We start from the raw sequence: 1153433 nt of genomic DNA on the forward strand, positions 1-1153433 counted from the left end.
CTGATTTTTTTAGAAGTTTTATAATTTCACTGTTCAATTTCTAAATATTAGTAATCAATTTGAGCAGATTCAGATGTGTCCTAAAAGAAAATCTGTAAGCATTAATAAGCAAAAAGTTATAAATGTGCATATAAAATTGCTCCTTTTAAAACACAAACTGTGATCAAATATACATTCCCCTACAACCTGCTTTTAAAAAAAGGTTACTAATTTTCAATATCAGGTTAGAAAAAATAACTCTTTGGTTTTTTATTATGGGTACCTAGACTTTTACATTGATGTATCATAATCTGTTTACCAGCTCACTCTTATTAAGAATTTAGTTGTTTGCAGTCATTGCTGTTTAAGCCATTGCTATAATAAACAACCTTGCACTTACTTCATCTTACATTTCTCCCAAGCCCCTCAGTTTTATTCGTATATCATGCTACCTCTTTGAGGACCCACATCAATCTTCTTGGCAATTATAATTCTGAGATTTTTAAATTTTTTAAGTAAGAGCATTTTGAAATATGCCAGTCTCTCACTGTTGCATTTCCTACTAGACAAAGAGGTTAAACTTGAATGCTCACTTCAGAGCATTTGTTAAACCAACAGAATAAATGGGGATGAAGTTAAAAAAAAAAAAGATGAACAGAGTTTTAGGAAACTGAAGGGTGATAATCAAGACCATACATAAAGAGATTTCTTTTTCCCCCAAAGAATGAATCTCCTGGTGCTTTAGGAAAAACTACAGTGCTATTCTTTGAAACTGCTGCTGCTGTTGCTGCTGCTAAGTCGCTTCAGTCATGTCTGACTCTGTGCGACTCCATAGACAACAGCCCACCAGGCTCCCCTGTTCCTGGGATTCTCCAGGCAAGAACACTGGAGTGGGTTGCCATTTCCTTCTCCAATGCATGAAACTGAAAAGTGAAAGGGAAGTCGCTCAGTCGTGTCCGACTCTGTGCGACCCCATAGACAGCAGCCCACCAAGTTCCTCCATCCATGGGATTTTCCAGGCAAGAGTACTGGAGTAGGGTGCCATTGCCTTCTCCGTCTTTGAAACTAACCTCCCATAAATGAATAACCAGCTAATATACTGCTAATATCGGAGTTTCACTCAATAAAGTCTTTTTTTATTTTGGTCTATTTGCATGGCTTGTGAGATTTTAGTTCCCGGACCGTGGACTGAAATCTAGCCCATGGCAGTGAGAGCTCAGACCCCTAACCACTGAACAACTAAGGAATTCCCAGTAAGGTATTTATAATCATTGAATTGAGAGTAAAAGCTAGATATAGCTTAGTCTGTCTGAGAAATGTTTTAATTATATCATTTGTATGTCATGAAGATCTCTGCTGCTGCCGCTAAGTCACTTCAGTCGTGTCTGACTCTGTGCGACCCCATAGACGGCAGCCCACCAGGCTCCCCCATCCCTGGGATTCTCTAGGCAAGAACACTGGAGTGGGTTGCCATTTCCTTCTCCAATGCATGAAAGTGAAAAGTGAAAGGATAAAAGAGCAGAACTAAAAGAGGGTGAACACAGAAAATCTTTATCTTCCTCAAGAAAACAGTATCATTCAATTATGAACTCATTATTCAAACATTTATTGTGGGCCTACTTCGTGCCAGGTACTAGGACAGGAGTTGATGGTATATAAAGATAAAGCATGATCCATGTTTCTGTCTAGTAGGAAACATGTATATTAAAAATTAATATTATGGAACAGTACAGATATAATAATAATAATTTTCAAAACTGATAGCCAGAATGTGCTCGCTTCGGCAGCACATATACTAAAATTGGAACGATACAGAGAAGATTAGCATGGCCCCTGCGCAAGGATGACACGAAAATTCGTGAAGCGTTCCATATTTTTCTCTATGATCCACCTCCCAGAATTCTGGAAATAAAAGCAAAAATAAACAAATGGGATCTAATTAAAATTAAAAGCTTCTGCACAACAAAGAAAAATATAAGCAAGGTGAAAAGACAGCCTTCTGAATGGGAGAAAATAATAACAAATGAAACAACTGACAAACAACTAATCTCAAAAATATACAAGCAACTTATGCAATTCAATTCCAGAAAAATAAACGACCCAATCAAAAAATGGGCCAAAGAACTAAATAGACATTTCTCCAAAGAAGACATACGGATGGCTAACAAACACATGAGAAGATGCTCAACATCACTTATTATTAGAGAAATGCAAATCAAAACCACAATGAGGTACCACTTCACACCAGTCAGAATGCCTGCGATCCAAAAATCTGCAAGCAATAAATGCTGGAGAGAGTGTGGAGAAAAGGGAACCCTCCTACACTGTTGGTGGGAATGCAAACTAGTACAGCCACTATGGAAAACAGTGTGGAGATTCCTTAAAAAATTGCAAATAGAATTGCCATATGACCCAGCAATCCCACTGCTGGGCATACACACTGAGGAAACCAGAATTGAAAGAGACACATGTACCCCAATGTTCATCGCAGCACTGTTTATAATAGCCAGGACATGGAAACAACCTAGATGTCCATCAGCAAATGAATGGATAAGAAAGCTGTGGTACATATACACAATGGAGTATTACTCAGCCTTTAAAAAGAATACATTTGAATCAGTTCTGTTGAGATGGATGACACTGGAGCCGATTATACAGAGTGAAGTAAGCCAGAAAGAAAAACACCAATACAGTATACTAACACATATATATGGAATTTAGAAAGATGGCAATGATGACCCTGTATGCAAGACAGCAAAAAAGGCACAGATGTGCATAGTGGACATTTGGACTCAGAGGGAGAGGGAGAGGGTGGGATGATTTGGGAGAATGGCATTGAAACATGTATACTATCATATAAGAATCGAATCACCAGTCTATGTCTGATGCAGGATACAGCATGCTTGGGGCTGGTGCACGGGGATGACCCAGAGGGATGTTGTGGGGAGGGAGGTGGGAGGGGGTTCATGTTTGGGATCGCATGTATACCTGTGGTGGATTCACGTCAATGTATGGCAAAACCAATACAGTAGTGTAAAGTAAAATAAAGTAAAAATAAAAATTAAAAAAAACAAAACAAACAAAAAAACCCTGATAGCCAGAATGGCCAACATGTTTCTTTTTATCCTCCAAACCTCAGAGGTAGGTGATAGCTTTGAGAGCACAGTTTAGAAGGGTTTGGAACTGAGTAAAAAATGTGATCAATTGGTTATGATTGCCGTAGATATGGGATGGAGAAGGTCCACCTGCATGTTGTCTATTTTCTCTCTTTACTCTGTGGTGTAGATTGGGTTTACACAGAGAAGGGTGGTGCTCTGATGTTTTAGAAAAGAGTTGACATCTGTAAAAGCCTTGAAAATTGGACCTCAATATGGCAAAGGTGGTTAAGGTCAGTCAAAGAAGAGGAAAACTGTGAAGAAAGGCAAAAGTTGTCAAACAGCCTCAGTGTTAAAGTTAGCACTCTCCAGGACTAGCAAGTAGGTTGGAAAGGAAGCAGGGTGAGTGACAGACTAGGGAGTCCAATAGGAGTCAACCACAGATTCCATTTTGTGTATGCTGAGGAGTTGGAACATAATCCCATAGGACAGTGTGCTTGGAAGATGTAGTCCATAGAACACTGACTAGTATCAGAATTATCTGAGATGTTTGCTGAAGCAACCAAATCAGCTGAGAATCATCATTTTGCACAAGCTTTCTAGGTTATTAATAGTTGGAAGCCCACAGTAGGAAACTATTAACAGCGTGAGACCAATACTCTTTAGGAAATGTTCATGCTGAGCAGCTAACTCATGTGTTCACAAATATTTCCCACCTAGAAATGGGCCAGGCTGCTGTTCACTATGAGCACCTGTGTTCATACCCCTTCAGCATGCCCTTTACAAGCCAAGCTACAGCAGCATTTCCAGCTCATTAATTTTATTGTAGTTAGTAAGAACTCTTAGTCTAGCAGGCGAATTATAACACTAGAATTTAATTGTAATTGGAAATATGTACCCAATCTAATTTGAGCATTTTGGGGGAAATTGGAGCAAAAGGAGATATTTCATCCTAGTCAGAAACATATTTTCAGCACTGGTGATAAAACGCTTTAGCAAGAGAATAATTCGCTGCCATCAGGATTGTCCAGATTACAGCTGGGTTTGCAGGAGTCACCTACTTTCACTTGCAGACATTTTCTGGTTCATTATAGAAAGCATAGGGAAAAAAACCGCTATGTAATGAATTCCCCTAGTTCAGTAAAAGCACGTTCCTAGTAAATAGTCCACAACAAATGAAGATTAATTTCCTGTTTACATATACATATAGCAGATCACCCAATTTTTCTTTTATTTTTTCATTTTCCATTTTTTTTTCTTTTATGCAGGTTTGTAAAATGCAACTTGATATCTTGAGTAGAAAAGAAAAGAAAATGCTGAGAGTTGGGATTTAACTCTATAAAAAATATTATTTTTCTTATTGTTTTAGCTTAAATGTTTATTCTCTTCATAACATTTATCAACACTGATTCACCTATTTGCTCATTTATTCTAAGAATAGTTATTGCCTCCTTGAAAGGTATTGGGGACAATATGGTGGGCAAGAAAAAACTGGTTTTCTGTCCTTGTGGAACTCTGTATCCAAAAGAGGGGAGAGCTATTAATCAAATAACCAAACAACTATGAGTCTAATTTTAACTATAATAAATGCTTTGCAGGAAATTCACATAATGTCATGGGAATATCAAACAGGGGAAACAAAACACATTTTTAGGGTTATGGAAAAAAGTCCCTAGAGAGTGACAGTTGATTTTGAGTTGTGAACTATGTGTCAATAATTACAAATTTGGGGCATAGGAGTGAATTCTAAGAAAGCTCAGTTCAGTTCAGTCGCTCAGTCATGTCCGACACTTTGCGGCCCCATGAATTGCAGCACGCCAGGCCTCCCTGTCCACCACCAACTCCCGAAGTTCACTCAAACTCACGTCCATCAAGTCGGTGATGCCATCCAGCCATCTCAACTTCTGTCGTCCCCTTCTCCTCCTGCCCTCAATCCCTCCCAGCTTCAGAGTCCTTTCTAATGAGTCAACTCTTTGCATGAGGTGGCCAAAGTACTGGAGTTTCAGCTTTAGCATCATTCCTTCCAAAGAACACCCAGGACCAGTCTCCTTTAGAATGGACTGGTTGGATTTTCTTGCAGTCCAAGGGACTCTCAAGAATCTTCTCTAACACCACAGTTCAAAAACATCAATTCTCCGGCGCTCAGCTTTCTTTACAGTCCAACTCTCACATCCATACATGACCACTGGAAAAAAAGGGCAGTTTATATTTGCAGGCTAGGAAGACAATAATTTGAAGGAACAATAAATGTGAGTGAGGGAGGAGAAGAGCTTGTATAAATTGAGGATGTAGAGCCATGTAGAGACTGGGCAGTCCAAAGTCTTTATAGCCATGTAAAGTATTTAACTGTTTTATTCACACACAGAATTAAATCACTTAGAAGAAAAGTGCATTTGCTTTCACATATTTTTACATAAAACTTCCTTAATCCTTTACTGAGCTTCCCTTTAAAATTCCTGATATGATCAATCATTAATTTCCCTAAAGCTTGGTTAGGTGAGGTTTCAATGTTACATGAAAAAGAATTTCAGTAGTATTGTATATTTTAGTAGAGGATTGAACCAAAAGACAAATGACTGGTAATAATAAGTAATAGAATAATAGATAAATTAAAAATCAGTTTTATTTAAAAAGTTATTTTTATTGATGCAGTGTGCCAAAGATTTTCATTATCACATTAAGTTTCATGTCCATATGCTCATAGTCCCAGAAAGGCATGTGTTTGAAATACATACATATATGATAATTGCATATAGATCTGCAGATACAGGAACAAAAGTGAAAATAAAACAACACAGCTATTCATATTTAATTTAAAAAATACAGATGGTTGAGTCATTTATGTGTTAATTTAAAAAATACGCTTATCTGGACTTCCAGTTTTATTTCTCCCTCTTGCATTTCAGAATTTAGAACATACATACATAGAGGGAAACAACATAACCATGCTTTGGCATTACTCAAAGTATTTAATTAGTTAAAGGATAAACATTGTCATTTACTTTTTCAGCCCCGTAGGCAAAGTTTGCATTATTTAAGGAAAAGAGAATGAATTGCTGAGCAATAAGTGGGTGATTCAGAGCTGTATAAATAGACCTCCTGGAGTATTCAAATTCTTATCCTTCATCAAACTCAAGATTGAGAGTCAGAATTATATGGACCATTTCCCCATCTTGCCACTTTGCCATCTGTCCTAAAATAATGATTATTTTCTACAACAATTGCATTGTGGAATGTTCATTAAGAAACAAACCACTACTTGGAACAATTAGGCTGGCATTGAGGCTGTTGGCCCAACAAAGTGCATTATTCACAAATCCCACATGCGCCACATATGTTGGTTCCACTGCAGAAAGAAGGAGTCTGTAGTTTTACCCTAGACTTGAAAGCTTAGAATTAAGACCAGTAACTTAAGTAAAGCAAGCCAAACATCAATTTTCATTAAGAAGCAAAAGTCAAGATCTTAAAATCTCCTTAATCGTGGCAGCAACTGGAGAATTAGAAACTTTCACTTTACTGATGTGTTCATTGACCATCAGTTCAGTTCAGTTCAGTCAATAAGTCCTGTCTGACTCTGCAACCCCATGGACTGCAGTACACCAGGCTTCTCCATCCATCACCAACTCCCAGAGCTTGCTTAAACTCATGTTCATCAAGTCAGTGATGACATCCATCCATTTCATCCTCTGTCATCTCCCTTTCCTCCCTCCTTCAATCTGTCCCAGAATCAGGGTCTTTTCAAGTGAGTCATTTTGCATCTGTCAGCCAAAGTACTGGAGCTTCAGCTTCAGCATCAGTCTTTCCAATGAATATTCAGGACTGATTTCCTTTAGGATTGACTGATTTGATCTCCTTGCAGTCCAAAGGACTCTCAAGAGTCTTCTCCAACACCACAGTTCAAAAGCATCAATTCATCAGTGCTTAGCTTTCTGTATGGCCCAATTTTCACATCCATACATGACTATTGGAAAAACCATAGCTTTGACTATACAGACCATTGTCGGCAAAGTAGTGTCTAGATTTGTCACAACTTTTCCTCCAAAGAACAAGTGTTTTTTAATTTCATGGCTGCAGCCACCATTTGCAGTGATTTTGGAGCCCCCTCAAAATAAACTCTCTCACTGTTTCCATTGTTTTCCCATCTATATGTCATGAAGTGACAGGACCAGAAGCCATGATCTTAGTTTTCTGAATGTTGAGGTTTAAGCCAGCTTTTCACTCTCCTCTTTCACTTTCATTAAGAGGCTCTTTAGTTCTTCTTTGCTTTCTGCCATAAGGGTGGTGTCATCTGCGTATCTGAGGTTATTGATATTTCTCCTGGCAATCTCAATTCCGGCTTGTGTTTCATCCAACTCAGGATTTTGCATGATATATTCTGCATATAAGTTAAATAAGAAAGGTGACAACATACAGCCTTGACTTACTCCTCTTTCAATTTGGAAAGAGTTTGTTGTTCAATATCCAGCTCTAACTGTTGCTTCTTGACTGGCCTACAGATTTCTCAGGAGGCAGGCAAGATGAAATGTTATTCCCATCTCTTTAAGAATTTACCACAGTTTGTTGTGATCCACACGGTCAATATCTATATTGATGGTAGACCATTATATCTACTAGTGTGGGCAGGAATCCCTTAGAAGTAATGGAGTAGCCATCATAGTCAACAAAAGAGTCCGAAATGCAGTATTTGGATGCAATTTCAAAAACAACAGAATGAACTCTGCTAATTTCCAAGGCAAACCATTCAATATCATGGTAATCCAAATCTATGCCCAGAGCAGTAATGCTGAAGAAGCTGAAGTTGAATGGTTCTATGAAGACCTACAAGACCTTTTTAGGACTAACAGCCAAAAGAGATGCCCTTTTCATTATAGGGGTGTGGAATGCAAAAGTAGGAATCAAGAAACTCCTGGAGTGACAGGCAAATTTGGCCTTGAAGTACAGAATGAAGCAGGGCAAAGGCTAATAGAGTTTTGCCAAGAGAATTCACTGGTACAGCAAACAGCCTCCTCCAACAACACAAGAGAAGACTCTACACATGGATATCACCAGATGGTCAACACCGAAATCAGATTGATTAGATTCTTTGTAGCCAAAGATGGAGACACTTTATACAGTCAGCAAAAACAAGACTGGGAGCGGACTGTGACTCAGATCATGAACTCCTTATTTTCAAATTCAGACTTAAGTTGAAGAAAGTGGGGAAAACCATTAGACCCTTCAGGTATGAGCTAAATCAAATCCCTTACAATTATACAGTGGAAGTGTGAAATGGATTTAAGGGACTAGATATGATAGACAGATTGCCTGATGAACTATGGATGAAGGTGCATGACATTGTACAGGAGACATGGATTAAGACCATCCCAAAGAAAAAGAAATGCAAAAAAAGCAAAATGGCTGTCTGAGTGAAAAACAGCAGTGAAAAGAAGAGAAGTGAAAAGCAAAGGATAAAAGGAAAGATATATCAATTTGAATGCAGAGTTCCAAAGAATAGCAAGGAGAGATAAGAAAGCCTTCTTCAGGAATCAATGCAAAGAAATAGAGGAAAACAGTTGAATGGGAAAGACTAGAGATCTCTTCAAGATAATTAGTGATACCGAGGGAACATTTTATGAAAAGATGGGCTCAGCAAAGGACAGAAATGGTATGAACCTAAAAGAAGCAGAAGATATTAAGAAAAGGTGGCAAGAGCACACAGAAGAACTGTACAAAAAAGATCTTCATGACCCAGATAATCACAATGGTGTGATCACTTACCTAGAGCCTGACATCCTGGAATGTGAAGTCAAGTGGGCCTTAGGAAGCATCACTATGAACCAAGCTAGTGGAGGTGATGGAATTCCAGTTGAGCTATTTCAAATCCTGAAAGATGACACTGTGAAAGTGCTGCACTCAGTATGCCAGCAAATTTGGAAAACTCAGCAGTGGCCAGAGGACTGGAAAAAGGTGAATTTTCACTCCAACCCAAAGAAAGGCAATGCCAAAGAATGCTCAAACTACCACAGAATTGCCCTCATCTCACATGCTAGTAAAGTAATGCTCAAAATTCTCCAAGCCAGGCTTCAACAGTACGTGAACTGTGAACTTCCAGGTATTCAAGCTGGTTTTAGAAAAAGCAGAGGAACTAGAGACCAAATTGCCAACATCTGCTGGATCGTGGAAAAAGCAAGAGAGTTCCAGAAAAACATCTATTTCTGCTTTATTGACTATGCCAAAGCCTTTGACTGTGTGGATCACAATAAACTGTGGAAAATTCTGAAAGGGATGGGAATACCAGACCACCTGACCTGCCTCTTAAGAAATCTGTATGCTGGTCAGGAAGTTACAGTTAGAACTGGACATGGAACAAGAGACTGGTTCCAAATAGGAAAAGGAGTACGTCAACGCTGTATATTGTCACCCTGCTTATGTAACTTATATGCAGAGTATGTCATGAGAAATGCTGGGCTGGATGAACTACAAGCTAGAATCAAGATTACCAGGAGAAATATCAATAATCTCAGATATGCAGATGACACCACCCTTATGGCAGAAAGTGAAGAGGAGCTAAAAAGCCTCTTGATGAAAGTGAAAGAGGAGAGGGAAAACCTTGGCTTAAAGTCCAATGTTCAGAGAACTAAGATCACGGCATCCAGTCCCATCACTTCATGGGAAATCGATGGGGAAACAGTGGAAACAGTGTCAGACTTTTTTTGGGGCTCCAAAATCACTGCAGATGGTGATTGCAGCCATGAAATTAAAAGACACTTACTCCTTGGAAGGAAAGTTATGACCAACCTAGACAGCATATGAAAAAGCAGAGACATTACTTTGTCACCAAAGGTCCATCTAGTCAAGGCCATGGTTTTTCCAGTATGGGTGTGAAAGTTGGACTATAAAGAAAGCTGAGTACTGAAGAATTGATACTTTTCAATTGTTGAGAGTCCCTTGGACTGCAAGGAGATCCAATGAATCCATCCTAAAGGAGACAGTCCCGGGTGTTCATTGGAAGGACTGATGCTAAAGCTGAAACTCCAATACTTTGGCCACCTGATGTGAAGAGCTACTCATCTGAAAAGACCCTGATGCTGGGAAAGGTTGAAGGCAGGAAGTAGAAGGGGATGACAGAGGATGACATGGTTGGATGGCATCACCAGCTCAACGGACATGAGTTTGGGTAAACCCCAGGAGGTGGTGATGGACAGGGAGGCCTGGCGTGCTGCAGTTCATGGGGTCACAAAGAGTCGGACACGACTGAGCAACTGAACTGAACTGAACACAGTCAAAAGCTTTGGTGTTTTCAATAAAGCAGAAGTAGATGTCTTTCTTGAATTGTTTTGCTTTTTTCATTATCCCATGGATATTGGCAATTTGATCTCTGTTTCCTCTGCCTTTTTAGAATCCTGCCTGAACATCTGGAAGTTCTCGGTTCATGTGAAGCCTTGCTTGGAGAATTTTCAGCGTTACTTTGCTAGCATGTGAGATGAGTGCAATTGTGCAATTGTATGAATTTTTGGCATTGCCTTTCTTTGGTATTGGAATGAAAACTGACCATTTCCAGTCCTGTGGCCACTGCTGAGATTTACAAGTTTTCTGGCATATTGAATGCACCACTTTAACAGCATCATCTTTTAGGATTTGAAATAGCTCAAGTGTTATTCCTTGGAGAAGGCAATGGCAACCCACTCTAGTACCCTTGCCTGGAAAATCTCATGGATGGAGGAGCCTGGTAGAATGCAGTCCATGGGGTCATTAAGAGTTGGACACGACTGAACGACTTCACTTTCATTTTTCACTTTCATGCATTGGAGAAGGAAATGGCAACCCACTCCAGTGTTTTTGCCTGGAGAATCCCAGGGACGGTGGAGCATGGTGGGCTGCCATCTATGGGGTTGCACAGAGTCAGACACGTCTGAAGCGACTTAGCAGCAGCACCAGCAGCAACTGTTATTCCATCACCTCCACTAGCTTGGTTTACTCTGATGCTCCCTAAGGCCCCCCCGCGCCGCCCCCCGCCCACCCCCCCCCCCCCCACGCTGGCTTCGCATTCCAGGATGTCTGGCTCTACGTGAGTGATCACCACCTCATGATTACCTGTGTCATGATGAACTTTTTTGTATAGTTCTTCTGTGTATTCTTGCCACCGTTCTTAATATCTTCTGCTTCTGTTAGGTCCATTATCATTTCTGTCCTTAATTGTGCCCATCTTTACATGAACTATTCCCTTGGAGTCTGTAATTTTCTTGAAGAGATCTGTAGTCTTTCCCATTCTGTTGTTTTCCTCTATTTCTTTGCACTGACCACTGAGAAAGGCTTTCTTATCTCTTCTTGCTATTCTTTGGAACTCTGCATTCAAATAGGTATATCTTTCCTTCTCTCCTTTGCCTTTCCCTTCTCTTCTTTTCACAGCTATTTGTAAGGCCTCCTCAGATAGCCATTTTGCCTTTTTGCATTTCTTTTTCTTGGGGAAGATCTTGATCACTGCCTCCTGTACAATGTCACAAACCTTCATCCATAGTTCTTCAGGCACTCTCTATCAGATTTAATCCCTTCAATCTGTTTGTCACTTCCACTGTATAATCGTAAGGGATTTGCTTTAGGTCATATCTGAATGGTCTAGTGGTTTTCCCTATTTTTTTCAATGAATCTGAATTTTACAATAAGGAGTTTATGATCTGACCTTGGTCAGCTCCTGGTCTTGTTTTTGCTGATTGTATAGAGTTTCTCTATCTTGGGCTGCAGGGAATGTAATGAGTCTGGTTTCGGTATTGACCATCAGTGATGTCCATGTTTAGAGTCTTCTCTTGTGTTGTTGGAGCAGGGTCTTTGCTATGACCAGTGTGTTCTCTTGGCAAAACTCTATTAGCCTGTGCCCTGCTTCATTTTGTTCTCCAAGGCCAAGCTTGCATGTTACTCCAGGTATCTCTTGACTTCCTACTTTTGCATTCCAGTCCCCTGTGATTAAAATTACATCTCTTTCTGGTGTTAGTTCTACATAGTCTTGTAGGTCATCATAGAACCATCAACCTCATCTTTTTCAGCATTAGTGTTGGGGCATAGACTTGGATTACTGTGATGTTGAATGGTTTGCCTTGGAAATGAACAGAGATCATTCTGTCGCTTTTGAGATTGCACCCAAGTACTGCACTTCAGACTCTTTTGTTGACTATGAGGGCTATTCCATTTCTTCTCAGGGATTCTTGCCCACAGTAGTAGATATAATGGTCATCTGAGTTAAATTCACCTATTTCAGTCCCTTTTAGTTCACTGACTCCTAAAATGTTGATGTTCACTCTTGCCATCTTCTGTGTGACCACTTCCATCTTACGTTAATTCGTAGACATAACATTCCAGATTCCTATGTAACATTAAAATTTACTTCCATCACCAGTCACATCCAAAACTGGACATTGTTTTCACTCTGGCTCCATCTCTTCATTCTTTCTGGCATTATTTCTCCACTCTTCTGCATTAACATACTGGGCATGTACCGACCTGGGGAATACATCTTTCAGTGTCATATCTTTTTGCCTTTTCATACTGTTCATGGGGTTCTCAAGGCAAGAATACTAAAGTGGTTTGCCATTCCCTTCTTCAGTAGACCACGTTTTGTCAGAACTCTTCACCATGACCTATCTGTCTTGGGTGGCCCTGCACGGCATGGTTCATAGTCTCATTGAGTTAGACAAGGCTCTGATCCATGTGATCAGTTTGGTTAGTTTTCTGTGACTGTGGTTTTCATTCTATCTGGCGTCTGATGGATAAGGATAGTTCTATTTAAAGCTTCCTATTTGACTCTTACTCTTTTTCTTTGTACTCTGCTGTCAGCAATTGCAGGTGTCTTTTGGAGTGGCTTATAATCACTGAAATAAGTGAGAGATTTTATGTGTTTGGCAATCTAATAATGTCACACTGTCCTACTTCTCCCTAAGAATTGATATACATCTAAATGACATAAGTATTAGCTAAATGTATTAGATTAATGTTCTCTTTACTCCTTTGTTCAGTAGTATGCAGTCAATACCTGCATAGCATATAGGCTTATCATGACCGGCCTTGAAAAGAAAGGGATGCTTAAGTAACTGGGAGATGATTGTGCTTCTGTATTGTTAAGTGATAATAGAGAGAAACAAAATAGATTTCATCAAGCTTATTGTTTTATTTTCTCGTGTATTATTTATTTCTTTTGCTTACATTCTGTTTGCTGCTGTTTGGCAGTGAACATGTAATAAACAAAATATTTCCTGTACCTAAATTTTTCTGTGAATTCTTTTTGTTTAAAGATTTAAATTATTTAATTATAAATTTTCATGTTTCTAATCACTAAGAGAAGTAGCTGTGATATTTTTGGTCAACTCAAGAGTACAGAACACAAGGTCAGTATGGAAACAACGGTGGATTGACATATTTTATCCTTTGCAAATCCTTTTTTTGTCTTTGCAAAAATTTAGTGTTCTTCTAAATCCAATATAATATTTTAATGGAAAGTATAAAGAATTAAGAAGAATTCTTAATTCTTTTCATAATATGGGCTTCCCTGGTGGCTTGGATGGTAAAGAATATGCCTGCAATGTGGGAGACCTGGGTTCGATCCTTGGGGTAGGAAGTTCCCTTGGAGTAGAGTATGGCAACCCACTCCAGTATTCTTGCCTGGAGAATCTCCATGGACATAGGAATCTGATGGGCTGCAGTCCATGAGGTTACAAAGAGTTGGGCATGACTGAACAACACATACACACAGGGAAATGCAAATCTACTTCTCTCTTGCAATGAATAGTAATTAGGAACTTCATTTTCCAGAAATAATCTACAAGATTATTATTTTATAAATAGCAGTTGTTCTTTCTTGAAATGGAAACAAAAACGAACATGTCTAATAATCATGCTTTTTCAACTTTAAATTAAAAATACCATCAAGAGAACTCTAAGATGGGGGCATAGGAAGACCCTGAGCTTACCTCTCCCACAGACACATTGAATCTATACCTACATATACAGCAATTTCTGTTAAAGACTTGAGGGATGATAAAACATCATCTAAAGGGTATTATGTTAACTGAAATAAGTTAGACAGAGAAAAGCAAGTACTACATGACTTCACTTATATGTGGTATCTAAACAGCAAAGGAGACACAGATGTATAGAACAGTCTCTTGGACTCTGTGGGAGTAGGCGAGGGCGGGATGATTTGAGAGAATAACATTGAAACATGCATATTATCATATGTGAAACAGATCCCTAGTCCAGGTTCGATACATGACACAATGTGCTCAGGGCTGGGGCACTAGGATGACCCTGAGGGATGGGATGAGGAAGGAGGTGGAAGGGGGTTTCAGGATGGAGAACACATGTACACCCATGGCTGATTCATATCAATGTATGGCAAAACCCACTACAATATTGTAAAGTAATTAGCTCCAATTAAAATAAATAAATAAATAAAAACACACAACAAAGGAACAAACTAAAGAGAAACAGACTCATAGATAGAATCATAGAAACAGAAACTGGTGGTTTTCAGACAAAAGGTGATGGAGGAATGGACAAAATAAGCAAAGTGAGTTAAGAGGTTCAAACTTCCAACCTTAAAATATGTAAGTCAGGGGATGTAATATAAACATAGAGAATATAGTCAATAGTATTGCAACAGCTTTGCATGGTGATGAATGGTAACTTTTTATTGCAGTGATCATTTCATAATATACAAATATATCAAATTGCTATGTTGTACATCTAAACCTAATGTAGTTAGTATGTGTGCTAATTATAACTCAATGAAAATGCAGTCAAATGTAAGTGAAATAAAGTTTTACCCATTAAGATAGTTATTATAAAAATAGAAAATAAGTGTTAGAAGAAAATTGGAACTCTTGAGCACTGGTAGCATGAATGTAAAATGGTACATATACTTTGGAAAATGGTACAGCCACCCAACAAAAATTGAAAACAGAATTATCATGTTATCCAGCAATTCCACTTCTGGGTATATATATTCAAAAGAACTGAAAGCATGGACTAGACCCAGGTTCACAGCAGCATTAGCCACAATAGCTGAAAGGTGAAAGCAACTTAAATGCCCATGAATGGATGAATGGATAAACAAAACGTGGTCTATACATACAAAGGAATGTAATTCAGCCTCCAAAATGAAGGATAGTCTGAAAAATGCTACAGCATGGATGAAACTTGAAAACATGCTGATAAGTGAAACAAGCTAGTCACAAAGGGTCAAGTAATGTATATTCCACTTACATGAGGTACCTAAAGTAGTCAAATTCATAGAGACAGAAAATGAAACGGTGGTGGTCAAGGATAGGAGGGAAGATGGATGGAGAGTTACCGAAAAGTATTTTATATTTGCAGGATAAATTGAGTTTCAGGGATGGATGATGGTAATGGATGCACAGCAGTGTAAATGTACTGAAAAGCACTGAGCTGTACACTTGAAAATGGCCAAAATAGTAAAAATGTTTATATATATTTTACCACAATTTTAAAATAAAAATGAAAAATTTTTAAATGGTGAAATAAGATTAAAATACTTGTTCTTTCTTATAAAGTTCATGTATGAACTCAAATGTGATTGAGTTTTCTGGCTATTTTAATATGTAATATGTATTTTGGGCTTCCCAGGTGACACTACTGGTAAATAATCTACTTGCCAAAGCAGTTTGATTACTGGGAAGATCCCCCAGAGTAAGAAATAGCAGCCCACTCCAGTATTCTTGCCTGGAGAATCCTCATTGACAGAGAAGCTGGGCAGGTTATAGTCCATGGGGTTGCAAAGAGTTGGACACACCTGAAGTGACTTAACAGGCACATTTACAGATAAAACAACAGAACTGAAAATCTAGTCACCTTGCTTCTACTGGTTAACTCCTTTGTGCTCTCTCTGATCCACCTGCCTGACTTTTCTCAGAGTTCATCCAGCTACTGAGAACTATATGGACATAACCAGAATAAGAAATTTTGAGCGTCCATGATGAGTGGCTTCCTTGGAAGAGCCTGTGCTTGATCAGGTGAAGCAGCAGGAAGCCACAGATTACTGAAAATGGAGAAATAGAATGCTATTAAAAATTAAAAATTAGAGAAACCAATCCATTTGCAAACATGATAGTGACTGTGTTATATACCTGGAAATACAGAACAAAATGTTAATAAGAGCTATTCATTTTTGTTCTTTTTAATTATGTATATTTTCAATTCTGTACATAATGAGCATTCTGTAATAAAAAATTGAAAGGAGGAAAAAGCAGAAGAAGAAGAAGAAAAAAATAAAACGTAGTGGGTTTTAACATTGTGTGATGCTAATAGCCTGATAAATAGGGATTGTTTGGGAGTCATATCTCAGGCACTTTATGACCTTATTTCTAACTGAAAGGGTCCTTTTCACACAAATGTTGTCCTCTATCAAAAGTTAACAGTGAGCTATATTTAGTACCATCTGCAGATTTAATGATTGTGTGTTTTCTATCTTTTTTGGATGATTAATATAAGATGTGATAAATATGCTGCTGCTGCTGCTGCTAAGTCACTTCAGTTGTGTTCGACTCTGTGCAACCCCATAGATGGCAGTCCATCAGGCTCCCCCATCCCTGGGATTCTCCAGGCAAGAACACTGGAGTGGGTTGCCATTTCCTTCTCCAGTGCATGAAAGTGAAAAGTGAAAGTGAAGTCGCTCAGTCGTGTCTGACTCTTTGCGATCCCATGGACTACAGACTACCAGGCTACATCATCCATGTGATTTTCCAGGCAAGAGTACTGGAGTGGGGTGCCATTGCCTTCTCTGGTGGTAAATATGAGGTCTCACCAATCTCTTTAGCATCCCACTTGAGAGTTCCCCTTTATCCATTAAGAATGGTCATTACATCTAATATTCTCTTGATCACTTCAGTCAGTCAATTCAGTCGCTCAGTCGTGTCTGACTCTTTGCAACCCCATGAATCACAGCACGCCAGGCCTCCCTGTCCATCACCAACTCCCAGAGTTCACTCAAACTCATGTCCATTGAGTCATCCAGTGATGCATCCAGCCATCTTATCTTCTGTCATCCCCTTCTCCTGCCCCCAATCCCTCCCAGCATCAGGGTCTTTTTCAATGAGTCTTGGAAACTCAAGAGACTCAACTCTTCCCATGAGGTGGCCAAAGTATTGGAGTTTCAGCTTTAGCATCAGTCCTTCCAAGGAACCCCTGGGACTGATCTCCTTTAGGATGGACTGGACTGGTTGGATCTCCTTGCAGTCCAAGGGACTCTCAAGAATCTTCCCCAACACCACAGTTCAAAGGTATCAATTCTTTGGCACTCAGCTTTCTTCACAGTCCAACTCTCACATCCATACATGACCACTGGAAAAACCATAGCCTTGACTAGACGGACCTTAGTCGGCAAAGTAATGTCTCTGCTTTTGAATATACTATCTAGGTTGGTCATAACTTTTCTTCCAAGGAGTAAGCATCTTTTAATTTCATGGCTGCAATCACCATCTGCAGTGATTTTGGAGCCCCCCAAAATAAAGTCTGACACTGTTTCCACTGTTTCCCCATCTATTTCCCATGAAGTGTTGGTACCAGTTGCCATGATCTTCGTTTTCTGAATGTTGCGCTTTAAGCCAACTTTGTCACTCTCCTCTTTCACTTTCATCAAGAGGCTTTTTAGCTCCTCTTCACTTTCTGCCATAAGGGTGGTGTCATCTGCATATCTGAGATTATTGATATTTCTCCCGGCAGTCTTGATTCCAGCTTGTGTTTCTTCCAGCCCAGCGTTTCTCATGATGTACTCTGCATATAAGTTAAATAAGCAGGGTGACAATATACAGCCTTGACGTACTCCTTTTCCTATTTGGAACCAGTCTGTTGGTCCATGTCCAGTTCTAATTGTTGCTTCCTGACCTGCATACAGGTTTCTCAAGAGGCAGGTCAGGTGGTCTGGTATTCCCATCTCTTTCAGAATTTTCCACAGTTTATTGTGATCCACACAGTCAAAGGCTGTGGCACAGTCAATAAAGCAGAAATAGATGTTTTTCTGGAACTCTTTTGCTTTTTCCATGATCCAGCAGATGTTGGCAATTTGATCTCTGGTTCCTCTGCCTTTTCTAAAACCAGCTTGAACATCAGGGAGTGCACGGTTCACGTATTGCTGAAGCCTGGCTTGGAGAACTTTGAGCAGTACTTTACTAGCATGTGAGACGAGTGCAATTGTGCGGTAGTTTGAGCATTCTTTTGCATTGCCTTTCTTTGGAATTGGAATGAAAATGTAGGCTATAAAATAGGCTATTTTTTAGCATGGATATAAATCGACAATTGATTCCCTGGAGGAGGAAATGGCAACCCACTCCAGTATTCTTGCCTGGGGAATCCCCATGGACAGGGGAGTCTGGTGGGCTACAGTCCACCGGGTCACAAAGAGTCAGACACGACTGAGTGACTCAGCACAGTACAGCACCGTATATAAACAATAAGACCCAATAGTTTGAGTGTTTCTTTGTGCAGGTACTATGCTAACCATTTGCATGTGTTGTCTTATTTAATCATTAAAATAACTCTATGAGGTAGGTACTACTATTATTAAAATACAGATTGAATGCGGAGACTGAGAAGCTTCATAATTTATCTCAATTCACAGAGCTGTTACATGGAAGAGCTGGGAATTAAACTCAAACCTGTTGGATGTCTGACCATAATCATCTTCTATAAAGGCTGAAGGGCTTATGGCATTTTGTTTGCTTTGGTAAGCATGCGATCCTCAGTTCAATTCAGTTGATCAGTTATGTCTGACTTTTTGTGACCCAATGGATGGCAGCACACCAGGCTTCCCTGTCCATCACCAACTCCTAGAGCTTGCTCAAACTCATGTTATAAAGTCAGTCATGACATCAACCACCTCATTCTCTGTCATCACCTTCTCCTCCTGCCCTCAATCTTTCCCAGCATCAGGGTCTTTTCAAATGAGTCAGTTCTTCACATCAGGTGGCCAAAGTATTGAAGTTTCAGCTTCAGTATCAGTTCTTCCAGTGAAAATTCAGGACTGATTTCCTTTAGAAGGACTGGTTGAATCTCCTTGCAGTCCAAGGGACTCTCAAGAATCTTCTCCATACCATAGGTCAAAAGCATCAGTTCTTTAGCATTCAGCTTTCTTTATAGTCCAACTCTCACATCCATACATGACTACTGGAAAAACCATAGCTTTGAGTAGACAGACCTTTGTTGACAAAATAATGTCTCTGCTTTTCAATATGCTGTCTAGGTTGGTCATAATTTTCCTTCCAAGGAGCAAGTTTTTTTAAAATTTGTTGGCTGCAGTCACCATCTGCAGTGATTTTGGAGCCCCCCAAAATAAAGTCTGTCACTGTTTCCATCGTTTCCCCATCTATTTGCCATGAAGTGGTGGGACCAATGCCCCGATGTTGGTTTTCTGAAGGTTGAGCTTTAAGACAACTTTTTTACTCTCCTCTTTACCTTTCATTACGAGGCTCTTTAGTTCTTCCTTGTTTTCTGCCATAGGGTGCTGTTATCTGCATATCTGAGCTTATTGATATTTCTCTTGGCAGTCTTGATTCCAGCTTGTGCTTCGTCCAGCCAGGCATTTTGCATGATATATTCTGCATATAAGTTAAATAAACAGGCTGACAATATACAGCCTTGACATACTCTTTTCCTGATTTGGAACCAGTCTGTTGTTTCATGTCCAGTTCTAACTGTTGTTTCTTAACTGGCATACAGATTTCTCAGGAGGCAGACTAGGTGGTCGGGTATTCCCATCTCTTTAAGAATTTTCCACAGTTTGCTGTGATCCAGTCAAAGGCTTTGGCATAGTCAATAAAGCAGAAGTAGACATTTTTCTGGAACTCGCTTGCTTTTTTGATGATCTGACAGATGCAGGCAATTTGATCTCTGGTTCCTCTGCCTTTTCTAAACCCAGCTTGAACATCTGGAAGTTCAGGTTCATGTACTGTTGAAACATTTTCAGCATTACCTTACTAGTGTGTGAGATGAGTGCAGCTGTGCTGTTGTTTGAACCTTCTTTGACATTGCCTTTCTTTGGAATTGGAAAGAAAGCAGACCATTTCCAGTCCTGTGGCCACTGCTGAGTTTTTCAAATTTTCTGGCATATTGAGTGCATCACTTTAATGACATTATCTTTTAGGATTTGAAATAGCTCAATTGTTATTCCATCACTTCCACTAGCTTCATTCATTGTGATGCTTTCTAAAGCCCACTTGACCTCTCATTCCAGGGTGTCTGGCTCTATGTGAGTGATCACCACCTTGTGGTTATCTGGGTCATGGAGATCTTTTTTGTATAGTTCTGTGTATTCTTATCATATCTTCTTAATATCTTCTGCTTCTGTTAGGTCCATATCATTTCTGTCCTTAATTGTGCCCTTCTTTGCATGAAAATTTCCTTTGGTATCTCTAATTTTATTGAAGAGATCTCTAGTCTTTCCCATTCTGTTGTTTTCCTCTATTTCTTTGCACTGTTCACTGAGGAAGGCTTTCTTATCTCTCCTTGCTATTCTTTGTTACTCTGCATTCAGATGGGTATATCTTTCCTTTTCTCCTTTGCCTTTTGCTTCTCTTCTTTTCACAGCTATTTGCAAATCCTCCTCAGACAACCATTTTGCCTTTTTGCATTTCTTTTTCTTGAGGATGGTCTTGATCACTGCCCTCTGTACAATGTCATGAACCTCTGTCCATCGTTCTTCAGGTACTCTATCAGATCTAATCCCTTGAATCTATTTATCACTTCCACTGTATAATCATAAGAGATTTGATTTAGGTCATATCTAAATGGTCTAGTGGTTTTCCCTACTTTCTTCAATTTAAGTCTGAATTTGGTAATAAGGAGTTCATGATCTGAGCCACAGTCAGCTCCTGGTCTTGTTTTTTTTTTTTTTGACTGTATAGAGTTTCTCCATCTTTGGTTACAAAGAATATAATCAATCTGATTTCCACATTGACCATATGGTGATGTTCATGTGTAGAGTCTTCTCTTGTGTTGTTGGAAGAGGGTGTTTTCTATGACTAGTGCGTTCTCCTGGCAAAACTCTGTTAGCCTTTGACCTGCTTCTTTTTGTAATCCAAGGCCAAATTTGCTTGTTTCTCCACATATCTCTTGACTTCCTACTTTTGCATTCCACACCCCTATAATGAAAAGGACATTTTTTGAGGGGTGTTAGTTCTAGAAGGTCTTATAGGTCTTTATAGAACCATTCAACTTCAGCTTCTTCAGCATTACTGTTCAGAGCATAGACTTGGATTACTGTAATATTGAATGGTTTGCCTTGGAAATGAGCAAAGTTCACTCTGTCATTTTTGAGATTGCATCCAAGTACTGTATTTCAGAATCTTGTTGACTATGATGGCTACTTCATTTCTTCAAAGGGATTCTTGCCCACAGTAGTAGATATAATGGTAATCTGAGTTAAATTCACCCATTCCAATATAATGATCCTGATGGGTCATTATACCGAGTACTGGTGGTATTTGCTTCATCAGGTGGAAATTTTCAAGAGCAGCATTTAACCACCCTAAGTGGGTGAACAAAACTCAAAGTCTCATAAATCAAAGAAGAAATGATAGGCACCCATGAACTTCTCTGATATATAACACTGATTTATATATAATATTTATATATAGTATTTTATAAAGACTTTTTCTCCAGGATCAATTCAGCACTATTGTTAACTCTGAAAATTAGGTATTTGGAGAGTTAATTTTGTCTTTTCCCTACTTTCCACATTACCTTCTTGGTGGATTCAAGAGCAAAAATTCAGATACTAGGAATTTCCAAATAAAGTGGTAAGTAATCCTACTGGCCTTTTCAAAGAAGTAGTACTAGAGAAACATTTGAATATCTGGGATAGGTAGGAATGACAATTTTTGAACAAAGAATAACTGGCAAATATATATGTGACAGTATGAAATGGATAATTGCCAGAGAGAGATTTCAAAATGTTTATTCTTAATATGGAAATTTCTCTTTCTTATATAAAACTAATAGAATAGGCTCATTTAAATAATAAAGAAGTGTTTACAACAGAAAATGAACCCCTCCCACCTCGTTCTTACAATTTCAGTTTCCAGAAACTATCATTGTTAAACTAGATGATTAGTCTTCAGAGGGCTATTTATCTCCACATCTAACTCCTTACCTCTTTATACCATTAATTTTGTCTAATTGAGATTATATTAAGCACTGCGCTTTATAGCATGCAGTCTTCTACTTACAATAAATTGTGAACATATCTTAGTGTCAGTATATGTAGATTTATGCCATTATCTTAATGGCTGCAGGTAATCCATTGTGTGGATGATCCTTTTTTTAAAAAAAAAATCAAATTTCTATGGGTATTTATTTCATGCCACTTTGTTACACAATGACTGTGGTTCAAAAAGTATCCTAGTTCTATATCATTGTGTACTCATGTGTTAGTGTGAATATCTTTAAGAATAGTTTACTTGATGTATATTTAAGGATACTTTAAGAATACTTGAACATTACCAAATTGCTCATTTTTATTAAGTGGCATCAGTTGACACTTCCATCCTCAGTGTATGAACATTCATATTGGCTACTATCAGACTTTTAAAAGATTTTACAAATGTGACAGCTAAAAAGTTGTATCCAATTGATATTTTAATTATTTATTTGTTAACAAAATAGAATAATTTCATATCATTATTGACCACTTATATTTCAATTTGTATGTTTCTAATGTAATTATTTTGCCTATTTTACATTTGAATGTTCATACCATTTTTTGTAGGATTTATTATACATTGTGAGGGTTAATCATTTTCTCTAAAATAAGTTATACATGCTTACCAAGCTTATAATTTAATCAGTTTTTATTAAATATTTAAGTATTATATAAGTATCTCATACAAATAATTTAACATTTTAGAAAATAAAATCTATAAATATTTTACTCACACTATCTTAAAACCCAATTTATCACATGCTACAATCCATTTTCATTTCTGGAAAATATACATGTGTTTATCAACCAAAGACCAGAACTTACTACATGAAAGCCCTTCAAGAAATTTTTGGTCATCCTGAGTGAGTGCAGCTGACAAAGCTTTTATTTATTTAAGTCTGTCCATTCTTTACTGGTTTTTAGGTCATATTAAACACAATAATTTCTCAATTATTTTTATTGGAAGTCATTTGGAATGGAAAGTCTCTTTATCATAATCTTATTAAGACCTCAGAGTGTAAAGTAAATGAAATGCCCTTGCATTCAGAGACTGCTAATCTGGAGTTCAGAGAAGGCAATGGCAACCCACTCTGGTCCTCTTGCCTGGAAAATCCCATGGACAGAGGAGCCTGGTAGGCTGCAGTCCATGGGGTAGCGAAGAGTCGGACATGACTGAGTGACTTCACTTTCACTTTTCATTTTCACGCATTGGAGAAGGAAATGGCAACCCACTCCAGTGTTCTTGACTGGAGAATCCCAGGGACGACAGAGCCTGGTGGGCTGCGGTCTATGGAGTTGCACAGAGTTGGACACGACTGAAGCGACTTAGCAGCAGCAGCAGTCTGGAGTTCACACTTTACTGTTCTGGTCTTTGAACCCTAATAATTGTGATAGATCACTACTAAGGAAGTTTATTCTTTTAAATAAACACTGAGATTCAGATATAAAATTACATGTAGCTCTTGTGAGAAGAATCTTGTGCCAGGCAAATCTGCTAAATCAACCATGATAATTAGTGGAATGGCAGATATTGTAGTCCTATTGCCTTGCCTATTTATAGAGAACACCTTCCAAGGATAAGATAGAGTCAGAGAATTTTGAAATATTTGCATTCAAAGATACATCAGTTGTTATCTATTCCCAAAGTCTCACACTAAAATTAATTAAGTTACCTAAAATTAGACAATTCTATTAGAAATGTAGTTTCTAGAAATAGCAATCAGAGATAAGAAAGTGTTGTAAGATAGTAGGAATCACAGTTTCTGGTCAGGATATGTTAATAAAAATTAAATCTCGCATAGTTTTAGAAATAGAGTATTTCCCCAGTGGTCCTAGAGCATAGAAGAGACCCACAACGTCTCTCTGAAGATAGGGAGGATGGCAGAGGGTGGACAGTGGACATTGTATGCATCACCTGTGCAGGACAGGTCAATGTAGAACCAAATAACAATCCTCTCCAGAAGCAGAACTTAAGAATTTCCAACTGCCTGCTCCCTTGAAAAGACCATCAGGATAACATTTTGATCAAGCAAAGCAAAGCTTATTACAGTTATTTCAAAAAAAGGTGAACAACATGTTGACAGTCTTAATAAGATCTAAGAAGTGGGAGATCAGATAAAGATATTTATAGGGCTGTGGGTTTCATCCCAGTAGTTTAATTCAGACTTAATTAAATTTTTATTTGATAAGTTAGCTGTTTGTTCAGGTGAGACAATTATTTGCCTGAACAAATTGATTTTGGGGAATTTTCTGGTTATTTATAATTTGATAGCATTATTTTCCTGGGTAAGAATTTCCTGGAAAAAGTGCTTAAGTTGACACAGGTGATCTCATGTCCAAATCCTGAAAATTAAAATCTGGATGCAGTTGGTCTCAGTTCTGACTTCTGAAAAGATTATCTGCGAACAAATTATTTCTACCTTGTATTTCCTTGACAATCCTTATATCACAGTCATCCTAATCTTTAACAAGATCCTTATTAATTGCTATAGGATGATTCCAGCCCCCTAATTATTCTTGAGTCAACATTTCCAATTAGAAAGGCTTGAAATGGCAACCCATTGCAGTACTCTTGCCTGGAAAATCCCATGGACAGAGGAGCTTGGTGCAGGCTACTGTCCAATTGGGGTCACAAAGAGTCAGGCACGACTGAGGGACTTCACTTTTAAAAGACAAAGGGCTCATTGAGATAAGGCATTGGCTGAAACTCCTTAAGATGAATGGGTTATCAGCTTGTAAATGGACAAGTTTAAAAAGATGTCCCAAATGCCAACTTGGTTTTCAAAGAATAAAGAGATAAGAAAGAGAGCAAAAGCATTAAAAAAATTTTTTTTTATTAAATTTTTATTTTTACTTTATTTTACTTTACAGTACTGTATTGGTTTTGCCATACACTGACATGAATCCACCATGGGTGTACATGAGTTCCCAAATATGAACCCCCCTCCCACCTCCCACCCCACATCATCTCTCTGGATCATGTCCGTGCACCAGCCCCAAGTATCCTGCATCCTGCATCAGACATAGACTGGCGATTCATTTCTTACATGATAGTATACATGTTTCAATGCCATTCTCCCAAATCATCCCACCGTCTACCTCTCTCTCAGAGTCCAAAAGTCCGCTCTACACATCTGTGTCTCTTTTGCTGTCTCGCATACAGGGTCATCATTGCCATCTTTCTAAATTCCATATATATGTGTTAGTATACTGTATTGGTGTTTTTCTTTCTGGCTTACTTCACTCTGTATAATAGGCTCCAGTTTCATCCACCTCATTAGAACTGATTCAAATGTATTCTTTTTAATGGCTGAGTAATACTCCATTGTGTATATGTACCACAGCTTTCTTATCCATTCATTTGCTGATGGACATCTAGGTTGTTTCTATGTCCTGGCTATTATAAACAGTGCTGCGATGAACATTGGGGTACATGTGTCTCTTTCAATTCTGATTTCCTTGGTGTGTATGCCCAGCAGTGGGATTGCTGGGTCATAAGGGAGTTCTATTTGCAATTTTTTAAGGAATCTCCACACTGTTCTCCATAGTGGCTGTACTAGTTTGCATTCCCACCAACAGTGCAAGAGGGTTCCCCTTTCTCCACACTCTCTCCAGCATTTATTGCTTGCAGACTTTTGGATCGCAGCCATTCTGACTGGTGTGAAGTGGTACCTCATTGTGGTCTTGATTTGCATTTCTCTCATAATGAGTGATGCTGAGCATCTTTTCCTGTGTTTGTTAGCCATCCATACGTCTTCTTTGGAGAAATGTCTATTTAGTTCTTTGGCCCATGTTTTGATTGGGTCGTTTATTTTTCTGGAATTGAGCTGCAGGGGTTGCTTGTATATTTTTGAGATTAGTTGTTTGTCAGTTGCTTCATTTGCTATTATTTTCTCCCATTCAGAAGGCTGTCTTTTCACCTTGCTTATATTTTCCTTTGTTGTGCAGAAGCTTTTAATTTTAATTAGATCTCATTTGTTTATTTTTGCTTTTATTTCCAGTATTCTGGGAGGTGGATCATAGAGGATCCTGCTGTGATTTTTGTCAGAGAGTGTTTTGCCTATGTTCTCCTCTAGGAGTTTTATAGTTTCTGGTCTTACGTTTAGATCTTTAATCCATTTTGAGTTTATTTTTGTGTGTGGTGTTAGAAAGTGATCTAGTTTCATTCTTTTACAAGCGGTTGACCAGTTTTCCCAGCACCACTTGTTAAAGAGATTGTCTTTACTCCATTGTATATTCTTGCCTCCTTTGTCAAAGATAAGGTGTCCATATGTGTGTGAATTTATCTCTGAGCTTTCTATTTTGTTCCATTGATCTATATTTCTGTCTTTGTGCCAGTACCATACTGTCTTGATGACTGTGGCTTTGTAGTAGAGCCTGAAGCCAGGCAAGTTGATTCCTCCAGTTCCATTCTTCTTTCTCAAGATTGCTTTGGCTATTTGAGGTTTTTTGTATTTCCATACAAATCTTGAAATTATTTTTTCTAGTTCTGTGAAAAATATTGCTGGTAGCTTGATAGGGATTGCTTTGGGTAGTATACTCATTTTCACTATATTGATTCTTCCGATCCATGAACATGATATATGTCTCCATCTATTAGTGTCCTCTTTGATTTCTTTCATCAGTGTTTTATAGTTTTCTATATATAGGTCTTTAGTTTCTTTAGGTAGATATATTCCTAAGTATTTTATTCTTTTCGTTGCAATGGTGAATGGAATTGTTTCCTTAATTTCTTTTTCTACTTTCTCATTATTAGTGTATAGGAATGCAAGGGATTTCTGTGTGTTGATTTTATATCCTGCAACTTTACTATATTCATTAATTAGCTCTAGTAATTTTCTGGTGGAGTCTTTAGGGTTTTCTATGTAGAGGATCATGTCATCTGCAAACAGTGAGAGTTTTACTTCTTCTTTTCCAATTTGGATTCCTTTTATTTCTTTTCTGCTAGTAGCGGTGAAAGTGGGCACCCTTGTCTTGTTCCTGACTTTAGGGGAAATGCTTTCAATTTTTCACCATTGAGGATAATGTTTGCCGTTGGTTTGTCATATATAGAGCTTTTATTATGTTGAGGTATGTTCCTTCTATTCCTGCTTTCTGGAGAGTTTTTATCATAATTGGATGTTGAATTTTGTCAAAGGCCTTCTCTGCATCTATTGAGATAATCATATGGCTTTTATTTTTCAATTTGTTAATGTGGTGAATTACATTGATTGATTTGCGGATATTGAAGAATCCTTGCATCCCTGGGATAAAGCCCACTTGGTCATGGTGTATGATCTTTTTATGTGTTGTTGGATTCTGATTGCTAGAATTTTGTTGAGGATTTTTGCATCTATGTTCATCAGTGATATTGGCCTGTAGTTTTCTTTTTTTGTAGCATCTTTGTCACGTTTTGGTATTAGGGTGATGGTGGCCTCATAGAATGAGTTTGGAAGTTTACCTTCCTCTGCAATTTTCTGGAAGAGTTTGAGTAGGATAGGTGTTAGCTCATCTCGAAATTTTTGGTAGAATTCAGCTGTGAAGGCGTCTGGACCTGGACTTTAGTTTGCTGGAAAATTTCTGATTACAGTTTCAATTACCGTGCTTGTGATGGGTCTGTTAAGATTTTCTATTTCTTCCTGGTTCAGTTTTGGAAAGCTGTACTTGTCTAAGAATTTGTCCATTTCTTCCACGTTGTCCATTTTATTGGCATATAATTGCTGATAGTAGTCTCTTATGATCCTTCATATTTCTGTGTTGTCTGTTCTGATCTCCCCATTTTCATTTCTAACTTTATTGATTTGATTTTTCTCTTTGTTTCTTGATGAGTCTGGCTAATGGTTTGTCAATTTTATTTATCCTTTCAAAGAACCAGCTTTTGGCTTTGTTGATTTTTGCTATGGTCTCTTTTGTTTCTTTTGCATTTATTTGTGCCCTAATTTTTAAGATTTCCTTCCTTCTACTAACTCTGGTGTTCTCCATTTCTTCCTTTTCTAGTTGCTTTAAGTGTAGAGTTAGGTTATTTATTTGACTTTTTTCTTGTTTCTTGAGGTATGCCTGTATTGCTATGAACTTTCCTCTTAGCACTGCTTTTATAGTGTCCCACAGGTTTTGGGTTGTTGTGTTTTCATTTTCATTTGCTTCTATGCATATTTTGATTTCTTTTTTGATTTCTTCTGTGATTTGTTGGTTATTCAGAAGCGTGTTGTTCAGCCTCCATATGTTGGAATTTTTAATAGTTTTTCTCCTGTAATTGAGATCTAATCTTAATACATTATGGTCAGAAAAGACGCTTGGAATGATTTCATTTTTTTAAAAAATTTATCAAGGTTAGATTTATGGACCAGGATGTGATCTATCCTGGAGAAGGTTCCATGAGCACTTGAGAAAAAGGTGAAATTCATTATTTTGGGGTGAAATGTCCTCTAGATATCAATTAGGTCTAACTGGTTTATTGTATCATTTAAAGTTTGCGTTTCTTTGTTAATTTTCTGTTTAGTTGATCTGTCCATAGGTGTGAGTGGGGTATTAAAGTCTCCCACTATTATTGTGTTATTGTTGATTTCCCCTTTCATACTTGTTAGCATTTGTCTTACATATTGCGGTGCTCCTATATTGGGTGCATATATATTTATAATTGTTATATCTTCTTCTTGGATTGATCCTTTGATCATTATGTAGTGGCCTTCTTTGTCTCTTTTCACAGCCTTTGTTTTAAAGTCTATTTTATCAGATATGAGTATTGCCACTCCTGTTTTCTTTTGGCCTCTATTTGCGTGATATATCTTTTTCCAGCCCTTCACATTCAGTCTGTATGTGTCCCTTGTTTTGAGGTGGGTCTCTTGTAGGCAGCATATATAGGGGTCTTGTTTTTGTATCCATTCAGCGAGTCTTTGCCTTTTGGTTGGGGCATTCAACCCATTTAGGTCTGAGGTAATTATTGATAAGTATGATCCCATTGCCATTTACTTTATTGTTTTGGGTTCGGGTTTATACACCCTTTTTGTGTTTCCTGTCTAGAGAATATCCTTTAGCATTTGTTGGAGTGCTGGTTTGGTGGTGCTGAATTCTCTCAGCTTTTGCTTGTCTGTAAAGCTTTTGATTTCTCCTTCATATTTGAATGAGATCCTTGCTGGGTACAGTAATCTGGGCTGTAGGTTATTTTCTTTCATCACTTTAAGTATGTCTTGCCATTCCCTCCTGGCCTGAAGAGTTTCTATTGAAAGATCAGCTGTTATCCTTATGGGAATCCCCTTGTGTGTTATTTGTTGGTTTTCCCTTGCTGCTTTTAATATTTGTTCCTTGTGTTTGATATTTGTTAATTTGATCAATATGTGTCTTGGGGTGTTTCGCCTTGGGTTTATCCTATTTGGAACTCTCTGGGTTTCTTGGACTTGGGTGATTATTTCCTTCCCCATTTTAGGGAAGTTTTCAACTATTATCTCCTCAGGGATTTTCTCATGGTCTTTCTTTTTGTCTTCTTCTTCTGGGACTCCTAAAATTCGAATGTTGGAGTGTTTCATATTATCCTGGAGGTCTCTGAGATTGTCCTCATTTCTTTTAATTCATTTTTCTTTTTTTTCTCTGATTCATTTATTTCTACCATTCTATCTTTTATTTCACTAATCCTATCTTCTGCCTCCGTTATTCTACTATTTGTTGCCTCCAGAGTGTTTCTGATCTCATTTATTGTGTTATTCATTATATATTGACTCTTTTTTATTTCTCCTAGGTCCTTGTTAAACCTTTCTTGCATCTTCTCAATCCTTGTCTCCAGGCTACTTATCTGTGATTCCATTTTAATTTCAAGATTTTGGATCATTTTCACTATCAATATTCGGAATTCTTTCTCAGGTAGATTCTCTATCTCTTCCTCTTTTGTTTGGTTTGGTGGGCATTTCTCCTCTTCCTTTACCTGCTGAGTATTCCTCTGTTTCTTCATCTTGGTTATATTGCTGCGTTTGGGGTGGCCTTTCTATATTCTGGGAATTTGTGGAGTTCTCTTTATTATGGAGCTTCCTCACTGTGAGTGGGGTTGTATCTGTGGCTTGTCAAGGTTTCTTGGTTAGGGAGGCTTGTGTTGGAGTTCTGGTGGGTGGAGCTGGATTTCTTCTCTCTGGAGTGCAATGGAGTGACCAGTAATGGGTTATGAGACGTCAATTGTTTTGGAGTAATTTTGAGCTGCCTGTATATTGAAGCTCAGGGGTGTGTTCCTATGTTGCTTGAGAATTTGCGTGGTATGTCTTGCTCTGGAACTTGTTGGCCCTTGGATGGTGCTTGGTTTCAGTGTAGGTATTGAGGCATTTGATGAGCTCCTATTGATTAATGTTCCCTGGATTCAGGAGTTCTCTGATGTTCTCAGGATTTGGACTTAAGCCTCCTGCTTCTGGTTTTCAGTTTTATTTTTACAGTATCCTCAAGACTTCTCTATCTATACAGCACCGATGATAAAACATCTAGGTTAAAGATCAAAAGTTTCTCCACATTGAGGGACACCCAGAGAGGTTCACTGAGTTACATGGAGAAGAGAAGAGGGAGAGAAGTAGTTAGAGGTGACTGGAATGAGATGAGGTATGATCAAAAGAGGAGAGAGCAAGCTAGCTAGTAATCACTTCCTTATATGCACTCCTCAGTCTGGACCGCTCAGAGGTATTCACGAAGTTATACAGGGAAGAGGAGAGGGAGGAAGTCGACAGACGTGGCCAGGAGGATAAAAGAGGGAAATGAAAAGGAGAGAGACAGATCCAGCCAGTAACCAGTTCCTTAGGTGTTCTCCACCGTCTGGAACACACAGAGATTCCCAGAGTTGGGTAGAGAAGAGAAGGGGGAGGGAAGAGACAGAGGCCACCTGGTGGAGAAAAAGGAGAGTCCAAAGGAGGAGAGAGTGGTCAAGGTAGTAATCTCACTCTCAGGTAAAATTGGGTAGTGAAGTTTGGGTTTTTAAATGTACAAAATTGACAACAAAAACCAAAAAGCAAAGATTAAAAATCAAGAGTAGAGGTTGGATTTTCAAAAATACAGTACTATAGAAAAGAAGAAGAAGAAGAAGAAAAAAAACCAAAGCCACAAGAATTATTAAACAACAACAACAGCAACCACACATAGACTATATATGGCGTTTGCTTTGAAAAATGGGGTCTTTTTTTTTTTGAAAAGTAATAGTAGATTATAGAAATAAAAATTAAAGGAGAAATAGAGGACTTAACAATTTTTAAAAGTTAGAAAAAGAAAAGAAGAAGAAGAAATAACAACCACACAACATCAACAAAAAACAAAAGAACAAAAATTTAAAAAAAAAGAAAAAGAAAAAAAAAGAATGATCGTAAAAATAGTAAAGATATATCTGGCCCTTTCTCTGGTGTTGTGGGCAGTGTGGGGTCACTTCCAAGGCAGTTTCCTCTGTGTAACTTCTGTATGCTGGTCTCTTCAGTGTCTGATTTCCATCCTGACACGGCGGGGGTGGGGGGGGGGGGCGGGGTGGTGGTGGACACTTTTTTTTTTTTTTAGGCTCACTTGTTCAGTCATGCTGTGGGGAGGGAGGGATGCTGCAAACAAATAATACTGTCATGTGCATGCAGTGTCTCAGCCCCGCTGGGCCTACCCCTGCTTGCGGCGCACAAACCACTCAGGCTCTACGTTGCTCCACCAGGGACCGTCTGAGGCCAGCCCTAGGCTGCATACACCTCCCTGGTCTAAGCCACTCAGGTTCCATGCTCAGGTAGCCCTCAGAGGCGCAGATTCGGTTGGGACAGCGTTTTGTGCCCTTCCCAGGTCCGAGTAGCTCAGGTGTTTGGCGAGCATGGTCGCTGCGACTTATCGCCTTTCCCGTCTCTGCTGATCAGTTTTCTGGGTGTACCGCTGGCACCCCTTGTGAGGCAGATGGTGACTGTCCAGAACCCCCAGAAGTCTTAGCAAAGAAGCCTGCTTGCAGTTTGGTAGGTAAAGTCTCTCTGGGGCTGCGATTGCCCCCTTCCAGCCCTTACGGCTCTGGCTGCCTGTCCCTGGTTGGGGATGGTCTGCAGCCGGCTATTTCCGTTCCGTCCGTGGTTCTGTGTGCAGTCCTGGCAGTGTCTTATGTTCGAGATTTTCACATGGTAGCTATCCCACAGTCTGGTTTGCTAGCCCAAGTTAGTTCATTCTGGTTACTCGCAGGTCGTTCCTGCCCGATTCTTAAAAAGCACTGCAGGCCGTGCCTCCCGCGCCTCCCTGCCCTGTCCCCACTTGCTAGTGGTGGATGCAGGCATCTGCGCTGCTTTTCTGCTGGGGGAGTTACTGTTGGCCTTGTAATCTCTTGGTTTTAATTATTTATTTATTTTTCCTTCCTGTTATGTTGCCCTCTGTGCTTCCAAGGCTCGCCACAGACTCGGCAGGGAGAGTGTTTCCTGGTGTTTGGAAACCTCTCTTCTTAAGATTCCCTTCCAGGGATGGGATTCCCTTCCCGGGACGGAGCTCCCTCCCCACCTCCTTTGTCTCTTTTTTCATCTTTTATATTTTTCCCTACCTGTTTTTGAAGACAATGATCTGCTTTTCTGGTTGCCTGATGTCCTCTGCCAGCATTCAGAAGTTGTTTTGTGGAGTTTGCTCAGCGTTGAAATGTTCTTTTGATGAATTTGTGATGGAGAAAGTGGTCTTACCATCTTATTCCTCCACCATCTTAGGACTGCCCTCTGCAAAAGCATTTTAGCAGCTAAAATGTGAAATGGAAGAGAAGATGGACAATAAGAAGTAAAAGATGCATATACAACAAATGAAGACTAGAGGGTTAAGTATTTGGTTTAGCTATTGTGAAGGTGTGAAAATATTAGTTCCTCAGTCCTGCTTGACTCTGTGACCCCATGGACTATAGACCACTAAGTTCCTTTATCTATGGAATTCTTCAGACAAGAATACTGCTTCATGGGGAATTTGACAAATTACATCCATACATGAACAATCTAATTATTTTAAAACACAGGTTTAATTACCATTTACAAACTTCCAAAAATAAACTAAATCCTCAAGCTTCTGATTTTCAAGTTTTTAAAGAAAGCATTTTATATGATTGAGTCAAATTTTACCTAACTGTTCATTGGCCAAGTCATTAAAAATACTACATTTTTAGGGTATTTGACCCAATTCTGAAACCAGATATAAACTATTTATCACCATATGTAACATCATTTGCAATGTCTTGCCTGATTTTTTTTTGTTTGCTTGTTTTATATATGAAGAAATTAAAACACTCCTTGTATGGGGTCAGAGCTACCAGGTGTTAATATCATGTAACTTTATTTGCCAAGAGTATAATAAAAGAAATATGCTGTTTAGGTATAGTTTATTTAGCATATGTTTTATCCTTCTAGCATTACTTCTCTGACAAGTTGCCTCCTAAGAATACAGAATGACAGTTTCTCAGTAACTAAGCTATAAACATTTCTTTCAGGACTAGCAATGAAAGTAAACAAGTCACAGTATCTACATTAAAATTTCTGAAGAATATCAGACAAAATTTTAACTAGTATATAAAAGTGATCTTAAGTATTGTTTTTTTCTATGTATAATTAAGGCAGGACAACTCTTTTGTTATGATGTATTTACAAACAAATATTTTAAAATAAGCATTCTATTTTTGTTAGTTCAATTGATTAAATATGTATATACATTAATCATTTTTCCAATCATAGATACACCCCTCTGGTATATTAAATTCACATGGAAAGTTTCTGGTCATAGCACATGAAAAGGATAGGAAAATGGATATTCTTCTTTACAATAATGGTTATCAACTTTAATATCAACTCCCATTATTTCATGGTTTTTGGAAAGCCATACCCAGAGTAAGCAAAATTATAATAATAGTTTTAACTTTGAAGATAAGAACTCCACAGACTGGGATTATTCTGAAAATTAAATCAATGGATTTATTCTGTTTTTTTTTTTTTATTAAAGATACACATGCTAGCCAAATTAGGAATTATTACAGTACATCTCTTCCCATAATCATTACTTTCCTTTCATCTTATATTCTTGACAAGAAAAACCATCACCTACCTAATAATCTTTACATGATATTCTGGCTTACAGAATGCTAAGACATGATTTCTTTTTCAAAAAATGAAATAATAAAAATAATAAAAGAGGTACAGTTGCATCCCTTCATGACCAGAACCTAAAAGTTACACGGATGGATACTTTCTTTTTTCCTGCTAAGTTCTTTAAACAAACTTTAGTCTTTTTAATAGGACCTCTAAAACAAGACTTTCTGTTTGGAATTTCTGGATAAATAAACTAAGGACAAACTATACCAAAGGGTCCTCACTTTCTAAAGCAGTGAGAGACACCAGCCCTCTCTCCACTTCAAGACAATGGAAAGGAAGGTTGAGGAACATCAGGAGGAAGAATGCTGCCTGAAACTTCCTTGTGAATATGGTCGTAGAGTTACGTTTCCCTCCCTGCCCACCTGTTCAGATAAAGGACAGATTTTCCTTTTCTGCAATCAAGTTGTCAGAGCTCAAGAGACCCCTCCCGCCCCTTGGAAGCCCCACCCCTTCGGTTTCCTCTTAGCAGCTTTGTGCTGCGCTGCGGGCAGCAAGATGGTAGCGCCGCTGCAGGGCTGAGGTCAGAGCGAAGGCAACCTCCTGGGCCATTTCGAGTGCTCGGTGTACTTAGAGGTGTCCGAGAAGCCAGGGCAGGTGCCCTGCAAACGCATCTTTTGCCCTGAATTCCTGAAGGAATGTCTGAAGCCGAAGAAACCTCTCTCTGCCCTGTGTTGCAACGCTCTGGCACAGGAGTCCCAGCGTGGGGATGGGAGGATGGTCACGCAGCCAATGGAGAGCATGAAGACTTCCTGCCAGGGCTGCTGTAAACATTTCAAGAAGCCCTTGGGGAACTTGACATGTGTCCCTTGAAGTTGGGTGGCCACAACAACTTATGTATGTCTCATACGTAAACAACTAATCGAAGCCTAGCTGGAGCTGCTCCTATAAAAAGAGAAACAACAACTCTGCAGTAACAATGAGTCACTCTTCTACCAGGGGCGGCCAGAGGTGCTTGTTTTTCGAGAGTCCACTGTGGCCCCTGCAGAACAGAACTGGAACTGAGTTCTCTTAAAAGGAAGCCCACATGCGAGGCCGAAATGGACCGTCAACATCAACTCTAGAGAAGCCAGGAGCTGAGGGAGGAGCCAGCCCGGAGGAAGTTGTCACCTAGGAGGAGAAAGTCGACTGTGGGAGGGCACGGGTGAGTGGATCTTCTAGAAAGTCACAGCCACTCCACGAGAAAAGTGGCATTTGGTCATGTTACAGAGGATTCCAAAGACAAATTAGAACCATTAAAGTTAGAATTGGTCAACGCAGTGCTTGCAGCTGTGGAGTTATAGGACAGGGAACTGGCAGGTGGAAAAGATGATTCAGATTAACAGTGATTAAAGGTAACCTTTCATTACCCTAATATAGCTGAGGTTTGGTCTCTCTATTCCGGTACCAAATTGAATCTTGGAGACAGACTTTTTGGTGAAGTAGAGAAGATTTGCTTGATTGCTTTGCCTTGCAAAGGGGGCGCTGCAGTAGGGTTAATCGTCTGGAAGCTGTGTGTCCTGATCTGGAGAGGGCAGTGAGGAGTTCTATAGCAGTGGCTCAAAGAATGCAGTGATCAGCTGGTGGACTTTCTTCTGTTTGGTTGGGGGTGAGTTAAATGGGAGTCAGCATCATTAACCTTCTGGTTCCAACCAGTCTGGGGCCTATGTGCTTGTGGATAGCACACAGTTAACTTCTCTCACCTGGTAGGGGTTTCAGTAACTGCATGTGTGTTAAGTAGCTTCAGTTGTGTCTGACTCCTTGCCATCCTGTGACCCTTAACCCGCCAGGCTCCACTGTCCATTGGCTTCCCCAGGCAAGAATACTGGGGTGGGTTGCCATTTCCTTCTCCAGGAGATCTTCTGGACCCAGGGATCAAACCAGCATCTCTTAAGTCTTCTGCATTGAGGCAGTTTTTTTTTTTTTTTTCCTAACCACTAGCACCACATGGGAAACAGTAAGTACAAAACAGCTCAGATATTCTTATGTACATTGCTTGAGAGGGAGCCTGTACCCTGCCCTATTGTTTCCTGCACTATTGTTTCCTGACTGCTCCTCCCTTGTCTCCCAGTCCCCTCTCTACCCTGATTAGCAACTGTTTGAATCTCCCTTTTGTAATTTTAGGGCTTTCCTTGTGGCTCAGCTGGTAAAGAATCCGCCAGCAATGAGGGAGACCTGGGTTCGATTCCTGGGTTGGGAAGATCCCCTGGAGAAGGGAAAGGCTACCCACTCTAGTATTCTGGCTTAGAGAATTCTATGGTCTGTATAGTCCATGGGGTCTCAAAGAGTCGGACAGGACTGAACGACTTACACTTTCACTTTCACAATTTAGGGAAGATTCTGGAGGCTGAATTAAGCCTATTTCCTGCTAACAAGAAAATGGGGGACACAGAAAAATTTTTGTGCCCAGGTACCCCACAGGGTCCTGCTTGGTTTCAGTTGCCTTGCTGGCTTCCATGCCCTCCAGGCCTGAAGTGTGAGGGGGAGGAGCAGGGTTTCAGTCAAATAACAATTGAAATTTTACTTAAACTAATAGTTTTACACCTTGAAAAATTAATTCCTGAAATATTTAAGGCATCTAAGAGATAACATTCAGAAAAGAGAAAAAGGATTTGACAAATGCTTTTGAAAATAGTCATGGAAGAAAATAAATCCATTTTCTAATGTGCTCATACTGCATTTCCTTACATTGATACATTGGTAAATTGGTTTTGCAGTTTACACTATTTATGTTATGCGTATTTCAGTTTCTAATGTGTTTTATGGAGTTATCACTTTCGATCATCACCAAAAACCTGCAGATGCCAGAATAGATATCGTTGCTGTCCTGAGGTAAAGAAACTAGGTTTAAAAAATGTCAGTTGTCTTTCTCAAAGCTGAATAAGTGGTACTGGCAAAGGCAAGACTTTACATAGCACTTTGCTCTCAAATGGAATCTATCATGAAGGAGTATATTTGGGATTTATTCCATTTATTCAGTCCGTGGACTTCCCCAGGTGGCTCAGTAGTAAAGAATCCTCCTGCCAATGCAGGAGATGTGGGTTCGATCTCTGGGTTGAGAAGATCTCCTGGAGAAGGAAATGGAAACCCACTCCAATATGCTTGCTGGGGAAATCCAATGGATAGAGGAGCCCGAGGGCTACAGTTTGTGGGGTTGCAAAAAATCGGACATGACTGAGTGAGCATGCCCATGCATTTATTCACTTACGGACTGCCAACTAGCCTATTCCTCTTCATGTTTCAGTTTAAAAAAAAATTTTTAAGGTAAGTGTATTGCTGCTGGCTCAGATATTTGAGTGGAAACTTAGTTAACTGCACATATAGAACTTGGGCCAAGATCTAACTGATTTTTAAAAATAGTTAAGTTTTTAATTTACATAGAATAAATGGTACACATTCACGTATGCAATTTGCTATTTTGACATATGTATATATCTAAAGAATTATTCGCATGAATATAAATTAACATATCAATGAATCCCAAAATTTTCTCAGTGACCGAAGCCTCCCTCCTGCCTATCCTGACCTTCTATCCTGTCTAGTTGGGTCCTGCTAAGTTGTACCCTGCTTTGGTCATGTCTGACTCTGTGCGACCCTATGGACTGTAGCCCACAAGGCTCTTCTGTCCGTGGGATTCTCCAGGTAAGAATAATGGAGTGGGTTGCCATGCCCTTCTCCAGGGGATCTTCTTGACCCAGGGATAGAACTTGTGTCTCTTACTTCTACTGCATTGGCAGGCAGGTTCTTTAGCACTAGCGCCACCTGGGAAGCCCCAGACCTTCTCCCCAGGCAGCCACTAATCTGGTTTCAGTCTTGGTAAGTTAATTTGGCAGGTTAGGAACTAAAAAGCCTCTTGATGAAAGTGAAAGAGGAGAGTGAAAAAGTTGGCTTAAAACTCAACATTCAGAAAACAAAGATCATGGCATCCGGTCCCATCACTTCATGTGAAATAGATGGGGAAACAGTGGAAACAGTGTCAGACTTTATTTTTGGGGGCTCCAAAATCACTGCAGATGGTGACTGCAGCCATGAAATTAAAAGACGCTTACTCCTTGGAAGAAAAGTTATGACCAACCTAGATAGTATATTCAAAAGCAGAGACATTACTCTGCCGGCTAAGGTCCGTCTAGTCAAGGCCATGGTTTTTCCAGTGGTCATGTATGGATGTGAGAGTTGGACTGTGAAGAATGCTGAGCACCAAAGAATTGATGCTTTTGAACTGTGGTGTTGGAGAAAACTCTTGAGAGTCCCTTGGACTGCAAGGAGATCCAACCAATCCATTCTGAAGGAGATCAACCCTGGGATTTCTTTGGAAGGAATGATGCTAAAGCTGAAACTCCAGTACTTTGGCCAGCTGATGCGAAGAGTTGACTCATTGGAAAAGACTCTGATGCTGGGAGGGATTGGGGGCAGGAGGAGAAGGGGACGACAGAGGATGAGATGGCTGGATGGCATCACTGACTCAATGGACGTGAGTCTGAGTGAACTCCAGGAGATGGTGATGGACAGGGAGGCCTGGCATGCTGCGATTCATGGGGTCACAAGAGTCGGACATGACTGAGCAACTGAACTGAAGTTAATTTGTATTTTATATGAAAGGATTCATATGGTATATAATCTTATTTTCTGCTTCCTTCTGCATTACATGATTGGGATATTCGTCCACCATTAGGTATTTATCAATATGTATTGCTGAGTAATATTTCATTGTATAGATATAGAGAAAATTGTTCTCCAGTTCTTCTGTTGAATGTTTGGATTTTATCTAGTTTAGATTTTTACAAATAATGCTTCTCTGAACATTTTGCTCAAATCTTTGTATAAATATATATTTAAATTTTTCTTTAAGTACTTAGGAATGGAATGGCTAGATAAATAAGGTGGGTGTATTTTTTTCTAGAAACTTCCAAACTGTTTTCCAAAGTGGTTGTACTACCTTACATTGCCAGTAGTGGTACATAAGAGTTTTAGTTCCTTCATCTGTTCAATGCAGTCACATTGTCATGTCCAACTCTGCAACCCCATGAACTGCAGCACACCAGCTTTCCCTGTCCATCACCAACTCCCAGAGCTTGCTCAAACTCATGTTCATTGAGTCAGTGATGCCATCCAGCCATCTCATCCTCTGTCGTCCCCTTCTCCTCCTGCCTTCAATCTTCCCCAGCATCAAGGTCTTTTCTAATGAGTCAGTTCTTCACATCAGGTGGCCAAAGTATTGGAGCTTCAGCATTAGTCCTTCCAGTGAATATTCAGGACTGGTTTCCTTTAGGATAGACTGGTTGGATCTTCTTGCAGTCCAAGGGACTTTCAAGAGTGTTCTCCAACACCACAGTTCAAAAGCATCGATTCTTTGGCACTCAGCTTTGTTTATAGTCCAACTCTCACATCCATACATGACTACTGGAAAACCATAGCTTTGACTAGACTGACCTTTGTTGGGAGAGTAATGTTTCTGCTTTTTAATATGCTGTCTAGGTTTGATAGCTTTTCTTCCAAGGAGCAAGCATCTTTTAATTTCATGGCTGCAGTCACCATCTGCAGTGCTTTTGGAACCCCCCCCCCCCCCCGAAATAATCTGTCCCTGTTTCCATTGTTTCTCCATCTATTTGCCATGAAGTGATCGAACTGGATGCCATGGTCTGAGTTTTCTGAATGTTGAGTTTTAAGCCTACTTTTTCACTCTCCTCTTTCACTTTCATCAAGAGGCTCTTTAGTTCCTCCTTGCTTTCTGCCTTAAGGGTGGTGTCATCTACATTTCTGAGGTTATTGATATTTCTCCCAGCTATCTTGATTTCAGCTTGTGCTTTATCCAGCGTGGCATTTTGCATGATGTACTCTCCATATAAATTAAACAGGCTGATGATATACAGCCTTGACATACTCCTTTGCCAATTTGGAACCAGTCTGTTGTTCCATATCCAGTTCTAACTGTTGCTTCTTGACCTGCATATAGATTTCTTAGGAGGCAGGCAAGGTGTCTGGTATTCCCATCTCTTTAAGAATTTTCCACAGTTTGTTGTGATCCATACAGTCAGAGTCTTTGGCATAGTCAATAAAGCAGAAGTAGATGTTTTTCTGGAACTCTCTTGCTCTTTTTGATGATCCAACAGATGTTGGCAATTTGATCTCTGGTTCCTCTGCCTTTTCTAAAACCAGCTTGAACATCTGGTAGCTTGCATCCTGTTGAAGCCTGGCTTGGAGACTTTTGAGCATTACTTCACGAGCATGTGAGATGAGTGCAATTGTGCAGTTGTTTGAACATTCTTTGGCATTGCCTTTCTTTGGGATTGGAGTGAAAACTGACCATTTCCAGTCCTGTGGCCACTGCTGAGTTTTCCAGATTTGCTGGCATATTGAGTATAGCACTTTCACAGCAGCTGCTGCTGCTGCTGCTGCTGCTGAGTTGCTTCAGTCGTGTCTGACTCTCTGCGACCCCACAGACAGCAGCCCACCAGGCTCCCCCATCCCTGGGATTCTCCAGGCAAGAACACTGGAGTGGGTTGCCATTTCCTTCTCCAATGCATGAAAGTGAAAAGGGAAAGTGAAGTCGCTCAATCATGCCCGACTCAGCGACCCCATGGACTGCAGCCTACCAGGCTCCTCCATCCTTAGTATTTGAAATAGCTCAACTGGAATTCCATCACCTCCACGAACCTTGTTTGTAGTGATGTTTCCTAAGGCCTACTTGACTTCACATCCAGGATGTCTGGCTCAAGGTGAGTTCCTCCATATCCTCGCCAAAACTTGGTAAAGCCAATCTTTTTCATATTAATCATTATAGTATGTTCCTAGGGGGTATTACTGAATAGCTTTAAAATGAATTTCTTTAATAATTGAGCTTTGCTCTCCATATATCTTCTCTGGTGAAGTGTCTGTTCAAATTTTTTTGCCTATTTTGTCAGGGTTTTTGTTTTCTTATAGTGAATTTAACAGTTCTGTATTCTGGATGTAATTCCTTTATCAGATTTATAACTTGAAAATATTTTCTTCTGTTTTCTTGCTTGTCTCTTGCTTCTATGTTTGTCATAGACCAGCATCTTTAATTTTGGTTGAAATAGGATTATCTTTTCTTATATGGATTTTTTTTTCAGTATCATGTAAGTACCATCTTTCTTTTTTTTTAAGCTATGCTTGCTTTATTTCAAAGATTTCTGAATAGTAAAGGTGTATTAATGGGACATACAGTACTATAAACATTTCAAAGTCCCTTGAGTTTATCACTGAGGTGAGATTCCAAATGTGGCCAGACAAGCAGCTGCTGAGACCAGAGTCACAGTGGAAGGTGGGGAGAGGATCACCCCTGAGGACAAGCACAATATTGAAACTGCATTAACCTCTGTTGTTGTTTAGTGGCTGTCGTGTCTGACTCTGTAGCTCCAAGGACTGCAGCATGCCAGGCTTCCCTGTCCTTCGCTATCTCCCAGACCTTGCTCAAACTCATGTCCATTGAGTTGATGATGCCATGCAACTGTCTCATCTTCTCATGTCCCCTTCTCCTGCCTTCAATCTTTCCCAGCATCAGGGCCTTTTTCAGTGAGTTGGTTCTTTGCATCAGGTGGCCAAAGTATTGACATTAACCTCTGCTTGATACTTCGTTATTAATTTTGGATTCCAAATCACAGAGTGCTTATTTCTTTGAATTTTTTTTTAACAAAAGAAGAAAACACAAATAATTACAATTTTAAAGGAGCCTTATAAAAAAAAAACCCACACTAAAAAAGGCATTTTTTTTTCATTTTGAAATTATCATTTATAACTCATAGAGCAAGTACAATGCTTATTAATTCTGGATAGGTGAAAAGTTTGCATGTTATCTTAAAGATGTTTTTTAACAATCAAAAGAAAATGTGTTTTAAAAAGGGAAAAAAAGAGTTCTCCTTTTTTAGACTTCAGAGAGTTAACGAGGATATGACATTAAAGTGAAACTGAAGGTAACAGCCATCAGAAGATGGAGGAAGTGTGAATGGGTTACCTTATAAACACCTGTGGGATAGAACACGGGGCTTTTCTCTCTGACCCAGGACAAATGCAATGCTGATGGTTAAACTGTTTCTTGTTTCTAAATATAACTAAAAGATGTCTAAGCAAGACCTAAATTAGAAATCTCTTTTATTAAGTTAAAAAAAAAAAAAACTTAAAAATAACCACCTTAAAAACCAGGATGTGCATAATAACTACTTGGTAGCCCCCATCAGAATTAAAAACAGCATTGGGGGAAGAGTTATATATAGGTGGGTGCATGTCACTAGGGGCACTAGTTAGTATTCTTCCAGTACAAATGGTGTGCCAACACAGTGCTGCCACAACCAGGACTTTCTGGAAGAGTCTGCACTGTAAGTCCAGCCCACAGCAAAACCTGTGTCCTCTATAGGGTGGAAGTCACGTGTATGTGTGTTCAGTCATGTCCCACTCTTTGCAACCACATGGGCTGTAACCTGCCAGACTCCTCTGTCCATGGGATTCTCCAGGCAAGAATACTGGAGTAGGTTGCTGTTTCCTTTTCCAGGGAATCTTCCAGACCTAGGGATCGAACCCACGTCTTCTGCATCACAGGCGAATTCTTTATCACTGAGACACAAGGGAAGCCATGGGGTCGAAGTCATTGTTCAGTAAAAATGTGATGTAATTAATGAGAAGGTATTCTTGCCAAGAGTACACGAAGCAAGAAACAGCATTTTAGACTGATTCATGGTAGAAATAAGCAGACAGGTTTGCTTAAGAGCTAAAGACTTTTTTAACTGCCCCATATTTTCTGCTGCTCTGACTTGCATTCCCATTATGATTAAAAAAGAAAAGTAGTTGCAGGATTCCAGTGGAGTAGAAATAATGTCCACAGGTTTCTTTGCCTCAGAAGGAGCTGGTGCTTTTGGTTTGCTGGATTTTCCATCGCCTCAAATGGCTGTTTGCCTAAAAAATTACTATTGGTCAAAAGTGGGTTTCAATTTTACCAATGAAAGAAGTCTGGAACTAAGAGATCTCTCACTGTCATAAAAAAGGGCTCCACTTTGGTTTTAAGAATAAAATTTGTCAAAGATATAAGAATAGAATAATGTAATTTAAACCATAGGGCCTATTCTGCAAGCATGTTATTATTGCTGTTTTAATGGCAGAAATTAGACACCCAGGCATGTATAGAAAATACAATGACCTTACTTTTTTGTGGCAGATTTTAAATATTTCAGCTAAGATGCAACTGCAAAAGAGAGTTTCTGATAGCAGTACCAGAACATTCTTCTATGCTTTCCTTTAAAAAGGTAGTGACTTGATAAATACTGTTTTTAATGCAAAAAAAGCAACACCTGACAACAGGCTGTAAAGAAGCTAGCACTAAGCAGGCAGGATTATGCAGAAACAAAGAACTAAACTGTATGGATTCCTAGCTTGAAAAATTCAAATTAAGGTTTCTGAGTGGAGAGCCGGTGGTTGCTCTTTGTGTCTCATCTAGGTTTTATTTTCCTAGGTTTATTTTCCTCATGACCCAGGTGGTCTTCTGACATCTAGCTCAGTGCAAGGCTAGATGCAAAGATTTTATGAACAATGAAGGGCTTCCTATCAGAATTTTATTCAGCTTAAAGACAAAGTGTTTGTTTTCTGGTATTAAGGCAGAATGCAAGGGTTTGAGTGGCATAGAAAGGAATGTGGGGACAGTACCAAGAGGAGTCAAGAGGAAGGACCTTCACCTCCATGGTTAAGTGCCAGCACTTGATCTGGCTGGTGCACAGGAGCCCCAAATCTGCCTCTTGTCTGGGAGTTGTTGGAAAGTATGATTGGGCCTTTAACACAGTCTTGTGTGTACCATGTCTGCTAACAGCCTGATGATTGTTTACTAATATTCTGGCTTGTATTCCTTCACAGTGATTGCTCCCTGCTATGGTGTTGAAATTACATTCAGAGATGTAAAAAAAAAAAAAATATATATATATATATATAGAGAGAGAGAGAGAGAGAGCAATATTTTCCCACTAAATTAAGGGAAAATATTTGTAACAAATAACAATAGTAGTGAGAAATATTTGACATAGTAGTGCAAAAATGCATCACAGTTTACAAAGGCTTAAAACATTTCCAAAATATCCCTAAGCTTTTACACTGTGAACCTTAGAATCTTACTCATTTTTCTTTGCACTTAAACATGGGTGTTTGTCTAAACAATGGTAACATGCAAGTCTGATGACCTCTAGACCATCAAATATTCTCTCCTGCAGCACAGAGGTGATGGTGATTATAAAATATCACTGGACAAACTGTACAAATAGATGAGCAGGTACATTGCAGTACTGAGCAGGGTCCAGTACAGTAGGAGAACAATTTGACCACAAGGACCCTGGGCTCAGACTTGCAAGCTGGAATGGCAGTCTGTCTCATAAAGTTAAATGTCTTTTCTCCTTAATAGAAGGAGCACAGCTTCTCTTCTTTCTCCTCCCACCATTTTTGGCACCAGAGCTGGAGGTCCTCCTTGGACGTGGGGAGGATATCCATTGGGTATCAGTGGACGTGGAAGTGGATTTCCTTGAGAGAGTCCCTGAGGAGGAGGCGCCTCTCTGAAGAATGTTGTGAGGATATGTCGCCTTGATGTCACGGGCAGCATCCAGGTTCTTAGATGGTCTACTACAAAAGTAAAGCTGTAGCTTTTGGATATAAGACATATTCATATTTCTGAAGTCCATTCTTTTCAACAAATTTATTATTTCAAGCCATGCTATTTTCTATGAGATCAGTCCCTTCTGGGAATATGAGGAGCTGAAGTGGTTCACCGATATCACAAAAATAATCATGTCTTAGAATAACTCTTGCCATCCTTCCATTTCCTCTGAATGAAGATATAGGCACCATCCTGCATGGCCCAACCAAATCCAGGGACACATTTGAGACTGGCTTTGAGGTAAATTTTCTCTAATCTGAAATAGCTATATCTCATCAGACAATTCCACAGGAATATCCAGTCCACTTTTGCCCAGTGATTCATGATAATAAAACGTCTTTCTCCAGGAACAAATCCATTACCTGTTATAAAAGTGGTTATAACAGGTGATGCATTTAACAAATGCATTACCTCCAGCAATGCCACAGGTAGTGTGAGCCAAGTTGCCACAAGGCAGTTGTTGATCCAGCAATACCATGATGGGTTTATAAACATCAAAGGTGAACAAGGATCCAGCATGAAAATGCTTCCAAAAAACCTTCCCCCAAATAGAGCGACTATAAAATAAATCCCTCTCCATGACACCATGATTATTCTGAAGTGAGTCCTTAATCAGACAGATGAATTGTAAACTTCTTCCAGTCTGTGTTTTGCCTTTCAGGCTCTCTGTGGTGCCTTAGGTGATTCTTCCCTTGGAGTGGCTTTCCTCCACTGGGCTTCCTTTATACTAGACTTTGTTGACTTTGATATAATTAAGTTTTCTGTAGTAGCAGAAATCAGAAAACTAGAGGCTTCTGTTAAGCCTGGTGCTATTATACCTTATTTGACCCAATAGTTCTCAAAGGGTTTAAAATTCTCCCCAAACTCAGTAACAAAGTACTCACTACTCTCTTATTTTTCCTAAATTAATAAACAGTATCCCTGGGTCTGGAAGTCCCCTGGAGAAGGGTATGGCAACCCACTCCTTATTCTTGCCTGGAGAATCCCATGGATGGAGGAGCCTGGCAGGCTATAGTCCATAGGGTTGCAAAGAGTCAGACATGACTGAAGCGACCCAGCATACACGCACATCTCCATTCATATAGTTACCAAAAAGCCAAAACAAACAAATGAAACACCTTCGTATTCTCTTTACTTGCTCAGTAGGTGCTCCCCTCCTCTAACCCATTATTCTTCACATCCAGTCAATCTTCCATTCTGCCTTCAACATGTGTGGTGGACTGTGAACTGTACTTCATCACAGTTAATGACCTGGCTTACTCCCTCGCCATCTCTCATGCCATCTCTTGTCTGGAGCATGGAAACTGCCCTTAACTGGTCTCTTCCTTACATTCTGTCTTTGACCCTGTCACCGACAAAGTCCCCTCTTCAGGATATGAAGTTGATCGTGTTACTCACCTGATTAAGATCCTTCTATAGGTCCCATTGCCCACAGGATAAAGACACTCTTTTAGCTGAGAATTCACAATCTGGCCCTAACCTTTCCTGTCTTCTCTCTCAGCAACATCTGCAAAACTCTGGTCTGAGCCCGATGAGTGCCCTCTCACTCATCCTAACTTCGCACTGCTTTCTTTTTTGGCTTGAAGCCCTTTCTCCCTTTATCCCACCGACAGTTCCCTTCCTTTCTTTCAGAGGACCACCCCAGCAGAAGCAGCTGTTCCCTTGTATGTGTTCATCTAAGTTTCATGTTCATATAATCAAAGAAGTCTTTGCCAAACTCAGGTAACAAATATTTGTATTCTTTGTTTCCCTCTAGAAATTTCTTTTTTTTTAGTTTCCACACTTATTAAATATTTGATTAATTTTTTGTAAACAATGTGAACTATGGATTGAAGCTCTTTTTTCTCTTCTTTGTCTTCATCTTCTTTATCGTGTTCATACAAAACTATATTTGTTGCCTCATTATTTAAAAAAATCCTTTGTCTATCGAGTTATCTCTGAACCTGGTCAAAAATCAGTTGTCTGAATATATATGGATTTATTTCTGGGTTCCCTGCTCTCTGATACCAGTACCACACTCCCTAAATTACTGTCATTTAAGAATTTAAGTCTTAACATCCACTAATATTAATCCTCCAACTTTTTATTCTTTTTCAAAGATGTTTTGTCCTTTGATTTTCCTTAGAAATATTAGAATCTACACGTCAATTTCTAAAACAACTTTTTTTCTTGGATTTTGATTAAGATGGTATTGAATCTGTATATTTATTTGGAGGGAACTGTTAATAACATCTTAACAGTATTGAGTCTTTCAACTAGTTAAAGATCATTTTTAAAGCTCATTTAAATTTCTCCCAGCAATATTTTGTAGATTTCAGTATGTATACAGATCTTGGCTGTTTTTTTCAGATTTATCCTTATCTGGTTAAAAGACCGCATGAAAGTGAAAACTAGTTTTCTGAGACATGAGAACTATAGGCTTGACCTTATAGTAAAAGCAAGGAGCCACACTTCAGCACACTACAGACAGTGGTATATAAAATAAGACAGTAGAGTCTTCTGAAAAATGACTGTGGTTCATGTTGATAGAATTGCCAAGAGTAGGCTGGATGGGTGGTGGCAGGCTTATGATTGGAATCAGTCTTCTTAAGGATTTACAATGAGACTGGTCAAAAGTGAATAAAGTCTAGGAATCTGTTCTGCATGGACTGTTAATTTTTTTTTTTTTTTTTTTTAGTGATAACGTTAAAACTTTTAGGCTGGTCTGAAATGACTCCTCATGTCTCCTTGATACTTTCAGATAGATACACTGTTTATTTCAGTATCATAGAGTTTAGCAGATGAAATGAGATAGCTACTTTATTCTATCACTGATTAACACCAGATCAGGTTCTGTTCAATGATAGTGAAATCCCCATGTCTGGCAACCTTTAGAAATTGAATAGCTAATAATCTGTGATGGATGGTGCAGACACTGACCTCCTGAGAGTCAAAGGCTACATGACTATAAAACCTCCGAAGACACCTTAGAGCTCTATGTACAATTAAATAATAATAATGTTAAATGAGAGTTATTTAACTTTAACAAAGGACACCGCTTGAGTTTATGTCACAATAAGTGGATTTCCTTCTACCCTTGAATCCTTCTAGGCAGGGAAGATATTTGCTATTGAAATGCTTTGCAGCTAAGTCATTTGAGTGGCAGTTGACAGTTCTGAAAGGCTGTGGTCTTGGAAGCTGATGCATCCACTACCCATCCTGAATTCCAAATAGAGTTATTTTTAACTCCATTATCAGTGCATATGACTGTCCTTGCTGGGAAAGTGAGCTAAACTGATGTGATGTTTCTGTTGCTGAGGTGAAAGAGCGAGAGGGGCAGCCAGTTGTTTCACATGCTCCTAGTAGACAACATTGAAAAAAGAATCACAATCCAAATAAATAAAATAACCATTTCAGTGAACTAATGAGGAATACCAAATGTTTATCACTGAAGCAAATGACAAGTTTCAAGGATTTTCTAGTGTGATTATTCTACCTCAGCTTAATAATTCAAGTGCTGATGGGATCATGGTGATGGTACAAAGACCATATTCAGAAGATCTCTTCACATTCATTTCATAGAGTGCTTTTGAAGGCATGTTCAATCCTCCTGACATTTTTATCTCTCTGGAGAACCTCTTTCAACTCTCACACATTATCCCATTCTTCATAAATCACTCAGTTACAGACTTCAAACTTCAGTTCACTCAATTCGACACTTACTGAGTTAGCACGTGCAAAGCATTACATTAGAGCTGGAGGGGATTCCAAGAGAGATATAACATAGCCTTCACCTTCTAGGGGATCACAGTCTAATGGGGAAGAGAGATACATACATCAGTAATTTTAAAACAAGGGAATCTCTGATATGTGTTTCTGCTATGTTGTGGAAAGAGAGAGGAATCATGGTTGTGTGCAAAGTTGTAGAAATAGTACTTTTCTTGTACCGATGACTTCTTCAATCTCTTCCTAAGTCTGGTTTTGCTCATCATCTTATGACGAATCATGTAGAATACTTGCAGTTGCAAGTACAATAATAATTAACACTGGCTTAGTGAGAAAAAGAAATCTTATACAAAGTAATCTGGAAGTAGGTACTTACTTCCCATACAGTCACATAGTATCATTAAGAACTTGGACTCTTTATTTACCTCTCCACTCTACCATCTTCAGTAGTGAATTTTCATCATTTAGCTTGATGCTTCCTGGTTGCAGCAGGGCTGCTTCAGCTCTAATTGTCACTTGCTATGCAATTCACCTAAAATGAGAAGAAAAGATTTCTCACTCTTTATATCAGGGAGAAAAGTCCTGCTCAGGAGAAACCCAGGACAATTTCTCTTACATCTCATTTGCGAGCACTAGGTCATGTTTGCTCCTTAGCAAAGGGGTAACTCTTAGCTTACTTATCTTTGATCAGTCATATTTCATTTCCTGAATCTGTGGTTGGGTGAGAGTTCTGCTTTCCCTGAGAATGTTACTGCCCAAACACAGCTGAGAATATAGAAACCAAAAAGAGGAGGGAAGGAGAGTTAGCTACCAACAGCATCTGCAAGAATACATCCATTTATCTGAGCACTCAGAGCTTATGTTACTGGAAGGGAGATCCCTTCTAGGACCCAAGAGTGAGCTAACACTCGGAAATGTCTGAGGAGACACACTTACTGACAAAGCAAAGACTTGATTGGGATGCAAAAGACTTCCCACCTGGGAAGGGATGGCACTCATCTTTCTTTTGCCATATTTGGGTCCTTCCTGGTGTTATGCGCATGACTTAGCCAAGATGGATTCCAGTGGAAAGGTTTCTGGGAGGTTGTCAGGATATATTATGAGCTAGTGTCTCTTCCATTTCTTTGGCCCCTCCTTAATGCTTTTGGAAAAGACCCTGGTGCTGGGAGGGATTGGGGGCACGAGGAAAAGGGGATGACAGAGGATGAGATGGCTGCATGGCATCACTGACTTGATGCACATGAGTTTGAGTGAACTCCGGGAGTTGGTGATGGACAAGGAGGCCTGGTGTGCTGCGATTCATGGGGTTGCAAAGAGTCGGACACGATTGAGCGACTGAACTGAACTGCTTTTGACTGGTGGTAGTTTGTCATTTCCATGTTCCTTATAGGGACCTCCCATAAGGAGGTCTCTTCTGTAACTACTTCTTGTTTAGAGTGGGCACTATCCTGGCTAGTAGAGTAGAAGTGTCTCTCTGCCTGATCTAAATCAAGATATTCTATGTCTGAAATTGGCTTCCACTCTTGTTTAGTGACTAAGTCATGTCTGACGCTCTTGGGACCCCATGGACTGTAACACACCAGGTTCCTCTAACCATGGAATTTTCCAGACAGGAATACTGGAGTGGATTTCCATTCCCCTTTCCAAGGAATCTTTCTGACCCAGGGATTGAACCCACGTGCCCTGCATTAGCAGGCAGATTTTTTACTTCCAAGCTACCAGGGAAGCCACACTTTAGTAACATCAGTCTAGTCTGAAGCTGTTGGAGCCTGCTAAACTTTGTGAGAAGTTGAAACAGAAAGGGCCCAAACCGGAGGCCTAACAAGATACCATAAAATGGCAGGAGCCAATGGAGGAAGGAGAGAAAGTGCCAAGTGCCTGTCGTGACCAAATCTCGTTTTTTTTGTGGCCTGTTCTAAGAGCCCCTCAGTGTCTTCTTGGACCTTCCCAGAATGGTTATAATAAAAAAACAAAATTCTTCCTTCAGATAGACAGGCGCTTCCCTGTCCTGAGGTCAGTATAGGGCCTGGTGATTTTGTAGGATCATAGTGGCTAAGTAATCTTGTTGGGATTATAGACATCAGAGGGTCCTTGCAGTCTTGTTTGTGGTTACAGCAGTGTTACTAGAAAGCCGCTGAAACTTATGTAGAGAGGTCCCTTTGGGGGCAGCTCTCCTACCAAACCTTGAGGTTAATCCCAGGGCCAGAAACAAGAGGGTAAACACCACTATGCAGTATATCCTCTGGTGGTGATACACTGATTGAGGCAAGGAGGCATCACTCCAGGCCAGATCTGTGTGTAGTGTGACTTACCCTAGAGAACAGGTCCCTGATCAAAAAGGGGGAAGAGGTAAGTAAGCTCTATTCCTGCATATGGTGCAGACACCATGACTGGGTTCAAGCTGGGTGACAAAATGGTTTTGCCAAATGGAGGTAGAACTTCTCTCTTACAAGTGGAACACAGCATAATGGGATGGGGCAGAGCTTCTGGGTGGAAATTGTCACCCTGCTTGCCCCAACGCCAGGAGCAATAAGAGTGTTTGGAAAGGGACTCAAGTGCTGAGAGGCCTCTTGTTATGTGTCCTCAAGGTAGAGAGTGTTACATGTGGATTGCCACCATAGGGCTTGGTTCTCAGGGATGAGGACCCTACAAGGGAATAATAACAGTCAAAGGTGCCCATCTGATTTAGAAGTCAGGGTGATTTCGAAATTGAGACATGTTGGTTGTCCCGAACAGAATATGGATTTTCAAGACGGGATGATGGCATTTAAGGAGGGCCTCAAACCTGGGGATAGGTATAGTGTGTCTTTTTTTTTTAACTTCCAATTTCTAGGCTTTGGGCTAAATCATATTACTGCAGAGCAATTGCTGGATCCTGGTTTTTCTTGTCAGTTCCAATGCTGAAGGTTACTCTACACTGTGAACTGTCCAGGTGTCCCACAGACTCTCCTGTTAGAGACACTGCTGTTTTTTTTTTTTTTTTTTAAGAAAATAGGGAATGCCACTCAGGGGATGTTGGTCAAGAGAGAAATTAAGGATTCAAGTGGCATTACAGATGTCACTGTGGGAGTAAATATAGCCAGGTATTGCTGGTACCAGGGCATAAAGCTATTTCCCCCTTTTATCTGAAAGGCTATGCCATGGCCAAGATGAGTGCATGGAGTGGTAGCATACAGGTGGCCCTAGACATAGTTTAACTAGGGCTCTTTTAAGAATCTGGTTGGCATGCTCTACCTTCCCTAAAGTTTGGGGCCACCAGGATGTTGTTATTGTTGTTCAATCATTCAGTCATATCTGCTGACTCTTTGCCACCCCATGAACTGCAACATGCCAGGCTTCCCTGCTTCCCTATTTCCCAGAGTTTGCTCAAATTCATGTCTGTTGAGTCGATGATGCCATCCAACCATCTTATCCTGTGTTGCCCCTTTTTCCCCGTGCCCTCAATCATTCCCAGGATCAGGGTCTTTTCCAATGAGTCAGCTCTTTGCATCAGGTGGCCAGAGTATTGAAGCTTCAGCATCAGTCCTTCCAATGAATGTTCAGGATTGATTTCCTTTAGGATTGACTGGTTTGACCTACTTGCAGTCCAAAGGACTCTCAAGAGTCTTCTTCATCACCACAGTTCAAAATCATTAATTCTTCAGTGCTCAGCCTTCTTTATGGTCCAACTCTCATATCCATACATTACTACTGGAAAAACCATAGCTTTGACTATACAGACCTTTGTTGGCAAAGACATGTCTTTGCTTTCTAATACACTGTCTAGGTTTGTCATAGCTTTTCTTCCAAGGAGCAAGCGTCTTTTAATTTCATGGCTGCAGTCACTATCCACAGTGATTTTGAAGCCCAAGAAAATAGTCTGCCGCTGTTTCCATTTTTTCCCCATCTATTTTTCATGAAGTGACGGGACCAAATGCCATGATCTTAGTTTTTTGAATGTTGAGTTTAAGCTAGATTTTTCACTCACCTCTTTCACCTTCATCACAGGCTCTTTAGTTCCTTTTGGCTTTCTGCCACTAAAGTGGTACCATCTGCATATCAGAGATTATTGATATTTCTTCCAACAGTCTTGATTCCAGTTTATGAGTTATCCAGGCTGGTCTTTCACATGATGTAATCTGCATGTAATTTAAATAAACAGAGTGACAATATACAGCCTTGATGCATTCCTTTCCCAATTTTGAGCCAGTCCATTGTTCCATGTCCAGTTCTAAATGTTGCTTCCTGACCTGCATACAGGTTTCTCAGGAGACAAGCGTAGTGGTCTAGTATTCCTGTCTCTTAAGAATTTTCCACAGTTTGTTGTGATCTACACAGTCAAAGGCTTTAGCATAGTCAATGAAGCTGATGCTCTTTTGGAATTCCCTTGCTTTTTCTATGTTGCAATGTATGTTGGCAAGTGGATCTCCGGTTCCTCTGCCTTTTCTAAATCCAGCTTGTACAACTGGAAGTTCTGAGTTCACATACTGTTGAAGCCTAGCTTGAAGGATTTAGAGCATACTCTTGCTAGCACTTGAAATGAGTGTGACTGTATGGTAATTGGAACATTTTTTTTGGCATTGCTTTTCTTTGGGATTAGAATGAAAACTGACCTTTTCCAGTCTTGTGGCCACTGTGCTTTTTAAATTTGCTGGCACATTGTGTGCAGGACTTCAATAGAATCATCTTTTAGGATTTGAAATAGCTCAGCTGGAATTCCCTCATCTCCACTAGCTTTGTTGGTAGTAATGCTTCCTAAAGCCCACTTGACTTCACACTCCAGGGTGTTTGGCTCTAGGTGAGTGACCACATCATCATGGTTATCTGGGTCATTAAAACCTTTTTTGTACAGTTCATCTGTGTATTCTAGCCACCTCTTCTTAATCCTTTCTGCTTCTGTTAGGTCTTTACCATTCTGATGTTTATTGTGCCCATCTTTGCATGAAATGTTCATTTGGTATCTCCAATTTCTTTGAAGAGATCTTCAGTCTTTCCCATTCTATTTTTTCCTCTATTTCTTTGCGTTGTTCACTTAAGAAGGCTATTAATAGCTTCTTTCTATTCTCTAGAACTGTGAATTCAGTTGGGTATATCTTTCTCTATTTTCTTCACCTTTTGCTTCTCTTGTCAGCTATTTGTAAGGCCTCCTCAGACACCACTTTGCTGTCTTGCATTTCTTTTTTTTTGGGGGGGGGGGGATGGTTTTGGTCACCACCTCCTGTACAGTGTTTTGAATATCTGTCCGTAGTTCTTCAGGCACTCTGTCTCCCAGATCTAATCCCTTGAATCTGCTTGTTGTCTCCACTGTATAATCATAAGGTATTTTATTTTGGTTATACCTAAAATGGCCTAGTTGTTTTCCTTGCTGTCTTCAATTTGTGCATGAATTTTGCAATAAGGAGGTGATGATCTGAGACACTGTCAGCTCAAGGTCTTGTTTTTGCCTACTGTGTATAGTTTCACCATATTTGACTGCAAAAATTTAATCAATCTGATTTCTATATTGACCATTTGGTGATGTCCATGTGTAGAGTTGTCTCTTGTGTTGTTGGAAGAGGGTGTTTGCTATAACCAGTGCATTCTCTTTGCAAAATTCTGTTAGCCTTTGCCCTGCTTCATTTTGTACTCCAGGATCAAACTTTGCTCCAGATACGTGGATTATCTTTTGAATTCCTACTTTTGCATTCCTGTCCCTTTTGATGAAGAGCACATCTTCTTTTGATGATAGTTCTAGAAGGTCTTGTAGGTCTTCATAGCACCACTCAACTTCAGTTTATTCAGCTTTAGTGGTTGGGGCACAGACTTGGATTGCTGTGAGGTTGAACAGTTTGCGTTGGAAACAAACCAAAATTATTCTGTTGTGTTTGAGATTGCATCCAAGTTCTCATTTTGGACTCTTTTGTTGATTATGAGTGTTGATTGACTGTGAGGGCTACTCCATTTTTCTGAGGGAATCTTGTCCACAATACTAGGTAAAATGGTCATCTGAATTAAATTCACCCATTCCTGTCCATGTTGGTTCACTGATTCCTAAGATATTGATGTTCACTCTTGCCATCTCCTGCTTGACCATGTCCAGTTTACCTTGCTTCATGAATCTAATATTTCAGGTTCCTATGCAGTATTGTTCTTTACAGCATCAGACTTTACTTTTACTGTTTGATGCATCCACCACTGAGTGACATTTCTGCTTTAGCCCAACCTCTTCATTCTTTCTGGAGCTGTTTCTCCTCAGTCTATATTGGACACCAACTGACGTGGGGGCTCATGTTCTGAGGAGTGAAAGTGATATTTGATTCCTAAACATGAGGCCCAGTTTTGGGATATCATGACTGTAAATAAGGTTCGTTTGTCACTCTGGAGTGATTGGGGCAGCCCAAACCTAGGCGCTGTCTCTTTAATAAAGCTTTACAGACTTTTGTAACTCTGTTCTACTAGGGAATACTTCAATCCATCCTGTAAATATCAACAAAAACTAGTAAATGATACCCTTGCAATTCCAGCATAGCTGTAAAATCCTCCTGCCAGTCTTCTCCTGAGTGACCCCTGATATTAGACAGGTTTCATTAGGGGAGCTGGCAGAAGTCTGGGTTTTGCATTATTTCTTAGATGGGTATCACAACTCTGTGTGATTTGCCTAGTTCACTTCAGTTCAGTCGCTCAGTCATGTCCAACTCTTTGCGACCCCATGAATCACAGCATGCCAGGCCTCCCTGTCCATCACCATCTCCCGGAGTTCACTCAGACTCACATCCATCAAGTCAGTGATGCCATCCAGCCATCTCATCCTCAGTCGTCCCCTTCTCCTCCTGCCCCCAATATGTCCCAGCATCAGAGTCTTTTCCAATGAGTCAACTCTTCACATGAGGTGGCCAAAGTATTGGAGTTTCAGCTTAAGCATCATTCCTTCCAAAGAACATCCAGGGCTGATCTCTTTCAGAATGGACTGGTTGGATCTCCTTGCAGTCCAAGGGACTCTCAAGAGTCTTCTCCAACACCACAGTTCAAAAGCATCAATTCTTCAGCACTCAGCCTTCTTCACAGTCCAACTCTCACATCCATACATGACCACTGGAAAAACCATAGCCTTGACTAGACGGACCTTAGTTGGCAAAGTAATGTCTCTGCTTTTGAATATGCTGTCTAGGTTGGTCATAACTTTCCTTCCAAAGAGTAAGCGTCTTTTAATTTCATGGCTGCAGTCACCATCTGCAGTGATTTTGGAGCCCCCAAAATAAAGTCTGACAATGTTTCCGCTGTTTCCCCATCTATTTCCCATGAAGTGATGGGACCAGATGCCATGATCTTCGTTTTCTGAATGTTGAGATTTAAGCCAACTTTTTCGCTCTCCTCTTTCACTTTCATCAAGAGGCTTTTGAGTTCCTCTTCACTTTCTGCCATAAGGGTGGTGTCATCTGCATATCTGAGGTTATTGATATTCTCCTGGCAATCTTGATTCCAGCTTGTGTTTCTTCCAGTCCGGCGTTTCTCATGATGTACTCTGCATATAAGTTAAATAAGCAGAGTGACAATATATAGCCTTGATGTACTCCTTTTCCTATTTGGAATCAGTCTGTTGTTCCATGTCAAGTTCTAACTGTTGCTTCCTGACCTGCATACAGATTTCTCAAGAGGCATGTCAGGTGGTCTGGTTCCCATCTCTTTCAGAATTTTCCACAGTTGATTGTGATCCACACAGTCAAAGGCTTTGGCATAGTCAAGAAAGCAGAAATAGATGTTTTTCTGGAACTCTCTTGCTTTTTCCATGATCCAGCGGATGTTGGCAATTTGATCTCTGGTTCCTCTGCCTTTTCTAAAACCAGCTTGAACATCAGGGAGTTCACGGTTCACATATTGCTGAAGCCTGGCTTGGAGAATTTTGAGCATTACTTTACTAGCATGTGAGATGAGTGCAATTGTGTGGTAGTTTGAGCATTCTTTGGCATTGCCTTTCTTTGGGATTGGAATGAAAACTGACTGTTTCCAGTCCTGTGGCCACTGCTGAGTTTTCCATGTTTGCTGGCATATTGAGTGCAGCACTTTCACAGCATCATCTTTCTGGATTTGAAATAACTGGAATTCCATCACCTCCACTAGCTTTGTTCATAGCGATGCTTTCAAAGGCCCACTTGACTTCCCATTCCAGGATGTCTGGCTCTAGATGAGTGATCACACCATTGTGATTGTCTGGGTTGTGAAGATCTTTTTTGTACAGTTCTTCTGTTTTCTTGCCACCTCTTCTTAATATCTTCTGCTTCTGTTAGGTCCATACCATTTCTGTCCTTTATCGAGCCCATCTTTGCAAGAAATGTTCCCTTGGTATCTCTAATTTTCTTGAAGAGATCTCTAGTCTTTCCCATTCTGTTGTTTTCCTCTATTTCTTTGCATTGATTGCTGAAGAAGGCTTTCTTATCTCTTCTTGCTCTTTGGAACTCTGCATTCAGATGCTTATATCTTTCCTTTTCTCCTTTGCTTTTCACTTCTCTTCTTTTCTCAGCTGTTTGTAAGGCCTTCCCAGACAGCCATTTTGCTTTTTTTCATTTCTTTTCCATGGTGATGGTCTTGATCCCTGTCTCCTGTACAGTGTCATGAACCTCATTCCATAGTTCATCAGGCACTCTCTCTATGAGATCTAGGGCCTTAAATCTATTTCTCACTTTCACTGTATAATCATAAGGGATTTGATTTAGGTCATACCTGAATGGTCTAGCGGTTTTCCCTACTTTCTTCAATTTGAGTCTGAATTTGGTAATAAGGAGTTCATGATCTGAGCCACAGTCAGCTCCCCATCTTGTTTTTGTTGACTGTATAGAGCTTCTCCATTTGGCTGCATAGAATATAATCAGTCTGATTTCATTGTTGACCATCTGGTGTTGTCCATGTGTAGAGTCTTCTCTTGTGTTGTTGGAAGAGGATGTTTGCTATGACCAGTGCATTTTCTTGGCAAAATTCTATTAGTGTTTGCCTAGTAACCGTAGCCAAATATGAGGATGTTAGAGAAATGGGCTTATGCAAAGTTTCCAGGTTATCTCTTCTAAAATGGGTGTTTCATGTAAAGAGTTAAAAATTTTCTAGACTTTGGAGTGGGAAGGGATAGTATTATTTGAACCTGGTCAGTCTGCAACCACTTATGTGACTTGATCTCCCAAGTCTGCTTAGCATATTGGGAATGTTCTGGGGAAAAAAGAGGGAAGATAGCAGTGTTGGGTGGGAGATCTGCCTTGGCAGGTCTTTTGGCCTCCTGATCCAATTCCCTATTCCCCTAGGTCTCCCCCCTGGGTCTCCTTTTCTTCTCCCTTTTGTTAACCCTTGCAGTAGATGACAGCTAATTTAGCAAGAAAATCGACTACCTCAAGAAGCCTGACAATGAGTTTTTCTGTGTGTTTAATAGTCTCTGATACTGCTTGTACCTGGTGGAGCACCCACCACAGTGAGTCCACTGTGGACCATTTAGAGGTTTTTTTAACCATAAAAATGTGGCTACTACTCCTGGAGGCAAGCAGTCCAACCTTTGGCTACCTCATCTAATTGTTTCAAGGGATAGGCCACAGGCTGTAATATAGCCCTCTCCATTTGTCCCAACATCCTGAGTGGGTCCCACCTGTTCAGAGACCTACAGCCTAAAAGGTTTTCCTGGATTTGGGAGGTCCAAAGCAGGGGCCAAGTGACAGCCTCTTTCAGAGTGTTAAAGGCCACCTTACAGGTCTCATCCCAGTCAAATGGCCCTTCTTCTTGTTTAGTTCTTCATATAGGAGTTGGGCTAGATTCCCATAACCAGGAGTCCAGATCTGGCAAACTCCAGTTATCCCCAAAAACTGTTTCCTAGTTCGGGGACAGTGGTTATTCAAGATAATTTCCTCTGACAGCTGACATTCTTTTTCCTTCTGTAACATCCTTTTTCCTTCTGAACCCAAGGTATTTTACTTAGATTAAGCTTATAGTACTCTCACCTGGAAAAATCCCAGGAGGAGGAGCCTGGTAGGCTGCAGTCCGTGGGGTCGCTAAGAGTCGGACATGACTGAGCAACTTCAGTTTCACTTTTCACTTTCATGCATTAGAGAAGGAAATGGCAACCCACTCCAGTGTTCTTGCCTGGAGAATCCCAGGGACAAGGGAGCCTTGTGGGCTGCCATCTATGGGGTCGCACAGAGTCAGACACGACTGAAGCGACTTAGCAGCAGCAGCAGCACGCTTGTATGAGCTTTCTTAGGGGGACAGTTGGCTATCCCTTTTCATAAAGAAAATTTAAGGTCTTATTAGTATCCATTTAAGAGCTAGTAAAGTCTGGGCTTGCTATGAGCAAATCACCTACATATTGTATTAGGCTATTCTTGGTATGGTTAATTCTCTTAGTTCTCTCTCCAGGGAAGTCCCAAATATATGGGGACTGTCTCTGAAACCCTGGTGTATGGCTTACCTTGTTTCTGGATCTTGCCACTCAAAGGCAAAACCTTTTGGGACTCAGGATGGAGGGGAACACAAAAGAAAGCATCATTAAATCCAGGACTGAAAAGTACTTAGTGGTTCCCAAGACTTGTGTTAGAAGGGTATATGGGTTTAGGACTGTGGAGTGGGTGGGAACCACGGTCTCACTGACCACTCTTAGATCCTGGATGACTTGATAAGATCCGTTTTGTTTTAACAGTCAGAACTGAGGTGTTTCAGGGAGACTCATAGGTGATCAGGATTCTGACATCCCAGTATTTGTTAACTAGTGGTCTAAGGCCCTCAGAGCTTTTGATTTCAAGGGGTCTCTTCCAGGTGCAGGGAGTATTTGGCTTCAGGAGGATCTTTCCTGGTGAGATATTTATAGCTAGTACCAAGCTGGAGACATATCATACCTGGGGATTGACTTTATCTGAGAAATGGAAAGCGTTGTCCTTTCCTGTGTCTGACTGCAAATGTTCAGACAGGTACTAGACAAAGTTATTGGTTTCTAGCTTTCCCTAAGTCACTCTGGTCTACAGGTGGCAAAGGAGGTCCCTCCCTAGTAGAGGAACAGAGCAACTGAAGATATATAAGGGTCCCTTGCCAATTGCCCACCTTATATGGAGGGGCTTAGTCAAATTTCAGTTTGGGGGTTTTCCATCTACCCCCATCACTGTTTTAGTCAGGGAGTTTAAAGGTCCATGTTGGAAAGGAAAAACAGAGAAGGCAGCCCCTGTATCCAAACTGGGCTTTCCTCTTGCCCTCATGTCCTCCTCCTCCTGGTCCCTAATTAGAAACACTTTTTTTTTTTTTTTTGGCCTTCTCTGCTAGTTCAGAGGTGGGGTCTCTGGTCTTTTTTCTAGTTTTTGTAATTTTCTCTGTATGTCAGGATTGCCTGGGGTTAGGAAGGGATGGACCAGCAGGACTCTACCTTCAATACTTTCTAGATTCAAGTGGATAAAATTTTTGAGTGCCTCCATGAGCCTTCCCCAAATCAGGACCAGATTTCCTCTCTCTTCCTGGGCAACTTCTTTTATTATAATTAATGGCCTTCTGGACCCACTGGGTCATTCCCTGCAGGAGGCAAATAATGATGTATCTTAGGGATTCCATCTCTGCTTTTGTGTTGGGGTCCCAGTCAGGCTTTGCAGAGGAGATTGCCTCTTCTGCAGGGGCTAGGTCAGCATCCACCCACTGCAGTTCATCAGCCTGATCTAGGATTTTAGATCCTTTTCTGGCCTGATCTAGGATTATAGCTTTTTCTTTATCCCTGCAATACCAGTTGAGGATGACTATCACATCTCTCCAAGTGAGGGCTTAAGGCACCTACATTCACCTAAATTTGGGGGATTTTCAGAATATGAAACCCATTTTTTCCCAAACATCTCATTGACTGATATTTTGCATGGAAAAGGAACATGACCGTACATGGTTCTCCCTTCCCCATCTGGTACCTCTCTTTGGGGACACATTTTGCCTAAGGGAGACCTTTCTTCATGTGGAAGGTAAAGCTTATTTCCTGATCAAAATTGCATGAAGGAAGGGGCATAAGGAGGTGGACCTGAGGCAGTGGTAAGGACTTTCTCCCAGGTCTTGTGGTCTGGAGGGCAGCCACAACTTCCCTTGCCCTCCCTGCCTGCTTTGGAAGAATCAGGAGAACATTGAGGGCATCTTCCATCCCAACCTTTGCCAAAAGAACTTTGAAGGATCATTTATCAGAGTCTCTGAGCTTACATTTTCTCATTTTGGGGGGATCTTGGTAGAGGTACATAAAGACTTGGACATAGGGTAATTCATTGTTTTTACCCTTGTATTAAATGGTGCTAAATCCATTTCCCAATGAGTAGATAAGCCAATCCTGGGTGCGGTATCTGATAAGAATTTTCATTTTTAGTGCATCCAGCCAGTATTTCTCCCAGACAACTCAGTGGTGTGTCTGAAGGGAATCTGAGCTTGTTTCCCATTTTGATGGCAATATAGTTTGTACCAGTGCTAGGGTAGGTGTCCCGATTTCTCATTCTATAGAGATTGTAAGTTCTCTCTTGGTCCCAAAGCACCTGATTGTATATATGCATCAAAAGAAATGCTTAGTGGTAAGTGCAGTTGCAGGGGCTGTAGGGCTGCTCCCAATAGATTTAAGTTAACCTGTAGATATATGTCTAAGGTTCATCCAAGACCAGGTGCAACTGTACAGAACCCTGTCAACCACTTCCACCTGGAAGCATTCAGTCCATTGGACAGTGAAATGACTGAATTTATAGAAACAGGATGTCTGACTGAGGTCTTCTATCTGCTAGTTAACCCCCCAGGAACAGAGAGCACAACTGACAGGGAGGAAAGATTGTAATGTCTGACAAATCTCTTTCAAAGACTCAAAACTTCAGATCCAAGTACTGCAAATAGAGTAAACAGAAATACCTTGGGTCTTCAAAGATTCCAAAGGGAGGAAAAGGGGCCAGTTTGAAGGAAGAGAGGAAGAAGGAGGGGCAGTATTTGTCCTTTGGTGGCTGGCTTATTTGTTTAAACTCATATACTCAAGCTTCATCCATGTTGCAACATGTTACACGATGTCATTCTCTTTTAAGCTAGAATAATGTTTTATGTATAAACCACATTTTCTAATGTGTTACAGTTTCAATCATGCAAGATATAAAAATTGTAGGAATCTGTTCAATAACTTGCATAGAGTTAACAATTCTGTATTGTATACTTCAGAGTTTTTAAGAAGGTAGATTTCATGGTGTGGGTTCTCTATCAAAATACAATTTACATTTTGATGCCCAAGTCACTGAAGATACAGATTTTCAGATTTCATTGGTCTGGGTTGGGATCTAGGAATTTCTTGGTTTGGATTTTGTTGGTTGGTTGGTTTTACACTTCCTGTGGCAATTCTGAGTTGTAGCTGACCAAGACAGTTTTTTTTTTTTTTTTTAAATTTTAAAATCTTTAATTCTTACATGTGTTCCCAAACATGAACCCCCCTCCCACCTCCCTCCCCATAACATCTCTGTGGGTCATCCCCAAGACAGTTTTAACATTCTCCTCAGCTTGATTAAACAATTTTTTTCTTGATCACAGGGCCCTGCCCTCTCTTTTCATTGAGCATTTGTTGTTGTTCAGGTGCTCTGCAGTGTCCCACTCTTTGTGCTCCTATGAATAGCAGCATGCCAGGCTTCCCTTCATTATCTCCAAGAGTTTGCTCAAAACTCCGTTTCCCCATTTTCCTCCTGCCCTCAATCTATGCCAGCATCAGGGTCTTTTCCAGTGAGTTGGCTCTTCACATCAGGTGGCCAAAGTATTGGAGCTTTAGCATCAGCCCTTCCAATGAATATTCAGAGTTTATTTCCTTTAGGATTGACTGGTTTGATCTACATGCTGTCCAAGGGACACACAAAAGTCTTGTCCAGCAACACAGTTGTAAGCATCAATTCTTCAGTGCTTGGCCTTCTTTATGGTCCAACTCTCACATCTGTACATGATGACTGGAAATATCATAGCTTTGACTATACAGACCTTTGTTGGCAAACAGATGTCTCTGCTTTTTAATACACTGTCTAGGTTTGTCATAGCTTTTTTCCCAAGGAGCAAGTGTCTTTTAATTTCATAGCTGCAGTCAGCATCCACAGTGATTTTTGGATCCCAAGAAAATAGTCTGCCACTGTTTCCATTTTTTCCCCATGTGTTTGCCATGAAATGACGGGACTGGATGCCATGATCTTTGTTTTTTGAATGCTGAGTTTTAAGCAAGAGGCTCTTTAGTTCCTCTTTGTTTTCTGTCATTAGGGTGGTGTCATCTGCATAGCTGAGGTTATTGATATTTCTCCTGGCCATCTTGATTCCAGCTTGTGAGTCATCTAGCCCAGCATTTTGCATGATATTCTATGCATATAAGCTAAATAAGCAGAGTGACAGTATACAGCCTTGATGTAGTCCTTTCCCACATTTTGAACCAGTTTGTTGTTTCTTGTTTGGTTCTAACTGCTGCTTCTTGCGGAGAAGGTGATGGCACCCCACTCCAGCACTCTTGCCTGGAAAATCCCATGGACGGCGGAGCCTGGTAGGCTGCAGTCCATGGGGTCGCTAAGAGTCGGACATGACTGAGTGACTTCCCTTTCATTTTTCACTTTCATGCATTAGAGAAGGAAATAGCAACCCACTCCAGTATTCTTGCCTGGAGAATCCCAGGGACGGGGGAGCCTGGTGGGCTTCCGTCTATGGGGTCACACAGAGTCGGACACTATTGAAGCGACTTAGCAGCAGCAGCAGCTGCTTCTTGACCAGCATACAGTTCTCAGGAGGCAGGTAAGGTGGTTCAGTATTCCCCTCTCTTTAAGAATTCTCCACAGTTTGTTGTGAGCCTTACAGCCGAAGGCTTTAGCATAGTCAATGAAGCAGAATGGATGTTTTTCTGGAATTCCCTTCCTTTTTCTATGATCTATTGGATGCTGGCAATTGATCTCTGGTTCCTCTGCCTTTTCTAAATCCAGCTTGCACATTTGGAAGTTCTTGGTTCGTGTATTGTTCAAGCCTAGCTTGGAGGATTTTGAGTATTACCATGCTAGCCTGTGAAATAAGTGCAATTGTGTGGTAATTTGAACATTTATTGGCATTACTTTTCTTTGGGATTGGAATGAAAACTGACCTTTTCCAGTCCTGTGGCCACTGCTGAGTTTTCCAAATTTGCTGGCATATTGAGTGTAGCACTTTCACAACACCATCTTTTAGCATTTGAACTAGCTCAACTGGAATTCTATCACCTCCACTAGCTTTGTTTGTAGTGATGCTTCCTAAGGCCCACTTGACTTCACATTCCAGGATGTCGGGCTCTAGGTGAGTGATCACACCATCGTGGTTATCTAGGTCATGAAAATATTTTTTGTATAGTTTTTCTGTGTATTCTTGCCACCTCTTCTTAATATATTCTCCTTCTGTTAGGTCCATACCATTTCTGTCCTTTACTGTGCCCATCTTTGAGTGAAACTTTCCCTTGGTATCTGTAATTTTCTTAAAGAGATCTGTAGTCTTTCCCATTCTGTTGTTTTCTTCTATTTCTTTGCATTGTTCACTTAAGAAGGATTTCTTATCTCTCCTTGTTCTTTGGAACTCTGCATACAGATGGCTATATCTGTCCTTTTCTCCTTTGCCTTTCACTTCTTCTCTTGGCTATTTTCTAAACTAAATGTTTAAAAAAACTGTGATTGTGCATTTTTTCTCTATTCCTTTGAAATGTATGTAGTTCTTTCCCCAGCCTCTTTCTTTGGAAGGGTAAGAAATGACATGAAACTGTTGGGTTGGCCAAAAAGTTTGTTTGGATTTTTCCATTAAATTATACAAAAAACCTTAATGAACTTTCTGGCCAACTCAATATTAGGGTGGCCAGAAAGAAACAGGGGGCCAATGTGTAGGTATTGAACTGCTTTTCATTTCCACAGAGAAAAAGTTGAGATCAGAGACAGAGAAGAGAGGGTGACAAAGCTAATATTAATTTCCAGATTGCCCGTGAAAACTCTTCTTATCTGTACTACTACCTAGGTAATCATGTCTGACTCTTGATGTGACCCCGTGGACTACTCAGTCCATGGAATTCTCCAGGCCAGAATACTGGAGTGGGTAGCCTTTCCCTTCTCCAGGGGATCTTCCCAACCCAGGGATCGAACCCAGGTCTCCCACACTGCGGGCAGATTGTTTACCAGCTGAGCCACAAGGGAAGCCCAAGAAAACATTAAGACTAGCTAAATCACCCTTATGTAAGTCCTAATTTTCTCCATTCAAATTCTACCCTCTTTGTAGCAGGAAGGTTTGGGGAGTAGGAAAGCAACTGATAGGAACCTGCATCAATTTCCCTCCTCAGTGTCAGTTTAGGTCAGTGTATTTAGCATGTAATTTTCATAGAATTGGTTATATGTGGATGAGGATTATGACCGGATCTGTGGGAACAATTCCGTGGAGAGTTTGTGAAAGTTCAATTCCCAGATCAGAAGTTAGGTCTGTTACCAAATTAGATGTGAGAGGCCCCCCTCTTGGGGCCCTAGCTGAACCAAAGCCCCACCCCTTCCCAGTCAGGGAGTTCTTTCCTGCTCTGGTTCACCCTGCCAATGAGGAAACTGAGTTTGGTGCAAGCCAAACAGGCTTTCATTCAATCTCACAGAATGGAGAAAGGGAGCTCAGGTTCTAAAGATAACTTCTCTCTGAAGGGTGAGAAGGGTAGGGGGGCTTTTAAAGGGTAAGAGGCAAGTGCAGGATCAGAAATGGGGGGAAAGGGTGGAGATTTCCAGGAATAGCTTGTTAAGTCCCTCAGCATATGGCACATCTTGCCTAAAAGGGGACAAGTCCCCCCATTGGGCAAAGATCTTAGTGTGGTAATGAAGCAAAGGCAAGGTTCTGACACCTCCACGTTTTGTCTGCACACACACATTCCTCTGGTCAAGTCAGATCCAGTTGAGGCCGTTGACCACTGAGTATGTCTCAAAGTATAGCTGCAAAATATCTTTGCCCAATACCAGGTAATTTGGAAACAGAGTTAAATCAGGGCAAGGAAAGTTGTGACCTTTAGCCTACTTTGCCTGATATCTTAAATCTAGGAGGTTCATTCTGGAGGTTTTGTTGGGGGCCTTTGTGTCATCCTATTGAGAAAACACAAACAACCTGTATGGTTAAAAACAGTTTCTGCAACTAGAGTCCAGTGACATGGAGCATTAGTGACATGTCTAGAAGTTGGAGAGAACCTTCCTCCTGCATGGAACTCAGCACTGTTTCCACAGTTAAATTTCTGGTACACAGAAAGGGAGAGACAGTGTCTCTTGGCATTGGGTATGGGCATTCCCATGTATGCCATGGAAATTGCAGAATTTTTCCAACTGTATTAGACAAGACTCAAGGGGGAGTCAAAACAGGATGGGAGGAAGCCACACTAGTACTAAAGCTAACAAAAAGGTTTGAAAGTCCAATGGAGACATCCCTTTATAATGCCTAAAGAATACTGGGGAGTTCCTGGTATGCTCTCTAAGTCCTGAGTGAGGGGTTATGAATCAGCAAACTTTTGGGTTAAAGTTGTATTTAAATTATCAAAATTAACTAACAAAAATGAAAACATTCAAGAGCTAGTTTTTCTTAGGAAAGGCACAGGCTAGTAAATCCTATGCCAGTTGCTACTCCCTCTCATATATCCGTGCCTTTATCAGTCAGCAAGTTTGCTGTGAAGTTGACCTCAGAGTGATAAGGACCAGCCTGTCCATGCTGGTCTTACATACAGAACTCCTGAGACAACTCCAGATATGACAGAAAGTTTTCACCAAAACTTCAGAACCAGTCACCAACCTGACACTTGAATTTATCTGCTTATCCACCATAAATGCAAACTCAGTGACTCCTTCTAACCCCAAATGAAAAAATCTATTTTTGGATAAAAACCTAAAGGTGTCATTAATCAGAAGTTTCATGAAAACTAAAATTTAGAACTGTTGATACTACTTTCAGATAAATCTTTTATCCAGAAATGAGCAGGGGGTAAAGTTTTTATGACAAGCCAAGAAACCATTTCTCCACTTAATTCAAAACAAGTGTTCAGTCACCACATGTTTGTTGGATGTCACTTGGTGCCCAGCACTATAATCGACTGGGGAGTTACTGTTGAGTAAAGAAAACATGGTCTCTACTCTGGCTGAAACTGCAATTTAGTGCAGAAAGTTGAGCATTAATGAAATAAACTCAGTAACAAACACGAATTACTAAGAGAAAAGTGCCCTTCATGAAAAAAAAGAGCCTAGCTTGCACTTACAACCTAGTTACCTGCTTTCAACTGAAACTCAGGCAAGGACACCCTGAGGAAGTGACATGATGAGAGAGAGTGAAAGATATAGAAGTTAACCAGGTAAGAGTAACTCAGGTGTATTTAAAACTGAAGTGACTAGACAACACACCAGAACCTCTACAGTTTGAATAAAATATCCTTAGAGAGAATCTTCATGAGCACATGCAGTATGAACGATCACCTTTATAAGGAGAAGTAAAATGCACTTTAAGTGGTAGACACAATCTTAGAATGTAGCTTATAGTCAAACTTTTAATATTATATGCTTGTTTCCCTCAGGTGAGATCTGTCAGGTATACTGGCTAAGCCTGGGCTCTGTGCATTCAACCCTGGTCTGGCTCACATCCTTGTGGTTTCTGAAGAGCAGTAACTACCACTATGTCATTTGTGTTGTCATTACTGTGTGATGACAGATACTACCTGCTAAGCATGTAGTAAAGTTTAAAATATTATTATTGTTTTTGCCACACTGTACAACTTGTGGGATCTTGGTTCCTCAACCAGGAATTGAACCCAGGCCCTCACTAGTGAAAGTGCAGAGTCCTAACCACTGGACCACAAGGGAATTCCCTAAAATAGTCTCAAAATTTCTTAGTATTTTTAATGTGCTACTGTCAAGTAGTAGAAAGAACAATGTAAAAACAGAAAAGCCTGAAAAAGACCCAGACTTGACGTTGGGTATTTAACACTCACGAGGCTTTGATTTCTATCTGCAACTAATCATTCTATGATCTTGAGAAAGTCACTTATTCTAGTCAACTGAATATCCCCATCGATAGTAACAGGAGGGGGTTATTATTTTACTCTCCCTATACTTTTTAAGGGTAGAATAACTCAACCTTGAGTGTACTGAGGCAAGAAAACCTTCCTTCTATACTCTGCTCTTCCTAATTTTTATTATTTTTTAATGAAGCATTTATGTCCTTTGTTGGTTTCATGAAATCTTACTGTCCAGAACTCTGAGGCTACTACTTATTTTGTAGCTATCTGAAGAAATTTAAGATCACAAATGTAAAATAATTTTTGAGTACTTCTGTACCAAATCTTCTGTTATTAGTAAATATAGATGATCTCATTCAGCTATCAAGACAACTATATGAAGTAGATATTATTACTTCCTCTGTTTTACACATTAAACAAAAAATGAAGGATTAAAGAGACTAACTTCCCAAGGTGGTAATTTTAGAAAGTGTTAGAGTTGGTTTTTTATCTTGAGTCTGAATTCTGAATTGTCTCCTTGCCTAGAACAAATTATGTAACTCTTTATAGCTGCAATAAAAAAAGAAAAAATTTAGCAGAAAAATTCTCAGTGTACTTGTTTTTTTATTTCTATTTATAAACTCAAGTGTTTACATCAGGAAACTTCCCAGGTTGCATCCTCCTAGGCCCTTACCTTCCAGGTATCATGGGGTAATTCATGTAACAAATCCATATACCTGCTCCATAGGTTTTTGTGCAGGCCCACTGTATTAGAATCTCTAGGTGGGTATTCATACAATTCTTGAGGACTCTGACATGTTTCACATTTTCCCCAGAAATTCAATTCAGTAGCCTCTGAGTATGAAAACATAAATAAACCACAGAGAAATTAATTAATAGTGCCATCCTTTCCACCACTTCTTTGTTGTGAAACCAAAGAGAATTTCCAGGAAGGAATAAAAATAGACCAAAGTTCACACTCACCTCTCTGGCTATGTAATAAATTTCCTCAAGGGCATTTGAAATCATAGTTTCAGCTTGTTGGGGGAAACAGTAAGAAACCCATGAGAATGTTCTGAGAATTAAAATGCATTCTATTCTCTTTTTTGTTTTTTAAAGACTGTGTTTCATGATCTTGTGTAACTTTGGAACTTGCAGAACTTGGTTTCTGAGTCTGAAGATTCAAACCCCCAGTTATTTAAAGGGCAGAGCATGAGAAAACACTTTTCTAATTTGATCTTTAATAAGTCACTCCTCTATGGCTAGACTTGCAGATCCTGTTCACCAAATCTCTTCAGTTGACATGAAAATAGTGAGTAGAAGCAACAGTTCAGCTAATTTAGGGCAAAGGGTAGTAAGGGCTGAAAGGATATTCTAGTGGTACTAGGTCAGTGATACAAATCAATCAAAATATTTTAAAGATCAGTATGTTAAATGTGTTACTCATTCACTAACAAATTTCTAAGGCATAAGTTAGGGGAGCTCTTGTGAGCTAGGCACACTACTAATATAGTTTCTTTTGCTCTGACTTCTGCAAGAGTATTGGTGCTTATTATACATTTTTTCTCTGTCATGAGTTTTCAGAGTAGAATAAAAAGAAAGGAAATGGGCTTCTAGTTTACTTTCTAGTTTAGTTTCTTGACAGAAAACAAAGTAGTTAACCAGAGCTTCATTTACCCAACTGTTACAACAGAAAATAACATCCACTTTTAGTTATAAGTATTAATGTGCATCACATAGAGTGGGTGCCTTCTCTCTATATTTCTTTGATCTTTTGTAATGCTTAAAATACAGAGGGTAGTGGAATTATTTGCTGCCAACCATTTTTTTCCCCCTGAGGATTGTTAAATCTTCCTTTCTGATCATTGTTAGTGTTGTACGATAGTAATAATTCGTAACTGACACAATTCCCATTTATATAATAAAAATACCAGAGTTGCCCCCTGATGGTTTCAATAGATAAGGTCCACACACATAATTTTCTAATCTTAGGACCTTCTTTCGAAGGTGCTGCATTGGAGAGTTGGTTTTCGAAACTTTCTCCTCCAGGTTTGTAGGCCTGTGAATCACCTCCAGGTGCTCCACTTAACGTTTATCTGTCTCTCTAAGGATCCAATCTGCTCTACTTAAAAAAGGGCCCTGATATCAGTTACCTCTAATCTTGTTTTGATAGGGTTCTTCTGAAATTTGGGGCAAAAGGGGTTCATCTATTCATTCAAGAAATATTTGCAATGCCTGCCATATATTGTTGCTAAATGTGAAAGTATTATGCATGACCCCAGGCTGTGTTGCTTTTTTTTTTTTCCTTTTGGTATTAAAGCCCTCCCCAAATCAAATAAATCATGGCAAATAATTCCATTACCCTTAAGAATGGCTCAATCCAAAATGATTGTAAGGAAGAGGAAACATTTAAGTTTCTCAATTATTTAGATGCTGAGATTTTCTCTTTTCAGATTTTCATTTAATATTGGAATATAGTTCTTTTCCACTATTGTGTTAATTTCAGGTGCATAGCAAAGTGATTCAGTTTGTTGTTGTTCAGTTGCTAAGTCGTGTCTGACTCTGTGCAGCCCTATAGACTGCAGCATGCTGGGCTCCCCTGTCCTTCACTGTCTCCCAGAGTTGGCTCAAATTCATGTCCATTGAGTCCGTGATGCTGTCTAACCATTGTATCCTCTCCTGCCCCCTTCTCCTTTTCAATCTTCCCCAGCATCAGGGTCTTATACAATGAGTCGGCTCTTCACATCAGGTGACCCAAAATACTGGAGCTTCAGGATTCAGTCCTTTCAATGAATATCCATGGTTCATTTCCTTTAGGATTGACTGGTTTGATCTCCTTGCAGTCCAAAGGACTCTCAGGAGTCTTTTCCATCACAATTCAGTATCAATTCTTTGGTGCTCAGCTTGTTTTATGGTCCAACTCTCACATCTGTATGTGACTACCTAAAAACCATAGCTTTCACTATATGGACCTTTGTCAGCAAAGTGATGTCTCTGCTTTTTAATATACTGTCTAGATTTGTCATAGCTTTACTTCCAAGGAGCAAGCATCACACACATACACACTTCCCCAAACTTTAAACATTTTTATTTTGTATCAGGGTATAGCCAGTTAACAATGTTGTGGTAGTTTCAGGTGAACAGTGAAGGGACTCAACCATGCATATTCATTCATGTATCTATTCTTCCCTAAACCCCTCTCCCATCCAGGCTGGCATATAACATTGAGCAGAGATCCATGTGCTACACAATTGATCCTTGCTGGTTATCCATTTTAAATATAGCAGTGTGTACATGACATACATGACCTTCCCAAAGTCCCTAACTATCCTTTCCCCCTGGCAACCATAAGTTTATTTTCTAAGTCTATGAGTCTCTTTTGTAAGTAAGTTCATTTGTATCATTTCTTTTAAGATCCCACATATAAGGCGTGCCATACAATATTTCTCCTTCTCTGTATGACTTACTTCACTTAGTATGACATTCAATAGGTCCATCTGTGTTGCTGCAAATGACATTATTTCATTCTTTTTTAAAATAGAAAATGGCTCAGTAATATTCCATAGTGTATTCTACACAACATCTTTATCCATTCCTCTGTCAGTGGACATTTAGGTTGCTTCCATGTTTTGGCTGTTGTAAACAGTACTGCAATGAACACTGGGGTGCACGTATCCTTTTGGATCATGTTTTTCTCTGGATATATGCCCAGGAGTAGGATTGCAGGGTCATATGGTAGCTCTATTTTTTTTTTTTTTAAGGAACTTACATACTGTTCTCCATACTGGCTGTACTGATTTAAATTCCCACCATCAGTGTAGGGGTGGTTCCCTACCCTACATCCTCTCCAGCATTTATTGCTTGTGGATTTTTTGATGATAGCCATTCTGGCTGGTGTGATGTGACATGCTGTTATAGTTTTGATTTCCATTTTTCTAATAATTAGTTATTATTTCATGTACCTCTTGGCAATCTGTATGTCTTTTTTGGAGAAATGTCTTATTTAGGTCTTCTGCCCATTTGTTGATTTGGTTGTTTTTGTTGATGCTTTAAGCATCATGAGCTATTTGTAAATTTTTGAGACTAGTCCTTTCAGTCACATCATTTGCAAATATTTTATCCCATTCTATGGATTGTCTTTTCGTGTTGTTTCCTTTGCTGTGCAAAAGCTTTTGAGTTTAAGCAGGTCCCATTTTTTTCTTTTTGTTTTTATTTCCATTATTCTGGGAGAGGAATAGAAAAAGATATTGCTGCAATTTATGAGTGTTCTGCCTAAGTTTTCCTCTAGGTATAAATTCATTGGTGATCCCTAGTAGCTTTTTGGTAGCATTTTTAGGATGTTCTATGTGTAATATCATGTAATCTACAAACAGTAATGGTTTTCTTTCTTTTCCAATTTGAATTACTTTTATTTCTTTTTCTTTTCTGATGGTCATGGCTAGGACTTCCAAACTGTATTGAATGAAAGTGGTGAGAGTGGACATCCTTCTTGTTCCTGATTTTGGTGGAAATGCTTTTAGTTTTTCACTATTGAGAATGATGTTTCCTGTGGGTTTGTCATATACAGCACTTACAATGTTGAGGTAGGTTTCCTCTTTGCCAACATTCTGAGGAATTTTTATCATAAATGAGTGTTGAATTTTTTCAGTAGCTTTTTCTGCATCTGTTGAGAAGCATATATGATTTTCATTCTCCAGTTTGTAGTATGATATATCACGTTGATTTTGCGTATGTCAATGTGATGTATCATACATGCATCCCTATGATAAATCCCATTTGATCATGGTATAAGATCCTTTTAATGTGTTTTTGGATTCAGTTGGCTAGTATTTTGTTGAATATTTTTGAATCTATTTTTGCTGAATGATATTGGCCTGTAATTTTCTTTTTCCTTTTTCTTTTTTGGTATCTTTGTCTAGTTTTTGGTATCAGGGTGATGGTAGCCTCATAGAATTGAGTTTGGGAATGTTGCTTCCTCAGCAGGTTTTGGGAAGAATTTCAGAAGGAAGTTGTTAACTCTTCTCTAAATGACTGATAGAATTGGCCTGGGAAGCTATTTGCTTGAGGACTTTTGTTTGGAAGATTTTTAATCAGGTTCAGTTTCAGTACTTGTGATTGTTCTGTTTATATTTTCTATTTCTTCCTAATTCAATCTTTGTAGGGTTTTTGTCCATTTGTAAGGTTGTACCTTTGTAAGTATTTGTGCATTTCTTCATTTACCCATTTCGTTGGCATATAGTTGCTTGTGATGGTCTCTTGAAGTGAAGTCGCTCAGTCGTGTCCAACTCTTTGCGACCTCATGAACTCTAGCCGACCAGGATCCTCCATCCATGGGATTTTCCAGGTAAGAGTACTGGAGTGGGTTGCCATTTCCTTCTCCAGAGGATCTTCCCCACCCAGGGATCGAACCCAGGTCTCCTGCATTATAGGCAGACACTTTACTGTCTGAGCCACCAGGGAAGTCTTATGATCCTTCATATTTCTATGGCATCATGTTTAACTTCCTTTTCATTTCCAGTTTTACTGATTTGAGTCCTCACCATTTTTTTCTTGGTGAGTCTGGCTAAAAAGTTTTTAACAATTTTGTTTATCTCTTCAAAGAATCAACTTTTACTCTTTTGATCTTTGCTATTGTTGTTTTTGTCTCTATTTGATTTATTTCTGCTCTGATCTTTTAAATTTCTTTCTACTAACTTTGGGTTTTGTTTTTTTCTTTCTCTAGTTGTTTTAGGTGTGAAGTTAGGTTCTTTATTTGATATTTTTCTTATTTCCTGAGTTAAGATTGTATTCCTATAAACTTCCCTCTTAGATCTTGTTTTGCTGTGTCTTATATATGGGTTTTGGATTGTTGTTTTCATTTATCTCTTAGTATTTTTAAAATTTCTTCTTTGATTTTTTTTCAGTGATCCATTGGTATTTTAGTAACATATGCTTTAGCCTCTATGTATCTGTGTTTTTTGTAGTTTTTCCCCATAATTGATTTCTAATCTTATAGCATTGTAGTCAAAAATATGCTTGATATGATTTCAATTTTTAAAAATTTACTGAGGTTTGGTTTGTGACCCAAGATGTGATCTATCCTGGAGAATGTTCCATGTGCACTTCAGAAGAAAGTACATTCTGCTGCTTTTAGATGGAATGTCCTATAAATATCAATTAAGACTGTCTAGGATAACATATCATTTAATTTTCTATCTGGTTTATTTGTGCATTGATGAAATTGGTGTGTTAAAGTCCCTCACTGTTACTGTGTTAATATCAGTTTCCCCTTTTATTGATGTTACTGCTACTAAGTCACTTCAGTCGTGTCTGACTCTGTGCAACCCCATAGACGACAGCCCACCAGGTTCCACCATCCCTGGGGTTCTCCAGGCAAGAACACTGGAGTGGGTTGCCATTTCCTTCTCCAATGCATGAAAGTGAAGTCACTGAGTCATGTCCAACTCTCAGAGACCCCATGGACTGCAGCCTACCAGGCTCCCCTTTCCATGGGATTTTCCAGGCAAGAGTACTGGAGTGGAGTGCCAGTACTCTTGCCTGGGAAATCCCATGGATGGAGGAGCCTGGTAGAGCATTTGCTTTATATGTTGACATGCTCATATATTGGGTGCATACATACCATTATATCTTCTTGGATTGATCCTTTGATTGTTGCATGCATGTGTACTGACTCGCTTCAGTTGTGTCCAACTCTGTGTGACCCATTAGACTGTAGTCCGCCAGACTCCTCTGTCCAAGGGATTCTTTAGGCAAGAATACCAGAGTGGGTCGCCATACCCTCCTCCAGGATCTTCCTGACCCAGGGTTCGAACCTGCATCTCTTTTGTCTCCTGCATTGGCAGGCAGGTTCCTTAACACTAGTGCCACCTGGTCTTTACTTGTCTTTTGTAACAGTCTATTTTAGCATCTGTTTTGTCTTATATGAGTATTACTCCAATGTTCTTTTGATGTCAGTTTTCATGGAATATCTTTTTGGATCCTGTCGCTTTCAGTGTGTTGTTCAACTATTTGTGACCCCATGGACTGCAGCATGCCAGGCTTCCCTGTCCTTCACTATCTCCCAGAGTTTGCTCAGACTCACGTCCATTGAGTTGGTATTGCCATCCAACCGTCTTGTCTTCTGTTGCCCCCTTCTCCTGCCCTCAGTCTTTCCCAGCATCAGAGTCTTTTCCAGTGAGTCGGCTCCTCACACAGGTGGCCAAAGTATTGGAACTTCAGCTTTAGCATCAGTCATTCCAATGAATATTCAGGGTTGATTTCCTTTAGGATTGACTGGTTTTATCTCCTTTCTGTCCAAGGGACTCTCAAGAGTCTTCTCCAGCAGTTTGAAAGCATCAGTTCTGCTGTGCTCAACCTTCTTTATTGGAGAAGGCAATGGCACCCCACTCCAACACTCTTGCCTGGAAAAATCCCATGGACAGAGGAGCCTGGTGGCCTGCAGTCCACGGGGTCGCTAAGAGTCAGACACGACTAAGCGACTTCACTTTCACTTTTCACTTTCATGCATTGGAGAAGGAAATGGCAACCCACTCCAGTGTTCTTGCCTGGAGAATCCCAGGGACGGGAGAGCCTAGTGGGCTTCCGTCTATGGGGTCATACAGAGTCGAACACGACTGAAGTGACTTAGCAGCAGTAACCTTCTTTATGGCCCAACTCTCACATCCGTATGTGACTACTAGAAAACCCAAGGCTTTGACTATGTGGCCTTTGTGGGCAAAGTATGTCTCTGCTTTTTAACATGCTGTCTAGGTTTGTCATAGCTTTACTTCCAAGGAGCAAGTGTCTTTTAATTTTATGGCTGCAGTCACCATCCACATTGATTTTGGAGTCCAAGAAAATAAAGTCTGTCACTGTTTCCATTGTTTTCCCATCTATTTGCCATAAAGTGATGGGACCAGATTCCATGATCTTTGTTTTTTAAATATTGAGTTTTGAGCCAGCTTTTTCACTGTACTCTTTAACCTCCATCAAGAGGCTCTTTAGTTCCTCTTTGTTTTCTGCCATTAGCATGGTATCATCTGCATGTCTGAGGTTATTGATATTTCTCCTGGCAGTCTTGATCCCAGCTTGTACTTCATCCAGCCTGGCATTTCACATGATGTACTCTGCATGTAAGTTAAATAAGCAGAGTGATGATGTACAGCTTTGATGTACTCCTATCCTAATTTTGAACCAGTCCATTGTTCCATGTCCAGTTCTATTTGTTGTTTCTTGACCTGCATACAGGTTTCTCAGGAGACAGGTAAGGTGATCTGATCTTCCCATCTCTTTAAGAATTTTCCACATTTTGTTGTGATCTACATAGTCAAAGGCTTTAGCATAGTCAATGAAGCAGAAGTAAATGTTTTTCTGGATTTCTCTCACTTTTTCTGTACTCTAATGGCTTTTGGCCTCTGCCTTTTCTAAATCCAGCTTGTGCTGCTGGAAGTTCTCAGTTCACATACTGTTGAAACCTAGCTTGAAGGATTTTGAGCATTATCTAGTTAGCACAGGAATGAACGCAGCTGTGTGGTAGTTTGAACATTCACTGGCTTTGCCCTTCTTTGGGATTGGAATGAAAGCTGACTTTTTTCAGTCCTGTTGTCACTGCTGAATTTTCTAAATTTGCTGGCATATTGAGTGCAGCACTTTCACAGCATCATCTTTTAGGATTTGAAGTAGTTCAGCTGGAATTCCATCACCTCCACTAGCTGTGTTCGTAGTAATGCTTCCTCAGTCCCACTTGACTTCACACTCCAGGATGTCTTGTCTAGGTGAGTGACCATACCATAGTGGTTATCCAGGTCATTAATATCTTTTTTGTTTAGTTCTTCTGTGTATTCATGCAACCTCTTCTTAATCTCTTTTGCTTCTGTTAGGTCCATACTGTTTCTGTCCTTTATTGTGCCCATCTTTGCATGAAAGGATCCCTCGGACTCTGATTTTCTTGAGATCTCTAAGCTTTCCTATTTTATTTTTTCCCTCCTTTTCTTTGAATTGTTTATTTAAGAATGCCTTCTTATCTCTCCTTGCTATTCTTTGGAACTCTGCATTCAGATGGGTATGTCTTTCCTTTTCTCCTTTGCCTTTCACTGCTCTTCTTTTTTCAGCTATTTGTAATGCATCCTCAGACAACCTTTTTGCCTTATTGCATTTTTTTTTCTTAAATTTATTTTGTTGTAATTGGAGGCTAATTACTTAACAATATTGTGGTGGTTTATGCCATACATTGGCGTGAATCAGCCATGGGTGTGCATGTATCCCCTATCCTGAACCCCCTTCCCATCTCCCTCCCATGCCGTCTCTCTGGGTTGTCCCAGTGCACTGACTTTGAGTGCCCTGTTTCATGCATCGTTGTTGGAGTGGTCATCTATTTCACATATGGTAATATACGTCTCAATGCTATTCTCTCAAATCATCCCACCCTTGCCTTCTGCCTCAGAGTCCAAAAGTCTGTTCTTTATATCTATGTCTTTTGCTGTCTTGATATAGGGTCATCATTACCATCTTTCTAAATTCCATGTATATGTGTTAATATACTGTATTGGTGCTTTTCTTTCTGACTTACTTCACTCTGTATAATAGGCTCCAGTTTCTTCCACCTCATTAGAACTGATTCAAATGCTTTCTTTTTAATAGCTGAGTAATATTACATTGTGTATACGTACCATAACTTTCTTATCCATTTGTCTGCTGATGGACATCTAGGTTGCTTCCATGTCCTAGCTATTGTAAACAGTGCTGCGATGAACACTGGGGGTACACGTGTCTCTTTCAGTTCTGGTTTCCTCGATGTGTATGCCCAGCAGTGGGATTGCTGGGTCATAAGGCGAACTATTTCCAGTTTTTTAAGGAATCTCCACACTGTTCTCCATAGTGGCTGTACTAGTTTGCATTCCCACCAACAGTATAAGAGGGTTCCCTTTTCTCCATACCCTCTTCAGCATTTATTGTTTGTAGACTTTTTGATGGCAGCCATTCTGACTGGCATGAGATTGTACCTCATTGTGATTCTGATTTGTGTTTCTCTGATAATGAGTGATGTTGAGCATCTTTTCATATGTTTATTAGCTGTCTGTATGTCATCTTCGGAGAAATGTCTGTTTAGTTCTTTGGCCCGTTTTTTTGATTGGGTCATTTATTTTTCTGGAATTGAGCTGCATGAGCTGCTTGTATATTTTTGAGATTAATTCTTTTTCCGTTGCTTGGTTTGCTGTTGTTTTCTCCTCTCCTGAAGGCTGTCTTTTCACCTTAGTTTCCTTCATTGTGCAAAGGCTTTTAAATTTAATTAGGTCCCATTTATTTAGTTTTGCTTTTATTTCCATTACTCTGGGAGGTGGGTCATAGAGGATGTTGCTGTGATTTAGGTCAGAGAGTGTTTTGCCTATGTTTTCCTATAGGAGTCTTAGAGTTTCTGGTCTTACGTTTAGATCTTGAGTTTTTTGAGTTTATTTTTGTATATGGTGTTAGAAAGTGATCTAGTTTCATTCTTTTACAAGTGGTTGACCAGTTATCCCAGCACCACTTGTTAAAGAGATTGTCTTTTCTCCATTTTATATTCTTGCCTCCTTTATCAAAGATAAGGTGTCCATAGGTGCATGGATTTATCTCTGGGCTTTCTATTTTGTTCCATTGATCTATGTTTCTGTCTTTGTGCCATACTGTCTTGATGACTGTAGCTTTGTAGTAAAGTCTGAAGTCAGGCAGGTTGATGCCTCCAGTTCCATTCTTCTTTCTCAAGATTGCTTTGGCTATTCAAGGTTTTTTGTATTTCCATACAAATTGTGAAATTATTTGTTTTAGTTCTGTGAAAAATACTGTTGATAGCTTGATACGGATTGCATTGAATCTATAGATTGCTTTGGGTAGTATACTCATTTTCACTATATTGATTCTTCTGATCCATGAACATGTTATATTTCTCCATCTCTTTGTGTAATCTTTTATTTCTTTCATCAGTATTTTATAGTTTTCTATGTATAGGTCTCTTGTTTCTTCATTTTATTCTTTTCATTGCAATGGTGAATGGGATTGTTTCCTTGATTTCTCTTTCCGTTTTCTCATTGTTAGTGTATAGAAATGCAAGGGATTTCTGCATATTAATTTTATATCTTGCAACTTGACTATATTCATTGATTAGTTATAGTAATTTTCTGGTGGTTTCTTTAGGGTGTTCAATGTAAAGGATCAAGTCATCTGCAGACAGTGAGAGTTTTACTTCTTCTTTTCCAATCTGGATTCCTTTTATTTCTTTTTCTTTTCTAATTGCTCTGGCTAAAACTTCAAACCTATGTTTAGTAGAAGTGGTGAGGGTGGGCACCCTTATTTTGTTCCTGACTTTAGGGGAAATATTTTCAGTTTTTTGCCATTAAGGATAATGTTTGCTGTGGTTTTATCATATATGGCTTTTATTATGTTGAGGTATGTTCTTTCTATGCCTGCTTTCTGGAGAGCTTTTATCATAAATGGATGTTGAATTTTGTCAGAGGCTTTCTCTGCATCTGTTGAGTTAATCATATGGTTTTTATCTTTAAATTTGTTAATGTGGTGTATCACATTGATTGATTTGTAAATATTGCATCTCTGGGATAAAGCCCACTTGGTTATGATGTATAATCTTTTTAATATGCTGTAGGATTCTGTTTGCTAGAATTTTGGTGAGTATTTTTGCATCTGTGTTCATCAGTGATATTGACCTGTAGTTTTCTTTCTTTGTGGCATCTTTGTCTGGTTTTGGTATTAGAGTGATGGTGTCCTCATAGAATGAGTTTGGGAGTTTACCTTCCTCTTCAATTTTCTGGAAGAGCTTGAGTAGGATAGATGTTAGCTCTTCTCTAAATTTTTGGTAGAATTCAGCTGTGAAGCTGTCTGGTCCTGGGCTTTCGTTTGTTGAAAGATTTTTTATTACAGTTTTGATTTTCATGTTTGTGATGGGTCAGTTAGGATATCCTATTTCTTCCTGGTTCAGTTTTGGAAGGTTATACTTTTTCTAAGAATTTGTCTATTTCTTCCAAGTTGTCCATTTTATTGACATATAGTTGCTGATGGTAGTCTCTTATGATCATTTGTATTTCTGTGTTTTATGTTGTGATTTCTCCATTTTCATTTCTAATTTTGTTGATTTGATTCTTCTCCTTTTTTTTCTTGATAAGTCTGGCTAATTGGTTTGTCTATTTTATTTATCTTCTCAAAGATCCAGCTTTAATTTTGTTGATTTTTGCTATAGTCTTCTTTACTTCTTTATCATTTATTTCTTTCCAAATTTTTATGATTTCTTTCCTTCTTCTAACCCTTGGGTTCTTCATTTCTTCTTTTTCTATTCACTTTAGGTGTAAAGCTAGGTTATTTATTTGATTTTTCTCTTGTTTCTTGAGGTAAGCTTGTATTGCTATGAACCTTCCCCTTAGTACTGCTTTTACTGAATCCCATCGGTTTTGGGTTGTCATGTTTTCATTTTCATCTGTTTCTGTGCATGTTTTGATTTCCTTTTTGATTTCTTCCTTCATTTGTTGGTTTTTCAGAAGCATGTTGTTTAGCGTCCATATGTTTGTATTTTTAATAGTGTTTTTTTTTTTCCTGTAGTTGACATCTAATCTTATTGCACTGTGATCAGAAAAGATGCTTGAAATGCTTTCTTTTTTTTTGAACTTACCAAACTGTAAAATCTGCTAGATTTATGGCCCAGGATGTGATCTATCCTGGAGAATGTGCTGTGTGCACTTGAGAAAAAAGTTAATTGTTCTGTGGTGAAATGTCCTCCGTTCAGTTCAGTTTAGTAGCTCAGTCGTATCTGACTCTTTGTGACCCCATGAACTGCAGCACACCAGGCCTCCTTGTCCATCACCAGCTCCCAGAGTTTACCCAAACTCATGTCCATTGAGTGATGAGTGATGTCATCCAACCATGTCATCCTCTGTCATCCCCTTCTCTGCCTGCCCTCAATCTTTCCCAGCATCAGGGTCTTTTCAGATGACTCAGATCTTTGCATCAGGTGGCCAAAGTATTGGCATTTCAGCTTCAACATCAGTCCATCCAATGAACACCCAGGAATTATCTCCTTTAGGATGGACTGGTTGGATCTCCTTGCCGTCCAAGGGACTCTCAAGATCTTCTCCAACACCACAGTTCAAAAACATCAATTCTTCAGCACTCAGCTTTCTTCACAGTCCAACTCTCACGTCCATACATGACCACTGGAAAAACCATAGCCTTGACTAGACGGACCTTTGATGGCAAAGTAATGTCTCTGCTTTTGAATATGCTGTCTAGGTTGGTCATAACTTTTCTTCCAAGGAGTAAGCGTTTTTTAATTTCATGGCTGCAGTCACCATCTGCAGTGATTTTGAAGCCCTAAAAAATAAAGTCTGACACTGTTTCCACTGTTTCCCCATCTATTTCCCATGAAGTTATGGGACCAGATGCCATGATCTTCATTTTCTGAACGTTGAGCTTTAAGCCAACTTTTTCACTCTCCACTTTCACTTTCATCAAGAGGCTTTTTAGTTCACTTTCTGCCATAGGGTGGTGTTATCTGCATATCTGAGGTTATTGATATTTCTCCCGGCAATCTTGATTCCAGCCTGTGCTTCTTCCAGGCCAGCATTTCTCATGATGTACTCTGCATATAAGTTAAATAAGCAGGGTGACAATATACAGCCTTGACGTACTCCTTTTCCTATTTGGGACCAGTCTGTTGTTCCATGTCCAGTTCTAACTGTTGCTTCCTGACCTGCATACAGGTTTCTCAAGAGGCAGGCCAGGTGGTCTGGTATTCCCATCTCTTTCAGGATTTTCCACATTTTATTGTGACCCACACAGTCAAAGGCTTTGGCATAGTCAATAAGGCAAAAATAGATGTTTTTCTGGGACTCTCTTGCTTTTCCAGTGATCCAGCGGATGTTGGCAATTTGATCTCTTGTTCCTCTGCCTTTTCTAAAACCAGCTTGAACAACTGGAAGTTCACGGTTCACGTATTGCTCAATATGTCTTATAGATACTAATTAGGTCTAATTGGTCCATTGTATCATTTAAAGTTTGAGATTCCTTGTTAATTTTCTGTTTGGTTGATCTATCCATAGGTGTGAGTGGGGTATTAAAGTCTCCCACTATTATTGTGTTACTGTTAATTTCCCCTTTCATACTTGCTAGCATTTGCCTTATGTATTGAGGTACTCCTATGTTGGGTTCATATATATTTATAATTTTTATATCTCCTTGGATTGATCCTTTGATCATTATGTAGTGTCCTTCTTTGTCTCTTTTCATGGTCTTTATGTCAAAGTCTATTTTATCTGATATGAGTATTGCCACTTCTGCTTTCTTTTGGTCTCCATTTGCATGAAATATCTTTTTCTAGTCCTTCACTTTCCATCTGTATGTGTCCCTTGGTTTGAGGTGGGTCTCTTGTACACAACATATATAGGGGTCTTGTTTTTGTATCCATTCAGCCAGTCTTTGTCTTTTGGTTGGGGCATTCAACCCATTTACATTTAATGTAATTATTGGTAATAAGTATGATCCTGGTGCCGTATACTTTGTTGTTTTGGATTAGAGTTTATGAGCCTTTTCTGTGTTTTCTGTCTGAGAAGATCCTTTGTCATTTGTTGAAGAGCTAGTTTGGTGGTGCCAAATTCTCTCAGCCTTTGCTTGTCTGTAAAGCTTTTGATTTCTGCTTCATATCTGAATGAGATCCTTGCTGGGTATAGTAATCTGGGTTGTAGGTTTTTTCTCTCTCATCACTTAAACTATGTCCTGCCATTCCCTTCTGGCCTGGGGAGTTTCTGTTGAAAGATCAGCAGTTATCCTTCCGTGGGGATCCTCTTGTGCATTATTTGTTGCTTTTCCCTTGCTGCTTTTAATATTTGTGTTTGATCTTCGTTAGTTTGATTAATATGTCTCTTCGGGTGTTTCATCTTGGATTTATCCTGTTTGGGACTCTCTGTGTTTCTTGGACTTGGGTGGCTCTTTCCTTCCCCATTTTAGGGAAGTTTTCAACTATTACCTCCTAAAGTATTTTCTCATGCCCTTTCTTTTTGTCTTCTTCTTTTGGGACTCTAATGATTCAAATGTTGGGGCATTTAACATTGTCCCAAAGGTCTCTGAGGTTGTCCTCATTTTTTTTTTACATTCTTTTTTCTTCCCTGCTTCATTTATTTCTACCATTCTATCTTCCACCTCACTTATCCTATCTTCTGCTTCAGTTATTCTACTGTTGATTCCCTCCAGAGTGCTTTTGATCTCATTCATTGCATTATTCGTTGTTGATTGACTTCTTTATTTCTTCTAGGTCCTTGTTAAACATTTCTTACATCTTTTGAAATCTTGTCTCTAGTCTATTTATCTGTAACTCCATTTTGTTTTCAAGATTTTGGATCATTTGTACTATCATTATTCTGAATTCTTTTTCAGGTAGACTCCCTTTCTCCTCCTCTTTTGTTTGGTTTGCTGAGCATTTATCATGTTCCCTTACCTGCTGAATATTTTTCTGCCTTTTCATCATCTTTAGATTGCTGTGTTTGGGGTGCCCTTTCTCTTGGCTAGAAGTTCATAGTTCCTCTTTATTGTGGAGCCTGCTTCCTGTGGGTGGACTAGTGTCTTGTCAGGGTTTCCTGGTTAGGGGAGCTTGTGTCTGTGTTCTGGTGAGTGGAGCTGGATCTCTTCTCTATGGAGTGAAATGAAGTGTCCAGTAGTGAGTTTTGGAGTGTCTATGGGTTTGGCATGGCTTTGGACAGCCTGTCTTTTAATGTTCAGGGCTGTGTTCCTGCTTTGCTGGAGAATTAGCATGATATGTCTTGTTCTGGAACTTGTTGACTCTTGTTGGCTTGGTTTTATTGTACGTATGAAGGCTTTTGGATGAGCTCTTGTCTATTAATGTTCCCTGGAAGCAGGAGTTGTTTGATTTTCTCAAGTTTTGGAGTCAGTTTTGGCTTTCAGTCTTATTCTTACAGTAGCCTCAAGACTTCTCCATCCATACAGTACAGATGATAAACATCTAGGTTAATGGTCACAGTCAGGGACACCCAGATAGGTTCACAAAGTTACATGGAGAAGGGAAGAGGGAGATAGAGGTGACCAGGAGGGAGAAGAGGGGGAATCAAAAGGGGCGAGAGCAGTCTAGTCAGTAATCAATTCCCCATGTGCTCTCCCCAATCTGGAACACCCAGAGAGATTCACAGAGTTAAGTAGAGAAGAGAAAGAGGAGGGAGGAGATAGAGGTGACCTGGGGGAGAAAAGGGAGAGTCAAAAGGGGAGAGAGCAGTCTAGCCTATAATCAAACCCCTAAATGAAAATGGATACTGAAGATTAGCTCTTTAAAGGTACAAAATTGACAACAAATACCAAAAAGAAAAGATTGAAAATCTAGAGTAGAGGTTAGAGTCTCAAAAAAATAAAAAAAATAAAAATACAAAACAAAATTATTCACAAAAGTATAATATATATATATATGAAATTTGCTTTAAAAATGGGGTCTGTTTTGCAAGGTAATAGTAGGTTTTAAAAATGAAAATTAAAGGAGTAATAAAGGACTTTAAAACTTTTAAAAATGATAATAGTAAGAATGTTATTTAGGAATTTCTCTGGAGCTGTTGTAGGCAGTGTGGAGTCAGTTAAGTTTCAGATAGTTCCTTGTTTCAGCTTGTACTTGTTCTCAGGGTCTATAGGCCCCCTCCAATGCTTAGTCAATACAGGGTTTTATTACAGGGTTTTACCCTGTTGCACCTGTCACTTCCAGAGTGGTTCCGTCTTTGTTTATTTTGGCTTCTTCTGTTTGCGAGTCTCTTCAGTGTCTAATTTCCACCCTGATGCAAGGGGGCAAAGGTAGTCACTTACTTAGGCTCACTTCAGTTGTGTTGTGGAGAGGGAGGGACATTGCAAACAAATATTGCTGGCGTGTGTGTGGAGTGCCTGCAGTGTATGGAGCACATTGGGTTTGCCCCAGCTCAAGGCAGCATGTGCTTCCTGGGTCTACACTGCTCAGTCTCCAGGGTGCTAGGGTCACTGTCCAAAGCGGGCCCTGCATTTCATGCACTTCCAAGGTCTAAGCCACTTAGGTTCTCGGGTACTCCACAAGGACACAGTCTCTGTTGGGTGTACATTTTTGTGCCTTTCCCAGGTCTGAGCAGCTCAGGCGACCAGGTGTTTGGCAAGTGGACTGTCCCAGGTGGGCTGTGCATCTTAATCACCTCCCCAGTCCCGGCCACTCAGTTTCCCGGATGTGCTGTGTGTCTCCTCTGGGGAGCTGATCTCAGGCTGCAACCCTCCTGGCAGATGTCAACCATCCAGGATCCCAGGGAAACGTGGTTAGCAACTGGGAACCTGATCACAGTTTGGTGGAGGATGGCAATTTCTGGGGCCAAGATTGGAGCAGCCCCTTGCCATCTGGCTCTGGCTGTGCATGCCTGCCTCTCTGACTCCACTGGTGGGGAGGGGCCTGTACGCAGCTGGCTAGCTCTCCTTTGCTATTAGCGCAATCCTTTTTTCTGTGAGCAGGCCAGGCTGCATATTAGAGCCTTTTTCAGGCAAGTTTTTTTCTTTTTTCCTTTGGTGATCCCACAGTTTGGGTTGCTATCTTACATTAGCTCCCTCAGATTGTCCTAAGGGCATTCAGGCCCGGTCCTTACCCTAAGCACTGATTATGCAGCCTGCACTTCTCTATCCAGCCTGCATTCGCTAGTGGGGACTGCAAGTGTCTGGGCTACTTCTCTGCTGGCAGTTGCGCTGGCAGTTGCAGCTTGTATTCTGTGTATGTGTTTTTTGTTTGTTTGTTTTTTTCTTCTGGTTATTTTGCACTCTGAGATTCCAAAACTCCCCACAGACTGGCCTGTGAGAGGGTTTCCTACTGTTTGGAAACTTCTCTTCCTTCATGACTCCCTCTCCAGGATGGGTCTGCATCTCTAACTCATTTGTCTCTCTTTTTGTCTTTTATATTTTGTCTTACCTCCTTTCCTTTCGAAGAGAATGGGCTGCCTTTCTGGGTGCCTGGTGTTCCTCTGCCAGCGTTCAGAAGGTTTGTGGAAGTTGCTCAGCATTCAAATGATCTTTGGATAAATTTGTGGGAGAGAAATTGGTCTCCCCATCCTATTCCTCTGCCATCTTGGGACCATGTCCCTCCTGCCCCGCCCCGCCCCAACCCCCTCACACACACACACACACACACACACACACGCACACACACACACACATTTCTTTTTCTTGGGGATGGTTTTGGTCACTGCCTCCTGTACAATGTTATGAATCTCTGTCCGTAGTTATTCACATACTCTATCAGGTCTAATCCCTTGAATCTATTTGTCACTTCCACTGCATAATCATAAGTGATTTGATTTAGGTCATACCTGAATGGCCTACTTTCTTATATTTAAGTCTGAATTTTGAAATAAGCTCATGATCTAAGCCACAGTCAGCTCCTGGTCTTGTTTTTGCTTACTGTATAGAGCTTCTCAATCTTCAGCTGCTAAGAATATAATTAGTCTGACTTCATTATTGATCCTCTGGTGATGTCCATGTATACAGTCATCTCTTGTGTTGTTGGATGAAGATTTTTTTTGTGTGACCAATGTGTTCTCTTGGCAAAACTCTGTTAGCCTTTGTCCTGCTTCATTTTGTACTCCAAGGCAAAACTTGCCTGTTACCCCTGGTATCTCTTGATTTCCTACTTTTGCATTCCAGTCTCCAGTGATGCAAAGGGATCTTTTTTGGTTGTTAGTTCTAGAAGAGAAGGTCTTATAAATCTTCAGAGCACCATTCAAGTTCAACTTCTTTGGCGTTAGTGGTTGGGGCATACACCCTTTGAGACCCTGCGGACAGTAGCTCGCCAGGCTTCTCTGTCCGTGGAACTCTTCAGACAAGAAGACTGGGGTGGATTGCCATTGCCTTTTCCAGGGGATCTTCCCAATCCAAGCTCTTGTATCGCAGGCTGATTCTTTACCAATTGAGCTACTGACTTGCTGCATTTTCATTTCAGCATGTATGTGTCAGTTGATCTGAAGGGGGCCTCTTGGGGATAGCATCATTTTGGGGTATTCTTTTTGTATCCATTCAGGCATCCTATGTCTTTTGGTTGGAACATTTAACCCATTTACATTTATGCTGGAGTCCTGCCCCGGTGAGTCCAGGGTAATTCGAAGAAGGGATGGCATGGTGAGGAAAAACTTATTTATTTAGAAATATAAAGAGAGATTAGGAAGGAATAGTATAATAGGAAAATTTAGTGGAGAAAAGAGGCTGAAAAACTTGGTTTATGTAGAAAACCAATAAAGTTCCAAGACAAGGAACTTGCACCATCTATGTTAGGCCACCAGCGTCCTCTTGAATAGCGGGGGGTGCCCCGCCTTGGGCTCCCTCTCTCGTGGATCTTAGAAGCCAGGGCAAGTAAGTAGACATGGCAAGCCTCCACGCCCCAGATGGGAATTCAGCCAGAAAATAGAGTAAGAAAAGACACGCGGGAAACCAGTCCAGTGACTGGCCCATCCTCTGTTGTCCGAAAACGCCTTATATACTTTTTGGTTGTACATAGAGATCAATGGATAATACAAAATTATGCAGCGTCAGCAGCCCTGACTTATCGAGACCAGGCTTTCTCTCTACTTACCTGGTTGTGTACATAAGTCTTAGGTGATTTACATCATCTTCTGGCCAGAAGGCCAATTAACATTTTACGGCCCTTTTCTGATAAAGGTCTGTCAACCAGAGAACTTATTTGTGTTGTTCTTCCCAAAGTCTGGTGACACTCTCAAAAAGCACTAAATAAAGTTACATTCTTACATAGCAAGGATACAGCAATTTATAACAATGAAAGAAGTACAGTGATTTATAACAAAGAAAAATAATTAATTCAAAAGTCTAGTGTTGCTAACATCAAAAACTACTATATTCCTTTATATCCCAATTACATTGATTAATATCCTTCAGGTGCCTAAAAGATAAAGAATATGGAGGCCTGGCAGCAGTCATTGACTCAACAGTGAAACCCATCACCGATATAATTTTTAGCTCTTTAGAAAAGGCTCTGTATCTTTAAGATGCTTTAAGCTTTGTGCCTCTCGCGGTTGGGGGTCTGTAAACAATTCACAGGTTGTAAAAAGTCTGGGCAGACTGGTTAGGTAAGTTAGAAAGCCATCAAAGGAGTTTAAACTGAGACCTTCTTTTTATATGCAGGAGACTGTTAACTGGAGCTCTGAATTAACTCTTTTCAGAGAAAAGGTGGTAATGTCAGCAGAGTATAGTATAGCAGACAGTAAACAGACAGATTTTGGTTTCGGGGTAGATGCTCAGACAGAGGACCCCTTGAGACCTGACTCGCCTTGCCCATCAGGCCTCTCCGCATGACCTTGTCATGGGTGGGATCTCCCGTGGTGGCTCCCGGGACATTTAATTATCAATGCATGTGATTATGGACATTTTGTTCATTGTTTTAGTTTCTTTAGGTCTTTTTTCTTCCCTTCTGCTTTTGTTTTCTTGTGATTGATTCTTTGTGTGTGTGTGTGTGTGTGTGTATCTAATTCAGATTTTTAATTTGCAGTTACCATGAGGTTTTGAAATAGCAGTCCAATATATGTACATATTATATATATATAATAAATTGTCTTCAGTTGCTGTTCTCTTAATTTTAAATTCATGTCCAATATCCTGCATTTATAATGTCCTTTTCTCATGGTTGCTGGTTTTGATATGACACTGTGTGTGGATGATTTCCTACCTTTACCACATCTTGCTTTTACCAGTTCAGTTCAGTCACTCAGTCGTGTCAAACTCTTTGTGACCCCATGAACCACAGCACACCAGGCCTCCCTGTCCATCACCAACTCCCAGAGTCCACCCAAACCCATGTCCATTGAGTCGGTGATGCCATCCAACCATCTCATCCTCTGTTGTCCCCTTCTCTTCCTGTGAACTTTCTTATTTATAAATTTGTTGGTTGTAGTTATGGCCTTTTCTTTTTTGCTTAGAGAATTTCCTTTAGTATCAGTTGTAAAGCTAGTTTGATGGTGCTGAATTCTTAGTTTTTACTTGCATATAACACTTTGGTTTTCTCTATCGAATCTGAACAAGAACTTTGCAGGGTATTCTTGGTTGTAGATCTTCACTTTGATCACTTCAATTATATCATGGCTCTCCCTGCTGGTCTGCAGAGTTTCTGCTGAAAAATCAACAGGTGTTTCTCCAGGTGTTTGCCTAGGAGTGAGATTGCTATGTGATATGGTAGCTCCATTTTTAGTTTTTAGTGAATTTCCTGACTGTTTCAGTAAAGAACAGTAGTGATTTACTTTCCCACAAACAGCAGAGGAAGATTCCCTTTTCTCCCCACCTTCTCCAGCATCTATTGTTTATAGATTTTTAGATAAGGATCTTTCTGACTGCTCTCAGGTGATAATCTCATTGTAGTTTAGATTTGCTTTTCTCTAGTAATTAGTGCTGTCCAGCATCTTTTCAGAGCTTCCCTGATAGCTCAGTTGATAAAGAATCTGCCTGCAGTGCAAGAGACCCCAGTTTGATTCCCGGGTCAGCAAGATTTGCTGGAGAAGGGATAGGCTACCCAGTCCAGTATTCTTGGGCTTCCCTTGTGTCTCAGCTGGTAAAGAATCCGCCTGCAATGTGGGAGATCTGGGTTCAATCCGTGGGTTTGGAACATCTGCTGGAGAAGGGAAGGATACCCACTTCAGTATTCTGGCCTGGAGAATTCATGGACTGTGTAGTCCATGGGGTTGCAAAGAGTCGGACACGACTGAGTGACTTTCAGTTCCACTTTCAGCATCTTTTCATGTAACTCTTGCTCATCTGTGTATCTTCTTTGGAGAAATGACTCCTCTGATCTTCTGCCTGGTTTTTTTTTTTTTTTTTTCTTTTTTTTTTTAATTGAGCCACATAAGCCATTTGTAAATTTTGGAGACTAATCCCTTGTCAGTTGCATTATTTGTAAATATCTTCTTCAATTCTGTGGGTTTTCTTTTTGTCTAAGCTCCTGGGAAAGCTTTTAAATTTAATTAGGTAACATTTGTTTATTTTTATTTCCATTACTATGGAAATGGCTCAAAAAAGATCTTGCTGTGATTTATATCGAAAGGTACTCTATATTTTTTTCTTAGAGATTTATAGTGTCTGGTCTTACATTTAGGTCTTAATCCTTTTAAAATTTATTTTGTGTATTGTGTTAAAGAATGTTTTAATTTCATCTTCTACAATTAGCTGTCTAGTTTTCCCAGCACCGTTCATTGAAGAAACTATCTGTCCTCCAATGTATAGTCTTGTCTCCTTGGTTGACTGTAGGTGTATTAGTTAATTTCTGGGCTTTCTGTACTGTTACATTGACTTACATTTCTATTTTCATACTATTTTCATATTATTTGATTGTAACTTTGTAAAGTAGTGTGAAGTCAGGGAGCCTGATTCCTTCAGCTCCTTTTTGTCCCCTCAAGATTACTTTGGATATTTAAAGTCTTTTGTGTCCATAAAAGTTTAAGACTTTTTGTTTTAATTCCGTGAAAAGTGCCATTGGCAATTTGACAGAGATTGGAATCTTCCAGTCCAAGAACATGGTGTATCTCTCTCTGTGTCATTTGATTTCTTTCATCAGTGTCTTATGGTTTTTGAGGTACAAATATTTTGTCTCCTAAGGTAGGTTTATTCCCTGATATTGTATTCTTTTTGATGAGATGGTAAACAGTATTGTTTCCTTAATTTCTCACCCTGATTTTTTATTGTTAGTGTATAGAAGTGTAACAGATTGCTGTGTGTTAATCTTGTAAACTGCAGCCTTACCAAATTTGTTTATAATCTGATAGTTTTCTAGTAGCAGCTTTTGTATTTTCCAAGTATAATACCATGTCTTCTGCAAACAAGGACAGCTTTATTTTTTCTTTTCTAATTTGGTGCCACTTCTTTCTTTTTCTTTTCTAATTTCTATGGCTAGGACTTCCAAAACTACGTTGAGTAAAAGTGGCAAGAATGGACATCCTTGTCTTATTCCTGATTTCTTAGAGGAAGCGCTTTTAGCTTTTCATTGTTGAGTATGCTGTTAGCTCTAGGTTTGTCATTTTTCAGTTGTTGCTGTTCAGTTGCTAAATTGTGTTGACCCTTTGCAACCCTATGGACTGTAGCCCACTGGGCTCCTCTGTCCATGGGATTCTCCAGGCAGGAATACTGGAGAGTGTTGCCATTTCCTTCTCCAGGAGATCTTCCTGGACCAGGGATTGGACCCACATCTCCTGCATGGGCCAGCATATTCTTTACCACTGAGCCTCCAGGGAAGTCCAGGTTTATCCTATGTGACCTTTATTATGTTGAGGTGAACATGAGTGAGCAAACTCAAGGAGATAGTGGAGGATTGGATATCCTAGTGTGCTAAAGCCAATGGGGTCACAAAGAGCCGGATATGACTGAGCAACTGAACAACACATGTTTCCTATATGCCAACTTTCTGGAGTCTTTTTTTCATAAATGGATATTGAATTTTATTAAAATGTGTTTCTTCATCTATTGAGATGATCATATGGTTTTATTCTTCAATTTGCTGGTGTGGTATATGACGCTGATTCATTTGTAGATATTGAAGAATACTTGCATCCCTGTGATAAATAATCCCACTAAATATCAGTGTATGGTCTTCTTAATGTGTTGTTGGATTCAGATTGCTAGTTTTTGTTGAGAACTTTTCTATCTGTGTGGTTTGTCACACTGATTGACTTGCAGATACTGAAAAATTTTTGCACCCATGGGATAATACTACTTGACCATGGTGTGTATGATCCTTTTAACATGCTTTTACGTTCTGTTTCCTGGTATGTTGTTGAGAATTTTTCATCTATGTTCATCAGTGAAATTGACCTTTATTTTCAATGTTTGTAAGAATTTGTCCATTTCTTCTTGTCCATTTTATTGGCATGTACTATAGTTTCTTGGAGTACTATCCTATGATCCTTCCCCCGCCCCCCTGTCCATTGTAATTTCTTTTCATTTCTGTTTCCATTGTAATTTCTCCTTTTCCATTTCTAATTTTATTGATTTGAGCTCTCTTTTTTTCTGATGAGTCAAAGTTTATTTACCTTTTTTTATCTTTTCAGAGAATCAGCTTTTAGTGTAATTTTCTTTTCTCTTGTTTTGTTCACTTATATTTCATTTACTTCTGCTCTGATCTTTATGATTTCTTTCCTTTTGCTAACTTTAGGTTTTGTTTGTTCTTCTTTCTCTGATTGGTTAGGTAAAGGCTAGGAAGTTTATTTGTGATTATTTTTGTTTCTTAAGATAGTATTGCTATAAACTGCCCTCTGAAAATTGATTTTGCTGTGTCCCATAGATTTTGGATTGCTGTAGTTTGATTTTCATTTATTTCAGGTAATTTTTACTTTCTCTTTGATTTATTTGATTCATTGGTTGTTTAATATGGTATTGTTTATCTTCTACACGTTTGTGTTTTTTACTTTTTTTTTTTGTAGGCTATTGCTGTTCTCTTAGTATATGGTCAGAAAAGATTCTTACTATGATTTCAGTTTTTTAAATTTTATCAATATTTGCTTCTTGGCCCAATATGTAGTCAATCCTGGAGAAAATTCAATATACACTTGAAAAGGATGTGTATTCTACTGCTTTTGGATGGAATTTTCTATAGATATTGATTAAGTCTATCAGGTTTAATGTGTCATTTAAGATATGATTTTTCTTACTGATTTTTCTGTGTTGGATGACGTGTCTGATGATGAAAATGGGATGTTAAAGTGACCCACCATTACTGTGTTACTGTTTATTTCTCCTTTATGGCTATTAGTATTTGCCTTTTGTATTTGAGTACTCCTATGTTGGGTGCATATATATTTACAACTTTTATATTTTCTCTTGGATTGATCCTTTGATTCTCATATGGTGTCCTTCTTTGTCTCTGGTAGTATCTTTATTTTACAGTTTATTTGTCTTGTATGAGTGTTTATGCTTTCTTTCTATTTCTATTTGCATCAAATACATTTTTTCCATTTTCTCACTTTCAGTCTGTGTGTGTCCCTAGATCTGATGTGGGTTTTTTGTAGACAGCATATTCATGGGTCTTGTTTTTGAATCCATTCAGCCAGTCTGTGTCCTTTTGTTGGTGCATTTAGTCCATTTATAGTTAAAGTAATTATCAGTATGTAAATAGCAATCCACTCCAATGTTCTTGCCTGGAGAATCCTGCAGACTGAGGAGCTGGACAGGCTACAGTCCATGTGGTTGAAAGAGACAGGACTGAGTGACTAACACTTTTACTTACTTTCATGTTCATGTTGCCTTCTTTAAAAGTGATTTTAATTTCTTTTTATAGTTCTTTTTTCCCCTTCTTCCTCTTTTGATCTCTTCTTCTTGTTAAGTTGCTCAGTTGTGTCCAGTGCTTTGCAATCCCATGGACTGCAGCATATCAGGTTTCCCTGTCCTTCACCATGTCCTGAAGTTTGCTCAAACTCATGAGTTGATGATGCCATTCAACCATCTCTTCCTCTGTCACCCCTGTCTTCTCCTGCCCCTAATCTTACCCAGCATCAGGGTCTTTTCCAGTGAGTTGGCTCTTCACATCAGGTGACCAAAAGATTGGAGCTTCAGCAGTAGTCCTTCCACTGAATATTCAGGGTTGATTTCCTTTAGGATTGATTGATTTGATCTTCTTTCTGTCCAAGAAACTCTCAAGAGTGTTCTCCAGTACCATAGTTTGGAAGCATCTCTTTTCATGGGATGTAATTAATAACTTTATTGCTGGGTTTGGATTCCTTTTGTGTGTGTGTATTGTAGATTTTTAGTTTTTGGTTAGTATGAGGATTTGATATGACATTCTATATATAAACAAGATTGTTTTAAGTTGCTGGTCATTTAATTTCAAATGTATTTTTTATATTCTGTTTTGTGCTTTCCTCACAATTGCTGGTTTTGATATATTGTTGTGCAGATGATTTCCTACCTTTACTTTATATTTGGATCTATCAGTGAGATTTTTTATTTGGAAATGTGTTGTTTCTAGTAGTGTCTTTTCTGCTTAGAGTAGTTACTTTAGCATTTGATGCAAAGCTGGTTAGGTGCTACTGCATTCTCTTTAGCTTGTCTGTAAAGCTTTTGAATTACTTTAGAATCTGAATGCGAGCCTTGTTGGGCAGACTATTTTTGGTTGTAGGTCCTGCCTTTCCATCACTTTAAGTATATTGTGCCACTCCCTTTTGGCCTGCAGAGTTTCTGCTAAGGAGTCAGCTTATAAACTTAAGGAAGTTCCCTTGTACATTGTTTGTTGCTTTTTTCATATTGCTTTTAGTATTTTTTCCTTTACCTTTTGTGAATTTTATTTTTGTATATTTTGCTGTGTTACTCCTTTGGTTTATCCTGCCTGGGATTCTCTGCCCTCTTGGGCTTCAGCGATTGTTTCCTTTCCCATGTTAAGGAAGTTTTCAGCAATTATATCATCAAATATTTTCTTAGGCATCTTTGCTATTCTTTTCTGATACCCCTATAATACAAATGTTAGTACTTTTAATGTTGTCCTAGAGGTCTCTTACTCTGTTCTCATTTCTTTTCATTATCTTTTAAAATTTTGTTTGATGGCAATGATTTACACCTTTCTTCCTTCCAGCCTGCTTACCTATTCGTCTGCCTCATTTGTTCTGCTATTGATTCTTTATGGTGTATTTTTCATTTCAGTTATTTTGTTTTTTAAAGATTTTCTTAATGTGGAGCTTTTTTTAAAAGTCTTTGTTGAATTTTTTATTGCTTCTGTTGATTGTGTTCTGGTATGTTGGTCATGAGGCAGGTTGGATCTTAGCTCCCTGACCAGGGATTGACCCCACACCTCCTGCAATGGAAGGTGAAGTCTTAACCACTGGATTGCAGGGAAGTCCCATTTTCAGTTATTTTGTTGTTCTTCTCTCATTGTTTGTTCTTTGGATCTTACAGCTCTTTGTTAAACATTTTTTGTATCTTCTCATTCTGTGCCTTCATTCTTTTTCTGAGATCTTGGTTCATCCTTACTGTTATTACTCTGAATTCTCTTTTGGGTAGATTGCAATTCTTTTTTGGTTAGATTGCCTATCACCACTTAGTTTTTCTTTTGGGGTTTTATCTTCTTCCTTCATTTGGAACATACTTCTTTGCTGCCTATCACCACTTAGTTTCTCTTCTGGGGTTTTATCTTATTCCTTCATTTGGAACATACTTCTTTGCTGTCTCATTTTGTCTAATCTACGTTTGCCAACTCTGTTCTATAGGCTTCAGGGTTGTCATTCCTCTTGTTTCTGATGTCCACCCCCCATCCTGTGGAATTTCTGTCATCAAGCACTACTGGCTTTCAAAGCCAAATGCTCTGGGGGCTCGTCCTTCCAATGCCAGATCTCCAGGATAGGGAGCCTGACATGGGACTCAGAACTCTCACTCCTGTGGGATAACTTCTGTGATATAATTATTTTTCACTTTGTTGCCCCCCCCCCCCCCCCCACCGCCACCTGACAGGTATGGGATTTGTATTGCATTTTTTACTCTCCCGCTATCTTGTGTTGTCTTCTTTATCTTTGTAGTAGAATATAATTTTTGGTCAGTTCCAGTGGGGTTTTTTTTTATGATTATTCACACTTAGTTGATGATTTTGGTATTTTCATGAGAGGAAGTGAGCTCATGTCTTGTACTTCTCCTTCCTGTCTCTCTCCTGTAATTCTGTGATTGCATTGTCAAGTACTCAGGTACAATCTGTATTGCTCTGAATTTTCACTCACAAAAAATTCAAGCCCTGAGGAAGTAGAGAGTAAAGCTTGTGGGAACATCAGAATAGGAAAGCTCTGCTGTTATTTAGGAAGCCAGTGTCCTGGATAAGAGTTGGCATAGCCCCTTCTCAGATACTGGAGCCCAGACAGAAGCTCCCTTTTCCCTCAGGTGTGGCCACACACAAGCCCTTGTCCTGAAGCCACTGTGGTGCCTCCTCAACCAGTTATGAGGAAAATAATATCTCTTGACCTCAGGAAAGAATGACCATCATATCTTGGTGCTGAGATTGAAAGCAGTTGGCAGAGACTAGAGAGGATGGCTTTTTCTCCTACAGCTTCATACTGAAGCAAAGACATATTTGCATATGAGTCACCCTCTTTCGCAAGCTTTAGTTTCAGAACTAATTATATGTGTGGTCTAGAATAGCATGGAGAGAATTAACCTGGGAATTTTTTAAAATCTAAGACTAATGTGTAAATGTAGACAGACACAAACATTTTGTAAGAAAATAGTTCAGAAATGCTCAAATTTATATGAATATTACATGGAACATGTTTACCTCTAATTTTGATGAAGGGGAAGTACACTGTGTTAGAAGAATGTGATAAATAAGTCAGTGCCAAGTTCATAGTTGTTTCACATTGTAAGGTTAATTAGCTGTTTCATTTTCCCCTTCTATTACTGTTATTTATCTTGGGAGGGGGAAAGACTAAAGTACATTCTATATTGTATGTTCTGGATGGTCTAACTATCTGTTAATTTTGTTGTCATTCCTGAACAAACATGAAAGAAACTTCTCTTATGTAATATAAAGCTGAGGTTTAAAAAATTTTTTTCCTCATTTTTTCACTCTTTGTTCAGGGAAGAATAAGAAATAAAAATGGATGAGAATTTTTCTTGAGAGCTAAAGAGAAAGATATTCTTTCTTTCCTCACTGTTCCAGTGAAATATCTTTCAGGAAGGTTATACCTTCAAAAGAGAGTTTGGTCTTTCATCTACTCTAATTAATATTGGAACGAAAACTGATGTTTTCCAGTCCTGTGGCCACTGCTGAGTTTTCCAAATTTGCTGGCATATGGAGTGCAGCACTTTCACAGCATCATCTTTTAGGATTTGAAATAGCTCAACTGGAATTCCATTACCTCCATTAGCTTTATTCATTGTGATTCTTCCTAAGGCCCACTTGTCTTCACATTCTAAGATGTCTGGCTCTAGGTGAGTGATCACATCATCATGGTTATCTGGGTCATTGAGACCTTCTTTGTATAGTTCTTCTGTGTATTCTTGCCACCTCTTCTTAATATCTTCTGCTTCTGTTAGGTCCATACCATTTCTGTCCTTTATTGTGCCCATCTTTGCATGAAAGTTCCCTTGGTATCTCTAATTTTCTTGAAGAGATCTCTAGTCTTTCCCATTTTATTGTTTTCCTCTATTTCTTTGGATTGATCATTGAGGAAGGCTTTCTTATCTCTCCTTGCTATTCTTTGGAATTCTGCATTCAAATGGTTATATCATTTTTTCTCATTTGCCTTTAGCTTCTCTTCTTTTTCCAGCTATTTGTAAGGCCTCTTCAGACAACCATTTTGCCTTTTTGCATTACTTTTTCTTGGGGATGGTCTTGATTCCTGCTTCCTGTATGATGTCATGAACCTCCATCCATAATTCTTGAGGCACTCTGTCTATCAGATCTAATCCTTTACCTGTTTGTCACTTCCACTGTATAATCATAAGGGATTTGATTTAGATCATACCTGATTGGTCTAGTGGTTTTCCCTACTTTCTTCAGTTTCATTCTGAATTTGGCAATAAGGAGCTCATGGTCTGAGCCACAGTCAGCTCCCAGTCTTGTTTTTGCTGACTGTATAGAGCATCTCCATCTTTGGCTGCAAAGAATATAATCAATCTGATTTCAGCATTGACCATCTGGTGATGTCCATGTGTAGAGTCTTTTGTGTTGATGGAAGAGGATGTTTGCTATGACCAGTGCATTCTCTTGGCAAAACTCTATTAGCCTTTGCCCTGCTTTGTTTTGTACTCCAAGACCAAATTTGCCTGTTACTCCAGGTATCTCTTGACTTCCTACTTTGCATTCCAGTCCCCTATAAGGAAAACGATATCTTTTTTGGGTGTTAGTTCTAGAAGGTCTTGTAGGTCTTTATAGAAGCATTCAGCATCAGCTTCTTCAGCATTAGTGGTTGGGGCATAGACTTGGATTACTGTGATATTGAATGGTTTGCCTTGGAAATGAACAGAGATCTGTTTTTGAGATTGCATCCAAGATTGTAGCCTGGTGAGCTACAGTCCATGGGGTCACAAAGAGTCGGACATGACTAACTGAACTGAACTGAAACAATATGGGAGAATAGAGTTCTTTGATGCCAACTGTTTTCAGTACTCAATATTTCTAAAAAAAAAAAAAAAAGAGTTTTTCTTCTTCTGGGTGATGTCTAGTGTTCTTCTTTCTAATCATCAAGTTACCATCTCTTCTACTTTTTAAAGAGAGTTCATAAAGCATTTTAAGGAAGAAGAAAATTGGAGAAGGAAATGGCAACCCACTCCAGGGTTCTTGCCTGGAGAATCCCAGGGACAGGGGAGCCTGGTGGGCTGCCGTCTATGGCATCGCACAGAGTCGGACACGACTGAAGCGACTCAGCAACAGCAAAGCATTTTAAAGTCTGACACAGATAGGCAATATATTATTGTATTCTTAATTCTCATTGTTTCTTTATCAAACAAATTATCTTCGTTACATCTCTCTTCAGTTTAATTCAGTTTAGTTGCTCAGTCACGTCCAACTCTTTGAGACCCCATGGACTGCAGCACATCAGGCCTCCCTGTCCATCACCAATTCCTGGAGTCTACCCAAACTCATGTCCATTGAGTTGATGATGTCATCCAACCATGTCATCCTCTGTCATCCCCTTCTCTACCTGCCCTCAATCTTTCCCAGCATCAGGGTCTTTTCAAATGAGTCAGCTGTTTGCATCAGGTGGCCAAAGTGTTGCAGTTTCAGCTTCAGCATTAGTCCTTCCAATGAACACCCAGGACTGATCTCCTTTAGGATGGACTGGTTGGATCTCCTTGCCGTCCAAGGGACTCTGAAGAGTCTTCTCCAACACCACAGTTCAAAAGCATCAATTCTTCAGCGCTCAGCCTTCTTCACAGTCCAACTCTCACATCCATACATGACTACTGCATAAACCATAGCCTTGACAAGACGGACCTTTGATGGCAAAGTAATGTCTCTGCTTTTTAATATGCTGTCTATGTTGGTCATGACTTCCTTGTCAAGGAGTAAGCGTCTTTTAATTTCATGGCTGCAATCACCATCTGCAGTGATTTTGAAGCCCCCAAAAATAAAGTCTGACACTGTTTCCACTGTTTCCCCATCTATTTGCCGTTAAGTCATGGGACTGGATGCCATGTTCTTAGCTTTCTGATTGTTGAGCTTTAAGCCTACTTTTTTACTCTCTTCTTTCACTTTCATCAAGAGGCTCTTTAGTTCTACTTCAGTTTCTGCCATAAGGGTGGTGTCATCTCCATATCTGAGGTATTGATATTTCTCCCAGCAATCTTGATTCCATCTTGTGCTTCCTCCAGCCCAGCATTTCTCATGATGTACTCTGCATATAAGTTAAATAAGCAGGGTGACAATATACAGCCTTGACATACTCCTTTTCCTATTTGGAATCAGTCTGTTGTTCCATGTCCAGTTCTAACTGTTGCTTCCTGACCTGCATACAGATTTCTCAAGAGGCAAGCCAGGTGGTCTGGTATTCCCATCTCTTTCAGAATTTTCCATAGTTTTATTGTGATCCACACAGTCAAAGGCTTTGGCATAGTCAATAAAGCAGAAATAGATGTTTTTTTCTGGAACTCTTGTTGTTTCAATGATCCAGCAGATGTTGGCAATTTGATCTCTGGTTCCTCTGCCTTTTCTAAAACCAGCTTAAACATCTCTCCTACTTCCTATTATATGTCCATACCTGATGCCTGATATGCAAAACAGGCACTATTTTTTGTATAGATTGATGTATTCAGTTCCTATAGGAATCACCTCCTGTCCCCAAGACAAAGGAACTAAAAATCCTGTCAAGTATTAGTCATTCCTTATGAGTTGTGATAAAACCCATGCTTCTTAAAGTTGAGCTTATTAACCAAAATGAAACTTAAATTAATTGAATATATTCTTTAATTTAAACTTGGTATCATTTTCATATCTAACATAGAATAGTTGTTAGGAACAGTGTCTAGATTCATATGGTTTGGACTGAAATTCTGGCCTCACTGTTGCTTATGATTTGGGTTAATCACTTGAAATGTTTTGTGCTTTGCTTTTGTCATGTGTGATAACCAACTCTGGAAGGCAGGCAGCTTAAATGAGATTATTCATATTTAGGGTTTTGAATCAGTGTTTGATCCTTAGGAAGCCACTATCTGTTTATATCTATTTCATCTTATCCTGATAGGGAGTGGCCTTTGTTGTCCAGGAACCTCCTAGGTGGATATAGAAAAATCAGAGTTTATTGTGAGTTCAGAAAGAATGGCTCCACCCTAATTTAATTAGTCACTGCAGATCTAAATGCTACTTTCCCTGACTTGTTTTTACCATACACTTGGAAATGGCATAAAGAATAAATATACAGAAGAAAGACTGTAAATCAGAGAGGGGAGTACTGGACACCAAGAGGGTAGTGATGCCTGTTGATCTTATTGCTTTCCTGCTTCCCTGATTTGTAGATAAGCGTGGTTTAAGTTCTGAGCCCAGCACTGGCACTAATTGCTGTGGGCAACAACAAAAAACAAAGTAGAACACCAAAAATTCAGTTTTTGAGCCTCTTGCTTCCTTCTGTGAAAAAGTAAGAAATTATATGAAATAATCTCAGTTCATTTCAACTGTAAAACTGCATGATTCTATGTCTTCCTCCCACACTCTTCCAAATAGAATACTTTGACATTATTTTAATGAATGTCAAAATTAAGCAAAATTTTTATTTTTGCTAACAACTACAATATTATACAGTAAACATTTCCCGCTAATTTATAAGCAGAAATACTAACTTATTTGCAAGTAAATATACTTCTCAAATGGAAGCATATTAATTCTGACCATTATGATTATTTTAATCAATATTATCATTTCTAATGCCATTAGAACTGAAAAGTGTTGGTTGCAAAGGATTTTATATTAAATGGTAATTCTTTTTTGGGGGGAAAAATAAGACATGTGTTTAAGAATTTTAACACTGGGTAAATCACCTTTACATTTCTGAGGATTTTGATTCTCTGAGTTTTAGTAACTCTTTTCTAATTATTGAAAATTACTTGTGGCCGGGATGAAGTTATGTTTTTGTAAATATGTAAACTGTTTTGGGAGAAGGAAATGGCAACCCACTCCAGTGTTCTTGCCTGGAGAATCCCGTGGAGAGAGGAACATGGCAGGCTACAGTCTGTGAGGTTGCTAGAGTCAGACACACCTTAGCAACTAAACTACTACTGCTAAAATTCTCATTGGAGAAGGAAATGGCAACTCACTCCACTATTCTTGCTTGGAGAATTCCATGGACAGAAGAGCCTGATGGGCTGCAGTCCATGGGGTCACAGAGTCGGACACAACTGAGTGACTATCACACACACAAACTGTTTTGGGGATAGATGTCTAGCAACATATGTCTTAAGAGCTTCAGCGCTGATTATACTGAAGGAAGGTATGTTCTTACCTTTGGAAGAGAGCATCTCTGTGGGAAAGGAAGGCTTTCTTGATAATGACACAAACATAGGCTTGTTACAGTTTCACCTAACAATTTGAAAGGAATATTTTAATATTTCCAGCTGTCTCATTATTTTCTTAGTTTCAAGAAGATTCCAAATGACCTTTAGAAACATTTTGTGAAATATTCCCTGATGCAAACTTTAGAGGAAAAAAGCGCCATGTGCAACTGGACACAGCATGCTACTATTTGTCTGCCATTCATATACCATACAGATCTACAGCAGGAGGCAGAAGCCTAGAGGATATATTTTCCAAACATTTGCAGGGTGAAAGCTGCCCTACTCGGATGGGTATATTTGTTCAGCTGCAGCTGCCTTGGAAAACATCCCCTGATGGGGCTGTGGTGAGCAGCTCTTCCCTTTTTCAGCACCTCTTTAACTATTAATTGGTTAACCTCTCAGAGCTTGTCTGGGTATTCTGATCTCTAATTTCTCCTACTTGGTTCATTGATAAATTGCCCATCTGTTAACCATAATGTTTCTGGGCAAATCACAAAGGCACAATGACTGTCCTTTTAAGGAGAGAGTCATCAAGGTACATTTTCTTTAGAGAAAAATGGGTTTGCAAATACCCTTGGCTAGTTACTGCTTTATTTGAAAGCTTGCTCCTGGCCACTTGTTACCTCTTACAAGGAAACTGGGAACTTAAAATTCTAGGGTAGATTTTTCCAAACTTATTTAACCTTATAATTATGCCAGTGTTATATCATATCCCTACAAGTCTGAGCTCATGAGATAAAACTCACTAATTGATTTAAAATGACACACACTTTAACAAACTGACCACTAGAAAACATTATCAAAAGGAGGAAATAAAAACCTGAACTTTGGAACCAAACAAAATTAATAGTAGTGACACCTGTTAAGTATTTTTTTAACCAGTAAAATTTTTTTAAGGTTTAAAAAAGCAGAAGTCTATCAGTTTTATAGTTTTGTTACAAAACATGAATTTGAAAACATTTTAAAACCAGAAGAGTGTTTTTGTTTCTTTTTAATAAATCACATGTTGAATAAATATTAGAAATATGGCCAAGTTTCTCACTTCAAGTGCAACACTGAGTTATAATATTTTGTTTTCATTAGAGTTATATATATATATATATATATATATGCACACACACACATACCATTCTTTATAAAATGTATACACACCATTCTTTGTAAAATGATAGAGAAGGAGAAAGTGTATGAATCATACAATTTGCAGATTTTCAAAGGGTCTTAAATTAAGCTGCTCCTTAAAACATTTCTTCACCAATAAAACACATAGAAATAAAGAGAATAATAAGATAAACTTCCAAGTTCCTATAACCAAGGTTCAACAATAAGTTTTCTCCTCTATTTCATCAATAATTTCCTTTATTTTCTGTGAATCGATCACTAGATCTAGTTTTTTAACATCCTCTTGTATGCCAGCAAGAGACACATTGTATGTGTTTGTCTAAATTTATTATAGAGGTTAATCAATAGGTTCCTATAATGCCATCTCTCTCATATATATCAAATTTTTACCCAAGGTTTTTAGCATATATTAATGGTATTGCCTAGATACATTATTTCATTAGATATTGCAAAATAGTATCTTTGTAGTTTTAGCATTATCCTTATATTTATTAGCTTTGATTCTTACATAAAGAAGATCTTTATATTCAATTTTATGACTTTGAAAGTCCACTGAAGACAGTTAGACAGATGTTCAATTCTTCTTCCTTGCCAGTTCTCAAAATTATGATGTAGTGCCATTGTAAACTCTAAAGAACACCAATAATTTGTGCTCTGTTTTGTCATTTTTATTTTTGTTTTGTTTTCAGAACTCATGGATTTCAGAACTCATATCGATGTTTTATGATTTCAGTCCATCACAGACATTATTTTTTTTGATGCTCAAACTATCCTGTCGGTGCCAGAGGCGTTAGGCTCCTCTTTCTTTGATTGATTTCTTGCCTTTTTCTAGGTAAAAATGTATATTTCAGGTTTTTACATTTCACTCCCTTGACTCTGAATCAGCCATTTGTCCAAGGAGTCCTGGTTCCTGTCATTAGAAAGTTGCAGTAAGAGATGACAGCATGAGCATTAGGGATGCTTTTTGCTTCCAGGACTTTTCACAGCTCAGAGCTAAAAAATATAGAAACTTTAAGAAAACAATAAATCTTGAATTCATACTGATATTTGGAATTGGCGTTACAGAGTTTTACTTAATGTGTAAAACAATTTTAAAAATATGTATATCTTTCCCCTTTCTGAAAATTTTAGAGACTAATGTAACAATATTTGTTTTATGATATGTATGTATATAAAATATTTTGTGTATACATAAAGTTATAGTTACCTCTATTATCAGTAAAAATTGCCCGCTGAAACCGTTTTAAAATCTGTGTGGTTCTTTTCAGGCCTTAGAGTATGTAAGTTTACACCTTTTTATTCAAAGTATTGTGTTTTGGGGAAATTCTCCAGTGGCTCAGTATGAGGATTCAGTACTTTCTCTGTCGTGGCCGTGGTTCAGCTCCTGATCAGGGAAACTAAAATCCCTTAAGCCATGCAGTTCAGCCGAAAAAAAAAAAAAAGTATTTGAAAAAAATCATTTGACATAACCCTTACGTTATCTGTTTATTCCACTAAACTTATATACTTTTCTGTTTATTCCACTAAACATATACTTTTCACTTTATTTTTATCATTTTAATTTTAAAGGATTGCTTTGGTTTTGGGTTTATTTAATTTTAGCTTTTAAATCAAGAAAAAATATTGACACGATTCCAAAGTCAAAACTATGAACCAAAATAGTTAGGTTCCCAACTTCACCCTCTCCCCTTCTCACTCTTTCTTTCTGACAAAGTAACCATTTTGATTGCTTTGCAGATTATCTTTCTACTTTTAAAAATTGAAATAAGTTCACATACAGTATGTTAGTGTCAGATAAAAGCATAGTATATTTACATACATTACAAAATAATCACCGCAATGAGTCTAGTAACAATCTGTCCCCATACAAAGTTATTACGATATTATTGACCATATCCTTTATGCTTTATGTTATATCTCTGTAACACTTATTTTATTAAAAAAGGAAATGGCAACCCACTCCAGTATTTTTGCCTGGAAATTCCCATGGTTACAGGAGCCTGGTGGGTGATAGCCCCCCGGGTCACAAAGAGTCAGACATGAATTTGTTGTTCAGTCACTCATTCATGTCCGACTATTTGTGACTCCATGGACTGTAGCCAATAACTGAAGCACTCCAGGATTCCCTGTCCTTCACCATCTCCCAGAGTTTTCTCAAACTCATGTCCACTGAGTTGATGATGCCATCCAACCATCTTAACGTGTGTTGCTCCCTTCTCCCTGTGCCCTCAATCAGTCCCAGCATCAGGCTATTTTCCACTGAGTTGGCTCTTCGCATCAAGTGGCCAGAGTATTGGAGCTTCACCTTCAGTCCTTCCAATGAATATTCAGGACTGATTTCCTTTAGGATGGACTGGCTTGATCTCCTTGAAATCCAAGGGACTCTCAAGAGTCTTCTCCAGGATCACAGTTCAAAAGCACCAATTCTTTGGCTCTCAGCCTTCTTTATGGTCCAACTCTCACATCAGTACTTGATTATTGGAAAAAGCATAGTTTTGACTTTGCGGACTTTTGTTGGCAAAGTGACGTCTCTGCTTTTTAACATGCTGTCTAGGTTTGTCATAGCTTTTCTTCGAAGGAGCATGTGTCTTTGGCAGCAGTCACTGTCCGCGGTGATTTTGGAGGCCAAGAAAATAAAGTCTGTCACTGTTTTCATTGTTTTCCCATCTATTTGCCATGAAGTGATGGGACCAGATGCCATGATCTTCGTTTTTTAAATGTTGAATTTTAAGCCAGCTTTTTCACTGTCCTCTTTCACCTTCATCAGGAGGCTCTTTAGGGCCTCTTCCCTTTCTGCCATTAGGGTGGTGTTATCTGCATGTCTGAGGTTATTGATATTTCTCCCAGCAATCTTGATTCCAGCTTGAGTATCATCCAGTCCAGCATTTCAAATGTTGTACTCTGCATATAAGTTAAAAAAGTAGGCTGAGAGTATACAGCCTTGATGTATTCCTTTCCCAATTCTGAACCAGTTCATTGTTCTATATCCAGTTCTAACTGTTGCTTCTTGATCTACATGTAGGTTTCTCAGGAAGCAAGTAAAATGGTCTGGAATTCTCATCTCTTTAAAATTTTTCCACAGTTTATTGTGATCCACACATCAAAAGCTTTAAGTGTAGTCAATGAATCGGAAGTAGATGTTTTTCTGGAATTCTCTTGCTTTTTTATGATCCAACAGATGTTGGCAATTTTATCTTTTGTTCCTCTATCTTTTTAAAATCTAGCTTATACATCTGGAAGTTCTCAGTTCACATATTATTGAAGCTCAGCTTGAAGGATTTTGAGCATTACATTGCTAGCATGTGAAATGAGCACAGTTATACAGTAATTTGAGCATTCTTGGCTTTGCCCTTCTTTTGGAATGAAAAATGACCTTTTACAGTCCTGTAGCCACTGCTGAGTTTTCCAAATTTGCTGGTGTATTGAGTGTAGCACTTTAACAGCCTCATCATCTGTTAGGATTTGAAATAGCTCAGCTGGAATTTCATCACCTCCATTAACTTTGTTTGTGGTAATTCTTCCTAAGGTCTCATTGACTTCACACCCAGGGTGTCAGGCTCTAGGTGAGTGACCATACCATCATGGTTATCCGGGTCATTGAGACCTTTTTTTCTGTAGTTCTTCTGTGTATTCTTGCCACATTTTCTTAATATCTTCAGCTTCTGTTAGATCTGTATCATTTCTGCCCTTATTGTGCCCATCTTTGCATGGAATGTTCCCTTGGTATCTCTGCTTTTGTTGAAGAGACCTCTAGTCTTTCTCAATCTATTGTTTTCCTGTATTTCTTTGCAGTGTTCACTTAAGAAGGCTTTCTTATCTCTTCTTTGGAACTGTGCATTCAGTTGGGTATATCTTTCCTTTTCCCCTTTGCCTTTCTCTTCTCTTCTTTTCTCAACTATTTGTAAGGCCTTTTCAGACAACCATTTTACCTTCTTGCATTTTTTTTTTTTTCCCTTGGGGATGGTTTTGATCACTCTCTTTTGTACAGTATTTGAATCTCCTTCCCTAGTTCTTCTGGTAGTCTGTCTATCAGATCTACTCCCTTGAATCTGTTTGTCACTTCCATTGTATAATCTTAAGGGGTTTGATTTAGATCATACATGAATTGCCTAGTTGTTTCTGCTACTGCTGCTACTGCTAAGTCGCTTCAGTCATGTCCGACTCTGTGTGACCCCAGAGATGGCAGCCCACCAGGCTCCCCCATCCCTGGGATTCTCCAGGTAAGAACACTGAAGTGGGTTGCCATTCCCTTCTCCAATGGATGAAAGTGAAAAGTGAAAGTGAAGTCGGTCAGTCATGTCTGACCCTCAGTGACCCCATGGACTGCAGCCTTCCAGGCTCCTCCATCCATGGGATTTTCCAGGCAAGAGTACTGGAGTGGGGTGCCATTGCCTTCTCTGGTTGTTTCTACTACTTGCTTCAATTTAAGTCTGAATTTTGCAATAGGGAGTTCATGATCTGAGCCATAGTCAGCTCCCGGTCTTGTTTCCTGACTGTATAGAGTTTCTACACCATCTTTGCCTGCAAAGAATATAATCAATCTAATTTTGGTATTGACCATCATGAATATTAAAGTGTCTGTCACTCAGTCTGACTCTTTGCGGTCCAATGGACTGTAGCCTACCAGGCTCCTCTGTCCATGGGATTCTCCAAGCAAGAATACTTGAGTGGTTGCCATTCCCTTCTCCAGCAGCTCTTTCCAACCCAGGGATCAAACCTGGGTCTTCCAAATTACAAGCAGATTCTTTACCATTTGAGCCACCAGAGAAGCAAGTATTGACTGTCATACGTTTTTCAAATTCATGTTCTTATTTGCTTTGAGTAAATACTCAGAAGTGAAGCTGTTCATTCATATGGTGCTTCTATTTTATTGCTTTTTGAAGAACCTCCATAGTGGTGCAATGATTTACAATCTCATCAACAGTTTATGAGGGTTTATTTTCCTACACACGGTCACCAATAAATAACTTTATTTGTTGTCTTTTTTGCTGATAGCAATTTTGACATGTTTCAAGTGATATCTCTATCTCATTATAGTTTTGATTTACATTTCCCTCATAATTAGTGCCTATTGGGAATCTGTTTGTCTACTTTTGAAAAAATACTATTTAGGTCTTCTGCCCATTTTTAACTGTATTTTCTTAAGTATTTAATTGTATGAATTCTTTATATATTTTAGATATTAACCCCTTCTCAGACATATTATTTGCAAATATCTTCTCCTGTTTAGTAAACTGCTTTTTTGTTTTACTGGTAGTTTCCCTCACTGTGTTCTTCTACTTTCTCTCTCTAGAAAAAAGAAAAACATGATATTTGAGCTCTTCCTGAATCTGTTAGGGTTTAGTTAATGAAGCAGAACCACTCTGAGTGATATAAAGGTTTTATTGTAAGGATTAGACAAATTATAGAATCTGATTTAGCTGTCTCTGTAAACCTAGTACCCCTGGATCTGGTCTGGACTTGAAGTCAACAGAAGTAGCAGTCAGGAAGGAATGGTTCATGTAAAGTTAAGAGAAGAGGGATGGGTAGGTAGGGAATGCAAATCAGAACCTATTAAGATGCAATACTAAGATTCACATCGATCTCTTATCTGAATCAGCAGTGGTTCAGATCTCAAGATCACAGAATCTTTTCCAAGCCCTCAACTTTGATGATGTGGGCAACCTGCAACAGACTGGAACACTTTGCTACAACATTAGCACCCACATGTGTTCAGAGAAGTTGAAAGAGGAGAGCTAAGGAAAGTTGGAGGAGCTGCCTTTCAAACAGCTGCCTTGTGCACATCCACCACAGTGTCATAAACTGAGTTGCAGCAGTTCCTGACCTCACACTGATGTGAGTGAACCTAGCAGCTAATTCTGACCAGTCTTCCATCCTTTGCCAGTTTTGCTTGTGGCCAACCCTAAACTAGAACTTTGCATAGAAGAGAACACTGGGAAACTTGCTTCCAGCTAAACTGAGTTGAAACAAAACAAAGACATTACAGTCCATCTTTTGTCAACTTGTCATCCAATATATATCTCTCTTCCATTAATCTACCATTCCCCCTTGTCCTTGGCTAACACCTTGATGAATGATGCTGCTTTGCCTGGACCTAAATCATTATTTTTGAAAACATGGGCATTCTCAGCATTATCCTAGTGGATCTGCTGAATTAAGTTATCCTCTTCCTTAGCCTCATTGTGTAGTAGCAACCCAACTTTCTCTTGATATTCTGGATCAGTCTATGCAGCAAGCTCAATAAATCAGTCTCTTTCTAGCCTACTAATTTAATTGTTCATTGCTGTATGCATTGAAGGTGGAAGTCCCCTTTGGTAATCATAAATTTGTTTAAGTCTGTGAGTCTGTGGCTGTTTGAAGTTCAGTTATATCATTTTTTTGGATTCCACATAGAAGCAATATCATGTGATATTTGTCATTCTCTGCCTGACTAAATTCACTTAGTGTGATAATCTCTAGGTCCATCCATGTTGCTACAAATGACATTATTTCATTCTTTTTGTGGCTCAGTAATATTCCATTGTATACATATACCACATCTTGTTTACCCAGTTCTCTGTCAGTGGACATTTAGGTTGCTTCAATGTCCTAGCTATTATGAATATTGTTGCTATGAACATTAGGTACATGTATCTTTTTAAATTAGGGTGTTTTCTGGATATATGCCCAGGAGTGGGATTGCTGAATCATATTTTTAGTTTTTTAAGGAATGTCTACACTGTTCTCCATAGAGACTGAACCAGTTTATATTCCCACCTACAGTGTTGGAGGGCTCTCTTTTCTCCACACCCTCTGCAGGAGTTATTGTGTGTAGACTTTTTGATGATGTCCATTCTGAGTGGTGCTTAGTGATACCTCATTGTGGTTTTGATTTTCATTTCTCTGATTAGTGATGTTGAGCATCTTTTCATGTGCCTCTTGGCCATCTGTATGCCTTCTTTGGAGAAACATCTACTTAGATTTTCTGCACATTTTTCAATTGGGTTTGTTTTTTTTTGTTGAATTCTACAAGGTATTTGTTCATTTTGGAGGTAAATTCCTGTAGGTCAGTTTGTTTCCAATGTTTTCTTCCATTCTGTGTGTTCTTTTTTTTTATGTGCATTGTCTTTTTGTTTACAATTTCTTTGCTGTGCAAAAGATTTTAAGTTTAATTAGGTTGCATTAGTTTATTTTTTTTAATTTTCATTACTCAAGAAGATAGTTCAAAAAAGGTACTGGTGAGAATTATGTCAAAAAGTGTTCTGCTTATGTTTTCCTCTGGATGTTTAATAGTTTCCAGCCTTATATTTAGGTTTTCAATTCATTTCGAGTTTTTTTTTTTCTTCTATATGGTGTTAAAGAATGTTCTAATTTCATTCTTTTATATGTAGCTGTCCAGTTTTCCAAGTACCACTTGTTGAAGAGGCTTTTCTACATTGTCTATTCTTGCCTCCTTTCTTGTAGATTAATTGACCATAGGTGCATTGGTTATTTCTGGACTTTCTATCCTGTTCTGTTGATCTGTGTGTATCAGTGTGTGTGTGTGTGTGTGTGTGTGTGTGTGTGTGTGTGTGTGTGTGTGTGTATAATGCCAGTACCATACTGTTTTGTTGTCTCTCTATTTGTTAGAGTACAGATTGGTAATTTGATAGGGATTGCATTGTACCTGTAGATTGCCTTAGGTAATACAGTCGTTTTGACAATATTGAGTCTTCCAGTCCAAGAGCATGGTTTAGGTTTCCATCTCTCTGTGTCAACTTTGATTTCTTTCATTAGTATCTTATAGTTTTCAGAGTACAGGTCTTTTGTCTCCTTAGGTAGGCTGGGTATTTTCTTCTTTCTGAGGCAATGATAAATGGGATTGTTTCTTTAATTTCACTTTCTGATCCTTTGTTGTTAGTGTATAGAAACGCAACAGATTTCCGTGTATTAATTTTGTAACCTGCAACTTTACCAGATTCATTGAGCTCTAGTAGTTTCTGGGTAGCAACTTTAGGATTTTTTATGTATAGCACCATCTCACCTGCAAACAGTGACGCTAAGGTCTTTTCCAACTTGGATTCCTTACTTTTTTCTTCTCTGATTGGCAAGGCTAGGTCTTCCAAAACTATGTTGAACAGAAGAGGTTAGAGTGGATATCCTTGTCTTGTTCTGATCTTAGAGGTAATGTTTTCACCAATGAGTACAATGTTAGCTGTAGTTTGTCATATATGACCTTCATTACATTGAGGAATGTTTCCACTATGCCTACTTTCTGGAAAGTTTTTTTAAAAATCATAAGTGGGTGCTGAATTTTGTTGAAAGTTTTTTTCTGCATCTTGAGATGATCATACCATTTTTATTCAGTTTGTTGACTTGGTGTTTCACACTGATTGATTTGCAGGTATTGAAAAATCCTTGTATCCCTGGGATAAATCCCAATTGATTATGGTGTATGATCCTTTTTATGTATTGTTGGATTCAGATTACTAGTATTTTGTTGAGAATTTCTGTGTCTGTGTTTGTCAGTGTTATTGGCCTAACAATGATGGAGTCCTCAGAGAATGAGTTTGGAAGTATTCCTTCCTCTATACTTTTTCGGAGGTGTTCCAGGATAAATGTTACATCTTCTCAAAATATTTGATAGAATTTTCCTGTGAAGCCATCTGGTCCTGGACTTTTATTTGTTGGGATTTTTTCTTTTCCTAAGTAGAAGTTTCACTTTCAGTACTTGTGGTTGTTCTGTTCATATTTCCTATTTCTTCCTGGTTAGGTTGAGAGAGCTTGTATGTTTCTAAGAATTTTTCCCTTTCTTCCAAGTTGTCCATTGTTGGTATACAGTTGGTTGTGGTAGTCTCTTATGATCCTTTGTAATTCTTTGGTGTTCTGTTGTAACTTTTCCTTTTTCTAATTTTACTCATTTGTGTCCTTGTCCCCTTTTTTTTTTCTTTTTGAGTCTGACTAAAGGCTTATCAATTTTACCATCTTAGAGAATCAACTTTTACTTTCATTGATCTTTGCTACTGTTCTCTTTGTCTCTATTTCCTTTATTTCAGCACTGATCTTTATGACTCCTCTCCTATAAACTTTAGGTTTTGCTTGTTCTTCTTTCTCTGGTTGCTTTATGTGTAAGGTTAGGTTGTTTATTTGGAATTTTTCTTGTTCTCTGAGGTAAGATTGTATTGATCTAAATTTCCCTTTTAGAACTTCTTTTGCTGCATCACATATGTTTTGTATCATTGTGCTTTTGTTTTCATTTGCCTCTAGGTAGTTTTGATTTTGATTTTGTCCTTGATTTCCTCCTTGTTTAATAGCATATGTTTAGCCTCCACCTGTTTGTGTGTGTGTGTGTGTGTGTGTGTGTGTGTGTGTTTCTTTTAACAGTTTCTTTTCTTTTTCTTATTGATTTCTAACCACATAGTACTGTGGTCAGCAAAGATGCTTGATATGAGTTCAGTTTACTTAAACTTACTGAGGCTTGCTTCATGGCCCAAGATGTGATCAATCCTCGAGAATATACCATATGTACTGACAAGTTATATTTTGCTGCTTTTAGACAGAATACTCCATAAATATCTGTTAAATCCATCTCATCTGCTCTGTTATTTAAGACTTGTGTTTCCTTATTAATTTTCTTTCTGAACGATCTGTCTATTGATGTAAGTAGGGTGTCATAGCCCTCTAATATTGTGTTACTGTTGATTTCTCGCTTTATGGCTTTTAGTATTTGCCTTGTATATTGAGGTGCTCCTGTGTTAGGTGTGTTGTTCATTGTTGCTGTTCAGTCACTAAGTTGTGTCTGTCTCTTTGTGACCCCATGGACTGCAGAACGATAGGCTTCCGTGTCATTCACTATCTCCTGGAGTTTGATCAAACTCATTTCCATTGAGTCATTAATGCCATCCAGCCATCTCATCCTCTGTCATCCCCTTCTCCTCCTGCCCTCAATGTTTCCCAGAATCACGGTCTTTTCCAATGAGTCAGCTCTTTGCCTCAGGTGGCCAGAGTATTGGAGCTTCAGCATCAGTCCTTCCAATGAATATTCAGACAGATTTTCTTTAATATTGACTAGTTTGATCTCCTTGGTGTTCCAGGGACTTTCAAGGATCTTCTCCAGTAACACAGTTTGGAAGCATCAATTCTTCAGTGCTCAGCATTCTTTATGGTCCAACTGTCATATCCAAATATGATTACTGGAAAAACAATAGCTTTGACTATACGAACCTTGTCAGTAAAATGATGTCTCTGCTTTTTAATACACTGTCTAGATTTGTCATAGCTTTTCTTCCAAGTAGCAAGCGTCTTTCAATTTCAAGGCTGCAGTCATCATCTGCACTGATTTTGGAACCAAGAAAATAGTCACTATTCCCATTTTTTCCCCCATCTATTTGTCATGATGGGACATGATGCCATGATCTTTGTTTTTTGAATGTTGAGTTGTAAGCCAGCTTTTCGCTGTCCTCTTCCACTTTCATCAAGAGGCTCTTTAGTTCCTCTTTGTTTTCTACCTTTAGGGCAGTATCATCTACATAGCTGAGGTTATTGATATTTCTCCCAGCAATCTTAATTCTAGTGTGTGATTCATCCAGCCTTGTATTTCAGATCATGTACTCTGCATAGAAGCTAAATAAGCAAGGTAACAATATAAAGTCTTGACGTACTCCTATTCCAATTTTGAACCCATCCATTGTTTTGTGTTCAGTTCTAAATATTGGTTTTTGACTGCCATACAAGTTTCTCAGGAGGAAGGGAAGGTTGTCTGGTATTCCCATCTCTTCAAGAATTTTCCACAGTTTGTTGTAATCTGCAAAGATTTGTAGTGTGCTTCCGCAGTTTGTTGTAATCTGCACAGTAGTAATATTCAAGGTTTTGTAGTGTGCTTAGTTGCTCGGTCATGTCCAACTCTCTGTAACCCCAAGGACTGCATAGTCTGCCAGACCCCTCTCTCCATGGGGATTCTCCAGGCAAGAATACTGGAGTGGGCTGCCATGCTTTAGTCAAAGGCTTTAGAAGTAGAGATTTTTCTGGAATTCTCTTGCTTTCTCTGTCATCCAGTGGATGTTGGCAATTTTATCTCTGGTTCTTCTACCTTTTCTAAATCCAGCTTGTACAACTGGAAGTTCTTAGTTCACATACTATTGAAGCCTAGCTTGAAGGATTTTGAACTTTAACTTGCTAGCATGTGAAATGTCGCAGTTGTGCAGTAGTTTGAACATTCTTTGGCATTGGAATGAAAACTGACCTTTTCCAGTCCTGTGGCCACTGCAGAATTTTCCAAATTTGTTGGCATATTACTGCAGCACTTTAATAGCATTATCTTTTAGGATTTGAAATTGCAGCTGGAATTTCATCACCTCCACTAGCTTAGTTCCTAGTAATGCTTCCTAAGGCCCACTTGACTTCACCCTCCAGGATGTCTGGCTCTAGGTGAATGATCACACCATCGTGGTTTTCCGGGTCATTGAGTCTTTTTTTGTATAGTTCTGTGTATTCTTGTCACCTCTTCTTAATATCTTCTGTAAGGTCCTTGCCATTTCTGTCCTTTATTGTGCCCATCTTTGCATGAAATGTTTCCTTGGTGTCTCCAATTTTCTTGAAATGACCTCTAGTCTTTTCCATTCTATTGTTTTCCAGTATTTCTTTGTATTGTTCACTTAGCAAGGCTTTCTGAAGTCTCCTTGCTCTTCTTTGAAACTCCACATTCAGTTGGATCTATCTTTCCCTTTCTGCTTTTTATATTTACAGTTGTTACATCTTCTTGGATTTATCCTTTGATCATTATTTGGTGTCCTTCTTTGTGTATTACAGCATTATTTGAAAGTTTATTTTGTCTAATATGAGCGTTGCTATTCCATATTTCTTTTGATTTTCCTTTGCATGGAATACCTTTTTCCAGCCTCTTGTTACATCTTCTTGGATTTATCCTTTGATCATTATTTGGTGTCCTTCTTTGTGTATTACAGCATTATTTCAAAGTTTATTTTGTCTAATATGAGTGTTGCTATTCCATATTTCTTTTGATTTTCCTTTGCATGGAATACCTTTTTCCAGCCTCTGATTTTCAGTCTATATGTGTCCCTAGATCTGAAGTTGATCTCCTGTAGGCATCGTATGTATGGTCTGGTTTTTGTATCCATTCAGCTAGTCTGTGTCTTTTGGTTTGAGCACTTATCTGTTTATGTTTAAGTAATTATTGATTTGTATGTTCTAATTATTGCCATTTTCTTAACTGCCTTGGATTTGTTTTTGTAGGCCCTTTTTACTTCTCTTGATCTTTTGGTTCTCATCTTGTGACACTAATTTTAGTGTTAGTTGGTTTCCTTTTTCATTATTGTGTGTATATCTACTACAGACTTTTGCTTTGTGGTTACTATGAGGTTTTGATACAGCAGTCTGTGTATAAACATGATTATTTTCATTTGCTGCTCTTTTAATTTCAAATGCAATTTCAATATCCTGTATTTGTTCTCTCCTTACAAATTCTAGTTTTGATAAAATATTTGTATGTGGATAATTTTATACCCCTACTATATCTTTGCCATTACTGCTGAGCTTTTCCATTCATAATTTTTTTTTTTCTAGTTGTAGTCTTTTCTTTTCCATTTAGAGAATTTACTTTAGCTTGTTGCAAAGCTGATCTGGTGGTGCTGAATTCTCTTCGCTTTTGCTTGTCTGTAAAGCTTTCGATTTCTTTCTTAAATTTGAATGAGAGCCTTATTGGGTAGAGTATTCTTGGTTATTCTCTTTCATTACTTTAACTGTATCATGCCACTGCCTTCTGGTCTGCATAATTTCTGCTGAGAAATCAACTGATAAGCTTTAGGAATTCCCTTGTATGTCACTTTTCCCTCATTGCCTTTATTAATGTTTTTGTCTTTAATTTTTGTCCATGTAATTATTGTGTGTCTTGTTGCATTCCTCCTTGGGTTTATCTTGTCTGGCACTCTGTGTGCTTTCCAAACTTGTGTCACTGTTTCCTTTTCCATTTTAGGGGAGTTTTCAGCGATTATCTCTTCAAATAGTCTCTAAGATCCTTCCGCTTTTTCCTCTCCTTTTTTTTTTAATTTTTATTTTTACTTTATTTTACTTTACAATACTGTATTGGTTTTGCCATACATTGACATGCATCTGCCACGAGTGTACATGAGTTCCCAAACATGAACCCCCCTCCCACCCCATAACATCTCTTTGCATCATCCCCTTGCACCAGCCCCAAGCATCCTGCATCCTGCATCGAACATAGACTGGCGATTCATTTCTTACATGATAGTATACATGTTTCAATGCCATTCTCCCAAATCCTCACCCCCTCCCTCTCCCTCAGAGTCCAAAAGTCCGCTCTACACATCTGTGTCTCTTTTGCTGTCTTGCATACAGGGTCATCATTACCATCTTTCTCAATTCCGTATATATATATGTTAGTATACTGTATTGGTGTTTTTCTTTCTGGCTTACTTCACTCTGTATAATTGGCTGTAGTTTCATCCATCTCATTAGAACTGATTCAAATGTATTCTTTTTCATGGCTGAGTAATACTCCATTGTGTATATGTACCACAGCTTTCTTATCCATTCGTCTGATGATGGACATCTAGGTTGTTTCCATGTCCTGGCTATTATAAACAGTGCTGCGATGAACATTGGGGTACATGTGTCTCTTTCAATTCTGGTTTCCTCGGTGTGTATGCCCAGCAGTGGGATTGCTGGGTCATAAGGCAGTTCTATTTGCAATTTTGTAAGGAATCTCCACGCTGTTCTCCATAGTGGCTGTACTAGTTTGCATTCCCACCAACAGTGTAAGAGGGTTCCCTTTTCTCCACACCCTCTCCAGCATTTATTGCTTGTGGACTTTTGGATCACAGCCATTCTGACTGGTGTGAAGTGGTACCTCATTGTGGTCTTGATTTGCACTTCTCTGATAATGAGTGATGTTGAGCATCTTTTCCTGTGTTTGTAAGCCATCCGTATGTCTTCTTTGGTGAAATGTCTATTTAGTTCTTTGGCCCATTTTTTGATTGGGTCGTTTATTTTTCTGGAATTGAGCTACATAAGTTGCTTGTATATTTTTGAGGTTAGTTGTTTGTCAGTTGCTTCATTTGCTATTATTTTCTCCCATTCAGAAGGCTGTCTTTTCACCTTGCTTATAGTTTCCTTTGTTGTGCAGAAGCTTTTAATTTTAATTAGATCCCATTTGTTTATTTTTACTTTTATTTCCACTATTCTGGGAGGTGGATCATAGAGGATCCTGCTGTGATTTATGTCGGAGAGTGAGAGTGTTTTGCCTATATTCTCCTCTAGGAGTTTTATATTTCCTCTCGTTTTTGTTCTTGTTGTTCAATTGCTCAATTCTGTCAGACTCTTTGTGATCTCATGGACTGCAGTATGCCAGGCTTCCCTGTTTGTCGCCTTCTCCCAGTTTTCTCAAACTCATGTCCTTTGAGTCAGTGATACCTTCCAACCATCTTGTCCTCTGTTGCCTCCCTCTCCTACCTTCAGTCTTTCCCAGCATCAGGGTCTTTTCTAATGAGTTGGCTCTTCGCATCAGGTGGCCAAACTTTGGAGCTTCAGTTTCAGTCCTCTCCTTTTGGGACCTCTGTACTGTGAATTTTGGCATGTTTCATGTTGTACCAGAGGTCTCTTAGATTGTCTCCATTTACTTTATTATTTTTTCTTTCTTCTGTTCCATGAAAATGATTTCCAGTATTTTGTCATCCGGGTCACTTATCCATTCTTCTGTTCCTTGAAATCAATATTCTGCTATTGATTTCTTCTAATGTATTTTCCATTACAGTTGTATTCCTCTGCCATCTTAGTTGCTTCAGCTTTCTGTGATTGTAGTTTCCTTTTAGCAGATTGCAGGGCTGTAGCTCTTCTTGCTTTTACTGTCTGCTTTCTGGTGGATGAGGATGTCTATAAGGTTTGTTCAGGCTTCTTGATGAGAGTTGCTGATGCCTGCTCACTGATGTGTGGAGGTGGGTCTGTCCTCACTCTGCTAGGCAGGACCACAGTAAGGGAGACCTTGAATTACTTGCCTGCTGATGGGTTGGCCTGTTGGTCGCTTGGCCTCAAGCATCCCAGGAGTGGAGCCTACAGACTATTGTGTGAGGCTTGGTCTTACAAGGGAAATAGTGACCTCTTGGAGGCTCACACTAAGGAGTACTACCCAAGACTGCTGTTGCCAGTGTCTTTGTCCCCACAGTGAGCCACAGCTGCCTGTGCCCCCACAGGAGACCCTCCAATACTAGCAGATAGGTCTGGCCCAGTATCTTATGGAGTCACTGCTTTTTTCCCCCTGGGTCATGGGGCACACAAAACTATTGTACCCTCCAAAATGGGAATTTCTGTTTCCCTTGGTCCATTGGAAGTCTTGTGACAAAATCCCACTGGTATTCAAAGCCAGTTTCTCTGGGGACTCCTCCTTTTGCTCTGGGCATCCTGGCTGGGAAGTCCAATGTGGAACTCTGAACCTTTACTCCTATGAGGTAACTTCTGTGTTATAATTGTTTTCCAGTTACTATTATATTATTATATATTATTATATATTACTGTTATATTATTACTACTATTATATTGTTACATATGTTTTCCAGTTATGATTATATTATTACATATTACATTATTATTATTATTACTATTATATTCTTACATAGTAATACATTATTACTATTAATATTACATAAATATTAATATATTACAATATATATAATTGTGGGTTGCCCACCTGGCCAACTTGGGTTTCATTTTATTTCCATTGCACCCCTCCTGCCATCTTGTTTAGCTTCTTTGTCTTTGGACATAGGGTATGCATCCAGTGTGTTTACTAGGATCCAGTGTTTTTACTAGGATCCAGCATTTTTTGGTCAATTGTTGTTTAGCAGTTAGTTGTTATTCTGGTTATTTTGTAGAGAAGAAGGTAAGCTCACATCCTTCTATTCTGCCATCTTAAGCTTATCTCTCCATAAAAAAAATTGTTCTAGTTCTATGAAAAATGCCATTAGTAATTTGAAAGTGATTGCAATGAATCTGTAGACTGCCTTGGGTCCTGTCGTCATTTTGACTGTATTAATTCTTCCAATTCGAGAACATGGTATATATTTTTCCATCTCTTGGTGTCATCTTCAGTTTCTTCTGTCAGCATACAGGTTTTGGGCTATAGATCTTTTGTCCCTTTAGGTTTATTCCTAGGTGTTTTATTCTCATTTTGATGCAATGGTAAATGGGATTTTTTCTTTACTTTTTCTTTCTGATCTTTCATTGCTAATGTATGAAATATAAGAGATCTCTATATGTTAATTTCTTAGATTTATTTATTTTTTACTGAAGGATAATTGCTTTACATAATTTTGCTCTTTTCTGTCAAACCTCAATATGAATCAGCCATAGGGATACATATATTCTGTCCCTTTAGAAGCATCCTCCCATCTCCCTCCCCCATCTCTCTCCCCATCCCACCCTTCTCAGTTGATACAGAGCCCCTGTTTGAGTTTCCTGAGCCATACAGCAAATTCCAATTGGCTATCTATTTTACATATGGTAATGTAAGTAATGTAAGACTCTACACATGGACATCACCAGATGGTCAACACCAAAATCAGATTGATTATATTCTTTGCAGCCAAAGATGGAGAAGCTCTATACAGTCAGCAAAAACTAGACCAGGAGCTGACTGTGGCTCAGATCATAAACTTCTTATTACCAAATTCAGACTCAAATTGAAGAAAATAGGGAAAACCGCTATATCATTCAGGTATGACCTAAATCAAATCCCTTATGATTATACAGTGGAAGTGAGAAATAGATTTAAGGGCCTAGATCTGATAGATAGAGTGCCTGATGAACTATGGAATGAGGTTCGTGACACTGTACAGGAGACAGGGATCAAGACCATCCCCATGGAAAAAGAAATGCAAAAAAGCAAAATGGCTATCTGGGGAGGCCTTACAAATAGCTTTGAAAACAAGAGAGGCAAAAAGCAAAGGAGAAAAGAAAAGATATAAGAATCTGAATGCAGAGTTCCAAAGAATAGCAAGAAGAGATAAGAAAGCCTTCTTTAGCCATCAATGCAAAGAAATAGAGGAAAACAACAGAATGGGAAAGACTAGAGGTCTCTTCAAGAAAATTAGAGATACCAAGGGAACATTTCATGCAAAGATGGGCTTGATAAAGGACAGAAATGGTATGGACCTAACAAAAGTAGAAGATATTAAGAAGAGGTGGCAAGAATACACGGAAGAACTGTACAAAAAAGATCTTCACGACCCAGAAAATCATGATGATGTGATCACTAATCTAGAGCCAGACATCCTGGAATGTGAAGTCAAGTGGGCCTTAGAAAGCATCACTATGAACAAAGCTAGTGGAGGTGATGGAATTCCAGTTGAGCTGTTTCAAATCCTGAAAGATGATGCTGTGAAAGCGCTGCACTCAATATACCAGCCAATTTGGAAAACTCAGCAGTGGCCACAGGACTGGAAAAGGTCAGTTTTCATTCCAATTCCAAAGAAAGGCAATGCCAAAGAATGCTCAAACTACCGCACAATTGCACTCATCTCACATACTAGTAAAGTAATGCTCAAAATTCTCTAAGCCAGGCTTCAGCAATATGTGAACCGTGAACTCCCTGATGTTCAAGCTGGTTTTAGAAAAGGCTGAGGAACCAGAGATCAAATTGCCAACATCTGCTGGATCATGGAAAAAGCAAGAGAGTTCCAGAAAAACTTCTATTTCTGCTTTATTGACTATGCCAAAGCCTTTGACTCTGTGGACCACAATACACTGTGGAAAATTCTGAAAGAGATGGGAATACCAGACCACCTGATCTGCCTCTCGAGAAACCTGTATGCAGGTCAGGAAGCAACAGTTAGAACTGGACATGGAACAACAGACTGGTTCCAAATAGGAAAAGGAGTACATCAAGGCTGTATATTGTCACCCTGCTTATTTAACTTATATGCAGAGTACATCATGAGAAACGTCGAGCTGGAAGAAACACAAGCTGGAATCAAGATTGCCAGGAGAAATATCAATAACCTCAGATATGCAGATGGCACCACCCTTATGGCAGAAAGTGAAGAGGAACTAAAAAGCCTCTTGATGAAAGTGAAAATGGAGAGCAAAAAAGTTGGCTTAAAGCTCAACATTCAGAAAATGAAGATCATGGCATCTGGTCCCATCACTTCATGGGAAATAGATGGGGAAACAGTGGAAACAGTGTCAGACTTAATTTTGGGGGGCTCCAAAATCACTGCAGATGGTGACTGCAGCCATGAAATTAAAAGATGCTTGCTCCTTGGAAGAAAGGTTATGACCAACCTAGATAGTATATTCAAAAGCAGAGACGTTACTTTGCCCACTAAGGTCTGTCTAGTCAAGGCTGTTTTTCCAGTGGTCATGTATGAGTGTGAGAGTTGGGCTGTGAAGAAGGCTGAGCACTGAAGAATTGATGCTTTTGAACCATGGTATTGGAGAAGACTCTTGAGAGTCCCTTGGACTGCAAGGAGATCCAACCAGTCCATTCTGAAGGAGATCAGCCCTGGGATTTCTTTGGAAGGAATGATGCTAAAGTTGAAGCTCCAGTACTTTGGCCACCTCATGCGAACAGTTGACTCACTGGAAAAGCCTCTGATGCTGGGAGGGATTGGGGGCAGAAGGAGAAGGGGATGACTGAGGATGAGATGGCTGGATGGCATCATGGACTCAATGGACGTGAGTCTGAGTGAACTCCAGGAGATGGTGATGGACAGGGAGGCCTGGCGTGGTGCGATTCATGGAGTCGCAAAGAGTCGGACATGACTGAGCGACTGAACTGACCTGAATGTAAGTTTCCATGTTACTCCTTCCATCCATCTCACCCTCTCCTCCCCTCTCCTAATGTCCATAAGTCTATTTTCTATGTCTGTTTCTCCATTATTGCCCTGTAAATAAATTCTTCAGTACCGTTTTTCTAGATTCCATATATATGCATTAGAATATGGTATTTATCTTTCTCTTTTTGAGTCACTTCACTCTGTATAACAGGTTGTAGGTTCATTCACCTCATTAGAACTGACTCAAATGCATACCTTTTTATGGCTGAGTAATACTCCATTGTGTATATGTACCACAACTTCTTTATCCATTCATCTGTTGATGGACATCTGGGTTGCTTCCATGTTCTAGCTATTGTAAATAGTGTTGCATTGAACAGTGGGAAACATGTATCTCTTTCAATTTTGGCTTCCTCAGGGTATATGCCTAGGAGTGGGATTGCTGGGTCATATGGTAGTTTTATTCCTATATTTTGAAGGAATCGCCATACTGTCTTCCATAGTGACTATATCAGTTTACATTCCTACCAATAGTGCAGGAGTGTTCCCTTTTCTCCACACCCTTTCCAGCATTTAATATTTGTAGACTTTTGATAATGGCCATTCTGACAGGAGTGAGGTGACATTGTAGTTTTAATTTGCATTTCTCTAATAATGAGCGGTGTTGAGCATCTTTCATGTGTTTTTTAGCCATCTGTATGTCTTCTTTGGAGAAATGTCTGTTTATGTCTTTTTCCTACTTTTTGATTGGGTTGTTTGTTTTTCTGGTATTGAGTTGTATGAGCTGCTTCTATGGGTTTTAGAAATTAATCCTTTGTCCGTTTTTCATTTGCTAATATTTTCTCCCATTCTGAGGGTTGTGTTTTCACCTTGCTTATAGTTTCTTTTGCTGTTCCAAAGCTTTTGAGTTTAATCAGGTCCCTCTTGTTTACTTTTGTTTTTATTTCCATTACTTTAAGAGGTGGGTCATAAAGGATCTTGATTTGATATGTCATCAAGCGTTCTGCCTATGTTTTACTCTAAGAGTTTTATAGTTTCTGGTCTTACATTTAGGTCTTTAATCAATTTTGAGTTTATCTCTGTGTATGGTGTTGGGAAGTGTTCTAATTTCATTCTTTTACATGTAGCTCTCCAGTTTTCCCGTCACCATTATTGAAGAGGCTGTCTTTGCCCCATTGTATATTCTTGCCTCTTTTGTCAAAAATAAGGTACCCATAGGTGCATGGGTTTATTTCTGGGCTTTCAATCTTGTTCCATTGGTCTATATTTCTGTTTTTGTGCCAGTACCATACTGTCTTGATGACTGTAGCTTTGAAGTAAAATCTGAAGTTAGTAAGGTTGATTCCTCAGCTCCATTCTTCTTTCTCAAGACTGCTTTGGCTATTGGGATCTTTTGTGTTTCCATATGAATTGTGAAATTTTTTGTTCTAGTTCTGTGAAAAATGCCATTGGTAATTCAAAGGGATTGCATTGAATCTGTAGATTGTGTTTGGAAGTATTGTCATTTTCACAATCTTGATTCTCCAGGAACATGGAATATCTCTCCATCTGTTTATGTCATCTTTGATTTCTTTCATCAGTGTCTTATAATTTTCTATGCACAGTTCTTTTGTCTCCTTAGGTAAGTTTATTCCTAGATATTTAATTCTTTTTGTTGCAATGGTAAATGGGGTTGATTGCTTAATTTCTTTTTCTGATTTTTCATTGTTAGTATATAGAAATCCAAGTGATTTCTGTGTATTGATTTTGTATCCTTCAACCTTGCTAAATTCACTGATTAGCTCTAGTAATTTTCTGACACTGTCTTTAGGGTTTTCTGTGTACACTATCATGTCATCTGCAATCAGTGAGAGCTTTACTTCTTTTCCAATCTCTATTCCTTTTATTTCTTTTTCTTCTCAGGTTGCTGTAGCCAGGACTTCCAGAACTATATGGAATAATAGTGGCGAAAGTGGACACCTTTGTCTTGTTCCTGATCTTAGAGGGAATGCTTTCAGTGTTTCACCATTGAGAATAATGTTTGCTGTATGCTTATCATATATGGCCTTTACTATGTTGGCTAGGTCCCTTCTGTGCCCATTTTTTGAAGAGTTTTCATCATAAATGGGTGCTGAATTCTGTAAAAGGCTTTTCCTGCATCTATTGAGATTATAATTTTTGTCTTTCAGTTTGTTATGGTGTATCACATTGATTGATTTGCATATATTGAAAAATCCTTGCATTCCTAGAATAAACCCAACTTGATCATGGTGTATGACCTTTTTGATGTGTTGCAGAATTCTGTTTGCTAAAATTTTGTTGAGGATTTTTGCATCTATGTTCATCAGTGATAGTGGCCTATAGTTTTCTTTTTTGTGTTGTCTTTGTCTGGTTTTGGTATCAGGGTGATGATGGCCTTGTAGAATGAGTTTGGAAATGTTCCTATCTCTGGAATTTTTTGAAAGAGTTTTAGAAGGATAGGCATTAGTTCTTCTCTAAATGTTTGATAGAATTCTCCTGTGAAGCCATCTGGTCCTGGGATTTTGTTTTTTCAAACATTTTTGATCATAGCTTCAATTTCAGTGCTTGCAATTGGGTTGTTCATAATTTCTGTTTCTTCCTGGTTCAGTGTTAGAGGATTGAGCTTTTATAAGAATCTGTCCATTTCTTCCACGTTATCCATTTTATCGCCATATAGTTGTTCATGATAGTCTTTTATATTCCTTTGTATTTCTTCATTGTCTGTTGTAATCTCTCCTTTTTCATTTCTAATTTTGTTGATATTCTTCTCTTTTTCTTGATGAGTCTGGCTAAAGGTTTGTCAATTTTGTTTATATTCTCAAAGAACCAGCTTTTAGTTTTATGAATTTTTACTATTGTTTCTTTCATATCTTTTTCACTTATTTATGCTCATATCTTTATGATTTCTTTCCTCGTACTAATTTTGGAGTTTTTTTGTTCTTTTTTCTGTTGTTTTAGGTGTAAAGTTAGGTTGTCTATTTGATGCTTTTCTTGTTTCTTGAGGTAGGGTTGTATTGCTATAAACTTCCCTCTTAGAACTGTTTTGCTACATCACATGGGTTTTGAGTTGCTGTGTTTTGTCATTTATTTCTAGAAATTTTTGGATTTCCCTCTTGATTTCAACCTGTTGGTTATTTATAAATGTGTTGTTTAATCTCCATGTGTTTGTGTTTCTTACAGTTTTTTTCTTGTAATTGGTATCTAGTCTCATAGCATTGTGGTCGGAGAAGATGCTTGATATGATTTTAATTTTCTTAAATTTACTAAGGTTTGATTTGTGACCCAAGATGTCGTCTACCCTGGAGAATGTTCCATGTGCACTTGAGAGGGTGTATTCTTCTGCATTTGGATGAAATGTCCTGAAGATATCAATAAGATCCATCTCATCTAATGTATATTTAAGACTTGTGCTTCCTTATTAATTTTCTATTTTGATGATCTGCCCATTGGTGTGAGTAGGGTGTTAAAGTCTCCTACTATTACTGTGTTAATGTCAATTTCTCCTTTTATGTCTGTTAGTGTTTGTCTTATGTATTGAGGTGCTCCTACGTTGGGTGCATAAAGTGAAGTCACTCAGTTGTGTCCGACTCTTTGTTACCCAATGGTAACAAATGGTCCTCTGTTCATGGGATTTTCCAGGCAATAGTACTAGAGTGGGTTGCCATTTCCTTCTCCAGTGTTGGGTTCAGAGATACTTAAAATTGTTATGTCTTCCTCTTGGATTGATTCTTTGATCATTATTTAGTGTCCTTCCTTATTTCTTGTAATCTTCTTTATTTTAAGCCCTATTTTTTCTGAAAAGAGGATGGCTACTCCAACTTTCTTTTCCTTCCCATTTGCATGGAACATATTTTTCCATCCTCTCACTTTCAGACTATATGTGTCTTGAGGTCTGAAGTGGTTTCTTGTAGACAGCATATTTATGGGTCTTGTTTTTATATCCATTCAGCCAGGCTGTGTCTTTTGGTTGGAGCATTTAATCCATTTACATTTAAAGTAATTATTGATATATATGTTCTTGTTGCCATTTTCTTAATTGTTTGGGGTTGATTTTGTAGATTTTTTTCTTCTCTTGTATTTCTTGACTATATAAATCCCTTTAACATTTGTTGTAAAGCTTGTTTGGTGGTACTGAATTCTCTTTAACTTTTGCTTGTCTGAAAAGCTTTTTATTCCTCCATCAATTTTGAATGACATCCTTTCCAGGTACAGTAAACTTGGTTGTAGATTTTTCGCTTTCAGTACTTTAAATATATCCTGCCTTTCCCTTCTGGCCTGCAGAGTTTCTGCTGAAAGATCCGCAGTTCAGTGTATGGGGTTACCCTTGTATGTTACTTGTTGCTTCTCCCTTGCTGCATTTAATATTCTTGCTTTGTGTTTAGTCTTTGTTAGTTTGATTAGTATATATCTTGGTGTGTTTCTCCTTGGGTTTGTCTTGTATGGGACTCTTTGTGCCTCTTGGACTTGATTGTCTATTTCCTTTTCCATGTTGGGGAAATTTTCAACTATAATCTCTTCAAAATTTTTCTCATGCCCTTTTTTTTTCTCTTCTTTTACTGGAACCCCGATAATTTGAATGTTGGTGTGTTTAATATGGTCCCAGACGTCTCTCAGACTTTCCTCAGTTCTTTTCATTCTTTTTATTCTGCTCTTCAGAAGTTATTTCCACCATTTTGTCTTCCAGCTCACTGACCTGTTCCTCTGCTTCAGATATTCTGCTATTGATTCCTTCTAGAGTATTTTTAATTTCAGTATTGTGTTGTTTGTCTCTGTATGTTTATTCTTTAATCTTTCTAGATCTTTATTTGATTCTTGCATTTTCTTCATTTTTGTCATCTTTACTGTCATTACTCTGAATTCTTTTTCAGGTAGTTTGCCTATTTCCTATTCATTTAATTGGACTTCTATGTTTCTAGTTTATTCCTTCATTTGCTCAGTATTTCTCTGCCTTTTCATTATATTTTTAAACTCACTGTGTTTGAAATCTCCTTTCCCTAGGCTTCAAGTAAAGTTGAATTCTTTCTTCCTTTTGGTTTCCAGCCTCCTAAGGTTGGTCCAGTCCTTTGTGTGACCTTTGTATAGGGTGAGATTTGTGCTGAGTTTTTGTTTGTTTTTCCTCTTATGGATAAGGCTGAGTGAGGTGGTAATCCTGTCTGGTGATGATTGGGTTTGTATTTTTGTTTTGTTTGTTTAGATGAGACATTCTGCACAGAGTGCTACTGGCGGTTGGGTGATGCCGGGTTTTGTATTCAAGTGGTTTCCTTTGTGTGAGTTCTCACTATTTGATACTCCCTAGAGTTACTTCTCTGATACTCTAGGGTCTTGGAATCAGTGTTCCCACTCCAAAGGGTCCAGGCTTGATCTTTGAGTCATGTGTTATATCCAACTGAAGATGTGAAGTGTTGGGGTTTCCTGAGGACCACTGCCCTTGAACCTGGTGTAGAAGCTCCATCAGTCATCAGGACACTGATCCTCAGAACCTGTCTCCAGACACCTGACATGAGCAAGGCTACTGGCCTGAGGGCTATGAAATGGCAGGGCACCAAGACTCAAAGTGGCAAAGTGGTGACTTGAGTGTGGATCCCTTTGTCTCCCCACACCCCAGGGCGGTCCAGCACCCACTGCAGGAACTCACTCTCCCAACTCAGTTCCAAACACCTAAAGGTGAAACCTGATCTCCTCTATGTATTAATTTGGTACCTGCAACTTTTACTGAATTCTTTGACCTCTAGTAGTTTTCTGGTAGCATCATTACAATTTTCTATGTATAGTATCATGTCACCTATAAACAGTGACAGGTTTACTTCTTTTTTGATTTGTATTCCTTTTATTTTTTTTTCTGTGATTGCTATGGCTAGGACTTCCAAAACTATGTTGAATAACAATGACAAGAATGGACATCCTTGTCTTGTTTCTGGTCTTATAGTTAATGCTTTCAGATTATCACAGTTTAGAATGATGTTAGCTGGAGGTTTATCATGTAGGTGCGCTAAGTTGTTTAAGTTGTGTTTGACTCTGTGATGCTATGGACTGTAGCCTGCCAGGCTCCTCTGTCCATGAGACTTTCCAGGCAAGAATGCTGGAGTGGATATTCATGCCCCTTCCAGGGATCTTCCCAACCTAGAGATTGAACCTGCATCTCTTATGTCTGCTGTGTTGGCAGACAGGTTCTTTATCACCAGTGCCACCTTCATGGCCTTTATTTTGTTGAGGTAGTTTCCCTCTGGGCTTCCCTGGTGTCTCAGTTGGTAAAGAATCTGCCCTCACTGCAAGGGATCAGGATTTGAGTGGTGGGTACTTGATGGGACTGGAGGGTGGAGAGAAGGAAGCAATAAGGACATGAATATTATAGGCAATAAATAAGTAAATTTTACTTATTATTTTTAAAGAATAAGTAAATTTTATATTTTTCTAAAAAAATTCAGTGGAGTACAGTAGATTTATAATGTTGTGTTTGTTTCTGGTATACAGCAAAGTAAATCACTTATTATAAGTGTGTATATATATATATATTTTAAACACTATTTTGTAGCTTCTTTTCCTGTGTGTGTGTGTGTGCTTAGTTGCTTCAGTCGTGTCTGTTTTTATTTGTGACCCTATGAATCATAGCCTCCCAGGCTATCTGCCCATGGGATTCTGCAGGCAAGAATACTGGAGTGGGTTGCCACACCTCCTCCAGGGGATCTTCTGAACCCAGAGATCGAACTCATGTCTCTTACATCTGCTTTACCACTAGTGTCACCTGGGGATCCCATATAGGACTTCAAAAAGTATTGAGTAGAGTTCCCTTTGCTATACAGTAGATTCTTACTAGTTATCTCTTTTATATATGGTAGGGTATATATCTCAATCCCAATCTTCCAATTTATCCCTACCCTCCCTAACCCTCTGGTAACCATAGATTTGTTTTCTGCATCTGTAACTCTGTTTCTGTTTTGTAGATAAGTTCATTTGTTCTCTCCCCCCATTTTTTAGAGTTTACATATAAGCACTATCATATAATATTTGTCTATCTGCCTTCACTTAGTATAATGATCTCTAGGTCCATCTGTGTTCCTGCAGATGGCATTATTTTATTCTTATTTATGGCTGAGTAATATTCCACTGCGTGTGTGTGTGTGTGTGTATGTTTGTGTGCACGTGTTCAGTCATGTCTGACTCTTTGCGACCCTGTGGAATGTAGCCCTCCAAGCTTTTCTGTCTAAGGAATTTTCCAGGCAAGAATACTTGAGTGGGTTGCCATTTCCTCCTTCAAGGGAGGATTGTGTGTGTGTGTGTGTGTGTGTGTGTGTGTGTGTGTGTGTTGCCATTTCCTCCTTCAAGGGGTGTGTATGTGCACGTGTGCATGCATGCTACAACTCTATCCATTCCTCTATTGATAGACATTTTTGTTGCTTCTGTGTCTTAGTTATTGTGAATGGTGCTTCAGTGAACATTGGGGTGCATGTATCTTTTCAAAGTATGGTTTTCTCCAGATATATGCACAGGAGTGGGACTGCTGGATCTTATGGTAGTTGTGTTTTTAGTTTTTAAATGAACTTTCATACTGTTCTCCATAGTGGCTGTACCTGTTTATATTCCCAACAACACTTCAAGAGGGTTCCCTTTCCTTCACATCCTCTTCAGCAATTATTGTTTGTAGAGTTTTTGATTATGGCCATTCTGATTGGTGTGAGGTGATAATCCATTGTAGTTTTAGTATTCATTTCTCTAATAATTAGTGATGAGCATCTTTTCATTTGCTTTTTGGCCATCTGCATATTTTCATTGGAGAAATGTCTATTAGAACTTCTGCCCATTTTTTGATTGGGTTGATTTTTTTATATTGAGTTGCAGGAGCTGTTTGTGTATTGTGGTGATGAATATGTTGTTGGTTGCTTTGTTTGCAACTGACAACATTTTCTCCCTTTCTGAGAGTTGTCTTTTAATTTTTCTTATGGTTTTGTTTTTTGCACAGTGTTTTAATTTTAATTAGGTCAGAAATCTCTTGTATTCCTATACACTAACAATAAAAGATCAGAATGAGAAATCAAGGAAACAGTCTCATTTACCATCATATCAAGAATTATAAAACACCTTGGAATAAACCTTCATAAGGAGGCAAAATACCTGTACTCAGAAAACTCTAAGATAGGAAAGAAATCAAAGATGATACAAACAGATGGAGAAATATATCATGATTCTTGGATTAGAAGAATCAATATAATCAAGATAACTGTACTACCCAACACAGTGTACAGATTCAGTGCAAGCTCTATCAGATTACCAATGGCGTTTTTTTTTCACAGAATTAGGACAAAAATTGTACAATTTGTGTGGAAACACAAAAGACCACAAATAGCCAAAGCAATCTTGAAAAAGAAAAATGGAGCTGGAGGAATCGGGCTCCTTGCCTTCAGGCTCGACTACAAAGCTACAGTCATCCAAACTGTATGGTACTGCCACAAAAACAAATATAGATCAATGGAACAGGATAAAAGTCCAGAAATAATGACACTCACCTATGGTCATATCATGTATGACAAAATATTCAAGAATACACATTGGAGGAAAGACAGTTTGTTTAATAAGTGGTGCTGGGAAAACTAGATAGCTACATGTAAAATAATGAATTAGAGTACTCTCTTACAGCATGCACAAAAATAAGGTCAAAAATGGATTGGAGATCTAAATGGAGATCTAAAGGCTAGATATTATAAAACTCTTGGAGGAAAATAAAGGCGGAACACTCTGACATAAATTGCAGCAAGATCTTTTTAAGTCCTCCTCCTGGAGTAATGGAAATAAAAACAAAAATAAACAAACAGGACCTGATTAAACTTAAATGTATTTGCATAGTAAAGGAAACCATAAATAAATAAGTAAATTTTATAATACAGTAACAGGTGATAAGGGCTATGGGATGAAGAAATTGAAGCAGGGTTATGGATTGGCATTTCTTGATGAGAGATGAAAGGTAGGCTCTAGCGTTTAAAATGGTGCATGGGAAATCCAATTGAGAATATAAGCTATGGCTCAGCTGATAAAGAATCTGCCTGCAATGCGGAAGACCTGAGTTCAATCCCTGGTTGGGAATCTCCCCTGTAGAAAGGGAATGGCTACCCACTCCAGTATTCTGGCCTGGAGAATTCCTTTGACTGTATAGTCCATGGAGTCACAAAGAGTCGGACACCACTGAGCAACTTTCACTTCACTTCGAGGTGAGGGAGTTGGCATGTGGATATCTAGAAACAAATATTCCAGGGAGAGATTCTAAATCAAGAGCACACCTAACTTATTCAAAGAAATGGCAAGGAGAGTGATTAGGATGAACTGAACAAGGGGACAGCTTATATGAAAGGAGGTTAGGGATTTAACAGGGAGTAGATCATGCAGATCCTTTTAGGCTTTTACTCTGTACAAAATAAGCCACTGGAGGGTTTTGAGCAGAGGAAGGACATATCTAGGTTACATTTTATATCATTATTCTGGTTCCTTGAGAGAATAGATGTGGAAGAGACAAGGTTGTAACCAATTAGAAGACTACTGCAATAATTCAGATGATGACTTGTACCAGGGTGGTAGCAGTGGGGGTGTTAAGAAGTGATTGGACTCAGGAAATACTGTGAAGTTGGAATCAACATGATTTTCTAATAAAGGATTCAAGGACACCAAGATTTTTAGATGTTGAGCAAGTGGAAGAATAGAGTTGTCATCCATTGAGACAGGAAAATCTCTTTGGATTGAACAGATTTGTAGAATGAAGTTAGGAGATCAGACTTGGATATCCTAAGTTTGAGATAGCTATTAGTCATCCAGTTGGAGATGCTGAAGCAGGTTATGACCAGGGAAGAGACATTTCATTGTGAGCAGCATAAAGTGAAGTGAAAGTCATTCAGTCGTGTCTGACTCTTTGTGACCCCATGGAATATACAGTTCTTGGAATTCTCCAGGCCAGAATACTGGAGTGGGCAGCCTTTCCCTTCTCCTGGGGATCTTCCCAACCCAGGGATCAAACCCAGGTCTCCCACATTGCAGGCAGATTCTTTACCAGCTGAGCCACAGGGGAAGCCCGAGCAACATAAAAGAGTTATCCAAATTCATGTTTCTGCATTAGATCACCAAGGGAGTGAAGGTAAATAGAGAAGATGACCAAGATTGCACCTTGAAGCATTCCAGAATTAAGAGATGGGAGAAAGAAGCAAGTCTAGAAAGGACACTGAAATCAGTTGACCAGTGAGTAGGAGTAAAACCAAGAAATGAAGAAAATATATATTAAAGGGAGAGATGGTGATCTGCTGAGTCAAATGTTGCCAGTTCTGCTAATGGAAACCAGAGTTTTCAAAAGCTCAGTGCGTGAGAAAAATGGATTCACCCACCATTCAGTTTGGGTCATATAATTAGAGAGAAGAACTTTGAAATGCTTTTACATATGTTGTGTAGCTCCATGTCATCTTTAGAAGGCCTCAAGTATACACAGAGAAATCAAGCTGAGAGCTCAGGAGCTAAACAAGCACAGGTGTCATTCTTCTTTGTGAGGGCTATTTTCAGTTCTGACCTCAGTCATCTAGGTGGTGTTGATGCCTGAGGTTCTGTTTATATAAGTTATCACATGGTAGATGAGTATGGCTTGCTGCACTAAGTTCGTGTGTCTCAGTGACAGAAAACTGTGAAACAGATTCTTGCATGTTTATCAAGGTTTTCACTGCTGTTGAGATTTGTCAGCAGAAATTCAGTCAACTATGTACCAACTGCCGACTCTTTCTGAGAGTCAAAACTGAGCTTGGTAATTAATATCCTCTGACATGTGGAAAAAAAATCACCATTGTGTTAGAAAGCGTGAGATATTAGAGAAATGAATAGTGTCTGAGGAGTAGTTACTGAGAAGGAGGCAGGAGAGTGCCATTGTTGAGCTTTCAATTTCCTTCTGTTTCTGCCAGGTGCTAAAGAAAAGCAAAACATGGTGAGTTACAACAACTACTGAAACCTAAGGTTAACATGGTTTGTACTTGAAAGATGAGGTTTTTCTCTTAGACAAGAGTAACAGAAAGTAACATAGCAGATAGAAGATAGGTATAATGTGGAATCCCATCAGATTACAGAAAGCCAAGAAGGGCCTTTTTGGATTTAATATATAAAGTCTAGGCTATATTAACACTTACTGACAGTTGTAGAAAAAGTACTGGAACTTCAGAATCACAGTATTTTAGGTGTTTTTTTTCCAGAATAAAGTTATAAAAATAGATAATATTAGAGTCCTTCCTCTCTCCTTTCCTCCCTTCTTTCACCATAGCAAATGATACTTTGTTATTTCTCCCTTGATTCTGTGTGTGGCTAGGAATGTAGGGTTGATCCTGGGAAATCGCACTTCACTGTAGTGTGGGTAGCCTCCGTCCTCCCCTCCAAACTCTGACAGACTGTCTTTCAGGACTCCAGCACAGGAGTCAAGGAATTGGGTATAATACATCAGTTCAGTTCAGTCGCTCAGTCGTGTCCGACTCTTTGAGACCCCGTGAACTGCAACACGCCAGGCCTCCCTGTCTATCACCAACTCCCGGGGCCTACCCAAATTCATGTCCATTGAGTTGGTGATGCCATCCAACCATCTCATCCTTTGTCATTCTCTTCTCCTGCCCTCAATCTTTCCCAGCATCAGGGTCTTTTCAAATGAGGCAGCTCTTTGCATCAGGTGGCCAAAGTATTGGAGTTTCAGCTTCAGCATCAGTCCTTCCAATGAACACCCAGGACTGATCTCCTTTAGGATGGACTGGTTGGATCTCCTTGCAGTCCAAGGGACTCTCGAGAGTCTTCTCCAATACCACAGTTCAAAAGCATCAATTCTGCTCTCAGCTTTCTTTATAGTCCAACTCTCACATCCATACATGACTACTGGAAAAATCATAGCCTTGACTAGATGGACCTTTGTTGGTAAAATAATGTCTGCTTTTTAACATGCTGTCTAGGTTGGTCATAACTTTCCTTCCAAGGAGCAAGCGTCTTTTACTTTCCTGGCTGCAGTTGCCATCTGCAGTGATTTTGGAGCCCTCCAAAACTAAAGTCTGTCACTGTTTCCACTGTTTCCCCATCTATTTCCCATGAAGTTATGGGACCAGATGCTATGATCTTCGTTTTCTGAATGTTGAGCTTTAAGCCAACTTTTTCACTCTCCTCTTTCACTTTCATCAAGAGGCTCTTTTAGTTCTTCTTCACTTTCTGCTGTAAAGGTGTCATCTGCATATCTGAGTTTATTGATATTTGCCCTGGCAATCTTGATTCCATCTTGTGCTTCCTCCAGCCCAGCATTTCTCATGATGTACTCTGCATATAAGTTAAATAATCAGGTGACAATATACAGCCTTGATGTACTCCTTTTCCTATTTGGAACCAGTCTGTTGTTCCATGTCCAGTTCTAACTGTTGCTTCCTGACCTTCATACAGGTATCTCAAGATGCAGGTCAGGTGGTCTGGTATTCCCATCTCTTTCAGAATTTTCCACAGTTTATTGTGATCCACAAAGTCAAAGGCTTTGGCATAGTTAATAAAACAGAAATAGATGTTTTTCTGGAACTCATACTGAAAAAATAATTTTCATAATAGCAAACATTTTAACTTTTCTGTTTCAAGTCATCTTTATAAAACAGAACTAGTTTAAAATAAAATTAAAAATTAAAAAATCATACATATTTTAATGTTTATATTTTATATATTTTTGGTATCAGAATTGTTTTGGGACTGCAGTATTTTCTTACTGCCAAGAGATATCTATGTTATGTGTGTGTTATTTATTTAAATAATCTACAAAATGGAACATAAGCTTAAAATACTGAGATTATTTGTCTACTTTAAATGCTAACAAAACTTTTTTAAAAACAGTATATAGCAAAGGAAAACTAAATTGGTATATTTTAATTCTACAAAAATGTATGAATGTTGAAAGTTATAGCAAAGGAACAAGTATACCTTTTATTAATGCTACAGTGTTTGAAATATATAATTCTTTTGTTTATTATTGAAATGTGCAATTCTTGATGCACAGCCTCCTTTTGTAAATGTTAAAGAACTGTGTGACAACCATATATCTAAAACAGTTTTGAAATTATTTCTCTTTCGCTCTGGCTACACCTACTGAGAAAGCAAAAGCTCCACAAATCTCATCAAGTCCTTTTTCCCCACTTGTGCTATTTTTAGCTGAAAGTACAACAGAAACACAGCTTACATTCACTTTTACCCCAAATTAAAAGCATGAGGAACATCTCATTTTTTAACCATTATTGATACAGCCTTAGTCATCTAATTTCCCACCCTTTTTCATACTCATTAAAAACCTAATATTAAGTGATTTGTTCTACCTAGCTAAAAACAAAAGCAAAATTTAACTTTATATAATGATGAAATAAATATCATAGAAATTGTCTTTATCTTAAAAGATAGTTAGCAGAGAAGCTGTCCTGCATCACTAGTATTTCAGAAGGATTTTTTTTAAACAAATACAATTAAAATTGCCTTTAGAATTTATTGAATAATATAAAGGAAAAGTTGGGCACAAATATAGACAAACTATTTAAAACACATTGCTGGTGTTCATTCAGTAGCTTAAATTCATGCCTTATACCTAGTAGTAGTTTAAACATAGTGTGTGTCACACCAGATGTGTTTGTGTGCTTTACAGAATAATAGCTGACTTTATCGGTTCCATATTTTGACGTGTAGAGGAAAAATGGGAAAAAATGGTGGGGAGTGGCTGAATCCTGAAACATAGTTTTAACTGAATTTCTGCTGCCCAACCGATTGGAAATTATTCAAGATTTGTAGATATCAGCTATGCATAATAACAGATTGCGGATGATGATCCATCCACTAAGATCTTGAATTTCCTAAATTCCTCGTATTTATTAAGTCAGCATGCTTTATATCTTAGGAATGCATACAAATTTTGCCTCCTCTGAGACTAGATTTAGCATTTGTAAATCAGTTGCAAATAAAATGGTTGTGATCAGATCATCATTTCACAAGTCATGAAAACAGTGTAGGGGATAGCCAAAATGTTTAGTTTTTTGGGACCAATCTTAGCCTCCCACCAAAAGATTTAAAAAAAGTGAAATCTTTCCTGTTGTTTTTTTTGTTGTATTATTTTCTCTCTTACTTTTCCCCTTTATTTATTATTAGGTTATTTCTAAGCACCGTGGCAAAATCGAAATTGTGGGTTGTGTTTACTACAGTCCACAGAACTCCTACTGGGATGCTTATAAGTTTCTGGTGATTACACTGCAGTCTTTCAAGCTGTGTAACCTAGAACCTACTCCAGTGGTCCCTCTAATAGATGGTCTAATTCTATGTGAGCTGTAAGCCAATCTTACTTTCACCTTGAATGTAATTATAAGGAAAATAGAAGTGAGGGGGGAGGATTCTTTTTTAGTTACTGTAGAAGCGGTGTTATTGTCCAATAATACTAGAATGTTCTCTAATAATGCTGTTTCCTGTTAATCTCTTTATTTTTCCTGCATGCCTATATGTGGCCATTAGTTATTGTTTACAGCAATATTTTACAAAACTAATCTTATTTGTACTCATCTCACATGCTAGTAAAGTAATGCTCAAAATTCTCCAAGCCAGGCTTCAGCAATACGTGAACCATGAACTTCCAGATGTTCAAGCTGGTTTTAGAAAAGGCAGAGGAACCAGAGATCTAATTGCCAACATCTGCTGGATCATGGAAAAAGAAAGTTCCAGAAAAACATCTATTTCTGCTTTATTGACTATGCCAAAGCCTTTGACTGTGTGGATCACAATAAACTGTAGAAAATTCTGAAAGAGATGGGAATACCAGACCACCTGACATGCCTCTTGAGAAACCTGTATGCAGGTCAGGAAGCAACAGTTAGAACTGGACATGGAACAACAGACTGGTTCCAAATAGGAAAAGGAGTACGTCAAGGCTGTATATTGTCACCTTGCTTATTTAACTTATATGCAGAGTACATCATGAGAAACGCTGGGCTGGAAGAAGCACAAGCTGGAATCAAGATTGCTGGGGGAAATATCAATAAACCCACATATGCAGATGACACCACCCTTATGGCAGAAAGTGAAGAGAAACTAAAAGAGCCTCTTGATGAAAGTGAAAGAGGAGAGCGAAAAAGTTGGCTTAAAGCTCAACATTCAGAAAACGAAGATCATGGCATCTGTTCCCAGCACTTCATGGGAAATAGATGGGGAAACAGTGGAAACAGTACCAGACTTTATTTTTGGGGGCTCCAAAATCACTGCAGATGGTGACTGCAGCCGTGAAATTAAAAGAAGCTTACTCCTTGGAAGAAAAGTTATGACCAACCTAGAAGGCATATTGAAAAGCAGAGACATTGCTTTGCCAACAAAGGTCCGTCTAGTCAAGGCTATGGTTTTTCCAGTGGTCATGTATGGATGTGAGAGTTGGACTGTGAAGACAGCTGAGTGCTGAAGAATTGATGCTTTTGAACTGTGGTGTTGGAGAAGACTCTTGAGAGTCCCTTGGACTGCAAGGAGATCCAACCTGTCCATTCTAAAGATCAGCCCTGGGATTTCTTTGGAGGGAATGATGCTGAAGCTGAAACTCCAGTACTTGGCCACCTCATGTGAACAGCTGACTCACTGGAAAAGACCCTGATGCTGGGAGGGATTGGGGGCTGGAGGAGAAGGGGACGACAGAGGATGAGATGGCTGGATGGCATCACTGACTCGATGGACGTGAGTCTGAGTGAACTCCGGGAGTCAGTGATGGACAGGGAGTCCTGGCATGCTGAGATTCATGGGGTCCCAAAGAGTCGGACATGACTGAGCGACTGAACTGAACTGAATCTTATTTAAGTATGAAAGGTAGTATTTATGTATCTAAAGAATCAGTGTACTTATGACAAAATGTTAAACAAAGACATTTTTCTCTTTATTGTGCCTTCTTTTCCTGAGTGCTTTTAAATTGAAGACAGTATTCTAGGTTATGTTAACAATGATGAGCCCTGAAACACTGCTTATAGCTATATCATCTTTGGACAAATCACATTTACACATCTGTGTCTCAGGTTTATTACCTGTCAATGGTAAACTAAGAATAGATAATCTGTAAAGTCCTTTCAGAGTTTCTCTAACTGTGTTTTGTTCATAGACTTGCCCATAGAAAATAATTGCTCCTGTGAAATCATGAAAATACATATTTTTAAGAGAATTATAAGAACTATGAGAGATTCTTACAAGTATTATGTCTTCCCTCTATAAATAAAAAAATCTATGCTTTCAAATGGCCATTGAACACAATAAAAATACAAATTATTTTATATTAATAGAGAAACTTATAGCAGTATGTTTATAAAATGTCATATTTCATTTCCATAAGGCAGGGTATTTGTTCATAGAAAACAAAATATAGTCCATACATGAATATGAAGAATGTTAGGATGAAAATTATATTTAGAGACAGTTATAGAAATCCTGTCTAAATATATTACTAGACTTTAATACTTAAAATAATATGCAAAAAATATGATACAGTAGCACCTAGCAACCTTAACACACATTCTTCAATTCATTAATTCAGTACATGCTTAAAGAATATTTACTATGTGCCAAGAACTCTACCCAGGATATCACAGTGAAGAGGAATATCATCCATGAAGGACCCTAAGGACCACTGTAAGAAGTTTGGTTGAAGAAACATGAAGTCATAGGGGGGTTGTGAGCAGAGAAGTGAAACAATCAAATTTATGTTTAACGGAATGACTATGGCTGTCGTGGACTTCCCTGGTGGCTCAGCTGGTAAAGAATCTACCTGCAAGGCAGTTAAATCCCTGAGTTCTATCCCTGGGATCCCTGGGTTGGGAAGATCCCCTTGAGGAGGGAAGGACTAGCCAGTCCAGTATTCTGGCCTGGAGAATTCCATGAACTGTATAGTCTATGGGGTCGGAAAGAGTCAGGCACGACTGAGAGACTTTCACTTCACTATGACCGTTGTATTGAAAAAAAAAGACTATTGGGACAAGGATTGGGAAATTCGGGAACAAAATATATGCATACTGCAATTTTGAAGGTTAGAGTTAGTGATACAGTGGATATGGTGACAATTCATTGGTTATGTTTCAAGTAAAAAATCAAGGAAATTTGCTGAATCAAAGTTGAGAGAGAAATAGAGGAGTCAAAAGTGACTCTAGGTTTTTGATCTGAATATCTGGAAGCCTGGAAAGTGAGGTGAAAATGTTAAATGCTCAGTCGTGTCTGACTCTGTACGACTCCATGGACAGTAGCCTGCTAGGCTTCTCTGTCCACTGGAATACTGGAGTTGACATTAACTTCAATGCACAAGACCTCAGATGAGGAAAATTAAAATAATTTGAAATAGATATTAGTCTGGTTCCATAGACAAAGAGTATATTAGATTAATGCACTGTGAATCCACTCCTGATTTTAATTTTCTGTATTGAATACAATAAATATTTTGGAAAAGAAAATTTAATTAGTCATTGGTTTTTGGTGGTTTGTGATATTTTGTATTATTTTTTTGTTTGTTAGATACTCCAGTAGCATGTGCTAAAACCATCTGAGGATTCTTTGAAATTTCTTCTTTGGCATTCAAGCTCAGGCGGTTTTCATATTTCCTGTATTTTTGCTAGGACCATAATGAACTTTGAGATACTTTAGATGCTTCTGAAGTATGTCAAATTCAGTTTCAGTGACATAGCTGTATTTTTGAAAACCTGTCATTGACTGTTTGAGAGATAACATATGCTTTTTTATTGACAAATCCATAATAAGGGAAACAAATTTTATAAGAGTCTCCTTGAGTGTTTAAGCTTTTTAAGTCTGAGTAGGAATGCTGTGCAGGGACATTTTATCATATTTTACTCAGGGCAAGAGGAAAACAAGAGAAGTTAAAATGGAACATGTGATTGTTAAGTCAGATCTCAGTTGACTTGTGAGGTCACTATCATATCAATTTAAGTCAGTGTTTAGCTAGCTCTTAGGAGTCCCAACTTCCTTAGAAGTTTGCTGTAAGCAGTCGATTCACTCACCAGAAAAAAATGCCCCAACATTAAAATTTTACTTATAATTTATAATTAAATAAATTTAAAGTTTGGTAGAACCAACACAACACTGTAAAGCAATTGTTCTTCAATTAAAAATAAATTTAAAAAATAAATTGAAAACTTAGCACAAATTTCATGGATTTTTCTTCCTTTTAGTATCTTCTTCTCATGTATTTTGAACACAAAGGGTCTTAAAGATGGGAAAAAAAATTTAGATATTTCCAGAGTCTTCCAGATAAGGGATGTCTATACTTTAAAGAGTAAACCTGAAATGCTCTTGGTAAAATTCTTAGAATTTTAGCAGTTTAAAGCCAAAAGATAAGAAATGTTGGCTAAGAAAATCCTACATGATTTTACTAGCCTTTAGAAACTGTACTCCTTGTCATTATAAAGCAGTGCTTGTTTGTGTATTTGTGTGTGGGGTGGGGGGCGGGGGGGTGATGGGTGGGGGGAGTCAACCTTTAGTCAACCTGATCAAACTGATTAATATTTTCTGTTAGAGCTTTTTAAGAAGTGATGAGAGTCAAAGATGTGACATCCTCTACTCTAGAGGTCACTTCTTCCTTTCCCCCTACAACCCCCAAATTTCTCTTAGCTGCTGAGTACATTTACAGTAAATAAAATACATATGTAGAGCAACTTTATGGGTGTTTTAAATGGTGTCAAATGGTGTCACAGATTTTTCTTTTTCTTATCTTCTGCTTATGTATTTTGAATACAAAGTGTTTTAAGATGGAAAAATAACATGTGAAGGTAGATTAATTATGATTGTGCTCCTTGAGACATAATTTATGGCCTTTCAATTAAAAGTTTAATTGGTATATATTGAGTTCATTCTCCCAGTGATTAAAACTTTAGATATTCTGGCACAGCAATGAAATTCTGATAAATGCATTTATTTTTTAATATAAAATAAATTGATCTTAGTAATGTAACTAAAATCCTAAATGCCTAAGAATTAAATATTAAGGCTAATATTCTACCCTTCACCTACAATTCTCCGTAGCCCAGGTGACAAGTCACAGTGTCTGAAGAGAAAAAGAACAATGCAGTTTATGAGACGGAGTGGTTAAAGACTGAGTTTCCCACATCAGTTCTGGGACCAAGCTGATTATTACACTTAGCCTGCCTTAGAAGTGATTGCAACCCAAAAGAGTATCTTTTCAAACGTTTCAGCTATTGCCTTTTAACTTCATTTTGCTCCTCTGAATGCCTAGAAGACTCTTGAGAGTCCCTTGGACTGCAAGGAGATCCAACCCGTCCATTCTGAAGGAGATCAACCCTGGGATTTTTTTGGAGGGAATGATGCTGAAGCTGAAACTCCAATACTTTGGCCACCTCATGCGAAGTATTGACTCATTGGAAAAGACTCTGATGCTGGGAGGGATTGAGGGCAGTAGGAGAAGGGGATGACAGAGGATGAGATGGCTGGATGGCATCACTGGCTCGATGGACGTGAGTCTGAGTGAACTCCGGGAGTTGGTGATGGACAGGGAGGCCCGGCGTGCTGCGATTCATGGGGTCGCAAAGAGTCGGACATGACCGAGCAACTGAACTGAACTGATTGCCTAGCTGGTTTCTTCTGATTTCATGTACTTTAAATTGAATTTTCATATTCTCCTCCTCTTTTTTGTTTAAATGTGATGTTTTAATAAGACCTTATGAGGTGTCAATATCTAATTTTTTTTCCTGGTACAAAATTTAGAACTGATTTTTGTACAGTGAATTTTCATTGCTCAGAAATAATTCAGTGTATGTACTTGATGCTGACAGAAATTCAGCATGTTTTTGTGAAGGTCCAGTAGAAACAGAGTTTATAAAATTTCATAATGAATTTACCTTATAAGGCATTTACATTGTCTCTCTCGCCACACTATGACAAGAAAAAAAATAAAAACCCCACCCCAAACTAATTCTGTGACATCATGGCAATTTTTTTTTTAAAGCAAACACAATTTGTTTTTCACATTGTTCTGATGTTTAATAACAGTTGGCTGTTATTTATTCTTTTTATGTGCTTTTTAATCAGATACAAATTTTAGTAGGGAAGTAAGCAAACATTCCTATAAATGAATTATAAACAACTGTTTTAGAATACTAAAAGGATTTTAAAATTTTCAATTCAACAAAGTTAATATTTTTCCCTAATTGAAATAATGGAAAAACATAAGTGTAGACACTTTCATGGCTTAGGGGAAATGGTCTTCAGGCCCCCAGAGTCATGTTCCTCAGCAGCCATTGTTGAGATCTGGTTCCACTACAGTCCTGCATGGTAGGCACCATTTTGTCTTCTTCAGAAGGTTCATCTAGACATTGATTACTGTTAACATGTCTCAAGGTGAGTCTCTGTAAAAGATAACCAATAATCAGTGCAACATGTTTTATGTTAAATTGCACTAGCTCATCAGATTAAATCTACTCTTTAAAATATCCTTTATGACTTTTTGGTGTAAACATTGTGATGATGTAAAAGGAACAGTGCACAGGTGGCTCTGAGTTAATTATTATACAACTTTCATTGTTATGATTTCATCATTGTCTAATACACCTTTATTTGCAGATGGTTAAAGAAATCGGCTGATATTTATCATGCACTGCCAAGAATTCAGACTCCTTTGCAAAAAACCTATTTGTGAGTTCAGAGTTCAGTTGAAGAGTGCTAATATTATCAATCTTTTCACAATCTTAGTTTTCTTAGGCATGTGTTATTTAGTAACCATTTGGCAAACATGCAAAGAGATGTCACTACTGGGACTCAAAAAAAACTTCAGGAGATATTCCCATTTCAAAATATTTTATAAGCCATAGTATCTGTGATTGTGAGACATCCATTATAGGAGAGTAATTATCATGGCAACAAAGATCTGTCTTACTTGATAGTGTGATCATATTTAGTTTGCCTTTTTAGGGATCTTATATACCAACATCAAATAAAAATGTGATGGACATATATTTTAAAATATTATATCTATATATTTTCATAATATTTATTAATAAGCACCTTCTCAGTACCCAAATGCTAAAATGTAATTCCAATAATTTCATCATGTTAACCAGTCATTGCATCTCTTTTGAGTTCATATTTACATTGGTCTAGAACCATACTATATGAAAAACTCCCCAGCCAGAAGAGGTATGTTTGAATATGGAAGGTGATATGGAAATATATCTTGAAAAAAACATGCCGTATACTTTTGTTGCAAATTGCCAAAATTAAAGGGAGACAAACACTTTTTTTGGCGGGGGGAGGGGTGGACTCTTGATGGGCTTCCCAGTGGTGCTAGTGGTAAACTGGTAAAGTGTCAATGCAGGAGACATACGATACGTGGGTTCAATCCCTGGGTCAGGAAGATCCCCTTGAAGAGGGCACGGCAGCCCACTCCAGTATTCTTGCCCTGAGAATCCCATGGACAGAGGAGCCTGGTAGGCTATAGTCCATAGGGTCACATAGTCAGACACAACTGAAGCAACTTAGTATGGGCTCTTTATATTATATTGAAAGTTGGAAGATAAAAAATGCAGGGGTCATGCGCACACACACACACACACACACAAAAGTGGGAGAGAAACACTGCCTAGACAATTACAAATTGTTTTGGATTAGGACTACAAACACCCTGGACTGCACTGTCCTGAGAAAATATAGAATGGAAAATAAGCTTGTGGTAAAGGATGCTTAATAGACAACAAGCAGGAAATTAAAAGAGCAAGGCTATTAGATGTGAAGAAGATTTGAAAACTTTGGCCTTTGTTGTTGCTCTTTGCAATACATGAAGGCCATTTATACTTAAAAACATAAAGAAGAAATGGCCAAAGATAGGCAAGAAGATAGCTGATTTATGCTTATAATGCCAGAAATTATGTTGGTGGTTTATGAACCAACAGCCAGATTGAAAAAAGATATAAAACAAAAGCATTGTTTTTAGAAAATTCTAGTTAAAAATCAACAAAATATTTTTCATTTTTGTTACATACCTGAGGTCCTTTGTGTATATATATCCTTTTCCAAAAAAGCCACTTACCATTGTATGCTTCTATTAGATCTTTTAAAAAACATGTATATGACTTTAGGATTAGATTGAATATGTATTGTCAACTACACATATAATGATAATTTTTAAAACATTAGTATTCTTTAAAAAATTTTTTTGAAGGAATTCATTAGTAGTCAAAAGCCACTGCTGTTGAGATAACAACCAGCCAAGGGAAGTATTCTCCTTTTCAGTGTAGTGGGGTAGAAAGAGCAGTCATTTTAGGTTATGTGGCTATAAATGTGAATTTCCGCTCCCGAAGTTACTAGCTATGAAGATTTGGGCAAGCTACTAAATCATTCTGAAGACTTAGATTCCTTCAGATGCTTAGTTATACTTACTATATATATATATAATTATATATATATATATAATTATACTTATTATCAGTTCATTCAGTTCAGTCAAATGCTGTTTTCCCTACTGCTTAAAAAATCTGACCTTTAGTCAACTATGTGTGATCTCCTGCCAACCTGATAAGGGTAAAATTGTTAACTATAAATATGTTTAAAGGCATAGTTATTGTAAACATGACCTTTGATTGATTTTCTGCATCTTCATTTGATAAACTGCATTATAATACCTGACAGGAAGCCAAGTAGCAGGCTTTTCTAAGTGCAAAGTGTACTTTTGCATATTCCCTTAGGTTTCAGGCAGCTGTTAGAGATATTGTCTCCTTTGAGGCATAGGCTATTACACCAGGGTAGTTTTCCACGACTGCTTGATGTGACTCTCATGCCCTTGCTCAGGACTATTACCTGTGGAGAAACTTGCTCTCATAAGAGTATATAAACTACTGTGGAACTTTTGCAGAGTCTGAGAAGCAAGTAGTGGTTTCTGCCCTTGCATTCTGTAAGTTGACTTGTGAGACTAAATAGTTAAATCTGAGAAGACCACTTGATGGGCATTGCACTTTCCATTGTTTCTTTGAAAACAAAAGAAGATAATCGATGCAAATTGCCTTGTATACAAGTTCTCTTTGTGCAAAAAGTCCAGACTTTTCCAGCTTTCCAGTGCATGTTTGGAATGCCCTGTCTCAAGTGTAAGCCTAATCTAAACAACACCCCTTCTTTCTCCTCCTCTCCTCTCCATGCTTCCGTTTCCAATCTTGTCACAAATATTCCAAGCTCAGTTGTGTCTTCTACTATCAACCTTTTATTATTAATCTGAATCAGGCCAACTGCCTGACTTCCTGTATGTTCTCATAGGGAAGAATTGGACATTATGATAGCTTTTATTTACAGTACAATAATCCCCTTAAAATCAAGAACCAGGACAGGTATATATTTGTACTCCTTACAAGAATGCCATACCAGTTTTTTGACGTAAACTGAATAATGGTTTATATTATTGCCTACTGTGAAGATATTCACAATCACACAAGTCAGAAATGGAAGTACAGTTCTTAAAAGTTTTTATTATTATATCACTTAAGTAACCACAGAAAGTGCTTAGAAATAATTTACTTCATAAAGTTTTTGAAAATTAGTCTTCAATAATGCATTTAAGTTTCCAGTTAAAATAGTAAACTTTAGAAAGGATATGTTGTATTTTCACATAACATATCTAAATAAAAATTAACAAAATTTAATAATTTCAGCCTTCTAAAAACAATTTTTGGCTATGTTAGTTTTTTATTGTTTTTTTTTTTTTTGGCTGTAATACAAAATCTCTTGTCATGTAGACATGGGTATAGTTAGTCTAAAAAGAGCTTATATGCCATAATGTAATTCCATCACGTATGCTTATATATATTTGAAATATGGAAAAAACTGGAAAATACCTATTGGTAATAAGCAAATGCGACTTAATATATGCAGCCTCCAAAGTAATGAGCACCTAAAGATGAAAAATAGCTCCATGGAGAAATAGCACATAAAAAAATTTAATATACATTTTAAAGAAGTAAGTTTAGATTTCAATACAGAGCATAACAAAAACACTAAAATTTTATGAAGTCTACAATACAAACCTCCAAAATTATTTGAGAAAGTAATCAGTAGAATTCTTAAAAATATTTCTAAAAATTTCCATTCTTGTATAGTTTCTTAGAAGCCATTTTTGCAAAGGGCTATCATTACATATTTCCACAGCGGGCTGTTGGGAGCCATCAGCTACTTTGCTTACTGAGAGACAGGACTGGGTGATTATGTGAAGAAGAGTGTGGGTCTGTTTGACAAAGAAAATAATAATGACAAAATCAAGTACAAAGGCAGTAGTAAATCAGTCATTCTCAGCAATATATAATTTCTACTGGGTAAGCACAGAAAGCACACATCACACTAATTGGATTCATGGAACTTTAAGCTACATCCCTTCAGTAGGAGTAACTGAGATAAGACTGAGAATATGGAGAAAAGCCTGAGATCAAATGGTGAAACATTTGAGACAAAAGTTTATTTTGGATAGAAAATGTTATATGCTTAGTGTTCATCCCAGCAATAAAATGCTCTTAGCATTAAGTGAATTGTTTTTCTCTAGGTACTTCAGAAAAAACCTTAACCAGAGGAAATTTGAAATCTGAAATAATCCTTTTGAGATAAGTTAGTTTTCATTAAAAAAAAATACATAAAACATTCAGTGCCTTCATTTGTTTGAAAAAACAAGTTTTTTTTTTCTTAGTATTCTGTATAGAAGAGATACCAATTGTTAATATTTTTTCTAGTAATTTTAATCACTTTTATGTAATTGAGCTCATCTAGTTAAATAGACCTCACTTTATATTCTGGGTATCATTTTAAAAATTAAATATTCTAAAAACCTAAAAAATAATTTCTACAAAGCATCTTGCCAAAAATCATTTAACTCTCCACTGGGGATATGCAATTTGGAGCTACTAGGAGGAATGCCGGGATAAACATCTCTGAACATCTCCTTTCCACGTGTATCTCATTTCTTTAGGGATGATTCTTAGAAGTGAAATCCCAAGATCAAAAGGTATGAACATTTTAATATGTATTAGCAAAATAAAAATTCTATTAAACATCTATAATAATTACTTTGTAATAATAGCAGCAGCAGCTTTATTGTGCTTGCTGCTGCTGTTGCTGCTAAGTCACTTCAGTCGTGTCCGACTCTGTGCGACCCCATAGACAGGGGCCCACTCTCTCTGGGATTCTCCAGGCAAGAACACTGGAGTGGGTTGCCATTTCCTTCTCCAATGCATGAAAGTGAAAAGCAAAAGTGAAGTCGCTCAGTCGTGCCCGACTCTTAGCGATCCCATGGACTGCAGCCTACCAGGCTCCTCCATCCATGGGACTATATGTCATAATACTGTATTTGTGTCGGTTTCACTGAATCTGCATCAGTACTGTGTGTTGCCACTATAAACATTTATTGACATATGGCCAGGATAAAGAATGATATGGATAAAAGAAAACATGTGAAATGACTTTTTATAGTTATTTAATGGTTTTTCATATTTATTTAAAATAACTTCTTTTTCATTGGTTAATTTCTATTTTTCCTATGTTCTTTATACAGGACTGTAGATATTTTTATATTGGGTGTACATTTTTTCTTTTAAATACTCCTTTTAAGCATACCATCCCTTATTTATAACAAATACCTCTGACAACTTTAGGAAGCTGTCATATTAACTCAGTTTTGAAGGCAATATGACATACAGGCTGACAAGCAGCATACTGCCAAATATCATTTTGCATGGCATTATTTAAAATATTCACTAGAACAAGGAAATATGAACCCTAAGAATATTGTTTTTTGTTTATAATATAGTATTATTCTTTACTGAAGTATGGAAAATTATTTCCTAAAATTTACAAAATTTCAGTCATACTATTTTAAGATACATAAGAAAAGTAATAATTCTTGTCTTTAAACATAATTTTGCTATTTAAGACAAGGTGTGTCATGGAGTATTTCCAACTTCACCCTTTAAAGATACAATTAGAGCTGAAAGCCAACTAGAATCAGGCTAGGGAAACAATTTTGGTGACAAAATATGAATCATAAAATTATAAAATTAGTTAATACCTTTGGATTAAAAAGCACCTAGTAAATTTGATATTTTAATGCACAAATAGAAGTGACTGCATGGTTCATTGAAAACCAACCATACAGGTGTCAGTTTAAAATATGCCATATTAAAATTTGAAATGAAAATAATTATTGCTATATATAATGATAAAGTAAGAATAAACTTGGACTATTATAGGTATTTAATTTAATAGCAAATGCAATAGGATTTCCCCTATTGATTAAGTACAGAATAAAGATTATTTAAATATTAATATAGTAAAGTTCTTATTCAAAATATTAAGTATGATCTCCCAATAAGGTGATCTGTGCACTTGTTAGAATATGAGTATTAAACAAGTCTGTAAGGGTAAGTATTTAACAAGCAAGAACTAAAAACAATACTAAATTACTGAAATTCCTATTCACTAATTTTTTCTAATAATACATAAATCACAGCTATGGGTCAGTAGAACTATGGAAATATAAAACTTGTCTGATATACACAGCCTTCAAAAAGTAAATCAAGCCACTATTTTTATTAGGAATGCTACTCAGGGAATTGGCTGGGTTGTCAAATATAAATGACTTACCTTGAAATTATATTCCCATTTACCTGCTTTCTGATAAAGGTAGATAAAAGAGGAGTTGTTAAAAATCTAAATATAAGCTTCTGTGATTTCAGTAAATATAATCCCACATATTTAACCTACTGAAGAAAATTCCTGATATTGTGACTCTGAGAGACATTTGATACAGATGGACATCAAATTCATAACAAGTGTTTTCTCAGTCAATTTGTTCAGTCACATGAGACACAGACTTATTTTTAGCTTCATATTTTGTTTCCTTTTTTTCTTTGTTGCACAGTGTTTGTGGAACATAAGTGTTCTGTTCTAAAATTAGATTCTCACACTGTATGTAGCAGCCTGGATGTTCAAAAAGAAATGTTACTATGTGCACTTATTGCAGTAAAATGTAAATTTCAAATGGATTGGAACACAATTGCAACAAAATAGGATAATATAAGAAAACCTGAATAAGAAAATGGATGGATGACAGACCTTTATAACAGTAATCTTTAAAATATTTCAGGGAGATGAAATTTAGTCTTTTTTCTTTTAACTTTGTGTCAGTGGGCTTTTATTACACCAAAGTGTTCAAGTAATTTATTCAAGAGTTCTGGACCAGGTGGGGATCTCTCAGTTATGCTGATGATGCTTCGGTTGCCTCCAAAATGAACACATCTGGCCAGGTATAAAGTGGTACTGAATTAATTTCATGGTTGTGCTGTTTAAGAAATACTTAGTTAAGAAAGTGGGAAACTCTGTATTTCAAATCAAAGTTGGCCAAAGATATGTATTTATTACCAACATGTGCTTTAGTTTCACTCAGATAAAAGGTGAAACAATTAGATATTAATTATATTATGAATATGTATGGCTAAAATTTGTAACAGACCATATTGACAAAGTAGTCTTATGACTTACCATTTATCTAAACAGACAATATTTACTGCAGTACGTCTTTCCCATTATTTAGGAAAGAAGGAATTTTGTGTGAATACAATTTGGTACCAAAATAATTGATGATATTTTACCATTTCTTTCCTTTGTAATACTGTACAGTTAGCTTATCAGATCCAGACATGCTGGGACCTGGGACCATTTGCTGCAGTGCTTGCACCTGGACAAACATTTCCTTGAGCTACAAGATTGCTGCTGCTGCTGCTAAGTCGTGTCAGTCATGCCCAACTCTGTGCGACCCCATAGACGGCAGCCTACCAGGCTCCTCCATCCCTGGGATTCTCCAGGCAAGAACACTGGAGTGGGTTGCCATTTCCTTCTCCAATGCAGGAAAGTGAAAAGTGAAAGTGAAGTTGCTCAGTTGTGTCCGACTCAGCGACCTCATGGACTGCAGCCTACCAGGCTCCTCTGTCCATGGGATTTTCCATAGCTACAGATTAAGGAACTAAAAATAGAACCGCATACATGCACAGCTGGGGTAAATTATGAACAAAAAGATACAAAAAGACTTAAAAACAGGGAGCAAAAGCAGGGTACTACGAATGCCCCCTGCCAACCAAAGGGATGGGCAAAACACCTAAGCCACCCCTCTAGCCTAACCCTTGGACACACCCCTATCTTCATCTCATACAAAGATCCCCCACCAGAGAGCAAGAAAGGAAAACAGTTACTTGTTTTCACTCTCTTCTGTGACCTCCTGGGGGATAGGGGTGAGCCTTTTCCTTACATGGGATAAGGGTAAAAGTGTGCTTTGTTCCAGGCGGTTCAGAGGTGGCCGTTGGGTTTGTGGTCCATAATTTGCCCCAACTATGAATGCATGCAGTTGTTTCTAGTCCCTTACAGTTTCTTTGTAATTTGTAGTTGGAGGAGACATTTGTCTAGGTGCAAGTATATCACTGCAGCAAAGGGTCTCAGGTCCCGGCCTGTGTCAGGAACATCAATCAGGGAGCAGTTTAGTGTAGTGGAAAAGACTGCTGAATTTAGTGCTAGAAACTTGGGCTGTACACATTTAGGTAAGGAATTTAAACCACACTAAGCTTTGTTTTATTGATATGAAAAATACAAATAATAATAATATTATCTTATAGGACTATTGTAAGAATTGCGTGAGACAATAGATAAAATTAGACACTCAGAAAAACTTTTCTTCTCTGTCTTCCCCCCCAGTCACTTAAGAAGTAAACAAACCAAAGCAGCTGGATACACTCAATGTTTTGAGGCTTTATGATACCGTTTCAGTTTTTCTCTGTATATCTGAACAATTCTCCTATTTGTGACTTGCTTTTTTAAGATTGAAATGACTATGGAAGATAAGGTGATGGAATAGTTCGGTGGTTTACACTGTGAGATTCACAGTTGTGCTGATAACTAGCTTTCTTTGATTTTGCTCTGCTGTGCTTAGTTGCTCACTCATGTCTGACTCTTTGCGACCCCATGGACCATAGCCCTTCAGGGTCCTCTGTTCATGGAGATTCTCCAGGCAAGAATACTGGAACAGGTTCCCATGCACTCCTCCAGGGGATCGTCTCAGCCCAGGGATTGAACCTATGTCTCCCACGTTGCAGGAAGATTCTTTACCATTTGAGCCACCAGGGAAGCCCTTTGATTACTTTATTAGGACCTAAATCTGCTGGTGGTATAATTTTTCTGCTTTAGCTTTCTTCTGATAAGGGCTAGAAGGAGAGAACATTAAGGTATATTTCAACTCTATAATTGTGAACTCCATCAAGCTTTATTGTGCTTTGAAAGTGCACCACCTCAGAGGTTTGTCAATAAATTTGCCCATCATAGCCATTGCTAAAGAATTAGAGAAATAGCAGGGGCACTTAACCACTTTCCACTGGTTGAAAGCCTTGTCATTTTCTAAAATGTATTTATTTATGGTTTTTCCTAGTTTTGCAATATTTTTCAGTAGTGCATATAAAAAGACTAAGAAAGATAAGCAGATATTTGGCCACTGTCTAGACTTGACCTTCTCAAACTCTTTAACATCTCCGCAAATGACTTGGGGATTTAGTTAAAATATAGACTCTGATATAGGGTATCTAGAGTGATGTCTCAGATACCTAATTTCTAACAGGTTCCCAGGTGATGTTAGTAGTCCTGGAATTACACTTTGGCTAGCAATGGTTGAGACTATTTTGTAGACTAAAGTGATCATAAACCTAAAACTTAAAAGGTAATTATAAAAATTAAATATTGTAGTTCAGTTTCATTTACAAAAATCATGTTTTTGCTGACTCCTACACAAATAGGTGTTTTCTTTCAAAGCTGAAATTCAGAAAGGCAGTGCATTATTTCTATCAGTCAGTTCATCAGTTCAGTCGTTCAGTCATGTCCGACTCTTTGCGACTCATGAACTGCAGCACGCCAGGTCTCCCTGTCCATCACCAACTGCCGGAGTCCACCCAAACCCATGTCCATTGAGTCGGTGATGCCATCCAACCATCTTATTCTCTGTTGTCCCCTTCTTCTGCCCTCAATCTTTTCCAGCATCAGGGGCTTTTCAAATGAGTGAGCTCTTCGCATCAGGTGTCCAAAGTATTGGAGTTTCAGCTTCAACGTCAGTCCTTCCAATGAACACCCAGGACTGACCTCCTTTAGGATAGACTGGTTGGATCTCCTTGCAGTCCAAGGAACTCTCAAGAGTCTTCTCCTACACCACTGTTCAAAAGCATCAATTCTTTGACTCTCATCTTTCTTTATAGTCCAGCTCTCATATGCATACATAACTACTGGAAAAACCATAGCCTTGACTAGACAGACCTTTGTTGGCAAAGTAATGTCTCTGCTTTTGAATATGCTGTCTAGGTTGGTCATAACTTTCCTTCCAAGGAGTAAGCATCTTAATTTCATGGCTGCAATCACCATCTGCAGTGATTTTGGAGCCCCCAAAAATAAAGTCAGTCACTGTTTCCCCATCTATTTGCCATGAAGTGATGGGACCAGATGCCATGATCTTAGTTTTCTGAGTGTTGAGTTTTCAGCCAGCTTTTTCACTCTCCTCTTTCACTTTCATCAGGAAGCTCTTTAGTTCTTCTTCACTTTCTGCCATAAGGGTGGTGTTATCTGCATATCTGAGGTTATTGATATTTATCCCAGCAATCTTGATTCCAGCTTGTGCTTCTTCCAGCCCAGCGTTTCTCATTATATACTCTGCATATAAGTTAAATAAGCAGGGTGACAATATACAGCCTTGACTTACTTCTTTTCCTATTTGAAACCAGTCTGTTGTCCCATGTCCAGTTCTAACCGTTGCTTCCTGACCTGCATACAGGTTTCTCAAGAGGCAGGTCTGGTATTCCCATCTCTTTCAGAAGTTTCCACAGTCTATTGTGATCCACACAGTCAAAGGCTTTGGCATAGTCAATAAAGCAGAAATAGATGTTTTCCTTGCTTTTTCCATGATCCAGCAGATGTTGGCAATTTGATCTCTGGTTCCTCTGCCTTTTCTAAAACCAGCTTGAACATCAGGAAGTTCATGGTTCATGTATTGCTCAAGCCTGGCTTGCAAAGTTTTGGGCATTACTTTACTAGCGTGTGAGATGAATGCAATTGTGCAGTAGTTTGTGCATTCTTTGGCATTGCCTTTCTTTGGTATTGGAATGAAAACTGACCTTTTCCAGTCCTGTGGCCACTGCCGAATTTTCCAAATTTGCTGGCATATTGAGTGCAACACTTTCATAGCATCATCTTTCAGGATTTGAAATAGTTCAACTGGAATTCCACTAGCTTTGTTCATAGTGATGGTTTCTAAGGCCCACTTGACTTCACATTCCAGGATGTTTGGCCCTAGGTGAGTGTTAGTGATCACACCATCATGATTATCTGGGTCGTAAAACTCTTTTTTGTACAGTTCTGTGTATTTTTGCCACTGCTTCTTAATATCTTCTGCTTCTGTAGGTCCGTACCATTTCTGTCCTTTATTTAGACCATCTATGTATGAATGTTCCCTTGGTATCTTAGGTATCTCTAGTCTTTCCCATTTCATTGTTTTTCTCTATTTCTTCACATTGATTTCTGAGGAAGGCTTTCTTATCTCTCCTTGCTGTTCTTTGGAGCTCTGCATTCAAATGGGTATATCTTTCCTTTTTTCCTTTGCTTTTTGCTTCTCTTCTTTTCACAGCTATTTGTAAGGCCTCCTCAGACAGCGTTTTTGCTTTTTTTGCATTTCTTTCTCTTGGGGATTATCTTGATTCCTGTCTCCTATACAATGTCATGAACCTCCGTCAATAGTTTATCAGGCACTCTGTCTATCAGATCTAGTCCCTTTAATCTATTTCTCACTTCAACTGTATAATCATAAGGGATTTGATTTAGGTCATACTTGAATGGTTTAGTGATTTTTCCCACTTTCTTCAATTTAAGTCTGAATTTGGCAATAAGGAGTCATGATCTGAGCCACAGTCCACTCCAGGTCTTGTTTTTGCTGACTGTATAGAGCATTTCCATCTTTTGCTGCAAAGAATACAATCAGTCTGATTTTGGTGTTGACCATCTGGTGATATTCATGTCTAGAGTCTTCTCTTGTGTTTTGGAAGAGGGTATTTGGTATAACCAGTGCATTCTCTTGGCAGAACTCGATTAGCCTTTGCCCTGCTTCATTCTGTATTCCAAGGCCAAATTTGCCTGTTACTCCAGGTGTTTCTTCACTTCCTACTTTTGCATTCCAGTCCCCTATAATGAAAAGGATATCTTTTGGGGGTGTTAGTTCTAGGTGGTCTTGTAGGTCTTCATAGAACCGTTCAACTTCAGCTTCTTCAGCATTACTGATTGGGGCATAGACTTGGATTACTGTGATATTGAATGGTTTGCCTTGGAGACGAACAGAGATCATTTTGCCGTTTTTGAGATTGCATCCAAGTACTGCATTTTGGACTCTTTTGTTGACCATTATGGCTACTCCATTTCTTCTAAGGGATTCCTGCACACAGTAGTAGATATAATGGTCATCTGAGTTAAATTCACCCATTCCAGTCCATTTTAGTTCGCTGATTCCTAGAATGTCAACGTTCATCCTTGCCATCGCCTGTTTGACCACTTCCAATTTGCCTTGATTCATAGACCTGACATTCCAGGTTCCTATGCAATATTGCTCTTTACAGCATCTGACCTTGCTTCTATCACCAGTCACATCCACATCTGGGTATTGTTTTTGCTTTGGCTCCATCCCTTCATTCTTTCTGGAGTTATTCCTCCACTGATCTCCAGTAGCATATTGGGCACCTACCAACCTGGGGAGTTCATCTGAAAGATGAACTGAAAGTGTCCTATCATTTTGCCTTTTCATACTGTTCATGGGGTTCTCAAGGCAAGAATACTGAAGTGGTTTGCCATTCCCTTCTCCAGTGGACCATATTATTTCTGTAATTATTTTATTTTCATGTGTCTTCTCTACATAATGATTTCTACATTTTTTAATTTGGTGAAAGAATTTGTATTATTTAAAATTTTACATTTAGACAAGTTGAACATCATAATTTTGAAAACTACCAGAGTAAATTAAGCTATGAATATAATTACTAAGATGAATGAATTACATTTCACAATACTTATGGCATATTATAAGCTTTATCATGTGTCTTTCATATTACAGTGCTCTAAAAATACTACAGTAGAATTACTGTATATTGTGTACTACAGTAGAATAACCAGTAGTTATTCAAAATTTATAAGAAAACTATATCTTAGCTGAAGCTACCTATTTTTTTTGTTTGACCTTTCCTTCAAAATCCTTAAATACCTCAATAATCTTGCTACTGGCTGATAAAAATATAAACAAGTATACACAATTATAAACAATAGTTATTTTTAATATGAAGGAATTTGAATTATGACTTTAGAAGCCTTGTCACTCAAAAATTATAGAAAGTTTAAAGATGTGATGTGGTATTGTGAAATTCTATACTCATTCATCTTACAAAAAATATATACATTCATTTCCCCCTTAATATATGCTAGAAGTTTGTTTTTTAGCACAAACCCCATAAAATCCTAGTTTCCTAGTGAAAACTAAGGAACAACAAAAGTTTTTTTATTTTAAAACTTGCAGCATTTCTCCTTTATTTGTACTTTTATCTGTATTTTTCCTATTGAAGAGGTTAGAGGCTCAAGGTCCAGAATTGTCCACATGTATTATTGGAGTAGATACCATCAATCCCCACCCAATTTTAAAGGTTGGTGATGGGTGATAACAGTTGAAGAGAAAAACTTGGTGGTCAGACAGAGAAGATGAATAACATATTAGGAAGAGAAAAGAATCCAAATGGAACACACTTGTGAAAGATAGGAAGGATTCAAGGTGTCTGTCTTTAACAATGTTCCAGAAGAAAAATATTTGATGTCTAAGGAGCTTGATAATTTAGTATAAATTTTAGAGCCTAATATCAAACCTACATAACTAGCTTCAAATCACATTAGAATTCATTGTTTTCCTGATATTCCACTTAAGAAACTACAACATCTTGCAAATTAAATTGTCATTCAAAAAGTGTTTAAAAAGAAGACCTTGTTAAAATATCAACAATACCAACAACTCTGTAGTTTGCTTTTTAAAATGTTACTCCTGCAGAGCAGTACAGGCTTGCATAGAACACTTCATTTGTGAAATTCATTCCCCTCTATTGTATTATTTATCTTGTAAGAATAAAATTTACTTATCTTTAAATAAGTCACCAACCATTTAATGATGTGGGAAATGTAGCAGAGATAACCAGTTAATATTGCCAAGCAAAGAGAACTGAAAGAAACGCAGCTGTTTCCATTCCAGCTTCTTTATGCAGAGGAAAATATTTCTTTTTTATTAGCTCCATCTGATGGTTGATCTGATTTTTACACACTGCCTGGCTATAAATTCCCAACAGTAATTTTATTGTTTTCTGTCCCTCTCTTCTATTGTAAAAATGTGCTATATTGTAAAGATACTCCTTAGCTGAGGATGTACATAATTAATTCATTGAATTCTGCAAATATTTACTAATATAAAGAATATTCATGCTAATCTTGTAGCTTTTTTCTTTTTCCTTTGGGGAGCATAAATATCACAGATTACAGTAGTGTAAAAGTTAACATTTGAAAATATTATTGATATTGTCCTGTATGCACATCTTCATAGAGGACACATAAACAAACCTCTTAGAGGGGCATGGCCCATCCGTTACCTAATTTATGTTGAGCATGTTTGTGGTGATAACAAATTTTAAGCACATAAAAATGGCTATTTTCCTCATTCATATTTTATACTAATGGCGTAGTTCTGTAAAAACCTATTTGTGTGATATACCATCCTAATGTTTTCAGCTGTGAGCATGAGTGCTTTAAAGTGCAGTTCTTTCAATGCAGAGAAAGTTAGCTTGAAGGATCAATATTTGAAATACATGACTGAGTCTAGCATTAAATAAGAAGTTAAGAAAATACTATACCTCAGCATCATACTCCCATAATTGATTTCCTCTCATATGGTGGCATTTTAACATGATCACAGGTCCATTGAGTCTAGAAACATCTAAGCACAAGTCATCGGTTCGGATTTCTTTGTCAGCAGTGTAAGAAAATACCTGCAAATATAAAAGGCAGCTAATAAAATAATATCTTCTTTTAAAAAATGTTGCATTATAGCAGATTTATCTGTGGAAGCTTTCATATCATGTAAAGTTGTGTTTTCAAATGATCTCTGTTATGTGATCTTGAGAAAGCTAGTCCATCTCTCTCTGTTCTTTTCCTCAAATACAAAATAGGTACCATGTCATATGCTTTTTAAGGTTTTTATGAACTCTCAGTTTCAAGAAACTAAACTATTATTGTTATTTTTGTAATTCTAACTTGTTTTATGTTTTTCCTTTTATTTTTGTAAAATTGAATAGTTGGTTTACAATGTTGTGTTAGTTTCAGGTGTACAGCACAGTGGTGTGTGTGTGTGTATTCTTTCCCATTATAGGTTATGACATATTGAGTATTATTCCCTGGGTTATACAGTAGGTCTGTCTTGATTATCTCTTTTGTATATAGTGTATATGTTAACCCAGACTCCTAATTTATCCCTACCCACCCCATCTCTTTCGTCTTTGTTAACTACAAGTTTGTTTTCTGTGTCTGTGAGTCTGTTTTTCTTTTGGTCATTTGTATCATGTCTTAGATTCCACGTATAAGTGATATATGTTAATTGTTTGTCTGGCTTCCTTTGTGGCTCAGCTGGTAAGAATCCGCCCGCAACGCAGGAGACCTGGATTCGATTCCTGGGTTGGGAAGATCCCCTGGAGGAAGGAAAGGCTACCCACTCCAGTATTCTGGCCTGGAGAATTCCATGGACTGTGTATAGACCATGGGGTCACAAAAAATCAGACACGACTGAGCGACTTTCATTTTTGTCTGACTTACTTCACTTAGTATGATGATCTCTGGGTCCATCCATGTTGCTGCAAATGACATTATTTCACTCTGTTTTATGACCGAGTCATTCCTCTGTATATATTCACATATTGCATCCTCTTTATCCATTCCTCTGTCAGTGGACATTTAGGCGGCTTCCAAGTCTTGGCTGTTGTAATAGTGCTGCAGTGAACAATGGGGCGCATGTATCTTTTCCAGTAGAGTTTTCATCTTTTCTGGATATGTGTCCAGGAGTAGGACTACTGGATCATGTGATAGCTCTACTTTTAGGTTTTAAAGGAGCTTCCATACTGTTCTCCATTGTGGTAGTATCCGTTTACATTCCCATCAACAGTGTATGAGGGTTCCTTTATCTCCACCCTCTCTCCAGCACTTACTTTTCAAAAACTTTTCAAGTTTTTGATGATGGCCGTTCTGACTAGTATAAGGTGATAGACCTCATTGTAGTTTTGATTTGCATTCGTCTCATGATTATGTTGAGCATCTTTTCATGTGCCCTTCGGCCATCGGAATGTCTTCTTTGAAGAAATATCTATTTAGATCTTCTACCCATTTTTTGATTGGACTGTTTCTTTTTTTGATATTGAGCTATAAGAACTGTTTACATATTTAAGAAATTAATCTCTTGTTGGTCTCATTGTATGCAAATATTTTCTCCCATTCTGTAGGTTGTCTTTTTGTTTTATGATTTCCTTTGATGTGCAAAAGTTTTTAAGTTTAACTAGGTCCCATTTGTTTATGGATTCGAAAAGGTATTGCTGTGATTTATGTGCTCTGCCTACGTTTTCCTCTAGAGTTTTATAGTACCCAGTTTTACATTTCGGTGTTTAATCCATTTTGAGTTTAATTTTGTGTGTGGTGTTAGACAGTGTTAACTATACCTTATTATTTGTTTGCATTTGTTTTCCTGGACTGTGTTTGCCTTATAAAGCTTATACAACAGGCTCAATAAAGTAAAGTTTATAAACTACATGGAGCTCCATAAAGGGCAGTCCTTTTTCCCATTACCATATGACCAATTCCCAAAGTCTAGAGACAATGATGTTTTTTCATCAATTTCCTTTCCATAACTGAAGTACATCACATATATGTATGTGTTTAGTCACCGAGTCATGTCCAACTCTATGTGACCCCATGGACTTCACAATACATACACTTCCCTGTATATCACATACATTTTATTAAGTATTGTCAGTGGATTTCTGAAGGTTGTAGAATTAACTCTAGAGATTTCTGTAAAGGCAGGGTCTATGTTTATGTTTCTCACGTGGTTTTGGCTGGGCTTGACTATAATTCTTCTCAAAAATATCTAAGAAATGTCAAGGCAGATGGTAGACTCATTGTTAGCTAATTGAAAATGATATTATAATAGTGTATATTATTTTGTTCCTAGTGTGAACTATTATAACATTGATTATTAAAGTTTCACAAGGGTTATTAAGTACATAATTATAAAAGTTTTCTTCTGTTATGATAAGCATGCTTCAGTATTCTGTGGGTATTTATTTATTTATTTATTTGCAAAGAGGGAGTATGAGGAGGAAGTTCATTTCAAGGTCTTTTCATTTCCCAAAGCAATGTGATGAAATCTAAGGAAGTCAGCTCTACAGATCACTTATAAACTGAGTCCTAGTCTGTAAGTTGACTAAGTTAGTCTTGAAATGGTTACCTCTACAGAACTGCTACTCAAGGCTTCTAGGAAAGTCACAAGTACTGATAAGAGGAAGATGTAAAGTCAGTGATGGAACCCAAGTACCGCCTTAAATAAGCCAACATCTTAAAAGGAGAATTTTCACAAAGATTATACATTCTGTTTAACAATATAAAGACTTGGGACATATATACAGTTCATTTACTTGTACAATATAAATTATATTGTAGATTTTATGTATTAAATTCAGAAAAAATTCCTGTCTTTGAAGTGTCATGTATATGTGTATACTTTTTAATGTTTATCCTTTTCATGGGAAAATAAACAGCTAAAAGAACAAATGAAACACACATGGGAGAAGTATTTGTATCTTTCCCAAATATGATTAGTATTTTTACTATAGTTACAAACATATTTAATTAAATAAATGAGTCTGGTAGTAGACATTTCTAGAGGGTAATTTTTAGAGAAATATCTTTTGCCCACTACAGGGTTATTTCAATGCAAAGGATAATTTTCCACTTTGAAGCTGCTTTATTTTAGTTGTATACAGATGGTAATGTAAATGGAAACACCAAAGCATCCATATTCACCATGAATTTTGCATAATGAGCATAATCACAGCCTGAGGAGCAATTCTCCTTGGGTCTCTCATGATAGTTTGGAAATTTTATTGAAAGTTCTAGAGAGAAATCTGAAAAATACTCTTTGTTCCTTGATTCTAATTTTGATTCATTTTGGTCAATTAATAGATATGTAATTTACATTACAATTAAGAAATATATCTGTAGAATACTATCTGACCGTGTATGATAAATTATCTTTCTTTGGATTTGCAATTGAAAAAAAATAATTAACTGATGCATGTACAAGCCACTGCAATTGCTGGCAAACACTGCAAGTTAGAAACAGCAAGTAATGATTCTCCCTTACAGGTTTCAGAAAGAATATGCCCCTTCTGGCACCTTGATTTGAGATTCCAAACCTCGAACACTGTGAATCAATGAATTTTTGTTGTTTAAGCCATCTAGTTTGTGATGGTTTGCTATAGCAGTTTGAGGAAACTGATATACTTCCTAATTCCTAATGCTAGTGGAAGTCTTTAAAAGTAACGTGATTAGTTTTCCAAAATTTCATTGCAAATTTTGGATAGGAAAGTTAGACTTTAGATTTCAAATCTATTGTATCTTGATTTCTAGGTTTATAATTGTAATATCCAGTTATACTTTCAAAAAGCATGAGAGCATTTTCATAATTATTTTTCTACTTAAATATTATCTTTGTAAAGTAGTTCTTTACTGTGATTAGATGATTTTCTTGCTTTTATGTATACTTTATTGAGGTTAGATTGATTTATGTCTTTGAATTGATGCACTCAAATGAGTTCAGAAATAACTCCCAACATATAAAAGATGATATAGCAAAGTCCATTCTTAGTTCCTTTTAATCTTAGTATTTTTCCAGAAAAGGTAAACCTTTTCATTATATCACACATGCAGTTTGCATGCAGTTTGTTCTGGATTGTTCTTTTTGGAAAGTATGATCAAAGGCATTTTATGATTCTTCAAATATCTAAAATTATAACAACATTTAAACAGTTTTTTAAGGATTGTATAAGAATTGCCTAAAATAGTCTGCAGTAAATTAGTTTTAGTTCGCACAATGTAAAGAATGTTTATATATATATTTAAAATTATATCTTGCCTAAAACTCTAGTGCTGTATAGCTACTTCTTTCAAACAACTCATTTCTTTATCCCTTTGAAAGACTGTAAATAGCATAAGCAGCCTTTCACAAAACGTTGTGGAGCAGTCCAAGTTGCAAGCCAAGGACACTGTGTTCTGTGTTACTGGGACCTGGACCACTTCTTCAGCAAGAGGTTTGGGGACTAAGCGCCCTCTGCTGGCTCTATCTTGGCATAGGGTTTCTTTCCCTTAATCCTTAAAGAAACATTTGGCCAAAAAACACGTGTTTATCAAAAGGCTCACATGGGTATTTGATTGAGATTTATTAAATATACTGGCTGTGATTTTCCTAGATTTAGTTTTGAATTTATAAAATACTTTTCCAGATGAGTTCCTCAGGACAACATTTACTGTAAAAGTTCACAGTTTAAAGAGACTCTGTCACACTATGCTAACTACTTCACTTTCTATGTGAAGAAACTGAGGTCTAATAAGGAGCTTCCCTGGTAGCTCAGCTGGTAAAGAATCCGTCTGCAATGCAGGAGATCATGGCTTGATTCCTGGGTCTGGAGGATCACCTGGAGAAGGCATAAGCTACCCACTCCAGTATTCTTGGACTTCCCCGGTGGCCCAGTCAGTAAAGAATCTGCCTGCAGTGCAGGAGACCTAAGTTTGATCCCTGGGTTGGGAAGATCCCCTGGAGGAGGGCATGGCAACTGACTCCAGTATTCTTGCCTGGAGAATCCCCATGGACAGAGGAGCCTGGCGGGCTGCAGTCCATGGGGTCACAAAGAGTTGAACACAACTGAGTGACTGAACACACACACACACACACAGGAAGTCAATAAAGTTACAGGGTTTGCACAATTTGCCAAAGCTTCTTAGTGACAGAGGTCTCTCTCGACCCCAGGCTTATTGCTGCCATTCTTTTACTTGACTATACTGCTTTACATACCAATTTTAGCACTTTGGGGCCTCTGGGAATCTATTTAGGTATTTGAAATACAGACAATTCGAGGAATCTGTTAACAGCTATCCAGAAGGGCAAATTATAAGAAAGTAAACATAGTTCCCCCCTTCTCTCATTCTGTAAAAACGTAGCCCAGGAAATAACAAAAGAAAATTGTTTAGCAATAAAAATTTGACATTTAACAATGTGTGTGTGTTTAAGATTTTTTTGATGTGATCCATTTTAAAGTCTTTATTGAATTTGCCACATTATTGGTTCTGTTTTATGGTTTTGTTTTGTTTTGTTTTTGGCTGTGAGGCATGTGGGATCTTAGCTTGCCAACCAGGATCGAATCACATGCCCTGCAATGTAAGGCGAAACGCTGGACTACCTGGGAAGTCCCTAGTAGTGTGGTTTATTTTTTAACATGTTCTCTCTTACTGCATGTCACATCTTCCTGATACTAGCATGGAGAATGTATAGGTGGAATTGAATTTATCAATGGAGATGCCAAGCAAAGAGGCTTTTGCTTTCAGATGAAAGATTTTTTCTGTCTTAATTTCAGATTCTATTTATAGCCTGCTAGCTCAGTGATTTGTGCAGAGGAGGTTAAGGAGATGTAGTAGCTTCTAGCTGTGTACTCTTATCTTACATGCCTACATGATATTTATGGTCCTTTACAGTTTTAATGCTCTAAAAACTACTGTTAAAAACATGAGGTGGGTGTGTCTCTCCTCAATTCTGAAGACTTAACTCTTTCCTCGTTGACTTCAATATAACTGTATATAACAATTTGGTAGTTGCTTATTTGTGCTCAGCAAGTCACCTCATTCTTCCATTCCTGACCTGGTATATGCTGATTGTATTATTGGACTATCCATTCCACTTTTCCAGGAAAAGACCGCCCCCTTAAAATCTTAGTACATTCTTCACTTTCTTAATATAGCAGGACAGCATAACACCGTGGTCTTTAGAAAATGACAAAGACCTGAGTTTGACCTTCCTCCATATTCTTCAAGAAAATTAGACATACCAAAGGAATATTTTGTGCAAAGGTGGATACAATAAAGGAGAGACGGTATGAACTGAACAGAAGCAAGTGATAGTAAGAACAGGTGGCAAGAATAGACAGAAGAACTATACAAAAAATATCGTAATGACCCAGATAACCACAGTGGTGTGGTCACTCACCTAGAGCTAGACATCCAGGAATGCAAAATCAAGTGGACCTTAGAAAGTATTACTATTGACAAAGCTAGTGGATGTGAGGGAATTCCAGTTGAGCTATTTCAAACCCTAAAAGCTATTAAAGTGCTGCACTCAGTGTACCAGCAAATTTGGAAAACTCAGCAGTGGCTACAGGACTAGAAAAGATCAGTTTTCATGCCAGTGCAAAGAAAGGCAATGCCAAAGAATGTTCAAACTACTGCACAGTTGTACTCATATCACATGCCAGAAAAATAATGCTCAAAATCCTTCAAGCTACACATCAACAGTATGTGAACCGAAAACTTTCAGATTTATAAGATGGATTTAGATAAGGCAGAGGAACCAGAAATCAAATTGCCAACATCCATTGGATCATAGAAAAAGCAAGAGAATTACAGAAAAATACCTACATCTGTTTCACTAACTACTCTATCAACTTTGAGTGGATCACAACAAACTGTGGAAAATTCTTAAAGAGAAAGGAATACCAGACGACCTTAGCTGCCTCCTGAGAAACCTGTATGCTCGTCAAGAAGCAACAGTTAGAACCAGACATGGAACAACAGAATGGTTCCAAACTGAGAAAGGAGTACATCAAGGCTGTATATTGTCAACTGGCTTATTTAACTTACATGCAATGTACATCATGCAAAATGCTGGGCTGGATGAATCACAAGCTGGATTCAAGATTGCCAGGAGAAATATCAATAAGCTCAGATATGCAGATGACACCACCCTTATGGCAGAAAGTGAAGAGGAACTTTTCATATCAAGTCAAAGAGTCTCTTGATGAAGGTGAAAAAGGAGAGAGATAAATCTGGCTCAAAACGCAACATTCAAAAAACTAAGATCATGGCATCTGGTTCCATCACTTTATGGCAAATAGATGAGGAATAAATGGAAACAGTGACAGACTTTATTTTCTTGGGCTCCAAAATCACTGTGGATGGTGACTGCAGCCATGAAATTAAAAGATGGTTGTTCCTTGGGAGAAAAGCTGTGACAAACCTAAACAGCATATTAAAAAGCAGAAACATTGTTGCTTTGCTGACAAAGGTCCATATAGGCAAAGCTATGGTCTTTCCAGTAGTCATGGATGTGAGAGTTGGACCATAAAGAAAGCTAAGCACTGAAGAATTGATGCTTTTGAATTGTGGTGTTGGAGAAGACTCTTTGAGAGTCCCTTGGACTACAAGATCAAATCAGTCAGCCCTAAAGAAATCAACCCTGAATATTCATTGGAAGGACTGATGCTGAAGCTGAAGCTCCAACACTTTGGCCACCTGATGTGAAGAACTGACTCAACAGCAAAGACCCTGATGCTGGGAGAGATTGAAAGCAAGAGGAGAAGGGGACGACAGAGTACAAGATGGTTGGATGGCATCATCAACTAAATGGACATGATTTTGAGCAAACTCCAGGATATGGTGAACAACAGGGAAGCTTCGTGTTCTGCAGACCATGGAGTAGCAAAGAATTGGACAGAACTGAGCAGCTGAATAACAACAACAACAAAGAATTACTGTGAAACTTTGACAAAATCTTAGCTTCCTTATCTGGAAAAAGGGATAAAAAAGGGCTATTTCTTGGGCTTTTTCAGAGGTTGAGTGAAGTTATTCATCTAAACTCTAAATACAGTACTAAACCCAGGTGATATCTCAGTATTAGTTATTATCTGTGCAAAATCCAGGCATATTATTTACATTTGATTACATCTGTCTCATCTTTAAACCTTGCTTTCCGAATAGTAATACTAGAGATATATTTTGAATACCTGCGGAAATCTAGAGAAGAGTATGTGTACAGTAATTACTTGCTGAATAAATGAAAGCAATTTGTCTTTAGAGTTCTCTAGTCCACTCTGTGGAACACAGAGCAAGAGATTAAGGTAATATAATAAGCAGAATGCACTAACAATAAGAAAATGTGACTGATGTTTCTGTTTGCTTTCTGCTTCATTGTTTCCTGGTGTTAAATTTTATGTATGTTTAGTACTTTACTCTGCCTTGAAGGGTTTTTTTGTTTTGTTTTTTTTTTTGGGGGGGGGGGCTTTTTTTTTTTAATTTTAATTTTTACTTTATTTTACTTTACAATACTATATTGGTTTTGCTATACATTGACATGAATCCAGCACGGGTGTATATGCATTAAAGGACATCTACAATCAGGATTCTATTCTCAAATATTATCCAAATATTTACTCATATTCTATTATTGTAATGTTGAATACAAATTGCAAATTTAAGCCTAAGAGGAATCCTTCCAAAATATACAATAGATAATACTTCAGTGCAGATACTGTTTTCTATATGACTATGATAGATTCTTATCCCATGGTATACATGCCCTGTATAACAACCTTTCCTTAAATGTCAGTGAGACGTGATTATGATAGGAAAGTCACTTCATAATAACATAAGACTTTGTCTTTGCAGTCTGACAAAGATGAGATCTCAGACCTCGAACTTCAAGGAACTGAAATCTGCCAGTTATCAGGAATCTTAGAAGAGGAACTGGAGCCTTCAGTAAGATCACTGCTCCGGCCAACACCTTTAGTTCAGTCTTATGAAACTCTCAGCAGAGAACCCAGCCATGCTGCACCTGAATTTCTGTCCTGTGGCACTGTGAGGTAATACTTTAGTGCTGTTGTAATCCACTTAATTTGTAGTAATTTGTTATGCAACAATAGAATATGAAGAGAGTGACCATCAAGGTAAAGGGAAAAACTAAGTCACTATCACCATGAGAAACACTTTTCTCCTGTGCTATGTCTGTATTATTTATCCATTCAGTAAGTCATCCATCCACTTATTCAACTAATACTTTTGAGAATGTTAAAGGTTTCAGGCTTTATCCGAATCATACAGGCCCTTCATGAAACTTTGAATTTGATGTACAGACATACAGGTGAGAGCCAAGATTTCTTTAAGTTTCCTCCACTCTTCCTACCTACTTGAACTCTGTTCTTGGTGTTCTCATTGTATTTTCTGTAACAAATTAGCTGTCTCTTGATGATATTCTTTCCTGTGTTCTCCCTCATTGAATTATTCGTTAACTTTTTTTTTTTCCTGAAGAATTAGCTTTCACATATATGAATTGCAAAGTAAGTAAAGTGAATTCTTGGATGGGATATTATTCAGTTATGGGCAGTTTAATACATACTTTGCCTTTATGAGGGCTTCCCTGATAGCTCAGATGGTAAAAGAATCCACCCGCAGTGCAGGAGACCCCAGTTTGATTCCTGGGTTGGGAAGATCCGCTGGAGAAGGGATAGGCTACCCACTCCAGTATTCTTGGGCTTCCCTTGTGGCTCAGGTGGTAAAGAATCTGCCTGCAATGTGGGAGACCTGGGTTCGATCCCTAGATTGGAAAGATCCCCTGGAGAAGAGAAAGGCTACCTATTCCAGTACTCTGGCCTAGAGAATTCCATGGACTGTTTAGTCCGTGGGGTCACAAAGAGTCGGATACAACTGAGTGACTTTCACTTCACTTTGCCTTTATGACTGTATCACTAGTTGGAATGGTGGAGCATCAAGCTAGCTAGTCTTTGAGGTTCTTACTCATTTATGCCTGTGAATGTAAATAAACACAGCAGCAATAATATGTCATTCACATCACACACACATACACACAAACATATATAGAGATTATATATTCATTTTAGTATTCGTTTTATTAGCCCCAAATTAATGATAAGGGATTTTGTGATATCATCTATGAATACATTTTTACTGATATTTAATATAATTTCAAGGCCTTTTCACATACATTGTGTTATTTAGATACTTCCTATAACTCTGGTAACAGGATACTCTGGATACTTTCTGTAACTCACATAATTAGAGAAAAATTATTAAGTATATTAAAATGTCTCAAAAGGCAAATTATAATGTCCTTAAGATAGCACAAAGATAGTTTTATTGGGTATCTGCTATAACTGCTTCTTACCCACACAGGTAGAACTACCTTTAGTTTAAATTAGACATAATTTAAAAAAAAATTCACCTCCATATTATTGCTAGAACATTTGCACTGAATCAAATAATACTGAATTTTTCTAGGTGGTTTTAAGCTTAAAGAAATCCTACTTATGACAGTTCATCATTGCTACCAACTAAGATCAGTTTGGCTAAATTAAGACGTAGTTTGGCTTCCTCCAAAAGCTGATGTTGAACAAGGATTCAAGTGCAAGTAATTTACTACATAGATGTTCCCAAGAAATATCGGTTGGAATGCAGGGAAGGCACAGCAGCCAATAAAGGGTACATTACAAATTATTTACACTATAGGTAGCTGGAACTTAATCCTGGGAAATTCTGGCAACCAGATAAAACAAGCCTCAGATTCAGTTCTCTGGAAGAGTGAAGAAGCTGAGATAATTATACCACCTGCCCTCCGTTTTTGCCTGAGGTATATTTCCAGGGAGTAGAGATGATTAATTCCCCAGGTGTGACAAGGTGGGCAGAGCAGCCTCTGGCAGAGAAAACTATGAGGCAGGGGGGCAGATTCTGGCCTTTTGAATGTCAGCCTAGAAGCAGGCAGAAGGAGAGAAAGCAGACATTTCAGGATAACCTGCCATGTATGTGGCAAGATAGCAGTCATATTAAATATTAGTATATTATGTATGATATGGGCTTCTACCTGGAGCACTGGTAAAGAATCTACCTTCCAGTGCAGAAGACACAGACTCGATCCCTGGTCAGGAAGATCCTGTGGAGTAGGAAATGGCAACCCACTCCAGTATTCTTGCCTGGAAAATTCCATGAACAGAGGAGCCTGGTGGGCTACAGTCCATGGGATAGCAAAGAGGCTGACATGACTGAGCGACTAAGCATAAAGACACATAAATATGATATGGCACATATTATAAATTATATGTTTCTTTAATAAATTTTCAGGGTTAGTATTATAATTTCACTTTTTCAAACAAGGAATATGAGGTTTGAAAAGGTTAGGTAAATTCCAAGTCATTCATTTTGCAAGTGGGAGAATGTGTCTTTGAACTGTGGTCTATCAGACCTCATATATCCCATGTTCTTTCCACATAGTTAACATTTTGCTTCTGGGATATTTTAAAAATTAAACTCCAATCTTTATTCAGCTTTCACAGGGTTTTCCTTAAAGTTCCCATATGATCCCATGCTCGCTTTTCCAGCACCCAATCCAGGATACACATTACATGTTGTCATCATATCTCCTTAGCCAGCTCTGACGGCTGCTGAGACTTTAACCTATTTGATGACTGACAGTTATGAGGAGCACTAGTTAGGTGTTTTGTGGAGTGCACCTCAGTTTGTGTTTGTCTATTGTTCACCTCATGATTAGATCGGGGTTATAGGTTTTTTGGGGAAGATCACAAAAGTGAAATGCCATTCTCCTCAGATCTTATCAAGGGCTCTTGGTATTAACATGACTCACAGCCTAGAACCTTGATTACTAACCTAAGGTAGCATTTGGCATGTTTCTCCACTGGAAAGTCAGTACCAACCCCTTCCGTATTCTACTCTTTAAAAGCAAATCATTAAGCACAACGCACACACAACTGGGGAGGAGAGATAAATCCCATATTCTGGAGCAGGGATTGTCTCCATAAACTATTTGGAACTCTTTTTAGGAGATCTTAGAGATCAATATTAACATGTCTCTAAAAACGTCAGTCTAAAACCAGGGCTATGTCTTTAAATTAGATTTATATGTAAAGCATTAAGAGTCTCATAGTAAAAAATATATCCAGCTTATGGGCTCCTTGTTTCACTCACTGAATGAACAGAAGACCTCTGTAGTGGCAAATTGTAATGTGATAATCTCCACCACTTAGAAATGGCACTTGGTCTCATCAGCATGTAAGATGTGAATTGAACATTGGTCCTTGGGACCTCCAGATACCACTTTGATCCTTCTTTGGTGTCACAACAGCCAAGTAATGCACCTCTGAATTGGCAGGCTGCTGTGTTTTTGGAGGAGGCAGAGGGAAGTGTCTCTCAAACAATTTCTGCATATCTCAGCCAGATAAACACATTTTACTTCTTTTAAATAGTAATTTAAAAAAACACCTCAAAATCTATTTAGAAAGTTAACAACTAGAGAGAGAGAGTAGAAATATATCTGGTAGGTTTTCATTAGAAGACTAGGATTCTTTACTAGAAATTGGAATAGACTCTAGGTTGTTTCCATGGTAACCTGCCAAAGCCTTTCTTCCTTTAATGAAAAGGTATCATTTCTCTGCATACCACATGTAGCTTCCCGCTCAGTATTGGATCAAGTCCTTTCACAACAGAATATAATAAATGAACTGACAAAAAGTTCTACAGTGTGGCCCTGCTTGTGGTGAAATTATTCTTGGTACTAAATAACAAGAAAAAAAGCCCTTTTCATTTTGGCCACATTCACCATGCCATTTTTAATAACAAAAGTGGATGTGCAAGTATTTCATGAGGTTGTATTAGAAATAGGCTACAAGCTATCCTTTGGCAACCTTTGCAGTCTGAAAGATTATTGCTCTTTTTGTCCCCTCAAGTCAAAATTTCCTTGCTTGACATTTACATTCTCTTATGAGCTTAGCTCTACTACTTATAAAGCTTAATTTTCCACTCTGCCTTGTCCAGGCCTTCGACTCCATTAAGGCCAGTATCCTTGCTGTCCTTGCACACACTCCATTTTCTGTGCTCCCTGACAGCTTTGTGAAGCCTTTTAGACTCATCCCTGTCGTTATCAGATCTTTTTTTCTCTGAATGCCTTCTGTGTAACAGTACAAATCTTCTTTGTTTCAAGAATTATTTTTTTGTATTCCCATTGGTATTGAGGGTTGAGATTCTGTGCCTATTTACTTATTTATGTTTAATCTCACTGAAAAGTGGAAGTAGATTTAAACAGGATTTTACATACATATATATACATACATATATTAATACATATAGAGAGATAAGAGACAACATTCCACCTACATAAAAATATAATTAAAAAATACAGATATCACATTTTTTTCTAAAATAAAGTCCAGCTTCTGCTTTGAAAGTAGAGGTGGCACTGCCAAACAAGAGAATAATTATTACCTAGTTATATATTGAACAGCTATTGTTTATGAAGCCTTGATGTAGTCACATTATTTTCCATTGATTCTTGAACATTTTCTTGTAAATCAGATTAAACAAAGAAACCAAATACAGTATAACTACATAGTATTTTAATTGGTGTAATTGTTACCTCTTTTAACAGTTTATTTTTCTCTCTTTTATTAGACTGCATTCCTCAGATTTTACTACTATGAAAAAGCACAAATTTCAGATGCTTTTAACAATGAAAGTTAATTTATTGCTCAAGTTCCATCCTGCATGCATGCATGCTAAATTGCTTCAGTCATGTCTGACACTGTGCGACCCTATGGACTGTAGCCTGCCAGTCTCCTCTGTCCATGGAATTCTCCAGGCAAGAATACTGGAGTGGGTTGCCATGTTCTCCTCCTGGGGATATTCTCAACCCAAGGATCGAACCCAAGTCTCAAATCTCCTGCATTGGCAGGCAGGTTCTTTACCGCTAGCACCACTGGGGAGTCCTCATGAAGAGCTTAAATAATACTAATAACTAAACCAACTTGTACTGATGATATATACTTCAATTTAATCTTAGAAAAATAAAGTTAATCTTAGAAAAATAAAGAAAAAAATTATCTCATGGAAAGGTATACTTCCATAGATATAAAACCAATAGTTTCTAAAGATGAGATTAGATTGTTAACTAGGAGAAATACCTAATAAAAATTAGAAATATTTGTTCTTCATAATTTATAGAGAAAAGTGATGATAATTCCATGATATCTCAGATGTAACTGCTTTTTATTTGAAACAAAGTGTATATATTGGGACCATTATATGATTGAGGCCAATAATTAGTGCCATTAAAATGTGGAAGATAATTTGTTGCTATCCTGTCACTATTGTTATATCTACATTTCTAACAACAAGGCAAAATATATATGGGATATATAGTTAATCATGAACAAATGAAATATTTAAAACATTTTCTTTTCAGCCCTTTAAGTTCATAAGCTTGCATTTGATTAGCCTGTTTGAGTTGTATGCAATAAAATATTATATATGATGGCTTCTTTAAAAAATTCATGAGTATTAAACAAAAAATGCCTTTAAATATTGGTGAGTATTAAGCAAAGAATGCCTTAAAAATCTTGGTGCTGTTATACTTGATAATATATTACTGGATATTTTATTTGACTTGCACATTTGTCAACTTTTTTCCCCTTTCCTGAACTTTCTCTTCCTTGCATTGATTAGTTAGATATTTGAACATAAACTTCTCATCCAGTTTTATGTTATCTAAGCTTACTTGTGTTACCTTTTCTTTCCCCAAAAAACAAGTTTTCATATTTGAAAGAAAAAAAAATAACCCTGGGAATACCCTTACCCATTACTTTGTTCCAATACTGTAAGATTTAATTAACTAGGATATAATTGGGAAATACAGTAAGATAAAGAATATCTTAGGTATAAGAAACCAAATAATCTTGAGTATAGGTTTTTCTGGTGAATATGAAACTGGCCAACACTGTTAATTTAGAAACTACGGACATTATTATTTACCTTACTTAGAAACTAATAAAGTGGCCTTTTGTACTAGAGTAAGCCAAGATAAAATTATTTTATCTATTACAGATTGCTTCAAATGGTAATTTAAAATAATTACTTTTATCTTCAGTAAAATTTAGGCATGTGCACTCTTTGAGGGAGAAGAGGTGATTATTCAAAGAACCTTAATATTCTTCATATAAAGTAGATTCGTGCATTTAATCTATTACATTTTTTTAATAAATAAACTAAAATTTTGGCAGGAAAATGACTTGAACAAGGAAGCTCAGGTTAATGATTAAGACAAGGGTGTTAGATCAAGAATTAGGTATAAGTCAGGATAAAAAACATTTGAAGACAAAATAGAGAAAGGGATGAGGTTCAGAAGATTGGAAAAAAGTACAGAGGAGAACGGTTCTGCTGGAACTAAATTGTTTAACGGAGACAGTCCTAGCAGAAAGTTAGCAGAAAATCTGTAGTCCATCTCTAAGTAACAGGAGCTTCAGAAGAAATGCATAGTGCACTAAGGGAGCAGACTGATACTGCTAGTAGCAAAATACTTTTCTTTCAGTAGGTATTTCAACTAACAGTATACCCTTGCCAGTAAGAAAAGCTCTATTGGTGGTATGCAATAAGAGAAGTATATATGCATGTGTATGTGTGTATATTTTTGGTATGTGTGCATTTTGTAAGACCATAGTAGTATTAAATTTTTTACTTTATGAAAATGTGTGACAGTTCACTTTTTAAAGGACACTTTTCAAAATATTCTGTAAATGTCATTAATAAAATAGATACAAATTTATGTGAATTCTCCCAAAGATCTTAAGGCACTTTAATATTTAAATTTTATAGAAATTTAATTTTAAGCACCTTAAAGCATGAGCTGATATTGATCAACTTTAATTGATTAATAGATTATTTCTTTGTCCTTCTGTGTGCACAGACATACTTTGACACCCATCGTCATTTCCTTATATGCCTTCCTAAGGACCGTTGTCTCCTCCAAGTTTAGTCCACTATCTCTCCAGAATCAGGGTAGACGGTTTTATCGTCTCAACACCAGAAATAATTGAACCTTTTGGATGCTGATTTGTTTTTATATTATTGACTCAACCCTCATATAACCAGTGTTGTACTTACAGCTAGAAGGCTTGGAGCCAAAGTAGTTGCTTATTTAAAGGAATGAAAGATTTGAGGTATTAATTTTAAGCACATTACAGTAAGACAGTAAAAGTGCTTTCTACATTGACTTGCATTGCCACGATAGCTTTTAAAAAAGTGTCATATGTGATAGATGTTATTAACTCTCATTAAGTAGAAATACATAAAATTAGACTATACAACACTTAGAAGAAAAAGCTTTATCTAAGAAATAGATATTATTAGTGCTCATTTTTTTGAGAATATTAAGAAAACAATCTCACAAGCTTTGAGTAACTCCTACTGGGGAAGAAAAGGATTGAACACAACAGATTTGACATTTATTTCTATGCCAGGAAACATTCTGGATAGGCAGAACTAGGTAAAATAAGATGATAAGTTTAAGTTCCTCTAAGTTTTAATCAACTCCAAGCTTAATAGATGTTTGTTTAATATTAATACAAAAATAAATATAATTTTTTTGGATTAAGAAAATGTTACTTTTTGATTGCTCAGTTCTTGAATTAAGATTTGAAAAAAAAGTTATGAGACTTATGCAGAATTTATTAACTATTAATGGAAAAGGATATAATTCAATATGTATTCATTTTTTATATTTGAAAAACTTTATTAATATAGAGCTATTGACAATTTTATTTATTACTACAATTGCACTAAAATAGAACAGATACAAACTCAGGTTAAAATGGAATATCCAAACCCAAATTTTGATAATTAAAATATTCTAAAAATGTAATTTAGAGCCATTCTTTGTACCTACCACTTGATTGCTTGAAACAGCAATATAGAGTAATATATGCCTATAACTTTGAGGAAGGTTTCTTATCTTAAATCTCTTCTCTGAAGGAATGGATTGCTTAAGAACACTGAGCTTGAGAGTTCCTGAAGTTCTGTTTGTAAGGACCTACGTTTATTCCCCAGGTCGGTAGGGGCCCAATATGCTACTGGAGATCGGTGGAGAAACAACTCCAGAAAAAATGAAGGGATGGAGCCAAAGCAAAAACAATACCCAGCTGTGGATGTGACTGGCAATAGAAGCAAGGTCCAATGCTGTAAAGAGCAATATTGCATAGGAACCTGGAATATTAGATCAACAAATCAAGACAAATTGGAAGTGGTCAAACAGGAGATGGCAAGAGTAAACGTCGACATTCTACAAATCAGCGAACTAAAATGGACTGGAATGGGTGAATTTAACACAGATGACTGTTACATCTACTACTGTGGGCAAGAATGCATTAGCAGAAATGGAGCAGCCATCATAGTCAACAAAAGAGTAAGAAATGCAGTACTTGGTGCAATCTCAAAAATGACAGAATGATCTTTGTTCATTTCCAAGGCAAACCATTCAATATCACAGTAATCCAAGCCTATGCCCTAACCAGTAACACTGAAAAAGCTGAAGTTGAATGGTTCTATGAAGACCTACCAGACCTTTTAAAACTAACAGCCAAAAAAGATGTCCTTTTCATTATAAGAGACTGGAATGCAAAAGTAGGAAGTCAAGAAACACCTGGAGTAACAGGCAAATTTGGCCTTGGAGTATGGAATGAAGCAGGGCAAAGGCTAATAGAATCTTGCCAAGAGAATGCACTGGTCATAGCAAAAACCCTCTTCCAAAACACAAGAGAAGACTCTACACATGGACATCACCAGATGGTCAACACCTAAATCAGACTGATTATATTCTTTGCAGCCAAAGATGGAGAAGCTCTATACAGTTAGCAAAAACAGACTGGGAGATGACTGTGGCTCAGATCATGAACTTATTATTGCCAAATTCAGACTGAAGTTGAAGAAAGCAGGGAAAACGACTAGACCATTCTGGTATGACCTAAATCAAATCCCTTGTGATTATACAGTTGAAGTGAGAAATAGATTTAAGGGACTAGATCTGATAGAGAGAGTGCCTGATGAACTATGGACAGAGGTTCATGACATTGTACAGGAGACAGGGATCAAGACCATCCCCATGGAAAAGAAATGAAAAAAAGCAAAATGGCTGTCTGGGGAGGCCTTACAAATAGCTGTGAAAAGAAGAGAAGCAAAAAGCAAAGGAGAAAGGGAAAGATATTCCCATTTGAATGCAGAGTTCCAAAGAATAGCAAGAAGAGATAAGAAAGCCTTCCTCAGTGATCAATGCAAAGAAATAGAGGAAAACAACAGAATGGGAAAGACTAGAGGTCTCTTCAACAAAATTAGAGATACCAAGGGAACATTTCATGCAAAGACGGGCTCGATAAAGGACAGAAATGGTATGCACCTAACAAAAGCAGAAGATATTAAGAAGAGGTGGCAAGAATACACAGAAGAGCTGTACAAAAATGATCTTCATGACCCAGATAATCACGATGGTGTGATCACTCACCTAGAGCCAGACACCCTGGAATGTGAAGTCAAGTGGGCCTTAGGAAGCATCACTACGAACAAAGCTAGTGGAGGTGATGGAATTCCAGTTGAGCTATTTCAAATCCTGAAGAATGATGCTGTGAAAGTGCCGCACTCAGTATGCCAGCAAATTTGGAAAACTCAGCAGTGGCCACAGATATGGAAAAGGTCAGTTTTCATTCCAATCCCAAAGAAAGGCAATGCCAAAGACTGCTCAAACTACTGCACAATTGCACTCATCTCACACGCTAGTAAAGTAATGCTCAAAATTCTCCAAGCCAGGCTTCAGCAATATATGAACCGTGAACTTCCAGATGTTCAAGCTGGTTTTAGAAAAGGCAGAGGAACCAGAGATCAAATTGCCAACATCCACTGGATCATGGAAAAAGCAAGAGAGTTCCAGAAAAACATCTATTTCTGCTTTATTGACTATGCCAAAGCCTTTGACTATGTGGATCACAATAAACTGTGGAAAATTCTATAAGAGATGGGAATACCAAACCACCTGACATGCCTCTTGAGAAACCTATATGCAGGTCAGGAAGCAACAGTTAGAACTGGATATGGAAGAACAGACTGGTTCCAAATAGGAAAAGGGGTACGTCAAGGCTGTCTATTGTCACCCTGCTTATTTAACTTATATGCAGAGTACATCATGAGAAACGCTGAGCTGGAAGAAACACAAGCTGGAATCAAGATTGCTGGGTGAAATATCAATAACCTCAGATATGCAGATGACACCACCCTTATGGCAGAAAGTGAAGAGTAACTAAAAAGCCTCTTTATGAAAGTGAAAGAGGAGAGTGGAAAAGTTGGCTTAAAGCTCAACATTCAGAAAATGAAGATCATGGCATCTGTTCCTATTTCATGGGAAATAGATGAGGAAACAGTGGAAACAATGTCAGACTTTATGGGCTCCAAAATCACTGCAGATGGTGATTGCAGCCATGAAATAAAAGACACTTACTCCTTGGAAGGAATGTTGTGACCAACCTAGATAGCATATGAAAAAGCAGAGACATTACTTTGCCAACAAAGGTCCGTCTAGTCAAGTCTATGGTTTTTCCAGTGGTCATGTATGGATGTGAGAGGTGGACTGTGAAGAAAGGTGAGTGCTGAAGAATTAATGCTTTTTAACTGTGGTGTTGGAGAAGACTCCTGCGAGTCCCTTGGACTGCAAGGATATCCAACCAGTCCATTCTAAAGGAGATCAGTCCTGGGTGTTCACTGGGAAGGACTGATGCTAAAGCTGAAACTCCAATACTTTGGCTACCTCATGCAAAGTGTTGACTCATTGGAAAAGACCCTGATTTTAGGAGGGACTGTGGGTAGGAGGAGAAGGGGACGACAGAGGATGAGATGTCTGGATGGCATCATCGACTCAATGGACATGAGTTTGAGTAAACTCTGGGAGTTGGTGATGGACAGGGAGGCCTGGCGTGCTGCGATTCATGGGGTCACAAAGAGTTGGACACGACTGAGCAACTGAACTGAACAGAAGGTTATTTTCATGTGGCTGAAACAAATTACCACAAACTTAATGACTTAAAATAACGGTGATTTATTCCCTCACTGTTCTGGAGGTCAGGCATTTGAATCGGTTTCACTAGTTTGTGTTATGGTGCCAGCAAGGCAGTGCTTCCTCTGGAGGCGCTAGGGTAGCATCTGTACTTTGCCTCTTGTAGTTTCTGGCAACAGCTTAGCTTTTCTTTGCTTGTGGCTACATCACTCCTATCTGTGCCTCTTTGGTCACATTTCCTTCTCCTCATCTGCGTGTCAAATTCCCCTCTGCCCTCCTCGCATACACATACATGTGGTTGCACTGAGTGCCAACCACATAATTGAGACAGTCTCCCTATATCATGATGCTTAATTTAATCACATCTGCAGGGTCTTCTGCCATATAACATTCACAAGTTCCAAGGCTTAGGATGTGGATACCTTTGGAAGTCCTTTTTCAGCCTACTACAGCCTCAGATCTAGGCATTTTCATAAGAGCAGTTTCATCTGCCAGGAAGACTTTCCTTTATGTGCTTCTCCCAAATTTTGAAGTTATTTCTATGTTAATAGCAGGTCTTTGAGTAACTTTAAAATTTTTGTATGAATTTTTTTACCCATTCACTCTTTCAGTAAGCATTTATTACTATAGAAAGATTAAGAAAAGGAAATTAACTAATATTTGCTTCAAGAATAATTTACCATTTGCTTTTGGAGGTGAGAACAAACACACATAATTGAATGAAAATATAAGAGCTAAAAGTAAGAGAAACATTGAGATATTGTATATGAATAATTAAAACTGAGAAAAAGTTTAAAATATTGTGAGTTCAGAGAAAGGAAATACCAGTGTGTATTGAAAATCAGAAAAGATAAATTACTACATGGAGGATGGTGAAGTGGAACTAGATGAAGGATATAAACTAGGAAATTATGTAAACTAGAATTTATGTAGTTAGAAAAAAATGGAGAAAGGTGATATCAGATGGGTAAAAGAAAAGGCAAAGTAATCAACCTCCAATTAAAATAAATAAAATTATGTTAAAAAAAAGAAAAGACAAAGATATGATTTTTAAAAATGGATAATGGTAACAATTTTTAAAATGTCTGTTCTGGCTGTACTCAATAGAGATGATAAAGTTGAAAGTCTGTATGGGTGAACAACAGGAGATAATTTCAAAGGTAAGAAGGGATCAGACTATAGAGCTTTGACTGGTAAAGAATGTTAATTTTATCTTGTAATAACTGGGGATATTAAAGATTTTTGTTTTTCCATTTGGCAATGATATTTTTAAAGGAGTCTCACTTCATTAGCGAATGAGATGGAGTAAATATGAGAAAAAGCTGGAGCTTTGCTAAAACTATTGTAATAAATCAAATAGGCAATAAAGGCCCAGATTTGGAAAGCAGAATTATTAATAAAGGAATAGGTAAGAAGGACAAGTAGAGAACATTCATAAGGCTTAGTGCTTAGTTTGAGAAGAGCAGGATATGAAAAGAGAGAAAAGAAGAAAATGTAAAAGACAGATGAATACAAAGACTGAAGAAAAAGGGCTTTGGATGAAAGGTGATTAGTCCTAGACATACTGAGTTTGAGGTTACAGTTGGTCATTTAAATAGAAATGTGTATCAGTCAGTTTTAAGCAGTGGGTGTAAGCTTAGGAATTGGTATGACTTTGGAGCTTCCATGAAGGTAAATCTAAGAAGATTAATTTCCTGGGAAAATAGAATGAAAAGAATCAAGAATAACCAGAGTAGCATAGAAATAATGCTATTTCTCACTGACTTGTATATGTATCCTAAAGTTTTTTGTTTTTTTTTTTTTAAATACCAGACCGATCCCCTGATAGAAGGCCCTGCTGAGACTTACTTGGAAGGAAACTTACTCTTGTATTGATGGACTTGATGAACAGTATAGATACTGCATGACCCACTGAAAAATGAGGTCAGTGTGAGATGTTTGTATATATTTTCTCCTACTAACATCATATACTAACCTCACCTAGAGTATCTGTTACAGACTGGCACAACCACCTTTGTTGAATGAGTGATGAGCCAATTTGCCATTCCAGCCTCAGTATCTTTTAGTCCTCTGATAGGAGACTGAGCCTACCAGACACAAGACAGGTTCTCCCAGCCAAGCATTAATGAGATTGAGAGGCTCTTGGAATAATCCCTAGTTCTACAGAAATTATAATAACTCTGCTCTCCTCTGGCTCACATGTATCCAACTCATTTTAACATTTAATGGCCATTGTGGGATTTTACTTTGTGAAATCCCTGGCAAGTTTTAATTCTAGTATTCAGGTTACTAAAAGGGGACCAAATTATAGAAATGCAATTATAGGATATAAACTTTGCTTATAAAAATCTAATATTTAAAATGAATACATATCTCTTGAATGACTATATCCATTACAATTCATGAGTACATTAGAAAGCATTACTAAAATAATTAAGTTTCTCTAGGAGAGGGTTTGTAATAAGGAGAGAATGTATTTGTTTACTATAAAAATTTGTAATGCACCTGTCATAATTTGGATTCTTCTTAAGTATAAATAACAGAATTTTAGAGGAAGAGGAGACATTTGTATGAAAGTATGGATAATACCTAATGTTCTCTTTATCTTAGCAGACAATATGGTTTTAATAAATGGCTATCATAAGCTTCTCTAGACTTGCTACCTTGAAAAATGACTGAATCAAGTACTGCAATAAATTACACAGACTGTTTCCATGTGCTTTCTAGCTTTCTCCAAATGAGTGGCTCCAGGGAGAAAGAAAAACATTATAAATGCATCTGCTAAAATGTGAGTGTTTTTCCATCACTTTATGTTCTTTGTCTTTAAAAGGAATAAGTACAGTGTTTACAAAGGCTGCTTTTCTCCCTATCTTTGATTAAAGATATATTTTCAAAAATTTTATATTGCTATTTTATAAATATTAATCTACTTTGACTCACTTATATAAATTTATATAAATTTTACTTAAAATTGTCACTAAAAATTAGTGTCAGTCCTTGAGTAGATGTAGTATATATCCAGTGAGGCTAAGACCTATTTACTGTTGGCTCCTGTAAGATGATCTTAAATGTCATGTAAAAGCACCTCATTAGAAAAGCATAGTATTTTGACATCAAAAAGAGAAAACATAAAGGCAAATATTGATTGGGATAAACTATTTAAAAGTCTGTATATGAAAACACAATGTGAACAAACTGTCAAGTCAGAAATATATATTTAATGTGTATAACAGAAGATAATAAAGTGTTTTTATAAGTAGTGAACAAAGAGCCATCTCAAACTCCAATGAAAACATAAGCAAAGGCATGGTTATGAAATTCGTAAAGTACTAATGCTATCTTTAAAAATGCTTACATGCATTGATTTTGTTAGATATATGATTTAAAGCAAGATAAAATGTTTCTCCCAAACTATATTGGCAAAGAAAAAAAACAAGAAAGATACACCGTTAGAGTTGGTCTCTGTGATCACAGCGCTGGGAGAGTGTGGCTGGGAGTCAGTGCAGATGCAGTGAATATAAAACTGGTGTGGAGTCGGCCAGATTTTGGTTCAAACTGGCTTTACCACCTCAATCACATTATTAATCTCAAGGTTTCCATTAAACTCGGGAGGAGTTTAAAAATTAGAATAACACTAGGCACTTCATAGATTATTGTAAAAATCAAAAAGAATAATGCATGTTAAGTATCTATTGCAGTGCCTCTTCCTATTTTAGCTGTTTGTCCTATTTAATTGGTGAAATATTAAAGAGGACAATCTGTCACTATATATTAAAAGCCTTATAACGATGTATAACTTTTGATCTAGCAAACTTAACTTCTAGACATTTCTAAAGAAGTAAATATGGATGGAAGCTCACCAGGTTTTAGCTACAAGAGTACCAATGAGCCTGGACTATAACAGTGAAAAGTTATAAATAACATCTTAAACAGTAAAGGTTTGATTGAATCTAAATTATAGTTTATCCATTAAAATATGTCCTGTTTAGTTTAAGAAGTTGTTAGCCAAAAGGTAGCAGAAAAGAAGCTAAATTATTTGGCTTTTAAACAGTGAGTATGTCTTAAGCTTGTGAGTGGAGCCATATTTGGCCAATAGGGCAAATAGAACAGTGCAGAGACATAAGAATACACAGAGTATTCAGGGAATAAAGGCATATCCCTGGTGGCTCTGAGGTTAAAGCGTCTGCCTGCAATGTGGGAGACCTGGGTCCAATCCCTGGGTCGGAAGATCCCCTGGAGAAGGAAATGGCAACCCACTCCAGTATTCTTGCCTGGAGAATCCCATGGACTGAGGAGCCTGTTGGTCTATAGTCCACAGGGTCGCAAAGAGTCGGATACAACTGAGTGACTTCACCTTCACCTTTACCTTCAAACATGTCTAGAGCACAAGGACCTATTAGAACATCCAGGGACACTGCTGAAAAGCCATATGGGGATGAAATTATGAGGTGCTTTGAATGTCATAACTACAGAATTTTTACTTTATTTTTGGACAGTGAAGAATTACTGGAGTGTTTAATCTGATTTAATGTAACACGTATGGGATGTATTTATGGAATTCCCTATGATATATGGAAATAAGAGTTGGTTTTTTTTTTTTTTTTTTAACCACACAGGTGAAAGAAGATGTAGGCCAGGACAAAGACAAAAATCCTGGTTTTAAAAGGACTTACAGGTAGGAGTCAAGGGGTATTCTTTTCATAGAAATAGGGACTTTGGGGACTGATGAAATTTCAGGAGTGTCTATGTCAGATTTTGATTTTGTATGGTTGTGTGAAGGGGAAGAAAATGAGTACAGTTTGGAAAGCTTCGATTTTGAGATGCCTGTAGAGAATCCCAGTTATTAATTAGAAACAGATTCCAGAGCTCAGGAGAGAGTGAGGGTGAAGATATAAATCTGAGTCATCAGTAACATGAAACTACTTCTAGGAATCCACATCATCTTTTCAAAAGCATAAAGAAGATAATTCCGTAACTTCTAGTAACACATTTTCTACCAGTAAATTGTAAGTTCTTTCTTTCACTTGCAAAATGTTATATTCAAGTTTTAATCATATTCTTATTTATTTTCATTCTTTGGAAGTAATGATCATTTTGATATGGTTTGCTAAAGAAAGCATTTCAAGAACAGATAGGAATTAATAGAGTATCAAATTTTGTTATTAGGGCTAGAAGACTTGGATTACTAAAGTTTTAAAGAGAGCACCTCAAGATGATCAAGTGTTGATTTCAATAATAATTCTTCACTTGCTACCCTGTTTCACAGTATTCCTGATAAAAAACATCCACGCATTCTTTCATCTATTTACCTGACTAATTTTTATTAGGTGCCTACAATATCCCAAGCACTGTGCCCAGTGCTAGGAATGACGAGAGAAGGAGTATGCTGGATACTTCCAAGAACTACTGAGAAGTAAGTTTCTTTGAGATATCTCCAAAATTTCACAAAAACCAAACTACCAAAACATCCATGCAAGGAGAAATGGTGAAAGGTATAACTGTCCTGAAATATAAAGTCCCTTGATTTAGAAAAGTAAATGAGCAAAAAAAAAAAAGAAAAAACAACATTTGTTTTGACTTTTATGTAAAAAGCAGGAGAAAGAAATTTGAATATTTTTAGGGGTTGGGGCTACTTTTAAAAATTCAAAGCTAAATAACCGTAAAAATAAATGTTGTTTCCATGGTAACACAAAAGAATAGCAATAAAAACAGGGAGGTAGCTCTGAGAATAAAATCCTGAGATCTGTTCTTTTTAAAAGTCAGTCAAATTTTAAATCATGCAGTATTAATACTGCTAGAAACAGTGAATTCCATCAAAAAGACACCAGAATAGCATTTATGTAATGCGTTAATATTTTTCATAATACTTATTTGTTAGAATAATAGGAGAAGCGGTTCTTTTTACTGACCTTAACAATACCATAAAGTGTCTTGTGCTTTTCACTTACCTCTGGCATTAGGCACTGAAAATTTTTTACTTTTAGAAGTAAAGACTGAGATAATGGAGAACACAAATGGAAATAATAAAGAGAATAATTAATAGCAGTAGAGCAAAATGTGCTCTCTAGTATATGCTATGCTAGTTATTTGTTTTATAAAGTTTACTAGTCTTTAGAGAAAAAAATTGAGGGAAAATTTGTATGCATTTTATAGATAAAACACTGAAGCTCAAAAATATTAAGTAACGTACAAGGTATGCAATTTATCAGATCAGAATAGTATTATAAAATGATATTTTTTTATTTCAGCAGTTCAATTTCTCCATTTTTATTTTTAGTTATGACAGTTATATATATATATGTATATACACACACAGGAAAATGTGGGGTAAAAAGAAAAATTTCCTAATCCAGCTTAATCCTCTCTCCAGTGGCAATTTATATTCCAAATAGATATCTATATATTTCTAATAAGTTGCATAGCATTTATATATGGCTATTACAGATACTATTAATAGATAGAGAAAAAATGTTCACAGACATTTTCCACAAACGAGATCATTCAAATTCAAAGTAAGTTGTACTTTGTTATTTTCCCCTTTTCAGTTTTTGATGACAATACATTTAGACCTCTCAGTCATTTTGGTGGCTAAGTAGTAATCTGTACTATGGATATACTATGATTTATTTAAACATTCTCCTCTTGGTAAATATTTGTTTCCATTATTTGTGTTATGACAAAATGGGCTTCAGTAAGCATTCTCATATTTGTAGACATGAATAAGTATTCATATAGATGAAAAATATTGGTTTTAAAGTTTATCTTGTCATTAACTAGATAATGTAGAGACATTAGAAAATGTGTAGTTATGGGGTTTATTTATTTTTTATTTGTTCCCTATATTTATGAATCCCTGAGATTATTATCTTTCTATAATTTTGGTTACTATGACAATAACATTTTTGGCAGTGTTTATATAGTACTAGGGTATAAATCCATTATTCTGACCATGAATTCTTCCATCTATTTATTTGACTAGTATTTATTAAGTACATTAAGTGCCTACCATATCCTAGGTACCAGGTACTGGGGATGAAGAGTGGAGTAAAATATCAGTTCAGTTCAATTCAGTTGCTCAGTCATGTTCAACTCTTTGCGACCCCATGAATTGCAGCACGCCAGGCCTCCCTGTCCATCACCAACTCCTGGAGTTCACTCAGACTCAGGTCTATTGAGTCAGTGATGCCATCCAGCCGTCTTATCCTCTGTCGTCCCCTTCTCCTCCTGCCCCCAATCCCTCCCAGCATCAGGGTCTTTTCTAATGAGTCAGCTCTTCACATGAGGTGGCCAGAATATTGGAGTTTCAGCTTTAGCATCATTCCTTCCAAAGAACACCCAGGACTCATCTTTAGAATGGACTGGCCCTCCCAATAGGAAGTCTACAGTAGAGTGGCATAGTTTACTTCTGGACATATGAAAGTGAAACTGAAGTCACTCAGTCATGTCCGACTCTTTGAGACCCCATGGACTGCAGCCCACCAGGCTCCTCTGTCCATGGGATTCTCCAGGCAAGAATACTGGAGTGGGTTGCCATTTCCTTCTCCAGGGGATCTTCCCAACCCAGGGATCGAACCCAGGTCTCCTGAATTGCAGGCAGACGCTTTAAATATTTTAAGCATTTATGATCTAAGTTTTGTGTCATTTAGAAAAATTTAAGCATATGACTGGATATCCTTTTGAACAGGAACCATAGCAACAGTTAGAACTGGACAAGGAACAGCAGACTGGTTCCAAATAGGAAAAGGAGTACGTCAAGGCTGTATATTGTCACCCAGCTTATTTAACTTATATGCAGAGCACATCATGAGAAATGCTGGGCTGGAGGAAGCACAAGCTGGAATCAAGATTGCTGGGAGAAACATCAATAACCTCAGATATGCAGATAACACCACCCTTAGGGCAGAAAGTGAAGAAGAACTAAAGAGCCTCTTGATGAAATTGAAAGAGGAGAGTGAAAAAGTTGACTTAAAGCTCAACATTCAGAAAACTAAGATCATGGCATCCGGTCCCATCACTTCATGGCAAATAGATGAGGAAACAATAACAGTGTCAGACTTTATTTTGGGGGACTCCAAAATCACTGCTGGAGAAGGCAGTGGCACCCCACTCCAGTACTCTTGCCTGGAAAATCCCATGGATGGAGGAGCCTGGTAGGCTGCAGTCTATGCTAAGCGTCAGACACGACTGAGCGACTTCCCTTTCACTTTTCACTTTCATGCATTGGAGAAGGAAATGGCTACCCACTCCAGTGTTCTTGCCTGGAGAATCCCAGGGACGGGGGAACCTGGTGGGCTGCCGTCTATGGGGTCACACAGAGTCAGACACGACTGAAGTGACTTAGCAGCTAAATCACTGCAGATGCTGATTGCAGCCATGAAATTAAAAAGATGCTTACACCTTGGAAGGAAAATTATGACCAACCTAGATGGCATATTAAAAAGCAGAGACATTACTTTGTCAAGAAAAATCCATCTAGTCAAGGCTATGGTTTTTCCAGTAGTCATGTATGGTTGTGAGAGTTGGACTATAAAGAAAGGTGAGTGCTGAAGAACTGATGCTTTTGAACTGTGGTGTTGGAGAAGACTCTTGAGAGTCCCTTGGACTGCAAGGAGATCCAACCAGTCCCTCCTAAAGATCAGTCCTGAGTGTTCATTGGAAGGACTAATGCTGAAGCTGAAACTCCAATACTTTGGCCACCTGATGCGAAGAGCTGACTCATTTGCAAAGCCCTTGATGCTGGGAAAGATTGAAGGCAGGAGGAGAAGGGGACAGTAGAGGATGAGATGGTTGGATCGCATCACCGACTCAATGGACATGAGTTTGGGTAAACTCCGGGAGTTGGTGATGAACAGGGAGGGCTGGCATGCTGCAGTCCATGGAGTTGGAAAGAGTTAGACGTGACTGAGCTACTGAACTGAACTGAACTGATGGCATCTTAATGAATTCATGAGGATAATTCACCTGACGGCTCTTCCTCCCTCATTTTCATCTATATTTGAATCAGAGTGATCTCATAAATAATGTTTTCTTTTAGAATTCTGCATGTCATCGTGGTACAAATGATGAGTTGCTTTTTTCATAAGCTGTTGAAATCGTTATGGGAGACACTTCCAAATGTCTACTCAATGCCATGGTAAATAAACTCTGAGGAAAAGCTATGTGTGAGAGTGAGATGATGTATTTAGTGTATTTGTGCCATGAGGTGTCAAAATTAGACTTTTGTGGCCAGAGAGTCATACATAGAGGTGTGTTGAGCCTCTAGAAAGGCATCTGCTTTGCTTAATAGAAGGACAGGTATGGCTGTTTCAATCTTCTCTATTCCCACTTCTTCCTGCTTTGAATGTACACATGATGTCTGGAGTTTTAGCAGCCCTCTTGTGACCAGCTGATGCTAAAACTTAACTATAAGAATGGAAAGATAGAAAGTATCTGGTTTCTTGGTGGAATTATTGAGGACCTGAACAAGTTATCAACAACTGATTACTTTCAGATTTCATGCTGTATGAAAAAGTAAAGCACTGTGTATTTAGTCCCATGATAGCTTTTGCCACTTGGGGCGGAATTCACCGTGACTTTGGTAATAGAAACCTCGGACACTCACCATGAATCAGTATAATAAGCTGGCCCGTTTTTGAATGCTCTGTTATTGTTCTGACTACGTGGTTGTTTCCATCATCTCTCACATAGTCATTTCCCCATGCTGTAATTTAGAAGGTTTGACTCACATACTTTCTTGTTTAAACTTAAACTGCGAGGTACTAATTAGGATTTTAATAATTAAGTTGTCTTTGTTTAGTTGTAGGGAGAAGCATCATTTTACTGTTTTCCATTGAATTGTACAAAAGTCCGATTTGAAGTATGGTGCCAAAACTCAACAGGGCCATTTATTTCATTTTGGCTTTTTCTCTATGGATCCTTTTTTTTTTTTCCTTTAAATCTTATAGTTGAGTTACATGTTGTGTTAGTTTCAGGTATACAGCAGTGATTTACTTATACATATATTTATTCTTTTTCAGATTCTTCTCCCATATAGGTTATTGCAGAATACTGAGTAGAGTACTCTGTGCTATACAGTAGGTCTCTGGTGATTATTTGTTTTATGTATAGTAGTGTGTTTATGTTAATCCCAAACTCCTAATTTATCCTTCCACCCCACATCTTCCCTTTGGTAACTAGAAATTTGTTACGAGTCTGTTTCTGTATTATATGTAAGTTCATTGGTATCATCTTTTGTATTCCACATTAAGCAATAGTATATGATATTTGTCTTTCTCTGACTTTCTTCATTTATGATAATCTCTAGGTCCATTCACATTACTGGAAATGACATTATTTCATTCTCTTTTATGGCTTCACTGTATATGTGTACAACATCTTGTTTATCCATTCCTCTATTGATGGACATTCTGGTTGCTTCCATGTTTTGGCTTCTGTAAATAGTGCTGCAGTGAACACTGGGGTGTATGCATCATTTGAGTAAGATTTTTTCCAGATATATGCCCAGGAGTGGGATTGCTGGATCATGTAAGGGGGTACTGTCACTATGGAGAACAATATGAGGGTTTCTTAACTAAAATATAACTATTTTTAGTTTTTAAAGAAACCCCCATATTGTTTGCCATAGTGGCTATACCCATTTACATTCCTACCAACAGTGTAGGAGGGTTCCCTTTTCTCCACACCTTCTCCAGCATTTAGTGATTATAGACTTTGATGATGGGTGTTCTACCACTTGCCCAGTATGAGGTTAAACCTCATTGTAGTTCTGATTTGCATTTCTCTCTTAATTTGTGATGTTGATCATCTTCCCAAACTATGTTGAATGAGAGTGGACATCCTTGTCTTGTTCCTGATCTTAGGGGAAATGCTTTCAGTTTTTCACAGTTGAGAGTGATGGTAGCTCTGGCTTTGTCATATACGGCATTTATTATGCTGAGGAAGCGTCCCTCTATGATGACTCTGGGGAGTTTCCATCATAAATTGGTGCTGATTTTTGTCAAAACCTCTTTCTGTGTCTTTTCAGATGGTCATTTAGTTTTTATTCTTCAGTTTGTTGATGTGGTATATATACTGACTGACTGGCAGATATTGAAGAATGCTTGCCCCTCCTCCTGGGTTTCCTCCTGGGCAGCCAGAGCACTCCCAGGGCAGCAGGGGCAGTCATTGGAGACTGCTTCTGGGTGGGCTAGTGGCAGTGTTCGCTTGTGCCCATCACTGGAGCTCATGTAGGTGGTGTCTTGTTACCTAAGAGTGCACAGGGAAAGAAGCTCCTATGGCGGTCCCACCCCTCTCCTCCTGTATCTCCGAAACATTGGCACCTTGCCTCTCTGGCATCCCCAAGCTTCTTCCAAGTACATCTTTGGTTGCCACTCCGGCAGGGTGTCTCTGCACAGCCGATTCCTGTCCTCTACCTGAGTCTGACCTCTGTAGCCCAAGCTTCAGCACCCAGCCCCTGTCCGTACTGACAGACAAGCATCTCAGGCTGGGGAGCACAAGGCAGTCTTACTGATCTGTCTGTGCAGGTTACTCTTCATCTTGCCTCACTCAGGCTGGTTGCTGCCCTCTCCTCCCTGGCTCCAAAGCTTCCTCTCCATCAGCTGGGAGATCCCAGCTGATCTTCCTACCGTAGAAGGGACTTTCCTGGGTGCAGAAGCTTTCTTCCTTCATAGCTTCCTCCCTGGGGTGCAGTTCCCATTTTGACTACTTTATTTTTCCTTTATTCTTTTGTCCTATCCAGTTATGGGAGGGGTTCTTGCCCTTTCAGAAGTCTGAGGTCTTTTGCCAGTGTTCAGTAGATATATTCAGATGTGAATCGTTACAGTTATAGATGTATTTCTGATGTATTTATGGGAGTAGGTGAGCAGACATCTTGATCCTGAAGATCTTTTTATGGATTCTTGATACATTCCGCTATTACAAATAATCACCATCATGTTGTGATGAACAGAATCATTTCTGCCTCCTCAGTTCACTCTAAAACGCTAAACAGCTCACTCATGTGCTTCACCTTGACCCTTTTAGACAACTTGTCTACCAAGGAGCAGCTATCTCTTAACTGTGCTTTGTTATAAGTTCCCATGAATGTCAAATTAAACCTCTGAAGGTGGCTGTGGCAGCAAGACTCACAGCCAAGCAGCTTTTACTTTTTCCAGCTTGCAGTGCTGCTTTTCGTTGCTTACAGAAAACACAAGAATCCTTGTTATAGTCTGGTAAGGTTCTGATAATTAATTGGACCATCACACACAAAACAGGTGTCCTAGAATTTTAGTTAAGTATAAATCTTGTTTAAATAATACATATTTACCCGATCTGAAGGGCATCTTCAGATAGCCAAAGCAAAGTTGTTGACAAACATGCTTATCTATGCACTTAAAATTTTATTAAACAACCAAAAGTCATAGAAAACATGATAGACAAGAAACATTTGAAAAAGAAATTCAGGGTAAGCACCATTTGGAAACCATAATTGTTGAGTGATTATTTTTTATGATTGAGTTAACAATAAAATGCAGTCCTCACCTTCTCATACATGGTAATAGGAAATAGGTCTGAAACATCTGGCTGCCCTCATTCACTCTAGGCTAATTAAAGATGTTGCCCTGCTTATTAAATTCTTCAGTGTTTTCTTACAGTACTTGGAATAATAACATAGTTTTTATATGTTAAGGACATAAATTAAGTCTTGATTAGAATGCTTGTCAATTTACTAAGACACTGTTATTGGCAGTGAGCCATAATCTACCTGGATAGTTTACACAATATCTTCCCCCACAAATATGAAGCTGATAAAAAATGAAGTTTACCTGATTTCCTCCCATACCATGACAGTTGAATATACCCACTTTTTCATTTTCCTTGCGGCCCATGTTGTCTAAACATTGATTTGTTTCAACATTTCTTATCTAAAGGAAACACAAAAATGTAAGTCAGAAAATCTTTGGTATTTTCAAATTGCTTATTGATAGCAAAATAATATTTTTGTAAGGAGATTTCTCCAAGGAAAAGACAAAGCTTTAAATATTTATTTTTCTCTGTCTATTATGATATCTGTATAACATTCTAAACTCCCATTCAAGTAAACTTGAATAGCACTGGCATTGTCATTAGCATCCAGTCAAGAGGCACTCTTTGTTTATAGTGTAGTATTAGAGAAGAAGAAAACATCTACATATTACAAATTAGGAGTTCTTCCCAAATCTTCTGAAAATTAGGACAGTCTCAAAATTCCACCCAAATAATTGTAGTGTATTTGTGAAGTCCTTAAGTCCTACAGTGCCATATGCAAAGTAATGGAAACAAATTGGTCAAATATGCAAATTTATGTATTTTTCGTTGCTTCATTACTGGATGCTCCATTCTGTACATTTATAAAGATTAATTACACTGATAATTTTTAACTAAAACATGAATCTTTTTGCATTCCTAATACCAAACAGTGGAAAGCAGTTGACCCTAAGAAAAACTATTACAAGGATAAATGGTGATTTCACAGGAAAAATTTTTCAAAACCAAGATTAAATTGCCAACTGCAAACATAAGATTCATGGTTTACACTCAGACACTGCATTAGTCTCATAATTAATATGTTAATATATATTTGTGCCAAATGTAATTTTACAAAAGCCATTTATTGACTTTAAAGATACCCAAATTACTAAGTCAAGTACAAGTGAATGTAAAAAAGAAGAAAAACTTTTCTAATAGAATGTTTTACATTTTTTTCCTTTAGTCTCAACCCAAAGTAGTAGGTTTTACACTTGTCCACTCTGCTTCCAAAAAGTTCTTCTCTCTGGCTCCTGTTAGGACACCTATTTTACTGTTCACTCACTCATTACTTGGATATATTTAGTTATCTATGCTTCAGGTGCCTGTTTCTCCCTCTTGGCAAATGAGTATGATTAGAAACTTCTGTAGATGCTGGATTAGGTTTCTACAATTCAACTTTTTTGTATGGTACAGAACCCCATGGTCAGGTAATGGTTGCCGGAGTTTGGGGAAAATGGTGTGATTTGCAGTAAAGCCCCAGTCAGCAATTGAAATTCACACTTGGAAACGGGTTGGGCCTTTCTTTGGGATTAGAGTGAAAACTGACCTTTTCCAGTCCTGTGGCCACTGCTGAGTTTTCCAAATTTGCTGGCATATTGAATGCGCACTTTCACAGCATCATGTTTCATGGATTTGAAATAGCTCAACTGGAATTCCATCACCTCCACTAGCTTTGTTCACAGTGATGTTTTCTAAGGCCCACTTGACTTCACATTCTAGGATGTCTGGCTCTAGGTGAGTGATCACACCATCCTGATTATCTTGGTTGTGAAGATACTTTTTGTACAGTTCTTCTGTGTATTCTTGCCACCTCTTCTTAATATCTTCTGCTTCTGTTAGGCCATACCATTTCTGTCCTTTATCGAGCCCATCTTTGCATGAAATATTCCCTTGGTATCTCTAATTTTCTTGAAGAGATCTCTAGTCTTTCCCATTCTGTTGTTTTCCTCTATTTCTTTGCATCAATGGCTGGAGAAAGCTTTCTTATCTCTTCTTGCTCTTCTTTGGAACTCTGCATTCAGATGCTTATATCTTTCCTTTTCTCCTTTGCTTTTCACTTCTTTTGTTTTCACAGCTATTTGTAAGGCCTCCCCAGACAGCCATTTTGCTTTTTTGCATTTCTTATCCATGAGAATGGTCTTGATCCCTGTCTCCTGTACAATGTCATGAACCTCCATCCATAGTTCATCAGGCACTCTGTCTATCAGATCTAGTCCCTTAAATCTATTTCTCACTTCCACTGTATAATCATAAGGGATTTGATTCAGCAATATGTGAACCGTGAACTTCCAGATGTTCAAGCTGGTTTTAGAAAAGGCAGAGGAAACAGAGATCAAATTGCCAACATCCGCTGGATCATGGAAAAAGCAAGAGAGTTCCAGAAGAACATCTATTTCTGCCTTATTGACTGTGCCAAAGCCTTTGACTGTGTGGATTACAATCAACTGTGGAAAATTCTGAAAGAGATGGAAATACCAGAACACCTGACCTGCCTCTTGAGAAACCTGTATGCAGGTCAGGAAGTAACAGTTAGAACTGGATATGGAACAACAGACTGGTTCCAAATAGGAAAAGGAGAACATCAAGGCTGTATATTGTCACCCTGCTTATTTAACATATGCAGAGTACATCATGAGAAACGCTGGACTGGAAGAAACACAAGCTGGAATCAAGATTGCCAGGAGAAATATCAATAACCTCAGATAGGCGGATGACAATCTGCAAATGACCCTTATGGCAGAAAGTGAAGAGGAACTGAAAAGCCTCTTGATGAAAGTGAAAATGGAGAGTGAAAAGGTTGGCTTAAAGCTCAACATTCAGAAAATGAAGATCATGGCATCTGGTCCCATCACTTCATGGCAAATAGATGGGGAAACAGTGAAAACAGTGTCAGACTTTATTTTTTTGAGCTCCAAAATCACTGCAGATGGTGATTGCAGCCATGAAATTAAAAGATGCTTACTCCTTGAAAGGAAAGTTATGACCAACTTAGATAGCAAATTCAAAAGCAGAGACATTACTTTGGCGACTAAGATCCGTCTAGTCAAGGCTATGGTTTGTCCTGTGGTCATGTACTGTGAAGAAGGCTGAGCTCCGAAGAATGATGCTTTTGAACTGTGGTGTTGGAGAAGACTCTTGCGAGTCCCTTGGACTGCAAGGAGATCCAACCAATCTATTCTGAAGGAGATCAGCCCTGGGATTTCTTTGGAAGGAATGATGCTAAAGCTGAAACTCCAGTACTTTGGCCCCCTCATGGGAAGACTTGACTCATTGGAAAAGCCTCTGATGCTGGGAAGGATTTGGGGCAGAAGGAGAAGGGGATAACAGAGGATGAGATGGCTGGATGGCATCACTGACTCGATGGATGCGAGTCTGAGTGAACTCCGGGAGTCGGTGATGGACAGGGAGGCCTGGCGTGCTACGATTCATGGGGTTGCAAAGAGTCAGACATGACTGAGCGACTGAACTGAACTCAACTGATGGTCATGAAGTTTACAAGTCATATTTTAGGACTGGTGAGAATACCTTGTCGTCTAATTTTATTGTTAAATTTGTCCATCACTTTTTGTTTTTGCTAACCTGGATGCTCTCTCTGATTCAATTGAGGAATTCAAAAAGATTGAAACTATGTCACTGCTGCTATTTTTTCAGAATTACAGAATAGATTCATTTTGGGGAGTGCATGGAAAGGAGTTTGTTCTCTTCATGACAGGTTCTAACCTTCCTGAAAATTGGTTTGACAGTTTCTAGACATGTAACATTAATTGTCCCTTAGAAAGTAGCGGGTACTAAGAGGATATAGTATAGGAACTCAAGTCAAATCTGGTGAGGCTAACTGGACACGAGTTCTGGGAGACTGGAAACAGATAGGAGTCAGTGGCTTAGGAAAGCTGTCAGAATGAGACAGGGAAGACAATCACCACAGTAAAATTGAATAATTGAAGTTGTATGTGCCATGAACTGTTCCAAGCACTTATGTGTAATAACTAATTAAAAACCAACCTATTACCCTAATTTTATATATGAAAACATTAAGATACAAAGAGGCTAAGTAGTTTGCTCAAATAAGTAATCGAAAGTTACAGTGAGGTTGGAAATTGCCTAGTCCTGACATCTAGACTGGTAGGCAGTATTTTTCAGAAAGGGGGTGAAAAGAGCAAGGGAGGATTCAGTTCCAGTTGAATAAAGGTGAAGGTAAATGACAGGTCATCCAGACAGTGCCAAAGACACATGGAACAGGGAAGTGGCCTAAGATCAGACCTGAGAACCAGGTCAAAAAGTCTAGAAGCAAAGTGGTTTCCATGCTGAGTGCCAAACTGTTGGGTCCAGGTCATGAAAATTATTTCTGTCTATTGTCAAGATGACACTGGATACAAATATGATAGAGAATGAAGTGTCAGGGAACAGGGCTCTCAATATCCACTTTAAAAAATTGAGAAGAACATACCATCTGGATAGAGACAATGTCTGAGAGGTTTTTGCAGCAGTCCTATGATATCTAGATTTCTTTTTTTTTTTTTTTAATGTATGAACACCTATAAGGCAGCATGGTGTGCATCAGGGTATTCTCAAGTAAATGAGTCTAACATTGGAAATCTAATATTTTCTTCAAACATAAAAATGGTTACTAGTGTCTTCTGACAGTCCTCAATGATCTAATCTTAATGTATAATAGAAGATACTAGCATACAGAAAAAAATATATGTATGTATTCCCAAAGAATGCTATTTAAGCAACAAAATGAAATATCAGGAAAGATCCTGAGCTTGTCACTGGTATTATATTACCTGACAAGACCAATTGCTTGATTATGCCATTCATTAATCCTAAGAAAAATCTAGGCAGACAAACATGGAGGAACTTCATCTACAGAAACTCGTTACAGAATCCAACCTGAATCAACATAAGTAGAGCATATGGGTAGTTCTGCATTCTGGGAAAGTCTTGTGACTCATCCCTTGTGTTATTTTATAGCTTTGAGTACCTGGTGTAGGACCAACAGAGTTTTAACTTTGTTGTCTACTTTGACATTTCTTTGTTTACACATAATCTTTTATTGCCTGAGGAATAGTCTTTAATGACATAAACTTGGGAGTATTTTTCCCACTAGTGTCTTGATGTTAGAAATCAGCAAGTCTTTTTCTAAAAGTTTCTACTCATTGGCAGGATCATGGGTAATGTTACCACTTACACTATTCATTAGCTTTTGCTCCCTCTGCCGGATGGTAACAGAAAGCAAAAGTGGGAACTCCAGTTCTAACAGAGAGGCATAAACTCTCACCCCCACCACCTTTGAATTTCAAAACTAATATGTAAAATGCATTCTAAAATTAGACTAAACTTAGGTTTTTTTTTTTTTTTTTTGGCTTTAGTTACTCCAATACATGCTTATCCTTCAACTGTATATTATGTTACTCATTATCATTATTTTAAATATGTCAACTTCATTTGTTTTCTCTTTACTTTGTAAAGGAAATACATTTGCAGTGAATTCAAGTTTAATGTTAATATTTCCATATTACAATTGCTGTAGCGAATATGCATTTCTCTTTACCAAATTGGGAATAAATCAGAAGGATGGTTTTATATAGATTTGCAAAATCTATATAATTAACAAATCCAAGCTGACTTCTCTTACGTAAACCTGGGTTTCCAATGACCTGACTGTGAGATTTAAAAACACAGAGTATGTGATATCTTAACCTCCTTCAACAAAACAGTAAATACAGAATACTGGACAATTTCACATATTTTGGTGGATAACAAAATCAATCCTAGGAGAATTCATAAATCCTCTAACTGGAATATAGTTTGTTGTAGTTGTTTATGCCAATGAATGTTTAAATAATAAAATCAGAAATGGTTCTAATGTATTTATCAGTAGTGTAAAGCCAGAAAACAAACAAACAAACAAACTTTCCAGTAGTAAACTCACTAATTTCATCCATAGGTGGGTTACCCAGGTCAGCATTCTTTAGGATTAACATGTGATGGAGAGCAATATATTTTGCCTGTGTATTAGTTACACTGGAATAAAAATCAGTTACTGGGTCCCAAAGAGTTTTGCGAATATGATCATGGGCAGAGAGAATGCCCCATTTGTGCATGTTTTAAAATATGAGGCATCTTTTTTTTTTTTTACTGGTTATCTTATTAAAAGATCAAGAAGATGGTGAATTTATAAATAGATCTGATTACCAACAGACACATAACACTCTCAGGGTTTTAGCCTCTGGATTTGGCAGTAACTGATTTTATCCTTAATCCCTGCAGCCTAGCAGCTTCAATAGATGTCTATTTTTAGTTACTGAAATTTGTTCTTTAACAGTGTTTAAGGAATACAGTGTCAATGTGTGCGAGGATCTTAACTAGTTGATAAGGTTAAAGAATACAAGAGAAAAAGGAAGTGCTAAGGCGTCAAGTAGGCAGTAAAAAATTCAGAGACTACTGTCAAAATGTCTTCCAAGCAGCATGCAAATACGGATATTAAGCCCTAAGAGTTAAGTCAATTGGCTCCAGAATTCCTCTTCTCTTCCCTCTTGCCCTCTGTATTCCTGTGTTCCACATAGCTTACAAAACATTTTTTTCCCCAAGATGCTGGCCTGTCCAAGGCCAAAAATTTAGGGTAAAGCTTTATTACTTTAGAAAGCCAATTTTCAATCTTATAGTTGAATTAGCTTTTATATTTATAAGATCAGGAGCTGACATGCTAAATACACATAAGCTAGTGTTAGTTAAGAGAGAATTTAATGCTGCAGGAAGCTCTTCTTCCTTATTCCATTATGATCTGCTTACTAAGTCTAAAAGGCATATGCTTCATTAAGCTACCTAAAGGTTTTAGTTCAAAGCAATTCAGCTTTTAACTTCCCATTGGAAATTGCATGTAATTCATGGGCTGGGTGAAGTAATATTTCAATTACCTGCATAAAATTCAAATGTAAGAAATTACAACAGTTGTCTGATATCAAATACTGATGATTATTTTGGCGACAATATACACTGATAGAAACTGAATATCAATCATGTTTACTTCTATCTTCTAATATAACAAGGAAAGCTATAAAGAGAAATTGACGTGAAAATACTTATTTGCACCAGTGCACTGCAATATTAAACATCTGGGCTTTGAAAAACATTGAAACTTAAAGAACTTGTAAATTGTTAGATTCTAACAATTTCACTTGAAATTGAGTACATGTGAATTACTTCAAAGAAATAACTTTGTGCCCTAGATAAGTAGCTTTGGACACCTGGTTCCACTTTGAGACTATCTGAGAGACAGTGCCTTCATACATAATGACAGTAAGAAAGAAAAAGATTTAAATGACTGTCATCCAATATAGTCCATTAATAGTTTATCTCAAACTCATTATCAAAGTGTTTATGACTACACATGACTGTGCAAAATTGAATTGGAAAGCAGTGCTTGGTGAATTTGTCCTTCTTGTTTTCAAGGAAATTGTTGCAGGACTGCATCTCTTGAAGGGTGGTTTTAAAATGGAAAACTGTGGTACATTAATATCCCAGAAAGTTCAAAACCAGATATATCTCATAGATTTTTTAATTTATTGAGTTTTTTAAATACCTCATAGGACAGTTTTAATTCAACTGAATTTCTTACCTGTTTGATTATCTCTTGCTTTTTCCCTCACCCCCATTTCAGTAGAATGGCTTAAGAGTACAGGTCTTTCTTGTTGACTTTTCATCCTTAGCATATAGCACAGGTTACAGCTTAAGCTCTTAATTAATAAAAGTATTTTGAATGAATAACATATAGTGATATCCATTTTCTCCTTCTAGTTAAAAGGAAAAGTGAACATTATTGTCAGACTAAAATGTATTTGAATCCTGACTTCAATATTTAGCTAGCTCTAGGACCATTAGGTCAATCATGTGAATTTTCTGCACAAAGGTTTCCATATTTAATTGGGGATAATAACAAAACCTGCCAAGAAATTGTGATTTTTTAAAAATACAATTTTTAAGCATCTAGCGTAATGTTTGACATAGTAAGAAAACAATAGTAGCTATAAGAATTACAATAACTGTCACTACTGGTGCTGCTACTCCTCTGCTAGGTGGTGTTAAAGATGCTCTGTATCCTCAATCGTCACTGTCACCTGTATGATAACCTTCCTTCTACTGCTAGGTACCAGAGAGAGACCTAGTGCTACTTGAGTCCTAAAATGGGAGGTCAGGATTTAGACCCTCCTCTGCTTGACTCCAAAGTCTGAAATTCTTTCAGTACACCATGTTGCCTCTCCTGGATATGTTTCAAAAACCCTAAAGGTATATTTCTATCTTCAAAAGTTTTTCAAATTATTTCTATAAATTAAAATAAAGCCACCTGATCCATTAAAGAAGATAGCTACTTTAAAATCAGTAGGTTGTATAAAGGAATTTTCTCACACTTCATTTTCATTTTTTCAGAAAGTCAATTAATTAGATTTCTCAATGTGTAGTGCAGGAGAGTATGAAACTGAATTTTTAAATTGGAAGTAGATATCTACATTCTATTTCAGAGTCCTGAGTCTTTCTCAGGAGTCACCCTGATGGCCTTAGATAATTTCCAAAAACTCCTCTTAACTCATATCTGTCTTGTTAACAGGTCTTGGTCATAACTTCTTTTAGAAAAAGTGATCAGCGTTTACTCACTACCTGGGTGCACTGACTACCATGGGAGGAATACCCTACTACAAGAATAGAAAAACTCCCTCTTCTAAAGATACAAATTCACAATTGGCCCAACAAACTTTTCCATAAAAGAAATGAGTATTAGATACTTTATTGGAGATCTTTAGTAGAACTAGATTATAATAAGTAGCATGCACATAGAGCTCTAGTTTTAAAAACACTCTTCTATTTTATGTATTAAATGTAAATAAATCCTGTGACTTACTGCTAACACGGGAATACTGAATATTTAAAAACAATAGCAATAACACTCCCATCCCAATGAAAACAAATAATTAAAAAAAAAAAAAAAGGCCAGAGGCACAGGACTAAAGTTACACCTAGAAAGTGGTAATATTCAGTGTTATTACACATGAACCTTTGCACTACAGAATTCAGATTAATGTTAAATAGATATTTGACAGTGTATGGATAAGGCACACACAAAAAAGTCTTTCAAAACAATTCAGCTGGAAATGAATTGTCTGTTTTTATTTTCTAGTGAATCAATATCTTGGCAAATGAACCAAAAAATATTAGACTGAATTTTCAGATATTCGGCTGTTATGACCTATAAAAATGGCAGATTCAAATAATATTTTCCAAATGCATTGTATTATTGATATTAAAATGTTTTAATGTAACAAATACTAAATTAGTTTTCTCAAATGTAATTCCTATTAAGTGGGAAATTACCAATATGAAGCATATAATTCATAAAGGGATAACTCTTATTTTGAGCAATTAAATATGTATTACGACCATATGCTTGTACAGTTATGATGAAGCTAACTTTTTAATCTCTAAAGATATGGTACCCAAAGCAACTTACAGATTCAAGCAATTGCTATGAAATTACCAATGGTAATTTTTAACAGAGCAAATAATTTTATAATTTGTATGGAAACACAAAAGACCCTGAATAGCTGAAGCAATCTTGAGAAAGCAAAAATGGAGCTGGATGAATCAAACTGCCTGATTTCAGACTAGAGTACAAAGCTACAGTCATCAAGACAGTATGGTATTGGTACAAAAACAGAAATATAGACCAATGGAACAAGATAGAAATCCCTGAAAGAAACCCACACATCTGTGGCCCCCTAATCTACAACAAAGGAGGCAGGAATATACAATGGATAAAACTGAATAAGTGGTGCTGGGAGAAATGGACAGCTAAGTGTAAAAAAAAAAAAAAAGTAGAACGCTCCCTAGCAAGATACACAAAAATAAACTCCACTTCCTAGAGTAATGAAAATTAAAACAAAACACCAAATGGGGTCTAATTAAACTTAAAAGCTTTTGCACAGCAAAGGAAACCATAAACAAAATGAAAAGACAACCCAGAGAATGGGAGAAAATATTTACAAATGAAGTGACTGAAAAGGAGTCAATCTCTAAAATATACAGTTTATGCAACTCAATATCCAAAACCAAACAACACAAACAAAAAATGGGCAGAAGATCTAAATGTATGTTTCTCTAAAGAAGACATACAAATGCCCAAAAAGCACATGAAAAGATGCTCAACATCACTAATTATTGGAGAAATGCAAATCAAATGTATAATGAGACACATCTTATACTGGTCAGAATGGTCATCATAAAAAAATCTACAAACAATGAATGCTGTAGAAAAGGGACTCCTTCTACACTTCTGGTGGGAATATAAATTGGTGCAGCCACTATGAACAACAGTATGGAGATTCCCTAAGAAAAACTACAAATAGAGCTTCCATATTATCCAGCAATCCCACTCCTGGGCATGTTATCTAGAGAAGACTCTTGATTTAAAAAGATACATGCACCCCAGTGTTTAATGAAGCAATACTTACAGTAGCCAGGACATGCAAGCAACTTAAATGTTCATGTACAGAGTAATGGATAAAGAAGATGTGGTACATATGTATAATGAAATATGACTCAGCCACAAAGAAGAATGAAATGATTCCATTTGCAGCAACATGAATGGACCTAGAAATTGTTGTACTGAGTGAAGTAAGAAAGCAAAATAAATAATGCTTTTATGTGGAATCCAAAAAACAAAGTACAAATGAACTTATTTACAAAACAGAAGTATATTTGATGTAAAAACAAACTTATGGTTACCAGGGTGGTGGGAAGGGGAGTATAAATTGGCAGATTGGGATTGATATATACACAATATAAAATAGATAACTAATAAGAAACTGCTGTATATAGCACAGGGAACTCTACTCAATGCTCTGTAGTAGCCTATATGGGAAAAGAATCTAAGGAATAGAGATATATATATATGTATAAATGAATACATACATATATATATATGTATAAATGAATCACTTTGTAGTACATCTGACACTAACACAACATTATAAATGAGCTATACTCCAATAAAAATTTAAAAAGTCACAGAGGAAGAGAAAATAACAAAAATGCATTGTTTTCTTCTGAATACAATAAAGTTACGGCAGGTTTATCCTCTGAATTGTATATGGTTATTAGAAAAAGTAGATTTCTGGATGAGTGAGAGTGAAAACTTTGTAAGAAGTGAAAATATTTATTAAAAAAGATAATATTTTGAGAAAGTATAGAACAGATCAGGGGTTCTCCAAGTGTCCACAAAGTCAGTATGATTTTGATAATAGTATTATGATAATACCCTTTCACCCTCACTTCTCATGAATGTATAGGGAATCTTCAGTTGGTTTACCTGGTGTGCTATATTATAATAGACTGAATATCAAAGCAGATACAAGAATCCAGCTACCTCTTTTTGGCCAGTTCTTGATGCAATTTATAAAAAATGTAGATTAACCTAATCTTCTTACTATTTTATTTTGCTTTATAAAGTTTACTTTTCTAAAAATATGTTACTTATATTAGTAAATTAATAAATTTAAAGTTTCCAGTTTCTTTTCCCACAGTAAATATTAACACTTATAGCCTACATAAAAAAAACAAAATTTTCTGTAAACCTCAAAGACTCTAAATTCCATATGATTAAAAAGTTTTAGAACTATTTATGAAGAAACAAAATACTATTTATTCTACCTTAAACTGTGTTTTTTAATAAATCCCAATGATATAGACCTTTATGGTCCTTGTAATTTACGAGAAGTCTTTTATAATAGATCTGTTTAAAAACCGTTAAAGCATTGTATTCATAACATAAAAATATTGAGCTCCTTAGCAATTGCTCTTTTGCAAAATATATTTATAACTTAACCAAAATAAATAATTCATACCTCTCCAAGTGAGTAATAACGTCTTGGGATCTGGGAGTCCGGATAGATGTTTTCAAGGTACCAAGAAAAGGGCTTACACTTCAGATTTTCTCTTAGTGTTTTTCTGACTGATACATCTCCGTAATCCACTTTGACAACACCTGGAATTTTTCAGAGAAACATTGAAATCTGTTTATGCTATTTTCATTTTAGCACTGTTTCACTCTGCTTTGCTATCAGTTTTTTCTCTATAATTAAAATTTCATCAAATTGAATTGCATGTGCAGCTGCTACTACACTGATTTCTTGCTAACATCCAGTTAGAACATTAAATGGATATAAAAAGTTTTTCCATTGGTTATGACTTAAAATGTAAATATTTATCACCAAGTACTGGTACTTCTGAAATTGAATAATTAAGTATAAGTTGGTATTAATTTATCATCTCATAATGAAAGCTTAATTGAGCTATGTGATAATGTGGTTTCTTTTTAATGAAAGTTTCAGTGGCTTCACTATTTGTATTCCTCATATTTTTCCTTTAGTGTCATTAATTCACTACTTGTGCATTTAATGAGAAATATACATAAATATGACCCTCACAATGGATGACACATTTGTTTTCCTTCACATAAGTTTTCCTTCTTGAATTTTTATTTTATCTAGGTTTAGGACCTAACCTTTTCTTTACTAATTTTTCCCTGTTTTACAAGTTAGTGTAAACCACTTCAAATCCTTGAGTAAGTTAGTAAATAAATAAGAAACCACAAGAAAATGAAATATACTCACATGTGTATTATTAAAATTGCTTAATTGTACTTCATTTAATAGCAGAATATGTGAATTTAAAATGAATTTTCCATTGAGGATCATAATAGAGTGATTTTTAGTTGAGAAATAAAAATAACACCACTAATTTTAGTGACATGAATTGCTCATTACTAATATTAAATTGACATTTAATTGAAGTGGCTAAATAACTGTTATAAGACGACAATTAATTCTTAGATTTCGAAAAGGTGCCTGTTGAACGTGTTTAAGAGCAGTAAGCAACCACACTTTGGCACAGGAAAAAAGTGGTCCAGTCTTGATATGCTATCCCAACCAAGCAGCAAATCTATTAGTCATGCGTAATAAAGGAACAGTTGTTTAGACAGTCTATATGTCTGTAACTAATACCATTATTTAGGTTACTATTTTCAAATGAGGCTGCACCCTTGAGGCTTATCACCTGCCAGTCCTTCCCACTCCTCACCACCCATTTGGTTTTTTTTCAGAATTTTGTTTTTTCTTCCAAATGTTTGAGCAGCCAAACCATTTCCTTCTACAATAAAATATTGATTTTTCTTGCTAGTGTTTGGATGAAAATAAAAAGATATTTGGGCTTTGTAGACAAATACTTCCTTTCAAAATAATTGTATCCAGAACCTCCAGTCTTGATGTAGCCTTCAAAAGAGATTCAATAACACTTACAAAATAGATTACTAAAAGAATTTCTTTTTGTTTAGTGGCTTTGAAAATCTTACTTAAAAATTCTATTGGACCCAGGAAAAAAGGCAGTGCTGCTTCAAAGGATTTAATTCAGTAGTTTTGCATCTTAAATTTAACATTCCAAAAAGGTCCTCTTGATTTTCCACATGACCCATCTTCAAGATTCTCTATTTCAGTAACTGGCAATAGTGTCCACCCATTTTCTCAAGGCAAAAACATATGAATATTTCTTTTATCTCACACAGACATTCAATTCATTAACAATCCACAATATGGATCGTTCTACGTACAGAGGGGTTACATCCTGAGAAACCCATCATAAGTTAAAAAAAAATGCATTCAATAGACCTAACCTACCAAACATTGCAGCTGAGCCAAGCCTACATCAAATGTGCTCAGAACATTTGCATTAGGCTACAACTGGCAAAAATCATCTAATATTAATCCAATTTTATAAAAAATTGTTGAATATCTCACATACTTTATTGAATATTATGCTGAAAGTGAAAAACAGGGCGACTGAATGGATAGAGAATGGTTTTAAGTGTATTGGTTGTTTTCACCCTCCTGATCACATGGCTGATTGGGTGCTGGGGCAGCCCCGCTTCTCAAGAGAGTATTATGGTGTATGTTGCTAGCCTGGAAAAATATCAAATTCTAAAGTTTCACAAGTACAGTTTTTACTGAATACCTATTGCTTTCACACCATAATAAAGTTGAAAACTTTAGTCAAATCATCATGAGTCAAGGACTGTCTATAGATTCCGAGCCCCTCTATCATCCCCATTACCATCCTGGTCTCTCTCTCATCTCTTGCCTAAGACTAAGCATGCCTAAGCATGCCATCACCTCCTAACTAGTCTCCCTGACATCTTACATTTCTCCACTTATCCTTTATTTACTATTGCCTGCTCCCTAGACAGTATATTTGAAATATAAAATCATGTGTTCCCTTGCTCCTGAGCTTCCAACAATTTTCCATTGTGCTAGAAATAATTGACAATATCATAATCATTGCCAGAGTTTCTTTATGAAATGACCCTTGGTTGTCTCTCTGAATTAATCACCTGTATTCACTTAATTGTAGCAAAACTGGCTTACCCACTCTTTCTTGCTTTCTTTCTCTTTCTCCAAATCTCTAATCAAAATTTATTTCCTCATGCTCACCCTGACTTTCCTCTCTAAACTGATCACCCCTTCCATCATCTTGGTAATGCTCTATCCCTCCATTCTTTATTCTCCAGCATACTTGTTAGTACTTGATATTCTATCACATGTTAATTCTCTTTGCCTCCCCAGTAAGAACTTTGGACAAATAATTTAATCTCTTGATTCCTAAGGTATCTTGTGTGTGGTGTATAATAATTCAGTTCCATTCAGTCGCTCAGTTGTGTCCGACTCTTTGCAACACCATGAATTGCAGGCCTCCCTGTCCATCACCAACTCCCGGAGTTTACCCAAACTCATGTCCATCGAGTCGGTGACGCCATTAAACATCTCATCCTCTGTCGTCCCCTTCTCCTCTTGTCCCCAGTCCCTCCCAGCATCAGGGTCGTTCCAGTGAGTCAGCTCTTCACATGAGGTGGCCAAAGTATTGTAGTTTCATCTTCAGCATCAGTCCTTCCAGTGAACACCCAGGACTGATCTCCTTTAGGATGGACTGCTGAATACATATTGCATATGGTAATGGACACCTGCTGCTTTTGACTGCCTGGCATCCATTTTGCATATTGGTAAGAGCATTGAAGTTTTCTTTGGGCAACCGTCACACTCTCACTTGTGTGACTTGCTGACCTCGTCCCCCTTCCTGTCTTTCCAGCTCCAACTAGCATCACAGAATAAAGGCATATCACTTGTGAATCCTGTTAAAAATTCACATTTTGATTCAGGTGGTCTATACTGAGGCCTGAGAGTCTACATAGTTACCAAGCTCCCAGGGGATGCTGCTGTTCCTCAGGTCAAATTCTGTAGCCCCGAAGACAATCAAAGCAACCCATTTCTCATTGTTACTTATAACCTATCATAATGACTGGCTTAGGACTGGGCATGTGATAAAAGTATAAATAAATAAAAGTATACTCTGACAACTTTCTAGGACTATTAGAAATTCTCTTTCCTTTGGAATTGCTAGCTAGCTGTAAAGATGACTAAAGCCTGGAGCTTCTGAGGCTACCATATAGAGAATGCCTTCTAAGATAATGAAGCAAATACAGGAATAAGATAAACAAATGGAAAGAGAAACAGGCAAAGATAGCATAAGCCAAGCCAACATTTAAATCAGCAGATATTTATCATGTTCCAGCCTTTATACAGAGCATGTATTCTAAGCACTTTGGATATGTCAATGAACAAAAAAATGTATCTTCCTCAATGGAATTTACCTTGTAGGGGAAGGAGACATAAGTAAACAGTAATACATTAGAAGGTGATACATGCTATGACAAAAATAGGGTGAGGGTAGAAGTTTGCAATAGAAGGAATCTTAATGCATTATGGTTTTTTTTTTTCAAAAGCAGCTTATAGGAGTTATAAGTTTTTAATGTAAATCTTTCAATGGAACTTGAACAAATGCTAGAGAAGCTCTGGCATTTAGAGTTTCATGATGAATTAGAATAAAGAAGTACTTTAACTCTACATTTGCAGGTTTGATTAATAGGTAAATGATAACATTTATGGGCAGTTACTTTATTTAATAACCTGTTATTTATTCATGTTAAAATCTATTTCATGGTAGTATTAATCTAGATAATCTAGATATATAGAAGAATTGTGTTTCAATTCTTTAATAGAAGATCATAATCTCAAATAAGTTCCTCCCAAGTAGATACCTAATAAGCCTAACAGTTTTGATTACCTATAAACAAGGTAACTGAAACAAGGTGCCTGATGAGAGAATACCTGCTTTTAGACTAAAGATCTTGTTTTGTGCATAAAAATACATATTGTAGCATAAAGTGGTAAAAAGAGGAAATAATTTCTTTCAATAAGGGATTTTTAAGTAAATCAATGGTATAGCTAATTGACAAAATATGACTGCGGTATTGAAATGTCTATAAAATATGGGAAATGGAAAAAAAGTACAAATAATTTTTTACACTATCATTGTAACTGAGTAAATCTGTGGAACAAAAATAACTGAAAAATAAAAGCAGTGCCTTCTCTTTGCTACTAAAAGAAGAGAAAGAAAAAAAAAAAACCTTTAAAAATCTACTTTATCCTTAAGTATAAAAATTAAAACTGTGAAGCTAATCAATTTTCTATATACAATTATATATTAACAGTATGCTTGCATATTAAATGAGTATAGTTTTAGCTAAGAATTTTTTATATTTTCAAAATTCCTCTTAAAGAGAAAATTATCTTTGTTATTTACTTAAAATACTTGTCATAAGGGCTATTCGAATAAGAATCTACATTTCTTCTCAAGCATAATAAAAGGATCATTTTTAGGCCAACTAGGGGTTACTGCATTCTAGAGTATCTAAGTACTATATGTATAAGACGTTTAACAGAGTAGTCGGAATTTTTTAAAATTTAAAACTACTCTTATCCTGCCTTTTAAATTTTTAGTCATTCTTAATATGCACAGAAATTACCCAGGCTCATAACTGCTCATGAGGAAGTCAATGGTTAGAACTATATTAAGCGGCTGATGACCCATGCCGGCCAATAAGACACAGTGATTATCTGTTGAACTCCTCATTTACTATTATCACTTCAGTTTTATTTTAATGGAATAAAAATGAGATAATGAATTGTACAAAGATCATAGCTTCTGTTGAGAACAGTATCACATAGAAGAAGTGAATATCAGAAAACTTCTCAATTTATTTATATCAATCTGATCTTTATCATCAAAAGTCTGGGCAGGTCAGAAGGTGACATAAATGGTGGAGTAAGAGGACCCTGAACTCATCTCCCAAAGACAAACCAAAATTACAACTATTTGCATAACAACTATCTATCTATGGGAAGGACCAGAAGACTAGCAAAAAATATTTATTCCAACTAAAGACATAAAGGAACTAAATAGTATGATTCACAGACTTAGAGTGAAAAAAATTATAGTTAACTGAGTAGGGAAGAGGAATAGATTGGGAGTTTGGGGTTAACATGTACACATAATTATATTAATATTTTAAATGGATAACCAACAAGAACCTACTGTATAGCACAGGGAACTCTCTACTCAATATTCTGTAATAACCTAGATAGGAAAATAATTTGAAAAAGAATAGATACATGTATGTGTATACCTAATCACTTTGCTGTACATATGAAGCACAATATTGTTAATCAGCTGTGCTCCAATATACAATAAAAATTTAAAAACAAGAAACCACAATAAGATGAGTAGAAATGGTGGAGACAGTATAGTTAGTACCCAAATTTTCAGGGTTGGTAACCCACAAATGGGAGGGATATCACAATGATAGAAGTTTTCTGCAAGGTGTGAGAGGTCTGAGCCTCACGTTGAGCTACCTAGCCCAGGGATCCTGCACCAGGAACATGAGCCCCTAGAATGTCTGGCTTTGAAAACCAGCAGGGCTTATGTTCAGAAAAGTGGGAGGGCTATAGGAAACAGAGACTTTTCTGTTAAAGGGTTTGTGCAATATCTCACACAATCTGAATCAGCATAGAAGCAGTAGTTTGAAAGAAGCCTGGGTCAGACCCATTTGCTAATCCTGGAGAGCCTTCTGGGGATGAAGAAGGACACAGTCACTGGAGGCATCTAGTTTGGAGAGCTCATTTTCCTGCTGTATTACTGTTGCTGGCAAGTGACATTTTGAAATCCTACCTCCACCCTTAAAGTGCCAGGGACTTACCTGCCCACCTGTCCACTGGTCTACCAGTGGACCAGTATCAGTCCTGACTTCCCAGGGCATGCAGATATCTGAGTGGGGACTGGGCCATGCAAACCGGCAGGCCAGCACCAGTCCCATGACCCACCAGGCCTCACAGTCAGCCATGTTGGTACCTAGTCTGGACCTTCAGTGGGCTAGATCCAAACCTGGCATCCTTGGGCGCCAGCCAGTCACTTCAACACCTGGCATTGCCCACCAGCAGGCAAGAACCAGCCCTGCACCCCACTGGGCTCTGTAGCTTTCCATGCCCTGTCCACTAGTGGGCCAATAGCAACCACACCAAGCAAGGCCTGGCAGTTAACATGGCCAGGGACCAGCCCTGCCTAAGAGCAAGCAAACAGCTGTTGGCTGTCAAAACAGAAGGAAACGGGCTAGGGCATAAAGAGCACAAAGCTCTAGTGAACAGAGGAGTGGATGCTCTGGGCCCCAGGGGAATTCACCTAAATGAGGCCACATCTCAAAGAGTGTAAGACATAACCTCTTTAATACCTAGAAATAAACACGGAAAATTAAGTAAGATGAGGCAAGAGAGGAATATGGTCCAAATGAAGGAATGAGACAAAATCATAGGAAAATGAAGATAAGTAACCTCCCTGACAGAGACGTCAAGGTAATAATCATAAAGATGTTCAACAAACTTGGGAAAATAATGACTGAATATAGTGCAAATTTTAATAAAGAGTTAGAAAATATAAAGATTCAAAATGAGCTGAGATTGCACTAACTGAAATAAAATATATACTTGAAGGAATCAACTGTAAATCAGATGATACAGAGGATTAAATATGCTCAAGCTTGCTTAGAAAATATCAGGAGAGGATTAGAAGTCATTCACATCCATCTAATATCATAGTCCAAGCCCTTGCCCATTCTACTAGATTTAAAAAAAGAAAAAAACTGGAGAAATTTTGAAACCTGTATAGAGATATCTTTCCGTGGAACACAACATGGTAATTATCATTCCTTGAAGGGCAGATTCCACTTGGCAAATTCTCCCAGTCCTAACAGATCAACATGATCCAAGATCCAGGATGAACTTGAATTCATAGAAATAAATGATCAGTAATGACATAATTGGGAGTTAGTTTATTGACTTGACAATTAAATACAAGCCAGAAGGTTTCAGAGTGCAATTGAATGATCAACTAAAATATTTCCATAAAATGCTACCCAGACTTTATACTATCAGTCCCTCATTCTGCAGGATGCTGGATATAATTATTTCTTCAGTTTCATGACACATATAATATTATTATTATTATACCTTCTCTGAAGTAGTGAGTTTTTTTTTTTTTTTTTTTAATACTAAATGGGATCTTACAATTGCTTGAGGGGAGAAGACATTGTATTGCAGCTGACACTACTTGGACATGTACAAACTTGTTTTTCTCATTGTAGCCAATTACAGGTTTAGTAATTAATGTAAATTTTAAATCAATAAGCATTTAAATACATCCTGATTATTGTCTAAAAACTTTAATACTTCTGGTAAGATCAAGAAAGTACTAAGATGAAAATTTAGTGAATGATTTTAGGGACGTCAAGGAAAATCCCAGGAATAATAATGTTTTAAGAAACCTACATTATCAGTCATCTTGATGGTACTGAGAATGACAGTGGATGGCAAGCACATAGCAGTAAGTCTTCATTGAAAAGTGATTCTAAAGAGTCATATTGCAAATGTGAAAAACTTGCTTGACCAATTTATTTTGCTTATTTAAAACAAGTTCTGTGTAGTACAAGAATGACATGATCAAAAAGCTATCTGAACAGTTTATGTCTGAAAGAATTCCTGAAATAGGGACAAAATAATTTTAAGTGAAAAGGAAGTGATACATTATAAAGTGGAGACTTTATCTTAGTGGCATGTAAGAAAATGATCTTTAAATGATGAGAGCTTACATTAGATGAAATATATTAAACATTTGGAGGAGGAAATGGCAACCCACTCCAGTATTCTTGCCTGGAGAATCCCATGGACAGAGGAGCCTGGAGGGCTACGGTGCATAGGGGCACAGAGTTAGACATGACTGAAGCGATGTAGCATATATTAAACATTTGTTAGCTTGTCATGTTTTAATAGAAACAATGAGTTCAAAGTCAAACAAGTATCTTTACTACAAGACTTCTCATAACCTTTACTGTGTTACAGTGCATTTTGGAATTGTAAAGTGATATTTCCCAAATTTAACTGTCCTTTCCCCCAGATTTTGTGATAAGAATACTCCATGGAAAACATTTTAAGAAATATGACTATATTGTATTTCCTATAAGCAAAAATACTAGTCATTCACAGGACATAAATTGATCCTCTTAGAGAAAAACTTTCATGGGGGAAATACTATATGCTTTTCAATTTTTTTCATTAGCAAGTTTCCATTGCAAGTTTGTTATTAAACCAAGATAGTGATAGTCAGTACAACACATATATTTGTTGATGAGTGTATTTATGTTCAGTTTCTAGAACAGTACCTAGTGCCAATAGTCAATCTTTAAATATGAATTATATGATCTCTGCCATATGCTGTCTCTTCCCTCATGTTCATTCCCTATCATTCTCTCTCACTTTCTCCTGTGTAGGAAGTATGTCTTGAGAACTCTCTTACACTGCTGGTGGGAATGTAAAGTGATACAGACATTATGGAGAACAGCACAGAGTTTCCTTAAACTAAAAATAGAACCCTCACATGACCCAGCAATCCCACTTCTGGGCATTTAACCAGAGAAAACCATGATTTGAAAAGATACAGGCATCCTAATGTTCATTGAGCACTATTTACAATAGCCAGGACATGAAAGCAACCTAAATGTCCATTAACAGAGGAATGGATAAACAAGATGTGGTAGATATGTACAATGGAACATTACTCAGCCATAAAAAGAACAAAATATTGTCATTTGCAGCAACATGGATGGACCTAGAGATTGTCATAGTGACCTAAGTCCAACAGCAAAAGACAAAGGTACAGATGAACTTATTTACAGAAGAGAAGTCGAGTCATGGATGTAGAAAACAAACTTACGGTTACCAGGGCGTAAGGGGTGGAGGGATAAATTGGGAGATTCAGATTGACATATACACACTACTATATATAAAACAGATAACTAATTAGAACCTGCTTTACAGTACTAGAAACTCTACTCAGTACTTTGTAATGGCCTACTGGGAAAAGAACCTAAAAAAAAAGAAAAGAGTAGATACATGTATATCTATAACTGGTTCACTTTGCTGTACACCTGAAACTAACACAACATTGTAAATCAACTATACTCCAATAGAAATTTTAAAAAGAAGTACTTCTCTATTTAAGAAGTAAATAGTAAGTAGGATATCTCTATTTACTTTCATGACATAAAATTACTGCTTTACAGGGGCTTCCCTGATGGCTCAGTGGTAAAGAATCCACCTGCCAATGCTGGAGACACAGGTTCCACCTCTGGTCTGGGAAGATCCCATGTGCCGTGGAGCAGCTAAGCCACACAGCTGAGCACCACAACTATTGAGCCTGTGCTCTAGAGCACGAGAGCTACTTAAGGAATAGAAACTTAAAGCGGTCCATTTTCAAGGACAACTAGCCTAGAATGATGGCCTGCTGATGTTATAGCTCTTAAGATACTTGTGCCGGAAAATCCAGACAAAAGGGAGAGTAATAAATCCAGGTGACTTCCTCTGGAAGATTGTTAACCTCATAGTACTCAGCCAGTGAGGAACTGGGGGAGGGACTTGCATGCCAATAGGCTAAAACCCCCATTGCAACAACTCTGGTGTGCCTTCCCACCAGACAGCCAATTTTGCAAGACTGTCATTAAAGCCTTGCTTCTTGGTGCACCTCATGTCTCCAGGTCCATTCCTTGAGTTTGGGCTGGTGAGCTTTATCTCCCACAGCTGCAAGTACTGAGCCTATGTACCACAACTACTGAAGCCTGCGTGCCCTAGAGCCGGCGCTCTGCACCAAGAGAAGCCTCCAAAGCCACTGCAGTGAGAAGCCCATGCACCACTAGGAACAGTAGCCCCTGCTCACTGCAACTAGAAAAAAGCCTGTGCAGCCCCAAAGATCTAGCACAGCCAAAAATAAATAAATAAAAGTTTTTTAAGACTACTACTTAACACTTATTAAAAGAATTGAGACAGAAAGAGACAGAAAAAGATATAATTGCATGCAATATTTGGCTCCAGAGTGTTTCATTAACAAAGAACATCATTAACAATTTTAAATATTTAGGAGCATTTCCCTAGTTTGTATTTTGTCAGCCTTGTCTGCAAAGCTAATTGGAAATGTAATTATGTTTTTGGATTGTGAGTTATTGTGGAAAAAAAAGCAAAATTTTACTAACATGGCTCAGGAAGACTAGTGTGAATTGGTTAGTACATTTCATAAACTAAAGCAATACCTGAGATTACATTGTCCAGCACATTTCAAACAAATATTAAGTATTCATAGTCAATTCTTAATTATTTAGGCTAAAAAATGTAAGCCTACTATGTGTGTGTGTGTATATATATGTATGTGTATATATATATGACTTCTATACCTTTTAAATATTTATTCAGCAAAGGAATATAATTCTGACTATATAAAAATATGATTAAAGGAGATTAAGAGCACAGTGGTTTACTTAGAGACTGATTCTCACTTCCTGGGTTTGAATTCTGCTCTGCAGTATACTAGATATGTGATATTGAGCTATATATGTAACCTCGTAGGCCTAGTTTTTTTCCTTATTTGGTGGGCATTATGCCCATCTTCCTCAGTGTGTTAATGTGATTATTAAATGAGCTAACATGTAAAACACTTACACAGTTCATGATACATAGTGTTTCACAAGTGTTACCTATTATGTTTATGGTTGTTTTACTGTGGATCTGTACCTCAAGCGGTACATCACCCCCACATAGAAGACCAGGCTAGTTATTTCTGAGCCTATGCACTTCTATTGTATATTAGATGAACGGTGTGGGAAATCAACAGCTTAACTATGACCCTGATGCCCTTTCAGTGAGAAGCATAGCTTACATCACTTCCAAGACTTCTCAGAATAGTACTCCTGCGGGTATCATTTAAGACCTCTATCCAAGCATTTTTCTAACCCCAAAGTACTAGGAAAATGAAGCTGAAGCTCCACACATCTCTGCACTTTACATTTTCTTCTCAGGTTTGTACATTATGGTGATTTTGACACATATGTCATACAAGAAAACCCACAAATTCCATAATTATGGTTTTTCACTTAAGAAGATACACTAATAATAACAGCAGGAATTCAGATTAAAAGGAGAAAAATTGTTCTAAGAGATGTCTATTTCTGTTTTGAAATAAAAATTATAAAAATATTCTCAACTTCCACTGTCAACAAATTTCCCTCTTCTGTTTTGAACTACTATAAATGAGTGAGCTGAAAAGGCTACAGGAGAATCATTCGTTACCTCTGGGACACTGTGCACTCTTACTGTGGAGCAACCCAAGACAAAAATTTCAGTAAGCATGAGTTTGACTTATGATTCGGGTGAAAGGTAGAGTAACATATTGCTCCTGGATTTCCCATGCAGTATTTATCTTCTTCTAGCACCAGCCATGTCAAAGACTTGACAGTGAAAGCAAACCAAAGTTTATTGCCTACATAGGATATAGTTCACAAACCAGACTTAACACTGCTTAATAGGAGAATTTCTCAGCAGTTATGGAGGAAGGGCAACATTCAGTAATGATGAAAACAGGCCAAGTGTGTCAGCTGTACTACTGTGATTTTAAAATATTCGTCTACATTATAGTCTAGTACTCTATGACACAGAGAATTCTAACATGCCTCTCTTTTTCAGAATTCTGTATTTTTCTTAGGATGTCATCGGTCTGAGTCTATACTACCATTTAATTCAACAAACCCTCTGGGACCGTAATGGGACCAGTAGGGCAGCTGAGGCAGAATGCCAAAATCTTGAAAGAAATAGCATGTGTTTAGTGTAGTTATTTCCTGGTGAGGGTTTGATTTTTCTAGGGGAAAGAAAAGCATTTTGAATCATACCATAGCTATGGTATTCAAATATACAAACTGAAGAATATCAGGAGTGTTTCTTAAGTTATAAATAAACTTGCAAATGTTTATTTAAGCATCTCACATTATTTCTCCTGTCCTCTGCCTTTGCTTGTTGCGAGAAGGTTAAAACATCAAAAATCATTGATCAAAAAATAAAGGTGGTAGTTACTGAAAACTCTGGGGAAAAAAAATTAAAAATGCAACAAAAACTTTTTGATTTACGATTGTATGAAACCACAAAGCACGACTGAAAGTTGCTCAGTCGTGTCTGACTCTGCGACCCCATGATCTATATGATCCATGGAATTCTCCAGGCCAGAATCCTGGAGTGGGTAGCCTTTCCCTTCTCCAGGGGATCTTCCCAACCCAGGGATTGAACCTAGGTCTCCCACATTGCAGGCAGATTCTTTGCCAGCTGAGCCAGAAGGGAAGCCCATAAAACCATAAGATTGCATCAAAATTATAACAGGTAGAATTGACCTTTCATTGACCTTTCCAGAAAGCTATCTGGACTCATGTGAAGTAGCACAGCTGATAAATGAAAGAGCTCACATTGGACTATGTCTCTTCCAGTTCAGTGCTTTTTTTTTTTTTTCCCCTCACCCAGTATGTTTTCATTGTTTCTCTCTCTGTGTTATATACTGTACTGGGTGATAGAAATAAAGTGTTGAACAAAAACTATATCACAGTTTCTTCCCTGATAACTTAGTCAGTAGTTAATCAAGTAACCTACACAAATAAAAATTACTAAATGTAAATTACAAATGTTCTCAGAGACGGTCAAGGTATAAAAACACAGAATAGGCAGCTGATCCACTGGTATAAAGAAGAGAGGGAAGGAGGCTTCTCCAAGGAAGAGAGCATTGAGCTAAAATGTTAATGAATTATGGATAAGATGAGACAGTGAATTGGGTTGGTGTTACACAAAATGCCATCTGGTTTTATTTTTTAGGAACACTTAGGGAAAAAAATTGTTTTTCTTTGGCTACTACCAAGGGTGAGCCATTTCTTTATTTAATAATTATTTTCCGGGACAAACATACTTTGAGATGGCCCTGACTGTCCATACTTCCTGTAATTCAGGCCACTGTGTGGTCCCTCTTCCTTGAGCGTGGGAAGAATCTGTGATTTGCTTCTAACCAAGAGAATAGGCAAAGGTGAAGGGATTTCACTAAGGTGATGGTGTTACATTAAGATTGTAACTTAACATCTTGCTACCATGTTTCCTATTGTCTCTGTCCCTATTGGCTTTGGTAAATTAAGCTGCCTTGTAAGCTACAACATGCACTCTCTAGATGGAGAAGACCACATGGCATGAAACTGCTGGCAAAACCAGCAAGGAACTGCACCTCTGTTTCTGACCATCTGCCAGGAATTAAATTCTGACAATCATGTGAACTTGGAGGCAGATCCTTCCCTGCTTAGGCCTTGAGATGAGACAGAACCCTGATTTGTTAACTGTAGCCATGAGTAGGGGACCCCATTAGGCCTTACCCAGACTGTTGACCCACAGGATATGTGAGATAATAAAATATGTATGATTTTAAGCCACTAGGTTTGTGGTAATTTATTTCACATCAATAGATAACTAGTCTATTGCCCTTTTGAGTCGTTTCAGACTATTTGAAGTATCTTCTTTTTGATATGACATTAAGTCCTCTAATATTTTATAAAAATTTCCTAGAAGACTAAATATTTTGAAATTATTTAGATTTGCTTCTTAATATATACTGTCAAAAAGTCTTTTAAAGTTGAAAATTTGGAAGTATTAATACATGATCCATTTAGGAATTATATAAAGGAAGATATCCTACCACTATTTTTCTGTAATGTCATACTGTAGTCTAAAAAGTATTAGGTTGAAAACTAGACCAATAGAGATTTAAATTACCAATTTCAGTATTGAATGTGTTAATGATCCACCTGAGTATGAATTCCAGTCTGTCACATACTAGCCATATGAACTTGAATAAACTAGTTGTGTAAGGTTCTGTGGAAATAATATTTGTAACTTCACCAAATTACTGTGAAAAAAAATGAGGTATTGTATGCAAAGTACACTGGCACAAAGTGAGAGTTCAAATATTTTAACTATTGTCAAAAAATTATAAATGCCTTTTGTTCATTTATATAAACTATGCAGTCAAGTATTTCATAATCTAATAACAGATTACAGTCTCATTTCATTTTTTGAAATTTTAGATAAGAGGGAGAAATATTCTAAAATATAATTACATCTTTCTGCTGGCTTAAAAAAAATTTAGAGCAATTTTCAGTGATTTGAATCATGGATTAAGATATTTGTTACTTCAGATAACAGTCATTAGGACTGGGCTCACCAGTCTTAATCCATTTAATCATTTTTATGTAGTCCTCAATCTTGTATTTTTTCCTTCTTACCTAGTGTTTTTACTGAGTTAAGAAGTACTCTGCAAGGCAGTATTACCAAATTCATCACAAGTTTTTAAGAACATTAAAATTGTATGTTTATTATATGGTATAATTATAGACTTCTGTTTGACAATAAACCAAGCTATTTCCAACATTTACAGAATAAAGATACTACAGGACTTGAGTAATAGTAGGTAATTAGATACTATTTAGTAATTATTAACATGCTTTCACATTTAATATCTATTTCAAGTTTCTTTCAGAAATATGAGAATCCAACAGCTTTCTAAGGGACTGAAAAGTGGGAGAATATTGGCAATGTTAATAGACTAAAGATAAATTACTTTAAAATTATTTGCACTAAAGCAATGTTTTAACTTCACTCACAGCTTCATAACTCATGTTTCTACCCTTAAAGATGGCTAATAGTAACATCAAAAAAAAGTTAAGAACATGTGCTCAAACCTTGCTAATAAAAATCCAATTTAAAGCTTTTTTAAAAAGGAGGAAAAGCTACATGGTATTTTGAATGGTGGGTTTATTTCATTAGGACATTCTGTTAGTCCTTAGCCAATACAGCATATGTTTTATTATCATACATAAATACAATTTTTTTCAACTGTCCTACTAAGATGGGCAAATGACTAAAACGTAGGTGGTTTTCAAAGAAAAATATTGCTGATTTAGTTTTGTTTTCTGCTTTAAAAGAGCTAGGTATCATCTATTAAATATATATTATATATTTCCAGCCACATACCACATGCTCTCTGAAATTACTGCTGCTATTATAGTCCCATTTTACATAGCATAATACATCTTCAAAAAACTGGGCATTTATCATTCCTTTAAAAATCAAAATTTATCAAATTTTAAGAGCAGAGAGAAGATTCTTCATTATGTAAGACAGTGTAAAGATATGAAAGAATGGTACATATCAATGGTTAATCACAGAAAAATTTAAAGGAAATGCAAAAGAATGCTCAAACTACAGCACAATTGCACTCATCTCACATGCTAGTAAAATAATGCTCAAAATTCTCCAAGCCAGGCTTCAGCAATACATGAACCATGCACTTCCTGATGCTCAAGCTGGTTTTAGAAAAGGCAGAGGAACCAGAGATCAAATTGCCAACATCCGCTGGATCATGGAAAAAGCAAGAGAGTTCCAGAAAAATATCTATTTCTGCTTTATTGACTATGCCAAAGCCTTTGACTGTGTGGATCACAATCAACTGTGGAAAATTCTGAAAGAGATGGGAATACCAGACCACCTGACCTGCCTCTTGAGAAATCTGTATGCAAGTCAGGAAGCAAGAGTAAGAACTGGATATGGAACAACAGACTGGTTCCAAATAGGAAAAGGAGTATGTCAAGGCTGTATATTGTCACCCTGCTTATTTAACTTATATGCAGAGTACATCAAGAGAAATGCAGGACTGGAAGAAACACAAGCTGGAATCAAGATTGCCGGGAGAAATATCAATAACCTCATATGCAGATGATACCAACCTTACGGCAAAAAGTGAAGAGGAGTTAAAAAGCCTCTTGATGAAAGTGAGAGAGGAGAGTGAAAAAGTTGGCTTAAAGCTCAACATTCAGAAAATGAAGATCATGGCATCCAGTCCCATCACTCCATGGGAAATAGATGGGGAAAGAGGAGAAACAGTGTCAGACTTTATTTTTTTGGGCACCAAAATGACTACAGCTGGTGACTGCAGCCATGAAATTAAAAGACTCTTACTCCATGGAAGAAAAGTTATGACCAACCTAGATAGTATATTCAAAAGCAGAGACATTACTGTGCCAACTAAGATCCGTCTGGTCAAGGCTATGGTTTTTCCAGTGGTCATGTATCGATGTGAGAGTTGGACTGTGAATAAGGCTGAGCGCTGAAGAATTGATGCTTTTGAACTGTGGGGTTGGAGAAGACTCTTGAGAGTCTCTTGGACTGCAAGGAGATCCAACCAGTCCATTCTGAAGGAGATCAGCCCTGGGATTTCTTTGGAAGGAATGATGCTAAAGCTGAAACTCCAGTACTTTGGCAACCTCATGCAAAGAGTTGACTCATTGGAAAAGACTCTGATGCTGGGAGGGATTGGGGACAGGAGGAGAAGGGGATGACCGAGGATGAGATGGCTGGATGGCATCACTGACTCGATGGACATGAGTCTGAGGGAACTCCGGGAGATGGTGATGAACAGGGAGGCCCGGCGTGCTGCGATTCATGGGGTTGCAAAGAGTCGGACACGACTGAGCGACTGAACTGAACTGAACTGAACAGATAAGAAAGCCTTCTTCAGCGATCAATGCAAAGAAATAGAGGAAAACAACAGAATGGGAAAGACTAGAGATCTCTTCAAGAAAATTAGAGATACCAAGGGAACATTTCACGCAAAGATGGGCTCGATAAAGGACAGAAATGGTATGGACCTAACAGAAGCAGAAGATATTAAGAAGAGGTGGCAAGAATACATGGTAGAACTGTACAAAAAGGATCTTCATGACCCGGATAATCACGATGGTGTGATCACTCATCTATAACCAGAAATCTTGGAATGTGAAGTCAAGTGGGCCTTAGAAAGCGTCACTATGAACAAAGCTAGTGGAGGTGATGGAATTTCAGTTGAGCTATTTCAAATCCTGAAAGATGATGCTGTGAAAGTGCTGCACTCAATATGCCAGCAAATTTGGAAAACTCAGCAGTGGCCACAGGACTGGAAAAGGTCAGTTTTCATTCCAATCCCAAAGAAAGGCAATGCCAAAGAATGCTCAAACTACCACACAATTGCACTCATCTCACATGCTAGTAAAATAATGCTCAAAATTCTCCAAGCCAGGCTTCAGCAATATGTGAACCGTGAACTTCCTGATGTTCAAGCTGGTTTTAGAAAAGGCAGAGGAACCAGAGATCAAATTGCCAACATCCGCTGGATCATGGAAAAAGCAAGAGAGTTCCAGAAGAACATCTATTTCTGCTTTATTGACTATGCCAAAGCCTTTGACTGTGTGGATCACAATCAACTGTGGAAAATTCTGAAAGAGATGGGAATACCAGACCACCTGACCTGCCTCTTGAGAAATCTGTATGCAGGTCAGGAAGCAACAGTTAGAACTGGACATGGAAGAACAGACCGGTTTCAAATAGGAAAAGGAGTACATAAAGGCTGTATATTGTCACCCTGCTTAATTAACTTATATCAGAGTACATCATGAGAAACGCTGGACTGGAAGAAACACAAGCTGGAATCAAGATTGCCGGGAGAAATATCAATAATCTCAGATATGCAGATGACACTGCCCTTATGGCAGAAAGTGAAGAGGAGCTAAAAAGCCTCTTGATGAAAGTGAAAATGGAGAGTGAAAAAGTTGGCTTAAAGCTCAACATTCAGAAAATGAAGATCGTGGCATCCGGTCATATCACTCCATGGAAATGGATGGAGAAACAGTGGAAACAGTGTCAGACTTTATTTTTCTGGGCTCCAAAATGACTGCAGATGGTGATTGCAGCCATGAAATTAAAAGATGCTACTCCTTGGAAGAAAAGACATGACCAACCTAGATAGCATGTTGAAAAGCAGAGACATTACTTTGCCAACAAAGGTCCATCTTGTCAAGGCTATGGTTTTTCCAGTGGTCATGTATGGATGTGAGAGTTGGACTGTGAAGAAAGCTGAGTGCCAAAGAATTGATGCTTTTGAACTGTGGTATTGGAGAAGACTCTTGAGAGTCCCTTGGACTGCAAGGAGATCCAACCAGTCCATTCTGAAGGACATCAGCCCTGGGATTTCTTTGGAAGGACTGATGCTAAAGCTGAAACTCCAGTACTTTGGCCACCTCGTGTGAAGAGTTGACTCATTGGAAAAGACTCTGATGCTGGGAGGGATTGGGGACAGGTTGAGAAGGGGACGACCGAGGATGAGATGGCTGGATGGCATCAGGGACTCGATGGACATGAGTCTGAGTGAACTCCGGGAGTTGGTGATGGACAGGGAGGCCTGGCGTGCTGCGATTCATGGGGTCACAAAGAATCGGACACGACTGAGCAACTGAACTGTACTGAATACAAGAAATCATTGCAACCAACCTGCCCCTTGCATTGTTTTACATAAAAAAGGAAATACAATTTTCATGCATGTATAAACTATATTAGATTTGGAACCTACAAAAGAGAAGCTGAATGATAGTTTTGAAGTACTGAATATGTTAATGGTCCACCTGAGTATGAATTCCAATCCATCAGATACTAGCCATATGAGCTTGAATAAACTACTTTAATTGTGTTAATTTCAGTGGAAATAATAATTGTAACTAATTCATAGAATTATTGTGAAAAAATGAGATATTGTCTACAAAGTAGAGGTTTGAGTTAGTGTCAGGCTCTCATTAGAAGGAAGTTCATGAAGAAGCCATTCTCTGTAACAAAATATTAGTTATATATACACTTCTATATTATCTCAAGAGAAGACATGTCTCAGATCATTCATAATATAGCCCCAGGAGAGTACAGTATCATTTGGGACAAATAATTTTAATCTGAATATTGAGCAGGTATAGCAGAGAAACCTCCTATTTTGATCTTTGTGAGCCTCTTGGACAGGGGTAGTATTCTCTTACAGAGAATTGGTATTCCCTGTTTCAGTTCCCTGGACCGGAAACTGGAGGTGAGATGGTCATTGGATCTGAAATTTGAATAGTCTACTTGGGTTCAAGGGTACTCCCAGATTATGGGGTTCATGTGCACCTGGTCACAAGGAGGTAGGTCAGCTATAAAGGGATGTTGAAAGGCTGACATGTCCTCAGAGACCCCTGAGCTTTGTTCCAGCAAGAGGCCACTGTGCCAGATGCTCATATCACTACAGTTTCTCTGTGAGGCCTGTCTTGACTACCCTATCTAAAAGAGCATGACCATTCCACCTAGTTCCCTTTCATTATCTACTGATATCTTCAGCTGCTATCATAATCACACATACTACTTATGTATCTCATTTATTATTTGCCTTCAGGCTGCAAGGTAAGCTCATAAAAATAAAATTTTTGTCTATTTCATGTGCATCGACATCCCCAGGACCTAGAAGAAAGCCTGGTGTATATTAAATAATGAATGTTATGTGAATGCGTGAATGAACTATTACTTTTAAGTCAGATGAACTACTTCTATTTGACCTTTTATTTCCTTTGTAAGGTTTCCTTTAAATAATTTAAGGCTAATATATAGACTAAAGTTGTAAAGTGATTCTTCCTTTATTGTTAAATTTAGAGGATCTGGACTTGATTTTTTAGTGGACTGACTGCAAAGAAATGACCTCTCAATCAAATGCCAAGAAATTTTCTACTTTAAAAAGTAAAAAAATTCCCAACATCAATCAACATTTGAGTGACAGATATATGAAAAGGTTGGCCACAGAAAGAGATAATGAACAGAACCCAGAAAACTCACAATGAGGAAAATACACAAAGGTAAAACAGATCCTTACTAAAGAGGAACTCTCATCACATCATTTTATAATTTAATATCTGTTACATATACTTAACAAGCTAACATGTGATGTAAACATAAACTGTTTACATCACCTGTTATTCCCAGCAAATCATTGCACTGTCATCAAAAGTCCTACTTTAGGGAATCTTGCAGGTACACTTAATAACTTCATATCTTGATTGGTTAGGTCCTCACATTCTAGTATAGTCCAGACTGTAGTGCTAAGAGTTTTCAAAATGAAGTCTATCACAACCCTAACAGAATTCTACTTTACCAAAATATATTTTTTCTAGGTGTGAAATTATATTCACTAATTTAGACAGGAAGGAGTTAGTTAAAACCATAGAGAATCCATCTGGGAATTCTTAGACATTTGTTGTAGCTTAGCAGACACATCTTAAGATTTTTCTGCTTTATTTCTTCAATTTAGCCTCATGCAATGACAAAAACCCCACAGATCTATCTTAGATATCTCTGAGTTTGAAGTAAAAAAAATTATCATGATTTAAAAATTTTGTTTTACATGTAATGGCCACAGTTATATACAGATATTCACCTGCCAACTCTTGCTCACTTTCATTCATTGTAAAAGATCTTCAGTATGATTGTGACATAAGACCAGACACCCCAGAGTTATGCTGCACCCACATCTGCATTCTATTAATTTATTTTAAATAAAAGCTTTAAACACTTATATTCTTTTTAAGAATCCAACTTTACTGAGGAAAAAATGATCTTGACCTCTTGGTACTGAGTGAAAGACTACAGAAAAGAAGTAGTACATAAATTATCTTAAACTATATATATATATCCTCTAGTGTGCTTCAAAGTAGGCCCCCAAAAGAACCCTGCTATTTTCTAACTGGGTAATGCAACATATGAGCAAGATAATATGTCATTAAATAGCATTAGCCGAACTCAGAGTAGGGGCACTTTAATGAAGATGAGATTTGCTCGTGAAAAGATGATTTTTAGAAATGAAGAAAAGTGAAGTGACTACCTGTATAAAAGCACACCTCATTTTTTATAATCATCTTGACATTGCAGGAAAAGTTATTTTATAATGTAGTTTCTCAGTAAATAAAACTTTTGTTGAATATACTACTGCTCTATATCACTTTTTCCAAATGAAAAGCAAGGCAAGTTATATATTTCTTTTGATTCCTTTGTGGGACATAAAAGTGGGGTTTATGTTTTGTAAAATCTGAATGTGTTCATTAACCAATAGATTCTTGAAATAAAATGCCATTTAAAAGAATTATGAAACCTCTAAGCAGACATGTCAGGTTATGCATTACCAACACCAAAAGAAAATCTACTGTGAACTCTCAAACTATTACTCAAAGAATCCAGTAGATGGAAGCCTTTCCCTTTTAAAACTCAAACTGCTTCCAGAGCATGCAGTTGGATTTGCTATTCCTGCTGAAAGAGTAGCTGGAAATAGCTGGGAAAAAAAGCTCTCCTGAGAGCATATCAAAAAGACCACAATTTACCTGTTTTGTAAGTGGTTTGAAAATTGCATTATCAAAGTCAAGTTGTTTTGACCCTATGAGGTGAACGAGAAAGGAAAGAATAAATAAATTGTTGACTCCTGAAGCCAGGCTCTCGGTGGTTGCAATTTTGTTTGTCTTCCTGCATTACTGTCCACATTCTTGCTGCCCTTTCTCAGTGACACATTCCTTAGGCTAGTGGTTACATCTGTTTCCATACATTAGAGTTCTTCGGAGTAATCCAGATAAGCAGAAAAAGACATTCTGAATTAGGCTCTCAGGAATGAGCAAAGGATTCTCCTGAAGGGTGAGGCTCACGTGCATGGCCGCCCTCTTTGTCCCTCTTTCTTTCCCTTGTGTTTAAGATGGTAAAGAATCTGCCTGCAATGCAGGAGACCTGGATTCAATTCCTGGGTTGGGAAGGTCCCATGGAGAAGGGAATGGCTACCCACTCCTGTATTCCTGCCTGGAAAATCCCATGGACAGAGGAACCTGGTGGGCTACAGTTCATGGGGTCACAAAGAATCGGACATGACTGAGTGACTAACACTTTCACTTTTCTGCCTCTCAAACGTTGGTCACCTCTGCCCTCTTTCCAGATTCCTAAGCATTATCTCTGAGAACATCCATAGATTATCCTTACAGTTGACTGTCCAGGGAATGAATGATTATATTCTAAAGAACTGATCAGATTTAATCATTAGGTGAATTACATCAAGATTAGTCTATTAGATTGGTTATTTAGTTCTCTGTCTCTTTGAAAGATGGGCTTCCCAGGTGGCTTAGTGGTAAAAGAATCTGCCTGCCTATGCAGGAGCCACAGGAGATGGGGGTTTGATCCCTGGAGGAGGAAATGGCAACCCACTCCAGTATTCTTGCCAATAATCCCATGGACAGGAGAGCCTGGCAGGCTACAGTCCACAGGGTCTCAAAGACTCAGATGTGACTGAGCATGCACATCCGCTCTTTGAAAGAGAATAAAAGCCAGGGTAGTTTAAAAAATATGGGTTTAGGGCATTCCCATGTATAGTCTGAGTATTTTTTTACAGTTCAAATCTCAATATGGAATTTACACTTTGGCATAAAAAAAACACACACACACACACACACACTTTAATTCTAAAAGACGCAATGGGATGATGGTGTTCTCATTTTTATAAATTGAAGCAATGAAACTGTGGCAATCTGTGCAAGGGCAGCCAGAATATTGAAATCAACACCACCCTGTGTTCACTGAATTGCATTACGATTAAGTACTGGCTCCTCCACTTGTGTTTGTTAACTCAGTTTTGACATTTACAGTTAAGCTTTAATTTAGTGCCTTATCTTTGGTAATGGCTTCTATCAGCTTTAACTGCTCATCACTTTTCCTTGTACTAATAAGCAAGAGTCATCAGTTCATGTCTCACTGAAAACTGATTGAACTATCTCCTATTATACATTTAAGGACAAAAAAGCAATATACTGAATTAAGACTTGAAAAGCAACAACTATAACAACTTCCCTGTGTTAACAGTATGTAAGTGTTCTTTCTTTAGCAGGAAGACATCTGGGTAAACTAGTTGTTGCTTGCCCAATACTGGAGCTTCACCGTGTATCTAGATGGTTCATGACAATACAGTTAAATAATATTCCAATTTGCAAAATGGAGGATTTCATCTAGCAGAGCCCAAATTTCTGTACTGCACAAGAACTAAGGAAGAAGGAAAGAGGAAAAGTGGGGAGAAGACCAGAAATGAAGATGATACTCTGATATAATTGGTGAACTGTCTCAGCCGACAAGTTGGGAGGAGCAACTCACAAAAAATTTTGAGGAGCTATAGCTTAAGTAGACACTGCTATTGCCCCACTACTTAAGAGACCAAAAATGGCACTCGGGTATATGAAATTTGCCTTAAACAAAACAACTGATACATACACCACACAGGGCTCTGAATATCTTTGTTCTTACTCACACTCCATTTATAAATCCTTAAAAGTCATCAAAACAATGCTCCTACCACACTTGTAAACCACTATTACAAGGCCAAAGTGAGATTTATACCTAATTGGAAAAGCATTTGATGTTACCACTCTGTGTTCAAAACTAATTTTGTGTCTTTGACTCAGCTATTTTATAAGACAAAGCAAGCTTTAAAAAATTAAATTGAAAAATTTAAACATAGGATGCTTATTTATTTTACATGCAGGTATTTCTTGTCTTTTTGATGGCAGTCTTTCTGACAGGTGTGAGACAATATCTCATTGTGATTTTGATTTGTATTTCCCTGATGATTAGTCATGTTGAATCTTTTCATGTGCCTGTTGGCCATATCTGTATGTCTTCTCTGGGGAAATGTCTATCTAGGTCTTCTGCTCATATTTTGATAGGGTTATTTATTTTTTGATATTAAGCTGTATGAGCTATTTGTATGTTTTAGAAGTTAAGCTTTTGTTGGTCACACTATTTGCAAATATTTTCTCCCAGTCTGTAGACTGTCTTTTTGTTCACCGTTTCCATTGCTGTGCAAAAGCTTCTAACTTTAATGAGATCCCATTTGTTTATTTTTCCTTTTGCTGCCCTTCCTTGAGGATACAGACTATAAAATTATTGCTAAGACAGATGTCAAAGAGCATACTGCTTATGTTTTCTTCTAGATGTTTTACGGTTTCTTACACTTGTCTTTAATCCATTTTGATTTCATGTATGTATACAGTATAAGAAAATGTTCTAGTTTCATTCTTTTACATGTAGCTGTCCAGTTTCCGCAACACTAATCACTGAAGAGACTCTTTTCCCCATTGTATATTATTGAATCCTTTGTCATAGACTAATCAACCACATATGTAGGCTTATTTCTGGACTCTCTGTTTTGTTCCACCAATCTATGTGTCTGCTTTCATGCCAATATAATACTTTTTTTTTTTTTTAATTTTTATTTTTACTTTATTTTACTTTACAATACTATATTGGTTTGGCCATACATTGACATGAATCCACCACGGGTGTACATGCGTTCCCAAATATGAACCCCCCTCCCACCTCCCTCCCCATAACATCTCTCTGGGTCATCCCTGTGCACCAGCCCCAAGCATGCTGTATCCTGCATCGGACATAGACTGGCGATTTGTTTCTTACATGATAGTATACATGTTTCAATGCCATTCTCCCAAATCATCCCACCCTCTCCCTCTCCCTCTGAGTCCAAAAGTCCGCTCTACACCTCTGTTGTCTCTTTTGTCTTGCATACAGGGTCATCATTGCCATCTTTCTAAATTCCATGTATATGTGTTAGTATACTGTATTGGTGTTTTTCTTTCTGGCTTACTTCACTCTGTATAATCGGCTCTAGTTTCATCCATCTCATTAGAACTGATTCAAATGTATTCTTTTTAAAGGCTGAGTAATACTCCATTGTGTATATGTACCACAACTTTCTTATCCATTCATCTGCTGATGGACATCTAGGTTGTTTCCATGTCCTGGCTATTATAAACCGTGCTGCGATGAACATTGGGGTACATGTGTCTCTTTCAATTCTGGTTTCCTCGGTGTGTATGCCCAGCAGTGGGATTGCTGGGTCATAAGGCAGTTCTATTTGCAATTTTTTAAGGAATCTCCACACTGTGATTACTGTAACTTGAACCATAGTACACTGGGAATGTAAATTGTGCAGACACTATGGAAATCAGTATGAAGGATTCTCAAAAAATTAAAACTAGAATTATCACATGATCCAGGAATTCTACCTCTGGGTATTTATCTGAAGAAAATGAAAACACTAATATGAAAAAATATGCACCCCCATATTCACTGCAGCATTATTTACAACAGCCATAATATGGAAGAAACCTAAGTGCCCACTGACAGATGAATATATAAGGAAGATGTGGTGTGTGTATACACACACACACATACACACACACACACACACACACATACACAATGGAATACTACTCAGCCATAAAAAAAGAATGAAATCTTGCCATTTGTGACAACATGGAAAGAACTGAAGGGTATCATGCCTAGTGAAATAGGTCAGACATAGAAAGGAAAATACCATGCATTTTCACTTACATGTGGAAAATAAAAAACAAAACAAAAAATAAAACAGAAAGAGACTCAGATACAGAGAACAAACTAATAGTTATCAGAGGAAAAAGAGGTGGGAAGAAGCACAAAATAAATGAAAAGGATTAAGAGGTACAGAATACCAGTTATAAATAAGCAATAGGATATAATATACCATACAGGGGATACAGTCAATATTTTATAATAACTTTGTATGTTTTCTATAAAAATATCAAATCACTACATTGTATACCTGAAACTAACAACATAATATTGTAAGTCAACTGTACTTCAATAAATAAAATACGAAATAGGTATTGTTTTTATATAAGATTTTGAAGAAAAATAAATCTAATGAGGGAGCTCTGTTCTATCTCTTATTATCTTTGTGATCTTCAACAAGGAATATGACTTTTGGGACATTATTTTTTAATAAATTGGGAGGAGGGAACTGGATTAAATGATTTTTATAATACCATTTAGGCTTTGAATTACACAGATGATTAGATAGAATCAAGTTTACCCATCCATCTCCCTTCCCCCGTCCCCCCACTTGCTCTGGTCATAGCCGTGCTGTGGTCCACAGTGTGTGTGCCCTTAGTCGGGTCTGTGTTTTGTCTGCAGGTCTCATTAAATGGTGTTTTTCCCCCATAGCAGTAAGTTGAATTGGTGTATCACTATGCAGTTACAGGAGAAGGCAATGGCAACCCACTCCAGTACTCTTGCCTGGAAAATCCCATGGACGGAGTCCACGGGGTCGCAGAGTCGGACACGACTGAAGCGACTTAGCAGCAGCAGCAGCAGATAGCATCAAATAAAGGGGCAGAAATATTCTGGTGTTATTCAGATTCAAGTCTCAATTTAAATTGTGAGGACTTACATATAATACAACTTCAATTTTGTCATGTCATTCCTGTGTTTAGTTTGACTACTAAAATTGCTAATTCAATGATTTTTTTCCTTTTTAATTAGTATGTTTTCTCACATATTATGCCAGATGTCTTAGTCTCAGCACTAGCATCTGGTAATAAATTATAACTGGTGAAGCTCTATTATAAACTGAGGAATTCTTTTTGCACAGTATTCATTTTTCATAATGTTTTCATGACACTAATTGATTTTGGCATTAAAATACTTTTTAAAAATAAATGTTTTGATTTTTTAAAACTAAAATTCAATTTTAGTTTATCTTAGTTCCTAGAAATAGTATTCTTTAAAAAAAGCTCTAAGATATTTTTAGACATATATTAATGTTTATATGAAAGATAGAATCTTTTATTTTAACACATTGAAAAGGAATAAAAAGTGTGACTCTTTATAACATTTTTATGATTTGATTCCACTTATAAAAGTCATTACCTTTTTTTAACATGGAGAAATGTATATTCATTGTGCAAAGTTTCAGTGGAATCTATGGAAAGAAAGGATATTAAGAAAATATACAGAAAAGAAAGAATGAAGTCATAATAATCAAGAATCCCACTACCCAAAGTGAACAAAATGAGAAATATTTTATATTTCTTTTTAGTATTTATCATCTATATACTTTTCATCTATCTGGAAGTCTACAGTATTTTGCATTTTTGGTTTTATTTTATTTTGTTTCCAAAGAAATTTCCTAATACACTGTAAATATTTCAACGTCTGCATGATAATCTATCAAATATAACATCATTTAGATACTCAGATCCCTACTGTTGTCAGATCTTATCTTGAACATTATTACAAATGACACTGTGAAAGACACATTTGTGAATAGATATTTGCATGAATTTTGCAATAAGCTCTTCTTAATAGGATTTCTTTGGAAGGAATGATGCTAAAACTCCAGTACTTTGGCCACCTCATGCAAAGAGTTGACTCACTGGAAAAGACTCTGATACTGGGAGGGATTGAGGGCAGGAGGAGAAGGGGACGATAGAGGATGAGACAGCTGGATGGCATCACTGACTCGATGGACGTGGGTCTGAGTGAACTCCGGGAGTTAGTGATGGACAGGAAGGCCTGGCGTGCTGCGATTCATGGGGTCACAAAGAGTCGGACACGACTGAGCGACTGAACTGAACTGAAATAGGGCTTCAGAGGAGATGGTGGATTCTTCCATACCCTAAGATCTTGAGATGAAATTTCAAGATTATTAGTTTGAGCAAATTCTATTCTCCTCCCTAAACAAACCAAGTTATTGTAACAATAAAGCCTCACTCTATTTGATGACTCTTGGAAATTTTGAATCAAACCATCCAGTTTATATAAATTCAAGTAATTTTTTTATAAACTGAAAAAAGGCTTTTTTGTTTTTTATAAAGCCATTAATCTTTAGAATCTTTACAAAGATGTCTGGACCAAAAAGTAGCCTATTGTATCTGCCAATTTTGATGAAAGCACCTCTTCTTTTCTAATTTATCAAATTTGATTTTAGCAAATGGATTTTCATTCTTGTTTTATGTGTTTGTCTGGGTGAAGTATAAGCTCAAGTGTATGCGCTTAAACTCTGAAAAACTTTGTACTGAAAAAATTGTTTGGTCCTTTTTAACTAAGTATGGGATAGATGAATGTTTCTGTTTTATACCCAGGCTCTTGATCATAAAGACCCCAAAAGACTAATGTTTCTATGGTAAATTAATATTTATCCAAAGAACTAACATGTATGAAAGCTATATTTTAAAATTATTTTTTAAAGATATTGAAATTTGAGACAGCTTTTAAAATTGCTTTTGAGAAAGCATTTTGTTTTTTAAACTAAGGACTTGTTTCATACCTTTTCCCCACTCAGGATCAGACTAGAGCTACAAATCGGGCAAATGTATTCCTCCAGTGATAGGAATAAAAATATTTATTTCTGCTAAGAGAAGATAAGATGCTTGAAATTATACAAATCCTGTCCCCTCTGGCCTCCTCAAGGACTTTCCTCTTGCTATTATTTGTCTTTACCCTGAATCATCAATTTGTCCCTCTTTACTAGATCTTCTCATGAATACTTAAATATCCTCCAGTATTTCTGATTAAAAAAATAGTCAAAACTACAATAATAACAAAAACAAATACTTTCTTGCCACACTGTCACGTTTCTGCTCTCTCACACACACAAAAGAACAACTCCAAAAACATTTTTTGATAAAGGTAATTCACAACGCTGGCAGCATATTAGAATTACCTGGGAATTCTTTAAAAATACTCACAACTCCTAAAAATGCTACCAAGGTCCTCCATCTCCCTCCCAGAGGCTCTTTTATGATTGATTTGAGATTAGTCTGGTCTGAGATCAGGTACTGGAAATTTCTGGAGTTCAACAGGTGATTCTAAGGTGACTCGGTTTGCAATATGGGTCTAGATTCTGTTTGCAATCCCACACTTCGCATTCCGTCTTCAGTCTTCTGAGAAGACTTCCTACAATAGCACTCCACTGAAACTAAGCAAGGTTATTTGCCCACTTGCCTACTACCAAATATAATAGTCACTATTTTATCCTCACTTTATGATCTCAGCAGCATTCCAGGCATTATTATTCTCTTTCTGCCAGCTGATCTTTTCTTCAGTTCAGTCGCTCAGTCATATCCGACTCTTTGTGACCCCATGAATCGCAGCACGCCAGGCCTCCCTGTCCATCACCAACTCCCGGAGTTCACTCAGACTCACGTCCATCGAGTCCGTGATTCCATCCAGCCATCTCATCCTCGGTTGTCCCCTTCTCCTCCTGCCCCCAATCCCTCCCAGCATCAGAGTTTTTTGCCAATGAGTCAACTCTTCGCATGAGGTGGCCAAAGTACTAGAGTTTCAGCTTTAGCATCATTCCTTCCAAAGAAATCCCAGGGCTACAAACCACACTTTTCTGGCCTTGTTTCTATCTCAACAACCACCCTAGATTCTCTTTGGTGCCTCCTCTTAGGCTTGCCTTCAACACATTGCTGTGTCCTGAGATTCAATTCTGAGACTCTCTTTGTTTTAATCTAAACTTTCTCATAAGTAATCTCATTGAGTGCAATGGGTTTAAACACTATACATATGCAGATGACACTCAAAGTGTTAACATTAATCTTAATAATTTGAGTCCAGCTGTCTATTTGATACCTACACTTGAATACCTAGGAGGGACCTCAACAATTCCAAGACAAAACTCCAGATTCAGCCCTACTGAACCTGAAACTGATCTTCCAATCTCTCCTTCTTAGCAAATGGCACCTCCAACCACCCAGTAGATCATAACTAAATTAATATAGAAAACTTTACTTCCATTTCTCCTACTGCTCTTCTCCATCCAGTTAGCAAACCCTGTTGACTACCCCTGTGACATATATTAATTCAGATCACTTACACCCTCCTTCTTCTTACTGTGCCAGTTGAAGCTACCATCAGTTCTTCTTTTGAATGTGAAAGTAGCCTTCACACTGATTTTCTCAGTTATTCTCTTTCCCCCTTACTTTCAATATTCTACAGAGCCACCACAGTAATTTTTCAAAAATGTCAGTCAGACTTTAATATGCTTTACAAATCCTCCAATGAGTTCCCATCACTTAGGATAAAAGCAAACTTCTCAGAATAATCTAGAAGGCCCTGCATGACCAAGTCCCTTTCTACTTCTACACCTATATGTTATATCAATCCCTCCTTCACTAATTATGCCTCACTAGCTGCTACTGGCTGATGACTCCCCCAATTCATAAGTTCACACTCTAACCTCAAATATGACTATTCTAAAGATGTCTGTGTTAGTCACTCAGTCATATCTGACTCATTGCGACCCCATGGACTGTAGCTTGCCAAGTTCCTCTGTCCGTGGGATTCTCCAGGCCAGAGTACTGGAGTGGGCTGCCATTCCCTTCTCCAGGGGATATTTCTGACCCAGGGATCAAACCTGGGTCTTTTGCATTGCAAGCAGATTCTTTACCAACTGAGGTACCAGGGAAGCCTGTTCTGAAGATACAGCCTTTAGAATGTCATTAATGTTTGGCAGGTCATTAATGTGGGGTCCTAATCCAATAGGGATTATAATCTTACAGATTTTATAAGAAGAGGAAGAGAGAGACAGAGGGAGAGATCTCACCAGGCACCCACAAAGAGGTTTAGAGCACATGGCAAGGTGGCTGCTGCCTACCAGCTGAGAGAAAAGGCCTCAGAATGGAAGCTATCTTGCTGACACCTTATCTTGGACCACTCAGCCTCTAGAACTGTGAGAAAATAAATTTCTGGTGTTTAAACCACCCAGTCTATAGTTTTCTGCTATGGCAGACTGAGAAGACTAAGACAAATTCTATTATTTTTCCTCAGAAATATCAAGCTCATCCTTATCTAAGGGTTTTGCACTTTGTCTCCTCCCATAAACATTCTCTCCCAGATTGCTATATGGTAGCACCTATTCATTAGTTAAATGCCACTTTCACTGAGAAGTCTTCTTGAACCATTCAACCAAAAGCAGCTATCTCCTCTAATTGCTCTTACATTATTTTCTCAACAGCACTTTGTCTTCGAAACTGTTCTATTTATTTTCTTACTTGTAAATTATTCATCTACTCCAGTAAATTTGAACTCTCTGAAAGCTGAAACTGTGTCTAGCCTGTTCACTATGGCATCACTAGCATTTAGAACAATGTCTAGTATATAGTAGTAGCTTAATAGATGGTTGTCAGATGAGTAAATATCTGGAGCACAAACCAAAAATTAATAAAGCCAAAAGGTCTTGTTCAAAAAGAGACAAATTCCATGATCTGGAAAATATTCAAGTGATCTGAAAGAGCTATCTGAGGTATTGATACAGTGTTGGCAAATATGTGATAATTACACAGAGGTCATTGACTTTCTTTCCTGAGAGATGGCACTTACTGGATAAAAATTTTGTATAGTCCTTATATACCTGCTTTTTAAATAATTTTCACAAATTGCAGGCATATATGTATTATGAATTCCTTTTACTTAAGGAAACTGAAACTCTTTTCAGTGAACCTTAACCTAAATTACTAGTAAGGAAGCAGGATTTAGCGCGGTCTGTTTAATAAGTGTGTGCTCTCTGAACAGTGCCAGGTCACCTCGCTCAAAGTCCCTTTTCAATACAACTAGACACAATATTGTCTAAAATAAACTCGGTCTCAAGCACTTAGGGTTCCCCAAGGAAACATTTGCCTTGGATAAATTAAATACAACTCTCAAGAAAGTAAACTTGTGGCCTTTTAAAGTCTTCTCCAGATATTCTACAATCGTAGAACACAATGGAACATTCACCTGATCAATTGAGTACTGATTGCAAACAGCAAGATCTGCCCTTAAATGGAAGTGAAAGAAAATGGTACCCCTGTAGCATCTTGTTGCCCTCATCTTTTACTAGCTTCCAGAAAGTTGTGGAGAATTTCCTGGATGTTACACTGAAGTTATAAAGAAAACAGGCAACATTTATTGAGCATTTCTTCTGTCCCAAGCCCTGTTGCTATAATTGTATCATGTAACTGTTACCTCTATTTTAGTAATGAGAAAACTGAGGTTCGGAGAAATCAACTGTGAACCATCCAACAACAAAGGAATGAGGGAAACAGGAGTCAAGATGACAAATCTGACTTCAGAGTTCTGGCTCCTGTAGCCTCCACTTCAGGCCAACTCAGTCCATCTCCTTGACTCTGATTAGCAGAATACTGCAAAGTTAAAACTCAGTAAGTTTTTACTCCACAATGAAAACATGAAGTATTGTAACGTCAGGGAAATATCTGACTGAATGTCCTTCACAGAAGAACTTTTTCACCCCACAGGAGCAGCACCCATGATTCCTTAAGAGAAAGATAGGTCTGCACTGGTTAGCCACTCACCCAGGGAGGGCTTTGCTAGTTTCTCAGTGTTGGCAGGGATTTCTATGTTGTGACCAGCTTTTCTGAGCAATACTGGCTTTTTTTTTTTTATCATCTAAACTCCTATGGAAACAAGCTCTTATCAAAAATATCAGAAAAAAAATTCATGTAGGCGTCTTATTATCAAGAAGTAATAACATGCTGTAGTAGCAAATGTGTGAGATTTTTCATCAGAGCCAGAAATATTTTGTCAAACGTGTTATACAACTTATTACCCATTGCATTTTCTTGTAATCAAAGTGAATTCATAAGAGATAGACACAAATAGTTCATTCTAGGAGGGAAAAAACCCCCAAACATCCACATTTTAAAATTCATTCTTTCCCCAAACTCACTCTTCCCTATCTGTATTACTGGCCTATTGACTATTACAAGCTACTATTTCTGATTTTTTATTCAACCACATTTCCGAAAATATTATGAGAAACTCTATTATAAATTTTCATGCTTTACTATTCAACTTTCTTTTTATCCCTCAGTATTTCCATTTCCCATGACAGATATTTTCATCCTTAAATGCTTTTGTTCCATAATTATTCTACTTTGAGCAATTTTTTATCCATACTTATCATTTAAAAATGTTTCTGGATCACCTCTACCCTTTCTGCTCTTGCTTTATCAATAGAGAAAATGACAAGGTCCTAAAAATTCAGCCTTATTTTTTCGTTAAGATAGAAGTTATAGCCTCTAGATTGTTTTGTAGTCAGGACTGGCATTATTCATGTGTGCAATAGAAATCAGGAAAACTTTAGTTTTCAAACTATGCACATTGGAAAAACAGTTAATTTCGTTGTTATTTTTTACTCTTGAAATTATAAATAATGGAATTGCATATCAGGTTAAAAAAACAATGCTGACCTTTGGGTTCAGAGAGTAAACCTTCTTCACAATCTGCTGGTAACCAGCTAGTGTTATCAGGAAAGCTTACTAACTCCTTGGTTGAGAACACAAGGGACCAGCTGTGTGTAACTAGTGGCTAACAGATTCATGCTTTCTGTTGTATGACTCATTTCTGGACCTTTTGTCTACATTATTCATTCCTTTCCTTTACTTTCTTTTAATTTCTTAAGATTTTCCTCCTTTTTTTTTTTTTTTTTTGGTTGTTCAGCCTGTGGGATATTAGTTCCTCAGCCAGATATTGAACCTGAGCCTTTAGCAGTAAGCACAGAGTCCTAACTACTGGGCCACCAGGGACTTTCTGCTATTTTTCTGTTTCCAGGAACCACACTCAGATTCTGGGTGGAGAGGTTTGATGTGGTTAATTTCCCTTTCTTTGCATCTATGAAGGTTCTTAAAGTCTTGAACTCCTTTGTTGCCTGCCAGTAAGCAGAATGCTCTTGCTTAGATTGGCATCACTGGTGTTTTATCTCTTCATTCATTTAAACCTTCCTTGTTTCAAAACCATGAACTTTCCAAACTATATAAAGCAAATTCTATTTCTACCCCATTATGGAAATTTCAATTAAAAAACAAAGTTCATTTCTTCATTTTAATTGCCTTCAAACACTTTCTTTGATTGATATGTTTCTCTTTGAACTGCAACATGTCGCCTTCCATTCTTTCAGGATTCTATCTTTCTGTCTTTAATTTTCTTAATGTGTATTTTTAATGGTAATCTCTAAAACCAGAGGTTACACCACTAATAAATAACAACAGCAGCAATAATTTATTGGGATTTCACTATGTTTCAAGCTTTGTGGTGAAATCACCTTATATATATATATGTGTGTGTGTATATATATATACTGGTTCATTTAATCTTTCAAATCTTTGCAATAACATTTTCTTCATTTTATATATAAAAAAGCTGAATATGAAAAGGCAATATTTCCTTCTGAAAGTAATATAACTAATAACTGACTGGAGTCTGAATCTAAAGGTAGATGTTCTTGATCTGTACTCTTCACTACTTTACTTTGAGTCCTCCAAAAATATAGTCATAAATTCTATGTGCAGACCAAATCAACTTTGGATTCTATTATGTAATTTGGTTATGGATACCCAGAATTTAAGAAAGATGCCACAGTACCTGTGGTACCTAGATAACTGAAGCTAAAAGATAGTGGCAATGAAATTCTTTCTTCTCTGTTTCCAACCAGAAATCAGGGAAAGAAGACTCGACACAATTTCTTTATTTACATCACCCATAATCCAAACTAATCAGTCCCCACATGCTTATTTTCAATATTTGACCCAGTTTAGGGTGGGAGAAGGCAATGGCAGCCCACTCCAGTACTCTTGCCTGGAAAATCCCATGGACGGAGGAGCTTGGTAGGCTGCAGTCCGAGGGGTCACTAGGAGTCGGACACGACTGAGCGACTTCACTTTCACTTTTCACTTTCATGCATTGGAGAAGGAAATGCAACCCACTCCAGTGTTCTTGCCTGGAGAATCCCAGGGACGGGGGAGCCTGGTGGGCTGCTGTCGTCTCTGGGGTCGCACAGAGTCGGACGGGACTGAAGCGACTTAGCAGCAGCAGCACGTTTAATGACTTCTAGGAAGTGACTCATATATGACTATTTGACCTCAATTTGGCCTTCCTTTTCTTGTGTAACTATTCTCTCCTTCTTTCCTCCCTGGTAACTTCCTTTCACACACTGGTCATTGTTCACCCCAGTCTTTCTATCTCCCGTTGTTTGCTATGTCCTATGTCCTTTAGAGATCACCGCGAATTGCCCCTGATAATTTTCACTTGATTAACCCTGCTCAGAAATCTTGATATTATGTAACAAATTTTGAAAATTAGTGTTGATTTGGAGCAGATTTGAATTTGTTTTAACAGCTTAATTCATTGTACTTGTCATCCTATTAGCCAAAAAGAAGAGATGTCATTTGGTTTACCCAGTCTTCCTACAAGGTTCTGGTGGTCAGAATCTCATAACTGTTTTTAGTATATGAACCTAGTATGACTTTTGTCTGAAGCTATGTGTATGACAAGCATGAGGTTCATGACTGAATTCTGTTATTTATATATATATAATCTGTATATATATTTATATGTATAGAGACAGGCACACACATATATATACAAATTATTATGCAGTACTTTCTAAACTTATGTATTTTAGACAGACACAATTTTTGAAAAACAAATTTTTTTTGAAGAAGGTAGGAGCCATACTTTCAAAAAAATATCATATTAGTTCATTCTTGGTAACTGGGACACTTTTTGATGGTAGGGAAGAAAAAAATAAAGGACTAACCTTGGCTGTGATATGCTGCAAAATTCTTCCTAATGGCTTTGGCATAAATTAATGTTAAATGACGTATGCGCATAGCACACAATCAGGAAATATTTCATGTATTATTAATTAAGGTTAATCACAGGAACACATCAACAGACTTTAGTTCTTATTGATGATATTTGTTTCTTAAGTACTCTAGTAGAAAGGATAAAAGCATTTATTGACTGTCTGTAGCGTTGGCTTTACAATAATGGACAGGGGTCTAGATCTCTTCACCAAGACTATATTAGATTAGTTTTCTCTAGAGAAAAATACTCATTCTTTTCATTGAAGACTTCCTTCGGAAGATTTGGGTACAAAAGGGGTTCCTTTTTATAGAGATAGTTCCCTCAGTGCAGTAAATAAGACTGTTTTGCCAGCCAGTCAATCTAATTACACATACTGCCTATCTCACAGGAAAGAACACAGGTGATGGAATCCTAGGTCTATGGCTATTCCTACCTGTTCAGAGTAAAACCAGTGAGAATGTCAAGTCTTGGTCCATTTATAGGATGATCTTGTCATAGTAGTCCACATCACTTATGAAACTGATTTTTGTAACCTCAACCTTAACTTTATTAGGAAAACTTATCCTTTCAAGTTATTTGGTATGAGAGTCTTTATAGTGCACAAATGAGCCTGAAGGGACTTGGTGTGATACACATAGCACTTTCCAACACAAGTTTAACATTTTTTTATTCTCTTTTCTAAACATTTTAAGCTTATACACTGAACAATTTTTTTTTCTATTTTTTAATAATGTATAGTTGTGTTTTTTGGTTTAAATTGAAGGTTATGGGGAAATGACTATATGAAAACTATTTCTTTATATCCAACAATTGATCGGATTATGTAAAGAACATGCCCATTCTTGTATTTCCAGATCCTAATATAATAACAGACTTGACAAAGGCATTTAGTAAATGGAGTAAATGGATAAATAGAGCTTCGATGAGTTTCCTGATTTTACCCACTCAAGAAGAAGAAAGCAGTAGACTAGGACAATCACCCCAGCTGAATGGGGTAAGCGGGATTGAATTAAATAATCTAGGAGCTACAAAATTGCCACTTATATTTTTGCAGAAAATATAAAAATGCAAATGTACATAAAAAAGATAAGGTAACAATCCTTATAGTCAGAGGAAAATGGATTAAAAGTTAATTTCTAAAACACATCATGAGAAAACATTTTAGGTGAGATCTGATTTCATTGGGCCCAAGGTAGTCTTTCTAGGATATTACTTTGCTGTACTTTCTAATTGCTATCACACTATTCACATAGCCTTGGTGGAATTACTGGAAATGTTATGTTATCCCTTGAACCTTTAAGGCCACTCCTCCTTAATCATCACATTTTGCTGATTTCCCACAGGAGAAGTGATATTGAACAATATGTTAATGAATTATACAGTCAGGTTAAATGTCTTCTTGCTAACAAAGAGATTATATTATTAATGCTATCAGAACTGAGGTTAATTGAAAATTTATATTTTACTCCATGAGATAAAAATTTTAAATTACCTTTCTATAATTATGATTTACAAATTATTTGTTTGTCTCTCAATGGAATATTGCTTGCTTACAAATAGGGGTTCTGTTACCATTTGAATTCTGTAAAGACAGGAAACAGTTTCACACCTCTATTTGCTCAATGTACTTTTCATTGTACTCCATTCAATACATAACCTGTGTGATTTTTAGCTTACGCTATTTGCAGCTCAAGGATAGTGAATTTTAAATGCTTTTCACATCAAAAAATAATTATTGAAAGGTAAATGACTGAGACTATTTCACTTTTTAGACCCCCAGTTAGTTTTCTCTGAGGGTTATAAAGGGATTGAAACTTTTATAGCAACCCACTGAGCAGTGCTCAAATATGATTCCTTTGTAGATGGGATAAAGCATCCAGGTGATATTTTCAGATGAATAAAGACATTGACTTAAAAACACAATTGCATAAACATGATGTGGAAGCACAGGTCTGCAGAGTCAATTCAACACTTCTATTTAACTGTAGTCTTTATCTTTTATATTTATTCTAAAAGGGTTTCACATAAAAACTCCCTACAGACAAAGAATTTGTGCAACATTTAAATTTCAGGCTATAGACATAACCATTTCATTTCATCATGCTGCTCTTAGTTTGTTTTTTTTTTTCATATTTCAGAGTGCAATTTAATTTCTTTCATTATTATAATGGGTCAGAGTGTGCAGAACAGTGATGGCAGTGAAATTGCATTTTTAAGGAAAGGTCGTACAATTAGCTGATGGATGAGTAGAGATAACTATGGCTGGCAGAATCCTCACTAGGTCCATCACAGAAATCCATAGAATAAATGATCATTTACCCCCCACAAAAGATAAAACAAATGCCATAGACATAATTCAGAGCACCACTCCACAAAAGCTGGAGGCAAGGCAAAGTCTGAGAACATCTAAAGCATAACGGGAAGACAGGGGTGAGGAAATAGTAGTGATTCAAAATGGGCTGACCAGGTTGGACAAGCACACATCTGGCTTAGTAAGACTACTGGGTTTTGACACAAAAGTATGACACAGCTAGAGAGTGTCAGAAGAAGAAAAATTGGATTTAGAAAACAGATCCATAGTACTTGGTGAGAAAACAAACACATATAACAGAGAAACAAGCTTTGAATTCAGTTAAGCCTAGAAAATAGGGTTAAAGTAAGTCAGACATGAAAATGAATACTGGACAATGACACTTTAAAAAGCTGCATAATGGAATTTGGTATGCCATAAAACACACCCAAATTTTGTGATTTACATTTGTTACTGTGCTCCTAACACCCAACCCCACAGGTGGTACAAGGAAGGACAATAAAGTTCTTATTTAGAGGTTGGAGATGGAATACAACAGGGGTGGAGGGAGGAGACTGTCAGGAAAAACAGCACAAAACCCAGAGCGGGAAGTAGAGTTTAAATCCTGCTAGCTCATGATCTCCCAGCTTGATATTCCCAAACGGGGCCAATACACAACTATTGCCATCTAGCCAGCAATCTCCTATGGGGAAAAATCTGTTATAGAGAAACCTCAATTAATGCATTTAACATTTTTTAAGGACTTGAAAGGTTGACCAAAGCTAATTACTGTGCCAATAGTCTCCTCAGTCATGAAAATGAATATGGGGACAAGGAATGGAATCTCTCTTTGAATGCAAAAGCTAGTTGGCTGCTGGTGGAGGATGTCTGAGATGTGATTCATGCATTGCTAAGTGTAGCGGTTAGTTTTTGCTCCAGCACAAATCATCCTGAAATTAGTGCCTAAACCAGTAACCGATTGCTTGGCTCACAACTGTGAATCGGTTAGTAATCTCACTGGGTTTAGCTGGGCTTTTCCCCTTCCTTTCCTTTTAGGTTCAAGTTCCCTCTTGCATTTGTGAGGAGCTGCTAGGTTGGTGGGGGCTGCTGGCTTATGATGATTTTGACTGTGGAGGCAGGGGGATAATAAGGCATCTCTCTATGTGTCTTTCAGAGAATCCAATGGGCTAGAACTGGCTCCTCCTTATGTGGCAAGCCTTCTCTTTTTCTGGAGGGAGAGATGAAGTATTCAATTCTCCTTAATTCTAGGCTCACAACTTACTCTATGTCACTTATGCCACAAAGGCAAAGTTATAAGACCAGTCTAGATTCAAGAGGTGGGAAATTAGATTCACTTTTGATGGAAAGGGGAAGAATTTATGGTCATTTTTTTTCCATCTCTCACAATGTATGTCAGAGTAGAAACTTCTAAGGACCACGCCAATCTTTTGTTTCTGTGAAAATAATGTGTCAAGTTTCTCTGTGGTCACCCAATTGTTTACCCATCCTCACTGCCTACTTCACTGCTTCTTTCCCGTGTCTGAAGTGATAGCCTAGTCAGTGTCAATTCCACCTGACTGGGCTTAATAGTGGTGGCACCTTTTACCTTGAACTGCAAACAACTACATGGAATTTGGCAGTTAAGGAAAAGTAACCATAAGAAACGGATCTAATTAGTTTTCCAAAAATAAATGGAGCCTTAGGGGGAGTACCAAAAGCTAAACTGTGAAGTCCTACGAAAATGAGAACTAAACTCAAGCCTGAGGTGTCACTACCCAAGGCTGAGGTGAGTAATGTTGATAAAGAGGCAGGTTTCAGGCTAAGAAATTAAGTGGATGTTGTTATTTTACTAATCAATACAGTATCATAATAATAATAAAGTACATTTGTTAAGCAGTCACTCTGTGGCAGAAAGTAATCCAAATACTTTATATTCATTCTGAAGGCAATCTTGAAAGAAGGCACTTAAAAAAAATTTTTTTTTAATGTTTTTAATTAGTCAATTTATTTTAATTGGAGGATAATTTCTTTACAATATTGTGGTGGTTTTTGCCATACATCTACATGAAGCATCCTCGGGTGCACATATGTCTCCCCATACTGAGACATATGTGGTCCCCTCCCACCTCCCTTCTCATTCCCTCCCTCTAGTTGTCCCAGAGGACCAGCTTTGAGTGCCCTGCTCATGCATCAAACTTGCACTGGGTGATCTATTTTACATATGGTAATATACATGTTTCAATGCTATTCTCAAATCATCCCACCCTCCCCTTCTCCCACATAGTCCAAAGGCTCCTCTTTATATCTGTGTCTCTTTTGCTGCTTTGCATTTAGGATCATCGTTACCATTTTTCTAAATTCCATATGTAGACACTTTTTAAATCCTATTTTATACAAAAGAAATTTGAAAATCAGAGAGTGCCTGATACTATAGCAAAATAAAAACATTAACATAGCTGGGAAGCATCAGAGCTAGGATTTGAACCCAAGACAGTCTGACTTGAAGTATTCTATTCTGAGCCAAATTTTTGAAATAAGTATTAGAGACCATCTAAATACATTGCAACTGGACAACTCACAAGCTGGAATCAAGATTGCTGGGATAAATATCAATAACCTCAGATATGCAGATGACACCACCTTAATGGCAGCGCGAAGAGGAACTAAAGAGCCTCTTGATGAGGGTGAAAGAGGAGAGTCAAAAAGCTGACTTAAAAGACAGCATTCAAAAATGAAGATCATGGCATCTGGACCCATCGCTTCATGGCAAATTGATGGGGAAACAATGGAAACAGTGACAGACTTTATTTTCTTGGGCTCCAAAATCACTGCAGATGGTGCCTGCAGCCATGAAATTAAAAAAGACGCTTACTCCTTGGAAGAAAAGCTATTATGAATCTAGCCAAGTAAGCCTAGTGGCTTAGTGGTAAAGAATCTAATTGTAATGTAGGAGACTATGGTTTGATCCCTGGGTCAGGAAGATCCCAGGGAGAAAGAAATGGGTACCCACTTCAGTATTCTTGCCTGGGAAATCCCATGGACAGAGGAGTCTGGAGGGCTGTAGTCCATGGTGTCATAGAGAGTTGGACTCAACTGAATGCAGTATGCAGCACCATGCTCCTTGGAAGAAAGGCAATGACAAACCTAGACAGTGAATTAAAAAGCAGAGACATTACTTGTCAACAAAGGTCCATATAGACAAAGCTATGGTTTCTCTGTGTACAGATGTGAGAATTGGACCATAAAGAAAGCTGAGCACTGAAGAATTTATGCTTTCAAACTGTGGTGCTAGAGAAGACTCTTGAGAGTCCCCTGGACAACAAGGAGACCAAGGCAGTCAATCCTAAAGGAAATCAACCCTGAATATTCATTGGAAGGACTGGTACTGAAGCTGAAGCTCCAATACTTTGGCCACCTGATGCAAAAACCTGATCACTGGAAAAGACCCTGATGCTGGGAAAGATTGAAGGCAGGAAGAGACGAGGGCAACAGAGGATGAGATGGTTGGACAGCATCATTGCCTCAATGGACATGAGTTTGAGCAAACTCCAGGAGATAGGAAAGGACCGGGAAGCCTGGCAAGCTGCAGTCCATGGGGTTGCACAGAGTCGAACATGACTGAACAACTAAACAACAGTTACATTCCAAAGGGGTAAACAACTTAAGCAAAAATTACTTACTTGACCAGTGTCAGATACGGAAGTATAATCTAATTAAGCTTACACACATATCAACTTGGAAAGGAATGTTTATACAATCAGTCAGTTCAGTTCAGTCACTCAGTCGTGTCCGACTCTTTGTGACCCCATGAATTGCAGCACGCAAGGCCTCCCTGTCTATCACCAATTCCCGGAGTTCACTCAGACTCGCGTCCATCGAGTCAGTGATGCCATCCAGCTATCTCATCCTCTGCCGTCCCCTTCTCCTCCTGCCCCCAATCCCTCCCAGCATCAGAGTCTTTTCCAATGAGTTAACTCTTCGCATGAAGTGGCCAAAGTACTGGAGTTTCAGCTTCAGCAGCATTCCCTCCAAAGAAATCCCAGGGCTGATCTTCAGAATGGACTGGTTGGATCTCCTTGCAGTCCAAGGGACTCTCAAGAGTCTTCTCCAACACCACAGTTCAAAAGCATCAATTCTTCGGCACTCAGCTTTCTTCACAGTCCAACTCTCACATCATTAGATCACCACTGGTAAAACCATAGCCTTGACTAGACGGACCTTTTTTGGCAAAGTAATGTCTCTGCTTTTTAATATGCTATCTATAAATATATGTAAACTGTATATAAATATATTGTTAAGTCTATGGATCTACAAATATGCTTACTCTTTGTTATACCTGGCAGTGTTGATCATATTCTGCTCAATAAAATATTCCTCAAAATTAACTAACCAGAGATATATAAATAACTTTCAGGTTTTAGCCTGAAAAATATACAGGGAAACAGGTTATCTATTCAAGAATCCTCTAGCCTTCTTTTCCCATGAATCATTCTATATTCTAATTACTTATATAACCCACCCTTCCAAATTTTGCATTATATACTTTTTGAATTTCCTAGCTTTTCACCAATCTCATCTTCACCCTGCTATACCAGTCCTCCAAAGTATGATTCATCTTTATGACCCAACTTAAATGCTATGACCCTCCTTGGCTGGGTTAATATCACACCTTCTGAGTTCTTCGGAAATTGTATTCACACATCTTGCAAAGAGTTTATATGGCTTAATCGTTATGACCCCACACTAAAGTGTGGGTTCCTCTGCTTATTGTTTCTTTAAATCCTGGATGTGCAGCATACTACACTACTACTTTTCTAAGTATATATTTTGTACCAAGTAGTGTGTTTTATTGAGCTTACTAAATATATACTCAATAAAGACTTATTGAGAAGTCTCATTTATGAAAATGGACTTTGGTAGGGAACATCTTTCCACACATAGGTACACTGTTGCAAATCATTCTCAAATGGACATGGGCTCATAAGCACAGCTCATCTGATGAGCACATCAGGTAGAAAACCAAAAGCTCACAATCATTTTAGAATGTATTTCGCTTCTGTGTCAAAGCAGTCCACTATACTGGGCTATAAACCCTGTCTACTGCACACCCTCTAACACCTTCCTCCCCTGCATATCCTTTCCAAACCTCCAAGATTTATTTAGAAAAAGACTTGGACAAAGAATAGTTTATTCCCATAATATCAAGAGCTATACCTTTTTCATGTGAAAGGAAAGAAGTCGCCTGAATAGGGAGCCAATGGACTATACACAGATTATCATTTTCTTTACATTGTAAGCAATAGCAGTAAACAAGGACATAAACGTTAATGGTTTTCCTTTAACCAAAGCCATCCAGTCAGCACTTCTGCATTCAGAACAGTACAATGATTAAACTACTGTAACATATGTATATGTGAATATTTGCAAATACCCAATCTAGGAAGAAAAACAGTTGATGTAATACCATATAATGTAATAGAACATGATCATCTTTCTTTTGTACAAGATTTATTGCCAAGCATTTTTTTTTCCTGAGATTTGCTGAAATTCATTAACTACACTTTCAGAGACACAATATGGTCCTTTCATCAGATATGTATATCTCTGCTCATTAAATCACACGTTTCTTCTGCAATGCTGACTCTTAAGATCAAGGGCTACATTTTGAGTCAGTCCACCTTAACAGATTGCCTTAGACAGCATTCTATCACATTATGTTTAAGAAAATAGCCATTCTAACTTATAATCTATTTTACTGGGGAGCAGCAATCTAATTCACATTGATTTTGAGTAAACCTTTACATACCCACCTGCTCCATTTTAAGTTGGGCTTGTACAAATCAATGCATCTATGCCATCAACATGCACTCAGTAATCAATGGGTAGGGAAAATCATTATTCACTGCTCAGTAATTGTGTTTACATTCAAATATAATAAAATGTGCAAGGTCAATTTGGAGAAAGAACAAGTGACCCATGAATCACAAGCAGATTGTCTTCCTTTAGTCTGTCAAATGAAGCAGAATAGCTGAACAATTTTATCAGAAAAGCCAGGGGAAAGTCCTGTCTCACTTTTGCCTAGTTTTAATCCTCAAGTACTGAGGCAGTTGTCAACAGTTTCATGATCTTTTAATCCTAGGAACCCTCCAGTTCGAAAATAGTAGTTCTAGCTACCATGGATCCAGGCAGCAATCCTCTTTGCTGCATTATGACAAGCTTCAGGGCTGATCTGGTCTCTGCCCACCTGCTCACTCTTGGCTCTCAACCCTTGCTTTCATTATCCCTCTTGTCACTAGGAGTATATAGTTGGTCTCTCCAGGGTTTGAATCACAATTGTCCCTAGTGGATTAGAGCTGGATCCATCCCACTAATGATTTGTGGTCAGGGCCATCTTGAACAGGATACCTGGTTTAGTTCCACTCCATTTGAACTCTCATCTCCAGTATCACCAGCTACCTGCCTTAGCACTGCTGTGAAGGGAGGGGAAGGGGAGTCAACCAACAGTGATAGGAGTGGAAATAAATGAACTATGTTGTTCTGATTCTCTACACTTTAGTAAGGCAGCCTTACAAGCAGCAGGACAGATAAGCCCAGGTTTCTGCCTCACAGCATAACCGAACAGATGGGCTGAGATGAAATTGCCCATCAAAATTTGTTTTGTCCTATTTTATTACAGTTATTCAGGCAAGGAACGCAGATTGAAGTAAGGAATGGCTAAAAATAGGTTCTGTTTTTAGTGAATTTCATTGAGCTAAAAAAAAAAAAAAATTCATAGTACCATGAATGCAGCCCATGAATTTCTTTCATTGTAGCTTCTTGCAGACTTAAAAATGCTGAAGACTGCACTTGGCAAGCATCTAAGTACTATACTTAGATGTATAAAAATTGGAACAATGTAAAGAAAATGAGCAGGTCCTTTGTGAAAAGATCATACACATTTGTGAATCAAATCAGCAAATGAGGAACTATTCTGAAAAATGGTAAGATTCATTTTTTTTTAATTCTAAAAAGAAATAAAAAGGAAACAAGTAACAAATAAAATCAAAACAGCACCAATTAAGGTTCTTACTCTTTTAGTCTTGTGTAACCTTTTCCCAATTTTTACAGTAAGTTCTTATATTGCATGGAAATATCAAATTAAGTGATTTTGAACCTAGACATTTTTAATGTAAAATTTTACATAATAATGAAGATAGTCCTATGGATGCTTACAGAAACATCTTAGTATTTTAAGTGATCTCTCAGTTTGCTGATCTGTAACTGAGGCATCTTGTTAAAGAAACAATTCTCAGTGGGAGGAGAGGGAGGGATGATTTGAGAAGATAGCATTGAAATGTACATTACCATATGTAAAATAGATAGCCAGTGGGAATTTGCTGTATGACACAGAGAACCCAAAGCCAGTGTTCTGCAACAACCTGGAGGGAGGGGTGGAGTGGGGAGGGAAGTGGAGGAGGGTTTGGGAGTGAGGGGGCACATGTTTGCATATGGCTGATTCATGGTGATGTATGACAAAAACAATCATGTTACTGTAAATATCCTCCAATTAAAATTAATTAATTAAGGAGACGGTGGGATGCACGGAGAGAAACATGGAAACTTATATTATATCTAAAGTAGACAGCCAATGGGAATTTGCTGTATGCCTCAGGGAACTCAAACCAGGGATCTATAACAACCTGGGTGAGGATAGGGAGGAAGGTGGGAGGGAGGGTCAAGAGGCAGGGGACATATGTATACCTATGGCTGATTGATGTTGATGTTTGACGGAAATCAACAGAATTCTGTAAAGCAATTATCCTTCAATTAAAAAAAAATTAAAATTAATTTAAAAAAGAAACAGCTCTGAGTTCATATAATGAAAAGTAGAAAAAACAACTTCTTTGAAATACCACAATTCACCTGAAATAAATCACCTTATGAAAACAATGACAGATTTTTCTAAATAATTTTTTCAAATAACTAAGAGGGAGGAAAAATAATATCAAAGATAACTGGATCACTCTTCTATGGTAACAAAACTTGCTCTTTGGAAAAGCAGCATTCTTGCTTTTAATATGTATATTTAGAGCACCATGTAACTTGTGTCAGGGCAAAGCAAATCAGAGGATGATTTTCAAAAGTCAGGTATTCCTTAAGCAATATGGAAAAATATTCACACTCTACAGAAATGTTTACAGTTTGCAAGGGCATAGTCTACTTAAAACTCATATATACGCAAAATTTAGTGATGTGAGTAAGCTGGAACCTCACTACAGAGGACCAAAGAAAAATGAGTAAATTTAAATAAAAAGAGACGTTAAAATATAAAATATTTTTAACTTTTCTTAGTCATTTAATTAGCAGTCTCCTTTATAAGGCCCATTTGAACACAACAGAGGTGCACATTGTCATTCTTTATCATTTATATGGCGCACACCTAAAGACCAATGATGTCTACCTACCACAGCCATCACTCCATGTGAATGTCAAACATAAGTGACATTGTGGTGTTAACAGAGTGTCCTGATCATCCCCACTGAATGATCCACTCTTCCTTGACTGACACTCTGATGGCAGTTTTAATAAATGTAGCTTTGTTACATGTGAGAATATGCAAGACTGGAGTACTTGAGTAGCTTACCCAATGTTACAAAGAATATCTAAGTCAAGTCTTTCTCCAACTGTTTTCTGCCAAAGCACAGTGCCTCATCAATGCCCCCTGGGAGTGACTCAAATCAGCTAACTAAAGAATTTGCATTCCTTAAATATCAGAAGCACCCTATGATCTACACCAAACATGTAGCCAAATGAGAAACCAAGAATAGACTTGTGATCCCAAGTGAACGCTAATGAGGTTATAAGAACTCAGATGGATTATTAAAGAGTACTAGAGTACTACTTTCTTTGTAGTACGCTTATCAGTACTACAAAAAAATAGTAATAGTAATGCAACTTTAAAAATGCATTGCGAAAAATACAGCACTCATTTTTCAAGAGTGCCATAAAGCATTTTTGACTCTCCTAGAAAGTTAAAAGCTAGACAGGATCTTAAAGATTATCTTAGTTAATCTCTACTTTTAATGTAGAGATGCAACAATTGATTTGGCCTCAGAAAAAATATGTACTCAAAATCATATTGCAAAAAAGAGATACAGAGGCAATTAGAAGGTAGATCTAATTTATCTAATTTCCAATATAATATTATTTTCAACATACTGCCTGAGTATCCACATCTTTATTTTCAATCAATCATCAGGTTAATACATCCAGGTACTGTCAAATATATGAATTTATATAAAGCACATAAGACAACTATAAGCTCTTCTTAAACAGAGATACCTGTACCACTAGTGGAAAAAAGGATGACTTTTAGGTAGTATATGGATATCATTTTATATCCTGATAGTTAAGTATTTACTTAATATGTATTAACCTATATTTTCATAGTTTAAGGCTCAGTTAAATGGTGAGGATATTTAAAATCAATTTGTGTTAAAAGCAAATATATATTAGGATATGTGGAAAATTCTTAGAAATAGGAATACCACACCACCTTACCTGTCTCTTGAGAAAACTGTATGTGTGTCAAGAAGTAACAGAACATTACATGGAATAGCTGACTGGTTCAAATTGGGAAAGGAGTACAATGAGGCTATATATTGTCAGCCTGCTTATTTAACTGATATGTAGGGTATATCATGCGAAATACCAGGCTGGATGAATCACAAGATGGAATCAAGACTGCTAGGAGAAATAGCAACAATCTCAGATACGCAGATGATGCCACTCTAATGGCAGAAAGTGAAGAGGAACTAAAGAGCATCTTGATAAGGGTGAAAGAGGAGAATGGAAAAGCTGGCTTAAAATTTAACATTCAAAAAACTAAGATAATGGCATCCTTGGAGTCCCAACACTTCAAGGCAAATAGAAGGGGAGAAAGTAGAAACAGTGACAGATTTTATTTTCTTGGCAGAAAGCTAATAGGAAAATCTGTATATAACTTTGTCAAAAATAAAGCAAACTGGTTTTAAACCAACACTGAGAGACTTCGCTCACAAATAATAGAGTGGTAATCAAAAAGAAGTCATTAGAAATTGTGTTTAGTAGAGGTTTAGTGAACAATATCAGGCCTAACTGAAGTCCAATAGAGATGCTTGGAACCATTTTAATTTCAAAGGGAATGTGGTGACAAACAAGAAATTCTGTTCAACTGGAGACTAAACAAACTGGCCAGCAGAAAGGCAGAATGCTGAGACTCTAATCAGCAAAATTTTAAATCCTCTCCTTGATCTGCTGGTAGCAAAAAGAAAACGTGACCTCACAGCCCATTATCAAAAACAATTTAACCTCAGAACATAGTGTCTAACATACTAGAACATTTTGAAGTAGATAATATTGCTGAGGAAAGTACTCTTTTTATGCAGTCTCTCAAAATAAAGCTGTCTTGTGGATGCTGTGAGATTTTATCATTACATTTATAAATAAACTCTGGGATTATCAGAGTTTATTTATCATGAAGCATATCAGCAATTATGAAAATGAACAACTTATGTTTCACTGTTCTATAATAAACTTTTGTGTTATTGTACATATGTTTTATGTTTATGTTTCATATACATGATTTCAGAGATGATTTTAAAAGGCAGATTGCACTGTAATATGTAACATATATTCTGAGCTTTCATCCATCAAAATCTGAAATATATTTTCTAAAGACAAATTTAAAACAGTGGTAACCAGAGTTGCAATTTATCTTACATGGCTTAAGGAAAACTGCACTTGCCTAAAGAGACAATAACCGTATTATCTAAAATAGTGAGAAATCAATCTGTAAATATCTGCAGTAGTGATGAAGGTTCAAGGAATTTAACACTTTCATCAGTAGTACCTTGAGCACATCCCAAATACCTGTTAGGTTCCTAGAAAGAATAGGTCTCATTAAAAACTTCGGGTTTTCCAATCAATTTCATTAAGAATACATAGCATCTTCTTTTAGACTCAATAGTGAAAATAATTTATAAGGCCAATAAATTAGGTCCATGAACAACTGCTAGTTATCTTAGGAGTTGCAATAGTACAGAGATGAATAAGAAATAGATGAAATACATGAACATTTCAAGAACTGGCATTACATTTACATAATCAGAAGTCTCTTGTATCCATTCCTATACCAAAGTCATGTTACTTTTCAAACTTTGAGAAGCTTTTCATGTTTTATTACTTTAAATTGTGTTTAAATAATTGAATGGTATCTTATTAGAAACTTTAAAAAAATCCCTACTTTCTAGGGAAATATTTGAAGCATTACATTTTTCTAAGACGACCAATCCATTAATGAGAAAACTCTAATTTTTAGATATATGTGCATGGGTGCTAAGTTGCTTCAGTAGTGTCCAACTTATTGAGACCCCATGGACTGTAGCCCACCAGGCTCCTCAGTCCATCGGATTCTCCAGCAAGAATACTGGAATGGGTTGCCATTGCCCTCCTCCAGGGGAATCTTCCCAAGCCAGGGATCGAAACTGAGTCTGTCTCCTGCATTGGCAGGAGGGTTCTTTACCATTAGCGCCACCCGGGAAGCCCTTTAGATATACAGACACTTAGAAACAAAAATCAAAAGGTATTCATATAAAGTGAATATTCGTATAAAGTGAATATTCTTTGTCAGTACCTGCTATATCTCCAAACAGTGTAAAAGGCCAATTATTATTTTTGTGCATGCTAGGTCACTTCAGTCATGTCCGACTGTTTGTGACCCCATGGACTGTAGCCCATCAGGCACTTGTGTCCATGGGATTCTCCAGGCAAGAATATTAGAGTGGGTTGCTATTTCCTTCTCCAAATTATTATTTTTAAATGGACTATTAAAATGACAGGACATACTCTACCCAACATAATCTTTAAAAAGCAGCAGTTTTGAGGATTTTAACTACCTGATTTCAAGACTTGTAAAGCTATAGTAATCAAAGTAGTGTGGTATAAGCAAAATCAAAGACACACAGGTGTGTGAAACACTGAGGAGTCTAGAAATAGTCATATATTTAAACAGCTGTTCAATTTTCAACTAAAGTGCCAAACCAACAAGATGAAAAAATAAAATTTCAAAAATGGTGCTTAAATAACTAACTGTACAGACAAAATGAAGCAAAATACTCAAATCTTACCTTATACTACAGTTAAAAAAATAAGATTGGTCACAGATTTAAATGTAAAAGCTAAGCCCATACAGTTTTTAGAAGTAAGCATGGGAAAATAACTTTGTGACATGGTTATAGGGAAAAAAAATTCTTACATATCACCAGATAACTTTGATAAATTAGGTTTTGCCAACATTTTAAAAATTCTGCTCATCAAAAGACACAAAAAATAGATTAAAAAACCCAAATAGAAAATACTTCTGAAACATATCTGATAAAGGATTGATATACAAGATACATAAGGCCCTCCTATAAATCAATAATATAAAAAGACAGCTGTATTAAAACTAGAAAATATCTAAACAGAGATATTTCAAATAAAGGCACTCCAATGGCCAATAAATATACAAGTACTCAATATCATTAGGTATGAGGCAATTAAAATTAAAATCACAAAGAGATACCACCATACATACCCCAGAATGGTGAAACAGAAATAACTCAAGTGTCATCAGCTACCTGATTGCTGCCTTGGCACTGCTTGTTCATAAATATTCATAGCATTTTGATTCATAATGGCAAAACAAAACAAAACAGAATGGGAAACTACCCAGACATTCATTAGAAAGAGAATGGATAAACAAACTCTAGTAATGGCATTTGACTCAGCGATAGAAAGAGAGCGCTGAGACATGCAGTATCATAGATATGTCTAAAAAAGTGCACAATAAAAGAGGCTTTCAGGGACTTCCCTGGCCATCCAGGGATTAAGACTCTGTGCTTGCAATGCAGGAGTTATGAGTTCAGTTTCTGGTTGGGGAACTAAGATCCCACATGCCTTATGGCATGGCCAAAATTTTTCTTAAAAAAGGAGTCTTTACTATATGACTTCATTCTAGACCAGGTAAAACTAATCCATGGCTCAAAAACATCAGAGCCGTGGCTGACTGGGAAGATGGACTGACAAGTAAGGGGCCCAGGAGAATTTTCTGCGTGATGTTAATGTACTATAATATGAACAGAGTTTTGGTTTATACAATTGTATATTTTCAAGACTCAGATATATGCACTTAAAATATTTATATTCCACTGTATGTAAATTTCACCTCAAGAAAACCTCTAGACAAATATTGACTTTAGTTGATATTTAAATATTTAGTAATTTTAAAGTATTGAAGTGTTTAATATTAAATATTTAGTATCTACATAAAGTATTAATTTTAAGTATTTATGGGCAGTGTATTGATGTCTTCAGTTTACTTTGAAGTTGATTAAAAACAGGAGGGATTATTAAAGAAACCTTGGTAGATGGCTATGTGATAAAGGAAGTAATCAGTAAAATGTTAATAGCAGATTATCGCTGGTTGAATATACCATTGTTCTCTGCAAAGTTCTGTCAACTTAGTTGTGTGTTTGAAAATTTGCAAAAAATTTTGAGGAAAAAATATATTATTTTATCTGCAATATAATAGTAAACAGGTAAAAGCACTGCTAGGACACTAAAAATATACTGGATAACACAAAACACAATTTATGGTGCTCTACCTCAATATGGAGAATATACAGGCAGTGATAACATTCATTAAATTTGGCTTGATAAAAACATACTAAAAACTTCTATTTTCCTCATTAAACACCACACTCACCAATAAGATTTTACTTCTTTTTCTTTCTTTTTTTAAAATTCCAGAAATCATTTAAATTCTGTAATAACATCCTCAGGAGAAGGTAGGAGGCACTCAGTGTCTTCTATAAACTAAAGCATGAACAGTATTTTTGTATTTCTTGTCCATGCATCTTTCATCACAACTTCAGTGAAAGGGTGTTCATATGAAAACTACCTTTGCTTTTGATTTTAAATGCAAGCTTTGAATTTAATTAGAATATAATCATAGTTATTATTTGCATTTAGAGAAAAAAACCTATGAGACCCTCAAGAATATTGTTCAGTAGTGCTAAGAAGTTCTTATAAAATAAATAAAAACACAAATGCTTTTAAGTAAAGTGCTTACAGCACAATGTTGAATTGATGCATGTTATCATTATACACACATGATGTATGTTTCTCTACCTTGAGAAAATTAATGTTTTGGTCACTTGATTTAGCTAATATCATACAAGAGGATATCTCAGGACAAATATATTTCAGAAATCATTTACTTTGAGGTCCTATTTTTAACCACAGAATAGATATAAAACTATTTTATATAATAAAAATTTAATATAGTACTCATTAAGTTTACATGATTAAGTTATTTTATTTAATCTGTTTATCAATTCATTCACAAAGATTAATTTAGCAGTTACAACATGTCAGTTAACTGTGCTAAGAAGGATATATTATTAATAATATGTTTTATAGGTTTACGCAAAGATTACCAGTTCTTCTCACATTAAACACTTAACAGAGAACCATTAAAGGATATAAGTCTAGTAAAGAACATCTAGACAACCTTCCAAGTATGACCAGGAATTTAGCTTCCTGAATTCTACAAGAGAAGTGATAAGCTGAAGAGGGTTTCATATTATGCCAATTGAAGACATTAAGATGGAATCTATCCCTTGGAATCTTATGTTTTGTGCCAAAGAAGAAAATTAACGATGGCTTCTCCCATTTCAGTGTGGCAAATACCATAAGAATGAAGTGTGGCATTTACATGCACCTATGCTGATGCACTTCCAGATCTACAAAAAGAACTCACATTCTGCATGTTTAGGAAGGTGTTAGACTGAAACATCCCCTTCATGGACCACAGTCTCCTCATGGTAAAGGGACTTGCATAACTCAATGGTGCTATGAGCCAGGCTGTGCAGAGCCACCCAAGGTGGATGGGTCGTAGTGAAGAGTTCTGACAAAATGTGGTCTACTGGAGGAGGAAATGGCAACCTACTCCAGTAGTATTGCCTCAAGAATCCCATGAACAGTATGAAAAGGCAAAATGATATGACACCAGAAGATGAGCACTGCCTCTTACAGTTGGAAGGTGTCCAGTATCCTACGGGGGAAGAGTAGAGGGCAATTACTAATAACTTGAGAAAGAACGAAGCAGTTGGACCAAAGCAGAAATGATGCTCAGTTGTGGATGTGTCTGGTGGGGAAAGTAAAGTCTCATGCTGTGAAGAACAGTATTGCATAGGAATATGGAATATTAGGCCCACGAGTCAAGGTAAACTGGACATGGTCAAGCAGGAGACGGTAAGAGTGAACACTGACATCTGAGGAATCAGTGAAATAAGATGGACGGGAATGAGCAGATTTAATTCAGATGACCATTATATCTACTACTGTGAGCAAGAATCCCTTAGAAGAAATGGAGTAGCCCTCATAGTCAACAAAAGAGTTAAAAATGCAGTACTTGGGTGCAGTCTCAGAAATGACAGAATTATTTCAGTTTGTTTCTAAGGTAAATGATTCAACATCATAGTAATCCAAGTCTATGCCCCAGCCACTGATGCCAAAGAAGCTGAAGCTGACTGGTTCAGTGAAGATCTACAACACCTTTTAGAACTAATGCCAAAAAAAGAAAAAGCCTTTTTCATCATAGGAGATTGGAATGTAAAGATAGTAAGTCATGAGATATCTGGAATAACAGGCAAGTTTGGCCAGGGAGTACAAAATGAAGCAGGGCAAAGGTGACCAGAATTTTGTCAAGAGAACACACTGGTTATAGCAAACACACTTTTCTGAAAACATAAGAGACGACTCTACATATGGACATCACCATATGGTCAATACAAAATTCAGATTGTTTATGTTCTTTGCAGCCCAAAATGGAGAAGCTCTATATGGTCAGTAAAAATAAGACCTGGAGCTGACTGTGGCTCAGATAATGAGCTCCTTACTGCAAAATTTAGGCTTAAATTCAAGACAGTAGGGAAAACCACTAGGCCATTCAGATATGACCTAATCAAATCCTATACAAAAAGGGAAAGTGGTTGTCTGAGGAGGCTTTACAAATGGCTGAGGAAAGAAGTGAAGAGAAATGCAAAGGAGAAAGGGAGAGAGAAAGATAAACCTAACTCAATTAAAGTTTGAGAGAATAGCCAGGAGACATAAGAAGGCCTCGTTAAATGAACAATGCAAAGAAATAAAGGAAAACAATAAAAAGCTTAAGACTAGAGATCTCATCAAGAAAATTGGAGGTATAAAGGGAATATTTCATGCAGGGGTGGGCAAAATAAAGGACAGAATCAGTAAGGATCTAATAGAAGAGATTAAGAGGAGGTGGCAGAGAACAAGATGGCAGAGGAGTAGATAGATGTGGAGAACATCTCTCTCCATGGATATATCAGGAATACACCTTCAGACACAGAAGTGCATGCAGAACACCAGCTGAGAGCAGACAAGAGTACCTGACCAGTGGGAAAAAAATATATAGAACCATACAAAACTCGGTAGGACAAAGGAACTAGGGGGAAAACCAGGAGTGCTAGTAGGACTACACCTGCCCTCAGCCTGTGGGGGAACTGAAGCAAGGGTCCAATCCCCACAGTGGAGCACTTGTCTGAGTCAGAGGAGAAACATTTAAGGCTGGGAGTGAAACAGTTGATCTGTGGCAGCCTAAATGGAATGAGAATCAGATAGTCCTTGCCGCAGCCATACATACCCCAGAGAGGGACACAGGTCCCCTGAAAGGCACAACAGCTGGGAGCTGGAGTTTAGCCCTCCCAGGGTGAGGGCTGCTGTTGACTGTGGAGAGACTGATGGAGGGGATATGAAGGAGGAGATTGTGGTGGGAAATGCCTGTGGAGGAAAGCTGGGCAGCCATGGAAGCAAGGCGATACTGCTGAGTCAAGCATAGGGGGTGGAGCCATCACCATAGCCTTTCTCTCCCCACATGCCAGCATAGGCAGCTGAACAATAATAGGCTAGCCTATCAAACGCCTGATGCACTGAACTACAGAGTAGGACCCCACCCAGGCTGCCCCTTAAGTCCCTGACACACCTATCTACAGAATAGGACCCCAGCCAGAGGGGCCCCTCCATGTGCCTGACACCCGAACAACAGAGAAGGACCCCAGGCAAGGGAGCCCTCTAAGTGCCTGAATGGCACAGCTATGGAGAAAGACTGGCCAAAGAGGCCTTCTGATCTCCAGCTACAAGAGACTCAAAAAAAGACTCTGATAGGGCCATAACTCCTGCAGTGGAGGCAGTCTGTGTCCCTGCACCCTTGGTGCCACCAGATTCCATGCAAGCCAAGCAGCTGTGCCACCTTCATGCTCAACTCTCACCAGGGCAGAGCTGCCACAGGCAAAAAAAAGTCTTGTGTCTATGCATGCAGAGTCACTTCAGTCTTGTCCAACTCTGTGACTCTGTAGACTGTGACCTGCCAGGTTTCTCTGTCAGGGAGGGGGGTTCACCAGGCAAGAATACTGGAGTGTATTGCCCAATACTGATTGCCATACCCTTCTGGAGCACTGTATTTCCTGCTGCCCTATCTGCCAGCCCCCCTGAGTACCTGGTGCTGCCAGAACTTCTGCGACTCCATCAGCTGTACTGCCTCTACACCTGGCCCTCACAGGACAAACCCCAGTGGATGACCCACATACAGAAGTGGAAATAAAACCACAATTGAAACCCAGGGCAGTATGGCTAAGGAAGAGGAACCAAAACCTTCCCACCAGCTGTACAAGCTGCAGATTAAATCTACACGATCAACTAGGTAGACTCTGTGTCTACGGAATATATAAAAGGTCCTTGAGAGCTCCCACAAAAGAAAACTCACTAGTTCTGATAGCTCTGGAATTGGAGGCAAGAACATACAGGAGTAGGACCAGATTAGAATCTGAGCTGCCCCCACAGCAGGTCCAGAGATCAGACAAGTGTTGGAGGGCATCCTAGGGAGGTGAGGTGGACTATGACTCCCAGCGAGGGAAAGGACAGCAATGACTCAAGACAAACATTTATTATTCTTATGTTTTGACTTGTTCTGTAGATACTTCTGGATTTTTTTTTTTCCTTTATCCACCCCCACCCCCATTGAAGTTGTCAGTTTTATTGGCACTATGAAATCTAATTAAGCTTTTGAGCTTTTTTTCCCTCAGTCACATTTTTTATTGTTGTTATAAACCTCTGCTTCTACATTCGGTTTTTGCAGTTTTGTGGAGCTTTCCTTTTTATTCTTTTTTCTTTTCTCTTTTTTAAATTTTTTAAACCTATTATTATTTTTTCTACATTTATTCCTTTGTTTTCTTTTCCTACTGGTCTTTTCCCCTTGCAATTAATCTTAATGTATATGAATCTTCATCTACTTCTATTTAACTTTGCATATCTATTATCTGTTTCTTTTCTTTCTTTCGTTTCCTCTCAATATATTTTTTAATTTTATTTTTCATTGCTTTATTCCCCAATTGGCATCTTTGTTTTCCAGTTTGTGCTTTTGTTAGTTTTGTTCTGGTAGGTATAATTTTTGGTTTCCTTTGTTTGCTGGGTCAATTTATTGTATTTTTTGTAGTTGTTGGACTGTTTTGATTTTGCTTATGGGTGTATATGTGTATATTCACACTTTTTGTTGTTGTTATAAACCTGTGCCTATAAATTGGGCTTTTGCAGTTCTTTGGAGTTTTCCTTTATTTTTTTTTTTCTCTTTTTTCTTTCTTCTTTCATTTCTTTTCTCTTTTCTCTTTTTTGTAACTTTAATTTTTTTAACTTATTATATTTTATCTACAATTTATTCCCTTGTTTGTCTTTCCTACTGTTCTTTCCCCCTTGCATTTAATCTTTAATGTATATAAATCTTCTTAATCTACCTCTATTAAACTTTGCATGTCTATTCTTTCTCTCTTTTCTTTCTTTCCTTTCCTCTCAATATATTTCTTAGTTTTGTTTTAATTGCTTTATTTCCCACTTGGCAACTTGCTTTAGTTTTGTTTTCCAGTTTCTGCTTTAGTTTTGTTCTTAACTGGCAAATATAATTTTTTATTTCCTTTGTTCACTGGGTCAGTCTGTTGTACCTTATTTTTGTTGGACTGTTTTCACTTTGCTCATGGGTATTGTGTATATTCCATTATTTTAATTATTAATTGCCTGATTTTGTTACTGCCATTTGTCTGGTGTTCATCTTTGGTTTCTCGTTTTTGCATATTTGTTTTAATTTGTTTTAATTACTGCCATAACAAACCACTTGTAGAATCTTCATTCCTGACCAGAGATCAAGCCCTGAGCCTTTGGAGTGTGAGCCCTGACTCCAAGACCATAGACCACCAGAGAACTAACACTAGGGAGTATCAGATAGTGAGAACTCACACGAAGGAAGCCACTGGAATACAAGACCTGGCATCACCCAACCACCAGTAGCACCCTGTGCAGGATGCCTCATCTAAACAACAAACAAAACATAAAATCATCAGCAGATAGGATTACCATCTCACTCAGCATTGCCCATCAGAGGAAAAACAAACAAACAAACAAAAACTCACACAAATCTCACCCTATATGAAGCTTACACAAAGGGATGGACAAACCTTAGGAGGGCAGAAACCAAAAGGAAGAAAGAATTAGACCTTGAAACCTGGGCAAAGGTGACTTCAAACACAGTAAGTTAAAAAATAATAATAATGAAATGGCAGGGAAATACTACACAAATGAAGGAAAGAATAGAAACACAGAAGTCCAAATAAATGAAGAGGAAAGAGGCACACTATCTGAAAAATAATTCAGAATAATGATAGCGAAGATGATCAAAAACCTTGAAAACAAAATGGAGACAATGCAGGAATTAATTAACAAAGACCTAGAAGAATAAAAGAATAAACATACAGAGAAAAACAACACAATTACTGAAATTAAAAATACTCTTGAAGGAATCAATAGCAGAATATCTGAAGCAGAACGAATCAGTGAGTGCAACACAAAATGGTGGAAATAACTTCTGAAGAGCAGAATAAAGTAAAAAGAATGAAAAGAGCTGAGGATACTCTCAGATACCTCTGGAACCATATCAAATGCACCAACATTTAAGTAATTGGGACTTCCCTGGTGGCTCAGAAGGTAAAGCATCTGTCTGCAGTGCAGGAGACCCAGTTTTGATCCCTGGGTTTGGAAGATCAGCTGGAGAAGGAAATGACAGTCCACTCCAGTATTCTTGCCTTGAAAATCCCATGGATGGAGGAGCCATGGTGTTGCAAAGAGTTGGACATGACTAAGCGACTTCACTTTCAGAAGAAGAAGAGAAAAAAAAGGGTATGAGAAAATTCTTGAAGAAATTATAGTTGAAAATTTCCTCAACATGGAAAAGGAAATAGTCAATCAAGTCCAAGAGGCACAAGGAGTCCCATAAAAGAAAAACTCAAGGTGAAACAAGCCAAGACACACACTAATCAAACTAACAAAGACTAAACAAAAAGAAACAATATGAAAAGCAGCAAGGGAGAAGCAACAAGTAAGTAACATACAAGGGAAACCCCATATGCTTAACAGCTGATCTTTCAGCAGAAACTCTGCAGGCCAGAAGGGAATGACAGGATATATTTAGGGTATATATTTAAAGTATGAAAGAGACAAATCTAAACCAAGATTGCTGTACCCTGCAAGGATCTCATTCAAAATTGATGGAGAAATAAAAAAACTTTTCAGATAAGCAAAAGTTAAGAGGATTCAGTACCACCAAACCAGCTTTACAACAAATGTTGAAGGGACTTATATAGTCAAGAAATACAAGAGAAGAAAAAAAAATCTACAAAATCAACCTCAAACAATTAAGAAAATGGAATAGGAAAATATATATTGATAATTACTTTAAATGTTAATGGATTAAATGCTCCAACCAAAAAAGGACAGAGACTGGCTGAACGGATACAGAAATAAGACCCATACATTTTCTGTCTATAAGAAACCCACTTCAGACCTCAAGACACATATAGTCTCAAAGTGAGAGGATAGAAAAATGTATTCCATGCAAATGGGAAGCATAAGAAAGCTGGAGTAGCAATCCTCATATCAGACAAAATAGAACTTAAAGAAGATTATAAGAGATAAGGAACAACACTACATAATGATCAAGGAATCAATCCAAGAGGAAGAGATAACAATTGTAAGTATCTATGCACCCAACATGGGGGCACCTCAATAATAAGACAAATACTAAGAAACATAAAAGGAGAAATTGACAGTAACACGATAATAGTAGGAGACTTTAACATCCCACTCAACCAATGGATAGATCATCAACACAGAAAATTAATAAGGAAACACAAGTCTTAAATGATACATTAGATGAGATGGATCTCATTGATATCTTCAGGACATTCGATCCAAATGCAGAAAAATATACCTTCTTCTCAAGTGCACATAGAATATTCTCAAGGTCAGACCACATCTTGGGTCAAATCAAATCAAACCTCAGTAAATTTAAGAAAATTGAAATTGTATCAAGCATCTTCTCTGAAGATATCAATTGCAAGAAAAAAAACTGTAAGAAACACAAACACATGAGAGCTTAAACACACATTTCTAAATAACCAACAGATTATTGAATAAATCAAAAGGGAAATCAAAAGATTTCTAGAAACAAATGTCAAAACACAACAACTCAAAACCTATGGGATGCAGCAAAAGCAATTGCAAGAGGGAAGTTTATAGAAATACAATCCTACCTAAAGAAGCATGAGAAACATCAAATAGACTACCTAACTTTACACCTAAAACAACTGGAAAAAGAACAAAAAAACCCCAAAATTAAAAGAAGGAAAGAAATCCAAAAGGTCTGAGCAGAAATAAGTGAAAAAGAAATGAAAGAAACAACATTAAAGATTAATGAAGCTAAAGCTGTTTCTTTGAAAAGATAAACAAAATTGACAAACCTTTTGCAAGACTCATCAAGAAAAAAAGAGAAGAATCAAATTAACAAAACTAGAACTGAAAAAGGACAGGTTACAACAGACAATACAGCAATACAAAGAATTATAAGATACTATTATGAACAACTATATGGCAATAAAATAGGTAATCTGGAAGAAATGGACAGATTCTTAGAAAAATTCAATCTTCTAAAACTGAACCAGGAAGAAATAGAAATTATGAACATCCCAATTACAAGCACTAAAATTGAAGCTGTGATCAAAAATCTCCCAAAAAACAAAAGCCCAGGACCAAATGGCTTCACAGGATAATTCTATTAAACATTTAGAGGAGAGCTAATACCCAAAACTCTTTCAAAAAACTGCAGAAGTAATACTTCCAAACTTATTCTATGAGGCCACCATCACCCTGATACCAAAACCAGACAAAGACAACACACAAAGAAAACTATAGGCCATTATCACTGATGAACATAGATGCAAAAATCCTCAATAAAATTTTAGCAAACAGAATTCAGCAATACATCAAAAAGCTCACACACCATGATCAAGTTGGGTTTATTCTAGGAATGCAAGGATTCTTCAACATATGCAAATCAATCAATGTGATACATGTTAACAAATTGAAAAATAAAAACCATACGATAATAATAGACACAGAAAAGGCCCATATATGATGAAAACTCTTAAAAAACTGGGCACAGAATAACCTACCTCAACATAGTAAAGGCCATATATGATAAGCTTACAGTAAACTTTATTCTTAATGGGGAAAAACTGAAAGCACTCCCCCTAAGATGAGGAACAAGAAAAAGGTGTCCTCTTTCACCACTGCTAATCAACATAATTTTGGAAGTCCTAGCTATAACCATCAGAGAAGAAAAAGTAATAAAGGGAATCCAGATCAGAAAAGAAGAAGCAAAGTTCTCACTTTTTGCAGATTACATGATAGTGTACATAGAAAACCCTAAAGAGAGTATCAGAAAATTACTAGAGCTAATCAGTGAATTTAGCAAAGTTGCAGGATACAAAACCAATACACAGAAATTACTTGCATTTCTATATACTAACAATGAACAATCAGAAAGAGAAAATAAGGAATCAATCCCATTCACCACTGCAACAGAAAGAATTAAATATCTCAGAATAAACTTAACTAAGGAGACGAAAGAATTGTACATAGAAAATTATAAGACACTAATGAAAGAAATCAAAGACAATATAAACAGATGGAGAGATATTCCACATTCCTGAATAGGAAGAATCAATATTGTGAAAATGACTATACTATTAAAAGCAATCTACAGATTCAGTGAAATCCTTATCAAAGTACCAATGGCATTTTTCACAGAATTAGAACAAAAAATTTCACAATTCATACGAAACACAAAAGACCCTAAATAGCAAAAGCAGTCTTAAGTTGGAAGAATGGGGCTGGAGGAATCAACATTCCTGACTTTAGAATATATATACTACAAAGCTACAGTCATCAAGACAGTATGGTACTGGCGCAAAAACAGAAATATAGACCAATGAGATAAGATTAAAAGCCCAGAAAAAATGTCATGCACCTATGGGTAAATTATTTTTGACAAATGAGGCAAGAACATACAATAGGGCAAGGATAGCTTCTTTCAATAAATGTTGCTGGGAAAAATGGACAGCTACATTTAAAAGGATGAAATTAGAATACTTCCCAATGCTGTACACAAAGATAAACTCAAAATGGATTAAAGACCTAAATGTAAGACTAGAAGCTATAAAACTCTTAGAGGAAAACATAGGCAGAACACTTGATAACATAAAACAAGGTCCTCTATGACCCACCTCCTAGAGTAATGCAAATAAAAACAAAAGTAAACAAGTGGGATCTGATTAAACTTAAAAGCTTTGGCATAGCAAAGGAAACTATAAGCAAGTGGAAAAGACAACCCTCAGAATGGGAGACAATAATAGCAAATGAACAACTGACAAAGGATTAATTTCCAAAACATAGAAGCAGCTCATACAACTCAATACCAGAAAAACAACAAGCAAAGAAAACAATCAAAAAGTAGGAAAAAGACCTAAACAGACATTTCTCCAAAGAAGACATACAGATGGCTAACAAACACTGAAAAGATACTCAACATCACTCATTATTAGAGAAATGCAAATCAAAACCACAATGAGATATGACCTCACACCAGTCAGAATGGCCATCATCAAAATCTACAAACAATAAATGCTGGAGAGGGTGTGGAGAAAAGGGAACACTCTTGCACTATTGCTGAGAATGTAAATTCATACAGCCACTACAGAAGACGGTATGGAGATTCCTTAGAAAAATAGGAATAAAACCACCATATGACTCAGCAATCCCACTCCTAGACATACACCCTGAGAAAACCAAAATTGAAAAACATACACGTACCCCATTGTGATCATTGCAGACAAATAGAGGAAAGCAACAGAATGGGAAAGACTAGAGATCTATTCAAGAAAATTAGAGATACCAAGGGAACATTTCATGCAAATATGGGCTTGATAAAGGACAGAAATGGTATGGACCTAAGAGAGGCATAATATATTAATTAAACATGGCAAGAATACACAGAATTATACAAAAAAAGATCTTAGTGACCCAGATAACAACAATGGTTTGGCCATTCATCTAGAGCTAGACATCCTGGAATGTGAAGTCAAGTGGGCCTTAGGAAGCGTCACTACGAACAAAGCTAATGGAGGTGATGGAATTCCAGTTGAGCTATTTCAAATCCTAAAAGATGATGCTGTGAAAGTGCTGCACTCTATATGCCAGCAAATTTGGAAAACTCAGCAGTGGCCACAGGACTGGAAAAGGTCAGTGTTCATTCCCAACCCAAAGAAAGGCAATGCCAGAGTGTTCAAACTACCGCACAATTATGCTCATCTCACATGCTAGTAAAGTAATGCTTAAAAATCTCCTAGCCAGGCTTCAGAAATATGTGAACCATGAACTTCCAGATGTTCAAGCTGGTTTTAGGAAAGGCAGACGAACCAGAGATCAAATTGCCAACGTCTGCTGGATCATCAAAAAAGCAAGAGAATTCCAGAAAAACATCTATTTCAGCTTAATTGAAGATGCCACAGCCTTTGACTCTTTGGATCACAATAAACTGAGGAAAGTTCTTCAAGAGATAGGAATACTAGGCCACCTGACCTGCCTCTTGTGAAATCTGTATGCAGGTCAGGAAGCAACAGTTAGAACTGGACATGGAACAACAGACTGGTTCCAAATTGGGAAAGGAGTATGTCAAGGCTATATATTGTCATCCTGCTTATTTAACTTATATGCACAGTACATCATGAGAAATGCTGGGCTGGAAGAAACACAAGCTGGAATCAAGATTGCCGAGAAGAGTATCAATAACCTCAGATATGCATGACACCACCGTTTTGGCAGAAAGTGAATAAGAACTAAAGAACCTCTTGATGAAAGTGAAAGTGGAGAGTGAAAAAGTTGGCTTAAAGCTCAACATTCAGAAAACTAAGATCATGGCATCTGGCCCCATCACTTCATGAAAATAGATGGAGAAACAGTGGAAACAGTGGCTGACTTGATTTTTGGGGGCTCCAAAATCACTGCAGATGGTGACTGCAGCCATGAAATCAAAAGATGCTTACCCCTTGGAAGAAAAGTTATGACCAACCTAGACAGCATATTCAAAAGCAGAGACATTACTTTGCCGACTAAGGTCCGTCTAGTCAAGGCTATGGTTTTTCCTGTGGTCATGTATGGACATGTGAGTTGGACTGTGAAGAAGGCTGAACGCCGAAGAATTGATGCTTTTGAACTGTGGTGTTGGAGAAGACTCTTGAGAGTCCCTTGGACTGCAAGGAGATCCAACCAGTCCATTCTGAAGGACATCAGCCCTGGGATTTCTTTGGAAGGAATGATGCTAAAGCTGAAACTCCAGTACTTTGGCCACCTCATGCGAAGAGTTGACTCATTGGAAAAGGCTCTGATGCTGGGAGGGATTGGGGGCAGGAGGAGAAGGGGATGACAGAGGATGAGATGGCTGGATGGCATCACTGACTCAATGGATGTGAGTCTGAGTGAACTCCAAGAGTTGGTGATAGACAGGGAGGCCTGGAGTGCTGTGATTCATGGGGTTGCAAAGAGTCGGAGTCAACTGAGCGACTGAACTGAGGAGTTATTGTTGTTGTTCAGTTGTTCAGTTGCTCAGTTGTGTCTGACTCTTTGTGACCCCATAGACTGCAGCACAACAGGTATCACTGTCCTTCACCATCTCCTGGAGTTGACTCAAACTCCATTGAGTCAGTGATGTCATCCAACCATCTCATCCTCTGTTGTCCACTTCTACCTTCAATCTTTCCCAGCATTAGGGTCTTCTCTAATGAATCAGTGCTGTGCATTAGGTGACCAAAGTATTAGAGCTTCAGCTTCAGCATCAGTCCTTTCAATGAATATTTACAGTTGATTTCTTTTAGGATTGACTCATTGTATCTCCTTGCAGTCCAAGGGACTCTCAAGTCTTCTCCAACACCACATTTTAAAAACATCAGTTATTCAGTGCTCAGCCTGCTTTATGGTACAAGTCTCACATCCATACATGACTACTGGAAAAACTATAGCCTTGACCATCTGGATCTCTGTCCACAAAGTATTGTCTCTGCTTTTTATATATAGAGTACATCATGTGAAATGCAGACTGGATAAATCACAAGCTGGAATTAAGTTTGCTGGGATAAATATCAACAACCTCAGATATGCAAAAAATGGCAGAAAGTGAAGAATATCTAAAGAGTCTCTTGACCCTTGCTGCTTGGAAGGAAAGCTATGACAAACCTAGACAGCATATTAAAAAGTACAGGCATTACTTCACTGAGAAAGGTCTGTCTAGACAAAGCTATTGTTTTAGCTGTAGTCATGTATGAATATGAGATTTGGACCTTGCAGAAGACTAAGAGGTGAATAATTGATTCTTTCTAAATTGTGGTGCTAGAGAAGACTCTTGAGAGTCCCTTGGACTGCATGATCAAACCAGTCAATCCTAAAGGAAATCAACCCTGAATATTAATTGTAAGGACTGGTGCTAAAACTCCAGTACTTTCACCATTTGATGTAAAGAGCCAATTCACTGGAAAAGACCCTGATGCTGGAAAACATTGATGGCAAAAGGATAAGGGGGTGGCAGAGGATGAGATCATTAGATAGCATCACCAATTCAATGGACATGAATGTGAGCAAACTCCAGGAGATATTGGAGGACAGAGAGCTTGGCATGCTCCAGTCCATGGGGTTGCAAAGAGTTGGACATGACTTGGCAACTGAGAAACAAGATTGAGTCATAAGAAATTGTTTGGGTAGGTCAAAAATGTCTACATATCAGCAATTTCATATGGTTTTATGCAATATTGTTTTAAAAATGCAAGTCTCTATTTCTTCCTTTGACCCACTACACATTCTCAAGTGACTTACTGAAAGAATCAAATGATACGGTGAATCCAAAAGGACTTAGTACAGTATAAACATATCTATAGGCAATATAGCCTCAGCTTGGAAGAGGCAAGACATGGGGCTCAGTATGGGTGCAAGCCTGGGGTACATTATTTTACTGGCAGGTGAGTAGGGACTAAAGATTAAAAGTTGTTTATAAATTCAAATCAGTTCCCAGACATTAGGACTTATATGATTATTATTAGATTCCAACTATAATTTTAGTCTGGGAAGGATTATAGCAGAGATCCAAACAGATTATAGCAGAGATCCAATTGGTATCACAGAAACAAAGGGAATGTCCCAGGCATAGAAACACTATTATTCAAGTAGAGGAACCTAGGCATGACAGAGCTGGAATAGAAAGGAGAGAACTGGTAAGGCTCTAGGGTTAAGAAATTTGATAACAAGAAGGGCTTATTGAAGGCTAACTATATAGGAGGCACTTTGCTAATGTCATTTATATCCATTATTTAATTTGAATTGACAATAAGCCTGATGTCATATGTATTACAATATCTATTATACAGCTGGTAAAGTTAAGCTCAAGAGTTTAAATCACTTGCTGAAAGTTGCACAACTACTAAAAGGCTGAGTTGATGTTTGAAACTGTGTCTTTGTAATTCAAAACTCATGATCTTTCCATAATACAAGAAAATTACCTGTTCACCAGAGAAAAAGGCCAGCACTCACTCCTAAGTAGTTGTCATTGAAAGTTCATATCTAGTTGCCAGGAAACCACAGCAACAGATAAGTAAAGATACCACCAGTAAGACTAACTGGGTGCTACCCAAGAAAGATGCACCCAGTTAGGCTCTGCACTTTTAAGTCCTCAGAGTGCCTGGGGAGGCTAAATAAGTTAGCTTATATCCTAAATGTACAGACACTGATAATTGGTGGCCATTCAGGCCCAAAATGCAACATAAAATGGATCCAGCGTTAACTTTGAGTTTTGCACATGATTGCAGAGCACAATGAGGCTGCATGAAAAGTAGGAGGAGGATTGTGTCAGTTGAAAAGACTGGAGAAGAACAAATGGAGACACTGAGAAGGAGGGATGCTGAAGATTACTATGCTAGTGGCTGCAAGAAGGCACATAAGGAGGGGGCTGAGAATTATTTCTCGTATCGGTGGCCATGGACAAGAACCTGGGGGTCAGACTGATTTGAGGGCTTCCCTGGTGGCTCAGATGGTAAAGCATCTGCCCGCAATGCGGGAGACCCAGGTTCGATCTCCGGGTCGGGAAGTTCCCCTGGAGAAGGAAATGACAACCCACTCCAGTACGCTTGCCTGGAAAGTCCCATGGATGGAGGAGCCTGGTAGGCTACAGTCCATGGGGTCACAAACAGTCAGACACAACTGAGCAACTTCACTTCACTTCACTTCACTTCAAGCTTTGCACTACAATGCCCTATGTGGCAGATGGTCAGAAGTTTACCTCCTGATACTCCACAATTTCTCATTTGTAAAGTGAGAAAAATAAGAGGGTCTACCTCATGGGTTATCAGCCTTAAGTGAAATAACACATGGATAGTGCTTAGAACTATGTCCCACAGTATTAACAAGCACTTAATAAATAGCAGCATTTGTTGACTAAAGGTGCCACAGTTTACTTTTCAGACAATGTGCAAAGATAAACACCTGTTTCATTTACCTGAGAATCAGAGCCAAGTTTTAGGGAAACCAAAGTTGGCAATGAGTTAGATAGCTAGTGGCCCAAAAGAGGAGCAGGTTGGGTAGAGCTGCAGCTGGGCAGTTACAATGATACATCCACAGTTCACATTATTGGTTATTAGAGCACAGGGGGTGTCAACTGACTTACATGGAGTTGAGATAGGTATAGCAAGTGATAGAGTGAGTCTCTGTTCCTCCAGGAGCCTCAGTTCACTCCTTTATTAGAACAGGTAGTGATACTTATTTCATAGCATAAGACTTAAAACCAAGTAAAACTGTATACATGTACTTAAAAATGTGATCTAGCTTTGTTTATTATTATTATTGTCAAACACCACAGAAAAAAGTATTAAATTATCCTCATGGAACTAGAATGTAGAAAAATTTCACATGAAATAGACTTCTTGAAAGAGGGTACACTTAGTAAATAGTTTGTTTCAAGGAAAAAAGAACATTATGATAGTTTTTATGGTGTCTATGGTTGACTAATATGGGTATTTTATTTTCCTTTTTATATGCTTATATAAAATTACTTGTTTTATTGATCAAAGTGTTTAGAATCTATATTTTCCTTGTGATAGAGATGCATGGATCAATACGATCTTATAAGAGATTTATTTGTATACTAAGGACTGAGTGATCTCATAAAGTAGAACTCTAGTCTTTATTGGATTTGGACTTTTTTCCAACTCAGCTCTAAAGCTCACAATTGCAAACTTCTACAAGATGCAAAAAATATTACAATGCTAACTCATGTTTCCAAATGAAATTTGTTCAGTTTTATCAAATCTGAGATCTTTCCAAAAAAATAATGTCATGTTTACATCATTTGCAAAAGATATAGCATGACTTTGCCTTTAATGCTTAGACTGACTCAGAATGAAAACTGTGCTAAGGCATTCCTGCACTTAAAAGTCCTTCAGTGCCTATGTTCTTCATGATAGAAACTAGAGCTCTCCACGTGGAATACATGGATCTTCACAAAACTGTAAGCTTCCTTTCTCTTCAGCTTCCAATTTTGCATCCCCAGCTGCAGTTCACCCATTTCACATACACACGTCTTAATCTTCAGTAATAGCAAAGTATTTACTATAAAGCAATCTTCCCTGGTGGCTCAGACAGTAAAGATTCTGCCTGCAATGTGGTAGACCCAGGTTCAATCCCTGAGTCAGGAAGATTCCCTGAAGATGGGAATGGAAACCCACTCCAGTATTCTTGCCTTGGAAATTCCATGGACAGAAAAGCCTCATGGGTTACAGTCCATGAGATCCCAAAGAGTCAGACATGACTGAGAGACTAACATTTTTTACTTTTATTTCAAGCTTTTTACACACACACACACACACACACACACACACACACACACACACACACTCTTCCTCTGTCTTGAAACATGATGCAAGTGTGACATTCTCTGTGAAGCCATTGCCTCGACCCCACATGCTCTGTGCCGCCGGCCACACAATGCTACTTCCGGCCTGTTTGCCCATATGCCTCCTAATTAGAATATGAGCATATAGGAACTATTGAGCCTTTTATTTCTACATTACTGAAACCAGTATTTTCATTTGTCCATAGTAAGGAATTCATGAATATTGTTGAACAAATGAATAAATAAATATCATCCTTACTGCTATTCTAACTTTGAATTAATGGTCTATTTTTAATAGAGTTGTTTCCATTTACTCTTTTGTTCTTGAATCTCTGAGGCTTGAGGTTATTGTCTCTCCCTTGCTCTTAGTAACAACAAAGAGTATTGTCATTTCTTTCTGAAATGCACAGTCTAATGAGCAGAGCTCTGGTGCTTCAAGCAGACTCCAGTGGCATGGTCCTCTTTCTGCTTTTCATCCAGCCTCATTATGTTCTGCAATCATTGCAAGAATTAAAGCTGACTTAACACTGGACCCATTTTATATTGCCTTTGGGCCTGGATGGCCACCTATTGGGGTTTCCCAGGCGGCTCAGCGGTAAAGAATATGCCTGCCAATGCAGGATACTCAGGAGATGTGCCTTCAACCCCTCAGTTGGGAAGATTCCCCAGAGGAGGAAATGGCAACCCACTCCAGTGTTCTTGCTTAGAGAATCCCATGGACAGAGGAGTCTGATGGGCTATAGTCCATGGGGTTGAAGGAAGTCGGACATAACTTTACGAATGAGCATGCACACGTGCATGGCCACTTATTATTAGTGTCCACAGACTTAGGACATTAAGTCTGTTTGCTAGATTGGACACCTTGAGCATTAGTTTCTGGGTATGTCCATCTCCTTCCCTCCTGGCTTCTTTTTCTGCACCTGTATCATCTTAGGGTTTGGACTGATATCAGTCCTCAGGTCTCTACCAATCTGAATGATTTCACAGTAAACTGAGCCAAGATCAGCTACATCCTAAAATGTGACTTGTAACAGTTTTAATATTGGATCTAACACAGTGTTGTGAATAATTCTACTTTATGCAAAGAACATTTTGATTTCTTCCATCTTCTAAGGGAAATATTTACAGTTAAAACTTTTTATCATGTTCATCTGTGTTTTGTCCAAGGAGGAGAAAAACCTAGAAGTGAATCCCTTTTGTTAAAAGTGCTTTAAATTATTTTACATGGTACTTTACATGATCCTTGCAATAGTTCTGTAAGCAAGAGAAAATATTTTTATTTTGTCCACATTTCATAGATAGAAAATTACAACAGTATAAACCAGTGATGTGTTCCCTCATTTATGTGTTTAATTTTGATGATAATTAAGTGGAGATACTTTGATTTCTGCTTTATGGTTCTTTCCTTGGATTATACAAATCAGTTTATTGATTATTGTTCACACGAACATTCTTTGTATTCTCCAGAATGGCATTTGATAGAGCAAGTTTAATTTTTTATGATATTTTAAAATATTATGATACTTTTAAATAATTTGGTATCTAAAGTATTTTAGTGAATGCCCAACAGTGGTCAACTTTGAAATTGCAGTATTTATTTCTAGAAATTTAGTGGAAGATAGAGAAAAGCAGAATTATTAGAATGAATCCACTAGTCTTTTCATTTCCATGACCCCTTTAAACAGTTCTAGAAAGGCTCTGTTTGATTCCAACTATGCTCTTTCATCCTTAATGCTCACCTCTGAATAACGTGCAGACTCCAGAGAGCCAGATATTTAAGTGCATTTCCAAGACCTTGCAGAATAAAGGTGTCAGGGATTGCTTTGTGAACGTTTTGCTACTGTCTAGTATAAAATAGTATTGGGACTTCCTCAAATAGATTCCCCTACAGGGACACACAGTTGGGGGGCAACTCATAGCACATCAGAGACAGGCCAGGACCAAACATGAAACAGATGCCGTGGCTTTGTTATGAATATGACAGACTTCAGGGTCAGCACTCCTGTGAGGAGGGAATGCATACTGTTTTTCAAAGGAGCTCCAGGACATGCTAGGAAACCTAACACTTGTGTGGGTGTTTTTCCCTCCCGACTGTTAATTCCACTGGTAAAAAATGCTTAAAAACAAACAAACAAACAAAGAAAGCACATTTTAACCCTGTGAAACTGTTAAGTACTACTTACACTATTAATCTGGCAGTGAATATATTCAGAGTGCCTAATCAAACAAATGTGCTAAAAAATCATTTGGGCAACTATTCATAAGAGTAGATATTTCTACTCTCAAAGCTATTTAAAGTATGAGATAAGAATCAAGAACAGAATTGGTACAAAGCAAGAATATTCAATGGTTAAGGGCCAGGAGTTAAGAACAAGACCATGATAATAAACCTCTAATATTTCATAACTCTATAACCTTCAGCATCCATTTCCTCATTTTAAAAATAGACATATAATAGCACTCTATATTACTGTGGTCAGTATCAAATAAAGCATGCCAAGGTTTGAGCAAAATACTTGCTTCCTAGGAAGGTCAATAATTATTAGCTATTTCTTAATCATTATTATTAACATGCACATACTAGATAAACAGAAAGTCCTGGTAAAGTAGGAGATACCATAGAAACAAATGCCAGCGTGGTGAAGAGAATACTGACTTTGGGCCAACTGGATCTGGATTAGGGAACCAGCTCCACTGAGTTCTGGCTATATGATTTTACCACTGTGCTTAGCCTCTCATAGCCTCAGTTGTTTCCTCTGTAAAAATAATAATAATAATGATACCTACTTTGGAGAGCTGTGGTGAATACGAAATGAGGTCACACATGCCATGCACCTGGTACCTGGCTGATCTCCTTTGCCTTCATTGGAAATCTGTTGCTATCATCTTTGTCCTTCATTTCAGTTGGGCAGAGGTGATAAGACTGGATATTCTTCCATGACCCTTGTCTGACAATAACACCTCTTAATGCTACTAGCTTTAATATCAGTGGCAAAAACAAAGTTAAGAACAAACAAAATACGTGGTGACTGATTTGTTATGGAGAGACTAGGTTTAATAATAATTGGTTAAACCACTGAAGGATGAATGATTTATAAAACTGAGAAGACATAGAAAAAAAAATACAGAGAAGAATAATTACAGGTTTGAATACATATAAATTTTAAAAATCAGATCTTCAAAATATCTGTTACCAAAGTAAGAACAAAAAAGGCATTTTGAGTAAAAAAACAAAAATTTACAACAAACCTGATAGATCAAAGAGATCTTTTATATATTATGTGCTCATATAAATGATAATACACTAATACCCTTATAAATAGGGAAAAGGAGAGACTACAAAAGAGAAAATGTAACTATTAAAAACATAAAGCAAAATATTCAGAATTTTTATTAATCAAAGGATACAAACTAAAATATTGAGATAGGATTAATCACCTGTTATTTAAAATTTAAATTGATAATTACTGCTGGTGACGATGCCTAATAAAACTTTCTAACACTGAATTTCCCCTTTCAAATTTTCTGAATGAGGTTATAGTATTCTTAACTTGAACTTTTATAATAAATAATTGGATAATAGATGAACAGATTTGGAGTAGTGGACAATTGCCATGCCAAAATGAGACCATGGCATGCACAGTTGGTTGCTGTGTACAGTGATTATGTATCATATTTTTTGAGAATATTTCTGAAAACTACATTGCACACATATTTGATCAGAGTCTAAGAGAGAATCTATGCATTAAGCAGTAAATGCATGGTATCATATTTTAAAATACGTTTAAAAATAACGTGTGCTGTGAATATAAGTTATAAGGGATCAAAAGAAGGGGGAAGTCTGTGAGAAAGTAGATTACTGACAAAGTAATTGTAATATTTGAGATTTTCCTAGTATTCTATTTATTTTTTGGAAAACACTACCATATATATTTCTCTCATTTAATCTCTTTACTGTTTCTCTCTCTCTCTCTCTCTCTCTCTCTCTCACACACACACACACACACACACACACACACACACTTTCAGTGATACAGACAAGGGTATTGAGTATGAAAGAGGTTAAATAATTCCCTACCCCAACCTCAGAAGCCTGTAGGACTACAGCTAGCAAGGGCTTCCACCTAAGTCTCCCAGATGAAGGTCTTCTGCTTCCCACTCTGTTGACTTGGATATAAAAAGTATTGATATATGAATTTCAGTGATAAAGAACAAAGTCTTACTGCAGACTATCATAGAGATTTTGGAAAGAGGATGGGGATAAATCAAGGGAAAGTGAATGTCTATAAATGAAGTTTTCTTAAGCTTTTGCTGTTTCAACAACATTAAAAGTAGTATGCTTGGAGCCCATAAAATATCCCCTCATGGTCCTAAAGCCCATCACTGATCCAAGTGAACCTTCCCAAGCTTAAAACTTATCCTGCCTCTTCTATGCCTCCACTGGCCAACAAAATATATTTTTCTAGATTTCTGTTCTCTCCAGCTGATTGCATTAACTACTTCTTGTCTGTATTCAGTTCAGTTTAGTTCAGTTGCTCAGTTGTGTCTGACTCTTTGCGACCCCATGAAACACAGCACGCCAGGCCACCCTGTTCATCACCAACTCCCAGGGTCCACCCAAACCTATGTCCATTGTATCGGTGATGCCATCCAATCATCTCATCCTCTGTCGTCCCCTTCTCCTCCTGCCCTCAATCTTACCCAGCATCAGGGTCTTTTCAAAAGAGTCAGCTCTTTGCATCAGGTGGCCAAAGTATTGGAGTTTCAGCTTCAACATCAGTCCCTCCAATGAACACCCAGGACTGATCTCCTTTAGGATGGACTGGTTGGATCTCCTTGCAGTCCAAGGGACTCTCAAGAGTCTTCTTTAACACCACAGTTCAAAAGCATCAATTCTTTGGCATGCAGCTTTCTTTATAGTCCAACTACGTAAAGATTAATGGCAATTGCATAATGAGAACACTCTAGAAACAAAAGTACTTGGATTTTCTGGTGTGGGCAGTAGTATTCCAAGACTCTATCTTTTTTTTTTTTTTTTTTTTTTAGTTTCCCAGGCAGGGATCAAATTTGGGCCCCCTCTGGGTGAAAGCACGAAGCCTTGGACTGCCAGGAAATTCCCCAAGACTATACCATTGCAAAAAAGGAGTAAGAAAATCTGAGTTTGGTTGTCCCTCCCTGATCTTTGATTACAGAGCCACAGGTATAGTATTTAACTATCTTGAGTTGCATTCTTCGTGTGAAAAATGGAAATGATAATAATTATAACATATGGTTTTTGTGAAGATTAAATGGGATAATGGATTTGGATATAATCCATTCTAACAATCTTTCCCCATGATGTCAAGGTAGTATCTTTGCCAGTTTTTTTTTTTTTTTTTTTTTAATGCTTTTGTGAAAGCATTGATGTCAGCTCAAGGCTGTTTTTTGCAGAAAAAATTCAGATGTCCTTTAACACTGTCTGAATGCTATTAGTTAGTTTGAAGATGAAAGGATGACAACAACAGCAACATAATGGCATGTTAAAAGTCTTTGTCAGGCCAGTCAACAAGCAAGAACCTCTTCTATTTGCAGCTGTGTAGTATGAGCTAATTTATTTTAAATTGTATATATTTACACCATGTCATTACACAGTTCAGAAACAAAGTCTTTGTGTCTTAAAAGCAGACAGTTTTAGATGCGAGGTTAATGTCACTGCCTAGTAAAGAATTTGTAAAGATCATAGAGACAGGATGTATACAACCTCTTCTTTAGAAACATATTCTATCACATAAAGGGTCATCAGGCTCTCAAAAGGAAAATGAAATAGTGTATATTTGGAGCAGTATTCATATTTCCAAGCCACTAAGGTGCCACTCAAAATGCTGAAATATATTCTTTCTATAAACAGACAAGTGGCAGAATCACATGTTTTCTCAAAATGAAAAATGTTCTTCTCAGGGGTTCAATTAGGTGCAGTAACATCAGTAAGTACAGCCACCTTCCTGAGCTTCACTAGCTCACAAAATATTTTTTTTAAAATATTTTCATAATCTACTATCTCATTTCAAATGACCAAAAACCTATAGGAGGACTCCTGTCTCTTTCTAATTAAACCAATAATAAGTACATTTCTACTGAGCATGATGTTGTAGCCACAATTTAGAATAGCACATTCATGATTACCTAGGACTTCAGGACACTATCATATTTAAGGTTCACTCAAGACAGAATTCCATGTCATAGATGCCACAAAAGGCATGCTGGAAAGGGTATGGCCATAGTTTGTTGATTGAATTCTTGTACAGTTCAAGGGTTAGGGATGAATATCTAAATATACTTAAAAAAACTGAAATGTCTCACATTTTAATGCATCAGGCCTATGAGATCACTAATTATTTGTTCCTTATTCATAATAGAGTTGCCTGCTTCTCAGTTTACTGGTTTGGAAATTTCTTGGTGTCAAGGAACATATCACTTACCTTTTTATCTTTAGATTCCAGGAAACTGACTAGTACAATATATTAAAACCCCTTTCTTAAAAGGAATGAATTCTGTCATTGTTCAGCTGCTCAGTCATGTCCAACTCTTTGTGACCCCTTGGACTGCAGCACGTCAGGATTCCCTGTCCTTCACTATCTCCCAGAGTTTGCTCAAACTCATGTTTATTGAGTCAATGATGCCATTCAACCATCTTATCTTCTGTCGCCCCTTTCTCCTCCTGCCCTCAATCTTTCCCAGCATCAGGATCTTTTCCAGTGAGTCAACTATGCATAAGGTGGCCAAAGTACTGGAGGTTCAGCTTCAGCAACAGTTCTTCCAATGAATATTCAGGGTTGATTTCCTGTAGGATTAACTGGTTTGATCTCGTTGCTGCCCACAGGAATCTCAGGTCTTCTCCAGCACCACTATTTGAAAGCATCAGTTCTTTGGCACTCAGTCTTCTTTATGGTCCAACTCTCACATCCGTACATGACTACATGGCTTTGACTAGACAGACATTTGTCAGCAAAGTGATATCTCTGCTTTTTAATACATTGTCTAGGAATGAACTTAAGAATGAGTAAATGTATGTATTTACTGATATCACTCAAAACACGTAGTTCTCAATCTTCTGAGTCAGGCAACAACTTGTTAATATTGACATGTTAAAAACATGTCTCACTTTTCTCCAAGTTTCTGAATATTCTCCAAATCTCTGGATTCCCTTTGCGAGTACCTGGACCTGCATACAGTATATCAGGTGCTAACACCCTATGTACTTAGCTCCACGTGGCAGTGGAGCTTTCCCCGTGGCTCAGAGGTGAAGAATCTTCCTGCAATGTAGGAGATACAGGAGACCCGGGTTTGATCCCTGGGTCAGGAAGAGCCCCTGGAGGAGGGCATAGGAACACACTCCAGTATTCTCACGTGGAGAATCTCATGTATAAAGAACCCCGGTTCGCTATAGTCCATGCGGTCTCAAAGAGTCAGACATGACTGAAGCAACTTAGCATGCCACATGGCAGGGTTGTGGTAGGGCAAAAGAGATTCTAGCCTTAAAGCCCATATAAGCCTGGATTTGTATTCTGATAACTTATTCAGCCTCTCTGATCCTCAACTTTCTTGTGTGTGAAATATATAGCAAATTCATGCTAAAGGAGATAACTTAAAGGAGTACTTGGGATATACCAGGTGCTCAAGACATGACCATAAGAGCAGAGAGCTTAACTCAGCTGAATTACATGTATGTTCATCATAAAAGAAAAATATTTTAAATGTCTTTAAAACACTGAAGACATATTTTACATATATAAGTATATACTTTTAATTATATAATGCATTTTACTGAACATACATACATACAAATGTATCGAATTGTGTAAGCCAGGCCTTATTCTGTAAAGGGTCAAAAGCAAATATTTCAGATTTTGTGAGACATATAGTCTCTGTTGCAGCTATTCAGCTTTGCTCTTGAGGTATTAAAGGAGACCTAAATAACGCATTAAAAAATGAGCATGGCTATTTTATGACAAAATGCTATTTACAGACACTGAAATATGAATTGTATAGAATTTTCATGTGTCATAAAATATTATTATTTTGATTTTTCCCATTTAGAAATGTAAAAACCATTCTTAACTTTCATTAAAAAAAAAAAATAGACTTAGTTTGTCCCATGGCCACAGTTTGCCAATCTCTGGCATAAACCAAGCCATGTATACTGAAATTGGTGGGTGATAAAGTCTTCCCTGGTGGCTCAGAGGATAAAGAGTCTGCCTGCAAAGCAGGAGACCCAGGTTCGATCCCTGGTTTGGGAAGATCCCTTGGAGAAGGAAATGGCAACCCACTCCAGTATTCTTGCCTGGAGAATCTTGCCTGGAGAATCCCATGGACAGAGGAGCCTAGCGGGCTACAGTCCACAGGGTCGCAAAGAGTTGGACACAACTGAGCGACTTCACACACAAAGTGGATTTTTAAGATTAATGTTTACTATACACTTTTCCTTCCTTATATGATGATTTAATAACTCAATCACCTTTTGAGACATGAATTACCTCTTTTATTATTAGTGTCTTTGAATTGACTTAGTACTCATCTCTTACTAGATATTGTTTTCTCTACACCTACTCCTGGTGAACTCATCCAGGGTTCTAACCTGAAAATCATCTACAAGGTGATGGAGCCCTAATTTATATATACCTGAACTTTTCTTTCTAAACCCTATACTCATAGTTTGAAAACCCTACTTAACATCTCCATAGTTCATTTAAACTTAAGTTCATTTCAAACTTAACATGGCCAAAGCTAAACTCATTATCTTAAGTTCATTTCAAACTTAACATGGCCAAAGCTAAACTCATTATCTTTCCCCTTAAACTTGTTTCTCTCACAGTTGTTTTATGCCAATTTTTGGCAACCCTTCTATTTCTTCAGGCCAAAACCTGAGTCTATCCTTGATTCATTTTATTTTTTTGTAGCACACATCCTTCCACCTGCAAATACTCTTGGTTCTAACTTCAAAGTATATCTGGAATACAGTCATTTCATGTCATCTCTACTGTTACTATTATCACCATTTCCAACTTGAATTATTGCAATAGACTCCTAATTGGAGCCACTATATTCCCACCCCCACCCCTCAGACAGCTACAGTCTATTCTCAAGATAAGATTCAGAGTGATCTGTTATAATCTAAGCTAGATCGTGTCACTCATGTATTCAAAATGTCCCAATGGATCTATTTCATTCAGAGAAAATGCCAGAATCCTTGCTGTGTCCTATATAATTTACCTACAATCCTCATGACCTCTACTCATCTTCCTCAGTCCCTGCTGCTGCTCACTGTGCTACAGCATGACAGCCACACATTTATCTGGAATACCGTATCTAATGTTTGGAAACAGGTTTCTGCTCAATGCTAATTTATCAGTGAGGCGTTTCTTGATTAGTGATTGATTTCACACGACACACCGTATCTCCAGTGCCAACACCTTCCTGCTTTCCTATTTCTCTCCATGACATTCTCACCATTTGAAAAATACTACATCTTTTACTTACTTAAATCACCCTACTAGCATGTAACCTTCCTGCCAGCACAAATCTTTATTTGTTTCTTTTACTGTAGTTCTCCCTAGCAGAGCAGAACAGTACCGAGCATAGTAAGAATTCAAAATGTATTTGTTGAATAATTGAGCATTGTTTCATGATGGGATTGTGGGCAATCTTGGTATCTTTTCTTTGTGCATACCTATATATCTTACTAAAAAGAAAAAAAGTAGGGTAGATTTTTAGATCAAGAGACACATGTATTGGGCTCTAGTCTTGAATATGCCACTTTACATCTGTGTGCATTTCAGTAAGTTCAAAAGTCTATAGCTTTAGGTTTTATCTGTATGACTAAAACTTATCTGTTATATGTACAGATATATACTTATATATAGACATGTATACACACATACACACATATATATTTATACAATACAATTAAAAGATATTCTTTAACTGCCTAACATATTACTCTTATGATAAAATACAACATGATTTAAAAATATTTTATAAGCTATAAGAAGCTGTTCAACATGGGATCAATATAAAGAGAGGTTACTATATATTTTTCTACTAATCATTTTATGATAAACATCTGACTCAATTACATTCACATATTTCTTTCTGTCTTATGGTCTCTGTAATCTGAATTAAATGAAGGACTAGTTTTCTGTATAAATTCAAGGTGATGGTATAGTGATTTTTCTCCAGATGTGGAAGAGGCAAAGGAAGAAGTATCTTGAAAAATTCAGTTTCACCATCAACATCACAGTACATCAGGTGACACAGGGTACAGGTGTATGAAATAAATCAATATTTAAAAAAACAAACAACCCAATCAAAAATGGGTAGAAGAACTAAATAGACATCCTCCAAAGAAGATATACAAATGGTTGGAAAGCACATAAAAGGATGCTCAATGTCACTAATTATTTTGCAAATCAAAACTACAATAAGATATCACCTCACGCTAATTAGAATGGACACCATCAAAAAAATCTAGAAACAATAAATGCTGAAGTGGGTGTGAAGAAAAGAGAACCCTTATAGTACTGTTGGTGGGAATGTAAACTGATACAGCCACTACAGAGAACAGTATAGAAGTTTCTTAAAAAACTAAAAGTAGAGCTACCTTATGATCCAGCAACCCCACTTCTGGACATATATTCAGAGAAAATGATAATTCAAAAGATACATGCACCCCAATGTTCACTGAAGTACTATTTACAGTAACCGGGGCATGGAAACAGTTTAAATGCCCGTCAACAAAGGAGTGGATAATGAAGATGTGATATACAATGGATATTACTCAGCCATTGAAAAACGAACAAAATAACATTGTTGTAGCAACACAGATGGATTAGATTGTCATACTGAGTGAAGTCAGTCAGTCAGAGAAAGACAAGTATCCTCTGATATTGCTTATATATGGAATCTTAAAAAAAGTACAAGTGAACTTATCTACAAAACAGAAATAGAATTACAGATGTAGAAAACAAACTTATGACTACCAAGGGTTAAGGGTGGGGATAGGGATAAATTGGAAGACTGAGACTGACATACATACACCATTATATATAAAGTAGAAAACTCATAAAGACTTGCTGTTTAGCACAGGGAACTCAACTCAATATTCTGTAATGGCCTATATGGGGAAAGAATCTAAAAAGAAGAGTGGCTATATATGTATATGTATAACTGATTCACTCTGCTGTTCACCTGAAACTAACATGACATTTTAAACCAACTATACTCTAAAAAAATTAGTAAAAAAATTAATGAAATCATTAAGGAAACAGTTGAGAAAAGAAGAGAGGCAAAAGGGAAAGGAGAAAAGGAAAAATATACTCATCTAAATGCAGAGTTCCAAAGAAAAGCAAGGAGAAACAAGAAAGCCTTTCCAAGTGAACAATGCAAAGAAACAGAGGGAAACAATAGAAAGGAGAAAACTAGAGATCTCTTCAAGAAAATTAGAGATACCAAGGGACCATTTCATGCCAAGACAGGCACAATAAAGGACAGAAATGGTATGGACCTGACAGAAGCAGAAGATATTAAGAGAGGTGGCAAGAATACACAGAAGAACTAGACAAAAAAGGTCTTCATGATGCAGGTAACCACGATGGTGATGGTGTGATCACTCACATAAAAGCCAGATATCTTGTAGTGCAAAATCAAGTGGGCCTCACTATGAACAAAGCTAGTGGAGGTGAAGGAATTCCAGCTGAGCTATTTCAAATCCTAAAAGATGATGGTGTTAAAGTGCTGCACTCAATATGCCAGCAAATATGGAAAACTCAGCAGTGGCCACAGGACTGGAAAAGATCTGTTTTCATTCCAGTCCCAAAGAAGGGCAATGCCAAAGAATGATCAAACTACCAGATAATTTGCCCTCATTTTACATGTTAGCAAAGTAATGCTCAAAATTCTCCAAGGCTTCAACTGTATGTGAACTGAGAACTTCCAGATGTACAAGCTGGATTTAGAAAAGGCAGAGGAACCAGAGATTAAATTGCCAACATCCATTACATTATTTAAAAAAAAAAAAAAAAAGCAAGAGAATTCCAGAAAAACATCTACTTTTGCTTTATTGACTATGTTAAAATTTTGACTGTGTGAATTACAATAATTTGTGGAAAATTCTTAAAGAGATGGGAATAACAGACCACCTTACCTGCCTCCTGAGAAAACTGCATGTAGGTCAAGAAACAACTAATAGAACCTGACATGGAACAACATATTGGTTCCAAATGGAAAAGGAGTATGTCAAGGCTGTATATGATCATGGCTTCTGGTTCCATCACTTCATGGCAAATAGATGAGGAAACAGTGGAAACAGTGACAGACTTTATTTTCTTGAGCTCCAAAATCACTGCAGATGATGACTACAGCCACACATTAAAAGACACTTGCTCCTTGGAAGAAAAGCCATGACTAACCTAGATAGTATATTAAAAAGCAGAGCCATTACTTTGCCAACAAAGGTCCATCTAGTCAGAGCTATGGTTTTTCCAGTAGTCATGTATGGATGTGAGAGTTGGACTATAAAGAAAGCTGAGTGCCCAAGATTTGATGCTTTTGAACTGTGGTGTTGGAGAAGACTCTTGAGAGTCCCTTGGACTGCAAGGAGATCTAACCAGTCCATCCTAAAGGAGATCAGTCCTGGGTGTTCCCTGGAAGGGCTGATGCTGAAGCTGAAATTCCAATACTTTGGCCAACTGATGCAAAAAACTGACTCATTTGAAAAGACCCTGATGCTGGGAAAGATTGAAAGCAGGAGAAGGGGATAACAGAGGGTGAGATGGTTGGATGGCATCACAAACTCAATGGACATGAGTTTGAGCAAGCTCAGGGAGAATGTGAAGGACAGGGAATCCTGGCGTGCTGCAGTCCATGGGTTTGCAGAGAGTTGGACATGACCTAGTGACTAAACAACAACAAAGAAAACGGTGTCCAGCGGCATTAAGTCAAATTCTTTTCATGTACTGCATTGAAGAATATATGTGTACTATTCAGATGGGGCAGGATGAAATGGGATGAAATGGTTCAAGGACATTAGGTTCAAGGACAATGTTTCAGGGACATAAGGAGGCCATGTTTCCTTCATTCCCCACCTTCTGCTTAGAAGGAACCATAGCCTGCTAATCAAGTTAGAAAGTTGGGGCAATAGAGATCTGCCATTAGCCAGGCAATGGGAATAAAACAATTCTATGATGGCTGGCTTGGATAGTGTCTCTCGTGTTCGACTATTCTCAAAGTCACAAACAACATTTAGATTCTTTCACTGTCTATTATTTAAAAACAGAAATAGGAGGGCTGCTTTTAAAATCAGTTCATATAATATCACCTAATTTACATGCAAAATATTCCTGTGGCAAACAAACATGAAATATGTTTATAAAACACATATTATAACTGAAAGTGTATTTTATCCAACAATAAAGTTCTAGTAGATTAAACATAAAAATCCCTTCTAGTAATTGGGAAATAAGCCATCAATCCGAAAAACTGTTGTATACACAGAGAGAGAAGGCTTGGGTACCAAAACTAATGATCAAAATAGAATTTTCACTACCAAACAGGGTTCAAATCATTCCTAGGGAAACAGAATTTAAATCACTAATTGGAAAAACCTAATCATTTAATACCCAACATCATTAAAGTGGATATCGATTTTTGCATATGAATTGAATACCATTCAAAACTAAAACTCTCCCTAAAAGCTCAAAGCACATGTTAACCCTTATGTTCATTATTTCCAGTCAAATGTGTCTGTGTAAGAACATCTATATTAGGAGAAAAATCTCTGTAGTTTCATTCTAAGTATAATGGAATACTAGCCTAAAATATGTTTATTAGTTTATGGAGTCACTGCAAAATAAGCTTCAAATTATCTACAATTCCTCCAAATTTTAATCAATAGATTATAAACAGCATTATCTCCATTAAAGAGTAAGCAAACCTGAAAAAAATAAAAGTCATATACAGAGGATATAGAAGACAACAGAAGACGTACGAACTCCATGTTACTTACTCTTGGTTTTGAAACATCTTCTATTAGTATAATCTATGAAAAAACTACTCCAGTACAATGTATTTGAAAATGAAGCTTAGAGTATAAGTTGAATGAAAGGAGAGCCTATATCTGGTTTTGCCCATGACTGAATGCTTAATATGTAAAATAACTACTTAATACATGAACAAATACTTTTCACAACCACCTTATCTCTGGTCTTGTTCTCTATTCCCCAATGCATTATGCATGCCTGCTCATTCTTTAAAAGCACTGCATTTAATACTAATTTGTGTTAACCATGCTTTCTTATTTTCTGTATTTGATACATTGACATCTGAGACCTTGCTGATCCTGGATGGACTGTCCTTCCCAGGTTTAGTCAATTTCTATACATACACAACCTGGCAGGCTCAGGCAGTGTGTCTGTCCAATGCAAACCAACCAGTACAGAATCCACACCCCAACCGCCTCCTCTAAGGGCTCTCATACTCCAGGGTCACCATCCGCTTGCTCCAGTCATTCCACAGCCAGGTACCAGACAACAAGGGGCAGTCCATATATATTGATTTTGTTGTCATGTTGCTTAGTCACTAAGTTGTGTCCAACTCTTATGGGACCCCATGAACTGTAGCCTACCAGGCTTCTCTGTCCATGTGTTTCCCAGGCAAGAATACTGGAGTAGGTTGCTGTTTCCTTATTCAGGGTATCTTGCAACCCTGAGATTGAATCAGTGTATTTCTGCATTAAAGGTGGATTCTTTACCCTTCAGCCACCAGTGAAGCCCCTATAATATTAGAGCCTAATGAGAATATTCATTCAGTTCACTTCAGTTCAGTTGCTCAGTCATGTCCAACTCTTTGCAACCCCATGAATCACAGCACGCCAGGCCTCCCTGTCCATCACCAACTCCTGGAGTTTACCCAAACTCATGTCCATTGAGTTTGTGATGCCATCCAACTATCTTGTCCTCTGTTATCCCCTTCTCCTGTCCTCAATGTTTCCCAGCATCAGGGTTTTTTCAAATAAGTCACTTCTTTGCATCAGGTGGCCAAAGTATTGGAATTTCAGCTTTAGCATCAGCCCTTCCAATGAACACCCAGGACTGATCTCCTTTAGGATGGACTGGTTAGATCTCCTTGCAGTCCAAGGGACTGTCAAGAGTCTTCTCCAACACCACAGTTCAAAAGCGTCAATTCTTCAGCACTCAGCTTACTTTATAGTCCAACTCTCACATCCATACAAGATCGCTGGAGAAACTATAGCCTTGACTAGATGGACCTTTGTTGGCAAAGTAATGTCTCTGCTTTTTAATATGTTGTCTAGGTTGGTCATAACTTTCCTTCCAAGGAGCAAGCATCTTTTAATTTCATGGCTGCAGTCACCATCTGCAGTGATTTTGGAGCCCCAAAAAATATAGTCTGACACTGTTTCCCCATCTATTTCCCATGAAGTGATGGGACCAGATGCCATGATCTTCGTTTTCTGAATGTTGAGCTTTAAGCCAACTTGTTCACTCTCCTCTCTCACTTTCATCAAGAGGCTCTTCAGTTCCTTTTCACTTTCTGCCATAAGGGTGGTGTCATCTGCATATCTGAGGTTATTGATATTTCTCCCAGTAATCTTGATTCCAGCTTGTGCTTCCTCCAGCCCAGCATTTCCCATGATATACTCTGTGTATAAGTTAAATAAGCAAGGTGACAATATACAGCCTTGACGCACTCCTTTTCCTATTTGGAACCAGTCTGTTGTTCCATGTCCAGTTATAACTGTTGCCTCCTGACCTGCATATAGTTTCTCAAGAGGCAGGTCAGGTGGTCTGGTATTCCCATCTCTTTCAGAATATTCATTAGCCAATCCTAAATCAGCTCACCCTGCCTTCCTGTGGAAATCACAGGTGAGGCTCCTGTCCACGTTTTTCTCATTTCCTCTGCCTCCTGAGTAATTCTGACTGATTCTGTCCCTTTTCCATGTTGCCCCTCATATGGGATGCCAAGCCTCCTGTTTCTAGGGATCTGTGAGTATAACAAACTTCTTTCATGACAGTCATCTCCATGTCCACATTTTTTTATCATACCTGATTAAAATAAACACTGGTACCCTTAAAATACAATTTATATGAGACAATATTTTCATTGAAACTTTGGGCAATTGAAGCAAACTCCACACTTGGGGAAAAAATTGATTTCATATGAAATCAATGAGAGATTTTTCACCTATGAAATTGGCAAAGGTTTTTAAACTTATCATTCTGAGTATTGTTGTTCTTGAGTTGCTCAGTCATGTCTGACTCTTTTGCGACCTCGTGGACTGTAGCCTGCCAGTCTTCTTTGTCCATGAGATTTTCCAGACAAGAATACTGGAGTGGGCTGCCATTTCCTCCTCCAAGGGATCTTCCCAACCCAGCGGTCAAACCTGCATTTGCCACATTGGCAAGCTGATTCTTTACCACTGAGCCACAAGGGAAGCCCCATTCGGAGGATGAGTTCAGTTCAGTTCAGTTGCTCAGTCGTGTCCGACTCTTTGTGACCCCATGAATCGCAGCACGCCAGGCCTCCCTGTCCATCACCAACTCCTGGAGTTCACTCAGACTCACGTCCATTGAGTCAGTGATGCCATCCAGCCATCTCATCCTCTGTCGTCCCCTTCTCCTCCTGCCCCCAATCCCTCCCAGCATCAGAGTCTTTTCCAATGAGTCAACTCTTCCCATGAGGTGACCAAAGTACTGGAGTTTCAGCTTTAGCAGCATTCCTTCCAAAGAAATCCCAGGGCTGATCTCCTTCAGAGTGGACTGGTTGGATCTCCTTGCAGTCCAAGGGACTCTCAAGAGTCTTCTCCAACACCACAGTTCAAAAGCATCAATTCTTCGGTGCTCAGCTTTCTTCACAGTCCAACTCTCACATCCATACATGACCACTGGAAAAACCATAGCCTTGAATGGACAGACCTTTGTTGGCAAAGTAATGTCTCTGCTTTTGAATATGCTATCTAGGTTGGTCATAACTTTTCTTCCAAGGAGTAAGTGTCTTTTAATTTCATGGCTGCAGTCACCATCTGCAGTGATTTGAGGACAGTTGTGTGCAAATGTCCTAAGGCCCAGGGATTGAACCCGGATATTTAGCATTATAGGTGGATTCTTTACTATCTGAGCAATCAGCGAAGCCCAAAAGACATTTTGGAAGTACTTAAATGAATACGGCAACAATTAACTCAATTTGTGATAGAAAAACAATAACTAAAATGCCTAATGGAATAAAGTGATAAAAAATTTTATCTATTTAGACATATATCCATATATGATATATAATATGTAATATATAGTGTCAGGAAGCATTTAACAGGAGGCTTCCTGTGTGCTGTTTTGGATGTCAGGGATTCTCTGTTCCTTATTCATTCCTGAATACTCAGGAATTAAGAGGAGAGGCAAGCCTCTCCCTGGACTGAGGAGTCCAGGCATTTCCTTAATTAGTTTTTCTATACAGTGACAAGTACCCTCTTCCTTCTTGTGTACCCGGTAAAAGTGATTGTTTACAACTCTCTCTCTGTTTAATATGGATCGCCTATGTTTTGTAAATCTGGAATTTTAATCTTTATCTTTGCTGAGAATAACCACCTTGTAAGACAGTATATATGCCCACACCATGTTGAGTAAAACACCTTTGCTCCATCAGAGCTCTGGTCCCCGTGTCTTTTTTTTTCTCTCTCTCTTTCCTGTCTCTCTTTTTCAGGCTGATTCCCTGGAGTACCGAGGCTCTCTGAGTTCACTTTCCTGCCCGGGCTTCTAAGATACTCTCTGCACCTTCACCCCATGGAGAGGGCGCCTGAGGCCTTCGTGAACAGAGCAATCCCCATGCATGGGCTTTATTGGCTTTTGCATAAACCAAGGAACATCAGCCTCTTTCTCTCTCCTTTACTTTCTTACCACTCGACTCTGGACCACCAGGTTCCGGTCCATTAAAGGACCTCAATAATATAGAAGCATTAATATAATACAATGGTCAAACAAAGATATAAAAAGCTACAGTCCGCATTTACAACAGAATGTGTATTTGGTTATTCCTACATCAAAGACTAGAAGGCTAAACACTAAAATACTGAGTGAATATCACTATGTGGTGAGTTTATGGGTGCTTTAAAATGTCTTCTATTATGTTTTTAATTTTAATATTAAAAAATAGATAAATTAAACTATTTAACCACAACCTAGGCTTACCATGTTAGATTCAGATATCTTAAAAAAATAATAAAACATTACAAATACAGCTAAAAGCCCCCTTGTTCCTTTTCTTTCCTCTCTATAATTTACCTATAATGCCATTATCATCCATTTATATTAAAAAATGTCTTTGGTGAATATATATTACTTTGCAATTAAGAAAACCATATTGAATATACCTGGTATGGCATTTTAATGAACTGATGTTCATCATACTGAATTGACGCTAATTTGCCTCATTACTTTATCTTTTAAATGGTAGCATTTCCGCTTAAACCTTAGCCCTAATGTGGAATGCTTAACATATGGGACATGAAATTCCACCAGAGGCTACCAGGCATATCAAGGATTCTTTGATGGAAATGTATACATAAGCCATTACAATGAAATATTTAACCATTTAAGATTCATGTTCATTTATTAATAATTAGAGATAGTATATTTGCAAAATTACTGATTACAACTATTTTTGCTTAGATAATGTTTAGAGCATGAAAGCAGAAAAGAACATTACATTTATTTATTTACTTACCAAAATACAGTTGACATATAATATCATGTTAGTCTCAGGTGTACTATATAATGATTTGACATTTGTACTATTGCGAAATGATCACGTCTAATAACCATATGTTTCCACACAAAGTTATTATAATACAGATCATATTCATAATGCTGTACATTATATCCCAGTGACTTATTTAGAATATAATTGGAGTTTTAAATTCTTCATCCTCTTCTTCCATTTCATCCACCTCTCCACCTGCTCCGTTCTGGCAACCAGTCTTTTGTTTTCTATATCTATGAGTCTGCTTTCACTTTGTTTTACTTTTTTAGATTCCACATATAAATGAGATAATGTGGTATTTGCCTTTCTCCAATTTATTCTATCCAAAGAATATTATGGCAATGACAAGAGTTGTAACAAATGACAAGAGTTCATTTTCAACAGCTGAGTAATATTCCATTGTATATATACCACATTATCTGAATCTGTTAGGTACCGATAAACACTCCAGTTGTTTCAATAACTTTGGAGAGAACCTTAGAAATTGTGATTATCCTCCTGCTTGTGGGTCATCTACCTGGGGGCGTGAGTCTTGGCCATCCTATCACTCTGCCCCTCCTACCCTATATCTTTAGATGTGGAAAATCTTTTCTTCTAGTCTCTAGGTTGTTCTTATAAATAGTTGTCTATAAATAGTTGTAATTTGGGTGTGCCCTTGGGAGGAGGTGAGCTTAGGGTCTTCCTACTCTGCCACTGTGGTCATATTCCTAGAAAAGAACTTTAATATCCTGAACTAATTAGAACTCTTGCACCAGGGATTTACACAGTAAGGTAGATCAAAAGTTTCTTGTAGTAGGAAATCCCACTGCAGAGCAATAGTTAATTTCACCATAGCGTTCCTTATTAATAAATATTGGGACATTAAAATTCTAAACTAGATGCCAAGTTATAATTACAACCAAGGGCTTTTAATCAGAAAAAGAATCTGACCATTTTCAAACTAATGTTATAATTATATTTAAAAGATCGTGGTTTTATTAGTTTGCTTAGACAAAAGAAACTGTCCATGATTTCTGCATTCTAAATTGAATTCTAAAAGCACCATTTAAATATAATCACACTTCAAATGAAATGTTATGGCTAAAGAATGACTTTACACTCCTTTAGTGCTTAACAGAAAAGGTTCTACAAATGAAATGACCTCAACTGAAGATCTGAAATTTAAATTGACCCCTGTGGTCTCACAAATGAGCTGGAAGCCAAGAATATCCTTGATTAGAGTGCAGGAGTTATCATCCATGTGCACATTGTCTAATTGCCTAGGTTGGCAAAGCTTTCTGGTATCCCTGATGGTCTTTGTGTTGGCCAGGTGAAGGCCACTTTCAAAAGAAAATCAGAAGTCTGTGACTATTGACTATGCAAACTGTACGTCTAATTTAAAATATTTCTACCACTAACCATTCCAGCCTCGCAGTCTGTTCTTTCAGTCCTAAACATAGCAGGATCACTGAATCAGAATTCTAGGTGTGCTTTTTCACTTTGGTACTTATATATGCAGGTGGCACTCAGTTCTTTCTCGGAGCCACTATTCATGCTATTCTGCCCTTTGGTATTATTGTGTATTTGTCATTCATTCTGATAGACATTTGCTTCTTTATAACCATTGTTGTTGTTGTTGTTTAGTGGCTAAGTTGTGTCCAACTCTTTGTGACCTCATGGACTACAGCATACCAGGCTTCCTTGCCTTTATAGCCATTATCTATACATTATTCATCTTAGAATTCCTAAGGTTTCCTATCAAAGTACCAAGTAGAAACTTAATGAATAGATACAAAAAGACATAAATATAGACTTAAAGCAGATGAGGCAGATAAAGAAAGCTATCAGATCATGAGGAAATTTGAATATTTTACTAATTATTCCAAAATTTTCATTTCTAATAATTTATACTAAGGTTAGGTAAAGATTTAAATACAAAAAAAGTTGACTGCTATACAATTTATAACTTATTTTAAATGACCAAGAATCCTGGTAATTAGGGCTTGAGTGAATAATTTTAATTAAGCCATATAATTTAAAATAATACAGTCATGATGAAGTGTAAATATAATTTCTGAATGGGAAGATGTTCAGGATATGTAAATTACTTGCTTTTGTTTCTTGTTTTCTGTCTGGATATTACAAGAATATATACAAAAATGTTCACAGTGACTATCACTGGCATTAGATTTATCATTATCATTGCCTTAAAAATATTTTTTTATTTCTACTTTTCTTGTATAGACATATTCTTCTTGTAACAGAAATATGAATTCTTAAAATGATTAAATTAAATGGTTTGATGATTAAAGTGATTCTTTAGTTGCTCCAGTAATGCAGTAAAGAAAAGGCTTTAAGTAAAATGCTTGATTCTTTGAATGTAAGAAATACAATTGTATAATTGGGTTCAAAATAATAATGTTTAGCATTTGCTACTTGTTGAATAAAGTCATTAAAAGAAGCAAATAATTTTACAAATCTTTAATTGTGCAGACACTTATTTCCTGTAACACTGCCTTATTTTCCTCTGATATTTCATATTATAATATTAATTTTGAATTCATTTAAAATAGCAGTGAATTCTTTATATCTTTTATATTTACAAAAGCAATGCAAAAAAATGTTTCAAAATATCAGTGTTGAATAATGACTAACTTATAAATGAATAGTTCTTGCTATTGCACAGGCAATTAGCAGCTTATCCCTTCTCGACAAATTAAAATGATGAACATTTCATCCTGTTAAAGGAAAAAGTGGTTCTCCAACTGAATCTGAAAATGGCAGCTGATGCTTTGTTTGAAACTAGGCTTTTGTTTTAACAAATGAAACTCATCTAGTGTATTTGCTTGGATACTAATCATGGAGGATAATATCATAGAGCCTTTATCTACAATTGTAGTAACTTACAAAGCTTCACAGACAGCTGAGTTCATTATGTTGGAGCTGCCAATCACATAGCCAGTCATTTATACAGCTTTTGAACTCTCATTGTCATGTTTCCTCATGGACATTTCTTTTTTCATCTCTTTCATAAGATGTTTAAACATTCCATTCTGTCTCCTTACAAATGACACTCTAGAAGATCCCCATCAAGATTTTCTTTGCCAAGAAAACTAAGACATTTTTTCATTCCACTACTGTTCAAGATATGATCCTTCAAGCTAATCTCAAATTAAAAAATAAAATTCCCTATTGAGATTTTTTTTTCTGCCTGCACTTTGAAACACTATAGGATATCATAGCATCCACTACACTCCAAGTTCAATATGGATTCCTTCAACATATGCCAATATAACTCATTGATGTCTAAGAAATCAATAATCAATATTTAAACTCAATCAGAACTAGAAGTATTCTAAGCACTTGAGAAATTTGAACTGTAAATATGGCACAATAGAAAAATGTTGAGTCACTGATGTGGATTTTCAGTCCTTGTCATCCAAACCCTATAGCCACTACCACAGAACTTTATCCTGGGGTCCCCATTCAAACAAAGGCAGTAACTATCCATCTGGCTATCTACTTCAGAAAACCTGCCACCATCTTTGACTTCTCTCTCTCTTAAAAATTTCAAGTATTCACTACATTTTGTTTCTTCTACTTCACAGTATTCTTGAACTTTCTGTACAACTCTCCATTCTCACTACTATACAGATTTAGGCTGTCAACATTTTCCACATGGTTTAGAATATATCCTTCAACCTTCAGCCTTTTCCCACTCCAACTCCTTTGCCATATAACAGTCAAGAGTGATCTCTCAAAATAATTCATTTTCCACTTATGTGTTTCAATGACACCCTTGTCCCTTTGAAATAAATTTCATGCTGTTACTTAACTATTTCAATCATATTAAATTTCTCATTTTTGGTTCCTGGAAAGTATCATGCTCTCTGTTAATTCTCTGAAGTGATAAATTTTGATTCTTTTGTCAGGAAAAATCCATTTTTCCCACTGTCTCCTTATCACTGGTTAACTTCTGCATATCATTTTTGCTTTGGCTTAGAAATGGCTTCACACAGAAAGACTGCTCGGGCCTCCTAAAGCTATTTTTAGAAGACTTTCTAAACATTCTGTTGTGCATTTCTCCATCTCCCATCCTACTTTTAAAACTGCATCCTAACTCCTTATTTACTTGTCTTCATTCACCTCCATGTGGTAACACTAATAAGAATTGGGATTTTTAATTCAACATTTCTTCAAGAAAAAAAAATGGACTCAAGATGCCAAAGCAAAAATTATTCATATATGTTTCATTACAACTCAAATTTGTTGCCAAATAAGTAGAACTATCTAATTTTCTTCCAGCTTAGGGCTTGGAATTCCTTAGCTCTATCCTAAGCATCTAAAATAATATCATTCCAAAGGCATTATACTTCTTTTATACTGTTCCAAGGTTGTTTTTTTTTCCCCCCTCTCTCCTTTCAAAGGCTGGGGACTTTTCTGCTTTCTGTAGAAATAAAATCCATTTTTCTCATTGGCATGTTTCCTGTTTGTTCCACAGCTGAGTCCCTATAGTGCCAGAACACCAAGGATATTAAGCTTAATAACAGACTCCTAGGACCTTTCTCTGTAATGGTCTTTGTTGGAGTGTCTCTTTCTTTCCTATGCCCCCTCCATAAGTGCATCCACATGAATAGAGAGCATAGTTTCAACAAGTGAAAAACCTTATTCGCTCTGACAAATTTGAAGCAGCTATACAGTCTTCTCTTATTATCAAGGTTTTTGAAAAATAAAGTTTTGTGATTCTTCTTTCCCCAAACCTCTCCATTTTCTACCATGCATTCAAGCTCTCTTCTATCCTTGCCTTTTTCAGAACATACTAAAGGGCCTGAAGGAAAAGATTAAAGATGTCCATTATTTTTCAAGAGTCAGTGTTTCCTGAGGCCTTCCTGATTCCCAGGTGCAGAGCTAGGTGGGCTCTGGTCTTACAAAGAGAAAAAGACAGACTTTCTAAAAAACTTCCCTGTTTGTGGAAAAGACAGACTCATAAACAGATAATTTCAAACACATTTCAGTGTGACATTTCAAATCTAAGGTTTGAGCATTTCTACAAAAGCACTGAAAATGAAGTGACTAATTCTTTTTGGAAAGAATTAGGAAAAGGAGATGTGAGATGCAGAAAAGCTTTCAACAGGAGGCAGCACACACCTCTGTGTTTTTTGTTTTTTTAATTTTCCTACAACAAAATATCTCAACATCAGAAAACATATATGAATAAATAGATTTATAGTCCATTCATTTTCTTTTACAGTCAGATAAAACAAATGAATTTTCTTCATTTGACTTTAGGCTTGAATATAATTTCATAAATTTGCTGGATCTCCATTAGATACCTTCCCAGTCATCTGGCTCTGGGAGGAGAGAAGCATAGGTTGTAGCTATGTCAAGCCTGAGCACAGGGAGCCCCACCCACTCTGCCACAGGAAGACCTATTCACCTTCTGGTGATACTTCTATGACTGGGCGAGCAACTAGGAGAGGTAGGTATGTTACTGTAAGGAGACTCCTCCACTTGTTTGTCTGAACTCTCACCATCCAGAGTATTGGGCCCAGCAAAGACTCTTACTTGAAAAAAGAGAGAGACAGATAGAGCTATTTCTGTTGCAAACCATGAAACAGAGCTTCATAGGCCACTTACCATTTCCTTTTAAAATCTCCTTTGGTTAGATACTCAGAGTTTCTTTGTGAGGTAGCTAGGACAGAATTTATTATTTCCACTTTCGAGATGAGTTACTGAGACCCATTAAGATTCAAGGATTTATTGTAACTAGACAATATAAAACCAAGCCTTGAATCATCTGGCTACAAAGTCAGAGTTTATGTTCCTTATTTCTAGATTTGGCTGATGTAGGCTTCCCTGGTGGTTCAGACGGTAAAGAATCCGCCTGCAATGTGGGAGACCTGGGTTTGATCCCTAGGTTGGGAAGATCCCCTAGAGAAGGAAATGGCAACCCACTCCAGTATTCTTGCCTGGAGAATCCCCATGGACAGAGAAGAGCCTGGTAGGCTACAGTCCATGGGATCGCAAAGAGTTGGACACAACTGAGTGACTAAGCACAGCACACAGAAAACAGTATCTCTTTGTCTTATGCAACATTCATAGTCATATACAAATACAACATTCATATTCTCGCACACTTAATGACAGCCTCAATTCTTCTGTCTTTAATACCATCAAACCCTTCTATAGTTCATAATGTCTGAAGCAACTTATATACTGGACAATATTGGGTAATTAGACAAATTATAAATACATCATGTTCAAATATGTTTGAAAACATAAATACAACTGTTGTTCATTTGTTCAATCATTTACCACTTCCCATTCTCCTATGTATTCTCCTATAGGAGAGAATTTGCTCCAGATACTGGGCAGAGACACATGAATAAATCAAAGTCTGTACCCTTGAGGAGCTGCCATTTGAGTTAAAGATATAAATAAAAATATTATGTTTTTATAAATGCAATTTTAGGAATCCAGATAAAGTTCCATGGGTTAAGACTAAGCAAAAAGACAACCAGTAAATAGGATCTTAAGGGCATTTTTCAGATGAATAAAGATAAGGGCATTCTGGAATGAAATAAGAGGGTGTCTAGTGGATCACAATAAACTGTGGAAAATTCTATAAGAGATGGGAATACCAGACCACCTGATCTGCCTCTTGAGAAATCTGTATGCAGGTCAGCAAGCAACAGTTAGAACTTGACATGGAACAACAGACTGGCTCCAAATAGGAAAAGGAGTACGTCAAGGCTGTTTATTGTCACCCTGCTTATTTAATTTATATGCAGAGTACATCATGAGAAATGCTGGGCTGGAAGAAGCACAAGCTGGAATCAAGATTTCCAGGAGAAATATCAATAACCTCAGATATGCAGATGACACCACCCTTATGGCAGAAAGTGAAGAGGAACTAAAAAGCCTCTTGATGAAAGTGAAAGTGGAGAGCGAGAAAGTTGGCTTAAAGCTCAACATTCAGAAAACTAAGATCATGGCATCTGGTCCCATCACTTCATGGAAATAGATGGGGAATCAGTGGAAACAGTGTCAGACTTTATTTTGGGGGGCTCCAAAATCACTGCAGATGGGGACTGCAACCATGAAATTAAAAGATGCTTACTCCTTGGAAGAAAAGTTATGACCAACCTAGATAGCACATTCAAAAGCAGAGACATTACTTTGCCGACTAAGGTCTGTCTAGGCAAGGCTATGTTTTGTCCTGTGGTCATGTATGGATGTGAGAGTTGGACTGTGAAGAAAGCTGAGCGCTGAAGAATTGATGCTTTTGAACTGGGTATTGGAGAAGACTCTTGAGAGTCCCTTGGACTGCAAGGAGATCCAACCAGTCCATTCTGAAGGAGATCAGCTCTGGGATTTCTTTGGAAGGAATGCTGCTAAAGCTGAAACTCCAGTACTTTGGCCACCTCATGCGAAGAGTTGACTCATTGGAAAAGACTCTGATGCTGGGAGGGATTTGGGGCAGGAGAAGGGGACGACCGAGGATGAGATGGCTGGATGGCATCACTGATTCGATGGATATGAGTCTGAGTGAACTCCGGGAGTTGGTGATGGACAAGAAGGCCTAGCGTGCTGCGATTCATGGTGTCGCAAAGAGTCGGACATGACTGAGCGACTGAACTGAACTGAAAGATACAGAGGTTAAGTGTGTGGATTGCTCACCAGGTGTGAAAAGCATGGTATTTTGAATGCTGATTCCAAGAGATTGTAACATCACATATTTTCCATAAGATAAAATAAATTATATAACCCACAACTGCATTCAAGCCTAAAACAGATAGCATTAATGACAGCAGGTATCATCTGTTGAAATTTTTCAAATTAGTCAAATGAATTTCTTTCTTAATGAAGATTGCCTTGGGCATTTGCCTCCAGAACTTTTGTCTCTTTCACCACTCTAAGACAGAAGCCCATATATTAAGATTTCCTGGTTGTTGATAAAGCCTGACATCTTTCAGAATATAGAAAACAGTACATATATGTTACTTTGTCAAATTAGATTCAATTGTCACTTTTCTCTGAACTAACTTCCTAGAAATTTATTTTCATTAAAATTCTAGTGGAATTTTTATTTGTATGAAAAGAGTATTTCTCAGTAGACACACTGGGAAATTTATAAGCAAGAAAATGTGGTTACTTAGTAGAATTTTTAATGATAGTTGATTTCAAGAGACAATCTTATCAAATTGTTGCCACATACATTTCTCTCCATTTTCAAAAGCTTGCATTATTTTTGTTTCATGTATAGCCAATGCCTTGATTAAAGTTTTATTGTACATTACATTTTAATAAGGAAAAGAAATAGTGTTATAAAGATAATATTTATGATGACCTCTAAGTTTTTCTTTAAGTTCTCATAATGCTTATAATGATGAAATACAGTGTCTCGGCATAGGAATTACCTAACTCAGCTCTTCTCATATGATCTTTTGTCCTTGTCACCCTTCTGGCTGAGACAAGGGAAAAAATAAATTGTGAGAAAAAAATATTCGTAGTGTAATCCCTTTAAATATACATTATTACAAAAGGACTGGGGTTTAAAAGTACTCAATAGGAACTAATGGGAAGGACAGATTATATGTGTTAAATTTAGGTCATACTTTATTTTGTTACTTGAACCCATACCTTTTCATGTGAGTATACTGGCCAACACAACTGAATCTAATGTAAAATAGGTGTTAGAATAAGATGTGAATTTTTGATCCATGGTATGGTGTGGTTAGAGTAAAAACTGATGCCTTATTGACATCCATTTTTAATGGAGATTTTACAGAAAATCTCCATTTTACAGAGATTTCTGGAATGAAGACATGAATACCCAAAACCTTGATTCCTGGATGCAAGAGAAGCAGCATTATGAAGCTGGGAATCAGATTAGCTTCTCTCTCAATTGACCAGAGTTCAATGGTTTAGTAGAGATAAAAGAAGACAGAGGTATATATGTATGAGGGGAATGAGGTGATTACTGTCTCCCGCATTTTACCACAGTAGCTTTGTCCAAGTGATAATTTTATATTCATTCAATTGCCCTTGTTGCCCGCCAGGCTCTTCTGTCCATGAGATTTCCCAGGCAAGAATACTGAAGTGGGTTGCCATTTCCTTCTCCAGGGCATCTGCCTGTTCCAGGGATCAAACCCGGGTCTCCTTTATTGCAGACAGATTTTTTATTGACTGAGCTACCAGATAGGCATTGCTAATTTGATTGGGCTCAGCTATATATAAACATTCACTGAACATATATACTAATGGATAGGTTTCTTAGACCCCAGAGCAGAGATAGGAGCTCTAGACTCTCGAGAAGTTCTTGTTTCCTTGTGGTGAGTGAACGTGTGCTGGTCAGTCTCTATATTTAAAGTGTGTGTATGTGTTAATTCGGAGAAGGCAATGGCACCCCACTCCAGTACTCTTGCCTGGAAAATCCCATGGATGGAGGAGCCTGGTAGGCTGCAGTGCATGGGGTCACTAAAAGTAAGACACGACTGAGAGACTTCACTTTCACTTTTCACTTTCATGCATTGGAGAAGGAAATGGCAACCCACTCCAGTGTTCTTGCCTGGAGAATCCCAGGGATGGGGGAGCCTGGTGGGCTTCCGTCTATGGGGTCACACAGAGTCGGACACGACTGAAGTGACTTAGCAGCAGGAGCAGCAGCAGCATGTGTTAATTTCCTGTACCTGGGGTGCTAGTAAGACTGTGTTTGCTTTGGAATCTCAGTTTGAATATGGAATGCATATCATCTGCCTGGCTATGATGTAATATTGGTTTCCCATCTGGCTATTTTTTTTCCCTCTCTGTACAATTTTACCACCTGGAACTCACTAGTTATGATATAAAGGGGGTGAATTAGGGTATGGGAACTTCACTATGTCTTATCTTTTCAAAAATGTAAAGAATTAGATACCCAGAGGAACTAAACTGGCAAAGCACAGAAGCACAGACACAAGCCTGCATATATACACTGATAAACACCCCGACTACCATTATAAAAATTGGTCATTATTATTAAAAATAAGAACTTCAGTTAATTAACAACCTCATAAAGAAATTAAAATCACAAGGCCCAAACTGTGTGAAAATACTTTCAACATCTATTAATCAACAAAAGAAGAGTGTACAGAATACATAAAGAATACCATAATATCAATAAGGAAATGATAACATGAATAAATGAACAAAATTATGAACAAGCTTTTAAGAGAAGAAATATTGATTGCCAACAAGTAATTAAAGTTCAACCTCATTATCAAAATGACTACATAGAAGATTGATATGTAAACATCATTGCTATTAGTTCAGTTCAGTTGCTCAGTCTAGTCCAACTCTTTGTGACCCCATGGACTGCGGCATGCCAGGCTTCCATGTCCAACACCAACCCAGAGCCTGCTCAAACTCATGTCCCTCGAGTCGGTGATACCATGCAACCATCTCATCCTCTGTCGTCCCCTTCTCCTCCTGCCTTCAATCTTTCCCAGCATCAGAGTCTTTTCAAATGAGTCAGTTCTTTGTATCAGGTGGCCAAAGTATTGGAGTTTCAGCTTCAGCATCAGTCTTTCCAATGAATATTTGGGACTGATTTCCTTTAGGATTGAGTTTCAGCTTCAGGATCAGTCCTTCCAATGAATATTTGGAACTGGATCTCCTTCCTGTCCAAGGGACTCTCAAGAATCTTCTGCAACACCACAGTTCAAAAGCAACAATTCTTCGGTGCTCAGCTTTCTTTATGGTCCAACTCTCACATCCAGGATTTGTGTACAAAGATGTTTACTTTGATAGTATTCTTTCAACTTTACTTTATCACATGAATGCCCATTTTCATCATAAAAACACACAAAATCTTCTACACTATGTCTTTAAAATAAAGATAATATAAATTAACATAGGGCTTCCCCGGTGGCTCAGTCAGTAAAGAATCTGCCTGTAATGCGGGAGACCTAGGTTCCGTCCCTGGGTTGGGAAGATGCCCTGGAGGAGGACTTGGCAACCCACTCCAGTATTCTTGCCTGGAGAATCCCTATGGACAAAGGAGCCTGGTGTGTTACAGTCCATGGGGTCACAAAGAGTCGGACATGACTGAGCAGCTAAGCACACACACATAAATTAATGAAAATATTATGTAAATGTAATAGAAAAGGGGGAAATGAGGTTAACAAGAAGCTAAAAAGTGAAAATTTCAAAATATGTGGGACCGGGCTACTCTGGTAGCTTAGTGATAAAGAATCTGCCTGCCAATGCAGGAGACACAGGTTCGATCCCTGATCTGGGAAGATCCTACATGCTAATATCAAGCAACTAATCCTGTATGCCACAACTACTGAGCCTGTGTTCTAGAGCTCAGGAGGTGCAACTACTGAATCCTGCGTGCCTAGAGGCTGTGCTCTGCAACAAGAGAAGCCATGGCAATGGGCAATGAGACACCCTTGCACCAGAGCTAGAGTAGCCCCTGCTTGCTGCAACTAGAGAAAAATCCTCACAGCAACGAAGACAAGACCTAGCACAGCCAAAAATAAATGAATAAAATTAAAAATTAAATGCACAGGACTGTTTCTGAAACAACAGTTGATAAACTTTGAAGGCAAAATCTAAAAAGAGAATTCAGAAGAGGTCATTCTGCCAGTGATATGATTACATTTACAGCACTCTGATGTTCTAATTTGATCCATAAATAGACCTTAAACATACAGAGGAGTGCATTGTTAGCAGCATATTCCTTAAATTATCTTCTATGAGACTTGGGTAGAAACTACAAATTATACATCAATAGTACTCCTGTAGTCAGAGTTTAAATTGCAGTAATAATATTGCTGATTAAGGTCATTTATCTAAGTTCTGGAAATCTGGCGAGCAAGGACAGACTTTGCATTATTGAAATTAAAGTGTGCTCTCATCCAGTAGTCTCATGGAAATAAAAGTGCAGTTTATCTTTGCATATAGTTTGGCCAAACCAAAGTCAGCCAGTAAAAGATTTCCTCAAGAAAGTGTCTTAGTTACCAGCCCCCAGGACCAATCCTGTATTCAACTGCAAATTCTCAACACAGATTATAGCAGAGACAATTTTGACCTAAAGAAAAACCCACTCAAAGCAGGTGTTACCAACTATCTTCCAAGACTAGAGGAAACTTTAGCAGTGATCCAGCAGAGAGAGTATCACATCTAAAGCAAGAAGCTTTCCTGACGGGCAAGCCAGAATGACTCAGTTGTATAATGTGTCCTTGGCACTTGATTTAATCTACTGCAGAGTTAGTTAATATTGATATTTTATGTTGGGGAATATTTTCAAAACAGATTTTTTCTTTTCTTTCCACAGTTAATTTTGAGTGCTTTCTTCTGACAAGTGTTAGAAAGTAGAGTGTTTTATATCTCAGAGTCAGTTCCCGTTTAAGATAATATGTCTCTGTTCAATGACATCTTCTGTAGGTATACAAAAGCATATAGATGCTGGCTTGATAGAGGGCAGAGACTAGGATTTCAACTTTTGTCTCTTCAAAAAGGAAGTGAAAACCTTATATAAAAAGATATAGCTGCTTTATCAAATATTCATATTGATGCTGGCAGAAATTACTAGTTATACAAGGGGTAATTTTGTTACTGTAGATAGAGTTCCCAGATGCAGAAAATAAAAATACAAGTTGTCCATTTAAATTTGCATTTCATATTATCAACAATTAATTACTTGGCATAAATATGATCCAAGAATCAAGTATTACTCAGGACATTAAAATATTATTTGTTGTTGGACTGACATTCACATTTAACATGGAGTCTTATGTTGGGGGATAGGGGGCTGGAATCCCTTCATAAATGGAGAAATCATATAAAAAGCTTAGTTATTTGGTCTTAGCTTTAAGAGGCTCAATGTTGCCAAATACTTATGCATCTATTAGAGGGGCCAGGGAAGAACAAGAGAGCCAACCAGAGATAAAAATGAGACCAAATGCTTCTCTCAAACTTTAACATGAACATGAATCACTGAAGATCTTGTTAAAATGTCTAATAAAGTGCTGTTTTGAATAACTGCATCTCACACTGGGGGCAGGAGTAAAGCTTTCTGTTCTGAGAAGGCCAGGAGTTCCTAGGTGGTAGTGGTAACCCTGCTCTCCTGAGAAGGTGGCATGGATCATTTTCAGGTTCAGGGATGAGGATGTTCCTATTCGAACTGGCCAGGCCCTCTAGCCTGGTGACTTCCTCACCCAACCATTTCTACAAGGCGCTAAGATACCCCAGGGTTTAGCCTTGTAGAGATGAGGTGGTGGAAATTCCAACCACAGTGGGCCAATACCAGCAGGCTCAAGACCTCAGGGAGGAATGCTTGCTAGGTCTCCCATAAAGAGACAGAAAAGAAAGTGAGGCAAACACTTTTACCAGGGTGAAACATCTCACAAATAATGCAGAGTCTCTTCATTGGAAATCACCTACTGTTTCTGGAGGCCATGTCCAGGGGACTGTGATGGGGCTGAATAATCCCGCCTACTATTCCCATTTGCCAGTCCCAGATGATCACACTACTGCTGAGGGCACCAGCCCCAGGAGCTCTCAGTTACAGTGAGCGGCCTCATCTCTATTTTGTGCACCAGAGTCATTGTGCCCTCTCCCACATTTTCTGATTCACAGTCAGAGAAGCCTACTGATCCTCCCTACTTTCTCTGCAATTTACTTTCCTTCTTGTGGTCACGCCTTAAATGTGGAACTTGAAAAAGGATTGGTTCCTGCCCTTTAGGAAAACCATGGGCCCCTCAGGCAAATCAATCTGCCTTATCTCTACAGCCCAGAGCTATAAAAACAGATGCTGATGTAGCATTTGCCAAGTTATTTGCAAATGTGTCATTTAAAAACAGCACAATATAAAAATAAAAATCTTTATGCATTGTGCTGCTCAATAACCTCCAGAGGACAAAGATCAGATTCAATGGATGAAAAAATTAGTAAAGTAAAATTGTACCCTTTGCACATAATTTTAAAGTTAGTAAGATCAAGACATAATTGGGAATATTTAAGATAAGATATCTCATACTAATAAGATGATAAAGAATGAAAATGTTAAAGAAAAGAATTTTTAAAAATACAAGAAAATGTTTTCTAAAAATCTTCAAGAGCATAAACCAAAAGACACAAAGCAAACACAATAAATCTAGGTTACATAAAAATCAAGGATTTCTCATTGGAATGATGCAAAAGAAATTAAGACAAAGCATGGAAGAGGAATGGGATGGGTGGAAATGGGTTGGATCAAGATTTTCTCCACATTAACTTGTTTTCTATTATTTTCATTTTTGAACTATGTGAATTTATTACATATTCAAAATGGAATAATCATTTAAAAATTGAAAAAAAAAAACCGCCTTGCTTAATGAAAAAATCATGGACAAAGTTAATGGAAACCTGCAATGAGATACATGCTAGAATTCTGAAAATCATCTGACAAAACTCTATGACTCATAAATTTTAATCCTAGGCATAAATCCTCTTCCCCATTCTTATATAAATTCATAAAACATGTATGTTGTTAGTACTTAGACATGTATGTCACACAGTTAATATTATTTGATATTATTTATTGAAGAAAGTGAAATTAATGGTGGCAGGGAACTGGAACTACTTTGAGTAACCATCATTTTGTTGTTGTTCTTTAGTCACAAGTCATGTCTGACTCTGCGACCCCTCGGACTGCAGCCTGCCAGGCTCCTCTGTCCCTGGGATTTTCCAGGCAAAAATACTGGAGGAGGTTGCTATTTCCTTCTCCAGGGAATCTTCCTGACCCAGGGATTGAACCCATGTCTCCTGCATTGGCAGGTGCATTCTTTACTGCTGAACCACCAGGGAAGATTCCAACCATCATTAAGAGGATAAATAGTTAAAATGCAGTGGATTTCCGTGACTGAGTGCTTTGTAGCGTATAGATGTGTGCTTAAAACCTAGAATGGGGGTTAAAATGATAATATTTGTGATAAAAAGGAAAGAAAAATAATGAAATATAATTAAATGCCATTTATACTAATTAAAAATAAATTAACCACAAACAAAACAGTTTTCAAGAAAACATTCACATAAAAACTCCCAAAAGTATAATTATAAAGAAAAATATATACATATTAAACAAAATGTAATGTTATCTATAATGAGGGTGAAAGGAAGAAAAAAGAGGAAGAGGAGGGGGAAATGGAGGGAGGAACAAGACAAAGGAAGGGAGGAAAGAAAAGAAAGAAAAAAGAAAGGAAATCATAGCCATGAAGCAAAAAGTATGATTAACTGAATCCTCTTTATTCAAAGTTTAGGGGGAAAATCTGATAGATAAACATGGTCACAGATACTTGGCTATTCCTTCCTTTGAGATAGATATAAAGTCTAAACTCTTTCTCCTTGATTCTGTTTGCTTTAATGACTTCCTAAACTAACAGAATGTAGCTGAAGGGACATTCTGGGATTCTTAAGCCTCTCATGAGAATCCTTGCACCTCTGCCCAGGCCCCTTGAAACATTTACTCAAAGGGAAGTCAGCTTCTTTGACAGTTATCTGAGTACCTTTAGACTATTATACTGGAAAGGCCACTGATAAGCTTCAGCTGAAGCTCTAATACTTTGGTCGCTTGATGTGAAGGGAGACTCATTAGAAAAGACCCTCATGCTGGAAAAGACTGAGGGAAGGATAAAAGGGGGGCAACAGAGGATGAGTTGGTTGGATGGCATCACTGGCTCAATAGACATGAGTTTGAGCAAACTCTGGAAGATGGTTAAGGACAGGGTGTATACAGTCCATGGGGTTTCAAAAGTGTTGGGCATGGTTGAGCGACTGAACAACAACAAGCACCTCAGTTGACCGTCGTACTCAGACCAGCCTTTTAGCCATCATAGCAAGGTGCCAGATATGCAGGAAAAGCCATCATGGACTCCCCAGACCAACCTGCATTACAGTTGAATACTACTGAGTAACTTCAGTCAATGCCACATGGAGCAGAGGAATCACCCTGTTGAGTCCTGCCTGCACTTGTGATCCACAGAATCATGAGATATAATAAAATATTCTGTTTTAAGCTATTAAGTTTTTGGATAATTTGCAATGCAGTAACATAAAGCAAGAATCAGCACAAACAAACTAATAATAAAAACTGACTACCATCTTTCTAAATTCCATATATATGTGTTAGTATACTGTACTGGTGTTTTTCTTTCTGGCTTACTTCACTCTGTATAATCTGCTCCAGTTTCATCCATCTCAACAGAACTGATTCAAATGTATTCTTTTTAATGGCTGAGTAATACTCCACTGTGTATATGTACCACAGCTTTCTTATCCATTCATCTGCTGATGGACATCTAGGTTGTTTCCATGTCCTGGCTATTATAAACAGTGCTGCGATGAACATTGGGGTACATGTGTCTCTTTCAGTTCTGGTTTCCTCGGTGTGTATGCCCAGCAGTGGGATTGCTGGGTCCAATCTATGTCTGATACAGGATACAGCATGCTTGGGGCTGGTGCACGGGGATGACCCAGAGGGATGTTGTGGGGAGGGAGGTGGGAACGGGGTTCATGTTTGGGATCACATGTACACCCGTGGTGGATTCATGTCAATGTATGGCAAAACCAATACAGTATTGTAAAGTAAAATAAAGTAAAAATAAAAATTAAAATTAAAAAAAAAATAAAAAGCATTTCAAAGTTAAAAAAAAAAAAACAACAACTGACTACCAATTTTGGCTTCCCAAGTAATGCAGTGGTAAAGAATCTGCCTGCCAATGCAGGAGACACAGGAGATGTGAGCTCAATCCCTGGGTTGGGAAGACCTCCTGACGTAGAAAATGGCAACTCAGTATTCCTGACCGGAAAATCCTATGGACAGTGGAGCCTGGTGGGCTGCATTCCATGGGGTCCCAAAAGGTTGGACATGGCTGAGTACACATGCACACCACCAATTAAAGTCTAGGTCTCAAGAATAAAATTATGATGGCTGAAAGACAAAGATAAACAAAATACTATTAAAAATTCTGAAACTGCCTCCTACCCCGAGTCAGAGCTCTTCCAAACTAAGGCTGCCACAATATCCAGTTACATGCCTACTTAATTTTTTCCTAGTTTTAGAGCAAGGTTCTAATCCTCTCTATTTTTGGCTCTTGCCCCCTGATTCTTGCCCTAATTTAAAAGACCCGAGTCAGTGGAATGTATCTCTCCTTAGTGAGTACTTCTGAATCATCCTGTTTATATCAACATAATCAGGGAGCAGAAAATGGTCTCATATTTCAAAAGAAGTAGGGAAGCTCGTTGTTTCAGAATAATATAGAAAGTTAGAATTGAACTTAGAGATTATCATTTTCAGCTACTAATTTAAATAAAAATATTCAATACCTGAGAAACTGTCACTTTCCCAACATAAAAACAAATCTACATGTTTAGATATTAAATTAAAATTCAAGGTTTCTAATTTGCCTTTAAAGCGAGAGTCCTAGACCTGAGGTCCTAGAATCCTACATGCCCTTGAAATCCATAAGTAGGAATCAAAGCTTCCATGAATTCCAAACCTGTATGAATAAAGTTGTATATTTATGTATCCAACTGGGAATAGTTTTATAGACTTCACAAATTCTCCAAGCAGTCTGTGATCTCTGCCCAGAAATGTATGTTATATAAAAGAAAGTGTCATTTTATTATATAAATACTTTGTCACATATATGTTATTTATCAATAATATTTTAAGTAATAACCTTTTCATAAATAACAGAGTACACACATATTTATATATAAAATACTTTACCCTTGTCCAGTGCATCCTTTTATTATTTTCTTCAGATATTTATTATTTATAATTTGTTAAGTCCTTAGTATGCTTCAGATACAGTTCAATATCTATATATAATGTATCTCATTATTGCTCACAAAAATGGAATATGTGAGATAAATGAGATGTCAAAATGAGATTCTGTGTGGTAAATATTATAAAATTCCCACTTTATAGTTGCAGAAGCTGAGGGATAAAGAGATCATATGACTAGTAAAGTTACAAGTTGTGTAAGCTTACATAGCTACTTCTGGAATATGACTTACTTCTGTATACCTGTTTGCATTGTTTGATCAAAATATTGAAATATTTTCTCTATTAATGTTTTAATTTATAGAGAAATTGAAAGAATAAGAAGAAATAGAATTTATTGGTTATATTTAACTAAAAAAAATTAAGAGATGGTAGAATAAAAGAAGCTGGAAGCAAGTATGGGAAAATAGGGGTCACTTGGCAAGGATCATGGATTAGGAGAAAGGAAGAAAGGCTGACAATGGAAAATATCACCTAAGCTCCACCAGTGGGAAATAGCTACTATTGTTTCAAGTCTGTCTTATCCAGATTTGGTACCCCTCATCATGATGTAGCCAAGCTGGCTCCTGAGTTACAACCCTAGGGTGTCCTCCTTCTCTTCCATTTCCACTCCTCCCTGGCCTAAAATCACCTACTTTAGACCCCAGCATTCCCTCTCATCTTACATTACCTGGGCAAATCTTAAGCAAAATACATTTATGACGCTAGTGGCTAATACCTTTTCCCTAAGATAGTTCTCCACTTACTGTCTTTCCCACCTACATAATAAGGATTTTCCTAAGAGAGACCAAAAAATACCAGAAGAAAATGGGAAACCAAAACATCAAGTGACTGGAAAATATTCTACAGGTAAAAACCATCCTTTCAATGTTATTGCCCCTAGCAGTCTGATTTGGGATGAAGCTAGTAATCAAATTTAGAATCTTGGATGACACAGGATTGTGCAGAGAAATATCTGGGTTTCAGTACCAGAGTGAGATGACATCTAGAAGTAGAAGTAAAGAAAGAGCCTTCTTCAACCTCTCTGGTCTATACCTAGGGAAAGACAGCTGTGGAGATAGAGTGAAGAAGGTTTACCATTGGGAACACTAGTATTTTTACAAATAAAATGCAGTTTTTATGGTATGACTTGTATTAGACCATGCATTTTTAGTTTTTCCCACATACCCACCAACCGTCTCTATTACTCTTTACTGACATCCATGATGAAAAAGACTTCTGTGAGCACATTATGGCATCTGACACAAACATTTACAGACAACGTCCCTATGGTACAAGTAGTTGGAAGCCTGCCAAGAAGCCCATCCCTCACTGCTTTCCTTCTTGTTCACTGCTTTGTTAATAAAATACAGTGATTCTAAACATGAGAAAGTCAAATGAAAGAAAACAGAGCCGAGTAGATGCTAGAGTAGAGCTTTCCACGAAGTGCTTCTGAACCAGTCAGTTATCAATATGGCAGCCACATTCTCTTAGGCATTGACAATCCACATCAACAGTGACTACACCACATAAGGACCTTCCTGGTGGCTGGGAGGTACAAACTATGCCTTCCAATGCAGGAGACACGGGTTCAATTGTTGGGTCAGGAAGATCCCCTGGAAAAGGAAATGGCAACCCATTCCAGGAATACTCCCGTATTCTTGCCTGGGAAATCCCACGAACAGAGGAGCCTGGTGAGCTAAGGTCCATGGGGTCGCAAAATAATTGGACACGACTTAGCGGCTAAACAACTACTACTACTACTGTACCATAGTAATGCTGCTTCTGATAAAATTATGCAAAAAGCCTATTTGTTAAACAGGTATCCTGCCTTTTCAGAAATCGTTTCCCCTTTTCTTTGGAAAGCCCTCCGCACGTCTCCTTTTCATCCTGGCCGGTATCCATTGTTCAGCATTCATTCTTTTCAACAAATTGATGCAAAGCTCTCTTCACTCAAACCACAATTCAATTCAGTTCAGTCACTCAGTCATGTATGACTCTTTGTGACCCCATGGGGCACAGCATGACAGGCTTTCCTGTCCATCACCAACTCCTGGGGTTTACTCAAAATCATGTCCATTGACACAGTGATGCCATCCAATCATCTCATCCTCTGTCTTCCCCTTCTCTTCCCACCTTTAAACTTTCCCAGCATCAGGGTCTTTCCAAATGAGTCAGTTCTTAGCATCAGGTGGCCAAAGTACTGGAGTTTCAGCTTCAGTTCTTCCACTGAATCTTCAGGACTGATTTCCTTTAGTATGGACTGGTTGGATCTCCTTGCCGTTGAAGGGACTCTCAAGAGTCTTCTCCAAAACCACAGTTCAAAAGCACCAGTTCTTTGATGCTTAGCTTTCTTTATAGTCCAACTCTCACATCCATACATGACCACTGGAAAAACCATAGGTTTGATTAGATGGACCTTTCTTGGCAAAGTAATGTCTCTGCTTTTTAATATGCTATCTAGGTTGGTCATAGCTTTCCTTCCAAGGAGCAAGTGTCTTTAAATTTCATGGCAGCAGTCACCATACCCAGGGATTTTGGAGCCCAAAAAAATAGTCTGTCATTATTTCCACTGTTTCCCCATCTATTTGCCATGAAGTGATGGGAACAGATGCCATGATATTAGTTTTCTGATAGTTGAATTTTAAGACAACTTCACTTTCCTTTTTCACCTTCATCGAGAGGCTCTTTAGTTTTCTTCACTTTCTGCCATAAATGTGGTGTTATCTGCATATCTGAGGTTATTGATATTCCTACCAGCAATCTTGATTCCAGCTTTGCTTCATCCAGCCTGGCATTCCGCGTGATGAACTCTGCACGTAAGTTAAATAAACTGGGTGACAATATACAGCCTTGGCGTACTCCTTTTCCTATTTGGAACCAGTCTGTTGTTCCATGTCCAGTTCTAACTGTTGCTTTTTGACTTGCATTTCTCAGATTTCTCAAGAGGCAGGTCAGGTGGTCTGGTATTCCCATCTCTTTCAGAATTTTCCACAGTTGATTGTGATCCACACAGTCAAAGGCTTTGGCATAGTTAATAAAGCAGAAGTAAAGCACAGTTTTTCTGGAACTCATGCCTTTTTGATGATCTAACAGTTGTTGGCAATTTGTTCTCTGGTTCCTTGCCTTTTCTAAAACAAGCTTGAACATCTGGAAGCTCACAGTTCACATTCTGTTGAAGCCTGGCTTGGAAAATTTTGAGCATTACTTTAGTGGCATGTGAGATGAGTGCAATTGTGTGGTAGTCTGAGCATTTTTAGGCATTGCCTTTCTTTGGGATTGGAATGAAAACTGACCTTTTCCAGTCCTGTGGCCACTGGTGAGTTTTCCAAATTTGCTGGCCTATTGAGTGCAGCACTTTCACAGCATCATCTTTAAGGATTTGAAATAGCTCAACTGGAATTCCATCAGCACCACTAGCTTTGTTCATAGTGATGCTCCCTAAGGCCCACTTGACCTCACATTCTAGTATGTCTGGCTTTAGATGAGTGATCACACCATTGTGGTTATCACGGTCATGAAGATATTTTTGTATAGTTCTTCTGTGTATTCTTGCCACCTCTTCTTAATATCTTCTGCTTCTGTTAGGTCCATACTATTTCTGTCCTTTAATGAGCCCATCTTTGCATGAAATGTTCCCTTGGTATCTCTAATTTTCTTGAAGTGATCTCTAGTCTTTCCCATTCTGTTCTTTTCCTCTATTTCTTTGCATTGATCACTGAGGAACCCTTTCTTATCTCTCCTTGCTATTCTTTGGAACTCTGCATTCAAATGGGCATATCTTTCCTTTTCTCATTTGTCTTTCACTTCTCTTCTTTTCACAGCTATTTGTAAGGCCTCCTCAGATAACCATTTTGCCTTTTTGCATTTCCTTTTCTTGGGGATGTTCTTGATACTGCCTCCTGTACAATGTCAAGAACCTCTGTCCGTAGTTCTGAGTTCTTCAGTAACTCTACCAGATCTAATCCCTTGAATTTATTTGTCACTTCCACTGTATAATCTTGAGGGATTTGATTTAGGTCATACCTGAAAAGTCTAGTGGCTTCCCCTACTTTCTTCAATTTAAGTCTGAATTTGGCAATAATTGACAATAATAATTGGCAGTAATAATAATGAATTGGCATTAATAATAATGATCTGAGCCACAGTCAGCTCCTGGTCTTGTTTCTGCTGACTGTATAGAGTGTCTCTATGTTTGGCTGCAAAGAATATAATCAATCTGATTTCAGTATTGACCATCTGGTGATGTCCATGTGTAGAGTCTTCTCTTGTGTTGTTGGAAGATGGTGTTTGTTATGACCAGTGTGTTCTCTTGACAAAACTCTATTAGCCTTTGTCCTGCTTCATTCTGTACTCCCAGGCCAAATTTGCCTGTTACTCCAGGTTATTTCTTGACTTTCTACTTTTAAATTCCAGTCCCCTATAATGAAAAGGACATTTTTGGGGGGGGCGGGGGTGTTAGTTCTAGAAGGTCTTGTAGGTCTTCATAGAACTGTTCAACTAAGCTTCTTCAGCATTGCTAGTAGGAACATATTCTTGGATACTGTGATATTGAATGGTTTGCCTTGAAAATAAAGCACACTGGATAAAAACAATTGCTAAAAGTAAAACTCTTATTTTCTAGACAATTTGTGTGCTATGGTAAAGAAGATCTACTTTCAAGGGCATTGGATTGTAAATTATTAGGACGCTAAACTAATCTGACATTAAAGTTGAATATTTGATAGGCAAGTATGTGGCTATGATTTTTCTTTGTTGTTTTTTGTTTTATTTTTGCAAGGAACTGTTCAAAGACCCCTAACTGAGCACATCTGGAAAGTTTAAACTACATGATAGATCATTATTGGATCTAGGAAAGACTGTATTTCCTTTCTAATTCTCTAAAATTATCCTTCACTACTCACTTTCAAAATATTATATTTAACTAGGTAACTACAGAATTAAACTCATATTTTATGTAACATAGCAAAAGATGATGATAACATAGGAATTAGGCAAAGATGACCCTCCAGAACACTTAATCCAGGGGCCTTAGCCTGAGAGTATTAGAAATAAAAAATCTTCAATATGTAACCACGTGACAACCAATCTATTTATGACGTGACTATTGCTGACTGTTGGAGTGATTCCCTCAATTCAGTTAAGAATCGGAATTGAAATGAGATGTAACTGACTATATAATTTTTAAGGTGTTCAGTTTTAAGTTAAAATAATGAAGTTAGGGAACTCTGAAGATGACAAGATGAAAGTAGGTATGATAAAATCTCTGTATGCACCTGAATCATATTTGATTCATATTTAATGTTTTTACATCAAACAAAAACTCTCAGCCAACTCCTGACAGTAAAAACCCACATGTCTTACACAAGGGTTCTTGACCATTTGTACCAGTTTAAAAACACTGAAATTTTTTACTTTGACTGTTGGAACAAGTCATAAGGATACGAATATTAATCATGATCCATCCAATCCTGCTGGGGTAGAATTTTCTAATTGGAAACTTCAGAATAATGAATTGGTTGCATACAAACACACACCCATTAGACAACGGCTATATGACACTTAGTTGGAGCAGGGAGCAAAAACTAATGCCTGAATAATTTTGGTATCTAAACCCTAGAAGGTAGTGACTATTCTGTGAACAGATCTTCACTAGAACTTGCTACATTTATTCACTCTAGAAATACTTTGAACTTGCCTAGTTTTGATAATAATAAAATTATTTAAGGGGTTAGTTATCTGAAATAGTTGTAAATTGCTAATCAAAGATTCTGAAATACAATGATCCATGCTTACTGTTCAAACTCAATATTTTGGTAAGATTCAACAAACATTATTTAATCACCTGTTTATTAATTTTATGAACCATGAATACAATTCAAGACACTTGGCAAGAATTACTGTATTGGGAACTGATATAATCATATTAATAGCTTTAAAATCAGAAATTTTACGGTTGATACCTTTATTTATGCCCCATGGATAAAGATGATAATATTTTACATAATGAGAGTTATCTTATCTGGCATTTCTGCTCATGTTTATTGCCCAGAGAAATCACTGACCACTTTAAAAAAAAAAAAAAAAAAACATGCATTTTACTCAACTCAAACCTAAATCATTCAACAAATATTTATGGGGCACTTAAAATGTATTAGGCTTGGGAGAGACTGTTTTCACACACGCACACACACACACACACACACACACACACAAAATACCATAAATGCCATAAAGACTAAGGTAAACAGAATTTACATAAACAAATTCTTTTAAAAAATGTTTTTAAAGTATCTTTTTGTATATCAATTGAATTAAAGCATATGTAGTAGTTTGGGAGAAAACCCTTGCCATGTATATAACAGACAGAAGATTAATCACCAGAATACTTACCTAAAAAGAACCATAGATGTCCACAAAAGTAAAATGAACAAGACGTATAGAATGGAAAGAGGAATCCAAATAACAAAAAATGGCCATAGACTTTCATTCCTTGTAAAAGTGCGGGAAGAGAAATTGCATATATATGAAAATATATATCCAAATATAAATAAATGTAGGTATATATGTAGACTTAGATAAATATACATGAAAGAAAGAAGGATTGAGAATCTGGAATGTTGATAGCATAGTATAAGTGCTCAAGCACTGTTGGTGAAAGTGATAGTCGCTTCAGTCTTTTTGGATGGAAGTTTTGAAAATATCTACCAAAATATAAATGTACATATCCATTGACCCAATAAATCTACTTCTATGAATATATCTAGTCAATAATAACAGAAATATCTAACACTAAATGATATCTAATACTAGTTGCCAGCTAAATGTGTGCTAAATGATTTATATATCTTTTTTCATTTAGTTTCAAAAATCTCTGAAGATGGCCATATTATTATAAATCCCATTCGACAGTAAGGAGAGTAAGTACAAAGAGCTTAAGTAAATACAGTGGGGTTACATGGAACCAAGATTTGAACTAACCCAAGCAGTCTGCTTCCAGGACTCTCTTAATGCTGCTACATTTTTCAGAATTAACCTCCCAAGTTCATGAAAATGTTACTTCAGTAATGTTTTTGGAATTTTTATAACAGCAAACAACTGATAATGCTGTATATTCCTATGAATAGATAAACTTTGATACACCTATATATTATAATACAATTTAGCTGCAGAATCAAATGATACAATCTTTTGTGAATTAAACATAAAATACTGAAGAACATATTCAGTTAAAAAAAATGAAAATAGTATTCATTATATGATCTTATTTACTTATATATGTGTGTATATGCATGTATATTCATGCAAATGCATAGGAAAAGGATTTGAAGGAAGGCTGACAGGGGTGGTGATGAAAGCATTTTATTTGCATCTGATATATGTAATACAATTTTTAAAAATATGAGCTTAATGAACGCTACATAAAAATGGAACCAAACAAACACATTAAAAAAATAACAGATACAGTTCCTATATAGCCTAGTGGAGGGGAAAAAAAGTACTTTAAAAATACATAAATGCTACAAAAGGGGAAGTACATGGAACCATTGGAGCTCCTGGGGGGAAATTATATCAAACTTGATTCATGGATGATGATGGTATTTTAGGTGGAGGTGGCAGCATTCATTCATTCATTAAATACTGTTTTAGACATATGCAAAAACCTAAAAGTGGCAGGAAGCGTGTTGAGCTTTGGGTCTGAATAGGGTTCTACGTGATTGGTATGTGGACTGCTAGGGTTGAAAGTATAGGGTGAAAAGTTAACTAAATCACACAGGGCCTTGTTGGCCATGTTCTAAACTTTTGACTTTGTGTTAAGGTGAGTGAGAGGTCAAAGTTTATGAAAGTTCTCTAGCAGCACTGTAGGAGTGAGTTCAATGTGGGCAAGGTTTGAGGCAGGGAGAACCATCAGGACAATCAAGAAGTTATCAGGATGCAGGATGCATGAGAAAATGAAGATAACTGATGGACTAGAGAGAACTTAGTAAGTAGAATAGAAAGAACTTGAAGATTCATTTGACTTTGAAGTTTCTGAGTGAGGAGTAGGAAACTAGGAAAATGTAAACAGTTTTTATAAGTATCCCCTTCAATTCTTGTCTGTATGTTCCTCATGTACTAAGTACTTAATAGTATTTTCCATTTAAACTAATTAACTGTGATGATCTAGGCAGTTCATTGTTTAAAGGCAAAGACAATATTTTTTCCATGCTTGTGTCCCTGTTCCTGGCACAGTGCAAATCAAGAACTTAATAATTCTCATCAGATGAACACAGAAGCAAAGCAGGATCATTATTATAAAAATATAAATAAATACCCATGAAATACTAGTAACAATACCAACAATAAAAACTGACCAGTGATTGACTACAGTGAGGAAAAGCAGTTGTCTGTCCATTACACCAACAATATTGAATACAAGTGTCATCATTTACTTCAACATTAAGCATTTCAAGGGATCGCAGAGGCATATAAATTATGTGTTGTTACAATACAGCATATCAATATGATTGAGAATTTCTTCTTCATAATATCATATTCACTCAGTGATACCATGGTTGATACTGATGAAAAAGCATTTATTAAGTAACAAAAATTCAAAATTCATAGGTACAAATGTGTTTTCAGAAGTGCCATACGCTTTTCAGATGTATTTGTGTTAACTCAACCCAAAACTGATATACACGGATTATTAAAAAAAAAACAAAACCTGCATGCTGCACATTTTGCTGGAAACATCAAAACCTGTGCTTATGATATCAGCCAGAAACTACATTTTTATGACTTATGAAAGAAATTAAGCCCTACACTCAAAGGGCTTGTTATTAAATATTGTTATCTTTTAAACAAATCAGCATGCTGAAAACATTTGTATTTTCAGATACAAATTTCAATAGAAATTAATGTGGACTTTAAACATTAATAAAAGATCCAAAGATGCTATTAACAAAGATTACCTTTGATGAGCTGATTTTTCTAAAGTATTTTTAAAATGTTAGCACTAGAGAGTTAACTTTCAAAATAAGTTCAACAAACCTTTTTTAAATATGTGGTTTCTGTTTACATGGAATACTGATGAAAATACTATAATAACATCAAGGAAAATAAGTTGTTTTCCCAGTTACATATAAATACTTTGTTTGGGAGTCTTTACCATTTTATTTTCAATTTGTGCTCAAAACAAGAGCACAGCAGCCCATTAAGAAATGGAAGAAGAACAACTGGAGGTTATATAAGGACAGCTGCTTCTAATCATCATGTCAATTGATACACAGTTAGAAATCTACCTCTCCAAAGAAAGAAAATCAATATTTATAGAATAGCCAGCATGTCAAATATACAGTCAGTGCTGTGACTCCACTCTATTAAAGTTCTTAAGCTTTTTACCTGTGACCAATAGGAAAAAAAAAATGTTGCCATTTATAATGAGATGTTCTGCGTAGAGTGGTTTCTGCTTATATCACATCACTTCAAAGGATTTGCTAGGACAATCAGATTGGCTCAAGCTGAAACAGCCCAATTACTAGTAAGAACCGCCTCAGGCTTTAAAAGCCTACAGGGCTTTAAAAATCGATGATGCTATGGTATTTGCATCCTTAAAAAGACAGCTAAAAAGCAAACTAAACAAATGCTGAAAATGCATACCTCAACACTATTTCAAAGTATTGCTTCTCTTCATTCATATATCCATTTAGGAGACATAATTAGACATTGCTATCAATATTGCCAAAGGGTAACGGGCATACAGAAGACAGTCAGGACATATAGTAAATAGTTTGCAAAAAGCAAGTAAAAGTAATTCACACATGAATCTATTTATATGTCTCCTTTTAACATTAAATTATTGGGGGTCATGAGAAAACACAAATCGACATGTGTAAAAGTAATCGTCTTAAGTTTATGAGCTCTTATGCTGCTTTATTAGAAAACGTTATTGTCCTCTTAAATTGTGCTTATTAGACATTTATATTAGTCCTGGAAGATACAAACATATGACTGTGTGTGCCAATAATTATGGTAGAATCATATAACCTAAAGCACACAGGTAAGCCAATGGAACCTTCTTTTCTGGTGGCAGAGTCAGAGGAATGAGAATGCAGGTATATGAAAACTATGTTTCACCTCTCTTTTATCAGTGGATCTGCTATCAAGGGTTGGAATAGAGAGCTGGGAAAAAGTGTTCTGATTTGCTGCGATTATTATGAAGGGATTCCTTGATACAGAGCAGACATCCTTAGAGAATTCCATAGAAAAGAAGAAACAAAGAGAGCCCCTTTAAAAATTCACTCATTCATTCAGTCATTCACTTATTATTCTAATTATTCAACACATATATTTTTCAAGGACTGTAAAGTGACAAGAAGGTTTCTATGCACTGTAACACAAGTCTCTGAACTATTTTGGCTATAGAGATAGGTAATAAAAATAAAACAATATAGCACACAGTAAGAATTGATTGGCCATTGTATCAAAACTGCAGGAAATACACTTTTGAGAGAGAAAGAGTACCCATTTAGTTCAAGACAGAACTGAAGCATCCTTAAACCAATCAATAAAGTAGAAAGGTAGTATTTTATAGAGTATATTGGAAGGAAGCAAAATTGTCAAAATTCAATCACAAAGACTCAGTACTTAAAGATCACATTTTGAACAACTGCTTAAGCGGAGAATAAGATTTTGTACTGGAAGCCCTGGTATAAAAAATGGGAGTCTCCTTATAAAATATCTTGGAAAAATGAACAGATACACAGAGGTAATTCTAAAAAGAACTGTAACATTTTCCTTAGCCAGATTTTTATGGAGTTTCTGGAGACTTAAAATTCAGTATAAACTTTTTAGATTTTTTCATAAACATGTGTTTGTGTGTGTGTGTGTGTGTTTATGTACACCATAGAAAAGGATATAATTCTAAGTGTAAATGCACATGAATGTATCCCTCCGATCTACCCCCATACCAACTTCTCTTCATGAAAACTTAAGTGAAAAACAGAAACCCCATGATTTTAGATGATAGCAAAGAAATTTATGATTTGAAGAGTCACAGAAACCATCAGTAATGACAAAAATAGTTACCCATTCAAAAAAGGCTTTCCATCATACAAATAACAGATTCCTGACTTCCTCAGTACAACCTATTTTATCTGTTTTTGCATGATCTGAAACCTGCCTAGGGCTAGAATTGTTTATAGGCATCCAACTCTAGTTTCCAGCTTACTTCCCATCTTCCTTTTCCACTGAGAAGCAATTTATTGTTTCAGATTTGTGATTTTCTCTCTTTGCCCAGATAGAGCAGGCAGGTTCCACACTCAGCAATGCTGTCTCTGAGACATACAAAAGCATAAATGCCCCTAAGAAAATTCCCAGATATTTTTCAGCATATAACTCAAAAGTCCTTTTATTGCTTTCCAAAGTACCTTTCTGGGCTTAAATGAGCCAATTTTATAAGAATAAACCTTCCAAATGATATTTATTGTAATGAAAAAACTACATTTTCCAGAATATACAAACAGTCCCTGTTGAGCAGCAAGTCATTAGTTCCAGATAGCAGGCATTCTTTTTCACCTTTAAACTCTGAAGCTTGTCATTTCACTACATTATGAGAAATGGTTCTACCATTTATCTGCCTTTTTCATTCAATGTGAAATTATACAAAAGACTAACACCTGGCTTCACAAATAATATTCATGAGTAAGTATAATACACATAGTTACAATTATTTGCAATTACTTATATTCCTGAATGTATATTGTATATAATCACACATAAATTTCTTTCTTCCATTACTTCTTTTTTCATGTTTGAGCTTACATATCTCTCAAGTAATGATTTGAATTCAAAAAGTATATCATCAAAAGAAAATGAAAGGTTATATAAATGTCACTGCTTTGCTGCGAATTTATATGCTCTCTCTTTGTGAGAGAGCTCAACTTTGTGAACATCTGGACTGGGTTTCTATTATTAACAAGAAACACATCTATATGAGAAATAGTGTTCCTGTCAATAGCTTCTTGACACAGGGGAGGATTAAAAACGTGTGAAGAAAGTCCTTCTCCTAATCACACATTTACACATGCACTGCCCCAATTTTTCTTTTCTACAGAGTAATACTGGCTCTTAACAAGAAAGCTCATACTGCTCATTCTCTTCTTCATCTATGAAAGAAGGATTTTCACAGCTTCATATCTACTTTCAGAACCTGAGCATGTCAATTAGAACCCACACTGACTTTTCTAAACTTGTGACGGATGATAATGTAGAAAAGAGGTTGTGGGCATGGGTTTTTGTTGCTGTTCTTGCAGGCTACATAATAATGGCACTGATGACATAAGTCCTATCATAAACTATCAAAAATAGAACACAACAAATTATTTTACCAGTACAGCTGAATTCCTATTATATAATTTATGATTTGTTTTCTTTGTCTAGATTGGAGATCTTAAAGGCAACCCTGTCTTCCTCTTATTTGTATCTTCTCATAATGTTTCATTTTTTTTTACTTAAAAACAATGTGATATCTCAGAGTTGTTTTTTTTTTTTAATAAAATATGGCTGTTGGAGATATTCTAGAAAATTTTAAAGAATGAAATCACTCATAATATCATCCAGTAATGCAATTTTCTCACAATGATTTATCTTTTTCTCTTTTAACAGGTTTTCAATTTTTCTCTTAATATTTTAATTATTTTTCTTTTAAAATTTGTTTTCAATCAATTTTGAAAAGTAAATATTATATATTATAAAGAAAATTTATAATATATAGAAATGGATAAATAATATAATGTTATATTATAATTAATATAATAATAATTAAAGAAATAATGAAATTACTCATAACCTCACTACCCAGTGATATCCTACATTTACTTCTATTTCCACATCTATCCTACTCTGTAACTAAGGTAGGATGCTATATTATTGTCACATATTATTGCTTTTTCACGTATATAGATGAGTAATTTACTGTTATTAATTATTCTTTAAAGTAGTTCTTATATCTGTGTACTTTTCCATCTTGTTCCTGTGGGAAATCACTCATTCTCTCCCTACTCAGGTATCTAAGAAAATAACGCAGAAAAAAAATCTCTGTAACAACATCAAAAACAAACAAAAATATTAAAAACATTTCTTACCAACCCAGTCAGCATTATGTGTGAAATATAGAAATAAAGACTTCTCTTAAATTTTTTTTCTTAAATTGAACTGATACATGTTAATTAAATTTGGATCTCCCTGTATACTGCTTGCTTGTTTTTTTTTTTTTGTTGTTTTTTTTTTTAAGCATAATACTTGTACTCATAAAGAAACAAACGAAAAAAGAATGTTCAGGCATTTGCGACAACACTAGACTCTCTCATTTTAGATCAAAATTCACCTCACAGGACAACTTTTCAAACACAATCTTCTACAATATTACAGTGATAAACAATACCTTATTTAAAGGAGTGGAATAACAGCAATAATGAAACATATAACCAGCATTCTTAAAACTTAGTTTTCCCCTGCAGAAGAAGAAAGATGTCAGAATGCCTTACCTGGGGATATGATATAGAAGAAATCTTTAAATTCATCCATCCAGACTTCTGCCAGTCTCCTGTTGTTCTTGTTGATGACATGACCAGTGCCACCAGGGAATGTGTAGGGAGTTGCCTTCCGAAAAACGTGACCAACGTGGGAACAAGTCACAATCTCCAATGAGCCTCCACACTGCCAAATCTAGAAAAGAGAGCAATCGCATAATAATCATTGTAGATAATGCAATAATACCATCTGAGAAGCAACTGAGACTAACTAAGTTAAGGCCAAATCTTCAGATTTTATGTGGTTGAAACAAGCACATGAATATAAGATGTAGAACTAGAACACTTCAGTTTGGAAAAGGCTTCTAATTTGGAAGATTTGATATATTTCAATATTTTAGTATTGGAATTGAGGAAGTAAGATGGAATTATTTTCACATGCCTTTATTAGACTACCAAATTTTTAGTTTGGTATTAGAGTTAACCTAATTTCTATTTAATACATATTTAATACTCAAAATTATCTAATAAGTGAATTAGTACATGATGAATGCCATGCTCAGTAACTGAATTTGATTTGGAGAAAATCAATTTATTGTACCCAACCACCTGGAATTCTAAATAACTATTTATTTTCAGCTGTCCATATCCCCTGTATCTTTGACTAAGTTTTTGTTAAAACATGTAAGTATCCTTTATATCAGTTCAACATGTATGCAACCTTTAAAGTCCAGTCCTAAGATCATTTCTTTTAGGAAGCTCTGTGGGGATACTTAGTATTGTGTGACTTTCGTAATTTAAACACACTTGTATTAAGAATGTATTATAATGTATTTTAAACAACTGTTTACTTCACTATTGCTTCATTAAAACTACAAACTGTTGAAAGACATATACCATATATTTCTTGGTATCCTGGATTTACTTTTCAGTTGAGGCTAGGTATTAAGTATACATAAAACCATTCTTTCTTTGTTGTCAAAGTGTCTAATGGTTTATGATGTTTATCTTTTTTGTGAATTGTACCTTTTATCATTAAAAATTTGTATTTGTTTAATTTAAAATAAATTTAAAAACATTTATTTCTATAAAATTATATAGCCATAGATTACAATAGTATGTTTGTTACATATATTCATATATATATATAGATATATATGCACATAGTCATTTATTCATCCCAATAAATAAAACTCATAATTATTGATATTTTGAATTGGAAAGACTTGATTTTATGCTGTAAATAACATTATTCTTATTTTGAAAGAAAAAGTTTTCTCCTATAGATCCCTCAAATAATATTCATCTTAGAAGAGGGTGGCTATTGGTCTTGGGTATCAGTAGAAGACATTTAATATTTCTAGAAAAAAAGATAATTAAATCATTCTAATCAATAATTGCACATTACATGCACAATCTATTTTTCTCATTTTTTAATTGTTTAAGCAGGAAAACAACAGAATGGGGAAAACTAGAGATCTCTTCAAGAAAAGTAGAGATACTAAGGGAACATTTCATGCAAAGATTGGCTCGATAAAGGACAGAAATGGTATGGGCCTGACAGAAGCAGAAATATTAAGAAGAGGTGGCAAGAATACACAGAAGAACTGTACAAATAAGATCTTCATGACCAAGATAATCAATCACAATGGTATGATCACTCACCTAGAGCCAGACATCCTGGAATGTGAAGTCAAGTGGGCCTTAGAAAGCATCACTACGAACAAAGCTAGTGGAAGTGATGGAATTCCAGTTGAGCTATTTCAAATCCTGAAAAGATCATGCTGTGAAAGTGCTGCACTCAATATGCCAGCAAATTTGGAAAACCCAGCAGTGGCCACAGGACTGGAAAAAGTCAGTTTTCATTCCAATCCCCAAAAAAAGGCAAAGCCAAAGAATGCTCAAACTACCACACAATTGCACTCATCTCACACACTAGTAAAGTAATTCTCCAAGCCAGGCTTCAGCAATACATGAACCGTGAACTTCCAGATATTCAAGCTGGTTTTAGAAAAGGCAGCGGAACCAGAGATCAAATTGCCAACATCCACTGGATCATAGAAAAAGCAAGAGAGTTCCAGAAAAACATCTATTTCTGCTTTACTGACCATGCCAAAGCCTTTGACTGTGTGGATCACAATCAACTGTGGAAAATTCTATAAGAGATGGGAATACCAGACCACCTGACCTGCCTCTTGAGAAACCTATATGCAGGTCAGGAGGCAACAGTTAGAACTGGACATGGAACAACCGACTGGTTCCAAATAGGAAAAGGAGTATGTCAAGGCTGTATATTGTCACCCTGCTTATTTAACTTATATGCAGAGTACATCATGAGAAATGCTGGGCTGGAAGAAGCACAAGCTGGAATCAAGATTGCCGGGAGAAATATCAATAACCTCAGATGTGCAGATGGCACCACCCTTATGGCAGAAAGTGAAGAGGAACTAAAAAGCTTCTTGATGAAAGTGAAAGAGGAGAGTGAAAAAGTTGGTTTAAAGCTCAACATTCAGAAAACGAAGATCATGGCATCCGGTCCCATCATTTCATGGGAAATAGATGGGGAAACAGTGGAAACAGTGTCAGACTTTATTTTTTGGGGCTCCAAAATCACTGCAGATGGTGACTGTAGCCATGAAATTAAAAGACGCTTACTCCTTGGAAGAAAAGTTATGACCAACCTAGATGGCATATTCAAAAGCAGAGACATTACATTGCCAACAAAGGTCCATCTAGTCAAGACTGTGGTTTTTCCTGTGGTCATGTATGGATGTGAGAGTTGGACTGTGAAGAAGGCTGAGCACCAAAGAATTGATGCTTTTGAACTGTGGTGTTGGAGAAGACTCCTGAGAGTCCCTTGGACTGCAAGGAGATCCAACCAGTCCATTCTGAAGGAGATCAGCCCTGGGTGTTCTTTGGAAGGAATGATGCTAAAGCTGAAACTCTAGTACTTTGGCCCCCTCATGCAAAGAGTTGACTCATTGGAAAAGACTTTGATGCTGGGAGGGATTGGGGGCAGGAGGAGAAGGGGACGACAGAGGATGAGATGGTTAGCTGGCATCACCGACTCAATGGACATGAGTTTGAGTGAAGTCAGGGTGTTGATGATGGACAGGAAGGCCTGGCATTCGGCGATTCATGGGGTCACAAAGAGTTGGCTGCGACTGAACTAAACTGAAGCAGTGTCTTGCTAATAGAAAATATGTTCCAACCCAACACTGAAATGATGGGCAGTATTAAAGAGGAATGGAGTTCACCATTCTCCTAGAAAGACAGGATAGTTCTTTCTTAAATAATCAAATTACTTAATTGATCAGAAACCTCATCTTTCTAGCAAAAAGTCTATATACTTTCTTTTAATTACACATACCTCTTTATATTCTTCCTTTCTCCTAAAATGGAGAAGCTTGATTCCTCTCCTATCAAAGACAAATCAATACTTGTATGTCAGTCTAGGGCATATCCTTTAAGTCTGTCTTAACTACTGGTTTAGTCCTCCCTTTGATTTTCTCCTGAAATATCAATTACTATCCTCATTATTAGATTATGCCTACCCTTGTGTAGTATCTTCTAAAACCTATCTTTCAAGTAGATTTAAAAGAGATAAACAAACTAAAAATTATAAAACACAACAAGAATTCACCCCTTTATATTCCATTCCAGCATATCTTTTTTTTTGTTTCCCTTCACTGTAATTAATATAAAAATTTTATAGATATATATTATATCCTTTTTGATTTTCATCCATTTTCCTACTCATTTTTGAAATGCTGTTTATCTCTGTAGTTCCACAAAATTGCCATAATGAAACTCACAATTTTTTCCTTTGACGAATACTTAGCAGCCTCCTTTCTTGCATTCTCTTGCTTTCCATCCTACTATGTCACTATTTATACATTTTTACTCTAACTTTCTATTTAAATGTTGGCATTACTCTTTATTTGCTATCTCAGTGGTCTTATTTGTTATTACTTTATGTATGATCTGAATACTCAAAACCTGAACAGTAACATCTTAGCCCAAACTTATCTTGTGCAATCCAGACTTGTGTATCCAAACATCTACTTGATACCTCCTTTTGCAAGACTCAGAGCCATCCAATTAAATGTATCTGAAGTGGAATTGTTGATATATCTCTACCTGTCAACCAGGTCTTATTTTCTTTCAGTTTTTTTGTTTCTTTAAACCATCAATAAATGGAGCCACTATTCACCAGGTAGTCAATCAAAAATAAAAAATAAAAAAAGACAGCACAACTGCCCTTCTCTCCTTCCCCCACCCCCCAAAATATCCCTAGAAGTCATCACTGATTTCTTTTTTTTCTTTCATCACTTATGTTTCATTCATTAACAAATTCTGGTGGTGTTATCTATAAAATAATTCTCAACATATCCATCTCTGTCTCTACTGCCATCCTGCTTGTCCTAATCATAAACAAGTCTTGTCAGTCAACTGTAATAGACTTGTCTTTCCTCTTTCACTATTGCTGTTCCATAATTTTCTTTGTGTTGAGAAATCAGTGGTCTTTAAAAACTTTAATCTTGTCATTTTATTCCCCTGCTTTAATCCTTCAATGTTTTTTCATTGCACTGTGAATTAAATCAAAGCTTTAAGCTGAACATTACTAGTATTTTTAATAACTGAAAGTGACCAGAAATATATAGAATCTGTTCTAAATGACATCAGATTAGACAGGAATATTCTTCAGAGCATGATGCAACAATTGGAGAAAAAAATAACATTTTAAGTTTGTATACTCACTAAAATTCAGACTATGCATTAAACTGTTGCAAACAAACCAGAGATTTACAGCTATCCTCAGGGTTCCCAATTTCTCTTTTTGCAAATATTGGATTAGCAGTGTGGTTGTGTGAGGGCACTTATTTCTACTCTGCCACTTCTTGGTCTTACCGTGGTTCTGTAGGATTATAGTTTCTATGCCCTGAGCATGCACACAGAGAGGGAAAACATCTAGTCTGAAATCCTTTAGAAGTAGATTTCCAGGGTTCTCACTCATAACATGAAAGTGCTCATTTTAGGTGATCCTCTAACTTGCAATAAGACTTCGTGTGTCCATGTATAGGCATAACGCAGTAATGCCAAAGCTGAAACTCCAATACTTTGGCCACCTGATGCAAAGAGTTGACTCATTGGAAAAGATCCTGATGCTGGGAAAGATTGAAGGCAGAAGAAGAGGAAGACAGAGAATGAGACAGTTGGATACCATCACCAACTCAATGGTTTGAGTAACATGAGTTTGAGTAAACTCCAGGAGAGGGAGGCCTGGCAGGCTGCAGTCCACGGGGTCACAAAGAGTCTGACACAACTGAGCCACTGAACTGAACTAAATGCAGTAATGACTGTTGATTTACAAGACAGAAGGAAAACTTGTCCCTGATGTGGATTCTCACAAATGGAGGCAGCTTTCTGTAGTATATTTAAGAGAGACAAGAGAAGTAGAAGTAACTGTTCCATACTCAGTGAATATTGGCCTGTTTTGCTTGTGGGTCATACTCTACTGACTCCTGGAATAAAGTGCATACTTTTCCCATTGCCATCTGTGCTCAAAGAATGTGTAGATAAGTATTAATATTGCAATTCCTAAGTATAAAGCATCTCTCCCATACTTGCATGTAAATAAAAAGATCAAGGTAGAAAAGCATAACATCATGCATTAGTTAAGCTGATATCTGAGCATGGTAATCCCCAGTTAGTTTACATAAAAACAAAATATTTAACTGACCAGTTACCAAGTACTTAGTAGACATTTGGGTAATATGAAATAATTAAAAAAAAAGTTTCCAGAAAACTATATGATTAAAAATTAAAGTGGAGAAAATTCCAGCTGAGTGGAGTCCTTAATGACTATGATAATTTCCCTTAGTGCATCTTCAATAAATATTTGGGAAGGATGGAAGAAAGAAAAGAAAGAAGAAAAAACAAAGAAAGAGTGTGACACAGTCATTAAGAACTTGGACTTAGAAATAAGCAAAAATAATTTTCTAGTGGCTGTCTTACTATCTGTGTACACTTCTGAAGATTATTTATGTCTTCAAGACTTTAATGTTCCCATTAGAAAATAGGGATAATAATAACTACTTCCTAAGACCTCAATGAGATTATGCTTATTAAGCACCATACCTGATACTTCATATGGAAAAAAATAAACTGTTATTTGTATAGTACTTAACTTTCATTGTTGTTGCTATCAAGCAAAACCAAAATCTGTAGATTAGCTGATTCTTTCTTCTTAAAAAAATTAAATTTTGGTGAATTTTGCCTCTTTTTAGAACTGTACTATCAATGTTTAGGGGTTTAGGTGAGGAGTTTAAAAGAATAGCCAATTAGTTTCCAATTAGAATACTGAATTTTGTTCTCTGAAATTATTTACAACATCTAAACAAACAATTTAAACTAAATAAAACATGATGTATCATCCACACAAATATGTGATGCATGAATTGTTTTGTACCATTGAACATATCTGATTGTCATTTCCTCAGCTTCCAAAAGATTAATATTTGTACATTACCTATCTCAAAGAAATTTGACCATGTGTAAAACACAAACTGTCCTTTTATGCACAGAGGATTGAAGCTAGCTGGTTACTTACCTTCATTCCAAATTTTTTTTATGAGATTCTGATGATGGGGAAGGTTATTAATCAAAATGTATAATACCCATTGCTCATTTGATAGTGTACTTGATTTTCTTCCCCTAGATAGAAGACAGTTAACTAACATACATTACTCTTTTCATGTTTTTTGGCACCTACATCAGTGACATTTTAATTAAGGTTCATAAACTTCACAAGCTCCAATTTAGCAATCACAGTTCTAGTGCTACTATTGTTTCTAATTTTACAGGCTGTTGTGCCAAATTCATGCAGCTGCTTGTTTTTATACAATCTTTATCCCCCCTACCCCTCAACCCACACATATACTATCTATCACTGGTACAAAGTCATTGTTTCATATGGACTTAATAACAACCACCACAACATACATGAAGGACACACAGCACAATGGTTAGGAGTGTGTAGGCTCTAGTTCCCGATATTGTATCCCAGCTCTGACATCCACTAGCTGGGTGAAGTCATCTTTTTGTGCTTTGATTTCAGGTAATAAAATGAAACTTGAAGAATCTACCCCAGAGTATGTTGTGAGGAGCAAGGGAAGCAGCACATATAACAATACTAAACTATTATGTGAAAATGAATTTGAATAAAGCAAAAGGGGAGATTTATAAAGGGATTATTATAATCATCTAGAAAAGAGATGAGAATGACTTGGACCAGAGTGATGATGGCAAGGGAAACAGAGAGATTCAATAATCTGACATAATTTGGGGGATTAAAATTAAGAATTAATGTATGTGCTTTCTCTTATGTATCACGTCCTCTCTAATAAACTTATTTCATATATATTTTCTTCCAGTAAACAGTTCTTAACTATGCTATCGTTCATTGATCTCCATTTTCACTGATTTATAACATTTACTACTTATATCATCCCACTCTGCCTCATTAGCTCTTCTGTATACTTTTGCACCTTGATAAATATTTGTGTATGTGTGTGCATGTATATTTCAGTGTATGTATATTGATATAAATGCATTATATATATATATACATACATACACACACACACATACATGGTGGCTCAGCTGGTAAAGAATCTGCCCACAATGCAGGAGACCCCAGTTCGATTCCTGGGTTGGGAAGATCCACTGGAGAAAGGATAGGCTACTCACTCCAGTTTTCTTGGGCTTCCCTGGTGACTCAGCTGGTAAAGAATCCAACTGCAATGTGGGAGACCTAGGTTCGATCCCTGGCTTGGTAAGATCCCCTGGAGAAGGGAATGGCTATCCACGCCAGTATTCTGGCCTGGAGAATTCCATGGAAGGTACAGTCCATAGGGTCGCAAAAGGTCAGATACAACTGAGAGACTTTCACTTTCATATATATATATATATATACATATATACATATGAAATATATATAGCTTTCCTTGTGGCTCAGATGGGAAAGAATCTGCCTGTAATACAGAAGACCTAGGTTCAATCTCTGGGTTGGGAAGATCCCCTGGAGGAGGGCATGGCAACCCACTCCAGTATTGCTGCCTGTAGAATCCCCATGGACAGAGAAGCCTGGTGGGTTATAGCCCATGGGGTCACAAAGAGTTGAATACGACTGAGAAACTAAGCACAGCATATATATAAACACACATACATATACATATATATAACTATATTATATATATAATATATATATTAATCTTATCTCCCAACCATATAATTATCTCTTTGATAAAAAAAACCACACATTTCACTTTATGAAACTGAACTTCAGCATCACATGAAAGTACTTTATGAAAATATCATCATCACGTTTCACTTTATGTAAATCAGTGTTTTGCAAAGTTTAAAAATGCTTAAAATATTGGTTCTCAATATATATGTTCACTGATATATATATATTTAAGCTTCCTTTGTGGCTCAGATGGGAAAGAATTGGCCTGCAATGTGGGAGACCTAGGTTCGATCCCTGGATTGGGGAGGTCCTATGGAGAAGGGCATGGCAACCCACTCTAGTGTTCCTGCCTGGGGAATCCCCATGGACAGAGGAGCCTGGCAGTGGGTTACAGTCCATGGGGTCACAAAGAGTCAGACACAACTAAGCGACTAAGCAAAATATATATATTTACATGTATATATACAAAATATATATATTAATCTTATCTCCCCAACCACATAATTATCTCTTTGAGAAAAAAATCACACATTTCACTTAATGAAACTGAACTTAAGCATCACATGAAAGTTATTTTATGAAATTGAGTATCATCATCACATACTTCACTTTATGTAAATGGTATAATTCACATGGTTGGAAAAAAATCACAACTTAAATATACTGCTATATCGGTGTTTTACAAAGTTTAAAAATGCTTAAAATATTGGTTCTCAATATATATTAACTGATAGATTAATATTGATATAGGGAAACCTGGAAAATTACATAGTATACACAAATGTGTGTCTATTATAAAGTGGATTTAGGGACACAAGTTCTTATTTTCTTACTTCTGGCAAAAGGACAATTGAAACAAGATATTATGACTCAGTTTTCACCTATCACTCTATAGTCATTGTTTGTATCAAATAATCCCTGTCAGCACTTCAACCCTCTACTTTGTTTATTCATATTCAAGTAGACTGATGACAAATCCTTTCATTTTTATAATTGAAGCAAAGTCTAAAAGAGCTTTCAGTAAGATCCTGAAGGCACTGTGATCCTTGATAAGTTTGCATAAACACAAGAGGCATGCAAGTCATTATTCAAAAGGGGCAGACAGAAGGGGCTCTGTAAGCATTTTCTATTTCATTCATGACAAGAAACTTGTAAGCTATTCTTCATAGTTATTTTGATTTGGATAAATGTCTCATTTAATTGGTTGGTTTGTCTCTTAACCTAGTTTTCAGTTCACAGTTTATGGTCTGGAAGAGGTTTCCAGAGCTCAAGTCACATCCTGATATTATCATCATATCTCAAGATGAAGACTTGTATATCAAGCTGCTGTGGCCTTTAAAGTATTCACTTGAGTTGCCAGAGATCACAGATTCAACATGTCTAATGCATCTATCAGAATCATTTTTATGAAAAAGAAAGCATCAGATTTAAAACTGTAAAGCCAGATTCTGAACTTAAACAAAAACTGATTGTAGAATGTGAAACAAGTCAATCTTGATAGTCCTCGGAAAATTCACGTGTAAAAGAAGAGGAAGAGAGGTTGATAATGACTAAGTTTTCTTTTGGAGTTATAGGATTCAGACCATCTCCTTATATGGAGCAAATGACACTTTTAGAGACTAGATTTTTAGATGGGAAGGATAAAACTATCATTTTCCTCTTTAGGGTGAGCTTACTTTACCTTAGCTGTCTTAGAAGTATATGGTAAAGACACTTTTCTCAGGATAGCAGAAAGTCTGAGTTTATAAAACTTATTATGAGGCAATCAACGTGTTTTCTCCTCTCAAATTTGATAGTTCTATTTTAGAAATGTCACAGATGTTATAAAGACAAAGAAAACCACCAAATCAGTTTCAATCTCCAGAGGGTTTCAAGAAATATCCAAATATTAGAGCAATTTGTTTGAAGATTTTATTTTCACCTTGGTATGAGATGTAGAAAATTCTAATCTGAACCTATACTATTTCATGGAGAAGGCAATGGTAGCCCACTCCAGTACTCTTGCCTAGAAAATCCCATGGACAGAGGAACCTGGTAGGCTGCAGTCCATGGGGTCGCTAAGAGTCGGACATGACTAAGTGACTTCACTTTCACTTTTCACTTTCATGAATTAGAGAAGGAAATGGCAATCCACTCCAGTGTTCTTGCCTGGAGAATCCCAGGGATGGGGGAGCCTGGTGGGCTGCTGTCTATGGGGTTGCACAGAGATGGACACGACTGAAGTGACTTAGCAGTAGCAACATACTATTTCATATTGGTTCTAAAACAATCTATTTATCAACTACTTTCCTTTATATTTTGTATCTTAAATTAGAACTGAAATTCCTGAAAGTCCCAAATTCAAAATGGACCTCGTATACCTACTCACTTGATACAGGACATAACACATTAATCCTGAAATGACTTTCCTAAAGGGAAATCTCCCAAACTAGTTTATCTTTTTCCTTTGCCAAAGACTTAGCAAGTGACTCTTGGGGGCTAAGGGGCAGGGGATGAGGCACAAGGAAGGGAGAGAAGAAAAATAGAGCAGAAGCTTGAAAAGGTGTGCTTATCCTGGGTATGACTAGAAGTGGAGGAACTGTTCTGAAAAGGAACTAGGCAGTCTATGTATGAACCACTGTGTATCACAAGTATAATGAGGTAGCTGTGGTCATAGTTGGAGTCCTTTTAACCTTGTCTCCCATTCTTCACAAACACAAGCACCCATTCTCAGCAGTTAACATGAAGAGTGACAATACCTTTAAAGCACACATGCCAACACTTTGTAACATAAATTCTACTATTACTTCTTGCCTCTCAACAACTTTCTTCACCTCAGAGCATTCTGACCTTCAGAATTACACATCATGGCCGCTGAACTTTCTGACATTAGGAGAACTGTTACTTGTCATTATTCCACATCCTATCGGGATTGCTGATATTACAGAAATTCTTAATTCTCCTTTAGATCAACAGAGCAACACACTGTCTTAATTATGCTATAGCAAATCTTCTAATTGCTGCTCAAATGACTTGTGAATACAGCAGGCAAGAAATGAAGAACATCAAGTAGCCTACCAGATATTAAAAATCTTATGTAATATAAGGTGGTTTTGCTTAAGAAAATTAGTACCAAACTTCATATTTACAAAAAAAGTATTGCTTTTCTATTAGCATAGATGGTTGCAAGCAGAAAATTCATGAGAAAAAAAGAGCATAAGAGATCTGTGATACAGTGATACTTTTTCATCTTTAATCAATAATCTTAAAGTTTGATAATAATGGAGGTTATGTAATATTTAGTGCTTTGAAGGGGACTAAGAAAAATCTAGAATTATTGGAATTTATGCTTTTCTCATGGTATAATTAATCCTACAAATAAATTTCAACTGTGAAAAATTGCATATAGATGAGATTTTTAAGTACTAGATGGAAAGGTCTGTGATTATTAAATGAGGTTTGGGTCATATATTCTACATTTTACATTGCTGTCCTCCCATGTCTGATGATCTGACTGCCTGTCAGTTATCAGTAACATCTGCTGCTAGCAGTCACAGAGCAGCTCATGACAGCTGTGTGATCCTGCCCTAGAATTCATGCCAGAACAGTCACCTCTGAATATCAGTAGACCACCTGGGCATCCAGCTACAGTGTGTAACAACATCTCCTGCTCTTTCATGAATGCCAGAGATACAGAAAAAGAACTTGGATGTGGAAGGCAAAGAAAACCTGGTACCTCCAAAAAGAGTCATCTCTCAGTTACTGAATTTCTACATCTGTAAACCATCCGCCTCCCCTGACTGCAGTTATAACATTTTAGTTTAAATGAACCTCCTATATAACTTTCAAAGTGGTCAAGCTTTTTCAAATGGAAGGCCTGTGATCAGTATGAGGCAAGGGAATGACCTCTCAATTCTCAAGCTGTTTCCCTCAGCACTTGGCTGGCATCTGCTGAGCAAATATTTACTAGCCATTGACTTTGTGTCAAGCACCATGCTGGACTCTTGGGCATGAAGAAAGAATAATAAAACATGGTTCTTTATCTTCAAATAGTTCACTGGCCAGTCTAGTTTTCTGAGTGTAAGAACCAGGCATATTAAGGTCCAGTCATCAGCTTGCATTTGACAGTTGAAGAGCAGTCTCCCATGCCAACAAGAAAAGGATTGTCTTAAGAGGTACTCCCTCTAACCATAATCCCTTCATGGACAGAATTTTCTTTTCCTGGTCTTTAATCATCTGGAGACATTCTGTTTCATATTAAGGACCTGAGACATTTTCAGACAGTTATAAGTTCTGCTGCAGATAAAGAAGCAGAATGTGTCCCTTTTCCTAGGGAACACCTATAAAACTCTAATGCCATGAATGGAAAACTATGATTCTCTTACATAAATCACCTTACAGATATCTTTTTATTTGTTGTAAAATTTTTAGTCAGATAAATGTGAAACATATAAAAATATTCATATAAAATAAAATATGAAGCACTCATTACAAATACAAAACCCACTGTGATGGGAAGTCATACTCTACTTTGACAGTTTTTGATTTTTTAAAAATAAATTGGTAGTGGGCGACGTAGGTTACATTATACTTTAGAAGACGAATTAAGAAGGAAACATGAAATAGCAACCCTTAGACTATTACTTGGCTTACTTATTAGTCTCAAACCAGAAGAAGATGGCACATGGTTTATTTCTCCAGATCTGATGCTGAAAGCACAGTGAAGATAATTTCCTCATCTCTATTTCATTAAAATTGCAACATGTCATTCTTGTGACATTTAAAGGTTGTTTCATAGAGAACATCAATGCTCATTCAGGTGCTTGCTGAAGAAGCTGTGTTTAATCCCAAATTTTCTCCTCTTACCAAGCTTCCAATATCAACCCCATCCTCTCTGTAGATAATCTTTTGCTTTCCACTCTTCTTGAGCTCAAAGAAGCTGACCCAACTTACTATTCATTTCTACCTTGAAATATCTCATATAGCCTTAGTTGTTTCTTTCTATTTTAGGAGGGAGAGTCAACTTTCCAAAGCTAAATCCTGCCCTTAAGACCTTGAACTCAAATAGAGGAACACTAGACTGGGAGCAAAAGGTGTGGGTATGATGCTCAGCCTTGACAAGTTCTAGCTGCATGACCTACTTTCTTTGCAACTCAAAATCTTTAATTATAGAAAAACACAACAATACTCATTCACAGTGTTTTGGTAAGAACACAGCGAAACAATAAGCATAAAACTGTGTTGTAAACTAAAAAGTGGTACTTTACCATATTTAGAATATTCTTCCAATATCTGTAGGCATTAATCTGATCAGTTGTTCCTTCCTCTTACTTCTTCACTATATCCTAGATTTTTAAATCCTATCAGCTTACATCTTACTTTATCTATGACAAAATAAGAATAACAAATATAAACTAATTACTTTGATCATATTTACCCTTTAAGTTACTATGCATTTTCTTCCCTAATTACTGCGAATCTTCTTTAAAAAGTTTTTCTTTTCTCTATGTATCTTTACAATTCAATATTCTTGACATCTTATATTCTAATATTTTTCTTGATCCTATCATCTAAATTTGCACATGAAGCTTTTTATGAGCTTTCATAATTCTTTCTCACTTCTCTGCAACATTTGACACTGCTGACAATCACCATTACATTCTGTTCTTCTGATATATTTTTCTTCTTTCCTGACAGCTTTGATTTTGCATTCACTTTCTCTTTTTTTCTCTCACCCCTAAATGTATGTGCTACCTAAGGACATGCTTTGCTATTCTGCCCTCTGTATTCACTTTTTTGGCAAATATCCATGCTCAAATACTTATTTAATTATAAGTTCTGTAAACCTAACTTTCAAATATGTCACCTTTCTTACACAATAATTAGCCTTTACTCTGCAGCACATTTTCAATTTCCTCAGATATACCTTTAACTTTCTATGACCTTAGAGTCATAGAGTCTGTTCCTCAAAACTAAAAAGAAAGCTTGTAGGTCCTGGGGTCTTCTCTTGCAAAGTCAGAGAAATGCTCAAGGAGCACTAGATTTTCATCAGGTCTAATTATCACTCATCATTCCACTGTTAGAGTGGACTGTTTTCTATATTCCTATCTTATTTCAGAAATTCCAAAAGTTCAGATAATTTCTCAAACCCAAATAAAAGAATAGAATATAAAGTTGTTTTACCAATTAAGGTGCAGAATGTAAAATCATAAGTAAAACTATAAGGCCCTACAGTCCAGTATAGGAAACTATATTCAATATCCTATGATAAACCATGATGGAAAAACATATAAAAAATGAATGTCTAATGTGTATAACTGAGTCACTATGCTGTACAACAGAGATTGATTATAACATTGGAAATCAACTATACTTCAATAAAAAATAAAATTAAAAAACAAATAAAATATAGGTTGACCAAATAAAATGGAGAAAATATGTAAGACCAAGACTGCATATTGCTGAACTATGGAAAAACAAAATGAGTAGAAAAGCATAATAAAATCTTTGACAATGGAGGAACTCATGTAGAAACATGTTTTAGTATCCCGGCACATCATGGTGGCAACAGAGAAATGCTACACCACAATATTTATTTCAATTTTTGCATAGTTCTAGTATAAACCAGTGGTTAGTTTGATAATAAAATATTTTAAGAGTTTGTAATCAATCAAGTTCAAATTCCTGCAGATATAATGAAATCTATTAAGATGAATATATTTTTACAGGTAATTTAAAAATCTATTAAAAATCTCCAACTACCTTTTCAATGGCACTTAAAACTCAATCTTATTGATACTTAATATTCAAATTCTGAACAGTTGTATCAATCTTCCCTCAATATTATTTCACACCCTCAAAAGAATCATTGCTGGTATCTAGAACCAGTTAGTGCCGAAATCATTCAGCCTTATTTAAATAAATCTCATAATTGGTTTCCTTTTAAATCTACATTTCTGGTTGACTAGAACAACAGTGAAATGATTGGTAGTCATGCACTTAAGACAGACATCACCAACAGTGACAGTATAATCATAGCTTAAGACATTGCACATTTACTTCAGTAGATACCATAGAGACTTAAATTTGGCTCTTTAATACAAAGTACATGAATTTCATTTTGAATGCATTCATTTTGGTTAGCAAGGTGCACCAGCTTTCCTAGTTGAATGCACATATATAGGCACAACAATTTTGGAATTTTGTCCCAGAAATCTTAAGGGATCAAACATGCTGTTGCTGCTGCTGCTAAGTTGCTTCAGCCGTTTCCAACTCTGTGTGACCCCATAGATGGCAGCCCACCAGGCTCCCCGTCCCTGGGATTCTCCAGGCAAGAACACTGGAGTGGGTTGCCATTTCCTTCTCCAATGCATGAAAGTGAAAAGTGAAAGTGAAGTCGCTCAGTCATGTCCGACTCTTAGTGTCCCCATGGACTGCAGCCTGCCAGGCGCCTCCATCCATGGGATTTTCCAGGCAAGAGTACTGGAGTGGGGTGCCATTGCCTTCTCCAAAGGATCAAACATAGGTATATTTTAAATATATATATATATATATATATATATATATATATATATATATATATTCAGTTCATGGAGTTTTTAATGGGTACTTCATTACTTCACATTTGAAGCCTAGTTTGGCAAATATATATATATATATATATATATATATATATATATATATATTTAATGATTTAAGTTCAGTTCAGTCTCTCAGTCCTGTCTGACTCTGCAGTCCCATGAATCGCAGCACACCAGGCCTCCCTGTACATCACCAACTCCCGGAGTTCACTCAAACTCAGGTCCATAGGGTCGGTGATGCCATCCAGCCATCTCATCCTCTGTCGTTCCCTTTTTCTCCTGCCCCTAATCCCTCAGGTAGTGATATTTTATTAAAGTAATTTTCAAGAGGGAAAACAGAAGGTAGGGGAACCAGATATTCTAGCCCAAACTTAGGTGTGGTTCAAAGCACAAAGAAGGAATGTACTGGGAGCCAGCGTGAGGAATCCCACCCATGAAAAGGTCATGTGGCAGAGGCCTGATGGGCAAGGCGAGTCAAGCCTCAGGTTTTCCCCCTGGTATTTCCTGAGCATGTACCCCCCAAATAAAAATCTGCCTGCCTTGTACTTTTCCACTCTTCTGACACACTCTGGAAAAAGTTAACTCAGGGCGTTTGAAAGGGTGTTTCAATCTAAAAACCCTCTGATGACTTTCTAGCCTGCCTGCAGGACTCATACAGCTGCGCATGTGATTGTCTGCGGCCTCCAGACCTTGGGAGGCAAGGAAGCTTAAAACATCCTAGGAATGTAGGGGCTTCCGAGGAGTCAAAATCATTAGAATAGGACTGATTAAAGGTTTCATTTGTTGAGCCAATACTTGCTGCCAAATTTTCATATCTTTTATTTGTAGATATAGTTGGTATATAGAAAAACAGGCAGTAGACCTGGTATTAGCAACATTAGATCTTTGAGTTAAGTGCTTTGTTTGTTATAACCCACTGCACCTTTGTTCTACAGGAATGTAACTTTATTTAGTACTTTGAGGGTGATGCAGAGTAAAGAAGAAACACTTCAAGGGAAAAGGAGTTTTCTGGTTGATAGACAATTATCCAGGAAGAGAGCCATAAAAATGTTAACAGGCCTCTTGGCCATAAGATAATGTAAACCACCTGAGACCTTATGAGATATGCAAAAAGAAAGCCTAGTCTCAATGAGGGTCAGGACTGCTGCCCCTGCATAACTCTGCATATTCCATTATTTCTTTATGTACAACTTGGGGTATATAAGCTGATTTTGAAAATAAAGTCTTGAGTCTTGCACCGATGCTGGGCTCCCCATGTCATTCTTTTCTCCCCTTTTTCGGCTGAATTCCCATCTGGAGCGGGGAGGCTCACCACGTCTGCTTACTTGCCCTGGCTTCTAAGACCCATGCGAAAGGGAGCCTAAGGCGGGGCACCCTTTGATATTCAATTGGGCGCAGGTGGCCTAACGTAGATGGTGCAAACCTCTTGTCTCGAGGTTTTATTGGTTTCCCCCATAAACCAAGTTATTCAGCATCTTTTTCTCCACCTAAATTTCCTACTATACTATTTCTTCCTAATCTAATCGTATATTTCTAAATAAATAAGTTTTCCTCACCTTTCTGTCTCCCCTTCGAATCACCCTGGATCCACTGGCGCTGGACCCCGGCAGGAATGAACATAGTAGCAAAGTTCTGAGATTTCACTGATTTCAGGTCCCTGCTCCTCTCCTGCCCTCCTGCATATAAGACTTGAAATTTTAATTTATAAATTCTTCCCTGGTTATCTTAGATCATAGAAAATTTTCCTTTGAACTTAATGAGCTTTATATTTGCACCTTGAAATGATCCTAAACTATATTATACTCTCCAAACCGTCAATAAATTTAGGAGTGATCTATCTACAGATATACCATTCACAGTGTCTAGTGCAGGTCTAGGTATATAATTATTTATATTGATTGATGGGTAAAATGGGAGTAGATTGATACATAAGCATATAAAGGTAATCTAAAGTATAATGCAAACATTATTGGTGCATTAAAATTAAAACCAAACACATGGGAGAAAGAACCTTCTGATATCCATTACGATAATATATGTAAAATAATTCTATAAAGCACTATTCAAATGTAAAGCCTCATCAAAAAATAAACTCCCAGAGGAGTTTTGTTCATTTGAGGAACTATTGTTCTGAGAGAATAAACTGTTCCTAACTCTGAAATAGGAAAGCTTTCCTTTTCCCAAAGCATTAGGATATTTGTGCTCTTACAGACTTGGCATGAGAGACGTGATACTCTTGCATTATGTTCCACAGTGAATGTGCTCTTTGCAAACCCTTGCAAAGCTGGATCCTTCCTGTCACTTTGGTCTCAGCTAAAATGCTTCCTTAGAATGGGCTTCCTCGACCACTCCAAAATAATGCAATGCTCCACCTCTCACTGGATTTTCTTCAAAGCTCACCTTTATTTCAAATTAACAGACTACTTTTAATTTTTTTTCTGTTTATTCATTTATCATATATCTCCCTCTGGCACAAGATCTATGAGACTATGGACTGATCTACAGGTCTCTATGTCCAATTACAAGAAATATTTATAAATTAAATAATAAAATTCTCTAAAGTAAATTTACTTATAAACTTCACTTGAATTTAATGGCAGGTTTATTTCATTTCCTCAAACCCAGGATATATAATTTAAATGATCCTTAAAATTTCAAAACTCGAAATAGTTTTGGAAGTTATTTAACTCTCCCTTTCCATTAAGGGAAAAAAAAAAATGGGACCTTAATTTATAAAATAAATAGTTCAAAGTCAATTCACTGAGCACATATTTAGATACAAAAAGGATGTTAAACATTTCATTATCAAAATATCTTAGGTGCACTTTAAATGTAAATCAGCAGCATAATTGACTTAATTATCAGTGCCATTTCGTATGATTAAGTACACTTAATGGGAAGCTTTAGTAAAATATGGCCATGACAGGAAGTGTCAGACTTTTCCATGCAATAATTCTGAGCACATTAAACTCTTCAGAAAGTTCTTTTTATTGCCATAAATTCAAATAGTTAAATTGAGGTTCTTCATATTTAGAATCATAAAGATTTTTATAGTTAATGTGAATATACATTATAGTTAATGTGAATATAGTTTATATTTCTTCCCTGCACATTATCAGAGAAGAATTAAAAAAAGTCAGGATTAGTGTATTTTACAAAAGAGACATTTCAGATATTTGTCCCTAATGAAGGTTGTTGGTTTCTTAATGTGCTAAAATTCAGTAAAAACCTAAGTGAATCTGGTTTATTGCCATTGCCTGCTACAAGGAAATTCTGCATAGTATCTTTGAAACGTACCTGCATTTGTTAAAGAAAAACATGTCCAAAATGTTTTTATCAAGTTTTAGAAATCAAAGATTCTCTTTTCTGTATTTTTGCTTCCATTTAATGGTTTAATTCAAGAAAACAGCACCAAAATTTAGAGTAATCTTAAATTTATCCCAGTGAGTATTTCTGAATAAATCCCATAAAGAATTATTCAACTCTGGTTTATATATTAATGGAAATAAAATGCAGATTTTACAGATTACTATTTTCATATAATATTAACTCCATTTTCCCCATTTTATGCATTTCATACATATCCATCTTCAAACTTTCATTATTCCTGAATTTTCTTAATTATCTAACACCTTCTGGATGTCTGGTGAGTCTTCTGCACTGCAGGCAGATTCTTCACCATCTGAGCCACCTGATAAGCATACCTCTCAACACTCATTTGCAATAGATATTATATTATAAACTTTAAAAAATAAATATATTTATTATTATACTATCTACTTTATATTAACTACAACTAACATATCTGGGTCTTCATGAATATTTAAATATTTGCACTCAGACTCACATATACATAAATTTATACAAGTAGATAGATGATAGATGGATAAAATAAACAGAGCAAACAGAATAAGTGAATTTCAGATGCCTATATATGCAGGCTGACAAATACAGTGTACATTTACATTATCAGAGAAACACTCTCATGATAAGAATTCAGGTCACAAAAAAGAAGCAGTGAATGTCATCAGTTCAAGAAGGCACTAAACTGTGAGTGGTACTATTACCTCCAAAAAATTTTTTTTTATAAAAAAATCACTTTTAGAGATAACTAAGTGACTATAAAAGGGAAAAGTCAGCCAAAGTCGCTCAGTAGTGTCCGACTCTTTGTGACCCCAAGGACTATACAGTTCATGGAATTCTCCAGACCAGGATACTGGGGTGGGTGGCCTTTCCCTTCTCCAGGGGATCTTCCCAACCCATGAATTGAACCCAAGTCTCCTGCATTGCAGGCGGGTTCTTTACTAGCTGAGCCACAAGGGAAGCCCTATAAAAGAGAACCAGAGATTAATATCAAATTCTAGTGTACCTAAGTCCCCTACAATGATTTATATTTCTAAAACAAAGTACATCTCAATGTAGCATATGTTTCTGAGGTTAAACATTACATGGATGACTATCCAATATAATATCTATTCTCATATTTTGCTTTTGTGAACTAGAAAGTTCAAATGAAGAATTATAGTTATCAAAATGACCAAGCCTTAGGGTATTATAACTTTAAAAGCAAAACAAGTTCTGCTAACATTTTCTAACATTATCCTAAAGTTTCTCTTTTGCTGTCTCGCATACAGGGTTATCATTACCATCTTTCTAAATTCCATATATATCTAATTTTCCTGTGGTTCACTTGTGTTTTCTAAAGGAGCAAGGAAATCAAGTATGCATTATGGCTAACATTCAAAATAAAATTCTAACACATTTATTTTAGAAAATAGAGTTTTCTATATGTATCTAAATTAAATATTGTATCATCCTATTGACCCAATGTTCTGAAATATATATAATAGATGTAATACAGTCTCTAGAAACAATGTCTTAGCTACCCCTTACCTAAAAGTATCTTTTCTATAATTTCAATTAAACAAACAATAAAGAGACTGAAGAGATATGTTCAAACAACTGTTTAAGTTAGAATGGTGGCCAAAATGCCAGAAAATCTCATAAGCACAGAAGTAAAAATTGTAAGCCATCTGCAGCATGTTTAAGGTTTATCCTGCACCAGAAAGATAACTTTAGAGTAGTTTTCTGGACTAAATAATTGCTAGTGGTTTATATTCTTTATGGAGGTATACATGAACAAAATCTTTTAGACTTTTATGTCTGTTTATGACCACTTAGACTTTAAAAGAGGCTAATAATATACAAACCTTCAATTATAAGTTCTAACATCTAATGTACAAGTTTGGTGACTATAGTTAATAATTCTCTGTTACATACCTGATATTTGTTAATAGTAGATCTTAACTATGTGAGGTTATGAATATGTTAGTTAGCTTGATTGTGTTAATCATTTCCCACATCATGTATGTATAGCATCATGTTGTAAAACTCAAATAGATACAATTTTTGCCAATATATCCGGGGTAGGGAAAGAGGTTAAGAAGTTTCTATGTTAATATTAAGGCAGTACTTTATAATGTTTAAATAAAAGTGTTCTACAAAACCATCTTCACCAAAATTGGTGATAACACATGAACTTAGATTAAGTTAATTTAGTTAAAAGATTTCTATTATAGTCTGGTTTCTATGACTAGCCAAATAAAACAAAAACAGTCAAGTTTTACATACTGACAGACAATCCAATATGCTCAAATTTACATGAATTAAATTTAAATAAAGCAAACGGTTCTAACAGATATAACTCAACTAGACTTTTGTCAAAATTTATTTCTATTTAATAAATTATTATGATTGACATTTTCAGTTGTAAAAATTATATTTGCATGGATTTTTTAAGAAAATTCATTACTTTGAATAATATCACAAACCTTAGTACTACAATCCCCAAAATGTTTACAAACTTTTCACCTCATTTACCAAGCTATTCTGTTCAATAAGAACCTCTGCCTTTCATTTTTCCATTATATATTATGTCAACTCAAGTTTCTTTTCTACTTCATTGCTTGTGAAATTTTGATATAAATGGACTTCACATCATGAAACATGTTCTTCAGATAAATATATTGCTACTTTTATAGTGATCTAGAAGAAAAGAAAATTGGGGCATTTGAAGTAAATCCCATTCTGTTAATTAAACTACTGATTGTTGTCAAAAGAGCTTATTTTTAAGGGTAGTGATAATAATAAAATGAAAATTTCCATAGTATCATACAGTTCATAAAAAATTCAATAAGTATTGTCTTATTTAACCTACATAGTTGTCCTGAGAGGTAGATGGTTAGAATCATACTTAGGGTATGTAAAAAGAAACTAGGCTAAGATACAATGAGAATCCCAGCTAGACTGTAGAAGTCTATAGCTGACTGGATATCATCAGTTACATTTTTTCTTCATTTGTTTCTCTTTGGAAGATGTTTCTCTTTTTCTCTGTGTGTGTGTGTGTGTTTGTGTGTGTGTGCACATGTGCATGCTTTAATACTTATCAACTTTACTGAAGTATATTTAACATACACTGGACTTGTCAACTACAAATTGGAACTTGCCATGGGTACCCACTTGTCAATGCAGGAAACGTTAAGAGACGCAGGTTCAATCCCTAGGTTGGGAAGATCCCTTGGAGTAGGAAATGGCAACCCACTCCAGTACTCTTACTGGGAGAATTCCCATGGACAGAGGAGCCTGGTGAGCTACAGTGCCATGTGGCTGTAAGAGTTGGACATGACTGAAGCAACTTAGCACACACATGGGCACTTGCCATCTTCCTCTACAAGGATTAAATTATGTGCTGCTGCAATTGCCGATCTCCAACATCTCCTGAAGGAGTTCAGGGTGGAGAGCAAAAATGAGACACTTTGTGCTCCAGGAAAACTAGCAGGTCAGGTCTTTAGATATGTATTTTTAGGTCGATTTTATATGCCCATTTTTTTATCTCCTCATATCTAGAAAAGAACTAAAATCCTTAATGGTAATAGCTGTTTCTTGTGACTAGCAGAAGCTTCACAAGATCAGTAGAAAGTTTCTAGAAAAATATGTATTTGATTCCATGTATTCCCCCTTTACCAAAAGCACATATATACCGACTGACCTTTCCCCCCTGCCTCTTTGGAACAGTTTCTCAAAGCTATCTGAGGTGCTGTCTCCCATGCTCAGTCCTCATTTTGTCCCAAATAAAACTTAACTCACAACTCTCATGTTGTGCATATTTTTAAGTTGACAAATTAAGTGATGCTGACTAGTGTCATGAGTTGTTCAAAACCACACAGCATAGACCATTAAAACAATAACACCTGCCACCTATGACACAATTTATGTGTGACAAATGGGGGTGATCAGCACTATGTACACCATCGCATTTAATAGTCCCCTGCTGCTGCTGCTGCTAAGTCGCTTCAGTCGTGTTCGACTCTGTGAGACCCCATAGATGGCAGCCCACCAGGCTCCTCCAACCCTGGGATTCTCCAGGCAAGAACACTGGAGTGGGTTGCCATTTCCTTCTCCAATGCATGAAAGTGAAAAGTGAAAGTGAAGTCACTCAGTCGCGTCTGACCCTCAGTGACCCCATGGACTGCAGCCTTCCAGGCTCCTCCGTCCATGGGATTTTCTAGGCAAGAGTACTGGAGTGGGCTAGAACAAATCAAAAAAGTGATGTAATCTTTCTTACATATATGGACAAACTAGAGCTTAGGAGACCTGATGCCTTACCCTCACACAGATAATAGGTGCTAGAGCCTTGGTCTTGAACCCGCAATGCCTCCTTCCAGACCATACTGGTAACCTTCCCTTGTAGCTCAGTTGGTAAAGAATCTGCCTGCAATGCAGGAGACGTGGATTCAATTCCTAGCTTGAGAAGATCCCCTGGAGGAGGAAATGGCAACCCACTCCACTATTCTTGCCTAGAAAAATCCCATGGACAGAGGAGCCTGGCAGGCTACAGTCCATGGGGTCATAAGAGTCAGACCTGACTTAGCGACTAAACCACAACCACCACATTTCAGGGCAGGGGGACACTCTTCTGAGTCCTTTGCTGCCTTCTGACTTTTTACAATTCAATTGGTTCTACAATGCAGATTATCTCATATATTGTGTGCTTTTAGAAATACTGCCCTTGTGCTAGTGCCTCATGCAAGGCAAGGACTTTTGGTGGTGATGCTTTTTGGATGGTACTGATGCTGCCATCAGGGATATTATTTAAAGATAGATGACACCTTTGATAATAAATTCATATTATACTAGGTTAATTTAGTCATAAACTATTTTACATGGATATTCATTTCTGAGTTCCTCCTATCTAGAATTTCAACCACTAAGAATTTCCAACATCTGCTGCTTCATATGCCTCTTCCCTTCCTTAGTTTTTTTCTCTTAAACACTATCACTAACATTGTAACATTTTTTATTTCTCTTGTTCACTGTCTGTATCCTTCCCTAAAATATAAGTTCCATAGGACACACATTTTTGTCTATTTTATTCACAACTCTATGCCCTGCACCTATTGAGCAGGAAATAAATATCAGTAAAAAATCAACATTTATATTTTAGGACTTTTATTTTGATGATTGTTGTGTAATGAAATGGAAAATAGTATCTGAGACTAATTTTTCACGAGCACTTGGATCTGCTTGTACGTATTTTCACTGGACGTGTATTATGCATAGGAGGCTACAGCCTATTAGATAAAGATTAAATCACTAGATGAGGCCACTTTCTCAGAATTCTGGAAGAAGATTGCATTTATATATTAACTTCTCCTCTTTCTCCTGATGATACCACTGTTTGGGGCATTGTCATGTTATGGAGGGATGAATCTGATTAGGGACAATAGTGCTATAGAAATCAGCAGCACAGTCACTGGTCTCAGAATTCTGGGGTTCAATTTTCAACTATTCTACTTACTAGTTCCATACATATTAGAAGTCACTATTATTTTATGGCAAGAACTTTTATCCAGAGACTTCAAGTGTTTTTTCCAATGCTTTGAAACTGTATTTAAACCTATGGTTACAGGAGACTAGATGCTTCTTTCTTGGAAGGTCTATCATTTTGATCAGATATTCAAAGTCTGTCAGTATTTACAATACTTTGGGCATCAAAGATCAAGTGATACTGTTATAAATAAATCCCCTAAAGGATATACCTTTGGATTGACTTAAATATCTATAAATCAGCCAGAATAAAAATATTTTGCAGGCATTTAATACTTCTTGGTTTTTCATCCTCAAGTCTACATAGACCAGAGCTTTATAAGACAACTATATCTTTCAGTTCAGTTCAGTTGTTCAGTCATGTCCAACTCTTTGGACCCCATGAACCACAGCATGCCAGGACTCCCTGTCCATCACCAACTCCTGGAGTTGACCCAAACTCATGTCCTTTGAGTTGGTGATGCCATCCAGCCATCTCATCCTCTGTCGTCCCCTCCTGCTCCTGCCCTCAATCTTTCCCAGCATCAGGGTCTTTTCAAATGAGTCAGCACTTTACATCAGGTGGCCAAAGTATTGAAGTTTCAGCTTCAACATCAGTCCTTCCAATGAACACCCAGAACTGATCTCCTTTAGGGTGGACTGGTTGGATCTCCTTGCAATTCAAGGGACTCTCAAGAGTCTACTCCAACACCACAGTTCAAAAGCATCAATTCTTTGGCGCTCAGCTTTCTTTATAGTCAAACTCTCACATCCGTACATGAATACTGGAAAAACCATAGCCTTGACTAGATGGACCTTTGTTGACAAAGTAATGTCTCTGCTTTTTAATATGCCGTCTAGGTTGGTTATAACTTTCCTTCTAAGGAATAAGCGTCTTTTAATTTCACGGCTGCAGTCACCATCTGCAGTGATTTTGGAGCCCAAAAAATAGAGTCAGCCACTGTTTCCCCATCTATTTCCCATGAAGTGATGGGACCAGATGCCATGATCTTCGTTTTCTGAATGTTGAGCTTTAAGCCAACTTTTTCACTCTCCTCTTTCAATTTCATCAAGAGGCTCTTTGGTTCTTCTTCACTTTTTCCATCTTTACTATTATTATAATCACCTTTTCACAGTTGATATTAAATAATTGTCTATATATGGCCTCCACAGGTGGTTTAATGGTAAAGAACTTGCCTGCAATGCAGGAGACAGGAATTTGATCCCTGGGTCAGGAAGATCCCCTGGAGAAGGAAATGACAACTCCAGTATTCCTGTCTGGGAAATCCCATGGACAGAGGAGTCTGACGGACTCCAGTCCATGGGGTTGCGAAGATTTAGACATGAATTGATGCTTTTGAACTGTGGTGTTGGAGAAGACTCTTGAGAGTCCCTTGGACTGCTAGGAGATCCAACCAGACCATTCAAAAGGAGATCAGCCCTGGGTGTTCTTTGGAAGGAATGATGCTGAAGCTGAAACTCCAGTACTTTGGCCACCTCATGCAAAAAGTTGACTCATTGGAAAAGACTCTGATGCTGGGAGGGATTGGGGGCAGGAGGAAAAGGGGATGACAGAGGATGAGATGGCTGGATGGCATCAATGACTCGATGGATGTGAGTGTGAGTGAACTCCGGGAATTGGTGATGGACAGGGAGGCCTGGTGTCCTGCGATTCATGGGATCACAGAGTCGACACAACTGAGAGACTGAACTGAATTGAAGTGACTACACAAAAAAATTTTTCCTATACTAACAAGACAGTGACAAGAAAACCTTATGTATAAAACAAAAATCTACTACATTTTACTGACAATAATGCCTATGTATTGCTTCTTTGAGAGTAAAAGTGTGTTATCTTGCTTCAGTTGTGTCTGACTCTTTGCAGCCCCATGGACTGTAGCCTGCCAGGCAAGAATACTGGAGTGGTTGTCCATGCCCTTCTCCAGGGGATCTTCCTGACACAGGGACTGAACCTAAGTCTCATGTCTCCTGCACTGGCAGATGGGTTGAACCATCTGGAAAGGCCTATGAGAGTAAAAGCACCAGGCCTTATTCATTTTTGCAGCCTCAGTATCTGTAAAGTGTAGTAAATATACTACATGTTCTGTATGTTTGCTGTATAATAATTAAACTGGATATTAGACACAGATCTTCTGAATATGAATCCCTAACATATTCTCATTTCATTAAGTCACACATCTTTTTATAAAATTAATCTAAAGGAGAGTGTCATCCCTTTGCTAATATATTGTTCTAGCATTTTCTCTTATTCAACATCTTCCTCAGCCACGGTACCAACTATTAAATAAACACACATCCATGTCACACAAAGAAAAGTAAAACACAAATCAAGAGATTAATAAAGAGCAAAATACACACTTTGTTTCTGCTGATAATATACGGAAACTAAAGACAATGAATGTTTTAAACATTCAAAGAACATTCGCTTATGAGTACTTCATTTATTACAAAGAAGATGTATCATATTATTCCACTAAATTCTTTCCTAAGTAGTTTCTTCCCTAACGCATCTTTCAATCAGTTAGGTAAAGATCGCCCATCCATTTCTGAGAGCTCTGTGATGAAGGTAAGGAGAGTCTATTGACAGAGAATCAAGCTTAACAGGTGAGCAGAAAGAAGGTGAATAAGATGGGTAGAAAAGAAGGGGAAAAAGATGAGCAACAGGATCACTAGATATTACTAATGTTGCTATGTTGGTTTTTTTCCTTATGAATTTCAACCACAGCATTCAAGAATATTGGTTAATTAATGTTCAAAATACTCTCTTCATTAAGTCTAAGGATATGAGAAAACTGTTTTTAATCTTTTGAATATACTTTCTTTCCTTTCTAACTCCCTTCCTTCCATCTATTTTCCTCTTTCTTTTTTAACTGTTAGCTTTTACATTCTGTACTTTGAGAACTACACTGAGTAAAAAATTCGGGTCTCCAAATGTTCCAAAGGTTGTGCAAAGATGAATCACATACTTGACAGGAAGAAGACATTCCTAAGTATGCTATTAAGCCTTGTGGGGCAAGTTCCACTGGACTATAAATATATAAACAAATATAGAAAGAATAAAATTCCATTAACTAATGATCTCAGACACTGGACTGTAAGGAAGATTTATCAGCAAAAAGTTGTATAACAAAGACATCCTAGTGCTTCTAAAATAATCCATATTATTCAAGATCCATTGAATTTCACATTTTATAAACTCAAACTAATACTTATTCTCAGATTTTGACATTTGCTTACATAACATCAAATATATTTATATTTGTGAATGAGAAAGCTTACTTTCTAAATGAGAAATTAAAAGGCATAACTCTTGAACTTCATAGATAAATATATCTAAACTAATAATTTTGTTGTACAAATAATGCAGCAAAACAATAGTGTTTCAAATAACATGTCAAATTATAGAAAGGAAAAAACAACAGTATTACTAATTTAACTAATTTTTAAATGATATTGAATGTGGTTTGAAGAAAAAAACAGTATGTTATTCCTCATGATTTCTTAGTAAGAAGGAACACTTATGCGTTTGTATTTAAAATTTTCAAATGCAACATTAAAATTATTAATATATTTCCTAGTATCAGATATATGATGGATTAATTCTTAATTTTTGTTTACTTGGAAGGCCATTTAAAAAGTACATTTGCATACAACTCATTCATCAAACAATAATGTCTATGATTGTGAAAAGTCATGCTACTTGAATTATCCAGAATGCCTTTGAACACAGGTTACTCTTAAAGGTATTTGAGAATAACCTCAAGCAGCACTTATAAATACATATTTCATAACACTTTCAAGTTTCAGTTCAAAAACACCAAGTGATCTTTAGGGTAATGTTTTATTTCAAAAATAAAGCCCTTCTTTAATTAAAAAACTAAAAGCGCTAATACCTTTGAACTATGTATACAAGAATTACTTTGAAAATTTTAAAAATGCCTCTAATTTCCCATTTAATGGTAAATATTGCATGCAAAAAGACTCTAGCTTCTAAACAAGTATTAAAATGACCAACTGATCAGTAATTTGTATCACTTCACAAAAAAGATCTGACAGTAAATTATGCATGCTACAGCATAGTATGTTCAGAGTCAAAAAGTAAAGTAAAATGAAATTACCCTAAAAGACATTTCAAGATTCTCTCCACCCCAGATATCCATTCCTGCATCGTAAGTTCCTATCTCTTCAAAGTAGTTTCTGTCAATAGAAAATAGGCCACCAGCCATAGTTGGGGTCCTAGTTGAAAAAAAACAAAAACAAAAGAATATCTTTTGAAAACAATATGTGGACTTTAATGAGACCATAGCAAGTATTTCTAAAACATTTTAAATAAAAAGCAGTATACTTAAAAATTTCAAACTGGAAACATAAAGCCAAATTATAAGAGGTTTTAAAATTAATAAACAGCATTTTATTTCACATTTTCTGTAAAACTAAACTTAGATTAGCCTATAGTTTTTCTTATGGGTGATCAAATAGATATAAGGAACACTGGCCATTTAAGACAGGGGCATATACATACTGTGTGAAAGGCATAGTGAAGAGAAATCTGTGTTCTTATCACTATCCTTAAAGAGCTGAACTAGTCATGAAACTTCTAGTTGTGATCCTGTCACCTAATTATAAATTATTTTAATATGAACTCCAGAAACTTATGGAAATGGTTTCTCTATGAAAAGATCTACAATCTATTTGAATAGGAAAAATAAGTGCTGTGAAATATTTATAGGCATTAAGTATCTAATAATAGTTACATAAGTATCATAATAGCTTCACATCTAATTGTCTACAGCTAATTGTTTTACCTAATTAAAATGATAAAATGAATCATATAACCCTATAGACAAACAAATCCTGTATACTGTTCATGGGTTTAGAAGGACATTTGGCATAGATCCAAAGCTTTTTACTAGGAATAAATGATTTTGGTTCTCACATTCAAACTTTCTCTGTAGAAACTAAGAAAGCAGGTGCTAACTTTCACAAGGAATAATTATTGATCTTAAAAGATTAATTAAAATCAGTGACCTACACAATGTCTTTCTGTAAAAGCAGTATACATTGAAACTGAAAAAGAAAGTTCTAGTTCACAAATGAATCTATTTATAAACCAATGATTATTTCTGAATAGAGATTTTCAAGCTTCATAGCACATTAGCAGCACTTGACACACCCTGAAAAAACTACACTTCCATGTTTGAGTAATCCTCTCAGGTTTAGATTTAATTGGCCGGGAATGGGTCCAGATCTTCAATACTGTGTAAAGGTCCTAAGTGATTCTACTGTGCTGCTAAATTTACTAGATCGGAAACACTGATCTAGTAACTTAGATTTAGGATGTTCATTCAGGTACACTTGACACTTGAACAATGTGGGTTTGAACTGCTTGGGTCCACTTATATGCAAATATTTTAAACAGTAAATGCCACACTTCTACACAATCCAGTGTTGGGTGAGTCATCTGATGTGGAGGAACCTTGGATACCAAGGGCCTGGTATAAAGTATACTCAGATTAACCTCTGTGTTATTCAATGGCAGTTTGAGATTGTTAGAAAACTCAGTTTTTTCTCAAAATTATGTCCTCTTCTGCCACAGGATGTGCTCATGTCCTCTAACTGAACAGTGTATTTCATTGAAAAACCTCAATATAATATTGTACTTGGATACCTACCATATCACAGAGTTCTCTGTTTCTCCCAGTGCTATCACTGTTTTACACTCAGGCAACTAACTGTCCCTCAGTTGCAGCAGCAGAGCCTCACTTGGTCTGACCTGTTTTATTGCTTCTAGTCTTGCTGGGTTCCTATCACGAACAGTGTCATTGACCTACTGAGTTGTAATGAGAAACAGTAACAAAGCTAAGCAGATGCCAATTATGAAGTAGCCATGACCCTCACATGACTGGGGTTTTTGAAGCCCGTGGAAATAACTATGTAAGGTACCGCACTGCTGAATAGTCTATTTAATGAAATGAGGAACAGAAATTGCTGCAATTATCCTATTATAATGTAACTAAGTGCTTAAGAATGTTAAATGGTGCATTTTTAATGATCAGTTCAGAGTGCCCATTCACTTGTATATTTACTAGTAAAGAACAAATGCATTTAACTTAAATACATGTATTGAATTTCATCTTATAGTTGGTGATGATTCCTACAAATATGTGAGAAATATATAATAAATGGCAACAATAAATTACATTTTAACCATAAGAATGGCTCAAAAAAGTTTCACTTTTAAAGTAACAAAATCTTTTAAAAATTTGCAATTGCTCAAAAAAAAAATCTTGTATTTTCTGAAGATGGATCCTACTAGGACTTTTTTTTTTCTGTGTATTTGAAATAGCAGTTAGCTCTCTCAAACAGTTCAGAGATATTATTCTGCCTTAAATAATATCTACAGCCATAGCCAGTGCTATGTAGCATGTTCTATTCTAAGTTAACTGCTCTGTAATGTCGCCCATGAACTATTTACATACACCTGTGCAGACCTTAAGTGTTCAGGGTATTTAGAAAATATAAAACCTTGATTATAGTTGAGTTAGCTAAGATGATCTTTTTAAGCATCTCTACAATGTCACACCAAACAATTCAATCAATTATATTGGGGGGGAAAGTAATCAGCCAAATGGCTGTGAATATTACCTACCACACAGCAAGTAGGTGAAGATGAACTGAGTAAATAGAACTAAAGTACTTAACATAGTGTCTGGCACATTATAAATAGTTAATAAGGATTGGTAATAAATCTTTATAGTGGCTAATGTTAATCATTCTAACAAAAGTCTTAAGTGTCCTTCAATTAATTTTGGCTCCCCATATACATGCTCTCATTTTGGATTGCAAAATCATCTAAAAACACTTCAGATCCAAGATGCTGAACTTTGAAATCTGCTGCACTAAATACAAGCTTCAATTTTTTAATGCTTCCTATTTAAATCCTATGGAAGTCCCTTTGATGATATGGTTCTTTAGCTACTCCATATTCTCACAGACTATCTCCCTTTACAAATCATATACTTCCCTCCTCCCACCCACTCTCCGAGATCCTACTATGTCAGTAAACACCTAGCTGAGCACACTAGGTTCTCTCTCCTTGCCTGACTACATTCTTTTTATAAATATTCATATTATACAGACAAAGGTCTGTATAGTCAAAGCTATGGTTTTTCCAGTAGTCATCTATGGATGTGAGAGTTGGACCATAAAGAAGGCTGAGCACTGAAGAACTGATGTTTTTGAATTATGGTGTTGGTGAAGACTCTTGAGAGTCCCTTGGACTGCAAGATCAAACCAGTCAATCCTAAAGGGAAGCAGTCCTGAATATTCATTGGAAGGACTGATGCTGAAGCGGAAGCTCCAATACTTTGGCCACTTGATGAGAAGAGCTGACTGATTAGAAAAGACCCTGATGCTGGGAAAGATAGAAGGTGGGAGGAGAAGGGGATGACAGAGGACGAGATGGTTGGATGGCATCACTGACTCAATGGACTTGAGTTTAAGCAAACTCCGGGAGATGGTGAAGGACAGGGAAGTCTGGCCTGCTGCAGTCCATGGGGTCAGAAGGAGTCATTCAGGACCGAGTGCCTGAACAACAACAAGAAATATTAGTTCTTGGGTAAACTTACCATTCCTCATCCATTTCTGTTCCTAAAACCTCGAGAATCATTGAAATAGCAATAGGCTGAGGTCATCTGGTCATGATAAAATCCATGTTATTGACTGTCTGCTCAGGCCATGAATGGCTAACAATCCTTTTATCTGTTTACTTATTTACTTTGTCTCATCTTATATGCATCTTCCACAAAAGTTTCAGACTCTTCTCAAAAAACTGAAGATTAAGGCAATGCATAAATTCTAAACTCTCTCAGTCATGAACTCTAACCTCTCTCAATCTTTATGTTAATCTTGTGTGTTTCTCAGGGCCTCTTCCTTCTTCTTGTCTCGATGGGGCGTGGGGGGATGTCTTCTCTCCTCTGAATGTGGAATAGTATTCATTCTTTTGCCTCAGTCAGCTCTTTTCTGACTATACGCACACTTTTTCTTTTTGTTTTCTTTTTAAATCACACATTGATTGTCTGAGCTTCAACAATATTGTGTATTTTACAAATGGAAGATTTATGGCAACTCTGAGTCAAGTCTGTGCTTAGTTGCTCAGTTGTGTCTGACACTTGGTGACACAATGGACTGTAGCCCACCAGGCTCTTCTGTCTATGGGGATTCTCCAGGAAAGAATACTCGAGTGGGCTGCCATGCCCTCCTCCAGGGGATCTTCCCAACCAGGTCAATATATTGCAGGTGGATTCTTTACTGACTGAGCCACAAAGGAAGCCCTTACTGGTGTCATTTTTCCAAGAGCATTTGCCTACACCATGTCTCTGGGTCAATTTTGGTAAATTCATAGTATTTCAAACATTTAAATTATTTTTATATTTAGTACGCTGATCTGTAATCAGTTATCTTTGACATTACTATTGTAGTTTGGGCACCATGAACCACGCCCTTATAAAACAGGCAACTTAATCAATTAATGAAGACCTACAAGACCTTCTAGAGCTAACACCAAAAAAGATGTCCTTTTCATTATAGGGGACTGAAATGCAAAAGTAAGGAAGTCAAGAAACACCTGGAGTAACAGGCAAATTTGGCCTTGGAGTATGGAATGAACCAGGGCAAAGGCTAAAAAACTTTTGCCAAGGGAACACACTGGTCATAGCAAACACCTTCTTCCAACAACACAAGAGACAACTCTACACATGGACATCACCAGATGGTCAGTACTGAAATCAGATGGATTATAATCTTTGCAGCCAAAGATGGAGACGCTCTATACAGTCAGCAAAAACAAGACTGGCAGCTGACTGTGGCTCGGGTCATGAACTCCTTATTGCAAAATTCAGACTTAAACTGAAGAAAGTAGGGAAAACCACTAGACCATTCAGGTATGACCTAAATGAAATCCTTTACAATTATACAGTGGAAGTGACAAATAGATTCAAGGGATTAGATCTGATAGACAGAGTGCCTGAAGAACTATGGACAGAGGTTCTGACATTGTACAGGAGGCAGTGATCAAGACCATTTCCAAGAAAAAGAAATGTAAAATGGCAAAATGGTTGTCTGAGGAGGCCTTACAAATAGCCATGAAAAGAAGGGAAGCAAAGGCAAAGGAGAAAAGGAAAGATATACCCATCTGAATGCAGAGTTCCAAAGAATAGCAAGGAGAGATAAGAAAGGCTTCCTCAGTAAACAATACAAAGAAATAGAGGAAAACAACAGAATGGAAAGACTAGAGATCTCTTAAGAAAATTAGAGATCTCTACAAAGCAACATTTCATGCAAAGATGGACACAATAAAGGACAGAAATGTTATGGACCTAACAGAAGCAGAAAATATTAAGAAGAGGTGGCAAGAATACACAGAACTATACAAAAAAGATCTTAATGACCCAGATAACCATGATGGTGTGACCACTCACCTAGAGCCTGACATCCTGGAGTGTTACGTCAAGTGGCCTTAGGAAGCACCACTATGAATAAATCTAGTAGAGATGATGGAATTCCAGCTGAGGTATTTCAAATCCTAAAAGATGATGCAATGAAAGTGCTGCACTCAATATGCCAGCAAATTTGGAAAATTCAGCAGTGGCCACAGGAATGGAAAAAGTGTTTTGATTCCAATCTCAAAGAAAAGCAATGCCAAAGAATGTTCAAACTACCACACAATTGCACTCATTTCACACACTAGCAAGGTAATGCTCAAAATTCTCCAAACTAGGCTTCAAAAGCTCATGAACCAAAAACTTCCAGTGGATTCAAGCTGGATTTAGAAAAGGGAGAGGAACCACAGATCAAATTGCCAACACCCTTTGGATCATAGAAAAAGCAAAAGAATTCCAGAAAAACATCTACTTCTGGGTCATTAACTATGCCAAAGCTATTAACTGTGTGGATCAAAAAAAACTGTGGAAAATTCTTACAGAGATGGGAATACCAGAACACCTTACCTGCCTCCTGAGAAACCTGTGTGCAGGTCAAGAAGCAACAGCTAGAACAGGACACGGAACAACGGACTGGTTCCAAATTGGGAAAGGAATACATCAAGGCTGTATATTGCACCCTGTTTATTTAACTTCTATGCAGGGTACATCATGTGAAATGCTGGGCAGGATGAAGTAGAAGCTGGAATCAAGAAAGCCAGGGAAAATACCAATAACCTCAGATATGCAGATGACACCACCATTATCACAGAAAGCAAAGAGGAACTAAAGAGCCTCTTGATGAAGGTGAAACAAGAATGTGAAAAAGCTGGCTTAAAAGTCAACATTCAAAAAATGAAGATCATGGCATCTGGTCCTATCACTTCATGGCAAATAGGTGGAGAAACAATGGAAACAGTGACAGACTTTATTTTCTTGGGCTCCAAAAGCACTGCAGATGATTATTGCAGGCATGAAATTAAAAGTCATATGTTCCTTGGAAGAAAAGCTATGAGCAACCTAGACAGCATATTAAAAAGCAGAGACTTTCCCACAAGTACCACATAGTCAAAGCTATGGTGTTTCCAGTATTCATGGAGCCTATAGTCCACTATTCATGGACTATAAAGAAGGCTGAGCACTTAAGAATTGATGCTTTTGAACTGTGGTGTTGGAGAAAACTCTTGAAATTCCCTTGGACTGAAAGGAGATCAAATCAATCAATCCTAAAGGAATTCAACCCTGAATATTCATTGGAAGAACTGATGCTGAAACTCCACATACTTTTGCCACCTGATGTGAAGAGCCAACTCATAAGAAAAGGCCCTGATGCTGGGAAAGATTGAAGGTAGGAGAAGGGGATGACAGAGGACGAGATGGATGGATGGCATCACCAACTCAATAGATATGAGTTTGAGTAAACTCTGACAGATGGTGAAGGACAGGGAAGCCTGGCCTGCTGCAGTTGTGGGAGATGGTGAAGAACAGGGAAGACTGGTGTTTTGCAGTCCATGGGGTTGCAAAGAGTTGGACATGACTGAGTGAATAAACAAGAATCAATCAATGCTGTTAGTGTCCTGACTTCAATACCATCCAACTTTTCCTCTATTTCTCTTTTTCTCCTTGGGCCTCCCTATTCCCTGAGACCAACTGGTATCCCTACAATGATTTCTAAGTGTTCAAGTGAAAGAAAAAGTCACACATATCTCACTTCAAATAAACAAGTAGAAATGAGTCAGCTTAGTGAGGAAGATGTGATAAAAGTTAAGATAGGCCTAAAGATAGGTCTCTTGTACCAAATAAATAGGTTGTGAATACAAAGAAAAACTTCTTGAAGGAAATTAAAAGTGCTTCTCTAGTAAACCATGAATAATAAGAAAACAAGACAGTCTTATTGCTGATATGGAGAAAATTTGAGTGGTCTGCATAGGAAATCAAATCAGCTACATTTCCTAATCAAAACTTAATCTAGAGCAAGGCCCTAACTCTCTTCACTTTTATCAAGCCAGAAAAAAGAAAGTTTAGAAGCTAGAACAGGTTACTTTATAAAGTTTAAGGAAAGGAGCTGTCTCTATAATATAAAAATCAAAGAGAAGAGGCAAGTGCTGATGTAGAAGCTTTAAATTATACGAACTCTAGCTGAGATAATTAAGGAAGGTCACTACACTAACAGCAGATTTTCCATGTAGTTTAAACAGCCTTATGTTGGCTGAAAATGCCATCTTAGCATCTACAGCTAGAAAGGAGAAGTCAACGCTTGGGTTTCAAAGCTTCAATGGATAGATAGTCTTATCAGGGGCTAGTGAAACTGGTGACTTTAAGTTGAAGCCAATGCTACTTTGCCATTCTGAAAACCCTAAAGCCCTTGAGAATTGTGCTGTATCTACTCTACCTGTTACCTGTAAAGGGGGCAACAAAGCCTGGATGACAACACATCTATTTACAACATGGTTTACTGAATATTTTAAGCTCACTATTGAGACCTACTGCTCAGAATAAAAGATTTCTTTCAAAATATTATTGTTCATTGACAATTCATCTGGTCACCATAGAGCTCTCATGGAGACGTACAACAACATTAATATTGTTCTCATGCCTGCTAACACAACATCCATTCTGCAGCCCATGGATCAAGCAGTACTTTTGATTTTCACGTCTTAATCTTTAAGAAATACATTTCATTAGGTTGTAGTTGTCACTGGTAGTGATTCCTCTGATGGATCTGGGAAAAATCAATTGAAAATTTTCTGGAAAAGATTCACCCTTCTAGATGCCATTAAGAACCTTCACACTTCATGGGAAGAGGTCATAATATCAATATTAATAGGAATTTGGAACAAGTTAATTGCAATCCTCAAGAATGACTTTGAGGGGTTCAAGACTTCAGTGCAGGATACAACTGCAGATGTGGTAGAAATAGCAAGAGAACTAGAATTAGAGATGGAGCCTAAAGATGTGCCTGAACTGCTGCAAACTCATAACAAAACTTGATCAGATGTGGAATTGCTTCTTATTAATGAGCAGAGAAAGTTCATTGAGATGGAATCTATTTCTGGTGAAGAGTCTGTGAAAACTGGGGAATGACAACAAAGGATTTAGAAACTACACAAACTTAGTTGGTAAAGCAGTGACAGGATTTGAGAGGACTGACTCCAATTTTGAAAGGATTTCTGTAAATAAAATGTTATCTAATAACATTACATGCTACAGAGAAATAGTTTGTGAAAGGAAGAGTCAATCTATGTGGTAAGCTCTACTGTCTTCAGAAATTTCTACAATCACACCAGCTTTCTAGTAAGCCCACCCTGATTTGTCAGCAGGCATCAACAGCAACATCCAGGCAAGACCAGAATTTTTTAGCAAGTATTTTTTAGCTAAGGTATATACATTGTTTTAGATGCAATACTCTTGCATACTTAATAGACTACAGCATATAAACGTAACTTTTAAATGCACCAGGAAGCCAGAAAATGTATTACTCACTTTAACCCAATATTCACTTTATTGCAGCAGCCTGGAACCAAACCCACAACCTCTAAGGTATACCTGCAATCTTTCAGCTACCTGTTCATTGACTATTGAAAATGAGTTGCTCAGTCACATCCAACTCCTTGTGACTCCATGAACTGTAGCCTGCCAGCTCCCTCTATCCATGAGATTCTCTGTCCATAGGATTCTCCAAGCAAGAATACTGGAGTGGGTTGCCATTTCCTTCCCAAAGGGGTCTTCCCAACTCAGGGATCAAGCTCAGGTCTTCTCCATTGCAGGCAGATTCTTCACCGGCTGAGCCATCAGGGAAGTCTCTGTTCATTGACTATTACATCTGTATTTCATGCCTTTGATTTTTAGATTATCCCTTTGAGCTAACAAAACTGCTCAATTAAGTGCTGTCCTAAACTACATCTTCACTCCATTCTATTGCTCACTTAAACCAGGAACATATATTTTCTATATCTTTCACTGGTGACCTTATTGAAAGAATGCTTTTTATATACTCCCTCAACTCCTCCTGACCTTCTAACTAGAATCAGGATCTTGCTCCCATCTCTGCAATAACTTCTTTCTGGAAGAGGCTATTGATTATGAACTTCAATAGCCTTTCCTTTGAAAGCATTTAACACAATCTATCAGCCTCCTTGCTTGAAATTCTTTTCACCTCTGACTCCCACTGCATTGTTCTAGAGAGTTTTCCCCTTCTACCAATTTGAATATTGTATGATACTTATTGATGCCCCCTTCCTTTCCGTTGCTGGATGTCAGATCTCAAAATGTAGTCTTCTCAAGGGTCTCTCAGAGGACCTTTTCTCTTTCTAAACTCTTTACTTGGTCTTAGGCCTTTAGCGTCACCTCTGTGAGGTTAACTCTTCATCTAGGTAGTCTCTTCTCTCCTCTGCATTGGTTGTGCTCTTTCAATCACTCACTAGATGCTTTCTTAAAAAACTCCTCCTGACTCTGCTCAGTGTATATAACAGAAAAAGTGCTACCATGTCTGCTTCTCTTTCAAAGACCTCTATTTCCTTCTAAAGTCCTAAGACTTTATTCATCAGATTTTATTTCATCGAATCACCATTCAGCACCTTGATCATTTGCCTCATTCAGTCATTTCCCACGTACTTCCTCCTTTTTAAGTATTTTTTGACACTTATTCCTGTTATCCAATTTTCATCCGTATTTCTAACTGTTATGGAATGTTCTTCCTTCTGCAGTCTGCAACTTCCAAAATGTATTCTACAAATCATAGCCTGATTAATTCCTCTAAATAAAATTTCCTCTTAAAACATTAACCAGATGTTCCAAAAATCTGTATTTAAAAACTTTCAGATTTTTATATTATTTTGCTATCAGTGATCTAGAGCTACCCAATGAGCTCCTTCATTTAACTATCTTTATGTATTTAAAGTGTTTAGTGGGCTTCCCAGGTGGCACTAGTAGTAAAGAACCTGCCTGCCAAAGCAAGAGATACAGGAAACATGGGTTCAATTGATCCCTGGATCAGGAAGATCCCCTGGAGGAGGGCATGCATCCCATTCCAGTATCCTTGCCTGGAAAAACCCATGGACAAAGAAACCTGGGGGGATACAATCCATGAGGTCACAAAGAGTTGGACATGACTGAAGCAACTAAACATGTACATATGCAAAAAGTTTAGCTATTTGCAGTAAATGCTTCACACTTTCAAACCTTAGTACATCTGTTCATCCATTTGCCACTTAAATCTTCCTTTGTAAAGTCCCCTTAAATGTTTAAACCTGCTCCAGGTCAATGTAAAATTTATGTAGTCCATACAGGCTGGCTTTGGTACAAACCTCTTCCCTCCAATCTGGCTGTCATCTTTCCCTTCTTCCTTGTACTATAGCACTGTTTCTCTTGAGGCAATTGTCACTTCTTATTGAGTATTATATTTATTACTATAAACATCTTACCACTTCTATAAGTACAGTTAATATGTTGGTTTAATAGTAATAGACATTTATTGAATAAGTGAAATAAGAAAGAATATGTATCCCTGTGTCCATACTGTAAGTCAAAGTTACCTGCAACTGTATTTCTGAAACTGTGAAAAAAAAAAAGAAAATTCTTTGCTTACATCTGCTAAATTGATAATAAAGATGGCTTCATGAATTCCAGAATATTTAAAGACCTTATCATCTAGTAAGAATTTTGGAGATTGAGTTTGATAGTATTTTAGAAATAAAGATATAAAGCTTTATAACAACACACAGTAAGGAAAAATGCTGAAGATTTTCATCAGAACTTCATAAGGCATAAGAAATTGTGATATAATACATTTGATTATTCAGTAATGCTAAAGTGGAATGATGCATTTTCACCAATAACACGATATAGCCTGTATTTTACACTGGGCTGGTATAACCACTATGTGTATGAAAAGAAGTTACACAGTAAAAAGAGACTCTAAGATGAAGCTAGTTAGTTTTAGGAGTATGGACTTTGTATCTGCACTGACTAGACTTGAAGCTCAATTCCACCATGTGACCTTCAGCAAGTCCCTTTTCTGTACTTTAATTTGATCATCTATAAGTTGGGGATATACGTTAATGTATGTGGTACTCTTAGAATAGTATCAGCACTAACCAAGTACTGCACACTTAAATTTTAGTTTTAATGAAGAAGAGGAAAACATCTGTTTGTCAAGATAATAATCAGCTTTATCTTATTTTCAGACTCTAATCAATTTTTATTAGAAGTGTAATAGTTTAGGGCTTTAAAATCCCTACAGATTTGATCAACCAAATTAAACTGCAGTGTATTTAAATATCTTGTTCAGGGACCCCCAAGTAGTTGATGGTCCAGTTGAGAAAAAAATTCCTGCTATATGTCAATCATCTATCTCTCCATCTAACCAGCTTCCAGTTATCCATAGAACTCACACAACAAAATATTTGATATAGCTAATTTGTAAGTCTTTTCCTGATTTCAAGCTCCAAATTAATGTACCATGTTTTTCTGTGAATGTTAGTACTGCTCTTCAAAGCAATTTCTTTTAAAGTTATCGAAACATCACTTCTTCTCACTAATGCTTTGATATACTAGGATTCTATTTAGTCTTACTTGGCAAATAACCAGGGTCTCTGGAGAAAAGTCTGAAGAAGATTTGTGAGACTATAGCTCAGCTTTCGGCTGTTATTTGCAGTGGTCAAATTACACAGTGTCTAGACAATCAGTTTTAGCTCTGCATTAATAATATTTCTCACATATTATAAAGCATGATAAAGAGAGATGAAAAACATAAATATTTTATTTATATAAATGTGAGGCAAATAGCTGAAATAGTTCCATAAGTTTGATTTTGTTCAAGTCATAAAAAAAAAAAATGACTTCAATTGGTTAACCACTGTGAATGTTTAGAAACTAAAGAAAATTTAGATACTGTGAGTTTCTCTCCTTCCTTCTGTATTCTGTCAACTATACTCAATATAAAAAAAGAAGAAGAAGAGAAAGAAAGGAAGCAAAGGCATAAACTATTCTTTAGTAAGTAATGAATAATTGCATGTTGAATGTAATTAAAGGTTTTTGGATAGTAAAAAGCGGGAAATTTAGTGGAATACTGCACACCACAACACTGATTTGAACATATGTTTGAGTGAGAAGATGCAGCTTTTGGTACAGAAGAAACTGTTACTTTAAGAGTTATGCCAACTTAGGCTCTGAGCAGGAAGCTTGTTCAGATCCTGCAGTCTATGGAACACAGATAATTTCAAAGCTATATTTAAAGGATAAGAAAAAAATTAAAGTTCTGTCCAATAGGGACAAATGGCTTGTTTTTCTGCCAAAGAATCCATTTATCAAGAAGTACTAGAATCAAATACATTAACCTGTGCTTCAAAAGCAGAGACATTACTTTGCCGACTAAGGTCTGTCTAGTCAAGGCTATGGCTTTTCCAGTGGTCATGAATGGATGTGAGAGTTGGACTGTGAAGAAGGCTGAGCTCCGAAGAATTGATGCTTTTGAACTGTGGTGTTGGAGAAGACTCTTGAGAGTCCCTTGGACTGCAAGGAGATCCAACCAGTCCATTCTGAAGGAGATTAGCCCTGGGATTTCTTTGGAAGGAATGATGCTAAAGCTGAAACTCCAGTACTTTGGCCACCTCATGCGAAGAGTTGACTCATTGGAAAAGACCCTGATGCTGGGAGGGATTGGGGGCAGGAGGAGAAGGGGACAACAGAGGATGAGATGGCTGGATGGCATCACGGACTCGATGGACGTGAGTCTGAGTGAACTCCGGGAGTTGGTGATGGACAGGGAGGCCTGGCGTGTTGCGATTCAAGGGGTTGCAAAGAGTCGGACGTGACTGAGAGACTGAACTCAACTGAAAGACCTATAGTCCCAAAGAAGGAACAGTTTTTTTTTTTCTTTTTCGTAAATCCTTTTTCATAATCCTCAGTACCTGATAAAACTCTAAACTTCCAAAGAGGATATACAGTAAATGGTGTAATTCTTTTTTTTTTTTTCATTTAATGCTTCAGATGGGTCAGAATAAAAATGGGGCCAGATGTTTTAAAATGTTTTTGTTAATTAACTACTCAGTATCTAAATATGATAGTTTATTTATCACCATGTAAACTTTCTGTACTAGTCTTGTTTCCATCTCATTTCAACAGATTGCTAGGAAACTCTGGCAAATTATCCCCTAAACCATTAGGAAGTAATATACTATAAAGGTGCTATTCTCTCCAAAGAATATAAAGATTCCACCTGGGGTAGAATATTTTTTTTTCAAAATCAACATATATTAGATTTCAATACAAGTAGGTATGCATGGTGAACTGTTGAACATTCTTAAGCCCAACTCTTTCGAAATCTACTCTATGCACAAACTTCACTTTCTCTGTGCTGTTTCTTTAGCATCTCTTATTTTAAAGAGGTGTCTCACAGGCATTATCTCTGTTTCTTTTATCCAATTTAAAGGTGCAATTTTCACTGGACTGAGGAAAATAAAGTCTGATAGCTAAAAACTAAGAAATATATCACGAATTGCTACTATATAATAACAAATATTGTCTCAGATTTTACATAATAAGTGTATTTCACTTATTATACTTCCTGATAAATTGGAGTCAGTGATTATTTGGGGGGAGCGGGAAATCAAACTGGCAAAAGGTATCAGGATAGTAAAACAAATTTCATATTGCTTTAATGAATAATTCTAAAGAGACTATATTATATGCAAAAACTGTAGATCACAGATGCAAATGGCAAAAAAATAAAGAGAAACTCTCAGGTTGACTTTGACTATCAAAAATTGAAAAAGAGCTTAGTAAATAATTTAGATATTACCAACCATTAAAATTTTTATTTGTGAAAATGTTTAATGGCATAGGAAGATACTTAGTTGATATACCAACTTTTAAACTGTGGATGAATGTTTTTGGAAAGAAATGCGCTGGAAGTAAATATAACAAAATACTAAAGAACTGGCTCACTGGTGTTCTGCTTAAAAATACAGATATTTTTCACATTTATTTTTCAATCCATGTATCTTCTACTTATATTATCAGAAATAAAGTTAAAATTACCTTTAAAATAGTCTCAAATTTCATGTAATGTTTTACAGCATTTCACAAGTTAAAAGCAAGGCAAGGAGGATAATTTTCCATTTCAGTGTTAGGAAGAAATGGTAAATTCTTAATATGAGGAGCTTGAAATAAAACTCAGATCCTCCAAAGCCAACTTCAATGCTCCTTCTGTCATATCATATTAGAAGGACACAGGAAATAATATATATGAACAGTATGAGTTATTCATAATAATTGTAACCCAAGTTGTTATTAATACTATTGTTTAATTTATTTGATTTTCTTTATAAATTCCTAATTTCAATTGGGAGAAAAATACATGTATGAGATTAGACAAGTGTTAACAAAAATGGACAAAGTCAAATGTGTCAGAAATAAAAAACTCATAATGGCATTTATGCTTCATTCATTCAATATTATGCTAGCATGGATTAGAAGACAATCTAGAACTCTTGTTTTGCTTGAGAAAAAGATTGAACATGGTACTCAAAGTAAGAATGGAGTCATACTAAGAATATTAATAATGAAAAAATGTGAAAAAAAGTCCATAAAGTAAGACACAAAGGGGAAAGATAAATAGACTTGGTAAATAACCCTGTAGACTTTTAATTAAGTAATCTATTTTAATCAGTGAGAAATTAAAGTAGAAACTAATATCTTTATAACTATTTATTTAGGGTTACTTGCAGGGCATATTTAAGAGATAAACACACTCAATAAGATTTAAGAGTCAGGTTCTTTTTCAGAAGCACACATCTCTCTTACCAGCTGACTTTGTTTAAATCCTGTACCTCCACTCTCTCCACTTGTGCTGGCCCTTTCCTGATCCAGTAGACTTATGGCTGATGCCAGACACTGAGCAGGGCTTGTGTGTTCGATGAGTTTCAAACTCAGCCATTTTTCAGGCAGTAGCCTCTAAATCAAAGATTATAAATGATTTAAAAGATTGTGCTGTGCTTAGTTGCTCAGTCATGTCTGACTCTGTGACCCCATGGACTGTAGTCTGCCAGGCTCCTCTGTCCATGGGGATTCTCCAGGCTAGAATACTGGAGTGGGTTGCCATGCCCTCCTCCAGGGGATCTTTCAAACCTAGGGATAGAACCCAGGTCTCCTACATTGTAGGCAAATTCTTTACCGTCTGAGCCATCAAGGAAGCCCTTTAAACGATTATAGCCATGGAAATAAAAATATGTGAAGTCAATTAGTTGCAATAAGCATACTTCTCTCACCTGTGATTGGGACACAGATCCAGAGAAACATTTCTCCAAGTGCAAGAATGAAAAATGGCAGTTGATCCTCAGCCTCAGAATCAGGGAGACACACATTAAAAAAGCAACTGGCGGATTGAGCTAAACTTTCATGATATTTCTACATGGGCAGCTTTTACTCAATTCTTCCTGTTTATGCCAAGTAGAAACACTGGACCATGGTAGCAAAATCTTCTTATTTCTAAAGAATAGCTTGAAATTTAGATTTTTATTTTAAATATCTCATTTTAAAAACACTGGCAATTTTAATAAATGCCGAACGTTATACAGGCCAAAGAAAACACATCTATAGAGCATATTTGACACGCAAGCTGTGGGTAATGACCTCTGGTTTAATAATTTGATTACTATATTGTTGCACATATAGTTGAGATATTTCTGAAAAGTCATATAATTTGATTACTAAAATGTCAAGGACAGTTTACTGATTACAGAAAACTAAATAGAAAGAACAAAGCTGGATTATGTATGCTATTATTCTACACTCATAACTTCACAAATGCCAAGCATTTCACGAACTCCATTTATTATCAAAAAGAAAATATCAAAGACCAGAGGTTGACAATAGAATAATAAATATAACCATCATAAACTTTAAATGCAATATAACTAAGGTTAGGTTACAAGTTCAAGTTGTTTCTCTGTGTATGCAGATGTGTGATTGTATTTCTAAATGATGACTAACTAGCCAATTATAGTCCCTAGAAAGTTCTGTCATAACTGACATTTTAAATGAAGCATTCTGCTAAGAAAACCAAAATTTCAACCTCATTTTAATCACTTTAGCTATGCAGAATTCTGTTAATCAAGTAGGAAAAAAAGTGTCTTTAACACTTAAGATGATTTATGTGTTTATATGAATGTGAGAAAAATGATCACACCTTCAAGTAATAGATTATAAATACAGAGAAAGTTCACATTACAGCTATGCTGATGAAAATTACCTGCAGGCTGTTACAACACAGCCTGTGAATTAATTAACCTTTTGCCATAAAAATCTAGAAACTTCAGCTAAGAGTGAGTTGTCTGTTTCCCTTGCTTTAGCTTCCTCAGCACTGAAATACTTTCCCTTTGTGGTGAAAATACTGTGCAATTACTGAGGCAAACAAATAAACATACTCAGATTCCATCATTGCTCCATGTTATTATGATAAAATCACATAAGTTGTAATTAAAACATAGCAATTTAGATGTTTCCTCTTTTATTTCAGTTAAAGATGAGAAATAATGGTTGATTTCTCTGTAGATCTTTAATTTTATGAATAAGACTGGCAGTTTCTTAGCATGAATAACGACTACCTCTTAATTATGTATGTTCTGAATTTTGGAGAAAATAATTAAATAAAGCAGAACTTTTGCCAACATGTTTAAAAATAAGTACTCACATGCATTCTTCTACACTTCATTTTCAAATAAATAAACACACTATCTCTATTTGAGTGTACTGGTCAAGTACATTGATAATTTCCACTTGGGATCCGAAGCTGAGAAATCATCTAACAATAAATAAAGCTCTGATCTAGGGAAATAGGATTTCTAAATAAACAATGGTAATATGAGCCACTGTATTCCTTGAAGTTGTTAAAGCCAAGGATCAATAAGACATGGTGAATGTGAAGATGACAGCAAGCCTTAAGGACTACTAAATTATACTCTACATATTGACATAATAATTTCACATCCTTATGCAACTGTTTGGAAATACTTTTTACTTTTTTCTTTGATGTAATTAATATCTCAAGAGGGTTAACAGTCCCAATATTTAATTGTTCAATAAGAAGCAGTTAGAGCTCTTCTCTTCTATTAGCTTTTTTTATTTTTTGAGCTAGCTTCAAATAATTCATTATATAATTAGTCTTAACAATGGATAAGCCATTCTCTCAGTAGGTTAGGAGACATTCTTGTTTAGATAATGGGTTTAATATATATATTGGTTTCTATTCTCTCTCTTTCTTTTGGTCATCTGTGTGTATGTGCTCAGTTGTGTCCGACTCTTTGCAACCCTCTGCTGTAGCCCTCCAGGATCCTCTGCCGTGGAATTTTCCAGACAAGAATACTGGAGTGGGTTGCCATTTCCTCCTCCAGAGGATGTTCCCCACCCAGATGTGAACCCATGTCTCTTACATCTCCTGCACTGTAGGCAAATTCTTTACCACTGAACCACTGGAAAAGCCTGTCTTTCCAATCAAATGGTGATTTGCCAAATTCATCTTAAAGAGCTAAACTAGTGAACTTCCTCCCCAAGTATTGTTCAGAGAATCATTTTTTAGTTGCAGGAAGAGGTATACAACAATAAGTTAAAATAAGAAGGTGATAATGCTTGTCTAGAAAACTGAAGATGTATCTGATAGGTATACATATATACTTACAGGTTATATGTGTATATTCTCAATTAAGGACATACCTATTTTAAGTGTAATTATTTCAAGTTAAGCAGACTCTTAAAATAATTTGGAAAAAAGTTTCACAATTGTTAATACATTAAAATTTTCCAAATGAATCTTTTATTGTATCTATAGGGAAAGTAGCTCTTTAAGGTTGGAAAATTTAAAACATTTACCAAAACATTTTTTGGTTAGTTCAATTTTGAGCATACCCCAGTTAATAGCTACATTTAGGTAGGTATATATCTACACCTGAAGTATCAAAGCTAATACATGTTTGTTACATAGAAAATTAACAGTACATATACTTTGAATATAAGAATATACAAAGTTTAAAAAAAGAATTGGTACCCTGCAAATACTTAAATTTGTCAGTGCTGACTTAAACTAGAATTAATATTTCCATTGATTCTAGGATGATCATGCTCATGATAATACATATATGTATATGAATAAAAAGTAGATGTCTTGGAAAGCCTAAAGAATGAATATATAGGTATATAATATTCCTTAATTGTTATAGGAATACACATGCTATGCTTTGGAAGATATGCTCCACATACCTGACAGGTAATGTTCTGTCTCCTTTCCTTCTATCCATTTCTCTTTGGGGAACAGGATACCAACGGAAATTCAGTTTCCAGTTAAAACCCCCATAAGTCATGTCTGACCCAGCCATGTATTCAAAGGTGTCATCACTAATCACATCAATGATGGGACATACAACTGTCTTCCTGCAGAAAAATTAAAATCAGCTGGTGTAAAAATTATAGTCAAAATGTTTCATTAGCTTTTTTAAATATCACATAGCTGATACATTGAAACTTAATTATTTTGTGACTTTAATTTGCCTTTATTGTTATGTTACCCTTTTTCTCCATGGAATTACTTCCTTTTACTACATCTGACTTCAGTCTACTTTTATTCTATCATATATAATCTAATCAAATATACTAATTGATCCTCAAGCTAATTTCCAAATGCATTCTAAGTACTAACTCAGCAGGATGAATATGGCCTATTTTTCATTAAACCTCTCCCCACAGCATGATTAGTAGACTGCTTTGATATTATGCAGCATTTCAGCTATAGCCCACTGAAAAGCAATAGTGTGCAGGGAGTGAAGGATGAATAATAGCAAATTCAGTCTGGTAGGTTGACTCTCAAAGGTGATAGTTTAGATTAAAGAGATAGCTCAAAGAAAATGTTCATGAAAAAACAAACAAATGAAAACCCACAAAGAGAAGCAACAATAAAAATCATGATCATCAGTATAAGTAAATATTTCCTATGAAAGATATTAGGTTCACGACAATTTCTGAGTGAATCATCTTAGACAGCAGTTTACACTAAAAATCTGCATGTTTTAAAATAGGAAAAGATAAGCAACTTCAGTCTCTGGAGTTTTATGATCCATGTTTTTCTTAAAGTAAGAGGAAGAACCAGGAGATTTGGTATTCTTTTCTTTTTTAATTTATTTTACTGAATTAAAGTTGATTGACAGTTTTGCTAATTTATACTATATATATATCACTTTGTATAGCAACGTGATTAAGTTGTACACACATAGATTTGATATTCCTGATGGTGGCTTTTTAGGATAAGGAACTTTGCACCATGGGAGGTCATTAGGTATTCTTTTCATCCATGTTGCACTTTCTCTAGTCTACCTCTATTCCAAGCCTGTAGGTTTTATTATGGTGTCAACCATCTGTCATCTCCAAAGTAAATGTTTAAATAACTGGGCCTTGTTTATAGCTAATTCCAAAAAGTAGAGCTTGCTTTTCATATAAGATAGAAAGTGAATACACAAATATGCTCTAGAATCACCCACAGATATGGAAAACAAGGAAATGTTGTCCATTATTTATTCTGGTTTTGCAACACCTGTATCACCAATGCTCAATTTCTAATAGGTCTTATATGCCACACTATTGACCAATGTCTAGACAGGACTCTGAAATTAAAAGGTTTCAAACTTTCTTGGTGACTCAGTAGTGAAGAATTCACCTGCCAATGCCACAGACACAGGTTTGATTCCTGGTCTGGGAGGATCCCAGATGCCATGGGCCAACTAAGCCTGTGCACCACAGCTACTGAGTCGCACTCTAGAGCCCTGGAGCCATAACTTTGAGCCCACACACTGTGACTACTGAACCCCACGTGCCTAGAGCCTGTGCTCCGCAACAAGAGAAACCACTGAAATGAGAGGCCTACACACAGCAACTAGAGAGTAGCTTGCCACAACTAGAGAAAGCCCTTGCACAGCAGCAAAGATCCAGTACAGCCATAAAAATAAACAAATGAATCTTAAAAAAAAAAAAAAAAAAAACTTAAAAGGTTTCACCTAGCCTTGGAAAAGCTTCTTGGTAACCTTGGTCCTTATAAAAACAATATCTTTCTTTCTTCATTAAATGTAATCATTTAAATTATAGGGAGATGACATTAGATCAAATAACCTCCAATAGAACTTTATTATCTAGTTATGGCAACTTTAGAACATATAAGCAAGATAAAACATTAGAGCTCATTATATGCCAATACAATCTAAATATGTTGTTAGATTAAAAAATAAATGATCTATTCATGACCATAGTGAAGCAATATTATAATCTCACTAAGTTGAATATGAAACACATGTTTTTAAAAGCATAATGTATGAAAAGCTGCCAGGAAATGCATTTAAAACGTTCCAAGTTCATTTTACTTTGCCAGCCTTACCCTCCTGTGCGGACTGTACAATACACAGAATGGAAAAATGTTATTACCCATATATTACACTCAGTAGACAAAAAGGTTCCCACTGCTTTCTTCAACTGTTATGGTTCATTTTACTGACAACCTCCATCCATCTTCCTGGCAAATACCAAATCATGCCGTTTATGTGATAGAGCTGCACTAGCTCACACAAAGCAGCCCCTGTCTTGGAGCCTTAATTAAAAACTTCAATTCTAAGTAGACCTTTCTACCATAAGTGAAACGACTAGGCAAGCAAGGTGCTATGCAATGTTTTGCTATTATTTCAGACAGCAATCGGCATAATTGTCTTCATTAGGTACTTAGGAATGATACTCATTTATCATCTATAGTTATGAATAACTGCAAGAAATCCATTTAAATTTCATAGGATCACATGGGAAAGAATTGTAGGTATCTATGAGGGTTTCTATGGAGAAGGCAATGGCACCCTACTCCAGTACTCTTGCCTTAAAAATTCCATGGACAGAGGAGCTGGAAGGCTGCAGTCCATGGGGTCGCTGAGGGTCAGACACGACTGAGTGAGTGACTTCACTTTCAGTTTTCATTTTCATGCATTGGAGAAGGAAATGGCAACCCACTCCAGTGTTCATGCCTGGAGAATCCCAGAGATGGGGGGGCCTCGTAGGCTGCCGTCTATGGAGTCGTACAGAGTCCAACATGACTGAAGCGACTTAGCAGCAGCAGCAGCAGCATGAGGGTTTCTAATTTCTATAAAGCATTCTTGAACTTTTCAGATTTCATTATATGTCTATACAGAATGGCAATACTATTTAAATAAACATTCTTACAGCTGTGCTTTTCTTTAAATCATGATTTCATTTCAGTGGGGTGCATGAGTGTATATAAGTTTTTTAAGATCTTCAAGGTGGCTTTGTACTCGACTTTGATTAAGAACAGTGACTAGGTAGAGAGAAGATTGTTCTGGAAGTGGGGAGAACTAAATTGTTGTCCTCGTCATTTACAATTTCTAGGACAAGCCATTTAACTATCATCAGATACAGAGAAGAGTATCTTTATTATCTACCTCACAGAGTGGTTGTGAAGACAAAGCTGCTTTGAAAATATATTTTGTAAAATATACTACTATTTCTGATTGGACTGATTTCCTTCACCTATAAAATGAATATTCAGCATCTTTACTGTTTGAATTGCTTGACTTTCTTAATCAAATATTCAGGTTTGGCATAAATAAACCAAGATCTTAATTAAATAAGGAGTAAGGTGACTTCATTTTTAAAAGCTAGGAAATAAACATTCTGAAAATAGAAGCTTGGGAAGAAAAGTTTTGAGGGATAGCTATAACGGTCCTAACAAGTTCAGGCAAAATCCAGACAGACAGAGCATATGAATTCTTACCTGTCCTCCTTTATTCTTGCCAGCAAGGGCTCTAGCCATCCTAATGTGCATTCACAGTGTGCATCCAGGAAAGTTATGACTTGTCCTTTTGAAGCAGCTGCTCCTCGAAGGCGGGCACGTATTAACCCAGAGCGCTCTTCCATTCTAATAATTTTTACTGGCACTTCTAAATTTTTCACATAATTCTCTAATGTTAACTTGAGAAAATCTGTAATGTGCAATTAAGAATTTATAAAGTTTTGAAACTCTTTTAAGACAGAGAAGGGAAACTACTGCCTAGATGGAAATTCAACACACAGAAGTGATGGTCAACTCCTATCAACATGCTTTGCATTAGGTTAAAAAAAAAAGATACAGAGATTTCATCACTATTAGTGTACAGTTCATTATGACTCATCACTTGGCTGACAAGGGTAAGGCTACACTAGGAAGTTAATATACTAGACTGTAATTTATAAACTGGGCCACATTGGCAACTGCAGTCTTCTTAAGTATGTTATTTTTCTTTTACCTACAATAAAAAAAGAGAGCCAAATACCCACTGTGTCATATAAATGTTCAGTCATATGATCAACTGAGTTGGGAAAAAAGAGAAATACTTAGGAAAGTCATTTTGGCTGATTTCTTAGGTTAGTAAGAACCAAATGGAATCATGAGATAAACTGAAAGAATTAGTTACTTGTTTGTGGAGTGGCACTGACTAGATATACTGAAAAAATCTGATAGGTAGTTTCAGGGTTAGTATAATTACAAGGAAAATATGGATCATTACCCTGTTCTCTTTTTGAACACAATAAAGCTCTATAATTAAAAAATGTATATACAAGAAAAATAATTTTACCTCTTTCACTGGCATCATCTACCAAGATGACCTCAGAGAGCAGATAGTGTGGGGACCGATTTATAACACTGTAAACAGTTCTGAGGAGAGTGCTCCAAGCTTCGTTATGAAATACAATGACTACACTTGTGTTTGGAAGTTCATCAGGGTAGACCTTTGTCTTGCATCTGGAAGAAAGGAAAGAAGAAGGACAAGCTAATAAGCTCATTTTTCCTTCTGATCACTGTAATAAAAATATCCATTATGACACAAAATTAGACTCAAAAGTCCCTTATTACAACAACACTTTATGGTTATCTAAAATTATTTTCCTTTTTATATATGTTGTGAGCATTCACTTGGCAGTTTGAAAATTTAAATGAATACTTACTAGTATTATTTGAATTATTATTATTTTTTTTAATTTTACATTAACTCTAGGGAACAAAAAGGCATGATTTGGACACAAGCCTAAGAAAGCTAAAATAACATTATGAGACTATCAATAGAAGACCAGGTACTAAAGGAATTCATTTAGTAGATATAATTGTCTTTGTTTAGAAAAAAGAATTATTGTATAACTCAAAAATTCATGAGAACATAAATAGACATGTTCACAGGGCTTTGAAGCTTTTAAAACTGAGATTACTATGCCATAATTAATGTCTACTTTGAGGGAAAGATGTTGGGGTCAAGATACATTTCAAAGATTCTAAAAAAAAAAAACAACCCGACAACAACAAAATCAGAGATTTGACGAAAGGGTATAGGCTTCCAGAACATCTCTTGAATGTATGGAGGTGTCACCTGGGGATTGGGTAACCTGCAGTTTCTGGTTTAGCAGATCTATGGTGCAGCCTGAGAATATATAGGATTTAAAATGTTTCCAGGTGATTCAGATGCTGTTGATCCCTGGAACACACGGTTAAGTAAAAGCCTGCATCATAATTGTTATTAATTTTAGAACTTGGTATTTTGAAAAAAAAACAAAACAAAACTTAATTTTGCTGATAAATTAAAAGAAGTCCAGATTTTGCTTTTCATGCCATAAAACTTGTAAGGTACATTTTGATAAATAATATGGAGATGTTCGGAGAAGGAAATGACAACCCATTCCAGAGTTCCTGCATGGAGAATCCCATGGACAGAGGAGCCTGGTCTACAGAGTCCATAGGGTCACAGAGAGCTGGATACAACTTGGTGACTAAACCATCATCATGCAGACGTTCTTGGTGATCACTGCAGTTTTAATGTGCAGGTGGCTCTCAGCCATATCCACTTGTCAACTTTTAGACATTTTTGTCACATATTGTTAAATCATTGTGATTATAGAGTATTTTGCAAAAATGTCACTGGGTATCCAGACAGGAATAGAAGTATATTCACCTTATGTTATTTTTCCTGGTAAAATAAGCTGAAGAGCAAGAAAATTAAAAGTAAAATGAACCAGATACACCCTGCCACCAATAAATGACCTAATCCTTGACACAAAATTAGCATCTTTAAAATTAGTCCCCTTCACAGGTGAGTGAAAAAAATCCAATAAAGTGTGGGCATCAAAGGCATGTAATAAAATAAATACCAACTATATGCCTACAGAGACTTTAATCGTTTTTTAAAACAGTCTAAAATAATAGCTCCTAGGTGAAGTGCTCTGTAATATAGCCAGGAAAGAATGTACATATGTCTAACCATTTTTTCAGTATATATTTATTTGAATAACATTCATTAAGCATCCACACTATATAAGACATTTTGCATATAAAAATAGTTCAAATGTAGGGTAGAAGAGGTAGGTTGATTCATAGTCATCTTTTCCCATTCTGGTAGCAAGATTAAAGTGGTTTCTATTAATATATGTTTCATCATCATTTGACTTGGTCTTCCAGGCAGTTTATCATTAAACAAACTTAGAAAGCTGTCTTGGTAAGTCAGACAGGTCCTTGCCAAGATTCTCCTCAAACCTCCATTCTTCTGCCTCATCAAAACACCCCCTCACTTTCAGCATGCTGAACAAAATGAGTCATAAAGATGACTGTCATCATCAATAAAGAAGTAAAACTGAAAAAGCAGGCTGAAATCAGTCCAACAGTCAGCAACTACTGGTTCAACCCAAGGATAATAGTCTATGAAGGCTACTTATTATCATTTGTATGTAAGTCATTTCTTTTAAATTAAACCTCTTGCATGTTATGCTAAAAGCTAATAAAGAAAAATGAACAAGATATTTATTCAAATAAATCATTTATAATATAAAAATAAAAGCAGATACTTAGATCCAGCTTCTCAACTTATTTCCATCGTGCCTTGTTTTTGTGGTTAAAAAAATCCACTCACGTTAATTTTATATTCATTATATGTGACATTATAATGAACTAATTTACTAATAATGCATCTATAATATTTTGCTTACTTAGAGAAAATTTCCACTATGTCATTATTTAATGTAGCATAAATAAAATAAAATGTGGTTAATATTTTATTAATCATCCTCTTTCTCCTATGTAAAGTTATTTCACAAAAGAAACTTTGTTTAATAACATAGCTTATAGAATAATTCTTATTATACAAATTAATCATTTTCTATGTCTGTTTATCCAGTTACTCAAGCATACAAATATATATGAACAAGTGGTTTTTTATTTTTATAATTTTAACGGATTTATGATACAATGAACTGGAATTATTGCTTATAATTCTTCAAACCTCTTGTCACCTAGGGTAAAATACATCACTATTTTATGCACCACTAGGAAAGAAAAATGTTGTCAAGCCATAATAAAATGCTTTGTTATCTTGAATAGGATCTATTCAATACCTAAAGCCTATAGAAAAAGCTCTCAAATTTATTTTGACATAGATTCCTATCAATATTTTAAGCTTGCTTATACATCAGTCATACTAGTTTCTTGTTGCTTTGAAATTTCTTTCATCTATTCTAAAGGGATTTCTCTAGTTTTGGGTTGTATTGCTTAACAAATGAGAGACATACATTTAGCATATATCTCAGTAACAAAATATTAATACAAAACAATTTCATCTTGTGAGTATCCTCCTTTGTACTGTAAAACTGTGCTTGCAAACTTTTAGCAGCAAAGGAAATCTTGACAAAATTCAGATTCTAATTCAGTAGATCTGGTATGGCAATAAGGTTGTGAATTTCTAGTAAGACTCCTGGCAATGTGGACTCTGCTGGCCCTGAGTTGACATAATAAATAACTGATAATAAAGCCTGGCAGGCTACAGTCCATGGGATCACAAAGAGTCAGACATACCAAGCAACTAACACTTTTACTTTTACTTTTCAAAGTTGACTAATTCAAATATTTATTTCACAGGATACAAATCTCAAGTCACAGAGCTACTTCAATGCACTGCATAATAAAGTAATAAATGATATTGCTAATAAAATAATTTATGATTTATAATATTAGTAATGGTAATGATTTCTGCTCCATAATATATCTTAAATTATATTGTAGGTGTCTGAAAATTTGAAAAAAATTTCTATGCATTTAAAAAAATAATTTATATATTTATAAATATATGTTCATAGAAAAAGAAGTAGATTCCCTAGGATCATTTTATTAAAACTAAGTATAGAAAGTCAGCTATCACTGAAATTATGTATATATGGACCAAATACTCCTAGTAATCTGTCTTTTGAAGACATTATTTTTCTTTTATGTAAATATCTAAATAGAATTGAAATTTTGACATAATTGTGAGAGCACAATGTATATGTAATTAACTTTGAGAGTAAATGTGTCAGACTGCAATAGCAATTTTAATCAATTTGAAAGATATTTGATACCCAATACTCAAATTGAGTTCCTGAAATCTGGTATTCCAACAAGAGCATAAGCTTTATCCTAGCAGAATTTCATATTTGCACTATATTTTGACATTCTAAGTCTATAATACTTGAAAGAAAATAAAAGTTTATTTCCTTTTAATTCTGTAATTATCTGTCACTCTAAATCTTGGCTGCACATCAGAATCATCCCATAAGCATGAAAAACAAAAAAAAAAAACAACTGGTATGTGGGTTTTAGCCACAGAGATTCTGATTTAGGTGTCTGGGGTGTGGCTATGGATAATAAGATTAAAAAGAAATCTCTCCTGGGCATTTGAATGTGCAGCCAAAACTGAGTTACCAAATTTATTTAACAGAACCACTGATATGACATATATATATACATCAATATTTTGCTTACATCAACATTTAAAAATAGGATATATAAGGTTAGTATCTTTTTCTATGTTTATATGAACTAAAATAAGTCACTACTTCCTTTCACTATAAATACTGGAGTCAGAAAGTCTTCACTTCATTTACCATCTCCTCTGTCATCTGGATATATACTAATGCTTATCCAGTTTCTGTGCATCAGCTGTTGACTTATAAATGTAGGAGAAATAAATGCAACTGTTCTTTGGAGAGAATATGGTGATAGAATCACATTTCCTCTGTATGGAACATGGAAATATAGTGAGATAGTGTTCCTATTTACCATCTTTCCCCTTGGCTATGTCCACATTAGAGAAACATAGATTGTTACAATTTGATTTTATCCTTTTCAAAGCCATATTGATGTTTTCATATAAGCTACTGAACACAACACACCACATCAAAGAAAGAAAAATTGACTATAAGATGAGAATGTGAAATCACAAAGGATCCATAATTACACAGTGGTTTAGTGAGACACAATCCATTTAGGACTCCAAACAAAGGCTGTCAACATTGTAGTTTGCATGACTTGTTGAAATGCAGCTCAGTGAGTCAGTGGCTACTTTTAACTGGCTCAAACAAAGATTAATAACAGTAATTTAAAATGAAGACTTACAATACAAGTTCTCTCTATACTTTTTATTTTTAAGAGCTATAGGAATTGTATTGAACCTTTCAGAATTATGGGTGGTTTCAATGTTTCCCAATTCTTTAACATTGATATTCACAGAAAGAAATTTCACCATTTTCCAATGCATCCATGCAACAAAAGCCTGGGCAACAGGACAGTGATTCTTTCATAACTGAAAGTTTGGAGCCTCAAGTGAAATGAAGCACTTAATTTTGCAAGGTATCCTATATGTTTCTTTGTATATACATTGTGTTAAATCTTCCAAAAGTTAAGTTCCTATAAGTCATAATTACTTGACTCATTAAAAAATTTTTTTACAAAGTGTTAGTCACTCAAGTGTATCTGGCTCTTTGTGATCCTGTGGAATGTAGCCAGTTAGACTCCTCTGTCCATGGAATTCTCCAGGCAGAACACTAGAGTAGGTAGCCATTCCCTTCTCCAGGGGATCTTCCCAATCTAGGGATCAAACTCAGGTCTCCTGCATTGCAGGCAGATTCTTTACCATATGAACCACCAAGGAAGTTGATAAACACTTGCCACAAACACCTTTGTTTTAAATTCAGGTAGACTTGGGCTCCCCAGGTGGTGCTAGTGGTAAAGAACTTGCAGAGACACAGGATTGACCCTAGGCTTGGGAAGGTCCCTTGAAGGAGGGCATGGCAAACCAGTTCAGTGTTCTTGCCTGGAGAATCCCCTGGACAGAGGTACCTGGAGGGCTACAGTCCATAGGGTCGCAAAGAATCGGACATGACTGAAGTGACTTAGCACACAGCATGAACAGACCTTGTATTCATCCTTGGCCTATTTGCTGTCATATCCATTCCTTGCTCCTGTTTTCTTTGATGTATTGGGGTGGGCATAGCAGGAGGGTTTCATCCTTGGCCTATTTGCTGTCATATCCATTCCTTGCTCCTGTTTTCTTTGATGTATTGGGGTGGGCATAGCAGGAGGGTTACTGAGCAGGACTTTTCCCCAGGACTCTTCTGCTTGTCGGTTTCTGTATGAAGCATGCCATGAGGACCCTGGGTAGGGAGTGCTATGCAGGAAAAAGGAGGCACAGGGAGTTTCTTTCTCTCTACTTCCCTAATCCCAGAGAAGACTACTCAGCCCCTTTCTGCAGTCTTGCACTTCACATATGACTCAATCATTTTCTTCATTATACACTTTCACAATAAGTACAACGAATACAATAGACTAGGGGATTTTTTAAAAAGAAGAGGTGATTCTTATTTGTCTCTGTCTCTTCAGAAGGTAGTATTCTGCAAGTCACAAAATATTTTTAATAAGATGTTGATGAATGAAAACTTGACGAGGCAGGCTATTGTATTAATCAGCAGATCGATTTCCCAATCCATAATTCTATACTATTATAATCTGTACTAGAGGTGTAGAAATTCCAAGTTTTCTACATCTTTTTTATATTTTCAGTTGATTTTTTATTTTCAAGCTTGTAGAGCCAGGACAAATAAGTGAGTTAGGGTTAGGGAAGGGAAAGAATGTAAGAAAATTGGTCTACAAGCCATTCTAATATAACACATTCCTCTTGAACATAAGTGGCATCATTCTATTTAGATATATTTGAGAAGGCTCTGTGTCTGGAAATTCTATGTTTACATCTTCATTTTGCCATTCAGGATCTGTGAGCAAACTCGAAGTTTCAGTTCTGTCATCACCTAAATTGAAGTAAAACTGCTTGCCATATCTATATTCTGGGTTTTTTGAGGAAATGAATAAAATCATTAAGGAATTATATGTAATTTTTATTATATTCTTATATTATAAAGCACTATATCTGAGATGGGCTTCCCTGGTGGCTCAGATGGTAAAAAATCTGCCTGCAGTGCAGGAGACCCAGGTTTGATCCCTGGGTCCAGAAGGTAGATCCCTTGGAGAATGTAATGGCAACCCACTCCAGTATTCTTGCCTGGAGAATTCCAAGGACAGAGGAGCCTGGCAGGCTACAGTCCATGGAATCACAAAGAACTGGATATGAGTGGGTGACTAACACTCACGTATATGAGATATTATAGGTAAGGTCTTATAATTACTTGGCTCAGCTTTACTGCTGATAGGATTCTGATCACAGCCATGTTAACTCATCTTTTATTCTTAGTTTCTATGCCAAACATCTATTTTATTCTTCACTTTCAATGCAGTTTCAATAGGTTTGGTGCCTCGGCCATCCTGGCTTGAAAACTGCTTTACTTCTTTGTCCAGTGCAGCAGTGTGGAGTAAAGGTCCTGCCTCTTTCCCTTTTAGTTCTTTAAAGTCATTTGTTGTTGTAATCTGAAATTTCGGTGGCTGGCTGTGGCTGTCTGCTATTAAATCTTCCTGCTCCCTTACCTTAATCTCTGCTTATTATTTTCTGCTAGAAGATCTCTAAAGGTGAATTTCTGCTGAGATCTCTGCTTGTTGCCTGCTCTTCAATATCCATGAGGTAAGTCTGTTAGCTTGTGTTCCATCCTATTACCAAAGCTGGAATAGCTCCCACTATACTTCCTTCACCCTATAGTGAATCTGATTATCAAAACTTGCATTCCTCATCTAGGGTTAGGCCATCTCCTCCTGTAGTCAAACCCTGATTTTAAAAAAGAAAAACCATCATAATAAGAAAGAAGTACTAAGCATTAAACATTTATTGAACACTTAATTTCATAGCAGACATTGTGCTACATGTTTTCTCTGGATCATCTCATTTGACCTTGACAATGAATTGAAATCTGCAATGACACAGGTTAAATATCAGAACTAAGAGAGGGCTATGAACTTACAAACGGTTTCATGCTTCAAAAAAATTCCAGAAAATAAAACTATTCAAACAATTAATTGGTCAAAAAAATTCACTTATTAAGGAGACTAGGTTGTTTGGTTGTCTTCTCAGAACAATATATATAACATAGAGAGACTGCTTGCTTATCAGTTGACCTCAAAACTTTCCCCTCAATATACCCACCAGTATTAAACTACTACATCGCACACTGATGTCAACTACAAACTGGCACTTACCAAGAGCGTTGCCAATGACTGAACAACAAAGGCGTTTGCCATCTGCCTCTGAGGAGATTGAACCCCTTGCTGCTACAGCTATTGACCTTCAACAACCCCTGAGGGATCAGGGTGGAGTGAGGCACTCTGTGCTCCAGGGAATCTGATGGGATAGGTCTTTAGATAGTTGGATGTTTTTAGGAACAGATTTTATGATCTCAATCCTTGCATCTCCTCATATCTAGAGAAGCACTAAATCCCTTCATGGTGACATCAGATCCTCATGACTAACAGAAACCTTTTGCAAAATAAGTGCTTAATGGTATTGAACTCCCCCTTCACTAAAACTTTATATATTGACCTTCCCTTCTCAGAGCTATCTGAGATGCTGTCTCCCAGGCTTCCGTCCTCATTTTGCCCCAAATAAAACTTAACTCTCAACTTGTGCATCTTTTTAGTTGACACTAACCAGTCTCAATAAGATTCCTGCATTAAAAGACCTGTCTTAATCCACTTAAACCCAGACTCCCAATCTTTATAAATATCTATATTTCCTTCCCTTTCCTAGACTTCTAGAACTGTCTGTTAAGGTGGTGGATATCCTGGTGATCTTCTATGGACTCTTCATAATACTCTTATAAAAATAATTAAGAATTATATGTTATATCAGTTCAGTTCAGTCGCTCAGTCATGTCCAACTCTTTGCGATAATCATATAATTATTATTAAAATAATTATAACTATAATACTTATAAGATTCCAAATTACTCCCATTTGATAATGACAATCTGAACATCAGTTAAGTAACTTGCTTCTAAGTGACAGACATGGGTTTCAAACCCTGGAAATCTGATGTTAAGTTACATTAAGTTAGAAAGAGAAAAACAAATATCATATATTAACGCATAAACACGGATCCTAGAAAAATGGTACTGATGAACCTATTTTTAGGGCAGGAATAGAAGTGCAGACGTAGAGAACAGAATAATGGACACAGAGGAGGAAGAAGATGCAGGGAAGAAGATAGGGGAAGAATTGAGGAGTTGTATTGCTATATGTACATATTACTGCTCTGGGTCTCTTGAGTTTGGAGGCCTTTTTGTTCACCATCTCATAGGTAAGACTTCAGTCTCCATGACCTTCAGTGACTCCCAAAGGGCAGAACAGTTACTAATCAAAGGAGGAGCAACTACAAAACTACCTGAGGCTAGATTAAGTGGATCAGAGAGGCTCATCAGGATTAGAAGACCTAACCCCTAAGACCCTGCACAGAACCCCAGTTTGGAAAATTTCCAGAAGAAAAAAAGCACGTGAGAATGTTACTCCCTTGAACCTTATCGCATATCCCTGCCTGACTATATAACCTCACCTTACTCACCAAGGAGGGGACACAGTTCTTGAGGCACGAGCATATTGTGCCTTCACCTAGCAAAGTAATAAAGCCACTCTTTCCTTCTCCTCCATGACTCTATTTCCATATTTCTGTTTGGCACAAATGCAAATAGAGCAAAGATTTTGGCAACACTAATGTCGGCTACATGTTAGCAAGGTAATAATGCTCAAAATCCTTCAAGCTAGGCTTCACAGTACCTGAACTGAGAAATTCCATATCTACAATCTGGATTTAGAAAAGTTAGAGGAACCAGAGATCAAATTGCTGTTGATCCACTGGATCATAGAAAAAGCAAGAGAAATACAGAAAAGCATCTACTTCTGCTTCTCTGACTACACTAAAGCCTCTGATAGTGTAGTTCACAAAAACTGTGGAAAATTCTTCAAGAGATGGGAATACCAGACCACCTTACCTGCCTCCTGAGGAACGTATATGCAGGGCAAGAAACAACAGTGAGAACAGGACACGGAACACTGGACTGCTTCCAAATTAGGAAAGGAGTACGTCAAGGCTGTGTATTGTCACCCTGCTTATTTAACTACTATGCAGAGTACATCATGAGAAATGCTAGGCTGGATCAAGCACAAGCTGGAATCAAGATTGCCAGGAGATATATCAATAACCTCAGATATGCAGATGACACCACCCTTATGGGAGAAAGTGGAGACGAACTAAAGAGCTTCTGTATGAAAGTGAAAGAGGAGAGTGAAAAAGCTGGCTTAAAACTCAACATTCAAAAAACTAAGATCATAGCATCTGGTCCCATCACTTCATGGCAAATAGGTGTGGAAACAATGGTAACAGTGATAGACTATATTTTGGGGCTCCAAAATCACTACATATGGTGACTGCAGCCATGAAACTAAAAGATGCTTGCTCCTTGGAAGAAAAGCTATGACAAACCTAAAGAGCATATTAAAAAACAGAGACATCACTTTACCAACAATGGTCTGTACAGTCAAAGCTGGTTTTTCCAGTAGTCATGTACGGATGTGAGAGATAGACCATAAAGAAGGCTGAGTGCCGAAGACTTGATGCTTTTGAACTGTGGCATTGGAGAAGACTCTTGAGGGTCCCTTGGACTACAAGAAGATCAAACCAGTCAATTCTAAAGGAAATCAATCCTGAATATTCTTTGGAGGGACTGATGCTGAAGCTAAAGTTCCAATACTTTGGCCACCTGATGGAAAGACATGACTCATTTGAGAAAACCCTGATGCTAGGAAAGATTGAAGGCAGAAGGAGACATGGATGACAGAGGACAAGATGCATGGATGGCATCAATGACTCAATGGTTATGAGTTTGAGCAAGCTCCAGGAGATGGTGAATGACAGGGAGGCCTGGCATGCTGCAGTCCATGGGTCGTAAAGAGTTGGACATGACTGAGCAACAGAATGACAACAACTCTCAACTAAAAAGATGCACAACCTGAGAGTTGCAAGTTAAGTTTTATTGGGGGCAAAAGGAGGACTGCAGCCTGGGAGACAGCACCTCAGATAGCTCTGAGAGGCTGCTCCATAGAGGTTGTAGAGGAAGGTCAATATGTAAGATATTGTGAAGGAGGAGTTCAGCGAAACCAAGCACTTATTTTACAAAAGACTTTCTGCTCCTCATGAGGAGCTGATGTCACCATGAAGGGAATTAATGCTTTTTTAGATATGAGGGGATACAAGGATTGGGATCATGAAATCAGGCACTGAAAATCCCTAACTATCTAAAGACCTGTTTCAATAGTTTCCCTGGAACACTGAGTACCTCACTTTCCATTCTGAATTCCCCTCAAGAAGTGTCAAAAGCCAGCAACTGCAGCAGCATAGGTAGATGGCAAATGCCTTTGTTGTTACTTTCTTTGTTCAGTCCTTGAGTTGTGTCTGACTCTTTGCAGCCCCATGGACTGCAGCAAGAGAATTCAAAAACATTATCTATTCCTGCTTCATTGACTATGCTAAAGCCTTGACTGTGTGGATCACAACAATGTGTGGAAAATTTTTAAAGAGATGGGAATACCAGACCACATTACCCATCTCCTGAGAAATCTGTATGCAGGACAAGAGGCACCAGTTAGAACCAGAACAGACTGGTTCAAAACTGGGAAAGGAATACCTCAAGGCTGTATAAGGTCACCCTGCTTATTTAACATATATTCAGAGTGCATGTGAGCATGCTAAATTGCTTCAGTCGGGTTCTATTCTTTGTGACCCTATGGACCACGACCTGCCAAGCTTCTCTGTTCATGGGCTTCTTCAGGCAAGAATTCCAGAGTCAGTTGTAGTGCCCTCTACCAGGGGATATGAAGAGTTAAATACAAGATTGTAAAGAGATTATATTCCAAAAAAAAATCTGCTATTGTACCTCTTTCTTGATAAGGCCCTTTTTCATTTAGGGAAGAAACTGCCTTCAGTTAGGTAGAATTCTTAGATAAGGTACTTGTGGAAGCAGACAAGGAGCCTGAAGGTGTGCCTTCCAAGAAAACAAAGGAAAACAGTAACTGCTTTGAATGAGGTAAGCGAAAACTTTACTTTGCTCCAGGAAGATGGGCACTTGAAGTGGGAAAGATTAAAGCAAAGATTAAACAGGAACTGGGGAGAGGAAATGAGCAAGTAAAATGATGAGAGGCTAAAGTGACCTGTGGACTTTCCTCAGGATGTGATAACTGTAAGAGATTTTAAAGATGAGGCTCAGACGGTAAAAGTGTCTGCATACAGTGTGGCAGACCCAGTTCAATCCCTGGATGGGAAGATCTCCTGGAGAAGGAAATGGCAACCCACTCCAGTATTCTTGCCTGGAAAATCCCATGGATGGAGAAGCCTGGTAGGCTACAGTCTATAGGGTTGCAAAGAGTCGGACATGACTGAGCGACTTCACTTTCACTTTTCACTTTATGTCTAAAGTAGGGCTTCCCTAGTGACTCAGGTGGTAAAGAATCCACGTGCAATGCAGGAGAACTGAGTTTGATCCTTGGGTGAGGAAGATCCCCTGGAGAAGGAAACAGCTTACTAACTCCAGTATTCTTGACTGGAAAATCCCATGGACAGAGAATTCTGGTGGGTTACAGTCCATGGGATTGCAAAGAATTGTACTTGACTGAGCAACTAACACTATGTCTATATTTGATTACAATGTTATAATGCAACCCCACTTCCCCCCCTATCATCCATTAAATCTGTCCTACTCATAAATGCATTGCATTGGTGATTACATAAGTTTGTCTCTCATTTAAGAAAGGAGACAGGTATAGTATCTGGACTGGATTGTGAGAAAGAGAAAGCAGTCGCAAAAGAGTAAGTCCCCCAGGGAACTGAATCAATCTTAGAAAAAACACTGTTCTTTAGGGTTGAAGCTAACTTATCTTGACTTTAACAGATTGGGTACACTAAGTTTATATCTGATTTATATTAAAAAATAAAACTTATTTTAGATCTATTTCTACCAAATAAGTGGCAACTATATACTCCTACCGGTGTTACTTGAATGTTAATAGTTGCTGAACAATCTCTTTTTCTCCAGTACATAAAAATAAGTATTGTACAAGAAAGTTTTATATTCTTTCTATTGTATAGAATTCTCTTTAATTTTGGAAATGAACTATAATTCAACTCTGTATCTAAAAGCAAAAGAATACCATTCAAGTAGGTCTTATGACCTTTGTTGTTTTGGAACATGAATTTAGAAGCTTGTTCTCTTTCTGTGAGCTCTGAATATAATTCTTTCATGCTACTGAAAGTGCTTAACTATGAGTTGTCTAAAATGTGTTTCTCGAATGCGGTAACTATAATTAAAGTGACTTTGCAACAAAATCACTCAGTGTTGTCTTTTATAAGCTTAAACTTTCACATTTGCTAGTAAAAATAACACTGATTTCAATGTGCATGGAATCAGGAACAAGCTTTACTTCTGGCCTCATTTACGGCCTCATTCAAGTCACTTCTCTGAGATAATAAAACCACCACACAGGTTGGCAGGCAGGAACTCTGATTTTGACATTATGATGATGATGTTGACATCATGAGTCATCAATCCCGATGAGTCCTCCTTCAGCATCTTTCTTATTCTTTGCTGCTACTATGTCTACATAGATGATCATCACCCCTTCTCTACGTTATTGCATGGAATCAATACGTGCATTTAGGGGACATTTTGACTCTAAAAGTGTATCCCTCTCATTGCAGACCAGAATGCAAATCTAAGCATTTATTTATTCAAATATTTTGATGGCTCTTAATTGTCTAATGTTAAATTCTATAAAAGCTCTTCCTGGCTTAGTGTCACATATATTACCTTTTTTTCTCAACATGGCCTTTAACTCCTCAGCAACACTGAACATCTTAAAGTTCCTTCAGGAAACATAGCTCTCTCATGCCTTCATCTTTTTCAGTCTCTAGAATTCCTTATATTTGGATTGCTGTCTTCCCTGAAGTGCTCACACACGTTACTCACCATGGGGCTCAAGTCACACTTCCTCAGTGAAACAGTATTTCCTCCCAGGACATCCAACTGCTTACTCACCTAAACTCCCAGAACAGGAAAACTCTCTATGGTACTGTAGCTACTGTTTCAAGAAAAGGTTTGAAATGTTCTCAGAAAAGATTCCTTTCTTCTCAGTGTTCTTCTAATGAGATTGTCTAGCTAAATAATTCTCTGAATCTAAAATATTCACTTGCTTATCAAGTACACACACACACACACACACACACATTTATAAAACATTCTTGAGGAAAGATAGAGTTATAGATAATAAAAGAAAGTTCAATTGGTGAAGTGGGGCTCTATATGCAGAATGAATCATGATGGATAGTGTTTCAGGCAAAACTCTGTGCCAAGAGGTGAGGTGCTGGCAAGGGGAGAAAGCATTGCCATGGGACACCCAGCAACAAGCAGAAGACAGATACTAACAGAAAACTGGTGATATTTATGGGACCTAGTATCAAGGAACAATGATCAAATCTAGGGGATGAATTCAGATTTGGAAGAACTCAATATCTGAAAGCTTAGAGAAAGAAAAGAACTCACTCAAAAAAAAAAAGTTTTCTGCTTTATTGTGCCAAACATATTAATACACAAGTACAGGAAATGTGCTCAGTTTATGGATTATAGGACAATATAGGAACTAGATCTTAGGATCAAAGTGGTAATTGAAAGTGATACACAGGATCAGGAAAAATGTAAAACAGATTTTTCAACTAGAATTAAGGCCACAACTAGTTTATGCTTTGTGTGGTTAGAAAAACGTGTGAGTCCTGGATAGTGGAATCGTGCCACCACAAACTTAAAAGCAAATTAGGCTTTTCTGCCCAGAAAGAGACCCTCTTTCTTCCAGTGAGACAGAGCCCTCACCAAGGTGCACACCATCGTTAGAAGACTGCACTACTCACTCCTTCAGGTGGGTGTCTGTGCAGTGCGCACAATGGACCACACTACAGGGGTGCCCTAAGCCTTGAAACATTTCACATATCCTGATTTACAGAGATGATTAGTTCTATTTTCAGAAGCACAGTGTATCTTTAGAACTGGGGATAGAATGAATAGTGGGGCAGAAAATCAGACAGGTAATTGTACTTTATTTGAATGGGGTCAATGTGGAGAGCCTATCTATATGGAGTAAAGTATGGGGGCTTTGTGAGAATTCACTTTTTTCACTTTGGCTAAGACAGTGTTTTCATTTATTTTTAGCTTTCTTTACTATTAGGCACTTTGTATCTATATACCCATCTATATTTACTTATAAAATACATGTTATACTCAATAATACTCCATGAAATTAAATAGCATAAATTTCTAACACTAAAGAAATGCTTTAGGAAACAATTGTAAGTTGTTCCCCTGTCACAGAACTTAAACACCATGTTATATATTTTTACAAAAATATTTTAAATCCATGAATGACAACAAAATTAAGATCAAAGTCTCATGTGTGACACAAATGAAGAAATCAAATAGAAACCAACCTTCATTATCTATTAAGATAAAATTTAAAAATATCAAATAGCAATGGCAAGGCTTAATCATTACCAAATTAAATATCAATTAAAAGACTCACACCAGTCAGAATGGCTGCGATCCAAAAATCTGCAAGCAATAAATGCTGGAGAGGGTGTGGAGAAAAGGGAACCCTCCTACACTGTTGGTGGGAATGCAAACTAGTACAGCCACTATGGAGAACAGTGTGGAGATTCCTTAAAAAATTGCAAATAGAACTCCCTTATGACCCAGCAATCCCACTGCTGGGCATACACACCGAGGAAACCAGAATTGAAAGAGACACATGTACCCCAATGTTCATCGCAGCACTGATTATAATAGCCAGGACATGGAAACAACCTAGATGTCCATCAGCAGATGAATGGATAAGAAAGCGGTGGTACATATACACAATGGAGTATTACTCAGCCATTAAAAAGAATTCATTTGAATCAGTTCTGATGAGATGGACGAAACTGGAGCCGATTATACAGAGTGAAGTAAGCCAGAAAGAAAAACACCAATACAGTATACTAACACATATATACGGAATTTAGAAAGATGGCAATGACGACCCTGTATGCAAGACAGGAAAAAAGATGCAGCTGTCTATAACGGACTTTTGGACTCAGAGGGAGAGGGAGAGGGTGGGATGATATGGGAGAATGGCATTCTATCATGTATACTATCATGTAAGAATTGAATCGCCAGTCTATGTCTGACGCAGGATACAGCATGCTTGGGGCTGGTGCATGGGGATGACCCACAGAGATGTTATGGGGAGGGAGGTGGGAGGGGGGTTCATGTTTGGGAACACATGTAAGAATTAAAGATTTTAAAATTAAAAAAAAAAAAAAATTAAAAATAAAAAAAAATTTAAAAAAATAAATAAATAAATTAAAATAAAATAAAATAAAATACACTGCAAAGTGATTCACACACCCAAGGGCAAGACCAGGTATTAAATCAATGTCAGGTTTTGTGTATTTTCATAAGAATTGATTCCATGATAGGTAATTTAGCTTGAAGATATTTTTGTACTTTCAAATTCTGACAAATAGAGGAGGTCAAGAAGGAAAGTATTACAGATTGCACTTGTATGTATATGTGTGCATATGCATATATTGTGTGTAGAGGGAAATAAAATAATTTATATTAAAAAAAAAAAAGACTACACACATCATGAATTTTTTTCTATTTTTCCCACCCATTTAAAAATAAGATTTAACTTCCTTTTCTCTATATATTACATCTCATTAAGTACAACCATTTCTATCAGTGGCAACAATATGCACATCATTTTGGGAGAAGACAGTTTTGTCTGATTTTTCCACATCTTTAGACTCAGGTCGCCATTTGGGGGCAAGAGTACAACTGAGGAAATGTCTTATAATTCATAGTACCTCATAACAGGAGGCTCATGATGCTGATTTATGTTATTACTAACATTAATGCTGGCCACGTGAATAGGGTGGAGTCTGCCAGGTTTCCCTAATGTATGGTGCTTTTCTATTGTAACAATAAGTACCTTGTGAGGAGACTACTTGAGATTTTGTAAAATGTTTTATCTTTATCAAAATTTAACCCCTAATTATATCAACCAAGCCTATAATATACATGCATATTTTTAACATATTTCAAGGTGTGGTCTCAGTAAATTTCTAGGCATAACATAGCTGATTTAAAGGTAAATGTAGATACAATTCTATAACATATTGACAAATCTCTGGACTATAAAAGTTGTACCAATTTGCTTTCTCATCTCAATGCTTGACAGTTTTGTTTTCCTGTAGTTTTGCAAACAGAATGTGGTTCCAAACTTAAAGATTTTTGCCAGTCTGATGGGTAAAAATATCTCAGTCACTTTAACATGCATTTCTCTAACTAGGAATGAAGTCAAACATTCTTCAATGTGTTTAAATATATTTGAAAGTCAACTTTCTGTGTGTGTGTGTATGAATGAATATCTGTTCTAGTTTTTTGTCCATCTTTGCTCTGAAGGCATTTTGTTTCTTTGCTTTTTTGTTTTCTTCTGTGTCCCTGGAATTTTCAGAAATCTTTAATAATAGAAATAATGATTCTTTTATCTGTGATATACCTGCAGATATTTTCTATCAGTTTGATACTTGTATTTTTATTTTACTTATATTTTTCCATGTGAAAGGCTTTTTATTACATGTGTTCAAATGTATTGCTATATTCTTTCATGCATATGAATTATAATGAAAAATAGATCATTTCTCTGCCAAGGTTATAGAGAAATTCAGTTTTTTTTTTAAATTTAGATTGCTGATTGACATGGTGCTTATGCTTTAGTATGTTGTGAGGAATGGATCCAATTATATATTTTTCCAAATGACTAAGCAATTATTATTATTACGGCCAGGACAGTGATTTTAAGATGTCACTTTGTTATCTCAGACATCCATTTATTCTTGTTATTTATCTCTATACATCCTGTTTCATTTCCTTGTCTGTTTATGCATGATCCACTATTGCACTCTTTTAATTATAGAGCTTTAAACTATGTTTCATTGAATAGTAAGTGTAGTACTCTCTTACAGCTTTATTTTTGTCATTGTTATCCTGGTATGTTTATTCTCTGCATGAGGCTCTCTAGCCATCTTATGTTAATGCATTTCAAAGTATCAGTATACTTCCCATTAAATTTTGAAGCATGATTATTAACTAGAGTTTGACTTTTGTTTTTCTTAGTTTTTTCTTTTAGTGAAAAATTTAAACACTATAAAGTATATAAATTTCATATGCTCTTCTGTATAACACATTATATTCTCTCTCAGTCTCTCTCTTCACACACATGCTCACACAGTAAAAAAAAAAAAAAAAACTTATTGTTTTATCTAAAATATCTGAAGAACAACCTTATTACCAAGCATCTTCTGAATTGCAAAGAATACCTAAAGTCAAAGCAATCTCCATATATCAATTCCTCCCTTCTCATCATTAACATCTCATAAATGCCCAGAGCCTCAATTGTTATTGCTAAATGTAACATAAAATATCATGCTTCAGTGACTGCAAGCAATATCAAAATGTCACATATATCTATTCTAAATTTCAATATAATGTTAGTTAAGAGCAGCTATTACTATTAAAGAATGAGAATCCTGGATGATAAATACTTTACCTGTAATAAGATAATTTCCAAATGATTTATTAAAAATGAAGTAATCAATTCAAGCAAAGTAGATCACTATTCATCTACAATCACTTAGTGAAGAGAAATAGTGACTATAATTGCTATCAAATAGGTTCAGTATCTGTCCAGTGGCCTTTGCATGTTGTTGATATCTGTTTTATTAAGGTATCTAAAACATGGTACATGTTCATTAATTTCTTTATTAAAGGAATTCAGATCTGTATTAAGAAAGGACTAAAAAACAAATTGAATATAAGTATAATGTGTTTTTCTTTTAAATCATATCCAAGATTTAATGCCACTTGATTAAATACTTTATGGTGAATACATTTATACTTTTATATGTTAAAGAAATTATAGATATTATCCTCAAATAAATTAACAAGGAGCTACAATTTTATATTTAAAAAATAAGCATTTCTCCTCTACCACACATGATCTCTGGACTAGATCCATAAATTTTTCATAATTTAGTATTCTTTATGGTTTATGGCCATGGCTGAGACAAGCTACCACATGTCCAAGGTCAGGGGCAACGGCCGAGAGGAGCTACCACACGCCCAAGGTCAGGGGAGGCAGCCGAGAGAAGCACCCCCACATCCAAGGAGTAGTGGCTGCGTGGGTCCAGGAGGGCTTAGAGGAGTTACTCCATGTTCAAGTCAGGAGGGGCAGCTGTGAGGAGATATCCCTCGAACAAGATAAGGAGCAGTGGCTGCGCTTTGCTGGAGCAGGCGTGAAGAGATACCCCACGTCCAAGGTAGGAGAAGCCCAAGTAAGATGGTAGGTGTTGCGAGAGGGTATCACAGGGCAGACACACTGAAACCATACTCATAGAAAACTAGCCAATCTGATCACACAAAACACAGCCTTGTCTAACTCAATGAAACTAAGCCATGTCCTGTGGGGCCACCCAAGATGGGCAGGTCATGGTGGAGAGGTCTGACAGAATGTGGTCCACTGGAGAAGGGAATGGCAAACCACTTCAGTATTCTTGCCTTGAGGACCTCATGAACAGTATGAAAAGGCAAAATGATAGGATACTGAAAGAGGAACTCCTGGGTCAGTAGTTGCCCAATATGCTACTAGAGATCAGTGGAGAAATAACTCCAGAAAGAATGAAGGGATGAAGCCAAAGCAAAAACAATACCCAGCTGTGGATGTGACTGGTGATAGAAGCAAGGTCCAATGCTGTAAAGAGCAATATTGCACAGGAACCTGGAATGTCAGGTCCATGAATCAAGGCAAATTGGAAGTGGTCAGACAGGAGATGGCAAGAGTGAACATATACATTCTAGGAATCAGTGAACTAAAATGGACTGGAATGGGTGAATTTAACTCAGATGACATTATATCTACTACTGTGGGCAGGAATCCCTCAGAAGAAATGGAGTAGCCATCATGGTCAACAAAAGAGTCTGACATGCAGTACTTGGATGCAATCTCAAAAACGACAGAATGATCTCGTTCATTTCCAAGGCAAATCATTCAGTATCACAGTAATCCCAGCTTATGCCCCAACCAGTAACGCTGAAGAAGCTGAAGTTAAACAGTTCTATAAAGACCTACAAGACCTTTTAGAACTAACGCCTAAAAGAGATATCCTTTTCATTATAGGGGACTGGAATGCAAAAGGAGGAAGTCAACAAACACCTGGAGTAACAGGGAAATTTGGCCTTGGAATGGGGAATGAAGGAGGGCAAAGGCTAATAGAGTTTTGCCAAGAGAACACACTGGTCATAGCAAACACCCTCTTCCAAAAACACAAGAGAAGATTCTACACATGGACATCACCAGATGGTCAACACCGAAATCAGACTGATTATATTCTATGCAGCCAAAGATGGAGAAGCTCTATACAGTCAGCAAAAAACAAGATCAGGAGCTGACTGTGGCTCAGATCATGAACTCCTTATTGCCAAATTCAGACTGAAATTGAAGAAAGTAGGGAAAACCACTAGACCATTCAGGTATGACCTAAATCAAATCCCTTATGATTATACAGTGGAAGTGAGAAATAGATTTAAGGGACTAGATCTGACAGACAGAGTGGCTGATGAACTATGGATGGAGGTTCGTGATACTGTACAGGAGACAGGGATCAAGATCATCCCCATGGAAAAGAAACACAAAAAAAGCAAAATGGCTGTCTGGGGAGGTCTTACAAATAGCTGTGAAAAGAATAGAAGCGAAAAGCAAAGAAAAGGAAAGATACAAGCATCTAAATGCAGAGTTCCAAAGAATAGCAAGAAGAGATCGCCTTCCTCAGCGATCAATGCAAAGAAATAGAGGAAAACAACAGAATGGGAAAGACTAGAGATCTCTTCAAGAAAATTAGAGATACCAAGAGAACATTTCATGCAAAGATGGGCTCGATAAAGGACAGAAATAGTATGGACCTAAAAGAATCAGAAGATATTAAGAAGAGGTGGCAAGAACACCATACAGGAGAACTGTACAAAAAAGATCTTCATGACCCAGATAATCATGATGGTGTGATTACTCACCTAGAGTCAGACATCCTGGAATGTGAAGTCAAGTGGGCCTTAGAGAGCATCACTACGAACAAAGCTAATGGAGGTGATGGAATTCCAGTGGAGCTATTTCAAATCCTGAAAGATGATGCTGTGAAAGTACTCCACTCAATATGCCAGCAAATTTGGAAAACTCAGCAGTGGCCACACGACTGGAAAAGGTCACTGTTCATTCCAATCCCAAAGAAAGGCAATGACAAAGAATGCTCAAACTACCGCACAATTGCACTTATGTCACACGCTAGTAAAGTGATGCTCAAAATTCTCCAAGCCAGGCTTCAGCAACACGTGAACTGTGAACTTCCAATGTTCAAGCTGGTTTCAGAAAAGGCAGAGGAACCAGAAATCAAATTACCAAAATCCACTGGATCATCCAAAGAGCAAGAGAGTTCCAGAAAAACATCTGTATCTGCTTTATTGACTATGCCAAAGCCTTTGACTGCGTGGATCACAATCAACTGTGGAAAATTCTGAAAGAGGTGGGAATACCAGACCACCTGACCTGCCTGTTGAGAAACCTATATGCAGGTCAGGAAGCAACAGTTAGAACTAGACATGGAACAACAGACTGGTTCCAAATAGGAAAAGGAGTACATCAAGGCTGTATTTTGTCACCCTGCTTATTTATGCAGAATACATTATGATAAACGCTGGGCTGGAAGAAGCACAAGCTGGAGTCAAGATTGCCAGGAGAAATATCAGTAACCTCAGATATGCAGATGACACCACCCTTATGGCATAAAGCGAAGTGGAACTAAATAGCCTCTTGATGAAAGTGAAAGAGGAGAGTGAAAATGTTGGCTTAAAGCTCAACATTCAGAAAACTAAGATCATGGCATCTGGTCCCATCACTTCATAGGAAATAGATGGGGAAACAGTAGAAACAGTGTCAGACTTTATTTTGGGGGGCTCCAAGATCACTGCAGATGGTGACTGCAGCCATGAAATTAAAAGATGCTTACTCCTTGGAAGGAAAGTTATGACCAACCTAGACAGCATGTTAAAAAGCAGAGACATTACTTTGCCAACAATGGTCTGTCTAGTCAAGGCTGTGATTTTTCCAGTGGTCATGTATGGATGTGAGAGTTGGACTGTGAAGAAAGCTGAGCGGTGAAGAATTGATGCTTTTGAACTGTGGTGTTGGAGAAGACTCTTGAGAGTCCCTTGGCCTGCAAAGAGGTCCAACCATTCCATTCTAAAGGATATCAGTCCTGGGTGTTGTTTGGAAGGACTGATGCTGGAGGTGAAGCTCCAATGTTTTGGCCACCTCATATGAAGAGTTGACTCATTGGAAAAGACTCTGATGTTGGGAGGGATTGGGGGCAGGAGAAGAAGGGGATGGCTGAGGATGAGATGGCTGGATAGCATCACCAACTCGATGGACATGAGTTTGAGTGACCTCCAGGAGTTAGTGATGGACAGGGAGGCCTGGCATGCTGCAATTCATGGTGTTGCAAAGAGTCAGACACAATTGAGTGTCTGAACTGAACTGAACTGAACTGATGATTTAGTCAAGGGCTTTCTAGGTGACACAGTGGCAAAGAATCTGTTGACCAATGCTAGTGATACAGGAGATGCCAGTTCAATCCCTGGGTCAGGAATATGCCTTGGGGAAGGAAATGACACCCCAACCAGTATTCTTGCTTGGAAAATCCCATGGACAGAGGAGCCTGGCAGGCTATAGTCCATGAAGTGGCAAAGAGTCGGTCACAAATGAAGTGCTGACCACAGTACATGATCATTGAACCAATGTGCTCCTTTGCTTTGTTCTTAAATGCTTTCTAAACAAATTAGGGGGGAAAAAATGGAAAAACTGTTTGCCTCTCGTTGGTTCACATCTGTAGCTCCTACCCTGCCAATTTTGCTCTTTTCACAAACCTACTTCATGCACTCACACTTGCTCAGTCAGTCCCTACTTGAAGGGACCACATATGTGCACTCTTTTTTTCCCCCTAATTTCTCTTATAATCACATTGGGAGATTTAGCTTCTAATGCAACTCCTGTTTCATTTAGTTTCCAGATGGCTTAGACTCCTGGAACCAGTATTGGAATTTACTCTTTGGGGCAGTTAACCCAATTTCCTGCCTGGAGAATTACATCCATGGAGACATTCAGCCCCATGATGTAGGGAGACGAGGTGGAAGCTGGCAAAAGAGGAGGGAAAATGACTGATATCAAGACTGCATCTTTCTTAGCAACCGAAACCTTAAGAAACCATGCTTCTTCCTACATGAGCAGAGTTATGCATGAGTGTATATTTCCTATTCCCTTGTTTTACATTATATTTGCAAAAGTATCCACAGAACCATAGACAAGGAAGGTGCCTTACAGAGTATCCAATAACTTCAATGTTAGGGAGGAAAAACTGCATTATAGACAAATAAAACAGCCTGACAACATCTCTCAGATTGGTTGGTGGCTGTGCTGTGACCAGAATTTAGGTCTTTGAACTCCCTGAACAGTGACCTTGCTTCTTCAGTGTGTCTGGTAGCTACTGGGGGAAATTCCCCCATGAAAAATCAGTACCAAGTGCTTTGCATGTTACACCTCCTTTTGAAATATATAACAGATTAAAAACAAAAGGAACAGGCTAGGTGAAAGTTCATTCAGTGGTTTATCAAAAATACTTATAGGGATTACTATAAGATACATTTATATCATTTTTGTATATTCTGTCCTTATCTGGTTTTCTTAATATTAAACTTTATCTCTCATAATATTGGCTGTTTAAGATATATGTTCTCATTGAAATGACATAGTAGTAATTAGGAAAAGCAGTGAAACTTTTCAAAAGCTTTCCTCATTGATCATTTTTTTTTAATTCATTGAAAAATTTATTATAGAATCCTTTGGGAATTTAATTTTCATCTAGGTTAAATACTTGATTGCAATAAGATTTCCTATGTAGGACATATAGACTGAATACTCAGGGCTTTCTTCTCTAGGGAGAGTGAGATCAACCTGTGAATTGTACAAAGGGAGCAGGCAGGGATAGGATAATCTTATATAGAGAATAAATGACAAGAAGATAAAAAGAGCAGGCAAGAATAACATAAATGTATACAGAAAACAAATGGTGAAGAGCAAGGATAAAAATGTTCCTGAAATGTTAGTAAAAAGGCAGTTACATCTTGCATTTAAATTTTTTCCCACTATAACAAACAAGGCTTGAACTGAGACAACTATGGAATAACTACAAGTTATTTCAGAGAAATGTTGGGATTATTCCATTTCTTGGAGGAATATAGTACTGTAGCCTTTTTGGAAAAATGAAAGGCCACTTTATAAACTCATAAAAAGTAAAACACATGACTTGCTATAACAAGAGAAACAGGACGTTTTTAGCCAGGACAAGAACAAAATTGTGTTAATATCAATCTCTGCATTTCAAAACAGAATGTCTCCATATCATAAGAAAGGCTTCAAGAGTAGAGAGTAGAGTTAGTATCTAAAATCTAAAGTATCTAAGATATCTTATTTATGGTTCAAGGATAAAATTTATCCCTGGGAACATATGGAACATTTGTTCATGGGGGAAACTGCTGAGTCAACAAGATTCTGGTACTTAATGAAGTGCATTGAGGCAGACATACCGTGAAGCCAAAGATCAAGCATCAGAATCCACTACACAGCCTATTCAGCACACTATCAAATTCTATAATTTCATTTTTTACTATTTTACTCTTAAAGAAGACCTCAAAAGTTTTTTTTTTTTTTCCAATCCCCAAGTTTTTATTCAAACATATGTCTACTCTGGAAGCTGAGTATGAAGTATATGAAATGTTCTACCATCCCTCACTTATTGAAAATTAGCTTACTGCTTAAGACAATTTTGTCTTAGTGTATCAGGCATCTAGAGGTCATATGTGCCCACACACTGAAATTTCAGCACTAAATATTTCAGGAAAATACAAACTCTGCTAAAAACCATCACTTCTCAGGTAGAGAGTGGCATTTTTCCATGTCAGCATGGAATAGGGTATGACTGTGGCACATTCTGGGACAGAGACTATAAAGGAGAGTTAACACTTTGTTAGTTTTAAGTAGCTCTTTGGGAGTCCCAAAGAGCTCCCAAGGCTAAGGCCATCTCCAAACAGCTCATCTGGGAGCAGGATTGGGTGGGTGAGATGTGGCTTTATCATAAGTAGAAGCTGAAGTTGTTTATTTATAAGAGTCTTTTGAAAAGATGAAACCAAACTTGGGGCATGCTAGTGGTGCAAAACATACTATCAGTGTGGATCTCCAACTGGTATTGCCTTAAAATTTTAAATACAAATTTAGATTAAAGTTTGGGAAGTGGTAATGTTGGAAAGATACAGACAGGTAAGGATATTAGGAGGTATGCTTTGGAATCAGAATGCCTAGACTCAAACTTTGACTTAAAGACTTCCTTGGTGATCCAATGCTTAAGAATACATCTGCCAATGCAGGGGACATGGGTTTGATCCCTAGTCTGGGAAGATTCCACATGCCCCAGAGCATAAGCCCTCACACCACAACTGCTAAGCCCACAATCTAGAGCCCACGCTCTGCTACAAGAGAAGCCATGGCAATGAGAAGCTTACACGCTCCCGTGAAGAGTAGCCCCGCTCACTGCAATTAGAGAAAGCTCACACACAGCAATGAAGACCCAGCACAGTCATAAATAAATTAATTTAAAAAGAAAAACAACTTGACTCAAACCTTGACCGCATCATTTACTTGGGATAGCAAATTGGTACAGTGACCTTATCATCTTTCATCTTTTTTCATTTTAAAAATGGAATTAATTACAACATTTATCTCATAAAGATGTTGGATCAAGTGAACTGAAATATGTAAAGCACTTGGCATAGTAACTGAATCATTGTGAGAACTCAGTAAATGTTTGCTATGATGATGATGATTAAAATGGGCTAGAAAGCAGGTAAAAATTGAAGATATGCTTAATAGATATTTGGGTCTTGGAGATTAATTTTGATGTGTAGGATGGAAGAGTTTGAGATGACTTCAGATTTTCAAGTATCACTAATGGACATAATCAATATCCTAAGAGGTATGGAGGTATGGGAGAGGCAAAGGGAGAGATCATGTACCATTTTAGGTCATATATTGACTTTGAAGGAAGCAAGGAAATATGGAATGCAAAGAATAAAATATTTGACTTTGAAGCTCTGGAGTTAGTCAAATATTGAGACAGATAATGAGAAATTATCAACAGACTATGTATGAAAAAAATGTGTCAAGATTTAATTCTAACGCTTATGATGTGAGAGACAAAATAAATCATGGAGGAGCCTTGGAAAGAACTCAGAGAATTTAGATAAGATTCAAGAGAAAGAGATTTTATAGAAGGCATAGTCAGTAGCACATTGTAAGAGAAAGACTGAGAAGTCCTTGCTGGATGTTCCAACCCACAGATCCTTTGTAACCCTCATAAGATGAATTTCAATACAGTATCCTGGGTGACAGAAAGATTACACTGGATAGAGTAATAATCTGAAGGTAAGTAAGTAGACACAGTCAATGAAGACTACTTTATCTAAAATTTTGACTCTTGAGAAAAAGGGAGAACTAGTGCAACATATGGAAGATTGGGGGTTAAGTGAAGACATATTTCTTCTGTGTGGGCTTACTTACCTGGTTGTTTATATGACAAAAGTGAGGTCAGAGTGGTTGTAGGCTGAGGAAAGAGTCAGTAGGAAAGAGGGTTCAAAGAATGAGGAAAGAATGTGGTTACTTACATGTTTCTATCTATGGCTGATACAAGAACGTGTAGTATTATCTCTTCACAGTTTCTGAGTAACTTGAGTAATATGTCTGCTGAATGCCAGCATCCCAGGATGACTACTGAAACTCCATGGTCAGAACATTCTCTTTCTGGGTTCACTGATCTATATATTAGACCTGCTATGGACTAGCTGCTTCACCAAATTTCTATTATTTTTATTTCCCAGAATCTAGATCTGAACCAAATTCAGAAATAAATTGAAGAAAGTAGGGAAAAACACTAAGCCATGAAAGTATGACCTAAATTAAATCTCTTATGATTATAGAGTGGAAATGACAGATTCTTGGGATAGGATCTGATAGACAGAGTGCCTGAAGAACTATGGGCAAAGATTTGTAACACTGTACAGGAGACAGTGATTAAAACCATCCAAAGCAAAAGAAACTCAACAAGGCAAAATGATTGTTGAAAAGACCTTAAAAATAGCTGAAAAAAGAAGAGAAGCAAAGGGAAAGGGAAAGATACACCCAACTGAATGCTGAGTTCCAAAGAATAGCAAGGAGAAAGAAGAAAAGCTTTCTTAAGTGAACAATGCAATAGAGAAAAACAATAGAATGGGAAAGACGAGAGATCTCTTCAAGAAAATTAGAGATCACAAGGGAACATTTCACTCAAATTTGGGCACAATAAAGGACAGAAATGGTATGGAAGTACAAGAAGCAGAAGACATTCAGACGAGGTGGAAGCATACAAAGAACTGTACAAAAAAGGTCTTAATGATTTGGATAACCAAGATGGTGTGATAACTCACCTAAAGTCAGAAATTCTAGAGTGTGAAGTCAAATGGGCCTTAGGAAACATTACTATGAACAAAGTTAGTGGAGGTGATGAGCTCAGCTAATTAAAATACTAAAAGATAATGCTATTAGAGTGGTACAATCAATATGCCAGCAAATTTGGAAAACTCAGCAGTGGCCACAGGACTGGAAAAGGTCAGTTATCATTCGAATCCCAAAAATGGGCAATGCCAAAGCATGTTTAAACTACCACACAATTATGCTCATTCCACATGCTAGTAAGGTAAGAGTTCTCAAACTCCTTCAAGCTAGCCTTCAACAGTATGTGAACTGAGACATTTCAGATGTATAAGCTGCATTTAGAAAAGGCAGAGGAACCAGCGATCAAATTGACAACATCTGTTGAATCATAGAAAAAGCAAGAGAATTCCAGAAAAACATCAATTTCTGCTTCATTGACTATGCCAAAGACTTTGACTGTGTAGATCACAACAAACTGTGGAAAATTCTTAAAGAGATGGGAATTCCAGACCATCTGACCTGCCTTGTGAGGAAACTGTATGCAGTTAAAGAAGCAACACTTAGAACCAGACAACCGGTTCAAAATTGGAAACGGAGTATGTCAAGGCTATATATTTTCACTCTGCTTATTTAACTTCTGTGCAGACTACATCATGTGAAATGCCAGGTTGGATGAGCTCAGCTCAGTTCCACCCCTCAGTCGTGTCCAACTCTTTGTGACCCCATGGACTGTAGCACGCCAGGCTTCCCTGTCCATCACCAACTCCCGGAGCTTACTCAAAATCATCTCCGTCAAGTCGGTGATGCCATCCAGCCATCTCATCCTTTTCATCTCCTTCTCTTCCTGCCCTCAATCTTTCCCAGCATCAAGGTCTTTTCAAATGAGTCAGTTCTTTCCATCAGGTGACCCAAATATTGGAACTTCAGCTTCAACATCAGTCCTTCCAATATTCATTGAATTCATTCACTGATTTCCTTTAGGATGGACTGGTTGGATCTCCTTGCAGTCTAAGGGACTCTCAAGAGTCTTCTCCAACACCACAGTTCAAAAGCATCAATTCTTTGGGGCTCAGCTTTGTTTACAGTCCAACTCTCACATCCATACACGACTACTGGAAAAACCATAGCTTTGACTCGATGGACCTTTGTTGGCAAAGTAATGTCTCTGCTTTTTAATATGCTGTCTAGGGTTTTTTTTTTTCCAAGGAGAAAGCATCTTTTAATTTCATGACTGAAGTCAGAATCTACAGTGGTCTTGGAGCCCAAGAAAATAAAGTCTGTCATGGTTTCCATTTTTTTCTCATCTATTTGCCATGAAGTGATAGAAATGGATGCCATGATCTTAGTGTTCTAAATGTTGAGCTTTAAGCCAACTTTTTGACTCTCCTCTTTCACTTTCATCAAGAGGCTCTTTAGTTCCTCTTTGCTTTCTGCCATAAGGGTGGGTGTCATCTGCATATCTGAGGTTATTGATATTTCTCCCAGCAATCTTGATTTCAGCTTGTGCTTTGTCCAGCCCAGCATTTCTTATGATGTACTCTGCAATATACAGCCTTGACATATTCCTTTCCCAATTTGGAACCAGTCCATTATTCCAGGTCCGGTTCTAACCATTGCTTCCTGACCTGCATACAGATTTCTCCAGAGGCAGATAAGGCGGTCTGATATTCCCAACTCTCTAAGAATTTTCCGCAGTTTTTTGTGATCCACACAAGCAAAGGCTTTGGCATAGTCAATAAAGCAAAAGTAGGTGTTTTTCTGGAAATGCTGGTCAGATGAAGCACATGCTAGAATCATGATTGCTGGGAGAAATATCAATAACCTCAGATATGCAGGTGACACCACCCTTATGGCAGAAAGTGAAGAAGAAGTAAAGAGCCTCTTGATGAAAGTGAAAGAGGAGAGTGAAAAATTTGGCTTAAAACAAAACATCCAAAAAACTAAGATCATGGCATCTGGTCCCATCACTTCATGGCAAATAGACAGGGAAACAAGGGAAACAGTGACAGGCTTCATTTTCTTAGGCTCCAAAATCACTGCAGATGGTGACTGGAGCCACACAAATAAAAGATGCTTGCTCCTTTGAAGAAAAGCTATCACAAACTTTGACAGCATATTAAAAAGCAAAGACATCATTTGCCAACAAAGGTCCATACAATCAAAACTATTGTTTATCCAGTAGTCATGTATGGATGCGAGATTTGGACCATAAAGAAGGCTGAGCACTGAAGTATTGATGCTTTCAAACTGTTAATGCTGGAGAAGACTCTTGAGAGTCCCTTGCACAGCAAGGAAATCAAACCTAAAGAAATTAACTGTAAATATTCATTGGAAGGACTGCTACTGAATCTCCAATAATTTGCCCACCTGATACATAGAGCTGATTCACTGGAATAGATGCTGGGTAAGATTGAGGGCAGGAGGAAAAGGGGATGACAGAGGATGAGATCATTGGATCGCATCATTGACTCAATGGACGTGAGACTGAGCAAACTCTGGGAGAAAGTAAACAACAGGGAAGTCTGGCATGCTGTAGTCCACGGCACTGCAAAGAGTCAGACACGACTGAACAACATCAACAATGTACGGGATCCATATCTGTTGTCATATTCTGGTGTCCTACAAGCTGAAGTGTCCTCCTGCTCCCCACACTATGTCATTGTTAGATGTTTCCTGTTTTGGTTAATACTCTTGGTCTTTCATAGCAATATATACCTCCTAGACTCTCTAGGAGGAGAAGGCAATGGCGACCCACTCCAGTACTCTTGCCTGGAAAATCCCATGGACAGAGGAGCCTGGTGGGCAGCAGTCCATGGAGTCGCTAGGAGTCGGACATGACCAAGGGACTTCACTTTCACTTTTCCTTACGAGCACTGGAAAAGGAAATGGCAACCCACTCCAGTGTTCTTGCCTGGAGAATCCCAGGGACAGGGGAGCCTGCTGGGCTGCCGTCTATGGGGTCACACAGAGTCGGACACGACTGAAGCGACTTAGCAGCAGCAGCAGCAGCAGCAGCAGACTCTCTAGGTGAGTTCTTATTCTGGATGATTTTTCTGTTGTCAACTTAGTCCTTAGGTTTAGTCCAACAAATTCTGTTCACATACACTCTTCTGGAGATAAGTCTTAAAATGTTTTTTAATGAAAAGGGTCATTTGGTTCTTTTCACTTCCTATTTTAAATACCTCTGTGCACTTTTAATCCATTGCCTTTGTTTATTTTTCTTTTGTTTTTTGGCCACGACCATTCATTTTGCTTAGATCATGAAAAATTAAAATTATTTCAGTCTCAATATTGAATATTTTTCATTAGTAGAATGCCAATTCCACATTAAGAGATTTTTTTGATAGCTATTTCTAAAGTTTTGTATACATAAGGAAACCATAAGAGTAAGCTTGAGCTATAAAATTCATGAGGCTAACAACTGCCAGTACATGGGTATAATATCATTTGATGCCACTGAAATCAGTAGATACATACATTAGAATAAAACATATAATATACAAAATTAACATATATACTTTAAAATGTTAATAGCAATTATGATTTCTCTTAAAGGCACTAAACTGGTTTCCAAGTGCATGCACAGATATAATCCCTTCCAGAAATAGTACTTTGCTCAATTTTATGTTTCAAAATAAGAGGTTAAATAGAAGTTATACGCTAAAGAGTGAGGATTTCATCATTAGAAACTGAATTTTAAATTTTATTTGAGAATTTCCATGCTTTTGAAGATAGTGTTTACAAGAGCTAAGACAAATGATAAAGGCCTTTTGTATCCCTCACCCTTCACACTAATATGTCTATTAGGAAGACAGAAGCAAATTGAATAACTTAATTTTAAAAGAAAAAATAAAAATATATGAAAGATATTTAATATACTTGCCATTTATAAACCATTTTAAAGCAGGAAAGTAAATTATTATTGTATATTCTTAATAATATTAGCAAAAACACTGATAAAAATCTATGAAAAGTGGCTATGCTCAAAGTTCTACCTATGCAAAACTTCAATGATTCAAAGACAAATAAAAGTGAAATCTTACTGTAATATTAATATTTTGAACTTTCCTGGTTTAATCTCATTTTAACAAATAGAAGGGTGACATTTGAAGTACTTTTTTAATGGAAGCAATTTACATTTTGAATTCATAATTTGTTTCCTAGTGAATAATTGGAAAAAAAATTTTTTTTACATATGAAAGAATAGGATCTATAAAACCGCATTCTACATTTTTTGGTCTTAATATATTTTATTTAAATTATTATGTCATAAAAAGTCATTTCAACACATAAGCAAAATAAGAGTTACTGAGGTAATAACTTTTTTGTACTATTTTTAAGATCAGTTTACATTTACACTTAGAACACACTCCAATTCAGTTCAGTTCAGTTCAGTCGCTCAGTTGTGTCCGACTCTTTGCGACCCCATGAATCACAGCACACCAGGCCTCCACACAATAAACTGTGGAAAAATCTGAGAGAGATGGGAATACCAGACCACCTGACATGCCTCTTGAGAAATCTGTATGCAGGTCAAGAAGCAACAGTTAGAACTGGACATGGAACAACAGACTGGTTCCAAATAGGAAAAGGAGTAGGTCAAGGCTGTGTATTGTCACCCTGCTTATTTAATTTATATGCAGAGTACATCATGAGAAATGCTGGACTGGAAGAAGCACACGCTGGAACCAAGATTGCTGGGAGAAATACCAAGAACCTCAGATATGCAGATGACATCACCCTTATGGCATAAAGCGAAGCGGAACTAAAAAGCCTCTTGATGAAAGTGAAAGAGGAGAGTGAAAAAGTTGGCTTAAAGCTCAGTTTTCAGAAAATGAAGATCATGGCATCCGGTCCCATCACTTCAAGGGAAATAGATGGGGAAACAGTGGAAACACTCCAATTAGGTCTAACCAATTGTTTGATAACCTCATGTGGACAGTGACTACTCTATTTTGCTGACTTCTTGAATTTTATCGAAAAAAAAATCAAAATCCAATCAATTTTTATACCTAGAAAATGATGAATATGAAAACATATAAGGAAAATGTCTCTCTAATGTTATATGGTATATGCAGTATAAATAAGTTTTTAGTAAGAATGAAGAGCCTTCAGTCACACCTTCAGCTGCAATAGTTTCTAGTGATGACACACTCTGAATCTAGTCTTGAATATCAAATTGTAAAGAAAAATGTTCCCCCAGGGTGTCTTCTCTACTCTCAAAATTCAGTTTCACTTTTGTCACTTCTAATCACCAAATGTGGGATAGTTTTTCAAATATCAAGCAATCCTGGGACACAGCTGGATATCCTACAATTTAACTCAATTCTGACACTAGCTACCTGGAGTTGGGAGTCAGAGCCCATAATTTAAGGGCTCAGTTCCATGAGACTACCTACCCCCAACCTCAGAGGCCAATCACAAGTTCAGGTTGTTATCTGTGCTTCTGATTGATTTGCTCTAGATCAAATGTTCACAAAACTTGCTCCTTGGGTGTAGTTAATTTTATAGAGCAGCTCACAGACCTCAGAGAAACTGTTTACTTACTGAATTACTAGTATATTATATGAGAATATAACTTAGGAACAGCCAGATAAAAGTGATGCAAAGTATGAAGGGAGGGGTCTGGAGCCTCCGTGCTGTCTCCAGGGGTACAGCTCTCTCCACATCTCCATGTGGTGACCAACACAGAAGCTCTCTCTCCTTTAGGGTTTTTATGGTTTCCATGGAGTCTCCATTGCATAGGTATGATTTGTTAAATCATTGACCAGTGGTGACTGGATTCAATCTCTAGCCCCTCTTCCCTCCATGGAGGTTAGGGGATGGGGCTAAACGTTGCAACCCTCTCTCTCCCCCATCTGGGTTCAATTTTTCTCTTTGCTGATTTCTCTCTCCACATGTGGTTGCAGAATTAGCCACCAGAAACTTTTGATATATATACACTACCCAGCTCAGCAATACTTCCAAAAGTCAGTTCTAATACTGCCTCTACTTCAGTATGTTAACTACATTTCCTAAATATATCTTGAATCTGTCTACTCTTATCATCACCATACCTTCTTAGTTCAAATCACCATTAATTCACTTAACAGTACTAGAAAAATAGCCTCCTAAACACTTTCCCTGTGTCAGCTACAAACTGGCACTTGCCAGGTGCATTTGCCATCTGCCTCTGCGGAGACGGAACCCTGTGCTGCTGCAGCTGTTGACCTTCGATACACCCTGAAGGCAGTTCAGGAAGGAGAGTGAGGCGCTTCTGCTCCAGGGAAACTGGCAGAACAGATCTTTAGATAGTTTGGTATTTTTCAGGAACTGATTTCATGCTCCCAATCCTTGTATCTCCTCCTATCTAGTAAAGCACTAAATCCCTCCATGGTGATATCAGCTCCTCATGACTAGCAGAAAACCTTTTGATAATTAAATACTTGATTGCATAACTCTTCACCGAAATCTATACATTACCCTTCCTAAACACTCTTGCCTGGAAAATCCCACGGACGGAGGAGCCTGGTAGGCTGTAGTCCATGGGGTCGCGACTGAGCGACTTCACTTTCATGCATTGGAGAAGGAAATGGCAGCCCACTCCAGTGTTCTCGCCTGGAGAATCCCAGGGACGGGGAAGCCTGGTGGGCTGCTGTCTATGGGGTCGCACAGAGTCGGACACGACTGAAGCAACTTAGCAGCAGCAGCAGCAGCACTGCCTCTTTGGAGCAGTCTCTTAGGGCTATCTGAGGTACTGTCTCCTGGGCTGCAGTTCTCACTTTGCCTCAAATAAAACTTAGCTCACAATTCTCATGTGCATTGTTTTAGTCAACACCTGCCACCATATTTGTCCAGTTCCAACCCACTTTTCATAAACCATTCACCCAATATTTTTAAAATGAAATTATGATCATATAATCCACCAGTGTGAAACCATTAAATGGCCCTCATTACACATAACGAAATACAAACTTTTTAACATGACACTCAAGACCTTGCATAATACAGATCAGGCCTATATCTCAAATCACACTGTCTGACATTCTCCCAATAATTTATATATGAATGCATATTAGCCTTCATTTACTTCCTTAAATGTGCCAAGATTGTTCCAGCTTCAAGTCAGGTTTTTCTCTTTAACACAAATTTTATTCTCCATTTTTCACCAGGCCAGAAGCTAGCTTCTGTTATATATATTTATAACATCCCCAATGTTATATATTACCCCCAAAATATGCTTGTAAAATAAGTCCCTTCATATATTATCTTACCTCATAATACTCTGTCATTCTCTCATTTTCATTTATTATAAATAACTATATAATTACAGGTCCCTTTAGTGGCTTAATGATTTACAAACTATCTTCTTCTAAATTATAGACCTCACTGGGACACAGTCTATTTTGGATCAATCATACTGTATTCCAAGTATCTAGCAAATTCCTGGGCACATATCTTCTGTAAGCTTATAAATTAGTAAAATGTTACTAGTTAAAATGCACTTATCACCAAATGTTGTGAGCATTTTCCAGTAACTAAATATTTATAAAATATGGGGAAAATATAAAAAACAGGAAAAAAAACTATAAACACTATTGTTAAGATATATGATCCATATATTCAAGGAATTCAATGATCTATAATTTTTATATAAACATGTCAAAAAGTTAAAATACAGAAAGACTGCATATCACTCTAATGTAAAAACTAGGATAGAAAGTTGACATAATATCCTTCAACAAGTTTAAATTTACTAATTTTGTCATGAGTGATATACAGAAATACAACTGGACTTGAAGAAACTTGCAATGATTACTCAGAAAATGTACAAATACTGTCCTGGGCATGCAAGACATTATTTGAAAGGTTGGACATTTTTTGTAACTTTTCACTGGAAACAAACTTTCTAGCAGTGTTGGAGAGATTAGCATCAGCATTATGTATTAATAAATTATGGGAGGAGATGAGTGCTAAATAAGTAAACAAACAAACAAAAAAAGTTTATGGCTTAGGAAGAAAAAAATCATTAGCAGGAAAGAGCGGATGCTGAGTGCACTTCTTTAAAGTGAATCCTAATTTATAGATTTAGCCAGAAGTTATTAACCTAAGGGCCATTCTTCGGGTCCTATCCTCAGAAATTATATGAAAAAAAATTGTATATACTTGCAAACATATATTTTGCCTGGAAGGAAAGAATCTGAAGTTTCATTAAACCTTCCTTTGAGGTTTGTGACCAAAAAATAGGTCAATAAAAACCATAACAGTAGAGCCCTGTGTACCCTGAGATTTAATTAAATTGCCTTTTATGAAGTATTTGGGTATTCTCATTTTATCCAGAAACCCCATTTATTAACATTTATTAATTTTTCACTGAACTTTCATAAGCTTTCTTTTTTTTTCCTTCAGAAAATCATAATTCTTCCTGTCTTTGTTTTAATACCTCAACTCCCCAAGATTCTGACTCTTTGATCTGGAATTAGGACAGGTTAGAATGGACCTAACCAGAGTTTTTAAAGTCATACAAAAAAAATATAATGGGGATATATGGCTGTACTCATCAAATTCTTAAGTACTGTCATTATGGGTACCCCTCGTACCACAACAAAGGCCAAGTTAAATGAAATAAAAAGAATTTCTACTTTGTATTTCAATGCATGTAACACATCACGGATCTTATTATAAACAGTATTTAGATGGGATATAAAAATATACATAGATTCAAAGGGATCATGAAGACAAATTATGATAAGTGATTATGAAGAGCTATGACACTTGAGGGCATTTGACATAACAAAAATATATGATGTTCATCTAAAGTATGACTAGCACTCTTCTAGACATGAATATTCAATAAGCTACATATGCATACATGCACACACATAAGTGACTAAAACAGAGTGAAATGCTTCAAATATCAGACTCCAGCGTCAAACAGATCTAAGTTGAACCTTGTGTTTCTATGACTTCATGTCTCCAGGTAACATACTTAATCTTAGGCCTGTATTATTGCAAATATTAAATATGAAAACATAATAAATGATCAATAAAGTTATCTACTATAATTAGCTTTCACACACTATTTTAAACATTAAATTTATAATAATATATATTCAATACTGCTATCTTTATTTTTAGATAAAAGGAATATACAGATTGGGCTTCTCTGTTGGCTCAGTGGTAAAGAATCTGCCTGCCAATGGAGGAGGAAAAAGTTTGATCCCTGGGATGGGAACACCCCCTGGAGGAGGAACTAGCAAACCATTTCAGTATTCGTGCCTAGGAAATCCCATGGGCAGAGGATTCTGGCAGGCTACAGTCCATGGCTTCTCAAGAGTCAGACATGACTTAGCAATTAAACAATAGCAATAAATACACAGACTAATTTTTTCAGGCTAAGTTCTATTTTTCTCATAGTAGTAGTGTTAGTTCAGTTGTGTCTGATTCTTTCGACCCCATGGACTGTAGCCCGCCAGGTTCCTCTGTCCATGGGATTCTCCAGGCAAGAATACTGGAGTGGGTTGCCATTCCCTTCTCCAGAGGATCTTCCTGATCCAGAGATTGAACCCCGGTTTCAAGCAGATTCTTTACCATCTGAGCAACAGGGGAGATACTAATACATATTCAAAAGCCCAGGAACTAGGTCCATCCTATAAGTCAACATATCATGCTTATGGAATAATATCATGAGTGCCAGGTACAAAGAACTAGTCATTAATTAATATGGAATAATTCATTTTGGGCTTCCCAAGTGGCTCAAATGGTAAAGAATCTGCCTGCCGATGCAGATGAAGGATTCAATCCCTAGGTGGGGAAGATCCCTTGGAGAAGGGCATGATAACCCACTCCAGTGTTCTTGCCTGGGAAATTCCATGGACAGAGGAGTCTGGCAGGCTGCAGTCCATGGGGTCACAAAGAGTTGGACAGGATCAAGCACACATAGCAGGCTTCCCAGATAATGCTAGTGGTAAAGAACCCATCTGACAATGCAGGAGACATAAGAGATGTGGGTTCGATACCTGGGTCAGGAGGATCCCCTGGTGGAGGGAATGGTAATCCACTTCAGTATTCTTGCCTGGAGAACTCCATGGACCCAGGAGCCTGGCATGCTACAGTCCATAGGGATGCAAAGAGTAGGACATGACAGGTGACTTAGCATGCACAGATGTATGAGCACACACAGCACTCATTTTTTGTTTTACAACTTTTTATGAAATGATCTTTTGGTTATTAATGCTGTTTTTAGAAACCACATAATATAGACTATGGCAGAAAGTAAAGAAGAACTAAAGAGCCTCTTGATGAAAGTGAAAGAGGAAAGAGAAAAAGTTGGCTTAAAGCTCAACATTCAGAAAACTAAGATCATGGTATCTGGTCCCATCACTTCATGGCAAATAGATGGGGAAACAGTGAAAGACTTTATTTTGGGGGGCTGCAAAATCACTGCAGATGGCGGCTGCAGCCATGAAATTAAAAGATGCTTGCTCCTTGGAAGAAAAGTTATGACCAACCTAGATAGCATATTCAAAAGCAGAGACATTACTTTGCTGACTAAGGTCCGTCTAGTCAAGGCTATGGTTTTTCCAGTAGACATGTATGGATGAGAGAGTTGGACCATAAAGAAAGCTGAGTGCCGAAGAAATGATGCCTATGAACTGTGGTGTCGGAGAAGGCTCTTGAGAATCCCCTTGGATTGCAAGGAGATCAAATCAGTCCATCCTAAAGGAAATCAGTCCTGAATATTCATTGGAAGGACTGATGTTGAAGCTGAAACTCCAATACTTTGGCCACCTGATGTGAAGAACTGACTCATTTGAAAAGACCCTGATGCTGGGAAAGATTGAGGGCAGGAGGAGAAGTGGACAACAGAGGATGAGATGGTTGGATGGCATCACCGACTCAATGGACATGGGTTTGAGTAAACTCTGGGAGTTGGTGATGGACAGGGAGGCCTGGCGTGCTGTGGTCCATGGGGTCGCAGAGTCAGACACAACTGAGCGACTGAACAGAACTGAACTAATACAGACTCTCTTTCATCTAATTGAAAATTTAGCTAAAATTGCTAATACCTTTATTGGTTGTTTTAAAAATTACCTTATTTATTGTTTAAGCAGGATAGGGGCTTCCCTGATAGCTCAGTTGGTAAAGAATCCACCTGCAATGCAGGAGACCTTGGTTTGATTCCTGAGTTGGGAAGATCCCCTGGAGAAAGGATAGGCTATCCTCTCCAGTATTCTTGGGCTTCCTTTGTGGCTCAGCTGGTAAAGAATCTGCCCACAATGCGGGAGACCTGGCTTTGATTCCTGGGTTGGGAAGACCCCCTGGCGAAGGGAACAACTACCCACTCCAGGATTCTGGCCTGGAGAATTCCATGGACTGTATAGTGTTGGACATGCAAAAAGGCAGACATGGCTGAGCGACTTTCACTTTCACTTTTCAAGCAGAAAAGAGTCAAACTAGTAGTACTGAACTGTAGGAAGTAAATCAGGATATTCCTATAGAGGGTACATTGAAAAGTCTCATTTCAGTACTACATATGCTCCTTTAGTCCTATCCAACATCACCTAATACTTACTATAGTCTCTGAGGGAACTTATAATGACTATGTGAAAAATGACTCCTTAGGGGACAGTCAAATTGAATGACTGAGGTTCAGACAATGATGCAGGCATGACTAGTTTTAGCTGAAGTTTTCTGGCCTCAATCATTCTTTATACCATTCTGTCTTTCTTAATTCAATCAGTTCTCCTCCTGTCCTTTATTCCTGAATTCCTCAGTCAAGTTGATTACCTAATTTTATTCAGTCTGCACACTTTACTGAGTGCCTAATGTGTCAATGATATGACAATAACAAACTATTACTGTTATTGATAATTACAATGATGACAATGAAAAGCTCAACATAACTAAGGCAGTGAACATTGACCATCCACCAGGTACATGCATTAACTCATTCAATCCTCCTACAAAGTAATGTGTCATCCTTATTTTTCTTTTTTTTGGAGGAGGGGTGCCATACCATGTGTCATGGGGAATCTTAGTTCCCCAACCAGGATCGAACCCAGGCCCCCTTCATGGTAGCACAGTGTCTTAACCACTGGACCACCAGGGAAGTCCCTTTGTTTTTCTGATGAAGAAACTTACCCATAAAAAATAAGGCAAGATCTCAGCCCTAGAACACTCAAGTGGGTGATTTATAATAAACAAATTCATAATAAAATTGGTTTGAAAATGACAGGTAAAGTAACACATTATTAAGGATAGAACTACCAAAGAATTGAACAATGGCAAACAGAGTACCCCAGTATGGAGATGAGAAAGAGGAAGACGCAATTGATGCCACTAGAAAATATGCCAGGAAGTAGAGCATGAGCTTCCCCTGTGGCTCAGTGGTAAAGAATTCACCTGCAATGCCAGAGCCGCAGGAGATATGGGTTCAATCCCTAGGTCGGGAATATCCCCTGATGGAAGGCATGGCAACCCACTCCAGTATTCTTGCCTGTAGAGTCCCATGGACAGAGGAAGCTGGAGATTATGGTCCATGGGTTCGCAGAGTTGGACATGACTGAAGCGACTTAGCACAGTACAAAAAGTAGCCAGCAAGACACAAGGTTGGAGAAGCAGCCACAAATGCAACCACATGGAAGCCACGAGGGTCCTATCAAAGGGTTTAGACTTCATCTCTGTACTTAATGAGCTCATAGTTAAAGATTAACAGGGGCGCATACTTAGAAAAGTGGTATTTTGAGATTATATATATTTAATCACCTCTCTTGTACTGTGTGGAATTAGAAAATTTGATGGAGCAAGTATAGAAGGGTAGTGGTTAGATTTTTTGTCATCCAAGCAGAGACAAGAAAGTCCTAAAATAAGACATGGTATCAGAGGTGAGGCAGATGAACAAATTTGATACATACAACCCAGTGGCTGATTCTACCTGATGCTTACTCCTTAACACCAAAGTCCACCTCCTGTCATAAGTCAAGACAAATGTGACCCTCACATTAGGATGTTTTATAGGAATATGTTTGTGCCTGAATAAGCAGACCTATTTAGAAACATAAATTTCATTCAGCTGAATTTAAAAAAAAGTTCAATAACTGAACTTGCCTTTCTATAAACAAACAGTAAACATAAAAATCATAAATGTCTCAAACTGTGTAAGGCTGACCTTATACATAGAACATAATGCAAAGTCAAATATTTACAAATAAAGCTGAATGAAATTTAAATAAAAAAACTAAAGCTATATTTTTTTCTGATACTAAGGTGGAGCATAATCCAAAATTTTGGATATAAATAATCTCTAGATTTTTCAGGTAGTGGAGGTAAAAATGAAACTGAGGCACTTAATTATTATGACTTGGGAGAGTTAATGATAAATAGAGACACTCATCTGATTTAACTGTTTAATACTGACAAAAGAAAATATGTTGAAAGGAGGAACTCCTAGAAACAGAGTAGCATCATGGGGATAAACATTGTGTGAGTCAGAAATGACAGCTGTTAACAAATAACAGACATTTTGGAAAAAAGAACTACAGTTGTAATAAAATACAAGTCATACATGTAATTCTAAATTTTCTAGTTGCCAAATCAAAGAAAAAAATAGAGGAACTGATTTTAATTATATACCTTCTGCAACTCAATATGTCCAAATTATTAACATTTCAATGTGTAATTACAATTCAATTCCTGTTACCTGTGCAAAGGGTATCAATTCAATCCTGTGCAGTAAAAAGGTTACATAAATCCAGTATCAAACGATAGCATATGGGATAAATCTAAAGCAGAGCACCATGTGCTTGTAAAACTGATTGACATCACAGAAGGCAACTCGGCTAGACAATTCTTCAGAAACCTAAACAGTTTTCTCATTTAATATTATTAAGCTAATAACCTAGAAGCAAATACTCTCAGTTTTGTTTCATTTCTAGAACAAAGTAAAATGGTTTCCAGTTTTGCAGCGTTTATTATGATGTGTGACGTCTGAACTAAGGAAATAGTTCTTCGGATTAATCCCTCTTATTAAGTGGTGCTGTTTGCTGTGCTCAGTCGCTTCAGTCGTGTCCGACTCTTTGCAGCCTATAGACTGTAGCCCACCGGGCTCCTCTTTCCATGGGATTCTCTCAGCTATTCTCTGGAGTGGTTTGCCTTGACCTCCTCCAGGGAATCTTCCCAACCCAGGAACTGAACCCGTATCTCCAGTGTCTCCTGCATTGTAGGCAGGTTCTTTACCCACTGAGCCACCTGGGAGTACCATCAACTAACACAAAGTTTGATAAATAGTGTTAAGCCCTTAGCACAAAGAGCTTAGCACAAAAGGCTATATGAAGGCAAAATTCAGTTGATTTTAAAAAGAATTCTGTCCACATGATGCTTTTGGATTAGTAGGAAGCTATCTTCCTTCCAATCATCCATCCATCCATCAACCCATCCGTCTATTCATTTCCACATTTGGAATATATGCTGATCACTATGATACTTTTCTAGAACAGCACATAAAGAGTTAATTACCATATGGCACAATAAATGCTAAGATAGAGACTTGTACAATTACTAACTGCCCATGAAGAGGGGAGAACTGACATGAGGTGAACCTTCATAGAAATAATATACTCACATGGGCAAAATCATGGATAGAAAAATACTATGGAATATCTGAGACTATACATAGTTTTATGAGATTTGATAGTAGGGTTCACAAGGAGGAAGTAGTATAAAATGAAGGTAGAAATATATAAAATGCCTTTAGATCCTGATCAGGACTTTTGACTTTATCCTATAGATTTGCTGCTGCTGCTAAATAGCTTCAGTCATGTCCAACTCAGTGTGACCCCAAACACTGCAGCCCACCAGGCTCCCCCATCCCTGGGATTCTCTAGGCAAGAACACTGGAGTGGGTTGCCATTTCCTTCTCCAATGCATGAAAGTGAAAAGTGAAAGTGAAGTCACTCAATCATGTCCAACTCTTAGCGACTCCATGGACTGCAGCCTACCAGGCTCCTCTGTCCATGGGATTTTCCAGGCAAGAGTACTGAAGTGGGGTGCCATTGCCTTCTCCAATCCTATGGATTTGGGAAACTGCAAAAATTTATCATCTTACTGGTTTAGAAATTTAACTTTGGCAATTTTGTGTAAGATGAATTGCAGAGTAATCAAAATGGGCCTTTGACTATGTGTGTGTATGTGTGCTAAGTTGCTTTAGTCATGTCTGACTCTTTGCAAGCCCATGGACTTTAGCCCGCTGGGCTCCTCTCTCCATGTGATTCTCCAGGCAAGAATACTGGAGTGAGTTGCCATTCCCTTCTCCACTTTGACTATGTGGATGACAACCAATTGTGGAAAACTCTTAAAGAGATGGGACTACCAGACCACCTTACTTGCCTCCTGAGAAACCTGTATGCATGCCAAGAAGCAACAGTTAGAACTGGACATAGAACAATAAATGGTTCAGAACTGGGAAAGAAGTACATCAAGGCTATATATTGTCACCCTGCTTATTTAACTTACACGCAGAGTGCATAATGAGAAATGCCGGGCTACATTAAGCACAAGCTGGAATCAAGATTGTCAGGAGAAGCATCAATAACATCAGATATGCAGATGATACCATGGCAGAAAGCAAAGAAGAACTAAAGAGCCTTGTGATGAGGATGAAAGAGGAGACTGAAAAAGCTTGCTTAAAACTCAACATTCAAAAAACGAAGATCATGGCATCTGGTTCCACTACTCCATGGCAAATAGATGGGGAAACAATGGAAACAGTGACAGATTTTTTTCTTGGGCTCCAAAATCACTGTGGACAGTGACTGACGCCATGACATTAAGATGCTTGCTCCTTGGAAGAAAAGCTATGACAAACCTAGATAGCGTATTAAAAAGCAGAGACATTAGTTTGCCGACAAAGGTCTCTCTAGTCAAAGGTATGGCTTTTTCAGTAGTCATTTGGATGTGAGAGTTGGACCATAAAGAAGGCTGAGTGCTGAAGAATTGATGCTTTTGAACTGTGTTGCTGGAAAAGACTCTTGAGAGTCCCTTGTAATGCAAGGAGATCAAACCAGTCAATCCTAAATAAAATTAATCCTGAATATTCATTGGAAGGACTAATACTGAAGCCCCAATACTTTAGCCACCAGATGTGAAAAGCCAACTCATTGGAAAAGACCAAGATGCTGGTAAAGATTAAAGGCAGGAGAAGAAGGGGGCAAGAGAGGATAAGATGATTGGATGGAATCACTGACTCAGTGGACATTAGTTTGAGCAAACTCCAGGAGATGTTGAAGGATAGGGAAACCAGGTGTGCTGCAGTTCACGGGGTCCAAAGAGTTGGACATGGCTGAGCAACTGAACAACAACAACAAAATTGGGGAAAGGCGAATTGTAGAATATTAATAACTGGATGCTTACAAAAGAAAATATACCAAAGTCCTCTCATAATTCAGGAGATTACATAATGGGGAAAAAATCTAGGATTAAAGTTATCATTCATTGAAATGTATTTATTCATGTATTCAAATAATGTTTATTATGTATTTACAATATATATGACACTTTTCCAGGGTGAGAGATTTCATAATAACGGGACAAACAAAATCTTACATTTCACTGGGAGAAAATTTTGATTAAGTATACAATAAAATAAGTTCCATGAATCAATTAGATGGGATAAAGTATTGAGACAGAATGTATTGGTTAGGCTGATTAGTGAAGCTATCTGACTGTGGTGGTTGCTCTGTGAACTTCGACTTGATTAACAAGGAGTCAGTCAGGAGTTAAGTACCTCAGAGGATAAAATGTCAGTGGTCCAGAGGGTATGAACTTCCCTCTGAAGTGTCCAAAGAACAGTATTATGACCTGTGTGCTTGATCTTAGTGAGCTTGCGGGAATGTGGTACATATGGTAAAAGAGGTGGGCAGAAGTCATATTGTTGATTACCTTCTAGGTAACAATTTTCCGTTTCAATTAATGCAATTAGAATCTACTGGGAAATTGTTACTGAGTAGTGCCATTAGCATGCATATTTTTTATGAAGTCCTCTCTTGCTACTCCGTGGATAAAGGAATGGAGATAATGCAGCGACGGCAATAGCAGTGATGTAAGTTGACTGCCTAGGAGTCAGAGACAAGAAGATTGACTCAGAATGAATTACAGAGTTGGATGAATAAGGGTTTCAGAGAGCTTAAAATGAGGGTGGGCTAGAACTGAAAGGGAAATCTCCAGAACAACTCCTCGAGTTTTTTCCAAAGCACTGGGTTGAAGGTGTTGTCACTCACTCACATAGGGAAGACTGGAGGAGAAAAGATGAAGCGGGTCCTCTAGGATTTAGGAATGAGGGTAAGCCTCAGGTTTCTAGTGTAAATGACTTTGAAAGAAATTACATGACTTGGAGGTGGTTCTGAAGCAAAAGAAAACTGATATTAAAAATAAAGAAATGTGGTGAGACATATCACAGAAAAGACAGTACAGTTACAACTGAGGATGCCAATCCTGATAGTTTGATAGGAAGGTGTTCAACCTCGATAAATTAAGAGCTTCCTATAGCAGAATATTAATAAGGTATTAATCATCCAGATGTTAACAGGAAAACAGAACTGGAAGTGAACAAGGAGGAATACAAAACATTCACATTTACTCCTCCATCAACTTCTGCCAGGGCTGCTCAAGGCAAAAATGGCTGACTGGTTCTGAGTACTCATGAAGAATTTCATTATGAAGGATCTCCTCACCCCTCACTGGGATGCAGTAAATTTTTTAAGTTCTGAGATATTTTTGTTTGGGAGCTAATCACAGACCCTGAAAACAAAAGCACAGACTAGAAAATGTAAGAAAGGCATATTTCACCCACTAGTATACAAAATCTAAATCAATGGTTTCCAGGCTGCCAACCTGAGTATGTAATTTAGGTGATTCAAATTCCTTGCTTTAATTTCCTTCCCTAGACCTACTACAGCAAAATATTCAATGTTAGGCTCAAGGTTCTGAATTAAAAAAAAAAAAAATTCCGTGGGTAAACCTGATGCCTGGTGAGGCTGAAATCACCCACAGTGGTCAACTGGGATTATTAATATATATCCTGAAGTACTAAGGAATATGGTTTTAGCCTATTTGAAATATCAAGAGTCTAGATTCTAAACAGAAATAAACTCTTTATTTAGAATGTCATGGTGGGGAAAGATGGATACAAATATGAGATTAGTAAATATTTCAGTGACGGAAGCTTAGACCTTGTTATTGGATATCAGAAAGCCAATAAAACTCCTAAATTCTCTCAGGCTAATAATCTATTATTTTATCATATAGTTTTAAGTTGCTCTGGGTTTCCTAGACCATGGTTGAAGAGAGATGATCCTATTAGCCCTCATCCTAGTCTGTGAAGAGTTTACCTGTAGTATCTGTATTTAAAAATTGCTGCTTCCACTCATTATGTTAATCCAAAAACGGAATTGTACTTTCAAGGACATTTAGAGATGTCGTATTCCCTGGAAATAAAGATCTTTAATCAGGCAACATGCAATACTTACTATATACAGTTAAAATGCATGCATGCTTCAAAGTCTAGTTCAAATATTACCTTACTACGGTTTCTTTGACTACCCCAATCAAGCCTCTTCCACTGAAATAGTCAAGTTTTCATTTTCTCCACTATAGATATTCCATTAAACCTTTATACGTTTCTGCATTTTTTTTTTCTGTCATGTAGTTATCAATCTGTCTTCACTGCTAGACACAGAACAGCTTTTCTTGCTGCCGGATGTATAGTAGGTGTTTCATAAAAGCATTCTAGATTGAATTAAATCTCATGGAAAGAAGTCAGCAGTATAAATGCTGGAAGGTTACTTTCCTCAATGCAGCTTATTGTGAAAATGTGATTGTCAAGAGATAAACTGTAAACGGCAATAATAAACAGGTGAATCCTTCAGTCTTTGAGATGTCAAGGGCGAATCACGGACAGCACCAGTATCCATCTATATGAGTCAATCCAACCGAACAACAACTCAGGTAAAGGGAAAGCACTGCCAGACAAATCAATCTTTTTGCATATATCTGCTCAACTAGAAGCCAATTCTGTAAGTTAAAAGCAAAGAATTCTCGAGTACAGATGCTTATGGCAAAAAGCCGTTTAGTATTGACTCACTGTAATCAGAACACAAACAAAGATAAAGGAAATCTATAAAAGGAGCAGGTAATGAAGGATGCTTAAAAAAATGTGATCTAAAGAGCAACATTTTATGACTTATGGTTTTAATTATCTCTATGTTTAAGGGGCAAAATTATCTAAGCTCATTTGGGACAGTTATTTGAGGGGACCAATCCCATGTCACTCATGTGTGCTATCATCAGGAATGTCTTCTCATCATGATGGCTAATAGGTATGAGTTTTCAATGCAATGCTTCACAAAGCAGGTAACAGATGCATTGGTCTTAGTACTTCCTTCCTAAATTGAATTTCTGTCATGGAAGCAATATTAACAAAGCAGACAAAGCTTATATGACATGTCAGGGTTTCAAAGTGCACTAGAGAGAATTATTCCCCCACACTGCCATCAATATACATTTATGCAAGACTTTCTATTGTCTTTATTAATTACTGTTATTATAATTTCATCACTGAACAGTCAATCAGCTTAAATTATTAATACCTATGACAACTCCTCATAAGCTTACCATGTTTCCTTCAGTTAGGCAGCTGAACTTGATAATAGCTCTCAAGAACTAATACAACATGTATTATTTACACATATACCACCCAATATGGCCTGGGTTTGATTTCTGGTCAGGGAACTACATGTCACATATCACTAAGAGTTTGTTTGCATGCTGCAACTAAAATCCTGCATGTTGCAACTATAATCTAGCACAGTGGGAAAAAAAAAAATTTAAAGATAAAGGAGGTAAGAAAAAATCTTTTTCATGCATAAGTTTAATAATACCTAGAGAAATGACTTTAGTATGCAAGGTCACGTTAATTAGGTGCTTACTGATAACATACTGATTTCTAAAAGAAAAGTTTTAAGGATAATGATTTATAGAAACTTTAATGCCTAAATCTTTAAGTTTTTTGGAGTTGATCCCTCTACCACCTTTGGCTAAAATTGTCTTGCTGGTGGAAAAAATTTTACATATGTTGAAGATACAATTTCTGAGGAGTCTATGTGGAATACAGCAATTCTGCACTTCTCTAGGATTCCTGCTCTTCAATTACAAGATTAAGGACATAACGCATATCTGAATAATGTTTTATGCTTTCACTCCAAGTCTTGATTATGACAAATCTTAGAAAATTCAAGACAGAGCTCAGATGAAAGATTTTTTACCTAGGGTCAAAATATCTTGTTTGGAATCCAAAAGAGACACATTCCAAAATGAGATTAAAAAAAAAAAATTGCAGTCTCCAAAATCAAACAGTATTACAATCTCGGTTTTATGTTCCTTATCAAATTTTATGGCAAAATTATAAGTCTGATTATTTTATTACTTTTACACTAATGAATAAATAAGCAAAACTTACTTCACTCAGACATACCTTGTTTAGCTTCTACTGTTAAACAATTGTAAAACTGTCTTAACTACTTTGACTTAAATTACATAAAATTTAAAAATCAAATTAAGTAAACCATTGTGATATTAGAAAAAGTGTTAAGAAAAATGACTAAATCTGAAGCTTCCTGAAGTTTAACATACACACTCTGTGCCTGTGTTTGATTATAAAGGAAGCATAGAACAATTTAAAAAACTAAATGCTAGGTTGAATCTATTTCAAATATACTAAACCTAAAAACATTTTTTGTAATTTATTTTATCCTACTTCTTACAGTGAAAACACTTCCCCTTTTCCCTTATATTCCATACATTACAATAATCCTATAATAGGTACATCATTCCATTAACAAAAATATTAAAATTTAGATATAACACATATTTAAGAGAGTCATAAGTGGCAGAACAAAATCACTGTTCTAAACTTAAAAAAATGATTTTATTAATAAAATCAATATATGAAAATGGTTAAAGAAATTATAGAGGAACTTATAATTAAAAGTTGTAATTTCCTGATTATACTTCCCACTCTATGTCAAGCTCCTCAGATGTGTACACTTGGAGCCCCTTTCTATTATCATTCCATGACTGTAAACAATAAACTATTATTTTTTAAAATGGATATATGCTCATTTTTATTGGATTATTTAACATTAACTATTGAAATGCAGCTATAATAGGTTAATATTTGGTTCATTTATATCACGCTCCTCTTAAGAATACAGTTTTAATTACTCTTAGTGGTACTTGTATACTTATAAATACCATATCTAAATTTCTATTTCTTGCTCTGTCAACCACAAAGGTTTTTAAGATGAGCATATTAACTCCTCAACCCTTGAACTCTACCCTACTCTGTCTTCCCATTGCTGTCATTTTACTGTTACTTTTGTTGAGGTTAATAACATTTTTATTCTTTTTTGTAATCCCAACTAGAAAGGCTCTATGATCAGAAGCATCCCTTAAACCTGTAAATCTCATTCCATAAAAGTGGAAGAAGTTAAAATCACTTTCAGTTGTGCAGGGTTGGTTTGCGCATATAATTATTCACTAGTCTAAAAGTTGAGAAGAATAATTCATTTAAGTCCAATAGCTGTGGCTCTTTCAAAATTTGAAGAAGTTCATGTTTAATTACGGCTAAGAAGCAGCTATGTACTACATTCCCCATCTGTTGGAAGGCCTTGAGCACTAAACAAAGAAACATGTATCAAACATCCTTTGTCAGACCAAAGTGCTGAAAATCTGAGAAGTGCTAAGGGCAGAGAATATTAGAAAGATATGATCAAAGTTGAATTTAAGGTGAAGTATTTTATCTGAACAAACCGAAGTGAGAAGCAGCCTTAAAACTTATGAGAATTATGGTTTCTTAGGAATTCTTGTTTCAGCTGGCTCAGTACATTTATTGATATAGATTATTTAATCATGTCTGGAGGAAAGAACCTTGAAGGAAAAATGGCTGTCTTTCTCCCACAGTAAGTTTTTGGAAGAAAATGGAAAACAGTTCTCAGTAATATTTGAATTTGAAATGCTAAGCACGACAATCTCAGCTTAAGAAGGCTTCAGTTTAGTTCAGTCGCTCAGTCTTGTCTGACTCTTTGCAACCCCATGAACCACAGCACGCCAGGCCTCCCTGTCCATCACCAACTCTCGGAATCCACCCAAACCCATGTCCATTGAGTCGATGATGCCATCCAACCATCTCATCCTCTGTTGTCCCTTCTCCTCCTGTCTTCAATCTTTCCCAGCATCAGGGTCTTTTCTAAAGAGTCAGCTCTTCGCATCAGATGGCCAAAGTATTGGAGTTTCAGTTTCAACATCAGTCCCTCCAATGAACACCCAGGACTGATCTCCTTTAGGTTGGACTGGTTGGATCTCCTTGCAGTCCAAGGGACTGTCAAGAGTCTTCTCCAACACCACAGTTCAAAATCATCAATTCTTCGGCACTCAGGTTTCTTTATAGTCCAACTCTCACATCCATACATGACCACTGGAAAAACCATAGCCTTGACTAGATGAACCTTGGTTGGCAAAATAAAGTCTCTGCTTTTTAATATACTGTCTATGTTGGTCATAACTTTCCTTCCAAGGAGTAAGTGTCTTTTAATTTCACAGCTGCAATCACCATCTGCAGTGATTTTGGAGCCCATAAAAAGTCAGTCACTGTTTCTCCATCTATCTGCCATGAAGTGATGGGTCAGATGCCATGATCTTAGTTTTCTGAATGTTGAGCTTTAAGCCAACTTTTTCACTCTCCTCTTTCACTTTCATCAAGAGGCTCTTTAGTTCTTCCTCACTTACGCCATAAGGTGGTGTCATCTGCACATCTGAGGTTATTGATATTTCTCCTAGCAATCTTGATTCCACCTTGTGCTTCTTCCAGCCCAACATTTCTCATGATGTATCTGCATAAAGTTAAAAAAGCAGGGTGACAATATACAGCCTTGACGTACTCCTTTTCCTATTTGGAACCAGTCTGTTGTTCCATGTCCTGTTCTAACTGTTGCTTCTTGACCTGCATACAGGTTTCTCAAGAGGCAGGTCAGGTGGTCTGGTATGCCCATAACTTTCAGAATTTTCCAGTTTATTGTGATCCACACAGTCAAAGGCTTGCTAGTGTCTAAATCTAGGAGCTGAAGACATAAGTCAGAAGAGAGAAAGAAATTCCCAGGTAAGAATATTTTTGTTTCTTGAAACAGTTGTTTATATAAAAGGATGTATTTATTTCAAAGGATCTTGCTGAAGAGGTAAAGTCGAGGGAGCAATAGCACAGAGCAGTGGTTATAAATGTGTCCCTGGGGTTGACTCTTTAAGGTTAAAATGTTTAATATCCTGGCTGTATCACTCATAAATTGTGTGGCTTTGGGTAAGCTACTTATCTCTTTGATCACAGGTCCCTTATAGGTAAAACGGTGATATTAGCAGTTCCCAGTTCACTGCACTGTTGTGATAAAATCATACAAAGCCCACAGGACAATGTTTGATTCCCAATAAATAGTGTTTGGGAGATATATCAATAACCTCACATATGCAGATGACATCACCCTTATGGCACAAAGCAAAGAGAAACTAAAGAGCCTCTTGATGAGAATGAAAGATGAGACTGAAGAAGCTGGCTTAAAACTCAACATTCAAAAAACGAATATCATGGCATCTGGTCCCATCACTTCATGGTAAATAGATGGGGAAACAATGGAAACATGAACAGATTTTATTTTCTTGGGCTCCAAAATCACTGCAGATGTCGACTGCAGCCATGAAATTAAAAGATGCTTGCTCCTTGAAAGAAAAGCTATGAAAGACATAGACAGCATATTAAAAACCAGAGACATTACTTAGCCAACAAAGGTCCATACTGTCAAAGCTATGGTTTTTCCAGTGGTCATGTATAGATGTGAGAGTTGGACCATAAAGAAGGCTGAGCGCTGAAAAATTCATGCTTTTGAACTGTGGTGTTGGAGAAGACTCTTGAGAGTCCCTTGGACTGCAAGGAGATCCAACCAGTCTTCTGAAGGAGATCAGCCCTGGGATTTCTTTGGAAGGAATGCTGCTAAAGCTGAAACTCCAGTACTTGTGCCACCTCAGGCGAAGAGTTGACTCATTGGAAAAGATTCTGATGCTGGGAGGGATTGGGGGCAGGAGGAGAAGGGGACGACCGAGGATGAGATGGCTGGATGGCATCACTGACTCGATGGACGTGAGTCTGAGTGAACTCCAGGAGTTGGTGATGGACAGGGAGGCCTGGCGTGCTGCGATTCATGGGGTTGCAAAGAGTCGGACATGACTGAGTGACTGAAATGAACTGAGGTTAAGGCTAAAATACTGTGATTTTGTTTCTTAATTGAGTAGTTCTGATGTGCAATCTAAAATCACTGCTCTGAGAACATATCACTATCCTACAATGATAGTAATGACCTACTGGCCGTTTATCAAGTGCTAGGCACTATTCAGTGTGGTTTATATGAATTAACATACCCTCAACTCATCCTCACAATTATCCTAAAAGACCAGTTGCTATTATTATTCCATTTCATAATGGGGAGACTGAGGCAAAGAAAGGTTACTAGCAGCATGGTTAATAAGAAGTGGAGCTAAGACTGAAAATCAGAAAGTCTGTCTCCAGAGGCCACTTATTTCCTGGAAATATTAGAAAGCAAAACAAACTTCTGGCATTCACCCTCAAGGAATTAGTGGAGGTAAATTAGATGAGTAAAATTATCATTAGTTATTATCTTCTGTCAAAGGGGAATTCTATGCAGCACTACAGTGGGGGCTTCTTGGCATGGAGCAACAGGTTTCTGCCAGACCCTGTCAAGATCAGGATTGTGACTGATTAAGAAACAGATATCTGGAGGAAATCACATTCCCTTAGGAAAGGTGTAGAAGGAAGAACTCTTCTAACATTCAAATGATATTTAGTCACGGCCATGGTTCTTCAGGAACTGTCTAGAGCACACTGGTCAGCTCTGAGGAAGGCCAGCAACTCTCCCAGGAAAATGGCTGCCCTAACTCTGGAGATGACAATTGAACAACACAAACTTGGATGCCTCCCAGCCTGAGTCCATGAGTTCTATTTACTAATAAAGGGAAAACAACCAGTTAGAGATATCGGTACCATCGAAGTTGTTGGAGAGAAGATGGGGTGAATCATATAGATATATACACATACCTATGCTCATTTAATTCTGTGAGTAAGGATTATAGATTCTTTACAGGTATTTTCAAATAAAATTATCTGTCAACATTGTTCAGAAATAGAGAGATGATTTATTATTGTGAGCTGAAGCAAAACACTTGCATGCTTATTTTTTGTTGTTGTTCAAAAACACATACATGCACACAAAAATATTTTGTCAAAATGTTTTGGTACATGTGTCACATTTACTGTTTTAATTAATATTTGTCAATAGCTCTTCTAGTCAAGAAATGGACCTTAGAGCCAATTTAAAGAACTTGACAAATTTTAACTTTTTCATTTCAACTGTTGTGAATGTGAGTTTTTAATCAGAATTATTAATGTAACTTTTAATATGTTGTTTCTAAAATACTGAAATTAACCCTTGACAACAAAAATATTTTAACATTTTATTCAAGCTATACATATGTCTAAAGTAAATCACAAAACTACAAACTTACAACTTAATAGAATTTACTTAAAAATTTCTAGGCTTCCAAGTACTGTCTTTAAAAACTTTAAAAAGTATTTCTGAAAATTTCATATATTTGACATAAACAAATGAAAAGTGTTTATTAGAAAACTCTATGAAAAACAGCCTAATTTCTGGCTAAGAAGGATAATGAAAAAGCAAATTTTATAAAGAGAAATGTAAAGTGTTGTGTCAAGTTCATTCACAATGACAAAAAAGCAAAGCATATAATTTTAATGCATATTGCTGTCAAGTATAAACAGTTTAGGGCTTCCCTGGTGATTCAGCGTTAAAGAATCTGCTTGCAAAGCAGGAGACAAGGGTTTAAGACATGGTTTCAATCCCAGGTCAGGAAGATCCCCTAGGGAAGGAAATGGCAACCCACTCCAATATACTTTCCTGGAAAATCCTATGGACAGAGAAGCCTGGTTTAGTTTATACACTACTTAACTGGTGATAGGCAGACTAAACATTTTTTAAAAATAAACTTTTTCCATTGGTCACTTATACCCCCCTGGCTTGGCTCAGCAGTCTCAGGAGACATGGGTTGGATCCCTTGGTTGGGAAGATACCCTGGAAGAGAGCATGGCAACCCATACCACTATTCTTGCTTGGAGAATCCCATGGACAGAACAGCCTAGTGGGCTATAGTCCATAGAGTCACACAGAATTGGACACAACTGAAGCGATTTAGCATGCATACATACCATTGGTCACTTAACCTCTGTGAGTATAAATGTAACTCAAATAAACCTAGCCAGCTTCATAGTCTACCTTGGTATCAAGTCACATTCTAAAACCACTAATTCAACATCTCATGAAATTGAAAAGTGATTTAAATCTTTACCAGAGGCAATGGAATGAATAACCCAGGGGGATTACATTCCTACTTCACAAGGAAATTCTCTCTTCCTTCAACCTCTCTGATCCATCTAGCTAAACCTCATCCAACAATGACACTTTGCTTGCTTCCCACTGTAGCCTTTCCAGATCTGTCTTTTATTCCGAAAAAATAGTTTTCTAACCTTTAAATTATAAATAAAGCTTCTTAATCCATGCCTTGCTAAAGACAAGAAAAGTCAGTGAGTCACGGAAATAAGTGCTCTGTGCATATGTGTATGCATGTGTGTGTGCCTGTGAATGCTTGCTATTGTTTCCATTGTACGTGCAAGGAAATTTCCGTTACCAATTCGGTTCAGTCACTCAGTCGTGTCTGAATCTTTGTGACCCCATGAACTGCAGAAGGCAGTTATTCTCCCTGACAATAACCAACTCCCAGAGTCCACCCAAACCCATGTCCACTGACTCGGTGACACCATCCAACCATCTCATCCTCTGTCGTCCACCTCTTCTCCTACCCTCAATACTTCCCAGCATCAGGGTCTTTTCAAATGAGTCATCTCTTTGCATCAGGTGGCCAAAGTATTGGAGTTTCAGCTTCAACATAAGTACTTCCAAAGAACACCCAGGACTCATCTCCTTTAGGATGGACTGGTTGGAACACTTTGCAGTCTAAGGGATTCTCAAGAGACTTCTCTAACACCAGGTTCAGAGCATCAGTTCTTCAGCAATCAGCTTTCTTTAGAATCCAACTCTCACATCCATACATGACCACTGGAAAAACCATAGCCTTGATTAACGGCCCTTTGTTGACAAACTAATGTCTCTGCTTTTTAATATGCTGTCTAGGTTGGTCATAAATTTCCTTCGGAAGAGTAAGCATCTTTTTAATTTCATGGCTGCAATCACATTCTGCAGTGGTTTTGGAGCCCCCCAAAATAAACTCTGATGCTGTTTCCACTGTTTCCCCATCTATTTCCCATCAAGTGATGGGACCAGATGCCATGATCTCAGTTTTCTGAAAGAGGAGCTTTAAGCCAACTTTTTCACTCTCCTCTTTCACTTTCATCAAGAGGCTTTTTAGTTCCTCTCACTTTCTGCCATAAGGGTGGTATCATCTGCATATCTGAGGTTACTGATATTTTTCCCAGCAATCTTGATTCCAGCTTGTGTTTCTTCCAGCCCAGCGTTTCTCATGATGTACTCTGGATAAAAGTTAAATAAGCAGGGTGACAATATAGGATCCTTGATGTACTCCTTTTCCTATTTAGAACCAGTCTGTTGTTCCATGTACAGTTCTAACTGCTGCTTCCTGACCTGCATATAGACTTCTTAAGAGGAAGGTCAGGTGGTCTGGTATTCCCATAACGTTCAGAATTTTCCACAGTTTATGGTGAAGAGAAACCCAAGTAAGATGGTAGGTATTGCAAGAGGGCATCAGAGGGCAGACACACTGAAACCATACTCACAGAAAACTAGTCAATCTAATCACACAAGGACCAAAGACTTGTCTAACTCAATGAAACCAAGCCATGCCTGCGGGGCAACCAAAGACGGGTGGGTCATGGTGGAGAGGTCTGACAAAATGTGATCCACTGGAGAAGGCAATGGCAAGCCACTTCAGTATTCTTGCCTTGAGAACCCCTTGAACAGTAGGAAAAGGCAAAATGATAGGATACAGAAAAAGGAACTCCCCAGAGCATTAGGTGCCCAATATGCTACTGGAGATCAGTGGAGAAATAACTCCAGAAAGAATGAAGGGATGGAGCCAAAGCAAAAACAATACCCAGCTGTGGATGTGACTGGTGATAGAAGCAAGATCTGATGCAGTAAAGAGCAATATTTCATAGGAACCTGGAATGTCAAGTCCATGAATCAAGGCAAACTGGAAGTGGTCAAACAGGAGATGGCAACGGTAAACATCGACATTCTAGGAATCAGCAAACTAAAATGGACTGGAATGGGTGAATTTAACTCAGATGACCATTATATCTACTACTGCGGGCAGGAATCCCTCAGAAGAAATGGAGTAGCCATCATGGTCAACAAAAGAGTCCAAAATGCAGTACTTGGATGCAATCTCAAAAATGACAGAATAATCTCTGTTCATCTCCAAGGCAAACCATTCAATATCACAGTTATCCAAGTCCATGCCCCAACCAATAACACTGAAGAAGCTGAAGTTGAATGGTTTTATGAAGACCTACAAGACCTTTTTGAACTAACACCCAAAAAAGATGTCCTTTTCACTATAGGGGACTGGAATGCAAAAGGAGGAAGTCAAGAAACACCTGGAGTAACAGGCAAATTTGGCCTTGGAGTACAGAATTAAGCAGGGCAAAGGCTAATAGAGTTTTGCCAAGAGCATGCACTGGTCATAGCAAACACCCTTTTCCAACAACACAAGAGAAGACTCTACACATGGACATCACCAGATAGTCAACACTGAAATCAGATTGATTATATTCTTTGCAGCCAAAGATGGAGAAGCTCTATACAGTCAACAAAAACAAGACCAGGAGCTGACTGTGGCTCAGATCATGAGCTCCTTATTGCCAAATTCAGACTGGAATTGAAGAATGTAGGGAAAACCGCTAGACCATTCAGGTATGACCTAAATCAAATCCCTTATGATTATACAGTGGAAGTGAGAAACAGATTTAAGGGCCTAGATCTGATAGATAGAGTGCCTGATGAACTATGGAATGAGGTTTGTGACACTGTATAGGAGACAGGGATCAAGACCATCCCCATGGAAAAGAAATGCAAAAAAAGTAAAATGGCTGTCTGGGGAGGCCTTACAAATAGCTGTGAAAAGAAGAGAAGCGAAAAGCAAAGGAGAAAAGGAAAGATATCTGAATGCAGAGTTCCAAAGAATAGCAAGGAGAGATAAGAAAGCCTTCTTCAGCAATCAATGCAAAGAAATAGAGGAAAACAACAGAATGGGAAAGACTAGAGATCTCTTCAAGAAAATTAGAGATACCAAGGGAATATTTCATGCAAAGATGGACTCGATAAAGGACAGAAATGGTAGGGACCTAACAAAAGCAGAAGATATTAAGAAGAGGTGGCAAGAATGCACAGAAGAACTGTACAAAAAAGATCTTCACAACTCAGATAATTGTGATGATGTGATCACTCATCTAGAGCCAGACATCCTGGAATGTGAAGTCAAGTGGGCCTTAGAAAGCATCACTACAAACAAAGCTAGTGGAGGTGATGGAATTCCAGTGGAGCTGTTTCAAACCCTGAAAGATGACGCTGTGAAAGTGCTGCACTCAATATGCCAGCAAATTTGGAAAACTCAGCAATGGCCACAGGACTGGAAAAGGTCAGTTTTCATTCCAATTCCAAAGAAAGGCAATGCCAAAGAATGCTCAAACTACTGCATAGTTGCACTCATCTCACACGCTAGTAAAGTAATGCTCAAAATTCTCCAAGCCAGGCTTCAGCAATATGTGAACTGTGAACTTCCTGATGTTCAAGCTGGTTTAGTAAAGGCAGAAGAACCAGAGATCAAATTGCCAACATCTGCTGGATCATGGAAAAAGCAAGAGAGTTCCAGAAAAACATCTATTTCTGCTTTATTGACTATGCCAAAGCCTTTGACTGTGGATCACAATAAACCGTGGAAAATTCTGAAAGAGGTGGGAATACCAGACCACCTAACCTGCCTCTTGAGAAATCTGTATGCAGGTCAGGAAGCAACAGTTAGAAATGGACATGGAATAACACACTGGTTCCAAATAGGAAAAGGAGTACATCAAGCCTGTATATTGTCACCCTGCTTATTTAATTTATATGCAGAGTGCATCATGAGAAACGCAGGACTTGAAGAAACTCAAGCTGGAATCAAGATTGCTGGGAGAAATATCAATAACCTCAGATATGCAGACGACACCACCCTTATGGCAGAAAGTAAAGAGGAGCTAAAAAGCCTCTTGATGAAAGTGAAAGAGGAGAGCGAAAAAGTTGGCTTAAAGCTCAACATTCAGGAAACTAAGATCATGGCATCCAGTCCCATCACTTCATGGGAAATAGATGGGGAAACAGTGTCAGGTACTTTATTTTTTTGGCTCCAAAATCACTGCAGATGATGACTGCAGCCATGAAATTAAAAGATGCTTACTCCTTGGAAGATAACTTATGACCATCTAGATAGTATATACAAAAGCAGAGACATTACTTTGCCGACTAAGGTTCGTCTAGTCAAGTCTATGGTTTTTCCTGTGGTCATGTATGGATGTGAGACTTGCACTGTGAATAAGGCTGAGCACCGAAGAATTGATGCTTTCGAACTGTGGTGTTGGAGAAGACTCTTGAGAGTCCCTTGGACTGCAAGGAGATCCAACCAGTCCATTCTGAAGGAGGTCAACCCTGGGATTTCTTTGGAAGGAATGATGCTAAAGCTGAAGCTCCAGTACTTTGGCCACCTCATGTGAAGAGTTGACTTATTGGAAAAGACTCTGATGCTGGGAGGGATTGCGGGCAGGAGCAGAAGGGGATGACAGAGGATGAGATGGCTGGGTGGCATCACGGACTCGATGGACATGAGTCTGAGTGAACTCTAGGAGATGGTGATGGACACGGAGGCCTGGTGTGCTGTGATTCATGGTGTCTCAAAGAGTCGGACACAACTGAGTGACTGAATTGAACTGAACTGAACACAGTCAAAGGCTTTGGCATAGTCAATAAAGCAGAAATAGATGTTTTTCTGGAACTCTCTTGCTTTTTTGATGATCCAGCAGATGCTGGCAATTTGATCTCTGGTTCCTCTGCCTTTTCAAAAATCAGCTTGAACATCTGGAAGTTCATGGTTCACGTATTGCTGAAGCCTGGCTTAGAGAATTTTGAGCATTACACTACTAGCATGTGAGATGAGTGCAATTGTGCGGTAGTTTGAGCATTCTTTGGCATTGCCTTTCTTTGGGATTGGAATGAAAACTGACCTTTTCCAGTCCTGTGACCACTGCTGAGTTTTCCAAATTTGCTGGCATATTGAGTACAGCACTTTTACAGCATCACCTTTCGGGGTTTGAAACAGCTCCACTGGAATTCCATCACCTCCACTAGCTTTGTTTGTAGTGATGCTTTCTAAGGCCCACTTGACTTCACATTCCAGGATGTCTGGCTCTAGATGAGTGATCACACCATCGTGATTTTCTGGGTCATGAAGATCTATTTTGTACAGTTCTTCTGTGTATTCTTGCCACCTCTTCTTAGTATCTTCTGCTTCTGTTAGGTCCCTATCATTTCTGTCCTTTATCGAGCCCATCTTTGCATGAAATGTTCCTTTGGTATCTCTAATTTTCTTGAAGAGATCTCTAGTCTTTCCCATTCTTTGCTTTCCCCTATTTCTTTGCACTGATCACTGAGAAAGGCTTTCTTATCTCTCCTTGCTATTCTTTGGAACTCTGCATTCAAATGGGTATATATTTCCTTTTCTCATTCGCTTTTTGCTTCTCTTCTTTTCACAGCTATTTGTAAGGCCTCCTTAGACAGCCATTTTACTTTTTTCCATTTCTTTTTCTAGGGGATCATCTTGATTCCTTTCTCCTGTGCAATGTCAGGAACCTCCGAGCATAGTTCATCAGGCACTCTGTCTATCAGATCTAGTCCCTTAAATCTGTTTCTCACTTCCACTGTATAATCATAAGGGATTTGATTTAGGTCATACCTGAATGGTCTAGTGGTTTTCCCTACATTCTTCAATTCCAGTCTGAATTTGGCAATAAGGAGCTCATGATCTGAGCCACAGTCAGCTCCTGGTCTTGTTTTTGTTGACTGTATAGAGCTTCTCCATCTTTGGCTGCAAAGAATATAATCAACCTGATTTCGGTGTTGACTATCTGGTGATGTCCATGTGTAGAGTCTTCTCTTGTGTTGTTGGAAAAGGGTGTTTGCTATGACCAGTGCATGCTCTTGGCAAAACTCTGTTAGCCTTTGCCCTGCTTAATTCTGTACTCCAAGGCCAAATTTGCCTGTTACTACAGGTGTTTCTGACTTCCTACTTTTGCATTCCACTTCCCTGTAATGAAAATGACATCTCTTTTGGGTGTTACTTCTAAAAGGTCTCGTAGATCTTCATAGAACTGTTAAACTTCAGCTTCTTCAGCATTACTTGTTGGGGCATAGACTTGGATTACCATGATATTGAATGGTTTGCCTTGGAAATGAACAGAGATCATTCTGTCATTTTTGAGATTGCATCCAAGTACTGCATTTCGGACTCTTTTGTTGATCATGATGGCTCCTCCATTTCTTCTAGGGATTCCTGCCCACAATAGTAGATATAATTATCATCTGAGTGAAATTCACCCCCTGCCATCCATCTTAAGTTTGCTGATTCCTAGAATGTCGATGTTCACTCTTGCTATCTCCTGTTTGACCACTTCGAATTTGCCTTAGTCCATGGACCTAACTTTCCAGGTTCCTATGCAATATTGCTCCTTACAGCATCATACCTTGTTTCTATCATCAGTCATCCAAAACTGGGTGTTGCTTTTGCTTTGGCTCCATCCCTTCATTCTTTCTGGGGTTATTTCTCCACTGATCTCCAGTAGCATATTGGGCACCTACTGACATGGTGAGTTCATCTTTCAGTATCCTATCTTTTTGTCTTTTCATGCTGTTCATGGGGTTCTCAAGGCAAGAATACTGTAGCGGTTTGCCATTCCCTTCTCCAGTGGACCACATTTGTCAGACCTCTCCACAATAACCCAGCAGTCTTGGGTGGCCCCACCCTGCATGGCTTAGTTTCATTAGTGGCACAGGAGCAGAAGCTGCACGGTAGAGCGGCGGCCAAGAGGAGGTACCCCATGTCGAAGGTAAGGAGTAGAGGCTCTGCTTTGATGGAGCAGTGAAAAGATACCCCACATCCAAGTTAAGAGAAACCCAAGTAAGATGGTAGGCGCTAAGAGAGCACATCAGAGGGCAGACAGACTGAAACCACAATCACAGAAAACTAGCCAATCTGATCATGTGGACCACAGCCTTGTCTAATTCAGTGAAACATCCTTCATAGCTTTATCATATTGAAAAATCTCCAACTATAATTATCATTGTCAATCCTCTCAACCCGTCTACATCTCCAGTTCTGCCACTTATTGATGTATTCCAATTACTCTTGAGTCCAGATTCCTTCAGAATTTTAAGGATGATGGACCTACACTACCCAATAACAGAATTATGAAGCTACTGAGTCTTTGAAATATGGCTACTCCACATCGAGATGTGCAGTAGGCATAAACTATAACCAGACTTAGGACATAAAAAGAATCTAAAATCTCTCATTAAATGTTGTTAGTGATTGCGCTGAAATGTTCATATACTTGATACATTGGATAAATTAAAATATATACTATTGAAATTAGTTTCACTTGTTTCTTTTCGCTTTTAAAAAGTAACTGCCTAGAAAAATAAAAGTACATATACATCTCACATTTGTGGTTAAAATTAGATTACTACTGAACAGCTCTGTACACTAGTACCATGTTTAGACTTCAGAGGCCTCTGTAGGGGAAGAAAAAAGAAAAATAGCACTTAGGGTGTTCGATTAAGTTAATGAGGAAATACAAATTGATTGTTTACTGAATAGCAGATGGTCAGAGATAAAACTGAACTAGACTTTGCCTCCTTCATAATTTTTAAACCTGTTAGAATTTTTATTAAAAGAATGTGTATATCTCATGAAAGCATTTTCTAGTCAATTTAAAAAATACAACAGTTTCCATACATGGTATAATCAAATCTAGTTCTTTTTAACCCAACATTTTAATCACACAGTACTTAGATTCTAATAAAAGCCTCATATCTATTTTCACCTTTTAACTGCCTGAAGAGGCATATTTTCTTCAGTACAGTATACAGAAAAGCTTAACTCTGATTTCAGCAACAACTGGTTGGGTCAACAGCTGTAATCACAGTAGACATCAAGTTTTTGAGCCTTGACTTGTCAGGCAAAGGGGATTGCTCTACATGAAGGAGGTAATTTCATGCTTGAATAGCCCTGCACTATTAAGTCAGAAAATTGAGTTACAGTGCTCTTGCATCATGAAACCTGCTGCAAGCAAGCCTGCCTCTAAGGAACATTTGAGGGAATTTCACTGAGAACAAGACACTGAAAAGAAAAACACACAAGAAAAACAGCAAATATGGTTTCTTTTATGATTGGACACTTTGGCTTATTTGATTTTTATTTTTATAGTTTTAATAACCACTTGCATTTTTCAAGTTAAAAATGATAGAAAAATTTAAGCAAAACTGATGCAGTTATAAACATAGTATCTTTCTCTTTTTTTTTTTTTCCTCCAAGATGAGGCAATTTTTACTAATGTTGGTAAAACAGCTTTACTTACCACCAAGCATTCTCCCTATACTCCACCTCAGTAAGAGTAGGTGATGTGGGTGGTTAGTCATATATATTTATCAAGATGTAAGTTTGCATCACTCAGATCATATGCATTTCAACTCAATATTTTTCTAAATCAACTAACTCTTATCTCATTTTTTAGTTTTATACATCTTATTTATGATTGAGAATGTTTCCATTTTCTCTATATGTAGGTCCGGGAAAAATGTTAGGAAAAAAAAGAGGTCAGAATATTTATGTATTGAAAAAAAAATTTTAATTATCCCAGTTCAGAATGTTTCCTTTACATCATCTGATTCAAAAAAGAAAATTTTATGATATAGGATTGCATTCTCAGTTGCTTCAGTCATGTCCGACTGCTTGCAACTCCATGGATGAAAGTCCACCAGTCTCCTCAGTCCACGGGATTTTTCAGGGAAGAACAGTGGAGTAGGGTGGCATGTCCTCTTCCAAGGGATCTTCCCAACCCAGGGATCGAACCTGCTTCTCTTATGTCTCCTGCACTGGCAGCCAAGATTCTTTACTGCTGAGCTATCTACTGGGGAAGTCCTATGATATAGGATTATTAGATCTGTTTTTCATACTAGGAAACTGAGGCATACTACATGAAAATCACATAAATAATTGCTTCAAGATGATTATAGTTAGTAAGTAGAGAAAGAGACTTAAAATAATTTTAATTTGGAGCAAGATTCAGAAAAATGAAAAGCCATGTCTTATGTGTGAGATAACACTTTGTATTTTTAAGAAGGAAATTTTTTTTCCTATTATGATTTTTTGTTTCCAACACAAAAGTAAACAAAAATAATAACAGTTACATCTTACTCCATTTGTTATATGTAAGTACAAATGAAATATTCACCAACCTAATTTAGAAATAACCTGCTGTTTATCAAATGTTCTTTGCTGTTAGGAGACTAATATGCTTATCCTTCCTGCTTTAACATTAATAAATACTAATTAACTTACATGGAAAGCTTCAGCTGGGCTAATAATCACTTTTTTTTTTTTTTTTGGTTGCTGTTTGTTTTCCCCAGCTGGTAATCAGCCTAGTAGTAAATTTTATTTTTATTCAAAATTGCTACATATTATGCCTTAATTTATAATAACTTTTAATAGACTGGACTTCCCTGGTGGCTCAGATGGTAAAGAATCCACCTGCAATGTGGGAGACCTGGGTTACATCCTTGGGTTTGGAAGATCCCCTGGAGGAGAGCATGGCAACCTACTCCAGGATTCTTGCCTGGAGAATCCTCATGGACAGAGGAGCCTGGCAGTCCATGAGGTCTCAAAGAGTGGGACACTATTGAGTGACTAAGCACATACAGACAAACTTAAAAAACCTTGTTACAATGAATCTCTGAAGTGCACACCTTTATTTTTGCTGCCTATTATTTACTCAGTTCTCCAGGGACAATACTATTATTTAACTGGGGACTGTCATCATCCTATACTCCATTTATTTAGTCCAATTGGGATTTCCATAATTTTTAGTTCTTAGTTATTATTCAATGATATCTAGAGTATTCCTCAGACAAAAAGTGGTCCAATGAGTCCCTTCCCTATTCACTTTTGGGCATCTGTCCAGAGGAGCCAAGTGACTTTAAGGTGGATTTTGGAAAGCCATATTTTCCACCATTTGGCAACCTTTTACAACAGTGTGAACATATGAAGTTAATGCAGAGAAAAGGGCAGAAATGAGAAACAGAGAAAGATGTCCGATTCTCAACTGTATCACTGCTGTTTCCTTGGCTTAATTATTCTGTAAAATAAAGACATTCTTCTCATTAACACTAATAGAAAATAACAATGTACATTATTTACCTCATTGTGCTGAAATAGTATGAGTTATGTTTCTGTTACTTAAAATAAGTTCAAAAAAAGTGAAATAGGAAGAGAAAAGATTTTTACTACTTTTAATTGTAATATAAACAAAATTCTGTATTTGATATATTGAATTCATACTTCAAATTACTGGTACTTCTTTCCTCATTCTAAGGTTTTAATTTCTAAGCATCATCTCAGGCTGCTGTTCAAGTCTTCAACAAGTTTTGAACTCATATAACTCATTTCTAGGGTAACTGGAATTTTTAGTATGATTACTAAGTTATGTAGAGTAACTTTTTAGTACGATTATTGAGTTATGTACTATAGTAATTATAAATGATAGATTACTTATACATTTGTGAATGCTACACTGGGCTTACTAGCCTAAACCTGCATTTTTCAAAGCGAGGGAGATATCCAAAATCACCAAGAAGTGAGCACTGACATATTACGTGCTTGATCTGGCTCAGGCCCCTCAAATTTGATTCCTCCAGAGACTTACACACATGTTTCAAGATTGTTTTTTCTTCTATCTTGTCCTTATTCATTTACTCATCTATTTAAGAAGTTTCTAAGAATGATTAAACAAAATAGTTATTAAAATTATGTTTAAATAAGTGAAACCAGATGTATGTTCAGTTCAGTCACTCAGTTGTGTCTGACTCTTTGTGACCCAATGGACCTCAGCAGGCCAGGTTTCCCTGTCCTTCACCAACTCCCAGAGCTTGCTCAAAATCATGTCCATCTAGTCAGTGGTGCCATCCAACCATCTCATCATCTGCCATCCCCTTCTCCTCCTGACTTCAATCTTTCCCAGCATCAGGGTCTTTTCAAATGAGTCAGTTATTCGCATCAGGTGGCCAAAATATTGAAGGTTCAGCTTCAGCATCAGTACTTCCAATGAACATTCAGGACTAATTTCCTTTAGGATGCCCTGCTTTGATCTCCTGGCAGTCCAAGGGACTCTCAAGAGTCTTCTCCAACACCACAGTTCAAAAGCATCAATTCTTTGTGCTTAGCTTTCTTTATAGTCCGACTCTCACATCCATACATGACTACTGGAAAAATTATAGCATTGACTAGACATACCTTTGTTGGCAGTAATGTCTCTGCTTTTTAATGTACTGTCCAGGTTGGCCATAGCTTTTATTCCAAGAACCAAGCGTCTTTTAATTTCATGGCTGCAGTCACCATCTGCAGTGATTTTGGAGCCCAAGAAAATAAAGTCTCTCACTGTTTCCATTGCTTCCTCATCTATTTGACATGAAATGATGGGACTAGATGCCATGACCTTAGTTTTCTGAATGTTGAATTTTAAGCCAGCTTTTTCACTTTCCTCTTTCACTTTCATCAAAAGGCTCTTTAGTTCTTCACTTTCTGCCATAAGGGTGGTGTCATCTTCATATCTGAGGTTATTAATATTTCTCCTGGCAATCTTGATTCCAGCTTGTGCTTCATCCAGCCTGGCATTTTGCATGATGTACTCTGCATATAAATTAAATAAGCAGGGTGTCCACATACAGCCTTGATGTACTCCTTTACCGATTTGGAATCAGTGTGGTGTTCCATGTCTAGTTCTCTCTGTTGCTTCTTGACCTGCATACAGATTTCCCAGGAGAAATATGTGACACAAAGCATCAAGAAAGGATCCATTTCATTTCAATCCAAAATAAGGGCAATATCAGAGAATGTCCAAATACCATACATTTGCACTCATTTCACATGCTAGCAAGATAATGCTCAAAATCCTTCAAGCAAGGCTTCAACATTATGTGAATTGAAAACTTCAAGATGTACAAGTTGGCTTTAGAAAAGACAGAGGAACCAGAAATGAAATTGTCAGCATCTGTTACAATAGAAAAAGTAATATAATTCCAAAAAAAACCTGCTTCATTGACTACACTAAAGCCTTTGACTATGTGGATCACAACAAACTGTAGAAAATTCTTACAGAGATGAGAACACCTGACCAACTTACATGTCTCCTGAGACCGTGCTTAATTAACATATGCAGATTACACCAAGTGAAATGATGGGCTAGATGTATCACAAGCTGAAATCAACAGTCTCTGATATGCAGATGATACCACTCTAACAGCAGAAAGTGAAGAGGAACTAAAGAGCCTCTTGATGAAGGTGAAAGAGGAGAGTGAAAAAGCTGGCTTGAAACTCCACAATCAAAAAAATAAGATCATGACATCTGCTTCCATTACTTCATGGCATATGCCTAGGGAATAAATAGAAACAGTGGCAGATTTTATTTTCTTGAGTTCCAAAATCACTGTGGATGTTGACAGCAGCCATGAAATTAAAAGACACTTGCTCCTTGGGAGGAAAGCTATGAGAAACCTAGACAGCATATTAAAAAGCAGAGACAACACTTTGCCGACCAAGTCAAAGCTATGGTTTTTCCAGTAGTCATGTATGACTGTGAGATTTGGACCATAAAGAAGGCTGAGTGCTGAAAAATTGATGCTTTTGAGTTGTAGTGCTAGAGAAGACTCCTGAGAGTCCCTTGGATAGCAAGGATGTCAAACCATTCAATGCTAAAGAAATCAACCTGAATGAATATTGGAAGGACTGATGCTGATGTTAAAATACTTTGGGCACTGGATGCAAAATGCTGAGTCATTGGAAAAGACCTTGACACTTGCAGGAGGAAAAGTGAGTGACAGAGGATGAGATGGTTGGATGGCATCACCAACTCAACTGACAGGAGTTTGAACAAACTCCAGGAGATATGAAGCCTGATGTGCTTCATTCCCATGAGGTTGCAAAGTTGGAACATGACTTAATGAGTAAAAAATAACAACAAATGTCCTGAGCAAGCAACACAGACTGGTAGTCCAGAATTTGCTCTTCTTCATATAACATGACAGTTTTCTGTAACACAGTAAATTCACTAATTTAGATTGTTGTTTAAAATGTGAAGTGAAAATGTTAGTCAACCAATCCTGTCTGACTCTTTGTGAGCCCCTGGACTGGAGCCCACCAAGCTCCTCTGACCATGGAATTCTCCAGGCAAGAATACTGGTGTGGGCTAACAATGAAAAAACAGACAGAGAAATTAAGGAAACAATCCCATTCACCATCTCAGTGAAAAGAACACAATACTTAGCAATAAATTTACCTAAATAAACAAATGACATATATATAGAAAACTATAAAACACTGATGAAAGAAATCAAAGATGACACAAATAGATGGAAAATATAACATGTTCATGGATTGGAAAAATCAATATAGTGAAAATTAATATACTAACCAAAGCAATCTATAGATTCAATGTAATCCCTATCAGGCTACCAATGGTATTTTTCACAGAACTAGCATAAGTAATTTCACAGTTTTCATGGAAACAAATAAATAGCCAAAGCAACCTTGAGAAAAAGAATAGAATTGGAGGAATCAACCTTCCTGACTTCAGACTATACTACAAAGCTACGGTCATCAAGACTGGCACAAAGACAGAAACATAGATCAATGGAACAAAACAGAAAGTCCAGAGATAAGTCCATACACCTATGGACACCTTATCTTTGACAAAGGAGGCAAAAATATACAATGGAGGAAAGACAATCTCTTTAGTAAGTAGTGCTGGGAAAACTGGTTAACCACATGTAAAAGAATGAAACTAGAACACTTACTAACACCATATACAAAAATAAACTCAAATGGATTAAGGATCTGAATATAAGATCAGAAACTATAAAACTCTTAGAGGAAAATATAGGCAGAATACTCTGACATAAATGACAGCAAGATCCTCTATGACCCACCTCCCAGAGTAATAGAAACAGAAACAAAAATAAACAAATGGGACCTAATTAAGCTTAAAAGCTTTTGCACAATGAAGAAAACTATAAGCAAGGTGAAAAGGCAGCCTTCACAATGGCAGAAAAATATATCAAACAAAATGACTAACAAAGCATCTCCAAAATGTACAAACAGCTCATACAGCTCAATACCAGAAAAACGAACAACCCGATCAAAAAGTGGGCCAAAGAACTAAACAGACATTTCTCCAAAGAAGACATACAGATGGCTAACAAACACATGAAATGATGCTCAACATTAATCATTATTAGAGAAATGCAAATCAAAATCACAGTAAGGTACCATCTCATGGAGATCACAATGGCCGCCATGAAAATGTCTACAAACAATAAACGCTGGAGAGCGTGTGGAGAAAAAAGAACCCACTTACCCTTGGTGGGAATGCAAACTGGTACAACAACTATGGAGAGCAGTGTGGAGATTCCTTAAAAAACTAGAAATAAAACTGCCATATGACCCAGAAATACTACTGCTGGGCATACACACCAAGGAAACTAGAATTGAAAGAGACACATGTACCCCAATGTTCACTGCAGCACTGTTTACAACAGCTGGGACATGGAAGCAACCTAGATGTCCATCAGCAGTCAAATGAATAAGGAAGTTGTGGTATGTATACACAATAGAATATTACTCAGCCATAAAAAGGAATGCATTTGAGTTAGTTCTAATGAGGTAGATGAAACTGGAGCCTACTTTAGAGAATGAAGTAAAACAGAAAGGGAAACCCCAATACAATATATTAATGCATTTATGTGAAACTTAGAAAGACAGTAACGATGATCCTATATGCAAGGCAGCAAAAGAGACATAGATGTAAAGAACAGACTTTTGAACTATGTGTGAGAAGGCAAGGGTGGGATGATTTGAGAGAAAAGCATTGAAACGTGAATATTACCATATGTAAAATAGATCAGTGCAAGTTCGATGCATGAAGCAGGGCACACAAAGCTGGTGCTCTGGGACAACCCAGAAGGATGGGGTGGAGAGGGCTGTGGGAGGGGGGTTCAGAGTGGGGGAACACGTGTGAACCTGTGACTGATTCATGTCACTGTGTGGCAAAAAACCCCACAATATGGTAAACTAAGTATCCTCAAATTAAAATAAATGTATTAATTTAAAAAAAAAAAAGAATATTGCTATGAGTTTCCATTTCCTCCCCCAAGGGATCTTCCTGACCCAGGACTCAAACCTGTGTCTCCTGCATTGCAGATTCTTTACCATGTAAGCCACTAGGGAAGCCCTGGTGTTATAAAATGTATAAAGCTAGAAATATTGCAATACTACTTAGGTACAATTTCATTTTCATAATAGACTAAGTGTCTTTTGGTCCTGTTATTTTATCATGCACCTTACATCTACTCAGGCTAATACAGTGGTTAGTGAGGAGAGCACTTTCCTAATAAATAGTTCATTATACATAAACTGTGAAGAGATGTTGGAACACTTTCTTGACATCTATCTTCCTATATGGTTTAAGTTAAAAGACAAAGAGAGGGACCACAAAAAATGAAATCTATTATTCTAAATTAGTTGTCCTGTGCATTCAGGATCAAAGTCATAGGTTTAAACTGCAAATCATCTTAAAATGTGAAAAACAATTTTGCATTTTTAGCTCACCAATATCCATAGCTAATTTCAAGGAGAATCAATAAATGTGGATGGATTGTTGCAGTGCTTCTCAAATAGTTTCATAACAAAACTAAGATATTATTTGCCTTAATTTCAGAGATGACATTTGCACTGATTGTGTAAAATCAACTACTGACTCCTTCAGCACCAAATTGTACAAGAATCATTAAATTCTTCAATACACTTCCCAGCGAAAACCACAGAAACACACCTCCCAGCAAACAAGCAAAACAAACAGTAACAAATACCTTTTAAATATTCCATGTGATGAAATGAAAAGTACGTCTATGATAGTTAATTTCATGTATCAATTTGACTGGGTAAAGGGATGTCCAGATAGCTAGTATGTTATTTCTGACTTTATAAGAATGCTTACTGGAGTGATTAGCATTTTAATTGGTGAACTGAGTAAACCACATGGCCCTACCTAACACGGGTAAGCATGATCTAATCTCCTGAGGGCCTGAGTAGAACAAAATAAAAAAAAAAAAAAAAAACAGAAGAAGGAAGAATTTGCTCTCTCTGTGCTAAGCGTGGCAGCTGCGACAGCACACAAGTGCGGCCGAGAGGAACTATCTCACATCCACGGTAAGGAGCAGCAGCTGCGTTTTGCTGGAGCAGCCGTGGAGAGCTACTCCATGTCCAAGGTAAGCAGCAGTGGCTGCACTTTGCCGGAGCAGCCGTAGAGAGATACCCCACGTCCAAGGTAAGAGAAACCCAAGTAAGAAGGTAGGCACCGAGAGAGGGCATCAGAGGGCAGACAGACTGAAACCACAATCACAGACAACTAGCCAATCTGATCACACGGACCACAGCCTTGTCTAACTCATGAAACTAAGCCATGCCCTGTGGGGCCACCCAAGATGGATGGGCCATGGTGGAGAGGTCTGACAGAATGTGGTCCACTGGAGAAGGGAATGACAAACCGCTACAGTATTCTTGCCTTGAGAACCCCATGAACAGTATGAAAAGGCAGAATGATAGATACTGAAAGAGGAACTCCCCAGATCAGTAGGTGCCCAATATGCTACTGGAGATCAGTGGAGAAATAACTCCAGAAAGAATGAAGGGATGGATCCAAAGCAAAAACAACACCCAGTTGTGGATGGGACTGGTGAGAGAAGCAAGGTTTGATGCTGTAAAGAGCAATATTGCATAGGAACCTGAAATATTAGGTCCAAGAATCAAGGCAAATTAGAAGTGGACAAGCAGGAGATGGCAAGAGTGAACATCGACATTCTAGGATTCAGAGAACTAAGATGGACTAGAATGGGTGAATTTAACTCAGATGACCATTATGCCTACTACTGTGGGCAGGAATCCCTTAGAAGAAATGGAGTAGCCATCATGGTCAACAAGAGTTGGAAATGCAGTATTTGGATGCAATCTCAAAAATGACAGAATGAACTCTGCTCATTTCCAAGGCAAACCATTCAATATCACAGTAATCCAACTCTATGCCCCAGTCAGTAACACTGAAGAAGCTGAAGCTGAACGGTTCTATGAAGACCTACAAGACCTTCTAGAACTAACACACACAAAAAAGATGTCCTTTTCATTATAGGGGACTGTAATGCAAAAGGAGGAAGTCAAGAAACACCTGGAGTAACAGGCAAATTTAGCCTTAGAGTACGGAATGACGCAGGGCAAAGGCTAATAGAGTTTTGCCAAGAGAACACACTGATCACAGCAAACACCCTCTTTCAACAACACAAGAGAAGACTCTACACATGAATATCACCAGATAGTCAACACCGAAGTCAGATTCATTATGTTCTTTGCAGCCAAAGATGGACAAGCTCTATACAATCAGCAAAAACAAGACCGGGAGCTGACTGTGGCTCATGAACTCCTTAGTGCCAAATTCAGACTGAAATTGAAGAAACTGGTGAAAATGACTGGAACATTCAGGTATGACCTAAATCAAATCCCTTATGACTATACAGTGGAAGTGAGAAACAGACTTAAGGGACTAGATCTGATAGACAGAGTGCCTGATGAACTATGGACGGAGGTTTGTGACATTGTACAGGAGACAGGGATCAAGACCATCCCCAAGAAAAAGAAATGCAAAAAAAGGAAAATAGCTGTCTGAGGAGGCCTTACAAATAGCTGTGAAAAGAAGGGAAGCAAAAAACAAAGGAGAAAAGGAAATATACACCCATTTGAATGCAGAGTTCCGAAGAGGAGAGAGAAGAAATCCTTCCTCAGTGACCAATGCAGAGAAATAGAGGAAAACAATAGAATGAGAAAGACTAGAGATCTCTTCAAGAAAATTAGAGATACCAAGAGAACATTCATGCAAAGATGGGCTCAATAAAGGACAGAAATTGTAGGGACCTAACAGAAGCAGAAGATATTAAGAACAGATAGCAAGAATACACAGAACTGTACAAAAAAAGATCTTCATGACCCAGATAATCATGATGGTGTGATCACTCACCTAGAGGCAGACATCCTGGAATGTGAAGTCAAGTGGGCCTTAGGAAGCATCACTACGAACAAAGCTGGAATCAAGATACTGGGAGAAATATCAATAACCTCAGATATGCAGATGACACCACCCTTATGGCAGAAAGTGAGGAAGAACTAAAGAGGCTCTTGGTGGAAGTGAAAGAGGACAGTGAAAATGTTTGCTTAAAGCTCAACATTCAGAAAACTAAGATCATGGCATCTGGTCCCAACACTTCATGGGAAATAGATGGAGAAACAGTGGAAACAGTGGCTGACTTTAATTTTCTGGGCTCCAAAATTACTGCAGATGGTGATTGCAGCCATGAAATTAAAAGGCACTTACATCTTGGAAGGGAAGTTATGATCCCTAGACAGCATATTAAAAAGCAGAGACATTACTTTGTCAACAAAGGGTCGTCTAGTCAAGGCTATCATTTTTCCAGTTGTCATGTACGAATGTGAGAGTTGGACTATAAAGAAAGCTGAGCGCCAAAGAACTGATGCTTTTGAACTGTGGCGTTGGAGAAGACTCTTGAGAGTCCCTTGGACTGCATGGAGATCCAACCAGTCCATCCTAAAGGAGATCAGTCCTGGGTGTTCAATGGAAGGAGTGATGTTGAAGCTGAAACTCCAATACTTTGGCCACCTGATGCGAAGAGCTGACTCATTTGAAAAGACTCTGATGCTGGGACATACGAGGGCAAGAGGAGACAGGAATGACAGAGGATGAGATGGTCGGATGGCATCACTGACTCAATGGACAGGGATTTGGGTGGTTCCGGGAGTTGTTGATGCACTGGGAGGCCTGGCGTGCTGCGGTTCATGAGGTCGCAAAGAGTCAAACACGACTGAGCGACTGAACTGAACTGAACTGTGCTAAGATATCCTTCCCTTGGGCAAAAGACTCCTGGGTCTTCTTGCGCTTTTGGACTCAGATAGGAATTACACCATCAGCCTCCATGACTCACTATCCACCCCCCACCACATCTCTGCCCAATACCCATTTTCAAATTTTAGTCATAGTGAATTATACCACACACATTCCTGCTTCTCTAGCTTGGGCACAGCAGACAGTGGGACTTCTCAGCTTCTATATCTGATTAGGTCAGTTCCTATAATAAATATTGCCCTCCTCCCATCTCTACATACACACACACACACGCAAACCTGCACTGGGTTCCATTTCTCTGGAGAACCAGGACTAAATGCCTAAATGACTCGAACCAGGACTACAATGCCTAAAAAACCCTCAATATCCCAACATTTAATGGTTGTCTAACAAAAGCAATTTTGAGATCATCTGAGTTGCAAATTAACTAGCTGCTTCGTTCTTGGAATGCTATTGTTATATGAAGAACAACGAAGAACCTACCATTTTGAGCTTTTGCATGACATTTTCTTGAAAATTAACAAAAATGATTCCGTTTTTATTAAGGAAGACAATTGATAGTAGTAGATTTTTGTCTATGATAAAAAGTCAAGAGATGGCAAAAATTACAATTTCAGATCCTTCACTTGGAACTTGAGAATTTCATAAAGAGCTTAACAGCTATGTAAGTTATCTGATATGGTTAGCTGTGATATTAACCAATTAAATTTTTTTGCGCTTGTAAAACTGTCTAACTGTATAATAGGCAAGGGGTTCAATTTGGAAAACAAACATAATTCAGTGAACAGATATTTCCCCAATAAACAATAAATAATGTTACCAAGTGTTGCATGAGTAACAGACTTAAATATAGCACAGTATAGAAAGTTCACTGATACTGTTTCAGATGCTACACTGCAAGTGATCTTTAAGAAATAATTTTTCTTAAAGTTTTGGTATAGTATCTTTGAGTTTGGGTAAAGTATCAGATTTCAAATAGCCATACTTTTATCTTCAAGGACTATTAAAATACATCTTCCCTTCCAACTATACATCTCTGTGAGCTCTAATGTTCATCATATGCTTAAACCAAGCCAACATTTCTAACAGAGTGAATGCACAAACAGATATAAGACTTCTGCAGTTTTCTAAGACAGACATTAAAGAGATTAATACTACTCATTTTCTAAATTTGAAAGTGAAAGTGAAAGTGAACTCGCTCAATCGTGTCCAACTCTTTGCGACCCTGTGGACTGAAGCCCATCAGGCTTCTCCATCCATGGGATTTTCCAGGCAAGAATACTGGAGTGGGTTGCCATTTCCTTCTCCAGGGGATCTCCCTGACCCAGGAATTGAACCCAGGTCCCCTGCATTGCAGGCAGATGCTCTGAGCCACCAGGGTTGCAAAATAAAAAACTTTTCATAAAAATATTTGTTCAACAAATAATGGGTTTATTGTTATTTTAAATGAATCAAATATATATTTAAAATTTTCTGCTTTATTATTTATTACAATAAATATTGCTTGTAATATTCTCTATATATAAACAATTTGAGGATTCCATAACAATTTTAAGATTAAAGTTTGAGATTCATTTATTCCTCACATTAAGTGGGAAAGAAGGATCCTTAATGACTCTAGAATAGAACCAACATCACTGTAAACAAGAGCAGCCCTTGAAGCTCAGACTAGTTCTGATCATGGTATTTAGAATAGGCTGAAAGATTTTAAACATCTAGAAATTCTGCCACCATATTCATAAAACAATTGCAGCACTCTGTGCTTTTGCCATTTACGTAAATAGATATGCATGGAAGAAATAAAACACTGTCACAGGATGAGTTGGTAGTCAAATGACTGGCACAACTTTGGAAGTCAGACAGCTTGAGCTTCAAACTATTTCTCAATTTACTAGCTCTGTCCATCTGGTCCACTTATTTAACCTCTACATAATATGTCTGCTTCTTTATAAGCAAAGAGCACCAACCTCAATAGCTCTAAGAAGATATAATAGACAATGCATATAAAATATTAAGCATAACACCTCACAGTAAGAATCCTCTAAATTGTATTTGTTATGTTATCACTATTATTGCTACTCTTATTAGGTTTCCAGATTTAAAGACTTTCTGGGAGAGGAGAGATACTAATAACATAAGAGTAAAAAAGGACATCTGAAAATGTTCTTAGCACACTAATTAGTGGACTTTGAGATTCAAAATATTAGCTTAGATATTAAAGGGATGACCAAAATGGTGAAATACTGTTAATGTTAAGCATTTCCCTGTAAAGGCTTTTTAAAAGTGACAAAAGTTATTGACAATCTCAAAGAGATATGTAAATGTAACTTGTAGCAATCCTGGATCATAGGAAAATAAATGATTTATATTTTACTCATGAAATCCAGTAGCTGTTAATAGTGAACTGAAAAAGTGTTTTGGAGCTAAAACTTAGAAGACTATATCTCATGTTGTAAAAGTTATCAAAACTACTGGCTTTGAAAAAGAAAAATGGCACTGCTTCAGTTTTAACTATCTTTTTGGGAAAAGGACATATTAAATTTAAATCAAGTAATAAAACCTAAAATTGTTTCACTAAAGTACCTACCAGGAAGGAAAATGTTAATGTAAACAGAAGAAATGCTATAAATATTAGCATCAAACAAATGCTTTACTGGTAGTTAAATCCAAAAGTATTTTTTCATCAAAGGAAAAATAACTTTTATTTTAAAGACTAAACTCTCATTTTGTTAATGTGCTCCTGCTTTCTGATCTTAGTTCTAAAATCTATTCTGCTATTAAATCCTTTATTGTCAATATGGTCTACAAAAACATAAAATTTCTCAATATACAATAATATAAGATTAAACAGTGTGTCTGTTCAATACTTGTTTTATTATTATCATACTTACAAAGATTTATGGTGGATATTGAAAGATAGCCAGGAAATTAAATGCATAGAGCAAATTTTAAAATATACTCATAAAATCTGCTTAAGTAATACATAGATGAATTGCCTAGTCATATATACAGACAGAGATAGCTATATAAGGATATTAGTTTAGAGAAAGATTGGAATCATGAATAGCAAATGTTTAACTACACTTATTTTGGGTGGTTATGTTTAGATTTTTTAATATGTGGTTATAATTTTCTGGAAAAATGCCTTTATTATAAGCAGAAATCAATTAAACCATTTGCTTCAACAAATACATAGTAATAGAAATGTGTACCTTTCATTAAGAAATTATAGCTGTAGATATTTAAAAGCAATATTTACACTGATTTTTTTAAGACAAGTGGTTTGCTGAGCTGATGAGAAATAAAACACAAACACACACACACACACACACACACACACACACACAAAAGGAAAGAAAATGAACTACCAAAGCACGTTTAATACACTAGTTAAAGTAATAGAAGATTAAAGAACAATAATGATATACAGGGCTTTTTTTTTTTTAATTTTTAATGCTCAGAAAAACAATTTCCATGTTGCTTTGAATGTCTATGTACCTAAGATAGCTTAAAATAGTCACTGAACAAAAAGCACAAAAACCTGAAATGACTGTGAGAAAGCTACAGATGTCACAAATTATTTTTCAGGCACTGATGCCTTCAGTGCCATCTGTATTGTGTGTGTTTGGGTTGGTTTAAACAGCTTGATGACACCTTCATAAATTGAGTATTCATGCTGAGTATGTGAATTGCACTACAAACTAAGCAGCATATTTCTGTAAATTCTGCTGTGAAATTTGTTTTCAAATCAAGCACATAATAAAATTCACTCTAAGTCAGCTATAGAGAAATGTGTGTCCAAAAACATCTGCCTCCCAAAGTATCTAATTGGATACGCAGTCAAGTAACAAATAGAATTATGTCAGAGTTAGCTGAAACACTCTTCAAAATTTTCATCATGAAAGAGAGCTGCAAACCCAACAACACTGACACATAAATGTTTTTCTTGAAAAGCCGCTTTGCCTGGATATGAAAGTATTGCTGAAGCCTCTTTAAGTTATAAAGGTCAGATGAAAGGAACAATCCTTAAAAATTACAAGTGTGTTAGTAAAGTCATTTGACACTCAAACCTACAATCCTGGAAAAATCACTCTGTTTCAAGGGATTATCTTTCACATTTTATATAATTTCTCCCTAGCCTCTCTCACTTTAGAAAACCTTACGCACACTTCTAATTTTAAAATGACTATGAGAAAATCTATAAGAAGTTAAATCATATGTGCAATCTGCCACAAAATTTCCCTTTTTGTAAATTAATTGTAATGAAATCAGGCTTAAAAAATAACATTATGTATTTCACACACAGATTAATTCATCCATGTATTCATGTATCTGTTGGCTGAAGAGTTAATAAATATTGACTACATGCTAGGAAAAGAGAAATGAAGAAAACATAGTCCCTGTTTTGAACTGCAGTGTGGGAAAACAGACATGTAAAAAAATAATAATGAACTGATGCTATATTACATAATAATGCACTATGCTTTAATAGCATAATAAGTGCTATTAAAAGAGATGTAAGTGGTGCATTAGGGGATAGAAGGAATTAGAAAAAGTTTCAGAGAAAGGAGATGACTGTTGGGTGGTAAAGGATGAGTGAGAGGTTATCAGGCAGATTAGGTGAGAAAGCACATTCTAGAAAAGAGAACAACACAGTGAAAGGGTTATGTTAGTAAGAAGAAACTTGAGTTGTTTAAAAACACCAAGTGTGTCCTGTATGTCTGAATCATAAGGCACCTTTGGAGCAGTGGCTGCAGATGAACTTAGAAAGGCTGTCTGAAGGAGTTTTAAATTATGCCAAGGCATTTCGTCTAGGATGTCACTGAAAGATGTTAGGTAGGGAGCCATATGATCATATTTGCATTTAGAAGATAATTCTAACAGACTTGTGAAAGAAATCAGAGCTGCTGAATGGGGAAGAGAGTTGACCACAAAGCTGACAACAGGGAGATAAATTAAGAAGCTACTGCAAACCCTCAGGCAGCAAATGATGAGGGCAGTGCAACTGGAAAAGTAGAGAGAAACTTGAGGAATATGTCATTGATAGAATTAAGGACATCTGAGCATCTCCTGTGGTGGTACAGGTCAATCGTGGCCTGCCACAGGGGCAGGGGCACTGGGTGCAGCAGACCTGGGTAAGACATAAGCCCTCTTGGAGGAGGTCACCATTAACCCCACCAGAGAGCCGCCAGAACTTACACAGGACTGGGAAACAGACTTTTGGAAGGCACAAACTGAACCTTGTGCACCAGGACCCAGGAGAAAGGAGCAGTGACCCCACAAATGATTGATTGAGACCTGCCTGGGAGTGTCCGGGTGTCTCCAGCAGAGGCGTGAGTCCACGGTGGCCTGCTGCAGGGTTGGGGGCACTGACTGTAGCAGTACAAGCATGGGATCTTTTGAAGGAAGTCACCATTATCTTCATTACCTCCACCACAGTTTGGCCCCAGGGAAATAGAGGGAGGGAACACAGGTCCACCCATCAACAGAAAATTGGATTAAGATTTACTGAACATGGCCCTGCCCATCAGAACAAGACCCAGTTTCCCCCTCAGTCAGTGTATCCCATCAGGAAGCTTCCATACCCTCTTATCCTTTTCCATCAGAGGGCAGACGGACTGAAAACCACAATCGCAGAAAACAAACCAATCTAACCACATGGACCACAGCCTTGTCTAACTCAATGAAACTATAAGCCATGCTGTGTAGGGCCACCCAAGACAGACGGGTCATGGTAGACAGTTCTGACAAAAGGTAGTCCACTGGAGAAGGGAATGGCAAACTACTTCAGTGTTCTTGCCTTGAGAACCCCATGAACAGTATGAAAAGGCAAAAAGATAGGACACTGAAAGATGAATTCCCCAGGTCTGTAGGTTCCCAATAAGCTACTGAATATCAGTAGAGAAATAACTTAAGAAAGAATGAAGGGATGGAGCCAAAGCAAAAACAACACCCAGTTGTGGATGCGACTGGTGACAGAAGAAAGGTTCGATGCTGTAAAGAGCAATATTGCATAGGAACCTGGAATGTTAGGTCCATGAATCAAGGCAAATTGGAAGTGGTCAAATAGGAGATGGCAAGAGTCAACACTGACATTTTAGGAATCAGCTATTTAAGAAGGATTGGAATGGGGGAATTTAACTCAAAGGACGATTATATCTACTACTGTGGGCAAGAATCCCTTAGAAGAAATGGAGTAACCATCACAGTCAACAAAAGAGTGGGAAATGCAGTACTTGGATGCAATCTCAAAAATGACAGAATGACCTCTGTCCATTTCCAAAGAAAACCATTCAATATCATGGTAATCCAAGTCTATGCCCCAAGCAGTAATGCTGAAGAAGTTGAAGTTGAACGGTTCTTTTAAGATCTAAACGACCTTTGAGAACTAACAACCAAAAGAGATGTTCTTTTCATTATAGGGGACTGGAATGCAAAAGTTGGAGGTCAAGAAACACCTGAAGTAACAGGCAAATTTGGCCTTGGAGTACGGAATGAAGCAGGATGAAGGCTAACAGAGTTTTGCCAAGAGAAAACATGAATCATACCAAAAACCTTCATCCAACAACACAAGAAAAGACTCTACACATGGACATCACCAGATGGCCAACATTGAAAGCAGATTGATTATATTCTTTGCAGTCAAAATGGAGAAGCTCTATACTGTTAGCAAAAACAAGACTGAGAGATGACTGTGGCTCAGATTGTGAATTCCTTATTGCCAAATTCAGACTAAAATTGAAGAAAGTAGGGAAAACCACTAGACCATTCAGGTATGAACTAAATCAAATCGCTTACAATTATACGCTGGAAGTGAGAAATAGATATAAGGGACTAGATCTGATAGAGTGCCTGATGAACTATGGAATGAGGTTCGTGACATTGTACAGGAGACAGGGATCAAGACCATCTCCACAGAAAAGAAATGCAAAAAAGCAAAATGGATCTCTGGGGAAGCCTTGCAAATAGCTGTGAGAAGAAGAGAAGCAAAAAGCAAAGGAGAAAAGGAAAGATATAAGCATCTAAATGCAGAGTTCCAAAGAATAGCAAGAAGAGATAAGAAAGCCTTTCTCAGTGATCAATGTAAAGAAATAGAGGAAAACAACAGAATGGGAAAGACTAGTGATCTCTTAAAGAAAATTAGAGATACCAAGGGAACATTTCATGCAAAGATGGGCTCAATAAAGGGCAGACATGGTATGGACCTAACAGAAGCAGAAGATATTAAGAAGACGTGGCAAGAAGACACAGAAGAACTGTACAAAAAAGATCTTCATGATCAAGATAATCAATATGGTTTGATTACTCACCTAGAGCCAGACATCTTGGAATGTGAAGTCAAGTGGGCCTTAGGAAGCATCACTACAAACAAAGCTAGAGGAGGTGATGGAATTCCAGTTGAGCTATTTCAAATCCTGACAGATGATGCTGTGAAAGTGCTGTACTCAATATGCCAGCAAATTTGGAAAACTCAGCAGAGGCCACAGGACTGGAAAAGGTCAGTTTTCATTCTAATCCCAAAAAGGCAATGCCAAAGAATGCACAAACTACCGCACAATTGCACTCATCTCACATGCTAGTAATATTCCAAATTCTCCAAGCCAGGGTTCAGTAATACGTAAACTGTGAACTTCCAGATGTTCAAGCTGGTTTTAGAAAAGGGAGAGGAACCAGAGACCAAATTGCCAACATCCGCTGGATCATGGAAAAAGCAAGAGAGTTCCAGAAAAACATCTATTTCTGCTTTATTGACTATGCCAAAGCCTTTGACTGTGTGGATCACAATCAACTGTGGAAAATTCTGAAAGAGATGGGAATACCAGACCACCTGACCTGCCTCTTGAGAAACATATATTCAGGTCAGGAAGCAACAGTTATAACTGGATATGGAACAACAGACTGGTTTCAAATAGGAAAAGGAGTACGTCAAGGCTATATATTATCACGTTGCTTATTTAACTTCTATGCAGAGTACATCATGAGAAATGCTGGGCTGGAAGAAGCACAAGCGGGAATCAAGATTTCCAGGAGAAATGTCAATAACCTCAGATATGCAGATGACACCACCCTTATGGCAGAAAGCGAAGTGGAACTAAAAAGCCTCTTGATGAAAGTGAAAGAGCAGAGTGAAAAAGTTGGCTTAAACCTCAACATTCAGAAAATGAAGATCATGCCATCCGGTCCTATCACTTCATGGGAAATAGATGGGGAAACAGTGGAAACAGTGTCAGACTTTATTTTGGGGGACTCCAAAATCACTGCAGATGGTGACTGCAGCCATGAAATTTAAGACGCATACTCCTTGGAAGAAAAGTTATGACCAACCTAGATAGCATATTGAAAAGCAGAGACATTACTTTGCCGACTAAGGTCCGTCTAGTCAAGGCTATGGTTTTTCCAGTGGTCATGTTTGGATGTGAGAGTTGGACTGTGAAGAAAGCTGAGCGCCGAAGAATTGATGCTTTCGAACTGTGGTGTTGGAGAAGACTCTTGAGAGTCCCTTGGACTGCAAGGAGATCCAACCAGTCCATTCAGAAGGAGATCAGCCCTGGGATTTCTTTGGAGGGAATGATGCTGAAGCTGAAACTCCAGTACTTTGGCCACCTCAGGCGAAGAGTTGACTCATTGGAAAAGACTCTGATGCTGGGAGGGATTGGGGGCAGGAGAAGAAGGGGATGACAGAGGATGAGATGGCTCGATGGCATCACGGACTCAATGGACGTGAGTCTGAGTGAACTCTGGGAGATGGTGATGGACAGGCAGGCCTGTCGTGATGTGATTCATGGGGTCGCAGAGAGTTGGACACGACTGAGCGACTGAACTTAACTGAGTGACTGAGAGGAAACAGATCAAATTGCCAATGTCACCTAGTTCATCAAAAAAGCAAGAGTTTCAGAAAAAACATCTATTTCTGCTTTATTGACAATGCCAAAACCTTTGACTGTGTGGATCATGACAAACTGTGGGAAATTTCCTGTGCAAGAGATGGGAATACCAGACCACCTGATCTGCCTCTGAGAAATCTGTATGCAGGTCAGGAAACAACGGTTAGGACTAGACATGGAATAACAGACTGTTTCCAAATTGGAAAAGGAGTACATCAAGTCTGTATATTGTCACCCTGCTTATTTAACTTATATGGAGAATACATCATGGGAAATCTGGGCTGGATGAAGCACAAGTTGCAATCAATATTGCCAGGAAAAATATCAATAACCTCAGATATGCAGATGACACCACCCTGTGGCAGAAAGTGAAGAACTAAAGTGCCTTTTGATGAACGTGAAAGAGGAGAGTAAGAAAGATAGGTTACACTAAGATCATGGCATCTGGTCCCATCACTTCTGGGAAATAAATGTGTAAATAGTGGCAGACTTTTTATTTTGATGGGCTCCAAAATCACTGCAGATAGTGACTGTAGCCATGAAATTTAAGATGCTTACTCCTTAGAAGAAAAGTTAAGACCAATATAAACAACATATTAAAATCAGAGACTTACTTTGCCAACAAAGGTCCATCTAGTCAAGGCTATGGTTTTTTCAGTAGTCATGTATGGATGTGTCAGTTGGACTATAAAGAAAGTTGGGCGCTGAAGAATTGATGATTTTAAACTATTTTGTTGGAGAAGACGCTTGAGAGTCCCTTAAACTGCAAGGAGATCCAACCAGTTCATCCTAAAGGAAATCAATCTTGAATATTCATTGGAAGAACTGATGTTGAAGCTGAAACCAATACTTGGGCCACCTGATGCTAAGAGGTGACTCATTTGAAAAGACCCTGATTCTGGGAAAGACTGAAGGTGGGAGAAGGGAACAGCAGAGGATGTGTGGTTGTATGGCATCACCCACTCAATGGACATGAGTTTGAGTAAACTCTGGGAGTTGGTGATTGACAGCAAGGCCTGGCATGCTGCAGTCCATGATGTAGCAAAGATTCAGACATGACTGAGCAACTGAACTTACTGACTGATCTGACTATCAATATTCAGGGTGACTGATAGGGAAGACATGCAAAATTCTGAGTTATTTCTCACTTAGCAGGTCCCATGTTTTAGACGTTATTTCCTCATTTTGTAGTCTACTTCCTATTTGAAAAAAATCCTTGTCAACCCTGTCAAATCCAGAAATTGTTAGGGACATTTTGGTCAAGGCTGGTGATACTGAGCACTGCCTTTGTCTATTGGTAGGCAGGTAGACAGCTGCTACTACCGCTTCCTTTTAGTGCTCCTATGACTTCAAGGAAGTCAGTTTCATCTTTTAGCACCTAACTATTAGAGGTTAACCCAAGAGTAGTAAACAACCTTGAACAACCAAGGCATTTTCCTGGTCCATCCAAGTAATGACCAACCATATCTAGGTGGAGGAGTAACAGATATGGTGTCAAGTCATTTAACTGAGAGTTCTCAAGAGCACCGGGTGTCAATTATGGAATGACCTTAATGAACATTATACTCTTAAAACTTATTTTTTAATTACATGAAAGATTATGATGTGAGGGCTGGGAGTATACACAACAAATTCCTAAAAGGCAAGTTGGCCATTGAGGCAAACTGATGTCTCTGGACCCTCCAGAAGAGAATGGCTATTACTGACATACAGGGTATGATGATATCAACATAAAAATCTAGCCCAGTGTCGCCAGATCATTTTTTGGTCTAGTGTCTACATATATATTCAGCAAACTTTACTTTTTAAATTAGATTTAAGCTTGTGGAAAAAAAATGAGTGGAAAATAGAGAGTTCCCTCTACAGCCCCAACACTCTCCACACACTCACTCATGGTGTCTTCTATCATTGACCCCTTGCATCAGTTCAGTCGCTCAGTCGTGTCCGACTCTGCAACTCCATGGACTACACACACCAGGCCTCCCTGTCCAACACCAATTCCCAGAGTTTACTCAAACTCATGTCCATTGAGTTGGTGATACCATCCAACCAGCTCATCCTCTATCGTCCCCTTCTCCTCCTGCCTTCAATCTTTCCCAGCATCAGGGTCTTTTCATATGAGTCAGCTCTTTGCATCAGGTGGCCAAAGTATCAGTGTGGTACATTTACTATAACTGCTGAGCCACTTTATAGACATCATTATTAACAAATGCACCATGAAATGTATCCACCATTACAGAATCATGTAGAAGAGTTTCAAGGCCTTAAAGCCTGATGTTACATATATTCATCCCCTCATTCCTATCCCCTATTCCCAGGCTACCATTGAGTATTTACTGTCTTCATAGTTCTCTCTTTTCCAGAATGTCAAGTACTTGGAATACATATCCTTTTCAGACTGCTTTCTTCGATTTATATTACGCATTTAAGATTCCTCCATGTTCTTTTGTAGCTTGAGGGCTCATTCTTTTTATCACTGAATAATACTCTGTTGCCTGGATGTAACACAGAAAATTGGTCTTTTTTCAAAAGACTAAAATTCGAATTATAATGTGAAGATTTTTTATTGGTTAAATACTGTTAACTAATTGCTGTTACTGTTGTTTGCCGTTCTCTGTGTCTGTTAAAACACTGATTCCTTGGCCGTACTCCCCCAAATTATGACTCAATAGATCATAAGGGAGCTGAAGAACATAGCTCTCTGACACGTGTCCAGTCAGTGCACATGCTGCTGGTCCCTGGCCCACAATTCGACTAACATTGGTCTAGATTATCCAAACCATAAACACAGCCTATGAAAAATTTTTAGATAACATTAAGTCACTGACAGTATTTTCACGAGAAGTTATTCCTTAGCTTTAGTTGATATGTTAAATGAGACATAATGGACACTACTTTACAACATCCACTTTTTTTAGGAGAATATGAATACAACAGTAACAGTAATAGAAGCACTACAGAATAAAGAAACATCACCAGAATCATTTCCCCTATTCCATTTTATATAAAACCATTCACACAATTGCCCTTCATGGATCACAGCCTTGGTGTAGCAAAGGGGCTTGCCAAGAAGGCAAAGTGGTTTCAAAAGAGATTTTAAAAACAGCAGGAAAGAAAGGAAGTGAAATGCAAGGGAGGAAGGGAAAGATATACCCAACTGAATGCAGAGGTCTAGAGAACAGCAAGAGAGATGAGAAGGCTTTTTTAATGAAGAATGCAAACAAATAGAGAAAAACAGTAGAACTGGAAAAACTAGAGAATGCTTTGAAAAAACTGCAGATATTAAGGGAAATTTTCACACAAGGATGGGCATGACAAAGGACAGAAATAGTAAGGATCTAACAGAAATATAAGAGATTAAGAAGAGGTGGCAAGAATACACAGAAGAATTATATAAATGTCCAAGTGACCGAGATAACTACAATGGTGTGGTGACTCACCTAGAGCCAGACATGCTAGAGAGTGAAGTCAAGTGGGACTTGGGAAGGATTGCTAGGAACAAAGCTACCAGAGGTCATGGATTCCAGTTGAGCTATTTCACATCCTGAAAGGTGATGATGTTAAAGTGCTGCACTCCATCTGTCAGCAAGTTTGGAAACTTCAGCTGGAAAAGGTCAGTTTTCATTTTAATCCCCCAAAATGGCAATGTTCACATGCTGGCATTTCACATGCTGGCAAGGTTATGCTCAAAATCCTTCAGGCTAGGCTTCATCAGTAAGTGAACCAAGAACTTCCAGATGTAGAAGCTGGTTTTAGGAGAGGTAGAGGAACTAGAGATCAACTTGGATCATGGAGAAAGCAAGGGAGTTTCAGAAAAACTTCTTCATTGACTACATTAAAGCCTTTTACTGTGTGGATCACAACAAACTTCTTTGTTTGGAAAATTCTTTGGAATTTTCTTAAGGAGATAATTTGGAAAATATCTCTTTGGAAAATTCTTAAAGAGATAGGAATATCAGACCACCTTACCTGTCTCCCAAGAAACTGTATGTAGGTCAAGAAGCAACACTTAGAATTGGACATAGAACAATGGACAGGTTCAAAATTGGGAAAGGAGTACATCAAGGCTGTATGTTATCACTCTGCTTATTTACCTTATATGCAGAGTACATCATGTGAAGCACCAGGCTGGATGAAGCACAAGGTGGAGTCAAGATTGCCAGGAGAAATATCAATAACCTTAGATAATGCAGATAACACAACCCTTATGACAGAAAGTGAAGAGAAACTAAAGAGCCTCTTGATGAGGATATAAGAGGACAGTGAAAGGCTGGCTTAAAACTCAACATTCAAAAAACTAAGATTGTGGCATCCAGTCCCATCACTTCATGGCATATAGATGGGGAAAAGGGGGAAACAGTGACAGACTTTATTTTCTTGGGCTCCACATCACTGCAGATGGTGACTGCAGGCATGAAATTAAAAGATACTTGCTCTTTGGAAGAAAAGCTATGACAAATATAGACAGCATATTAAAAAGCAGAGACATCACTTTGATGACAAAGGTCCATCTAGTTAAAGCTATGGTTTTTCCAGTAGTCATATACAGATGTGAGAGCTGGACCATAAAGAAGGTTGAGCGCTGAAGAACTGATGCTTTTGAAATGTGCTGGAGAAGACTACTGAGAGTCCCTTGGACTGCAAGGAGATAAAACCAGTCAATCCTAAAGGAAATCAACCCTGAATATTCATTGAAAGGACTGATGCTGAAGCTGAAGCTCCAGTACTTTGGCCACCTGATGTGGACTGATTCATTGGAAAAGACCCTGATGCTGAAAAGACTGAAGACAGGAGGAAAAAGGGGATGGCAGAGGATGAGATGGTTGGATAGCATCACCAATTCAATGGATATGAGTTACCTCAAACTCCAGGAGACATTGGAGGACAGGGAAGCGTGGTACTACAGTCCATGGGGCTGGAAAGAGTCAGACATGACTGAGTGACTGAACCACCTCTCAGAGGAATAACTTACACAGTTTCCTATTGTGGCTTTCTATTACTCTAAAAGGAGTCTATGGATATAAATCAGAGTTTCATAAACTTGGATAGGATATATGCACATTTCCAAAGGAGACCCAGCATTTATTAATCATAAATATAAGTAACAAACTATGAACATATTATACCTGTGACTTTGACACTAATAGTAATCACAAATACTTTCATAAGCATATCATAATTGCAGGTATCTGTGATTATCTATACTTAGCACTATTTTGATTCATGGACCTGACATTCCAGGTTCCTATGCAATATTGCTCTTTACAGCATCAGATCTTGCTTCTATCACCAGTCACATCCACAACTCGGTATTGTTTTTGCTTTGGATCCATCCCTTCATTCTTTCTGGAGTTATTTCTCCACTGATCTCCCGTAGCATATTGGGCAAGTAATGACCTGGGGAGTTCCTCTTTTGGTATCCTATTATTTTGCCTTTTCCTACTGTTCATGGGGTTCTCAAGGTAAGAATACTGAAGTGGCTTGCCATTCCCTTCTCCAGTGGACCACGCTCTGTCAGACCTCTCCACCATGACCCGCCCATCTTGGGTTGCCCCGCAGGCATGGCTTGGTTTCATTGAGTTAGACAAGGCTGTGGTCCTAGTGTGATTAGATTGACTAGTTTTCTGTGAGTATGGTTTCAGTGTGTCTGCCCTCTGATTCCCTCTTGCAACACCTACCATCTTACTTGGGTTTCTCTTAACTTGGCCTTGGGGTATCTCTTCACGGCTGCTCCAGCAAAGCACAGCCGCTGCTCCTTACCTTGGGCAAGGGGTATGTCCTTACTGCCGCCGTTCCTGACCTTCAACGTGGGTGACTATGCCGAAGTCTTTGACTGTGTGGATCACAATCAACTGTGGAAAATTCTGAAAGAGATGGGAATACCAGACCACCTAACCTGCCTCTTGAGAAATCTGTATGCAGGTCAGGAAGCAACAGTTAGAACTGGACATGGAACAACAAACTGGTTCCAAATAGGAAAAGGAGTACGTCAAGGCTGTATATTGTCACCCTGCTTATTTAACTTATATGCAGAGTACATCATGAGAAACGCTGGACTGGAAGAAACACAAGCTGGAATCAAGATTGCTGGGAGAAATATCAATAACCTCAGATATGCAGATGACACCACCCTTATGAAAGCAGAAAGTAAAGAGGAGCTAAAAAGTCTCTTGATGAAAGTGAAAGAGCAGAGTGAAAAAGTTGGCTTAAAGCTCAACATTCAGAAATCGAAGATCATGGCATCTGGTCCCATCACTCCATGGGAAATAAACGGAGAAACAGTGGAAACAGTGTCAGACTTTATTTTTTGGGGCTCCAAAATCACTGCAGATGGTGATTGCAGCCATGAAATTAAAAGACACTTACTCCTTGGAAGAAAAGTTATGACCAACTTAGATAGTGTATTCAAAAGCAGAGACATTACTTTGCCAACTAAGATCTGTCTAGTCAAGGCTATTGTTTTTCCAGTGGTCATGTATGGATGTGAGAGTTGGACTGTGAAGAAGGCTGAGCGCCGAAGAATTGATGCTTTTGAACTGTGGGGTTGGAGAAGACTCTTGAGAGTCCCTTGGACTGCAAGGAGATCCAACCAGTCCATTCTGAAGGAGATCAGCCCTGGGATTTCTTTGGAAGGAATGATGCTAAAGCTGAAACTCCAGTACTTTGGCCACCTGATGGGAAGAGTTGCCTCATTGGAAAAGACTTTGATGCTGGGAGGGATTGGGGGCAGGAGGAGAAGGGGACGACCGAGGATGAGATGGCTGGATGGCATCACGGACTCGATGGACGTGAGTCTGAGGGAACTCTGGGAGATGGTGATGATCAGGGAGGCCTGGCGTGCTGCGATGGGGTCGCAAAGAGTCAGACACGAGCAACCGAACTGAACTGAACTGAAAAGCACTATTTTGAAATTATGGTAGTTATTAAAAGTATCTTAAGACAGTAGTAATATGGCAGCACATAATATTCTATTACAAAATTTATTTTTAAATAGTTTGTTGAATATTCTTCTATCTAACTGACTTCTTTTTCCTCTTCATATTTTGTACCTTCCAAGAAAGGGCCCATGTATTTAACCAGATATCCAAAGGAATCCTTGACACCTCAAGTTTAAGAAAGCCTGAAGAACTTGGTAAATTTTTTTTTTCCCGTTCCAAGTTAGCCCAAAGGATCCACTGGCTTGAAATATTCCATCTAGAATAGTTCTCATTCCTGCCATTTGATCACTTTTATATTTGGTGTGTACTTTAGAAATATGAGTATTCAGACAGTAGACTCAGGTCTTTCTGAATGAACCTCCATATGTCAAGGTGTCATGCCATATCAACAATGTGGATTCCTATAAATTGATTTGACCAGAGTACTGATCAGGAGAATACCTAATATTAACAGGTTAGTTATTCCACACACAGATATATTTACTGCATAAAACAAATTTCTTCAAAAAGTGAGAAGTTAAAAGTAAAAGTTTCCAAATTATTAAATTCCTAATGATGTCAGAGATTTTTTTGGTATGAATATGCAGAAGTTTGGCTCATGAGTTCTTTTCAAATACTGAATTTACAACTTCTCTAGTCAAACTAACAAAACGATAGGCTATATTACCACTATTTGCTTAGGGAAAAGATAATCATTATTACAACCAAATTAAAATCAAATAATGTCAGCTCAAGTTTTCATAAGAACTCATGATAAATATCTTTTCAATAAGTAGAGACTTTTTATTCAAGTGCATTGGAACTAATATGACAAGAAGAATCTCCTTATTTCCCCAAGACTAAAAACATTTCCTCATGGTAATAGATATGCACCCAGAAAAGTATGGTGATGATATATTATAGTCAATAATAAAAAATGAGAGGTAGAAAGAACAAAATAAAATCCCATTTTTACAATTGCTTAGAATTTCCCAAAAGTCTCAGCTTTATTCTCAATCTCAAGTCTAAAAAGCTTGTATTGGAAAAGTCACCTTACATAGAGGATAAAATATGTAAGTTATGCCATCAAGGAAATCTAATAAAAGCCAAATATTTTTACTGGTTTTGGTTAAAAACATCCTTTGACTGGAAAGGATTATTTTAGACAAGTTTTCAAGTTTTATATGTGTCTACTCAATTAAATCCTTTCCAACATGCTCACAGAACTGTATGAAAGCTTAGACAATCCTAAGATTTCTTTCTCTGAATATCTTACTTAATAGTACGCCCTACACCCCATGTTTCCCTTATTTCTCAACCTTTTTCCCGCTACAGATTGGTATCTGCTTTCTGTGTGGCCCCACAGATGTTGTGCTCTAGGCTTGGGCTGTGCATCCTAGCTCAGATATTGATTGTAACTGCCCCACTCCACATCCCGTTAACATGGATACCAGTATGTGATAAAAGTTTTGGAGATGCTGAGGTATCATCTAGCTACCCTTCAATCATTCAATCTATCAGTGAAGAGACTGAGTTTCAAGGTATCTTAAATTCCCTTCCTGAAGATGACAAGCTAAGAAAATCATACACTGTGAACTTGCAGAAATTAGGCCTATCTAATTTAAGTTCAAAGATTTTTAATTGGGAATGGTCATTTGAAACTGACCCAAGCAATTATTTTAAGTTACATAAAATACAGCTTTTAGGAATCCAGATTCAGAGTTGATACTCAAACTGGAGGTTAAGTAAAGTAAAAACTCATTTGCTTAACACTGTGTGTATATGTCTGCATTTGTATATTTCATGGGATATTGAACACAAATATCATGTCTACTAAAACAATGAAGTATCAGATGGAAAGTGAGGGCAAGTAATTAATAAGAAACTTCTAGCAAAGTTATCATCACCTACAATTTACTATCATTTCCACAAATTGATTACATAATTAGTGATTCACAGCAGGCCAGAAGTACAAAACTCTCAAGTGGAATAATCTCAAAATAGCTGATAAAACAAGCTGTGAAGCTGAGAAACAGTTTAGCACTTAGGTGTTCCTACTTCACTGGTGCTTGCCTTAATAAGACACAAGCTTCTATTTCAAAGTCAAGGACCTCAGAGTGTTCAAAATAGACAGACGCTTTGGAGTCAAGAAAATAGCTTCATAGCCTGCCCATATCTTCCAATTATGCACTATATTATCTGTCAAGTCAATTAACCTCTTTGAATTTTGTATCTCCCATCTGTGAAATGGGATTGTTATCTGACTTGGCAACCCGTGTGCTCTTTTGAAATTCCTTTGAAATATAGCTTGTGGAACCATTTTACAGACTGAAAGCAGGAACATGACAACATAGCTATTATACCTTAGTATGTTTCAAGTTATAGGGAAATTGTAGGAGGCAAGTGGGAATGAGGACAAGTTCATAGAATAGCAGGTTAGTGTTAACTCTTCTCATCCTACTCTGTGATTGAGAATTTTTTTAAGGAGTGGTTGGAGTTCCTCTGCATGGGAAGGAATGTTTAGAAGACTCCTTCCAAGCCCTCTATGTAGTTGCTCATTCTGCAAAGAATTACTAACCTTAGTAGTCACTTCTTTCAGCCATGAGAAGGAAATTAACATGGCTGAGCGTCTAAGAAGGGCAAGCAGATACTATATGATTTAAAGTATTATTTTTGATCAACAACTGAACAATTGAGAAAAGAGAGGCTAAGAAAGTTGAATTAAAATACCCAAGGTGCAACTACTGCTTGTTCAAATTTGGAGTTGAATAAAGCCTTCTGAATCCAAAGGTTTTCCAACAAAACTACACAAATTGTTCTGGAACTGTCATCTGTTAAATCGAATTTTTCTTCCTTTTAATCTTCAGTGCTGGATATTTTTATGTTGGAATTTATTACAAGGTCATTTTATTATTTAATCATTTAGGGGTAATATAGAATGACATCACAAGGAAAATGTAATAATCAGTTCAGTTCAGTCCCTTAACTGTGTCTGACACTTTGCAACCCCATGGACTGCAGCATTCCAGGCTTCCCTGTACATCACCAACTCCCAGAGCTTGCTCAAATTTATGTCCATCGAGTCGATGATGCCATCCAACCATCTCATCCTTTGTCATCCCCTTCTCCTCCTGCCTTCAATCTTTCCCAGCATCAGGGTCTTTTCAAATGAGTCAGCTCTTCACATCAAGTGGCCAAAGTATTGGAGTTTCAGCTTCAACATCAGTCCTTCCAAAAATATTCAAGACTGATTTCCTTTAGGATGGACTGGTTGGATCTCCTTGCAGCCCAAGGTACTCTCAAGAGTCTTCTCCACCACAGTTCAAAAGCATCAGTTCTTCTGTGTTCAGCTTTCTTTATGGTCCAACTCTCACATCCATACATGACTACTGGAAAGACCGTAGTTTTGACTAGATGGTTCTTTGTCAGCAAAGTAAGTCTCTGCTTTTTAATATGCTATCTAGATTGGTCATAGCTTTTCTTTTAAGGAGCAAGCATATTTTAATTTCATGGCTGCAGTCACCATCTGCAGTGATTTTGCAGCCCAAGAAAATAAAGTCTTGCACTATTTCTATTGTTTCCTGACCTATTTGCTGTGAACTGATAGGACTGGATGCCATGATCTTCGTTTTCTGAATGTTGAGTTTTAAGCCAGCTTTTTCACTCTCCTCTTTCACTTTCATCAAGAGGCTCTTCAGTTCCTCTTCACTTTCTGCCATAAGTGTGGTGTAATCTACATATCTGAGGTTACTGATATTTCTCCCAGCAATCTTAATTCCAGTTTGTGCTTCATTCAACTCTGCATTTCACATTATGTACTCTATATATAAGTTACATAAGCAGGGTGACAATATACAGCCTTGATGTACTCCTTTCCCAGTGGAACCAATTTGTTGTTCCGTGTCCGTTCCATGTCCATGTCATCCAAGCAACAGAAGTAACTGTTGCTTATTGACCTGCATACAGATTTCTCAGGAGGCAGGTAAGGTGTTCTGGTATTCCCATCTCATTAAGAATTTTCCAGTTTGTTGTGATCTACACAGTCAAAGGCTTTGGTGCGATCAATAAAGCAGAAAGTGAATGAAAGTGAAGTCGCTCAGTCATGTCCAATTCTCTGTGACACCATGGACTGTAGCCTACCAGGCCTCTCCGTCCATGGGATTTTCCAGGCAAGAATCGTGGACTGGGTTGCCATTTCCTTCTTCATGTTTTTATAAAATATAAAATGATATCACAAGGAAAATGTAATACTACCCAGATATTGTTCCAATACTTTAGCATATCTATTTTTGCATATTTAGCTCATTCAAATCTCCTCACAATCTTAAAATTTAGGCATTATTATTATTTCCATATTACAGATGAGAGAAAAAATCTGTGTCATTAGCCACTATGCTATGCTGCCTCTCTGGCAGGGGCAGTAGAGTTATAGTAACTATGAGATTTATTGTCCATACGGGGCTGTTAATAATTATTCCAGGCAGTAGGTATAGACTTGAGTCAATCAAATATATGGCCACCATTAACCAAGTGGATAGCTATTCAGAATGATATCCTATACATTCTCCTCATTGATCATATTCTTGGGGACCTATCAGTTAAAAATACATTTCTGTCTTTCTGACTTACTTCACTCTGTATGACACTCTCTAGGTTAGTCCACATCTCTATAAATGACCCAATTTTGTTCTTTCTTATGGCTGAGTAATATTCCATTGTGAATACACCACATCTTCTTTACCTATTCCTCTGCTGATAGACGTCTATGTTGCTTCCATGTCTTGGCTATATACACTATTCATAATATGTATAAAATAGGTAACTAATGAAAACATACTGTATAGCACAGGGCACTCTACTTAATGAACTGTGGCAACTTGAATGGGAAGGAAGTCCAAAAGAGGGGTGGATATATGTACTTATGTGGCTGATTCATTGTCTGTACAGTAGAAAGTAACACATTGTAAAGCAACTATACTCCAATAAAAGTTAATTTAAAAAAATAAGCAAATAAAACTACAGCTTTTCTGTGACTCGAGTCGGACAATACAAAAAACTGTTTTTGGAATCTGATTCTTGAATTGCCCAAGAGTTAGGTGACTTCATTCAGTCTAGAAGTTTTGCTCCTGCTCCCCAGATCTCTGGATACATTTGGGTTCCTACACATTCAGACATTCACTTCTTCCTCTTCCCATGGAGTGTGTTACCTCATATACTATAAATATATTTACCTTTTGTTTCAGTTAGATATGGCTTCTCATCCTTGAAACCAAAGAAAACTAGTTGCTACAAAGGTCAACCTGGAGGACTGCTTCTATACCATGAAAGTTGTGTATCAGCTACAATCAGCATCTCAAGTCCTTATAAACCTTAAAACAGATTTTGCCTGCCAGACCTAGAAGAACACCTTTGGGACTCCCTTAGGGTAGGTTGGTATTTTCATTGTCTTTTGGCTACTGTAATGAATTATACAAATACAGTGGCTTAAAACAGCACAAATGTATCCTTTTAGAGTTCTGGAAGCTGGAAATCTGAAATTAAGTTTTATTAGGCTGAAATCAGGGTGTCAGAAGCGCTGGCTTCTTCTGCAGGCTCTGAGGGGAGAAACCACCACCTTGCCTTTTCTAGCCTGGAGAGGCTCTTGCAGTCTTTGACCTCCCTCCACTGTCAAAGTGCATCCCTCTAGTCTCTGCTTCCATTATCACATGGGTTCTGTCCCGCTCTGACTCCTCCTGCACCCTCTTACCCTGGGACCACACACAATCCAGGATAATCTCCCCATCTCAATATATACTTAATTACCTCCACAAAGTCCTTTTTGCTATATAAGATGATATTCACAGGTTCTGGGAATTTGGACGTAGACATACATAAGACGGACAGGGGAATAATGCCATTCCACCTACTAAAGGTGGTAACTTAATGAAACACTATGGACATAAAGATCATTGGAAAAAGCTACTTCCAAACAGAAGCAAAATTGTTTTTTCTATAAATTCCAGATTATCCATTATATTTATAAAGATTCATCAGAAGTTGACACTCATCTTTCATAATTGTTTTGTTTTAAACTTCTTTTAATGACTAAAGTTAAGAGTTTTAAATAAAATGGATCGGAACGCCTGATATGGTGTGAGCAGATACAGAGTTGAGAATGAGAAGAGATTTTAAAGACATACACACACGTGTGTGTGTGCACTCAGTTGTCTCTGTCTCTTTATGACCCCATGAAATGCAAGACTTCTCTGTCCATGGAGTTTTCCAAGCAAGAACACTGGAGTGGGTTGCCATTTCCTATTCCAGGAGATTGGATGGAAGCTGCATCTCCTGTGTCTCCTGCATTGGCAGGTTGATTCTTTACCACTGGCTCACCTGGGAAGCAATTTCTTATGAATTTGGTTAAGAACCAAATATGAGGTTGGTTGAATTTGGTTAAAAACCAGGTATGAGGATTCATCACTGAACATAATGGGTGCTATGATGTGCTCCCTAGATTATTCATCCAGGGGAGGAAACAAATAAAGAAACATCTAAACCACTTGAGTGCTGCCAGAAAACAGCCCCAATTGCCAGGCTGGTTTTCAAGACTGTGTGGAGGGAAGAGAGATAATTTTCTCAGTGGCATGCCTTCTTCCTAAGGCACCTGTATTCAGTGGTGGATCAATCCATGGGTCAGTGATCTGGCCCTCTTGTGCCAATCTGGGATCATTTTAAAAGTGCATTCTATCTTCAAACTCTCCCCCATAGGATTGCCTGAAGCTTCTATTCAGACATCACAGCTCAACTCAATGATGTGCTGGAGCTGGTTGATACCAGCACATTAGAGCTGATCTGTGTATCACATTCAGTGATGCTAAGTGTGTACCTTAAAATCTGCCACAGTAAGAGTATTTTCACTATACAATATAAATACAAACAATATAAATCAGGACTTTAAAAATATCATTATTATTTCAGAGAACCATGTATTAAACATTTATCATCAAAACTACTGGGATTTTCCATCTGCACAATCCTGCTTTTTTCTCTTCCTGCCCAAATATACCAATCCCAAGAATACTCACTAATAAACCTGCTGTAAAACAATCTTCACCTTAAGGAAACTAATCCCTAACACTTAAGATACTACAGTCTTACTTTTATCAGCTTCTGAAATAATTTTGAACAAGCAACCCATCTTCAATTCAGACTTCAAAAAATTACATTCTCAAAAACTCTATAAGTAACCAATGAGAACCTACTGAATACTACTCAATGCTCTATGGTGGCCTGAATGGAAAAGAAATGCAAATGGAGAGGGGCAGATATATGTATACTTATAGCTGGTTCACTTTGCTGTGTAGCAGAAACTAACATTGTAAAGCAACTATACTCCAATAAAATGTAATTAAAAATAACACAATAGCACAAAAGAAATTCAGTTACTAACGTAATGAGCCATCAACCTCAATACTTAAGAATTTTCTGGAAATAAGGATATATAGTTTATAAAACTATAATATAACAATTAAATAAATTAGAATTGATCCATTACTACCATTTAATCCTCAGACTAGTTAGATTTCACCAACTATTCTAGTAATACCTTTACAGCAAAAGGCTCAAGTTCAAATGCATGAGTTGCCTGTGACTGTCATGTCTCATTAGGCTCTTCAAACTCTGCCAGTCCTTGACTTCCATGACCTTGACATGTGCAAGTTTACAGACCAGTTTTTGTTGTTGATGTTGTTGTTGAATGTCCTTCAGTGCAGATTTGTTTAATGTCTCTCATGATTAGATTCAAAGTATGCATCTCTAGCAGAATACCAAATAAGATAGTACAAACTATCAGGTGTGTAGTATCTGAAAGTTACTAAAGTCACTCATATGTCCACTGACCCAAGATAGCAATCAGGCATTTCTCTAAGGATCTGATTCCAGTAGATTTATTAAGAAATTCAAGATACAGGTGCAGGAGTGCTCACTGTTATTGGGATGTCATTGTTTCCAAGCCCTCTCAGTGGACAGAAGTATAGGAATATCTGTGGGTGTGGTGTGTGTGTGTACACATACTCAAACATATATAATGCACGGATACACTATCTTTAAAATATTTTTAATCTGTTATTCTTTCTATAATAGAACCTAGAAGTCAATATTGATATTCCCAGCTCCATTTTAATTCCACAGGGTTCATTCTAAAACTTCCTTTCCATGTTTTTATCTTCCTTTTTGACAGAAAGTATCCTGATTTGCTCAATCAATCCCACTGTATGAAACCAATCTCCCATCTTCTCTGCCATTTTCTCCCCACTACACATGATTTCTGAAATTCAGCATAGGGTGCCGCCCCAACCCTATGTGGCCAGCTTCCTGTCATCCTATCCTGCTCTGGCCTGCAGTTCTGGACTATCCTGCCAGTTCTGGACTATCCTTCAGCTCAGTTCAGTCAGTAAGTCATATCTGACTCTTTGCTACCCCGTGGACTGCAACACACCAGGCCTCCCTGTCCATCACCAACTCCCAGAGTTTACTCACACTCATGTCCATTGAGTTGGTGATGCCATCCAACTATCTCATCCTCTGTAGTCCCCTTCTCCTCCTGCCTTCAATCTTTCCCAGAATCAGGGTCTTTTCAAATTAGTCACGTCTTCACATCAGGTAGCCAAAGTATTACAATTTCAGCTTCAGCATCAGTCCTTCCAATGAATATTCAGGATTGATTTCCATTATGATGGACTGGTTGGATCTCCTTGCAGTCCAAGGGATGCTTAAGAGTCTTTTCCAACACCACAGTTCAAAAGCATCAATTTTTCGGCACTCAGCCTTCTTTATAGTCCAACTTTCACATCCATACATGACTACTGGAAAAAACATAGCTTTGACTCGATGGACCTTTGTTGGCAAAGCAATGTCTCTGCTTTTTAATATGCTGTCTAGGTTGATCACAACTTTTCTTCCAAGGAGCAAGTGTGTTTTAATTTCATGGCTGCAGTGATCTTGGAGCCCCCCAAAATAAAGTCTGTCACTGTTTCCCCTGTTTTCCCATCTATTTGCCATGAAGTGATGGGACCAGATACTGCGATCTTAGTTTCTGAATGTTCAGGGTGGTTTTTTTTTTGTTTTTTTTAACCATTAGGTTATGATGATTAGTGACTTGCATTGCCATAAGCATCTGTAGAGGGCACATAATAAATATATGAGAATAAGCATCTTTGGAATAATGTGTCTGTGACATATCTGGATTAGCTAGGTGGTCAAGATTGCGTGTGATTTTGTTATTGCATGCTTTTCTCTTTGTGTGTGACAATACGTGTAACCATGTGAGAGACAGTGTCTGTGCAGAGTCCACTAGGAAGAAGGAGGTGCAAGCCCCTCCTCACAAGTGGCTGCCAGAGCCACTCTCAGGAAGCTGGGGTAGACCAGGAAGGAACTGAAGCCTGTGGGTGCATATGCATTGAGCAGAGGTGAGGAAAAATGACCCCATAACCCCATAAAGGTCAGGACAAAACAGGCTGGTGGGTGAGGGGTGCTGTCTCACCCAGGCAGAGTGAGCCTGGGACAGGAGCATCAGGGTGCAGTGTCCCAATGATTTCAAGGGCTGAGCTTGCCAAATGCTTGTCCTGGAAACCAGCCGGAGTGCCTCTCTGCCTCCAAAAGGAAACCTCAGCCAGCCCTGTCAGGCCAGGTTGGGGCTGAAGTTCCACCCCTTCATCCACCAGCCAATCAGGAGTTCCCTTCCTCCTGTCTATCTGATGTGAGGTCCTAAAGCCCCAAGCTGGTGGTTAGGGGACAAGTATGTGGAACAAGTGATGAGCTCCTAAGGGCACAGTCTGGAGCAGATGGCAGTGCCTCCTGTCCCTTGGGGAAGAGCTGTGTGAGGCTGGCAGTCTGGGAAGACCTTGGGAGGGTGGCAGAGATGAAGTGGGGCCAGGATGTCCTGGCCCAGTCCCAGGCCGGGGCTGGTGGTGCTAGGCCAGGGACTGGATGTAGGGGTGACCCTGAGGCTACAGGGAGGTAGTCTGGCTCCACTAGGCATAGAACTCCTCTTGCTTGTCAGGCTTCTTGTATGTGACACTTGCCTGATTGGGCTCCTCCAATGTGTAGGTGCCCTCGTCCTTCTTCATGCCATAGATGAGCAGTATGACCAGGAAGGCAGCAAAGAGGGCACTTACAACCCAGCCCATGATCACAGCTACGAGCACCTTCTTCCGCTCCAGGATGCTCTTCTGGGAAAGCTGAGCTGCCAAGCTGCCTGAGTCGACAGCACTGTCCAGGAGGCTAGGGCCTGGGCGGGCACCCTTGGGCAACTTCCTGGGTAGAGGTGATGGCTTGGCTGTGGCCCCACCCACAGCCACCACCTCACTGGCTGTATCTGGCTGTGTGGTCTCTTCCTCTGACAGCTCAAAGTCCCCACTGGATCTCCGGCTCACTGGCTTCTCCTGGATGGTGGTCACGAAGGACTCTGGAGTTGGGGTCTGAGCCACCTCTGTGGGTCCATGGGTGGTGGTCCCCAGGGGCAGAGTGCTCTTCTCAGAGATGTCAGGCTTCTGGGTGGTAGCCGGTCTAGGAAGGGCCCTTGGCCTGGAAGTAGCTGTGCTGACCAGCCTGGGAATTGGGGGCCTCTGTGTCCAAGACAGCCACTATGGTGGGAGGTGAGGGCACCGCTGGGGTGGTGGCATAGGCTGTGGCTGCTGTGGTCAGTGGAAGAGGCAGCAGCCTACTTAGGCCGGTGGTCCTATGACAGAGGTGGTGGCCGTGGACGGGGGTGCCGCAGAGATGCTGGGGACAGCAGTGGCCCCTGTGGCAGGCACTGTGGCCACTGCTGGGGCCCCTGTGGTGGTGTCAGTGGTGGAAGCCCTAGGAGTTGAGATGGTGGTGGTTCTCTGGCTGGGCTCTTCTGGCACCTCTGTCACCAGTGGGGGGCTGGTGGCTGGCTTCGGGGTGAGGTGCACAGAGGGAGCTCAGCAAACGGGGTGCCCACAGGCTGTATGTCCATGGTGGGCAGCACCGCGGGTGTGGTGGACATTGCCAGAGCGACATCTGGGCTGAACTGCATGGCTGTCTCAATGCCTGACTGCTGCTCAAAGTAAAGCCGGAGCCGGACCCGGGGTAGAAGTCGTCTAGCTCATCATCAGGGAAGGAGTCATCATCCCCCGAGTCCTCAAGGTCCATGGGCCTCTCGAAGTTCTCACTGCGCCAGCGCTGGGCTCCCGTGGCGTGCTTCACCAGCAGCAGCAGCAGCAGCGGAGGGAGGAGCAGCCTGCGGGCCTCTGGCATCAGCAGGTGGGCGGCCCCTGCATGGTGCAGCGGCCCTGGCTTCATGGCGGCGGTGGCGGCATGGCCCAGCGCGCTCTTGATCAGGGCTCGGCTCAGAGCTATTTCACTTTTTCACTCTCCTCTCCTCTTTTACATTCATCAGGAGCCTCTTTAGTTCTTCTTTGCTTTCTGCCATAAGGGTGGTGTTATCTGCCTATCTGAGGTTATTTATATTTTTCCCAGAACTCTTGATTCCAGCTTGTGCTCCATCCAGCCCAGCATTTCTCATGATGTACTCTGCATATAAGTTAAATAAGCAGGGTGACAATGTACAGCCTTGACGTACTCCTTTCTCTATCTGGAACCGGTCTGTTGTTCCATGTCCAGTTCTAACCATTGTTTCCTGAGATTTCTTAAGAGGCAGGTCAGGTGATCTGGTCTTCTCATCTTTTAAAGAATTTTCCACAGTTTGTTGTGACCCACACAGTCAAAGGCTTTGGCATTGTCAATAAAGCAGAAGTAGATGTTTTCCTGGAACTCTCTTGCTTTCTCGATGATCCAACAGATGTTGGCAATTTGATCTCTGGTTCCTCTGCCTTTTCTAAATCCAGTTTGAACATCTGGAATTTCACAGTTCACATATTGCTGAAGCCTGGCTTGGAGAATTTTGAGCATTAGTTTGCTGGCATGTGAGATGAGTGCAATTGGTAGTTTGAGCATTCTTCGGCATTGCCTTTCTTTGGAAACCTGACCTTTTCCAGTCCTGTGGCCCCCTTAATACCCAGTATACCAGATACCCAGTACTGACTAGGACCCCCTTCTCATCTTGCATGGCTTCTGACTGTCTGACCACAGTTCTCCTATGTTCAGCTGTACCTAATGGCTTTTGGACCAAATGTTCAGGAAGAGAAAGGAAAGAACAGGAAAGGAGAAAGAAAAAAAAAAAAAAAAAAAAGCCTTTGCTTTACTTTGAATGCTGTCATTTTGACCACTCCCAAAAAGCTCATTCAAAAGTTGCCTCTTCTTTTGAAACTTTCAGACATTTAAACTAATTCCTCAAAGCTGCTTAATCATCAAAAGCTCCCTTAGTACTAGAATTCCTCTATCAGCCCTTGAAAAATACAGCTTTTAAAAATGCTATATGTGTGTGTTAAAGAAGCAGATCAATTGATCATGCTACATTTTCTAACATACAAGGTGTTTCTTGAGTATGATTTTGCTTTCCTCAACTAGAAAGTAAAATCCAGTGGCAGGGAATATGTCTAACTCATTTGCAATCATAGGATCTGGCACTGGTTTCTGGCATGTGTTCAGCTCTAATATGTATTTAGTGAATGAGTTAACTGAATTAGTTTGGTGTGTTCTGTCCCAAACAATGCACAGCCACTCCAGGTACTCAATGTCAAAAGGAAAACTGCCCCAGTGATCACATGGTTGCCACAGTCTGGGTGTCAAATGGACAATAGCAGTGAGATGAAGAGTGGAACACTTACTTTATTCAAAGACTGGCTGTGACACAGTACGGACCTTTTTCATGAACAGCCTTGGGAAACTCAGATAGCCACTAAAAGTGATGATACTAAGTCATCTGACGTTTTGTATACTGAGTATAATAAAACATGTGAGTGGGAAATATAAGTCACAATAATGATCACAATAATTGTACAAAAGGATGACTATAAATACAATATGGGCAGTGTGAAGTCTATTCACATATTTAAGGTGGCACCAAACTAAAACTTTCATCATTATAATTTCATAAAGGTAAAAAGAATAATCTACCAGTAGTTTAGGTTGCCATTTTTAAGCATAGTGAAAATAGGTACCTTGTGTTACTTAACTTTCTTTCTCTAATAGTGTTCTTTGTAAGACACAAATATTTCTTGCATATATTAAAAAATGAATATGCTTTACTAGGTAGGCCCTATCTATGTCTATCATCCCTATTATCAAGAATAAATATGAAAATATGATAGATTAGTATCCCCAGTCAGTTTCTCCCAAAAAGTATGTGCTACGGCCAGGCTACGGCTGTAACATACACATCTCACGTTTACCTCCTGTCTCCCAGCCTCCTGTTTTGGGGCTGCAGTTTTGTGACACAGTCTATTAAACACACAGTTGAAGCAATTTACTTGTTAAAATCACTCACAGCTGAACTGACTCTCAGATGACTGAAACTGTTTATGAAAGGCACTAAATATCTTTTCTTTTTAAAGTTATTATGTTATTTTGGAATTGTACATGACAAAAATTTTACTGTAAAATGAACATTTTCCCACATATCCAAATTGTTAATTCTTCTACCAATATAATTTTATTTATTACTTAAATTCCAGGTATATGACAGCTTCTCATTCAAATTCAGCTTTTTTTGTTTATTTGTTTCTGATTATTTACATTAGGATAGAAAACAATTAAAAAAAACTTGATTCTGATATGTTGCTCAGTCTTATCTTTTCTTATCTGATCTTCTTGACTATAATGAGAGGTTATAACAAAAACATTGAAAAAATGTTCCTCCAAATGTTATTTGATGTTGCACAATTTTTTTATTTTCAAAGGGAGTAAACATTTAAAGGTCTTATTTCATACTACACCTCCCGAATTCTTGGGATGGGGTTGTCCAATTTTTCCTTACTCCCGAATGTTACTCTCATCATTATTTATCCACCACCCTGTGGGTTTATTTGAAGTCCACACCATCTGTCTCAGATACCCACTTAATCATTCCCTTCTTCCCACTTGTCCCCCATCCCACCACAATGCATATCAACTTTGGGTTCCCTAAAATCATACCACTGTAGGACTCGCATTCATTTTCCTTTCTATTCCAGAGTCCACTTAAATCATCTGGTCTTGAGATGCATTTGGCATGAACTTCTAGGTGCCTCAAATGCAGACATACCCATTCTAGCTGACTACTCATTAATAGTACAGTACACATTAATTGGTCCTCAAGTTTACATTCATTGAACAAGGTACACGGCAGCCTTCCATATGTATGCCTGTCCTTAGAATCTCAATCTTCTTACCATTGCCCCCTCACTTCTCTACACATATTTCATTGTCCTCTGCCCTCTCAAGGAACACAAGTAAGGAATATCAGGAAGGACACTGTTACACTACTGATAACAGATAAATGATAATAGGATAAGAAAAATAGGATAATAGATAATAGGATAGTTAATAGGATAAGAAAAATAACTTCTGGAATTTCAGCAAGTCTCTAAACTAAGCCAACAAGTGATAGGTGAATCAAAAAAAAAAAAAAAGCTGTTGGAAAGATATCAGAACTGATACTGTGACTCTAAATCTCTGTCACCTACCTCCTGCCTCTGTAAGAGGAGATTAGAAAGTTCAATAAGAGTCAATGATGTAAGGGAATTCAAAGTCACTAGGTATGTGGTGGGATTGCCTACTTCTCAGTTAAAGGAGAAAATATTTTGCACTTATCAAGCCAAAGTACAGGGATCCCAAGAGATTTCTTTTCAGAGATTGTGACTACTTTTTAGAGATCAGTACCTCTCTCTTATATAGATATTTATTGACAATGAATCTGTAACCCGAAATAATGCATGCAGAGGTTTGACAAAAAGCAGCAAAATTCTGTAAAGCAATTATCCTTCAATAAAAAATAAATTAATTTTAAAATATGAAAGTTACTTGGGAAACTGTGACTTAATTTCCTTGATGATTAGAGATATATGAGGTAGGAACCATCCTAGAAGAGTCTGTAAAGGCCTGGGTGGAGAGAAGTATCAGTGGGTGAAGAAGTACCTTCTTGTGGTAAGGAGCCTCAGTTTCCCAGTGGACAGAGTAAAAGGTAGCTGGGTTCAAGTCCTCTCAATTAGGTTCTACTCTGTGGGGCTGTCTGCTGAGGCAGGAAGCCCCAGAAGCAAGTTTTTGGGTGTTTTGTTGTCTGAAGCAGAATCCTACACTGGGGAGAGAGACAGAAAGATGTCAGCTAGGAGTTCTTGGTCCATGCTGGCAACTGTTCAGTGACAAAGTTTCCAAAATGCCCCTCACTAAAAATGGAAACATGGATGTCTACCATACTGGCGAATATGATGACCACCTACTTTTACCCTGAAACTAGGTTACAACATTACTACTTGGAAATGTGACCTTTGTACTAGTTGAAAATACCCAGAAGATGTGGATAAACCAATCATCCAAAGACTGGGAGGAGAAATCTGGCAGCAAGGTTAGAGGAAATTACGGAAGAAAGCCATTTCCAGTAGTTTAGTCCAAACAAATGTATCTTCTCCCCTGAGTTTCCTTAATTCTAAAATGGGAATAGTGCCACTTACTTACTTTTACAGCCTAATTGGAGAACTGGAAAGGATGACTAAAAGCTGAGAGCTTTAAGCACCAAGTATAGTCAAATGTACCCAATAGTTTCTCAATAAATTGAAGTAAAAACAAAAAACAGGACACTTCAAATTTAAATTTAACAATGTCAGCCCTCTCTTAGCTACCACTAAATTCCAGCTACTTCAGCTTTTTCTGATCTTTTTTATAGAGCACATTATAGTATTCTCAACATGGAACTATTTCTAATTTTCAATTTTTTTCCTTATTCTGCTCCAGGCTAACTGTTCCGCTGGAAGAAAAGATGACAAAAATGCCAGCTTAGCCCAATGCAGATCCATACCTCTGTCATCATGTCAGTTTCCCTCTGAAAACCTGTAACAGCTCTCTTCATGATTACAAAATCAAAGTCAAGCTTTTCCCCCATCACATCCTCTATATACCACCAGAATATATATCATTTAATTTATAAATATGCTCAACAAATATTTATTGACTGCCCACCATACAGCAAAATGTCTTCTAAGAACTGGGGATACAGCTGTGAATAAAATATGAAAAGATGTCTGCACTCAATGAACTTATGCTCCAGTGTTTGAAGCAAATAGTAAAGAAAATAAATAAGCAAAACATGCTCTATATTAAGTAGCCAGTAGTATATTAAAAAATAAAGCAGAGAAAGAAGATGGATGATTTCATAGGTGTATAATTTTATATAATGTGGCCAAGGAAGATCCCAGAAAGAAAGTGACATTTGATTAAAGACCTGAAGGTAAGGAAACAAACCATAAGCATATTCAGGGAACAAACATTTCAGACAGAGGGAATACAAAGTTCTAAAGCCCTGAAGTTGGAGTATTATTCATGTGTTCCAGGGTTCACTGTACCTGCAAATGAGAAGGTATGTAAATACTGACACAGGATGTGGGAGAGGAAATGGGAAGCTAGATCACATGGAGCTAGATAGGACATTGAAAGGACTTTGATTTTTTTCACTGCAAAGCATTGAAGAGATTTAAACACAGAGCAGCAAAAAGTAGCTTAAATTTTAACAGGATCACTTTGACCGTTAAATTTAATAAGAGACTATAGGGTAAACCAAAGGAAATGCAAAAATCAAAACAAAGCAGAACAAATAAAAAACACTTAGTAGATTATTACAATAATTCAGGTGAAAATATTGGTGACTTTGACTAAGACGGCAGTAATGTAAATGATGAGAAGAGCTAATGTTTGGAAACTGCTGATGTGTCAGACATGGGTTGCAAGAACGGGAGCTCAAATGAGACTCCAAGGTTTAACATCATTTCCTAAGATGACAGACTTCATGAAAGGAGGCGGTTTTTTGGCAATTAGCAGGTGCTGAGTTTGGGACATGTTTGGTTTTAGATCAGTATTACATATTCGACTGAAGATATCACTATTAGATATTCAGTTCTGGATGTCGGAGGAGAAGTACAGATTGGAGGTTGAGAGGATATTTAATATGAAAAGACTAAGGAAACTGCCAGGGGAGTGAGTGAGAGAAAATAGACCATCTCCAAGGACATGTCTTCAGGACATTCCTACGTGTAGAGGTTAGAGAGGGAAAAACAAGCACTAGTAAATAACAAAGAGAAAGACTAACCACAGAGGTAAGAGAAAATTAGGACAGCATAATGTCTTAAAAGGGCTTCGCTGGTGGCTCAGATGGTAAAGAATCTGCCTGTAATGTGGGAGATCTGGGTTCGACTGTGGCAAGAACAGTAGCGCTGGTATTATGAAGAATAACATTAACTCAAGTGTGTTTAGGACAAAATGGAGATGGGGAGAGGTTTAAGACATGAGCATAGACAATTCTTTCAAGACTTAGACAATCCCTTCAACAAGAAGAGAAGTGGACATCTCTACGAGGAGAAGTGTTGTCTCAAGAGGTATTTTGTTTATATGTTTTGTTTTTAAGGAAGAATAAACAGTTTGTTCACATGCTAGGAATAACCCAAGAGAGAAAAAAGGATTGATGATTGAAGGGGTGAACAGAGTTGTTGGAACAATGCACTTGAGTAAGTAAGAGGGGAGGGCACCTAGAGTGCAGTGGATGGGCTGACTGTCATTAACCCACAATAATAGGAGAAGACAGAGAACCGGGCTGCGAATGCAAGTAAGGGAGTAGATGCAATGGGGGGACTAGCGGAGACTTTCTTCTATTTCCTTCTATTTTCTCAGTTAAAAAGATAAGCTGATAGTGAGGACTGAAGAAGAGTTACTGAAGGTGTGAAAGAAGTGCTGAAATAATGAAATAATAAATCACAAAGTGGAAGAGACAACAGACACGGTAAGTTTTATATAATTGATGGACAGCATCAGGGGCCTCCTTAAGTGTAGTCAGCATGATGATTTGTGTAATCGTTAGAGTATCTCACTATTGGATTAGATCATTTGCTTCAGCATGTATTATAGTCATTCTATTTTGTCCATCTCCTCTTCCTTGGAATTTTTCTGTTTTCCTTCTTATCTGTATGAAATCATCTATACACATCTGTATGTAATTATTCAAGGGCTAACCCATGGCTCATGTTTTCTGTGAAGCTTTTTGTAAGGTACCTATCGGGTCTTTTCCATGTGATATTCATAGATGTTCTCTGGTGGGTGACAGCACATAATAGTAGTTCTATTGCCTCAATTCAGATGTCAGCTGCATGAACTTGGAGAATTTCCTTCACCTCTTGGGTATGTTTCTAAATCCAGAAGACAAACACAATAAAACATACAATATACTTCATGGAACTTTTACTGAGAATTCTATGAGAGAATGCAGTTAAACTACTTAATATAATGTTTGCAAGGCAATAAAAATTAAATATTGACTACTAACTACATTCACTATTATTACAGAATTTATTAATTCATGTATATCAATTAATTCATGGATGAAAATATCTTTCCCTAACCAATATGTTAATAAGCTCATACGGATAGAGATGGAGAGCTATATTTGCTTATATAATTTCTCACAAAATACTGATCAGAAAGGAGGTTCTGGATAGGTGTTTATGAAGCTGAATTTTACTTACTAACTTACATTGCAAATTTTAACTTTATCTAACTTAGTACAATGATAAAATACTTACTTTATACTGGATCCTCCCATTCGAATTTCTTAGAATACCATTTTAGAAAGTTATCTCATTAAGCAGAATCAGATAACTTCCTATGACATTTTAGTGACAACGACTCTGTCTATACTTTTTCACTACCAAGAAAGAAAAAGACAGAAAAGGAAAAATACCTTTCCTCAAGGGAAAAATAGACCAAGAGGCATTAAATGCAATAAATAAAGGTATACAGGAAATGCATTTGTACACACATCTTTCCCTATCTTAAAGTTATAATCATTACATATGTTTCATATAGTTCAAGTTGAACTTGGAGTATACATAATGAAATCTATTTTTGAGACTGTTTTCAATATGTTTTACTATAATGAAGTTATATAGAAATTAAGATATTAAGCATTTAAATTCAAAGACCAAACACAAATTGTCTTATTTACATGGCAACTGTCATGCAGAAAATAGATTTCTATAGATTTTTCAAGGTCATGAAAATATCGATTACAATTTATTATGTGGATTTTAGACCTGTTAACATCTCCATGTCAATGAAACTCTCTTACTATCATGGTTAAATTATATTAACTATGAAATCAAATTTTTCCTCAGCAAAATAACATTGTAAGTTGGCATTAGAACAATTTAGCCTCCCTTTAAGGCACTAATATATGTACAGAAAATATCTGTCCATGGAAAAATAGGAATATTTTAAAACAGAAGTCATTATTCATTTTGCATCGGATTTTTCTAGTAATAGCAGAACTATATACTTTCTTTTTTTGGTACTTCCTTAAGTTGAATTAATATGCAAGTGTTTAAGAAACTATCTTTTCTTTTTAAATCACATTCTTTTCATGTAGTAAGAAAAAACTACATATTTTAATGAGAAAATTGACTTGCAATTTTAAAAATATTAGAATCTCAAATTTTTCTTAATTTATATTTTACTCAATTTTGCTAACATTATACAGATAAAATCTAGCAACAATTTCACAAAGAAGAAATATAAAGTGAGAATACTTATTGGATTTCTAATCTTAGTTACATATCTTTTCCCTTTACTTTAAAAATTACCATAACTTTCATATGCTGGCAGAAACTCTGCCTCTAAAGATAAGTTTCTGCAACACCTGGTTTTATCTAATATGTATGTGTTAATTTCGCTACCTATATTAAAAGTGTTATGTATGCCTTCATATGTGTGAAAGAGTGTATGTGTGTATGGGATTATGTGTGTGCATGAAATCAGCTATACCATCCATCTCCTGGTCACTAAGATTTGAAACCACGGAGTCATCCTTGGCTTCTGTTTTCTTTTGCCTTATATTCAGTCAGTCACCAGTTTGGAAATATCAGAATATACTTGGGATCATCTCTACTTATAGTTTCTGTCCCTTCTCATCTACCTCAGGTTTAAAACACATGCACACACACGAGACTAAAACTTAATTACATGTTCATGTCTTCTGAAGCTTTCCTGAATTTGGTCTTCACCATTAATGTTTCTAACATAACTGCTATAACCAACTTCCTATCAAATCATATCTTTGTGAGTATAATAGCCAACAAGGAATTCTTTGCTAAATTCAAGCCTCTATTTATAATGTCTGCTATATAAAACTTCAGATATGTCTCTTCCTAAACTATTATTTTATTCATGGCATATTTCTTTTCTAACACCTCCAAGTTGCCTACTATGACATGTCTAAAAAGCAGAGGTTATATTTTTAAGATTCTTCATCATCTTCTCTAGGCCTATAATGCAGAATGGCTGGTTACAATTTCCATTCTAGTTTTACAAAGCCTAACAAAGCCTCATATAGTTTCAGTCTAGACTATACCACCTTCTTCCATTTAATCATCCAAAATTTCTGCATTTTAAAAATTGCTTTTCTCACTTCCTGTTAAAATTTTATTTTTTTCAAAACAAAATCTATCTTATTTTATTGATATGAGCTTTAATTTATAATGAAGTTTTAAAAACACACATTCTGCCCCAAATCATGGAAAATCCATATGTAGAAAACTATATAAATATATGTATATGTATATATGTATGTGCGTATATATACACACATAAGAAAACATCAACAGCCATGAAAGTAGGTAAGTATAAAAACCCTTTTAGTACTAAATTACATGACAAATATGTAAATAAAAATACAATTACCATGTTAGATTTAGAATATAATAATTAAATTCTCTGCTTTCTCAATCAGAATTTATAAAACAAAAGAAAAAATTGTATTTGGCAAGCTTAAATAGATAAACTCTTAAGAGTAAAAAATGACATAATATCCAGATATGAAGCTAAGCTTGCTTATAATCTTTATTTTTAATAAGAAGTTTCACATCTTTGTTCTAATCAGAACTGGCTTGATCCTCAATATGCTTTTCTTCCTTCCCAGAAAGTTATCTACTTTCTATCTAATGCAGTTCCACACACATCTACCCTGTACAGCCTGACTCCAAATACACCTTCTTACAAAGCTTTCCTTCAAGTCACCTCCACACAATGGTTCTTTAAAACTCATAATTCCATGAATTGGGTTGGCTAAAATGTTCATTTGGGTATTTTATGGAAAATCCAAATGAAATTTTTGGCCAACCCAATACTGCACTTTTTAATACATTTTTTATCATGTATGTATAACATTATCTAATGGAGAACTGTATCATTTCATTTTCATGGTCACACAATTAGATCTTTATAAGTGCAAATATCTAAAATAATTTTAATAATTTGCTTTATACAAAGGTGAGGCTTTGAATGAAAGCTGAAAATTCTAACTGCAAATGCTGGGAAGGAAGCATCTATCTTTACAAAAGTGTTCAAAGATCAAAGTTGGAAGTCCTACACTTCTGGATTTCAAAACTTATTACAAAGCTACTAATCAAAAAAATCTAGCACTGGCATAAAAACGCATAGCCCAAGAGAATGTAAAAAGAGGGCCCAGAAGTAACCCCTTACAGATATGGTCAAATGGTTTTTGATGAGAGTGCCAAAACTACACAATGGGGACAGAACTCTTCAAGAACTTTTGGTAAAACTGTATATATACATGCTGAAAAAATGAAGTTGGACCCTTACCTTATATCACATACAAAAACTTAAGTAGATCAAAGACCTAATCATAGTGCCTAAAATTCTTCTAACAAAGCATAGTGGAAAAGATTCGTGACATTAGATTTGGCAGTACTTTTTATATATGGCCTCAAAGATACAGACAAAATATAAAAATAAACTGGACTATTTAAAAATAACTTTTGTTTTTAATCAGATGATAAAATCAACAGAGTGAAGAACTATAGATGGAGGGAATATGAACAAACTATATATCTGATAAAGGGTTAATATCCAAAATATATAAAGAATTCATGGAACTCAAGGACAAAAATGACAACAAAATCTCAATTAAAACATGGAGAAAGAACTTGAATAGACATGTCTCTAAAAAAGATACACAATTGGCCAAAAACCACATAAGAAGTTTAACATCACTAATCACACAAGTCAAATCTACAACAAGATACCATTTCACACCTATTAGCATAATTATATATATATATATATATATATATATTTAATGTTGGCAAATATGTGGAGAAAGTGGAACCCTTGCGCACAGGGATGTCACATGCTACAGTCCCAAGGTTCTGATCAAGATGATGAAGTAAGAGGACATGAAGCTCATCTCCCACTTTGAACATATCAAAAAGACATCTACATGTGGAACAGTTCTCACTGAAAACTAACTGAAGACTGCCAGATGAACTCCTGTACAATGAAGGTTATAAAAATGAGGAAGGGAATAAAAGCAATTAGTTTGGGAACTGTGCCCCTGGAATGGGACTCAGAGGAAAATGGAGATTACAAGGGAGTGGGGACAGCCATGCTGAGGAGCAAGCAGTTCAAACCACATCCTAGGCACCCCAGTCCTGGGGTCCAATGTGAGACAGACAAGCCTCCTTGGCTGGTTGGAGGACTTGGGACTAACAGAAGGACTGTGGGGATCCCAGACCCTACTCATAGGGAGTACACACATTGATTTACCCCTGAGGCAGGGAGGAGAGAGGTCTTCTCTAACAGCTGTTGAGTTTCTTGAGACTGCCCCACAGCACACCTCAGCCCAAGATGGACAAAAGTTTTGGCCCCACTCACTCCACATCACAGAGCAGGACTGGATCTGGGGCAGCCATGAAGAGGGAGAAGATCTGACTGTGGGACACAGATGTGACTTGGTCCCAGGGTTTAGCATCAGTGGGGAGGCAGTACCATTGCTGTTGAAGATTACTCAAACAGTGCAATAAAAGCAACCCAGATCTCTGATGGCAGCCACTAAACTGCAGATCACCTGCCCCATGCACACTGAGAGTCCACAAGGCCCCTCTCACCCTGCAGAACAGTTCTATAATAAGGTAGCAACAGTGGAGGCTGAGGGCAGTTGTAAAGGACAAGAGGAACTTGGATCCAAGGCTGCATCTGAGCAGAGCCATGGTCACCTGTACAAGCAGTGAACCAGAACTTTATCTGCAGCCAAACCAAGCTCCACTTGTTTCTGTACCCTCACTCTCTGAGGCAAGGAACCAGTACAGGGAAAGGGGAAAATACATACTTAAAGGAAAGTCATCCCTCAGGGTTTCTGCTCTAGCAACTTGAGATCAGACCTCACCCTTTACAGAGCAGTGATAGCCACTGAGCAAAGAAGTCCCAGCTCATACCAGTGCCAGCTCTAGCCTACCTATCTCCAGGCCCACATCAATTCCAGCTCTCATATCAGAGGCATTTGGCATATGTAGGTTGTATAGGGATGCTCTCACACAAGAGCCCACCATCAAGATCTAAATCAGTAAATATTTACCCTAAGTTTAAAAAGGCAGGGAAAGTTAAGCAAAATGAAAAGGCAGAGGAACTACTGTCAATTGAAAGAATGAGAAAACCTTTGAAAAAAAATAATGAAACAGAAATAACTTACCAGATGAAAATTCAAAACATTGGTAATAAAAATGTTATAAGATTAGGAGGAAAATGATGCATACAGTGAGCACTTTAAGAAGGAATTAGAAGGAATAAATAGCAGACTAAGTGATACAGAAGAGCACATAAGTGATCTGGGAGACAGAATACAGAATTCACTTAATCAGAACAGCAAAAAGAAAATAGATTTATAAAAATTGAAAACAATTTAGAAGATCTCAAATATTAAGTATAGCAACATTCACATTACAAGGGTTCCAGACAAGAGACAGAGAAATGTATCAAAAATGTACTTGAGGAAACTACGGCTGAAAACTTTTCAAACCTGAAGAAAAAAAGGGGGAGGGAGAAAAAAAAAAAAAAAACATATCCAGATACAGAAAACACAGAGGGCTCCAAACAAGTTAAACCCAAACAAACGCACACCAAGATACATCATAATTAAAATGGCAAAAGTTAAACAGAGAATTCTAAAGGCAGCAAGAAAAAAGCAAAAAATTACATACATGGGAACCTCCCTAAGGCTGTTGCCTGATTTCTCTGCAAAATCTTTGCAGGACAGATGGCAGTAGCATAATATACTCAGAATGCTGAAAGGGAAAAACCTGTGACATAGGATATTTTACCAAGCAAGATTAAATGACTACCAGTTTGAAACAAGTAGGTATAATTATGGGTCAACAAATATGAACCCCATGGTAATCATAAATTGAAAATCTATAAATAGGACTTCCCTGGTGGCTCAGACGGTAAAGCGTCTGTCTACAATGCAGGAGACCTGGGTTCGATCCCTGAGTCGGGGAAGATACGCTGGAGAAGGAAATGGCAATCCACTCCAGGACTATTGCCTGGAAAATCCCATGGACAGAAGAGCCTACTACAGTCTATGGGGTCGCAAAGAGTCGGACACGACTGAGTGACGTGAGTTCACTTCACTTCACTTCACTTCACTTCACTTCATAATAGACACACAGAAACTGAAAAGAAAGGAACACAAGCATGCTATCAAAGAAAATCAAACCACAAAAGAAGAAAAAAGAATTAATGAACAGAAAAGTACATAAACTGGAAAAAGTTTATAAAATGGCAATAAGTACATACCTATCAATTAATATTTTAAATGCCAATGGGCTAAATTCTTCAACCAAAGACATAGGGTAAGGGTAGTTGACTGGATTAAAAAAATATGATCTTTTTATATGCTACCCAAAAAAGATTTACTTTAGAGCTAAAGACAGACTGAAAGTGAGAGGATGGAAAAATATCTGATGCAAACGGAAACAACAGGAAAGCAAGGGTAGCAATCCTCATTTTCAGACAAAATATTAATAGACTTTAAAACAAAGACAATAACAAAAGACAGAGAAGGATATTTTATAATGATATAGGAATCAATACAAGAAGAGGCTATTACATTGGTTAATACATAATATAGGAGCACTAAATATATAAAGTAAATAGTAACAGTTATGAAAGAAAAATGAAAATACTAAAATAATAGTAGGGGACTTTAACACCCCATGTACATCAATGAACAGATCATTCAGACAGAAAATCAATAAGGCAACAATAGCTTTAAGTGACACATTAAAATTTTTGGAATAGATATCCATAGAAGATATCCAGAGAAGGCAATGCACCCTACTCCAGTACTCTTGCCTGGAAAATCCCATGGACGGAGGAGCCTGGTGGGCTGCCATCTATGAGTCGCACAGAGTCAGACACGACTGAAGCAACTTAGCAGCTATCCGCAGAAATTACATTCAAAAACAGAATATACATTCTTTTTAACTACACGTGGAACATTCTCCAGAATATATCATATGCTAGCCACAAAACAAGTCCAAACAAATTTAAGAGAAAAGAAATTATATGAAGCATTTTTCTAATTACAATAGTATGAAACTAAAAATCAATTACAAAAAGAAAAATGGTCAAGAACAAACATGCAGGGATTAACAACATAATGAAGTCTATTTATGACAAATTCCACTAATATCATACTCAAAGAAGAAAAGTTGAAAACTATTAGACTTAATAAATGAATTCAGCAAATTTATGATACAAGATTAATATATAGAATTTCTGTTATTTTTCTGTATATTTATAATAAACTATCATAAAGAGAAAGCAAAAAGATATCTCATATAAAATCACACTTAAAAATACTTATGAATAAACTTAACCAAGGAGGTGAAAGATCTATATTCTGAAAACATACACAATTTTGAAGAAGGAAATTGAATATAAAAACACAGAAAAATGAGAAGATGTCTTATGCTGCTGGATTAGAAGAATTACTACTATTAAAATGGCCATAGTACACAAAGTAATCTATAGCAATCCTTATCAAAACATCCATGAAATTTTTCACAGAACTGGAACAAATAATCCTAAAATTCATATATAACTGCAAAATATTCCAAACTGCTAAAACAATCTTGAGAAAAAGAATAAAGCTGGAGATATCAATCTCCCTGATTTCAGTCTATACAAAAGCTACAGGATTCAAAACGGCATAGTATTGGCATAAAAACAGACACATAGATCAATGGAACCAAAAAGAGATCCCAGAAATAGACTCACACACCTATGGGCAATTAATCTGACAAAGGAGGCCAGAATACATTCATACAATGGAGAAAAGACAGTTTCTTCAATAAGTGGAGCTGGGAAAACTAGACAGCTACATATAAAACAATGAGATCAGAACATTTACTCACATCATATAAAAAAATCAAGCCGAAAATAGATTAAAGACCTAAATATGAGACCTGAAACCATAAAACTCCTAAAAGATAATATAGAACATCTTTTGACTTAAATCATACAATTTTCTCCTAAGCAAAGGAGACAAAACAAAAATAAACAAATGGGACCAAATTAAACTTCAAAACTTTTGCACAGCAAAGGGAACTATTAACAAAATGAACAGACAACATACTGAATGGGAGAAAATACATGAAATGCAAATATCCAAAAGATAGAAACAGCTCATAGGACTCAAAATCAAGAAATAAACAACCCGATCAAAAATGGGCCGAAGACCTGAACAGATGTTTTTCCAAAGAAGACATACAGATGACTAACAACACATGAAAAATATGTTCAACATCACTAACCAGTAGGGAAATGCTAATTGAAACAACAATAAGGTATTGCCTCACACCTGTCAGAGTGACCATCATCAAAAAATCTACAAATAACAAATGCTGGAGAGGATGTGGGGAAAAGGAAACCCTTTAACCTTTTTGGTGGGAATATAAATTTGTGCAGCTACTATGAAAAACAATATGGAGGTTCCTCAGAAAATGAAAAATAGAACTATCAAAATTCTACTCTTGGATATATAGCTTGAAAAAGGAAAAACATAACTTTGAAAAGATATATGTATCTCAATGTTCATAGCAGTACTATTCACAACAGACAAAATATAGGAAAAAATTATATAAACATTCTATATATATGTATATAAATATATACATGAAATTCTGCCATTTATAGCAACATGAATGGACTTAGAGAATATTATGCTTAGTGAAAAAAGTCAGAGAAACACAAATACTGTATGATATCACTTAGAGTGATAGTGAAAGTCACTCAGTAGTGTCTGATTCTTTGTGACCCCATGGACTATATAGTCCATGGACTTCTCTAGGCCAGAATACTGGAATGGGTAGTCTTTCCCTTCTCCAGGGGATCTTCCCAATCTAGGGATCGAATCCAGGTCTCCCGCATTGCAGGTGGATTCTTTACCAGCTGAGCCACAAGGGAAACCCTGCTATCACTTATATGTGGAATCTAAAAAATAATAGAAATGAATGTATGTAGAAAATAGAAAAGACTAGAAACCCAAACTAGTTGTTACTAGTGAGGAGAAGGAAGAGAGAAGAGGCCCACTAGGGGTATGAAATCAAGAGAACTACTGTGCATAAAACACATAGGCAGCAAGGCTATACTATATACCATAGGGAATTATGGTCATTATCTTGTAATAATTTTCAATGGAACATAACCTATAAAAATACTGAATCACTCTGCTGTGTAACAGAAACTAATATGATATTGTAAATCAACTATGTTTCAAAAAATAATAAAAATAATAAAACAACTACTAAAACCTGGGATCGAACCAGGGATCTTGAGGTCTTTAGACTAAGGCTTTCACAACCAAGCTACCTCAGCTACTTCTGGAGAACTTTTTCCACATACCTATAATGAGATATTTGCTTCACTGTAACAAAAAATTCAGTATATAGGTCCAGTTTGAGGTAGGGGTTAAATAAATATTACAGAGGTGATGAGACGAGATTGGCCTCTGTTTCTAAGCTAGAAGTGATCAATAATTTTACTTTCCTCACTTTCCTTTAGCTTTTTAACTGCCTTACAATTTGTTTTTCTCATTTAAAAATAAGTCATGGACTTTTTTCATGCCAACAAAATTTAATAAAAACAGACAAAATGGTACAGCTTCTATAGGAAACAGCATGGTGCATCCTCAAACAGAATTGGAATATGAACCAGCTTTTCTATTCAGAGTATATTCAAAAGAATTGAAAACAGTATTTCAAAGAGAGATTTGCACAGCTGGCTTTCCTCATAGTAGGATAATTCACAGTAGCCAAAAGGTAGAAGCAAACCAAGTGTCCTTGACAGATTAATGGATAAACCAAAGTGGTATATACATATAATGGGATATTATTTACCTTAAAAAAAGTTAGGAATTTCTGACACGCTGCAATATGGATGGACCTTGAGGACATTATGCTATGTCAGTCAAAGGCCAAACGATGTATGATTTCAACTATATATGAAGCGCACCCAAATTCAGAGAGACAGAGATTAGAATGGCGATTGCCAGTGTCCAGAGATAGTGGAGAATATGGAGCTGTTTAATGGGTACAGAGTTTCTATTCTGCATGACAAAAAGAGTTCTGGAGATTGGCCCCACAACAGTGTGAATATATTTGTAGGCTAGTGAAAAATTTTGGATTATTCCTCTTGGGTTAATAAACCAGGACTGCAAATTAAACTGACAAAAGAATAACTTGGGAAAAGGCATATAAGTTTCACTTTGACGTTAATGTTTTAGTTTTTATGTATATGGAGGTCTTTTTATAAGGTAAAAGAAGACCACTGAAAAGAAGTGGTTAGACTTTGAGACCTAAGATGGTCATTTTAACAAAGGGAAAAAAGACAAAGGAAAAAGTATTTGAGCTTGAAGGGATGATAAAACATGGGAAGACAAATATATGGGGGGAACTAATGGAAGATGAGGGTTATTTAATAAGGCTGAGTTTATGCAGAGTCATCTCAGTGCCATCTCCATCATGAGTGATAAAAGCTGGTGTTCCCTTTCTTGTTCAAGAGACAGGGGCGCCACACTGTCACAAGGGAAACCTGCCTTTCTTTGGGGCAGATGAGGGTGACAAGAGAGCTTTTCCTGTGTCTCTTTTTCCTCAATTGCCTTTAGCTCAAAATAATCTTCATGCCAAAGTGGTATATTTAAATATGGCACATATGACTGCCTTCATAATTAATACTATTGAACTATATATTTAAAAATAGTTAAGATGGTCAACTTTATGTTTTATATCTTTTACTATAATTTTTAAAGATTCAAAGAGTGTCAGAAAATTAAATAAGGAAACTGTTAAGGGATAGTTCAAGTGTAAATGGAATTATGCAGCATGCTTTTTGCCTACAGTAGTACACAAATGTGTCCCTGAAAATATACCTAGATATGTTTCACTCAATTTTCTTACTTGAAAGAAAAGTTATTTCTTACTTGAAAGGAAAGTGACAGTACTTGTCATCTCTAACTTCTTCTAATATAAAAATATATGTACACATATTTACATGCATATACAAACACAGAGTACTTACACACTACTTCTAATTGGGGAAGTAAAATTAATTCTACACATGAACACATTATATAAATCAAAGTAATAGAGAAATTATTATTATTATCTTCACAGGCAAAATTTTTGATAGCATATGAAAGTTGCAGCAATTCTCAAATTGAAAAGATATGGAAAGGAGATAAGAAATCCAATTAATATTCTCATTTCTATGTCTCCTTGTGCAATCAATGCTACATTTATTGTATTTTAATTCATAGGAAAGGCAATCCATATAAATGGACAGGTATGAGATTGACCACATAAAAAATATATACTATGGTTCACTTCTGTGTGATAAAGTAAATAAAGTCTTTGTTCTTTGAGAGCATCTTATTCAGAATTTGTATGCTACAGCTTCTTTGCACTAACAATGCAAGTGTGCTAGACTCTTTTTTTTTTTATCAGCTTGCAAGTAGGCATACATAAGAAGCAACTATTTGGTCTGAGATATAAATAGCTGAAATAAATTTCCTATTTTCTCATTTTTCCCCTGATGAAATATATTTAAATGCCAGCTGCATTATAACCTTCAAATAACTCACCATCAGAACTTAAAGTGCTATTAAATGTCTGAATACAAGTAAATGCTAAAGAACCTTAACATTTTGCTTTAATTGCCTACAGCTATTTTATAAATATTCACCCAATAATTACTGTTAATTTCTTATTCAAAAAGAATGGCAGAGTAAAATGAGAAGCCAGTTGCTTAAAAAGTTTCCTTGATTAGTCAAAAAAAAAAAAAAGGCTAGGGCATGAAAGAATTCTATAGAATGGTAATGAATATAAAAATTATACTAGGAACTCAGCACAATTTTATCCTTCATCATTTTTGATGTGTCCATACAATATTATAATTTATTGTTTATGTAAATATATTCTTTTTACTTCTTACAGTCAGTGATATCATATGCATTTTCTTGTTCTCAAGGCTAAGCCTATATTAGCTAAATGACAGGGATTGGTGGGTTAATTAAATGATTACTTGAACCTCTTGAAAAAGGTGAAAAAGGACAGTGAAAAAGCTGGCTGGCTTAAAATTCAACATTCAAAAAAAGAAGATCATGGTATGTGGTCCCATTCAGTACAGTTCAGTTGCTCAGTCATGTCTGACTCTTTGCAACCCCATGGACTGCAGCATGCCAGGCCTCCCTGTCCATCACCAATTCGCGGACTTCACTCAAACTCATGTCCATCGAGTCAGTGATGCCATCCAGCCATCTCATCCTCTGCCGTCCCCTTCTCCTCCTGCCCTCAATCCCCCCCAGCAACAAGGTCTTTTCCAATGAGTCAACTCTTCACATAAGGTGGCTAAAGTAGTTTCAGCTTTAGCATCAGTCTTTCCAATGAACACCCAGGAATGGTCTCCTTTAGGATGGACAGGCTGGACCTCCTTGCACCAAGGAACTCTCAAGAGTCTTCTCCAGCACCACAGTTCAAAAGCATCATTTCTTCAGTGCTCAGCTTTCTTCACAGTCCAACTTTCACATCCACACATGACCACTGGAAAAACCATAGCCTTGACTAGACGGACCTTTGTTGGCAAAATAATATCTCTGTTTTTTAATGTGCTATCTAAGTTGGTCATAATTTTCCTTCCAAGGAGTAAACGTCTTTTAATTTCACGGCTGCAATCACCATCTGCAGTGATTTTGGAGCCCCAAAAATAAAGTCTGACACTGTTTCCACTGTTTCCCCATCTATTTGCCATGAAGTGATGGGACCAGATGCCATGACCTTCATTTTCTGAATGTTGAGCTTTAAGCCAACTTTTTCACTTTCCTCTTTCAGTTTCATCAAAAGGTTTTTGAGTTCCTCTTCACTTTCTGCCATAAGGGTGGTGTCATCTGCATATATGAGGTTATTGATATTTTCTCCCAGCAGTCTTGATTCCAGCTTGTGCTTCTTCCAGCCAGCGTTTCTCATGATGTACTCTGCATATAAGTTAAATAAGCAGGGTGACAATATACAGCCTTGACGTACTCCTTTTCCTATTTGGAACCAGTCTGTTGTTCCATGTCCAGTTCTAAGTGTTGCTTCCTGACCTGCATACAGGTTTCTCAAGAGGCAGGTCAGGTGGTCTGGTATTCCCATCTCTTTCAGAATTTTCCACAGTTTATTGTGATCCACAGAGTCAAAGGCTTTGGCATAGTCAATAAAGCAGAAATAGATGTTTTTCTGCAACTCTCTTGCTTTTTCCAGGATCCAGCAGATGTTGGCAATTTGATCTCTGGTTCCTCTACCTTTTCTAAAGCCATTTTGAACATCTGGAAGTTTACAATTCACGTATTGCTGAAGCCTGGCTTGGAGAATTTTGAGCATTACTTTACTAACGTGTGAGATGAGCGCAATTGTGTGGTAGTTTGAGCATTCTTTGGCATTGCCTTTCTTTGGGATTGGAATGAAAACTGACCTTTTCCAGTCCTGTGGCCACTACTGAGTCTTCAAAATTTGCTGGCATATTGAGTGCAGCACTTTCACAGCATCATCTTTCAGGATTTGAAACAGCTCAACTGGAATTCCATCACCTCTATTACTACACAGCAAATAGATGGGGGAAAAAATGGAAACAGTGACAGACTTTATTTTCTTGGGCTCCAAAATCACTTCAGCCATGAAGTATGGTCACTTTAGCCATGAAATTAAAAGATGCTTGCTCCTTGGAAGAAAAGCAATGACATACCCAGACAGATATTAAAATGCAGAGACATCACCCTGCTGACAAATGTCCATATAGTTAAAGATATGGTTTTTTCAGTAGTCATGTATGGATGTGAGAGTTGGACCATAAAGAAGGGTGAGCACTGAGCAATTGATGCTTTTTAACTGTGGTGCCGAAGAAGACTCTTAAAGAGTCTCTTGGACAGCAAGGAGATGAAACCAGTCAATCCTAAAGGAAATCAACCCTGCATATCCATTGGAAGGACTGTTGCTGAAGTTGAACCTCCAATACTTTGGCCACCTGATACAAAGAGGCTGAGGCTGGAAAAGATTGAGGGCAGGAGGAGAAGGGGGCGACAGAAGGTGGGATAGTTGGATGGCATCATCGACTCAATAGACATGAGTTTGAGCAAACTCTGGCAAATAGTGAAGGACTGTTAGGCCTGGCATGCTGCAGTCCATAGAGTTGCAAAGAGTCAGACATGACTGAACGACAGAACAACCACCACCTGAGTTCATCAGTAAGTGGAAATTGAGGCTTAGAAAGCTAATGGCTTAAACCCAAGATCCAATTAGAAACCACAGAGTCAGATCTTAAACCTATGTTCTTTGGCTCCATACCTAGAGATTTTCCCCCTTATTACTTGAAAAATATCCCCAAAGTTGGGTTTTTGTTCCTCCTGTTTGTTTTGCATATAATGGAATAGAGTCAGTACCTGATTAATCATGATCGTATTGTGTTCTCTATTTCAGGAAAGCCTAGAGCTAGAGGATAGCATTGACTACTGATGACTTTTGCAAACCAGGTTGTGATTTTTGCTGGATTTCATGGAAATACAGTTTGAACACTTCAAACAATGATACAATTACACACACATGCACACAGGCGCAGGCAAACATACGCGTTTGCTTTTGTATCTTCATGGAGTTTTATATAGCCATATGTCTGCTATATTTCTGGCACTGTCTGTTTCAAGATTCTAGAAAATATGTTACAGCTCTGTGTATTAGGAAAATGAAATTATAACATTTAGGCGCTTAAGGTCCACTTAAGTCACTCAAATACAAGTTTCTTAAAAAGGATTTCTCTTATTAATCTTTCTTTATTCCTTACCACTCTTCATTTTTTTATTTGTTCTAAGTTTCATGAGGCAGAGGCTTAGTTTTGTTTACTGCTATATCCTCAGCACATAGAACAGCATTTGTCACACATCAGTATATTAATTGCTAAAATAATGTATTTAATATCACTTCATGGGTTTCCTTGGTTTGGTTATAAAGACTCTCTGTCCCTCTCCCTTTCTCTCTTAGTTAAATATTATTTTTAAAACCTTTAGATAGAAAACCAAGCAAAATTACACCCATTTACTTGCTTTCTGAAGCAGAAATATATAGGCCTCATTTCTTCAATTCAACCTATATCAATTTACAAAGTATTAGCGCCATAACAGTTAAGAAACATGTTAATAAATCCCTAATGCTGATCCATCAACACAAGTTACTAGTCATTTTTCTCAAAGTTCTGAATATAATTTTATGACACTGCACTATTTTATAATTTATGGAGGATGGGCAGAGGAGAGAGAGGGTTGGCTACAACTGTCTGGAATTTTATTTATACTTATATCAATTCAAACATAAGAATCGCAGAACCTGAGAGCCTTTAAAAAAAAAAAAAGTAATAAATTTGGTTACTGCTTGTGACTCAGCTAGTAAAGGCAATGGCACCCCACTCCAGTACTTTTGCCCAGTAAATCCCATGGATGAAGGAGCCTGGTAGGCTGCAGTCCATGGGGTCTTGAAGAGTTGGACAGGACTGAGCGGCTTCACTTTCACTTTTCATTTTCATGCATTGGAGAAGGAAATGGCAACCCACTCCAGTGTTCTTGCCTGGAGAACCCCAGGGACGGAGGCGCCTGGTAGGTTGCCGTCTGTGGGGTTGCACAGAGTCGAACACGACAGAAGCGACTTAGCAGCAGCAGCAGTAAAGAACCACCTGAAATGTGGGAGACTTGGGTTCGATCCCTAGGTTGGAAAGATCCCCTGGAGAAGTGAAAGGCTACCCACTCCAGTATTCTGGCCTGGAGAATTCCATGGAGTTGCAAAGAGTCGGACACGACTGAGTGACTTTCACTATTACTGCTTCATTCAGCCTTGATTGTACTTAAAATATCAAATACCACGATCATTTATGATTTTTTTATTTATGGCCATAAATAATTAAATATAATATATAAATGTATTATAAAACTTAATAAGTTAAGTATAGTAAGTAAATAAGCAAACTGATATAAAAATTTCAACATCTCCAGAGATGCACATTCTCAAACTTAATTCCAAATTGTCCTGATGTTTCATCACAATTGCCTTCAAGAAAACACATTTTATATTTAGTTTCTTCTCTTTGGAAACATGAGATATTTATTTAGATTTATTCCTCTTGTAAAAAAAAATTAATAAAAAGAAACCTCAATTAAGCAGAGTCAGACAGCAAAAGGGAGAGCTCTCACAACATACACTGACAGCAGAGACCAACAGGAAGATGAAAGATTCCCATTTTGGAGAATGGATACATGTCTGTGTATGACTGAGAGACTCTTTGCTATCCACCTGAAACTATCACAACATTGTTAACCGGCTAAACTCCACAATAAAATTAAGCTTTGCTTTTAATTTTTTTTAAAGAATCTCTGTCTTTCATGGAAACAACTCAGCCAATGAAAAGCCATGGAATTTTTGTCCCTGCCTTCCCAGCTTCCTTTTTCTGTCTATAAAAGTGTACCCCTTCCTTGCTGTGCTGGGACTTGCCTGTGGCTGGTCATGGTTGTAGACTGAATTGCAATTCTCTGTTAATCCTGAATAAACCCATCTCTGTTGGAGAAATAACTGCCAGTCTATCTCTCTCTCTTTTTTTTTTTTAGTTTTTATTTTTACTTTATTTTACTTTATAATACTCTATTGGTTTTGCCATATATTGACATGAATCCACCGCAGGTGTACATGAGTTCCCAATCCTGAGCCCCTCTCCCACCTCCCACCCCATATCATCTCTCTGGATCATCCCCGTGCACCAGCCCCAAGCATCCTGTATCCTGTATCGAACATAGACTGACAATTCGTTTCCTTACATGATAGTATACATGTTTCAGTGCCATTCTCCCAGATCATCCCGCCCTCTCCCTCTCCCTCAGAGTCCAAAAGTCTATCTCTTTCAGGTCAAAATTCTGGTGGTTCTTTCAGAAACCAGAGGAGAATCCCTATGGCATCAGGGCTGGTGAACAAACAAGGGTGGTCCCCACAATTAAGCCCATTGCCATTCACTGCACTTCTCTCCAACCCTGGGGTTTGAATGTGTATCTTTTCCCTGGATTCGAGCTCACATCCTTTAGTGTCTGAAGCCCTGAAAGCTTTCTCCAGGATCTATTTAAAGGTTTTGTCTTTCTGGTTAATGTTTTATTCTGTATGTGACTACTCCTTTGACACTTTGGTCTGATTTTGAGATCAGGCTATTTCAACTGAAGCTGGCTGAAAATGGCCTTTGGATCAATTCTTTCAGGATGGGACTGCTTCAGATGAAACTTCTGTTTTTTCAACGTTTGGCCTATTCCTTTGGGGGCTGTCCTCTGAAGACTGGCTAAAAAACCAAAGCCTTCAGGCTAGCTCCGTCAGGACCAAGCTATCTTCTAAGGACTGACTTGTAAGCTTTTTGAATTAAACCATTTGTGTTTCAAACTTTTTAAATTGTTTGAAAATTTTCTTTGCTCTAGAGGAAAATCCTCAGGAAATGGGATTTCAGTCACTTAACTATTAATATTTTGAGAGTGCTTTATCTACAGGGTCTCTAGTTGATTTTATGTATAAAAACAAGGGTGCTTCCTCATGTACATTTCTAAATAAATAGACCTGACCAAAGGCAATTTAAACAGAATCTCAATGGCAAGGATGGGGAACTTTTGAAATCCCCAAACTTCATTTCCTTAAAACTGAACTAGTTTAAAAATTTCCAGAAGTGATTGGAATACTTATTTTGATTGGTATTATGAAGCTTTCCAATGTTATAAGAAGCCTAAAATTGCCTCTCTGCAAAATATGATTTTAAGATTAACTAAAATCAGTAAATGATTATGAAAGAGGCATAAGAGGCATATGAAATAATGCTCAACATCAGTAATTATTAGAGAATATTAGACAAATGCAATTCAAAACTAAAATGAGATATCACCTCACACTGGTGAAAATGGTCACCGTAAAAAATCTACAAACAATAAACGCTGGAGAGGGTGTAGAGAAAATGGAACCCTCTAGCACTGTCAGTGGGAATGTAAATTGATACAGTCACTGTGCAAAACACAATGGAGCTTCCTTAGAAAACTAAGAATAGACTTTCTACACGATCCAGCAATCCCTCTACTGGGCAGGTGACCTGAAAAAAGATAAACAAACAAAAACAGACACATGGACCTAATGTTCATTGCAGCACTATTTATAATAGCCAGGTCATGGAAGCAACCTAAACGTCCATCACAGATGAATGGATAAATAAGATGTGGTACTTACAATGGAATATTACTTGGCCATAAAAAAGGAATGAAACTGGGTCATTTGTAGAGATGTGGATGGGCCTAGAGTCTTGTCATACAAAGTAAAGTAAGTCAGAAAGAGAAAAACAAATATCATATGTTAATACACACATGTGGAATCTATAAAAATGGTACAAATGAACCTGTTTCCAAGGCAGAAACAGAAAGACATACAGAACAAATGGATGAACACTAAGGGGGAAAAGGGAAGCTGGGATGAACTGGGAGATTGGTATTGTCATACACATATTGACATATATACACTATGTATAAAACAGATGACTAATGAGAACCTGATGTATATAGCACAGGGAACTCTACTTAATGCTCTGCAGTGACCTAAATGGGAAAGAAATCCATAAAAGAGAGAATGTATGTACACACAGAGATGATTCATTTTGCTGTATAGCAGAAACTGACACAACATTGTAAAGCAACTATACACAATAAATAAATAAATAAAATAATCGCAACTCAATTTAATCCAATTTAGGGGATGAACTGGAAGACACAGTTTTCAGGTCCTAAAGGAGAGTTGGATGAAGTCACCAAGCCTTGGGCATCAGAATGATCAAATTTAGTTTTCTTTTTTGCAAATGAAAAGGAAGGGAACACCTTTGGATTACACACCCAAAACACAGACCCCATCATCAACTTATAGAGTATTAAAGCTAGCAACCAGACCATGTGACACTAGGATACCGCCTTGCCTTTGTGCCTTACAGACTACTGTCCATTCGGTTAAGGCTACCAAGAAAACGTTCGTGTGATCCGTTTAAACACTTTTGTATCTGATACAGTGGAAGCTCTCCTGAATCCTCTCTGGATACATTCATCTTACCTTCTATGAAGCCCTTTTATTAACTGCCCTTCACATAACTCTTTTCTGTTATAATAACCTTAACCTGGCTACTCTTTACCCCCTCCATCACCCACAAGGTTCCTCATGACTGCTTAACACTGGTGCACCACCTCCTGTCTCCTCATAATGATCTACAGTAAATTCCATTGGATAATGTTGACTTTTCAAGGTTAACCAAAGGTTTTTATTTTAAAGGTGATGATGGCAAATAGTGTGCTGAGTATGCAATCATAATTTGTTTTGATGTTGCTAAGGCAGCATCTTTAATTTGTGGCTACTTTGGGTCAACAGGATAAACTACATGCTCTTAACATGAGCTTGAACTTAAGCCAAGGACAAAACTGCCAGTGCTTATACTAACAGTAGAAACTCTTTTGAAGTAGCTCACAACTGTGGAAGATTATGGAAGCAACATGGCCTCCTTATTTCCAGTGGAAATAAAATTTACAATGGACCCGATGGTCAGGAATTATTGTGTGTAAACATCTTACCTGCCACTTTAGCTGTTATTAACAGTTTGGTATATTCTAAACTTAAATTTCTTGAAGCTAAGAGGAAAGATCTTGCTGATACTTCTGCAAGGAATGTTGTCCTTAAAAGGACCAACAGCAGCCAAGCATCTGTCATGGTTCAAAAGTTATTTCCAAATTAGAATTTAGCAAAACTGGTTAAAGAGTACAGCAACTGGCCTCAGAAAAGCAAAAAATAAGATTGGAAATGCACCAACTATTGGTCTGATAAAAAGAGAAAGCTCTAGTTTGGACCAATAAGAACCCAGTCCTACCTGAGACTCTAACATAGCCACTCCTCACCACTGTACATGCATTAAACCATTGGTCTAATGACCAAAAAACTTTCATGAATCAGTATGGTAGGGAAACATTAACAACACCACAAGCAGTGCCTACCTCACTTATCCCACTTGTCCAAAGACAATCCAGGGAAGTCCATTCCTACTACCGTCAGGCATTCAAATACCTACTGCTCTCAGGTATTTTGCAAATGGTCTATATAAGGTTTAGCAACGAGACTTCATACAATTTCCTCTGTCTAATAGATATAAATGTTTCAGTCACAGTCTATATGTTTCCACACTGGACTGAAATATTCTCCTGTAGACTGGTTACTGTCTTTTCTGTGACTAAAGTTGGGAAAGATGATTCCTTCCTAGAAGAACTCCTTTTGAACTTCACGGAAATTGAGTAATCTATTTTATTGGCCAGGTACTTTGACAAGTGTTTGCTGTTTGGCTGGTTTTATAACATTCACACTGGTGTGGATTGTTGCACCAATTTTCTGGTTAAGATGAACAATCTAATTCCATCATTAAGACTCAATTGACAAAATCTGTAGAGGCCCTCCAAATATCTTGTCCAAAAGCACTGTGTTGGTCCTTCTATATCCCAGATTCACCACTTTTTATTTGCAAAAAGGAAAACTAAATCCTGTTGAGCTGAAGTAGCCACAAATTAAAGATGCTGCCTCACAACATCAAAACAAACGATGATAGCATTGTCAGCACACTATTTGCCATTGTCATCTTTTGAGATAGTGAAAGGATGCTCAGTGCACTTGACTTCTGCTTCTTTAGAGTCACAACTGCTAAAAGGAGAGATACTCCAATATTTCAAAGGTCTATTTGTTTCTATTAAAAATCATTATTAAAAAACTAACTAGACTATGACCTAGAAATCCAACTATGGGGCATACACCCTGAGAAAACCATAATTTAAAATGACACATGAGCCCCAGTATTCATTGCAGCACCATTTACAATAACCAGTACATAGAAGCAACATAAATGTCCATCAAAGGAGGAATGAATAAATAAGATGTGGTACATATACACCTTGGGCTATAACTCAGCCATAAAAAGAACATTATACATCATTTGTAGAGATGTGCATGAACCTAGAATCTGTCACACTGTGTGAAGTCAGGAAAACAAACATCATATATTAATGCATGCGTGTACAATCTAGAAAAACTGTACTGCTACTAAGTCGCTTCAGTCGTGTCAGACTCTGCAACCCCATAGATGGCAGCCCACCAGGCTCCCCCGTCCCTGGGATTCTCCAGGCAAGAACACTGGAGTGGGTTCCCATTTCCTTCTCCAGTGCATGAAAATGAAAAGTGAAAGTGAAGTCGCTCAGTCGTGTCCGACTCTTAGTGACCCCATGGACTGAGGCCCACCAGGCTCCTCTGTCCATGGGATTTTCCAGGCAAGAGTGCTGGACTGTATAGATGAACTTAATTTGCAGGGCACCAATAGGGTTGCCTTTTCATACTGTTCACGAGGTTCTCAAGGCAAGAATACTAAAGTGGTTTGCCATTCCCTTCTCCAACGGACCACGTTTGGTCACATTTTGACGCTTTTGAACTGTGGTGTTGGAGAAGACTCTTGAGAGTCCCTTGGACTGCAAGGAGATCAAATCAGTCAGTTCTAAAGGAAATCAGTCTTGAATAATCATTGGAACGACTGAGGATGAAGCTGAAGCTCCAATACTTTGGCCACCTGATGCAAACAATCAGGCTTTCTGACTCACTGGAAAAGACCCTGATGCAGGGAAAGATTGAAGGCAGGAGGAGAAGGGGACAACAGAGGATGAAATGGTTGGATGGCATCACTGACTTGATGGACATGAGTTTGAACAAGCTCCGGGAGTTGGTGATGGACAGGGAAGCTGATGTGCGGCAGTCCATTGGGTCACAAAAAAGTCGGACACGACTGAGCAACTGAATTCAATAGAGATGCAGACATAGAGAATGGATGTGTGAACGTAGGTGGGAAGATGAAGTGGGAGACCAGGATTGAAGTTAGGATTGACTCCTGATTTCCTCTTTCATTCTATAAAAATGTTCTCCTTCTCTCGCTATGTGGGGACTTGCATGTGGCTCGCCAGGGTCACTGACACTGAATTGTAATTCTCTGTTGATCCTAAGTAAACCCATCTTTGCTGGAGAAATATCTGGTAGTCTATTTGTTTCAGGCCAACACTGAATATATCTTCAAATATTTGTAGACTGATATTAAGGTCAAACACAACATTAAACTTTTTGGACAATTTTCTGAATTCAGTCAAGCTAGTTTAAGGATATATTCTAGTAAAATAGTCTGAGATACTTTAGTGAATCCACTGTTTGGCAGTTCAAACCCTTTCTAAATAAATATCAACTCAATTTTTCACTAAAATACAGATCTTTATAAATTATAAATTCCATTTTTTAATATCTTGATATATCAATCACTGAAACTAGCTTAATGTGTCATATGTCTTGAGATATAACTATTCAAAAACTGAACTGTAATACCAAAACTGGAAAATAGTTTTCTACATCAAATTAGTATTAACAGCTTTTTACATTTTTAAAAATGTTTGGATAGCTAACTCTTAGTGTGTTTCTCAAAAGTAGTTGTTCCCAGGCAGTCACAAAATTGAGTCATTCAAAATGACTTGCAAATGTCCACAGTGAACTTTATATACACTTTATGATTTGTCTAGGAATTGTGGATGGTATTTATTTTTACTTTACTAATTGCATACACTGTGATGTCAAAAAAATTAAACATAAAATGATTTACTTCACTACTATTATTTGCAAAATTTGAAAATTCAAACAAAAATATCCACAGTAGGTATGGCATTTTTTACAGTTTTTATACTGAGCAATTTGAATCAAACAGTTGTTTTAAATGAAGAATTGTTCCACAGACTATAAATAAGTTTAAGATTTAATTCTTCCAGTACTTATGCAAAGCAATTCTTAAAAGAAGTAAAAACAACTGGCCACAAATATTTTAAATGGATGCTCCGTAATGATTTTATAAGTGATAGTTCTGTATTAAAATAGTTCTTACCATAATCATTCCAGATCGGATATATAATTTATATATATATATTATATTAAATCTTTAAATTGATTTAAAAATTTTTGAAATAGTGTGTACATGGCTTTCCTGAATACATGGTTTTAAGTATCACATTTACCACTTTTATCAAAACAAGGTAATAAATACAACATTAAAACATGAACTCAGCATATAAAATACTCAAAATTATTTAAAAGAATATGCTCATTGTATATCCTTAAAAATTCAAATATACCTACACATATACAAACACATTACAAATATGGACAGAACAACCTGTAAAATTATCAAGACTTCTGGAATGCACAAATGTTAAATTTGACATTTTAGCAATTTGCTAGGAATCCAAAATATCCATAATAAGTAGTTATTTGTGGTTTGCTGAGAGAGACATTTCAAAAGCATACAAGGGTATACAAAACCAGTTACTAATACTTAGCTATCAAATGAATCGTCTGACAACCTAGGCTAATGTATCAATATGACTTGGGTTACTTTATTTTGATCTTACTTGAAATAATTCAGAAAGGGAAAAAAAATCATACTTAGTAAATATATTAATGTTACCATAGCCCTCATGTAACATAACTCATTATATGTAGCAAAATATGCATTAATTATGATTTTATTGTATATAGACAAAGTCATTTCATGCCTAAAAAACAATTTCTTTATAAACAGAAATGTGTTCTGGAGGATATTTGTAAACTTGGAGATTTCCTAAAACCTGAGGACATACCTTTTCTAAGTGCCAATAGCTTACTTTGTTAGGACTATATATAAGGATGACAATACTGTCACTATATATGATTTTTATTACATCCATTTAAAATATGTTCAACTACCTAAAGTATGGCTTACAGTTAATCACATAAGTGTTGGAATCTTCAACATAATTTTTCATACAGTATTATTTCTAAATGAGTATATATCCTCCATGGCTGATAACTGAGCATTCTAATTATAAATAACATCATAAAGTGCTAAAGAATCCTCAATAAATCATTTTAAAGTGTCAATAATCACACAGGCAATAGGTTATTTTTATGCTGAAATAGCAAAGCATATATTTTTTCAAAGCAAATATAAGAGCTTTCTACATAGACAAGAAAACAATTTATCACAGATCACATTTGCTCTGTTTTTGGCAAGATAAAGCAAAACAAAACAAAAAGATATTTAATGAAGGCAAAAAAGTCCTGTTTGGTTGTATATTCTGCAATGCCATTGCAAGTAAGATATTTTGCTCTCCCAGAGAAGGACATAGTTCGTATCTCTCATCATATGCACACACAGTTAATTTCTGCAGTGGCATAGGTATTCAGAACCATATAGCTCTAGATTTCAAATAATCTGCGTTAACTGAAGTTTCAAAATATTCTAAACTTTGGTGATTGCTAGTATATTAGATTATACAACAAATGTACTCACCCTTCTAATCTTACATCCGGCAGACTTCTGTTAAGGGCAATCAAATCACTGGCCATAAGGTTAAACTGATTGATTTTAAACAATTCTTTCATTTTCTCCTGGTCATCTTTAGGAATCAGCACAGCCTTTCCCATTTCTCCTGGCCCTTCTTGGTTTCTTGAAATAACAGCTGTAAGACACACACAGAGTACACATATACATACAAACATACAGATAATGAACTGAATATACAAACTCGTGTTGGATCAGATTCTAAAGTGTATTATTTATTAACTGGCTTAATAATACCATTGTCAAGTCTCTATTGCTACTTACAAGCCATACACTAAAGAAACAACTTATTTTAATTCATTAACTCAATGCTGCATGTTGTCCTTCAAATCTATCACATATTATATGATCTAACTAATCATTATGACTTAATAAATAAACAACACAAATACCAAAACTTCATACTTCTCTTTCATGTTTTTTTTAATACATTTACTAGAGAGGATGAAATTGAACTCTGGGCACACTATGTTGTGCAAAATAATGAAAGAGAAATTTTGAAAATGTACCAAGATTAGTTTATTTTCACATCCACTTGAAAATTTTGATATTTCAAATATCTACTGCCATTATATCTTTATGAAAGCAAGTAAGGTTGAGAATGTTTTATCCCCATCAGACTTTTATTCTTTTGTCAAATCATTTTCAAATAAGTAGAAAGAACTTTCATAGCAGTGACATATAATTTTAAATGTCAAGTTGGATTTGGAGGCTACATGTTTCATAACTGGAATTTCACAGAAGTATTCTGGGCTTGACTGTTTTTATTAAAAGCACTAAGGATTCTATATAAAGGCTAATGTTCTTCCATTACCTCCAAGTTATCACCACACTAATGTCCCTTCTAGCTATAAAATACATGACTCAGTGTGTGTATGTATAGGCATGTGCATACGTATGTCTGTATGTATGTTAACATATAAGAAGAAGACAGGTTCTAGTTAACCTAATCTACCCTTGATTTACTTTTCACAATGATATTAAACCAGGTACTGTGAAGAAATGTAGCTGTGGTTCTGACTCTTCCATCCTTTTGCTATATTATAGAAAATATATTATATACACATAATATATAATATTTTATATTATTTTATATTAATATAATTAAATTTTATATAAAATTAAAATGTTTTGAAATTTTAACTTCATATAATAATTTAAATTTAAATTTTTCTATAAAATATTATTATATTTTGTTATATTACAATATAATCTTACTGAGTTTCATTTCCATATATTTTAAAAGGCAAAGATTTGGTCCCAGATTACTTTAAAATATATTTTAAATTGAAATACATGTAATCCAACAGTTCCACTCCTGGGTATTTATCCTGAAAAAACTAAAATGCCAATTTGAAATGATTCATGTACCCCTATGTTCTAGCAGTGCTATTTATATGAGCCAAAGGACAGAAGCAACCCAAGTACTCATTGATACATGACTGGATTAGGAAGATGTGCATACATATATATGCATATATATGTATATATATATAATAGATGTAGCTAAACCATAAAAAGAATGAAATATTGCCATTTGCCAAAATACAGAGACCTAGAAAATACTACGCTTAGTGAAATAAGACAGAAAAAGATGAATACCTTATGATATTAATCACATCTGGGATCTAAAAAATAATACATGTGTGTGTACATGCAAAACAGAAACATACTCATAACATAGAAAACAAATTTAGGGTTATGAAAAAGGAACAGCAGAGGAGAGGGACAAGTCAGGATTACAGGATTAACAAACTGCTCTGCAGTGACTCATTGGAAAAGACCCTGATGATGGCAGGGATTGGGGGCAGGAGGAGAAGGGGACGACAGAGGATGAGATGGATGGATGGCATCACGGACTCGATGGACATGAGTGTGAGTAAACTCCAGGAGCTGGTGATGGACAGGGATGTCTGGCATGCTGCGATTCATGGGGTCGCAAAGGGTCGGACACGACTAAGCGACTGAACTGAACTGAACTGATGCATAAAGCAGGTAAGCAACAATGACTACTGTAGAGTATAGGGCATTATAACCAATATGTTATAATAACCTAAAATGGAATATAATCTGCAAAAAAAAAAAAAAAAAACTGAATCCCTATGCTGGACACCTAAAATTAACACAATATTGTAAATCAACTATACTTAATAAAAAAATTTAAAGAATACAAAGTATGTGAAAATAATCCATAAATTATAGCATTTTATAAAATGTTATAAAATAATGGAATAAGTCAAAACTAGGGCAGAACACAACAAGGAGAATTTTTTCTGATTTGACCATAGTTATAAAACATCAAGACTAATATTATAGGTAATACTGATATTACTGCTAATATACAATACGTTTTCAAGTCAATTACTTTCTGTGAAATGTTATTCTGACTTTGTAATGCCATGAGCCAAACTATAAAAGAGATTAGGCACTCTGGGGAACTTCAGGTATGGGTATCAGGAAGGTGATTAGCCTGTAAATCCTCTTATATGTAGAAAAATGGTAAGGACTGGGAAATTTTTAAATGAAAAAGATATCTCTAACTATTAAACAAATTACCTTATAGCTAATGAAGACTCCCATTCACTTTAACAAGCAAAAGTAGATATGAAGACAGGAATTTTATGAAAAAGTATATCACATTCAATTTGCAAATTAAAATTGTAACTGTAATATGTTTCTTCAGGAGTTAGTAAGTTTATTGTCCCTAAAATCAGATGGAGTTGTTGGAGCTTTGGGTGAACCTGTGTTGCTGATTAGACTATGGACTTAGATAGGTCTCCAAGTACTTTTCATTTTCCTGATTTATTTTTTAAGTTTTGATTCCATAGAAATTGTTAAAAGGAATTTCTATAGTTTCCTTAGGAATCTAATTCTGAAGCAAAGGATTTAATCAGGCTATATGATAGCACCCATTGATAACAAATATTTTATGTATGTGTCTGTATCTGTATCTATATGTATCTATAAGAAGATAGACTCTCAATCTAGTTTGGTAGAGATAGATAAATAGATATTTTACATATTCTGGTCTATAATCTTAATGTCAGAAAATATAGGATCAATGTTTTTTTTTTTTTTTTCTGGGAAAAAGGATGTTTGATTTTTGTTACATTAAAGATTTTAAAGAATTTGAGATTTAAAAAATTACAATTTTTAGAAGTTAAGAAAGTAATTCATTCACCATTCATAGGTCTTTAAAATGTCCTCTATAAATTCCAACAAAAATATATTACATTGCAGAAAATAGTAGCATCAATGCAATGCTACTAAGACTATGAAACAGATAGGATTGACTTCTAGTCTATGTAGAAAATCATGGAGCTCAACTATATCATTGTGGAGCATGAAAATCAAGTTACAGCACATGGAAGTACTTCCTTTTTGTAATACATTCAAAGCTGTGACCATGTCCTTGCTGAGTACTGTCAGTGACAGAGTAAGTGTATAATCTTGCAGTGCTATCAATAAATATAAAATCATCACAAACAGGATCCTTATTCCTAGAACTAGTTTGCAAGCACATATTAACATTCTCCTTAATTATTCTCAGCTTCTTAGTGAAAAGTAGATGACAACTTAACGCGTATCAGGTTAAGTGTCTCCTCCCCAAAGTTATATATATTTTTCTATAATAGCCTCTAATGAATGTATATTTGACATTTTACAAACTTTTTCCTTTTTTATGCATGAGCAGACCTACTGGTGTTTTTCACCTTGCTCATGAAAAAAATGCTAAGTGATTATACTGTGGAAGAAGCCTTTTTCTTTTCCTGCTCTTACCTGGCAGAATACATCTTTCTAGAAGAAACATTTTTTTTTCTTCTTCAAATAATATAAACAAAAAATAGAAAAGACTGTGCAATTTAGTATGAGGTATCTCCAGTACCTTTAAATAACAACCTCAATTTTTTTTCTCACCTGTTTTTCTCCTCTACATAGTTTAAAGAGAAAAAAAAAAAAAAGTCACCCACACACTCACCAAATACCATGCTCTTCCACAAAGTGAAAAACAAAAAGAACTGTCACTGAAGTATTGGTGTTACTTTTCAAGTCTTGGTAGGCAAATATAATAGAGAAGGCAACTAAATCTACATTATATCTTGACTTCACTTAAATATGATTGGAAATAGCCCAATTCCAAACCTGGTCTGGACTGTATAAACAGATTAATATACTATGTTGTCATGTCCTAGCTATTGTAAATAGTGCTGCTATGAACACTGGGGTACATGTGTCTTTTTCAATTATTATTTTCACAGAGTATATGCCCAGTAGTGGGATTGGTGGGTGATACGGTAGTTTTTGTCCTAGTTTTTTAAGTAACCTCTATACTGTTCTCCATGGTAGCTGTTACTAATTTACATTTCCACCAACAGTGCAAGATGGATGGGGTGGAGGGGGGAGATTCAGGAAGGAAGGGACATATATGTACTTATGGCTGATTATCTTGTTGAATAGCAGAAGCCAGCACAATATTGCAAAGCAATTATCCTCCAATTAAATTTTTTAAGTACTATGCTAGAAGTTATACTCTTTCTAATTATAAGATTAAATCACTTAAAATGATAACTTGACCCAAAATTACATTACAAAACTGGTTGAAATATAAAAGCAGAATCATTATATATGCACATATAAAACATATTTTACATTTTCTTTAACATAGTGCATACTGTATAGATTAAATTTGATTTATTCTATCATAGAATTTGCATTGATAAAAATGATAAACCCCAAAATATGAATCAACCAACTGATCAGTCTACCAAAAGGAACATATTAACTGCAATACTTGCTTATGTACATTGCATTATGAACACCTTTTCAGTCGCAGAAATGTCCAATTAACAACAAGCACTGTCTATTTGAAAAGAATAAAAAGAGATTCTTGTATTTGGGTGGGGGGAGGAACTTGAGTAAAAAAATTTAGGTCATTTTTAAACTTATTATGTTAAAGAACATAGTAATATATGTTGCATACTGGTAAAAGCATGACATTGGACCAAAATCTAAATGTCATCCTGAATAGCATACTTTCCAACAAATTTTTTCAAATTATATTTCCATCTGCAGATCTACTCAGTTGTTAATTTCTGTATACACTCCAGCTCTTCTCTACTTTTTATCAGTTTGAAATAGTCAACTGAAATAAATGTAATATCTTGACTTTTAATTTCTCTCATCTTTTAATATTCCTACTTCATTGCTAATAAATCATTTCCCTAAGACAATACTTTTCATCTTGTCAATCATAAATGTGTTTGTAGCAGAGTCAGAAAATGAGGAAATCACACTAGCACTTGGGACACTGTCTCACTATCCAAACCATTTTGCCTTCCATTCAGTGTTATCTGGCCCATGCTCTTTTGTCAAGCCACAGATACTGAGTTTATCAAGAATAATTCTTGTTAAAATAAAGGAACTCAGTATATCTTTGCTTTGGCCCATTTCCATTGTGTGTTAGTTGCTCAATCATGTCCGACTTTCTGTGATCCCATGGATTGTAGCCATCGAGGTTCCTATGTCCATGGGGTTCTCTAGGCACAAATACTGGAGTGGTTTTCAATTTCCTCCTTCAGGGGATCTTCCTGACCCAGGGATCAAACCCAATTCATCTGCATTGCAGGAGGATTCTTTACAGTCTGAGCTACCAGGAAAGCCATAATAGACTTCAAATATCAATACAATAGTATCAATATTATAATACAGAGCTTAATATATATACATATACATTTTATTTAATGTAGAAATAGATAATAATTCATTTATTACACCTTTGGAAAAACCCATGCATTTCTAAAAATCTGATTCATCTGCCAATATTTTTTTTTTTTTGAAAATTTTTACCATGGCCATATGTGGTGTTCTGGTTTTTGCCAATTAAATTTCAGTAACTAGATTTTTATGGAGTAAAAATGTTGCAAATAGCAAGCTTAAATGGGGTCAAGTCCAGCAGATATTAGCTACTGTTTCCCAACAGGATAGTCCCTCTTGTTAGATATTAATAAGGTAGCATTTTCCACCAGCTAAGTGAGAGATCAGGCTTCCCTGGTGGCTCAGTGGTAAAAGAATCTGCCTGCTAATGCAGGAGACATGGATTCCATCCCTGGGTTAAGATCTCCTGGAGAAGGAAATGGCAACTCACCCCAGTATTCTTGCCTGGGGAATACCACGGACAGAGGACTCTGGTGTATAAAATTATCCATGTGGTACTGAAAAATGTAAAATCTCTACTTCATATCTACTTTTGTATTAAAAATTAGTCCTCACAACCATTTAATATTAAGGTTGAGAATATTACATTTATGCATTATAAATAAATTTAGATACATTAACACAAGCTCAGAAATTTCTGATAGTGGCACACAGTTAAAATGTGCAAAGAATATGGCCTGAAGAGTGTTTAATTAGATCCTAAGCAGACTGTTAAGGAAACCATTTAAATAAAGCAGAGTATGCAACTAATCTATTTCAAATCCCAATTGTAACTTTTAATAAAAAGAGTAGTTTGTTTCACTATTACAAATGGTTCTAGATAGTAACTCAATACAAAGCATGACTGCTTAAATATATGCAGCTATTAGTCTTATAATCATGCATCTGTCTTTCTTATCCATAATTATTCTTCTATAAATATTTGAATGTTGAATGTTGACATGCAAACAACTAAGATCATGGCATCCAGTCCCATTGCTTCATGGCAAATAGATGTGAAAAAAGTGGGAGCACTGACAGATTTTATTTTCTTCGGCTCCAAAATCATGAGGACAGTGACTGTAGCCACAAAGTTAAAAGATGCTTGATCCTTTGAAGAAAATCTGTGACAAACCTAGACAGTGTGTATTAAAAAGCAGAGATTACCACTTCACTGACAAAGATCTGTATAATCAAAGCTATGGTTTTTACAGTAGTCATGTACAGATGTGAAAACTGCACCATTAAAGAAGGCTGAGCACCAAAGAATTGATGCTTTTGAATTGTGGTACTGGAAAAGACTCTTGTGAGTCCCTTGGACAGCAAGGAGATCAAACCAGTCAATCCTAAAGGAAGTCAGTCCTGAATGTTCACTGGAAGGATTAATGCTGAAGTCTCAATGCTTGATGTGAAGAACTGACTCAGTGGATAAGACCCTGATGCTGGGAAAGATTGAAGACAGGAGGAGAAGGCAGTGACAGTGGATAAGATGATCAGATAGCATTGCAAACTCAGTGAACATGATTTGAGCAAGCTCCAGGAGAGAGTGAAGGACAGGAAATTCTGGGGTGCTGCAGCCCATGAGGTTGAAAAGAATCAGACATGACTCAGCAACTGAACAACAAATAAAATATTTAAATAACTTTAGTGTTGTATAAATGGAATTTATATGCCAGTGCATATATGTACTATAGTAGATACCCATATCATTCATTTGTGTAATATCCTGTAAAAGACAATGAAACATAGCTTATAAATTATGACTCTGAATTCTTTTATAAGAATACATTCTAAAGAAATAAAGATAAGCACAAAGTTTTACTGGCATAGATGATTAAAGTAATATCTTGTGTTTTTACATGCTGGAGAAAATCCATAAATTCTCTCTTTCCATATAGACAGACTGTGTTAAATACTGTGTGTATTACATATAGACTATGCTAAATACTGTATATATTTTACATACAAAATACACTGTTATATTCACATTCAGAAAACAAAAAGTGGTTAAAATTATTCTAAAGAAAACTTAATAATGTAAAAGATATTCATATTATACTTAAATGAAGAAAGGGGTCATGAAATAATGCTACAAAGTTAGTCAATTTCTATATAAAAAAGCTATGTGACATATAAACATATGTCAAGGGGGACTAACAGTAGTTTATTAGAAGACCTTTTACATTTTTTCTTTAGTAGCATCCTTATTTTTTAAATCAGTTCAACTGTACCTAATAAGGTGATTTCAGCCATGCATTAACCAAAACGCTGGTTGGTTGATATACGATGATGATTGATATAACATGGCTTTTACAGTGAAAGATACTGAAGTTGTTAGTAGATATTCAGTTCAGTTGCTCAGTTGTGTCCGACTCTGTGACACTCTGAATCGCAGCACACCAGGCCTCCCTGTCCATCACCAACTCCCGGAATTCACTCAGACTCACGTCCATCGAGTCAGTGATGCCATCCAGCCATCTCATCCTCTGTCGTCCCCTTCTCCTCCTGCCCCCAATCCCTCCCAGCCTTAGGGTCTTTTCCAATGAGTCAACTCTTCACATGAGGTGGCTAAAGTACTGGAGTTTCAGCTTCAGCATCATGCCCTCCAAAGAAATCCCAGGGCTGATCTCCTTCAGAATGGACTGGTTGGATCTCCTTGCAGTCCAGGGGACTCCCAAGAGTCTTCTCCAACACCACAGTTCAAAAGCATCAATTCCTCAGCACTCAGCTTTCTTCATAGTCCAGCTGTCACATCCATACATGACCACTGGAAAAACCATAGCCTTGACTAGACAGACCTTTTTGGCAAAGTAATGTCTCTGCTTTTCAATATGCTATCTAGGTTGGTCATAACTTTTCTTCCAAGGATTAGGGGCATGAAAAAGAAAGGATCAGTGTTGAGTGGAGTTTCTGAAGGGAGGAAAGCTACTTAATATACATAAGATGACAAGCAGGTAAAAGAGTATCAAAGAATGATGGTTGTTTTAGCAGGAAAGTTCCTCATAGGAGCTTCACTGCAATTTACAGTTAAGGAATAAGGGAAACACTGAGCAGCTAAGCAGGGACAAAAAATAAATTAAAAAGGCTTCCCAAGTGTCTAAGTGGTAAAGAATCTACCTGCCATTTCAGGAAACACTGGGTTGGATTCCTGGGCCAGGAAGACCCCTGGAGAAGGAAATAGCAACCCACTCCAGTATTTTTGCCTGGAAAATTCCACGGACAGAGGATACTGGCAGGCTACAGTTGCCAGTTACATGGGGTTGCAAACAGTCAGACACAATAGAGCATACACACATACATATGGGGACAAATAGCAAAATTATTGGTTCCTTTTTAGGAAGAAGCAAATTTTTATATTAATATCAATATTTTCCTCTTTCTTTTCACAGCCATCCTTAAAAAACACTCGACATGTCTATTCTTATGTACAGCTAAGAGGTTGTTAGGCATATGTTAGTCATAAATGTTTCCTGGAAGCAATGGATCCAATTTTTTAAATGTTCACTAAAGTGATAAAATAATGCTGAAACATGAAACTATTTCCTCCTGCATTAAAAATGAGCTTCCTCATTTATAGTATTTAAATTGTCTTCAGCTTGCAATGGCTCTAGTAATAGCCTAACTTTTAGCTTTAAATAGGAAATTTCCCCATCCTCCCACCTCTCTCTACATGGCCAAAAAAATAAATAAATAAAAATCTTTGGAAACAAAAGCACCAGTTTTGGCTTTAAACCACCCTTTGTAAGGTGAAACTGCAGTGGACCAATGACCATTTTAAAGAAGCCCCCTGGGTTACCCAACATTACAAATTATTCCTAAGATATACAATAATAAATTCTTAGCATGTGATATACCATCACACATGTGATTCATCAAGTGCACAAAAATATACACACTTTGGCCAAAAAATGAAAGAGCACTGCATTCATTGACTGTGCATCTAATTGAGGTAGTAAAGACATATCTTTAAAATAATTCCTGAATGTAACATTTTAATTATTATGAAGCTGTATAAGATGTCCAATAATGCTAAAATTTATTAGCTACTATTAGTCACAGAAAATGTGAGGCAAATATTACTTGGTAGATTCTTATGATTCCATATGTTAGAAGCAAAAAAATAAATCTTTCATAGAGGTCTGCAATTAAAAATTATAAAATACTGTGAGCAGAAAAATGGATTATCTCAAATACCTTAAAGTATTTTAAGTCATAAAATTAAATCAGCTGCTGGATTGTGGGGGTTTTTTTATTGCAATTTTGTGGAGTGTCTTTATTTGGCTCAGGAGGCCTCCCTCTGTGCTTCCCAGGTGGTGCTGGTGGTAAAGAACCCATTTGCCAATTCAGGAGATGCAAGAGACACAGGTTTGATCTTTTGCTTGGGAACATCTCCTGGACTAGGAAATGGCAACCCACCCCAACACTGTTGCCTAGGGTTTTCCTGGAAAAGTCAACGCCTTGAAATTCTTACAAGGGAAGTTCCGTGACAGAGAAGCCGGGAGGGCTAAAGTCCATGGGGCTCAAAGAGTCAGACGCAACTGAGAGCATATATACATACAGGCCTTCCTCTGCACTAACTCCAGCCTGATGTGCCAAGGGTGGCTGACCTCTCACATCATCCAAGTTCCCTTATCCTTTGATTTCTGGTAGGGAAGGCACTGAAGGATATTATGGAATAGGAAATGAATAGACATTAGGGAATAGGAGATGAAGGGATATCAGGGATTAGGAGATGGATAAATTGGGGGTATTTATTTCCCTGGCTTCCTTTCTGTGGGATTGCTGATAGTTGGTTCTCTCATTCTCAAAAATAATTTACTTCATGGCGAGTGCCCTAGTGCTGCTTAGTCACTTCAGTTGTGTCCGACTCTGTGCGACCCCATAGACGGCAGCCCACCAGGCTCCCCCGTCCCTGGGATTCTCCAGGCAAGAACACTGGAATGGGTTGCCATTTCCTTTTCCAATTCATGAAAGTGAAAAATGAAAGTGAAGTCACTTAGTCGTGTCCGACTTGTAGCGACCCCATGGACTGCAGCCTACCATGCTCGTCCGTCCAAGGGATTTTCCAGGCAAGGGTACTGGAGTGGGGTGCCATCTCTTTCTCCAGGAGTGCCCTATGACCAGTTAATAAAGGAAAAATTGGTACAATCCTAGATTAACTAAGAATCTACTGGTACTTGCTAAAAGCTGTTACCTCACATCTAATCAGGGGCAGTTCTGCGGGAGACCAGGGTTTGATCCCTGGGTAGGGAAGAATGTAAAGGATGCCCACTCCAGTATTCTGGACTGGAGAATTCCATGGACTCTATAGCCCATGGGGTCACAAAAAGTGAGACATGACTGAGCAACCTTCACTTAAAGGAAAACCCCTATCAGGCAGAAAGTCAGAGAGGAAATTTGGCTGAATACTGTGTGACAGAGAGATGGTTTGAATTAGGAATCTACATTCATTGATGAACTGTGGCTAACAGGTTGGACAATTTGTAGGGGACTAAAAACACCAAGATTGGAAAATCAATTGCAAAAAGGTCTGATGGAGGAGTATATGAGTGGTTCCCTTGAAATGTGCAAATGAGATGAAGATTCAGGTCCCATGGCATCCTCCAGAGAATCCTCCATGGCAGAGGAGTCTCTCAATAATCACATGGACAAAATTATCCTTCCTATAGCTGTCAATCCCCCACCCCCACCCTCCCGCCAAGTTATTCCAGTGCTTGCTCAATGGGAGAGGTACTAACAGGTCACAATGACATATATGAAGAATACACACTGGTTTGATAACATGAACTTCTCAACACAATTGATGTGGTATGACCACCCAACTTGCCAATAATAGAAGCCATTTATATGGCACCATTGTTGACCAACTTGTTAGCATACATGCTAAGTCGCTTCAGTCGTGTCAGACTCTGTGCAACCCTATGGACTGTAGCCCACCAGCCTCTTCTGTCCAAGGGACTGTCCAGGCAAGAATACTGGAGTGGGTTGCCATGTCCTCCTCCAGGGGATCTTCCCAACTGAGTGATCAAATCCATCTCTTAGGTCTCTTCCATTGGCAGCAGGGGTCTTTACCACTAGCACCACCTGGGAAGACCCCGCTTATATGAGGTCAATTCTATCAGACCCCTTTCATCACTGTGGGAAAAAAAGTCTTCTCAAAGGGAGAAACAGATATCTGGGATCTGTCTTCTCCAGTCATGATATTGTCAGTGCCACCATTTGTAGACTTTCAAAATCTTTTTTTTCCTTGTGTTTTGACATAATCTTACCATAGATTGGGGAAAATAATTTATGGGGGGAAAATGAAACATGACTATGTGTCCACCAAAAAAACAAAAAACAAAAAAACCTGACTGCTCTCAAGCTCTCAATGGACTTGATAGAATGGAATAATCTGCTAAAGACTATGATAGCAACTTTGGTGAGACAAAATCTTGTGAATTGGGCATGGCATCTCATAGGATGTCATGTGCCTTAAAGCACTATTCAATGCAAGATGTCATATCTCCTAAAAAAGAATGCACAGGTCCAGACACCAAAGGAGGATGTAAAAATGGCGTCTTTGAGCAAAGTTGCTGAAGCAATATTTTTATCACTACAATCCAGCTTTTATGGGGAGAAGGATACTAGTTTCCATGCAGAAAAAATGCTTCCACTAGAGAACATAATCAAGGCTCTGTAAAATTTGAAATTGAGTCTGCCCTCTGGCCATTATGAGCTCCTTAAGCTGTTGAACCTTCTCTGCAGAGAAAGGGAACACATCATGATTGAAGTGATTGATGTTATTCACCAGTTGAAAATGAGATTGCTGCCACATAAGGGGGGTGGGTAAGAGAACAATTTCTGAACCTAGAGGTTACTCTGGAGTGTCTCATTTCTGTGATAGACTGGGTAATAGAATAACGGAGCAACACAATAAAGGTAGAGGCTTCCCATGTGGAGCTAATGGTAAAGAATCTGCTAGCTAATGCAGGAGACACAAGAGACATGGGTTTGGCTCCTGGGTCGGGAAGATACCCTAGAATAGGAAATATCAATGCCCTCCACTATTATTGCCTGGAAAATTTCATGAACAGAGGAGTCTGGCGGGCTACAGTCCATGGAGCTGCAAAGAGTCAGGACACGACTGAGCAAGTGATCACACAATAAAGGCAGATCAACAAGGCTTATCACACAGGATCATACCATCAGGTATAGAATACTGTACAGGCTAGTTATTGACACAGCTTAGGCTACACATAGAATAATTGTAGCTAAAAGGATATATAATTATCCTCTAAGACCTCATGAGCAGCTAAATATCATAAGACTATAACAGCTGTATTTTATGTTAATTCATTTCCCTACTTTTTTTTTTTCTAGATTACCTTTTACAAGGAGCACTGAGGTTTACTAACATCTTAGATTTTGTTTGGGAAAATGATAAAACATCAATTCATAAGAATATGGTAGTTGATGGTATTTACATATCCCTTATACTTGGGACATATATTTTTCATCTAAAAACGCTCATATGCTGGGGAAAAAAAAAGAAGAAATGGAATGCAGTAACTTTTCCATTTGTTCTTCCAGATCCACATTCCATTCTTAACCTTTCTCCAACTCTGTCCCAGGAGGCTGACTTGAATGGACTAGGTCTGTGGACTTCTCTGGCTTCAGATTGAATTTGGCCAATGAAAGTAAGCAATAAGAAGATGAACAGCAAGACAAAAATAAAATTAAGTCATTTACTGCTTCTTCCTTGTGTCACAGGTGCAAATGACTCTGTACTCAAACTAAAGATGTATTTTTTTTTTTAATCAGTTCATATAATGGCTTCCTCCCCTCCACTTAAAGTCCAAAGTGGTAGTGACTTAACCCCTGATAAGAGCCACCATATACAACCATCTTTCATTGTGTTCTCCAAACTCTGTTGATTCTTTTGAAAATAACTCTTGTATTATACTCTCCTTGGTGGCTTGCTTGAAAGTGCCATCTGTTTCCTGCTGATTAAAGATTAAAAAGATATGTGGGAGATGTAGTGAATTCCCCACTTACGTGACAAAGTTTATGGTTCAACCTATCATTTTCTCGGGACTGAATTTCACTTTAACTCAATAATATACTTTCTTAACAGTCTTCATTTTTTCACTCATGTTCTCTAATCAATTTAAAAAATGCATGAGTACTTTTTGTAATAAATTATATTTTTGTTGATATTATAGTAAACCAAATATAAAACATTAGTGGTAATGCAAAAAATAAAGAAAAATTCTAATATATTCTTTTCTCACTCCAATGAAGTAACATAGGGTATGTACAACACATTTTGGAAATTACTGTAGATGCAGTGGTGGTAACAGGCATTTCTGCTGGTCTCAAGACATTTTGATGTCAAAAAATGTCATCTGTTGTCATCATTGGCTGGTTGTTAAGCAAGTTCTACTTCATTTTGGTACTCACATCTTGATACTAGGCATGCAGTTGACCTTCTTACTGATTATCCTTAATAGTATAATATCAAGAAAAATATAAAATTACTGGATAGGGTTTCCTAGGGCAAATATATGGATTAAGTTCAAATGACAAACATGCTCTGCTGCCTTAACTGAAAACCACAGTCACATTTATTGGAATAAGGTGTGTTAACATAGTGTATATATGTGTGCATTCTGATGTGGAATGGCAAGTGGGCTTGAGTAGGGGGAGGACAAAAACTGAGAAAGGAAGATTAGAATGGTGGGGCACATAGAGTCAAATCATGAAAGTAAAATTTCTTGCTTCATTTAAAGTGTTAATAAAAATGTATTCCTTGAAGTAGGAAATAGTGCCAATTTCTATTGACACTAAAAACATCATGGGGATAAATTGAAGGCTTGTAAGTTTTGCATGTTAGAATGATCAGGTATTGTTACCCTGAGAGGAAGATCACATTTTTATCAGTAAATTCAGAAAAATGAAATTATATCAGTTCTTTAATTTAGTTGTCAAGTAATGAACTCAAATTATGGTTACTTGATTTTTAAGCTGCTCTTTTTTTTGGTGGGGGTGGGGTGTGGCGGCAAGAATACTGGAGTGGGTTGCCATTCCCTTGGTTACTTGATTTTTAAATCAGATCTTTTTTCAGAAGCTCCAGCAATAATTTCAGGCCATCAAAATAAACTGATGTAAATTTGCTGCAAGAGGCACCATGATGTGAAATGTAATATTTTGCTAATTATTTTTTATGGAGACAATTTCTGGTAAAAAAAAAAAAAAAAAAAGTCCAATATTCTACCCAAACTAAAAGCTAACCTCACGGATCACACAGCTAATCACTAACTGCCTTGTGCCTCCACTGCTTATGTTTATGTTTCGGGCATTACAACATTTTATTGGCCATCTGTATAAATATGCTGATCTTTGCATTTATTTGCAGATATTGTAAATCTTATTGCTTAGCATTAATTTTCTAAGTTGTGAGTTTTTCATCATCTCCAGGCATTTTCTGTTAGTTAATAATAATAATAAACAACCAAAATACTAACAATATACTTCAATAAAGAGTGACTTATTTAATAGTCAATATAATTAAACTGAATATATTATTTCATGTATTTAATAATGTAATATAGTTTAATAATGCAAATATGTTATCAACATTTCCCTGATAGATCAATTGGTAAAGAAGCTGCTCCAACGCAGGAGACACCAGTTTGATTCCTGGGTCAGGAAGATCCACCGGAGAAGGGATAGGCTACCCTCACCAGTATTCCTGGGCTTCCCTTGTGGCTCAGCTGGTAAAGAATCTGTCTGCAATGTGGTAGACCTGGGTCCAATCGCTGGGTTGGGAAGATCACCTGGAGGAGGGCATGGCAAGCCACTCTGGTATCAATGCCTGGAGAATTCCATGGGCTGTATAGTCCTTGGGGTTGCAAACAGCCTAACATGACTGCGCGACTTTCACTTCCCTTCACATCAAAATTTCAGAAATCTATCATACACTGCAAATATCTTAAAGTATCCACATATTCTAGGAACTCACCATTCAAAATACACAAAGACTAAATCAAAACTCATAAGCATTTACTGTCTGTGCAAAGATATATGATAATTTTAAAATTAAAGGCTGTTATAGAAGATGGCAGAGGAATAGGATGGGGAGACCTCTTTCTCCCCCACAAGTTTATCAAAAGAACATTTAAACTCTGAGTAAATTCCACAAAACAACTTCTGAATGCTGGCAGAGGACATCAGGCACCCAGAAAAGCAGTCCATTGTCTTTGAAAGGAGGTAAGAAAAAATATAAAAGACAAAAAAAAAGACAAAAGAGGTAGGGACAGAGCTCCATCCCGGGAAGGGAGTCTTAAAAAGAGAGAAGTTTAGGAAACACTCCCACTGCCGAGTCTGTGGTGAGCCTTGGAAGCACAAAGGGCAACATAACAGGGAGGAAGAATAAACAAATAATTAAAACCCACAGATTACAAGCCCAAGGGTAACTCCCCCAGCGGAGAAGCAGCGCAGAAGCCTGCATCCACCACTAGCAAGTGGGGGCTGGGCAGGGAGGCATGGGCTGCATTGCTTAGAGTAAGGATCGGGCCGAATGCCCCGAGGGTAATCAGAGCGAAGTAACTTGGGCTAGCAAACCAGACTGTGGGATAGCTACCATGTGAAAAGCTCTAAGGTAAGACACCGCCAAGACCGCACACAGAACAAAGGACTGAACAGAGCTGGCTGCAGACCATCCCTTTCCGATGATAGGCAGCCAGAGCCAGAAGGGGGCAATCGCAGCCCCAGAGAGACATTATCTACCAAACTGCAAGCAGGCTTCTTTGCTAACTAAGACTTCCTGGGGTTCTGGACAGTCATCTGCCTGAGAAGGTGCGCCAGTTGTACACCCAGAAAACTGAGCAGTAGGGACAGGAGAGGCGATAAGTCGCAGCGACAGTGCCTGCCAAACACCTCATCACCTGAGCTGCTTGGAGAAGGGCACAAAATACAGGCCCAACTGAGTCTGCGCCTCTGAGGACTACCCGAGTGCCTGAACCTGAGCGGCTTAGACCTGGGAGGTGCATGCAGCCCAGGGCCAGCCTCGGGCGGTTCCTGGCGGAGCAACCTAGAGCCTGAGCTGTGTGTGCCTTGAGCAGGGGCAGGCCCAGTGGGGCTGAGACACACACCAGTGTTGTTTGCAGCATCCCTCCCTCCTCACAGCACAACTGAAAAAGTGAGCCTAAAAAAAGTGTCCACCACCGCCTCCCCACGCCAGGGTGGAAATCAGACACTGAAGAGACCAGCAAACAGAAGAAGCTAAAACAGAGGGAACCACCTTGGAAGTGACAGGTGCAATAGATTAAAACCCTGTAGTTACTACCGACCACATAGGAAGGGGCCTATAGACCTTGAGAAATATAAGCGGGACCAAGGAACTATCTGAAAATGAACTGACCCCACACTGCCCACAGCAACACCAGAGAAAGTCCTAGATATATCTTTGCTATTTTTATGATCATTTTTTTTTTTTAACTTTTTAAAAAAATTTTTAAGTCCTCTATTACTCCTTTAATTTTCATTTTTATAACCTATTACTTTTCAAAAAAAAAGACCCTATTTTTAAAGCAAACTTCATATATATATATATATATATATATATATAATTTTTGTGACTTTGTTTTTTTCTTCTTCTTCTTTTCTTTAACATTGTATTTTTGAAAATCCAACCTCTACTCTAGATTTTTAATCTTTGCTTTTTGGTATTTGTTATCAATTTTGTACCTTGAAAAACCCAATCTTCAGTACCCATTTTTACTTGGGAGCAAGATTACTAGCTTGACTGCTCTCTCCCCTTTTGGACTCTCCTTTTTCTCCACCAGGTCATTTCTGTCTCTTCCCTCCCCCTTCTCTTCTCTATCCAACTCTGTGAATCTCTGTGTGTTCCAGATGGTGGAGAACACTTAGGGAACTGATTACTGGGTGAATCTGTCTCTCTCCTCTCCTTTTATCCTCCTGGCCACCTCTGTCTCCTTCCTCCCTCTTCTCTTCTCTGTATAAATCCGTGAACATCTCTGAGTAGTCCAGACTGTGGAGCACACATAAGGAAGTGATTACTGGCTAGCTTGCTCTCTCCTCTTTCAATTACACCTCATCTCATTCAGGTCACCTCTAACTCCCTCCTCCCTCTTCTCTTCTCCATGTAACACTGTGAACCTCTCTGGGTGTCCCTCACTGTGGACAAACTTCATCTTTAACCTAGATGTTTTATCAATCGTGCTGTATAGAAGGAGAAGTCTTGAGACTACTGTAAAAATAAAACTGAAAACCAGAAGCAGGAGGCTTAAGTCCAAATCCTGAAAACATCAGAGAACTCCTGACTCCAGGGAACAATAATCGATAGAAGCTCATCAAATGCCTCCATACCTACACTGAAACCAAGCACCACTCAAGGGCCAACAAGTTCCAGAGCAAGACATACCATGCAAATTCTCCAGCAACACAGGAACACAGCCCTGAGCTTCAATATACAGGTTGCCCAAAGTTACTCCAAAACCATTGACGTCTCATAGCTCATTCCTGGACACTTCATTGCACTCCAGAGAGAAGAAATCCAGCTCCCCCCACCAGAAAACCAACACAAGCTTCCCTAACCAAGAAACCTTGACAAGCCACCAATACAACCCCACCCACAGCGAGGAAACTCCACAATAAAGAGAACTGCACAAACTGCCAGAATACAGAAAGGCCACCCCAAATGTAGCAATATAAACAACATGAAGAGACAGAGGAATACCCAGCAGGTAAAAGAACAGGATAAATGCCCACCAAACCAAACAAAAGAGGAAGAGATAGGGAATCTACCTGATAAAGAATTCCAAATAATGCTAGTGAAAATGATCCAAAATCTTGAAGTAAAAATGGATCACAGATAAATAGCCTGGAGACAAGGATTGAGAAGATGCAAGAAAGGTTTAACAAGGACCTAGAAGAAATAAAAAAGAGTCAATATATAATGAATAATGCAATAAGTGAGATCACAAACACTCTGGAGGCAACAAATAGTAGAATAACAGAGGCAGAAGATAGGATTAGTGAATTAGAAGATAGAATGGTAGAAATAAATGAATCAGAGAGGAAAAAAGAAAAACAAATTAAAAGAAATGAGGACAATCTCAGAAACCTGCAGGACAATAAGAAATGCTCCAACACTCCAATCATAGGAGTCCCAGAAGAAGAAGACAAAAGAAAGACCATGAGAAAATACTTGAGGAGATAATAGTTGAAAACTTCCCTAAAATGGGGAAGGAAATAATCACTCAAGTCCAAGAAACCCAGAGAGTCCCAAACAGGATAAATCCAAGGCGAAATACCTCAAGAGACATATTAATCCAATTAACAAAAATCAAACACAAAGAACAAATATTAAAAGCAGCAAGGGAAAAATAACAAATAACACACAAGGGGATTCCCATAAGGATAACAGCTGATCTTTGAATAGAAACTCTTCAGGCCAGGAGGGAATGGCAAGACATACTTAAAATGATGAAAGAAGATAATCTACAGCCCAGATTACTGTACCCAGAAAGGATCTCACTCAAATATGAAGGAGAAATCAAAAGCATTCCAGACAAGCAATAGCTGAGAGAATTCAGTACCACCAAACCAGCTCTCCAACAAATGCTAAAGGATATTCTCTAGACAGGAAACACAAAAAGGGTGTATAAACTCGAACCTAAAATAATATAGTAAATGGCAACAGGATCATAGTTATCAATAATTTACCTTAAACATAAATGGGTTGAATGCCCCAACCAAAAGACAAAGACTGGCTGAATGGATACAAAAACAAGACCTCTATATATGTTGTCTACAAGAGACCCACCTCAAAACAAGGGACACATACAGACTGAAAGTGAAGGGCTGGAAAAAGATATTCCATGAAAATAGAGACCAAAAGAAACCAGGAGTAGTAATACTCATATCAGATAAAATGGACTTTAAAACAAAGGCTGTGAAAAGAGACAAAGAAGAACACTACATAATGATTAAAAGATCAATCCAAGAAGAAGATATGACAATTATAAATATATATGCACCCAACAAAGGAGCACCGCAATATGCAAGACAAATGCTGACAAGTATGAAAAGGGAAATTAACAATAACAGAATAATAGTGGGAGACTTTAATACCCTACTCACACCTATGAACAGATCAACCAAACAGAAAATTAACAAAGTAACACAAGCTTTAAATGATACAATAGACCAGTTAGACCTAATTGATATCTATAGGACATTTCACCCCAAAACAATGAATTTCACCTTTTTCTCAAGTGCACACGGAACCTTCTCCAGGATAGATCACATCCTGTGCCATAAATGTAGCCTTGGTAAATTTAAAAAAACTGAAATCATTCCAAGCATTTTTTCTGACCACAGTGCAGTAAGATTAGATATCAATTACAGGAGAAAAACTATTAAAAATTCCAACATATGGAGGCTGAACAACACGCTTCTGAATAACCAACAAATCACAGAAGAAATCAAAAAAGAAATCAAAATATGCATAGAAATGAATGAAAATGAAAACACAACAACTCAAAATCTGTGGGACACTGTAAAAGCAGTGCTAAGGGGAAAGTTCATAGCAATACAGGCATACGTCAAGAAACAAGAAAAAAGTCAAATAAATAACCTAACTCTACACCTTAAGCAACTAGGAAAGGAAGAAATGGAGAACCCCAGGGCTAGCAGAAGGAAAGAAAACTTAAAAATTAGGGCAGAAATAAATGCAAAAGAAACAAAGCAAAAATCAACAAAGCCAAAAGCTGGTTCTTTGAAAGGATAAATAAAATTGATAAACCATTAGCCAGACTCATCAAGAAGCAAAGAGAGAAAAATCAAATCAATAAAATTAGAAATGAAAATGGAGAGATCACAACAGACAACACAGAAATACAAAGGATCATAAGAGACTACTATCAGCAATTATATGCCAATAAAATAGACAACGTGGAAGAAATGGACAAATTCTTAGAAAAGTACAACTTTCCAAAACTGAACCAGGAAGAAATAGAAAATCTTAACAGACCCATCACAAGCACGGAAATTGAAACTGTAGTCAGAAATCTTCCAGCAAACAAAAGCCCAGGTCCAGACGGCTTCACAACTGAATTCTACCAAAAATTTCGAGAAGAGCTAACACCTATCCTACTCAAACTCTTCCAGAAAATTGCAGAGGAAGGTAAACTTTCAAACTCATTCTATGAGGCCGTCATCACCCTAATACCAAAACCTGACAAAGATGCCACAAAAAAAGAAAACTACAGGCCAATATCACTGATGAACATAGATGCAAAAATCCTCAACAAAATTCTAGCAATCAGAATCCAACAACACGTTAAAAAGATCATACACAACGACCAAGTGTGCTTTATCCCAGGGATGCAAGGATTCTTCAATATCCGCACATCAATCAATGTAATACACCACATTAACAAATTGAAAAATAAAAGCCATATGATTATCTCAATAGATGCAGAGAAAGCCTTTGACAAAATTCAACATCCATTTATGATAAAAACTCTCCAGAAAGCAGGAATAGAAGGAACATACCTCAACATCACAAAAGCTATATATGACAAACCCACAGCAAACATTGTCCTCAATGGTGAAAAATTGAAAGCATTTCCCCTAAAGTCAGGAACAAGACAAGGGTGCCCACTTTCACAGCTACTATTTAACATAGATCTCGAAGTTTTGGCCACAATAATCAGAGCAGAAAAAGAAATAAAAGGAATCCAAATTGGAAAAGAAGAAGTAAAACTCTCAATGTTTGCAGATGACATGATCCTCTACATAGAAAACCCTGAAGACTCCACCAGAAAACTACTAGAGCTAATCAATGAATATAGTAAAGTTGCAGGATATAAAATCAACACACAGAAATCCCTTGCATTCCTATACACTAATAATGAGAAAGTAGAAAAAGAAATTAAGGAAACAATTCCATTCACCTTTGCAATGAAAAGAATAAAATACTTAGGAATATATCTCCCTAAAGAAACTAAAGACCTATACATAGAAAACTATAAAACATTGGTGAAAGAAATCAAAGTGGACACTAATAGATGGAGAAATATACCATGTTCATGGATCAGAAGAATCAATATATTGAAAATGAGTATACTACTCAAAGCAATCTATAGAGTCAATGCGATCCCTATCAAGCTACCAGCGGTATTTTTCACAGAGCTAGAACAAATAATTTCACAATTTGTATGGAAATACAAAAAACTTCGAATAGCCAAAGCAATCTTGGGAAAGAAGAATGGAACTGGAGGAATGAACCTGCCTGACTTCAGGCTCTACTACAAAGCCACAGTCATCAAGACAGTATAGTACTGGCACGAAGACAGAAATATAGATCAGTGGAACAAAATAGAAAGCCCAGAGATAAATCCACACACCTATGGACACCAGTACTCTTGCCGGGAAAATCCCATGGATGGAGGAGCCTGGAAGGCTGCAGTCCATGGGGTTGCTAAGAGTCGGACATGACTGAGCGACTTCCCTTTCACTTTTCACTTTCATGCATTGGAGAAGGAAATGGCAACCCACTCCAGTGTTCTTGCCTGGAGAATCCCAGGGACGGGGGAGCCTGGTGGGCTGCCGTCTATGGGGTGGCACAGAGTCGAATACAACTGAAGTGACTTAGCAGCATGGACACCTTATCTTTGACAAAGGCAACAAGAATATACAATGGATTAAAGACAATCTCTTTAACAAGTGGTGCTGGGAAAACTGGTCAACCACTTGTAAAAGAATGAAACTAGAACACTTTCAAATACCATACACAAAAATAAACTCAAAATGGATTAAAGATCTAAACGTAAGACCAGAAACTATAAAACTCCTAGAGGAGAACATAGGCAAAATATTCTCTGACATAAATTACAGCAGGATCCTCTATGACTCACTGCCCAGAATACTGGAAATAAATGCAAAAATAAACAAATGGGACCTAATCAAAATTAAAAGCTTCTGCACAACAAAGGAAACTATAAACAAGGTGAAAAGACAGCCTTCGGAATGGGAGAAAATAATAGCAAATGAAGCAACTGACAAACAACTAATCTCAAAAATATACAAGCAACTTATGCAGCTCAATTCCAGAAAAATAAATGACCCAATCAAAAAATGGGCCAAAGAACTAAATAGACATTTCTCCAAAGAAGACATATGGATGGCTAACAAACACATGAAAAGATGCTCAACATCACTCATTATTAGAGAAATGCAAATCAAAACCACAATGAGGCACCATTTCACGCCAGTCAGAATGGCTGCGATCCAAAAGTCTACAAGCAATAAATGCTGGAGAGGGTGTGGAGAAAAGGGAACCCTCTTACACTGTTGATGGGAATGCAAACTAGTACAGCCACTATGGAGAACAGTGTGGAGATTCCTTAAAAAACTGGAAATAGAACTGCCTTATGACCCAGCAATCCCACTGCTGGGCATACACACTGAGGAAACCAGAATTGAAAGAGACACATGTACCCCAATGTTCATCGCAGCACTCTTTATAATAGCCAGGGCATGGAAGCATCCTAGATGTCCATCAGTAAAAGGATGGATAAGAAAGCTGTGGTGCATATACACAATGGAGTATTACTCAGCCATTAAAAAGAATATATTTGAATAATTTCTAATGAGGTGGATGAAACTGGAGCCGATTATTCAGAGTGAAGTAAGCCAGAAAGAAAAACACCAATACAGTATACTAATGCATATATACGGAATTTAGAAAGATGGTAACAATAACTCTGTATGTGAGACAACAAAAGAGACACAGACGTATAGAACAGTCTTTTGGACTCTGTGAGAGAGGGAGAGGGTGGGATGATTTGGGAGAATGGCATTGAAACATGTATAATATCATATAAGAAACAAATCGCCAATCTAGGTTCGATGCAGGATACAGGATGCTCAGGGCTGGTGCACTGGGATGACCCAGAGGGATGGTATGGGGAGGGAGGTGGGTGGGAGGTTCAGGATTGGGAACACGTGTACACCCGTGGAGGATTAATGTTGACATATGGCAAAACCAATATTGTAAAGTAATTAGCCTCCAATTAAAATAAATACATTTAAATTTTAAAAAAATTTAAAGGCTGTTATAAAAATCAACACAATGTTCAACCACCAGTAAAGTACATGTTTAAATGAACACTCTCTTTCTTAAAACTCATCAGATCTATATGAAATATTGCCAAATATACCCTGGCTTTTATTATCTAAACTTTTATTTAAAGGAATATTTGGTTACATCATAATGTCCAGGGCAAATTGTGGATGCTTAGTCCCCTGAACAAGCTACAGATTAAAAGAGTGACCCAATAAAAAATGACAATGATCTGAGCCTGAGAAACAATAATGACCCCCTTCCTTCTTATTTCTTTATAGTTTACTCTTAAAGTCCTTAACATTCTACCTGACTCTCTCTCTCTCTCTCTATATATATATATATATATAAAATGTATGCATATACACACATATATGTTTATATTTGTGCAAACATATGCATACCCATTGGAGAAAGAAATGGCAACCTACTCTAGTACTGTTGCCTGGAAAATCCCAAGGACACTCCATAGGGCCGCTAAGAGCCAGCATGACTGAACGACTTCACTTTCACTTTTCACTTTAATGTATTGGAGAAGGAAATGGCAACCCACTCCAGTGTTCTTGCCTGGAGAGGCCCAGGGACAGAGGAGCCTGGTGGGCTGCCATCTATGGGGTCTTACAGAGTAGGACACGACTGACGTGAATTAGCAGCATGCATACCCATGAACATATATACAAATTTGGGGGAATGGTAATTTTAAAAATATCTATACCGATAACACTTTTTTCTTTCATATTTAATTTCATTATCTCCTTTTCATGACTACCTATCAAAGAGTTTAATTTTCATTACATACACATTGCTAGTTTAATCCTCTACTATTTATAAACCTACTGAGGTTAAAATTTATGGAGATTCTGTACTAGGACTTGAGTTTTGAGGTAACTATGAATCTTGAGTAATTTTTCTCATGAAATTATTTTAACCTGAAGGAAAAGCAGTTTACTCCAGCATCGCTGCCTTCAACATTTGTAATAGATCCAGTTTTCTGCAGGAATAAGTAATAGCAGTCATTTTAGGAAAAAAAAATTTAATTTGTTTAAGTTAATGTCATCCAATAGGCAATTCCATTGCAATTTTTGGTTAATAGGTTTTTATTCCTTCTACTGGGAAGGGGCAACTATTTTCATATGTGTCATTATATTGTTTTATTTTGTTATTTTATATTTATTCCTCTGAATGAATGAACTGATTTGAATTATTACTGTTATTTTATAGTTCAAGAAGTAAATTACCCTAGTGACTTTGAAATTAAGTGGGGCTTTTTTGCTTCCTTTTTTTAAGTGCAGCTATGAGATTTTTATAAGTGGACTTTGAGAATGCTTATTGATCAAATTTTAGTGCATCTTCCATTGTAGCACAGCAAAAATCATTTCACTATCCTTTAGATATTGTTCCTTCCAGCTCTGTTTCTTCATTCTAGCCTCTGTTTTGTTTTGTTTTGTTTTTTCCCCTATATACTGCACTAATTCAAACAGTCTCAAATGGGAGACAAATTGGATGAAAAAACAAACTGGATAGGTTATATGTATCGTCTGTTTTGCCATATTGACTTGTATTCATTCCAGACACTTACATATTTTATAAAATTAAGACTCACAATAGCTCACGATTGGAAATTTGGATGCACAAGATTGTTTTCAACAGATAATTCTTTAGAGCCAGAGTATTCTCTTTACTTCACTTATTTGAGTTTCAAAATAGTGTTTAGCTTGCAAATGTTCTGCAAGTTCACCTTTATGATCTTATTGATATTTTACGATACTCTGATAACTTAAAAAGTGTCTCAAGAAAAACAGATTGATGAGAAAATAGAGCACGTAGAGTAATGCAATAAAGTTCCCTCACATATTCAATATCACATCCAACAAAGCAGAATCATGTGATAGCAGCAACTTATTATTGTATTGCATTAACTGAAAGAATGTATTCACTCATTGAAAACTACTTAGGTAGGGGTCCACAACTTGAGATGGTGAAGATGGTACATTATCTTCCTTGTACGAAAGAATATGGCATCATTAGGTGAAAGCATTCTGCTCTTGTTAAAAGATATTTCCATGAATTTAAAGCAAGCTTAAGTAGAAGTGCAAGTCAGAGTTATACTTATTAACTAATTATTTAGGTAATCTCTATTCATATTGATCATTTTAAACCATGCGGATTAGAAATAAAAAGGAAGCAGGGAATATGGAACCAAATTTTGTCAAGTTTAACTGTGCAAGGTTCAGGATATATTTCCCATAGAGTACACTGGGAAATTCATAGATCAATAAAAATTTTCTCCTTAGAGTTTTTTCCTTTTCTTCCTTTTTTTTTTTTTTCATGTAATGTGTGTGAATTACCATTAATTTCTCTTTGTCTTGTGAGATTCCCAAAGACTTATCAAGACATTTTGTAGTCTTCCTTTCTACCTACAAATTATATGGTTTATACAGATTTCCTTTCTTAGATGCGGGATGGTATTTTATTAAACAATTTCTATTTTATGTGTCTTGCATGTTTGGTTTTAATTGTTCTGATATAGTTGAATGTTTAAATCTTTTAAGTGCAAAATATGACAAAACCATCTCCTCATATTCATTTCAACTTAATTCAACAAACATTTACTGACTTCAGTATCAGATCAGATCAGATGCTCAGTCGTGTACGACTCTTTGCGACCCCATGAATCACAGTACGCCAGGACTTCCTGTCCATCACCATCTCCCGGAATTCATTCAAACTCATGTCCATCCAGTCGGTGATGCCATCCAGCCATCTCATCCTCTGTTGTCCCCTTCTCCTCCTGCCCCCAATCCCTCCCAGCATCAGAGTCTTTTCCAATGAGTCAATTCTTCACATGAGGTGGCCAGAGTACTACAGTTTCAGCTTTAGCATCATTCCTTCCAAGGAAATCCCAGGGCTGATCTCCTTCAGAATGGACTGGTTGGATCTCCTTGTAGTCCAAGAGACTCTCAAGAATCTTCTCCAACACCACAGTTCAAAAGCATCAATTCTTCGGCGCTCATCTTTCTTCACAGTCCAACTCTTACATCCATACATGACCACTGGAAAAACCATAGTCTTGACTAGATGGACCTTTATTGGCAAAGTGATGTTTCTGCTTTTCAATATGCTATCTAGGTTGGTCATAACTTTTCTTCCAAGGAGTGTCTTTTAATTTCATGGCTTCAGTCACTATCTGCAATGATTTTGGAGCCCCCAAAAATAAAGTCTGATACTCTTTCCACTGTTTCCCCATCTATTTCCCAGGAAGTGATGGGACCAGATATGCCAGGCTCTATTTGAGATGCCTGGTATATGTCAGTGAACAATAGAGAAAAAAATTCTACCCTAGTGTTTCTTTAATTTATATATTCCACAGTTCTGCTTCACCCATCAAGATTTTTCATTTTCCTCTATTATATCTTTCTTACAGTACCACTAGAACATTTCCATCAGAAAGTTGTGTTGCTGTTCAATATAAACAAGAACAAAACAGGCCTTGAGATGGTGAAGATGGTACATTATCTTCCTTATAAGAAAGAATATGGTATCATTAGGTGAAAGCATTCTGTGCTTTCAGTCAACATAAGCTGTGTTCATGTGCTAGGCACTGTTCTTAGCGTATTATATACATTAACTCACTTAATCTACATAACAAGTTAATAAAATGTACACTAATTATCACCATCCCAATTTCATGGAAGAAGAAATACAGAAAGCTTAAATAATGTCAAAGTTTGACCAGTTCATAAGTCCTGATCCAAACCAGGCAGCTTAACCTCAGAGACTGTTCTACTTATATACACACACACACACATATGCATAGCTTATCAGCCCAAAATCTCTCCAGAAAAGTTTACATGACATTCTCTTTAATGTGGTTACTTTAATTATTTGTTTGAAACCAGAGCAATCCAACATTCAATCAGAATCCCTCATTTGGCTGAAATTACCTGTATGTTGGGCTGCCCTGGTGGCTCAGATGGTAAAGAATCTGCCTGCAGTGTAGGAGTCCTGGGTTCAATCCCTGGGTTGGGAAGATCTCCTGGAGAAAAGCATGGCAACCCACTCCAGTATTTCTTGCCTAGAGAATCCCCATGGACAGAGGAGCATGGCGATCTACAGTTCATGGAGTTGCAAAGAGTTGGACATGACTGAGCAACTAAACACAGCACACATGCTGTATATTTAAAATGAATCTAAAGGCATCAAATTCTACTGAATAATTCTGAAAACACAGTATTTCTCCCTTTCTTAATCAGTTTAATCTCATGGTTACTGATTTTAAATGTCCCTCTTTCATACTGAACTGGTCATTCTTCATGTTAACTCAGAAAATTCATATCTGTGAAAAAAACAATTTTCTCTACAAGTGAGAGATATATTGTATTAGCAGAATAGTGTATATATTTGACTACTCCCTAATGCCATGACTTTTCTGGCTTGTGACAAAGCATAGGCAGTTAATAGGTCCAAATATTTCATCCTTAAAAATGATTCTAATAATTATGTACTGATTTCTGCAGGAAACATAAAGTCCCTTTATGCAGTGGCTTAATTTGCATATTGCTAATTGGACACAGACCTATAAAAAAATATAAAAAAGCAAACCTTAGTGCATCAGAGTTGGTAAATCAGTTTAGTACATAATGACAAATGTATCTGGATTTTATTCTGAATATTTTTAATTTTTATTTTATTATTATTATTATTTTACTTGACAATATTGTATTGGTTTTGCCATACATCAACATGAATCTGCCACGGGTGTACACATGTTCCCAATCCTGAACCCCCTCCCACCTCCCTCCCCGTACCATCCCTCTGGGACATCCCAGTGCACCAGCCCCAAGCATCCTGTATCCTGCATCGAACCTAGACTGGCAATTGAAACATGTATAATATCATATTCTGAATCTTTTGATCCAATCCGGTGAGCATATTCCTCCTGACTACAAACCTGGGAATATGGATCTCTCTCTCTCTTTTTTCTTAAAATCACATCCATATACTTATTATATACAAATATAGCTAGCTTCCCTATTACCTGTATAAATGAGATTGCCCTCCTTTAGATGATAAATATCTCTTAAGATAATGAAGCAGATTCTAATTATGCCTATCTTCAGGTTAAAAGGGGGATAAAAAGAAAATCCAGAAATGCCACTAGTTTTAAGGTTAATTCTTGGCCCCCCCCCACCCCATAGTTAACATATATTTTTAAAACTAATCTTACTGACATATTACTTAAATCAATAAAATAAACTCATTGTGTGTACAGTTCATTGAATTATAACAAATGTATATACCTATTTAACCATTCTTCCAGTCAAAACACAGAATATCCATCATTCTCAAAGTTGCCATGTGCTCCTTCCAGTCACAGATGCTCAGACTTGTCATATGTCTTCTGTCACTAGAGTTCAGATTTGTTTTTGTAGCATCTGTATAAATAAAATGATACAGTATGTAGCCTTTCTGTGTCTGACCTCTCTCTCTCAGCAGATCTTTAAGACACATCTGTATTGTTGAGTGTATCAGTAGTCATCTCTCTAGTAAATACCTAGGAATAAAACTGCTGGATTGTATGAAAAGAGTATTTTCAAATTAATAAGAAATTGCAAACCTTCCCTCAAATCATATCCCTACCAGCAGAGTATGAGAGTTCTAGTTGTCCCACATCTTCACCACTACTAGATGTTTTATCCTTTTTGATTTGGCCCTAAAAATGGGTATTATGTATCTCATTGTACTGTTTATTCTAAGTAATAGTAATAATAGTGTTAGTTGCTCAGTCATATCCGACTCTTTGTGACTCCATGGATTGTAGCCCACCAGTCTCCTCAGTCCATTGAATTCTCCAAGCAAGAATACTGGAGCAAATTGCCATTCCCTTCTCCAGAGGATCTTGCCAACCCAGGGATCGAACCCAGGTCTCCTGCAATGCAAGCAGATTCTTTACAATGTGAGGAACAAGGAAGTTCTAAGGGTAAAATATATCTCATTTGAGAATTAAATATTGATTTATAAACTACAAATATTTAGTCAAATACTATGAATGTTATATTTGTTATTTTGAGCTCTATCTGGCAAAGAGATGAGCTTACACTGTTTTGTAGGGGCATCAACAAGGAAACAATTACCTTCAGTCCCCTACACAGTTCAGTAGAGGACATTATGGAAATACATTTTATGTTCACATGATAAAAATTGCTTTCTATAAGCTGACATCAATCAAGTTGACCTAAGCATCTCCATGTGTCACTTAGTCATGGTCTCATTTCCAACTTTTTTTTTCCTTTGAATCTCAGATGTTCCTATAGATACCACCTCTATCTTTCATGGTCTTCATTTATAAAAATAGATCTTTTGCTTGTAAAACACTATCAATATACTGATGTTCATTTATTTCTTTTCTGACTCATTTCCTTTATGTAGAAGCAACTTTCTGCCATGTTACTTTACTTCTTTACAAGAACTTTCGTCAAAATTTCTTACACTACAAGTCTGTAAGGAATCAATTTCCTCAGTTTTTGAGAAAATGTTTATTTCACTTTCATTATTAGAAGTAATTTCTTTAGATACAGAAGTCTACTTTGTTTTTTCTACTTCTTTTTTCCAACACTAATGATTTCACTGCACTCTACTCTTATTTATGTGGTTTCTGATGAGCAGTTTGCTGTAATTCTTAATCCCTTATTATGTTTTTCCCCCCTCTATTGCTGCCTTCAAAATTTTATGTTTCTCTTTGGTTTTCTGTAATTTTAATATAAAATGCCTAGGCATGTATTTTTTGTTATTTATCCTATTTCTGTTCTCTAAGCTTGTGGTATCTGTGGTTTATGGAAAAATATTTAAATATTTTAACTGTTTGTCTTCCTTTCCTTTGCCTTCTGTTATTCCAATTACACAAGTAATGCACTTTTTACTTAGTCTTGCCATCTTGGCCATAAGCTTATCCTAACTTTTTTCTTCTGCATTTCAGTTTGAGTAATATATTAGTGTCCTATTTTCAAGGTTATTCTTTATTTCTTTGGTTGTGTTGTCTGCTAGGAGCACATTAAATGCACCCTTCTTTTACTGCGTTTTTAATTCATAATATCTTCTTTTAAATTTTTGTCACAGTTTTTATATGCTGACATTATCGAAGAGATACTGCATGCTATCTACCTTTTTCCATTAAGGTGTATAATGCAATATCATAAATATCTCAGTCTGATTCTAATGATGACACTGGTTCAGAGTGTGTTTTATGTTGCCTTTTGACATGCTTTACAAATTTTTGCTGAAAGGCAAACTTGTTGTTGTTCAGTAGCTAAGTTGGGTCCAATTCTTTGAAACCCCAAGGACTGCCACACACCAGGCTTCCTTCACCATCTCCCGGAGTTTGTTCACTCTCATGTCCAAGTCAGTGATGTCATCCAATATCTCATCCTGTGTCACCCCCTTCTCTTCCTGCCCTTAACCTTTTCAAGCATCAGGGTCTTTTCCAATGAGTCAGCTCTTCACATCAGGTGGCCAAACTATTGGAGGTTCAGCATCAGTCCATCTAGTAAATATGAAGGACTGATTTCCTTTAGGATTGACAGGGTTGATCTGCTCACTGTCCAATGAACCCTCAAGGATCTTCTTCAGTAGTACAGTTCAAAAGCATCAGTTCTTTGGCACTCAGGCTACTTTATGGTCCAACTCTCGCATACATACCTGACTACTGGAAAAACCATAGTTTTGACTATTCAGACCTTTGTCAGCAAAGTGATGTCTTTGTCTATGTTTGTCATCGATTCTCTTCCAAGGAGCAACTGCCTCTTAATTTCAAGGCTGTAGTCACCATCTGCAGCAATGTTTTGGAGCCCAAGAAAATAAAATCTGTCACTGCTTCCAATTTTTCCCCTTCTATTTGCTATGAAGTATTGGGACTGGATGCCATGATTTTAGGTTTTTGATTGCTGAGTTTTAAGCTGTCACCTACAGGCTCTTTAGTTTATCTTTGTTTTCTGCCATTAAGGTGGTATCATCTGCATATCTGAGATTGTTGATATTTCTTGGCAATATTGTTGGCAATATTGTAGAGGGTAAGAAATACTGAACTAAATAGGGCTTTACTATGAGAAGTTATGATAATTTGGTCAAGAATTGGATTGTTTGATGCTTATTCCATATATCCTATTGAAGATTTTTTAATCAGATATATTAATATAATTTACATATGATAAAATTCATCCTTATTAAAATTAGTTTTGACAAATGAATACAGATATTCCAGAAAAAAATCTAATTCTATTTTGTTGACTATGCTAAAGACTTTGACTGTGTGGACAGCAACAAACTGTGAAAAATTCTTAAAGAGATAGAAATACCAGACCACCTGACCTGCCTCCTGAGAAACCTGTATGCAGATCAAGAAGCAACAGTTAGAACTGAACATGGAACAACAGACTGGTTCCTAATTGGGAAAGGAGTACATCAAGGCTGCATATTGTCATCCTGCTTATTTAAGTATATGCAGAATACAAGATGCAAAATGCCAGGCTGGATGAAGCACAAGCTGGAATCAAGATTGCCAGGAGATATATCAATAACCTCAGATATATAGATGAAACCACCCTTATGGCAGAAAATAAAGAGGAACTATAGAGCCTCTTGATGGTGGTGAAAGAGGAGAGTGAAAAAGCTGGCTTAAAACTCAACATACAAAAAATGAAGATCACAGCATCTGGTCCCATCACTTCATGTCAAATAGCTGGGGAAATAGTGGAAACAGTGACAGACTTTATATTTTGGGGCTCCAAATCACTGCAGATGGTGACTGGAGCCATGAAATTAAAAGACATTAGATCCTTGGAAGAAAAGCACTGACAAACCTAGATAGCATATTCAAAAGCAGAGACATTACTTTGCCAACAAAGGCCCATATAGTCAAAGCTATTGTTTTGCTGGTAGTCATGCATGAATGTGAGAGTTGCACAATAAAGAAGGCTGAGTGCTAAAGAATTGATTCTTTTGAACTGTGGTGTTGGAAAAGACTCTTGAAAGTATCTTGGACTGCAAGGAGATCAACCCAGTCAATCTTGAAGGAAATCAACCCTGAATATTCACTGGAACAACTGATGCTGAAACTGAAGCTCCAAAGGTTTGACCACCTGATGCTAAAATGAACTCATTGGAAAAGACCAAGATGCTGGGAAATATTAAAGGCAGGAGAAGAAGGGGACAACAGAGGATGGCATGGTTGGATGACACAACCAACTCAATGGACATGAGTTTGAGCAAGCTCTGTGAGATGGTGAAGGACAGGGAAACCTGTTGTGCTACAGTGCATGGGGTTGCAAAGAGTCAGACATGACTGAGCGAGTGAACAACCACAACAACATACAGATATAATCACCACCAAAATAAAAATACAGACTACTCTGAAGTCTGGATTTCAATTAGTTTCACAAGTGCTCATTTGCAGAAAATCTGCTTCTCACTTCCAGCCCAACAACCACTATAATTGTTTTGTGTTCTATATTTTTACTATTCTAGAATTTCATATAAAATAGAATTGCACACTGTTCAGTTTTTTATTTCTGTGTGTCTGCCTTTATCTTACATGATGTTTTTGATATTTATCTATGTTTCTCTGTATTTATTTATTAAGAAGTATTTCTAAGTACATATCAAAATTTAATTCATTCACCAGTTAGTAGACATTTGATCATTTTCAATCGTTAGGTGTTAAAAATAAAGCAGATACAGATATCTGCATATGGGTATTTGTGTGGACACAACCTCATGATAAAATATTAAAGAATCGGATTGGTAGAAAATATGGTAAGTACATGGTTAAATTTACAAGAAGTTCCAAAATGAGTCTTTTTTCCATCTTCATCAGCAAATAATGAAGTATCTAGTTGCCCTGCATTCTAGTCAGAACTTGGTATTTTTAGTCTTTTGACCTCTGCCACTTTAGTACACATATGTTTTCATTTTGAATAAAACTTGAATCTCCCTAGTGGTATGATGCTGAGCATCTGCTTCTGTGTGTATCTGTTTGTGTGCCATTAAATGATCTTCTCTTGTGAAGTGTCTGGTCAAACTTTTTGCCCATTTGTTTCACTTGGGTAATCTGTCATCTCATAAAATTGTAGAGGTTCTTTATGTACTCTGGATAAAGCCCATTATAAGATGCTGTTTTGTAAATATTTTCTATCAGTTTGTGATATTTTCTTCCTTAACAGGATCTTTTGAAAAACAGAATTTAAAATTTCTATCAAGTCAAATTTATCAGTGTCTTTGTCCTTTATTGTTTGTTTATATGTGTCCTGCTAGAAATTTTTTAGCAAACTAAAGTCACTGGATTTTCTCCTACACATTTTATAGTTACATCTATTACACATAGCTCTATACTCCATTGCCAGTGAATTTTTAATGGATGAATGTTACTTTAAGGTTCAGTTTCCTATTGCAGTTTTATTCCTGTGATACGGATAGACAACTGTTTTAACACCATTTGTTGGAATGACTGTCTTATGTCCTTTGAATCACCTTACCAAGACTGTTTAAAATAAGATGACCAATAATTGTTCATCTAAAATAATAACAGTAATATGGTACTGAGTGATAATAGCACACAGATAAATGTAGTGATTAAAGAAATATCATAAGGCAGAGAATGTGTTAAAAAAATTACCTATACTATAAATATCTTAGAACATAGTAAGTACTTAATTAAAACCAGCTATTGTAGTTGAGGTTTAACTTCCTATTAAAAATCATATTTAAAAAAAAAAAAACAACCCTGTAGTATTCCTGAAGTGGAACAGTATCATTTGAGAATATATGTAGATTAGTTTAAATGTATTGTAAATTCTAGGAAAATCAGTTCAGTTGCTCAGTCATGTCCAACTCTTTGCAACCCCATGAACCGCAGCACGCCAGGCCTCCCTGTCCATCGCCAACTGCTGCAATCTATCCAAACCCACGTCCATTGAGTCGGTGATGCTATCCAACCACCTCATCCTCTGTTGTTCCCTTCTCCTCTTGCCTTCAATCCTTCCCGGAATCAGGGTCTTTTCAAATGAGTCATCTCTTCGCATCAGGTGGCCAAAGTATCAGAGTTCCAGCTTCAACATCAGTCCTTCCAATAAACACCCAGGACTGATATCCTTTAGGATGGACTGGTTGGATCTCCTTGCAGTCCAAGGGAATCTCAAGAGTTTTCTCCAACACCACAGTTCAAAAGCATCAATTCTTTTTAAAATATAAGTTATGCAATAAGTGAGAAAATAAAACATAATCATATAAAATCTCAGGTATATTAAGAGAAGCCACAAAATGTAGAGAAAAAAAGATGCAAGTCACAACTGCAATAAATAAAAGTTACAAACCTGGAAGATACTAATCCAACACTATAAACAACCATTTTAAATGAGAATAGTCTAAATACACCAACTAAATTAAAACACTGAAGTAGGTTAGTAAACTGGACTCACATCTCTGTTGTCTACAAGAAACCACTTTTAATATAAAGACTAGGTTAAAAGTAAAAGGATAAAGAAAAACAGACTATGCTACCACAAATCAACAGAACGCTGCATCCGCTATGTTACTTTCAAAGTGGGCTTTAGAACAAGGAAAATTACTGGGGATAAAAGTGATGCTACATAATGATACGTAGCCAAATATCAGAAAAGAGATAATAGACCTCAATACATATGCAACTAACAAAAGAATATCAAAATAAATTTGTCAAAATCTGATAGACATGTATGGAGAAATAGATAAATCAACTATATGATTAAAAATATCAACACTCCTCTTTCAGTAAGTGATAGATCTGGTAGGCAGACAATTAGTAAGGATATGGACGACCTGAACAGCCCTGTGAATCAAATTGATCTAACTGATATCCATAGAAGAATCTAAAAATAGAATGCACGTTTTTAGTAAACTGACATGTCAGATTGGTATAGTCACTTTGGAAGACAGTTTGCTTTCCAAAGTGACTGTAAGACAGTCCTTAAAAAACTAAACATCATGTTTAAAATAAGCAATCACACTCATGCGTATCTAGCTACTGATTTAAGAACTTTCAGTTCAGTTGCTCAGTCGTGTCTGACTCTTTGTGACCCCATGAATTGCAGCACGCCAGGCCTCCCTGTCCACCACCAACTCCCGGAATTCACTCAAACTCACGTCCGGCGAGTTGGTGATCCCATCTAGCCATCTCATACTCTGTCGTCCCCTTCTCCTCCTGCCCCCAATCCCTCCCAGCATCAGAGTCTTTTTCAATGAGTCAACTCTTCCAATGAGGTGGCCAAAGTATTGGAGTTTCAGCTTTAGCATCATTCCTTCCAATGAACACCCAGGACAGATCTCCTGTAGAACGGACTGGTTGGATCTCCTTGCAGTCCAAGGGACTCTCAGGAGTCTTCTCCAACATCACAGCTCAAAAGCATCAATTCTTCGGCGCTCAGCTTTCTTCAGTCCAACCCTCACATCCATACATGACCATGGGAAAAACCATAGCCTTGACTAGACGGACCTTCGTTGGTAAAGTAATGTCTCTGCTTTTGAATATGCTATCTAGGTTGGTCATAACTTTTCTTCCAAGGAATAAGTGTCTTTTAATTTCATGGCTGCAATGACCATCTGCAGTGATATTGGAGCCTAAGAAAATAAAGTCTGATACTGTTTCCACTGTTACCCCATCTATTTCCCATGAAGTGATAGGACCAGATGCCATGATATTAGTTTTCTGAATGTTGAGCTTTAAGCCAACGTTTTGACTCTCTTCTTTCACTTTCATCAAGAGGCTTTTTAGTTCCTCTTCAATTTCTGCCATAAGGGTGGTGTCATCTGCATATCTTAGGTTATCGATATTTCTCCCAGCAATCTTGATTCCAGGGTGTGCTTCTTCCAGCCCAGTATTTCTCATGATGTACTCTGCATATAAGTTAAATAAGCAGGGTGACAATATACAGCCTTGACGTACTCCTTTTCCTATTTGGAACCAGTCTGTTGTTCCACGTCCAGTTCTAACTGTTGCTTCCTGACCTGCATACAGGTTTCTCAAGAGGCAGGTCAGCTGGTCTGGTATTCCCATCTCTTTCAGAATTTTCCACAGTTGATTGTGATCCACACAGTCAAAGGCTTTGGCATAGTCAATAAAGCAGAAATAGATGTTTTTCTGGAACTCTCTTGCTTTTTCCATGATCCAGCAGATGTTGGCATTTGATCTCTGGTTCCTCTGCCTTTTCTAAAACCAGCTTGAACATCTGGAAGTTCATGATTCACGTATTGCTGAAGCCTGGCTTGGAGAATTTTGAGCATTACTTTACTACTGTGTGAGATGGGTGCAACTGTGCTGTAGTTTGAACACTCTTTGGCATTGCCTTTCTTTGGGATTGGAATGAAAACTGACAATTTGCAGTCGTGTGGCCACTGCTGAGTTTTCCAAATTTGCTGGCATATTGAGTGGAGCACTTTCACAGCATCATCTTTCAGGATTTGAAACAGCTCAACTGGAATTCCATCACCTCCACTAGCTTTGTTCACATAAAAACCCATGTGTGAATGTTTACAAATTTCTTTATAGTCACCAAAATTCATGAGCAACATTTTTGTAGTTATATTACACTATTTATTTTTATAGTAGTAATTCATATTTTTTTAGTATTTTACTGATTCTAGTTATTTTGCCAAAGACAAATTCAGCTAGAGAAACAGACTTTAGTTTCCTCATAATTTTGTCTATTTGTTTCTACCCATACATTTTTCATTTCCCATAGTACTTCTACTGCAATATAAACAGCTTGAGCTTATTATCTGAAGTGCTAAATGATTCAATTCTGAACATTGCCTTGACCCAGAGTTTATCCCTTGATAAGAAAGAAATAAACAACATAACCTCTGACCAAAGCACCATCAACATGCCTCAATTTGATTCAATCAAAATTTCACAGAAACGTAACAGAAATAAATATATATAACATTCTCTCAAACATCCTTTTCAAGTCTACTTCAATATATCCATTAATGCCACTGAGCCAAAATGAGATTGGTAACAATGCAAAATCATTTTACAAAGCTTAAGATATATTACTGAAGATAGCTTGACATGCATTATTTTATATATTATTTCCATGAAAAGTTGTCATCCTTTTTTTTTGAAGGTAAGTAAAATATGGCACCCCCAAAGTTACCACCTTAGCATATGAATTATTTTGAATTAAAGTTGTTTGAGAAACAGTCAGTGCAAGAAGGACACTCTGAACCTTCTTTATTCCCCTGAAAGGAGAAAATAAATTTCCCATAAAAGATGTCCTCCTGTAACAGAAAGAAGAAAGGCATCCTTATCACGAGAGATAGGGAATTTAGGGGCAAGGAGGCTACACAAATAAACCTTGCTACATCCTCAGTAATTTATTACCCCACACCCAAACTATTTTGTCTTGTAAGTTCTTCACAAATTTATTGTTTCTTTGTTTAAAACATATAAAGTTTGCATACCTCAGTCACTTCTTTCAGTCTAATATTTTCTATGAGGCTTCCATATATACAAAATTAAGTTTTTCTTTTTAATCTGTTTTATGCCAATATAATCATTAAATCAGCCAAAGAGTCATGAAGAAGGTAAAAGATTTACACTCCTACATTCTCTATAAATAAATGAAATATCTGGTGTCAGAGGTCAAAAAAGATATTGAGAGGTTCCTATATACAGGCTCAGTGTATAATTCATATATATATATATAAATATATATATGCACATACATATATATACACGTATTTATAAACACACAAATATATTTGAGAAGAGTTTTTGAATGCTCTATCAGCCCATTAATGTACATAATTGATTTCTGATGATTCCTGTAAACAATAAATTTCTCATTTGAATGTTTAAGGTATTATCAGGTTTCTCTGATGGCTCAGATGGTAAAGAATCTGTCTGCAAGGTGGGAAACATGAGTTAGATCCCTGGGTCAGGAAGATCCCCTGGAGAAGGAAATGGCAACCAACTCTGGTATTCTTGCCTGGAGATTACCATGGACAGAGGAAGCTGGGGGGCTAGAGTCCATGTGGTCACGAAGAGTTGGAAACAACTGAGCCACTAATACTTTTATTTCCGCTATTGTTCTGCCCATGAAAACGAATGGATTTATTTCACCTTGTATACCTCATAACTGTGAAATAAAACACAACGATGGTAATCCCAAAGTGCTGCAAATCTGGACTTGGAGTCCAAAATGAAGCAGGGCAAAGGCTAACAGAATTTTGACAAGAGAATGCACTGCTCATAGCAAACAACCTCTTCCAACAACACAAGAGAAGGTTCTACACAGGGGCATCAACAGATGGTCAGTGTGGAAATCAGATTGATTATATTCGTTGTAGCCAAAGATGGAGAAGCTCTATACAGTCAGCAGAAACAAGATCAGGAGCTGACTCTGGCTCAGATCATGAACTCCTTATTGCCAAATTCAGACTTATATTGAAGAAAGTAGGGAAAACCCCTAGACCATTCAGGTATGACCTAAATCAAGCCCCTTATGATTATACAGTGGAAGTGACAAGTAGATTCAAGGGATTAGATTAGATAGACAGAGTGCCTGAAAACTATGAACAGAGGTTCATGATATTTTACAGGGGGCAGTAATCAAGACCACTCCCAAGAAAAAGATATGCAAAAAGGCAAAATGGTGTCTAAAGAAGCCTTACAAATAGCTGAGAAAAGAAAGGGGGCTAAAGGCAAAGGAGAGAAGGAAAGATATAACCATTTGAAGGCAGACTTCCAAAGAGCAGCAGGGAGAGAGAAGAAAGCATTCCTCAGTGATCAATGCAAAGAAACAGAGGGAAATAATAGAATGGGAAAGACTAGAGGTCTCTTCAAGAAAATTAGAGATACCAAGGGAACATTTCATGCAAAGATGGGCTCGATAAAGGACAGAAATGGTATGGACCTAACAGAAGCAGAAGATATTAAGAGGTGGTAAGAATACACAGAAGAACTGTACAAAAAAGATCTTCATGACCCAGATAATCATGACAGTGTGATCACCCACCTAGAGCCAGATATTCTGGAAGATGAAGTCAAGAAGGCTTTAGGAAGTATCACTACAAACAAAGCTAGTGGAGGTGATGGAATTCTAGTTGAGCCACTTCAAATCCAAAAAGATGATACTGTGAAAGTGTTGCACTCAATATGCCAGCAAATTTGGAAAACTCAAAAGTGGTAACAGGACTGGAAAAATCAGTTTTCATTCCAATTCCAAAGAAAGGCAATGCCAAAGAATGCTCAAACTACCACACAATTACACTCATCTCACATGCTAACAAAGTAATGCTCAAATTCTCCAAGTCAAGCTTAAACAGTACATGAACCAATAACTTCCAAATGTTCAAGCTGGATTTAGAAAAGACAGAAGAACAAGAGATCAAATTGCCAACATCCGCTGGATCATGGAAAAAGCAAGAGTTGCAGAAAAACAGCTACTACTGCTTTACTGACTACGTCAAAGCCTTTGACCGTGTGGATCGCAACAAATTGTGGAAAATTCTTTAAAGAAATGGGAATACCATACCACCTGACCTGCCTCCTGAGAAATCTGCATGCAGGTCAAGAAGCAACAGTTAGAACCAGACATGGAACAATAGACTGGTTCCAAACAGGAAAAGGAGTATGTCAAGGCTGTATATTGTCACTGTGGTTATTTAACTTATATGCAGAGTACATCATGAGAAATGCTGTGCTGGAAGAAGCACAACCTGGAATCAATATTGCTGGGAGAAATATCAATAACCTCAGACATGCAGATGACACCACCCTTATGGCTGAAACCGAAGAACTAATGAGCCTCTTGGTGAAAGTGAAAGAGGAGAGTGAAAAAGTTGGCTTGAAGCTCAACATTCAGAAAACTAACATCATGGCATCTGGTCCCATCACTTCATGGCAAATAGATGGCGTAACAGTGGAAACAGTGGCTGACTTTATTTTTCTGGGCTCCAAAATCACTACAGATGGTGATTGCAGGCATGAAATTAAAAGACTCTTGCTCCTTGGGAGAAAAGATATGACGTACCTAGACAGCATATTAAAAAGCAGAGACATTACTTTGCCAACAAAGGTCCGTCTAGTCAAGGGTATGGTTTTTCTAGTAGTCATGTACGGATGTCCGTGGGGTGGCAAAGAGTTAGACGTGTCTGAGCGACTGAAACTGAACTGACTGAAAGTAGGCCAATATAATTATGCCCTTCAAGTAAATTCCAAGACTACAATGGCATCATTTTGTCCTTCAAACCAATTTCTTTCCCTAGGTATTCTGTAAATGGCACCCAATTTTCCTCTGTGGCCAATTTTGAACCAATCTCTGCAAAGCTGCTTCATTTAATTAATTGCCAAATGCTATGCATTCTACTTGCCATCTTTCTCATTTATTTACCCCTATATGGACTTCCCTGGTGGCTCACAAGGTAAACAGTCTGCCTAAAATGCAGCACACCCAGGTTAAATATCTAGATCAGGAAGATCCCCTGGAGAAGGAAATGGCAACCCACTCCAGTTCTCTTGCCTGGAAAATCCCATGGATGGAGGCCGAGCCTGGCAGGCTACATTCCATGGGGTGGCAGTGTCGGACACAATTGAGTGACTTCACCTTCACTTTATGGGTATAGAGTTAATTCACTTTGCTTAATGATCTACTAAGCAAAGAATGGAGTGTTTCCTATTGGACATGTACATAGGTAAGAAAACTATGAAATTCATTAGCTGTAGATTTCCTGGTGCAAGTGGCTTCACTTTGCCACCTCTTAGATGCATGATTTTTCATGATTCCAATTTTCTGAATCACTTGTTCCTTTACTTATTCTTCATATAAAGTGGCAGTGAAGGCAATGGTAACCCACTCCAGTACTCTTGCCTGGAAAATCCCATGGACGGAGGAGCCTGGTAGGCTGCAGTCCATGGGGTCGCGAAGAGTCGGGTATGACTGAGCAAATTTACTTTCACTTTTCACTTTCCTGCATTGGAGAAGGAAATGGCAACCCACTCCAGTATTCTTGCCTGAAGAATCCCATGGATGGGGGAGTCTGGTGGGCTGCCGTCTATGGGGTTGCACAGCATCGGACGCGACTGAAGCAACTTAGCAGCAGCATATCAAGTAGGAGGCCTACTACATGAGTTTTGCACTGAAAGAGGAGAGTGGAGGACTGAATGGGCTTCAGAGACTGGGTAGGCGTCACCGGTTTTTACTTTGGTTTTTCATTATGGCTTCCTTTCCTCATCAATTAGTCAAGAGCACCCCAGCCAGTTTTCATAAATACCTTCTAAAGCTGTTCTGTCCAACATAGTAGCCAATAGACATGTGTGGCTACTTAAACTTAAATTAATAGAAATAAAATAAAAATTCACTCATTCAGTTGCAGTAATCACATATCAAGTACTCAAGATCCCATGGGGCTAGGAGGTGCTTAGTAGACAGTGAGAATGTTAAAATATATCTGTTTTTGCCACTGCAGAGAGTTCTATGGGATAGCACTGTCTAGATTCTCTAGACTGTCCAATGAAACTTTTAAAATCCTGTTCAAGTGCTTCATAAATATATATATATATATATAAAATAAAATTTTCTTAAGCTTCTTACATTTTTTTTCCTAAGAAAAGTCTACCTTTGAAGGACTTTTCACAACCTAACAGTTATTATATTAGGCATATTTAACAAATACTATATATTAGTCTACAGTATTTGATGAAGGGTCACAATGGTAGTTACTATAGTTTCAAATTTCCAAATATTTCTGGAGATGCTTCAAAAAGTTGGTTATTGTAATGAATAGGGTGTATTATCTTCCATGTTGAGTTTATCAAGATAAACATAAAATCAAGTCTTTTTTAATTCTGATTTATTTAGAACATTTTTCTTTTAAGTAGGATCTGTTGAACAGAAATTTAACTTTTTTCCTTCCTATTGTCCTAGCACATCACTCACATATAATAGGATTTCCTATATTTGCTGTCATTCCAGAGGTTTTGTGTTATTGTTTTTATTTAATCATCAATCTTGCTCACTAGTTTAAGAACATGGGAGGACAGAGACTTTCCTAGCCTCCTTTTCCCGATTAAACCTTGTATCAGTTCAGTTGTTCAGTCGTGTCTGACTCTTTGCGGCCCCATGAACCACAGAACGCCAGGCCTCCCTGTCCATCACCATCTCCCGGAGTTCACTCAGACTCACGTCCATCGAGTCAGTGATGCCATCCAGCCATCTCATCCTCTGCCGTCCCCTTCTCCTCCTGCCCACAATCCCTCCCAGCATCAGAGTCTTTTCCAATGAGTCAACTCTTCCCATGAGGTGGCCAAAGTACTGGAGTTTCAGCTTTAGCATCATTCCTTCCAAAGAAATCCCAGGGCTGATCTCCTTCAGAATGGACTGGTTGGATCTCCTTGCAGTCCAAGGGACCCTCAAGAGTCTTCTCCAACACCACACTTCAAAAGCATCAATTCTTCGGTGCTCAGCCTTCTTCACAGTCCAACTCTCACATCCATACATGACTACTGGAAAAACCATAGCCTTGACTAGACGGATCTTAGTTGGCAAAGTAATGTCTCTGCTTTTGAATATGCTATCTACGTTGATCATAGCTTTCCTTCCAAGAAGTAAGCGTCTTTTAATTTCATGGCTGCAGCTACCATCTACAGTGATTTTGGAGCCCAAAAAAATAAAGTCTGACACTGTTTCCACTGTTTCTCCATCTATTTCCCATGGAGTGATGGGACTGGATGCCATGATCTTCATTTCTGAATGTTGAGCTTTAAGCCAACTTTTCACTATCCTCTTTCACTTTCATCAAGAGGCTTTTTAGTTCCTCTTCACTTTCAGCCATAAGGGTGGTGTCATCTGCATATGTGAGGATATTGATATATCTCCCGGGAATCTTGATTCCAGCTTGTGTTTCTTCCAGTCCACCGTTTCTCATGATGTACTCTGCATAGAAGTTAAATAAGCAGGGTGACAGTATACAGCCTGACGTACTCCTTTTCCTATTTGGAACCAGTCTGTTGTTCCATGCCCAGTTCTAACTGTTGCTTCCTGACCTGCATACAGATTTCTCAAGAGGCAGGTTAGGTGGTCTGGTATTCCCATCTCTTTCAGAATTTTCCACAGTTGATTGTGATCCACACAGTCAAAGGCTTTGGCATAGTCAAGAAAGCAGAAATAGATGTTTTTCTGGAACTCTCTTGCTTTTTCCATGATCCAGCAGATGCTGGCAATTTGATCTCTAAAACCAGCTTGAACATCAGGAAGTTCATGGCTCATGTATTGTTGAAGCCTGGCTTGGAGAACTTTGAGCATTACTTTACTAGCATGTGAGATGAGTGCAATTGTGCAGTAGTTTGAGCATTCTTTGGCATTGCTTTTCGTTTGGATTGGAATGAAAACTGACCTTTTCCAGTCCTGTGGCCACTGCTGAGTTTTCCAAATTTGCTGGCATATTGAGTGCAGCACTTTCACAGCATCATCTTTCAGGATTTGAAATACCTCCACTGGCATTTCATCACCTCCACTAGCTTTGTTTGTAGTGATGCTTTCTAAGGCCCACTTGACTTCACATTCCAGGATGTCTGGCTCTAGATGAGTGATCACACCATTGTGATTATCCGGGTCGTGAAGACCTGTTTTGTACAGTTCTTCTGTGTATTCTTGCCACCTCTTCTTCGTATCTTCTGCTTCTGTTAGGTCCATACCATTTCTGTTCTTTATCGAGCCCATCTTTGCATGAAATATTCCCTTGTTATCTCTAATTTTCTTGAAGAGATCTCTAGTCTTTCCCATTCTGTTGTTTTCCTCTATTTCTTTGCATTGGTCACTGAGAAAGGCTTTCTTATCTCTTCTTGCTATTCTTTGGAACTCTGCATTCAGATGCTTATATCTTTCCTTTTCTCCTTTGCTTTTTGCTTTTATTCTTTTCACAGCTATCTGTAAGGCCTCCCCAGACAGCCATTTTGCTTTTTTGCATTTCTTTTCCATGGGGATGGTCTTGATCCCTGTCTCCTGTACAATGTCACGAACCTCATTCCATATGCTTCCAATTAAACCTAGTATAATGCTTTCAACAGAGTAAGCACTTAGTAAAATTTTAATGAAGTAATCTAATACTCATTTGATAGAAAAAAATGTGTAAATGTATGGCAAATTTCCTGTTAAAATACTGACAATCATAAGAAACTCAGGATGTGACTTGCTATGTGTTTTAAGGCTTTAAAAAAAGATTTGTTTTCTTATTCATTTATTTCATTTAATGACATAAAATATTTACTCCAAAAGTACCCTGGGTCATACTGCAAAGGTCTGTTTTATTCTCTAATTCATTTAATAGAACCATTTAGCTGTCATACTAAGTGATGTCTTACAATTTAATCTCTATCATTAATAGAAGTCCTGTTTTAACAAACCTGCAACTATTAACATTTTTTAAATATTTTTTCAATTTTTTAGAATCCATGCAGGGAATAGGGTCGCTATTTATTGGTCTCCCCACAGGCACTGCCCACAAGAACTTGATAACTATGCTACTAATTTTGGATTTATCCCAGAGGCAATAAGAAGTTGTTAATAGTATTTGAACTACATGATATAAATGTATTTTATTCCTTATCAGTGTCACTAAAGGGAATGGTCATTTATGATATAAATGAGAAGCAAGAATATCATTTGAGAAAATATTGTGAGCAGTGATAATCATCTCTGCATATTCAAGTCTGAGTCACTGCATATATGAGATGAGGAGGCTTGAGAAACATTTCAGTGTTGAGACATATTTGTTATTTTTAAATCAGTTTGAGATTACTATAGCCATTTCAATGTCATTGCCCACAGCCAGTTGGAAAGATGGCATGTCTCTTATGAATTTATGATTCATAACAAAATTATTTGTCTCTTTTCTCCATTCTATGATCTAAAGACAGAAGAAAAGTAGGTATATACCTAATACCAAGAATGGTATAAGGAATGGGGATGAAAAACACTATTTGTGATTTTATTTTCTTTTAATACACAACATAAATTCCATTGGAAAACTTTAAATTCTGTTTCAATTTGCTTGTCTAAAAATATGCATTTTAATAAAAATGTTAATAAAATGATATCTTAAGGATAAATATAAATTTTCCTTACTATACATTAACTAATAGTATGGGCTTCCCTGGTATCTCAGATGGTAAAGAATCTGCCAGCAATGCAGGAGACCTGGGTTTGATTCCTGGGTCTGAAGATCCCCTGGAGAAGGAGAATGGCTATCCACTCCAGTATTCCTAGGCTTCCCTTGTGGCTCAGCTGGCAAAGAATAAGCCTGCAATGTGGAGACCTGGGTTGGGAAGATCCCCAGGAAAAGGGAAAGGCTACCCACTCCAGTATTTTGGCCAGGAGATTTCCATGGATGGAGGAGGCTGGTGGCTTATACTTCTTGGGGTTCCAAAGAGTTGGTCATGACTGAATGACTAACAGTTTCACTTTTTTTTTCATGCAGAATAAAATACCTGTTCTCATATCTGAGAGATACTTCAAATCATTCCCATGTCTAGCACCTCGCTACCAAGAGGATAAACACTATCATCCATGTTTTATAGATGTGGTATCTGGAGAGAATAAATTAATTACTGAATCTACATAGTTAATGATTTGTAGGAGTTGGTAGGCATACTTTGAAAAAGACAATGTTTGACTTATAGGGATTCATGATTAATACTGAAACATTTCATAATTTACAAAATCAAAACTATTGCATTCAATATTATAAATTTTAAAACCTGTGCCCTTTAAAATATATTTTTCTAAAATTTAAATAAAAATATGCAAATTTTACATAATCTCATAAGTACTCCTGATATTCACTTCTAAGTTTAATAAATAGAAAATTTTTTATATGACCCATGAAAAATAGAACTAAATAAATAGAATTGCTTTCTATTCAGCTACTAAGAAAAGGCTATTATTTTTCTTCTCTCTTGTTATAGAGAGACCATATGCATTATGAATAAAGAAAGAAATTTGAGGATAGAATGAGTTGGAAGTGGAGTGCAAAAAATTAGTCTGTTCTTGGCTATGATTTGAAGGTAAATATTACATTAAACCTTTAAAAACAGGGGTAATCATCCTTCATTTGTTCCATACAGCAATTTGGCATTCCAGTGAAGTTCTTATAGTTCTTTGCAGATTAATGTTTTAAATACATAAAATAAAATATAAGGGTATAATAAAATAATAGTAAAATAGTAAAATATTAAAAAAGCAAATTTGTGATAGAGCAAAAACTTCTTCGCTGATGACTCATCATATATCATGACCAAGCAGCAAATCAACTGTCTTCAATAATTCTGAAGTAGCTGCTGCTGCTGCTAAGGAACTTCAGTCACGTCCGACTCTATGTGACCCCGTAGATGGCAGCCCACCAGGCTCCCCCCGTCCCTGGGATTCTCCAGGCAAGAACCCTGGAGTGGGTTGCCATTTCCTTCTCCAATGCATGCATGCCTGCTAAGTCGCTGCAGGTGTGTCCAACTGTTCGCGAACCCATGGACTGCAGCCTACCAGGCTCCTTCATCCATGGGATTTTCCAGGCAAGAGTACTGGAGTGGGTCGCCATTGCTTTCTCCTATTCTGAAGTAGAGATGAGACTAAATGATACCTAAATATATCAGACATCTGGATAAGAAGCAAACAGCTGAAAGAACTGCAAAAATGTTCTAACCACTAAAACTGTTGCTATGACATTATATTAGCTGTATATGAGCAATACATGTTAGATTTATTAAGTATTCAGTTCAGTTCAGTCGCTCAGTCATGTCTGACTCTTTGCGACCCCATGAATCACAGCACACCAGGATTAGACGTGTGCAATAGGAATTTTCACTTCAAAAGCATTACTCACAGACAATTGTGCATCAGGCAGTGCTGATAGACATTCATCTTCCATAAATATTTCTTTTCTATTGGACCAAAAGAATGTCCAGCTTTTTAAAAAAAACCGAAAATATCTGATTTACAATGTTGTGTCAGTTTCTGGTGATTTCAAAGTGACTCAGTTTTATATATATATATACACACACACACACACACACACACACACACATATATATTCTTTCTCATATTCTTCAAAAATGTTCAGCTTTTTAAAATGTACCAAGATTCAATGAAATTGGTATAGGTATTGGGAAATTAACTGATAGAAAGCATTGAATGGTGATAAAAATAGTAATATTCATTGTATTATTTTAAACATAAAATTATTTTATTCAACTTTTCTCCTTAATACAACAAATAAATTAGTTTTATGGATATAGGTTATGTAAGACTGAAAGTTCTGGAAACAGAAATATTGAAGATGAAAGCAAGCAAGATAATTAACTGGCAGATAAATAGTTTACAAGTAAAGCAAGAAAATACGTTAAATGAGTAATATTTTCCTTCAAAAGTGAAGCCAGTCTGCCAATTAAGTATTGTACATAACTACTCAGTGCCAAATTAAATACTGGAATGTATTTGGGGATAAAGAAGGAGAGAAAGAGAAGAAGGGGAAGAGGGAGAAAAGGGAGGAGAGACAGAGAAAGAAAAAATGACTGATTACAAGATTATATGTAAAAATTAAAATCAATTATCTTAATTTTTATTTGAAAAGATACATTTTTGCTTCAACAAAATATGTCTTCAGAGTTCATTTGAAGTGGCAATTTTAAGACAAGGATTACTGCTGGCAAATAATTTGTGTACTTTGCTATCCTATTGTGCCTTAAAATCACTGCCTTGTAGCTCAGCTGGTAAAGAATCCGCCTGCATTGCAGGAGACCCTGTTTCAATTCCTGGGTTGGTAAGATCCCCTGGGGAAAGAATAGACTACCCACTCCAGTATTCTCGGGCTTCCCTGGTGGCTCAGCTGGTAAAGAATCCACCCACAATGCAGGAGGCCTGGGTTCAATCCCTGGGTTGGAAGATCTCCTGGAGAAGGGAAAGGCTACCCACTCCAGTATTTTGGCCCGGAGAATTCCATGGACTATACAGTCTGTGGAGTTACAAAGAGTCAGACATGACTGAATGACTTTCACTTTTCCAGGTAATAAAGGATGATCAGAATATACAATCCTGAAGGTGTACAGCATTACATTAAGGCTCTGAGCCCAGCCAACAAACTCACAGAAGGGAACCTCATTGCCCAAATATTTCTTTCCGTGACTAGACATTTTCCTTTTCTCATTGGGAAGCCACTACACTTTGCAACCCTGGAAACTGTGGCCTAGTTTTATAGGAACCTGTCCGGCTGGCTTTAAAGGGATGCGCGACAGCATTGAATTTTATACAGAAGAGACAAGCTAGAGAAAAACAATAATAATAACTTATCTACCTCGGACATGAGCCCAGTTTTAAAGACACGTTACATTTATGAACTCTGAGATAACTCTGTATGCCTCATCTTGGGAAAATAAAATGCCAAACTCTAAACAATGACAGATTCTACATGTAGTGAATGTCTACAAAATCATCACATCAAGGGACCTTGCTTTTAAAACATGTCAACAGGCAGTTCTGCTTATTTCCTCATGTAGCTATATAGATATACTATTTTTATTCAGTATAACAAACAGGTTCACGTAGTTTGGAGCAGAGGTCGAGGAAGTATGTAGAACAAGATTTCCTGGGCTGGAGTTAAGCTTTCTGATATACTAATTATATACTGAAGTATATGGATATTGGGCAAGGATATTCATCCTATTACAAGAAATTTTCTCATTTGCAAAATGAGTCAAATAACTAACCTGTGAAATGTCTGGAATCTCCATGAGATTCAAGCAATGTCTGGAAAAATTATTTAAATATTTCACAAATGGTTTCTGTATTCATTTTTATTTAATTATTTTACCTTTACTGTGCCAACTCTTCCAACAAGTCTCCCCAGTTTGGATGTTCTTTTTGTGGACTTCCCTGGTGGCTCAGACGGTAAAGTGTCTGTCTACAATGTGGGAGACCTGGGTTCGATCCCTGGGTCAGGAAGTTCCCGGGAGAAGGAAATGGCAACCCACTCCAGTACTCTTGCCTAGAAAATCCCATGGACAGAAAAGCCTGGTAGGCTGCAGTCCATGGGGTTCTTTTTGTAGCTAGTGCAAATGAATAACTAATTCATCTTCCTCACTAAACACACACAGCAATTGTGTACTATTCATTTTTGGACTGGCACAGCATAGTATATCAGAGATGCTAATCAAATTGCATTAAACTAAAATTAATTTTTTAAAAAAATTAAGGGTATTCATCTTTAGATAAGCATTAACTATATTTTCGGTCTCTCTTAATGTCCACAATCACTAATATTTTGGTTACAAGTATCACTTTAAAAAGGCACCAATAAAAAAGAAAAGAATTATCTACCTGTGAATAGTTTATAAAAATACAGTTTAAAAGCAATATTCAGCATTTACAACCTATTTCACATCTCATTTTCTTTATTCATACTATTTTATTTCTTTTGCAATTGAGATTCTATTAAGACATAAGTGGGATTATTTTCATTTAGTGGGACATGAAATCTTTTGAGCCTTTAAGTATTTGAAATAATATTTAAAATTTTTCTGCTTAGTGCTATGAAAGATGTGTTGAATATTCTATATTTTTTGAACAAGCAGTGGAACACAATCCAGATATTTGCTTGGGTACAGCACAGAAATTAATCATTTTTCTCTACAAGGAGTTCTTCAAACCTAAGATGTACCTTCACCTGCCTACATCCTACAATGTCCCCTGTACTCATATTTCATGCTTGTGAATTATCAAATACACACAATTTATTTTTCTCATTGAAAATCAAGCACTAACCTAACCATACTCAGTTACCATTGTTAGCACTGATTATGGAATAAACGATGCTTCTGTACAACCATAAATTTCTTAGTCTTGATACTAAGTACATTCCTAGGTCCTCTTAAAGCAGCTTCTGATTCTAGCAAGAATAACTGTACATTTTAAGTACTCGACTATGCCAGTGCAGTTCCAACAGTGACAGTTTTCGGTTATTTTCAGATAATTAAGTTAATTAGAGAAGATATTTTCAGCATTCCAGGAGATATAGCCTACATGGAGCCTGCATTTCAAATTGGGTTGTTGCTTTTAAACTCCAAAAGATCCATATTATAGGAAACATTTTGCATATCTCATTTAGCCAGCAAAACCCTCACAGAAAAGACAGGGCCTTCTAATGCATACAAAATGTCAAATGTTGTCTCAATTTTCTTCTTAATAATTTTAATTGGCTCTCATTTTAGAAACAAATTAGTTTTAAAGAGAGCAGTGTAGAGTAATCCCTACCAATATAAATGAAATCTATGAAAAATTACTGCAGTTAATTTGGCTAAGAGTTTACAATTTTTCACAGGAGGACTCACAGGCCTAAGCAGCTGGAACTTAGACAGTCAAAGCACCAACTTGAAACCATCAGAACCACGATACACAACTGCATTACAGTATTTTTTACAGACATGAAGCATGAAATGCCTCCACTGGCAGCAAGACCCTCTATACTTAGCTTGTGATAACAGCTTTGCCAGGCATGGCTTCTGCCTATCTAAATTTTGATAATAAACTCTCAGGATACCATTAAATATCTGATTAGTTCAAAGCAGTTCTGTAATCTAACTGAATCATTTAGTTATTGACTATAGAACCTTATACTGGTCACTCGGTCTCATTAAGCCATTAATTAATATCTCAATAAATATGTATAATCAGCTCAATAGAGTGAAAAATAAAACTTTTCAGTTTAGCATTATATGTCATTGTCTGACAGAAATGCTTGTAATTCTGAGGAAAGGATTTATGAATATTTTCTATATAACTTCAAATGGTTTAATATAATAATTCCCTGTTACAAATGATGCTGAAAATAACAGATTTCGATTAATGATCTTCAATTCTTCACTTAAAACTGTTGAAAGCAAGTTTAATGTTAACATATAATCAGAAAATATGATATATGCTATAAAAATGGTAAAAGGTAACATCATCCCTTTTACTTAGTTTATTTTAATGTTTAACACAAACTGTATATGTATATAGACATGACCATTTTCTTCAGCTTGTGACGATTATTTTGAGTCTTGAGCTTTTGGGCCATTATAACCAACTCTTCCCCAAGCTGACCGTCTTATATACATGTGATAAGCATTCCCTTTTATTGTCATCCTAATCAGTGACAAGGGTAGAAGAATAAAAACTGAATACAAATAAAATTTATTTACACATCTATAAAAGTATACAAAATTATATAAATATTAAAAATAAAACTATCACAGGTAAACAAGTTAAACCTATGTAAATGTAGGTAAACAAACCCACATAAACATGTCATTCAGGTTATCCTGCATTGTCTCTATTCTAAAGTGAAGAACTTCTCAGCAAGAATATTATGAGAGGCTTCATGAAATATTTTGAGCACTAGACTTCAAATATAGCCTTAGCTATAAAAGAGGGAAAGGATTATTGCATATCATTACAATGTTATAGTGTATTTACGTAGTTAAATCATTTTAAGCAATTTTTATGACAACAGTTGGTTATTACTGAATTATCCCTTTCATCCCTACTAATAATATTGATAATTGTATATTTAATATTTATTCTGGCTCATCAAATTAAGAAGCTACATCATTATGCAAAAGATTATAATGAGAATATTTGTTGTTTTCTTCCTACAGCAAACAGATCTTATCCTATAAGGTACATTGCATTCTTTAATGTTGCATTTTAAATTTTTAAAATTTTAAATAATGCTGATATAGATATTTCTTTTGGATAATTATAATATAAATGTTTATGTAAAATGAGGAAAGAAATAGAGGCCTATAAGTGAGTAGAATAAATATAAAGCTTTCTAATTGAGAACACTTATTCTTATAACAGTAAAGGGAATTTGAGTTTTATATCCAGAGCAACTTTCTGACTATGAACAATAAATGAATTATGGAACAGCTTCCTGAGACTGTGGAATAAGCTCAACCACAGAGGTTATTTTAAAATAGACTGGGAAAAGTGCTGAAGGTACATTTTGTAGAATAGGAAATTTGGATTTTCAAAAGGATAGAATGGTTAAATCGAGTTTGCTATTTTTAATGGGATTATATTTGGGGATTGCATTGATGAAATAAATTTTAAACTGCAGACAGACAACATTCTTATCTCCCCTCCCCCAGGTCTGTGCTGCAGCAGCTCTATTCCAGACAACAAGGGCTGAGAGGCCTGGTCATGTCATACCCAGGTATGGCAAGGAGAAAAAAACACCTTAGTGACCAAGAATACTGGGGTCCTGATCACATTTGCCCCACCACACACTCATAGGCCAAAAGATCTATGCTAAGAGAGGCAAGTAAAGAAGATCAAAAGCTACCACCTCCATCAGTATCTTTCTTGTGAAGAAGGAGTGTCACCCCTAAGAAAAGTAGACCTCTGTCCCACCCTCAGCTTTGGAGCCCAGAGGCACAGAGATTCTGGCCAGGGCTGGCTTACATAAAAGAGAGAGCTCCAAAGTTCTTTCCAGAGGAAGCAATTTTGTTTGGGACAGAGTACAAAGAAAATCAAGCCTAAAGGCATTCTCTAACAATGGGGTGTGTGGAAGTGAGAACTGGAGTGGTCTGGTATCCAGAAAAAGAAACAGACAAGAGCCCTCCTGGGCTCAGAGCATGTCTCAGAGACTAGTCTCTGACATTACCTCTGTCAAGAGTGTAATTGGACAGGCTCTGGAGCAATTTATACTCCCAGGTATTTTAGAAAACAATAGAGTAATCAGTTGGCAATTGATGTTGAAGAGCATAAAAAGCATTGGTACTGCTGTGTAAAAATGCTTCCCCAAACTGTTCTGATATTTATTTTAAAACAAATATTTTTACCTCTACCTCTACTTGTTAACTGAATACAGAAATAACTAAATGTTTACAGAGCATTTTTCTAGAAAATGTGTACCAATTTTTAACATATACAGAATATGGAAGATTAAAGTAGGATTAATGGGCAAAATAAAATAGGGTCTGAATCTAGTTCAATTAAACTATAGAATAGTTTCTTCCCCATATCTACCAAAGATGAAACAAGAAAAAATATATAGGTTATAACATAAAAGATGAAAGCCATGGTTACCTTTACAAAATTAGAGACTCCAGGCCATTGTAAAAAGTTACAGTATATGGGGCAAAACCTGTAACCGCTTCTGTAAATACATTTTCATCAAATGGTAAAACTTTTCACACTGTATTATAATTATATGTCTACAATTATTTATTTATAATCTACTTCATTCAAAAAGGATATAAGGCAATTTACAGAAACACTTTGAATATGCTCTGAAACAAAAGCATTAACGGAAAGAGAAAATCAGTAGCATAAAGCCATGAATAGTTCTTTAAAAATGTTATAAGATTCAAATAATATATTCAAAATAAGATATTCAAAATATCTTGACTATGAAGTCAAGATACAGATTTAGTTCTGACTCTTTTTTGACAAAAAAGAGAAAAACATAAATAGCTTTAGTTATACCGTTTAGCCCAAAAAAATTATACTGCTGCTCTGAAGGTCAGTCTTTTCCAGCACTGAGGTCTGAAAGTAACATCTCCAAGTCCTTGTTCTGGGAATGTTGTATAATGACGGGAAAATGCTCCATAAGTAAAGTGGCATCCTAAATTGAATTGATGAAGCTGAAAATATTATCAAATTTACAAAATTTTTCATTTATTTTTTGGGGCACATGAATAAATATATTTGAAGATTACTAGTCAAACTAATCTAATCACATTTTAGAAGAATGAAGTCTTAGAATTGTTTGGATTCAAGAAGTGGTGAAGACAAACTGACAGCGGGATCCAGGGATGTAAACTTGCAATAGCAAATCAATTCAGTCTCATTAAAACAAAATGAACTTGAAGAAACTCCAAGGTCGACTTATAAATGTCAAAGAAAAAAGAACCAGGTTTTAAAAAACAGTCTCTCTACAACCAGAAGATAAGTGCTATGAATACCACACACAATGTGCCTTCAGTTAATATGCAGTGTATTTTGACATGCATGATTCAAAGAGGTTTTTTAAATCATGTATCATAGTGTTTAAGACTCCACTAATTTGTACAATTTCTGAAAAATTAGCCAATTGAGCCAAAGGTATAGGTAATACTGTTAGAGCATTTATGTGGATAAAGAGTTAAGGTTTCTATATAAATAAATAAATACTCTCATGAAAAACAAATGATGATGATACAGTACATATGGTGAACTAATGCCACCTATTTGATCACAAACTAGATTTCTTATTTTCCATCCAGAAAGTTGTTTCAATTATGTTTAATAGTATACCTATAAATTACTTCCATCTTCTCTAAGGAATATCGTTACCTTCTTGAGATTATAAATCTGTTGGGTTCCGCTACGTTATGTTGATAAAATTTAGAAATATACATGGGTACTGCAGATGGTGATTGCAGCCATGAAATTAAAAGCCGCTTACTCTTTGGAAGGAAAGTTATGACCAACCTAGATAGCATATTCAAAAGCAGAGATATTACTTTGCCAACTAAGGTCCGTCTAGTCAAGGCTATGGTTTTCCCAGTGGTCATGTATGGATGTGAGAGTTGGACTGTGAAGAAAGCTGAGCGCCGAATGATTGATGCTTTTGAACTGTGGTGTTGGAGAAGACTGTTGAGAGTCGCTTGGACTGCAAGGAGATCCAACCAGTCCATCCTAAAGGAGATCAGTCCTGGGTGTTCATTGGAAGGACTGATGCGGAGGCTGAAACTCCAATACTTTGGCCACCTCATTGGAAGAGTTGACCCATTGGAAAAGACCCTGATGCTGGGAGGGATTGGGGGCAGGAGGAGAAGGGGACGACAAAAGATGAGATGGCTGGATGGCATCACCGACTCGATGCACATGAGTTTGGGTGAACTCTGGGAGATGGTGATGGTCAGGGAGGTTTGGTGTGCTGCAGTTCATGCAGTCACAAAGAGTCAGACATGACTGAGTGACTGAACTGAACTGATACCTTGCTTTAGTAAATAATTTCCAAATTTAAGGTATCACCAAAACCAAATTCAAAGGTAAATCCTCTGTGGACAGTTATATTTATTTGATAGAAAAATAAAATCAGTGTTTTGAATAAAATTTACTACAATCAAAAACATCACTACAATCAAAAGTTTACATAGATGAGTGTATAGAATACTGATTACATTTATAAACCCATAAGTACTCATATCTTTAGTTGAAATAAACTCATAATACTAAAAAGATTTTTCTGTGCAAAGAAAAACATATTTCACTAAAAAAAAAGGGAAGAAGGGTCAGTTCCACACTACAGCTTGCTGAAAGTCTGTCTACTGAAAACAAGCAACAACCACAGTATAATAACTTTCAATGTAGACTAATCATGGCACTATAAAATTAAACTAACCAAATTATAAAGGACTTGATAAAATTTTCATGAGTGAATTTTAATTGAACAAAATCAGAAGGTGGGAGATGCACCTTATTTATGTAATCCTCATAGAAACTCTGTTATATGATCAACGAGAAAGTGAGGTTCACAATTTAGGCAATTTGTCTGACGTTTACTTCAATTAAATGATGGAAGCAGAAATCAAACCCAAGACATTGGAACTGTCCAGGCTTTAGTGCCTCCTTTGCACTCAGTTAGGGCAGACTCTCGGAGAAGGCAACGGCAACCCACTCCAGTACTCTTGCCTGGAAAATCCCATGGATGGAGGAGCCTGGTAGGCTGCAGTCCATGGGGTCGCAAAGTCAGACACGACTGAGCGACTTCACTTTCGCTTTTCACTTTCATGCATTGGAGAAGGAAGTGGCAACCCACTCCAGTGTTCTTGCCTGGAGAATCCCAGGGACGGTGGGCTGCTGTCTATGGGGTCGCACAGAGTCGGACACGACTGAAGCGACTTAGCAGCAGCAGCAGCAGGGCAGACTCTTTCACACTGCCCTGTCTCTCATTAAGTCGGTGAATTCTGAATGAAGCCTCTAAGTGCATTTTCCCCAATTTGTTCATCTAGATCTAGTTATTTCTGCAACTAACTTTTGTGAGGCTATGCTGCACCTGAAAACAACAAAGGTTTATAGAGACAAAGAACATCATTCACATACTAGGCATCCGGCTTATATTTAAATCATGACTGTTCACTATCTTAACAATTAGTACCAACCCAGTTTTCAGTTGCCACTATTCCAAACCTAAGCAAGGAAATAAGGAATGTTCTTTTTATTCAAAGAAATTATCTAAATTGGTATCTTTTTTCCATTAGAGTGTCTTTATCTTCTGAGAATTAGTCCTGCCAAATATTTCTATTTCCTGAGCAAGTGGAGGGGTGGGTGAAGGGAGACTAACAGAGCTCAGCAGGAATATAAATATAAATCAATTGTGTGGAACTGGGTTCTCTGGCATTTTCATTACAGAAAATCTTCCGTAGGAACAGGCACAGGATCAATAATTAAGCATGACCTTGAAATTACTTGAAAGCAATTAAACTGCATTAGTGAGCAAAAAAAAAAAAAAAAACAAACCAGTGACAGAATATAGGAATTTCCTTTTTAACCTCAAAATTTGATGTGAATGTTCAAAATTGATGCTTGTGGTAAATTAATCAAAGTATAAAAGATTTCTAAACAATTTTAAATACAAAGAGACTAGCAATTGATCTATGTCAAGGAGTAAAAAAAAAATGAACAATATTCTTTTATGAAATGAATGAAGAAGGAATTCTTTGTAATACCTGAAGTTATCTTCATACTGGCAGTATATGAAGTCTTATCCGAACATTAAGGGCAAGGTTTGTTATTATTTTAGGTAAAATAAACACCTTTGTTATAGTTGGCATAAATGATGAATTTGTTTTAATATATGGATTTTCAGCATTTATGATAGAGGCAATTGAAAGCATTAGTATTATCATAGTAGTTTTAAACATAATGTGACCTTCCTAAGAATATTCAAATGATTTAGGGATGCCATACTTAATTTCATGAAACAGTGAAATTACCTTAGAGTTACTATTGTAACTATTTTCTGCATTGAACTTAGTTTTAAACAGTCCTTTTCATACTCAAATATATCAGCCAATCTTTTATTTATAAAATCCAAGTATTATTTGTATAGTAGAAACTACATAAACCAAGAATTTTGTTAACCAGTTCAGCAACAAATTTCCTATAATAAATTCATAATTAGATCATAGAATGAATTTCTAAGCACACAGATATAAGGAACTTAATAAAAATGATTTTGTATTATGCTTTAATCTATTACAATAAAAAGTGACATTTACAATTTCAGTATTACTTTTGAACCATTATTGCTTGGGACTGTAAAAATAGCCACCAACAGATAGCATTTAAATCTCTCCAGTTGCAAAAACAGAAAGACATATATTTATAGTATTCCAGAGGCAGTCTATTTACATACAGAGTAACTCTCTCCAACCAAAAGGATCACATGGATCATAGCTTTATGTAACTTAAAGAAGCCATGAGCCATGCCATGCAGGGCCACACAAGATGGACAGATCATGGTGCAGAGTTCTGACAAAATGTGGTCCACTGGAGAAGGGAATGGCAAAACACTTCCATATCCTTGCCTCGAGAACCCCATGAACAGAATGAAAAGGCAAATACATGTATATATATAGACTACACAGGAAGATGAGCCTCCCAGGTCAGTAGGTGTCCAATATGCTTCCAGGGAAGAGCAGAGAAATAACTCCAGAAAGAAGAGGCTGAGCCAAAGCAGAAATGCTCAGCTATGGATTTGTCTGGTGGTGAAAGTGAAGTCCAGTGTTGTAAAGAACAATACTGCATAGAAACCTGGAAGGTTAGATCCATGAATCAAGATAGTTAGACGGGGTCAAGCAGGAGATGGCAAGAGTAAATATCAACATTTTAGGAATTAGTGAATTCCTGGCTAGAATTGGTGAACTTAATTCAGATGACCATTATATTTACTACTGTGGACAAGAATCCCTTAGAAAAAATGAAATAGCCCTCACAGTCAATAGAAATCCAATATCCAGTATTTGGGTGCAATCTCAAAAACAACAAAATGATCTCGGTTTGTTTCCAAGATAAACCATTCAATATCACAGTAATATAATACGCCCCAACCACTCAGGCCAAAGAAGTTTAAGTCAAATGGCTCCAGGAAGACCTACAAGATCTTCTAGAAACAATACCCAAAACAGATGTCCTTTTCATCATATGGGACTGGAATGCAAAAGTAAGAAGTCAAGAGATACATGGAATACTCTTTACAGATGGAGATGGAGAAGCTCTATATAGTATGCAAAAACAAGACTGGGAAATGACTGTGGCTCAGATCATCAGCTCCTTATTGCAAAACTCAGGCCTAAACTGAGGAAAGTAGGGAAATCCACTAGGTCATTCAGGTATGATCTAAATCAAATCTCTAATGATTACAGAGTGGAGGTGATGAATAGATTCAGGGGATTAGATCTGGTAGTCAGAGCGCCTGAAGAACTATGGACAGAGGTTCATAACATTATATGTGCAGTGGTGACCAAAACCATCCCCAAGAAAAAGAAATGCTAGAAAGCAAAGTGGTTGTCCAAAGAAGTCTTACAGATAGGTGAGAAAAGAAGAGAAGTGAAAGGCAAAGGAGAAAGGGAAAGATACACTCAACTGAATACAGAGTTCCAGAGAACAGCAAGGAGAGATAAGAAAGCCTTCTTAAGTGATCAATGCAAAGAAATAGAAAGGAAAAAATAGAATGGGAAAAAAATAGAGATCTCTTCAAGAAAATTACAGATGCCAAGGGAACATTTCATACAAAGATGGGCATAATAAAGGACAACAATAGCAAGGACCTAATGGAAGCAGAGGAAATGGCAACCCACTCCAGTGTCCTTGTCTGGGGAATCCCAGGGAGGGGGAGACTGGAGGGCTTTATGGGGTCACACCGATTCGGACACGACTGAAGTGACTTAGCAGCAGCAGCAGCAGCAACGGAAGCAGAAGTCATTAAGAAGAAGTGGCAATAATATACAGAACTATAAAAGAGAAGGTCTTAATGACCCAGATAACCATGATAGTGTTGTCACTCACCTATAGCCAGGTATCTTGGAATGTGAAATCAAGTGGGCCTTAGGAAGCATTACTAATGAACAAAGCTAGTGGAGGTGATAGAATTCTAGCTAAGTTATTTCAAATCTTAAAAGATGATGCTGTTAAAGTGTTGCACTCAATATGCAAGCATATTTGGAAAACTCAATAGTGGTCACAGTATTAGAAAAGATTTGTTTTCAATTCAATCCCCCCAAGAAAGGTAATGCTAAAAATGTTCAAACTACCGTACAGTTGTTAGAATTTCACATGTCAGGAGGATTATGCTCAAAATCCTTCAAGCTAGGCTTCAACAGTATGTGAACCAAGAACTTTCTGATGTACAAGTTGGATTTAGAAAATGCAGAGTAATCAGAGTTCAAATTGCCAACATATGTTGAATCACAGAAAAAGCAAAGGAATTAAAAAAAAAAAAAAAACTACTCCTGCTTCACTGACTATGCTAAAGCCTTTGACTGGGTGGATGACAACAAACTGGAAAATTCTTAAATAAATGGGAAAACCAGACCACCTTGCCTGTCTCCTGAGAAACCTGCATGCAGGTCAAGAAGCAATACTTAAAAGTAGACATGGACAAATGAATTGGTTCAAAACTGGGAAAGGAGTACATCAAGGCAGTATACTGTCACCCTGTTTATTTAATGTACACACATAGCACATCATAGAAAATGCCAGGCTGGATGATTCACAAGCTTGAATCAAAATTGCTGGGAGAGATATCAATAACCTCAGATGTATGGATGACACCACCCTTATGGAAGAAAGCAAAGAGGAACTAAAAAGCCCCTTGATGAAGGTGAAAGAGGAGAGAGAAAAAGCTGGGTTGAAACTCAACATACAAAAACAAAGATTATGTCATCCAGTTCCATCACTTCATGGCAAATAGATGGGGAATAAAATGGAAAAAGTAACAAACTTTACATTCTTGGGTTCCAAAATCACTGTGGACGGTGACTGCAGTCATGAAATTAAAAGATGCTTGCTCCTAGGAAGAAAAGCCATGACAAACCTAGACAGCATGTTAAAATACAGAGACATCCCTTTGCCAACAAAGGTCCATCTAGTCAAAGCTACAGTTTTTCCAGTAGTCATGTACAGATATAAGAGTAGGACCATAAAAAAGGCTGAGCACTGAAGAATTGATGCTTTTGAACTGTAGTGCTTGATAAGACCCTTGAGAGTCCCTTGTACTGCAAGGAGATCAAATCAGTTAATCCTAAAGGAAATCTACCCTGAAAACTCATTAGAAGGACTGGTGCCAAAGCTCCAATACTTTGGCTTCCTGATGTGAAGAGCTGACTCATTGGAAAAGACCCTGATGCTGGGAAAGATTGAGGGCAGGAGGAGAAGGGGACAACAGAGGATGAGATGATTGGATGGCATCATCGACCCAGTAGACATATTGTTGTTGTTCAGTTGCTCAGTCATACCTGACCCTTTGCGAGCCCATGGACTGCAGCATACCGAGGCTTCCATGCTCTTCACCATCTCCTAGAGCTTTCTCAAACTCATGTCCGTTGAGTCAGTGATGCCATCTAACCATCTCATCCTCTCTCATCCCCTTCTCTTCCTGGAGAGGAATGGACAATGAGTTTGAGAAAACTTCAGGAGATAGTGAGACAGGGAAACCTTGAATGCTGCTGTTCATGGGGTCACAAAGAGTCAGACATGACTGAGTAGTTAAACAACAGCAGATCAAGATAATGTATATTCAAAACACAAACTTCCCTGCTAATGCAGAAAGTGAGAGCATTAAAGATCTTTAGACACCACTATGTTCAACAACCTTAAATAAGAAGTGAGGAAACAAAGATCAAGGACATTAATATAATCGATAGTCAAATTAATCTTCAAAGTTCATGAAATAAATACAAATATGTTTAATGCCATATAGAAACTTCCACGGCTCTGTTACCTAAAGTAGAGGAAACTTCTAGCTTTGAAGACGCAATACTTGAAAAAATGTCAGTTCATAAAACCATGATTGTGTTCTTTTCTTTACACTCATGGATACAAGAGACTCCTAGTGGTTAACAGTTCTATACCCAGGGAATCTATTTGAACAGGGACTAGTAAACTGGTTTCTGGATTTTACTCAGGAACTAGATACTAATTAGAAGCAATCTGTCACATGTACAAAATGTTTAAAGAATCTTTCTTGCTGTATAGACAGGAAATTGCTTGAATTAGAGCCCAGAGACTAAGAGAACCAAGACTCAAGCACACTGCTTTATTGTGGTTCAACCACAAGTGTCCATTTAAGTTTGAGGCTACTTAATATTGTTAAATACCAGACATATTATCCAAGCATGAATAAGATAAATCAATGGTCACTTGACAATGGTCTACTTTCAGAGCGAACTGCACTTGGTTTCTGATAGCATTCATATTCATGGGAAGTTGCTCAGTAGTAACAGAAAAATCATTGCATGTGGGCTAAAGGGGCATAATTTGGGGGTAGAATAGCAGTAGCAAGTATTTCAGAGTGTGTTCACATGTCTATGACCTCAGTTTGGGGTAGGAATGTGCTTGGTCCATCAGAGTGCATTTTTGTACGATCTTTCACTCATAGCAAGGACTAAAACAGACTTACTGGTACTGCCACATAAAAGGAACTCACGAGCAGTGATGTGGATTTCTGGTAAGACGACACGAGTTCAGTTCGGTCGCTCAGTCGTGTCCGACTCTTTGTGACCCCATAAATCGCAGCACACCAGGCCTCCCTGTCCATCACCAACTCCCGGAGTTCACTCAGACTCACATCCATCGAGTCGGTGATGCCATCCAGCCATCTCATCCTCTGTCGTCCCCTTCTCCTCCTGTCCCCAATCCCTCCCAGCATCAGAGTCTTTTCCAATGAGTCAAATCTTCGCATGAGGTAGCCAAAGTACTGGAGTTTCAGCTTTAGCATCATTGCTTCCAAAGAACACCTGGGGCTGATCTCCTTTAGAATGGACTGGTTGGATCCTCTTGCAGTCCAAGGGACTCTCAAGAGTCTTCTCCAACACCACAGTTCAAAACCATCAATTCTTTCGCGCTCAGCTTTCTTCACAGTCCAACTCTCACATCCATACATGACCACTGGAAAAACCATAGCCTTGATTAGATGGACCTTTGTTGGCAAAGTAATGTCTCTGCTTTTTAATATGCTATCTAGGTTGGACATAACTTTCCTTCCAAGGAGTAAGTTCTTTTCATGAACAGTATGAAAAGATGACACAAGGACACTGCTTAATTAAAACTGACGCGAGTCAATATAAGAAGGTGAGTCCTGAACAGAGGCAGCCATGGAACAGAGAGCAGACAAAGAAGCCTAAAATAATGCCTCTTTCTGTTTCAAAAAGAGGTCTGCATGCTAATATTGAGATGGTATAAAATATGAAAAGACTGTAGAAGGAAATTAAAAATGAAAAACTCAAGAGAAGGGTGCTGGGGTAGAGATCAATATCCAGAAATGAAAGAGATTTAGATAGAGGAGGAGTCTGCAGGCTTTATAACTTCTTTGTGGAGTTTACATTAAAATCAACTAGATTACAGGGGTCCCCCAGGTACATCCAGGCAGCAAGAGCATAAAACTCAATATGTATGAGAAATATCAGGGAATCCTATATGCCCAGCAACATAAAATATACTACCAAATGCTTCAAAGTGATTACATAACACGATGATATATTAGACACCATGAAAAGCATTAAAAAATAAACTCTTCAAAATCCAACATTTTTGGTCTTCTTTCTCAGAAAATAAATATAATGTTCTGCTTAGAGTTTATAATCTCTGAATTTACCTGAGGAACTGCAAAATTTCTAAACACTAGTGTGATGACAGATATACTTTTGCTAACCAAGGGTCCCAACTCACGAAGAGCTGAAATCATCATGCTTTGATAACACCATTAGAATAGTAGAAGGATTATGGAGAAAGCAAATATAGAGGTGCCTTTAAAGTATTGAAAGGTGCTTTGAACTCTGGATATGTAGGAATTTGCCAATGTAATATGTCAGGAGATGCTAAAGAGGGTGCCAAGTTAGAAATCAAGTAAATACTCCTCCCCTTTCTACCTCCTTATATGAAAATCATGTTTTTAAAGAATCCTAAAAAAAAAATCTTAAAATTTCCTTCTATTGATTGTTGGTTCTAGAATTTCATCATATTTACAGATTGACATCCTAACTCAGATGGAATTTTAACTTTTCCTTATTGCTGTTTAACTCTCTGTTCTCTTCATTAAGTTCTAACGCAAGCTTTCCAATACCTTGGTCATCAAGATAATCCCTAATTCTTTTTTTTTCCCCCACTTAGTTTCATTCAGTTATGACTGGATGAGAGTTGCCTGTTGTTGTTGCTGTTTAGTAGCTCAGTCATGTCTGCCTCTTTGAGACCCCATGAATTGTAGTCTACCAGACTCCTCTGCCCATGGGATTTCCCAAGCAAGAATGCTGGAGTGGGTTGCCATTTCAGTCTCCGGGGAACAACCCAGGGATCGAACCTGTGTCTCCTGTGTTGGCAGGCAGATTTTTGCCACTGAACCGCCTAGAAAGTCCATTTTAATTCATATCCAGTGAATTTTTATGGAATAAATGAATAATGCCAAGTAAACTAGCCAAGATGCTAGTTAAAGATTTCCAAAGTATAATTCTTCCTAGCACCCTTTGTTGAAATGATGCTTGCAGAGATCATCAATTCTATCAACTAAAGGTTGTTAAGAAAACAGAAGTAGAGAAGGGTCCAAAGTATATTAGGGACACATTATGTTTAAATATTCTCAAGTCCTTAATACTGATTACCCAAAAAAAAACTATAAACAAAAGTGTACTATGTAATGTTTATTCAGCTCAATATTTCTTCTCAATATTTTGTGTCGTTAAAGAGGGGTCAAAGTTATTTAATTTTGTTTTCATTTTTTATATTTTATAATGATAGTTATTAATAAGTTGTAACATCTTAGATTTGCAAATGACTTAAAAGGTTTTTTTCTGTATTTCAAAGTAATCTTTTTTTAATTATCTAAGTTTTAAATAAGAAAATTTCAATTAAGGAAAACTATTTGTATGTCTATCAATATTGGTTTTATCCTGATTCACCAATACTTATCAGCATGCTGTAAGATTTTCCTCCTCTAAAATCTCTTTAATGACATCCCATAACATTCATAATTTTTATATAATTATAAATTAATCAATAAATATTCAGGTTATCACACATTTCTCTATATCCAAAAATCTCCTGATGACTAGCCTACATGTTGACTATCTTCAACATCCCTACATAAAACAGTAGAGTTCCCAACAAATTATTCCAAGATTTGAATACATTTATGTTTGTACTGCAATCACTGTAGTCATTGAGAAAGGAAATTATAATAACTAAGCATGCTATGTGCCAGGCAATATTCTCAGCATTTTGTAAGCATTAATTCACGCAGTTCTCTCAATTCTGAAGAAGGCTAGCATTGTTTTCCCCATATCAGTGTACTCAAGATAACTGAGGCAGAAGTTAAGTACTTTTCCTTAGGTCACATAGTAATACATGCTGGGATTCAAACACAAAAGAGCTGGATCCAGAGTCTGCTCTTTAAACCACTGTATATTGCCTGGCTGCATGAATGCAAACACATGTTAGTAATTTATTATCGATCATTTATCTCACATGTGCAATGTATTTGGTAGCTGGAAAAGATAAAAAAGGGAGGGAGGGGAAAAGATGGAGGAGTAGGAGGACACTGCTCACCTCCCCTCATGAGCAGGTAAAAAATACATCTACATGTAAAGCATGTAGATGCTCTCTCTCTGAAAACAAACTGGAGACTGGTAAATGGCTCTTCCACAACCAAGCCTGTAAAGAAAACTTCACACACAGTCAGGTAGAAGGGAGTAAAGCAGTCAGTAAGAACTCACCCTCCTGGGAGGAGTCACGGCAGAGGAGAAGGATATCACCAGCTTGCAGATCCTTCCTGGGGAGTGAGGGGTGTGAACCACATAGTGAGGACCGAAGTCCAAGGAAGACACCAGGAAGATGAGTTCCCTTAGCTGCTTTGGAAATCACTGGGACTTATAAGAGGGCTATAAGAAACTGAGTCTCAGCTTGTGAAGAGCACAGGCATGCTTGTTTACTCCTACAAACAAGGTGGAGGAAGCAGTTGACACTGCCCAGGGCTCTGGCCCTCTGACTCCAGCATAGCTCCCACTAGGTTAAAAGTTGCTTTTCCCAGGACAGTGCACACTTGGGATGGACAGGGCCAGCTTGGATTTAGCAGTGCTTTTTGAACAGGGTTAAGGGTGGCTATTACGGTACTCAGAGAGGCAGCGGATCTGGAGCTGTCTAGAACTCTGGCTGGTTTGCAGGGACTGACCCAGTGCATGACCTAGCCTGCATCAGGAGTTCCTTCAAGCCCCTCCTGCTTCACCTCTGTTTCCCTCTGGGGTAAAGGTGCCATTGCTGGGAGGAGAAAAGTGTACACTTAGAGGAACAGAGGCACCAGCTTAGACCCTGCCTTCATGGTTTCTGCTTCAGCACTATGGGACACAACCACATCTCTGATAGGGTGGTGATATCCACTGAATATAAAAGAAGACTCAGCTAACACCTGGCCCTGACTCTAGCCCCTTCATGTCCGGCCCTATATTCCACCAAGGTACTAACTGCCAGCACCACTGGGGAAGACTCAACCAGTGCTCACTTCATATCTAACTCTCTCACCAAAGCCACTGGACACACACAGACTGCATACGGATGCGCCCAAACTAGGACACCCCTTCCAGACCAGGATAGGTAACTTTTTCATAGAATTTCATAGAGACAGAGAAGGTTAAACAAAATGAGAAGACAAGGGGATGTTTCTCAAGTGAAAAAAAGAAGAAAAAACTGAAGAAAAAAAAAAAAACTAAACTAATGAAACAGAGATAAATAATTAACCAGATAATGAGTTCAAAGCATCAGTAATAAAACTGTTAACTGAATATTTTAACAAGGAACTAGGTAATATAAAAAAGATCCAATCAGAGCTGCTGAATACAATAAATGGGGTGAAAAACACACTGGAAGAAATGAAGAGCAGCTTAGGTGACACAGAAGGCATAGGAGATCTGGACGACAAAATGATGGAAGCCAATCAGAACAGCAAAGAGGAAAACTAATTTTAAAATGAGAATAGCTTAAGGAACCACTGGAACAACAAGCATACTGATTTTTGCATTGGGGTGCAGGGGGCAGGGCCCCAGAAGGAGAAGATAGAGAGAAAAGGGTCAAAAGTATATTTGATAAAATTATGACTGAAAACTTCCTAAAACCATGACTTGCTTTACCTTCCATTACTGTTTCCAGATTTTTAATATTATAAATAATGCTGGTAAATATGTTTTTAAATTTATGAGTATGTGCAAAAGATAAATTCCTTTCTGTCAATGTCCAGAAATATTTATAAAAGCTTGCTCTACTAGTATTTCAGACTTTTTTTCCACAAAGGTGTGTCAGTTTAAACTCTCAATGGCAGTATATGAGAGTGATCATGTGATCACAGCCTCACTAACACTGAACGTTATATTTTTCAATCTTTGCCCACTTGGTAGATGTAAATAGTGTCTTCATTTTAATTTAAAGGAGTATTCATAAATAATGCACAAGTGATATAAAACATATTTGTTTACTATTTCTTCTAGGAGTAATCTGCTTACTTCAGGTCCTAAGATCAGTTCTCTATGTGGGATTTATATTTTACTTTAAAATTTTCTAATCTCAAATGTTATATATGTCAACAGGAATCCTGTAAATAAAAGTTGTACCAGTACAATTAATGAGTCTGGTTAGCTTATAAAAGCTTGCAAAGCAAATCTCCCCTAAAGGTTTCTAGTATATAAATAAGCAATGTTAAAATTAATAAGCTTTTGCAGTTTGTATACTCAGCTGCATTTATAAATCCCTTCACTAAGCACACAAAGTAATACACACAGAATCTCAGGTCCTTTTCATTGTTACACTAATCAATTCTCAGCTTAAGTTTTATTATTCATTCTACTCTAGCTATTAAAACTTTAGAACTATTATTTGGCATCCTTTAGGGATATTTATTACTTCAGAGAGTAGTTAAAATGAGCTAAAAGAGAACCAATTTTAGTGCCTATCTTGGAAAAGATTAGTGCCTACAAAGATTAGTAAGCTTCACTTACAGTATACATCAAAGAAGCAAAGCCAACTTAAGACATTTACTATGCCTTGAATGCTATTACTCCATGTATTTCACAATCTCTGTTTGTTTACAGGATTAGTGTTCCTTATCTAACGTGCCAAAGCCCTTATTACTGCCAAATAGTATTACAATGTTTTATAAAAATTGTTTCCAGTATAACCACTCATCTTGTTTTCCTTGGGACAGCTTTAGGTTAAAACTGGTATATGCATACCATTCAGTTAAGCATTTATCAAAAAATGTGCCCAGGTTTGAACAATAAATTACAGACTTGCCATATTTATGAACTACTGTGAGGTGCTAGGTAATTTTTCCTGGAGGTAATTTACTGTGTACTATTGGACCCAAAGCATAGTCTCTAGAGTCAGAGGGCTTCAGCTTGCATCCTAGATCCATCATTCACTAAAGCTCTGAGTAAGGACAAGTTACTTCAACATGCTGTTTTTCAATAGTAGAATAATTAGAACTGTTTTTCTCATCCATAAAAGTGTGGAAAATCATGGTATCTAATGTGACAGATCATATTTTTGTTCCCAAATATTTGCCACCCCTCCTTATGAAAAAGGTAATAGTTTTCCTTCCCCATTGAAAGCTGTTTTCCCACTGGGCTTTCCTAGTGGCTCAGCTGAAGAATCCACCTGTAACGTGGGAGACCTGGGTTCAATCCCTGGGTGGAAGATCCGCTGGAGAAGGGAAAGGCTACCCACTCCAGGATTCTGGCCTGGAGAATTCCATGCACTGTATAGTCCATAGGGTCACAAAGAGTCAGACACAACTGAGCAACTTTCAGTCAGTCAGTCAGTCATTGAAAGTATGACTGTGATTGTGTTGCACCTCCTTACGAAAGGATTATACATCTCACTGCTGCTGCTGCTGCTGCTAAGTCACTTCAGTCGTGTCTGACTCTGTGCAATCCCATAGTCGACAGCCCACCAGGCTCCCCCGTCCCTGGGATTCTCCAGGCAAGAACACTAAAGTGGGTTGCCATTTCCTTCTCCAATGCATGAAAGTGAAAAATGAAAGTGAAGTCGCTCAGTCGTGTCAGACCCTCAATGACCCCATGGATTGCAGCCTTCCAGGCTCCTCTGTCCATGGGATTTTCCAGGCAAGAGTACTGGAGTAGGGTGCCATTGCCTTCTCTGATACATCTCACTATGATAGTTTTAACTATTTGATTCATTTGGTCATATGTATGTGTGTGTATCTATATACCTCTGTGTGTATCTGTGTGTACATATGAAAAATTATATATAGAGAGAGATATCTCCAATACAAAGTGTAGCAGCTCTCAAATATTTTGCTTTTAGTACTCCTTTACTTTCCAAGAAATGATTGAAGACTCAAAGAGCATATTTTTGTGTCATAGCTATCAACACTGACTGTATTACAAATTAAGACTACCCACTTGAAAAATTATTTTTGAGTGTAAAAATAATAAACATGTTAACACATAATATTATAGTGTAAAATAATTATATTTTCCAGAAACTATGAGTGATATGTCATACATTTTTAAAAATCTATAACATCTGTCTTTTAAAAAAACCAGCTGAAGCCTCATATCGTCTTTGAAGGAAATTTGTTGCAATATATTGTTTTGCTCATATGATTTTGCTTCACATGTATATTCAGAAAACGGAAGCATTTTTATAGCATTTCTGCAATAATTGTGGATACCCTGCTTGGATACTACATCGAAACTCAACAAGTAATAGTTTCTTAAAGATTACTTGCAATGAAGAAATTGAAGCCATAATAATGAATATTTCACACTAGAGTAGATTAAATTTATTGGTCTACTTTGAGCTTTGAATTGTTTTTTATCTATGAATAATGTAATAACATTATGCACTGTAAGATTATGCATGGGGAATATTGGTTTATTGATTTATTCATATCTGCCAACTGTGGGATATTTCATGTACATATCACATTTGCTTATGTCATCACTGATCTCTGAAAAGCCTTTAAATATTAGGGAACTATCAAGTACACAGTGAAGAAATACAAGTTTTCCAAAATTCTAATTTTCACTTGAAATCTCAATTTTTATCACTGGCAATAAATACTGCTATTTGTATTCCCTGAGGTAAATGGTTCACTTTATCTTTCAAGGAAAATGTCTGCCCAGTACCTAACTTTGAATACTCATAGCTTCTCTGTCATCCTTCCATTTAAAAATGATGCTATGAAAAGAATAGTTAATTCAACTTACTATTCAAACAACTGCACAGAGATTTTAGTCTAGATAGCCACTATGTAGACAGTATGAGTTATAAAAAAAAATGTGCTTTATGTTTACTTTCCATTTTATCATTAATTTATATAGACCCTGAACTCATTCTTGTGAATGTATCACCACTTTTACTCACCATGTGTTATCTCCTAAGAACAAATTCAACAAAATGAAAAGAGCAAAGAATATCTTAATAGTATTATGAAAAAAAAAAAAAATACTGACCTCATGGATCCTCTGAAAGGATCTCAGGGATCTCCAGAGGTCCACAGACCACAAATTGAAAATCACCAACATAGAACATAGTCTAGTCCTAGAGTCATGCAAATTTTAACATATTCTTACTGTTCCAGGTTTGAATAGAATTTGTTACACTTTGCTTTAATCTTCTAAAATAAATTTCTCCTATATTCATTTTTTTTTCATTTTTTAATGTTTTTATTTTATTTAATTTTACATCTTGAACATACTATGACTATTAAAACTGTTTCTTGGAGATTTTTAAGATGTCCTTCACCCATTGCTTTAATTTTTTTTTTAATTTTAATTTTCACTTTATTTTACTTTACAATACTGTATTGGTTTTGCCATACATTGACATGAATCCGCCACGGGTGTACACGAGTTCCCAATCCTGAACCCCCCTCCCACCCCATGTCATCTCTCTGGATCATCCCAGTGATTTGGGAGAATGGCACTGAAACATGTATACTGTCATGTAAGAAACGAATCGCCAGTCTATGTCCAATACAGGATATAGGATGCTTGGGGCTGGTGCACAGAGATGATCTCCTGTATTCATTTAACTCTTTGTTTTCCTAATGGCTAGTGAATAATTTTCCAATAAAAAAATGTGTTAGCACATTGCAATCTCACCACATCAACTTTATGTACATTCTGAAGCTGCACACCCACCTCCACCTGCTGTAAGGATTACAGGGGTAGACAGATGGGTAGCTCAGTCTTTCATACTTATGAAAAGGCAACAATGCTCAACTGAGTCTGTTAAGGCATTACATAATCCCTTGGGTGAAACACTGTACATGAGGGAACATTAAACATGGAAGTATAGAAGTGAGCTCTGATAAACTACTAACAGTTATGAACTATTAGGGTTAGATTGTAATTTTTGTCATCCTGAAAACACAGAAACGAAAACAGAAAAAGTTGCAACTAGCTTCAATCTGTTTGAAAGTGAATAACAGTCTGTAAGCTATATACCAAATTTTTACACCCTTGATATGAACAGCAGAAGCTTGATGGTCATACAGAAGCCTGACGCTCATACAGAAGCCTGACGCTCATACAGAAGCCTGACGCTCACACAGAAGCCTGATGCTCACACAGAAGCCTGATGCTCACACAGAAGCCTGATGCTCACACAGAAGTCTCATGCTCAAACACGATGACTACACACATATGTAGATAAAGTACAGTTGTTCCCCGTTACTTGCAGTAGTTACATTCTACAGAGTTTCTGTGAATATTAAATTAATACCAAAGTAGTCCTCTCAGAGGAAATAGAGTTGGGTTCCTGCCAGCCTGTGATCACAACATTTTTGACATTCAAAACACTATCTGGTCATTTAGACTTGTTTGCTAAATTCCTTATAAATAAGGTAGACACATCTGCCTTGAAAATTCACTCTTCTATATAAGCCTCATCCTGTATCGTATTCATCAGGTTTTTAAAAATTGTTCTCCAGCCTACTATCTGCAGAACCTGCCACACTTGGACCTTTAACAACAACTTGCTGTATCACCGTTTGAAATGAGCAAACCCACCAGCAGTAGCCGAGAAGTGTTTAGCATTCTCCTGAGGCTGGGTAACATGACTGTAAGTTTCTTTGGCTATCAGCCCCACAACAATGTTCTTCACTATGATTTCTTGGCCATCATCTCAAGAACGCATCGGTATAGCACTCTCCATTCTTTCCCATAGCTTCATCATGTACTACCCATTAGTTTGTGTTAGTCGCTCAGTCGTGTCCGACTCTCTGCGACCCCATGGACTGCAATCCACCAGGTTCCTCTGTCCATGAGATTTTCCAGGTAAGGATACTGGAGTGGGTTGCCATTTCCTTCTCCAGGGGATCTTCTCATTAGTTTACCACTTTGTAAAGTGGCTGAGGCCATGCAGAGATCAGTGAATTTTCTCTTTTTCTCGATGGACTATATTGTTGATTCATTAACATTAAACTCAGAGCCAACAGTACTATAACTCATGGGAACAAAGCTTATTTAACACATATGTTTTCTCCATAAGGCATATCACACCTCTTTGCACATAGGAACACTAGCATTTCAGCACTATGTTTGAGGGCTATTTTCAACAGCAAAACCCCAAGGGGAAAACAACAACAACAACAACAACAAATATGACTAGAAAGATTGCTAAAAGGATGAATTTTTAAAGCATAAGAACCTAAAAAAGAAGGCAGGTGATTTCCTTCTCAGCTAGGAATGGGTATATTGGGCAACTAAAGTTTTTGCTGCTCTGAATATGTGCAAGAATAAACAGAAAATTTCCATCAGTTCTAATTTTTGTGGTTACAAGTACATTTTAGCAAGTAGGCAAATTCACAAATATAAAATCCACGAATAATGAGAGTTGACTGTACTTATACAGAATTTAAAGTTCAAGGGTATTTGGAATTATGAAAATGATATAATTAAGAACAGAAAGATGAAACTGCAAGTATATTGTTTTTCCTTTAAAAAATGAGTGCTCACCTATAAATTTCTAATGTTTAGAGATATTTGACACTGTATTACAATTAACAATATTAAAATATCTTGTTTCTTATGATGTAACATTAAAAACCAAGAAATTCTGGACAGTTTTAATTGCAGGCTCTCATCCAAATGCATCAACACCTGATATAAGTCCAATAAAAAAAATAAATTTCAGTTATTAACATCAGTGCAGTTTTAGTGGGCTTCCCTAGTAGCTCAGATGGTAAAGAATCTGTCTACAAAGAGAGGAGACCCAGGTATAGTCTTTGAGTTGGGAAGAACCCTTTGAGAAGGAAATGGCAACCCACTCCAATATCTTTGCCTGGAGAAGCCCATGGACAGACGAGCCTGGTAAGCTACAGTCCATGGGGTCACAAAGAGTTGGACACAACTGAGCAACTAACACTTTCACACTTTCACTTTTTAGTATAGAGTAAATATTGGTATAAAAGCTATGATGCTTGAATTAATGAAGAAAAATGTCAAATCGAATAAAAAAGTCATAAATCAGAAAATGTTTCTTAAGCATTCAATTTTACTTTGAAAATTCATTTTTGGAAAATTAGCATTTTCCTGACCATGATTAATTCCAGAAGTTTTAGAAAAGGAATCAAATGTAGAAACACCATTTATAGATAAACTTCATTTTATCAATTTTAAATAAAGATCCCTTAATAACATCTAAATGCCACAATTTTTCTTATCTCACACTTGAATCTTGCTTTATCAAAATGAAGAGGAAAAATAACTTTTTGGGGGGAGACTTTCAAGTTTGTCTTGATTTCTAAGTCTTCTCGTTCAGTTCAGTTGCTCAGTCATGTCCAAATCTTTGTACCCCATGGATTGCAGCAAGCCAGGCTTTCCTGTCCATCACCAACTCCCAGAGATCCTCAAACTCATGTCCATCAAGTCAATGATGCCATCCAACCATCTCATCCTCTGTTGTCCTGTTCTTTTCCTGCCTTCAATCTTTCCCAGCATCAGTGTCTTTTGCAATGAGTTGGCTCTCCTATCAGGTGGCCAAAGTACTGGAGTTTCAGCTTCAGCATCAGTCCGTTCAATGAATATTCAGGACTGATTTCCTTTAGGATGGACTGGTTTGATCTCCTCACTGTCCAAGGGACTCTCAAGAGTCTTCTCCAGCACCACAGATCAAAAGGATCAATTCTTCAGCACTCAGCTTTCTTTATAGACCAACTCTTACATCTAAACATGAATACTGGAAAAACCATCACTTTGACTAAATGGACCTCTTATCAGTAATGTAATGTCTCTGCTTTTTAATATGCTGTTTGTCATAGCTCTTCTTCCAAGGACCAAAGGTCTTTTAATTTCATGCCTGCAGTAATCATCTGCAGTGATTTTGGAGCCCAAGAAAATAAAGTCTGTCACTATTTCCATTGTTTCCCCATCTATTTGCCATGAAGTGATGGAACCGGATGCCATGATCGTCACTACTTGAATGTTGTTTTAAGCCAGCTTTCTCACTTTCCTCTTTCACCTTCATCAACAGGTTCTTTAGTTCCTCTTTGTTTTCTGCCATAAGGATGGTGTCATCTGCATATCTGAGGTTATTGATATTTCTCCCAGAAATTTTGATTCCAGCTTGTGCTTCTTCCAGCCCAGCATTTCACATGATGTACTCTACATATAAGTTAAATTAGCAGAGTGACAATACACAACCTTGACATACTCCTTTCCCAATCTGGAACCAATTCAGCTGGAGAAAGGAATGGCAAACCACTTCAGTAGTCTTGCCTTGAGAACACCATGAACGGTATGTAAAGTCCTCTCATACCCTTCATTAAAAGATACCAGTCCCAAGTTATTTCATCCATATTAATTTTCCTTATCTGGTTTCATGCTAATTTAGATTAAATCTTCAGCAGTCAACTAATTTGTATGGAGCTATCAGTGTGTGTAACTGTATAATATCATGTGAAGTCTCACAACTCTAAGAAATAATCTGATATGAAGAAATTTCTCTTATTGAGTGACAGAAGCAATGCCAAAGGCCATCTTCCACTTTTCCTTTGCTCTATCTACTTCAACAGCAAGTAAAGAACTCTGCTTAGTGATAGATTCACTTAATGCAAAACTATAAATCCATGGATGACAGTTTACTTATGAATCGCTTTAAGTTAAACTTGAAGTCATACATCAAACACCTGTACGAATAGCCCTCATTTTTATTCCTCCAACCCTCAATAAGGAAGGTTCCAGGATCCTAAACCTTAGGTCAGTCAGATTGCTGATCCTAATTAAGACTTCTAATAAAATCTACTGAGGTTTATGTTGTGCTACTAACTTATCAACTACTTATTCAATATCCAATATGCATCTTGAACCATGTGAGTCACCTGGGATAGAATATGAATGATACTGTGTATTTCTGTCAATTGCTATTCTCATTAATTTTATGTAAGAAAGAACCACAATTTTCATTAAAAGATCATCCTTTTCCAAATGCATATGTGTTAGTCTGTTTCTATACTACAGGCTATCCTACTGGTTAACCTGTTGAACCCTGCATTAATCCTTTACTCTATTAACTTCTCAAACTTTATGATGAGTTAATGAAATCTCATAGCATGTATTCTTCTTAAGCATTGTTCAAGCTATGTTTCAAACTTGAATTTCCATACAAACATTAAAATTATCTAGTTAATACACAACAAAATGAAAAACTAAACCTAGATATACAGTAATAAATATACGGATGAATGATATTCTCATTTAACTCTTCATTAAATACAGTTAAGACTTTCAATATAGAGGTATCACACTTCTATGAAGTTCATTCCTGGGTACTTTGTGCTTTTATTATTATAATGTCACTGATAGCATTCATAAAATTTCATCTTTACAATTACTTGTTCAGTTCAGTTGCTCAGTTGTGTCCAACTCTTTGCGACCCCATGAATTGCAGCATGCCAGGCCTCCCTGTCCATCACCAACTGCCGGAGTTCACTCAAACTCACATCCATTAAGTCATTGATACCATCCAGCCATCTCATCCTCTGCCGTCCCCTTCTGCTCCTGCCCTCAATCCCTCCCAGAATCAGGGTCTTTTCCAATGAGTCAACTCTTTGCATGAGGTGGCCAAAGTACTGGAGTTTCAGCTTTAGCATCATTCCTTCCAAAGAACACCCAGGACTGATCTCCTTCAGAATGGACTGGTTGGATCTCCTTGCAGTCCAAGGGACTCTCAAGAGTCTTCTCCAACACCCCAGTTCAAAAGCATCAATTCTTTCACGCTCAACCTTCTTTACAGTCCAACTCTCACATCCATACATGACCACTGGAAAAACCACAGCCTTGACTAGACAGACCTTTGTTGGCAAAGTAATGTCTCTGCTTTGTAATATGCTATCTAGGTTGGTCATAACTTTCCTTCCAAGAAGTAAGTGTCTTTTAATTTCCTGGCTGCAATCACCTGGCTGCAGTGATTTTGGAGCCCCCAAAAATAAAGTCTGACACTGTTTCCACTGTTTCCCCATCCATTTCCCATGAAGTGATGGGACCAGATGCCATGATCTTCATTTTCTAAATGTTGAGCTTCAAGCCAACTTTTTTACTCTCCTCTTTCACTTTCATCAAGAGGCTTTTTAGTTCCTCTTCACTTTCTGCCATAAGGGTGGTGTCATTTGCATATCTGAGGTTATTGATATTTCTCCCGGCAATCTTGATTCCAGCTTGTGCTTCTTCCAGCCCAGTGTTTCTCATGATGTACTCTGAGAATAAGTTAAATAAGCAGGGTGACAATATACAGCGTTGACGTACTCCTTTTCCTATTTGGAACCAGTCTGTTGTTCCATGTCCAATTCTAACTGTTGCTTCCTGGCCTGCATATAGGTTTCTCAAGAGGCAGGTCAAGTGATCTGTTATTCCCATCTCTTTCAGAATTTTCCACAGTTTATTGGAAAATTCTTGTTTTTTACTAGTATACAAAAGTAGAAGTGAGTTTTATATGTTGACCTGTATCTATAATTGACCACTCCAGAGGTGTTTTACTGTTTCTGTAGTTGTGTGCTTCCATTTGGAGTTATTTTCCTTCAAGTCAAAGAAATTTCCTTATTATTTCTTGCAGTAAAAGTTACTGTAGACACATTGTTTTGTTACATTTTTGAGGAATATTTCAGTTGAGTATATAACTCTGTTAACTTTTTCCCTTCTTTTAGACATTTAGAATATCATGTTTTCCCATTGTAAAATGAAAAAGTCAGCTTTCAGTCTTATTGCTGTTCTTATAAGAAATAATTTTAACTCTACTTTCAAGATTTTTTTCAACTTTTGGTACCAAATATTTGGCTCTGCTATGCCATGGCAGTGTTTTCTTAATATCTGAACCATTTAGGGATTGCTAAATTTCCAGTAGTGATGCACGGATGAGATAACTGGAATATAAAGAAGGCTGAGCACAAAAGAATTGATGCTTTTGAACTAGTGTGTTGGAGAAGACTTTTGGGAGACTCTTGGACAGCAAGGAGATCAAATCAGTCAATCCTAAAGGAAATCAACCCTGAACATTCATTGATAGGACTGATGCTGAAGCTCTAATACTTGGGCTACCTGATGTGAAGAGCTGACTCATTGGAAAAGATCCTGATGCTAGGAAAGATTGAGGGCAAGAGAAGGGGGTGACAGAGGATGAGATGGCTTGATAGCACCACCAAATCAATGAATATGAGTTTGAGAAAATTCCAGAAGACAGTGAAGGACAGGGAAGCCTGGTGCTCTGCAGTCCATGGTGTCACTCAAAGAGTCAGAAATTATTTAGCAACTGAACAACAACAAATTTCTTAAAGCTGTAGATTCAGAATTATCTTGGGTATTATTTTCCAATATTGCTTTGTCCTATTCTGACTCTCTCTTCTATGAGATATTAGCCATTTGTATTTTTTCCCTCTTTACAGGACATTAAATCTCTCCAAATGTGTATTTCCTTTTTCTTCAGTTTTCCATTTTGGTTTCAGTTTGCATGTTTTCCATTGGCCTGACTTGAGTTCAAAATTCTATCAAGATTGCACTTGATCCTCATTCAATGAATTTTTGACTTCATATATTGTATTTTTCAGTTCTAAAACATTCACTTTATAATAAATACATTTAAAGATTCTTTGAGATCTGTTTTTGTTTTTTCCATTCTTTCTATTTTAACATATTTATAATAGTCACATGTGAATCCTTGTTTCAGTCATCAATGTTTCTGCTTCTATTGTCTGCTTTTTTTCTAAGAGGTCACCTTTTCTTGCTACTTAGCATGTCTAACTTTTTTTTTTATCATTAGTAGTTTATGTAGATACTACAAATAACTTTGGTATTCTCACAGGAGAAGACACACACACATCCTTCAACTTTGCCATCCTTATATAAATGGAATGTTAGGTCCATGAATTAAGGTAAATTGGAAGTGGTCAAACAAGAGATGGCAAGAGTAAACATCCACATTTTAGGAATCAGTGAACTTAAATGAATAGGAATGAGCAAATTTAAATTGGATGACCATTATATCTACTACTGTGGGCAAGATTCCCTTAGAAGAAATGGAGTAGCCACCATAGTCAACAAAAGATTCTGAAACTCTACTTGGGTGCAATATCAAAAACAACAGAATGATTTTGGTTCATTTCCAAGGCAAACCATTTAATATAGCAGTAATCCAAGTGTATGCTCCAATTACTAAAGCCAAAGAAGCTGAAGATGAATGGTTCTAGGAAGACCTACAAGACCTTCTGGAACTAACACCCAAAAAAAAAGATGTCCTTTTCATTATAGGGGATTGAAATGCAAAAGTAGGAAGTCAAGAGATACCTGGAGTAACAGGCAAGTTTGGCCTTGGAGAACAAATGAAGCAGGGCAAAGTCTAACAGAGTTTTACCAAGAATTCACTGGTCGTGTTGGAAGAGCAAACATCCTCTTCCAATGTCACAGGAGATGAGTCTACACATGGACATCCCCAAATTGTTAATACTGAAATCAGATTGATTATATTCTCTATAGCCAAAGATGGAGAAGCCCTATACTGTCAGTGAAAACAAGACTGGGAGCTGACTATGGCTCAGATCATGAACTTCTCATTGCAAAATTCAGACTTAAATTGAAGTAAGTAGGGAAAACCACTAGACCATTTAGGAATGACCTAAATCAAATGCCTTATAATTATACAGTGGAAGTGACAAATATTTTCAAGGGATTAGTTCTGGTAGTCAGAGTGCCTGAAGAACTCTGTACAGAGCTTTCTAACATTGTACAGGAGGTGATCAAAACCATCCCGAAGAAAAAGAAACACAAAAGACAAAATGGTTGTCTGAGGAGGTCTTACAAACAGCTGAGAAAAGAGAAGCAAAAGGCAAAGGGGAAAAGAAAAGTTATATCCATCTGGATGCAGAGTTCCAAGGAATAGCAAGGATAGATAAGCCTTCCTAAGTAAACAATATAAAGGCATAGAGGAAAATAATAGAATGGTAAAGAATAGAGATCTCTTCAAGAAAATAAGAGATACCAAGGGAGCATTTCATGCAAAGATGGGTACATTAAAGGACAGAAATATTATGGGCCTAACAAAGCAGAAGATATTAAGAAGAGGTGGCAAGAACGCACACGCACAGAAGAAATATACATAAAAGATCTTAATGACCCAGATAACCATGATGGTGTGATCACTCATCTAGAGCCAGACATCTTGGATGAAGAAGTCAAGTTGGCCTTAGGAAACATCACTACAAACAAAGCTAATGGAGGTGATAGAATTCCAGCTGAACTATTTCAAATCCTAAAAGATGATGCTGTGAAAGTGCTGCAATCAATATGCCAGCAAAGTTGGAAAACTCGGCAGTGGCTGCAGGACTAGAAAAGGTCAGTTTTCATTTCAATTCCAAAGAAGGGCAATGCCAAAGAATGTTCAAACTACTCTACAACTGCATTCATATCACATGCCAGCAAAGTAATGATCAAAATCTTCCTAGTGAGGCTTCCACAGTACGTGAACCAGTAAATTCCAGATGTTCAAGCTGGATTTAGAAAAGGCAGAGGAACCAGAGATCAAATTGCCAACATCTGCTGGATCATGGAAAAAGCAAGTGAATTTCAGAAAGACTTTTGCTTCCTTGACTACACTAAAGCCTTTTACTGTGTGGATCACAACAAACTGGAAAATTCTTAAAGAGATATGAATACTAGATCACCTTACCTGCCTCCTGAGAAATCTGTATGCAGGTTAAGAAGCAACAGTTAGAACTGGATATGGAACAATGGACTGGGTCCAAATCGGGAAAGGAATGTATTAAGGCTACACATTTTCACCCCGCTTATTTAACTCATATGCAGAGTACATCATGGGAAATGCCTGGCTGGATGAAGCACAAGCTAGAATCAAGATTGCTGGGTAAAATATCAAACCCTCAGATATGCAGATGACACCACCCTTATGGCAGAAAGGGAAAAGGAATTAAAAAGCCTCTTGATGAAAGTGAAAGAGGAGAGTGAAAAAGCTGGCTTAAAACTCAACATTCAAAAAACTAAGATCACGGCATCAGGTCCCACCACTTCAGGGCAAATAGGTGTGGAAATAATGGAAACAGACAGACTTTATTTTCTTGTGCTCCAGAATCATTGCAGATGGTGACTGCAGCCATGAAATTAAAAGACACTTGCTCCTTAGAAGAAAAGCTATGCCCAGCCTTGACAGTGGATTAAAATGCAGAGACCGTGCTTTACTGACAAAAGTCCGTGTGGTTTTTTCCAGTATTCCTGTATGGATGTGAGAGCCAGACCATAAAAAAGGCTGAACACTGAGGAATTGATGCTTTCGAATTGTGGTGTTGGCGAGGACTCTTGAGAGTCCCTTGAACTGCAAGGAGATCAAATCAGTCCTTCCTAAAGGAAATCAATCCTGAATATTCACTTGAAGGACTGACGCCAAAGCTACAATACTTTGGCTACCTGATGCGAAGATCCAACTCACTGGAAAAGACCCTGATGCTAAGAGAGCACAAGGAGGATAGAAGGCACAAGGAGAAGGAGACGACAGAGGACAAAATGATTGGATGGTATCACCCACTCAATGGACATAGTTTGAGCAAGCTCCAGGAGTTGGTGATGGACATAGAGGCCTGGTGTGCTGCAGTCCATGGGGTTACGAAGAGCGACTGGACAATAACAAAAACTAAGTTTGAGAGAAAATTCCTACAATAATTCCCTAAGTGGGTTGTATTTGTTCTGTTAGGCAGGTAGCTTGGAAACTGGGTTAGAAATTTACTTACACTTAGCCCACTCTATTTTCAATCATCTGAAGGATAAGATGTGTATTGTGGTTATTTCAGGCTCCTCTTTCTAGTGGGACTTCGTTTCCAAGCACCATTATAACAAGGGAAGTCATGCTGACTTTCCTAACCCAAAACCTACTCTTTTTTACGTTATCAGAACTCAGCACATGCTCATGAGGGAGGGAAGAGGTAGAGCTGCCATTTGGCTGTCCTCTACTTTTCAACATGTGACATAACAAAACAGGAACGGCTCCTCTGATATTGCATTTTCTCCACTAGACTTACTCTGTCTAACCTAAACTCACCCTGTATCCAGCGTGGGCAGGAGGGAGAGAGACAGAGAGAGAGACAGTGAATGAGAACAAGCCAACAACAGTAGTTTCAAGACACCTGAGAAAAACTGAAACTTTAACCCAACTACTGTTTGCTTTCATAGTTTCTGCTGAACTTTAAAAGTAGGAATCTGTAATATCACTGTCATTTTTCTCCCAACTTTCCTCAGTAACAACAATGGCATGCTACCGTCAAATTCATTCTACCAAACAGGAAATTTATTTATTTCAAGGTGGGAACATTCTAGCTAAACTGATATTCAGTTTTTGATAGTCATTAAAGTTAGATCATACTGACTTCTAAATATTCTATGTTATAATAATGTTATTCAAAGTGGCTAATTACATTAAAATGTCTATCAAACTGGTAGAAAGACTAAATGCCCTGTCAATGTAGTCAAAACAGTAAATATGTCAACTGTTTTAGAAAAAAATAAGAGATAAGTTAGAATACTTAACATTTTTTCAGGAACTTTGCAAATAAGTTCTAGTTACCAAACATCTATCCTTAATGTTATTCATGATTAATTATATCACAACTAAGCAGATTAGCTTTGTGTCACATATATTTTAATGTCATTAGAATAAAATACTAAAGAAGGATGCCTTTGGTCACTTGTCAGTGCTAAAGGAAGACTTTTTATACTGCTTTTTTTAATAGAATACATATTTCTGCCCCTCCCCCCAAATCCTTTGCTTTTGAAACCAGAGAGTTCCTTGGACTGCATGGAGATCAGTCCTGGGTGTTCACTGGAATAACTGAAACTCCAGTACTTCACCACCTCGTGGGAAGAGTTGACTCAGTGGAAAAGACTGATGCTGGGAGGGATTGGGGGCAGGAGGAGGAGGGGACAACAGAGGATAAGACGGCTGGATGGCATCACCGACTCAATGGACATGAGTTTGAGTGAACTCCGGGAGTTGGTGATGGACAGGGAGGCCTGGCATGCTGCGATTCATGGGGTTGCAAAGAGTTGGACACGACTGAATGACTGAATCAAACTGAACTGTCTCATTTCAAAATCAGCAATTTAATAGTAAAACTTTACATGAGTATTTAAAAAATAATACCCAAAATTTTTTTGAAGTCTAATGCTGCTGATTGTGGTATTTACAATAAAAATAAATTAGAATTGCTAGGTTTGGAGAACAAAGATGGCCAACTGACACTGTACCTCCACACACATCTTCCAAACAAATCATAAAAATAACATTAAAGGCAAGTAAATCCAAAAATAACCCAGGACTTCAACATCACTAAGAGACAAAACACAACAATCTTAGAAAAGAGAGAGAGAGAAAAGAAAATTCCAGCAGCATTTTCACCAGTCACCTGATGCTATGCCTGTGGTATGAAGAGTAAGATGGAAAAGGGATGAGACCCCCAAGAAAAACTGTGAAGGAAACAGAGGACATAGATGAAACAGACCAAATCATTCCCTAAAACTAAACTGCAGCAGCTGCTGCTGCTAAGTTGCTTCCCTCGTGTCGAACTCTGTGCAACCCCATAGATGGCAGCCCACCAGGCTTCCCCCATCCCTGGGATTCTTCACGTAAGAACACTGGAGTGGGTTGCCATTTCCTTCTCCAATGCATGAAAGGGAAAAGTGAAAGTGAAGTTGCTCAGTCATGTCGGACTCTTAGCAACCCCATGCACTGAAGCCTGCCAGGCTCCTCCATCCATGGGATTTTCCAGGCAAGAGTACTGGAGTGGGGTGCCACTGCCTTCTCCAAACTGTAGCACTGTATTTCACAATAATAAATTCAAGTGAACTGTGGTTGATTATAGCATTAGCCCTAGAGGACTTGGCAATAAGCAGGATTGTCAGTGGCAGCCTGAAGAAATAATGTTTATTGAAGAGAAACAAGCAGGCTAGAATGAGGCATGAAGGAAAATGAGAAAATAACAGGGAAAATCAAATTTCTTGCAGGAAAAAGATGTGACCAAACACCAACTCTTCATCTTTCTCCCACCATCAACAACACTATTTTTTAAAAACAGAGCAGAAAAGAGCAAAAAGTTAAAAACTCTACTTTTAAGTTAGGAATCCTATTCAAAGAATAAATAATAGAAAAAACAGATAAGATCAATATGAAATGGTTGTTAAAGTTTTAAATTGTGACTAAAGCAATTCTACTGATGAAAACTATGTCTTAAAAAACAAACATGAAGTTATAACAAAATCATTCCAAATTGAACCAAATATCCTAAAACATGTATTTGGGGTCATGGAAAAAAAAATCTTGAATTATATGTACAAAAACTAATACCAGAAATGGACAAATAAGAAGAAAAAGCAAGAGAACTGAATGAACTCACTAAAGAAACAAAAGGAAAAAGAATAACATATCCGAAATAAGCTTTAAAGGAAAGGATTTTGACAGGAAAATAAGTTCAAATGAAAATTTAATAAAGGCCATTGTATAAAAGAAGTAAAATCACCAGGAGAATAAAAATGATATCTAAAAATAAGTAAAAATGGTCAGAGAGCAAGTGTTTGAATTGGAAGATAATCAACAATAGTCCAAAGCACATACAATTACAGTCCATGAAAAGGAAAATCACAAGGTGAAAGGAATTTAACATTTCAATATTTACCATGATGATCAGAAAATAAGAGTACCTGAAGTCCACATACTGAAGTAGCACAGTTTCAATCGACTTGGCTCACTAAACTCTGGTACATATCTATCTATTGAAGTGTAAAGACAAAGTCCTCAGAACCTTTCAGCAAAGAGATGCAAACTCAACGGAATTAGATCCTTAACAGACTTCTCAAAAACAAACACAAAGCAAGGTACAAGAAGAGCAGTATTTTCAAGAAAATTAAATATGTGTGAGCCAAAGATATTATTTAGTCTAAACCTTAAACTATCAAGAATATTGAAAAACAGATTTGACTCAGGGAATACTGTACACACGTACATTTCCTGAAGAGTCTACTTGGGCATGTGCTTCATCCAACCAAGAGAGAGCTGAAAAAACTTACACAGGGACTGATGGTGAGCATTCCATATGTTTATGTTTAGAATTATGACTAAAACAAAGGTGGAATCACAGGCAGAAAAGTAACATTTGTGAAATTATAATTTGTGACAAAGTACTGAAGAGTCTGGCCAAATTCTGGTGTGTGATTTTTCAGGACCTCATGGCAGAAGGCTGCCCACACCAGACTTGGTACATGCCAGGGCATGGCAGTCTTTGGGGAAGCTGTTAGTCAAGGACACAGGTCCTACTGGCTGGCCACATAATTAGGATAGAATAACAAAATATATTAGAGAAAGAGGAACAGAGCATATGGTAAAACAAAAGTAGTAAGATGCTTACAAAGAAGAAATTTAGTTAAAGGATATACAGTGTTCTTTGTAATACTCTTATTTTTGCAACTCTTCTGTAAGTTTGAAAACATTTTCTAAGAAAAATTCAAAAATATGTATAAACTAAGAAAGCAGTATTATTTACAAAAGGTAGTTATTGGGGAGAATGATGCAAATAATATTTGATATTTTTGTGGCTCTCAATATAAACCAATTCCTCCCTTACAAAATATAATTTCATATTGACTGAATTTCTCTGTTCCTCCAAATCTAGTCTCTGGCTCTCCACAGTCACTACTATGTCTCTCTGGACACTGACCTTTATGATTGTACAAATGGTCTCCCTTTTCTTAAAGTATTCTCTTGTGTTTAGCCAATGAGAATGCAAGGAGGATCATCATGTGTGAAATGTTAGATCAAACTTGCTTTGTTCCAGGCTTTGTTCCTCTACTAAAGTTTACTGTCTGTGGCTCCAGTGGTAAAGAACTTGCCTGCCAATGCAGGAGCTGTAAGAGATGCAGGTTTGATCCCTGGATTGGGAAGATCTGCTGAAGGTGGGCATAACAACTTACAGAGGAGCCTGGTAGGCTGCAGTCCATAAGGTCACTAAGAGTTGGACACAACTGAGCGACTTCACTTTCACTTTTCACTTTCATGCATTGGAGAAGGAAATGGCAACCCACTCCAGTGTTCTTGCCTGGAGAATCCCAGGGAAGGGGGAGCCTGGTGGGCTGCTGTCTATGGGGTTGCACAGAGTCGGACACGACTGAAGCGACTTAGCAGCCAGTATTCTTGCCTGAGAAATTCTGTGGACAGAAGAGCTTGGTGGGCTATGGTCCATAGGGTCGCAGAGAGTCAGACATGACTGAAGTGACTTGGCACACATGCATGCTAAGTTTACTATTTCTTTAAAGTGGTCTCCTTGAACAGATTAGGGGTTTCCCTGGTGGCTCACCAGTATCCAACTGCAATGCAGGAGACACAGGTTCGATCCCTGGGTCAGGAAGATCCTCTGGAGGAGGAAATGGCAACTTAGTCCAATATTCTTGCCTAAAAAATCCCATGGACAGAGGAGCCTGGTGGCTTACAGTCCCTGGGGTCGCAAAGAGTCAGACACAACTTACCATGCATGCACACCTGAACAGATATGGCTGTACTTACAGCCACAACTCAATCTTCAGGAACCTGTAAAAATGTTCCTTTCCCTTGCTTCGGGTAGGTAACAGCAACCTTAGTCTTGTGAGCCTACTGCCCAAGCTTCACTATCCCTTGCTGGTTTCCTTTAACCTTGCATACACCTTTATAAACATTCCCTTTTTTAAGCTTTCCCTAGTCATTCTTTTTTTTTTTTTTTTTTCAGTGTGTTATATCTTTCTTGCAGGGATCCTGTCTGGTACATAATGCCAACATAAAACAAAAAAATCTATGAAAAATCGTATGTATTTATATACTGAAAATATTTTGAAAAACGTATATTATAAAAACACAAGTATTAATAGAAGCAGTGAAGAAGTATGGAACATTAATCATTTTGAAATATCTACATGGACTGTTTCACAGATGAAAAATGGATGAAACTAATTTATGTTAAGAAAGCATCATTGTTGTTCAGTTGCCAAGTCGTGTCCAACTCTTTGCAACTCCACTGACTGTGGCACACCAGGCCTTCTGTCCCTTACCATCTCCCAGAGTTTGCCCAAGTTCATGTTCATTGCATTGGAGATTGGTCCAGTCATCTCATCCTCTGACATCCTCTTCTCCTTCTGCCCTCGATCTTGCCCAACATCAGGGACTTTTCCAGTGAATCTTCTGTTTGCGTCAACTGACCAAAATACTGGAACTATAGCTTCAGCATCAGTCCTTCCAGGGAATATTCAGGGTTGATCTTCTTTAAGATTGACTGTTTTGATCTCCTTGCTGCCCAAGGGACTTTCAGCAGTCTTCTCCAGTATAACAGGTAAAAGGCATCAAATCTTTAGCGTTCTGCTATCTTTACAGTCCAGCTCTCACAGGTCTCTCATATTGAAGGCAGATTCTTTACCATCTGAGCCGCCAGGGAAGTCTGAGGGAATACCATAGCCTTGATTACACAGACCTTTGTCAGCAGAGTAATGTCTGCTTTTCAACACACTGTCTAGGTTTGTCATTGCTTTCCTGCCAAAGAGCAATTGTCTTCTGATTTCACGGCTATAGTCACCATTCACAGTGATTTTAGAGCACAAGAAGAGGAAATGTGTCACACTTTCACATTTTCCCCCTCTATTTGCCATTCAGTAATGGGGCTGGATGCCATGATCTTAGTTTTTTTTAAATATTTAGTCTTAAGGCATCTCTTTCACTCTCCTCCTTCACCCTCATCAAGAGGCTCTTTAGTCACTCTTTGCTTTCTGCCATTAGGGTGGTATCATCCGCATATCTGAGGTTGTTGATGTTTCCGCCACTTGTCTTGACTTCAGCTTGTAACTATTCCAGTTCAGCATTTTTCATGATGTGCTCAGCTTACAGGTTAAACAAACAGGGTGACAGCAGACAGCCCTGTCATACCCCTTTCTCGGCCTTGAACCAATCTGTTGTTCCATACAGAGTTCTAACTTGCTTCTTGACCCACATACAGGTTTCTCAGGAGACAGGTAAGATGTTCTGGTGTTCACATCTCTCCAAGAGCTTCCCACAGTTTGTCATGATCCACACAGTCGAAGGTTTTAATGTAGTCAATGAAACAGAGGTAGATGTTTTTTTCTGAAATTCCCTTGCTCTCTCTATAGTCCAGCAAATGTTGGCAGTTTGATCTCTAGTTCCTCTTCCTTTTCTATACCCAGCTTGGACATCTTGAAGTTCTTGGTTCACATCATGTTGAAGTCTAGCCTGCAAGATTTTAAGCATGACCTTACTAGCATGGGAGATGAGTACAATTGTCCGACAGTTAGCACATTCTTTGGTATTACCCTTCTTGGGAACTGGGATGAGGACTGACCTTTCCACTACTGTGGCCACTGCTGGATCTTCCAGATTTGCTGACATAATGAATGCAAAACCTTGATGGCATCCTCCTTTAGTGATCGGAATAGTTCTGCTGGAATTTCATCCCATCCACTGGCTTTATTAACAGCAGTGCTTCTTATGATCCACTTGACTTCTCACTCCAGAATATCTGGCCCTGGGTAACTAACCACACCATCATAGTAATCCAGTTCATTAAGAACTTTGTTATATAGTTCTTCCATGAATTCTTTCCATCCTGATCTCTTTAGTGTCTTCTAGTCTCTACCATTTTTATCCTCTATTGTGCCCATCTTTGGGTGGAATGCTCCCTTGATGTTTCCAGTTGTCCTGAAGAGTTCTCTAGCCTCTCAACTTTTGTTGTTTTCTTTTATTATTAAGCATTGTTCATTGAAGAAGGCCTTCTTGTCTCTTCCTGCTAGTTTTGGAACTCTGCATTTAATTGGATGTACTTTTCCCTCTCGGGCTTACTTTTCACTTCTCTTTATTCTTCCACTATTTGTAAAGGCCTCCTCAGATAAACATTTTGCCTTCTTGCTTTTGTTTTCCTTAGGGATGGTTTTATTTGCCATCTCCTAATTCTGAAAAAGATGGGAATACCAGACCACCTCACCTGCCACTTGAGAAACCTATAGCAGATCAGGAAGCAACAGTTAGAACTGGACATGAAACAACAGACTGGTTCCAAATAGGAAAAGGAGTATGTCAAGGCTGTATATTGTCACCCTGCTTAATTAACTTCTATGTAGAGTACATCATGAGAAACGCTGGGCTGGAAGAAGCACAAGGTGGAATCAAGATTGCCAGGAGAAAATATCAATAACTTCAGATATGCAAATGACACCACCCTTATGGCAGAAAGTGAAGAGGAACTAAAAAGCCTCTTGATGAAAGTGAAAGAGGAGAGTGAAAATGTTGGCTTAAAGCTCAACATTCAAAAACCTAAGATGATGGCATCTGGTCCCATCACTTCATGGGAAATGGATGGGGAAACAGTGGAAACAGTGTCAGACTTCATTTGGGGGGGCTCCAAAATCACTGCAGATGTTGACTGCAGCCATGAAATTAAAAGACGCTTACTCCTTGGAAGAAAAGTTATGATCAACCTAGATAGCATACTGAAAAGCAGAGACATTACTTTGCCAACAAAGGTCCATCTAGTCAAAGCTATGGTTTTTGGTGTGGTCATGTGTGGATGTGACAGTTGGACTGTGAAGAAAGCTGAGCGCCAAAGAATTGATGCTTTTGAACTGTGGTGTTGGAGAAGACTCTTGAGAGTCCCTTGGACTGCAAGGAGATCCAACCAGTCCATTCTAAAAGAGATCAACCCTGGGATTTCTTTGGGAGGAATGATGCTAAAGCTGAAACTCCAGTCCTTTGGCCACCTCATGTGAAGGGTTGACTCATTGGAAAAGACTCTGATGCTGGGAGGGATTGGGGGCAGGAGGAGAAGGGGACGACAGAGGATGAGATGGCTGGATGGCATCACTGACTCGATGGATGTGAGTCTGAGTAAACTCCGGCAGTTGGTGATGGACAGGGAGGCCTGGTGTGCTGTGATTCGTGGGGTCGCAGAGTCAAACACGACTGAGCGCCTGAACTGAACTGAACTGATACAATATTATGGACCTCTGTCCATAGTTCCTCAGGCACACCGTTCACTAGATCTAGTCCCTTGAATCAATTTGTTACCTCCACTGAAAATTCATACGGGATTTAAGTCATACCTGGCTGGCCTATTGTTTTTCCCAGTTTTCTTTAGTTTAAGCCTGAATTTTGCTATAAGAAGCTGCTAATCTGAGCCAAAAGTCATCTCCAGTCAGTTTCAAGCAGTATGAAACATTAATCATTTTGAAATATCTACATGGGCAGTTTCACAGACAAAAAAAAAATGGATGAAACTAATTTTACTGTGTGAAGATAGTATCATATGTTTTCTTGAAAGATTTCTCTAGGGTAGCATGATGTATCAGTGCATATGCAGTTAGGTAGGGATTAAATATTTATATATAGACGTCAGAAGCAATACCTTAAGAACAAAACAAAGTGTGCCATTTCTGATCATTTGTATTTTAAAGCATTATCACTCAAACTTTATCACTCTCCTTTCAGCCATGGTTAAGATCCTAAAGATCATGCAAGGGAAAGAAAGGGTCAAAGTATCTAAAAGCAATTTAAATACAAAACATTGCTATTTTCCCTAATTTTTATCTTACCTCCATTTTCATCAAATTATATTGTTCATATTCTTTAACAAAATCTACCTGAATTCTACCACTGAATATTAATATCAGTGGATTAGGCAAAAGGGGACATTTTCTTTAATTTGGTTTATGTTAACTCCATCTTCTAGTTACTCAGTCTCAAAATCTCGGAGTCATCCTAAAGTCGATCTCTGTCTTATACCTCAAATCCTATTTATCAGCAAAAAATTATTGCTTCTGACTTCAAATATAACCTGACTTGTCACCTCCCCCACTGCTCCATCTTCATCTGAACTACCTTCTCCTCTCACCTAGATTACTGTAACAGCTTCCAAATGGCACCATTGGTTCTATCTGGTCAATCAGTATCTCTTAACACAGTAGCCAGAGCAATCCCTTTAAAAGTAAGACAGACTATGTTACACTTCGCAAAACTCTGCAATGTGTTTTACTTTGAGTGAAACCAAAGTCTACACTTGCTTAAAAGGCCGTATGTGATTTCTTTCCTTATTATCTCTCAAAACTCACTGCCTATCAATTTACAACATGTTCTCTCTCCTCTAGCCAAACTGGTTTCCTTGCCACCCCACAAATACAACAGGCATGATGCCACCTTTACACTGGCTATGCTTACTGCCTGGAATTCTCAACTTTAAAAGACAACAACCACATGCGATGCCTCTTCTTTATCTGATGACATCTACCAACCCTAAAATGGACTGGTGCAACACGTTGCACTTTAACTATGGACATAATGTGACTTTTAATTTTGATTTTAACTTGTTTTAATGACTATGTTGCCTTACATCTGTAACTGTATAACTGGATTTGTTTCTAGCTGCATGAAAGCTTTTAAGTTACAAATGGTTGCTCAAACTCCTGCTACTGCTGCACCTTCCTCCAACTACTATTTGGGGCCCCTGGATCAGATATCCTCAATATGAGGATTAGGAGAATATGTTGCCTCACCAGTTTAGGGATAATGCTCCTTCTCAGCTCGGAAGCAGTTATGGAACGAGAACGACACCCCTTTTGCCTAGGCAACATAATTCTCCTAAAAGAAAAGGGGGAAATGAGAGAGTCATTTCCTAGGCAGGTTGATAAGAAGTCTAGGGGGTCCCCAAGGAGACAGGGGTCTGGAATTCTCAAGGAGGAAGAAAGGACAAACTTTTTTTCCTTCTCTACATTCCTTAGGATTATATAACAACAATGTATTCTGCCTGAGGATAGTCTCTGGATTAAACCTTCTGGCTAATTCTGTAAATTATGGGGGTAGACCTGCTCTTTACAAGAATTATATAACAATAATGTATTCTGCCTGAGGACAGTCTCTGGATTAAACCTTCTGGCTAATTCTGTTATCTTAAAATGTAAATTATGGGAGTAAGTCTGGTGAGGTCTTCACAACCTCCAGACATTTTTTGGATTCATTGGAGAGTATATAACTTCATTGCTAACACTAACAAGGGGGTACTCTCTACTCCCTTCTGATGCCTATGTCAGAAGCTGTCTCTATTTCCTTTATACTTTAATAAAACTTTATTATACAAAAAAATAAATAAATAAAAGATTGGAAAACAAACTTTATATATTTTCTTAATTGTTACCATTTCAAGGGGTCTACCCAGACTTAGCATTTGTAAGATGTCTCTCATCCAACCATTCCCTATCACCCACTCTTTTTTTCTTTGTGCCACAAGAACTACTGTCTTAAAACTATACATATCATTTATGTATTCCATATATTATGTATGGCCTCCTATAAATCAAATGAAATTATTGGAATTAAGCAAATATTTAATAAATATTTGGTGAATGAATTGATACATTAATACATGGAAAAGAAATATATTGAGTGTTTCCAAAATTTTTATATACCCTAAAAGTATTTTTTTCTAATAAACATTTATTCTGTAGGTTAATGACACTGAATATCCAAATGGTATTGAAATCATAATATACTACAATTTTACCACAGAAAAGATTTTCTAATTTGAGTAATTCTACTCAAATATTTCTATACATTTGCTTCAAACAAACAAAACATATAGATTTATCTTGTGATTACTCTCTCTTATATTTTCTCACTAATCCCATCTTGGCTCCAAAGCTGAATTGCTAAGTCACTTCAGTTGTGTCCGACTCTGTGTGACCCCATAGACGGCAGCCCATCAGGCTCCCTGTCCCTGGGATTCTCCAGGCAAGAACACTGGAGTGGGTTGCCATTTCCTTCTCCAATGCATGAGAATGACAAGTGAAAGTGAAGTCATTCAGTTGTGTCAGATTCTTAGTGATCCCGTGGACTGCAGCCTACCAGGCTCCTCTATCCATGGGATTTTCCAGGCAAGAGTACTGGAGAGGGCTGCCATTGCCTTCTCAAAGCTGAATTTCATGGTCCTATTTCTCTTTACTCCAGCATGACATTTAATATATTTGATTGACGTTATCTCTAAACATTTCTATGTTCCACAGTCAATTATGAAGTTTTCCAGGGCTATGTCTATTGCATTCACCTTAGCTTCCCTAACACTGAAAGGCGCTATTGTATAAATGTATAATAAATACAAAGGATAAAAAGAAAGGAATAAGAAAGTACACAGACCTCCCTACACGTTTTTGTGCAACCTGTCAACATATAATTGTTTTGAAATTGAGAAAAATAGGTTTCCTTCTTGCCTTTTTCATAAAGTTTTCTTCAGTTGTAAGTAGTCAAAGACTTAGTATATAAAATCCTAAAAAAAAAAAAAAAGAATGAAAACTCAACCTAAGACTAAAATGAATTAATTTTTCTAATGCTTTAGCTTTCCTACACATAGGTAATTAAGTATTTCCAAAATATTACATATATATGCTAACACTTTTATTATTTTGACACTCTATAATCCCTAGAGTACCATGAAAAAATTATGAGTTTATAACAAATTTAGGGAACCTGGGTCATGGAGCTTTAAACAAAGGCATGTTTAAGAGCTTAACTAAAATTTGAGCAGTTCGTATCATCAGTATCAGCTGTGGGCTTGATTTCAAATCCACATTTAATTATGGCTCTATCAACAGTAACTTTAAGTACAGGAAGAAGAAAGGCTGAAAATTAATCTGAGCATAAATATCAAAAAGTCAAGGTTTTCTAAGTACTATAAAAAGCACTTGATCTATGAATCTGAAGCTATCAGGACAGTTAAATTGATCAGCTAATGTATTAACTACATCCTAGGATAGGCTGATCAATATTTTGCCTTAGATTAAAAATGTAAGGATGCTACCTAAGATATTGCTATGATGAATACAATAAACCTGAGTCTCTAGTAACACTGAAATCATTATAGATGAATACAGTGTACCATCAACCTGGGATTTTCTTTTTTAACTGGAGGGCATTTTTGAAAAACAAACTAAGAGTTGTATTGACTTTTAGCCAACATGTTTTTCAATTATTTTATCCAGAAAAATAGCTGTTTTTTTTCTTTTCAACTAGAAAAAGATGCACAGTTATAAAAAAAAAAAGTGAGAAAATCAGTTTAACATTTTCTTACCTAAGCTTTTATCTTTATGAGGATCAGTAATTCTATCATGAAGAAAAGTCTATCACAGAATTGCATAATAACTAAAAAGATAAAATATGTTTATTTAACAATCAAATTTAGATTTCAGTTAATTTCCTGTGCCTGGGGGAATAGAGAATACTTGATCCAGTAGAAAGATATATTATTCATTAAATTTGGAGAATGACCATTAGATCATACCCTATTGCTTTTGTTCTGGTGAGGTCACAAGCCTCTAAAAGCCTATTTGAAAGGCAATGTTCTTAATGAGAATGAATCTGAAACTGTGGAAATTTAACAAGCATATGTTTATGAATACAGACACTCCTGTATCTTTGTAGTTGCCTTTCTGTTGTCTCTGTAGTTCGCTCCTTTTCTTGTTTGTTTTTAATTTTGGCATCTCTGCAGCATATGAGATCTTAGTTCTCAGACCAGAGATTGAAGCCATGTCCCCTGCTTAGAAGCAGAGAGTCTTAACCACTCTACCACTGGGAAGGCCCTATCTTCTTATTTTTTAAAGCAAACCACCTCTACTCAGGCTGTCTTAATTCTATAGAACAGAATTCTTCCTCCTATCTAGAGCACTTTCTTCCATAAAATTGCATGTAGGATACTTCTTCCAAATAGCCACTCCCATTCTTATAGCCAAAACTCCGTGCAGACTTGAATTATGCGCTAATCCCCATTTTAATAATTAAATATTTGTTTTATCCCTGAAAATGTGTACAAGTTACAGAGGAAGGAATATGTTTAAACTACTGTGTATGCTGTGGTCAGAAAACAAATACTAGATGACAAAGGGACTGATCACACTCACTTCCATTAAAAAGGCATTATATTTATTTCAATCTGTATTTCCATGAACAACACTGGCTTAAACAAAAAGAGGAAACAAAGAGCTACAGGCTAGAAAATGTGGCTCAAGAAGGACTCCTGCTGTGGATAAACTTATCAAAGATACTATCTTGCCTTCTTATAGGGAGAACTACTGCTTCAGAGAAATAGCTGTATTTACAAAAGCAGCAAAAGAAAATGTTATATGGCAAAAATTCCTACTTATAAGAGAAATCATGTAATTAGATGAAGATTTATGTGGGATTTAGTGATCCAGAGTCTAGATCCTTGATCAAGCCTCCACTTAACTTTGCCTAAGCACAGTAATTTGGCATACATCTGCAAAGAGTTATAATAGAAATTCTTTTACTTTTAACAAAATTTGTTCCACATGACATTTTACCAATATAATTAGACACTGAATATGTCATACAGCCCACTGAAATATACAGGACACTTAAAGGCTATTTTAAGATGAGCTTATAATTTCTAATTACCTATTTTATTATGGATATAGTTTTCAATTCATAAAGCTTCCTGTAAAGAAAATTCTACCAAAAATGTCTTGTCAATTTGATCAGCCTGACTGGTTTTTCCTCTTCAAAGATGTTGCTCTCTTGGGTACCAACAGACATTCCTCAAAGGATGTTATAAAAGGAAGAATGAGGCCTTTATTCAAATGGTAAAGATTCTGCCTGCCTGCAATGCAGGAGACAAGGGTTTGATCCCTGGGTTGGGAAGATCCTCTGGAGAAGGGAATGATAATCCACTCCAGTGTTCTTGCCTGGAGAACCCCATGGACAGAGAAGCCTGGTGGGCTATAGTCTGTGGCTCACAAAGAGTACAACATGACTGAGTGACTAACACACACAAAGCATTTAGGTTCCTGTCTGCGAAGAAGGGAGTCAAAGAAAGGAGAAATCGTTCTTGTGAATATTTGTACACAAACACAATTTGAGGAATTATGCATATGCCTGGACACAATTTATACTTAAAATTTAAAATGAATATATGCACTTTTCCAATATAACATGGGTTTCTGAAGTGAAATACAAAATATTTCATGAATAAATCTCAAACACTAGATCAACTGGCAGTAACTTTGATAGTGGACTTTCTTTTATTACTCGTCATCGTTTTTTTTCATATGGACAATAGTAGAGACATAGAATGTCACCTCAGAGCATAACAGTATATTATCACTTGATTTAACAGCATATCACTTGATTTAACAGTATATCACTCGAAATTCATGACACGCTTGTTCACAAAGCAATCTGGGAAAAAAAGTAAGGAAAAAGCACAGGAAATATTCACAGGGAAGGAGGAGGAGAACCAAACAGAAAACCAAGGAAAAAAGATGTTGAACACCCAAAACAACTTTGAGAAATAACTAAGCTGAATGTATCATGCTCCATAATTTCAAGCTATACTACAAATCTACCATAATCAAAACAGTATGGCGCTGGAACAAAAGAGAGACACACAAAACAATGAAATAGAACTCAGAGCTCAGAAATAAACCCACGTATATATGGACAATAAATTTACAACAAGGATAAGAGAACATACACCGAAGAAAGGATCGTCTCTTCAATAAACAGTGCTAGGAAAACTGAATAACCACGTACAAAAGCAATAAACCGGACCACTATCCCATATCATACAAAAAAATTAACTCAAAATGGATTAAAGACTCCAATGTAGTACCTGAAACAAAAAAATCCCTAGAAGAAAACACAGGCAGTAACTTTATTGATATTTGAATTACCAATGATTCTGTGGATCTGAATCTAAAGGCAAGGGAAAACAGACACAAACAAACATGAAACCAGAAAGCTTCTGCAGAGAAGGATGAAAATGAAAAGGGAAATTACTGAATGGGAGAAGTTATTTGGAAACCATATCAGATAAGGGGATAAAAATGAAAATATATAAACAACTCACACAATTCAATGACAAAAACAATTCAAAAATGGTCAGAGGATTTGAATAAACAATTTTCCTAAGAAGACATACAGATGGCCAACAGACGCATGAAAAACTTTTAAACAGTACTACCTATTAAGAAAATGAAAATCAAAACCACAATTAGATCTCCTTACACCGGTCAGAAAGGCTATTATAAAAAATAAACAAACATTAGAGGATGTGGAGGAAAAAAAAACCCTCATGCACAATTGGTGAGGGCTGTAAAATGATGCAGCCACTATTGAAAACAGTATGGATAGTCTTCAAAAAAACTATGGAGTAGAACTACCATATGATCCAGCTATTCAAGTGCTCAGTATTTAGCTAACGAACACAAAAACACTAATTTGAAAAGACATAGGCACCTCTATATTCAGTATTTATTGCAACATTATTTGCAATCAAGATTTGGAAGCAACCTAAGTGCCCATGGATTGATGAATGGATACAGAATATGTGAATATTTATATTACTCAGCCATCAAAAACAGAATGAAATCCTGTCACTTGCAACAACCTGGATGGACCCTGAAGTATATAACAAGTCAAATAAGTTAGAGAAAGACAAATACCATAGGATTTCACTCATATGTGTAATAATAATAATAATAAAAACCTCATAGATACAGAGAACAGATTTGTGGTTTCCAGAGGGGAAAGGGGTTGGAGGGTGGGAAAAATGGGTGAAGGAGGTCAGATTTATGATGATGAATGGTAACTACATTTGTGCTTATCACTTTGCAGTGTATACAGATGCCAAATTATACTACCATGCTGTATACCTGAAACTTTTATGTAAATATGAATATAAATGTAATATATATAGACACTGAACCTGCACTATAAAAAGGAAACAATCATACATAGAAAGTTTACCATCATATAATAGAAATTCAAATGACAAAATATTAAAAGTGAATATTAAAAATGTTCCATGCAAAAACGATGCACTGTATTCATACAAAGAGAATAAGAGCAAAGAAAAATACTGTGATTATGAAATAAAGGGAAATATACGTCCTCATGCAAGAAAGTGATAAAAGGAGAAAGGGAAGTGTCAAGAACCTGGTGTTTCCCTGTAGGTACACTAATGGGAAAATCTATCCATTCTGTCAAATGTTATCATCACCTAAAACATAGTAGAACACATATACTCTCAGATTTTATAAGAAAAGACAAGTCAGAAAAAGAAAACAAAAAAGAGCATTTACTTCAAAGTGACTCCCAATGTTGGCCTTTGATCCATTCTCAGCCCAGATTCAAACTACAAGTTTCTTTTCTTTAAATCCTATTTCTTTAGAATTGAAACCACAAATTTTCTAAAGGACTAAACCAAATACTCTAATATCTAAAAACATCTATTCCCTTGACACTCCAAGAGATATTTGCAATAAGAGGCAACTTTGGCCTTGAAGTACAAAATGAAGTAGGGCAGAGGCTAACAGAGTTTTGCCAACAGAATGCACTGGTCATAGCAAACACACTCTTCCAACAACACAAGAGAAGACTCTACACATAGCCATCACCAGATGGTCAATACTAAAATCAGACTGATTATATTCTTTGCATCCAAAGATGGAAAAGCTCTATAGAGTCAGTGAAAGCAAGACCTGGAGCTGACTGTGGCTCAGATCATGAACACCTTATTGCAAAATTCAGACTTAAATTGAAGAAAGTAGGAAAAACCACTAGACCATTCAGGTATGACCTAAATCAAATGCCTTACAAGTATACAGTGGAGAAGACAAAATAGATTCAAGGGATTTGATCTGACAGACAGATGCCTGAAGAACTATGGATGGAGTTTCTTGACATTCTATAGGAGGTAGTGATCAAAACCATCTCCAAGAAAAAGAAAGGCAAAATGGTTGTCTGAGCAGGCCTTACAAACAGCTGTGAAAAGAAGAGAAGCAAAGGAGAAAAAGAAAGATATACCCATCTGAATGCAGAATTCTAAAGAATAGCAAGGAGAAGTAAGAAAGCCTTCCTCAGTGATCAATGGAAAGAAGCAGAAGAAAACAATAGAACTGGAAAGACTTTAGAGATCTCTTCAAGAAAATCAGAAATACCAAAGGAACTTTTCATGCAAAGATGGGCACAATAAAAAACAGGAATGGTATGAACCTAACAGAAGCAGAAGTTATTAAGAAGAGGTGACAAGAATACACAGAAGAACTATACAAAAAAGAGCTTTATGACCCAGATAAGCATGATGGTGTGATCATTCACCTAGAGCCAGACATCCTGGAGTGTGAAGTCAAGTGGGCCTTAGGAAGCATTACTACAAAGACAGTGGAGGTGAGGGAATTCCAGCTGAACTATTTCAAATCCTAAAAGATGATGTTGTGAAAGTGCTGCACTCAATATGCCAGAAAATTCGGAAAACACAGCAGTGGTACAGGACTGGAAAGGGTCAGTTTTCATTCCAAAGAAGGGCAATGCCAAAGAATGTTCAAACTACTGTACAATTGTGCTCATTTCACATGCTAGCAAGGTGATGCTCAAAATCCTTCAAGCTAGGCTTCAATAATATGTGATCCAAGAACTTGCAGATGTACAAGCTGGTTTTAGAAAAGGCAGAGGAATCAGAGATCAAATTACCAACATCTGTTGCACCATAGAAAAAGCAAGAGAATTTCAGGAAAACATCTACTTCTGCATCATTGATTAAAGCCTTTGATTGTGTGGATCACAACAAACTGGAAAATGCTTAAAGAGATGGGAATACCAGACCACCTTAGAAATCTGTATGCAGTTCAAGAAGCAACATTTAGAACTGACATGGAACAACGGACTGGTTCCAAATTGGGAAAGGAGTATAGTAAGGCTGCATATTGTCACTCTGCTTATTTGACTTATATGCAGAGTACATCACGCAAAATGCCCAGCTGAATGAAGCACAAGCTAGAATCAAGACTACCCAGAAATATCAATAACCTCAGATATGCAGATGACACAACCCTTATGGCAGAAAGCGAAGAGGAACTAAAGAGCCTCTTCACGAAGGTGAAAGAAGAGAGTGAAAAAGCTGGCTTAAAACTCAGCATTCAAGAAACAAAGATCATGGTATCCAGTCCCATCATTTCATGGCAAATAGATTAGGAAACGATGGAAACAGTGACAGACTTTATTCTCTTGGGCTCCAAAATCACTGCTGATGGTGACTGCAGCTACGAAATTAAAAGACACTTGCTCCTTGGAAGAAAAGCTATGACAAACATAGACAGCATATTAAAAAGCAGAGACAACACTTTGCCAGCAAAGATCCATATAGTTAAAGCTATGGTTTTTCCAGTAGTCATGTACAGATATAAGAGTTGGACCATAAAGAAGACTGAGCATGGAGGAACTGATGCTTTCGAACTGTGGTGTTGGAGAAGACTCTTGAGAGTTTCTTGGTCTGCAAGGAGATCAAACTAGTCAATCCTAAAGGAAATAAGCCCTGAATATTCTTTAGAAGGACTGATGCTGAAGCTCCAATACTTTGGCCACCTGATGTAAAGAGCTGCTTAACTGAAAAGACTTTGATGATGAGGAAGAAGAAAGGCAGGAGGAGAAGGGGACAACAGAAGATGAGATGGTTGGATGGCATCACCTATTCAAAGGACATGAGTCTGAGCAAACTCTAGGAAATGGTGAAGGACAGGGAAGCCTGGTGTGCTGCAGTCCATGGAACAGCAAAGACTCAGACACGACTGAGCGACAACCACCATAACCCTTTGACATAGGATCTAAATACTCTTATAGAAAAAGAACTCGATGTTAGATATGATAGCTGTCTTGGGCAGGGATGCAAGACAGTCCTGTATAAAGAGAACATTTTTAATTAAAAAGAAATCTTATTTAATAATTTGTCTAACACTATTATTTACAAAGCTTCCCTAGTGGCTCAGAGGGTAAAGCATTTACAAGCATTATTTCATAATGATCCTTAGAGGTAAGAGCTATTGTTATAATTATTTCAAGAAACTGTGGTAAAAAAAAAAGTTAAGTAATCTGCACAAGGTATCTAAGTCCTATAGGTTGGAGGAGGTAAAAAGAATGTAAACCTGATGTGGGCAAACTCATAAGGCTGAGTTTTACTCTTGATTCATCCTATGTTAAAGGGCTGACCTGGCAACTAATTAGCAATGCAACCACAGGTAACTATTCAGCCTTTCTGCTATGCCTCAATTTCCCTTTATTTTAAAAATTACTTTAAATTTTTCACAATAGCCTAATTATCTTGTTTTCAAACCAAATCAATCATCTGAATTAAGTAGCATCACTGAGTGAGTCATCCTATGAGGCAATATGATGATATAAGAGATCTTTTCTCTTAAAAAGTATGCTTTCTTTTTTCTACTTCATGTTTATTCACATGTACTTGTCTCTGAGGATAGAACATTTCTCTTCTTGAATTCACAAGTATAAAAAGGAAGCCATGCAAGACTTGACTCTGTCCATTCACTAAGGAACCTGCATAGTGAGAAAGTTTCATTTTGATTGGCAAGGCCAGCATACCTCCTGCAAGCTCTTCCAGTCAGTATTCTTTGCCTACTCACTCTTTGCATCAAATAAAAACACCCACCACCCCCAATAACTCTTAACCTCTTAGATATCTTAGTGGAGGTAGAAATATCCAAAATAAGGCCCAGAAATGGCATCAATTAAGCCAAAACTGGTCCCCGCCCTCTAATGATTTATTTAAACCAGAATTCACTTAGCATTGACTAATATAATTTGGGTCCCAAGGCATCCAAAAGTGAATTTTCTCCCAATGATTAAGAAAGAATTTTTTATTTAACTGAAGCATAATTTACATTCAGCAAAACCTACCATTTTTTATGTATAGTTCTTCTATGAGTTACAGCCATGTAATCACCACCAAAACAGAGATATAAAATAGTCATTCCACCAGCCCCAAATTCACCCTTTTTGGTTTATAGTTCTATCTGTTCTGGAAACAAACACAGTTGTGTAACTACCATCATGAGACATAAAACAGTTTCATCACCCCACAAGACTCTTGTGCCCTTGTGTAGAAAATTTCACTCTCTACTCCCTTCCACTGGCAATGAAAGATATGTTTCCTATCTCTATATTTTTTTCCCAGAATATCATATAAAAATAATCATAGAGCTTAGAGTCTTTTGAGTCTGGTTTTCCCACTCAGCATAATGAATGTGAAAGATTTTGTTTCATTTATCAGTGGTGGTGGTTTAGTGACTAACTCATGTCTGACCCTAGCAACCCCATGGACTGTAGCCAGCCAGGCTCTTCTGTCCATGCTAAGTCCTAGGCAAGAATACTAAAGTGGATTGACATTTCTTTCCCCAAGGGATCTTCCTGACCAGGAGCTGAGAAGTATAGTACTATATGGATGCACTACAGTTAATTTATCCAGTCACTAGTTGAAGGACACTTGGGTGTTTGGCAAGTGATTGGGAACAGAGTTGCTCTATCTGCATATGGGCTTCCCAGTCAGCTCAGTTCAGTTCAGTCACTCAGTTGTGTCCGACTCTTTGTGACCCCATGGGCTGCAGCACACCAGGCTTCCCTGTCCAACACCAATCTCCAGAGCTTGCTCAAACTCATATCCATCCAGTCAGTGATGTCATCCCACTATCTCATTCTCTGTCATCCCCTTCTCCTCCTACCTTCTATATTTCCCAGCATCAGGGTCTTTGCCGATGAGTCAGTTCTTTAAATTAGGTGATCAAAGTATTGGAACTTCAGTTTCAGCATCAGTCCTTCTAATGAGTGTTCAGGACCAATTTCCTTTAGGATGGACTGGTTGGATCTCCTTACAGTCCGAGGGACTCTCAAGAGTCTTCTCCAACACCACACTTCAAAAGCATCAATTCTTCAGTGCTCAGGTTTCTTTATAATCCAACTCTCACATCCATACATGACCAATGGAAAAATCATAGCCTTGACTAGATGGACCTTTGTTGGCAAAGTAATGTCTCTGCTTTTCAATATGATGTCTAGGTTGGTCATAGGTTTCCTTCAAGAAGTAAGTGTCTTTTAATTTCATGGCTGCAATCACCATCTGCAGTGATTTTGGAGCCCCCCACCAAAATAAAGTCTATCACTGTTTCCACTGTTTCCCCCATCTACTTGCCATAAAGGGATGGGACCAAATGCCATGGGCTCAGTGGTAAAGAATCTGCCTGCCAGTGCAGAAGATGCCAGAGACATGGGTTCGATCCCCCTGGGTTGGAAAGAGCCACTGGAGGAGGAAATGGCAACCCACTCCACTAATCTTGCCTGGAGAATCCCATGGACAGAGGAGTTTGGCAGGCTTACAGTACATGGGTTTGCAAAGAGTCAGACATGACTAAGTACACACACAGACACACACATACACATACACACACTACACACACACATTTGCATGCAGACATTTAGGTAAAACTAAGATTTTACTTTCTTGGGTAAATTGCCTTTGTACATTTTTTGAAAATTAATTGACCATACATATGTGAGTCTACATCTGACCTCTCTATTTAAACAAACTCATTCTGAAGGAGACTTAGTGGGTAGATGCTAGTAACATCTAGATATTGCCCACAAATAATGTTTTTTTTAAAATAGCTGTATTCAAATACTTCATCCTAGCAGTACTATAGTCTCATTAGCCTGCATTATATAATCAATACATAGCAAATACATTTTTTTTCCAGTTTTTGCATATGGGAAATCAAAGGCACTAAAAGAAAAAAAGATGAATTGATATAAAACCCAGGTAATAAAAGTTTGCAAAGATTTAGAAGTTTAAAAGGGTTAAACTTTAAGAAAATTACTATTTTTAAATATGATGACAGAAGAAAATAGTAAAGTGAAGGAAAAGAATAATAGAGTATGAAAAAATGAACATTTACTGACCACCTATTATTATATATTATTAAATATACAACTTTAGGTGTATTTGCATGTGATATTAGGAATCATTGATTCTGATGCCAGTTTATACAATCAGTTTATAGAGAAGCCAATCACAGAAGTGAAGATTCTTCCTCCCAGTTCAATGTTCAATCCTGTCATGCATCTCAAGCCAAAAGTTATTCAGCTATTTTTAAGAGCCAAGTTCTATTGAATTCCTAATTAATCACATGAGCTGTGGGAAGTTGTTAAGGTATCTAGGGAAAAAGCAACAACTAAAAGATAAATCAGTTCTTTAGTGAAGTATGGAGAAGGAAGCCATGTGTCCATTCAATCAACAACCATTCACTGAGCGTCAGCACATCGAAGGGTCTATGCTGGGTATACCCCACTGTAGAAAGAGGAGTTAAGATATACTCTTATCTCTTACACTCAAGTACCTCAAGGAGGAAAGAAAAGATATATCCAATTACAGTGATTTGAAAGGGAAAAGAAAAATAATAAATAAAAGAAATGCAAGCAATATACTAAAGAAGTTTTAAGAACACAAAAATAATCTAGATAAGATTAGAGAAACCATAGGAACAGACTACACTTGAGCTGGTGGCTCTTAGAACAAGAGGCAGATATGATAACATGCCATGCTAAGGAGAAGAAGCACTTAACATACATGGAGAAAGTGGTATATATTCAGAGAACAGGGAAAATACACTCACTGAGTTAAAACATAGAATATGTGGAGATAAGTGATAGAAGATAACCTTGGGAAAGTAGACTGAGGACAAATAATGCACTGCCTTGCTGTGACTTCCCTTGGGCCTCCCTTGTGGCTCAGCTGGTAAAGAATCCACCTGCAATTCAATTCAATCCCTGGGTTGGGAAGATCCCCTGGAGAAGGGAACGGCTACCCACTTCAGTATTCTGGCCTGGAGAATTCCATGAACTGTATAGTCCATGGGCTCGCAAAGAGTTGGACACGACTGAGCAACTTTCACTTCACTTTCACACCCTAAAGTAGGATAGATTTCAGGATTTGTTTAAGACACAGGAATTACAAGGAGTAGTGATGTTCCAACACAACTTTGGTGTCATTCAATGCCTTATTCCTAGTCCCTAGAAACTCTCCTCAGATTTGGGGATGGGGCCTTAAAGTTCAGTCACTTGGAGGACAGAGAACAAGTTATTTAGGGCAGTATTGATTGCACCCAAGCGCCTTACACTAACTTCACTTTCTATGACATTAATTCTTGCTATGACAAATATTTCCTGAGTACCTATGGAAAGACAAGCATGACAGCAAGCAGTGACAACATTAGCCCCAAATAAGACACACAAAGTAACTGCCCTCATGGAGGTAAAGTCTAGAGGCTTAGGAATTGGACTTTACTCAAAAAGCAATGATTGTTTTTGAAGATTTTCAAGCAGTCAGGCTAGTTTGGGGAGGTGGGATGGTAGAGGAATATAACCAAGAAAACAGGTAAAAAAAATCAGATTATTTTCTCTTGCATCCTTTGATTTGGCTAAAAAGTGTGAACAATGAGAAACATATAATGTTTTGTAAATGAAAATCATTTCTAAATAGACTTTTGAAGTTTCGCATTTGGATGGGACAGTATACTGAATCAAATGTTTTGCTAAATAGGAGAATCACATGGTTTCAATGTAGATCATAAAGTTCATTTGGTGGAGTGGAATTTAGACTATGTTTATCTAAAAAAGGAGAGTATCTTGTATCTGTACATCTTACTGACATCCATTCATCTAAAAATACTTCTCCTAGTGAATATGTACTCTCTATTTACATAAACAAATTAGATTCTTTTAACTAGATTCAAACCCCAACTAATAATTAATTGTTAAGAGATTCAACTTCAGGAAGGAACGAGAATTTTTTCCCCACCTGCTTTTTTTAGTAATTGAGATATAAACAGGAGTGAAATTTAACAATTTGCACTACACAGAACAGAACATTCTGCACATCTGATGTCTCCTTGGCAATATCTTCTGATTTCCACTCAGACAATGTCCGATTCATGAGACGGTAGGACAGATATTGTTACTAACAGTTAGACCTACTGCTGGCTCTTATCTGCGCACCACCCCTCAGTCTAACACAATGCTCCCAAAGTGTCCGACAGACATTCCATTCTGGAGGTTATAATGTCCTCTGTCCTCACAGTGGGGGTCAAATATTGCATCTGTGCTACCTAACGGACAGAAAATACTCAGCTTTGATTATTGAAACAAATGACATGTGATTTCTTTTAAACTTTAAGACATATTCAGATATTTTCCAGTATAGTATAATATAAGGGCACAGTATTTCTGAAATGATGGTTAATTGATTTTGAAGATGATCAGTATGTAGGAAAATGTAATGACAAAAATATTAAGCATTAAAATATTTCACTATAGTAGATCCCATGAAGTAAAACAACTCACTTTTCTCTCTACTATAGGTGGAATATAAATTATATATCTCTCTATATATCATATAAGACTCTTCAGAGTCCCTTGGACTGCAAGGAGATCCAACCAGTCCATCCTAAAGAAGATCAGTCCTGAGTGTTCATTGGAAGGACTGATGTTGAAGCTAAAACTCCAATACTTTGGCCACCTGATGCGAAGAGCTGGCTCATTTGAAAAGACCCTGATGCTGGGAAAGATTGAGGGCAGGTGGAGAAGGGGACAATAGAGGATGAGATGATTGGATGGCATCACTGACTCGATGGACATGGGTTTGGGTAAACTCCAGGAGGTGGTGATGGACGGGGAGGCCTGGCGTGCTGTGGTCAATGGGGTCACAAAGAGTCGGACATGACTGAGCAACTGAACTGAACACATTATATCATATAAACATATCAGAAATGTGTATATATATACCATATATATTTTTTTACATGTATATTTCCTAATGCTCTTAAACCTTGAAAAGAAAGCAGCAATCTATTCACATATTCCCTCTTTAAGCATGCCACCATATCTGATATTTAACTGTTAAAATGCATATTTTATATTTCAATATTATTTCCCTTCTAAACTGGCTGCTGTGTCTTTCAGCAAAGGAGAGATCCTAAAGGCTTTGTAAAGTGAAATTAAAAGGGAGATGGGGAGCATCATCATTCTCCAAAACTTTGCGGCTCTCTTTATTGGTGCTTCAAAGGCTCTACCAAGAGGAATTACACATTACAATAAGGAATTCAAGTTTATTTTCTTAGCAACAAGCGTGAGAGAAGTTTATTCAACAGACCCTGTGATGGAACAAAAGAGCACTGGCTATGGAGTCAGAGGAATTGACTTCTGCCTCTTACTGCTTACACCTGCTAAGACTTGTTCCACCCACAGGCTCAAGTTTTTTCACCACAAATAACTACATCTGCATCACTGTATTACTATGAAAAAATTTTTAAAGCCATGTATGGAAAATTATACAAACTGTTAATTATTATTACATTTAAAATCTTTAAATTTTCTATTATTGATTTCAAGATTGACTTTGTAAGACAAAAGGAAGAAAGGAGAAAAGAAGTAGGATTGAAAAATTTTGCATCTAATTTTTTGGTGGCACAATTAGAATAACATATTGAGGAAAAAAACAGTAATAAACATTTAAAATAATCAAGGAATGAAGATATGTTTAGATTGAGCTATAGTCTTATTTTGGAAAGACTTCCTGAAGTTGATCCAAAAGAAAAGGTACCTAAGAAAATGAAAATAAAGAAGTAAAGATAAAATTCTGATAATGATAAAAACTATAGGATACTTGTATTTATAATATATAATAATTGGAATATACTATTCTATGAAACAGTATATCAGTAATGATACATCCCATCTTGCAAGGAGCAAAGGAGTAAGGGATGGTAATTGACAGGTGTTAATTATTTGATTGATCCCAAATAAATGTCAGACAAGATTTGATACATTTATTATACAGACAGATTTACACAAATACACTTAACTTAAAAAAAAAAGCTTTCCATTGTTTTATGGGTTCTACTGTTTAAAACACAAGAACATCACATTAATACTATAATGTGGTAGGGTAGTAATTATTTATCTCCATATAACCACCATGTATTTGATGTCTCTAACACAATAATACATATATACTTTTTAAAATTCCCCACATCAGTTCAGTTGCTCAGTCCCCACATACTTCACATATTTTGCACTTTTGACCATGAAACATAGTAGCATACTTTGATAAATATTTAAATTTCTCTCCTACATTCAATGCTACTTTAGTCAAAGTGTTCTACAGTACATGAGACACATCAGACAGTAGTTACTTTCATTATTGATAATGTTTGAGCTTACTCTGATAATATGTAGGTATAACTTGTTTTATCCAAATAGAGGTCTTCATGACAATGTATGTGATCAATTTTTAAGTCCATTATACTTTTCCATTACTATACATTTTTATTTTAGAAAAAAGACATACCAAGATATTTTAACCTTATGCCACAATAAAAGAAATTGTGTTACATTTCAGCTAGCCTAGTTTAATTGTATTTTAAAGAAAAAATTATCTTACAAAATCCTAACACTTTAGAATAAATCAAGCATCATATTAGCTTACTTAAACAACAGGCAAAAGGTATAATATTTCCCAAATCAAGTTTTTTTGTTAGTCAAAGATTTCCCAGTGATTCTCAACAGGAGACAATTTTGTCCCAAGAACATCTGACAGTGTCAAGGCAATGTTTTTAGTTGTCAGAACTAGGGACCATTGACTAATGGAATCTAATAGAGCCCGTGAATGCTACTAAACAATCTGCATGCATAGGATAGCCCTCAGACAAGGCAATGGCACCCCACTCCAGTACTCTTGCCTGGAAAACCCCATGGATGGAGGAGCCTGGTGGGCTGCAGTCCATGGGGTCGCTAAGAGTCGGACCCGACTGAGCAACTTCACTTTCACGCATTAGAAGGAAATGGTAACCCACTCCAGTGTTCTTGCCTGGAGAATCCCAGGGATGGCGGAGCCTGGTGGGCTGCCATTTATGGGGTCGCACAGAGTCGGACACAACTGAAGCGACTCAGCAGCAGCAGCAGCAGCAGCAGCAGGATAGCCCTCACAGTAAAGAATTATCCAGGTTCAAATGTCAACAGAACCAAGGATAAGAAACTCTGCCTAAAATTAATATTATAATAAGGTTCTAATAAGAACAAAATTAATACAAAGTGATTTTTCACCAGCAAGCAATAAGATTCAGGAAAATAATAGCTCGGATGTAGGGAGTATTAGCCATGAACCAGGTGCTGTTTTATTAATTCACTTATCTGTGCTGATCACAGTCCTATGCATTAGGCATCACTATTTATCAACTTTATTCTACAGATGGCAAAATGAGACTTTAACGTAACTTTATTCCTCAGTGTTACCTATCTTCCAAGAGGTTGAGATAAGATTTTAACCACAGCCTGTTAACTCTAGATCATATACTCTTGACTACATCACTATACAGTTGACTCTTGAACAACTTTGGCTTGAAATGCACAGGTCCCACTTACACATGGATTTTGTTTTTCCTAAATATATACTAGAAACTACAATCTGCAGTTGTTGAATCTGAAGTTGCAGAATTGTGGATATAGAGGACCCACTGTGAAGTTGGACTCTGATTTTTTACTTCAAAGAGGGTTAGTGCCCCTATTCCCCATTGTTCAAGGGTCAACTGTACTGTCTGTGTTGAGAACATGCTTTCTGATTTAGGTTTTTGAAAATGCATCACATCTAATAAAATCTATAGAAACCTCTGATGTATTATTCTCTATTAGAAAATCTCATTTTTGAAGATCAATAAAAGTTTAAGACACTGCAGATGTCAGTAAATCATTATTTATTCATTTATCGAGATTCTCATTTCAGCTTTAGCAAATGTATTCAAAATGTCAAGAAGAATGAAAAATGCAATTAAGTGAAACATATCATACTAACAAAATGAGAACAGAAACTACTTAGCTCTGGAATAATATTACAAGTGTAAAAGCAAGTTAAAATAAGAGAAAGGCTCATCAAATCATCAGGAGGTCTCACATTTTCAGTACAGCAGAGAGAATTATAGCTACCAAAAATCCTCTCAGGAATAATACAAACTTACTAATCGGAAAGTACAGTGTATTCATTTTCTGGGAGTGCCAGAACAAAATACTTGGTGGATTAAACAACACATGTATTTCTCATAGTTCTAGAGGCTAGAAGTCCAAGGTTAAGGTGTTGGCAGGTTTGGTTTCTCCTAAGGCTTCTCTCCTTAATTTGCAGATGGCAGTCTTCTTGCTGTGCCTTCCCATGGCCTTTCTTCTGTGTTCACAACCTCTGTTTCACTTTCTCTTCTTAAAAGGACACCAATCAGATTGGATTAGGGCCCCAACCTAACAGCCTCATTTTTACCTATTTAAAGACCTTATTTCCAAATAAGGTACATTCTAATGTACTGGAGGTTAGGACCTCAACACTAGATTTTACTGGTACATAATTCTGTTAAATATAAGCCAAGGACAATTACTAAAAAGACACAGGGCTTGCCTAGAACTCTCATGGAGGACTAAACAAACAGTTTGTCAGCTATTAGGGAAAATCTATAAAAGACTTGTAAAAACAGATGGCACTGTGTCAGTTCAAGGTGCTAAAATCTAAAGGGGATTCAACTTTTCCCAGACCCATATTGAAATCTCCTTGTGTATATACAGGGCAGTCATGGTCTCATCAATAGCCCTGCAACATTTTCCCTACATTTACTACACAGAAAAATAAATAAATGAAAGATTGCAATAGCCAAAATGCATTGATAGTCAAAGTGTACTGGATCTTAGTGTAGGTGAGGAAGAGTTAAATGCAATCTGAAGTCCCTCTGCTTTTAGTTAGGTTTCTTTTTTGTTTGTTTCTTCCTGCATTTCTTTTTTCCCCCGTAAGCCCACAGGAACATCAGAACTGCTGCCTTGAGTCTAAGGCAGTGTTTTTCACTAGAATTTAAAGCCTGTTTTTCGGTGCCTGCCAAGCAAGCAAGATCATGACTGCAGGACATGGTTTTTTTTCCCCTCATACTTGAAGCAACACAACTTGCCGCCAGAGCTGTCTGTCTACTCAGCAGGACAGTAAAAACAAAGAGGAAACTATGAGAGTCAAGTGGGATAGAAGATAAAGACCAAATGGAGAGATGACTGAAGTAAGCATCACAGAGGAGTGTTCTCTTAGGAAAATGGCTAATTGGAACAAGAAGCATGATAACTAAAGAATATTTGTTAAGAATAAGCAAATCAGTAATATAATTATCAATCTACTGTCATTCTAATGTAATTTGCCATTTCATTCCTGTTCTTAGTCTCCTATATCACATCTTAAATGATCCTCTGCTATCTCTTTTAACCGCAGGAACCAAAACGCACATGGGTTTGACTGTAATAAATTCTCCCCGTTCAACCTCAACTTGATTACTTATGCTTAAACAGCACTTTCACCATGTGATTTCATTCCCCTTTTCTAAGTCTCCTCAATTAAAAAGGACATAAACTCTTAATTACTGTTACTTTTCTCCACAATTTGGCCTCACCCTACAGATTCATGATCCATCCTTATTATTCATTACTTCAGCACACACTGAGTTAAGTAATGCCAGTCTCATTATTCTAAGATCATGTCTCTAGTCAGCCTAAAATATCTTCCCTTTCCCCTTGCACTGACCATAGACACATTATCTTCTGATTTAGGGTTTTTTTTCCTTTTTTTTTCGGGGTGGGGGGCACTGTATCATGCATCATGTGGGATCTTACCTCCTCGACCTGGGACCAAACCCACATCCCCTGCAGTGGGGAAGCACAGAGTCTTAACTACTGGGCCCCCAGGGAAGTCCCAACACCTCATCTGCTGAAACCCAGCTAGTAGCCAATCCATAGTCTATTTCCAACTTATGGCTTCCAAGAGGATAACAACAGAGCTGAAGCTGACAACCCATATACCTTCTGAATATCTCACCTTGTATCTTTCAAAATTATCTCAGATTAAACATAACATTTATTTATGCCTCCAAAAATAACTGTTCCGGCCCCCAGAGTTCCTTTTATACACTCAGCCAAGAGAGACCTAAGAATCAACCTTCACTGTCCCTCCCCTTTACTCTCCCCTGCATCCAGTCATTCATTAAACCTGACTGAAATGTCTCTTTAAAATTCTTTCGTATCTAGTACTGTCCCTCTGTGTTCTTTATCACATTATTCATCATCTCTCACCTAGCCCAGGGTGTTAGTTTCCTAACCCTCTTCTGTGTCACTTCATCCTATTTCAATTCACCAAACTATAGCTCTGTAGCATAGGAACCAAAGCCCATCTCGATCTAGACTCTGGAGTAGTGGTCAGCTTCTACCACGATCGCCAAGCCAGCAACATCTTCCTGGCCCATAACTAATGGTGAAGGTCTCTAAGTTTTTGCACAGGGAGGGCCACAGTCTAAAATGCCTTTCTTTCATTGTCCTTCACATAAATTCTTAAACATGGTTCAAGCAGTTTAAAGCACCTATTTGAGGAAGTCTTCCCTGACTACATGGGCAGACATGGTCATGTCTTCTCCAAAATTCTATTTTGTACAAACTCTGTTTTGACATTGGTAATCTTTTCATATATCCCTTGTACATTATTCTAGCAAGTAGCTAGTGGGCAAGGTTTGGAGTCATGCAGTTTTTTCATTTACATTTTCCCAGAATATATCAGGAAATTATTCCATAGAAGATATCAAACAGATGCCTGATAACTATTAGTCACCTAATATATTTATGGTGGTGGTAGTTTAGTCACCAAGTTGTGTCTGCTTCTTGTGATCCCATGGTCTGTAGCCCATCAGAATCCTCTGCCCATGGGATTTTCTAGGCAAGAATACTGGAGTGGTTTGCCATTGCCTTCTCCAGGGGATCTTCCCTGACCCAGGGGTTGAACCCGGGTCTCCTGCACTGCTGGCAGATTCTTTGCTAGCTGAGCTACCAGGGAAGCCTAAAAGAGGCTGAGAAGGTAAGCAAAGCCACAGAGAAAATCTACAACAGAAATAAACACTTCTCACCTCAGGATGTTCAGCTGCGCTAAAAATGGAGACTCACTATTACCATCAGGATTCAAAACTATACACCTGATTCATAGAGAAAGGTCAATTACAAATTCTAATTATCAGCTCTGAAAATTCCTTCATCAACAAATGTGCTAGTCTTTAGACAATTGTTTAATTACTACTGTTATCACATATTAAATGTAATAGACTCTTATGTGGGAAGTAAACTCTTGAAATATTAAATAAGAAAATAAAAGCAATAAAATAAAGCAAAGTCCATACACAGCAGCACCATTTTCTTGATATCAGAGGAGTTCTCTTAAGTGAATTTTCTAGAAAATTGAAATTTATTAACAAAGCTTTGAAAACATTTACTCTTAAATTTGATGCTTTTGAACTGTGGTCCTGAAGAAGACTCTTGAGAGTCCCATAGTCAGCAAGGAAATCAAACCAGTAAGGAAATGAACTCTGAATAGTCATTGGAAGGACTGATGCTGAAGCTGAAGCTACAATATCTTGGCCACTTGATGCAAAGAGCTGACTCATTGGAAAAGATCTTGATGCTAGGAAAGACTGAGGGCAAGAAGAGAAGTGGATGACAGAGGATGATACAATTGCATGGTACCACTGACTCAATGGACGTGAGATTGAGCAAACTCAGGGAGACAGTGAAGGACAGGGAAGCCTGGAGTGCTTCATGGTGTTGCAAAGTGTTTGACATGACTTAGAGACTAAACAACTCATAAAAATCTTCTAAAAAGATATCAATTTCTTAATTTCTAAAACACAGTACATAGAGTAAAATTTATTCCTGATTAACATCACTGTGACAGACCAGTGCTATCCTGATCTACAATATTGTGATTCCCTCAGAAGTTAATAATTATAGGACTATATGTCTCCATGTAATGACACTACCTTTTAAAGTTTCACATACTTAATAGAGCTTCTTCAATAGCCTTGAAATTAGAAGACACTTAAGTTGTCAGTGTGCCTAACTCTAATGGCCAATCTTGCAATCTGTGGGCAAAAAAAAAAAAAAAAAAATCACATGAACAACCTTATTGGGGTTGAAAAATGTGTTTTATTCCAGTAAGTAGTTCCTAAACAAAACTCACAGGCTTATTATACTTGGTTATAATTATTCTGAGCCTCAGAACTCTGCTGTTTCAAATGGATGAAATCACTATCACTAAAAAAAAAAGTTTACTGACTGGAACATATGTACTCTGGAGTTCCAAAATAATAATAATTGAATAGTTTGACAGTATCCTCAGGGAAAGTTACTCAACTCAACTCTGACTAGAAAAAAATTACCTACATGAGAAATAACAGATGAAAAGAAAAAGAAGCAAAAATGTGAGAAAGGCAAATTCGAATGAAACAGCAGAATCCATATTGCATGGTTTTAGAAGTCAAGACTTGATACCTTGAGAAATATTTACTCATACTGTTTTTTAATGTAAAATTACAATGGTTATCAGAGTATTAATAACAGAAATTTATACAACAGTGTATACCACATATAATTTAAGAATCAGAAGACTGGGATTCCTTTGAGGTCCAGTAGTTAGGACCTCATTCTTTCACTGCCAAGGGCACAACACAGCCAAAAAATAAATAAATAAATAAATAAATATTTTTTAACCAAAAGACTTGGACTTAAATTGACATTGAATTTTCATATGAAATGGCAGATTTTTTAAGAAGTCCTACAACATACTTTCAATGATATTTTTGATCAAGTAATTTCCTGTAAACTGTCTTGGAACTGGTTCAGGAAAAGACAAAATAAAATGTATGTTCTTCATATAATTAATATGTAACATAGGTAATACACTGCATAGTTTACAAAGTTACAGGACTATGGAAATTAGCATTGTGTCATGTCTAAAGAAAAAAATCCAAGTGAGGACATTATGACTTTTGTTAATATCCTCTGATGACTGAAGCTCATTAGCTCTCATAGATCACTTCTATGACAATAATAAATGAGAAGAAAAAGAAAATAAACTTTATTGGTTTTCTAAGTTTTACTCAAGCAAAACTCAAATCATATAAGATATATTTCTCCTTGAATTTTCTCAGTATATTTCTACCCAGTACTTGGGTATTTTAGTGTCTGTAGAAATCTAGTAATTTCTAGGATCGGCTACCAAACACAGTTTATAAAACAAAGTTGTTGAGAATAAGCAACAAATCCTATTGCAACAATTGGATACACCAAAGGCCCAATTCCCAAGCAAAACTGTGTGAACACTTTGCAAAGGTCAGTATAAAACTGTCACCTTTGAATCCATAGTCATTTTCACAAGCTATCATCTCTTAAAAAAATGTACTCAAGAAAAGTTATTTAATGAGAGACAGGCTTTACCTAAGTTTTAAACATCAACTTCAGTTGATATTTTTTCTGAGGATGGGGGTAGAGACAAGTGATATCCAACAATTTGGGGGATGGGCTTAAACATGTTTAGAAAAATTAAGAGGGAAAAAAATTGCCTCATACACTGACTCCAAATTCTGGTCAACTCAACCTCGCTCCCACCATCATGAGCTGCCTATTTTGGGAACATGGCTGTCAACCTTCTACCATCTTTCTCTTATCAGCAACTTCTCCAGTTCCATTTCAGTATCAACCTATACACACTCCTATATCTCCTTTGCCTCTTTCCCACATCACAGCTCTCAACACTCACTTTTATTCGCCTACATTACTGCTTGAACTATTATAAGAGGAAACCATGTATAGAACCATATTGATTGGAATAATATTTTTTAAAAATCCACAAACTACTTGTATAGGTGTAAAACCTCTGACTGTGTGGATCACAATAAACTGTGGAAAATCCTGAAAAAGATGGGAATACCAGATCACCTAACCTGCCACTTGAGAAACTTATATGCAGGTCAGGAAGCAACAGTTAGAACGGGACATGGAACAACAGACTGGTTCCAAATAGGAAAAGGAGTACGTCAAGGCTGTATATTGTCACCCTGCTTATTTAACTTCTATGCAAAGTACATCATGAGAAACGCTGGACTGGAAGAAGCACAAGCTGGAATCAAGATTCCTAGAAGAAATATCAATAACCTCAGATATGCACATGACACCACCCTTATGGCAGAAAGTGAAGAGGAGCTAAAAAGCCTCTTGATGAAAGTGAAAGAGGAGAGTGAAAATGTTGGCTTAAAGCTCAACATTCAGAAAATGAAGATCATGGCATCTGGTCCCATCACTTCATGGGAAATAGATAGGGAAACAGTGGAAACAGTGTCAGACTATATTTTTTGGGGCTCTAAAATCAATCACTGCAGATGGTGACTGCAGCCATGAAATTAAAAGACACTTAGTTCTTGGAAGGAAAGTTATGACCAACTTAGATGGCATGTCAAAAAACAGAGACATTACTTTGCCAACTAAGGTCCGTCTAGTCAAGGCTATGGTTTTTCCTGTGGTCATGTATGGATGTGAGAGTTGGACTGTGAAGAAAGCTGAGCGCCGAAGAATTGATGCTTTTGAACTGTGGTGTTGAAGACTCTTGAGAGTCCCTTGGACTGCAAGGAGATCCAACCAGTCCATTCTGAAGAAGATCAACCCTGGGATTTCTTTGGAAGGGATGATACTGAAGCTGAAGCTCCAGTACTTTGGCCACCTCATGTGAAGAGTTGACTCACTGGAAAAGACTCTGATGCTGGGAGGGATTAGGGGCAGGAGAAGAAGGGGACGACAGAGGATGAGATGGCTGGATGGCATCACTGACTCGATGGAAGTGAGTCTGAGTGAACTCCACGAGTTGGTGATGGACAGGGAGGCCTGGCGTGCTGCGATTCATGGGGTCGCAAAGAGTCAGACACGACTGAGCGACTGAAGTGAACTGCACTGAATTCTGATTTTTTACTTAAAAACCTAAAGTGTTACTTAATTTTTAAGCCTTAAGAAAAAGGTAAGACTTGATATCTCATGATTTATGTTAAAAAGTATAGGAGTATAATACTCTAACAATATTTTAAACAAAAACTATGAGTGCACATGTGACATGATGTCTCACGAAATATCCCATGGAAATTCTAGAAGAAAATATCTTAACTTTTAGTTCAGTCCAGTCGCTTAGTCATGTCCGACTTTTCGCAACCCTGTGGACTTCAGCACACCAGGCTTCCCTGTCTATCATCAACCCTTGGAGCCTACTCAAGCCCACGTCCAGCATCAGTGATGCCATCCAACCATCTCATCCTCTGTCATCCCCTTCTCCTCCCACCTTCAATCTTTCCCAGTAGTAGGGTGTTTTCCAATGAGTCGGTTCTTCACACCAGATGGCCAAAGTATTGGAGTTTCAGTTTCATCATCAGTACTTCCAATGAATATTCCTTTGGGATTGATTAACAGATTGGATCTCCCTGCAGTGCAAGCGACTCTCAAGAGTCTTCTCCACACCACAGTTCAAAACCATCAATTCTTTGGCACTCAAGCTTTCTTTATAGTCCAGCTTTCACATCCATACATGACCACTGGAAAAACCATAGCCTTGACTAGATGGACCTTTGTTGGTAAAGTAATGTGTCTTTTTTAATTTGCTGTCTAGGTTGGTTATAGCTTTTCTTCCTGGAGAAGGAAACGGCAACCCACTCCAGTGTTCTTGCCTGGAGAATCCCAGGGTTGGGGGAGCCTTGTGGGCTGCTGTCTCTGCTGCTGTCACGCAGAGTCAGACATAACTGAAGAGACTTAGCAGCAGCAGCAGCTTTCCTTCCAAGTAGCAAGTGTCTTTTAATTTCATAGCTGAAGTCACCATCTACAGTGCTTTTGTAGCCCCCCAAAACAAAGTCTCTCACTGTTTCCATTGTTTCCCTATATATTTGCCATGAAGTGATGGGACCAGATGCCATGATCTTAGTTACATGAGATTTAAAATTAGTAGCAAACCAATACCCATTACATCAGTGAATAACTAGCTTATAACAAATTCAAAAGAAAAGCAATATTTTGTCATTTTAAAAGCCTTATGATGAAACCCGTGTACATGTTTTAGAAAAAATTATTATTATGCTTAATAATTTTGAAAACAAAAACTTAGGATGTTAGGTAAGAAGCAATTCCATGAAAAAAGAAAGGTGTTTATCTCAAGAACAGGAAAATTATTTTGAAGGCAATATTTTTAAGGGAGATCTATTTATATTATACATAAAGATAATGCATAGTTTTAATTCATAAATAAATGATAATATGCTTTAGAAAGCCTTTTAAGCCACTTTTTCTAGAATTTTAATAATGCTGAATTATTTTCCCTTTGTAATTCATAGTGTAAAATCTACTTCATTACAATATTTTGGCAAGGTAGCTTTCTATTAAGGTTTTGGTTTTCATACTCCTAAACTTAGTTTTTTCATAAAAAAAAAATCAATCTATGTGTAAAATTTACATATCTTGCTAATTCCTATTTTTATGAATTGGATCTTGTGCATTTATAATTAACATTTTTCCCATTCTCCCCGCTTATTCATTAATATACATTTTCTTCAAAATTGAATCCAAATCTGATCCACCGCAAAGCTTTAAACACTTAACTGCCAGATCTTACTCATCTCCTCCCTTTCAAATTATGCATTAGTCTTGTGTTTGCTAAGATACTTTTCACTTATTTAAGTTTTAACTCTTAGTGGATTTTATGAAAGTAGAACTAGGTGTTTTATCTCATTCTATGAAAAGTAGGGTTTCCCTGGTGGCTCAGATAGTAAAGAATCTGCCTGCAATGTGAGAGACCTGGGTTTGATCCCTTGGGTTTAGAAGATCCCCTAAAGGAGGGCATGGCAACCCACTCCAGTATTCCTGCCTGGAGAATCTTCATGGACAGAGGAGCCTGGCAGGTTACAGTCCATGGGGCTACAAAGAGTCGGACATGACTGACTAAGCACACAGAACACATTCCAAGTAGATATCAATAAATATTTGGACTTATTTATAAATTCATAATGTGGTCCACTGGAGAAGAGAATAGAAAACTACTTCAGTATTCTTGCTTTGAGAACCCCATGAACAGTATGAAAAGGCAAAAATACAGGACAGTGAAAGATGAACTCCCCAGGTCAATAGGTACCCAATATGCTACTGGAGATCAGTGGAGAAATAACTCCAGAAAGAATGAAGGAATGGAGACAAAGCAAAAATACCACCCAGTTGTGGATGAGACTCGTGATAGAAGCAAGGTGTGATGCTGTAAAGAGCAATACTGCATAGGAACCAGGAATGTTAGGTCCATGAATCAGGGCAAATTGGAAGTGGTCAAACAGGAGACAGCAAGAGTGAACATAGATATTCTAGAACCAGTGAACTAAGATGGAATGGGTGAATTTAACTCAGATGACCATTATATCTACTACTGTGTGCAGGAATCCCATAGAAGAAATGGAGTAGACATCATGGTGAGTGAAAGAGTCCAAAATGCAGTACTTGGATGCAATCTCAAAAATGACAGAATGATCTCTGTTTGTTTCCAAGGCAAACCATTCAATATCACAGAAATCCAAGTCTATGACCCAACCAGTAACACTGAAGAAGCTGCAGTTGAATGGTTCTATAAAGACCTATGAGAACTTTTAGAACTAACACCCCAAAAAATGTTCTTTTCATTATAGGGGACTGGATGCAAAAGTAGGAAATCAAGAAATACCAGGAGTAACTGGCAAATTAGGCCTTGGAATACAGACTGAAGCAGGGCAAAGGCTAATAGAGTTTTGCCAAGGGAATGCTCTGGTCATAGCAAATACACTCTTCCAACAACACAAGAGAACACTCTACACATGGACATCACCAGATGGTCAACAACAGATACAGATAGATTTTTTTTTTTTTTTTGCAGCCAAAGATGGAGAAGCTCTATACAATCAGCAAAAACAAGACTGGGAGCTGACTGTGGCTCAGATCATGAACTCCTTATTGCCAAATTCAGACTTAAAGAAAGTGGGGGAAAACCACTAGACCATTCAGGTATGACCTAAATCAAATCCCTTATGATTATACAGCAGAAGTGAGAAATAGATTTAAGGGACTAGATCTGATAGACAGAGTGCCTGATGAACTATGGACAGAAGTTTATAACATTGTAAATGAGACAGGGCTCAACACCATCGCCAAGAAAAAGAAATGCAAAAAAGTAAAATGGCTTTCTGAGGAGGCCTTACAAATAGCTGTGAAGAGAAGTGAAAAGCAAAGGAGAAAAGGAACGATATTGCCATTTGAACACAGAGTTCCAAAGAATAGTACGGTATTCTAACACACGTATATGGAATTTAGAAAGATGGTAATGATGACCCTGTATGCAAGACAGCAAAAGAGACACAGATGTGTAGAGTGGACTTTTGGACCCTGAGGGAGAGGGAGAGGGTGGGATGATTTGGCAGAATGGCATTGAAATATGTATACTATCATGTAAGAAATGAATCGCCAGTCTATGTTCGATGCAGGATGCAGGATGCTTGGGGCTGGTGCACGGGGATGATCCAGAGGGATGATGTGGGGTGGGAGGTGGGAGGGGGGCTTCATGTTTGGGAGCTCATGTACACCCGTGGCGGATTCATGTCAATGTATGCCAAAACCAATACAGTGAAGTAAAATAAAGTAAAAAAAAAAAAAAAAAAAGAATAGTAAGGAGAGATAAGAAAGCCTTCCTCAGTGATCAATGCAAAGAAATAGAGGAAAACAATAGAATGGGAAAGACTAGAGATCTCTTCAAGAAAATTAGAGATACCAAGGGACTATTTCATGCAAAGATGTGCTCAATAAAGGACAGAAATGGTATGGACCTAACAGAAACAGAAGATATTAAGAAGAGGTGGCAAGAGTACACAGAAGAACTATACAAAACAGATCTTCATGACCCGGATAATCACGATGGTATGATCACTCACCTAGAGCCAGACATCCTGGAATGTGAAGTCAAGTGGGCCTTGGGAAGTATCACTACAAAAAAAGCTAGCGGAGGTGATGGAATTCCAGTTGAGCTGTTTCAAATCCTAAAAGATGCCACTGTGAAAGTGCTGCACTGAATATGTCATCAAATTTGGAAAGCTCAGCAGTGGCCACATGACTGGAAAAGGTCAGTTTTCATTCCAATCCCAAAGAAAGGCAATGCCAAAGAATGCTCAAACTACCACAGAATTGCACTCATCTCACATACTAGTAATGTTCAAAATTCTCCAAGCCAGGCTTCAGCAATACGTGAACCATGAACTTCCAGATGTTCAAGCTGGTTTTAGAAAAGGCAGAGGAACCAGAGATCAAATTGTCAACATCCACTGGTTCACTGAAAAAGCAAGAGGGTTCCAGAAAAATATTTATTTCTGCTTTATTGACTATGCCAAAGCCTTTGACTGTGTGGATCACAGCAAACTGGCTTGAGAGTCCGTTGGACTGCAAGGAGATCCAACCAGTCCATCCTAAAGGAGATCAACCCTGGGATTTCTTTGGAAAGAATGATGCTGAAGCTGAAGCTCCAGTACTTTGGCCACCTCATGCAAAGAGTTGACTCATTGGAAAAGACTCTGATGCTGGGAGGGATTGAGGGCAGGAGAAGAAGGGGATGACAGAGGATGAGATGGCTGGATGGCATCACGGACTCGACGGACGTGAGTCTGGGTGAACTCCAGGAGATGGTGATAGACAGGGAGGCCTAGCGTGCTGCGATTCATGGGATCGCAAAGAGTCGGACACAACTGAGTGACTGAACTGAATTGAAGTGTCTTTATCTATTTGACAGAAGGGCCAGCAAATATATTTGAAATCAATGTGGCCCAGTAGAGCTCAAGCTGAGAAAAAGGCAGGTAGACTCAGTAGTTTTGCAGAGCAAAGCCAGTACCCTGTTTATCCAGGAATTTGGAGTGGAGGTCACTTTCGGAATTTGGAGTGCAGGTCACTTTCGGAATTTGGAGTGGAGGTCACTTTCGGAATTGGGAGTGGAGGTCACTTTCGGAATTTGGAGTGCAGGTCACTTTCAGTTAAGACAATAAAGTGCTTTGATGGTTTTAGAGCTGCTTCTGTTACTGTATCCAGGCAGAACACTGTATCCATATCTCTTAGTGTATCCATATCCTTATTCATTGCTAAATACAGTTTATAATGTGTCTGCCGAGGCAATGTAAACAGAGCACGTGGGAAGTTGCAAAGCCCATTCAAAAGCCCTACATACAGTGACTTGAACAGAGAGAATGGCAGGTAGCTTGATCCATCTGCAGAATAAAATTGATAGCCTCACCTTATCAGGGAATTCAGTGTACACTCAGGCCTGACTCAGGTTCCCAAACAATGAGCTGTACAGGCCCTAAGTCCTGCCCTGCTGCCCTGCCAGAGCAGAGAAGCTACTCACAGTCCCATCTACTACTGAATATAGATAGTATCTAGTTCTGACCATCTAGTCAGTCTAACTAGAGAATCCAGGCAACCACAGAACATATCCTGCAATCTCACTAGTTAGGGAACCAGGACAGTAGTCCAATCTAACATTCTTATTCAAGGCCACACCTTCCATCTCTATGCAGAATTCAAAAGGTTCCCTTGTCCCAATATAGACCATAATAGCAAAGCTCACCTGTCCTTGGGCAGACAAACCCAGCAGACAAACCCAGAAACCCAAATTGAGCCGATTGGTGAAGAACGGTTTCTCCTAAAGCAAACCGGTCAAGTTTGGAAAAGGAGCCCCATTACTCAAATAGGCAGATACCATACCATTTCTGTCCTTTATCAAGCCCATCTTTACATGAAATGTTCCCTTGGTATCTCTAATTTTCTTGATGAGATCTCTAGTCTTTCCCATTCTGTTCTTTTCCTCTATTTCTTTGCATTAATCACTGAAGAAGGCTTTCCTATCTCTTCTTGCTATTCTTTGGAATTCTGCATTCTGGTGCTTATGTCTATCCTTTTCTCCTTTGCTTTTCTCTTCTCTTCTTTTCACAGCTATTTGTAAGGCCTCCCCAGACAGCCATTTTGCTTTTTTGCATTTCTTTTCTATGGGGATGGTCTTGATCCCTGTCTCCTGTACAATGTCACGAACCTCATTCCATAGTTCATCAGGCACTCTATCTATCAGATCTAGGCCCTTAAATCTATTTCTCACTTCCACTGTATAATCATAAGGGATTTGATTTAGGTCATACCTGAATGGTCTAGCGGTTTTCCCTACTTTCTTCAATTTTAGTCTGAATTTGGTAATAAGGAGTTCATGATCTGAGCCACAGTCAGCTCCTGGTCTTGTTTTTGTTGACTGTACAGAGCTATTCCATCTTTGGCTGCAAAGAATATAATTAATCTGATTTCGGTGTTGACCATCTGGTGATGTCCATGTGTAGAGTCTTGTCTTATGTTGTTGGAAGAGGGTGTTTGCTATGACCAGTGCATTTTCTTGGCAAAACTCTATTTGTCTTTGCCCTGCTTCATTCCACATTCCAAGGCCAAATTTACCTGTTACCCCTGGTGTTTCTTGACTTCCTCCTTTGCATTCCAGTCCCCTATAATGAAAAGGACATCTTTTTTAGGTGTTAGTTCTAAAAGGTCTTGTAGGTCTTCATAGAACCGTTCAACTTCAGCTTCTTCAGCGTTACTGGTTGGGGCATAGATTTGGATTACCGTGATATTGAATGGTTTGCCTTGGAGACAGACAGAGATCATTCTATCAGTTTTGAGATTGCATCCAAATAATGCACTAAGCGCAGGCGGCTGTGGCCGGTGCACTAAGCGCAGGCAGCTTCGGCCAGCGCACTAAGCATGGCCGAGAGGAGCTACCCCACGTCAGAGGTCAGAGGCAGCGGCCTAGAGTGCCAGGCTTTGATGATGCAGGAATGGCGGAGAGGTGCTACCCAACGTCTGAGGTCAGGGGCAGCGGCTGAGAGGAACTACCCCACATCCAAGGCCAGGGTCGGCGGCTGAGAGGAGCTACCCTGCACCTGAGGCTGGAAGCGGCAGCCGAGAGGAGCGACCCCACCTCTGAGGCCAGGGGCGGTGCCCGAGGCCAGGGGCAGCGGCTGGGAGGAGCAACCCCCATGCTAGAGGCCAGAGTGGTGACCGGGAGGAGCAACACCACACCCGAGGCAGGGGCGGGGCGGGGCGGGGGGGGGGGTGAGGGGGGGGTGGCCAGGAGGAGCAACCCCACGTCCAAGGAGCGGTGGCTGCGAGGGTGCAGGAGGGCCTAGAGGAGCCATCCCACGATGAAGGTCAGGAAGGGCAGAGGGAGGAGATACCCCTCATCCAAGGTAAGGAGCAGTGGCTGTGCTTTGCTGGAGCAGCCGTGAAGAGATACCCCACGCCCAAGGTGAGAGAAACCGAAGTAAGATGGTAGGTGTTGCAAGAGGGCATCAGAAGGCAGACACACTGAAACCATACTCACAGAAAACTAGTCAATCTCATCACACTAGGACCACAGCCTTGTCTAACTCAATGAAACTAAGCCATGCCCATGGGGCAACCCAAGATGGGCAGGTCATGGTGGAGAGGTCTGACAGAATGTGGTCCACTGGAGAAGGGAATGGAAAACCACTTCAGTATTCTTGCCTTGAGAACCCCATGAACAGTATGGAAAGGCAAAATGATAGGATACTGAAAGAGGAACTCCCCAGGTCAGTAGGTGCCCAATATGCTACTGGAGATCAGTGGAGAAATAACTCCAGAACAAATGAAGGGATGGAGCCAAAGCAAAAACAATACCCAGCTGTGGATGTGACTGGTGATAGAAGCAAGATCCGATGCTGTAAAGAGCAATATTGCATAGGAACCTGGAATGTCAGGTCCATTAATCAAGGCAAATTGGAAGTGGTCAAACGAGATGGCAAGAGTGAACTTCAACATTCTAGGAATCAGTGAACTAAAATGGACTGGAATGGGTGAATTTAACTCAGATGACCATTATATCTACTACTGCGGGCAGGAATCCCTCAGAATAAATGGAGCAGCCATCATGGTCAACAATTTGTTATTAGCTACATAATACAAAAAATGTAACAGCAATACCTAAAATATGAAGGGAATCAGAAGGAAAAATGTAACATTGTAATGAAGTTAATTTGTTATCAGTTTAAAATCTTCATTTGTTTAAGATATTTATGTAAGCTTAATGGTAACCATGGAAAAAATCCTATTCTGATTATATAAAGAACATGATTAGGAGTCAAAACATACTAATACCAAAAGATACCAAAACACAAAAAAAAGAGCTGGATAAGAAACAAGGACTAGCAGATGTACAAAACAACCAGGAACTTTTGACAAAAGGGCAACAGTAAGTCTTCACCTATTAAGAATTGCTTTAATTTTTAATGAATGAAAATATTCAAGCAAAAGACACAGAATGGCTTAAATTGTTGAAAAAACAAGATCCAACAACATGCTGCCTATAAGAGATTCACGTGTGTGATTCAGACTGAGACTGAAGATATGGAAAAAGACATTTCAAACAAATGATATACAAAAAAAAAAAAACAAAATAGCTATCCTTATGTCAGACAAAATATACTTTAAATTATAACTGGCAAAAAGAGACAAAGAAAGTCACCATACAATTATCAATGTGAAACATTACATTAATAGAATGATAGAAAAGAATCCAGTGATCATCTCAATAGATGCAGAAAAACACTGACAAGACAACTTCCAATCATGATAAAAACTCTCAACAAAGTAGGCCTGAAGGAATATATCTCAATAAAGGCCCAAGCTAACATCATACTTCATGGTTAAAGGTTGAAAACTTTTCTTCTAAGATCAGGAATAAGACAAAAGTGCTAACTCTCACCAGTCCTATTCAACAAAGTACTGGATGTTCTAGCTAGAACAATCAGGTCAGGCAAGGAAAATAAAAGTTATCAGAACTGGAAAGGAAGAAGTAAAATTGTCTCTTTGCAAGTGACATGATTTTATATATAGAAAATTTTAAAGACTAAACCAAAAAGCTGCCAGACCTGATCAATAAATTCTGTCATGTCGCAGAATAAACAATTAACTTGCAAAAACCAGTAGTATTTCTATACATTAACAATAGTTATCTGAAATCATTTATAATAGCATCAAAAGCAATAAAATACTTAGGAATAAATTTAAGGACATAAAAGATCTCTATGCTGAAAGTTACATATTGATGAAAGAAAATGAAGACACATAGAAATGGAAAAGTATTCCATGTTCATGGATTGGAAGAATATTTTTTAAATGTAAATATTAATGAAAGTCATCTATTGATTCAGTGAAATCTATCACAATTCCAACGGCATTTTTTTTTTACAGAGTAGGAAAAACACTCTTAAAATTTATATTGAACCACAGACGAGCCAAAGAAACCCTGAAAAACAAGGACAAAGCAAGAACTTTCCTGATTTCATGCTATACTATAGAAAAGTATAGAAGACTATAGAAGAGTAGTCACAAAAACATAGTGGTACTGGCATTAAAATAGTCAAATAAACCCATACAACAGAATTGAAAGCCTTGAAATAAACCCAAGCATATGCAGTTAATTAATATTTCACAAGCAAGTCAAGAATACTCAATGAAGCAAGTCCCCTCAATAAATAGTGGCAGAATAATTGGATATCCACATTTAAAGAATGAAACTGAACTTATGTATTTTGCATCACTCACAATAATTAACTTGCAATGGATTAAAGACTTAAGTGTAAGATCCAAAACAATGAACACAGATGATATGAATCATAGAAGAAAATACAAAAATAAACTTCTTGATATGGGCCTTGGTAATGATTATTTGGATATGACATGTAAGACATAAGCAACAAAATAGAAAATGAACAAATGGGACTACACGCAACTAAAAAGCTTCTGCACAGCAAAAGAACCCATTAGCAAAGTGAAAGATAGCCTATGGAGTAAAAAATATTTGCAAACTATGTATCTGATAAAGGGCTAATACCCGCAATATAAGAACTTAAACAACTTGATAGCAAAAAATAACCCAACTTAAGTGCAAAGGACGTGAATAGACATTTCTCTAAAAAGAAATGCAAAAAGTCAACAGGTACGTGAAAAGACGCTCAGCATCACTAGTCATTAGGGAAATGCAAATTAAAACCACAGTGAAATATCAAGTCAAATCTGTTTAAAAAAAAAAAAGCCATCATCAAAAAGACGAGATAAAAACACTGATACGCACGTGGAGAAAAGGGAATCGTTGTGCACTGCTGATGGCTTGTAAACTGGTAGAGTCACTATGCAACACGGTATGAAAGTTCCTCAAAAAATTAAAAATAGAACCACCATATAATTAAACAATTACATTTCTGGGATTATATCCAAAGGAAACAGAAATGCTAACTGGAAAAAATATCTGCACTCCCATAGTCATAGCAGCATTATTTACAATAAGTGAGACACCAGAACAACCTAGGTTTCCATCAATGTGTAAATGGATAAAGAAGTTGTTGTATAAATATTCATGGGAATATTATTGCCATTAAAAATAAGAAAATACTACCATTTGTGACAAACATGAGTGGACCTTGAAGACATTATGCTAAGTGAAATAAGGCAGATAAAGACTAATACTGTATGATTTCACTTAAAATAAAAACCAAACTCAGAGAAAAAGAGATTAAGCTTTTGGTTACCAGAAGGGAAGGATGAGGGAGGGAAAAATATAGGAAAGATGTCAAAAGACACAAATTTGCAATTATAAGATAAATAAGTACTAGACAATAAAATACAACACGACACCTGTAGCAAACACTGCTGTATGACATATAGAAAAGTTACAAGAGTAAATACTAAGTTTTCTCATCATAATAAGAAGAGTTTTTCTCATTTTTCTTTTTAGTGTATCTATTAATAGATGAGAAGATGGATGTCAGCTGAACCTATTATGGTAAGCATTTCACAATGTATGTTAATCAAACCATTATGCTGTGCAACTCAAACTTATGCACTGATGTAGTCAATTATTGTTCACTAAAACTGGTGGGGGGAAGTGAATAAAATGACATTTCATTTGGGAGAAACAAAATAGACTGTCAGGAAAGAAGATTTAGAGAGTGTTGTTCACTTTAAAAATGATCATGATACTGCTGGGGATACAGCATTAGACTGGGTGGGTAAGTCAGGTATCTCCTCTTTGAAGATGTGCCATTTAAGCTGTCACCAAACAGTAAGACTCAAATAACAATGTTGTAACATGTAAATGTTAGTTGCGCAGTCGTGTCCGACTCTTTGTGACTCCATGGACAGTAGCCCGCCAGGCTCCTCTGTCCATGGGATTCTCCAGGCAAGAAGACTGAAGTAGGTTGCCATATTCTTCTCCAGGGGATCTTCCCAACCCAGGGATCTAACACGAGTCTCCTGAACTGAAGGCAGATTCTTTACCATCCGAGCCACTAGAGAAGCCCTGTGAAACATGTAACCCTGTAGTAAAGGAGTCTGCTAGTTTGTCTACCCCACTGAGTGTAAGATCATTCTTGGAAAATAGGGATTAAATCCTCAGTACTTAGAATCATGGGAAGCATATAATAGTGCTCAGTATGTATTTCTAAAGTGGTTGGGGAAAAAAAAGAGAAACTATGTGATTAATGGTGCAAATGTGATCATTTTCAACTTCAGTGCAAGGTAAGAGAATCAGAGAAGTTAAATCATAATGGCTATTCAGAGCAGAACCCAAGTTCTACTTGAGTTCCTTCTCCAGTCTTTCACCCATTAAAATCTTGATCTTGCTCCTTCTTTTAAGAGTTATGATATATAGCCAACAAGTCTTCTGTATCAAGTCACATAGTTATTTTACTTATTATAGATGAAGATAGTTATTATATAGAAAGAGTATCACTTGCATTGTAATTTGTTTAAATCAATTATAAACCATTCCAGTTTTAAATGTTAGATTTAAATCTATTCAATGCATTCACCAAATACCTAGTTGATACAATGCCATGCAAAGAAATATTTTATTATCATGAGGTTTACAAACTAGTCTGAAAGACAAATATGAGAAAAACTAGTCTAGGAGACAAATATGAGAAAAACTAACTAAAAACAACAATCTAAGGAATGAAGTTTGATGGCAACACAGGAGAAGCAGAATTCAAATGTTCAAATGGCTATTCAAGTACAGAACAAAAGAACACACACAAGTTTTAGCCTGAAAAGGCTTATTGAAGCTTATAATGCAAGGGAAAAGAACCAATATAGTGTTTAATTGAGTAAGCTAGGTGTTTCTTGTCAAATTGATAAAGTTGTTTTACCTATTCTGATTTTTTTTCCTCTGTCTTTATTTGGCTTCCCTGGTGGCTCAGAGGATAAAGCGTCTGCCTGCAATGCAGGAGACCCGGGTTCGATCCCTGGGTTGGGAAGATCCCCTGGAGAAGGAAATGGCAACCCACTCCAGTATTCTTGCCTGGAGAATCCCATGGACAGAGGAGCCTGGTGGGCTACAGTCCACAGGGTCGCAGAGTCGGACACGACTGAGCGACTTCACTTTCACTTTCACTTTATTTGTAAAATTCAGGAAAAAAAATAAAATCAATAGCTGAACTGTGGCTGTACACAAAGTTATGGTGATTTAATATTAAGTCTTAGACATAGCCTGGCAATCAGGAAAAAAATCCTACCTTAGTTCAGTTCTATCTTTGGTCAGTATATCACATTGTTTAGAAACAAAGGAAAAAAGCAATAAAATCTATATCTGAATTAGATATGTTATAAAGCTCATCTCCAACATCATGATGATTTGGGGAAGATGTTAGAAGCTTCCTATATCAGTAGTAACTGTATGCAAAGTGTATTTTATACTGTAACAGAAGGGCTTGCCTCTATGTATATAAATTCTTATGTTTGTTTAAAAATATATGTTCTCTTAACAGGATAAGCCAGGCTTCAGGAATTCTGAACTTATTTGTGAATAGGTTTTATAGCTATCTTGATGATATATATAAATTAATCATCAATTTATATACTTTTTATATACTTCAATTTATATATTGGTGTACTTCTTTTTTCATAGGGCTTCCCTGGTGGCTCAGAGGTTAAAGCGTCTGCCTATGATACGGGAGACCCAGGTTCGATCCCTGGGTTGGGAAGATCCCCTGCAGAAGGAAATGGCAACCCACTCCAGTACTCTTGCCTGGAGAATCCCATGGACGGAGGAGCCTGGTGGGCTACAGTCCATGGGGTTGCAAAGAGTCAGACACAGTTGAGTGACTTGACTTCACTTGACTTCACTTCTTTTTTCATATGTAAAGTTAATATTGTGTTTACGTGGGTTTTGACCCATTCTGTCATAATATCAACACAGAAAGAAAACCACAGCATTTTCTAAGATTAAAATAATACTTAACAGGCAATGAAAATTTTACATTATCTAAATCAAGAGACTCCCTCTTAAATATATATATACACACACACATATATGAATATATCCATTACATACATGCAAGCATAAATATATATAGATACACACATGTGTATAGACATGTATGTGTATGTGTGCATATATATACATACACACACACACACACACACACACACACACACACACACACACATATATATATATATATATAAAAGAAGCAAAGCAAAGGTTTAATGCCTAAAAGTCACAGTGTACTTGTTGGGAAAAACAAGCAAAGTATCACAGACTAAAAAATATCCAGAGAGTTCCCCATTTAAGTTAGCTTGAGTAATTTCTATGACAATACAGCCATAGAAGAAGCCACATTTCATAAGACCATTCACAAACCCTAAAATCTATAGATTTTTATCAAAGAACAAATAACCACTGGATTTACAATACCAATTCATCTGAAATGTATGGTTAGCTTATAATTGTGTCCTACACATAATAAAAGTCAAAGTAAATCAATATAATCCCATGCCTTAGCAGCAGTCCTCAACTCTTTATATTAGGTTTACTACTTTTTCTACTGATGTAGTTCCATAGCAGACTTTCTATAAAAACAGATGTTCTCTTTAAAACTACCATAAGGCATAATAAAGGATATGAGTGTCTGATGAATAATAATAGGCTTAAGCCAGAAAGCAGAAAAAGAAAATATTAATATGTTGATTTAACATAAAATATTTCATGTTTGCCAACCTTTTTCCTTTATCTGGCTAATGAAATCACATTTTCTCTAGTTCTGTAATGTCTAGCACATACCTTAAGCACAATATAGTTCCACTTAAACATTTTGACATGTAAAAAAGCAAAAAGGATATTCTCCCTGACTAAGCAATCTCAAAGCAATTTTACAATAAATTGTGAATAATGTCCATTCCCCATGTGCCACACATCAAAGGTGTTATCTCTCATTGATTTTCACAGTTCCTAGAGGTAAGCATTGCTATCTTATTTTGCAGATGAGGACACTGAAACACAGAATATAAAAATCTGCCCAAGATTGTGCAGCTGACTTTCAGTAAAGCAAAGATTTAAACCAAGACAATATGATTTCAGAGCTTACACCTTTATCCATTAATAGTTAATACTACCTCCCAATAAACACATTTTTAAATCACAATGTTTTCCACTCAATTCACCAAAATGTCAATGACCAAGAGGCATTAAAAAAATGTCTTATACCTGAATGCATTTTGTTTGGACTTTAAAAAATTATAAAATGACCTTGATGTGGCATTTATGTATTAGCGAAGCATATCCTGGAATTCTAGCTTCCTCTCATCATCAAAAATACAAATGCGTGTGCGCATTTCTTTTGTATTAGTGATTCATTTGAAAGATAGGAACCAGGTGTGGCTCTGTATCTACAATACTAGCAAGTGTCTGAAAAACATGGTAAGCATTTGAATAAAGGATTACTTAATGAACACATATGTGAATGAGTTAATAGCAAATGTGTTATTCAGTAAAATGATCTCAAAAACATACACTGTATACAAAAAGGCTAGAAACAACAGTGGGTAATTATATTCAAAATCTGCACTGTGTTTATTAAGAATTTCCTTCACATACTCCACTGAATTTGCAAAATACTATAAGGAATTAAATACTATCTGCACTTGATACATAAGGAAGTTTCATAAGAAGTCCAGTCAAGGCAGTATACTTAGGAAGTGATAGAATCACCACTCAAACCCATGTGCTCTAACTTTTTTTTTGTAGAACATTTTATACATTTATTCATTGCTCAGGGATACATATTAAGGTTTTGTCTGACGTTTCTGGTACTGAAACTACATAAGACATACTCTAACATGTCTAGGGGACTGGGGCAAGTTTTTGTCTTTCATAAAATGTGACTTTTCAAACGTTACCTACTCTTGTCTCACTAGAAGCCATTCCTTTCTATCTGATAAGAATAAGCTCTTGAAGAAAGTGTTTTCACTGAATTTCTGAAGTTTACATATAATCTGTTTCATCATTCAGTATAAGTGTATTTATTGCATACAAACCAGGCACACCCCACATCCCACTCTACGACCCTAACTCTAAGGCTAGTTTCTTCAGGGAGCTTTTCTTATGTATTCTCACTCTGCTCCCAGCAGTCCCATCCCTACTCCCCTTTCATGGCTTTTATCATTAACAACACATGCAGCCCTCTATTGCTCTTGTTCACATTGAGATCTCTCTCGCTCCTCAAATATCCTTATCTGCTCTTTGAAGACAGAGCTGTTTTCATCTCTGTCTTTCTGACTTTTAATGAGGGTAATTCTATAGACTCCACAAAAAGAACACACCCCTTCTTGAAGATTGATATAGTACATCAAATCACTTTAAGTCTCAATAAAAATAACCTCAGCACACTTTTATGATTTTTAAAATCATAAAAGGTTAATAAAATGGTTACTTAATTTACACATGAATCTTTGCTTATTAGGTACTTATATAAACGTACTTATATAAACTACATTTTCTAGAGCAGTGGTTTTCAAACTTTATTGCATATAAGGCACAGCTGGGGAGTTGATTTTTTTTTTAAATCCTAATATCCCATTTACACACCATAAATTTTAAATTAGAATCTCTGGGGCTGTAACCAAGACATCAATATTTCTTTAGAAATCCACAAGTGTTTTCACACACAGCCAGTTTTGTGGAGTATCCTTCTGAATTTCTGTAGACGCTTGCACTGTTTTCTTTCTTCCCTATTGAATTAGAGGGCAGACTCAGGTTGTAAAGTTCAAAGCAACAACACACGATGATGTAAAGGAAAATGAAAAAGTTAGTTAAAAGAAAGTATATGAAAATAAGTACATATATATATATATATATATATATATATACACACACACACACATACATGCACACTCACAGACATACCTACACACTCATACATACACCCAGGCCATGAAGAATAGAATATATCATAATAGTGTATATTATCTTGCCATTACTTGTGTGCATCAAATGAGTCAATAGATAAGTCAAGGCTAATTTCCACTTTAGGAATGGAGTCTAAGATGTTTCACCTTATGGGGAATCATTATTCTCTCAGAAGCTTTTCTTTGTCATCATTCTATAAATTTTGCATAACTTAAACAGCATTTACCATGATGGTACCTGCAATGCAGAATTTGTGGTCACATTCTAGGCAATTAGTATATATCAAGGGATCAATTCTGCTATTTTCAGTATTGATAAATTTAAACAAAGGAACTATAATGTTAACTATTCTCACTTTAAGATTGAAGATCTCTAGAGAAGTCACTGCTGCTGTAACAGTTTTTAAGTTGGACACTAAGATGTGTCAAAGTGCATTCATTGATAAATGGGAAAAATTTGTCTTAATAATTCTTCTAATATATATGTGTATGTACGTGTGTGCGCAGATTTTAAGGAGAAATAACCATTCAACTCTTACTAAGGGCAAATTAGAAATATCAGAAAAAAGAAAAATGAAATCAGTATACAATAGAAAGTCAAGTTTTTAAGTCTATCAACGGCAAAAATTATTGGGCATGGAAGGAGGTCTTTGTCTCAAAGCAAATTTTTTTCACCCCTCATTCCAACTTTGACTAATGTTCAATTAACATTTGTAACACAATAATGCTAAAATCCTAAAACATGTTCTAGGTGTGTGTGTGTGTTTTATAGATAGATAGATTCTAGATTTTCCTAAAGCATGCTTTAGAAAAATGGTTTTGTTATATTTAGTTATGATGTGTTCTTGTTACAGATTAATTTATTCAACAATTTTTTTGACAAATAAGCATCAGATATCTACTATATTCCAATCACTGGTGCAGGAATTAATAAATAATAGTGATCAAAATATCTGTCTTCATGGATCAAAATACTGTTTTAAAAAAATCAATTAGTAGTTTAAACCACTCCCCTTTGAAATAGTTTTCCTACTTTAAAATTTGTTTGATCACAGCATGCTAGACATCTGCTAATCATCTTACTATATACAGTTCAATGATAGAGAAACAAGTAGCATGATATTAACCAGTGTAGGTGAAATAACGTAGTTCTGGGACAATTTAAAGTTGTAGACTATACTAAACCCTGGTGTTTGACTTTCAACTCTTTTGTTTTCTGGATTATTTCTGATGAGAAGTCAGCTGTGTATAATATGCATTTTTTCCTGAATGTCTTCAAGATTTTCTGTTTATCTTAATTTCTCATTTGATTGTAATTTGTTCTTTGAGCTTCTTCAATCCATGCTTTGGTGTTTCCCGTTGATTTTTTTCATTAAATTCTCAATGTTTTCCTTATTAATTTAAAAAAATACTTGCCATCATTTCTTCAAATTTTATTTGGTTGCATTCTGTCTTTTCCATATTGGATTACAATTACACATATATAAAATTACTTCTGGTGTGACAATTGCACTAGTTGTACCATAACTCTTGTTTTTTTCTGATTTTTCTATGTTCTAAACTTTTGTCTTCGTTTTTCATTCTGAGTAATTTCTGTGGACCTACATTCAAGTACAATAATTCTTTGCTCAGCTGTACCATGCATACTGAGGAGCCCATTAAAGGCATTCTTCAACTCCATTACGGTGTTTTTCATTGGTAACACTTCTGTTTGATTCTTTCTTATGGTTTCCAGCTCTGCTAAAATTACCTATGTGATAATGCATAGTATCCACCTTTTATATTAGGGTCTATAAAATATTAATAATAGTTATTTAAAATGTGTCTGATAGTTTATTATCTGGGTCATACATCTAGTCGGTTGAATTTTCCTGGCAGTCTGTCCATTTTACTGTGCCATTTTGTGGGCCTCATAAATTTTGTTTAAAGCTGGACATTAGAGACTGAGCAAATGGGTCTTATGCTTTTAAATGAGAGTGACTATCCTTCTGTTAGTGCTAGGCTTTGAATCAATTTACTCAGGATTTGAGCTAGGTTTGAGATTTGCTATTACCAAAGTTACTGCCTGTATTTCAGGAATCATATTCTTCTTGTATTATCTTATGTTTAGGGTAGGGACTAGTTGGGTTGAGGGATTTTTCTCAAGCTTCTCTACCCTCAACTTTAGTCTTTCCTTTGCTCTGTGCTTCTGAGAAAGCCTCTCTGCATGTTATTTTACTCACCTAGTAGTGCTCCACTGTTACTTTTATTTGAAGCTTGTTAGCCTGGCTGGTGGCAGACCAGGATGGTGGATATTCATTCTCTGTTGTTTTGATTGACTCTCAGTCTTAACTAGATTCTGTAGCTCTGGGTCCTTTTAGCATGTCAATCTTCCTCCAGCTACAGATCTGAGATGAGGAGATATTTGCATTGCCTTTTCTATAGGGAAAGGGGTGTTTTCTGCTGTCTTTCCCTTACTTCAGTGGGTTTTCAGCTAGGACCCTAAGAGTCACAGTTCATCCTTCCCCTAGCAGTTTAAAACTTTTCAGGAGGAATGGAAAAATCCAGAGGGCATCTCCTGCCTTTCCCAGAGCGGCTGCAGTCCTCTATACTAAGTCTGTGCTAGAAGAGCTGCTTTCTGAGGACTCTAGCCAATCTTTATTTTTCTCCATGAGCATCCCGTGAAATCCATACAGAAAAGTATACAAGTGAACAAAAATGCCTGTTTTATATCTGCAGCCTCTGGACACTAAATTCTCTTTCTAACCTGCACTGCCTTTATTAATAAAGTTTAAATTCATTTTTTAATTTATTATTGAGATATATTTGACATAACTGTGTAAATGCAAGGTGTATAGCATTAATGTGAGGCATTTATATTTGCAATTTAATTGCTATCACAGCAATAACTAGCACGTCTATCACAAATAATGACTGTCTCTTCTTAGTGCTTAGAATCATTAAGTTTAGGCTCTTAGAGTGATGATTACACTACAACTGTGTCTATTCACTAGACTCAGCACTAGATCTCTAGGACTTACTTTCTACATGATGCAAGTTCATACACTTAAACATCTCTCCCTTTCCTCTAACCCTGCAGCCCCTGGCAAGCACCATTTTACTCTCTCATTTTGAGTTGGATTCCACATAAAAGTGGTATCATACATTACTGATGGCTGACGGGATCTGCCCCAGCCAAAAAAGCGATCCCGCCCTGTGTTAAAAGTTTCGAGTTAGTTGGTTGCCCTATCACCTCAGCTCTCTGATGTGTTTAAGAAAAATTTTGAATTTGCAGATGCTCCAGTTTTTTGTTACTGCTGTTTTAAAGGTGACAGTAATGCCCCTTTCAGAGCGTTACATCCCAAGCAGAAACTATGTCTCTTATTTACTTATTAACCCATACACTGTATTATATGTCTTTATAAAGGCATAATCATCATGTCCCTTAAAATGCATCAGAATTAAAAGCAATGACTAAAGTATAAGAAAATTCTCATAAAGACATGTCAGGTTAAAGTATAAATGAATTTTATGTACTCTGGGCAAGGCTCCAATTACCTGAAAGAAGTGGTAAATACAATTACAGAAAAGTTAACCTATTATTTATTAGGATGCATGGAATATCATTAAGATGTTAGAAGTGGGCAATGTTACATTTCTTAAAGCCATCTGTTTATGTAGAAAGAAGTAAATGAAAGCATAATACCCCAGTTGATAGGGATCTTAATGTAAAGTTTCATGCTTGAAAATATACTGGTTTTTTACAGTATACTGGTAAAATATACTGTTTTTTTTGCTGTATAATACATACAGTTGCTGCTGCTGCTAAGTCGCTTCAGTCGTGTCCAACTCTGTGTGACCCCACAGACGACAGCCCACTAAGCTTCCCCGTCCCTGGGATTCTCCAATGCAGGAAAGTAAAAAGTGAAAGCTCAGTCGTGTTTGACTCTTAGCGACCCCATGGACTGCAGCCTACCAGGCTCCTCTGTCCATGGATTTTCCAGGCAAGAGTACTGGAGTGGGGTGCCATTGCCTTCTCCATTTGTATATTTAAGAAAATATACTATATACAAAACAAAAAATCAGTTTTCAAGCTATTAATAAAATTACAGGCTATTGAATTTAAAAAATCATCATGCCCTTGTGAAGAATAAATTAAACTAATCAGATTTATTTCCCCAGCAAACTAGCACAGACAATATAATAAGTTGCAATATATTGTGACTTTATATAGCTTCTGATTTGCCCTCAGCATTCTTAAAAATCCAGAAAATAATATGTAGGACAAAGACAGCATTTTTTTCAGTTCATACCACTGTTAGCACCCCAGATGCCCTCACAGGCTACAGGTTCTGCATTATCTAAAAGTTTGTCATACTTTGGACACAATGCTCTAGAGATATGGTTATTAACATGTGATGACCAAGGCTCATGTTTGATGGCAAAACCCAACACTTTATAGGCAAAGATTACAAAAAAAAAAGTGAAGATCCTTGCCATTTACATAAACTTTTGATATATAACACCTAATAACATGAGATGCAACTTTGCAACAACTACTGTTTAATTTCTTATTTTTTTTTAATTCAAAATACTGCTCAATTTAAGTTTATGGAAACGCTGTTGTCAAACTGTTCTGTGGAATATCTGGGACAGGTTCTCAATTCCTACATATATATTCCCTCATTATATTTCTAATATTATACTAAATTTCTTTTATAAATCTTTTCCTAACATTTTTTCTTAATACTAAAAGTGTTAAGCTATCAACATTCTCAATATCTTTCCTTCTGGAAACACCGATTCTTTTTTAAATAATTTACTTCTTTCTGGAAAGTTCATGCTTGAACAGTTCTAAGCTCATGAGTTACAGATCTCATGTATCATTTGAATGACTACAAATAGAGAACCATCATGGTTTAGTATCTGCAGGGGACTTATCTGTGATAGATTTTCTTCACTTAGATATAGTCTGTCTACTTGACAATCAGCCTCTACTAATCTCATGCAAATTTTAATCAAGGATCTTTTTTTTAGAGATCTAGGATTACATTTGTTATATACTGATTATGGAAGAGTAGACAACAACATTCTGCGAAGTAGGCAAGTTTAATGCTATGCTGATAACATTGTTCATTACAGACAATATAACAAAATCATAGAAAGCAAGATTCATGAATCTTTGAGTTCTTGACCCATTTCCTTTCTTACTCTGGATGCCCAATCTGGGCAGACTCATCTATTCTCATGAGGCATACTCAACTACCTCTCCAGTCACAAAAAGTTAAATTTCAGGTTTATTTCTAGCTTCTAAGCACTACATTGTGTCACACCCAAATTAATACGCTAAAGCCTTAAGCCCCAGGATGACAGTATCTGGAGGTAAGATCTTTAGGAGGTAAATTATGATACACTGAGGTAATAAAAGCTGGGCTCTAATCTGAGAGGACTGTGGCCTTAGATGAAGAGGGAGTCAGAGAGTTTCCCTTCTCTCTCTCCACCAGGTGAGAGGAGAAAGGGACCACTGCAGGCCAGGAGGAGAGCTCTCACCAGAACCTGACCATGGTGGCATCATGACCTTGAACTTTCAGCCCCTAGAACTATGAGAAATAAATTTCTGTTGTTTAAGCCACAAATCTATGGTATGTTTCATAGTCAGCCTGAACTGCCTAGCGCAGTAGCTGACTACTGATGATCTCTACTTAGATGTCCAACAGGAAACTCAAGCCAAATATGTCTAAATTAATACTCATAATCTTTTGCTAACCTGCCCCTTCTCTTGTATTCTATGTAACAAGTAATCATAGCAAGCCAGAAGACTGAGACTAATCTGGGATTCTCCTCACTCTTCACTTTTTGACAGCCCACCAGTCATCAAATACCATAAATTATCTTTTCAATATATCTATAACTTAATCTCTGTCCGTTCCTAATATAGTGATATTGGATATCATTTTTTACATAGATTATTTCAGTAGATTTCTCACTTCTAGTAGCTTCCTCACATCAAGTTTTACACCTGAGCAATCCATCTTCTGCTGTCATATAATCAATTGAAAACGCAAATCTCCCAGGCTACCCCTCCTCCTTCAAACTCTGTTTTATCCATTTCTTATATAATGGCAAGTTAATTCTCCCTTCACCATGATCTGTGCCCTGCTTACTTTTCTAATTTAACTCTTGCTGCTTCACATGTACCCTTTTCTCTAGTTATTTATTCATATGTCAATATTCAGTCCAAAATCCAGTTTCCCACTAACAAGCACTTTACCTCTTTTCCCTCAAAGCACTGACTGATCTAAATTTGATGAACAGATTGCTCTTTTACATTAAGGCTCTAATTTCCTTAAAGTAAGGAAACATATCTTATGACCTAGTTGTATCAATGAGATCTGATATATGGTGGACACTTAATATAGATTTGCTGAATTTAAAAAAAATTACAAAAAAAATCAAAGAACCAAAGAGACTACAATTAATATTTTTAAGTTAAAAAACAGAATGATCATAAACAAGAAATGGTTCATTAAATGGTGTTACAGTAAGTAAAAACCATCTCCAAAAATCATTTTGGTAAATAAAAATAGCAAACCAAAACTATGCTTGCTGTTGATTATGATTCACTATGTATATGTGTGCGTGCTCAAATTACAATGAAATCTATCAAACATTAACAGAAGCTACTTCCAGATGGTGGGGTTACAGGCAACTTTTTTAATTAAAAATGTATTTTCAAATATGAAAATAAACTTATTTCTACAGTGAAGCAAAATATTAAACAGGATTAAAATATTTAAAAGTCTATTTGCTTTTTAAAATATGAGACTGGTAAATCTTTATGTCTTAGTCAAGGTTCTTCAAAGATTTACCAGTCTCATATTTTAAAAAGCAAACAGACTTAAATATTTTTAAAAATTTTTTTAAAAGACAAAATCTTAATCTTTAAATCTTTAAAAAAGGCAAAATCTTTTATTTATGTCTTAGTCAAATTTCTTGAGGTCTAAACAGTAACCTGTAGCCTATTTTGTAGCCTAAACAGTAAAGAATCTGCCTGCAATGTCAGAGACCAGGGTTTGATCCCTGGTCGGGAAGATCCTCTGGAGAAGGGAACAGCAATCCACTCCAGTATTCTTGCCTGGAGAATCCCATGGACAGAGAAGCCTGTGGGGTCCCAAAGAGTCGGACATGACTGAGCCACTAACACATGCACACAAGCTTCTTAGTGTTGTAAGAATGAAGCAAAATAAATGAACAGAGAGTACAGGTGCAACACAGGGAAGGCAAGAGCAAAAGTTCAGCCAAGATCCTGGAAACTAGAGTCAGGGGGAAAAAAGATGTTTGCAATCTGGACATTTATTTTTCTGAGGATATTTAATCTCTTAATCACGTTATTCTCCATATATCTGTTTGGGGTTTTTTTCATTTGTTTGGTTGGTTTTGTCTTGGAATTTCCCCCTCTCCTCACTCCCTCTATGGGTTGAGTTTCTCTGCTTTTCTATACACACAGGCCAAGCAAAGCTGAACCTTTCCATTGTGAGTTTATATTACTTTAGTTTGAGTGACTACAGAGATTAACATCAGAGAATCCCAATTTTAAATTTCTGAAAGAAATTTGACTGGCCCAGTTTGGATAATGTGTGGCAAATCAACTATGGCCAGGTTGCTGGGGAAGGGCTAACAGATTTTACAAATCCATTTTTTCCCTTTACAGGTGTGAGCAGCAGTTTATAGCAGAGAATAAATTCTAAACAATAAATGCAAAACAAATGAAAATGTAAAAAGAAACTTTCACTCATGTATTTACCAGGATTACGAATTTATAACTGGAACTATACCAGAGATCTCCAAAAGGACAGTGCTCAGGTTGCTATCACCTTTGGATACTTATATATAAAAATAGAAAAAGATAACTTACAGAATGGGAGGAAATTTTTGCCAACAATGCGATAAATAGGATTCAAGTTCCAAAAAATACAACAGCTCAAACATCTCAATAACAAGAAAAAAACAACCCCATCAAAAAACAGGCAGAAGACCTAAGTAGATCTTTCTCTGAAGAAAAATCCAGATCTTCAACAGGCATGTGAAAAGATGCTCAGCACCACAAACTATTAGAGGAATGCAAGTCGAAACTCAATGGAGGCAGTACTTCACACCAGTCAGGACGAAAAATGACAGAATCATCTTGGTTTGTTTCCAAGGCAAGCCGTTCAACATCACAGTAATTCAAGACTATGCCCCTGCCACTTGTGCCAAAGAAGCTGATCAGTTCTATGAATACCTAGAAGACCTCCTAGAACTAATACCAAAATAAAAAAGATGTTCTATTCATAACTGGGGATTGGAATGCAAAAGTAGGAAATCAAGAGATACCTGAAGTAACAGGCAAGTTTGGCCTTGGAGAATAAAATGAAGCAGGACAAAGGCTAACTGGATTCTGCCAAGAGAATGCATTAGTCATAGCAAATACCCTTTTTTCAACAACACAAGAGATGACTTCACACATGGACATGACCAAATGGCCAATACCAAAATCAAATTGATTACATTCTTTTTAGCCAAAGATGGAGAAGCTGTCTACAGTTAGCAAACACAAGACCTGGAGCTTATTATGGCTCAGATCATCAGCTTCTCATAGCAAAATTCAGGCTTAAACTAAAGAAGTGAGAAAATCACTAGGCAAGCCAGGCACAACTTAAAGCCCCTATGAATATGCAGTGGAGGTAACAAATGGATTCAAAGGACTAGAACTTATAAACAGTGCACCTAAAGAACTATGGATAGAGGTCCATAATATTGTGTGGAAGGCAGTGAATAAAACCATCCCAAAGAAAAGGAAAAGCAAGAAGACAAAGTGGTTATCTGATGAGGCCTTACAAATAGCTAAAGAAAAAAGTGAAAAGCAAGTGAGAAAGCAAAAGGTATGTCCAACTAAACGCAGATTTCCAAAGAATAGCACAGAAAGACAAGAAGGCCTTCTTCAATAAACAGTATATAAAACTAAGGGGAAACAAAAGAAAGGGAAAGACTAGAGATCTCTTCAGGAAAACTGGAGATATCAAGGGAATATTTTGCCAAAAGATGGGCACAATAAAGGACATAAACAAAAGAGATCTAGTAGATGCCGAAGAGATCAAGATGGAAAGATTACCAGGAAGAACTGTACAAAAAGATCCAAATGAACTGGATCACTATGATGGTGGGGTCAACCTCTCAGAGCCAGACATTCTGGAGAGTGAAGTCAAGTGGGCCTTAAGAAACATTGCTATTAATAAAGCCAGTGGATGTGATGGAATTTCAGCAAAACTATTCAAAACCCTAAAGGATGGTGCCATCAAGGTGTTGCATTCAATAAGTCAGAAAATCTGGAACCAAGCAGTGGCCACAGGACTGGAAAAGGTCAGTCCTCATCCCAATTCCCAAAAAGGGTAGTACCAAAGAATGTGATAACCATCGGGCAATTGCATATATCTCCCAGGATAGTTTGGTCATGTTAAAATCTTGCACACTAGGCTTCAGCATTATGCGAACCAAGAACTTCCAGATGTCCAAGTTGGGTTTAGAAAAGGAAGACGATCCAGAGATCAAATTGCCAACATTTGCTGGATCATAGGGAAAGCTATGGAATTCCAGAAAAACATCGACATCTCCCATGCTAGTAAAGTCATGCTTAAAATCTTGCATGTTAGGCTTTAGCATTATGTGAACCAAGAACTTCCAGATGTCCAAGCTAGGTTTAGAAAAGGAAGAGAAGCCAGAGATCAAATTGTCAGCATTTGCTGGATCATAGAGAAAGCTAGGGAATTTCAGAAAAACATCTACTTCTGTTTCATCAAGTATGCCAAAATCTTTGACTGTGTGGATAAACTGTAGAAAGATCTTAAAGAGCTGGGGATACCAGACCATCTATCTGTCTCCTGAGAAACCTGTATGCGGGTCAAGAAGCAACAGTTAGAACCAGGTATGGAACAATTGATTGGTTCAAGATAGAGAAAGGAGTATGCCAGGGATTTCTGCTGTCACCTTGTTTGTTTAATCTATACACTGAGTACATCAAGAGAAATGCCGAGCTGGACGAGTTACAAGCTGGAATCAAAATAGCCAGGAGAAACATTGACAACATCAGATATGCAGATTTTACTACTCTAATGACAGAAAGCAAAGAGGAACTGAAAAGCCACTTGATGAAGCTGAAGCAAGACAATGAAAGACCTGGCTTGAAACTAAATATTAAAAAACTAAGATCATGGCATCCGGCCCCATTACTTCATGGCAAATAGAGGGGGAAAAGGTGGAAGTAGTGACAGATTTCCTTTTCTTGGCCTCTAAAATCCCTGTGAATGGTGACTGCAGCCATGAAATCAGAAGACATCTGCTTTATGGCAGGAAAGCTATGACAAACCTTGACAGTGTGCTGAAAAGCAGACACATTACTCTGCCAACAAAGGTGCCAACAAAAGTCAAGGCTATGGTCTTCCCACCGGTCACATATGGTGTTGAGAGCTGGACTGTAATGATGGCAGAGCGCTGAAGAATAAATGTCTTTAAACTGTGGTGCTGGAGAAGACTCCCGAGAGCCCCTTGGACAGCAAGAAGATCAAAGCAGTCAATTTTAAGAGAAATCAACCCTGTATACTCATTGGAAGTACTGATGCTGAAGCTGAAACTCCAGTATTTTCATCAAGTGATCTGAACAGTTCACTCATTGGAAAAGTGCCTGATGCTGGGAAAGACTGAGGCCAGAAGAGAAGAGGACATCAGAGGATGAAACGGCTGGATGGCATCACCAATGCAATGGACATGAACTTGGGCAAACTTCGGGAGATGTGAAGGACAGAGTAGCCTGACATGTTGCAGTCCGTGGGGTTATAAAGAGTTGGATATGACTGGGCCATTGAATAACAACAACACATATATACATATGTAAGGTTCTGGCACAATGAGAATCTGCCCAATATGTATATACATGTATACACAAACACACCAACTACACAGACACATACACACAACAGACTATTACCTGACCCTAAAGGAAAACAAAATAATGATATTTGCAGCATATAGATAGACTTAGAGATTATCACACTAAGTGAATTAAGTCAGAAAAGGAAAAATGTCATATCACTTATGTATGGAAACTAAAAAGAATGTTGCAAATGAATCTATTCACAATGGACCCCTTAGACAGAAAACAAACTAATGTTACCAGAGGGAAAGGATGGGGGAATAATATATTAGGAAATGGGACTTACAGACACACATTACTATATAATACAGATAATCAACAAGTTCCCACTATATAGCACAGGGAACTACATTTAATATCTTATAATAACCCTCAGTGGGAAAGCATATATGTGTGTATGTATATGTGTATATATATATATAATCACTTTGTTGTACACTAGAAACTAACAATGTAAATCAATTATACTTCAATTTAAAAAATACAGAAACAATAGAACAAATATTGCAAACATAAAGTGGTATGTCAGTATACGTTATTTGGTCTTCCACTTGACTACACAGTTATCTAATTCTCTAAAATCATTCCAATTTCATTATATTAATAACAAATTAGAGAGATACATAGTAAAAACCACCAGGCATGACATCAGAACCTGAGTCTAATTTCAGTTTCCCATTTGAAATATATGTGGCAATTATAACACCCAATAATTTCTCTAACCAGCAGTTTCCTCGATTGCAAGAGGGAAAGAATGAAATATGGAAAGATTATATCTTCGCATTGCTATTAAAACGAAAGTGGAATAAAGGTACACTGATTAAAAAAAAAAAACTTCAGGGCCATAAATGTGAGCAATACACAATGACAAGTGTCAACAAATAGCCTCATTTTCACTTGTAGGTACTAAAAATACAAGTTAGCATTTGAAGACAGTTTGTAACATAAATAAAGCTCATTTTGGCACTTCAGAAGGCAATTATAATCCTCTATATGAAGAATCAAAGCCTACATCGTACATGTCAATTCACAGTGGCAAGATACAAACAGTAAGATTCAAAAATATTAAAAATGGTTATTTAGAAAAAAAAGCTAATCCTATTATTTCAGAAAAGTGCTGGTTTTGCTCATGCTTGGCAAGAAATTCTAAAAACTTTTGTTATATATATCATGTTAAGCTTTGTGCATCTGGGCAGTAAAATGCTATTCATTATATCCTTACCAAATTACTTTTAAACTATGTCGATTTCTGAATGCTACTATCACAAATAACAAAGCTTTGAATAAGAATTAGAGTAGTGTGTTTGTTATTTCCTAAGATAGTGTTCTTCAGTTTACACAGTATTATCATAGCAATCAATGATTTATTTAAGAAGAGAATAGCTTTTGATGGTTTTTTAAACAGGTAAACATAGTAAGATTCCAAACCTAATACTTCCACATTTCTCACTTCTACTTATGAAGGTAAGTTAAAAGTACACGTGGATATAATTTCAGCTTACAGTCAATACACATTTAATAACTATTATGTGCTGTGCTTAACTGTGTCCGACTCTCTGCAACACCATGGTCTGTAGCCTATCAGGCTCCTCTTTCCATGGGATTCTTCCGGCAAGAATACTGCAGGGGATCGCCATGCCCTCCAGTGGATCTTCCCCACCTAGGGATCGAACCCAGGTCTCCCACATTGCAAGTGGATTCTTTACCATCTGAGCCACCAGAAAAGTCACAATAACAATTATAGCATTCATATAACTTACAAAGTGCATTCACAAAATTTTATTAAACAGAATCAACAATTCCCACTTTATGAATAAAAAAGGAGGTCTCTGAATCTCTAGTAGTGCTTTTTATGGGATACCATGCTGCCTATGTATACATTGTTCTTTGTTCTTCCCAAGACCATGGGTTCTCCATTGGTCTTCTATTATGTGTGTGATAATCCTGCCAGATATGAGTACATTATACAATTCCTCCAAGTCTCTGTACTTTCCTACACTCTCAGAAAATTATTACCAACTACATTTTCTTCATCCTTTAAACTCTAGCACCTTAAGATAAACCTCCCCTTCACTTGCGACTTTTTCCTTTCAATAATGATCATTTACATCACACCATTTAGCATTCATGACTTCCCTGGTGGCTCAGACGATAAAGTGTCTGCCCACAATATGGGAGACCCGGGTTCAATCCCTGGGTCAGGAAGATGTCCTGGAGAAGGAAATGGCAATGCACTCCAGCATTCTTGCCTGGAAAATCCCATGGATGGAGGAGCCTGGTAGGCTACAGTCCATGGGGTCGCCAAGAGTAGGACACGACTGAGCAGCTTCACTTTCACTTCCTTTCTTTAGCATTCAGTTATTGATTTATCATCTCATTTAAAAGTAGACATTATTACTGTTATTCAATTTTCTCGTTTTCTCATATAAGTCATTCAAATTATCTGGTTTTCTTGATTGTTGATTTAAGGATCTGGCAGAATGATAATCTGCCCAATCTCTTCTGAGGAGGCTAACACTAAAAGCTTAAATTTCAAAAACTAAATCTGTAAATATTGTCTCCATGTTTATGAATGAACAACCCAATATTATGTTATTATATACCCAATAGTATAATCCTACATACAACTGAGTTTCTGTTTCATTCACCTTGTCCCAGCTTCCAATCTTGGCAACTAAGAACAATTATTCATGGAAAATTGAGAGAGAGCCATCTAAAACTATTTAGAATGTCATAAGCTAACTTATAGTTATAATATTCAAATTTCCACTTTAAAGACAAATGTTTCTCAAGGGATTCATGTCTGCCTGTCAGGTATTTCTCCAGAGTGGGACCATATAATTTTGAACTCTGTTTACTACAGCCCTCCCAATTTCCCTTCTCTTTTCTCTATAAAAGGATTCTCCCTCCCTTATAATGAGGGGACTTGTTCATGACTTGCAGACTCTGAACTACAATTCTCTGCTTATCCCTAATAAACTCATCTATGCTGGAGAAATACCTGACAGTAAATTTTCTATTTACTTTAGGCCAACAATGTGTATTAAGCCAAAGAATAATCTAATTTGCTACATCTGCCTGTGGTAACTGCCTAAAACAAATAGGTACTGATTAGCTTCATTTTGGTTGGCACTTCTGGCTGCACCTAAAACTTTCACATTTTTCACATCAGAATTTACATAGTAACAGGTACTTGCTTTTTGTTATGTGAGTTGTTGGGGAGACTACAAAGATCTAAAACTTTAAATACACAACATTGGATTTATTTCTCAGGGAGTAGAGTACAAAAGCATGACACTAACTAGCTAAACCTGGAGGAAAAAAGCCTGATTGTAATGGGGAAAATTCAAAATATCTGAGTAAAATCCTCCCTGTAGACATTATCTTTTTAAAATTTAAGCTTTTGTTCATTTCCTCTAAGCCTCAGAGTGGCTAGTGTAGTGAGCAACATGTTTCCAAGTAGAAATGTTTAAAAAGTTATTTTTTAAAATCCAGAATAAGGAAAACTGTTCACTAACAGCTGTGCTTCCTTTTAGAGGAATATTGAGAAACCACTGAGATATTGTTAAAAGGGGAGATAGTAATGTCAACAGCCACAGTTTATAGATACCTCATACTTTTATAAATAGCAGAATCCCATTTATTAACTGCAAACCCCTACTTCAGCAAAGGAATTTCTTAAAAAATTAATCAGTGATGCCATGCCTTGGGTCTTATCTAGTATCAGGAAGTAAGTAATCTTATTATTTTTTCCCTCATATTCTCCACTCATAACTTGAAAATAAAATGCTTAAATCTATTAAGTTAGATTTCTTTTGATGGCATAATTTATATTTTAAGTTAGTATGGCAGATCTTAAAGTACTATAAAAACTGAAGCACTCAAACCCTGGTGTTAGAAAAGCAGTACCTATTATCTTCCTTTTTAAATTTTCTGTGCTGACATACATGAACACTTGTTTCCTGGTATAAAGATTGGATAAATATTTTTCTGTACATAATATGTGCATATTTTTTTTATTTCATACATGTGCCAATAGAGGGAAATTACATATTTTTTTAATAGGTATGTTTAGTCAGGTAGATACAGGTAACTGTTGGAAGAAAAGTTTCAGAAAAAAACAACTAGAACATTGACCCCAAATAGGGATAAATTTTCAGTACAAGTAATAATATACTAAGGTCGGATAGAAAAATAATATGGCATTTCTGTTGCAAGATAATGAGTAAACCTAATATCCCTAAAGGGGGATAAACTGAGTAGACTTCATTCTCTCTTGAGAGAAAGATTCTGGATTACTCTACCAAATATAAAATTCTAATAAAGAATAAAGAAGTAAATTATAAGCTGAGGTTGGACATCCGGAGACCAAAATTTGATGAAACTGATTTGAATCTGGAAGCACTGAAGAAGTGCATATGGCGGAAGAGGCAACATGAAGGCTCTTTCTTTTCACTGAACACAGAAAGAATTCCCCACCATCATTAAGTCCAGCTGAGGCTATAGTTAGTACTGGACTTCCTCAGCACTGCATGTGGAAGTAACTGTGGGCTCTAATGTGAATATCAGACATCAGGGTGCAAGAAACTGAAGACTAAACAAGCCTGAAAAAAAAAAGTATAAAAGAGAATAAAGAAAATGCTAGGGTTTTCTTTGCTTTCTCCCATCCATCCAGCACTTTCTAATCCACCTACTATAGGCACTATAACATCAAATGTTAAGACTTTGGCAAATTTTTTTTCATAAAGCTTTTCCTAGGTTAAGAAAATCCTTTTCAAAGAAACAAAGGACAAATCTCTTCACACAGAGTCCATTCTAAACACCTCAATTCAGGATGTAACATTGACACAATTGGGGAATGCAACGTTTAGAAATGGAAAGCTCTGATATAAATTACTTAAACAAAACCTTTCATCTTACCTTTGAAGATTCTCACAGTTTCCCGTGGCTCAGTGGGCCACGGAAAAGTAGGACTATGCCAGCTGCTCAGGGCCTCATAAGGCTGAAATTAAGTTTGTTAGGCCATGTTCCTTTCTGGAATTTAACATCCTTCTCTAAACTCACATGATGGTAGACAAAACTGAGTTTTTTGCAGTTACAAGAATAAAGTCTCAGCTTTCTTGCCTGTGGTTCTTAACTTCTAGAGGCCAAGGAGCCCTCAAAACTTGGCTGCTTTGAACTTCAAGGCCTGTAGAAGAATGTCTCTGACTAGGAAGGGCCTAAAGTTTCCACCTGATAAACTCAGCCGCAAATTCTCTTCATCTTTTTCTAATTAATCACAGGTAAATCTAAACACAGGATGACAGCTCATATTTGGAGCTCCTCTAACCCTCAAGACAAGGGGGTTGATCCAAGGATGTGCACCATTCAGGCTACCTTAGAATTTTGCTGAGTCACGAAGCCTTCTTAAAACTCTGCCTAGCACACCCCCTATATCCAATGTCGGCCCTTCAGTGCTTCAAGTAGAAAGTTTGGGTATTTATCACAGCTCCTCCTTGAGATACTTGGTACATACGATAGCCCTGGAAGATTACCAGAAGTTCTGCTTTTGTTTTCTAGTCTAGTAACTATCACTTACAAATTAGCAATTACCTGGAAAATAACTCTAAATGCTGGACTCCCATCTCAGCTTCCCTTCTTTGCAGGATTCTGGGCCCCTTGAATGCTCCCTGTTTTGGCTTGATTTTCAAACACATGTTAACTAAATTTATTTATTTATTAAAATAGCATCCATGTTTTCTCCTTCTTGTTAATGCTAATAACCTGCAACAAGATGGCTCACCATCACTGGAACCAAAAATTGATTATTCGAGTATCTTGTAAGATTTTATTTGCAAATGGTGAATTTACAAGATGAAGCACACCAATAATAAGCTAGCAAGTGGTAAAGTTTGACATAAAGCTAACCTCTTTTTTATCTGTAACATCTGTGATAAATTAATTAGAAAATAACTTTAAAAATCATCTCTTAATGTTAAACATTTACTTAAATGTAAATTTTATTGATAATACTTCATACCACCAAGGACATTAACCAAAAATTTCAATGTATGCATCAAAAATAATTTTAAAAAATATTTTAAAAATAATCAATAACTTGCATGTTATTATTTTTCTTTGATAACTGATCAAAGAAGCAGCTTTCATTTGATGCTTAAATTAATCCAGTGAGCTTTGGGAATTAAGACTCTCACAGGATTATTCTAACATTAAATTTTTATGAAACAAAATAGACATTCAGCATAATTACCACCAAATTTGGACCCTTAAAGTTCTGCTAATTATTAAGATTCAAATGTGGAAGATGCTTCTGTGTACCTAATTAATAAATGTACTCATTTTCCTCAAAGTTTTATACATTCAGTTGATATCTCTGCTTGGTTAACATTATCCACATCAATGCTACTCAATGCCTTTGAGATTAAGAAACTTAACCCTACACCTATTGAATTAGAATCTCTGGGGGTTAGAGCTAAATTATCTGTGTCTTACCAGTCTCTCCATGTGATTCTGAAGCACACTAAAGTTTGACAGGCATATATCTAGCTCATCTTGATAGACATGGGAATTTTTATTTTAACAACCACAAAACAAAGAGATCAAAGCACGTGCATGGAATTTCCCCCTTAGGTTTGTGCCCATCTTTGTATTAGTCCATAAGCTGTCCCATCAAGAAGGAAGAGGATAATAAATCCACCTCATGCTTGGATAAACCTCTGGTACACAGGGCAAAGGCCCCCAGACTGAATGTAGATTCAAATGTTATTTCTCACTTTCACATGATGGTTTGGGGCTGCAAATTCTGTCATAGTGCAAACAAGTGAACAATAATTCAGAGATAACTAGCACTTAAGCCCTGGAGATTATGTAGTGAGGCGTTTAAAGTAGATTTAAAAAATATATATAACAGTGGGCACCAGGTTCTAACACACCAAGAATCTCAGAAAATGAAAGCATAACACTGAACATAAAATTTGCAACCAATAAAAGAAAAAAGTAATCAAGATTCCAAACTACAATATAGTAGTATCTTTCTTAGAATTCCTCTAAAAGGTAAGAAAATTACTGCTTGTATATCAATATCAACATGAATTACCCATTTCATCAACCAACAATTTAAATCATTTTCTCTAAAACTATGATATAAATTTAAGGTTTAATTATTTTTAATGACTTAAAATGACAAAATTCAAAAATACATAGTATTCATAAAATTAAAACAGTAAAGTTCAAAAATGAAATACGCATAGATTATGATCATCTTCCCTCATAGTGACTAAATTCTAAAGCTACATATTATGTAAATTCTGTATTTAAAATTATTAAATTTGCCATTCCATTTTTTTCTAATTTGAAATGTAATTCTTTACTCCTGCATTTAAAATTACTAAATTTGCCATTCCATTCTCCTCTAACCTGAAATATAACTCTTCAGTGATTAAATGGTTTCCTGAAACTACAAGCAATGAAATAATGCAGAAAACCCAGAGCCACTAACCACCTGGTATATTTATTTGCTAATTAGCATTTGTAAAGATTTATTATCTTCACAATCAAGGATATACATTTGAAAGATTATTATGCAAAAAGTATTCTCCACATCAATGAAACAGTTGTAAATACCTGCTCACCTCATGCCATCTATGAGCTAACTGAGCAAAAGCAGATCAATTTTTGCTGCATGGGTACCATTAAAGGTAGCTACTAATCTACAGACCAACTGAGACAGGAGCAGCAAATAAAACACTTTGGAAAGGTCAATTTATACTATATCATAAGAAAAGTTGACCTCAAAACCCATACAATACTGCAAAGTAAAATAATAATAATAATAATAAAAAAAGCTGACCCGTATTTAAGGGCCATGTTCTGTCAGGAACTAATCTCATTTTCCATGTACTATATTAAATTCCATTATATCAAGTTATGTTCATTATGAATTGTCTAGAATCTCAGGGAAATCAAATAAAGTATCTGGAGACTCTATAGTAAACTAGTAACAATTATGAATAAAACTAGTAACAATTAGGAATAATAATTTTCCTGTGGAAAAACAAATCAAGGGTAGATAACAAGACTTTGTGTTCAACATGATTAAAATAAAATTAAAATGTTAGTTATGAAATGACTGAAAACATGTCTAAGTTGACTGTAAGTTAGTTTAAAGCAACAGTAATGTCTTTATTAACTATGCCAAAGCCTTTGACTGTGTGGATCACAATAAACTGTGGAAAATTCTGAAAGAGATGGGAATATCACACCACCTGACCTGCCTCTTGAGAAACCTATATGCAGGTCAGGAAACAACAGTTAAGAAGCACAAGCTAGAAACGAGATTGCCGGGAGAAATATCAATATCCTCAGATATACAGATGACACCACCCTTATGGCAGAAAGTGAAGAGGAACTAAAAAGCCTCTTGATGAAAGTGAAAGAGGAGAGTGAAAAAGTTGACCTAACGCTCAACATTCAGAAAACGAAGATCATGGCATCTGGTCCCATTACTTCATGGAAAATAGATGGGGAAACAGTGGAAACAGTGTCAGACTTTATTTTTTTGGCTCCAAAATCATTGCAGATGGTGACTGCAGCCATCAAATTAAAAGACACTTACTCCTTGGAAGGAAAGTTATGGCCAACCTAGACAGCATATTAAAAAGCAGAGACATTACTTTGTCAACAAAGGGCCATCTAGTCAAGGCTATGGTTTTTCCAGTAGCCGTGTATGGATGTGAGAGTTGGACTGTGAAGAAAGCTGAGCACTGAAGAATTGATGCGCTTGAACTGTGGTGTTGGAGAAGACTCTTGAGAGTCCCTTGGACTGCAAGGAGATCCAACCAGTCCATTCTACAGATCAGCCCTGGGATTTCTTTGGAAGGAATGATGCTAAAGCTGAAACTCCAGTACTTTGGCCACCCCATGAGAAGAGTTGACTCATTGGCAAAGACTCTGATGCTGGGAGGGGTTGGGGGCAGGAGGAGAAGGGGATGACAAAGGACGAGATGGCTGAGTGGCATCACCGACACGATGTATGTGAGTCTGAGTGAACTCCAGGAGCTGGTGATGGACAGGGAGGCCTGGTGTGCTGCGATTCCTGGGGTCACAAAGAGTCAGACATGACTGAGCGACTGAACTGAACTGAACTGAACTGAATGTCTTATTAATTTATTGAAAAACCCTCATTGATTCCAACATTAGTATGCAGTTGTTTAGTTACATAGCTGACACAGAAGTAAGTTTGGAAGAGTAAAGTAAAATGAAATGTGTTTTAGTGAAAATGAGTTGAAAGTTCTTTAAAATTTTTTTTAACTATATAAGCAATTCATGAGTTGATTTACATTTTTTATGTAAGTTATCAATGCATGTGTCTTAAAATTGTAAAATATACAAATGAACTTTAAAAATGAAAAGATTAAAATAGATAAGCAAGTGTTTATAACTAATCTATTTAAAAGTTGATATATAATTTTTGTATGCACAATAATTCAAAAGCATCATCCTAACCTAAGAGGTATACTTGACAATACTCTTTATCTTAATTAGATATATATGGGTTCATTCCACAAGACCTCAACATTTTTAAATGATTTGATATTTTATAATATTAGTAAATTTTTTTAAATATATGCATTAAATAATAAGAAATTATATTCTTTTATTCTAAGTAATTAAAATATGGTAATGGATGCACAATGGGCTTACACACATTTTTTGAAAGTCAAGACCACAAAAAACAATATCACAAAATGCTTCCATTTTTGCAGCATTTCTTCTAAAATGCTAATAAAATACAACCATATTAATTATATTGGTTCTACTGTGATAGTTGGAATTAACTCTTTTTTCTAATATAGCTGTTATCAAATTCAGTTTATTAAATATATCAATATTTTAATCTGTTCTATTTAGTGAATTTATAGCCATTTAAAAATTTTATCCATCTATTTAGAATAAATCTATTTAATTTATTGCAAAAATCTATAGATGCTGCTGCTGCTAAGTCACTTCAATCATGTCCGACTCTGTGCGACCCCATAGATAGCAGCCCACCAGGCTCCTCTGTCTCTGGGATTCTCCAGGCAAGAACACTAGCAAATTAAAATATTTAATTGTTTCAACACTCTGGTGTGTAAATTGTCTTACTTCTTCAGTTCACTTCAGTTCAGTTGCTCAGCCATGTCTGACTCTTTGCGATCTCATTAATTGCAGCATGCCAGCCCTCTCTGTCCATCACCAACTCCCGGAGTTCACTCAGACTCACATCCATCGTGTCAGTGATGCCACCCAGCCATCTCATCCTCTGTCGTTCCCTTCTCCTCCTGCCCCCAATCCCTCCCAGCATCAGAGTCTTTTCCAATGAGTCAACTCTTCCCATGAGGTGGCCAAAGTATTGGAGTTTCAGCTTTAGCATCATTCCTTCCAAAGAAATCCAGGACTGCTCTCCTTTATTTATTTATTTTTTTTAGGAAGTCAGTATTTTATTAGGGAATTATGATAAGGATTAAAATGTCAAACTGAAAGTCAATTTCCAGCCAAGCAACATTTGTTACTGCTGATCACTTCTTTCTCTCAGAGAACTCTACTCCCTCAGTCTCCATAAACCCATCAGCACTTTTCATGACTCTTTTTCTGACTCTCTGGCCACTATTTCTACCTATCACATTTTCTTCTTGAAATGTTCATTTCTGAATTTTGATCTCTACTCTTCTAACCTAAACACTCTCTGAGTGATTTAATCCACTTCTGTGGCTTTAATTATCACTGACTCCCCAACCTGCATATTTGGCTCCCCATTCCAGGAACAATATCCAAGTTTCCTCTAAATGTCTTCATCTGAACCTTTCCCAGGTACCACAATGTTATCATTGTAAAATGAAATTTTTTTCTTTTTTTATTATTATTATTATTATTATTTTTAATTTTAAAATCTTTAATTCTTACATGTGTTCCCAAACATGAACGCCCCTCCCACCTCCCTCCCCATAACATCTCTGTGGGTCATCCCCATGCACCAGCCCCAAGCATGCTGTATCCTGCGTCAGACATAGACTAGCGATTCAATTCTTACATGATAGTATACATGATAGAATGCCATTCTCCCATATCATCCCACCCTCTCCCTCTCCCTCTGAGTCCAAAAGTCCGTTATACACAGCTGCGTCTTTTTTCCTGTCTTGCATACAGGGTCGTCATTGCCATCTTTCTAAATTCCATATATGTGTGTTAGTATACTGTATTGGTGTTTTTCTTTCTGGCTTACTTCACTCTGTATAATCGGCTCCAGTTTCGTCCATCTCATCAGAACTGAATCAAATGAATTCTTTTTAACGGCTGAGTAATACTCCATTGTGTATATGTACCACCGCTTTCTTATCCATTCATCTGCTGATGGACATCTAGGTTGTTTCCATGTCCTGGCTATTATAAACAGTGCTGCGATGAACATTGGGGTACATGTGTCTCTTTCAATTCTGGTTTCCTCGGTGTGTATGCCCAGCAGTGGGATTGCTGGGTCATAAGGCAGTTCTATTTGCAATTTTTTAAGGAATCTCCACACTGTTCTCCATAGTGGCTGTACTAGTTTGCATTCCCACCAACAGTGTAGGAGGGTTCCCTTTTCTCCACACCCTCTCCAGCATTTATTGCTTGCAGATTTTTGGATCGCAGCCATTCTGACTGGTGTGAAGTGGTACCTCATTGTGGTTTTGATTTGCATTTTTCTGATAATGAGTGATGTTGAGCATCTTTTCATGTGTTTGTTAGCCATCCGTATGTCTTCTTTGGAGAAATGTCTATTTAGTTCTTTGGCCCATTTTTTGATTGGGTCGTTTATTTTTCTGGAATTGAGCTGAATAAGTTTCTTGTATATTTTTGAGATTAGTTGTTTGTCAGTTGCTTCATTTGCTATTATTTTCTCCCATTCAGAAGGCTGTCTTTTCACCTTGCTGATATTTTCCTTTGTTGTGCAGAAGCTTTTAATTTTAATTAGATCCCATTTGTTTATTTTTGCTTTTATTTCCAGTATTCTGGGAGGTGGATCATAGAGGATCCTGCTGTGATTTATGTCTGAGAGTGTTTTGCCTATGTTCTCCTCTAGGAGTTTTATAGTTTCTGGTCTTACCTTTAGATCTTTAATCCTTTAGAATGGACTGGTTAGATCTCCTTGCAGTCCAAGGGACTCTCAAGAGTCTTCTCCAACACCACAGTTCAAAAGCATCAATTCTTCAGTGCCCAGCTTTCTTCACAGTCCAACTCTCACATCCATACATGACTACTGGAAAAACCATAGCCTTGACTAGATAGACCTTTGTTGGCAAAGTAATGTCTCTGCTTTTCAATATGGTATCTAGGTTAGCAATAACTTTTCTTCCAAGGAGTAAGCGTCTTTTAATTTCATGGCTGCAGTCACCATCTGCAGTGATTTTGGAGCCCCCGAAATAAAGTCTGACACTGTTTCCACTGTTTCCCCATCTATTTTCCATGAAGTAATGGGACCAGATGCCATGATCTTCATTTTCTGAATGTTGAGCTTTAAGCCAACTTTTTCATTCTCCTCTTTCACTTTCATCAATAGGCTTTTTAGTTCCTCTTCACTTTCTGCCATAAGGGTGGTGTCATCTGCATATCTGAGGTTATTGATATTTCTCCCATTAATCTTGATTCCAGCTTGTGCTCCTTCTAGTCCAGGGTTTCTCATGATGTACTCTGCACATTAGCTAAGTAAGCAGGGTGACAATACACAGCCTTGACGTACTCCTTTTCCTATTTGGAACCAGTCTGTTGTTCCCTGTCCAGTTCTAACTGTTGCTTCCTGACCGGCATACAGGTTTCTCAAGAGGCAGGTCAGGTGGTCTGCTATTCCCATCTCTTTCAGAATTTTCCACAGTTTATTGTGATCCACACAGTCAAAGGCTTTGGCATAGTCAATAAAGCAGAGATAGATGTTTTTCTGGAACTCTCTTGCTTTTTCCATGGTCCAGTGGAAGTTGGCAATTTGATCTCTGGTTCCTCTCCCTTTTCCAAAACCAACTTGAACATCTGGAAGTTCACGGTTCATGTATTGCTGAAGCCTGGCTTGGAGAATTTTGAGCATTACTTTACTAGCGTGTGAGATGAGTGCAATTGTGAGGTAGTTTGAGCATGCTTTGCCATTGTCTTTCTTTCTGATTGGAATGAAAACTGACCTTTTCCAGTCCTGTGGCCACTGCTGAGTTTTCCAAACTTGCTGGCATATTGAGTGTAGCACTTTCACAGCATCTTCTTTCAGGATTTGAAATAGCTCAACTGGAATTCCATCACCTACACTAGCTTTGTTCGTAGTGATGCTTTCTGAACTTCTTGGTGAGTGTCTAAACTTGACTTCTTGCCCTTAGTAAGACGATAGAATATATTAGTCCTAAGATAGCAACTTTTGGTTTTCTCAAAATTACTCTGTAAAGAGGAGCTTAGACTGACATTTCCTAATCAAGGAAATACTTGCCCAGACTATATATCATGTCTGATTTCACAGTATATTTTTTAATAAAGTGGAAATTTGTAAGGCTTTTAAGTTTTAATGAAATGAGAAAACTGAGAATTAGGAAAAGATACAAAATGTGCAAGAAACACAATCATGAAAATTAGTTTACTTCTATGGGCCACGAGGAGAAAAATTAACTTGCCCAATAGGGATGAGTGACGAAGCAGCAGTTACAGCACATTGGTTTTTCTTAGTGCTGCCAGGAGTTTTCTGTGTTTGTATTCCATCTTTATTTTCTAAAGTGTTTAGAAAACAATTATAAGTACTATTATGTTTTCCCAAACTCAAATGATAATCCAGGACACCATATTACAAATGCATTTTGATTTTTAGGAGAGTTACGAGAAACAGATACACTTACTCCAGAATCACTTTTATTACTAGGAAACCTGTTCTGTGACCCTCAGAACCCAAAAACAAGTTGTACAGTCAAGTCATTCCGTGTTCAGGTTGAATCTAACTTTGCCCATGCATGTATTTTTCAATGAATTATATATAAAATGAATAATTTAGTATTAAATTACTAGGTCCTACTCTACTTTAATTCCATTTATGTTTTTACAGACTGAGGTAGGATGTAATATGCATTCTGAATAGCTTTAAATACTACTGACATTCACTGCTATTTTATTTTCATCAAAGCATGGTTTGTGCTGGAACTTTTCCTTTAGAAATCAGTCAAATGAACAAGTATATGTTATCTCAGAACACTAAATGCACACATAAATAGTAGATATTAAAATACACTGAACTATTAATTATCACTTCATTTTTGAGTTCTTTTACCTCATGATACTCAAATATTTAAATAAACAAAAGGGTTGATACTTCCTGTCACCATTTAGAAGAACTCATGGATTGAAAGCACAGCATACAAATTTAGCAATGATAATTCATTCATTCATCAAATTTTAGGAAAAAATAATCAGACATTATCATTTCTCTAAAAGGTTTAGTTTTCCAAAGGAGAGTAACAATTATCAAATTAATGTTTCAATAGTGTAATTTCACTCTCACATTGTTTCAAACGTTATTGATGCCATCAGTCTTCCACAATATTTACTTTTATCTTTAGCATTAAGTCTAATCTTTTTCCTAGTAAATTAGAAAAGTTTGATAATCTTCAACACACTGATCCACAACAACAGCCCAACAACATCAGTAATGCTATTAACCCCTTTTAAAGACATAGAAATAGAAGTTTAAAAAATAAATAACCCCTCAAGGTTAACTTGGCCAGGAGTGGCAGAAATAAGAATCAAACGAAAGGTCAAAACTATTTCCTTGACCACTATATGATAATGTCTCTGTTTAATGCATTATATGGTAATTCTATGCTTATAGATCTATATTCACCACTGTCTTCAATAGCATGAACTATACCAGATCCATTCTTTTCTTATAGCCTAACCCAACAGTTCTTTAATCATAGCTTATTCGTTGAAGAGTGAAGAGCAGTCTCTGAGGGATGATTTGAGCACATTAAATTTATTGTGCCCTTTATTTCTATTACTATTATCACAGTTGCACCTCAGATCTTCAAGCATTAGCTCCTTGAGGTTGGGGACCTCTGCTTTACACTCCCCTGCCCATAGATTCCTCCCTGACTTGGACCTTGGAACAAAGTTCACCCTTTGTCTTCTGAATCTTGCCCACATGCTCCAGTGGGTCTCAGGTCTCATAACCTATCTGATTTGGATTGATCCTCTGTACTCTTGGTCTCTCTCTACTAACCTATTCAGGCTCACCCTCAGTCCTCTCAACTCGCAGCCTTTCCTTTCAGCCAGGAATCAGCTCCTTCTCACAGTCTTTGTCCCACCACAATCCAGACCCAGCTGATGGCTTATTGGAATGAGTTGCACACTATTCCCAACATTATGGAAGAATGCTTCTGCCCTCCGAGTTAGGCTTCAATGTCTATGAAATGTATGTGATGATTTGTTCTGGTTGACTATCCTGGAGAAAGTTTTGCTGGGTAAAACTCTGAGTGTGGCTTTATATAAGCCTGTCCTGCCTCTCTTTTCTCCATTTCCTAAAGGTCAGTTGAACATATGTCTCAAAGTTACCACAAAGGAATTTAATTAGAACCCAGGGCACCCATCTCAAATGGAAGGCAATTAGTTAGTTTCAGGTAGTTTCAGGTAGTTTTCCCCTTCCTAAAAATTATTTAAGCTTTAGGCTAATAGCCAATTTTGTGTTTCTGTCTGTTCATCAAATGTTGAGACAATAGCTATCGCCATTTGTATACCAGTTTTCTAAAATGTTAGTCTGAACCACCTCAAAGTTTCAGAAGAAAGCTCTAAGTTCTGCTTTGTAAGCTGTATGGCTAGAAAAGTACACATCATATTATTTATTTAAACTGCTTTTTAGCAGAGCTCTGGGATATTTTTCATTCCATATTCTCAAGCCCATTCTATTGTTTTACTTTCCAAAGTAACAGAGCACCACTCTATGTAATGAATATCACACTAGACTCTGAAACATATTTTAAAAATATGATTAATTGAAATTCCCCTGTAACAAAGATCCCTAAAATTGATCATCCTCCAGTGACTCATTTTCATTTCTACATTAAATGTGGAAACATTTTATTATAAGAAACTGCATATTAGTTACTCATTTATTTATTCTGAGCATGCCATATAACACAGAGATTTAGGATTCTAACACTAGAGAGAGAGAGAATGTTAGTCACTCAGTCATGTCCGACTCTGTGTGACCCCATGGACTGTAGCCCACCAAGCTCTTCTGTCCGTAGGATTCTCCCGGCAAGAATACTGGAGTGGATTCTCATTCCCTTCTCCAGGGGACCTTCCTGACCCAAGTCTCCTGCATTGCAGGCAGATTCTTTACCATCTGAGCCACCACGGCACATTGACAATCCATATAATCAAGTGTGGAAAGTCTAAGTACAAATTATGATATGAAGAACAATTGTTGTTAAATATATCTTCTCTCCTGCTCTTGTGATAGCTTGCCACACTTTTATATCTTTTTTCCTTTTCATCTTTTCTTAAATGATAGCTTACTCATTGAGAATGCCACCTCTACTAATTGTATGATCTGTGCAAATTTAACTTCTGTGTGACTTAATTTTTTTATATATCTAAAAAATAGGGAAGAAGTGAAGCACCAACCTATAGCTAGAGAAAATAATGCTCATGCTCCATAGAACTGTCCATAGAAGCCTTAAATAATGCCAGCTATTTTGCTATCAATAGTATACTTCCTCTAAATCAAGAAAGATTAAACTCTCATGTGTGGCTCCATTTCAATGAGCATATTTTGATACACTGTTGATCTTTTTTGTTTAATTTTCTCTCTACAGATATCATGCTTCTCATAATGGAACTAATTCCATTGTCTTCTGACAAGTTTATTTACCTCTAGACTTTTCTTTGTCAAAAACATCATGCATTCTGAGATCCTATCAACATGCTTTAAAATATCGCTTCTGTCTTTTACTATCTAACATGTCTAACTAAATTCTTAGGGCATATAAGAGCAGGAAAAAAAGATGTGCATCATTTCACTGCTACAGTATTTTATCATATTAACAGATATGTAAAATGATCAAAAAAGAGTTCTCTGTGATATTCACTCTCTCCCAGAAATTGTCCCGGACTTTTCAAATTCATACACATTTCCTCACACAATCTACCTTGCAAAGATCTTTCTAAACCTTTACACCTATCCAAAATTTACCCATCAGTTTGCTTCAAAGAGAAGAGTATCCTCATCACTTTATATCCATGCTTCCTTGCACACCACCCCACAGGAGAAAAATTAATGAGTTGAGTTCTATCATCATAATTGGGCCAGATATATTTAATAACTGATGGCTCAGAGGAAGGCATACAAATAATCAGCAAAGACTAAGCACTCTCCACTTTCTGCTTCTTAACTTCTAGCCCTAACGGATGTGGCCTTTTCAAGCAATAGAGAAGTATGATTTGAGACTTAGGTTTATACTTAGAGCTTAAAATACACACTGCAGACCTATCATTGTACTCTGAGTACAGAATATTGAGACCATAAATAAGATTATAGAGTTTTCAACAGAACCAAACCTATCTTCATAAAGCATCACTTTGCCTTGGTTTGAATTATTATGCATTAATTCCTAACAAAATTTTTGGGAAACTGATTTGAGAATTTCAGATACACTGGTAAAGCTCTTTTACCAATAACATCAAATAATTACTCCATAACTGTACCTCTATCTATCATTGCAAGCATATACCATGGCCAGCATTAATCAAATTTAATGTAAATCATCCCATCTTCCGTGGTTCAATTTAAATCCAACACGATAACTTTCTCAAGGAGAGAGGATCATTCTATTTTCACTACCATTTCTATCTAGCATTTACTCTTTTATAGATTCAATGTTTCCTGGTTTTTGCATAAACCACATTACCCACTTCAACTAGTCACCTGGATTCAGTAAAAAAAAAAAAAGTTAATAAATAAGTAATCCAATGATTTAAAAGTATACGTGTGTGTGTGTGTATATATATATATATACACACACATACATATAGCTTTCACTATATATTAAGGCTTTAGGTCCTTAGCCTGAATTTGCCCTCTCAAATTTTACAACTTTTCTCAAGGGTAAGGATAGACACATACTACTCAGAGTGCCACCAATGTCCACACTGCTCACAACCATGTGATGTCAGTGACTCAGTCATCACTGCTAATGCTTTTTCCAACATTGCTCATATGTTTAATTGCTGCTTCATAATGCTTCTTTGTTATAGTAATGTTTTTAAGGACCTTGCTGCTGCTGCTGCTGCTGCTAAGTCACTTCAGTCGTGTCCGACTCTGTGAGACTCCATAGACAGCAGCCCACCAGGCTCCTCTGTCCCTGGGATTCTCCCGGCAAGAATACTGGAGTGGGTCGCCATTTCCTTCTCCAGTGCATGCATGCATGCTAAGTTGCTGCAGTCGTGTCCAACTCTGTGCGACCCCATGGACAGCAGCCACCAGGCTCCTCTGCCAAGGGATTTCTAGGTAAGAATATTGGAGTGCATTGCTATGGTCTTCTCCTTTAAATAGCTTAGTCATACTTTATGGATTGTCAAAGAGCCATTAGTATTACAAAACTTTTATTTGACAAAATCTTTTCCATTTAATTCTATTGCAGAAGGGTGATAGAGTTGGTCAGAAAAACAAGTGAATGATTCCATAACAATCTTTACTGGAAAAAAAATAAAATCTCCATTGGCTTAAAGTCATTATCCCCAAACTCAGGGTGAGTTCCATTCCAACTGGTATGCCCAGGAAATTAAGGGATAAATCCTATTTCTATGATTTTCTATGCAGCCATGTCTTTGAGGTTATCTTTAATTGGAGGCTAATTACTTTACAGTATTGTAGTGGTTTTTGCCATACATTGACATGAATCAGCCAGGAGACCCATCCTGAAGCCCCCTCCCACCTCCCTCCCCATCCCATCCCTCAGGGTCGTCTCAGTGCACCAGCCCTGAGCGCCCTGTTTCATGCATTGAACCTGGACTGGTGATCTATTTCACATATGGTAATATACATGTTTCAATGCTATTCTCAAATCATCCTACCCTCGCCTTCTCCCACAGAGTCCAAAAGTCTGTTCTTCATCTCTGTGTCTCTTTTGCTGTCTCTCATATAGGGTCATCATTACTATCTTTCTAAATTCCATATATATGTGTTAATATACTGCATTGGTGTTTTTCTTTCTAACTTACTTCACTCTGTACAATAGGCTCCAGTTTCATACACCTCATTAGAACTGATTCAAATGCATTGTTTTTAGTAGCTGAGTAATATTCCATTGTGTATATTTACCACAGATTTCTTATACATTTGCCTGCCAATGAACATCTAGGTTGCTTCCATGTCCTAGCTATTGTAAATGGTGCTGTGATGAACACTGGGGTACACGTGTCTCTTTCAATTCTGGTTTTCAGTGTGTATGCCCAGCAATGGGGTTGCTGTTCTATTGTATGGCAGTTCTATTTCCAGTTTTGTAAGGAATCTCCACACTGTTCTCCGCAGTGACTGTACTAGTTTGCGTTCCCATCAACAGTGTAAGAGGGTTATGTTTTCTCCGCACCCTCTCCAGCATTTATTGTTTGTAGACTTTTTGATAGCAGCCATTCTGACTGGCACAAGATGGTACCTCACTGTGGTTTTGATTGCATGTCTCTGATAATGAGTGATGTTGAGCATCTTTTCATGCATTTGTTAGCCATCTGTAAGTCTTCTTCAGAGAAATGTCTGTTTAGTTCTTTGGCCCATTTTTTGATTGGGCTGTTTATTTTTCTGGTATTGAGCTCATGAGCTGCTTGTATATTTTTGAGATTAATTCTTTGTCAGTTGCCTCATTTGCTATTATTTTCTCCCATTCTGAAGGCTGTCTTTTCACCTTCAGCACCTGGTTTTGTAGTGTAATTTCTTCAAAGAAATTTTACACGTATATAATCCCTATGTCTTGCTCTGGCATGAGCTAAAATGCCCAAATTCCTCACAATAAGTACAAGAATAGGCTCTATCCTGGGACTATTTAAACATATATGTATATTGGATCTCTCCAATTAAAATATAAGATCTTTAAACACAAAGACTGTCTAATAATATTTATCCCCTTTCATGTCTGGATAGGTCATTTTATTCTTGTGAAGTATTTGTTTCCTAAGTAGCAGCAGCAAAGCACCCTTACGAAATCCCAGACTAATTTTTCTACCACTTACCTAACAACTCCACTTGGATGGATTATGAGATTTTCAAATCCAATAGCCAACACCAAACAGGGCTTTCACAACACCCTCATTCCTTGTACTCTCTATCAATTTTTCTTCCCACAAATAAAACTGTCCGATTTTATTTCAATGACCTCAGCATTTATATATTGCTTATGCCAGAGATGTGAACCTCATCCTGATTCTTCCCACTCATTCATCTTTCAGATCCAATATATTATCAAGACACATTTGTGTATAAATGCATCTCAATTTCACCAATTTCTCTCCATCTCCATTTCCTCCTCCGAAGTTCAAACCGTCTTTTCTTCCCTTGGATTACTGTAATGGTCTAGTTGGTGGTCCTCATGTTTCTACTCTTGCTTCCCTCCATGAGTGTGTGCTCAGTTGCTCAGACGTATCTGACTCTGTTACCCTTTGCACTGTAGCCCTCCAGGCTTCTCTGTCCATGGAATTCTCCAGGCCAGAATACTGGAGTAGGTAGACTTTCCCTTCTCCAGAGGATATTCCCAACCCAGGAACTGAACTGGGGTCTCCTGCATCGCAGGCAGATTCTTTACCAACTGAGCCACCAGGGAAGCCCTGTAATGATATATAACTTTTTAATTTAAATTACATAAATTCCAACTTTTCATTTCCATGAGTTGTATCAGTCTTTTTTTAAGCCAAATGGTGTTTTTACCTTCTTCTGTTTTTTTTTTTAGATCAGTTTACTGACATATACTTTATAAACAAGTATATTTATCAGTTTTAAGGGTGCACCATGGTGGGTTTCAACAAGCATATACTGTTATAGAGAATACTGGAATGGGTGGCCATTCCCTTCTCCAGGGGATCTTCCCAACCCAAGTATCCAACCCAGGTCTCCCAGATTGCAGGTAGATTATTTACCATCTGGGCCACCAGGGAAGCCCAATCCTTGCATTTATATGGTTGATATTTGTTATATGATCAAATATATTATTGTAATCTAGTACTCATTAATTATCACTAATTAAAACTGGCCACCTGATGTGAAGAACCAACTTATTGGAAAAGACCCTGATGTTGGAAAGACTGAGGCAAAAGGAGAAGGGGTCAGCAGGGGATAAGATGACTAAACACCATCACTGATTCAATGGATATGAATTTGAGCAAACTCCAGGAAACGGTGAAGGAGAGGGAAGGCTGGTCCATGGAGTCACTAGCTGGAAACTAGTAAGAGAATGAACACAATTAAAGCTGAAATATCCAATTTGGAACAGTAACAATATTCCTTTGTTTTAATATGATATATACATATCTTATTAAATATATGTAAACAAATAGAGAAAATTAGACCATTTATAGATAAAATAGATCTATATCTGCTTAAACATAAAATTGCTCTTTATGTTTCTGAAAAATTAACTCTAGAAAATGTATCTTATTTTTTACCCAAATTATTTCCAAGTAGAAACAGATCTCCTGTCAATAAACTAAGTAAATTTAGTTTTGTTTTTCCTCTGATTTAAAAGCTGGAAGTCAAAAAGAAAATATTATAATCTCTAAGTGACACTCTTCCAGAATAAACCACCTTCCATAACAATGCTTGTGAAATTTGATATTTGGAAGCCAACTATTTACTATAAAAGGCAAATGTAAGTTAATGATTTGGAAAAGAGGCAAAGTCACAGACACTTTGTTGTTTTTTTCATTGCCAGAATCAAAGAGTAGGAGAAAGCTAGCTCCCAGAGGCACCTGCTCAGTGTATTAATACTTCATAATTGGAAATGCTATCGAGCAACTTCATATTACTTGCAGATAATGCTCAATAAGCTGGCTGAGGGCCAATTTCAGAACTAACACAGTAGAAAAGTGGTCTAATCTGCACTGAGATCACATAACAACTTACACCAAAGAAATTAAATACAACCAAAGATTTCCAATAAATACAGCATTACAAACTATTGCCAAATTTGGCCTCTTGAATAGCTTTTTAATAAGTAAAGAAACAGTATCCCATTGGAAGGACTGATGCTAAAGCTGAAGCTCCAACACTGTGGACACCTGATGTGAAGATAGGACTCATTGGAAAAGACCCTGATAATGGGAAATGTTGAAGGCAGGAGAAGAGGGCAACAGAGGATGAGATGGTAGGATGGCAACACTGACTTGATGGACTTGAGTTTGAGCAAACTCTAGAAGATAGAGAAGTACTGCATGCTGCAGTCCACGGGGTCACAAAGAGTCGGACATGACTGAGCAACTGAAATGAATGAGAGGACTTAGAAACAAAGAAAAACTGTTAAAAGTCTCAAAAAAAAAAACCAAAACAAACAGTTGTTTTTCCTCATCATTTTGATAAAGAGAAATGCATTGGACAAACAGGCCTGGAATGCTTCCTGAGACATCTGGTGAGGACATGTTTTCAAGTATTATCACGGAGCTACTGGGATAAATTCTTCACATTCTATAATTTTTAATGATAGGGAAGAAGGAAGGCCATTGACATGTGAAGTTGATATAGTCCAACAAAACTACCTAAATTAAAATGATACAAGTGAAAGTTAATTTTTTTCCAGAATTTTCCTATTATTTTACATATTTCTCTTCATTATTATATAACTATTATGCTTGATATTATATTTTATACTGAAAATACAAGTAAGGTGAAAACCAACTTCTCCAGGAGTTCCCAGTCCAAAGGAGAGGAATTCATAAAATAATCCACATTTAGTATAAAAATTGATATAAAAAAGAATACCAAGTAAAAAGGAATGGAATTCTTCACAAAACTCGAGCACCAGTCAGTCAGTGAGTCAGTTCAGTTGCTCAGTCATGCCCAACCCTTTGTGACCCCATGAACTGCAGCATGCCAGGCTTCCCTGTCCATCACCAACTCTCGGAGCTTACTCAAACTCATGTCCATTGGGTCAGTGATGCCATCCGACTGTCTCATCCTCTGTTGCCCCCTTCTCCAACCTTCAATCTTTCCCAGCATCAGGATCTTTTCCAACGAGTCAGTTCTTTACCTCAGGTGTCCAAAGTTTTGGAGTTTCAGCTTCAGCATCAGTCCTTCCAATGAACATTCAGGACTGATTTGCTTTAGGATTGACGGGCTGGATCTCCTTGCAGTCCAAGAGACTCTCAAGAGGCTTCTCCAACACCACAGTTCAAAAGCATCTATTCTTCAGCACTCGGCTTTCTTTACAGAAACTGAGCCTCCAAACATGACTCACACATCCAAACACGACTACTGGAAAAACCATAGCTTTGACTAGATGGACCTCTGTTGGCAAAGTAATGAGAGATCTAGAAAAATATCTACTTTTGCTTAATTTACTATGCCAAAGCCTTTGACTGTGTGGATCACAACAAACTAGAAAATTCTTCAAGAGATGGGAAGACCACCTGACCTGCTTCCTGAGAAATCTGTATGCAGGTCAGGAGCAACAATTAGAACTGGACATGGAACAGACTGCTTCCAATTAGGGACAGGAATACGTTAAAGCTATATATTGTCACCCTGCTTATTTAACTTATATGCCTAGTACATCATGTGAAATGCTGGAGTGGATGAAGCACAAGCTGGAATCAAGATCGTGGGGAGAAATATCAATAATCTCAGATATGCAATCCCATTTGTGCAATCCCATATATGGCAGCCCAGCAGGCTCCTCCGTCCCCGGGATTCTCCGGGCAAGAACACTGAAGTGGGTTGCCATTTCCTTCTCCAATGCATGAAAGTGAAAAGTGAAAATGAAGTCACTCAGTCGTGTCCAACTCATAGCGACCCCATGGACTGCAGCCTACCAGGCTCCTCCATCTATGGGATTTTCCAGGCAATAGTACTGGAGTGGGTCACCAGTGCAGATACACAGATGACACCACCCTTATGGCAGAAAGTGAAGAAGAACCAAAGAGCCTCTTGATGAAAGTGAAAGAGGAGAATAAAATGTTGGCTTAAAACCCAACACTCAGAAAACTAAGATCATGGGATATGGTCCCATCATTTCATGGCAAATAGATGGGGAAACAATGGAAACAATGAGAGACTTTATTTTTGGGGGCTCCAAAATCACTGCAGACGGTGACTGCAGCCATGAAATTAAAAGACACTTGCTTCTTGGAAGAAAAGCTATGAGCAACCTAGATAGCATATTAAAAAGCAGAGACATTACTTTGCCAACAAGCACCAGTAGGGAAGGTATACTGTATGTGTGGAAGTGAGGAGAGGAGTCTGTGCAGAATGCTGTCAAGAAATTAACTTTTGAACTTCAACAGAAATTAACTTTTCAAAGAAATTAACATTTGAACTTTGGAAAGAAGAGGAGTTAACTAGGAAGCAAGGGGCCTTTTCTTAGAAAGTGATGTTCTTAGCTGACAACTAGAAATAATGAACATATTTAGTTATCTAAGAAATGAATTAAAAGACGCTTACTCCTTGGAAGGAAATTTATGACCAACCTAGATAGCATATTAAAAACCAGAGACATTACTTTGCCAACAAAGGTCCATCTAGTCAAGGCTATGGTTTTTCCAGTGGTAATGTATGGATGTGAGAGTTGGACTGTGAAGAAAGCTGAGCACCAAAGATTTAATGCTTTTGAACTGTGGTGTTGGAGAAGACTCTTGAGAGTCCCTTGGACTGCAAGGAGATCTAACCAGCCCATTCTAAAGGAGATCAGTCCTGGGTGTTCATTGGAAGGACTGATGCTAAAGCTGAAACTCCAATACTTTGGCCACCTCATGGGAAGAGTTGACTCACTGGAAAAGACTCTGATGCTGGGAGGGACTGGGGGCAGGAGGAAAAGGGGACGACAGAGGATGCGATTGCTGGATGGCATCACCGACTCAATGGACATGAGTTTGAGTGAACTCCGGGAGTTGGTGATGGACAGGGAGGCCTGGAGTGCTGCAATCCATGGGGTCGCAAAGAGTCGGACATGACTGAGTGACTGAACTGAACTGAACTGAACTGAACTGAAATCATGAATCTGTGCTAAGTTGCTTCAGTCGTGTCTGACTCTTTGCAACCCTATGGACTGTCATGAATACTTAATATTGGTAAAAAATAACATGGCGAATACCCCTGGAGAGTTTCCTATTTACTGTTCAGAGCTATACATAAGTAATTGCATTTACTATGAAGCATATATATATATATATATATATATATATATATATATATATTTCATTTTACAAGTGAAAGACCCCAGGCTTCCCTGGTGGTCCAGTCAAAAATCTGCCGTGCAATGCAAGGAGCACCAGTTTGATCCCTGTCCAGGAAGATCCCGATTCTGCTGATTAATGAGGCCCTCAAGTCACAGCTACTAAGCCCCCATGCGTAGAGCCTGTGCTCTTCAACAAGAGAAGCCACCACAATGTGAAGCCTGAAAAGGGCAACAAAGAGCTGCCCCTGCTCACCACAACTAGAGAAAGCCTGCAAGCAGCAATGAACACCCACCACAGTCATAACACACAATAAATAAATCTTAAAAAAATATATCCTAAGGTCAAACATCAGAGATAGCATTTGATGCCACATAGTCGTATGAAAAAATATGCATATTTTATTCCTGAAGTCCTTATTCAGTTGGAAAATACAATAATACAAATAATAAACTGGGTAGAATCAAGAAGAGTTTCAATATTACAGAAGATAACAGTGAAACTGATAGTGATTCAAATTGTCCAAAATGAAACAAAGAGAGAAAAAGAAAACACCTTAAGAAGAAAACAGAAGCAGCAGTGATATGTTAGACAATGAACTGTAGTTACTAAAACCAGGTCAGTGATTTCCAGGGGGCAGGGTGAGGGGAAAGACAGTGTTGGTGACTGCACAACTGTATATATTTGTCGAAACTCACCATGCTGCACCCTTAAAACTGATGAATATATCTGTTTAGAAAGTATACTTTAGTAAGCTGATTAAAGAAAAAAAAAAAAAAAAAAACAGAAGGTAACTCACCATTTGACTTTAAAAAAGACTGTGATACAACTCATGGAACTTAAAAGTTGAAATTTATGGAATTTACATGAGTTTTATATTATTAAAGGTGGGCTTCCTGGTGGTTCAGACAATAAAGACTCCACCTGCAATGCAGCAGAAGTTCGATAGCTCAGTTGGGAAGATCCCCTGTACAAGGTAACAGCTACCCACACCAGTATTCTGGCCTAGAGAATTCCATGGACAGAGGAGCCTGGCAGACTATAGTCCATGAGGTCGCAAAGAGTTGGATATGACTGAGTGACTTTCACTACACTTCACTTCATTATTAAAGTTAATACTAATATTAACTAATATTACTAGACCATGACTAGTATTAATGTTAATATTTATAATATCACTAGCAATATTTAGGTCATATTAAAGGTAATTGTTGCTTAAATTTCTCTTTAAATACATATCTAGGTGCATGTAACCTACTCTAGGTGCAGTAAGTATATCAAAGACTTCTGGAACTAGTATATTACCTTTTATTATATAAGCCTCCAAATACACATTCAAGTATCTGGGATGAAACACACTGATTGTGTTTTATATCAGAACTATTGCTGGTGATCTAAGTATTCAATTACAAAAATAATTTAAGGTTTCCATAAATCTGGCCTTGATTTTTTAAAATTTCAAATTCCAAAAAAATCCTAAGGTATAAGAACACAAATAAAGCAGTGTTATTGGAAATCACCTCTGACCACATTACAGTTTACAATTTAGGTATATCATTAAACTTCTAAAATGTAGTTCCTATAAATAAAAAATTAATATTTAATGGATTTCCTTTAAGAATCATTTTACTATAAAAAATAAAACTAAAATTAAAGATAACAGATATAATCTAATACGATAGAGCTTTTCTTAAGCTAAACTGAAAAATTTATTGCAATTCTGTGACATGATTAAAGAGTTACCTATTTCTCAGCTCAGTTCAGTTGCTCAGTCGTGTCCGACTATTTGCGACCCCATGAATCACAGCACGCCAGGCCTCCCTGTCCATCACCAACTCCCAGAGTTCACTTAAACTAATGTCCATCGAGTCCCTATTTCTAGTCTCATGTTATCTTTCCTTTCCTTTCAGCTCAGTTCAGTTCAGTTCAGTCGCTCAGTCATGTCTGACTCTTTGGGACCCCATGGTCTGCAGAATGCCAGGCCTCCCTGTCCATCACCAACTCCTGGAGTTTACTCAAACTCATGTCCATTGAGTTGGTGATGCCATCCAACCATCTCATCCTCTGTTGTCCCCTTCTCCTCCCTCCTTCAATCTTCACCAGCATCAGCATCTTTTCAAATGAGTCAGTTATTCTCATCAGATGGCGAAAGTATTGGAGTTTCAGCTTCAGCATCAGTCCTTCCAATGAATATTCAGGACTGATTTCCTTTAGGATTGACTGGTTGGATCTCCTTGCAGTTTAAAGTGCTCTCAAGAGTCTTGTCCAACACCATACTTCAAAAGCATCAATTCTTTGGTGCTCAGCTTTCTTTATAGTCCAACTCTCACATCCATACATGACTACAGGAAAAAACATAGCTTTGACTAGATTGACCTTTGTTGGTAAAGTGATGTCTCTACTTTTTAATATGCTATCTAGGTTGGTCATAACTTTCCTTCCAAGGAGTAAGCATTATCTAATTTCATGGCAGCAGTCACAATCTGCAGTGATTTTGGAGACCAAAAAAATAAAGTCAGTCACTGTTTCCACTGTTTCCGCATCTATTTGCCATAAAGTGACTGGATCAGATGCCATGATGTTAGTTTTCTGAATGTTGAGCTTTAAGCCAGCTTTTTCACTCTCCTCTTTCACTTTCATAAAGAGACTCTTTAGTTCTTCTTCGCTTTGTGCCATAAGTGTGGTGTCATCTGCATATCTGAGGTTATTGATATTTCTCCCAGCAATCTTGATTCCAGCTCATGCTTCATCCAGCCCAGAATTTCTCATGATGTACTCTGCATATAAGTTAAATAATCAGGGTGACAATATACAGCCTTGACATACTCCTTTCCTGATTTGGAACTAGTCTGTTATTCCATGTCCAATTTCAAATGTTTCTTGACCTGCATGCAGTTTTCTCAGGAGGCAGGTCGGGTGGTCTGGTATTCCCAACTGTTTGAGAATTTTCCACAGTATGTTGTGATCCACACAATCAAAGTCTTTGCAATAGTCAATAAAGCAGAAATAGATGTTTTTCTGGAACTCTCTGGCTTTTTCAATGGTCCAACAGATGTTGGCAATTTGATCTCTGGTTCCTCTGCCTTTTGTAAATCCAGCTTGAACATCTAAAAGTTCACAGTTCACGTACTGTTCAAGCCTGGTTTGTAGAATTTTAAGCATTATTTTACTAGTGTGTGAAATGAGTGCAATTGTGTGATAGTTTGAGCATTCTTTGGCAATGCCTTTCTTTGGGATTGGAATGAAAACTGACCTTTTCCAGTCCTGTGGCCACTGCTGAGTTTTCCAAATTTGCTGGCATATTGGGTGCAGCACTTTCACAGCATCATCTTTTAGAATTTGAAATAGCTCAGCTGGAATTCCATGACTTCCACTGTCTGTTCATAGAGATGCTTCCTAAGGCCCACTTGACTTCGTATTCCAGAATGTCTGGTTCTAGGTGAGTGATCACACCATTGTGATTATCTGGGTCATGAAGATTTTTTTTTATAGTTCTTCTGTGTATTCTTGCCACCTCTTCCTAATATCTTCTGCTTCTCTTAGGTCCATACCATTTCTGTCCTTTAGGAATATCCTTTCCTTTAGGAGGCAACAATATTTTCTCTAAAGGAAACAAGGTAAGTGACACCACCTTTCTTTAAATGGCCAGTATATCAGGTTACAAATGTGTTTATTTCCTTGAGACCATCCATAATGGCACATGTTAAATGGGTGTTGAAAGTTAAAACAGACTGTCAAGGACATCAAGGGTTGCAATGAAATAAATCTCAATCAAAATCTTTCTTATTATTTCCTTATTTAAATGATACTTAATTTTATTTTGTCATATTTGGAAATCAGTTTGGGAGAATATTTAAAGCCTAAATCTTTCACTACTGTCAACCTAAACCATGCAATGGACACTTCAGTAAATTATCACAGACCAACTTTATCATATAATCTAACCCAACACAAAACTTAAATGAAGAAAAGAGGGTGAAGGGAACTAAATTACATTATGTAATTAATTTAGGGCAGCCAGCAGCAACAGACAGGCCAGGAATCCTCCACTCCTGAGCATCCTCCAACATTGATCAGCTCCAAAAACTCCACCAGGGCCCCTGCCGAGGCCCCAGGAAGAATGTGGATCAACACCCAGTGACTGACACAGGCTTACACACCCAAGTGGGACAACCAGGGTACCAGGAATGACCTCTGGCTACATGGAGCAGCTTAAAGGCATGAAGGACATGTCCCTGATAGGCAGAGTCTGACAAAACATACTCCACTAGAGAAGGGAATGGCAAAGCACATCAGTATTTTTGTCTTGAGAACCCCAAGAACAGTGTGAAAATGCAAAAAGGTATGGCACTGAAAGATGATTCCCCAAGTCAGTAGGTGTTCAGTATGCTACTTCAGAAGAGCAGAGAAGAAGCTCCAGAAAGAATAAGAGGCTGAGCCAAAGCAGTAATGACGCCCAGTTGTGGATGTGTCTAGGAATGAAAGTAAAATCCGATACTGTAAAGAACAATCCTGCACAGGAACCTGGCATGTTAGATGCATGAATCAAGGTAAATTGGACATGGTCAAACAGGAGATGGCAAGAGTGGACCTCAACATTTTAGGAATCAGTGAACTAAAATGGATAGGAATGGGTAAATTTAATTCAAATGACCATTATATTGACTACAATGGGCAAGAATCCCTTAGAAGAAACGGAATAGTCCTCATCATCAACAAAAGAGTCCAAAATGCAGTATTTGGGGGCAGTCTCAAAAATGACAGAATGATCTTGGTTCATTTCCAAGGCAAACCATTCAATATCACAGTAATCAAAGTATATTCCCAACCACTAATGCTAAAAAGCTGAAGTTGAAAGATTCTATGTAGACCTGAAGACCTTCTAGAAATAACATCAAAAAAGATGTCCTTTTCATCATAGGGGACTGGAATGCAAAAGTAGGAAGTCAGGAGATACCAGAAATAACAGGCAAGTTTGACTTTGGAGTACAAAATGAAAGAGGGCAAAGGCTAACAGAGTTTTGCCAAGAGAATGCACTGGTCATAGCAAACACCGTCTTCCAACAACACAAGGGACAACTGTACACATGAATGTCACCAGATGGTCAATAGCAAAATCAGACTGATTATATTCTTTGCAGCCAAATATAGAGAAGCTGTATACAGTCAGCAAAAACAAGGCCTGGATCTGACTGTAGCTCAGATCATTAGCACCCTATTGCAAAACTGAGGTTCAAATTGAAGAAAGTAGGGAAAACCACTAGGCCATTCAGGTATGACCTAAATTGAATCCCTTATGATTAAACAGTGGAGGTGATGAATAGATTCAAGGGATTAGATGTAGACAGAATGCCTGAAGAACTATGGATGAAGGTTTGTAACACTGTGCAGTAAGTGGTGACCAAAACCATCCCCAAGAAAAAAGAAATGGATGAAGGCATTGTGGTTGTCTGAGGAGGGCTTACAAATAGCTGTGAAAAGAAAAGAAGCAAAAGGCAAACAAGAAAAGGAAAGACTTACCCAAGTGAATGCAGAGTTCCAGAAAATAGCAAGGAGAGATAAGAAGCCTTTTAAGTGAACAATGCAAAGAAATAGAGAAAACAAATAGAATGGGAAAGACTAGAGATCTCTTCAAGAAATTTAGAGATAACAAGGGAACATTTCACGCAAAAATGGGCCCAATCACAAGAAAGGACAGAAACGGCAAGGACCTAACAGAAGCAGAAGAGATTAGGAAGAGGAGACAAGAATACATAGAAGAACTGTAGAAAAAAGCTCTTAAGGACCTGGATAACCATGATAGTGTGATCACTCACCTAGAGCCAGACATCCTGGAATGTGAAGTCAAGTGGGTCTTAGGAAGTATTTTCTACAAACAAAGCTAGTGGAGTTGATGGAATTCCAGTTGAAGTATTTCAAATTCGAAAGGATGATGCTTTTAAAGTGCTGCACTCAATATGCCAACAAAACTGGAACACTCAGTAGTGGACACAGGACTGGAAAAGATCAGCTTTTATTCCAATCCCAAAGAAAGACAGTGCTAAAGAATATTCAAATCACCATACAATTGCACTTATTTCACATGCTAACAAGATTATGCTCAAAATCCTTCAAGCTAGGAATAAGCAGTATGTGGAACTGAGAATTTCCAGATGGACAGGCTACATTTAGAAAAGGCAGAGGAAAAAGATAAAATTGCCAGTGTCCACTGGATCATCGAAAAAGCAAGAGTTCATGAAAAACATCTACTTCTGCTTTATTGACTATGCCAAAGCCTTTGACTGTGTGGATCACAATAAACTGTGGAAAATTCTTAAAGAGATGAGGATACCCAACCACCTTACCTGCCTCCTGAGAAATGTGTATGCAGGTCAAGAAGCAAGAGTTAGTAGTGGGCATGTAACAACATACTGTTTTAAAATTGGGAAAGGAGACTGTCAAGGCTGTATATTGTCACCCTGCTTATTTAACTTATATCCAGAGTACATCATGAGAAATGCCAGGCTGGATGAAGCAAAAGCCAGAATCAAGATTGCCAGGAGAAATATCAACCACCTCAGATATACAGATGATACGACTTTAATGGCAGAAAGCAAAGAGGAACTAAAGAGCCTCTTAATAAAAGTGAAAGAGGGGAGTGAAAAAACTGGCTTATCTCAACTTTCAAAAAAATAAGATCATGGCATCTGATCCCATCACTTCATGCAAATAGATGGGAAAAAGTGGAAACAATGAGAGACATTTTCTTGGGCTCCAAAATCACTGTGGACAGTGACTACAGCCATGAAATTAGAAGACATTAGCTCCTTGGAAGAAAAGCTGTGACAAACCTGTACAGCATATCAAAAAACAAAGACATCACTTTACCCACAAAAGTCTGTCTAGTCAAAGCTATTGTTTTTCCAGTGGTCATGTATGGATGTGAGAGTTTGAGTATAAAGAAAGCTGAGCGTTAGGGAACTGATGCTTTTGAACTATGGTCCTGGAGAAGACTTTTGAAAGTCCCTTGGACAACTGGAGATCAAATGAGTCAATCCTAGAGGAAATCAACCCTGAATACTCATTGGAAGCCCTGATGTTGAAGCTGAAGCTCCAATACTTTAGCCACCTGATACAAAGAGACAATTCATTGGAAAAGGTCCTGATCCTGGGAAAGATTTAGGGCAAGAGGAGAAGGAGGCAACAGAAGATGAGATGGTTGGATTGAATCATTGACTCAAATGAACATTAGTTTGAGCAAACTCAGGGAGAAAGCGAAGGACAGAGAAGCCTGGTGTACTGAAGTTCATGGGGTTGCAGATAGTCAGATTCGACATGGAGACTGAAAAATAACAACAACAAAATTTATAATCTAAGTTGTAGTTTCTCATATTTACAAAGTTTGTAAATAAATGTCTATCTATAGTAGCCCCATTAACATATCTTATTTTTTGCTATAAATAACTAATATATAAATTTATAGAAAATCATTTTCTCACTTACAATTATATAATTTAGAGATAATATTTCAAAGCTCAGAATTAGTAAAGATTAAAGTAACCTGTGTATTTGCTTTAAAAAAAGTAAAAATGAAGAAAACTGTAGTAAATTTCACTAAATCAAACTTGATACCAAATCTCATTCTGCACAAAACTGAGAAAATTAGACAGTTTACAGATAAAATACATATCAAAAAATTAACTCTAGAAAATGTATCTTATTATTGCCTAAATCTTTTCTACATAGAAATAGTCCTTCTTTTAATAAATTAAGTAAATTTAAACTTGTTTCCTTTCTTTCCAAGTGCTAACAAAAATTCTCAGCATCTTAAATATACCTCAGTTCAGTTCAGTCGCTCAGTCGTGTCCGACACTCTGCGACCCCATGAATCGCAGCACGCCAGGCCTCCCTGTCCATCACCATCTCCCGGAGTTCACTCAGACTCGCATCCATCTAGTCAGTGATGCCATCCAGCCACCTTATCCTCTGTTGTCCCCTTCACCTCCTGCCCCCAATCCCTCCCAGCATCAAAGTCTTTTCCAATGAGTCAACTCTTTGCATGAGGTGGCCAAAGTACTGGAGTTTCAGCTTTAGCATCATTCCTTCCAAAGAAATCCCAGGACCAATCTCCTTCAGAATGGATTCGTTGGATCTCCTTGCAGTCCAAGGGACTCTCAAGAGTGTTCTCCAACACCACAGTTCAAAAGCATCAATTCTTCAGTGCTCAGCTTTCTTCACAGTCCAACTCTCACATCCATACATGACTACTGGAAAAACCATAGCCTTGACTAGACGGACCTTAGTCGGCAAAGTAATGTCTCTGCTTTTGAATATCTAGGTTGGTCACAACTTTTCTTCCAAGGAGTAAGCGTCTTTTAATTTCATGGCTGCAGTCACCATCTGCAGTGATTTTGGAGCCCCCAAAAATAAGGTCTGACACTATTTACACTGTTTCCCTTCTATTTCCCATGAAGTGATGGGACCAGATGCCATGATCTTCATTTTCTGAATGTTGAGCTTTAGGCCAACTTTTTCACTCCCCTCTTCTACTTTCATCAAGAGGCTTTTTAGTTCCTCTTCACTTTCTGCCATAAGGGTGGTGCCATCTGCATATCTGAGGTTATTGATATTTCTCCCGGCAATCTTGATTCCAGCTTGTGTTTCTTCCAGTCCAGTGTTTCTCATGATGTACTCTGCATAGAAGTTAAATAAGCAGGGTGACAATATACAGTCTTGACGTACTCCTCTTCCTATTTGGAACCAGTCTGTTGTTCCATGTCAGTTCTAACTGTTGCTTCCTGACATGCATATAGGTTTCTCAAGAGGCAGGTCAGCTGGTCTGGTATTCCCATCTCTTTCAATTTTCCACAGTTTATTGTGATCCACACAGTCAAAGGCTTTGGCATAGTCAATAAAGCAGAAATAGATGTTTTTCTGGAACTCTCTTGCTTTTTCCATGATCCAGCAGATGTTGGCAATTTGATCTCTGGTTCCTCTGCCTTTTCCAAAACCAGCTTGAACATTTGGAAGTTCACGGTTCATGTATTGCTGAAGCCTGGCTTGGAGAATTTTGAGCATTACTTTACTAGCATGTGAGATGAGTGCAATTGTGTGATAGTTTGAGCATTCTTTGGCATTGCCTTTCTTTGGGATTGGAATGAAAACTGACCTTTTCCAGTCCTGTGGCCACTGCTGAGTTTTCTAGCACCTTAAACACTCTCAACACCCTGACACAGAAAAAACTAAAGCTTTTTATTTTTTCCTCTAGGCAGATTAAAAACTACTTTCATCTGTTTTGGGGCTTTTGTAGTAGCTATTGTTGTCTGTGTGGTGTTTGTTTTATTCTGTTTTTGTATAAAGTTATACTAGTTCCAACAGACTGGTTCCAAATAGGAAAAGGAGTACGTCAAGGCTGTATATTGTCACCCTGCTTATTTAACTTCTATGCAGAGTACATCATGAGAAACACTGGACTGGAAGAAACACAAGCTGGAATCAAGATTGCCGGGAGAAATATCAATAACCTCAGATATGCAGATGACACCACCCTTATGGCAGAAAGTGAAGAGGAACTAAAAAGCCTCTTGGTGAAAGTGAAAGAGGAGAGTGAAAAGTTGGCTTAAAGCTCAACATTCAGAAAATGAAGATTATGGCATCTGGTTGCATCACTTCATAGAAAATAGATGGGGAAACAGTGGAAACCGTGTCAGACTTTATTTTGGGGGGCTCCAAAATCACTGCAGATGGTGACTGCAGCCATGAAATTAAAAGACGCTTATTCCTTGGAAGAAAGGTTATGACCAACCTAGATAGCATATTCAAAAGCAGAGACATTACTTTGTCAACAAAGGGCCATCTAGTCAAGGCTATGGTTTTTCCAGTGGTCATGTATGGATGTGAGAGTTGGACTGTGAAGAAAGCTGAGCGCCGAAGAGTTGATGCTTTTGAACTGTGGTGTTGGAGGAGACTCTTGAGAGTCCCTTGGACTGCAAGGAGATCCAAATAGTCCATTCTAAAGGAGACTGGTCCTGGGATTTCTTTGGAAGGAACGATGCTAAAGCTGAAACTCCAGTACTTTGGCCACCTCATGCGAAGAGTTGACTCATTGGAAAAGACTCTGATGACGAATGGATTGGGGGCAGGAGGAAAAGGGGACAACAGAGGATGAGATGGCTGGATGGTATCACCGACTCAACGGACATGAGTTTGAGTGAACTCCAGGAGATGGTGATGGACAGGGAGGCCTGGCGTGCTGTGATTCATGGGGTCACAGAGTCAGACACGACTGAGCAACTGAACTGAACTGAGTTGATAGTAGTTCAGTCGCTCAGTCATGTCCAATTCTTTCCAACCCCATGGACTGCAGCACGCCAGGCATCCGTGTCCATCACCAACTCCCAGAGCGTACTCAAACTCATGTCCATGGCATTGGTGATGCCATCCAACCATCTTATCCCCTGTTGTCCCCTTCTCCTCCGGCCTTCAATCTTTCCCAGCATGGGGGTCTTTTTCAATGAGTCAGTTCAAATCAGGTGGCCAAAGTATTGGAGTTTCAGCTTCAGCATCAGTCCTTCCAATGAATATTCAGGACTGATTTCCTTTAGGATGGACTGGTTGGATCTCCTTGCAGTCCAAGGAACTCTCAAGAGTCTTCTCAACACCACAGTTCAAAAGCATCAATTCTTCAGCGCCTAGCTTTCTTTATAGTACAACTTTCACATCTACATGTGACTATTGGAAAAACCCTACAAACTGTTCTGAAAAATGAAACATAAGGTTTGGTTAAGATAATTCAACATATCTCTGAAAGTCAAGTTAGAAGTTATAGCTTCATCATGCAACTTGTTAAAGGAAATAGATAGCGAATCTTAGAGTCAGTCCTATATTACCTGCTAAAGATAGTTAAGCTTTTCACCTATAAAATGAAGTAGCTATCTACACTGACAGATGCTATGAAGAAACTAATCTGTCCGTCACCCTTTTTTCTTAGAAACACTTACTTTGACACGTAAACTTGGTAATAGATGATGGTTGTAACTCACAACAGAATTTGCAGTTATCAGCAATCTATTTACAGACTTGTAAAGGGAAACAGCACAGGATTTGTATCACAGTAGAAAATGTTTTGCATATATTTATAACCTCCCCATTTTGAAATTCATTTAATCCATCCACTGAAAACAGATCAATATTTAAATAAATTTCACAGTATTTACTTAGTAAAATGAGCCACATACATTTCATCCATGCAAATGGATCATAAAGTTTAATTCCACAACATAATTTCTCTCTGAGCCTGTCACTTTGATTTCTAACGTTTCTAAAATGATCAGTTTTTGAACCTCTGTTTGTTCTTGCAGGTTGTAGTGAAATATGAGAGGAAAAGAAAGGCTAATTTCTGCCAGCATAGATTTGTTAGAGTTGAGTGTCAGTTTGAAAGGATATCAGAAAGCTGAAATTACACCTTTACAGTTCCTGTGGTAAAGGGGCCTTCTTTGTGTGTTAAGTGTCCTTTGTAGCCAGAAAATGGGCATGACTACTCACTAATCCTGCAAATGACTTTACAGTAATAGCCATAATAAAATGTATATTAAATTAATAATAAGAGTATAGGAAAAATAACTGTACAAAAGAAAATATATCTCAGGCCATTCCATCTCATGAAGAGGAATACTGGCTTGGACCACCAGTTTATAAGCCATGCAACTAGAAAAAATCTGCCAGATGAAAGGAGATAATCTGGTTCAGCCAATTGTTTATCTCAGGTGACAAGGCAAAACTCATAATATGAAACTGAAAATTGATGCAACTCTCACCTTATTGTTTCTGAAAATTATCTTTTATAAATATCAGAAATATGAAAAGAAATTGAATGAGACTAAAAGAACAGTCTTTCCAATCTAATAGTTAGTCTCCAAAAAAATGACTGGGGAGATAAGTATGAGTACTTGTCCTTCAAGACTTCATCCTCATGTGTTAGGGTTGTAAACTGAGAATCCTCACTCATCTTTAATAACATATCAGAGCTTTTCCAATCCGGAATGTAGGTATTTTTTTTAAGTTAAAAAATGAGTCCTTTTAAAAGTATAGTATTATTTGAAATTGCAACTCACATTTTAAATAAGAGCAAAACTCACTGCCTTGAAAAGGAGCTCAAGGGCCTAGTTTTCTATGCCCAGATACCACCTTAGTACACAAGATGCTCTGAGGCTCCTGCATAGTACTTTATGGTTCTGAGGGGGTAAAGAACGAAACTTGCAAACCATTGCATGCATCTGAATCCTTTGGAAACCTACTCCTATTTCCTACTCACATTTCAAGAAAAGTAAAATGATAGGCTTCCTACATTTATATGATGAGTATAGAAGTATTTCTTTCATTCGCCTTAAAATGACAATTTTCAGATTTTAAAGTTACCTTTTAGGTCTTTAAGCCTCAGAAACATATATCCAACTGTCTGCTCAACACTTCCAATGAATTCCTCAAGGGCATCTCAAGTGCAACAAATCCAAGACTAAATTCACTTTCTTAGCAAAGATCACATCACTTAGGTACTAGCTCAGGAAGGAAACCTGGTTATCATCCTCATCACTTCCCTCTTGCTCATCCTCAATTTGTAACTGTCTCAAAGCTAGGCACATTTCTATTCTTAAATCCTTGTCTCTCAAGTCTATTTCTCTCTCTCTCCATCTCTAGTGCCACTAAAATGATTCAAACTACCATTATGTCTCCTTCAGTACTTCCCAATAGGTCTTCCTTCCCAGCCATTTTTCAAGCTCTTTAATCTATCTTTTTACATAGCAGTTAATTATGACCTTAGGTCTTCCCTGTTTAAAATCCTTCAGAAGTGTCCTACTGCTTTTAAAATGAAAAGCAAACATCTTAATATAACCGCGGATGACTTGGTCACACTACGAGCTTCCTGGGTTCTGTCCTCCAGCAATATTAGCTAGCATTTTCACAGTCTTGCAAATCCTCCGTCTGTTCCTACTTGCCGCTAGGCCTTTATACAGATAAGATCTGGTCATTTATTTAAATACTATCATATCACTTTGGATTAGAAGCATTCACCACAACTACAAATCAACATGCAGTTCTGTTTTTAAAGTTTATGTTCCATATTGGCTGGACTATCTGGCTTACACTTATATCCCAGCACATGGCATAATGTCTTGCACAGAATAGAGCTTCATGAGTCTCTATCAGTTGAATTACTAAGTGATAATCTGAGATCTGGAGAAGAGTACAACTGATCTTTAATTTTATTTTTATAGACTTTTGATAAGAGGTAAAGTTTTAAATCCTCTTAGCTCCTTTAAAAAAAAAAAAAAGGCCTCATTTTAGAGCCTGAAATTGCTCTTTTCTATTTCCACTATCTTATATATTCAATGAAGTTGAAGAATCTCTAGAATCATACAATGTGTCCAACTCTTTGCGACCCCATGGACTATACAGTCCATGGAATTCTCCAGGCCAGAATACTGGCGTGGGTAGCCTTTCCCTTCTCCAGGGGATCTTCCCAGGTCTACCTCATTGCAAGCAGATTCTTTACCAGCTGAGCCAAAAGGGAAGCCCAGAATCATACATAGAGATGTTTTATTTGTACGTACAATTGTATGTACAAAGATTCTACCACAGAATGATTGTGATTTGCATTTGTATTATTAAAGCTATTACTGATTAATGAGCTTGATCTTTAATATTAAAGCATCCAAGCATATCAATAGTATTGAAATTAAAAAGAATTACAGAAAGGTAGATGGTAGCAGAGAAATATGTATTCAGGCCACTAAGATTTGGCAGAGACCATAATCTTAGATCCCTAGCTCCATTCAATAACAGTGAATCTATTTTTAATTCATTCCTGGATATTTAGTTGTAAGTGCCTCTAGTTCACTTACAGATATTGATCTGTTCAAAAGCAAGGAAGCCTTTATTACTACATTAATTTTTGATCCTCTGCCCCTCAGCAACCTGGCAATTATTTAAATACGTGTGGCCAGCTGAATTACTAAGATTCATGAAGTCATCCATATTTAAAGTTCAAAACCATTGATTTTGAGTAATTTTATTAAAGGTGAATATAAATTAATTTTAAGAGTTTTCCCTAGATAGCTACAGTAAAGTAACCTGGATTTAAAATAATAAAATAATACCACTATTACTAAAATAATAATAATTTCAGAATATTCTAAGGACTATGCAAATTTTTTGCATATATTACATAACTTAACCTTGATAATAACTCTATGAAGTACCCTATGAAGTAGTATATTACTGTACTGTTATTATGTCTATATAATAGATGAGGAAGCTAAGGCTCATAAAACTAATACACTTGCCAAAAATCACATAGAAGAAAAATTCACACCCAGGGTACCTCATTGCAAGTAGAGATAATCATATAAGCATAACTCTATAGGGTCTCAGGCATAATGAAAATAAAGGGAGCTTCTTCAGCCTTGCTTTCCTCCACTACCATCTAAGTCAAGGAGAGAAAAGATGGTTCCCACTCAGAACCAGCAATGCCAGTGATTAATCAATAGCTTATGGAATTTATTGGTAATACTTTGTCTTATTACCTCAGAGAAATTTATTTTGCATTAAATTCAGTAGTCCATTTGCAATGCTCTGGGAAGCATAGATATTACTGACAGAACACTTTTAGGAAATCTATGAAACCCCTTTTGCTAGGGAATGATTTAGGCATGAATATCATCCTCAAAAAAGAAATCTCTAGACAAATAATAGGACTTAAAGGCTTAAAAAATATAATATTTTAAAAACATTATAATAATTCCCAAGTTAGAGATATTATATTACTCTAGAGGATTCAGGAAAGACTTCAATAGCTACAGATGTGAATGTGATCTTGAAAAACACTTACAATTTAAAAAATTGGAACTTACTGCTACAATTTTAATATTCATATACGTACCATATCACTTTCAATCAGGCATTGAAGACTGAAAATTCATCTATTTCCATGTCATTTATTTTTACCAAAACTATCTAATATGCAAATATCAAATGCTCTGCAGTAATTAATTAATTAACAGTATGGAATTAAATATATTTACTAAATTATTGTAAATAGCCCAGCATAGAAGACTGACAGAAAAACTTGTTTCTGAAATAAAGGCTAAAATGAATTCTTATTTTCCAAAGCAAGCTATTACCTCAAACATTTAGTTTTGGTTCCAAATCTTTAATCACTCACCTCATATGATACAAACACAGTTTGTTCTTTACAGGAGAATTCTTTTACTTTTGTAATTAAGGTAATACAAATATTGCTCTAAGAAATTAATACCTGATTAGTTTGGAAGAAAATTAATTTGAGATGTAAGTGACATCAAGGTTTACAAGACTTGAAACAAATTAATTTTGGAGGAACCATTTATAAAGAATATAAAATTGAAAATGGTTCCTGATCATATGGACCCTAAAGCTTATGCTTAAATAGCTTCATGGTCAGTAAGATGCGTAGAACTGACTCATTGGAAAAGACTCTGAGGCTGGGAAAGATTGAAGGCCGGAGGAGAAGGGGACGACAGAGGATGAGATGGTTGGATGGCATCACCAACTCAATGAACATGGATTTGAGCAAGCTCCAGGAGTTGGTGATGGACATGGAAGCCTGGCATGCTACAGTCCATGGAGTCGCAAAGAGTCAGACATGACTGAGCGACTGAACTGAATTGAACAGTAAGATTCAGATTAGGAACTCTAGAGCTCACATTTCATTGTATTATATAATTGTTGATTAGCTAAGTAATTATTGGATACCTACTGTGTTCCAGTAGTATGTTCCAATATTATAGAATAACCAATATTATTCTAAGCACTGAGAATGAAATGTGAATGAAACATACAAAAGTTTCATCTTCCTAGAACATATGTTCTAAAGGTGAGAGACACAATAGTACATGAATAGGTAAGACAAAGCTGGAACTCATAAGATAAGGGCTATATATTTAAAAGGGTGAGAAATACAGGATAGTTCAGAACTGGCTAGGGAAGGTGTATCAGGATCTGATATTTAAATTTAATCATTTAATAATGATAGAGGCAGACAAGCTAAGAGGGATTCTTTTTCAGTTTTATCCACAGGAGGAAGAGAAAGTGATCAATAAATATTTGTTGAAATGTTAAATGAACACATCTGTGGGAAAGCATTTTCAGTAAAGTAGAAAATACAAAGACCCTGAGATGAGTGTAACTTGCAGTTTAGGGAGATGAAAAAAAAAGGCCTCGGTCCAGAGAAAGGTAAATTATGGAGAGAATAGTAGAAGATGAGGTTGAAGAGAGGCAGAACCTAGATCAGTTTAATGAGCTGTTCTCAGGTCAGACTGCACATTAAGTCATTTGAGGAACTGTAGAAAGCACCAGTGTCCATGCCCCACTAGAAGCCTCAGCAGCAGAGGGTGGAGAAGTGGCATACAAAGAAGCATTTGTTTTCAAGCCCTCCAGGTTAAGAACCGATGATCCACATACTTGAAGGCACAATAAGAATTTTGGTTTTAGTCTATATCACCAAGAAATGCCATGATGGGGTTATTAGAGGGAAATAAATAATGACATGAAGATGTATATAGCTTTGAATTAAGATTCAGAATAAATACTTTGCCCAGATTCATCATGTATTTTTCATTCTACCTAATTTGTATATTTATACTCAAACACAGAGAAAACAAAGATGGTCATATGCCAAGCAGAGAATGTTATAAAATATTTTCTATTCTTTCTAATAGTGATACCCATATTAACATACTAGTCAAGAATTCTGAAAGTTTCTCACCACATAAGAAAAAAATCACTTTTTCTTCATCTAGACTATTTTATGTTACAAAGTCCCCAGAAGATTAAACTGTCAAAACCAACTTCTTTTCCTGACACATAACTCCAATTTCCTAGGACCTTCTGGCCAAACAAGTAATAGGAAACTTGAATCAGTTTTATCTCCAAAATCTGAATTCTTCTGGTAGCTCCATGATTTCTGAAGAGTAAGACAGGAAAAATACCTCAGTATTTCCACGACTGATTTCAATCCTTTCTCTTCATTGTCACCTCTTCTCAATTCTTAAAATTCCTTACCAGCATTTTTTCAAAGCTGAAATACCTTCTGAAATAAGGTTTCTTATGTTTAATTTAAGCTATGTATTCATTTATTCTATTCCTTGACTATCCTCCCCATTAGCATGCAAGCTCCACAATAATTTTAGTCTAACTTATTTACAGATTTATCCCAACATTTGGAGAAGTGCCTGGCACTGGAACTTTAATAAATGAATACTTATGGAAGAATGGAATGAAAGTAGGTGTAGTCATTATTCCTGTTTTTCAGATGAAGAAACTAAGGCTCAAAATGGTAAGTGACATGTACAAGGACATATCTTTAGGCAATAACAAGTTTAGGACTAAAATGCTTATATTTTTCACCCTAAAGTCTGTGTGCTAAACACTACACACAATTTTCAGTACAGCATTTGAAGCTGAGACTAGATTTTTGTGCTGTGATCAGACTGAAGACAGCCTCTAGTGCCAGAGCAAGGAGTTATGACTTTGAGCTGCCATTAATTGGAAGTTATTGAAGGACACCAAGCAGGCAAGAAACAGCATCAAAGTAGTGTTTCAAAAAGATTTATCTGCTATCATTGTAGAGAACAGATGGGAAGGAGAAGAATATCAAAGCAGCAAGACAGTTCAAAGAAAAAAGTACAGCGTCCAGATAATTTTAGGAACTAGTCAAAATAAAGCCTATACATCACTGATAACAGCAAATTATTCTTCACCTTCGAAATGCAGACTGGTTATAAATGCTCATTCAACAAATATTTATTGAGGGCACACAACAGTCAACAACATGCTCTATCAAACATATTATGTCAAGTAATAAGACAAGATCATCTATACATGGCCATGCCCATTTCATTCCACTTGGTGGGCATGTGAATAGCACAGATAAACTGAAAGATCTTCAAACAACCACAGTAAAAATAAAAGTGAAAGCAGAAAAGGGTATCCAGACTAGATCAAAGCTTATTCTTTATCAAATATTGATTCCGTACTTGACTTATGAAAAACACACTGGTGGATTATTTACTAAGTCACAAATCGATCTTAACTTTGAATACAAAGTGCTGTTAGTAAGAACAACAATAACAAAAACAAAACGCACATAAACAGTCTGAAAACAAAGAGACTATAATGAAAGACATTTAGATAAAGTACCATGTAAATTAAGAGGACCAAAGGATTTCCTTATATTTGGGACTGTAGAAATCTTCAGTGAATTGCTAGTAACTGAGGATAAAACATACTACACCAAAGTGTATCCAGAATAATTAATGGATTTTGTGTTTGATTCTTGGTAAACAAAATTAAATTTTAATGGTACTAGGTACAGCAGATATAACCATAGTGAAGGAACATTATAAAACCCAAGAGGCCAACAGCAAGGCTGAACATTGTACAGGCCCTTTCAGGGTCACTCTAATTGTTAAATATGGCTCTAGATTAAAATCATCAGGTTCTCAGTAGGTTTATATTGGCTTCTGCTATTCTTTTAAGTTTGATAATTAATATAATCTCCCTGGATATTCATTTTTTGTTTGGAAAAAAAAAGCCTATTGAGCAGTAACCCTTTCTCACATGGTTTTTTTCATATGGGTATCAATTCTAAAATGTTATATTGATATAAATTCTATCAACAAGGTCCTTGTGTGGACTACACTGAGTAATCCATACTAGAAAGTTTTACTCTGTGTAGCTAAAGTGTTGCATGAACATATCATGACATAGCTTCCAGCTCATTTCCAACTCTCTTTGTCATGAGAAATGAGAACTTCAAACTATGAAATAAAACAATCACTCCAGTAGCCTGCTGATACAAGCTGGCAAATGTGTATATAGTCTTAATTTTTCTTAACTCTTTTCTAACAGAGGTGACTTTCTGAAATATGTATTCCCACAGTACCCTAAAATATTTTTAATCTTGATATTAAAGTTAGAAAGATGGAGAGGTACATTTGAGATAGAACCTTGAATTACTGATAAAGACTTTTTAACATCACCAACAGAATCCCGACTGAGCTACTTTGTGATTTGGAACAAGTCATGCTTCACTCTTTCCATGCTTTCATGACTAGGGAACATTTTAAGAATGGTTCTTAGTGGTTGTATTCATTTCCTAGCGTTGCCATAACAAATTACCACACACTTGGTGGCTTGAAACCAATAGAATGTATTCTCTTACAGTTCTAGAAGCCAGAAGTTCAAAATCAGGTTGTCAGCAGGGCCATGATCCTTTCAAATGTTCTAGAGTCCTTCTTTACCTAATGCATTTCTTTTCTTTGGCAGCGTAACTCCAGTCTCTGCCTCCATTTTCACTTGGTTTTCTTCTTCCTCTGTTTCTCTATCTACTCTTTCTTTATGAAAGACATCATTCATGGCCTTTAGGGTCCACCCTAAGGCAATATGATCTCATCTTAAATAATTATATCTACACGGATCTTATTTCCAAAAAAGGTGACATTCTACGGTTCCAGGAGAACCTGAATTTTTTTCAGACATTATTCAGCCTATTAAAGTGGTTGTGAAATATTCTACTGATTCATGTAAAATTAGCATATATATATCAATGTGCAAATTTTTATTAATATTATAAAGTTCTATGAAAAGAGAAAATAATCTTGCTTCCAGCTGAGTGAGTGACATCCAATGAAGTGGCTTAAGCAGAGGAAAGCCATGATCTGACATAAGTTTTGAAGAATCACTCTTGCTGAAAGGTTATAGGTAAGCAAGGGTAGAAACAGGGAGACCAATGAATTGGTGAGAAATGCTTGAATTCTGAATGCACTTAAAGAAAGAAAAATGGTATCTGCTAGTATAAAATGAAGAGAAGGAGAAAAGTTAAGAAAGACTAAGATTTTTGGCTTAAGCAACTGCAATGCCAGAGCTGCTAAAACTGAGGCAGAGAAGACTACAAGTTGAGAAGTCTTTGGTGGAAGATTTGAAGTTCAGTTTTGAAAACAGTAAGTCTGAGCTGTCTAAGAATCTGAAAGAACATATCCAGTAAGCCTCGATTGTAAATGTCCAAAGTTTAAGATAAAAGTGTGAGATGGATATACAAAATTTGCAAGTTGTAAAATTATGAGATGGCATATAAAGCAATGAGATAAGAACAGATGAGATCACTAAAGTAGTGAGCATAGATAAAAATGGGCTTGCTAGGTAGCAATAGTGGTAAAGAACTTGTCTGCCAATGCAGGAGATGTAAGAGATTTGGGTTTGATCCCTGGGTCGGGAAGATCCCCTGGAGTAGGAAATGGCAACCCACTCCAGTATTCTTGCCTGGAGAATCCCATGGACAGAGGAGTCTGGAGGGTTACAGTCAATAGGGTCACAAAGGGTTGGACACAACTGAAATGACTCAGCGCGCACATATGCATAGATAAAGAACAGATAAATCCAATCCCATTTCCTGAGCTTCCTCAATATTAAAAGGTGACATGAAGAAAGGAAACCTGAAGAGATGATTGAGAAGGAGTAGTCAATGAGGTAGAAATTCAGGACAGTGTGTTACCCTCTAAGACAATTCACTAATGTATTGCAGGGTGATAGGAATGATTAAGGTATTTCAGAGGTTATTACAATGAAATAAATTATAACTTATCAATTACTCTAAAGAAAAAGAGAAAACTACAATAGAGACATACTACACAGTGGCAAATAATGAAGACAGTTATGAAGATTTTTTATACTCCTTTATCCTCATTTTAAAAGTTAGAGGGAAAAAATTATGATGTATTACATAGAATAATGTACAGCCAGTAAAACTGTCTTAAGGAATATTTGATGCAAGAAAATATGCATAATATAAAAATAAAATAAAATAGGATCCCTATTAGAGACATAAAGAAATAAACCAAAACTTTATTTATAATAACTTATATACGGTTGCCTTCTAGGTTCTTTTATATCCTTTTTTATATTTTTCTACACTGAAAGAATATTTTTTAAATAAAGACTGTGTTACCATAACTTGAAAGAAGAATTAATCTTCCAAAGAAGGAAGCATGTACTATATTTAAGAGATTTTTAATAATAACTATATTTTTAAAGTGTTTTTACTTAAAGGAAAAAGATTTTGAGAACCATTAACTTCGGGTATATCGGTGGTGGGGGGGGTGTGTTAATTTCTTTTTGTAGAGTTTTGTTGTGATACCTATTTTTCTGCTTCATGCACTTAATCCTCAAAAGGTGGAGAAAGTGAGATTCTGTTTAGATCAGATATCTAGTTAAGGTCAGAGTCATGATAAAGTCCAGATCTTCCACATATAGCACTAGTGTTCTTGCCACTATACTATTTTATATCCCATATTCCCACTCCCCACTCATTATACCAACTCATAGAATCAGGGTGACAGATCTATAAGAAAACTCATTTGAAAGTACTTCCAATAAGCATGAAAGAAAAAAGATAAAGAATAATGGTTCTAGTAATGCCAAATATAGTTTTAAGATGAATATTCTGGCACATTCCACAGCCTGATTCTATTTAGAAATATGGCAAGATTCAAAGATAACAGTACTTTACACTCATTTATCATGAAAAAAAAAATCATGAAATTTAGATACAGAAGAAGAGTAGGTCTACTCCAAGCCTCTCATTTTATAGAATAAGGCAGAGTGATACAAGGAGACACACTAAAAGTAGCAAAGCCAAGATTAGAACTGTAATGTACTCATTTTCCAGACTAGAGCAGTTTGCAACTTGTCAAGTTATTTGTCAGTTAATATAAAGTTAAATAATTAAAATAACTTGAATACAATTGAAAATCATAACTTTTTTTGCAAAGGAACCAAAATAATCAAATAAATAGACCATATAAAGACCCTGGTAGATATAAAGATTTTCTATATGTTAATTTTAACACTGGGCTTCCCTGGTATACCAGTGGTGAAGAATTTGCCTGACAACGCAGGAGACATCAGAGATGTGGGTTCAATCCCTGGGTCAGGAAGTTCCTGGAGAAGTAAATGGCAACATCTTCCAGTATACTTGCCTGGAAAATTCCCATGGACAGAGGAACCTGGCTTGCTACAGTCCATGGAGGTACAAACAGTTGGACAGACACAACTGAGCAACAAAAACAACAATTTTTTAAAATTTTAATTTATTTTAATTGGAGGCTCATTACTTTACAATATTCTATTGGTTTTGCCATATATCAACATGAATCTGCCACGGGTGTACACGTGTTCCCAATCCTGAACCCCCCTCCCACCTCCCTCCCTATACCATCCTTATGGGTTATCCCAGTGCACCAGCCCCAAGCATCCTGTATCCTGCATCGAACCTGGACCGGCAATTTTAATATTATAAATCAGCAATGACAGGAAAGATGTGTCACAAGTAATTACTGTAAATAAACATCTTCATTATTACAAAAAATAAACTACAAATAGATCAAATAATTTAATGTGAAAAAAATTAACAACCGAAAACCTCGAAGAATTTGTGAAGACAAGTACCTCTCAGTTCAGTCCTGAAGGTTTTTCCCCTAAATTACAGCCAAAAGTTTCATATTTATCTTCCTGTCCCTACATAGTTTACTGGTACCAATAAATGTGATACACTTAGAATTTTCCCAACACCCAAATTCTGTAATTGTTTAATATATTATACAATGTTTAGTATATCATATCCTTTAAGCCATCATCCATTTATCTTTACATTCAAAACTCTGAACATGAAGCCAGTATATATTTATGCTCTGTATTTAATAGTAAAATTTTAATGTAAGAATAATAAAACATAAAAAATGCTTTAAAATGTGTGATTAGAAAGTACTCTAATTAGCAAATGTGTTTTAAATAAAATTATAAATAACATGGTAAGATAAGTATCCTCATATATTAGTCATGAAATATAAGGACTAATGAGCTTTCCAGAAAGTCAACAGAAATGTCTATCAAGAGCCTTTAAAAATATGTACACCTTTAAAAACTAAATTCCATAAATAAGAATCTTGCCTACGCATATAATCAGCAACATGTTTAAAAATAACTTCCTAAAAATGTTCATAACATTATTAAGTAGTTTTAAAAAATTATACTGAAATTTCTGGATGGCATCTCAAGTTATTTTTCTTCTTTATTTTTATTTGTATTTTATATTTTACTACAATAGGTATTTATTATTATCAGAAAAAAAGTTTTTCATGTTAACGTTGTAAATTAGATTTTCATTTTCCTTTTAAGTTAAAATATCTGAAGATTTGCTTAGTAACATTTGGATATTTTTCAAGCTACATAACAAATTTTACACCAATTCAATATAATATTCAATGAATTTTAGAAAGTAAACTCAAATATTTATAACTAAATCATACATGTAAGCAATAGAAAACCTTATAGATTCATACGAAGAAATATTATATGAAAGCATTATTCTTATTTCTAAAACCCTCTCCTTTTTTACCTTCAAGGAACAAATGTTTCTGAAATGGCAGGATTTTTATTTTGGAAAATGTAACCTTGACTTTCCTCACCTCATACACAGAAATTAACTCAAATCTTATAAACTGCAACCATAAATCTTCTAGAGAAAATATAGAGTGGCCTTGGCATAGGCAGAGATTTCTTAAGTAGGATACCAAAAGAACAATAAAAGAGGAAAAGATACACTGGATTTCATCAAAATAAAAAATCTCTGCTCTTTGAAGGATACCATTTAAAATTGTAAAGCAACTATATTCCAATAAAATTAAAAATAAATAATTGGATAATACTATACTAACTAAACAAATATAAAGCCATATCAATCTTGGAGGGGGGAATTAATACTTAATTTCTTTCCAGGACACATGTGTGTGCTCAGTTGCAGCCAATTATTTGCAACCCCTGGACTGTAGTCCATCAGGGTCCTCTGTCCATGGGATTTTCCAGGCAAGAATATTGGAGAGGGTTGCCATTTCCTCCTTTTGGGGATCTTCTCCATCCAGGGATCAAACCCATGTCTCCTGCATCTCCTGCACTAGCAGGCAGATTGTTTACCACTGAGCCACCTGGGAAGCCCATGCATATGTATGTGTAAATATCTTTGATAAGCAATTTGCCGCATCTATTAAACAATATGTCACATTAAAAAACTGAAAATAGAAAGTGCTAAAAATAAAAGTAGCAACTGGAACTATAATACATTGTTAGTGCAAGCAAAAAATGGGTCAATTACTTATGAAGATGGTTTAGTAGTCTCTTGTTAAAAATATACTTACCATCCAACCCAGCAATTTTAATTCTGTGATATTTCCCAGAATAGAATTTAAAACTTATGTTTATACAAATAAATGAATAAAAAGCAAGCCATACAAACCAATTACAAAATAGCCAAAAGAATATGACTAATATTTTATAAAAGGATGGCGAAAAAAAAAAAAATACTATGAAAAAATACTCAGTATCATTGGTTACCATGACATGCAAATTAAAACCATCATCAGAAATCATTACAAACTTATGAAAATGGCTAAAATTACACTGACTAGGAAGTGTGGGCCAGGATGTGAGTAACTAAATCTATCCTATGTTACTGATAGGAATAGCAAATAGTCCAGCAATTTGGCAAAACAGACTGGTAGGATCTTGCAAAATTAAAACACACTTAGCATACGACTGAGCACTACCACTTCTTGCTGTTTGCCCAAGAGTTGTAAAAATATATGTCCACATGTGTAAACAAAGACTTATGTACAAATGTAGCAACGGTACTCACAACCATCCTGGAAAGAATGAAAATATCCATCAGCAGGTGGAAAGATATATTGTAGTAAATACATACAACATAATATTGCTCAGCAATAAAACCTCTGATACAGTCAAGAGCATGGATTAATCTCAGTACCCATATGCTGAGCAAAGCTAACCAGAAATGCAAGAACTCATAGTCATCCATCAGATTTTCTGGAATAGGCAAAACTAACCAACAGTCACAAAAAATCTATCAGTGGTTGTCTGGGGCTAGATTAGAGGGATTGGACTCCCCTGGGGTATACAGGATAGTTTAGAGGGGATCATCCTTGTGAGGTTGAACCCTGAGATTCTTTTGTCAAACTCATCAAATTGCACAGTTAAAAGGAGCATTAATGTTACAACTCAACAAAATTTATTGAGAAATGACATTCATTAAATTATCCAATATCCTCAGTCATTCCCAAAGATATATTTATATAGAGCCTAACGTACTGACTGGAATCAAGATTGCTGGGAGAAATATCAATAACCTCAGATATGCAGATGACACCACCCTTATGGCAAAAAGTGAAGAGGAACTAAAAAGCCTCTTGATGAAAGTGAAAGAGGAGAGTGAAAAAGTTGGCTTAAAGCTCAACATTCAGAAAACTAAGATCATGACATCTGGTCCCATCACTTCATGGGAAATAGATGGGGAAACAGTAGAAACAGTGTCAGACTTTATATTTTTGGGCTCCAAAATCACTGCACATGGTGATTGCAGCCATGAAATTAAAAGACGCTTATTCCTTGGAAGGAAAGTTATCACCAATCTAGATAGCATATTCAAAAGCAGAGACATTACTTTGCCAACAAAGTAGTTTAGTCAAGGCTACGGTTTTTCCAGTGGTCATATATAGATGCAAGAGTTGGACTGTGAAGAAAGCTGAGCACCAAAGAATTGATGCTTTTGAACTGTGGCATTGGAGAAGACTCTTGAGAGTCCCTTGCACTGCAAGGAGATCCAACCAGTCCATTCTGAAGTAGATCAGCCCTGGGTGTTCTTTGGAAGGAATGATGCTAAAGCTGAAACTCCAGTACTTTGGCCACCTCATGCAAAGAGTTGACTCATTGGAAGAGACTCTGATGCTGGGAGGGATTGGGGGCAGGAGGAGAAGGGGATGACAGAGGATAAGATGGCTGGATGGCATCACCGACTCGATGGACGTGAGTGTGAGTGAACTCCAGGAGATGGTGATGGACAGGGAGGCCTGGTGTGCTGCAATTCATGGGGTTGCAAAGAGTCGGACATGACTGAGCAACTGAACTGAACTGAACTTACTGATTAACCATGGATCCTCTTCTACAACTTCATCACTTTTTCTTGGTAATTTTCTTTCTTTCTTTTTTTTTTTTTTTTTTTTTGGATTCTTTCACTTTTAAAACTGTTCAACATGACTTTCTTTTATTAATTTTCCATCATTTTCATCTTCCCTATCTTCTTCATAGATGAACAAAATCTACCACACACCTGCATCTTTTTCAATATTCTTCAGTCTAACTTCATAAATGTTCCTTTGGGTCCTCCATGTATTGGTTCATATCCTAATGATCTGTCTGCTCCATAAGAGCACTCTTCAATGACAGCACTACTACATGTCAACAGGCAGTGTCCTAACATGTCGTGCATTGCAGAGACAGTGTGTAACAGTGCAATGTAAGAGAGATCCAGAAGGAAAAAAAGAGTCATTTGGTTACGTATTTGCCAATTTGAATTGTAAATCAAATTTTCAGTTCAATTGCTCAGTCATATCCAACTCTACAACCTCATGGACTGCAGCAGCCCAGGATTCCCTGTCCATCACCAACTCCCAGAGTTCCTCAAACTCATGTCCACTGAGTCGGTGATGCCATCCAACAATCTCATCCTCCGTTGGGCTTTTCTCTTCCCACCTTAAATCTTTCCCAGCATCACGGTCTTTTCAAATGAGTCAGCTCTTCACATCAGGTGGCCAAAATATTGGAGTTACAGCTTCAGCAGCAGTCCTCCAATGAATATTCAGGACTAATTTCCTTTAGATTGGATCTCCTTGTAATCCAAGGGACTCTCAAGAGTCTTCTCCAACACCACAGTTCAAAAGCATTAAATCTTTGGTGCTCAGCTTTCTGTAAAGTCCAACTTTCACATCCATGCATGACTACTGGAAAAACCATAGCTTTGACTAGATGGACCTTTGTTGGCAAAATAACGTCTCTGCTTTTTAATATGCTGTCTAGGTTGGTCATAACTTTCCTTCCAAAGAGCAAGCATCTTTTAATTTCATGGCTGTAGTCACCACCTACAGTGATTTTTGGCCCAAGAAAAGAAAGTCTGTCACTGTTTCCATTGTTTCCCCACCTATTTACCATGAAGTGATGGGACCAGATTCCATGATGTTAGTTTTCTGAATGTTGAGTTTTAAGCCAACTTTTCATTCTTCTCTTTCACTTTCATCAAGAGACTCTTTAGTTCTTCTTTGCTTTCTGCCATAAGCATGGTATTATATGCATATCTTACATTTCTCCTGGCAATCTTGATTCTAGCTTGTGCTTCATCCAGCCCAAAATTTCTCATGATGTACCATGCATATAAGTTAAATAAGTAGGGTGACAATATACAGCCTTGATGTACTCATTTCCCAGTTTGGAAGCAGCCTGTTGTTCCATGTCCAGTTCTAACTGTTGCTTCTTGACCTGCATATAGATTTCTCAGGAGGTAGGTCAGGTGTTCTGGTATTCCCGTCACTTGAAGAATTATCCACAGTTTGTGGTGATCCACATAGTCAAACAACATTTCATGCAAAGATGGGCTCAATAAAGGACAGAAATGGTATGGACATAACAGGAGAAGATATTAAGAAGAGGTGGCAAGAATACACAGAAGAACAATACAAAAAAGATCTTCACAACCCAGATAATCATGATAGTGTGATCACTCACCTAGAGCCAGACATAGTGGAATGTGAAATCAAGTGGGTCTTAGGAAGAATCACTACGAACAAAGCTAGCGGAGGTGATGGAATTCCAGTTGAGCTATTTCAAATCCTGAAAGATGATGCTGTGAAAGTGTTGCACTCAATATGGCAGCAAATTGTGAGAACTCAGCAGTGGCCACAAAACTGGAAAAGGTCAGTTTTCATTCCAATCCCAAAGAAAGGCAATGCCAAAGAATGCTCAAACTACCACACAATTGCACTCATCTCACATGCTAGTAAAGTAATGCTTAAAATTCTCCAAGCCAGGCTTCAGCAATACATGAACCATGAACTTCCAGATGTTCAAACTGGTTTTAGACAAGGCAGAGGAACCAGAGATCAAATTGCCAACATTCACTGGGTCATAGAAAAAGCCAGAGAGTTCCAGAAAAACATCTATTTCTGCTTTATTGACTATGCCGAAGCCTTTGACTGTGTGGATCACAATAAACTGTGGAAAATTCTGAAAGAGATGGGAATACCAGACCACTTGACCTGCCTCTTGAGAAACCTATATGCATGTCAGGAAGCAACAGTTAGAACTGAACATGGAACAACAGACTGGTTCCAAATAGGAAAAGGAGTATGTCAAGGCTGTGTATTGTCACCCTGCTTATTTAACTTCTATGCAGAGTGAGTACATCATGAGAAACACTGGGCTGGAAGAAGCACAAGCTGGAACCAAGACTCCCGGGAGAAATATCAATAACCTTAGATATACAGATGACACCACCCTTATGGCAGAAAGTGAAAAAGAACTAAAGAGCCTCTTTATGAAAGTGAAAGAAGAGAGTGAAAAAGTTGGCCTGAAGCTCAACATTCAGAAAACTAAGATCATGGCATCTGGTCCCATCACTTCATGGGAAATAGATGGGGAAACAGTGGAAACAGTGGCTGCTGACTTTTATGTTTTGGGCTCCAAAATCACTGCAGATGGTGAATGCAGCCATGAAATTAAAAGATGCTTACTCCTTGGAAGGAAAGTTATGACTAACCCAGACAGCATATTAAAAAGCAGAGACATTACTTTGTCAACAAAGGTCCATCTAGTCAAGACTATGGTTTTTCCAGTAGTCATTATGGATGTGAGAGTTGGACTATAAAGAAAGCTGAGTGCAGAATTGATGCTTTGAACAGTGGTGTTGGAGAAAACTCTTGAGAGTCCCTTGGACTTTAAGGAAATCCATCAAGTCCACCTTAAAGGAAATCAGTCCTGGGTTTTCATTGGAAAGACTGATGTTGAAGCTAAAACTCCAATATTTTGGCCACCTAATGTGAAGAGCTGACTCATGTGAAAAGACCCTGATGTTGGGAAAGATTGAAGGCAGGAGGAGAAAGGGACGATGGAAGATGAGATGGTTAGATGGCATCACCGACTCAATGGACATGGGTTTGTCTAAACTCTGGGAGTTGGTGATGGACAGGGAGGCCTGGCGTGCTGTGGTTCATGGGGTCGCAAAGAGTTGGACACAACTGAGTGACTGAACTAAACTGAACACAGTCAAAGGCTTTGGCATAGTCAATAAAGCAGAAGAAGATGTCTTTCTGGAACTCTCTTGCTTTTTTGATGATCTAACAAATGTTGTCAATCTGATCTCTGGTTCCTCTGCCTTTTGTAAATCCAGCTTAAACATCTAAAAGTTCACGGTTCACATACTGTTGAAGCCTGACTTGGAGTATTTTGAGCATTACTTTGTTAGTGTGTGAGATCAAATTTTATGAGACAATGAAAAATAAAAGAAAAAGTTTGCACTATGTGTGGAAAGAGTAAAAACATAAAAATGTTTGCCATGATAATACAGTTGTTTCAAGATTCTTAATCACCTTCCTATACTGGATAGTCTATTATGAAAACAGAAATCTGCCACACTGATCATGCATTAATTGTTTTATTTGTTCAACAGTTATTAATTGAGCATATACAATGTGCAGCTGTCTCTGCCTCAACACAGCCCTTTAGTGCCCATGATTTCCAATGTGTAGAGATAAAAATGTGTCCATTTCCATTTTATTGATGGGATATTTGGTAATAAGCTTTGTCCTTCATTTTCTATTCAATCAACTCTAATCTTTATGAAATTGAAAATTAGAGCTTGCCCTCAAAAGACAAGTATTGTCTTACTGATGTATTTCTCTTTATTTTGTATATTTTATCTCCTCCTGATAGCACAGTATTTATATGCTGACATTTCATTCTAAAATAAGAGTGATTCTTACCTTTCTATCTACAGCTCTGATACAAATCAAGCCTTCAAATTGTGTGTTGAGTGAATTGGCTCATCTTATTTCATACTAATAAGCAAAGATATGAGAATTTACTTCTTCAAACTGTTTTTAAACTTGACTTTACAAAACAGAAAACTTTCTTGTTTTCACCAATTAATTTTCAGAATAAAGAATTTAAATGACTTAATATTCAGTTGGTTTTAATTGCCATCTAATTTAAATGGTTTTAATTAATGAATAAAACTTTAGTGGCCAAAAACATCTTATTGTTATCTTCCACATGTACTAAACAACACTGCATTCTCCTTCTGAACTCCATCTGATGCTAAACACATCTTTCCTTCTCCAGAAACCTTCAACAGTTTCTCTTTTCCTAGAGAAGAGAATTAAAATTCATTTCCCTAGCACTTAAAGTCCTTTAAAATCTCTCTTTATCTTAACTTTCAATCTAAAATCTGTAAATCCTCTTTATGTCTGATTCTTCCCCAATGCACTGATTTCTTATATCCCCATTTTGAGGAAGCCAATAGCCTTCTCCTGATAATTTCTTTCCCTGATAGCCACTCCCTCCCAATTTGCACATGTCTGCATAATTAATATACTTTGGGGCCTCTCATAGCAATTTACTTGTTATCTCTCTTATAGCAGTTACCATTTTATTTTTGTAATGTAGTTATGCCATGTCTCCAGTAGACTGTGTGATTCTTCAAGACAGATGTTCTATTTGATTAAGCTTTGTATATTTCATAGTATCTACACCAGTACTTTTAACAAATAAATGGATGAAAAATTATCTCAATCATTCTTGTTAAAATTTTGAGAAAAAATAGTGCTTCACTACTGTTCACACCTTTTAATCATTCTTTGTAAGACTTAAGAGGATTGGCTCCAAAGGAAACTGCTAAGGAAAATTGCAATCTAAGTTAATCAGTACACTGTAACAACTCAACAAATGCAAAATTGCTGAAGTCTGAAAGCCTACCTTTCAGACAGGTAAGTTTGCCAGAGTACTATTCTCCTAAGTTATAATTAAATAAGACATATTATTACCCAAGGTCAGTGGCCACCTCCTTCTTTGTCCTCCAGAAATATTCCAATATTTGTAAGTACTTCATAAATAGTATGTAAATGATATGAGTATTTTTCGTTAAAGATGTCTAGGCACTTGAGTAAGGGACACAGCATAACATTGTGGTTTAAAGTCTGAGCTCAAAAGTCTGACAAACCAGCCTGAGAGCCCTTTCTTTCCACTTGTCAGTTTTGTGACCTTGGGGAAATTAATTAACCCTTTCATATCTCAGTCTTTTTTATACATAAAAGAGAGTAACAATCATATCTACACTCAATGCACCTGTGAGAACTAACTGAAACAGTATATACAAAGTAGCTGCCACAGCAAACCTCACAATTGTTCATTATTACAATGTATTTTTCTTCCTGACACTGATATGTCTGTCTGGATTAGAGAAGGGATCAGAGTGAATTGTGAACAAAACCATGTAAGGCAAAAGTAAATATCAAAGGTCAAATTTTTATGAAGTCTATTAATTTTTGAATACTATTTATAAACTCAATTGAAAATTACCTGGGACATATATATGTTCTATTCCAAGTGACTGAACCTGTATCTCCTACCTTTTGTATGACTATAAATATTATCACCTGAAAGTCCCAGTAGTCATCAATATTTATTCAGGACAATTCCAATACATTGTAATCACTTATGCTCTTCTACCCTCCCCATTAAAGGTGAAGCCATGCTTTTAAAAAACAAGGAAAAAGTGATGTTAGTTTTAACACTTTAATTCACTACTTTTCAGTTTCCTCTCACACCTACACAGAGAATTCTCCCTTAAAGCACTAAAGATGAATCAAACAAGGTCAACAAGCATTTTCTATTTAATAAATGAGTACAAGGCAAGATGTTAGTGTTATGAAGAGACCACTTAGAAAGAAAAAAAGAGGGAATTCCCTGGTGGTCCAGTGATTAGAATTTGGTGCTTTCATTGCCAGGGCCAGGGTTCCATTCCTGGTCCAACAACTAAGATCCTGCAGGGCTACCTGTATCTCCAGGTTTATGAGAAGAGACCAGGAAGTCTCCCAGGCAGGGCTAAAGGGAAACATGGAGGGATGGAATTAAGATTGCAGTCAACAATTCCATTAATTTTCTTGATTCCCCAATTCAGAGCAGCAGCAAGGAGGTCTTGGGGGACACAAGGGCATGAAAGTAACTTTGCAAAACCTTAAAATGCCAGATATGGCAATATTGTTTCATAAGTGACCTGAAACAAGAAGGGTACCTAGGAAATATTTTCCTGACCATGATTTATATATACTACTAGCCAGAGAGATTTGGTCAAGTCTAGGATGCCTCTGAGAGTGAAGACAAAACCCTCAACTCAAATTTTCAGACTCTGTGCTCCATATTGGTATCTGAATGAAAGCATGACACTTGAATTCCAATGAAAATTGGCCTTAAGTGATAACAAAGTCCTTTACTGAACTTACACTACAATAACCAAATTCTGTTCTATTGGTTGTTAAAATTCTGGCACGTCCTCTTGACCACACCGTGAAACAATAGAAGATACAGGTATTGCTATTGGTCTCTGCTACCAATTCCTGGCTCAGAGTTACTCTAACCCTTATAATTTCCTAAGTTATGCACTAGAAGCATCTGATGTTTGGTCTTTGATCCTGATTCCTGATATGGAGCCCCTAGATCCCTTGGAATTTCCTGGGTAATAGGAGCATCTTTTGTTCAAATGAGATGATTCAGTTTGGGCTCCTGGATAGCTCTGAGATGGGGCTTGTCATCAGAAAGACCAAGGCATGATTAGACGATTGAAATATTCGGTTCCACCTCCCATCCTCCAGGAAGGAGAGAAGGGCTGGAGACTGAGCTGATACTGAACATATCCATATGATGGAACCTCCATAAAAATCTGACAAGTATGGGGTTCAGAGAGTTTCTATGATGTTCAACACATCTGCATGACAGGAAGTTCACATATCCCAATTCCAACGGCACAGAAGCTCCTGCGCTTGGTGTCTTTCTGGACCTCCACCTGCAAAAGTCTTCATCTGGCTTTATTATAACTTTTATAATAAGCTGGTGAATGTAAATAAGGGTTTCCCTAAGTTCTGGGAGGCATTCTAGCAAATTATCAGACTCAAGAAGGGGTCATGGATGTGCCAGTTTACAGCTGGTTTGTCAGAAGTACTGAGGACAAGATGGGATCTTAAATTGGTGTCTGAAGTGGGGCAGCCTTGTGAGACTGAGTCCGTCACTTGTGGGGTCTGATGCTCAGTCCAGGTAGACAGTGTCAGACTTATAGAACACCAAGTTCGTGTTGCAGAGAATTGTTTGGGGAAAAGTCAACATGTCTGGTGTTAGAAATACTGCGCACATGAGTAAAAGAAAAACATGGAAATTATTTCCTCATACGCTCACTCTGCTTCAGTGTATTTATATGTAAAAGAAGAAAAATGTCATCACATTTTTTTGTGTGATGATTAAGCTAACATGTATACAAAATTTAGAATAATCATAGTTTATTTTTATTACTGTTGGCTAATGTACTTATCTTTGTTTATATACCAGCAATGACTCTTTCTTAAATATTCTTTCATCTCTCGTTTTTTGAAGGTAAGTTTTATTTCATTTCCTAAATATGTGTAATATGTTCAATATTCAGGATCAGGTAAAGAATGGGAGGTTCCTTCCTTTCTTGAATATCATAATTTTATATCCCTTTGTCCTCTGTTGATGAGAAGGCTCTCCTGGGGTTGCTAAGCAGCTCTCTCCCCATGTCACTTCCACATCACCACTTCTAGCAGAAAATACATTTTCCATGGAATGAACAAAATAGTTCATTTTCCGTACTTTTATTGAGAAAAAATAGCTAGAAACATAATCTTTCATTTGGAAATTAGCATGTAAACCAGGGCTTCCCTGGTGGCTCAGACAGTAAAGAATCTGCCTGCAAAGCAGGAGACCTGGGTTCAGTGTCTGGGTCGGGAAGATTCTCTGGAGAAGGAAATGGCAACCCACTCCAGTATTCTTGCCTGGAGAATCCCATGGGCAGAGGAGCCTGGCAGGCTCCATGGGATCACAAAGAGTCAGATACAACTGAAGAACACGTTTTCATGACTGAAAACCATGATTCATCATATTCATTTCATTTTATACATGGTGACTGAGGCACAGAGAGACAAATTAACTTGCCTAAGGACACAGGCTCTTAGAGGACAGAGATCATGCACACTGTCCATGTAACCTCAAATTTCCCCAAAGCGTTTATAGGTACACTGCAGCAACATTGGTCTTTTAAATATCTACTCTCTCAAATAGCTATTCTAACTCTTCCAACTCTGAAGCAGCATCACTTAGTATTCCACACCAGTTACGAGTCAGAAATATCCTTCAGTGCACCTTAGCTCTAGGTGGCCCCAGAGTGGCATAAAAGAGTTATACTCCCCTAACAAGAACTTATGTCACCCGAAGGTACTCCTTTAGAAAATAGGAAAAAGGATTCATGGCCATGTATCTAATATTAGAACAAGTCTTTGTGCTCCCAGGAAGTCCCTCAAAATAATCATTTTTATAGCATCACTCAATAAGTGATATATAAAATGATAGTGCTCACTCAAAAGCAAAGATTCAATTCTATTCCATATACTCCATTTAATAAGGAAGAAAAAGAATGTAATCCATCTTAGAAAAAAAATGATAGTTTTTAAGTCTGGTATTTAGAGTTTATTAATGTAGTCAACTTCCTACTGAACAGTTCCATTCAGTTGCCTGACACATGTCTCAACCTCAACACATACAAAATAGACTCAGTATCTACTTCAACTCCTCCTCCATCTCACCTATCAAGAAACTGGATCAAATAATGTCCTGCAAGAAACTTGAAATCTGTCCTTGACATTTCCATCTCCTCCACCCACCGGAGTCTGACAAGCACCCAGGTCTCTTAATCCTGTGTCTCAAATACCTCTTTATTTTACCCACTTCTGTCACATCTCACTGGCACTACTGCGCTCTAAGCAGGCCTTACTTCCCACACAGAACTCATGAAGACCACCACCACTACCTACCCCAGCTCCCTGCACAGTTGTCTATTCCCCAATCTATTCCACACAGGAACTTTCCACAACACAGAGCGAAACATGTCTGCTGTATTCTAAACTCATTCAGTGGCTTTCCCTTTTTTTCAAATCCATTCAATGGTTCTTATTCACTCACTTTAGTTGTCTATATTACAGACACATCAAACCCACATCCAAAACACACCTAGGACCCTAGTAATGCCCCACATTCAGTCAAAATACTCCCATCCCATGCACCTGTTGCCCCAACACATGACAATCAATATCCTAGATCTTATGTTCACAGTTAGCTTTACTTGCTTTATATGAAGTCTTGATGCATCTCTATACAGTTCTAAAGCATGCATTTGAAAAACTAAGTTGATTTTAACTTATCAAACTGTACCATGCTGTATATCATCTCTGAAAAATATAACTTCCATACTTAATTTACTATTGTATTATCACGATTAATTCATATTGGTGCAAATTTCTATAGTTCACTTTGACTAAAATATATTATTCTCTTACATTCCATACATCTATTCATTCATCAGATTTTGCGTTAATTGGCCTATGGATTATTTTCAACTTTTATTTTTATGAACAGTAGCACTGTGAAATATTTGCTTATGTGGAAATATTTTTATAAGTATATGACTATGGATTCTGGTTCATTCATGAATTTTTAGATATTGGCAGCAATGTCAAACCATTATCTAAAGTTACTGTTAAAAAATGTGAAAATACATCACCTCTAACAATTGGTATTGGCAGCCTTTTTAATTTTTGCCAATTGAATGTATATAAATATATCATTGTAGTCTTGGTCTGCATTTTCATCTCACAGTCAATGTTCAGTATTTTACCATAACTTTCTTTTTTGTTATATGTGTTTTTTTCCTAGAAATGTGTATTTATGCTTATTTCCTGCCCATTTTTTCCTGTTGGACTATGTGGTCTTTCCTTACTATTAATAAGAGTTATTTATATATCTTTGACAATAATCTTTCAGCTACATGTTCTTTGAACATCTTCTACAGTTTGTAATCTCTCTTTTTACTTTCTTTAAAGTATATGCAAGTAAACCAACTTCCTGAATTTTAATATAGTCTAATTTATCAATAGTATCTTTTATGGTCAATGATGTTGTATAGTATTTCAGAATTGTTCCTTAATTCAGAGTCCTAAAAATGCTTATTTTATTTTCTGCTAAAAGTAAAGTTTTCTTGTGACACTAATACTTCCAAAGCATATCTTGGTTTATGATATGAGTTAAGCATCTAGTTTCATCTATTTTCCATGCATATTACCATGATTTTCACTGTATTTATTGAAGAGCTCTTCTCTCCCCTACTGATTTGCAGTGCTTCCTCTGTCATGTTCCAAACATGTGAGTGTACTTCTAGGGGCTCTATTCTGTTCCTCTGGGCACTTGGGCTCCCCTTTGTGCAAATACTACATTCTTGATCACTCAAATTTTGTAAGATCTCTGTATTTTTTCCCTTAAGAAGGATCTTGGGTGTTCCATTATCTTTATAATTCCATAAAAATTAGTGCTTTCTTCTTTAACTATTTACTTCCTACTTTTATCTTTTAGACTTCAGTTTAAGTGCCACAGTCTCTTAAGAAGTTTTAGCTAGTATCCGAGATTCATTTCTAATACCCTAGATGCTCTACTCAGAGCATTATTCTTCCTCATCCCAGTACTCTCTGTGCTTTGTAATCATTTCTAAATTACATTTTAACTGAAAGAGACAGAGAGAGAAATAAATTTTTAGTATTAACTATGTGCTGCAGAAGACTCTTGAGGGTCCATGGAGGGCAAGGATATCAAACCAGTCGATCCTAAAGGAAATCAACTCTGAATACTCATTGGAAGGACTGATGCTGAAGCTCTAATACTTTGGCCACCTGATGCAAAGAGCCAACTCGTTGGAAAAGACTCTGATGCTGGGAAAAACTGAAGGCAAAAGAAGATGAGGGCAGCAGAGGATGAGATGGTTAGATAGCATCACTGACTCAATGGACATAAATTTGAGCAAACTCTGGGGGATAGGGGAGGACAGAGGAGTCTGGCATGCTACAATCCATGAGGTCACAAAGAGTCAGACATGACTTAGTGACGGAACAACAACAACAGCAAATAAGCTGCATGACAACAGAGACCTTGTTTCCCTTGTATCTCCAGGTCTTAGGGCATAGTCCATAATTTTTTCTGAAAAGTTATTTCCTTTGGGGGGCGCTATACCCAGAATAACTGCCCCATGCTATGGACCTGACTCAGCCTGGACAGCAGAGTCTGGTGAAGTCTCACTCAGACCTTTCATTACTTCACAATGTTTAGCAGACACTGATAAAGGGTCAGCATGAGCTACCACTCCACTGAGAGGCTTATCACATCATCATGTTTAATTCTCAAGGCAGCTCTGTGAAGTAAGATTTATTAACTTTAAGGTTCTCCTCTTAAATGGAACACCAAGATTTTGTTAAGGAATTTGCTAAAAGTCACAGAGCTATTAATAATTCACAGGGGAGGACTTGAGGACCAGGTTAGTCAATAAAGCTGGGTTTTTAACCATGGGGCAATCTATCTTGTTATGCCCCCTATGAAGTCTGAGGTGCTGATACTCGAGATTGCTTCTTTTTTTTTGCCCATTACCAGACTATGTTCTTCTTTTTTATAATTGAGATATAATTGACACACAGCTTTATGTAAGTTTAAGATATACAACATGTTAACTTTAGAAGCACTTAAATAATTACTGATTTGGTAAATGAATGAACATATCTAAAAAAATTAATTCAGAGTGTTTGCTAATGTTGGGTATTTACAAGTGGTTTAAAATTTAGAACTAGAAGACATCTTAGAAACTATGTAGCCCAAAACCTTTATTTTAATAATGCAGACAGAAACATCCAGAAAGATCAACATTTTTGGTCAAAAAATCCTGTTTTTAACATATCTAGAACCTGAATATTTCAGCCAAGTGCACTTTGTACAATATCATCTACATGTAAATAAAATATTTTAAATACATAGTATGAGTTCCTAAATAAAGTAATATTCTGACATAATGAGTAACAATAGAAGATGAAATTAAAACTATAAAGCCTAATTTTCACATTTTCAAGACAAATATTAATGTATAACATTAAAGAAGTATTAAAAGTAAAGAGAATATAGTTTAATTTTACATTTTAAGTACAAGGAAAAATTACTATTTTTGCCTTGCATCATTAAATTTTACATTTTGAGATTTGAAACTGAACATTAAGAACTTAAATCAGCAAAACTGCTCTTTAGGTACTTCCAGAAAAGGCTGTCATAGTTTTGCTGAATCAGATCATAAAATTTTCTGTGACCAATCTAGATGTCTCCATTCAACAAATGACCAAGTGATCATACTAAACTGATGTAATCCATCAAATCACGTTTCCACTTTCAGCCAAGCAGCAGCTCAGCCAGTTCTAACAAAGCAGAGAAGGCTGATTTATTCTGTGATTTTAACCAAAGATCAGCAAATCAATCCCCATGCTCATTTATCAAAAACTGATGGATTCATAAAGTTTTCCTCTTTGAATAATTCTAATCTAAGAGCATAAAAAATGTATATAAACTATCTAAATGGGTCTAGGCTCAGTCACTTTCATATTACTTTCTCTCAATTTTTTTGTGCTAGTCAGAAACTCAACTGAAAGAGTTAGACTCATTTTGAAAAGAAGATAATCATAATTTCTCCAGCTGGACCAGAGTATTATTGCAAAGTAAACTAAAGATGTCCAACAAAATCACTCAACAAACAATTCATTTTTAGAAATGCTTTTCTGAATTTTCCTACTCATATAATCAGATAGTATCAGTGAAATTATCTTTCTTAGAATATTTTGATTAATAAATCACCTCAAAAATATCTATATATTAGAAGCAGAATACATTCATTAAATGAATGGAAACCTCAAGTCAGTAAATTAGATTCACTTTTCCAAAAGGTACAAATATATCAACTAGGCTTCAAAGTTTACCTTTTGTTACGCTTATAAAGAAAAATTTTGCTAAGTAAGGAATTAATATAAACTAGATTTTAAGAAAAAAGTGTTAAAAAATGTTAAGAAAAAAATTCAAGAGAATAAAATTATATACCTCTGCTTCACTGACTACACTAAAGGCTTTGACTATGTGCATAACAACAAACTGTGGAAAATTCTTAAGGAGATGGGAAAACCAGACCACCTTATCTGTCTCCTGAGAAGCCTATATGCAGGTCAAGAAGCAATAGTTAAAATTGGACATGGAACAATGGAGTGGTTCAAAACTGGGAAAGGAGTACGTCAAGGCTGTATATTTTTACCCTGACAATTTAACCTAAATACAGAGCACATCATGTGAAGGGGTTTCCGAGGTGGCTCAGTGGTAAAGAGCCCACCTGACAATGCATGAGTTGTGGGTCCAATCACCAGTTTGGGAAGATCCCCTGGAGAAGGAAATGGCAACACACTCCAGTCTTCTTGCAACTTTTTCCTTATAGCACTCTCACTTCCCTGATGATTCAGATGGTAAAGAATCTGCCTGCAACGCAGGAGATCTGGACTTGATCCCTGAATTGGGAAGATCCCCTGAAGAAGGAAAAGGCAATCCACTCCATTATTTTTGCCTGGAGAACCCCATGGACAAAAGAGCCTGGCAGGCTATAGTCCATGGGATCGCAAAGAGTTAGACACGACTGAATGACTAACAATTTCATTTTCACAATTTTCACATCATGTGATATGCCAGCACAGATGACTCACATGCTGGAATCAAGATGGAAGAATATCAACAACCTCAGATATGCAGATGACACCACCTTAATGGCAGAAAGTGAAGAGGAACTAAAAAGCCTCTTGATAAAGGTGAAAGAGAGTGATAAAGCTGGCTTGAAACTCAATATTCAAAAAATGAAGATCATGGCAACCAGTCCTATTACTTCATGGCTAAAAGATGGGGGGAAATTGGAACAGTGGCAGATTTTATTTTTGTGGGCTCCAAAATCACTGTAGACGGTGACTGCAGCCAGGAAATGAAAAGACGCTTGCTCCTTGGAAGAAAATCTATGACAAACCTAGACAGTGTATTAAAAAGCAGAGACATCACTTTGCCAATAAAGGTCTGTAGAGTCAAAGCTATGGTTTTTCTCATAGTCATATACGGATGTAAGAGTTGGACCATAAAGAAGGCTGAGTGTCCAAGAATTGATGCTTTTGAACTGTGGTACTGGAGAAAATTCTTGAGAGTCCCTTGGACAGCAAGGAGATCAAAGGAGTCAGTCCTAAAGAAAATCAACCCTGACTATTCATTGGAAGAACTGATGTTGAAGCTGAGGCTCCAATACTTTGGCCACATGATAGGAAGAGCCAACTCATTGGAAAAGAGCCTGATGCTGCAAAAGACTTAGGGCAAGAGGAGAAGGGGGCAGCAGAGGACGAGATGGTTGGATGGCTTCACTGACTCAATGAACATGAGTTTGAGCAAACTCAGGGAGATAGTGAAGGACAGGGAAGCCTGGCATGCTGCAGTTCGTGGGGTTGTAAAGAGTCAAACATGACTTAGCAACTGAATAAAACAATAACTAAAACTAATTTCAAGCATGCTCAAGTACTTTAGAAGCACTCATTCACTAGGAATATTTCAGAAATAAATAAATGACATTTAAGCCAAAAGAAAACATAGAAAAATTACATGAAATAACTTTAGGAAATGAATGACTATATTTAATAAATCACCATTTATATAAATTATTATGTTTCTTCAGCATTCATGCTTATCTAGTCACTGACACTGGTTCCTTAAGAGGGAATATTGAGTGAAAATGAGTTTTTGATACACTTAAAATTATCTTTTGCCTTTAACACAGGGTGGCAAGCTGATAGCCCACAAGTTAAATCTGCCACCAACATGTTTTGCTTTTTAAAAGAGTATCCTTCTTTTATTGCTTTTGGAAGTTTTGAGGGCTGTAATGTGGTCTCATTTTGCTACTCTCCTCACCATCTCACTTCAGTAGTTTTCCTTTTTTACATTATGTTCTTGATCTCTGAAGACTTATGCTTCGAAAGCCTAAATTTAAAATTCTGTCCAATTGTAATGCTCACTACAGTCACAAAATGTTGGAATTATTAGAATTGGAAGTACTTTAGAGGTGAGGTAATTCCTCATTTCTTCCAACAAAATACCTGAGGCCAATAAAAGTAAAGTAGCTTTCCCATGGCTAAATGTACATTAACAGTTCTGCCCAAATGCTCTTCTAAGTCAATAAACTGAACTCTTATTTTGAAATGTCATGTTTTACATGAGTCGCCACCATTCTTATCTGCATAAAAGAAACGTCTGCTTCGTAAGTACTTACCCCTGAGCGCAGGTAGCAGGGACCTCTCCTTCTTGTCATCACATTTGTTACATTCACTGAAGTACAGGAGTAAGAAGACATCAACGAGAACCCACATCAGTGAAGTGGCTAGAACCACCTTGCAGTAAACAAACCTCCTCATGTCTTCCCTTGATTTCTAGTTAACACAGAGATCAAAGACAGACACGGCTGTGATAAATCCAAGCCACAGAGGTGAACTCCCGGATAAAAGCAGGATGCATCCCACTGTATTTGGGGAAAAAAAAGAAGAAGAAAAAATAATTGTCTCACAGTTTATTTTGCACAAATGTGATATAACACGAAATATATGACTATTTAGTGCTCTCATATATATCAGCATTTGACCCTCAAGTTCACAATTAAAAGTCCAAATAAATGAGAGTTGTAAGCAAGCCAAGGGGCTTAAATTGTAACAATTAATCCTAGATCTGCCACTATTTTGCTGGGCCTCTGGGAACCACTTGCTTTCTTCATGTAGTATTGCCTTTTGCTTAAAGTTCTATCACCATATTCTGTAAAGCACTAGGTTATAAAATAGTGCAGTTCTGAATTTACCATGAATCAGCACTTTTCATCCTGAGTTATTATATATTGCAATGGCTAAGAGCTGGTCTTTACACAGATAAGCCTGGACTTATTTACTTCCTACATAGGGGAGACTTTGTAAACCTCAGTTTTCTCACCTATAAAATGAAACTAACAGTGCCAAAAATAAAGATTTGCTATGAGGACCAAAAATTATAATGCTTGTAAACCATATTTTAGAATACAGTCATTAGTATTGACATTTTAAAAAATATTTGACAAAAAGGCAATTAATTGAGATAAGTCATCAGTTATTTATCCTTAAAAATCCATCTGATCTGCATAGAAAATAACCACTACAGATATGCATTTGAGAATGGTTAGCACACATTCATAAAATTATCAGTGAATAATACATTAAACGTAAAGTGATTTAAAAGAAAATAACCAGAGCAAGAATTCTAAAGGCATAACAAAGACGTGTGCAATTATTAAGAGATACTTAAAGTAAGTGTGGAATTAATAATATATACTTATTTGTTTTATACTACATAGAACAATAATAACTACTTTGTTATTTCTATCTATAGAATAATATCAACACAAATATAGTCTCATATCATTGGCTACATTAAAATAATAGAAATTGAAATATAAATTTATGTGAATAAGATAAGTAATAATTTTGACAGATATTTGAGGAGAACAGCTATTAAATACAAAGATACTTGGACTATCTCAGAAATGCTTGTCTCAAAATAAAAACATCAAAGTACAATTTGCTAAGGCAGAAGTTGTTTAAATTAATGGCAGCTGACCTTGCATCATAAAGCAACACAAATGCTATTGTCCGTCACAATCTGATCAGAGTAGTAACAATTCAAAGTTTACATAAGGTTACAATTTAAAAAATTATTATAACAGAGCCTGCTTTCAACATCTACATAAAATTTACATTTATTCAACAAATATTTTTTTAAAATAGAACATATACAAACCTAAGGAATGCATGATTTTTGACAGTGGTTATTTTTCTTGAAAAACAGCATGATAATTATTTTGTTTCATTTTAACTTCATTTTTCTGTAAAAATTATAAGTAAACATTGGAACTCAGCCTCTAAACCTGACAAGAGAAGGATTCCCACATATATATTTCCTGTTACTTTATGTATATGTCACTGAATATGAGATTTGAAAAAAATTCAATCTAGTTAATTTTCTGTCTTTCTTCGGACATAAGATGGAGCAGGTTCCTTCAGTTTATTGTAGGAAAAGAGCTCTGTGTTAAAGTATATATTACATTAATGGTAGCTAAATGGCCATTCCCAGATTTAGAAGGAAAACCTTAAAATAAAACATCCCATAATACAAAAATCTATATGTTATATAAGATCTATGTATTATAGGATCTTTTATCATAAAGATCTATAATAAAAGACATAAAAAGAACCATGACAGGCTGTCATAAAATGGAATTATGAATTTAAGTAAGCATTTTGCCTCTCTGTGCTTCATTTTCTTTACTTATATTTCCTTCCCCATCTACCTCACAAAACTGTGATACTTAAGCAAGATAAAGTATAAGAACTTTTTTTAAAGAAATATAAAGAATATTATAATACAAAATCTGAAATCACTTAATATTAAATATTAAAATGTCTAAGATAAGTCATTTCCTAATAAAAGCCTAATAGTTGAGGTTATTGAGAATTTAATTTAAACTTTAACCATAATAGAAAATGAAAATCACATCTTATTACCATTTCGAGCATTATTCAAATTATTGTAATTTCATATCCTGCTAGATCTATATATCAAGACATTAACACTGAGAAAACTCTACTATTATTATGTGATAAAACTAAGTTGCTCTTTAAATATTTTAATTTATGAAACAATCTTTCCTTATATATATCAAGTTTTTGATTCTATCTACTGTGAAAACATCTCTATCTTGAAAATATACTAAATTTTATCATTTGTTATCTGCTAGTACTTGTAAACGGAGAAGGCAATGGCACCCCACTCCAGTACTCTTGCCTGGAAAATCCCATGGACAGAGGCTGCAGTCCATGGGGTCGCTAGGAGTCGGAACGAGTCGGACACGACTGAGCGACTTCACTTTCCCTTTTCACTTTCCTGCATTGGAGGAGGAAATGGCAACCCACTCCAGTGTTCTTGCCTGGAGAATCCCAGGGACGGGGGAGCCTGGTGGGCTGCCGTCTATGGGGTCTCACAGAGTCGGACACGACTGAAGCGACTTAGCAGCAGCAGCAGCAGTACTTGTAAAATAGTAATCACATACACTGTTTCAATACTCTTCTTAAGAACAAAACAGATTGAGCAGAAGGATGGCACAATATACAAAGTAATACTAACCAACATAAGCACAGTTGGTGGCCCAAGTTTATCTAAGAGAATCAGCATCTGTATTACAGTTCTATTCCAGTAAGACCCTATTTAGTTACAAACACTACTCTGTTTCTCAAACCAAATCCAAGTTCTGGCTTGCCAAACCAATGTGGAACACGGCTAACGTTGCATCAACTACAGGCTCTATCCTTTTCTAATTGTTTCAAAGTTTTGAACACAGTATTCCCCTCTTTAAAATATTTCTCTAGATAGGAAAAAAATCAGGAGTTAGAGAGCTATCAACTGTCATCTTGCTAATCATATTGTTTATCCTTTTTTCTTTTCTTATCCACTAAATAATGGTATTAGCCATAGACTTTGAGATATTACAGAACTTTTGCTTGAAAACATGCACCAATTTTACTATTCTATAAAAAAGGATTTCAAATATTAAAAAAAAAATCTAAGTAAAAATTAGAAGTTTGGTAAGTATGTTTTTAAAATAAGAAAGACTTTTTTTTTTATTATAAGATTATCACTTACCTGGGTTGGGGGGGGGTGTCTACTTTAGTTGCTGTTTGATACATTTTCATCTCTAGTCAAATGTTTTCTTTTGTAGAAAACTACATAATTGGTGCCAATATATTCAATCTATTTTATGAGGCTCCCAAAGGATGAATGAAGCTCATGGAAAACTTTTGGCAATGCTTCCAGAACATTCTGGCTACCAACACACTTTAAATGTTTTAAGTAGTTAGGCAGGAACTTCTGGGAGCTGATGACTGGACAATTATGCATTTTGGCTTAATGACTAAAAATTATAGTGAGTAAGCTTTGAAAAAATTACCCTGAATTAACTACAGTTCTTATTGACAGCAAGACTGGTCTTCATATGAATGAAAATCTAAAATTCAGGTGGACTAGGGGAATCTACCTATAGCCTAAATCAAACACTACACTGTGAAAAAAAACACTGTAAACCATAAAAACCATGCCACAAGGAAAGATACAGTAAGAGACAAAGAAACAGCCAATGATAATATTAAATGAATGCCTTATGTGGAAAGATAGTGGAAAAAAATGGAAAAATGCCCCCACTTGCCTTTAAGAAAACTTCACATATTCATAACATAAAATTTGACTATTAGTAGGGAACCAAGCATAAGACCTGCTGAGTTATGATGCCATGATCTGAATCTGAGTTCCACACTCACCTATCATATAGCTAAATTCAAGTTACCTAAATGTTCTATGCTTTTCTCTATTCTAAAATATGAACAGTAGTTGTTTACTCAGTCATATCTTACTTTTTATAGACCCCATGGACTGCAGCCTTCCAGACTCCTCTGTCCATGGGATTTCCCAGGCGAAATTACTAGAGTGGGTTGCTGTTTCCTTCTACAGGGATCTTCCCAACCTAGGGATCAAATCCACATCTCTTGCAATGCAGGCAGATTCTTTACCACTGAGCCACTGGGGAAGCCCCAAAATATAGCTGAGAAACATATTATGGTCATCTGAATAACCAAATGTATATTTCTTGCAGCTACCTCATAAGGCTCTGAGTATCTGATTAATTAGTACATACAAAGTTCTTATAATGGTGCCTGACACATAGGAGAAGTTCAATATATAGTAGTAATAGCAATTATTAATAGTAGTAACAGTACCTGAGGCACAGTAGTCCCTCTTGAGAAACCTGTATGCAGGCCAGGAAGCAACAGTTAGAACTGGACATGGAACAACAGACTGGTTCCAAATAGGAAAAGGAGTACATCAAGGCTGTATATTGTCACCTTGCTTATTTAACTTATATACAGAGTACATCATGAGAAACACTGGGCTGGAGGAAGCACAAGCTGGAATCAAGAATGCCGGGAGGAATATCAATAACCTCAGATATGCAGATGACACCAGTCTTATGGCAGAAAGTGAAGAACTAAAGAGCCTCTTGATGAAAGTGAAAGTGGAGAGTGAAAAAGTTGGCCTAAAGCTCAACATTCAGAAAACGAAGATCATGGCATCTGGTCCCATCACTTCATGGAAAATAGATGGGGAAACAGTGGAAACAGTGGTTGACTTTATTGTTTTGGGCTCCAAAATCACTGGTGATGGTGATTAGGGCCATGAAATTAAAAGATGCTTACTCCTTGGAAGGAAAGTTATGACCAACCTAGACAGCATATTGAAAAGCAGAGACATTACTTTGCTAACAAAGGTCTGTCCAGTCAAGGCTATGGTTTTTCCAGTGGTCATGTATAGATGTGAGAGTTGGACTATAAAGAAAGCTGAGCACCAGAGAATTGATGTTTTTGAACTGTGGTGTTGGAGAAGACTCTTGAGAGTCCCTTGGACTGCAAGGAGATCCAACCAGTCCATTCTGAAGGAGATCAGCCCTGGATGTTCACTGGAAGGACTGATGTTGAAGCTGACACTCCAATCCTTTGGCCACCTGATGCAAAGGGCTGACTCATTTGAAAAGACCCTGATGCTGGGAAAGATTGAGGGCAGGAGGAGAAGGGGACGACGGAGGATGAGATAGCTGGATGGCATCACCGACTCAATGGACATGAGTTTGGGTGAACTCTGAGAGTTGGTGATGGACAGGGAGGCCTGGCGTGCTGTGATTCATGGGGTTGCAAAGAGTCGGACATGACTGAATGACTGAACTGAACTGAACAGTAATAGTTATTATCATCATGAACAGCATTGAAAGAACAAGAAAAAATGAATGAGCATTCTCTTCCCTAATCCTTAGAGAAGCAGTGTACATTCAGTATGTATGTGTTCAGGAGATCAGGAGTCAGGATGAGTATCACAGATATGTTCAATATTTATAAATATATTAATATTTATATTATATTGAAATATATTTAATATAACAGCATTGTAAATATATTTTATATTTACTTATTAGACATATATTTAACAGATATAGCTGCTGATGGAATATGAGTTACACAGGATTTTACAGTTGTTAAAACTCATTGAACTGTACACTTAAGATCTGTGCATCTCAGTCTATGAAAATTAGATTTCATTTTTTAAAGGTGAAACCAAAATGTTTATGTCCCTATTGCATGATTCCCTGATTTACTCAAAATTTTATTAACTAAAGAAATTATAGTCCAACTGCATCAGATACTACCTTTCCGATCTCATTTCGGACCATTGTTCTCCATACCAGTCACGTGGGTCTCCTGGCTTTTCCTTACACATACCAGTGACTGTCTTGCCCCGGGGCTGTGCATATGCTGTGTTCTCTGCCCGCTGATACAGTCATGGCTTCCTGCTCTAACTTCCTTCAAATCTTACTTTCTAGTCAAATCACGGAGAGCTTTCCTATCAACCTATAAATAGCACACAATTTAATCACTCTGTATTTCCTTAGCTCACTTTATTTTACTCTTGGTACCTATTAATACTCTCCTAACATATTTTTTAAATGTATTTTTGAAAATGTTTATCATTTGTCTCTTTTTCTTAAATAATTAACTCTATGAAAACCAGATTGCACATTTTATATATGCCCTGTCTCACCTCAAAAATATATTTAAATTTTTAAACTCCAGCATTGTTGTTATGTGTGGAATTGTGCCTCCCTCCTCAAGAAGATTCATGTGTGAAGTCTTAACCCCCAGTATTTTAGAATGTGACTATATTGGGGGATAGATCCTTTAAAAAGGTAATTAAGTTAAAATAAGGTCATACAAAGGGGCCCTTGTCCAATATGACTGGTATCCATATGAGAAGACGTTATTAGGACACAACGCAGAAAAAGGCCATCTGAAGACAGAGAAGGCAATTGTCTGCACACCACAGAGAGAGGCTTCAGAATGAAACTAACTCTACTGACACACTGATTTGGACTTCTGAAACCTTTGGAAAATAATTTCTGTTGTTTAAGTCACCCAGTCTATCATACTTTGTTATGGCAGCTTTAGCATACCAATACACTGGTTAAATTTAACTTTCCCCTACACCACTCCTACATGCAAACAGATGAACATGACTAGAGAGAAACCCCAAAAATATGCTGCCTGTTCTCATTTTAAATCTATGAACTCATACTGGACTTGCAGAGCCTCAGAGCCATCCTGCAATAGCTCTAGTCAAATCAATTTCCATTTCTCAGATAACTTTGCACCTTGTTTGCCTTTAGACTGCCATCCACTCTATTTTCTCTCAGCTCATCACTACATGTGTACATTTAGCAAGAAGATATAAACAATCAGAAGAGGATTTTGCTTAATGCCATGTTGAGTGTATCAACTTGCTAGTTCCTATGACTGCACCCCTAAATCTGCAAGTCTGAGTGTGATGATGTATGAACTGTCTTTTAAGGAGTATAACATCCTCTGATCCCACACATTCATGGGCTTTACTGATACACTTGTCTCTTCTGCTTCAGTTTTTCCTCCTTGAATAAGTCATTTTTATCAATACAAAGATGCTATATGAATAATCATCTTAAACTAATTTGACCCCACATTTTTCATCTATGCTTCCAGTTGTCTGCTCATCTTGAATGCAAAACTCCTGGAAAGAAGCATGTATAATCATTGCCTATACATCCCATATCCTTGTCCTTCCCTTCGATTTTAAACCCAACAGTCTTTAGCTCCCACCATTATATGGAAGACTTACTTGAGACAGTCATGGCCATCCAATGGTCAGCTCTCAGTCATTATCTTACATAAGTCCTAAGCAGGTTCTGACATAACTTAGCCAAAATACTTTGTACTATTTTCTGACAGCTCTTTCTTTCACACCCCTATTTGACTTTGCAGCAAATTCTGTTGGCTCCATCTACACTCCAGTATTCTTACCTGAAGAATTCCATAGACAGAGGTGCCGGAAGGCTACTTACTATCCATGGGGCTGCAAAGAGTTGAACACATGACTGAGCCACTAACACTTTCACTTTCTACCTATAGATTTAACCTACATAATCACCAATATATCTTGCTTTAACTTTAAAAAAAAAACTGCTTTAATGAGATAGAATTCACATACTATTCAATCCAATCCACACATTTAAAATGTACAGTGCGATGGCTTGTAGTATAGTCACAGAGTCGTGCATCCATTGCCGCAATCAACTTTAGAACACTTCCATTTCCTCGAGAGAAAACAACTCCTCTTTACTGTAACCCTCCAACCCGCCCATTGCCCCTAGGTCTAGGTTACCACTAATAGAGCATCTATCTCTCATACAATATGCTGTCCTTTGTTACTGTCTTCTTCAGTTAGTATAATGTTTTCAAGATTTTATCCGTGTTGTAGTACATACCAGCATTTTACTTCTTTTTCTCAACAAATAATATCAATTGCATGAATATATCAGATTTTATTTGTCATTTGATCCACATTTGGGTTAATTCCACTTTTTGGCTATCATGAATAATCTGGTGATGAACATTCATGTACAAGTTTTGATATATGGACACATACATATGTACATATGTGTTTCTTGAGTATATATGTAAGAGTGGGATCAATTTGCTTAAATACATTTCCATGAAACCTATTCTCCACACAGAAGGAAATTTGGTCATGTTAAAACTAAATTTTAATCAGATCTTTTCTAAGTTCTGATCATTGTTGACCAATGGCTTTTTATTACATAAATCAACAAAATAAATTCCAAATCCTTAACTTTGCCTATAAAACAACCAAATCTGGACCTTGACTGCCTTTCAGATTTCATCTTCTAACTCTCTCCTTTACTTAATGTACTCCAGAATCTTCATGCTTGAAGTACTCTCTAGAACACTGTTCTCCTAAGTAATGAAACAATCTTTCACCCTTTCTTTATTCAGATCACTGCTCAAATATCCCCAGAGAGTTCTTTTCTGGACCAACTTATCTAAGATAATGCCCTTCCACCATCTATGCAATATACTTATGTGGTTGATTCAGAATACTTATCACTAGTACTTGTTAATTTATTTACTGCCTGATTCTTGCAATGGAATTACATCTATTATTCTCTGTGATATCCTTAAGATACCAAAAACATTTTTTTGGCACAAAATTGGTGCCAGATCAACATCTGTTGAATGAATCAGTGCAAAAAGGACTGAGAAGTAAAAAGTTCTGGTAAAAATGCAGAGAAAATTATACAAACCCTGGTAATAATAATAATGAAAACTGAAAACACTGTTTTAAACATTCATTTGTTTGAGCTGTGGGTGAATGGTGCTGTAAACTGAAAATAATTGTTCACTACATAAAGCTGCTCTCTTGTTCCATGCCCTCTGATGCTTCTGGTCTCGTCTACCCAAACCTCAACTGCTTTGAGACAAAAACATAATTAAGGATGAAGCTGAAATAGCCTGTTAACAGAACAGACTGAAGTTCATATGTATCCTACAGCTCTGTGTGAGTACAGCTCTGTTTGGTACAGGCACTCAAGTCATCATAGTACCCGGTCTCAGGTCACACTGTTGCTGTTCTAGTCCAATAAACTACCTACAACTATGTGATCCATGGAACTAACCTGAGTCATGTTTTCCAATTTCCAGACCACCTACAATCTGACAATTGTATATCTTTTGTCACAAAGGCCATTCAACAATGGAATGACAATCAAGGTATTAGATTTTCCTTGGTTGGATATGGTTTCCTTGGAGATGGTTGGATAGCATCACAGATTCAATGGACATGAACTTGGGCAAACTCCAGGAGATCATGAAGGAGGGAGGCCTGGTGTGCTGCAATCTACGGGTCGCAAAGAGTCAGACATAACTTAGCAACTGCACGATAACAATTAGATTTCCCATACTTTCTACTGTTCAAAGTTTTTGTTGAATATTGGAATGATCTCTTTAAAAACTGAAAAAGATATATGACCAAACTTCTAATCACCTCCTTGTACACCCACCTGAGGAAGAGAATTGGTTTATTGAATTTGGCCTTCCCAAAAGAAAGTTCATCTTCTCTTGGCTACCTGCTGACTAATGGTCAAGATAAAATGGGTAGGGAATTTTATAAAATTAATTTTGAAAACATGGATTCCACTCTGTCCATTCCTGAACATGGTGGACTTTTCTTTCCCCAACAACAACCTCAAGCCAGCCAAGATGGCATGCCTCTAGCTGACAGTGAAGCCAAAAGGAGGCCTAGAGTATTAAAACTTGTCTGACCCCACCACCTGGATTCTTCTATTGAATTGACATGGTCCTAGACCATGCAGATAAGAAGTGCTTCGTTGTGTACATTGTAAACCAAATCCCACTACAATATTCCATGTGGGTCAACCTAGAAGATATCTGTAATTTTTCATAAAAATGCCCTTGTCCCACTCATATTCAACTCTCCTCTATGAAAGATCTGAGTCTGAGTAAAAGATGATTGAAAAAAGAAGTAATGTTATATTTATTAGACTGGGACATACACATGTCATGGCTATGGAGGGAACTTGGCAAACTTGATATCTGAGGAGGAAGCAAACTGTGTCTGAAGAGGAGTAAGGACGGAGCGGGAGACTAATTCATGTTGTTCCCTTGGTCACCCCAACATTAGAGCCTGGCAGGATAATCACATGGCCTACCCCAGTGGAGCAGCTTCTGCAGCTGGCAATCTGACCTACAACCTTTCCCACCTTATCCATGTGCTATAAAACAGAAAAGTTATATAGACCAGTCCTTAACTGTGCCTGCTGTGCCTGATTTTCAATGGCAGTTTCCAAAGAGGGATTCCATCTCCACCTCTCTGAGCAGCTTTGGGTTATGCTCCATAAGGCAATCCAGGCTAGAAATCTTCAGTGATATGGCACATGCTTAGCCACATCAATGCAGTGGCGATCCAAATCAAGGTTAACCACAAACACTGAACTGGAGTGAACCATGCCCCGTTAGACTTTATGTTTGTAGCTGGGGCAGGATGGCCCAAGGACTATCTTGCCATTGAGTACTGAGGTACTTGATTGTCTTTTGCAATGAGAACCTAGGATCAGCACATCAGGCTAAATTCCCTTGCAATAGTCACATAGATAATAATGTGGCCTAGACTACATCCAGGCTGTATAAAAATAAGACATACTGAAATCCCCTGAGACTTATTTACAATGATTGAGTCCATGATCTGGGAGACCTGATTAAAGTCAATACTGCAGGTTCACCTAATCCTGCTGCTTTATGTCCTATTTATAATAACCTCAAGTAAACATGGTGTGAGAAAAATTAAAGAAAATTATCCTCAGCCTCTGTCAGATTAATCAAGGCATTGAATGGAATGGCATACTCATGTGAAATTTCACCAGAAGCCAAAATGATGGGATGCCCAAGGGTAGCTATCATTGGAAGACCTTCCTCCTTAGGATGTCTCCACCCACCTAGATTCAGGTCCCCATCACTCTTCACCCAGGCCATTTCTCAGGGCTGTGTTTACAGTGAGCAATGTAAAGAATGAGATGAGATTTTTCTCTAGGACCAAGAGCAGCCTTTTACTGCTTTATATAAAATGGTAGATTCACTGTGGTTTTTGTTCTTTTCCTGAAATTCAACCTCATCATATTGTCAGGGGCAGTCCACATTACCTCCAGGGGATCTGGTAGGTAAGGGGAGCTTATACAACATGTTGAAACTTAAGAACCTGCCGTGCCATGACTTAAAATGCCCTTTTATCTGATATAGGAGTCTATTCTGCCAACTTCTGTGAACCAGTAAGAAGCTAATTTATTAGCAGATTCTTTACCATCTGAGCCACCAGGGAAGCACAGTTTTTCATTAAGTACAATCAAATTGAGGCCCTTCATAGACCTGAAATCATTACACAAAGAAAAAATCAAGTCTGTATGTGTGCATTTTCATACATATAGAAATTTTTCTAAAAGGATACACTGGCTAAATTTTATTATCTCTGCAGAGTAGAACTGATTTATAGTCTTCTGTAGTACTGAATTTTTAATAACAGCATGCATTACTTCTAGAATAAAACTATCACTTTAATTATAAAAAGTAATGTACACCCTTCATTTATTATACAGATAAAATTGATTATCGATACAGATGCCAACACCTATGCTAGGTACTAAAGATAAAACAGATAAAAACATACAATCTCTTCCTTCTTATTTAGGACCCAGGAGGGGAGACAGACAAGAGCATCAGAGTAGGGATAAGAAAAGATGTAAGTGAAATATTTGGAGTGATTCCAAGATGTGGAACTCTTTTCAACATATAATTATAATGTTAAGAGAATACAGCAATAGAATAATTGTGCATAGAGGTTGAAAGAAAGATGAAGCTTTACAGAGAATGTGTATAAGATAGACATTATTTTTCAAGGCAGTTTTTTACATATTGGTCTTCTAAGTCACTCGGGTATAGGAATAGCCATTCTATGACGATATTGTGAATATTAAAGTCTAAAATATATGTTAATCAGACTCTACAAGCAATGTGTGTTCAGTCACTCAGACACTCAGTCGTGTCTGACTCTTTTGCGACCCCAGGGACTGTAGCCCATGAGGCTCCTCTGCCCACAGGATTTCCCAGGCAAGAATACTGGAGTGGGTTACCTTCTCCTCCTCCAGGGGATACTCCCCATCCAGGGACTGAACCTGAGTCTGCTGCACTGGCAGATGGATTCTTTACCACTGGTGCCACCTTGTCACTGTTCAGTCGATTAGTTGTGTCCAACTCTGCAACCCCATGGACTACAGCACACCAGGCTTCCCTGTCCTTCACCATCTCCTGGACTTTGCTCAAATTCATTTCCATTGAGTTATTGATGCCAACCAACCATCTCGTCCTCTGTCTTCCCTTTCTCCTCCTGTCTTCCGTCTTTCCCAGTATCAGAGTCTTTTCCAATGAGACGGTTCTTTGCATCAGGTGACCAAAGTACTGGAGCTTCAGCTTCAGCATCAGTCCTTCCAATGAATATTCAGGATTGATTTACTTTAGGATTGACTGGTTTGATCTTGAAATTAAGTCTTCACAGAAAAAGCTCGCAAAAAGCAATATATGACCCTCAAAAAGTAATGAAATTAAGTTTTAAAAACTATATTCATCCACCTAAAAAATGCTCATCTTTCTTGGGTTTTAGGTATTTAATAACTGCTCAGTATTCATTCTGGGCATCTCAGTTGCTCAGTAGGTAAAGAATCTGCCTGTAGTACAGTAGACACATGAGATGCAGGTTCGATCCCTGGGTCAGACAGAACCTGTGAGGAGGGCATGGCAACCCACTGCAATATTCTTGCCTGGAGAATCCCACGGACAGAGGAGCCTGGTGAGCTACAGTCCATAAGGTCTCAAAGAGGCAGTCACACTGAAGCGACTGACCACTCAGTATTTATTTTATAACATGATATACCAGTGGATTAAGCTTGTTCATTAATAGTTGATGAGAGAGGAAAACAGAAATCCAAAATGTTCATCTGGATGTAAAACCCAGAGATTTAAGACAGCAGTAGGGGATTTAGACAGTTCCCAGTTGACATTTACCAGCAAGCTAGCCATCTTCTGACATAAATAACATGATTATGAAGAAAATAAACAATGCCACTGAGACAGTAAACCATTAGAAAATCTTAACCTCAGCTTCCTACTTCTTAGCTGGTCTTAAGGATTCTGATTTATTCACAACAAAAGATTAAGGAATGAATTACAAGTGTTCCTTCTTTGAAATATGCATGATAGTATGGCTATTTCTTGTCTAGACATTCTTCCAAATGTTTATTTGTAGAAAATAAAGAAGAATAATATCATATTAGCTTGTAAAAGTACATCAGAGTCACTCTGCTCCAACAGACAATTAGTGAGAGATGAAAAGAAAGTGAAATATAATGAAGCAAAACCCCAGAACTCTAGGGCACAAAAGGACTCCAACAGCACAAAGAAGATATAGAAGGACTTGGTTACAGAAGGTTACAGAAGTAAAACCAACTAAAGCTGCTTTCTAAAATTCTATCTTAAAATTACACAAATATAAATAAAATTTTATTTGTCATCTCCATTTAGTAAATTTTTACCGTAGTTGATACATGAGAGAAAGACATACTTTTCTTAAGATTTTAAAAATATTAACAAGGGAAATATTCAACTTCTTCCACTCAAAAAAAACAAAACAAAACAAAAACACTTTATTAAAACTGCGGTATCCCTAAATAATAGTTTGATTTGCAGCTTCAGTTTTTGAGTGTTTTTTTTTTCCTGCACCCTTCCTGGTGAAATTTTTAATCATATATTAAGTGCCTCAAAAGGTAGACAATCAGAAGGAAGAAGTAGATAAAGAATTAAAAATCAGAATATTGAATAATTAGCCCCCAATTAATTTAAAGTGAAATTATTAAATCCCTAAAGCATTAAAATTCCTCTTCTTATTAGCAAAGTAACCTTGTTATCTGAAATTGTTAAAAACTGTGAATTTTAATCAATATAAAACAATCTAATATAATGAACTATATTATCCAATAATAGAAAACATGGAAATATTATAAAGTAAAGTTATTTGCCAAAAACACATGAGAAAGATAAAAACATGCCTCTTTACAAGATTCCAAAGTTGAGCAGAGATTACCATTATATCTAAGAAGCACATAATAAGGCAAGTGGAAAACAAGGCTACATTTTCCCTATTATCTGGGGAAAACGTTAAAATTCCTTTAATTAGGGATTGTGCCACTTAAAGAACTGTAAATTAAAATTAAATACTGTTTTTGAGAAAATTAATTTTAGAGATGGGATAAAATGGGTCCTTACAGGTAGAAATGTAAATTGGCAAAAATTTTTTTGGAAAGAAATGTGATTTATTGAAAATGACCTTTGACCTGCTTTCTTAAAAAAATCCTGTACTTTGAACTAGTGATTTCTCCACTGCAAAACTCCCTTGTTAAAAAAAACCCATACTAAAGAAAAGGTTTATGCACAATTATGGCAGCATAATTTATAAATAGGGTATACAGGAATGCATAGTTACAATAAAATTAACAAATAGGCACAAAGGATTGTCACAAGTTATTCACAAAATGGAATAAAGAAGAAAAGGAAGGCAGAACCTTTCATTAAAAATAAAGCTTGACTTAAGGATTCTGTTTCAGAATTTTTCTCTTCAGCTAGTCTACAGTATTACCGAATTATGTGCAAGATAAAAGTTCACCCTACATGCCATATTCTATTAAAACTCCACACTCCTTTTTTAAAAGTGGCTAAGTTTTCAAACCTGGGGTCTCACCCAAGATTCAGGAACTACTTTTGCTTGTTTCTTTGTATTTGTAGACCTTCTTCCAAATAAATATACTCTTAAAATCATCAGGACAAATACTTAAAAGCAATTCAACAGTGAAGTATCTGCCTGCAGTGCAGGAGATGCAGGAGACCTGGGTTCAGTCCCTGGGTCTGCAAGATCCCTGGAGGAGGACAGGACCACCCATTCCAGTATCCTTGCCTGGAAAATCCCATGGACAGAGGAGCCTGGCAGACTACAGTCCATGGGGTCACAAAGAGTCAGACAGACTGAAGTGACTGAGCATGCACTCATGCACACAAAGTGGGGAAGACATGCGCTTCTAATCACTCTCCCTATCGCAGCCTGTATTTCATCAAATCCAACTAATTTTTACAAAAGAGACAACCCAAATGGATTTTGTATTTCACTTATGTAAAGAAATTGTAATATTTTGAAGACATACCTACTCAGATCCTAAAATGCTCTTCCCTTATACATGATTTAGATTAAAATGGCATACTAATTTAAAGTAGCTGAGAAGTGCAGTGATTACTGCTATAGAAAAGCAATTTCGTATCAATATTACAAGTATATTGTAATTTTAATGTACACCCGTGGCAGATTCATGTTGATATATGGCAAGACCAATACAGTATTGTAAAGTAAAAAAATAATAATAATAATAAAATGAATTAAAAAAATCATTACTAAGATAATAATCTAACCAAAAATGGTTAGATTGAAAATAAAATTACCATGAGCAAGAAAACCTCCTTGTTAAAAGCAAGCACCCCTTTTTTCAGAGATCACAAGAAAAATAACAGATGTAGTATACAACTAATATAATCTATACTACAGTTTTTAAATGTCCAATCCAAAAATACTATTGTAAGTTACCCTAATTATCATTTTAAGGCAATAATTATATAACATTATGTCTCTGGGACACCAAAATAATATATATTCATGTATCACATTGTTCCTATGTTGGCAATTAAATCAACTTCTGGAAACAATTTTTCTTTCCATGTTATTCACCAGATATCAGCAATGGGAATATGGTAGGGGACTGTAAAGTAGAAAAGGGCAGGAGAAAAGTGATTATCACCCTATTTAAATTAACCTCAATGGTTAGATTCCTTTCTAGAAATGGTATTTTTTATAGTTTATATCATAGCAGTGAGAAACAACGTTGTAAATAGACAGTTTTTCTTATTATAGCTTATTTTTAAGTCAAGTTTCAAATTCTGAAAGCAAACTACTCATAAATTTTTTGCAAAGGTTTTATAGTTTCATAGCTCAAACAGCAAAAATATAAAGCATCAAGATCAATAACATCTGTTAGTCCAAGGAAAAGCTCCACTGTTTATGTAGCTGAATAGCTATAATATTTTCTTTTGATTTTGATAAGCAGAATAAATAATTCCAACTAGTGACTGACATCCGAACAAATCAGTAGGTGTCCTCTGCTCCAAAATCTCTTATCTGTTAATTTCTGTGGAATGAAACAGTGTTCAAACTGAGAAAGAAAATACTGGTATGATTCTTCTCTTGCAAAAAACCATAATCAGTATGAAAATTCTCAGATTTCCTACATCTATTCAGCACTACCCCAGCAGAACAGCAATCAATGCTTTATTTTTCTTTTTGCTTTATATTTCCAGCAGACAGGTATAAAAGCAGCAATCTGAGTCAATGAAACCCATTAACTAAAGCATGGATTTTTTTTTTCTTTATGTCAATTTTAATTCCTGGTTATTCACACTCTCTCACTTTATTAAATTATATCTCTTTGATCAGATTTAATCATAGTACTCTTCATCATATTTCTTATATTCCTTTTTTATTCATCTCATTTTCTCCCCATAGTCTCCTCCTTTTCTAATTAGAAAAGTCATCTAACCAGAATTTTTAATTTCAATTTACAATTGGCTTTGTAGGATATATTTGTCAGTCATTTTTGCCACATGTCAATTATTTTTCCCATTCTTTTCCAGCTTTCCTGTAGTTTCTCCCTCTTCTGTGCAAAAACACCATCACTCTCTCTTGACCATCCCAATATTTCTCCATAATCTCTACTTACCATTTTATAGAAGTTCCATTTCATACTCAGCATCTGAATACATATTCTAAGTTCTTTCTTTATTTCAATCAAAACCAAAATTACAATTGATGATACCTAAGAAAGATAGTACTTGTAATCATGTGCCACTACTAAGACACTAAGGATGCTAAATAAAAGCAAAAATATCAGAACAATGAACATTTGTGTGAAAGAGCCAGAAATATATAACCTGTTGTTTTTTCTTAAAATTAAGCATTAGTAGCATGGTTGGGGTATTAGATAGACTTTAATCCAAGTCCCATTATTGCCATACTTTAATCTGGAGATACTGGAAAGGTTAATTTGCCAGTTAAGCCCAGTTGTTCCCAGGTTCACAAAACAACAATAAGAGCTCTCCCTACTTGAAAAGTCATGGTAAAGAGTATGCCCATAAAATGAGAATCAGAGGAATCGGCACATAACAACTAACCAGTACATTTTAGCCATTGCTACTATCATGATCAATATTACAAGGAGAAAAATTGTTCATACAACTTAGAAAGAGAACAGCATTTAAGATTCATTCAAATATAAGCTATTTACTTCATTTATCTGGCAAATTTAAGTACCTAAAGGCTTTCAACCCTCTGCTAGATGCTTGGGGCATTTTAACTCCCAGAGCTTTTTAGTATAATATTGGTTGGCCAAAACATTGCTTGGGATTTTCTGTATCCAAAGAAATGTTGGGGCCACCCAATATTTCCAGATAAAATCAAAGACCTGTTAAAAGCAGATACACTGATAAGATATCAGTTTTATTAGTTTTATTTTGTTCTTTATACATCCATCATTTTATATATCTTAAGTCTTTTATAGAAAAATTAGGAGCATTCATAAATTTGTCAGTAGACTTTGATGATTTTGAGGCACATATTAGACATAAAGAGCTTCCCAAGTGTCACTAGTGGTAAAGAACCCACCAACAAATACAGGTTAGATTAAGAGACACGGGTTCAATCCCTGAGTGGGGGAAGACCCCTGGAGGAGAGCACGGCAGCCCACTTCACTATGGTTGCCTGGAGAATCCCACGGACAGCAGAGACTGGCAGGCAGCCATCCATGGTGTTGCAGAGTCGGACACAACTAAGTGACTTAGCATGCATGCACTTATGGGACATAAACTGGGACTCCCAGAGGCAGGTGAATATAGAAGTTGAATTTTAGGAGGGGTAAAAGATGAGGAGGTGATGGAATTCCAGTTGAGCTATTTCAAATCCTGAAAGATGATGCTGCGAAAGTGCTGCACTCAATATGCCAACAAATTTGGAAAACTCAGCAGTGGCCAACGACTGGAAAAGGTCAGTTTTCATTCCAATCCCAAAGAAAGGCAATGCCAAAGAATGCTCAAACTACCGCACAATTGCACTCATCTCACAGGCTAGTAAAGTAATGCTCAAAATTCTCCAAGCCAGGTTTCAGCAATACATGAACCGCGAACTTCCAGATGTTCAAGCTGGTTTTAGACAAGGCAGAGGAACCAGAGATCAAATTGCCAACATCTGCTGGATCATGGAAAAAGCAAGAGAGTTCCAGAAAAACATCTATTTCTGCTTTATTGACTATGCCAAAGCCTTTGACTGTGTGGATCACAATAAACTGTGGAAAATTCTGAAACAGATGGGAATACCAGACCACCTGACCTGCCTCCTGAGAAATCTGTATGCAGCTCAGGAAGCAACAGTTAGAGCTGGACATGGAACAACAGACTGGTTCCAAATAGGAAAAGGAGTACATCAAGGCTGTATATTGTCACCCTGCTCATTTAACTTATATGAAGAGTATATCATGAGAAATGCTGGACTGGAAGAAACACAAGCTGGAATCAAGATTGCTGGGAGAAATATCAATAACCTCAGATATGCAGATGGCACCACCCTTATGGCAGAAAGTGAAAAGGAACTAAAAAGCCTCTTGATGAAAGTGAAAGTGGAGAGTGGAAAAAGTTGGCCTAAAGCTCAACATTCAGAAAGCAAAGATCATGGCATCTGGTCCTATCACTTCATGGGAAATAGATGGGGAAACAGTGGAAACAGTGTCAGACTTTATTCTTTGGGGCTCCAAAATCACTGCAGATGGTCATTGCAGCCATGAAATTAAAAGACGCTTACTCCTTGGAAGAAAAGTTATTGCTAACCTAGATAGCATATTGAAAAGCAGAGGCATTACTTTGCCAACAAACGTCTGTCTAATCAAGGTTATGGTTTTTCCAGTGGTCATGTATGGATGTGAGAGTTGGACTGTGAAGAAGGCTGAGCACCGAAGAATTGATGCTTTTGAACTGTGGTGTTGGAGAAGACTCTTGAGAGTCCCTTGGACTGCAAGGAGATCCAACCAGTCCATTGTGAAAGAGATCAGCCCTGGGATTTCTTTGGAAGGAATGATGCTAAAACTGAAACTCCAGTACTTTGGCCACCTCATGTGAAGAGTTGATTCATTGGAAAAGACTCTGATGCTGGGAAGGATTGGGGGCAGGAGGAGAAGGGGATGACAGAGGATGAGATGGCTGGATGGCATCACTGACTCGATGGACGTGAGTCTGAGTGAACTCTGGGAGCTGGTGATGGACAGAGATGCCTGGCGTGCTGCGATTCATGGGGTCGCAAAGAGTCAGACACGACTGAATGACTGAACTGAAATGAACTGAACTGAAAAGATGAGGGGGTTAGCAAACCAATGTTAGTTAAAGCCATGGAAATATCCACAAAGAATCCTATAGAGTCCAATTTAAAGAAAGATAAGCCCACAAGTTCAATTGGGCAAGGGCTATCAAGAGAAGAGAAAATAACGAGAGTATAGTGTTATAATTCCAATAGAAATAATACTGAAAAATAGAAAGCATGATTAATGGTACAAAATCATGCTAAGAGATCAAAGAATTGTAGACTATACATAGTTCCAGGACTAATTTCAGTGACCTAATAAAGAACAGTTTCAGACAAGCTGAGAAAGCAAGCCTCAATGTGTTGAGGTGTGAATGGAGGATGCAGTTTAAAGCAAAGAATATAGACAGTTCTTGGAAACATTTAACTCTGAGTAGAGATAAGAGGTAACGTGCAGCTAAAGGTGGACTTGGAATGAAGGGAGGATTTGTGAGTAGCTACTCTTTTGCTTTTAAGCAGAAAAATATTTTGACATCTTTAATGCCAATAAAGGAAATTCGGAGACAGGGAGAAAACTGAAGATACAGAAGAGGAAGAAAATATCCATTTGAGTCAGGACTCTTAGGACACATACAGGTATAAGGTCAGGGGTATGAGTGATGGCAGTGCCTAATGGAGGAAGACACACTGGGAGGAAAAATGAAAGAAGTTATGGACAGAGGTGAATTAGCAGGGACCTTGTAATCCACAGATGCTATTTTCTCTGCACGTCATCTTTTAAGAAGGAAGGAAGGAGAGTAATGTGGGGTTAGAGCACAGGACAGCAGCAAAGGTTTTATACCAAATTATGGAGGATGGAAGATATCTCTCTAGAAAAATACATAAAAGTTGTATCTCAAAGTAGAGGGCTCAGCTAAAGTTGTCACCTCAGATTCTTACCCTGTGTGCCTGGTGTATATCATTTCTGATGTCCCCCTAGAGGGACTGAGGCATGTCTCCCTCACTATTCCTTCATGCCTTCCATGAAAGGGGTTTACTCCAGATGGAAGGTATTTTATTTTATTGTTGCTATTGTTCAGTTGTTGTATCCAACTCTTTGCAACCCCATGGACTGCAGCTCCCAGACTTCCCTGTCCTTCCCCATCACCAAATCTCCTGGAGTTTGCTCATTATGTCCACTGAGTTGGTGATGTTATCTAACCATCTCATCCTCTGCCACCCTCACCTTCTTTTGCCTTCAATCTTTCCCAGCATCAGAGTCTTTTCCAATGAGTCTGCTCTTCACATCAGGTGGCCGAAGTATTGGAGCTTTAGCACCAGTCTTTCCAATGAATATTCAGGGTTGATTTCCTTTAGAACTTACTGGTTTGATCTCCTTTACTTTTCATTTTTTAGCAAAAGTATATTAATTTAAAAACCAGATTAAGTATGACTGAAGCAAACAGAATACTGCATGATGCAAATCTCAGTGAACTCAGCTAACATGGTTTGAATGTGCTGAAAATGACTATTAACATTCCTCCCTCCTAAAAATTTAATAGCAATGTATCTTGCCAAACCTTTGCATTCATACCTGCAGATGCAGCAGAGGAGGAAAGCACAGTGAAGGAAGAAGAAACCCAAAGGATTTTGCTCTAAGCTAGTTGCATGTTACTAGAGAGAAAAGGAAAAACAAAAAACAACTGTTCATGGTCATGACTAACATGGATCAATGGTCAAGTTACTCCTTTTTCATTCCTCTCTCTCTCTCTTATCATCCTCCCTCCCTCTTTTTCAGCTGGACCCTACTGTTTCCAAGATACCTTCTAGTTTGACTCTCTGCTGCTCAATTGGGTGTCTCTCATACTAGCTGAGGTTGCCAGGCAACATGACTGATGGAACACTCACCAGGCTGCGTGGTGGCTCTATTTTTTGGTTAGCAGGTGGGAGATTTGGATAGAATATCATAAGGTTTCCACATTGCAATTCTGTTTCCAGTGAGTGTATAGTTGATTGCCTTCAATATTATTACTATAGTTCATTGCACTATACATCATTGTTTAGAGGCTTTTCTTTTTTGAAACATTTATCAATATTTCCCAAGTTTTTCAAGAGATTGGATTGCCCTTCAGAAAACTTCCTACCTTTTCAGATGCTCATTATCATAAAGCCAACATTTTAAAGAATATGATAAACCAAAAGGTTATTGACGGGGAGAAGATATAAAGGGGAACTTGTTGGGGATTGGAAATGCTCTGTATCTTGATCCGGGTAGTAATAACACAGTACAGAACTATGTAAAAACCCATCAATCTGTATACTTATATTAGGGCACAATTTAACATACATGTGGCATGCTTCTAGTTTTAAAAGGTGCTGACGAAGTAAATAAACATACACATATAGAAATAGGGGCTATATAACCTTGATGTATATTTGAAAGCCAAAATGATCTTTAGCTTTGCATTAAAGAACATATCATCTTCTTAAAGACCAGGCATTGTAGTTACATTTAATCAGTTTAACAATAGAGATGATTTCGTCATATGGCAACCATGCTTTTACTAATAACTTGCTTTTTATAGAGAAGGAGGCTTAACTGTCAATTCAGCTGGGCACATTGAGGAGAGCAGACAGCCCTAATAGCCACGCGTTGCAGATGATTTGCTATTTGTTTCGGCCTCACTGGGTCGCAAGCAGAATGCTTTGGATGCAGAGAAAGATCACATCTGGAAATTCACCTCAAGGACAGACTTTCATATACAGAGTCATGAAGTATACACTGTTCTGGCCTCTGTGGGCTACACTAGACCCACCACTTCCTACAACAAAACATGGACAGAAAAATTGACTGGCAAAATCTAACATAAACTTTAAAGCAAGGGTCTTTTGTAGCTTTATTTTTACTGCATTTTATTTATAAAATGTATTTTATTTTACTTATTTATTTTATTGTATTTTATTTTATTTTACTGTATTTTATTTATAAAACCATACAATCTCCATACCAAAGAATGAGGATACTTTCTATACTTTATCTGCTGGATCTTCTAAAGAGCTTAGCACTAAACCTGTACAGTTTTTTAAAGTACTTTTATATTTTCTTATTTCATTTGCTGCTCATCATGGCTGTAAAATATATTGTCCAATCTAAGACTCAGAAAGTTTAAGTGACTTGCCCCAAATGACACACTCATCTAAGCCAGAAATCTTCCCAATCAGAATGTGAAGCCAGTTTCTAACACACAACACCATGTGGTTTAATGAATCCTATTGTTTCATTTCAGAACTTGGCAAAGGCTCTACACAAAGGTAGTTCCTATAAAAATTCAAGTTTGTTTAAAATAATAAACATTAATCACGTATTTGCTAGACTTTGGGATATTTCTTTTGACAAGAAGAACTATCTGTCTAGGGCAAATAAAACTGCATAGAATTGTGGTGGTTTAAGATGCAATAGGTAGTTAAAGTTGATCACCTATTTATCAGCTCACAACACTGAGATCTAGTAGGTTCTGATGACTTTCCCAAGTTTCATAACTTCCAGTGATAAAATTCAAACTAGAACTCCTTTTATCTGTTTCTTGCTTTGATATAATACAAAGTGTTATCCTAAGCCTAAATTTTGAGCAATATTTCAGTATAGTTCAAAGGATAAAACTGATCTATTTAAGGGTAGAAATTGAGACTTTCCATCCCCTCTAAGAGAAAAAGCTTTACACAGGAGAAATAAGACAAATTGCCTTTCTACCCTCTCAATCAGTACTAGGCATGAATAGCTCTGCCCTCGCTTAAATAACTGAATTTATATTAATATAGGTGGGTGAAATAAAACATATCATTTATTAATCTTCTCCTATGTGATGGACCCTTTGCATATATCTTCACAAAAAATATGTCAAGAAGTCACTATTAATATGATGTCCTTTTAGAGCTGAAAAAGTAGGACCAGTTAGGATAAGGACCTCGCTCAAGGTCCCATAGCTAGTAATTTGCAGAGCTGAATCAGAACCCGGCTCTGTTTCATGATAGATCCTGTGTATTTTAACCCACACCATCCTGCCTTAGAAATCTGATTACTTAAATGTAGTCCCCATCCTCTAATTATGACTGAGGCTGCTAAGAGCCTTATTGTTGTTCAGTCTCTCAGCTGAGTCCGACTCCTTGTGACCCCATGGACTGCAGTGCTCCAGGCTTCCTTGTCCTTCACCATCTCCCAGAGCTTGCTCAAACTCATGTCCATTAAGTCATGATGCTATCCAACCATCTCATCCTCTGTTGTCCCCTTCTCCTCCTGCCTTCAGTCTTTTCCATTAGGGTCTTTTCTATTGAGTCATATAAGAGCCTACCCAATACTAACCTTCCCCTTCCCTATACTGACACATTCCGAGGATTTATGTGTGAAACAGAAACACTATACATAACAGCTTTGTTTGCAACAAACAAATGGTACTCAGGAAGAAAATATTGGGTAGTTTCTGGAGAACATTTTTGAGGGGGGTTAAACCAGCTAGCTTATGCAGGTCAAGAGGTAACAGTTAGATCTGGACATGGAACAAATGACTGGACAAAATTTGGAAAGGAGTATGTCAAGGCTGTATATTGACACCCTACTTACTTAACTTATATGCAGAGTATATCATGTGAAATGTGAGAGCTGGACCATAAAGAAGGCTGAGCACTGAATCAATGCTTTCAAATTGTGGTGTTGGAGAAGACTTGAGAGTCCCTTGGACTGCAAGGAGGTCAAACCAGTCAATCCTAAAGGAAATCAACCCTGAATATTCACTGGAAGGACTGTTGCTGAAGCTGAGGCTCCAATCCTTTGGCCACCTGATGCAAAGAGCCAATTCATTTAAAAAGACCCTAATGCTGAGAAAACCTGAAGGCAAAAGGAGAAGGGGGTGACAGAGGATAAAATGGATAGATAGCATCACCAGCTCAATAGAGATGAATTTGAGCAAACTCTGGGAGATAGTGGAGGACAGGGAAGCTTGGGTTGCTGCAGTCCATGGGGTCGCAAAGAGTCAAACATGACTTAGCGACTGAACAGCAACAACAAACCTGCTGGTAGCATGACCTTTGCCCTCGCATTTTGTTTGCTCGCTATTGTTGCACAGAACACAAATAAGATGGCTGGGCTCCAGGCATCAGCTTAGCTGCTGGAAAATCCTTGAGGATGACGTCATACTGCTAAAGTGTTGGAACAGAACTAAAGAAACAATTCCCTGACGATCAAAGTACAATTCCAGCCCCACATGCCAGTTACCAGACTTCTTTATGCAGAAGAAAACTTGAACTCTACCTTGTTGAAAGCAATGAAATTATGTTATATAAAATCCATTGAGCCTCAATTGCTCATAAAAATGTTACAGCAACAATTAATTTTGTTTGTAAAGACTACTAAAAATAATACTGACTCAAGTGTTTTAGCTCTGACAAGTACAGACTAGGTAATGCATGGAGAGAGAAAAAGAAAAAGTTTCTTTGGGAAATTTAAAAAGCTGGGACATATATATATATATATATATATATGCATATGTGTGTATATTTTTTAAAATTTGCAGTTTTGCTACCACTTAGTTCAAAGGCCAGAACAGAATATCACACTTATCCTAACAATGAGAAAAGGTCAGATAAGCTATAGAATACTAACTTTTCCTGAGCTTATCAGAGACCTGGGGTCACAAGGCAAAGAGATTAACTAAACCTCAAATGGTAACAGCCATTCTGAGGAGAGATAGGACATAGGGACCATTTCACCTCTGACAGTTCATGAGAGGGACATGTGCTCATTTTGGAAGTGGGTAAGAAGAAAACAGCTAAAATGGTAACAAATTCTCAAAGGCCAGAAGGGGCTGACAGAACAGTACAGACACCCGGGAACCCCCAGACACAAAGGGATATACACTCATTCAGAAGCTCTTTTTTCTTCTTAAGGCATTTCCTGGCAGCTCAGCAGAAAGATTAAGGTTAGGGCAGGAAGCCAGAGAGAGCATGCTGGTATCACAAAGGCACAAAACCAGTTCTGCTTCCCCACTCCATTGTCTAATACAACACCTTTTAGGACAGAAAACCCTCGTACTCTTGAGGGCACTGGAAAAGATGCACAGTATCTGGGAGAGAGGTAGAAGCGAAAGTCCTCAGGACCCAGGGGAGGGATGGTCACTCTCTCAGGCCCAGAATCTCACACTGACACAAAGCAGAGATCTGTTCCCACTGGGGAAAGAGCGGGACACGTATCCCCACCAAAGAACTCCAGAGTCAAGTAAGAGTTTGAACATCATGAGAGGAATGGGGAGGAATACAGAAAAAGCTACACGGCTAAGACCCAGATGCACAGAACATTGCAAGCTTAACACTGGAAAAAAGTATCCTTGAACCTTCCCATCCCCACCAGGAGTATGGCACCAAGTAACAAGCCAGCAGTCTACCCCTGGGGGAGGGACAAGATGGGACAAGAGGCTTCCTACCTACACAGTGTATTAAAAATCAGAAACATCACTTTGCCGACAAAGGACTGAATAGTCAAAGCTATGGTTTTTCCGGTAGTCATGCATGACTGTGAGAGTTGGACAATAAAGAAGGCTGAAAAATGATGCTTTTTTAAACTGTGGTGTGGGAGAAAGACTCTTGAGAGTCCCTTGGACTGCAAGGAGATCAAACCAGTCTATCCTAAAGAAAGTCAACCCTGAATATTCACTGGAAAGCCTGATGCTAAAGCTGAGGCTTTGACCTGATGAGAAGAGCCGACTTGTTGGAAAAGACCCTGATGCTAGGAAAGATAGAAAGCAGGAGGAGAAGTGGATGACAGAGGACAAGATGGTTGGATGGCATCACTGACTCAATGAACACGAGTTTGAGCAAACTTCAGGAGATGGTAAAGGACAGGGAAGCCTGGTATGCTGCAGTCCATGGGGTTGCAAAGAGTCGGACATGACTGAGCGATTGAATGATAACAACTGCTTTGCAAGCATTAGGAGGGCAGAGAACAAATGCTAAGAAAAATTCTCTGGCCCTCTAGGCCCACACGAAGCACAAGAAAGCAACAGTACTACTGCTGGAATTAGAAGTCTTACAAAAAAAATCCTTCATTGTAAGCGGTTAGATGAACAAACAAAACAAGAAGAATCATTTGATAATCTCAGCAGATACAGAGGAAGCATTTGATGAAATGAAAAATTCAGTTGTTATTTATAATCCCAGCAAAATCAGAATTAAAATAAATTTCTTCACCTGGTGTACAATATTTACAAAAGACACTATAATAAGGATCATTCTTAATAGTAAAATGGTTAAAGTTTTCCCTTTGATTTGAGAATAACAACAGTTTTTTCTTTCCATTTTCATTCAGCATTGTTCTAAACATTCTATCCAATTCAATAAGATGTGAAAAAAGTATAAAACTTGAGAACTATTAAATACTGTTATCTTTGACCACGGTATAATTCTTTATGTAGAAAATCTAAAAGAATCTGTTAAAAAAAATTGGAATTAATAAGTGAGTTTACTATTTGTTGTATGCAAGGTCAGTGCAAAAATTATTTTCTTTATGTAAAAAGCAGAAAGAAAATTAAGTTTTAAAAAAATATGTAATACATAATAATATTAAGCTGCATAAAACTTCTAGGAACAAATTAACCACAATGAGTAAGACTTCTATGCAGAAAGCCAGAAAATATGATTGAGGAAAACCAAAAAGATCTAAATAAATAAAGCATGTACTTTATATATATATTCATAGATTAAAGGAGTCAAGTCATACTGTAATCATGCTGAATCTTCAGGAATTCATTTAATAATAGATTGAATACAATCCCAACCAAAACCCTAACTTTTCAGTCATATTTTACATAATAATTCTAAAATTCATATGAAATATGGCAAAGTCAAGATTCCTTGAATAAAAATATGATGGGAGGATATTTTTAATTGATATGTAAATTTAAATGTTTCTTGTGTACAATATTGTATTTTGACTTCTGTACACACTGTACACACAACAGTGTGTTCACCACCTAAAAAGTTTAGTTCCATAAGTTACCATACTCCTGAGCCCCTTTACACATATCACCTTCCTCAAAACCCTCCCTTCCCCTCTGGTAGCCACTACTCTATTCTCTATATCTATGTGTTTGGTTTTGATTTGGTTTGTTCACGTATTCATTTTTCTTATATTCCACATATATTTCAACAACATCAATGAACCTTTAGGGTTTTATGCCAAGTAAGTCAGCCAGGGAATGTGTTTTAATAGATAACAGGAATAATTAAAAAGCAGTCATAGTTAAAATACTGTCATAAGTAGTAAGATGAGAGTAATAGAGCAATTAAAAAGAATAATTTCCCCAAAACACAGATATGTGGATATTTAATCTATGATATTGGCAATGAAGAGTAGTAGGCAAAGGAGAGAATTTTCAGTGTGATTCTGTAACAACTAGATATCTGTTTGGAAGGAAAATAGGATTTCACTTCTACTTTAAACCATTCATGAAAATCAACTGAACTGGAAAAATATAAATGTAAAGAGGTAAAAATATAATCAATATTAAAATTTAAAGCTTTTCCTCATCAAAAACTCCATTAAGAAATTGAAAAAGCAAGTCACAGAGAAGGAAAAGTTATTTAATTTATACAGTGTTCTTAATTCAAATATAACTAATTTCTGCATAATAACTATTTAAAAAAAAATAAAACCAGTAGAAAAATAAGCAAAAGCATCTGGACAGACAATTTATAGGCAATTATAACCATATGGCAATTAAACCATATAGCATGGTTCCTTTTTTCAACAAGGAAATCTAAACTATACTTTCATCAGAATGGCTAAAATTAAAAGGACTGATTAAATCAGTACTGGTAAGGATGAAACAGAATTCTCATATACTACTGAGTAGAGTATAGCTAGTATAACTACTTTGGAAAACTAGCAATATCTACTAAAATTAAAAATTTGGGGAGGGAGGTGGGAGGGGGATTCGGGATGGGGAACATGTGTACATCATTCCACGAGGTGGATTCATGTTGATGTATGGCAAAACCAATATAATATTGTAAAGTAATTAGCCTGCAATTAAAATAAATAAGTTTAAATTTTAAAAAATTTGCAAAAAATATAATAGCAATTTCACTGGAGAATATATATCCAATATAAATGCATGTAAATATGCAGCAATAAACATTTAAAAGAATGTGCACAGCAGCATTATTCATAATTTCCCCCTGAGTATTTTTATACAATGGAATACCATGTAGCAATAAGAACTGATGAACCACAAAAAATATTAATAAGACTTAGAAATACATGTTCAGGAAAGGAAAGCAAACACAAAAGACTACATATTGTATGTAGGTACATAAATCATGCTAAACTAAAATTCTGTATGTAGGGACCATAATGAAAGGTTGGCTTCATTGGTGGCTCAGTGGTAAAGAATCCACCTGCCGATGAAAGAAACATGGATTTGATCCCTGGGTTGGGAAGATCACTCGAGGACATGGCAACTCCCTCCAGTAGTCTTGCCTGGAGAATCCCGTAGACAGAGGAGTCTGGCAGGCTATAGTCCGTGGAGTTGCAAAAGAGGTGGACGTGACTTAGTGACTGAACAACATTAACAACAAGGAAAGGTTAAGACTATCACGCAAAGCAAGGAAATAATTACTGCAAAAGTTACAAAACTGTTATCTGTCAGGCAACTGATGGAAAACAGGTTAACGTTCAGGAGCAGAAAAAGCAGTTTCCGGAATGCAGAAAATGTCTTATCTCTTGATCTGTATGATGGAAGCATGGGTCTTTGCTTATAAAAGCTGTTGTTTTGTATGCTTAATATATAAAAATTCCCAGCAAAAAAATTTTAAAGTAGCAGAAATTCTGTAATTAAAGTTTATAAATTAAAAATATACAATTGAGGCTTGATCAACATGGGTTTGAACCATATATAAATCACATAGACTTTTTAAAATAAATATAGTGCTTGTATTTTCATTTCATAGATTTTTAAATTAACTAAGTATGGAAAACAGTTTGTATTCCATCAGAAATCACATTACACAATATGAAAAAACCAGTGTTTGAGTCCTGATTGTTAATCCAAACTGTTTAAAGTTCCTGCCTTTGGTTGAATCATTTATCAAGTCCTTAATTTTTTAAGGCAGATTTGCAACTCCATGGGAATGGACACATCTAACTTCCCTCTCATGATGTTCAAGGGTCAACTGTATATGAGATAAAGTTCAATGAATATAACTAACATCTACTGAGAATTTACTCTGGTAGGAGCCACTGTAAGTACCTTATCTTAGTTAATCTTTACATATTTCGAAGGCATTAGTGTCTCATTTCAGGGGTGCAAAGACTGAGGCAGAGAGAGCTTATGTAGTTTACACAAGTCACACCGTTCAAGGCCTCATTTTAAGATCTGAACCCATGCATTAATATGGTTCTGGAGGCCATATGCTCTTAAGTAGTGCATTATGCCACTTCTCCAATATAGGAAAAGAGAGATACTCCCTATGCTGGGTGTTAGTTTTTTCTCTTGTCAAAATTATTGTTTAGTATGATTGGTAAACTAAGTCTGAAATACTGATCTGATGGGCTCAAGATACTAAATCTTTAATTCAGCACTTCATCCTTGTTTCATTTTAAGCTCTGTTAAGGAAGGAAGACAAATCACATTAAGATGACATATTTACTATTCTAATTTATAATTGAACAATATCATAAATTACACTGTTCCTGTTGCCCAGCATAGAAGTGAAAATGTACATAAGCTTCATCACTCATCATAGGGAAATTCTTCCCCAAAGGTCAGAATATTTTTCTCCCTACCAAAGACTTAGCTAAACAAAAGGTAAACTCTAAAAAAAAAAAAAAATCTGTTCCTTTGACTGTTGGTAATGTCACTTTCCAATTCAGTCAATCTGGAAATCTTGGTTATTTTTTAGAGGAATGATGTAGAGTGGTTGTTAACTGCAGATCCTCTGGAGTTTGACTGGGTAGGCGCCAAGTGCCAGCCTTGCTATTTTCTAGTTATCTGACCTGGACAATTTACTTAGATTCTGCCTTAGTTTCTGTTGGGCAAATGGGGAAGACATTAGTATCTATCATTCATGGTTGTTTGAAGTTTAAGTTAAATAATAAATACAAGTCATTCAAAACAGAGCCTGCCTACGTACGTGCTCAGTTGCTATAGTCATGGCTGATTTTCTTCATCTCTATGGACTGTAGCTCACTAGTCTCCTCTGTCCATGGGATTTCCCAGGCAAGAATATTGGATTGGGTTGTCATTTCCTTCTCCAGGGGATGGTCCTGACTCAGGGATTAAAACACGTCTCCTGCATTGGCAGGTGGGTTTTTTAATTGAGTCACTGGGGAAGCCCAAAACAGAGACTAGTACACAGCAAATGCTATACAAGTGTCAATTACTATTATTACTTCCTGACTCTATGTCCTTTTAAACCTCACCCACATCTATTCTTTTCTCTCCTTTCCCACTGCCACAACCTTGGTCTCACCCTCATCTCATTCTTCTTATAGTGCTACAGATTTCTGCAAATTGTTCTTCCTGACTACAACTGGAATCCATTGTGAAGAGAACACTAGATTAATATTCAAATAAGAAACTTTAATTCGCATGATTGGCCTTATGAAATATTCTCTTTGTTTTGTCAATTGCCTACTAATTAGACTCAACTTTCTAATTCTGATGATCAGTATTTCCTACCAATGCGTTTCAGCCTCTTTTTCCAGTGTTATCTGTTTTCAATTCAAGACAAAAAAATTATTCCATTGTCAAACTAATTAATTAGCCATTCAATGAATGTGAAGCATGCCTTTTCACACCCAATCCTGCGTATACTACTGCCTTGACTTCTCTGTTAGTATTTTCCACCTGCATAAATATCTATAACAATCTCCAGGGTGAAATCTTGAACCAGTGCAGTTTAGAATTGTATCTCCTTTCTTAAAACTCCTCTGATGCTTCATTTTAAATATATATATATATATATATATATATATGTTTATATAACCTTTCTGATTATTCCTCAAAATATTTGAAGTGACTTTATTACTTTGACTAAAGTAGAGTATTTTGATGACATTGTATCTTAATACCACATCCTTTGTTTTCTTTATGCCTGGGTATATCTTATTTCCTCAAATTACTAACAGAATTTTCTTCAATTGTCTCCTCCTGAAGCCATGAAATTAAAAGATGCTTGCTCCTTGGAAGAAAACAACATATTAAAAAGACAGCATATTAAAAAGCATATTAAAAAGCAGAGACATTACTAGACAGCATATTAAAAAGCAGAGACATTACTTTGCCAACAAAGGTCCGTCTAGTCAAGCCTATAGTTTTTCCATTAGTCATGTATGGATGTGAGAATTGGACCATAGGGAAAACTGAGCACCACAGAATTGATGCTTTTGAACTGTGGTGTTCCAGAAGACTCTTGAGAGTCCTTCGGACTGCAAGGAGATCAAACCAGTCAATCCAAAAGAAAATCAGTCCTAAATATTCATTGGAAGGACTGATACTAAAACTCCAATACTTTGGTCACCTGATGTGAAGAACTGACTCATTTGAAAAAACCCTGATGCTGGGAAAGATTGAAGGCAGGAGGAGAAGGGGATGACAAAGGATGAGATGGTTGGATGGCATCATCAACTCGATGGACATGAGTCTGAGGAAGCTCCAGGAGTTGGTGATGCACAGGGAAGCCTGGAGTCCATGGGGTTGCAAACAGTCAGATATGACTGAATGACTAAACTGATACTGAACAAGCGCCTACTCTTGTAACCAACACAGTGCCTCTCATATCATAGTAGCATGTGACAAGTATTTATTGAATTAAATGAAATAAAAATACTAAATGTGAACACTAGCTTTGTCTTACAGAGACCAATTCTGGAAAACAAAGGTAGACATATTCTCTAAATCCTTTGGTAAAAACCAAGATGAGTATGAGAACAACCAAAGACCTGACTCACTCATTTTTAGAGTGAAAATATTTTGTATACTAAGAAGTTTGAAAATATCCCTCAGGTGAAATAATGCTAATGGTTCAGTTCAAAAGGTGATGTGTAAAGGCACTGGGATTGGTAGGTGACTAACACAGCAAAAGATGAAGACCACTAATAAGTGAAAGGGAAAGTATCAGTGTGGCTGGTGTGTTGTAAAGGATGTGCCTGAGCTCAGACACACCTGGAAATGATGAATAGGGAAAGGATTAAGTCAAGATGGACTCTCCAATTTGAACCCCTCTACATTGTATGAGATGAGTGCAATTGTGCAGTAGTTTGAGCATTCTTTGGCATTGCCTTTCTTTGGAATTGGAATGAAAACTGACCTTTTCCAGTCCTGTGGCCACTGCTGAGTTTTCCAAATTTGCTGGCATATTGAGTGTAGCAATTTCACAGCATCATCTTTCAGGATTTGAAATAGCTCCACTGGAATTCCATCACCTCCACTAGCTTTCTTCGTAGTGATGCTTTCTAAGACCGACTTGACTTCACATTCCAAGATGTCTGGTTCTAGATGAGTGATCACATCATCACGATTACCTGGGTTGTGAAGATCTTTTTTGTACAGTTCTTCCATGTATTCTTGCCACCTCTTCTTAATATCTTCCGCTTCTGTTAGGTCCAGACCATTTCTGTCCTTTATCGAGCCCATCTTTGCAAGAAATGTTCCCTTGGTATCTCTAATTTTCTTCAAGAGATCTCTAGTCTTTCCCATTCTGTTGTTTTCCTCTATTTCTTTGCATTGATCGCTGAAGAAGGCTTTCTTATCTCTTCTTGCTATTCTTTGGAACTCTGCATTCAGATGCTTATATCTTTCCTTTACTCCATTGCTTTTCTTTGGAACTCTGCATTCAGATGCTTATATCTTTCCTTTTCTCCTTTGCTTTTCCCCTCTCTTCTTATCAGAGCTATTTGTAAGGCCTCCCCAGATAGCCATTTTGCTTTTTTGCATTTCTTTTCCATGGGGATGGTCTTGATCCCTGTCTCCTGTACAGTGTCACGAACCTCATTCCATAGTTCATCAGGCACTCTATCTATCAGGCCTAGGCCCTTAAATCTATTTCTCACTTCCACTGTATAATCTAAGGGATTTGATTTAGGTCATACCTGAATGGTCTAGCGGTTTTCCCTATTTTCTTCATTTGAGTCTGAATTTGGTAACAAGGAGTTCATGATCTGAGCCACAGTCAGCTCCTGGTCTTGTTTTTGTTGACTGTATAGAGCTTTTCCATCTTTGGCTGGAAAGAATATAATCAATCTGATTTCGGTGTTGACCATCTGGTGATGTTCATGTGTAGAGTCTTCTCTTGTGTTGTTGGAAGAGGGTGTTTGCTATGACCAGTACATTTTCTTGGCAAAACTCTATTAGTCTTTACCCTGCTTCATTCCACATTCCAAAGCCAAATTTTCCTGTTACTCCAGGTGTTTCTTGACTTCCTACTTTTGCATTCCAGTCCCATATAGTGAAAAGGACATCTTTTTTGGGTGTTAGTTCTAAAACGTGTTGTAGGTCTTCATAAAACCATTCAACTTCAGTTTCTTCAGCGTTACTGGTTGTGGCATAGGCTTGGATAACTGTGATATTGAATGGTTTGCCTTGGAGATGAACAGAGATCATTCTGTCGTTTTTGAGATTGCATCCAAGTACTGCATTTCGGACTCTTTTGTTGACCATGATGGCTACTCCATTTCTTCTGAGGGATTCCTGCCCGCAGTAGTAGATGTAATGGTCATCTGAGTTAAATTCACCCATTCCAGTCCATTTTAGTTCACTGATTCCTAGAATGTCGACATTCACTCTTGCCATCTCTTGTTTGACCACTTCCAATTTGCTTTGCTTCATGGACCTGACATGAATCAAGGCAAATTCATGTCATGGGCAGTGCCCGGGAGGAGCCATCCCGCGCCCAAAGCCAGGGGTGGCGGCCGGGAGGAGCAACCCCACTCCTGAGGCCAGGGGTAGTAGCCTGGAGGAACAACCCCATGTCCAAGGAGAGGCGGCTGCGCAGGCGCAGGAGGGCCTAAAGGAGTTATCCCGCATTGAAGGTCAGGAAGCCTGGTGGTGAGGAGATACCCTTCGTCCAAGGTAAGGAGCAGTGGCTCTGCTTTGCTGGAGCAGCCGTGAAGAGATACCCCATGCCCAAGGTAAGAGAAACCCAAGTAAGATAGTAGGTGTTGCAAGAGGGCATCAGAGGGCAGACACACTGAAACCATAATCACAGAAAACTAGTCAATCTAATCACACTAGGACCACAGCCCTGTCTAACTCAATGAAACTAAGCCATGCCCGTGGGGCCACCCAAGACAGGTGGGTCATGGTGGAGAGGTCTGACAGAATGTGGTCCACTGGAGAAGGGAATGGCAAACCACTTCAGTATTTTTGCCTCGAGAACCCTATAAACAGTATGAAAAGGCAAAATGATAGGATACTGAAAGAGAAACTCCCCAGGTCAGTAGGTGCCCAACACACTACTGGAGATCAGTGGAGAAATAACTCCAGAAAGAATGAAGGGATGGAGCCAAAGCAAAAACAATACCCAGAAGTAAGATTAACAGAAGCATAAAACAGGTATACGGCCTTAGGGAAGAAACTTTTTTTTCCCCCAAGATTTCTTTACTCATGCAGCAATTTTTCAAGGCAGCTTTGTGTTGCTGAGTGGTCCTACCAACGTTTAGTATAAGGCAATTGTTATTTGTTTAGTTGAAATTCAATCATCAACTACATATTTACTAAATAATTAATATCTATGATCTGAGGTTGAAGAGTAAGGTTTTTATGCAAATAAAGAGAGACCAGTCACTGAATTTTAGTGCTTAATATTGGATTAAGAGGATGAAGAAAAAAAGCTATAGCATTAGATCAATCTCTTGAAAAAAAAAACAACAACAAGATTCAAATAGACATTTTTTCAAAGAAGACATACAGATGGTAAAGAAACACATGAATAGATGCTCAACATCACTAATCATCAAGAAAATACTAGTCAAAATAACAATGAGGTATCATCTCACACAAATAGCATGGCTACTGTCAAAAAGACAAGAAATAATTAATGCTGGCAAGAATTTGGAAAAAAGGAAACCCATGTACACTGTTTCTGAAAATGTAGACTCGTGCAGCCACTGTGGAAAATAACATGTAAGATTATAAAAAAAAAATTACAAATAGTAATACCACATGCTCCAGCAATTCCATTTCAGGCTGTTTATCAGAAGAAAATGAAACTGCTAACTTGAAAAGATATATGCAACCCCACAATCACTGCAGCTTTATTTACAATGGTCAAGATATGAAAACAATACAAGTGTCCACTGATGAGTGAATGGCTAGAGAAGATGTGGTGTATATATGATGCATGTGTGTATATGTATCTGTACATGCCATATATGTGGAATACTATTTGGCCATGAAAAAGAATGAAATATTGCCATATGTAACAGCATGAACAGATCTTGAGGGTATTATGCTAAGTGAAATAAGTCAGGCAGAGAAAGATAAATACCATATCATCTCATTTACATGTGGAATTTAAAAACAAACAACCCAAGTTCATAGATACTGAGAACAGATTGGTGATTGCCAGAAGAGAAGGTGAGGGGTGGCGGAAACAGGTGATAGGGAGCAAAAGTATAAACATCCAGCTCTAAAATAAAAAAGTCATGGGAATGTGATGTACAGCTTGGTGACTATAATTAATAAAATTATAGCATATTTGAAAGTTGCTAAGAGTAAATCTTAAAAGTCCTCATCACAGGAAAAAAAATTTATAAGGATGTATAGCTATAGATGTTAACTAAAATTATTGTGGTGATCATTTTTCAATATATACAAATATTGAATCATATTGTATACCTGAAACAGACACAATGTTTATGTCAATAATGCTTCAATAAAACAAATTAGATCAGGGCTACCCTGGTGGATCAGTGGTAAAGAATCCACCTGCCAGTGCAGGAGACATGGGTTCAATATCTGGTCCAGGAAGATCCCACATGTCACAGGGCCACAACTACTGACCCTGTGCTCCAGAGCCCAGGAGCTACAACTACTGAGCCTGTGGGTAACAACTACTGAAGTCTGTGCATCTTGGAGTCCCCACTTTGCAGCATGAGGAGCCCCTGCAGTGAGAAGCCTGTGCACTGCAACTAAAGAGTAGCCCCTGCTAGCCGCAACTAGGGAAAGCCCTTGCTTTGTGTTGACCCAGCACAGCCAAAATATGAATAAATAAATAAATTCATATTAAAAAATTAGATCAACCTCAAGCTTTGCTCCCATAAATGATAGATTTAAATGTTCTGTGGTGCATTTCCCTTGTATGAAGAATGGAGGTAATAACATACCTACCTCATTATATTATTGCTTAGATCAACTGAGATATTGAATATAAGGTCCATGGGATAGAATCGATACTTAATATGGATTTTTTTTTCTTGCCTATAGCTCTTTAGTTTCCATAAATTGTTTAACAAAACATTGGATGAGATTTTTCCCAATTATTTGACAATCGTTTTGACAATTTTCTTTATTTTATATCTATAAGTTTGCCTGGCCTCCTTCAAAACAAGCATTTAAGATTCCATAAACACAAAACTCCCCACCTCTCATATTCAAAGAGCACACAAACATGCTTTGGGCCTAGATTTGTAACCATCACAGAATAGGACATACATTCTGTTTGACTAAATAGTTTGCTTCTTCACTACAAGTTCAAAGGAGGAAAAGTAGCTACTAAGAGCATCTTAATTTGTGTATGAAGAAGGCTACAGTTTAGTTTCCTTCTGAGCATGTCAATTAACAGTATTTGCTGAGTAACTTTGTTGTATATTTTATATGATGTAATCATGAAGTTAAGATGCTTATTAACATACATACTTGAATTGAAATATCCAAATGAATCAGTCCCAACGTAATAATCATGTACATTTATTGACCATTAACTATGCAGTTGGAACTGTGCTATAGTTTACATGTATAAACTCACCACAAATTAGGTAGTTCTTAATTTTTACCCATTTTAAAGATATATGAAGTAATTTACTGTAAGTCACATAGCTGAAACACTGAATAAGTGATAAACCCAGAATTTAAACCCAGGTGATCTGAATCCAGAGTCAAAATTCTTGAAACACTACACTATGCCACCTTTTTGAAAAAGTTGTTATACTGCAAAACAACATATATATATATATATATATATATATATATATATCAATGTTGCCATTATTGTCTCTCCATTTTTTGGAAATTTTATTTTGAATTGTACGCCAGATTATCCCAGTTCATCAAACAAGGAATTTGAGCTTACAGAGTCTAGGACTCTATGATCTTATGGTTCCTTTCAACTCTAAAATAATAATATAAGAGCACTCGTGGTTTTTTTTCAGTATATGAAATAGGACTTTCAGAGAGCTTCAGAAGTCTAATTCTGAACACTTTTCATCAAAGAATAATTTAGATGACTTATAAACTTCCTTTCAGAATCAAGTTATTTTCACTTATTTCCTACTAGTTAAAGCAATCTAAGTCAGGAATTGGAAACATTATTTGAAATGGAAGTAATGACATGACAGACAATACAGAAAAAAAAATCTGTAACACTTCTGTGATATTGCTTACACAAAACAAAAATCCAAAGAAATAATTAGAAAATATTTGTATTCTTAAATATTCAGACTCTTAACTAAAATTAATTTTACTTTTTCTAAGTTATTGGTGAAGGTAAAATTTTTTGAAAAGCCTGTGTTTTCATCAAAGCCAATGACTTCACTTTGAATAGATACTGAGCAGGTATTAAAATATCTTAAATCTCAATTTTCTCATGTATAAAATGGGAATAAGAACAGTGATCTTTAAATATTTGGGGGAGAATTAAGACAAAATACATAAACTGCCTGATACATAGCAAATCTTAATCCTCAGAAAATTGAAATATTTAATTCAATACTCCTCTTTAAAATTTCCATAGCAACACTGGCTAATAACACTAATTTTTTTTCTACATGCTTCTCAACTTATGATTAAAAGGAAAAAGACTCACTTAAATAATAAGTGATAAAAATTATGTACCAGTTATGTACATAGAACAAAAGTAAAATCAGTCATCAGAAATCATGAAATTATGCAACTTAATTGAGACTAGCAAATAGCTCAAATTTTTCTCTTTTACATACATTTTTCCTCAGGATTCACAAATATCAAGAACTGTAAATAGAAATGTATTCTTTTATGGCTGTGCACCAAATTTATTCAGCATGACTGCAATTGAGTGGAAAAATAAAAATACATATTACTTACTGTATGTGGCACTTGGCAATTTCAGAATGATTTGCAAACATTCATCCTCAGAATACTCCTACAAAATGCATCTGTGAAAAGAAAGAAATACAGAAGAGTAAGCAATTTGCCAAGGTCACAGAAACTCTAATGCAAACCGACACGCATTCAGACATCATGTATTTTAACATACTGAAATAAGGTTTTGCAAAATATAGATTATACATCTAGCATATTATAGTGGGCTGATGAACAGAAATGTTCCCAACTATATGCAAATCTTCTACACATCAGTCAAGGAGGACACTCTTGAGATGAGACTGCACGTGGACTTTCAAAATCCATGTAAGAAACACAGGCCCCCAGAATGAAGCAGAATAACGTAAGAGCAATTCAAAAATATGAGGTATTTGTAAGTGAATTTAGTTGGAGTTTTTAGGTGGTTGTTACATAATTCAAGTTTTGAAAATGTATTTCTGTCTAATAAATGAAGATCCCTGAGTCAGAGGAGAATTTTGCTTGATTTATTCAGAGAATAAACTGATTTACTTTGTAAATATGCTTCAATTCTAATTGAAAACTATGTACTGAGAAAAGCTCAGACATGCCACTTGCACACCTCACAAAAATAAACAAACATTTATTTCTTTTTTTTTTCCAGAGGGCCAATTGTAAGGAGAAAGTTATTTAATCAGATTTCATTAATTAATATGTTTGTTTAAAGGAAAGATGTATGGGAAAGCACAGTAATTTCAAAGTACAAAATATTTCAAAACATAAGTGAATTTTATGCTTCTGGGTATGCTGTTTTATAAAAGAACTATTCAAATGAGATAAAACACAACTTAATGATAATTAAAGTAACCCTTCAAAGTACAATGTGTTGTTTCCGACAGTTCAAACACACTATAGACAATACAAATAAAAATTAAGTAGCAAGCATCTTTAGAGAGACATTAGTTCTCAGCAGATAGTAGAATTTCTGCCCAGAGATTTGGCTCTTTGTAGGACGAAGCAGAAATACCAGCTTAGCAAATCAACAGTTCAACAAGCAGAACAGGCATTATGAGTAGAACATCTAATTAATCGATCTTCTAGTGTGTGAAAGAGAAGAGGATGGCACTGGCCTCTGCCTTGCACAGGAATAAATGATTGTACTAATACTCAACAGAGAGCTTCTCAAATAAGATGAAACTAGAGAGTTACTGAGTTCATAGGTAAATGTCAAAAGTATATCAAGAAATTTTATGAAACCCTGTATTTTTATAAATTTCATTTTTCTAAGTTTAAAACTCAGAGTTTAAGTAGAAGAGACTGATACAAACTCACATCCACACATTGTTTCAATAGAATTACAAAGTTATAACAACTGGCAGATGTGTGTATTCCTTCATGCTGTAGCAGAGTCATCCTCCTAGGCAAGAGAATTCAAACTAACCTTAATCCCATGACTTGCCCGATTTGACATAGCTAAGAAGCAGTGATTCTGAGAGTAGAGCCAGCCACTTCCAACCTCAATTTCTTCTCAGTACAACAGCTACTAGTCTCTACACCTCATGCAGAGCAGAAGCTGCAAACTGAGGCATAACAACCAAAACTGGTATAAGGCAATTTTTAAAAAAAGTCTACATCATGATTTTAAAATATTAAAAAATGTTCAAAAGCAAGCAATTTCTCATAAGAGTCCTAATTTCTATCTTTTTTTTTGAAAGAGCAAATATATCTTAAGTCTGGGTTCACAGCTTCCAGAGAGAAGAAAAATGATTGCTGCTCTCGCATGAGACATGCCTCCTGCACTCATCTAATTCCTAATTTGCAAACTCTCTTCTACTCTGCAATTTTCAAGCATCACAATGTTTTGCTCCTGATCCAAACCTCCCTTACCTACCAGCTATGATCAGACCTCTTTGCAGTGAAACTCAAAGAATGATATTAATTATGTTCCAAGAGCTTATTTCATTAGTTTAAGTGACTGCTTCTAATTACATTTCACGATATTGTCATAATCAAATGTTATTGATTAGATACCTTATTTCTACCTACATATACATTTTTAAAAGTCAGGGGCTTGAATTTCCAGGTATTTAAATACATAGCTGAAAATTTTTAAATCTAAAGGAGAATTTTTTTTAATACAATTGGCTGGTACATAATCATAAGTTTTAATCATCTCAAATCATAATTTTTTTGTTTATAGTGGCCATATTTTTCAGAGAGACAACTCCTGGGTTAAGCGGTGTGCTAGTCAATAAATAATTATAAATAATAAAGAAAAAAGCCTTCAATTTAAGTAATCTAGGTTAAGAGAACAGTGACCACTAAAGGTAAAGCAATGCAGCCCACAAAGTCTGGTTACATCATGGCATATGGCAAATAACTTAAAACGCCAATATGTTTTGTGGAATGCTTAAAAAATATGGGCCTGGAGTTTGAGGTAGTTGTGGTAATAATAGCCACCTAAATCTGAAACTTTCCACACATACTGTAAAATATACAGCCAACAAAAACAAATAAAAACACACAAATTCTAGGCCTTCAGCATAACTAGAAGTTGGAGGACAATAAAAATGTCAGATTACCAGTAAACAGAAAATTAAACACCAATTTCTGACAGAAGCATCTTTCAAGCTGTATTACAGTGATCTAAAGGGTCCAGAAACTGAGGGAGAGAAGAAAAGAAAACAAAGGTCCTAAGAGTGACATAAAATTCACCAGCTGAAAGTCCACTGAAACTCTGATAGTGTCGAAAAACTATCCTGACATATTAGAACACAAAGATAGGGAGAATATTTAAAAAGATATAGAATTCAAGGTGATGCCTTCTTTTTGTTGTTTTTTCCTCAGGGAGGAGTAAGGCATTTTAAAATGGTGGGGCTGGGGTTTTCCTGGCAGTCCAGTCACTAATACACCACGCTTCCACTGCAGGGGGCATGCATTTGATCACTGCTGAGGGAACTAAAATCCCACATGCCATGTGCAGAGCAGCCAAAAAATAGAAAAAAATAAATGATAGGACTATTTCAAAAGGATCCTGGCCTCAGCTTAAAGAAATTCTCACAATTCAAATCTGGGAAGTCAGAAAATCAGAATAAATAATCATCATAAAGAATTAAACTTCATTACAGAGCATAAAGTATAAATAAAATAAATGAATAAAGTATATAAGGAAGAATTGGAAAATTCTTTCCTTGCACAGAATACACCTTAGAGTTACAAAATCAACATTAAACACATATTTTTAATATTATTATAATTAACTGATTAAGTCAGGAAAATATCTCTGGATTAGCACTTGTAGGTGAAAGTGTATTGACAAACAGGATATTCCCATAGTCTTAAAGTATCTTCCCCCAAATCACTTATAATAGAGAAAACAGTAACCTTCAATGGAAAAACAAGACCACCTTAAATAAATGATCAAGGAATAATCATTAAAATGGAACAAACCCACAAAACAAGTCTCCAAGTACGAAGCACTTGAGAAGGACACAACATCATTTCTGTGGTATGTCTGCCAAAAACGTGCAAACTGAATCAATCATTAGGAAATATCTGGCAAATGCAAACTGACGAAAGTCTAAAAATATCTGACCTGAACTCGACAAAGTCATTAAAAACTGAAGTTTAAAAAAGACATAAAAACCAAATACACGTGTGATCTTACTGTGAGTTACTAATACATGATAGCATTTTGTTAAAATGATATTCTTAATGGTTAAAACTGTACTATAGTTATATGGGAAAATGTACTTATTCTTAGGAAATACACACTAAAGTACTTCAAGTAAAGAAGCATGCAAAGCAGGCACTCTGGGCCAACCCAGAGAGACAGGGTGGAGAGGGAGGTGGGTGGGTGTCAGGATAGGGAGGACACATGTATACCTGTATCTGATTCATATTGCTTTATGGCAAAAAACATTACAATAGTGTAAAGTAATTATCCTCCAATTAAAATAAATCAATTAAAAAAATAAATGAATAAAAATAAAAAAGAAGCATGATGTCTATAACTTATTCCCAAAAGATTCAGGGCAACGTTATCTATATGTACACATACATATGCATATATAATTATGCAATTATAGAATGCATATACAGGTGTATATATATATGTGTGTGTGTGTATATATATATATAAACATATATTGAGAGAGAAAAAATAGGCAAAAAAAATAAAGCACAGGGGTAAAATGTAAATAACAAATCTGGATAGAGAGTAATCAGGGTTCTTAAGTATAATACTTACAAATTCTCTGAATGTTTGAAGCTATACCAAAATTGTAAATTAGAGAAAATAGGTAGAAATAAATAAATCTCTTGCTTTCATTGAGATATTTTGGAATCACAGAAAAATAGCCAAAGAGATAATCAGTGAAGTGTTTCAAATCAAGAAAAACATTAAGAAGTTAAAAAACAAATCAGCATCATTGTTCAATGATCTTGGACAACTAAAATAACAAAACTCCATATATATATGAGATGAGATGGTTGGATGGTATCACCAATGCGATGGACATGAGTTTGAGCAAGCTCTGGGAGTTGGTGATGGACAGGAAAGCCTGACGTGCAGTCCATGGTGTTGGAAAGAGTCGGACATGACTGAGCGCCTGAACTGAAGAGAACTGATATATATATAGTATAAAATGTATAGTCTTCTCAATTTTATATTTGTGTGTGTATAATTTATACATTAATATGCATATATTTAAATCAAAGATGTTATATTTTAATAACATATTTAAATAAGCATATTAAATCCATAAAATAAAAGAGAATGGAAGTAAATATGGAATCTAGCTTTGGGCTTTTAAATAAACCATACAAATAATACTATAGTCCATGAATACAGCAATGTAAAGTTAAATAATGAAGTGACATTCATAAATAAAATTGATCAGAAATTAAAAAAGATTATCAAACAGTCCTTAAAGGTCATCAGTGATTTTTTTCCTTATATAGCTATTTTTCCTTAATCAGAATTATCAACTTCCATTTTTCAAATTCCAAAAACAAGGAAACATAAATAAAAATCTCCCTTAATTCTTAAAACAACATATTTAATTTCAAACACTATATTTACTATTTTTATTTACAAACCATTATTTAAAGAATTATGTGATATAAATTCTTTCATAATTAGGTTATTTTTTCCTTCATTTCTTCAATATTATGTTTATCATTACAATGCAAAATAATTTTACTGATTGGCATCCCATACATGCCATCATTTAAAGATCTATAACTTGTTATCAAACATCAGCTACCAAAAAATAAAACCACTTTAAAGTTCCTTCTGAATATATCTTCTGCCACAGCAAGATTGTTTCCTCAGGATAAAATATCCAGAAGGAAACTCCTGGATCAAATAGCATGAGGTTTTTAAAATTTGCTAAACTGTATCTTATTAACACAGATGTACACAATTTTCATATTTGTGTTCATATTTGTGCAACCCCACAACCAGTTTATATTTTTACAGTCACTGCATCCATTTGCAGCCATGACCTAGTGTTTGCTGCCTGATTTGGCCCTAGGTCTTCATATTGTCATGTCCTGAATTGAGTTTTACGCATTCTTGTTGTTACAAATGTGGAGTTTACCTTTTAAAATATCATCAAAGAGGTTATCCAAAAATATGACATTGAAATAAAACTGTTTAAATGGAAAAGCATAGAAAGAGAGCAACTTTAGTAAAATAGCTTTTTTTTTTTTTTTTTTTGAGAAATTAACACTTCCTATTTTCTTGCAAAGAGTCAAAAATTCTACAGGACCTAAAGAAGAAGATAGATGAAAATGTGTTACAGTCTTGTAACTGAAAACATACCAGAGGATTGATTACTACATGACAAGTGATGCAAGCAAAGACAGAAAACGCTACAGACCCCTCTGGATAATCCAAGCCCTCTACCCAGTCTCATTTTTAATTTATAGCAACAGTGTGTCATTATGCCTAGATATTACCATTTACATTTTTACTAGGTTAGATATTAGCATGTTAAGTGGCACTTTAATTGGAATTTTTCATCAAACTTCAAGATACTTCAGCCACTTTTCTTCCTATCTATACTTTGTATTCTTGCAAATTCACATAGATTTAGCTTTAGATTTAACTTTCCTAGTTCATAGACTTCATATTTTATATTATTAAGTTCTGGACATTAATACAAATATTTTTCATTATAAACATCCAATCAACCCCCTCAAGAGTTTCAACTGGTCTGCCCTGGCAGGTCACTGATTCAATGACCCAAAACAAACCATGCCTTCCTTTACCCAAGACTGCATTTTCTTAACTGGCTGATGAGAACATCATATGAGATAAAAATTAAACCTTGCCGAAGTGAAGATATATGAATTCTTTTGTTTGCCTTCATATTTTAAGCCCTGTCATGATGTCAGAGAATAAAATTAGATGAACTCACAGTGATTTAATACTTCCAAAGCAATGTTGGTTGTTACCCACATTTGTTCTGCTCTTTGAGGTGTATGAAAAATCAAATGTCTCTTTGATTTATCCCCCTATTTTCCTAGATATCAAAGCAAGCTGATTGATCTATAACTTCTGAAGTCTTCTCTAATGCGTTCTCTCTCTCTGTCTCCCCATTTTCGTTGGTCTTTAAGAGCCCTAAGCCAAAGCCTTGTACACTTTCTATTGTAAATATGGCTTGTTTCTCTGTCATGGGCTTAATGATTACTTGGCCAGGATAAATTATTAATAGAAGATATTATGGTTCCTATGTCAAGAAAAATTAAAATGAAGAAAAATTCAAAGGAAATCAGAGGAGAGGAATAGAAAGAATTAACATTTAGGACATTAAAAATATTTTAAATGGCTCAAATAGAAAAATCTGTATTTCATAAAAGGAAATATCTAGTAGTTTAGTTTTGTTTCATTGTATGAAGGATTATTTTTAGAGTTAGATGCCAAGTAACTAAATTGTTCTAACAGTAGCAGAAGAGATTATATTATACACCAGAGATTAATTTCCAGAAATTAAAGATTAAATAATCTAGTTATCTGACACTAGTTATTTCTTTTTTTTAAGTGAAGATTCTTTTGAGCCTAAAATTAGAACTGAGATCTTTCAAATCATGAGATTCAATTAGAAGTGTGGTGTAAATACGTGATGAACTTTAGGTAGAAGATGTGAGTTAGCTTTCTATTATGTTTTATGGTCAATTTCGGTGCTTTCTTCAAGTTTTACACCATTGTTTAAATGTACCTCATTTGTATTTACTTCTTCTGACAATAAAAACTGATTGAAAGTGCATCTTTAACTTCACTATATCTTCTAAACACAGGGTGTGGCAGGTTGAATCTTCCAAAGATGACCATCCTGCATGGACTTCTGCAACATGACCTTGACATTTACCCATCAAAAGACGAATTTCTTTCTTTCCCTCCTGGAATCTGAGCAGAGGCTAGGACTTCTTTGACCAAGAGGCTATGTTGGAAGCAACAGGGTACCAATCCAGGAGTAACTCTTAACTGGCCTAGCCTTTTCTGTCTTCTGCCTCCTGGCACACTCAGTTGCCATGGAAAACTTTCAGGTCACTCTGCTGGAAAGGGCAGCCATGCTGAGGAGCATAGGACATGTGAGTAAAGGATACTTACATATGGACATCCCCTCCATTCAGCTTTTAGATGACTCCAGTCCCAGACACCACTTGATGGCAGCTACAGGAGAGATCCCAAGTGAGGCTCTCCCAGCTGAGCCCCATTAACCCACAGAACTATGAGAGATTATGGTGGCTTTTTTTAAGCCACTAAATTTCTGGAGAATTTCTTGCATGGTGATAAAATAACCAAAAAATATGATTATCTTGGAATTCAAAATCTAGAAGTATAATGTAATATCTAGCACATTTTATCTATGTAAAATCTAAAATTACATATATGTATATAAACACATATTGACCAGAATGTGAATTGTTTATATGGTAATCTACTTTTCCGTCTCTATCTCTATATCTATCTATGCAAGTTATCACATATCCAGTTAAAAAGATTTTCCATTGTTTCCTGGATGGTTGTGCACTAACACAGGAGTCAATTACACATATGAAACGTGTATATATGTATATGTATTTATATGCACATACACACACACAGTGTGATTTAGAGCCACTCAACCTGTAAAACTGAATATACAGCATAAATCTGAATGCTGTTTACGTGAAGAACTGACAGTGTGGAAAACAGTTTAAATTTGCTTTCTGTGTTCCACCAAAGCAGAAGGAAGACTAGTAAGACCAATGAGAAAAATCACAAGGAATCAAATATAAGCTCAGAATAAGGAAAATGCCTTACCGCAAAGAATGACAAAACAGAATGGGCTTCCCAAAAAAGGGCCAAATGAAGAATGAAAGAAGAAGTTTAAGGTTCATTCTCCAGAAATGCTGGAAAAGACTTCAAGTTCTACTGGTTGCTGGAATTAAAAGTTTTTAAAATACCCTTTTAAATCTACTCTTTTGATAAATTTGCAGTGATTAACTTTGCACTATACTATATATATATATATTTGGACTAGCTAATATTTTATATCCTTATCATATTCTAGAAACACATGAGAAGTGTCACAAAGATTCATTCAATAGAGTATCATTAAATTCACAGCACTTTATCCTACTGAATCAATATTTAACAAATTTTCAAGACATTTATTGAATAACTAGATATATTATGGACTTTGGTAGGCCTCCAGGGAACAAAGAGGAATGTGATGCCTCCACTGTGAAAAAGATTATAATTTAAAGTGGGAGACAGAGGAAGATGTAACTAAGATAACATGGTGTAAGTTAGCAACAGCAATAGAAACAAAGTACTATGGAAATGGGAAAAAGGAATATAAAACTTCTGCCTTGGAGATTTGGGAAAATCCTTTAAAAAGAAAGAATTTAAGCTCATCCTTGAAATGAAAAGATAGGTATTTCAAGGCTACAAAACAGAACAAGCAAAGAAATAGTCATAGATATCCATACCATGCCTAGGTAACAAAGTAATACAGTGAATTCTTAAAATAGATCAGGAGAGGGTAATAAATGAGAAGTGAGCTCACTGGGATAGATTTCTATAAAGGGTCTTGAATGACATGCTGAAAATTTTGAAATTTAACCTGTAGGGCTTTCAAAGGTTTTTATACCCAGGAGTTACATGCCCAGAACTATTTTTAGTGAGATCCCTCCATCGACAATGTGGAGTAGGTAATGGACTACACCGCTGCTGCTACTGCTAAGTCACGTCAGTCGTGTCCGACTCTGTGAGACCCCATAGCTGACAGCCCACCAGGCTCCCCCGTCCCTGGGATTCTCCAGGCAAGAACACTAGAGTGGGTTGCCATTTCCTTCTCCAGTGCATGAAAGTGGAAAGTGAAAGGCAAGTTGCTCAGTCGTGTCCTACTCCTAGCAACCCCACGGACTGCAGCCTACCAGGCTCCTCCGTCCACGGGATTTTCCAGGCAAGAATACTGGAGTGGGGTGCCATTGCCTTCTCCGAATGGACTACACAATGTGGAATAAATTTATTTTAAAGAAATTTGTCAGTTTGGGGTTTAGCTTAGGCAGAGCCTCAACTGAGGGAGGGTGGGCTGACAGTAAACTCTGTGACTTATGCCCCTTGCAAAGGGAACACATTGCAGATAATTTTTTTTTCTTTTTTCTTTTTTTAATGACAGAAGTGGAAGAACTCTTGGGCCACTCTGGTGAATATCACAAAGACATTGCCATTTCAAATACCCAATGAGCTTGATAAGAAGTACAGGAAATCCACAATCTCTGATGAGCTGACAATGGAATGTGAGAAGGAAAAAAATCACAAGGAAGAGATTAATAGAGCACAGCAGAAAGGCATTTTCAACTATCCTTCTGGGAGAGCCAGATAAAAATTTGACTGACCTAAATCTGTTTTGGCCTGCATCATTTTCCAAAGTAGCGTCTCTGGCTTTGGAAGGCCTAGGGGACCTATCTGTACATGTGCAATCTAATTAATGTGTATAGGAAAGACTTAATTGTGTAGGACACTTTGCTAGGTGCAGCATAAAGAGAACCATGTTGGACTGCCTTCGTGGATTTATAATCTTTTAAAGACAGATGGATGTAGATATACATCTACAATTTGGGAAGAAAAAAGAAAGGATTTATTAAACTGCAGAAACCGACAAAAATGTAGGTATTTATATCAAATGCTTCATGAGTATCAAAAATGAGCAGGACAACTCCTCAATCAGTTCCATTTCAAGGAGAAATGGAGCCGAATGTCAGAGGATAAATTTCAGTGACATGATCTCACACCTGAAACCGGCTGGGAGGAAAACGGAAATTTTTACCCTGTTCAGACTGGACACCACTGTAAGCCAAGGTCACACAAGAAGTCTGAGGCACAACAAGCCACAGGACTGTAGCTGCTTGAAGGGAGGAAGAGGTCAGCCACAACACAGCATCAATCTAGAGACACAAGTTCCTTTTCTTTCCTTCCTTCCTTTGTGCTGTTGTTGGTGTTGGTACTGGGCCATGTGGCCCTGACTAGAGAGATCTATTTGTGGGTGGACCTATATGTGGACCTACCTTTCAAAAAGGCAGGCATTCATGAAATTTCTAATGACTTGAAGGTGTGAACCTATACTGAGAGAGTAACACGTGAAGAAGTGTCAATTTTACCCCTGAGACTGGCGCATGCTGCGTGAAATCTGAATTCTTAAAGTCCTCTGAATGGCTTGCTTGATGGCAATCAGCCAAGCATATCATCAGATAAGAACTTTAGACACTGAAGAATCTCACTGTCCTTGAAGCCCCTGCACAATGGTAAAGGCACACATTTTCCTGTAAAATACAGCCACAAATAACACAGTGTGGATGAATTTGCTGAAAGACACAGGGAATAAAAAGTAAAAACTCTATAGGATTACATGTAGAAATATGCTTCTTATTCATAAATTTGTAATACTGTTCATATAGAAAGATGACATTTATATTTTTCATGGCATAAGAGGCCCTTTTTTTTGACAGAATGGCTTAGCCTTATGAAAATATGTAGCTCGAGTTTGCAGATGTTGTTCATTTTGAATGAGGTATAATCCCCAGAAGCAGGAATGAGAAAAATCCTCTCTTTAATAGTATGAGACTTCAGTAAGGCAGAGACACAACAGAAAGAAAGCAGTAGGGCAGACAAAAAGAAAAAGGGCTCTCAACACATGGACCCCCAGGGTTTTACATGAACCCACTGCTAAAAACTCATTTGTAAGTATGTGTCTGTTAACAAAACTTTGGAAGCACCTGATCTTGTATTTATTTATTTGGGGTTTTTTTTTGGTCTTATCTTTTTATTTTATACTAAAGTATAACCAATTAACAATGTTGTGATAGTTTTAGGTGCATAACAGAGCAATGCAACCATACATATACATGTATCAATTCTTCCCCAAACTCCTCTTCCATCCAGGTTGCTACGGAACACTGAGCAGACTTTCCTGTGTTAAACAGTAGGTCCCTGATGGTTTTCAATTTTAGATGTACCAATGTGTACATGTCGCTGGTCTTGCGTTTACATAGTGCCTTAAACCAAGTAGATCCCCAAACCACTAGCCCTATTTATTAACTGATTACATATATTGACTACTTAAGTAGGAATCACTTCACACACCAAGGAAGTATGCTTCTGTATTAAAATGTGGTAATATTTTGCTGGCCCACAACTTTATACATCAAGTTATTGTGAGATGTAGTCCTTTGGTAAATTAAAAGTGCATGGCTATTTAGAAGGGCTTCCCTGGTAGTTCAGCTGGTAAAGAATCTGCCTGCAATGCAGGAGACACCGGTTCAATTGCTTGGTTGGGAAGATCCGGTATAGAAAGTATAGGCTACCCACTCCAGTATTCTTGGGCTTCCCTGGTGGCTCAGCTGGTAGAGAATTTGTTTGCAATGCAGGAGACCTGGGTTCAATCCCTGAGTTGGGAAGATCCCTTGGAGAGGGAATGGCTACCCACTCAAGTATTCTGGCCTGGAGAATTCCATGGACTGTATAGCCCATGGGCTTGCAAAGAGTTGGACACGACTTAGGGACTTTCATTTTCACTTAAATAAAACACAGATGCATAAAATTATTAAAATCACATAATATTTTTTCTTTGGCAAGTAGCAAATACATATACTATTAAAATAGAGGACAAAAAGTAAAGCAGCTAAAAATGACTAAACGGTGGAGCTTTAGCGGTATTACTGTGAAGAGGAGCGAGAACAGTGAAAGGGTATATGAAGAGTTGATGGTGTTGGTGCCAGACCATTTTGATAAACATACTTGGCTCTGCAAAGGGAGCTCTATCTATGGGAATCAGCAAAAAGACAGGAATTCATAAAATTTCTAATAAATTGAAGGTTGGCTAAAAACTCAAAACCATTAAATTAAGTCTGAAAAGAAAGTTATACTGAAGATAAGGTTTTAGATAGGGACATCAAAAAAAGCTGAACCAAAACTTAATATGGTCCAACAAATGGTCAAAATGACTCGAAAGTTAATAAAGCAACTCAAAGTCAAGAATAAATCTGCATTAACATAAAAGAAGTAATTTGAGCAATACCCAGGAGATTGCGAAGATTCATACTTAAAAATACCCAGAAGAAAACTGTACAGCAACATGTAAATCATGTGTAAATCAATATAAATCATGTAAATCAATGCAGTTAGAGCACTTCCTCACACAATATGCAAAAATAAACTCAAAGTGGCTTGAAGACTTAAATATAACACATGACAACATACACATCCTAGATAGAACATAGGCAAACTATTCTCTGACATAAATCACAGCAATATTTTCTTAGATCATTCTACCAAGGCAAAAGAAATAAAGACAAAAATAAACAAATGGAACCTAATCAAACTTATAACCTTTTGTATAGCAAAGTAAATCATACACAAAGTGAAAAGACAACCTATGGAATTGGAGAAAATATTTGCAAATGGTGCTGCTGATGATTGCTTAATTTCCAAAATAAATAAACTATTAATATAGCTCTATAGCAAACAAAAAAACAAACAAACCAATCAAAAAATGGGCAGGAGACTAAATAGTCATTTCTCCAAAGAAAGCATACAGATGGCCAACAGGCACATGAAAAGATGTTCAACATCACTAAGTGTTAGAGAAATGAAAATGAAAACTACAATGAGGTACCACTTCACACTTGTCAGGATGGCCACCATCAAAGAGTCTACAAATAATAAATGCTGGAGAAGGTGTGAACAAAAGGGAATCCTCCAATACTGTGGATGGGATTGTTAATTGGTGCAGTCACTGTGGAAAACAGTATGGAGTTTCCTTATAAAACCAAAACTAGAGTTACCATATGATCCAGCATTCCCACTCTAGTGTATATATCCAGAAAATATGAAAACTTTAATTGGAAAAGATATATACACCCCAGTGTGCATAGCAGCACTGTTTACAAAATAGCCAAGACATGGAAGCAACCTAATGTCCATTAGGAAAGGAATAAACAAAGATAACGTGGTAGATAAACACACTGGAACATTACTTGGGCATAAAAAAGGAATGAAATATTGCCATTTGCAGCAGCATAGATATATCCAGAGATCATCATACTAAGCAAAGTCAGTCTTACAGAAAAAAACAAGTATTATATGATCTCACCTATATTCATATGGAATATAAAAAGGTGATATAAATGAACTTATTTACAAAACAAACAGAACCTGACATAGAAAGCAAACTTATCGTTACCAGAGGGGAAGGGTGTGAGTGAAAGTTGCTCAATCGTGTCCGACTCTTTGCAACCCCATGGATGATACAGTCCATTGAATTCTCCAGGCCAGAATACTGGAATGTATAGCCTTTCTCTTCTCCAGGGGAACTTCCCAACCCAGGGATCAAACCCAGGTCTCCCACACTGCAGGCGGATTCTTTACAAGCTGAGCCACCAGAGAAGCCCAGGTAAGAGTGGAGAGGGGTGAAGTAGGAGTTTTGGATTAACAGATATACATTGCTATATAACAGATACACACTACTGCATAGTAAGCAATGACTTACTGTATAGCACAAGGAATTATATTCAATATCGTATAATAACCTACAATGGAAAAGAATCTGAAAAATAATATGTGTAGACATATATATGTAAGTATAACTAAATCACTTTGCTGTAATACCTTAAACTAACACAATATTATAAATCAACCATGTTAGTACTCCAGTGCTTAGTTGCTCAGTCATGTCCTACCCTGTGTGACCCACAGGACTGTAGCCCACCAGGCTCCTCTGACCATGAGGATTCTCCATGCAAGGATACTGGAGTAGGTTGCTGTACATATCTGTATATCTGCAATCCTCCAGGGGATCTTCCAGACCCAGGGATCAAACCTCCATCTGTTACATCTACCTGTATTGGCAATCAGGTTCTTTACCACTAGCACCACCTGGGAAGCCACTAAATCAACCATCAGTTCAGTCACTCAGTCGTGTCTGACTCTTTGTGACCCCATGGACTGTAGCACGCCAGGCTTCCCTGTCTATCACCAACTCCTGGAGCCTACTCAAACTCATGTTCATTGGATCAGTGATGCCATCAAATCATCTCATCCTCTGTTGGCCCCTTCTCCTCCCGCCTTCAATCTTTCCCAGCATCAGGGTCTTTTCTAATGAGTCAGTTTTTCTCATCAGGTAACCAAAGTATTGGAGTTTCAGCTTCAGCATCAGTCCTTCCAATGAATATTCAGGACTGATTTCCTTTAGGATTGACAGGTTGGATCTCCTTGCAGTCCAAGGAACTCTCAAGAGTCTTCTCCCATTAAAAAATAGAGAAATACCTAGGAAACACATAAAAATACTCAGCTTTCAGTAGAAACCCTTTGGGGAACACGTGCATGCACACACACATGTATACACGTATTTGGTGGGCATCAGTCCTGTCCTCTGAAAGGAAACAGTAAATCTTTGATTTAGTATTAGTCAGTGGGGAGGGAGGTAAGAGGAGGGTTCAAGAGGGAGGGGACATATGTATACCTAATACCAATTCATGTTGATGTATTGCAGAAACAATCACAGTATTGTAAAGTAATCATCCTCTAATTGAAAAAAAAAAAAAACTACAAAAAATGTACTGCAAAATCAATCATATTTTTAAATATTTCTGCATCTTGGTTTTTTATTTATAATGATAGTACATATTTTCTATGAGTACTAACTCCCAAATCATTGTTAAATAAAATGAAAACTATTCATAAAGTGAATTTTCAAGGTTAGTTATCAGTGGACTATCATACTATAAAGTATGAGTGGTGTAATATTTTGGCAGATGGATACAACAATACAAGAAAATCAATTGTCTGTCTGTGACTTAATGCAACCTTGGTTGAAAAGAGTTAACCTCATGCATGATTCCCAGACACAGCAGGAATTATTACTTGATTTTAATTATTTCTCACAGAGAAATTCCTTACAAGTTGTTGAAATTTCGGCTAAACCTTTCTTTTTAATCACTTGTAAAATATATTCAAACACAAAACTTCAGGAAGGAAGGAAACAGGAAGACTAAGCAAATATAAACTGACGACCCCACAGTATTTCAGGCAGCTCTAGAAAATTGTTTGGATCACAACACGAAAAGTAGTAAAAGCTCATTTAACTTCATTATTTCTAATATGAAAAAGATTTTCAAACACAAATAAAACACGTTTGCTATTTAGTAACCTATATAACCATTTCTTATATAATAAACTCTTACTAAACATAACATAAGCTTTTCCTTCATCATTTTAAAAAAATAAATATTCTATCTTACTGAACATACTTCTGGAGTTGAGGACGTTACAGGTTACATTAAACAATTAGTCCTGGTACATTTCAATAGACTGCAAATGGTTCAGAAATAAGTCAGAAACAGCATGATGCATCATTAGATTACTGCCAGCAGTTTATTAATTTACGTATAATTATCATTTGTACAAATTATTGTGAAGGAATTGACAAACTCAGTGTTGAAAACAACATATTATTCTCATATGATAAGACAAGAGAATCGGAACTCAAATATTTTTAAAAGAGAAATCAGTTACAATTTGTTATCTAAAATTATGTGTCTTTCTACATAAAAAAATGGAGAATCTTCGATTAAGCATTTAGAAAAAATCATTATAATAAGACATCACATACTTGAAGTCTGTGTCACTAAAGCACAAAAATGTAACAATAATGTTTCATCTTTTTCACTCAAAGGACTAAGGCTAGAATAGTAATGTGTTTTAAAATGGTTACTATTTTTCATATTCACACATAGAAAAAGCACTCATCTTTCAATTTCTCTAAGAATCAGCCAAGACAAAATGATACAGTCAAAGCTGATCAAAAAACTACGGGGAAAATGGAAGATGACTGCTCAACTTAGCCAAGAACACCTCACAAAAATCAGCAGTGAAGCTAAAATTTTCCAAATAAAGTTAAAAGGAATAAAAGCTTACCACCCTTTTTCTAAGCTAGATGCACTTTCTGCAAAGCAGCATTTCAGGGTTTAGTACTGCATACAATTTGTATAATATTATGATCAATTCATCATGATATGATATTCCTTTTCCTGCCTTCATTTACCTTCAATTCTCTCTTAAATAAGATTTCTAAATATTTCACTAAAACAGTTTTACTCGGTGTCTATTTTGCTTGGCTTCAATCCTATCTTTAACTGCTATTTATTTATTGCCTCCTGGGATCTGATTTTATAGTTACTCTTCACAATAACTCTTGCAGGTCTGAGAATTTTATCTTGGAAATGGTTAAGCAGATCAGATTTCTAGGCACCTGACATAGTACATGCCAGTAGAGGACCCTAGAAGGGGAGATACACTAATCACAGCTAGCATTTGTTAAGCACTTCCTAAGTGCCTGGGACAGTAATCAGTACATTACATGCATAATCACCTCAACCCATGAAAGCAGTTATAATTATTAGGTAGATGAAAATAAACATCTGGTTCTTAGAATTGTGAGAATTGAAAGTGCCAATATTACATAAAGCCCCTAAAAGAAATCCTTATAACCAATTAGAAACCCGGGTTGTATTAGTGTTAGCCACAATCGCTGTCACCTGCATTTTAAAGATGGAATACTTAAATCCCACAGAAGCTATCTAACTGTGCTTTGTCAACCTGCTTAAGCAACTGGATAGTTCAAAATTTCTGAACTACATTTATGCAGGTACCACAGTCTTAAACTTGTAGCTTCAACACAAACATGTTCCACTGCCTCTTGCAAACTCGAATCTCGGCAATTTTTCTTACTTTAGAATTAAGGTATGATTCATATGCTAAAGGTTATAATTAATTGCCAAGAGTTTGGTTCAGTTCAGTTTCTCAGTCATGTCCGACTCTTTGTGACTCCGTGAACTGCAGCACACCAGGCTTCCCTGTCCATCACCAACTCCTGGAACTTGCTCAAACTCATTGTCAAGAACTCCACCTTTAAAAGGAAATTTAATAGACCTTCAATTCATCAAACCAGGTGAGATAAAGGGACAAAGCATCCTCTTCACTTCCCCCAGTCACTGTCCAAAAGCCAGATCACTCAGAAAAAGGTGAAAGGAGATGACCCAACGGGTTATAATTACAACCTGTCAACAGAAACCAGACCCTCACAGCTTTAAAGAATGCCTCACTGTTGACCTCTTTTTTCTCACTTCAGAATCTCCTAGCCTTCCATATCATAAAAATACTAGATTGTACATATTAATTAATATGTAATTTGTATTCTCAGTTTTCACTACTTTTTACGTTATACAAGACCCAAACTGCCGAGTGGGGGCATATGGAGAGACCAGAAACTTCATTCCTCCTTATTTCTCTTCTCTCTCTGTCTGCCTCTGGTCTCTATCTCTCTTTCTGCCAATCTCTTTATTTCTATCTATCTATAGAAAGTTGTTACAATTTTCCTTTGGTTTGTTGAATGTTCACAGTTAAAAGATGCTAAAGCATACACACACAGAAATCTAACAATCAGCAGGTTAGACATTTCTTATGGGACCCATCTGTGTTCTCACATTTATTAGGAATAGCTAGCATCTTTAAAGCAACTATTTCTGATTAGCTACAAAATTAAACTGTTAGCCCAAATAAGAAGCAATGAGAACTTCCAGAGCAGCTGCCAATCTAAGATGGCAATATTCTCACATCTGTGTAATGTTGAAACAGCCATCCTTCATCTCTCAATTCCTCTGTGAATCTGCAGACACATCAGGTAATCAGAGTAACTGGTACAATTTAATAACACAGAGGACTATAAAATTTACTGTCTCTGTCTGGAAACCACTACAAAATGTTATTTAAAATTATTATTGAGTGCTATCTATTAAATGTTTAGGAAAACAGAGGCGGAATGGAAATAGGATTTTCTGGAGAATCTTTTGGTATCTTTTTTTTTTACAGCACAAAAAATGTTTGATTTTAATTATAAGAAAATAAGACCTAGAAAACATATAGTTCTTTTCATTTTTGAAAAAAAACTATAGGCCTACGTTTGGAAAATAAATAAACACTAGAATAGAGTCATATCATGCTTTTTGTTTTTGTATTACCAGTTGCATCATTTCAAGGATAAGAAAACTGAGATCCAAAGAATTTAAAATGACATGCTACAGAATTTATTAAGGGTTTTACCATGACCAGAATCCAATTCTCTCCTCTTAGTCCCATAATTTTTATAATACTGTAAGGGATGACTGATACTGTGTTTAATAATAAAATTTCCAAGTATTTATACTACTTTATAGCTTGGAGTCCCCTCCCTTAACTCCAAACTATTCCTCTCCCCAGAGAGAATCACCTTTAATTATGTATTAGTTCTAAAACAAAATGGTTAAATTCAAATGTCTTTACAGATCAAGGTGATTTAACAGAGAGTGATTGGTATCTATGAAAATCTGGAGAGTAGAGATACATCAAAAGCAACCACATTTAAAAAAAATTAAAGCATATTTTGACAAAACAAATGGACCCAAAGTATTTTAGACATTATCTAAATTATCTCACATACCACTCTCCATGTTTCTCTATTTTCTTCTTATTAATATTCTTATTATTCCTTTCTTTTAGTTTTTTAATTTTAAGGAATGTATCAACACTTCTAACTTGCATCAACTGTAGGTATCATCTCTTGACCCCTATTTTGTAATATGCTAATCTTCCAATTTCTGTCCTTTCTTTCTGTTTTCCCCAAGCATCATACCTACTTCCCAACCTCTCCCATCTGTATGTTTACTGTAGCAATGCCATTGCTAATATTTGCATTCTGTCTCTAATTATGATTCTCTTCCACTTTTTAGCTAAACATTGATACTGAAAATTGAAAATCCATTAAAAAACACTTATATTTAAGTAATATAAAAATATTATTCATTTCAGTGCCAACTAGAGTTCTATGGTTACTTTCCTTTCTACCATATACTTTGGTTCTTCTTGGATGGGGTTTACACTTCTTTTTTCATTTTTATGCTATTTTTCTTTGTCTTCTCAAATATTTCTTGGACTTTAAAGGTTGCATAATATCCCCCTTTATCCTAGAGCCTCCCACCAGACAAAGCTTTCTACTTCTTTTACATTAACTCTATATCAGATTAAAGTAATATGAATCATTTGCCTTATAGGACTACTTCATAGCTTTTATGCCATATCTTTCTCTTTCTCTTAATTATACTTTGATGGGGTTCAACCTCAAGTACTTTTATAAGAAAGATTATATTTGAGGAAAGCATATTTAATCATTAGATGCCTGAAAATATATTAATTCTACCCTTGCACTTGATTGATATTTTGAATGGATATTGGACATGGAATTTTGAGTTGCGAATCATCTTCCTTCATAAACTTGAGACTGATTCTTTTAATTTTAAAAATATGTTCTAACTATATATTTTGTTTTCTTATAATCAGAACTCCGATTAGCAGGAAGTCATGCTTCAGGGAGATTCATAGTGATTCTTTTTACCTTTTTGTCAATTTCCTTTGCATTGCTGAGGGTTTTGTGTATTTGAATTTTAAATGTTCTCTTAAACTATTGATCTGAAATCTTTAATTTCCAATAGTTTTTCTTGTTCATTTATTGTGTCTCTTCCCTATCATCTTCTCATTTTATGAATGTAATATTTTCTAGAATCTCTTCAAAAATTTTACTTTTGATCTCCTTTATGATTTTTTTAACTATCCATACAAGGTCATGTCATTGTCATTGGTTTTCAGTTTTCTTGGTCTCATTTGTGTTGGAGTTTTTTACTAATATTTTTTCATAAAATACTTCTGAAATGTCTGGTGATACTTGGTTGATGCTTTCTATTTAAGCATAAAGGAACAGAAATGGCTGAACCTTCTGTACTTAAGTGGGTCTTGCTGTTTAGAAGACTTTGCTTTTGGGTAAGGAAGGATTTGATTAGTAGGCTTAAAGATCCCATGTGTCAAAATAAAAGGGAATTTATTCCATAGTTGTAAGATGCTTTATCCTGAGTTGCCCCTGTTGTCTCTTAGCAGCTCATATAATTCCATTAGCCTATGTAAAGCAGGATAGTTAGGAGGGAAAGTGGAAAAAAAAACTTGCTACAAGGATATTTGCATAGGAAGTAGAATTAGTGAAGAAAAGGCCAGCTATCCCATCAGACAGTAACGAATTTGCCTCTGATGCAGGAGACTTGAGTTCAATCCCTGGGCCAGGAAGATCCAGTGGAGAAGGGAATGGCTACCTACTCCAGTATTCTTGCCTGAAGAATTCCATGGAGAGGCAACTGATGGGCCACAGTTCATGGAGTCAGAAAGAGCTGGACACAACTGAGCCACTAACACCTTAGGATTTCCCAGGTGGCACTAGTGGTAAAGAACCTGTCTGCCAATGCAAGAGGCATGAGAGACACAGGTTCAATCCCTGAGTCGGGAAGATGCCCTGGAGGAGGGCATGGCAACCCCTCCAGTACTCTTGCCTGGAGAATCCCATGGACAGAGGGGCCTGGCAGGCTGCAGTCCATGGGGTTGCACAGAGTTGGACACAACTGATGTGACTTAGCACACATGCCCAGATTCCATCTGTACATGTTGAATACTTTGTTTCAGCCCTAGTATCTCACTTAAGCCTTTTGGGCCTTACTCAAGACAAAGCAGCACCCTCTTGCCCACATCTTCAGCAGTTTCCTCTGCCTGGCTTTACTTCATACACTTTGTAACAGTTTGATATCTTTTTAACTCTTTAATTTAATGCTTAAGTTAATGAGTTTTCAGGAGAAAGTTTAGACAAAGATATGTCTCCATCCTCCCTAGAGAAGTTGCCCCTAAAACACCTAAAATGAAGAAAAACCCAAGAACAAGCACAATTCTTGTTATGCTTGTAACAAGCATGAAAACTACACTGTTGCATATCACCATACTCCTAATGGCAGCAATGCTGTTCAGAATCATTCAAGTGAGGCTCTCCACAAAAATTAATGCAAACTGCATACCTACACACATTTTAGGGTATGCAGGGTAAAAGTGGGACTCCTGATTTCATATTCTGAGGGGTCATTTTTGTGGGCAACTGATTAACATTCTCAAACAAAAAGATGTATTGAAATTCAAAATTATTTAAAGAAATAGTGGCAAATATCTTACATTTGTTGAAGTTATTTTTCCTCACAAAAGGAATGGAAATGATGCATACATGTTATTCTACTAGAATTAGAATTTTATACAGATAATAAGAATTTGTGCATTGTAGAACCAAAATGGGCCTATTGTTGTCTGCAACAGCAAATGAAGTGTCTCATAACCAGCAATTCAATGTGTTAATTCAGCTGCACCATCCAATTACCTACAATTCATCTCAACATAGGACACAACAATAAAACTCTTAAAAAAAATCTGTGACAAAATGCCTGCTCTAGGTTTACCTAATAGGACAAACATTATCCTGAAGTCAGAGAATAGAAGCCATGGAATATAAATTATAAAAGTTGTTCATCATAACCTATCGATTAATATCACAATGAATTTCTGACATGAAGTCAATAGTCTAGAGTTAATAATAAAATATATATTGGAAATCTTATAAGGAAAATCTGACCAAGAAATGTGAGAACTGGATGTCAACTGAAATTGGCATCCCCTCAAGTAACACAGGATTCCCCTGGAGCCAGGGCCTGCATACTGCCAACTGACCACAGGGCCCAGGCACACCATTCTAAAAGTAGACAAAGGTAATTAGATGCAAATTTAGCATCCCAAGCCTCCTGCTAAATGACCCAGATAGATGCAAGACCTAGAGCGTCTGTCTCTTACCTACTCAGGGACTAGGTGATGAAATGAACAGAAGCTTTTTTATTTACATTTTTATAGAATCAAAACAGGGAAAAAAAAAAAAAAGTTAATAGATAAGTCCAGCCCTGCTCCATGAGGATGTATTAAGCCACAGAAGAAGGACAATTTAAAGTCAAGAGCATCATGAAGAAGGAAGAGAGGACCCATGAAAAGATACAGAAGAAAAAGCATATTGAGAAATGATAAACAGTGTTTATTTCAGAAGGAAAGACAGAGCTACCCTGAAAATCTACAGGATATGAGTGAAATCTGAACCACGATTAGGCACAGGCTGGTTTTTAATATTTTTCAGGACAAGTGATGTATAGTCCCGTTTGAGACTGAACTATCAAGAGAATCAAAGAAATATGAGCCGTGAGGATTCAGAAAAAGAGGTGGAATCTACCATGAGAGAAAGAGAGGAGACTGTAGAAGTGAGTTTTAAAATTGTCAGTAATCTCATAACTCTCACTTCACTTATAGAATCTGAAAACAGAATTGTTTTTAAGTGTAGATTTTTACATTTTAAAAAACCAGGCAGGTAGAATGACTCATTACTGGGGCATCTAATTTAAACAATTTATAACAACTTAATCAAGTACCCATCTAAAATAATATTTTTAAAACTCAAGAAAGCTCATTAAATACTACACAATTCTTTAAACAAGAATAAATAATAGAAAGTTGCTAAAAATCAACCAAATATCAGAAGTAAGGAGTACCTCCTCAAAGATAAATACATCAATTCTCTATAAATTAACAGTGATTATGAATGAGTATAGATACTCTATATTATATAAAGCTTTCAAAAAACTTATTTAAGAAAAATATCAAGATTTTTCAGTAGGATTTCTCCAATCCTTTTTTAAATATTAATATTTCCTAGCATAATCTAAACAATTTATGAACAGTAATGGCAGGACAATAAGGTATTTTTAATTTTAACTAAGGTAGATCTAAGTTATAGATTGAAATCTCTATATAGAAATCCCACTTACAGGTTTTATTCTTTTGTCTACATTGCTGTGTTAACTTCTTGCTGTTTTTTATTTTCTTTTTTGCTAGGGATGGTGGGAAGAGGGTGGGTGGGTCTGCACCTAAGAAAAGTCAAGAATGAATCTACTTGAAGAAAACTACTGTTTTTCCACATTTATTATCTTTCATAATTAAATTTATTTATTAATCTGGTGCTATGACTTCTAAAGGGTAAACATGTTTTGTTTTTGACTTTGTTCATCAGATATTCTTCCTTTAGTTTTAAAGGCAAAAATTATTCAAACAGGAAACAAAACACAGAAATCTGGGTTCCATTTTCATTTCTATTGCTTCAAGTTTGGTGACTTAAAGCAGACCATTAACTGTTTCATCAAAATAGCATAGTTTATGCTCCACCTTTCATCAACTTCCCCTGGGCAACTCACTTAACCTTCAGTTCAGTTCAGTTCAGTTCAGTCGCTCAGTCATGTCCAACTCTTTGGGACCCGATGAATCGCAGCCCGCCAGGCCTCCCTGTCCATCACCAACTCCCAGAGTTCACTCAGACTCGCATCCATTGAGTCAGTGATGCCATCCAGCCATCTCATCCTCTGTCGTTCCCTTCTCCTCCTGCCCCCAATCCCTCCCAGCATCAGAGTCTTTTCCAATGAGTCAACTCTTCGCATGAGGTGGCCAAAGTACTGGAGTTTCAGCTTTAGCATCATTCCTTCCAAAGAAATCCCAGGGCTGATCTCCTTTAGGATGGACTGGTTGGATCTCCTTGCAGTCCAAGGGACTCTCAAGAGTCTTCTCCAACACCACAGTTCAAAATCTGTGTCTCAATTTCCTTGTCTATAAATGGAGGTACTAAATAAAATAAAACCTACTTTGAGGGGTTGTTACGATTAAATGAATTAATATCTGTCAAGTACTCTGAATAAAGTCCAGGACATAGTAACTTCTATATTTGTTTAATTGACTAAAAATTATTAAATCTGAAAAGTGTTCTAGAAGTAGTTCAGTTGCTTGAAACCTCGTACATCAAATTTATCTAGAAAAATATTTATAAAGATAGATCCCTATGTATCTATCCCAGGCAAATGAGAATATGTATCTGGAAGCTGACAACCTATATTAAAACAAACAAACAAAAACCTCTTGAGATACTTTCAGTTTCCAAACTGGTTTGTTGGCAATGACATTAAACAATGTCTCAAGTCAATGTAACTATATCCCACACAATTCACCAGCGTTCACTTCCCTTTCGATGGCCACAATAGTCACTATCCAAAGCAACTTGGGATATAATAGCATCAGTCAGTTCTACAAAAGCAGTTAGAAGTTTAGCTTTGAAATTTTCTTTCTTACCTAAAGCAAAATTGCTTTGTCCTCATCAAGGAAAATAAACATGTAAAAGAAGGGATCAAACTGATCCCTAAAGACTGGGACATACTGGTTAAAGAGGACAGAATAAGTTCTTGAGACATGCTCCTTTTGTTTTTGCCCAGCATTCATTCTTTATCCAAGGACACAGGTTGGCACTGTCTTAGTGATAATGATTTGTGGTTAACTACCACAAAAGATCAAATTGCCTCCAATTCTCTAATTCTTTCAAAAAAAAATTGAAGCAGTAAACTGAGGCTTAGGGTAATCGCTAGCATCCTTCCTAGACACAAATCGTATTGCCTAGACTTGCAACTAGAAAGAGAAAGGAATATCTATAAGGACAAAGTCACAGGTATCACACCCACGCTGGCCTGTGTTGCATGGGTGCTTGGGATCCACTGGGTAGTAGTATATTTGAGTGGTTCAGACTAAGGAGTGTTCCAATCGCAGGCTACAGAATGTGGTGAAATAAATTACCAGACTGTGATGAATTTTCTTTTGTCTTCATTAAATTAGAAAAATAAATGCAATGTAGAAAGCACAGGAAACTAAATTTATTCTAAGGACTATATTTTGCAATTTAGTTCTACCATTTATTGTTGTCCACTCTTTCATAAAATTGTTGTCATTTATAAAATGACAGTGATATAAATGGACTTTTAAAAATTATTCTCATTGTGCAAAAAGAAAATGTCCACATGGAAGTTGACACTCATTTTTTTTTTTTAATTTATTAGTGAAAATGTCAGTTTGAGAACTCTTAGAGCACTGGCCTCAGAGATAGATACAACTGATGTGATCCCTGCCCCTAATATTAATTCAGATCAGCTGTGTGATATTGCATATGTGCTTCCTCATTTATCAATGGGGATAGAAATACTACATATAAATCATACGATTTCGAGGATAAACTGTAGTATGAGCTGTTAGATGTTTACTTACTCACAATACGTCAAAGTATGTATCCAATAAATTTCAGTTATTTTATCACTTTGTAACTCTTCATCATTTTAACTCCCTCATCAATAAATCAAAATGGCTACACCTTTACATGTATTTTTTTTCCAAGTATTTGTTCTCAATTTTGTTTTCATTAGCCTAATAGTGGTACTGTATGGGGGTCTTAATAGTCATATAAATCCCATCTTCTCCATCTGGAACTAATTATATAATAAAAATCTCAAAAGGAAATTAAATAAATTGTTATGCTTCTGGTCTACAAGAAGATAATCCTCCTCATATGTCAAAATTCATTTGATAACAACAAAAAAGTGGCACTGTGCTTATAATATCAAGGCAATTAATATTAGGCAAGAGACTAAGTTGACATTTACTACAGTCTCTGAGGTATAATTTAGATGATTTTGAATGTGCAAGCTCTTTGAAATTCTCCTGTTTACAGTGGCTACTCGGCACATGTATTATTCACCAAAGTACCAACAACAGTTTAATCACACTCTTCTTATAATGCTCTACAAGATCTTAAACAAGATTTAAGTGACAATTCAATGTAGTTTAATGTACTAAATAGAGTCCCAATTAATTCTACATCATGGTAGAAACCCTGGTATATCTTGGAGAGTTCCCATCTATCTTAATAGTAAGTACTTCTGGAAAAAAAGAAAGAAGAAGCCTGAGTATTTATCTGGGCAGTGTTTTACATTTTCTCACCTAACAGCGGATCACAAATATGTTCATACGATGATGGTAACAATCACCACTTCCCCTACATCCCTCTCAAGCCATGTTGGGAGGGTTAACCATTAAGATGGAACAATGTTTAACAACCAATATTTTGCATCATGTTTCAGGTCAATTGTGGCAGACAATCATAACAAACATTAAAAGAGAGCCTCATAGTTTACGAGATTTATAATTATTTGGACATTTGAATGATTTGGGTCCTCAGAGGAAAGTTAGATGCCAGCAATCTCTTAATAACCTGTAGCAATAATTTTTAAAAATTAAGAATTTCAGCTTAAATAGGCCCTAAATATATTACAGATAAATAAAATTGGAAAACTAATAGCTAAAAATGAATTTTAGCTATTGTGTTTAAAAGGGACATTATAACACATATTAATCTCATAAATGTCTTTAGCCATTTGTAATAATTTCTTGATAACTATCTCAGACCAATTAAACATATTATTGTAAATATACTACCTTGAAAACATACACATAGGTTAAATCTTAATCAAAAAGAAATAAATATCATATAAATAAAATCTATTTTATTATACTTTGTTCCCAAAGATAATTGCTTGTAATGCCCCAAACGGATGACCAACTACTAGTAAATTCATGTGTGTATTCATTTTCACAAATTTCTGTGAATTTTCTAAGTACTAAATTTCACAATGGGAAGCTGGACTCTCCAAAACTATGTATGCCTGTAACTGAATGGCAGAAAAACTTAACTAAACAATGTGCTTTAATATATAAATTGTAAATATTAGTCTAAAATGTTAAAATGACCTAAAATGTTAAAATGGTTTATCAAAGCAGACAGTATAGGATCTTTAAATGTGATTTATGTATGCAGATACATGCTTGGTGTGTCTGTAGCAGGGCGTGGGAAATATTATGAAATATCATCAAGTAGACTGTCAGACTCAGTATATATATATATATGTGTTTGAAAATAGCAAAGGCATAGTGAAGGTGGAAATTCTGATATCGGTTGAGATACATTCTGATCTCTTAACGATAAGAATATTGAGACACATTTAACTTTTTAACAATGTCCATTACTTTCAGGTTAAAGTTATATCAGAGTGAAATACAATGTTTCTATTTTTCCAACTTAAGTATAAAAAGTAGTAGTTGTACCACTTCTTTTATATATATATTTAAGTCTTGATTTGATGTTCCACATGTGTTTACTCTGATGACAGGAAGGATTAAAAAAACAAAGGTCAGTTAAAATTCTTGGATAATTAGGCATATGGTCACTCAGACTCCAAAGTAGTGATCCTGCTAGATCTCATTAGATTTAAGAGGGCTACATGTTTCTACTACTGATATCAACACAAGCCCCAGGAGGCAATGTATTAAAAGTCATAATCAAGAATTTGTTGCTTATCATAGGACCTGCATCTTGAAAATAGGATGCTTAATAAAGCAAATTAAAGGACAAAACTATAGGATCTGCTCATTTTCATAAAGCACAAAAACACTTATCTGACACATGCAGCATTGTTATTTATTTCACATGGGAGGACTTTATTCATACTTTACTCTGAATCATCTTCTATAATTTTCTTTTTATTCAGAAATACCAATATCTTCTTCATTTTCCTAACCAGAAAGAATAAAAATATCCATTTATTCCTTCTTCTCACACCCTCTTCCTAAAGTGCCAAAGTTTTTAAAAAGTTACAAAATCTCTGTTACACGGAAATGTTCCTGTACAACTACCACTTCTTAAAATCAAGTTGGGAAAATGGAACCATTGTATTTCACTCTGACATAACTTAAACCTGAAAGTAATGTACATCCTTAAGAAGTTAAATATGTCTCAGTATTCTTATTAAGAGATCAGAATGTATCTTAACCAATATTAGAATTTCCATCTTCACTATGTCTTTGCTATTTTAAAATATGAAAAACTGGATAGAGTAGAAGCTGATTTATAAGTAATATTTTAAAAGCAAAATTGCCTTGAACATGCTCCAGAACAATATTCATGGTAAATCCTCAACTATTTTAAGAGGTGACTGTCACAGCATCATGGAAACAATATTGCAGCACAGGGATTCCTGCCAGAAACTCGTATCAGGAGGCATTACATTTCCAGGCACTTTGGCAAATTCTCATACACATGTAGTATCACACCTCTCAAATATATTTCAAGCAATAAAGGAACCTATAAATTATTTATGGTGATTCAGTTTGCAGATTAATTTATAGGCCCCAAATATTTTAAGCTGATACATCTGTTTTTTACATTAAAAAAAAGAGAAACTTTACTTGTGAAAACCACTGGAAAGTATTCACTCACAAATGTCATGCCCCAGTTTACTTTTAGGTAAGAAGGCTGAGAGATGCCACCCATCAGAGCCTCTAAGTCATTTCTTCAATTCTGCACTGAGTGTTAAAGAACATCAGCCAAGTTAAAGAATTGCACAGAAGGTCAAATTCAAGCAGCGAATGGGTTGAGGACACAGAGGACTCATGTTTCACCTTCTGATAGTCCTCAATTCCCATTGATAAAAGACTAAATGAAACAAACAAGAGGTAGAATTCAACTTCTTGTATGTAGACATTCGCATAACTAGGTGACTTCAAAGCGTATGATTAGCTCCATGCTAATCAATTAACCAGTAAGTTTCTGGGAAGCATTTACTAGTTTTCCTACACTGTGCGAGGGGCCAAATATCCGAGACAGCACCTGGCCCCACTCTGGACACTGGGATTCAGAAGTAATCTATACCAGAAGCACTTTATTTCCTTTGGAAAACCTTTCTTTTCTTCTTCCCAAAATTGCTTAGTGCCTTTACTTAAGCAACCAGCTTAAGCCCTAGAATAGGATGAGCATCACAGAAATGGTGAATGAAAAGCATTTATTTAAACTAGGAGGAGCAACGGGGCGGGCGGGGGCGGGGGGTGGGGGGTGGGGGGCGGATTCTCAATGGAGTTGAAGGTGGGCAGGGGCATAAGGAAAAGATGTGAAAGCCTGGTTTGCACTGAATGATGCAGAAAAATGGAATGTTCGCTTATGTTGAAAGCCTGCTTTAGGCTATGAAAATTCTCCAAATCTATCCACCTCTTAAGGACTCAAATGATGTTTCAATATTGAGGTTCTAATTCTGCAGGAGAGGAGGAGTTTGTAGAGATCAGGGCAAAGGAAAGATTAGCACTGCAACAAAAAAGTCAAGATGAAGAAAAGGAAAGCATGATGGGTGAAGGCAAGGAGAACGACCTGAGAAGGGAGAGATCAAAAGTAAGTCACCAATAGGTTCACCTTACTTTTCTATATTCTCAAACCAGCAGGTTTCTCTAACACTAGAGGGCAGGAACGCAAACACACACAGAGAGAGAGAGAGAGAGAGAGAGAGAGAGAGAGAGAGAGAGAGAGAGGCAGGGGGAGCAACCGTGATCTTCATATAAAGCTGAAGATCCGGGGCCCCAAGGATACTCGAAATTTCAAGGGGTTGGGGCAGTCAGTGTCTTTAACCCTGAAAATAAAATCTCTATGCTGTATTTCAGGGAAGAGTGACCGCTCTCTCTCCCAAAGAAACCGCTCAAGGATTGAGTGTTATGACAGTTGAAGGCAGATAGTCCCCAGTGCTCCTCAGACAGCAACACCTTTGCCTCAGCAAAGCTCCCACCCTTTCCAGGTTAGATTTCCCTGGATCCCGAAGCTTCTGTGTTTATCTGCCCACTGTCTCCTCCCGTGGCTGCCTGTAAAGACTGGAGATGTAGACTCTCCACCTGGAAATTCAACTGATTCTAGGCAAAGAACGGAGTAAGAGGAGCGGCACGCGCAGCTAACGCTGTCCAAACAGCAGCCTTCGTGAGCCCGGGTTCGCAGCAGCCGCAGAGCCCTCGGACCCGGGGCGGGGAGGCGGCCCTCGAGACTCTCATTCAGCCCCCTCACGACAGCCCAGACAAGAGCACTCTGCTTCCATCCCCAAGTCTCCTCCGGCTCTGAGAAAGGAGATCTCTGTACCTGGAGGTGCCCAGGAGGGCTGGGGTGTTCTCCCCTGGACAAGGAGTCTCGGAATATGGGAGCTGGTGGTGTTCGAGGTGACCAGGCAGGAGAAATGAGAGGAGAGAGGCAACGAGAGGAAAAAAAAAAAAAAAAAAACATAAAGAAAAAAATAAGGTAAGACGGAGAGAAAGCTGAAAAGATAAAGTAACGGAGACGCGGGAACATCCCAAGAAAAACAGGAGGAAAGAGAACGAGAGGCAAACCCGGAGCGGATGCGGTAAGCCAGATCAAGAATTAGAGAAAGAAACTGACTTAGACACGGACAAGTAGAGACTAAGACGCAAAGGAGGCAGAAATAGAGAGGAAGGTAACCGTCGAGGACGACACCCGAGACCCAGCGCGTCCCCGGTGTTGAACTCGCGGTGTACAAGCGTCCGAGTACCGCAGAGCCACACCGCCCGCAGCTGGTGGGAGAAAGTTGCTAGGGCTGGAAGGCCATGTCTCCCCGGGGCTGAGGGCCAGTGGAGCGCAGAGGGTGGCCGGCGCCCCCCCCCCCTCCCCCCCGCCCCCAGCTTGGCCGGGGAGCAGAGAGAGCAGGGTAGAGGGCGGGCAGCGGTAGAAAGTTCCACGCCTGGCGGTCTTTCCTCCGCACTTGCAGCGGCGAGCAAGCGCGCTTCGAGAGCCCGAGAGGCCGGTGTACCGGGTTGGCCGGCGCCCCTTTCCCGGGACTGGTTCGGAGCTCCCGGCTCCGTGCGCTGCCACCCGCTGCGGGACTTTGAGGCGCCCACCCAGGCACTCGGGCCACCCAAAGAGGACTCTCCCCAGACAATCAGGGGAAGCAAGAGAGAGAGAGACGGAGACCTGCTGTCGTGGCCAGGGATCCCGCGAAGAAGGAACGGCGGTCCACGCACGGAATTCAGCCTCCGACCCAGCCCGGCAGGTGCCGGCCGGCTGCGAGGAGTGTGGCGCGCACCGATCCCGTGCTCACCTGGAACCCGCGCCGGCCCGCGAGCGCCGCGCGCAGCCCCGCTTCCCGCCCGCGCCTCTCTGCTCACACTTCCCCGGGAGAAGAGCGAGCCGGCTCCGGCCTCGGCCAGCCCCGGAGAGGCGCCCTCATAGCGCAGCGGCGGGCTGGAGGGCTCCTCGCGAGCGGGCGCCGAGGCCGAGGAGGCGCAGGAGACCGAGCGAGGTCTCCTAACACATTGTCACCTCGGCAGAGCCGCTGCCACCGCCTGGTCACTTCGCCCCCGGCCCCCGCCCCCCTCCCACCCCGGCCCGCTCCCTCTCAGCCCCTCCTCCTTGCGCGGGCCCTCCTCCTCCTCCCGTAGCCCCAGCCTGGAGGCCTCTCACTGGGCTAGTATAATTTACGTAACCAGCACCCCGAGCCCTCCTCCCTCCCGGCTCCCGCTCCTCCCCGGGCTGGGGCGGTGCGCACAGAGCGCGCTCCAGCTGCTCCTGGAGCTGCCGCTCCTGCGATGTGCACAAGTCCCGCGATACTTGCCAGTCACGGCTCCCAAGAGCAACCGAGGGGTCGGCTCCTTTCCCCCCAGAGCGCCGTGCGATCCCTGGCCGGCCCGGGGTCCCACTGTGCGAAAACAGGCTGTGTACACTGCGTTAGCCCAGAGCACCGGATAACCTCCTAGAGGGGTGCTCGGCGCGGGGTGCAGATTGCCCTCGCGAAAGCTCCAGCAACCCCACCCCAGCTGTCGGCTCTCCATTGAAGATAAGCTGCAGGGAACTTGAGGTTTAGCCTCCCTGAAGCAGAAAGGACAGACAAGAGTTTGGCCTCTTGTCCATTACAGTTCGTTTACCCTGGCAGGATCCTAGTGCTCTGGCTAGCGACAGCTGCTGCCACCGAAATCATTGTTAGAGACCTGGAAATGCAAAAGGCTTCCTTGTGCTCTTAAATTTTTAACGGAGCGGTAAAGAAAAAAGCAAGGCTCTGAATTCCTTTCTTAGTCAGGAAGGTAAGGTCTCTTACAGCAAAAACACATACACGGAAGCACCTGAATGTCTACGTTTCAGAGTAAAGTTAATGTGTAGTGTAGAAGAGAGTCCATGAGACTGAGTGAATTAAATTATCTGAAAGGGTTTTAGAATAGTGCATGAAACGAGGCACAAACTTAAGACTTAGATATTATTAGCATCTGAAGACTTGGGACCTAACCCCCTTCTGCCACGTGGGAGGGGCTCTTCTAGGAAATTGGGATTGCTGAATTCAGCTCTCTGCTTTGCCATATATTCACTGTTGACCCTTGGTTAGTTTGGGTTCTTAATACCGTTTCAGTTTTCTTATTTTAAGAGGGATAATGTGGGTCACCTCATGTTATCTTAATTCCCTCTTAGCTTATTTGGGAAAACTAGGGGAGGATATGAGAGTTACTCCAAAAATATTGAGTTATGTTGCATAAATGTCTATTATTGATAATCTAGGGTATCAGTGACATTCTTGATTATATTCACAAAAGGCAATTTTTAGAGATGTTATTTTTATATCTTTCCATGAATCAATGATTACCTAAATTGGTATGATAATAACTATATTTAATTCTCCCTCCTACACTGTCCACCCTGGGCAGCCCTTCCACCCTCATCAATTAGTGTTTCTGTCCTGTGTGAGGACACAGGATGCCACTCAACACCAAGGACACTGGCCTTTTTCTCTATTGCTTGCTTTTGTCAGTTCTGTTATCCTGTCATTCACTTATCTATGGCATATCGAGAAAAGTTATGGACCACCAGGTAAAATGTTAAGATTCTAAGGCTGGCACAGCCACTAATTTGTCATATGTGCTTGCAAAACACATAAGCCCCAATTCTTACATTCTTCATTTCTAAAAAAGGTAGCAATACCATTTTGCAACCTTTGTAGTAATATTTAACCAGGGCGAGAATCATAAAAGTTATACATGTATTCAGTTATGTATGTACTCTCAAAGTATCTCCCTGAAAATTATGTTTTGATGTTTATCATATCATCTTCAAACTTAGCAGTATAAAACAATAAACGTCTATACACTCTTAAGGTTATGTGAATTGTCAGGGTGGTTTCTGCTCTGGCAGGCTCAATTTGGACTGACTGGTCAATGATGGCCTCGCTCACTTGTCTGCTGGTTGGCAAGCTGACTGGAGGCAGGACTCAGCTGGGATGGATCATCTTTGTTTAAGATGTTTGTCTGTTTTTGTCTGTCATCCTTCAACAGGCTAGTCCTGTATCCTTGAGTACTGGTAGTTGCTGGATTCTGAAAAGCAACAATGGAGTGTAAAGTTCTGCTAAGACACAGAAGGAAGCTACATGGCCATGCCCAGATTCAAAGGATAAAATCATATACTCCATGTTCTTGATGGGAGACACTGCAAAACCGTATAGCAGAGAAAAATGCACACTCAAGGGGGAAGAAGCACATAAGGCCATTTTTTTAACCCTCAGATTCTTCTTAATGACAAGGGAATTTTAAAAGTCCTTATAGTGAATAAATCTGATAGCTATCATCTTAACTAAGTGATCAAGATTAACATCACCAATAACGGGATCAGGTGACATCATGTGCTTCATGCTGTGATAAACTAAGAAGTACACAATAGAGCTTATTATTAATAGTATTCCAGACCACAAAATAAAAGCATAATCAAGTATAATCAAAAGGAAGCAAAAGACAAACCTACACTGAGAGAAACTTCACAAAATACCTTTACTTTTCAAATATATCACTGTGATGAAAGTGAAAAAAAAAAAAAAAGACTTAAGAACTGGTCCAGACTAGAGGATATTATAGAGACACAATGACTAAATGCAACATATACTACAATGTGAAATGAAAATACAACTGGAAACAAATACATAACTATAAGGACATTGGGACAATAGGCAAAATATTAATAAACTCTAAAATATCTCATCTCTAGGTTTTTATATATGTTTAATTACAACTGATTTTATATCAACATTAAACATCTTGGTTTTGATAATTTTGCTGTGATTGCTATCATGAACTATTCTGTAGTAAAAAGGGTATAGTGGCTGCAATTTGTTCAGAATGATTCAGAAACACCTACAGAAAAAAAAAAATTTTACAGTTAAATTTGGTGAAAGAATATAAGGAAATTCTACTTTTTAGTTTTTATGGTAAGTCTGTTTTTACTCTTTCATTCCATTTTCCACAGCAGCTGCACCATTTCACATTCCCAACAGTACACAAGGGTTTTGATTTCTCCACATCCTTGCGAACATTTGCTGTTTTTTTTCCCTTTTCCTTCCTCCTTCCCTTCTCTTTTTCTTCCTTTCTTTTTCTTTTCTTTCAAATGGAAGGAAAAACAAAAAGGTTAGATACAACAATTAATGTGAATGAATATTAAATATAGTAAAAATTATACTGTACTTTTTTCAAATAAGAAACTAGAAGCATAATTAATCCATGAGGAATTATTGCAAGTATTTATTTAGATAAATGAGATGACCAACACTGCACAATTAATTAGTTATAAGGCATAGAGTGACTAGATGGAGAATATACTAAAAGACATGAACATGAGTTTATCAGGTATAATTGACCATCCTGTAGTTAACAAAAAAAGACATATATATATTTATACATTATATATATATATATATATATATATAATTGGGCTTCCCAGGTGGCACTAGTGGTAAAGAATCTGTCTGCCAATGCAGAAGACACAAGACACTCAGGTTCAATCCCTGGGTCAGGAATATCCTCTGGAGTAAGAAGTGACAACCCACCCCAGTATCCTTGTCTGGAAAGTTCCATGGACTGAGGAGCCTGAAAGGCAACAGTCCATAGGGCTGCAAAGAGTCAGGACTGAGTGACTGAACAGACACATGTATTAAATTACATTAAATTAATAAATTGTCAGGTTTCAACAAATTATTAGCAGTGAAGAAGAGGAGGAAACGTGTTATATAACTTAGAGAGTTTAGATTGGATGAGTAGGAGAAAGGTGATGCCCAATAGTTTCTCTGTTAAGAGAAACAGAAGGTAAGAATTTTATTTTTTAAAGTGAAAATCTAGTAATACATATTTTTAGTTATAATACTTCAGTGACTTCTTATGGTTTTTAGGAAATAGTCTAAAATTCCAAACATGACCTAAAAGACATTCATAATCTGGTCCCTAGTTATCTCCTTAGTAAATACAATGAGCTAAACACTGGGGTAGGCACTGAAGATAAAGAATAAAGACAGCCCCATTGAACATAGAGTCTAATCCTCCACCTAGTGAATATGTGTAGAATACTTACATCGTGCAATGTGATTTACAACAGTGAGCAAAAAGACAATGACTGCTTTCACGAATGCCACATTTTGTTGTGCTATATTCTAAACAAATAAGTATGTAATTCTGTCAGAAGGTAACAAATTCTCAGAAGAAAAATGAAAAAAGACTTAAGAGCTGAGCTTTCAAACTGCTGCTGCTGCTGCTAAGTCGCTTCAGTCGTGTCTGACTCTGTGCGACTCCATAGACGGCAGCCTGCCAGGCTCCGCCATCCCTGGGATTCTCCAGGCAAGAACACTGGAGTGGATTGCCATTTCCTTCTCCAATGCATGAAAGTGAAAGGGGAAAGTGAAGTCGCTCAGTCGTGTCTGACTCTTCGCGACCCCATGGACTGCAGCCTACCAGGCTCCTCTGTCCATGGGATTTTCCAGGCAAGAGTACTGGAGTGGGGTGCCATTGCCTTCTCCAGAGCTTTCAAACTAGTTTGCCACAAATCATTTATACATGTCACATAACATATTGATCACCTTACCCATCGGGAATGGCCAAGTATAGTGGCCTCAGATTGCTAGAGTCCATAGCTAGGCAGCCTCTGATCATAAGAAACTTGTTCAGGCCTTTATGGAGAATGGCCTAAGCAAGTGTTGTGTAAGTGTGTGTCCAATTCTTCCTGTGGCATAGATAAACAGGTGTCTACTTCTGGACATCTGCTACAACATTCAGTTGCAGACAACTGACAAGGGCTCATGGAATAGTTTGAAGACTTTTTTTTTTTTCAGGAGCAAAAGAACATCGTATGATGAAGGAACATCACATTCCCCATTGTAGATGGGATGCAAGGAGGTTGGCAGGAACTTCTAGTGAGCATATCTCCAATTAATGACCCAAAGTTCCAGTTAATGACCCAAAGCTCCAGCATAAATATCAGATAATCCTATTCTGTATGCTGCTAATTTGCTATTTTTGTGGTAGCTACGTCAGCTGCAGATTGGCTATTCTAATAATACTTGGCCATTCTTCAAACTCCAGCTTTATAATTATTTTTATTTTTTCTGATAAATATTTTGAATATAGTTGAAATCCATTTAAATACATAAAAATTTAAAATCACAACTTTAATGAAAGAAAAGTAGTGCTGATGCTTTTAAAATATCAATTTAATTGATATAAATGTTTAGTCAAAAAACTAAATGCTTAAAATATTTTTCACCTACTTATTCAAACAAGGTTTTTCACCTTTGGTGTTGACCAACTATTATATCATCATTGAAAATGTCATGATCGGGAAATTTTATACCTATTTCAAGTATAGAATCAATTAATATAAAGATGAGTTCATGGAAGCAATATCTCATTAAAATTTTTTTGAAGATTTTATTAGAAAGAAACAATTTGGTAGGTCTTTTCTTTTTCACATATTATTTTTATATAATAATTGAATAGTGTAAATAAAATTGAATCAACTTTTGGCCAAGCTCCATACACTAATATTTGCTCTATTTTATCTCATGATCCATAAAGTCCTGTTGCAAACTTACAGTTTTCCATATTTGTGTGATTAATGCCTGTTTTCTCCAATATAAAATACTAGCGCAAAGTTTAAGTTTATAAGGTGGCAATGGGAGTGGAGGGAGTTATTGTAACTTCACTCCAAGTGAGTTGCCTGTTGTACAGAAAACTTTTCTGTTAATGAATAAATCAATCCAACCACCTCTTAATCAACAGCTATGCCTTTTCTATAAACTTTTTTCTTTTTTATCTTCCTTTCCCTCACTACTGTTTCCCTCCTTGTTTTGAATTCTTGATTGGGCAGTAACCATTAGTGCCAAAAATTTAGGGAAAAAATTAGGGGAAATTTTTTAGCCCACGAAAATCTTTCAGCACCACGGAGAGCGACAAACGAGTCTCTCCCAATCAACTTTGTGGTCACTCTAGTCTGACTATGCTACTATTTAACATAAATTGACAAGAATACATAAATAGATTGTAAGTAGGACATGTGGAAAAAGACTAACTAAGCCACTACTAAGAATCCATAAAAAGAGATAAATAGATGAAAAGCAGAACAATGTGGAAAAGCATTGGCATTCACTTAAGGGAATATGGGTTTGCTGTCATTTAATTTCTCTGTATCTCTGTTAAATCTAAAAGCAAATATAAAGTAAAATATTAAGTACCATCATAAAGCATGAAACAATTACACATCCATAACCTCAAGAGTTTTTCACCTCCATGTACCATATGGACATAATACTTCTTAGAAGATAAATTCCTGAAAAGCAGGGACTGCATCACTGCTTCCCAGGATTGAGAACAGTGCCTGGCACATAACAAGTATTAGTAACATATTCATTAAATACATGTACTAAAGACATTATCTTGTCAATTAATATTTCACTTGCTAATTAAAGGTCAGGAAAAATCCATTATATTGGACAAAATTATTTTCACATCTAAGAATCTAATAGTCTCTTTAAAATTTGAATAGGAACACTGATTATTAAAACAAAAAACTATATAGCAGGTAAACTTTATTGATTTTCATATTTTAAAGTTATATTTTAAAAAATCACCCTCTTGCAATGAAGACTTTTCCAGTGTGCTTTAATTAGTTATTTGATGCTTTACTCAGAAGTCCAGTATGAGTAACATTAATATAACATTAATGTAACAACCACAGAATCTTTCAGCCAACAAGCAGCTACCATACCTCTTTATTTCATCAATGCACAGACGTAAAAACTATTGTCTTACAGAATTAAAGTCATATATAAAGGACAAGGAAAATTATTGAAGCCACTATGTTTAAATGTAAACATTTTAATAAGAGATCCCCAGAATCACATTAGGTTTTCTTTCTTGGCCTCATTTTTCTTTGGCTATCCTATTCAAAGATAACTATTTCTGTTGCTACACACTGTACAAAAAGCATTATGCATACTGGACAACAAAATTTTAAATAATCAAGTTCATAATTTTTTAAGGTGTAAAAGGAAAGAGGAAGTAGAAAGTATTAAGTAAAGTGTCACAAATTTTTGTCTTAAATTCTATCTAAATAGCTGGTTAGAGTCTGGATAAAAAGGAGAGAATCTGTTTCACTTTAAATCCATCTGTGTTGCCAAATTTATCTAAAGAGGCAGCTGTCTCTACATTAAATAACAGAAGATTGACTACCATTTAGTAAGAAAGGTGACTATAATTAATTGTCAGGAACTTATGAAGCTTAAATAAAAATATATTTCACTTTATTTTGAAAAAGTAGTGGTCCATATTACACTTCATATTAAATATAAATGTAAAATGAGAACATGTATTATGATTTTTCATTAATGAGACTAAAATACATAGTAACCCATTAAGTCAGAAATATGTAATAGTTATGATACAGAAAGAGGAATATATATATTTCCTTGAAAACTGTAAGCCATTTTACAAATGTAAGATACTGCAAGAACAAGCATAGAATTAAAACTTAGTAGATGAGGAACAAGAAAAATTATGGAACATTTAAACAATAGGTCCCATAACTTTAAATTTAATAGACAATATAAAGGAAGACAGGAAATGCAATTAATATTAAGGAAGACACAATCAAGATTGCCGGGAGAAATATCAATAATCTCAGATATGCAGAGGACACCACCCTTATGGCAGAGCGAAGAGGAACTAAACAGCCTTTTGATGAAAGTGAAAGACGAGAGTGAAAAAGCTGGTTTAAAACTCAACATTTAAAAAATGAAGATCATGGCATCCAGTCCCATCACTTCATGGCAAATAGATGGGGAAGCAATGGAAACTGTGAAAGATTTCATTTTCTTGGGCTCCAAAATTACTGCAGGTGTTGACTGCAGCCATGAAATTAAAAGGCACTTGCTCCTTAGAAGAAAAGCTATGATCAACTCAGACAGCATATTAAAAAGCAGAGACATTACTTTGCTGACAAAGGTTAATATAATCAAAGCTATGGTTTTTCCACTAGTCATGCATGGATGTGAGTTGGATTATAAAGAAGCCTGAGCGCCAAAGAATTGAAGCTTTTGAACTGAGGCATTGGAGAAGATTCTTGAGTCCCTTGGACTGCAAGGACATTCAAACAGTGAATCCTAAAATCAGTCCTGAACAATCACTGAAAGGATTGATGCCAAAGCTGAAACTTCAATACTTTGGCCAGTTGATGAGAAGAATGGCCTCATTTGAAAACACCTTGATGCTGGGAAAGATTGAAGACAGGAAGAGAAGGGGACGAGAAAGGATGAGATGGCTGAATGGCATCACTGACTCGATGGCCATGAGTTTGAGCAAGCTCCAGGAGTTGGTGATGGACAGGAAAACCTGTGTGTTGCAGTCCATGGGATCACAAAGAGTCAGACATGACTGAACAACTGAACTGAACTGAAGGAAGACATGCAAGGGTAGAGTATGCAGTGAAGTTTTAAGGGAATTTTGCCTTGGGAAAATCATTGTTTCATATAAAAACAACTAACTTTATTAGCAGTAAAGAGAATATTGATAGACTCCAAGAAGAATTTCATAAACATAAGAGTTGACCTCTTATGATTTATATTCTAAGATGTTAATTTCTCAAGTTATAAAGAAACTTGAGTTTTACATATTTAAATGTATCTTTACTCCAAGAATATACAAAACTGTTCTCAAAATATCTCCATATTTTTAGTTATATCAATTTGACACAATTTTGCTACTTCTCTGAACAATACCTCATTATATTGAATTCTATATGTATTATGTATGTATATGCATACATGTGTTATCTGTCTGCATGAATCTATAAATTAAATTTTATAACATTAATGCCCAGAGTCATCTTCCTAAGTGTGCAATCCCTCTAAGGTTCTTGAATGTGAAAATCAGCTTTTAGAGCTACTTCTCGTTAAACACACAATGGGACTAAGTGTGCCATGTGACATATAGGTGTTATACTGGCTTTTAAGGATACTTCAGTACCCAATGATAAAAGTTTTCAGAGTGAAAAGCTGAAATTAATACTTTCTTCCTCACAAATCTGTAAGCTATGTGAGTTGCCTGTGCTGTGCTTAGATGCTCAGTCATGTCCAACTCTTTGCAGCTCCATGGACTGTATCCCACCAGGCTCCTCTGGTGATGGGGATACTACAGGCAAGAACACTGGAGTGGGTTGCCATGCCCTTCTCCAGGGGATCTTCCCAACCCAGGGGTCAAACACAGGTTTCCCAGTAGTTAGATTTTAAAAAACGGATATAAAACCTAGTGTCATGGCCTCTAAAAATCCACTGAAGAAACAAAAGCACACCAAAAGTTAACTGTATTAGAATCAACTTTTCAAATGTGGTGCTTCTGCTTCCATTTTCATCATAAATAAACCATAGAAATTAGTAAATGAAAAAAAAATTACGTGTATATACTCAGCAGTCTATTCAAAATTGTGTATGGGTGTTTTCATCTATATGGCATCTTACTTCTCAAGCTCAGGGAGCCACAGTCAGTTTGCAGACTTTCAAGAAAAACAGACATGGAATAAATTTTCTGATGGTAGCAATGTGACCTTGGACACATATCTTTCTGAGAAGTTTTAGTCATTTTTGGTAAAATGAGTATGGACTATATATCAAAGCAGATGTTTTAAGAATTGAATTATGCAGTATATATATGTGGCTCACACTAGGTACTCAATAAATACTACTTCTAAGTTTTCTGTATTTTAAATGCTATTGTTTTCAATTTTCAAATATAATGGGGGCTTAAGGTAAATCCTAGAAGAGTTCATGCTCCCTGATTTGGGAACAATGCTGGGACAGGAACTAAGATGATCAACACCATTAAAGTACATTTCAGAAATTCTCTCACTGCTTTTCCCCTTCCTCAAATCTCTAAATTGAACGATTCTAATCTAGAATCAGAATAAACATTCATACTATGAATAATTGATAAGAACTAATTAATACCCCATCATTTGCACAAGTGCTCATGTGCAATCATCACACACACAACCATATTTGAACCCACATATGCATACAGATTCCCACTTTTAAACGTAAGTTCCATGGGCTTTGTCTTCACTGTCATAGAAATGTCCCAGTGGACAGAATTGAATGCCTCCTACTTAATAAGGGCCAAATAACATGTATCACATATAGGGGGCTTCCCCGGTGGCTCAATGGTAAAGAATTCACCTGTCAATGCAGGAGATATGGGTTCTATCCCTGGGTCTGGAAGATCCCCTGGAGAAGGAAATGGCCTCCCACTCTAATATTCTTGCCTGGGATATCCTATGGACAGAGTAGCCTGGTGGGCTACAATCCATGGGGTCACTAAAGAGTCAGACACGACCTAGCAACTAAACAACACAACAACAGTAAGAGCTTAACAAAAGTAACTAACAACAGAATATAGAATGGGCTCAGTTAGGCTAATAACTAATGACTATACAACTAAAAAATCGTGAAACTGGGATTAAAGCCTAGGTGTGTAGAAATTCAAGGTCTACAGTTTTCTTCACATTTTGAAAATTTTAAGCCTATGGAAGTGTTGAGAGTTGAATGTAGTGAACCATTCACCAACTCAACCAGACTTACCATTTGTTTTCTGTCCTCTCACTCTCTCACTATACACTTCAGTTCAGTTGCTCAGTCATGTCCAGCTCTTTGCAACCCCATGAATCGCAGCATGCCAGGCCTCCTTGTCCATTACCAACTCCCGGAGTTCACTCAGACTCACGTCCATCGAGTCAGTGATGCCATCCAGCCATTTCATCCTCTGTCGTCCCCTTCTCCTCCTGCCCCCAATCCCTCCCAGCATCAGAGTCTTTTCCAATGAGTCAACACTTTGCATGAGGCGGCCAAAGTACTGGAGTTTCAGCTTTAGCATCATTCCTTCCAAAGAAATCCCAGGGCTGATCTCCTTCAGAATGGACTGGTTGGATCTCCTTGCAGTCCAAGGGACTCTCAAGAGTCTTCTCCAACACCACAGTTCAAAAGCATCAATTCTTCGGTGCTCAGCCTTCTTCACAGTCCAACTCTCACATCCTTACATGACCACTGGAAAAACCATAGCCTTGACTAGATGGACCTTAGTCTGCAAAGTAATGTTTCTGCTTTTGAATATGCCATCTAGGTTGGTCATAACTTCTCTTCCAAGGAGTAAGTGTCTTTTAATTTCATGGCTGCAGTCACCATCTGCAGTGATTTTGGAGCCCCAAAAAATAAAGTCTGACACTGTTTCCAGTTTCCCCATCTATTTCCCATGAAGTGATGGGAACAGATGCCATGATCTTCGTTTTCTGAATGTTGAGCTTTAAGCCAACTTTTTCACTCTCCTCTTTCACTTACATCAAGAGGCTTTTAAGCTCCTCTTCACTTTCTGCCATAAGGGTGGTGTCATCTGCATATCTGAGGTTATTGATATTTCTCCCAGCAATCTTGATTCCAGCTTGTGTTTCTTCCAGTCCAGCGTTTCTCATAATGTACTCTGCATATAGGTTAAGTAAGCAGGGTGACAATATACAGCCTTGAAGTACTGCTTTTCCTATTTGGAACCAGTCTGTTGTTCCATGTCCAGTTCTAACTGTTGCTTCCTGACCTGCATATAGGTTTCTCAAGAGGCAGGTCAGGTGGTCTGGTATTCCCATCTCTTTCAGAATTTCCCACTGTTTATTGTGATCCACACAGTCAAAGGCTTTGACATAGTCAATAAAGCAGAAATAGATATTTTTCCAGAACTCTCTTGCTTTTTCCATGATCCAGCAGAGGTTGGCAATTTGATCTCTAGTTCCTCTGCCTTTTCTAAAACCAGCTTGAACATCAGGAAGTTCACAGTTCACATATTGCTGAAGCCTGGCTTGGAGAATTTTGAGCATTACTTTACTAGCATGTGAGATGAGTCCAATTGTGCAGTAGTTTGAGCATTTTTTGGCATTGCCTTTCTTTGGAATTGGAATGAAAACTGACCTTTTCCAGTCCTGTGGCCACTGCTGAGTTTTCCAAATTTGCTAGCATACTGAGTGCAGCACTTTCACAGCATCATCTTTCAGGATTTGAAACAGCTCCACTGGAATTCCATCACCTCCACTAGCTTTGTTCATAGTGATGCTTTCTAAGGCCCACTTGACTTCACATTCCAGGATGTCTGGCTCTAGATTAGTGATCACACCATCGTGATTATCTGGGTCATGAAGATATTTTTTGTACAGTTCTTCTGTGTATTCTTGCCACCTCTTCTTAATATCTTCTGCTTCTGTTAGGTCCATACCATTTCTGTCCTTTATTGAGCCCATCTTTGCATGAAATGTCCCCTTGGTATCTCAAATTTTCTCGAAGAGATCTCTAGTCTTTCCATTCTGTTGTTTTCCTCTATTTCTTTGCATTGATCACTGAAGAAGGCTTTCTTATCTCTTCTTGCTATTCTTTGCAACTCTGCATTCAGATGGGTATATCTTTCCTTTTCTCCTTTGCTTTTCACCTCTCTTCTTTTCACAGCTGTTTGTAAGGCCTCCCCAGACAGCCATTTTGCTTTTTTGCATTTCTTTTCCATGGGGATGGTCTTGATCCCTGTCTCCCGTACAATGTCATGAACCTCCATCCATAATTCATCAGCTCTATCCATCAGATCTAGGCCCTTAAATCTATTTCTCACTTCCACTGTATAATCATAAAGGATTTGATTTAGGTCATACCTAAATGGTCTAGTGGTTTTCCCTACTTTCTTCAATTTAAGTCTGAATTTGGTAATAATGGGTGGGTCATGGTGGAGACGTCTGACAGAATGTGGTCCACTGGAGAAGGGAATGGCAAACCATTTCAGTATTCTTGCCTTGAGAACCCCTTGAACAGTATGAAAAAGCAAAATGTTAGGATACTGAATGAGGAACTCCCCAGGTCAGTAGGAGCCAAATATACTACTGGAGATTAGTGGAGAAATAACTCCAGAAAGAATGAAGGGATGGAGCCAAAGCAAAAACAATACCCAACTGTGGACTGGTGATAAAGGCAAGGTCCGATGCTGTAAAGAGCAATATTACATAGGAACCTGGAATGTCAGGTCCATGAATCAAGGCAAATTGGAAGTGGTCAAACAGGAGATGGCAAGAGTGAACATTGACATTCTAGGAAACAGCGCAATAAAATGGACTGGAATGGGTGAATTTAACTCAGATGACCATTATATTTACTACTGCAGGCAGGAATCCCTCAGAAGAAATAGAATAGCCATCATGGTCAACAAAAGAGTCCGAAATGCAGTACTTGGATGCAATCTCAAAAATGACAGAATGATCTCTGTTTGTTTCCAAGGCAAACCATTCACTATCACAGTAATCCAAGTCTATGCCCCAACCATTAATACTGAAGAAGCTGAATTGAACGGTTCTATGAAGACCTACAAAACCTTTTAGAACTAACACCCAAAAAGGATGTCCTTTTCATTATAGGAGACTGGAATACAAAAGTGGAATCAAGAAACACCTAGAGTAACAGGAAAATTTGGCCTTGGATTGTGGAATGAAGCAGGGCAAAGACTAATAGAGTTTTGCCAAGAAAATGCACTGGTCATAGCAATCACCCTCTTCCAACAACACAAGAGAAGGCTCTACACATGGACATCACCAGATGGTCAACACTGAAATCAGATTGATTATATTCTTTCCAGCCAAAGATGGAGAAGCTCTATACAGTTAACAAAAACAAGACCAGGAGCTGATTGTGACTCTCAGTGTATATATCTCCCAAATATTTCTTTCAGCATGTATTACAAAGAAAAAGAACATTCTTCTGCATAAGCACATGCCATCTTTCACGTGGCCTTCCCAAGTGGCTCATTAGTAAAGAATCTGCTTGCCAGTGCAGGAGATGTAGGAGACATGGGTTCAGTCTCTCAGTCAGGAAGATCCCCTGAAGTATGAAATGGCAATCTACTCTAATATTCTTGCTTAGAAAATTCTATAGACAGAGAAACCTGGTGGCCTACAGTCCATGGGATCATAAAAGAGCCGGACACGACTAAGCAACTAAATGACAACAAAGCTCCTCTCTGAAGATCATCTTACCCACAACCAGCTGCTGAATTCTTCACAGCTTTGCACATAAAAGAAGATATAATCCAACCAATTTAAGACTAAGTAAATAAGCAGGTATATAAACAAATATACAGTATGTCCAAGGGCATTACCTTCTGTGAGAAAAAGTCCTCTCTGTTCTTTCTTATTTCTTTTTCTCAACCTATTCCTCCCCCTGCCTACAGGTATATACATTCTCTTCATTCTAAACCAAACAAAGAAGCCCCCCAGAAAAGAAAACATCCCTTGCTTCTGCCAACCTCTCTCCAGCTTTCTTTTTCTTCTAAAGGCCACAATTCAGGACAGAGACACCTCTTCTTGCCCATCAACCCTTCTCTTCTGAACCCCTTGCACCTGCATTCTGTTGCATTTCTAAGACTGGAGCCAGGGGTCCCCCCAAACCTGGTCTAGTCCAAGCTTGGGCTTCTCCCAAGCACTCCATCCCACTGACCACCTCCTCCTACTTGAAACTCATTCCCTCTGGTCTTTGAGAAGCCACAGTGTGCCTTCTGCCCTCCTGTGGCTCACCCCGTCTCTGTTAACCATCAAATACAGATGTTTTAAAAGGACCTGCTCCCCCCTCTCTACCTCTTTCACAGGGTGGGTTATCCCTGTACAAGGATTAAGGTCATATTTGTACGCAGATGTATAAAACAAGCCGAGCACCAAAGAATTTATTCTTTTGAAAAAAAAAAAAAAGAATTGATGCTTTTGAACCGTGGTGTTGGAGAAGACTCTTGAGAGTCCCTCGCACTTCAAGGAGATCCAACCAGTCCATCCTAAAGGAAGTCAGTCCTGAATATTCATTTAAGGACTGATGCTGAAGCTGAAACTTCAATAATTTGGCCACCTGATGCAAAGAACTAACTCATTGGAAAAGACCCTGATGCTGGGAAAGATTGAGGGCAGGAGGAGGAGAGAACAACAGAGGATGAGATGGTTGGATGGCATCGCCAATGTGATGAACACGAGCTTGAGTAAACTCCAGGATTTGGTGACGGACAGGGAGGCCTGGAGTTCTGCAGTCCATGGGGTCGCAAAGAGTTGGAAACAACTGACTGACTGAACTGAACTGAAATAAGCAGGTAACTCTATCTCATATTCCTAGTTTGGCCTGAAGTTTGCATAGTTAAAACACATTTGCTCCTTGGAAGAAAAGTTATGACCAACCTAGACAGCATATTAAAAAACAGAGACACTACTTTGCCAACAAAGGTCCATCTAGTCAAAGCTATTTTCTTTCCATTATTCATGTATGGATGTGAGAGTTGGACTATGAGGAAAGCTGAGCACTGAAGAATTGATGCTTTTGAACTTAGGTGTTGGAGAAGACTCTTGAGAGTCCCTTGAACTGCAAGGAGATCCAACCACTCAATCCTAAAGGAAATCAGTCCTGAATATTCATTGGAAGGACTGATGCTGAAGCTGAAGCTCCAATAATTTGGCACCTGATGTGAAGAACTGACTCATTAGAAAAGACCCTGAAGCTGGGAAAGATTGAAGGCAGGAGGAGAAGGGGATGACAGAGGATGAAATGGTTGGTTGGCACCACCGTCTTGATGTACATGAGTTTGAGCATGTTTGAGCAAGCTCCAGGAGATGGTGATGGACAGAGAGGCCTGGCGTGCTGCAGTCCATGGGGTCACAAAGAGTCAGACATGACTAAGCGACTGAACTGAACTGAACTTGCATAGTTAACTGTAGCAAGTACAAAGATGTACAAAACTGGCTAGTGTGAAAGTGTAGGAAGCTTTTAAGAAGAAACAAGAACAGAGACAGGATCTGTTTTCCAGGACCCAAGGTACTTTGATAATAATAACTCCAACATTTTGCAAATTCAGAAATTTTCCTTGCAAAGAATTATGAAAGATAACTTTCATTTTAGCACATTAGTTTACCTTTTGACAGCCCAGTTTCCAAAGTTTCAGAAGAAAGTATAAAATCACTGAACAAATTCATGTATTTGAATGCAATTTATTTACCCATTGTTGAGAAGTGGATTATCTAAGGCGGCTTTTTCCTTCTTTTTTAATCTTCCTTTTAACTATTGAGTTTTTTGCTATCAGTGCCAATGGAATGAGGAGCCGATTTTATACATACTAATTATGAACGTCATTGTGAGAAACTATGTGCTACAGAGCTATTTGAACTGGATTCTAAGCCAATTATTCTATAAATACTGAAAATATTGCAGTATTTACCATGAAGTTTTGCAAAGTCTTCCATTATAAAGTTCTGAAATGATGATTTTTAGATTTAAAAATAAATACTCACTTTTAAATAGAAATTTGGATGATATGTCAATAACATTAGGAAGTATTCCCCAATTTGCATTTTATAGTCACTATGTATGGTTCAGAGCCAGTCTATGTTGCTTTTTTTTTTCTTTCAATGTTAGTATTTGGATAGTGTTTTAGTCATCTACTTACTTTGTCAATTTTTAACCTCTCATATTTTGAGATAAATAGCAGAAAAATACTGCCAAAAATAGCTCCCTAGGGCTAAAATGATAGTAGTCAGTTTCTTGCTTCTACTAGTAAGGGATACATTTCTCTAATAATGTGTCATATTTCAAGATTCAATACAGGGGACTTCCCTTGTGGCCCAGTACTTAACAATCCACCTGACAATGTAGGGTACATGGGTTCAATTCCTGGTTCAGCAAATAAAATTCCCACATGTCACCAGACAACTAAGCCCATGTGCAGCAACTACTGAAGCCTGCATGCCCTATGCTCTGCAATGAGAGGCCACCGCAATGAGAAACCACTACAACTAGAGAAAAGCCTGCACACAGCAACAAAGACCCAGTGCAGCCAAAGCAAAAATAAAATTTAAAAAAAGATTAAGTACAGGATATGAAAACCAGTACCCAATAGTGTGCAATAAATAAGGAGAAACATCGAGCCAGAACGCGATCGGAGAATCACATGTTTATATAGCAAAGATCTAGCTACAAAGAGCAGTCATGAGGTTTAGTAGCAGTATTCCATTGACACAATGATTCTAGTAAAACATCTGTAGATATGAGTTTTTGTATATGTGTCTTCATGTATTAAAACAAAAAATTATTTCAATATTAGAAAATTAGGATATTTTTCACTAAAAACTTTGATATGTGGCTTATCTTAAAAATTAGAAGATCTAGGAAAATTGAACCTACTTTGCTAAATACAAAATGGGGCTACTTCATTAGACCAAGAAGCTGTTATTTCCCATGTGGATATTATAACTGTCTTTTTTCATTTTTGCCTTCCTTGAACCTATTAACAAAGCAGCTGAACTGATCCCATTAAACCCACGTTGGGGTACATCAATATTCTGTTCAAAACTCTGCACACTCTCACATCTCAGAATTCTCATGGTGGCCCACCTCTCTGATACTTTCTCTCTCTACTCCAGCCATACTGGCCTCCTTGATATTTCTCAAATAATTCAGGCATGATTGTGCATTTTCCCCTTGGCCTATAATGCCTTTCCCCCAAACAGTTGTAACCTAAGTTTTGACTTAAATGTCATCTTCTCTGTGAAAATTAACCAGGTAATTGAATATTACATCACTGATACCCCATTTTCCCTCCCCAGTTGACTTCCCTTCATGGCTATCACCACATACAAATATTACTTATGTATCTTATTTATTTTGTGTTCATCTTATAATAGAAACAACTTTAGATAAAGAATCTTTGCAGGTTGGCCAGAAAATTCATTTGGATTTTTCCATGAGATGTTACAGAAAAATATGAACAAACTTTGGAGCCAACCCAATACATATTACTTTTGCTATATCTCATTCTTTAAGAATCATATCTGGCACATAGCCCTATTTCTTTGAATGAATTAAGTGATGGGGTATGATTATTTTCACCACTTTGCTAATGACAGAACTAGAAGCTAGAGTTATATAATTCGTCCAAGATCACAAAGTTAAAAGACAAAAAGGCTATATTCAAACCTTCTTAGTGTGATATAAGGGCTCAATATCGTAGTAATCAGGTTACAAATGTAAGGTACAGTTCGGGCTGAGGCAGAAAGAGGAAAGATCACCTCAACAGAAGTAGGTTACATTTATTTAGGCAAGGAGGGGTGACAGTCGGCCTAACGACCAGGCTGAGAGCAGAGAGGGATAAGGGAGGCTCCATATTTATAGGGAGGTGCAGCCAAGAGGAGCTCATCCACGTCCAAGGTCAAGAGGGCAGCCAGGAGGAGCTACCCCACCTCCAAGGAGCAGTGGCTGCACGGGCGCCGGAGGGCCTAGAGAAGCTATTCCACATTCAAGGTCAGGAGAGGTGGCATTGATGAGATACCCCTCGTCCAAGGTAAGGAGCAGTGGATGCGCTTTGATGGAGCAGCCATGAAGAGATACCCAATGTCCAAGGTAAGAGAAACCCAAATAAGATGATGGGTATTGCAAGAGGGCATCAGAGGGCAGACACACTGAAACCATAATCACAGAAAACTAGTCAATCTAATCACACTAGAACCACAGCCTAGTTTAACTCAAACTAAGCCATGCCCATGGGGCCACCCAAGACAGGTGGGTCATGGTGGAGAGGTCTGACAGAATGTGGTCCACTGGAGAAGGGAATGGCAAACCATTTCAGCATTCTTGCCTTGAGAACCTCATGAACAGTATGAAAAGGCAAAATGATAGGATACTGAAAGAGGAACTCCCCAGGTCAGTAGGTGCCCAATATGCTACTGGAGATCAGTGGAGAAATAACTCCAGAAAGAATGAAGGGATGGAGCCAAAGCAAAAACAATACCCAGTTGTGGATGTGACTGGTGATAGAAGCAAGGTCTGATGCTGTAAAGAGCAATACTGCATAGAAACCTGGAATGTCAGGTACATGAATCCAGGCAAATTGGAAGTGGTCAAACAGGAGATGGCAAGAGCAAATGTCAACATTCTATGACTCAGCGAACTAAAACGGACTGGAATGGGTGAATTTAACTCAGATGACCATTATATCTACTACTGTGGGCAGGAATCCCTCAGAAGAAATGCAGTACTTGGATGCAATCTCAAAAGCAACAGAATGATCTCTGTTTGTTTCCAAGGCAAACCATTCACTATCACAGTAATCCAAGTCTATGCCCCAACCAGTAACACTGAAGAAGCTGAATTGAATGGTTCTAGGAAGACCTACAAGACCTTTTAGAACTAACACCCAAAAAAGATGTCCTTTTCATTAATGGGAATGGAATGCAAAAGTAGGAAGTCAAAAAACACCTGGAGTAACAGGCAAATTTGGCTTTGGAATGCGGAATGAAGCAGGGCAAAGACTAATAGAGTTTTGCCAAGAAAATGCACTGGTCGTAGCAAACATCCTCTTCCAACAACACAAGAGAAGACTCTACACATGGACATCACCAGATGGTCAACACCGAAATCAGATTGATTATATTCTTTCCAGCCAAAGATGGAGAAGCTCTATATCATCAACAAAAACAAGACCAGGAGCTGAATGTGGCTCAGATCATGAACTCCTTATTACCAAATTCTGACTGAAATTAAAGAAAGTAGGGAAAACCACTAGACAATTCAGGTATGACCTAAATCAAATCCCTTATGATTATACAGTGGAAATGAGAAATAGATTTAAGGGCCTAGATCTGATAGATAGAGTGCCTGATGAACTATGGAATGAGGTTCGTGACATTGTACAGGAGACAGGGATCAAGAATATCCCCATGGAAAAGAAATGCAAAAAAGCAAAATGGCTGTCTGGGGAGGGCTTACAAATAGCTGTGAAAAGAAGAGAAGCAAAAAGCAAAGGAGAAAAGGAAAGATATAAGCATGTGAATGTAGAGTACCAAAGAATAGCAAGAAGAGATAAGAAAGTCTTCCTCAGTGATCAATGCAAAGAAATAGAGGAAAACAACAGAATGGGAAAGACTAGAGATCACTTCAGAAAATTTGAGATACCAAGGGGACATTTCATGCAAAGATGGGCTTGATGAAGGACAGAAATAGTATGGACCTAACAGAAGCAGAAGATATTAAGAAGAGGTGGCAAGAATACACGGAAGAACTGTACAAAAAAGAACTTCACGACCCAGATAATCACAATGGTGTGATCACTAATCTAGAGCCAGACATCCTGGAATGTGAAGTCAAGTGGGCCTTAAAAAGCATCACTATGAACAAAGCTAGTGGAGGTGATGGAATTACAGTTGAGCTATTTCAAATCCTGAAAGATTATGCTGTGATAGTACTGCACACAGTATGCCAGCAAATTTGGAAAACTCAGCAGTGGCCACAGGACTGGAAAAGGTCAGTTTTCATTCAATCCCAAAGAAAAGCAATGCCAAAGAATGCTCAAACTACCGCACAATTGCACTCATCTCACATGCTAGTAAAGTAATACTCAAAATTCTCCAAGCCAGGCTTCAGCAATATGTGAACTGTGAATTTCCTGATGTTCAAGCTGGTTTTAGAAAAGGCAGAGGAACCAGAGATCAAATTGCCAACCTCTGCTGGATCATGGAAAAAGCAAGAGAGTTCCAGAAAAACATCTATTTCTGCTTTGTTGACTGTGCCAAAGCCTTTGACTGTGTGGATCACAGTAAACTGTGGGAAATTCCGAAAGAGATGGGAATACCTGCCTTTTAAGAAACTTATATGCAGGTCAGGAGGCAACAGTTAGAACTGGACAGGGAACAACAGACTGGTTCCAAATAGGAAAAGGAGTACGTCAAGGCTGTATATTGTCACCCTGCTCATTTAACTTCTATGCAGAGTACATCATGAGAAACGCTGGGCTGGAAGAAGCAAAAGCAAGAATCAAGATTGCTGGGAGAAATATCAATAACTTCAAATATGCAGATGACACCACCCTTATGGCAGAAAGTAAAGAGGAACTAAAAAGCCTCTTGATGAAAGTGAAAGAGGAGAGTGAAAAAGTTGGCCTAAAGCTCAACATTCAGAATACGAAGATCATGGCATCTGGTCCATCACCTCATGGGAAGTAGATGAGGAAACAGTGGAAACAGTGTCAGACTTTATTTTTTTGGGCTCCAAAATCACTGCAGATGGTAACTTCAGCCATGAAATTAAAAAACACTTACTCCTTGGAAGAAAAGATATGACCAACCTAGATAGCATGTTGAGAAGCAGAGACATTACTTTGCCAACAAAGGTCCATCTAGTCAAGGCTATGGTTTTTCCTGTGGTCATGTATGGATGTGAGAGTTAGACTGTGAAGAAGGCTGAGTGCTGAAGAATTGATGCTTTTGAACTGTGGTGTTGGAGAAGACTCTTGAGGGTCCCTTGGACTGCAAAGAGATCCAACCAGTCCATTCTGAAGGAGATCAGCCCTGGGTGTTCTTTGGAAGCAATGATGCTAAAGCTGGAACTCCGGTACTTTGGCCACTTCATGCGAAGAGTTGACTCATTGGAAAAGACTCTGATGCTGGGAGGGATTGGGGGCAGGAGGAGAAGGGGACGACAGAGGATGAGATGGCTGGATGGCATCACTGACTCGATGGACATGAGTCTGAATGAACTCCGGGAGTTGGTGATGGACAAGGACGCCTGGCTTGCTGCAGTTCACGGCGTCTCAAAGAGTCGGACAGGACTGAGCAACTGAACTGAACTGAACTTGTATACGCGATAAGGGAAATGTTAATCAGGGGGGATGTTTTGGGTCTACTTTAGTTGAGATAGCATTTGTAGTTGGGCAGGGGATGATAATTCTTCTGGGCAGGTGTAGGGTGTGGATGTATTCTGGATAGACGATGATAAGTCCTAGATAGATGCAACCACTGACCTGAAGCATCAGGATGGGACCTAAAGTTCTGTTTTATTTTCTCCAAAGTTAGATGATTCAGCAAGGGTCTTTGAAACTGTTGTTTTCTTTTCTAGTCCCAAAAGACTCCTTCAACAAATATATCAAGAAGAGGTATGTGATTTTCAAGGAAAATAGAAGGAGACATTTATCTGTGGAGGTGCAGAATATTCCTATATGAATAGATACTCAAACTCTATCTTAATTCTTTTATATTACCTGTCTGACCTTTAAAAATAGAAGGCCATGACCTTTGACCTAAGTGGTGAAAAAGGATAAATCAATGATTGTATCAGTGCTTTGGCCCCTTTGTTTCCCTCAGCTGTCTACCTAGGTGTCCTGCTCTACTTCCTCTTAATTGGGATTAATCTATACTAAAGATATTTGTTTTAAATTATAAGGACTTCCATTTTTTTTCTCACTTGAAATATGAAATATCTTTTGAAGTAGAACATAAAGTTCACAACTCACATATGTATAACTGGATTTCATAAAAGGAACACATCCTGGACCAAGATTATGCTATTAAATATATAACAACCAGTCCCTTCACCTCAAAATAAAACAAAGCAAAAAACAAAGACACATTGAAAAAATATAACTTCCATAATGTGACTACTTCCAACATGGCCTGTTTGAAGCTACCAACTTGATGCTAACCAGCTTGCAAGATTCAAAAATTTAACAATCAGCTCCTGCAAGCGGATGCAAGGCAATTGCAACATATCACTAAAACCCAAGAAACCCGATCATGTTCCTCCCTCAAATCACTATTTCCCTTTCCCAGAGACGATCTTTCTAACATCTATATTTTAACCTTAATAAAAGGTAATCATACACACTGTTTCACATACGGTTTCTTTCTCTCACTTCTGTGTTTATGAAATGTATCCATCTGTTGCAAGTAGATCGTTAGTTAACAAAGCAGTACATTATTCTATATGATGCTATGATTGATACTGTTTAAGTATTTGTAAATTTGTCTATTTCTCCTTTCAGTTCTTTTCAGTTTGCTTTATATATTTTGAAACTCTGAAAATCTTATTGACTAGGTAATCTGCTTCATGTAGTATTACAACAACCACTGAAGCCTGAATGCATGCATGTACATATTTAAAGTGTCTTTCTTGTAGACAGTGTATATTTGAATCTTTTTAAAGAACAGTTTATCCAGTCTGGTATTTTTTGCCATTTAATTTTTGTCTTTAGACCATTTACATTTAATGTGACTGTTAATATGGTTGGATTTAAATCTATCATGTTGCACTTTGTTTTCTATTTATTCTATGTATTTATTACTTGCTTCCTTTTTCTTCTATTCTGATTCTTTTTAGACTGAGTAATCCTATGAATCCATTATAGTCCCTTTTTCATTATTAGCTGTTACTCTGTTATTTTTGACAAATGATTTAAGATTAATAACATGCATCTTTAATTTACCATAGTATGTTTTCAGGTAATAATATATTCATGTTGCATATAGAGTAAACCTTACAAGAGTATACTTTATTTCTCCTCTTCCAGCCCTTGTTCTATGGTTATATGTCTTATTTCCTTATTGGTTGTAAATTTTATAACACATTGTTATTATTTTTGCTTTAAATAGTTCATTATCTTTTAAAAGATATTAAAATCAAGAAAAAAAAGTCTTTTATATTTACTTAACGTATTTACATATTTTATGCTCTTCATTCATTTGTATAGATACCGATTTTTATATGACATCACTTTTCTTCTGCCTAAAGAGCTTTCATTAAAATTTGCTATTGTGGCAGTCTGCTGGCACTGAACTAATTCTCTCAGCTTTTCTGTCTCTACAAGTCCTGTTTTAGCTACATTTTAAAAAGATATTTTCCCTTATATATGATAAGAATATAGAATTCAAGATTGCTTGTGGGCTTTTTTGCTTTTTTTTCCCCCAGCATTTCAGTGACATTCACTCCCTTAGGCTTGAATTGTTTCCAATAAGAATCACATTGTCATTTTTATTTTTGTCACTCTAAATGTAGTATGTTTTTTTTTTTTTTTCCTCTTGGACTTCTGAGATTTTATTATTTATTTTAAGCAACTGGATTATGATAAGCTAGAGTGTAGTTTTCTTCTTTTTTCTTAAGATGATTCTTAGAAATAGGAGTTTGTACTTTCCATCAAACGTGGTAAACTGTCAAAATTTCTTAACATTTTCTCTATCACCTCCCTCCACTCTCATCTGGGATCTCTACGTACATTAAGGATACTCGAAGATGTCTCACGAATGCTAAAGCTTCTTCAGGTTTTTTAAGTTTTTCATCTCCTGTATCATTATTTTTAGTTTCTGTTACTCTTATAAATTTTTTCTACAATGTCTTATCTGCAGTTAATGTTATTCTGTGCATTTCTCATCTCAGAAATCTTATTTTTCACCTCTAGATGTTTGATTTTGTTAATTTTTTATATATTCACATTTCCCAATCATGCCCATTCTTTCCCTATCATCTAAATAAATGGAATATAGTTATAAAAATTGTTTTAATGTCCATGTCTATTATTTATCATAAATTTCTCCTTTGTGTCTGTTTCTACTGATGGATTTTTCATATTATGATTTATATTTTCTAGCTTCTATCTTGGCAATTTTTGCTTGGTTGACAGATATTGAATGCTGGAAATTTTTGAATTTCTATACATTTCCTTGGAGGGCTTCCCAGGCTTCCCAGGAGGGCATAGAAACCCCCTCTAGTATTCTTGCCTGGAGAATCCCATGGGCAGAGGACCCTACAGTCCACAGGGTTGCAGAGAATTGGATACTACTGAAGCGACTTAGCATGCATACGCATTGACTTTGACTTTGTTCTGTAACAGCTAATTTTTCTGGTGATAGTTTGAAGCTAAATGTTGAGTTTTGTTAGGCTGGACTAGAAGAGCTTTTATGCTAGGTTTTTTCCTCATTACAGAGATGAAATCATTCTGATGTTTAAAGGGACAGAATCTATTCCCAGACCTGTGTGAACTACAAGGACTTCTCTCTGTTTTTGCAGTCCCAGGTAGTTTCTATGCATATGTGCTATTGGTATCAGCTGAATATTTAAAGAGCCCAGCACATATTTCTAGGGTTCTCTATGCAGCTCTTCACATTTTTGCCTTGCAAACACTACCATCCTGGCCTCCCTATCTCCCTGGACTCCTAGTTCTGTCCCCTCAACTCAAGGAGACCACTGAGATCTACCTTGGTTTCCCCTCCCTGCATTTTCAAGGTCACAGCTCAGTTCAGTTTCTCAGTCATGTCCGACTCTTTGTGACCCCACAGACTGCAGCTTGCCAGACTTCCCTGTCCATCCCCAACTTCTGGAGCTTGCTCAGACTCATGTCCATCGAGTCAATGATGCCATCCAACCATCATCCTCTATCATCTCCTTCTCCTCCTGCCTTCAATCTGTCCCAGCATCAGGGTCTTTTCCAATGAGTCAGCTCTTTGCATCAGGTGGCCAAAGTATTGGAGTTTCAGCTTCAACATCAGTCTTTCCAATGAACACCCGGGACTGATCTCCTTTAGAATGGGCTGGCTGGATATCCTTGCAGTTCAAGGGATTCTCAAGAGTCCTCCAACAGCACAGCTCAAAAGCATCAATTTTTCAGCATTCAGCTTTGCTACGGTCCAGTTCTCACCACCATACATGACTACTGGAAAAACAATAGCTTTGGTTTTCAAGGTCACAAACTAAGGTAATTATAGAACTCACCATGTTGTTTCCTGCTTTTTCAGTGATCAGTATCTTCCATTGTCCAATCATCGTTGTCTGAAAACTGTTTTTTCATACATTTGTCTGGAAGCAGAATTCTAACCCTTTTACTTCTATTTCCCTTCCTGCCTCATTTTACTGCTAAGCAAGAATGCAATACTGGATTCAGTTCATTACTGACATAAGAGACTAAAGAGCGGACATTACTGCTTTATTCCTATCCTCTAAGGGAAAGCTCCAGATAGTTTACTATTTAGTATGACTTTTGTTGTAGAATTTTGGGATGTTTTTCTTTCAGTTTAAGGTACTTTTTTCTACCCTTGATTTTATCTTGACTGTTTTAACTTTTCAAGTGCTTTTGCTGCTTCTATTGCAGCAATAGAATGCTGCAATAGCAATGACAATATAATTTTTACTTTCGTATTCTGTTAGTGTGGTGAATTACATTGACTATTGAATATTAAAACAATCTTACACTCCTGGAATATATCCAACTTGATCTTGATAGTTATTTTTCCCATATTTCATTGGTTTTGATTGCTGATGTTATATTTAAATAATTTTATAGCAAAATAAATAAGAGAGAATAACTTGCAATTTTCCTTTCCTCTAATGTCCTTGTCAGGTTTTGAGATCAAGATTTTCCTGGCTTTGGAAAACAAATTTTTTCTATTCTCTGAAAGAGTTTTCAGAATAGTACAGTATCTTTCTTACATATATTGTCAAATTCACCAATAAAACCATCTGAGCCGGTAATTTCTTTGGGAATGTTTTAAAATATAGATCTGATTACTTTACATCAGATTATTTGTTTCATATTGTTTCCATTTGGGGTTTCTTTACTCTTAGCCTGTGCTGTGCTTGGTCGCTCAGTCATGTCTGACTCTTTGCAACCCCATGGACTGTAGCCCACTAGGCTCCTCTGTCCATGGGGATTCTCCAAGCAAGAATACTGGAGTGGGTGACTATACCCTCCTCCAAGGGATATTCCAACCCAGGGGTCGAACCAAAGTCTCCCACATCACAGGTGGATTCTTTACCATCTGAGCTACCAGGGAAGGCCAAGAATACTGGAGTGGGTAGCCTGCCCCTTCTCCAGGGGAAATTCCCAATCCAGGAATCCAACCAGGGTCTCCTGCATTGCAGATGAATTCTTTACCAGCTGAGCTACAAGAATTTTTATATTTTTCTAAATTTTTATTTGTATGGTATAGTTCTTTTTTCATTATCTTCTTATGTTTTTATTACCTATAATATCTAAAATGATATTCACCTCTTCTAAAATTTCTGATACTGGTAATTTTTATTTCTTCAAATTTCTTGATATTTCCAGATTTTAATTTCACTAGCATTTTCTAAGAAGCCATATTTGGCCTAGTTGGTTTTCTCTGTTTCATATTTGCTTTCTAGTCATTAATTTGTATTTTTATATTTTTGTCTGTCTACAGCATTTACATTTAATTTACTTATACTTTTCTAACTTCGAGATGGAATCTTAGAGATTAACTTTCAGTCTAAGTGTAACTGGTGGATACCATTGATGTCTTGCGCAAATCCTCTTGTATTCATTTTACCAGTACTATATAAGCATCTTCTACTTTCCATCTTCTTTGCTGCTGATAGTGTATAGCTATAATCTTTCCTCAGAGAATTCAGGATACTGAAACTACGTCATCCATGAAGATTCATAAGAGCAGAGCAGCTTAAATCCCTCCTCTATGGTACGTATATTCTCTCAAATACCTTTGAATCTCCCAGTTTCTGGCTTGTAGTTGAGACCATCCTCAAAGGATTCCCTTTGGAATACATAAGCTACCTTGATTTTTGGAGAGGTTGAAGTGCCTGGAAGTCTGCATCTTCCTGGAATAGACCTTCATCCAGTTGGAGGCTGAGCTAGTTTTAAGATTCTGTTCAGTCCTTTGTGAAAGCTGGTGTGTTTCCAGGTCACCCTTGCTGTCAGGTTGTGGCTCTTTCAGGTTCCCAAATGTACTCTCCAGGACCTCTTCTCTTTGATAGTCTCTGTTCTGCAGTATTTGTCTCATCAACTTATCAGACGTCTGAAAATCTGTGGAGTTTCTCATCTATCAGGTACCTTTTTCTCTTCAAACTCTTGGTCTCTCAGCTCTGTATGATATGAATTAGCAAAGAATTGTTTAAAAGATGGGATTAAATGTCACGCTTATTTCAATTTATTTCCCTTTCTCCACCTTCTGGCTACCTTGGTAGTTCTCTGATGTGGGTCAGATGTTTGTTTTTGTTTTCTCATCTTTTCTAGCTGTTCTCAGTGGCAAAGATGTTCCCCAACAAGCTCTCTTACTTTTATTGAAAATGTAATCTCTCTAAACTTCTACCCTCCACCTCCATACCCACTGTACTTTCTTTTGTATAGGAAAAGACATCCCCTAAGATTTTTGTACTGGCCTCATTTGTTTTCCCTTAGATCAACAAGCTTAAATCTTAAAGCTTAACTACATCGACAACGAAAATTAAAAAATGTAAACACCACCTTTTGTGTACTTTGTTTTGAGTGTTGACCGAACTCTTTAGATCTCAAAAATACATTGTTATAGGCACAGACTGCTTACTGAACAAGGACCTCATTATAATTCTGTACTTACAGATGTTCTGCTTTGAACTTTACATCTAACCATAACACAGATGCTCATGAGATTTTCTCAAACCATAGACACATCTTGTATAGTAAAAATTATTAAAGAAAGTTGGGAAAAAGTATAAATACTATGTTGTATATTTCAGGAAGTGTTTCAGCTCTGGGATGAAATGGATATATACTCAAATCCTGGCTGATTACTTATTACCTATGTGCCCAAGGATTTAATATCTTTATTCCTCAGTTTCCTTTTCTGTTAAATCAGTGTTTGTGCAGGCTAAGTTGTTCAGTCATATCCGACTCTGCGACGCTATGGGCTATCTCTGCCAGGCTCCTCTGTCCATGGGGTTCTCTAGGTAAGAATACTGGAGTGGGTTTTCATGCCCCCCCACCCCCACCCCAGAGGATCTGTTAGGAGCTGCATTAGGCATTACTGACAAAATGGAGGCACGGCCCCAACCCTCTCTCTTCATCTCACAGGCATGGCCCCGGGATGAAGGAGTTAGGCCTTGTGATTCTGACTTGTTCTTTCCTTTCTTTGGTTGAGTTGGCTGGAAAGAATGTTAAGGTGCTTGAGAGAAGCATGAGAAAGCACAAAGCCTTCTACAGTTGTGCCCAGAAAATAATCTATAAAGTAACCGTTGACATTTGTTCAAGGATCTTTACAAAGAATATCCCAGGATGAGCACTTAGGCTGCAGCTTGAGGCCATGGGAAGGATTGTTATATGAGACCTGTTTTTGAGGGAAATATTTATGGCAAAAGAAGATTGCTGAGTTTAGGGTTTAGGAATAATTAAGAATAGCTAGAAGCCTTTTTAGGAGATAGTGATCTTAAGTAGCTAGGGGCAAACAGGATTTAGAAAGATAAGAAATAAACTGAGGAATGTAGCATGAGTTACAATGTAATCACAAGTTAAGTACAGTAAATCTGGGTGGGGGAAACTAAAAGCCTCTGACCTAATGCTTTTGTCAAAGTATAAACTGAGAATCTGAAGCTTGAAATAAACATGTCATTCCCTACTATGAGTCAGAGAGTACATCATCATCTGCCAACACCACTCACCCCTTCAGGCTGATTCCCTGGCTGCTGGAGCTGGACTCCAGCAAGGATCCTCCTGACCCAGGGATTGAATCCATGTCTCTTATGTCTCCTGCATTGGCAGGCAGGTTCTTTACCATTAGCACCACCTGGGAATCCCAAATCAACCTTTAATACATACGTAAAATGAGGATTTTATAAGTTTAAATGACACAGTAGGTATAATATGCATAATAAAATTTGCTTAACTCAAACTGTTCAACAAATATTAGTCACTTATTCATATTGCTTGGAAATAATTTTTCATGCTAAGTAAAAGTATCTAGGAATAAATTACAATTATGCTGGAATTCTGGGTTTTAAAATGATAAGGGAATAAATTATTTTAAGGAAAACCTAAACAAATATTTAAAGGTGGTAAAGTTTCTATAAAAGAGAAATTATTTAAGGTTCAAAAGTATTCCTTTATAGGAAGGAAAAACATTAAATAGCTAAATTTCTTACTGGAAAGCCTTTGTGCTTAATGGTTAGGTTAATTGCCAAGAGTAAGTAACAGGGTTATAAAGGCATATAATAATTAGAAGTTCAGTTCAGTCGCTCAGTCATGTCCGACTCTTTGCGACCCCATGAATCGAAGCACGCCAGGCCTCCCTGTCCATCACTAACTCCCGGAGTTCACTCAGACTCGCGTCCATCGAGTCAGTGATGACATCCAGCCATCTGTCGTCCCCTTCTGCTCCTTCCCCCAATCCCTTCCAGCATCAGAGTCTTTTCCAATGAGTCAACTCTTCGCACGAGGTGGCCAAAGTACTGGAGTTTCAGGTTTAGCATCATTCCTTCCAAAGAAATCCCCTGATCTCCTTCCGAATGGACTGGTTGGATCTCCTTGCAGTCCAAGGGACTCTCAAGAGTCTTCTCCAAAGAATTAGAAGTAGTTGAAAGCAAACCTTTAAGTTGTAATGAGATTTTTAAAATAAATTTTTAGTATAAAGCCTTGCAAATTAAAACAACTGATTCTGAAGTTATATTCAGAGAATCATGATAGTTTAGAAAAGTAAGGGATGGTATTTAAAAGATAAGAATTATCAGCCATAGAAAGGTTAAGGAACTTTTGAAGGTTACACACATACGGAGGCCGAAGTATAAAAGATTAGAATCTGTGTTGAATACTTTTGATCTACTTCTTCAGTTGCACCCTCCATCCTTCTGTATCTTGCACTGTGGTCTGAAAGGCTTCTGGTTGACTTTATCCAAAGGGGAACATTATCAGGAGATTAGAAGAGGGAAGGAAAGTTAGGTCAAGGAATATAATCTTTGTATCAGCTCCCTCCGTGGTCACTCTGGGCTCAGTCCATTGTTTCCTTAAGGTTGTATTTTGTGCCAGGATGTCTTTACCACATAGCTGTTAACAGCTGCTGTTATAAGCCTTAGGGTGCTGCACTATTGCTACTGCTACGTCACTTCAGGCGTGTCCGACTCTGGGCGGCCCCATAAACGGCAGTCTACCAGGCTCCCCCGTCCCTGGGATTCTCCAGGCAAGAACACTGGAGTGGGCTGCCATTTCCTTCTCCAATGCATGAAAGTGAAAAGTGAAAGTGAAGTCGCTCAGTCGTGTCTCACTCTTGGCGACCCCATGGGCTGCAGCCTACCAGGCTCCTCCGTCCATGGGATTTTCCAGGCAAGAGTACTGGAGTGGGGTGCCATTGCCTTCTCGGGTTTACCTCTGTTCTTCCTTTTACTAAGCTTTTTTTTTTTTTAATTATCCAGTTGCAAGCTTCATCTATTTTCTGTTTACACACAACTGGAAGCTTAGAATTTTGTGGTTCTCTACTCAACAATTTTTGCTCTCAATATGATCAGATAACAATCTTGCTGAAAATTTATTGATTTACTACACAGATTACATGGAATGATCTACTTCTCAAGAATGCTCATAAGGTCAATCACTCTTGTATAATGTTACCTATTCCTAATTTTGTTTCTTAACATGTAGTTTTAATTGTGAAACTAAATTTCTGTAAACAGATATTTTAGGATAATAATTGCATAATGACAAACATTTTGAAAACCCTGAGTAAAACAATGTGTTCAAAACAATTCAACAAAATACTATTGCCAGTAGATTTATATCATTTGTTACTTTATTTGTATATTATTTTTGTTTGTAATTAAAGTGCTTCAATACAGTGGGGCAAATTTACACAAAAAAGTGCAAGTAAATGAACAATAGCTATATGTGCCAACCACATTAATTGTCAGTAGAGAAAAACAAGCATAGTCATACCAAGAGTACCTTCCCCTCATCTCCTATTCTACCACTTTTTGAAAAAAAAAAATCTTACTTTACATTCTTTTCATTCTAAAGAGATCCTCAAGTGGCAAATTTAGACTCTTTATAGAGCCATATTTTCATGACTGTTTCAGTACATTTACTAACTTTAGAATTGTGTTTTATCTACTCCTTACTCCTTGTCTTGAAGTCATGAGTCTTTTAGTTCACAAACATTAGAAGACTCCATAGTTATTTCGAAGAGAAAGTCCATCTAATATACGTCCATATTTTCAAGTTTCTAATTTTATCATTAATTTCAAAAATATTAAAAATGTACATTTCAATATAGTTCAGGAAAAGTTCAGCATAGAATAAAGCTACAAGTTATGAGTAATTTGTTAGATACATGGATTTAAAGTTCAAAAATATTGTAAGGTAATTTCATAATTAAAAACTTATAGCAGTTTTTTCTTCTCTTAGTTTACTTCAGTCACTCGGTCATGTCTGACTCTTTGCAACCTGATGGACTGCAGCACGCCAGGCTTCCTTGTCCATCACCAACTCCTGGAGCTTGCTTAAACTCATGTCCATTGAGTCGGTGATGCCATCCAATCATCTCATCCTCTGTTGTCCCCCTCTCCTCCTGCCTTCAACCTTTCCCAATAACAGGGTATTTTCCAATTAGTCAGTTCTTCACATCAGGTGGGCAAAGTACTGGAGTTTCAGCTTCAGCATCAGTCCTTCCAATGAATATTCAGGACTGATTTCATTTAGCATGGACTGGTTGGATCTCCTTGCAGTCCAAAGGACTCTCAAGAGTCATCTTCAACACCACAGTTCAAAAGCATCAATTCTTCGGCACTCAGCATTCTTATAGTCCAACTCTCACATCCATACGTGACTACTGGAAAAACCATAGCTTTGACTAGACAGACTTTTGTAGGTCAACTGGCTGAGTAGAGGGATTTGTGGGTGTGAGAGTTGGACTGTGAAGAAAGCTGAGTGCCGAAGAATTGATGCTTTTGAACTGTGGTGTTGGAGAAGACTCTTGAGAGTCCCTTGGACTGCAAGGAGATCCAACCAGTCCATTCTGAAGGCGATCAGCCCTGGGTGTTCTTTGGAGGAAATGATGCTGAAGCTGAAACTCCAGTACTTTGGCCACCTCATGCGAAGAGTTGACTCACTGGAAAAGACTCTGATGCTGGAAGGGATTGTGGGCAGGAGGAGAAGGGGACGACAGAGGATGAGATGGCTGGATGGCATCACTGACTCGATGGACGTGAGTCTGAGTGAACTCCGGCAGTTGGTGATGGACAGGGAGGATTGGTGTGCTGCGATTCATGGGGTCACAAAAAGTTGGACATGACTGAGCAACTGAACTGAACTGAACTCTCCTGCAAGAATTCCAAAATTACAACTTGCTGCTGAAAAACTGTCGACAGGAGAATGTTGATCCCGTCAAAAAAAGATACCGCACATCCATGGGCAAAGGAGAAGCCCCAGCAAGATGGTAGGAGGGGCGAAATCACATTTAGAATCAAATCCCATATATACCAGAGATGTTCAGAGGGCTCAAACAAACCTTGTGCACACCACGACCCAGAGACCCCTACAGAGACTAACCTAAAACTGTGTCTGAGTGTCTACTGTGGAGGTATGGGTCAGCAGTGGCCTGCCACAGGGACAGGGGCTCTGGGTGCAGCAGACCTGGGTATAGAATAAGCCCTCTTGGAGGAGGTCACCATTGTCCCCACCATAGAGCTGCCAGAACTTACACAGGACTGGGGAAACAGACTCTTGGAGGGCACACACGAAAAAAACTTGTGTGCATCAGGACCCAGGAGAAAAGAGCAGTGACCCCACAGAAGACTGACCCAGACTTGCTCCTGAGTGTCCAGGGTTCTCTGGTGCAGGCGTGGGTCAGTAGTGGCCTGCTACAGGGTCGGGGGCACTGAGTGCAGCAGTGTATGCATGGGACCTTTTGAAGGAGGTTGCCATTATCTTCATTACCTCCAACATAGTTTGGCCTCAGGTCAAACAACAGGGAGGGAACACAGCCCTGCCCATCAACAGAAAGTTGGATTAAAGATTTACTGAGCATGGCCCCACCCATCAGAACAAGACCCAGTTTCCCCCTCAGTCAGTCTCTCTCATCAGGAAGCTTTCATAAGCGTCTTATCCTTATATACCACAGGGTAGACAAAATGAAAAGACCAATCACAGAAAACTGACCAAACTGATCATATGGACCACAGTCTTGTCTAACTCAATGAAACTATGAGCCATGCTATGTAGGGCCACCCAAGACAGACGGGTCATGGAGAGTTTTGACAAAATGTGGTCCACTGGAGAAGGGAATGGCAAACCATTTAAGTATCCTTGCCTTGAGAACCCCATGAACAGTATGAAAAGGCAAAAAGATAGGACACTGAAAGATGAACTGCCCAGGTTGGTAGGTGGCCAATATGATACTGGAGATCAGTGGAGAAATAACTCCAGAAAGAATGATGGGATGGAGCCAAAGTAAAAACAACACCTAGTTGTAGATGTGACTGGTGATGCAAGTAAAGTCTGAAGCTATAAAGAGCAATATTGTATAGGAACCTGGAATGTCAGGTCCATGAATCAAGGCAAATTGGAAGTGGTCAAACAGGAGATGGCAACAGTAAACATTGACATTTTAGGAATTAGTGAACTAAAATGGACTGGAATGGGTGAATTTAACTCAGATGACTATTTTATCTACTACTGTGGGCAAGAATCCCTTAGAAGAAATGGAGTAGCCATCATAGTCAATAAAAGAGTCAGAAATTCAGTACTTGGATGCAATCTCAAAAATGAGAGGATAATCTGTTCATTTCCAAGGCAAGCCATTCAATATCACAGTAATCCAAGTCTATGTCCTGACTAGTAATGCTGAAGAAGCTGAAGTTGAATGGTTCTATGAAGACCTACAAGAACTTCTAGAACTAATACCCCCCAAAAGATGTCCTTTTCATTATAGGGGACTGGAATGCAAAAATAGGAAGTCAAGAGTAACCTGGAGTAACAGGCAAATTTGGCCATGGAATATAAAATGAAGTAGGTCAAAGGCTAACAGGGTTTTGCTAAGAGAAGGCACTGGTCATAGCAAACACCCTCTTCCAACAACACAAGAGAAGACTCTACACATGGACATCACCAGATGGTCAATATCGAAATCAGTTTGATTATATTCTTTGCAGTCAAAGATGGAGAAGCTCTATATAGTCAGCACAAACAAGACTGAGAGCTAACTGTGGCTCATATCATGAACTCCTTATTGCCAAATTCAGACTTAAATTGAAGAAATTAAGGAAAAACACTGACCATTCAGGTATGACCTAAATCAAATCCCTTATACAGTGGAAGTAACAAATAGATTCAAGCGATTAGATCTGATAGACAGAGTGCCTGAAGAACTACGAATGGAGGTTGTGATCAAAACCATCCTCAAGAAAAAGAAATGCAAAAATGCCAAATGGTTGTCTGAGGAAGCTTTACAAATAGCTGAGAAAAGGAGAGAAGCTAAAGGCAAAGGAGAAAAGGAAAGATATTGTAGGGTACAGAGTTAGAGAAGGTGAGGTTCAGAAAAAGAATGAGACCAGCACTTTACAGGAACAGATCACCTTTAATGAGGTGAGAAGGGGCAGCAGTCAGATTAGTGAGCTGCTGCCCTTACCCAAGAAAAGAGTAAGTATATATAGGTATGTATATGGAAAGCTCCTGTCTTAAGGGGTCCTGTTCTTCTCCAAGGTTGTTTTGTTCAGTTCAATTTAGTTCAGTCGCTCAGTCATGTCCGACTTTTTGTGACCCCATGAAGTACAGCACGCCAGGCCTCCCTGTCCATCAATAACTCCCGGGGTTCACTCAAACTCACGTCCATCGAGTCAGTGATGCCATCCAGCCATCTCCTCCTCTGTCGTTCCCTTCTCCTCCTGCCCCCAATCCCTCTCAGCATCAGGGTCTTTTCCAATGAGTCAGTGCTTCACATGAAGTGGCCAAAAACTGGAGTTTCAGCTTTAGCCATCAGTCCTTCCAAAGAACACCCAGGACTGATCTCCTTTAGAATGGACTGGTTGGATCTCATTGCACTCCAAGTGACTCTCAAGAGTCTTCTCCAACACCACAGTTCAAAAGCATCAATTCTTCAGCTCTCAGCTCTCTTCACAGTCCAAATATCACATCCATACATGACTACTGGAAAAACCATATTTGGACTAGACAGACCTTTGTTGGCAAAGTAATGTCTCTGCTTTTGAATATGCTATCTAGGTTAGTCATAACTTTTCTTCCAAGGAGTAAGCGCCTTTTAATTTCATGGCTGCAGTCACCATCTGCAGTGATTTTGGAGCCCAGAGAAATAAAGTCTGACACTTTTTCCACTCTTTCCCCATCTATTTGCCATGAAGTGATGGGACCAGATGCCATGATCTTCATTTTCTGAATGTTGAGTGTTAAGCCTACTTTTTCACTCTCCTCTTTCACTTTCATCAAGAGGCTTTTTAGTTCCTCTTCACTTCCTGTCATAAGGGTAGTGTCATCTGCATATCTGAAGTTATTGATATTTCTCCCAGCAATCTTGATTCTAGCTTGTGCTTCTTCCACCCCAGCGTTTCTTATGATGTACTCTGCATATAAGTTAAATAAGCAGAGTGACAATACACAGCCAAGGTTGTTAGGAGTAGTTATCTCTTAAATGGCTGGGGCAAGGAATTTTGGAGATCCGCTAGAGGCCGGACCAGCTGTGAGCTCTTAACCTAATGTCCATTTAAAAAAATTTTTTTCTTCTTCGGGTGAGAGAGTTCTTTGTTTTGCATAGAATGGTGGGGAGGACCTGGACGGGAGTTTTAACTCCAGGATATTTTGAGCCCTGTAACTTTCCTTCAGATATACCCATTCTTATCTTAGTACATCAATAAATTCTTCTTGTATTATCTCACCTTCATTGCATTCAGATTGTGAAGCCATAGCTAAAACTGCATGTTTTCTCCAGATATTTTTTGATAATTTTCCAATTGGAATTGAAAGTCTAATAATTAAAGTCTTTAAGATTATATTATCTTAAACAAAGATTGGTGTAAAAGATCAATCTATATTGCTTTATTCTGGTTCCCACATTAAGGCAAATTCAATGCTCTTGCTAAATTCACTGTTCCAAAAAGTTACATGACTAAAATAGATTGAGGGTAGATTAATCCCATATTCAACCTTAAAGTAGCCAAATTGCCTCAAGTCTTTGGCGCTTCCCTTGTAGCTCAGTCAGTAAAGAATCTGCCTGCAGTGTAGGAGACCAGGGTTTAAACCCTGGGTTGGGAAGGTCCCCTACCTTCTCCACGATACTTGTCCACACTCCAGTATTCTTGCCTGGAAAATCTCATGGACAGTGGAGCCTGGTAGGCTGCAGTCCATGGGTACCCAAAGAGTTGGGTACGACTGAGTGACTAATAGTTAATACTATAGTTAATGTGGAACAAGTAGCCTCATTGCCCACCAAAATCTGAGTTAATCTGTTAGTTTTGAAACTGAGCAGGACCCTGTGGTATTCCTGGGCAGTGGAGTCTGGAAGTGTTCCCTACTTCTTTCTTTAAAAAAAAAAAAAAATTATTTTTAATTGGAGGATAATTGCTTTACAATATTGTGTTGGTTTCTTCTGTGTGTCCCCCATTTCTTGTAGGGAGTAGTCTCCAGTTCCCTCCAGGGACAACTTCCTTGAGTTCCAAAGGGCAGATTCAAACAGTTGCTAATCAGCAAAGGGAGGGAATACAGAGACAATGGAGGAGCAGCCAGAAACAGCAGGGCAATCTTGGGCAGGGTCCTGGTTCCATTTCAAGGAATACACAAAACAATGGACTGTAGCCCTCCAGGCTCCTCAGTGCATGGGCCTCTCCAGGCAAGAATACTGGAGTGGGTTGCCATTTCCTTGTCCAGGGGATCTTTCTGATCCAGGAATGGAACCCAGGTCTCCCACATTGCAGGCAGATTTGAGCCACCAGGGAAGCCTTTTTATAGAACAACCTGCCTCCACCACCCCCACCCCATGAAAGATGAAACATTCTTCACTCCAGAGAAGACGAATTGAAGCCAGATTAAAGGGACCAGAGAAGCTCATCAAGAGATCACCTGAGGCCAGATTAAAGGGTGCAAGCCCTGGGCACACCCTAATCTCATTAGCTGGACTGCCCTTGAACTACAGCTATACAACTCCTTACCAAGTCCTCCTAGGTGGGGACACACAGTTTTCAAGGGCGAAAGTTCACTTGGTTCCCCTTTTTCTGGCAAAACAATGAAGTTATTTTTTTCTACTTCAGCAAACACTCTGTTACTTAGATTCAATTTGGCACCAGTGCACAGAGGCTGAGTTTTTGGCATTAATGTCCATAAATTTAAAATCTGTTCTTGAAATGTATATTTAATATATTTTAACATGACATGAAATAATAGTGCTAAAATAATGATATAAATATATGTGATCACTGAATATTCTCTTTTCTATCATGAAGTATAGAATTATTGGATAATAAAGAATCTCTATTCTTTGAAATCAAGATTCAAATTAATGAATTTCAATTTAAAGTAAATATAATATCTTTAAAATGAAAAAAATTGAAGATTTCAGTTTGCCAGAAATTATGATATTTAAAATATTTTGTTTAATCGGGTAACCAAAATCTCTTTCATTATTTTTTTCCCTAGAACTTGTTTCTTTCTTTGGCTTATTTTCTAATTATTAAAAGTTTCACTTGTACCAAAGATTGCATCAGAGTCTAAATGACAGGTAATGACAGATAATCATTTAATAATCTTAAATGATTATACAGTGTAAATGACATATTTCTGAGAGAGAGCCTGAAGAACTATGGACAGAAGTTCATAACATTGTGCAGGAGGCAGTGATCAAAAACATCCACAACAAAAAGAAATGGAAAAGGCAAAATGGTTATCTGAGGAGTCCTTAAAAATAGCTGAGAAAAGAATAGAAGCAAAAGGCAAAGGAGAAAAGGTAAGATATGCCCATTTGAATGTAGTGTTCCAAAGAATAGCAAGGAGATATAAGAAAGCCTTCCTCACTGATCAATGCAAAGAAATAGAGGAAAACAATAGAATGGAAAGACTAGAGATCGCTTCAAGAAAATCAGAGATACCAAGGGAACATTTCATGCAAAGATAGGCACAATAAACGACAGAAACAGAATGGACCTAACAGAAGCAGAAGATATTAAAAAGAGGTGGCAAGAATATACAGAAGAACTATACAACAATATCTTCATGACCCAGGTAACCACAATGGTATGATCACTCACCTGCAGCCAGACATCCTGGAATGAGAAGTCAAGTGGGCCTTAGGAAGCATCACCAAGAACAAAGCTAGTGGAGGTGATGGAATTCCAGTTGAGCTATTTCAAATCCTAAATGGTGCTGTGAAAGTGCTGGACTCAAGATGCCAGAAAATTCAGAAAATTCAGCAGTAGCCACAGGACTGGAAAAGGTCAGTTTTCATTCGCATCTCAAAGAAGGGCAATGCCAAAGAATGTTCAAACTACTGCACAATTACACTCATCTCACATGCTAACAAAGTAATGCTTACAATTCGCCAAGCCAGGCTTCAACAGTATGTGAACCATAAACTTCCAGATGTTCAAGTCGGATTTAGAAAAGGCCGAGGAATCAGAGATCGAATTGCCAACATCTGTTGGATCACAGAAAAAGCAAAATCATTCCAGAAAAACATCTGCTTCTGTTTTATAGACTATGCCAAAGCCTTTGACTGTATAAACTGGAAAACAAACTGGAAAATTCTTAAAGAGATGGGAATACCAGATTACCTTACCTGCCTCCTGAGAAATCTGTATGCAGGTCAAGAAACAAGAGTTAGAATTGGACCTGGAGCAACTGACTAGTTCCAAATTGGGAAAGGAGTACATCAAGGATGTATAATGTCACCCTGCTTATTTAACTTATATTGAAGGAGGAAACAGACAGAGCTGGACTCCATCTTAGGCCAGGCTGCGAACATAAGGCTACATGCATGGTCACCCTCCCAATGGACTCTGAACTTTGTGCCCGGTGTCTATAGAAGCGGCATGCCGATGGGAAAGCAGACTCCCCGGATAAAAGAGCCTCAGGACTTGTACTTGGACTCTCCATTGCCTAAAAGAATATGCTAATTATCTCTGTAACAGAACAAACTCATAAATTCCATTATGTTTATCAGGATATGACCACAGTCCTATTGATAAATGTCCACTGTTTATCTAGTCTTGTGACACATGAATCATGGGTTAACTTTGATTGTATCTCTCTTTTACCTTGTCCAGACTAGTTTCAAGGAACTTGGGGAGGTGAGTTTGAGCAAGTACGCTTCAGGTATATAAGGTTTTCACAAAAACTAGTCAGGATCCTTGGCCAAGAGGAGACTCTGCCTTGGGCCCACTGGTGTAATAAACTGCTCTCCACTATCTGCATTGTCCTTCTGAGTGAGTTTGTTTCCCGGAACGCATGGCTACAACAATATGCAGAGTACATCATGCGAAATACTGGGTTGGATGAAGCACAAGCTAGAATCAAAATTGCTGGGAGAAATATCAATAACCTCAGATATGCAGATGACACCACCCTTATGGCAGAAAGTGAAGAGGAACTAAAGAGCATCTTGATGAAAGTGAAAGAGGAGAGTGAAAAGCTGGCTTAAAACTCAACATTCAAAAAACTAAGATCATGGCATTCGGTCCCATCATTTCATGGTAAATAAATGGGGAAACAATGGAAACAGACTTTATTTTCTTGGGCTTCATAATCATTGCAGATGGTAACTGCAGCCATGAAATTAAAAGACACTTGCTCCTTGGAAGAAAAGCTGTGACCAACCTAAACAGCATATTAAAAAGCAGAGACATTACTTTGCCAACAAAGGTCTGTCTAGTCAAAGCTATGGTTTTTCCAGTAGTCATGTATGGATGTGAGAGTTGGACTATAAAGAAAGCTGAGTGCCAAAGAATTGATACTTTTGAACTGTGGTTTTGGAGAATACTCGTGAGTCCCCTGGACTGCAAAGAGATCAATCCAGTCAATCCTAAATGAAATCAGTCCTGAATATTCATTGGAAGGACTCATACTAAAGCTGAAACTCCAGTACTTTGGCCACCTGATGCGAAGAACTGACTCACTAGAAAAGACCCTGATGGTGGGAAAGATAGAAGGCTGGAGGAGAAGAGGACAAGGGAGGATGAGATGATTGGATGGCATCACAGTCTTGATGGACATGAGTTTGAGCAAGCTCTGGGAGTTGGTAATGGACAAGGAAGCCTGGCATGCTGCAGTCCATGGGGTCACAAAGAGCTGGACACGACTTAGTGACCTGAACTGAAGTGAATCTTAAATGAACTGACAGCAATGTACATCACTGGATGGTAAGCAATTCTTATGTTTAGGAGTTACACATATATTAGTATATTTTGCCTATCTACTGTCTTTGGATCCTATAGATAAGATTAACCACCATGATCCTATATTCATGGATTTTACAGCAACTAGAGATATTCAATAATGTTATATGCTCGGTTAAGATTGTTTAAGTTACAAAGAAATCAACTGAATTTAGCCCAGGGTAAACAAGGTCAGGGGCAGTGGCTGGGAGGAGCTACCCCGAATCTGAGGTCAGTGGTGGCCAGCAGGAGACACCCAGCGTCCGAAATAAGGGGAGGACAGGAGAAGCCACCTCGTGCCAGAGGCCAGGGGCAGTGACCTTGAGGAGCCACCCCGAGCCTGAGGCAAGGGGCGGCAGCTGGGAGGAGCCACCCACGCCCGAGGCCAGGAGGAGCAACCCAAACAGTGGTTGCCAGGAAAGCACAGGAGGGCCTAGAGGCGCTATCCCACACTGAAGGTCAGGAACGGTGGCGGTAAGGAGATACCCCTCGTCCAAGGTAAGGAACAGCGGCTGTGCATTGCTGGAGCAGCCGTGAAGAGATACCCCATGCCAAGGTAAGAGAAACCCAAGTAAGATGATAAGTGTTGTAAGAGGGCATCAGAGGGCAGACACAATGAAACCATACTCACAGAAAACTAGTCAATCTAATCACACTAGGACCACAGCCTTTTCTAACTCAATGAAACTAAGCCATGCCTGTGGGGAAACCCAAGACGGGTCATGGTGGAGAGGCCTGACAGAATGTGGTCCACTGGAGAAGGGAATGGCAAACCACTTCAGTATTCTTGCCTTGAGAACCCCTTGAACAGTATGAAAAGGCAAAATGATAGGATATCAAAAGAGGAACTCCCCAGGTCATTAGGTGCCCAATATGCTACTGGAGATCAGTGGAGAAATAACTCTAGAAAGAATGAAGGGATGGAGCCAAAGCAAAAACAATACCCAGCTGTGGATGTGACTGGTGATAGAAGCAAGTTCCAATGCTATAAAGAGCAATATTGCATAGGAACCTGGAATGTCAGGTCCATGAATCAAGGCAAATTGGAAGTGGTCAAACAAGAGATGGCAAGGGTGAACGTCGACATTCCAGGAATCAACAAACTAAAATGGACTGGAATGGGTGAATTTAACTCAGATGACCATTATATCTACTACTGCGGGCAGGAATCCCTCAGAAGAAATGGAGTAGCCATTATGGTCAACAAAAGAGTCCGAAATGCAGTACTTGGATGCAATCTCAAAAACCACAGAATGATCTCTGTTCGTCTCCAAGGCAAACCATTCAATATCACAGTTATCCAAGTCTCTGCCCCAACCAGTAATGCTGAAGAAACTGAAATTGAACGGTTTTATGAAGACCTACAAGACCTTTTAGAACTAACACCCATTACAGGGGACTGGAATGCAAAAGTATGAAGTCAAGAAACACCTGGAGTAGCAGGCAAATTTGGCCTTGGAATGCAGAAAGAAGCAGGACAAACTAATAGGGTTTTGCCAAGAAAATGCACCGGTCATAGCAAACACCCTCTTCCAATAACACAAGAGAAGACTCTACACATGGACATCACCAGATGGTCAATACCGAAATCAGACTGATTATATTCTTTGCAGCAAAAGATGGAGACGCTCTATACAGTCAACAAAAACAAGACCAGGAACTGACTGTGGCTCAGATCATGAACTCCTTATTCCCAAATTCAGACTTAAATTGAAGAAAGTAGGGAAAACCACTAGACCATTCAGGTATGACCTAAATCAAATCCTTTATGATTATACAGTGGAAGTGAGAAATAGATTTAAGGGCCTAAATCTGATAGATAGAGTGCCTGATGAACTATGGAATGAGGTTCGTGACACTGTACAGGAGACAGGTATCAAGACCATCCCCAAGGAAAAGAAATGCAAAAAAGCAAAATGGTCATCTGAGGAGGCCTTACAAATAGCTGTGAAAAGAAGAGAGGCGAAAAGCAAAGGAGAAAAGGAAAGATATAAGCATGTGAATGCAGAGTTCCAAAGAATAGCAAGAAGAGATAAGAAAGCCTTCTTCAGCGATCAATGCAAAGAAACAGAGGAAAACAACAGAATGGGAAAGACTAGAGATGTCTTCAAGAAAATTAGAGATACCAAGGGAACATTTCATGCAAGGATGGGCCCGATAAAGGACAGAAATGGTATGGACCTAACAGAAGCAGAAGATATTAAGAGGAGATGGCAAGAATACACAGAAGAACTGTACAAAAAAGATGTTCACGACCCAGATAATCATGATGATGTGATCACTAATCTAGAGCCAGACATCTTGGAAAGTGAAGTCAAGTGGGCCTTAGAAAGCATCACAATGAACAAAGCTAGTGGAGGTGATGGAATTCCAGTGGAGCTATTTCAAATCCTGAAAGATGATGCTGTGAAAGTGCTGCACTCAATGTGTCAGCAAGTGTGGAAAACTCAGCAGTGGCCACAGGACTGGAAAAGGTCAGTTTTCATTCCAATTCCAAAGAAAGGCAATGCCAAAGAATGCTCAAACTACCGCACAATTGCACTCATCTCACAGGCTAGTAAAGTAATGCTCAAAATTCTCCAAGCCAGGCTTCAGCAATACGTGAACCGTGAACTCCCTGATGTTCAAGCTGGTTTTAGAAAAGGCAGAGGAACCAGAGATCAAATTGCCAACATCCGCTGGATCATGGAAAAAGCAAGAGAGTTCCAGAAGAATATCTATTTCTGCTTTATTGACTATGCCAAAGCCTTTGACTCTGTGGATCACAATACACTGTGGAAAATTCTGAAAGAGATGTGAATACCAGACCACCTGACCTGCCCTTTGAGAAATCTGTATGCAGGTCAGGAAGCAACAGTTAGAACTGGACAGGGAACAACAGACTGGTTCCAAATAGGAAAAGGAGTACGTCAAGGCTGTATATTGTCACCCTGCTTATGTAACTTCTATGCAGAGTACATCATGAGAAGCGCTGGACTGGAAGAAACACAAGCTGGAATCAAGATTGCTGAGAGAAATATCAATAAGCTCAGATATGCAGATGACACTACCCTTATGGCAGAAAGTGAAGAGGAACTAAAAAGCCTCTTGATGAAAGTGAAAGAGGAGAGTGAAAAAGTTGGCTTAAAGCTCAACATTCAGAAAACAAAGATCATGGCATCTGGTCCCATCACTTCATGGGAAATAGATGGGGAAACAGTGGAAACAGTGTCAGACTTTATTTTTTGGGGCTCCAAAATCACTGCAGATGGTGACTGCAGCCATGAAATAAAAAGACGCTTACTCCTTGGAAGAAAAGTTATGACCAACCTACATAGTATATTCAAAAGCACAGTCATTACTTTGCCGACTAAGGTCTGTCTAGTCAAGGCTATGGTTTTTCCTGTGGTCATGTATGGATGTGAGAGTTGGACTGTGAAGAAGGCTGAGCACCGAAGAATTGATGCTTTTGAACTGTGGTGTTGGAGAAGACTCTTGAGAGTCCCTTGGACTGCAAGGAGATCCAACCAGTCCATTCTGAAGGAGATCAGCCCTGGAATTTCTTTGGAAGGAATGATGCTAAACCTGAAGCTCCAGTACTTTGGCCACCTCATGAGAAGAGTTGACTCATTGGAAAAGACTCTGATCCTGGGAGGAATTGGGGGCAGGAGGAGAAGGGGACGACAGAGGATGAGATGGCTGGATGGCATCACGGACTCGATGGATGTGAGTCTGAGTGAACTCCGGGAGATGGTGATGGACAGGGAGGCCTGGCTTGCTGCGATTCATCGGGTCTCAAAGAGTTGGACTTGACTGAGCGCTGAACTGAACTGAAGAAGTCTTTATGTAAGCTTACCTATGGTAAAGTTCCAAAACTAGAATGAAATAGCATCATGAAAAGAAGTAACTCCAGTGACTTGACTCTCTTCCTTTTTCTCTCATGCAGCAAATGCTCTCCTTTTGAGTTTCTATTTTCTTTTCATTTCTTCTCTGGTCTTCTCTGAATTGACTTACTGCCAATTGACTTACTCTGCTTACTCATACTTTATGTAGTTCAAATATTTAACTTGAAGATTTGTTTATTCAATGTATTCAATTTGAAAAGCAAATATTTACTAGGCATTGCCTGTATTCTAGGTACAGATGATTTCATTTTGGTCTGGCCTCAACTCTGTCTCATTTTCTCAGTTTCTTTCTTCCTGTTATGAGTCTTATAGAAACCTATTATCTCTGTTTATGTTTACAAATTTAAATTCTCCAGAAAGAAAATTACTCTTTGCTACAGAAGTTGTAAAATATAACTCGAGGTTTATTTTGAGCCATCTTGATCTGTTTTGTTGTAAACTCAAATATTGTTGACCCCATCACAGGGTTTAAAATAGTTGAATTAAATCCCAACATGCAAAAATTGAAAACTTCTATCAATAATCATAATAATTTCTACTATCTTTTGGGTGGGTAGGGTTGAAGGGGAAGACATTCCAGCAACACTAAACATTTTTTTTTCCCCCACTGGAAGCGTGACTTGGGGCTGATTAGCTATAGCCCCCTAGATAGAGGTCCCAGCTCTCTCAGTTGTGACCCATGCTAAGCTGAAATTCTTTTGTCCTTTACCTTTGTCTTTACGCACTGACCTGTTTTAGAGGAGAGCTTCTAAGCAGCAGGAAGGGAATTGCTGATTACCCTGTCTTCCTTCAGTCTTTTACAGTATCTGCCTGGCCTCTGGGAGCTTACAGTTTGCATCTCCAGGTTTATCTCATCTTGGCACACAGGTACATCACAACACAGCAACCATTCTGCGACTGAGCATCTCTAAAATAAACCATACTCTCCTGATCCTGAAAGTGAGGGTAACTTTAGAATAGGTAATGTACCTACCTTATTAACAGAAGGGTGGCTCAGATGGTAAAGAATCTGCCTGCAATGCAGGAGACCTGGGTTCGATCCTTGGGTCAGGAAGATCCCCTAGAGAAGGGCATAGCAGCACACTCCACTATTCCTTCTAGAGAATTCCATAAATTGGAATTCTGTACAGAGGAGCCTGGTGGGCTACAGACTGTGGGATCACAAAGAATTGAACACAACTAAGTGACTAACACACACAGACAGACACAGGTGATAGAACTTCCCTTGCAAGAGGGTAAGGATAGGCAGATCAGTATATTAACATCATAATGAAAACAAATTTGATTACATTCAACTTTGACTGTATGGATCACAATAAACTGTGGAAAATTCTGAAAGAGATGGGAATACCAGACCAACTGACCTGCCTCTTGAGAAACCTATATCCAGGTCAGGAAGCAACAGTTAGAACTGGACATGGAACAACAGACTGGTTCCAAATAGGAAAAGGAGTACGTCAAGGCTGTATATTATCACCCTGCTTATTTAACTTATATGCAGAGTGCATCATGAGAAACCTCAAACATTTCTCCCTGGCAAGTCAGCTGTACATTCTCTGCTTTTAAACTTCTAAAGCTAGGATTGGCACACTACAGCCCAGGGCCCAAGTCTGGCCTGTTGCCTGTTTTTGTAAACAAAGTTTTGTTGGAACACAGCTTTGTCCATTTGTTTATTATTGATTATTGTCTGTGGCTGCTTTAACAAAGAGTCAGAGTGGAGTAACTGTGGCAAAGACTGGTCCCCAGAGCCTAAAATGTTTACTATCGGACACCTCCACAGAGAAAGCTTGTCTATCCCAATTCTAATGAAAGACATACTAAATAAATGCATTACAAATATTAATATGTTATATAAATATATCACAAAGTGGCCATTATAATTCAAGTTCTCCTCTCTCATCTAAATTCTAGCTCAGTTTAATCCCCTCATTTCAACTTTGGTTGAAATGAAGAACAATACTATCACCAATGTAATTTATTCACGTTGAAATCTGTTAGCAAACAACCAACTCTGCCATCCTGTAACTAAGACCCCCAAATTTTATCTTATATTAATCACACTCATCTGGATAAACATTTGGGTCAATATAAAGATCTTTCACATCTCTATATTGAATTCTCTGAACAACTTAAAACCCCATAATAATTCCATTTATTTTTAAACTTGTTTTGATCACAGCAAAATTGGCCAATCAAGAATCTCATATTGAAAAAATGAAATTTTCTTTTATGCCTTCACAGATCACATCCATCTACAATAAGATTTGTATCTCACTATAAATAGAATTTCTTTTGGAAACAATTGCCAGTTTTAGCAATGCCTCCTGTGACATTCCTGTCTTTCCTATAGTCTCCACTATTCCTTCCCCATTTTTTCCTGGTGGATATGCATTATGATATAGACCTTCATCTAGACAGTCAGGTTGCTCAGACGTCGATGAAAGTTTCAAAATGAAAGTTTCCATTTCAAATGAAAGTTTCAGATAGTTTCCATTTATGCTGGCATAAGCTTTTAATATATACTGTTAGAAACATAATTATCCTTTCAATATATAGTTCTTTTCTTTCTTTAACTTCAGAAGAAGAAACCACTTAATATGAAAATGGAAATAAAATTTTCCTTTATCTCAGCAATAATCAGCTAGAAAGTATATTGAAAAGCTACTCCCTGCACACAAATAACTAGGTATAAAGTATCTCACCAACTCGATGGACATGAGTTTGGGTGAACTCCGGGAGTTGGTGATGGACAGGGAGGCCTGGCGTGCTGTGGTTCATGGGGTCACAAAGAGTCGGACACGACTGAGCAACTGAACTGAGCTGAACTGAAAATATATCATAATTAACTCTGAATATGTAATATAGAACATATAGATATAACTATGACATTCTGTTGAAAGACTTCAATTCAGTTCAGTTCAGTCGCTCAGTCGTGTCCGACTCTTTGTGACCCCATGAACTGCAGCAGGCGAGGCCTCCCTGTCCATCACCAACTCCCAGAGTTGACTCAAACTCACGTCCATCGAGTCAGTGATGCCATCCAGCCATCTTATCCTCTGTCATCCCCTTCTCCTCCTGCCCTCAATCCCTCCCACCATCAGAGTCTTTTCCAATGAATCAACTCTTCTTAAAAGAAGTCAATAAATATGGATGTGATGGTTATTTTTACGTGTCAACTTCACTAGGCACTGGATTGCCCAGATAGTTGCTGCTGCTGCTGCAAAGTTGCCTCAGACATGCCCAACTCTGCGACCCCATAGATGGCAGCCCGCCAGGTTTCCCCATCCCTGGGATTCTCCAGGCAAGAATACTGGAGTGGGTTGCCATTTCCTTCTCCAATGCATGAAAGTGAAAAGTGAAAGTGAGTCGTTCAGTCGTGTCCGACTCTTAGTGACCCCATGGACTGCAGCCTACCAGGCTCCTCTGTCCATGGAATTTTCCAGGCAAGAGTATTGGAGTGGGGTGCCATGGCCTTCTCCGGCCCAGATAGTTGGTCAAACCTTATTCCAGGTGTTTTTGTGAGGGTGTTTTTGCATCAGTGCATGAGTGCATCCTTAGTCACTTCAGCTGTGTCTGACTCCCTGTGACCTCACCGACTGTAGCCCATCAGGCTCCTCTTCCCATGGGATTCTCCAGGCAAGAATCCTGGAGTGGGTTGCCATGCCCTCCTCCAGGGATCTTCCTGACCCAGGGATTTAATCTGCATCTCTTGCACTGCAGCTGCTAAGTCACTTCAGTCATGTCCGACTCTGTGCAACCCCATAGATGGCAGCCCACCAGGCTCTCCCGTCCCTGGGATTCTCCAGGCAAGAACACTGGAGTGGGTTGCCATTTCCTTCTCCAATGCATGAAAGTGAAAAGTAACAGTGAACTCACTCAGTCGTGTCCGACCCTCCGTGACCCCATGAACTGCAGCCTTCCAGGCTCCTCCTTCCATGGGATTTTCCAGGCAAGAGTACTAGAGTGGGGTGCCATTGCCTTCTCCGCTCTTGCACTGCAGGCAGATTCTTTACCATTGAGCCACTGTGGAAGCCCTTTTGCTTGAGAGTAACAAAGTAAAGCAAATTGATCCTCAGTGTGGGTGTGACTCCTCTTATCAGTGAAGAGATGAACAGAAAAGTTGACTGACTTGAACTGAAACACTGGCTCTTCCTAAGTCTCAGGCTTGCCAGCCTTCACACAAGAACTAAACCATTGTGGGTTTAGCAACTTTTCTGCATCTTCAGCTTGCTGACTCACCCTGAAGATCTTGGCACTTGCCCATCTCATCACTGTATATAATCATGTAAGTATACATCCTGTTGGTACTGTTTCTCTAGAAAACCCTGACTAATACAGGGAGAAATACTTTTTTCCAGTTATTAACAGTCCAGTGAGGAAAATAACCCAATTAAAGGAGAAAGGTATGAAGCTCTTAACTAGATGACTTAAATAAAAAGGGAACTCTGTAATTCACAATGATAGCAATTTCAAAAGCAGTTACCACTCCTGCTGCTGCTGAGTCGCTTCAGTCGTGTCCGACTCTGTGCGATCCCTTAGACGGCAGCCCACCAGGCTCCTCTGTCCCAGGGATTCTCCAGGCAAGAACACTGGAGTGGGTTGCCATTTCCTTCTCCAATGCATGAAAGTGAAAAGTGAAAGTGAAGTCGCTCAGTCGTGTCCGACCCTTGGCGACCCCATGGACAGTAGGTAGGCTCCTCAGTCCATGGGATTTTCCAGGCAAGTGTACGGGAGTGGGTTGCTGTTTCCTTCTCCTTACCACTTCTAGGGCTGAGGGAACAAAAGGAAGAAGTTGGATGCATTAATACTTTGAAGTGTGTAGAGAAGGTCTCATAGAACTGAAAGAACTTTGAGAAGGGAACACAGGCAATTGGTTCTGGAGTCTCTGAGAGAACATGATTAGGCTGATTGTGTGAAGGCTGGAAAATCTGTAAAATGAATACAGCTGCTTTTCTAGGAAGAAATTGCTGATACCAAAGTAGAGAAGTATTCCCAGGGAGATGCTCACAGAAACAGAAATTTACCTGAGTCCACAGGAAGCAGATAAGAAGGAGCTAGTTCCTTGGTCCTCTTCTGCCTATAGAGTCCCTCCAGGAACCTGACGCAAAGATGAAGTGTGGCTTGTGGAGCCTGAGCTCCAGCATCACAAGGCAGGGTGTAGCATAGCATTGTAAAAGGTACAACAGATGTCCATTTTCACCAAGAACATTTATAGATATAAGTGGTTCAGGTAGCAGAATGATGGTGACTTAAAATATTTTCAAGTTTAACAGTAATTTTTTAAAAACTGGAAAGATAACAAACATAATAAAAGTGATTTTATATTATGAAAATGAAAATTCATGATAAGCACTACTCCAAATAACATTTCAAAATATAAATAGTGAAATTAAGTAAATAAAATAAACTGTTGAGAAATCGATTGTTATATCTTCAAATTTGTAATGATTAATCAATATATGGAATTAAAAAGAAATCTAAGACATCATTTCTCTATCCTACTTGAAACCAAATTTATTTTCAGTTGGATTAAAATTTCAAGTATCAATATATAAAATGAGGACACTAGAAAAACTAGATGAAAATTTTTACTGTTTATTGTTGAGAGTATGAAAATAAAACACAGGCATACAAAGAAAGGAAAACATCGAAGAAAGAGTTCCACTGACTATATATAATATGTAACTTTTGCAAACAATGTCATTGCTTGCAAAAATGAAAGAGTGATGGTACATAGGGACAATTTTGTGAATTTGTAGAAAGAAGAGATACAGTTTTTATCAGGCAAATTTTTACAAATAAATGATAGATACAACAATTATATTAGATTCTATGCAGCCAAATGGAGAAGCTCTATACAGTCAACAAAAACAAGACCGGGAGCTGACTGTGGCTCAGATCATGAACTACTTATTCCCAAATTCAGACTGAAATTGAAGAAAGTAGGGAAAACCACTAGACCATCCAGGTATGACCTAAATTAAATCCCTTATGATTATACAGTGGAAGTGAGAAATAGATTTAAGGGTCTAGATCTGATAGATAGACTGCCTGATGAACTATGGAATGAGGTTCATGACATTGTACAGGAGACAGGGGATCAAGACCATCCCCATGGAAAAGAAATGCAAAAAAGCAAAATGGCCATCTGAGGAGGCCTTACAAATAGCTGTGAAAAGAAGAGAGGTGAAAAGCAAAGGAGAAAAGGAAAGATATAAGCATGTGAATGCAGAGTTCCAAAGAATAGCAAGAAGAGATAAGAAAGCCTTCCTCAGTGATCAATGCAAAGAAACAGAGGAAAAGAACAGAATGGGAAAGACTAGAGATGTCTTCAAGAAAATTAGAGATACCAAGGGAAATTTCATGCAAGGATGGGCTCGATAAAGGACAGAAATGGTATGGACCTAACAGAAGCAGAAGATATTAAGAAGAGGTGGCAAGAATACACAGAAGAACTGTACAAAAAAGATCTTCACAACCCAGATAATCATGATGATGTGATCACTAATCTAGAGCCAGACATCTTGGAAAGTGAAATCAAGTGGGCCTCAAAAAGCATCACTACAAACAAAGCTAGTGGAGGTGATGGAATTCCAGTGGAGCTATTTCAAATCCTGAAAGATGATGCTGTGAAAGTGCTGAACTCAATATGCCAACAAATTTGGAAAACTCAGCAGTGGCCACAGGACTGGGAAAGGTCAGTTTTCGTTCCAATTCCAAAGAAAGGCAATGCCAAAGAATGCTCAAACTACCGCACAATTGCACTCATCTCACAGGCTAGTAAAGTAATGCTCAAAATTCTCCAAGCCAGGCTTCAGCAATACGTGAACCGTGAACTCCCTGATGTTCAAGCTGGTTTTAGAAAAGGCAGAGGAACCAGAGATCAAATTGCCAACATCCGCTGGATCATGGAAAAAGCAAGAGAGTTCCAGAAGAATATCTATTTCTGCTTTATTGACTATGCCAAAGCCTTTGACTCTGTGGATCACAATACACTGTGGAAAATTCTGAAAGAGATGTGAATACCAGACCACCTGACCTGCCCTTTGAGAAATCTGTATGCAGGTCAGGAAGCAACAGTTAGAACTGGACAGGGAACAACAGACTGGTTCCAAATAGGAAAAGGAGTATGTCAAGGCTGTATATTGTCACCCTGCTTATGTAACTTCTATGCAGAGTACATCATGAGAAATGTTGGACTGGAAGAAACACAAGCTGGAATCAAGATTGCTGGGAGAAATATCAATAAGCTCAGATATGCAGATGACACCACCCTTATGGCAGAAAGTGAAGAGGAGCTAAAAAGCCTCTTGATGAAAGTGAAAGAGGAGAGTGAAAAAGTTGGCTTAAAGCTCAACATTCAGAAAACAAAGATCATGGCATCTGGTCCCATCACTTCATGGGAAATAGATGGGGAAACAGTGGAAACAGTGTCAGACTTTATTTTTTTGGGCTCCAAAATCACTGCAGATGGTGATTGCAGCCATGAAATTAAAAGACGCTTACTCCTTGGAAGAAAAGTTATGACCAACTTAGATAGTATATTCAAAAGCAGCGACATTAATTTGCCGACTTAGGTCCATCTAGTCAAGGCTATGGTTTTTCCTGTGGTCATGTATGGATGTGAGAGTTGGACTGTGAAGAAGGCTGAGCACCGAAGAATTGATGCTTTTGAACTGTGGTGTTGGAGAAGACTCTTGAGAGTCCCTTGGACTGCAAGGAGATCCAACCAGTCCATTCTGAAGGAGATCAGCCCTGGGTGTTCTTTGGAAGGAATGATGCTAAAGCTGAAACTCCAGTACTTTGGCCACTTCATGAGAAGAGTTGACTCATTGGAAAAGACTCTGATGCTGGGAGGGATTGGGGGCAGGAGGAGAAGGGGATGACCAAGGATGAGATGGCTGGATGGCATCACGGACTCTATAGACGTGAGTCTGAGTGAACTCCGGGAGATGGTGATGAACAGGGAAGCCTGGCGTGCTGCAATTCATGCGGTTCCAAAGAGTCCGACACGACTGAGCAACTGAACTGAACTGAACTGAAATATATATATATATATATATATATATATATATCTCAAATTGACCAAGGCAATCCTTAATTCTGGCAATAATAAGGACAGGTATTAAATTGGCACAGTAGGTATTAAATTGGCACAGACTTGTTAGATTACATGATAACAATATATGCCATGCAGCCTTAAATAACTTTCTCATTTCTAGGTGTGTAACCAAAGGGAATGATCAGAGGTGTAGTCAAAGGCTTAGTAAGTGTGTGCTATATTATAATAACAGAATATTATAAATAAACTCAATGTCTAACTATAAGCAAATTGTCTTAAAACCATATGATGAAATGAATTGTAGGGATTGAAAATGATGTTCTAAAAATATACACTTGATAAACTCAGAAATGTTTCAAGACATGCAAAGTAAAAATTAAAAACAAGATAATGTTTTCGTTATGATATTAATAGATATTGTACAAAAATGAATACTCATTTTTGCATTATGGTAAAATGATTTGTGATCATTTTACTTCTTAAAATGTGTTTTAAAAGTTGCCATTTATAAACTCTGACTGCTGAAGTATAATTGCTTTTTTTTCATACAAGAAGGAAATATTTACTCAGAGCTTGAACATCATTCTCAGAGCCAATAGATTTCATTATCCCCCTAAACTATAATTGGAGTGACTTGAGACTTCTTCTATAATAGTAAAATAAAATAATTCAGACTTCTCTAAATATCAAATTCCAGTTCTTTAAACTTTAATAATGTACAAGCATTTTTTCTAGCACTTGTCAAATATTAATCATAAAATTATACTTTTTTCTGTTATATAACAGAAGAAATGCCATTCATATGTTTATTACTTCCAACTTAATTTTCTGAATTCTCAGACCTCCCGATTTACACATATAACTGTTACCTAATGCCTAACATTAGGAATCAGAGTTCACCAAGTGGCTATATGCAAAGAAATAAATTTTTATTCTCTCTGCCCTGTTCTATATCCTCAGCACCTCTGTGTCAGCAGCTTTCTTTTCCACATGTTCTCAAGAACACATCTAATTATTTAGGCCAAATTTTCACATTTTTCTCTATCTTCAGTTCTATTGTTAATATACCCAGTTGTAATCCAAACCTATGCTCCTATCTGAGTTCAAGCCCTCAGCATTTCTCAATACTGCTCGCTCTGTCAACTACACATTTGTTATAAAACAGCTACAGGAGCTATTTTAAAAATATCAGTTAGATGATGTTATTCTCTGATTTAAACATCTCCAAAAGTTTCTGTTTTAATTTAGGTTTCCCCAGAATCACACCATGGTGTGGATTGAGGTATAAAGAGTTTATTTGACAGCTGATCCCAAGGAACACCAGTCAGACGGGACATAACACAGAGAAAGTCATAAACAATGTATTATCAAGCAAACTGCCACTATGAGCAAGTGAATCCCATAGGGAATTCTAGAAGTCAGCATATAGCATGTGCCTCAAGGAATCCCACTTAGATGAACTTAAAGAAGTCAGTTCCTCTTAGACATTTGCTGAAGTTGTTCCTACAAGGCATGGCAGGTAGGGACCACAGGCATTAATTCCCCAGCATTTCTGGCCAGCCACTCATTCATGTGTAACAGGCTCCAGTGGACCCAGAGAGAGAGGCAGAGACAGAGCACTCAAGCCCAAAGTAAAAGACGCTGGAAATTGGAAGGCAGGTCTGAGGGCCTAGAAAAGTTAAGGTCCATCAAGGATAGCACCCTGAGAGCTAAATGACAGTGCACCTTTTGTACCACTCCGATTCATGCACAATTTACTTAATCTCAAGAAAGTGACGTTATATTTTTTATATACATATAGAATACAGTGGAATTCCCTGGTGGCTCAGATGGTACAGCATAAGTCCATTCCTGAAACTGATCTCAAGGTGGAGATAAATATTTATCATTTTTCTTGGGGACACAGTTTTGAGAGCATTAGCCCACTGTGGCCCTCTTTGCCTGGCAAAGCAATACAGCTATTCTTTTCCTCTTCAACACTCCCCAAATATTTATCATCTATCTCTATCAACATTTCTACATTCCATTTAACTTTGGTCAGTATTTCTGTTGAATTAAGTCGGAGTGCTTCAACCTCAATGCTATTAACATTTTGGGACAAATGATTCTTTGTTACAGGAAATGCCTTGGAAGATGTTAGGTACCATTCCTGACTTCAACTCACAGACACCAGTAGTACAGTTCAGTTCAATTGCTCAGCCGTGTCTGATTCTTTGTGACCCCATGAACTGCAGCACACCAGGCCTCCTGTCCATCACCAACTCCCGGAGTCCACCCAAACCCATGTCCATTGAGTCGGTGATGCCATCCAACCACCCCATCCGCTGTCGTCCCCTTCTCCTCCTGCCTGCAATCTTTCCCAGCATCAGGGTCTTTTCAAATGAGTCAGCTCTTTACATCATGTGGCCAAAGTATTGGAGTTTCAGCTTCAACATCAGTCCTTCCAAAGAACACCCAGGATTAATCTCCTTTAGGATGGACTGGTTGGATCTCCTTGCAGTCCAAGGGACTCTCAAGAATCTTCTCCACACCACAGTTCAAAAGCATCAACTCTTTGGTGCTCAGCTTTCTTTATAGTCCAACTCTCACATCCATACATGACCACTGGAAAAACTGTCTCTAGATATTGCAAATGTATCCCATGGGGGGAAACTCACCCCCTTTCCAAGCTGAAAATCACTAGGTGAATAGCCTATTGGATCATCATTACCTTGTACCCTTGGGGTCTGAAACTCTCATTACTATACACTTGTCAGGCTAAATCTGACAGGCTAAAGCTTTTGACTAACTGCCTAATCATGGCTTTTGATTAATTGCCTAATCGTGGGGGTGCCTATTACTGGGGGTGAAAAAGACCCAAACCAAGAAGAGCCCTGTGGGACTTCCTGAGTTCCAAGTATAATCATGTCTGCCTCCATTACATAGCATCACTATTTCTTCATGAAAATAAGGCTCATTTCATCACATCAGTAAATCAATTTCATTTTTTACCTGTACTTACTGGTGTGAGGATCAATAAATGACCAGGTGGCCATCATAGCTTTCGGTTTAGGGGAACCTTCCCTGCATCTCCTGGTGGAAGGCCCCATCACGTCATGGCTGGAACCAGGATCTCTAGTCCAAATGAGCCTAAAGTTGTGGAGAGGAGAAGTAGAAAGTGAAATGAGATAGTCCACCCTGACTTCCACCTCTCTGTTCCAAGACCTAATTATTCTACCTGGTGGGGCATAACATCATATAATAGTTGATAATTCAGATTATATACAGCAGCTTGAAAGAAAATGCTCCAATCCCATAAGCCTGGCATTCTAGGTGTACTGTTCAGAGGCCACCTGTATTAGTTTGCTATAGCTGAGTAACAAATTGCCACAAACAGGGAGTGAAGACAACTCCCACTTGTTAACTCACTTCCTGTAGGTCAGAAGTTCAGCACAGCTTGACTAAATTCAGGGTATCACAAGGCTGAAATTAGAGTTGGTTGGGTTAGTTCTCATCTGGAGGCTCAGTTCAGTTCAGTTCAGTCGCTCAGTTATGTCCGACTATTTGCGACCACATGAATCGCAGCACGCCAGGCCTCCCTGTCCATCACCAACTCCCAGAGTTCACTCAGACTCAAGTCCATCGAGTCTGTGATGCCATCCAGCTATCTCATCCTCTGTCTCCCCCTTCTCCTCCTGCCCCCAATCCCTCTCAGCATCAGGGTCTTTTCCAATGAGTCAACTCTTCGCATGAGGTGGCCAAAGTACTGGAGTTTCAGCTTTAGCATCATTCCTTCCAAAGAAATCCCAGGGCTGATCTCCTTCAGAATGGACTGGTTGGATCTCCTTGCAGTCCAAGGGACTCTCAAGAGTCTTCTCCAACACCACAGTTCAAAAGCATCAATTCTTCGGCGCTCAGCCTTCTTCACAGTCCAACTCTCACATCCATACATGACCACAGGAAAAACCATAGCCATGACTAGATGGACCTTTGTTGGCAAAGTAATGTCTTTGCTTTTCAACATGCTATCTAGGTTGGTCATATCTTTTCTTCCAAGGAGTAAGCGTCTTTTAATTTCATGGCTGCAGTCACCATCTACAGTAATTTTGGAGCCCCCCAAAATGAAGTCTGACACTGTTTCCACTGTTTCCCCATCTATTTCCCATGAAGTGATGGGACCAGATGCCATGATCTTCATTTTCTGAATGTTGAGCTTTAGGCCAAGTTTTTCACTCTCCTCTTTCACTTTCATCAAGAGGCTTTTTAGCTCCTCTTTACTTTCTGCCATAAGGGTGGTGTCATCTGCATAACTGAGCTTATTGATATTTCTCCCAACAATCTTGATTCCCACTTGTGCTTCTTCCAGCCCAGCATTTCTCATGATGTACTCTGCATAGAAGTTACATAAGCAGGGTGACAATATACAGCCTTGACGTACTCCTTTTCATATTTGGAACCAGCTCAGGGATAAAAAAATCTACTCCTAAGCTCATTCGGGTTATTGGCAAAATTCAGTTCCTTGTGGTTTTAGGACTAAAGTCCCCTGTGAAGTCTTTGCTAGATTAGGGTGATCATTCAGCTCATCAAAGGTGATTGAATTCTTTTGCCAAGTGTCCCCTTCCATCTTCAAATCAGCGACAGTACACCACATCTGCTATTGCTTTGAATCTCTAATTTACCCTTCTGTCACCAACCAGAGAAAGTTGTCTGCGTTTAAGGGCTCATGTGATAGATTGATCCAGATAGTCACCCTATCTTAAGATCAACTGATTTGGAATATTAATTTCATAAGTAAATTCCTTTATTGAAAAATTAGATTAGTGTTTGAACAACTGGGAAAAGATATGTATATACCAGGGGATCGAACTCTTGGGGACACATCTTAGAATTGTGGCTAACAAACTGTTCCAAATTTCTATCAATCTCTAGCTTCACCATGATATGGTATGAGGCAGAAACAATGGGATTCAAGGTCATATGCCCATCATCACACTTCCTTCAAAAAGAGTGGATTCCTTGGTCCAAAGCTGTGTTACACTGGATTCTATCTGGTAAATACTCAGAACCCTTTATCAGTGATGCTAGCTGAGGTACTATTGTCATGAAAGACATATTCATAATCTGTTTTATCTAAATAATGATGAATTGATGCCCCTCCAAAGATGGAAGAGGTAGGTCTGATGTGATCAACGTGTTCTGAGTTACTTATTAATCTCCTAGATTAATGGGGTCTCATCTCAGAGTTTTTCCCAAGGCTGGTTTGATATTCAGCAACAACAGTAGCTGGTTCAATCTGGGACCTACACATATTTTCCATCCTTGCTCTAAGGGCCTCTCCATTTTGGGCCTGTTGTGCAAGCAATGAAGTGGGTGAGGGTAACATTTGGTGAAGCTCTGTGGGATGATCACCCTATCCACTGATTTTAAGTATAGTGGATGTTCCTGGTAATCGTTAATGTGGGACAAAAAGATCCGCACATTGTGTGTTCATTCCTGTAGATCTATCTATATATTCCTTTCTCAGAACTTACTGCTTTGTTGCTTTAAGACTTGTTCCTCCCAGGTCCCTGACCAATCAACCAAACTATTTGCCACTGATGAAGAATCTGTGTATATTCTAAATTGCAACCCTTTCTCCCTCCCCTCTAAATTGATGGCTAGGAGACTTGCTTGAAGTTCTGACAATTGAAAGAGTTTCCCCCTCATTGCTGTCTTTCATGAGGATTGCTATGTAGAGCTGTAATATATTAGTAACCAATTTTAAGCATTTGACATGCTAACAAGCCAATCCATCTTCTTTTAAAACAGCTTTATTGAAATATAAAGCATGCCCCATACAATTGCCCCACCCATTTAGATTACACAATGGAATGGTTTTTCATATACTCACAAAACTGTGCATTCATCACACAACTCATTTTGCACATTTTAATGACCCTCCCTCCTAACCATTATCCTCCAACCCTTCTATCCCTAGTAATGGGCAATCACTAATGTGCTTCCTGTCTCTGTGAATTTGCTTAATCTGGACATTTTGTATAAGTGGAATCATATAGTATGTGGGCCTTTGTAACTGACTTCTTTCACTTATCACAATATTTTTAAGAGTTATCAATGTTGTATCATGTATTAGTACTTTATATGGTTAAATGATATCCATTTATGAATATATCACATGTTTTCTTTAGTCATCAGTTGATAACATTTTGATTGTTTCCACTTTTTGGCTTCTGTAAATAATATTGCTATGAACATTGATGGATACAAATTTTTGTGTGGCTTGATAAACCTTTGAACCCGGCCAGGTTTTTCCTTCTCTATCAGACAGAAACTTAATAAATACCTTATTAAATCCTATGTGTAATTATACTCTGAGTCACTGGTGCAAGGAATGTCTTTGGGCTCTGAGCTGTCTGTTCAGGAATGATCCCAAATGTAGACCTTTCCTTGTATGGTAGATTGTTGCTGTTCTTGCCAGACCTTGTAACTTGATGAGTGAAAATAACTAATTTATGATGAAAACTCTGGTTGCATAGACTTTTGATATGCTATGGTCAGGCACTTTCTCCACCAGGGTCCAATACCACGGCAGGAGATGATTTTTGAACAGTGTAGGCTTCTCTTCTGCATACTGTCCAATCTTGCTTCAGAACCTAAAGATTTTGTTTTGAAATCTCTTCCTGGGGGTTCCCCAAGATTCAATATGTTGCTATTATTTACCACAGATGCTTAAAGAACTCTGGAATTTGCCATATCTTATGCATCAAACGGCAAAACTGCTTGTACCACAATCTGAATTTGTCACAAAATTGCTTCTTGCTGCAGTTCCTGCTCAAAAAAAGGCAGCCTTTTGAGTAGGAATACTTAAGCAGCCTTAGAATACTTCTAAGTGTAGCACCAGCCATTTTGCTATAACTTCCATTGTATTCTAAACTAAAAGCTGAGCAACATGTTCATGGCATGCAAATCATTTCATGACCTGTCCTTCCTCACTTCCTCAACCTCAGCTCCTACCACTCTCCCTTTTCTTACAAAATTTGATCCACCTTCTGGCCTTCTCATATTCTGTGCCTCTGACCTGAATGACTGCACATCTCCTCAGGAGTCAGGTCTCTGTTCAAATACCGCCACCGCAGATTCAGAGAGCCCTTGTTCCACTGCCATGTAAGTTTTCTTCCTTCCTTTCACCTCTCCTTACTTTGCATTGCTTTCTGATTCCTTTTCATTTCTTTATAGAACTTGTATCTAAAATTATAATACACATTTTTCTGGTCCGTTCATGTACATTTATTTTAATAGAGTTTTATTAAAACAACTTGGAAGAAATAACACTGCCCTGCTTTCCATGCTTCCAGGAACCTCTTGAGTTTTCTAAAAAGTCTTCCAAAATATACTTGGATGATTTGAATACATGTAATTCATGGAGAGTCAATTTCTCAAGGCTTATGGGTTTGGTTACCAGCTTCTTAATGTCTTAGATTTAAGTGAGTGGTTTACAACATCTCCTCATCTATTTACATCATTTGATGGCCTCCAAAATCCTGGCAGTCCAGTGACATACTGCACCTTTTTATCTATTTTTTCCCCATAAGAATGTAAGTTCCACAGAATCATGGAGCATGCCTGCCTGGGTCACTGGTATACGCCTTCCATCTAGCACAGGTGCTGAATGAAACAATGAAGAAAAGAGGTATGATCATGGGTGGTCATTTTATACAAAAAAGAAACTGACAATTTAACTGAATAAATAAGTGTATCTTAGGGGGTACAATTAAAAACTTGGGTGGGTATCAGAATAAAGAATCCCAGGTGTGAAGACTTTTCTTAATACAAAAGAATAAACCATCAGCACATTTTAATGGAACACAATAATAGGAGCTGAGACCTATAACCAAATCTTACCTCAGGGTTTTATGACAAGTAACTATTTGAGAATACTTTTCTAAATGCTCCATTATGTTTAGCAAAAACTTATTAAGAATGGAACCATTCTTATTTTAAGACATGCAGAGTTAATGACCTTCTTTAACAACCAGATCTGTACTGCCCCCATTATGAAGTAGCGTATAGCTATTACCTAACAGTGTTCAAGATTTGTATATTTGGAGAGTAATGAGTCTGAAGGAGTAAATTTTAGCAGTATTTAAAATGATGAGTTTCTCATTTATAAGTTTTATTAGAAAATCTACATACTTTTAATTTTTTTGTTGTGCTCTACCCGAGCAGAGTGAGGTGAAAGTAAATTTTCAATAGTTCTTCAAATGTCCCTAGACATTTTACTTAAGTTTATACACAACAAAATGGATATATTATCTCTAGGATGAGGGAGAGATAACTGATCAGAAAGTGTGAACAAAGCCTAAGAATTTTTGTTTGTTCACAGGCTTAAACAAAGACAGGAATGTCAATAGACTTATAGCATCCAGATTGAGGGCATAGATGACACTATCTATTTTGCACTTCCCAGCCCCTCCAAATGAACTGTACACCCATTAAGAGATAGATATATCAGCTAAATGAAGTCCACAGGTAAGAGAATGGTCATGCTAATGAAGACTGGCATTAATAACAGAGCAGAGGGATGTTTAGCAAAGAGCAAGCAAAAGTTTAGATGGGAGTGTGCTAACGGCCTTTAGTTCTTAAACTGAGCTTATATATAGCACTGAGAACAATTAGCAATATTTACAGAGAGTTGAACTGTAGTCACTCTGTGCAGAATCTTTCTAACAACACTGTTCAAGTCTTCCCTATTTCCTCTCAGTGAGGTGGGAGTTTCAACCTCAGGCGGTTAAAAGAATGAGCAAAACTGTACTTCAGAAAAATACAAATGTTTACCAAGTTCATTGGGGCCAGTTGATATTATAACGGCAGACACACATCATTATAAATTTGTCCAAACTCAATGAATGTACAACACCAAGAGGGAACCCTAATGTAAACTATGGATTTGGGGTTCAAACATAGTGATATGTCAGGGTAGCTTCATCAACTGTAACAAATGTGTCACTCTGGTGGCGCTGTTGTTAACGGGGAAGGTTATACATGGGTGGGAGCAAGAAAAATCACTGTACCTTCCACTCACTTTTGAGATGAACCTACAACTGCTCTAAAAAATAAAGTTTAATAATATATTATTAAAAATTCATTGGGGCCAGAATTAAAAATCAAGATTAGAATTCATTCATAATCTCATAAGGCCTGAGTCTTAAGGTCGTTGCAACTGGGTAGGACAAGATTGTAATGAAAACAATCAGGAACATTGATTGGCAGATTGTAAGGGAGAAGAGGTGGTCCTGGCTGACTTTATTACATTCTGGATGTAGCAGAGCATTTCCAAATGTGGCTGCAATGTTGTTCTGTCTTGTCACCTTTGGCGATGAAATTCTGTGGCTCCCTTCATCCAGAAATGTAGTCTGTTTCTATTGGCCCCCTCCCACCCCTTGATTTAGATGGCTAGCGACTTGTTCCAATAAACAGAATGTAGAAGGAGTGATGATGCGCCTGTTCTGGATCTGGACGAAGGCGCCTGGTGGCTCTGTCTTGTCTTCTGGACAGTGGCTGTCATGCTACAAGGAGCTACAGATTAGCCTGCTGGAGTGAGAGCCATGCAGACACTGCTAAAGGATGAGACACTGCAAAGAAAGAGAGATGATGTGGGGGAGCACCAAATTGCCTCTGTGGGGCTCCATGCACAGCCAGGCTGCCCATCAATGCAGCTGAGTGAGTGACCCCTATGACAATATTCACTTAGTGCAACAACTAATCTGTGGAGTTTTCAAAATGAGATTTGTAGTTTTATAAGAAGAGAAAGAAATTTCTCTTTTTCTGTCTCCGTCTCTCTGTCTCTTTCTTTTTTTCTGATGATGTGTAAGAACATAGCCAGTCAGAACATAGTAAAAACATAGCCAGAAGTCAACTGTCTACAAGCCAAGAAGAGAGCTCTCACCCAGGAACCATACTGACTGACTGGTACCTTGATCTTGGATTTTTCATTCTCCAGAACAGTGAGAAATAAATTTCTGCTGTTTAAGACACCCACACTTTGGTAGTTTGTTACAGCAGCCTGAGCTGACTAAGGCAGGGGAATTGGTCTGGGTAATCTGCTTCTTTCTAATTCCAGAATTTACTCAGAGTTGGTTAGGTATAAGTCTTAGGAGAACTGAGGATACTTATTTAACTTTCTTGAAAGCCAATACATATTTAAAACATATTGTACATAGCAATGCAACTATATTACATCATAATAAGTTTATCAACATATAAATGCTTCAGTTTTCCCAGATCCTGAAAAACAGTGTTACATATTTCACACCTCTCTACCTCCACTTTTTAATATTCTTCCACTGGTTTGCAACAGAGAACTATATACTAGATTCTGAATCCCTGTAAAGAAAATAGATAAGAATTCAAAACTCATATATAAAATAAAGTAATAAAGAATGATATTGTGATGATGAACCCAATAAGAAATCAGATCTCTGTAAAAAGTTGATAAGAAATGATACATCTAGATAAAAAAGACAAAATGTAAGATGAAAGGGGAAAACCATTTTGAATTCTTTTTAATGTATTTTAATCTATCAGCAGTATCAGTGAATAACAAAATAACTATATGTATGTAAAATGGTTCAGATAAATTTGTAAGGATGAAGAAAACCTGTAGGATTCTTTAAAGTCACATTCCTGTAAGAGATCACCGTTTACATAAGATAAGAAAGGGAACAACTTCTGTGCAGAGAGAATACAGTACAAACAGTAGGGAGAAATTGCCAGTGAGCTTCAGATAAGATCAGATTAGGAAAACCATTGGCTATCCTCTACCTCTGCCTCAGATAAGCAGAGGAGCAAGGGTCAATGTTAAAGAGAAAGGAATATAAATTAGGACTGGGGAGGAAAATAATCTATAAGGGATGGCCACTGCTAAATAAGCCTTTTCTTTCCTCTATTACACTGTGCGTACAAAGTAAAACAGGGTGTAAAGAACACTAAAATGTCCATTAGTTTTGTGATTATAAAGGAATTGTGGAGAGCAACATTTTTCATAGCAAGTGAGATTTTCCTATTCTATCCTTCTAACTGATATTTTAGGTCCTCTCTTCCTCTTTTGTAAGACTTGTCTCTTTATCATAGCTTGACAAAGAACTGAGGAGTTTCATAACAAAAACTCAGGCGAGATGGAAAGGATGGATGCTTCTATAGTTTCACCTCTTCTACATCATCTAAGTGCCCAGGTGGATTTGTAGCCAATATACAGTGTTCAAAGTGGCTGTATTCATAATAATCCCACACTGGAGAAAAGCCAAATGCCTATCAAAAGGAGAATGGAAATATACATTGAGGTATATTCATACAATGGGTTAGGACATAACAATAAAATAATCTGCCGTATGAACTGAATAGAGCCGTTTAGGTGTAGCGAGCAAGCAAACAAATAACACCTGCCAAACACAGGCACCAAAAAAAAAAAAAAAAAAACCAGGAATGAATCTCATAGATAGGTGAAGTGGGGTGAAAAGCTAAATGCACAAAAATGTCCATAGTCTATGCATGATTTCACTTACAGAAAGTTCAAGAACACACAAAATTAATTGATGATGATAGAAGTCAGAATAGTGGTTATGTCTTGGGGGCAGTGGTTGTAGACAAGATAGGCACAAAGGAATCTTATGGAGTGCTGGAAATATTTTATATCTTGATTTGAGTGGTGGCTAAAAGGATGTAAACATGCAAATAATTCTTAAACTGCATAATTGAGTAATATACTTTATACATTTTACCCTGTATATTGTATCTCAATTTAGAAAGAGACAGAGGATTGAAAAAAGGTAGAAGTTCTGTGGCAAGTGTGTTAATTTTGGAGAACCGTGGTGTGAGCACTTCAAAAGAAAGACTGTTGTCCCCCAGAGCAGCTGAGCCTGAGAAACAAAAAAGGCTTGTGTAACTGACAATTGGAAGAACTATTCTGCATATATTAAGACATCACAGACAGAGAAAACAAATAGTGGTTTCAATTATGAGCTCTAAATAAAGAGCCACAAGGGTGGAAGCTTCAAATTGTAGGCTTTGGCTTGCAATTTATCTACTTCTCATGTGGGCAACTCTTCATTGCAACTTCCAACAATAGTAGCAGAGATTTATTTGTTCAACAATGGTAAGTAATTCTTCTAAGAAATTCAGAAGGACAGCTAATAAAATATATATATATATATAAAGTAATTACCAGGGAAAAGCAGAATGCAAATAAGACATGGATAAAAGCAATGAAGATGAAGGCAATAAAGACAGATAATTGCTATGATTATACTTTAAATTTGATTCAGCTTCTCAGCAGCCAGTGAACAGAGGTAAAGCTAATCAGTTTTTTAATTCTCATTGTCAGGAAAGAAGACAAATATCAGTCTCCTAAAGGAAATAAAAGTTTGCTTGGAATTGAATTTATGTTTAAACCCATGCTAAGTGGTACCCTCTGAATTCAACAATAGGGTAAATTAGAAGATCACTGAAAAATTAAAATACATAGATTTTGATGAAGAACTCATTCTCTTCTCCAGTTGGGTAATTCTAACCTTTATGGATATCAGTTTTCCTTTCTTTAAAATAATAATGACAGTCATCTTAAAAGATAACATAAATACCCTTGCTATGTGCTGGGTACTAAATTAATTCAATCCTCACTAATGCTACCATGTTGGTAGCAACATTTTACTCATTTTACTGGTGATAAAATTAGAGTGCAGAGAGGTTAAATGATTGGCCTCAAATCACACATGTAATAAAACAAAAATAACTATTTTTTTTTAGTCTACCTCACCACCGTGGGTGCATGCTCAGTCACATCAGTCATGTCTGCTCTTTGCAACTCTATGGACTGTAGCCCGCCAGGATACTCTGTCCATGGGGTCTCCAGCCAAAAATACCAGAGTGTGTTGTCATGCCCTCCTCCAGGAAATCTTCTCAACCCAAGGGTTGAACCCACGACTCCTGCATTGCAGGCAGATTCTTTACCACTGAGCCACCAGGGAAGCCCCAACCTCACCACGAGATTGTGCAAATCACATATGATGTTTGGTTAATCTTTCTGAAAATGCATTTGAAAACTTTAAATGGAAAAGTAAATACTCTGTAGCTATTTATAAACAAGGCATTTTACTGGACAAATTGGAGTCCACAAAGATGTAAACAGTATTCTGTGTTGACAATAAAAAGTAATGACTCTGAAGCTGATGGTCATGACAGGCCCTCATATAAAGATGTCTTCCCTTCACCCATCTTTTCTATACCTTTCCAAGGATCTTGCTGATCTTTTCCAAAAACTCATTTATCCTCTCCTTATCCTTTAATTCTCTTCCCTAGCCCTCTGGATGCTATCGTAAAATAACAAAGATGTAAGTAAGAAGAGAAAGTCAGTGGAACTTAGTAAAACACATCAAAACTTTGTAACACTTTTGATGAGAGCAAACCACAATAATATAATAATTTTAATTAGATAAAAGTTCTTAAGATGTAATGTAGATTGTCAGTAATAACTTAATCTGATCAAAGGGAATAAAGAGAAAGTGAAGACAGTGACCATACACAACATTTTCCAAAATTTTTATTTCTTTGCTGTAATTGATGGGGATCTTCAGGTCAAAAGGAAGAATTGTTCAACTAAGTAATATTATAGCATGCTTGTATGTTAAGGGAAATAATTAATTAGAAAGGGGAAAATTGCTGATGCAAAGGAAACAGGGGTTATTTGAGAGATAAAAATCCTTGAATAAACAAAAGGAGATGGGATTCAGTGGGTAAATGGGTGGGTTGACTTTTAATTAACCGTTCCTGAAATCACATATCTCTGGTTTTCTTTAATGAAATGTCAAAAAGCCTATCTAAACATTTTAGTGCTTTGCTGCTTGCTGGCAAAGCATCCTAACAGGTTCAATGAGCATTGGGTGCATGTGAATGTAGTCTGAAAGATCTGATGATAAAAAGCCAAGGGAACTGTCTCCTAGTGGCTTCTGTGTTATCAGCAAAGCAAGAATTGATGTTACTGATTGTCCATGAGGAAAATGAGAGGGTTTAAGATGTTTGAGAGGAGGGAAATAAGAAAGAATCATCTTGATGAGTAGACAAGTAAATTTACTGGGGAATTATAGGATTGCTTAGCACTTTTGAGTGTGCACTGAAGATTAGTGACTATAAATTTAAAGTGCGAAAAAGTCAGCATGGTTCTGTTTTCTCTCCAGGCATGTTCAAATATTCAGGTGCATGCACAGAGTAAGCAGAATTATGAGCTTAATCAGGTTTGGCATTTGGCCAGGCAAATTCTAAAAGCACTAGAGAAAGGCAAAGGAGTAGAGGGCTTCTACAAGGGAGTGATTAATCATGGAAGCTAGCATGGTTAAAGAGAAAATCGAGAGGAAGATAAGGCAGATGACAGTGAAGAATAGTTTGGGTCAAGGGATAGGATGTTTCAATGGAGGCAAAGTAATTATTGGAGAGAAGAAGCTAAAGTGAATTGGAAAGAGAGCATGGAAGTGGCCAAACGAGGGTGCTTATATATAACATTTTTGAGAGGCTAAATACTGAACATATCAATAAAATGGAGGGTCAAGTCATGGGAAAATGACAGGCAAAAAGTTGAAAAGGGAATGGACTAGGGACTAAGAAATGTACTAACCAAGAAAAGAACCTTGAAAAGTTTGAATGACAGCAAAATGGAGGACTAATAGGAAATCTAGTCTGAAATCAGGCACTCTGAAGGACTTAAAAAAAAAAAAATGCAAGCAGAAAGGAGAAATCTGCTGAAAATGGTAATGAGAATTAAGGAGAAACCACACCACCTCCAAGTCCTATAGTAATGGGAAGTGACAGAAAAGCTAGGCACAAACTGAGAATGCTGTGGGAAAAGTTAGCTAAATTCTATGAACTTTAGTTTTTTAGAATAGATGTCACTAATGTTGACTGTCTAGAGTAGTTTGAAGATAAAATGAGATAAAGTATAAAGGACAAGAAGGCTGTCAATATTATAGGGCAAGAAAACATAGTCATATCCCTGTAACTCACAATTTAAAGTGCCAACCACAGTATTCAATATAGCTCTTTTGGCTGTTTGTATTGATTTTTCCTTTGTTCCATGTACTCTTAAGTAGACATTGAAGAGCGAGTGATAAGAAAATTCACCTTTGTGGTGTAGTCTTAAAAACCTCAAGCTGAGAATTCATTTGAAAATGATTCCAGGTTAATAGTTTAGCAAACATCTTTCCAAGCATAGGTACAGTTTCTTTAGGAAAAGACTCACCTTTAATCTAAGCTTCAAACTGCATTTTCATAAATAAAAATACAAAAATTTTGGACTCATGGGAGAAAAAAATGACAAAATCTACAAGATGATCTCATGGTCAAATGGAAACATTAGACATATAATGTCAAGGCCTCAAGACTGGATACTGAAATTTTCAGACACAGAGTTTAAAATAACTATATATAATATATGTAAAGAAATCAAATAAAATCTTGGAGATAGCACAGAACAAGGAACTTTGAGAACAGCCAAGTTTACCCATGAAATGACCCAGGAGAAAGAATGGGGTATCTGACATATAGAGAATTTCAAAGTTATTGACATATTTCTTAAACTTGGAGATAGAACACAAGTCTTTGTTGTATCTTTCATATTTTTATGTTTTTAAATACACTGCTGCTGCTGCTGCTAAGTTGCTTCAGTCGTGTCTGAATCTGTGCGACCCCCTAGACGGCAGCCCACCAGGCTCCTCCATCCCTGGGATTCTCCAGGCAAGAATACTGGAGTGGTTTGCCATTTCCTTCTCCAATGCATGCATGTATGCTAAGTCGTTTCAGTCATGTCAAACTCTGTCTGACCCCATGGACAGCAGCCCACCAGGCTCCTCCATCCACGGAATTTTCTAGGTAATTATACTGGAATGGGTTGCCAGTTCCTTCTCCCTTGTAAATACACAGTATTTGATAAAATAATTAAAGTAAATAATTGTATGATCATACTAAGAAATGCTATATAGCCATTGAAAAGCTGCCAAATTAGTAATATTTCAATTCCATCATTTATTGCTTATTTTTAGTAGAAATATTATTAAAAGAGATACTCTTCATCTATTATTTAGTTGATGGTACAAGATATATACTTTCTCTTTGTTTAACTGTTTAAAAAATATTTTATCACTAAATTTAACTCAAACTTATTATCCTTATTGAAGTATAAATTAGCCTGTATGTGTATATATATATACACAGAGACATACTATAAGTATGTATGTACATATTATATTATATATATATATCTTGCATGTAAATATTACATATATACAGAAAGTGGAGAGTGAAAAAGTTGGCTTAAAGCTCAACATTCAGAAAACAAAGATCATGGCATCTGGTCCCATCACTTTATGGGAAATAGATGGGGAAACAGTGGAAACAGTGTCAGACTTCATTTTTGGGGGGCTCCAAAATCGCTGCAGATGGTGACTGCAGCCATGAAATTAAAAGACGCTTACTCCTTGGAAGAAAAGTTATGACCAACCTAGATAGCATATTGAAAAGCAGAGATATTAGTTTGCCAACAAAAGTCCATCTAGTCAAGGCTATGGTTTTTCCAGTAGTCATGTATGGATGTGAGAGTTGGACTGTGAAGAAGGCTGAGCGCCGAAGAATTGATGCTTTTGAACTGTGGTGGTGGAGAAGACTCTTGAGAGTCCCTTGGACTGCAAGGAGATCCAACCAGTCCATTCTGAAGGAGATCAGCCCTGGGATTTCTTTGGAAGGAATGATGCTAAAGCTGAAACTCCAGTACTTTGGCCACCTCATGCGAAGAGTTGACTCATTGGAAAAGACTCTGATGCTGGGAGGGATTGTGGGCAGGAGGAGAAGGGAATGACAGAGGATGAGATGGCTGGATGGCATCACTGACTCGATGGACATGAGTCTGAGTGAACTTCGGGAGCTGGTGATGGACAGGGAGGCCTGACGTGCTGAGATTCATGGGGTCGCAAAGAGTCGGATACGACTGAGCGACTGAACTGAACTGAACTGAACATATAATGTGTATCAGAATAAATACTCTTGATTTCATATTTCCACTTCAAATTTAGTACTATAAGATTTTAAAATTAATCATTTGTACTAATCCAAATATATTTTCCTCCTCAGCATATAATTCTGATTTAAAGAACACCGGGGATTATAGAAATTAAAAAAAAATTAGACTATTTTCCCCCACACCTTACATATACTAAAGCTTTATAATAGCACTATTAAAATCACCATTTCCACTGATAAATCTCAAAAAAATATTTTTGCATATATTATTCTCATACTCTGTGCTCATTTTTGGTATAGTTGTACTATAACTAGACGGTCTGAATATATCATAGCCTCTCCCTTTTAAGTCTCACTTAAAATTAATTCTACAAATAGCCTTGTGTACTGTTCATTATGAGTTCTTATGTCAATGCAGTCATTTTGGTTTTCTATTAGAGGATTGTCCTCTAATAGATTTCTCTGGAAAGGGAAAAATTTCCGAGTTTAAATGTGTCAACAGCAGTAGTATTGCCTTTATGTGAAAAAGTAAGTGTGCCAGCTGTAAAATTTGTGCTCATGTTTTTCATTTGTTGAGTATCTTACTATACAGCTCAATTTTCTCTTGATATAAATCACTGGAATGGAAAAGTTTAATGACAATATACTTTTTTATTGAGTATACTTGCTATATTTTAGTATTTATTTTATACCCTTGCTTTTTTGGGGGGTCATTTCTATTACCCATATATTTGCTTCTCTGTACCTATTAATAGCTGTCATTTTCTAATTTAATCCTTCTCATCCCTTTCCATTCTTTTTGATTTTTCTCCTTTTAATATTTTACTTTGTAATTCACATACATTATTCATTATATTTCAATGCTATATTATATATATTACATAATTTTATATATACTTATATTGTATTCCAAATTTATGTTCATTTGTTCTTGTGTTTTAATCTAATTTTAGTTTCTAAATAATAATTTTTTGTATGCTATTTTTCTTAAATCCTGTCACTCATTTTCCAAGTTTTTCTAATTCTTATTAAAGTTATTTCTTTTATTTTATAACATTTTTTATATCTTTCCACTCATTAAAAGATAAAATATGAAACTTTTCATATTTCATACGAGTATATCTTTCTGGTTCACTTTATTCTCTGTAGATGTCATTCTGATCCATTCTTTTATATTATGAAAAATGTGTGGGTTTTGACATTATACTTTTCTGTCATTCATTTTAACATGAAATAATTACATTTTCTTCTAATTATTTCTATATCATCTACCCAGAACTTCATCAGACTAGAGGGAAAATATCAAATGTTTTCTTTAAAAAATTAAGAAAGAAATATACTCTTCCTTTTCCATTCTAACTAGTCACTAGTTTCTTTTGAAAACCAAGGAAGGAGAACAGGAGAATCATCAGATTGAGGGCTTTTCACATAAGTCTTGTCACTGGTGACACATACCTCTTGTTGGCAGAATCTTATATCTGCTCCTTTATTGTTTCTATATTAACATGAATTTGTATTCTGCTACATGTTCCAAGACATTCTATTTTTGGCATGTCATTGGTTTAAGAATGTCTAAAGAGACTTTTGGGGCTTCCCTCATAGCTCAGTTCGTAAGGAACCTTCCTTCAATGCAGGAGACCTGGGTTCAATTCCTAGGTTGGGAAGACCCCTGGAGAAGGAAATGGCAACCCACTCCAGTATTCTTGCCTGGAGAATCCCATGGACAAAGGAGCCTAGCAGGCTACAGTCCATGGGGTCGCAAGAGTCAGACATGACTTAGCGACTACACCACCACCACCACCAAAGAGACTTTTGACAAAAGCAAATGCGTTCACTCTAGCTGGTTGTGTATAAGGGGGATGAAAGGTAGAGTAGTGATTAATTATTTTAATCAGCTCAAGCTGCCTTGAGAGTGTGTGCTCAGTTATGTTCGACTCTTTAGGACCCATGGACTGAAGCTCACCAGGTTCCTTTATCCATGGGATTTCCCAGGCAAGAACACTGGAGTAGGGTGCTATTTCTTCCTCCAGCAGATCTTCCTGACCAAGGGATCGAACCCATGTCTCCTGCATCTCCTACATTGGCAGGTAGATTCTTTACCAGTGAGCCACCTGGGAAGCAAATTATTATTACCATAGATTAAGTAGCTTCAATAGGGAAAACTTATTTCTTATAGTTCTGGAGCCTGGGAAATCCAAAGATCAATATGACAATAAAGTAGGTTTAATTCTGAGGCCTCATTTTTTTTGGCTTATAGGTGGTTATTTGTTTGCTATGTGCTCAAAAGACCTCTTTGTGTGTTTGGTGATACAGAAATCTCTCTTTCCTCCTTTCCTTATAAGACCACCAATTTTATCAATTATGACTCTATTCTTATGACTTCATGTAACCATGATTGGCTCCATAACGCCCTATATCCAAGTACTGTCATGTTGGGAGTTAGGGCTTCAGCATATGAAATAATGGGAACACAGTGCAGTCCATAGCATTAGCACAATGAAATAAACTCATTCCTTAAGTATGATATATTAAATTAATACCTGGTATTAATATTTATTTATTTGTTAATCTAATTAATCTAGACATGCCCTTAGAAGCATTGTGTTAAGTATACTTCTGTTGTACTTAGATTTACTAGACATCAAATAAGACCTTATTCTGTTACTAATTTGTTAACAAAAAAGTAACTTAATGCGAAAAAAAAATTTTAAGGAAAGATGTGTTTTCTCACAAAAAACTGTGGAAAATTCTGAAAGAGATGGGAATACCAGACCACATGACCTGCCTCTTGAGAAACCTGTATGCAGGTCAGGAAGCAACAGTTAGAACTGGACATGGAACAACAGACTGGTTCCAAATAGGAAAAGGATTGCGTCAAGGCTGTAAATTGTCACTCTGCTTATTTAACTTATATGCAGAGTCCTTCATGAGAAATGCTGGCCTGGACAAAGCACAAGCTGGAATCAAGATTGCTGGGAGAAATATTAATAACCTCAGATATGCAGATGACACTACCCTTATGGCAGAAAATAAAGAACTAAAAAGCCTCATGATGAAAGTGAAAGAGGAGAGTGAAAAAGGTGGCTTAAAGCTCAACCTTCAGAAAACGAAGATCATGGCATCTGGTCCCATCACTTCATGGGAAATAGATGGGGAAACAGTGGAAACAGTGTCAGACTTTATTTTTTGGGGGTCCAAAATCACTGCAGATGGTGATTGCAGCCACGAAATTAAAAGACGCTTACTCCTTGGAAGGAAAGTTATTGCCAACCTAGATAGCATATTGAAAAGCAGAGACATTACTTTGCCAACAAAGGTCTGGCTAGTCAAGGCTATGGTTTCTCCAGTGGTCATGTATGGATGTGAGAGTTGGACTGTGAAGAAAGCTGAGCACCGAAGAATTGATGGTTTTGAACTGTGGTGTTGGAGAAGACTCTTGAGAGTCCCTTGGACTGCAAGGAGATCCAACCAGTCCATCCTAAAGGAGATCAGCCCTGGGATTTCTTTGGAAGGAATGATGCTGAAGCTGAAACTGCAGTACTTTGGCCACCTCATGTGAAGAGCTGACTCATTGAAAAAGACTCTGATGATGGAGGGATTGGGGGCAGGAGGAGAAGGGAACAACAGAGGATGAGATGGCTGGATGGCATCAGGGACTTGATGGACGTGAGTCTGAATGAACTCTGGGAGTTGGTGATGGACAGGGAGGCCTGGTGTGTTGCAGTTCATGGGCTCTCAAAGAGTTGGACACGACTGAGTGACTGAACTGAACTGAACTGAACTGAAGATGTGTTTTCAGTAAAAGAAGACATTTCTCATTTCAGTGTGAGAAATGAAAAAGTACTGAAATGAGTAAACTATGCATGATCAGCATTTACTAAGATTGGATTGCATTTAGTTGGGTAAATGGGTTTTGTTGGGAATGACATGGACTTCCCAGGTGGTTCAGTGGTAAAGAGTCCACCTGCCAATCCAGGAGATGCAAGAGACGTAGGTTCATTCACTGGGTTGGGAAGATCCTCTGAAGTGAATGGCAGCCCACTCCAGTATTCTTGCCTGGAAAACCCCATGGACAGACAAGCCTGGCAAATTACAGTCCATGTGGTCACAAAAAGCCAGACAAGACTGAGCAACTGAGCAACAACAAATATGAAAATGAAAATATCCATCTATATTTGGAACAAGGGAATGATGAGTTTAAGATGAAAAGTATAAGACACTGTTCAGTCTAATAGGCTAAAATTGCCCCTGAGGAAGACTAAGTTTACAGAGTTAGCCTGTAATTGTAGACATTGAATTAGGGGAATATAGGATGTCATCAAAAGAAGAGTCAGCTGTACTGAATACAGAATCTAAGTTGTGTTATGGTTTTAAGCACTGAAATTCAGAGAAGTGAAGATCACACACCCACTCCCTTTGCTGCCATTATAAACTTCACAGTTTTTCTGAGGGTTTTTCTTAGAAGTATTTTGAGTCTTTGGTTTCTGTAATGTTGAAACTAAATGAAACAGGTCACGAAGGAATATTAATTTTTGAAAATTGAACAGAAATGAAAGAACACTGAAGCTATTTTTCCTGTGCAGGATGAATACTCTAAGTTACAAAAATAACTCAGGATGTATTATTCTCATAGATGTTTCATGAAATTGGCATCCATAGCTACTGAAGTTTTAAGAATTGTGAACCTGAAAGGTGGTTTTAAGGATTAGATGGACTCATAACATAGCAATTTTATTATAGCTTCTGATTACTTTTGGATTTCCTCAATAAATTCCATGGTACTATAGTACAATTACTCCATTAACAGATACTAATGTTTTGAAAAAGCCTTCAAGACAGAGAAATAATAATATTCATTATTTCTAAGAACAGTTAAAGGTATGCAACATTTTTTCAATCATGGAAGTTGCTACCAAAATATTATCCACATAGTAAATGGCATGCCACAGCATATTTCTCATATATACAATACAAAGGCTGACTAGTAGCCAATTAACTGGCTGGGCATGAGAATTCCATTCAATAAGGATAATAAAATGATATACTCGGGAATTTTAATGAGACTCAGAGGATTAGTAGTAGGTGTTAGAAGGGGAAAGACATAGGTGACAAAACAAAAAAAACAACAACAAAACTGAAGCCTCAATAGAAGTCATAACATTATATACATAAGCAGAAACAATAAAAGTAATGTTGCTGTTCAGTGGCTAAGATCTGTTCAACTCTTTGTGACCCCATGGACTGCAGCACACCAGGCTCCTCTGTTCTTTGCTATCTCCTGGAATTTGCTCAAACTCATGTCCATTGAGTCAATGATACTATCCAACCTTCTCATCCTCTGATTCCCCCTTCTCCTCCTGCCTTCAGTCTTTCCTAGCACCAGGGTCTTTTCCAATGAGTCAGCTCTTTGTCAGGTGGCAAATAAAAATATATTTGTATGTAAAATGTTACATCCTAAAGAAAGGCAATGCCAAAGAATGGTCAAACTATTGCACAACTGCACTCATCTCTCATACTTGTAAAGTAATGCCCCAAATTCTCCAGGCAGGGTTTCAACAGTACATGAACTGTGAACTTCCAGATATTCAAGCTAGATTTAGAAAAGGGAGAGGAACCAGAGATCAAGTTGCCAACATCGTTGGATTATCAAAAAAGCAAGAGGGTTCCAGAAAAACATCTACTTCTGCTTTATTGACTATACCAAAGCCTTTGACTGTGTGGACCACAGCAAACTCTGGAAAATTCTTAAAGATATGGAAATACCAGAACACTTGACCTGCCTCTTGAGAAATCTGTATGCAGGTCAGGAAGCAACAGTTAAACTGGACATGGAACAACAGACTGGTTACAAATTGGGAAAGGAGTATGTCAAGGCTGTATATTGTCACCCGGCTTATTTAACTTATATGCAGAGTACATCATGAGAATTGCTGGGCTGGATGAAACATAAGCTGGAATCAAGATTGCCAGGAGAAATATCAATAACCTCAGACATGCAGATAATACCACCCTTAGGACAGAAAGTGAAGAACTAAATAGCCTCTTGGTGAAAGTGAAAGAGGAGAGTGAAAAAGTTGGCTTAAAACTCAACATCCAGAAAACTAAGATCATGGCATCTGATCCCACCACTTCATGTCATATAGATGGGGAAACGGTAAAAACAGTGACAAACTTTATTTTGGGGGGCTCAAAAATCGCTGTAGATGGTGATATTAAAAGACACTTGCTCCTTAGAAGAGAAATTATGACTAATCTAGATAGCATATTAAAAAGCAGAGACATATCTTTGCCAATAAAGGTCCATCTAATCAAGGCTATGGTTTTTCCAGTAGTCATGTGTGGATGTGAGAGTTGAAGTATAAAGAAAGCTGAGCACCAAAGAATTGATGCTTTTGAACTATGGTGTTGGAGGAGACTCTTGAGAGACCCTTGGACTGCAAGGAGATCCAACCAGTCCATCCTAAAGGAAATCAGTCCTGAATATTCATTGGAAGGACTGATGCTGAAGCTGAAACTGCAATACTCTGGCAACCTGATGTGAAGAACTGACTCATTTGAAAAGACACTGATCCTGGGAAAGATTGAAGGTGGGAGGAGAAAGGGCCAACAGAGGATGAGATGGCTGGATAGCATCACTGACCGATGGACATGAGTCTGAGTAAGTCCGGGCATTGGTGAAGGACAGGGAAGCCTGGCCTGCTGCAGTCCGTGGAGTGGCAGAGTCAGACATGACTGAGCAACTGAACTGAACTGAACTGAAAATTTGATTTACAATCCAAATTGGCAAATATGTAACCAAAGGACTCTTTTTACCTTCCTCATCTATCTTGCATTGCACTGTTACACACTGTCTCTGCAATGCAGGGCATGTTAGGACGCTGCCTGTTGACACATAGTAGTGCTGTTATTGAAGAGAGCTCTTATAGAGCAGACAGGTCATGTAGGATATGAACCCTGATGCTGGGAAAGATTGAAGGCAGGAAGAGAAGGGGAAACAAAGGATGAGATGGCTGAGTGGCATCACCAACTCAATGGCCATGAGTTTGAGGAAGCTCTGGGAGTTGGCAATGGACAGGGAAGACTGGCATGCTGCAATCCATGAGGTTGCAAAGAGTCAGGCACAACTGAGCAACTAAAATGAACTGAAAATGTTACATATTTATAAAAGAAAGAAAGAACACATGAGAGCAAGAGTGAGGAGAGCACTAAAGGGAAGAGAAATTAGTTGACAGTGATAGAGAATAGCTGTCCTTATCAGTCTGAGTAGGCAAGATCATTCTACCATAACAAACAATTCAAATTTTCAATGTCTAACAAAAAATTTGCCTATTTCTCCTTCACATTATGTACGACATAAGTCATACTTTAGCTGTAGCTTTGTTCCATTTCTTCATTCTAGGACTCAGGTACACTCTCATGGCCAAGAAAACAGAGAGAGAGCATTTGTATCCTCTAAAGAGAGAGTTTGGAAATAGTGTTTGTCATCTTTTGCTCACATTTCATTGGCCAAACTAAATCATATAATCAGGGCTGATATAGGGATATGTGGCAAGAAAATACAAGTTTTCTTTCTTTTTTTTTCCCCCCACAGGAATAGACTGTAAGTAATTTGGAACAATTATATAAGTGAGAATTGAGGACAGTTACCTTTTATGGCAGTGTAATAGAATAGGAAACAATGGATATCTACTTGACAATTCTTGATTCTGAAGGAGGTTTGACTTGGTGATTGTTGAGACTCCTGGGTATTTTCTAATTCCTTTGCATCACTCGCTGTTTTATTAGCACATACAAATACTTTCAGGGTTTGAGTATGGAGAAAAGAATAAAATTTCTAACAAATCTAGGTGCCTTTCTGGTCAGGGAGGCTGCGGGAGGTAAGCAGAGTCTGACGCCAACTAAATACGGTATTAAGAAGCCCCAAGTAGCTCTGGTTTATGCTGCTGCCCTTTTCATCCTTTCAGGAAATGGAGCAAGACTAATGCTTTAAATTTAAGAAGAACAACACTCAACTTGACAAAATATATATGACTTTTAACAGAAAATGTCCATGATATTTTACTTTATTTATAAATGTGTTTGGCTTTTCTTATTGGGTTCATTATCCTTGTTTTTCACCATTATCCTCATTTCTCATCTTATTAAGTCACCCAGTAGATGGGGTGGACTTATGAGTTGGCATTTTGCCTTCTGGAAAACTAAAACCTATTAGGAACAGTTAAAAAATATAGAATTGGTGTCTATATGGTGTGAAAATAATCTACAAGTACTTCTCAGATGTACATACATGCTTATTCACAAATATTTATAATATCCACTTCAAAACCTCAGCAGTAATACACTCAATGCTATATATATAGAAATGTGGAAAAAATCAGTTTAACTATTTTTAAGTAAAATATAGTAAAATTTAAATAACTGTTAGTTTAATGATACCATGGAAAGACACGAAACACTAGTTTTTTTGTGTTTTTTTTTTTGAGTCCAACTTAAAGATTAATACAACTGTTATAACAACTTAGGTAGAAGAATCTTGCCCTACACAACAATACTATGGTGAACTTTTTCCCCTTAAAACTGGTCCTTCAAGGAGTCTTTTTTTTTTTTAAACTTATTCTCTATTTAAATTTAATTATTCTCTATTCACTAAGAAACAGGAGCTAACTGATTACAAATATACCTCTATGAAGTCTAACAAGACATGTTTATGTTTCTTAGCTAAAGTTCTAGTTTAGTTCTGAAGATTTTGTAATCCAGTTTACTACTACTGCAGCATCATCAGTAAACACGGCAACTATCTTAGGAGATGAGTGCACACGAAACATACAGGATTACACAGTGACACACACACTCTCAGAAATAACTCAGAAAATATATTTCACCTATATGTTCTGCTTTATCTCTAATTATTTTACTCTGATTTTGTTATACAGATCATTATGACAGTAAAATTTGTTTAAAATTTAGTTTTTAAATTATTTTTCTTCAACCAGTGATTGAATCTGTGTCCCTTACAGTGAAAGCACGGACCCTCAGGTCCACCTAACCACTGGACCCCCAGGGAAGTCCCCAAAATTTAAGTGAAAAAAATTGTTTAAGTAATTTTTACCAGCTGAGCTATCAAGGAAACCCTTCTATGCATTCAGTGAAAATTAAAAAGCAATAGGAGAAAAAGCACAGGAAATCCTGAATTGTAATACTAAAAGAAGTTTTTGGCTAGCATAGAGTAAGTTATGTGTTCATTTAAATCAAGTAGGGACAATACAGAGTAAGGTTTCTAAAATTTCATTGTGCACTTAAATATCCAAAGGATATTATTATTATTATTATTATTATTTTTTAGATTACAGGTCCTGGTTGAATAGGTTTGGGAAGGGCCTGAGATTCTTCATTTCTAACAAGATTCCATATAATTCCAATATTGTGGTTCACCAGTAGCCAGGTCCTAGATGATGCTATAACTTCTGTCAGAATTACTCCAGAATTCTGATACTCATAATACTGATACTCTACACCACCTACTTCCACCTGGTTGCAGCCAAATATCTGTGTTTCTAATCTATTTACAAGAATACTTCAATAAACCTAGGCCAACAATAGCAATGAGATACGGGTCTCAGTAAGGTCAAACAGCAGTACTTTGCATTACCTGTCTTTGTTGTAATTTTATCTTGCCTTAATTCAAAGATTCTTGACTGAAGGTATAACTGAATCCCATAGGAGTCCTACCTCTGACTGCAAGGGGAAGATTTTAACGCTTTTATAAAGCACTTACTAGTGACCAAAAAGAATGTAACTGGTGGGCTCTTCAGAGAAACACAGTGAGCCTCTCATTTCTACCCTTGCTGACTGGAGGTGAAATAGGAAGCAGACTCATGGGAAACATCTTACAGGGATCCCGTGAGCTTTAACATGCCAGCCAATGTGATTAATTCTTAGGAGAGTTGATCATCTGAAAACTGTGTACAGTGGATGCTATTCTGTCAGTTCAGAGAGTGTTTCAAAAAGGACCTTTGGTCAGGTGATAACCTAACCCTTTTTAAAAGGCCAAGAGCATCACCCAAGTCATTTTTTAAAACCATTTATGGAAACAGGGCTTAAATCTTTCCAATAGTGATTTATAGCCTAATGGCAATGCTTTTGGATATTTTTCTCTCTCAGACTGGGTACCAGATGCTTTTACTGTTTTAAAAAATTTAAAAAGCCTTCTGTCCGCAGCACACTTAACAGACTTGCCATTAGACTCTCTGCTATTCACCTCTCTTTCGTGTCTGCTGACGAGGTAAGCTTTAATTGTGGCCAGTGTGCTGGCTTTCATGTTAATGCTCATCAAATGCATTATTAACTATTCTATTTGATAATACAGATCATACAAAACTAAAGCTTAAAACATCTCTTTCCATTTGTGAAAAAATGTGACTAAAATGAAATAATGGTAAAAATAAAAAATAAACCTTTTAATTCACTGCAACAAACAGGTAAGGCGAGATAAATTTACTCCCTTTAGTGATTCACATTTATTTGCTGAAAATATAAAATATATTTTTTATTTACAATGGAAGGGCCAAGTAACCAAACAGGCAAGAGAAGCAGGCCAGACAATAATTTTTTAAAAAAATTATGGCACCAAAGAAAATACTGAGAGACAACAAGGTCACTTTCACCTTCATGAGATACTATAATAAATTCTATAAGTAGATACATCATTACATTGGAAACACAACATTTTGACCAAAGAAGTTTTTTATAGCAATGTTTTCTATGTTTGCTTGGAAACACACATTCAATTTCAAACATTTTATAGAGCCAAAAATGTTTTCTTTAAATTTCAGTGTACTAAATTCATGATATAACTCTGGTATGCTTAACTGATCATCGTTGTAAAAGATCATTGCCATGGCAATTGATAAGCCAGAGCTTCAAATTAGTTACTCCATATGAGCAACTTGAGTGTCACTAGATTGCTTGTAGAATATAAACATTGGAGTTTGTTAAATTATTATAGATTGTCTTATTAAATAATGCATAGTGCAGACCACAGTACAGGTAATTGTGTTGTTGTTGTTTTTTTTTAGATTCACATTATATTAAGGAGAAAATGTTTTCCACTCTGCCCTCCCTTCTCTCCTCTGTTCCACAACAGCTAGTCTCATATGCTCCCAATCTGTTACATCTCAAAATCTGCCAAACCATGAGTCATGAGTTAAATGGACAACACTGATGCTGTGCATTGTAATGAGTCCTTTCCTGCATGAAACACATCATCTACATAAATTTCTCATCTGCACAGAAGTGCTCTCATTACTAAAGTTGCATGTGTGCAAGAAAGAAGTCGAGGTGAGTTTTTTACTCTCTGATCAATGGTGTGCAAGAAAGGCCTCTCTTTTTTCTTGCACTCTGGTACAGTTTCATCTGCCAGCACATGTCAGTCAAGAATGGAGGAAAGCGATCATGCTTGGGAGAGAGCACTTCAATCTCCTTGCTCTGTACTGCGTATAAAAGGGCCACCAGTAATTTATTTTAAGGAAATAATTGTGAATTGACTGCCTGTGGCATCCTTTTCATCCTTGACATAGCAGGTAAATTTAAGAAGCTTATGACACTGAGAGTAACCTTAAACCAACTGGAAGAAAGCAAACAAACCTGGTAACAAAAACATGAAACAATCTTGCCCATTAGTGAATATCCACAACTGGCTCTTTTTGAGGAATCAATTAAAACCTTAAACTGGATGGAATCCAAGAAGAAATTATGTGTATTTTTAATGAAGTCATAAAGGAAGTTTCCAAAGATTTGTTTTTATGAATGGTACAAAAAGATGCCTAACTAGATTTGTCTTTCTGAATATATTTCTTGTTTTGGATTCAGGAGTTCATCAGGTAGGTCCCATGATCACTGGCAGGTGTGCAGCAGGTCACAAGTCAGGTCATTCAGGTCACTGTTTTCTCCACTGAGAATAATCCCTTCAGCTTTGACGGTGGTAAACAGGGAGTACATTTCGTACTACCTCTGTGGGTAAGGTTCCTGCAAAACTAGCCCCTGGGCTATAATTTCCTCCAGGTTGATTCCATTTTTGGCTATTTTCCCAGCCAAACTAAAGAGTTTAAATAATGCAGGAGCATTATTTTGTTATTTTGTTATTATAAAGAGATTGTCAATCAATCACTAGGTATTAGCAGTACAATTATTTAAAAGAGAAATGAATACAAACTAACACAGGGAAGTAAGCTTCCAACACACAAATTCAGGCCACTCACTACTGCTCTCAGATAAAAGCCATACTTGCTGGGTTTCTTTAGCCTTTTCTTACCTTCCTTTTCATGTCTCTTGTATTTTGAAACTATGGTAAAAACAAAATGGAAGAAACTATGCTGAAGTATTGTTTTACTGATAAGTGAAAGAACTCTTTACCAGAAATAGAAATAACAAATCTTTTTACTATGTTTGTCATTGCCTAAATTCATCTTATTTATGCTTTGAAAAACTTCTGATATATTGTTTTAATGTAAAATTTTCCTAATATACTTAAAAGATTGTATGATTAGAAACTAATATGTATTGGTTTTAAGAAAATTAAGCATGGTTATCTTTAGCTGCAGGTTGCTATATTAAATTACTTTTTATGGTGCTAGAGATCTTTCTGAATAACTGAGTAATTCTAAAAGAAAAAATTTTAAAGAAGAGACATTTTAAAAAACTTCCCTTGAAATTCTCTAAATTAAAAATAAGTTTATAAGACACTAAATTACAACTAATATTTTTAATTTTAAGATCTTTTAAAAAATTCTTTTGAATTTTAGATGAGATTTAATTTGAAAGCTTATTATAATAACAGATCATAAGACAGTGAAATAAAGTCCTTTTTGATGAGTAATTTAAATTTTGAGATTGAAGCTGCTCATCTGTGTTTCCTGTCTTTAAGTTTGAAATGGAACTCAACAGTTTGATACTGACTGCTAAAACAGACATTTTGAAGTAAAAAGGACATTTCTTTCACCTTCTGAAAATTCAAAGTAATCTGCTAAGAGGTACTGCGATATGTACAGCATTAATAGGATCAACTTTCTTATAAGAGAAAATCCATGTATGCTGTGGGAAATTACATCCTGTTACTGCTAAATTTCTAGAGTATTCATTCATCTGTTTAACTAGTGTTTCTATTTTGCTTGTATTTTAGCTTTTTTGGAGATGCATGAAATATTGTTGGGATAAAATATAAGGAAATGCTCTTTTTTTATTTTACTTCTGGCTTAGATTATTCATCCTTAAATCCAAAGATGTGACATTTCCTTCAATATATAACATGTCAAACAGGAAGGCTATTTTCTCATGTGAGAAAGAATAAAGGAAACTAACACCATTGTCCAATGTTGGAAGAGTATTTTCAAAATAGTCTTTCACAGTTTTTATACAGTCTTACAGCTTTGACTCCAAAAGTGAGAATGCAGAGAGAAAAAGCAGTAGGATGTAGTACAGCCTGTCATTTGAAGAAATATAGTTGAGAAACATTCTACAATTAAAGGGTTAAGAAGCTAAGTTATCTATTGTAGAATATTGTGTTCATTTTCTGAAGAATGTCTTGGGTTTTGATTGTAGAGAGAAAGTGCAAGGAAAATTCTATCTTGAAGAGGAATATTAAAAATGCACAGAAAAACTGTATAAAACATGTATAAAAATCTATAAAATAATACCTCAGAACACCAAAGTCAAATAAAAAAGTTGGAGAAATCTACCATGTTTCTGCCAGGAAGCATGAATATTGTTAATATGCCAGTTCTTCCCAAATTGATTATAGAACTTTTCTGGAGAACTATCTGACAAATAAAATTTCTACAAACATTTTTATCTTCTTCTAGTTATTTATCTTAAAGATTGAGTGTGATAAAAATAAGCATTTCTATGACAGGAAGATCACTTTCATGATCAGTAGTCAGTTCAGTTCAGTTTAGGGACTTAGTCATGTCTGACTCTTTGAGACCCTATGGACTGCAACAAACCAGGCTTCCCTGTCCATCACCAACTCCCGGAGCTTTCTCAAACTCATGTCCGTCGAATCTGTGATGCCATCTAACCATCTCATCCTCTGTTGTCCCCTTCTCTTCCTGCCTTCAATCTTTCCAAGCATCAGGGTCTTTTCCAGTGAGTCAGTTCTTTGCATCAGGTGGTCAAAGTAATAGAGGTTCAGCTTCAGCATCAGTCTTTCCAATGAATATTCAGGATGGATTTCCTTTAGGACAGACTGTTTGATCTCCTTGCAGACTGACCAATAGTAGTAGACTGAATATATAAACTCGGGCATGCAAAGATTTAACATGTAGACTTCAAAGACCATGCTCAGAATATATTTATCAAAATATTTATAAAAAATATAATGATTCAGTATGAATTTTACATGAGAAAAGTAGGTTGTACTATATATAAAGGATAATATCAATATGAATAATATAAACACTCAATAAAATAATTATTTGTAGACATATATAGAAAAAGGCCAAAAAGATATTTGCCAACATTTTATGGTGGTTCCCAACAGATAGTAGAATTTGAACAATTCCTTTTTTATAAAAAAAAAAAATCATTATTTCCCATGGCTCCCAAATACTTTTTAAGTTGGTTAAGTTTATAAATTATGAAATATTTCAAACACAGAAATGTACAGAAAATGATACAAATGGCACACACTCAAATTTAGCATATATTACTTTTTTGAGGTATGGAATTAGAAATGGTGGTGGTTTAGTTGGTTTAGTCACTCAGTCATGTCCAACTCTTGCAACCCCTTGGACTGTAACCCACCAGGCTCCTCTGTCCATGGGATTTTCTAGGCAAGAATACTGGAGTGGATTACCATTTCCTTCTCCAGGGGATTTTCCTGACCCAGGAATCGAACCTGGGTCTCCTGCATTGCAGGCAGATTCTTTACTGACTGAGCTATGAGGAAAGCCCGTGGAATTAGAAATAGTAAACTATATATAGGCTTCCCTGGTGGCAGATGGTAAAGAAACCACCTACAGTGCAGGAGATGCAGGTTTAATTCCTGGATCAGGAAGATTCTCTGGAGAAGGGAATGGCACCCTACTCCAGTATTCTTGTTTGAGAAGTCACATGAACAGAGGAGCCTGGTGGGATATAGTCCATAGGGTTGCAAAGAGCCAGACATGACTGAGCAAGTAGGCACACACACACAAACTGTATGTAAGAGGAGATAATAAGGAGATATAATGAGACAGAGCAGAGAGATGACATACACACAGCAGATATGGGGCTTGGCTTTGGCCAACTGGTAGGAGGGGCAGAAATTCTGGTTGAGGTTAAAATGCACCCTCAAAGCAATAAGGAGGAATTTTCAAAGATTACTAATGAAAGAAGGGAAGTGGAGAAGATTCTGGTGTATATACCCAACTAGAGAAAGAAACAGAAATCTATTTTCAGCTTTTTCTGTTAGCTTCAAGATTAGGTCATCTCCCTTTGGTTTCAAGATATATTTGTAGCTATCTCACTTCTAGGACTTTTCCTTTCTTGCTTTTCTTCCTTGGTCATGAAAGTGATTTTCCTGTATCACTGAAGAGAGGAAGATACTGTCTTCCATTTTTATGCTATTTTCCAAAGTTTTATTCTTACCACATTGATACTTATCAACTATATATTTTCTATATCAAATATGTAATGTATTCTCAAGATAGAGATGCTTCTATCATTGTGACGGGAACTCACTCTTAAAGCCCAGTCTCAAATATCCATGATGCCTTTGGATGAAATCACTTATGTCTTTATACCACACCTAATATATCCATCATTTTCACGACACACTAGATTCCTTTTCCTGACTTTCCTATTTCCCATACATCTGTAACAATTTCTCAAGTCTCAATCTGAGGGGGGACATTTTTCCAAATTCAGTCTTTTGACTTTTGACAGGCCACAAAAGATCTGCTGACATGCACACACATGGTTGTTAGGAGGTGTGTTAGTTTGTTAGGTACAACAGCCTTGGTAGTTTAAACAAAAGCTTTTACTTTTTCACAGTTCTAGAGGCTAAAAGTCTGAGGACCAGGTGTTGGCAGATTTGGTTCCTGCCCAGGTCTGTGAGAGGAGGCTCTCTATCAGCCCTTGGCCTTCTACCATTGTCTTCATATCCTTTTCCCTCTGTATCTATATGCAAATTTCCTCTTTTTATAAGGACTTGGTTCACACTGTATTAGGTCCATGCTAATAACCTCACTGAAACCATAATCAGAGAAACCTAGTCAATCTAATCACACTAGGACCACAGCCTTGTCTAACTCAATGAAACTAAGCCATGCCCTGTGGGGCCACCCAAGACAGGTGGGCATGGTGTAGAGGTTTGACAGAATGTGGTCCACTGCAGAGGGGAAGGCAAACCACTTCAGTATGCTTGCCTTGAGAACCCCATGAACAGTATGAAAAGGCAAAATGATAGGATACTGAAAGAGGAACTCCCCAGGTGAGTAGGTGCCCAATATGCCACTGGAGATCAGTGGAGAAATAACTCCAGAAAGAATGAAGGGATGGAGCCAAAGCAAAAACACCACCCAGTTACGGATGTGACTGGTGATAGAAGCAAGGTCTGATGCTGTAAGAGCAATATTGCATAGGAACCTGGAATGTCAGGTCCATGAATCAAAGCAAATTGGAAGTGGTCAAACAGGAGATGGCAAGAGTGAACATTGACATTCTAGGAATCAGCAAACTAAAATGGACTGGAATGGGTGAATTTAACTCAGATGACCATTATATTTACTAATACGGGCAGGAATCCCTCAGAAGAAATGGAGTAGCCATCATGGTCAACAAAAGAGTCCCAAATGCAGTATTTGGATGCAATCTCAAAAACGACAGAATGATCTCTGTTCATTTCCAAGTCAAACCATTCAATATCACAGTAATCCAAGTCTATGCCCCAACCAGTAACGCTGAAGAAGCTGAAGTTGAATGGGTCTATGAAGACCTACAGGACCTTTTGGAACCAACACCCAAAAAAGATGTCCTTTTCATTATAGGGGACTGGAATGCAAAAGTAGGAAGTCAAGAAACACCTGGAGTAACAGGCAAATTTAGCCTTGGAGTACAGAATTAAGCAGGACAAAGGCTAATAGAGTTTTGCCAAGAGGACACACTGGTCATAGCAAACACCCTCTTCCAACAACACAAGAGAAGACTCTACACATGGACATCATCAGATGGTCAACACCAAAATCAGATTGATTATATTCTTTGCAGCCAAAGATGGAGAAGCTCTATACAGTCAACAAAAACAAGACCGGGAACTGACTGTGGCTCAGATCATGAACTCTTTATTGCCAAATTCAGACTGAAATTGAAGAAAGTAGGGAAAATCACTAGACCATTCAGGTATGACCTAAATCAAATTCCTTATGATTATACAGTGGAAGTGAGAAATAGATTTAAGGGACTGGATCTGATAGATAGAGTACCTGATGAACTATGGACAGTAGTTCATGACATTATACAGAAGACAGGGATCAAGATCATCCCCATGGAAAAGAAATGCAAAAAAGCAAAATGGCTGTCTAGGGAGGCCTTACAAATAGCTGTGCAAAGAAGAGAGGCAAAAAGCAAAGGAGAAAAGGAAAGATATAGGCATCTGAAAGCAGAGTTCCAAAGAATAGCAAGAAGACATAAGAAAGCCTTCCTCAGCAATCAATGCAAAGAAAAAGAGGAAAACATCAGAATGGGAAAGACTAGAGATCTCTTCAAGAAAATTAGAGATACCAAGGGAACATTTCATGCAAAGATGGGCTCGATAAAGGACAGAAATGGTATGGACCTAACAGAAGCAGAAGATATTAAGAAGAGGTGGCAAGAATACACAGAAGAACTGTACAAAAAAGAACTTCATGACCAAGATAATCATGATGGTGTGATCACTCACCTAGAGCCAGACATCCTGGAATGTGAAGTCAAGTGGGCCTTAGAAAGCATCACTACGAACAAAGCTAGTGGAGGTGATGGAATTCCAGTGGAGCTGTTTCAAATCCTTGAAAGATGATGCTGTTAAAATGCTGCACTCAGTATGCCAGCAAATTTGGAAAACTCAGCAGTGGCCACAGGACTGGGAAAGGTCAGTGTTCATTCCAATCCCAAAGAAAGGCAATGCCAAAGAATGCTCAAACTACCGCACAATTGCACTCATCTCACAGGCTAGTAAAGTGATGCTCAAAATTCTCCAAGCCAGGCTTCAGCAATACGTGAACCGTGAACTTCCAGATGTTCAAGCTGGTTTTAGATAAGGCAGAGGAACCAGAGATCCAATCGCCAACATCTGCTGGATCATGGAAAAAGCAAGAGAGTTCCAGAAAAACATCTATTTCTGCTTTATTGACTATGCCAAAGCTTTTGACTGTGTGGATCACAATAAACTGTGGAAAATTCTGAAAGAGATGGGAATACCAGACCAGCTGACCTGCCTCTTGAGAAACCTATATGCAGGTCAGGAAGCAACAGTTAGAACTGGACAGGGAACAACATACTGGTTCCAAATAGGAAAAGGAGTGCATCAAGGCTTTATATTATTACCCTGCTTTTTAAACTTCTTTGCAGAGTACATCATGAGAAACGCTGGGCTGGAAGAAGCACAAGCTGGAATAAAGGTTGCCAGGAGAAATATCAATTACCTCACATATGCAGATAACACCACCCTTATGGCAGAAAGTGAAGAGGAACTAAAAAGTCTCTTGGTGAAAGTAAAACAGGAGAGTGAAAAAGTTGGCTTAAAGCTCAACATTCAGAAAACGAAGATCATGGCATCTGGTCCCATCACTTCATGTGAAATAGATGGGGAAACAGTGGAAACAGTATCAGACTTTATTTTTGAGGGCTCCAAAATCACTGCAGATGGTGATTGAAGCCATGAAATTAAAAGATGCTTACTCCTTGGAAGGAAAGTTATGACCAACCTAGATAGCATATTCAAAAGCAAAGACATTACTTTGCCAACAAATGTCTGTCTAGTCAAGGCTATGGTTTTTCCAGTGGTCATATGCATGTGAAAGTTGGGCTATAAAGAAAGCTGAGCACCGAAGAATTGATGCTTTTGAACTGTGGTGTTGAAGACTCTTGAGAGTCCCTTGGACTGCAAGGAGATCCAACCAGTCCATCCTAAAGGAGATCAGTCGTGGGTGTTCTTTGGAAGGAATGATGCTAAAGCTGAAACTCTAATACTTTGGCCACCTCATGCGAAGAGTTGACTCACTGGAAAAGGCTCTGATGCTGGGAGGGATTAGGGGTAGGAGGAGATGGGTAAGACAGAGGAAGAGATGGCTAGATGGCATCACTGACTTGATGGACTTTAGTTTGAGTGAACTCCGGGAGTTGGTGATGGAGAGGGAGGCCTGGTGTGTGCAAAGAGTCAGACATGACTGAGCGACTGAACTGAACTCACTGAATGATCTCACTTAATTACCTCTGAATAGACTCTGCTTTTAAATACAGTCACAATTGAGGTTCTGGGAGTTAACTCTTCAACATATGAGTTTGGGGAGGAGACACAGTTCAGGACTCATGTTCTCACTGGCTGTTGACTGCAGATATCAGATCCTTGTCTTGAGGGCCTGTCTGTGGGCAGCTTGCAACTAGGTAGCTAGCTTTCCCCATAGACTGCAGGATAAAAATTGAGAGAGTAAGTAAAACAGAAGCCAGAGTCTTCTTGCAGTCAAATGGGGTATGACACCCTGTCACTTTCACCATATTTTATTCATAAGAAGTGGTATCTAATCCCTATTGTTTGTAATTCTCTATAGAATTTGTAGTAACTGTCACCCCATGTCTCAGCTTTGATTCCTGTTGACTAATTTGGGACAACAGAAAATGTCAGATCTGATACCCTGTTCCATTTAGATTTAGGCTTTTTGGCTTTTTTTAAAATTTGAAGGCGTTTTTTCTAGCGAAAAAAAAAGTGCCCCATTTTTAGTATTCTTTCTGAGATCTGTGAAAATCAAGAATATCTAGCTTCATATGTTGGGTAAATGAAAGCGTCCTTTTCAAATTGCAATTTTCCTAGCCACCAAGAGGAATCCATGCTCTGGGTGGTACCTGCCTATTTATTTGTGCCTGGCATGCACACCAAAACTTCATCATCCAGTGCATGTTGTACATCTCAACTAGAAAGAAAACTGATCAATTCTCTACAGATGTGTTCATTCTAATTCTGTGACACCAAGAAGTCTGTAAGTGCATTTTCTTGTAACAGTACAAGATGGCAGGGTGCAAATGAGGAAAATGAGGCAATAGAAAGTCATGCCACACTCCTGAACCTGCCCAGTGACAGAACTAATGTGACAGCTTTATAGTTTCTGACACTGTGATTGCTTTCAATCCAATAGGCTGCCCTCCAAAGCGGGAAAAATGTAATATTAAGGCTATGGGATGATCCTAGGGTTTTATGCAATAAGACTTCAATTTGTAGAAAGCAAAAGCAAGTGAACAAAAATCCTCAGTCCCTTTGCACATGATGGTTCCTCTCTCAGAAATGCTAATACCACTGCTGCTTCACTGAGCTAACACCTAGTTATCTCTCAGAGCTTACCTTTGTACTTTAGGAACATTCGTCTGAGTGTTTCATGTTGTCACCAACAAATACGTTTTATCACTGTTGCTCCTGTTTAGTCACTCAGTCATGTACAACTCACTGTGACCCCATGGACCATAGCCCGCCTGGCTCCTTTGTCCGGGATTTCCTATGCAAGAATACTAGAGTGGGTTGCCATTCCTTCTCCAGGGATTCTTCCCAACCCAGGGATCAAACCCATGTCTCCTACACTGGCAGGTGGATTCTTTACCACTGAGCCACCAAGGGGAGCCTGGATTTTATCACACCATATTGTAATCTCACACTTTATTATCCATCTCTTGAATTAAACTGTGAACTAGGAGGCAGAAATCATGTCTCAGTCATCACTGTATCCCGGGCACCGAGTTCACTGCTTGGCACATGATAGGACCTCAAACTATTGCAACAGATGTGTAGGAGGTATTTTCATTGCTCTCAAATTTGGGTGAAAAGTGGTCAATATTTTGGGCATATCGTTAAAAAAGGAAATACCCCCTGAATGAACACTGATTGCATGTCCTATAGCCCTCCCACACAGAGCTATTTCTCTAATTTCTCTAACTAGTAAGGTATTATCTAATGGTTGGTGTTAAGCTTTGGCTCTGAAAGCATCAAGAAGATATTATATGTAGAGAGAACAAGAGATTCTTTTATATGAGTTGGTTAGTAAAACAAATAACTAAATCCCAAGAACCAGAAATATGATTAAAAGTGGGAACACAGAACCAAAAGTTTGAAGTCAGGTAAGATTTGTAGCAATAAAAGGTTAGGTATAAGCAAGGACTGCCCAGTGTGATTACAATTTTCAGCACTGATGGACCAGCAGTAGCCCACACTGATAGTTTAAATGACTTTGGTTGTTTGAGAAGTAGGTTAAAGTGAGGTTTAAGAGGAATTAGATTAAGGTCAGATGTGCAGGAAGATAGCTTCACAGGTATAAATGTTAAAAGTCTGTCCAAAAGAAGATTATGCTAGTAAAGAAGGCATGATTTAAGATATGAGCTATATGGAAACATTATATAATGGATTACTGGCATGGAAGAGAAAAAATGTTAGCTACTTTATAGGACTATTATGGTATTCAGATTGTGATAGAAGGACAGTTCAGCAAAGCTATCATTGACTTTGATGGTGTCTTGCTGAATCATGCATGGTGTCAGAAGAATAGAAAATTTTCTTGAAAAATGAATACATTACATTCACCACACATGTTAAACCAGATGAAAATGAAGCTGAATGTTGAACAAAATGTAAACAGTTCTTGATTTATTCAACAACTACAGGGGCTGACAAAAAGAAAGAAAAGCTGAAAATCTTGTTATGCTACATATGGATATTATATTTACATCTAAGAAAAATCAAAACCAGTTTAGCTATTGTAATCCAGATGTTTTATGAAAACTGCAGTCTCTAGTAAAATCATCACTCATGAGAAATTATACCTCCTCATTTTACTGTGAGTCTGGAGATATACAGATCAGCTTTGCCTTCCATATTATCTTACAATATAAAAATGGAATACAGTGATGCATTTGGGACTAACATTGAAAGCTGTGCTCATAAGAATATACTGAAATAATAAAGGTACTATTAAAAAATATTTATTCTATATCATGGGAGATGAAGTTAAAGGATACTTTATTTGAGTTGCATTTTATATTACATTTTACTGAAGTTTTAGAATCCAATTATTAATAACATGGCATGTGCACTTTAAGAATGGAATTGCAACAGTGAATTTTTAAAAGGAGACACCTGAGAATCTGAATTGGTGTCATTGTAGCAACTGTATCAAGATTATAACATCAGTATTGTGTTAGTGCCATTGGTTCAGTTTTTAATAGAAAGATAACACACTTCTAACACTTTAACAGCTGATTAGCATATCTTCCAGAGAAGGCAATGGCACCCCACTCCAGTGCTCTTGCCTGGAAAATCCCATGGACAGAGGAGCCTGGTAGGCTGCAGTCCATGGGGCCACTAAGAGTCAGACAGGACTGAATGACTTCACTTTCACTTTTCACTTTTCTGCAACGGAGAAGGAAATAGCCACCCACTCCAGTGTTCTTGCCTGGAGAATCCCAGGGACGGTGGAGCCTGATGGGATGCCATCTATGGGGTCGCACAGAGTCGGACACGATTGAAGCGACTTAGCAGCAGCAGCATCTCTTCACAGACTCAGGTTAAATTTTCAATGAACAGCATAAATGAGTTTGCATTCTTTCTCTCTATGCATAGAATTATTTACAGAGAAAACAAGAGGAAAATGTCATTGCCTTATATACGTGCCCCTTTCTGAAGTTAATTAATTTAATGAGTACTTCCTACATACTGGGCAATGAGTTAACACATAAACATTAGTTGGCCTTTGTAAAACCCTAATAACAGGTCATTCCAAAATTTAGCTGATAAAGTCAAGTTCCAAGATTAATTAATGGGTTGAAGACCACACAGCTAGTAAATTTTAGAGCTGAGGTTTGAGTCTAGCTCTGCACTGAATATTTGTTTTCCTATTACTTTTCTATGTTCTTGTTTTGTTCTATGGATTAACTTCTAGTTTTCAAAGAGAAGTTCAGAAAGATATGAAGGAAAATTAATTAAAAGTTGAGAAATAGACTTTGTAATAAAGATTGACCCCTTCATGGGTCACAGCCTTGTTGTGGCAAAACGGCTTGCATAACTCAATGAAGCTATGAGCTGAGCCATGCCATGCAGGGCCACTCAAAATGGACAGGTCATACTGGAGAGTTCTGACAAAGCATGGTCTGCTGGAGGAAGAAGTGGCAACCCACCCAAATATTCTTGCCGCAAGAACCCCATAAACAATATGTAAAGGCAAAAAGATATGACACTAGAAAATGAGCCCCCCAGGTGTGGACATATCCAATATGTTACTGGAGAAGAGAGGAGGGCATTACTATAGACCCAGAAAGAATGAAGTGGCTGGGCCAAAGCAGGAATGACTTTCAGCTGTGAATGTGTCAGGTAGTAAAAGTAAAAGCTGATCTTGTAAAGAATAATATTACAGAGGAACCTGGAATGTTAAGTCCATGATTTAAAGTAAATTGGATGTGGTCAAGCAGGATATGGCAAGAAGGAACATCAGCGTCTCAGGAATCAGTGAACTAAAATCGATGGGAAGGGTAAATTTAATTCAGATGACCATTATATCTACTACTGTGGGCAAGAATCCCTTAGAAGAAATGGAGTAGTCTTCATAGTCAATGAAACGGTTCAAAATGCAGTACTTAGGTGCAACCTCAAAAAAAACAAAACAAAACCAGAATGATCTCAGTTTATTTCCTAGGCAAATCATTCAACATCACAGTAATCCAAGTCTATGTCCCAACTACTGATGTCAAAGAAGCTGAAGTTGACTAGTTCTATGAAGATCTACAACACTTTCTATAACTAACACCAAAAAGGTGTCCTTTTTATCATAGGGGATTGGAATGCAAAAGCAGGAAGTCAAGAGATATCCAGAATAACAGGCAAGTTTGGCCTTGGAGTACAGAATGAAGCAGGGAAAGGCTAATAGAGTTTTGTCAAGAGAATGCACTAGTCACGGCAAACACCCTCTTCCAACAACCCAAGAGATGACTCCACAGCTGGACATTACCAGATGGTCAATGCTGAAATCAGATTGATTATGTTCTTTGCAGACAAAGATGGAGAAGCTTTATCCAGGCAGCCAAAATAAGACCGGGAGCTGTCTGTGGCTCAGATCATGAGCTCCTTACTATAAAATTCAGGCATAAATTGAAGTAGTGAAAACCATTAGGCCATTGAGGTATGATCTAAATCAAATCCCTTATGCTCATACAGTGGAGGTGAAGAACAGATTCAATGGATTAGATCTGGTGGAAGTGTGCCTGAAGGACTATGGATTGAGGTTTGTAACATTGTACAGGAGGTGGTGACCAAACAATCTCAAAGGAAAAGAAATGCAAGAAGGTAAAGTGGTTATCAGAGACAAATACCCGAGGAAAGAAAAGAAGTGAAAGACAAGGGAGAAAGGGAGAGATATACTCAACTGAATGCAGAGTTTCAGAGAATAGCAAGGAGAGATAAGAAGGCCTTCTTAAAAGAATACAAAAAAGAGAGGAAAACCATAGAATGGAAAAGACTAGATATTTCAAGAAAACTGGATATACCAAGTGAACACTTCATGCAAGGAAAGGCACAATAAAGGACAGAATCAGTAAGAGCCTGACAGAAGCAGAAGACATTAAGAAGACATTAAGAAGAGGCAGCCAGAGAAGGCAGTGGCACCCCTGTACTCTTGCCTGGAAAATCTCATGGAGAGAGGACCCTGGTAGGCTGCAGTCCATGGGGTCGCTGAGGGTTGGACACGACTGAGCAACTTCACTTTCACATTTCACTTTCATGCACTGGAGAAGGAAATGGCAACCCACTCCAGTGTTCTTGCCTGGAGAATCTCAGGGACGGGGGAGCCTGGTGGGCTGCTGTCTATGGGGTTGCACAGAGTCGGACATGACTGAAGTGACAGCATAGCATAGCAAGAAGAGGCGGCAATACTTCACAGAACTATTAAAAAAATGTCTTAATGACCCAGATAACCATGATGGTGTTGTTGATAACCTAGAGCTGGACATCCTAGAGCGTGAAGTCAAGCAGGCCTTGGGAAGCATTACTACAAACACAGATAGTGCGGGTGACAGAATTCTGGCTGAGCTCTTAAACATCCTAAAAGTTGATGCTCTAAAGTGCTGCACTCAATATGCCAGCAAATTTGGAAAACTCAACAATGGCCACAGGACTGGAAAAAGGCAATTTTCATTCCAGTCCCAAGAAAGGGCAATGTCAAAGAATGTTCAAATTATCACACAATTGTACTTTTTCCACATGCTAATAAGATTATGCTCAAAATCCTTCAGGTTAGGCTTCTGCAATGCATGAACTGAGAACTTCCAGATGTACAAGCTGGATTTCGAAGAGGCAGAGGAACCAGAGATTAAACTGACACTATTTGTTGGATTGTGTAAAAAGCAAGAGAATTCCAGAAAAAGTCTACATCTGCTTCATTGACTATGCTAAAAACTTTGACTGTGTGGATAAAAAAATAAAACAAAACAAAACAAACACAAACAAAAAAAAACACACAGTGGAAAATACTTAAAAAGATGGGAATACCAGCTCACCTTACCTGTCTCCTGAGAAATCTATATGAGAGTCAAGAAGCAACAGTTAGAACTGGACATGAAGCAACAGTTAGAACTGGTCATGAAACAACTGTTTGGTTCCAAATAGGGAAAAGAGTATGACAAGGCTGTGTACTGTCACTCTGATATTTAGCTTTTATGCAGAATACATCAGAGCTCAGCCAGAATTCTGCCACCTGCACTATCTGTTTGCAGTAATGCTTCCCAAGGCCTGCTTGACTTCACACTCTAGGATGTCCAGCTCTAGGTTATCAACCACACCATCATGGTTATCTGGGTCATTAAGACAGGCTGGATGAAGCACAAGCTGGAAGCAAGATGGTTGGGAGAAATATCAACAACTTCATATATGCAGATGGTACCAATCTACTAGCAGAAAGTAAAGAGGAACTAAAGAGCCTCTTGAGAGTGAAAAACTGACTTAAAACTCAACATTTAAAAAACTAAGATCATGACATCCATTTCCATCATTGCATGGGAAATAGAAGGTAAAAAAGTGGAAACAGTGACAGATTTTATTTTCTTGGGCTTGGAAATCACTGCAGATGATGACTGCTGCCTTGAAATTAAAGACACTCTTCTAGGAAGGAAAGTTATGACAAACCCGGACAGTGTATTAAGCAGAAACATCACTTTGCTGACAAAGGTCTGTATTTTCAAAGCTATGGTTTTTCCAGTAGTCATGTAGGGATATGAGAATTGATCTAAAGAAGGCCAACCACTGAAGAACTGATGCTTTCGAACTGCGGTATTGGAGAAGGTCCTTGTGAGTCCCTTGAACTGCAATGAGATCAAACCAGTCAATCCTACAGGAAATCAACCCTGAATATTCATTTGGAAAAACTGATGTTAAAGCTGAAGCTCCAATGCTGTGGCCATCTGATGCAAAGAGTGACTCATTGGGAAATACCCTGATGCTGCAAAGATTGAAGGCAAAAGGAGAAGTGAGGAGGAAGAGGGTGAGATGGTTAGATAGCATCACCAACTCAATGGACGTGAATTTGAGCAAACTCTTGGAGATAGTGAAAGACAGAGGAGCCTGTTGCCCTGCAGTCCACGGGGACACAGAGAGTTGGACATGACTTAGTGACTGAGCAACAGCAACAACGGAGATTGAGAAGGGCTGGAATTATTTAGCAAAGGGAAAATTCTTTTAATATAATAATTTTGTGCTGTTTCTTCTACTACTAGTTTTCAAGTACTTGGAAATACAGTTTGATAGGCTAAATAAAAGACCACTTTAGGAAACAGTTCTACTGTTTACAGTATCTTGTCCTCTTTCATTAAGGAGGGAAAATTGCACTTCCATGCCTTTTAGACTTAGGTATGCCATGTGACTGTCTTAGCCAATGAAATGTGAGGTGGAGAGAAATGGGTTAGTTTTGTCTGTGGATACACGGAATTATGTTGGCTCAATTCTCCAGTCCATTCTTTTGCCATTACTGTCAAGGGAACTCATTTGACATGCTTTATTGTACTAAGCCAGTGACATTTTTACATTTTATTACCTTAGCAAAACCTTACCCCATCCTGACCTATACAAACCCTGTTAACCCTCAACTGACTGCCATTCTTATATACCCCTATTTCAGGGAAAATAGGAATTCTTTCTAAAATGCATATCTTTTTAACATATAAATCATATCTAATATTCTACCATAAAAGACAAAATGTTCTATTAACCATTTTTGTCTTTAAAGTACAAATACTTTTGTAAGGATGTTATAAAAATTGATCAATTACTGATAATTTAGTGTAATCAAATACTTCTAGCCAACAGTAATTTCATGTAAATACTAGATAGGCATGTGGTATAAGTGTCTGAGCAATTCCAGGTCTGAATGAGGACAGGAAGAATCTACAAAATGGTTAATATTTACAGAATCTAAAAGAATGATAAAAAGAAGAGTGTTGAAAACCCTAAAGTTTATTTCAGAGCAGGGCCCCAAGTGAGATTGCACTAAAGATTCTATGGTTTAAAACCTTATACTTTAAAGTACAGGAGAGACATGAGGTAGAAACTGGTTATTTTTCATTTAAAAAATAACATTTATGTGGTTTTGGTTAGTACAGAAAAGCATAAAATGAATATGAGGATAAAATATGTGGAGAAAAGGGAACTCTCTTGCACTGTTGGTGGGAATGCAAACTAGTACAGCCACTATGGAGAACAGCGTGGAGATGCCTTTAAAAACTGGAAATAGAACTGCCATACAACCCAGCAATCCCTCTGCTGGGCATACACACCGACAAAACTAGAATTGAAAAAAACATGTGTACCCCAATGTTCATTGCAGCACTGTTTAGCTAGAACATGGAAGCAACATAGAGGTCCATCAGCAGATGAATGGATAAGAAAGTTGTGGTACCTATAAACAATGGAATATTACTCAGCCATGAAAAAAACACATTTGAATCAGTTCTAATGAGGTGGATGAAACTGGAGCCTATTATACAGAGTGAAGTAAGTCAGAAAGAAAAATACCAATATAGTATATTAACACATAAATATGGAATTTACAAAGATGATAATGATAACCCTATATGCAAGACAGCAAAAGAGACACAGATGTAAAGAACAGACTTTTGGACTCTGTGGGAGAAGGCGAGGGTGGGATGATTTGACAGAATAATACTGAAACATGTATATTACCATATGTGAAATAGATCACCCGTCCAAGTTTGATGCATGAAACAGGGCACTCCAAGCTGGTGCACTGAGACAATCCTGAGAGATGGGATGGAGAGGGAGGTGGGAGGTGGGTTCAGGATGGGGAACACATGTATGCCCATGGTTGATTCATGTCAATGTATGACAAAAACCACGACAGTATAGTAAAGTAATTAGCCTCCAATTAAAATAAATAAATTAATTTTTAAAAAGACAAAATTAAAAACTGATCCCCTTCATCCAAGTCCTCCATCTTTTTCAAGGCTAGCTGCTGTTACTAACTTATGGGCTGACCTGGTGGCTCAGAAGATAAAGAATCTGCCTGCAATTTAGGAGACCCAGATTCAATCCCTGGGTTGGGAAGATCCCCTGGAGAAGGGAATGGTATCTCACTCCAGTATTCTTGCCTGGAGAATGCCATGGGCATTCCTGGTGGGCTACAGTACATGGGCTCACAAAGAGTCTGACACGACTGAGCAACACACACACACACACAAATCAATTCTTACATATCTTTTTGAGAAATTATTGTCATTTAACATTCTAACTCCATGTCTATCTTCCTTTAAGTTTATATTACACAATCCTAGATATACGTATAGATATATTCTTGATAGTCAAGGTGGTGCTAGTGGTAAAGAACCTGTTTGCCAGTGTTGGAGATGTAAGAGGCTTGGGTTCAATCCCTGGGTCAGGAAGATCCCCTGGAAGAGAGCATGGCAACTGAAGTGACTTAGCATGCATATTATTTGTATTTAAACAAAAGGTATGATATCATACAAATATAATACCTCGATTATTTTTCTCTTAATAATAACTCTGGAAAGTTTCCATATCAGCACTTATCTCACCTTTAGAAAGTCACCAAGCACATTATTCAACCAGTGCTCTACCAGAGGATATTGGAGTTTTTAGTTTTGCAATATAAAACAATATTATATCTATTTTCATATACCTTGTCATTAATTTGAAAATGTGCCTTTCAGATTAAATTGCTGAATTTAAGATTTTCTGTATTTTTCGTTATTTGGATAGATATTGCCAAAAAACATTGCATCCATTTACTCTTCTACCAAAGCATGTGTATATAGCTATTTCTCCATCCCTTACTTAACCTGAACTAGGTTTTGCCATTTTTTTTTCAGTTTTATTGAGACAGATATGTTGACAAATAAAATTTTAAATTACTTTACCTATATAATTTCACCAATGTTAAAATTTTGCAAACCCGGTATGTGAAAATTTATATCTTTCACTGATTTGTTTTCTTTAAATTATGAATAAGATTGTTTTCATTTAAAATTTTATTGACAATTTGCTCATAATTTTTTATCATTTATTTAAAGTAATTAATGTAAGTGGAGAAGGTTTATTTAACTTATAAAAAAATAAATAAATAGTCTTGTATCTAAACTCATTTTGCTCTGTGTTATATTTTTACAATTTATCTTGATTTATGAGAAGACAGGAGGGAGAAGAGAGAAGTGCAGAAACTGAATGAGCAGGAAGCAAGATAAAGATTATACATAGAAATGCCAGAGAAATAAAAACAACTAAGGAAGAGAAGAAGGCAGTAATAAGGAGGAAATAGAAAACCATGACTATTACACTTTATTGCTGCAGTTTTCCACAGCTAAATAGAGTTGGAAAGAAGAATAGGAGATTTAGTACAAGAGGAGAGCATTTCTGACTCCTTTATCTATTGTGAACTCAAATGCTTGCTAAATTAAAAAAAAAAAAAGCTATCATCTTTTCTTTGGTTAGACTAGGACTAGCCATGAATCTAATATATTAACTCCATGCTTCTGAAAATTTTATAAAGTTTTTTTCCTTTTATCTTCTCACATGAAGCTTATTCTTAGAATAGTCTCCTTGTTTTGGCCTTAAATACAATATGTAATAATGGTTACATATTATACACATACCAAGGAATTTTGCTTGCCACTCTATAAACAAATGATGATGTAGTTTTAGTTCACTAACTCAGAGAAGAAAATATAACTTTATTTTCTGATAACATTTCTTAATTTTTAATATGAGTTCTCACTTCAACTTTCACTGGATTGAGGATTCTTAAACCATTTTAAAATTGCCTCACTTGAGCATTTACTCATCTTTAAATCCCAGGGTTTCAGGTGAAGAGGAGGGCTAGGTAGCACAAATTTGGGTCAGCATACCTGGTTTATCTTAGTATCTTCACTGGTGACCAATGAAACTCACAAAGTACAAGCTGTGTGGTCCCTAGCTTGGACCTTAAGCCATCTTGGAATCTAACCTTTTTCTATCCTATATTTCTGTTCTTCACAAGTATAACAGAAGAGGGCAGGAATGACTGCACTATTAACTTGCCACCCTTAAAGGAACAAAAATAGACCTACTGATCCTGGGCAATGCCAGGGTATGGAGGAATTCTGAGAGGCTGTCTCAAGCCCCTTTTGCTTGGAAATATCATGTGGTAATTTCTGGGCTCACACCTTAGTACACAAGCTTAGAACATAAGTTGAATCATAAATTTAGCATTTTAGCTCTTTTTTCCTTCTCTGTGTGTGTGTGTGTGTACTTAGTTGCTCAGTTGTGTCTGACTCTGCAAATCCATGGACTGTAGCCCACCAGGCTCCTCTGTCCAGGGGGATTCTCTGGGCAAGAATACTGGAGTGGGTTACTATGCCCTCCTCCAGGGGTTCTCCATCCTTACTAGCCCTTAATCTATTTCCCCTTAAAACCAAGAATACTACCTAATATAGACTAAGAAGTAGAGTTCATGCCAGGGAACCTTTGCCAGTGTTCTTTATGGCACTTGAAATCTATTGCTTATAGCTTGGATATTTCTATTTGTCTATACCCTAGATTGTGAAATTCAAAACCCAAGAATGATTTCTGTTCTTGTTTCTTCTTTGTTTTATAGCATGATCCCTTCCCTGAAACCTGGTACAGAAGCGCTTACTTGATTGCATGTGAAAATAGTCATGAATAAAAATAAAATATAGAGAAAATACATGGGAGTATTAATTACAATACTGTCCCATTTAACACCATCAGCAACATTATGGGCCATTTCCCAGTGAAGAAGTAGTATGAAAAAATATTCAAAGGATTTCAAAGTTTTAAATTTTTTAAATTACTATCACCATTAGAGGTTTTGCAACCATGCCCTTAACCAAATAACTAGTTGCTTAACTAGTATCTTGACCTCATCTTTTATTACTTTTAAACTTATTTGAGGATTGCATTATATTGCTCTAGAAAAACTACTACTCTTTAAAATGTACATCATCTAAGTCCTTTCTACTCCCCTCTGTGTGTCACCACCTCTCACGAGAACAGGTAACATTCAGAAACACTGAAAAGTGTTTGGTGCCCTGAAACAAAGATGATAGGGATAACTTTTTAAAGTGTTTATAATACCTTACATGGTTTATTTTAATTTGAAACAATCTTGATTGTCAACAAACCTTATAAAGAAGCTACTAACTTTCAGAGGTACTTGTTATAAACATCTTTCCCCACTAACTTTGCAGTTACTGCAAAATGCCAATCAGCTTCATAAAGTAAATTTAGTCTATCAGACTGAGCCTTAAAAGAAGACAGGAAATGATGAAACCACTTTTCACCATGGGTAGTCCATTTTCACTGAAAAAAAATAAATAAATAAAAGACCAACAAAAACTTGATTAAGACATGTTGACAGGCTAAAAGCAGCCTCGGCCAGGGCAGAGGAGAAACTTAGTGCCTTAGCAATCAAAGCAGAGAACTTCTAAAATAAGTAGTCTAGGAAATGTTTCATCTAGGGAAGGCACAAAGCCCGGCTGCACTAAGGTTAAAGCAATTACTGAAATGTCAGGGCTGCACAGCAAAGGAAGCTACCAAGATTCTTATGGAGGGTGACAGGCTTTTTTTTTTTTTTTTTGCATTCTCTTTACAACTGTTTTCAGTAAATGTGTAATGTGTGAGTTAGAGGTAGTTAGTCCAGGAATCTTTGGGACAGACAGCATCAGGAATAAAAAGCAGCAGCAATTGAAAGAAGTTTCTTTTAGATGTTAACGCTTTGCTGGAATTGGCATTTTGGAGTCTCAAAAAGTTATTTAATAGCTTCAGTGAAGCACTGAGGATGTTTTGTCCTTGGAGAAAACTAACAGACTGCTTGTAGTTTTTAATCGCTAAGTTTTGTCCGACTCCTTTGTGACCCCATGGACCAGGCTCCTCTGTCCATGGGATTCTCCAGGCAAGAATACTGGAGTGGGTTGCCATTTCCTTCTCAAGGGATCTTCCTGACCCAGGGATTGAATCTGGGTTGCCATTTCCTTCTCAAGGGATCTTCCTGACCCAGGGATTGAATCTGCCTCTCCTGCATTGGCAGATGGATTCTTTACCACTGAGCCACCAGAGAAGCCCAACAGATTGCTATGGGGAGGATAAAGTAGGGCATGGGGGGACCCAAAGTCTTGGTGCTCTTTAGCCTTACAGAATGTATTTCAAGAGAATTTTTAGAGCTTTTAAAAGGATAGATCATCTTAGAATAAGTGCATACAAACTAGTTGTGAGAAGTAAAACACAAACAGCTTCTCCTTCTTCCACCTTGCTTTTTAACAGTGTCTGGATACAAACTTTAAAAGTATTCTGTCCTTAACCACTTTCTCAGATTAAAGCACACTTGAAAGGAAATGGCAGGTTTTATATATTTTTTTCTTTTGCTTGGTTTCCACAATAATAATCACACCTATGTAGAAGTTCTGTATTAAAGACAAAGTGCTTGAATGGGCAGAATAGATTTTCCTTATGTTAATGCTAGTATCTATAATAAAATTTTTCTTCTCCTGTTTCCTACGCAATCATGTGTATTTTCAGTTAGGAGATTATCACTTCATTCGAAAGGTAATTTCACAATTTATATTATGAATATATTTTCTAATGAGTAATCCTAGATTTTACTAAAGGTACAAACAAATAGTAGATTAAAAAAGGAAAGAAGAAAAAACTCAAAGAAATATTAGAAATGTATATTTAGTATGGACAATTTCTGGCAATTGGATAGGACTTAGTCATTCAGTATAATTCAGTAAACTTCATTGTGTTTGAGGAAAAATAATGATTCTTGGTCTTAGATAAATATACCATTTCAGAATATTTTTAAGACAGTATAAAATTAAATATAAGTAGTATGATACAAACAGTACATGATGAAGAAAAAAGATGTCATTGTTCTTAACCTTTCTTGGAAATAATATATTTTGGTCCAGGATAGGTTCACATTTGGGAAAAGAATGAAGAAAGTTTACAAAGAAGAGATGAGGTATTATTAGTAAGTGAATACTTCGTATGACAATATGAGTGTTTTGCATCTAATAACTGGGAATCTTTCCTTTAATAGAAATTTGAAAAGTCAGTAGACTATGTCAACAACTGAATGAGGCAGTGTGGGTTACTATGCACCCTCCCTATTGATTTTGACAATACGTTTAAAAACTTTCAAATTTGCCATCGTAAATTGATCAATATTTATTCAGTAATATTATGTTCTGTATCAATATTTGACTTTGTTTCTATCAATGTATTACATCCAAATTGATGTCCTAAAAAGTTTTAAGAAATGAAAGCATTGTGACCTATTTTTGAAACTCTCCATCATGTTAGTTTAGTAATGCATAAGGTGTCCTAAAGAGAAGGGAAACTTTCCTCCACTTGTTTATTTAAAAAAAATTAACATTATATAATATTTGATTCATTAAACCAATATTCCTTTCTATAAAAATTCTTTGGATTAATTAATTCTATCTCTGTAAAAATGACACACAATTTAGATGTTTTCTACTTCCAGAAAAAACCCTTGTACATTTGCAGAATTTGATCAGAAGTAATTATGATAATTTATTTTAGTTCTTTAGTAAGTTTTAACATGGATAAGTTCTCACAAAAGGAACTTTCCTGTCAAAAAGATCATGGAAAAGTATCCATCTGGATTTTATACCTTTATAAATTTTTGCTGAATCAAATAAACTCTGCATTCACCTAAAAAGCACTTAGAACTTCCATTATGTTAGATATAATCAAATTTATAACTTACCTTCTATTTTTCTTGATAATTATAGTAGCATCATTTATTAAATATGTTTTGACTATGAAATTAATTTATACACATCAGAGGAAATTTGGAGAAAAGAAAAAGAGAGAGGAAAAAAAGAGACATCACTTATAAGCCCAGTATTCAGTTCAGTTCAGTTCAGTTCAGTTCAGTCGCTCAGTCGTGTCCGACTCTTTGCGACCCCATGAATCGCAGCACACCAGGCCTCCCTGTCCATCACCAACTCCCGGAGTTCACTCAGACTCACGTCCATCGAGTCAGTGATGCCATCCAGCCATCTCATCCTGCCGTCCCCTTCTCCTCCCGCCCCCAATCCCTCCCAGCATCAGGGTCTTTGCCAATGAGTCAACTCTTCACATGTGGTGGCCCAAAGTACTGGAGTTTCAGCTTCAGCATCATTCCCTCCAAAGAAATCCCAGGGCTGATCTCCTTCAGAATGGACTGGTTGGATCTCCTTGCAGTCCAAGGGACTCTCAAGAGTCTTCTCCAACACCACAGTTCAAAAGCATCAATTCTTTGGTGCTGCCCACTAAACAAATTTGTCATATTTCAGAATTTTTTTCATTTTTTTCAAGATAACATTTATCATGGTTTATTCATACCTATTTATGATATATTAGATAGATTATGATTAGTTTCCCTATTATTTAAAATTATTTATATATATATATAATTTAAATGCTGTAAGTATATGTTAGTATATATACTTTAACATAATAGTCAATACTATGTATTTCAATTACTTTTCCAGGAACATTGCTTAAAAATAATATGTATCCTAGTGGCAATATATAATTAATTAAAAATTAATAATCTACTTTTTATCATCAATTATATTAACTAATATCAATAAACATAAATAAGGGAATAATTATACACACATTTGGTGTTCCTGGCTCTGGGTATTCTAAATTACTTCTAGATTTAAGTATGCATTAATACTAGTACTTGTTACTAGAGTTAGAGTTGGGTCTATAAAACAATTAACATTAGGGTCAAATTAAAAATTAAGGTTGTGTATGGTTTGGTAGGGCTTCTCTGGTGGCTCAGATGGTAAAGAATCTGCCTGTAATGCGGGAAACCTGGGTTCTATCTCTGGATTGAGAAGATCTCCTGGAGGAGGGCATGGTAACTCACTCCAGTATTCTTGCCTGGAGAATCCCTATGGACAGAGGAGCCTGGTGGACTACAGTCCATGGGGCCACAAAGAGGCAGACACGACTGAGTGACTAGGCACAGCACAGCACAGCATGGTTTGGTATTATAATTGCTTTTAGATTAGATTTAGGTTTTATGGCTCAGAATTGTTCCTCAAAAGTGTGTGGGTGTGAGTTCATATTAAGTTTTAGAATAAGGTAAGGGTTAAGATTAGTGGAAAGAGACAGACCATAAATAATAGTTGTCAAGCTGACGAAAGTGTGCCTTGAGGTTTTCTCCAAACACTCTACATTTCTTCAGTAGCCTATTAAGGTGCAATACTCTCCACAAATTTGATTAGATATTCTAACTAAACTTTGAAAGTAGCAATACTGTCTTGAAAAAGATTAAATTAAAATATTGTCTTATATTTCATTTACTTGATTTTTCAATTATCTGAAAATTTTAAATATTGAGGCTTGCATTTCATGACCTTATAGACGCTATAAGTGCCATTCTTCTCTTGAAACGCAAAATAAAAAGTAAGAAGAAAGAAGAAAAAGAAGAGAAATCAGAGAGATTTCTTCATGAAAGCTGAAATTACTTCTATAAGGGGAACTTATATTCTATACCACAGAATTTTAATATCAAATATTTTAAAAAACTCATTGAGGTATTATTTTTGTTGTTCAGTCCCTAAGTCATGTCTGACTATTATTTGGGACCCCATGGACTGCAATAAGCCAGGCTTCCCTGTCCTTTGCTATCTTCCAGAGCTTGCCCAAACTCATGTCCATTGAGTCAGTGATGCCAACAGACCATCTCATCCTCTGTCACCCCCTTCTCCTCTCACCCTCAATCTTTCCCAACATCAGGGTCTTTTCCAATGAGTCAGCTTTTCACATCAGGTGACCAAAGGATTGGAGCTTCAATATTAGTCCTTCCAATGAATAGTCAGGGTTGGTTTCCTTTAGGATTGACTAGTTTTATCTCCTTGCTGTTCAAGGGACTCTCGAGAGTCTTCTCTAGCACCGCATTTCAAAAGCATCAATTCTTTGGCGCTCAGCCTTCTTTATGGTCCAATTCTCACATCTGTACATGACTATTGGAAAAACCATAGCTTTGACTATATGGACCTTTGTTAAAATTGTTATTTTAAATAATATTTGTATATAATTTTACATGTAACAGTTGTTATATATAATTATTTATATAATTTTATTCTGATTACTAGACTTTAAAATCCATCTTTTGTACTCTGGTTTTGCAGAACATCTATGGTTATCTTCTTTTCTCAGTCTTTCTTATCCCCTAATATTCAATTAACATGGTCAAGGCTTAATATATTCTTCCTGTTGAGTAAAGAATTCAAAATGTATAGCCAGTTAATGTTTCTTACACTTTATAGTGTCAATATAGAACCATTGCTTGGTTTCAGTGTTACTGTTGTATTTTATTTTCCTACCTTTATCTCAAGCTCTTTTATAAAAGGAAATTATGACTTTGTACCTATATCATAATTTTCTCCAGAAATAGGTTTTGTTAGTTTTCCCTAGAGCATAGTTAGCAATTTAGGTTTGATGAATATTCAAATTTTATTTCTTTATTTAACTGGACTACATTTATTGTGGTTGGTTATTTTTAAAATATCTTACAATAAGTGCCCAAATCGTCATCTTCCACTTACCCACTTCTCCAGAGGATAAAGTAATGGGCACTTCCTGTGGCCTTAAGTGATTATTCCTGATTAATGTTTGTATCATATTGATTTTGCAAGAAGTTGCTTCCTGTTATTCTCTACCACATTTTCAACAGAGAATGATCTTTAAGCAGGTTGTTGGAAAAGTATGCTCCTACAAAAACCTTTAATCTAACAAGCACAAAAATTAAGTTAAAAGATTATACAGTAAAATTGGAGAAGTCTGATAAATATACATTTTATATTCCTTAAGTTCTTAAAGTTGATTGAGAACTAAATAGCATTTAAGAATGAAGTACAAAGCATTATCCTTGGAGGGCAATCATATAAATAAGATCAGATAAATAAATCATTTACTAAGATCAATTGAATGTATTTTGTAGAAAAGGCGATTATCAAAATAAATATTTTGCCTTGTTTTGCCCAAAAAAGGGAAAAATAATTTGGTGACAAAGAAAGCATATTTATAAGCCATGTCAATAAATATGCTATTAAGTCTTTGTATGATATGCTTTGCTTTGTTAAATGAATCAATTTCAAGGTGACACATTTTGTTGCAATAATTGTTTCATAAAGTTAAACACATTTCAATTTACTTTAGTCTCCTTGAAGTAAACTTAACAAGACCAGTAACTCACATTTTATCAGCTTAATTTAAACTTGAGCTTGTTTTTAAATCATACTGTAAGATTTTCCTTAAAAAAAAAAAAAGAACAACAGAAAACACTACAATAGAAAGAAACAAAACATGCTTCAAATACCTTCCTTTTATTTCAGTAATGTTGGGCATATATTTTCCTAACTAAGAGGAACATTTTATCTGTATTTCAGCATCCTTTTCTATTTTCCAGCCAAGTAACTTTAGAACTCACCATTGACTAAGTCTTCTATTCTAGATCAATGTTTTTACAATGTTTAGTCAAAGTTGTTAGACCTATGTTTCATTTCTTCAGGGACCACAGGTAGGCCTTTCTCAGCAAAAATTCAAAATATGTGCCCAGTGCCCTACACTTTATTTCTATTGTACTTTTATATTTTTCAGGTGCTTTTTTTTTTTGGTCATCCAGCTCCTTGTAACTTTTATCCATTAAACACTTGTATAAAAATCAAATTTGTCTGTATTATATCATTGGATATCAAAATCAGCCATTTCCCATTTTAATTTGACTAATATAGCTCAATGAGTTTACAAATAGAAAAAGAAATGCAGGAAGACAAAGTGGTTGTTTGAGGGTGACCTCACAAATAGCTGAGAAAAGAAGAGAAGCAAAAGGCAAAGGAGAAAAGGAAAGATATACTCATCTGAATGCAGAGTTCCAAAGAATAGCAAGGAGCGATAAGAAAGCCTTCTTTGGTGAACAATGCAAACAAATAGAGGAAACCAATAGACTAGGAAAGACTAGAGATTTCTTTAAGGAAATCTGCTAGTGTGATGAGAATTGCTAAGCATTTTAGGAAATATATGCTTGCCTGCCCAGATGAAGACTGGCCTTTGGTGTGGCTAGTGATGTTCATTTTGCTTGCCCCATGATCGTTTTCCATTCCATATTATTGTACAATATCCACTTTAAAAATGGAACATTTTCATTATGTTTAAGGAGAAAATCGCATGCAGAAATATGGTTAAGAAGGCTTTTTTCACTTAACTTATGTGGAACTCAAATATCAAAGTGATTAACATAACCAAGCTGGTGAAAATAACTTCCAACACTTGATTTGGATATTCTGAGTATGTCAGCTCTCTCCCACATGGTATAATGTTGATTCTTCTCAATTAGTCTCAATTTGATTGCCATCAACTTTAACTGGTCTACCCCACCATCTCATTATCCAGTGAGAAATCTTCAGCACAAAGCTCTGTAAACCACTTCTGATACATTCAATCAGTCATGCACCTTCTTCATACGTAGCACGAATCTTTTTCTGTATTTCAGCTGTGTTTTTCCCTTTCATGAAGCAATAAAGCATAATATACTGAAAACATTGCCTTTTCTCCTTTCATCTTCAATATTAAAATGGCTATACAAAAATTCAACAACTTTAATATTTTTAATGGATGCTGATATGACAGCTGTCAATACAATCTAAAAAAATTGTTTTAATGAATTTAGACAACTAAGCATTACTAGAGCAATCTTATGGAAAAAACTGAATGAACATTTTGGCCAACTCAGTATTATTCTGATTTTACAAATGAGGAAACTGTAGAGTTTAAGTAATACAGCGGGTAAATGTGACTTCTACTCTGTGCTCTTAATCAATGTGGGAAATTTTCTTAGATCTTCACATGCTAAATAGTATCGTTTCATAATACAGAAACATGAGATGGTTGGATGGCATCACTGACCCAATGGACATGAGTTTGAGCAAGGTCTGAGAGCTGGTGATGGACAGGGAAGCCTGGCGTGCTGCAGTACCTGGGGTTGAAAAGAGTTGGACATGACTGAGTAACTGAACTGAACTGAGTAATACAGAAACAAAACTGTTTGAATATAAAAGGGAAATTGAAATAGAATTACCATGTAAGACTTTGATACTTTTTTAAAGTCTTAAATAGAGTTGATAGTAGATACGCAAGGAAGAGGAAAATCTGAATGTCATAAGGAATATATATAAAATCTCATAGATATTTGTCAATTTTATACAATGAAAACAGAAAATGTGTTTTATTTTCAAACTCTAATGAGGGATGTCCAAAAACACTGAAAATACGTTAGACCACCAAAAATGAAAAGACCCAATACATTCCAATGAATACATAGAAAGCCTGAAAAACAACACATTTGAACATAGTTATTAAGAGTAGAAAAATAAAAATAGGAATTCCCCCTAAACAAGCCATTAAAAATGTAAAAATACTTTTGTAAAGATTACTTGGGTCCCAACTTTCCTAATGTTTTAAAATTCTTCTCTTTCTGTCACCCTGTCTCCCTTCCTTCCTGTATGCCTTCCTTCCTGCCTCCCTGAATAAGTTAATCCACAGCTTTAAGAGTACATGCCTGGAAGGGAGACCTAGCTCTGTGTGGGATGCTGGCACCTGACTAGGATGAAGAGGATGGCAAAAATTACAATAGCGCAGCAAGGGATATTGAATACTGAGTGAGTTGACTTTCCCACTGGGAGGGCAATGAGTGCCTGGTACGTGCTTAGTCATGTCTGACTCTCTCCAACCCTTTGGACTGTAGCCGGCCAGGCTCCTTTGTCCATGGGATTTTTCAGGCAAGAAAATTGGAGTGGATTGCCATTTCCTCCTCCAGGGGATCCTCCCAACCCACGGACTGAACCTATGTCTCCTGCATTGCAGGCAGATTCTTTACCCACTGAACCACTGGGGAGGCTCAATGGGTAAAGAATCTGCCTTACAATATTGAGAGGGCAATAATGAAACTATAACAGAAGCCCAGGATAGGATGTCAGAGGTTATGGGAATGAAGAGGGATCCACATAGAAAGGGACACTGTAATGACAGCAGGCCCAGAGCTAGGATACGTGTGATGACAGGGGCATCCAGCAGCACATGGCATCAATGACAGCAGTAATGGGCACAAACTTACATTCAGAGAGGTGTAAAACAATGTAACAGATTGGTCACTGCCAGAGGAATGAGGAAAATATGTGAGTAGCTGGAAAGATGAAGTGTAAAATGAATCCTATGGAGGTGGGTTACAGTTGGATATATAAGTATCAAACTAAAGTTCTAAAGAGGTGTGTGTGTGTATCTGTGTGACAGAGACAGAGAGAGGCATAAGAATGTCGATGTTTTATTTTGAATATATAAACCTATACACATGGTTCCAAATTTTGTCTACTGACAGGACATATAAGCAGCAATATCCTAATAGCAATAAACACATCTAGTTCCTAGATCTTGGTTTTCACCACAATTCAACATTAAGAGGCACCAAGGTTCTTGGGAGAGAAATATTTGATTCCAGGGTTGGAGAAGGGAAGCGAATAAGGTAAACTTGTAACAGACTGGTAAGGCAGGTCAAAAGGACCCAGTAGCTCTGTTAAGGTGGCTCCTATTGACCAAATCTGAGATAATGTGGATATCAAAAGAAATAATCATAGCAATGGATTAAAACCCAATAAGTAGAATGAGAATGCAAGAGTTCATCCTGATTGAAATGAATGGATAAATAAATGAATGAGAAGACAAAGCTTTTGCTTGTGATGGAGTACCAAACAACAAGTATAAGAGAAATAATAGTAAAAATGGAAAATCATCTTTGGTAACCAAGAAACAAAAAGTAATGGGTACTTTTACTAGCAGGTGAAAGTCTGCTAATGAATGGAATGTGTAGATAACCTCAAAGTACTTCCCCATAAAATACTTAATAATTTCAAATATAAAAATATTACAGTGGAGTAACTTGGCAATTATCAACTGAAGTTAAGTGATCAAAGGTAATATCACCAGCAATGGGACAAATCAAAAGCATGCATTACCTGCTAAAAAAGCAGCACAGTGATCAGAGCATCACTTCTGTTTTATCTGTTTCAAAAATGCATGGTCTGGATCTAATCATACAGACATATCAGACAATTCAGGTTGAGGGACATTCTGCAAAATTATTACCCTGTGATCTAAACTTGTTCCAAATGGGGCCCTGAGAGATTCTTCTAGACTGAAGGAGACTAAAGAGACATGACAACAAAACAGAGCACTTGAACCTGGATTGGATCAAAGTTATTACTAAAGGCAAATTCAATGCTTGTCATCATTGAAATGGCCTACAGGCATCATCGCAATATGAAAAAATATATATTTAGATTTTCTTTCCAGAAACATACATTTTACCTATTTTTAAATTGAGATTTCTTAAAAAGGCAGCTTATTTTGTGTGTCACTCAGAAAATTCTATGTATCTGGCAACTTGACAACTTAATGCTTTTGATATATGGGAGCTTGGGGGGAAAGTCTATTCTCTTGGTAGAACAACATAAAACCATTTAAAATAATAATAATAATAAGCCCTTGAGACCAAATTCAAAGTTCTTTTATTAAAAAAATTCCATTAAGCAAGAATTGCTTTCAGAAATAAAAGCAGGTAGGACATGCCAATGGATACTAATTAAATTCTCTGAAAATAAAAATTCAGAAATGCATTTCCAAATATGATACAGAACACACTGTAAAGAAACTTGCATCTATGACACTCATCTTTCATCCTTCAAGTAATATCAAAAAGTGGTTCTGTCACTGCTGGATAGCCAAGGAGCTTCAGAGACTGATGGAGATTCTTGGTTCAAGGTTATATTCCCTGAATACTCAGGGAGGTGCACATGAAAAGCAAAATATAGGTCTTGATTGTGGGCCTGTACTAAACTACCATCCAAAATTCAAAAGCTACCATCCAAAATTCAATTCAAAACAAAATGTATATGGAAAATTTTAACAAAGAAACAAAATGCCCCAGAAATATTTAACTCTGATTTAGGCCAAAATATATTAGTTTCATCTGAGTTAGGTTTCTGACCTCAAAAGCAGCATAGAATACAACTGTATCTAGAGCTATAGCCTAGAGAGAAATGAATGTTATATAGATGTAAGCCCCATGGTTGCTGCTAAAAAAGAAGTAGCCCTAGTCACTGGTTAGGCTCCATCCCTTCTGTAACCAACAAACAACCCAATCAACAAATAGGCAGAAGACCTAAATAGACATTTCTCTAAAAAAGACATGCAAATGAACAACAGACACACGAAAAGAGGCTCAACATGGCTAATTAAGAGAAATGCAAATTAAAACTACAATGAGATATCACCTCACACCAGCCAGAAAGGCTCTCATCAAAAAATCCACAACAATAAACGCTGGAAAGGGTGTGGAGAAAAGGGAACCCTGCTACACTATTGGTGGGAATGCAAATTGATAAAGTCCTCTGGAAAGCAGTATGGAGGTTCCCTAACAAACTAAATAGAGCCACCATACAACCTGCAATACAAACCTGCAATTCCACTCCTGAGCATATATCTAGAGAAAAACATGGTCTGAAAGGATAGATGTACCTCAATGTTCATTACAGCACTGGACAGAGGTTTGAATAAAGAAGATTTGGTACATATATATAAGAGAGGAGCAATCCCACGTCCAAGGAGTGATGGCCGCGTGGGCGCAGGAGGACTGAGAGGAGCTACTCCATGTTCAAGGTCAGGAGGGGTGACCTTGTCCAAGGTAAGGAGCAGTGGCTGAGCTTTGCTGGAACAGCCGTGAAGAGATAACCCACGTGCAAAGTAAGAGAAACACAAAGGAGATGGTAGGTGTTGCAAGAGGGCATCAAAGGGCAGATGCACTAAAACCATAATCACAGAAAACTAGCCAATCTGATCACATGGACCACAGCCTTCTCAATGAAACTAAGCCATGCCATGTGGGTCACCAAGAAGGACGGGTCATGGTGGAGAGGTCAGACAGAATGTGGTCCACTGGAGAAGGGAATGGCAAACCACTTCAGTATTCTTGCCTTGAGAACCCCATGAACAGTATGAAAAGGCAGAAAGATAGGACTCTGAAAGATGAACTTCCCAGGTCGGTAGGGGCCTAATATGTTACAGGAGATCAGTGGAGAAATAACTCCAGAAAGAATGAAGGGAAGTGGCCAAAGAAAAAACAATACTCAGTTGTAGTAGTGACTGGTGAAAGAAGCAAGGTCCAAAGCGATAAAGAGCAATATTGCATAGGAACCTGGGATGTTAAGCCCATGAATCAAGGCATATTGGCAGTGGTCAAACAGGATATGGCAGGAGTGAACGTAGACATTTTAGGAATCAGCGAACTAAAATGGACTGGAATGGATGAATGTAACTCAGATGACCATTATATCTACTACTGTGGGCAGGAATCCCTCAGAAGAAATGGAGTAACCATCATGGTCAACAAAAGAGTCCAAAATGCAGTACTTGGATGCAGTCTCAAAAACGAGAGAATGATCTCTGTTCGTTTCCAAGGTAAACCATTCACTATCATGGCAATCCAAGCCTATGTCCCAAACAGTAATGCTGAAGAAGCTGAAGTTTAATGGTTCTATGAAGATCTACAGACCTTTTAGAACCAACACCCCACAAAAATGTCATGTTCATTATAGGCAACTGGAATGTAAAAGAAGGAAGTCAAGAAACACCAGGAGTAACAGACAAATTTGGCCTTGGAATATGGAATGAAGCAGGGCAAAGGCTAATAGAGTTTTGCCAAAAGAACACACAGGTCATAACAAACACCATCTTCTGACAACACAAGAGAAGACTCTACACATGGACATCACCAGATGGTCAACACTGAAATCAGATTGATTATATTCTTTGCAGCCAAAGATGGAGAAGCTCTATACAGTCAGCAAAAACAAGACCGGGAGCTGACTGTGGCTCAGATCGTGAAGTCCTCATTGCCAAATTCAGACTTAAATTGAAGAAAGTAGGGAAAACCACAGGACCATTCAGGTATGACTTAAATCAAATTCCTTATGATTATACAGTGGAAGTGAGAAATAGACTTAAGGGCCTAGATCTGATAGATAAAGTGCTTGATGAACTATGGATGGAAGTTTGTGACAAGGTACAGGAGACAGGGATTAAGACCATCCCCAGGGAAAAGAAATGCAAAAAAGCAAAATGGCCATCTGAGGAGGCCTTACAAATAGCTGTGAAAAGAAAAGTGAAGAGCAAAGGAGAAAATGAAGGATATAAGCATCTGAATGCAGAGTTCAAAGAACAGCAAGAAGAGATAAGAAAGCCTTCCTCAGCAATCAATGCAAAGAAATAGAGGGAAACAACAGAATGGGAAAGACTAGAGATCTCTTCAAGAAAATTAGAGATACCAAGGGAACATTTCATGCAATGATGGGCTCAATAAAGGACAGAAATGGTATGGACCTAACAGAAGCAGAAGATATTAAGAAGAGGTGGCAAGAATACACAGAAGAACTGTACAAAAAAGATCTTCATGACCCAGATAATCATGATGGTGTGATCACTCACCTAGAGCCAGACATCCTGGAATGTGAAGTCAAGTGGGCCTTAAAAAGCATGACTATGAACAAAACTAGTGGAGGTGATGGAATTCCAGTTGAGCTACTTCAAATCCTAAAAGATGATGCTGTGAAAATGCTGCACTCAATATGCCAGCAAGTTTGGAAAACTCAGCATTGGCCACAGGACTGGAAAAAGTCAGTGTTCATTCCAATCTCAAAGAAAGGCAATGCCAAAGAATGCTCAAACTATCACACAATTGCACTAATCTCACACGCTAGTAAAGTAATGCTCAAAATTCTCCAAGCCAGGCTTCAGCAATATGTAAACTGTGAAATTCCAGATGTTCAAGCTGGTTTTAGAAAAGGAAGAGGAACCAGAGATCCAATTGCCAACATCTGCTGGATCATGGAAAAAGCAAGAGAGCTCCATAAAACATCTATTTCTGCTTTCTTGACTATGCCAAAGCCTTTGACTGTGTGGATCACAATAAACTGTGGACAATTCTGAAAGAGATGGGAATACCAGACCACCTGACCAGCCTCTTAAGAAACCAGTAGCAGGTCAGAAATCAACAGTTAGAACTGGACATGGGACAACAGACTGGTTCCAAATAGGAAAAGGAGTACGTCAAGGCTGTATATTGTCACCCTGCTTTTTAAACTTCTTTGCAGAGTACATCATGAGAAACGCTGGACTGAAGGGAGCACAGGCTGGAATCAAGATTGCTGGGAGAAATATCAATAACCTCACATATGCAGATGACACCACCCTTATGGCTGAAAGTGAAAAGGAACTAAAGCCTCTTGATGAAAGTGAAAGAGGAGAGTGAAAAAGTTGGCTTAAAGCTCAACATTCAGAAAACAAAGATCATGGCATCTGGTCCCATCACTTCATGGCAAATAGATGGTGAAACAATGGAAACAGTGTCAGACTTTATTTTTTGGGGCTCCAAAATCACTGCAGATGGTGATCGCAGCCATGAAATTAAAACACGCTTACTCCTTGGAAGGAAAGTTATGACCAACCTAGATAGTATATTGAAAAGCAGAGATATTACTTTTCCAACAAAGGTCCATCTAGTCAAGGCTATGGTTTTTCCAGGGGTCATGTACAGTGCAAGAGTTGGACTGTGAAGAAAGCTGAGTGCCAAAGAATTGATAGTTTTGAACTGTGGTGTTGGAGAAGACTCTTGCAAGTCCCCTGGACTGCAAAGAGATCCAACCAATCCATCCTAAAAGAGACCAGTTCTGGGTGTTCATTGGAAGGACTGATGCTGATGCTGAAACTCCAATAATTTAGCCTCCTCATGTGAAGAGTTGACTTATTGGAAACGACCCTGATGCTGGGAGGGATTGGGGGCAGGAGGAGAAGGGGATAACAGAGGATGAGATGGTTGGATGGCATCACCGACTCGATGCACGTTAGTTTGGGTGAACTCTGGGAGTTGGTGATGGACAGGGTCTTGTGTGCTGCGATTCATGGGGTCATAAAGAGTCAGACATGACTGACCTACTGAACTGAACTGAACGGACATATATACAATGAAGTATTACTCAGCCATTAAAAAATAATAAAATAATGCCATTTGCAGCAACATGGAACCGCCCAGAGATTGTCATACTGACTGAAGTAAGTCAGACAGAGAAAGAGAAATTCGTATGCCATCCCTTATATATGGAGTCTAAAAAGAAACGATATAAATGATTCAAAATGGAAAGAGACTCACAGACTTAGAGAAGTACTTATGGTTACTGGAGGTTAATATGGGGGAAAGGGACAGTTAGGGAGTTTGGGATGGACATGTACACACTGGTGTATTTAAAACAGATAGCCAACAAGGACTTATTGCATAGCACATGGAACTCTGCTCGATATTATTTAGCAGCCTGAATGGTAGGGGAGTTTGGGAGAGAATGGATATGCGTACATGCATGGCTGAGTGCCATCTGTGTTCACCTGAAACTCACAATATTTTAATTTCTATACCCCAATATAAAATAAAAATGTTTACATTAGAAAATGAAATAGAAAAAGCAACTTGTCAGTCTCTAGGATGTTAACAGACGTGCCTGAAATTGGCTATGCACACCTACTAATAGCCTGCAGTTTAAGCAAGCTGCTCTTGTGTACAAACCTATCCCTGAGCCCTTGCTTATGTCCCTTTAGATTGCACTTCAATCTTATTTTTCTACAGTAAATTCAGGAGACAAGACTTGCAAAGTTGTGTTTTGATAAATCAGTAAGTCAAACAATTCATGATTGTCTTTTTGTTCTCTCAGTAGCAGCTATAATTTTTCTAGTGAAGGGTATCACAAGGAACTCACACATGAGAGAAAAGGGACAACAATTGTTTATGTGAATGTATGTTAATTACAACACATTAGGAAACTGAAAATTTAAAACCTCTTTCTGGTAAATGTTTTATAGGGCTATGGAAAAAGCCTCTACATACAGAACAAAAAAACAAGCACATTTTTTGGGTGCACATGGAGGCAAGCAGAGGCCAGTAAACTTAACTGAGGTACTTGAAACATGGTTTCTGGCTTACATAGCTTAAGGCAGTCACAAGCCTTTGCGACTGAAACAGCATCCTTCTAAGCAATCAAATAGACATCCAACAGGATCCTGTGGTATGCCAGAGTGTCTGAGACAATCAAACTATCTATGACCTTCCTGAAAAGGAAGAAAGTATAGACGTTGAAGAAATGAAAAGAAATGGCCCGAAGATGAATTCAGCAAATCTAAGAGAACACTGTTGCAGAAGGGAAGGGATTTATATGTTTTAAGTGGACAGTCTGCTGGAAAATTCACTGAAGGCCCTGAGTTCATACTCTTGTGTTACTCACAATGATTCAACGTACATTAAGCTTTATTCCACCAGTTTCCCTGCTATGAAATGAACACTTTACCACTACATGCCTGCAGTGGCTTCTGCTTTAGACCCCCATGATATTGCCAATAACCATTTGCTCAGTAGCAGCTGTAAATGCCTTACACAGAGAGGAAACTACTTTTGAGATTTAATAATACTCATTCTAAAAGTCTTCACTTAAAAGAGCTGAATTCCAAGGTTGCTGAAATAAGCCCTTTTATACAGGAAAGAAACATGGCAGCATGTAGGTACAAATATGTATGCATATGAGTACTGAATATGAAAGGGGATAATTAGGAAAAAGAGGAGCTGCAACTAACAGATCACTGTGTCTTAAAGAAAATCATTATAAAAATAGTTATTGAAATGTTTTTATCTGTAAGAAACTTTATCAGGGCCTGAATATGAATAAACAAACACAGGTCCTGCCTTCTTGAAGTTTATAGAGCAACATGAAAGGCAGGTTAACTTCACTAGCTCAATTTCTTGCATGCTGCTGCTGCTGAGTCACTTCAGTCATGTCCGACTTTGTGCGACCCCATAGACAACAGCCCACCAGGCTCCCCCGTCCCTGGGATTCTCCAGTCAAGAACACTGGATTTCCTTCTCCAATGCATGAATGTGAAAAGTGAAAGGGAAGTCGCTCAGTCGCGACCGACTCTTCGCGACCCCATGGACTGCAGCCTACCAGGCTCTTCCGTCCATTGGATTTTCCAAGCAAGAGTACTGGAGTGGGGTGCCATTACCTTCTCTGCAATTACTTGCATAGTCTGTTCTATATCAATGAACACAAGATGGATGAAGAGAATAGATTATCTGCAACCCAATAACGGTTATAGGACTTCCCTATAGCTCAGATGATAAAGAGTCTGCCTGCAGTGCAGGAGACCTAGGTTCGATCCCTGGGTCAGGAAGATCCCCTGGAGAAGGAAATGGCAATCCATTCCAGTATTCTTTCTTGCCTGTAGAATTCCATGGACAGAGGAGCCTGGTGGGCTACAGTCCATGGGGTCACAAAGAGTTGGACATGACTAAGTGACTAACACAACAACAAAGCAATAATGGTTATATTTTGTTTGGTAGGAATGCTTTCACCCATAGTAACTCAAAACTTAAACAAGGATTCAATTTCCCTTGCATTAAAAGAGATATGAAAGTAAGTAGCAGCTAACATTGGTTCATCTCCTCAGTGATTCAACATCCCATCATCTTTCCATTCTTCCACTTTGCCATTTCTAAATGCTGACTTTTTACCCTTAGGCTTGTTGCCTCATGGTTACAACATGGCTATTACAACTCCAAGTAACACAACACCTCAAAATAAAATGGGTAGGAAAATGGCCACAACTGAGAAAGAACTTTTCTGTCTATATAGTTTGATTAAGGAGAAAAATATCCCAGAATTTCCAGCTGATAGTTTTTCTTTTATATTTTATTGGCTAGATTAGGTCAAAAACCTAAATTTGTACCCTCTTACATGGACCTTGATTCAGCCACTGTACTTATTTTCAAGTCTGAAATGTGCTAGGGTGTATTTCATGGTTATAATACAACACAAAAACTGGTCTATTCAAAAATTAAACCCACACCTTCTGCCTCATTAACCTTTATGATAACCAACTGTGACAACATTCCCAAACTCAGTTATAATGTGCAATGTTCTATTCATTTTCTTTCAGTAGAATTAATGCACACATTCCTATGCTCACATGAGCCTGGCAAAGGATTCAAAACTACCAAACGTGAAATCAGAAGATGATGTAACAAGAGGATGTTCTTGGCTCTGTTTATAATGTTGTCTCAAAAACTTAGGGATGTATCCTTGAATCCCACTTAACAATTTAGAATATATAAATTTATCTAAATTCCTACACCATCCAGTGAAATTTTTGGTCCAGGAAAACCTTTACAAAGATAAATTTTCAGCTACATTGAGATATCACCTCACACCAGTCAGAATGGCCATCATCAAAAAGTCTCCAAACAATAAATGCTGGAGGGGGTGTGGAGAAAAGGGAATGCTCTTACACTGTTGGTGGGAATGTTAATTGATACAGCCACTATGGAAGATGATATAGAGATTCCTTAAAAATCTAGGAATAAAACCACCATATGGCCCAGAAATCCCACTCCTAGGCATATACCCCGAGGAAACCAAAATTGAAAAAACACATGTATCCCATTGTTCATTGCAGCACTATTTACAATAGGTAGAACATGGAAGCAACCTATATGTCCATAAACAGATAAATGAATAAAGAAATTGTGGTACATACACACAATGGAATATTACTCAGCCATAAAAAGGAACACCTTTGAGTCAGTTCTAGTGAGGTGGATAAACCTAGAGTCTATTATACAGAGTGAAGTCAGAAAGAGAAAGATAAATATCAATACTAATGCATATATACAAAATGTAGGAAAATGATACTGAAGAATTTATGTGTAGGGCAGCAGTAGAGAAACAGACATAGAAGATAGACTTATGGATATGGGGAGAGTGAGGAGAGGGTGAGATGTATGGAAAGAGTAACATGGAAACTTTAGTATCATATGTAAAATAGATAGGCAACGGGAATTTGCTGTGTGTCTCAGGAAACTCAAACAGGGGCTCTGTATCAACCTAGAGCAGTGTGATGGGGAGGGAGATGGGAGGGAGGTTCAAAAGGGAGGGAATATATATATATATATATATATATATATATATATATATTCCCTATGGCTGATTCACATTGAGATTGGACAGAAAACAACAAAACTCTGTAAAGCAATTATCCTTCCATTAAAAAATAATTTTTTTTAAAAGATAAATTTTCCTGAGATGTTTCCTGAGATGTTGTGAGGCAACTCATTGTGTTGCATCTATAGAGTAAAAGATAATTCAAGGACTTGATATATTTCTTGTTTCTGAAATGAGAAAAAAAAAGGTATTCTATTCATTTCAAAGAGCAGTTCATGACTCTATCACTATTTATTAGCACTGGAAATGTCAGTGGTGGCAGATAAATATCTCAGTAAAGCATATTGCTTAAAACAAAACCAAACAATGCCAAATGGTTATGTGCATTTAGTCTCTCCACCAATCAAGAAATCAAATCTCCAGTTTTATTTAGAGGGTAGCTTTCTCACAGTGGTTTAGAATAGCTCCACACTGCAGACAAAATGATGCCAAATTTGAAACTGACAAGTGTATATCATTTCCTAATCTCAGTCCTTAGCTTGAAATCTTAGTTTCACAGTAACAATTAAAAATCATTTAAAAAATAGATTTAACCAATAAAAATAGACTTAGCTTCTTCCACAGTAAAGTTTGAATCCATATTTATGTCACTCTATATTTATACAACACATTTCAGCAATGCCATGCATCACTGTCAGTCATGTGTGGGTCTGGGAATGATACCACTGAAATCACATATTATTCTGATATTAAACTCAGTCCCCATCTGATTCTACCATGTTTAGACATGAATAGGGCAATCTGGATGACCTGGAATGAATTTCTTATTAAATAAGAAACATTTCCATTATTTTCATACTTAATAAAACAGCATCCATATACCTTCCCAGCTTCATATAAATATTCTGAATTTATATGTTTAAAATCATATAGCTGGACAAGATCTCATATTTGACCTAGTTTTAGAGTTGAAGAGGAGTATTTATGACTTCCTTGTGATTTGGGAGCAAATCTAAAACGAAAGCCCAATTCCTGTACCTAGGTCAGTTTATTTTTGTTGTTGTTTTAACTCAAAATTCAATTCACCGGGGCTAATTACTTGAGAGATCTTATGTACATTGGAAACATGGTTCAAAGTTAAAACCAACTTTTTTTTTTTATCTTTCAATGTTTTTATTATTTTTTTAATTTTTATTTTTACTTTATTTTGCTTTACAATATTGTATTGGTTTTGCCATACATTGACATGAATCAGCCACGGGTGTACATGAGTTCCCAATCCTGAACCCCCCTCCCACCTCCCACCCCATATCATCTCTCTGGATCAACCCCGTGCACCAGGCCCAAGCATCCTGTATCCTGTATGGAACATAGACTGGCGATTCGTTTCTTACATGATAGTATACTTGTTTCAATGCCATTCTCCCAAATCATCCCACTCTCTCCCTCTCCCACAGAGTCCAAAAGTCCATTCTATACATCTGTGTCTCTTTTGCTGTCTCACATAGAGGGTTATCATTACCATCTTTCTAAATTCCATACATATGTGTTAGTATACTGTATTGGTGTTTTTCTTTCTGGCTTACTTCACTCTGTATAATCAGCTCCAGTTTCATCCACCTCATTAGAACTGATTCAAATGTATTCTTTTTAATGGCTGAGTAATACTCCATTGTGTATATGTACCACAGCTTTCTTATCCATTCATCTGCTGATGGACATCTAGGTTGCTTCCATGTCCTGGCTATTATAAACAGTGCTGCGATGAACATTGGGGTACATGTGTCTCTTTCAATTCTGGTTTCCTCGGTGTGTATGCCCAGCAGTGGGATTGCTGGGTCAAAAGGCAGTTCTGTTTGAAATTTTTTAAGGAATCTCCACATTGTTCTCTGTAGTGGCTGTACTAGTTTGCATTCCTACCAACAGTGTAAGAGGGTTCCCTTTTCTCCACACCTTCTTCTGCATTTATTGCTTGTAGACTTTTGGATCCGCAGCCATTCTGACTGGTGTGAATGGTACCTCACTGTGGTTTTGATTTGCATTTCTCTGATAATGAGTGATGTTGAACATCTTTTCATGTGTTTGTTAGCCATCCATATGTCTTCTTTGGAGAAATGTCTATTAAGTTCTTTGGCCCATTTTTTGATTGGATCGTTTATTTTTCTGGAATTGAGCTGCATAAGTTGCTTGTATATTTTTGAGATTAGTTGTTTGTCAGTTGCTTCATTTGCTATTATTTTGTCCCATTCAGAAGGTTGTCTTTTCACCTTGCTTATAGTTTCCTTTGTTGTGCAGAAGCTTTTAATTTTAATTAGATCCCATTTATTTATTTTTGTTTTTATTTCCAATATTCTGGGAGGTGGATCATAGAGGATCCTGCTGTGATTTATGTCGGAGAGTGTTTTGCTATGTTCTCCTCTAGGAGTTGTATAGTTTCTGGTCTTACATTTAGATCTTCAATCCATTTTGAGTTTATTTTTGTGTATGCTGTTAGAAAGTGATCTAGTTTCATTCTTTTACAAGTGGTTGACCAGTTTTCCCAGCACCACTTGTTAAAGAGATTGTCTTTAATCCATTGTATATTCTTGCCTCCTTTGTCAAAGATAAGGTGTCCATAGGTGTGTGGATTTATCTCTGGGCTTTCTATTTTGTTCCATTGTTCTATATTTCTGTCTTTGTGCCAGTACCATACTGTCTTGATGACTGTGGCTTTGTAGTAGAGCCTGAAGTCAGGCAAGTTGATTCCTCCAGTTCCATTCTTCTTTCTCAAGATTGCTTTGGCTATCCAAGGTTTTTTGTATTTCCATACAAATTGTGAAATTATTTGTTTTAGCTCTGTGAAAAATACTGCTGTTAGCTTGATAGGGATTGCATTGAATCTGTAGATTGCTTTGGGTAGTGTACTCATTTTCACTATATTGATTCTTCCAATCCATGAACATGGTATATTTCTCCATCTATTAGTGTCCTCTTTGATTTCTTTCATCAGTGTTTTATAGTTTTCTATATATAGGTCTTTAGTTTCTTTAGGTAGATATATTCCTAAGTATTTTATTCTTTTCGTTGCAATGGTGAATGGAATTGTTTCCTTAATTTCTTTTTATACTTTCTCATTATTAGTGTATAGGAATGCAAGGGATTTCTGTGTGTTGATTTTATATCCTGCAACTTTACTATATTCATTGACTAGCTCTAGAATTTTCTGGTGGAGTCTTTAGGGTTTTCTATGTGGAGGATCATGTCATCTGCAAACAGTGAGAGTTTTACTTCTTCTTTTCCAATTTGGATTCCTTTTATTTCTTTTTCTGCTCTGATTGCTGTGGCCAAAACTTCCAGAACTATGTTGAATAGTAGCAGTGAAAGTGGGCACCCTTGTCTTGTTCCTGACTTTAGGGGAAATGCTTTCAATTTTTCACCATTGAGGATAATGTTTGCTGTGGGTTTGTCATATATAGCTTTTATTTTGTTGAGGTATGTTCCTTCTATTCCTGCTTTCTGGAGAGTTTTTATCATAAATGGATGTTGAATTTTATCAAAGGCCTTCTCTGCATCTATTGAGATAACGATATGGCTTTTATTCTTCAATTTGTTAATGTGGTGAATTACATTGATTGATTTGCAGATATTGAAGAATCTTTGCATCCCTGGGATAAAGCCCACTTGGTCATGGTGTATGATCTTTTTAATGTGTTGTTGGATTCTGATTGCTAGAATTTTGTTAAGGATTTTTACATCTATGTTCATCAGTGATATTGGCCTGTAGTTTTCTGTTTTTGTGGCATCTTTGTCAGGTTTTGGTATTAGGATGATGGTGGCCTCATAGAATGAGTTTGGAAGTTTACCTTCCTCTGCAATTTTCTGGAAGAGTTTGAGTAGGATAGGTGTTAGCTCGTCTCGAAATTTTTGGTAGAATTCAGCTGTGAAGCCGTCTGGACCTGGGCTTTTGTTTGCTGGAAGATTTCTGATTACAGTTTCAATTTCCATGCTTGTGATGGGTCTGTTAAGATTTTCTATTTCTTCCTGGTTCAGTTTTGGAAAGTTGTACTTTTCTAAGAATTTGTCCATTTCTTCCACGTTGTCCATTTTATTGGCATATAATTGCAGATAGTAGTCTCTTATGATTCTTTGTATTTCTGTGCTGTCTGTTGTGATCTCTCCATTTTCATTACCAATTTTATTGATGTGATTTTTCTCCCTTTGTTTCTTGATGAGTCTGGCTAATGGTTTGTCAATTTTATTTACCCTTTCAAAGAACCAGCTTTTGGCTTTGTTGATTTTTGCTATGGTCTCTTTTGTTTCTTTTGCATTTATTTCTGCCCTAATTTTTAAGATTTCTTTCCTTCTACTAACTCTGGGGTTCTCCAATTCTTCCTTTTCTAGTTGCTTTAGGTGTAGAATTAGGTTATATATTTGACTTTTTTCTTGTTTCTTGAGGTATGCCTGTATTGTTATGAACTTTCCTCTTAGCACTGCTTTTATAGTGTCCCACAGGTTTTGGGTTGTTGTGTTTTCATTTTCATTCATTTCTATGCATATTTTGATTTCTTTTTTGATTTCTTCTGTGATTTGTTGGTTATTCAGAAGCGTGTTGTTTAGCCTCCATATGTTGGATGTTTTAATAGTTTTTCTCCTGTAATTGACATCTAATCTTAATGCATTATGGTCAGTAAAGATGCTTGGAATGATTTCAATTTTTTTGAATTTATCAAGGTTAGATTTATGGCCCAGGATGTGATCTATCCTGGAGAAGGTTCTGTGCGCACTTGAGAAAAAGGTGAAATTTATTGTTTTGGGGTGAAATGTCCTATAGATATCAATTAGGTCTAACGGGTCTATTGTATCATTTAAAGTTTGCATTTCTTTGTTAATTTTCTGTTTGGTTGATCTGTCCATAGGTATGAGTGGTGTATTAAAGTCTCCCAATATTATTGTGTTATTATTAAGTTCCCCTTTCATACTTGTTAGCATTTGTCTTACATATTGCAGTGCTCCTATGTTGAGTACATATATATTTATAATTGTTATTTCTTCTTCTTGGATTGATCCTTGATCATTATATAGTGGACTTCTTTGTCTCTTTTCACAGCCTTTGTTTTAAAGTCTATTTTATTGGATATGAGTATTGCTACTCTGGATTTCTTTTTATCTCTTTTTGCGTGGAATATCTTTTTCCAGCCCTTCACTTTCAGTCTGTATGTGTCCCTTGTTTTGAGGTGGGTCTCTTGTAGGCAGCATATATAGGGGTCTTGTTTTTGTATCCATTTAGCCAGTCTTTGCCTTTTGGTTAGGGCATTCAACCCATTTAGGTTTAAGGTAATTATTGATAAGTATGATCCCGTTGCCATTTACTTTATTGTTTTGGGTTCAGGTTTATACACCCTTTTTGTGTTTCCTGTCTAGAGAATATCCGTTAGCATTTGTTGGAGAGCTGGTTTGGTGGTGTTGAATTCTCTCAGCTTTTGCTTGTCTGTAATGCTTTTGATTTCTCCTCCATATTTGAATGAGATCCTTGCTGGGTACAGTAATCTGGGCTGTAGGTTATCTTCTTTCATCACTTTAAGTATGTCTTGCCATTCCCTCCTGGCCTGAAGCGTTTCTATTGAAAGGTCTGCAGTTATCCTTATGGGAATCACCTTGTGTGTTATTTGTTGTTTTTCCCTTGCTGCTTTTAATATTTGTTCTTTGTGTTTGATCTTTGTTAATTTGATTAATATGTGTCTTGGAGTGTTTCACCTTGGGTTTGTCCTATTTGGAACTCTCTGGGTTTCTTGGACTTGGGTGATTATTTCCTTCCCCATTTTAGGGAAGTTTTCAACTATTATCTCCTCAAGTATTTTCTCAAGGGTTTTCTTTTTGTCTTCTTCTTCTGGGACTCCTATAATTCGAATGTTGGAGCGTTTCATGTTGTCCTGGAGGTCTCTGAGATTGTCCTCATTTCTTTTAATTCGTTTTTCTTGTTTCCTCTCTGATTCATTTATTTCTACCATTCTATCTTCTATTTCACTAATTCTATCTTCTGCCTCTGTTATTCTACTATTTGTTGCCTCCAGAGTGTTTCTGATCTCATTTATTGTGTTATTCATTATATATTGACTCTTTTTTATTTCTTCTAGGTCCTTGTTAAACCTTTCTTGCATTGTCTCAATCCTTGTTTCCAGGCTATTTATCTGTGATTCCATTTTGATTTCAAGATTTTGGATCATTTTCACTGTCATTATTCGGAATTCTTTATCAGGTAGATTCCCTATCTCTTCCTCTTTTGTTTGGTTTGGTGGGCATTTCTCCTGTTCCTTTACCTGCTGGGTATTCCTCTGTCTCTTCATCTTGGTTATATTGCTGCGTTTGGGGTGGCCTTTTTGTATTCTGGGAATTTGTGTAGTTCTCTTTATTATGGAGTTTCCTCGCTGTGGGTGGGGTTTTATCAGTGGCTTGTCAAGGTTTCTTGGTTAGGGAAGCTTGTGTCAGAGTTCTGGTGGGTGGAGCTGGATTTCTTCTCTCTGGAGTGCAATGAAGTGTCCAGTAATGAGTTATGAGATGTCCTTTATCCCAAAAACTATAATGTTCAGGACCAGACCTTGACCGTTACCTGGAACACTTAGATTTTACCAATGAAACCAGCCCTGGACTAGTCACCATACTTTTACTTCAAACACCAGCCAAAGTTAACCAAATTTTTATACTGAAAATTATAAACGAGAAAAATTAAAGAAAACAAATAATGAAAATTTATCATGTTCATAGATTGGAAGTCTTAAAACAATTAACTGCTCTCTGGGTTCAATACATAAAAGTACAACCTTGAAAGAATTTTTTATAGAATTTTAAAATCTGATCCTAAAATCCTCATGGAAAAGCAGAAGTCAAGAAAAAAAAAACAGTCAAGGGAAATTTGAAGAAAAAACCTGGGTGATTTCTCTACCAGAGAACAAAAAATTTATAAAATATGATGGTTAAGATAGTGTCTTAGTGGCATAGATAATTGACCAGAGAAAGAAAATACAATCTATAATTTTAAAAATCATATATAACATATACATATGTATATGATATGTGTATCAACACATATGTATTTAATGGTGGTTTAGTCACTAAGTTGTGTCTGACTTTTGTGACCCCATGGACTGTAGCCTACCAGACTCCTCTGTCCATTGAGTTTTCCAGGCAAGAATACTGGAGTGGGTTGCCATTTCCTTCTCCAAGGGATCCTCCCAACCCAGGAATCGAAGCCTGGTCTCCTGCATTGCAGGCAGATTTGTCACTGACTGAGCTTTGAGGGAAGCCCTTGTATTTAACACATGATGTTAATTATATATCTGATTTGTGAATAAGATATACTGCAGTACACTGGAGGAAGGTTAATCTTAATGCATGGTGTTGGGTCAACAGTAATTCACTGGAAAAAAAGTTAATCCACTTCCCACCCTTATATAAAAGTTGACTCTAGAGGGCTGCAGAACTAAATATAAAGGGTAACACCATGAATCTTTAAGTTACAGACATAACTTTGTAGTAAAATAGGGAAATATTTCTGGAACAGGACCCAACAAACAGTAACTATGCAATTAAAAATGAAAAATTATATTAAAATTAAGAACTTATGTTTTTACAGGTACTATTGAGAGTGAAAAGTCAATTCATAAAAGGAAAAAGATTCATAATAATACATACATCTGACAAAATATTCATATCTGAAATATCTTAATGTTTACAAATTATTAAGAAATGTTGAGAATATCCAATTAAGAAAGTGGCAAAGGGTTTTTATAGATACTCACTACAAGAAAATATCCAAATGACCCTACTGTATGCTTACTGCACAGAAAAAGTGCTCAAATTACATTAGTCATTGTAAAATACAATGTGAAACAAGAAGATACAAGTTGAAACTAAAATGAGATACTATTACACGCCTAATAGATTGGCAAAAACTGAAAAATATCGAAAATACTCACTGTGAAGCTGTTGAGAAACTCAGACTCATAAACTGCTGGTACAAGTGGAAACTGGTGAAGCTGTTTTATAAGACTTTGTGACAGTATCTTTAAAACTGAATATGAATACACTATTATCCAGCAACCCCATTCCACTCAGTCATAATAGAAATGAATATCAAATGTTCATAGTAGCTCTATCTGCAATAGTCAAAGGGAGTAAAAAAAAACAAAAAAACAAAAAACAAAAAACAAAAAAAACTACCAGGTATCTATCAACAGAATGGATAAATCATGGCCTATTCACAAAAAAGTGAAATAATATACAAAAATTAGAATAAATAATGTAAAACTATGCACAAAACAATGGTAAATATCATAAACCTATTTTTTAGCAAAAGAATTCAGAAACAATAAACTTGCAATTCTATTATGCAAAGCTTCTATAGAGAAAAAACTAATGTCTTCTATTAGAAATCAGAGTACTGTTTACCCATGACCAAGTTAATATTGGCAATGGAGCAGGATTTAAGAAAGTGCAAAATAAATAAATGAGTTCAAAACAACTTTAGGTGTGATTTTTTTAATCACAGTTCTCTGTGAAAAGTAAGCTTTAGAATCTATGCAATAACTTAAATTCATATGATAATAGTAATGTTAAAAAGAGCTCAATATTATGGTTGCTGCTGCTGCTGCTGCTAAGTCACTTCAGTCGTGTCCGACTCTGTGAGACCCCATAGACGGCAGCCCAACAGGCTCCTCTGTCCCTGGGATTCTCCAGGCAAGAACACTGGAGTGGGTTGCCATTTCCTTTTCCAATTTATGAAAGTGAAAAGTGAAAGTGAAGTCACTCAGTCGTGTCCAACTCTTAGCGATCCCCATGAACTGTAGCCCACCAGGCTCCTCTATACCTGGGATTTTTCAGGCAAGTGTACTGGAGTGGGTTGCCATTGCCTTCTCCACAATATTATGGTTAAGAAGCTCTAATTGTATGATTTCAGGTCAGCAGCAGGGGCCCCATGAGTTGTTACTATTTTTTGAACAAGAAACAAGCTATTTAAGGAATCTCCACACTCTTCTCCATAGTGGCTGTACTAGTTTGCCTTCCCACCAACAATGTAAGAGGGTTCCTTTTTCTCTGCACCCTCTCCAGCATTTACTGTTTGTAGACTTTTTGATAGCAGCCATTCTGACTGGCGTGAGTAGTACCTCATTGTGGTTTTGATTTGCACTTTTCTGATAATGAGTGATGTTGAGCATCTTTTCATGTGTTTGTTAGCCATCTGTATGCCTTCTCTGGAGAAATATCTGTCTAGTTCTTTGGCCCATTTTTTTGATTGGGTTGTTTATTTTTCTGGAGTTGAGCTGCAGGAGCTGCTTGTATATCTTTGAGATGAATTCTTCATTTGTTAGTATTTTCTCCCATTCTTAAGGCTGTCTTTTCACCTTGCTTATGGTTTCCTTTATTGTGCTAAAGTTTTTAAGTTTAATAAGGTCCCATTTATTTATTTTTGCTTTTATTTCCTTTACTCCTGGAGGTGGGTCATAGAGAATCCTGCTGTGATTTATGTCAGAGAATGTTTTGCCCATGTTTTCCTCTAGGAGTTTTATAGTTTCTGGTCTTATGTTTAGCTCTTTAATCTATTTCGAGTTTATTTTTGTGCATGGTGTTAGAAAGTGTTCTAGTTTCATTCTTTTACATGTGGTTGACCAGTTTTTCCAGCACCACTTGTTAAAGAAATCGCCCATCAACAGATGAATGGATAAGAAAGTTGTGGTACATATACACAATGAAATATTACTCAGCCATTAAAAAGAATGCATTTGAATAAATTCTAATGAGGTGGATGAAACTGGAGCCTATTATACAGAGTGAAGTAAGTCAGAAAGAAAAACACCAATACAGTATACTAATGCATATATATGGAATTTAGAAAGATGGTAATGATGACCCTATACGTGAGACAGCAAAAGAGACACAGGTGTAAAGAACAGTCTTTTAGACTCTGTGGGGGAAGGTGAGGGTGGGATGACTTGAGAGGGTAGCAGTGAAACGTGTTTATTATCATATGTGAAGTGGATCGCCAGTCCAGGTTTGATGCATGAGACAGGGTGCTCAGGACTGATGCAACTGGGATGACCCAGAGGGATGGGGTGGGGAACACTTGTGCGCCCATGGCTGATTCATGTCAATATATAGCAAAAACCACTACAATACTGTAAAATAATTAGCCTCCAATTAAAACAAATAAATTCAGAGAAGGCAATGACACTCCACTCCAGTACTCTTGCCTGGAAAATCCCATGGACAGAGGAGCCTGGTGGGCTGCAGTCCATGGGGTCGCTAAGAGTTGGACACGACTGAGTGACTTCATTTTCACTTTTCACTTTCATGCATTGGAGAAGGAAATGGCAACCCACTTAGTGTTCTTGCCTGGAGAATCCCGGGGACAGAGAAATCTGCTGGGCTGCCGTCTATGGGATCTCACAGAGTCAGATACGACTGAAGTGACTTAGCAGCAGCACAGCAAAATAAATAAATTAATTTAAAAAAGAAACAAGCTATTTAATGTGTATTTCTTTAACAGAAAAAAAGGTGGGGGAAGCATGTGAGCTAAATGCTGTGCTTTGGGTGTATATAGCTTTAAAATAAATTTCTGATGTGGAAAAGAGAAGAGGCAGAAACTTGGGCCTTCATTGTATGAATGGGTTTTATTTGGCCTATTAACACCTAGCTTGGAGTATCCCTTATCAAATCTACTTTTCACAGGAATTTTATGCAATATGGCTCTCTAAGCCATGTTTCATTCACACAAATTATGACTGCATCATAGGTTGTTTAAAGAAAATTAACCTAAAGTATTGATTCCTCACGAAAAAAGAAAATGCCATTTTTAAGACAGACAAGTTATGTCTGTGAGAGTAACCAAGCATAGCATTGACTTATCATTCCAATCAGTCATGTTAATTGAACCTTCACAAATGGCTCAGGTTATGATTTAGAATAACTAACATATGATGACCATGTACATGAAGATAAATACCACACTTGGATAGTTCCTCCATGTATGTTTGTAGTATGTGTGTTTGAGAGTTTCTGTAAAAGCCATTTTAAATAGACACGAAATATGTTAATATTTTCCTTAGAAAACATTTTTAGATTTATTATGTTGGGATTAAAATCCTCCTCAACAGAATAACAAACTCCATATCAATACAAAAGAGATTGTTAAAGAAAAATAGAGGCTCTGAGCATTTCCTATTAACACAGTACCCTAAAAAATTATTGCTAATTAAGATTACCACATTTGCACACAAAAGATAGTACAAAGAATGTTTTATAATTTACTCCAAACAAAAGGGAAAAAAGGACCTTTTAAATATTAAGCATAAATTTAACACTCTGTAGAGAGGAAATTCAAAAAAATACCCCTTTTTCATGTGATTAAATTGTGTAGCAGATTCGGAATGCCAATTAAAGTTCCAAATTACATTTTTTTGAACCAACTGCCAGTGGCATCTATCTTCCTCAAAAGTAACATCTGTGAAGCTGGCAGCATGGGACCAGATTTCTGGACACTATGGAGTAGAATATCATAAGCTTTATGCTTTACCCGCCCCCAAAAAAGTCTCCTTGAACTTTCTTGATCTACCTTTAACCATGCATTTTTGAAAATTTTCCATGACTTTATATTATCTTGGAATTTAAAGGCAGAGAAACTGCATCTTAGTCATATTATTTTCAAAGAGGTTTTGGACAAATACAGAAGCAAATACCTCCACATCATCAATTACACATTAAAGAGGTACCTTTCAGTCAATGTCAATTAAGTCCTGAAAAAAAGGATTTTTACAAGCTAGCCACTTAAATGCAGAATCTAATGAGTTGGAGGGGATGGAAGATAAATCCAATCTCTTTTCATGTGACAGGAATTCAAACATTTGATAACATCGGCAATGGTTAATTTTATGTGTCAAACTGACTGGATTAAGGGATGAACAAAGAGCTAGTAAAATATTATTTCTGGGAGTGTCTCTGAGAATCCTTCTGGAAAAGATTAGATGTTAGCATTTGGATTCGTAGGCTGAATAAAGTCCCCTTTTACCCATGTGTACAAGCATCATCTAATCTCTTGAGGGAACAAAAAGGCTTAAGAATGGATAATTATCTCTCTCTCCTTGAGCTGGAACATCCTCACCTGCCCTCTGATGTCAGAGTCCCCAGTTCTCAGTCTGCTGGTCTCTGGGGCTTAGACGAGGACCCATCTCTGTGCCCCCTTCCCAACCTCACTACCCTGTTCTCAAGCCTTACTCAACTGAACTATACCACTTTCCTGAATTTCCAGTTTGCAGACAGCAGATTGTGGGACCTCTCAGCCTCCATAACCTTGTGAACCAATTCCTCCAATAAATCTCTCTCTGTCACACACACACACACACACACACACACACACACACACACACACACACACACACACACACACCTGTGTCTCTATATACACTATTGGTTCTATTTATCCGGAGAACCTTGAATAACATAACACCAAAACATAATTTCTATCTCAACATATCATCCTGGTCTTCCCTTTTCCAAGCTAAACAGTCTTAGTTTTTTTAAACCACTACTGATCAGATGGTTGCAATCATCCTAATAATATCAGCACCAAATGTGAAGACAGAAAACGAAGGCTCAAGCTCCCTGCCATCTTTATCAGACATTCAGTAGAATAAAAACAGAGAAGGGGTCTCAGTGGGAATTAACCTGGTCTAGCTAATTACAATCCATAGACAATACTTCCCTGGAACTCAAGGGAAATCTCCATTGGCATTTCTCCTTTCGTAAAGATGGAATGTCAGAACTTAATGAGACATTGAGTATAAAGACGTAAGGTTTAGATACAGAATTTAAATGTCCTGTTCAATAGCAGCACATTATGTGTATATAGTGCCTTTTGCTTTTCAAAATACATTCTAATCCTGATCCTCACAGTTCTGCGAGGTCAGCAGAATAGATGTTATTATCCTTAACAACATATAGATGAGAAAGCTAGGGGGCACAGGGCAGCTTCCTTCATAGTTCAGTCAGTAAATAATCCACCTGCAATTTAGAAGACCTGGGTTCAATTCCTGGGTCAGGAAGATCCCCTGGAGAAGGAAATGGCAACCCACATCAGTATGGGAAATCCCATGGACAGGGGAGCCGGGCAGGCTACAGTTCATGGGGTTGCAAGAGTGGGACACAAATTAGCCACTAAACCACTACACAGGGTTCATAGAGGTAGAGACTAGAAGTTCTCACAGCTGGTGAGGAATGAAAACAAATCCTCCACCCAGGATCCCTTCTCATACTCATCCTGACCATATTTCATTGCCTTTTCATTTCATGGAGGTAAATTAATATGCAGAGGGTCTATGGAATGTGCTTTGGAGGAAAGCCAGAAGACTAATATTTGCAGATAGTAACTCCATTACCTTTGTGAGCCTCAAACTCAAGAACAGGGACTCATTCTTAGGGAGTTTAAAAGCTTTCCAACTTCTTAGGAATAAATTGTTAAATCAGACAAAACAAAAATTATATCCTTATACCAGAGCACCTTTTAGCAGAAAGACAGTTAATGGGAGACATTGTTGTTCAGTCGTTCAGTCAGTTCAATTCTTTGTGACACCATGGACTGCAGCAAGCCAGGCTTCCATGTCATTCACTCTCTCCTGGAGTTTGCTCATACTCATATCCATTGAGTCGGTGATGCCATCCAACCATCTTATCTTCTATCTCCCCCTTCTCCTCCTGAGTTCAATCTTGCCAGCATCAGGGTCTTTTCCAATGAGTTGGTTCTTCATACCAGGTGGACATAGTATTGGAGCTTCAGCTTCAGCATCAGTCCTTCCATGAATATTCATGGTTGATTTCCTTTAGGGTTGACTGACTTTGATCTCTTTGCTGTCCAAGGGACTCTGAAGAGTCTTCTCCAGCACCACAGTTGGAAGGCATCTCTTCTTCCGTGCTCAGCATTCTTTATGGTCCAACTCTCGCATCCAAACATGACTGCTGGAAAAAACCATAACTGACTAGACAGACCTTTGTCAGCAATATAATGCCTCTGCTTTTTAATATGTTGTATAGGTTTGTCATAGCTTTTCTTCCAAGGAGCAATCATCTTTTAATTTCATGGCTGCAGTCACTGTCTTCAATGATTTTGGAACCCAAGAAAATAAAGTCTGTAACTGTTTCCATTGTTTCCCCATCTATTTGCCATGAAGTGATGGGACCAGATGCAATGATCTTAGATTTTGAGTGCTGAGTTTTAAGTCAGCATTTTCACTTCTTCTCTTTCACATTCAAAAATAGGCTCTTCAGTTCCTCTTCACTTTCTGCCATAAGGGTGGTGGCATCTGCATATCTGAGGTTACTGATATTTCTCCCAGAAATCTTGATTACAATTTGTGCTTCATTCAGCCTGGCATTTCATATGATGTATAATGCGTATAAGTTAAATATTCAATGTCACAATATACAGCCTTAATATACTCCTTTCACAATTTGAACCAATCCCTTGATCCATGTCTGCTCAAAGTGTTGCTTCTTGACCTGCATACAGGTTTCTCAGGAGGCAGGTATGGTTGCCTGATATTCCCATCTTTTTAAGAATTTTCCATAGCTGTGATCCACACATTGAAAGGCTTTAGCATAGTCAATGAAGCAGAGGTAGATATTTTTTTGGAATTCTCCTCTGTGTGTTGGTTTTTCTATGATCCAATGGATGTTGGCAAGTTGATCTTTGGTTCTTTCCCTTTTCTAAATCCAGCTTGTACATCTGAAAGTTCTCATTTTACATACTGTTGAAGCTTAGCTTGGAGAATTTTGAGCATCACTTTGCTAGCACGTGAAATGAGTGCATCTGTGTGGTAATTTGAACACTCTTTGGCATTGCCTTCCTTTGAGATTGGAGTGAAAACTGACCTCCAGTCCATTGGCACTGCCAAGTTTTCCAAATTTGCTGGCATATTGAGTGCAGCACTTTAACAGCATCATAGTTTAGTATTTGAAATAGCTTAGCTGGAATTCCCACACCTCCACTAAATTTGTTCATAGTGATGCTTCCTAAGGCCCACTTGACTTCATATTCCAGGATGTCTGACTCTGAGTGATCAGACCATCATGGCTATCTAGGTTATTAAGATCTTTTTTGTAAAGTTCCCCTGTGTATTCTTGCCACCTCTTGTTAATATCTTCTCCTTCTGTTAGGTCCATATGGTTTCTGTCCCTTATTGTGCTCATCTTTGCATGAAATGTTCCCTTGGTATCTCTAATTTTCTTGAAGAGATCTCTAGTCTTTCCCATTCTATTGTTATTTGCATTGTTCACTTGGGAAGGCTTTCTTATCTCTCCTTGCTGTTCTTTGGAACTCTGCATTCAGATGGGTATATCTTTCTTTTTCTTCTTTGCCTTTACCTTCTCTTCTTTTCTCAGCTATTTCTAAAGCCCCCTCAGACAACCATTTTGCCTTTTTGCATTTCTTTTTTGGGGGATCGTTTTGATCACTGTCTCTTATACAGTGTTACCAACCTCCATCCATAGTTTTTCAGGCACTCTGTCCATCAGGTCTAATCCCTTGAAACTGTTTGTCACTTCTACTGTATAATCATAAGGGATTTGATTTAGGTCATACCTGAATGATCTGGTGGTTTTCCCTACTTTCTTCAATTTAAGTCTGAATTTTGCAATAAGGAACTAATGATCTGAGCCACAGTCAGCTCCTGGTCTTCTTTTTACTGACTGTATAGAGCTTCTCCATCTTCAACTTCAAGGAATGTAATCAATCTGATTTGATATTGACCATCTGGTGACATCCATGTGTAGAGCTGTCTTTTGTGTTGTTGAAAGAGGGTGTTTGGTATGACTAGTGCATTCTCTTGGCAAAACTCTGCTAGCCTTTGTCTTGGTTCATTTTGTACTCCAAGGCCAAATCTGCCTGTTATTCCAGGTATCTCTCACTTCCTATTTTTGTATTCCAGTCCCCTGTGATGAAAAAGACATCTTTTTTTGGTTCAGTTCTAGAAGGTTCTGTAGGTCTTCATAAAACCGTTCCAAATTCAGCTTCTTCAGCCTTAGTGTTTGGGGCACAGATTTGGATTATTGTGATTTTGAATAGCTTGCCTTTGAAACAAACCAAGATCATTCTGTCAGTTTTGAGATTGCGCCCAAGTACTGCAATTCAGATTCTTTTGTTGACTATGAGGGTTACTAGATTTCTTCTAAGGGATTCTTGCCCATAGTAGTAGATATAATAGTCATTTGAATTAAATTTATCCATGCCTGTCCATTTTAGTTAACTGATTAATAAAATGTCAATGTTTACTCTTGCCATCTGTTTGATCACTTCCAATTTACCTCGATTCATGGACCTAACATTCTGGTTTCCTATGCAATATTGTTCTTTACAGTATTGGAATTTACTTTCGCAACAAGACACATCCACAACTGGGCGCCATTCCTGCTTTGGCTCCATCTCTTCATTCTTTCTTGAGCTATTTCTCCACTTTTCTCCAGTAGCATATTGTGGCACTTACCAACCTGGGGAGTTCATCTTTCAGTGTCATAGCTTTTTTCCTTTTCATACTGTTCATGGGGTTCTCAAGGCAAGGATGCTGAAGATAGGCAGAGATGGTGGGGTAGAAGGATGTGCGCTCATCTTCTCCTGCAGAACACCAAAACTGCAACTAGCTGCTGAACAACCACTGACAGGAGAATGTTGGATGCCCCCCAAAAAAGATACCCCAAGTCTAAGGGCTAATGAGAAGCTGCAACCAGATGGTATTAGGGGCACAATCTCTTTTAAAATCAAACCTCATACCCGCCAGAGACTCTCGGAGGATGCAAACAAAACCTTGTATGCAACAGGACCAAGGAAAAAGAGTAGTGACCCCCACAAAAGATTGAGCCAGATCTGCCTGTGAACATTTGAGTGTCTCCTGAGGAGGCACGGGTCAGCAGTGGCCTGTTGTGAAGAGAGGGCCTCTGGCGGTGGAAGTCCTAGGAGGTGTGGCATGTGGTATAAGTCCTCTTGGAAGAGGTTGCCACTAGCCTCACTATAGAGCTGCCGAGTGGGTAACCCACAAACTGGAGATCAATTATACCAAAGAAGTTCTCACACTGTTGCAAAAGTTCTAGGGGCCACAACAGATTTCCCAACCTGGGGATCAGGCAAAGAGACTGAGAACCCCCAGGGAATTTGACTTTGAAGGCCAGTGGGATTTGATTACAGAACTTCCACAGGACTGAGAGACACTGAAGGACAACCAAAACAATTTTTTTTATCTTACTTTGTGTCCTGGTCCTAGCTTTTGATCAGTCTCAGTTCTGATTTTTATTTTGTTTAGCATTTGACTGTTTTGCTTTTGCAATCATTTTCATCTCTTCACCTCTCATATGATCACCTAGCTTATTTTGTAAGCATTTATGCTAGATTTGAAATGTGACAATAATAATAATTAAATTGCATTTATTTTCAAAAGTATTTTTTGAAAATCACACACTTTTTCAGTAAGTTAAAAAACTGAGTCTTATTGATGTAGTTAAGGGAAAAGTTGAAGTGAGCAGTATTCTCATAATTTCAAATGATTCCAGAGAAACACCAAAATAAAACTGTATAGACCCTCTGTGGCCTTAAGTAAGAAAATTTACTAATTTCTAGGTATTTTTTTCTCTTGCCTCTACTAAGTTTGAGAATTTTGTAAGTAAATCTAGCTGTAAATAATTGATGACCCAGTGATAAATGTTGGGAAAGTTTTGACTTGATGATTAAATATGACTTCTGGCTTCTTGCTATACAATTTGTTCAATTCTTATTCAGAGTAAGCCAGTTAAGAGACTGGCATTAGATTAGCTTAACAGTCATTACAAAAGCCTCCATCTTTAAAAATTCAGATGTTATTGAAATATTAAACATTTGAGCTCCTTCCTCTTTTTTTTTTTTTTTGCTAAGAAATTTTCCACTAGAGCAGAAAGGTTTAAAATTTACATCTAGAAATTTAAGAATTAACTGTAAAGATTAAATACAGGCACTATTGTTATCTTATGTAAATGATAATGTTGTCATGATTCTTTGAGTTATTATTCCTCTCTGCATAACATCATGTTCAAATGTTTGTCCACCAAAACAAAAAACAAATAATTTAAGAGGTAAACCTAACATGCATAAATCCTACCTAAAATGCACAAATTGATGTTGTGGAATAATTTAGAAGTTATTTCATCTGTAGATGCTTAAATCTCTACTAAAAATGCCATGGTAATAGCAGAAAGTCTGCTTCACTCATTTTCTGAAAGAATGCTGAAGTGAAATGGAATTCCTACAGAATGGAAGCAGAACTTACTAACATGCACTTTTGTTTCCCATAAGTGGCAACATTGCTAGCAATTAGAAACAACAAACAGCCAACAGCAGGGGGAGAAAAAGAAAAAGAAGAATGTTTATTATTTTGAGAGGTTCATCAGGGAATGCTTTTATGTCAGGGGAATAAACACTGCCACCCAGAAAGGGAAGCTTTATGGCTTCCAAAGTTCCCTGGTATTATTGAGCAAAGTTATTAAAACACTTTTTATTCCTTAATCTTCACTCATAGATAAAGTGACAAGGGTGTGGTTCAGAGAACAGTAGATGAGATGGCAAATCAAAGTTTTGGAGCCAGTGGTTTTATTAGGAATCATCTTGAAAGGAACAGAGTCTGTTTATGGAGAACACGAAAATACTACTGCCTACTATATATTCTGAGTAGGAGGCATTCCTGTTTGGTTGGTTTAGGAACAGAAAAGGTTGAAGCTGTTTATTTTGCAGATCCCTTTCCAATAGAGCTGGGGTAATATTACCACTCACAGTCCTGATTATTAGATATAGCAGTTCTTTTGTAGTGTCAGTATGGCATTCAAAATTTATAAATCATTAGTGACCCATTAAAAGGTCTCTGGTTGTCACTGTAATGTTCCCTAGATTCAGTCATTATGCAACCTAGGTCTTCAATGGAGGGCGATGCACAATAATACAATACTTTACTTAAAATTTTTAATATGAACTGTATTCAATACAGAATATTTCCTGCACAGAGAGGTTTAATAAAAACCATTATTTCTGAACTTCAGAATTAAATGTCATGACTGGCTACTTTGGCTGACTGCAAATTACCATTCCCCATTGAGAAACTCTAAAGGATCTGAGATATTCAGTATGACCAAAGCTCCTCCTTGTAGTTAAGTTCCATCTCATTTTCTCTCTGGTCTCCACTCACTCCTTTACCCAATGGTGGTATGTACTGCCACAGATGGGAAAGTATCCAGCCCAGCTGATACCCAACAGAGCAAGGGTTTTTTTTTGCACCTTCCCCATCACTTCTTAATTCTCAAAACTCTGTTACCAATGAAACACTTATTGCTGCCTTTTCTACGTTACTAGAATAAAAAGAATAATCAGTATCTGAAAGTCCTTTGCCCAGGAAACCATCTCCTGACCCCTTTCCTTATATGTGTGTAAAATGGGAAAATGCCAGTGTGAAACTGTGGCCACTTTCAGCTCTGAGAACCAAGCCATGAATCAGACAAAACAAAGGGAAAGAAAAGGTGTAGTTAAAAGGTAAAGAAACAAACAAAAAGACTAAATTTTGAGCTGAGGGTGTAAACATAGGGTAAGAAAAGAGCAATAAATGGGTTAAAGACAGAAAGTCCAGGACGTAGTTGGGAAGTAGGGGGAGGAAATACTTTGACCCCAGTCTGCTGGACTGCCTTACATCAGTCATTTGTGTTTTGAAAAGTTGACAGGTAAAACATGCCAAAGCCTGGAGATGGAATTATAGAATTAATTTATGTATGTTTTCAAAGTACATTGTGTTTAAAATAATACAAGGCACCAAAACCTGCTGGGAGAACTGCACGACTGCAAAGTCATTAGCATCTACCATTTAAAGCTGTTAAAAAGGCAGTGCACCATTCACAGTTGAGAGAGCTGCCAATACACTGTAGAAGGACCAGCTGAAACCCATGGGAGCTAAGGAGACTGAAGGGCTGCAGAGCAATCAGCTACTGCCTCTGAGCCTCTTGTGTTTCCAAAGACTGTTTGTTCTAGACTTCATTCCTGGATTCAATCACCACTAGAGCCATTGGTGGCAATTAACACTTAGTGGGCACATGAAAATACCCTTGATTACAATTAGCTCTTATATATGAGTTAAAATAATAAATTGCACACATCCCAGTGAAGTTTACAACTGAGTTGTTTGAGCCTGACAATTGTATTTTGAAACCAGTGTGAAATCTTGAGCCCTCCTACTCCTTGAAAGCTGGTCCTTCACTGAAAGTGTTGCCCCCTAGAGCCATGGCAGAATTGAATGACAGAAGTTAGATGATGACAGAGAAAACGAACTACTTCAGACACGTACTTTATATTCATGGATAAACTAGCGAAATAAGGAATGTGAAACTTCCAGCTGGCACTTTAAATCTTAATTAGCTCTCAATTAACAGCTTATGGCAATATTCTCTACTACTGGCTTTTAAGAAAAGGTATAATGAGGGAGAGTTTAAAGTAGCATTTCTAGTTTTTTGGTTTTCCCTTGACAATTAATATTTAGACTAAATAGTAAGATGAAATAGACAAGCCTTAGAACACAAAGTGTGGAGGCCCATGATTTTAGCTTTTGCCATTTTCACTTCGCCTTGCTTCATCTAGACTTGTGGGGGCTCTTGGAAAGATTGGATAGACACATTAAGCATTTTTTATGCAGTACTTCATCATTGCCTATTTTCTACTTCCTTAATTATAACACGGTGAATTGTTTAAGCTTAACAGTCCCAGTGTTTAAAAAAAAAAATGTCTATGGCTATGATATATTTGTTACTTTTAGAATAGTGGGCAACATAGCTTCAGAGCCCAGGGATGTACATTAGAATGTGACCTCTTGAATACTGCAAAATAGTGGGAAAATTTTGTAAGTTTATGGTGAAATAGTTGGTTTAGTGAAAGCAGGACTTCATTCATTATTTTAAAAATGATACCTATATACATGCCTATACAGTGTTATATTTGATTACATAATCAAAATCTTACTGTAAAAACTCAGTGATAAAGAACGCGCCTCCATATTTTTCTTTTGCATGTGAAGGCTGTCCCAGGTGAAAAAGTCATGGGGATTTTGGAAACAATATCTTCTGTTTCAGTTAAAGTATCAACATAATTTAAAAAGCAATCTATCTGTCTAAATCTCTGGAGGAGGGTCCCAGGTTAGCAAGAACTCATCAAGATGTAGGATAGATTTGAGGAATTCGTTTAGGATATAGGAATTACAGGGACAAGTGATGTTCCAATACAACAGTGGTGTCATTCAATGCCTTATTCCTAGCCCTCAGAAACTTTTCTCAGATTTGGGGATGGGGCCTTAAAGTTTGGTCACTTGGAGCAGAGAGAACAAGTTATTTAGGGCAGTATCAATTGCTGGAGAAGAGGTGGCCCTCTTCTTAAGAACTTCAAAGATGACATTAGTCAGAAAATGGAAGAGGCAGTAAATGAGACTATTTTGGCAAGAAGGGAAGTTGGAGGTCTAAGCTGTGGTAGAATAGATCACAGAGCCATCAGAGATAGACAGTGACTGGTAGAAAAGAACTGACTTCAGCCAAATAACGGTGTGAGAGTCACTGAGATACCAGTGGGGAAGAAACCCAGGAATGGGGGTATTTGTAGCTCTAGTGATGTTCCTGAGTGGATGGCGGGGCATCAATAGTCCAGACATGGCTGCCCAAGTTTTGTGCTCTCAAGCCCATCTGTCCAAAGGCTGTAAATCAGAGTAGCATCTATTTTATATAAAGTTCAATGGTAAGACATATTTTTATCTTTTATCTGAAAAAAAATTTGATAGTAGTACTTATTCTGGTTTCAGAAATGCTGCTATTTTACCAACTAATCTTTAACTTATATATCTCTACAATTCAAATTCTCTATCCATCATAAATCTCAGTTCATGCCATTAACAAAATACCTGGATGGACTTATCTCTGTTGTCAGCCTTGGTAGGAACTTCTGCACATTTGGAAAATAAGTTTCCACAGTCCAGAATGTTTATTGTGCTGACCTCCACACATTCTTTTACAAGAAGGCTGAAGTGAATCCATTTGTTTAAATTCCCCCGTGGGAAGGGACAGCCTTTTCAAAATGGTGGGCCAACATGGCTCTGCCTGGACTGACTCTCAAAAATTAGCTCCAAAGATTAGATACAAACTATCTGTCACTGATGGTGGTTTTCAAAAGTGATGGTAGAGGAGATGGCCATGCATGAAAGCAGTCTTTGTGCCACTTAAAAAAGATCACTTCCATATAGTGTACCTCAAAGTTGCCTGTGAATACATGCAGAAATAATCAGGTGTTGAGATAGAAGGCCTCTGTTGCCCCCTAACCTCTGTGAGTGCAAGAGGAACAAGTTTTAACACAAATCACCAGGCAAAAAGCCTGAGACTTTTCCATGCTAGCACCACGTCCTATTCATTCTCTTCAACCCAATAACTTATTCTCTAATTACAATAAATGAGCTCAGCTACAACTTCAAGGATATAATGAGATTCCTTTTTTTGTAGATGAAAATCTTACTGATACAGTGATTTGTGAGCTTTTATAAGAACTGAGGGGTAGACTGGATAGAGACTGAAGTGACGTAGGTTAAGGGCTGAGAAACGAGACATAAAGAAATGGATTTATTAAATCACAACGAGCCTATTTTTCTTTGAAGGACTAAGAATGGGGTAGCGTCTTTCAAAAGGCAAGCCATGATTTCTAAGAATATCATGTGCAATAATGTAACTATCATACTGAAATAATATAAAGACTGTACTTCCAAACTTGTTAATAAAAATTGGAGGTATAAGCATTACTAATTATTTCTCTGGATATTTTATGATATTTTCTATTAATAGATACTTTATCCATGAAGTTTCTGAAGAAGGGGGAAAAATAACAATTTTAAGTATAACAGTCTATCACCTCAAAAATAATCACAAACCACCAGATAATTTTCTGCTTTATTTCTACTGGTACCAAAAGAAGCGACATTTGGAGAAGTCATGGCATTTTACTCAAAAATTCAGAATGAGTACTGTGTTTATGGTTTTCCTTCTTTCCATTATACAGGAGGCATATTCCTGCCTAACTCCAACTTAGGTGTGGACATTTGCCTTGGCACATAAAATTAACAGCCAGTTCACAATTTTCCATGTCCCTTTACCCTGACACAGCAAACACTGATAATCCAGAGGGTAGACCCTTGTGAACTTGCATATCTGAGTAAGAACAACCAGGAGCAGGGACCACAGCTGCCTCATGATGGATATGTAGCATGAGTTAGCAACAAACTTCAGTTCCTCTGCAGATACTATAAATTTGGGTTTATTTGCAACTACTAACTGAAGTTCTCCCACTCAGTATAATTACTTAAGTTCTTTGTACCTGAGCATTTATTAGAAAACGGAACTTTAAGGTCAAACAAACAAGAGTTCAAATCTGATTTTGCCCTTTTAGCTGGGTATTATTGCTATGATTCTCAACTTTTCTGAACTTGCATATCTTCATCTATGAAATGTGTATAATGTTAGCTACATCCCAAGGTGGCTGCATCAATTACAATGGAGACATATAAAGAACTGAACACACTTGCTAGTGTGCTTTATTAAGCTACACAATATACGGCAGCTTTTATTATAATTACCTTCTAGAGAAAACTGTAGCTTAAGCTATTTCAGGTTACTTATGATGACATCAAATTCTAACTTGAGGCCAGGTTTTTTAGTTAATGTTTCCACTAATGTAACCCCATGCACACTATGAATGTTATAAAGCTACAGATTTAGGCCAAATTATAATAGCAATTTTTATGAATCCATTTCAGCATCCTGAGCTTAGTAATTTTGATAAATGGTTCCTTCAAAAACTTGGCTTTGGTAGTGACTGAAAATGGTTGAGAGAGCTGTGTTTAGAGCTGAGTAATTGTACAACAAAGTTCCCATGGAAAAGCTCAGAAAAAAAGGACCTTAAAATATTGCTTTAAGGGCAGGTCTTTTCACTCATAGTACAAATGTTTCTTGTTTATTTTTCATTGACATCAAGTCCACTTTCCAAGATGTTTATTATTAAAGGAAACAGATTAAGAATAAAAATAGACTGGAAAATAGTGACCAGCATACAATGGTGCTGCTTTTGGAAATTTGTATTCTTGGAGACCACTTGATTCTTAAAAGTAATCAAATTCACAATGGCAATAAGACAGGAAGTGTATGAATTTGTTATAATAACAGATATATTCATTTATCATCAAGGTCACATAAATAGTTTCCAGTGTCTATGATAATCATCTTATTGACAAATTGATAGCAGCATTCAAGAAGTGCATGCAGAGTAAATGGACCAAGATTGTTGGATGGTTACATCCTTAATATTGTGCAGTAGAGAAAAAGCATAAAGCAAAAATAGTTCCTCCAGGAGCTATAATCTAATTGATAAATCAAAATATATATTCCTTCCCCTTTTAAGGTTAATGTGTGCAGTTCAGATGATAAAGAGGATGATTTACACAAATTGTTCTTAAAGTGTGGTTCAGGAATTCCTAGGGGTCACTGAGACCTTTTAAAGGATCCACAAGGTCAAAAATATTTTCATAATAACATCAAGATATTTTCCTTTTTCTCTTTCTTTCTGACTATATATGGAATGTCTAGAGGCTACATGATACATGATAATACCATCTTTGTGATAGCAAATGGAATGTACATGTTTGTATTTCTGTGGTTTAAAAAATTCTGTTTTAATTACTAATTGATAAATATGAATAGACAAAACTGTATAAACAAAAGCTATTTGAGCCCTCAAAAAATTTAGGTGAGGTAAGTAAGGCTATCCTGAGAACCACTGATTTACATGAAATCTAACAGTCCTTCCATTTTTTAAGGTTATTAGCAGATATTCTTTCAAGTCATGAAATTGGAAGGCTGAATGACATGATAGATTTTGAGTTGCTTGTACATAAAATGAAATTAATTGATACACACATAATCAAATGCTTAATTGTCACTGTACTGTATAACAGTTAAGAATAGATAATAATTTCATTTTATACTAAGTCACACACACACACACACACACACACTCCACAAAAGCAAGATTATCTGGCAGAAGAAAGCAGCTTTTAGGTCCTTGAGAAGACTGCGGAACTCATACCTTGATATTACCCATGCATTTTCTCTTTTCTACAGAGAGCAAATATAACACCAGTTGTTGCAGGAGGCCCTCTGTCCTCTAGTCTACACCTCTATTTTAATGGAAATTACTTTTATTTTTTTTTTCTATTTCAAAATAAAGATTGTCCAAGGAGTGCCTTATACAGAATATAAAATTGAAAATGTACAAGTAAACCAGATTTCCCTCTTTGAGGGGGAAAATGTGGGGTGCAAAGAACTCTTTCATCATATTGAATTTGCTCCAATCTACTGCTATCTTTCTCCCTATATCTGCAGATTCCTTTGTCTCCATTATACCAAAGAATGTCTGGCATTTTAATGTCATTTAATGTAGGCTATGGTATCAGTGGTAATAGTTTCATCACTTTGTTTAACGTGATGCATCCATCAAAGATTAGACTTTTCTTCATAAACTCTCCTGGAAGTGCTGTTGTGGCTCTCATCAATACACCTTAAGGGTTAGTTAGGACACATAGTATTATAATATTTATTTTATGGGGAAGAAACAGAGATTGAGGAAAGTCAAGTGACTCTCCCAAGACTAGTCAGTGGAGAAATAAAAATTCAAAACCAACTTTAGACTCCCAATTCAGTGCTCTCCTCAAAAGCCTACTATATGTCAATATTTGTGTTAGATACATGGTCCAAAAACACATTTCTGCAGTAAATCAACAGCTTCTGCTAAATCTGCACATATGGCAAAACATTTAGTACATTGAACATACTTGGATACTCTAAAGAATGCTGAGGTATGCAATGTTCAGTGGCTAACATGATCATTCCAAAATTAACTCAATCAGTATAAATGAGATTATTGAATTTCCTCACAATTCTAGCTTTACTTTAGTGTTTATTATAGGACTAGTGAATGGATCCAAGGGCTAATTTGGTGGCAGTCACCTGGATCTGCTTATTACATTTAAAAATAAATATTGGAAAGGATAAATGCTCTGTTCTCATGCTGCAATAAATCCCTATGTTGATAATCTGATGAAAATATTTGGGTTTCTTTCTATTAACCTAGCTGCAAGAAATTCAGAGATACATTTGCTATCTGTTTGGAAATAAATCATTAAGTTCAAGTGGCATTTATATCCCAGAAAGAAGGTAGCTACTCTTGAGAAGCAGAAAAATGAAAATATTATTCATTCCAAAGCAGTGCTCCAAAGAACTTTTCACATGTGCACTCAAACATAAACCACTTTACCTATTTCATTATAATTGCAATAAACTCCAAAGCTTTGGGAAGAGAGGTTTTTACTCTGCTGTATTGAAAACTGAGGTGCATTTGTACACTGAGAGGAAAATACATTATGTTTTCAACGAGAAAATTACACTTATGCCACTCACTGTGCACTGAGAATTAGAATAAAATCGGTGGTAGTTTTTGAAGATATTAAGGAAAAGGTAATATAATGCTCAAAACATACAGTTGTGCTTTAGTGTCAGTCAAATGGATGGCTTATTTCCTTAACTATAATTTTTTTAAGTAAAAAAAAAAATTAACCCACTTAATGCATCTATAAATGCTTTAGCATTTAATCAGAAAGTTTTGTAATTGAACTAAAAAATTGACCTCTGTGAGTCAAGCTGTTGAATGTTATTCCTGCTTAAATGCTTTGGTGATGAAAGAAAAGAAAGCTTGGGGTGTTATAGTACCTTATATATAAAAGCTATCTTCTCTAATTCTTATTATATTAATATCTCTGCAAAGTAAGTTTTTAATCAGAACAAAGTACACTGGTGTCTTTAAGATTTAGTATATTGAAAAATGTAATAAAACATTTGTGAAATTAAAAAATGAAAAATTCCATTCTATGTCAAGGAATATGTTTAAGTAATTAGAGACAGAAATTTTCATCTGGAGCGGCTTTAAAAGTGATTGAGTCTAATACCTTATTTCACTTTGGAAAAGCTGTGCCACAGTGATTCGTGTGACTTGAGTGCTCCTCCACAGTAGTATCACTCATGCTCTCTCCATTATTTGACAGTCGCTAACTAAGCAGAGTGTATACTGGTGTCTGTGAGCTATTTTTCTGATAGCTGCTATAAAAGAAAGTGTAAGATGAAATTAACTTGACTTTACTTTCATCTTAGATTTATGAAGATAAACATAAGTAAGGCCCAGACAAGATGGACAAAGAGGAAACAGATTTTAAGTACCATTTAACCACCCTGCTGCTGCTCCTGCTACTAAGTCGCTTCAGTCCTGTCCGACTCTGTGCGACCCCATAGACTGCAGCCCACCAGGCTCCCCCGTCCCTGGGATTCTCCAGGCAAGAACACTGGAGCGGGTTGCCATTTCCTTCTCCAGTGCATGAAAGTGAAAAGTGAAAGGGAAGTCGCTCAGTCGTGTCCGACTTCGTGACCCCATGGACTGCAGCCTACCAGGCTCCTCCATCCATGGGATTTTCCAGGCAAGAGTACTGGAGAGGGTTGCCGTTGCCTTCTCCATCTAACCACCCTACATTCAGGCAAATAAAAATTCTACTAGATATGTTCATGAATGAGCTAAATCCTACAAAAAGCAACTCTTCAAAAGCAATAAGAAAGGCAGGCAGGCAGAATAACAGCAGACAGGAAGAAGGAAGAAAGGAAAGATAAAAGAGTATGTTCTGGAAAAAATACAGACCTTCAGGAAATAGAAGAAAAATTCATGCCAATTCCATTCCTTTAGGAATGGAGAAGAACTTAAAGAATATGAAGCAAGAATAAAAGAATAAAGAAAATTTAAGACAAAACTGACACCATTAAGAAATAATAAATGAGATACAGTAGGAGTACAGGCAGTAACCTAAAGAAGAAATGAAGGTGACTTCTTTAATGAAGAGGAAAAAGAATAATGATAAAATATATTGAAATCACAAAATTGTATGGAAAACTGTTATCATGTTTTAACTCACACCATTTCTTTGAAATCGCTATTATCAAGATGTTCACATCACTGAAGCTAAAAGTCAATTCTCAAGCCTCCTGTTACTTTACTAGCAACACCATTTTACTTATCTATTCATTCTCCCCATCAAAACATCCTCTTCACTTGATTTCCAGGATACTCTACTTGCCTTGCTCTTCTCTTTCACCAGCCTCTGCTTCTCAGTATCTTTGCTGGTACAACCTCATCTAAAATGGATCTTAGTCCTGCACATAAGGCTCATGTATTAACTGTCTTACTTGGAATTTTTATTTCCAACTTTACACATCTAAAACCAAGCTCCTAATATCCCCCCAAATTGTTTCCTCTGAAGACTATACCATCCAATTTAATAGGTACTCTATTCCTGCTTTTGTTCAGGCCTAAAACTTGAAGTTACCCTTAATTCATTCCTTTCTCTCATACACCACATCCAGTCTTCAATTAAATCCTGTTGACCACGTAACTCAAAATATATACAGAAGCACACCACTTCTCACTACTGCTACCACCCTGGTGTAAGCCATTGTCTTTCACTGGGATTATGCCAATAAACTCCAAATAACTTGTCTCCTTTCCAGAGTGACATATGCAAATCAATTTAAAAATGGAAGTCAGATTATGCCATTCCTAGTTTAAAACTCTCCAGTACATTTGCAAGTTACTCAGGTTCAAAGTCTAAATCTTCATCAAGACCTTTGAATTACTTTGTGATCTGACACACCATTACCCCTGACTTTCTCTCCTGCTACTCTAACCACACCGGCATCCTCACGGCATCTTGAATACACTCATTATTTTCCTGTCTCAGGTTCCTAATAATTTACTTTACTTTATCTGGAATATTTTTCTCCTCACATATTCACATGTCATGTTCATAAACATCTAGTTCTCCATTCTTTTCTGAGCATACTGAAGCTTACACCTCATTGGACTCCTGTTGTCTGAGGGATAAGGGGTAGCATGTGACTATCTATAGGCATTTAAAGGTCAATCTAGTCAAGGCTACGGTTTTTCCTGTGGTCATGTATGAATGTGAGAGTTGGACTGTGAAGAAAGCTGAATGCCAAAGAATTGATGCTTTTGGACTGTGGTGTTGGAGAAGACTCTTGAGAATTCCTTGGACTGCAAGGAGATCCAACCAGTTCATTCAAAAGGAGATCAGTCCTGGGATTTCTTTGGAAGGAATGATGCTGAAGCTGAAACTCCAGTACTTTGGCCACCTCATGCAAAGATTTGACTCATTGGAAAAGACTCTGATGCTGGGAGGGATTGGAGGCAGGAGAAGAAGGGGACGACAGAGGATGAGATGGCTGGATGGCATCACTGACTCAATGGATGTGAGTCTGAGTGAACTCCAGGAGTTGGTGATGGACAGGGAGGCCTGGTGTGCTGCGATTCATGGGGTCGCAAAGAGTCGGACACGACTGAGCGACTGAGCGACTGAACTGAACTGAAATGTAAGTGAAAGTAATGCCATTTCTGAGTCAAGCCCTATATGACATTCTTACATTTTCTCTTGCTGTGGTAAATACAGAATAATGCATTGATTTGGAGAAGGAACGAGATTCCAAAATGTATAATAATAAAAAAAAAGAAGCACAGACAGAAAATCAAGTAAAGCAGAACCACATTTGGCTTTATAAGCAGAAAAAATTTAATGTAGGGCATCGTGCTTAGTTGCTTAGTTGCTCAGTCGTGTCCGACTCTTTGTGACCTCATGGACTGGAGCCCACCAAGCTGCTCTGTCCATGGAAGCAAGAATACTGGAGTAGGTTGCCATTTCCCCCTCCAAGGAATCTTCCCAACCCAGGGATCGAACCAAGGTCTCCTGCATTCCCTGCAGATTCTTTACCATCTGAGCCACCAGGGAAGGCCCAATGTAGGGGACTAGGTTTTTACAAAACCAATGTAAGTGCCAGAGGAGAAACAGACAGAAGAGACCATTGCTACCTTTGCAATTTACCACCATCACTGTGATGCCTAGAAGAAAGTGATCGCTGTTCTTATGCTAGTTAGAATTGTGGGAGCAATCAGATACCCTTGGAACAGAGCAGGTTACCTTCAAGGAAACACATAAAGCCTTCTACAAATCCTCACAGTTGCAAGAGCCCATAAATCTATGCTATTACTTTCAGAAAATGGCTTCTGACCTCTGTTCCCCTGTCAGTTCTTATCAGAGTACATCTCCTTGGCAAAGTATGGCAGAATTCAGTCCCTTAGAGACAAGAAAGTCTGAGAAATGTAGGTCCTACATTTTTAGCCCATTAGAAAGAAGGAAGATCTATAAAGGGATAATTTTGCTGAGAAAAAAGTAGCACAATTCCCTGCTTTGGTTAGTCAGCATCTATATTCTAACCACATTATCCTTGTAAACAAAAAAGATGTACAACAACTCTAACTAACATCATGCAGTCAACTCTTGTAAGATAAAAATGTGCTGACTCCAAACTGAGACCCCAAGACTCATCCTCTGTGTGATGATTATTTCTTCCAATTTAGTTACAACTCACATTCATAAAAATACAATTTAATCTATGGATTAAGTCAACAATAACTTTATTATAGTGGTAGGAAAAGAACATCCACAACTAGTCATTTCCTCCTTCCTGAAATTGAAATTGATCATGAGGCCATAACTGATATTTTATCTTGTTTTCTACCACATGCTTTGGGTATCCTTACCCTTCATCCATTAGCTCAGCTGGTCATGATTCTTCCTTAGTAGACTAAATCAAATCTCCATTCTTGAAGTATAGGGACTGTAGTAGACCTGCCCATATGCTGTTGCTATGTAGACAAGAGTTAAAGACTACCATCCTTAGAAATGCCTGATAGCAAGGTAAGTTGGCTAGTATCTGAGAACTTGGATATGGGGAAGGGTTCCCACCATTACCTGATAAGAAAAGTCAGCTCACTACACCTAAACTGTTCAAACAATGTGCTTTATCTTGAACATCTGCTTTTTTTTTTTTTTTTCCTGAGTCTGGAATTTTGCTGCATATCTAGTAGATGCATAAGTGATAAGCCCCCAATAAAAACTGTGGAAATTGAGTCTTTGTTGAGCCTCCCTGGTAGACAATATTTTGCTGGAATAATTAAGTGCATCTTGTATGACTTCAAAGGGACTGCTGCTGCTGCTGCTAAGTTGCTTCAGTTGTGTCCAACTCTGTGCGACCCCATAGATGGCAGTCCACCAGGCTCCACCATCCCTGGGATTCTCCAGGCAAGAACACTGGAGTGGGTTGCCATTTCCTTCTTCATCAAAGGGACTACACTCCTGGAACTTGCGCCTGGTTTCCTCTGGACTTTATTCCATGTGTCTTTTCTCTTTATTACTTTTTCTTTGTATCCTTCTGCTGCAATAAGTACTTATGAATAGTACCTTGTACTGTGTTATGTGTATCTTCTAAGCAAATGACTGTGACCTTTTATTATTTTTAAAAACCATGTTTTAAAATTTGTTATCCAATCATAGCATCTTATATAGTCCACTTACATAGAAACAAAGACCATATTTGTGAAAATTCTCTCATTTCTCATTATTATGCTTTTTTTCTTACCTGAACAAATAAAATTTTAAGTGTTTAACTCAGTGAGCTTTATGATACACATGTAACCCACACAAATCAAAACAACAAATATTTCTAACACCCCAGAGGATTTCCTGTGTGCTGTCTTATCAATACTTTACCAAAGTTAAACACTGTTCTGACTTCTAACTTCATTGAATGGTTGTGTCTGTTCTTAAAAGTTTACAAATGGTATCATATAATACATAGTATCTGGCTTCTTTTATTCATTATATCTGTGTGATTGACATATATTATTATATGTAGCACTAGTTTTTAAATTTCTATCAATAGATCTTAGGCAATTCTTCTGAGATCATATATGGACTTTAAGAACAGACAAAGCAAAACACATAGGTACATGGGATCCTAGACTTACCCACATTTGCAACTTCTTCATACCTTGAGGAGCTGCTTAGCACAATTTAAGATGTATTTGATCTCAGGCTGCTATACCTGTCAATTTTATGGAATAATGAGAAGGACAATACCCACTGATGATGAGCTTCTTAGAATGAGGGCTCAGGAGTAAAGCTGTATCTCCTTCACAAAAATAGAACAGTTATTTGAAGAAGGCATGACTTTTCCCCCACCAAATCCAAAGGGTCTGTGTTAAAATTCTACTATTGGGCTTGAAAGATATTCTAGTAGGCATTTCTAACTACCATAACAATTTCAAGTACCACTGGATATGCTGGGTCAGAAAATTCCAGTGTAGAAACAGCTTCAGAGCATTTTCTTGCTCTTGCATCCTCTCAAACCTGAATTAAATATTAAACGAACTGTGGAGCACTTTCAGATATCCTTCATATTGCCTTCAATATTAAAAAGTGTCCACCAAACTTTCACTGTTGAGAAAGCGTGCAGGGTGCAACATTGTTTTCCCTTGGAGGTGATATTGCAACATAAACCTTGCCATTCAGTTCAGTTCAGTTCAGTTTAGTCACTCAGTCCTGTCCGACTCTTTGTGACCCCATGAATCGCAGCATGCCAGGCCTCCCTGTCTATCACCAACTCCCAAAGTTCACTCAGACTCACGTCCATCGAGTCAGTGATGCCATCCAGCCATCTCATCCTCTGTTGTCCCCTTCTTCTTCTGCCCCCAATCCCTCCCAGCATCAGAGTCTTGTCCAATGAGTCAACTCTTTGCGTTAGGTGGCCAAAGTACTGGAGTTTCAGCTTCAGCATCATTCCCTCCAAAGAAATCCCAGGGGTGATCTCCTTCAGAATGGACTGGTTGGATCTCCTTGTAGTCCAAGGGACTCTCAAGAGTCTTCTCCAACACCACAGTTCAAAAGCATCAATTCTTCAGTGCTCAGCTTTCTTCACAGTCCAGCTCTCACATCCATATACGACCGCAGGAAAAACCATAGCTTTGACTAGATGGACCTTTGTTGGCAAAGTAATGTCTCTGCTTTTGAATATACTGTCTAGGTTGGTCATAACTTTTCTTCCAAGGAGTAAGCGTCTTTTAATTTCATGGCTGCAGTCACCATCTGCAGTGATTTTGGAGCCCCACAAAATAAAGTCTGACACTGTTTCCACTGTTTCCCCATCTATTTCCCATGAAGTGATGGGACCAGATGCCATGATCTTCATTTTCTGAATGTTGAGCTTTAAGCCAAATTTTTCACTCTCTTTCAGTTTCATCAAGAGGCTTTTTAGTTCCTCTTCACTTTCTGCCATAAGGGTGGTGTCATCTGCATATCTGAGGTTATTGATATTTTTTCAAGCAATCTTGATTCCAGCTTGTGCTTCCTTCAGCCCAGCATTTCTCATGATGTACTCTGCATATAAGTTAAATAAGCAGGGTGACAATATACAGCCTTGACGTACTCCTTTTCCTATTTGGAACCAGTCTGTTGTTCCATGTCCAGTTCTAACTGTTGCTTCCTGACCTGCATATAGGTTTCTCAAGAGGCAGGTCAGATGGTCTGGTGTTCCCATCTCTTTCAGAATTTTCCACAGTTTGTTGTGATCCACACAGTCAAAGGCTTTGGCATAGTCAATAAAATAGAAGTAGATGTTTTTCTGGAACTCCATTGCCTTTTTGATTTCTAGAAACTTCCCAAGGAAGCGATTCAAGAGTTTTCATGAGGCACAATCATCTCTACCCTCTTACAACCAGGAAAATTGTTGATCATTTTCAAACAGTAAAATACCAATATAGTAGACCACACATATATCCCCAATAGATGTGGAATGGCAAGTTGATTAAGGTTGCTGAGTAATAGATTAAAACAAAGAGCCAGAGGTAAGACAACAAATATATGTTCCTGGTACATGTAGGATGGCAGTTTGATCATGGTCACTGGGTACTAGATTAATACAAAGAGTCAAAGGTGTTAAAATGAGGGTGTGCAGCTGCTCTGCCAGATGAAGGCAAATTGCTTCTGGTGGTCTCTGCTAATCAATACAGAGAAATAGCTTTTGCCAGATCAATAGCTGCAGACCAGAAACCAGAGCCCGACTTGATTTAGTCCAAGCAAGATCCGATGCTGTAAAGAGCAATATTGTATAGGAACCTGGAATGTCAGGTCCATGAATCAAGGCAAATTGGAAGGGGTCAAAACAAGAGATGGCAAGGGTGAATGTCGACATTCTAGGAATCAGAGAACTAAAATGGACTGGAATGGGTGAATTTAACTCAGATGACCATTATATCTACTACTGTGGGCAGGAATCCCTCAGAAGAAATAGAGTAGCCATCATGGTCAACAAAGGAGTCTGAAATGCAGTACTCAGATGCAGTCTCAAAAACCACAGAATGATCTCTGTTCGTCTCCAAGGCAAACCATTCAACATCACAGTTATCCAAGTCTATGCCCCAACCAGTAACGCTGAAGAAACTGAAACTGAACGGTTTTATGAGACCTACAAGACCTTTTAGAACTAATACCCAAAAAAGATATCCTTTTCATTATAGGGGACTGGAATGCAAAAGTAGGAAGTCAAGAAACACCTGGAGTAACAGGCAAATTTGGCCTTGGAATGGGGCATGAAGCAGGGCAGAGACTAATGGAGTTTTGCCAAGAAAATGCACTGGTCATAGCAAACACCCTCTTCCAACAACACAAGAGAAGACTCTACACATGGACATCACCAGATAGCCAACACCGAGATCAGACTGATTATATTCTTTGCAGCCAAAGATGGAGAAGCTCTATACAGTCAACAAAAACAAGACCAGGAGCTGACTGTGGCTCAGATACTGAATTCCTTATTACCAAATTCAGACTCAAATTGAGAAAGTAGGGAAAACCACTAGACCATTCAGGTATGACCTAAATCAAATCCCTTATGATTATACAGTGGAAGTGAGAAATAGATTTAAGGGCCTAGATCTGATAGATAGAGTGCCTGATGAACTATGGAATGAGGTTCATGACATTGTACAGGAGACAGGGATCAAGACCATCCCCATGGAAAAGAAATGCAAAAAAGCAAAATGGCTGTCTGGGGAGGCCTTACAATTAGCTGTGAAAAGAAGAGAGGCAAAAAGCAAAGGAGAAAAGGAAAGAGATAAGCATCTGAATGCAGAGTTCCAAAGAATAGCAAGAAGAGATAAGAAAGCCTTCTTCAGCAATCAATGCAAAGAAATAGAGGAAAACAACAGAATGGGAAAGACTAGAGATGTCTTCAAGAAAATTAGAGATACCAAGGGAACATTTCATGCAAAGATGGGCTTGATAAAGGACAGAAATGGTATGGACTTAACAGAAGCAGAAGATATTAAGAAGAGGTGGCAAGAATACACGGAAGAACTGTACAAAAAGATCTTCATGACCCAGATAATCATGATGATGTCATCACTAATCTAGAGCTAGACATCTTGGAATGTGAAGTCAAGTGGGCCTTAGAAAGCATCACTACGAACAAAGCTAGTGGAGGTGATTGAATTCCAGTGGAGCTGTTTCAAATTCTGAAAGATGAGCTGTGAAAGTGCTGCACTCAAAATGGTAGCAAGTTTGGAAAACTCAGTAGTGGCCACAGGACTGGAAAAGATCTGTTTTCATTCCAATTCCAAAGAAAGGCAATGCCAAAGAATGCTCAAACTTCCGCACAATTGCACTCATCTCACACACTAGTAAAGTAATGCTCAAAATTCTCCAAGCCAGGCTTCAGCAATACGTGAACCATGAACTCCCTGATGTTCAAGCTGGTTTTAGAAAAGGCAGAGGAACCAGAGATCAAATTGCAACATGCGCTGGATCATGGAAAAAGCAAGAGAGTTCCAGAAAAACATCTATTTATGCTTTATTGACTATGCCAAAGCCTTTGACTGTGTGGATCACAATAAACTGTGGAAAATTCTGAAAGAGATGGGAATATCAGACCAGCTGACCTGCCTCTTGAGAAATCTGTATGCAGGTCAGGAAGCAATAGTTAGAACTGGACATGGAACAACAGACTGGTTCCAAATAGGAAAAGGAGTATGTCAAGGCTGTATATTATCACCCTGCTTATTTAACTTATATGCAGAGTACATCATGAGAAACGCTGGCCTGGAAGAAGTACAGGATTGCTGGGAGAAATATCAATAACCTCAGATATGCAGATGACACCACCCTTATGGCAGAAAGTGAAGAGGCGTTAAAAAGCCTCTTATGAAAGTGAAAGAGGAGAGTGAAAAAGTTGGCTTAAAGCTCAACATTCAGAAAATGAAGATCATGGCATCCGGTCCCATCACTTCATGTGAAATAGATGGGGAAACAGTAGAAACAGTGTCAGACTTTATTTTAGGGGGCTCCAAAATCACTGCAGATGGTGCTTGCAGCCATGAAATTAAAAGACGCTTACTCCTTGAAAGAAAAGTTATGATCAACCTAGATTAGTGTATTCAAAAGCAGAGACATAACTTTGCCAACTAAGGTCCATAAAGCAAGGCTATGGTTTTTCCAGTGGTCATGTATGGATGTGAGAGTTGGACTGTGAAGAAGGCTGAGCACTGAAGAATTGATGCTTTTGAACTGTGGTGTTGGAGAAGACTCTTGAGAGTCCCTTGGATTACAAGGAGATCCAACCAGTCCATTCTGAAGGAGATTAGCCTTGGGTGTTCTTTGGAAGGAATGATGCTAAAGCTGAAACTCCAGTACTTTGGCCACCTCGTGCGAAGAGTTGACTCATTGGACAAGACTCTGATGCTGGGAGGGATTGGGGGCAGGAGGAGAAGGTGACGACCGAGGATGAGATGGCTGGATGGCATCACCGACTCGATGGACGTGAGTCTGAGTGAACTCCGGGAGCTGGTGATGGACAGGGAGGCCTGGCGTGCTGCGATTCATGGGGTTTCAAAGAGTCAGACACGACTGAGTGACTGAACTGAACTGAACTGAACTAAAAGAAACAATATCTGAAATAGTAGCAAGACTTGGTCAAGTTTATTATGATAATAAACTGTCATTCTCCAAGAACCTATTTTTCTCCTGTACTGGCCAAAAATAATCATCGTATATACTGTTTTTAAGTCTTTGAAGATGACACCAATCTATATTTCCAGAGATACACTATTTTTTTCATTTAAAAAATTATATGTAAGTATACACCTTGATAAATTTTAAAGAACAAACACACCATATAACCAGCTGCCAGATTGTCAGATAATAGAACAGTACTAGCGTCTCAGAAACCTCCTTTGTGTTCCCTTTCAGTCACTACCAACCCCAAATAACCACTATCCTCACCTCTAAAAAAATAGGTTAGTTCTACCTGTTTATTTAATTTATATAAAAGGAATAATATATAATGTACTCTATTGTATCTTGCTTCTTTCACTCTATATTTTACTTTGGAGATTTATTCACACTCTTATGTGGAGTTTAGGTCTTTAATTTTTATTGTTGATAGTATTACATTATGCATATTATGTGTTATTTTACAATCTACTATTAGTGGGCATTTGGATCATTCCTAATTTTTGGCTAATTCAAATAGCACTTCTATGACCATTCTAAGATATCTTTTGGAGAATATCAGTATACAGTTGAGTATATAACTAGGAACACAATTTCTGGCTCGTGGAGCATGTATATGCTCAGATTTACTAGATATTGCCAAACATTTTGTTTTCCCAAAGTGGTTGTGATAATTTTCATGACCACTAGCAGTATATGAGATTTCTAGCTGGTCCATGTCCTCACCAACACTTATTCTCTATCATTGCTACCATGTTCATTTTTAGCCCTTTTGGTGTGTGTGTTTCAATAGAAATTTCACTAAAAAAAACTCATTAAAATATTAAGATAGAGAAAAATTATTTACTAATATTGAGAATCTATTATCCTGCTAAAAGTCAGAGAACACGGTGACCCTCAAGCTATTCATATTCTAGGAACATTTTCTCCCATCCCAAGGTTTCAAGATCAGCAAACTTTTTCCTATAAAGAACCAGATGGTAAATATTTGGGGCTTTGAAGGTCATACAGTCTCTTGCAACTATTGAACACTGCATCACAGCAGGATAACAGCCATAGATAATATGTGAATGAATGGATGAGGGTATGTTCCAAAAGAACTTTGCTTACAAGAACAGGTGGTAGGCCATGATTTGCTGACCTTCTACTCTCAGGAAGAAACATCCTGAAAAGAATTTGAATTTTACTGCAGTTAAAAGCAACAAAAAAAATTGTGTGATTACTTTAGCATATTTTTAACATTTGGGAGTAATAACTATATCAATGAAATATTTCATGCAAGAATGGGTATGATAAAGGACAGAATCCTAAGGACCTAAGAGAAGTAGAAGAGATTATGAAGAGGTGGCAAGAATGCATAGAAGAACTATATTAAAAAAAGGTCTTAGTGACCCGAATAACCATGATGGTGTGGTCACTCACCTAGAGCTAGACATTCTGGAGTAGGAAGTCAAGTATGTCTTAGGAAGCATTACTACAAATAAGGTTGATGGAGATAGAATTTCAACTGAGCTATTTCAAATCCTAAAAGATGATGCTGTTAAAAAGTGCTACACTCAATATGTAAACAAATTGGGAAAACTCAGCAATGGCCACAGGACTGGAAAAAGTCCATTTTCATTCCAATCATACTCAAGGGAAATGACAAAGAATGTTCAAATTATCATACCATTGGGCTCATCCCACTTGAAGGATGTTCAAAATCCTTCAAGCTAGGCTTCAGCAGTACATGAACTGAAAACTTAGAGATGTACAAGCTGGATTTCAAAGAGGCAGAGGAGCCAGAGATCAAATTGCAAATATTCATTGAATCATGGAGAAAGCAAGGGAATTCCAGATAAACTACTTCTGCTTCATTGACTATGCTAAAGCCATTGACTGTTTGGATCACAACAAACAGGAGAAAATTCTTAAAGTAATGGGAATAGCAAGCCACCTGACCTGCCTCCTGAGAAGCCTGTATGTAGGTCAAGAAGCAACAGTTAGAATTGGACTGGTTCAAAATTGGGAAAGGAGTATATCAAGGCTTGCATATTGTCATCTTGCTCATTTTACTTCTATTTAGAGTACCTCATGGAAAATGCTGGATGAATCACAAGCTGGAATCAAGATTGCTGGGAGTAATATCAACAACCTCAGATATGCAGATAATATCACACTGATGTCAGAAAGTGAAGAGGAACTAAAGAGACTCTTGACGAGGGTGAAAGAGAAGAGTGAGAAAGCCAACTTAAAACTCAACATTCAAAAAACTAAGATCGTGGCATTTGGTCCCATCACATCATGGAAAATAGAAAGGGAAAAAGTCGACACAATGACAGATTTTAACATTTTCATGGGCTCCAAAATTACTGTGGATAGTGACTACAGCCATGAAATTAAAAGGCACTTGCTCCTTGGAAGGAAAGCTATGACAAACCTGGAGAGCATACTAAAAAGCAGAGACCTTTGTCACTTTGCGGACAAAGGTCTATATAGACAAAGCTATGGTTTTTCCAGGAGTCATTTGTGGATGTAGGAGCTGGACCACAAAGAAGACTGAGCATCAAAGGATTGATGCTATCTAATTTTGGTGCTGGAGAAGACTCTTGCAAGTCTGTTGGACTGCACTGAGATCAAAGCAGTCAACTCTAAAGAAAATCAATCCTGAATATTCATTGAAAGAACTATTGCTGAAGCTCCAACACTTTGGCCACCTGATGCAGAGCCAACTCATTGGAAAAGATCCCGATGCTGGGAAAGACCGAAGGCAAAATGAGAAAGGAATGCAGAGGATGAGATGGTTAGATAGCATTACTAACTCAATGGACATTATTTGAGCAAACTCTGGGAGATAGTGAAGGACACAGAAGCCTGCAGTCCATGGGGTCACAGTCAGACATGACTTGGACACTAACAACAACAAATCAATATTTACCTTAGTGTCTCCTATGAATTTTTGTAAACATGAGATCTTGAAAAGCAGCTGTTAATTTTCATAAACCAGAATGTGAAAGGATATGTAAAAAATATACCCCAAATTGCCTTTTTTTGATAAGTTTCCTACTTCCCATTTTTTGTAACTTTTAAAGGCAATCTGTGCTTTGGGGATATTTCCTAAGATACTTATATTTGGAAGATCACAGAGAGATTCTTACATATATGTAAAATCATTTGATTTTTATAGGGTTGGTATTCTTACTTGGCTCCAAGTTACTGCATTACAGAATAATTAAAGCCACATCAGGATCAAAGATTTAGTAAATTACTATGAATTATTATGCAGATGAAAACAGTATACTCATATGAGTGAGTGCCAGGCTCCATAATAAGAAAAAATAGTTAACATGGAAAAGAAATAAAGTGAATTCTGAAGAAGAGGTGAATATTTCTTCTTCTCACACTATCAACAATAAAATCAATCAAGAGCAAGCAAAGAATTTGAGAGGATTATTGAGGCCATAAAAGATGTATGTTATAATGATGTTTCACACCACTTGTCACTATTCCGCATGGTTGAATGCCTAATGGAGATTTCGGATACCCAAGTCAAATAATTTCATATGTAATTTGAGTCGATTCTCAAGCAGGAAAAAAAAAAAGTTTAATTATCTCTTTTGTAGCATTTAGTTGGAATAAAATGGCCCACTTTCCCCTATGAAGCAATGAAGAGTTCATGAATAATGATAGGCAGATGAGGCATAAAACAGACACAATACCCTGGACAACTGTTATGGAAATAGACCAGGAACAATGAACAGTGTGAAAACAACATGAAAAGAACATACATATAAATTCACAATAATAATTATCATAATGAATTTCATTCCATTGCTCCAATTCTCTCACTTATTTTTCTGTTATCTTTATCAAGTTTTAATTTCCCACTGGCTATCTATAAAATGTAAAGCTTTATAAATACTTTGACTATTTTACTATCCTGTGATATATAAGTATTCTTAACATAAAGTGGAAATATTGATATTTCAGTAAGAGTTGATGATTTCACCAAAAACTCCTACCAGGTGATTTTTAAAATTCTGATTTCCAGCTTCTGAAGGACAGTGCTAATTGAATGTGAGGGGTAATATTTTCTTATAATATACTTTTATCCATTTATTTGTTTCTTTCTAATATCACTGATTTGAAGTGGAAAAATAAAAGCTCCTAGGAGATGTCGAAACATTTACCAATGAGGATATAACGATCTTAGAAAAAGAAGTTATTCTCAAAATATTAAAAAAGATGAAAACTGGCAAAAGATATTTTTACCTTTTAGTTCAAGGCCTATGTCAGCAGATTGTACCTGGAGGCAGTGGCAGCCTCCTTGAAGCAGTGATACAATTTAATAGACATCAAAAGAGCACTTCTCTCACTGGGTTTGTTATTATATTTATCTACGCTTCCCTCCCAAAAAGTATCATAGCAGATAACTAACATTGGAGAATCATAATGGATTGGGATTATAACAGACATTAGACACTACATAGTACAATTCATTAATCCCCTTAAAAGCACTAAAGTGTTGAGATGAAGATAATCTTGAATTTTATCAAGAGAAATTGCTTGAAGTTAAACTTTCCAATTATGTACATACAAACTAGACATTTTTATGAAAAGCTTTTAAAGCTAAAATTGGTTTTCTAATTTTCACTCACCTGAAAATAATTATTGGCTACTAATTTGTGTCAAGCATTATGCCTACCACTTCATTTGTATTTTTCATTTTAATTCTTCTAATCATTTTCCTGGTGGCTCAACTGGTAAAGAATCCACCTGCAATGCAGGAGACACAGGCTTGATCCCTGGGTCGAGAAGATCCTCTGGAGAAGGAATGGCAACCCACTCCAGTATTCTTGTGTGGGGAATTCCATGGACAGAGGAGCCGAGCAGGCTACCGTCCATGGGATCACAAGAGTCAGATAAAACTTAGCAAGTAAACCATCAAACCACTGTTGGGTAGTTAGAATAGGAAACAGGAGTCCAAAATGGCGGTGGCTGAAAGACAAGGAAGGGAAAAGCCCATGAAAATAGAACAAAGGAAGGTCAAAGGAAGGTCCGAGGACCAGAGTGAGGACTTCAGGTAGAAGAAACAGCACTTCTGGCTGGCCCAGTTTGCATAGGCAAGGCCCAGGGGGAGGAAAAACATATAAAAGGAGGAGCGAAAGCACGTGCGTGCTCTTTCTCTCTCTCACTCACTCTCTCTCTCTCCTTCCCTCCCCCGCGCGCTGTTGCACTCCTCCACTCTCTTCTCTTCATGTCTTAGGGTTGGCATGCCCTCACACTTCAAGGATGGATTCTCCTGCTATCTTCTAAATAAAATAGAATTGTAACACTGATTTGTCTAAGAGCTATCACACAGTTTGTCCAAGACCCGAGAGCTGTGATGCACTGAGGGCTTTAATGTCAGTCTCTCCAAATCTTTGTTGTGACAAGACAGAACCAAGGAGCATACGTTCACCTGACATCTATGGTGCCGTGACTCAGATTTAACCTGGCTGAAACAACCTCAGTGCGGCCTTCACAAGGAGGAGGCCAAGCACAGCAGGAGCCCAACTCAGCGAAAGCTCCCATGGTAGAAGTGGAACGCGAAGAAAACCCATTGCAAGGGAACTGACCAGAGGCCCATCATGCTGGAGACAAGGACAGCAAAAAATGAACTCAGCAGAAAGCTCACACGGCTCAGCCTCAGATTCCAGATGACCTCCGGTTAAGGTAGGAGGTCCTCACTCCTATGGCTGGAAGGACATGCCTAAACAAAATCTTAATTCCTTTACAATCTCTCGTTTCTTGTTTCCTTGAACCCCCAGTGAACAGACGGGCAGCAGTGGGTGCAGCTGAGGGACTCTGGAGAGGCTACTCTTTGGTATGTCCCAAAGGTACTATCTTCTGGGCCCCAGTAGCTGTTACACAAGTTGGTGGGGGTTCTTCTGTCCTTACTCTTCTCTGTGCCAATAATCAGGCCAATGAAAACTGTGAGCACAGGTCAGATATTTAGCAGATTTTCTGGCAGGCTGTAAAGGGGATTCCTAGGCACGTTTTTCCCACTGCTTTTTCCTCCTGTCCTTCAGCTCTCTCCCAGGACTTGAGCCTGGCCAAAACCCAGGATGCCTGTTGCCAGGACCTAATGAAGCTCAGGCTCTGATGCCTCATTGCAAAAACTCATTGAAAGACAAAGACATAAGTAAGAGGTAGATTTGTTAGGATTCAGAGAGAAGCCACTCTTTAGGCCGTGGGCCATTGCCAAGGGCAAGGGCTCAGGCCATTGGAATGTGGCCTGGCCAGGTTTTGCCAGTGGGGTGAATTCATATGCTATTGAGTGGGAGGATCATCCCAGCCATTGGGAAACCACCTATTCCTCTGTCTTTTGACAGTGCCTTAGAGCTGTTCTGCCACCTATGAGTGTCTCTTTTGGTTTACAGATTGGGGATTAAGGTTTAGTTCATTTTGACTTGTCATGTTGGACCCAGTTGGTTTTAATCAGTTTACCTTATGCCTTTGTGCTATGTCATTCTTTCAAAGGTTGTGCTCTGCCTCCTTCCCTACTGTTTCATGCTGCTTTCCTCAGCCCCATCTGGGCCCATGATGTTGCCTCTACAGTCTTCTGGAGGAACAACAAGACAACAGTGGGCCTTGGGAGGGAAATACTATAATATTCAATCCCTTAATCCTACCCAGGACTGGTCATGCTGGAAATCTTGGGGATGCCCAACTCCAGTCCGGGGGTCCCAAGAGGTCAACCTGCGTTGACCTGCCTAGGGATCTGGTCCTCGAAAGGTTGTCATGCCTCGACCTGCCCAGGGATTCAGTCTCTAGTGAAGTGAAGTGAAGTGGCTCAGTCATGTCTGACTCTTTGCGACTCCATGGACTGTAGCCCACCAGGCTCCTCAGTCCATGGAATTTTCCAGGCAAGATTACTGGAGTGGGTTGCCATTTCCTTCTCCAGCGGATCTTCCCAACCCAGGGATAGAACCCGGGTCTCCCGCATGGCAGGCAGACGCTTTACCGTCTGAGCCACCATCTCTAGGAGGCTGTCAAACCTAGCCTGCCTGGGGGTCTGCGCCCTGACCCGGGGACGCCTGGCTCTCAGGTTGGAACAGTACTGGGTAGGATAAGCTTCAGAAACACCATTAAGGAAGTCCACCCATGGAAATAGAAGGAAGTCTATTACTTGTGGGACTGTGCCCAGTCTCAGCAATAACTCAGGAGCCCAGTGAGAACCCCATTGCCTTTCTGGAAAGGCTAAAAGACGCCTTCCAAAACTTTACCAATCTGGATTTAGACTCTTACAAGGGACAGGTGATTTTAAAGGACAAATTCCTGAACTTCCAGATGTTCAAGCTGGTTTTAGAAAAGGCAGAGGAACCAGAGATCAAATTGCCAACATCCACTGGATCATCAAAAAAGAAAGGGAATTCCAGAAAAACATCTATTTCTGCTTTATTGACTATGCCAAAGCCTTTGACTGTGTGGATCACAATAAACTGTGGAAAATTCTGAGAGAGATGGGAATACCAGACCAGCTGACCTGCCTCTTGAGAAACCTATATGCAGGTCAGGAAGCAATAGTTAGAACTGGACATGGAATAACAGACTGGTTCCAAATAGGAAAAGGAGTACATCAAGGCTGTATTTTGTACCCTGCTTATTTAACTTCTATGCAGAGTACATCATGAGAAACCCTGGGCTGGAAGAAGCACAAGCTGGAATCAAGATTGCTGGAAGAAATATCAACAACCTCAGATATGCAGATGACATCACCCTTATGGCAGAAAGTGAAGAAGAACTAAAAAGCCTCCTGATGAAAGTGAAAGAGGAGAGTGAAAAAATTGGCTTAAAGCTCAACCTTCAGAAAATGAAGATCAAGGCATCTGGTCCCATCACTTCATGGCAAATAGATGGGGAGACAGTAGAAACAGTGTCAGACTTTATTTTGGGGGGCTCCAAAATCACTGCAGATGGTGACTGCAGCCATGAAATTAAAAGACGCTTACTCCTTGGAAGGAAAGTTATGACCAACCTAGATAGCATATTAAAAAGCAGAGATATTACTTTGCCAACAAAGGTCCATCTAGTCAAGGCTATGGTTTATCCAGTGGTCATGTGTGGATGTGAGAGTTGGACTATGAAGAAAGCTGAGCGCAAAAGAATTGATGCTTTTGAACTGTGGTGTTGGAGAAGACTCTTGAGAGTCCCTTGGACTGCAAGGAGATCCAACCAGTCCATTCTGAAGGAGATTAGCCTTGGGTGTTCTTTGGAAGGAATGATGCTAAAGCTGAAACTCCAGTACTTTGGCCACCTCATGCGAAGAGGTGACTCATTGGAAAAGACTCTGATGCTGGGAGGGATTGGGGGCAGGAGGAGAGGGGACGACAGAGGATGAGATGGCCGGATGGCATCACTGACTCGATGGACGTGAGTTTGAGTGAACTCCAGGAGTTGGTAATGGACAGGGATGCCTGGCGTGCTGCAGTTCATGGGGTCACAAAGAGTCGGACACGATTGAGTAACTGAACTGAACTGAATGTTCATCAGATATCAGAATTAAGTTACAACAGCTGCAGCAGCAGGACCCTGCTTCTTCTTTAGATGAGATGGTCCAGACAGCCACCAATACCTTTTATAATAGAGAACATGAGAAGGAGGCCAAGACCCAGGAGAGGGAGAAAAGGAAAGAGACAAGGCATGCCCAGTTGCTGGCCGCCCTCCAGGGAAACCCTATGGCAAACCCCAAGTCCTTGAAGGACAAGGCACGAGGCAAACCCCTAATCTGTAGAGAGGCATGGCATTGGGCAAAAAAGTGTCCAAACCGTGACAAGTCTCCTAAAATGGCTTGCTACAAATGCCATCAACTGGGACATTTGGCGGCCCTCTGCCCTGGGGACCCAAGAGCCTAAAAGTCAAGAGTCAAACCTTCTCTCAAGATTGTTCAACAGGACTGAAGCGGCCTGCTCCGGCCAGCCTGCCTGTCACAGATAACCATCACTGGGCTGGAGTCAAAGATGCAACTGGATGTGGCAGGTAGGTCTGAGAATTTCTTGGTTGACACAGGGGTTACCCACTCTGTCTTGATCTCCTACTCTGGAGCCTTCTTCTCCCAATCCTGTACCATTTTGGGGGCTATAGCAAAAACAACTACTAAAAGATTCACCCACGCACTTCTTTGTTGCTGGGATGGAGAAATATTTTCCCACCAGTTTCTGGTGGTCCCTGAGTGTCCTACTCCCTTACTGGGAAGAGATAGATTCGCTAAATTGGGTACCACCCTTGTGATGGGAAGTCTTTCAGCCCCTAGAGCTCTACAGCTCCTGGTTACTACTGCAGAACCCATTACACCCTCTCCAATAGAGAGGGACCAAAAACTATGGGAAGACAAAGTTAACCCCCAAGTGTGGGACCAGGGAATACCTAGACGAGCCCACCAGGCTGAACTGGTCATCATTGTCCTCCGAGATTCCACTCGGTTTCCTAACTGGAAACAATATCCCCTCAAAAGAGAGGCTCGGGAGGGACCACAGCCTTTAATAAATAAATTCCTTGCTTGTGGGGTATTGGTCCCCACCAGTTCGCCATGTAACACCCCAATACTCTCAGTAAAGAAGACGGATGGAACCTGGCGAATGATTCAAGATCTCCAGGTCATAAAAGAAGCTGTACTCCCCCTCGATCCCACAGTACCCAATCCCTATGTAATCTTGGGAGAAATCTCACCCAGTACCAAGTGGTTTACAGTCTTGGATCTCAAAGATGCATTTTTTTGCATACAGTGGCTAAAGAATCCCAATATCTTTTTGCCTTTGAGTGGGAGGCCCCAGGAGAAAAACACCAACAGATGCCTTGGACAGTATTTCCTCAGGGGTTCAGAGATAGACCCCACCTGTTTGGACAGGCCCTTAGCTGGAATCTCCTAGATCTGGACCTGGGACCTAATGGGAAAACATTACAATCTGTAGACGACCTACTAATCTGCTCTCCAGATGAGGAAAATGCCCAACGACATGCAATTCAGGTTCTAAACGTTTTGGCAGAAAGGGGATATAAAGTCTCCTGTGCTAAGGCATAGATGGTTGAGACAAAAGTCACTTACCTGGGAGTTCAGATTACACATGCATCTAGGAGGCTGTCCTCTGATCAGGTACAAGGAATCCTCCAGTTGCCCTCCCCCACGACTTGAAAACAATTGTGAGCTTTCCTGGGGCTACCTGGGTATTGTACAATCTGGATACCCAACTGTGGTCTAATTGTCCAGCCCTTTTATGAAAGCTTAAAGGGATGAGATAATTCAATCCCACTGATGTGGGGAACTCCTCAAAAGAAGGCAGAGGCTACACTAAAACAAGCCTTAACTCTGGCACCTGCCTTGAGATTGCCAGACCCCCAAAAAAGCATTCCAACTTTATGTCCATGAAAGAGAGAGAATAGCCTTGGGAGTGTTAACTCAAAGATTGGGATCTTAGCCCCAGCCTGTAGCTTACTTATCCAAGAGGCTCGATCCAACCACTTGAGGTTGGCCCCTCTGCCTTTGAAATCTTGCAGCTATTGCAATCATGATAGAAGATGCTTTAAAACTCTCCTTTGGGGGTGAACTAACTATTTTTACCAGCCACCAAGTAAAACAACTCCTAAATGGGAAAGGTCATTTATGGATGTCTGATCAAAGAATCCTCAGATATCAAGTAATGCTGATGGAAAATCCAGGCCTCACTATATCCCCTTGTGAGGTTCTTAACCCAGCCACCCTCCTGCCTACCCCCGAGGGCTCTCTCCCCTGTCACTCTTGTCTAGAAATCTTGGACCACTGGACAAAACCCTGAGAGGGACTGTCAGAAGATCCTCTGACCAATCCTGAGAAAATCTGGTACACTGATGGAAGCAGCTTTGTCTTAGATGGAAAAAGAAGAGCCGGGTATGCAGTAGTCTCCAAATTTGAAATCATAGAGGCTAAGCCTCTGCCACCAGGTATTTCAGCCCAATTAGCTGAGCTCATAGCCCTGGCTCAAGCTTTAGAGCTGGGAAAAGGAAAAAGAATAGCCATTTACACTGATTCCAAGTATGCCTTTCTGGTGCTACATGCACAGGCTGCTATTTGGAAAGAAAAGGGCCACCTGACCACCCGAGGGTCCCAATCAAATATGGTGATCAAATTCTTAGACTCTTGGAGGCAGTTCATCTGCCCCCTGAGGTTTCAGTCTCCCACTGTAAAGGACACCAAAAAGGGAGCACAGAAGTGGCACAAGGGAATCAAGCAGCTGATCAGGCAGCTAGGAGAGCAGCATTACAGAACAATGACCTAATAGGGGTTGCCGCCATAGTTCCACAGGCTAATTTGACAAAAACTCCTTTATATACTGAAGGTGAGACTCTTAAAACTAAGAGTGAGGGCTTTCAAGAAGATCATATGGGGGTAGTTCCAAAAGGAGGGACTCCTTTTTCTGCCTAGGAGCCTCCAATGGAAGTTGGTTAACTCCTTACATGCCAGCACTCATTCAGGGGAAAAGGCCCTCTAAAAATTACTAGAAAGGTCCTTAAGAGGAACAGTCCTCCAAACAACTATAAGGCAAGTGGTCTCCTCTTGTCCCACTTGCCAATTAAACAACCCCCAAGGAGCTCTAAGACCCTAGCTGGCCCAGACCATCCAACGATGTGGGGCCTACCCAGGAAAGGACTGGCAGATGGGCTTCACCCAGATGCCAGTTTCTCAAGGGTATAAACACCTATTAGTCATGATAGATACATTCACAGGATGGATTGAAGGCTTTCCCACCCAGACTGAGAAGCTGAGGAGGTGGTAAAAAACTGCTCCATGAAATCATTCCAAGATTTGGTCTGCCCAGGTCATTACACAGTGACAATGGGACATCATTTACTTCTAAGGCCACCCAAGGGGTCTCTAAAGCATTGGGCATTAATCATTATCTCCATTGTGCCTGGAGGCCTCAGTCTTCAGGAAAAGTAGAAAGAGCCAACCAATTCTTAAAATCAGCAATAAAAATGATAACTCAGGAGACTTCCCTGGGATGGAAGGAGGCTTTAACCAATAGCTCTCCTCCGCACTCGTATTGCCCCTAAGGAACCGGTTGGTCTTGGTCCTTATTAGATGCTATATGGGAGACCTTTTGTTTATGTCAATGACCTCTTCCTAGATCCAGAGGTTCAGACCCTCCAGTCTTATACTATGGCCACTGGACAATTCCAACAGGATATACGCTTGTCGGGTATGAACCAGGACTGAAAAGATTCTAAGGAGTCACCACTATATGCTCCAGGGACTCAAGTCCTAATTAAAGTCTGGAAAGATGGGTCCCCAAAGGGTCAACTCCAGCCCACATGGAAGGGCCCCTACCCTGTAATACTTTCTACCCCCACAGCAGTCAAGGTACCAGGACATGACTCCTGGATTCACTACTCACAAGTCAAGCCATGGAAGAAAACAGAAGATGACACTCAATACACCTGTGAGCCCCTGGGAGCTCTCAGATACCTATTCAGAACTACAAATGAGTACCATTCTAATGAACACCCCCAAAATCTGGTTTCTGGGGATAAGGTTTCCCAGGATAGCTTTAAAGAGCCAACACAGCTTAGTAGAGATTGTACTCCAAAACAGACAGGAGATAGATCTTCTGATCCCTAAACAAGGAGGGACTTGAGTCATCCTGGCAATGTGAATTTGGAATTGGTTAATGCCCTCATGCTGGGAGGGATTGGGGGTGGGAGAAGGGGACAACAGAGGATGAGATGGTTGGATGGCATCACTGACTCAATGGACATGAGTTTGAGTAAACTTTCGGATTTGGTGATGGACAGGAAGGCCTGAGAGTTGGACACAGCTGAGCGACTGAACTGAACTGAACTGAACTGAATGACCCTACTAGTGTTATGCCATAAAGATGCTGCTTATATGCCGGGAGCCAGCATGGGAGATCCCACCCATGGCAAAGGTCAGGAGGAAGAGCCCTGATGGGCAAAGGCGGGTCAGGTCTTGAGGGACTCCCCGATCCCACCCATGACAAGGTCATGCGGGCAAGGCAGATCAAGACTCAAGAAATCCCCTAGATCTGCTCGAGAATCTATCCCCGAAACCAAAATCTGTCTGTTATACTATACTCTTCTGACATTAACAGGGGCTATCCCCGACCACCTTTCTCTGGAAAATTAACTTAGAGCTCCAGTTAATAGTCTCCTGCATATAAAAGGAGTGTCTCAGGTCAAACCTCTCTGCTGGCAGACTAGCTTGTGTGACAGGATTATCCACATTCCTGCTACTATGCACATGACTGTTTACAACCTCTCAACCATAAACAGCACAGAGAGTTTGGAGTACTTTGAAAGTCTTAGTTAGCATAGGGCTTTTTTAAAGATAAAAATCATGTTGGTGAAGGGTTTCATTGCTGAGTTAATGATTGTCGCCAGGCCTCCATATCCTCAGGCACCTGGGAGTGTATTAATCAATGTAATTGGAATGTAGAAAAAGAAGTATAACAGTTTTGATGTTAGCAATACTAGACTTTTGAGTTAATGAATTTTCTCCTTATTATAAATCACTGTACTCCTCTTTCTTTGTTATAAACCATTGTATCCTTGCTATGTAAGAATGTAACTATCACTATCTTAAGACTAAGTAGATCTTAAGGGAAAACAAGTTTTCTGATTGACTAACCTTTATCAATAGAAAGAAAGATGGGGCCATAAAATGTTAATCGGTCTCCAGACCAGAAGATATTGTAAACAAACGTAAGACCCTTGTAAGAACAAAGGTATGCAAAGAACACTCTGTCTTTAGATAAGGGTCAGGGCAGCTGACCCTGCGTGACTCTGCTTCTTACAGTTATCTCTATGTACAACTTAAAGTATAAACGCTTTCCTGAAAAATAAAGAGACAGGCTTGTTTCTCAAAAGTCTGGTTTCCCCGTGTCGTCTTTTCTTTCTTATTCTCCTTTTCAGGCTGAATTCCCGTCTGGAGCATAGAGGCTCACCATGTCTACTTATTTGCCTGGGCTTCTAAGACTCACGTGAGAGGGAGCCCAAGGTGGGGCACCCTCCTCTATTCAAGTGGGCATCTGTGGCCTTATGTAGACGGTGTAAGTCCCTTGTCTCAAGACTTTATTGATTTTCTGTGTAAAACAAGGAATATAAGCCTCTTTCTGTCCTATATTTTCCCAACTGCTATATTCCTTCTTTATCTCTTTCTATATCTCTAAATAAATTATTCATCTAGGTCGCTGGCACCATCCCCCTGAGGATACCCTGGATCCAACCAGGGCTGGACCCCGGTACTTATGATTGTTCCATGTGTTATCAATTGTCTAACCTGTTTTGTCTCTGCTCAGGTCAGCAAACTACAACATGTGGTGCTAGTTCAACAAAGAAAAAAACTACAGCTGACCATGGAAAATATCACTCACCTTTAGATGGACACCATTATGAGGACTCTGAGGCCTGAGACTAGCAAGAGGGGGAGGCCCAATACCCCTTGCTGTCCCAGTTCAGTAGGAGGTAGCCAGAAAGACCTCAATGCCCCTATTACTAAAGAATTGGGCCTCCCATCTCTTGAGGGGGGAATGTTAGTTAGAACAGGAAACAGGAGTCCAAAATGGCGGTGGCTAAAAGACAAGGAAGGGAAAAGCCCACGAAAATAGAACAAAGAAAGGTCAAAGGAAGGTCCGAGGACTGGAGTGAGGATTTCAGGTAAAACAAACAGCACTCTTGGCTGGCCCAACTTGCATAGGGCAGGCCCAGGGGGAGGAAACACATATAAAATGAAGAGCTAAAGGGTACACGCTCTCTCTCTCTCCCTGCTGCGTGCGTGAGCTCTTTTTCTCTCTCTCTCTCACTCTATCTCCCCCTCCCCTGCACTGGCGTGCTCCTCCACTCTCTTCTCTTTGTGTCTTTAGGGTTGGCATGCCCTCACACTTTGAGGATGGATTCTCCTGCTATCTTCTAAATAAAATAGAGCTGTAACACTGATTTGTCTAAGAGCTATAACATGGTTTGTCCAAGACCTGAGAGCTGCGATGCACCTAGGGATTTAATGTCCGTCGCTCCAAATCTTTGTTGTGATGAGACAGAACCGAGGAGCATACACTTGCCTGACACCACCAATCACTTAATGAAGACGTAGGAGCTAAAGATTGGAGATTTAAATGAGATGCTCAGATTTTATACAAATTTGGAAACTACAGCCAAGATCTGAATCCAAATTTGCTTGCTGTCAGAACTTCAGCATTATTTGGTATGCTATACATCTCCCTGATCTATATTAAAACCCTTTAAATATTTGAAATCAGTTAATGGAGCCTTTGTGATGCTCCCTCAAGCAAAGTTTTCTCAGCTTTGTTTTTCTTTTTTTTTTCTCTAATCATTTACCTGTCTTTCACAAAATTCTTCTTTCCATTTGTATATGATCTTTAACTGTAGACACTATAACTGAATAAGAATAATATAGATGTGTTCTAATTGATCCAGCATAGGGAAAGTCATGCTCTCCCTTCTGGTCACTTCATTTCTAATTAAGTTGGACAGGAATCTTGTTATTTTAAAATACTGAACCATGCTGTTCAACCAGGACAACATATTCTGTAGCTGTGTGTGTACATGTGTATGTTTCAGAACCAAGAGTAAGATTTAACCTTTTTCCCAATTACATTTTATATGATTATACACATAAATAATTTCAATCTGCTAAATATCTCAAGACAACAACTTAATATGCATAACAATAGTACATTATCTGCCATCTGTAGATTTTATAAGAAAATCACTTGGGGTCTCAATTACTGATGAAAATGTTGAATATACATTTCTAAGGAACTATCTTGTTAATTTGTTTTACATGTACTTATGTGAGGTTAGGTTTTCTTATTGCCTTGGAAAATAGAAAAGTGCACTTAGTTTGCATGAATAGTAGTATATGTATGTGGGTAATTCAAGCACGCAGTTGGAAATCTAAGCTGTAGTTCAAGAGGGAAGACATTTGTAAGATACTAACTTAGCTAGAAATCTGCATAAGGGTGATGGCTGAATTACAAAATAGTCAAGGATGTGAGTGTAAAATAAGAAGTAAATGTTATTTGGATATTATAGAAATCTAGGTGATCATATGTAACAAGAGAAGTTTAAAGAAGGGAAAATGGAGATTAAAAGAAGGGAATAATATACTTTCCACTGTTAGGCAAATGTCATAAATATGGCAAAAAGTAAAACAGGGATAAAGAAGAGTTTATGGAGCATCTATAGACAAGTCTCCAAAAATACACTCTGATGATCTCAACATAATTCTCTAAAGAGAAATCGCATAGGGTGCATACCAGTGTCTACACTATAACACTGAACATTGAATTCAAGAAGATGCTTAGATGCTAGGTAAGAGTGTCTAAAAACCTTATTCCACAGAAATTGGTCCACACCATCCAACTCTGGTGCATAGAAGAAATAGCTTAAAGATATAATCAAGGATTATCTCCTGAAACTGAGGCTTCTGTGCTAGTAACTTACTTGTGCATATGTGTATAAGCACTCTATGTCCTGTGGCATTCTAAGTCTAGACTATTTTGTCTTATGAAGGAAAATCTGACATCATCCCTCTGGTATACATCACTTAAATGTGAACTTTTGGAAGAGATTCAGATCTCATCACATAGCCACCAGGTTTCACAGGAGATCACAATATGATTGATGAAAAGAACATTTTTAGTAGAATGTTGACAATAGAGAACAAGTGTCAAAGGGAGGGTGATAGAGGAGCATAATGAGAAAACAGAGACAGTGAATGAAGATTATTCTGAGGAGGACATTGAAGGGGAATTGAGAATGGTGGCATTACATGAAGAGGAGAATTTGGTTGTCTCTCTCTCTCTTTTTAATGATGAGGAGTGAGGGGATGAGCTTATCTGTAGATTCAAGGGATGTCCTTAGTACTGAAGAGGAAAGTATTAAAGAGAGGAAGTGATAGATAGAATAGTATTCCAGAGAAGATTACAATGATGGCAACAAACTGCAGAGATCTCTAAGACTAATAGCACCATGGCATAATCCAAGGTCACATTCAGTTCTTTTCAGCACAGAATAGTATATCTACTTAGTTATAGGAGATAACCTGTAACTCTTAAAGGTATCACTATCAGGAAAGTTTTCCCAAATTATATCAAGTATAATCCCTGTGGGACAGAGGTTTTGTTCTCATTTCCCCCTATACAAAATGTCTCTATCTGTGATAGACAGGATGGAGCCTGTCTTCCAGCTTTCAGTCAGTTCAGTTCAGTTTCTTAGTCCTGTCCGACTCTTCGCGACCCCATTAATCGCAGCACGCCAGGCCTCCCTGTCCATCACCAACTCCCAGACTTCACTCAAACTCATGTCCATCGAGTTGGTGATGCCATCCAGCCATCTCATCCTCTGTCGTCCCCTTCTTCTCCTGCCTCCAATCCCTCCCAGCATCAGAGTCTTACCAATGAGTCAACTTTTCCCATGAGGTGGCCAAAGTATTGGAGTTTCAGCTTTAGCATTAGTCCTTCCAATGAACACCCAGGACTGATCTCCTTTAGGATGGACTAGTTAGATCTCTTTGCAGTCCAAGGGACTCTCAAGAGTCTTCTCCAACTCCACAGTTCAAAAGCATCAGTTCTTTGGCACTCAGCTTTCTTCACAGTCCAACTCTCACATCCATACATGACCAGTGGAAAAACCATAGCCTTGACTAGATGGACCTTTGTTGGCAAAGTAATGTCTCTGCTTTTCAATATGCTGTCTAGGTTGGTCATAACTTTCCTTCCAAGGAGTAAGCATGTTTTAATTTCATGGCTGCAATCACCATCTGCAGTAATTTTGGAGCCCCCCAAAATAAAGTCTGATACTATTTCCACTGTTTCCCCATCTATTTGCCATGACGTGATGGGACCAGATGCCATGATCTTTATTTTCTGAATGTTGAGCTTTAAGCCAACTTTTTCACTCTCCTCTTTCACTTTCATCAAGAGGCTTTTTAGTTCCTTGGATTTACTGCAGTCAATGTCCCCAGGAAATTTGGTGATATTGCATCACTAAATTTGTAGGAGGACTTCTCTTTACAATGTTATCTTCACAGCATCAGAGGTTGGGTTTTGGTTAAAGACCTGGGAGTCTAAAAAAGATGCTAGGAAAAAAAAAAAAAAATATATATATATATATATATATATAGCTTCACTAAAGGCCATTTCTGGCAAACTAGTGCTAATTATATTTGGGTTTTATGTTGTTTTAATGGTGTGGACTCATAGTGAAAAGAGCAAAGTGATAAGATACCCATACACAGTTGTCCTCCAACAGGATTGTCAAATGTTATAATCTTTGTAAATTTTTAATTTATTTTGTATTTTGTATAGCTGATTAACAAACAATGCTGTGATAGTTTCAGATAAACAGCAGGGGACCCATCCATACATACACTTGTATCCATGTCCCCCAAAATTCTCTCCCATCCAAGCCAGCAGACAATATCGAACAGAGTCTTAAATGAAAGAAAGTGCTGGCCTAGGAATACAGAATATGGGTCACATGAGCAGAGAGGATAAAAAAAAAAAAAAAAAAAATCCCTTAAAGGCAGTTAGAATTTTCATGGTCACTCTTACTAAATTTGTAAACAGCAGTCTGAAGATGCTGTGCTGTGCTTAGTCGCTCAGTCATTTCTGACTCTTTGAGACGTCATGGACTGTAGCCTGCCAGGCTCCTCTGTCCATGGGGATTCTCCAGGCAGGGCATACTGGAGTGGTTTGCCATGCCCTCCTCCAGGGGATCTTCCCAACCTAGGAATCGAACTGGGGTCTCCTGCGTTACAGACAGATTCTTTACCAGTTGATCTACCAGGGAATCCCCCCAACCCCCCCCCCCCCCAAAAGCATGTATTCATTTTTCAATCAGAGATGATCAAGTTTAAGACATTTAATAGGCATCCTATTATTCTTTGAAGTTGTTTATGCATTACATGGAGAGAGGAATCCACGATTTCTGTATTGTTACCACTTACACATTTACACATTGAGTGTATTTCCACTATTATTCAAATTCTCATTTGGTATACACACACACACACACGCACACACAAACATTTCCTGCTGTTTATTGCATTCCATTTAAAAAAATTCTAATCATTTTTTCTCCAGGTAGGTGGTAAATCACTTTATTAATTTCCTTTGGGGTAGTAGAAATAAGCACATTTATTTTCTCTCTCTACAGGACAAAAGATCAAACAGCTGCTATCTTTCCATAACTCTGTTTCTCATTTATCACATGCCATGATACAAGATTTACCCACTTCACAATGTACTCCACTTATTTTGTTTTTAAACTTTTCTTTTTCCGTATCTTTTCCTATATTTACTCATTTATTCATTCATTTGTTCAATAAAAATTATCTATTGAGTTCCTTCTTAAAGATGAAACATGGTCTCTATGCATAGCCTTTTGGGATGATGGTAGGAGGACAAGAGATAAATATATGAAACAATAAAATCTTGGTGAGATGATAAATTCTGCATGAGAAAAACTGTCATAAAGCTCAGAATAATGAAGGATTGCATTAGAGTGGAATTGTTTTGCAGGCAAGGGTATGTCTTGAGAAAGTTTAAGCAAAATTCTTTAAAGAAACTGAATTTAGACTGAGATTGAAGAACTGAGTGTGGGGATACAAGATAACTGGGAAAGAATACACATGAGAAGCAGTCGTATCATATCCAAAATTCAAAGGATTTGCAGAACAAAACTTATGATGATTTAAAGATTTTAAATGATCTGCTGAAGTCTGGACTACTAGTAAAACAATAACACTATTAACAGCTTTAACAAAAGGCTGAAGTACAGGTCAAGATGGCAGAGTAGGAAGATCCTGAGCTCACCCCCTCCTACAGATACACAAAACTACAACTATACATAAAACACCTGTGTCTTGAGAATTACCTGAAGACTAGCAGGACAGATTTCCTACAGCTGAGGACACAAAGAAAGGTCAAATCAATATGGATAGGAGTCGCAGGGATAGGGTCTAGGCATTTCTAGTGCAGTGACCACAAGTGGGAGAAATATCATAGACTGCAGAGGTCCCCTTCAGGAGCAAGGGGTGCTTGGCAAGCTCCATATTCCAGATGCTTGGCAAGCTCCATATTCTGCACCAGGAAGATGATCTTCCATATTATCCAGCTTTGAAAACCAATGGAGAGAATGCCAAGGAGAGCCAGAGGGCTGTAGGAAATCAAGACTCTACTCTTTTAAGGCTTGTGAACAAACTCATGTAACTCCAAGTCCTAGCATAAAGACAACAGCTTGAAAAGCACTTGGGCCATATGAGAAGATTTTTGAAGAGTTTAAGGGTATTTGCTGGAAGGGCAGGGACCTTATAGAATTTGCTCTGGGAATAGACTGAGACCACTGCCATTTAAAAATTTTTAAAAATCTCCTTTCACCTAGCTGACCCAAGTACTGGTGGGAGCCATTTCTTTCACTCTTCATCATCCTAGTTAATACCATGCACCCACCCCTTCTCAACACTCCCCTGAGGACCTGCCCTTCCAAACTGGCTACCACCCTGTCCTACCCAGAAGGCAACCCTATAAAGTCACAGCCAGTTGTAAAAAGAGCCAAACGTGCATTACAGAATGCATTTCTACCATCTGGATCCAGGCCTCATAGACAAGTTGTATGGTGGCCCTGGTGGCTCAGTGGTAAAAAATCTGCCTGCCAATCCAGGAGATGCAGGTTCAGTCTCTTGGTGGAGAAGATCCCCTAGAGAAGGAAATGGCAATCAACTCCAGTATTCTTGCCTGGGAAATCCCATGGACAGAGGAGCCCTGCAGGCTGCAGTTTGCTGCTGCTGCTGCTGCTGCTAAGTCACTTCAAGTCGTGTCCGACTCTGTGCAACCCCAGAGATGGCAGTCCACCAGGCTCCCCTATCCCTGGGATTCTCCAGGCAAGAACACTGGAGTGGGTTGCCATTTCCTTCTCCAGCAGTTTATGGGGTCACAAAAGAGTCAGACACAACTTAACAACTAAACAACAGCAACTCATAGAAGGAGGCTAGGGATCATATACCTAATATACAGAAACAAATATAGAGAGTTATGCAAAATGAGGAGACAAGGGATTATCTTCCAATGGAAAGAATAAGATAAAACCTCAGGTAAGAATGAAATAAAATGGAGATAAGTGATCGACCAGATAAAGGGTTCAAAGTAATGGTCATAAAGATGCTCACTCAACTCAGGAGAAGAATGGATGAACTCAGTGAGAACTTCAATAAAGTTTCAGGAAAAAAAAAAAAAACCTGGAACTGAATAACACAATAACTGATATAAAAATGCACTACAGTGAATCAATAGGAGATTAGAGAATGTAGAAGAATCATCAGTGATCTAGAAGACATAGTAGTGGAAATTACCTAATTAGAATATTAAAAAGTACTTTTTATAAAAAAAAAAGTGATGCTGTATGGGACCTTGGGAAAACATCAAGTGTGCTAACATTCACATTATAGATATCTCAGAAGGAGAAGAGAGAGAAAAGGAAAGAAAACCTACCCAAAGAAATAACAGCTGAAAAATTCCTTAACCCAGCTGAGCAAACACCCAAGTCCAGAGAACGCAGAGAATCCCAAACAAGATGAACCCAAAAAGATTCACATCAAGGCATATTACAATTAAAACGTCAACAATTAGAGATAAAGGGAGAACCTTAACAGCAGCAAGAGAAAAATAGCTTGTTATATATAAGGGAACCCCCATTAGACTATTGATGCTTTCGAACTGTGGTACTGGAGAAGACTCTTGATAGTTCCTTGGACTGCAAGCAGATCAAACTAGTCAATCCTAAAGGAAATCAATCCTGAATATTCATTAGAAGGACTGAAGCTGAAGCTGAAGCTCCAATACTTTGGCCAGCTGATTTGAAGAGCCAACACTTTGGAAAAGACTCTGATGCTGAGAAAGACTGAAGGCAGGAGGACAAGAGGATAACAGAGGACATCCCTGTTATGGCATCACTGACTCAACAGATATGAGTTTGAGCAAGATCTGGGAGATGGTCAAGGACATCTTTTTGTCCTTGTGACACAAGGAGTCGCAAAGAGTTGGACACAACTGAGTGACTGAACAATAGCCTATCAGTCAATTTTCCCACAAAAACATCACAGACCAGAAGAAATAGCTGCACTCTCAGGTTATTTGAAATGTTATTCACAATAGCCATGATATGGATGCAACTTAAGTCCATTAATAGAAGAATTGACAAGGAAGATGTGAAGCACATACACATACACACACTGATGTATTACTCAACTATTAAAAAGAGTGAAATCATGACATTTGTGACAACACAGACAGACATCGAAGGCATTATGTTGAGTAAAATAAGTCAAAAGAAGAAAAATACCATATGATTTCATTTATACATGAAATCTTTAAAAAAAAAAAAAAAGAACAAATAAGCAAACAAAATAGAACAGAAACTGATTGACAGATACAGGTAACAAACTGACTGTTGCCAGAGGAGTTGGGAGTGGGGAGTGAGAGGTTAGGCAAAATAGGTGAAGGAGATGAAGAGGAACAAGTGAAAGTGAAAGTGTTAGTCATCTGGTTGTGTCTGACTCTGAGACCCCAGGGACTGCAGCCCACCAGGCTCCTCTGTCCATGGAATTCTCCAGGCAAGAATACTGGAGTGGGTTGCCATACACTTCTCCAGGGGATCTTCCCAACCCAGAGATCAAACCCAGATATCCCACATTGCAGGCATATTGTTTATCATCTGAGCCACCAGGGATAAAGTTCCAGTTAAAAAATAAATAAGTCACAGAGAGGTAGCATACTACAACATAGGGAATACAGTCAATAATTCTGCAATAGCTTTGCATGTGACAGATGGTTACTAAACAGTGTCGTCATCAATTTGTAATGTACATAAATGTCAAATCACTAGGATGTACACCTGAAACTAATATAATATTATATGAAACTTGTACGTCATTCCTTAAAAAGGCAGAGGGAAAACTCATGAAAAGGAAGATCTTGAATTTAGTTTTGGGTCATACTATGTTTAAGTTGTGGGAAGGATAACCAGGTGAAGATAGTCTCAAAAAAGGACAAGAATTATCCAATTCCAAAATTCAGATTTATCAAAACTGAAGATATAAAAATGAATGACATGGATTATGCATAAAATGCACATATTTCTGCAATGAATTTAGCTTATCTTCTCATTTTAGAAATTAAGAAATTGGGCAAAGATATTTGCCATGATATATTTAGAGGGTCAGTGATGCAGACCTGAGAGAAACATGTTTTGAGCTTTCTTCATCAAACAGTTGTTATATGTTTAAGTTTGAACAGTCAGGGTTGTATCAGAGAAGCAGAATCACTATGGGTATTACAGAATGTAAGATTTATTGTAGAAATTAATCTCTATGCAGTCATGGGAGCTACTTAAGCAATCTAGTGTAATGCTGTTGCCCCTACAGCTGGTGTTCTCCCGTCATCAGCAGGGCTGGAGGTTGGGAAGGAAATGTAATGTGCATAGAGGGAAACAAGGAAACGCTAGAATTCCTGAGTAAAACAAATAGGAGCTCCCAAAGACAAACTGGTACCCAAGTCTCTCTTACACAACCTCCAACTAGAGTGATGTAGATGGCACACATGATAAGCTGGCTGTCTCTCCTCCATGACTGGTCATGTTTCTGGCTGAGTTCAGAGAAGATGATCCGAGAGGAGGAGCTGCAACAGAACCTGGGAAGCTGATGACACAGACACTGCCCCCACACAAGCAAGCTGAACCAGCAGACCTGGCAAAGCGCATGAGTTTCAGTGATACACACTTGGCCCTGACCTGATCTACTGAGCATAAAGAGGTGGCGGCTGCTTAACTTTCTCTTCCCAAGCCTGCGGCCTACTAGGAAACCAACAGGACAGGAATTCTGAAAAATGTAGTTTCAACTTAGCTAAGTTGACACAACACAAAGCCACCATAGTCTATCCTTGACAATTCAGCACTATATGAGCTTAAATAATTATTTTAATCATGCCTAAGATTTCCAAATAAACACAAGAGCCAAAGTATGCTTTCATTCAGTATGATGCAAGTATGCCATATACAACCAAAAACATCTGACCCTTCCCCCTAAGAAAAAGGTTATCAGGTACACTTATCCATCTTTGGACAATGCTTATTCTTTTTCTAGGTGAATCATTCTTCTCTTTTGATATCTGTAATTTAAATAAAGATATTTGATGATGACAATTGTTAATACAGTCTATGTTAAATAGGAGGATGTGGTAGAGAAAGACAGTAGACTCATATTACATATATATTATTATAAAAATGAAGAAATATTCATAACTATTGCAGATCCTGGTTTTGGCAATTTATCATGTGGTTGATTTTATATTTATCATTTGCTTTTTCTGTTACCCATTTTAAGTTCTCTTTTCTTTCAATAAGCACTTTAGCTGATCACAGTTTCTTGCCAGGTGAGGTGACTCAAAACCTAATTTCTTAAATGTCTGTGACATTAATAGTGCTGCCTGTTGGGGCTGTAGCTTTTTTTTTGTTGTTGTTGACTGATAGAGTACCTGAAGAACTATGGATGGAGGTTTATAATATTGTGCAGGAGGTGGTGACCAAATCCATCACCAAGAAAAGAAATGCAACAAGGAAAAATGGCTGTCTGAGGAGGCCTTACAAATAGCTGAGAGAAGAAGAGAAGCAAAAGGCAAACGAGAAAAGATATACCCATTTGAATCCAGAGTTCCAAAGAGAGACAAAGATAGATAAGAAAGCCTTCTTAAGTGAACAATGCAAACAATTAGAAGAAAACAATAGAATGGTAAAGACTAGAGATCTCTTCAAGAAGAGATACCAAGGGAACATTTTATGCAAAATGGCACAATAAAGAATAAAACCAGTATGGACTTAACAGAAGCAGAAGAGATTAAGAAGAGGTGTCAAGAATGCACAGAACTGTGCAAAAAAGTTCATAATGACCAGGATTACCACAATAGTGTGATCACTCACCTAGATCCAGACATCCTGGAGTGTGAAGTCAACTGGGCCTTAGGAACCATTACTATGAACAAAGCTCATGGAGGTGATGGAATTCTAGCTGAGCTATTTCAAATCTTGAAAGATGATGCTGTGAAAGTGCTGCACTCAATATGCCAGAAAATTTGGAAAACTCAGCAGTGGTCACAGGACTGGAAAAAGTCAGTTTTCATTCCAATCCCAAAGAAGGGCAATGTCAAAGAATGTTCAAACTACTGCACAATTGTTCTCATTTCACACATGCTAGCAAGGTAATGCTCAAAATCCTTCAAACTGGCCTTCAAGAGTACATGAACTGAGAACTTCTAGATATACAAGATGGATTTTTAAAAGCAGAGGAACCAGAGATCAAATTGCCAACATCCACTGGATTATAGAGAAAGCAAGATAATTCTAGAGAAAAACATTTACTTCTGCTTCATTGACTACGCTAAAGTCTTTGACTGTGGATCACAACAAACTGTGGAAAATTCTTAAAGAGATGGGAATATCAGACAATCTTACCTGCCTCCTGAAAAATCTGTATGCAGGACGAGAAGCAATAGAGAAATTAAATAAGCAGAGAGACAAGATCTTGATGCACTGCTTTTCGTATTTGGAACCAGTCTGTTGTTCCATGTCCAGTTCTAACTGTGGCTTCCTGAACTGCATACAGATTTCTCAAGAGACAGGTCAGATGGTCTGGTATTCCCATCTCTTAAAGAATTTTGTCAAAATTCTTCAAAATTTGAATTTTGACTGATTCAAAATTGAGAAAGTAGTATGTCAAGACAGTGTATTGTCACCCTGCTTACTTAACTTCTAGGCAGAGTACATTATTCTAAATGTTGGGCTGGATGAAGCTTAAGCTGGAATCATGCTTTCTGGGAAAATTATCAGTAAACTCAGATATGCAGATGACACCACACTAATGGCAGAAAGCGAAGAGGAACTAAGGAGCCTCTTGATGAAAGAGGAAAGTGAATAAGCTGGCTTAAAACTCATTCAAAAAATGAAAATGATGACATCCAGTCCTATCACTTCATGGCAAATAGTTGCGGAGAAAGTGGAAATGGTTACAGACTTTATTTTCTTGGATTCCAAAATCACTGAAGATGATGACTGCAGCCACGAGATTAAAAGATACTTGCTTCCTGGAAGAAAGGCCCTGACAAACCTAGACAGCATATTAAAAAGCAGACACATCATTTTACTGACAAAGATCCACACAGTCAAATCTATGGTTTTTCCAGTAGTAATGTACAGATGTGAGAGTTGGACCATACAGAAGGTTGAGCATGGAAGAATTAATGCTTTTGAACTGTGGTGCTGGGGAGGACTCTTGAGAGTCCCTTGGACAGCAAGGAGATCAAACTGGTCAGTCCTAAAGGAAATCAGTCCTGAATTCATTGGAAGGACTGATGCTGAAGTGGATGCTCCAATACTTTAGCCACTTGATGTGAAGAGCTGACTCATTGGAAAAGACTCTGATGCTGGGAAATACTGAGGGCTGGAGGAGATGGAGGGCAACAGAGGATGAGATGGAGGGCAACAGAGGATGAGATGGTTGCATAGCACCACCGAATCAATGTACATGAGTTTGAACAAACGCCAGGAGATGGTGAAGGACAGGGAAGCTGGGCGTGCTGCAATCTGCAGGGTCACAAAGAGTTAGACACAACTGAGTGAGTGAACAACAAGAACAACCAAGGGCAGAGACTTCAGAGGATATTTATTCTAAATATTCTCCTCCCTAATTCCAGTATGTGAGGCATCCTGGTTTTCCCTTAAATGTCAGGATTATTCAATCCATCCAACATCCCTCTTCCTTGCCTATTGGTGGACTGGCATGAGAAGCTCAAACTGGCCAGGTAGTCAATACTTGTGTGAGTCTGAATCCAATTGTAGGTACCAAAATCTTATTGTAGTTACTATTGCTGCCTATAAAAGTGCACAGCCTTGTAGTATAAAATAGTAACTATTTATTTTATTTTGCTCACCATAAGTTGGAAAGGGCCCACTTGGGAAATTCTCATTAGGTTGCAGTCAGCTGTTGGCACAGGTGGCAATGGGCTGCCTGGAGCAATGATTATAAAGAATGGCTTACTTACACGACTGGCAGTTGACACTGGAATTCAGATGGGCTAACTCCAGTGCCTATCCACCCTCTGCTCAGCGGTCTTGCTGCTGCTGCTGCTAAGTCAGTTCAGTCGTGTCCAACCCCAGAGACTGCAGCCCACCAGGCTCCCCCATCCCTGGGATTCTCCAGGCAAGATCACTGGAGTGGGTTGCCATTTCCTTCTCTAAGGCATGAAAGCGAAAACTGAAAGTGAAGTCGCTCAGTCGTGTCCGACTCTTCACGACCCCATGGACTGCAGCCTACCAGGCTCCTCCGTCCATGGGATTTTTCCAGGCAAGAGTTCTGGAGTGGGTTGCCAGTGCCTTCTCTGGCTCAGCAGTCTTAGGTGATCATATTTTTTTACATGGTGGCTAGCATCCACCAGAGTGAATATCCTAATAAAACTAGGAAGAAGCTACATGGTCTTTTTCAGCTTTGCTTCAGAAGTTAAATATCATTAATTCCACTTTACACTATTGGTCAAAGCAGACACAGTCTTGACTTGTTTCAAGAAAAGGGTGTGTTGACCCTAACTTCTGATGGAAGAATGTTGAAGAACCTGGGATCATATTTTTTAAAAAATTATCATAATGAATTTTGATTCCTTTCACATTCTGTAGACTCCTGTTCGCTTAGGCTACTCACAATTTTGCAATAACTGTGTGTTTTTTTCAAGTATGAGCAGTAGTACTTATTGTGCTTTGTCCTCCAATAACATCTGAAGCCTGTGTCTTTTCCTACCAAGATTTTGCTATTTTTAGATTTTGCTTTAATTCTAATTCATTTCTTTATTTTTTCATTCATTCAACAAATATTAAGGTGCTTCAGATTTCAAAAAGCATATTCAAATACCTTTTCCTAAGGTGAATTTTTCCCTTTCTTGAGTCATCAAGCTATTCATTAACCTTAAATTGTCCTCTCTATCTATTGTCTTAAATTATAGCAAGTCTGATTTATGTTATTTTTCTTATACTTATTATATATTTTTAAAATGCAGTGAATATATCTTGTATTTATACCCCTAAGTTTATGACATTTTACTGAACAGAAGTTATTAGTGGCATAGACAGCTAGATGATTGGATGGCTGTCTGGCAGGACAGGTGGACAAATAGGTAGCTGATAGCTGGATGAAGTAATAGAGGAATATAATGTCTATTATAGTATAAAGCCTCACTTACATAGAATATCTTTACCAACATTATAGAAGTTACATGCTGCAATGACCCCCTTCCTAACACTCACGTCTCTTTCAGGTGTATACCAGATGGTACAGAGAACCTAGGCTATAAAATGAAATGAGAATTCTGAGAAAGTTCAAAGTCTAGAAGAATTCTATAAGTCAAGCTGAGCTAGTTGACTGCAATACTGAAATAATTTTTTCTTTCAAAATTTTATTGGGTAACTTGACATATTGAATGCATATTTTGTGCCTGGTACTATGATAAATGCTCTTAGAATCTATGCATACCTATATTTGGATGGGTATATAATGCATATTTATTTTTTGTGAATGTTGTTTATCTCAGAATCTGTTAACTGTGTCTGTCAAATTTAGATTACATTATAATAATACTTCTCTTGGAATTAATTGTGAATATCAGCTGGAATGAAGGATCTCAGGTTAAAAAAAAACAAAGCTTTATTCTGCAAAACTAAACTTTAAACTCAAATGTAAACATATGAAAAATTTTGAAAGGATATGTTCTATTAGTTCAAGTCAGTTTTATTAGCAACAAATATCTGTAAATTCTAACTAAATGACCAGCTTTTCAAAAGCTATAGTTGTTTCACCTTACCCTAGTGTGTATCATTTCCAATCCTTTACCATCCCTATATGACCACTGAAGGCATTCTATAAATACTTAGAACTAAGTTTGTATGAATGAATTCACACATAAATGAATGCAAAAATAAATACAGGCATGTTTCTTTATGCAGGTAAGCTTGCTCTGAGAAATCTTTGTGTTGTTACTTTCCTTAGCAATTCTTTCTTTAAAGATGAGATAAAATTTGTGGTATGAATGATTAGTGATTCCAAATGAACCAAATTTAAATTGATAAAGACATTTTATTCATCACTGCACTTGTGTGTGATCAACCATATTGTCTGGTTTAGAATTCTATGAAGGAGCCGTGTCAAGGCCTCTGTTGCTCTGCTCACTCCTAGGAGAGCTCCGTACACATGGTGATATCTAATTCCTTGTGACAATGCTTATGACATGTGGTCAGAAAATACATTAGGTGACCTTGGACGCATATGCTGTTTAATTCCCAGGGATACTTCTGAGACGTGACTTAAAATACCAACTGGGACTTCAGAAAGAAGTGAGAACTTGAGTGATTTAGTCGAGTCTTGAAAAGACCTGGTGCTGTTTTAAACTATCACACCTAATTTAATGCAATTAAGCATGACTGACACTTCTTTTCAGGAAGAAATTGGAAGCAAGCTGGCAATGAGAAAGAGTAACTTCCCTGCCCCAAACAGACAGCTCTCCCAGGGTGAAGCTGAGCTCATTAGCAGGGCAGGATGTCAACAGTAAGGGTGGAACACTCTACTGTCAGCTGCTGCCATTTAGTTTATTATCATAAGCACAATGCTGTCCTTCAGTATAGAGCTACAGAAGATTTTTCTTGGGGGGGGGGGGATTCTTTAATTGAATGAGATTTGTTGCAGTCATATTTCAAACTGACCCTCAAAATGTCAATCATTTACTTTCAGGTAATGAAATCGATCTACTGTATTTCTGTGCAGTACATGGAATAGCTTAAAGCTCAGTAAACATTTTCTTTCCACTTTTTTTCTGACATGGCCAAAATTAAATAGTGATTTATTGTCAACACATTGCAAGGAAGCTTATAAACTTAAAGTATAGTCTTTCCATATCAGCCCTCTCTTAACCACTTAAAGGAAATCTTGAAATGCCTAGCTTTATAACATTTTAGTTATTATTTTTACCATATTCTTCTGCTGATTTTACTGGGCACATTTCATATGCTTCTGGATGTATTTTTTAAATATTATCTTTACACCTTGAAAGGTAAAATTTAATAGTTATAGAAACTTCTCAAATCATATCTATTGAAATGTCAAATATTTTGAAAAAAATTACTGCTAGATATTCAGTCTCACAGAGAAAGCAATCCCAGAGTTTATTGTTGCTTTTAAGAGTTCCTACCCTGCTGTTTTACTTCCGTCTTCCTTCCACAAGTTTCCCTGTGCAGGTCTGTACGTATCACTGAAAGGAGAGCTGAGGACACCTCGAAATGGTTGCTATGGGAATGGGTGGCTTGCAAGTTCCTACTTAGTCTGGCTCTGGGAAATACTATCGAGGTTAGAAACAAAATGATTGAAATCTAGCTGTGCACAGAAAAATGAAAGTAAATATAAAAACTTTGTATTTTGGATCTGTATACTTAATAAATATAAATTCTGGCTTTGGAAATATTTTGTAAACATTTGCTTCATTTATTGCAAGCAGTAAACCCTTATTTCTCTGACAACTGATATAAAATAAATGATTTACATAAATATCCTATAACTAGGCACTTTGATTACAGAAGATGATTATTATTTGAACAAAGTGAACAAATCATTTGTGGCAGTGAGTTTTCATTAGAGAAGACAGTAAAATCAGTAGACAAATTGCTGCTGAGGAAGTCTGAGTGACAGGATGTGCCATCCTATGGTAATTGTACTTTGTTAGTAAGTCTACAGAGCAATGTTACAGTCTTGACTTCCTGATTGTAAGACATAATTGTCATTGTTCAGAGCAGTCTGCCACTGTCACAGGCTGGGTTCCCTGGGGAGCAGAGATACAGATTAGTGGGATTAACATGCAGCAATCTATTGAAGAATACTCTCAGTATAGGTACCTGGGAAGGAATGAAGGAAGCCAAATTAGGTACAAGGAGTAGTTGAACTTTGTTGCAATTGCAGCAAAGACCCAGTTAATCATATTGGGAGATCTAGAGCTGGGACTTCCCTTTAAACTTATTCCAGTTTGGGGCAAGAAGACTAGACATTTATATCTCTGCATCAACCAGTCATTAGATGTGAAATGCACTCTTGATAGGGGCATGATCTGTCAAAACCGAATAACTTTGGGGTCGTAGTCCAATAATTATGGGGTTATTCAACTCTCTGCATCCAGAGAGGAACTCAGCTGAGAGAAGTTAGCCACCAACATTCCCAGTTGCTGGGAAATGAATGCCATAGTCCTAGAGGGGTGACCTGTGCAATGAATCATGGCATTCACTACTGCAACAAAAGTGAGAGTACACACACCGCTGGCATAGCAATCCTTGGGAAGATCTATCATAAAAACATAGAGGCAGTAACATGCAAAGAACTATATGCAGAGATATTTATATTAATGCTTTCCTAATAAAAATTTTATGAAGAAAATCTTAATGTGCTTAAATAGGTGAATAATCCAATGCATTACAATGCATTCACACCATGAATAATTATAAAGCTAGTGAAGATAAATTAGTATATACTATATTTTATTCTAAAAGGATCTTCACAATATGTTACATAGTAGGAAAAAAGTTGTGGAAAATGTTTGGTTTAAATTTATTTGCATTAACTGTTTTGTAAGAAGCACAATTTATTTTTTAAATATAAATTTATTTATTTTAATTGGAGGTTAATTACTTTACAATATTGTACTGGTTTTGCCATACATCAACATGAATCTACCACAAGTATATACGTGTTCCCCATCCTGAAACTCTCTCTCTCCTCCCTCCCCGTACCATCTCTCTGGGTCATCTCAGTGCACCAGCCCCAAGCATCCAGTGTCATGCATCGAGTCTGGACTGGTGATTTGTTTCATATATATTATACATGTTTCAATGCCATTCTCCCAAATCATCTCACTCTCTCTCTCTCCCACAGAGTCCAAAAGACTGTTCTATACATCTGTGTCTCTTTTGCTGTCTCGCATACAGGGTTATTGTTACCATCTTTCTAAATTCCATATATATGTGTTAGTATACTGTATTGATGTTTTTCTTTCTGGCTTACTTCACTCTGTATAATAGGCTCCAATTTCATCCACCTCATTAGGACTGATTCAAATGTATTCTTTTTAATGGCTGAGTAATACTCCATTGTATATATGTACCACAGCTTTCTTATCCATTTGTTTGCTGATGGACATCTAGGTTGCTTCCTTGTCCTGGCTATTATAAACAGTGCTGCAGTTAACATTGGGGTACATGTGTCTCTTTCAGTTCTCGTTTCCTCAGTGTGTATGCCCAGCAGTGGGATTGCTGGGTCATAAGGCAGTTCTATTTGTAGCTTTTTAAGGAATCTCCACACTGTTCTCCAAAGTGGCTGTACTAGTTTGCATTCCCACCAACAGTGTAAGAGGGTTCCCTTTTCTCCACACCCTCTCCAGCATTTATTGCTTGTAGACTTTTGGATCGCAGCCATTCTGATTGGTATGAAATGGTACCTCATTGTGGTTTGATTTGCATTTCTCTGAAAATGAGTGATGTTGAGCATCTTTTCATGTGTTTGTTAGCCATCTGTATGTCTTCTTTGGAGAAATGTCTATTTAGTAAATAATTGATATTTACTCTCTGATATGAATCTTTCTGGGCTTCCCTGGTGGTTCAGATAGTAAAAAAATCCACCTGAACTTGGGTCTCCTGCATTGCAGGCAGATTCTTTACTGTCTGAACCACCAGGGAAGCCCAGAAAGATTCATATCAGAGAGTAAATATCAATTACTTACTGGGTTGTTAAGAAACTATTAATTGTTCCTTTGTATTGGTTTTCTTGTTATATCAACATGCTTTAATTGAAAAAAAAAGATGGAAATGGAAAAAAAAAAGATTCATTAACCCTGGGGATCCTATGTGTCTCATCAGGTATGCAAGTAATATTTTAAAAGTTGACTGTAAATATTAAAAGTCATTTTTCCCTGGTTATTTATACCCTTCTTCAGGTTCCAGTGTTTTGATTACCTGAACATCCTTTTCACAGGACATGTAAATAGTCAGATAGTATCATAAAAAGATAACTATATATACACCACAATATTAGGGGTGATGAGCCTCTCAAAAGTCAAGTTATTCTTCCCTAAATCTAATATAACTTTATTATTTTACATATGAAGAAAATAAGGCCCAAGTAGGTTAAATGAATTGTTCAAGGTCACAAGTTTGTTAGTGAGCAAGGTTAAAGTGAGCAAGTAGGTTAAATGACTTGCTCAAGGTCACAAGTTTATTAGCAAGGTTAGATCCCCGGTAACTCTTCCTCCTGTACATGGACATTTGTACTCATCTGTATTTCCATGAACACCTTTTTATTTTCCCACTTAAACCTATCCCTTTTACCTGTTGTGAAGGATTATGTTACTACCATATATATCCAACTATTTATACCCCACTCCAGTACTCTTGCCTGCAAAATCCCATGGACGGAGGAGCCTGGTAGGCTGCAGTCCATGGGGTCACTCAGTCGGACACGACTAAGTGACTTCACTTTGACTTTTCACTTTCATGCATTGGAGAAGGAAATGGCAACCCACTCCATTATTCTTGCCTAGAGAATCCCAGGGACGGGGGAGCCTGATGGGCTGCAGTCTACGGGGTCACACAGAGTCGAACATGACTGAAGCGACCTAGCAGCAGCAGCAGCAGCAGCAGCAGCAGCAGCAGCATTCCCTCCTCTTGTTATATAAATTCATGTTTTGCTGTTTGACCAGCAGCACCTGCCTCCCTAGAGAGGAAGATAGTGAGCCTATGGTCATGCTTGGCCATGTAACTTGCTTTGACCAATGTAAGTGAATATGTTTATATTACCTCTGGGCAGAAACTTTAAGGGAAATTTCAAAATTAGGCTCCACCTCTTGTTCTCTGTTCTCTGTTTTGAGACTAACATGTCCCAAATAGTTTGCTCCTTCAGATTGACCAAGTGATAAACAGGCACCATGAGCAGATCCAGAACAGCAGAACAGCAGCAACTGACAGACAACTTGGTTGAGAAATGGTTTGGTAAACCACAGACATTTTGGGGTTTGTTATCACAGAAAAGTTAACACACTCTATAACTGTTGCTCCCACCAACATTGTCTGTCTCAATAAATGAATGTCATCTATTCAGCCCACTTAAGCCAAGGAGACTTTTAAATATGCAAATTATGTCATATTGGTTTCTTGCCTAAAACCCATCAATGGCTTCCCATTATACTTCAAAGGACTTCCAAAGTCTTTCTGCTCATCAACAAGGTCACATCTGATTTACCTTTATTTCCTACCAGTCTCCTTCTTGCTGACTCTGATTCTTGTCCCACTTGTCTTCTTTCTGTTCATAGAATATGTGAAGTTTGTATCCTATGCCTGGTTTCCTGATAACAGATCTGGTTGACCCCTTATTACTAGAATTCTGCCCAAATACCTTCTCCCCAAAGAGAGTTTGTATGACCAAGCTAAATAATGTTGCTTTCAGTTCATGCTAGTTACTTTTTAGCACATTATCTTGTTTTCATATACTAAAATGTTTAGAGACACAGATAACTTTTGTTATCTCCTTTAAAGAACTTGCCATAGTGTCTTTTGCATACTTATTTGAGTATTGGTCTTGCCCCTTAACTAGACCCAAGAGATATCGGATTAGATCTGGGTTTTGAGGAAGTAGGCAGAACTTAGATAGGCCAAAAGATGAGAACAAAGGTGCACAGAAAGCAAATTGTTTCACTCATTTTTGTGTTCTCCACAGCACCTGCTATGAGGTCTCACTCAAAGGTGACATTCAATATATATTAGTTGAATTGAACTGAAATCTAAACTCAGAAAAAAATAAAAGAGAGCAATAAATATACTTTCTTAGGTTTTCACAAAAAGATGTTTAATTGTTGTAGACACAGAATCTGGCAACTACTATTAGGGCCTGACAAATATCTGTATTAATACTTCTTCTGTAAATGGTATAGTAATTCATGCTATTGATGGTTGCATTTCCCATCACTGCTGAGTTTCAATGCAATAGGAAATTATTCCTCAAATCTTGTTGAAATATAAGCTTGGGATGGAATTTTTTAATACTGCTGCTTTATTTTAGATTACATTCTAGTTTATAGGAATAAATAGTATATATTAATGCATTAAATTATAATGACCATGCTTGTGAGTAAAGTGTTATAAATATGATATTGAAATTTCAGATACACATACATTAGAAGGCACAAACATGTGGGCTAATAGATAGATCAAAAGATGTGTTTATTTTGCCTTGCATGATATTTAAAACTTATTTCAGCAAATATTCATTGAAAAAATTTATCATAAAATTGTGGATTTCTGGATTGTTTTGAAAAATAAACATCTTATAACACTGAATATGTACTCCTATGTTAGAATAGTCTGCCCTATAAAGTACTGTTTTCCATCTTAGGTAAGGCATGTAATTTCCAAATAACTTGCTAAACTTTTATCTATCTTGTCTTTGAGTCTAGGATTTCAACAACATGTATACAATTTATGCTGCTATGTAATAATAATAAATTTTTTTAAATCGATGGCTTTTAAAGATGTCAACAAAACTGTGTTGTAGAGTATTCAAAAATATAAATACATGTTAAAGGCAAGACTCTGTTCTAGTTGCCTATAATCTACTGAACTAAAACAGATATAAGGGAATCAAAGATGAAATTACTGATAAATGCTACTTCTAATCAGTGCTGTGAGTATAGAGAGGTAACACCAGAGCCTAGGTAGTTGGTCACCAACAGAGGTGGGATGTGACCGTGATTTTGAAGGAATGAGTGGGATTCAGATATACAATTAATATAGTAAAAGGGATACATAGTATTCAAGCATTTTAAAGAATAGAGGGTGGTTAGGTCAGATGATAGAATGAAAAAATGATATTAAATAACAGTAGATGTAGCTAGAGGAGTTTTATAAGATAAAATTCTGGAGGGTTCTTGAATAAGACTGGTGCTGTAGTTTTGGACAGTAAGTTGCGGGTGATCATATGTTTGAAAGGTCTGGAATACAGCTGCCTGCAAGCACATTCTTTAAAAATTAACTTCAAGCCTGTGCTGCAGAAGGTAGACTTGGGTGTATTAATAGATCAGCCTGGATCTTCTACATCAGTTGAAGGATGTTGGCAGCATAATGGAATCAATATCCAAAGTCAGCCAGAGGCTGTATCTAAGGCTCTAAAGGACATGGAAGGGATAATAAGAGCCCAGGCTTGTTACACTATCATGAAATCTGCCAAATTGGTCTCAAACATATGCCTAATGGGTTTATGCTATAAGGGCCTAATTAGAGATTAAAAAATAAACTGTGAAAAACTTGATTCACAGAGCTATTTAGTTCTAAAATGCATAATGAATATAACTCTGGAGGTAGAATGCTCTCCATGGAGGTAATATGGCTTGTAATTAAGAGCTCAGTCTTAATACTCAAAGAGACACTACTTCGTAACTGTACTCTCTCATCTTCTAGGACTCTGTATCAACAGGAGTGATTGGCTTCTCGGCTTCGTGTATCCCATAGACTCTGTGCTTCAGATTTCTCAACTATAATATGAAGGCTAAAATTATTATCTACCTCATAAGATTATTGTGAGAGCAAATAAGAGTAATAAAGTGCTTAGTACTCTGCCTGTCACATAGCAAAGATTATAATTTCTACTACTGCAATAGTTTCTTCCACTCCAATCTTAATTCTCTTCTCTCTTCTGTTCAATCTAGACACTGTCATAATGTACACTTCTGATCTAAATTTTTTTTCAAAAAAATTAATAACTCCCTCAATATCTAGTAATAACATCCTCCATTCTTTACCCTAGACTTCCTGAGACCTGCCTTTGCTGCACATTTTTCTAGAACCTAACTTGACACATCTTAAATTTTTCTCAATAGGCTCTGTGTTAGCTATTCAAAGCCAATAACTTCATGGAGATTCATCTGAAGGATCACTACTATCTGCAACCCCACGACAAAATTCATTCACACCCTTTCCACTTTTTTTCAAATTTTTTTAAAAATCTCATCATCTGGTCACTGAGCCCAGGAGCTGCACATCCTGGTCCACCTGTATCCCAGAGTTCTAATCTCACTTAAACTTCATCCCAAGGTCCAACTGTTGCCCACTTCCTCAATAAATTTCAATCCATTCAAAAAAAAATTCTCCATCATATCAATAACCTCAGATATGCAGATAATACCACCCTAATGGCAGAAAGTGAAGAGGAAGTAAGGAGCCTCTTGATGAAGATGAAAGAGGAGAGTGAAAAAGCTGGCTTAAAATTCAACATTCAAAAAACGATGATTATGGCATCCAGTCACTTCATGGCAAATAGATGAGGAAACAATGGAAACAGTGTAGAATTTATTTTATAGTGCTCCAAAATCACTGTGGAAGGTGACTGCAGCCATGAAATTAAAAGACACTTGCTCCTTGGAAGAAAAGCTATGATCAACCTAGACAGCATACTCAAAAGAAGAGGCATCATTTTGCCAACATATGTTTGTCTAGTGAAAGCTACGGTTTTTCCAGTAGTCATATATGGATGTGAGAGTTGAACCATAAAGAAGGCTGAGCACCGAAGAACTGATGCTTTCCAACTGTGATGTTGGAGAAGACTTGAGAGTCCCTTGGACAGCAAGGAGATCAAACCAATCAATCCTAAAGGAAATCAGTCCTGAATATTCACTGGAAGGACTGATTTTGAAGCTGAAACTCCAATACTTTGGCTACCTGATGTGAAGAACTGACTCACTGGAAAAGACCCTCATGCTGGGAATGATCAAGGGCAGGAGGAGAAGGGGACAACAGAGGATGAGCTGGTTGGATGGCATTATCAACTCAATAAACACGAATTTGAGCAAACTCTGGGAGACAGTAAAGGAAAGGGAAGGCTGGCGTGCTGCAGTCTATAAGGTTGCAAAGAATCAGACACGACTGAGTGACTGAACAACAACAATCATGATGGAATTTTCCCCCTGACATTTCTCTCCCCTATATAGAAGCCTTAAAATTACCTAGATGGTATTTATGTCAAAAATAATCTGAATTTATTTTTATGGCATAATTTGTCTTCAGGTTTGATGGTTAAAGGAAGTTTATCATTGTACCAAAAGCGGTGTGCCCTTTTCCCTCTTGCCTACGATTCAGCAAACACTGAGGGTCTACAAAGCTCCAGCTTTATTGTGGGTTGTGGGAGAAACAGAGGAAAGTTTCTGTTCTCACAGCCCACAGTTCTCTGTTCTGAGGCAGCTCAGTTAAGTTCAATATTTTTCAGACATAATTTTTATTACTGTCAAGGTAGAATACTTTCTTACATTATAACCACATACAAACATGCACACACATAATGGAAGAAGCAAAGGTGGTCAGACAAACATGCAAAAAAACAATCACAATGCACTGTGACAGTCACTGTGGTCAACATGTATACACATTGTCTAGCTGTCTTTTACATCTTATTTTCTATATCATCTGGCACAGCATCGTCTGTAAATTAGCTGCTAAATACATGCAGAATTAATAAATATGTTGGCAGAATTTAAAAATTAGCTCTTTACTATTAAGACGTTTAAATTGAATTCATAATCTAATTAAAATATTTAATTGATAAAACTTACTATTTATATTTTGTTCAATATAGTAAGCAAGTTATTCCAATGATAAAGATTAAATGAAATACTGATAGAAAAATTTTATACATGAAATCACTGTACCTATTAAAGATTTACTTTAAAATATCTCAAATTATATTACATACTCTTTAGATATAATTTTGCTCAAATTTGCAGCATCTACCTTAAACTCACCTCCTGATTTTCAGTCACCCTTCCTCATCCATCAATCACAGACTTAATACTACAAGAAAATGAATACTTATCAAATATTCTATTAATAAGAGTGAGATTTTTTCTTATATAAAATAGGATATAAAAGCTGTCAGCTTCTCAATATCTCAGCTTCTATAAAATGTCTGATTTTTCAATTTCCTCTTGGACATAAATACACAAATATTCTATTCCCAGATCTTCAAAGCACCAACAATTTTAAATGACTTTACATGCCCTGTTCTTCCTTTATTTGGGCCATATTTCCTGATATTTAGGGTGGTAGTTTTCAAATCCATAGCTATCTATAATTATTATTAATATGAATTCATAATTTGGATCTATGCCAGGGTCCAGCCCCGGTGGATCCAGGGAATTTGAAGCAGGGACAGAGTTGGCGAGGAGAGACTTATTTAATTAGAAATATAAAGAGAGATTAGGAAAGAATAGTGTAGTAGGAAAATTAGTGGAGAAAAGAGGCTGATATACCTTGGTTTACACAGAAAGCTAATAAAGTCTCAAGACAAGAAACTTGCACCATCTATGTTAGGCCACAGGCGCCCGCTTGAATAGTGGAGGGTGCCCCGCCTTGGGCTCCCTCTTGCGTGGGTCTTAGGAGCCCGGGCAAATAAGTAGACACGGAGAGCCTCTGTGTTCCAAGGGATCAGCCTGAAAAGGAGAGGGAGGGAGAAAGAGAGAGAGAGTTGACACGGGGGGAGCCAGATTGCCAAGAAACTAGTTCGAGAAACTGGTCTGAGAAACTGGTCCATCCTTTATTTTCCAGGAAAGCTTTTTATACTTTTGGTTGTACATAGAGATCAATGGGTAACACAAAGTTATGCAGGGTCAGCAGCCCTGACCCTTATCAAGACCAGGCTTTACTTTCTGCAAATCTTTCCGTATACAAAGGGTCTCAGGTGATTTACATTATTTTCTGGCCTTTTGGCCTGTTAACATTTTATGGCTCTCTTCTTTGATGAATGTTAATCTCATTTTCCCTGTAGTGTTTTTCTTTAATCTGCATCACCTTCAGAGTACTAAATAAAGTTACATCCCTGTAGAACAAAGGCACAGTGGGTTATAACAAAGAAGGTACTTAACTCAAAGATCTATGCTGCTACTTGTTTTTTTCTATATACCAACTATATCAACAAATAAAAGATATGAGAATTTGGCAGCAAATATTGGCTCAACAATGAAACCCTTAATCAGTTTTATTCTAATGACTTTTCCTAGAATTTCTTAAGCTTTCAGTGCCTCTCATGGTTGGGAGGCTGTAAATAATTCACATGCGCAGTTGTAAAAATCCAGACAGACCGGTCAGGTAAGATAGAAAGCTATCAGAGGGGTTTAAGCTGAGACATTCTTTTTACGCCCAGGAGACTGATTAACTGGAGCTCTAAGTTAATTCCTTTTAGAGGAAGGTGGTGGGGGACAGCCCCTGTTAATGTCAGAAGCGTAAGCGAAAAGCATAATGCAGTAAGGCAGGCAGACTCTGGTTTGGGGGGCAGATGCTCAAGCAGATCCAGTGAGGCTCGCTTAAGGCCTGACTCGGCTTTGCCTGTCGGGCCCCTTAACCTCATGACCTTTGCCATGGGTGGGACTCCTTGTGCTGGCTCCTGGCAGATCTACGTATTGGTAGTCATAAAAATCTCCTTTTTACGAGCATTTCAACATTATTTAATGGCAAAAAACTATAGATCTCTTAAATCAAAGGGTCAAAATTTGCTGTTAGAGAAAACCAAAATTTAAAAACATAACCTTTACAGGAAAAAATATACTTGTGGGATTATAAAGTCTACTGAATACTTTCAGTAGTGAGGAAATTATCTGCTTTCTGCAACTGTTATGTTCTCTCTACTAACACATACAACAATGTTTACTGTGTCAAGTGTTTGGGGGTAGATGAATTACATGCGATAAAGATGTTAACTTTACTGTCTAAATCTGTGTTATTTTTCAAAGGAACAAACAAACAAGAGAATGTTTGCCAGTAGAGTAATGAGGAAGGACGTAGAAGGCAATTGTTTCAATAATGCCACTCCTCAAACTGAAAGTTTATCAAAGTTTGTAATAACATGGATTTTCAAATTATGATATCCTCAATTATGTACATTTCTTCATTCAATAAACATATTTAATAAGCACTTACTGAGTCTTAATGTAATCTAAATAACAGGCTAAGGTTATTGAGAACTAGAGTAAAATATTTATATGTAATGTGGTAGTGGCAAAAATCCAAGCATCACATGAGTCTACTAGTTTTCCCAGCTGCAGTAACAAGATAATTTTAGGTAGCACACAGTTGAATTTTTTTCTCACTGTAAATATCTCAAAACACTTTGTTAATGCAAGAAAAAAAAAAGGTGAAAATCATGGTGTTGATAATAATTTCTCTATTTAAATAAATTTATGTTACAAGTGGATTTAATTTAATAAAGCATATTTTATATATAATTGTATCTATTTAGCAAAAAATTGGGAAGAATTTTATACTAATGACTCAAGTTTGGGAAATCTTGACTGGCAAGTATTAAATATTGCTCTCAACCCTTAGATTTTCTAAGCCAAGGACTGAACTTCCAGAGACTTAAACCAATAGGGGGAAAAATGTATTACAGTGCAAATAATTATTATGTTCAATAATGTCATTGTTCAGTTGCTAAGTCATCTCTGACTCTTTGTGACCCCATGGACTATAGCCCACTAGGCTCCTCTGTCCAAGGGATTCTCCAGGAAAGAATACTGGAGTGGATAGCCATTTCCTTCTCCAGGGAATCTTCCCAACGCAGGGATTGAATCGGGTCTCTTGCATTGCTGGTGGATTCTTTACCAATGAGCCTCCTGGGAAGCCCATATTTAGTCACAACCCCTTGTTTTTTCGTGTTCAAGTGAGGTATTTGCTTTTCTCGACTCCGGCTAGCTGGATAAAATTTTTTTCAGGGGAAAAAGAGAGACTGAAAAAAATAGAACCTTCCCAAAGAATACCTAGTTTACTTACTTGTGTGAAAGAGAATTATACTCAAACTAAACTTTGAATTGGAAAAATAGAGCTGGATTACTCCATTATCAAATATCTGGGCATTTGGGGAGGGAGTATGACCTGAACCCAAGGAGCTGAACTACTAACTTTATATATAAGAACTTAGATATGAGCCAAGGAGGCAGTAAGAGTAACAGAACTAGCTACAGTAAAGCAAATGTTTCTACCCAACTCAGTGTCCAAAGGGATTGTCACATGTTCAGTAAGTATATTAACGAGCCATGATGATATTAGACATCAAGACAGTATGTAAACTTTGCCCAATAAAGGCTATTTAAGAGATAAGAAAGCAAATATAAGAATTTTCAAGCTTGTTAATTATACCAACTAAAATTGCAGAACTAAGCAATCTCATTACAACATAAGAACAAAATAAAAATTACTTCTTCACATTGACTTAAAAAATCTTCAATCTGAGACATGATGTAATCCATTTCAAATAATGTGGGCTTGCTCTTTTTCACAAATTGCAGTTAAGTTACTTACCTTCATTCTGAAAATTTGCAACACAATTTATTCATGTTAAATTTTATTTTGTGGGATTTAGCTTAAAATGATTATTGCCAAGATTTCTTTGGACCAGATTTGTCATTCAACCTAGTTTCTGTCCTTTATGACATTTTTTGGTGTATTATTTTCATTAAAAAATGTCTGCTATATGTTAATGCAAATAGTTTAATAGTTGAACAGTTAAATAAATTCTCCACCATGTAGAAAAGTGAATGTTACAATAATTCTCATATGCTTGTCATCTGTAACTCAATTCCAGCAAATCTCAACTTTTCCCAATGTCATTTTATTTATTCCCCTCCTCACTACCAATTTATATCTTTGCACCTAAATAATTTACTGTATAATATTGCAATAAAGCTGGAAAAAATAACTCAATGTACATTTATAATAAGCAAGACTTTTAACAAGGACACATTAACATTATCATATTTCTGAAATTCACAGTATTTTGTTAATACCACCTAATACTTATTCTATGATAAAATGTCTATATAGTTGATTTGTTCAAGTCAGGATCCAAACAAGATTTGCAAAATTGCATCTGGTTTATATGTTTTAAAAGCCTTTTAAATTTATAACAGTTCTTTCCATTTTTTCATATCAATTACTTATTGAAAAAAAACTGTCATAATATTTTCTACCTTCTTGCTTTAGGATTTGGCTGTTATCTATATGGCTTCTCTATCTCCCATATTTCCTATAAACACAATTAAAGTTAGAGACTTAATCAGATACAGGATTAATTATTGGTGGGGCTACTCCATGACTTAAAGCTCAACATTCAGAAAACTAAGATCATGGCATCTGGTCCCATCACTTCATAGGAAATAGATGGGGAAACAGTGGAAACAGTGTCAGACTTTATATTTTGGGGCTCCAAAATCACTGCAGATGGTGACTGCAGCCATGAAATTAAAAGACACTTGCTCCTTGGAAGAAAAGTTATGACCAACCTAGATAGTATATTCAAAAGCAGAGACATTACTTTGCTGACTAAGGTCCGTCTAGTCGAGGCTATGGTTTTTCCTGTGGTCATGTATGGATGTGAGAGTTGGACTGTGAAGAAGGCTGAGCACTGAAGAATTGATGCTTTTGCACTGTGGTGTTGGAGAAGACTCTTGAGAGTCCCTTGGACTGCAAGGAGATCCAACCAGTCCATTCTGAAGGAGATCAACCCTGGGATTTCTTTGGAGGAATGATGTTAAAGCTGAAACTCCTGTACTTTGGCCACCTCATGCGAAGAGTTGACTCACTGGAAAACACTCTGATGCTGGGAGGGATTGGGGGCAGGAGGAGAAGGGGACGACTGAGGATGAGATGGCTGGATGGCATCATGGACTCGATGGACGTGAGTCTGAGTGAACTCCGGGAGATGGTGATGGACAGGGAGGCCTGGTGTGCTGCGATTCATGGGGTCGCAAAGAGTCAGACAAGACTGAGCGACTGAACTGAACTGAAATGAGTCAAGGCTATGGTTTTTCCCGTGGTCATGTATGGATGTGAGAGTTGGACTGTGAAGAAAGCTGAGCGCCAAAGAATTGATGCTTTTGAACTGTGGTGTTGGAGAAGACTCTTGAGAGTCCCTTGGACTGCAAGGAGACCCAACCAGTCCATTCTGAAAGATTTCAGCCCTGGGATTTCTTTTGAGGGAATGATGCTGAAGCTGAAACTCCAGTACTTTGGCCACCTCATGGGAAGAGTTGACTCATTGGAAAAGACCCTGATGCTGGGGGGGATTGGGGGCAGGAGGGAAAGGGGACAACAGAGGATGAAATGGCTGGATGGCATCACTGACTCGATGGACTCTGAGTGAGTCTGAGTGAACTCCAGGAGTTGGTGATGGACAGGGAGGCCTGGCATGCTGCGATTCATCGGGTCGCAAAGAGTTGGACACGACTGAGCAACTGAACTGAACTGAACTGAACTCCACAGGAGGTGCCATGTATGTCTCAATGCATTTTGTCAGGAAGAATATATTTATCCATCTGGGTAAGACTGAGTCCTTGGTTCAGTTGTTTCATCAATTAGCTTCTCCATCAATGTTTCTCCAAACGTTTGAGCATTCCTTGGTGAGCATTTCCTAAATCCACTATTTTACTGTATTGCTAAATGATAATTTTTTTTCCTATTTGACCATTCCTCCTTAAGAAATTACCTGAAAATACCTTATTTTTTTTTCTCAAATGTTTGGTTACTCTGAGATATATCTGTACAAGAGAGGCAGAAAAAGTGCTAGGTTGTTTCCTTTATTTATTTTCAAAATAATGAGTAGGTGCAACCAAGCATCCTCTCAATATGATGTGTTTTTAAAATGTTATTATGAAAAAAATATATAGGTAGGTATTTTGATACTTTGTGGTCTTTTGGGCATAGAGTGGCATCCTCAAATAGTCTCCTCTTTGGTCATTGCAAAACACTTGAAGTTGATCTTTCTCTAGATTTCTCAACTTTATTTTAATGTCACACCACATGCTATTATATTCATAAATATTTTAGTAGTTCTTAAAAATAAGGACTCTTTTTCAAACATAAGCACAATATTTAGAACCAAATAATTTCATAATAATTCCTCACATCTGATGACAGAAATGAGAAAAGTTTATAAAGGTCCAGCCACTTTGTCTCATTGTGGGATTCTCTCAAGGGCAATTTTGCCTTCACAGTCTCCCTTTGGGTTAATGGAGAGTTTGTTGAACATGAATCAATTAATTTTTTCCTCTGTCCAGTTAGGCTTCTCCTTCCTTTCACATGTATTGATCCTTAATAAACATATTTCACCCCAGTTGGTATTTCAGTATCTGCTTTCAGGGAACCAAACTATGGGCACAAATACTCCATGCATTTGAACCTCAAACTGCTTGACTATCTGAACCAATTGCAAGAATAATCTCTCAAAATTATGTTCTACCTACTGTATGCATTGTTGTTGATGCACTGCTAGTCTATAAATTCATATAAATGTATGTAAAGCTTAGACTACCTTGTTTCTATTACCAATAGCTACACCTAAGATTTTTTTAAAAAGAAAAATGAAGTGAACATTTTTATCCTTTCTATGAATTTTCTACTGCCTCATCATGAATTCCTTGATAACATAATATTAATCAGAATATACGTTTTTACTATTTTAGAATATCAGAATTTCAGCTTCAGGTGGTAAAGAAACTTGAAGTAATTTCTAAATGCATAATGGACTAATTATATTTAGAAGAACTGGTATCATTTTGCATTTTATGTTTAAACTAATGGCAAGAGTACAAAGGAACGCATATCAATCATAGTCAATGGGTTTTGCCTATAAATTTGTGTGTCTGTTTTGTAAATTATCAAAGTCAACTTCATTGTAAAATACTTTTGCAAATTTTGACAATGAGTTTAGTTATTTGAATGTATAGATTTATTACGAAGTGTATTTGCTTAGAGTCTCAAGATATCACCAAAATGAAAAGCTTAGCATGTCAAGATTTGTACATGACCTATGTGACACATAGAACAAAAATGTCATTTATTATAGACTAGACTGAAAAGAGGTAGAAAAAAATTTTGAAATGATGACTTTTGCTGCCTCTGTCTTTGGTTATAATAGTCACTTTTTTTCACAACTTGAAACCCCATCATCTAGATAATACTGGAAAGCTTATGGGTCATTTGCTCAGAAAGACACTAACTAATCCTGAAAAAAGTTATGGAAAAGTTATATTGGTGTTGGTAACCAGAAGCGAATATACAAATAAAAGATATACTGATATTACATCTTCTCCCTTGATAAAAGTGTAAGACCACCACCTAATATATTTTCAGTAATGGATACTATCAACCTAGTGGCATTTGTCTATTCTGCTCATCAGAGAAGCCTACTTTCCTCACATACCCCAGTTTTCAACCCTTGCTAAAATCTGTTACAAGGAAAAAGAATGCAGTATTAGGAACAGTCTATTTCACGAGTACCACAGTTGGCTCCAATGCTCACTCCAATGGTCAAGATTATCCTTCCCACCTAATAGATACTTTTCATTTCAAGAGAATTGCTGATTTAAGAAAAATTAAAAAAAAAATATTTGAGTTGTGTGCAGGTGGAGTCAAGATAACCTTTACCATGGAAAGAGAATGCCATCTAGGATATTGGGGGAATGCCAGATAAAGTGTTGTCTATTCTGCCCTGAGCATTGAAGGACGTTTTCATTCAGTACAATAGCCCTGTTTCAAGGGCCAAAAGTTACTACACATAATCAAGCATTATCCCTGGTTTCTTTCTTCCAATTTGTCCTTACATTAATTAAATCTTTTTTCTTAAACTAGAAACAGACACTTTCCTATAAATATGATTTTCTCCTCCAGTTCCTAGCAGTTCTCCAGACTCCTCTTTTATACCTCAGCATTTCTTCTCTCTCTTTCTTTATTCACATGAACACTTTGTTATCTCACTTAAGTCAGATTAATACTTTCACTCTGGATATTGGTCAAGCCAGTCTCAATAGTACAAATTTGACCATGGGAAATATGAATGCACACCACACCCAAGATTTAATCTTATAATACTTAAACTTGAGTGGGATAAGCACTTTGTTTAAAATAGTTTAAACATGATTCCTCAGTTAAGAAACCTTGTGACCTTAATATTCATCCAGAGTTCTACCTTATCTCATTTTGTAGATTTTTTTTTCTTTTAGTTGCTGAACATTTTTCTTCATTATTAAAGTAAATAATACTTCATTGGAAATGCAAGTGCTCCCAAAATCTTTAGATTATAATCTTGTAATGAATAAAATTTTTCAGTGGCCATGAAAATTTTCTTAAAATGTGTATGATTTTAAGCTGTGAGAAAGTAGTCTATTTTTATTCAATCAATCAGCCAACAACTATTTGAAAGTTGACTGTGTGCAGTGAGGGAGAGGAAGAACAAATATGGAATCAGGATTCCTGGGACAAATCTTATCTCCATTATGATATCTGAAACAACCTCAATCTACTCCATATTTGCATTATTAACTACTAAATAGAAACAAGATACTATTTTTCCTTCATACCTCATATAAGGCAGGGGTCAAGTGAGATCATGCCTATGTGAACCCACATTGTGAAGTGTAAAGCACCGTTCACAAGTTCAAGATTTTAGTAGCACATTGTGTGAAACACTAGATGGGTGTTCATTGCCTAGATACCTAGTTGCGCTATAACCTTTTTCCACTACCTCATTTGTTGAGTGGGAAATAAAAAAGTGCATAGGAGAAAGGAATGTAAAATTAAGAGCCCATGAAAGTCTTGCTAGGAACATTTGGACATAAGTTTGCTATTGTGAAACAAGCTTTCCTCCTTCCCCCTATTAAAATACATTTCCTTATCTATTGATAGTTGTCCCTGAAATTCTCTGGAGGAACTTTTTTCAAATAAGCTTTCAGTAATACAAAGCTATCTTAATTTACAAAACCCATAAATTTTGATGAATGAAAATAGTTCTGTATGTACATATGATAGATTTAATGAGTCAATGAAAAGTAGTGTACTTGCATAATTTAAAAATTTTTCCTAGCCAAAAGAGACATAATATTCTGCTTTAAACCATTTTGTTTCAGAGTTTTGTCAGAACCGGAAAAAATTGCAATGCTATTAAAGAAAAGGCTTTTTTAAAATCAATGAAAATATTAATATTATACTAGGGAAAAAACTTTCAACTATGCTCCAAAATATTATTCCTACAATACTGTGAAATTAGGCTATTGGAAAAGAAAGAAATTCTGTTTGGGAAAGGCTTATTACATTTAAAATATCATTAAATTTTAATGTACAAAATTAAGTATATAACTCAAGCTTTGAGCAAAGCCACATCTAGCCTCTTGCTCAGCAGAGAGCATTATACCATGAAGCACAATTTTTCTTCATATTTTTATAGGATATAATCTGAAGTAACCTTGCCTCTAACTCTTTAGAGTTAATTTTTATGAATGTTTTTAATTAGGGAAAATGTTTCACAAGAGTAAGGATCTGGGCACTTGCCACATGCAGATTGAGTTTTTTCTCTGACATGAATTTTAAAAGAAGCACACTGTCAAACACTTCACAGTAGTGATGAAATAGTAAAAATGGGAATGTAAGCACAGCAAAGGGACATATAGAATATCATGCCAACAGATTTTGCCACATGTATACATTTGCTCATGAAGCAAAGTGGACAGAAAGAGTTTTAAAAGCCCAAGAAGTAAATCTTCATAGTGACAGATTGGTGCTATGATTGGCTTGCTCCCAATCTGAATGTATAATTTTCATACACTTTGCCTGATCTTGAAAATATAGTTAAATACAATATTGGAATCTAACGTTGGAAAACTCTACAGGACCAGAAAGGCTGAAAATACAATCAGCGAGTCAAGTGGTAGGCTCAGGTTTGCCAAGATGGGAAGAAGGGAAGTCAGATAGGTTTACACCTCACTTCTAGAGTGGAGTAGTTCCTCTCACCTGCCGCCCCTGACCTCGGACATAGGGTAGCTCCTCTCAGCTGTTCCTGCGCCATCGCAGCCTGGCACTCTAGGCCACTGCCCCTGACCTCGGATGTGGGGTAACTCCTCTTGGCCGCACTTAGTGCGCCGGCTCGCCGCTGCCGCCGCCTGCGCTTAGTGCACCAGCAGCCGGGAGGAGCTACTCCGCATCCGAGGTCAGGGGCAGCGACCAGGAGGAGCTATCCTGCGTCCGAGGTCAGGGGTGGCCAGGAGGAGACACCCCACATCCGAGGTCAGGGGCGGCCGGGAGAAGCCACCTTGTGCCCGAGGCCAGGGGCGGTGACCCTGAGGAGCCACCCAGAGCCCAAGGCCAGGGGCAGCAGCTAGGAGGGGCCACCCACGCCCGAGGCCAGGGCAGCAGCCCGGAGGAGCATCCCACGGAGCAGTGGCTGCACAGGCGCAGGAGGGCCTAGGGGGAGCTATCCCACGTTGAAGGTAAGGAACAGCGTCGGTATGGAGATACCCCTCATCCAAGGTAAGGAGCAATGGCTGTGCTTTGCTGGAGCAGCCATGAAGAGATACCCCACGCCCAAGGTAAGAGAAACCCAAGCAACATGGTAGGTGTTGCAAGAGGGCATCAGAGGGCAGACACACAGAAGCCATACTCACAGAAAACTAGTCAATCTAATCACACTAGGACCAAAGAGTTGTCTTAACTCAATGAAACCAAGCCATGCCTGCGGGCAACCCAAGACAGGCAGGTCATGGTGGAGAGGTCTGACAGAGCATGGTCCACTGGAGAAGGGAATGGCAAGCCACTTCAGTATTCTTGACTTGAGAACCCCATGAACAGTAGGAAAAGGGAAAATGATAGGATACCAAAAAAGGAACTCCCCAGGTCATTAGGTGCCCAATATGTTACTGGAGATCAGTGGAGAAATAACTCTAGAAAGAATGAAGGGATGGAGCCAAAGCAAAAACAACACCCAGCTGTGGATGTGACTGGTGAGAGAAGCAAGATCCAATGCTGTAAAGAGCAATATTGCATAGGAACCTGGAATGTCAGGTCCACGAATCAAGGCAAATTGGAAGTGGTCAAACAAGAGATGTCAAGGGTGAATGTCGACATTTTAGGAATCAGCGAACTAAAATGGACTGAAATGGGTGAATTTAACTCGGGTGACCGTTATATCTACTACTGTGGGCAGGAATCCCTCAGAAGAAATGGAGTAGCCATCATGGTCAACAAAAGAGTCCGAAATGCAGTACTTGGATGCAATCTCAAAAATGACAGAATGATCTCTGTTCATCTCCAAGGCAAACCATTCAGTATCACAGTTATCCAAGTCTATGCCCCAACCAGTAACACTGAAGAAGCTGAAACTGAACGGTTTTATGAAGACCTACAAGACCTTTTAGAACTAACACCCAAACAAGATGTCCTTTTCATTATAGGGGACTGGAATGCAAAAGTAGGAAGTCAAGAAACACCTGGAGGAACAGGCAAATTTGGCCTTGGAATGCGGAATGAAGCAGGGCAAAGACTAATAGTTTTGCCAAGAAAATACACTGGTCATAGCAAACACCCTCTTCCAACAACACAAGAGAAGACTCTACACATGGACATCACCAGATGGTCAACACCGAAATCAGGTTGATTATATTCTATGCAGCCAAAGATGGAGAAGCTCTGTACAGTCAACAAAAACAAAGCCAGAAGCTGACTGTGGCTCAGATACTGAATTCCTTATTACCAAATTCAGACTCAAATTGAAGAAAGTAGGGAAAACCGCTAGACCATTCAGGTATGACCTAAATCAAATCCCTTATGATTATACAGTGGAAGTGAGAAATAGATTTAAGGGCCTAGATCTGATAGATAGAGTGCCTGATGAACTATGGAATGAGGTTCATGACATTGTACAGGAGACAGGGATCAAGACCATCCCCATGGAAAAGAAATGCAAAAAAGCAAAATGGCTTTCTGGGGAGGCCTTACAAATAGCTGTGAAAAGAAGAGAGGCAAAAAGCAAAGGAGAAAAGGAAAGATATAAGCATCTGAATGCAGAGTTCCAAAGAATAGCAAGAAGAGATAAGAAAGCCTTCTTCAGCGATCAGTGCAAAGAAATAGAGGAAAACAACAGAATGGGAAAGACTAGAGATCTCTTCAAGAAAATTAGAGATACTAAGGGAACATTTCATGCAAGGACGGGCTCAATAAAGGATAGAAATGGTATGGACCTAACAGAAGCAGAAGATATTAAGAAGAGGTGGCAAGAATACATGGAAGAACTGTACAAAAAAGACCTTCACGACCCAAATAATCATGATGATGTGATCATTAATCTAGAGCCAGACATCTTGGAAAGTGAAATCAAGTGGGCCTCAGAGAGCATCACTATGAACAAAGCTAGTGGAGGTGATGGAATTCCAGTTGAGCTATTTCAAATCCCGAAAGATGATGCTGTGAAAGTGCTGCACTCAATATGCCAGCAAGTTTGGAAAACTCAGCAGTGGCCACAGGACTGGAAAAGGTCCGTTTTCATTCCAATTCCAAAGAAAGGCAATGCCAAAGAATGCTCAAACTACTGCAAAATTGGACTCATCTCACATGCTAGTAAAGTAATGCTCAAAATTCTCCAAGCCATGCTTCAGCAATACGTGAACCGTGAACTTCCTGATGTTCAAGCTGGTTTTAGAAAAGGCAGAGGAACCAGAGGTCAAATTGCCAACATCCAGTTGATCATTGAAAAAGCAAGAGAGTTCCAGAAAAATATCTATTTCTGCTTTATTGACTATGCCAAAGACTTTGACTGTGTGGGTCACAACAAACTGTGGAAAATTCTGAAAGAGATGCGAATACCAGACCACCTAACCTGCCTCTTGAGAAATCTGTATGCAGGTCAGGAAGCAACAGTTAGAACTGGACATGGAACAACAGACTGGTTCCAAATAGGAAAAGGAGTACATCAAGGCTGTATATTGTCACCTTGCTTATTTAACTTATATGCAGAGTACATCATGAGAAACGCTGGGCTGGAAGAAACACAAGCTGGAATCAAGATTGCTGGGAGAAATATCAATAACCTCAGATATGCAGATGACACCACCCTTATGGCAGAAAGTGGAGAGGAGCTAAAAAGCCTCTTGATGAAAGTGAAAGAGGAGAGTGAAAAAGTTGGCTTAAAGCTCAACATTCAGAAAATGAAGATCATGGCATCTGGTCCCATCACTCCATGGGAAATACATGGGGAAACAGTGGAAACAGTGTCAGACTTTATTTTTTTGGCTCCAAAATCACTGCAGATGGTGCTTGCAGCCATGAAATTAAAAGACGCTTACTCCTTGGAAGAAAAGTTATGACCAACCTAGATAGTATATTCAAAAGCAGAGACATTACTTTGCTGACTAAGGTCCGTCTACAGGGCTATGGTTTTTCCTGTGGTCATGTATGGATGTGAGAGTTGGACTGTGAAGGAGGCTGAGTGCTGAGTGCTTTTGAACTGTGGTGTTGGAGAAGACTCTTGAGAGTCCCTTGGACTGCAAGGAGATCCAACCAGTCCATTCTGAAGGATATCAGCCCTGGGATTTCTTTGGAAGGAATGATGCTAAAGCTGAAACTCCAGTACTTTGGCCACCTCATGAGAAGAGTTGACTCATTGGATAAGACTCTGATGCTGGGAGGTTTTGGGGGCAGGAGGAGAAGGGGACGACCGAGGATGAGATGGCTGGATGGCATCACGGACTCAATGGACGTAAGTCTGGGTGAACTCCAGGAGATGGTGATGGACAGGGAGGCCTGGCATGCTGCGATTCATGGGGTCGCAAATAATCGGACCGACTGAGCGACTGAACTGACCTGAACTCTAGAGTAGAAAGAGAAAGTGAAACTCAGTCATCTCTGACTCTGCAACCCCATGAACTCTACAGTCCATGGAATTCTCCAGGCTAGAATCCTGTAGTGGGTAGCCTTTCCATTCCCCAGGGGATCTTCCCAACCCAGGGATCAAAGCCATGTCTCCCACACTGCAGGTGGATTCTTTACCAACTGAGCTATCAAGGAAGCCCTGGACTAATATATTCATATATAATGGCCTTGGAGCCTAGGTAACAGTCGTAGAGAGGGTTGGGAGAGGCAGATGGACCCCAAAATTCTGGAAATCCTACTAGTACAGCTCACATTTCCAGTTTTCTCTCCACTTACCTCAGTCAGATAACTGAACTGGCCTTAAAATTAACCAGGCTTTAAGCTTCAGAGAAGAGGAAAAGATTTTAATGAAATCTAATTAAACAGTGAAAGGGCCAAAGAAAAATGCATTCTCATCGTTCAGGAGGGAAAAGTTAAAGAACCGTTATTTAGAATATGTTTATTTCCTATATTTTGCATATATTAGATAGGATTCTCTCTGCTTTAACATAGTATTTGTATTAATTACGTAGGAAAAATGAAATATACCTTATATATTTTTCTTATATCCAGCAGCTTACTGAAGTTTTTCATTGATTTTAATAATTTTTTGTTGCTACGTTAGCTTTCTAGTTAAACAATCACATCATCTACAAATACTGACAGTGTCTCTCCCTCATTTCCAACCCTCATAGTTTTCATTTCTTTTAAGGACTTACCTTGCTAAGATCTCCAAAACATTGAACAGAAATGTTGCCAATAGACGTTCCTGCCTTCTTCCTGATATTGAAAAGAATGATACAGAAAACTATGAAGAATAATTGTTCTAGGTTTTTGTTAGATATTTTTATGAAGTTTAAAACTATTTTCTTCTACTCTCAATTAGCCAAAATATTTTATAGTGAGTGACCACTGAATTTTATCAAACATTTTTTGCATTTACTGAGATGATATGCTAATACAATAAATTCAGTGTAATATCAAACTACCATTTCAGTGATAGGATAAACCAAAATTGATTCTGATGCATTTATCTTTTGAAATACCCTAGACACAGTTTCAGAGAAGGCAATGACACCCCACTCCAGTACTCTTGCATGGAAAATCCCATGGATGGAGGAGCCTGGTGGGCGGCAGTCCATGGGGTTGCTGAGAGTTGGACACGACTCAGTGAATTCACTTTCACTTTTCACTTTTCACTTTCATGCATTGGAGAAGGAAATGGCAATCCACTCCAGTGTTCTTACCCGGAGAATCCCAGGGACGGCAGAGCCTGGTGGGTTGCCGTCTATGGGGTCACACAGAGTCGGACACGACTGAAGCAACTTAGCGGCAGCAGCAGCAGCAGACACAGTTTGCTAATATTTCTAAGTGTTTTAATTATATTTCTGAGTGAAATTAGACTAAAATTTCCATCCTTTTTTATTTTTCTAACCATTATTAAGAAATGTTAATATCTTAATTTTAAGAACTTTACTCTTCTATAATATAGAAATTTTGTATAAGATCAGAGTTATTTGTTCTTTGAAAATTTGATAGAATATGGGTCTGGTAGTTTCTTTGGGCTAAGATTTTAAATGCAAATTCATTTTATTTAGTTTTTATAAAATTATATACACATTCTTTTTCACCGAGTCACTCCTGCTAAATTATAGCTTTAAAGAATTTTTCCAGTTATTCTGTTTTAATATCATTGATATATAGCTATTTATATTCTTTTATTGACTCTTTAGTTGCTGATATATTTATAGATATGGTCCCTTTAAAAATCATAATGAATTTTTAATTTATGCCTCTTCCATCTTTTCCCAAATCAGTCCTACTTGAGATTTGTCTATTGTACCAGTCTTTACAGATTTTTTTTTTTGGTAGATCTACTTGATCTTATCTTTATTTTCTATTTTACTCTTTCTGCTATTAAATTTTACATATCTTTACTTCTAATTTCTTTGGGCTTACATCATTACATTTTTCTAACTTCATTGTAATTTTAGGACTGCTTTACTCTGCAAGTTACAATGGGCAGTATTTAAATTACTAATAAATTCTAATACTTCAAAAATTTTATATTACATTTCTTGGTCTATTATTTAGATGTGTTTCTTAACAAATATATATGGTTTTATATATGTTTTATCAAGTTCTAATACAAATGCTTTTGATTGGAGAACAAGTGTGATTATATCTATATTTGAATTTTGTTGAAAATCTTTATTACCTAGTTTATGAGAAACTTTTGTAAAGGTTTCTGTTATATAATAATATCATATACGTTTTAATTTTAGCTTTAATTAAGGCAAAATTGTTACTGTGTTGCTCAATAATTATTGAATGCTTGTGACATAATATTGGGGAAATCTCTTCCTATATGGTGTTTTTATGTTTTCTTCCCTGTAGTCTTATAAAATTCTGCTGTATATGCTTTTGAAGATACACTATTTGGAATATACAATTTTAGAATTGCTGTATCTTTATAGAGAATTAAAAACTTTCATCATTTTGTAGTGAATTGATTTCTGTTTTTTAGGAATGACTTTGTCAGCATTTAATCTGGTTAAAACTGGTACTTGCTATTTGGATAGTATTTTCCTGCAATATATATTTTCACTGTTTTATTTAAATGTTTCCACATTCTTGTATAGTCAATGTCTCTTATAAACAACATATAGAATTAAAGTAAAATGAGTTTCATCACAATTAACATGTGGTCATGTGCTCAGTCGTGCCTGACTTTTTGCAACCCCCTGCACTCCAGGTTCCTCTGTCCATGGTATTTCCCAGGCAAATTACAGAGAAGGTTGCCACTTCTTTCTCCAAGGGCTCTTTCTTACCCAGGGATCAAAACTGTGTCTCCTATGGCTCCTATATTGCAGGTAGATTCTTTACTTACTGAGCCATCAGGGAATATACACATAAAAACACAAAATAAGGCCACCTCAATTTAATAAGAATAAACTTGAAAAACATTAAAGATTTGTTAAAAATTATTAAAAGCCCAGGAATTAGTCAGCTAGAATAGCTAAGAAATTTTGAGAAAATAATAATAATTGAGGGTTTGAAAACACAGACTTTAAAGTGCAGTATGAAGACAAAATAATTTAAATACCTTAATACTCCCACCAGAATAAACAACCTAGCCAATTGAAGAAAACAAAAACTCTATCCTATAACCCATAAATATGTATAAGAATTTGATATATGATTGAAGAAAATATTAGTCCTTCAGAAATGTTATTAAGTAGAATAACTGTGATATAAATTTTATAAAAAGAATAGTATAAATGATAGTTGGAATATATAACAGGAATAGCTATTTAATGAATTAAAAAGAAATATACAATTTTATTTGTACTTTTTCTCACTCTATATTCCCAAATAGATTTTAGATTTATGAAGAGTATCTAGGTAACCATTAAGAAAATGATGTAACTAGAAGATGACATGTATAAAAAGGAAACTATAAATTATCAGAGTTGCTCTGAGAGCTAATGTTTTCAGTTACTTACTGTGTCTAACTCTTTGTGACCCCAAGGACCGCAGCAAACCAGGTTTCCCTGTCCTTCACCATCTCCCTGAGAGCTATACCCATAAGGGTAATCTTTTAACATACAATAGCCCCTATCACAAGTAAGTACAGAGCAAGTATTGACATTACATTCAACTAACAAAAATTGTAACTCTTCCTTCCAATTTGGGGCAATTACAAGTAGGGTGGAGAGAATGAGTGAGAATTAGGAAGAGATGAAATAGACAAAGTTATCAGGATAGTGATATTTTTAATAGATCATAAAAATATCAATAATGATCCATGGAAAATTATATGCTCTTTTATTTTCTATCTGTATGTCAATTTGGATAAATTTGAATAAACTTTACTCATTTAACAAATATCTATAAGGAACTTACCAGTTGTGAGACACTATGAGACACAAGATATAGTATAAATAAGAGTTTCAGCTCTTATGACATTTATATTAAGGTAGACCCTTACTTTTCCAAACTGTACAATAACTCATAGCATTAAGATTTAAAGTAGATAATATTTGAAGTGATTATTATTATTAAGTTTGTAAGGAATGATTACTCAAATACAAGGTTAGATACAAGAAGAGATTATTTGAGAGAGAATGTCTGAAGCACTGCCATCTCACACACTTCACTTTTCTTCTTGTACTAGATATACACAAAGGTATACAACTCAGACTACACCAGAGGGAGTTCCTACAGTCTTTTGTCTCCTGTCATGACAAAAAAGAGCTGGAAAGAAATTAAGCTGTTTTTTTCGCTCTACATATTGTAATCTTTCAAGATTAATATGAACACTGCCACTTCTTTTTCTCCTTAAATATTTATTTATTTGGCTGTGCAGGTCTTAGTTGTGACATGTGGGATCTAACCCTGATCAGGGATTGAACCAGGCCCGCTGCATTGGGAACTTGGAGTCTTAGCCACTGGACCACCAGAGAAGTCCAGAAAGTTCTTAAGCTAACATCATTCTCCACAACTTGGCAATAAATGTCTTCCACTGAAGCAAAGACCACCTTGCATCTGACAACTTCTCATATTCCCACAATACCTTTAATTACCATCTCCTCTTCCCTGGTGGCTCAGAGGTTAAAGCATCTGCCTCTAATACGGGAGACCTGGGTTTGATCCCTGGGTCGGGAAGATCCCCTGGAGAAGGAAATGGCAACCCACTCCAGTACTCTTGCCTGGAGAATCCCATGGACGGAGGAGCCTGGTGGGCTACAGTCCATGGAGTCGCAAAGAGTCGGACACGACTGAGCGACTTAACATTGAATTATACTGACTTTTTATATCCCCAAATAGTCAATATATATATATAAGCTCAGTTGAATGAATTTTTCTTTTTTTTTTTTCTTTTAGTTGAATAATTTCTGAAGAACACTTTCTCAAAATCAGGGTGGAGCACTAATCTTTCTTGGCTATTTGCCATACCACCTTTTATCCCTGCTTGTACTTTGGAGTGGTCCATGGGCTAAAGACGTGGTAACCCTACTGTGGCCAACTGGTCTCCATTGGAAGGCACCAAGAAGGAATACTGGTGCCCTTTGAGCTTTGCTACAGACTGCCTTTCTCCAGCTTCCTTATCTTCCAGAGCTAGAGACGAGAGGGAACTACATAGTTTTTGATGCACCATTTAAGATCCATTCTCTCAATCTCCATGTCACCATTACTAGACGAAGTCAGGCCCCTGGAACACAGTATAATTTGAAACTGCCTCAGCTGCCCTTCTGTCAGCTCTCAAGCCTCTCCATCAGTGCCTTCCTTGATATCATGAGCACAATCCCATTTTGCTCCTTATCCCTGAATGTATCCTCATCACCAGAAACTAAGAATTCCCAGGTCATCCCTCATCATCAAAACTAATCCTCAGATTGCCTTGTACTGCCATCAACTCTTCTGCCTCCATCCTCTAAACCCATCCACCTCCTGAAACACTTTCACAACTGGATCCTCTGAACTGGTGGCCAGTCATCAGCAGAATCTCCCACATCCTCCAACCCTTCTGAAGGTTTCCTTCCATTTCTTATTTAACCAAAGTCAGTTTAAGCCTATCATCCTTACAAGAAGGGAAAATTTACCCTCATCTTTCCTGTCTCCAGAGTTTCTGGTGGAATGGATTCTTTCTCACTGCCACTTCCAGAGCATTCTTCCTCAACTCTATACCATCTTAGCTTTGAATCTCCTGGCAGAGCAGTCGTGGTCACTTCCTCTCACTTCTTGATAATTTAAGTCCCTTGTATATTGCTGTCACTCTTTCCAACAACACCCCTGTTTTATTCTGGGAGATTTCAGTGTTCATGCAAGTGGTCATTTAAATTCTTGGCCATCCAGGTCCCTGACTTTTTCTCTTCCAAAAATTTAGTTGTTCAGCCTGCATCAGACATTCAAAATCCTATTCTTACAAATCCTGGCATTATCTATATTACTATATTCCCTCCAAAATGATAATTTATTGCATTTTGATTCATCTACCTGTCACTTCATTGCCTTCAAGCTAACTCAATTTTGTTGTTCAATTCCAGTAAGTGTTTAATTAGACCCAGATACAGACCTATTGATCCTAAGCTCCTTTTCATTGGCCCTAGTCACCCTCATGTCCTTCCTTTTCACTCATTAAAAATCATGTACCATAATTACAATCACCCACTTTTAATTTATTGCTTCTTTCAGCATTCCTGTCTTTACAATAGTCCCTGACATAAATACAATTGTCATTAAATCTAATTCTCTAAATACTCTTTATCTAGACATATGCAATTAAATATGACTGGAGAAAAACATAAATGTATTCTCTAGTTTACATTCATGTCATGACCAAAATTTCAAGTTACTCTTAATGTTGCTCAACAATCCTGCCTCACTGTACTAGTACATTTGCTCTCCCATTCTCTTTAAGGAAAAAATGCACATTTTGCATTTTCTTCAAATCACTAGGATCTTTAGCCAGACTTTACCTTAGGCAATTACATTTATTCCTACTCCATTGAGAAGGCAGAGACAATAGAAGAGGAGATCTACAGGTCCCATCAGTATACCTAGCCACCTCTCGATCACTGTAGTCACATAAATGAGGTTTAAGGTTAAAATTAGGGTTACAAACTGTACTCTTACCTGTGTTCTTAGTATGGAGGAACTGCTCATTTCCCTACTCATAACCAACCCCCAGCTTGACTAGATTTCATCTTCTCTCACCTATGCAAAGATCTACTCTTTCAGAAATTCTTTCTGGTTCACTCTTTAGCGATTATTCCCATTGACCAAAAATATAATCTAAACTCTTCTCTGGGTACCACTTTATTTCTCCGTTCACTGCTTTCGTCAGACTTTCTCAAGCATTTATATTGGGTTGGCCAAAAATGTTTGTTTGGGTTTTAATGTTTCAAATTCCTCTATCCTTATTCTCTTTCAAACGTCAAGAAAATGTATGCTCTTAGTGATTCACATACAAAAAAAATACACATATTTTCAAGGTAAACAATTAACTTAATAGTGATAAATTCAATGATCAGTCTTCATCTTATATACTTAACAGCAACATTGGACTTAATAAATTATCTTCACCAAAATATTTTCTCCCCTTCTGTGCCACACTCTTGGTTTTCATCCTACTGCAGTGGGGTCTTCTCTGTCTGCACTTATCAGTCTATATACCTCTTCTCTTTCAACACTCAAACCTTTTATATTAATAAAATCATGTAGTTTTATTTATTTAATTTTATGTTTGACAAGCTGTTTTTAAGCTGATGGCTTTCAAAGTTATGTTTCCAGCCTATATATCCCTCTTCACTCAAGACTTGTATGTACAAATATTTTTTCAATATCTTTCCTTGGATGACTAGTAGGTATCATAATCTAAACATTTCAAAAAATCAAATTTCTGATTTTCCACCAGCCACAATCTGATCCTCATACCACTATCCCAAACACAAAAAATTGAAATGTTATATTTTTATTTAACTACATGAAAAATTTTGAGGTTTATTTTTTATTTCAAGCATTTATATTGGGTTGGCCAAAAATGTTTGTTTGGGTTTTAATGTTTCAAATTCCTCTATCCTTATTCTCTTTCAAACTTCAAGAGAATGTATGCTCTTACTGATTCACACACACAAAAATTACACATAAATGCTTTCCTACTTCACAATCTATATCAAACCCACATCTCCTGCATTGCAGGCAGACTCCTTACCATCTGGAGCCACCAGGGAAGGCTCAACTTAAAAATATAGCAATAATGTAACCATTTTTAACCATTGCCAATGCTACTGTTAATGTCCAGGTAACCAGTTTGTTCAGCCTGGTTATTGCAGTAACTTCTTATGTGTCTCCTTGCTTCCTTTCCGCTCTCACATTCCCAAAGCCCATTCTCAATGGAACACCCAGAATGACTGTATTACAAATAAGTCAGATGATCTTACTCATTCACTTAAATTCCTCCAATGATATCCTAACACAGAAGTCAAGCCAATGTCTTTACAGTGATCTACAAGGACTCAGATGAGCTGCCCATCAGTATCTCTCACATCTCCTCTTCTACTACTCTGGCCCAAATGCACTCTATTCCAATCACCTCCAATGTCTCTAAGCCTTTAAATTCCTTCTTTCTGGAATGACCCTGTCAAGCTATCTAAAAGACTTGTTCCTTTAGCTTCTTTAAGTGGGGCATCCTTTGTCATCTACACAAAATTGCACCCTTCTTTCATATCGCATAATACTCCCCAGCTTTCTTAATTTACCTTATTTTCCTTTATAACACTAACTAATATCCAATTATTTATTTGCATGCTTAATATATGTTTTATCACTTCAATTTTTATTAAAACTATAGCTTCCTGATAAGAAGTCCATGGAATTCTCCAGGCCAGAATACTGGAATGGGTAGCCTTTCCCTTCTCCAGGGGGTCTTCCCAACCAGGGATCAAACCCAGGTCTCCCACATTGCAGGTAGATTCTTTACCAGCTGAGCCACCAGGGAAGCCCAGATACTTGAGTGGGTAAGCCTATTCCTTCTCCAGCAGATCTTCCCGACCCAGGAATCAACCCAGGGTCTTCTGCATTGCAGGAGGATTCTTTACTAATACCTCTGAGGGAAGCCCTTATGTTTTATCACTTCAACTTTTATTAAAACTATAGCTTCCTGATAAGAAGTCATAGCTTCGTCCTTTATACATGACACTTGGTAGGCACTCTATAAAAGTTTATTGAATGTGTGAATGAATGAATAGGTACAGTGTGTGCTCAAATGTTATTGCATGATGCAATCAATCCTGTTCTCTTACAAGCATCTATAACAAAGCCTGTATCATGTATGTATCATGTCAGCATTTAATTATAAAGTAATTTTTTATCAGTAGTTACTACTAAGAACTTCTCATGTATGGAGACCATATTTTAGATTTATATTTGCCACAGTACTTTAATTACTGCTCAGTTACTGATAGAAGCTCATAAAATCTTGCATATAGGTTAAAATACTAATTGATAGCATGGATCTAAAAGCACCAAGAAAATGCAACAAATTGTGTGTGATATTTATTTCCCTCTCTTTTTCCTGCTATTTTTTTTAAAGCAAAGTCAGTTAAGAAGTAATCTCATTAAGAAATCCTGAATTCTCAATTCTACTGTATTCTATCCTATCATCCAGAGAGGAGCTTATCAGTGATGAAATGTGTAAGAAGAACAACTGAAGCAAAAAGAGAAAAAAGGCAGAAGAAGGGAAATCAGAATTGGAATTCCTACTGCATGTGCAGATCTTTTGAACTTACTCTGAGGTACTGTTGGTTAATTAAACATCATGCAATAGATTCCAGTATCTTGAGCTTCCTTCTAGTTAGAATATTCATTCAACTGGGATGAGGCCACATGGGCTTCAAAGTGAATTAACACACCATATAGATATCTGTGTACATAAGATTTAAGCATTTTAGAAATTCAGTAATTTGCCATATGACCAGAGAAATAATATGGCAAGCTTGAATAACCGCACTGTTGTAATATAATCAGGTAAAAAGGATCCTAAGAGTATATTTTCTTTACTTCAATGTAAAAGGACATTTCACTCCTTTTCTCACCTATTCTTGAATTTAATGCACCCCTTGTCCATAGATGTTATCTTACATGTGACCCAGTAGTTCATCACTGTAACTTATTCCATCTCCTTGACAGAGATATAAACCACTTCTCCACAGGAGCATTTTACTTAAAGACACACACATATCAAGTCACCTTTCAACCTTCTCTTCTCCAGGCTAAATGATCTCAACTGCTCCATCTTTCCTTCACAGATTTTATTTTCTTTCATAATAATTTCCTGAAATTCTGTTTTTTCTTTCTTAAATTTCTAGATAGTTAGGAACACATAACTGGACACATCATTTCAGAGGGTCTAAATCATGCACAATGAGAAGTAGTAAGAGCCCTGACCTAACAGATGAAAGGCCTGGATTGTAGTACAATTTCAATTATTCATTAGAGTTGCCTTGGGCAAAGCACTTACTACCCTGAGTCTTAATTTTTACAAGTTTCAAAAACAAGAGAAACATCCCATTTTATCTAATGGAGACTTTGGAGTAGGAAAATGCTTCTTGAAATATGAAGCATTTTGTAACTATGTATTTTTGTATTTCCTGCTAAACATAGACTAAAGGGAAATTGTGCCAATTAAATAAAAGCCACAGGAGGATTTTATACACACTAATATCTGAATACTAATTTTCTGTTTTGGGGAGAGTTGCAAATTATCATATAAAATGTAAGTCTTTGAGCTTATTTACTAAAACATATTTAATTTTTTAAAATGTGTATTATGCTCTTCATTTCTTCATTAAAGACCGTAATAGGGAGGAGAGAACAATATAAAAAGATAACTAGTTAACTGCTTGTCTTTGTTTAAACTGTTTTCCCATTCAAGATGTGACTACATTTCAATTGTGTGGAATTAAACATAAATGGGTATGTATTCAGCAGGGTGCAGGGGAATTAGAAAGAAAAAAACTCTCCTTATGTAATGGGTGTTTTGTGGATGATTTTCTCCCCAGCATGCTAAAAATGTAATCACCAAATATGATATAGAAATGCACAGAGTCCTTTTACATTGAAGTAAATGCACAGAGTCCTCTTTACAAACCTCCCATCACATACACACCCCTCACATGTTTACACACTTAGCTTCTGTTTAATATGTTATTCAAATGAAGTATTCCTCTTGTTTCTTTTTCTCCCTGTCTCAAGGCATTTGATATTTAAAAAACTCATTTTCTAAAACATGCATGATATAAATACTAGAAACAAATTAGACAGCCCCCGCCCCACCCCCACACCCGTAAATAATCTATGAGTCCTTTGAGTCCACTGAAGTTCATTGACCTACACGATATGGAAACTGTAGAAGCACATAATTCACAGATCTCTAGTCAGTAGCATAAAATTAGTAGAGCCTTGGGCAGAGCAGGCAAGGAACAGAACTGTTAGGGGAAGTACACTGACTGAATCCGCCCACCCTGGCCAGGCACCATAGTAACCATTTGCATGAGTTGTTTTACAACAAGAGGTCATGGTAAGGAACAGGGAACTAATAAGTCACCACCAACTGGAAGAGTTCAGGAAAGGTCAAAAGGAGATACAACATGTCTGACTACCTCCCAGAATCCTTCTCTCTGGCATCCATCTTTGCTGAACAAGGCATACATCACCAGGAAAGACTCCGAGTCAGAATGATTGGCTAAAGACAACCCAGAAACTAATCCCATCACCAAAAAACCTGAGACTGTGGCAGAGCTGTTCTCCTGGGTTCCCTTACCCTACTGCTCTTCACCCAGGTGCCCTTTCCCAATAGAATCTCTTGCTTTGTCAGCACATATGTCTCCTTGGACAATTCACTTCTGAGTGTTAGACAAGAGCCCACTTTCAGGCCCTGGAAGGGGTCCCCCTTCCTGCAACAGAACCATCAGATCTTTCCATGGCAAAGATTATGAATGACTCCTAAGAGAGTGAGAGGTACATCTTTATCTCTTCAAACTTCATCCTTAGCCTAAATATCTTGGAATAAAATTTTAAACATCTCCATTTCCAACTTCTTACCCTAGCTTAGTCATCCAAAATAATAGTTTTGTTGACTTTTGAAGGCTGAAAAAGTAAAATGAAAATAAAAATTTTTTTGGCAATGCTATAGGTAGAAGGTTATAGAAAAAAAAAAAATCTGTATAAAGTTCTTTGGTTACAAATACCAGGAACTCACTTCAAACTACTCGAAGCAAAAGAAATATATTGTGAACAATATTGTGCTCAATGACCACCACTTGAGGAGTGTTGAAAGTTCTCAGAAAAAATGATTTTCAGCTGGGTAGACACCCAGACCTGGGTGTCTCAAAGGACTAGACAAAGGAAAATAATAAAGCATATGTTTTGTTTCAAGAGTTTCACCTCCATTCCCTTTCTCAGAAATTATTTTTTCTTTCCTTTCAATATCTGCTTTCCTCCAAAGTAACTGTGCGTCTCATGCTTCCTACAAAATCTGATTTTCAAAAATCACACTATTTTAGCACCTAATATTTCTCAACTTCAATGTTCACACTTCCAAATGGGAGCTAAAGATGCCTGCCTCCCAGAGGTAAGATAACACCAAGACAAGACAATATATGTGAGAAATTTATCACAGTGCTTAGTGTATAATCTATGCTCAGTAAAGATCTTTATTTTTGCTTTCTAATCCTTAAATCATGTTCACAAGTTAGTGACATAATGTGGGATTTTTCTCAAGGATATATGGATGAAGAAGAGAGTCTTATAGAGATTTTATGTATTTACATCTTGGAGTGGATACCATAAAGAACACTAATGAAAATGTGCCAACAGTATATTTATTATCAGAGAACAGTTAGAGTTGAATGGACAGCTACAACGTTCTATTGCTTTGAACACTCATGCTACTTTCAACAAAAATGCCCTTCTGGATATATAATTGTAGGTAGCATACAAGGTAAAAATTCTAGTGTGGTTAATTATTTATACTTAATTACTTAATTGTGCTCAACATGTGTTTCTCCTGGGGAAAATCATAAAACTTACAATTAAATATGATTTTTACTTAAGAATTTCCCCAGTGGTTCTGGACTACTGAGTCCCTATATAACTTCTGTTTGTTTTTCTGACAATTTGTCAATATACCACACAAAGTTATAGAAATTATTCTACATTGCATGTGACATCTTTCAGTGAAATGATGGAAAATCATGATCTTTATGTCAACAGCACACAAAAGATAGCTAATTAGATTTTTAAATCTTTAGGCTCTATAGAATTTAAAAGTCAGACACTGGGAATTATTAAAAGAAAAGAGACTGACAGTTCTGTCTATAGACTTTATTGATTACAACAAGATATTTATAAGCCCACAGAGTAGGGAAAAAAAGTACTCTAAATATTTTGCTATGAAGACTTCAGGGGCTTTTATGTAGGATGCCAAGGAAATGTTAAAGCCTTTCATAAATTTCCAGTAACAGAATTCAAAAAATTGGTATATTCTACAAATAAGCAATGAGCACTATACTTACAAACAGATTACCCACTGGACCCATTACTTAATCACTCTTCAAAAACATGGCAAAGAGGACCAATTTCTTAAGAAACTGCAGTAGGTTACTCACCACCAAGTGATGAATGTTTCCTGTTAGGATTGTGGGTGGGGGTGATACTGTAATAGGCAAACAAAAAGAAGATGTTTTTTGGAAGCTATGGTTTTGGAAGCTAAAAATAAAAGAAAGTCCAAATGTATTTCTAGTCTCTCTGTAATTGGAATAGTCTTAAAAGCTTCACGGGAAAAAGACTAATATTTACTCGTTTATTATCATCTGCAATGATGAAAGGAAGTAAATTGAAGAAGGGAAAAAAAGACCACTTGGTGAGACAATGTCTTTTTTCCTCTAGCTTAAACACATTTATTTCTTCCAAAATATTTTATGTTCTCAGCTGTGCAATTTACAAATATGAATTCAACTGTACACAATTTCAACCTTGTGGGGGATGACAAAGCTTATATTTCCTATTTTATATATGTTGGAAATTAAAACTATACTTAGCAATTTCCTTGAATTTCAGTTGAATGGCTTGATGAGAAGCAAAATGCATGACCACTCTTTCAAATCAACACAGTTATTTTGTACTCTGCTGATTTTCTTACAATTCTAGAACAGACAGAAAGGGAGAGTGTTATTAATAATAGAATCAAAAACCTCATAAGAAATTTCATTAAGCAAGAAACTATCACCCAGGAAGAACTCAAGCAGATCTCCATTAGAAATATAGGAATAATGATGAGAGATATTTTTAGAATTGTTTCTGTGATGATTTAATGTTTGAAAACACCCTTTGTTCTTCACCTCTAATTCTAGTCCTTTTTTTTTTTTTTTTTTTACAATTTCTCCATTTTGGCTGCATCTGCTTGTTCAGAAAATAAGTCTCTCTGCTGTTAAAAGCCCAACTCGAAAAGACCACCAGGTGCAAAGCACATATTTGATAAAGGACTTGCATCCAAAATATAAAAAGAACTTTTAAAACTCAACAGTAAGAAAACAAGAATCTGCCTGCAATCCAGGAGACCCTGGTTTGATTCCTGGGTTGGGAAGATCCACTGGAGAAGGGATAGACTACCCACTCCAGTATTCTTGGGCTTCCCTGGTGGCTCAGCTGGTAAAGAATCTGCAATGCAGAAGACCTGGTTTTGATCCTTGGGTTGGGAAGATTCCCCTGGAGAAGGGAAAGACTACCCATTCCAGTATTCTGGGCTGGAGAATTCCATGGACTATATAGTCCCACTGGGTCTCAAAGAGTCAGACATGACTGAGCGACTTTCACTTTTCAAGAAAACAAACAGCCCAATTAAAAAGTGAACAAAATTTCTAAACAATACCTCAACAAAATGATGTAATGATAGCAAATAAGCATATGAAAAGATACTTAGTATCATATGGTATTAGGGAATTGTGAATTAAAACAGCAATAAACTACTTCATATTTTCTAGAATGACTAAATTCCAGAAAACACAACACCAAATGTTGGTGAGGGTATGAAACAACAAAAATTCTTACTCATTGCTACAGGGACCACAAAACAGAATGCAAAATGCTACACTTTCAGTTCAGTCGCTCAGTCGTGTCCGACTCTTTGCGACCCCATGAATCGCAGCACGCCAGGCCTCCCTGTCCATCACCAACTCACTCAGACTCACATCCATCGAGTCTGTGATGCCATCCAGCCATCTCATCCTCTGTCGTCCCCTTCTCCTCCTGCCCTCAATCCCTCCCAGCATCAGAGTCTTTTCCAATGAGTCAACTCTTTGCATGAGGTGGCCAAAGTACTGGAATTTCAGCTTCAGCATCATTCCTTCCAAAGAAATCCCAGGGCTGATCTCCTTCAGAATGGACTGATTGGGTCTCCTGCAGTCCAAGGGACTCTCAAGAGTCTTCTCCAACACCACAGTTCAAAAGCATCAATTCTTCGGGGCTCAGCCTTCTTCACAGTCCAACTCTCACATCCATACATGACCACAGGAAAAACCATAGCCTTGACTAGACGGACCTTAGTCAGCAAAGTAATGTCTCTGCTTTTGAATATGCTACCTAGGTTGATCATAACTTTTCTTCCAAGGAGTAAGCACCATTTAATTTCATGGCTGCAATCACCATCTGCAGTGATTTTGGAGCCCCCCAAAATAAAGTCTGACACTGTTTCCACTGTTTCTCCATCTATTTCCCATGAAGTGATGGGACTGGATGCCATGATCTTCATTTTCTGAATATTGAGCTTCCCCTTGGAAAACATTTTGACAGGTTTCACAAAGCTAAACACAGTCTCATCATGATTCAGCAACATACACCTTGGTGTATATCCAACTAGTTTAAAAACTTATATTCACATAAAAACCTACATGAGAATATTTACAACAGTCACTTTTTTCATGATTGCCAAAACATGAAGCAACCAGGATGTCTTTTGGTAGATAAATGGATAAATGGGGGTACATTCAGAAAATTGAATGTTATTCAGTGATAAAAAGAAATGAGTTACCAAGTCATGAGAAGGCCGATGAACCTTACTTGCATATTGCTAAGTGAAACAAGCCATTCTGAAAAGGCTACATGCCATATAATTCCAATTGTGTGACCTTTTGAAAAGGCAAAACTATAGAAACTAAAAAATATCAGTGGTTTCCAGGGCACGTGGTAGTGGTGGGGGATGAATAGGTAAAACACAGGGACTTTTAGGGCAGTGAACCTATTCTGTAGGATAATGTAATTGTGACCACATGACCTTATGACTTTGTCAAAATCTATCAAACCGTGCAACAAAGGTTAACCCTCATGTAACTATGGACTTTAGTTAACAATAATATGTCAGTATTGGTTCATCATTTGTAGCATACATATCACACCAATGCAAGATGCTAGCAATGGAGGGAACCTAAGACAGGTGAGGAAGAGTATATAAAAATTCTTTGTATTTTCTACTTTATTTTCCTGCAAACCTAAAAATGCTCTAAAAATAGAGTCTATTAATTAAAAAATAAAGAAAAGGCCACCAGGAAAATATTTGTAGTACAAACAAACAAAAAAACAAACAAACAAAACTTTAGAATTCACTTTAGCAAGAAAACATAAACCAGAGAAACTTTAGGGTCTTGGGAATAGCTTGTTATAAGACTGAGCTTGTTAATTTTAAAGAGGAACAAGAGAAGCCATGGTCAGTTTGGGCTTGAATGCTGTCAGAGGTAGGAACAATAAGCATATGAATAATTTTTACTCCAAAAGCTGGAAGATTAAAGCTAGTCTGTAGATATCATTGGCAAAGAAGCAGTAGTCACTTATATTAGTCAAAAGAGGGGATGTTCAAGTCATTTTTGTGGTCATGGAAAAGTTTCGTTTCTGTCTTCCAAAACATGGCTATAGAGTGGCCTTGCCAAGAATGGTCTATATTTTCTGATCATTCATTTTAATTGGGATTATCATGGCTTAGACATTACTGAGCCTGTTTTTCACTTGCTCATTATAAGAACATGACAACAATTAAATAAATCACACCAAGCCTTCCTTGATAAGGTAAAATACCTGAAGTGCTTTCCTGATTAGCCATCTGATATTATCTAAGTAGCTCACAAACCTCAAATGGCTATTTCAAGAATGTCTGACTTCTACTTTACAACCAAATTTCAATCATAGTTATTATTCAGAATACTTTGAGATGCAAGGAACATAAAATATGAATGGACTGACAAACAATAGGGAGAAATTATTAGTCATAGCAAGACACATACCTATGATTCTTCTAGGTTTGGTGAATTCTGAGGTTTAATGACACTATTAAGGACCCAGGTTTTCTTCATTTTCTTCCTTCTACAATCCTCAATGTGTTGGCTTTTATCAATAGGCTTGTCTCCTCATGGTCTCAAGATTGCTACAAATACCCTCAAAGATTATATCCCCAAACAATAATAAAAGAGAAAGACTGCACTTTGTCCCATCTTAAGCCTGAGAGTAACTTTTCAGCATATTCCTCTTTATGCATCTTCTTGTATTTGCAACATTGTTTCATAATCTGAAATAAAACTATATGTGTCATTGCATAGGTTCCCTATGTCTGGGACTAGGTCCAGCAAATATTCTTTGAATTTAGACCAAAAGTCAGCAAACATTTTCTGTAGAGGGGAAGAGGGCAATCATATTAGGCTTTGCAGGTCATATACAGTCTCTATTGCATATTCTTGTGTTTTGTTTTTCTTTACAACTCCTTAAAAATGTAAAAAATATTCTAAGCTTTAAGGTTGAACAAAAACTGGCTTTCAAAAATAATGATAAACTATACTATGTTTTTAATCATAAATATAGTCAATTCAACAAATAATCATTGAGTATTTCCTATATGCCAGGCACGGAGACTGCAATTATGCATAAGTGAGCCAAGTTCTTATTCTAAGAAGTACTGCACTGAGAAAGTAATTATACAATGACAGGAAATCACTGAGTATAGTGAATCATTAGATTTCAGAGCTCCCTTACAAAAGAGAAGTAGCACCCAAAAATCTTGTTTTAAAGCTCATATTCAGAAGAATGTTCCTTATTTAGCTCTTCTTTTCAAATAGCATGCATTCCTTGATTATCTTCGTGTCCAAGCCTGTGTGAAGGATTATGCATTTCTATTATGATAACACTTTTTCTTTCTGTTGGGTTCTTCTTCTTTTGACTGTTTACCTTCAATGTGCTCCATGAGTAAGTTTATATTTCTGCTTTGAGCAAGTTGGAACAATCTTTGTATATGCAGTCAGGAACCAATTCCTTATGTGGAGTTATAGAGCTTGTGATCTTGGTGAAACAGTTAGGGTGGCATCTCTATGGTCCACATCTCTCATGAGGGTGCATATATCATACCCTTGAAAGATTGTAGTTTCACTTTAGAACAAGTTTCCAATTTGCAAATTTGCAATTTGCAAATTTATATATATATATATATATATATATAAAGTTAGTTTATGACCAAAAGAGATGAGTGAGTGAATTAGCTCAATCGTGTCTGACTCTTAGTGACCTCACGGACTATAGCCTACCATGCTCCTCCATTCATGGGATTTTCCAGGCAACAATATTGGAGTGGATTGCAATTTCCTTCTTCAGAGGATCTTCCTGACCCAGGGATCGAACCCTAGTCTCCCGCATTGCAGGCAGTCACATTACCTTCTGAACCACCAGGGAGGTCCAAAAGAGATGTCACACCTTAATCAGTTTTGGACAAGAAGCAACCCCAGGATTTCAGGGGTTGTTTACATGATCATTTTTTCCACCTATGTGACATGTATGGTGCAGGCAGGCTATGCCTGTCTTGGGACTGATCAGCTATCCACTATCATTTCATTCTGGAATACAGACTGAAGCAAAAGCCCTTATCTGAGACATTTTGGTTTTATGGCAGAGGACAAAAGAGAATACCAAGATGAAGCAAGAAATCATACTTAGAGATTTTCTGTTATGCTCTTTAGATGGAGCCAAGGATGATGATGATATAATAAAGATAAAAGTTAGAGGATCAAAGGTTTACTAATATCTTGAACAGTCACAGGGTCTTTGTTCCAGGCTTTTTCTTTTCTTTTGACAATACAAGGTTTTCAAAAACAAGGTCTCTCTAAAAAAAAAAAAAAAGAAAAATTTCTATTTTATTACAGTCAGCTCCATAAGCAATCACTGCCTCCACAATTTCTTTTGAATATAGTTCTTTCTCCTAACTTAATTTCCATACTTTGAGACTATCAGATTTTGGTGGAATTATGTCCTTTTTAGCAGAGCAATTTTCAGAGTCCAACAGAAAGACCACCTTAATCTACTCAAAAATTGTAACATGGTACATAACAAGGCCATGATTGGTATTTAGACTGTAGTTCAAGAGATTTCCTGCTGCTGCTGCTAAGTCACTTCAGTCGTGTCCAACTCTGTGCGACCCCATAGACAGCAGCCCACCAGGCTACCCTGTCGGGAATTGAAGAACCGTTCCATTTTACAATTCTGCAAGTTCCAGAAATGCTGGGATCTGTATCTCCTTTCATCCGTACTTCAAACATCAATTCTTTTCCAAACTCAGCTTTCTTGCAGTACTTTCTTAAAAGCACCTAATAACAACCAATTCATGCTAGTAATGTACTATTTTGAAACCTTTTTCCCCAAAGTCACAGCCCTTTACTGTATATCAACTGCCTTCCAAACAATCTCAAACAAAAATGTTACAAAACATTTTGGCACTGTATAACAATCTTCCAGTTTCCAACAATAGTTTCTCTTCCTCCAGCATCCAGAAATAAGCTTTGTCACATATACTAGGCATTTTTGTTACAGCAGCTCACAAGGTTTAACAGCTATTTCTCAACTGGACATTTCTGCTGCTATAGCAGATAACCCCCCTAGCTCAGTGGATTACCTCAGAAGCATTTTGTTTTTCTCACATTGCATGCAAACTGTGGTTGGGCTTTGGAAGGAATGATGCTAAAGCTGAAACTCCAGTACTTTGGCTACCTCATGCGAAGAGTTGACTCTTTGGAAAAGACTCTGATGCTGGGAGGGACTGGGGGCAGGAGGAGAAGGGGACGACAGAGGATGAGATGGCTGGATGGCATCACTGAATTGATGGACGTGAGTCTGAGTGAACTCCGGGAGTTGATGATAGACAGGGAGGCCTGGCGTGCTGTGATTCATGGGGTCGCAGAGTTGGACACGACTGAGCGACTGAACTGAACTGATGATTGGGCTCTGTCAGTGTTTAATTCTGCTCGAATCTTCCCTGTCTGGGACATGTTTTTATGGGAGCAGGCCAAAGCAAGAGGTTAAAATGAACTGTGAAAGCTTTTTCAAAACCTATGTCATATTTGTTCATATCCATCACCTGAAGAGGACAGGAAGTATGTCCCACCGGAGGGAGGCACCAGGTCACAGGGCAATAGGTGGTGGAGAGGTAAAGAGAGGGAGTGAATACACCTTTTTTATTTTTTTGATGTGGACTATATTGAATTTGTTACAATATTGCTTCTGTTTTAGGTTTTGGCTTTTTGGCCATGGGACATCTGGTATTTTATCTCCCCAACCAAGGATCAAACCTGCACCTCTTGCTTTAGAAGGTGACGTCTTAACCACTAATCTGCCAGGGAAATCCCTACGTTTTAATACTGTTGTTGCTGTTTAGTCACTAAGTCGTGTCCAACTCTGTGTGACTACATGGACTGTAGCCTGCCAGGCTGCTCTGTCCATGAGATTACCCTAGCAAGAATAGTGGAGTGGGTTGCCATTTCCTCCTCCAGGGGCCCTTCCTGATGTGGGATGGCACCCACATCTCCTGCTTGGCAGGTGGATTCTTTCCCATTGAGCCACCTGGGAAGCCCCATACAACATAATATTGTTTCAGAAAAATGCTTTGTAGCAGGAAGCTCCTTGTAAGAAATACGTTTCATGAATGAGTTACTCCCTGGATCATAAGAAAAGCTCTCAAATAGGATACAAAGAATCACAATAAGCCTTTCCATTTTTCATTTACCTTTGTAATCTTTAGGAATAAAGTGCTCAAATTATCAAGCTTCTAAAGTTAAATAGCTCATTTTCTTCTTCTGCTATCCAAATCATCTCCTTCACCTGACTTCTCTACACTATTTTCATTAGAGGAGATAAAGGCATTTTTATGATTAAAACAGAAAGTTGAAAACCTGTAGTGGTCTTTCTTAAACGACATCCACATAACATATGCAGAAGGTGTTATAATTAGGCCCATATGTATATGAACTCTGTGGAGTGTACCATCCCTAAAGAAATTTCTACAATTGCTCATCTATGAAACAATTACCTGCCTCACTAGATCCTAAATAATATTAGTAAAGATGCAAAAAACAAGTAGGAAATTCATTAAGGCTTTTTAAAAATTTTAAATTTATTAATTTTAATTGGAGGCTAATTACTTTACAATATTGTATTGGTTTTGCCATACATCAACATGAATCTGCCACAGGTGTACACATGTTCCCCATCCTGAACCCCCCTCCCACCTCCCTCCCTATACCATCCTTCTGGGTCATCCCAGTGCACCAGCCCCAAGCATCCTGTATCCTGCATCGAACCTGGACTGGAAATTCATTTCTTATATGATATTATAAAATTGTCTCTGATCTTTAAATCATCCCTTGTGTATACCTCTCCCTAGAAATTCAAACGTTTCTTATTTACATGAAATCTCCAAGTTAAACAACATTTTTTATAAACCAAAGCATATCACTCTTTATCATACAGGTTATGTGTTTCTATAACAGCTATATTTAACCCTATTCTCTACATATAAGGTTTTCCACTTTTATTTTAATTTAAAGGCCTAGAAAGGTGTTTGGCATCATTTGGAAGGGACTGGCTTCGGTTCAGATATTGTTAGAAGAAAGGCAGTTTCTACGTTGGTAGCAGAAAAAAACTACTTTCCATTTGTCCTTGGAAAGTACATGTACAGAGAGAACCATTTAGAAAGATTTCAAAAGAAGATTTGATGCCAAGTGCCATAGTAAAGCAAACTCCACCCAAACTACAATTTTATACTTCAGAAAGTTAATAGGCCTTTAATAAAACACAGTTCCTGTTGAGATAAGTAGAGCTAAGTATTTTCATTCTACAGATGAGGGATAGCAGGGTGAGGAGCAGTAAAAAGTAATTTGCCCAATGTCAGAGAAGTCCGAAGTAGATCTTGGAACAGAGCCCTAATAGATTATAGAGAAAAAGAGAATAGAAATTATAAACCACTCACTCATATTATAGTGTTTCTATTGCAGAAATAAATAGCCCCTGTCACAAGAAACTATTTCAGTGGGGAATACAAATTTAAGTAGCTTAGCATCAAAATTAAAAGAGAACAGTCACAGTACCCACATCATTTCAATGCACATATGAAACATAAAAACTAGAAAATTTATATTATCATAGAACTCACGATTTCCCTAAGCTCTTCTAATTGCAACAGAAATGGCCACATCATTCATTTATTTACCAAGAAGTCATTCCGAGGGCAAATTACATCTGTTAATTTCACATATAAGGTTAAAAATTGTTATTATTTATCTGCCACATAATGCAACTTTATCATTGGGGGTAAAGATAAAAGCAAAATTTAGTTTAGCGATAAGCTCATTGTAGAAACTTATGAAGGATCAGACTGCTGAATGTTATCTATTAAAGATATAACTTTTATTAATAAGAACTTTTACATTTTGTGTACAATTCTGGGCATGCATAATAGATATGAATATGATCACCAGAAGGGTGATAAAGGACATTGTGCATGGATTTTCCTGAGATATTTGGACTCTTTCTAGGAAAATTTATGGAATGTCCATTTTCATATCTATTATGTATGTCTGTGGCACCAACAATCATAGTGCCTTGGCCCTCTGGCTAGACCATAAATTAAATACACAAATCATCTTTGCCTCACCTCAACCTTGAGAGGGCATGCTCACTCAATTTCTAAAGAAATGCCATAAAATCTGCTTTCATGACTATTTTAATGCTTCATGATTTGAGAAACTACTTTAGCAGGTCTCAGGAATATCTTAAAATATGACCTTACTCTTACCTCTTAGTTACAAATTAATATAACTCACTTACCTGTCAAAATCATTTAAAATCTTTGTAAATAAGACTTTTGATCTCTGAAATTTAAGTCATTTTTTTTCTAATATCACAATAAAATCTTAGTGTGTGTGGGAGTCTTAAAAAGTAGTAATATTTATTTATAATTAATATGCTAGAACTTACATATCCATGCTATTCTTGAAAGTTGCCACCTTAAACACTTTAAGTGAATTCTGATGATGTTACCTTTTTCAAAACAGTAGCAATATAAGGGTAAATACTCATTAATTTTGGGTTTCCCTTTATACTCATGTGTGTGTTTAGTTGCTCAGTCATATCCGACTCTGTAACTTCATGGACTGTAGCTGCCAGGCTCCTCTGTCCGTGGGATTTCCCAAACAAGAATATTGAAGTGGCTTGCCATTTCCTTCTCCAGGGAATCTCCCTGACCCAGGGATTGAACCTGCATCTCCTGGGTCTTCTGCATTGCAGGCAAATTATTTACCACTGAGCCATCAGGGAAGAACTGCTTTATAGTCATACTTTAAAAAAATGGTATGTCCAATCTATCACTCACATTTTACCAGACTAACTTCTAATTAAAATTAAGTTGTTTCCAAAAATTAAGGTTTCACTCTGTATTACCATCCAAGACCAATGTACTCAAGGACTGATAGCATTTCCAAAACAGAAATTCAAAAACATTTTGAGAAAATAACAATATAATTAGCATAAAATTAAATTAGAAACAAAGTTCCCAAAAGTCCTTGAAACACAAGTCCTTGTGCCTATGCTCAAGTTCAAGGTAGGACCCTGATCTCTGACTTAAGGCATCAACTCCAATCTTCTAGTGGATGCTAAATCACTTTCCCCAACACTCTGGAGAAATCCACATTCTTCTACTAGTTTCTTCACAAATGATAATTATAATAATAGTAGTAATCATTAATAATAATTTCAATTTATATTTATAATGGGCTAAGTACTTCCTAAATGAAATACTTCCTGTAATCTTCATAATAATTCAATTTAACTCTCACAACAATCCTATAAAGTAAGGATTGTTTGAATTTCATTTTATGCATAATATCTTCACAGCTGAGATGGGACTTCACTCTAATGCTATTATTTGGCACTGGTCATCTGTAGAGAGGTCCTAGACAATGAGTATTTGCAAATCACTGTAAAAGAATAATCACCCCTTCATTCATTCTTCATCCCCATTTAGGAATTATTCAGATAATGGTTCCTGGAATTTCTTCAGTAATAACCATTTTTAAACTTGTCAGATTCTTGGTTATGCTTTTCTTATGTCAGGATTTCTTATTTTTTTTCTTAAAGATGAACATTTTAAAGTTCTAAGATGTTAATAGTATATATATTTTCCTGAACTAATTTGGTTATGAAATCTTTCTTCCTAGAAAATGTCTTAGGTTTATTATTAAAAGGAAAATGCCTTCTCATCTCACATAAGAGATAATAACCCTAATAAGGCTGAATTATTGAGTGCCACTCTGTTATGCAGTGTTACACCCAATAGAAAGATAAATCCAAACTTAATATTCAGCAAGTAATGCATGGCTTTGCTAAATCTCTAAAATTGATAGCAGAGGGATAATTATATTAAATTTACATACAACAAAGTTGATTTAAAACTTCCATATACTGTTGGTGTACTCTGTCAAATTCCCATGCTATCTGTTAAAAAATCTGTTTGCTTTCTTGCCTTCAAAATGCTCTAGAAAAATCTCAAATCTGTGCTAATTCTAGTTCCCTCTTCTTCAATTTCTCCTTCCTGTCAACTTGCAAATTAATTTTTTGCATGAGTATCTTCCTTTCTGTATTAGGATACTTTCAGCTGCAAGTAAATAAATATAATTTTAGACAAGAATCACTTAAATAATGAGGAATTTACCTTTATACATAAGAAGAGTAGAGGCAAGGTGAGGGCACAGTGGTTATTTAACAGCTCATTAATGTGAAGCTTTCAGTTTGGTTGGTCTGCAATTTTTTTTTTAATGGCAATAAGATGGTTTCAACAACTCCAAATATTACCTTCTTATATTAAAACATCTAAAGGTAGGACTAGGACTAAGCCCCTTAGTTACGACCCTTTTTAAGAATAAAGTACATTTTCTTAGAAATATCCACTAATATTTTAATGTCTCATTAGTTAGAATTTTGATATGTACACGTGAATAAATTAACCAAAGGAGGAGGAATGGAGGGCTTCCCAGGTGGTTCAGTGGTAAATAATTCACCTGCCAATGCAGGAGACACAGGAGATGTGGGTTTGATCCCTGGGTTGGGAAGATCCCCTGGAGGAGGGCATGGCAACACACTCCTGCATTCTTGCCAGGAAAATGCCATGGACAGAGGCTACAGTCCATGGAGTCACAAAAGAACTGGACACGACTTAGCAACGAAACAACAAGAGGAATGGAATAGCTATTATTAGCTGGACAAGTCACGAGGTTGGCGAAAAGCCCATGTAGTACCTGACAAAATGTTGATTTGTTCAGAAAGAAGAAGAAATATACTCAAGTAGGAAACCATTAGCAGCTATTACCTTCCCTGTCTACCTAGCTTCTCTCTCATTCTTGAAATACCTCACTATTCACCACTCCTACTTGGGGTCCTACAAAAGATCCTACAAGCAAATGAAAACCTTTATAAGGAGACAAGGAGAGATAAAGTTTAAAAAATTATACACTAATTTTTCTAGGCCATATATGTATATATAGTGTGGATAATACTAATGCATAAATTTTATCCTATTATTTCCATAGCCTGCCATTTTTCTTTTAACAGTAGGTTGCTCATCTTTCCATGAAATGAAGTCTCACAAGGTCGTTCTTACTGACTGTCAATTTTGTGACTACAAAAATTATTAAACCATTTGTATATTTTCTTGCATGTACTTTGCCTATTTTTCTTCAGGTTTCCTATTAACAAAAGACCTCTAATGTGCTAAGGATATTAACATTTCTTCATGCATATTGCAACTATTTTCTCAGTTGAATTTCAATTGTGTTCCATATTTTTTCACATAAGAAGGATTTCAGTTTTCATGTAGTTAAATCCATCAAGTTTTCCTATAGAATCAATCTTCCATGTAACTCTTAAAATGCACTTTCTATCTTAGGATTACATATGGTTTCTTGGTCTATGTTTTTTACCCAAAACATACTTTAAAAGCATTGACCCTGGAGCCAGTTTGCCTAGGTTCAAATCCCAGTCAGCTACATATTACATGTGTCACTTAGAACAGTTATATTCATTTTGACTTAATATCAAGTTACTTATAACTCACAATACTTGACTATTCTTCTAGTATTTTTATCACATATTTTACAGGTAAAGTTTCAATTCATTTGGATTTAATTTGGTACAGAATACAACTTAGGATAACTCTATTTTAAAATGGTCAGTCAATTGTCCCCAAACCACTTAAGTCAAATAATAATTCTTTTCCTGCTGATTTAAAATGTGATCTTTATCATAAATGCATTCCTTATCTGAATTATGTGTTTCTGGGCTTTCTGTTTGTCTCATTTCCTTGTATTTCCTATAGTTTTTCATTTATTTTCATACTATGCATTTTTGTCCAAGAAAATTTATTGAGGCCCAACGTGGATGGTAATTTCTTACACAATTTCTTTTCCTCTTTCTGTCATTGAAAAAGTTAATCTTGGCACTGACATTTTCTAATATTAACAATACAATTCACATTATTGTTGACATTTTCCTAGTTTGTTTTTATTCTCACTTTAATATTTTACTTTATATGTGTCTCAAACATTTTATTTAGCTACATTTATTATATGAAGCTTATAGTTGGGCTTTGATTTTTTACCCCATCTGTTTATTTATACATATTGAAGTATTTTCTTTAATGTCAAGTTTTCTGTTTCTAATCCTTTGTTCTCTTTCCTTTAATAAATGAAGGGGTTTTTTATTTTGTTTTGTTTCCTGTGTGTATTTGTATGTATGTGTTTAGATAATATGATATTTTAGATACTTTCTCATCTGGCTTTAATTCTACTAGCTATAGTGCTAGCTTCATATAGTAGGTTTAAAATCTTTTTTATTTTTCATTAACATTGATAGTATTTATTAACTAATCCTCATTATGAATGATAAGATACGAGCACCTTCCTGGGGACTTTCCCCTCACTCCCATCAGTCAACAATAGACATCAGATCAAAAATTTGGTTATACTCCTACACTGTAGCACAGGAAAGCTTTGGAAGAGGAGGTAGTATATCTGGTTATGAGTAAAATCATCACTCCATTTACCCTAACACTCTTTCCTCAGTAAAGGAAAGTAATCCAAGAACCAGAACTTAGTATGGCTTAAAGAATATTTTGTTGTGCTTGTAACCACCTCTGGGATTTCAGATACATATATCTACATATGAATAATATATATATTTTTTAAGTCACTCAGTCATGTCTGACTCTTTGCAACCCCCTGGACTATACAGTCTATGGACTTCTCCATGTCAGAATACTGGAGTGGGTTGACATTTCCTTCTCCAGGAGATCTTTCCAACCTAGGGATCAAACCCAGGTCTCCCTCATTGCAGGCAGATTCTTTACCAGCTGAGCCATGAAGGAAGATGTATGTACTTCTGGGATTTTCAAATTCATGTATCTATATATGAATAATACATTAATATGAATATGTATTCTCAGATATATATAGTTATATACACACATATATACATATATATATACATGTACACATATGCATATATACACACATGTATATGAATAAGGTAGCACTAAAATAATTATCTTCAAACCATTTACACAAATGCTGCTAAATCAGAAGAACGGTCATCATGATGGGTACTCAGGTATCATTTTAGAATTTCAGAAGCAGCTAGACCAAACACTGAGTGTGAATGTTTTAAAAAAAAAAAAAAAAAATTATTTTCCTTTTAATTTTCGACCTGTTTTGAAATCACCACATAATCTTATTTTTTCTCAGTCTATATTCAGTACATGTTGGGATGTAGGAAATAAAAGTTGTGGGACTTTAAAATTAACACTTGTCACTGTTATTTTTATTAATCCCTCAGAGAAATGAAACACCTTTATATATGTTATAGAAGGAGACACAAGCTTAAATACAGTTTGTAAGAAGATATTTAAAATGTGATTCATCTGCTATTAATCTCTTAACCTCTTCTGCAGCATATTGTCACTGAACAAAGAACAATCTAGAAGGCTTTAAGAATCTGACTATCTGCCATAAACATTTCAGATTAAAGACCCTGGTGCTTCTTCAGAACAGTCCTTGTTCCTCCCAGTAGCCACATTTCCATTTTAAGAACAGAAAGAGGGTTGATGGTAGTCTACTAAGGGAAAACATTTTTAAAGAAGAAAACTATGTATTGGATACAAACAAAATAAAACTTTAGTGAGTCTAGTTAAATATGTGTGGCTTTTTCTTTAAATAACAGCTATATTATAAAGTATATCTAGCTGTTTACTCTAGTTAAGCTCCTTGTTGTTGGTCAGTCATGAAGTTGTGTCCAACTCTTTGCAACCCCATGGACTGCAGCACACCAGGGCCCTCTGTCCTCCACTATCTCATGGAGTTTGCTCCAATTCATGTCTATTGAGTTGATGATGCTATCTAACCATCTCATCCTCTGCTATCCTCTTCTCCTTTTGCCTTCAATCTATCCCAGCATCAGAGTCTTTTCCAGTAAGTCAGCCCTTTGCATCGGATGGCCAAAGGATTGGAGCTTCAGCCTCAGCAGCAATCCTGCCAATGAATATTCAGGATTGATTCCCTTTAGGGTAACTAGTTTGACCTCCTTGAAGCCCAAACGACTCTCAAGAGTCTTCTCCATCACCAAAATTTGAAATCATCAGTTCTTCGAGGCTCAGCCTTCTTTATAGTCCAACTCACACATCCATACCTGACTACTGGAAAAACCATAGCTTTGAGTAGACGGACCTTTGTTGGCAAAGCTATGTCTCTGCTTTTTAATACACTTTCTAGGCTTGTCATAGCTTTTCTTCCAAGGAGAAAGTGTCTTTTAATTTCATGGCTGTAGTCACTGTCTACAATGATTGTGGAGCCAAGAAAATAAAATGTTACTTCTTAGTACCTTAAATTTAAACAAGAGCTCATATATGTATGAGCTGAAAAAAAAAATCTTTTTAGCCTGATCAAAATGAGATAATGACTTCAAATTCTACGTATTTCCCTTTCCAATAAGTGTTCATAACTCTTTTTCTGGAATCCCCTCATGGGGCATTTGTTTCATATGCCTGGTTCCAAATACCATAATACAGTTTTCTTTTAAATTTTGATGGAAATATCATGAAGATTTCCCCCCAAATTGGGGTATGTCTAAGAGCTATAGAGATCATAACTACAAAAGTTACAAATAATCATTTGATATTTTTATTAATATCAAACACCACTACCTTTTCCTGCTAAAAATACCTGATAGCTGAGCTCATTAAATTAAAAGAAATAGAACAGAGTTTTTGTTCACTTCAAAGCAAATATATACTTATATTCAACTTAGGCTTTGTGCCCAATTTTGTACTTTCTAGGGATTTTTTTAAAACTTTTAGATAATACTATAATACTTCAGTTGAAAAATAACAATAGTTTTCTTAGTCTTCTTTTGGTGGTGCTGTTGTGATTATAAGAATTACTTAATTGAATATTTTCTGGCTTTGGTCATACTTGAACCTTTGCTGTGTATTATTCAAGGCAAAAATTCCTTAAACCACAGAATAATTCATTCAATGTGATTTTATCTGATGACTTTCTGTATTTAGGAAACAAGGTGATACATATCATGAAGGCAGTCTGCTTTACTGTCCGTCTGACACTATCTTTTATTCACCATCATTTATGCAGTGCCTAGAATAATTCTTTGTGTATATAAGACACCAATAAGTATCAATGATGAAGGAATTGAGCCACTAAGGACTTGCCTAACTTGTAGTGTCACTCAGCAAGTGAGTACTGATGACTACAATTTGTTAATTCTGAGACTTTAATGCCAAAGAAGCCATGGTCCCTTCATGGAACATAGGGTCCTAGTGGATAGAAATCTAACAAGCAACTTCAGTAACTGCACATACAGAGATTTCACTAAGCATTATGGGAGAATGCTGAGAGATGCCTCACACACTAGGCCAGAGGAATTGGATACAAACATTGAAATTTGAATCATGTGTGTGTTAGATTCTTTAGTCCAACTCTGCTACACAATGGACCATAGCCCACCAGACTCCTCTGTCCATGGGATTTTCCAGGTAAGAATACTGGAGTGGGTTGCCATGCTCTTCTCCAAGGGATATTCCTGGCCCAGGGATCAAAACTGCATCTCTTACATCTCCTGCATTGTCAGGCAGGTTCCTCACCATTGCTAACTCACTTCAGTCGTGTCCGACTCTGTGCGACCCCATAGATGGCAGCCCACCAGGCTCCCCCATCCCTGGGATTCTCCAGGCAAGAACACTGGAGTGGGTTGCCATTTCCTTCTCCAGTGCATAAAAGTGAAATGTGAAAGTGAAGTCGCTCAGTCGTGTCCAACTCCTAGCAACCCCATGGACTGCAGCACACCAGGCTTCTCCGTCCGTGGGATTTGCCAGGCAAAAGTACTGGAGAGAGTTGCCATTGCCTTTTCCTCTTCACCGCTAGCAACACACATAGGTATTATTCAGGTGAAATGAGAAAGACAACAGAAGTGGTTGATGCAGGGCATTGAGACAGAACCCACTGGTATATGAAAAATACTTGCAGAAAGATAACTCAGAATGTTTAGAGTACTTTAAGTAGCTCAATAAGTCTGGAGAACAGACTGTGAAGAGGAGAGAAGTGAAAGGGGAGACTACACAGGTGACCTGGAGCCAGATCTCCAACTTACAGAAGAGAGGACTCAAGTCTGGACCATGTCACTATTCAGTCACATCAATTTGAGGGTTGCTTAGGTTAGGGTTCACAATGGGAAATCCATTAGGCATATTCAGTTTGGCCTGAGAATTTAAAGGCATATCTTCTTGGTCTCCAAAATATCATCTTATAGTAGGGTGTACTGACTGAGGCAGCAGGCTTCTCTTAAAAGCCTGTTTCCTAACCAGGAATAGTCTATAGAAACAATATCTTCAATAGACTCCCAAGGCTTTGACTACATGCAGAGTAGTATATATAATATACATATATATGTAATATATATACACATATTTGATACATATATATAATATAAATATATATAAAAATAAATATATATTATGTGTAGTACATATTATGTAATTTATATTATGTGTAATATATATTCTCTCTGGTGAGTGACATCAGAGGTTAGGCAACCTCCCTAGAGTAAATTTAAGGGTGCCTCCTTTCCTTTACTCCTTCATCATTGGGTAGTATTTATTGATGGCTTCTACATACAATGAGCATGTCCTGCTTTGGATCTAATGGGTACTGATTGCTCTTGCATAAAACTCACTATTATTGCCCTCAACAGATGGATGTAACAGTATGAATATGAGAAACTGAATATTGCCTGATTTACTGGCCTCTGGTTGCCTTCTTTCCCTCATATTTTTCCTCTTCCTCATCCTCACTTTTGTTCTAATGATGAGGACCTCAACAACATCTCACAGACCCTCTACTGTCAGAATTCATCAACTACATAATCTATAAGGATGCTTCATGAAATCTCAGCATGAATGCACATTTGGCTCCCTCTTCTCTGAGCTTCTTTCAAAGGGATTTTGGTTTAACTCAGAACAGCTTAAATATCCTGAATTGTCTAAACACAGAAATATATTTACTTACCGTATCCTCAAAACTCTGACCAAATGTCTCTTGGAGATAGTTTTCCTTAAATGTGTGGAAAGAGCAATTTATTTTTATACAGCAGTGGAAGAAAGGCCAAGAACTGATAACAGATTTTTTTTTTTAACCCTGGTAAAAGTAAAGTCTGACACATGCTCACTCGCATTGCTAAAATGAAGACAAGAAATGACAAGTGGCTCCAGAGGAACTGGTTTTAGACTATTTGAATCTGAACCAGTCAAGGGAAAAAAAATCTACTAAAAAACTTTCACCAAATATGCCCTAGTCTTTCAAAGAGGATCCTTACATATAAGAAGTTAAAAGTTTTTCTTTTTTTTTATTGCTAACAATTCACTGCTGCATGCCGAAGCAATTCTTAACAATAGAGAAAACAAGAAAATTTTAGCAGCAGGTATGATGGTCTTGGATAATTGAAAAGTCTCTGTCCATAAATCCAGATGAGCTTGCTTAGCAAGAGAGTTTAATTTTGGTCTGGAGTCAATCAAGAAGTGATTACCAGTTCTGTGTAAAGAGCCTATCCATTACTTGCTACTTGATAGCAAAAAGGAAAGGATTTACACTGAGCAGGATAGACCACTGCCAAAAAGCTATTTGGAATTTCAGGAATGGAGGGAAATGGACCGAGCATATCGAGTTTTTCTTTCCTGTGCTTTAAAGCAGTGGTCCCCAACCATTTTGGCACCAGTGAAAAGTTTTGTGTAAGAAAATTTTTCCAAGGATGGGTGGGAGGTGGGGCTGGTTTCTGGATGATTCAAGCGTATGACATTTATTGTGCACTTTACTTCTCTTATTATTACATCAACTCCAGCTCAGATCAGCAGGTATTAGATACCAGAGGTTGGGGATACCTGCTTTAAAGCGCCCAGATTGGACAGAGGGAGCCAAAATACTGTAGAAGTAGAATTGTACTGGGCAAACAGGTGGTTTGAAGACCTGTCTTTTGGTCCTGGCTAATTATATGATCTCAAGAATGTCATTTAACTTACCTCAGCCTTGTACTCCTCAACCATAAAAATGAAAAAAATTGAATTAGATAGTCTCTAAGCTCTAGTCTATGAGCCTCAGGAAAACAAGGACAAGGTTCCTTCTTTAGCTTCTGTAACTAGCAAGGGGTCCTGCAACAATAGGCATCCAATAAATACTTCTTATGTGAATAGAAAACTATTTGTTACATTTCTCCTAAGAGAAAAGCATCATGCTTATTCATATATATTCTAAAGATTAAGATAGTTGTTAAATTGAGAGGATACACTGAATTCAGGCTTCCCTGATAGTTCAGTTGGTAAAGAATGCACCTGATGTAGGAGACCCCGGTTTGACTCCTGGATTGGGAAGATCTGCTGGAGAAGGGATAGTCCACCCACTCCAGTATTCTTGGGCTTCTCTTGTGGCTCAACTAGCAAACAATCCGTATGTAATGCGGGAGACCCTGGTTCAATTCCTAGGTTGGGAAGATCCCCTGGAGACAGGAACGGCCACCCACTCCAGTATTCTGGCCTGGGGAATTCCATGGATAGAGCTGGGGGTTACAGTCTATGGGGTCATAAAGAGTTGGACAGCTGAGATTTACATAACTGAAGTAGCCACACATAAGTTGAGATATTAAGTTTAATTGAAATAGTGCTTTGATATAGACTCTAACTAGTAAGTGTGATGAATAGTTTTCTAGATTTGTCTGGATATAATTTAAGTAGGCATCTTACTCAGGAAGTGAAATTTATTTCAGCTGAAACTTTAACATTAAAAATGGTCAAAAGCAAAATAAAAGATAAGACCAAATCATCTGTTGCACTGAAGTCTAATAGTATTTTTTTTTCTCCTGTATGTCCCATCCAGATATGGGGGTGGGGAGTAGTAAAAATGATATTTTCTTAAAAGTTTCACATGCCTATAATAGACATGCTATTTATTTTTCACAAATTTTCAGTTTATACTAATTCCCCTTTCAAAGAGATGGAGTATGTTGCTAAGTCATTTGTGACACTTAATACAACCAAAGTGCTATGGATATAGGGTGATGGCCCCAGAGACAGTCAGAATGTAAGTTAGCAAGAGGAGACAACTGAAGAAGGAAAGAGGAAAATCTCAGCAAATGCTACATCTTCTTGGTCAATGATATCTTGACTTCTGGCTACCCTTATATTACAAATAACTCATTTGATGGTAGAGAGTGAAGGTGATTCAACCATTTTACCAATGAAATGATATTAAAGACAAATATAAAAGTCATTTGTGTTGAAAAGAAAATTCTCCTAACAAAGATACAATAGATAATGATGAATACACAGAAGACTCGAGGACTTCCTTTGAATGTTCTTCTATCCAGTATTTTAAATGTGGGACTAAAAGTTGAAACAAGACCCTCAAACACCTGCTGATTTTATTGAGACCTCAGCTTGAAGCTCCTTTACTGTTTCTACATCAAGTATCATCTCACCTCAAGCTTTTTGAATTTAAAATATTAAAATAGCCTAAAGGAGAATTTGGGTTGTCAAGATTTAACACAACACAACAGAAAACCTTCTTTTCTCTTGGCTAACAAGAAAAGTTGAGAGGTAATTACTTTTATAGCAAAGTCTATGGTAGCAAAAATTGAAAATAAATGAAATCTTGAAAATTTTTAGTCTGTAGACAATACTGTGGTCACAGCTATACAAAAATTAAAAGATGAGGGTTATTATTATCTTGAGACATATCACTATTTTCTAAACCGATTACACACACAAACATATAGTAACATCTGGATACCTATTCCAAAATTAATCAAATTTAGAATTAATCTTGATGCATATATATGTTAGCTTTGATTCATAAATTCATCAGGATTCCAGCTATTTTCTTCATTTCTGTGCTGTTCAGTTCAGTTCAGTCGTTCAGTCGTGTCCAACTCTTTGCGACCCCATGAATCGCAGCACGCCAGGCCTCCCTGTCCATCACCAACTACCAGAGTTCACTCAAACTCACGTTCATTGAGTTGGTGATGCCATCCAGCCATCTCATCCTCTGTGGTCCCCTTCTCCTCCTGCCCCCAATCCCTCCCAGCATCAGAGTCTTTTCCAATGAGTCAACTCTTCACATGAGGTGGCCAAAGTATTGGAGTTTCAGCTTTAGCATCAGTCCTTCCAATGAACACCCAGGACTGATCTCCCTTAGGATGGACTGGTTGGATCTCCTTGCAGTCCAAGGGGACTCTGAAGAGTCTTCTCCAACATCACAGTTCAAAAGCATCAATTCTTCGGCACTCAGCCTTCACAGTCCAACTCTCACATCCATACATGACTACTGGAAAAACCATAGCCTGGACTAGATGGACCTTTGTTGGCAAAGCAATGTTTCTGCTTTTTAATATGCTGTCTAGATTGGTCATAAATTTCCTTCCAAGGAGTAAGCATCTTTTAATTTCATGGCTGCAGTCACCATCTGCAGTGATTTTGTAGCCCAAAAAATAAAGTCTGACACTGTTTCCACTGTTTCCCCATCTATTTCCCATGAAGTGATGGGACCAGATGCCATGATCTTCGTTTTCTGAGTGTTGAGCTTTAAGCCTACTTTTTCACTCTCCTCTTTCACTTTCATCAAGAGGCTTTTTAGTTCCTCTTCACTTCCTGCCATAAGGGTGGTGTCATCTGCATATCTGAGGTTATTGATATTTCTCCCAGCAATCTTGATTCCAGCTTGTGCTTCCTCCAGCCCAGTGTTTCTCATGATGTACTCTGCATATAAGTTAAATAAGCAGGGTGACAATGTACAGCCTTGACATACTCCTTTTCCTATTTGGAACCAGTCTGTTGGTCCATGTCCAGTTCTAACTGTTGCTTCCTGACCTGCATATAGGTTTCTCAAGAGGCAGGTCAGGTGGTCTGGCATTCCCATCTCTTTCAGAATTTTCCACAGTTTATTGTGATCCACATAGTCAAAGGCTTTGGAATAGTCAATAAAACAGAAATAGATGTTTTTCTGGAACTCTCTTGCTTTTTCAATGATCAACTAACTGGATGTTGGCAATTTGCTCTCTGGTTCCTCTGCCTTCTCTAAAACCAGCTTGAACATCTGGAAGGTCACAGTTCAGGTACTGCTGAAGCCTGGCTTGGAGAATTTTGAGCATTACTTTACTAGCATGTGAGATGAATGCTGATGCTAAAAAAAAAATAGCTTCTTTTTCTCAAGTCATAATGTCTTTATGGAAAGGAAGAAAAGGATATATTCCCTCCCTAGAAGATATTTCCTTGAAAATGCATATGGTACTTCTTATGTTCTATTGATCAGAACTTAATTGTAAGATTACACCTGACAATAAGCATAGCTATGAATCATGGTCTTTACTGTAAGTGGTCAATGACCCTGTAAATATGTGAAATAAGGGAGAAGGCTAGAAGACTATATAACACAACCCTTATATTTGAGATGAATCATAAATATGTTATTAAACTACCCAAGATATAATAACTGCATAGCTAAGACAATAAAGACATATTAAATATAGACCTTTTTTTTAATTGTTAACATATGAACCCATTTTTTAGGTCCTTGATTAAAGGATGACATTAATAATGCTGGGCTGGATGAAGCACAAGCTGGAATCAAGATTGCTGGGAGAAATATCAATAACCTCAGATATGCAGATGACATCACCCTTACAGCAGGAAGTGAAGAGGAACTAAAAAGCCTCTTGATGAAAGTGAAAGAGGAGAGTGAAAAAGTAGGCTTAAAGCTCAACACTCAGAAAACAAAGATCATGGCATCCTGTCCCATCACTTCATAAGAAATAGATGGGGAAACAGTGGAAACTGGCTGAGTTTATTTTGGGGGCTCCAAAATCACTGCAGATGGTGACTTCGGCCATGAAATTAAAAGACACTTACTCCTTGAAAGAGTTATGACCACCCTAGACAGCATATTAAAAAGCAGAGACATTACTTTGTCAACAAAGGTCCATCTAGTTCAGGCTATGGTTTTTCCAGTAGTCATGTATGGATGTGAGAGTTGAAGTATAAAGAAAGCTGAGCACTGAAGAATGGATGCTGTTGGACTGTGGTGTTGAAGAAGACTCTTGAGAGTCCCTTGGACTGCAAGGAGATCCAACCAGTTCATCCTAAGGGAGATCAGTCCTTCAGGACTGATGCTAAAGCTGAAACTCCAATACTTTGGCCACCTGATGAGAAGAGCTGACTCTTGAAAAGACCCTGATGCTGGGAAAGATTGAAGGCAGGAGGAGAAGGGGACAACAGGGGATGAGATGGTTGGATGGCATCACTGAATCAATGGACATGAGTTTGGGTAAACTCTGGGAGCTGTTGATGGACAGGGAGGCCTGGCGTGCTTTAGTCCATGGTGTCACAAAGTGTTGGACAGGACTGAGAGACTGAATTGAACGGAATAAAACTGATGCTCAGATATTAATGGCTCAGATATAATATAATAGAGTTTCTTTGGCTCTATTTTTAAAAGCAACCATTCACCCAAATTTATCCCATAAATGCATCCCCTTAATCACAAAGGAAAGCAAGTCAGAATTTCAAATTTAGTACAACCGCAAAATTAACCATTTTAGACAATTAATATTCTCCTAACAGAGAATCAGGAAGTCCATTATATTCAAAAGGGTATTATGTGTCAAATTCTATCACAGCATATTATCAGCAGTGCTCAATAAATTTGATTATTTTTCCCTCTAAAAATATTTTTCACTTATTTTCCATGACTCCATACTCTCCTGGTCATTCTTTTTCTTCACTGGTCTCTTACTTTTTTGTTTTGGTTTTCCTTTGCTAGTTATACATTGTCTCCATGACCACAAAAAACTGGAAATGTCCAGAGTTCATGTCTTGGATCTTTGCTTATCTTTATCTGTATTCATTTGCTTGGTGATAATGTCTGGTTTTGTGACTTTACAGACAATCTACTAGTGACTTCAAAATGTATATCCACAACATAGATCTACCTCTAAATTCCAGACATGTGTATCCAACTGCCTTCTCAATATTTTTATTGGATGTCAAATGGGCATCTCACACTTATCATGCCCAACTGAAGACTTTGGCTCTCCTCATTCCAAACGACTTCTCCATCATCTTTTTAGTTTATATGAATGATAGCTCCATCTTTCAGCATCTCAAGCCAATAAATCTTAAAAGTAATCCTTCACTCCTCTTTTCTTTTCTTATCACTTCCAGATCCAATCCAATAGCAAATTATTTGGATTCTTCGGTCTATCTCCACACAGAAGCCAGAACAATCTTTAATAATCAGATCATATCAGCCCTATGAGGGAATCTTTTCAACATCTTCTTTTACTCAGCAAATTAGTCTCTACTATGATCTCCAAAACTTATCAAATCAGATTGCCCATTATCGCTTCCTCTCATGCCCTAGTTCTCTCTGGTTTTGCTCACTCCTGTCAGCCACAGTTGTTTACTTTGATATCTTATACACAGAAAGAACATCCTTACCTCAGTGATTTTGCATTTGCTGTTCCCTTTCCTCAAAACTTCTTGCCCCGTATATTCACATGGTTAACTCCCTTACCCTGTTCATGTCTTTCTTCAGTGTCACCTTCTGGTAGGGTGTTAACTGATCACCTTATTAAAAATTAGCCCTTCACCCATCATATAATTTATATCCCCCTTTCTTGCTTTGTTTTTCTTGCAAGCCCATTTCACCAGCTACCACTGATAAGATGTATTTGGTTTATTCTCTGTTTCCTCAAACTAGAAATAAGTACCAGGAAAGCAGGATATTCAGGGGGTGAAGATTTTACTCATCTTTAGTGCCTAAAGTAGTACTTATAACATGATGCATAATATTATTAAAAACATGTTTTATATCTTAGCTTAAAAAGCATAAAACATGACCTGTGTGAACTCTTCATATCTACCCTTCTGTTTGCTAAGTCAGATCCATGATAATGGAGACTTACTAATTTATAATTTGCCTCAGTTTGCTCTTTGCCTTTCCCTAATTTTGTTTTATATATGCGTTAATAACATATCAGTTGGATATGGATCCATATCAGACTAAATATTTGCTCTTTAGAGAATTTACCAATGTGTGCATTTTAGTGGGTGTTTTGCAACTCCGTGGACAGTTGCCTGCCAGGCTCCTCCGTCCATGAAATTTTTCAGGCAAGAATACTGGACTGGATTGCCATTTCCTACTCCAGCAGATCTTCTTGACTCAGGGATCAAACTTGTGTCTCTGGAGTCTCCTGCTTGGGCAGGTGGGTTCTTTACCACTGTGCTACCTAGGAATCCCTATGCATTTTAATTGACCTATTACACATGGCTGAATGAATCAAGTGATTCACCATGGTTAAGTCCCTTGATTACATGGAAATAATGCAGCATTCTACAGCTCTTCCTTGCCTAAATACTTAAGATTATTTGACATATATTCTCTTTCAATCTACATTCTGTCTTCTATTATTTGGTGGGGGCATTTTGTATTTTTCTTTAGAGTAAGGAACATCTTGTGTATGCCCATGTGATACTAAAAAGTAATATAAGGCCTAAGTATATCTAACAGTTGTTTCTGTGCATTGAAATCATTTTCTGGCATTACAGCAGATGTAAGGGTCTATTGTACAATATGCTTTCATTTCATTTATAACCAAACTGAACAGGAGTGACAATGTGGAAATGAACAGAGTTTCCTCCTGTTCAGCTTGAGAAATTGCATCTGACATGAAGTGAAAGGAAATATGTGGGAGTGTGGAAACCAAAGGAAAAGTTAAAGAAAAGAAAAACAGTGAAATTTTGTCAAAGGAAAAAAATGCCATTTTTTTGCTCTCTCCTCAAGGAAAAAGCATATATATCGTTTCTCACTAATTAAAAATCATTTCTTACTAATTAAAGCATCTTTTGCAACCTATTTTTATTATATTTTACTTAAGTATAATGTATATTTTTCATATGGTATAGTCTCAAATCACTAAAGACAATATGTTGCCATAATCACTAATATAAGCTCTGTTTCAGAAATATGTAATATTGAAATTATGGCATAAACACTCCACTGGGCAAAGCATTTAAAATAGTTCTTGATTTAGAGATAAATTTCTAACACTGCACTATAAATTGGCAGAATAAAAAAGCCTAAGAAAGAAGTAAATTTGAAGACACTGAGTACATCTAAATATGGTGTGGTAAAGATTTATTGTTCTAGTTAACATTCAACATCTTTTTCTGTTCTCTAATTAGCAATGTCTTGTATTTCTTTCCCAAAGCCATTATTTCTCCTTTCACAATCTGTATATGATTGGCTAGTTTTGACTCCTTTTCTGATTGTTACAGACTGAATGTTGGTGTCTCAAAATCTGTATGTTGACACCCTAACCACCAGTTTGATGGTATTTGGGAGTGCAACATTCAGTTCAGGTCAGTTCAGTTCAGTGCTCAGTCGTGTCCGACTCTTTGCGACCCCATGAACCGCAAAACGCCAGGCCTCCTTGTCCATCACCAACTCCCGGAGTTCACTCAGACTCACGTCCACCGAGTCAGTGATGCCATCCAGCCATCTCATCCTCTATCGTCCCCTTCTCCTCCTGCCCTCAATCCCTCCCAGCATCAGAGTCTTTTCCAATGAGTCAACTCTTCACATGAGGTGGCCAAAGTACTGGAGTTTCAGTTTCAGCATCATTCCCTCCAAAGAAATCCCAGGGCTGATCTCCTTCCGAATGGACTGGTTGGATCTCCTTGCACTCCAAGGGACTCTCAACAGTCTTCTTCAACACCACAGTTCAAAAGCATCAATTCTTTGGTGCTCAGCTTTCTTCACAGTCCAACTCTCACATCCATACATGACCACTGGAAAAACCATAGCCTTGACTAGATGGACCTTTGTTGGCAAAGTAATGTCTCTGCTTTTGAATATGCTATCTAGGTTGGTCATAACTTTTCTTCCAAGGAGTAAGCGTCTTTTAATTTCATGGCTGCAGTCACCATCTGCAGTGATTTTGGAGCCCAAAAAAATAAAGTCGGACACTGTTTCCACTGTTTCACCATCTATTTCCCATGAAGTGATGGGACCAGATGCCATGATCTTCGTTTTCTGAGTGTTGAGCTTTAAGCCAACTTTTTCACTCTCCTGTTTTACTTTCATCAAGAGGATTTTTAGTTCCTCTTCACTTCCTGCCATAAGGGTGGTGTCATCTGCATTTCTGAGGTTATTGATATTTCTCCCGGCAATCTTGATTCCAGCTGTGCTTCTTCCAGCCCAGCGTTTCTCATGATGTACTCTGCATATAAGTTAAATAAGCAGGGTGACATTAAGGAGCTAATTAGTTTAGGTGATGTCATGAGAGTGGAGTTCCCCCATGGGGTATTATCATCTTTATAAGAAGAGGAAGGGAGAGAACCATCTCTCTCTCTGTTCCATGTGATGACAGAGAGATAAGGTAGCCATTTGCAAGCCAAGATCCCAACCATGCTAGCACCCAGATCTTGAACCTTAAGCCTCACAAACTGTGAGGAACACATTTCTGTAATTTAAGCCACCCTGTCTATGACATTCAGATGCATGAAGTCTGGTCAGTTTGTCTATATGTTTCATGTTTCTGGCTATAATGATCGAATCATGGAGGATTATCTGGAATAATTCAAACAATTAAGTTAGATCTGGATACTTTCAGAATTCCCTCCTTCTCAGCTGGAATTCCTCCCTGAACCATATCACAGATAATTATTTCAATATCTACTTTTTCAGTTCTCTCCCAAATAGTACCTCACTATTACTATCTAAAAGGCTGCATAAGAAAGTTAATTTTTTATGTATGATACATCCATTGTCTTAAAACAATGAATTTGTTAAGGCAGCAGAATTTAAAGGTCTCATATTTAAATTCTAATTGAGAAAGTCTCCCTTATTAGGGAGTATAAGATTGAAAGAATATAAAGATGGAGCTATTAGCTCCCATGGAGTCTGGTAATTCTTGGATTGCAGTGTAGATGATACCTCCTCTTAGAAGCCTTCCTTGACCTCTATCTTAATCCACTTGTACTGCTATCACAAAAATATCATAACTGGGGTACTTTAGAAACAACAGACATTTACTTCTCACAGTTTGGTAAGCTGGGAAGTCTAAATTCATGAGACTGACAGATTCAGTGTCTGGTGAGAGCTTGTTTCATCATTAACTCTTGACTTCTCTCTGTGTCCTCATGTGGCAGAAGGGCAGGGATCTCTCTGGACCCTCATTTATAAGGGCACTAATCCCATTTATGAGGGCTCCAATGTTATGACCTAAAAAGTTCCTAAAGTCCTCACTTCAAAATATCTTCATGTTAGAGATTAGGTTTCAACATATGAATTTTGAGGAAACACAAAAACTCAGACCACAGCAACTTCCGTAAATTAAATCTCTCTACTATGGATACTCAGACACATTCCTTTAGCAGGTATCACAGCTATAATTTTAAAATTATGTTTGTGATTATTTAATTAATGCCTGACTTGCCCATTAAACTTAAAGAAACATGAAAGCAGAAACCATGTTTGGTTTATTATTTTATCTTCAGCACTACATCTGGCCTGTAGTATGTGTCAAATAATTGTGACATGCATGAAATGAATAATCTTAAAAATAAAATACTCTTTTTATAGTCAATAAATGTACTCTGCACTTAAAAAGTTTTAGCTATTTAAGTCACAAACTACAATAAAATGAAGAAAAAGCTTAAAGTACCATGTACATCTGAAGGAGATCAACCCTGGGATTTCTTTGGAAGGAATGATGCTGAAGCTGAAACTCCAGTACTTTGGACACCTCATGCGAAGAGTTGACTCATTGGAAAAGACTTTGATGCTGGGAGGGATTGGGGGCAGGAGGAGAAGGGGAGGACAGAGGATGAGATGGCTGCATGGCATCACTGATTCAATGGACATGAATCTGAGTGAACTCCGGGAGTTGGTGATGGACAGGGAGGCCTGGAGTGCTGCGAATCATGGGGTCGCAAAGAGTCAGACTCGACTGAGCGAGTGAACTGAACTGAACTGAACCATGTACATTCAAGTTTCTTAGTAACGGGAAAATGGATTTTTTTTTCTGTTTTTTCTTTTTTTATTTCCAGGAGATATAGTTACTTAAATTTAAAAGAGTGTTATTTATAGATCCTGCTATCAAAGATAGCAATTCTGAAGGCATAAATAATTTTTGCATGCTAAGTCACTTAAGTCATGTCCAACTCTTTGTGATCCTATGGACTGTAGCCCGCCAGTCTCTTCAGTCCATTGAATTTTCCAATTTTGAGACATATGAATAATTTTAAACCCTATTCTTATAAATATGTTTAAGATGGTAGCAAGTGGTTGCTAAAATTTTTCTAATAGAATACTTCTTAAAATAAGTTTCTGATCTATTTTAAACGTGATAAGTATATTTCTTCTGGTCAAAACTTTAAATGGATTTTGGAAACTGAAGTTATTGAATTACTGTATTACCTGAGTTTTCCTTATTACTCAGTTATAATCAATTCTAATAGACTAATTTAAGAACACTCTGCTCAGGCATTTGAATCATTCAAAATTCAATAGCATATAATGGAATAATTATTTACACGTATAAATAAAATCCCTTAGAAATCACTATGTGCCAGACAAGACAAGTGTGTATTTACTCCTGAGATAGTCATCAATGTAGAATATTAAACAAGCCATGTGAAAATTGAATGCAAATTAATGGCTTAGGAACTATAAATATTATCTTGAGTAAGCTGAAAAATGGCTGACTGATTCTGCATTGTATGGTAAGCATGCAATGAAATTGGAAATACTTTGGCAAATATTCAGAAATCTTTGAGCACTTTCCCAGATATTCTAGAGGTTCCTGCTGAATAAACATACTGATACTAAAAGGTGCATAGAATAAACTTCCCTCACCTTATAGGAACTGGAGGCTCTGCTTTACCTTATAAGTGACAGCTGAAGAGAAGACTCAACATTCTTCCAGTACTTAGTTTTATAAACAATACATTCTAAATATCTCCATTTATGAAGAGATGTGTGAAGGCCAAAGCAGTGAGTAAATAGATAAGTGGAACTAAAATTATTCTATATCCCATTATTGCAGAAGAGATAGGAAGGGAACCAAATGATCTCTGAGAACAAAACCTAGGAGAGCTAACACCTATCCTACTCAAACTCTTCCAGAAAATTGCAGAGGAAGGTAAACTTCCAAACTCATTCTATGAGGCCACCATCACCCTAATACCAAAACCTGACAAAGATGCCACAAAAACAGAAAACTACAGGCCAATATCACTGATGAACATAGATGCAAAAATCCTTAACAAAATTCTAGCAACCAGAATCCAACGACACATTAAAAAGATCATACACCATGACCAAGTGGGCTTTATCCCAGGGATGCAAGGATTCTTCAATATCCGCAAATCAATCAATGTAATTCACCACATTAACAAATTGAAAAATAAAAGCCATATGATCATCTCAATAGATGCAGAGAAGGCCTTTGATAAAATTCAACATCCGTTTATGATAAAAACTCTCCAGAAAGCAGGAATAGAAGGAATGTACCTCAACATAATAAAAGCTATATATGACAAACCCACAGCAAACATTATCCTCAATGGTGAAAAATTGAAAGCATTTCCCCTAAAGTCAGGAACAAGACAAGGGTGCCCACTTTCACTGCTACTATTCAACATAGTGCTGGAAGTTTTGGCCACAGAAATCAGAGCAGAAAAAGAAATAAAAGGAATCCAAGTTGGAAAAGAAGTAGTAAAACTCTCACTGTTTGCAGATGACATGATCCTCTACATAGAAAACCCTAAAGACTCCACCAGAAAATTACCAGAGCTAATAAATGAATATAGTAAAGTTGCAGGATATAAAATCAACACACAGAAATCCCTTGCATTCCTATACACTAATAATGAGAAAGTAGAAAAAGAAATTTAGGAAACAATTCCATTCACCATTGAAACGAAAAGAATAAAATACTTAGGAATATATCTACCTAAAGAAACTTAAGACCTATATATAGAAAATTATAAAACACTGATGAAAGAAATCAAAGAGGACACTAATAGATGGAGAAGTATACCATGTTCATGGATCAGAAGAATCGATATAGTGAAAATGAGAATATTACCAAAAGCAATCTACAGATTCAATGCAATCCCTATCAAGCTACCAGCGGTATTTTTCACCGAGCTAAAACAAATAATTTCACAATTTGTATGGAAATACAAAAAACCTCGAATAGCCAAAGCAATCTTGAGAAAGAAGAATGGAACTGGAGGAATCAACCTTCCTGACTTCAGGCTCTACTACAAAGCCACAGTCATCAAGACAGTATGGTACTGGCACAAAGACAGAAATATAGAAAAATGGAACAAAATAGAAAGCCCAGAGATAAATCCACACACCTATGGACACCTTATCTTCGACAAAGGAGGCAAGAATATACAATGGAGTAAAGACAATCTCTTTAACAAGTGGTGCTGGGAAAACTGGTCAACCACTTGTAAAAGAATGAAACTAGATCACTTTCTAACACCACACACAAAAATAAACTCAAAATGGATTAAAGATCTAAATATAAGACCAGAAACTATAAAACTCCTAGAGGAGAACATAGGCAAAACACTCTCCTACATAAATCACAGCAGGATCCTCTATGATCCACCTCCCAGAATACTGGAAATGAAAGCAGAAATAAACAAATGGGATCTAATTAAAATTAAAAGCTTCTGCACAACAAAGGAAAATATATGCAAGGTGAAAAGACAGCCTTATGAATGGGAGAAAATAATAGCAAATGAAGCAACTGACAAACAACTAATCTCAAAAATATACAAGCAACTTATGCAGCTCAATTCCATAAAAATAAATGACCCAATCAAAAAATGGGCCAAAGAACTAAACAGACATTTCCCCAAAGAAGACATACGGATGGCTAACAAACACATGAAAAGATGCTCAACATCACTCATTATTAGAGAAATGCAAATCAAAACCACAATATATGTTTTTTTTTTATTATTGTATCTTCAGCACTATGTCTGGCCTGTAGTATGTGTCAAATAATTGTGAGATGTGTGAAATGAATAATCTTAAAAATAAAATACTCTTTTTATAGTCAATAAATGTACTCTGCACTTAAAAATTTTTAGCTATTAAAGTCACAAACTACAATAAAATGAATGGCAGTGATCCAAAAGTCTACAAGCAATAAATGCTGGAGAGGGTGTGGAGAAAAGGGAACCCTCTTACACTGTTGGTGGGAATGCAAACTAGTACAGCCACTATGGAGAAAGTGTTGTGATTCCTTAAAAAACTACAAATAGAACTGCCTTATGACCCAGCAATCCCACTGCTGGGCATACACACTGAGGAAACCAGAATTGAAAGAGACACATGTACCCCAATGTTCATCGCAGCACTGTTTATAATAGCCAGGACATGGAAACAACCTAGATGTCCATCAGCAGATGAATGGATAAGAAAACTGTTGTACATATACACAATGGAGTATTACTCAGCCATTAAAAAGAATACATTTGAATCAGTTCTAATGAGGTGGATAAAAATGGAGCCTATTATAGAGAGTGAAGTAAGCCAGAAAGAAAAACACCAATACAGTATACTAACACATATATATGGAATTTAGAAAGATGGTAATGATAACCCTCTATGCGAGACAGCAAAAGAGACACAGATGTATAGAACAGTCTTTTGGACTCTGTGGGAGAGAGAGAGAGTGGGATGATTTGGGAGAATGGCATTGAAACATGTATACTATCATGTAAGAAACGAATCGCCAGTCTGTGTTCGATACAGGATACCGGATGCTTGGGCCTGGTGCACAGGGATGATCCAGAGAGATGATATGGGGTGGGATGGGGGAGGGGGGTTCAGGATTGGGAACTCATGTATACCCGTGGCTGATTCATGTCAATGTATGGCAAAACCAATACAGTATTGTAAAGCAAAATAAAGTAAAAATAAAATTTTTTTTTTAAAAAAACCTAGGCTATTTGCATGCTACCATCTTTGTTAAATGAATGAAGTGAAAGCAGTCCATCTTTTTTCTTATATACCAAGCTTTTACTTTTATCTAACGAATATTCAGAATCTTACTTCTATTTTAACAGATTCAGTCTTTATTGATACTACAAAAAAAAAACCCAAAAAACAGAAAAAACAGTAAAACACACAGAGATACACAGAGACACACACAGAAGATGAAAGTTTTAGGTTCTAATACTTATTTTTGAAAAGTATTAGCTTTTAGTTTCCTTTTAGGGCATTTATTTTATGCCAACTTGTAAAGAGGATACAGCATTACTAATAACAAAAGGATTAACAGGAAAATACAGGCTTCCCTGGTGATTCAGTCAGTAAAGAATCCACCTGCAATGCAGGGAACCCAAGATCAATCCCTGGGTCAGGAAGATCCATGGAGAAAGAAATGGCAGCCCACTCCAGTAGTCTTGCCTGGGAAATCCCATGGACAGAGGAGCATGGTGGGCTACAGTCCATGTGGTCGTAAAAGAATCAGAAATGATTTAGTGATTAAACCATCACCACAAAGAGAATATGAATAAAGACAAAGTACAAATAAACAGCTTAGTATTTGCCAGTAAAAGAACTGTGGAATAAAAATAAATAAATAGAATAGATAAGAAAAACATCAAAGATACTCACTGTGAACACACTGGAGTAGCAGTGTGCCTGAAATTCTAGACACTTAGTCAATATTTAGGTATGACCTAAATCAAATCCCTTATGATTATACAGTGAAAGTGACATATATATTCAAGGGATTAGATCTGATAGATAGAGTGCCTGAAGAATTATGGACGGGGCTTTGTGACATTATACAGGAGGCAGTGGTCAAGACCATTCCCAAGAAAAAGAAATGCAAAAGGGAAAACTGGTTGTCTGAGGAGGCCTTACAAATAGCTATGAAAATAAGAGAAGGGAAAGGCAAAGGAGAAAAGGAAAGATATACCCATTTGAATGCACAGTTCTAAGAATAGCAAGGAGAGATAGAAAGGCCTTCTCCAGGGATCAATGAAAAGAAATAGAGAAAAACATTAGAATGGGAAAGACTAGAGATCTCTTCAAAAAAATTAGTTATGGCAAGGGAATATTTCATGCAAAGATGGGTACAGTAAAGGACAGAAATTGTATGGACCTAACAGAAGCAGAAGATATTAAGAAGAGGTAGCAACATACACAGAAGTACTATATAAAAAAGACCTTCATGGCCCAGATAACCACAATGGTATGATCACTCACCTTGAGCCAGACATCCTGGAATGAAAAGTCAAGTGGGCCTTATGAAGTATCACTATGAATAATGCTAGTGGAGGTGATGGAATTCCAGTTGAGCTATTTCAAATCCTAAAAGATGATGCTGTGAAAGTGTTGCACTCAATATGCCACTAAATTTGGAAAACTCAGCAGTGGCCACATGACTGGAAACGTAAGATCTCATTCCAATCCTAAAGAAAGCCAATGCCAAAGAATGCCCAAACTACCACACAATTGCATTCATCTCACACACTAGCAAAGTAATGCTCAAAATCCTCCAAGTCAGGCTTCAACAGTATGTGAACCATGAACTTCCAGATGTTCAAACTGGATTTATAAAAGGCAGAGGAACCAGAGATCAAATTGACACCATCTGTTCGATCAAGGAAAAAGGAAGAGAGTTGCACAAAATCATCTACTCCTGCTTTATTGACTGCACCAAAGCCTTTGACTGTGAGGATCACAACAAACTGGAAAATTCTTAAAGGGATGAGAATACCAGACCACCAGATTTGCCTCCTGTGAAATCTGTATGCAGGTCAAGAAGCAACAGTTAGAACTGGACATGGAACAACAGAATGTTCCAAATCAAGAAAGGAGTACATCAAGGCTGTATATTGTCACCCTGCTTATTTAACTTCTATGCAGAGTACATCATGAGAAATCCTGGGCTGGATGAAGCCCAAGATGGGATCAAGATTGCTGGAAGAAACATCAGTGACATCAGATATGCAGATGACACCATACTTATGGCAGAAAGCAAAGAAGAGCCTCTTGATGAAAGTGAAAGAGGAGAGTGAAAAAGTTGGCTTAAAGTTCAACATTCAGAAAACGAAGATCATGGAATCCAGTCACATCAGTTCAGTTCAGTTCAGTTATTCAGTTCTGTCTGACTCTTTGCAACCCCATGGACTGTAGCACGCCAGGATTCCCTGTCCATCACCAACTCCTGGAGTTTACTCAAACTCACGTCCATTGAGTCTGTGATGCCATCTAACCATCTCATCCTCTGTCATCCCCTTCTCCTCCTGCCTTCAATCTTTCCCAACTTCAGGGTCTTTTCAAATGAGTCAGTTCTTCACATCAGGTGGCCAAAGTATTGGAGCTTCAACTTCACCATCAGTCCTTCCAATGAATATTCAGGACTGATTTCCTTTAGGACAGACTGGTTGGATCTCCTTGATGTCCAAGGGACTCTCAAGAGTCTTCTCCAACACCACAGTTCAAAAGCATCAATTCTTCGGCACTCAACTTCCTTTATAGTCCAACTCTCACATCTATACATAACTAATGGAAAAGCCATAGCTCTGACTATGCAAATTTTAGTTGGCAAAGTAATGTTTCTGCTTTTTGATATGCTGTTTATGTTTATTGTAGCTTTTCTTCCAAAGGAGCAAGTGTCTCTTAATTTCATGGCTGCCATCACCATCTGCTGTGATTTTGGAGCCCCCAAAATAAAGCCTGTCAGTGTTTCCATTGTTTCCCCATCTATTTGCCATGAAACGATGGGACCGGATGCCATGATTGTAGTTTTCTGAATATTGAGTTTTAAGCCAACTTTTCACTCTGCTCTTTCACTTTCATCAAGAGGCTATTTAGTTCTTCTTCGCTTTCTGCCATAAGTATGGTGTCATCTGCATATCTGAGGTTATCGATATGTCTTCCAGCGATCTTGATTCCAGCTTGGGCTACATCCAGTCCAGCATTTCTCATGATGTACTCTGCATAGAAATTAAATAAAGGGTGACAATATATAGCCTTGACCTACTCCTTTCCCTGTTTGGAACCAGTCTGTTGTTCCATGTCCCGTTCTAACTGTTGCTTTTTGACCTGCATACAGATTTTACAGGAGGCAGGTCAGGTAGTCTGGTATTTCCATCTCTCTGAGAATTTTCCAGTTTATTGTGATCCTCATAGTCAAAGGCTTCGGCGTAGTCAATAAAACAGAAGAAGATGTTTTTCTGGAACTCTATTGCTTTTTCCATGATCCAACGGATGTCAGCAATTTGATCTCTGGCTCCTCTGTCTTTTCTAAATCCAGCTTGAACATCTGGAAGTTCACCATTCATATACTTTTGAAGCCTGGCTTGGAGAATTTTGAGCATTACTTTGTTAGTGTGTGAGATGAGTGTAATTGTGTGGTAGTTTGAGCATTCTTTGGCATTGCCTTTCTTTGGGATTGGAATTAAAACTGACCTTTTCCAATCTGTGGCTACTGCTGAGGGGCAAATAGATGGTGAAACAGTGGAAAGAGTGAGGGACTTTACTTTTGGGGGCTCCTATATCACTGCAGATGGTGACTGCAGCCATGAAATTAAAAGACATATGCTTTTTGCAAGAAAAGCTATGACCAACTTAGACAGCATCTTAAAAAGCTGAGGCACTACCTTTGCCAACAAAGGTTCATCTAGTCAAAGCTATGGTTTTTGCAATAGTCATGTATGGATGTGAGATTTGGAGTATAAAAAAGCTGAGCACCAAAGAATGATGCTTTTGAACTGTGGCATTGGAGAAGACTCTTGAGAGTCCCTTGGACTGCAAGGAGACCCAACCAATCAAGCCTAAATGAAATCAGTCCTGAATATTCATTGGAAGGACTGATGCTGAAGCTGAAACTCCAATACTTTGGCCACCTGATGCGAAGAACTGACTCATTGAAAAAGACCCTGACACTGGGAAAGATTGAAGACGGGAGGAGAAGGGGATGACAGAGGGTGAGATGGTTGGATGGCATCACCGACTTGATGGGCATGAGTTTGAGTAAGCTCCAGATGTTGGTGACAGACAGGGAAGCTTGTCGTGCTGCAGTCAGTGGGGTCACAAAGAGTCAGACACAACTGACTGAACTGAACTGCATCAATATGTATTCACTAATAAATGACTCTGAGTCAAAAAGAGAATTATTGAAAAGTTAGGTGCCAGTCTAGAGAAGAGTCCTTTGTCAACAGGTTTAATAACCTAATGAATATTTATTAGGCAACTCAATGTCCCAAACACTGCCCAAATACTGAAAATACAAGCAAGACATTAAGAAAGGTCATAAACATGATATAAAATATGAGGAAGACAAAGACATGTAACAATGACTTAAAACACAAGAATGCCTGAACACTAAAATAGAGGATGCATAAGGATTCCTAAGTGGGAAGGATCTGGATTAGATCAGTGAAGTCAGGAGCAGAGATGTCATTTGAAATTAAGCCTTGAATGATTGTAGGAATGTTTCATTTGGATAATATTTAATAATTCAGAAAAAAGTTAACCAAAATAATTCCTTTATATGCAACCAAATATGTACCTAATCAGAAGAGACTGGAGAATATTCTACTGCTGGAACTGCTATTACTACTACAATATACATTTTACTGTTGTCTATGCATGTTGATAACACTGAAAGAGGAGAATGAAAAAGCTGGCTTAAAACTCAACATTCAAAAAACGAAGATCATGGCATCCAGTCCCATCACTTCATGGCAAATAGATGGGAAAACAACGGAAACTGTGACAGACTTTATTTTCTTGGGCTCCAAAAGCACTGCAGATGGTGATGGCAGCCATGAAATTAACAGACACTTGCTCCTTTAGAAGAAAAGCTACAACAAACATAAACAGCATCTTATGAAGCAGAAACATTACTTTGCCAACAAAAATTTGCATAGTCAGAGCTATGGTTTTTCCATTAGTCATGTATGGATGTGAGAGTTGGACCATAAATAAAATAAAGCTGAGTGCCAAAGAATTGATGCTTTTGAACTGTGGTGTTGAACACTCTTGAGAGTCCCTTGGACTGCAAGGAGATCAAGCCTGTCATTCCTAAAAGAATCAATCCTGAATATTCATTGGAAGGACTGATGCTGAAACTAAAGCTCCAATACTTTGGCCACCTAATGTGAAGAGCTGACATTGGAAAAGACCCTGATGCTGGGAAAGATTGAAGGCAGGAGGAGAAGGGGGTGACAGAGGATGAGATGGTTGGATGGAATCAATGAATCAATGGACATGAGTTTGAGCAAGCTCCAAGAGATGGTGATGGGCAGGGAAGCCTGGCATGCTGCAGTCCATGGGGTCACAAAGAGTCGGACATGACTGAGTAACTAAACAATAACCATGCATTTTCAGTTGCTAAGTCATGTCCAACTCTTTGTGACCGATGGACTGTAGCCTGCCAAACTCCTCTGTTCATGGGATTTCTCAGGAAAGAATACTGGAGTGGGTTGACATTTTCTTTTCCAGGGGATCTTCTCCACCAGGGATGGAACCCACATCTCCTGCATCGGCAGGTTCTTTACTGCTGAGTCACCCAGGAAGCTTTCATTTTACTGTTGGTACTTCTGGTATTAGAAATTCTGTGCCAAAAGTTGTTTGTTTTTGAGAATTTGTCAAAAAAAAGAGGCCTATAATTTTAAAACCATACTTACTTAAAGGTTATATGTCCACTTTTATTTCCCTAATAAGATCCATTAAAACCCCTTTCCTTGATTTTTATAAATTTTCTGAGTTCCAGTCCAAGATAGGGACACAGGAGGCTCCTGTACTTGCTTCCTCCTATTGGCTCACCATATCTACAAGTGCACATGGAGCAACTCCCTCTGCAAGAAATCTAGAAACTGGCTGAAAGATTCATATGCATCATATCAAAAAGAAAACAGCCACATCAAAATGGTTGGAGAGGCTGAGACACACCCTTGCCATAAGCCTATCCCCAGCACAGCAACATGCAGTCAGGAGGGAACTTCCAACTCTAACTTCTTCTTGAAGAGAGAAAGGTTTGAAAACCAACTATATGCCAATAAAAAATAAAAACAATACAAAATACAAAAAGATTATAAAGATTATATATAAACACATATATATACCTACATACAAAGGAATAGTACTCAGCAATAAAAAAGAATAAATTTTTGCCATTTGTAACAACATAAACAGACCTAGAGGGTTATGCTTAGTGAACTAAGTCATACAGAGAAAGCCAAATACCATGTGTTTTCACTTATATGTGGATTCTAATCTTATACCATACACAAAATCAACTTACAATGGATTAAAGACTTGAATATAAGAACTGAAACCATAGAACTACAAAAAGAAAACAGAGGTAAATTTTGTGTTTTCAGTCCTAGCAATGACTTTTTTTGAATTAGACACAAAAGTGGAGCCAACAAAAGCAAAAATAAACATGCAGGGTGATGGCAAACTAAAACACTTCTACTCAACAAAGGAAACCATCAACAAAACGCAAAGGCAACATACAAAATGGGAGAAATACCTGCAAATTTCACATCTGACAATGATTCATATACAAGAAACTCAGACAACTCAATACCAAAAAAAAAAAAAATCTTATTTAAAACATAGGGAGAGGATTTGAATAAATATTTTTCCAAGTAAGACATACAAATGGCCAACAGGTATTTGGAAAGAGCTCAGCATCACTAATTATTCTGGAATGCAAATCAAAACCATGATATATTACCTTGTACTTACAAAAATAGCTATTATCAAAAAATAGGAGACAACAAGTGGTGGTTAGGATATAGAGGATTGGAAACCCTGTGCACCATTGTTGGAGATGTAAAATAACACAGCCAGTATGAAAAACAGTATTGAGGCTACACAAAATATTTAAAATAGAAATACCACAGGATCTAGCAATTTCACTTCTGGATATATAGCCAAAGGAAACAAAACTACTCTCTCAAAGAGATTTATGTTCCCCCATGCTCATTGCAGTATTATTTACAATAGTCACAACATGGAAACTACTATCTACTGATGCATGAATAGATTAAAATGTTGTGATACAAACACACACACACACACACACACACACACACAATGGAATATTCTTCAGCCGTAAGAAGGAAAGAATTCTGCCATTTGCAACCTGGATGGACAGTTATAGATTTTTGCTAAATGAAATAAGAGATAAACAAATATTGTATGATCTCACTTAGTTCAGTTCAGTTCAGTTCAGTCATTCAGTCATGTCCGACTCTCTGGGACCCCATGGACTGCAGCATGCCAGGCTTCCCTATGGAATATTGAAAACTAAATTCATAAAAAGTGAACAAATTGATGGTTACCAGAAGCAGGCAGTGGGTGGGGGAAATGGGTGAAGGTACTCAAGAAGTACAAAATCCAGTTATAAGACAATTAAGTTCTAGGGTGTAACATATAGCATGTTGACTATAGTTAACAATAGTATATTGTATATTTGAATTTTTCTAAGTTTAGATCTTAAAAGTTCTAATTACAAAAAAAACTTGCCTCCAAGGTGAAAGATATTAAATTTATATAATAATCATTTAGTCATATGTATGTATGTATGTATGTATGTATGTATAATTATTACATTATAAAACTTAAACAAATATGTCAATTATATCTCAATAAAACCAGAAAAAAATAATTTTCATTTCCTTCTTCTCTGTATTATCTTTTGAAACTTATGGTCCCTTCTGTCCCCTCTCATTCTTCCTGCATCAATTTTCCACTTAAGTTTAGACTTTTCTAGCAGAAAGTTGATTGCCCATATTGTATTATCTTGGTTCTGTTACCAAGTATATAAGCAGATGTTTTGGAGTCCCTCAGCTAGAGTTGAGTTTCCAGGTGGGCCTATGGATTATTCACTCAGGTCCCCAATGAGAACTGGAAACAAGATGGTGTGGCTTATCTCTAGCAGCACGTTTTTTGGTCAAATAAATTTATGTCTTGTTAGCATTTTCAAGTTGGCTATTTCAGAGATTTCTCTGCAACCATGAAATTTTCTACAAAATGAAATAACTTACAGAGGACTCAGGTCTTCTGTAAGATACCTTACTTGGCAGAAAACTTAGGATCCACTTAAATGGTTCATTCTACCTTCCATTTTGTGTTTCATGTGACTATGACACTTTGTTTCCCTGAAGAGATGAGAAAAGACCAAACATCAAATTTACCATTGCACTACTTCCCACTCAGTACAAATCAATTTGCCTGAGAGACCCTGGAAATCAGTAGAACCTTAAGGTTAAAGTTGTTACTTGAGACTCGCTAGGATTTGTTAGACAGATAACTAGAACAGCCAAGAGTGTCTGAGCTAAGATAAAATTCATGGGAATTTTCCTTGGGTGCTCGAGATAGCATGCTTTCCCTGTCTCAAGAAATCACAAAGATGGAAGTAGGTTATAATTCACTAGATTTAGGTCAACAAATTATGAAAAATCCTGTAAAGAATAAACAGGAAAACATTTGTGCCATCCTACTTCTTGTCTCAAATTATACTCCATCATCTTGCATTATGCCTTACAGATCATCTGTTTATTTTATAAATTAAAATTATTCAAAATAACATTGTAATCAGAATGGTAGCATATTCCCTCCCCAAGTTGTTCCTCGGAAGACATATGACTTTTTATATTTCATTAACATCACTTCTATTGATGGCTTAACAATATGTTTCATAAACATCTTCATTTAAAACAGAAAGTCATAAGACTTGGAAGCCTATATTGGCAAATAAGAACTTGAAATCCTGCACTAGGAAAAAACCAAAACAAAACAGATAACTAGCACAGCCAAGAAATTTTTTGTTAATTATCTGATTTAGTTGACATGTTACCAATGAAAACTGTATTACGTAATGCTCATAGCATTTACATCTGTGTTATGGTTCCTCGTATAACTCTATTTTTTAATTGAAGGATAATTGCTTTACAGAATTTTGTTGTTTTCTGTCAAACATCAGCATGAGTCAGCCATAGGTATACATATTTCCCCTCCCTGTTGGACCTCCATCCCCATCCCACCCCTTTAGGTTGTTACAGAGTCCCTGTTTGAGTTCCCTGGGTCATACAGCAAATTCCCATTGGCTATCTATTTTACATATGGTAATGTAAGTTTCCATGTGACTCTTGCCATACATCTCTCTCTCTCCTCTCCCTCCCCCTACCCATGTCCATAAGTCTGTTCTCTGTGTCTGTTTCTCCATTGCTGCCCTGCAAATAACTTCATCAACACCATCTTTCTAGATTCCATAAAGATATAGATATAGATATGTTAGTATACAATATTTATCTTTCTCCTTGTGACTTACTTCACTCTGTATAATAGGCTCTAGGTTCATTTACCTCATTGGAACTGACTCAAATGCATACCTTTTTATGGTTGAGTAATATTCCATTGCATATATGTACCACAACTTCTTTATCCATTCATCTGTCAATGGACATCTAGGTTGCTTCCATGTTCTAGCTATTGTACATAGTGCTGCAATGCACATTGGTGTACATGTGTATTTTTCAATTTTGGTTTCCGCAGGGAAACCAAAACCAATATGCCTAGGATTGGGATTTCTGGGTCATATGGTGGTTTTATTCCTAGTTTTTTAAGGAATCTCCATACTGTCTTCCATAGTGGCTGTAACAAGTTACATTCACACCAACAGGGCAAGATGGTTCCCTTTTCTCCACACTCTCTCCATCACTGACTGATTGTAGACCTTTTGATGATGGTCATTCTGACTGGTATGAGGTGAAATTTCATTGTAGTTTTGATCTGCATTTCTCTAATAATAATGAGCGATGTTGAGCATCTTTGCATGTGTTTGCTAGCCATCTTTATGTCTTCTTTAGATAAAGGTCTGTTTAGGTCTTTTTCCCACTTTTTGATTGGGTTGTTTGTTTTTCTGGTATTGAGTTGTATAAGCTGCTTATATATTTTGGAATTTAATCCTTTGTCCGTTGTTTCCTTTGCTATCATTTTCTCCCATTTTGAGGGTTGTCTTTTCACTTTGTTTGTAATTTCCTTTGCTGTGCAAAAGCTTTTAAGTTTAATTAGGTTCCACTTGTTTATTTTTGATTTTACTTCCATTATTCTAGGAAGTGGGTCATAGAGAATCTTGCTTTGATTTATGTAATCAAGTGTTTGACCTATGTTTTCCTCTAAGAGTTCTATAGTTCCTGGTCTTACATTTGGGTCTTTAATCCATTTTAAATTGTGAGTATCTGCTAATAATCCCAGGAGTGATGTCCATGTGTTTCACACAACTGGCCAGTGTTAGCAATTGTGTGTTTATAAAATATCACTTACTGACCACTACCATAAACCATACAACATTCATCATGCTCTGCTGACTTATAATCCTGTGTGTGTGTACATGTGTGTGTCAGTTGCTCAGTCGTGTCTGACTCTTTGTGACCCTTGAACTGTAGCCTGCCAGACTCCCCTGTTCATGGGATTCTCCAGGCAAGAATATCTTCTCCACCAAGGGATCGAATCAGTCTCATGGATTTTCGGTCAATTCTTTACCATCTGAGCCACCAGGGAAGCCTGGATCTCTGCAATGCCACAAACAAAAACGTTCTCATCTCTTAAGATTAAATAACTGTCAAATTTAGTCCTTATCTTGGGTCTTCTGGTTAGGTTCAAACAGCTAAAGCTTTGTGCCTTCAGAATCATAAGGTCTTTATTTCTACTCTGACAGGTCTACACTCAATCTTGTTGTGAATCAGTCTTCCTCATACACTTCATTCTCCCTTTGTAAATTTTCAGCTGGAGAAGAGGTTTGACTTAACAAGTGATGCATCATTTTCTACTCTGAGTAATTTGACTTCCTCATGGTCTAATGCTATCAAATCTCCTTGGCTGCTATTACAATCACTCTATGCCAAATGTGTTTTCATAGTGTTGATATTACAGCTTATGAATTTCAACTTTAGGTTACATACTGGAATAAGGCTCAAGATTAAAGTTGGTTTTGTATATACTATTTTCCTTGAGATAAAATTAAACTATAACAATCTAGTATGAAAGTAAAAATGTTTTATTGACTCAGTTATAGACCTAACCTTGAGGCTTACCCTCAAGAATTGACATAAAATCACTTATTACATATATTGGTGTTGTGATAAATGTGCAAAGAGAACTATTTTAAAGCCAGATTTCCTTAGGAATTTAGAGTTTAAAACATTTTAAAAAGACTCTAAGGACATATAAATACTTAGAAAATAATATACATAGGTATAAAATTGTATGTAAATTTATGCACAGAAATACATTTTGGTTACAATTTTGTTGAATAAAGAATCTTTTATATGTACTTATGTGTAAACATATGTATGATTAGAAAGATATATAGAGATGGATTTTCACTATCTTTGAAGTAAAGAATAAATTTCAGTCAATATGCCTTTACTTAATACATTTAAGTAAAATTTTTCAGACATTGCTACACAATATCTTATATTTATCTTTAAGACATTTTGATTTTTTGAAAAATATTTCATTCATTACAAGGATGCAGTGTTTTATGAAAGAAATGTTGTGTTTGAAACAGTGCCCTGAATCTACCAGCCCAATTTTGTCCAAGACTGTGATTAAAACAGAGATTCCCTGGTGATTAAAACAAGAACATCTTTGTAAATATATGTATGTTTACAGAGAGAGAGAGGGAGATTGTAATACCCAAGGAAAATTGAGGAAAGGAATACAAAAAAAGAACATGTTTTCTTTTTTAAAATTGTTTTAAGGGCTTAATATGGATATTTATATATTTCTTAATTTTTTCTGCTTCAGATAAATGAAGTAGCTATTCTGTGAGTTATAAAAGCAAATTAACTAAAATTAATTAATTAATTGGGAGAATAGTGATAAGGACAGAGACTAAGAAAGAAAGGATGTTTGGCTTCTAAAAGTTAAATAATCCAGCAACTCATTGACACCATGGCCTTAAAATTTTAAGCCACATTACTAGCCAAGACTATTTTTCTGTTGCAATATAAAACTTAGGATAAGTCAAAGAAAACTTTAAGTATCAGTGGGAAAGGTAATGGCATGTGCCTTGAACATGTCTTTCTTTTAAACATTTCTCTAGAAATGAGATGAGAAAATATATCAATACAATACACTGGGGAAAGGATGGTGTCTTTAATAAATAGTTCAGAGGCAATCAATATTCATATGAGCTGTGTGAAAATATCTTGACACACTACCTCATACCATTTATGAAAAGTAACTACAAAATGATTTTCATGCATAAATGTAGAAAGCAAATCAATGAAATATTTAGAGAAAAACAGGGAACATCTTTTGAACCTTACAGTAAACAAAAAACCTTAACAGTAAACAGAGATATCTTATATAGGATATAAACACACCAACAATGACCAAAAATAGATCAATTTAACTGTTAAAATTACTTCTGCTTATCAAAAAAGACCACTAAGTATGAAAAGGCAACCTCAGACAGTGTCAGAAGACATTTATACCATGTATATTCAACAAAGATGCATATAAATTTTGCAAAAAAACTCAAAATCATAAAAAGCAGCTAAACAAAAATGCAAAAGAAACTTAAAACAGACAGACTTAAAAAGGAGTAGATTCCAGAACTATGTTGAATAGTAGCAGTGAAAGTGGGCACCCTTGTCTTGTTCCTGACTTTAGGGGAAATGTTTTCAATTTTTCACCATTGAGGATGTTTGCTGTGGGTTTGTCATATATAGCTTTTATTATGTTGAGGTATGTTCCTTCTATTCCTGCTTTCTGGAGAGTTTTTATCATAAATGGATGTTGAATTTTGTCAAAGGCCTTCTCTGCATCTATTGAGATAATCATATGGCTTTTATTTTTCAATTTGTTAATGTGGTGAATTACATTGATTGATTTGCGGATATTGAAGAATCCTTGCATCCCTGGGATAAAGCCCACTTGGTCATGGTGTATGATCTTTTTAATGTGTCGTTGGATTCTGATTGCTAGAATTTTGTTAAGGATTTTTGCATCTATGTTCATCAGTGATATTGGCCTGTAGTTTTCTTTTTTTGTAGTATCTTTGTCAGGTTTTGGTATTAGGGTGATGGTGGCCTCATAGAATGAGTTTGGAAGTTTATCTTCCTCTGCAATTTTCTGGAAGAGTTTGAGTAGGACAGGTATTAGCTCGTCTCGAAATTTTTGGTAGAATTCAGCTGTGAAGCCATCTGGACCTGGGCTTTTGTTTGCTGGAAGATTTCTGATTACAGTTTCAATTTCCATGCTTGTGATGGGTCTGTTAAGATTTTCTATTTCTTCCTGGTTCAGTTTTGAAAAGTTGTACTTTTCTAAGAATTTGTCCATTTCTTCCACGTTGTCCATTTTATTGGCATATAACTGCTGATAGTAGTCTCTTATGATCTTTTGTATTCCTGTGTTGTCTGTTGTGATCTCTCCATTTTCATTTCTAATTTTATTGATTTGATTTTTCTCTCTTTGTTTCTTGATGAGTCTGGCTAATGGTTTGTCAATTTTATTTATCCTTTCAAAGAACCAGCTTTTGGCTTTGTTGATTTTTGCTATGGTCTCTTTTGTTTCTTTTGCATTTATTTCTGCCCTAATTTTTAAGATTTCTTTCCTTCTACTAACTCTGGGGTTCTCCATTTCTTCCTTTTCTAGTTGCTTTAGATGTAGAGTTAGGTTATCTATTTGACTTTTTTCTTGTTTCTTGAGGTATGCCTGTATTGCTATGAACTTTCCTCTTAGCACTGCTTTTATAGTGTCCCACAGGTTTTGGGTTGTTGTGTTTTCATTTTCATTAGTTTCTATGCATATTTTGATTTCTTTTTTGATTTCTTCTGTGATTTGTTGGTTATTCAGAAGTGAGTATACTACCCAAAGCAATCTACACATTCAATGCAATCCCTATCAAGCTACCAGTGGTATTTTTCACAGAACTAGAATAATTTCACGATTTGTATGGAAGTACAAAAAACCTCGAATAGCCAAAGCAATCTTGAGAAAGAAGAATGGAACTGGAGGAATCAACCTGCCTGACTTCAGGCTCTACTACAAAGCCACAGTTATCAAGACAGTATGGTACTGGCACAAAGACAGAAATATAGATCAATGGAACAAAATAGAGAGCCCAGAGAGAAATCCACACACATATGGACACCTTATCTTTGACAAAGGAGGCAAGAATATACAATGGAGTAAAGACAATCTCTTTAACAAGTGGTGCTGGGAAAACTGGTCAACCACTTGTAAAAGAATGAAACTAGATCACTTTCTAACACCGCACACAAAAATAAACTCAAAATGGATTAAAGATCTAAACGTAAGACCGGAAACTATAATACTCCTAGAGGAGAACATAGACAAAACACTCTCCAACATAAATCATAGCAGGATCCTCTATGATCCACCTCCCAGAATACTGGAAATGAAAGCAGAAATAAACAAATGGGATCTAATTAAAATTAAAAGCTTCTGCACAACAAAGGAAAATATAAGCAAGGTGAAAACACAGCCTTCTGAATGGGAGAAAATAATAGCAAATGAAGCAACTGACAAACAACTAATCTCAAAAATATACAAGCAACTTATGCAGCTCAATTCCAGAAAAATAAATGACCCAATCAAAAAATGGGCCAAAGAACTAAATAGACATTTCTCCAAAGAAGACATATGGATGGCTAACAAACACATGAAAAGATGCTCAACATCACTCATTATTAGAGAAATGCAAATCAAAACCACAATGAGGTACCACTTCACAGCAGTCAGAATGTCTGTGATCCAAAAGTCTTCAAGCAGTAAATGCTGGAGAGGGTGTGGAGAAAAGGGAACCCTCCTACACTGTTGGTGGGAATGCAAACTAGGACAGCCACTATGGAGAACAGTGTGGAGATTCCTTAAAAAATTGCAAATAGAACTGCCTTATGACCCAGCAATCCCACTGCTGGGCATACACACCGAGGAAACCAGAACTGAAAGAGACACGTGTACCCCAATGTTCATCGCTGCACTGTTTATAATAGCCAGGACATGGAAGCAACCTAGATGTCCATCAGCAGATGAATGGATAAGAAAACTGTTGTACATATACACAATGGAGTATAAAAGAATACATTTGAATCAGTTCTAATGAGGTGGATGAAAATGGAGCCTATTATACGGAGTAAAATAAGCCAGAAAGAAAAACACCAATACAGTATACTAACACATATCTATGGAATTTAGAAAGATGGTAATGATGACCCTGTATGTGAGACAGCAAAAGAGACACAGATGTGTAGAGCAGACTTTTGAACTCTGAGGGAGAGGGAAAGGGTGGGACGATTTGGGAGAATGGCATTGAAACATGTATACTATCATGTAAGAAATGAATCGCCAGTCTATGTCCGATGCAGGATATAGCATGCTTGGGGCTGGTGAACGGGGATGACCCAGAGAGATGTTATAGGCAGGTAGGTGGGAGGGGGGTTCATGTTTGGGAACGCATGTACTCCCGTGGTGGATTCATGTCAATGTATGGCAAAACCAATACAATATCATAAATTAAAATAAAGTAAAAATAAAAATTAAAAAAAAAACTAAGTTAAAAAAAAAAAAAAGGAGTAGATTCAACTATTTAATAAACGGAGAAAGCGATGCACCCCACGCCAGTACTCTTGCCTGGAAAATCCCACGGACAGAGGAGCCTGGTAGGGTGCGGTCCATGGGGTCGCGAAGGGTCGGACACGTCTGAGCGACTTCCCTTTCACTTTTCACTTTCATGCGTTGGAGAGGGAAATAGCAACCCACTCCAGTGTTCTTGCCTGGAGAATCCCGGGGATGGGGGAGCCTGGTGGGCTGCCGTCTATGGGGTCACACAGAGTCGGACACGACTGAAGTGACTTAGCAGCAAACATATAAAAAGCTGCTCAGTTCACCAGTTATCAAAAAAATAAAAGTCAAAACCTCAAACATCAGTAAACAGGTTCCAGAATGGCCAAAATGATAAAAACAGAAAATAAGTATTGACAAAGATATAGAAAAACTCACACTCTCAAGCAATGCTTATTTGGCAGCTTCCTCTAAAACTCAACAAGATCATAACATATGACCCAGAATTCCACTCTACAGAAATACATATACAGGTTTTCCAAAAAACATACACTGAAACGTTCAAAGCCGCACTATTCACAATAGCCCTAAGTCAGAAATTATTCAAATGTTCACCCAAATAAATGAATGAATGGCATATTTGTCAAATGAAATACTACACAACAATGTGAATAAATGAACTATAAGCTTCTTTCAATATTATGGATGAAATTCAAATGATACTGAGAAAAATTTAGACTTGAAAAATATATTTATTAGTAAGGAAATAGACAATGTTAGATTAATATTACATTAGATCAAGGGCTAGCTTTTTGTTGTGAGACATATCTTGTAAATAAAAGCCTTGATAAAATGTTTAAATGTTAATATGCAAAATAGCATATTCAAAGAAACAAATAATAATACTTTAGCCTCCTGACATAATCTATGCTTAGGATTTGAAGTTTAAAGTTAAACCTTCCCTTCATGAGACTAAATCCAAAGTTTGAATTTCAGGCCCAATTTACCATTTGAAAATTACTTTCAGTGCAGTTAGAAATAACAGAAACCACCTGGCTAGAACTAGAGACAACAATTCAGCAGAAGACTTAGGGAGGCTGAAGCACTTTTCTGTTCTGCATCCCTCAGATGCCCAAACCAAATGATAATTAAGCTCTGTGATCTACATGCTTGGCCTGCCACAGATTCTGGAATCAAATGTAGGAAGATCTTTAGAGTCGAAATGTAGGGAGATCTTTAAAGAGCCCTATCCAGGAATTCAGCAGTTTGAGAATATCAGTCCTGTAGTTCTTGATATTTCTCTAGGCCAGCATTATTTGTTTTTTACAGCTTGTTTTTCTTTATAGTAATATACAACCTGTTTTTATAAGCAGCTCTTACCTTCTCCTTGTAAAACAATTCTCCCCTGGTAACCCAGGTCCCTCTCGCTGGCTGTGCTTGGTGTGATCTGTCCAGGAGCATCCTGCTTGATGTGCTGCCTCCCATCTCAGCATTTTCTGAACAGATGATCCACTCTCCTTCTTTCCATTTTCCAGAGGCCCACAGTCTGTGTAGTTCTCACTGGATTTGCTTAGTGCTGATAACCAGTGTGTCCCTGGATAATGAACTATTGCCTATTCCCAAACTTGACTGAAACTCTGATTTGCCCGCAAGCCATGACATTCACCTGTTCCTCCTCACCAGACCTCTATGTTCCTGCATGGACTTCTACCAATGCTAGTTTCCAACTTTGTCAACTGTCTCACCTCACCTGAGAAGGTATCCTAAGGCAGCCAAAAGTCTGATAAGCATTATACATTGGTCTTCTAGAATCCCTCATACTGCTGACTTTTGAGAGAAATGACAAGCCCTTGAATCCTTTTAAACTCTGGGTTACAACCATCTCAACCAGACCTTTCTGAAAACTCCAGCAAGAAGGTGACAGAAATGAAGAACACAGTACATTTATTTTTGACTCAGCCACACTGAGGATGCAACAGGACAAGAAACACCCTGGAATTCTCCATCCTCGACATTATTTTCCAAATCACGACCCATCTGGGCTTGCATCAAGGCATTGAGATGGAAATAAAAGAGAGGAAAAGCTGACAAAAGCAAAAGAAAATGTGAGAAACAGAAAGAGGAGTATGAGATAAAAGGAAGAACATGTCAGAGCAGTTTTTCACTGCTGCTTCTCATTCAGCTGTTACTTTGAAGTCACCTTTGTAGAAGACATTACTGCTATAACCACTCTCTCCACTATTTTCTTATTCTGGCTTTGCCCTGATTAATCAGTCACTGTGTACCCATTTATCTTTGCTTTAAAAAAAAAAATGAAGAGCCACGTTTTGGCTGTTCTCAGTTCAGTTCAGTTCAGTTCAGTCGCTCAGTCATGTCTGACTCTTTGCGACCCCATGAATTGCAGCATGCCAGGCCTCCCTGTCCATCACCAACTCCCGGAGTTCACTCAGACTCACGTCCATCGAGTCAGTGATGCCATCCAGCCATCTCATCTTCTGTCGTCCCCTTCTCCTCCTGCTCCCAATCCCTCCCAGCATCAGCGTCTTTTCCAATGAGTCAACTCTTCACGTGAAGTTGCCAAAGTATTGGAGTTTCAGCTTTAGCATCATTTCTTCCAAAGAACACCCAGGACTGATCTCCTTTAGAATGGGCTGGTTGGATCTCCTTGCAGTCCAAGGGACTCTCAAGAGTCTTCTCCAAGACCACAACACCATCTTCTCCAGAACTGATGTTCAAAAGCATCAATTCTTCGGCGCTCAGCTTTCTTCACAGTCCAACTCTCACATCCATACATGACCACTGGAAAAACCATAGCCTTGACTAGATGGACCTTTGTTGGCAAAGTAATGTTTCTGCTTTTCAATATGCTATCTAGGTTGGTCATAACTTTCCTTCCAAGGAGTAAGCGCTGTCCTAGACATTGACTTATTCTCAAACCTTACCATATGACTTTGGAAATTATCACTAAACTGTGTTGGTTTCCTTATTTAAGAATGGTTTACTTGAATTAGATCAGGAGTTCTCTATACTTAGGGGACTAAAATTTCATTTATTTACTAAAGCCATAAGGTTCAAGAGAAAAATTAGGGTATGTCCATGACTTAGTCAGAAGGAAATGAGGGACAAACAATTGACTGGTAGAACCATGATGAAGACTCTGGATTCCAGAGTTTGATAGATATTTGAATTCTTCAGTTCAGTTCAGTTCAGTTCAGTTGCTCAGTCATGTCTGACTCTTTGTGACCCCATGAATCGCAGCACGCCAGGCCTCCCTGTCCATCACCAACTCCCGGAGTTCACTCAGACTCACGTCCATTGAGTCAGTGATGCCATCCAGCCATCTCATCCTCTGTCGTCCCCTTCTCCTCCTGCCCCCAATCCCTCCCAGCATCAGAGTCTTTTCCAATGAGTCAACTCTTCGCATGAAGTGGCCAAAGTACTGGAGCTTCAGCTTTAGCATCATTCCTTCCAAAGAAATCCCAGGGCTGATATCCTTCAGAATGGACTGGTTGGATCTCCTTGCAGTCCAAGGGACTCTCAAGAGTCTTCTCCAACAACACAGTTCGAAAGCATCAAGTCTTCAGCGCTTAGCTTTCTTCACAGTCCAACTCTCACATCCATACATGACCACAGGAAAATCCATAGCCTTGACTAGACGGACCTTAGTCGGCAAAGTAATGTCTCTGCTTTTGAATATACTATCTAGGTTGCTCATAACTTTTCTTACTTTCCCATCTACTCATCATGTGGTATCAGACACAGATTCAAGCAGCCTCAGTTTCCTAACCTATGAAATGCAGATAACATTAGGGTTGAATCCATTAGGATATTACTCAGACCATAAAAGGCCCACAATAAATATTTACCACCACAAATATTTACTTTGAGATCTTCTGGTCTAACTAGAAAAGTCCCAGAATAATGTAAAGAACTGTGATGCAAAAGTAAATCAAGACACAGTTTCAGATCCTACTTTGGCTTCTTGGTTACTGTGGCACCTTGGATGAGTGACTTAACCTGACACTTTCTTTTCTAGGAAATGTGATTAAAATAGAAATGTCTAAGGTATCTTCCAATTCTAGATACTACATTTACCTTACCTGTTATGTTGGGAAAAGTCTTTAAATACTTGTGGGGCTCAGTAGTGGCTGAATCTTACCATAGGTAGTTCAGCACCAAGACTTATCATAAGAGCTCCAGGATCCTATGTTATGATAAACATATATTACAAATAAAGAATTCTGTTTAAAAATGTTATTTACCATGCTATTTTAAAGTTTGTAATTATCATCTTTTTCTGTCAAGTTTACTAAGTAATTTTGTTTAAAATAGCAAAAGAAGTATTTTACTATTAAGTGTGTACTGAATAAACTTTGAAATCATGTAATCAGTTCAGTTCAGTCACCCAGTCGTGTCTGACGCTTTGCAACTCCATGAATTGCAGCACTCCAGGCCTCCCTGTCCATCAGGTATAAAAAGGCAGATAAAACTATACTAAAAGCATCAGTACAATAAAGTGGCATGTATTTCACTATACATTTTTTACCTTCCCATCTTTATTTTGAATTTGTACTTTCTTCTCATTCATTTTTGCATGAAATAATTAATAAACCATGTAGAGCAGAAATTTTCATTTTGTATGTGTAGGTACATACTTGGGTGTGCACAAGATATATTAGAGACATATTATCTTTTATAGAGATAAGGAAAGATATTCCTAATTGAATGTAGAGTTCCAGAGAAGAGCAAGGAGAGATTTAAAAAAGCCTTCCTAAGTGAACAATGCAAAGAAATAGAGGAAAACAATAGAATGGGAAAGGCCAGAGATCTCTTCAAGAAAATTGGAGATACCAAGGGAACATTTCATGCAAAGATGGACACAATAAAGGACAAAAATGGCAAGGACCAAACAGAAACAGAAGAGATTAGGAAGAGGTAGCAAGAACACACAGAAGAACTATACAAAAAAGGTCTTAATGACTGGAATAACTTCAATAGTGTGGTCACTCATCTAGAGCCAGACATCCTGGAGTGTGAAGTCAAGTGGGCCTCTGGAAGCATCTCTACAAACAAAGCTAGTGGAGGTGATGGAATTTGAGCTAAGCTAGTTCAAATCCTAAAAAATGATGTTTTGTTGCACTCAATATGCCAGCAAATTTAGAAAACTCAGCAGTGGCCACAGGACAGGAAAAGGTCAGTTTTCACTCTAATCCCAAAGAAGGGCAATGCCAAACAGTGTTCAAACTACTGCACAATTGTGCTTATTTCATATGCTAGCAAGATTATGCTCAACATTCTTCAAGCTAGGCTTCAATAGTACATGAACTGAGAACTTCCAGATGTATAAGCAGAATTTAGAAAAGGCAGATGAAAATGAGATCAGCTTGTCAACATCCACTGAGTCATAGAAAAAGCAAAGGAATTCTATTAAAATATCTATTTCTGTTCCATTGACTATGCTAAAGCCTTTGACTGTGTGGATCACAACAAACTGGAAAATCCTTAAAGAGATGAGAATATCAGACCATCTTACCTGTTTCCTGAGAAGCCTATATGCAGAATAAGAAGCAACAGTTAGAACCAGAGAAGACTGGCTCAAAATTGGGAAAGGAGTATGTCAAGGCTATATATTGTAATCCTGCTTACTTAATTTATATGCAGAGTACATCATGTGAAATGCTGGGCTAGACAACTCACAAGCTGGAATCAAGATTGTTGTGAAAAACATCAACAACCTCAGATATGCAGATGATATCACTTTAATGACAGAAAGGGAAGAGGGACCAAAATGACTTTTGATGACTAAGGTCCGTCTAGTCAAGGCTACAGTTTTCCCTGTGGTCAAGTATGGATGTGAGAGTTGGACTGTGAAGAAGGCTGAGCATCGAAGAATTGATGCTTTCAAACTGTGTTGTTGGAGAAGACTCTTGAGAGTCCCTTGGACTGCAAGATCTAACCAGTCCATTCTGAAGGACATCAACCCTGGGATTTCTTTAGAAGGAATGATGCTAAAGCTGAAGCTCCAGTACTTTGGCCACCTCATGCGAAGAGTTGACTCATTGGAAAAGACTCTGATGCTGGGAGGGATTGGGGGCAGGAGGAGAAGGGGATGACCGAGGATGAGATGGCTTGATGGCATCACGGACTCGATGGACGTGAGTCTGAGTGAACTCCGGGAGATGGTGATGGACAGGGAGGCCTGGTGTACTGCGATTCATGGGGTCGCAAAGAGTCGGACACGACTGAGCAACTGAACTGAACTGAACTGAAAAGAGGAAAGTGAAAAAGCTGCCTTAAAACTCAACATTCAAAAAACGAAGATCATAGCATCTGGTCCCATCACTTCATGGCAAATAGAAGGGAGAAAAGTCAACACAATGACAGAGTTTATTTTCTTGGGCTCCAAAGTCACCATGGATGTCAGACACTTAGCGAACCCATGGACAGCAGCCTATCAGGCTCCTCCATCCATGGGATTTTCCAGGCAAGAGTGCTGGAGTGGGGTGTCATTGCCTTCTCCAGTGAAAAACCTAGACAGCATATTAAAAAGAACACACATCACTTTGCCAACAAAGGTCCATATGGTCCACATGGTCAAACATTTTTTTTTTTTTTCAGTACTCATATATGGATGTGAGAGTTGGACCTTAAGGCTGAGCATCAAAGAACTGATGCCTTCCAACTGTGGTGTTGGAGAAGACTCTTGAGAGTCCCTTGGGCAGCAAAGAGATCAAAGCAGTCAATTCTTAAAGAAATCAACTCTGAAAATTCATTGGAAAAACTGAAGCTGAAGCTCCAATTTGGCCACCTGATATGAAGAACCAACTCATTGGAAAAGACCCTGATGGTAGGAAAGATTGAGGGTAAAAGGAGAAGAGGGTGACAGAGAATGAGATGATTGGATGTCATCACTGACTCAAAGGATATGAGTTTGAGCAAACTCTGGGAGATGGTGAAGGACATGAAAGCCTGACGTGCTATATATAGTTCATAGGGTCCAAAGAGTCAGACACAACTTAGTGACTGAACAACAACAACAATAGAGATATAAACAGGTGATCTTATCTACACACACACACACACACAAACACACAATTTTTAGGCTCTGCTGCTGCTGCTGCTAGGTCGCTTCAGTCGTGTCCAACTCTGTGCGACCTCATAGACAGCAGCCCACAAGGCTCCCCCATCCCCGGGATTCTCCAGGCAAGAAAACTGGAGTGGGTTGCCATTTCCTTCTCCAATGCATGAAAGTGAAAAGTGAAAGTGAAGTCGCTCAGTCATAGGCTCTAAGACTTTCAAAAAAATAATCTGTAAGGAAAGAGATATTGCACAAAACCACTAAGAAAATACATCCACTTCATATTAATTTTAATTCTGAAAGTTCACTATCACTTTCTACTGTATTTGGAGAATAGCCATTGGATTTCAGAGGTTTCAGCACTTACTGAGATCACATAGTCAAAGCACTCATATCAATGTATATTTTCTTTATTCTCTCACTCTTCCTTTCCCCCCTCCCTTCACTTTTTCTCTTTGTAATGCTGTATGTATTTGTTTTCTACTGATGGACAAGAAGCAACCAAAACCTTAGTATTTTAAAACAACACACATCTTTTATCTCACCACTTCCATAGGTCAGAAGTTAAGGCATAACAACTTTGGGAAGGTCCTCTGCTCAGCCTTCCACAGGTCCTCATCTGAGAGATCAATTAGGTAAGAATGTGCATCTAGCCATTAGCTCTTAGAAGAATGCATTTCACTGTGGCTGTTGGGAGACACCCTCATGCCCAGTGGTTCCCACAGCTCCTAGCTGTGTGGCCCTCTCCATAGACAGTTCACAATTTATCTGTTTATTTCTTCAAATCCAGCAGAAGAATCTCTGGCTCCACTCTGTTAACACAGCATCTTACACAACATAAACAAAACCATAGGAGGAACATTCCCATACCTGGCAATGTAATATAATCTAATGAAGGGGACGACTTTTGACACAAGGATTTGATTCATTGGGAACCAACTTAGGGTGTATCCACTACACTGTATGATAGCAATTTGCTAAGAACTCTTTTCCAAAGATCACTAGTAACCCACATTGCTGAGCTTCAGCCATAAAACAGAGTCCACTGAGATTTTTATTTAAATCATAAGCAATGTTTTTAACTTCAAAAAAGAAACTAATGCTAATATGTTGACCCCACTTGAACTTTATCTCCACAGGGTCATTTAAATACTTACATCTACTGTTTTCACAAGTTTGATTGACAAGCACTTTATAAAATATTGATGCTGTCAAAAAACAGCATGGATCTCATGAGAATATCACTTTTTTGCTTAAAAATTATACCAAAAAGTCATTCTCTGTAATGACAATGAAGATACACTTCTACTTTTCCATTTCTTTAAAAATCCAAGATGAAATTATTTTACTACGGCATTAGTATATGCAGAAATGTGTGAAAGTGGAGAGGATAAAGAATTGAAGAGTGCAGAGTGTAAAAATGAGATTTATTAGTAGTATAGTTTTCAAATTTCCCCAATCTTTCCATAAAACAAACAACCAAAATAGGGAAAAGAAAAAAAAAATCTGTAAACATCTGAAAAGAATCTAGTAACAAAATATTCCTATCCCTTGTATTCAACTTCTGAGAATACAAGTTGGTGGTGTCAAACCATCACTGGTAGCATGATCTGTGCAGGACGAAGATATTTAATAGTATAGAGAAAGGGACTCCAGTGGTAGTAAGAGCTCAGAAACAATAAGTTACTCCTCAAAAAAAAATTGCATGCAAAAAGAAAGAACTCTCTTTCTGGAATCCTTAGCCATCCAAAATTAGGGATACTCCTGAAAGTCGAATAAAGATATACTGGCTCCAATTTGAAACTGAGTTCCAAAAAAAGGAAAATATCAGGAGGCACTAGTTAAGTTTGCCCATGAAGGAGCTTGAAATTATTGAACAAAAACTCTCTTATGGAAGAACAGAGATCTAAAGGGGTAAAAAACAAACAAACAAAAATTCTGTGAATAGATGGAAAACTGACTGAGGAAAAACTCTTAGGAATAAAGGAGCAAGAAGTTTCAGATTCTGAGTAGCAGATGGGAGAAGAACCCCAGGAGGGAGTTCTTAAAACTGTGGATATGGTCACACAAAGAAGACATATTTTTAATGCTTTATGATGGAAGAGGGCTATCAAGAAATAAAGTTACCCTGATCCATACACCATCACAGGAATATCCCTCTAAAGAACAGAAAACCCATGTCAATAAATATGAATAACCAAAATTTTATTATTATGTATGTTTGAATCAAAATTTGAAAATTTAACATAACACATATAAGTATACCTAAGAAAAACATAATTCATTAAATTCATAATTAAAAAAATTTCCTAAATATAATAAAATCTCTATTATTTCAATTCAGAAGTTAACAATTAATGGGAATACTCTAGCAGTATTACCAATGAAGTCTGCAACAATACAAGTTATGCTGCAATACCTAGCATCTTCAGTTGTGTTTCACATTAAATTGGAGATATTATTTAACCCAGCTGGGCTGTGTATGTTTATCTCATAAGAATTTGGAGGACTACATGCAGAAGTTATCATATTACAACTAAAACTCCCAAAGAGTCAATTAAAACCTATTACAAACCACAAGAGAGTTTATAAAGTGTCAAGATATAAAATTAACATTCCCAAACTATAGCAATAACCACTGTCAATACACAATTGAAAGGAAGGCTCTATTTACATTAAAATGATGATGATGATGATGATGTATTTAAGCAGAAACTTTCAAAAGTGCATTAAAAGACATGAAGAAAAAAATAAATGCTCATCAAAGAAATGAAAGATATATGGCCAAATGGAAATGAATACCATATTCATAAATATGAAAATTCAACTTTATAAAGGTGTCAATTCTAGTTTTGTAAATACAATCAAAGCCCCATCAAATACCATGATATTGTTCTTTGGAAAAAAGGCAAGTTGATTATAAAGCTCATAAAGAGAATAAATGATCAAAGTCAGGAAAGAAAATCATGAAAAAGTACTCAGTGAGAGAATTTTATACCTGATGCTAAAACCTCACATGCACTCAAAAAAAAAAAAAAAAAAAATCCCTTAATATATTTACATTGTCTAGCAATATCAACTCACGAGCAAAGGATACCTTCAGGGCCCAGACTGTAGTCTCTAAATATTGTTTCTCACTAAAAGGAAAAAGTGCTCTTAGGAGAAATGGCTGATGACAGGTCTCAGGTGGGAAATACAGAAAATGAACCCAGGGCACCAGATCTAAAGGTTGCAGGAGCCAACTTGGTGGTATTGCACTGATATAAGTCACCTGAGATTGAACATCAGACATGTAAAAGCTGCAATGTATTGAAACGCTCGATAGAGTAAAACCTATGAGTCAGAAATAATATTTTAACTGATTAAATATAATAAAACTTGCTATAATACAACTTATTTATATTAGCTTGAAAATTGACCTTTTAAGAGAAAAATTTAAAAATATCCTAGCCAAATAAAATGAGTTCTTTAGAGAAGAGCTATAGTTAATAAATGCAGATAAATGATAAAGTTAGAAAAATCACCATTTTGGAAACTAATTAAATAATGGATATGAGTAATAATTGAGGATTTTAATTACTAGGAAAAAAGTTGGTGTGAATGTTTTATCAGAGGAGTCAGGCTTTTAATACTTAACTGTAAACATCGCCGAAAGTGAAGCCTTCTAAAGTGATGAATTAAGATGTACAGAGCACATGTACATCATGTCATAACTGAATCTGAATTCATTTATTTCTCCATGTATTACTATAATTTTATAAGAAATACAGGGGATGCCAGGACAAGGTAAATGATATCTCAAGGAAACAATCAGCCAAAGTCAGGGTGTAGGACATTCTATAAGATAAAAGACTCTATTTCTCCAACTAAACTGTGGCATGGGGGAAAAACGTTCTTGGAGCAGAAAACACTTAAGAGATATAAAAAATCAAAAGCAATATGGTATCTTGCTTGGATCCATATTCAAACCAACTGTAAAAAGACATTTTAAAGACAATTAGGAAAATTTCAACAAAAAATAGGTAGTAAATAGCATTAGGAAATTATTGTTAATTTTGTTAGCTGTAATAATGCTGGTTATATTACAAAAATAAGTGCCTTTTTCTCACTAGAGATGTATACTCATATATTAAAGGGTGAGTTAATATAATGCTTGGGATTTGCCCTAATATAGACCTGAAAACATAGTAATCCTTGTTTTCAGAGTTGCTAATATTAATTTTTATCACCATCAAAATATATGAAATTCCTATATGCCACAATATCCAGCTTCCCAGGCAGACTATCATATCTTATTGCTATAATTGTTCCTGATGTTCTAGTTATCAATATTTATGAAAATTCCACTGTGTTCCAAACATTGTGTATGTTTGTGTTTCAAACACTGCATTTTTCTATTGGAAAAGAAATGAAAGTGAAATTGATGACCAGTTGACCTACAAGAGTTTACAATTTTTCAGTGGGGCTAGAACACAATATTTTGAGAAATATATGACTAAAATATATTTAACAGAAGGTATCCATGTACAGGAATTCTGTAGAATTATTTCCCATTTTGGGGGTACCGTTGCCTGAAGGCAGTTGATTTCTCCTACATCTCTTTTAGGATTATTCTTTAAAAACAATAGAAGTGGGTGAGGACTTACAAATGTCAACCTACAATAGAACTTGGGAAGGGGAAGACAGTAAAGCTCAATTTGCTGCTTAAGGTACAAACCATTGTTGGAAATCACAGTAAGGAGGTCAGCAGTGGATGGTTACAATGCTATCTCTAAGATACGTGGGCTGCAATAGCTGGAGGAGCTATTGCAAACAGAACAACCTATCCTTTGCCACTGCTGGCTCTGTTCTCAGAGAGCCCCAGTTAGGTCCAACTGCAAACGCTACCCACTGAGGATAGATGCAATTGCCTTAAGCTCAAGCAGAGCAGTGGAAAATAACAGAATCCCCTAACACATCCCCAAACCGTAAGTGCCTGAGGAGCTTGCCAGCTTATTAGGTGTTCCTACAGTCTTTCTAGGTTGAATGTCTTTCTAAGTACTGGTTACACTGAGCGCTTATACTTTATTTAAACATCTGTTCACTCAAAATACTTATGATGCATGTAATCTCTGAGCAAAAGCAGGAGAATTCTGCTCTCTGGAGCTTCCAGCTAAGTGAGAGACATGCTTTCACCAAATTATCACACTGATGAGCACATAGTCACAAACTGTGATAAGGAAAGACATTTCTTCATGAGACTGGATCAAGGGAATCCTTTTTTAGCTGGACAGTTTCAGGAAAGGTTTTCCTAGGGAATGACACTTAACAGAGGCTTGAAAGAAAAGTGTGCTCTGGGCAGGGTTAGCATAGCAGAAACTTTCCAGGTAGAAGGGACTGATGGAGTAAAGTTGCTGCCCCTAGGAGGCCAGATGGGCTACGGTGCAAAGAACTAAGAAGAGAATGATGAAGTTTGAGAACGAGGTAAGCAGAACTCTACAGAACACTGTAGCCACCTTAAGGAGTTTGAATTCTAAGAGCAATGGAAAGTCATCTCATAATATTAAGCAGTGGGGTAATAAGATCAGATTTATATTTTAAAAAGATTAGTTTCAGTGTGGAGAATGAAATGTAGAAAAACTTGGAGATGAAAAGGTTGTAAATGGGTGTTGCCAATGTCCAAGCAAGAGATTATAGAAAATAAAGCAAAATTGGTGGCAGTGGGGGTGAAGAAAAGGCTGAAAAGACATGTTAAGAAGATGTAACTGACAGATCTTGGTAAGGGATTAGATTGGGAAAGATGAAAGAAGTGAAGGGAAGTGAAGAGGGACTCATCAAGGAAGCCCCTAGATTTCTCTTTTCTTTTCCATTATGGTTTATCACATGATATTGATTATAGTTTCTAGTGCTATAAAAAAGGAATTTGTTGTTTATCCATTTATATAATAGTTTGCATCTACTAAACTCAAACTCCCAATCTATTCCTCCCCCACCCCTTTTCACCCGTGGCAACCACAAGTCTGTTCTCTCTGCCTATGAGTCAGTTTCTGTTTTGTAGACAAGTTCATTTGTATCATTTTTTTTTAGAGCCCATATATAAGTGATATCCTATGGTATTTATTTTTCTCTGTCTGATTTACTTGACTTAATATGCAGGTCAGGAAGCAACAGTTAGAACTGGACATGGAACAATAGACTGGTTCCAAATAGGAAAAGGAGCATATCAAGGCTGTATATTGTCACCCTGCTTATTTAACTTATACGCAGAGTACATCATGAGAAATGCTGGGATGGAAGAAGCACAGGCTGGAATCAAGACTGCTGGGAGAAATATCAATAACCTCAGATATGCAGATAACACCACCCTAATGGCAGAAAGTGAAGAGAAACTAAAAAGCCTCTTGATGAAAGTGAAAGAGGAGAGTGAAAAAGTTGGCTTAAAGCTCAACATTCAGAAAATGAAGATCATGGCATCTGGTCCCATCACTTCATGGGGTATAGATGGGGAGACAGTGGAAACAGTGTCAGACTTTATTTTGGGATCTCCAAAACCACTGCAGATGGTGACTGCAGCCATGACATTAAAAGACCCTTACTCCGTGGAGGGAAAGTTATGACCAACCTAGATAGCATATTAAAAAGCAGAGACATTACTTTGCCAACAAAGGTCCGTCTTATCAAGGCTATGGTTTTTTCAGTGGTCATGTATGGATGTGAAAGTTAGACTGTGAGGAAAGCTGAGCACCAAAGAATTGATGCTTTTGAACTGTGGTGTTGGAGAAGACTCCAGAGAGTCCCTTGGACTGCAAGGAGAACCAACCAGTCCATTCTAAAGGAGATCAGCCCTGGGATTTCTTTGGAAGGAATGATGCTAAAGCTGAAACTCCAGTACTTTGGCCACCTCATGTGAAGTGTTGACTCATTGGAAAAGACTCTGATGCTGGGAGGGATTGGGGGCAGGAGGAGAAGGGGACGACAGAGGATGAGATGGCTGGATGGCATCACTGACTCGATGGACATGAGTTTGAGTGCCAGGAGTTGGTGATGGACAGGGAGGCCTGGCATGCTGCAATTCATGGGGTCACAAAGAGTCAGACACGACTGAGTGACTGAACTGAACTGAACATAGGGATGCATATATATTTTTAAATTATATGTTTGTCTAGATACACTGCTGTGACGCGCCAAGGGCTTTAATGTCCATTGCTCCAAATCTTTGTTGTGACAAGACAAAGAACCAAGGAACATACACTCGCATGACATCTATGGTGCTGTGACTCGAATATAACCTGGCTGAAACAACCTCCACGTGGAAGAGGCCAGGCACAGCAGGAGCCCAACTCAGCGAAGCTCCCGTGGTAGAGGCGGAACGTGAAGAAAATCCAGCACAGGGGAAGGCCCATTTTGCTGGAAACCAGGACAGCGAAAAACAAACTCAGCAGAAAGCTCATGTGGCCCAGTCTCAGATCCCAGAAGACCTCCAGTGAAGGTAAGAGGTCTTCGCTGGAGGGACATGCCTAACAAAATCTTAATTCCTTTACAATCTCTCGTTTCTTGTTCCCTCGAACTTCCTGCAAACAGGCGGGCAGCAGGGGGCACAATTGAGGGACTCTGGAGAGGCTACTCCCCAGCATGTCCCAAAGGTGCTATCTGCTGAGCCCCATTAGCTGTTACACAACCCAGTGGGGGTTCTTCTGTCCTTTCTCTTCTCTGTGCCAAGGATCAGACCAATGAAATTGTGAGCACTGGTCAGATATTTAGCAAATTTTCCGGCGGGCTATGAAGGGGATTCCTTGGCACGTTTTTCCCACTGCTTTTTCCTCCTGTCCTTCAGCTCTCTCCCGGGACTCAAGCTCAGCCAAAACTAATGAAACTCAGGCCCTGATGTCTCATTGAAAACCCTCCTACACTGTTGGTGGGAATGCAAACTAGTACAGCCACTATGGAGAACAGTGTGGAGATTCCTTACAAAATTGCAAATAGAACTCCCTTATGACCCAGCAATCCCACTGCTGGGCATACACACCGAGGGAACCGGAATTGAAAGAGACACATGTACCCCAATGTTCATCGCAGCACTGTTTATAATAGCCAGGACATGGAAACAACCTAGATGTCCATCAGCAGATGAATGGATAAGAAAGCTGTGGTACATATACACAATGGAGTATTACTCAGCCGTTAAAAAGAATTCATTTGAATCAGTTCTGATGAGATGGACGAAACTGGAGCCGATTATACAGAGTGAAGTAAGCCAGAAAGAAAAACACCAATACAGTATACTAACACATATATACGGAATTTAGAAAGATGGCAATGACGACCCTGTATGCAAGACAGGAAAAAGACGCAGCTGTCTATAACGGACTTTTGGACTCAGAGGGAGAGGGAGAGGGTGGGATGATATGGGAGAATGGCATTCTATCATGTATACTATCATGTAAGAATTGAATCGCTAGTCTATGTCTGACGCAGGATACAGCATGCTTGGGGCTGGTGCATGGGGATGACCCACAGAGATGTTATGGGGAGGGAGGTGGGAGGGGGGTTCATGTTTGGGAACACATGTAAGAATTAAAGATTTTAAAATTAAAAAAAATAAAAATAATAATAATTAAAAAAAAATAAAAAAATAAAAAATAAAAATAAAAAAAAAAAATTCATTGAGAGACAAAGCGATAAGAGGTGGATTTGTTAGGATCCAGAGGGAAGCCACTCTTCAGGGTGTGAACCATTGCCAAAGGCAAGGGCTGGGGCCACGGAATTAGGCCCGTCTTGGAGAAGGCAATGGCAACCCACTCCAGTACTCTTGCCTGGAAAACCCCATGGACAGAGGAGCCTGGTAGGCTGCAGTCCATGGGGTCGCTAAGAGTCGGGCACGACTTGAGCGACTTCACTTTCACTTTTCACTTTCATGCACTGGAGATGGAAATGGCAACCCACTCCAGTATTCTTGCCTGGAGAATCCCAGGGACGGGGGAGCCTGGTGGGCTGCCATCCATGGGGTCGCACAGAGTTGGACACGACTGATATGACTTAGGAGTAGCAGTAGCAGCTAGATATACACCTAGGAGTTGAATTTCGGGGTCATATGGTAACTCTGTTTTTATTTTTTTGAGAAACTGCCACATCTTCACCAATTATTTGCAGACTTTTTAATGATGTCTTATTTGTGCAACTTAGTAAATGGGAGCCAATTTGTGGAACATGTGGAGAAAACTAGATTTGTAAATAGGTCTGAGATACGTTGAACACAGGATACCTTCTTTGAAATGTCAAACAGGCAAATGGATATTAAAATATAGGAAAAGGTCTAGAAATTTGAGAGTCAACAGTCAGATGGTAAATAAGGCCAGAGGCATAAATGAGATGTACTAAAGGGATGGAGTAGAGAACAGGGCCCTCAATGAGCTGAATCAAGCCAACAGTGAGGATTCCTTTTTTAAAAATTTTTCAATTTTACCAGCCAAATGTTTTAAATTTTTCTGAACTTAAAGTATCAATATTTAGATATTGCATGAATTTTCCAATTCAATAATTTTCCCTCACTTAAGCCATTTTAACACATTTGCAGTATCTGCTGATTTTGAAGGCATTTGAGTTTTCACAATATGGCTTGATAAAGAAGATGTAGGATAGTCTTCAGGAATTTCATTTATATAGAACATTTGAGTAGAGACATATGAAGCCTGCAAAGGAGAATGAGAAAATGGCTGAAGTAGGAAGAGTTAGCCAAGAAATCTTTTTTTAGAAGTATTAATATCTTCATGAAAAAATTTATAAAATTATACTATGAAAATATTTTTATTCAAAGATGTATATGATGGTATCTGAATTATGATTATTTATGTATTATAAACATTCATTTTAAATTTATATGATTTTTTCTGATGTAACAAAGAATATAAAATGTATAGGCTAATGGGGACCAGATGTTTAAATGATGCATATATTTTTTAATTTAAACTGCATCTTACTGTCATTTTCTCTAATTAGAATAATCTAAACTTTAAATATAATAGAAATTGTTTCATTAGGATATCATATATAATTCTTCATTCTTTCATGGTCTAATTATGAAAAAATAGAAAGTCATTATAGAATTTCAAGCATCACCATCTATGAAAAGATAAGAGATGAAAAAAATTGAAAATGTGTGGAAGCACTTGTCTGAAAAAAGTTATTTTACTGTAATTACAGAAAGAATTATTAGAATGACAAAGAATCATCATCCATCTGCAAACTTTATAATAAAAATTTACAGTGGCATTTGTCCTTTCACAACAAATCTATTTTCCTTAGCTTTGGGCAAAGACATTATGCTATGTTTAATGCAATGAATTAATGAGTATTCAAATTAGTTCTATGCTAATAATAATCTTCTTATGTAATAGTCATCTTTCTCCATTATTTTTAATAGTGGTTGAAATATAAATTAGAAGAAAATTAAATATGTTAAAAATTATCATTCAGAAGCACTGTAACAAAGCAGATAAGAGCAGGTGCAATAAAGGTCCAGATCTGTCTGGGTTTCAATGTCCAGTCATTTTACAACAGCTTAAATCTTAATATTTAGGTGTCAGTTTTCTCATATGTAAAAAGGGATAATAACAGTAACTACCTCTTGGGGCTGTCAAAGAATCAAATTAATCACTACAAATGCTCAGAATAATGTCTAGATATAATAAACACCTGTTATCTTTTATGATTACTTCTCTTGTTAATTAAAATCAAAGCTTCTGTTTCCCATTAATACAATTATAAGCAAGATGATACCAAAATATACTTGGGCGATGCTATTGATTGAATATTTATGACCTCTGAAAACTCACTTGTTGAAAATCTAATTTCTGGCTGATGGTTCTCTGAGGTGGGATCTTTGGGAGGTGACTGGGTCTTGAGAGTCCCTTGGACTGCAAGGAGATCCATCCAGTCCCTTCTGAAGGAGATCAGCCCTGGGATTTCTTTGGAAGGAATGATGCTGAAGCTGAAACTCCAGTACTCTGGCCACCTCATGTGAAGAGTTGACTCATTGGAAAAGACTCTGATGCTGGGAGGGATTGGGGGCAGGAGGAGAAAGGGATGACAGAGGATGAGATGGCTGGATGGTATCACCGACTCGATGGACGTGAGTCTGAGTGAACTCTGGGAGTTGGTGATGGACAGGGAGGCCTGGCGTGCTGCGATTCATGGGGTCGCAAATAGTCAGACATGACTGAGCGACGTACTGAACTGAACTGAACTGGGTCATGAGGATCAAGTTCATAAGCTGCATTAGAGTCTTTACAAAAGGACGGGAGATAACACCTCTCCTCTTTCACAAAATGAGGACACAGCAGAAATGCAGCAGAAAGCAGGTCCTCATCTGGCACTGAATCTCCCTGAGCCTTATCTTGGAGGACTTCCCAGCTTCCAGACTGTGAAAAATTCATTTCTGTTGCTTATAAGCTGCCTAATCTGTGATATTTTGTTATAGTAACTCCAAAAGATCAAGACAGAACAATGCCATTCATTCCACTCATAAAAGCTACAGAAACACTATAAAATGACATTTTGTGAAAGGCACAACAGAATTTAATAACATTTTTCACTTAGTCAACCAAATATTGTTGAGTATCTACTATGTGCTAGGCAATATGCTATGCCTAGGCATACTGATCAATCTCCACTTGCCCTAGCACAGTTCATATTCTGATGAGACAGACATTAAATGAATCCCCCTTCTACCTGCCTCTCACCTCACACAGAGTCTCTTTGTCTCAGATTCACACACAAGCAATAATTTCACATTTTGAAAGAAAATTATTAAAGGAAAACATAGGGCATCATGTGAGTATACTAGGAGGACATGATTCCTGTTGGGCATTAACACAGGATGAAAATATCACTTCAATTCTGAATAAGTTAGGCAAAAAGACAGTCCACAGTTTACCCAGTATGTGTGTGTGTGAAGACAAACAAGTGTATGTGTACATGTGTACAGCACCCAAGGCCTCTGGTTTTGGTAAAAGCCCTTTTTATTAGACATTAATGATATTTGGTTTAACACAGCGCTTGATTTATAATGTAAGGACTAGTTTAAGTTCTACAAGCATTTCTTTCAAATATATTTTGGAAAAACACAGAAAAATTACAAAAAACACACTGAGTTGAGGAGAGAAAGAACATACATAAATGGGTTCTGTCACAGTTGGCTCTCTCATTTGTGTAGCACAAAGTAAGTACCACATTAGAGGCAGCAGACCAAGTTTTGTTTCCTCTTAATTTGAGGGTGTCAAAAAACTTTGATATTCAAGCTTGTTCTCAGAAGACCCAGCAGCTCTCCCTCATTATTCCCTGTACCTCCGTTTATGCCAGGCTTCAAAAGAAACCGCAATGCTCAGGACATCCCTCATTCCCAGGACTACCATCTACTCTCCAACTTGGGAAACTTCAGTAGATTAGGTCCATTCTTGACAAAGCCTCCTGTACCTGCAGCATCTTTGGAAAACCCCTTACCTGCTTGCCTTGTCTGAAACCTGACTCTCTCCCAAAGACATTGCTTCACCTGAGCCCTCTCAAATGAAGTGTCTTCCTTTCACACCCCAGGAAGTGGGTAGTTGTCATCCTGATTTCCTTGTATCCATTTTCAAACCTTTGCACTTTCTCTTCCCTAAAACCCATGGTTTTAATTTTATCCTTTCAAACTCTACCATTAAGGTGACCTGTCCTTATTCCTTGACAAGCTCCACAATCACTTTCATACCTTCCAAAAATATTCTTGTGCTTTCCTGGTGGCTAAGCGATAAAGAACTTGACTGCCAATGCAGGAGACATGGTTTGATCCCTGGGTTTGGGGAGATCCCCAGGAAGAGAAAATGGCATCCCACTCCAGTACTCTTGCTGGAGAATCCATGGACCGAGGAGCCTGGTGGGCTACAGTTCATAGGGTTGCAAAGAGTCAGACATGACAGAGCTTGCACACACATGCAAGAATATTCTCATATTTCTTGATGTTATTTTAATATCCTGCAAACCACCTAGTCATAAATTGACTTGTGCCCTTCCAAAGGGCTTTACATCCAGTTTCACACACTTGATGCAATCTAAACTTTGTTATTACCAGTAAACATAACCTCTATGTCTTAGTTTCCAGCATCTTACTCACTGGCCACTATATCCTTGTTTTTCTAGTCAGTCATTTTAAAACACCTAATTCAACAATTATTTAACCACAGTTTGTCTACTTCCTAGAAAACAATTTTATACCATTCCTTCTCTCAACTTCCCAAACCTCCTTCCCATAATCCTCATCCTCACTGGTGACACAGTTCCCAATTTCATGGAGGAAAAAGAGGGAAATCAATTAGCAAACCTTCACAAAGTCCCATTAGCATCATTGCTAACCAATCCACGTCTGTGTTTATAAACCTCGAGTACCTTCTTGACATTACAGGGGAACTGGCAGTGCTCACTTCAGGATTCTTCCCCTGTGTGTTCAGTCCTAGCTCCACCCCTTCCCCCCAAATCAACTATACCACTCTTGCAATTGTTCTTTGTCCCTTCTGCATCTTCAATTTGTTCCTCTCTACCTGGTCATTCCATGACGTATAAATGTGTTGAAATATCTCTCACTGCAAAAAAAAAAAAAAAAATGGTTTCTGACCCACATTTTCCTTACCTGTTGCCTTCTTTTTCTTCTATCCTTTATAGTAAATCTCCCCCAGAGAATTCTGTTATGCTGTTAATGCCTTCTGCTTACATTCTTTCTTGAACCCATTTAAACAGATGTTTATGTCCCACCACTCCACTGAAACTTTTTTCAGTCTCCAAATAACACCCATGTTGTTCAATCCAGTGGTAAATTTTTTGATCATTACATCTGACCTAGCAAGAAATACTTTTTCCAGCTTTTTTGAGATATAATTGACACACTGCATTTTGTAAATTCTCAGTGTACCACATGAGGATTTGATTTACGTATATATCGCAAAAAGATTACAACAGTAAAATTAATTACCATATCCATTAATTCATAACCTCACATAGTTACTCCTTTTGTGTGCTGAGAAATTTTAAGCCCTCTTGTTGTTTAGTTGTCAAGTCATGCCTGACTCTTTGAAACCCTGTGGATTGTACGCCACCAGGCTCCTCTGTCCATGGGATTTCCCAGGCAAAAATATCAGAGTGGATTGCCATTTACTTCTCCAGGATTTCTTCCTAAACCGGGGATCCAACCCGAGTCTCTTGCTTAGCAGGCAGATTCTTCACCACTCTGCCATCCCTCCTAGCAACTCAAATAATACAGTATTTTTAACTGCTGTATAGTTACCATGTTATAGAGTAGATCTCCAGAATTTATTCACCTTATAAGTGGAAGTTTGTATCCTTTAACAACCTTCACCCATTTCCCTTACCACCCTCTCCTCACCTCTGGCACTCACCAATTTGTTTTTTTTGTTTTTTTTTTTAGTTCATTTTTTAAGAATTCATCTCTAGGAGATCATGCATTATGTCTTTTTCTGATTTATTTCACTTAGCATTGTTCTCTCAAAGTTTATCCATGTTGTTGCAAATGGCAGGATTTCCTTTTTAATGGCAGGATTATATTCCATTATGGAGAAGGAAATGGCAAACCACTCCAGTATCCTTGCCTGGAAAGTCCCATGGGCTGAGGAGCCTGGTGGGCTGCAGTCCATGGGGTCACAAGGAGTCGGGCACAACTGAGCAACTAAAAGAGACAGACTATATTCCATTATATATATATGCCACACTTTCTTTACCTATTCATTCATAGACAGTTAAGTTGTTTCCATATCTTGGCCATGGTAAATATGCTGCAATAAACATGCGGGTGCAGAAATCTCTTCAAGGTAGGGATTTTATTTCTTTTGGATATATACCTAGATTGCTGGATCATATAGTAATTCAATTTTTAATTATTTGAAGACCCTTACAGTTTTTCATAGAGGCTGTACCAATTTACATTCCCACTAATAGCCCCTAAGAATTCCTATTTCTCTCATATCCCCCATCACTTGTCTCTTACCTTTTTGACAACAGCCATCCTACTATACATGAAGTGATATCTCCTTGTGGTTTTGATTTGCATTTCCCCAAGGATTCGATTCAGTTCATTTCAGTCGCTCAGTCATGTCCAACTCTTTGCAATCCCATGAACTGCAGCACGTCAGGCCTCCCTGTCTATCATCAACTCCCGGAGTTCACTCAAACTCATGTCCATCGAGTCGGTGATGCCATCCAGCCATCTCATCCTCTGTCATCCCCTTCTCCTTCCCTCAATCCCTCCCAGCATCAGGGTCTTTTCCAATGAGTCAACTCTTCACATAAGGTGGCCAAAGTATAGGAGTTTCAGCTTTAGCATCAGTCCTTCCAAAGAATACCCAGGACTGATCTCCTTGCAGTCCAAGGGACTCTCAAGAGTCTTCTCCAACACCACAGTTCAAAAGCATCAATTCTTAAACACCTTGTCATATAACTGTTGGCCATTTGTAATATGTGTTCCATTTCTCTGCCCATTTTTTAATCAGGATATTTTTTTTCTATGAGTTGTATGTGTTCCTCATATATTTTGAATATTAACCCATTATCAGATAAATGATTTGCAGATATTTCTCCCATTTGGAAGGGTGCCTATTCATTTTGTTGATTGATTATTTTGCTATGCAGAAGCCCTTAGCTTGATGCAATCCTGTATGTTTATTTTGGTGTTTATTTTTGTCTATTTCTGTATTTGTCATACACCAAAAGCACTAGATTACTAGACTAATTTCAAGGGGATTTCCCCTATGATTTCTTCTAGAAGTTTATAGTTTCAGGTTTTACATTTATGCCTTTCATCCATTTTGAGTTATTTTTGTGAGTGGTATAATACAGGGAGCCAGTTTAATTCTTTTGTATGTAAATACCCAGTTTTCCCAGCACCATTTAATGAAGAGATCATCGTTTCCTCATTGAGTGTACTTGGCTCTCTTGTCAAATATTAGTTAACAATTTACACATGGGTTTATTTTGGGCTCTCAAGTCTGTTCTATTATCCTGTGTGTCTGTTTTAATGAAAGTACAATGCTGTTTTGATTACTATAGCTTTGTAATCAGGAAATAAAGTCTCCAGCTTTGTTCTTCTTTCATACAGATTTTAGTAGTTTTATTTACATAGAAAATGACTTTGGAATTTGACCTATGAGTAACATTTGACAAAGCTGACAATTCCTCTTTGAAACCATTTTGTTTGATTCTCAGGATCTTCCTCTGACCTAGATATTTTACTACTAACGTGGACTCTCCTTTTGAGGCTCCATTGCTAATTCTTCCTCATCTCCATAAACCATTATGTAGTGCTTCACCCCAGGCTCCAGCCTCGTACTTCTCTTTTCTATCTGCACTCACTAACTTGATTCAGTCAATCATCCTTTAATTATCATCTATATGCTAATGACTCCAAAACTGACATCTGCAGCGTACAGTTATGCCCTGATCTGCAGATTTGTATATCCAACTACTTACTCAACATTTGTACTCTGACATAGTATGGAAGTCACAAATTTAATGTGTCCCAAACAGAATTTCCAATATCCCTCTCATAAACTTGCTAATCTCAGTAAAGGAAACTGCATTTTCCACTTGTTCAGCACTTCAAAGTTTAAGTTATTTTTGATTGCTTTCTTTTCGCATATCTGACATTTGTCAGTGAATGCTGTCAGCACAAACTTTAGCATCCATTACATCCACTGGATCATCGAAAAAGCAAGAGAGCTCCAGAAAAACATCTATTTCTGCTTTATTGACTATGCCAAAGCCTTTGACTGTGTGGATCACAATACACTGTGGAAAATTCTGAAAGAGATGGGAATACCAGACCACCTGACCTGCCTCTTGAGAAACCTATATGCAGGTAAGGAAGCAACAGTTAGAACTGGACACGGAACAACAGACTGGTTCCTAATAGGAAAAGGAATATGTCAAGACTGTATATTGCCACCCTGCTTATTTAACTTATATGCAGAATACATCATGAGAAACGCTGGGCTGGAGGAAGCACAAGCTGGAATCAAGATTGCCAGGAGAAATATCAATAACCTCAGATATGCAGATGACACCACCCTTAAGGTAGAAAGTGAAGAAGAACTAAAGAGCCTCTTGATAAAAGTGAAGGAGGAGAGTGAAAAGGTTGGTTTAAAGCTCAACATTCAGAAAACGAAGATCATGGCATCTGGGCCCTTCACTTCATGGCAAATAGATGGGGAAACAGTGCAAACAGTGGCTGACTATTTTGGGGGGCTCCAAAATCACAGCAGATGGTGATTGCAGACATGAAATTAAAAGACGCTTACTCCTTGGAAGGAAAGTTATGACCAACCTAGACAGCATATTAAAAAGTGAGACATTACTGTCAACAAAGGTCCATCTAGTCAAGGCTATGGTTTTTTCAGTGGTCAGGTATGGATGTGAGAGTTGGACTGTAAAGAAAGATGAATGCCAAAGAATTGATGCTTTTGAACTGTGGTGCTGGAGAAGACTATTGAGAGTCCCTTGGACTGCAAGGAGATCCAACCAGCCCATCCTAAAGGAGATCAGTCCTGGGTGTTCACTGGAAGGACTGATGTTGAAGCTGAAACTCCAATACTTTGGCCACCTGATGCAAAGAGCTGACTCACTTGAAAAGACCCTGATGCTGGGAGGGATTGTGGGTGGGAGGAGAAGGGGATGACAGAAGGTTGGATGGCATCACTGACTCAATGGACGTGGGTTTGGGTTGACTTGGAGTTGGTAATGGACAGGGAGGCTTGGCATGCTGCAGTTCATGGGGTTGCAAAGAGTCGGACATGACTGAGTGACTGAACTGAACTGAACTGATAACTTTACACCTTGGACCACCACTGTTGCTACTCCCTTGATACAAGCCCTAATCACATCTTGCCCATATGAAACAGTTCTACCCTGTCTCCCTCTCTCGGCTTCTTTGCCTCCTTCTTACAGTTATTCACAGCACTAAAGCCATTGTGTTGTTTTATGATACCAGTCATGTTTCATTACTCTTTTGCCCAAATGCTCTACTGATTCATGGGGTAAACACGAAGATGCACAATCAGGATCCCATTTAATGAGGAAAGTGTGGCCCAAATGTAGATAGTGTGGTTGGTGGGCAGCTTGAAGTTGTCACTCCCTTAGGATCTACTTCAACTTCACCTGCATTCAATGACTAAGCAAAGCAGGGTCACTTTGGCCTGAAGTGGGACAACTCTGACAGACTGTATTTGCTCCAGAGACTCCAACTAGGTTGGTCAAGGTTTTTGTAAGCCTGCATCATAATTTTTTTCTTCATTTAAAACTATAATATCATACCAACAGTCCTCTCTAGACCTCAGTTTTATTTTTCTCCATAATATTTATTATCTGGCATATCTTCTAACCTACAGATTTAATATGTAATCCCCTTCCACTCACAACTAGAGTATATTCCTCAGAAAATCAGTAACTTTTTATTCATTACTGTATCCCCTGTGTCTAGAAAATTTAGAAAATTGCCAAACTTGGTAGTCAGTCAATAAATATTTTTAAGATTGAGTAATTATATAACTTACATAATTATATATGAATCATTATTTCATATATTTGTCATTGAAGATAAGGAATTATATACATTGCATAAAGTTGAATATTACCAATGATAGATGTATTTGGAGACTAGCTTGGATGTAGATAAGGTTCATTATAGTACCAAGCACTCACAAAATACCTACTTTTAGCAATGGCAACAGTGATGGGCATTATAGTAGTACCTACTGAATGCTCCAAGAACTAGGGAATACTGCTCTGCAGACCTTAATGGCTAAACCAAAAGTTGAGACCTATAAGTTACTGAGACTGCTTTTATACATTGTCAGCCTGCAAATATTAGTATGTATGGAAATAACTGCCTAAAATAAACTTAGAAATCACTTTGTTACTAGCTAGTTGGCATCTTATAGAGCCAGGCTCTCAAATGAAATTCTAGTAAACAGGGAGCAGAAAAGGAATGACCTCCAGGTCTTTCAGTCAAGATCCTTCTCTCTGGCATTAGGCCAGGTGCCCATTTGGAACTATCCCATGAAATCTCTTAAAAACACTGTGCTCTTTTAGAGGTCAGGCCTTTATTCAATCAGAAGAAGATGGAGCTAGAAACCTCTTACAAAACCAAGGTTGGAGAGAAAAAGGAGGATATAAAGAAGATATAAAGAAAAGTCTGATCAGATGCTACCAGATATCTTAGTCTGTCTTATTTTTCAGTATGGTCAACAGCAAACTCCTATTAAGAAATGATAGTCATCCCATCAAATAGGAATTTGCTATGTTACTAATGACCCAGAACTGAGTGTTTTCAAACAGCAACCATAGCAACCATTTATTTGCTCAAGATTCCATGGACAGGCAGTTTGAACTGGGTTTCGCATGGAAAGTTTGTCTCTGCTGATCCCATTTTGGTAAGACAGCTGGGATGGTTGGGAAAACTAAGACTCTTCTCCTAATGCTCTTTCTCATGCTTGGTCACATGCCAGTAGTTATCCAAGAAAACAAGAGCGGAAGCACAGTTTCTCCTGAGGCCCTGGCTTGGAACTCTCACATATCAATCTCTACCACATTCTATTGCACAGGGCATGCCAAGCCAAGAGACATTTCCAGCATCAAGAAGTGGGAAAACAGACCTCACACTGCTTTAGTTGAGGAATCACAATGTATTTATTTGTGTTTTCAACCTACCATTAACATATATAATTAAACTGGGTCCTTCAAATCAGAATTAGAGAATATGAGTTAAGTCCAAGTATTTTATCTGTGGGTCTCCAGTTGTTGAGGCATTTGGCATTTGATATTCTTTTACTTTGGGCATTTTTTATTGATATATAATTCACATTTCATAAAATTCACCATTTAAGGTATGAAATTCAGTGATTATTAGTATATTCAAAGAGTTCCATAACCATCATCATGATCTAATTCCAGATTTTTATCACCTCAAAAAAGAAACTCCTGCCCATTAGCAGTCATTCTACTTTCTCCCCTCTCACAGCCCCTCCCAACCATTAATCTTTTTTCTGTCTCTATGGATTTGCCTTTTTCAGAATTTATATAAATTAAATCACATAATACATGGCCTTTTGTGTCTAGCTTACCACAGTGTTTTCAGAGTTCAGCCATACAGTATTTAATTCCTTTCTTTGGCTGAATAATATTCTATTGTATGAATATACCAAATTTTGTTTATCCCTTCACCAGTTGATGGACATCTGGATTGCTTCCACTCTGGGACTAATATGATTATGCTGTTATAGACATTTGTCTGCAAATTTTTGTATGAACATATGCTTTCAATTCTCTGTGGTATACATGGGAATTGGGATAGTTGGGTCTTGCTACACATTTATATTCAGTATTTTTTACTATATGGATGCTTGACTGAGATATACCGATGTGTTTTATACATTCTTATAGATACTGAGATGAAAATAAAATTCCATTTTTATATCTTATAGATACTGAGATGATAATAAAATTTCAGTTTTATATTTGCTTCTAGTAGGGCAAACCAAATGGAAAAGCTTGGAAGCCCTTATCCCAGTAAGTTCAAATTCACTACTGTGCTCCAAGCACAGGACAATGCTTCAGAGGCAGAAGCCAGAGGGCAGCGATATCTGTTCCCATGACCGTGAATCTTCTACATACTCCACCACTCACATAGACACACTTATTACAATAAATGAGGCATCTCGCTTACTGTCCTTTGGTGTTATTAATACCTCACAACTGAGGTCGCTGATATCCCCTATTGTTTGGAGGCACGCACTGTGCTTCACATCAACCGATAGTGCCAGGTCTTACTATTTCTCTTATCATTGTCAAATCAAGGTGCTTTACAATGTTGCTACCTAAGAATGATCCACAGAGCAGTAGCCACAGCACATGCATTACCTCTGAGCTTCTTAGAAATGCCAGGCTCTCTAGATCTACTTTATAGGAACCTGCATTAGAACAATATCCCCATGAAATTTCATGTATATTAAAGTTTGAGAAGCAATGCCATATAGCAATCTTAATTCACTGACCTTCTACAGAACAAAGCTAGAGGCCCAGCTTCCTGATCAAAGTCTTCTGTGAGTTTGTCGTTCAGTTGCTCAGTCGTGTCTGACTCTTTGTGACCCCATAAACTGAAGCATGCCAGGCTTCTCTGATCTTCACTATCTCCCAGAGTTTGCTCAAACTCATGTCCATTGTGTCAGTGATACCATCCAGTCATCTTGTCCTCAGTTGCCTCCTTCTCCTCCTGCCCCCAATCTTTCCCAGCATCAGGGAAATAATTAAATAATATGCTATCATATATGTATAATCAATATACATATTATAATGACTGGGTATCAACTATGCTTCAGGCACTAGCCACATGCTTTCCAAGCTTTTTGTTATTGAGTCCTATTGCAGTCAACTACTTTTGCCCTGTCCTACAGATATCTGAATCGAGGCTCAGAGGCTTCAAGCTCCTTACCAGAAACCACAGCTTTTAAGAGAAAGAGCCAGGAGTCAAACTTCAGCTCATTTTGTCCTAGAGCTCAAGTATTCCCAGAGTCTGATTCATAAAAAAGGTAGAAAAAGAAATAAGTTCTATTCTGTACAATTTCTAACCTTCCTTAACTAGTTACGTATGCTTTTACATATTCATGAGAACTAAAGCTCCATGAGGGTAGGATTTTTGTCCTTGTCACTGCCACTCTCTAGAATAGAACCTAATATGTATTAAGCCCTTGCCAGATTTTCTGAATAAGGAAACTAATTTATGCACCAAAACTTTACCTCTAGCTTATTAAAATGAGCAAAACTTAATCTTTACTTATCTCTTCCAACTGCTCAGCCTCCGACTTTACCTGTGGTGTGAATGTGGACGGCTGGTTTGTTATGGCACTAAAATGTTTCTCCTCAATGGAAATAGAAGTAATACGATGTCAAACATCGGCAGTGGCGCCTCACCATGCCATCATATCACAGGGTGTTTTGACATATTGCAACCTTCAAGGAGCTGTATTGTGGCTAAAAATGTATCTTGTCAGTTGTTCTTTCCTTAGGAAACATCCTCAGCCTAGGACGGCCACATGGGTGTATTTTGCAAGAACTGAAAATGTGCAGCATACCAGTGGTACAGCATGCTTCGGGAGAAGTTAAGATGTATTACCCAGCGGGACAATAGGGCAGGAGAGTCTTGTAACCAATCATTCTATTTCATCCATCTTATACATGATTATTCTACAGTGGGATCACTTGTTACTCACTGCCATTTCATTAGGCAACCAAATTACATGCAAAGCTAGCTTTATAAATAGAACCCTGAGTAGGTGGGCCATAGCCCAAGGAAAACCAGAGAATAAATTCATTTATATAATCTCATCTTTTAGAGCAGAAATTGTCTTTTCCTTTTATATGTACGGGAACTGTCAGAATTAGAAAGAGGTAGGAAATGGTGCAATTACTCAAAACCACTTAGGAAAACAGAAGATCTTCAGTATTTCTTTAATATAATAAAAAGAGATAAATCTATATCAGAAATACTGAAAATTTCATTGTGGTTATTGAGGCAGTATACACTGATTTATTGACGAGGCTATTTTGCATCTAATACTAATATCAAATTGATCTGCACATAAGTCTTATTGGCATTAATGAGACTGTCTCAACTGGCTATGGATGGTGAATGGCTAAATAGGTAATGAAATGAAGGTGAACATATAATCTCGTTTGACACCTGTTAAGACGGGCACAGCCAAAGGGTAGCTGTTCTAATTAATCTCTTCATGAAATTTTACAAACTTGCCTTCAAATTTTCAAAAGCAAAATTTTCTTATATTTCAGTAGGGTAACTCACCTACATGATATGTAGGGCCAAGTGAAAATTTAAAATGAGGAGTTTCCTATTTAAAAAAGCAGAGGTCAAGGTAGGGGAGAGAATGCCAGTAAAGGCATTAAAATGTAAGTCTTTTTTCTTATCCTGCAGTCCCTCTTCCAATTTGTCATGATGTTATACTTTCTACTTAATTTCATTCTAAGTAAACAACATTAACATTTTTTCATCTCTGTGTGAAAGATTTTTATTTTTCTATTATTTTTTGTTGAAGTATATTTGATTTATAGTGCTGTGCTAATTTCTGCTATACAGCAAAGTGACTCACTTATATACATGTGTGTGTGTTAAGTTGCTTCAGTAGTGTCTGACTCTGTGAACCTATAGACTGTAGCCCACCAGGTTTCTCTGTCTATGGGATTCTCCAGGCAAGAATACTGGAGTGGATTGACATGCCTTTCTCCAGGGAATCTTCCTGACCCAGGGATGGAACCCACATCTCTTATATCTCCTGCATTGGCAGGTGGGTTCTTTATCACTAGCGCCACCTGGGAAGACCATACACATATATACATTTTTAAAATATTTTTTCTGTTATAGTTTATCCCAGGAGATGATATAGTTCCCTGTGCTATTGTTGTTTATCCATTCTAAATGTAATAGTTTGATGAAATGCCAGTTTTAAATGCCATTAACAGAGCATTTAAATCATATTAGGAATACTGAAATTAATTTTGTGGCTCATCCCTTGAGAGTGTCTGGAGCTGACTAGAAGAGACAAACTCAAGACAGAGTCAGGAAAATAGTGTTCCCCAAGGTCAATGTGAACACTCATAGGGCGAGCGCAGACCCTCACCGCTGCCAGAGGCTCAGGTCACACCCCAGGGCTAACATATTAGAACCTGACCACAACCGGTGTCTGCTTCCTGCCAGCAACCAGACTGACAGGCTTCTCCTTGGCTGGGCAGACAAGTTGAACCAGGCACATCCTCTCCCCCGGATATCCCTCTGCCGGTCCAACCCATCACAGCCAAGCCCATCACAACATCCGTGTTGAGCACCTGAGTCCTGGATCGGAGGGTGAGAGGTGGCTGCGATACTGCCACACCAGGGTAGGGATGGCTGCTCCCGTGATGCAGACGCAAGGTCATTACCCCAACCCTTGCCACACCCACACGCACACTCAGGCCCTCTCTCTGGCAGCAGTGGCTGGGTGGGGGTAAAGAGGAGGCTGGATGAGCTCCTGGGTTCTAGAGGGTGGAGAATTTGGAACCTGGCACTCATCCCCAGGGGATTATGCACTGCACTGGTCCACAGCAAGACACAGCTCTGTTTACTAACACATCCTCTCCATAGAGGCAGCTGCATAGGGACTGCTGTTTGTCTTCCAGTGGCCATTTTCCTCTTCTTCTACAGGAACAGAACCCTGGACTTTCAGCTGGACAGAATGACACCCGGGATGTAGCACACATTTTTCAGTCAGCCTTGCAACCAATTACACAGTGCGACTAAGTCACGGCTAATGATGTGTGAATGGAATCAGTACGTGTGTCCATCCTTCATCTTTTCTTCTTCTGTGTGGAACACGGATCAGATATCTGCATCTGCAGATGTCATTCTTAACCTCAAGAGCAAGGGCCATATTTCAGGGATGACTGAGCAGTAAGCTCAAAGGAATGGAGTTTCTTGGGATTTCATGTCACAGAGTCACCTCACCAGTAGACTGCCTACCTCATTTTAAGGAAACAGAGAAACAGGTGTCCAACTTAAACACTTAATCCTTTCTTTTCTGGATCTCTTTTTCACAGCCAAACTGTATTCCTAAGCACAGCATAAAAAGTACAGCCTGATATTTATGCTGTGTGCTCACCACTGACCCTTGTTAGGAGGATTAACATCCATTATCTTCCTTCAATATCCCTGCCTCAACAACGTTTGTCTTTAAACTATTTGAGAAGGATATTCTTCAGTGTTTGCACCTTGTCATCGCTTTATCTTGGACTTCCCTGGTGGCTCAGTGGTAAAGAATCCACCTGCAATGCAGGAGACGCAGATTTGATGCCTGGCTCTGGAAAATCCCCTGGAGGAGGAAATGGAAACCCCCTCCAGTATTCTTGCCTGGAGAAATTCATGGAAAGAGGAGCCTGGTGGACTACAGTCCATAGTGTAGCAAAGAGTTGGACACGACTTAGCAACTAAGCAACAACAACATAGCTTCATCTTCCCTTACATAACTCAACAGGATTGTAATTGCTCTTACAAAGATTCTAGTCAAGGCTATGGTTTTCCCAGTGGTCATGTATGGATGTGAGAGTTGGACTGTGAAGAAGGCTGAGTGCCGAAGAATTGATGCTTTTGAACTGTGGTGTTGGAGAACACTCTTGAGAGTCCCTTGGACTGCAAGGAGATCCAACCAGTCCATTCTGAAGGAGATTAGCCCTGGGATTTCTTTGGAAGGAATGATGCTAAAGCTGAAACTCCAGTACTCTGGCCACCTCATGCGAAGAGTTAGAAGACTCTGACACTGGGAGGGATTGGGGGCAGGAGGAGAAGGGGACGATAGAGGATGAGATGGCTTGATGGCATCATGGACTCGACGGACGTGAGTCTGAGTGAACTCCGGGAGTTGATGATGGACAGGGAGGCCTGGCGTGCTGCGATTCATGGGGTCGCAAAGAGTCGGACACGACTGAGCAACTGAACTGAACTGAACTGAACTGAAGATTCTATTCCTTTCCAGAAATGAGGTAGCAATAGCTGACATCTAAAAGTAACTATATCCCAGGCTCCCCTATTATTGAGAAACTGAATTCTCAGCTACACACCACTTCATTTTTGTAATCCAGTAGAATTTGTTTAGGAAAATTTTCCAAGTCAATTCCAAGTAACTAAAAAATATCTCACTTGAATCATAGGTTGCTGTCTAAATTGGACAATAATTTTTGTTAATTTCCCTCATTCTAGTTATTTCTTCAGTGAATCCGGGAAACAGATGAAAGTGATGCCCCACCCTGGATGTTAGAAAGAAGCAGTCCTTCTACACATATGCAAGTATCCCAGTGATTAAGATGTCAACTTCCTGATTTAAGTGATACCAATAGAGTTTATGCACTGTTAAAATAACGTCCGATCTGTTAAGAATAGTTGTAAAGGTTATAAATGCCCACAGACTTATGAATTGTTAGCAAGAGGAAGAGATCTAAAAGCAATGGAAGAGAGAGAGGGCCACAAACAAATTATTTCTCCCTGGATATTGGGGATTTAGGAAACTCTAATATTAATCAGCAGCATTTTTATTAACTCAAGCATGAACCCCAAATTCAATGTCTATTTCTTAAATCATACTGTGCTAAAACTAATGTCTTTAGATTTAAGACACAGAAATCATACATTTCTGTTTTTTTTTTTTTTTTCATTTTTCTCTATTGTGCTTATGATCAATCACCAGGCAGAGGCTAATAAAACTCTGAATATTTATGTGGAACACAGGAAAGAGCCCTGCTGTGAGCTATTAGCTCAGCGGATGACGTGTGCTCCCAGTTGGAAGCTGAGGGATGGGAAAGACACTGTTGCAACCCTTTATAAGAATCACATAAAAAGCACCTGTTTGCCTGCTTCATTAAACTTCCCCTAATGAACGCCTCCAGGGAGCAGAAGAGGGGGAAACTTCTTTCCCTTCTGCTATAAATAGAGAAAGGTATTTAAAACTTCTCATTTAAATGTGAGTACTGTTATCTGTAACAATTTGCAAGAATGGAATACTCTTTAGGAATATAAATGAGCCAGTACTTGCATGTATTCCTGATGATGACAGACAGCAAGGAAGATGGTTCCTTGTATGGTACTGAAAATTGTGTTCTCCGAGATCAAAGTCACAGATGTTTGAAGCTTTCTCTGCCTAACTCCTGCCCAACAACTGCAACAACAACAACAAAACTCCCCTCAGCTACTACCTTTTCTAAGAAACTTTCTTAAGCATCTCACCTCCCTAACATACATCTTAAGAATGCAGAATATGTGTTTTTTTAATTAAAGTACTCATTACCCTGTAATATTATCATTGATTTACTTCTTGCCACTCTCAAGCAAGGACAACGTCTCATTTTACACTGAGTCTCCAGCCCTTCACCCTCTGAATGTTTCTGCCACGGAACTCACACTCATTAATAAAGTGTGGATTGGTGCAATAAACAGTAATCATTGTCTTTCTTCAGCTTCTGTGAGACTGCTTAGCCTCTGACCACACCATCTCCGTCTCCTTTGTAGTCAGTCTCCTTTCCTTCTGTTCAATGCTTAACTAAATTCTTAGGTGTGGGCACTGCTGAGCAGCCACCTTCCCCTCCCTATATTTTTCATTCAATAATTATTCTTGGGGGCCTCTTCTATAGACTTGTTTTAAAGCAGCAGTTTCCAAATTGCAAACTGCAAGGCCATCAGTAGAATGTTGGAAGAAAATATGAGAATTTCTATCAATGGTATTTTTCAATCTCAATCTTTTACAATTTCTATATGTAATGCACATTACACACAAAATTTATAGGTATTTGAGTCATGATAAATACATATAATGTTGGATGCAAGCTCAGGATTGTATTGGATATGTATTTTTATTGGTGAGGTAAAAAATATGCAAAATGAAAAATGTCTTGGCTGCCTCTCCAAACAATGGGCACAAATCACGATCTCTCTCATCAGATCTATTCCTCTCAGTCTCGCAGATGACACTGGTACTCAACAGCCACTCAGGATGAAGGAAGCGCTCCTCCTCCACATTCACCCACTTACCAGTGAATCTGTCCTACAAGCAGAGGTGAGTGCTTTTGTCCTGTGAACAGATCTGCCAGCTGCCCATTCTGACAGTCTTATTATACCTTGCAGTCGGGACAGTGTTTAACAGGGTCCAGAGTGCTCTTTGGAAAACCCAACGATGAACAATCTAAAAATATTTCAATGATTCCCCCAAGGTCCAGATTAGTGTTCATCTTCGTGTCCTATCAGCCCCTGCAGCCTCCTGTCTTCCTCCCATGTACCCAGAAAGAAATAGATGTGCTTCGTTGAACACAGGAGACAGTACACACCTCTGGGCACTGACACACACTGGTTTCTCTTACTGGATTGGCTCTTCCCCTGCTGTGCCCACTAAATCCTCCTCTCCTTCAAAATGCAGCTCCCTATGCACCTCCGATGTTAGACCAATTCTCTCTCAAAGCTGGAAAAAAGTTTGTGCAGTGATTCCCCAGTCAGATGCAGTTAGTTTTCAACCAAATGAACATACCACTAGAGGCAAAACATTGTCAGAGCCTTAATTACACTGTTTCATAAGTATGTGTTTATTCATAGGTTATTATATTAATTATCTTTTATTTTTTTACTTTACATTTTTTACAATTGTCTTACTTTCACAACTTTATAATTAATTATCTTTGGAATAAAACCTTTATCTCACTGTTAAAATTCTTATGTTAAAATGTCTGTCTTCCCACCAAAATGTAAATACTTTAACAGTAGAAATTATTACTTGTTTCATAATGAAGTATTCTATACTATTAGATGCTCAGTGTATCATTGAATAAACAAGTGACAAACTAAAGTGGGAAGGATTATCATCATGAAAAACAAAAATAAGAAGCAAATATGTGGTTTAACTTAAAAATTGATATACTTTATGCCCTTGGACTATATAAACTTAGGCAGAGAACGTAAATTTTATGTTGTAACTTTTCTATTAGAAAAATGATCTAATAGTATTTAGTATCCACTTTGCATAGTGTTCCTGCATAAATTAATTAGACTTTTTAAAAATGCTTGGAGTTCTATCAGAAGAAGCATTATACACTGAGATACCTATCTATACCAAATAATCTTTATAAATATCCTCTATATGGTGGTTTTGAATTATAGATATACTTCCTAAATGTATATGTCTTCCTTTAAGAGAAAATCAGCACATTTAAGAGTATAAAACAGGATTATAATTAAATCTGTTGTGCATCAAAAGGAAATTTTTGAAGCTATAATGGATGACATAAAAATCCACTGATAAAAATGTGCAGTTTAGAAGCAATTTCCATTCAATTATCTCAATGAACTCTTATTTATCAATAAAATAACCCATTTGTGACTTATATAACATCTCATGGTGTCTTCTATCCATATTCTTTTGTCGATGGCCAGGGAATTAATCTGATAATTATATTCTAATGATTCCCATCAAGCTAATAATGTGCCACTAAAAGGGTTCTTAAACTGGTTTTAGAAACTATCAAAATAGAAGAGAAAATGTCTTTAAAATGAGTTTTTAATAAGAAAAGTGAAAAGCAGTAGGGTAGCAGTGTCAAGAAATGGGAAGAGCCACTATGCCAGCCCTTTTGTATTTGCTTTAGTTTCTCAAGCATCAAGATGAAACCCCATCCCTGGAACAACTAATGCGTTCTCCTCTTAGAGAAGAAAAAAAAAAAAAGAAGCAGCAGCATTACTGAGGACAGACTGAGTTCAGATTCCTTTTGATTGCATTTTTGTATAAATACTTAGATCCTCAATGAAGCTAACAATCCCTAAGCTTTTGAGAACCCAAATTAAGCTTGAAAGAAAGATCTTAATTCTTAAGTCACCAGAAAATTTTGGAGAATTATAAACTTCAAATGACTCTCCTGAGGTCACTAAATTTAGCCACTAATCTTCCTAAGAAATCAGCAACTCAACCTGCCTGAATTGCTTTAGTTCAGTTCAGCCGCTCAGTTGTGTCTGAGTCTTTGAGACCCCATGGACTGCCGCACTCCAGACTTCCCTGTCTATCACCAACTCCCAGAGTTCACTCAAACTCATGTCCATCGAGCCAGTGATGCCATCCAACCATCTCATCCTCTGTCGTCCACTTCTCCTCCTGCCTTCAATCTTTCCCATCATCAGGATCTTTTCAAATGAGTCAGCTTTTTGTATTAACTGGCCACCTTTCGCAAAGGTGGAGCTTCAGCTTCAGCATCAGTCCTTCCAATGAATATTCAGGACTCATTTCCTTTAGGATGAACTGGTTGAATCTCCTTGCAGTCCAAGGGACTCTCAAGAGTCTTCTCCAACACCACAGTTCAAAAGCATCAGTTCTTCAGTGGTCAGCTTTGTTTATAGTCCAACTCTCACATCCTTACATGACTACTGGAAAAACTATAGCCTTGACTAGATAGACCTTTGCTGACTAAGTAATGTCTCTGCTTTTTAATATGCTATCTGGGTTGGTCATAGCTTTCCTTCCAAGTAGCATACACCTTTTAATTTCATGGCTACAGTCACCATCTGCAGTGATTTTGGAGCCCCCGAAAATAAAGTCTGACACTGTTTCCATTGCTTCACCATCTATTTGCCATGAAGTGATTGGACTGGATGCCATGATGTTAGTTTTCTGAATGTTGAGTTTTAAGCCAACTTTTTCATTCTCCAACTTCACTTTCATCAAGAGGCTCCCTAGTTCTTCTTCACTTCCTGCCATAAGGGTGGTGTCATCTGCATATCTGAGGTTATTGATATTTCTCCTGGCAATCTTGATTCTACCTTGTGCTTCATCCAGCCTGGCATTTTGCATGATGTACTCTGCATATATAAGTTAAATAAGCAGGATGACAATATACAGCCTTGACGTACCCCTTTTCCGATTTGGAACCAGTCCGTTGTTTCGTGTCCAGTTCTGTTGCTTCTTAACCTGCACACAGATTTCTCAGGAGGCAGGTCAGGTGGTCAGATAGTCCCATCTCTTTAAGAATTTTCTAGTTTGTTGTGATCCACACAGTCTTACTGTGCATCTTATTTATGATCCCTGGAGATAAAGATGCTACAATTATCCAGTTCTTAGTTGTCTTCCTGCCTGAAACCTAAGCCACTATACCTATAAAAATAATTAATCTAAAGAATAGCTCAAATACGTTGTTACATATCATTTTTTAAATGGGTTTTCTTTTTTCTGGAAATACAAGCAGGTGTTCAGCTCATATTTACATCATCCTATGTTTACTTACTTAATTTGGCATCTGCAGCCATCCCAACATGGAAAAAGGTTAAAGATGGACATCTGCCATCATTAATAGCCATTAAAGCAGTCATTCTCTAAAAAGCAAAGATCTTTAGGCATGTTATGTGATGCTGGGAGGCTAAGCATCATTTATGACAGATCCTGAACACTCTAGGTATTCTAGATTTATCCAAGAAATAATACAAAAGTGCTAAGCCAAACTCAGAGCAGTCAAATGTAATATATCCTGCCAGTGCCTTGTCATTTCATTTTCTAACTCCCACAACTTTAGCTTCTGACAGTAGCATTATATTTGTGATGTAACATGGGGGAAAATTGTGTTTTAGAATTTTTGTTACAGAAATATTTCCCATTCAAGCCTATTTCTGTATAATTTATAACAAGAATGAGCTGGCACTAGAACAGCTTGATTTCTCAAGTAATTGAAAAATAAATTTTATGAGAATAAATTCTACACACCTAGATGAGGTACATGGAACAACCCAAGGGGCAACAAACTCATGAAACAGTAATGAGACATTTCTTCTCACCAGCAGGTGGCGCTGGAATCCACCAGTGTTAGTCATTGGAAATTTATTAACTTCTTTTGCTGTCTTGTTGACTCACCTCTTTACCCCTAATTTTCTATTTGAAATTTTCCTCTTTTTATCGTGGTTCATTAAGTCATGCTGTACCCAATTTTTTTTCCTAATAAGCAAAGGACTCAAAGGAAACTGTAAAACCTCCAGAACTGATCGATTAACTCTGCTTACAATATCAACTCTCAATATTTTATAATAAACATATTATCAGCCCTGTGGATTATTAGGCAAAGCCATTTAAACCTTAGAAAATATCAATTTTACAGTTCATGAAAAGAGTCCTATTTAGATGTTAAAATGCACGAACTGGCAGCACTTTAATGTAACGTTAGGCTAAATGGGTAGCGAACAATCACAGGAGCCTTGGACACAATAGACTCACTTATTAACTCCTAAGTATATGTCGAAGGGACACTTATAGACATAAGTAATTTAACATGTATGTGTGTGTGTGTGAGTGCGAGTCACTCAGTTGTGTCCGACTCTGCGCCCCCCATGGTCTCTAGCCCTCCAGGCTCCTTGGTCCGTGGGATTCTCCAGGCAAGAACACTGGAGTGGGATGCCAGTTCCTTTTCCATTAACATGTATAGAATGAAAAAATTAATAAAATTAAGGAACAAAATAAGTCATTTAGTCCAAGGCTCTAAATGATCTGGTTAACATATGAGTATTATACACCCTTATGTGTCTAAGGCAGAAATCACTAACCAATTATAGCACTGAATTGTTCTGAGCCAAATCAAACCTTGTTTTTTTTTTTTTTCAATACAGCTCTTCCTTCAGATGAAATCAATTTGTCATCTCTAGAAATGATATGAAGAACAAGCCCCAGAGTGCTATCACCAAAATGGCAATGTAAGAAACCCCAGTCTTCATCTCCCGACAAAGATCAGTGATGAAACAGCTAGCCAAGAACAAAAACAGCTCTGGGAGAGCTCTGGAGTCCAGGTAAGAGACTTTAGCAACATGGTGGAAGAAAAAGCCAGAGAATAACTGCACAGGTAAGGAAGAAAATCAGCTTAATTTTGCCTGCATCATCTAATCTGGCACTGCTCAGTGCAATCAGCGAACTTCCCACCTAGGAAGTGTTCCTCTCACCAGAAAAAGAAGAGCAAGGGGAGACATGAGCTTCCATAGCCTTTTACGGCGCTGCCCAAAACATCCTGCTTCCACCTGGACTGTCAAAGCTAGAGATAAAGAGACAAACATGAACAAGGAAGAGAAGCAGGGGCTTCCAGTAGCAGCCACACAGCAGAAACAATCATGGTCCACAGTGACCTGCTCTACAGGTAAACCCAGCAGCTTTCAACACTGAAGAAACCAATGACCAGCAGCCTGCATGGACCCCCTGCAGACTGCACTAGCTTTGACCCACAGGTATTCACATTAACTAAGAACAGCCACCTGAGTCCTTCCCCACCCCCACCACTACCTCTGGCGCCCAGGAGCTGAACTGACAGCTAGTCCAGACTTCTGTGGCTATGTGATTGCAAGATGCCAGCCTAGACCTCTCTGGCTGCCCTCATCACCGTGTGTGTACGTGGGGCTAGCCCTTGAATGAACTTGTATGTGTCAGTCCTGACACCCATCCCTGGCCTCCACTGCATGCAATTGCCCAAGGAGAGACCTGGCGGCCATGGGAGATCACACCAACAGCCAGAACCAGTGCAGCTGCCTGTGGGCCCAGATCAGTCTCTGTCTTCTGTCACTGGCTTGCATCACTGTGTTCACCTGCAAGTAACCCTCCAGCTATGTATCTGCATGCCTTCAGCCTGAATCCAATCACCAGCCTCCAATACTATGCATCCTCAATGAATCCTAGAAGCCACATGACTGCAAGCCAACAGCCAGGGCCTCTGCAGGTGCTAGTGAGTCCATGGTTGGCCCCGGCCCATGCCATCTGCCCTGGCACCCACCACTACATGTGTGTCTGTCCTTCACATACACAAGTACCTGCCAGAGGACCCCACAGCTCGGTATGTGCACACCACTGTCTTAGCCTCAGAAGAAAACAACAGAACACATATTTGAAGAAATAATGAACATTGGGGTGCATGTGTCTCTTTCAATTCTGGTTTCCTCAGTGTGTATGCCCAGCAGTGGGATTGCTGGGTCATAAGGCAGTTCTATTTGCAATTTTTTAAGGAATCTCCACACTGTTCTCCATAGTGGCTGTACTAGTTTGCATTCCCACCAACAGTGTAGGAGGGTTCCCTTTTCTCCACACCCTATCCAGCATTTATTGCTTGCAAACTTTTGGATTGCAGTCATTCTGACTGGTGTGAAATGGTACCTCACTGTGGTCTTGATTTGCATTTCTCTGACAATGAGTGATGTTGAGCATCTTTTCATGTGTTTGTTAGCCATCCGCATGTCTTCTTTGGAGAAATATCTATTTAGTAGCACTGTTTATAATAGCCAGGACATGGAAACAACCTAGATGTCCATCAGCAGATGAATGGATAAGAAAGCTGTGCTACATATACACAATGGAGTATTACTCAGCCATTAAAAAGAATACATTTGAATCAGTTCTAATGAGATGGATGAAACTGGAGCCAATTGTACAGAGTGAAGTAAGCCAGAAAGAAAAACACCAATACAGTATACTAACACATATATATGGAATTTAGAAAGATGGTAATGATGACCCTGTATGCAAGACAGCAAAAGAGACACAGATGTATAAAACGGACTTTTGGACTCTGAGGAAGAGAGAGAGGGTGGGATGATTAGGGAGAATGGCATTGAAACATGTATACTATCATATAAGAAATGAATCGCCAGTCTATGTTCAATACAGGATATGGGATGCTTGGGGCTGGTGCACGGGGATGATCCAGAGAGATGATATGGAGTGGGAGGTGGGAGGTGGGGTTCAGGATTGGGAACTCATGTACACCTGTGGTGGATTCATGTCAATGTATGGCAAAACCAATACAGTATTGTAAAGTAAAATATAGTAAAAATAAAAATTAAAAAAAAAAAAGAAATAATGGCTGACGGCTTACCAAACCTAAAAAAAGACTTGGATATCCAAGTACACAAAGTCAAAAGGTTATCCCAAATTTTCAATTCAAAATGGCCTTCTCTGAGACATTAATATAAAACAGTCTAAAATCAAAAACAAAGAGAGAATTTTAAATGCAGCAAGAGAAAAAAAATTTTTTTGTTTGTTTGTTTTTTTAATACAAGAGAGCCCTCATAAAGCAATCAGCAGATTTCTCAGCAGAGAACTTGGCAGGCCAGGAGAAAGTAATAGGATATATTCAAGGTGCTAAAAGAAACTGCCAACTAAGTATACTTTACCCAGGAAAGTTGTCCTTCAGAAATGAAAGTGAGATAAAGACATTTCCAAACAAACAAAAGCTGAAGGGGTTTATTACCACTAGAACTGACTTATAAGAAATCCTAAAAGAAGTTCTTCAAGCAAAAACGAAAGGATACTAACTTGAAAACATGAAAATATACAACACACTGGTAAAGCTAAGAATAGAGTCAGATTCAGAAGTCTAACACTGTAATATGGTAGTGTGTTCACCACTTAAATCTATAGGTTAAAGGACAAAGGTATTAAAATAGCTATAGCTACAATAATTTGTGACTATAAAAAAGAAAAGATATAAATTGTGATATCAAAAATGTAAAAGGAGGGTGTATAAGGATAGATTTTTATATTACACTTAAGTTAAACTGTTAGTGTAAAATAGACTCTTCTATCTCTAAGATGTTTTATGTAAGACCATTATAACCACAAATCAAAGACAAACAGTATTTTCAAAAATGATTGAAAGAAGGAAATCAAAGTATACCATGATAGAAATAGATAAATTCACAAAAGAATGCCCCAGAGGAAGAAACTATAAAAAGAAAACTACAAAAGAGCTAAAAAACAATTTAAAAGATTGCTTAAGTCCCTCATGCTCAGTCACTCAGTAGTGTTCAACTCCATGACACCATGGGCTCCAGCCCCACCAGGCTCCTCTCTCCATGGAATTTTGAGGCAAGAAGACTGGAGTGGGTTACCATTTCCTACTCCAGGATCTTCTTGACCCAGGGATTGAACTCACATCTCCTGCATCTCCTGCATTGGCAGGCAGATTCTTTACCACTGTGCCACCTAGGAAGCCCCATGTAAGTTGCTGCAGCTGCTGCTGCTGCTAAGTCACTTCAGTCGTGTCTGACTCTGTGCGACCTCAGAGACAGCAGCCCACCAGGCTCCATCGTCCCTGGAAGTCTCCAGGCAAGAACACTGGAGTTGGTTGCCATTTCCTTCTCCAACGCATGAAAGTGAAAAGTGAAAGTGAAGTCACTGAGTCATGTCCAACTCTCAGCGACCCCATGGACTGCAGCCTACCAGGCTCCTCCATCCGTGGGATTTTCCAGGCAAGAGTACTGGAGTGGGGTGTCATTACCTTCTCCGATGTAAGTCTCTAACTATCAATAATTACTGAAAATGTAAATAGATTGAATTCTTCAATCAAAAGGCATAGATAGTCAACAAGTGGATTAAAAAACATGCCCCAACTATATGTACCCTTGTTATTGTTGTTGTTCAGTTACTAAGTCATGTCTGATTCTTTGCAATCAAATGGACTATATGTAGCACATTTTAATAATGTTAGTTCTTCCAGTTCATGAATATGGAATACCTTTCCATTTAAATGTGTCTTCTTTAATTTCTTTCATCGAAGTCTGGTAATTTTCAGTGTGCAGATCTTTAACCTCCTTGATTAAAGTTAGTCCTAAGTATTTTTCATTATTTTTGATGCTACTATGAATGGAATTATTTCATTTTTCAGATGTTTCATTGTTAGTGAATAGAAACATAATTGATTTCTGTATGTTTACTTTGTATCCTTCAACTTCACTGAATTTGTTTATTAGTTCTAACAGCTTTTTTGGAGTTTTTAGGATTTTCTTGATACAAGATCATATCATTTGCAAACCAAAGCAATTTTAAGTCTTTCTTTCCAATTTGAATGCCTTTTATTTCTTTTTCTTCCTAACTGCCTTGACTTGCACTGACATGACTATGTTGTATAGAAGTGATAGTACTCTTATTTGTCTCTCTTATCAGAGAGGGTAAGCTTTCAGCCTTTCACCATTAGTTATGATTTTAGCAAGGGTTTGTCATATATCAGGGGCTTCCCTGATGGCTCAGTTGGTAAAGAATATGCCTGCAATGCAGGGAATCTGGGTTTGATCCCTGTTTTAGGAAGATCCCCTGGAGAAGGGAACGGCTACCCACTCCAGTTTTCTGGCCTGGAGAATTCCATGGACTGTGTAGTCCATGGATTCACAAAGAGTTGGACACTCTGAGCTACTTTCACTTTGTCATATAAGGCATTTACTATATGTAGGTACAGCTATTGGATAAAATGTTCTGTATACGTCTATTAGGTTTATTGGTCTAAAATATAGTTCAATTCTAATATTTTCTTGTTGGTTTTCTGACTGGATGATCTTTCCATTGATGAAAGTAGGAGATTGAAGTTCATTACTTTTATTATATTGTGTATTTCTTCCCTCAGAGATGTTAGCATTTGCTGAATATATCCAGGTGCTCCAATGTTGGATGCATATATGTTTTCATTATTATATCTGCTTAATGAATAGACCACTTTATCACTATATACTGACTTTGTCTCTTGTTTCTGTTTTCAGCTTGAAGTCTATTTTGTCTGATATAAGTCTAGTTATCCCAGCTCTCTTTTGGTTTCTACTTGCATGGAATATCTTTTTAGATGACTTCACTTCAAGTACACATGTGTCCTTAAAAGCTGAAGTTAGTCTCTTGTAGGCTCCAGGAGAAATATCAACAACTACAGATGATACAACTCTAATGGTAGAGAGTGAAGATGAACTAAAGAGTCTGTTGATGAGGGTGAAACAAGAGTGAAAAATCTGATTTGAAACTCAACACTAAAATACTAAGATCATGGCATGTAGTCCCATCACTTTGAGGCAAACAGAAGGAAAAAGTGGACTCAATGACAGATTTTATTTTCTTGGGCTCCAAGATCACTGTAGACAGTGACTACAGCCTTGAAATTAAAAGACACTTGCTCCTTGGAAGAAAAGCTATGGCAAATCTAGACAGCATATTAAAAAGCAGAGACATCACTTTGCCAACAAAGGTCCATATAGTCAAAGTGATGGTTTTTCCATTGGTCATATATGGATAGGAGAGTTGGATGATAAAGAAGGCTGAGCACCAAAGAATTGATGCTCTCAAACTGTGGTGTTGGAGAAGACTTTTGAGAGCCCCTTGGACTGCAGGGAGATCCAGCCAGTTAATCCTAAAGGAAATCAACCCTCAATATTCATTAGAAGGACTGATACTGAAACTGAAGCTTCAGTTATTAGGGCACCTGATGTGAAGAGCCAACTCACTGGAAACAACCCTGATGCCAGGAAAGACTGAAGGCAAAAGGAGAAGGGGCAGCAGGGAATGAGATGGTTAGATAGCATCACTGACTCAGTGGACATGAATTTGAGCAAACTCCGAAAGATAGTAGAGGACAGTGGAGCCTGGTGTGTTGCAGTCTGTGGAGTCACGAGGAGTAAGACACAACTTAGTGATTGAACAACAATCTCTATAAAAATTCCAAAGGCATTTTTCACAGAAAAATATATTCTAGATACCTTAATGAACAAAACTAAAGGGGTCCTTTCCGTCAAGGAGCACAGAGGGCAGACACTAAGTAAGTAAACAGACAGTGTGAGCCTTGTAAGAACTACAAGGAAAGAACTACGATAAAAAAAAAAAATAGGGAAATATTTATATTGGTTAGTAAAAGAATATGTCTAAATTGTGGAAGAACAGAAATGAAAAATGAGAACCGATCTTAGCAAGAGTACAAAGTATGTGTGTTGGGAAGGTATCCGAAAACAGAGAAAATCCATTCAACAGCAACAAAACATATATGACTGCAGAGTTATGTTTTCTCATGACTATAGATTCTCATTTTCTTCAAAAATTATTTTAAAATGATGTGTCCTTTTCAGTATATCATATCAAATATTTCAGATTATCTGTATGTTTCATTACTAGTGATGTTTACCTTGATCACATCATTAAGTTGCTGTGTCCTGGGTGACTTCTTTACTACTTTCCCTCTGTAGTTGATAGTGATCTTGATGGAGATACTTGGAGATGATACAAATCCCATTTGTCTTCAACCCTTGCCGACTAATTTCAACATCCATTGGCAGATCCTGTCTGCAATATCTATTACTCTGGTACTTGCCTAATGGTTATTTTCTATTTTTTTTTTCCTACATTCACTAATTGAAATTCTATTCTGAGGAAATGCTCTTAACTACCATTTACTCAATCATCTATATTAATAAGGATTCATGGAAATTTATTTTATGAGTTAAAATTCAATACTGTCATCAGTTTTTTGTTGATCAAGCTGTTCCATCTTTGGCCACTAGACCTCCCAGTTTTGCCTCCTTGTGTTGTTTTGACAAATCTCTATCTTTTTGAGCCCTTCCTTGTTGTCTGGATCCACAAAGGTTTCAAGGCTTATATGTTTACTAGTCTAGCCCTGAAACCACTTCGCTTAGAATCTCTGGTTCCTTTTATTGAACAATAAAAGTAATACATAACTCAGAATGCATATTAAATTCACCTGTGGGCCTTTGAAACCAGTGAAGGTCTATCAAATCTGAATTTCTGAAGATGCAGCCTAGATACCTGAATTTTTAAAAAGCTACATAGGTAAGCACGTGCATTTTCCTGGTTGAGAGTCATGATCCTGAATGGCATGGGAAATGGCTGCAATTTTTATAACATGATAAAAATGAAGGTGAAAACCTTTATAGACATCCATCTACTACCACTAGCCCACTGCCAGACAATCCTCTAAAACAAACCAGTTATCTCATTTCCCAGACCCTCCCAGTCTCTTATCCACATCAGCTATCACCCTCCTTTACCTAGAATTAAAACCTTGGCAGAGAAGACTAGTCATAGAGAAAAATGCCAAGAATCTAGGAGAATAATTACTAAATTTTTAAAAAATAAAGAATTAAGAAAATGGTAGAAGATACACTTCAACCTTATAAGAAGACAAGTTGTTTATTTGTGGGAAGAAAATAAAAGATTCCCACCTAAATACTGTGCACAAGAGAACTGGAAGAGTCAAGGGAATCCATTAGTATTTTTATGGGCCCTGAATTTGACCCTTTTAATGTTCTTCTTTGGACATGAATAAAGAATGGAATTCATGTCTAAATATTTAGGTTATTTAACAATTTCTCAAACATAAAAAGGACTCAATGAGTAGCAATTCTATCATATTTTTCTAGTATGTTCTCACTTCCTAAAATGGCTATTTCACATCTCTCCTCTTATCCCAAATATCATATGTTCACCCATATCCATCTGATGCTCCCTCTTTATATTCCATTGAGAAAATTGAAGCCACTAGAAAGGAAATCCATCCTCTGCCCAACACCTAACTTGCCATCTACCCAAAGCTATATTCACACTTCTCTTTTCACCTTATTACTATGAGTAAAGCGTCTCTATTTCTATGAAAGGCTAACACTCATCCTTTTCCATCTCTCAACTACTGCAAATTCTCTATCTCCTAACTGGTTAGGTCTCTGCCTTCAGACCCTTCACCCCCTAATTCACTCAACCAAATTAATTATCCAGTAAAGTAATTCACTCTCATTCTAGAGAGAGTTCCTGAGGATTTACTATATTTTAGGTACTGAGAAGTCATGGTCCAGAAAAGCATAAGAGCTACATTAAACAGGTCAAGTATAAATTTTGAAGACATATATGTAAACAGATAATTAAGATACCAAGCTCTAAATATGATAGTAATGGGACATTTCTAGTCAGAAGCATCATCAAGGAATGAGAATATTGCTCTTCCTACCCTAATTCAAGTCATATCATTTATTTGGACTAGAATACAATGGATTCATGATTAGTCTTTTTCTTCTAGGCATACCAACACCACAGTTCTTTCTGTATGTAGCAACCAGAGTGATTCCTCAGAAATAAACTTAATCATGCAATTGTCATGGGCCTTTTGTAGGATGCAGGCAGAGATCCTCAATGTGCCTACCAGGGTTCACAGTGGCTTGGCACTTGAACGTCTATTTAGTCGCTTACCACTCTTCCAGCATACATTCTCACACAAAAAGGAGCTCTTTTAATTTTTCAGACACATTTTTCCTCTTACCATTCATTCCTTGAACATAAATGAATATTCTTTTTGTCTCTGGATCATCTGGATCCCTTTTGTCCAGCTAACTCCTAATTGATATTTAGGTTACTTGGAGCAGCAAAGGTTCCTTAATTCATTATAGTTATACTACACTGGGCACCAGTACTAAGTGATCCCATAGAATCACATATTGATCGTAGTACACAACACATGGCATTACAACTTTATATCTGTTACTTTATATTGATGAAAAGCCACTTTTTTTCACCAGATGAGATTCTAAGAAACATCTTTCTCACCATTGTTGTCTTATATCCTAGTTTTTGGTATATATTGCTAACTAAATGGATGATCAGTGTTGTTCATTTTGTGCTGGCTGTGAATGGTTGGGTAAATATTTTCTAAGAATTATGTGGATAAAGGAGGAAGACTTCCAGAGATAAGGGACTAGCAAGTACAAAGCATCAAAGCCTGAAATAGCAACTCATGTTCAAGGAACTGCAAAGGATTCCCTGCTAATGGAGCAGAAGGGGCTGGGCCAGAGAAGTGGGGACATTCAGCTGTAAAGAAGATAGACCAAGAAAAAAATGATCTACTGAGCAGCTTACACTTTAGAGTGAATCTTACAGGAAGTCATGAAGGGTTTAAACCCCTCTGATTTTCTTTATGAAGAAAAGATAGTGTACAAACTGGGGCTAAAATCCCTTCCCCAAAATCCAACTGGAAATGGATCAGAAAGATTGAAAGCTCAGTGTATCTTAGGGTGATACTTGGCATTTAACCATAACATTTAGAAACCCCTAGGTCTTGGGGTGGGGTGATAAAAGATCTGTACTTTTAAGAGAAGGCCAGGAGACATGAGACTAGGAAGATGTGGGTCAAGGAGTGGACAGCCATGCAAAAAGCACTATATGTGTATAACTGACCCCTGAACATCACAAGTTTGACCTGGGCAGGTCCACATATACATGTGTCTTGTTCCATAGCAGATGCTACAGCACTTCATGATCCATGGTGGGTGGGATCTGCTGATGCACAGGAACAGAGAATTTGGAAGAACTGCAGATATGATGGATTTTTCACTGAGGGGAGGGTCAGCTAACTCCAAAACTGATGAAGAGTCAACTGAACATTTCTTTTCCAACATTGCCCCAGACTGATTATTGACCAGGATTATTGGGTAGGAAATTAACATTCTGAGCATAGCACCTGCTAGAGGCAGCAGAATCACAGTCCTCTAACAGCATGAATGAAGAAGTTAATAGCACAAAGAAGCATCTGACCATCCTGGACCCTGACTTTTTACAAATCATGGAAAACTACACAGATGTGATAGTCCCTGGATAACACACCAAGGACTGGAGCAGAAGTTCCCTGGGAGTGAGTGGAGGTGAGGAATGGGGAGAAGAGATGGGATGGTTTGAAACTAAATTCTAACTCTAGAAATGCTCATCCATTATAAGGCCCTCATCCCCAAATCCTGCAACTCTTCTGGAGGAAAAGAGTCCAAGCCCAGGCTTTTCTTTCTTCCCCTGAAGTTACCTTTATTAGCAAGAAGTAGCTGAAAAGATGTCCAGTCATTACAAAAGTCTGAAACAGAGGTGGCAGAACTATGGAACAGAGAAAAGTAAACATAGGAAAACCATTTGTTTTCAGAGAGCTGGGAAAGATATGGGCAGGATAAAGAAGGAACATGAAGCAAGAAGACAAACAGTTGGTGATGGTGAGCTTGGGAAATACTGTCACTGAAGTAAGGAAATCAATGGACGTGTTTAAAAAGATTTAATAATTTAATAGACCTAAAGATGATTTCCTAAGACGGAAGATTAGGACAAGGAACTCTTGAAAAAGAAATGAGCAAAAGACAGAGGGAGAAAGTATGGCGATAAAATGGATGAGGACTAAGTGAAAAATGTCAACATTAAAAGAATTCCAGAGTAAGAATAAACAGAATTGTTTGAAGATAATAAAAAAAAATTCTCTAGAATTAGAGAAAAATAAAAAAATTTAGATTGAAAATAATGCAATGTTATAAATATCCTTTAGAAAACAGAACTTAAAGCAACACTCACAGGCTAAAGAGTTTTTGGAAACTGCAATTCAAGGGTGGCAAGAATGAGTGAAAAAGGGAAATGAAGAAAGAGGGAAAGCAGATACAAGGTGGTGTTTTTCCAAGTTCTCCACAGCTTTGCAAAAATAAATCACAGCTTGGTGCTCAGTTATATATATTGTATTCCAGACAAGTGAGCATCTCAGAGAACAGGATTTATCTGCCAACTCCTCCGGCTTTCTGACTTCATTGCCTCACAAGGCATAAACTTCCCTGAACTTCTGACTTGTGTCATGTACCCCTCCTACCCTCCAACCAGGCTGCCTACATTTCTGTACTTCCTCTGAGATTATAAGTAGTGGGAAAACTCATAGCCTCCCTGAGTCCCATCAGGTCAACCCTGATCAAGAAAGCCACAGCAGTGGGCATAATCAAGGCTGTATGGAAGTTCTGGCCTTCATTCAGGAAGGTTGAGACAGCCATCAGCCTTAGTGGAGTCCAGGATGTTCCTTAGGTAAGTAGCCAAAAGCTGTGAACAGGAGGGGCCAAGCAAATGTGGGAAGATCCATAAACTGGATCCAGTAGAAATGGATAGAAGACATACTCTCCTCCACACTAACACCAACAAATAAAATAGTACAGTTATTTTTAAAACAGCCAAAAATGCATTCTTTGGTATTTACCCGAGAAGCTGAAAACTTATGTATACATAAAAGCCTCCACATGGATGTATATAGCAGCTTTATCCATAATAATTGCCAGAACTTGTGAGCAAGCAAGATGTTCTTCAGTAGGTGAGTGAATAACTAAACTGTGGTCCTTCCAGACAATGAAAAATTATTCAATGGCAAAAAGAAATGAGTTTTCAACCCATCAAAATAAATGGAGGATAGTTAAATACATCTTACTAAGTGAAAGCCAACCTAAAATGGCTACTATTATATGATTTCAACTATATCTATAGCACTCAGAGTGAACCCTAATGTAAACTATGGACTTAGGGTGACTCGAGTTCAATCCCTGGGTTGGAAAGATCCCCTAGAGAAGGAAATGGCAACCCCCTCCAGTACTTCTGCCTGGAAAATCCCATGGACAGAGGAGGCTGGTAGGCTACAGCCCATGGGGTCACAAAGAGTCACAACTAAGCGACTTCACTGTCTTTCTTAACGTAGCTTAATCAGCTGTAACCAACATATCACTCTGATGGAGCATGATGACAATGGGGGAGGCTATGCATGTTTGTGATCAGAGAATATATGGGAACTTTCTGTACCTTCCACTAAATTTTGCTGTGAATCTAAAATTGCTCCAACTATAAAATCTAAACACACACACATACACACAAAGACAAAATCTAAAAGCTCTGAGAGATAAAGGTCGCTTAAGGAAAAAAGTGATAGTCGCTCAGTTGCATCCGACTCTGCAACCCTATGGACTGTAGCCCACCAGGCTCCTCTGTCCATAGAATTCTCGAGGCAAAAATACTGCAGTGGGTTGCCATTTCCTTCTCCATTGGAAAGTACAGGAGTAACTGAATTAATAAAGTTTTATTTTCTAGATGAGTGTTGGTCAAAGGAAAAATAAACACATCCAAAACTCAGGTACCCAACTGACAAAAGAAGTGTGCAGATAATGAAAGAGGAAACATTGGGTGGTGATATATTTATGGTCTTGATGGTGGTGAGGGTTTCACAGGTGTATACTTATTCCCAAACTCATTGAATTATATACACTAAATATGGACAGCTTTTTAATGTGTTGGTTATGCCTCAGTAAAGTGTTGTTTTTTTTAAGGGTAGAAATTTTCTTAGGGAAGTGAAAATTTGTTCAGATTACTTTCTTATTCACTAGACATAGATATGGATAAGCTTTAGAGATTAATAAGGAAAACAAGCAACAATTTTGATCTGAGTAACTTAGACCAAAAATTTTAATAAGAAGCAAAGGAATCTGACTTGTTCAAAGAAAGAAAATATGGAAAATAAAATCCGCTCAATAGGATGGAAAAACTAAGGTCTAGGAAAGCAGGAATTTCAATAAATATAAATCTATAAAAGTAAATGAGATTAGAAACTCTCAAATTAGGAGGAAAGGACCAGAAGTGCACTGTCTTTAGCAAATATATCAAACCCAAAAGAATACAGAGACTGAAAATAGAAAAGGGGGAATGGTATATTTGTTCAATCGTTTATCTTTATCAGTATGCATTCAGTGGCTATTTAAAAAATTCAATACTATGTCCGAAGTTCAGGCTTCCAATAGATCGCCTACTTCTTTGGGATTTCTTTCCTTGGAAAATTTTAGATTTTTTTTTTTAATTAACAAAGGACATATGTTGAGGTTTATTAATTAATATTACAGAGCCTGATGCTTCAGATGCCTAATATATATCATATGGAGACCAAATGTTCAAACAACACTGGAGTAAACTCAGCTGGACAGAAAACTATTTCACTTCTCCTTTGCCCGGCATCTGTTTTTCTCTCCCCAAAGGCAAATTAAGAATGAGTAATAATAATAACAGCAATAATAATTTCTTTTCCTCCTCAAAGGCGAATTAAAAATGAGTAATCATCACGTCTGTTTATCGACCACATGCTCTTAACATGGGCCAGGTGTTACCCTAAGTCTGCTAATGTGTATTAACTCATTTACTCTGCGCAGTAACCCTGCGAGACAGATACTGCTATTCTCCCAGGTTTATAGATGAAGGAGTCAGCGCACTAAGGCATTAATATCACAAAGCTAATAAGGAAAGCAGCTGTGACTGGAATATAAACAATTCGTCTCCAGAGCTCATGCTCTTAACCATCATCACACATCCCTGCTGTCAGTGAATTCACAAAGGTTGCTCTTATTCTCATCGGTAGCCCTCTCAAATGGCAACTGTTTATCCTTCCCCTGACTTAGCTCATTATGCCTCAAAGAGGCATAGGTATTCTTCACACCCCTCATTGTTGCTTCCAAACAACTGACACTTCTTCTTCCTGAAAAACCCACTTTTAAGTTCAAAACATCAGTCTTTACCATAAGCTACTTTGCTTTGTGGCAATCAACCCCATACTCGGTCGTCCTCCCTTCCTTGAACACTGAGCACCTGGATCACGCCATTCTCACGACTGCTACCCTGGCCATGGGTTTTAGCATTCTCAATGTCTACACAGATAACCCTCCAATTCCCTGGCCTCTCAGTTCAGCTACCCCTGATTTCTCCGACCACCCAGTCCCCACAATACCTCAGCCCCTCGCATCCTAGCTAACGCAGTAGGTCGTGCATAAATTAACCATAACGGTACCTCCTCCATTATCTCGTATTCAAGCAACCTGCTCTCTGACCACAGCCTCTTAGCTTTCCAGCACACTAATTTTAGTACCCAGAGTCCAATTGCTCTTCAACTTCACTGGGACCTGATTTATATGACTGACCACCTATTCTTGCTCCTGCATCTCCTTCCTGTTTTAGCTTCTCTCTTACAGATATAAGATTAAATGGTTCATCATTATCAACGCCTTCTATTCACCCAGGAAACAGGCTCCCACCTCGTTTTGTTGTATGTGTTTGGCAAGCCCTCAACCCTGGTAAAAATCAACTTACTGCATTTACGAATTCACTTACTTCATTTACTCTGCACCTGTACTGATACAGACGACAGTGACTAATGAAAAATATACAACCACATGAGCTAGCATAAACTTAATTCATAACCATTAATATCATCTAGTCCTGGTCCATTCTCATTCCCTGTCTCTTAGAGTTATGTTATTCTTTTGCCTCAGACATCTGACACATTCCACTCCCTGGCTTTCTATTAATATTTCATTAAGACAAAACAAAAATAATCTGAAGAGAAGTTCCACTGTTTCTTGAAACCCCCCTGAAGCTGTACTCATACATTCTGTCTTCTCTCCTAGGACCTATGGATGACCTGCTTCGGTGCCAAGCTACAGTCACTCCCTTTGTTTTTGTACCAGATCCCAGCACTTCTTCCATATGCAAAGACATTCTTTTTGAAATTTCTCCTTTGTTCTTTCTCAGTAGTTTCTTCCTTTCTGGGGATCATTCCCACAAACATACTTGAATATCTCCTATCAAAAGAGAGAGAAAGCAAGGAAGGGGAAAGGAAGAGAGATTTTTCATTGTTACCTCTCCAACAAGTCTGTGTGTCCAGCAGTGACCTCCACGTTGCTAGATAACCTACACCAGCCAATGCTCTGTGCTGGGCAGTATCTGACTAGTTACCTCTCCTACTTGAAACATTTTCTTCAGCTGAAACCTGTAATGCAGCCTCTCTCTCCCGTTTGCTACTTCACTGACCACATTATCTTTGTTTCCTTTGCTGATACACTCTACCTTCTTTCGCTTCTAAACCAGTGCCTCTCAGTTCTCAATGCACATAAGAAGCACCTGGTAAGTTTTTAAAATATGCTGATGCCTGAGCTTCATCTCGACTAATTAAATCAGAATCTCAAAGGGCAAGATAACCGGCTTAGGCAATTTTGTAAAAGGTTTCCCAGGTGATTCCAATGTGTACCCAGGCTGAGAACTACAGCTGTAAACACTGGTGTGCCCCAGGGCTCCCTCTCAGACCTTGACTGTTTTCCATCTATACTTCCCTAGGTGATCTCATCCAACCTCCTGACTTCAAATACCATCAATACCTGGTGGCTTCTAAATTTATATCTGCAGCTCAAACCTTTTCTCTGAAACTTGGAATTCTGTATATGACCCCCTGTTGCCATCTACGTGTGGATATAAAATATTTTTCCCAAAGCGACATGTCCTGCACTCATCCCTGTCTAAGTAACTAGCAATTTTATCTGTCCAATTACATGGACCCACACAGAGGTAAATGTTATTATCTCCAAGTCATCATTTATGCCTCTCTCGCTTCTATCTCCAAATTGTCAGCCAATTCTGTTTCAAAATAAATCTAGATATGATTACTGTTCTCACCACTCTCCATGTTAAACTCTGATGTTAGCCCTTACCTTCTTTTACTGCACTGTTGTCATAATTTATAGCTGGTCTTCTTGATCCTATCCTTGCACAAAGACAACATTTATGTCTTTTTACAATGTTATTTAGATCATGTCCTGTCATCCCTTAGGAAGACTAATGGCATCAATCACCTAAAGTCCTTTATAATGTGTGCCCCTGCTTCTACTCCAAACTCATCTCCTTACACTCATACCTTCCACTCCAAGCACATTAAATATTGTAATATTCCTAAAGCATGGCAGTACACCCCTACTTTTGTCCTTGGTCGTCCACCTCCCTTGGAACCTCCTTCTCTCAAATATCTCCTCAACTTACTCGAATGCTATTTTATCACCAAGGTTTTCCCTTGTTGCTTAATTGCTCAGTCATTTCTCATTGCAACCACATAGACTGTAGCCCACTGGGCTCCTCTGTCCATGAGATTATCCAGGCAAGATTATTGGAGTGGGTTGCCATTTCCTTCTCCAGAGGATCTTTCTGACCCAGGGATCAAACCAGCTTCTCCTGTGTCTCCTGCCTTGAAGCCAGATTCTTTACCACTGAGCCATGACAAAGAATCCCTTCAACCTACACTTCCAATTATCCATCTTTGTATTGTATGTGTGTTTCACTCTTTCCAAATAAAATACAAGCTCCTCAAGGGCAGGATATTTTATCTAAGCCTGGAATGATTCTTGGCATATCGTAGACACTCAATGATCACGCTTTGAACAAATGAGTCCAGCTGGCAAGCTAAGGATTCTAGCCATGATCTATATGGTGCTATTGTAGGTCATGGAACACCAGAAGACCACACGTGACTTTTGGAAACAATACACCTCAGAAATCTTTGCCCTTGCCCCTTTCATTAGGATTATTCCTTTGATTTGGGTGGGGAAACTGGGACAAGACTAAAAAAAAAATATTACTGTGGCTTAAAATAAATCACTGTGAGATTTGTATTCTCTGAGTCATGCTTGAGCTGGAACATTATCTGCTTGCATTTAAATCCTCTCTTTTTCTTTAAATTCTTTAAAACCCTAAAGAATCATAGCTTCTAAGAGATAAGTCTTGATACTGATACCAAAACATTCATCATATAAGTAAAACCAAATAACATAGTACAAGATAAAAATGAAATTATATTGGATAGCAAAAATATCTCACTAAAACCCAAATTCAGTCCTCTATCTGCACTAAAAATTTTAAATTACAAGAAGAACTCCAGCTCGCCCATCCCCTGCAATTAATAAAATGAAGTTGGACTTCTTCCTGAAAAACTTTATAATCCTCTGAGCCAAAAAAGAAAAGGCCTTTGGCCAAAGTCAGTTCTGTGAGTCTCTTAGAGGCCAAAGCTTTGCATATAGTAATCCTGAGAGAGGAAGGAACTAATTGTAATTAGTAACCTTCAGATTCAGCTTCTCCCTTGGCTAAACTAAGATCACTCACACACAGAGTTAAAGGTTGAATACTGAAATGTGACACCTCCTATTTAAGTGGTAGCAACTAAATGACCATCTACAACAATACATTTAATGAATTCCGTCTACTCAACTTATTTGCTAAACTTTAAATATTTTATCCAGGCTTTTTATTTACTGCCTGTACATTAAAATTTTCTAATTACACAGAAAGTTTCAAGCTCTTGAATATTAGCAGAACTTATCATTACCTTTACAACTTTAGGACAAAATCTTTAAAGGTTAAAAAATTAAAAGTTCTCTCTTTTGGGAGTCAGGTGGATATGTGAATCTAGCATATTATCTCATACACACACTAGGTGTCACTGTACGACCTGAAATATTGGCTGTAATTTGATTTTTTTTTTCCCCACTGTTCGTACAGGCAACATTAGCACAGGTACAAAATAATCTCAAGATGCTTTTCCCAAACAGCAGACATTGTTTCTGGTATTTTTTTCAGCTGCATCCATAAAAATAGTTTTTCATCTTCCTCAGCAATTTTATGCACTAAACTATGAAACATTATAGTTTTTCTTTTTATCATTAGCTCCCTCCTTCCCAAATTCTAACATCAAATGGAAATGTTTGGATTTGATGACCAAACACGGTCCCAGTTCTACAAAAAGCTGGGAATGGAAGAGAATTAAAGAAATTTAAAAATTAGCTAACTTAACGTATAGTTATTGAGTGCCTTCTGTATAGCAAACATCATAGGCAGCAGGAGATTGAAACACGCAGTTATACACAAAACCTGTGGGAGCATAGAGGAAGAGGCTCAGAAGGGATTTAAACCCTGGACATCAGGCACCAAAGAAATATAGCTCATCTTCATTTAAAAACTCATCTATTTTTTTCTGTAAATTAATATATTTATTTTAATTGGAGGCTAATTACAATATTGTAGTGGTTTTTGCCATACATTGACATGAATCAGCCATGGGTGTACATGTGTTCCCCATCCTGAACCCCCTCCCACCTCCCTCCCCATCCCATCCCTCAGGGTTGTCCCAGTGCACCAGCCCTGAGCACCCTGCCTCATGCATCGAACCTGGACTGCAGATCTGTTTCACATATAAGAATACACAGGTTTCAATGCTGTTCTCTCACATCATCCCACCCTTGCCTTCTCCCACAGAATCCAAAAGTCTGTTCTTTACTTCTGTGTCTCTTTTGCTGTCTTGTATATAGGGTAATCATTACCATCTTTCTAAATTCCATATATATGTGTTAATATGCTGTATTTATGTTTTTCTTTCTGACTTGCTTCACTCTGTATAATAGGCTCCAGTTTCATCCACCTCATTAGAACTGGTTCAAATGCATTCTGTTTAATAGTTGAGTAATATTCAATTACATATATATACCACAGCTTTCTTATCCATTCGTCTGCTGATGGACATCTAGGGTGCTTCCATGTCCTGACTATTGTAAACAGTGCTGTGATGAACATTGGGGTACACGTGTCTCTCTCAATTCTGGTTTCCTTGGTGTGTATGCCCAGCAGTGGGGTTGCTGGGTCATATGACAGTTCTGTTTCCAGTTTTTTAAGGAATCTCCACACTCTTCTCCATAGTGGCTATACTAGTTTACATTCCCACCAACAGTGTAAGAGGGTTCCCTTTTCTCTGCACCCTCTCCTCATTTATTGTTTGTAGACTTTTTGACAGCAGCCATTCTGACTGGCGTGAGATGGTACCTTATTGCGGTTTTGATTTGCATGTCTCTGATAATGAGTGACGTTGAGCATTTTTTCATGTGTTTGTTAGCCATCTGTATGTCTTCTTTGGAGAACTGTCTGTTTAGTTCTTTGACCCATCTTTTGATTGGGTTCTTTATTTTTCTGGTATTGAGCTGAATGAACTCTTTGTATATTTTTGAGATTAATTCTTTGTCAGTTGCTTCGTTTGCTATTATTTTCTCCCATGCTGAAGGCTGTCTTCTCACCTTGCTTATAGTTTCCTTCGTTGTGCAAAACCTTTTAAGTTTAATTAGGTCCTATTTGTTTATTTTTGCTTTTATTTCCATCACTCTGGGAGGTGGGCCATACAGGATCCTGCTGTGATTTATGTCAGAGAGTGTTTTGCCTATGTTTTCCTCTAGGAGTTTTATAGTTTCTGGCCTTACATTTAGATGATTAATCCATTTTGAGTTTATTTTTTGTATGGTATTAGAAAGTGTTCTGGAGAAGGCAATGGCAGCCCACTCCAGTACTCTTGCCTGGAAAATCCCATGAGTGGAGGAGCCTGGTAGGCTACAGTCCATGGGGTTCCCTTTTCAGAGTCAGACATGACTGAGCTACCTCAGTTTCACTTTTCTCTTTCATGCATTGGAGAAGGAAATGGCAACCCACTCCAGTGTTCTTGCCTGGAGAATCCCAGGGACGGGGGAGCCTGGTGAGCTGCCGTCTTATGGGGTCGCACAGAGTCGGACACGACTGAGGCGACTTAGCAGCAGCAGCAGCAGAAAGTGTTCTAGTCTCAATCTTTTACTTGTGGTTGACCAGTTTTTCCAGCACTGCTTGTTAAAGAGATTGTCTTTTCTTCATTGTATATTCTGGCCTCCTTTGTCAAAGATAAGTTGTCCAGAGGTGCATGGATTTATCTCTGGGCTTTCTATTTTGCTCCATTGATCTATGTTTTTGTCTTTGTGCCAATACCATACTGTCTTGATGACTGTAGCTTTGTAGTATAGTCTGAAGTCAGGCAGGTTGATTCCTCCAGTTTCATTCTTCTTTCTCAAGACTGCTTTGGCTATTTGAGGTTTTTCCTATTTCCATATAAATTATAAAATAATTTTTTCTAGTTCTGTGAAAAATATCGCTGATAGCTTGATAGGGATTGCATTGAATCTATACATTGCCACTCTATTGATTCTTCTGATCCATGAACATGGTATGTTTTTCCATCTATTTGTGTCCTCTTTGATTTCTTTCATTAGTGTTTTATAGTTTTCTATATATAGGTCTTTTGTTTCTTTAGGTAGATTTATTCCTAAGTATTTTATTCTTTTTGTTGCAATGGTGAATGGAATTGATTCCTTAATTTCTCTTTCTGTTTTCTCATTGTTAGTGTATAGGAATGCAAGGGATTTCCGTGTGATAATTTCCTGCAACTTTACTATATTCATTGATTAGTTCTAGTAATTTTCTGGTGCTGTTTAGGGTTTTCTATGTAGAGGATCATGTCATCTGCAAACAGTGAGTTTTGCTTCTTCTTTTCCAATCTGGATTCCTTTTATTCCTTTTTTTCTTTGATTGCTGTGGCTAAAACTTCCAAAACTATGTTGAATAGTAGTGGTGAGAGTGGGCACCCTTGTTTTGTTCCTGATTTTAGGGGAAATGCTTTCAATTTTTCACCATTGAGGATAATATTTGCTGTGAGTTTATCATATATGGTTTTTATTATGTTGAGGTATGTTCCTTTTATGTTTGAGGTGGTTTATCACTTGTCCTTCCGTAGCTTACAGCAAAATTTATCAAGCACAGTTAGCGCTCTATGAGATGTTAATAGGTATTTAGCAGAAAAGAATCACATAGTTGAATAAGACTGATAAATTTTTGAGTGTTTAAAAAGTTGCTTTTGTTGAAGCATAGTTTTAGAATTTCTCAGTTTTCAACGTGTGATTTTGGGCTGTAAATCTCTAAAAGGGGAGTGCAATGCTTCTCATGTCTTATTTAACAAACGATACCCTCTTAAGGAACACAGGTCTTGCACTGAACAGAGTTCTATTGAAAAGCAGTAGAAGAAATGGCAGTGGATGCTTGGGATGTGAAAGTTTAATATTTACAGCTTTTAATATTTTATAGAGATATAAAAAAAACATGATCTTAAGTTTTAATATCGGAAATTAACAGATCTGAAAAGACTATATAAGAAATCTATGGTATGTTTAATTTTGATTTTTTTCCTTTTTGTAAGTAGTTTTGATGTAAAAACAAATGCATGTTTTATGCAGTACAATTCAAAATTCACATAAAATATTTAGCTGAAAGAAACAAAAAGAAGCAGAATACATTTTATGTGCACTGTACTCTTTAAGCTATATGCACAGATTTCCCGGAGGTAAGTATTGATTCTCTTGCCATTAGGGCTCCTTGAAAAGAAAAGTTTCTAAAAGTATTATCTAAGGAGAAACCATGGCTTACCTGGACTTGTTGAGCTAAAGAGAATGGGGAAGTGTTATGAAAAATAGATTGCAACAGTCTGTTAATGAGGCTTGGGGAGAGTTAAACCCTAAAATCCTGTCTGAACATTGGTAAACCATCAGTGCTGGGTGTTTTCCACTTGCCTCATTCATTTCTACTCCCCTCCCTTCACCACCTTGCTTTCTGCTGCTGAAGACTGATCTGTATGGACAACATCAACAGGGCTGCCACAACCTCTGGTTTCCTGTCAGCTATTAGTCAATGGGAGCCTTGTCTGACAAGAGACAAAAGGAAGAAGAGTGAGGTCAGGATATTTATTTTCCTGGCTCCTTCAGTGCAAGGTTGCTTCAGGCAAACTTTTCACTCAGTGGAAAGTTATTCTTCCTATCAAGTCAGCCTTCAGTGAGTTTGGACACATGTATAAACACAGAAAACCGCCATCATAAACAAAATCAAGACAAAAAATTCCTGATGCCCCCTTTGCTTTCCATCACTCCTTCCTGGCCTCAGGAAATCACTGTTCTGTTTTTTGATACTATGAATTAGTTTTCATTCTCCAGAATGTTAAATAAACAACACCAAACATTGTGCATTCTTTTGTAAACATATTGTTTTTTTCACTTAGCATTTTGAGATTTGTCCAATTTGCTGTTTGCATCAATAGGTTTCTTCGTGCTATTTGTTTTGTTTTTCTGAGACATTCTGTTGTAAATATAGAAAAGAATTATTTAACCATTTTATATCTTGATGGAAAGTAGGGTTGTTTCCAGGTTTGGGCTACCATGACTTAAGCTACTATTATTACTCTTGGATAAGTCTTTTCATGGACAAACGTTGTATTCTCTTGGGTAAATTCCAAGGAACTGACTGGATTAATCCTATGGTAGGTGAATATCTAACATTTTATAGATTTATAAAATAGCTGTACCATTGTACAGTCCTTCTTATGATATAAGAGCATTCATATCTTCATCGACATTTAGTATTTTCACCTTTTAATTTTAACCATAACAATAAAGGAAGAAGAAAAGCCAAATAATCACAAAAATGAAGTTAAGTTGTGTCTATTTTTTCACCTGGTTGATTACATTGTATAGTTACATCTTATTATGGTTTTAATTTGCATTTTCCCAGCTGAGATATTGAAAATCTTCCATTGTACTTATGTCTTCTTCCGTTGTACCTATTCGTCACTGATACATTTTCTTGAGGATTGTCTATTTAAATCTTCTGTCCATCTACATTAGGTTTCCAGTCTCACTGTTGACTTGTAACAGTACTGTATATATTTTGGGTATGCATATTTTCTCCTATTATATTGCTTACCTCTGTTTTGCTAAAGTTAACTTTCAAAGAGTTAAAATGCCAGTGAAATCTTGAACAGAAGTTAATAAGAGCACATGTTCGTCTTGTTCCCAGTCAAAGAGAAAATGTTCAGAATGGTATTTGTGAGTTTTCTGTAAATACTTTGTATTAGATTGAGAAAGTATCCTCTTATTCCTAGTTTCTGAGAGTTTTTATTAGAAATTGGTAATTGAACACTATGATATCAAATACTTTATACACATCTCTCAAAAATATGTTGTTTTGTCTTATTCTATTAACATGGTGAACTATATTGATTGATGGTTTTAATATATCAAAACCAAGCTTACATTCCTGTAAGTAAACTCTACTTGACCCAATATATTTTCCTGTTCATATATTGTTATCTTTGAATTATTAATATTTTATTAAGGATTTTTGAATCTATGTTCATAAGGAGTATGTCTGTAATGTTTTTATTTTTGTAATGTCTTGTCAACTTTTGGTATTAGGATCATGCTTGCCTTAAAAAATGAGTTGGGAAGTGTTCTTTCTCTACTTTTGTATTTTCTGAAAGATTTTGTTTAGGACTGTTTTTTCCTCCCCTCTTTAAATTGTGACAGAATTCCATAGTGAAATTGCCTGAAATAAGAAGGTCTTTTGATTTTAAAAATTCACTTTAATAATTACAGGCCTAGGAGGATTTTCTATTTCATATTATGTCAATTTTAATAAGTTGCATTTGTCAATGAGTTTGTCCATTTCACTTAAATTGTAAATTTTTTGGAATAAAAGTTGTTGACAACATTTTCTCATTTTCCTCTTACTATTTTTAGGATCTTTCATTTCTAATATTATGATTTTATTTCTCTCTCACTAAAACAATGATCATTTTTTGCTTGAAGTTTATCAGTTTTGTTCATATCCTCAAAGAACTAAGTTTTTGTGTTAATTTTCCCTACTGTTCACTTGCTTTTCTATTTCATTGATTTCTTCTCTTAGCTTTATTATTTTCTGCCTTCTAGTTATTTGGGGATTATTTTGCTCTTATTTTTCTAGCTTCTTCTGGTAGAACTTCAGGTTATTCATTTTGGGCCCTTCTTATCTAACAATATTTAAAGTTATGTGTCCCCCTAAATGCTGCTTTTGCTATATCTCACATATTTTGATACATTACTTTCTTGTTATCATTAAGTTTGAAATTTTTACATTCTTTGTATTTTTCCTTTTATTCATGGATTGTTTAAAAGTGGGTTGCTGAATTTTCCAAATATTTGGGGTTTTCATGCATGCTTCATTATTACTAAATTCTAATTTGTTTTACCATCAGAAACTATGGTCTATAATATTTTAATATATTTAAATTTAGTGAGATTAGTTTAAGGCCTAACATATAGTCTAGGCTGTGAATGTATCACATATACTAAAGAAAAGTCTATTCTATAGTTATTAAGGAAAGTGAAGTGAAGTGAAAGTGTTGGTCACTCAGTTATGTCCAACTCTGCAAGTCCGTGGACTGTAACCCTCCAGGCTTCTCTGTTCATGGAATTCTCCAGGCAAGAACATTGGTATGGGTTGCCATGCCCTGCTCCAGGGAATCTTCCCAACTCAGAGATCAAACGTGGGTGTCACTCATTGCAGGAAGATTCTTTACCATCTGAGCCACTATAAACATCAGTTTGGTCAAAATAGTTCCAGCTTATTTTTTTGAGTTCTCCTAGCTGAGCACCGAAGAATTGATGTTTTTGAGCTATGGTGCTGGAGAAGACTCTTGCGAGTCCCTTGGACTGCAAGGAGATCCAAACAGTCCATCCTAAAGGAGACCAGTCTTGGGTGTTCATTGGAAGGGCTGATGCTAAAGCCGAAATTCCAATACTTTGGCCACCTCATGTGAAGAGTTGACTCATTGGAAAAGACTCTGATGCTGGGAGGGATTGGGGGCAGGAGGAGAAGGGGACGACAGAGGATGAGATGGCTGGATGGCATCACTGACTTGATGCATATGAGTTTGGGTGAATTCCGGGAGTTTGTGATTGACAGGAAGGCCTGGCGTGCTACGATTCATGGGGTCGAAAGGGTCAGACATGACTGAGTGACTGAACTGAACTGAGCTCTACAACTATCTCCATTTTTACATGAACGTTGTTTCCTTTTTTCTTTGCTGCTCCTGTTCTGCTCAGTTTGCTTTCTATTCCCTATAGGATAGGGCTTTGACATGGATGGGAGACTTGGCGGATTCATCTGAGAGGTCATGATCTCTGACTCTCCTGTTAGCCCCTTAAATCTTTTCTGTGGACCATTTGTACTCATTCATTATTGGATTTTGCAAGCCAACCAAGTAAAGCACTAGCTGATGTTCTCCAGTTGCTTCACTCAGCTTCACTGATCTTTTGGATGAGTACCTGTGAGTTAATTTGGTGTTCTCATGTCCTTCAGATATTCTGTTGCTTTTCTCAATTTCTTCCAACACAGATGCTGTTAATGTATAGCATCTTATAGCTGTCAGTGATTTGCCTTATATTTTAGGGTTAATAGAGATATTTTTGTCACCTCATTTTGTTGTAAATACAGCTCTAGGGTTTGATTTTCATACACTAAGTTGTTCTGTGTCTTTTAATTGAGGGGTTTGCAAAGATAAATAAACTATACTAACATCAGCATCATCCTCCCAGAATCCTCTGAACATTTTACTTATATTTCTTCCTTTATGTGTAATTTATCATTTTAGTTACTTTTTATAATTTATTTTTAAATAAGAATTGGAATTTTATGTTTCCCCAAACAATTAGTTTCCCTGGGTCCATATATAATAAAATACATTTTTTGATGTGAAATTCTTAATATAGAAATAAACATAGTATGGTTTGGATCTGTTTCTGAGTTTCTTCATATGCTCTTCTGGCCTTTTTTTTTATTACTACTGTACTGGTTCAGTTCTTACAGGGAAAGTCTATGCTCATTAGTATACTTATCAGAATGATTTCAAATATTTTCGTAAGTATTAAAGTAAGTCCCTTTGGGATTTTGACTGAAATAACCCTGTACCTTATAAATGAATTTAGATAGAATTAAGGTCTTTAACCATATTAACTACCTGATCTAAGAATGTGGGACATTATTTGTTTATGCAAATTTTAAGTTTTCCTGTAAAGTTTTAAAGTTCTTCTTTGTAAAGCTTCACATTAAGTTTATTTTATGCATGCTACATGTTTCGTTGCTGTCATGAAGTTACTCATTTCCCATGTATTATAATCAATTATCACTGGGTTAAAGAAAAATTATTATTGCACATTGATCATTTGACATTTTTCATGTAACCTCCTAACAAGAAAAACCATATTCATATATTATATAACAAATTAATATATAATATATTAATGTGTTTTATAGTATTAATTCACTTGTTTCTAAAATAATAACTTGTTGGAGAATAAAATTATACTATAAGGTTGAATTAACAGATATTTTCTTTTTTTGACTGTTTTTTTTTTTAATTTTTAAAATTTTTTTTATTTTTTTTGTTACTCTATTTTAATTTACAATACTGTATTGGTTTTGCCATACATTGACATGAATCCACCACGGGTGTACATGCGTTCCCAAACATGAACCCCCCTCCCACCTCCCTCCCCATAACATCTCTCTGGGTCATCACCGTGCACCAGCCCCAAGCATGCTGTATCCTGCATCGGACATAGACTGGCGATTCGATTCTTACATGATAGTATACATGTTACAATGCCATTCTCCCACATCATCCCATCCTCTCCCTCTCCCTCTGAGTCCAAAAGTCCGTTATACACATCGGTGTCTTTTTTGCTGTCTTGCATACAGGGTCGTCATTGTCATCTTTCTAAATTCCATATATATGTGTTAGTATACTGTATTGGTGTTTTTCTTTCTGGTTTACTTCACTCTGTATAATCGACTCCAGTTTCATCCACCTCATCAGAACTGATTCAAATGTATTCTTTTTAACGGCTGAGTAATACTCCATTGTGTATATGTACCACAGCTTTCTTATCCATTCATCTGCTGATGGACATCTAGGTTGCTTCCATGTCCTGGCTATTATAAACAGTGCTGCGATGAACATTGGGGTACATGTGTCTCTTTCAATCCTGGTTTCCTCGGTGTGTATGCCCAGCAGTGGGATTGCTGGGTCATAAGGAAGTTCTATTTGCAATTTTTTAAGGAATCTCCACACTGTTCTCCAAAGTGGCTGTACTAGTTTGCATTCCCACCAACAGTGTAGGAGGGTTCCCTTTCCTCCACACCCTCTCCAGCATTTATTGCTTGCAGATTTTTGGATTGCAGACATTCTGACTGGTGTGAAGTGGTACCTCATTGTGGTTTTGATTTGCATTTCTCTAATAATGAGTGATGTTGAGCATCTTTTCATGTGTTTGTTAGCCATCCGTATGTCTTCTTTGGAGAAATGTCTCTTTCGTTCTTTGGCCCATTTTTTGATTGGGTCGTTTATTTTTCTGGAATTGAGCTGCATAAGTTGCTTGTATATTTTTGAGATTAGATGTTTGTCAGTTGCTTCATTTGCTATTATTTTCTCCCTTTCAGAAGGCTGTCTTTTCACTTTGCTTATAGTTTCCTTTGTTGTGCAGAAGCTTTTAATTTTAATTAGATCCCATTTGTTTATTTTTGCTTTTATTTCCAGTATTCTGGGAAGTGGATCATAGAGGATCCTGCTGTGATTTATGTCGGAGAGTGTTTTGCCTATATTCTCCTCTAGGAGTTTTATAGTTTCTGGTCTTACATTTAGATCTTTAATCCATTTTGAGTTTATTTTTGTGTATGGTGTTAGAAAGTGATCTAGTTTCATTCTTTTACAAGTGGTTGACCAGTTTTCCCAGCACCACTTGTTAAAGAGATTGTCTTTACTCCATTGTATATTCTTGCCTCCTTTGTCGAAGATAAGGTGTCCATAGGTGTGTGGATTTATCTCTGGGCTTTCTATTTTGTTCCATTGTTCTATATTTCTGTCTTTGTGCCAGTACCATACTGTCTTGATGACTGTGGCTTTGTAGTAGAGCCTGAAGTCAGGAAGGTTGATTCCTCCAGTTCCATTCTTCTTTCTCAAGATTGCTTTGGCTATTCGAGGTTTTTTTATTTCCATACAAATCTTGAAATTATTTGTTCTAGCTCTGTGAAAAATACTGCTGTTAGCTTGATAGGGATTGCATTGAATCTGTAGATTGCTTTGGGTAGTATACTCATTTTCACTATATTGATTCTTCTGATCCATGAACATGGTATACTTCTCCATCTATTAGTGTCCTCTTTGATTTCTTTCACCAGTGTTTTATAGTTTTCTATGTATAGGTCTTTAGTTTCTTTAGGTAGATATATTTCTAAGTATTTTATTCTTTTCGTTGGAATGGTGAATGGAATTGTTTCCTTAATTTCTTTTTCTACTTTCTCATTATTAGTGTATAGGAATGCAAGGGATTTCTGTGTGTTGATTTTATATCCTGCAACTTTACTATATTCATTGATTAGCTCTAGTAATTTTCTGATGGAGTCTTTAGGGTTTTCTATGTAGAGGATCATGTCATCTGCAAACAGTGAAAGTTTTACTTCTTCTTTTCCAATTTGGATTCCTTTTATTTCTCTTTCTGCTCTGATTGCTGTGGCCAAAACTTCCAAAACTATGTTGAATAGTAGCGGTGAAAGTGGGCACCCTTGTCTTGTTCCTGACTTTAGGGGAAATGCTTTCAATTTTTCACCATTGATGATAATGTTTGCTGAGGGTTTGTCATATATAGCTTTTATTATGTTGAGGTATGTTCCTTCTATTCCTGCTTTCTGGAGAGTTTTTATCATAAATGGATGTTGAATTTTGTCAAAGGCCTTCTCTGCATCTATTGAGATAATCATATGGTTTTTGTTTTTCAATTTGTTAATGTGGTGAATTACATTGATTGATTTGCAGATATTGAAGAATCCTTGCATCCCTGGGATAAAGCCCACTTGGTCATGGTATATGATCTTTTTAATGTGTTGTTGGATTCTGATTGCTAGAATTTTGTTGAGGATTTTTGCATCTATGTTCATCAGTGATATTGGTGTATAGTTTTCTTTTTTTGTAGTATCTTTGTCAGGTTTTGGTATTCGGGTGATGGTGGCCTCATAGAATGAGTGGAAGTTTACCTTCCTCTGCAATTCTCTGGAAGAGTTTGAGGAAGATAGGTGTTAGCTCTTCTCGAAATTTTTGGTAGAATTCAGCTGTGAAGCCGTCTGGACCTGGGCTTTTGTTTGCTGGAAGATTTCTGATTTCAGTTTCAATTTCCATGCTTGTGATGGGTCTGTTAAGATTTTCTATTTCTTCCTGGTTCAGTTTTGGTAAGTTGTAGTTTTCTAAGAATTTGTCCATTTCTTTCACATTGTCCATTTTATTGGCATATAACTGCTGATAGTAGTCTCTTATGATCCTTTGTATTTCTGTGCTGTCTGTTGTGATCTCTTCATTTTTGTTTCTAATTTTATTGATTTGATTTTTCTCTCTTTGTTTCTTGATGAGTCTGGCTAATGGTTTGTCAATTTTATTTATCCTTTCAAAGAACCAGCTTTTGGCTTTGTTGATTTTTGCTATGGTCTCTTTTGTTTCTTTTGAATTTATTTCTGCCCTAATTTTTAAGATTTCTTTCCTTCTACTAACTCTGGGGTTCTCCAATTCTTCCTTTTCTAGTTGCTTCAGGTGTAGAGTTAGGTTATTTATTTGACTTTTTTCTTGTTTCTTGAGGTATGCCTGTATTGCTATGAACTTTCCTCTTAGCACTGCTTTTATAGTGTCCCACAGGTCTTGGGTTGTTGTGTTTTCATTTTCATTAGTTTCTATGCATATTTTGATTTCTTTTTTGATTTCTTCTGTGATTTGTTGGTTATTCAGAAGTGTGTTGTTCAACCTCCATATGTTGGAATTTTTAATAGTTTTTCTCCTGTAATTGAGATCTAATCTTAATGAATTATGGTCAGAAAAGATGCTTGGAATGATTTCGATGTTTTTGAATTTATCAAGTTTAGATTTATGGCCCAGGATGTGATCTATCCTGGAGAATGTTCCATGAGCACTTGAGAAAAAGGTGAAATTCATTGTTTTGGGGTGAAACGTCCTATAGATATCAATTAGGTCTAACTGGTCTAATGTATCATTCAAAGTTTGCATTTCTTTGTTGATTTTCTGTTTAGTTGATCTGTCCATAGGTGTGAGTGGGGTATTAAAGTCTCCCACTATTATTGTGTTATTGTTGATTTCCCCTTTCATACTTGTTAGCATGTCTTACATATTGCAGTGCTCCTATATTGGGTGCATATATATTTATAATTGTTATATCTTTTTCTTGGATTGATCCTTTGATCATTATGTAGTGGCCTTCTTTGTCTCTTTCCACAGCCTTTGTTTTAAAGTCTATTTTATCGGAAATGAGTATTGCCACTCCTGCTTTCTTTTGGTTTCTATTTGCATGGTATATCTTTTTCCAGCCCTTCACTTTCAGTCTGTATGTGTCCCTTGTTTTGAGGTAGGTCTCTTGTAAGCAGCATATAGAGGGGTCTTGTTTTTGTATCCATTCGGCCAGTCTTTATCTTTTGGTTGGGGCATTCAACCCTTTTACGTTTAAGGTAATTATTGATAAGTATGATCCTGTTACCATTTACTTTATTGTTTTGGGTTCAGGTTTATACACCCTTTTTGTGTTTCCTGTCTAGAGAACATCCTTTAGAATTTGTTGGAGAGCTGGTTTGGTGGTGCTGAATTCTCTCAGCTTTTGCTTGTGTGTAAAGCTTTTGATTTTTCCTTCATATTTGAATGAGATCCTTGCTGGGTACAGTAATCCGGGCTGTAGGTTATTTTCTTTCATCACTTTAAGTATGTCTTGCCATTCCCTCCTGGCCTGAAGAGTTTCTATTGAAAGATCAGCTGTTATCCTTATGGGAATCGCCTTGTGTGTTATTTGTTGTTTTTCCCTTGCTGCTTTTAATATTTGTTCTTTGTGTTTGATCTTTGTTAATTTGATTAATATGTGTCTTGGGGTGTTTCCCCTTGGGTTTATCCTGTTTGGAACTCTCCGTGTTTCTTGGACTTGGGTGGCTCTTTCCTTCCCCATTTTAGGGAAGTTTTCAACTATTATCTCAAGGATTTTCTCATGGTCTTTCTTTTTGTCTTCTTCTTCTGGGACTCCTATAATTCGAATGTTGGAGCGTTTCATATCGTCCTGGAGGTTTCTGAGATTGTCCTCATTTCTTTTAATTCGTTTTTCTTGTTTCCTCTCTCATTCATTTATTTCTACCATTCTATCTTCTATTTCACTAATCCTATCTTCTGCCTCCATTATTCTGCTATTTGTTGCTTCCAGAGTGTTTCTGATCTCATTTATTGTGTTATTCATTATATATTGACTCTTTTTTATTTCTTCTAGGTCCTTGTTAAACCTTTCTTGCATCTTCTCAATCCTTGTCTCTAGGCTATTTATCTGTGACTCCATTTTGATTTCAAGATTTTGGATCATTTTCACTATCAATATTCGGAATTCTTTCTCAGGTAGATTCTCTACCTCTTCCTCTTTTGTTTGGTTTGGTGGGCAACGCTCCTGTTCCTTTACCTGCTGAGTATTCCTCTGTCTCTTCATCTTGATTATATTGCTGCGTTTGGGGTGGCCTTTCTATATTCTGGTAATTTGTGGAGTTCTCTTTATTATGGAGCTTCCTCACTGTGAGTGGGGTTGTATCAGTGGCTTGTCTAGGTTTCCTGGTTAGGGAGGCTTGTGTTGGAGTTCCAGTGGGTGGAGCTGGGTTTCTTCTCTCTGGAGTGCAGTGGAGTGATCAGTAATGGGTTATGAGACGTCAAAGGTTTTGGAGTAACTTTGAGCTGCCTGTATATTGAAGCTCAGGAGTGTGTTCCTGTGTTGCTGGAGAATTTGTGTGGTATGTCTTGTTCTGGAACTTGTTGGTCCTTGGGTGGAGCTTGGTTTCAGTGTAGGTATGGAGGCATTTGATGAGCTCCTGTTGCTTAATGTTCCCTGAATTCAGGAGTTCTCTGATGTTTTCAGGCTTTGGACTTAAGCCGCCTGCTTCTGGTTTTCAGTTTTATTTTTACAGTAGCCTCTAGACTTCTCCATCTATATAGCACCGATGATAAAACATCTAGGTTAAAGACAAAAAGTTTCTCCACATTGAGGGACACCCAGAGAGGTTCACTGAGTTACAAAGAGAAGAGAAGAGGGAGGGGGTAGTTAGAGGTGACTGGAATGAGATGCGGTGAGATCAAAAGAGGAGAGAGCAAGCTAGCCAGTAGTCACTTCCTTATGTGCGCTCCATAGTCTGGACCGCTCAGAGGTATTTACGGAGTTATACAGGGAAGAGGAGAGGGAGGAAGTAGACAGAGGTGGCCAGGAGGATAAGAGAGAGGAATGAGAAGGAGAGAGACAAATCCTGCCAGTAACCAGTTCCTTAGGTGTTCTCCACCGTCTGGAACACACAGAGATTCACAGAGTTGGATAGAGAAGAGATGGGGGAGAAAAGAGACAGAGGCCCCCTGGTGGAGGAAAAGGAGAGTCCAAAGGAGGAGAGAGTGGTCAAGCCTGTAATCTCGCTCTCAGGTAAGATTGGGTAATGAAGTTTGGGTTTTTAAATGTACAAAATTGACAACAAAAACCGAAGAGCAAAGATTAAAAATCTAGAGAAGAGGTTGGATTTTCAAAAATACAGTATTAAAGAAAAGAAGCAGAAGGAAAAAGCAAAAAAGAAAAAAAAAAGCCACAAGAATTATTAAAAAAAAAAAAACACCAATAACCACCCAAAGACTATATATGGTGTTTTCCTTAAAAAAAAAAAAAAAAAAAAAGTCTTTTTTTTTTTAATATTAATAATAGGTTATAGAAATAAAAATTAGAGGAGAAATAGAAGACTTAACTATTAAAAAAAAAAAGTCAGAAAAAAGAAAAAAAGGAATGATTTTAAAAATAGTAAAAATATATCTAACCCTTCTCTGATGTTGTGGGCAGTGTGGGGTCACTTCCAAGGCAGTTCTCTCTGTTTAACTTCTTCTTTATGCTGGTTTTTTAGGCTCACTAGTTCAGTCGCACTGTGGGGAGGGGGGATGCTGCAAACAAATAGCGATGTCGTGTGCACACAGTGTCTCAGCCCTGCTGGACCTGTCCCTTCTCGCGGCATACAAACCACTCCGGCTCTACGATGCTCAGCTGGGAACCGTCTGAGGCCGGCCCTAGGCTGCGTGCACTTCCCCGGTCTAAGCTGCTCAGGTTCGGCGCTCAGGCAGCCCTCAGAGGCACAGATTCGGTTGGGACTGTGTTTTGTGCCCTTCCCGCGTCCGAGTAGCTCAGGAGTTTGGCGAGCGCGATAGCTGCGACTTGTCGCCTGTTCTGCCTCTGCTGCTCAGTTTTCTGGGTGGACCGCTGGCGCCCCTTGTGAGGCAGATGATGACTGTCCAGCACCCCCAGAAGTCTTAGCAAAGAAGCCTGCTTGCAGTTTGGTAAGTGAAGTCTCTCCGGGTCTGCAATTGCCCCTTTCCAGCCCTTACGGCTCTGGCTGCCTGTCCCTGGCGGGGGATGGTCTGCAGCCGGCTTTTTCTGCTCCGTCCTTTGTTCTGTGCTCGGTCCTGGAGGTGTCTTATGTTCGAGCTTTTCGCGTGGTAGCTATCCCACAGTCTGGTTTGCTAGCCCAAGTTAGATGTTCTGGTTGCGCGTGGGGCATTCCTGCCCGATTCGTACAAAGCACTGCAGCCCGCGCCTCCCGTGCTTCCCTGCCCTGCCCCCACTTCCCAGTGGCAGATGCAGGCATCTGTGCTGCTTTTCTGCTGGGGGAGTTACTGTTGGGCTTGTAATCTGTTGGTTTAATTATTTCTTTATTTTTCCCTTCCTGTTATGTTGCCCTCTGTGTTTCCAAGGCTCGCCACAGATTCGGCAGGGAGAGTGTTTCCTGGTGTTTGGAAACCTCTCTTCTTAAAATTCCCTTCCCGGGACGGGCTTCCCTTCCTGGGACGGGCTTCCCTTCCTGGGACGGAGCTCCCTCCCCACCTCCTTTGTCTCCTTTTTCATCTTTTATATTTTTTTCCTACCTGTTTTTGAAGACGATGGTCTGCTTTTCTGGTTGCCTGATGTCCTCTGCCAGCCTACAGAAGTTGTTTTGTGGAGTTTGCTCAGTGTTGAAGTGTTCTTTTGAGGAATTTGTGAGGGAGAAAGTGGTCTTCCCGTCCTATTCCTCCACCATCTTAGGACCGCCTCCGAATTAACAGATATTTTCTTTATAATTTTGTATTTATTCTTAAGTAAGGTTAGTATGTGGTTTACTTTTGGTATATTATTCTTCCAAGCTTAGAGTATCAAGGTGAAGCCATAGTTACAAAATCTATAAGGAGACTTTACAGTTTATAGCGCATGAGAGCATTTGCTTCTTGGAAGCCTGATTTAATTCATGAGTAAGATGGTTGAAGGCTAGTATCTTTCTTTTCTTGCCATCTTCCAAGTATTTCTCAAATTTGTTGCTGTTGCTTTTAAATTTTTTATTGAAATTTAGTTGATTTATGATGTTGTATTAGTTTCATGTATATAGGAAAATGATTCAGTTACATATATTTTTTCAGATTCTTTTCCATTAAAGGTTATTACAAGATACGTGTCTATACAGTAGGTGTCTATACAGTAGGTCCTTGTTGCTTATCTATTTCATACATAGTGGTGTGGATATTTTAATGCCAAAATCCTAATGTATCCTCCCTTTCCCTTTTGGTAACCATTAGTTTAGTTTTTTAGATTCCACATATAATCAATATCATTTATTTGTCTTTAACTTACTTCACTCAGTATGACAATCTCTAGGTCCATTCACATTGCTGCAAATGGCATTATTTCATTCTTTTTTATGGCTGAGTAATATTTCACTGTATATCTACCACATCATTTTTTCCCATTCATCTGCCAGTGGACACTGGTTTGCTTCCATGTCTTAGCTATTCTAAATAGTGCTGCCATGAACACTGCATGTATCTTTTTGATCTATTAGTTTTTTTCTGGATATAGCCCAGGAGTAGAATTCCTGGATCACACTTTGTTTCTTACTGGTCTCCATAGTGGTTGCACCAATTTACATTCCCACCAACACTGTAGGAAGAACCTTTTTCTCCACACCCTCTCCAGCATCTATTATTTATAGCCTTTTTGATGATGGCCATTCTGACTGAAGTGAAGTTGTATTCATCATTGTTTTGATTTGCATTCTTTAATAATAAGCAATGTTGAGCATATTTTCATATATCTGTTGGCCATCTGGATGTCTTCTTTGATAAGACGACAATTTTGATAATTTTTCTGCCACTTTTTGATTGGGCTGTTTCTTTTTTATGATTGAGCTGTATGAGTTGTTTGTATATTATGGAAATCAATTCCTTAACAGTCATATCATTTGTAAATATTTTATCCCATTCTGTAGGTTGTCTTTTTTTTATGGCTTCCATTTCTGTGCAAAGGCTTTTATCTTTAATTACATCCTAGTGTTTGATTTTTGGTTTTTGTTCCACCACTATAGGAGATGGATCAAAAAAGATACTGCTGCAATTTATGTCAAAGAGTGTCATACCTATATTTTCCTCTAGTTTTATATTATCTGTTCTTACATTTAGGTCTTTAATCCATTTTGAGTTTATTTCTGAATATGATGTTAGAGCATATTCTAATCTCATTTTTTTTAATGGAGCTGTCTAGTTTTCCCAGCATCACTTATTGAAGAGACTGCCTTTTCTCCATTGTATACCCTTGCTTTCTGTGTTATAGATTAATTTATCATGGATGTGTGGATTTATTTCTGGGCTTTCTATACTGTCCCATTGATATATTGTCTGTTTTTGTGTCAGTGCCACACTGTTCAGATGACTGTAGCTTTGTAGTATAGTCTGAAGTCAGGGAATCTGATTCCTCCAGCTCCATTCTTCTTTCTCAAGATTCTTTGGCTATTTGAGGTCTTCTGTGTTTCCATATAAATTTTTAAATTTTAGTTTTAGTTCTGTCAAATATTCCATCAGTTATTTGATAGGAATTGCATTGAGTCTATAGATTGCCTTAGGTATTATGGCCATTTTGATTAATGATCTTCCAATCCAAGATTATGGCATTTCTTCCCAACTGTTTGCATCATCTTCAGTTTCCTTCATCAGCATCTTATAGTCTTCAGAGTATAGACCTTTGGCCTCCTAAGGTAGGTTTATTCCTAAAGTATTTTATTCTTTTTGATGTGATGGTAAAAGGGATTGTTTCTTTATTTTGTCTTTCAGCTCTTCCATTGTTAGTGTATAAAAATGATCATATATCTTTTCTGAATGCAAAATTTTGATTACCTTTCAAGTATAGTACCTGAATTTAAACCTGCTAGGATTTTTTAAATTCTTGGACCAATTTTGATAATTCACATTTGTATAACAAATCAACAAGCCTTTAAGCTGTATTTGCATAGAGCTGTAGACAATATTCTTATAAATTTGAAAACTACCTCTAATTCATAATTTTCTATGACCAAAGCAACAAATAATGACAAACTTAATGGTTTAAAACAATATAAATTTGTTATCATGTGGCCTTGGAGTACAAAATGGGTTTCACAGGCCTAAGATCAAGGTGTTGGCAGGCTTGTTTTACTTTCTAGAAGCTGAAGGGGAGAGACCATTTCCTTGTCCTTTTCAGCTTCTAAAGGCTCATGGCCCTCTTCCTCCATCTTCAAAACCAGCAATAGTGATAAAAGTTCTCATTTCATATCACTCTGACCTCTTCTGCCTCTCTCTTCCCCATTTAAGGACCCTTGTATTTACATTAATCCTACCCAGATAATCCAGGATAATCTCTCTATTTTATGGGCAGCTGGCTAAGCAACCTTACTTGCATCTGCAACCATCCCCTTTGCCATGTAAGGTAACATGTTCAAAGGTTCTGGGGATGAGGACACAAATTAATTTAGAGAGGCATTACAATTTCCACACGGTGATTGTAAAATTATTCTTTTAAACTAACTTTTAGAATAATTACATTGAATTGTAGCCAAAAAGATGTGCTGAGGATTTGTTTGTATGTAGTTTCAATGTAGTCAAATGCTATTTGTTCACTTTCTGTTACTTTTATTATTAGAAATCCCTTTAGAGTAAGTCCCTTATAGGCAAACCTTCAAATTGTGAACTTCCAGAGATATGAATGTGCATTCCATCACTGTCAGGGAAGAGTGAAAATGCAGCTTGCCCTCTCTTTCCTCTTGCTGATGGTCTCTACAGTCTCCCACCTCCTCTTCCTCCTCCAGTCAGTAACTCTTTCCTGTTCATTTGAAGTCAGCCCCTGGATGCCAGCTCTTGTACTGTACTTCTGTAATTTTCAAGCACTGCACTACAACATTAAAACTGTTTTATTTTTGTTTGTTTTTTATATATTATTTGTGTGAAAAGTATTGCAAACCTATTATAATACAGCTATATGTATAATACAATATATAGCTTATTGTGTTAGTTGGGTACCAAGGCTAACTTGGCTGGACTTACAAACAAACTGGATTTGTGAATATGCCCTCGGAATAGAACTCATTTGAATGTAGGGGATTTAAGTATGTATTTGAGTCTAGATATTATGTTTCATTTATGGAGTGGGTTTCATTTTGATATATGACATGGGATAGGAATCTAATTGGGTTTAATTTAATCCAGACAAATTACAGCACCATTTATTCTATAACTCACCTTCTCTCCAATTTATTTGTAATAGTTCTATTTTCTAACTTAAATTGTTAAGCACACCAGAAGACACGTGGTCTATACTGAATGAGAATGTCCTTACACTGTACACAAAAATCAACTCAAACTGTATTAAAGACTTAAACAAAGACTTGAAACTGTTAAATTCTTAGAGGAAAACTTAAATGTTAAGATCCTTGACATTAGTCTGAATAATGATTTTTCTTGTATTTGATACCAAAAGCAAAGGCAACAAAATGAAAAACAAGTGGAACTACATCAAACTAAAAAGTTTCTGCACAATAAATGCAGCAAAATGAAAAGGCAGAATGTGGCATGGCAGAAAATGTTTGCAAATCATATATCTGATTAGGTTTTAATGTTCAAATATACAAGGAATGCATATAACTCAATGAGCTTCAAGGTGATACTAGTAGTAAAGGACCTGCCTGCCAATGCAGGAGACCTAAGGATGTGGGTTCAAACCTGGGTCTGGACAATCCCCTGGAGGGATCCTGGCAACTCATTGCAATATTCTTGCTTGGAGAATCCCATGAACTGATGTTTGGCAGGCTACAGTCCATAGGGTTACAAAGACTCGGACATGATTGAAGTGACTTAGCACAACACATACAACTCAAGAGCAAATAAATAAATAATCTTTTAGAAAATGCACAAAGGACCTGAATAGACACTTTTCAAAAAACATGAATGATGACAGACATGTGAAAAGTTGCTCAACATCACTAACCATCAGTTCAGTTCAGTTCAGCTGTTTAGTCGTGTCCGACTCTTTGCGACCCAATGAATCGCAGCACGCCAGCCCTCCCTGTCCATCACCATCTCCTGGGTTCACTCTGACTCACGTCCACCGAGTCAGTGATGCCATCCAGCCATCTCATCCTTTGTCGTCCCTTTCTCCTCCTGCCCCCAGTCCCTCCCAGCATCAGAGTCTTTTCCAGTGAGTCAACTCTTCGCATGAGGTGACCAAAGTACTGGAGTTTCAGCTTTAGCATCAGTTCTTCCAAAGAAATCCCAGGGCTGATCTCCTTCAGAATGGACTGGTTGGATCTCCTTGCAGTCCAAGGGACTCCCAAGAGTCTTCTCCAACACCCCAGTTCAAACGCATCAATTCTTTGGCACTCAGCTTTCTTCATAGTCCAACTCTCACATCCATACATGACCACTGGAAAAACTATAGCCTTGACTAGATGGACCCTTGTTGGCAAAGTAATGTCTCTGCTTTTCAATATGCTATCTAGGTTGGTCATAACTTTTCTTTCAAGGAGTAAGCATGTTTTAATTTCATGGCTGCGGTCACCATCTGCAGTGATTTTGGAGCCCAAGAAATAAAGTCTGACACTGTTTCCACTGTTTCACCATCTATTTGCCATGAAGTGATGGGACCAGATGCCATGATCTTCGTTTTCTGAATGTTGAGCTTTAGGCCAACTTTTTCACTCTCTTCTTTCACTTTCATCAAGAGGCTTTTTAGTTCCTCTTCACTTCCTGCCATAAGGGTGGTGTCATCTGCATATCTGAGGTTATTGATATTTCTCCCGGCAATCTTGATTCCAGCTTGTGCTTCTTCCATCCCAGCATTTCTCATTATGTACTCTGCATAGAAGTTAAATAAACAGGGTGACAATACACAGCCTTGATGTATTCTTTGTCCTATTTGGAACCAGTCTGTTGTTCCATGTCCAGTTCTAACTTTTGCCTCCCGACCTGCATATAGGTTTCTCAAGAGGCAGGTCAGGTGGTCTGGCATTCCTATCTCTTTCAGAATTTTCCACAGTTTATTGTGATCCACACAGTCAAAGGCTTTGGCATAGTCAATAAAGCAGAAATAGATGTTTTTCTGGAACTCTCTTGCTTTTTCCATGATCCAGCGGATGTTGGCAATTTGATCTCTGGTTCCTCTGCCTTTTCTAAAACCAACTTGAACATCTGGAAGTTCACGGTTCATGTATTGCTGAAGCCTGGCTTGGAGAAGAACCATCAAGGAAATGCAAATCAGAACCATAGTGAGATATCACCTCACACCTGTTATGATGATTATTATCAGAAAGCTAAAAGATAACAAGTATTGACAAGAACATAAAGGGAACCCTTGTGCACTGTTAGTGGAAATATAAGTTGGCACAGCTACCATGGAAAAAGTATGAAAGTTTCTCAAAAAAAGAAAGTACCTCAAAAAAAGTGGGATTCAGCCATCCCACTTCTGGGTATATACACAAAAGAAAGGAAATAAAATCACTATCTTGAAGAGATATCTGCATTTTCATGTTCGTTGCAACATTATTCACTACAGCCAAGATACAAAAGCAACGTAAGTGCCCATCCATGGATAAATAAGTAAATTGTTAAATATACACAAATATATACATACATACATTGGAATATTATTAATCCTAAGAAAAGAAGGAAATTCTGCAATCTGCAGCAAAATGAATGACCCTGACAGATATTATGTTAACAAAAATAAGCCAGGCAGAAAAACATAAATACTACATGATCTCATTTGTAATGCAATCTAAAGGTCAAAAATCACAGTGACACAGATTAGAATTGTGGTTATCATGGGCTAGTGGGATAGGAAAAATGGAAAAAAAAAACCATCCAAGGTACAAACTTTCAGTTATAAGATGCTGCTGCTGCTGTAGCTAAGTATCTTCAGTTGTGTCCGACTCTGTGTGACCCCATAGACAGCAGCCCACAAGGCTCCACTGTCCACAGGATTCTCAAGGCAAGAATACTAGAGTGGGTTGCCATTTCCTTCTCAGTTATGAGATACATATTATTAAATTCTAGAGGCCCAATGTATAGCATGATGACTATTCAGTTCAGTTCACTTCACTCACTCAGTCGTGTCCGACTCTTTGTGACCCCATAAATTGCAGCACGCCAGGCCTCCCTGTCAATCACAAACTCCTGGAGTTTACTCAGACTCATGTCCGTCGAGTTGCTGATGCCATCCAGCCATCTCATCCTCTGTCGTCCCCTTCTCCTCCTGCCCCCAATCCCTCCCAGCATCAGAGTCTTTTCCAATGAGTCAACTCTTCACATGAGGTGGCCAAAGTATTGGAGTTTCAGTTTTAGTATCAGTCCTTCCAAAGAACACCCAGGACTTATCTCATTTACAAAGGACTGATTGGATCTCCTTGCAGTCCAAGGGACTCTCAGGAGTCTTCTCCAACACCACAGTTCTAAAGTATCAATTCTTCAGCACTCAGCTTTCTTCACAGTCCAACTCTCGCATCCATATATGACCCCTGGAAAAACCATAGCCTTCACTAGATACATATTTGTTGGCAAAGTAATATCTCTGCTTTTTAATAAGCTATCTAGGTTGGTCATAACTTTTCTTTCAAGGAGTAAGCATCTTTTAATTTCATGGCTGCAATCACCATCTGCAGTAATTTTGGAGCCCAGAAAAATAAAGTCAGCCATTGTTTCCACTGTTTCTCCATCTATTTCCCATGAAGTGATGGGATGGAGGCCATGATGTTAGTTTTCTGAATGCTGAGCTTTAAATGAACTTTTTCACTCTCCACTTTCACTTTCATCAAGAGGCTTTTTAGTTCCTCTTCACTTTCTGTCATTAGGGTGGTGTCATCTGCATATCTGAGGTTATTGGTATTTCTCCTGGCAATCTTGATTCCAGCTTGTGCTTCTTCCAGCCCAGGATTTCTCATGCTGTACTCCACATAGAAGTTAAATAAGCAGGGTGACAATACACAGCCTTGGCATACTCCTTTTCCTATTTGGAACCAGTCTGTTGTTCCATGTCCAGTTCTAACTGTTGCTTCCTGACCTGCATATAGATTTCTCAAGAGGCAGGTCAGGTGATCTGGCATTCCCATCTCTTGAAGAATTTTCCACCATTTATTGTGATCCTCGCAGTCAAAGGCTTTGGCATAGTGAATAAAACAGAAGTAGATGTTTTTCTGGAACTCTCTTGCTTTTTTGATGATCCAGCGAATGTTGGCAATTTGATCTCTGGTTCCTCTGCCTTTTCTAAAACCAGCTTGAACATCTGGAAGTTCAAGGTTCATATATTGCTGAAGCCTGGCTTGGAGAATTGTGAGCATTACTTTACTAGCATGTGAGATGAGTGCAATTGTGCAGTAGTTTGAGCATTCTTTGGCATTCCCTTTCTTTAGGATTGGAATGAAAACTGACCTTTTCCAGTCTGTGGCCACTGCTGAGTTTTCCAAATTTCCTGGCATATTGAGTGCAGCACTTTCACAGCATCATCTTTCAGAATTTGAAATAGCTCCATTGGAATTCCATCACCTCCACTAGCTTTGTTCGTAGTGATGCTCTCTAAGGCCCACTTGACTTCACATTCCAGGATGTCTGGCTCTAGGTGAGTGATCACACCATCATGATTATCTGGGTCGTGAAGATCTTTTTTGTACAGTTCTTCTGTGTATTCTTGCCACCTCTTCTTAATATCTTCTGCTTCTATTAAGTGTATACCATTTCTGTCCTTTTTTGAACCCATCTTTGCATGAAATGTTCCCTTGGTATCTCTAATTTTCATGAAAACGTCTCTAGTCTTTCCCATTCTGTTTTTTTCCTCTACTTCTTCACATTGATCGCTGAGGAAGTCTTTCTTATCTCTTCTTGCTATTCTTTGGAACTCTGCATTCAAATGCTTATATCTTTCCTTTTCTCCTTTGCTTTTCACTTCTCTTCTTTTCACAGCTATTTGTAAGGACTCCCCAGACAGCCATTTTGTTTCCTGCATTTCTTTTCCATGGGGATGGTCTTGATCCCTGCCTCCTGTACAATGTCACGAACCTCATTCCATAGTTCATCAGGCACTCTATCTATCAGATCTAGGCCCTTAAATCTACTTCTTACTTCCACTGTATAATCATAAGGGATTTGATTTAGGTCATACCTGAATGGTCTAGCAGTTTTCCCTACTTTCTTTAATTTCAGTCTGAATTTGGCAATAAGGAGTTCATGATCTGAGCCACAGTCAGCTCCCAGTCTTGTTTTTGCTGACTGTATAGAGCTTCTTCATCTTTGGCTGCAGTGAATATAATCAATCTGATTTCGGTGTTGACCATCTGGTGATGTCCATGTGTAGAGTCTTCTCTTGTGTTATTGGAAGACTGTGTTTGCTATGACCAGTGCATTCTCTTGGCAAAACTCTATTTGCCTTTGCGTTGCTTCATTCCACATTCCAAGGCAAAATTTGCCTGTTATTCCAGGTGTTTCTTGACTTCCTACTTTTGCATTCCAGTCCCCTATAATGTAAAGGACATGTTTTGGGGGGTGTTAGTTCTAAAAGGTCTTGTAGGTCTCCTAGCACCATTCAACTTCAGCTTCTTCAGCATTACTCGTTGGGGCATAGACTTGGATAACTGTGATATTGAATGGTTTGCCTTGGAGACAAACAGAGATCATCCTGTCATTTTTAAGACTGCATCCAAGTACTGCATTTCAGACTCTTTTGTTGACCATGATAGCTACTCCATTTCTTCTGAGGGATTCCTGCCCACAGTAGTAGATATAATGGTCATCTGAGTTAAATTCACCCATTCCAGTCCATTTTAGTTCGCTGATTCCCAGAATGTGGACGTTCACTCTTGCCATCTCTTGTTTGACCACTTCCAATTTGCCTTGATTCATGTACCTAACATTCCAGGTTCCTATGTAATATTGCTCTTTATAGCATTGGACCTTGCTTCTATCACCAGTCCCATCCACAACTGGGTGGTGTTTTTGCTTTGACTCCATCCCTTCATTCTTTCTGGAGTTATTTCTCCACTGATCTCTAGTAGCATATTGGGCACCTACCGACCTGGGGAATTCCTTTTTCAGTATCCTATCATTTTGCCTTTTCATACTGTTTATGGGGTTCTCAAGGCAAGAATACTGAAGTTGTTTGCCATTCCTTTCTGCAGTGGACCACATTCTGTCAGACCTCTCCACCATGACCACCCATCTTGGCTGGCCCCACATGGCATGGCATAGTTTCATTGAGTTAGACAGGGTTTGTTGTCCTTGTGATCAGACTGGCTAGTTTTCTGTGATTATGGTTTAGTGTGTCTGCCCTCTGATGCCCTCTCACAACACCTACCATCTTAGTTGGCTTTCTCTTACCCTGGATGTGGGTATCTCTTCATGGATGCTCCAGCAAAGCACAGCCGCTTCTCCTTACCTTGGATGAGGGGTATCGCCTCACGGCCACCCCTCCTGACCTTGAACGTGGAGTAGCACCTCTCAGCACTCCTGTGCTCGCACAGCCACTGCTCCTTGGACATGGGGTTGCTCCTCTTGGCCGCTGCACCTGAACTCAGGCATTGGGTAGCTCGTCTCAGCCACCACCAGCTAATAATAATAATATATTGAATACTTGCAACTTACTAAAAGAGTAGATCACAAGTATTCTCACTACCCTCCCCCAAAACGCAGTAATGATATGAGGAGTTGGACCTATTGATTAGCTTGTGATAATCAGTACACAATGTATACATATATCCAAACATCATGTCAGTTGTATACTTTAAAAATAATATCATTTTTATTTGTCATTTATACTTCAACAAAGCTGAGGAAAAATATGTTCAGAGGCAATTTCACTTGTATGTGGTAATTACTATTGACAGTCTACACTGAAACAATAAAATATAAGCTAGCAATATAAGCTTGCTTTACGAAAAAGCAAGCATACCCCATCAATTTTTCTCTAAATGCCAAAGTGCTATCAAAAAAAAAAAATCCTTGAACATAATAATATGAGGCAAGAAGAGATATTCAACATTTAGGGATTAACGATTTTAAAAGAGGGATGGGATAAGGCTCCATTATTTTTTTCCCCCCTTGGGAGTCTCAATTGTCTAAGTCTTCCAATATTGAAAATAGCTTTGGATATATCATAGATATATCATCCAGAATTTGGATGAAGTTCAGTAATGCCACTCCATGAGCTCCATAGAGGTTAAACACAAGGTAGGCTCTCCAGCAAAGGCTTTGCAGAATGCAGTCAGACTACTAGATGGATTCATGAACCACCAAAGGCATCATTAGCTGAGAAGGACAAGGAACTGGTTGATAACTGTCAAAATGAAAGTGGGTCCTACAGCAGCATGCAAAAAGAAAAAAGAGAGAGAGAAAGAAAGAGAGAAATTTGGAAAGCATCACAAATGCTCCACTTTAAGCAGAGCATTATGGCTCTGGATTGCTGAGAGACACGTAGTGCCTAAAAGAACACCCCAGCAGGAAGGACTCAGAGTTACTGCGCACTGTGCGTGTGCGTGACATGCTGGATGCAGACAGACTGCAAGAGGAGCAGTCATGACAGAGGAAGAGCTGATGTTTAAAGGGTGCAAATGCCGTCTCCGGCCATTTCAGTCAGGTTCACTGTAGAGACAATGTCATCTTTCACAAAGTGTCTAGCACCATAGAAGAAACTAAAACCAAAAGTGCATGTTTATCCTCTGGATGCTGTCTTCTGTGAGTTACATAATGAAGTTCTGGAAATGAGGAGCCACCTCTGTCACTGGGCTACAAGGCATCTCTGGTGTGGTTTATTTAATATCACAGGACTGCATACTCTTCATGGAGGCTCATTACCTTAATAATCTTTAGCACTGCCTAAAGAGATTCTTTCTAAAATATGACTTTTTCTCTCTGCTGCTTAAAACCCTTTGGTGTACCCCTCTGGCTTACAAGTGGAAATCCAAATTCCATAAGATAACATAAAAGCCCTCCATGGTCTGGCTTCTCTGCACTCTTTAATCATTCTCCATCTTGTAGTGGTCAGCACTCCAAAAATATAGAGTTGTCTGCAGATACACAATAGTATAATGCACCTCCTCACACCTTGATGCCTTCAGCACTCTTCACTTGGCTAACCCCTCTCATACCGATCCTTCTCCACCACTCTTCCAAAGTCCAGTAAGAATTAGATGTTCTTCCTATCTCTCCTACAGAACTATGGTCTATAGTATTTATCTCTTTGTTGGTCAGCAAATTTGGAAAACTCAGCAGTGGCCACAGGACTGGGAAAGGTCAGCTTGGATTCCAGTCCCTAAGAAAGGCAATGCCAAAGAATGCTCAAACTACTGCACAATTGCACTCATCTCACACGCTAGCAAAGTAATACTCAAAATTCACCAAGCCAGGCTTCAACGATACATGAACCGCGAAGTTCCAGATGTTCAAGCTGGTTTTAGAAAAGGCAGAGGAACCAGAGATCAATTGCCAACATCTGCTGGATCGTGGAAAAAGCAAGAGAGTTCCAGAAAAACATCTATTTCTGCTTTATTGACTATGCCAAAGCCTTTGACTGTGTGGATCACAATAAACTGTGGAAAATTCTGAAAGAAATGGGAATACCAGACCACCTGACCTGCCTCTTGAGAAACCTGTATGCAGGTCAGGAAGCAACAGTTCGAACTGGACATGGAACAACAGACTGGTTCCAAATAGGAAAACGAGTACGTCAAGGCTGTATATTGTCACCCTGCTTATTTAACTTCTATGCAGAGTACAGCATGAGAAATGCTGGGCTGGAAGTAGCACAAGCTGGAATCAAGATTGCCGGGAGAAATATCAATAACCTCAGATATGCAGATGATACCACCCTTATGGCAGAAAGTGAAGAAGAACTAAAGAGCCACTTAATGAAAGTGAAAGAGGAGAGTAAAAATGTTGGCTTAAAACTCAACATTCAGAAAACTAACATCATGGCATCCGGTCCCATCACTTCATGGCAAATAGATGGAGAAACAGTGGAAACAGTGTCAGACTTTTATTTTCTTGTGCTCCAAAATCACTGCAGATGGTGACTGCAGCCATGAAATTAAGAGTCACTTACTTCTTGGAAGAATAGTTATGATCAACCTAGACAGTATGTTAAAAAGCAGAGACATTGCTTTGCCAACAAAGGTCTACCTAGTCAAAGCTATGGTTTTTCCAGTAGTCATGTATGGATGTGAGAGTTGGACTATAAAGAAAGCTGAGTGCCAAATAATTGATGCTTTTGAACTGGGGTGTTGGAGAAGACTCTTGAGAATCCCTTGGACTGCAAGGAGATCCATCCAGTCCATCCTAATGGAAATCAGTCATGAATGTTCATTTGAAGGACTGATGTTGAAGCTGAAACTCCAATATTTTGGCCACCTGATGCAAAGAACTGACTCACTGGAAAAGACCCTGGGAAAGATGCTGGGAAAGATTGAAGGCAGGAGGAGAAGGGGACAACAGAGTATGAGATGGTTGGATGGCATCACTGACTAATGGACATGAGTTTGAGTAAACTCCGGGAGCTGGTGATGGACAGGGAGGCCTGGTATGCTGCAGTCCATAGGGTTGCAAAGAGTCTGACACAACTGAGTGACTGAACTGAACTGAACTGGTCTGGCTTCCCAGTTCCTGGAGGTTCAGAGACTGCATCTCTTAGTTCTTGTCTGAGTCCTTTCAGGATGTTATAACAACAGTATCATGGACTCTGTGACTTAAAACAGCAAACATGTATTTCTCATGGTTCTGGAGGCTGGGGAGTCCAAGGTCAAATTGGTGACAGGTTTAGTGTCTGACAAAAGCCCTCTGCCTGGGACAGAGATTGATGTATTCTCCATACAACCTCACATGGTGGAAAGGGGTCTTTTTTCCACAGAAAAATGCACATACTTTTAATTCTGTACAATCAAACAAGACTGAAAACAAAGAGGGATTATATTCGGCTACAAGTAATGGATAGCACCCATACTTTTACTGATATAAGGAAGGGCCTTTTCTCACATAGAAGGATTGGGTCAACGTAGCCACTACACAATGAACCAGAAAAACAACTCAGCGACTAAACAACAGTCTTTTTTTTTTTTTTTTAATAAGGGCACTAACCTTATAGTTGGACTGTGAAGAAGGCTGAGCACCAAAGTACTGATGCTTTTGAACTGTGGTGTTGGAGAAGACTCTTGAGAATTTGTTGGACTGCAAGGAGATCCAACCAGTCCATTCTAAAGGAGATCGGTCCTCGGTGTTCATTGGAAGGATTGATGCTAAAATGAAGGGTTGACTCATTGGAAAAGACCTGATGCTGGGAGGGATTGGGGGCAGGAGGAGAAGGGAATGACAGAGGATGAGATGGCTGGATGGCATCACCGACATGATGGACGTGAGTCTGAGTGAACTCCGGGAGTTGGTGATGGACAGGGAGACCTGGTGTGCTGCGATTCATGCGGTTGCAAAGAGTCGGACACAACTGAGTGACTGAACTGAACTGAACTGAACATCATTCATGAGGATGGACCCCTCATGACCTAATCACCTCCCAAAGGCCCTACCTCCTAAAACCATCATATGATGGATTTCAACATATGAATTTTGGGGGGACACATTCAGTCCATAGTAGCTGCTGCTGCTGCTAAGTCGCTTCAGTCGTGTCCGACTCTGTGCGACCCCATAGATGGCAGCCCACCAGGCTCCCCTTCCCTGGGATTCTCCAGGCAAGAACACCGGAGTGGGTTGCCATTTCCTTCTCCAATGCATGAAAGTAAAAAGTGAAAGTGAAGTCGCTCAGTCGTGTCTGACTCTTAGCGACCCCATGGACTGCAGCCCACCAGGCTCTTCTGTTACCCTTAAATAGTCCATAGTAATATACTAATTATTTGTCATAAAAATCTTGGGGGGGGGGGTAAAGAGAAATGGATGACAGATAAGGAAATTGAGCAGTGATATTGGTAAGTGACTTGTTCAGTGACATCTATCACACTGACTTTTAAAAATGTCTTTAAAGATATATGTTTTTCCACTGCAGAATCACAGATGTGTGTTCAGTAAAGGTTGGACGACTTCTGTTGCCACTATTATCAGTGTGTGAATACAGAAATAACACCATTCCTGCTTGTTATCTGAAAATAGGTGACTTTTATTGTCTCCCTCCACTGTGCATACACGTTTGCAGAAGACATAAATCTTGTAAGTTCAAATACAAAAGTTTAAATTTAACATGCTATGGGAAAGATTTTGTTTTCCTTCGCTTCCAGTCTGATTTCTCCTTCATATTTTTATATGTTCAAGGAAGACAGTACATACTTGTCCTATGGAAATGAAAGATATAATCCTGCCTCAGATTAATTGAGCTGAAGCTGAGAAATTGGAAAGATTGCATCTTTCAAGGCTTTTTGCAGCCACCTGCTTCTCCCTGTTTGGAGGCTGGTACAGGCCCTATTTCTCTAATGTGGAAAGGGGATGCACCAGTGACACTGGAGGCTCTGAGCAGCTTTTTCACTTTAAAGTCTAAATCATGCAGATTTTAAACACTGGGCAGAAAATCAGGATGAAATAATGACAAAAAAAATCTGTGGAGACAAAAACTGCCTATTCTGCAAATCTAAAAATAGGATGTCGCAGGCCTACAATGTATCATTCCGAGAACTTCTCTGCATGTTCAGTGGTCAGGGATTTTTAATCAAGCTTGGGCGTGAGTTATTGCATGCTTTTCTTGGCCCTTTATTTCAACAGCAGTAAAAAGGTATTAACTGATGAGAACATCGTGGCTGCTACTTACCTTATTACTCCATGTGCCTGTGCCCTGAAAGAACACTTTGACTCAAAGAGGTCACCTGTGGAACACAAGGACAATCTTCACTCTTCTCCCAGAGAAGGAAATCAGTCGTCACCAGATGACCTCAGGTCAGAGACCGCAGGTCAGAGATCCAAGAGGAAGGGAAAGACACTTACTGTTTTCCTCACTTGCTGACTGTTTTTTTCCCGGAATTAACTTTAACAAAGTAGATGCAAAAATCAAAAGATAAATCAGACAGATGCAGTCTCTATACTTTAGAAGTGTAATTTACACATTCTATTGTAAAGAAATCGATACCTGAAATCCCTTAAATTCTAAACTTTAAAATTTTGTGTTATTATTTACCTTTTATGGCCATTTAGGGTAAAAGCAAACTGATGCCAAGACAACTTCCAAATAGTCTGAGTGAACTCTGGGAGTTGGTGATGGACAGGGAGGCCTGGTGTGCTGTGATTCATGGGGTTGCAAAGAGTCGGACATGACTGAGCAACTGAACTGAACTGAAGTGTTAATTTCTCAGTTGTGTCCGACTCTGCGGCCCTATGGACTATAGCCTACCAGGCCCCTCTCTGTCCATGGAATTCTCCAGGCAAGAATACTGAAGTGTGTTGCCATTCCCTTCTCCAGGAGATCTTCCCAATCCAGGGATCATACCTGGGTCTCCTGCATTGGAGGCAGATTCTTTACTGTCTGAGCCACCAGGGAAGCCCCCAAAATAACAATAATAATACATAAATAATAAATTATGAGTGAGGGTAAACTTTTTAAGTTTAGAAACAATAAAAAGCATCCCCCATCAGCCCATAACTACCAGAATATGTAACACGCTTTGATGATGGTAGCAATTCACCAGACAATATGTTTGCATGGGTTCAGGCGCCTATCTCAGTCTGTTTTCAGTGAATTCTAGGAAACACACTTCTTTCTATTTCATAGACAACTAATTCATTCTTTAAAAAAAAAAAAAGAATAGTATAACATATATAAAGAACTGCATATATTTGATATGTACAATTTGATGAGTTTGGAAATATGCAAAAACCCGTAACACCATCATCACAATTAGGGTAATAGACATATCTAACACCTCTGAGTTTTTATGTATCCCTTAGTTTTTTGTTTTGTTTGTTTTGTAGTGAGGACCCTTAACGTGAGTCTACTCTCAATGAATTTTGAAGTGCATATTACCTTATTGCTGACAATAGGCTATAGCTGTAGAGTAGATATGTATAACTTACTCATTTGGCATAACTAAAACTTCATACTCATTGGCTAACTCCTCAGTGTCTGGCAACTACTGTTTTCTCTGCTTCTATGAGTTTTATTATTTTAGACACCCCATATAAATGGAATCATAAAGTATTTCCTTTTCTGTGATAGGCTTATTTCCCTTTGTTGAGGTGGGCTTTATGTATTACTAGGGTTAGCTTAACTTTGTACATCATTTTATTTTCATCTTCTTGCTAACGTTTTATGGCTAACCATGAGAATGAGAGCATAGATGTGTTTGCTGGTGTGAATGGACCATCTGCCCACACCATTCACTGCTCACCATTCTTCTCCTAGATCACCCAAGCAATTTACAAGATGGATGTGAAAGGTCTCCTGGGGTGTCTTATTGCTAGATGTCTTCCGGTGGAAGGCTGTGGATAATCTAAATAATCTAAGATTCAGAATAGCTTTCTTGTACCTAGTGAGGAGGCAAACTCAAAGTGCTGGATATGCATGGGCTGACATTATATATAAAATGTAGATATGTCTACTAGAGAAACTGTTTATTTTATGGTAGCAATGCTAGACTGTTCTTAAGATGAAAACCCACACATGACTTTGCAACACTTTCACATCCTGGCTTGATGTCTTAGCAGATGTTAGAGCATTCTGCAAGGCCATTAAAGGTGAGCCAGGTCAAAGGGTATGTCCCCAATGAGCCAGCTGAAAAAAGCTTCTGTGGTAGAGACTTGTCTGAACTTGTGTCCCAAAGATGGGTTTTACATGGAAAAACTTGAATATGCACTTTCCCTTTTAACAGAAAAAGCAGTGAAAGAAATCACAAATGGAAATGTCAATGTATTTACATGTATAAGAAAGTTCCACGTACCCAAAAAGTATGTAGCCTAATTTAAAAGGAAAGGGAACTGAAAATAAATTATAAATTTCATAATTACATATAATATATATTATATTAATATATATATTAACTATATAGTTAATATATCTAATAGACTTGTTGTGTACGTGTGTGCTCATTCATTCAGTAGTGTCTGACTCTTTGTGACCCCATGGACTATAGCCCACCAGGCTCCTCTGTTCATGGAATTTTCCAGGCAAGAATACTGGAGTGAGTAGTCATTTCCTTCTCCATGGGATCTTCCTGACCCAGGAATTGAACCCATGTCTCCTACAGGTGGCTGCTGTACCACTGAGCTACCTGGGAAACCCTATAGGTTTGTTACAACTCAATAAATCAATATGAATAATAAAATATCAAATGAGAAATAGACAAAGGACCTGAATCTTCATATAAAGATTACAAAGTAGGATATACAGCTCTAAAATATGTATATAAAAACATTGGCTGCTACAATTGATAATACACAGCTTCAACAAGGTACCATTTTTTTTCCCTATCAAACATGCAGTAATAATTTTTAAAATCATATGTGGTGTTCAAGAACAGCATTTCCTAAGGGATCCATCCCAGGCCCATCAAAGCAGAATCCCAATGGATGAACCCAGAAAGCAAGTCAGGGAAATTCTAATTCAATTGGCTTGCAATAGTACCTGGGAATCAGTCATCTCCCAGCCCAGTCCAGGCGATCTTAAGACAGGACAAGTTTGAGAACACTGCTCTGACCAGTGGTTGTCAGTCATAGCTCATGTATTGAATCACCTGGAAAATTTTAAGAAATACAGACACTTAGGCCCTACACTCAGAAATTTTGATTTAATCCTTGTGGGTTAGATTTGGATATCAAAAACTTTAAAAGCTCTTTAGGTGTTTCTAACAGTAGCTGAAGTTGAGAATACCTACTCTAGAGGGCATGATAAAAATCTAAAATTTGTATGTTTTTCAAATGGTAGTGAAGATTGGTAATACTTTTTTTTTTTAAAGAAACAGTTTGACTATGTGCTGCTTTTTCTTAAAAATACTGTTATCACTGAAAATTGCAATTGTGCAAATTTATCCTATCAAATGAGAATCCCAGGGACGGGGGAGCCTGGTGGGCCACCGTCTATGGGGTCACACAGAGTCGGACACGACTAAAGTGACTTAGCAGTAGCAGCAGCATCCTATCAAATATAAATGAGCAAAACTATTCTGTAATTGATTCAATAACAATATATGAAAGGAACATAACTGCAGAGTAATGGTTTATAAACATTAATGAGCAGAAATATTCTCTGTAATTGATTCAATAATAATATATGAGAGGAGCATAAGTGAAGAGTAATGATTTATAAACAATAGTATCTTCAACAATGAAGTACTACACACTCATTAATAATGTCCATATAATAATTTTTTAATGTTATGAGAAAATACAGGGTTAAGGAAAAAAGCAAGATATAAACTGTATTTAAGTTAAAAAAGCATAACAAAAAGACAGGAAGAATAATACTCTAAATTTCTAAGGGCACCAATCTTTGAGCCATGGGGAGATGAATAGTGAGGTCTGGGGGTTATTTTCCAACTTCTATGAATTGAAGAAATTTGTATAGTATCTATGTTAGATCTAATTAAAATAACATAAAATTTACCATTTTAGCAATTTTTAAGTGCACAACTGAGTGCCATTAAGTACATTCATATTGTTGTGCAAGCATCACTATCGTTTATCTACAGAACTTCTTCATCTTCTCCAAATGAAACTTCATTCTTCTCAGTTAAGCAATTTTTCACCATTACCTCCTCACCCTAGCCTCTGATAGCCACTATTCTACTTTCTGTCTCTATGAATTTAACTATCTTGATGTAAATGAAATCATACAGTATTTGTCCTTTGGTGTCTGGTTTATTTCACTTAGCACAATGCCTGCAAGTATTATCCATGTTATGGCATGTAACAAAATTGTATTGCTTCTTAAGGCTGCATAAGAGTCCATTTTCTGTATATACCACATCTTTATCCTCTCATTCGCTAATGGACATTTGAATTGTTTCTACATTTTGGCTACTGTGAAAAATGGTGCTATGAGTATGTACAAATTTCTATTTCAGCCCTTGCTTTCAACTTTTAGGTGAGTATATCTAAAAATCAAATTTCTGGACCATATGGCAATTCTATGTTTAATTTTTTGAGGAACCACCATACTCTTTTCCACAGAGGCTATACCATTTTACATTCCCATCAGCAACTCACAAGGGTTCTAATTTCTCCACATCCTTTCAATTTTTTCCTTAACAAGCTTAATTGCTTCATATGGCAATTTTTCTAAAATGTATCACTCACTTTCAAGCTTTCTTGAAAAAATTACTGAACAAAATTTAGCCTTTTTTAAAATGAACTATACAATCGCTGCAATATATTGCAGTATATTTTTATCTGGTAACTATTTTGTTTGATAACTATTTTATTCAATAATTATTCTCAGCTATTTCCATGGATTAGATCAATCCTTTCAACCTCCTGTGAAATATCATCTCCGTTTCACAGAAAAGTAAATAAAGTATGAAGAAGTAAAGGAATTTTTCAAGATCACACAGCTAGTTGAAGACAGCAGGATTCAAAGTCCATGTCTTTACACCTTTTGCTAGATTCTTAACCATCTAAGAATGTTTGTCTCTGTATTTAATGTCCCCAAATCAATACTGTACACTCTTAGAAAATTTGCGCATGTTGTTTAATGTTTTATTCGGTTTTTCCTTCTGCTTGTTACTGTTATTCCTTATAGTTGTAAAAGCACCTACCTTCAGCCATTTTCTCCTCTGCAACCCACGTGTTGATACTGATATCCTGTAATCAAGAAAAAGAGATAGAAGAGAGAGCTACAACTGCATGAGAAGTCAAAATGCACAGATTTGTGAGAATCTGAGGGATCAACCTCAGGAGAAAAAGGAATGAGTTTAGGTGTTTGGCTTTCATGGTAACTATTTTGGTAGATTGATGGTCTGTTTGCCTTATATCTGGCTTTCCTCTTGTGTTCCAGGTGCTATATGAATGAATATGAATCCCTGCTCTTCAGTTCAGTTCAGTTCAGTTCAGTTCAGCTTCTCAGTCATGTCCAACTCTTTGCGACCCCATGAATCGCAGCACGCCAGGCCTCCCTGTCCATCACCATCTCCTGGGTTCACTCTGACTCATGTCCACCGAGTCAGTGATGCCATCCAGGCATCTCATCCTCTGTCGTCCCCTTCTCCTCCTGCCCCCAATCCCTCCCAGCATCAGAGTCTTTTCCAATGAGTCAACTCTTCGCATGAGGTGGCCAAAGTACTGGAGTTTCAGCTTCAGCCTCTTTCCTTCCAAAGAAATCCCAGGGTTGATCTCCTTCAGAATGGACTGGTTGGATCTCCTTGCAGTCCAAGGGACTCTCAAGAGTCTTCTCCAACACCACAGTTCAAAAGCATCAATTCTTCAGCGCTCAGCCTTCTTCACAGTCCAACTCTCACATCCATACATGACCACAGGAAAAAACCATAGCCTTGACTAGACGGACCTTAGTTGGCAAAGTAATGTCTCTGCTTTTGAATATGCTATCTAGGTTGGTCATAACTTTTCTTCCAAGGAGTAAGCATCTTTTAATTTCATGGCTGCAGTCACCATCTGCAGTGATTTTGGAGCCCAAAAAAATCTTAAATTGTGTAATCTGGTATAAATTATTTTTTTAAAGTTTGCCCCAAAGTAATAAATATCCTTTATGTGTATGATATTCTCTTTTAAAAAAATCTCTACTTACTATTTTCATCATATACACAGAGAGAGACTCAAGGAAAAGATTTTTGATATTGCAACTGTCTTGTCCTACATCAAAACTATTCAAACTATAGATCTAATGACCACTGATGATAGATGTCCATCAACATCAGCCTGGAATATCTTTACAGAATTTTTTTATATGCTATAGATATATTTTCAGGAAAGAATAGATACATGTTTCTTTCCTTGTGTAATATTTATATTGTGAAATAATGAGCATATAACTTTTTGAAATCAAATATCCTGTCCAATAAAGTAGGAGAAGTCACTAGTTAAAAAAATATAACAGTGAGTCATATGTATCAAAATCCTTTTATTTGAACTGAATTACCAGTACTAACACATTACCCCATTTCACATCAATATCTGCTTTTCCAGAAATCAAAGTTTCTCTATATAAACATTTTTCACTCAAAATACCCAAGGGAAAGATAAACAATTTCTATAGAAAACTTCTACCTATTCATATCCCTTTAAGTCCAGTAATAAGTGTGTGATAAATGTTAGTTTTGTACTACTTGGTTTATAGCTAATTTCCCTGTAAATACTTTGACCAATTTTATCCAACAAAATCAGACTGGTGGCAGTGCAAGGTGGGATATAAAGGAAACAAAACTACATCCCCAGAGTTCTGAACTAGTTGATGGGAATAGCAATTATTTTATCCACAATTTTGTGGCTATAAGTAATTAAAACTGAAACAAAATAATGTCAGAGTGTTCCATTATTTCTTTTAAAAATGTATTCCTTAAATCTACAAGTTTAAAGATACAAAACCTTTTTAAAAGTGAAATGTTAGTCACTCAGTAGTGTCCAATTCTTTGCAACCCCATGGACTATAGTCTACCAGGCTTCTCTGTCCATGGAATTCTCCAGGCAAGAATACTGGAGTGGGTAGGCATTCCCTTCTCCAGAAGATACTCCCTGACCGAGGGAGCAAACCCAGGTCTCTTGCATTTTGCAGACAGATTCTTTACCATCTGAGCCATTAGGGAAGCCCTCAAATCTAGAAGTTTAATGATACAAAACCTCTACTGGATGGCAAAATTTGATCATTTTTTATAATAACTTCTTACTAAAGTAGTAATATTGTTAATATCAACAAATATACTCAAATTCTGAAATGATTCAGTTAACACTTTTAGGAACTTTTTGTAACCAGACCTTACAAATGTATCATCTCTTTGTTTTGTCCCATAAAGAGATGGCTACGGTCTATAATCGGTTGTACCCAGCTTCTACTAAACACACAATCCTGTGCAAGTTAATATCCTCCTGTGTGTGTGTGTGTGTGTGTGTGTGTGTGTGTGTGTGTGTGTGTGAAATTGCTTCAGTTGTGTCTGACTCTTTGCGACCCACTGGACAGTGGCCTGCCAGACTCCTCTGTCCATGGGATTCTCCAGGCAAGAATACTGGAGTGAGTTGCCATGCCCTCCTCCAGGGGATCTTCCCAACCCAGGGATCAAATCCACATGTCTATGGCTCCTGCATTGGCTGGCGGGTTCTTTACCACTAGTGCTACTTGGGAAGTCTCAATATCCCTGTCAATGACCTCTATTCTCCACCTTTTGCTTTTCTAAATTCTAACTACTTGCCTCCACCATTCATTGTGGTATTTGCTTTATATTATCTTAAATTCTTCTCTAATTTTTCACATATGCATTACGTTTTGCTGTTAAGTATCACCCATATTAACTAAGACAGGCTGAATGTATAGTGAGATTTAAATAATTTTTTTCCGATCAATAAATAATAAATTTGTCCAAAGAAGAAATTATTGGGACTGGAGCATTCTTCAGGGCAATTATAACCATGGGAAATTAGAGCAATAAACCAGATGAATTATGGATGAGGCCCAGAAGCCTAGGTCTTCACCTCCAAAATAAAATTAGCTACTTAGAAGCATCTAAACTTATTGAAGCTGGTATACAATCAACATCCCAAAGTTGGAAACTCTTCACTAAAATACAGTTCACTCTATTTTATTGTGGTCACAAAGTAGTACAAAACATTTAAGGAAAGCTTTGAACATGGAATAAATAATGTTTGGGGAGACAAAAATCAGAGGGTTTAACAAGCAAATATAATGGAGTTGAGAATAGAGCTGAAAATGGCAGGATAGCTACTGCGTTTTAATAGAAATTTAATAAATGTATTCTATGGAAAGTTTGAACTGGGCTTCAAGTTACTGGTTTCCAGCTGTTACAGTTGAAAGAAAGAAAAAAGGAAGGGAGAGAGGAAGAAGTGAAGGGGAAGAAAAAGAGTAGACAAGATTTAAAAAAAAACAACTGAAGTATTCTTCTAGGGCTCAAGAAACAATCTGACAGGTTTGTAACATTTCACTGAAACCAGAAGCAGAATCATAACGGACTGAAGTCTCAATCAGGCCCTTAAAACATTTGTAGCTTCGTTTAAAATGACTAGGGAGAAATATATCAGCTTACGGAAAATGGGGAGATCTTCCAGGAGTTGGCCAGTGTTCTAGGTGATGGGTGCTGATGAGCAATTCCCTTAAACAACTGATTTACTGCCAGCAGAGAAAAACATTGGAAGCACATCCAAAAACTCATTTGCAATTGAGATTACAAGGGTAGCCATTCTGTCTACCTTCCCCTCCCTTACCAAGGAGGTGACCCTGTTCTTGGCAACCACAAAGGCCACAGAAGAACCCTTCCTTCCCTAAACCCTTTTCTTTTGCCCAAGAGTCTCTATAAAATCTGCCTTACTCTGTTTTCCAATCATTTCCTCTCTCCCTCTTTTCTTTCTTTCTCTCCTTCCTTTCCTCCCGGCTCGTCGCAAGCGAGACAAAGTCAGGAACAGGCGGCGGGCCCATGTATTCGCTGACACCATCTGCCACCTGCGATTCATCGCCACTTTCCACCTCCCGGAGGTGAGGGAGGCGGGAGGCCAAGGACACGCAGAGCTTGTGTGACCCAGTTTTTAAGAAACTTTCCGTTGGTCGCAACCCTTCCCCCACCCGA

The 1153433-nt window shown here is 37.5% G+C and overlaps 1 protein-coding gene, 1 non-coding gene and 1 pseudogene across 2 annotated transcripts; 1 reads left to right on the forward strand and 2 right to left on the reverse strand.

Moving 5' to 3' along the window:
* The first annotated feature begins 1750 nt into the window (after positions 1-1750).
* Positions 1751-1857, forward strand: LOC128044103 (U6 spliceosomal RNA). Its single transcript, XR_008199071.1, has one exon. It is a non-coding gene; the product is annotated as a U6 spliceosomal RNA (small nuclear RNA).
* A 42532-nt stretch (positions 1858-44389) lies between these two features.
* LOC128043674 (lysocardiolipin acyltransferase 1-like) lies at positions 44390-45513 on the reverse strand (annotated as a pseudogene).
* A 95597-nt stretch (positions 45514-141110) lies between these two features.
* Positions 141111-713278, reverse strand: GALNT13 (polypeptide N-acetylgalactosaminyltransferase 13). Its single transcript, XM_052664343.1, has 11 exons — positions 713137-713278; positions 502568-502736; positions 370921-371087; positions 370080-370287; positions 366527-366697; positions 347912-348029; positions 319113-319293; positions 200416-200555; positions 188776-188874; positions 155862-155996; positions 141111-141251 (listed from the first exon to the last, which is right to left on the reverse strand). The coding sequence occupies exons 1-11, from the start codon at positions 713276-713278 to the stop codon at positions 141111-141113; spliced, it is 1671 nt and encodes a 556-aa protein (XP_052520303.1).
* Between the last annotated feature and the right edge of the window lie 440155 nt (positions 713279-1153433).

This window comes from Budorcas taxicolor, chromosome 2 (assembly GCF_023091745.1).
Source record: "Budorcas taxicolor isolate Tak-1 chromosome 2, Takin1.1, whole genome shotgun sequence".
Lineage (NCBI taxonomy): Eukaryota > Metazoa > Chordata > Mammalia > Artiodactyla > Bovidae > Budorcas > Budorcas taxicolor.

Coding starts and splice junctions, on each gene's coding strand:
- GALNT13 (XM_052664343.1), bottom strand. CDS start 713,278: ATGAGGAGGTTTGTTTACTGCAAGGTGGTTCTAGCCACTTCACTGATG. Junction 188,875..200,415: donor GTTATTACTCACTTGGAGAG/GTATGAATTATT, acceptor TGTTTCCTTTAG/ATAAGAAATGTTGAAACAAA. Junction 155,997..188,775: donor ATGGTATGGGAGGAAATCAG/GTAAACTTCATT, acceptor TTATATTTGCAG/GTATTTTCTTACACTGCTGA.